The 970,714-nt window shown below is 37.9% G+C and overlaps 4 protein-coding genes and 1 long non-coding RNA gene across 20 annotated transcripts; all 5 read left to right on the forward strand.

Moving 5' to 3' along the window:
• Positions 1 to 2,006: 2,006 nt before the first annotated feature.
• Positions 2,007 to 51,524, forward strand: LOC5567679. 13 transcript variants are annotated; one of them, XM_021854777.1, is made up of 3 exons: positions 2,007 to 2,176; positions 48,570 to 48,883; positions 49,306 to 51,524. In XM_021854777.1, the coding sequence occupies exons 2-3, from the start codon at positions 48,839 to 48,841 to the stop codon at positions 50,749 to 50,751; spliced, it is 1,491 nt and encodes a 496-aa protein (XP_021710469.1). In that variant the 5' UTR covers positions 2,007 to 2,176; positions 48,570 to 48,838; the 3' UTR covers positions 50,752 to 51,524. The 13 variants fall into 13 exon arrangements, with proteins under 13 accessions (XP_021710469.1, XP_021710472.1, XP_021710475.1 ...); XM_021854780.1 differs by having other exon boundaries at positions 48,660 to 48,883; XM_021854783.1 differs by having other exon boundaries at positions 48,680 to 48,883.
• Positions 51,525 to 85,081: 33,557 nt separating this feature from the next.
• On the forward strand, positions 85,082 to 568,412 carry LOC5567674 (zinc finger CCCH domain-containing protein 13). 4 transcript variants are annotated; one of them, XM_021853276.1, is made up of 11 exons: positions 85,082 to 85,889; positions 147,702 to 148,049; positions 303,522 to 303,541; positions 366,767 to 366,791; positions 478,174 to 478,919; positions 517,908 to 518,067; positions 551,628 to 551,689; positions 552,036 to 552,952; positions 553,015 to 553,408; positions 553,476 to 553,627; positions 565,516 to 568,412. In XM_021853276.1, the coding sequence occupies exons 5-11, from the start codon at positions 478,875 to 478,877 to the stop codon at positions 567,374 to 567,376; spliced, it is 3,591 nt and encodes a 1,196-aa protein (XP_021708968.1). In that variant the 5' UTR covers positions 85,082 to 85,889; positions 147,702 to 148,049; positions 303,522 to 303,541; positions 366,767 to 366,791; positions 478,174 to 478,874; the 3' UTR covers positions 567,377 to 568,412. The 4 variants fall into 4 exon arrangements, with proteins under 4 accessions (XP_021708968.1, XP_021708970.1, XP_021708969.1 ...); XM_021853278.1 differs by lacking the exon at positions 85,082 to 85,889 and adding an exon at positions 138,645 to 138,663; XM_021853277.1 differs by lacking the exon at positions 85,082 to 85,889 and adding an exon at positions 138,671 to 138,755.
• Positions 129,112 to 130,593, forward strand: LOC5567680 (opsin-1). Its single transcript, XM_001657569.3, has 2 exons — positions 129,112 to 129,306; positions 129,371 to 130,593. Exon 2 carries the CDS (start codon positions 129,374 to 129,376, stop codon positions 130,490 to 130,492), a length of 1,119 nt encoding a protein of 372 aa, XP_001657619.2. The 5' UTR covers positions 129,112 to 129,306; positions 129,371 to 129,373; the 3' UTR covers positions 130,493 to 130,593.
• On the forward strand, positions 522,845 to 523,456 carry LOC110679180. Its single transcript, XR_002502283.1, has 3 exons — positions 522,845 to 522,987; positions 523,053 to 523,136; positions 523,364 to 523,456. It is a non-coding gene; the product is annotated as an uncharacterized LOC110679180 (long non-coding RNA).
• A 74,186-nt stretch (positions 568,413 to 642,598) lies between the features above and the next one.
• Positions 642,599 to 947,825, forward strand: LOC110677859 (cell death protein hid). The gene is made up of 4 exons (XM_021849588.1): positions 642,599 to 643,812; positions 879,170 to 879,479; positions 896,967 to 897,408; positions 946,418 to 947,825. Exons 1-4 carry the CDS (start codon positions 643,473 to 643,475, stop codon positions 946,502 to 946,504), a joined length of 1,179 nt encoding a protein of 392 aa, XP_021705280.1. The 5' UTR covers positions 642,599 to 643,472; the 3' UTR covers positions 946,505 to 947,825.
• The last annotated feature ends 22,889 nt before the right edge of the window (positions 947,826 to 970,714 follow it).

Here is a 970,714-nt window from a genome sequence, read left to right on the forward strand (position 1 = left end):
ATCCATTAATTCATTCAGGATTGCTCAATTCTATAAGAATGTCAATGTCACGCTTTACTGGGCATGAGAATACCATGAAAAATCTTATCGTGTCTTCAATCCTCCATAAGAATAAGTACGACGTTCATTGAATTTGTATGTATATTGAAAACATGGTAAATTATTTTATTTATTTTTCAAGCTCTCTGCTGATTTTGATTTTTTTTTATTGGATCGTGGGTAGGACGATCCTTTGACTGTCCTACCCAGGTGTTTTTGTGCGTAGTACATGTCCTACCTGTCCTACCCACTTCCCGCGCCACTGAGATGGAATGATATAGAGCTCAAAAAGAATGCAAAGATTTAAATGAAACTAAACGCAGAGAAATAAGTACACCCTTTTACGAACCCTGTTTGAACTAGAATTTGACCGGGTTATAACAGAATGGAATTTAAATGGTTGGGTTGATTGAATTGAAGTGAAAATGCATATGAATTTAAATACTACGCTTTTTGTTATACTAGAGCTGATTATGGTTATGATCATGATTAGAAGTATGGTTATCGTCAAATAGCATTATTTTACAAACAAAGCATAATTCAATAAGACATCAACATCGTTCGGTAGAACGGTTAAAATCTTTGTTGGTCAATCGATTTGAATTTGACCATATAAAATCATTAGACACAGTGTGTGCTGTAGTCACTGCGCTTACTCACACCACCTCGCCTCCCAAAATTGATGACGATGATGGTTTGCTCCCACAAACACACAACTATTTCGACGGATTCTAGACCGGGCGGACACGCGAGCCAGCCAAGAAAGTGCTGCCCACAAGCTTCCATATCACGCTCAAACGAAGTTATACAAGATTGAGTAAATTTCGCACAAAATATAGCTTTTCTGGATAACCACATCCAGTGTGTGATATTTGTTCCTGAAATAATTTTCTTCTTCTTTTTTGCGAGGTTTATGACACATAAAAAAGCTCAGCAATACTAGCATCTCTATGCGTCGGGAAGTTTGAAAAATTTTATTAGAAATCAGCACAAAAAATCAATGTTTAGTTTTCGAAATGTGTGAAAATTACACGCTTGGTGTGTTGGTCCAGAAAAGCCCGAGTTTGTGTGACTTTATTTCAGAGATATCGTGATTTCTTGAGAGAAACGCAGTTTCGCTTGTTAGTGGTGGTTCATTCTCGGCCCTCGTGTCTGCGGAGTTGTGAACGATAGCAGCCAGCGTGAAGCGAATGCGAGTCGAGTCGAGTGCAGGGTTGCCATTGTGCCAGATTAATCTGGCATTGCAAGACTTTTAATCAGTGAAAAGACAAAAAGACAAACTGCTCAATTTGCCAGACTTTTTCAAATCCAGCCAGATTTTATAGCAGTAAATAAAATATTTAAGGATATTCTGATAAACATAATTGTGATGCTTAAAAGCACATACAACAGCGTAGAAACCAACTAATAGAAATACTCGTACTGCAGACACAACATCAATATTATTTTTTTTCTTCACTTTTTTCTTTACAAAACTATGATATTTCGGCATTCAAATCTCTTTTTTTTGTTAACACTCTCGCTCCTTTACAAATTGACGATTACAAGTTTAAATAATGTCCAGAACAACTCCAGATGAGCGGGGTTCTCATAAAAAATCAGATTAAGATTCAAGACAAACGTATGGCGAAACTTCATCACGAGTTCTCTATTTTAGGTATAACATTATACAATCATAAGAATCAAAGTGCCAGAATCTGAATCAAATATAAAGAACTTATTTGATAAATACTAGAATTTTTGCCAATGCAGTAAGACGCATTTAAAAAAGGTTAAGCAAAAATTCCAGTGATGTTAATACTAAATTGCTGATTGAAGTGAATTTAAATCAATCATTAATTCAATTTTTTATTTTGTATTAATCATTTGCTACCGTCGAAATTTGGATCAACTAGCATTTCTGCACGATTGTGTCTGCCAGATATTGCAAGACTTTTCATTTTGAATTTGCCAGACATTTTCCAAAATGTAGTGACAACCCTGGTCGAGTGGAAAAGGTTACTCAATTCGGTGGTAATTTCGCGGCGGCTCGCGGTTATTGCTCTAGCGTAGTGCGTGTTGGAAATCAAAAAAAAATCGGCCAGTGCTAAATTTTCACGCGTTTCGGCCACGGAAGCAGTGTGATGACCAAGAATAGGTGCGTTTCTTTGGATGGAGTGTGAAATCTGTGCTGGATAAATGGTGGATTGTGCTGCAATTTGGGAGTTTTCTATGCCCTTTTGGAGCCGAGAAAACGCGATGCCAGCAAAAAAGGGCCGGAGCTTTTCCGAATTTTCGATTTTATCAGTGTGTGCGTGTGGTGTTCGATATGCATGTAAAGCGTAAAAGATGGACTTTCTTACGATTGTATTGGCGTTGATGACGGTTAGGCCGATTACGAAAGAGAGGAGGAATGCTTTGCTGCATCAACGGTGACGTAGTGAGAGTGAGCGTAAATCAAAACTTGTAGGGGCAATGGACGTATTGCAGCGCTAGCATAAACCATATCGATAACTACGGAGTAACTCTGCTGTAACTGTTATGTTATAAGAATTTTAGAGAAGAATCGTATTAGCATTGAATGACGTCACAATACAAAAGGGCGTAAGACTTGAGAAAATCCAATGTGAATATTTATCATTGTATTTTCCAAGTTTAATTATTACAGTACTGACCCGATTTTGTCAGCCCCCGATTTTGTCTGCCCCCGATTTTGCCTACCCCCGATTTTGTCAGCTTTTTGACCCGATTTTGTCAGCCTATTTAAAATTTGTCAAAAAAATTGTTATCGTCATGTTTTACCACGTTTACATTCAAATTGACGATGATGTTTGATGTCATGCACGCATGGGCGTAGCCAGAGGGGGCAATGACAATGCCTTTTATTAAGTGTTAAAAATCGATATTACCAATATAAGGGAGGGGGGAGCCCCTGATAAAAATACTGACTACGCCCATTCTCATCGCCCTCTTAAAAGTCAATGTAACCATGTAACACATAAAAATTTGAAAAACAGGAACAAAATAAAATGACCCGATTTTGTCAGGTTCCCCATTTTGTCAGCCCAAAATTCACCGAGGGGCTGACAAAATCGGGTCCTTACTGTATATCTTGTTTGTTGAGCGATGATGACCTGTAACTACACTTGTATACATGAATCATCGAATTACAGTGAAACCTCCATGATTCGATTTTCCATAACTCGATATGGACTCATGGAACCATACTGATAACAAAATTTCATGGTTACTATGATGGTCCCCTCAGCTGTTAGCAAGGCATTCGTTTCCACGACTCGATATTTCCATGAGTCGATGGTCCCTTCTGATATCGACTCATGGAGGTTTGACTGTATTTCGAAAACTGACAAAAATGTGGAAAAATTGATGAGTTTAAAGATGGGCCCATATTTTGGGGGATTCTATAGAATATTATAAAAAATACGATTTGTTTACATTTTGTTAGGCTAAACAAATATTAATTTTCTTCTATGTCACCCCCCCCCCCCCCCCCCCTTCAAAAATCCGAAAATATAAAAGAGGAAACAAATGATTCATCATATTTTTACAATCAGTTAGTTTTTTGAAATGTTTTAAGTAAAAGAAACAGGTAAAATGACGATTCACAGAACGATTGAAAAAAGTTCAACGACTATCGTTAAATATTTATTACAGTGGGATTCCGTATTTGGCATCAAAGTCAAAATTGGAACCCATATTAAATAAATAATGTTTTTCAACTATTTGTTTTGAAAACATCATAAGAATTACTTATGGAATCATATGGCATCGAGACATCGGAATGGTTCACTTCGAAACAGCTTTCTGTAGGGTTCAACTATGCTATGAATCTATAGCCCCGTAATAATAATTGTGGAAAACGTTTAACATTCTTTTTACGCCTAAAAATCTTTTAGCAGCTTATGTACACTATTTGTATGACAAGGCCTCGTTAAATCAATAATCCCATAAGTGACTCTTATTCAAGAACTCGACATTTTCTTAAAACAACAAAAGGCTGAGTTTTGCAAAACGGCATATCTTTTATTTTAATTTTATGAACATTAAAATCAGTTGAACTTTTAGACTTTAGCAAATAAAGCATTTCATAATGAATGATTGACTGCAGTCAAAAGGGCAAACATAAACATGAGGTGATCCATAAATGCGGCTTGTAATTTAATACACTATAATTTGTACTTGAAATGAGTTATAATTAAGTTTGACGTATGTTTTGCATTTAGCTTATGAGATCAACAGAAATTTACAGGATCCCGCTATGAAACCTCAAGAGCCTGGTGCTGATATGAATCTACAGGAAACGCTAAGGCCTTGAAGTATTATGCTAGGTTTCCGTAGGATCCCGCCTATAATTCTCAGGATCCAGATGATGATTTTGCTAGCACTAGCAATTTGAAAAATATATATATAAAGAATGTTGCACTTTTTTTATGGATTATATATTGACACTTCTGCAATTCTCTAGAACAACGCAATTTATTAAATGAAATTCCTTAAAAGTTATGCTACACGACATTTTGCTGTATTCATATCTATTACTGGGATGTGTTTTACATACGCAATTTAGGAGTGTAAATTCATAATACTAATAACAGTGAGCCAAAAAGTTGAGACGAAATTTATGGTTGTAACTTTGTGTGAGTCATAGAATTTTTGTTCCTCTTATGTCGATGCCTGTGGTCAAACATGCTGTTCCAAATATAAAGAAAAGTGTTTTTTAGTGTATCATCTACTGGCAGACACAAGTGGGCTGGTTACTCAGAATGAACGCTTAAGAAAAGAGATTGGTCTCTAGTTGAGATACTTGTGGAGATAATTGGTCTCATGAAACGTTGCGAATGCAAGACCAATGACCATCCCAAAGTAAATAAGTGCGTGCGGGAGCTCTTAGTAGTTGGTGAGATTTGGGGGAATATCGACGAAACTGGAGCACTGGAATGTAATCGGTGTAGAGTTGAACCACTCACCCCCTTTAGCGTTATGAAATTTGTGAACCAGCCCTTACCCTGTAAATCAAAGAACAAGTGTTATGAAAACACCAACGTCATTCGATGTAATCCTGCACTGTAATTCTCACTTATGAAGCCGCACTTTGCAATCCAGTGGTGAGAAAAATGCACAATATATTACTGAACTCTTAAAAGCATTTTAAATTTCAAGGCCTACGAAACAATCTTGAACAAAATACTAAAATATGGTTTTTATCGAAGCCTTCCTTAGCCGAGTGGTTAGCGTCTGCGGCTACAAAGCAAAGCCATGCTGAAGGTGTCTGGGTTCGATTCCCGGTCGGTCCAGGATCTTTTCGTAATGGAAATTTCCTTGACTTCCCTAGGCATAGAATATCATCGTACCTGCCACACGATATTCGAATGTGAAAATGGCAATTTAGGCAAAGAAAGCTCTCAGTTAATAACTGTGGAAGTGCTCTTAGAACACTGCGCTGAGTAACCGGCTCTGTCCCATTGGGGACGTTAATGCCAAGAAGAAGATGTTTTAATCGGTAGGGTCGGATAAGTGACAGGGTCTTAGTAGATGAATTGTAGTATATGCTACATTAAGTTAAATAAACGAAAACTCGAATTTAGTACTACGCCATTTAATTCCGCTAGAGTTTATATTCTTTGACAGATACGCGTATTTCGACCTCAACTGTAAGGCCGTCATCAGTGTCATGTACTAAGTCGAGTCTAGTACACGACACTGAAGACGGCCTTACAGTTGAGGTCGAAATACGCGTATCTGTCAAAGGATACAAACTCTAGCGGAATCAAAAGGTATAATACCAAATGCAGTTTTTCGTTCAGGTACCCGGATAAAAAATACAATACAAAAACAATATAGCGTATTGCAACAGTACCATTCAATATATTGGAAATACAATACAGTATATTGTACAATGACAATACAATTACAGTACAATATATTGTTTTGAACAGTTCACTGTATTGTATATGAGATTTTGGCAATATAATGTATGGGTGGTAAGTATCGTAACAATACAAATATAGATATTTTCTCATACAAACATTTTGAAAATACAATACGATATATTGTTCATGTATTGTCTTGATTAGCAATTCGTGTATTGTTGTACAATACAAAAACAATTCAACGAACTGTATCATGATTGCATTCGTCGTTACAGCTAATGTCAAGTGACTTCTAAAAAACTACTTATTTTTACTTTTTGAATATTTTTCACCCAACATTTCTTGCTTTCTGAACTTGTTTTGTTTATTTTTTTCAGCAAAGCTACATAGAAAAAAGCAACAGTTGTTTTACTCGAAAATAGGAATTTGACCAAAATTGTAAGGTATAAAACCAATTAAAAACAATACAATGTTCTGTTACAATATATTATATTGTTTTTGAATTGTTTATCCAAACAAGAATAATATTGCTTCGACATTCACTTACAATACGCTGTATTGTATCCAATACGTTATATTGTACATTAATGGTTTATTCCATTCACTGAATGATACGTTTTTATCCGGGTAATTATAGGTATTCCACTAAACAGCTCGAAGATTTATTATACATTAAGTTTCTATAATGCTTTTGGATGGTTACTAATACTAATCGTAGTAATGAGAATTTGAATGCATAATATGTTTGTTATGCACAGTTTTAGGCGATAAAGAGTATAGAATTGTAAATTTATTTCCTTACTGAAAATATATTTTGAAAGTTGAGACCTTTAAATTTTTTTTCCTTGATTTCTTTGAATGTTTCGATTGTTGGGATTCCTGATAAAATTCCTAGAGAAATTGTTAAAGTATTGTTGTTATCAAATCCGAAAATTTCAGGGGAGATCCCTTAAAAATTCTTACGGGATGAGTAAAAAGGAATTCAGGAATTCATGAAGGACTTTTTTGATAATGTATTGTTGAAGTTTTAAAAACAATACATTGAATAATTGTGTACGACTGCTGAATTAGCTTGAGCCGGCGTGATGACATCCCCGAGGCTATAATGTTGTGCTGATCAGATGTCGTTTGGATTTGTGGATCTTGATTTGGTTCCAATCCTGTATCAGATCCAGTCACGAGTTGTGAGTATTGCTTACGTATGCACTGCACAGTGTACGAGTAAGGTGGAATTTGTGGGGGTGTAGGCAAAGACAAATTAAAGACCCCCATGTCCCTTGCAGTTGCCCTAAATTTTATGGCTCATAAGGTTATCTAGAATGCCGTTCAAAGTGTACTGCGATCTGTCAAACTTGGGTACCTTTTGCACTACCGAGGGACCAAGAAGTGGTACCCAATCTGAGCCCGAGTGAGACGGACCTGGTGTAGGGAAACGTGAAATAAAATTTTCCTGTGGGGTTGGATGGCCCCAAATTATCATCTATTTTCTGTCAATTATTTAACGATTGAATGTTTTGAGTAGAACGTACAACATTATGAAAACTTCTCAACAAACATTTTCTACTCGCATTAAAATTTTAATACTTAAGTTTTGCTTGCATGAGATGTATGATAAAGCCCTTTGAATCGCATACCCCTAAGGTTCTTCTTCTTTCTGGCGTTACGTTCCAACTGGGACAAAGCCTGCTTCTCAGATTAGTATTCTTATGAGCACTTCCACAGTTATTAACTGAGAGCTTTCTTTGCCGATTGACCATTTTTGCATGTGTATATCGTGTGGCAGGTACGAAGATACTCTATGCCCTGGGAATCGAGAAAATTTCCTTCACGAAAAGATCCTTGACCAGCGGGATTCGAACCCACGACCCTCAGCATGGTTATGCTGAAAGCTGCGCGTTTACCGCTACGGCTATCTGGGCCCCTAAGGTATGGTACATAAATTACGAAACGCGAGAATTGAAGCATTTCGAACCTTCGCCAAGCTTTTCGTGTGGAAGAGTGAAACATTTTGTATGGATCCAAAAGCAAAGCGGATCCGCTACTTTCCCCTGCATCGTTATGTATTTTGTGCACGATGCCTAATTGCAATCACGATTGCCACCAACACTGACGCTGCTTGTGTGATTGGGCCCGTTCGGTCGATTAAATCGGAAACCAACTTTTACTAGCGGTGTGTTGTTGTTGGAAACCAACGTGGACGGGCTTGTATGGATGATAGCGTGCGAAAGAGGGAATAGTAGGAGAGCAATGAAGATAGTTGAATCGGGCGTACACAGCCACCAGTGTTTTTTAACAGGTAGAGATGTGGGTTCGAGCAGTGTTGCTATATTTTTGTGTGAGTTGGGAATTTGCAAAATTTAAGATAACGCTTTAACTGACTAAGATTTCTTTGCCTAAGTTGCCATTTTCGCATTCATATATCGTGTGGCAGGTACGAATGATATTCTATACCCAGGGAAGTTAAGGAAATTTCTTTTACGAACAGATTCTAGACCGCCTGGGAATTGAACCCAGACATCTTCAACATAGCTTTGTAGCCGCGGACTCTAACCACTCGGCTTTTTTTTTTGTTTTTTTTGTTTTTTACAAGGGGGAAATCTGCAAACAGATCCCCTGAGAAGATAACTCAGGGAATGCGGGGATGACGCACCAACGACGACCCGCTAAAACCAGCCTATGCACTGTGCATGAGCAATTCATTTAGAATTGCTCAAGTGGTGAACAGTGCATCGACATGACCCTTGGACTCAGACCCTCATCTCCCCGGAACCACCTTACGGTATTTCTTCGGGAAGGGACCAGTGCATATAGCACAACACGTGTAGCAGAAGTAGCCTAGGCAAACTGCTTCTCCTAGCCGACTTAAACAATGTTACAAGGGACCAGCCTCGGCAGGGCTAATCCTCTGCAGCCAACTCTTGGTCGGCGCGCCATAGACGCTGCAATTCTAACATAATGTGAGTGACAGCCGTAGTTACTGCATTCCAGCACTCGGCATCCGCACACATTCTCTCTATAATATTGTCGGGGGACGTGTCCCCTCCGCATGTAGTGAGCATGCGACCTCTCACAACAGTGAAACGGGGGCAATCGAACACGACATGCTCCGCTGTTTCCTCTACACCAGCACAATTGGGGCACGCAGGAGATTCTGAGTGCCCGAACCTATGCAGGTACTGTCTATAGCAACCATGTCCTGACAGAAACTGCGTCAGGTGGAAGTTCACTTCCCCATGCCTTCTACCATACCAATCTGACACATTTGGTATTAGCCGATGGGTCCATCTACCCTTAGTGGAGTTATCCCATTCCTGCTGCCAGCTTCTGAGCGTTTCCTCTTTACACGTGTCGCGGACTCCTCTGGTACCCCTTTGGTTGAAGCATTGAACATCTTCCTTGATGATGAGCCCGATGGGCGTCATCCCGGCTATGATGCACACGGCCTCTTTAGATACCGTCCGGTATGCACTTGCTACTCTTAAGCACATTATCCTGTACGTGCTTTCCAACCGCTTTAGGTTTCTTCTTGTTCTAAGCGCTTTTGACCAGATTGGTCCTCCATACCTTAGTATGGATAGCGCCACGCTTGCCAGCAGCTTGCGTTTGCTGGCAATTACAGCAGAGCTGTTAGACATCATCCTCGAAAGCGCCGCTATAGCCGTAGATGCCCTTTTACAGGCATATTCAACGTGGCTAGCGAAGCTCAGCTTGTCATCGATCATTACCCCAAGATGCCTAAGGGATCGTTTGGACTCTATGGTGCAATCACCTACCGAGATAAGCGCCCGTTGCTCGGACTTGCGGTTGTTGACCACCACCACCTCAGTCTTGTGACGGGCCAGTCCTAGTTTCCTAGATTTCATCCATTCCTCAACCAGGGAAATAGAGTGCGCTGCTGTCAACTCTACTTCCTCCATCGATTCACCATAGACCACTAGGGTGATATCGTCGGCGAAGCCAACAATCTTAACACCCGTCGGGAGGGGCAGCCTCAGTACGTCATCGTACATCGCATTCCATAACAGCGGGCCCAAGATTGAACCTTGAGGTACTCCCGCGGTAATTCGAACGCTTTTCTGCCCCTCCTCTGTGTCATACAGTAGAATCCTACCATCAAAATAGCTTTCTAGAAGCTTACACAACTGCACCGGTACCTTGAGGCGGTGAAGCGCGTGTGCTATTGCTTCCCAGCTTGCGCTGTTGAACGCATTCTTCACATCCAGAGTGACAACCGCGCAGTAACGGATGCCGCTCCTTTTATGCTCGATTGCCACCTCAGCTGTCTGAACGACCGACTGGATGGCGTCCAGAGTAGATTTACCTTTTCTGAATCCAAACTGGTTGTTGGACAGGCCGTCCGCACTCTCCGTATACGGTACTAGTCTGTTGAGAATCAACCTCTCCAATAACTTGCCCGTCGTATCTAGTAGACAGATAGGTCTATACGCCGACGGATCACCTGGTGGTTTCCCCGCCTTTGGTAGTAGCACCAATTTCTGTCGCTTCCATACATCCGGGAAGATTCCTTGATCAATGCAGCGTTGCATCGTGGTTCTGAACATGTCCGGATCCGTGTTCACTGCCGCTTTTAAGGCAACATTCGGGATACCATCGGGTCCCGGTGCCTTGTTTGACGCGAATGATTTCACGACTTCTGCCAGTTCTTCGTTCGTCACTCTCGCCACTTCTTCTTCTTCATCTGCCGCATACGGCGCTGGGGGCCATGGGCTTATGGGATGGTGCGGGAAGAGTACATCGATTATCGATCGCAGCAACTCGGGCGATTTCTCTTGGGGCGCTATGGCTCCTTTGGTCTTAGCCATTACCACTCTGTAGGCGTCACCCCATGGACTAGAATTGGCACTCTCGCATAGGCTTTCAAAGCATGCCCGTTTTCGACTCTTGATTTCCTTTTTGAGAGCCAACTTTGCCTCTCTGAATGCTGCACCGCGTTCCTCTCTTTGTGCTTCTGTGCGTGCGCGTTGCATTCTTCGTCTAGCCCGAAGGCAGATTGCTCGAAGATTTGCAATTGATTCGCACCACCAATACACCGGCGGCCTGTTCTCTCTAGGAGGTGCTTTTCTCGGCATGGAAGCATCACACGCTCGTGATATCACAGCAACTAGCTCTTCACCGTTTAGGTCCAGAGTGTTCCGTTCGCGCCTCAGGGCTTCAGTGAATACTTCGCCGTCGAAGCGCGCTGTTTTCCATCCTCGGGTTTGGGTCGAGTTACATCGCGCCGCCTTCCGCCCGCCTGGTATTATACTATAGCGAATCGATTGATGATCGCTATGAGTATAACCATCATCAACGCGCCAGTTCATGGTACCTAAAAGGTTAGGACTACAAAACGTCACGTCGATAATCGATTCTGCACCATTTCTGCGGAAGGTACTCACTGTACCCACATTTGCCAGCTCTACATTTAAAGCGGCCAGGGATTCCAGCAATAGTTGGCCTCTTTGATTGGTACAGCGGCTACCCCACTCCACTGCCCATGCATTAAAGTCGTCAGCTATCACTACTGGATTGGGTATCGTCCTGTCGTCCCTATAGCTGCTAACTGTTGAGACCTATCCGCCACCCAATTCCCGTTGTTGGCTGGTATGCGGTATGGGTCCGATAATAACACCACGTCAGTCTTGGTTTCCGAGACTGACTGCCAAAGCAGCTGCTGGGCTGCATCACAGTGGTTTAAATTTAACTGTGTTACTTCCGTTTTGGCTGCTTTGATACTCCGCTTGTGCCCGGACATTTGGGTCCGCCCGTTAAGTGTCCGTTGTCTGCTCTGTCGACACATATTAGGCACTTAGCGATTTGCTTACAATCGCTTGCCCTATGGCCTTCAGCGCCGCATTTTCTGCACATCTTACTTCTGTCGGGACCATTGCAATTCCACGACTTATGGCCCTTCCCGAAACACTTGAAGCAAACTTCAGGAGGCTGTTGTATGCTCAGCCGGCAAACCGACCAGCCTACCTTGAGTATGCCCAAGTTCTTCGCTTTGTTGGCCTCTGCGACCGGCAGCCTGATCGCCGCCACCTGGGTGCCCTGCGGGCCCTTTCTAAGGTGGATGGCCTTACTGGCTACGTCGATGTCACACTGCTCTTTGAGGGCAGCCGAGACCTCCGCTGCATCGGTGACCTCATCCAGATTTTTACACTGGAGAGTCGCTTCAGCAGTAAGGGATCTTACATCAACCTCGTCACCAAGTACTTCTTGTGCCAGTTGCTTATAGACTGCACCCTTTTCCTTGGCGTCCTTCTTTAAGACTAGGATCATTTCACCAATCCTAGTTCGCCTTATGCTTCGCACGTCTGCGCCCAATGGCGATAGCTTCTCTGTGCTTCGCATCGCCTTCAGAACCTCGGCGTATTTTGCTTCCTCCGTTTTGATAACGAGGGCTTCGCCTAAATTCCTACGTTTCGCTGTTTTCGGTTTAGCGCTCTCCTTGGGCTCCGTTTTCGGTTTCCTCTGTTTTTTCTTATTTCCAACTCGTATCCACGGGTTGCTGTTGCCTTGCGCCCGTGGTTCCTGTGGATGCATTGCCTGGTTCCGGTTAACCCGTGGCTCCTTTTTCTTGGCTTTCTTGGCCTTAGGCTTGGTGTTGGCCTCTCCTTTGTTGCCATGTCCTCTTGATCGCGGGGCTTGGCTCGTGCCAGCTTTTCCGCTCTGGAGGACGGCCGCGTAGGTCACTTTTCCCTTAGCAACCATACGTCTTTTCGCCACGTATTCATCCCCGGAAGCTTCCCTCTTCCGCATCGCGTATCGAATAATATCATCAGATATATTCGCGTTGCCTGTGAAGGAAAACACTTCGGTCTGACACGACCTAGTGTCTTTTTGGCCTTCTACCTTGCCAAGTTGTTCCTTGGCTTTCTCGTAGTCCTGCTTTGCAGCTAGGACTGATTGTCGCAATTTCAGTAGACTTGTTTTCAAGTCTTTGCTGATATTTGTTTTGCTCTTAACATACTCGATGATGACATCAAGTTGCTCAGCAGCTACCTGCATTTTAGGGAGGTACTCCCTATTGCGATCCATGGCCTCGATTAGTCCCGGGCCATCGGTCACCACACATGTTGCACTGGAGCGGCCAGTGCCTGCCGTCGTCACAGTATCTAGGCTTTTGCCCACACTGTTTTCAATAAAGTTGGTCGCCTCCTTCCTTGGCGGGAACCTTAGCCGGTTACTGATAGGTCCAGAAGCCTCTCCTTCACATTCCGCTAGTTGTTTGTTTTGGTTTATCATCTCTTATGGGTCCCCCTAAGAGCCGCTATCCATCTCCGCTGGAATAGTCGCCTTTATAATCCCATGGTTATCTATGCAAGCAGGGAGGCCATGCTAGGGTTGACATAGTCCTTTATGGGGTACTATGTTCAGAGCCGGATCGGCGCAGGTCAGGTAATGGCATCTGAGCCTACTCCCGCCCAGTTGGAACAACCAGGCGACGGATTTGGAACGTACTCTAAGGCCTGCCACGGTTTTACGGGACGGGGGCAGCCTGCGCCATTAACCCACTCGCCGTTTCGGGCCAGTGTCACCCGACCCTACTAAGGGAGTAGAATGTCGCCGCTGTCAGCCTCAAAGCATATTATCTAGTACATATGCCGTTACTTGTCCTTTGTCGTGCGCTGCCAGTATACATAATTGGGGCCGTACTGGCGTTGGTCCCAATGTGCTCGAAGCACTCCTACTCGTAATTCCATGCCTTGTCCGTTTGTATCGCGACCAGTATGCCATAATCAGGATCTCACTGGCATCAATCCTGATGTGCCGGTTGGCACTCCTGTTAGTTTGGGCTAGGGTACTTTAAGCGGCACCGGTCGCTGTGACAGAGTTGCATTCGGATTTTTGTGGTTTTTATGAAGGTTCATCAGAGCCCACTGCGAACTTCACCACATCCTGGGCAACTCCCCAACTCGCAGAGGTCCTGGGGGGGGGTCCGTTAAGCCCCTGGACTTTCGTCCCTGCTGCCCCAACAAAAAAAAAAAAACGCATAATGCGAAGCCATAAGGGTGAAAAATTTAAACTAATTTACAACATCCTTATAATCCCACCCTTATTTAGCCTCAGGTTTGAGACTGAAGAAGGGAAGCCGATTGTCTCGGAGAAACACAAGGTCACCTGCACCATTGCTCCGGGTAGCACAGGAAGGGCACAATACTGTAGAGGGCGCCCTGGTACTCCACAGGCTCCGTTTGCGGTTAGGTTTTTTTAGACCCCCCTAACCATTCATTCTTAGGCACGGTAAGCTTAAAGCGACATGAATTAGGGGTCACCTGTGAGATGGACTTTTACCACCGGAACAGGCAGTCCGTAGTGTTAATTCTTAGCCAATTGAAACAACCGCTACCGACACTACACGGCTATCTAGGCTGTTCGGGAAAAAGGAAGTTAACATTGATGATTAACTCCTGACGTGCCCAAACAGCCGTGTAACCACTCGGCTAAGGAAGGCGGCTAGTTATTACGCATCAGTAAACTATGGCAATAAGGAGATAAGATCATAAATATATTTCCATACGAAGATGATTTATTGCAAAAGTTCATCAGGAATCAGGAAGTTTAATCAAAGATTACTTTAGGATTCATGTTTGCTCTTATTTTTGTCTCTTTTTTTCAAGCTGTGCTATTTTTAGTACTACAATCTTAACAATTTTGAAATAAATCTCTTGCACCTCATATATGGCGCGAAATGCATAGCTGGCTACCCTAGACAACAGTTAACGTTGTTTGGCTCTTCAGATTGAGAGAATGTATAGAAATTGTTGGAGGAAGCTATATTGAACTCACAAGCTATTGAAATAAATAGAGGTTTGAAACCAAATAAATAGGCGTAAAGGAGCACTGTTAATTGTAAGTGAAAATAGCATTACATTGATTATAATTTAATAAATAAAAATACTTGTAGTTCAAGCTGATCGGTAAAAAATAAGGTGTTTTTGATCTGCTGTGAAACACGGTGCATTGCTTGTGGTAGAACCATCGCAACATTCTTGAAAATTAACAATTTTCTACCGCCAAAAGTGAGCGAATATGAAGAAGAACGCATCCAAGAAACCGGCGGCGCAGAAATCAAATACGGGTTGCAATATAAAAGCCACAGAGAAGAATACCCAAGCAACCGCTTCTGTACCTACTCCGGCGGCAATAATAAAGCTGCAGCTGGATTATTTAGAACAAGAACAAGCTATCAAGCTGAAAGCAATAACTGATAGAGAGACCGTGGAATTGTCTCTGGCACGGAAGCGATACAGTCTACTGAAATCGCAACTAAATATCGATTCAAATGATGAGGATATATTTACGGCTGATTATCATGGTGTAGAAGATACTGTGAGCAGTGTGGAGGACTTAACCTTACCAGATGCCTTTGAATACACCTCATCGAGTTGCAATTCATCTACTGGGATATCAAGCACCACATTAACTTCCCAACAAATTTGCGCTCGGCAGGTTATGTCAGCAGATTTGCCTGTGTTTACAGGAGAGCCTCAAGATTGGCCAGTATTTTACAGCCAATACAGGCACACTACTTCAGCTTGCGGATATAGCAATTCAGAAAACTTGGTACGACTGCAAAGGAGTATAAAAGGCCAAGCTTTAGAATATGTGCGTAGTCGTTTATTGGTACCTGACCTAGTACCGAAGGTTATAGAAACATTAGAAATGCTGTATGGTCGACCATCTATATTGATCAATTATCTGATCAACAAAGCTCGAGCAGTTCCTCCACCGGAGATAGAACGTTTGGAGACTATTATAGATTTTGGGATGGTGATTCAAAATCTTTTCGATCATCTGGTGGCAATGGATCAAACAGTACACTTACGAAATCCAACATTATTGGCAGAACTTGAATCGAAGCTTCCAGGGGAAATGAAGCTGGAATGGGCACGTTATAAAAGAGAGCATTCACCGTCGTCACTCGAAACGCTTCATGAGTTCATGAATGAGCGTGTTGAAGCTGCTTGCGAACTTACCCACACCGGAATAGAGGAGAAAACTTCTCGCTTTAGACACTCGAGCCCTGATCATGGAATAGGAAATCGATCGTTTGTGATGGATCAATCACGTTGTTTAATTTGCAAAAGACAGGCCCATTTCGCAGAAGATTGTGCCCAATTTAAATCTTTTGAAGTGAGCCAGCGTTGGAGATTGGTTGGAGAATTAAAACTATGCCGTTGTTGTTTAGGTCGACACGCTACTAGAGTTTGCCGAAATGCAAATGAGTGTGGCATAGACAGATGCAAGTTAATTCATCACCCATTACTACATCAGGTTAGAGTTTGACAGGGTTACCAGTAATATGCAAATGCAGACGCGCTTAGATTGATAGTAAAACTTAATGAATCATGAAGTATTACGGGGGGGAGTGTTGGCGCGAAATGCATAGCTGGCTACCCTAGACAACAGTTAACGTTGTTTGGCTCTTCAGATTGAGAGAATGTATAGAAATTGTTGGAGGAAGCTATATTGAACTCACAAGCTATTGAAATAAATAGAGGTTTGAAACCAAATAAATAGGCGTAAAGGAGCACTGTTAATTGTAAGTGAAAATAGCATTACATTGATTATAATTTAATAAATAAAAATACTTGTAGTTCAAGCTGATCGGTAAAAAATAAGGTGTTTTTGATCTGCTGTGAAACACGGTGCATTGCTTGTGGTAGAACCATCGCAACAGGCAGAATTCATATTTTTGTTATCAATAATGTCTTTCGTTTTGAACCTCAGTTGAAATCTGCAGAATCCTATCAAAAACCACTTTGTCATATTTCGCTAAACTTAAGATCCCGCCCTAAAAGCCATTGGTAACCAAGTGTGTAGCTTGTTGTTACCAAGCAAACGAATGAGTTCACACGTTATTCAACAATGCTACGATGAAGAGAAGAGCCTCCTCTATCTCCCAGTGGTGTTAGTTTTTATGTTGGTCCTTTCATATGTTTAGAATCAAGGAGCCAAACACTCGGTTATCAATGGCTTTTAGGGCGAGATCACAAGTTAAGGGGGCAGGATCCGTCATTGATTTCGGAATTTTCAAAAGCAGTTTGGAATTTTCAAAAGCGGAATTTTCAAAATTTGTTCACTATATTCTATTCTCCAACCGAAACACAGTGAACAAATTTTAATCGAATAATTTTTAGTTTTGAATAGAAAAACTGGTTTTGAAGTTTTGATGATGACGATGATTGCGATGACGGAGCGTTGATCGTTAAGCATGATATGTTCCATAATGCGGAAGTTCCTACGTAAATTTACGTGTCGTTTATTTTATTTTTCATTTTCGTCGCTTTGTGTAGCTCGCTGTTTTTAAGCCAGACGTTTGTTCAGAACAACAAGCTACACACTCGGTTACCAATGGCTTTTAAGGCGAGAATATAGGGAGTCGATGACGGTTATGGACCCTTTGCGTATTATGGACCCCCTTCAGAAAAACATAAAAAAAATAACACAAGCCAACCTTAGGGGCTGTCCATTTATTACGTAAGACATTTTTCGGGATTTTTCAACCCCCCCTCCCCCCATGGTAAGATTTTTGGTATGAAAATTAAAAATAATTTGTATGGCACGTAAGAAATCTCAGACCCCCCCTCCCCCCATAAACCCTTACGTAATTAATGGACCGCCCCTTATTCCTATGAAAATCCACCGGGGGAACTTTGATTGCATTGTAAGTCAGCAGTTTCAGGCAAAATATTTGGTTTGAGGCGCATAAATACGAATATTTGAACAGTTTTGTAAATGAAACCACACAAGAGAGTCCATAATACGCATTTCCAGGTGAATCCATAATAGGCACGTCGGCAGCGAGCCGGATTACATGGGAATCAAATGGAGACATTCGGACAACAGTTTTCCAAATGTATATTTCGCTGGAAAAATCGAATGATTTTGTATGCTTAATAGGCGTACTATGAAGTAAAGACATTGAACTTGTTGTTAGACTCCACAAAACGTATATCCGTCCGAGATATCATTGCGGAAAAGCGTCGCGAATGAATTTCAGTTACTAAGGGGTCCATTACTAGCATTAAAACCCTAAATTTTGCGAGAAACATAGCAAAAACAACCGATATATTTTGAAATAATCTGGCAGCACTGGCAGCCACACACATAAACATTTGCAAAAAATAGCAAACTGCACGTGATGCTCTCACAACTACATAAGACTCTGAGCATAGGAGCAAGAGAGCAAACCGACCGAGTGTGAGCGAGCACTATCATCAAAAGCGTTCGTCGTCATCATCATTCGTGGACGGTTGATAGTGCTCGTGTTTCCTCGTTTGCTTTACGTCTGCCTGTTGTGTAGTAAGCAGAAGGTACCGTACGTATCATCAGGCAAGGCGTTGTTGAAGAGCTCAGAACAGAGAATCGGAAGCATCTACTACGGAGCGAACTCATAGGGTCCGCATCAAACGGAAGGTGCAGAAGACATTGGACTCGTGGCTGTGAAGCGAAGAAAGAACACGTTGCTTGAATTATTCTTTGTACATCTACCCACTGCCTGGAAGAAGCATGACCACTGATCTGATCAGGCAGTTAGTAATCGTGAAGTGAAGCGTGTCCAGCCAGAGAGGTCAAGTTTTACGACGGAGAAAACACTGCGAAGAAACAAGAAGACCAATAATTCAGACAGTGCTGAGTGAAGAGGGGGAAGCCAGAAGAGGCAAACTGTTGGGTGCTGATAAAAACTATCAAAGTGATAACGTGAAAGTGCGATAAGCTGCGGAGATTACGGAAAAGGCGTAGGGGTTGGATGATCGTGATAAAAATTCAATATGCACGTTGCCTGGCGGATTAACAGTTTTCGATGTGAAGATTTTTGCTTCTAAGGTGTGTTATCGTTGCATAAATGTGTGATGTATAGAGCTACCGATGTATATAGTATGTACACCTATCTATAGCTCTGCTGGTATATGGTAGTGGTTATTCTTTTGCATACTTGAGCCGTTTGGTGTTTGATTGGTGCATGAAAACAGGACGGAGTGAATCATCGCCAGCATGGGATTTTAATGGTGAATTACGAGTGTTCCGATCGGAAAAGATTATGCTGGTATGGTGGACAATCGTCGATTGATTGAGTTTGATCTTGGATGTTTTATAGACGCTTGTGGTGTTAAGTTTGATGCCCTGATTCCATGAGTAAGCATATGCTGCAAGCGATATGGGCGATACGTAGTATACAAACTTGTCTGCTGATCTGGTAGGTCAACAATATTTTCATTGTTTCCATATGACTCATGTAAGCTCGATTCTTCTGTTAATTACTTTCATTATGCTAGAGTGTTGAAATTTAGTGTTCTTTTGTAAGTGGTTAATGGGAGAGATTTATAATTCATGGCTCAGTAATATCAGCATTCTGACCTTAAATTCAAATGTTCTTTGCTACGCAACCAAATCTGTAACTGGTTTGCGTGGGATAATATAGATGCTCAATTAAAGATTAAAAGAATGACGAAATACAATTTGTTTTGCTGATACGTTTTGAAATATGTGACCCCTAACTTAATTATGTCTAAAGCAAGACTGGTAGCAAGTCTCTTTTTGTTTTACAAATTTCATTACTATTTTAATGGAAGTCTTTAAACATATATGTTTATAGAATGTCTCTTAATTTACCTTTATTTTTTCTTATCCTTGCAATGATGTAAATTTTAGAGGCTCCAAAGATTCATTCAGGAATTTTCAGACTCGAGGAAATATTTCACTTCCTTTCAGTGGTGTCACGGGTGATTTTTTCTGGAGTACATGCAGGGGCCTACATTTTTTTCTTACCTCCATTCTCCATTTAGTGTAGAAACTCGCGGTGCTTAGAGGAATTATACCAGAATACCAGAACGGCTATTAGCGATCGGTGTTCAGACAGACCACACTGGACGATATTTTGGCTTCGCAAAGATAATGACTCAATAAATTTTGATCTTTCTCGATGCTGTTTCGATATAGATGTCTTATTAGACAGATAAGTTTCAAAATAATTGCAAATAAAGCTAATATTTTATCATCCCGAATGATTGGAGTACGTATTTCTGAAATCACTTCGTGCAGTTTTACTCAGCATCGTCTTTTTTTTTTCAATTTAATCCCGAGTTACTCCCAACATTTTTCCAAGGATTTTGCCAAATGAAGAAATTTATGAAATCACCATGGATTCTTCATAATCTCATTAAAGGTTCTACACCAAGAAAAGTTGTTCCTTTATTTTCTTCAATCGTTAATAATCATAATAGAACATCTTCTAGCACTTCCTCAGGGCTCAAAAGTTCCTTTGGAGTTATGGGAGAGCAAGAATTAAGTTGACACAGGAGACCGTGTTATTTTCCCTATCTTTCGTCTCACTCTTACAATTATCATCAAAATTTTGTGGAAGTAAATCTCGAGTGTTAGTGAACCAAAGAAGCTGAAATTTATTGGGTTGCTATTCGATTCTACGCTAGATTTTCTTGGAGATTGTTTCTGAATTTCGCAACGGATTCCTTGCAAATATCATGTCAAATCGTCAGTAGATTCATTGCGAGATCACAGCTGGAAACTGAACTGATGTTCAAGGGGATTGCGGTGAAAACCACTGAGAATTCCTGACAAAATTTTACATTGATTTCTATTGGACTCTACAGTTGTTTGTTTTCGTTTTTTTTTTTTGGTTGAAGTATCCATTGTACGATACTAGTAGAACTACTCTTTTTCTTAAGTGGTTTATCTTCAGATATACTTGAGATTTCATTAGAAGATTCCTATTCGGATCCAGGGACAGAGGTTTGACACTAAGTTTCTTGCTTTATTTATTTTTCCATTGGCTATTGTCTGTGCTATCAGCAATCTAGAGCGTATCTATGGACATTTAAAAGGAGAGAGGAAAAAGTAGAGCACGGAAGTTGCTGATGTAACGGTATTACTATATCCCTTTCGGGACGGACCATATTTAAGCGATTATTTCAAAATTTACCTTATAAACTGATCATCTCGTAGAACAAAACATTCTTTGTTTTGGCTATTATATCACTCCATGAACTTTTTAGGGTCAAATTCAGACCAGCACAATTGTGCTGGTCCGTCCCCAAGGCGGTCGATGTTCGAAAAAAAATTATTTTTTTTTATATTTTTTTTTAATTGTCCCAGTCATGCCTTTTTAAAAAAATTTTGACCCGTATTTTTTTATTTTGTCATTAGGGTGCTCTTTCGTGGGATAGGGTGACCCAAAAATTCAGAAATAATTGTTTTATGTACATTAAAATTAAAAAAAAAATACTTTAATTTTTATGATACTTTTTAATAAATGGAACGAAAACAATGTATGAGAGATAAAAGTACTCCATATTATCTCTAAGATTCAAAGCATAAAGTGACGATGACGTTTATCGAGATTATTCAAGAACAAGTCCACGTTATATAAAAATGGGTACGTGTGTAAATAACTTGAAAACTAATTGTCTCAATCAAACCGTCTCGGTTTAGCTATGTTTGTTTATATCCTCAAAAACTATATTGATTGTATAAAATTTCTCAAAAATAATTATGGAATAAAAATCAAAATTGAAAATAATTATAAACCTTCAAATTGTTTAGTGGAATACCAATAAATAAATGAAAACCAAATTTAGTACTATACCACTTAATTCTTCTAGAGTTTTTATCCTTTGCCAGATACGCATAATTCGACCTCCACTATAAGGCCATTTTTAGAGTCGTGTATTAGACTCGAAAATTAAGATATTTTTTAGAGACGCCCTCTATCGCTCACTTTACCTATCACTTTTGAAATCACATAGCCCTCCTTCAAATGATACTTAAACGATGTTTTTGTAAAGGTTGGTAACAAGGAACAGATTTATTTTAAATAAATGGAATCATTCATTTTATTCCTAAAACTAAAATGGAAACGTCAATATATCCAGTCTGCGTAAGCAGCTTCTCTTAAAATTCATGTAAATTTACGTCATATGGGATCGTTAGCTTAGACAATAATTAACAAGAATGACGCATTTTTAAGTGCAAATAATTACCATCAAATTTCTTCATCTTTTTTATGATTTTACAGAAGCTCAACTTCTCATGAGCACTTCCACAGTTATTAACTGACATCTCTCTTTGTCAATCGACCAATTTAGCATGTGTATACTCTACGCTGAGAGAAGTCGAGAAAATTTCCTCTACGAAAAGATCCTCGACCGGCTGGCATGATCTTGCTGAGTATCTGCGCGTTTACCGTTATGGCTATCTGGCTCCCAATATCAAATTTACTTTATTTTATTTTTTACATCGAGTATATTTGCTTAAAATGGAATTTACGTCATTGTAATATTAGTTTTTAGTAGTGTGTAGGACTGAAAGAACTTTGACGGATAGCTTACATATTACAGGGAATTTAAAAACCTGTTTAAAAAGGATTGTCAAAATCAGGTCAATAACCATATAAAAGCATGAATTTGATTTATGAAATTGTCTCCACCATACTTGTAAGTTTCGATGAAAAGCTCGACCATACTTGTAAGTTTTGTTTTCTCTTTCGTTTCGATTGCATGGACACTTTTAGCTGTTAATCCTACTGTAGAAAATTTCCTGGAAAGCATTATGTACGATTATGGCCTTTGAAGGGAGCATCACACAAATCAACGGACTAGCATGCAACGCCAAATGGCACAATCGCAATACGTTTCTTACGAAAAAAATACTGCAGCGGGAATTGAACCTATACTTCTTTGATCGATATAGCTAGTTACTTTGCAACACTATACGCACGGCAATGGAGTCCAAATTTTAATTTATGATATATCAGCTTATCTAAGTCTCAAAATTCAAGATTTGGACAATATATTGTTTAAGGTAAAAGGAACGAAACGATATTATTTTATATGAGCGGATAATCTAGACTCCAGAACTTCATACATTGCTTAATAGTTTACTAGAGTATTTTATAGTATGTACTGCAAAAGATTAAAGTTTTCCAGTTAATAGCGCATTTCGTACATCAACATCATACACAACATTTTTGCGAGTAATACCAGCAGGAGCCTTCCTTAGCCGAGTAGTTAGAGTTCATGGCTGCAAAGCAAAGCCATGCTGAAGGTGTCTGGGTTCGATTCTCGGACGGTCCAGGATCTTTTCGTAATTGAAAGTTCCTTGTCTTCTCTGGGCATAAAGTATCGTACTTGCCACATGATATATGAATGTGAAAATGGCAACTTTGGCAATGAAAGCGCTCAAGTAATAACTATGGAAGTGCTCATTGAACACTAAGCTGAGAAGCAGGCTCTGTCCCAGTGAGGACGTAATGCCAAGAAGAAGAAGACTAACATGGGCTGCATACAGCAATAGTATGCCATTTAAAGGAGTTCAGAAGCAAATAGTAAGTAAAGGTTTTCAGCTCCAGTTGTCCAACTTCATAAAAATTATAGCAGATATTGAACCAGCATGCATTGTAGAACAACAAAATGGATTATTGCGTCAAAATGGTATTGACAAATTATCAAAGCAAGGGGACATTCAAATATAATGTCCACTGCTTTTAAGTCTATCTAAATCCTTCCTATGCTCACTATCACGCTTTTTTCCAAGTCCTTAGTACATGCACTGTCACACTTTCGTACACCCCCGCTCCTCTAAATGATTAACGTAATTTTTGAACGTTCCCCAAAAATTATACTGTTTCTTAAACTTTTCTATAGGAGATTTAAAACATAAAATGTGACTCCCAATCTATTTCAAATACGGACTTATAAAAAATAAAAGGTTTTTAACCAAAGCTATGAGTTACCTGTTACATAGTTATCTGTTACATAGTTTTTGTACGGTACATCATTTTTATGATTCGTATGTAATCACTCATTCATGTTATGATAAAATATTATGCACTATTGTGGACATTAGAACCAGATTCAGTCACTTAACTTGATCAAAATACTGAAAATGAAAATTGGTAGTCCACAACGAACATCGACCGGGTAAGGGCCGGCACCAGCACAATTGTGCTGGTCCCACTTTGTCCCTCCAGAAATCTTTGCTGTGTGAATCAATTCTCATTTGGTCTTCACCCTTTCAAAGAATGACTCTTTCACTCTCGATTCGTACCTGTGCATATCTAGAGAAAACGAATAGTTTAAAAGTTGCGACAGATAAAACTTTTTCAATTCTTACGGTGTTTGTTTACATTTTGTTTACCCTGAGCTGGTGTTTTGTAAACACGATGTAAACAAAAGCTGTTGTGCTTAATTACAAGTATCAATGATAATTCAATAATTGAAATCAAAAAAGTTCAGTAAAACAATGATTTATTGGCTAAAAGAATCATTCAATGTCATGGATGCCGAACAGCACAATTGTGCTGGTTCGTCCCGAAAGGGATATATAAAAGCCGTGGTCTGTAGTCATGTCTGTTATCTTCTCATTATTATTGATTTGTCAGTTAGGCCTTAATCGCAAATCTCGCTCGATTTTGGGTAAAAATATAACGAAATCGTTCGTTTGAACTCCGAAATCATTCGTTGTTTTCTGCAACGAAACAGTCCCTTAAGGTGATTATAGAACGAAGCCACACCTCAAATTTTCAAGAGCACAAGATTCGAGAACCAAACAGCGCTTCGCCGTGAAAATTTATCCCATTTGTCACCACCAGCAAGCAAGCAATTTGATTGATTTTCATCGTTAACTGTTGACAGATTCTCCAGTCTTGTGCTCTTAAAAATTCAAAGTTTGGCTTCGTTTTATAATCACCTTAAAACAAACAATTATCAGGGTGGCCACCGAACCGGAAAAAACGGGAAAAAACGGAAACTTTAGATGGTCATCGGTTTTTCTTTGCTCAATGGTTAGCAATGCTTCGAAATATTTATTTGATTTTTTCCTCTTACTGAAATTGATAACTTGAACTTTTCTCCAACTTTTTTGACTCAAATTAAACTTACAACAGGTTTTCAAAATTTTCTTTAATTGCTTAATATTCATACCACAATAAATCCAGGTATTCTTGAAAACATTCATTTATTTATAAAATCTACTATGTTATTAGTTGACTAATCGACTGAAAATTAAAAAAGATGCTTCTACATATGTAACTGTTTTATTTTAATTTTCACCTTAAACTTATTTACTTTAGCGAACACTTCATTTCTTAGAAGAAAAAAATGAAGGGTTATGGGAACTATGCACCTAAAAGGAAAAGTAATCGCCTATCACAATGCGTGAGAGAAATTTCTTGCTAGATGGTCAAAAAAAGCATTTTTCTTTGATCGCAGTAGGGGGAGGTCCCCCAGTGCCGGACAGCACACAATACCGGACAAAGTCGAAACATTGAGAAATCATGGTCCAATCAAGATGGTGTATTAGTAGAAAAGAAAGCTATTATGTAGACTGATGTTTGCGTAGAATAACACATCCTTGAAATATGCATGCCTTTTTAAAAAAGTAGAAAAGTTTGAAAATCTTCAAAATATTGACGTATCCCCTTAATTTTGAGCCTATTTAGTAATTATTTTGAATATGGAATAATGCTTTGGATCCCGCAAGCATGATCGAACATAATCCTAATTTGATAGTATGAATGTATTTTGTACCATAATTGAACTAAATATGGACAAACCACAATTTTGGTCAGGCACCTCCTGTCCCTCAGTTTCGGACAGCTTGATTTGTTATATGATATCTTCGTTATTATTGCATCAGTGTCTCAAAATGCTTTCATTTTTCATGGTTTCCGTCGATCATGGTATCAAACATGCAATAAAATTAAAAAGAATGAACATTCAGAGTAACATAGTAAAATGTGCTATTTTTTCATCGTATATGAAAGAGGTTTTTGATAGGCATCCTGTAAACTAAGAAAAACTCAAATTATTTTTGTAAATGTTGCAAATGCATTGAATTGGTAATTATATACTATTCCTGTACTGTACAGTGTACACATTCAATGATGTTCAAATTTACAGAATTCGAGGCATTTCCAGATCGTGTCCGGTATTGGGTGCCACCTTTCAAGATCGATCAATTTGGTACTAAATTTCATCATCAAAATGAAGTGTCAAAATTTATATTTATATTTTCAAATTTATTTTTGTACACTATAAAAATGATATTTACAATAAATGGGTAACACGAGCCCATAAAATCAATATTTTTCGAATTATGAATTTAGTGGCTTAAGTGTCCGGTACTGGGGGATCTCCCCCTACGCAGTTGAAAAGAAATGTCATTAGACGAAGTCCAGAAGGATTCTGAAACGAAGTCCACAATGATTCTGGGACGAGGTCCAAAAGAATTCTGAGACGAAGTTCAGAAGGATTCTGAGATGAAGCCCTGAAGGATAATGGTACAAACCCCAGAAGGTTTCTAAGGCAAAGTTCAGAAGAATTTTGGGACGAAGCCCAGGAGGATTCTGAGACGAAGTTCAGAAGGATTCTAAGACGAAGTCCAGAAGGATTCTGAGACGAAGTCCAGAAGGATTCTGAGATGAAACCCTGATGGATTGTGGGACAAAGCCCAGAAGGTTTCTGAGGTAAAGTACCAATAGTTACATAGCTAATAACAAATATTCTTATAAAAACGGCATTATTTTTAAGTAATCTGAAAGCTTTTCATCTTGGTTTTACGGAAAAAGTGTGAAAACTACGCAACTTCATATTTTTGTATTTAATATCGCTTGTGTCACTATAGGAACACATGTGCCTATTGTAGTACTACTTCACATTTATGATCCTATAGAAGCACTGGGTCACGGCGTAGGCAAAACACAAATCTAGTTATATTTCCATGTTAATTTGTTGTTTTACGTACTCTCATATTGTTTGTAAAATGAATATCTTTTTGACGATATATTTTTCTAAAAAAAGGGCTGTACAAAATTAAGGATTTCGCGAGAATTGAGAAGCCATGAATTGAGAAGCCTTTAAAGTTTTCATGGAAGTAACAGTCATAATTTTCAACTTAAGCCTCTAGTTGGTGTTTGTTCTAGTACTTGAGAAGATTGATTCAATGTTGGTAAACATTATTTGAACTTCAAACGATTTGTTAATAATGAGCTCCACATGGACTTTTGTTCAATGTTATAAACTTTCTTGTTTCAAAGCTTAGCTTTTAGAACAAAACCAACAGATTTTTATAGAAACATGAATATTTTACTCACAAAAAATGAGAAATAACCATTCAAATTAACTGGTTTAAAATAAATATACATGAAACACATAATTTAAAAACAAAAATTCCTTTGAATTTGCTTTATTTTCATGGTTTTGGGAATTTCCCGGGATGGCAAATTTATTTCCCGTTTCCCGAGAAGTCAAATCCCGGGAAATTTGGAAACTCTAGATGCATCTTAGGAGTCCATTATTGATAAGTTGATAAGGCCTTACAATATCGCTTATCTACGGAAAGTAAAACGTGTAGCTTAAGAATATTTGATCAAGTTGCTGAACTGCAAGATTCTATCAAGTTCAAGTATTTCGTATGTTGAATAAAAATAGCGAGCGTTTTCAGTGCAAATGCTTTTGTCGGGTCTCCGTCTCAAGTTGGATTCTATGAAGATCATCGACTTTTGTAGATTGCTTCTCGTCATAAATCAAGGATAATTTTAAATCAGATTAAGATGTCGACTTCGTGGTTTTGTGATAAGTATTGTGAACCATCAGTCAGGGGCCTGTTTTTATTCAAAAATGGCTGTCACGATGACTGCCTTGCTTTCAACTTGAATTTTCTATTTTGAGTAGCGAACTCGCCATGAGCGAAAAGCCACTTAAATAAAGATAAATAATAATTGCATTTTCAAAAGCGCAAATGTGGTCATGCAGAAAATTCAGTAAGCTGAAAATGCTACTTGTCGCTTGCGGTTTCATTAAAAACACGTAAACAAAAAAGTAAATGTCAATATCAATGCGATTTCATTGGTGGGTCTGCTAATCGTGAACATTTACATAAAAATATGTTCACTATATTTTATTCTCCAACAGAACAGGTCTCTATTTTTCTACATATTGTATGGATTATGATTATAATAGATAGATTACAAACTAAAATACGACAGCATTGAGAAAATTGGCCAATATATGTTACTACTGTAGACATATCACAGGGAATCGGATGCGTGAGTGCATGTTAAGGGGTATATTTTGTAAATCGAGCAGATTCGTGTGACTCGACTGTAATCACTGTCGATCAAAGTAAGCATGCCTATTTCAGATGTCACCGACGACTTCCATTGAGCTCTCGCCGAGCGGTGGCACGAACACATGCGTAAATTTGCTGGTGGAAAATATTGCCGTTTGATTTTGCTGGGAACAGCTGATCTTTGTTTATATTTTCAACCAGCATTCTTGAAGTAGTGTTGGTGACATGTAACGTGTATGTACACGAGCGCAGAAACCACTATAGTAATCTAGTCACATAGAGTGACAACAGTCTAGCTTAGCTTAGCTTAGCTTAGACTGACTACACATATCAATGGTTGCTATTCCGTGATTGACCGAAGTCAGTGAAAATGCACAAAGAATCAACTAGAAGTTCGGCTGGGATTGGCCATAATCTTCTTCAGTGTGCATAATTCAGTGCCTCTATTTATACAGGGTCAATAACGGCGCCGGCCACGTCCTTGCAGTCAGGTGGGATTGGGGGACCTTAGTGTGTAACCTTTGCTATTTGGAGACCGTGTTTGCCTCTGCATCTCCGCAAAGGTTACTGGGAGGGATGTTTGTTAATGGGGAGGATCGTTGGGTCACAGGATTCACTTTGATAAGCGATTAGACCATGATAAACGATTATTTGTGAGATATAAACATACTTAGAAATATAAAATTTTCGATTGACATGAAAAATTTTCAAGTATGAGAAAATAATGCCGTTACTTGAAGTGACGAACCATTCAAAGTTTGTTGAACAAATAGCTAAAAGCAACATTCCTACAGGATATTTTACCCAATTTGAAAAAAAAAAATATCGATTGGCTAGACCATCACATAATATTCTTATGCCGACACTTACAGGGGCGAACCATTCAAAGTTTTTTGAATAAAATGAACGTTTTGCAAGTCTACACTTCTAGCACAGACCAAACCATTCAAAGCATTTTTTTATGTATAAAAATAAAGGAGTGAGTGATTTTATATAAAAAATATAAAACAATAAAGTTATGAATTAGAGTTTATGCCGACACTTAATGTGACGAACCATTCATAGTTTGTAGAAAAATCATATTTATGTAACGATTAAATGTGCGGTCACACATATTTTATAGACTTGAAAAAAAAGCATGAAACGAGCTCACCGATTGATCCTTCATCCTTGATTGAGCAGCCACAATCCACTTTCATCTTCACTCGTGTGCTCGGCCATATAAAAGCACTCAGAAAAGAACGCGTCACCGGAGAGGAAAAAAAACTGACGACTTCTCGGACTTTCTCGATGCACTGTTCGGACTTTCTCGACGCACTGCCCGGCAGAAAAGAACGCGTCACCCGAGAGGGAAAAATAATGACGATTTCTCGGGCTTTCTCGACGCACTGCCCGGCAGAAAAGAACGCGTCACCCGAGAGGGAAAACACTGACGACCAGTGCTGGAAAAGTTCGCATCACGAAGCAGCTCACGAGTGTATACCAACGCATAACAAACATCACAGACTCGGGATCTGGCTAGGTGTGAGTAAGCCCGCACCCGTCCGCTCGGGAGAACATGTCAAAAGAAGTAGCAACAAGCTCGCGAGCGTTTACTCGCGAGTAACCGAGCAAGGTGTGATTTATTATGGTTTTGACAGACAAATTAATTGTATAACCATCATATCGACAGTGAACTACTCGTTTGTAGTCAAAAGCCCTTGAAAACCATAAATCTCGGAGGGTAAGCAGCTTTTTTCCCAAAAGCACAATATGACTCTGAGCAGCTCCGAACACGTTCGCGAATCACTTTTAGCTTCAGTTACTCGAGAGTCGACAGATGCGAGTAAGCCAGCGCTCTGACGCTCGGGAGCGTTTGGTTTTGTTTTTGTTCCAGTTCAGATGAAGCGTTCGCCACTTTCCATCACTGCTGACGACTTCTCGGACTTTCTCGATGCACTGCCCGGCAGAAAAGCCACATAGAGTGACAACAGTCTAGTCGAAAAACTCGAGTGAAAGAGCCGTGTCGAGCAAATTTTTTGGTCGACAGTGACTCCAGTCGAGTCATTTTGATCGACTCGACTTATAAAATAGGGTCCTAAAACAAAATGATGCGATGCCCTCTACAGTATTTTTGTTTGGGCGATCGTGAGCAAAGAAAGCAAGAACGCAATCGCACAAAAGGAACCACCGATGCGGTAGCATTTTTCTGTAGTGCATGAACAGACTCTGTGCACCATTTTGCACCACTGATGGTCATTGTCGATCAAAGTAAGCATGCATATTTCAGATGTCACCCGTCGACTTTCATAGTAATCCAGTCACATAGAGTGACAAATGTCGATAAACTCGAGTGACAGAGCCGAGTCGAGCAAAAATTTTTATAGACAGTGAGTCCAGTCGAGTCGTTTTTGGTCGACTCGACTTATAAAATAGGGCCCGTATTCTCCCTATCCTTTTGATATAGCAAATCTCAAGTACCACTTCATGTATCGATTTGAAAATGTATCATTACAATCATATTTTGTCTGTGATTATATAGTGCACAACCTAATGAATTTTCAGCTTCATCGGTCCACTAAAACTCTAGATTTGATTCTGCAAACTTTTGATGATAATTGTCAGAAAGAGACAAAAGATAAAGAGAATAGCACGGTCTCTCGTGTCATCTTAAGAAATGTAGACTCGGGTCCCGTTCCAAATGTGAAAAGTTTTTCGTAGGGAACGTTTCCCGAAGGTCCAACTAGACATGCCAGTCTATCGTATGCCAGACTATCCTATGACTGACTGTAAATGATTTGCTGGGAACAGCTTCTGGATTCTCGGAAATCTATATACCAAAATCCAGAGGCGTCGCGTGCCCAAACCAACCACCTGTGCAACAACAAGAAAGATATATTTTAATTTTGATTAATAACGTCTATTTAAACAATAATTAGTATAATAAATCTTCGAGCTGTTTAGTAGAATACCTATAAGTAGATGAAAAAAAAACGAATTTAGTACTATACCATTTAATTCCACTAGAGTTTGTATCCTTTGACAGATACGCGTATTTCGACCTCAACTGTAAGGCCGTCTTCAGCGTCGTGTACTAGACTCGACTAGACGTAGTACACGCCACTGAAGACGGCCTTACAGTTGTGGTCGAAATACGCGTATCTGTCAAAAGAATACAAACTCAATACAAATATATCGTCGCAGTGAAAATGAAAATCACCAAATGTTTCAGATTTAGCTAATTTGAAACATTCACGTCCTTGAAGAACGAAAAAAATCAAACCTACTTGAATTTTGACCCATCTTTAGAATTCCAATTTTATGTCACTGATCGCTAGTTTTCGATAAAACTTAAGGGTGGTCGTTTTTGTTTTCTCAAATTGGTGGACCCCTCGTACGCCAGCTAGCTAAACAGTTTGCGAAAAAGCCCATTTTTTGATAAATATAGGGCAGTGGTCACCAAACTGCGGCCCGCGGGCCGCATGCGGCCCTCGAGAAGGTTTTGTGCGGCCCGCGTACGGAATTTGAAAAAAGATTTGAATTATTGATAACACAGTTTAAGTTCTTTTGTTCTTTTGTAACAACAGACAATGGAATAACTATCAGGAATTGGTTGGTTGGTTTGACTTTATTAACGAGATTTTTAGCCCTGGGCTAGTTCATCTCGGGACCAACGGCTTTACTTCCCTTCCGAAGGAAGTCGTCACTATAACTTTTTACGTCATAAGTGACTATGTCGGGGATGGGATTCGATCCCAGGTCCTCGGCGTGAGAGGCGAGTGTTCTAACCACTACACCAGGTCTGTTCATCAGCTAGGAAACAGCTCGAATTCTGTGTGAGATCCCAATGTTCCTCTAATCTTCCAGTTTTGAGTTGAGTTGAGCTTCAGTTGGCGAAGTGCCTCTCAACCTCCTAAAATTGTCGTCGCTTCGCAGTTACTTAAACATTGAGCTTTTATAGCGATGCAATGTGTTCTAGTCTTGTTAGAAAAACCTTACCTCAGAAATCAGGTATACTAGTTTTTTGCTTTTATTGTTCAAAACAATAAAAGACTTTTCAAGTTAAATCAATCTTTAAGATCAGATGTGTGGAAATCTTAATGCTTACTGCTTATCTTGGTGTTCTCTTCAAAAGAGCTTTGAAGATCTCATAGATCTCATCAATGTGTTCATAGACAGGAGATGGTACATAAATTATGTCATGCTTAATTCGGGCTTTTGTCAAGCTTCTTAAATTATACCTCCAAAAATTTTATTAGGCTTTTCACTATATGTCTGTAAACTTTTCCCATACTTGTAGAGTGTTTTACTTAGGGGAATACCTCAAAGGAATATTAGCAATTCCAAATAAAGCCGTTAAAATGAATCTTCACATAACTTGCGGCCCGCGACATGTTTTGAAAACATTGAAGTGGCCCACCTGATCAGTGAGGCTGAGGATCACTGATATAGGGTATTTCTTCACGTGATATGTCTCATATTTCGCTTGGAACACATAGCAAACTTAGTGGCATCGTATATAGAAAGGATATTGCTGTGTGCGTTTGAAATGCAAATATCAAATGCGGGAACACCAAATGCGGTAAGATTTTCAACAAGGAAGGCGAAGTCAAAATTTGATTTTCTTTGCTAGGTTGGCGGTGATATGCATCATGGTTGCTAAGTATCCATTGGTTACTTTGTGTTACCACATTTGAAGCTCAGTTAGACAGGATTTGCACGTCAAACGCAAACAGCAATATAGCTTTCATTTAAAGTTAAAAAAAATTGGCGACCATTTTGAATTTGGCCGCCATCTTGAATTTTGTTAGAAAAATCGTTTTTTCACCATTAGCGCACCGCTCGTTTTGAATTCTGAGATCACCATTAGAAAGCTGAGGAAAAATTGCGTAAGATAGGCTACAGAAACTAGGTGAGCAGTGGTATTTACCCTATGAAATGAACGATTTTCTAAATCATGTTCTGCGATTTTGACGTATACGGCGAGTGCAATCAATGAAAACATTATTTTTTGTACAACAAAGAAACAAGTTTTCAATCGTTGGTGTTTTATTCGAGTCGAGTGAAGAATAAGAGTATTATTTTGAGTGAAAAAATCTAGCGGCCATCTTGGATTTTGACGCCATCTTGGTTTTAGTTAGTAGAATGAATTTTTCACATTGATAGCACATGTAGCATGTTGAATTCAGAGGCTACCAATAAAACAAGGTTACGTATACTCTTTTTCTTATTACTTTTATTTTTCTGACGTTACGTCCCTACCGGAACCGAGTCTGATACTCAGCCTTATTAGTTATAAATACAGGTTATGATATAGGAATTTTCTTTTATAATGCGATTTATAATGTCAGAATAATTCTTCGACAAATCTTTTTTTTAATTCAGTAATAATGAATAAATAAATTTATTGAATAAATACCGTCCCAAAACATTGATTGAAATAAACAAACATTTTTTTACCATATGCATTTTTGTCATTGAAAGAAGTTTATAAATTGCGCGTTTGGACATTAGTAGGTTTTGTGGTAATATCTGTAGTTTTAACGTAAAACATTGCCAAAAGTGCATTAATTAAGAATAGAAATCTTAAATTTTTAAGCAAAAAAAATCCTTGATTTTCTGAACCATATAGTATAGTTTTTACTACCGCCCAACATACATGTGAAAAATAGCGAAATTGAAAGATGAGAATCAGGCTTTGTTCTAATGTGGACTTAACGCCGAAACGCTGGTGTATCATCTTGAGGTTGGGAAACATGGTGGCCATCTTGGATTCAGACGCTATCTTAGTTTTTAGCAGTTGAATGATTTTTACCATGTCAATTAATTTAATTATAAGGGTTCCGTTAAAAAACCCATCAGATTCTTTATTTCTTATCTAATCTCAGCTGTTCAACTTATTGTTCATTTCGATCATAGGTTTTAGATCAAATATATGAAAGAATTAATGCTGTTTTTCAAATCGAAGATATGCAGAATAATCATTCAGATAGCAAATAAGCGTTGAAAAAATTGTTTGATAATTTGTTTTTGAAGCTAGTTAAGCTGAGGTGCTGGCTCTGTTCCAGTAGGGACGTAATGTCAGGAAAAAAAAGAACAAGAAGAAGAGTAAGTGTAACGGTAGCATTAAAATTCAACATGATGAGTGCTAATAAGGTGAAAACTCATTCTACTACTTAAAACCAAGATGGCGTCAAAATCCAAGATGGCCGCCAGATTATTTCACTCAAAATAATATTCTTATTCTTCACTTGACTCGAATAAAACACCAACGATTGAAAACTTGTTTCTTTGTTGTACAAACAATAATGCTTTCATTGATTGCACTCATCATATACGTCAAAATCGTAGAACATGATTTAGATAATCGTTCATTTCATAGGGTAAATACCATTGCTCACCTAGTTTCTGTAGCCTATCTTACGCAATTTTTCCTCAGCTTTCTGATGGTGATCTCAGAATTCAAAACGAGCGTTGCGCTAATGGTGAAAAAACGATTTTTCTAACAAAATTCAAGATGGCGGGCAAATTCAAAATGGCTGCCAAAATGTTTTTAACTTTAAATGAAAGCTATATCCTTTCTCTATACGATGCCACTAAGTTTGTTACGTGTTCCAAGCGAAATATGAGACATATCCCGTGAAGAAATACCCTATATTTATCAAAAAATGGGCTTTTTCGCAAACTGTTTAGCTAGCTGGCGTACGAGGGGTCCACCAATTTGAAAAAACAGATAGGACCACCCTTAAGTTTTATCAAAAACAAGCGGTCAGTGACATAAAATTGGAGTTCTAAAGATGGGTGCCGATGGCGGCCTGGTTTCAGCGAGAATTGCTCCGGTCCTTTTGAAAAGTTACGCGAGATTTTCATAAAACAAAAACCTTAAAATTCCCGAACCATGCACATTAAATTCCATCTAAAATTCAACCGCTTCCGAACACGGTGCAGAGAAAACTGGCGTGATCCGTGTTTCTCGATTGCATAAACTTTTTGGGGCCGTTCTGTGCTGTGCGTCCCTCTGTTCTCGCGTGTTCAATTCCCTGTACGTCGATGCGTCCCTCTTCTTTTTTTTTGCATTCCACGAGTAGGTATCGTTCTTTTATTTTTACGCCAACTTCGCCAACCATCGACCGGGGAATAGCTTTCTCGTGCTTCCCATAATTCTGGGCGTTGAGCTAGGCAAATGCAACTGACCTTTGAATTCATAAAATTATTGGTGAATCAATTTGATTTGTGCTCTCATAGGATGTTACCAATATTTTAAAGAATATTCATTTTGAAGCTTTGTTGGGTTTGGGCTTATTTAACTTAGACGGATAACAAATTGAATTATATCAATGAAGCCACTGGGATGTAGAAATGACAGAGTTGGTGATTAATAATATTTTTGTACTTGTTTAACCCCATGTTGTAGCTGGCCAGAAAATGCGTATTAATAATATATAGAAAGCGTTGTAACCTCTCGTTTAAGGGGACACGGGAGACCGTGTTATTTTCCCTATCTTTCGTCTCACTCTAACAATTATCATCAAAACTTTGTTAAAGCAAATCTCGAGTTTTAGTGAACCGATTAAGCTGAAAATTTATTGGGTTGTGCACTACATATATAGAATCATAGTGATACATTTTCGCATCGATATATGGAGTGGTTCTTGGGATTTGCTTCTTCAAATGAATAGGGTGATTATGATGACGTCCCGTGCGGCCTTAAGGCGTATGTAGGAATAAAAAATCGAGTTTTATTCCATTTTGCAGTTATGTCCTTTCCAAGTATTACGCTAGAGTGGGCAAAGAAGGTTACCAACAACCGGAGCCAACTTACTTTTCCCACTTTGCGCAATTCTCTTCGCTTTCTTTGTGAGTGCATCTACGACAACTGCGCCATCAGGCGTGGCGAAGCCAATGGGGATTGCTGCCGGGAGGAAACATTCGAAGTTACGCTCTTCCTGATCGTTATAGTAGTGAACACAGCCGACTATAGCAGTGGAAATCTATTTTTGTGGTAAGCGCTGTGCTGCTTTTGTGAATGACCATTAGAGGGATTCTTTACGTGCAAAGTGGTTTTATGAAAGAACTGCAAATGTCGACAGCTTCTTGCTTTCTTTCTTCTTGAGTAGCTTATTGTTCTAGTCTTGTCATTAATAAGTCCAGAACTGGTAGCAAGTCTCTGTTTAGAGACTTGATCTTTTTTCATGCAAGTCTCTAAGAAGAGTCTATGTTCGATGGAAGATTTTGTCTATTTAAACCAAAATGGTCTCCAAACTTTTTTTTTTTTTCATTATGCTGCTCTCATTGAATCGTGGAGCAAAATTCTTCTTAAGATTTGTACAGAAATTTATTCTGGAGCACCTTTAGGAACTCCTTCAGGGATTTCTCCGGAAACTCGTCCAGCGATTTTTCCAAGAGATGCTTTTATAAGAATTTTCGTTTTTTATCGTAAGGTAATAAAGGTATGCAAGATTGAGTTTTAAATCTTTTTATTTGAACCGCCCTAATCAACACATACATTTGATAGTTATGGAAGATTTTCCAATTGTTCGAATGGTTGCATCACGTGTTATCATACAACAGGCTTCAAATACTGCCACTTTACAACTGCTATGATTCGCCTCATCGCCAAACAAGTACATATCGCAATGACAACCATAAATTACTGGCAATAAGTAAGAGCACAGCACACTTTAAGCGGTAGTGGACTCAAGTGTGCTAATTGAATTTGAAACTGTTTTTATAGCCCTTGCAAGCTAACCACCTCGACAACTCGGTGGAAAGCAAACACCGTGACGTATAATCTGCTAATTGCGTTGGCTCTTCAATTTTCTTGGTTTTTTTCTCCAACCGTTTGAACTCGACCGGATAGGGCGAATTCCCTAGGCCGCGAGTTGCGCCGTTGAGGTCCATGACGGGGCTACGATAACATACTGTTGCAGTTCTACGTAGGGTAGAAGCATCGGTTTTGGACAGTCAAAACGAAAATATTTTTAAACTATTTTAAAACTATGTTGTTTAAACTATTTTAAAACTAAGCTGTAACATGTTAACATGTTCTACTAAACACGAAATATTTCATGCAAATTTGCTGTGTAAAACGGCGTATAATCAAATAGGGTCATGAAGCCCTATATATATTTTATACTAATCGCTTAAGCTTACGTCAGATACACGTGTTTGTTTTGTATTGCTTGAAGTAAAAAAAAACAGATTGTTTTGTTTTCTGAGTTTATGCCATGAACGTCAAATAGTAATAATAGATAGACATTTATGTTAGGTTTACTAACAATGTAGTAATTATTACTTTAGTAATATTTATTTCGCAACGCAACGATTTCTCCTCAACGAATTGATTTTCCGTGTGTAGCACACCGCAAAGTGATTCCTCTCCATACAAAAGATGGAAAAAAGTCTCGAAATAGATTTCTCATATTCCTATAAAGTTTCTTGAATCAGATTGACTAGATTGTTCATGTTTTGGAACTATTTATCATCATTGTATGGAGTGTTTCGGAGAGCCCAAGCAAGACGCTTTGTTTTCGGGACGCCGGGAGTTGTTTTTCGTTTCGCGAGTTTTGCTGGGCAGTGTTTTGGAGAGCCCAAGCAAGGAGTTGTGTTTGATCCTTCGACCTTGACGTTTGCTCCTGCGGGGGCCGGCGATAAGGGCAGGATTAAACATGTCGCGCGTCGGTCGAGTGAAAGTGAAAAAGTGGCGTGATCGATAAGTTCTTTTTGATCTTTCGACGTTGACGCTTGCTTCTGGGCAAAGCGTCAAGAAAGTCCAAGCAGTCGTCAGTTGTTTTCCTTCTCGGGTCGCGCGCCCATTTTCTCTGTGTGTTTTTATATAGCCGAGCAAACGAGTGAAGCTGAAAGTGGATTGTTGCTGCTCAAGGATGACGGATCAATTGGTGAGCTCGTTTCATGCTACTATTTCTAATCTATAAAATATGTATGATTGCACCTTTGATCGTTACAACGGTGAGACGTAAATATGATTTTTCAACAAACTATGAAAGGTTCGTCACTGTGAGTGTCGACATAAACTCTAATTCATAAATTATTTACGTCCAATTTTTTTTTCTCAAAACACCTTTTTCCTTTTACTTTTATTTTTGTAATTAAAAAATAAAAACTTTGAATGGTTCGACACTACGAGTGTAGACTTGCGAAAGGTTCACTTTATTCAACAAACATTGAAAGGTTTGTCACCTCAAGTGTCGGCATAATTTTTTTCTACATAGATATTGTTCATACCAAATGAAAATATTATATTTACATATAAGCATATTTATAGCTCACAAATAATTATATATCATGGTCTAATCGCTTATCAAAGTGAATCCTGTGACCCAACGATCCTCCCCATTAACAAACATCCCTCCCAGTAACCTTTGTGGAGATGCAGAGGCAAACACGGTCTCCAAATAGCAAAGGTTACACACTAACATTCCTTCCCACAATCCCACCTGACTGCAAGGACGTGGCCGGCGCCGTTATTGACCATGTATAAATAGAGCCACTGAATTATGCACACTGAAGAAGCTTATGGCCAATCCCAGCCGATCTTCTAGTTGATTCTTTGTGCATTTTCACTGACCTCGGTCAATCACGGAATGGCAACCATTGATATGTGTAGTCAGTCTAAGCTAAGCTAAGCTAAGCTAAGAACGTCAAATAGTAATAATAATTTTAGGACCCTACTAGCTATAATTAGGAGCCTTCTTTAGCCGAGTGGTTAGTGCCCGCGCCTACAAAGCAAAGCCATACTGATGGTGTCTGGGTTCGAATCCCGGTTGGTCCAGAATAATTCCTAATGGAAATTTCCTTGACTTCCCTAGGCATAGACTATCATCGTAACTGCCATACGATATACGAATGCGAAAATAGCAACTTTGGCAAAGAAAGCTCCCAGTTTATAACTGTGGACGTGCTCATTGGATACTTAACTGAGAAGCAGGCTCTACCTCAGTTCTTACTAATGCCAAAGTAGAAGAAGATGAATAGCTATAACTGGCGCCATAGCCGAAATAGGTGCTTCTACCCTATACCTTTCGGCCAAACCTAGGTCGGACCTCATTTATGTATCACCACTAGATACCGGCGAATGTTTGCAATTATGGGCGAATCCCCTCAACATGAACCACTTGACTGGTCGTAAAATTTTCCTATTCGTTTGCATTCAACATGGTACTATCTCGCATCATGTGGTTTTCGCATTCCGCATTACTTACCAGACGCAGACTTGCCTTTTGGGCTTCTCTATCTTCGGGTGGGTTTCTCTTTCTGTGCAATCCTACTACTGTTGCTTGCCAGCAACGAAGCCCCGCCGAAGGAAAGACATTTCAATGCTGCTTACGTAGGATACGTTTGTGTGCGTATCAGAAATAGCCGGCTGTAGCGTGGTGATGGCGATTTCAGTGCTTTAGAAATGATTTGCATAAATGGGCGATGTGAGTACTCTACATCTCTGATTGAAATTGACGTGCACGCGCTCGGAAGATTTTGTTTTCTTTCGATAAAAATGTTCGCAAGAAAGTTTATCATTCGATTTCAGTGGGGCTTCGTAGCCGTGTGGTTAGTGTCACCGAGGCATTTAGCCGCATCGTGCTAAGGAGTGTGGGTTCGATTCCCACTTCAGGCCGAAAACTTTTCGAGAGGAATGTTTTCCGACTGTGCCACTGTGCGTTGCATGCTAGTCGGTTGTCTAGTGTGGTGCTTCCTTCAAAGGGCAAACAGCCCACTGGAAGTATTAACGTGTAGTGTCTTTTTAAGTCCCTGAAGCGTCTGTGGTGTTAATGGAAGGTCTCCAGATCAAAATGGTCTCTAAATTTACTTTTTGCTTATTCTGATTGCAGTGGTCCAACATTCGTGAAGCTGCAGAGAAATCTTCGAAGACTCTCATACGACTATTTCACATGTTCTTCAGGAATTTCTAGTGAGATTTCTTATTCTTTCTTTCATATGTGTCTCGAGAGATTCCTTCTAAAGTTTTCTCTGACAATTCTCTCAGAAATTATCCCAGCGAATTTTCAACAGATGCTTTGAGGAATTCGCTAGAATTTGCTCCAGGGAATCCTTTAGCACTTTACTACCGATAACTTCCATAGTATTACTATGAGATTTTTTACAGATTTTATCCTAGCATTCCCGCAAGATATTTTCCCACTAATACTTCCAGCGACTGCTAGTCTAGAAGAGAAGTAGAGATTTTTCCAAGAAAATTCGCAAAGGTTTATTCAGAGTGTTTGGAGAAATTCTTTTAAGGATGTTTTCAAGAACACCCCATAAAAAAAACTCAATTTTTATCGGCATTTTCTTATAAATATCTTCAATTTATCTACGATTCCTTGCAGGAACTACTCCAAAAAATCTTTCAGGGAATATTCGAGGAATGATACGAAGTTCCATAAACGGAATCACAATCATTACACACAAATGAGCCAGCACGCTGGATATTTGTCATGTTCTAGTTAAGTCGGCAGTGGCAGTCTAACACTTCCTCTCTAGCAGATACTATTGGGCGATTGCTTAGTTAAGTAATCGAAGATCTGTACTAATTAACTACTTATTAGGACTATTACGACTATTCATCAGATTATTTAAATTTTTTACTCAGATTGTTCCAGGAAAAGCTTTAGGAATTATCATAGTGTTTTCTCAAGAGAATTCATCAGGAATACTTTCAGGTACTCCTACAGGGATCTCTTCAGAATTTCTTCTCGAGATTTTACTATCAATTCTCCCAGAAATGCTTCCAGTGTGTTTTTTTCAAAGGATGCTCTTAGAAAATTCCTTAGAATAATTCCAAGTGGATTCTCCAACACTCAGACGCTACTACCTTCAGTAATTTCCTTAGGAATTACTTTTAATCTGTTTTCAAAGACTATCCTAGGATCATTGGAATAAATTTTTGAACGATTTATCTTAAAAAATCTGGAATAAACCCTTGTGAATTTTATTGGAAGAATTTCTGTAGGTATCTTTAAAAGATGACCAAGAGTAACAACTGCAGAATTTGGTCAAATGGAGAAAACCATATGAACCACTAAACGACTAATCCTCTCCTACGCCATCTGTATAACGGTTTCTGCTTGTCCGAATTGGCCTATATTCGAATGACGAACTACAAACAACCTAAAGCTTTGCGTATACTTAGCTCATTACATTTCAGTCATTTTCCAAAGAGCAGAAAATCTTTAAGCTCTAAATCTACAAAATTAGTCGTAGAAAGTTGTTACGGTTGATGATAATGTCATTAAACATATTCAATTATGCATAAATAACTTTTAAACAATAACACTGCGGAACAAGATTTTGTCTCAAGCACCAAAATGCCGCCAATTACTTAATCAAGGGTTGCTGAATCCATTGCCATTTACAGAAATACCATAGCACGTCTAGTTTTTGAGATATTGGCTGTTGAAAATGATAAATTTGACTATTTCAGCAAACTTGATGCAAGTTTTCCAGCTTGTATGGCAATTTATTTGCTTAATTTGCCTCAGAACTCAAACTTTATGTAAATCCATAATACTTATAACAATACTTCATAATACTTCCGATGCTCAAAATTTATTTTCTGTTGCTTTAGGAAAGTATTGTATTTCGCGATATAAGAGAAACGAAGAATTTAGTATGGGGACTGCAAGCATGTTGAAAAAATCGATTTATCCTCAATTAAATCGTGCAATTTTGATTAAATTATATCTGAAATGGAAGTTAAAGTTTCATAATCATAATATTTTTTGATAAATCATTGTTTAAATTTTATGTAAACATCGATGAAATCAATATACAACCTTGGCCACCTGTAGCTGAAAATTGTGACGTGCTAGAACATTTCTGAGAACGGCATCAGATTCAGCAACCCCAAATCTACTAAAGACGCATAATTTGATTCTTGAGACACGCAAAAACGTCATTTTTGTTACGCTGTGTAATGATTCAATTTCTTGTAGAAATAATCTACTTTGCTACACTATACTTCTTAGAACTGTTTCACTTCACTCATTGATTAGCAATGTTTCGAAATATTTTATGATTTTAAATAAATAAATCAATAAATCCAAATGTTCTTGAAAATCATTCATAGGAGCTTCTAATGTGTCATTTGTTACCTAATTGACCAAAAGTTGTATAAACAAGTTGAGATACATGATTCAACGCCGTTGGCTTTGCTTGCTTTATTTCATCCTTACCTTAAACTCTTCATTTATGAAGATAAAAAAAGATTATGTATTGAAATACTTCTAAACATTGTAGTAAGATGCACAAAAAAGGCATACCAATATAAATGAAAATGGAATGGTGTTTTTATGTCACGAGTTGGCTTGAGAACAAGACGATCGATTTGAACAATTCTTTCACTTTTGTTTTCCTCAAGGGGTTGGACGTTTTCGTGTGGAATAATATTTCTCAAAATCCTCCGAGAAAGTTGAGAAAACGAATACCGTGCACCCCCGTTAATTTGAACGGTACCTCATGCAAACCATCGGGGTTCGTTTTTAATTTGAACATCTAGTCACCCTAGAAACGTGTTTCTGGTTACCTTTTCCACTGCTTTGTTTTGATTATGCGTTTCGTTCCACAGCGTTCCATTCCACTTTACTCCGTTCCATGAGCTAAATGACGTTTGAACCATTTTTAATCTGAACGATGTGCAAATTAGCGGGGTACAAATTAAAAATTGTTCAGATTAAATGTGGTCAAACCAACGGGGGTACCCGGTACTATAAATTTGACACAAATTTAGGGTTTTTTTTGAACGCCTGCTGTACGGCCTACTGGACAATGCAACGTTTGCCGGGACAATCGTTGTTGGTAAACATGGGCTTGGTAACTTTTAAAACAAAACCCTGTGAAAGTGAATTAAAAGTGCCAAGAATAGAATAGCACATTTGAGCTAAATAAGGGTATAAGTGACAGAAACCTAGTTTTGAGAAAAAAGACTTCAGTTTTTTCAGTTATTTTTCATTTTATACTAATTGTGTGGAAGCCAAAAACAAGCCTTCTACAAATAATATTATTTTTCCGATTGGTCGCAAAAATTTCCTTAAAATGCCATTGAAAAGCTTGAAGTAGATTTTTTTTCACTTTGGTCCCTCAATAGAAAACCGGGAAAATAATTAAATTTGTACCGGGAAAACCGGGAAAAAAGCGGGAATTTCAAAATTGGCCACCCTGAAAGAGTTTCAGAGGCTGTTCAAAGTCAAAAGTAAATATCCGAGAGATTTTGATATTAAATTAAAAATATATAAGTTGCAAAAATTGTCCCACGTAATCAATGGACAGCCCTTATTTAATAAATTATTAAACCAACGGTGTATTTTAACATAACATCAATTTTTAAATACTACGCTGAAACATGAAAAATCCATAATACAGCTTTCACTTTAAAAATCAATACAGCTACCGTACTATAAACACTACCCGCATGAATACGGATTCACTAAAAAAAGTATTGCAACACTCAGTTGAATATTTTTTTTTTTTATTTTATTAGAGAGGTTTTAATCATCTCGTGATCATTCACCTCTAAGTTGAATATTGAATCACCCCCCAGTTTAGCATCACCTAAAAGCAGGTAAATTTACATTACTATATCTCGAGACCCTTATGATTTGCAAAGAAGCGATTCTCTGCATAGTTGTTAAGCGGATCAAAAACATCCAGAAGGCTACACGTTTGGCTCGAAATTTTGCCGCCAGATGGCGCTAGTGAGAATGTGAAATCGATTGTTGTCAAGGACGTGTGGAAGCAAACTGTTTAGTTCTGCCACGAGGTGGCGTTGAGCATTTTAAGCGAGTCTTTCTTGTGAGCCACATTAGACAGAAAGCTCGAATAACTTGGATATGGAACGAACCTAACACGAATCAATTGACTATAAAGTGAATCAATCCTGAATCATTTGGATATGAAGTGAATCAGTGCTAAATCACTTGAATGTAAGTGAATCAGTCTTGAATCACTTGTATATGAAGTGAATTTGACCTGAATCACTTAAACATGAAGTATAACAAACCTGAAACACTTGAATATAAAGCGAATCAATATTGGTTATGAAGAGATTTCATCCCAAATCATTTGAATATTAAAAGCATTAGACCCGAGTAACTTGAATAAAGATTAAAATATAACTTAATCACTTGAAAATGAAGTCAGACCTGAATCACGTGAAAATGAAGTAAATCAGTTCCTATTATATGAAACAAATCAGACCAAAATTAAAAATAACTGAATTGAATCAAACTCGAAACATTTGAATATGGAGTGAATCAGACATTAATCACTTGTAAATGGAGTGAATCGGACCTGAATCACTTAAAGATTAAGTGAATCAGTAATGAATTCCTCAAATATGAATCTTTAAAAAATGAAGTCAATCGTATCTGAAGCATTTGAATATAAAGGAAATCAGACATGAATCACTTTTAAATTAAGCCTTGAATATCTGGAAAATGCAGTGAAACAAAACTGCATGACCTTAATTCTAGGTGAATCAATCCTTAGTCACTTTGATAGCACGCAATTCATACCTGAATCAGGTGAATATAAAATAATTCAGACCTCCATAATTTGAATGTAAATTGCATCAGATTTGACGAGATTTTGTTTGGATTTCTCCAATTCTCAGTGATTTTTTTCCAATCATCTCCAACAAATTTCTTGTAAGTCCATTTAAAAATTCATGGTGAGATCTTTGATGGCTAATTATTTAAATAGCAAGATCCTTTAGGTACTTTGTTAAAAATCAGTTCCATTTGCATTTCTTTTAGCTGCACTAATAAGAAAATATGATATGTTCAGAAAAACTAGGAAAAACAGCAAGTCAAATTGTCCCATAATGAAAAGTACCTGCATATCAGTCCCACTGCAGATTTCCGCTCCGTGTAACACAAAAATAAATCGTGTTTTAATCATATTTATATTTTTCTCGAAAAGATATGATGAAAAGTAAATTGTGAAAGTTTCATTAAGATTTGAATATGTTCCAATCCTCTGGAATTGTATGAATATTCGTATGGAAAACGAGTTTGGAAACTTCAAAGCCCATTTTCTCAATGCCTACTTTTTACAGATGGGACTGACTTGCGATTCACGGCAGCATAGGTGAACAAAAACATGTAGGGTGCAGAGCTACTTGGGCACTTCCATTATTCACTTTGGCATGGGGGGTTTTCCTCGGCCGAATTATCTGATTCTTTGCAATAAGAAGCACTTCAATACGACGCATATTAAGGCCAAATACGAGCTCAGTAGCTTTCAAAAAATCCCAACGCCAAGTGAATCAAAAGTGCCAAGAATAGGATCCGGCTCCCTATTTGAGATATCGTTGTAAAAAGATCTCACCTTGGATCCAACATAAGTATCACCAGATCAAGAATTTGTCCAGAAACCATCTATGGGCCATGTCCAACGCATAATTACGAAGGTATTCTTAGAAGGTTGGCTATTGAACTTTGCCCTTTTGCGGGAATATAGTCACAGTTTATAGGTACCAATTTTGTAGAAATATAGTCTAAGTTTTGATACACAGAGCTGAACTTTGTTTATATAATTTGAAAATCTACCTGAATTTTGTTTGAATTTTAGGGGAATTTTTAGATATTGCACCAAATATTTCAAATCTTGTTGTCCAAAACTTCTGACAGTATTTTAAAAATTTATTAAAATAATTCATGAAAAATTTGAATCAAGTCCTCCAAACTTGTCCATTTTGTATAAAAAAAAAGAAAATATGAAGTCGTTCAATTTGTCATCTGTTTTTTTTTTTTTTGGCATCCGGTAATTGGAAAACTGACTTTGAATGGACACCCTGTAGTTTAAAACGATCAATTATACATGCTCAATAGCACCACCTTGCGGCTAAATTTCGAACCAAACTGTATGCATTTCGGATGTCTTTGACTTTTAAGCAACTTGGTCGAAGACTCGAAATTTCTATCTTACCTGAATGATGAGATAAATGCTCATTTTACAAGCCCATTAGCGCCACATAGCGGCAAAATTTTAAACCAAATTATCTATCTTCATTGATCCTTGATTTTCTGAACAACTTTGCTGAAGACTCGAACTTTTTATCTCATGTGAATAACATGATAGAACATGCTTAAAACGCTTAATTTTAATTGCTTCCTAACGCTGCCTAGCAGCAAAATTGCAAACCAAACTATTTGTTTTACGGATGATATCCTTGTTCTGCTGAACAACTTTGCTGAAGACTGCACCATTATAGATCACCAGCATATCGAGATATAGCACCATGAATGTTCCAGTTTTGAGATGATGCTAAACTTTTCAGAGTGATTCAATATTCAGCTGAGTGTTGCAATACTACTGTGTGTAACAACATCGTTTTGATTTACAGTGCCATTCCAGAGCAGTAACGGCGCATATCATTTTCTGTGTCAAGCAATTCACCTCAATTAACCGGAATACACTCAACTGCTAGCGATTCCGGTCGTCGTCGTCGTCGTTATCAATCCTGAAAAATCATCTCGTGTGCCCTTATCAGTTTATTGTCTTTTGAGTGGCGCGAGACGCACGCAGACATGCGCCGCTATCGCAATCAGCGTGATCATGCTTTCGGTCGGTATTTTGCGCTAAAGCGCTGTCTCATTCTTTCACCCATAATCGTAAGACGCGTGATTCATTAGAGTAGGTCGGGGAAATTGGGGTTCCCCGATTGAAGGGATGGGTGAGGGTGGACTTCAAAGGTAATATCTTCATGGTAATAAATTCAACCAGTACTAGGTATAATAAACATGTCAAATGGTCCTATCTACAAAACATATGCTCTCTTTCAATTAACTATATTTTCGCAATTACCGTTTTGATTCATATTACGGACAGCTTCAAATTCCGGACACTCTACTTTGTATGGGAGATGTCTCTTTGGTGGTTTAACGATTTCGATTGATGATTTGACTGTTCCATTAATGGTTATCATGAGCTGTCCGGAATTCGATTCAAAGTGTCCGGAATATGAGGCAAAAGTGAGGAAGCGTCCAGAATAAGAATCATGAAAAGGCCACACATTTTGATTTATTTAAATTTATTGAAGTTGCGGAAGCGTATTCTTCACCCACCGTTCGAAAGTAAAGGGCTTCCGACGCTCGATAGCGTTAAGGAATCGTACAAAATGATTTATTTTGTATGCTCTATGCTGGGTTATATTTCCCTGAGTCCTTAAGTGTCCGTAATATGAATCAAAACGGTACTTGTTTGCTTCAGGTACTTTTTTGTATAATATAGTCAACTCTCCCAACTAGAGTTACATATTTCTCAGGAGCACATAAATGTACTGACGAGCCTTCAACCAAACCGTCTCTCAGCTCATCGCAATCCTAGTGTGCTGCGCTAGACGGAGGCTCACGAAAATCCTAAAAGCGCGCGCTAGGTGATGTGCTCTCGGGGAGACTCGTCTCATGCGCTGCTCGGCGCTACGGCTCGCCATCGGTATCCAAGTTGTGAAACAACTGCTTAGTAACGAAGAGCCTCTACAACTATTTTCGCCCATTATGCAGGTGTCTAGATGGCCTACATGATATGGTCAAAGACTCGCGATCCAAGAGTAAAAATTTCGATCCTCGTTGAAAACTTTTGTAATCACTTCAATTATTGCGCTAAATTTTAAATAGCACATGTGACGGAGCGCATGAGACCGCAATGAGACACATCTCAAGAAAAATGAGGTGCACCAAAAAAGGTCTCACAATGTACAGCGAGCCCGTGCGCTTGCAAGCAATGAGGCTCCTGCTCCTAAGGGCGCTGCCATAGTAAACGCGTCGAGCGACGCGTGCGCGTGTGCGAGCCCGCAAAGCAGAATATCAACAACAGGAAATCCTTTGATCGCATCGCGTTCGCGGACGCGGACGCGTTACTATGGCCGCACCGTAAGGCTACAGCACGTGCACAGTAACTCTACTCCCAACCTCAATATGTCATATCTCGATATCGGGTTAGGGAACTATAGTAAAATTTAATTTCAAGGCCACCTCGATGGTTCTTTGGTTTGCATTTGCATTGGTTTTGTGTTCTATAACTCGATAGCTCCCTAACTAGATGGTCGAGTTATGGACTACTGTGGATACTGTAATATCGCAATAATTGAAAGAGAACATAATAAAAGAGAGTCTCTCTTCTGCAGATAGGACCATTAGGCATGTTCTTGCTGTATTGTAATTTTAAAAATTGTCTAGAAATTAATTTTCGCTTTTTATCGACACACCCTGTAAAGTAAGGTCGGGTAGAAAGAGATATATCTATCTACCTATACTAGTGGAAGCCTAAAAACTACGTAAACGATACGGGATGGGTATGTGTACGAAGGGAAGTGGTGGAAAGCAATCAGGGTGTGAGTTGTTTTTGATTTCTCAGTTATTCCGTTGGCACTGGGGCTGGTTTATGCCATAAACAGAAGAATCGAGCTTTTCGAGTTCAGTTGAGTTGCTGCTGGTTTCGTCATATCATATACTCTGCCGCGCGCGTCAGTGTTGATTCAGAATTTGAGTCATAGAGTTGTAATTGATCGTGTGCCACTCTCCCCTGTACGTAGTTCAGTTACTACAAACACCTCAAATGGTTTGCGTTTAGTTGCCTTTAGCGGCGCACTCTTGTTTTGATCGCGCTGCACTTCGAATGGAAGAGAAGGGGTTTGAGGCTAACAGGTGTTTGCCAATTTAGCGCGCATTTTGTGTGATAAGGTCGCCTCGATTGGGAGCATAGTATTCGACGGCGTGATCTCGTTGAGTAAGTGTCGGGTTAACAGAGGACTGTGATGCAGACAGATTTGTGATAATTGAACAAAATCATCATCGTCGCCAACATCCACTTGGGAGAAACTCGTCAAGAACGCTGAGTCGATGGTGGCGGACAACCGTTCGATGAAGGGTGACGGCAGTTTGAAGGTGCTCTTGTGTGCATTATTTGTGGTTGAATTTCTTTGTTATCTAGAAAGCACGTTTTAGTACACTGTTTGTAACCTACATTTACAGCCAATGTCATAGGGATTATACCTAAATGATACACACGCATCACTGCCAACAATATCGGATTCGGACCCAATCGAAATTATAGTAGTAGAGAAATGCTAATCTCGAATGTGCTAACTATTGATGAATAACCTGGAACCTATTCGGATGACTCTAAATTAGCACCAAAAACCTTCCGCACCACATCCTTTGTTCTCACAGATTTACTGATTCACGTGATCTAACGTTTGCATAACTTCATTATCAGATGCAGTCAATCCGCATCCGATTTTGAAGTACATTTTTCCCATCATCACTCGATCATTGTACTAATCCCCTTTTTATTGCTTTCATTTTAGGCCGATATTATGAAATTTCACAACTACAGCAGTCCGCCAGAGAAAGTGAAGACACGATCCGTCAGTTCATCATCGGAGCAAGAGTCCACACTTCTCCAGCAAGCCACGGAGCAGAAGCAGAAGCAAATACCTTCCGGTCAGCAGCAGATCAGCCTGAAGAAGAAAATTACGCCTCAGCAACTGCTCGAGCTGCAGCAGCAGCGCGAACCACTGGCCAAGCGACTCCGCATCGACGAGTCTGTCCCCGTCGAGGTGGAACAGCAACAGCCCCACGAGGAGGAGGAGGTGGAGGAGGAAGAACTCGACACATCGGCCACGGAATCGGAAACGGAAATGGATCAGAGCACGGATAATGAAATGATAATCTCACACCCCTCGCAGCGGTTAGACGCCAATGCGTTGAAGGCAAAGGCCACCACGACGGCAATGGTCGTGACGACAGACGATTCCGACTATGGACCCAACGACAAACACGAACAGAAGAAAGTCAAGCGGAAAATAGTCAGTAAACCCTGCAACAACAACACATCGACAAAAGCGAAACTTCAGATGGTGCATGAGTTTCCCACATTGTTCCTGGGACTGAGGCGCAATCGAATTTTCCTGGTGAACTCGCTGGCTCAAACGTTCGACCTCAATCAGCGAGATATCATCCTGACGTTGCGAAAAATCAAACTAAACGAACACAATGCTCGGTTAGCGAGCGTCTTTGGACTGACTGACAGTGAGGTGGACATCCTGTTCCGTACGAGTGTGCCTAAAATAGCCGACTGTTTGCGAAATTTCATTGTGTGGCCGGACGATGTCACCATGAAGCTCAACGTTCCCATCTACCTGCGTCAACACTTCAACAAAATCCACCTGATCCTGAACTATCTTGTGGTGAAGGTGAGGCAAAACGCCGTCAAATTTCTCTCTCAGGCACAGTCGGAAACGTCCTATTGCGAGGGGGACCAGTGTCACAAACTCAAATATCTAGTTGCCTCCACCCTGGATGGTTGCGTGTGTTTTGTGTCGCGAGGTTTCGGCATCCAAACGGACGACGAAGCCGTCCTGGCGCAGTCTGGCTTCCTCACCAAGTTCAAAACCAACACAAACCTCATTGCCGGCAAAAATTTCCACAACTTCGAAGATCGCCTGACCAACGGGAACGATCACGATCACGAAAATAACAACGGCGGAGGCGGCGGTGGCGAATCCGACCTGGAACGGACAATGACCACCAACGAAGAGGATGACAACTTTGGCGAAATCGTGTCGGAGAAAATCAGCAAAAGCCGGACGTTCAAGCTGAAAAACTACATCGAAAGTGTGCTGGAAAGCTTCCAGGGACACATGATCCTGTCGCCGATGACGTGCGTAGATGTGCGGTCGTTGGAACTGCTAGACGATATTGTGGTGATCGTCGGGGCGCTCATCAACCTGCAGAAGCAGGAAGTGGAATAGAGAATGTACGTGCATCCGTGCGCGTATTTGTTTGTGTGTTCAGAAGATCCATATCGGCCGGATTGTCTCTTTTTGGCGCGCTTGCCCATGCTCTTTTTCTCCTGTACGATTAGTGCTTTTACTTTGTTGACGATTTCTGTTCTTTACGGGAATTTTTTTCTATTTCCGGTATCCTTCGGAGTTGGAGTGGCAGAAGGGCCCCCGATGAGGGATACCCAAACCATCAGTTATGTGGTTCGAATGCGCTAGGCCGTATTGTAGATAATTTATTATAATTATTATTATTATCATTGATGTAAGGTTAACGCGTAGTAATAACAAAAAAATAAAAGTTTACTAATGAAGTCTAAGGACCGGCAACAGATTTATGGAAAGGACGAGTTGAAGCAACTGAATCGCTATACTACAGTTAAACTGCTTTCATAGTTTGAGTAGGACTGGGAAGAGAACACACGGAAGTTGATTGGACAGAGAGAGAGAGTAGGTTCTCTTATGGGATGCTTCATGCTTTGAAATTACTGAAATTATTTCCTGTTTTTCCTGACATCTCATTATTACGTAATGAATGGTAGCCTTTGAAATTAGTTTTTGTTTCGACTTGATCAGACGTAACTTTTCTGACATGACAGATGAACGTAATTTGCGCACGTAACTGTAAAATATTTACATTTAAATTTACCTTCACTGGTACTTTTCCATGTTTTACAAATGTACACAATTTCTTGATTAAGATCTTCAATAAATACAAGTTTGCTTCCATTACTTCATGTTAACTTAACAGAAAATTTGTGAATTTCCTATCCGCTTTTCTTAAAAAACATGCAAAAGGTTCCTACCAGAGCCCTTACGATTCGTGTGTATTGTATCATGAAAAAAATCACTGTTGTATCCTTCTTTATCCTTGCGTTTTGAGGCAGAGTATATTTCTCAGTTTACTCTTCCTTCCATAAAACTTTCTTTCAGGATGTAACTCGTACTTCGCATCATGATTAACTTTTGATGCGTTGGTGGAGAGAAAGATAACGGTATTTTTTTTCAATCAATATCTTGTGCAAATTCGTTGGTTTCCTAGAAAGTTGTTTTTAAAGTAACATCATTAAGATCTTCGAATCATTCCTAAAGACTGGATTCGGAAAAAATGAGACACACAAAAATGATCACCAAAAATTCGTTTGAAATTGGATACTTCTCAAATTTTCAGGGATTCAATAAATATATGTTAGTTATGTTTTGGCATAATTTATTTATTGAATTTCCTCCCCAAGCTGAATGCTAGTACATTTCTCTAAACACTGTTCATGAGATCTTTCTTTCACAATTGAATGTTTTCCGCTTTTCTTCAATTTCTTCCTCATTATAGTCCAAAACTTTTCGATCGGACGATGTATTTGGCGGGTTCGCCTCCTTCGGGTCCACATTAACGCCTTTCGCTTCGTACCAATCCATTACTACAGGTTTGGCGTAATGGCACGAAGCGAGACCCTGCCAGAACAGCGTGGGACACCGGTGAGAGCGGAGGAACGGCAGCAAGCGCTTTTGAAAGCATTCCTCTCGATAAATCTGCCCGTTGTTGTAACGAACGGCTTGCTGTGCCGTCCGCACTCGCAGATCGCCTGTCACAACAGGTACTTCTTCGCGAATTTTTCCATCTTTCTCTTCCGGATCTTTTTCGAACCTCCATGCGGGACGTATCGACAAAAAACTCGAGGCCGATTTGTGTGGTGTCCGCCTTGATGTATGTCTCGTCGTCCATGACGAGACAGTTGGGTTTATTCTACGACTGGCGTGAGGTGACGATTTCCGGTCTCGTATAGTGAGGTGACAATTCTCGACTCGAGTGAAGTGACTCGCCGTGTAAATCAAATGGAGAGTCACTTCACTCGAGTCGAGAATTGTCACCTCACTATACGAGACCGACAATTCTCACCTCACGCCACTCGTAGAATTAACCCAGGTCTGGCTTGACCAGCCACTCACGGTACAGCTTCCGCGCACGCATTTTGGCCACCGTGTATTGCTTGTCAGTCCGGTTTGGCGCCTTCGTTATCTTGAAAGCATGTAGCCCAGCTCGCTTCATGGTCTGCTGGACGAACCACTTCTACAAATTGACCTTTTTGGCCACGTCTCGGGTGGAAAGGTTCGGGTTATTCTTAAAGTACTGCCTCAACTTCCTCGCCTTCTCCGAGTATTCCGTTTTCGGGCTTCGGCCACTTCGCACGATGGTCTTCGCTTCCTGAAACATCTTCACAATGCGGGACACGATGGAATGGTGGATTCCAAGCCTTTTGCCAGTCACACAGATGTACTGACTAGGATCCGCGCCCAAGATTTGCTGACGTAGCTCTTCTTGTTTCGAATGCGTCTTGAAAACTACTTGACAGATCGCGATAAAATTTTGCACAACTGAATATAACACTCTAAACTAGTATTACCCAAAATTTAATGAATTTTTACCTATGCGATACAAAACTACACCCAAAACAAAGTGTCGCATTTTTTCTTAGTCAAATCTTTAGAAGGGTACTTAGGAACTTCTAACAAGGTTCTTGGTAAATTGTTGATTTATTTCCATTTAGAATCATGGCACATTCTTGATGAGATCTTTGCAGGAATCCTAATGGAATTCAAGGCAATAGGGACAGCCGATCAAAAGGAAGACGTTGATTGAAAAGTTCCAATATAAGAGAACGCACGGAAATCTCATGGAATGTCTATGTAAAAATAGTTCAAAACAAAAAATGGGATATATGTGTATCCACAAAAAAAAAGTTTCTAAATACTTTATTGAAGAATTTCGTTTGATTTCTCCTGAAGAATTATCCGACGTCATATCCGATTTTCTCAAAAACAAGTAACGAGCATTGGAAATTATACAGAGCAGAAATGCAATTGCGGTCCCACGATGTAAGAACTAACATTGGAAATGTTGCAGTTATAATGTTGTCAAATCTTTTCAACAAACATAACTGAACAGAAGAAAATTCAAGTAACAAGAATACAATTTTCTTTGTTTACATGTTACTTATGTTATTGTTTATTGGGACGTCTTAACAAATGTTAAAGGTAATAAAAATCGTGAACGTAACTGTTAGTTTTTGAATTTATTGTTCAAAACGTTAAACTTTTCACTTGCCCTACCTGTGGGGCAAGTGAAAAGTAACGAGGCGTTTTTCAAAAACTTTTTCTGTACTTTTTTCTCTAATTTTACATAAAAATCATTTTCAGCATACTGCTTATATTTGGTGGGAGTAAAGCTAAAACATATAAACGACCTCAATTTGTTTTAATTTAAAGTCTCCAGAATTTGAAGAATCCCAGCTATGCGAAATCCATTACCCACTTACCCCACGGCACCTTATATTCTGCTTCAAGCCTCTGACAATCCCTATACCAGGAACTCTCCAAATATCAGTCGAAAATCTCATTAATAATGCTGATGCTTTGAGTGCAAACAGGAATCTTTGTTTTCAATCCTGTAAAGCCTTGAAGTCAGGGCCCAAAGAATTTTTCGAATAACTCGTCAAAAAGGTAAAAAATCTGCTTATGGATACCTTCAGGATAAAAATATCAGTTCCATTTTCAAGCTCACATTGAAAAAATAGAACGGATGTGCATTAAGTATATCTGTCTTTCAATGTCTTATTGATGAAATGTTAATATGAACAAAATTAGTTACATTTTATTGAAATATCAAAAATCTGAAGCGCAGTAATACCATCAGTGCACCAGGTTCCGTTCATTTAAGGGAAGTTATGTGTCCAAATGTTTATTATAAAATAACTATTGTGTCGATCAATACTATTTTCATCTCACAATGTAGCTCCAAGTATAGGTAATCAATGGCAAAATAAAAATAAATTGAAAATCTTTCATAACAAAATATGTAATTGCATTTGTTAATGCATCTAAGTGTTCCTAATTCCGCTCATGGTTTACATATTTCGGGACAAACTTCCAAAAAAATGCTTTAGTTCGAATTTAGTTATTTATCCTGATATTTTTCATGGTCAAATCATAGCTACTACTGCAATAAAGAAGGCTGTATACTAAAATCGACATTTCTTTGAAATTTTGTTTAATTTTTTGCATGAGCGGTTATTGGAACACACTAAAGTATCTAGTGGTCCAATAACCGCTAGTGAGGTCTTGTTTTTTTTTCAACATAACGAATTATTTTATCAAATGAAAATAGTGTCAGACGACTTCATTTAAAAGTTTTTAGTATTGCTACAATATATCCGTGCGAAAAATGTTGGTTTTTGACACGAAAAATTTTTACACTAGAGAGCGGAAATAGGGGCATGAGTGGATATTGGTACAATGATAGTAATTCTCTCTTGCAAAACAAATCCGTGAGAAGTCGTCACGGACTCTGACCGTGCTCGACTTTCCAAAGTATTTTAATGCTTGCCAAATGATGCACGCATGTGCAAAAAGAAGAGCTAATAAGAACACTAAGCTGCTTCATCCTAGTTGGGGCGTAACGCCAGAAAGATATGAAAAGACGTCAGGAAAGTTCCAAGCCTTTAGAGATTGAATTGAGATTCCTCCAAAGTAGCGTTTGCTTCACATGCATGACCGCAGAACATGATTCCCTCTGGGTATTCTCATAAAAAGAACCTACTCTCCAACAATAGCATATAGACAGCACTAAAATTAACTAACTATTAAAGAATTACAGCAAAAACATAGAGCGCAAACTTACCGCAAGAAAGTTTGATTTTACAAACGAAAAAGTACGAAGAGTTAAGTCTTAACACTGTGGACTGTTCATTCAGTAGCGGTATTCAAAATAGCACTCAGCAGCCAACCCTAAATGCTACTATTACTAATGATGTTCCACAAATACACACCATTCGTAGCATATTATTGCCTAATATTTTTCTTTCATTGACTAGCAATATGCCGTCAACCCTTGGATGTCAAATTTGATTGGCCTTCGGAATAGAGGCAACGCATTCAACAATGCAACTAATTGTGGTGATTCAAACTAAAAGCACTGCACTGAATTTTGTTTTGTATTTATCGAAAAAAAAAAACACTATGGCATATTTATTGAATTAAAGTAACCCCATTTAGCGCCAACATTGCGCAGGACATTTTAAACTCTTAGCCTGTTGTAGATGTTAAGGCAGGACATAACAATAACCGCCAGAATTCTCACTGCTTACTACAGGAGATGCAAGCGATGTCCAAGTATAGTAGAATATAACAAACTGATTATTACCGCAACACAATAGGATGTTCTTTCAAAAAATATTAATTGATAGTCTGCAAGAAAGCAACAAAAAAAGGAAGAGAAAACGTGGAAAAGCAAGTCTTATGAAAAAAAAACATACGGAAAAAAGAAAGTTGTCAACGATTAAGATGATCTGTTGGATTGTAAAATAGAAAAGAGTCAAAAAAAGAGTATACAAATAAATGCAATTAAAATGAAATGTGTAAATAGAACTAAACTATGCAAGAAACAAAAAGCAGTTAGGATAGAATAATGGTAAATAATTAACCATTTTTATCATTACGATAAAAATATTACTTGGCAAAACCAGTAAGAAGAATTGGAAGGCAACATTAATGCAGGAGAGGTGGAAAAACAAAAGCGAAAGCGATTCAGACAACAACTTGATAATGATGATGATGACCATAAACGTTCAGCAAACGATCATGGAACATTGAAACTTGGAAAACTCTAAATGAATAAAATTATTTACACGCAGGTAAAAATGGTCTAATTATTTATTGAATTTTGGCTGTATCCGAAAGCCCTGGGCTTGGAATTAAGTCGAGTCTAGTACACGACACTGAAGACGGCCTTACAGTTGAGGTCGAAATACGCGTATCTGTCAAAGGATACAAACTCTAGTGGAATTAAATGGTATAGTACTAAATTCGGTTTTTTCATCTACTTATAGGTATTCTACTAAACAGCTCGAAGATTTATTATCTTGGAATTATATTTTCCAGGGAGCGATGAATTTTGATAATTGATCGCTGTTGTTAGTAGTTTTGATTAGATGTTGGGTGAATTTCAAAGCAATGGCAACCTCTTTATTACAAAATTTAGATTTTATCTTCTGACCTAAAGATTCTGGTTAAACTACTGTACTATGCAGTTGGGCTGCACTACGCTATCACTCATCAAAATTACTTTCACTTCGGGAAAATATAATTTCAAACTGGCGAGAAGATTACAGACTGAGGGTGGGTTAGGAGCACAATCAGACCCTTGAATGTGCAATGTGGGGTAGTAATTGGGAATGCCATTGACGGTTTGTAATCTTCTACGAGGTTTTCGAAAACCAACAGGGCGCGTGCACCGGGTTGCGGATAGGAGCAAAGGGAGATCAATAGCATCTACCTAAAATAATAGAGCAAAAAGCCGTTCCATGATTAGGTAATGTTTAGCGATCTTCTATGGTGTTCTAGTACTATAAAATTCTTCACTCACTGGGAATTCTGGCCTTGATAATATCCATAGTGATAAAAACATAAAATAATACCTAATACTGTAGTAATAAACGAAATAAAATCAATCTTCTATACTTGACAAGGTTTTGAAGACAATCAATGAGTGAAAGAACTACCTATTAGAAAAGCCACATCAGCTAAGGCTATACATATACAAATGTTGGTCATAGGGTCATGACGAGCATTCGGTATGTATGTCTATGATTGATTCTTATCTAATAGGAGCACTAGAAGACCACGCGGACAATTTCGAAACAAATTATTTTTATACATCGGTCTTATGATCCGAAAGGCTCAGCTATGCTGTAATGTCATTTTTTAAGCTATTCATTACTGCTGTTTAATTGTTTATTATTCTAACAAAACTACATAATTCTCGCGAAACATTACTAAAGGACCTATGTACATATGAGAGGCTCTCTTTGTTTACTTTCTCTTTGATCAATAACTGAGTCACATTAACCTCTTCTGTTGCGTTTTTTGTATGAAACGCTAGTCAAGGAAAGTGCCTTCCGATCTGTAGTGAAAAACTTCCCAAAAGCTTTAGTATTCCACTGTTATAATCGAAAGAGAACGAGAGAGGAGAGAATCTCTCATTTGTACATAGGTCCTCTAGTAATGTTCCGCGAGAATTACTCATTACTAATCACTGTTCCTATATTCTCTCTTTCTCACCTTCTTATCTGTTGCATGATTATGATCATTACTAATATAATGCATGAGCATGCACAATAAGAATAATTTCAGAATTGTAAGCAGTCAATGGATAACTGGATAGAATAGCTTCGAAAAGGGTGCTCAAAACAGAATAATTCTGGTCAGGGAAGTATAAACATCATGAGTAAGTAACACATTTCATTTTAATAATATCATATATTTTTATATAAATCAGCACCGCCAATCAGTGAATTGAATTATAATTTTATATCTGTACATGATAAAAACAGATAAAGTTTGTAAAGTTGTCTTAGTTGTACATCGATTGAATTGCGTTCTTTTTAGTAATGTTCAATCATTAGCAAAAGCTTCTAAAGCGTCGCATCGTGCCATCAGCAGTTCTTAGCATCACTCTCATATTGTTATAAATTTCTATAGAGCGATCAGCTAATTCTTTCTTACTTGTACAATGGTTTCGAATTTTAATAAATCAAACCAAACTCCAAAACTCAAATTAAATTGCTCTCAGCACATTTACATTTTGCAGCATTAATCGCATTACTGTGTCAAGTCTTCTCCAATTTCCTATACCCTACCCCAACCCTTCCTATCATTTCCGATGGTGTTCAAGTGGTCCGCATAGACTATTACGGCCATTACCTATCCCTTCCCCCGGCTTTGGACTGACTTGCGCTCTCATTGCCCCACCAAACGCTGCAAAATGAAAATGAAAATGAAATTTTGGCTGTATCCGAAAGCATTAGAAACTTTGTTCTATCCGTCTCCTAGGAATAGGCACTAATATAAGTGTGTTTCGAAACAATTCTCTGATTTTCTCCGAGTTCAGCAGCTAGGTCAAGAAGTCTTTCAAGGAACGAAAAAAAATTGTGTGAAAAAAATCCTTCGCCAACAATAGAACCAATAGCAATTTATGACACAAAGTCCTAGATGTAGGTGACGAGTCGAATGAGGTGACAATTGTCGACTCGCTACCATTTGATAAACATGTCACTCGAGGTGAGAGCAACTCGTCTAGACTCACACGCCGCGCTGAATAAGCATAAGTATTCGAAACTCATGGAAAAAAATAATGCCCATGTCGGAAAGCTTTTTAAAATTTTAACATTTTACAGTAAGGACTGGTCATTTTATAAAGTGGACACATTGTACATTCAATATCTTCTTAATTTATTAATGAAATTGCAATCGGTTTTCTGTACATCGTTCGAGTAATGTTGTACAATATTGTGATAATAAAAATACACAAAAATAATTAAATTTCACACGAATAAAGCCCCTAACACAATGTGAGCGACAGCGCGGTACAACGGCAACACGGCAAACCCATCTTGAGCTACACTCTACTTGTCAAGTCAATGTTTAAAAGGATTTAGTCAACATGGGATTGATAAGTAAAGTGTAGATCAAGATGGGCATGCCGTTTTGCCGTTGTACCGCGTTGCCGTTCACATTGTGCTTGGGGCCTAAGGCACAACGTTTAAAACGGTCGATTTTTGGAGGTTATCAAAATCAATGATTATTAGAAATTTTCTGGAAAATTCGACAATCTATATTTTTTATTTTCAAAATAGCCTTTTTCTTCGAGAGCATCAACAATAAAAATCCTGTTGCCAAATATCAATTTTTTTTAGCATTAATTTACCAAATATAATAAAATTATTTTTTCTCCGATTTTTTTGAAGAAAAATAATTTTAATTGAAAGGTAACTGGTATGAGTGTAAATTTTTGGTTCAAAGTACGTCCTGACGGAATACACATATAGTATTAATATGAAAAATGACCTTTGCCATATAGGAGTTGTTTATTTAGTCCCCACCCCACATTTAAAGAACAATAGAACAACAAATCTTCAGAAGATCTCTCAAAGCATAATGACAATCATCAAAACTGGCAACACTGCTGTAACTTAACCTTATTTTCCACGTCTTATTTTCATAATATGTTATTATGATATTTCCGATCAAAAAATTTGGAGAAAAACTCCTACAATTTGCTGTAGATCGATAACTATGCATAAATGATTTTAAAAGTATGAGATTTTTCAATAAAACGACCATAAATAGTGAAATTTGTACCTAAGAATGCAATTCAAACTTAAGATTTAGCTCTTTTCTGTACAAATATAGTTTCTTTAGTAATTAAGACCATTTTTTAACACGCTTTTAACTTTACTTTTTTGCTGGGAGTCAAAGGATGGTGTATTCGCAAATTTGACCAAAAAGGAATACAGTACTGACCCGATTTTGTCTGCCCCCGATATTGTCAGCTTTTTGACCCGATTTTGTCAGCCTATTTTAAATATATCAAAAAATTGTCTTCGTCGTATTCTACCATTCTTATACCATCAATACTTATGATGATTAAATATTATTATTATTATAGAGTTTTGGCACTTCTCAGCAAAAAATGCTGGAAACTTTCACCAACCCCGGGCAATCTGTATGCCAAAGGGGATTAGGCTCTGTGGATCTCATTGGTCGGTTTAACTTATCCTAATGAGTCTGCTGGATGAGCTTCTCAGTTGTGGTGGTTCAGGAACCGTCTAACTATGTTGCAGGTTCCAAGAATCACCGCTTTTTGGATGCTGTGTAGGTCCTTCTTCAATTCCAGCTCGTCTAGGGACCTTAGGAGAGATTTCGGGACAATTCCGGTCGCTGAGAAGACTACCGGAACTATACGGACGTCCTCTAAATGCCACATCTGCTTCAACTCCTCCGCCAAGTCGTGGTACTTCGCTGTCTTGTTAGAGAACGTTGATTGGACATTGTGGTCCAGCGGTACAGCGATGTCGATGAGTGTAACTCGTTTCATCCTTTTGTCGTAGACTACAATGTCGGGGCGGTTGGCACGGATGAGGACGTCCGTTATGATCTCGCGATCCCAGTACAGCTTTATGCAACTATTTTCCAGAACCGGGTCAGGCAGGTACTTGTAGTAGGGTACAAATCGATCCACCAAGTTGTGCTTAAGGGCAAGCTGTTGATGCACAATCTTGGCAACTTCGTTGTGACGATCGAGGTAGGCTGATCCAGCTAGTACTGAACAGCCGGCAACGACATGCTCGATAGTCTCCCCTACTGAATTGCATTTCCTACAGCGGTCCTCCACGTCTTCGTGCAATATGTAGTGCCGATAGTTCTTCGTCGCAATTACCCGGTCCTGGATGGCTACCATGAAACCTTCTGTTTCTGAGAAGAGGTCACCCCGCACCAGCCACGTGTTTGACGCCACCTTATCGATGTGCTCGAGCTCCAGTTGATGGGGGTGCGTTCCATGCAACTCCTTCTGCTTCCACATTGCGATCATCTCATCGACGGTTTTGATGTCGCAGTTCAGCTGGCAATCCTCCTGCGCCAGATGAAGGGCGCTGAAGCCGTGGTCAGCTTCGCATACAGTGCGGTAAATTTCGTGGCGGTTCTGGCTTTCTACGAAATATGCCCGCAGCTGCTGGATCTGGGAGACACATAGTGCCTGGATATCGGTGACGCCTCTTCCTCCTGCTGCACGTGGCAGGGTGACTCTCAATGGACGATTTTGGGTGGCACATTCGGTGCTTGGTGAACGCCACTCGTACTGCTCGTTCTATCGCCTCCAAGTCAGTCTTGGTCCACTTTACCACCCCGAAACTATACGTCAACAGGGGCACAGCAAACGTGTTGATCGCCTTCACCTTGTTGCCGGCAGATAGAAAGCTCTTCAGAATACAGTTGACACGTGACAAAAACTTTTCCTGCAGCTCTTTCTTGATCATTGTGTGGCGAATACCTCTAAGTTGCAGGAATCCAAGGTATTTATACGTTTCGCCTTCAACCATATTCCGAATCTCCTCCTGCTCGTTGACGCGGAAACAGCTGGCATCCATAACTTGACCCCGACGTAGATGAATTGACCTGCATTTGTCAATACCAAACTCCATCCGGATGTCGTTACTGAATGTCGTAACTAGCTGCAACAGCTGATGCAGCCTCTGCACTGATTCCGCAAATAGCTTCAGGTCGTCCATATAGAAGGTGTGGGTAACTCTTGTGCTCCTTTCCCCACTTTTCAGTTGGTAGCCATAGTTGCATTGGTTGAGTGCTTTGCTGAGGGGGTTCATGGCCAGGCAAAACCACAGCGGACTAAAGGTATCGCCTTGAAAAATCCCCCTCCTGATGCTGAGAGTCCTGGACCGTAACACAGCTGTACCGTCGGTAATGTGTAGGGATGTGCTCCACATCCCCATCGTGTGTTGCATCAGCCTGATGACGTTCCCGTCTACCTTATACAACTGCAGTACCTTGAGAAGGTACGAGTGCGGTACTGAGTCGTATGCCTTTTTGTAGTCGATGTACGCCATACTCAGGTTCCTTTGCTTTTGGGTAGCTTGCCCTACAATAACTGCATCTACGATAACCTGATCTTTGCAGCCTTGCGTGTTTCTGCGACACCCTTTCTGTTCCTCGGTCATCACGTTGTTGGCGTCGCAATGGGCTTGCACCTTCCTCGCTATTACCGACGATAGCACTTTATACAGACTTGAAAGGCACGTTATTGGTCTGTACTTCGCTGGGTCAGCTGTGTGTTGGTCCTTTGGCAGAAGAAATGTGACACCCCTGGTGATGAATTCCGGTAGCTGCGTGGGGTCTCCTAGTACCGTATTGAAGCATTCCGCCATCCGCCCATGGATCGTTGTGAGTTTTTTATACCAAAAATTGTGCACAAAATCAGGTCCTGGTGCAGTCCAATTCCTGGTATACCGGGTAGCTTCACGTATATCCTGAGCGGTTACCACGACCGCGGTCATGTCTCCAATTCCATCACATTGTCTCTCTTCTTCTGCTAACCACATCCCATCGCCGTTGTGTTCGGTGGGGTTCTCCCATAAATTGGCCCAAAATTGTGTAACGTCGCCAATCTCTGGAAGTCCCTCGCCAAAGTCGACCTTGTCATTTCGGATGCGGTTGTAGAACTCCCTCTCGTTTATGTTGAACATCCGGTTTTGTTCCTTCCGCTTCGAACATTCTCCATAACGTCGCAATCGTTTCGCAAGAGCACTCAACCGCTGTACATGGGTGTCGAGGATCTCAGTAATGTCGACTTCTCTGAGATCTCGGAGCTCTGCGGGCCTAACAATTTCAGCAACATGACGAACCAGCCTCGTTGATCGATTCCCCTGCTTGTACTGTGTTAATCGACCAACCTTTGATCGCAGTGTTGCGATTCGGCTCTCAAGGCGTCGCATCCACACGGGTTTCTGTGCGTTGAGGCGCGTGCCATCTTCTCCTTGCGGGCGCGTTCGCAATCCCAACGTCTTAACTACAGCTATTGCAGCTGAATACACGATAAACTGCAATTCCTCAAGGTTCTCCACGGCTTCCAAGTACTGTGGCAAAATATCCTGATTTAGGATGCTTACTGCACTCGTCAGCCGGTAGGAATACCGCAGCTTTGGTATCCGGTGCCGGGACATGGGGTCTGTCCCACGGAACTGCGTAACTGCTGTGCCCATATGGAGTGCTAGTTCGTCTCTTAATTGCTGACGTTGCATATCCGCTGCCGGTCCTGGAGCAGTGGGTGCAGGTGAATCACGACTCTCACTCGTGATCGGTTAAATCCAGCCCAACAGAACTCCTTCTCGACGTATCGCTCGATCTTGTCCCCTCCTCTCCTATCTCCCTCTGCACTTCCAGCTTGATGTACTCCACTTCTGCAGCGGTGAGCATATTATGAGACATAATTGCACGCTGCCGTGTGTACAGCTTGTTCAAGTCAAGCTGGCGCGCAAAGCGAGGAAATCGCTCGTTGAACATCTCCAGCATCCCTGATCTGCCAGACATGTCCGTCTCCATCCTTGTGCAGACATAGTAGCAGCGAATCACATACATATTCATCTCCCTCGTCCACATGATCCGCTGCCGTCGACCGCCTGCCAACGTGAGTGACTGACGTCTATCAGCCACAGCAACATCGGTAGGTGCAGCATGGTCTTGGTGATTTCTGCTGCTGCCGTTTCTGTTTCGCGTTCGCGGTACGGGCTGTGCCCGTTGACTGGAAGGCCGCTCTTGCACATTATCCTCTTCCAGCCGCTGGCCGCTCGCTCTGTCCCCCGTCCCAGGACCAGCTCCAGTAGGGGCTCCCTCCTCGGGCGATCGCATTCTTCTATTCCTCATTGATCGTGTCTCCATTGCTGGGTTTGCTTTCATTCCCGGAAGCTACGGGTTCTGCATTGGCATTTCCTCCAATTACAGTGCTTAATAGCTTGGTTCAAGCGCCGCTGCTCGCCGAGGGTGGTTTTACATGGACGCCCAGGATATTTTACCTCAAGCTCCCACCTACTCAAGATGGTGGTTTTTCATGGACGCCCAGGAGTTATGTTGCCTGAGCTCCCACCTGCTTATTATTATTATTATTACTATTTTTATTATTATTATTATTATTATTATTATGATTATTTATCAAATATATAAAAAAAAATTGTCTTCGTCGTATTTTACCATGCTCTTACCATCAATACTTATGATGCTGTTCGATGTCAAGCACGCATGGGCGTAGCCAAAGGGGGCAATGACAATGCCTCCTTCCCTATGTACGATAGAACAATCTTACTACGGGAATTTTTCTTGTGTTTGAATTATTCAAGGATTGTCTCCAGCACTCTTATTTATACAATAATTACGTCATGATAGATTATAAAACTTATAGAGTCTACCAAACAATCAGGCTTTGCCATATGTTTTTCGAAGGTTTCATGAACAGCCCGCAATAGATCGCAAATAGGGCTTCGTTACTTGGCAACCTGGCAATTATTGGTTAAAATTGAAAAAAAAAAAATAATAATTTCTACTTTTTAAATTATTCTATGGAATCCTGATAAAACTTTTTTCCAAAAAGTATTAATTTAATCATTTTATAAATTGTTCCAGAAACTTACTGGGTACATTAAAGAGATTTTTCAAAATTTTGTTCAAGATTAAATTTCTTCATGCGTTACCTCTTGAACTCGTCTAGAAACTGCGGAATTTCTATGAAGTAAAAAAAGTAGGGTGGATATCCTGCATAGTTTTGTGGTTCATGTAAAAAGGGTACATAGGCAGTGTATAAAGATCGTTCCGGCGCAAAATTTAAAAATGGAAAAAAATGGCTCTTCTCCCCCCTGATAAACAAAAAACCTGGCTACGCCCATGTTCCTCGCCCCCTTTAAAGTCTATGTAGGTTGTAAACGTGCTTTATAAGCAACTATTAACACGTCAAAGTTTGAAAAACAGAAACAAAAAATATGACCCGACTTTGTCAGGTTCCCCATTTTGTCAGCCTAAAATTCATCGAGGGACTGACAAAATCGGGTCCCTACTGTAAATCAATAAAGTGACCTAGTGTCAGAGAATGGTGGAATATAATTGATGTTTTTAAAGCTCTACCTTTCGTTGAATAGTAAAGGATCCCAACATAAAATTTGTTCATAAAAAATTGGAATTATTTTCATGCGCAAAATAGTACTTAAGTTTGACGAACAGTTTTTTTATAACTTTTTATTTTTTCATTACATAGAATAATAGTTGAACGATGCACAACAAAATCGACTACGATTATATCAATACATAAAAAAGATATAGCATAAACAACGTGTCCACTTTATAAAATGAACAGTCCTTAAAATCTCCATGAGTAGATGTTTTAAGGGCCATCGACTTACGGAAATCTAGTCATGAAACTGATATTCTTTGGAAAGTTTTTTGAGGAGACCATCATAGTAATCATGATTTTTTTTCAGTATGTCTCCATGTTTCCATGAGTTGATATCGAGTAATGGAATAATGGAATAGATTTGACTGTAGTAAAGAATCGGGCATATAAAATGCACCAGAGCTGTTTTCAAATACAAAACTACTTCAGACAGCTATATATCTGCTGATTTCATTTTTTCTGTAACGAACTTCAAATTATCTCAATTTAAGATAACTGAACAAGTTCTATAAAAACTTATTTGATACTTTATGGGCTACAATCCGCTACGTTGGAGTCTACACCGAATGGATAATTCTTCTCCACTGTGCTAGGTTCTGAGCCAATCCTTCCCGTCGCCCTAAACTTTGAATGCCCTTAAGTTCTCAAATGGAAAAGCCAACGTTTGCGCGGCCTACCACGAAGCCGACGGCCGCTTCCGGGTTCTCTACTGAACATTATTTTTGCTTGTGATTCCTCCGGCATTCGTACCACGTGACCGGCCCAACGCTGCTTGCCGTGTTTTATGAGCATTACAATATCATTGGACACTCTGACCTGGTACAACTCATGACTCATGCGACGCCGCCAGATGCCATTTTCTTGTTTACCGCTGAGTTTTGTTTGCAGCATTTTACGCTTAAAAGCTCCAAATGCTTTCCGGTCAACCTCTTATTACGTCCAGGATCCATGATCTAATAGACCAACCGGAAAGATTAGTGTCTTATATAGCACGAATTTTGTCTTCGTATGTAAGCTACGAGAATTTAGCTGGTTACGGAGCCCTTAAAAATCCCTGATCGCAGATGCAAGACACCTTTCTACCTCGCAGGTAACATCATTATCGCACGTCACTAAAGTACCAAGATACACAAACTCTTCCACTAGGGGAAAAGCACCAATTTTCGACCCTGTGCTAATTTTCGACCTATTCATACGATTTTGGCCTTCTTCTTCTTCTTCTTTCTGGCGTTACGTCCCCACTGGGATAGAGCCTGCTTCTCAGCTTGGGGTTCTTATGAGAACTTCCACAGTTATTAACTGAGATCTTACTATGCCAATGACCATTTTTGCATGCGTATATCGTGTGGCAGGTACGAAGATACTCTATGCCCTGGGAAGTCGATAAAATTTCCAACCCGAAAAGATCCTCGACCGATGGGATTCGATCCCACGGCCCTCAGCTTGGTCTTGCTGAATAGCTGCGCGTTTACCGCTACGGCTATCTGGGCCCCTTGGCCTACTTTGTATGAAAATCCGAAAATTGGCACAGAATTCTTGTAGGTCGAAAATTAGTGCTTTTCCCCTACTTCAAATTTTTCACCACCCGTTACCAACATCACGATTGGAACCAAGCTGTCTGCCGGCTTTTATAACCTCATCTGGCGTTGAGGGTTCCACAGCTTGTACATCGTTGCTGATTATTAATCTGTTCTCAGACGCGCTTATGTTCTCTTCGCGCTTATGGCCTACTTCGCCTTAAAGTGTTCTTTCCACCTGGCAGCCACATCATGTGTGGCCCACATGAGGAAAAACGCATGCTATTTACAGTTTCATAAAATTTCCGCACATCATTTCGTTGCATGCTGTTTTGCGCCTTAGTAATGACATCTTCTTCATACTGCTTTTTCTTTTTTTTGCAGCGAATTATTTTCTCGGCAGCTCTCGCTTTCTGGTACCACCGGGCATCAGACACTAACATAACGTACTTCAACAATAGATTTATTTATTTAGTTGGTGTTAAATCAATTAATTTGATAAAACCTCGTAAACGATGTTACGCCAATTTACTCGGTCCATGGCTGTGTCTCTCCAACTTCGATTTTGGCCCACGTTCTCCAGATCTTGTTGCACATGATCAAGCCACCTCGCTCGCAGTGCTCCCCGCCTTCTTGTGCCAACCGGATTCGACGCGAACACCATCTTTGCAAGATTGTTGTCCGCAACATGCCCTGCCCAGCGCACCCTTCCGGCTTTCGCAACCTTCTGGATACTGGGTTCGCCGTAGAGCCTAGCGAGCTCGTGGTTCATTCTCCGCCACCACACACCGTTCTCCTGCACACCGCCAAAGATCGTCCTAAGCACCCTTCGTTCGAACACTCTAAGTGCTTGCAGGTCCTCTTCCAGCATGGTCCATGCTTCATGTCCATAGAGAACCACCGGTCTTATAAGCGTTTTGTACATGGTACATTTGGTGCGGGGGTGAATCTTTCTCGACCGCAGCTTCTTCTGGATCCCATAGTAGGCGCGACTTCCACTACTGATGATGCGCCTCCGTATTTCACGACTAACGTTATTATAAGCCGTTAACAAGGTTCCGAGGTAGACAAACTCATCCACCACCTCAAAAGTATCCCCGTCTATCGTAACACTGCTTCCCAGGCGGGCTCTGTCGCGCTTGGTTCCGCCTATCAGCATGTACTTTGTTTTTGACGCATTCACCACCAGGGCGACTTTTGTCGCTTCACGTTTCAGGCGAGGTACATGTCTGCCACCACTTTAGTTCTTCGCGGTCGATGCTATCACAAGCCGCTTTAAAATCGATAAACAGGTGATGCGTTGGGACTTGGTATTCACGGCATTTCTGGAGGATTTGCCGTACAGTGAAGATTTGGTCCGTCGTCGAGCGGCTGTTGATGAAAACAGCTTGATAACTTCCCACAAACTCATTTGCTATTGGTGATAGACGACAGAAGATAATCTGGGATAGCACTTTGTAGGCGGCATTCAGGATAGTGATCCCACGATAGATTTCACATTTCAGATTGTCGCCCTTCTTGTAGATGGAGCATATGACCCCTTGCTTCGACTCCTCCGGCAGTTGTTCCGTTTCCTAGATTCTGACAATCAGCCGGTGCAGACAGGCGGCCAACCTCTCCGGGCCCATTTTGATGAGTTCAGCTCCAATACCATCCTTACTAGCGGCCTTGTTATTCTTGAGAGGGATGATGGCATCCTTAACTTCCCTTAATGTGTGGGCAGGTTGGTTTCCTTGATCCGCCATGCGTAATAGGCGGGTTTGCTGCTTTCGTTTTCTTTTATATCGCTCCACGTTTTGTCGCGTTCCATGTTGCAGCATTGCAGCCCGCGCTGCATCCTTCTCCCCCAAAACCTGCCTGCATTCTTCGTCGAACCAATCGTTACATGTCCTTCTTTCCACGATGCTCTCGGCTGCTTTGTTGATGGCTGCGTTTATGTTGCATCAGCAGTCCTCAAGAGGGGCTTCGTCAAGCTCGTCCTCTTCTGGCAACGCTACCTCGAGATGCTGCGCGTATGCGGCGGCGACGTTCGCGCTAGGTTATACCGAGGCGGGCGTCGATACCGTATATTGTTGATGACGGATAGTTTTGGGCGCAGTTTCACCATCACTGGATAGTGATCAGAGTCAATGATAGCGCCACGATAGGTTCTGACGTCGGTTGTATCGGAGAAGTGCCGCACATCGATCCAAACGTGGTCGATTTGTGATTCCGTCTGCTGTGGTGATCTCCAGGTGTATCGATACGGGAGGCTGTGCTGGAAGTAGGTGATGCGGATGGCCATGTTCTTGGAGGCGGCAAAATCTATCAGTCGTAGGCCGTTCTCGTTCGTCAGCCGATGGGCGCTGAACTTCCCCATCGTCGGTCTGAACTCCTCCTCCTGGCCAACCTGAGCGTTCAAATCTCCTATGATGATCTTAACGTCGTGGCTTGGGCAGCGGTCGTACTCGTGTTCGAGCTGCGCGTAAAATGTGTCCTTGTCATCATCAGTGCTTCCGGAGTGAGGGTTATGCACGTTTATGATGCTGAAGTTGAAGAACCGGCCTTTGAGCATCAACTTGCACATTCTTTCGTTGATCGGCCACCACCCGATCACGCGCCTTTGCATATCACTCATCACTATAAAAGCTGTTCCCAGCTCACGTGTGTTGCCGCAGCTCTGGTAGATGATATGATTACCTCTAAACGTTCGCACCATATAACCTGTCCAGCACACCTCCTGCAGCGCTACGAAGTCGGAACCGCGGATCTTCAGTACATCGGAGAGTATGCGTGTACTTCCGATAAAGTTGAGAGATTTGCTCCACGTACCGAGTTTCCAATCGCTAGTCCATTTCCGTCGCTGTGGTCTTTGCCGATTGTTCTGTTCCGTATTCTCCCGTTGACGTTCCTGTGCTGGTGTATTTTTACGGCTGGCTTGCAGGGCCTGGCACCAACCCTCTAGATTTTCGGAGGACCATTCCCCCTAAATTTTTGGAGGGCCATAGTGCGCAGTTTAGCTTAGAGTCCTTTTCTGGCACGATGATCAGCCGCCCCTGACATGGGGAACAGACGCTGTTGTGAGCCGCTCCTAACATGGAGTACAGACGCTCCAGGTTTGCAGAAGCATCTCGAACTTTATTGATAATAATTGTTAAATACATGAAGTTCGAATTCAGTGACAAACTAAGCGAATAAATTGCCATACAAGCTGACAAACTTGCATGCAAGTTGGCTGAAATAGTCAAATTTTGCATTTTCAATAATCAATATCTCAAAAACTAGACGTGCTATGATATTTTTGAAGGAAGCACCACACTAGACAACGGACTAGCATGCAACGCCCAGTGGCATAGTCGGAGAACATTCCTCACGAAAAGTTTTCCGGCCTGAAGTGGGAATCGAACCCACACTGCTTAGCACGATGCGCCTAAATGCTTGGTGACACTAACCGCACGGCTAAAGTCACCCACAACGCTTTTGGTAAACGTTTTACTCATTAGCGTAACTTATACTCAAACCTAGAGGGGGCTTGGCATACACGATCAAAAAAATTTATTATTACTTAGTGAAAAGTCAACGCAGATATACGCGTACCTGGAACCATGTTATTATTAAACTTGAATGAACCTAGAACTTTCCTTCACAAGTTTTAGTTTACGGTATAACTAAAAAAATTGCAGACAAAAAATCCTTGCCTCAAAATATTCTATCGGTAAAAATTCTATTCGAGTTTCAATATTTTATACGAAAAAGTTGGGTGAACGACCCATCAAACAGAACATGAGAATACCTTTCATGACTCTTTATCTCTTTATCGGTGTGTGGCGGCGAAGGATGAACTACGAGCTCGCCCAACTCTACGGCGAACCCAGTATGTAGAAGGTGGTCAAAGCTGGAAAGATACGATGGGCAGGGCATGTTGCAAGAATGCCTCATAGCAACCCTGCAAGATGGTGTTCGCTTCGGATCCGGCTGGTACCGTTTTGATTCATATTACGGACACTTAAGGACTCAGGGAAATATAACCCAGCATAGAGCATACAAAATAAATCATTCTGTATGATTCCTTAGCACTATCGAGCGTCGGAAGCCTTTTACTTTCGAACGGTGGATGAAGAATTCGCTTCCGCAACTTCAATAATTTTAAATAAATCAAAATGTGTGGCCTTTTCATGATTCTTATTCCGTACGCTTCCTCACTTTTGCCTCATATTCCGGACACTTTGAATCGAATTCCGGACAGCTCACGATAATCATTAATGGAACAGTCAAATCATCAATCGAAATCGTCAAACCACCAAAGAGGCATCTAAGGTAGTTGGGCATTATAAATTTTCAAAGATATTTATGGAAAAAGTTTACTAAAACGAGCCTTGAAATTGAGAACTTTTGAACAGCAAAAATTGAAACATTTCGCGTGAAATGTTTCCCATACAAAGTAGAGTGTCCGGAATTTGAAGCTGTCCGTAATATGAATCAAAACGGTACAAGGAAGCGTGGAGTGCAGCGAGTTAGGTGGGCGGATCAAGTGCGTATCGATTTGGCGAGCGTGGGGCAGAACCGAGGATGGAGAGATGCGGCCATGAACCGAGTATTGTGGCGTGAAATTGTTGATTCAGTGTTATCTGTCTTGATGTTAACTAAATAAATGAAAATGAAATAAAAGCATCAACAGCTTAGGCCCATTTCAATATTTACTTTTTGGGCTGAAGCCAACTGTCATCCTCGCAGATAACTTGTAAAATCCGACTTCGTAGCGATCGTTGAAATAAAGCGAGATTGATTATTCGGTTATAGTAGAGAGCAACGGACGTGTTGCTATACGCTGAGAACGCGTACATTTTCGGGATACGACACCTATGACCCAACGATCCTCCTCACTAACAAACATCTCTCCCAGTTGTACTGTTCGACCAAATATCCAAACCCTGTCAGAAACACACACATAAATGTTTTATAGCAAGTCTGTGGATTAAATGTATAAAACAGACCATCGAGGTCTTTAGTTCTGGACTGTGACTGAGAGTAGACGTGTTTCTTTATAGTTCCGAAATATCTTAAAAGTTTATACAAAAATTATAAAACAAGTAACCTTTGTGGAGATGCAGAGGCAAACACGGTCTCCAAATAGCAAAAGTTACACACTATCATTCCTTCCGGCAATCCCACCTGTGACCGGCGCCGTTATTGACCATGTATAAATAGAGGCACTGAATTATTCACACTGAAGAAGATTATGGTCAATCCCAGCCGAACTTCTAGTTGATTCTTTGTGCATTTTCACTGACTTCGGTCAATCACGGAATAGCAACCATTGATATGTGTAGTCAGTCTAAGCTAAGCTAAGTTAACGAACTACAATTTATCGCTTTGCAACATTTGGTGGTTATGTTGAAGTTTCTCACCACTACTTACCGAGCTAGAGTCGAAAGCTCCATTCAGACTATTCATGGAGTTTCAAAGCTCGAACCTTCCAATGCTTACTCTACTACTTACCACGCAATACCGTTCATCGAGAGGATTCATGCCACTGTGCCCTATCGAACGATTTGCCTTCCCCCTCTGTCGCACTCGTCGTCGTTGTCCACCCAAGCATAAACCGGGTGGAAATGTTTACAAAATATTGCAGCTTTCGCTCCCACCAATGGGATTCGTGAGAGAAAACCTATGGCAAAAGGAGAGTAAAATGAACTTCCATCGGGCATGGCGAGATGGCCAACTCTAGTAGTAGGTGCGATCTGTTCAAGGTGGTAGAGCTTCTAGCTCTGTGGGTGGCTGCCTGACTGCCTGGCTGTGGGAGACGCGTCAAGAGCCAAGTGAGCGTAGCTCCAGCACTTCACGTGGTGGTTGGGCAAAGGTGGACGTAGCCAGGGGCAGGGAGTTCATATATAAATAATGAAAAATTCATAAATTCCTTCAATATTCTCTCAAAATCACCTTTCTTGGAATTTACTGAACAATAAAATTTACACCAATGTGAAATAGTTTTGATCGTTTTAAGCAATTCCACCTGACACTGTTAAGATTAGATTATTCTACAGGAATTTTTCAAGGATTAGGAATTTACTAGGAACATTTCCAAGCAGTGCCTTACCAAGGGTTTCCCTTAAAAATTGCCCCAGGGACTTCTCAAAGTAATTTGCTTTAAATAGTTGTTGGATACTGCCCTCGGAAATAGCTTTTGGGCTTCTTCAAAAAGTTTGTAGAACACCTCCAATAATTAAATTTTGTTAAGGTATTTCCCATCTATATATTTTCAAGCATTCTTTATGGCGATATCTGCAGAAATATTTCCAGGTAATTCTTTGGGATAACATCAGAGATTGTCCCAAAATTGGAATCTAGGATTTTTCCCTGAAGCTTGTTGATGATTCCTCAAAAAGTTCCTTAAATATTCTTCTGAAAATCTCAAGAGTCTCTTCTGAAAAATATTTCAAACATTTAACTAGAAGTGTAAACTAATACATATCGCATTGATTTACACATGAATTACCCAGTAATTTTCCTAGGAAAAAAAATCTAAAGATTTTTGTCAGCATTCCTCCACACATTCAAGAATCCTTCCAAAGATGCTTTAAGAATTATTTAATAGATTTTCTAAAGAAATTTAATTTAATGCTTCGCCAGGTTTTATTAGGATTTATCTATAAATATCTTTTAGAACACCAAACATTTATATGAAAAACTCAAAGAAAATTTCTCAACGTATTGCTTTGTGGATTTTACAAGTTTCTCTGAAGGAATATTTTTAGAAAAGGAAGCCTGGAATATTCCTGATTTATTACTATTTTGGAGGAGTTTCAAAAGCAATCCTATATAAATTTTGATGACTTGATTGAAATTCTTAGAACGTTGTTGTAGTGCTAGGTACTATTTTTAGAAGACTCCTCGAAGACTTTCTATATTAAATGCCAGAAGATTGTTTAAGAGTATTCTCAGAGAACAGATGTAAATTTCTCAGGAAAGAGATCTAAGGCGTTTGATGAAACTCATGAAAAAATGGCAGAGAGGCATCTGTTGACAAGTTGAACTCTTAGAAATAGTCTTAGTGAATTCGAGGAAAATTAAAAATCATTTCAGTAATTTACGGTGGAATCTCTGCAACAAACGTTACTATATAACTAGAGAACTCATGCAGGGCTGTTACGACCATGCTGATTTCGCGACTCTGCGATATTTGCGGATTTTCCTGAGTTGGAAAGTGAATTTTGAACTTTTGCGAGAATAAAACTAATTTCATCATAGCTCATAGAAATTATACGTTCTTTAGGCAGAGAATCAAAATGTTGAAGAGCATTTTTGCTTCGAGCATTGTATTAATTGGCAAGTATGGCGTAGATAAGAATTACATAATTGAATCTTTAAAAATGGGTTTACTATATTACGTTGAAAGTTGTTGAAGTTCGAAGATTATTATTTATTTATTTGGTTTTACATCAATTAGCTTGATAAAACCTCGCCAACAATAATTCGCCAATTCACTCGGCTTATGGCCGCTTCTCTCCATCCTCGACTGCGACCCACGCTCTGCAGGTTCTGGTGCATCTGGTCAATCCACCTAGCTCACTGGGCCCTACGCCTTCTCGTTCCGACCGGATTCGTGGCGTTGTTGTCCGGCATTCTTGCAGCACGCCCTGCTCAGCGTATCCTTCCAGCTTTAGCTACCTTCAGGATACTGGGTTCGCCGTAGAGTTGAGCGAGCTCGTGGTTCATCCTTCGCCGCCACACGCCGTTCTTCGCCACGCCGCTGAAGATCGTCCTTAGCACTCGGTGTTCGTAAACCCCAAGAGCTTGCTAGTCCTCCTCGAGCATAGTCCACGTCTCATGCCCGTAGAGAACTACCGGTCTTATTAGCGTTTTGTACATCGTGCATTTGACTTTCTTGACAGCAGTTTCTTCTGGAGCCCGACTTCCACTGATGATGCGCCTTCGTATTTCCCAACTAACATTGTTGTCAGCCGTCAGCAAAGATCCGTGGTGGACGAACTCGTCAACCACCTCGAAGGTATCCCCGTCTACCGTGACACTGCTTTCTAGGTGGGAAGCATGTACTTACATACGCATACGGGCCTGCCAGCATGTACTTTGTTTTCGATGCATTCACCATTAGTGCGACTCTTGTTGCTTCGCGTTTAAAGTGTCTGAACAAATTTGCCACCGTTTCAAATTTTCTACCAATAATATCCATGTCGTCCGCGAAGCAAACAAATTGTCCGGATCTCGTGAAAATCTTGAAGTTCGAAGATACTGTACTGTTATTAATTTTTGAAAGTTTCTGAAGAAATCTTCGACAAAATTATTTTTAGGAATTCTTAAAAAGGCTTTGGGAAGAATTCCTTTTCAAATATCAGTTGACATTTGAATCCAGCAGATTTTTTTGGCAAATTTCTCGGAATATCAAAAAATAAAATGTTGCGTGAAATCTAGAAGAGATTTCCATGTCCTTTCTCTCATAATAGATGGAGCTTCTACAAAATATCGTGTTAGAATCTTTGCAACAAATCCTGGTGTAAGGGCTTGAAGCTTGTAAGATTTCTATAGAAATTTCCATGCGTTCTTTAGAAATTCCTTCGTAGATATCTCGAAAAGTTCAAGGAAAAAATCTTTCAAAAATAGGATTCCTCAAAAAATCCTCTATAGATTTTGCCAGAAATTCCTTCGTGTCTACCGATTTCACTAGGTATGCTTGAAGGAATAATTCCAGGATCATCCAACAAAGCAAATACCTCCTGTAATATTCACAGTGATTTTTCTGAAAACTCTTTTAGGGTTTCTTCCGTTTTTTTGTTCAAGGATTTTTTATAAGGATTTCTACAGTCGTTACTCCAAGAAATCCTTCAAAGACAGCTAAAGAAATTCCTCCAAGAGACCCCACAAGAATTAATTTCAGTGTTTTGGAAAGATTTGTCTCTAGATTTTTCAGAAAATCCTAAAATAAATTCTCCAGGAATTCCTTCGCTGATTTTTTTTTTCATTAGTTCTTGCGACTAGTTTCAACGAAATACTTTTAATAATTTGTTTAGGAATTGCTCGAGAAATTCGTCAAGAAAATCTATTAGGGTTTTCCCTGATCCCTCTAGAAATTCATCGAGAGATTTCACATGAATTTTCTTATTGCTCCGATTATTTCTTCAAGTTTTTCTCAAGAGATTAAGTCCAAGGTTTTCCAGGGAAACCTCTAGAAAATCCTTCAGGGTTTCCAGGTTTACTTTTATCGTCTTTTTTTATCAAAAATCTATTCAGTTTTTCTTAGGCATTTACAGGGATTCCAGTAGTTTCTTCAGATCCTTTCAACAATTTCGAAAAAAAAAATGACATTTTTAAATATTCCATGACGATTTTCTAGGGGCCTTCCTTAGCCGAGTGGTTAGAGTCGGCGGCTACAAAGCAAAGCCATGCTGAAGATGTCTGAGTTCGATTCTCGGTCGGTCCAGGATCTTTTCGTTAAGGAAATTTCCTTGACTTCCCTGGGCATAGAGTATCATCGTACCTGCCATACGATATACGAATGCGAAAATGGCAACGTTGGCAAAGAAAGCTCTCAGTTAAGTTGTGGGCTTCGTAGCCGTGCGGTTAGCGGCGTCAGTCGTTTAGGCGTATTGTGCTACGGAGTGTGGGTTCGATTCCCGCCCCAGCCGAAGAAAACTTTTCGTCAAACGAAAAACTCTTCACTGGTCCACTGGTCGTTCCGTGTGTCCGTTGTCTAATGTTAGTTATGTTCAGTCTGTGCAGCCTATAGCTGAAGACGGTGTAAATTGTCTTTTTTTTTTAATAACTGTGGAAGTGCTCATAAAAACACAAAGCTGAGAAGCAGGGATTGTCCCAGTGTGGACGTTAATGCCAAAAAGAAGAAGAAGATGACGATTTTCTAGGAAGAAAATCCGTGGAAGATACCCTGGTTGAACTGTAAAAAAAATTCCAAGAAGAAAATGAACCTAAAGATACGTCGATCTGGAAGACATCAATCTGAAGTAATTTCTGGAGACATCAATTATCATCGGATTAATTGATGGAGAAATTTGCAAAGGATGTTTTTCAGAAATTTACGGTGGATTCTCTGAAAATATCCCTAAAATAATCTCTGGAGTCACGAATTCCTTTCTGGAGATAACCTAAGGAAAATTATTGGATGATTTTTTGAAGGATTCTGTAAACAACCACATAGTAAGAATTCTTTGAGATATCCGTAAAAGGATAAATGGATGAATACTTGAGGGAAACTGGGAAAATGTCTAAGCTAATGCTTGTTGAAATTCGTGATGAAAATCATGAAAAATATTAAGACAAATCTAGAAAAAAAATCCTTACAAATATTCTTGTGAGATTCTTAGAGCATTGAAACTATTTGGACATTTCTTGGTTCCTGTTGAATCTCTCATTGTATTTTGGTTTATTTGTATTTTTACAGTTTTTGGTAAAGTTTCACCGGAATCCTTTGAATTTCGACGGAATTACGGTGTTTTATTTTACCGAACTGTTCAGTGTAGTGTCGGATTATGTTATTGAAAACACGTCTGTCTAGTTGAATCGAATATCAAAACATGAGCTTTCATATTTCTTGGCTACTATGATCTATGATATTACAAATAGCATTCTTGTTCTAGTATGCTCAACTTGTGCACGTGCCCGATCGTACAACTCCTCCTTTTCATCATTTTATTTAGTCTTCATGTAAGTAGTTCTACACCGCAAAACCTTTGTTAATATGATGTGGATTCAAAGGCTCAGTGCGTAAAATAGATTCCATAAGCATGAAACCTGTAAATGGGAAAAGAGATTTATTTTGTACATAATTTAATGCTTTGCAATACTTAACTTCGCATCTTGGCATTTTCTTATTTTCTTCTTTTATATCCAACTCCGCCTGATTGCTTTAACTCATGTAGGGTAGGTACTCGAATTATTATTTTGATTTATCACATTTCTCCTCTTTTTCCCTTAATTTTCGCACTTAATATTCATTTTTTTATAAATTATAATAACTGATTTCACTGAACTTCACAATATATGTTTATTATTGCAATGTTCCTACTTATGCACACAATTTCACGTAATATAGGAAAAAAACATTGTGGTTTGCATCCTATCTATCTTAATGGACTGAGTACACAATGTCTTTTACCTTGATTTTAAACATCTACTTTGATTGACTGGTTTGCTAAAAACATCTTCCTGGTGATTGCAAGTTGAAGAAAGTTCTAATTTCAAAACACCTTAATGTGAAAAGCTTGCTAACAAAATCGTTTTGATATGCGGATAATGTTACATATATAACGTAATGATTTATGATGAAAATCACTTCAAAGACCAATAATAAATACGTTTAGTTAAATCGGGACACAGTCGTAACACTATCGTAAAATCTGTTCAGCATTCTACTGCTTTTTCAATGTTTCTGTTTTTATCGCTATTTCAAGCCGACCTAACGATTTGCGTGCTTTGATGAATTTATCAATGTTAATGTTATACTCTAGTGGAATTAAATGGTATAGTACTAAATTCGATTTTTCATCCACTTATAGGCACTCTACTAAACAGCTCGAAGATTTATTATCAATGTTAATGTTTTTATTATATCAGGATGAAATACTATTAATTGAGCCGAAAATGTATATTTTTATTTATAAAGATAATATTATCAGGAAGATTTACAGCCCACGACTGGTCTGTCTCCAAAATATAATTTTACTATTGTTTTTGAAACCAACATTATTCAATGCTCAAACGAAATACTTGACTGACTAATAACTTTTATTTATTTCAAAATGTTCCATAATTTATATAAAAATACTATTCTTCCAAAGTTGTTTATACTCTCTGGACATTTAACTTGAATTAATACATAGAGAATTATTAAACTTTAAAACATGAATTAAAACCCTAAGTACCTCAAGCTTTTACCCTTTTTTGTAGGGTTGCGTCCCAAATAACTAAAAGCTTGCTATTTAGCTTAATATTTTTAGGAGCAGTTCAAGTTATTAACTGAGAACATATTTTTTTCTCATAGACACTTTTAGCCTTGCCGAAGTCAAAAAAAATCAAACCTGAAAAGATACTCTACCGGTGGGATTTGAACCTACAACGCTAACCATATTCTAATCTTGCAAAATAGCACAGCTATTCATCGCTACGGCCCCATACCTTAACCAATGGAAGGATTTTAAACATAAACTATTATTCTTAATAAATTCTCATTTGCACATACACGGATTTCTTTTCAAACTTAATCAAACAATTGAAAAATCACCTGATCTCTTCGTCATAATTTATGAAGGTAATATTCACATCCACGTCATATCTTATCAGGAAGCTGATCTTTTCACATCATGGCTGTTGCCCTCGTTAACAATCAAATTTCCGCTACCACGCAAATACTAATCTCAACATACAAGTTCACAAACGCAATAATTCATAGCTCTTAATCAGCGTAGACAAATTGCTATATTGTTGGTACTCAGTGGAACTAACTCTATAAAATAACTACATTGTTTTATAAACAGCATCATAAAATATCATTTCATAATAATTTCAGATCACATTAAGGCAAAGTATGCTCCCAAAACCGAATGACGGCTACTTAGTCTTAAGGCTTATATTTTCTTTTTCTTGGCACACTGTTGTTCACATGCAAAAAAGCATTGTTGTTTACACGCATCAGTTTGTATGCAATCTTTATATCTTATATTCTTTGAAACACCATATCTTTCAACAGAATGTACACAATAACCTCTGAATAAATAAAACACAGTTTTTCCTCTAAATCACACACTTTGACTATCAATAACTATCATCAATAAATAACATGCACATTATCTCAAATCATTTATTGCCAATAAATAAGTAGAACTTTTTAGCATACATTTGCCCTTTCGTAATTACAGTAGTTCCTCAAAATATATTTTTATTTAAGTTGCTCGTTACGCAAGTTGTACAGTAACCATTTCAGTAATAGTTCAACATTGCTCCCAATGTCACTCAGTTGTCTGCCATGAACTAACATTAACTGTCATTAAGAATTCTGAGCATAGTTTATTTCCCAGGCAAATAATTGCCTTCTAACAACAAGCACACAGTCGCGGTCCTTGTCATACAATAACCGATCAGTAGCACACAGTTGCTCTCGATGGCACACATTTGCCTTTCGACAATTAGCACACAGTTACGCACCATAGCACACAGTTGCCTTTCAACAATTAGCACACGGTTACTCTTCATGGCACACAGTTGCCTTTCAACAATTAGCTCACAGTTGCTCTCCATGGCACACAGTTGCCTTTCATCAATTAGCACACAGTTGCTCTCCATGGCACACAGTTGCCTTTCAACAATTAGCACACAGTTGCTCTCCATGGCACACAGTTGCCTTTCAACAATTAGCACACAGTTGTTCTCCATGGCACACCTTTGCCTTTCAACAATTAGCTCACAGTTGCTCTCCATAGCACATGGTTGCGTTTCATAAAGTAGCACACAGTTGCTCTCCGTGGCACACATTTGCCGATCAAAAAGTAGCACACTGTTGCTCTCCATGACTCAGTTTTTTTTTTTTTTTTTGATAATTAACACACAAATGATTTTCTTGAGACACAGCTGGCCTTTCGAATACTAGCCCAGAGTTGCCCTCTATGACACACAGTAGGCCTTTCAATAGTTAGCACACAGTTGCTTTCCACGACACTTAGTTGGCCTTTTAGTAAATAGCACACAGTTGCTATCCATAACACATAATTGACGAACAAAGAGTTGCACACGGTTGCTCTCCATGAAACACAGCTATTTTTCAGTATTTGTATTTGTATTGAAGATTTATCCGACATCATGGTCTTAATGAATAAAATTAAAACTAAACTAAACTAAGCATCAACTCTTGGACAACACTTAACAGGATACATTAGACCTGGCGATTACGTAACCGATTTTTGAACAGTACACAGTTGCCATTCTTTCCGCTTGTTTTTAACTACAGTTCAATATTATTTTAAACTGTTCAACTGCTGTCGTGCATTAAAATATTTCTTAATTTGTATTTTTTTTTCTCAACGATAAGCATTGTTTTAATTGTTATATGCAATATGCAAACCAAGGAAAATTGTTAACATCATTGGCAAACTCATGAGGATTTTTCAAGTGAAACTATTATATGCCATGCACAAATAAATATTTAAAAATATTGTCCGATAAGATCTGTAACTATACGATTTTAATATGATTCATGATAATATGCTATAGAGAATAAGTTAATATTATGTATCATCTCTCGCTTTAACAACAACAAAAACATGCTCTCTGCAATTCGTATGTCGTTCTTCATTCATATCATTAATCTCAATATTTTTTTAAATTTTACTCTTCATTTTTAAACTAAGCATCCATCAGTTAAGTGTAATAAAACTGCATTTTAAAACGTCAATACTCCAACTTATATAAAAACGAAGAAATATCAAAGAAAGGTGATTTTACCTTGAAGAAACCTTTTTCACGGTCAATAACAATTGTTCATAAGAGTTATACGAAGTATTGGATGAAAAAGTTCTTCACATCAATAACACAAATTAATCAGTTTTCTACTTGTCCACTATCGAGGAGTCAAATATTGATTATTCGTTTTGCTTTATGAGATACAACTTGCACACATATCTTTCTAAATAGTTACATACACTCCATCCATTATCTTGCATTTTACATTTCCATTATACGTAGCTATTTATTTATATACATTTGCTAAAAAGTGATTTACTACGTTCCTCAACCTTTAGCAAGATACTAATTAAACCTTAAGGCTTTTAGTAAATCGGTGGTCTTTGTCATTTTGATTTTTCAATGTGCGAAACACTAAAACTTATTATATTTTTTTCATAAAGTTGGTGAAGTTATCTAGATGCTTTGATAAGAATTCATTACTATGTATAATTCTAGTTATCACCAAATCAAAATCTTCAATCAATTTACTGACGGAATACATCGTAGTACATCGTAGTAACCACAGCATAATTTGAAAATTTTCGCATTTTCATTCTCCAAGCATCTGTCAAAAATCTCTTATGCATCTACGACGTGTCAGACCAGTAAGGGAATTCAATAAATATTATAAATTCAAAAAAAGGTAAAACTTGTATCTTCCATACCGAAGCCAATTGGTTTTCCCAATAACATTTCCTTGCTGCTGCCATTGTTGAACGAAATAACTCTGGTGAGAAAACCTCGCTTTTCGTACACAGTACTAACGCTGTGGTTCTGACCGTAGTCAACCGCGTGATAACTGGCAGATTAAATAATTCTGAGACAAAATACTTACTACCCCCTAATGATCAATAATTTGCCTTCGTTTTGCCTGCGTGACAGCATTTTGGATGCACTGCAAACTTATAAATATACGTACATACCTCCAACTGTTTGTCCATTCTATGTTGACGAGCAATTTGGATACAAACCATCGGGATTTTCCATCACCAATCACAACGTAACAACAAACGGATTCAAATAAACTAAAACATTTTCGCGGCCGATAGGATATATTTTCTTCTCTTTCATTTCACTTCAATTTTCTCTTCGTCGCCAAAATGTAGTGTCGGATTATGTTATTGAAAACACGTCTGTCTAGTTGAATCGAATATCAAAACATGAGCTTTCATATTTCTTGGCTACTATGATCTATGATATTACAAATAGCATTCTTGTTCTAGTATGCTCAACTTGTGCACGTGCCCGATCGTACATTCAGCTGTTGAGATCACGGTTAAATTTACCGGTGAATGTTCCAGTGCAAGTTCCATTTTGTCTCAAATTTTCAACATTACTCATAATTCGGAAAACAGCGATTACAAAGATTTTTTTTAATTTTTATTGTTAAGAAATAGTATGAACTTTTAATTAGCGGGTATGAGCATAAGTGTAGATTCTTAAAAATGACTAGCCTTTTTTCTAAGACCATAATTTATGACTTTGTTCTTGTTTGAAAGCTGCCAAAACCAAAGTAGGAATTCTCTTTGCAAGACTGTCGCTTTAAAAAACATCAAACCTCTACTAAATCTACTGAGGGTCTCTAAATATCCATTTATCTATTCATCTGCTAAGAATATGTTTTAAAGTTTCTCAAAGAATCTTCCGTTAAGTTTCCATTGAGAACTCGTGATTGCGAAGGATCTAGCATCGAAAGTTCTATAAAAAAAAACAATCAAACTTTTTAGGAGAAATCTGGAAGAAATCGTCACTGGATACGGACAGTTTTTTCAACACGATTCTGATAGACATTTCTTTAAGAATCTTTTCCGAAACTCATCGAGGGCGAGATGCCAGGCGATCGTGCCCCCTGGTTAAATTTTTTTATTTCGGCCATGGTTTTTATAAATATTAACTCCACTAAAAGATCAACCAAATGATCGAAGAAGAAAAAACCTCTGCTGAAATTGTAAATTGTGTTTTTAGGAACATTTTCAAAAAATGGGAATCGAACAAGCTTTCTTATAACCTATGTTTTGAGTTCCAAATATATGGCAGAATAATGGGAAAATGCTTCATTGCCGTGCATTAAAATATTGCACAAATATAGGTAACAGTTTTATGTTTTAATGATCGCTACCATATGCCAAGCAGAAAAAAAGCAGGACAAAACTTGAAATATTGAAAATAAATCAGGACGCCTTAAAAAATCTCAAAATCAGGACATGTCCTGCTAAATCAGGACGGATGGTAACCCTAAGTGTGTAGGAAACCAAATTCAACGGATTCCGGTAAAATTTTACCGAAAACTGTAAAAATTAACCGTACTCCGTTAATTTATTTCACCGAACTTTTCAGCTGTTGAGATTACGGTAAAATTTACCGATTACGGTAAAATAATAGTAGATTATGAATAGCAGACGATTGTTCTCTTTTTCGTATTCTTCGCTTTCTTATCTGGGAAATAGGATATATGAAATTGATGTCTTGGCAAGGGATGTACAAGATGAGCATTATGCTGGCTCTGTAGCAGCGTCCTAGGAAACATCCTCAAATTGCCGTATTATCGATCATTTGTAATAAATCAGATACAGGATGATGCTACGAGATGAAATAAGAGATTATAGTAAGGATGTGGTAAACACATTAGGAAATGTTACACAAATAACTCTTTAAAACACATTTGTTGGCCCTGAAAAGAGCCGATTGAATTGTTGAATTCGAGTAACACGGACACATTTTGACGGCGCATTGATTGAAATTCTCCTCGCCCGATGAGGTTTGCGGTGGCGGCTTCTTCGGGGTCTTCTTCATCGCGGCGGTATTTGAAACTTGGTGGGATTTTGCTTGAGAACTGCCTTCTTTTTCTCCTCCTCCTTCTCGGATGCCAACCAGAGCCACAGTTTCTCGGGATTTCACTTCACTCTTGCCAATCTGTCAATCTTGCCGACATCGCAGTTGTAGTTTCCGCTGATGTATTTCCCGATCACCTGCAGAGTGGACCCGTTTCGTTCGTTTAGGGTTGCGCCACAACCATTTCAATCTCCTGTGGACTGCTTTCTCTTCTTATTCTTGGCGGTGGTAGCGGTGATGGCATTGGCTTCGCTTCGGACGGCACCTTCTCTCGGTCGGCCGAAGGCCAGTTTGATTTGAACGAAGTAAGACAAACGGGGGGTCCTTCGCTATCGACGGTCAGAGCAAGCCTGCTGAGATGCGATCGAAGTGGAGAGTGAAAATCAAATGACGTCAACTTTTCTCTAGTACCGCTAACGTTTACTTTTAAAACAGTTTTTAAACTATTTTGACAGGTTTGTGAGATTCAGTAAGTAAACGACATGAACCTTTGATGCCTTGTGTTTCGATTGAGGTGCTAATCAAGGAATTTCATTAAGGCAGCAAAAAGTTATATGTAAACGTTTAAAATATTTCATGCCAACGTAACGCTCTTGGCAAATTCCAATTTCATATAGAGAAGAAAGACGTAGTCCTACGTCAAAAATGATGTGAATGTTTTTTCATAGATTAACATTTCATGCCAAAAGGGTGCAGAACTTGTGTATAACGATCATTTTTCATGAAATCCGTGAAAGAACTTTTGAGGTCGCTCGCCTCCCCCTGATACAATTCCTGGCTACACCCATGGGGCCAAAGCTCCCTATAAACAGCATGCATTGGGATGTAGGTTCGGTTGGGGTGAACCAGCGAGTCCAGCTCGCCAAGCCGGGCTCGAATTCATGTTTTACCTTACCTCTCTATAACGTCATCCCCCGATATTGTAGGCTCTGCTCTTTGCGCGTTTGCCTTGCCGCGACGACAACAGCGACGGAACGGCGACGGAATGCCGAGCAGTGAGTAAAAGGAATTTGTCAGTCCTACTTTCAGCGTTCATGTGTAACGGTTGTGTGGCAGTCTCCAGTGCAGTGAGTGGACGTTCGTTGATGAAGGTTTGAATTTGAACCACGCGAATTCGGGTTTTGGAAGGGATCTACAGGCGCGCAGAAGGCGGACCATTTAAGAAAGTTTCGAGTTCGATTCGTGTCGCGATCTGCGGATGCGGATGTGTTGTTGTTGTGTTTCTTGAGATTCTCGTCTCGTCGTTAGCTAAAAGGCGTACAAGAGAGAGTGGCGTGTCAACAGGGGAAGAAAGAAGTGTTGATGATCAGTTCGGTCCGGTGGACCTTATCCCGTGTACTTGACTCAAGTCGGCGGGTGTAAATTTTTGTGGTTTCGCTAAAATATCAAAGAAGCAAGGAGCAAAAGCAGGAGTGAAAGAAACCAGCGACTCCGAAGAAGTTGGTCGTTCGTGGCCGAGTGCCGCCGAGTAAAGTGAAACCTGTGTGCATGTTCGAGTTGATGGGCTTGATGGAATTGTAGATTGTGTGGATCTAGCCCGAAGAAGACAACTGCCAACGGGTCGTGGAATAGCGGGGTGTTTGTGTGGTGTGCCTGGCCCTAAAGTGAGAGCGGGAAGATTGCAACTTGTTCTGGATAGCTTGGTGTCCTAAAAAGAGTTCAACAGGTTGGGATTGAATCATAGACAGACAGCTGTGGAACATTGGGCCGCTCAAAAGAAGATCAATCACTTGGATACGAGTTCTTGACCGAAAGAAGTAAGTGAGAAAGATGATAATTTTCAAAACCTGTCATTGGGAATGGTTCTGTGGAGTAATTAATCATTCAACATGTGTCTTGTTTCGGTTCGAAAATATGCAAAACGAATATGTAATTGAGACAACGATAATCGCTCAAATATTCAACAAAAAATGTCCAACCGGGAAAAACTCCAAACACCTTATTTTTGTGCAGTGTGGCGGCAATCGTGACGGCGTGATTTCGCAATTGGTGCACTGAAACTGCAGATTTCAGCTGATCTCTTGGCATTCACTGCCGGTTGGAACGGTTGAACTTGTGGCTTTCGATTCTATAAAGAATCGAAACATGTTTTGGTCTTGAAATCCGTCGTAAATATTGAGCAATAAGCGTGAAACACGATACAAATGGCCAACAAAGGGGGAAGTGATAATTTGAATTTGGATCAAAACAAGCCTTATTCTTTGGGCATCAAAAGAGGTGTTGCAATGTGCGAGCGAGCAGCGATCGGAATGTGATGGCGGGTGCTTGCGTGTCATAGTGAAACTTATGAGCCTTGAAATTGGATGCATGTTTTTTTTTGTGATTGTGGTGTTTCATTGTTAAAATCGGAGATAGGTTTATGTGTTTCATGATGACATGTGGACACAGCTGATAAGAATATAGGCGTCAAATTTAAATATTGACTTTTCAAACCTGAGTTGACTATTTTACATTATTGAATTTTCGGTTTATTGATATTTTTTTTATTTTACTGTGCGTGGAAGCTAATACATAACTAATATAGCCATAACGTGCTTAAAGATCTAACTTTAAGCAAAAATGCATTTTTTTGGAGCGTTACTAGACAATACGGACTTTTTTTAAAATTGTTTTTGTCTTTCTCTATAAGTTTAGACCACTGATTTATTTATTTATTTTTTATTTTTTAATTTCTTCATTAATATCATTCCAAACATTACATTCATTTCTTATATCTAGGTGTTCTGTGTTATTAGAAAACACTATCATCCTAATTTGGTTCAACAATTATTATTAATATTATTAACATTTTGTTAACAACATATTACATTTGCCGTAGCAGTTCATATAGAACACTGATTTATAATATGTTCATTGCTTCATTATCATGTTAGCGTTAGGGTTCCATACTCTTTTTGAAAACATTTCTAGCATTTCTACGATTTTCATGGGTGTTCATTTCAACCCATTCACAAAACCATTCCACTAGCCCTGCTCTTCTTCTGGCAAAATTTATTTTAGAGAGAAATAAAATTGTTTCTGTATAGATCAACGAACATGAATAAATATTGTTCCTTGATCTATACAGAAATCTAAGGTTGTTTGCTACTCAGTGAAGTGTTAATTAAAAGCGCTCTCTGTCACCATAATGCAATATTCTAAGTTGTGTAACACAACAGTTGTGTAACAGTTCAAATGGGTACCTAATCCTATTTGAATTACGTCTTAGAGCAGCATAGGTGAACCGTGACATAACACTGCAACTGTAGACCATATTGCGATGTAGCGAACGAATTAATCCCTTTTTTTTGCTACAATCGAACTTACACGATATATTGAATAATCATCCATATCAAGTGACTGATATGAACGGATATATCGCTTGATCGTTAGTTTGTTTTTAGAAGTGATTGGATGATACCCAGTTATAGAAAGAAAAAATGTGGAATGACCTGTTGTATTGTATATGTCTTTGATTTCATTGAAATTGGCCCGAAATTGCTAGTGAGTGGTCTTGGAACTTTTGATTTGTCACTATTCACATTTTTTCAGAAATGTGTTTAGCATCTATTGTAAAACAATCATTTGACGTACACTTCACCTTCAATTTACAATAACAGTTTCTTGATTGATATTATGAGAAAATATAATGATTATTGCTTCAAAGGGAATTACAAATACGTGAAAAGGTGAATTATCTCTGGCCCACGGTCACTTTAACGATATTATATTATATTACATTGTCTTTTACATGTATCGTACACCATATTGAAAATTATTATTTTCATTTAAAGGGAACTTTTCAGAGATCCATAAGTGGATAAATATCTTCTGATTGTTCTGGTATTCTTTTAGGAAACCTAAGTGAAATGATTTTCAGCATCACATGTTTCTATGATTTTTATAATTATTGCCTTGTTTTCATACTGAAAGAAGCTCTGTGGGATTCCTGATCTTTGATTTATGTAAAATGATTAGAGTTAATACTTAGAACCAGGGACGAAAATACTCAATCTACCCTTGCCTATATTGATAATTGCTGCACAGACAAACAGACCAGTGGCGTGATTCTACCCCATTAACCCGAATCCCATTACCCCGAATGCCATTAATCCGAAGGCCATTACCCTGAATTCCAAAACCCCGAACGACCCATCACCCCGAATGACATTACCCCGAATTCCAATATCATGGGGAAATGTCATCAATATCATCATGTCAAGATAATTGGAAATTCGGGGAAATAGCATTCGGGGTGATGGAATTCGGGGTAATGGTACATTCGGGGAAATGGAATTCGGAGTGATGGCATTCGGGGAAATGGCATTCGAGGTAATGGGGTAGAATCGTAAAAATTAGCTACCGTAATCCGGGGGCAAATTGATCACAATTCTACAATCTATTTATTATGTTATCCTCCGGAATTCAAATAAAGTCAAACAAATTTCGGCATAATCTATACTCCATTGATCTTTAACAGTTTAAGCACTCGATTTTTCATGAAATAATATTTAACATATCAAAAAAATAGTTTTAATACCAAAAATATAAAATGACACTTCTTCTTCTTTTCTGGCAATACGTCCCCACTGGGACAGAGCCTGCTTCTCAGCTTAGTGTTCTTATGAGCACTTCCACAGTTATTAACTGAGAGCTTACTGTGCCAATGACCATTTTTGCATGCGTATATCGTGTGGCAGGTACGAAGATACTCTATGCCCTGGGAAGTCGAGAAAATTTCCAACCCGGAAAAGATCCTCGACCGGCGGGATTCGAACCCACGACCCTCAGCTTGGTCTTGCTGAATAGCTGCGCGTTTACCGCTACGGCTATCTGGGCCCCGTGACACACTGGGGCGAAATTGATCACCATATAACAAAGCAGGTTTGGGAATAAAAAAATTCCCTATATACTAAATATGGGTCTCCTGAATCTGAAAATGATGTCAAAATTTGAAAATGATGTCAAAATTTGATCATTTATTGAAAAATTTAACTTTGAAAATCTGCCCAATACGCCTAAGTGTAGGCAATTTCTCTTGAAATTAGCACATTATCTGAGAATAAACAATTTTATGAGCAAAAAACTATACTTGCTGTGCTATATGATATCAAAAATGAGCTCAGTAGTTCATACTTAATCTAACATAATATTTTAAACACTCAAAGTCATGGCATAGCACCAATGGTTTGTTTAGCACGTACAATTCCAACGGTATTTTTTACACCTTCAAAAAGTCTAAATCTATATAAATAAAAATGGAATGGTGTTTGTATGTCACGAAATAACTAACGAACGGGTCTACGGATTTGGATGATTCTTTCTCCGCTTCGTTCGACAAGGGTTCCGACGTGTTTGTGTGCATCAAAATCCAAGGGTATTCATCATAAAAGTCGAAAAAACGAGAATTAACGGACCTGTCATTTTGTATGGGGTGATTCAAATCGTTTTCCAACAGCCTACTTGATGGCAAGACGAAGTTTGCCGGGACCACTAGTATTAATAATAAAAACGAAATAGTTGAAAACCATCATTGGACATCTATAAACTAGAAAACATGGAATGTCTGCGGTGCAAACGAAACCTTCAGCATCCTTTGGAAGAAATGTTTGTTGGTACCGACCTGATCAAATTCGCCCCAATGATCAATTTGCCCCCGATTTCGGTACATAATAGGATAAAGTAGATTTTTGTTAAGCTACTTTCAATATTTTGTCGAAAACATTCATTAACTCTTGAAAGACTCGAGAAAGAAATCTTCAAACAACTCCTACAAAAATATCTGGTGAACTTGCTGGACAAAGTCCAGAAATTCTAGTTGCGCGAATTACCTAAAAAATCTTTAGAGGCATTATCAGCGGACTTTTTAGTCAAATTCTTCTTAAGTTTCTTATTCTTAGAAGATTTTCTTGAGAAACTCCTTTTGATGATTCTCCCATGAACTTAGAAAAATCTGGTGGAATCGCTGAGGAGTGTCTGAAGAAATGTGCCGCTTGAAAAACTCGTTGCAGTAGTTCTTGGAGTAAGTCCTGGACAGGGATTGAATCCTGAGAAAATTGAGAGAGTCTCTCACGTATCGCTCTCTGTAACTATCATAACATGATGCACATTATGAGAGACTGTTTATCGTATACTGCTATAGCTTTGATCAGATTGGGGGGATAGTAGTGCATGATAAACCCCCTCTAAACATGCTCCAAGCCTGGGGGACACTATTGCTATTGGATGTTCGTGGATTGCTTATCGTGCCAGTAAAGAAAAACACCTATCCCCACCGGTAAACAAGCGAGAAAAATTGATTTTATCATCGCTCTCTCTTTGGGGCTCTTGCTCGCTGCTTCCATTTATCAGACTTGTTACACCTTGCGATGCAATGACGATCGTGGACCGCAACAGATGGAATGTTTTTCTTTGCTTGCTTTGATCGTGCTTCATACTCAAATGAGAGCGAATTCTGCAATGCCTGGTCCTGGACGAATCCAAAAAGGACTGCCTGGAAAAACTTAATGATGAATCCAGGGTTTATAAAAAATCTGAAATTCACTCTATAATAGCCAAACAAAGCCAATCACAGTCAGCGAAGCCAGTGAAACTCACGCCCATTGCGTGAGGTAAAAAGCCTTGAAAGTTGCAAAACACCCGTTGTTAAGGGCAACCCAAAATTACTGTAGAAAAATGTTCTATTTCCCGCATTTAGAGCCTTCAATGACACTAACGATTTAGAAAATTCATTCACCCAACATAGGCTACTTGATGAGATTCACTTTTTAGATCTACTGTACTGGGAAGAGTGATTTTCGCGAAATTCAAGTCTACTAGGTACTATTACCATTCCAAGCACTGGATGAATCCGCAAAGATTGCCATTTATCTGAGGAATTTTGGTGAACTTCTAAGATGAATAACAGGAAGAAATACTCAGAGAAATCTCATTCAGAATTCTTAAAATATCTAAAATAGTTCGTTTGAGAAATCCTTCCTAAGGAACACTTGGGTGATTCTTGAAGACATTTCTTGGGAAAAACAACTTGGAGGTTTCTTCAATACCATTATTGCAGATCTCCTCAATAATTCCTAGAATAGTTCCTATATGATTTGTTGAAGAATCCTCTAAAAACATCTGGGTGAAGTTTTGACGATATTTCCGAAATCGACATATTCTTCAAAAAAAAAATAAAACCTTAATTATTTGTAGGTACGTTTCTATAGGAACGCCAAATAATTATTTACTAATTTTATTACAGTTTTTTTTTAACCAAAAGCATGATTTTCAAGAACAAGCGTCTCTAATGGAAAAAGTTTCCTGGTTTAGTTGCTAGTGTAGATTTTAAAAGAAATTAAACTAAAATGTCTGCAAAAATTCCTTAAGGATTCATTTAACAATTCTTGGAAGTGTTTTCGAAACATTTTAACGAAGTTTTTTGATGAAAACTCTGGATATGTTTAACTATGAACTATTAGTGAAATCCATGACATAACCTCGAATAAATTACCAAGAGAAACTTCAAAAGAAATATCTTGATGAGTTACTGGAAGTCACCCGAGGGAAAATTTTGGATTATTTTTCGTGAAAATTTGTGGACTATTAAAACAAAATCTGGACAAAAGGACTTTCGATTCATAAGTAATTTTAAGGAGGAAAAAAAAGGAGGGATCACTTGTATTTGTTTAGTGGAATTTGTCGAAAAATCATCAAAGTACATTATAACATAATTTATTAGAAGAAGTGCCTGTATGAATAATTGTTACAAACCCATGCCTATGTTTCAACCGCTCGAAGGTTACTGTATTCACTTTAACATGAGTGATACCTGCTTGATTTAAATCGTCAAAATTGATCGAAGCCCCCATGTCTGCCAATTTTTTATGTTGTACAAACTTGAGCAAATCGTTGAGAATCATGTATAAGGAAAACTTTTATGAATCAAAAGTCGATATTCCAATTCTGTGCTTTTTTATGTATGAACTTGAGTCTACTTAAGTATGTACCTCAGAGCCGCATTAAGCTATAAGGGGGCTTAGGACCTTAAATGAGAACAACGTTCAAAACTATGTTTTGTGAAAGACCATAATATTTGGGAGCCTTAGCCATGGTCCACTTCAAATTTGACCTTGACTGATCATAATCTAGGGATAATCTAGGGGCCCCTATACATCGCTGATTCACGTCTATTTCAGTAACTTATTGTTGCCAAGTTCATTTTCATTTTTGGCTCTTACAAATTGTCAGTTTTATGCGAGCTATGTTGAACTTTTAAAGCTATAAGAATGCTTACCGTGATTTGGGGGCCCCTAGGAGCTGGGGGCCCGGTGCGGACCGCACCCGCCGCACCCCCCTAGCTACGCTACTGAAACAGACATAACAAATTTCCTCAACATCCATCGCCCAGTTTACACTATCATCATCTGGTGAGCATGATGCACGAAATACTGTTTCGTGCAACAAGATCTGCAGATGGCGGTAGTGTGAAACGTCAAATGCGAAGAAAAACGATAAGCACGCCTCTGGTTGTGAGGTTAACTTCTGCGTTCATGAGTCCTCTCATGGCGTAGGGGTAACGCGCCCTAACTAGAGATCAGGGAGTCGTGAGTTCGATTCTCACTGAGAAGACGTGTAACTTTTTCGCAAAACTTCACATCAATTTGTCCATTTAATCCAATTGCAAAATATATGTAATGTTTAGCTTTCGGTAGTCATTTATCTTATGTTTTGAATCAATTCGGACGAGTAAATCAATGTAGCTCATGTACATCTTGTGAATGTGAGCTACTAAATACAAGAGGTTTCATGCTGATTGGCTATATAAAACGGTGTATAATCCACTATGGCTACAACTGCCGTATGACCAAAACGTGCTTCTACCCTACATCATAGAGAACATGTAACAATAATATGAAAGCTCGACGCCCTTGCTTAGAATTGCACAAAACATAAAAAAATATCAGATGCTAAAACACTATGTATAATTCTCTTTTTAAATTATGAATCAAACAGTGAAATATGAAGAAATAACATGCAAATTAAAGATTATGAGCTCTAGTCATTTTGAATTGCGGTGATTTGGCGTAAATCACATTTATTGGTAAACCAGATCTGGGAAAAGCTTTGAGAATAGAGATTAGATTTGAAGTGTCAAATCATGTCAATTCGTTTTTGTTCATGACATTTATATAGTATTATGGATCTAGAGCCAAATCCACTAAATTATAATGAATTGAGATTGATTTCAATTTTTAATTCGTCTGTGAATAAATAGCATTTTTTGGAGTAACTTTTAATTCCGCCCTAAATGCTTATCTTTTGGCAGATACGCGTATTTCGACTATCACTTGCAGTCTTCTTCAGTGTCAGTTACTCGTAGTCGAAATACGCGTATCTGTCAAAGATAAGCATTTAGGGCGGAATTAAAAGGTACAAGGTACTCCAATCTGCTTTTAAGTTTCCCTATTGAGATTTTGCTCAGAGGATTTGAATACATTAAAAAGAGCATATTTTGAACAAAATAATTACCCCCTTTATTTTAAGAAACACCAGAGCTCTACTGATTTCGTGTTCGTCGAAAATCAATAAAGCTCTGGTGCTTCTGGCAAACCAAACCAGATAAATACAATGCAAAAGTTATTAGAATATATGTAACTATATGTTCTTTAGACGACCACGCACTAAATTTCCTGACCAATAAGTGATTGGTAGCGATTTGGTCACGAAGCCGTAAAATTACATTACAAATGTACACGACGATGTATGTGTCAAATGTAAATCTCATATATCCGAACGAAGTTTAGACTGCGAAATGATGATCCCATGTGCTTTAGGGCAATCGAATTCCGTTCGCCTTCGAGCGTCGGGGTTTCCGCAGCTTGTAGGTTGAAGCGTGAATAGGGAGTCGTGGGTTCGCGTTCGATCCCCACTGGAGCACTTGGTTTCTTTTCGCAGTTTCAATTTCAATTTGTACATTTGACACGTGTTTTGTCGTGTACATGTAAACTTCCAAACTTAAAACCTTATAACAGGTTCAGTATAATTATTTATTCAAAATATTGTTAAAATAGTACAACAATTTTCAATTAAATCAAATTACTTTTTATAAAAAAAAAATAATTGATTTTGAAAAATTTGCTCATGTTCAACAATGTTTCTTCAAGCAATTTTTCATAGAAACATTTTCTTGATAAACTGCTGGAGAACCCCTTGAAGAATAAAAAAGGTTCAACTTGTGCAAGGAATCCCAGAATCAAAACTAATATTTGTAGAACATTATAATTCCATAATAAACAAAGAAAACAGTATAAAGTATACTACTTCATTAAGAGGTTCAGCAATCTTCTGATTTTTTCCATCGCTAAGAATCTCTGCCAAATTGTTATTTATTTCTAATTCTTGCCTTCCAGGAGTGTTTCAAATTTTATGCAATCCACCAGCCCAGGGACCATTTGCCAATTCAATTGATGCTCAAAACAACATTTTACGTACAAACCAAACCACCGAATGTTTGCGTTCCTGCTCAAGATGTTACACTCGTTAGGTTGACATTTGTGGAATGTTTTCACGGTTTATTACAAAACTACCGGCACAAAAGCAGTAACACTTTTAATCTTAATATTATTTGTTTACCAATGGCAAATATAAACTGGAATCTTATTTGACGTATAATGTTTCGTTTTCATGAAATGAGTTCATGATTCAGGGATCCTGCTTCATGATTTCATGACTCAACTTGCCACTTTTCAGCACAAAAATTGGAATTCATGACCGGAATTGCTACTTTTCGTATCAAAAATAGTAATCATAAATGACAGATAACTAAAGCCATGAATAGTGCTTATGTTTCCATGAATTTTATTCATGGTTCCAGCATACTTGCTTCATGATTTGAGGATTTCAATCGACATTTTTCTTCGCTAAAAATCGAAAACGTAACGTACAGCCGACGTTACGGTAAAAAGCTTTATGATTTCATGACTTTTGGTCATGGTGTATTTTCATAACATGAAATCACACCTTCCTTCCGAAATCATGACTCTCTCCTGTTTTAGAGTGCCGCATTTTTACCCGTGTACTAGACTAGATTTCAATGATTCAAAATAATTGGCCGAAATGACGTCTGTTTGTTTTCAATTTTCCTGGTAATGGATTGATTTTTAATCTAGTATTCATTGAACATTTGTTCTTTGTCTCGATTTCTCCATATCTCTATGGTCCCTTCAATATCGAGATGTGGAGAGTCGACTGTATTTCTGAAAATTTTCAACGAATCTTAATGCGTCTGGCGGCATTCAACTTCTTATTAGTTCTAGTTTTTAGGAAAATTGTAAACATTCCTATAACTTCACACCGCACAAAAATACAAGCGACAGAAAAAATGCCATTTGGACATGACCTTGGAAAATCTGAAACATCTCCTGTGACCGGTGGCCAATATGTATGGCCGAGCATGACACTAGACCAAATTTGCCGTCAACTGCTTCCAATTTCATCAATTTTCCATAAAGTTATGAACATTTAAATTTAGGCAAAATTCAGCCTAACTCAATCATTTTGCTAATCCTCTGTACTACTATGCTGCCCTCGATTACAATCGTGTCTATTAAGTGCAGTAAAATCTCCATGAGACGATGTTTCATAACTCGATTTTGACTCATGGAACCATACTAGAAACAAAATTTCATGGCTGCTAAGATGATCCTTTGAAACATCCTTTCCATAGGATTCATATTCCATGACTCGATATTTCTATAAGTCGATGGTCGCTTCCATATCAACTCATGGAGGGTTGACTGTGAATGGAACTAATGCAGGCTCAACTTAGATATTCTCTTTTTTGTAGGAAAAATAACCAACAATAGCGAAATCATTTGGAGCAAGGAAAATGTTATCTCAATTCGTCAAAAAAGGGTACAACGAAAGCTGTATTATAAGGTGTGTTTTTTTTCCGGTTAGCCCAGAGAAAGACTAAAAATTAGCATCTTGTTTGAGATGCTTGTGTAGTTGGGCAACGTAGAAGATAACCTCGCATAAACCTTGGCTTTAATTGAACTGGCTTAGATGCAGGGGTATACCAGGTCTACTGTGAAACAGGTTTAAATGCATCATCAATTCCCCTTATTGGTCTGCATTCTGACGTGGTAGGCATCATTGTTGCCTAAAGCCTGATTTGCTACTGACAAGTAATTTCTTGGCCTATCTTGATGCATGGGAAATTCCTGCAAGGAATCGATCAAGGAAGCGCTTTTTTCTGGTCGCAGTACGCAGTTGAAAAGAGATTTCAGTTCAAACGGTAGTCGCTGTAGAAAATTTCTGCAAGGAATCGGCGAGAAATTTCTTTAGCGATTCCTGTTCAGCAGCAAATCAGGCTTAAAAATAGAAGATCAACAGCACTTATACACTGAGGGAATCTGTTAGTCCTAAGCAGCCATCTGGTTGATACTTTGACGGGAAAAAAATCTGTTGTAAAAATTACTATTTTAGCTGACTACGCCCATTCTTGGAACTACCATGGAATTTCAGACCAATTTACTATGTTTACGTTACATCTCAACACATTACTGGTACATTTGACAGAAATAATTTACAACAATCTGATTTGGACTACAGACATGGTACAATTTCTGGTCTGCTGAAAATTGCCGGTGCGAACGCTTAAGTTAACCCCCTGATATGGTAGTTTGTACCGCACAATTTTTTACGTGTTGTGTAACAACGATACTGGGGTTTGAAAAATAGTCGAAGGAATTAGGAAAGCTCATTGTTAGAAACTGATAGTATCCACATACGAATTTGTTTTGGTAAACTGGCAAATGATTTTTTTGTAAAATCGAGTCTGGAAGGCTATTAAAGTTACCCCATCAATAATCATTACAGCAGAATTTCTTGTGCATTATTCATTAGAGAAACTTTTATGTTTTTTTTGTGGTATTGCAAGATTGTAACCAGATCGAACATCTAAAAGAATATCAAAATAATCTTCTTTGAACCATTGTTTTTTTTAATATTAACTGCCAAAGAATCCCTTGAAAATAAAACAAAAAAAAAATCGAGCTGGTTCTGTTGGCTTTAACTTCTGAAAAGTTCCTTCTTGGCGAAACATTGGCTTTTTACGAAATACGCTCAAGTCTCCTATTGGACGCTGCCACTGACTTTATAGCTATCATTCAATCGATTCTGGTAATATTCGGTAGGGAATAAGTTCTCATTACCTATGTCTCAACTTCAACCCAATAATCAACTTCATCCCAATGAAAACTAATAAGGGGTCATGCACAAATTACGTCACGCTCCAAGGGGGGGGGGGAGTGGGTCGAGCCAAGCGTGACAAGCCTTACAAAATTTTCGGAGGACTCATACAAAAAGTTTGACAAAGGAGGGGGGGGAGGGGTCGAAAAAGTTGAAATTTAGCGTGACATAATTTGTGTACCATCCCTAAGAGATTACGGTGGGAGGAAAGTGGATGTCGCAACATATATAAGATCTATTTGCACTTGGTTGATTCCATTTTGTTATTGACGAAATCGTTAGCGATTTTCTGAAAAATCACTCAGAAAATTCCCAAAGGAAATCTTACTTCTGATAAGCTCTTGTGAACCTTTTTCATATGACATTCTGGACTGATATGAATGCTTGGAAGTACTATGACAGGATCCTTGCTGGATTTTTCAAAAACAATTTCATAGACTCTTACATTGCAGTTTGTAAGATATTTGTCTGATGCCTAGCAAGATCCTTCTCGGATTCCAAATGAGTGAATGTCTGGTTGAAATTCTAAGCCAATTTCTGATGAGATGCTTGTTGCATCATTATTTTTCTCGCTCTCATATAGTTTTTCGTGTTTATTCTTTTCTGAGTGTAAGTATTTGGTTAAATGATAACGATGTCAATATCTTGTTTCAGTTTCTGATAAATTTGTTTGTTTCTCAACCGACTGCAATTAAATTCTTAAAATTTGCTTCAGAAAGCCACCACTGTTCAAGATTTAGCGAATATCCAGCAAGCAATATTGGTCCTGCGGTGGAAAAAGCACCTCCTTTGCTCTTACCAATACGCAAATGGCAAGTGAAAGCATGTGGAAAATTTTCGGTTTTCATATGATAATTTCCCAACAAAATTCTGCTGATTCGCACCGTTTCCTTTACCCAGCTGGCTGCACCATGTACCTACCACTCGACAGGGAAATTTACCAGCTATAAAAACAGTCGGTAGTAATACGATCAGAATGAATCAACTATGCATGTGACTACTGCTTCTACCAGCAGAACACATCAGCGCCAACGCACAGTGCACATTGGTCCCAGAGCCATAACTAGGAAGACAAAAATGATTGCACCTAAACCGTCAATTTTAGATATATGGTGTCTTCGGCAAAGTTTCTCCATATTTTTCAGAAATTTTTTTCAGAGATGTGAAATTAGGGTGGCCCACATGGTTTACGAGATCAGCACATAAACTTTTTTACTGACGCATTTAGGACTACACAATGTTCTACAATGTTTTAGAACAACCGATTTGGAGCAACTTTGCCGAAGAACCCAAATTTCTATCTCTTATGGTTCGCGAGTTATGATTTTTTTTAACAAAAAAGTTAGGGTGGTACTGAAAAATCAGTTTTTTCTTGATAACTTTTTATACGATAATTTCTCGCAAAAACTTTGTTCCGAGCACTTTTAGAACTTTTGATTGCGCAACTTTTTGCCGAAGAAACTACTGTTCTATCTCTTATGGTTACAGAGTTATCAGAAATTCTCTTCGAAAAAAATGTTGTTTTCAAATGCCGATATCTCAGAAAGGCGCAAACGGATTTTCAATCTTTTGTCGGCATTAGAAAGATTATTTCTTTCTCTGTTTATGGTAAAAAAACTGTGAGGACGTTTTTTGTTTGAAAAGATTGATAGAATTTTGAAAAAGATATGTTTTCAGCCGAAAATTGTCCATAACTTGATAAATATTCGAGATAGCTCTTTGGTGCCTTCAGCAAAAATGTGCAAATTGAAAGTTCTGATTGTGCTTCATACAAGGTATTCATGAAAAATCAACGCTTACCCATATATTCAGCATAAACCAAATTTTATATGGTAAAGAAAGCGAAAAAAGAGATATTTGCTAGAACAATCGAAATAACTGTATGTATGACATTTAAAATTGAATACACATGTATTGATATCGATCATAGTAAGCGGAATCTAAGGAGTTGAAAAAAGTAAAATTATTTGCTGAAGCAAGTGATCAGGGCCCACTTTCTGGTTCGTTACCTTAGACAGATATTTGGGATTTATATCTGGCTCTTGTTCAAGATTCATGCACTCTTCAACAGGCGAATGCTGTCCTGACTAATTCGTTGTAGCAGATTTATTGGATTTGATTGAATTGAATGGGATAAGTTGGATGCCCAGATAGAATAATTACAGATACTTCTATATTTCTATGGGAGGATATGATGGGAAGTAAGGTTTTGGTAATTTGAAGGAATTCTTCAAAGTATACGTTTTGTTATCGTTTGGGGTTGATAATATAATGAACGGAACCGGTATTGAATGCATGACCTTCTGCTCAGTAATCCGAAGCGGTAGCAATTTATAACCAACCACGGCATAGGTTAGCTGGACAAACATTATGTCGCGTGAAATAACAAGACACCGTTTATGGATTAATGTTCCATGGATCACTGTTAAAACTGCTTCAGCAACTAACTTTCCCTAACTCCAAACATTTCCCTTACTGTGATCGATCTTATTTCATTACATATATTTTCAATTTAAAATGACTTCACATACAGTTATTCCGGTTGTTCCAGCAAATATCTCTTTTTTCGCTTTCTTTACCATACAAAATTCGGTTTATGATGAATATATCATAAAACAATGATTTTTTTATGAATACTTTGTATGAAGCACTTTCAGAACTTTCAATTTTGCACATTTTTGCTGAAGGCACCAAAGAGCTATCTCGAATATTTTTCAAGTTATGGACAATTTTCGGTTGAAATCATATCATTTTCAAAATTCTATCAATCTTTTCAAACAAAAAACGTCCTCACAGTTTTTTCACCATGAACAGAGAAAGAAATAATCTTTCTAATGCCGACAAAAGATTGAAAATCCGTTAGCGCCTTTCTGAGATATTGGCATTTGAAAACAACCATTTTTTCGAAGAAAACTTCTGATAACTCTGTAACCATAAGAGATAGAACAGTAGTTTCTTCGGCAAAAAGTTGCGCAATCAAAAGTTCTAAAAGTGCTCGGAACAAAGTTTTTGCGAGAAATTATCGTATAAAAAGTTATAAAGAAAAAACTGATTTTTCAGTACCACCCTAACTTTTTTGTTAAAAAAAATCATAACTCGCGAACCATAAGAGATAGAAATTTGGGTTCTTCGGCAAAGTTGCTCCAAATCGGTTGTTCTAAAACATTGTAGGACATTGTGTAGTCCTAAATGCGTCAGCAAAAAAGTTTATGTGTTGATCTCGTAAACCATGTGGGCCACCCTAATTTCACATCTCTGAAAAAAATGTCTAAAAAATATGGAGAAACTTTGCCGAAGACACCATATATCTAAAATTGACGGTTTAGGCACAAACATTTTTGTCTTCCTAGATATGGCTTTGGGACCAATGTGCAGTGGTCGCTCTCCACACACATGTCGGCCAAATGTACAAATTTTATTCAAATCGTTCTAAAATCAAGACACTTTGAAGTATAATTATCTGCATATCAATTTGAAGTAGAACATTGAAGGCAAACTTTTTGAGTAAATAAATGAAAACCCGAATTTATTACTATACCATTTAATTCCACTAGAGTTTGTATCCTTTGACAGATACGCGTATGTCAACCTCGACTGTAAGGCCGTCTTCAGTATCGTGTTGTAACTAGACCCAAGTACACGGCAATGAATTAAAGTTTACATTCTGAAAAATTGAACTAAGAAAAAGGTCTATTCTTTTGAATGAGATCAATTGATTTAGATTTGGTTGAGTTACAGAAACAGTGATTTTTATAGTATAACATCCATGATATTTGATAACTTCAAGAGAGCCACTTTTTGTTTTCAACAGTTCACATGATGTGAAAGATTGAACTATACACCAATCGATTTAAAATTTTGGGGACTTGCCATTCAATACTGAAGAAATCAAGAAAAAGTATTAGACATTGAATACCTAAATTTGTTTTTTGAGTTTTAACTAGCTTTATTCCGCTGTGCAGCGGTTTATCCTCGAGGATGCTTGCTCCAGTGTGTGCCCTCTCAATCCAATGGATTTTGAAAGCTGAAGCTCTGAACCCAATTGAAAGTTTGCTTTTCGGATCCCATTCGCCATCCTGGATGCCAAGAAGAACGCCAAGCTGGGTCCATGCATTGGAACATCTATAGTTGCTGTGAGTGAGGAATGCTTCTCCGTGGCACCCTTCTGCATATTTATCACAAACCGTCATCAACATTAGAGCTTCAGTTCTCCGCGGTTTCGAGAGCACCGAATGTCAAGTGTGAGAATGATAAAAGTTATACGCATATTTATAGATTGAAAATAAAACACAATTCGGAACCGGTTTGGCGCCGTCTTGAGGCTATAAGTGTTTCGTGGACGCTTCGGCGACTGGTATAGCTTTCGAAAGCATATGCAAATTAGGTGGCCATTTGGTGTTGTTGGAATTCGGTTTGGAGGAGGTTGCTTGTGGTCGGTGTGCGCTGATGGTGCCAAGACGACGATGAGGTCGATTGTGGTGTAAATTGTGGTCAATCAGAGTTTTAAAGTGGGGCCCAGATAGCCGTAGCGGTAAACGCGCAGCTATTCAGCAAGACCAAGCTGAGGGTCGTGGGTACGAATCCCACCGGTCGAGGATCTTTTCGGGTTGGAAATTTTCTCGACTTCCTAGGGCATAGAGTATCTTCGTACCTGCCACACGATATACACATGCAAAAATGGTCAATTGGCATAGAAAGCTCTCAGTTAATAACTGTGGAAGTGCTCATAAGAACACTAAGCTGAGAAGCAGGCTTTGTCCCAGTTGGGACGTAACGCCAGAAAGAAGAAGAAGTGGGCGTTCGGAGTTGGATTCTTGAAATTTTTAGAGACTGATTCCCATGGATCATGGAGGTGCAGGTGGTTTTCATGTGATTTGTCGTAATCTGCTGCAAGTATTATAAAAGTCCTCTAAAAGCGTTCACTGATAAGCTTTTGAAAATCATGATAATATAATGGACAATACTGGACTAGCAACTACGACCGGACAATCAAGCTCAAGTACAACGAAGTGTGTATAGATCTATGATTCACAGGATTTTTTTTCTAATAAATCCTGTACTTGTAAATGGTAAGAGCCAGAAAGCGCTTGGTGTTCAGAGATGGCCTAATTTCGATTGGATTTTTCTCATTTCACCCCCTCGCCACAACACAAAACATCAATATACCAGAATTGGTCGAATAATAGTTGTCTACATCCAGTAGATATACTTGGGGTTTGAGCCTAATTTTTATCAAAAGTTCACCGGCATTGATCAAAGGCCATGTAAGCACTAAATCATTCGATCATTCGAAAAAATGTGCAACTGACCCGAAGCTGTTTTTTTGACCCATCCTCAAAGAGCTTTACATACACCTGTCTCTGACATGGAGCTAGGCGGCAAAAAATAAGTTGTAATATTACATCGTTTTCACTGAAAATCGCTGCGCTCGCATAGTGAGTGTTACGTAAAATTGCATTCAAAGTATTGTAAAAATATTTTTGCAGTTGCTCATCGTAATAGGCTGTTTTTCATCACGCCAATCTATCATGAAACGGCCTACTTTCCTGCACTGGAGTATGCAGTGCGGGAATAGTCATTATGCAACTGAAACCAATACTGGAATGATTTGTTACGCAACGCTTTCTCATTACGCAACTGTTTTGAGTTGCGTAATGAATAATAACATAACAATTTATCTGAAATAGTAAAATAATGGTGAATGCATTCTGATATAATTTCTCCATCGTGTTCGGGATACAATCGTATGAGAACGCGCGCGTAAATAGCTCTCTGCAATATCGTTGGTAGCGCTCGTAATTTTCGTTTTTTTTTTCGTCAACCGCTGTATTAAGAAGACCCAAATCAAGATACAAGTGGGAGTAGTGAAGTTTCCCCAAAACTCGTTAGTTCAGTTATTAAAAACAGTAAACTGTTAGTGCAATTATTACGCGGCGCCGGGTTGTGTAGTTACATACATGCACACTCGCTATTGTGCTAGCTGGTAAACAGCCCGAGTGCACAGATATTTCCAAACTGGTGCTGAATCTGTACAAATACCTCCGTCTGGAAAAAAAAAATTGAAGTGCATAAAGCGTTAGCAAGCTACGGCCCATGGCCGGTAGCTCAGGTGCCCCTCCGGGGGGCACAGGTGGGCACCAGAGCCGTAGTAATTTACCCCAATGGATGATAGGACCCGATGATATCGGCCAAACTGTGGTGTTAGTACTTCGTCGCGACACAAAAAGTACAGATGATTTTGACCACGGGCTATCACAAAACTCCCCTCTACCACATCCATTCGTTGTTGGATCGTCAATCCAACAAATTATCGGCGTTGAAGCAGCTAGATCAATCAACACTACTCGTGAGGGACGCGGATCTCGATATTTGCTCCGTACCAAATCAAGGATCATTTCTGATAAGCTAATGAAAATCACTGAGCTGTGCGATGGTACCCGTGTGGAAATTGTTCCGCATCCAACCTTGAACACTGTCCAGGGTATGGTTTACGAACCGGATTCCCTCGACGTTGACGAAAAGCTGATTGAACAAGAATTGAAATCTCAGGGAGTTCTGGCAGTGCGTCGAATTAAAAAACGGGTCAACGGAAAACTGCAAAACACCCCACTACTTGTACTGTCAATCAGTGGGACAATACTGCCTGAATTTGTCTACTTCGGCTTGCTTCGTATACCAATTCGCAAATATTATGCTTCGCCCATGATGTGTTTTAATTGCGGTTTCTACGGCCATTCCCGGAGATACTGCAACCAAACCGCTATCTGCTTACGCTGCTCAACAACACATACAGTCGTTGAAGGGGAGCAATGTAACCACGATCCTAAGTGCTTGCACTGTAAGGGCGGACATCCCACATACTCACGCGACTGTCCCAAATATAAGGAAGAAGAGAAGATAGTGCGACTGAAAACAGATCTGGGTATTTCGAACGCAGAAGCAAGGCGCATGTACAACGAATCAAATAGAACCGACTCGTTCAGTAAGGTTGTTCAAGATGAAGTACAACAGGAACTAGCAAAAAAAGATCAGCTCATAGCATCTCTACAGAAACAAGTGGCTGCACTTGCTAAAGAAATAGGATTGTTAAAAATATCACAAAGATCGTTTGCACACAGCCTGTCCCCAGTTCCGCAGAATCAAAAATCATCCGCTACTCAATCCAAGCAAATAAAACCAACCACTTCTACAACACACAGCAACCCACACAGAATACTAGCAATCGCATATCTCGTAGAGATAAAATAGCCTCGTCTACACCATGCAAGCGCACTACCGAGAGAAGCAATGAAAAAATGGACTACGATATTCTAACGCGAAGCAGAAGTGGTAAACGGCATTTTGAAATATCCCCCACGGACTCCGGCAAAAGTTCGGGAAAACGAAGTCTAGCGCCCCCTGGTTCGAAAAGCCCTACTTCCATTGAAGTAGACGAATGATGATTCAACAAACACGCATAAATCACATCAAGACCATCGACATGACTGACCCTGCTATGAAAAAGGACCCGAGAATGGAGGACCAAACTACTACCCATGCTAATTTCGACGACAGCTCTATCCAATCGGAACACGATTTGGAACAACGGCTACATACTACTCCAGCTACATACCAACTACATCGAAAACGGTTTGAAGGCGACGAAAGTGTAGTACTCCCTTCACTTCCGGAAGAGGAAGCGGTACTGGAAAGTGCGGTGGTCCAGGACGTCATTCTTCCACCTGTAGATCACCAAACTTCTAGTCCGGCCGTTGAAGTTACTCATCTTCCCCTGCTACCAAATTCAGCCAAAAGTAACTGCAATATCTACGACGCTCTTCGGAACATCATCGTACATCCATCTACGAGCAAGGATCACGCCACAAGAAACTTTGATTCGCCAAGTGCGAGGCTTCCCACGTCGACCCTGACCAGAGAGGTGCCGGATTGGTCCGATGAGCCTCTGGCGGCAGTCGACGTGGACCACTCCTACGATCCGGCAAGTATCAATCTTACATTACCCCCTAGTGTTCAATCAAATCCCATCGGTTATTCCAACATTCCAGCCACGTCCAACGATAGAACTCGCTGCGAACAATCAACCCTGAGCAACGATGACAGCAGCTATCAATCTAGCCAGGAGCAACGCAGAAACCTATTATTTTTGCAATGGAACATAAGAGGTTTTTGGAGTAATCACACTGAGTTGTACCACCTTGTGCATCGGAACCCACCAATAGCCATCGGTTTGCAAGAGATGATGGCGAAAGATGCAGATAAGGCGCTTCAACGGCAATATACATGGTGTTTCTCAGACCGACATTACTCTCAAGGTGTAGGTGCTGCCGGTCTCGGAATTCGAACTGAAGTACCCCACAAGTTCATTGGGATACCTTGCCCAATCCCTGTCTGTACCGCTCGTTTATTTGACCCGTACAATATCACAGTGGTTTCAATTTATGTGCCACCAAATAGTCCAGACAAACATATTATCGATACCTTGAACAGCATTATATCGAATGCAGAGCCTCCTTTTATCATAGGGGGGGACTTCAACGCCGCCCACGAAGCTTGGGGCAGTTCAAAAGCATCCAAAAGAGGACGACAACTATTATGTTGGTTCGTTGAAAACGATTTCATTGTATTAAACAACGGAGAACCCACCTTTTCGAGCTCGCGCCACGGCAGCACATCTTGTATAGATATAACGGCTGTGTCAAAAAGTTTCGCAAGCCGACTGCACTGGTCAATCGCTAATGACACACACGGCAGTGATCATTTTCCGATCAAAGTGTACTCCCAAGAAGCGTTATTGGAAAAACGAAATCGCAAGCGATGGCTGTACAAAAACGCCAACTGGACTTTTTTCGAACACAACATACTCGAATCTATGAAAATCGAAGCAGACCTTTCAATCGACAAGCTAGGGGATATTATCCTTAAATCAGCTAAGGCATCAATTCCAAGGACATCTGGCAAGCCAAGCAAAAGAGCAGAAGTCTGGTGGTCTGAAGAAGTCAAGGCAGCAATCAAGAAGCGTCGAAAGGTCCTGCGAAAATTAAAACGTACTGCAACAAATGACCCCGAGCATGAACATATAAGGAAAGCATTCCAATCGGCTCGTTCCATAGCTAGAAAAACTGTGTCCACAGCTAAGCGAGAATCCTGGGACGTATTCTGCAACAGTTTCAATCCACAAATTCCCTCCGAAACGCTATGGAACAACTTCAACAAACTTAACGGAAAGAGGAAAGGCCTCGTCATCCGTGGTACTTATGAACAGGACCCATCCGTCATCACTGAACACTTCGCCGATTTTTTCCAGCAAGCTTCAGCAACTTCTGTCAGTCACGAAAGCAATTTGCCGCAATCTGTTACTAACGAGAACTCACCCTTGAATGAGGACTTTCACATCAGTGAGCTCTTGCGTGCCATCGACTCAACAAAAGGCTACTCTACAGGTAGCGACAATATTGGATATCCAATGATTCGACACCTACCTATTGCTGGAAAATACGCTATGCTGCGATCATTCAATCGCATTTGGGCCGAAGGAAGATTTCCACAAAGCTGGAGAGAAGGTATAGTCATACCCATTCCTAAACCCAACATGCCCCGAAACACCGTGGAAAACTACCGACCCATCACTCTTCTGAGTTGCATTGGGAAGATCTACGAGAGGATGGTAAACCATCGTTTAGTCACTTTCCTAGAAGAGCAAAATATTCTCCACCCACAACAGCATGCTTTTCGAGCTGGTCGAGGAACGTCAACATATTTCGCCGAACTAAAAGAAATAATAGAGAACGCCAAACAATCGAAAACTCATCTCGAATTTGCGTTACTTGATATTCAGAAGGCTTACGATCAGGCGTGGCGACCGCACATTCTGCATCAGCTAAACCGCTTGCACGTGGGCAATCGCATCAAATCTTGCATCAAACATTATCTTCAGGATCGCTATTTTCGAGTTAGCTACGGCGGTTCACTTTCGTCACAAAAATCTTTAGACAACGGTGTTCCGCAAGGATCGGTGCTGGCAGTTACGTTATTTCTATTGGCCATAAATCCAGTTTTCGAAGTAATTCCAAAAAATATTCAAGTTTTGGTTTATGCGGACGATATAGTGCTAGTGGCTTCTTCGAAACAACTCTCCAAAGTACGACAACATCTCTCGAACGCAGTTAAGGCGGTAAATGAATGGGCAAAAAGCGTTAAATTTAGCCTCTCTCCATCTAAATCGTGCATCTTGCATGTTTGCCAAAGAACGGGACACAGAGGATACCGATTACTACCTGACATTTGTTTGAACGGTGAAGTCATCCCCGAGGTAAACTCGGCTCGATTTCTCGGAATCTGGATGAATCGAAGAGGAAAATTTTCAATCCATGCTGCCAAGACCAAAATAGCTCTTCAAAACCGTATTAACTTCATCAAAGCTATATCGCCAAAAGCCAGCAGAGAATCTTTATGGAAAATTTCTAATGCAGTTTGTATATCGAAGCTGTTGTACGGAGTAGAATTATTCGGAAATGAAATCATAACCCTTCTACAACCTGTTTTCAATCAACTGCTAAGAATCTCTTCTGGAGCTCTTCGTTCTTCTCCCACACATAGCTTGGCCGCTGAAGCGGGGGAACTTCCATTACAATTACGGGTAATTGAGTTGTTCGTCCGAAAATACTGCAAGATAACCGAAAAAAGTGGACGAACATATACGCACTATCGAAGAGCTGTTGATCTCACTCTCTGCGAAGTCGTAGGTGTTGAGCTTCCGAATATTGCTAAATTGCAACGTGTCGGCCGCCACCCTTGGAATTCACCACGCATTAAGACTGATTTGTCTATTAAGCATGCCTTCAAGAAAGGGCAGAATACCAGAATTGCCAGAGTTATAACCGAAGATCATCTCATCTCTAAATACGCCAACTACATGAAGATTTTCACTGACGGGTCAAAAAGTGGTTCCGAAGTCGGTGTTGGAGTTATCGGGCCCACCTTTTTTGTCGAAAGAAGTCTTCAATCACAGTGCAGTGTCTACACGGCAGAAGCTGCCGCTTTACTAACTGCAGCTCATCATGCTCCGAGAACTGAAACCGTGATATTGTCTGACTCTGCAAGCTGTATCACTGCTATCGAAAAAGGTGAATCAACTCACCCATTCCTACAAGAGTTTGAAAAAATATCAGCGCATAAAAATATAACAGTTTGCTGGATACCAGCCCATTCTGGTATTCAAGGAAACGAGCTAGCAGACAAAGCGGCTGAACGTGGTCGGTCGTCTAGGCTCCTTTATAGATCGATACCCGCTTCAGACGTCATCTTCTGGGTTAAACAACAATTTCGCAGAAATTTTCAGGAGCAATGGTCCAACAACAAAACAACTTTCCTGCAGTTTTGTAAACCAACAGTTAGTAAATGGATAGATAGAGAGAATCGACTGGAACAGAAAATGTTAACAAGACTCCGCATAGGCCATACCATAATAACTAAAAAACATTTGTATGATAAAATGAGCCCCCGAAAATGTGATACCTGTAACATAGATTTAACAGTTGAGCATATTCTTTTGAATTGTAGAAAGTTTGAGTTGATTAGGGAAGAACTTGCCATGAGTAACAATATTGAAATAGTCTTGGGAAATTCCAAGGAAAACGAATCAACACTAATCAAGTTCATCAAAAAATGTAAACTAGTCGATAAAATTTGAAGTTCTTTTACCCCAGAAATAAAAGAGGCGAATGAACCATAAGGTTTAAAACCTCTATAATAAAAAAAAAAAATATAATTTCTGATACCCTCAAGTAGTCTTCTACGAAATTGTAAATTGCAATTCGTTACAAACTCGATTTTTACAGCACTCGACGTAATTATCCTTTACGACTCGTGCTGTAAAAATCATCATTCTGCAACTTGTTCCATAAACTACTAGTATAAAACGACTGCGTTTGCTGATTTACGTTGTTCCATTTATCATGCTACAGTCGACTCTCCACATCTCAAAATTCTACATCTCGATATATCTCCCTATGTCGATGATTGCTTCCGTCCCTTCATTCTGCATACGATTTCTCTCTCTATATATCTCGATATCTCAATATCTCGATGTTTCCTGTTGATGTTCCCAATTTTCACTCTATATGTCGACATGAACGTTATCAAAGGTTACTAGACCAGATTTAAGCGATTCGAAACAATTTGAAAACTCCAAATGAAGTTTGTTTGTTTATTATTTTACTAGTAACGGTGTTATTTTCAATCTAGTGTTCATAAAATTAATGTTCTTTGTCTCGATATCTCCCTATCTCGATGGGTCCTTCGATATCGAGATGTGGAGAGGCGACTGTACTATAATTCAATTACATTCCTTGCTTAGCGCTTGAACGAGTCGGTCGACAGGATCCCGGTCTCATCGTACGGCACTTTTTGCAGAGTTCATTTAGGCCTTTTTCCCCACCGCCCGCGTGGGTTTTTGGTTTAATTAGTGAGTTAAACAAGTTTCAGTTTTGTGCAAAGTGAGTGCTTAGACGATTGCGCTTTGCGAAGGAAGCGAACTAGTGAAACTAGTATCGTTCCACCGCAATAAAATCATCGCCCATCATCAATTATCGGTGATTGATTTTCTCCCGCACCGAGAACAACAACAAGGCAGAAGGCCGACCCGGTCGGTCTACTACCTACGGCGCGTGGACGTTCTCCTGCTGTAGAACGGATAAGTATACATTATCTATTGAATTGCTTTCGCATCTCCGAACAACAGTGTTGAGTTCAAGGTTGTTTTTCGCTTCTCCTCTGTCTCTCTCCCGGTGCAATTTTGCCCGTATAGGGGAGTTGGGTACAAAATAGCCCACTGATTGGTTAATTTTTTTTTCTTTTTTTTTTTTTTGTGAATTTGATTTACCCATTTAGGGGAGGTGTGTACAAAATAGTCCACTGATTAATAATTTTTTTACACATATTTTTTTTTTGTTTTTGTTATTTTTATTATTATTTTTTTTCTTCATTTGGTTGCGGTTAAGCTTTTTTCCGCATGGATGAATCGGATGGAGGCGATACGCCTCCTAGAGATCTCGTTGCTCGAACGCGGTTCTATCAACCGTCTTCGGCTGGGCCTTGGGTTGTCTATTTCCGGCGCAAAAAGAAGATTTTGAACGTGCTCTCGATTTCTCGGGAGCTGACGCGTAAATATCCTGGGACCGTTATTCACCAAGTGAAAGAATCCAAGCTGCGTGTAACTGCACCTAGTTACAAAGCAGCGAATGAAATTGCTCAGCATGAGGCTTTTACTGTGGAATATTGCGTCTATGTGCCGGCACGAGAAGTCGAGGTGGAAGGGAAAATTATCGACGCGAGTCTAACATGCGAAGACATTAAGACTGGCAAAGGCGTCTTTGAGAACCGGTCCATTCCTGATGTGGCTATACTGGATTGTAAACAATTACAATCAGTTTCCATGGAAGGAAATAAGAAAGTGTTTTCGCCGTCAGCCTCGTTTCGAGTGACTTTCCCCGGTTCCGTCCTCCCGAAATTTGTTTGTATTGACAGTGCTTTTTACCCAGTGCGTCTTTACGTGCCGAAGGTATTCAATTGTACCAACTGCAAGCAGCTTGGCCACAGTGCTAGCTATTGCGACAACAAGCCCCGTTGTGGCAAATGCAACCAAGCTCACTTGGAAGATGCTTGCACACAGGAAGCCGAAAAATGTAGCTACTGTCGCGAGGAACTTCATGACCTGCAGAAATGCCCGGCTTATAAAAGACGCATTCGAAATGAGAGTCGCTCAATTGTGAAGCGCTCCAAGAAGACATACGCGGAAATGGTAAAATCTTTAAATCCGTCCGCAAAAGAGTCTTCATCAGCCATCCCAGTTGGTAACTCTTTTCAAGAGTTGTCTTCCGATGAAGCGAACGACGACGAAACCGATGGGGGAGATTCTTCGGAGGTACACGCTCCCGGTAAACGAAAGTCTCCATCTTCTCCGGGACTGCGCCGTAAGGTATTGAAATCTTCCCTCAGAAGTTTGCCTAATTCCAAAGGAGGTGGGGCAAATTTGCAAATCCCGAAGAAACAGGTCTTTGATGCTTCCGTTCCGTGTTGCAGCAAAGATCTGCCGCCCCCGCCTCCACCGATTAAATATACTTCAAAAAGAAGCTCTAGACAAGATAGCAAGAAAAAAGCTACTGAAGTCCCTCGCTCTTCCTCGAAAACCCCCGGGGCCAAGCGAGGACTGATAACTTTTACGGCCCTTGTGGATCGCATATGCAATGCCCTCGGAGTTTCAGACTCATTCAGAGGCATACTCGACCTTTTTCTCCCCGCAATAGAAGAGTATCTCAGGGAATTGACTATTTCGTGGCCCCTCCTTGCTTCGATCATATCTTTCGATGGATAATTCATCGAGTGAGGTACAAGATATGATCACTGTGCTACAGTGGAACTGTCATAGTCTAAAACCTAAATTAGACACATTTAAGTTTTTGCTTCACAATTCCGATTGTGATATATTTGCACTCTGTGAAACATGGCTTTCTTCTGAAGATGATCTTAACTTCTACGATTTTAACATTATACGCCAGGATCGAGATGATAATTACGGGGGTGTGCTTTTAGGGATCAAAAAGTGCCACTCATTCTACAAAATCCCCATCCCGACTCATCCAGGCATAGAAATCGTTGCTTGCCAAATAAGCGTAAAGGGTAAAGACCTTTGCGTAGCTTCTGTTTATATTCCTCCAAGAGTTTCAATAAACCGCCGTCATCTCTGGAATGCAGTCTCCATGCTCTCATCTCCAGTTTTAATACTGGGTGATATGAACTCACATGGTACTGGATGGGGCGAATCTTATGACGATTATAGAGCGGCTATTTTCTATGACTTATGCGACGATTTCAACTTGAACATTTTGAACACAGGTGAAGTGACACGTATTTCATCCGACGGCAAAGAAAGCCGCCTTGACCTGTCTTTGGGTTCAAGTTCACTATCATTCGATTGCATGTGGAAGGTTATCGATGACCCCCATGGTAGTGATCACTTGCCCATAATAACTTCTATCAGAAATAATTTTGAAAGGTCAGAACAGTCAATTCAGGTTCCTTTTGACCTCACTAGGAATATCGATTGGCAAAAATTTGCATCAGCGGTAACCTTTGGTATCGAATCATTCAACACTCTCCCACCGTTGGATGAGTATCGACTCCTAACAGAATTGATTTATAAAAGTGCATTAGAATCCCAAAAGCAACGAGTTCCAAGTGCATCCTTCAAAAGACGACCAGCCACACCTGGTTGGGATGATGAATGCACTCAGTTGTATCGAGAAAAATCTAATGCCTTTAAAGCTTTTCGTAGATATGGTACCTCAGAACTTTATTTAGAGTACTCGAAGCTCGAAAAAAGACTGAAGAATCTTATTAAAGCGAAGAAGCGTAGCTATTGGCGACGTTTCATCGATGGCCTCTCACGAGAAACTTCAATGACGACGCTTTGGAGAGTGGCTCGCAACATGCGAAACCGCTCATCCTCAAATGAGAGTGACGAATACTCCAATCGTTGGATATTCAACTTCGCAAAAAAGGTCTGTCCAGACTCAGTTCCAGCTCAACCGCCATTCTGGGAAACCCAGAGAGACGATGCGTTGGACAGACCATTCACTATGCTGGAATTTTCTATGGCTCTTCTTTCATCAAACAACTCCTCTCCGGGACGCGATATGATTAAGTTCAATCTTCTTAAAAATCTCCCTGATATCGCTAAAAGACGGTTGCTTGACCTGTTCAACTTATTCATGGAGCACAACATTGTTCCACCTGAATGGAGACAGGTCAAAGTAATAGCTATTCAAAAGCCTGGGAAACCAGCGTCTGATCATAATTCGTACCGCCCGATTGCTATGTTATCATGTTTAAGGAAATTGTTAGAAAAAATGATCCTATCCCGACTCGATCACTGGGTCGAATCAAACAACATGCTTTCCAGTACACAATTTGGCTTTCGCAAGGGCAAAGGAACAAACGATTGTCTAGCGTTGCTTTCATCAGATATTCAACTAGCCTTTGCGGACAAGGAGCAATTGGCTTCGGTTTTCTTGGATATTAAGGGCGCTTTTGATTCAGTTTCCATAGAAATATTGTCAGAAAGCCTGCACAATAGTGGATTACCTGGAATATTGAATAATTTCTTGTACAATCTGTTGTCAGAAAAACACATGAGCTTCACTCTCGGTCAACTGACAACTTCCAGAATTAGTTATATGGGCCTTCCCCAAGGCTCATGTCTGAGTCCCTTGCTTTATAATTTTTATGTTAAAGATATTGACAACTGTTTGGAAGAACCATGCACGCTAAGACAACTTGCAGATGATGCTGTGGTTTCTATGAAGGGCCCACGAGCGGAAATCTTGCAAAGACCATTGCAAAATTCCCTTGATAATCTATCCACTTGGGCTAGAAATTTAGGGATCGAGTTTGCTCCGCAAAAAACTCAACTGGTCGTATTTTCAAGGAAGCGGAATCCTGCCCAACTAAAGCTTAAGCTTTTGGGAACAGACATCGACCAGTCTTTGACTTCAAAATACCTTGGGTTCTACGAACAATTACCGGAACATGGTGGGGTGCTCACCCGGAAGACCTCATAAAACTCTATAAAACAACCATTCTCTCTGTTCTAGAGTATGGCTCTTTCTGTTTTCTCTCAGCAGCAAACTGCCACTTGATTAAATTGGAACGAATTCAATATCGTTGTTTGCGTATCGCCTTAGGGTGTATGCACTCGACACATAATGCGAGCCTAGAGGTTCTGGCAGGGGTTTTACCGCTACAAAACCGATTCTGGGAGCTCTCGCTAAGAATACTTATTAAGTGTGGAGTGAGCAACACACTCGTCATCGAAAACTTCGAAGAATTGCTCAAACTGAACACTCAGTCAAAATTCATGAGAGTTTATCTCTACTACATGTCATCTGACATTAGCCTTCCATGTTATAACCCTCCACGTGTACGCTTCACCAATGACAGTTCCTCTGTTGAATATGATCTGTCCATGAAACAAGCTATTCATGGAATTCCAGATCAACTTCGATGTATAACTATTCCACGTATTTTCAACGCAAAGTTCCAGAATGTCGATTCCTACAGGAGATATTTCACTGACGGGTCACGTATAAATGGATCCACTGGCTTCGGTGTCTTCAATGAAAACTCTTCCGCCTTCCGAAAACTTCAGGAACCTTGCACGGTTTATGTTGCTGAGCTGGCAGCAATCAACTTCGCTTTGGGGATGATCTCTAACATGCCCGCAGACCACTTCTTCATCTTCTCGGATAGTCTCAGTTCTATTGAGGCACTCCGATCGATGAAACCTGTAAAGCATGCATCTTACTTTCTTACAAAAATAAGAGAGCAGATGTGTGCACTGGTCGAAAGATCATATAAGATTACCTTTGTATGGGTCCCCTCACATTGCTTAATTTATGGCAATGAGAAGGCGGACTCTCTCGCAAAGGTGGGCGCTGAGGAAGGTGAGATATATGATAGAAGAATTTCACACGATGAATTGTTTCATTTAGTACGTCAAAGTTCTCTTTACGGTTGGCAAAGCGACTGGCTAAATGACCAACTGGGACGGTGGTTACATTCCATAATCCCTAGAGTTTCCTTGCGAGCGTGGTGGAAAGGTTGGGATGTAAGTCGAGATTTCATTCGCGTGATGTCAAGACTTATGTCCAACCATTACTCGCTAGACGCACATTTGCACAGGATCAACCTCGCGCTGAGCAATATATGTAATAGGTGTGGTTCCGGTTATGATGACATCGATCACGTAGTTTGGCAGTGCCCGGATATGGACGCCTCCAGAGCACAACTTATGGATACCCTTGTGGCCCGAGGTAGACAACCCTATGTTTCAGTTAGAGATGTGTTGGGCTCCCGCGATCTCGTCTACATGTTGTCGATTTACGATTACCTTCGCTTGTGTTGTATAAAAGTTTAATTCTCTTGTGTTCTCTTCCCCAGTTTTTTTTTCTCTCTGTGTTATGGTCCATTTGTGTTGGATTGATGTTCCTGGCCATCCGGCAATCGAAAACCCACATGAAGTTGGTATACGCCATGATACGACAAACGAGCAACCATGAAATACCACCCGGATGAGCTGCAAAGAACCCTGTAACCCAATCCCAACCTAGCCCTTCCTAAAAATATTTGTGACCACTAACCTCGAGTTGCCACGAGTACCCTGGCTCCAACCCGGACTAAACTTGGTACTTAAGAAGTTAAACAATTGTAAAAAAAAGTACAAAAATGAATCTCGGCTCCGTAAAGCGTTAAACGCGATAGAGCCTTAAATAAATGAATTGGTAAAAAAAAAATAATTCAATTACAGTCATGTCTCCCTAACTCGATATTGAAGGGACCATCGAGTTAGAGAGGTATCGAGCTACAGAACACAAAACTAGTGCAACTGCGATCCAAGGGACCATCGAGTTAGCCAGCCGTATCTCGATATCGAGTAAGGGAGAGTTAACTGTATATGTGACATGAAGGATGTTCTAAAAATCCATGAGATACTAGAACTAATATCAATATTTGCTGCATATGCTGTAGCCAACCAGTTCAACGCTGGTATTGCCAAAGCTCTCGTCTCAGCTACTGGAACTACAGTATGTATGACATTTGCAACACACAATACTGAACTGCAGAAAAAAAGATAGAGGCCAAAACAACTCGTCTGTGAAATGCAAATGCTTGATCTCTTCAACTGGCCATCACGACCTCACTTTTCAGCCATAGCACTCATTTGCAAAACATAAATTCAAAAAAATGACAGCAGCAACCAGGGGCATTTATACTTATTTTGCGCTGTTCGCATCGCAGAGCTGCCTCACTTCACCTCACAGTCCAAAAGGTTAATCACCTGTGAAAATAGACCTTTCACAGCTATGGGGAGCTTCTGCACGCCGCTGCTGCTGGGTTGATGGCTGCCACTCTTCTGCTTTCCTGTGCTTGTCTAACTATGCAACCGGCAGCCGCTAAAGAGCAGCACTTTGTAACAATTTCCGCCCCCACGCGACGCTGAGAGAGCTGCTGCAGCTCATGCCTTATTTACCTACATTTTGGAAAACAGTAGTGACTTCACTCCCACACTTTGGCGGACGCTCGGCATTACCTACCACGCCACGCCGCGTGATCGTGAGGCAGCACGCGATTCACTTTCTGTTATTCTATCGAAGCTTTTGCATAGTAGGAGGATCTTTACCAGGGTGACCCAAAATTTCACTTTGTTAGAAAACTTGGGGCTCAACTCCCCAAGGATGTTAGAAACAGTTTTTTGTTTAGAGAGAACTCTAATTCTAAAAAAAGTCCGATTTTGTGATCAATATCAAAAAATGTTTATAGTTCTGCAAAATTTCATGAAATCCCTTGAGGTTCAAATCTCTTCGAAAATACGCATACCGTCCATTAAGGCGTCTCAAGAAATTCGGATTTCGAACATTTGTTATTTTTTGGAAAACTACATTAAGATGTAAAATAATTTTGACTCTTTTTCATAATCTTAGTATACTTCCAGATCGCATAGGAAAAATATATTAAATATCATATCCTTAAAAAAAAGGCATGAATGCTCTGACCTTTCGTAAGTGGATGGCGATGGAAACACCTGTCCGAACTTGCCCAATCGCAAGAATGGCCTATACGCAAAATCCCTTATTTTTGACAATTTTCCTAAATAAATCAAACAAAATTTTAACTATTGCCATAGTCATAGCAGATATATGGTATTTTAATTCAAAAAATATAAGCAAAACTAAAATATTTCGGTTTTTCAGCAAAACTAAAAAAAAATGTCTATATTCCAATAATAGTAGGCCTTGGAGATTTGAAGTCTTCAGTAATTATTTTCAGCATAAAATAACGATCAACTTTTACAAAGAAACCATACACTCAAACTGCCATTTGACCGGATTGGCATTACAGCCATTAATGCAAATAACACTAAAAAATATGACTTTATCTCAAAACATCGGCCTCATTGAAAGGATCATTTTCGCTGAAGACGCCAAACGTCTATCTTTCCATTACGAAGTCTGTTTCCGCGTTTTTTCGATTCTGTCCCAGTATAAGGCGTATCTGCAGTGATCGATTTTTCTTCGTCGATTTTCTCTTTGGATCAGTACACGAAATTCAATAGGGTTTTGTAACATTTTACACACTTAATTTAGAATGTCGAATTTCGGTTAATTTTAACCGAGATCCGCACAGCCAGTAGTAGTAGCACAGAAGTCGGTAACCAAATAAAAGCCGAATATCAGTAAATTGTACTTCGTTGCTAAGCAACCGGACAATTTGTTAGCTGAGTCTCGGTTAAAATCGAGAAACCGAGATATGCACAGTCGAGCTCGTGAAAAAAATCTATGTGTGTACGTTGTTGCTTGACGAAGGACGATGATTACTGTCTACTGAACCACAAATATCAGTTGAAAACAGTCGCTCGACGTAGTAATGAGCAAAAGAGAAAATCAAAGAAGAGAAATCGATCATTCCAGTTATGATACTGAACACGAGATTTCATTTTAAAAACTGCTCCACGAATTAAAAAAAAAAACTGAAAACCCAGGAGTAGATTGTAGGCCCTGTAGCGGTTACACGAAAGAACACTCTTCTCACATTCAACAAACACGTCTATTCACAGTAAAGCAAACCAACGAAGTGAATTCATTTTTTTTCAATCTATGGCTACTCAGATTACCCACAACTTCTCTTGCTTTGCACGCTATATTCTATTTCCTCTCTTTCTCTCTTTTCACAATTACTCCTTATTTATCTTCTTAACCCTTACGATCCCTACAGACCCTAGACTGTATACTGTTATATGACGCAAATAGGCATAAACCTTTTAGTATTCATTAAATCACATTGAAATGGTGTTGCAACATTTTTAGAAACCTAAAAATTTATCGAGAAAATTATAGAAATATTTTGTTTTCCTTTCCTTTAAGCTCCCTTATACCTTATATATACACCATATTCTGAGAGCACCAAAGTGGCCGCTTAGATTGAGGATCGCTGGTTTAACATATACATATACAGTATTCAAAAGTCTTTTGATTGATTTGCTAATTATAGTTTTCAATAAGGTATGCGAATACTGTTACACCTACCCTGTATAGTGAGTGCTATGAGAAGAAATGAATTATCCATTTTACGAGACGTTCGAATGACGTTTTCCGGCGGGTCGCTCATTGTTATTGTTAAAAAAAAACTAGCATGATATGGGAATGACGCTGGTCACATTTTTGTTTGTGATGACATTCCTGTCTATTTCAGGGCATGATATTACCCTATTTCGATGTTTTATGATATTGTCGCGCTTATTTAATTCTCATCCAACTACGGTGGAAACGCGCCGCTCAAGATCGCGCAAGACTGCGGAATGATTAAGGTGAAACAATTTTGAATCAACTTCTAAGATTGCACTAAAACTTCAAAGGCACAAATCTCGCAAAGAAAGCATCCAACAACCGTGCACTTTTTATTTTGGCTTTGTGCACTAGCAGAAAGCTTAAAATAAGAAGATTAGAAACGTTTGCCAAATATTTCTACAGTTTTGTGCCTTTGAAATCGTGAGTAGGGGCACAAGTCGGCCATTGTGCCGGCCATCTTTGGATTCTGAGATGTTTCACCTTAAACGTCATTTTCTGTTGTTGTCTTCCAAGAGAAATTTTTTGTTTGTTTTTTCATCGCTAATCGATTCAATATGTAAGAGGTTCCTTCCTCGGATTTCAAATAACATAGAATATTAATTTTTCAGTTTTAGCCTAGTGCCTAGCAAAGGAATGTAATTTATTACCAAAACGAAGATCTATAACGGGTCCCGGAAAAAAATATTGTTTTTGTTTACAAACAAACAAAATGGAACGAAGTGAGCCGACGAGACTATAGTTCATTTCACAGCGAAATTCTCTCTTTTTCGCTCTTCAACAAAACTTGAAAACAACGGTGCCAGTACCTGTCAACTTTGAGAAGTACTGGCACCGTTGATTTCAGATTTCTCAAAGGAAAGCAAGAGGGCGAATGACATCATCGTGCAATGAGCAATGCACAACGATGTAATGGAATCACTAAATTATGTGACATTGATAAGTAAATTTTGATAATTTTTATTTTGGGGCACTACACTTTTTTGATTTTATATGGGATTTTGACTCCTACTGGCCTTGTTTACAAATTTTATGTAATAGTAACAGACAGAGAAATATTATTGTGCAGTGCCCCATTGATTAGCACAGACTTTACGAGTTTAGTGATTCCAAATCGAACTTGCGCAATGCTTTCGTTATCTGATGAGTACATTCCGATTAGATTGAATTCAGACTGTTTATAAAGGAATGCACAATATCAGTATATGTAAGGAATTCTTCCCTACCTGCTGATTTTAATTTTTAGAGATGATTGAATATCTTGTTGAATAGACACTAGAACCAATTCAATTAGTTCTTTTCAAATGTAGCGCTGGAACAAACGTAAATAAATGGGCCCGCCGGTAAGCTTCACAGTTCAAAGCATATGACTGGGAACGTTGCATTTTGTGCCTTATTTAAATACCATCTAATAGCTCCGAAATAGTTATCCTTTATTAGGAAGATTTACGGAAATTGTAATGTCTGTCAAAGCGCCCATCAACCAGCGAGAGCTGTCGAAATGTGAGCCAAACGAACATGCATTTTGTTTGTTTTAAACTTTTTCTTGTGGAGTAATGTAATCCAATAATTGCATTTCGTTAAATGTTGTTTTGCATAATGAAAAAATATTAATTATATGCCTTTTTGAACTACTGTTATTGCTCTATTAAGTTGTTGTTTTTTTCTGCTGTTTATTACTTTTTGAACGTAGTTAAAATATATAGGGTACAAAGCCACTTGGGCACTTGATTCACTTTGGCATGAGGGCTTAACTCGGCCAAATTGAGCAATGTAGTTTTCATAAAACCCCACTGACGAAGTGAATAAAAAGTGTCAAAAATAGGATCCGGCTCCTCATAATAAAACAAAACATTATTTTAGCAACGAGGAAATCATGTTCGTGTTCCAAAATTATTCTCGACGCTGAGCAAACTCAGCACTGCTGCCCAAGTAACAATTCAACAGCAATTTGGCTTTCATGTGGATTTATTGATGTTTTATGACAGTTACGTGAATGCTGGAATAATTTAAGGCAACATTTAACGTTGCCAAAAGATGAAGTTTTGTAATTCGACTCTTGGCTGTTTTCAGAACCTTTTAAAGGCAAAACGTAAAGTCACAATTTTGTGGCTAAAAATCCAGCTTTATTGCAGCATACAATACCTTATTGAAATTCCTTATCGTGGCTGAATGACTCTTATTTGTTACGGCTATGATAAAAGTCTCATATAATACACCTTGTCGTCATAAAAGCTGCTTTTAAACTTATTGACTTCCACTTGTCTTCTGATAACTTACCTTATTTACACATCTTAAATCTTTTTTTGGGCTCCTAAGTTGCGATAACATCATTAGCATTGCAAATTTATTATTCAGCACACCATCTAAATTACTACACAACGTTTATTCCTAATGAGAAAATACGAAACTTATACCCGTTTTCATTGTATTTGGGTATATTTTTCATAACAGCACGGCCAACCTGTCAAACTTGGTTGAATGCTGCTTGGTTATCAGCCTTTATTAAAGCAAGTTTACAACCACAAATGCCAAATCACAACAGTGTGCCCTTATTTGTGTATTTATGATGACAAAACAGCATTTGTCTATCAATTATGGTATCGCCATATTAATTTCACTATGGTTGCAACAATTTCACTATTTCCAACTCAAATTCACTTCATTAATCCGCACATAAAATGTTATGCTGTGATGGTTAAACTGACTAAATATGATCAAAAGCACATTTACTGCCCAAACAAATCAAGAACGGCTGAATATGTTTATTCATCACCTAGCGGTTTTTATAAGCAAATACTGAATTACTAAAAATATACCACTTTCTGAAAGGGCACGCACAATTTTGCTTCTTTCTCATCACATTTCACAATAAATCTCACTCGGCACTAAAGATTGGAGCACTATATCCAAATAAATCACGTCAAAATATAAGCACTACGAAATAAATTATCACAGACGTGTTCTCAATCTTATTTTGTTTTGTTTACTTTGGAATAAATCCGGCAAGATCGAAGTTATCATAAAATCATTTTCAAGATGAAGCGACATTCATCTAGAACAGGCGGCCTCAAAATAGTTACCATTAATGCTATTTTGCTTTATTTGTGTAACATAAATATACACTTCATAGCCTCTTTTAGAGTGGGCCAACTAGTCACATTCTAGTCTACAAGGGGTTTTGGGGGATGCGATGACGGCAAAAATACCTTGACCATGGTTTTATGGGCGTTTATTTATAGCACACTGGGAGTAATTCATAAAACTAAAATTGTTACTTGGGCTGGTATGTTGCCAAATCATTCCATTATTATTCTGATAATCTCTCATGTGCAATTCTCGCTGAAACCAGGCCGCCATTGGCATCCATAGTTAGAATTCCTATTTTATGTCACTGATCGCTAGTTTTCGATAAAATTTAAGAATGGTCCTTTTGGTACGCGCGTACGCCAGCTAGCAAAACAGTTTGCAAAAAAGCCCATTTTTTGATAAATCCTGAGTATTTCTTCACGTGATATGTCTCATATTTCACTTGGAACTCATAGAAAACTTAGTGGCATCGTATAGAGAAAAGATATAGCTTTTATTTGAAATTAAAAAACAATTGGCGGCCATTTTGAATTTGGCGTTGAAACAAATGATTTTAAAAGCTAGTTAAGCTGAGGGGCTGACTCTGTTCCAGTAGGGACGTAACGTCAGGGAAAATAAGAACAAGAAGAAGAGTAAGTGTAACGGTAGCATTAAACTTCAATATGTTGAGTGCTAACAAGGTGAAAACTCATTCTACTTAAAACCAAGATGGCGTCAAAACGTAAGATGGCCCCAAGATTTTTTCACTCAAAATAATACTCCTATTCTTCACCTGACTCGAATAATACACCAACGAATTAAAACTTGTCTCTCTGTTGTACAAAAAAGATGCTTGCATTGATTGCACTCGCCATATACGTCAAAATTGTAGAACATGATCTAGAAAATTGTTCATTTCATAGAGTAAATACCATTGCTCACCTAGTTATTGTAGACTATGTTACACATTTTTTTCTCAGAATTCAAAACGAGCTAATGGTGAAAAAACTATGTTTCTAAAAAAAATCTAAATGGCGGCCAAATTCAAAATGGCCGTTAATTTTTTTTAACTTCAAATGAAAGCTATATCCATCGTATAGAGATGCCACTAAGTTTGCTATGGGTTTCCAGGGAAACATGAGACATATCACGTGAAAAAATACCCAAGATTTATCAAAAAATGGGCTTCTTCGCAAACTGTTTAGCTAAATGGCGTACGAGGGGTACACCAATTTGAAAAAAACCGACCACCCTTAAGTTTTATCGAAAACTAGCGATCGGGGACATAAAATTAGAATTTAAGCGATGGGTGCCGATGGAGGCCTGGTTTCAGCGAGAATTGCTCCATATAAAGGATCCCTACTAAAATCGATTGTACGACATTTCCCAGAATGACGTTCCCCAGAACGACATTCCCCAGAACGCCATTCCCCAGAATTGGACATTCCCCAGAAATTCATTCCCCAGAATGGGACATTCCCCAGAAAACCATTCCCCAGAATGGGACATTCCCCAGAAAAAAAAATAACAAGAGATCTTTGAGGTGTTCAAATCCAGGAAAATGGTAAATAGTAAATAGTGAATGCATCTAACTGGAAAATTTGAGGAAAACCATAATTTTCATAGGTAAAACATTTTCGTATTGTTTTTTTTTTTTATTTTTAACGGTAGGACTTTCGGTTTGTTGCAGTCTTTCATTTATTGAATGGAGAATCTTTGAATAAAAAAATCTTTAAAATTAACCACCTATGGCCGGAAATGTAATTCGAATCATTTGGACGATTTTTATATTAGAAAATGCCATGAAAACCGAAAAACAAATTCCATTAATTTACTTTGTGACATATTACACTACACCAATCTCCCTTTGAAAGTACAATTAGAAAGAACAGCCAATTTTAAAAGAAGGAAGAATAACTATGAAAACAAAAAAACAATAGCTTGGATCAAGTTTGATCATAAAACACAGTCGTTTCCCCGAACGCCAGTTCCCAGAATGCCAGTGCCCAGTACAACCCGTTTCCCCGAATAGCCTAGTTTCCGAAAAGTTTTTCGGCTCTTATAATTATCATAACTTTTGTGTTTCGAGGTGGTAACGAACCGGTCATCTAATATGCACCCTTCTTCACTTGATTGGCGGTTCTTTCGAGTTTCGCCATCATTGGCATTGATGATTGACAAGATATATCTAGTCGAGGATGACGTTCAAATCTATATTATCTTCTTCTTTTAATTGCTAATCATTCATTCTAGTTCAACACCCAGTCCTTTAAGACTATTCTTGCACCTGTTTGAACTGCATCACTATTCGGGGAAACGGGTCATTCGGGGAGGTGGCATTCAGGGAAATGATATTCAGGGAAACGACAGTAGCACAATTATAAAATTAACTAAGACACAATTAAGAAAATTTTTAAACAGCATTTTCCTCCTAAGATTATGGTTGGGTCTGCCGATGAACCACTTAGCCACAAAACCACCTCTTTCCCCCTTCGTGATTTTTTGACCGTACAAACTTTTTGAAATTTGTATGCCACCCCCCCTTCCATAGAAGACCAAGTGATTTATGGACGGTAGCTTAGATGGTTTGCCTGAATTTGACAAAATAATATTTTGGGTGAATTGACGTCTGTGTCTGGAATTCGAAGCTTCTGCATGGGAATTCGAATCAATTCAGTAGGTACATTTCTTAACGACAAAAAAACTAAACTACCAATTTTTTTACACTCTTTACAAACGTATAAAACTCATTCTGGGGAATGTCCTATTCTGGGGAAAGGTTTTCTGGGGAATGTCCCATTCTGGGGAATGGATTTCTGGGAAATGTCCCATTCTGGGGAATGGGTTTCTGGGGAACGTCATTCTGGGGAATGTCGTTCTGGGGTTTGACTTTCTGGGAAATGTCCTACAACCCTAAAATCATCCGTTAAATAAAAAAAAAACGGTGTCAACAACAATTTTATGTCAAATCAAATACATCACCTAGTTTTCTTCGGTTTATGGTAACATATAATGGATTTTGGATCTCATTAGTATGTTATATAATAATAACTCTAAAACGCTGAAAAAAATCGTGGTATCATGTCTTGGGAAAAGTTTGCTTATAACATCTTTATCTGAAGGTTGCGCCCCCAAGTTGATCAACAAAATTGAATTTTGGGACACCCTAATCTTCACACAGCCATCATCGATGAGCCCTTCGAGATGGATGTCGCCGCGAGAGAGCTCTCAATAGGATCATAATTTTCTGAATCGAAATCCATTTTCGCGCCCGGTTGGAGGCAATTTCCATCTTTTTTTTACAAATCGTACCCACTTACCCTATACTACGCGACCAAGGAGGACGATTTCCACCCACGGTTCGTCGGTGGATGAGCGATGGAAGACGATGCCATACAGTTGGGTGGTAAACGAACCTCCATTCAGATGAAGATGAAGCCAATTTTCCAACCGGTCGATGATGGGGGCTTGTTGGTGTGGGAAGAAAACCGTCCATCCGTCCGTCCAGCGGACAATTCGTGTTTTGAATGTTTTGATGATTTCACAAGTTTGCCATTTTCGAATGTAAAGTCAGTCCGTTGTTTTTACCTCGCTTTTCGCTGGTGTTTGCGGGTGGAAATTGGTTTGCCATTTGGCGCCTTCTTCTTCTTCGCCTTGCGCGACCAAATGCGAATGAAATCGATGAATCAGGAAGTTCAGAAGAAAAACGATGACGGTAATTGAGTGGTTACTGGTAAATGGCGTGTCTTTGAGCGAGATGTGTGTAATTGCTCGCGATGTGAGCGCCAATTGGAGGTAAGAAATTTAATTTTGCCACTGACTGGAAGGCCGCAATTTTGGGGCCGATGGCTGCTTTTGGAGCTGGTCGAAATTATGCAAAATTGAGGATCCGTCTCCGATGGGGACATTGAACTGCGTTGGGTGTAATTTGTGAGACGGGTCAGTGCGATGTGAATGGCCGAAATCGAGTAGTTTGATTTTAAATCGACATCATTATAATCTACCTTGACCAAGAAATGGTATTGACTTACATTCATATTTATTATACATATAAACCAGTTTTGCAAACCTGGATGAATGAATTTATTACTTGAAACTTGGATAGAGATGGGACTTGAAGAATTCTCACCAAATTTCATGCAAACAATTATTTTTTGGTCTCAGTAACGGGATCAGTCACTGATTTTCATTCCCGTTTGATTGCCGATTGTCTCGCTAGACGGAGATTCGTCCTGATCAGTATGATGCCTGGATAGCATGCAATTCCATGAAAAATTTCTGTGAAATCTTCCAGATATTCCCCAAACGATTTTCTAGAAGCTAAAAAAATATTCAAACATTTCTCAACAAGGTTGTCGTAGGATTTCTCCAAGAAAATCTGTGAAATTTCTCTAAACAGTGCTTCGTAAATTACTCTAGGTATAACAGGCTATACGTTTAGAATTTCTTCTTCTAAGTTCTGAAAATACTTCCGAAGAAAATTACTAAGTATTTTTAGGAAAAAAAAAATATCTACCAACCTTCGGGTGAGTTTCTGATGAAATATCTAGAGATAGACTAACAAGAATTTTCGGAGAATTTATTGTTGGCTTTCTGGTAAGTTTTTTGAAACTTATTTTTGAAAATAGCTCTAGTGAAACATTTCAATAGGGTCCTAAAGCCCTGTCCCAATTTTAGTGCCAATGTTTAAGCTTTGGCCAAAAACACATGTTTATTATTTTTTTTTTAATTTCGTCACATTCCTTGGCTTTAACTAAAATGTTGAGTGTATTTTGCTTTCCGTGTCTCTTCCGAAATGTCAGATCGGAACAATCCCAGTGTTAAAACTAAAACCCCTGTGGTGCTTTTGTCAATTAAGCGAACGACAAACATGATCAAAAGTGTCGAGGTTTATTTATGGACCCAATTTTTAAATTAAAATTTAAATATGATATAACCGTTATTTGAGCGGGAAAAATTGCTAAAGTAGTTGTAGTAACATGCTCTTTCGTGTTATTAAATAAAAGCAAGATTTCATTAAACATTCTAGGACCCTATTGAAAAAGTTCGAGATATTTATTCAGATATTTTATCTTTAATTATTGCAGAAATTACGATCGGGTTTCATGATTGTAAGACTTTTTTACCTAGAATTATTATAATTATTCCTCGAGAATAACTACATATAGGTATCAATCCAGTCATTTTTCGAGGATCATATGTGGAACTCCATTGAGAAGACTCCCGCATTACTCAATAAATCTCTCATAACACTTCAGTCGTCGTGCTGTTGTATTTTGTACAACACTGTTGAAAAAAACTCGCTTTTCGTTCATAACAGCAGCGTGGTGGTTCTGACGGTGGCAAACCACGCGACGACTGGAAGGATACAATTCCTAAAGGAAACTGATTTTAACTACACATAATATTACTCCAGGAATTTGTGCAGTTTTCAACATCTTCTCTAGAAATTTTCTCAGGAAGTTGACAAGAATTTTTAATTATTCAAATAATTGGTAAGCTTTTTGTAATCCGTCTTAACACCAATTTCAAATCAAGCAAATCGAGCTTTTTTTAGCAATTGATGCAAAAATTACTCCATAAAGAGACGGGGTTGGTGGTCTAATGGCCACCGCTTATGCTTCATAAGCAGAAGATCATGGCGTACATATAGGGGTATATCCAGTCTACTGTGGGCCAGTTTTAAATGCAACATTTATTCCTCCCCTTTCCTTTATTGGTCTGCTTTTTGGGCCCATTCTTCTATTTTAGGCCATTGTTGCCTAAAAATAGAAGATCACCAGCACTCTTACGCTGAGGGTGTCTTTTTGTCCCAACCAGTTATTTGGTTAATTACTTGTGTGAGTGCAGCTGATCAGGCAATACTGGAGTATAGCCACGAGGAAGCAATCAAGGCCAAGCTTAAGCTTTTATGCAGAAATTATTCCCGAGATTCTTCTGGCAGTTCCGTCAGACATTTCATGATTTTTTTTCCAGAAGACTCCTCAAATTGTTCCATGATTTCCAGAAATTCACTTTATTTTTCTTCAGGTACCATACCAAGCATTTTAGCTCGATTTCACCCTTTAGTTACACTAAAAATAATCCCAATAAACTACAGTGAATCTAGTACCGATATATCATGAATGATCATTCAGTGATTCCTCCAGAAATCATTTTGATATTTTTTTTGAAAACTCCTTTGAAAGCTTACAGTATTTTTAGAATACTTGTAAGTACACATTACTCTAGAAATTTATTCTGAAAATAGAATAGAATTATTGTAGTTGAACTTGTCTTCAGTATTTCTCTGGAATATCATTCTAGAAGCTTCTAGTATTCTTGTTTTTGACGTTATTTTAGACGGCAATGGCCGAAAATGTCACCAGATAGAGAGGCATATGTTATGTCTATATTTTCGGTATCAGAATATTATTCGATGAGGCTTTCCTTAGCCTCGTGGTAACGTTCAAGGCTACGGAGCAAAACCATGCTAAAGATGTGTTCAATTCTCGGTCGGTCCAAGATCTCTCCTCTAATGGATATTTCCTGGGCATAGATTATCATCGTACTTGCCTCGTGATATACAAAGGCAAAACCAAAAACCTCTCAGTCAGTAACTGCGGATGTGCTCTGGGAAAACTGAACTGACAAGCAAGTTTTGTCCCACTAGGGTTGGAATTCCAATAAGTAGAATTATTCTTCAAAGCATGTTCATTACAAATTTATATCTTATTATTGACCTTGAACGCCTACATATCCAATATTCTGTAGGAAGCTTATGGATCACAAGCCAGATATGCGTAAAATGGCAGATTAGTTGTTTTAAAATCATAAGAACCTCAAAGGAATGCCAGAAATGCAGGAATGTGCGTGTTACACCCTTGAGAATTGGGAGTTCTTATCAATAAATAAATTAATGAAAATCCACAACTTAACTCAATCATGTGCTGTGGTGTTGTGAGAAATCGAAATTCTACGAGATACGTACCGTTCAATTACCTGTAGCGTTCCGCCTTGCACCGAGATTTTATTCAGAATGAAAGGCTATTCCATAGATTCTTTGTATCCTACATTCCAAGCGCCATATGGCATTCTTTTCCGGAACCGTCGAAAGTAGGATGAAAAAACACCTTCTTAAGAAACAACTTAGAAGGCTTCGGCGGAATGTACTGGAATGCGCTTGCTTTATAGGGTTGAGGTACCATTGCCGTTCATATGTTACCGATAATTGCTCTAGTTTTTCTGTTTTCAAACTAGGGATTGGACAACTACGAACAATGAACTCTTCGAAATACACTTTAGATCTTGGATTCACACCGCTTCTATGAACTTCATTGCGTTAGATACCGGTCGTTTTGTCACCACCTAAAGGAACTGTTACCCTACGGTCTTCAATCTTAAGGAATGCATAATTGGCTGTTCTTCTTAGGGAATGCAAAGAAACGTGCTAACACAAGAAGAAATCGCTTTAAACTATTTTAGAACAACCCTTTAATTGAATTTGCTCCCGGCAAAGGACCGTATAAATACTGCCGACGTCCAGTCAGTCAATTGAGTAGCTTTGGGTATCCCAACAGTACGTCTTGTGTGCCTCTAAGTCTGAAGTAGTTCGTTCGCTGTGGGAACGATTTTCTTCAGCTTACCGCCAAAAGTTATCAGCAAAAGTATCAAATTTGTACCAATTACCAAAGTTTGTGCAAGAAGCTTCTGTTAAAAGTACTGTCCGGAGGAGAAGGTAAGCTTGAAAGCATCTCAAGAAGTGACCGTGTTCTGATTCCGTCTCATTTTGAACCATCCAGACAATGGCTGCCTTTGTGGAACCTCATTTTGACGCCTGGCAAGCGGCCGGCGGCAACTTAACCGTTGTGGACAAGGTCCCACCGGAGATGTTGCATATGATTCACCCGCACTGGAACCAATTCCCACCGATGAACCCACTGTGGCACTCAATCCTCGGATTCGCCATCTTCGTTTTGGGAATGGTCTCGATGATCGGCAACGGCTTCGTGATGTCAATCTTCACCAGCACCCCAAGCCTCCGCACTCCCTCCAACCTGCTAGTGGTCAATCTAGCCTTCTCTGACTTCCTGATGATGTTCACGATGGGACCGCCTATGGTGATCAACTGCTGGCATGAGACCTGGGTCTTTGGACCATTCGCTTGCGAAGTCTACGCTTGCCTTGGATCGCTGTTCGGCTGTGCCTCGATCTGGACCATGACTATGATTGCGTTTGACCGATACAACGTTATTGTGAAGGGTCTGGCTGCCAAGCCTTTGACCAACAACGGTGCCATGCTGCGCATTCTGGGTATCTGGGCATTTGCTCTCTTCTGGACTCTGGCCCCATTCTTCGGATGGAACCGATATGTCCCAGAGGGAAACATGACTGCCTGCGGAACTGACTACCTGACCCAGACCTGGTTGAGCCGTTCGTACATCATCATCTACGCCATCTTCGTCTACTGGACGCCGCTGCTCACGATCATCTACTCGTACACTTTCATCCTGAAAGCTGTGTCCGCACACGAGGCTCAGATGCGTGAACAGGCCAAGAAGATGAACGTCGCCTCGCTGCGATCGACGGAAGCCAACCAGACCAGCGCCGAAATCAAGCTCGCCAAGGTCGCCCTGGTGACCATCTCTCTGTGGTTCATGGCCTGGACTCCGTATCTGGTGATCAACTTCACCGGTATCTTCAAGGCTGCCCCGATCAGCCCGCTGGCCACCATCTGGGGATCGCTGTTCGCCAAGGCCAACGCCGTCTACAACCCAATTGTGTACGGTATCAGCCATCCGAAGTACCGCGCTGCCCTGTACCAGCGGCACCCATGGCTGTCGTGCCAGGATGCCCAGGAGAGCAGCCACGATAACCAGTCGACTGTGTCTGGAGCCACCACCGCCACCGAGGAGAAGGCCTAAATGCGCTACAGAACGTACACGGTTAAATTAAAATGTTTGGCGACCGAAATAATGCCTAGATAGTTAAGGAAAATATAGCAAAGCAAATAGTGAAAACTTTATTTTACTGCGTTGTGTGTGGAACAATCCGAAATGGCTGTGGTGTTGGGAGTACCAACTTGGGACTGTGAGATTTTGCATTGGAAGTCCTGATGACAAAATGCTGGTGAGATACCTTGTGAGACGTTTCAGAAAAAAAACTTCATTTTGTTCTGTAACTCGATGGTCCCTCCAATTTCGAGTTATGGAGAGTTGACTGTTTTTTTCGAAATCAAATTTATGTAATATTTTGTGGAGAAAAGATATCAAAAATCAAGTATTGATTGAATTTCTGAAAATTTTTAGGATTTTTTAAAACAAAATTAAGGTTCTGTTTGGAATTAGAAGAAATTTTAGGAATTTATGGAAGGATTGAAAATGCTGCAAATTAGAAAAAATCAGGATTTAATTATGTTTTTGTGCAAAACTTTGAGGTGGCAATACACAATAAAAATTAAAAAATTACAGGTTTTTCGAAAAATATCTGGAACATTTTGTTTAAGGTTCGAGGGTTCGTCCTTCCGAAATCGTTGGAAAAGTCTCGTGATTCTAAAATGATTTTTTCTTTCACAATTAATAACGGTTAAATTTGAGTATTATTAGGAAGTTTATTGAAGATGTACAGATGACTGTAAAGATGTTGGCAAGATTTTTCCCATTCTTAGGTACAATTTTCAAGTTAATTCACAAGAATAATTATTGGAAAGTTTTTATAGGGAACCACTATGGCCATAACTGGTACACTTACCCTATATGCAGTTCTAATTTAGAGATACAAGAAAAAATAGAAAAGGCAAGAAACTGAAAAAAGTTTATAGTGTTGACTCCGCCTCCGAGGTTAGTCAAACCGATTTATGTTGCTGCAACCGTTTGTCCGACCGTCAAAGTTTGTTGTAGCAACACTATATTTCTTCGCATGTTTCGAATCTTTTTTTTAGTCCTTTAGGAACTGCTTCAGAGATATATCTAAATCTTCCAGGAAAATGTTTAGGAATTTCTCAAAGGAATTCTCTGGAAATTTCTCCAGTGATATCTTTGGTAATTCTTTCAAGGATTCCTTAAAAAAAATGCTCCATGGATTGTACCAGAAATTTTCCAAAAAATCTTCCAGGGATTCAACCTGGAGGCATGCACAAAAATGCTTTGTTTAATACTCTGAGTAAATATCAGTGGAACCTCTAATGGAATCATCTTTCAAAATTTTGTAGAAGCTTCTTGATGGAATACCTAGAGTAGAGGAAGGAAGAACTTTTAGTTCAATCTTTCAATTCCTGGTAGATTCTCTCGCAGAAATATTGGTGGTTTTACAGAAAAAATCTTATTAACTCCTTGGACATTTTTAGTTGATTCTCTGGAGGAATTTTTGATAACCCTGAATAAAATCTAAGAAGAGAAATACCCCGTAAATACCCGTAACGCGGGTAGACCACCTTTTCGAGGTGCATTACGGGGTAAGATCTACCAAATTGTACTCTTGCTGTATCTGTTCTTGTGAATACTTATCAGTTACGGTCGGAAGATTATAAGAGAGTAACAAGCCACTAAGACCCACCTATTTGTCCTAGATGATGAGGAGGTCGAAGTGGGCTCAATCAGCATCTGAGGTAGGTTTCAACGCATGAGACAATTTCTTTCCAAGTTCAAGAGTTTATCTTTCGATATCTAGGACGGAAACGATTCCGAATCAGTGGAGTAGCAGACCTCTTAACTTCTAAAATAAGCTTTTTGTTTCAAGGAATCTAAATGTCTCATGCGATGAAACCTGTTCACAGTTTCAAAAAACGACTTTGAACCTTATAAGTAGAAGCAATAATTTGATACGCTAGAGTACCGATGCATGGTCAAAATCAGTATCATTCAACCAGCTTAGTGGCCGAACCTGATTAAGGGGCGCGCTTTAGAGAGTTTAATGGTGACAAACTGTTTTCTCCAAAAGGTATAAATAGCGGTATCTTTTTCTAAAGAGGCTCTATGCAAAATGGTAAAGAATGATATTTGTATAAAAAAAACGACTATTTCATTATTTCTCAATAGTAATGGAGTAGAACGACATGCACTAAACAAAGGACACGGGTATACCACAAAAGATCAAAGAAAACTGGTCGCAGTGGTTTATCCCGAACAGAAACAGAAGAAACAGAAGAAGAGAAATCCTAGTAAAACCTTTGACATATTTTCTGGAAGAACTTGAGGTGAAACTCTGGTAGATTTTCATGGTGGAAAATCTTGCGAAACTATGGTGATATTCCCAGCGTAAACCCTGGAAGAACTCCTGGTGAAATTCCTTAAAAAACTTCTCGCTCAAACAAATACTGGTGAAATAATTAGAGATACTGATGAAGTCTCTGAAGTAATTTCTGGTGGAATCTTCATAGGAAATTGTGGTCGAATCCCTTGAGAAATTCGTTATGGGATCCTTGGAGGATTTTTTTTCCAGAAAGTTTTGGAAGAACCTCGGGGGGATTTTTTGAATTTCCGGTAAAATCACCGGAAAAAATATCGGTGGAGATTCTGAAAGAATTCCTAGAGGAATCCCTATGAGAATTTCAGCTAAAATCATTGGAGGAACCTCTGGTTGAATCCTTAGAGGAATCCCTGGAGAATTTAAGTGGGGGATTTTTAGTTGGAATCCTTAGAGAAAATCCTAAGAGAATTGTTTAAGGAATTCCTGGAGCAATTACTGAATGAATTCTTTGAGGAATCCCTGAAAGAATTCCTTTTTTGAATCGTAGGAGGAAGTCCTGATTTCATTATGGAACCCTCCTGGGATTCCATAATGAAATCTTAACACTTCAGTCGTCGCGCTGTTGTATTTACTATTGAAAAAAACCTCGCTTCTCGTTCACAACAGCAGCGTGGTGGTTTTGACGGTAGCGAACCACGCGACGACTGGAAGGTTATTAGTATTCCTAATGGAATCCATGGAAGAATTTCTTATGGAATCTCTGCAGAAACTCCAAATGAAATCTACAGAGGAACTCCTGATGAAATCCCTAGATTAACTTGTGATGGAATACTTGGAAGTTCTGATGTAATCCCTGGAGGAATTCCTGATACCTAGGAAAACTCTTTATAGAATCCCTATAGGAATACCAGGTAGAATCTCTGAAAGATTTCTCTATGGAAACCCTGAATAAACTCTTGATAAAATCCCTAGAAGAACTCCTGATGGAATCCCTAGAGAAACTTCTTCTGTAACCCCTAAAGAAATCCTGATGTTATCCCTGGTGCAGCTCCTAATAGATTCTCTGAAGGAATTCTTGACGGGAACTTCTTCTGTAATCCTTAGAAGAACTTCAGATGTAATCCCTGGAGCAACTCCTAATGGAATCTCTGAAGGAATTTCGTCGAGATTCCTATAGAAACTCCTGATGAAATCCCTGGATTACTGATAATATGCCTGACGGATCTTCTTATAAAATCCTGGAGGTATTCCAGGTGGAATCTATGAGGAAACTCTTGATGGAAACCGTGGAGGAATTCCTGATGAAATTCCCAGAAGAACTGTGATGGAAGCCCTATAGGAATTTCTGATGAAATCCCTGGAGTAACTCCTGATGGAATCCTTGGAGGAGTTCCTCAAGATATTCTTGAAGGATCTCCTGAAATAATCATCGGAGAAACTCCTTATGAAATCCCTAGAAGAACTCCTGATCCTTAGAGGAACTCCTGATAGAATCCCTGGACAAATTTCAGGTGGAATCTCTGAAGGAAGTCCTGATGGAGTCCCTAGAGAAACTCCTAATAAAATCCCCTGTAAGAATTCCAGGTGAAGTGTTTAGAGGAACTCCTGCTAGAATCCTTTGAGCAACTTCTGTTGAAATTGATAGAGAAACTCCTGATGAAATCCCTAGAATAACTTCTGATAAAATCCCCAGAAGATCTCTTGTTGGAATGCCTAGTCCTGCTTGAGTCCCTAGAAGATAGAATACCTTGGAGGACTTCCAGGTGGAATCTCTCAAGGAAGTCCTGATGGAGTTCCTAGAGGAACTCCTGATAGAATCCCCTGGAGGAATTCCAGGTGAAGTTTTTGGAGGAACTCTTGATATAATCCTTGGAGAAACTTCTGTTGAAATTGATAGAGAAGCTCCTGATGGAATCCCTAGAATAACTTCTAATGAAATTCCCAGAAGAACTCTTGTCGGAATGCCTAGTCTTGCTTGAGTCCCTAGAAGATAGAATACTTTGGAGGACTTCCAGGTGGAATCTCTGAAGGAAGTCCTGATGGAGTCCCTCGAGGAACTCCTGATAGAATCTCTGTAAGAATTCCAGGTGAAATCTTTGGAGGAACTCCTGATAGATTCCTTTGAGAAACTTCTGTCGAAATTGATAGAGAAACTCCTGATGGAATCCCTAGAATAACATCTGATAAAGTCCCCAGAAGAACTCTTGTTGGAATGCCTAGTCCTGCTGGAGTCCCTAGAAGATAGAATACCTTGGAGGACTTCCAGGTGGAATCTCTGAAGGAAGTCCTGATGGAGTTCCTAGAGGAATTCTTGATAGAATACCCTGGAGGAATTCCAGGTGAAGTATTTTGAGAAACTCCAGATAGAATCCTTGGAGAAACTTCTGTTAAAATTGATAAAGAAACTCCTGACGGAATCCCTAGAATAACTCCTGATGAAATCCCCAGAAGAACTCTTGTTGGAATGCCTAGAAAAACTTCTGATGGAATCTCTAGAAGAGCTTTCGTTGGAATCCCTAGAGGAACTTTCGATGGAATCCCTAGAAATACTCCTGATGAAATCCTTAAAGGAATTTCTGATCTTTAGAGGAACTCCTGATAGAATCATTGGAGAAACTTCTGATGAAATTGATAGAGAAACTCCTAATGGAATCATTAGAGGAGTTTCAGGTTGAATCTCTGAAGGAACTTCTGATAAAATTCCTCGAAGAACTCTTGTTGGAATGCCTAGAGAAACTTCTGATGGAATCCCTAAAGGAGCTTCCGTTGGAATCCGTAGAGGAGCTTCCGATGGTAATCCCTAGAAGGACTAGAGGTAGAGGTACTCTTGATAGAATCCCTGGACGAATTCCAGATGGAATCTTTTAAGGAAGTTCTGATGGAGTCCCTAGAAGAACTCCTGATAGAATCCACTAGAGGAATTCCAGGAGGAATCTTTGAAGGAACTCTTGATGGAATCCCTAGAATAACTTCTGATGAAATCCCCAAAAGAACTCTTGTTGGAATGTCTAGAGAAACTTCTCATGGAATCTCTAGAGGAGCTTTCGTTGGAATTCCTAGAGGAACTTTCGATGGAATCCCTAGAAATACTCCTGATGAAATCCTTAAAGGAATTTCTGATCTTTAGAGGAACTCCTGATAGAATCATTGGAGAAACTTCTGATGAAATTGATAGAGAAACTCCTAATGGAATCATTAGAGGAGTTTCAAGTTGAATCTCTGAAGGAACTTCTGATAAAATTCCTCGAAGAACTCTTGTTGGAATGCCTAGAGAAACTTCTGATGGAATCCCTAAAGGAGCTTCCGTTGGAATCCGTAGAGGAGCTTCCGATGGTATCCCTAGAAGAACTCCTGATGGAAAGGAAGGAATTACTGATGGATTCCTTCGTTGAATTCGTGATAGAATGATAGGAAGTACTTCTGATGGAACTCCTGGGCGAACTCTTGTTCAAATCCCTAGAATAACTCATAGTTCCAAGATGAACTACTGATGGAATCCTTAAAGAAAATTTTGATGCAGTTCCTGGTGAAATCCTTACAAACACTTCTGATGGAAACTTTTGAAGTTCTCCTGGTGGAATTCCCGGACGAACTTTTAAAGGACTCCCTAGAGGAACTCCTGATGGAATCCCTTGAGGCACTCCTAATGGAATCCCATGAGGAATTTCTGGTGAATTTTCTGAAGAAATTTCTAAAGGAATTCTTGCAGGAATTCCTAGTTAAAATCACTGGACAAAATATTAATTAAATTTGTGAATGGAATCATGAATTAAATTTGTTGTGAAATCATGAAATCCATTTTAATGAATTCCTAAAAATTACTTGCAGTAGGGTGCAGAACCACTTGGGCACTTCCATGATTCACTTTGGCATGGGGGGTTTTTCTCGTCCGAATAGTCTGAAACTTTGCAGTAAGAAGCGCATCAGTATGACGCATATTGTGGCCAAATATGAAATCTGTAGCTTTCAAAAAAACCCACTGCCGAAGTGAATCAAAAGTGCCAAGAATAGGATCCGGCTCCCTATCAACTGGAGGAATTTCTGGTGAAATTCCTAATGGAATTTATGTAGGAATTTTTGGTACAATCCTTGGAGAAATTCCTTGTTGAACTTTTGATGGAATCACAGGTAGAACTGCTGGTGGGTTTGTTGAAGAAATAGGTTTAAGATTGTGGGAAAACGCTAGTAAAACATTTTTAGTCAAGCAGCATCATAAATTTGAAGGACAAAACGTCGAGACGCAGCAGGTCGAAAGGCAAAAGGACTAATGGACGAAGCGAGTAAACAAGAAGGGGCAAAAGGTCGAAAATATTATCTCAATAAGGAAAACTTACCCACCAAGCAATTAATTCCTGAATTTTTGCTCTATTTTTTCTTTTTTATTTTAAGTTTTGTCTTTCGACTTTTTGTCTTGTAGATTGCTCATATAATGGCCTTTCGGTCTAATCCTTTTGACCTGCCATTTTTTCGTCTGTCGAAATTGATCATTGTTTGCGATCATTTATAAATGACGTTCATCATTTGTGAGGGGGGGGGGGTGGTCTACGTAAGTGTGACAGTGCGTGTATTAGATATTGGAAAAAGCGTGACAGATCATTTCGGTCTAATAAAATTTTCGTAATCGGAATCGGAACATCGCTTAAATTTTACATACAATCAGCTCGCATTCAAAAACGAGGTAGTTTCTATTTTTTCCCACAATAATTTTATTTCAAAATGATAAGCCGTTTCATTCAGTTACATACGACGTGTTTGTACCAGTGTAAAGTCGACTCATGTACACGGAGAAAATGGATTACTCAAAAGTGAGTTCGTTCCACTCAATTCCAGTGGTTCGTGCGTTAATTCAATTTTGAGATGATAGGGTAGGAGTTGTTTTTATTTGCAGCCATGCGAAAAAATATCTACTGGCCTAGTTCTTTTCACTCAATCGGCAGATCAAATAACTCAACTCCCAGTACAGTACTCAAATTTGAGATAACGCACTAAGCTTCGTTTTTTGGGTTTTTTTTGCTCTTTGCCCTCTGACAACAATAGAAGGAGCGATTGAAATAGGGAAAGAAAAATAACTCAAAAGCAAGTTAAAAAATATTCAAATATGGGTTTTCCGTTTTATCCGTGTAGTGTTTTGTTTTGATTCGTGGTTAAGTCACTTTGTCTCTTCATACAACGGAGCGGTGAAAATAGCGGTTTGGTTGCGAAAGTCGAAAATCTAACTTACGCCGTTTTGTAAATCTGGAATTAAACGCTCTAAAAGTGAAAAATCGAGCTGGTTTAAAGCGGAGCGCTCGAAATTTCGTCTGCGAAACACGTTATATTAATAAATCTTCGAGCTGTTTAGTAGAATACCTATACGTTATATTGATAAAGTAAGTTTGTTCACTTTTCTTAATTGAGACTGTTTGAATAAGTTTTCGAGCAATGTATATCGTTAAAGCACAAAAGGTCTAAATAGAAAGCGTTGGAAGGACAAAATGGAGATGGTTTCGCTTAATATTTTTCCTTTATTGAGAAGAGTGATATTTTATCCTTTTATTTTGCTGTTCGACATTTTGTTCATTCAACCATCCGTAATTACAGTATCTTCAACGTTTTGTGTATCGATCTTTTGTCAGAACTTGCACTACTGTTCAAAAATTGCTTGAACTGGAGACATTCTTCAATGTCTCCCCGTAAGTTGACCATTACGCAAGTCTGGAAGGATTTCGCTCACAGAAACCTCAATGGGCAGCGTTGACACACATGAAACAGGCATAGAGCTTCGATATACATAACTACATACCAATATGCAACGTCGGCCTAGCAAAGCTATGTCACGTGTAAAACTTACTGGAAATTTGCAAACCGAGAGCCAGTCTTCTTTAACATGTTGTGGTCGAATGTAGTGCGTGATGGAGTACGTATGATGGTATAACTGTTATGACGAAGATACGATAAAATATGTTTAAGAGTCTTAAACAGTAATTAATATTGTTGGTGTGTAGATCAAACATGTGAAAGGTGAAAAAAGTGCTCATGGGTTATCTTGGAAGACATGATAAAGATTAGTCAAGAGATTTGAAGATATTTCTGGAATCAATGACAGTTCAGTTAGCTATCATGTTTAAAAATAAAATTCTTTAATCGTGTAAAACATTAATTGTAATGGGCGTCGCAAGTGACATGATTCCAATTATGGTTTCTGACAGGGGAAATTCTATCTACAAAAGATACACAATCGGATTATCTTGCATATATCGATTTCCCTCGTGACTCAACGTATTTGCATAACAACAATCCCGTTCATCAACAGGTGCACTGTCAGTTCCATCATCATCATCATCATCTGCATCATCATCATGACCGACCAATCTCGACGACTCGCACCTTCCAACCACAAAGTTTCATCACGATAAGCCATACAAAGGCGAAGCTTATCTTACTGCAGGACACCTACTGCACATACACACATTCGGAGACCTCAACCCACGTGCATATCCGTCGTCGTATCACACGATGACGACGACGCGGTGGGACTTAATCCGGATGCAAACGAGTTTAAAAATTCATTAATTTTCTCTTCCTGATTGGATCGCCGCCACTGTGCATGGGTCACAGTGGTCCAAAACTTGTCAAAAGTAAAAAAACGAATGAATGTATCCTTTGACAGCTACGCGTATTTCGACCTCAACTAAGGCCGTCTCCAATGTCAGACACGACACTGAAGACGGCCTTGCAGTTGATGTCGCAATACGCGTATCTGTCAAAGGACACAAACTCTAGTGGAATTCTCGCGGAACATTACTAAAGGACCTATGTAAAAATGAGAGATTCTCTCCTCTCTCGTTCTCTTTCCATCATAACAGTGGAATACTAAAGATTTTGGGAACTTTTTCACTATAGATCGAAAGTAAATTTCCTTGACTAGCGTTTCATACAAAAAACGCAACAGAAGAGGTTAATATGACACAGTTATTAATAAAAGAGAAAGTAAACAAAGAGAGCCTCTCAATGTTAAATAGGTCCTTTAGTAATGTTCCGCGAGAATTATATCATATAGTACTAAATTATGTATTCATTTATTTCCACTTTTGAGGTTTGTCTAAAGGAGCACAACTGTGCACTGTGCTCGAGTGTCGTTGTAGTCCTGCCCAACTCTTATGGGTATGATTTACACAGGCACGTCCATCAATCTCAGTTCGATGCCTAAACCGGGGATCCTTCCCATGGTAACTTTGAACCAGGACAGCATCACCACACGTACTGTATCGGTTCTCGATTCCAATCCCTCTAAGGTCCGTCGTGGCAGTTCCCACCGATGATATCCTGCTCGTTTTTCTTATCATTCCGTTCGTTTTTCGTGCTGTTGATCCCTTTCACCGATATTGGTACCGTTCAGTAATTCTCACTGGTTATGTTATTCCCTCAATTTTTGTCCTACAGGTTTATGGCAGATTTTTTTTGTCTGTTCAATATCCACCTGGATCGCTCGCTATCGGGTCAAGTTTGTTTGTTGTACTTTTTTTCTCATTCTCGGGAGACGGGGAACAGGTTTTTGATTTTACGTTTTTTATTCGTGTGAGCACTTCAACCACTTTGTCGACGACACAGTCAGTGTGGAACTCGAAATATTTCGGGGCCTACGTCATCGGTGTGCCTTCTTTGGGCATGGTGGACGGATCAAAATTAACAAAAAGAATTTATTTGATTCGTTGTCAGCCAGAGTCAGTGTCGATTTGAGAAAAGGACTAGAACTCATAGGATTAATATACTTAATGGTGAGGTGTTCATAGATTTATGAAATCATGAATGATTCGACCTTAACGGACTCTAGTCAGCTTTTTACACGAATGGATACTCACGCTGACTTTTATTTTTTTTATTCCTTTATTAGTACCTATCATTTCCAACATTACATACATTTCTTATAACTAGGTGTGCTGGGTTATAACGATTTCTGCCTTAAATCAATAATCATTTTATTTGACATTTGTTCCAATGTTGCAACATTGCATATTTTATGTAACTCATTAGTACCATACCAGAGAGGAAGCTTCAGAATCATTTTCAAAATTTTATTTTGAATTCTCTGCAGAGCTTTCTTCCTGGTATTACACCAGCTAGTCCATATTGGTACAGTATACAACATGGCTGGCCTGAAAATTTGTTTGAAGGTCAAAAGCTTGTTCTTAAGACAAAATTTGGTTTTATATTGATTAGTGGATAACGACATTTTTCATATTTGTGACATTTGGCTGAATGCCCTCAATGTGGTTTTTGAAAATTAAACTTTTATCTAGCATCAGCCCTCGATACTTAACTTCATCTAATCAATTTATTGGAACCCCTCTCATCGTAACAACATGTCTACATGAAGGTTTCAAATAAAGAGCTTTTGGTTTATGTGGGAATATTATTTGTTGAGTTTTGGAAGCATTGATAGCAATCTTCCTTTTTTGCAAGTATGAAGAAAAATGATTCAAACTTTTCTGCAATATACTACATATGACACGCAGGCTTCGTCCTTTGGCGGAAAGGACTGTGTAATCAGCAAACAAAGATTTTTGACATCCCTGAGATAACTTAGATAAGTCAGACTGAAAATATTGTTTAACTAGTGGTCCAGGCAAACTTCGTCTTGCCATCAAGTAGGCTGTTGAAAAACGTTATGGTTTGTCCCAACAAAATGACAGTTCCGTTCACTCTCGTTTTTTCAGCTTTCCCGGTGAATATCCTTGGATTTTCATACACACAAACACATCGGAACCCGTGACAAAACAAAACGGAGAACGAATCATTCACATCCGCTGACCCGTTCGTAAGTCATTTCATGACATACAAACGCCATTCCATTTTTATTTATATAGATATTGGTCCCAAAAATGCTTCCTAGAGGAACACCAGCTCTTACAGGAAGTCTTTCAGACCTGGAGTTCTGATAACTAACCTGAAGTGTACGATTTGACAGATAACTTTTGATTATTGTAACATTTTGTTGTTGGGAAATTATTTTTTTATTATTTTGCGCTCAAACCTCCATGCCAACCACTTTCGAATGCTTTTTCTATATCTAGAACAGCAAGATCAGTAGAAAAGCCTTCAGATATGTTGGAACGTATCAAATTTGTTACACGTAAAAGTTGATGAGTGGTCGAATGTCCATGGCGGTTTCTGAACTGTTCATTGACAAAAAATGAATTTTCGTTGATGTGGACGATTGTTTTGTTCAAAATGACCTTTTGATCAATTGCTGGAAGCTCCTGCAGGATTTGCCCGGTTTTAAAATTGGTTCAAACTCGACATTTTCCTTGGGGAGGGAGCCTTGAGTGCAGAATTGAAAGCATTTTCGTTTGATGCCCTCCATCAAAGTCTTTACAGTGTCATCTGGTACCAGTTTCTCAGTTTTTTTTTTCCAATTTCTTAACATATTCTTCTCGTCTTTGGCTGTCTTCTTGCTCTTCCGAATTTTCCGCTTCATTATTGCCCAGTACTGCTCCAACGGGTGCAGCTCTGGACAGTTTGGCGGATTCATGTCCTATGGAACAAAATGGACAGAATTGGCCTCATACCACTCCAGGACACTTTTAGTATAGTGGCTTGATGCCAAATCTGCCCAAAATAGCGGAGCTTCGGCGTGCTGCTCCAAGAACGGCAAAAGGCGCTTCTCGAGGCACTCAGATTTGTAGATCTCGCCATTTACTGTGCTCTTTGTCACGAAAGGCTCACTCCTCAGTCCGCAAGAGCAGATGGCCTGCCAGATGAGATATTTGGGGGCGAGCTTCGTCATATTATTTTTCTTAAATTTGTCGTCCACATCGAACTTGCTCTTGCCGGTGAAAAACTCCAACCCCGGAATTTGCTTAAAATCGGCTTTTAAATACGTTTCGTCGTCCATCACACAGCAGCCATATTTTGTCAGCATCTTCTCGTAGAGCTTTCGTGCCCGAGTTTTAGCCGTCGACTGTTGCCGCTCATCGCGGTTTGGGAAGTTCTGTACCTTGTATGTATGTAGTCCAGCGCTCTTCTTTGCATTCTGGACGTAGCTCTGTGACATGCCGATCGTTTTAGTCAAATCACGGCTTGAGACGTTGGGATTTGCTTTAATCATCCGCTTCACCTTTCCCTCCGTGTTTTTGTTCTCCGGTCCCGGTTTTCTTTCCAGCTCCTTTGCCGTGGTCCAACGTCAACTGCTCCAGGAACCGCTTAAACACTTTGGAGACGGTTGAATGGTGAATGTTCAACATTTTTCCCAACTGCCGGTGCGACAGGTCAGGAAATTTCAGGTGTTTGCAAAGGATTTGTTCTCTCGACTTACGTTGGTTCACCTCCATTTTAGTTGAATCGAAAAACACGATTTCGAGTTTGACAGCATGTAAACAATACACATCAATGAGAAAGTGTTCAAAATTTGGTTGATTTTTACCCAGTGGTAGAAAAGTTATGCCCTGTTGAATGTGTCGCAATAATTTCGTGTTTGTCATTTACTATCAAACTTTTGTACTTCAAAAAGGCTAGCTTCTGAGCTTTATTCGTGCCCTGAAATAATTTTTCCTTGTCTTGCATATATCTTTGCGAAATCAGGTACAACAATCAAATTTCCGAAATATTTTGGGCCGTAACATGTTCAAGACTTCTAGAAAACTTTAGTGAGGTAATATCAATTTACTCAGGGCATCAAGATGCATCTGATCATCGTGGCATTGATACATCTAGGAAATTTGAAATTTGATTGATGTTGTAAAGGAATTTAAGTACACCAGGTCAACGTGGGATAAGGTCGAACAACTCTAGGTCGTCGATACAGCTTATCTACGAAGATCTACGAAGGATATAGGGTCAATTAGCTACAGGGCGTTAGTACAGCTTGGAATTCGCAATTGATGCCCTCAGGGCGTCATGATGCACCTGATCTTCTTAGGATAACGTCATATTACTCCAGGGCTTCGATACAGCTTGGTCGTTCAATTAATGTATGTTGAGATGCAGCTGATCTACATGGGATAAGATCAAATGACTCCAGGGCGTTAAAACGCACGTGATCTTCGTGAGATAATGTAAAATTACTCCAGGGCGTCGATACAGCTGGGAATTTTGTATTGATGTATTACAGGGTTTTAAATGCACCTGATCTACTTAGGATAAATTACTACAGGACGTTGATACAGCGGGTAATTTTCATATAATGTTCTCAGAGGGTTGCGATGCATCTGATCTACGTGAAACAAATTCAAATTACTGCAGGGCGTTGGTACAGCTAGGGAATTCCGATTGATGTCATACAGGAGGTTTAGTTCTCTCTGGTTTTCGTGGGATAATTTTTAATTGATTTCTTGTAGGGCGTCAAGGTGCACCTGATCTACGAAGAATAAGGTCAAATGACTGCAGAGCGTTGATACATCTTGGATTTTTTAAATAATATCCTCTGGGAGTTGAGAAGCATATAGTCTACCAAAGATATAGTCAAATTATTCCAGGGCTGATGTCTAACAGAGCTTTAACCCTTCAGTCGTCGCGCGGTTTGCCACCGGCAGAACCACCGCGCTGCTGTTATGAACCAAAAGCGAGGTTTTTTCAGCTGTGTTGTACAAAATACAACAGCGCGACGACTGGAGTGTTAAGATGCACCTGGTCTACGTATAATGAAGTTAAATTACTTCAGAGCATTGATATAGCTTGACCATTTTGATTGATCTCTTGCAAGGCGTTAGGATGGTTCCTGGTCATTTGGCCGAATGCCGTTTGGCCGAAAATGAAAAAAAGGGAACTACAGTTAGCATACATTTGTAACGGAAGTCAATGCTGAATTTCAAAGAACTTATTCAGCTTACTCTTAAAGAATAATGAGTCATCATTGATGTACAAATTATTGGCGCTTTAGTGTTAGTTCAAGAAACTGTCAGTGGTAAAGAAGATCATCCTAAATGTAGGCAATTATTTCCTTCTCTGCTAGCAGCAATAGCCGCCTGTAGACGTTTTCGCATCGCGTTTGTAGACAGCTTTTGAAAGTAAAACGGATTACGACTTTCGTCCTTCTGTTGGATCGGGTTACTTTGGCGCTCGGAGTGTTTTTTCCGATTGGCTTCGTTCGCGAAGGCCCAAGCTGTCCGATTCGATTTTCGTGCACTTGAAGTGATTTTTTTTTCAGGTAGCTCTTTATTCGCGCGCCATCGGAGTGATTTGTATCCCTGCTTAAGCGTGTTGACGCTGAGATTGTGACTGTTCAGTCGATGATGGATTACCAACTGGTGAGTTCGTTTCATGCTTGCAATAACACATTTGTACCATGACATGTATTTTCTTATGTATTTGTTGCACAAACTATGGATGGTTCGACACTTTAAGATTTAAACCTTTGAATAGTTCAATGTTTAAGATGTCGACGCATTGATAGATAACCTTTTAAACAGAGGTTACATGAGTCGCATCTCGCATCACTTACCAAGGTGAATCTTGATCATGTAGCTTTTAAGCCCTCCCACTAACAAAACTCCTTCCCGTGACAACCATGATGATGCAAAGGTTTACTCGGTCTTTAGTAACAATGGATGTCACACTAACATTCCTTCCCTTCCCCGATGACCGTAAGGACGTGGCGCCGTTATTGACATTACTTTTTTCAGAGTCCTTGAAAATGTACATTAAAGATGGTATGCTACTCTCAAGCTACATCTGTTGGTTCCCTGTACAATTTCGATTATTCTGGTCAATCACGGAGTAGTAACTACGAATTGTACGTTCATCAATGCTCATGTTCTGTTGGATCGCGTTACTTCGATTCCTCGAAAAGTACTAAGTAAAATATTTCATAGTTCTAGCAATCACAAATCTTACCTTTTTTGACGTAAGTATCCATCGAGCCATTCGGTTAACTGTTTTATGCAAGCAACGGCGCTGAGTTCAGTTCACAAGTTAATCTTGGAGGAGCATGACATGTCACCAAAGTTAACCTTTAGGCTTAAAAGTATGTTTTGAATAATACTCTTTATGAACGCATTACAAGCCTTAATTCTTAAAACTATGAAAAATACTTTTCTATTGAAATAGCAGCCTATGATCAAAAGAAGGAAAAATCTCTGATGAAATTTTAACAAACTGTATCGCCAATAACCGTTATGTAGTCAGTATAATTAAAAAGAACTGCCGATGATTTAAAGAAGGTAAAACTCTCAATTAAAATTTAAGCTAAATTATTGCTGATAGTAACGAAAGAATAGCCTATGTTTAAAAGAAGGAAAAAAATATGATAAAATAATTAAAAACACTCTAACTCTAGCTTACCGTTGGTAATCCAAAAACGAATTAACCATTAGCTTGGAGTCTTGACGCGATGTGTAGAGTTCTCAACTTCTTTCTGAATGAACGGGTCGATTTTATAATTTTCTTGAAGTACTTATTTAGCGACAAATATGAAGTCCTATCACATCTTAAAAAACAATTCCTTAACCTACACATCAGCGATGAAGCAATTTGATTTGTTCATTTCGTGATTCGGCAATACGGCTTTCGGTTAAATGACCCTTTCGGCCAGATGGTATTCGGGGGTCTTCCTTAGTCGAGTGGTTAGAGTCCGCGGCTACAAAGCAAAGCCATGCTGAAGGTGTCTGGATTTGATTCCCAATCGGTCCAGGATCTTTTCGTAATGGAAATTTCCTTGACTTCCCTGGACATATAGTATGATCGTACCTGCCACACGATATACGAATGCGAAAATTGCAACTTTGGCAAAGAAAGCTCTCAGTTTATAAACTGAGAAGCTGAGAAGCAAGCTCTGTCCCATTGAGGACGTTAATGCCAATAAAAGAAGAAGAAGGTATTCGGCCACATGGCATTCGGCAGAATGGCCTGACACCCGTTAGGAGGCATCTCGTAATGATTAATCACTCTTACTGTATTTTTCATGAACCAGGGCAAAAATTGTAAAAAATCTGTGAAAAGCTCCTTACTCGTCGACTAAGCGCGATTAAGCAGGACGACAGGGATAACAAATGGGTGAGCAGCAACAACTCTGTGAATTCATGTAGTTATTTTTCATTGCACCGAAGTGACTTGGCTAATCGTACAAGTTTTCTGGAGAAACGGAAGATTCTTGAAAAATGTATCATCGCACAGAAACTCCTTCAAATATTTCTGCAAAAAATCTCTCAGAAAATCTTCATAATCTGCTCTAAATATTTTTATAAATGATGCAATAAAATATCAGTGGAAATTATACCAATTGATTTTTGAGGAATTGACTATGAATTACTTCCAGAAATTCTGAATTCTGTTTTAAGATTTTTTACGCACCGTACAAATTATTTAAATTTTCATACCATGGGGGAGGAAGGATTCCAAAAATCGTCAAATTGGCTTACGTAATTTATGAATGGATAATGGGATCGAAATGTCCCAGGAATTTTCGAAAATGTTCTCTTGATTGATTTTACACCAGCTTGGAATGCTTCAGTCATAGTAGTTGTTTTGACATTGCATCAATCATTAGGTTCTGTTACCTGTTGCGGCATAAGCAGGGGTATTTCCATTTGATTTGGTCCCCTAGTAGAGAAAACATCACCTATTTACATGATGGGCTACAAATCTCTTCTTTGAATTAACACTACATGGGAAATATTTCTCCACTGGACTTGGTTTTGGGCCAATCACTTTCTGTTCGTCAGTGTCCTTTAATCTCCCTTGAAAGGTCTCAATTTAAACACCAAGAGTCTATGGTCTTATAGACCAATCAGAGGGATCAGAAGTCTGGTTAATGTAGAACGAACTGTACTCTCTTAATTTGCACCGGGATTAATTAACTTAAGTAATCTGCCTCCACACTACAGCACCATCCTGAAAGGCTTTTTACCAAACTCTTTCAAGGGTATAATTCCAATCTGGATAAAAGTTCTTACGGTTCTTCTAGACTATATTTACCATCGCAATGCCTTTTCACTAATTCATTTCAATATCTCTATCTTTTTTCTTTTGCAGACCACCCTCGAAGACCAGCCGGAAGTAGTGTAACTTTTATTCGCCAAAATCACTAACGAAGAAAACTGTGTACTTATGTGAAAGTTTTTCCAAGCTTCCGTTCAACAGAGGATTAAACGACCGAGTCCAAACATAGAAAAGAACAATCAAAATCGAATAAATCTCGTCGTTCCCGCCAGTGTTTGTAAGGTGTAAGGAAGTGGAAAGAAAGTTGCTTCTCGTCTCCTCTGAGAACGCAAGAACATCACCACCCACGTTTTGCTGGGAAAAGTTACAGAAGAAAAATCTTGGGATAGTTCGCGAGTGGCGAGAGCGGAAGGAAATTAAAACTAAACAAACCTGATGAAGGTAAGGAGGTGGATTGGGTGTGAGGTGGTGTTGGGTCTGTGACTGCACCGGAATCGAATCAAAAGATAAGCTGCGGAGTAGGGTGGCCCATAATGATTGAAGCACAAAAATCACAAATTAAATCCTCCAAATTTGTTCATTAAAAGCTACTATGAAATTTCTGCGGAATCCGAATCATTTGTATTCCAGTCGGCACGTAAATGATTGAAAGTGGAGCTGATAGGATTAAGAATCGATTTATGGGATATTTGAAATATTACAGGGACATGATCAGAATCAAAATCAGCGTGAGTAACCAGTTGCCTACAAAGGTGACTAGAGTCGGTTAAGACCAAATCAATCGTAGATGGGTTTGCAGAGGAGGAAAAATATGTAGGGCTATCCGAAAATGATTCTGTAGCTTCCTCCCTGGTATAGTACCAATGAGTTACATAGAATATCCCATGCTGAAACGAGTGCGCATCGTACCTTCGTGCTGTGCGTACACGAATTCTCTCTGCTCTTGGAAGTTTTCTTAAAAACTACCTAAAGCAATAAAACAGTACTTTTCAGTGCTACAAAAAACAGTACTTTTCAGTGCTAAAATTAAAAACGGTACTTTTCAGTGCTACTAAAACAGTACTTTTCAGTACTATTTTTTATACTATTGATCCCTTTACGATCCTTGTTTGGACCCGTGCCTTCGATTTTTCGTTGGACCCGTTGGCGAAAGCTAGCGGTGGTAATCCTTCTTGGACACCGTCTAGGGAAAAAACCTCTCGAAGGTCACGTCTTTCTCGTTTATTAACTAAACATGGTATCAACAACTAACAAAAGGAAGGGTGAATCTCTGAATTCACTACTTCCTTCCAAAAAAGTGGGTTTTAAAACTGTCACTACACGTGGCAAGAATGGAAGAAAGGACGCTTCCCCGGAATGCGAAGTTTCTTCCAAGGGTGAAATGAATAATTGTATCGAAATGAGCAATCAGTTCGATGCTCTAGACAAATTTTCCGAACACCAAATCGAAGCAGCCTCTAGCCCAGGCTCTTTGATTCAAGTGAGGAAGCAAAGAGTGCCGCCTATCGTGGTCAGTTGTTCCGAATTTGGGGGATTTAGGCAGGAGATCTTGAACTCCATTAGGGGAATCAAAGTTTCCTTCCAAATCGCAAAGAAAGGAGACTGTCGCGTTTTGCCGGAAACTCTTAAAGATCGTGAGCTTCTTCTCAAACATCTTGAAGAGAAGAAGCACAAATTTTTTACTTATGACGACAAAACTGAACGTTTGTTCAAAGTTGTCTTGAAAGGTCTCTCAAGTGACTATAAATCACCTGAAGAGATCAAAAATGGAGTAAATGATATACTTGGATTTTCCCCAGTCCAAGTAATCATTATGAAAAAGAGAACCCAATCTGGCATTGTTCGGAAAGGGCTTTCTCAAGAATTTTATTTAGTTCACTTTAACAAAAAAGAACTAAATAATATTAAAGCTTTAGAAAAAGCAAAACTTTTGTTTGATGTCCGTGTGACATGGGAACATTTCCAGAAACCTGGAGGAAATTACCAGAATCCCACTCAGTGCCGTCGGTGCCAAAAGTGGGGTCATGGTACAAAAAATTGTCGCATGGATGCTAAATGCATGATTTGCGGAGGTTCTTCTCACGCCAAAGACGTCTGTCCAGTGAAGGAAGATACCACCAAATTCATATGCTGTAATTGCGGGGCTAACCATAAGTCTAATTTTTGGAATTGTCCTTCACGCAAAAGGGTCATTGAGGCTCGTGCCAGGCAGATGAAAGATAATATCCGTTACGATAACGGTCGTTTCCGGAATTTGCCTGGTAGAGTATCGAACAATGCTCATTTTTCAGTTAACGATCGCTTGATCATGAATCATACCCATCAGGAAGATCATAATCATGCTCATTCACAAACTAATTTTAATCCGTCGGGTAGCCGTTCGAATCTTTCAATTTCGAGTGTGTCTACCCACGGTAAATCCTTTGCCGATATCGTAGCAGGAAATTCGAACTCCTCCCCTGTTCGATCCATGGGTACCCATTCTACTTGTTTCAAATCAAATGGAAAAAGCCCTACCGCCACAGGTAACTCCGCTTCTTCGTCTACCGGAAATTCCAATGGGAAATCACATGACATGTCTGCCTCTGATTTTAATTTTCTAACTGAACAATTGAATCTAATGATTGATGCAATGTTCAAAGCCACCACTATGACTGAAGCAGTCCAAGTAGGTGTAAAATTTACAAATCAAATTGTTATTGGATTACGTTTTTCTAATGGATCCAAATAATAATTTAAATATTTTAAATTGGAATGCTCGTTCTCTGAATGGTAAAGAGGACGAGCTGTTTAATTTTCTTACGGTTAATAACGTGCATATAGCAGTTATTACCGAAACGTATTTAAAACCTGGATCTAAACTCAAAAGAGATCCTAACTTTTTTGTTTATCGTAATGATCGACTTGATGGGGCATGTGGGGGAGTTGCAATCATCATTCATAGGCGTATAAAACATCAACTGTTTTCATCATTTGAAACTAAAGTTTTTGAAACTTTAGGTGTTTCTGTTGAAACACAATTTGGTAAATATACTTTCATAGCTGCCTATTTGCCTTTTCAATGCTCTGGGCAGCAAGTTAATTTGCTCCAAACTGACTTGCGTAAATTGACTCGCAATAAGTCAAAATTTTTTGTCATTGGTGACTTTAATGCCAAACATCGGTCATGGAATAATTCTCAAAGTAATTCCAACGGCAGAATTTTATTTGATGAGTGCTCTTCAGGTTATTTCTCAATTCAATACCCTGATAGCCCCACTTGTTTTTCCTCTTCTAGAAATCCATCTACGATTGATTTGGTCTTAACCGACTCTAGTTATCTTTGTAGCCAATTAGTTACTCATGCTGATTTTGATTCTGATCATGTGCCTGTTACATTTCAAATATCCCATGAAGCGATTCTCAATCCTATCAGCTCCACTTTCAATTATTTACGAGCCGACTGGAATATATATAAAACGTATGTTGACTCTAATCTTGATGTTAACATTTCTTTAGAAACTAAACTTGATATTGACAATGCTCTTGAAACTTTAACAAATTCCATTGTTGAAGCCCGGAGCATTGCAGTCCCAAAATGTGAAGTAAAATTTGAATCCGTGATTATAGACGATGATCTTAAACTCTTGATCCGTCTTAAAAACGTGAGGAGAAGGCAATTTCAACGCACTCGCGATCCTGCTATGAAAATTATATGGCAGGATTTGCAGAAAGAAATCAAGAAACGTTTTGCTCAATTAAGAAACAAAAATTTTGAAAATAAAATTTCTCAATTGGATCCTGGCTCTAAGCCCTTTTGGAAATTATCTAAAATCTTGAAAAAACCTCAGAAGCCAATACCGGCATTAAAAGAGGAAAACAAATTATTATTAACTAATTGCGAAAAAGCTCAAAAACTTGCTATGCAGTTTGAAAGTGCGCACAATTTCAATTTAGGACTTACTAGTCCAATTGAAAATGAAGTTACTCAGGAGTTCGAAAATATTCTCAATCAAGAGAACGTTTTCGAAAATGCCTGGGAGACTGATTTGGAAGAAGTGAGAACTATTATTAAAAAATTCAAAAACATGAAAGCTCCTGGCGATGATGGAATTTTCTACATCCTCATCAAGAAACTTCCAGAAAGTAGCTTATCATTTTTAGTTGATATATTTAACAAATGTTTTCAATTAGCATATTTTCCTGACAAATGGAAAAATGCTAAGGTTGTTCCAATTTTAAAACCAGACAAAAATCCTGCAGAAGCTTCTAGCTATCGTCCAATCAGTTTGCTTTCCTCCATCAGTAAACTTTTTGAAAAGGTTATTTTGAACAGAATGATGGCCCACATCAACGAAAATTCAATTTTTGCCAATGAACAGTTCGGGTTCCGCCATGGACATTCGACCACTCATCAACTTTTACGTGTAACAAATTTGATCCGTTCCAACAAATCTGAAGGCTATTCTACTGGTCTTGCTCTTCTAGACATAGAAAGAGCATTCGACAGTGTTTGGCATGAAGGTTTGATTGTAAAATTAAAAAACTTTAATTTTCCAACATACATTGTTAGAATAATTCAAAGTTATCTGTCAAATCGTACACTTCAGGTTAATTATCAGAACTCCAGATCGGAAAGACTTCCTGTAAGAGCTGGTGTTCCTCAAGGCAGCATTTTGGGACCAATATTATACAATATTTTCACTTCTGACTTACCTGAGCTACCTCAGGGATGTCAAAAATCTTTGTTTGCGGATGACACAGGCCTCTCCGCCAAAGGACGAAGCCTGCGTGTCATCTGTAGTCGATTGCAAAAAAGTTTGGATATTTTTTCTTCATACTTGCAAAAATGGAAGATTTCTCCTAATGCTTCCAAAACTCAACTAATAATATTCCCACATAAACCAAAAGCTCTTTATTTGAAACCTTCAAGTAGACATGTTGTCACGATGAGAGGGGTTCCAATAAATTGGTCAGATGAAGTTAAGTATCTAGGGCTCATGCTAGATAAGAATTTAACTTTCAAAAATCACATTGAGGGCATTCAAGCCAAATGTAACAAATATGTAAAATGTCTCTATCCACTTATTAATAGAAAATCAAAACTTTGTCTTAAGAACAAGCTTTTGATATTCAAACAAATTTTCAGGCCAGCCATGTTGTATGCTGTACCAATATGGACTAGCTGTTGTAATACCAGGAAGAAAGCTCTGCAGAGAATTCAAAATAAAATTTTGAAAATGATTCTGAGGCTTCCTCCCTGGTATAGTACCAATGAGTTACATAGAATATCCAATGTTGAAACATTGGAACAAATGTCAAATACAATCATTAATAATTTCAGGCAAAAATCGTTACAATCTTCTATTGCCACGATTAATGCGTTATATGTTTAGGTTAAGTTAGGTTAAGTATATTGTTTTTTTTTCTCTTATAAGCAGGTGAAATCAACTCATCTGTAAAAAAAAACTGAACTGCTACGGCAAATGAAATGTAATATGTTGTTAACAAAATGTTAATTAAAACTTAAATTTGTTTTACCAAATTAGGATGATAGTGTTGTCTTATGACACAGAACACCTAGATATAAGAAATGAATGTAATGTTTGAAATGATACTAATAAAAAAATTGAAAAAAAAAAAAAAAAAAAAAAAAATCCCATGCTGAAACATTGGAACATTGCCACGATTAATGCGTTATATGTTTAGGTTTTGAAGGGGTTTTGAACATTGCATTAACGATTTGATTCAATTGTTCTGTTAAAATCAGAGGGAAACATGTTACTAGAAGTAGGTGCATTTTCTGATAGTTTTCTGTTGGGATTTTTTGTGGATGTTTGTTTCCTCACTTGAATCAAGGAGCCTGGGCTAGAGGCTGCATCGATTTGATGTTCGAAAAATTTGTCTAAAGTATTGAACTGATTGCTCATTTCGATGCAGTTATCAACATTAACCATTTCACCTTTGAAAGAAAGCGCGCATTCCAGAGAAAAGTCCTTTCTTCCATTTTTGCCATTTTTAATGACAGTTTTAAAACCCACTTTTTTGTGAAGAAGTTGTGAGTTCAGAGATTCACCCTTCCTTTTGTTCGTGGTTTCAACCATGTTTAGTGAACTTCACGAAATAAGAAGTTCTCTCAATTTTTCATAGTAGCTTCTGAGGACCCAAATGAACAATTTTGGGAAATGTAACATATGATTTTTGCAGGCTGATTTAATACATATAAACATAATGGACCACCCTACTGCAGCGGAAAACTGAAGACGACTAAAATTTATTTTACGATCAATTTTTCTTTCCTCTCGGCGTCGACTCACTCAGTGAAGTACATAGAAAACCTATTTGAACCAGACACGGTGGGAATTTGCAGCCTCTTCCGAAGATTTGCAACTTGCTTTGGGTGTCAATCTTAGTCGACCGAACACCGGAAAGGGGTTCATAAAAAGAAAAGCCCACTGCACTGGTGGAAGCTAAGCAAAGTAGCAAAAAAATCACGCAGCGCCTTTGACAAGTTGGAAAAGTGAAAACTTTGAAAACAGAAAGTGACGGGGTCCCCTTGTCCTCTTACATCGTGTGTCAAAGTCAACAACAGTCCGGTTGGCCGTTGTAAGGCCCGGAAAAGGCCATTGAGAGACCCGGCCAAGGTAGCTGGCTGACATGAAGTGAAGGTAAGGCGCACTTTGCTCGCTAATTGATTCAATTAAAAGGAGACACCACCGTCGTCGAGTCGTGGATGCCCTCGTGGGGTTCGGTGTGGTCTCTTCACTCTTTCCCTGTTCCCCTATTTGTTGACGACGTGGAATGCTGTGGAAATGGGAATTTATGTGACAGGTGTTATTTGAGTGAATGATAGAAACGAAATCGTTGCTAGCTATTCATACGAAGGCTGAATGGGAATTTTCCGGTGGAATGACGAGCATCTTCGCCGTGTGGGTTTCTGTTTAGTTACGGTGTTTTTTGTCTGGTGTCGCGAAATGAACAAAATCATTCGAAAACGCTTCGAAGGGGTGTTCGAGGGTTGTTCAAGGTATGTTTAAAAAAGTTTATAATGGTCCTAATGATTCCGACCCTGTTGTAGGGTTATCAGTATGCAGTTCTTCATCATATTTCATGTCCTTGGCTGTCTAGTGGTCTTCTGTCCACACAAAAAAATTTAAACAAATCTAAATCCGTTCACTTCATTCAAAACGCCTATTATTAGTATAAAGTGAGCGGATTTTGAGCCTGTACAGATTTCGGTCCTGTACTGTATGGAACGTTTCCCGTTTCAAAATTACCCATATTACAAATGATTTAAACAAACCGGAAGTCGTCATATTGGATTCCAAAATGGCATCGAACATTGACTTCATAATTCCAAAGATATCTGTACCGTGGTGCATCAATACCCGGACGCTTAAGGCACTACAAATGTTCAAACTCTAATATGAGTGTGTTGTTTTAGGAGATCCTCAATATAATATTATTTCAAAGATAGTTTCAAGCCTGGTCTTCACGAAAGTGATGAACTTTTTGGTAAAAACCATTATTTTTACATAAAAATCAGTAAAATATTGAAGCATGTCTTGTCTATAAATCCGGACACCTCATGCAAATGATGTCTCTAAATCCGGACACTTTTGGATCGAAATCCGGACAACTGTGTTAAAGCATGCAATATCCGTTTTAATTTAAATAATATCAATACATAAATGAATAACAATCTTTAATAAACTAGATGTCCGCGTTTGCTCTACAGTGGTAAAAATAATAGCACGTTTATAATAATAGTGATTTGATTACCTGAGCTGAAACACATGTAGCATAAACTGCATTAGATGCGGCTCGCACCGTTTTTATTTAAGATAAAGATAAAGATTAAAGAATTAATTAACAACCAATTGAATTCTGATAACTCACTACACTCACTATAAGTTATTTTTCAAGTTTTCACTTATGTTTTCTATCAGAAATCTCACTCACATTAGTTAAACGAGGGTCTTTAAGACGATGTCCGGGTTTTAAAACACTGGCTCGAAATCCCGGACAATCTTTTAAAACACCGCTAAATGTATGTTTCGAACATATTCAACAAAAGTGCAGCCACTAAACTTTCAAAATATATTTTTTTAAACACTTTTAGTTAAAACACTCTTTAAAAATATGTTTAACAAACTTTTCGTTTCACTTTTCCTTGTTCGCGCGTTCATCGATCGTTCAAGTTGAAGTTGGAGCGCGACGAAATGACGTCCGACATGAGCAAATTCTTTGTTTTTATTTTTATTAATTATTTGACAGTGGTTACTAGATTAGAAATGAATGTAAAATGATCAGCAATATTAATGAAAAGAGAGTGAATAAAAATCAAACATATTACCGTGATGAATCAAAATCCGGACGGTACCAATATCCGGACACTCGGGCAATATTCATTAATTAACGGAAAAATTAAATGTTACTCTGTCGTTTTTTAATCATATCAACTATTTATGATACTTCTGACCATTTTACAGTTTGTTTCAATCTAGTTAACATTGCCAAATAATTCATAGAAAGGAAATAAGTCACGCTGCTCCGGCTAGACGTCATTTCTTCGCAGCGCATGTTTATTCAGTAGTAGTGTTGACAAGTGCACGTCCAATGCGTATGTGTGTATAAAATGTCTAATATTCGTTATTAGTGAAGTGATTTCAACTCAAATAGACTCAAAACGATAGTTTTACTATTTGCTTATATTACAGTCTTGGAATATGGTGTAAATGTGTACTGCGGTTTGTGAAAAGAGGGTGTCCGGGATTATGGCCAAATGTCTCAAATCCGGACATTACATTATATTCTCTTGTAAAATTGAAGGGAATGAATATTTTATAAGTGATACTGAAGGAAAACTAGTAAAACAACTGCAGAAGGCATCATGAATGAGAATGAAACGATTTATGGGGAAAAACTGTGAGATGTTTTATTACTACCGTTGAACTCAAAGGAAGTGCAGTGCAGGAACTTCAAATTCACATTTTACTCATCATTTCTGTATTTGAAGCACTGTGAGTGGCATAAATACTTCAAGTTGTATTATATATGGTATGTAATTGGAATGTAACATAATATTTGTAAATTATGCCCAAATAATTTAATATTAAACAAGTGTCCGGATTTCGATTCAACAGTGTCCGGATTTAAAAACAACTTTTACTGCAGGTGTCCGGATTTAAGGACAAGATATGCTTCACTTTTTTAACGATTTTAATTTTAAAATCGTTATTTTGAAGAGAAAATTCATCACTCTTATCAAGATTTGGTGTAAAGCTATTCATTAAGTAAAAGAACTTTAATTTTTAATCCATAATGCTTATTGAAAATAGTATTAGAACATCTGTCGCTGCTTAAACGTCCGGGTATTGATGCATCACGGTATCACTTAATTTAATCTCTAATAAGTTAATATTATCAGAGTGTCCGGATATCGGTACCGTCCGGATTTTGATTCACCACGGTATTGCCAGGGTGTTAAGTGTTTTCTGTAAAACGGAAGTCATCACCATTCTCAAATAGTGTCAGACATCGATATTCATCATCTACCGTGGTGAATCAAAATCCGGACGGTATCAATATCCGGACACTCTGAAATTTTTCTCCAATTGCAAGTTAAATTGAATGTTAATATATTTGGTTTTACACTTAATTTACACTGTTATCAACGTTGATCATTTTCCTTTCATTGGTAATCTAGTTACCATTGCCAGATAATTGATAGACATGAAAACAAAATTGTACCCCCAGTTAGACGTCAATTCATCCTCAGTGCTAGTTAAATTTTAAAATCAATGACGAATGCATCACAACATTTAGTCAACGAAATAGTGCTGAAATTATATTTTTTTATTAATGTTTCATCATGAAAGTGAAGAAGAGCGATTATTCAGTGATTTGGCTACCAAGCGGTCTTAAAATATAGTGTGTATTAACATTTAAAGTAGTGCATGAAAGCTGTCCGGGATCTCAGGCAAGTGGTTTTAAATCCGGACAACATTTTAAATCCACATTTTTTACTTGTTCGAGCTTGTATTTCAATAAAATGAATACAATACCAATACAACACTATTGTAAGAAGTGTTATTAGTGAATAGAAAGCCATTTGTTTGCCTGAAAACAATTTATTCGCATTATCAATGAACCAGTTGAAATGCGCAGCGCCAAATCAAATATTTTTTGCCTAGTGAGGTAATCAAAACCAAAAGCTGTATATTTTTCATACAATTATGTAAGTTGAAGCTTAAAATTCTTATATATGTGGCATTTATCGATTAAAACTAAGCTTTCACAAAACTTTTACGATTTTTTCGCGTTGAATTGTAGCTGTCCGGATTTTGATTCAAATGTGTCCGGATTTAAATACAAGCTTACCTCTGATGTCCGGATTTAGGTACAAGACTTATCTCATTGTACTAGCAATTAATACGCTCTAATTGTAATTTTTAGCGTAAAGTTTATCATTATTAGCAAGATATAATGTATAAATGTCTGTTGGATAATTGGACTTCAACTTGACTCGGTGAAAAGTTTGTAACCCTAAATATTTATCCGTTTCCGAGATTTATGTTTTGTGTGTATCCAAAGCGTTTCATAGCGACAATAAGCCACCTATATCTCAAGTCATCAACCTCTCTGAAATATTTCGATATGAGAAGCTTTAGCAATATCGGGTTTCGAGCAATGTGCTATTGATGTATACATTTAGGCGAATTCACCAAACCATTTTGAAAAATGAAAGGTATGACGTTTTTCAATACAGGTGAATCCCCATTGCAATTAAATGACTAATGGAAAATTACTGCCTCTCTCTCTACAAAACTGAGTTTAAAAAGAACACAAAAGCACAATAGAAGATAGTTATTGCGCCTTGGATTTTGAGCTCAAGCCAATTCGACTCGCGATTAAACGCCCATTTCTGGTGGAGTGTTCAAGTCGTTAAGACGTGTATTTTTGGAAAAGCTTAGTGAACTACAAGTTGATTGTGAACAATAGTTAGACTAAATTCGAAGTAAGTGCGCGATACGTTTTATAATTTTTAAGCTTTTTAATTTGTGTTTGAATGTTTTTAGTGAATTTAGTGAGTTATTAGGAACGTTTGAGGAAGTTTGAAATTTGAGAAAGTTTAGTGAATACAAATCAGGTAAGCTGGTGAGCCAATTGACCGAAGCCATGTGCTAATAATTATGACCGCGTTGAACAGGCCTAGCCCATCCAACGTGGGCGGTTTATCTGGGATTCGTCCTAGTTGGAGTTTCCCCTAGTGAAGCCGAGACCGGAACCAGCATTCGAAAAGTCGAGCATCCGTTTTCCCGAGTCAACCACGTGCTCGACGACAGTGGTGAGTACAGTGAGCCAAGGAACTCGAACTCGTCGCGCCAAGACGTGTGGTAGCGAGCTACGCAACACCTGCTCGATTCTCCACCAAGCGTGAGGACGCATTCACCTCACTACTATCCACGCACGAGTTGGCCCATTGTGACTCCGTTAGCAAACGTCTGGTTCATCGGATTGGGCCCTGGCTTCGAACTGCTCGACATCGTTCGACGTGGGAGCAGCGCCGCAGCGAATATTAAGGTCAGACCTTTTTAACTAAATACGATTGCGCAACGTATGAAGAAGTTTTTGAAAGCGAATATCGATTGCTCAAATGTGACGTCACACGGTCCGTAGCCAGTTTTAGTTGATTTAAAATCCCAATAATTTGAAAATTGAAAGGAATCGAAATAGAAATTGTAAAGCTCATTAAATTTACCATTTAGAAACAATATTTTTTCGGTCCGTAGAATTTTTAATAAAGTTCAATAATTACTTCGAGTTTGGTAATCCACTCTATCAGACCGTGTTCGTTTGTTTTTTTTTTTTTCAATTTCTTACGAATTTGTTCGAGCTCTAATTCATCGTAAGACTATCGCTCAGTATTGTAGAGAGTTTAAATAGTACAACATAATTTTAAAAATTCCCTCCGCTATTATTATCACTTGTTTTTTTGAATTTGGTTTGGTTAATTTGCGTCGCGTCGTTTGGGTCAAAGTTGTTGATAAGAAGTTCCTACTGAACTGTTTGGCCTGCCCTGAGCAGGAGTTCTCATACCGGGTTATGAACAGAGGTAACGGTCCTTCAATCTGAAGGTGGCGCTAAAGCCGTTAGCTTGGTGGAACGGAACGGATTGTTACAATTTGGCGCCCAACGTGGGGCCCGAAAAACAGTTAGTAGAATTTTCAATTGGATTTTGTCCGAAAAACTTTTAATAGAATTTCAAATTGGAGTTGGTTGAAGCACGATTCATACTTGATTGTGAATACTAATTGGGTCTAGTTTAGGTTCAATTTTATTGGTCTTATAAGTTTAGTTTGCATTGAGTTTTCTTTAGTTCTTAGTTTAAGTATTGGTGTCGGAATCTAGGTTTGGTATTGTGCTTACAGCTTTCCATTTGATAGTTTTATTTTCATAAGCCTTCTAGTATATCCCATTACAATATTTTTTTTGAATTCTTAAGTTTAATTGGTTATTACATCTCCTTGAATTTCATTTACTATAATTTCATTTGAATTTTCTCTCGTACGAATCGGTAGTGAATTAGAAGCTAGTGTGTATTTGGTGTAGAGTACGTGTTTATTTCTGTCATACGTGATTTTTTTTTTTGCAAACTTTGAATTTGAATTTGAACTTAAAATGAATTACTATCATATTAACGAACAGTGTCTAGAAGAAGATGAGATTAACTACGAGTTACGTATTCGGGGCTATTCGACTGATGGTTCGTTGGAAACCCGACGTCGAACATTGCGTCGTTTGTTGCGAGAAAGCGAAGGCATGGAGGTGAAGCAAACTTGGTACTCCATTGAGGACGAGTATGTGGGCATTCCGATGAAGTTACAGCAAATTGAGCTGGCGATTAAGAATCGAGTTGGTGCAGGCTGTTTGTCGCGATTGGTACATCTGCACAAACGAGTTCGTCGATATAGGGTCATCAGTTTCGACCAACGAGAGAAGCAGAGGATGCTATTGAACGCGGTGTCTCAGATGGCCTTGAACTACTTCGGTGTCAACCTGGACAATCTTGGGCAGGCAGTACCTCTGATGACTCTCGTTACCGGCCCTGAGGAGACGAACGTGGTTTCTTCGGTGCCTGAAAGTCGGGATGACTTGGTTGAGGGAAAGAGACTTGGTGTCTTTCCAAAGCAGCAGTCGTTGAATGAGGATCTGATCCTATTCTCACCCATGCCGATGGATGGTTCGAGAGTGGATCCGAGACGGCACACGTTTCCGGTGGCGGGTCCGCAGGCTTTCAGGGGTCAAGCGATTCAACCTATTTTAGTTCCACAGCCACAGGCGTTCGATCCACAGGTTGAAGATGACGTGGGAGGTGATTGTGAATCACCGCATTTCAAAAGTTCGATTCAGGTGCAGTTGAATCGTCGTGATCCAGCTAAGTCGGCCACTCCGATTCCGAAGGATGAGAATGCGTTTGAAGTCAATCCCTTCGAGCGACCAAACGTTGTAACTGATATGGGTCAAGCCAGTCTTCGTCAGAATCCGCCGCTTTCCAACATTTCTCCCGTGTTGCAAGACTGCTTTTCGGTGGATGGGTCACGAGATAGTTCATCTTTGACTCCCCAAGAACAAACTGGAAAGAAAATATCTTTAAATGAGTATGTCCATGTCTCGGAGATAGAAACGTATATCAAAAGTTGTATTAGCCAAATTCTGACGAGTGATGTAGTTGACAATTTGGCAGGCCGATTGAAAAACGTTGGTTTGAAGGAACAAAATGGGTTAGAGATTCCGTACGCTTGGTCTGGAAGGCCGAGGGAAGCAGAATCTCCTATAACACATTCCTTCGCTCAACCCAAACCATCAATCCCAATCAAGAACGTGCATGGATTTCCATCATATACTGGTCAAAAGGTTGGGAATCTGTCCACCGAATGGAGACCTCCCATTCCAAATGTCTCTTCAAGTTCTATGGTACCTCCGTTGTATCCGACAACTACTCCTGAGCCGTTTCCGAACCCTTATCGTCGAAATGACCTTCTAAATCAACAAGTACATTTACCGCCGAATTCCTCGACTTTTTTAGGACCGCTAGGAACAGGAAATCCGTTGAGTAACGACTTCGTTCCAAATCATTATTTACGTCAGCGTTTACCGCATCAGACGTGCAATATAATTGAAAAATGGCCGAAATTCTCCGGGGATAGCAATGTCGTTCCCGTAGTAGATTTTCTGCGGCAGATAGAGATCCTTAGCCGGTCTTATCAAGTGACTCAAGAGGAATTACGTATGCATGCTCACATGTTGTTCAAAGGGGATGCATATGTATGGTTTACGGCGTACGATGACAAGTTAGATTCATGGCCCACACTGACCGCAATGTTGAAGATGCGGTATGATAATCCCAATAGGGATAGAGCGATTCGAGAAGATATGAGAAACAGGAAGCAGAAACCCAACGAACTTTTTAGCGCCTATTTAACCGACATCGAGGCAATGTCACAAAGGTTGGTTCGTAAAATGTCTGCCGAAGAAAAATTTGATTTGGTAGTGGAAAATATGAAGATGTCGTATAGACGGAGACTAGCTTTACAGCCAATACAGTCTCTTGACCATCTAGCTCAACTGTGTTATCAGTTTGATTCGTTGGAAAGTAACATGTTTCTTACCAAACCCGCAACGAAACCTGCAGTGCTTAATCAAATCCTGGCTGAAGAGGGACTTGAAGATTATGAGGAAGTATCAGAGGAAGAAGATGCAACAGTGATGGCTGTTCGACCTAAAATGTCTCGTAAGGACGCAAATAAAAGCTCGGGATCCGGCATAACCTCAGAAAGTCAAGAAACTGGTCAACCTCTATGTTGGAATTGCAAAAACTTTGGTCATATGTGGAGAGAGTGTAGCCAACGAAAAACTCTTTTCTGTCACATTTGTGGTCACAATAATACAACGGCCTATCAATGCCCTCAGAAACATAATCTCAAACCACGTGAACCAGCAGATTCAAAAAACGAGTAAAAACGATAGTTTCGGGGAACCAAATTACCGAAAAAGATCAGGTTAGTGTTCCCATGTCCAATTTTAAGTATTTTTCGCAAAACTATAACATTAATACTTGTTTTCGTAGATGTCCTCATTTATCAGTGAAGATTCTTGATGAAGAAATTCAAGGTTTAGCCGATACTGGCGCCGGAGTTTCGATAATCAGCTCTGTAGACCTGATAAGGAAGCTAGGGTTACCCATAAATAAATGCAACGTTAAAATCAAGACGGCAGATAGTACCGAATATTCTTGCCTAGGTTATGTGAACGTACCATTCACATACAATTCAAAAACCCGAGTAATTCCTACAATCATTGTACCAGAAGTTTCGAAAATACTTATTCTAGGGGTCGACTTTTTGGAAGCGTTCAATTTTCGTTTAATGATCCCTCGAGAACCTAGTCAAAAAGACAATGAAGGTGTTGAATTGGCTGAAGAATGTTCTTTATTTGAGATTATGTGGGTCGAAAATTATTTTGGAGATGACGACCGTACAATTTGTTTTCAAATTGAACCAGAAACTGAAGTTGTACCTATACCTACGGAAGTGGACGAAAGTTTGGACATGCCGACTATTGAAGTCCTGAAAAACCCGTATGAAAATTCCGCAGATATAGATACTGAACATCAGCTTTCAGACGTCGAAAAACAGGAACTGTTTGAGGCAGTTCATAAGCTTCCAGCAACGACTGATGGCAAATTAGGACGCACTCATCTTTTAGAACATACGATAGAACTTCTTCCTGGAAGTACACCTAGGAAAATGGCAACCTACAGATGGTCGCCAGGTTGATCGTATGCTACGGCTTGGTGTAATTGAGGAATGCACAGGACCCGTAGACTTCCTGAATCCTATACTGCCCGTAAAAAAATCCAATGGCAAATGGAGAATATGCCTTGATTCACGTAGGTTAAATTCAGGCACCAAACGTGATGATTTTCCTTTCCCGAATATGCTCGGAATACTCCAAAGGATTCAGCGTTCCACTTATTTCTCTGTAATAGACCTTTCGGAGTCTTATTACCAAGTTGGGTTAGAGAAAGCCTCGACTGAAAAAACGGCCTTTCGCACAAACAAAGGATTGTATAAATTCGTGGTGATGCCGTTCGGGTTAACAAACGCTCCAGCGACGATGGCACGGCTCATGAGGAAAGTTTTGGGAAGTGATCTTGAACCGTTCGTGTATGTATATCTGGACGATATCATTATTACGTCCAGATCTTTTGAGCATCACTGTCAACTGATTCGGATAGTCGCTCAGCGCCTCAAACAAGCAGGACTCACTATTAATCTCCAGAAATCGAAGTTTTGTCAACGACAAATTCGATATCTAGGATATGTTTTGTCTGAGGATGGGCTTTCGATGGATGCGTCCAAAATCCAACCCATCGTAGATTATGCGCAACCAAAAACGGTCAAGGATATAAGACGCCTTTTAGGGCTTGCTGGTTTCTACCAGAAATTCATTCGAAATTACTCCGAAATAACAACACCGATCACTAACTTGCTGAAAAAAGGACGTAAACAGTTTATATGGACGGAGGAAGCCGACGTGGCTTTTCGAAAGTTAAAGGAAGCCTTAATATCAGCGCCAATTCTGGCTAATCCCGATTTTGACGTACCCTTCATCATCGAGACGGATAGTTCAGACATAGCAATAGGGGCCGTCTTGGTACAAATTCAGCGAGGAGAACGACGAACGATAGCCTATTTTTCAAAAAAGCTATCAAGCACTCAGCGCCGTTACAGCGCAACGGAACGAGAGTGCCTGGCTGTATTACTGAGCATAGAAAACTTCAAACATTTTGTTGAAGGCTCAAAGTTCATAATACAGACCGACGCGATGAGCTTAACGTTCTTACGCACAATGTCCATTGAATCCAAGTCCCCTCGTATTGCCCGATGGGCATTAAAACTCGCTAAGTATGACCTAACGTTACAGTACAAAAAAGGTACCGAAAACATACCCGCAGATTGTCTTTCGCGAGGTGTTCAAGCAATAGATGTTCTTGGATTGGATCCTTATGTTGATGGCCTCAAATCGCAAATTGAGCGATTTCCAGATAAATTCAAAGACTTCAAGATCGTTGAAGGGAAGGTATACAAGTTTGTTACCAAAAGTACGACTCCTGAAGATCCAGTGTTTCGGTGGAAATATGTTGTGCCATTGTGTGAACGTCAAAAGGTCGTTCGAGATATTCATGGAGAAGCACATTTGGGATACTTCAAAACACTTTGTAAAGTCAAAGAACGTTTCTACTGGCCTAGAATGTCCAGCTTTATCAAGAGATTTTGTCATACCTGTGAGGTTTGTCGAGAGTCAAAAACGCCAAACCTGAATGTACGACCACCGTGTGGAAAGCCTAAGGGATGTTCTCGACCATGGGAAGTAATTTCGCTAGACTTACTTGGTCCTTATCCAAGGTCAAAGCATGGAAATGTATGGGTTTTGGTTGTGAGCGATTTCTTCTCAAAGTTTGTTCTCACTCACTGCATGAGAAATGCAACCGCCCCCGCAGTTTGCCTATTTCTCGAAACTATGGTGTTTACGTTGTTCGGGGCACCCTCTGTACTAATATCTGACAATGCCCAGGTGTTCAAATCTAGCTCCTTTCTCAAGCTGCTTGAAAAATACCAGGTCACTCATTGGCTTCTCCCGGTATACCATCCCGCTCCGAACCCAACAGAACGCGTAAATCGCGTAATTGTCACCGCAATTAGATGTGCTTTGAATAAGCAACTATCTCATAAAAACTGGGATGAGTCTATTCCGAACATCGCAATGGCAATTAGAACGAGTGTGCACGAGAGTACTGGATTCAGTCCATATTTCATTAATTTTGGTCGGCACATGGTGAGCAATGGTAGCGAATATGATCACCTTAGGAAACTAGGTCCGGATAAGGAGCCCGACCCTACCAAAATGAGCGAGGAAATGAAGAAACTCTACGAGGTTGTCCGACTAAATCTTCATCGTGCATACGAACGATACTCACGTCCATACAACCTCCGTTCTAATGCGCGACATCAGTTCAATAAAGGAGATATGGTTTATCGTAAAAATATGCACCTGTCCGATAAGTCTAAGGACTACGTAGGAAAATTCGGAAACAAATTTTCCAAAGCTCGGGTAAAAGAAAGAATTGGGTCCAACACTTACGTTTTAGAAGATTTATTAGGGCAACGGATACCAGGAACGTATCACGGCTCTTTCCTTCAGAAAGCCTAAGCCTTTCATTATTAAAATCCAGCTATGACTGCTCTAGTACCGGCTAGTGCATACACCATAAACGTCCATCAAAATACGCTTCATAGCGGTGTTACGGCTCATCGTCACGTACTGAGATGTCATTTTGGTTTCCTCGTACGTTGGCCACTCTTAGCTGACATGATCAGCATGAAAGAATCAGCTATGACTATGGGACGTGGGTCCCATATACACAAAGTGCCTACAGCAGTAGAAAATACTCTTCGGAGGTGTTTTCAGCAGTATAAGCAGGTAAAAATAGATCTGCTCGAAGACAGCTATGTACGGTGCTCGATTCATGCCCAGACCACACTCGGAAAACACTCATTGAGTAATCCTTCGCAGCGAAATGAAAGTTAGTCGAGTGTCTAATCACAGCCTCGAAACGCCTACGACCTCTTTACTTTCGGAGTAGCTTTGCTGTCCGTTGAAGATTTGTTAAATGTTTGGGTCCTCCTAAAATAGTATATCAACAATTAGTTAGTTGTTCGTCCACTACGCGAGAGAATTTGTCGTACCATTCATATCATCAAAACATTCGATCTAGCTTCATTCTCAATCCGGTTGTTTTTCTCCAGTACAGATTTCAAATACAGCACCACAGTTTATTCCACTTTAATCGCACAGTTACAATAGTTTCCCAATAGTTTTTCGCCATAATTTCCGTTTTAATTCCAATTTATTGCAAATCACTTTTAATAATCGCTGCTTTTGTTTTCATTTTCTATTTTTTTTACACATCTGACAGTTCTCTTTGCATTAGTTGTTTATGTATGTGTATGGTCAAATCAGTTGGTTAGAGTGTAACGGTTTGAAACGCTATGTCGACAGGAATGAGTAAAAATTGGGCGCGTATGGTTTTGAGTGAATTAGGTTGAGTAGAATGAGTGAAATTGGTAGGATAGGTTTTAAGATTTAGTTGTGTAGGGAAAATTATATTTTTCAGACAATTTCTGAAGTAACTTAGGATTATCGGTCATAAAGTTTCCAAACATTTTTGGAGTAAATTGGAACTTCTAAGGAAGTTAATTTGGTTAGATGTAAGCACAATTTCCAAACATTTTTTGGAGTAAAAATATCGGTTTCTGTAAATAATTTTATCTAGGAAAATCGGAATGAGTCAGTTAGAATGAATGAGTTAATTGTGAGGAAATAAAAGATAAGAATACAAGAAAGCAAGTCTTCATAGTTGTTGAGAGCCCTTTGTTTGAATTAGTTGACCCATAAAGTTTCATTAAATATAACAAATAATTATTTAAATCGTAAAATAAGGCTTAAAAATTTTGAAAATTTTTAATTTTCAAAATTTTTAAAACTGTGTTTGTGCAAATTGTAACCCTAAATATTTATCCGTTTCCGAGATTTATGTTTTGTGTGTATCCAAAGCGTTTCATAGCGACAATAAGCCACCTATATCTCAAGTCATCAACCTCTCTGAAATATTTCGATATGAGAAGCTTTAGCAATATCGGGTTTCGAGCAATGTGCTATTGATGTATACATTTAGGCGAATTCACCAAACCATTTTGAAAAATGAAAGGTATGACGTTTTTCAATACAGGTGAATCCCCATTGCAATTAAATGACTAATGGAAAATTACTGCCTCTCTCTCTACAAAACTGAGTTTAAAAAGAACACAAAAGCACAATAGAAGATAGTTATTGCGCCTTGGATTTTGAGCTCAAGCCAATTCGACTCGCGATTAAACGCCCATTTCTGGTGGAGTGTTCAAGTCGTTAAGACGTGTATTTTTGGAAAAGCTTAGTGAACTACAAGTTGATTGTGAACAATAGTTAGACTAAATTCGAAGTAAGTGCGCGATACGTTTTATAATTTTTAAGCTTTTTAATTTGTGTTTGAATGTTTTTAGTGAATTTAGTGAGTTATTAGGAACGTTTGAGGAAGTTTGAAATTTGAGAAAGTTTAGTGAATACAAATCAGGTAAGCTGGTGAGCCAATTGACCGAAGCCATGTGCTAATAATTATGACCGCGTTGAACAGGCCTAGCCCATCCAACGTGGGCGGTTTATCTGGGATTCGTCCTAGTTGGAGTTTCCCCTAGTGAAGCCGAGACCGGAACCAGCATTCGAAAAGTCGAGCATCCGTTTTCCCGAGTCAACCACGTGCTCGACGACAGTGGTGAGTACAGTGAGCCAAGGAACTCGAACTCGTCGCGCCAAGACGTGTGGTAGCGAGCTACGCAACACCTGCTCGATTCTCCACCAAGCGTGAGGACGCATTCACCTCACTACTATCCACGCACGAGTTGGCCCATTGTGACTCCGTTAGCAAACGTCTGGTTCATCAGATTGGGCCCTGGCTTCGAACTGCTCGACATCGTTCGACGTGGGAGCAGCGCCGCAGCGAATATTAAGGTCAGACCTTTTTAACTAAATACGATTGCGCAACGTATGAAGAAGTTTTTGAAAGCGAATATCGATTGCTCAAATGTGACGTCACACGGTCCGTAGCCAGTTTTAGTTGATTTAAAATCCCAATAATTTGAAAATTGAAAGGAATCGAAATAGAAATTGTAAAGCTCATTAAATTTACCATTTAGAAACAATATTTTTTCGGTCCGTAGAATTTTTAATAAAGTTCAATAATTACTTCGAGTTTGGTAATCCACTCTATCAGACCGTGTTCGTTTGTTTTTTTTTTTTCAATTTCTTACGAATTTGTTCGAGCTCTAATTCATCGTAAGACTATCGCTCAGTATTGTAGAGAGTTTAAATAGTACAACATAATTTTAAAAATTCCCTCCGCTATTATTATCACTTGTTTTTTTGAATTTGGTTTGGTTAATTTGCGTCGCGTCGTTTGGGTCAAAGTTGTTGATAAGAAGTTCCTACTGAACTGTTTGGCCTGCCCTGAGCAGGAGTTCTCATACCGGGTTATGAACAGAGGTAACGGTCCTTCAATCTGAAGGTGGCGCTAAAGCCGTTAGCTTGGTGGAACGGAACGGATTGTTACAAGTTATTCAAAACTGAGTTTGAAGATTTGCTCTTGCTTAAGCGTCCGGGTATTGATGCATCACGGTACTTGTTCCCGTTCCAAAACTACTTATATTGTATGGGTTTCGAGTGATTTTCACAAACTGACAGTCGCCATCTTGGATTCCAAAATTGCGTCAAACATCGATTTCCGGAATCTACTCATCTGTCTCGTTCCACAAACAAGTAGTTTCCAATAAAAAAACAACGGAAGCCATTAACTTGGATTCCCAAATAGCGCCAGGTATCGACTTCTCCCGACCAGTGCATTACAACAGCATAGTTACAGCGTTTGTTACTCAGATAGCACGTATTTTCTAACAAAATATGTTATAATTTTGGTTGGTTAGTAGTTAAAATAACAAAAAATGTGACAACATTTCGTCTGTGGAATTTAAACATAATGTAAACAAAAATATTACTCAATATGTTTTAAATTAAACAAAAAAAAAAAAAACTTATGTTAATTTTTATAGCTGAATTGTAACAAAATTTGTTGTTTTCTTAACATGAAATGAAACTGATCATATATATGCAATTGCTTTCAGATTCTTCATAATAACATGTGTTATAATTTTGTCATAAGTTTAAACTTTAAATTAAATTTATAATAAAAATGAAATATATTTTTTTATTTGTATCAAATTTTGATACAATTTTGTTGTAATCCACCGGTCGGGCTCCCATCTACTTATCGATACAGTTCCAGAAATTCTCATATTGCATGGGTGATTAGTAATTTATTCAAACGTAAGTTGCCATCTTGGACTCTCAAATGGCGTCAGACTTTGGTTTTCGCCATTCCTATGAATACCTTTGCGGAAAACCATGAATAAACCCCAGCTTTTTACAAAACTGGTTGGAAACACCCGCTAACCTTTTTTACGATCCTGATTTTGTTACACTCGTATGTCGAAATTACGCTCCCTCTTTTTACGCTCCGAATTCCAACTTAAGCTCCTTTAGTTAAGAGCGTTGAAAGGAGTTTGGTTGCATCTGTGGAATATACGATAACATATTTTTTTTTTTAAATATATTTACAGAGAAGTTTTTTAATGTTGAATTGTATTCTCATTAACTGTGTCAAAGACTGCAAGTCAATCTGGGGTAAAAAAAACAGAATTTCCGTACCATTGTATGTGATTAATAAAAAGACACTCCACTTTATAGACGATAAATTATACTGTTATTATCGATCAACTTCTATTTTAGAATAAGTGTTGATTTTAATCATTGGTATCCTAGTTTTGGAGATAATATAATTTTTCTTCGGCTGCCATTAAAAAAAAAATCTATTGTATGCAGAGTTGTTATTAGCCGCCGGATTTGACAGACTATCAGTGAAAAATAAAAAGTTTTTGTCACTGCCTCAGCTCACCGCAACTAACAACGCTCAACTACCAGCAAGGCAACCAAGCTCCTCGTAGCGACGAAAAATCTTTGTCGTTTCTCTATACCTGTGTTTTCGTTGAACACGTTCAGCTTGAATAGAAAAGCATACAACTAACCGGTGCCAATTGCAAGGCCGACCAAAAAAAAAAAAAAAACTCGCAAAAAAAAACATCAGCGCGCTTTTGAAGTTGAACAAAATACCTCTGGAATATCGGTAGCGCGCGCCGGACAGCAGGGTCAACATAACTTCTTAAGAATGTGCTTGCCTATTTGCCAATACAAGACTCCTTGTTGACTGGTAATTCGTAGCTCAGACTCTCTTTGACTGCAATTGTGCGCTCGGTGATAATTAGAAAGAAGCTTATGTTGGTTTAGTGCGAAGGGGTGACGCGAAGAGTGACGAACAATATTACTCGTTGACTTATTACGGCTTTGTTTCGTCGTGGTGTCCTTGTCAGTCATTGAAGACAAAGAAAATGACAATTTTATACGCACTGATTATTTTTTCTAATTTTTCGTCATTCGTCAGTGACGAAACCAATGATTACCAACCCTGATTGTATGGACTATACAAAGTCAGGTTTTGAAAGTTCCAAAGTTCTCATGACTTAAATTAGGTACATCAATCTGCCTATTTTTTCACAGCAGACTCTTATCAAAGTAATTGTTTTGAAATTAAGATATCCAGAAATGAGGTAATTCTGTTGTTTAAAGTATTTATGTGGATTATGACTACGTGTTTGGTCCCCCAAAGTACTACAGTATATCTCCCGAACGGGAAGCTCAAAGATCGAAATCAACGAAGTTTGCGTTATTCATAAACTATTCTTCTGGGAATGGAAAAGCTAACCGATTTGACTATAGCTGAAGATTTATACGCCAACATTGAGGTTTTTATTAGAAGAAGTTTTTCCCCTTTTAAGTGGGTTCTTGCTCTGAAAAATGATGAATTATGATTGCTAATTAGTTCAATACATCAGGTATCAGGTATCAGAAGGCCGGCTCCAAAGGCACGTTCCTCACCAGTTGGGAGATTTGTGCCATCGCCATATTTGAGCCTATTTCATCATCTACCCGATGGGAGAGGAAAGGGAAGGGAAAGATGGGAGGAAATAGGAGTGGGGTCCCTTGAAGAGGGAAGATCGCATAAGCGAAATGAGAGCATGTAGCTCCATACCACAATGGGTTCGAACAGCGCCCTAAAAAGGGCACTGCAAAACGCATGAGCGTAAAGAGAGCCTATAGCTCATTACCACAGCGGGTTAAGAATAACAGAATGTCCTGAAGATTCAGGCTTCTGAATTCAGTTTCACTTAATAAGTGTTTACCAAGTAATTGGAATCGCATTTGCGCAAAAACTGGACAGTTACATATCAGGTGATACGAAGTTCCATAATCGGAGTCACATCTATCATACACAAATGAGTCAGCACGCTGAATATTTGCCATGTGATAGTTGAGTCGGCAGTGGCCTGTCAACGCTCTGACCAAGAGACTGCAATTCTGCTTTGACAGATTTGTTAAATACTTCGCCACCCTTGGAGATGGCTCTGTAATGTACAATTTTGTTTGACGACATGACTCCAAACTATTCCAATATTGCTTGTGCTGAGTTGCCGCCCAAGAGTTTATCTGAAGCTTCACCCAGCACTTAGAAATTGGAATAGCCGGCTCAGGGCCAATGAAGTCATGCGATGCTCCATCGCGAGCTAGCTCATCAGCCAATTCATTTCCAACGATGGAAGAATGGCCAGATACCCATACAAGGTTTACAGAGTTGACTGAATTCAGTTCCTCAATTTGAGTTCGACATGCGATAACAAGCTTCGACCTTGAGTTGGCCGAAGCGAGAGCTTTTATAGCAGCTTGACTATCTGAACAGAAGTATATGACTTTACCCATTACGCGATGTTGAAGTGCTGATTGCACTCCACACATAAGGGCAAATATTTCCGCCTGAAAAACGGTGCAGTTTCTACCAAGTGAGTAAAACTGATTCAGCCTTAGCTCACGAGAATATACTCCTGCACCAGCTCTACCTTCAAGTAGGGAGCCATCAGTGTAACATACTATATTGTTTGATATACTTCTTTCCAAATAGCCAGACGTCCACTCTTCCCGTGAAGGGAATTGTGTGGTAAATGTCCTGTAAGGAAAGTGACAAGCAATTGTGAGATCACTTGGAGCAAGGACAATTTTGTCCCAATTCACCAAAAGTGGAAACAACGAAGTGTGTGTAGATCTACGATTTACTGGATTTTTCTCCAGTAGATCTAGTACCCATAAATGGTAAGAGCAAGAAAGTGCTTCTTGTTTAAGATATATGTGTAGTGGCGCAACGTCGAAAAGGGCCTCGAGCGCTGCTGTGGGAGTTGTAGAGAACGCACCAGACATCGCCATCAAGCACATCCTTTGGAGATGGCCCAATTTTGATTGGATTGTTCTCACTTCGCCCTTTTGCCACCACACAAGACATCCATAAGCCAATATTGGTCGAACAACTGTTGTGTAAATCCATTTGATATATTTGGGTTTGAGGCCCCAAGTTTTGCCAAAGGTTCGCCGGCATTGACCGAAGGCCATGCAAGCTTTTTTAACTCTGAAATCAATGTGAGGTGTCCATGAAAGTTTGGAATCTAGAATGACTCCGACATACTTTACTTGATCAGTCACATTAATCTCAGTGCCAAAAAGACGTAAAGGTCGAATTCCATCGCGGTTTCGTCTTTCCGTAAACAGAACAATAGATGTTTTATTCGGGTTAACCGAAAGGCCATATTGGCGACACCAACTCTCGACTACCTGAAGAGCACTTTGCATCAGGTCGAATAGGGTGCTTATGCACATACCAACTATCAGAGCTAGATAGTCGTCGGCAAATCCATATGTTGGAAAACCGCAATTATTGAGTTGCTTCAATAGCGTATCTGCTACGAGATTCCACAAAAGTGGTGACAAGACTCCCCCTTGGGGGCATCCGCAAACACTCAATTTTCGAATCGCTGCTTGACGCAATGTCGAGAAGAGATGTCGGGTTTTGAGCATTTGATGAATCCAATTGGTAATCATTGTAGGTAGCCCATGGTTTCGTGCTGCTTCCAATATGGCATCGAAAGACACGTTATCAAAGGCACCCTCAATATCCAAGAAAACACCCAAGCAGGATTGCTTCTGAGCGAATGCTTTCTCGATATCGTATACAACTTTGTGTAAAAGAGTCACAGTTTACTTTCCAGATTGGTAAGCATGTTGATTCACATGAAGAGGCATGTTTGCCAAATAAACATCACGGATGTGATGATCGATAATGCGTTCCAGACATTTCAGAAGAAAAGAGGTCAGACTGATTGGTCTAAAACTCTTCGCTTCCTCATACGACGCATGTCCTCCTTTCGGGATAAACTTTACAGTAAGTTACAATTCTTGCTCTGAAAAATGATGAATTATGATTGCTAATTAGTTCAATATAACATGTTTTTTCAGGTGAAATATATTGTTATGAACGAAAGTATTTTTTAAAGACAAAATGAGACTTTTCTTAGGGGAGAAATACCCGCCCCCCATCAAAGGGGCCTTGTGAGAAGTGAAAAAAAAAAAATTAAATACAATACAGTGGGATTCCGTTTTTGGCAACAAAGTCGAAATTTTCAGTTGCCAAAAACGGAACCGTGCCAAAATCGGAACCCTTATTTTAAATTTTATTTTTCAACTATTGGTTCTGAAAACATCATTAGAGTGTTATTACATCATCCTTATGGAACCATATGGCATCGAGACTTCAGAACGGCTCACTTCGAAGAGTTTTCCGTGATAGTGTACTATGCTATAAATCTCTAGCGCCGTAATGATAATTGTGGCAAACGTTCTACATACATACTTTTTACGCCAAAAATGATGTTTAGAAGCTTTATGTACACTATTTGATTGAGTGGGCCATGCAAAAGTGACCTTTATACAAGAACAACTTTTCTCTTAAATTATGTAAGAAAACGAAAGAAATAAAATAAAAAGGATTCCTGTATTCATACAAAGACGTATTTACAAAACATAAACGCTGGATATTGCAAAACGGCATGACCTTTTTTGTTTAAGGAACATTGAAAATCAGTTTAACTTTTAGACTTTAGTGTAAAATTTCACAAAATTCCTCCTTTGATCTATATTTCTGATAAAGTAAAGCATTTCATAATTAATGATTAATTGCAGTCAAAAGGGCAAACATAAATAACTACATATCATATATTTATGGATCAATGCGACACGTAATTTTGTACAATACACATACAAGCTTTCATTTTTACTTGAAATGAGTTTTAAATGAGCTTGATACATGTTTTAAGCCTACCTTATGAAATCAACGGAAATTTACAGGATCCTATTAAAGAAACTTCAAGAACTTGATAGGAATCTTCAGGTGCTCGTAAGTAATCTACAGGAAAACGCTAGGGCTCTGAAGCAGGAATATTGGTGCGATATAGCCGAAAATTCTCAAGTCCCCAATAAAAAAAAATCAAAGGTTTATTATTCTTTGGTTACCACTAGCACTCCTCAAATTCCTCTGGAAACCTTTCCAAAATCTATCAGAATTCACCAGAAATACTCAAAATACCACTACAAATTCAAATTATCCTGCTACAAATTACCAGGATGCCCTAGAAATCTTAAGAATTTATTAGGAATCGGACTTTACCCCCAATAACCAGTTATACATTCTCAGGATCCCGCAAGAAACCCTCAGTGTATGCTAGGAATCTACAGACATTCTCAAAAATCCGTTAAAATTTCTGAGAAGTCCCTTAAGAACTAAGAATCTCCTAAGAATTCTCCAGGGTACATTTAAGAAACTCATAGTCCCAGCTCGCAAGGAATATTGTGATTATGGTGAGACCCGTATCCTTGATTAAAAATCTTGTACAGAACTCGTATCTTAACAAATCTATCGTCTTAAAGAATCTTCAACAAAGAGGGAATTTAGTTCTAATTAGTTGTCGCAGAAAGATGAATATACACATTAATACCACAAACAAAAAGTTAAAATACTCTCAATCGTTTTTATCGCACGTTTCAATGATATTATTGAGAATAAAGTGTAGTTTGAACTGTGTTCGCATTTGTCATGGTACTGATATTGAATGGAACATTGGAATTTTTAAAAAAATAATACACAATATAGTTAAATATACACTTTTTAATGGATTATATGTTGACACTTCTGCAATTCACTAGAATAACGCAATTTATTTAATAAAGTTATGATGCATGACATTTTGCTATATCTGTATCTATTACTGTTCCATAATAATAAGAACAATGAGCTTAAAAGGTGAGACATAATTTATAATTTGACTCTGTGTGAGCCATACATAGGGGGCCCAGATAGCCGTAGCGATAAAGGCGCAGCTATTCAACATGACCATGTTGAGGGTCGTGGGTTCAAATCCCACTGGTCTGAGGATCTTTTCGTAAAGGAAATTTTCTCGATTCCCAGGGCATAGAGTATCATCGTACCTGTCACACGATATACACACGCAAAAATGGTCAATCGACAAAGAAAGCTGTCAGTTAATAACTGTGGAAGTGCTCATAAGAACACTAATCTGAGAAGCAGGCTTTGTCGCAGTTGGGACGTAACGCCAGAAAGAAAAAGAAGAAGAAGTGAGCCATAGACTTTTTGTTGCCCTTGTGGGCTTTTGCTTTGTTCAAAGAAGCTGTTTGAAATCTGAACAGAAGTATTTTTTAATGTATCACCTACTGGCAGACTCAAGTGGGCTGGTCACTCAGTATGAATGCCTACGAGATTGGTCTCTAGTTGAATTCTAGTGGAGAAGAATGGCCTCATGAAACGTTGCGAATGCATGACCAATGACCATCCTGACGTAATAAAGCGCGTACGTGAGCCCTTAGTAGTTAATGAGGTTTGGAAGAATATCGACGAAAATGAAGCTCTGGAATGTAATCGGTGCGTAGTTGACATGCCATTCGGATTAATGAAGCAACAGACACGATAATATAAAAAAAAATTACAAATTTTAATGGTACTCAAAAATGTTGCCAAAAACGGATCCATCTTGTTGCCAAAATCGGGGGGTGCCAAAAATGGAGCATGCCAAAAACGGAATCCTACTGTACAGTGAATTATTTTTAACATTACACCTCTAATACCCAAATTTTTATTTTCGATCTAAATATCATTTTTAGCTATCTAAAATGGTTCTAAACACGTTTTGGGCAATGATTTATTTTTATTTGCAAATCTATGAATTTTGGTTTTTGATTTTTATAATTTTTATTTTTGAACATCCCTATCCTTTTTCATTTTTTCTGAAGCCTCTTCTAGTTACTGATTTTTGGCAATAATAAAAATTCGAGTTGTTACGGTACTTTGAAAAATAATAAATTTTGAATATTTTTCTGGAAATATTTTTATTTTCCGTGTAATTAATGGAAAAACAGGTTTGAAATTATTTTAATGCCACAAAGCTCTTCTCCTGCTATAGGTTGATAGTAGGAAAATATAAAAGGTACGACTTTTTACATTACACGTTTAATGAACCGCAGGCATTTGTATGTTATATAAGAATACAAATTTTCAAACAATTTTCAAAAATACAAAAAAGTTTCAAAAGTCATAAAAAACTTTCTCATATACGTGTTATGAGTCAAGGTTTAAGCCAAAAATAAAATCATTTTGATTTCCGCCCAGACAACCAGAAGTCGCATAACAGTTTACGAACAAAGTCGTTTATTTACACAAATTGCATCACTCCCGCACTAAATTGTGGATAAAATCGTTTGATTGATGGATTTCCTCGCATAAAACGTTATTTTATGAGTTCATATGTACATTTTGTTTCGCCCCGTATACTCGTACAAAGATAGTCAGATCAATCCGTAGCAGCTGTCAAATGAACTTTGTTATCATAAATTAAGTCGCATAAAAGTACAGATTAGATCGCAATAAAATCGATACACTCGTATTGCATGTTATTTTTCATCATATAAAAATGCACGTATATCGCCTCCACTTTTGTACGTATAAGGCCTTTTCGCACCATCTTATACGTGAAACTTTCCACATACAATCATCGCATAACGCAAAAAGTGCTTCCGTTATACGTACAATCTGGTTGTCTGGGCGAGCTACAAAAAAATACACAAAATTCCAAAGTGTATCCCGTCTAAAGGCGGGGTTGGGTATTAGAGGGTTAATGATTTTAAATTCAAAATACAAATCCGATATGATTTCTAACAAATATATTATGACATGAGATTATGTCATGTTATAGTTATTAGCAAATCCCATACGATTTTTATTTGAATTTTTCAGTTACAATGAAAACGCTACTTTTTGTTTACGAAAACCATTGAGGTTATATCAAAAACCTTAAAACTATTCTTGGCTTTATATGCAGCAAACTGTCACAGCTTTCTGAAGAGATACTTTCAAAATTACAATGCTCTTTGTCCTGCAATGATCTTGAAAAGTCGAAGCTACTTGGTAATTCATATATTTTCTTGATTTCCTTATCAGGGGACTGAAACTACTATTCTATCGAACACATCTAAAATTCTACGGAAATATTTCATTGTACTCTTATCCTTTTGTGCCAGTTGTATCAATATTTTCATTTTTTTTTAATATTGCTATTTTTACTAAGATTTAACCCTTCAGTCGTCGCGTGGTTTGTCACCGCCAGAACCACCGCGCTGCTGTTGTGAACGAAAAGCGAGGTTTTTTCAGCAGTGTTGTAAAAATACAACAGCGCGACGACTGAAGTTTTAAGAATATAATATTTTCCCAAATTCACAGAATTTGTTTAAATATTACAATTTTTACTGAGATCTTTATATATATATAATTTATATATTAATTATTTTTTACTTTAATTAGTTTAGAGATCAACTACTAGCCCAAGTGTTCGAATATCAATGTAATTTTCCTATGGTATTTGCTAGATTTCTGCTTGAAGGCTTTTTACAGGGACTATAGCATCATCTGCCAGTTGTCTAAGTGTGCATTAGGGTTCCTAGTACCGACCCCTTGTGACGAGTACCGGTTCTACGGTACTGTCACTCTCAGTACTGGTAGTACCGGTAAAATACCGGTACCGTAATTTCGTGTGAAATTGATCACTTTTCACTGTTTTCCATGTCTGTTTTCTTTGATGTTGCCAATTCCAAACAACTTAATGCAGGAAAACAAGTACGACGGTGAGCCTCATTGGTTTATATACTAAAATTTTCATACAGTTGTGATTTTAGTGTTGAAAATCATCTCTAAAATAAAAAATCAAGGATTTCGGGGTGAAATTGATCACCTGTCAAAACAATTATTGTTAGATTTGAAAACAACTTTACTTATTTAATTTGGGCCTCCTGAATCTAAATATGCTTGCCAAATTCTTAACAATGCAAAATTTATGGAAATAATAAACAATTAATTTTCAACACTACCGCAGAAAACGCCTAAATGTAGGCAATTTCCGAAGGAAACTTCTGATATCTATAAAAATTCAATTATTACAACAAAATGAACAAATTGGTACGAATTTTGATGATAAAAATCGTTTTGGGGATATATTTCAAGCATCCTAACAAATTTTCATTTGTCCAAATGTCCAAATCCTTGTTCAAAACTATAAGTTTATTGATGTCTGCCAATACCACACAGAACACGACTATGGAATTTTCTATTATTTTAATAGAAATAAACATTCCTTAACACAAAAAGCTTCACAACATGCAATTCGACAATAGTTAAGACAAACAACGTTCATTTACAAAGGTTGTATTGATTTCTGTGCTCTATTAGAGGGAAATAAAATCGTGTGACACAGTGATCAATTTCACCCGAATTTACGGTACTGGAAGATTTTTCGAAATAAATATAAAGCATACAATATTTGACAAAAAAAATGCAACTTTTTGGAATTCATCAATAAACACAAGTTTGATGATGCTTAAGGCCCCAACACAATGATAGCGGAACGGCAATGGAAAGCGGAACCGGTTCTCCAGCATGAATCATACCATCTCGACTGACCTGTCAACGAATGAAAGTGAACCAACACCCAAGTAGACAAGGATGTTGTAGTTCATGCTGGCCATTCCGCTATCATTGCGATTGTGCCGATTGCGATCATTATGAATTATCACACTAAAATATGGTCTTATAATAATAATGAGTTTACCGTTCTAATTTTATACAATATGTGTAGAAATTCAAGTTTGTTTCTGACTTATTCTCATTTATTCAAATATTTTCTTTAACCATCCACAGTTGACCATTTTCTAGAAAAGTCTTGAAAGTTGCTGCATTGTGTAATGTTGTATGTGGTGCGAAAAATCGTTCAAAATTTATAACTTTGTTCATGTGCTCATGACAAGGTGAAAATATTACTAAAAATGCAAAATGTTTTAAAGAATAATGTTCATCTGCCATTCGATTGCGTATTTTTATGACAAAACTTTCAGATACGGACAAAGCTCTTTCAGTGTCATCGGCATGTTGCTCGAATTGTTGCCCATGCATCGTGAAATGTCAAAAAATATTTCGCTTTGAACAGACTTATAATACACGAATTAATTCAAACAATTTCTATCAATCTTTGTGCCATGCCTCTTAACACTTTTAAATTCTACAATATCTTGAAACATTTCTTTATTTTTATTCGAATTTTATTCGGATCTTCTTAATTATTTCCGTTAAATAACTTCACCCTCAGTTTTTTAATATTCCAAAACATGTTTCAAACAAGATGCAAACTATGAGCGTACTTCTAGCGTTTTTTTTGTATGGAGGTAAACCATTCTTAGTGATGAAAAGATGATTATTAGAATGCGCCATTATGTAATACGTTCCTTGGTCGACCAAAGAAATTCGCCATTAATGAACTTAACCAAACTTACGTAACATTTATTGTGAAGAAATTTATTGAACCAAACGATTATGATATTTTTCATCAGTACCGAAAACACCGGTACTCAAAGCTTTCCAGTACCGGTATTTCGGTACCAAAGATTTGTCGGTAGTACCGGTACTTTCGGTACCGGTACTCCCGGTACCAAAACCCTAGTGTGCATAGAATCTATAGAATGCAATATCTAAAACATAGAAATTATAAAAGAAGGGACTTTTGAATGAGCCGTAACGCTTCCCTAAGAACGTTACGTATTTTGTGGACGGCGTCATACCGTTACGAAAACACAAATTAAGTTGAGTATTTAAAAGCATATTGTTTTATTCAATCTCTGAAGGGTTATTTTTGCTAACAATAAAGGTAGGGAAATAATAAAATTTTAATAAGTAATTTATTTGCTTATTGCTTCAACAACGACTGCCATTGAAGTTCATTAAATGCAAATATTGCAGTAAAATTAAAAAATATTAATATTTGATACTTTTATCCAAGTCTCGGTAAATCATATAGCCTTGATTTCAATTGGAACAGTTCTAATTTTAGACGTGATTGAAAAAAAATCAAAATTCAATCTCATCATCTATTATGTATGACTTTTCAAGTATTTTATACAGATGATTTATGTTACGCAACATTCACGAAGTGAGTGGGTATAGTCAAATTTGAGTAATATTACAATTTATTGGTGTTTTATTTTTTTTTATTTTTATAATACTAAACTTTTCTATGCATAGCGTCTTCCGCTCAGTTTGTACTAAGGGCCTCCGTCAAGAAATCTGACATGTGCCCTCGAAGCCTAAATCCGACACGGATTATGATGAAGTTCAATTGGAGGCTTAAACTTATATGATCTACAATGACCCGTATTACCGATAGATATGCAGATCTACTCAATTTTTTCACGTCAATTTTACTCAGACTCAAGAAAATTATAAGCTTATCACTGTGTCTCATGTTTTTCCAGTATAGCTCGTAAACTATGGAAAAGTCGCCAAAGTGCGCGGAAAAGCAACAACCGAGGGTTCCAAAGTCACGTATTTATGCAAATCACGGGAAAGTTTCTCAGCTATCTCCGGTCTCGGTCCGACCTCAAAAGGTCATAATATTTTCCTGTAGGGATCACCGGACAGTAAAATATGCAACTCAATTCCGGCTGATTGACTGGAAACGATGGGCACGAAAACAACGCAGCGCACTGTACGGATGATGATGCTGGCGGCGGCGGAGATTCACCAAGCGACAGAAAAATATATTTTTATTCAAATGATGACCGATTGTGATTTTTTGACGGCGATGGTCACGATACGTCAATTATGTAAAATATGATTGCCTAATGATCTCCGCGGTGAAAACAAGTGTTTTACATAAGTGATTGTGGGAACTTGCTGCCGACGGTGGTGCGGTTTGCCTGATGATTTCTCTTCATGAACTGAGAAGAATCTCAATCGTGTGCCGTGATTGCAAGTAGCAAAACGGAATATCCACCGTAAGTCAACGAATGACATCATTCCGTATTTGCTTTGCCAATTATCTTGCTCCGGTTCGTTGAACGTTATCGGATGGAAGGATATCGTTTCGTTCTAGCTAGCATATGAGGCAGACCCCTTTCCTCGAACGACAACCCACAAACTAACACCAATATTTATCTTCAACCTTTGGGGAGTACGGAACAGATATCTATCCGCAATCTATATGGACTCAATCAACGTTAACCCCATCGATGAGACTGAGAATGGTCTATTACCATTATACTTCAAAGAGATGTCTTCGGTACCTTCCGAGAAAAGTATCGCTTGTGGTGGAATCACCTTCGGAAGGATCCTGACGTTTGTTGGACGATCCTTTATGTTTGGTTTTACCCTTTTGGATTTTCCATTTAACTGGTCTCGGCTGAGAAGGAGCAATCTTATCAAGAGTTGTAATTGATGCACTGAGAGGAAATGTGGAATGTGGATCATTTTAAGAAATTCACCCCTTGAAAATTTCCCACTATTTTACTAACGTTCACTCGATTCCCAAAAACCAAACGAGAAGGCTATTACATCGTTCAGTATGCCGCAAGCCAACCATCCTATCATTCAAATAACCCAACGGGACAAATCAAGGCAGCCGAAAAATCGGTCCAGCTGCACACACGCAACCACCTCTTTCGGGACCAATAGAACATGGTTTGATTTTCGTCGTCCTGTATGCCTTATCCTGTGGATCCAGAGAACCAGAATACTAACTAAAACAACCCCATTTGACACACTCACGTCGCATCATCGCCACTGCTGGAAACGTGTCGTGTGTCGTTCCTTAGTGTACGGGTTTTTTTCCTCTGGAATCTCATTCTAGTCGGAAACACCAACTCCAAGGCAGCTGTGCGACGAAAGTCTAGAGATGGATGATTACACATAGAGACTACCACACCGAACAGACACCGCTGCCAGAGACAAAACTTAATGATGCTTGAAGACATTTATTTTCGGAGGATGCTGCTGCTCTTGCTCTGGCGGTACGGTACTTGCTGCACTGTTATTGCCAATGAAGAACAGCTTGATGGCAGGCTTCTGGGATTTTTGGGGATAAGTGGCAAATTGCTGCAGGGAATGGCAATAAGGACCGGTGAAATTTGATTTGCAGCACTCAGAAGTCTGTGACCCCGGACTTTATCGTTCGTCTGTGAGAGGACTGCAGATTTGATAGGTTCTGATTGTGATGTGCTTTTAGATTTTGAATCCTCTGACAGCGTAGACGAGTGGAGCCTTCCTTAGTCGAGTGGTTAGAGTCCGTGGCTATAAAGCAAAGCCATGCTGAAGGTGTTTTGGGATCGATTCCCGGTCGGTCCAGGATCTTTTCGTAATGGATATTTCCTTGACTTCCTTGGGCATAAAATATCATCGTACCTGTCACACGATATATGAAAGCGAAAATTGAATTGAAGTTTTTTCATGGTTTATGTTTTAGATTCCCACGTGAGAACCAATTCATAAAAATACTTTTTTTCTGGCAAGGCTCAATCCAGTGACCAAGATGACAAGGCTGAACAAGCTTTAACCCAAAATCAGAAAGTTGAAATCCTCATTCAACATAAACTGCAAGAAAACCACTTCAAGCTCGTTGACGAACAACCATAACACTCCTTCGATAAAAGAATAATAAATAACACTCAACCAAATGATTGAAATTTGTATCCTTTCGCACATTATGGAAGTATCAATCACCTCCTGCATCACACACCAGCTCAGCTATTTATCTTCGGCAACATTCCATGGGGCTTTGCCACCATTAATCGAAACCCAAAGCGACAAGTGAAGTATATTTTAAACCCCAACCTCTCTCTCCTTCCCTTTGGTGCGTCTCCCCGACGACCGTCAACCAAAGTTAAGCCCAGTTCGAAAGTCACCCTTTCAGCAACAGATGTTCCGCGACCACACGACGAAAAAAAAACCGAATCCAAACCTGCTCACTCACCAACATACTATGGGCAGTTTCCATACATCCTGTCGGCCAAGAATAAAATTGTCGTCTTATATCGTACCTACGACTATTCTAAAACAAGTTTTAGAAAAAAAAATTTTGTATAGGGCCTATATTGAAATAATGAGTTTTGTTGCTAATAATGTATATAGGCTGCATAAGCGATTAACGTTTAATAGATGTATGATATATGGAATAGTAAACTAGAAGTTAGAATCAGAACTACTCATTTTTCCGATTTTTGACCACCTTGTTGCCCACAGTGCAACCGCGAACCGTTCGATCGTCCTCCATCCCAGTCAGCACAGGGCACAGCACGGGGCGCAGTCACATACAGTCAGTCAAGTCAGCTTAATTTTTAAATATTTTCAGATTCGCGGCCTCTGACGGCCTGCGAAGTCAGTTGAGGTCCTATCCCCAGCTGTGTAGCAGCGAACGAACGACCGACCACCGACTGGCCGCAGGCTAAATCCGCATCGCGCAGCCGTTCACCTGGCATACCCAAAAGGTTTCGGAGCACTGCGATGGTTCTTTGTCGCGGTGGAAGAAAAAAAAATGCTATGATTCAGATCATAGTGGTTCTAAACTGGTAAAATCTGAACATTTCAGGTAGTTTTCTATAGAAAATACTATTTTACCGGCTTTTTAAATACTTTTGTGATTTGATTTAAAAATTTGAGACTGATTCATTGAATTTTGAATTTTATATTTTTTTCTGGGGACCGTTCCCATGATTTTTCTTAAAAAAATATATTTGTGGTCTTAGATCAACAGCAACAGCTCAACAAACTTTTTTTTTTCTCAGTACGACGGATTGAACTTTGTTTACATTCTCATTTTTTCGTGAATTATGGAACTTTTACGGCGTGTCAATGGAATCAAATCCTTCAGTGAAGATGTACGAAGGTTTTCCATAGTGAAAATAAGCGCTCGGTGAAGTATGTCACACAGGGGGGCGGGAAGAAACTTGTATCATAAAGTGTTGTGACTGGTGTCGATCGTTAAGCATTTCTCTCAAATCGTGTTCGTCCATGCGATTTCGGTGAAAAAGAGCAAAGTGGATAATTAAACTGAAGTCTTTTAACGATATACAGTAGTTTTATTGCATTTTTGGTGTACAAAGGTACAAACCATAACAGCTTTCAAAAAATTACACTTGAAAAATGAATCTCTGTTGCAGTTGGAATACCCGCCGCAGTGGAGCATTTTAAGTTTGATACGACGAATAATAGCGCCTACGAAGAAGCAGAACGAAACCCTAGGTTTTTTTTTCTTTGCTTGCTTTGATCGTGCTTCATAATGAAATGACAGCGAATTCTGCAATGCCCACGATATATCATTAATTTTCGATTGTTATTTGACCGTATTGACCATTGGCCATCTGGTTTTGAAGATATTCCGGTATTCCTTGGGGACCGACACTTTTCGTAATTTTGGTTTTACTCAAATTATCATAAAACTTAAATGTGGGCTATACACTGTTAGGTAATAGGGAGTTTTTCTGAAAAACTCATACAAATCGGTTGAGTTGTCTCCGAGAAATCTCAAAATTACGATTACAATTTATTTATCAGACTGTTTACCGCCAGATAGTCTTTGATCAGTTTTGCCGAAGACACAATCTTCAACATCTTCTAGCTGATAAGGAACATGTGATACAGAAAGTTGAAGAAGATATGTCACTTGCGCCACCTAGCGGGAAAATTCTAGATCAGCACCATCTGTAAATTTTCAATCACATTTGTCTTTGACAGATAGTTCTTGATCTGCTGAATATCTTTGACGAATACACCAAGCTTCTAGTCAATAAGGATTTTTGAGGTACACGCAATTGAAAAAAAAAATTGTTACTAGCGCCACCTGCAAAATTCTCAATCAGACTCTTTACCGCCAGCTAGCCCTTGATCTGTTAAACAACTTTGCCGAGGAAACCAACCTTCTAGCTGAAAAGGATTTTGAGATACAGATAAAATAATAAAATTTGTCACTAGCGTCATCTAGCGGATAAATTCTCAATCAGATTATTTATCGCCAGATAGCCTGTGATGCCTTCAATCTTTGTCGAGGAAACCAAATTTATTTCAAATTAATTGGTCTACTTCTTCTTCTTTTTCTTCTTGGCATTAACGCCCCCACTGGGACAGAGCCTGCTTCTCAGCTTAGTGTTCTAAGAGTTATTAGCTGAGAGCTTTCTTTGCCAAAGTTGCCATTTTCGCAATCGTATATCGTGTGGCAGGTACGATGATACTCTATGCCCAGGGAAGTCAAGGAAATTTACATTACGAAAAGATCCTGGACCGACTGGGAATCGAACCCAGACACCATCAGCATGGCTTTGCTTTGTAGCCGCGGACTCTAACCACTCGGCTAAGGAAGGTCCCTACTGGTCTCCGAATTTTGGCCATTTGAAAATTCAAGGTTCGTTAAGGGTTAATTTCTTAAATTATTTTTTTGATTTGATGTTTCGTTTCATAGTCATCGTGATATCTTTCCTTTAGTATCAGATTTTCAAAACACTTTAATGGATAACAATTCTTCAAACAGCATTTCGTTTTTCAGGAGACTCAAAACGTTTAGCTGAGTGAATCTTTTTCACAACAAGGTTATAAGATACAGTATTTTTGGTAAATTGAAAAAGTGTCTCTATAAAGTGACTTGGCTTGCTTTTCATTGAGTTTCCGAACAAAGTTAATTGTTGGTTAGTGTTTTCCAAAACTATGCGTAAAAATAAACTGTTTGATGACAAAAAGTCTAAATGCACAAAAAGCAACATGGGATAATTATGCGTATAACGGCAGTTTAGTGCCTCTAAAATTAGCACTAGGATCCCCAAAGTAGTGTTTGATCTGTTGAATCTGTTGCATGCTCCTTTGAGGGCGAGCGACGGAATCCGGATCAATTGTGTCCGGTTCGCGTTTTTTCGAGAGAAAAAAAACGAAAACAAAGTGAGTCAGTAGCTTTTGGTCCGTTGAATCTGTTGCATGCTCCTTTGTGGGCGAGCGACGGAATACGGATCGTGTCCGGTTCGCATAGTAACCGCACTTTCGGTATCGATCATCCGTGTCTATGTTCACGTATTCATTTAAAATTATATATTTATCGTTTACCAAAACGAATCCTTTCCCATATTCAAACTCCCAGTGTTTTCTTGTGGAAGTGCAGAGGACTCCTCGGCTTCCATAAAGCAAGTAACACGTCAACATTTCCCTCCCATTACCAAATTGACCTGCATTCGGACGCAGCCGGCGCCGGTATTGTTTGTTATAATAATGAGAGCACCAGTACTTACACATTGAAGATGCTACTGATCCTGAGTAGCATCTGTTGGTTCCCTGTGTAAGTACAGCTGTTCTTGCAATAACGGAGTAGCAACTGCGGGCGGTCAACCATGCTCATGTGTCTCTATTAAGCTCTTGAATGTCAGAGTACTTCGCGGTGAAATCTGCTTCGCTCAATAAATACGTTACAATAACAGAAACTATCTTGGTTAATTAAGATGGTCGTATGAAAATACATTTTTTGGAATGCTGTATTCACCTAGAATAAAATTTGATAATTAAACTCATTCAAGCACAATACCACCTGTTGTATACAAATGAGTTCACAATTTATTTGTTATTGAATGTTTCAGCAAGGTGGAAACATTTATTGTTCCTACTGCATATTCAAATTAGTGTATAAATATATTTTTTTATGTTTCAACTGTCTTCCTGATCATTTTATAGTTGGATGAAGCTACAATCGTACTTTTATTTTGTCTAGTTATAAGCAAATTAGTAACTGTAGTTTCAGGAATCATCGGAACACTCACTTCCGGCTGATTCCGCCATCGGTAAAAAAGTGCATGCTGGGTTCAAACCAGCACACCAGTTCGCCGCAAAATTCTTAACTAAGCTGACTCTCATTGACGTGGCAAACCTGCAAGTCGTTTTTGGCATTTGTTGTGGCGCTGTCACTTGCTCACACTCAAAAGAATCCCAACACGCTCAAAAAAATCTTTTACAGTCAAACAAAAGAAAGAAGTAGTAATGAGTAATGTTTATTGACGATTTCATAATTCATTAACTCTAGGTACCACAGTAACTTCAATGTTTGCCCATTCTTGACGGTCTTATGAATCCGAAGAAACGATTTCAATAATACTATATAGAAACTATCAAGATAAATGTATTTAAATACGAACGAATAAAGTTATAATTTTGAGTGCTAGTCGAAGACGGGGTAAGCAATTTAATTCATATCACAGTGGCGCATGGCCGGACAAAACCTCAAAAATTCATGTTCTCAAAATCACTCGTCAATATTTTTTATAGATTTCTATACTATTGAGCGACAATTTCTCAAAATTTGAGATTGATCTGTTCTGTTTTCGATTTTTGGCAGCATCGTAAGTGTGGGAAAGTCAACAAAATTGGACTGCTTGAAATTCATCAACTATGATTCACCTAGCAAACTTCAAACAGCTGTATCTCAACGAAATCATAACCGATTTAAGCTCAATAGATTCCATTTGAAAGCGTAGTCATAAGCCTTAGTTTTGGCTATAATTATATAAATTTTAAAATATCAAGTTGTTATTTGTAGCAAAAAAAGTTTCATATAATCTTTCTCCAAAATTTTGTTAAATTTTCAAAACATCGTACGTTTTATGTGAATTGTTGCGGGAAAATGAGTCACTCACTATGAAGTAGCAAATCATCCATACTTTCAAACGTGCAATAGTTTTTCTTGCCCCTTTTTGCCCCTAGAGATGAAAATTCCATATTCATTTTTCATTATAATTTATCAATTTCATCATTCAAATCTTTATAATTTGTCATAATTCGTTTGAAACTTTAGTGGATTTACTAAAAGGAAGTTGAATTTGTACCTCTAGTTCATGTTTATGCACAAATTTCTGCATTACAACAAAAAAAATTGTAGTAATAGCTTTTTTATACGATTGGATGAAAAAACTTAATTTGGACCAATTTCACTAGAAAATCGAATTTTCAATTTGACTGTTATTTCCAACGGGATGATATCAGGTATCCAAGATAATTAATAGATTACCATTATCAAGCAATATGAGACGTATTTGAGGTTTTGTCCGACCTTTGTATGAAGGACCGCCACTGTGCATATGTTGAAATCAAGAATCAATAAATCCTTTCCTGAGGCAGCATGTCGTTTTTTGAAGCCTTGGGTATGATCAAAAAATCTCACAGGTGTTGTATTTTTAAAGTTCTATTTGTTTCTTGAAGCTTGAAAAAGTGATTTCTTACCACGATTGTTTTTATTGACGGGGTTAAAACCGGCCACCCACGAGGTACAAGCGACCACCACGATTTTCGTACACAATTCTGTGAAAAATATATCAGTTCACTATGATTCTAAAAAGTATGTTTTATGAGTTCTACATTGATTAACTTGGATGTTGAACAATGTTTTTGGTTGATTGATTTTAGCAACTTAGATACATACCAATCATCACCTTGAGACACCCATGTTTTGGCAGAATATGCGGACTTGGCTTGCATTTTTAACCAAATTGATTTCAATTTACTATAACAGTAATGTACAACGTAGTTATAACAAGGCTTGATAATACTCCTCAACATCATCAGAGTTCAGTGACATTCTTTAGAGCAGCGTGCTGCCTTTGCCTCTTTGCGAGAGAGCGATAAAATGCTAAGCAGAGAGGCAACGAAAATGAGCGATCTGCGTTGACCTGCTCATTATGCCAAAATAAGTAGGAGAACAAACTAGTCATGGAGATGATATCTTAACTGATGAATAAGACATAATAATGTTGCTTTAAACAGGCTTGACAGAAACTCCTCGGCGATGCAAAACTGAAGTATTTAGAGGTTTTTCTGAAGAGTATTAATTGAAGTCAAAAATCACAACACGAATCCACAAATGATTTGAGTGAGAGTGCATCGAAATGCGGGGATTATTCATGGTACAATTTCTACACTTGGTTCTACGCTCAACCTCACTTACACTTTAGAAGAACTTTTGAGTTACCTGTGCGAACAAAACAGGCCTCGCGGAGTTGTGATGGGACTCTGTATTGATGATTGCTCCGCTGTGTTTTGTGTCGCATCTTCCTCGCTCATTTTTCGTTTCCGCTCTGCTCAGTATTTTTTCACTCCCTCACAAAGAGGCAAAGATAGCACTAGAGCATGCTACCGAACTTTGGTGATGGTAAGAAGTATTATCAAGCCTACGCTTGGATCGTGGCAGATTATCAAGATAGTTTTGAGCAGGGATAGGGTGCGACTCAAAACTCTTTCGGTGCAGCACGCGCTGCCGGGAGACAGCACGTTCAATTTGAAAGAGACGTGCCAGTGCAATATGAATTGTGTTGCACCCATTCTTTTTTGTGTGCTTAAACTCCCATGTACCGTTTCTGAGAATCTCTCTGAGCATTAGGCAAGGCTCTCTCAAATAACATCACTTTGCTTTGATGACGGAGTACGGATGGACGACACTCTCAAACGACGCACACAAACGTTTGTTTACTTCATAAATCATACATGATTTTCGATGATTTCGCCTCACACATAGGGTAGGTGTACCAATAGTGGAGGTACTAAGCACGGTTAATCTTCATTTAACCGCTTGAATTCGAGAAGCGCAATTAAGGCTAAGTAGCCTTTCATTCGTTTTGGCAGCAATGATGCTCAAAGGCAATTTCAAAGTGATAAAACTCAGTCTTGAAAGTTTATATTAACTTGAAAAAGTATCACTGTACGCGATGACGTGCATAAAGTTTGCTGATACTTTTACAGCTATGTCAGTGCAAAACCAGCTGATTTTCTTTGATTCCAAATCGTGAGATGCAACAATCATCAACGACGCGTATAAATTTCACTGACGGCCTACTTCGCCTTAATGAACATATCAATGTTATAACGGGGAGTAACGACTATTGACTATTGACTATTGAGAAAAATTATTTCATCGCAGTAGCCAACGGCGTATCAGTGAAAAATAGTACCTCCACTTTTGATACACTCTTCCTTTAGTTGCGGTATGTTATTAATTTGCTTTCCTATAGTTGCGATATCCGTTGTTTTCTTATGGGATCCTCCACTATAGGAACCCTTTACCGCAACTATTGATACAAGTAAGAAAACTTTCATCAATTTTAGTGATATTTGACCAACTTTCAATCAATTCGAACGCTGTTTTCAACTATTTAGTGTATCAACGTAGATTGAACGTGTCGATGCTGTGGTTAATGCAACAAAATCAGTGAAAATGGCGTTACCATAACTAAAGGAACACCCGCAATTAATGGATTACTTACCCTACTTCGATAATACTCCACTGTGACGTCACGCATCAATTTTGACAGGTATTGGTCCTGTTGTTTACAGTTTGGACTTAGTACTTTTTCGAATCATTCTTAATTTCGTCAAAGTTTGCTGCGAGGAGAGGTCAAATCCACTGCAGATACCTACGGATCCTATTATTCTATCTTCCTACCGTGGAAAATCGTCACCATCAGCATACTGGTGATAGAAATGCGAAGATGAAAAAATGATGGAAAAAACGAAGTCCGAAACGTAAGCAACAGGACCAGCAGCTGTCAAATAAGTGAGGTTAGGCTCGTCATATGCAGCGCTCTATTTCGACGACTTCGGAATACTTTTCGTGTTAACCAGGAGTTTTGACAATTTCCTGAACAAACGGGAGGTGTCCTTAAGATGGTACAGCTCATACAAAGTTTGAAAAATATTCATACAAAATGCTACGATGGGGTGGGTGGGTGTCAAAAATGGCCATTTTTGGCGTTATGAAATTTGTGAATAAACCCTAAAATGATTTTGAAGTGTAGAGCAAGCAAACATTGATTCGACACCGCCGTCAGTCACATTCGTTCTCGATTATGTTTTCAATGATAAGCACCAAACGAAGCACATTGTGCTTTACTCCAAGCGTTTTTAAGAGTAGAGCTGGAGCTATCTTTCATCTCTCACACAGTTGCGGCAATACTCGCACCTTCTTTTGTGTCACTCAACAAAAATAGGAGACGCACGCAAAAGTCGGGTGCAGCACATGCATATTTTGCACCGCTCCGAGTTTTCTGCCATTCTCTGGTTTTGAGAGACATTTTTGTATTTGTTTGGGGTTGAACCTGAATCCTTTCAATAAAATTCAATTCAATTTGTATTTGTTTGCCTTCAACTTATGTTTAAAAGTAAAAAACTCAATAATATTATTGAATAACAAATCATGTAAAATTATGAGATTGAGATTTTACATTCGAACTAATGTGTGGGTTGAAGAATCATATTAATTATCACTTCAAAATAAGAAATATTTAAAAAAAAACTCCATATTGATTGACTAGGAAAAAAAAAACAAATGTATGAGTAAGCAAAGGGTTTGACGTTTCGGCCGACATTTATTCTACGCCGAACCACTGTACTACGACTGCAGCAGTCGTCAAAATAAAACTCCAATTCGATGACCTCGACTTACGGCTCTGCTAGCCGACGACGACGGGGTAACGGTTGAAGGGTGGACCAGGGCTGGAATTTCGGACTGAAAAGGTGCAGCACTTGGTGCCAATTTTCGGATTTTTTTTACTTTGTTGGCAGTCTGGGCCGCTGTTGGTGCTTATTAGTAGGACATTTTTGGAGAGTCCAACACCGGGTATGGGCATTGGCTGCAACCGGTGAACAAATACGTACTTATATGAGTAAATGGCACACATTAGTGCTGATTTATACATTAATCGCCAAAGAACGGTTTCGAGCGTAGTGCATTAACCGACTTACTGCCACCGTTGCATATCTCTTCTGGTGGTAAGCGTGACTGCAGACTTGCAAAGCTAAGGGATTTGTTTACACGTCGGGGTATTAGCAGTAAGGCCAGGAAATCAAGTTTTTTCGAATATCATGAGTCATTGAGAGACCATGAAAGCCTCCAGGCATGCATAATTATCAATCAAGCATCTCAAGGAACCGATCAAGGTTCAGCTGGGAAGGAAGGGTGTGCTGATCTTGCACCCATAACGTTTTAAGATCTGGTACATAGGTTTTATTACAACCGACAGTAGTGCACCGTTATTAGCGTAAATATCGACCCTGACCTGCTTCGTTTCACTCTCGGTAGTTTGTAGACCTCTAGGCTGGATTGCTCTATAGAGACACTCATAATAAGGAGAGCAAATACACATCAGCAACAATAATAAAGTTGTAAGTGGCGTAGCTTCGCTCAGTGCTCGATGAGAGCCCAGTGGTTTTGATCGTATGTGCATTGGAGTTGACTGAAGTGCTTTAGGCTGTGCACAATCTTTGCTCTTGCGCAATGGGTAATTATGCATAATCGTCTTCGCTCACTTATGCGTCGTGATATATGCTCTGTATGTTTGATTATGAAGTAGGTCTCATAATTGCTCTACAAATGGATTTTTTATATATCACCATATGATGAATTTGTTTCTTTGATGAAAGGTCGGAATAATAAAAAATAGAGATGACTTGCAATTGAAGATGAAACAGTCACAAATACTGGAGATTTGTCAAAAATTTCTGATTTTTCTCACAAAGCATGTGATGAAGAACGAAATAATTTGGAAACTTTCTTACATAAATTAAGCGTATGAACCCCTGTTTCGTCTGGGGACCTAACCCTACGCTGTGTGTCGTCGGAATTCTTCAACAGCAACGGCAATCAGAAAAACGGATACTTCACCAGATATTTTATTGGGTCCGAAAAAGCACCCTGCCTATTCGGATAGAGGACTAAGGACTACAAAACTTAATTGATTTTAATCTCATATCTATACAAACTATTTATACTACTTCGCGACTAAAAATGGGTGAACCAACATGTGAAGTTTGATTTTTGACCAACTTCGCCGCGTCGCAACTCGATTCTCAATAGTGCGCATAATGCACACGGCGGAGGGCATAGATGCGCACTATAGCGAAGTGACTTGCGACGCGGCGAAGTTGATTAAAAGTTGAACTACGCACGCTGGTTCACCCATTTTTAGTCGCGAAGCAGTATACAATAAACGTTATTTACTATATCGAAGGAACAAGGTAATCAATGTGTGGTGAAAGAGTGTGCGTACAAATTAGGAATGTGTAATGTGGATCACGTTTGACGGGTGCATTTCTTAATGCAATTGGGGTATTCAAATTGGGTAGAACCCGAAACCGATAGCGAGATCAAACAATCTCATCTCCAATAAATGGGTGTAGTGCAAATAAAAAAAATGTTTGTTGTTGTTTACGTTAGATAGCATCATTATAATTCTCAAAGACCAATAATAAATCTACTGAGTTGTGTGATTTAACATTTACGCATGAAAAATGAGATATAAAAATTTGAGTTTTTCACAACACTGATAATACCTCACCAAAACAGGCAAAGCCAATTTAGTCAATCTTGGTTTGCCCACGTTGAATCCATGTTGCTGTGTTGTACATTGTTCAATCAGTGCAGTCTTCTGGGATAGTTGCTGTATCTTGGGATTGCTGTATGTATTGCCGGCTCAGAGCTGTCTTTCAAGAGAGTTCATCAGTGTTTGATGATTATACATTCTTCTGCGAAGATGGTGCTTGGTCATGCCAATGTAGCCGCCGGGAAGTCTCTGTAATTACCAATTGTTCAATTTTTGAACCCGAGAAAACAAAATAAAGATTTTTTGGGTATTAGCAAACATGAACAATATATAATTTGAAGTAACTTTGCAGAAGGCGAAAACGAATATTAAACTTCACTTGAGGACATCTCACATGAACGTAAGATGGAAAAGTTCAACTTTTTTTTTACAGTTCAAGTTCACTAAACCTATACACGTAGTTTGTTTTGATTTAAAATCGTTTTTTTCAGATTCCTCGGAGAGGTTCAAGAATTTTTCTATTCATTTCTCTTGGAATTTCTTCTTGAATACACTAAATCATCAATTTACGAAATCTTTTTTTACGCTACCTCAATTTAAGTCACTTTTTTACGAAGTAAACTCAATTTAAGTCACTTTTTTACGCAGTGCGTAAATTGAGTTTTGACAATTCTGTGGGAAATCATTGACCTCCGGTTTGGGAAAACCGTTGAAAACCCATACAATATGGGTATTTTTGGAACGGGCACGACGAGGAGATGACGAAAATCGATGTCCGACGCCATTTTGGAATCCAAAATGGCGTCCTCTGGTTTGAGAAAACCGTTGGAAACCCATACAATATGGGTTTTTTCGGAACGGGCACGACGAGGAGATGACGAAAATCCATGTCCGACGCCATTTTGGAATCCAACATGGCAACCCCCGGTATGATATACATCGTTGGAAACTCATGCATTATAGGTATTTTCGGAATGGCCACGACGAGGGGATGACGAAAATCGATGTCCGACGCCATTTTGAAATCCAAGATGGTGACCTCCGGTTGGATAAAATCGTTGGAAACCCATGCAATATGGGTATTTTCAGAACGGGCACGACGAGGGGATGACGAAAATCGATGTCTGACGCAATTTTGGAATCCAAGATGGCGACCTACGTTTGGAGAATATTGTTAACGAAAATCGATGTCTGACGCCATTTTTAAATTGAATTCACCTAAACCTCAATCAACGAAGTCTGTTTTTACGCAAATTCAATAGACGTCACTTGTTTAACGAAGTAAATTCATGAACATCCGTACAGATCAGTACATTGATCCATTTGCTTATATTAAAGCGAAGTAGGCCGTCATTGAAATTTTATAGTGGGCATCGATGATTGTGGCCAAACTGTCTCACGATTGCGAATTAAAGAAAATCACTAGGTTTTGCACTGACATTGCTGAAAATGTATCAGCATATTTTCTATATGTAAGCTCAAGTAGGGATACTTTTATAAACCAATATTTCTTAAGATGAATGAGTTTTATCACTTTGAAATTGCAATCTGGAAAATCAAAAAGGCCACCAAACTGAATGACGCGCTACTTAGCCTTAAGAGTTTATAGTTTATGCTATAAATAAGTATCATCAATGTATAACTACTCATGTTTGTAGATACTCAGGTCTATGTATCGTGGAGTCCTCAGAAGAACAAAAACATCGACACAACTCAATACAACACTTCGTTTGCAAATAGGGACAGTAAGAGGCCTTTGCAATATTGAAGAACTATCTATTGACAAGGACATCCGCACAAATTCATACATACTGTGCCATATTAATAAACTACCTATAGACCATTGATCACGTTTGTAGATTCAAAGGCCTCTATTCAATGAAGTCTTTGGTGGGGTGTCCGGCCATTTGGCCGAACGCCGTTTGCCGAACGCCATTTGGCCGAATGCCATTTGGCTGAAAGGGTCATTTGGCCGTATGCCGTTTGGCCGAATCATGAACAAAAAAAATTGCTACAACGCTGATGTATAGGATTCATAAGTGTGACCCAATAACTGATAAGCTAATTAATATGTCGATTTTTATGATGTGACAGGACGTCATGTATGCCACTATATGAGCTCCAAGAGAATGATAACATCGAACCTTTAATTCAGGACGAAGCTGTGAACAACACACTTCGCGTCAAGAGTCTGAGGTGATGATTGAATCGCCACTGGATTACCAACGGTAGGTTTCAAGTGTTTTTAATAATTTCATCAGAATTTTTTCCTTCTTTTAAACAAAGGCTATTCTTTCGAGTTATACTGGTTTCATTACTATCGGTTATAGTTTAGCTTATATATTAATTGGGATTTTTTCCTTCTTTAAATAATCAGTAGTTCTTTGTAGTTGTACTGATGAAATGATTATATGCATTACACTTGCTTAAATTTTCATAAGAGATTTTTCCTTCTTTTGATCATAGGCTTTTCTTTCAAGAGAGAAATATTTTTCATAGTTATTGGAATTAAAGCTTATAATAACTTTTATTCCAAACATATTTTTTTAGCTCAAGGGTTAACTTATGTGAGATATTATTCTCCTCCAAGATTAAGATTACAACATGAGAACTGAACACTGCACCGTTGCTTGAGTATAGCTCGACGAACACTTACGTCAATGAAACACACTGTTTCTCCGTTTTAAAAAGAAGAAGCCAAGACTTGTTGATGCCAGAATTATGACATATATTACTTAGTACGGTTCGAGAGATCGAAGCAAGTCGATCCAGCAGAAGAACGAATAAATTTTAAACCGTTTTAATTGCTGTCAAAAGCTAACTATAGACGCGATGCCAAAACATGTGCTGGTGGCTATTACCGCTGGCATCGAAGTGAACAACTGCTTACATTTAGGATCTTTCAGCACTGACTGTTTCTTCAACTAACACTAAAAAGCTTATGTATATCAATGATGATTTATCTTTTTTATGAATAAGCTGAATAAGTTCATTGGAATTCATCATAAATCCATGCTAACTGTAGTTCACTTTTGTTTTCAATTTCGGCCAAACGGCATTCGGCCAAATGACCCTTTCGGCCAAATGGCGTTCGGCCAAACGGAATTCGGCCAAATGACCCGGAACCCTTTGGTGGACCTAGGATATCGGTACAAATTATAACAATACTCATTTTACTGCTACATATAGATAAGGGCCTGTGCCATATCAAAAAAGCATCTATTGATAGTTGGTTACGCTTGTAGAACCTAAGACCTATATTCGATATAGATCTTGGAGGACCTAGGACATCCACACAAATTATTACAATACACGGTTTACTCACATTAATGGTTAGGGGCCTGTGAAGTATTTGAAAACTAACATCTAATCTCTTATTACGGACGTAGATCCCAAGGCCTATATTCAATGGAGTCCTTGGAGGACCTTGGACATCCGCACAAATTATTACAATACACAGTTTAATCACATGAATGGTTAGGGGCCTGTGGAGTAATTGAAAACTAACCTCTAATCTTTTATTACGGTCGTAGATCCCAAGGCCTATATTCAATGGAGTTCTTGGAGGACCTAGGACATCCGCACAAATTATTACAATACACCGTTTACTCACATGAATGGTAAGGGGCCTGAAGAGTAATTGAAAAGTAACCTCTAATCTCTTATTACGGTCGTAGATCCCAAGGCCTATATTCAATGGAGTTCTTGGAGGACCTAGGACATTTGCACAAATTATTACAATACACCGTTTACTCACATGAATGGTTAGGGGCCTGTGGAGTAATTGAAAAGTAACCTCTAATCTCTTATCACGGTCGTAGATCCCAAGGCCTATATTCAATGGAGTCCTTGGAGGACCTAGGACATCCACAAAAAATATTACAATACACCGTTTACTCACATTAATGGTTAGGGGCCTGTGGAGTAATTGAAAAGTAACCTCTAATCTCTAATTACGGTCGTAGATCCCAAGGCCGATATTCAATGGAATCCTTGGAGGACCTAGGACATCGGCAAAAATTATAAAAATACTCATTTTACTACTATGAATAGATAAACCCCTGTGCCATATCAAAAAAAAAACATCAAACGATCACTAAATATGCCAGTACATTGCAGGTATATGTTCCAGGAAGTTTTTGGATGAACTAGAACACATGTTGTACTTACTTAATTACCAAAACTTGAATGTGATAATACAAACGCTTCTTAAAAATATAACAATCTTCTAGGGTCCAGTATTGTGAGACATTCTTCTACATAGAAATGATAAATTGGCAAAACCTCGTTTTACGAACTGAGCTCCCTCGTTTTACGCACTGATTCAATTTACGCACCAACTCAATTTGCGCACCCCCGATCTAGTTCGTAAATTGAGGTTACAGTGTACTCTGAAATTACTATAAAGATTTCTCATAAACTCTCGTAGGGATTTGTCCCGGATTTCCTCCTGGTTTTTTTTTTTAAGGAATAATTGAGGGGGTGACTAAAAAATAGTTTTCAGAAAATCGACTGAAGTCTTTTCATCAATGTTTCATTGCATACAAATTGTATGAGAGATACAAATACAAGCCAGTCTTCTTCGAATTATGTTATTTTTCTGTTGAACGGTTAAATCACCTAAATAAAGTTTTGGAAAGCTTGGAAACAGTAAATTGTTTTAGAATACTTTTACTTATATACTTATTGTATTTGTATACTTTAGTATAAAAAATGTGACTTAGAGTAAGGTGGGGCAAAAGTTCGACCTTAGTGGTATAATCAAAGTTTCCAGGAAAATAATAGCAGATGAAACAAAACAAATACCACATAGCGAACCTTCATCATATTGGCTACAACTTTGCTGAACACACTTGTGTCAAAATATTTACCCATTTTTAGTTATAACAGTTTCAAAATTGATTGTCTTATTCGAACTTTTGCCCCACCGGTGGGGCAAAAGTTCGAATCTAGTGTGGGGCAATAGTTCGTTGGCTAAAACACAAAATATCAATACTTCTATGCCAGGCATACTTTCTACCAGCCGTAAACTTATGTTTGCCAAAAAATACACACTAAATTTTCATCAAAAAATGCCCAAAACAGGGTTAATTGTAATACACCCAAAAAATAGCAGTTTTTCGCCAAACTAAGGGAAATGTAAAATTTTTGTGACATTTTTCGCACGATCAGGCAAATTTCGCTAAATTTGAAGATAATATGTAGATTTCAGGAAATTTGAAAAATTTTCCGTGGGTTTATACATGGGTCGAACTTTTGCCCCGCTGATTCGAACTTTTGCCCCGCTATGGGCCAAAAATTGATTCCAACTATTTATGGAAAAACTAATCCACGTCAAAGCATCCTTATGATAGGCCTAGAAACGCCCTTACATAAAATATTGAAAAATATTTTATCTTCAATTGGTTCCATGCATCGAAAGTTTGACCAAATATTACAATATTTACATCGAAAAACAACAAATAGCCATAACTTTTCCAAATCTCAATCGATTTTTATGATATTTGGAGTGAAAGTCTCTTACTTGAATAGCATTCGAACCATCATGACATTTCTAAGTTTTGATTTGATTTGAGCTAGAAATCTTAAAAAGAAACTCTTGCCCCACTCGAACTTTTGCCCCACTTTACTCTACACCCCTTTGCGTTTGGGCTCCTCAGTCAACCCTTTCTTTTTCACAACTGTGACAGAATTTTGTGGCTGTTTATCAATAGTTTATATCCCTGAAACTGCCATGGGAAAGAAAGGGTTGAATTTATTCAAAATTTTCTCCAGGAAATCCTACGCAACCACCTCCAGTAATTTCAATAGGAATCACTCTGGAAATTTTCCCAGATACTATTTCAGAACTTCTTGCAGCGATTTTTTCACTAATTCTTCCATCGATTTCTCTGGTAGTTACTCTATCAAATTTTCGAGAAATTCCACAAATCCTACGAGAAAATCCTCAAGGATAATTTAATCGTTAATGGTTTTTTTCAGAAAACCCTACGCCGATTTTTCTATGTTCTTTTTTAATCTTTCTTTTACGGATTTCTTTACGAATCCATCAGCGTTTTGTCTTAGGAATTGTTCCAAAAGTCTTCTAGGGATTATTCCAAAAATTCTATTTAGAGCTCTTAGTTCTTCTTTGTTAAGTCCCTAATTTTTTTAAATGATTTTTCCACTATTTTATCGACAAATTATTTTTGCAGTTCTGTCAAACATTTCTCGAGTGATAATAATAAATAAATTCTACACAGATTCCTTCAAATTTAATTTAAGGTTTCACACCAGCAAATATTACTGCATAATTCCGATCATTTCAAGACAAATTTCTTCCGAAACCATTTTTCTGAAAATCCTGCTCGATGTTATCCAATCAGAGTTCAGAGTTGAAAAGACATGAGAACTTCCATTGCCGCCCACGCCCATGCAAGAGGCCAGCGACTCACCGACGCCCTCATAGATATCAAGGATGTACATGGGTCGGTGGGTGAGTGAGTGATGGTCTAGGATTCATCATAAGCGTGTGATACGACCGGGTTATGACCGTTACAATAGATGTATTAGCATTTTGTCTGAAAAAATCGATCCTGATTTGATCAAGCTTGCGAGAGTTTTTTCAACCTTTCAACAGTTCATCAGAAATTTCTAAATAAATTCCTTCAGAGATTACCATAGGAGTCCCCTATTTCCTCGAGAAGCTTCTAAAAGATTTTTTTGGGGGACTCCTTAAGGATTCCGGACAGGAGTCTCTCTGGAGTAATTTCTCAAGGTATTCTTGAAGAAATCCCTGGTTTAAATCGAAAAAAAACGGAGGAAATGCTTAAGAAATCATCGGGGAAGCATCGCTGGAGAAATTACTGGTTGAGTTCAAAAAGATGTCCTAAGGGGAAATTTGGGACAAATCCTAGTAAAATCGATGGACAAACATCAGCCTCCATGAACACCTGCAAAACCGGCCAGTGCATTATAACAAAATTGTATCACAATTATATTAAGTTTTGTTACAAATAACAATTTTGGGCTCATATTAAAAAAAAACAAATTAAATTCTTGAACGAATTTTATGGAGGATTTTACCAAGAAGCCGTTAACAATCAATATATGAATTCATGAAGAAATCTACGAAGTATTACCTGGAGGATACTTGTAGCAAATATCTGCATTAGTTTTTGATGAAATTCCTGAAAAAAATCTTGAAAAAGGTGTGTAGTAATACTTGTCGAAATGTGACGAGTAATATTTGTCGCAATTCAAAGTATGACAAATATAACAATCTCATACAAAATACGAATCAGTTATCGTTGGTGATATTTCGCCTAACTTAAATACATCATCATTTTTTTTAATGAAAATATTTTTTTTCACTTTTACTTTCCCTTCCTTTAATATTTCCTCATCGTTATATCAAAAACACGTCTCTTCAACCCACAACCGGGAAACTCCTCCACCGTGTTCGGAAATGAGAAAGGTAATCAAGTTACGCCCAAGGCGACATATTTTGGCACCTTAATTGGCCCTATATCTATACACTGCCATCATCCTGCCCCCCAGAGGATGTTGTTGTGCTGGAAACCCGAGCAATTTCCTTTCGGAATAACCTCCCGGTTCTCCTTCGCTCGATTCCCTGTTCTGATTTCGGAAAACTCCCTCGACACAATCGCCTTTTTCCCCATCTGTTTTGACGGCCTTAAATAGCACGACCCTCCGGATGTTGTGAATTGAAGGTACCTACTTATCCGCTCTACAAACGGATAATTCAATCTGGTTCCGGTTGTCATCACGACAGCAAACAACATGTTCGGCGCACATTTTCCCGGACAGAACCGATCGAACACGCGGCCAAATGAAACTAGGAAATGCGGATTTTTTTCCAGACGACCATAAAGGAAAAATGTCGGTCAACTCACCCCTGCATTGGCCACTAGCAGCCTATTATTTCTGTCGTGGGGGTTCCAGCGAAATGTGGACATAAAAATTCCGGGGGGATAGCAATTTACCGAGATTTATGAGTTTGAGCCGAAGGGAACTCGGTCGGTTACCATGGTTGTTTAGAATTTTGATCTAGATGCAGTTGTTGTAGGCCGTTGAACTCTTTGCTAGCTGTATCGTCGCCAAATCCTCCTTATAAATATTTAGCAAACATCCGAAGAAATACGATGTGGAATAAATGAAAATGGAATAACTTCATGCCAAATAAATTTCAAACATAATTGTTTTCCTACCCGTCTCTACTTTCGCTGAGAGCGCAGGCACACAGTGAGAAACTTTGCGGGTGGTTAGATATACTTTATACAAGGCTCTACCGAGCTAGGTGATTCAATTTCCAGCCAGTCAGTGGTGTTGTTTTCCCAGCAGACACTCGAGACAAGGCTGCGAGCAACACAATTCAAGGTTATTATGCTAATTAGCTATGTTTTCGGAAGAAGTTTAGTATCTTGCTTGGACGAGTGTGAATACAATTAGGTTGTAGGTACCGAGTGGAAATTCGACTCGTTTTGTCAGTGCTGAAAAATTAGACGACTTGACGTACTGCAACTCTTCTTTGAAGGTTTTTGACTGAACACAATGTATGAAACACTTGATGTCAAAATTCAAACTCTGTAAACTTCTTCAAGCGATTTTGTCACCTTTAATAGGTTGGTAAACACTCCAAACTCAACATACAAGGAATCAATCAGTTACGCAACGTTCCGTAGTTGTATTATTTCTTAGTGTAAGGTTCAACAATGCTTTGATCTGTGTGTTTGATTTTATTTGAAACGTTCATTCAGCAAGTATCGGATCGACAAAGACGCTGTGCTACCTTGCATTCCGCACATCGTTCGAATCGGTTAAGTTTCGAGTGCGCCTCAGGAGGTGAAATTATCGATCGTTCCAAATTTGGGACTCCAAGTGGCCAGGGTTGTGCAATTCAAACGCCGGGGGAGATGAAAGTAGTTTGGCATTGAGATTTGTTGTAGCGCGTGCTTTAGAGGAATTTTTGGTAATTAAAATGATGCGAGTTTAGATAGCCTTTTTGTTGGCGGTTAAGGTCTGTGTTCGTATTAGTTAAGCCAATTAATCAAAAGATTTACCGACAGCTGATCAGCTGGTCGTTTACCTGGAGATGAGTCAATTTTCTCATTAGTGGTATGATCAAGAGTGCCGCAAATTGTTGAGGTGTTTTCTTTGATGAAATTTTCTTAAATTTCAGCATAAGGCACATCTTTATTCGAACAATGTTGTTGCCAATATAAAGCTCGGTAGGATTTTAATGCCCTATGATAAAGTAAATCGCAGGAAAGGAAATATATTGTCCTTTTTTTAGAAGAAGAGAAGAATGTTCCAATATCAATTGGTTGTAAAATGGGAGCTACCGTAAAAATAAACTATTTAAAACTTCAATCCTCTACGAAAAACTACAGGCTTCCGCCTCCGCTGAAGAAAACGAATCTCATGCTTGTTCGCATTATTTTATCTTGTTACTATAGATTTCAGATGCGTCGAAATGGAACTTCCATTCCACCCAATCTAGTTTATCTCTCAATCCAGTTATAACTCCACCACGCAAAAGTATATCTACTTGCCACCTCTCGAAACTTGTTGCTCACTGTAGGTCTCTCGTTTGGATCAACCCCAAAAAAAAAGCGAAATGATTAATGACAACCCCAAGCACACCAAGATTAACGATTTCGATACTCTTGAAACAAGAGTGAGCGATTTCCTGCGTAACAGTTGGCACGTCATGGAACGTATAAAGTCTGACAAGGAATTTCTACGTAAAGTGCTGCTGCTCTAGCGAACAATGAAGCATTTAGCGTTCGACACCCCCTGCTGGGTCGCTTGCAGAAGGGTCTTTAAAATGCACTATCGCAACTTTTCCGGATCGGGCGGGTGCTCAATTGAATAAACCTTGCTTCGTGGATGAAAAATGATCTCCTCGGGCGAAAGTGTGTTTTGCTCGAATTTTGATTAATTAGCTACAGTATCGGTGCAGCTCGACACCCATGGTGTCGTCATTCAAGTCCCTAAGCCAAATGACCTTCACAGGTTGATGGCGCAGTTCGATTAGCTTTCACAGGGCTGGTAGCGGTGATTTGATCACTTTAATCGATCTAGTCACCAAAAAGTCTCATAGAAAAAAATATTCCATGTAACATACTTGCTTGTTTACGCGATGTATAGCATAAATTTATTTGATAGTGATATAACAAAAAAAAAAACATTGTAAATTGGCGATAAACCTGGATTTTTATGGATCGACCGCCAGCAGTTGCTACTCCGTTATTGCAAGAACAGCTGTTCTTACTCATGGAACCAACAGACGCTACTCGGGATCAGTAGCATCCTCAATGTGTAAATACTGGTGCTCTTATTATGACAAAAAAATAATGGTGCCGGCAACGTTTAAAAGCATGTCAATTCGGGGATGGTTGTTTAAAGGATTCGCTTTGGTTAACGAAATGACGGAATGACATTCGCCAGAACACCATTCCCAAAAAAGGGACATTCCTCAGAAATTTATTTCGCAGAATGGGACATCTCCCAGAAAAAAATAAAGATTCTAGGACTGCTAAAATCCAGTTAAATGGACACAGATAGTATAGGAGAAGAACACCAATTTTTAACCTAGCATAAGTGTTCGACCCATCCAGACGATTTTGACTTACTTTGTATTAAAATCCGAAAATTGGTTCAATTCTTGTAGGTCGAAAATAAGAGCTTTTCCCCTACAACTGAAATTAGACATGTCGATCCTATAAGGATGGTCCATTCCTATATGAACAAAAAAAAACAACAACAAATCTCAAGTTAGTTACACCCCAAATTGATTCATTTTGATTCCCATAAGCTACTCTGAAAATTAGAGTGTAATCCGTCAACCCCAACTCGTTTAGCCCCTCTTCAGAGTTGTTGGAGTCCGTTCAAATTTTCGAGGATCTTTTCGGGTTGGAAATTTTCTCGACTTCCCAGGGCATAGAGTATCTTCGTACCTGCCACACGATATACGCATGCGAAAATGGTCATTGGTATAGAAAGCTCTCAGTTGATAACTGTAGAAGTGCTCATAAGAATACTTATCTGAGAAGAAGGCTTTGTCCCAGTGGGGACGTAATGCCAGAAAGAAGAAGAAGAACTTAAGATTTTTGCAGTCTGATCAATATGAGCCACCCTAGTTCATACAGGCTTCAATATTTACCTTTACGTAACTTTATAGAAGAGAAGCGGACTTCTTTTTTGTAATTTGGTTTCATTATTCTCAATAAGACCAAGACAATCAACCTAGAAAGAATAGCTAATATTCAAAAGAAGGGATAATATAACATATAACACTAGTACAAATCACTTTTTTGAAAATACAACCGACAGGGGTGCTTAAATAATTTCAGCAAATTCAGCTAGAATTTCCAACAATGCGCCAGATATTTATTCTTTGACTGTCATTGACTATTTATATACCAAAAACACTTGAATAAGAATTGTAGCCCAATACTGATTGTTCATCAATAATTATATTCTATAATTCACTTATTGAGACAATAAATTGTTAAAAATTCGTCAAAAAACCAAAGGTGCTGTGGAACTATCACGAGAAAAAGAAAATTGAAACGTAGGTACAAGAACTCTTCCAAAATTTTTCACTAAGATGTTTTTCTTGTTTTTTAAATTGCGGACTCTAACAAAAGTTCAAGTCGAATCTTCTAAAACTTATCCAGCAATTCTTTTTGCAACTCCACGATATTTGAAAATTTTCAATTAACTTCAGACAATAGAAATATATCTAAGAATAAAAAAAATGTGGCCTTTGTTTTTCCCGCGAGAGCTATCCAGTGGGATATATTCCTATCCAAGGCAGATAACTGTTGACAAATGTTTCAAATTATTACAATTAACTCCATTTTTAAAACGAGGTCGGCGATCTTAATTTATAAAGTTCAATTAAAGTTATCACTGACTTTGAAATCAATGTAAAGCAATAGTCTCAAACTGTTTGCTGTGTTTTTTCTTATTCCATTTTGTGTTTATACCAATCATGCGCAAGCCGTTTAAACTCTCACATGGACCTCTTAGCAAAAAATGATTGCGTTTGCATCAGACCGAATTATAAATAGCCTTTTAAGTGAAATTTCATGCCAGCAAACGTAGCATACATTAGAGATAACTAATCTTGTGTTTAAATTTATAATCAACTTTGGAAAAAACTGCTTCGCCGACTGAGGTTTTTAATAACAGTTTATGTTGAATACAATACTTTTCACTTTTTCAGCCATAAAAACGGCGCGCTGCATTTGACGCTTCATGACAGCGGAATCTGGGCTGCATATGACGTTGATATTTTTCCTCTTCGCGAGTCTCTCTCAGGTCTCAAATATATGTCAAACGTGTAAATAAAACTTTTTTTCAGTTTTGTTTATCTGTGACAATAGATCGAAAAGAACGTTCAGTTTACTTCGCCAGATAGACAGAAAATCTCAAGCACTCAAATCGTTTTGGAGAAAAAAGAAATAAATTTCCAATATTTTTGTTAAATTTCATCTAAACTGAAAATATCAAATGAATTTACATTACAGTAATAGTAGGCGTGGAGAAAAAGGTTTCTTGGACAATGGACCAATGCACGCGTTCACTCGTTGACATGTAACCATAGAAACAAGTAAATTTGGCACCGCTCAAACGTCAAATACGTGAACTGGAACCGAACTCACTAGTTTCCATGGTTGAGTAAATAACACGGCTCCGTTCAAACGTCAACAAATGAACTCGTGCATATGTCCATTGTTAAGCATTTTGAGTTATCTCAAGGTATCTTGAAGGAAGGTGCATCAAGGCGGGTGCGAGGTGAACTTTATCTGTTTAACTGTGTTTTACTCTACGGTTCTATGGGATCATTGGGGGTTGTTTACTGCAAGAAACAACAGTTCAGTGAAAATTCCATCGCGAATTCATCTTTAATGTACACACCGTATGAGTTAGAAAAATGATTTTTTTTATACTTTGCAACACCCTAGCAATAGGGGAACTTGAATGATTCTATGTATGGTTCTACGTTTTTGGCACATTCATATAGATTAAGCAAAAAAAAAACATTGAGAAGGTGGCGAAAGCTCAAGAGTTTGTTTGGTCAAAAAATCTTGCCATTAACTTTATGGTAAAAATTTGTATTATGTTTAGTGCAAAATTGAATGGTAAGTGCAAATAACTTCCACTCATGTAGCAATAATTAGAAACATATGCTTAAATACAATAACATTTGAAGAATGGAAATAAAGCTTTCATTTGTCGTAGCAGTTCAGAATTTTTACAGGTGAGTTTATTTCAGCTGCTTATAAGAGAGAAACACAGCTTTCAATTAACTTTACCTAACTTAACCTAAATATATAACGCATTAATTGTTGCAATAGAAGATTAACACGATTTTTGTATAAAATTAATAATAATTTTTTGACGTTGTTTTTGTTTGTCTTAAGTCTTGCTAAGCTTCGGAATAGTTTTCAAAATTTTATTTTGAATAACTGCTGAACTTTCTTCCTGGTATTACAACAAGTAAATATTGGACTCAAAAAAATGCGACACTTTGTTTTGGGTGTAACTTTTATAGCGTGGGTAAAAATTAATGTAATTTTCGGTAATACTAGCTTAGAGTGTTATGTTTATTTGTGCAATTTATTTTTGGCTTTAATTAAGAACGCTGGTGCACCTCTTAAATTATCGCAATCTGTCAAATAGTTTTCAAGATTTATTCGAAACAAGAATAGCTACGCAAGCAAATCTGGGACGCGGTGATCGATCAGGGTGTCTACTACCTGGAAAAACCTGGAAAACCTGGAATTATCAGGGAATTTTATTCAACCTGGAAAAAACCTGGAATTCTCAGGGAATTTCGATCACAATCAGGGAAATTATTTTGAAGCAGTAATTCATGATAGAATATGTTCACGACAAAGGATTTTTGCGTTATAACCCAGAGCTATCATTAATTGCCAGAAAACTATCTTCATTCGAAAAAAATCCGGCTGCGCCGCTCTCCAAAAACTATATGAGCTGTTCAGTGGAAATTCTTTCGAGTATTAAATTTCATCAGCTAATCAAAACAGGATTGATGTTTTTAATGTATCTAAATTTATTCGGTAAAGGATTAACATATCTAGGGCTGGTAGCAGGTTTCTTTTTATATACAATTGTTTTGCAAGTCTCTAAAAAGTCTCTATTTTTAATAAAAGGTGTCTGGTGTCTCTATTTTAACCAAAATCTAAAGTCTCTTTTCTTTCCTTATCTTGCTTGCAGATAACTGAGATGCAAAATTTCTTCTTGTATTTTTCGAGAAAAGCCTCAGGAAATATCCTTTTGGTTTCTCCAAAGATTTTATTATGAATTCTTCAAGAAATTGCTTCAGCATTTTTTTCATAGGATGCTTACAGGAGTTCCTCCATAATTTGCTTCAGGAAATCCTTGAACATTTCAACGTTAATACCTCTAGAAATTTTTCTCAGGCAGTACTTTGAACAAAGACTATTTTAGGACTTCCTCCAGATATTTTTTCACTAACTATCCAACCGAATTCTACAGTCGTTAATCAAAGAGATATCCAAAGTTTCCCACAGAATTTCTCCCAAGAAAACTTGACAAGAATTTCAACGCCATTTCGTCTACGGTTATCTTAAAGAATAGATCCAAAAGCTCCTCGAGGGATTATTCGAATCAATATATTGAGAACATTTCTAATAATTTCCTTAATTCGACCTGTGTTTCATTATTAAGTTTCTTAAATGTTTTTTTTCTAGGAATTTCTCCAGCATTTCATCCAAGGATCACTGGAGTTCATCCAAACATTTTTCAATGAATTTGTCAAAAAATCCCCATGGAATATTGAAAAGTTCTTTTAGGTTCCACATAATTTAACACCACAGCAATTTTTTCTATGAAATCCTTCGACTGTAGGAATGATTATTCCTACACAATTTTCTAGTAATTTCGTCCAGTGTTCCAGGAGATCTTGCGCAATATCCTGCGAGATATTATGATTTTTCTTTTTTTTTTTATTATCGTAGCAATAATCTTGGAAATCTTCTAAAAGTTCTTCAAGAGTAAGTCTTCCTGAAAATCCTCTTTAATCAAGGGTGGCCTAAGAAATTACATAAGTAACTGTAACAGAAGATACCCATAAATTTACGTCAAGGATTTTTTTTTTTAAATTCTCAACTTTCTGGGAAATTACATTCAAATTTTCTTGGGGAAAACTCCTGGAAGAATGCTTGAGAAAAAGGTTTTGAAAACTTCCTTGAGAAATATCTTAGAATTAATAGAAGAATTTCCGAGAAGAAATCTTAGGCGCAATCCTGAAAATATCCTCAGAGAAATTTGTAGTCAAAATCTTATAAAAATTCTAAAGAACAATTTTGTAGAAAATCCTGAGAAATCCTTGGAGGCATCTGGAGAAGTTTCTTGTTGAATATTACAACATGTTTTAAACGGGAGTCTTGGAGGATGTTCTAGAAAAAAATAATTGGAGAATCACCGGATAAAATCCTCGAGGACTAAGGGTTTTTTCACAAAAAATGTCTGAAGGAATTTCTGATGAAAGCCTTGTGGTATTTTTTGTGATAATGTTTGGAAAAATCTTGGTTCTATTTTGAGATATAAAAAACAAAATTTTTGGAGGAATTCCTTAGGAAAATTTTTGGAGAGTGAATATCTTAAATATAGATATGAATCCATCCCTTTAGTAATGTTGTCGTAATACATCAATGAATGTTTGTCCTTTACTGGTATATACCAGATGTGCTGGTATGTCGTCGTAATGTTGCAAAAAAAAATATTTGAAAACAAAGTTTTAAACATATTTTCAGAGAAATGTCTGGTTGATTAAACTATTTTGTCCTGGTTCCTGTTAGGTTTCGGTTTTTGATTACTGTTCTGTCTCTTTTCGGTCTCTGTTTAATTACTTTTTAATCTCTTTTTTCCTGGAAAGAGGTTTCTAAATTCCATATTTTCAAGAAACTCATTCATTTTTTAAATTATTGGAAAATATTTAACATCAAAAAAAAAAAATTCGAAAAGCAATCGAACAACAATCAATTCGAAATTTCGTAACTATCATGACTAATTTAGAACATTTTCGAATGAAATGCAAACATTTATAATTTAATCATATTACCACAGTCAAATGTTATACGGTCGAACGCGATTACCCAGGGGCTTGATAATCCGTGTTTCTATCTTAAAAAAATGGATCCGGGATCCAGAAGTTTTACGAATTATTTGTGTTAATTTAGATTGTAGATATATGGCCACATATCCAAATAAAATTTAATTTAGCGCCCATGAAGCTGTCTAAGTTATTCAAACCACCGATGGAAATGAATGGTACATAATCTGTACAAAAAATACACATACTGATGCACTTGAAAGTTCCGTTCATTAATTTGTTTCAGGCATATAAAATTACAGTATTTCTTGAACCTGGAATTATTTTTATAAAACCTGGAAATATCAGGGAATTTCATTTTGCTAAACGAGTAGACTCCCTGTCGATGTTCCTGGTCAGTCGCATAGATGGATCGGCAAAAGGCTTGGGATTCACCATTCCACCGTGTCCAGCGCTGTGAAGATGTTCCAGGAGACGAGGACTATCAAGCGGCGCATTGGAAGCGGCCTCAAACCGAAATCGGAATACCCAGAGAAGGCACGGAAGATAAGGCAGTACTTTAAGAAAAGAAAGGACCATTCGTCGAAGTGGTTCGTCCAGCAGACCATGGAGCGGGCTGGGCTTCGTGTTTTAAAGTCAGGAAGGCGCTAAACCGGACTGACAAGCAAAACACGGTGGCCAAATTTCGTGCGCGGAAGCTGTGGCTGGTCAAGCCAGGCTGTCTCGTCATGGACGACGAGACATTCATCAAGGCGGACACCAAACAATGCAGGTTCCGGAAAAGTACCGGAAGAAAAAGATGGACAAATTAACGAAGAAGTACCTATTGTGGCAGGCGATCTGCGATTACGGACGGTACAGCAAGCCGTTCGTTACAACCGGCACCATAAACGGGCAGATTTATCGAGAGAAAAGCTTGCAGAAGCGCTTGCTGCCCTTCAAGTTAAAGAATAGCGGAAAACATTCAAAACCTATGAAGTCGGGAGAAATTGTGTAAGAAAGATGGGCAAAGCCTCACCCAAGATCTCATGAGCAGTGTTAAGAAAAATGTACGAGCATTCAGCTTGGGGAGGAAATTCAATGAATTAATTATGTCAAAACATAGCTAATATATAGTTATTTAATCCCTGAAAAATTGAGAAGTATCCGATTTAAAATGAGTTTTTGGTGATCATTTTTGTGTGTCTAATTTTTTCCGAGTCCAGTCTTTACTGCCCATACTCGCATAACAGTCCCATTTGATTTTTTACCACTTTTCAGTTAGCTCCATAAATAGTATTCATTTTTAGTGTACTTTCTAAAATAAAACTCCAAATTGTGTCTTTGTATGGACAAAATGTGAAAAAAATACCAAACCATGTGCGTCCCATATTAAAAGTACCCGCAAAACAGTCCCATTCGAAGATTATGAAGAAATTCAACTAAACCTATTCCTGTGATCATTTCTGTAAGCTTGCATTGCGATTCTCATATCGTTATAGAAACAATCAAACAAATCAGGAAAGTACAAATCAACTATTATCAAGAAAAACACTTATTTTTGTTTAAAAAAGGTTTTACCATAACGACTTCTTCTGTTCTTCGATTTATACTAACACCACATCAGGCTAGTTGCCTGTAAATTAAAATAAAGCAAAATAGTTTTCCTGAGAATATTCTACTGCTCCATTCATTCTACTGCTTCCTGCGGCCAATCATTATCAGAATCTCTGGCAGGCTGAAGTCCAACAGCGAGAAGTGAAATGCTTCTTTGGCCGCCGCAAGATTACGCACATCGTCGCCAGTATCTACATAGTCAAACTAAGTGTTTGCAGCACCAAATGCCGAGAAACAGAAATGTTCCTGACTCTCATCAGGATTATCTATATCATGGGAACCGCCATTCGCTTTCATCAAGTGAACCAAAACATGTTCTATTCACCTTTCTTTGATAGTTTTCAAATCCTTCACCCGTCACGTGCTGCGATTTCAGCAAGCCTTCCATATGGCCGATCGCAACGGTTAATTTGAATTCAGGAAATCTTCACCATTTTCTCATTTACTATCACCACTGTACAGCTTAAGAACTTCAAGGGACATTACAACTATTGAAAGATAGTTGATGACTGAAAGCTACAAAAAGAAAAGTGCATTGCAATCGATCGTAAACTTGAACAACAATGTGTCAAGGTGCACGATATCAAAGTAAGCGAATCCTCAGTAATGGGACTGGTATGCGGGTATTCAAGCGTTTAGTGAGAAAAATACTCGGATAACGAGTCCCATCTGCAATAACCCTAATTTGGAGAGAAAAAACAACCAGTTTTACTAAATTTAAATTATTTACGGTTTTTGCACATTGCAATGATAGTATATTGAGCAATGCCACCGGCATTTACTACTTACAGCAGCGGAAAAACGAAAATGGAGGGTTTTATGTTTAGAAGCGTTTTTCTCGACATCATGATTTTCCTAATGGGACTGTATTGCGAGTATGGGCAGTTTAGTTCATACTAAATCAGCATACAACTAGGCTAGTCTGGAAATTTGTTTGAAGAACAAAAGCTTGTTCTTAAGACAAATTTTCTGTTGATGAGTGGATAAAGTTATTTTATATATTTGTTACATTTGTCTTGCATGCCCTCAATGTGAGTTTTGAAAGTTAAATTTTTATCTAGCATGAGTCCTAGACTTCATTTGACCAATTTATTGGAACCCCTCTCATCGTGACAACATGTCTATATGAAAGATTCAAGTGAAGATTTTTAGGTTTATGTGGGAATATTATTAGTTAAGTTTTGGAAGCATTAGGAGAAATCTTCCAGTTTTGCAAGTATGGAGAAAAAATATCCAAACTTTTTTTTCTGCAATGTACTATAGATGACACGCAGGCTTCGTCCTTTGGCGGAGAGGCCTGTGTCATCAGCAAACAAAGATTTTTGACATCCCTGAGGTAACTCAGGTAAGTCATATGCAAAAATATTTTATAATATTGGTCCCAAAATGCTGCCTTGAGGAACACCAGCTCTTACAGGAAGTCTTAGAGACTAAGAGTTTTGATAATTATCGATAACTTTGGATTATTATTTCAATGTATGTTGGAAAATTAAAGTTTTTTAGCTTTACAATCAAGCCTTCATACCAAACACTGTCGAATGCTTTTGCTATGTCTAGAAGAGCAAGACCAGTAGAATAGCCTTCAGATTTATTGGAACGGATCAAATTTATTACACTTAAAAGTTGATGAGTCCATTTCGGAATCCAAATTGTTCATTGGAAAAAAAATGAATTTTCGTTGATGTGGACCATCATTCTGTTCAAAATGACCTTTTCAAAAATTTTACTGATGGAGGAAAGCTGATTGGACGATAATAAGAAGATTCGGCAGGATTCTTGTCCGGTTTTAAATTGATACAACCTTTTTTATTTTCATTACAAATGTGTTTTCTCATCTATTTTTTTAAATGATACTTTAAAATTTGAAGTCACTTTTTAGTCGCATGAGTCACTATCAATTTGCGGTCTGTCCACTACCAGCCCTGATTTCGGTTTGCACCGGAAAACAACCGGGAGGTGATGTCATCGGCCTGGTGCGGTTAGTTCCGGCTTGCGGCGGTGGTATGCAGAGACTACGATATGCCACCGTAGTCGTCGTCATCGTCGTCACTGTAGTCTCCATCGATTGATCAAATGGTTTCACCGAATCCAATTAACGACATGCCACTAATTTCCACTCCAGAAAACTAACGATTTTCTCACCTGTTTCGAAACTAATTAGAAAGCCCTATGGCGCTGTTAGTGTGGCTATTCACACAGACGAACAGACGTAACTCTTGAAAGATTTTCTTTAAAATTAATTTCATTAAAAATAACCATGTTGCACGAATTATTATTACATGTAGATGGCGCTAGTATGAAATGTCAAACATGGAGTTGTCTATAGAAATTTCACCAGTGCTGCGTCTTTCTGTGCTACCCTAGCACTGTACCGCAACGATTCCGAGCGGACGGATTGATTGGACTGCAGCAATGAACTTAAGCCGGCGATGACTTAACCATGTGTCCAAAGCGAGACACGTTCAAATTAGGAGCGGATTGCAGCACACGGTCAACCCTTTAGGGTTGCCGAGACCGATAGGCTCCGGTTGGGAATCTCCGTGGCGATCCATCGCAGCATCAGGGGAGATCACCATGGTATTCTCCACTTGGTACAACTACTTTGCATCTCATTAATAATGCGTAGCAGATTGGAGATATCGATAGCAGATTACCACATGGCCGTAGATGTGCTATCATCATCTTGTTGCACGTGCGACGAACGATGGTGTTTCAGCCTTGCTTTGACACAACTCCCTTTGCGAGAAGTGTGATTTGATGTTGAAATTTTAGTCGAAACTTTGACGCGGGAGATAAGTGACCCTTTTAAGGCGATATTGAATAAGATTTTGCTACTTCTGGTAACATGTCTGCCTTTTATTTTGATTTCTTAACTGAAAAATTGCAATAAATGATTTATGCAATATTTAAAATCACTTGTTAACGGATGACACTGATTTGACAAAGGACGTAACTTGCGTTTCATCTTTAAAAAGAGGTTTTTTTCAAGAGCTCTATTTAAATCTTTTTAGTAGACATGTTGTCATCAACATGTTCCCGTAAATTGGTCAAATGAAGTATTCCGGACTCATGGTAGGATAATAATTAATTTAGAGTTCATGCAAGGTATAATTAACAAATATTTAAAATGTCTGTACCCACTTATTCACAGAAAAAAAAACAGAAACGCTCAGATTAAAGAAATAAATGTTTCTTCAATATATACTAATCAAGAGATTCAAAAAATCTATCTCATTTCCATCGGTTCAAATAATCAAAACGATTCACAAATATTCATATTCAATTATCAATTCGCCTGTACATGATTACAGATGATTATAGACTATATCACGATGCTCTTCAAAGTGATATATGCAAAACAAACTACTTCTACCGGCAAACATCCCATCACAAACACAATCATTGTATCGGGCTTTCCAGCCATAGCTAATCGCTGATGATACCCGGCAATTTACATCGATCCACATGTAATTTTCATTTATTGAATCAAACCAACCCGGCATGAGGCGCCTTCGGCCCAGAAATTGAATCACGTACGCTTTCGCGACGACGCACCTGCTATCCATCACTTGCTATATCTAGAGATAAGTAAGTGGGGGAAAAAGGAACATTTTCTATTGCAAATATTGTACACACTTCCACTTCCAGTTCCACCTTGGAATCAAAAGTCGAGCAGCTGTGCAACTTGTGTGGCAGAAGATGCGTTCGATAATGATTTTATTATCGCCAGCGGATGAGCAGCGCACAGTGGCCGCATTCCCTGCAAATGTTGGCCATAAGAATAAATCTCGCTCAAATCGTACATATGAGCAATTCTCGCTGAATCCAGGCCGCCATCGGCACACATCGTTAGAAATCCAAACTTTTGTCACTGATCGCTAGTATATGCTAAAACTAAAGGGTGGTCCTTTCGGTTTTCTTAAATTGGTGGCCCCTCCTTCGTACGTCATCTAGCTAAACAGTTTGCGAAAAAAAAATATTTTTTTGCTAAATCATAGGTATTTCTTCGCGTGATATTTCTCATTTTTCTCTTGGAACACATAGCAAACTTAGTGGCATTGTAAAAAAGAAGAGTATAACTTCCATTTGAAGCTAAATAAACTTTGTCGGCCATCTTGAATTTGGCTGCCACCTTGAATTTCGTCAGAAAACCCGTTTTTTCACCATTCGTGCATCGCTGGTTTTGAGTTCTGAGATCAGCATCAGAAAGCTGAGAAAAACTGAGTAATATAAGCTACAAAAACTAGGTGAGCAATGGTGTTTACCCTATGAAATGAATGGTTTTCTAAATCATTTTCTACGTTCATAGAATATGATACAGATTAATTTAAATTTTGGTCGATCCAATGCTGTGAAAAGCCATGTTTTTCAGCATGTTTAAACAAAATTATAAAAATGTTTATGTTAAAGACTAAGTTATTGAAGTATTTTTTCATAAGGCGATCCAGTTTCTCCTCGTTTTCACATTCGAACATGTTGTAGTTATATTCGTCCGTTTCCTCTATCATTTTTGAACTTCCATATTCGCACCATCCTTAATGGTTTTTTGGCGCTATGACACCACTGTTCTCTTCTTTGATCTTCTGCGGGACGGCCAGCTGTAGATTCTGTAGGCCGACTAACATCTTTGGTATAACGGCCTCGTAGCTCCGAATAGACAACCCTTTTAGGGCTCTCGACTGTGCTCACGTACATGAACTGGAACTTCTGTGACTTCACTCTTTTGTCCCACTTCTGACACTTCTAGCGATACAATCTGTGACTAGCCCTCATTTCTCGTCATGTTAGCAGTCTACATGAGGCATTATGGAATTACTCTCAGCTCTTGTACCAGATATTGCTGGATCAACGTCGAAGAAGATTCTTCGTCTAAGAAGGCGAACGCGTTCACTGACTTGGATTTTCCGTACAATGCATTGCAATGTCACGGTAACGATTCGGAAAAGGACGGACTAGTCACAATATGGTGGTTCTCCGCTGAGGACCCAACTGGCTTGATCGATGTGTCAGGTTTTCCATGTAGCAGTTGATGTTCTAACTGCTTTCTTTCCCTCCCATTGTTTCCTAACTCCTGTAGTTCTGTCAAGCGTTTGCATTGCAAATCTGATCTTTTGGTAGAAGTCGTCGATCTAAATGAATGAAGGGTGAGCGACCTCGGGTAGATCCAGTCACGGCTTAAAATTGACTCGCTAACATCAGCAAACGTGAAACGCTACCGTTGATCGCATTTGTCGCATGCAACCAGATCATCCTCCACTTCAGGGTTGTCACATATCAAACACGTGCAGATTTCGGATTGCTCCAAATCCGTCAACGATCCTTTATGCCTTTCAGTAGTCATTTTGTTAATCTTGAAGATTTTTTACCACATAAGAAACAACGCACTGTCTTGATCTCATTTGTTTTTGTTTTTTAATTTGGTCTTGTTCATTATCTTAGGGAATCGTAAAAATCACGGTGACCTAGGTTAGATACCATAATATTCTGATGGTTTTACTGCTGATAAACGTGGAGCGGTTACATTGATGACCTGTAACGGCATAAAAATGAAAGATTTCGAGTGAAAACGATCGGCGCAACGATACGCAAAAGAGAAAAATATGGCGACATTAATTCTTCAAAAGCTCAAAAACGATTATATATTTGATATCTTGATGTCCTGCCTCCAGCCAGCCTGATCAGTAGTTACTGAATACAAGTCGCGTTGTTGTAGTTTGTACAACAGTGGTGAAAAAACTTCACTTTTCGTTCACAACAGCAGCGTTGTAGTTTCGACGGTGGCGAACTGCGCGACGGTTAGAAGGTTAATAAAGTCTCGACCTAAATTCAACACATTAAACCACAATTTCTTCGTTACCTGTGGGTGAAAAGAATATAACTACTTTCCTGAGTCTTCACCATCCTTCTTTTTGGCAACATCTGATCGAGGCGTGCTATTATGAAAAAAAGATTATTTGGTCGGTGTTCTGGCAAACTGAACTAAATTCTTTTTCATGATTTCAGATTAACGTAAGCCAATAATTCGAAATATCTAATTTTTTGCATTATTTGCTGTAATAATGGAACTTGTCTATTTGGTGATGCATCGATATCAAAATTACATCGAAAGATCTGAATTGAGTCTTTAACATATCTTTAGAACGCCAAAATATCAGTTAGTCCGGTTTGTCTGAACACCGACCATTTGTTCGTCATTAATATCGTCTTCCGCCTACCGTGGCAAGAGAGTCCGCCTCCTCATTACTCGGAATCGAGTAATGTGAAGGGACCCCACCAACCTACTCAGAGTAGATCAAGGAGTGCTTAACTTGCCTCATTAAACTAATGACTTCTTTTGAGATAAGGCTATTCGTAAAAATGAGGTATTGATCAAACAGAAGAGACACAAGCAACTCTAATGTGTACTGCAACTAATACCTATGGACCATCAAGCCTAAGAATCCTCATTTTTATTAGCAAGTCGATCTAGGAAGTATCGATGGACGTGAGAGTGTTGTCCTCCGCTCTATGCTTTTGCCTTTCATGGTTCGATTCCAGCTTGTGGTTAATTTATTCCTGGCAAATGTTTTTCATGAGTTTTTTTTTTAACGAGAATACCATCTATAGAATACAACTTTTTTTATGGTAAAAAAAATCATAGCTGTAGAGATGAGATCTCAACTAATCATAAAAATTCCAGTTTTCTCAGTATGTGTCGTAACGCACTAATTTGCAGATAAATCAATTCATAAGTATCTTCAAAAGATTTTAAATAGGTTCATTGAGAAATTCAAGAGATGTTTCTAGGGAAAAAACTCTTAGAACTGTGAAAGATCTCTTCAAAAGACCTCTGAAAAACTTAAAATTTTGGCCGTTGCGCGGTTGACTGCCACCAGAAGCACCACGCTGATGCTGTGTATAAGTGGTTTATTTTTCCTGTTTTACAAAATACAACAGCGCGAATACTAAAGTGTTAATATGAACATCTATCTCGAAAAATTCTAACACAAATCTTTGGAAAATTTCTGAATCTCTTATTCCTTTGAAAAACTCATGGTAGAATTCCAAACTGGCGAAAATAAATGACCGAAACAATTCCAGCAGACCTATCTGAAAAATCCTGAAGAATGATACATAACCATTAAAGTAATCCTTGCTGGACTAAATTGAACAACTACTAAGGGTCTTTTTTGACCAAACTCCTGAAGAGTTATTGGATCAGACCTATAAATCCAATAACGATAAATTCGGAGTTCAGTGATTTTCTGGAATCGACGTCTCCATATATTAAATATATGTTCATGAACAGGTGTGTTACAACAAACCATTTGTCTGAATCTTGCACATTAACTTGATAAGCCGGCCCAACTTATCCTTGCGGTATTGAAAAAAAGTACTTATTTCTTCACTATTACGATCTTTACGCTTAAAAGGCTTGGATGACTTTTTTGTACTCTTTTGCTCATCTATTTTGACTCAAATTTTTCAACATATGGTGAGCATTTCAGTTCTTATTGAGTGAATCATTATGAAAAATATGTGATTTTTATAAATAAATAAAGATATATTGGACATGGTACACTTATACATATATATTGGACATGGTACACTTACCCCTACTTTTTAATGGGGTGGGGTAAGTGGATCAAGTATTATTATTTTTTATTGGCAGACTGCTTACGATAATTTTAATAAGTTTTAGTATCCGCAAATGTTGTTTTCCTCAATTTTATTCATTCCCAGTTTAAATTTGTCAAATTGACCAAAAAAAAATTGAAATAATCCACCTAAAAGTTTTTGTTTAACCTTTCTGATATAAAAAAAGTAATAATTTTAAAATTTACACGAAACTTTTCGTGGTTTATCTAAGCTACGTTGCAGAAGAGCAAAATATACAAATTTTCCAATTGAAAGCATATAATCGTACCTTATTTGACCTTATAAATTGTTCTAGACAGATGATACAAATATATTCATAAATAGATTAAAAGGATTTCAGTTTGTTATTGAAAAGTAAATGTAGCTAATATTTTTAAACTACGAGTATTTTTATAAAACATTGTTAGAAATAATCCTACAATACTTCTTTATAACTTATGCGTACAAATGGATGAATTTTCTTCAAATTATTCTAGCTACAATATTTTTTTTGTTCGAAATATTATGAACTAATGTTAAAAATATGTATATACATATATTTTTATTAAATAAAAATATTTTTTAATTTCAAAGCATTAAAATGTAACATTATTAGCACTTATAACAAGAACGAGAGTATTATCATTCATACTATACATAATTAAACCACATTTGTTTTGAAAACAGATTTTTGTTATTACACCATGGTGGGGCAAGTGGATCATTTGGCGCAAATTTTCAAGTCCCTCATACTCAATACATAACAATCAGAAAAATCGAAATAAATGACGATTTGAAGAATATAAGTCCCTCATTTGTTATCCACAGAAAAAAGTTTGCATTATTCACGTTAGCTGTACATAACAATGAAGTTGATTATTAATTTTTCTGTATCCACTTACCCCACGGTACCTTATAAATCTTTTCATGCTTCTTGCATTGGTAATTCACTATAGTCGGGTGGTGATATCCAAGGCACTTAGTGCAAGAGTTTGCTAAGAGAATTTGAACTACTAACTATCAGTGGATAACTAAATGAATTAACTTACAAAATTGCGAAGGTGTTGGTTTAGAAAGCCTGTTAGGCAAATATTACAAACTTCAATACAGATCGAATAACAAAATTGTTTCGTAATTGTTTTGATCTCTTACATTTATATATTTAGCTTACTGTCTAGTACAACTGTTGAATTGTGTGCAGACCATTTCCACAATTTTAAACAATAATAATACAGTCGCCTCTCCACATCTCGATATCGAAGGGACCATCGAGATAGGGAGAGATCGAGACAAAGAACAGACTTTTCATGAATACTAGATTGAAAAACACTCCGCTCCTATTTTGTTTTGAATCCCAAATCTTTGGTCTAGTAACCTTCGATAATGGTCATATCGACATACGGAGAGAGAATTGAGAACGAAAAATCAACAGAAACACATCGAGATATCGAGATAAGGAGGATATCGAGATATGGAGAGGGAAAATGTATGCAGACTGAAGGGACATATGAAATCATCGACATAGGGAGAGATATCGAGATATAGAACATCGAGACGTGGAGAGTCGACTGTAGTATATGATGTACAATTTTAAATGAAATTACAATACATCCTTAACACGGCTTCATGATATTTTTGACGTGCGTTTAATATAATAATGTTATAGATCTTAAAAAATGTTATTACAACGTGCATAAATGTGAAGGAATTTTCTAAATCTGATAGCTCGTTCTCAAACCATTTTGTTCATACAGACACCATTCCATTTTTATTTATATAGATTGTCCCTCCTCTTAACAACAATTTTTCATACTCCTTTCTCACTTTTTTCGTGGAAACAAAAGCTACTATATGCAAATAAGTGAAATTATTCTTCTTCTTCTTCTTCTTTTTTGGCCTTACGTCCCCACTGGGACATTGTCTGCTTCTCAGCTTAGTGTTCTTATGAGCACTTCCACAGTTATTAACTGAGAGCTTACTATGCCAATGATTATTTTTGCATGCGTATATCGTGTGGCAGGTACGAAGATACTCTATGCCCTGGGAAGTCGAGAAAATTTCCAACCCAAAAAGATCCTCGACCGGTGGGATTCGAACCCACGACTCTCAGCTTGGTCTTGCTGAATAGCTGCGCGTTTACCGCTACGGCTATCTGGGCCCCGTTATTCTTCTACATGAGTCGAAGTTGTCAGATTCGATATGGGCTTATTGAACCATAATAACATCTAATTTGGTGCCTTCAATATTGATTTATGAAGGTTTGACTGCATATTAAAATGAAAATAACCAAAAAACAGATAGCAAGTGCAATGATAGATTTTTTTGAACATTTCTTCAATTTTGAGCAAAAAAACTAGTTTTGAAAATTTGTAAAACGATGATGGTTATTTTCCTCTTTACACTTTACTCGTCGCGCTGTTGTATTTTGTACAACAGTAGTGAAGGAAGCTCGCTTTTCGTTCACAACAGCAGCGTGGTGGTTTTGACGGTGGCAAACCACGCGACGACTGGAAGGTTATGGCAAATTAGGTCGTCATTGAAATTTATACGCGTCATAATGACCCTTGTTTTTTTTTCTTGCAAGTTTGGAAACACAAACATACGTTGTTAAGCAATTCACATGATGTAAAACATTGAAATATGCTCCTACGATCTGAAATTTTGAGAAATTGCTAATAATTCTAAAAAATACAAATGAAAATAGTAGTAAAAGAATGTGAAATCTTCATTTTTGACTTTTGGCCATTTTTGGACCACTCTACAGCGTGCCGCTCACTAGTCGTCACCTGTGCATCAATCATATCATCAATTTCGTCGTCTATTATGCGAACAATCATTCGTACTCTCTTTCTCCTCATTTTGCAAAGGCTGTGCAGCCGCGCGCCGGCTCCAAAGTGCATTGTAGTTGTTACGCATTTTTCTCATTTTTTTGCACTCGCGCGAATTCAACGCTACGCAACCCGATGATGGTGGCGCGAAACGCGAAGAAGTGGAGGTGTTTGATCATATCGAATCTGTATCTTGCTCTTGCATGCAGTCCAAATGGCACCAATATAATCGCACTGATCGGTAGGCAATTTTCTGGCCGCTCTCTGGCCGGTAATCTCATTACCGTACGCTTTCACTTTCAATATGGTTGTCCATTCGGTGGCGTTGATCGACTTAATATGATGTGGAGCAGAGCGGCTTACGATGGGTCTGCGTCATTACGTTAATGTAGCCACCTGTGGACTGGTTGACTAGTTGTTCAATTTTTTTTAGGAAGGAACTAATATTGCTCGCAGCTTTTCTTGTTTTCAGGTTGTTACTAACTCATAGCATGTTTTTTTAAACTCTTTTTTTATTCTCTTGTCTCATTTTCAGGTATGTGTTAATCGATCACGGAATTCAATCAATGAGCATTGACGCATTAGTTCGTTTGATATTGGCGCTTCGGAAATGTGCGATATCTACAACAGGTTTGTGAATTAAAGACGTCATCTGTTTGTAAAAAAAAACATAGTTTTGTTTTATAATACGCTATGTTTTTGGATTTTATATAAATTTATCCTATTTCACACAATCAATTTGTTAAATGATCTCACTTTCTGATATTGTATCACATCTGAGACAAAATGTTTTTCCCTGCAGTTTTGTGAGCTCTTCCACAGTTAATGGTTGTGTGCTTACTTTAACACCGGTATTATTTTTATATTCAAATATCATGTGACAAATTCAATAATATAGCAAGCCCAAGAAAGATAAGAAAATGTAAACCCAGAAAAATGTTAGGCGCATTGGGATTCAAATCGAGCTGTTTCAATAATGTTTGGAAAATGCCTTTTCAAAAGTTTTAGTACTACACCGTTATAATCGAAAGAGAACGAGAGAGGAGATAATTTCTGATTGTTTCCTTTTGAACAGTTATCCGAGAATTCCGCATGGTTATTATGAAACACATATTTTCATTAATGGGAAAGTTACCTGGAGCGAATTCATAGTGCTAAAATTATGAGAACCAATGATTTGGAAAGCGAATAGAGAATAAAAAAAATCAGATTACCTTGAAAAAGGCCATTAAAGCTATAGCCTCAAGCGATTGCCAAGTCCTCTTTGGATCACAAATTGGTAAATAAATGCCACTAAAGTGTAGCCTTCACTGCCCTTAATAATCAAACGCCTCCAACTTTCCTATGATATTAGCCATCCTTACCTTCAAACGACTTATTAACATATGAAATATTCGTTCCCAGACACCTGCCATCAGTACGCAGTGACACACCTCAAACGTGTGCTCATTTTCAAACCTCACCCTTCTTAAGCCGTCGTAGACGAACAACAACGTTAGCTCCAAAGTGCTTCTTTCAAGAGTCCACCTTCTTTTGTACCTACTTGCCAGCAATCATCGATGTCCACCGAAAAGATGAAGATCAACAATTCACGCCCAGCGCGAAATAGCACAGACCTACACGCCGACCATTATTGTCGAAAACGACAAGTGGAATCAGCTTCGAAAGCAAAAGCGATGGGAAAACTGCGGAGTCACAAGGCTAGTTTGTGCTTCAAGTTTTGACTTTGTGGAACCGCAAGTGGGATGGGAGCCGAATTTCATGGAATGGCTGGATTGATCTACCTTAATGATCGCTCTACTTTTCTTCTAACTCTAGTTTTACAAAATGTTTAAATGTTTTGAAGCTAATGAGAAAATTTTAAGATGAAAATTTTGTTTGTTGAGTCCCATTTTTTAGTTCATCATCAAAATCTAGCTCTTTTAGCGCACAACTTTGGTAAATGTACAACAATATCAGCAAAAAACTTGCTTCCTACGAACTCAGGATGCACCTCAACCAGACAGTAAACGACAGCTAGATTCGACTTACACACAATTGACTCCGGCCAACCAAGGAACAACTCGCCGGAACAAAGTTATACGAATCGGTAACAAATTGTGTTGCTACAACTTTTGGCCTCGCTTACATTCCATCGAGTATCGCAGCCGTTGTGGTTGACTCGATATCGAAAAGCCTCAAAGGAAAAGTTTTCCGGCCTACGGACCGGCTTCGTCCTCGCCGACTCGATCCATACATAGTTGTTCTCGTGTAGTTTTTTCGGTAGCTTATTTCGGAAGTTGTACGTTCGACATGGAACACTGTCGCGGAATTTTGCTCTCATGAAGTGAAGTTGGCAAAAGTTGTCAACATCAATTGCCACGCCACAGTACTTTTTCTAGGATCTATGTGGTCTCAGTGAAAAGAAGGGAGTTTTCCATGGGCGTAGCCAAGGGGGGCAGAAATAACTTTTGGATGTAGCCGTTTATTTAAACTACTCTATTCAACGGTGGTTAGCGCCGAACTTGACGTATTGCGCCTACTTGTCCAGCTTTTCCAAACGGACTCGTTAAAGCGGTTTGGCTAACACATCTGCAAGCACTGATTCCATCCGTCGAACAGCAGCGAAAACTGATAACATTCTTTTCTTGCAGATCACAGAAGGAGAAATACTTGGTCTCAATGTGCTTACTACCTACCTTGATACCTTGATGGCTAAAGCGTAGTGTCTCGCCATTGCCTCGCATATTGTAGAGCTCCATCTTTGTCGGTCTCCAGTTGCCCCGAACGTTTAGGGTCGCCAGGTGCTCTTCCACTGCGTACAACCAGCGTATTCGTGGTCTTCCCCGAAGCCGCCGACCTTTACCTGGTTCCCTGCTGAATATTATTTTCTCAATTCTTTCTTCCGACGTTCGCACACCTACACCACCAAGCCTGACTCTATCTCTACCTGCAACCATGTACTTCGTTTTGGTAGAATTAATGGTCAGGCCTATCCTCGCTGTCTCCCTCTTCAGAGGCACGAAGGCCTCTTCCACTGAGTTGCGATCGATTCCAATTAGGTATATATCGTTCGCAAAGTCAAGAAGCATGTGTGACCTTGTGATAATAGTGCCATTTATCTGCACGCTAGATTTATTAATAGCACCCCCGAGTGCAATGTTGAACAATAAATTCGAAAGTGCGACACCTCGTCTGCGATCTGAGCACTTGATTTCGAACCATCCAGCGTAGCACTTATCAGCCTAATTAGTTTCGCCGGAAACCCATGTTTAGACATTATCTGCCACAGCTCATTTATTTTCACTGAGTCGTACTCCGCCTTGGAATCAATAAGCAGATGATGAATCTGCAAGTTATACTCCCGGAATTTATCTAGGATCATTCGCAACCTAGACATCTGGTCCGTTGTCGAACGGCCCTCACGAAAACTAGCTTGGTATTCGCCGACGAAAGACTCCTCGAGCGGTCTCAGTCTGTTAAACAGGATGCGCGACAGAGTTTTGTACGCCTCTGTAGTTGGCACACTCCAGTCTGTGCTCTTTATTGTAGATTGGGCGTATGAGGCCATCCAACCAGCCGGTGGGCAATTCAGCGTCCTCCCATACCTTCAGGAGTATTCGGTGGATCGACTGGTAAAGCTGCTCACTTCCGTGCATGAGAAGCTCGACCGGGATCTCGTCCTTCCCAGCAGCCTTACAGTTCTTCAGCTCGCTGATAGCCTTTTTAATCTCTCCTATGGTCGGCGGGTCCATATCTTGATCGTCGTCATCAATGTTCATCCTGTTGCTCGCTGCATTTCCATTTTTACCGTTCATCAATTGTTGAAAGTGCTCTTTCCACCTGGCAGTCATCGCCGTTTTATCGGCCAGCAAATTCCCTTCTCGATCATTGCACATGGCGGGCACTGGTACGGTATTGCATCGTGCACCATTGACCGTTGCATAGAATCTCCGCATATCATGCCGGTTCATGCTTTCTTGAGCTTCAGCTACCACACTTTCTTCGTGCTGCTTTTCTTTCTGAAGTGGATTCACTTTTCTTCGGCTCTCGCTGCCTTGTACCGCTCACTGTTCTGTCGGGTACCGGCCACATGCATACAGCTTCTGGCGACATTTTTCATGACAGTCACTCTCTGGCACTCTTCATCGAACCAGTAATTTCGTCTTCGTCGTTGACCAGTGCCCGCGCCGTTGTTATCACTGCTTCGTGGATAGGGTCCCACAGGCTGTCGACATCTCCAGCAAGGTTGATTCTACACAACTGCTCGTATAGCTGCTGGCGGTACTGTGCAGCTACCCCATCAGTCGACAAGCGTTGTATATTGAAGCGCAGCGTTCTGTTTGTTCTGGAACTCGTGACGCTGGATAACCGCGCCCGAATTTTAGTTGCAACGAGATAATGATCCTAGTCGATGTTAGGGCCTCGGAAGGTCCTGACATCCATGACATCTGAGAAATGTCGCCCATCAACTAGCACGTAGTCTATTTGGGAGTAGGCATCGCGGGTATCGCCAGGTGTGTGGTACTGCTGATTGCCATCCCTCTAGCAGCAGCGAAGGTTACTAGCCGCATGCCATTATCATTGGTAACGGAATGGAGGCTTTCCGTTCCAATGACGGGTCGGAAGCAATCTTCTTTTCCGATCTGCGCATATGCGGCGTCGATGACTATCTTGACATTTTGTTTTGGGCACTCTCCGTGGGTCTTATCCAGGCTCTCATAGAACTCATCGTTCATGTCATCGGGCTTATCGTTCGTTGGCGCATATATGCTGATCAGGCTGTAGTTGAAGAACTTGCTCTTCATTCTCAACACACAGATTCGGTCGCTTACCGGTTTCCACCGAATAATTCGTTTCATCCGCTTCTCAATTACTATGAAGACAACTCCACGTTCTGCTCTGTCGCCACCGCTTTAGTAGATGTGGTACTTGAATGAAGTGTTGGCAATGGGGTCTACTGCTCGGAATTCACGTTCTCCGGTTTTTGGCCAGCGTATTTCCTCAATAGCTGCCACGTTCACGCCGACATTCCGCAGATCACGAGCCAGGAGTTCAACACGTGCGGGTTCATTTAAAGTTCTCAAGTTCGAAGATCCAACTTTCCAATCGTTATCCTTTATTCGTTGCCGGGTCTGTTCCCATAAAATCAATCCGTTTGCTCTACTTTTGCCTTTCTTGGTTGGTGAAGAGTCTTTGATAGGCCAACTAACCTGGGTTGCACTACCTACATCGTGCTAGAGGGGCTGCCTCCTCGGTGCTGACACGATACAGCATTGTCCGTTTGTTCTTTACATGATGACCACGATCATAGCCATCACAACCATCTACCTTTATCAGGGATTTGGACCTGTAGCTCTGTTTCAAGTTCTATGGTGAGCCGACATGCGCTAGCGGTATTAGATGTGCTCGATTTTATCGCCCTCTACCAGTTTGATACAACTCTGGTTGTCCTCGAACACGATCGCTGAATGTAGAACTTCTCCAAGTTCCTCCAATAACCTCCTGGTTCAGCAAAGCTTTTGGCACCGTTCGGCGAGTGCAACGAACTCCGCTTCAATGGAACTCAGTGCCACACAACTCTGCTTCCGGGAGCCCCATGCGATGACGTCTCCGCCAAAAAGTAGCAGGTGACCGGAGCTCGATTTCCGATCGCGAAAGATTTCGGCCCAGTGGGCGTCGACGAACATCGGTAGTCCATCGTTAGATGAAGTGCCGCTTGTGGTTGCTTGTGATTGCTAGATAGCGCAGAACCTGTTTCGCCTCGTTCCAATCTTGCTGATTTGGACAGCTTGATTTCTGCGCCAGGATGGAGGTGCCGACAGCGATATTCGGTCTTGTGTGCATCGCTACGTACAGAAGACTACCGATTAGACTCAGATAGTCCTTGTTGTTCGGCAGCTGATCCATCTAGCCCGGTTTGAGAGGAGTTGTCCATGTTGAACCTACGCACCAGCTTTCGGATGTACGCCACTTGAATGAGCTTGTATCCGGCGTTGCTCTTGTCCACCACAATTCCGAGGTTGGACACGGTGAACTGTGCTCGCAGATTTTTTAAAATTGACTTGAATTCTTCCTTAGCCTGCGTAACGATCACCATATCGTCCACATAAATAAGCATGTACGCTGTCTCGCCGTTCATCTTACGGATGTATAGCCACGTATTCACCTTGGATTGCTGGAAGCCCTTGGATTTGAACATCTTCTGGTTCCACACGCGAGCGGACTGCTTCAATCCGTACAGGCTCCTCCTCAAACGGCACACGGTACTGTCGTCGCCGGTAACATATCCTTCCGGCTGCCTCATGAAAATGGTTTCTTCCAGCTCACACTTTAAGATACGTTTTGACGTCGACCTGCTTGAAAACAGTTTTCCTCTGGCTGGCGATGGTCAGCAAAGTCCGGAACGTCACATGCTTTGCCATCGATGCGAAAACTTCATCGTAGTCGGTACCATACTTCTAGGTGAAGCCTTGTGCCGCACAACAGCACCCTCGACCATCGTTTTGAGCAACCATTTGCATCCAATTGCTTTCTTGTTCGGAGGAAGTCGGACCAGCTCCCACGTTCCGTTATCCATCAACGCTCGAAATTCCTCATCTCCCGCGGCCTGCCACTGGATCGCGTCGGGACTTCGCATTGCTTCTGCCGGTGTCCGAGGATCATCAGATCGTTTGGACTGGTAACGCGCGCTCCCGGCCGCTGCGCCTCAACACCTCGCGTGACACAGGTGGATTTGAAGATTGTCGTTAGAGGAGCGCAATAATCGTCACGTCACCTGTCCCGTCATAGGGAATCTTGACTGAAATCTTCGCCAACACTGGTTTCAATTTGCGAAAAATACTTCATCGGTATCTTGAACTTAAAATCGGGTCAGGCTTTATTTTGCTCATCTTGATCGGATAGATGGAGCAAGCCCTTACGCTCACAACAATTGTTAGTTAGCATTCGCTGTGCATTGTTTAATCCGTGTCTGAGAGAGTAGAGAGGAACGCTGGCTTTGACCAGATACACATCTTTCATTTGAAAGCTTTTGCTTACTGCAAAACCCTACAAACATCATCATTGCTTTTGCTCCGTCAACGCAAGAGCATAATTTGGCTTTCCTCTTCCATTTATTACGTAACGCTAAAATTGTAAACTATTGACCCCCTCCCCTCCTCCGTCACGCCTTTTTGTGTGAAAATTTTCAAAATTGTGTATGATTCGAAACGCTTGAGTCTACTCTCTTCTCCCGCTTCTAGCGTTACGTAATTTGTGGATGCCGCCTTTGCCCTTCCCCGAACTGAGAAATGGGAAAAAATGCTCTCCCCAGAACTGAGAAAGGGGAAAAACAATCTCTTTCTCTTTGGAGCACTGAGTTTGTCAAAACAAACTCTTCACAACTCTGGACAAGCATTTCGAAAGGGCACATCGACATTGGTAAACATTGACTTTGCTAGACGCTGTTGAGCACAATTCAACTCGATCACGTGCACTAATACCACTATCAGAAAGACCTAACATTAGTTTTTCTGATAGTGGTGTTAGTCTACGTGGGCCGGCTAAAAAGGGCTCAACAGCAACATTTCTGAAAAAAGGCTCAAGATCTCTTGGACACTTTTCAAATGTTTGTCCAGAACTGTGGGCATGAAAATAAGCAAACAAAAACGTGTAAACTCTTTATCCCGCAGAGTACGGACGCTCAGTTTGCGTGTGGGTAAAATCGCTTCTCTTTTGTGGTTGATCGTTGAAAGAGGGAGAAAGAGGTTAAATAAAAGCTAGGAAGAAGCCTGAATCGGGCTTGCGGCCGTTCCATGCTTTTTCCGGCGTGAGAGCGTCGCCTTTTGTAGGGGAATGATTGATAAGGTAGATCGTAGCTGCTGCTGCCTCCGTTTAGAACAACTTCGGCAGCTTTGCCTCGTACAACAAACATCGGGCTCATTCGACCACAGTGCGATTGATTGGCTCAGCCCACCCGGTCTGTTGTAGCGCTTCGATGCTGAATTCCCAGCTCTCTCAAGCGATTCTGCAACGATTTGTTAATGAATTCCTTACTGTTGTCGCTACGAATGGTTGCCTCTCGGCGAGGCGGTGGAACTGGTTGAAAGCACTCAGCAGCTTGGATTCGGACTTCTGCTTGAGAAAGTAGATGAAAATCCTTCGCGTTTCGTCGTCGATAAAAGACATGTAATACCTGCTGCTGCCTAGTGTCGTCTCTTCTATGGGTTCTCATAGTTCCATGTGGAACAATTCTAGGACCTCGCTTCTTCACCGACCCTTCTTGGGAAATAGTAGAAGAAATTGCTTTCCTTTAGCGCAAAATACACAGTTCTCCATGCTGGACTTCTTGAAGTGCACTCTGGTCGCCAGGTCATTCTTCAACTTGTTCTGACTGTATATGTTGAGGTGATGTTTTTGGGTTTTCGGCTTTCAGTCTATAGGAATCATAAACGGATTTCCGTTCTGCACCTGACGTTTCGGTCACATTTATTGTGCCTTTTTCGAAGGATCTACAAATGAACAATTAGTTCGAAGCATAAAACTTTAACATAAACACAATCTTACAGACAACGATCACTCCGTTCACTCGTTTCATGTATGTATTAAACATAATTGTACGTCAGGCCATAACTATAACGAAACACATGGGGTGATGTAGAACGGAAATCCGTTTATGATTCCTATAGACTGAAAGCCGAAAACCCAAAAACATAACCTCCATCACAGTCGATTCCTGTACATATGTTGAGGTGGCCCATCCGCCTGTGCCAGACACCCAAATTTTCAGGAACAGGAACAATTCGTTCTTCACGTCGTGGCTGCCGGTTGTGATTACCGTTACCTCCGGTTCAATCACTCCCACTCCTCGGTGACCACGTCGTACAATTGGAATTACCTACAGCAGATCGTGCGACATCGAAGGGATTATTTTATTTATTTAGTTGGTGGTTATTTACTTGGTCTATGGCTGTGTCTCTCCAATTTCGATTTTGGCCCACGTTCTCCAGATCTTGTTGCACCTGATCAAGCCACCTCACTCGCTGTGCTCTCCGCCTTCTTGTGCCAACCGCGAACACCATATTTGCAGGATTGTTGTCCGGTAGTCTTGCAACATGCCCTGCCCAGCGCAACCTTCCGGCTTTCGCAACCTTCTGGATACTGTGTTCGACGTAGAGCCTAGCGAGATCGTGGTTCATTCTCCGCCGCCACACACAATTCTCCTGCACTCCGCCAAAGATCGTCCTAGGCACTCTTCGTTCGAACACTCCAAGTGCTTGCAGGTCCTCTTCCAGCATGGTCCATGCTTCATGTCCATAGAGCACCGCCGGTCTTATAAGCGTTTTGTACATGGAACATTTGGTGCGGTGGTGGATCTTTTTCGATCGCAGATTCTTCTGGAGCCCATAGAAGGCGCGGCTTCCACTGATGATGCGTCTTTGTATTTCACGACTAACGTTGTTATCAGCCGTTAACAAGGATCCGAGGTAGATGAACTCATCAACCACCTCAAAAGTTTCCCCGTCTATCGTAACACTGCTTCCTAGGAGGGTTCTGTCGCGCTCGGTTCCGACTATCAGCATGTACTTTGTTTTTGCCGCATTCAACACCAGGCCGACTTTTGTCGCTTCACGTTTCAGGCGGGTCTGCCACCGTTCCAAATGTTCTGCCGACAATATCCATATCATCCGCGAAGCAAACAAATTGAAGGGATATACTTATCATTGTTCACTGCGATGGGATTTTCAGGCATACACTTCGGTTCAAATTCACGCTGCCAGTAGCTACGATGTCGACCTACTACTGTATGTTCCCGTTGTCTTTAGAGTAATGATATGTGATTTTTTGAACTGAAGTTGCATGAATCGCATCACTTACCAAGGTGAATCCTGACCATGCAGCTATGAACCCTCCCCACTAACAAAATTCCTTCCCATGACAACCATGAATATGCAGAGGTAATCTCGGTCTCTAGTAGCAAAGAATGTCACACTAACATTCCTTCCCTTCCCCGATAACCGTAAGGACGTGGCCAGCGCCGTCATTGACTTTATAATGTTTGGAGTTCTCGAAAGTGTACATTGAAGATGGAAAGCTACTCCCAAGCTACATCTCTTGGTTCCTTGTACAACTTCGATTATTCTAGTCAATCTAGTAGCAACTACGAATTGTACGGTCATCAATGCTTATGCTTATGCTGCTTAGAAATCTTCCCATGAAGATTTCAAAGATTCGGCAAGGATTTTCATCAAGCATTTCCCTGAAAATTACTTAAATGATTCTTCCAGTATATTGCCTTCAGTTGTTTTTAGATCATATCCTGGGAATTTTTCCAGGAATACTTATTTTTGCTTCTTCAAGAAAGTTTGCAGAACACGTCTGATAATTTGGAAATTGTACAATAATTTTTCGTGAATATCTTTTTTTAGCATGATTTCTCGGATTATCCCAGGTAAAACCTGACCACGCCCATGGAATTTCCCATTTCCATGCAAAGATCAGAAAGAGAACAGCGCATTTATTGGCGCTGCAAAAACTTCGTTCATTTGGTTTACTGGAGGCGGAGCCGCTGCATCGAATCTTATCTTGATGGATCGGATCGGAGATTTATTTGAATTTTGCCAACTTTGCACAATGAAGGGGGACTTCAGCACATAAAAACGGTAGGTTAAATTAGCTGATCTGCTGCAGACAAAAAATCGAGAGCGCAATCGATGACGGGGGTGTGGCAGTGAGTCACTTGGCATAGTACTATTGCCAAATTGAAAGGTCACGTTTGAAATGGAAATCATTTAGCTGTTGCGGCATTTGAAGTTCAATAGCCTGTATAAATTGAAAAGTGATTGGGCTGGCCATTTAATTTTAATCGGGGCCAACAAATCACGTCAAGTGTGAACGGTTTCGGAGCAGCAGCTTCGTCGGTTCAACGGAAGAAGGCGTTGATCTTATTTTTGCCCAACTAGAACAAACACTAACTTTACAGCTTAGTCTTCGCTGAGCATTTTCCAGCTTATTACCTGAGATCTTCCTTACCAATTGAATTCTTGCATGAACTTATCGTATTTCAAGCAATGCCTTAGGAAGCCGAGGATATTATCAACCTGAAAAAAATTGGACACTTGGAAATCCTAATTCAGCTGGATGTGGCCTGTTATAGCCGTATCTTTATTGTGCCTTGAGTCTAGCCAGATCAGAATTTCACTATGCGCACACTTTCGGTATGTGCACAAACTACACTGGACAAACTTCTTTGAAAGCTTAATGAAGGATATTGTACTATCAACGGCATTCTCCAAGTCACATGGATTATCGATGGACAGAGAGTAACCTTCAATAAACTCGGTCGCAGTCATTTCAATATAAAGTTTCCAGTTTGTTGGCCGGGAATTTCTGAAATACAATGTCTGCCAAGTTAAATTCAATTATTTAAAGAGCAATAGTCAGATATTGATGCCTTATTTGTTTTTTTTTTCACATTTTTCTACTGATTTTGTAAATAAATCTGTTCAAGCGGAGCGTTATGACGAACACTTCTTCTCTAGCAAATTTCCCTGAAGGTTGGGCGATTGATTGTGTAAGTAATCCAAAATTTGTATTACTTAAGTACTCCATCAGATTGGAGCCTGTGTATTTTTGTTAAGTTCACCAACAGAAACATCAATTGTGATGTATGTGCTCATCTCTGGTTGTTAATTCAGAAATGAGTGTAGCGTTTTTAACGATCATGCTGTACATGCCTTCCTTAGTCGAGTGGTTAGAGTCCGCGGCTACAAAGCAAAGCCATGCTGAAGGTGTCTGGGTTCGAATCCCGGTCGGTCCAGGATCTTTTCGTAATGGAAATTTCCTGGACTTCCCTGGGCATAGAGTATAATCGTACCTGCCACACGATATACGAATGCGAAATAGCAACTTTGGCAAAGAAAGCTCTCAGTTAAGAACTGTGGAAGTGCTCATAAGGACACTAAGCTGAGAAGCAGGCTCTGTGCCAGTGAGGACGTTAATGCCAAGAAGAAGAAGAGAAGAACAAGCCGTAAATGATGTACATATATCCAAGCTAAGCGGGATTAGGCTTTTTGCAATCCCAGCACGAAATAGACTAACAGCGAAAAATAAAACAGATTAGTATCTATTAAAAGTCGACAAATGCGAAAAAGCATAGAACACACTGTGAAAACGCTTAATGCTAAACCATATTGGTGAGAAGTTAAATTAAATAGAAACATATTCATAATTCCACTCTTATCTAGTATCTGGTTTGAGACTGGAGAAATACAAGGTTGCTTTAGCATTTTGTTTGACAATTTCAACAACTGCTGCACGCGGCTTCCTAGACTGAACTACCTGTTATCTTCACATTGATGGTCAACTACATATGTAGTTTTTGCGATTCAATCACACATCTCAATACAGTACTCCACCGGTATTACTGCAAACAAATTATCCCCTCCAAATTGAGGCTATATTCAGTAGTAGACAATTTGCCTTGGTTTCTCAAAACTACCGCACATGCATTCACCGTTGGCCGCTAGCTCATCGTATATTCAAAAGGAAATCTTTTCTCAAACAATGCTTTGTCGCATCTAGGTCTCGTCAAGCGGTAGCCAACGATCGCGCACATATTTGCTCAATTGTTCAAATCACGCGCAAGCACGAATTCGATACTCAAACAAAAAAAAATTGAAATCCGTCTTCTTGAGCTTCTAAACCAGCAGAGTACACCATCTGTACTCGACTTCTTCTATTTGCCAATATTCAGACATCAGATACTGCGACCAAATGTGCCATCAAGATCGAAAGCAACATCGAAAAACGTCGCTTGCATAATTCCAGCATCATCACTGTGCTCTGAGGAGGACCATCTCCGGCGTGTGGCTTGTCGTCTCCTCCAAACAACGCAAACGCGAACGTGACACGATGATAATGCCATGAAAAATAAACTTTTATTAGAAATCATCATTGGTACGTTCCACCCGGCGGAAGATCTTTCCACATCTCCACACACACAGGAATCCAAATCGATGAGCTGCTAATAAAATGTTGTGATACGCATGAAATGTTTATGCAAATCAGCGTCATCGTGCGTCTTCCGTGTGTCTTCCGCGCTTCCAAATTGCCGTCGTTGTCATCATCGTCTTCCATCGCGACGCAGGTTTTTAACACCAGCCCGGGCAGGTCAATCGACTCTGTAGCAGGTGTGCCCAATGTAGGACCCACGGGCCGCATCTGGCGCATCGGTGCTTAATTTTGAAGCTCCTTCTCATATTTGTCAATTTTGCTACTTTAGCAACTTCATGTTTGAATATACCAAAGACAGGGATGCGATAGGGTGATGTGCTAATTTATATCGTATAAAGTTTATCTAAAAAAAAAGATCAAACATGTCGCGCGCCGGTGGAAAAAGTGAAAAAGTGATCGGTCCGCTAGTTCTGTTTGATCTTTCGACCTCGACGCTTGTTCCTACGGGAGCGGGTGATGAGGGCAAGATCAATCGTGTGCGCGCCGCTCGCGTAGCACGGTGGAATAGTGTCGCGGGTTGCGGAACGCGTTAGTAGTGTTTGATCCTTTGATCTTGTCGCTTGCTTCTATGGGGGCGAGTGACGAACACTTCTCGCGGAACATTACTAAAGGACCTATCTAACATTGAGAGGCTCTCTTTGTTTACTTTCTCTTTCATTAATAAATGAGTCACATTAATCTCTTCTGTTGCGTTTTTTGTATGAAACGCTAGTCAAGGAAATTGACTTTCGATCTATAGTGAAAAACTTCCCAAAATCTATAGTATTCCACTGTTATAATCGAAAGAGAACGAGAGAGGAGAGAATCTCTCATTTGTACATAGGTCCTTTAGTAATGTTCCGCGAGACTTGTTAGGCGTTCAATGCGTTTATCGAGTAATATCGCGAATCCGGTTAGGCGCATTAATTTCAAATTATATATTTATCGTTTACCAAAACGAATCCCTCCCCCATATCCCAAACTCCCAGTGCTTACTTGTGGAAGTGCAGAGGACTCCTCGGCTTCCATAAAGCAAGTAACACGTCAACATTTCCCTCCCATACCCAAATTGACCTGCATTCGGACGCAGCCGACGCCGTTATTGTTTATTATAATCATGAGATCCCGAGTAGCGTCTGTTGGTTCCCTGTGTAAGTACAGCTGTTCTTACAATAACGGAGTAGCATCTGCGGGCGGTCAATCATGCTCATGCTCATGCTCATGCTATACAGTTTTGCTCAAAGAAATCTTCTATAAAACGACTTTTGCATTGTGTAATAAGGTTTTGATAAATCTTGATCATTTATTGAAAATAATGCAATGAAATTTTTACTTACCGTTACCTATATTCGTCGTGTCGACATTCATTTCGCAATTAGTTCAGAATTTCTGATTCGTCTCACAAATAACGGCTCACTGTGACATATTGAGTGGTCAAAATATAACACTACATTATTATAATGAAATGTTTAACTAGAATATCTAGATCTAAGAGTATCACTCTTCATTCCTTCAGCATGATACAATCAGAGTTGCACAATATCAGTCAGATCAACTAATGGCTGATGGGCTAAAACTATCAATATCACTATCTAGCTATCAATATCATTTTGATTTGACAACCAACAGCAGTGAAGCGACACCATCCTCTACATCATAATCACTGCAGAATGAGTGATCTCGTGTTAATTATCTAAGCTATTGATGTTTTTCGGTGACCAACAAATAGTTGTCATCGATACACAGCACTGCCAAAAATATTGTACTGATAAGTTGCCGTTCTATTAGCTTAATTCAAGCCTCAACTTAAAATTTCAGTGATATCTGTCAACAGTCTTTACAAAACTTCAGGTTATTTGTAGTTGGTCATTCACATTTCAGCCAACTCGGACAACCAGAAGCTGAGATACAGATCCCCAAATTTGGGCGTTTTGTGTGGAAAACAGCATTTGACTGCTAACTTTTGTCACTGACTGTATATGGATCTCTTTTGAAATTCATTGCCGCTATCAAAATACAGCCCAAACATATAAGCACAATTCCTTTTGACCGAATAGTCGAGACAGCTGCCCTCAATGCAACGAAGACACCACAATCAAAGGAAACGTTTTCTTCGCTGAATATCACGCACACATTGATGCACACTAGAGTGTCCATCCCGGGACATCCCGGGACAAAAAATCCCGGGATTTGACAAATTTCGCGATTTCCCGTTTCCCGGGATTTTATTTCTGATATCCCGGGAATCCCGGGATTCCCGAAATGTACGTAGAGTTTGATGAAAACCACTAAATTTCAATGAAAAACAATGTCATTTTTCCTCACTATCAACCTTATTTGATAAAGTAGAAAAGCATAGTGAAAAAGAGAATAAACGAGTAATTAGTTTCATGAAAAGATCCATTTACCAAGTAAGAAACACATATTTTTATTTGTCTAGTTATAAAGTTTTAATGCTTTTCTTTTCAACATTAGCCATTTTTATAAGCCTATGCTGAGATAACAAATTTGAAAGTACACCTTAACTGCCGCAAATCGCAAATCGGTACCATCTGTAAAAAGTAGGCATTGAGAAAATGGACTGAAATGTTTTCAATCCCGTTTTCCATGCAAATTTTCAAAAAAATTCCAGGAGATTGGAATATGTTTCGATTTCAATTGAACTTTAAACAATTAATTTGCTTTTCACCCCGTAACCTTTCCAAGAAAAATATAAAGATGACCAAATAACGATTCATTTTTGTGTTACACGATACGGAAATCTGCTGTGGAACTGACATGCGTTAACTTTTCATTATGGGACAATTCGACTAGGTGTTCTTTCCTAATTTTACTGAACAAAAAGTGATTTCTCGTTAGTGCAGCTGAAAGATCATTAGAAGATATAATGAATACTGATATCAACTTAATTTTGACTAAAATGTAGATACCACTGACTTGCGATTCACGGCTGTAAACTTCAGCCATTAATTTTCAGTAATTAACTTTTAGCATGATCTTTGATCGATTCTTTTGTTCTTAAGGTTTTTATGGCTTCTCAAATGTTTGAAGCAAATTGCTTTAATATTAGGACTTAAGTTTTTATCATACTTCCATTCATAAGTGTTATAGAGAATTTGAAAAAAAATCCATAACAAACCCGTAATTAGTCAAACTAGGTTTTGATTTTTGTTAGTTTTCTTCACCAGAATATCTGAAATTTGATTTTCTATAATTAACATATTATTTTACATTATCTGTTAATTTCATTGAAAAAACATTGTATTTTTAAATTTGAACTTACATTTTCAACCAGCCAAACCAAACCATTCAACCAAAATGCTAGTTTTATTGAAAAATTGATAAATCCCGGGATCCCGGGATTTCCCGGGACAAGCATAGATTTTTGTCCTGAATCCCGGGACGAGCAAAATGGCCGGGAAATGGACGCTCTAATGCACACAAGTTTTATTTTCTCAGCCCGACGATTGAAAACTGTGTTTACGTTCTCAATTACAGACGATCGTTGAGAAAATTACGTGAATCATAGAATTCTCACAGCGTCTTCTTGGAATGAAATTAGGGAACGTGCCTTTGGAGCCAACCTTCTGAAGTCATACAGAAGGGCAGGAAGAAAGATGAATCCTAGCTCAGTCGATGGCTTAATAGATTCCACTTGGTACGTCTTCGTCCTACGATTCCGGTGGAAAAGTGCAAAGTGGATAATTAAACCGATCCGACCGAATAAAGAGTTGTATGACATTTGCCACTGCAATATATTTGCTGCAATAATATTTGCTAGAATAAGCCATTTCTCAGAAAGATCATTTCCCAGAAAAATATATTTCATGCACTATGTTTTGCAGTAGCACAAACAGCATTTAGTTTTTAGGGAAGTGGGGGATGTTTGTAAACTTGAATGTAATGTCTTTCAAAACAGGTATTTTGAATAAAAAAAATCGACTTGAAGAATTCAAGCATATGACGAGTTCCATCCAGAATGAGTCGAAAAAAAAATCGTTCTCGATAACCTTCGATTTGGATTGAATTTTGTACATGGTTTTGGTGATCACTTCTCTAAAAGTAGCCATTTTCGAATTATGTCAAGTTTGATGCAAACAAATATTAATTAAATATAAAAATAGACCATGTTATTTGTTATTCGCGATTCTCCATCAAGAAAAATCCAGTATGTAGAGATAAATATGGCCTAAACACTTGTAAACGTATTGTTCTTGATTGAGAATAGTGAATAACTGATAAAAACGACCTATTTTATTATTTAATTGATACATTTGGAATCAAACTTGATATAATTCGAAAATGGCTACTTTGACCATTGGTAATCTGGTTTTGATGATATTCCGATATTCCTTGGGGGACTGACACTTCCCATTTAAAATATCTTTGGCTGCCATTTTGTTTTTACTCAATTTCTAAAAAAAAAAATAAATATGAGCTATACAAATTCAGGTGATAAGGAGTTTATCTGAAAAAATCATACAAATCGGTTGATTTGTCTCCGAGATATATCAAAACTACAATATAAGTAAATGAAAAACCGTATTTCAACCTCAATTAACTCGACAAGTACAATATGATGTTTTTAGATGTTTTCAAGATCTTGTTCCTGTCGGAGTGGTAACAAAATCATAAAAGCTCATTGCTCAAAAATGGTTGCATTTTTTAACAATCGACTCTCATCAAAGTAAAGTTTTGAAAAGCGAATAACCGAATATAAGAAAAAAAATGTAGCCTGAGATCATTACGAGGGTTTTGGCTACGCGTCGGTCCCCCAATGAATTTTTGAATATCGCCGGATCCAGATGACTGAAAAGCTAGCTGCTTTTTTTTCTTCTAATATTTGAAAAACACATTGTTGAGCCAAACTTGTGCAATACTCATAAGGAATCGTACAATTATCTCCCGAATTTCTTATTAGGGGTAGTGGCGTTCAGGGTAATGATCCATTCGGGGTAATGACGTTCGGGGTTAAGGCATTCGGAGTAGTGGCGTTCGGGGTAGTGTCAAAGAGTCGAATATTTCGCACACGGACGTTTGGCAACATTTTGTATAAACAACTTTCATACAAGTACAGATATCATTTTGAACAAGGCTATGATTTTCACGATTGTGCTATTTCCCCTGAATTTTGTTTCCCTGAATATCGGTCCCCCGAATGCCAGTTTTTTGGAATGACCCTTTTCCCCGAATGACCCTGACCTGTTTCCCTGAAAAGTGGTGCAGTTCAAATAGATGCTATAGTAGTCTTCAGTGGCTGGATGATGAACTGGACCGATAAGGAATCATAAGAAGGAGGTAAGAATCAAAGAACAAGGGAGCATATTACATGACAAGTTCGTTCACCACATTGAAATGTATAAAGATATGACAATTATTAAAAGTAGGCTACTCAGGGAAATTAGATTTTCGGGGAACTGGCGTTCGGAGAAACGACATTCGGGGACCGACATTCGAGGAAAAGTAGCACAACACTATGCAAATGTTCGTATGGGAAACGTCTTTATGCATGACTTCTCATGCCCAGTCAAAGCATGTCCCTCACAGTTAATTCAGAATGCAGAATCTAGGCTAATGTTAACCGACATTTGTGAAGCCGTAAAGTCGGCAAACAAATTTCATGAACTGACATTTATATTGAGCTGTTCGGTAATCCAATCCGCATGGTTATTAAATTAATTAACTCATTACGCGTGGTAAAGATGGACAAATTATGGGTGAAATTATGAAAAAAATCCACGTGCTCGGCTGGGCACGTGGATTTTTTTTCATAATTTCACCCATAATTTGTCCATCTTTACCACGCGTAATGAGTTAATTAAATTTCATGAGCTCTCAGGAAATAGAAGTCGAGTAACATTTACCAAGCTACCAGGCACTATGTTAGCAGAATCTCGGTTAAAATTGAAAAAAAAAACTGAGATTCGCATTGCCGAGCTGAATGAGAAAACTGTGTGCTCATTAAAGAAGCCATATTCGAAGTGAGTCAATCATGAATTTTTAAACACGATGGTTATCACATTTGTAATCTGCTCAAAACAGAATTGAATCTTTTTGACTTGATTTCTTTATATAAAAAAGAGGAGATACTCCAATTTGCCAGTTTCCTGAATGTCAGTTCTCCGAATACCCCGTTTCTCCGAATGGACCCGTTCCCTTAAAAGTTGCTAGTACTCGTTCTGATCAAAACTTTTCACATTTCAAGGTGATGAAAGAAATGGTCTTCAGATATGCACTCTTCTCTATTTGATTGGCAGTTTGTTTCAAGTGTCACCGCCCTCAGCATTTGTGGCAATATGAGTTTAATAGAGAATGACCGAATATCTCCTTCTCTCGATTGATTATCGTTGTTTATAGTTCGGTACCACGTCATTCAAGACTATTCTTGCATATTTTTGATCTGCATCACTTTTCGGGGAAATTACATTCAGGAAAAAAACAGCTCAATAAATCAACTAAACCGGGCGTGTCCAACGTACGACCCGTGGATTGCATCCGGGCCACGTCTTAATTTTGTGCCGCCCATAAAGAGTTTGAAACTTCTTCCCATATCTGGCCCGTTGGATGAACTACCGTAAAACGAGGTATCTTTGATAATGCGGGTAACTTTGATAGTGCCACAACATTCTGAACGAAATAACATAATTTCGATTAATCAATTAAGCAAAACGAATGCAAAAGTAAAGAGAAATTATAGTTCTGATATGAAGTGTTATACTTATTATGAAGTGTTATTATTATTATGAAGTGTTATGTTATGATTATTTCTTTCGCTGGAATCGATAAAATTTTAAACTTTTTATTCCAATATAAAAAATTGAAGTTATTCTAGCAATTCTGAAACGCTTACAAACAATCTGTTTTACAATCACTTTTTGATGGAATTTATATTTTGTCAATTATTCTTGACAGGCCAATTATAATAGAACTTGAATGCGGTCTTAAACCGATAACCAAAAATTTGTATTTATTAATTTTCACATAACTATTAACGCCTTGAGGTATGCAACACAAATATTCTTGTTTTATTCAAAAAAAAAAAACGCTTGATTTATGTTGAATTGAAAGTACTACTTGATACTTGAAAATCAATCGAAATCTTTTAAGAAATATTATTTTGTATAAACTCATATAGTCTTATAATGGTATGTGTCATGTATGTTTAACTTAAATGACTTTTGTAGGTGATTTTTTCTATAAGTTATGTTATTTTATGGACAAAATCTAATCCACGTTCTTTAATAATATTCACCAATATAGTTCCGATTGAAGTGATGTTAAACAGTAGTTCGGTTAAAGATATTTATGCGTTTACATATCCATTATGAAAGATATCCAAATACCGAAAATTGACTTCCAGTTGTATGAAAATTTATCGATCATTTCAAAATGAATCGTTATGCAATCCTTCAACTGCAATTGGTGGTTGAAATACCAGTACTTGTAAAAATATAAAACAAAAATCTTTTAAACAAAACGCAAAATTATTCAATTTTCTTCTAAACCTTGTACCAACTTTAGATAAAAATACTATGTTACATATTTAGTAAATTTATTTTAACTTGAATTGACTTAACGATTTTTCTCAGTTTTTCAACCCTTTATTAAAAAAAAAATGGAAAAAAATACTACTTGTTTCTAAATTTAGAATGAGTCTATTTGAAATTGCTTAAATACGTTTATTTTAAGCAGCTTGATTCTAAGCACTCTGATTTTGAGTTTGATTTGTCGTGAGAATTTTTTAAACATATTTCTTCCTAAATATGATCGATTTATTTTGAGATTTTTCCTGAGTAATGAGTTAAGTTTAATTAGGATTTCATTGCTTTGTTCATTATTTGGATGTCAAAATTGAAATTCTATCCAGCCTGAACAACGATTACTTCATAAAGACCAACCTCACTGAATCGTAAGTTGGATTCTCTCTGAATTGGTGCTATTTCAGACAATCCTGGGAGCGTTTTACATATTTACATATAAACAGGTTTCACACAAAATCTTGAACAGGGTTTTCAAAAACCATTGACAAGATTTTCTCTTAAAAATTTGGCCGTATTCTCATATAATTGTTTGCAAGATATCACAAAATCCTAGTCAGGATCAACAATCCACGTAATCTTAGTCAGATTTCTCACAAAGTTCTTATAAAATTCTGGCCAGTATTCTCAAAAATTCCCGATGAACCTTTTTGAAAAAATGGTTTATTATAAAATAAGAAGCATTCTCACAGAAACCTTCTTCTTCTTCTTGGTATTGACGTCCCAACTGGGACAGAGCCGGCTTCTCAGCTTAGTGTTCTTATAAGCATTTCCACAGTTATTAGCTGAGAGCGTTCTTTGCCAAAATTGCCATTTTCGTATTCGTATATCGTGTTGCAGGTACGATTATACTCTATGCCCAGGGAAGTCAAGGAAATTTCCATTATGAAAATATCCTGGACCGATCGGGAATCGAACCCAGACACCTTCAGCATGGCTTTGCTTTGTAGCCGAGGGCTCTAACCACTCGGCTAAGGAAGGCCCACACTTAAATCAGAATGCCGATCTCACCTGTGCAACTCGTTAAAAGTTCGGTTGCTGAATTTGATTTGATTTTTTTGATTCCTAGAGAAACAAAAAAACCTAGACACCCTTTGTCTTGCGTTTTCCAATACTAAATACACGTACTGCCACAATTTTGTAAACTCAACCCCACCCCCAAATGATGGACGTCATTTTTAAATTATCCCTCACAGGGTTTGGCATAGAATCAAAAATAAAAATCCTGTGTTCGATTCTGACAAAATCCTAAGCACAATTCTTACAGAATATTTGACGAGATTATTTTTAATCTCTCCAAAAGAAATCGTTACCACTTTAATTCGATTTTATCAAACAATTTGAAATTTCGACGATAAAAATTGACCCGTTTCACAATATTGTATCTGAAATTTGGACCGCGATTCAAATATGTTGGACACACCTGCTCCAAAGCTCCACGAGTGCGAGGGTTTGCGTGCGTGTGTGTGTGTGTGTTGCTGGGACCAAATGTCATATGATCATCCCCAATTGCTAGCTGGAGGATGCCGCCGCCGCAAGCACAGCACTCAAGAGATAGCCAGCCCCGCTATGGGCAGATGAAATCTCGCTGCTATCTGTGATGACTACACACACGTCTTGCCCCCGCTTGCGACGGCAAATGGCTTCGGAGACCACTCTGGGGCTCTGATGGCAGGTCGTTCACCATCAGACAATGGCAATCAGTGTCCCTCAGCACTAAATCCTACCCAATTTATGACATTGGGTTCGATTCTCGACGCGAGTTATACTTTTAGCCAATCCCGCGCGCCGGGAGAAATGTGACCGTGAATGGAATTTCGAACGAGGCGCGACACACGCCGGATAACGGGTCCTGGTCGTGGTCGCTTAGGGACTGATGAGCCGAGTGTGTTTATTTGGGAGAATCATTTCCAATGGGGTGAATTGCTTTAATATGCTAATAATGGTCATTGGTCGTTTATTATTTTAACGTTTATGGCTCTGGGACTGGAAGGATTACGAAGAAATGGGAAGAATTCATTACATCGAGAGATTGAGATTTGAAAATTTTCCTATGCAGTAGAAAAATCAATGCACATAGAGAAACGATTTTCAAGTAACTTATTCCAAATGAAGATATCGAAAAGTTGTCTACATTTCTTTCTCTATTTTTATTGACGAATTTTTTAGCCCTGGCCTAGTTCATCTCGGGATCAACCGTTTCACTTGCCTTCCGAAGTCATCACAATAACCTTAACGTTAAGATAACTATCTAGGGTGGGATTCGATCCCAGGTCCTCGGCGTGAGAGGCGTGTGTTCTAACGAATACACCGGTTCTGTCCCCCTTTTCTATAATGGAAGAATAGAAATCAAAGCTGTATTGCCTTCATTTGTCATTAATCATTCTTCCTTTTTGTGAGAAGAAGAGCCTGCTTTTCAGTTCAGTTAATAAGAGCACTTACACAGTTATGAACTGAGAGTAGGCGCGTAATTTAAATTTATGATAATGAATCTTGGAGCTTGTTAGTATTTTTTAACCAAACTATAATTTGTGTTCTTTGGCACCTAGGCGAAGTTTGACCTCAATTATAACGCCGTTTTTTGATGTTTAAGTATTCCGATTTTTATGTTTTAGCATTCCATTTCAATCTGTTGAAGTACCTATATAATTTATGCTTCATTCCGATACATTTATTTGAGTCTGTTTACAACACATCATCAAGGGCCTCCTTCCCTTTCGATTTCTCTGGGTTGCCTTACTTTTTTATTGCTATGCCATTAGTTCGGAATGCCACATCTGATCATTTCTTCAATATCAATTATTCCTTCATTACTATCATCATTTGTTATATTAACTTAGAGCAATTTCAATTCATCATTTTCCTCATTCCAAGTGCACTACAACCTCACACTGCGCCACTTAGAAGCATAAAATTGTACTGCATCCATTTGTTAGGTCGTCGCCGCCGTCCTATTTTATTCATTTCGTACCGTACCTCAACCTAATGAAGACATCTCAATCTTGCTGAGATTTTCTGCCGCGGACAGATCGGTTCACCAAGAAAACCTCACCCATTTTTACCGCTCATCAGTTGCTCTTCTCTGAATTGAACCTAAGTCGATTGCAATAATTAGCCGCCTTCTCTGCTACAGTTACGGCTGACAGTCGGTGAATCCCCAACACCAAAGGCCGACCCTCTCATTATGCATCGGCCAGCCATGGTGCTCCTCAGACTGTTATTATCAGAAAAATTATCTATAAAATCTATGCTAACCAGGCTCTCACTAAAGTTTAAGCAGCTTCAAGCATAGAATTCGAATGGAGGGTACAAATTTGATGAATTTTTTTTTCTGATAATATCGGTCTAGGAAGCACCGTGCCAGCGACACGATTTGCGCGCACTGCAACGACAGAACAACCTCGCTGCACTACAACCCGGCTGTCGCTGTTGTTGTTGCGATGACAAGCCCCAACTGGGCGACTAATTATGAACCAACGAGAGAAAGTCGGATGCTCTTTACCTTATCGGCCGGCCGGATGTTTGCTTTGTATGTTGGTTTCTTTACCGATCTTAATTTTTGCATGTTTTCTTGCCTCCCGGAAGTCCATCTTTCCGAAAGTGATTAAAGCACGAAACTCCTACAGCAACCCTTGTGCATCATTCATGGGACTTCTACTTCTAGGGTTTAAATACAAAATTCAAACCTACACACACGCCAACCGAGCTGAAATCAAATGACCTGAAACGGGGGTTTTTCCATCGGGATTAAATTGGTTATCGCAACCTGTGGTGAAGATGCTCGTTTAGCCGGCCCATCCGATAGCAGTCCCGGGTCAATATTAGTCATCGTTTGCCTCTGTTATCGACCATTTGAATAAATTCCCGCTCCTCGATTCTCCCACTTAGGGTAAATTGGTATAATGCGCCCCAACCGGGCAATACGCCCCACTTTATTTTCAAGGGAGGTTATTTGACACGTATATATGATTTCATACCTTAAATATTTGCGAAAAACTGATGTTGCGCATATAAGATCTTTGAGAAGTAGAAATACCAAAAATAGCTTTTTGGCGTAAAATTTTGGGTCCGATAGAGAAGCCTCGTTGTAAATGAAGCCCATCCTTTACTATTGCACTTATTACAAAAACTTTTACCGGAAGACGATTGCTAATAGACACTTTTAAGCTTAGCAAGCGGTGGAATTCTCCTTGGAAACATTTCTACAGCGCTGCGGACCTTTTTCTACGGGAGGGGCATACTGCCCGGTTTGTTTTGAAACGTCAAGATTTGGACCGTTTACAGAAAACGTCTTGTACTCTTTTTAGAAGTTACCTGGCAAGAGAAAGTTGCATGCAGAGCATGACCAACTAAGTAAACAACACTTTGACACCAACAACTATAGAAGTAATGCATTTGCCACTGCGATAGAGCAGTTTTTCGTTAGGGGGGGCGTATTATACCTGTTTACCCTAGATGGTTCCTCAGCTTAAAGGGAACGCAACACAGATACAGGTGCCTCTTAAAATTCCAAGACACATCCCCATACTTTTCCTTGCACTGTACCATGGTCACTTTCTAAGCGAACACTTGGCGTCGCACTAAGGGGTAATGGGCGAATCTAGCTGGCCAAAAGTCGTTTTGAAAATTTGGTCATGTTTGAAATAATGTTGTACATGTGACATTCAATTGTGCAGTAATGCCTCATACTCTGTTTTTCTTTATTCAAGTCTATGTTAGTGCTGTATATCACCTCAATATATGGGTTTTGAAAATTCGGCAACAATATTTCAGGAGGGCGCATTTTTCACCTACATATTCACCTTCATGATTTCACAACAATATAATTTCAAAATAAACAGTAGAGTGTAAGTAAATTAAACCTTTGGAAATTAGACACAAAAATGATTTTCGTTTATTTGTAGGTAACGTAGCGGTCTTCTTTATTGATGGCTCTACGTTCTTTGCCCTACCCAAGATGCCCTTCTCCCATCTAGCGCAGGAAAATCTTAAATATCATGTTTTTCGAATCCCGTGGTTCAGTGTAGGACGCAACCACTGCTGGGAACCCTGAAGCCTAAATGTCATAACATTATCCAGAGTTTATCTCCTGCTATAAATATGTCATCAGTGGTGTCAACGGTTTTAAGAAGAACTTGAGGGCGAATAGAAATTTCCTGCATACTGTTTCAGTTAAAGGTATAAATATGACTAGCCAGTCAATTAGTCAGTGATTTTTGGTAGTAATCTATATCGATTCGACTATTTTAATTTTAACGCCACGAACCCAACGCCAGCCCTTGAAAAGCACTAAAATTTTCATTCGTTGTAAAAAAAACACTCTAGACTGCAGGCGAACATCTCTACTTACTATTCTGTGAATATGAAGAAGCTTCTGACTCGTTTATTGGTGGACAAAATATTTTCTCTAATAATATTCAACAAACATGATGTTCCACATTCGGTATATCAAAGGTACGTTTATCAACTAGCAAGATGATCATTTTATGCATCAGATGAAAAGATTGAATCATTCCAATGTGCTCTTGGATTAAAGATAATATCTTTTAAACATGCAAAGATGATCAGATGAGATTATAATGTCTGCATAAAAATAATGCCAGTGTTTTCCGCATATTTATGCTACAAATCATGTGAAATTATATATGTTACTGAGTTTTCGCGACAATTCGCGCAAATTCATATAGGTTACACGATTTGTAGTGTAAATTTGAGATAAATCCGGCATTCTCTTCATGTGCATTGTTTTGTGAAGGCTTGACATAACATGATTTTCTGAGCGGTATTTCGTCTTCGCCAACTTCTGTCACATTTGAAATTAGAGCTAGAAATCTGTATCCTATGAAGAGATCTTAAGATTACAGCAATCATGATGTTATAAAGTTCCTAGCATTTTTTGGATTCTAGTACTGACTCTGATTAACACTAGGAGTCCCGGAATTAAATATCAGTTGTATCCTAAATTTCAATCTGCCATATCTCAGCAACGGCTCAACCGGTTTTCAAAATTCTTTCACGTATCTCATGCCCATATTCAATGGTACGGTAAGAAAAAAAAATGTTCATTTGGGTGTTCAAATTTCCCCTTGAACAATTAAACCAATACATTTGTTTCGCATACTTAAGTTACATTCGAAACGTGTCAAATTTTACCGCAAATTTTATAATTTAAGGTTTTTGAAACCCGAATGACCCTAGTTCCCTAGAAAAATAATGCCTGCGATGCAAAAAAAAAAAAAAAAAATAAAATCGGGCTCCCCTATAGATGCAGATTTGTGTCGATCGCGGATTTCACATGCCAATACCTTTAGTGCTCTGAATATGCATGCTAAAGGATTGGAATCTTCAACAAAGTATTTTGCACTGAGTTGCTCTACATTTTGATCCTTTTGGGCTTGATCTGATCTTGAACTTATAACGAATCTAGATTTATCTCTTGGTATGAAGAAATTGAAATCTAGTGAATATGTTTGGACAGAAATAGTAATTTTTGGATGTACTCAAAATTTATTTTACTAAAATCTACAAAAATATTTATTTTATTGTAACTATTTGCCTATTATATATATATAGAGATTCAAAATGATATCATGTAGTTACACTACATAAATTTGATTTTGCAGAAACAGTGCATATGTTTATCTAGAACGATGAATGTTGGATTACTCTCAAAACTCCTTTTAATAAAAAAAAAAACACAATACACCCGATTCTGTACATTTTTTTACGCCTAAACCTTAATTGTTGCATGAAACGTCAAGAATGCATCCTCTGTGCAAAAACAGAATCGGGTGGAAATAGGTTTTGAACCTGATTGCTAGTAAATAATAATTTAAAGCAACGATATATACAAAACTTAGTTAAAAACGTTTAGTATTTGGGACAGAATAGAAATTATTGATTCTACTAAAAAAAATACAGAAAAGAACTTTGCAAACCCCAATTTCTACAACAATTTGTTGGAAATCCAAACACAGTGGGATTCCGTTTTTGGCAACAAAGTCAAAATTTTCAGTTGCCAAAAACGAAACCGTGCCAAAATCGGAACCCTTATTTTAAATTTTATTTTTCAACTATTGGTTTTGAAAACATCATTAGAATGTTATTACATCATCCTTGTGGAACCATATGGCATCAAGGCTTCAGAACGGTTCACTTCGAAGCAGTTTTCCGTAATATTGTACTATGCTATGAATCTATAGCGCCGTGATGTTAATTGTGACAAACGTTCTACATACTTACTTTTTACGCCTCAATGTCTTTAAGGATTTTCAGAAGCTTTATGTACACTATTTGTATGAGTGGACCATGTAAAATAAATAATCGCAAAATTGACCTTTATATAAGAACTGAGCATTTTCCTAAAACTGTGTAAGAATACAAAAAAAAAATAATACTGTTTTCATACAAAGACGTATTTACAAAACAAATGCGCTGGGTATTGCAAAACGGCATGAGTTTTTTTTATTTAATGAATCTTTAAAATCAGTTTAACTTTAAGGCTTTAGCGTAAAATTTTGCAATATTCGGTAAGTTTAGAATACCCTCCTTTAATTTATGTTTCTGATAAAGTAAAGCATTTCATAATTAACGATTGACTGCAATCAAAAGGGCAAACATGAACAGTAATCTACAAGAAAACGCTAGGGCTCTGAAGCATTTTGTTAGGAATATTGCTGCGATATTTCCGAAAATTCTCAAGTCTTCAATAAAAATTTTCAAAAATTCATTATTCTTAGGCTACCACTAGCACTCCTCAAATTTCTCTGGAAACCTTTCCAAAATCTACAAGATTTTGCCAGAAATATTCAAAATACCACTACAAATCCACATTATCCGGCTAGGAATTACCAGGATGCCATAGAAAACTTAAGAGCTTATTAGGAATCACAAAATTTCGGACTTAATCCTTAATAACCAATTATATATTCTCAGGATCCCGCAAGAAACCCTCAGTGTTCGCTAGGAATCTGCAGGCATTCTCAAGAATCCGTTAAAATTTCTGAGAAGTCTCTTATGAACTAAGAACTCCCTAAGGATTCTCCAGGGTTCAGTTAGGAAATTCATAGTCCCAGCTCGCAAGGAACATTTTAATTATATTGAGACCCGTATCCTTAATTAAAAATCTTGTATAAAACACATCTATTAACAAATCTAACGTCTTAAAGAATCCCCAACAAATAGGGAAAGAAGCTCGCAGAAAGATTAATATATACATTAAAACCACAAACAAAATACTCTCAATCGTTTTTATCGCACGCTTCAATGATATTTTTGAGAATAAAGTTTAGTTTGGACTGTGTTTGTATTCGTTTTGGTGTCGGTATTGAATGGAACATTGGAATTCTTAAAAAATAATATACAATATAGTAAAATTTATGGGGCCAAGATAGCCGTAGCGGTAAACGCGCAGCTATTCAGCAAGACCAAGCTGAGGGTCGTGGGTTCGAATCCCACCGGTCGAGGATCTTTTCGGGTTGGAAATTTTCTCGACTTCCCAGGGCATAAAGTATCATCGTACCTGCCACACGATATACGCATGCAAAAATGGTCATTGGCATAGTAAGCATCTCAGTTAATAACTGTGGAAGTGCTCATAAAGAACACTAAGCTGAGAAGCAGGCTCTGTCCCAGTGGGGACGTAACGCCAGAAAGAAGAAGAATAGTAAAATTTATACTTTTTTATGGATTATATGTTGACACTTCTGAAATTCGCTAGAATAACGCAATTTATTTAATGAACTTCCTCAAAAATTATGAGCATGACATTTTGCTGTATTTGCATCTATTACTGCGGTTTGTTCTTCATACGCAATGTTAGTAACTCCATAATAATAAGAACAGTGAGCTGAAGAGGTGAGACAAAATTTAAAGTGTGAGTCATAGATTTTTTGTTGCCCTTATGTGCTTGTGTTTTGTCCAAACAAGCTGTTCCAAGTTTGACGAGAAGTGTTTTCTAGTGTATCACCAACTGGCAGACTTAAGTGGGCTGGTCACTCAGTATGAATGCCTAAGATATAAATCTCTAGTTGAGATGCTGGTGGAGATTAATGGCCTCATGAAACGCTGCGAATGCATGACCAATGACCATTCTGAAGTAAATTAGCACGTACGGGAGCTCTTAGTAGTTAATGATATTTGGAGAAATATCGACGAAAATAGAGCTCTAGAATGTAATCGGTGCGTATTTTACCTGCCATTCAGATAAATAAAGCAACAAACACGATAATATTTACAAAAAATTACAAATTTTTATGGCATTCAAAAATGTTGCCAAAAACGGATCCATTTTGTTGCCAAAATCGGGGGGTGCCAAAAATGGAGCATGCCAAAAACGGAGCATGCCAAAAACGGAATCCCACTGTATGAAGAGACGACGTGTAGTTGTTTTGACATAAATGTTATTGTAGAAACGAGTGGAAATAGTAATTATGGAAATTCTCAAAATTTGTTTAACTTTCAAAACTATGTTTTTAAACCTGTTTGGCCGTCAATCAGAATTCATTGTCTGACATTTAATTTTTCGACATAAAATTTATTTTAGAGATCAAGTAAACATGCTAAAGCAGGAAAAGTTTTTTTATTACACCTTGAATATTATTTTACTTTACTTGTTTTTCACCCGATTACTTGAAAATCAACATTTAAAGCAATGAAAAGATATCCATGAGAATATATAGTAATGTTATATAACACTCAAAATTTCTTGTACTTAAAATCTAAGAAACATATTTTTTTTAAAGCTTTTTTGCCTGTAAATCAAAGCTGAAAGCGATGACATGTACTTATATTTCGAATTAAACATTTTTACAAGCCATCAGATTAACCCTCTAATACCCAAATTTTTATTTTCGATGTAAATATCATTTTTCGTTATTTAAAATCGTTTCAAACACGTTTTGGGCAATGATTTATTTTTATTCGCAAATCTATGAATTTTGATTTTTGATTTTTATAATTTTTATTTTTGAACATCCCTATCCTTTTTTATTTTTCCTTGAAGCCTCTCCTGAGTACTGATTTTTGGCAATAATAAAAAATCATTTTTTACGGTACTTTTGAAAATATTAATTTGTTAATTTTTCTCTGAAGCATATTTTATTTTCTGTGTAACTAACGGAAAAACAGACTGGAAATTATTTCAATATCATCAGGCTCTTCTTCTGTGATAGGTTGATTGTAGAAAAATATTAGAGATACGATTTTTTATATTACACGTTAAATCAACCCCAGGCATTTGTAGGTATTATAAGAATACAATTTTTCAAACATTTTCAAAAAGACAAAAAGTTCCAAAAGTCATAAAGAACTTCCCTAATATGCGTGTTATGAGCCAAGGCTTAAGCCAAAAATAAAATCATTTTTATTTTCGAGCTACAAAAAAAAACACAAATTTGCAAAGTGTACCCCGTCTAAAGGCGGGGTTGGGTATTAGAGGGTTAAATTTAGATTTACGGAAAATACAGTTAATACAGTTGTTAAAAGTAAGGATTTCGTAATTTTTAGTGAAAAAATAAAATGAATGTGATCAAAAAGTTTGGTTTCTTTACATATATGTTTAATGGATTTCTACAAAACAATTTTTGTAGAACAGTTACATGTCTTCGCAATAAATTTTGATTTAACTGTAAGAGGTTAAAATAGGGTTTTCATTAGTTTGTAATAAGAAAATGTAATACAGCATTGTCCGTTTGTTCTTTAAATGACAGACACTACACGTTAATGCTTCCAGTGGACTATTTGCCCTCTGAAGGAAGCACCACACTAGACAACGGACTAGCAACGCCCAGTGGCACAGTCAGAAAACATTCCTCTCGAAAAGTTTTCGGCCTGAGGCGGGAATCGAACCCATACTCCTTAGCACGATGCGGCTAAATGCCTCGGTGACACTACTCGCACGGCTACGAAGCCCACATGATGACCACGGTCATAGCCATCACAACCATCCACCTTTATCAGGGCTTTGGACGTGTAGCTCTGTTTCTCAATAGTTTCAAGTTCTTCCGGACATGCTACTATGGTGAGCCGTCATGTGCTAGCGGTGTTACAGAGGAATTACCCTGCTGAATTCGGCGTGCAAAATTCTGTCGCACAACCTGTTTAACAGACAGAGACCGTTTGAGGAGACCTTCGTCGGCGAATACCAAGCTAGTTTTCGTGAGGCCGTTGTTTAGCTGGCGAATGATGCTAGATAAATTCCGGAAGTATAACTTGCAGACTCACCATCTGTTTATTGATTTCAAGGCGGCGTACGACTCAGTGAAAAGAAATGAGCTTTGGCAGATAATGTCTGAACATGGTTTTCCGGCGAATCTAATTAGGTTGATACGTGCTACGCCGGATGGTTCGAAATCAAGTGTTCGGATCGCAGACGAAGTGTTAACCTCGTTCGTGACGTTAGACGGGTTGAAGCAGGGAGACGCATTTTCGAATTTCTTGTTCAACATTGCACTCGAGGGTGCTATTAGGAGATCTGGCGTGCAGAGAAATGGCACTATTATCACAAGGTCGCACATGGTTCTTGGCTTTGCGGACGATATAGTTCTAATTGGAATCGCAAGTCAGTGGAAGAGGCCTTCGTGCCTCTGAAGAGGGAGACAGCGAGGATAGGCCTGACCATTAATTCTACCAAAAAAAGTACATGGTTGCAGGTAGAGATGGAGTCAGGCATGGGGATGTGTTTGAAGTTGTTAAAGAATTTGTTTACCTTGGCTGCGAATAGGGCCTTTTACGGACTACATAACTAGCTTAGGTCCCCCAGCTTGCAAACGGAAACAAAATTCGCCCTGTATAAAACATTGACTCCTTCGGATGCTCTCTACTTCGGACAATACATGGTGGGAAACTCGAAAATGATGTGTGGCGCAGGCGCATGAATCACGAGTTGTATCAAATGTACAAAGATGCGAATATTATCAAGCGTGTAAAATACGGCAGACTTCAATGGACTGGTCACTTAGTGCGAATGTCGGGAGAAAGAAATGCCAAAATAATATTCAGCAGGGAACCAGGTAGAGGTCGGCGGCTTCGGGGAAGACCACGAATACGCTGGCTGTACGCAGTGGAAGGGGTCCTGGTGACCCTAAACGTTCGGGGCAACTGGAGAAGTTTCGCCCAAGACCGACGAAGATGGAACTCTACAATACGCCCGACAATGGCGTGACGCTACGCTGTAGCCATCAAGGTAACAAGATAGGCAGGTTTTAAAACTAGCGGTTTTGGTATTATTTGAGCAAAAAGAAGTTTCCAGTCTGATCCAGAGTTCCTCTTTCTGCTCAAACAAAGGTACTTTTCAAATTCATTAAATGTATGTCGAAAAATTACGTGTCTTGAAACACATAATTTTTTTCGTAAAGTAAATTTAGAGTGTATCTAAAAATTACCATTTCTTTCCAAACATATTCACTAGATTTATACAAAGGAATCCATGCCACAAAACCTACATGTCATTGCTATGAACATTGTTTTACAGGCAACCAGGATGAAAACTCAGGATTTCCCGAAGGTTTTTCAATAAAAAAAATAATCAAAAAATTTATATTTCTGCTCAAACAAGTTTACTGAACTTAATAAATCTGTTTTATGTTATAATTCTGAAATTTGATTCATTTGAAACAGGTTAAAAAACTAGGAATACTTGATTCTATTTAAAGTAAAAATAATGTTGAGTGTAATTTCAAATTTCTATTACTTTTCTAAAATGTTCTCTTGACTACCACAATCAAATTAATGTCGGAAAAACTACAAGTTATTTCTTAATATTTTGTTTCACAGGCGATCAAATGATATTTCCAAATTCTTTTCAGTCATATAAGTTTTGTGTTTAATCAAAAATTTATATTCCTGCTGAAGCATGTTCTGTGTTCTTATACAAGCAAATTTATGTCGAAAAATGTCTCATTGAACAACATTGCAGAAGGAAGATTTGATCTAGGACGTTCATAATAAAAGAATCATATGATCTAGATCAATTACAAGTTATGTAGATTATAATCAAAGGGATCAAAATTAACTTATTTCAAAATACTTTGTCGAAGATCTATACCAAACCTCTAGCATACATATCCAAAGCACAAAAGGTTTAGCTGTCGAAATTAACGATCTACCCAAATTTGCCTCGATAGGGATGCTCAAAATATTTGTTTTCAAATACATGTTTCGTGTTTTATTCACGATTATTCGAATCTGATAAACTTTTTAGGTAAGCTTTTTACACGATTCTCATGCAGTTTCAGTTAACAAAAAATGTGTATATTGGTTTTATTGTTCTAGGGATAATTTTAACACCCCTGGGACGAGTTTATTTCATTTGCAACAAAAAAACTAGAGGCTGAAAAAAATCGGCTGAACCTTCGCTTAGATAAAGCCGATAATGCATATAGATGATCGCCGGGCTCCTTTGCGGTTTTCTTACCATTTCTGTGGTATTCTCGTTATTTCGGAAGGTATCCTCTGGATTATATTTGGAATTCCTAGATAAAAAAAAATCTCACAATAGTGGTTGGATTCAGGAAGGCTTTTAGAAGGAAAGAATTCCTAGGAACTCCGGTAATATCTCTTATGACTCCAGTAAGATTGCTTAGTTGCTTATCAAAATCATGTATTTCATATTCGATTCGTTGCATGAATGTTGAGATTTGTATGGGAATTATAGTGTCTTCGGTAGTAATCGTTAGAAATCAATGGGGATTATTTATGAAGCACCAGTATTCTCATCGAAATTAGAAAGATCCTTACGGATATCACAAAAAAGCCATTGAAATCTTGTAGATATTTACCTGCGTTCAAAAGATTTATACTAGCATTAAAGAATTCCTCTGAAATTCCAACTGAATCCCACATTCATGAATTCTAAAGATTCAGACCAGAGTTTGCAGGAATCCTACTGAAATCTCATAGATTCTTACAGAAATACCATCATAAAGAGCCCAAATTATTTCAAAAGTTCAATAACCAGATCAAATACCGGATTTCTGATATTCTCACAAGAATCACAGAATGGCTTCCAGAATCCCAGAATTATAATAAATCCAGAATTTGTCTCGAAATCCCAGAAAATCCTGCAGGGATTTCAAAATTCTGCAGGAAATCAGAAAATCTGGAATGCCAGAATTCTCACGAAAGAAGGTTCATTTTCAACGTCAAAAGAGTTTGTTATGAATGTTTGTTTCAAACCAATCCTATACTTGTGGCCTGAACAAACTGAAAATATGTCCCGATAATATTTGTGTCATGTGTCTATAATCAATAGTCGATTCATTTTGTTCTTGAGTTATGATCAGGCTTTGGAAAATTTAACACAACGACGGAATCGCTGCGAGTGTTCATCGCTGTTGCTGAAAAAAATCACCTTGATTTGGGGGAGCCTCAATATCATCCCATTAATCCGCCTGCATTCATACAACACGCATGACATTTATCGTTCGTGGAAGATAACGAGCCATGAATGAAAACAAGACAGACACACATCACCCACTGTTAGGTGCCAATTACTGTGTCTCACCACTTGTAAACATTCTGATCAAGAATAGGTCTGTGCACAATATGCATTTATCGGTATCGGCGATAAAATTTTGATTCAATATCGGTATCGGCGATATATAGGATTTGAAATTATTGGTATTGAACCGATATTCGATAATTTTAAAAAGATGGGGGTAAAAGCAAAATCGATAATTTTCCACATCATCTTTTGCATTATGTAGTGCATTTCTTGAATTTCGTGATCACGACATGCAATTCTCAGAGGACATCTAGAATTCCATTAAATCAGTTTCATTCCTTCAATATAAGGCTGATACAAATATTAATTTTCTTTTATGTCCGAGACCACTTGGAAGTTACGAGGGGGGGGGGGATAAATAAGGAACAAAAAATTAAAAATGAAAAAAAAGTTATTTTTCGAATTTTTAGTTTTTAACGATAGTTGACTGATGTCAAAAAAATGATGAATCTTTTTTTTTTCTCCCCTTTAAAATTTTCGGATTTTTGAAAGGGGGGGGGACATAAAAAATAATTAATATTTGTATCAGCCTAATTATTGAAAATAATTCTGATTATCGGATCGGCAATTGTTTTATCGATATCGGTAAATATCGGGTCACGGGATATCGGATATCGTATCGATAATATAGGCCCGATAAAATCGATATTATCGATAATATCGATATTTGCACAGCCCTAATCAAGAATCAGAGGCGAATATTTTCCATTTTCTGTGCTATATTTACAACCAAAGGCAGTTTGATGATCCAATAGATTATAATGAGTTTGTTAAAAGCTGTATTAGTAGGAAACATGAAAGTCCTTACCAATTTTATGCAAAACATGAATCACCCGAATTGCTCGAACTGTTGTAGTATGTGAGAGTTGCTGCTCTTGAACGCTCTCGCGCATTGGACCAAACGAGAGAGTGAATGTTTACATGCATATTGCTCTCCAATTGCGATGTGCCACGAACTGTTATGGTTAACAGCAACTTAATTTGATTCGATCGGCTTATTCGGATCAAAATCCAAACACTGGTTATGACGTTTCAATTTTTTGTATTAATTTTAGCCGAATAAAACTATCATTTAGCAGTTTGAGGTTTTTGGGGACACTTGACTGATGCTAATTGATTACATTGTCAATATAAGTAAAAAATGCTAAATCTTAGCACTACAATTTTAATGAAAAAAAAAAATATATTCGAAAATTATAACAAAATAATATATTGAATCAAAATTTCAATTTAAGTGTTTTAATTGAGAAAGTTTGAATTAATTTTCATTTTTGGAACGGATGATTATTTGTAAGTATGGAAGTCAAATATGATGTTTCTATGTACCATCTATAACGGGTTCCGTTTCGAAAGTACTTTTGGCCAGCTAGATTGAGTAAATACCCCATAATGCGTCGTTCCCGTATAACGTTCCATCAGCGGTGCCATTTCAACCAACGACAAATCGTATTTATGTACGAATGCCTTCTCAATATGCAAATTCATCTGAATGGGCCCAAGATAGCTTTTCTTACCGAAACGCTGGCTGCTGATTTGAACGACTAGCAGCTCTATCGGGTCGATTCTTGTACCACCAGTCCTATCCAAGCCTATAAATGAGCAGTGGAGCAAAAACTGGCATCAAGATATGGCGAAAAGGGAAAATCTTGAATGGAGATTTCAAATTGGCCCTCGTCGTCGTCGGTGGAGGGTACACAACATGTCAAAGAACAACGTGATTACGTAAATCTAATTGACCGCTGATATTGTGGATAGGTGATATCTTGAGAGTGCCGTGTCTTATGTACGAATTTCATAAGATAACGCTTGTGAATTGATTTCTTGACTGTTTTTTTTCTCTTTCATAAGATTTTTATGAAACACAAGACATCCGACATTCACAAGAAATTATTGTCGTTATCATTAAAGATCTTATGAATATCTTTGTTTTCTTTAATTCAAAAAGCGATTCTTCGAAGAAACAATAGTCCCAAAGAATTCCATAACTGAGATCTATGATTCTTCATAAGAGTATCTTATGATTATGACTCTTTCATATTATGAACGCAATGGTCGATGGAGGTTCACAAGTTTCTCATTAGCAGCTTCTTATGTTTTTATTCCGTTAGAAATTGGTATGAAATTATTACGTGGTTTTCGATAGTAATTTGACTCCTTTTTCACAAGTATTACTGATCATTGTCATACGCACGCTTATGAAACTTTATCGTGAATTTTATGTTATTGACATCATACCTTCAAATTCAATAGTTTTTCGTAAGAAATTGTTACGAAGTTCGTACACCATTAGATTGTCTTATAGAAGCCATTGAATGAATATGCCGTACAATGTTTTAGTGAAAAGCTTTCACAAATATCATTCTCTATTTATTTTTATAGAAATTGATTTGTGTTAATCTACAACTATGAATTTCACTGTTTCATGACGAAATATGATATGGTAATGGTGATTGTGCTACTTTTCCCCGAATATCGTTTCCCCGAATGTCGATTCCCCAAACGCCAGTTGCCCGAATGACCCGTTTTCCCGAATGCCATTTTCCCGAATGACCCGTTTCCCCGAAAAGTAGCTGCAATTCAAATAGGAGCTAGAATAGTTTTCACTGGCAGGATGGTTAATCAGCTATCAAAAGATGGAGGTATTAGGTCATTCTCGACTATACACATGTTGCCAAAAATGCTGAGAACGGTAAAACACGCAAGAACCGCCAATCAAATAAAGAAGGGTACTTATCCGATGGACAGTACGTTCACCACCCTGAAATATATGAAGATATGACAAATATGAGTGCCAACATTCATTTCGGAGAAATGGGCTATCCGGGAAACGGGATATTCGGGGAACTGGCATTTGGGGAACTGGCGTTCGGAGAAACGACATTCGGGGAACCGACATTCGGGGAAAAGTAGCACAACCGGTAATGGTATTCCAGTAGTAAATTTTCGATATCATTTTCAGATCTTTCAACTCTCATGTCTATAAAGTTCATATCACTTCTACAAGTCCATATCAAAATTTGCTATTTGTAAGTTTTTTTTTGCCTGCTTGAGTTGCATAATAACTTAGAACTTTACCATATACTTTAACTGACTTTAGCTTTCAGAATCTAAAGGGTCAAACACAATGCAACGGCATTACGGCAAGAACGGCAAAACGGCAACACCGACTTGAATGACATATAAATGTTTTGATCTATGTCGACTCTATCAGATTCAACATAGATTTGACAAGCAGAGTGTAGATCAAGATGGGCTTACTGTTTTGCCGTTGTACCGTGCTGCCGTTCACATTGTGTTTGGGGCTTAAGAATTAAAGAATGCAATCAAAATAAAGATATATTTGGATTTTTACCACCTCTGCTCTCTTAGTCATTGCAGTCGCAAAACATTCACTATTTCAGCACGGCAACACAATGACCCATTTCTACAAATTCACCTGGTGTTGCATCCATCAAAGTACATATACACACACAGTTGAGCGAAAGAACCTAGAAACAAAGATGATAGTGATGACGTTGTAACGGCCGTTTGACCGACTGAAAGCAGAACTACAGCAAGCCTGGTACAATGGGACCACAATGCCCGAACCACACGACGAGGCGCAAAGAGAATTGAATAACAATGAAAGTACGTGCCGGAATCTGAATTCCATTGACCCATAAGTGGCTTTTTTCGCCGTATAGCCAATGCTCTCTCTGTGATCTGTGCCACCCATAGAAGCGTAACAAAAAATAAGGCTTTTTTCTATTCCACCACCGGTGAATAGACTCATGACCGCCGAAGTGTTTTGCAACAAATCAACCACAAAGCCCGACCAATCAATCACGTTCGCAATTAGAGACAGGCAGCCATTATCGGTCGAATTTATCTTAATAATTCTCAAGTACGTCAGCGAAGGCAGCGAAGTACGATTCCGGCATCGGCCCTCACCGCAAACAGATTGGCTCCTGAACTTCCTGCTACGCTACGGGCCACCTAGATCTGTTCAGAGATGCCGGCAACAAAGAGAGTTGAAACCCAATTAGCCATTTAAAGAGCGAGACCAAAGATCTGCCGCGCTCTAACTCGACGACACACATGCATTTTCTCAGCTCCTTGAACTGTCGCTTCGTACCAAGTTGCAGGTTACCACAGGGCACGGCTTGACAACGGGTCGCGATCATTAGGCCAATCGGAGAGTTCAAATCGCGCGCAGCGCATTGACCATAACTCACCGCATGAGGTAGATGCTGAAGCACTTCAGGAAATGCCGTCATATGTGATCCACGAGAGGGTCTCTCCAATAGGGTCCTAAAGGCCTGTCCCAATTTTACTGCCAAACGCTTAAGTTTAGGCCAAAAACACATGTTTACTCAATTTTTTAAAGTTTTTCTTTTGTTTAACTCCAAAAAATATTTTTTTAGATTTTGTCACACTCCTTAGCTTAAACTCAAATTTTGGGTGTATTTTGCTTTCCGTGTCCCTTCCGAAATGTCAGATAGGAACAACCCCAGTGGTAGAACTAAAAGCCCTGTGGTGTTTTTGTCGAATCAGCGAACGTCAAACATGATCAAAAGTGTCAAGGTTCATTTATGGACCCAATTTTTAAATTAAAGTTTAAATATGATGTAGCCGTTATTTAAGCGGGAAAAATTGCTTAAATAGTTGCAGTAACATGCTCTTTCATGTCATTAAATAAAAACAAGATTTCATTAAGCATTTTAGGACCCAATTCACGATCTTTTCGTCCAATGAGTTCACTTAATGGCAGCTGATTGAAGCGGTGGTGGTAAATGGCGGAAACATTTGAATGGAATTTCGAGCTCGATCAAGGTGGAGTTTCGAGAGGGCTCCGTACCTTGGCCTTAAATTATGTTCAATTAAAATTGGCGAATCGATTCGGCACGGGTCGTTTGGTGAATTAAATGGAGTAATTATTCTAAACTTGTCGGATGTGTTGCAATATTCAAGTCAAGTGTTGCAATTCTCGATGATGCGGTTCCATTATTTTGGCAGGTTTGAGAATTTTAACCATTGAAGCTTGTGATAATCCAAAGAAACATCTTAATGTTTACTATATTCTTCGTGATCATTGAAGATTTTTCTTCTTGAACTGAAGATCTCATTGGAGTATAACGCTCTGAGTTCAAAGCCTTTCTAAGGTTATCCAAGCACTCATTTGAATAAGGATATGACCGCGGGACAAATATGTGTAAAACAGCAGTGTAATCAGTGACCTTTCAGATGTCAATAAATAAGGTGCACATCTAAGCAGGCTCCATGAAACATGTCTTATGGGCTTGTTCACATATTTCATAACGCTGAAATTGGTTATTTTGAATACCCACCCACCCCCCTTGTAACGCTTTTTGTTTGGATATTTTTCAGTTTTTGTATGAGCCGTAACATCACCAGGACACCCACCCACCCCCTCAAACGTTATGAAATTTGTGAATGGGCCCTACCAAGTTTCGAGTTGAGCTCGAGCTTGATGACCCAGACAACCAGAATGTACGCATAACGAAATCACCATTTGCGTTATGCGATGATAATATGCGCAAATTTTCACGTATAAGATGTTGCGAAAAGGCTTTATACGTACAAAAGTGGAGGCGATATACGTGCATATTTTATATTATGAAAAATAACATGCAATGCGAGGGTGTAAATTTTATTGCGAACTAGTCTGTACTCTTATGCGACTTAATTTGTGATAATAATGTTAGTTTGACATCTGCTACGGATTGATCCGACTTACTTTGTACGAGTATACGGAACGAAACGAAATGTACGTATGAACTCATAAAATAACGTTTAATGCGAGGAAACTCATCGGTCGGACGATATCATCCACCATGTAGTGCGGGTGTGATGAAATTTATGTAACTAAACGACTTTGTTCGTTAACTGTTATGCGACTTCTGGTTGTCTGGGGATTGATTGATCGCCCGTGGTTTCTACTCCAGTAAGACACGGTTTACAATACTGATAAGGTTATATATTCCGAAAACTGACAGCTCCTTGATGACGTCATTCCTATCCACCTCGAACAAAGGAGATTGGGCAAATCTGGGCCCGGAATTTACACAGATGACCCATATGTCATTTGAAAGATCTAAGTGAGACAAGAAAAAGTTTGTATGGGGTCAAAAATATTCGTCGTGGGAGAAAAAAGTTATTCCCCATGGTTTGAGATCGATTTTCTATGTATTTTATTATATTTTTGCTATATGTTTTATCGAATAATAATAAAAACATATATGTTTCTGCACCTATATGATATTGAAAAGCTCTATGTCTTAAGGAAGTGAATTAGAACTTTGGTTCAGAGATGAAAATATTACATGGTGATGTTAAACCATAATAACATTAAAATCGTTATAAAATATGTATGTATATTCAGTTAAGTTTTCTACCAGACCCTGCTACTCACATTATACTAATCGCAGTTTTTTGACCGACCAATCCTTTTTTTCGCAATAAGGTAACATTACGACTTGTTTTCAAATAAAAAAAATGTCAGCCTCATTCGATGAAAAACAATTGGGAAACAGCGGTGATAGAAAAGTGTGTGATGTCTTATAAGAGAACTGACTTAATTGTTTTTGCTAAAGTACATATTTCTCCAGAACGGATTTTGCGAAGAGATCAATAAACTTTCAGCTCAACCTCAATGAACAACATAATCAGCCTGAGAAACGTTATTTGAACGCTCATTTGAACTTATCAGTAACATATGCGTAGTATTAGGATTTCATGTGGTTAAATCAATGACAATGTATAAACCATCTCACGCTGTATACTGCATACGTGACCCTTAGTGTCACATGTAGGGCAAAATGGTCCAAAATGCCACTTTAAGGATATGTGTCGTTTTCTCTTAATGAGATCTACATTTTAACACCATTTTTAGTCCTAACAGTAACTTTACAATATTGGCAAGCTACCACATTGAAAACATTTCCCAAATTTGAGATTTTTAACGATCTTAAATCGTGAAGAAAAGTTGGTTGAAAAATGGGGGTGGTTCAAAACGATCGAATGAGTGGGGTAGAATGCCATTTAGTATGGAGCACTAGGAGTAAGCAACCATGTTACTCCATGAGTTTGCTCTGTGGTATGGAAACGCTTATTCGTTGATAAAATCATCGTAAAACCTTATTTCTTTGGCAAAAAAGTGAAAATTGTTGGATTTCACCGAGAATTTAAAGAAAAATCTATGAGTTTATGTTCAGGGGTTGTAGCGGCAACTCTTGGGTAAACATATTTTAACATTGTTTGGCAAATAATACAAATGGAAACGCTGTAAGGTGAGCCATTTTACCCCATCAGTGCGTCTTGGACCATGTTCCCCTACTCCTACATTATCTAATCAGTCTTAAGCTAAAATGTCAATCGTTATCGTTTTACGAGTGGTAGGGAGATTAGGGGCATAATGAACATACGGGGTGAAATGGACACCCTCTCAATATCTGAGAATGTGCATACTTCATCAAAAATTCAAACACTGCATGAAATCTGTATTGCACTCGAAATGTATGACGGTATAAAAGTTCCTTTTTCGCTTCAATTGACCCTCAAAATTTGACTTAAAGTTTTTCTCAGTTTCAAATTGACATATGAGTAAGGCCGTGGAAAAATCTAATTTTAGAGCAAAGTAACGAACCCAGAAAGGTTCTTTTTAGCTATTATGATTGAGGGAGAGCCCTTTGGCAAATGGGAACGATTGACAGTTATTAAATATACTGAAATCGCTAAAGTTCATGTAAGTGTTCAATTCGCCCCGATACCTTTTTACCAGCCTTGTATTCGACCCAATTTTCTATCTCGCTTTTCTGACATATGATATAATTTTTATTACCATGAATGAATGTAGCACGTCGTTCTAACATCAAACTTGAAAACTAGCCGGAGGTAAATTGAAAACAATGCCATTTAATGGTCTTAAATCGAACATTTGCTTAACGTGTCCATTATGCCCCTAATTCCCCTATACGAAAGCCGTGGAGCCAAATGATTAACGCACAATGATTCCACCGGTGAGTTTTTTTTTGCTTTATTATAGAGACTTTTAGCCCTGAGCTGGTTCGTCTCTGAGCACCTGTGAGTTGATAGCTACTTTTTCTGTAGTAGAACAACCAAGAAGGGATTCAGCCAGCAAAACGAATTCCGGTAACGACCATTGATGGAAAGTGGCGAACGCTTCATCTGAACTGGAACAAAAACAAAACCAAACGCTCCCGAGCGTCAGAGCGCCGGCTTACTCGCATCTGTCGACTCCCGAGTAACTGAAGCAAAAAGTGATTTGCGAACGTGTTCGGAGCTGCTCAGAGTCATATTGTGCTTTTGGGAAAAAAGCTGCTTACCCTCCGAGATTTATGGTTTTCAAGGGCTTTTAGCTTAGACTGACTACACATATCAATGGTTGCTATTCCGTGATTGACCGAAGTCAGTGAAAATGCACAAAGAATCAACTAGAAGTTTGGCTGGGATTGGCCATAATCTTCTTCAATGTGCATAATTCAGTGCCTCTATTTATACAGGGTCAATAACGGCGCCGGCCACGTCCTTGCAGTCAGGTGGGATTGGGGGAAGGAATGTTAGTGTGTAACCTTTGCTATTTGGAGACCGTGTTTGCCTCTGCATCTCCACAAAGGTTACTGGGAGGGATGTTTGTTAATGGGAAGGATCGTTGGGTCACAGGATTCACTTTGATAAGCGATTAGGCCATGATAAATAATGATTTGTGAGATATATACATGCTTATTTGTAAATATAATATTTTCATTTGATATGAACAATTTCTAGCTAGTGGAAAATTATGCCGACACTTGAGGTGACGAACCATTCAAAGTTTGTTGAACAAATACCTAAATGTAACATTCCTACAGCTGTCGGGACGAAAACATGTGTTATTATATTTTACTTATTTGAAAAGAAACAAAAAACTTGATTGGTTGGAACATCATAGTGTTATTCTTATGCCGACACTTACAGTGGCGAACCATCCAAAGTTTGTTGAATAAAGTGAACTTTTCGCAAGTCTACACTCGAACCATTCAAAGTTTTTTTATAATTACAAAAATAAAGGTAAAAAGGGGTGTTCTTAAAATAAAAAAATGTGAAACATAAATAATTCATGAATCAGAGTTTGTGTCGACACTCACAGTGACGAACAATTCATAGTTTGTTGAAAATTCATATTTACGTCCCACAATTGTAACGATTAATGTGCAGTCATACATATTTTATAGATTAGAAATAGTAGCATGAAACGAGCTCACCAATTGATCCGTTATCCTTCACTGTGCAGCCACAATCCACTCTCAGCCTCACTCGTTTGCTCGGCTATATAAAAGCACTCAGAAAAAAAATAGGCGCGCGACCCGAAAAGGAAAAAAAAACTTGGCTTTCTTGACGCACTGCCCAGCAGCAAGCGTCATGGTCAAAGGATCAAAAAGAACTAACCGATCATGCCACTTTTTCACTTACTAGACCGACGCGCGACCTGTTTGATCCTGCCCTCGTCGCTGGCCCCCGTAGGAGCAAGCGTCAAGGTCGAAGGATCAGACAGAACTAACCGATCGCGACAGTTTTCACTTACTCTAAATGAACTAACCGATCACGCCACTTTTTCACTTACTCTAACCGAACTAACCGATCACGCCACTTTTTCACTTACTAGACCGACGTGCGATATGTTTGATCCTCATTTATGGTTTTCAAGGGCTTTTGACTACAAACTAGTAGTTTACTATCGATATGATGGTTATGCAATTAATTTGTCTGTCAAAACCATAATAAATCACACCTTGCTCGGTTACTCGCGAGTAAAGGCTCGCGAGCTTGTTGCTACTTCTTTTGACATGTTCTCCCGAGCAGACGGGTGCGGACTTACTCACACCTAGCCAGATCCCGAGTCTGTGATGTTTGTTATGCGTTGGTATACACTCGTGAGCTGCTTCGTGATGCGAACTTTTCCAGCACTGGTAACGACTGCTCGAGATGCGGAGCGATGCTGTGGCGATATACTTCTACTTCGGTCGCTGAAGCTCTTGCTGAGGCAGGCGTCGGTACCGTTCGTCGTTAATGACAGGGAGCTTTAAGCGCAGTTTTCTTATTATCAAGTAGAGGGTGGAGTAAATGTTAGCACCACGATAGATTTTGACGCTCGGATTATTGGCAGTTTATACACATCAAACAGTCAAATACTACAGTTACTTCCAGTTTGATTCCCTTCTCTGAGAGGCAGTAGCATGACAGTTTTATGTTATTGATATCAAAGATAAAAGTGTGGTAACTGTCGCGCAGATTTCCAGCACGCTTAAGCTGTGTACGACAAGCGAGGTATTTCCACCAGTGTAGAACAGAATCCAACAACGCAACCACAGTAAAACATAACTTAATGAGTCTTACGGATTATAAACCTTAAAAATAAATCTTAGAGAGCCAATAGATTACTGTTGTAGTCTTGGAGCCCTGTTATTTTCGACTTCTATTAGCACTTGGGCTTAAAATTTAACATAGCACAGTTGTAGGAACCTTTACATTTTTTTTCATTCCTTCAGTGTGAGGTCCAATCCATATCAATCAAACCACAGTCCAATGTTGTGCTGTAGTTCATTTTGTCACGTGACGCTACTGACGGAGGATTCTCGTGCTACAAACCAATGCACGGCCATTCGTGCGGCATTCTTCTGTGGCTGGACGAAGTTTTTGTGGATGGGAACCCATGATGACTATCCGCTTACAAAGCGAAAGTGTAACCTCGAGGTTACGGGACCCCCTGTAGCTCCTGCATAACTATAAACTGTTTTTATAAGCCTCTTAGAGATCACTGGTATCACGTTGGTATTTGTTACATGCTATATCAATGAGGCATTGGGTAAAGTTAAACACAAGTTGTGCACAAATCTTGGTACAATGTACCTAATTGAATGAGTCCCTTTGGGAATCATCTTTGTTCATGACCCTGCGAAAGATAACTTAGGGGGCCTCGTGGCCGTGCGGTGAGTGTTACCAAGCATTTAGCCGCATCGAGTCAAGGGGTGTGGGTTCGATTCCCGCTTCAGTCCGGAAAACTTTTCGGCAGAAATGTATTTCGGCACTGCCACTGGGTGTTGCATGCTAGTCCGATGTCTAGCGTGATGCTTCCTTCAAAGGGCAAATCGTCCACTAAAAGCATTAATGTGTCGGTATCTTATTTAAAGATAACTAGTTGCGCTTGTAGATGCGAAGGCTTAAATTCAATGGAGTGCTTGTATAATCTTAAACGGTCGTTAAACTCAAAACAGGACATGATGTATTTTGTAAATCTGAATACTTGTTTCGTACGGAGTTCAGGGATGGCCTAGAACACCAAGGCAAATCAAAATATAATTCTTCACAAGCTTTGTCACACAGGTCTTATTTTAGCTTATTTGAAGCAAATTTATAAAAAAATTGATTGCGAGAATTCCATTTACGTAATGATTTCAATAAATTTTCACATTTTACAAACTACTGCTCTGCCCATAACTGCATATTTGTAACATTCGACAAAAGTAGGCATGGAGTAAATTGAATGCAAAGTGTGCATTTTATGGCAGTATGGGAGGAAACTGAAATTTCTAAAAATTACCAGGAACTCAAAAGTGCTTATTTGAGGCTGAAATTGTGTACAACTTATATCGCATACTAGGTGAATAGTTAGAAAATAATTCTGATAGAAATATCATTTCTATTACATTACGAGACTCATTTATATTCTCAATGTGACTGTTATGCGGTTATAATTACCAATGTGACAAAACAACTTGGTATTTTTTTCGATTTTTGTAGAAAAATCTCACAGATTTCAGTAAGTTGATCGGAAGTATTTATCATTTGATGACTCTCCACGGTAATAACTCAAAATCGACAAAAATGTCGAATGTGACTGTTATGCAGTTATGGGCAGTGCTGTGTACCAGTAATAGTAATAAAAACGAAATTAGTTCTCTAAGAACACAGTCCACTTGGGTGTACCCATTAGAAAATGTAAAGTATATAACAACTGCTTCAATGCGGATCGCGGTACTTTTACTGCACTCTTCATCAGTCGGCGGCAGTGAACCTTGCCCGCTTACCGCAATCAATTCATATTTATCGTTTTTAATTTGCACTCTCCGAATGCAATGAGTTGGCTGTGATTGGGATCTCTACCTTTCGTCTTCCCGTCGCCGTGGAGGTTCATTCATTCGCAACATCGCCCGAATAGCCACGAATCCATGACTTCTATACGGTTCCTGTATCATTACTAGCGATTTAATCGAATTTGCTGAATGCAAACCACATCGATGAATGATCAAACCACAGACAAACAGACGTAATACTCGATTCTATTCATAGTACAGCAATATAGCGCTCAATTTTAATATTTGGTGGTTGGCCAACGGCTCACTTATGGCTTTCTTATCGCTTTTGTTCGACTTTCATTTCCATGGTATAGTACTAATGAGTTACATAGAATATCCAATGTTGAAACATTGGGACAAGTGTCGAATACAATTATTAATAATTTTAGACAAAAATCGTTATTATCTTCTAATACCACGAAAAATACGTTATATATCTAGATTAATATAGGTTAAGTTAATTAAAAGTGTGTTTTCTCTCTTATAAGCAGGTGAAATCAATTAACCTTTAAATGCTGAATTGATTTCACCTGCTTATAAGAGAGAAAAAAAAAGGCTTTTTGCTACGGCAAATGAAATGTAATATGTTGTTAAGCTTAATTTAGTTTTACCAAATTAGGATAATAGTGTAGTCTAAAACAGAACACCTTATTATAAGAAAAACAATTCTGGGTGTTATATCTGTTTGTTTGTGATCAAGCTATTGCATGCAATGTAATATAATTTCTCGCAAGGACCATCACCTCCGAGACACCAATCCGTGGAACGCCTTTGATCATCGTCCACTGATTGGAAACGAGCATCGGATGATATCGGTAGATATGCTTGCCCACATTCGAAAAGGCTTGGAATCCGTGGCGATTGAAATCGTCCAACGATTATGTCGAAATCGAAACAAATAATATTTTATGCTCCAAAGCGGTGAAGCAACGAGATCACTGACCATCGAAATTATAATTAAATGAAAATTAAATTCCCCTGTATGGCGTTATGGCAAAGGGTGATGGTTTGATTTTGTTTGGATGCATACCTTGCTGAATATCGACTGAATGGCAGAGCTGTTGAGGAGAAGGGCAGTGGACTGACAGAGACGAGTTTGGTTCATTAAGCAAATTTGAAAGTAATTAGGAACATTATTTCCGTTGTAAAGTTAATGAGTGGCAAAATAATAATCATAAAGGGTTTAAAGTCGATTGTACGACCATTAGCACAAAAAAAGGAATCCATCGGGATGCTTACGGCTTCATAATGTTTATCAAATGTCATAATCGAAGTATATTCAAACAACTGCTGATTGTTAATAATATAATTTTACTTATTTTTATATATTGTTGAATTTTTCAATAATTCTCACTTCTTGCAAATCATTCTCACTTCTTGCAAAACGTTCTCTTGATTGAGAATATTTTCCAAGTCCTGAGTCACTTGATTTTCTATTGAACTTTTAAATCCTAATTTAAAATTGGGCGCGCTTTCAAACTGTATAGCTTTTGAGCTTTTTCACAATTTAAATTTAATTTTATTTTTTAAATTTGTTTCTGCAATCCCTGCCATATAATTTTCATATCAGGATCGCGAGTGCGTTGAAATTGCCTTCTCCTCACGTTTTCAAGGCGGATCAAGAGTTTAAGATCATCGTCTATAATCACGGATTCACATTTTGGAATTGCAATGCTCCTGGCTTAAACAATGGAATTTGTTATAGTTTCAAGAGCATTGTCAATATCAAGTTTTTTATTATGAAAATTTATTGGCTTTTTTCGGTGAATACAATACCTATACTCAGAGTGAAAGGGAGTAACGAAAGTAATGAAATGACAGGATGGATAGAATCGCAAGCGAGCGACGAGAGAAATTAATAGAAGTCGCTCTCTTGCGATTCTATCCATCCTGTCATTTCATTACTTTCGTTACTCCCTTTCACTCTGAGTATAGGTATTGTATTCACCGAAAAAAGCCAATAAATGTTCATAATAATAAAGTCATGCGGTGAATAAACCTTATAAATATAGAATATAATTGGCAAAGTAAATCTAACTTCAGTTCGAATGATCACTTGGGCAAATTAGGGGTATGCGATATTAGACGCGAAAAAATCCAATAAGTAACGTCAATTTCGTATCAATCTCCGAAAATATGCCAACGAGCGATAGAACTGTTACATACGCCGAAAAATATAGTTAACAGGTCGAGGCGACAAATTTTTGCCTGTCTACACGCAGCGAACTGAACTATCGAAATTCATACATTTTGCCTTATGAAAGATGGAACGATTATCGCAATACGAACGCTTTATGTATCGTTTTAGCATCACTCCACACCAAGGCGTCGATAGGCGCGGAATGTACGCACGAGCCTATCGATCGCAAGGTCGTTTGTTCGATTCCAGATTGCCGCGAAAACTATTTTTGTTCTCAAATGTTCATAAGGCAAATTTATGAATTTCAACCCGATTCCTTGTGGCGAATTTTCATAAGGGGTTCCTATGTTTATCGATAGTCCATTTGCCTGAGTGTAGTGTTAGTAGTGACCAACACTACAACATCTAGCCGTTCGAGACCAGGACGTTAGGCAACGATTTGTCGTTTCGATTGTGTTGTTCACACATATGGCCCTCTGTTAAAACATATGTTCAACTTCTATTAATCTCTCGTCGCTCGCTTGCGATTCTATCCATCCTGTCATTTCATTACTTTCGTTATTCCCTTTCACTCTGAGTATAGGTATCGTATTCACCGATAAGAGCCAATAAATTTTCATTATAATAAAGTCATGCGGTGATTAAACCTTATACATGTAGAATATGATTGGCAAAGTAAATCTAACTTCAGTTCGAATGATCACTTGGGCAAATTAGGGGTATGTGATATTAGACGCGAAAAAACCCAATTAGTAATGTCAATTTCGTATCAATCTCCGAAAATATGCCAACGATCGACAGAACTGTTACATACGCTGAACAATATAGTTAACAGGTCGAGGCGACAAATTTTTGCATGTCTAGTGTTAGAAGTGGCCAACACTACAACATCTAGCCGTTCGAGACCAGGACGTTAGACAACGATTTGTCGTTTCGATTGTGTTGTTCCCACATATGGCCCTCTGTTAAAACAAATTTTCAACTTCTATTAATTTCTCTCGTCGCTCGCTTGCGATTCTATCCATCCTGTCATTTCATTACTTTCGTTACTCCCTTTCACTCTGAGTATAGGTATTGTATTCACCGAAAAAAGCCAATAAATGTTCATAATAATAAAGTCATGCGATGATTAAACCTTATAAATGTTAAATATCAAGTTTTGTTTGTAAAGAAATGTTAACATCAAGATAAGAGTCAATATATGTTTCATATATATTCCAGTTGGTTGGAAAATAATTGAAAGTGGAGCTGATAGAATTGAGAATCGCTTCATGGGATATTTGAAATGTAACAGGGACTTGCTCAGAATCAAAATGCTTTTTGATAAGTCATACGTCACTGAGGCCTTAAGGTGAAACAGTTTGGAATCAACTTCTAAGATTGCACTGAAACTTCAAAGGCACAAATCACACGAAGAAAGCATCCAACAACTGTGAACTTTTTATTTTGGTTTTGTGCACTAACAGAAAGCTTAAAATAAGAAGGTCAGAACCGTTTGCCAACTATTTCTCCAGTTTTGTGCTTTTGAAAACGTGAGTAGGGGCACAAGTCGGCCATTGTGACGGCCATCTTTGGATTCCGAGATGTTTCACCTTAAGTGTCTGTAATAGGAATCAAAACGGTATATGTCAAACAAGGTATCATTAAAAGATGCGCTGTATTCATCAATCATCAATATCCACTAGTACTTTCTAAAACTTAAACATTTAAATTCTCTAACATGTATTACCTCACACAAAGGCTTGCTAATTTCGCATTTTCCACCTGGCTAGCGCAAATTCCAAAGCAATTACACCATCGTTTGTCATCCTTCTCTCCACCTTGTACCTTACGGGCAACATTCGTTCGGTACCTTCATCTATCTCTTCTAATAGTTATTATTGTTTGAGTCGTATGCATAGCGCAAAATCCTTGGCAGCATTCTCTTCGGTCACATTGATGTTGCAGTCATCGTCACACATGCGCCTGTCTTGGCCATCAATGGCCAACCAATCAGCAAGCAAACAAACAACTCTCTACTAAACCTTACAATGAGTTGCGCTGCCCTCAAGTAAGAAGGTGCGAGATCGTGCACCCGCTGGCCGTGTGTGTCCCTCCACTGCGATTCAAACGATTCTGCCCTTCTATCTGCACCGTTTCGCTAAAAGGCATACCCGATCGATCAGTGCTGCCAACACAGACAACCGTACCGTAAATTCGGGTGAAATTGATCAGTAGGGTGAAATTGATCACTGTGTCACTCGATTTTATTTCTTCCTAATGGAGCACAAATATCAATGTAACCTGCAGTGAATGAAGGTTGTTTGTCGTAAGTATGTCCAAATTGAGTGTTGTGAAGTTTTTTGCGTTCAAAAATGTTCATTTCTATGAAAATAATGAAAAATTTCAAAATCTTGTACGGTGCAGTGTTGACAAACATCAATAAACTTCTAGTTCTAGGCAATGATTTGGACATGGTATAATCATGAACGTTTGTGAGGATACTTAAGACATGTCCCCAAACTAGATTTCATAACCAAACCTCGTACCAATTCGTTCATTTGGTTGAAATAATTGAATTTCTGTTATATATCAGGAATTCCTTAGGAAATTGCATACATTTAGGCGTTTTCTGCGTAATTCATGAAATTTAAACATTCATTATTTCTAAAAATATTGCATTGTTAAGAATTTGGCAAGCATATTCGGATTCAGGGAGCTCAAATTTATTATATAAAGTTGTTTTGAAAACTAACAATAATGGCATTGATAAGTGATCAATTTCACCCCGAAATGAGATCTCCCGATTTTTTATTTAAGACATATTTTTTAACACTAAAATTACATTTGTTAGAAAATTTCGGTGCTTGAGGCAATGAGGCTCACCTTCATACTTGTTTTCCTGCATTCAGTTGTTTGGCATTGTCAACATTATAGAAATCAGACAAGAAAAACCGTGAAAAGTGATCAATTTCACCCGAAATTACGGTACGTAACACTGACGACATCTCTATAAACCACGCTTTAAACGATCATTTCAAGTTATCTATGTTCTATGCCTCACACCTAGAGGCGTGCGCATCGTTTTCTTTCGTGTTTAACGTTTTACACTAGCGTCTTCTGCAGCCCTTGTTGACTGTACGAATTCCAAGTTGCACAGAAGTTCAATGAATTGGCTTTGGGATTAGCTTACCATATTTACCATTCTTCTTCTTACCATCCACAAATCAAGAGCTCAAAATTTGAAAGTCAATAACAGCGCCGACCACGTCCTTACGGTTATCGTGAAAGGGAAGGAATGTTAGTTAGATAACCAATGTTACTAGAGAGCGAGTAGACCTCTGCATCTCTACAGTTGTTATGCAAAGGATATTGGGTTAGTGGGATAAAGTACTTCGTGCAGCATGAATTTGTAAGGAAATTCTTCTTAGTGTTACGTCTTTTTGTCTCTGCCACCATCGTCAATATCTCGAGCACATTCCTTCCTGATCTTAACTGGCACGAACGGACCATTATGAGGAGTTTAAGTTCTATGAAAATTACGTTGTTACTTGTTTTGCTGAAATCCATCCCTCGCTCTGTTTCACAGTCAAGAATCAGCATCTGCGACTCGGTGACTTGATAATCCGACTCGATTTCAGTGGACTCTTACTAACTAGTGACTAGATTGTGATAATCTCGAACGTGAAATTACTCGCGCTTGGACGTATTTGTGTTCCATTACAGCACGAAGTTGTTTCAACAGTACACAACGACAATAACTATTCGCTTGAAGAAAAGTGAAAGGATTACTTCATAGATCGCTTAGTCGAGTGCGGTACCCGCCAGTATGAAAGGGAAACTGCATGCCTGCCACATACATTTCAGATTCCATGTGAGGTTTCATCGCATCATTGAGGGAAGATTCATCGTCTTTAGCGCAGCTGGAGATGATTAAACAATTGTCTGGCCGTCATAATCGCTCCTCTTCCTGGGGACGATGATGTTTATGTTTCTCATCAGCCAGCAAGGTTTTCCATTTTGAACGCGTCTCAGGGCGTTTGGGACTTGAATGATATCATACAGTGGTTTGTTAGATGGCAATGAATAGTTCTCGGTGTAGATCACGAAGCACTCTAGCAGATTGAGTTTGGTTTGTTCGAATCAAATGTGAAGGGTACGGGTTGATGTAACTGATTTGCTGTATTATTAAAGCAATTTTCTGTTTTTTTTTTTCAGGTAAGCATCTGAGAAACGTGAAGTGGATTTTAATTATCGTAAGTATGTGACATTTTTGACTCAGAATGAGATTTTGCCATGTAATGTCGAATTATTGACTCAGTCATTTGAATCAACAATGAAGCTAACTTTGGAGTAAGGTCATCGAAGGCCAGATAATTGAAAATAACAAATAAAATAATTTGGTGTTTGAGGAGTTCAGATCTTTAATTTGTGCGGGTCTTTTCAACTGATGTAATCTGGTGGAGTGACACAAGTACCATTGAAAATTTCGGTACATTTTGGCATGTGTCTGATGATGATTAAAATATTAAGATTTTTTAGCATTGGGTTGAATGATCGCATCTAGGTTAAGCGTTCTTAAGAATAAATTCTCAGTATTGCCGAGTGCTTGACGGTAGATAACCCAGAATGTGCCAAAAAACTCAATGGGGCTTATATCACTCTGCCAGGCAAAAAAAAAAATAGATTCGAATATTGTAAAAAAATTCAGAAAACGATTTTTCCGTAATTGATTCCAAATAAGCAACCCAAACATACATTCCCAATTAGATTGCAAATCAATCCACCCATTGCCAAATCATCGATCTCAATCAGCGACAACCAAGATCGTGACTAATCCAGCTATGGTAAAAAACGCACCCCTCACATCGCAAAATCACGGCTAACGAAAAGCAAATTACTTCCGCACGTACGAAACCAGCTTCGGGACAGATTATATCTCACGCACCCTCAAGGCAAACACACGTAACCACATGCCAACCACCAGAAAACCGGAGTTAAGCTCTTCTTCCTAGCGCTGGAACACGACAAAACCTACAGGCACAGATAAACGGACGATGCACTGAATAAGCTTTCAACGACCCATGTTCCATAACTCACAACCAGAGGCGTGTGCGTCTCTGATGATTCTTGTATGAAACGGGCGATGGACTTTTAAGAATTTTTTTTCAAGTGTTACATCTGCTCGTCTGTGCCCATAGCGTGTGCAACCGACATTAAGCTAAGGAGATATATTCATTGATCCAATCGACCATCGCGTCGCGTCGTCGTCTTCGTAGCCATCTTCTCTTCAGTTCCAGCGGCCTTACCTTCTCCCGACAGGAGGGCAGGTTGCGACAAGTGAAACTCAAACCCCAAACAGCGGATGCCGGGCGAAAGCGCAAAGTTTATGGACCCGTGCCAAGACCAAGAAACGAAAACCGAAAAACTTCAAAGCCACACCAGATGGAATGTAAGGCTGTTTGTAATACCTACCCAGATGGAGGACGACGACGTGAGGGCGAAATTGGAAATGGTTTCGTGACAGAAGCGTGGTAGCAATGCCAGACAGAAATCAAGGGCGCGCGGTGTGGGATGAGGATGCTACTCAATCTCCCCCGGCCACGGTGCTCCTCAGAACGTTATTGTTAGAAAAAAAACTCCATCAAAACTGTGTTATGCCCTCTTGATAGTAGAAGTCCAAACATTCAAAGAAAATCAGAGACATTTAAACGGGTTTTCATTTATTCATTTATTTAGTTAACAACTAAACAAATATAACTGAATCAACAATTCCCCGCAACAATTCTTAGTTCGTGGCTGCAACTCTCCATACTCGGCTCTGCCCACGCTCGCCATGTCACTGTGTAATTGATCCGACCACCTAGCTCGCTGCACTCCACGCCTTCTTGTACCAAGCGGATCCGAAGCGAACACCATTTTTTGCAGGGTTGCTGTCCGGCATTCTTGCAACATGCCCTGCCCAGCGTATCCTTCCAGCTTTGGACACCTTCTGAATAATGGGTTCGCCGAAGAGTTGGGCGAGCAGGTGGTTCATCTTTTGCCGCCACACACTGCTACCCTGTTTGACTGGATCTCGTGAATCGTACCCCAGCTGCTTAGCATAACACCTTCTAGTGCGATGTTGAACAACAGGCACGAACGTCCATCACCTTGTCGTAGTTCCCGATAGGATTCAAACAAACTAGAATGTTCGCCTGAAATCTTCACACAATTTTGCACACCTTCCATCGTTGCTCTTATTAGTCTTGTGAGTTTCCCGGGAAAGCTGTTCTCGTTCATGATCTTCCATTGCTCTACCTTGAAATCGATGAAATGGTGATGCGTTGGGACCTGGTATTCACGACATTTTTGGAGGATTTGCCGTACAGTAAAGATCTGGTCCGTTGTCGACCGGCCGTCAACAAAGCCGGCTTGATAACTTCCTTTGAACTCGTTTACTACAGGTGACAGACGCCAGAAGATAACCTGGAATAACACTTTGTAGGCTGCATTTAGGATGGTGATCGGCCGGAAGTTCTCACAAACTAACTTGTCGCCTTTCTTGTAGATGGAGGCTGAAACCCTTTCGTTCTATTCCACTGGTAGCAGCTGTTTCCCAGATTGTGCCTACCAACCGGTGTAGACAAATGACCAGCCTATCCAGACTCTTCTTTATGAGTTTAGCTCCGATACCATCCTTACTAGCAGCTTTATTGATCCTGAATTGGTGAATGGCATCCTAAACCTCCCTCAAAGTGGAGGCTGGTTGATTTCAATCGACCGCAGCACTGACGAAGGCATTTTCTCCGTTGTTTTGACCTTTAGTGCCTGTGTTCTCAGTGCCATTCAGGTGTTTGTCGAGGTGCTTCTTCCACCTTTTGATCACCTCACGTTCGTCCGTCTAGGTGATCCCATCCTTATCCCTGCACATCTTGGCTCGCGGCATGAAGCCATTGCGGAATGTATTGATCTTCTGATAAAAGTTCCGTGTTTCTTGAGACCAGCACAGCTGTTCCATCTCCTCGCATTCCGTCTCCTCCAGGCAGCTTTCTTCCATAAAAGGCAGGTCAGATGTTGTTGTTGCCGTCTATAACGTTCCACGTTCTGCCAGGTCCCTTGCTGCAGCATTCTCCTTCTGAATCTGCCTACATTCTTCGTCCAACCAATCGTTCCGTCGACTCCGTCCAACGTATCCGACATTAGTGTCCGCTGCATTGATGATGGGTGCTTTCACTCAACTGAAGCAGTGCACAATGGTCGGGCTCCATATAAAGGGGCGGCCAAAACTACCAAAAACTTTTTTGAGATTTTTATGATTTTTTTAATTTTTATATATACCTCATGTGTTATATTATAATGATCCATAATTGAAATTGAACTAAAATTTATATTTCTATGACTTTTATGACGGCAAACCAGCTGAAGTCAAAAAATTGAAAACTGTAACAATAAAATAGAGCACAAAATTTATAATTTAGGAATGCAATATTTCCCCAAAGTTACCCACTATCTGAAAGCTTATGGTTCAACACTTTTATCGAGCATGAGGATGGAAAAAAATATTTGGTTGAAGTTTTAATACTATTCAATATTACGTTTTAGTAATTTTGATGATTTTGAACATGAAAAACAACTCTTGTCGCGTCATGTCGCCGCCATTTCGAATATTGCACATCAAAAAGCATCCTTAGATCTTATAAAAAACCTTTAAAATTTTTGCAGAAATTTGCTGATTTGCAAGTTAGAGCTATTTGAATAACTCAATATTTTACATATATTTTGACGATATTTTTCATACAAAATTTATTTAAAATATACTTAACCACTATTTATACACAGTTTGATCAAACTCTATCAAATATAAACAAAATTTGTGCTTTCAGCCCAGTTTGATAACAATTTTATTTTTTTAAAATATTTTTTTTTAAAGTTACGTAATTTGTGAATTATCCCTTCTGAAACAACAAAAACGTCAAATAACATATTCAGATTACATATTTCATCGTTTAAGGCAATAAAAATAGTTTTGGCCAAACTTCACTTTTTTCCGACCATTGTGCAGTGCTCAGGGACTTCATCCAGCTCACTTTCTACCGATAATGCAGCCTCGAGGAGCTGCGCGTTTGTAGTGGCGACATCTAGTTGCTTTAGCCACTCATATCGGAGCGGCCGTCGGTACCGTACATTGTTAATGACGGAGAGTTTTGAGCGCAGTTTAACCATCATCAGATATCGATCAGAGTGGTTGTTAGGCCCACGATAGGTCCTGACATCGATAAGGTCGGAGAAGTACCGACCTTAGATCAGAATATGGTCGATTTGTTATTCTATCTGCTGTGGTAATCTCCAGTACGGAAGGCTGTGCTGTAAGGGATCATTCAAATATGACGTCCATCATCTGGGGGAGCGAATATGACATCTATCATCTGTGAGTCTACGCAAGTGCGGAAAAAGCGTGACAGATGGACGTCATATTTGAATCGTCCATAAGTATGCGCTACGAATAGTCATATTCTTGGAGGTGGTGAAACCATTCAGTCGTAGGCCGTTTTAGTCGATCTGAACTCCTACTCCTGACCAACCTTAGCGTTGAGATCTTCTATGATGATTTTGCATAGACAGCATAGACAGTTGTCGGGTTTTCATCTACCATGATTATTAGATGGAATATGCCATCAGAACTTAATTCGAAGTTGATCCGTATGCCAAGATGCTGTATAAAATCACGGAGTCGATTTTATCTTACTATTTTCTGTAAAGTTATCTTAGTAACAAAAATAAAAATCTGTAAAACAATTTAACAATTGCTTTACTGGATACATTCGAAATTGTAACTTATGGCTGTCAGAACAGATCTTACAACTAGACAGTGGTGGACCCGTAAAGGATTAAAAAACTTACGACCTTCTCGATCAATGTAATTTCAGCGTGTTCCAGACTCAAGTTTTATTACCCGGAAGGTTTCAAAATATTCTATCGGTGAAATTTTTCCCATGCATTTCCCTGAAATTTGTAGGAAAACGTGGTTTTTATTGATTTTCATAGTCTGTATATGAAAAAATACCTAAAAAGTGTAAAAAATCAAAATTTCACCTATGGTGTATTATAAAACCTTCCGATTTTGAAAATATAACCCAATTATTGAACTCTAGCGCGAAAAAATCCGAGGTACATTCGGTTTGCATAATCTAGCTTATAATAAAGTTGAAAATTTGCTCGAGGCATTTGTTACTAAACAGTGAATGTTAAAATTTTGAAACAAGCATTTGAAATTGAGTCCTGCAAATGTTTAAAGTTCTTTGGGACAAAATAAAAACGTTTATTTAATACTTTTAATATTTTCTATTATTTTGTACTATTGCTCTTATGTCATTAATTTGTTTTAATTTACACACTACTTACACTTAACTTTCAATGATAGGGAAATTTTATTTCACTGTATGATTAACACAACGATCCAAAAATCTACACTGGTAAGGAAAGACTTGACAAAGTACGTTACCCACAACCAAAAACTTAAAGTCTTAAATTATATATTTTAAATGATATATAATCTTAAATACTTAATATACATAACTATCAAGACTATTGTGCTATGAATACATACAAATTGGCTCCGTCATGCCTTATAACGCTTGAGCCCATGAAAAATCAGTTAAATGTGAGTTGCGTTTATTTTGTGGTTTATTTTTGATAATATTTGAACATGATTCTTCTTCTTCCTATTCTTACGTCCCAATTGAGACAGTGTCTGTTTCTCAGCTTATTATTGTTATGTGCACTTCCACAGTTATTAATTGACAGCTTTTTTTCCCGATCGACTCTCGCCAAAAAAGAGCCATGGAACACTCGTTCTTTCGAGTGATTCGGATCTTTTGAACGGCTCCGATTCTCTTTGCACCTGATGTGCGTTCTGCCAAGGAGGCGACGACCTCTCCCTGGTTCTCTGCTGAACATTAGTTAAGCTTGACGTGCCTGCGGCAGACAAGCTACATGCCCAGCCCACCGCAGTTTTCCGGGTTGTATACGCTTAACAATATCCATTACTCTATAGAGCATAAAGTCTATATAGACTTTAGCCTATAGACGTTCAAAGACCCCAAAAGCTCTTCGGTCGACCTCTTTTATCGTCCAACATTCGAAGCCGTACAGTGCAACCGGGAGAATAAAAGTCTTGTAAAACGCGAGGTTAGTCTTCGTATGTAAGCTGCGGGACTTTAGCTGGTGACGTAGTCCATAAAAAGCCATACTCGCAGCTGCAATACGCCTTTTTACCTTGTGGATAACATCATTATCGCAAGTCACTAGAGTTCCAAGGTACACACATTCTTCAACTACTTCAAAAGTTTCACCACCTAACACCACGTCACTACCAACATCTCCTATGGGCCCACGATGTCTACCAGTGACCATGTACTTTGTATTTGTGGTATTAATAATCAACTCAATGAACGTTTTCTCTCTTTTGAAAGGCCTCTTCCACCACTCGGCGATCAATCTGATATCAATGTCGATCAACCCAAGGAGGTTATTCGAACGTTTCTATGCGCGCATGCTCTCCTTTTTACGCCTTGAAATGCTATGTTGAACAATATTTTTTTTTTTCCTACTCTAGAAAATGTAACGGCTGGGTCTCCTTTATTTACAGTTAATTTACACTGACCGAATCTCACCTTCACTTCGGGGGATCCTCTTTCTTCGGTTCACTTCCGCTGATTTTGTTCCATCCTTTGCTGATCATCTTGAACAGCGGCATGTCCTTCCTTTCGTTGGCCGGAACTAGCGCTTCGTTCTGATGCAGCTGGTACCATCCCCAGTGGATGCCGATCAGGGCCGGAATCATCACGATGATGACCATGTTGTTGTTCATGAACGTCCTGAAGCGGGACATGGTGGGGTTCTTTCTCTCTCCTTGTGCAACTGCCTAATTGATTACAAAATCGCAATCTTTTCCTCCGTCTATTTTTGTTACGTTTCAAAACATTTGAAAGTGCATCGCCCTACTTCAATTCGTCTGAGGTTACGAAAGATGTTGAAATCTCATCCGCAATCCGTATACTTGCAACGTTGCACGGATCAGTCTAATGAGCTTCGCCGGAAAACCATGTTCTGTCATTGCAACTCGTTTCTTTTCACTGCCTCGTACACCGCTTTGAAATCAATGAACAGATGATGAGTCTGTAAGTTGTACTTCCGGAATTTATCGAGGATCTGTCACAGAGTAGACATCCGATGTCGATCGACCCTCATGAATACCAGCTACCGTAAATTCGGGTGTAATTGATCAGTAGGGTGAAATTGATCACCGTGTCACGCGATTTTATTTCTTACTAATAGTGTACCAAATTCGTTGTAACCTGTAAATGAACGGTGTTTGTCTTAAATAATGTATATTTGTGTATAGTGAAGTTTTTTGTGTTACAGAATGTGTATTTCTATGAAAATAATGTAAAATTCCAGAATCAAGTTTGGTGTGAAATTGATAGACATCCATAAACTTCTAGTTCTAAACAAGAATTTGGACATGGTTTCAACTTGAAAGTTTGTAAGGATGCTAAAAATATATCACCAAAACAGATTTTAATATCAAAACTCTTACCAATATGTTCGTTTTGTTGAAAAAAATGATTTTCTGCTACAAAGTAGAGAAATCCGTTGAAAATTGCCTACATTTATGCGTTTTTCGCGGTGTTCTTGAAATTTAATTACCGTCAAACGGGGCTTCTTTTGACATTATTTCCACATTCTTTAACTTTGAGGATTTGTAACTCTTAGAATTATGAATAGATATTGATAATTCTTGCCTATATTTAAGTTGTATATGTACGTAACAAATGTGCAAAATATGAGGCAAATCCATCAAGAAATAACAAAAATGCTTGAATAGCGAAAAAAGTGTGTCCTTCAAGACAAAAAAGGGGCTACTTTGGACATTTTTACAATTTGATAATGAAATGATTTTTCCTTATAACTGTCAAACTGATTCTATAGATAATCGTCCATTGTGATGTTATTGAACGTTTTTCATTGATAAACATATTTTAGAAAATTGCAAAGCTAGAAACAGTTACACACATATAACAAATATCAACGAAACATGCCATTCACTATTTTCAGTTTGCAGTTTGAAACTTAAACTTTCAACTTCCTCTTAAATGTAACTATCAGTTTCGAATGCTTGATTTTTAAGATGACATAAACGAACGATCTAACTACTAGGTACTGCGATGATTGATGAGTTATGTACAAAAACTGTTTTCTTTTTCTATTCTTACTGTTACATGAACGATATGTAGAAGGATCACATAATACCAGTAATTAATTTAACACCAGTAAGTAATTTTCATTAAAAACGCAATCAATGAATTAAAGTTTTGCAAGATCGTAAAGAAGTAAGTTTGCGTTTATAATATGCTTTTAGCTTATTAGCAGTTTAGAGCTGGCTTAAGAGTAGTTTATTTTAAGCATTTGAAAGATGCAATTGTTTTGTACTGCAAATTCATATTAAATATGATCGCATTTTTTTTAGAGATAATGTTGTGAACTTGTCATTGGTACGTCATGAAATATGTGCGTTTTATGTCTATTCACTTTAACAAACATTTATTTTATTATTTTTACGTTGTAAAATATACAAACTAGAACATTATAATAAAATTAAAGTCGTAAAAATAAGACCTTTGATCAATTATTTTAATAAAACAACAATTTTAAGCAAACCAAATCACAAAATTTTCATGAAACATGACGATTTTATAGTTTTGTGATGCTCCCAATAAGTTTCCACGACATGGGTAAAATTCAAACAATGGTTGCATAGCCAATGTTTTATACCTTGTGAATATTCATTCGAGCTTTTTTGAAATGTTTTCTTATTTATCCTGTTATTGTTGATGTTGTTCCAAAAACAAATCGTGCCTAGTGGTAGAGCATACATTGGTTAATAAAAGTGCTGAAGACACAAATTTGCTCAGATTAATATTTACGCCGCTAATAAATACAAAAGGTGAGTGTCCAAAGTAGCCCCTGGAATCAAAAGTAGCCCCGTCCGACGGTATTGATTATTTCCATATATATTGTCTCGTTAAGAATTTGGCAAGCATATTTGAATTTAGGTGGCCCAAATTAAGTATGTAAAGTTAATTTCAGAACTAACAATAATCACATTGACAAGCGATCAATTTCACCCCGAAATGGGATTCCCCGATTTTTAATATTGGAGCTGATTTTTGACATTAAAATCACATTTGTTAGAAAATTTCGGTGCGTAAGCCAATGAGGTTCACCGTCGTACTTGTTTTCCTGCATTTAGTTGTATGGTATTGATAAAATTTTAGGAAGCATACCAAGAAAACAGTGAAAAATGATCAGTTTCACCCGAAATTACGGTACCATCAGGATTCGCGGACGAAAGAGTTCTAGCGATCGCAATCAGTTGAACAAAATGCGTGACATTATTGTGCACGCCGAATGGAGAAGCATTACTCCTCGATAATTAGCGCACTCCAATCTAAATATCTTTATCACCAATCTAACGAGAGGGCAAATGAGGCCATCCATCCAGCTAGCAGGCAGTTCTTATTCCTCTAATCATGATTTGTCGCCATTATATCATGACTTAACCAATTTATGAATTTCATGATTTGTATAACCCATAATCCCAAGTTTTATCACACTTTATCTGGACTCTACAAGTTGTGTGACAGTTCCATTTGATATGAAATACACAATATGTGTCTTTTATTTTATTTTTATACCATGACCCCACAGTTATGGATCAAATAGTGTGGAGTCCAACCTGTAAAATTCAAAACATGGAAACTAAATAATTAAAACACGAATTGAATCATAATCACCTATAAGTAGATGAAAAAACCGAATTTAGTACTATACAATTTAATTCCACTAGAGTTTGTATAAGGGCCTTCCTTAGCCGAGTGGTTAGAAACCGCGGCTACAAAGCAAAGCCATGCTGAAGGTGTCCGGGTTCGATTCCCGGTCGGTCCAGGATCTTTTCGTAATGCAAATTTCCTTGACTTCTCTGGGCATAGTGTATAATCGTACCTGCTACACGATATACAAATGCGAAAATAGTAGCTTTGGCAACGAAAGCTCTCAGTTAATAACTGTGGAAGTGCTCATAAGAACACTAAGCTGAGAAGCAGGCTTTGTCCCAGTGAGGACGTTATGCCAAGAAGAGAGAGAGAGAGAGAGAGAGAGAGAGAGAGAGAGAGAGAGAGAGAGAGAGAGAGAGAGAGAGAGAGAGAGAGAGAGAGAGAGAGAGTTTGTATCCTTTGACAGATACGCGTATTTCGACCTCAACTGTAAGGCCGTCTTCAGTGTCGTGTACTAGACTCGACTTCTAGTACACGACACTGAAGACGGCTTTACAGTTGAGGTCGAAATACGCGTATCTGTCAAAGGATACAAACTCTAGTGGAATTAAATGGTATAGTACTAAATTCGGTTTTTTTCATCTACTTACGAATTGAATCGTTTCAAATTGAAACTACGGTTCGTAAACTATTTTGAGTATAATATTACATAGCATTGCATAAAAATTAAAAATTGTATCGGTTTCTGAAAACCATATTATGGATCAATGCTCATATCATGGATCAAATTGTGACGTATTACGGATCAGTGCGCAAAATCAAGAGATTTTCAACTCTAACCATCTGTATCGCATGATTTAGCGAAAGTTAACAATGCGTCACATATTACTGCAAAAAATAGTAGTATATGAGCTGGAAACAAGGGTAAAATGCCCTTTTTGTGATACTGCATTGTAGTAACTGATACATGAACTGTTTTCGCTCCTCACCAAGTTTTCCACCCTTTTTTGTCGGCTAAAAAATTATATTTACAAACCTTGATGTTTTATGAGTTTTATCTTAAGTGCTATAATCTGAAAATGTCGAATCTAATGCTTAAAATGGCAGAAATTTACATTCTTTGGAGGTGATCCATAACCGTGGTAAACAATCATTTCCTGGTCCATATTATGGATCACTGGTTAGACGTGCTAATATTCGGTATTTTGAATCAACAATCAAGAAAAATGTTTTCCAAAGATGAATTCATACTAAATCGAAGCGAACGAGCAAATTTTATGCTAAAACATTTGAATTTTACCACCTGTGGGAGCTTATGAATGCTGACGGCACTTCTTACAAAAAACGACCATATTATGATAGCTGTGTGGTACCAACTAAACATTTGTCAAATACACCGCTATTTAGCGGTTGAACGTTGTGCTTAACATTACAAATGGTAGAAGACAAATAGTATAACATGGGAAAAATATGATTTATGTCAACTTTTATGTTTTGAGCGAGTTATCCGATGTTGAACGCCAAAGTGATCCGTCACTGTGGGTGATCCGTAACGGTGTGGGCATGGTATTACTGTGTTACATTCAAAAGACAGTCTGCTAACGAAACAGCAAGCCTCTCTGCCATAAAAATTATACCAGCCCTACACCTTCCCGCATGAACTGGCGTAGATGCAGTGGTATATACGGTCTACTGTGGGAGCCAGTTTAATGCATCATCAATTCCTTCCCCTTTCCCTTATTAGTCTGCATTCTGACATGGCAGGCGCTATTATCGCCTAAAAATAGAAGATCATCAGCACTTATACACTGAGAGTGCCTGTTATTCCCAAATAGTCATCTGGTTGGTTCCTTGTGTAAATGCAGCTGATCTAGCGATACTGCACACTAAGCTCTTACGGTGAATTTCACCGTAATCTCAACAGCTGAACAGTTCGGTGAAATAAATTACCGTAACTTCGTCGGAATTTAACGGATTCCGGTGATTTTTTACCGAATACTGTAAAAATTTACCGTACTCCGTTAATTTATTTTACCGAACTGTTCAGCTGTTGAAATTTCACAGGAATCCGTAAAATAATTTAAGTGTGTGGAGCAGCAACCAGGGGCAGCATGCATGCATGCGAAATCTAAATAGAATCTGGTGGGAAAATGCTCGTGGACAATCTTAATCTTCCCTGAGCTTCCTGAAATGTTGGCCTAAAATCTAAGAGAATAATATGCTATCTATTGAAACATTATAAATACAATACATGCTCTGAAATATATTCGGTATATCCGGTCCTTTGATCTATAAAATCTAGCGTAGTCATATGCCTAAACTTCAGGGAATTATCTAAAGACCTGAAATTGCAATTATGCCTGATCACTTTCAACAAGACTCCAGAAGGCAAAATCGCGCTTTACGAACTAAACTCCTTCAAACGATTTTATTTATTTTTTTTGCTCAGACTAGCGTTGGGCGATTTTAAATCGATATTCCGAAAATCGAAGTTTTCATTCCGATTAATCGATTTTTTGAATCGATGTTCAGGGCATCTAAAATCAGGTGAATCGATTTTCTTCATTCGATTTTTTTATTCGATTCATTTTAATGAACTTGATGAATTTTTCTATGTAATGCTGTTAAAAAAGAATCCAAATTTTGAACAATCCTTGAAGTAGTAAATCTGTTCTATTGAATTTCCGAACTGATTTAATTTAAGGATGGTAAAATTGAATGTAAATGCATTTGGTCGCATGAAAAATTTCATAATTTTCAAATTTAATTCGATTCGAATCGATTCAAAGGATTCGATTAAATCGGTGAATCGATTCGGCAGCTCAGATTTGAATCGATTCAGCAACATCGATGTTATAGACAAATTTGCCCAACGCTAGCCCAGGCAGTGTACAAAGATTTCAAGGACATTTTTTCTGATAATACCGGTCTGAGGAACATCGTTCCCGCCCCAAATGGTTACCTACTAGAAGAACAACTCGACGAGAAATCGAATTCCTTCGAACCGAACTGGGCTGGGCACGGTCGGTTTGATTCAGCAGCACTGACGCGGACCGAGATAGCATCTTGCAGTAGAGAAACGGACAGGGCGACTCCCAGCCGAGCCGGCGGCCCCACGCTAGAATAAGGACAACGACTTTTTCCAACTTCTTATTTTGCGTGCGGATTCCATACTACCGAGGAATGCTTCTGTGGAATGGCTCCCGTGTCTATGAGCGCAGGAACTGTTTGATGTTCTTCCTCCAGAAAATAAATTGAATTGCAAAAGCTTTGTGACATTCGTCGTCGGGTGGCTTTGGTTAGTCTTGCTGGAGTTTCTGGTTTGTTGGAGTAGATAAACGGGAGGTGGAATTTACGATCGTCACGGGACAGGGAGTTTGCTTCCGAGAAATTGACACTTTATTTGCGGAATCCGGTTTGGGTGGAGATGAGGAATGGTTTGGATTATGCTGCTGGGGGAAAGACCTGATTCTATCAACATTTGACCTTGTATTTTTTCCCAAAAAAAAGATACGTTGACTGTGCACTGGTATCATATTCAAATCAAGAGAATTTCGTGAGATTTGAACAGATTTTCGATTTTGTTACTCCGTTTAAAAAAATCTTGATTACCTTAAAATTTTATCTTCTTACAAAAAAATACAAAAAAATAAATATAGAGTGAGAGAGAATTGTTAACAAAAAACACAAAAAGGCCTAATAATGATGATGTTTTAAAATTTTGGACATTCTTTAGTAAAGATTGGAAAACTCCTATAGGGACCATAAAGATTTCTCATAGGCTGCTGAGAACCCATCGAAATATTGATAATTTTCAGCGACACCCCAACGACATCTCGCATTTCTCATGAGCTTCTGAGCATCATACAGAAAGTTCTGAACAAATTCTTGAAAATTTCCAGTTGATATCTGAGATCCTGTAGATTGCAAGCGGAGTATGTGAGGAAGTGCAATGGTATTAAGCATGGCTCCTGGGGTTTTCTAACGAGACCCAAGCGATTTGCTGCAAGATCCTGTGAACTCCTAGAGATTCAACGTGATTCCCTCTGGTTTCCTGAATAGTTTCTGGCGGGTTCCTGGGATTTTGATTAGGCTTTACAAATTTAAAGTGAAATCTTGAGGATGCTGAATGGAAAGTTTATGGCATCTAGGGAGTTGCGTCAAGCTTCTGATATGCTGACCGTAAAATCACTTAATAAATCAAGAGCTATGCGATGTATGTTTTACAAAAAATTGAATATTTCAAAATCTTGTACATACATAAAATGCAGATAATATCTAAGAAGGGTCTGTAAAGATACATATGTACGTCCTTGCATTCAATATTCGAAAACTATACTTTCAAACTTTATAGCACACGTATGAGTAACTTCCTTGAGCTGCTATTTCCTTCAAACGCCACATTCCACATAACGTCGAAGTGCACAAACTCTTCCGCAAACTACTGGTCCGGAATCGGAACTTATCGTCAATCCGGTGTTTGCGATTATGAGACCACAACGGATTCGGAATCGATTGCAATACGCTGCGATAGGCTATGAGGCCACCGTCATCTGGCCAGGCTTGGTCTAACACTAGCTGATCTGGTTTAACCGGCTGGCTGGTACAGCGCTGCAATGGATAGACACAACTTGGGGTCCAATGAACCATAACAACATGACGACAACGACGGCGAAAATGGTCACAGCGGAAGAAATCAACGCAACAGCGACAGCAACGACAGCAGCTGCATGTGACATCAGTCTGGCCATGGCCATGAAAGATTTGCAAAGTGGGGTATACCCGAGCAGGAACGAATAACTCGCACCTAACCCTGCAAACCATTTCTTACCTCATTGAGACAAAGGAAAGTTATTGAGAATTGTTATGGTATTAAACTACTATTAAAAATATCATTCTACATGAAAATTCATCATGTATTATTTAGGTATAACAATACCTTACCCAATTATTACTTTGGTGTATGTAGAAAATGTATGAGACACTATTTAAGGTATTTAACCTTATACAGTTGTTGAGTATTGTAAATTATCTGGTAAGGAATAGGGGGAGATCCCCCAGTGCCGGACAGCACCCAATACCGGACAAAGTCGAAACATTGAGAAATCACGGTCCAATCAAGATGGTGTATTAGTAGAAAAGAAAGCTATTATGTAGACTAATGTTTGCGTAGAATAACACATCCTTGAAATATGCATGCCTTTTTAAAAAAGTAGAAAAGTTTGAAAATCTTTAAAAAATTGACGTATTCTCTTAATTTTGAGCCTATTTAGTAATTATTTTGAATATGAAAAAATACTTTGGATCACGCAAGCATGATCGAACATAATCCTTATTTGATAGCATGAATGTATTTTGTACCATAATTGAACTAAATATGGACAAATTACAATTTTAGATAAGCACCTCCTGTCCCTCAGTTTCGGACAGCTTGATTTGTTATATGATATCTTTGTAATTTTTGCACCAGTGTCTCAAAATACTTTTATTTTTCATGGGTTCCGTCGAGCATGGTATCAAACATGCAATAAAATTAAGAAGAATGAACATTCAGAACAACATCGTAAAATGTGCTATTTTTCATCATATATAAAAGAGGTTTTTGATAGGGCATCTTGCAAACTAAGAAAAACTCGAATTATTTTTGTCAATGTTGCAAATACATTGAATTGGTAATTATAAACTAGTTCTATAGTGTACACATTCAATGATGTTCAAATTTACAGAATTCGAGGCATTTCCAGACCGTGTCCGGTATTGGGTGCCACCTTTCAAGATCGATCGATTGGTACTAAAATACATCATCAAAATGCATTGTCATAATTCGTATTTATATTTTCAAATTTATTTTTGTACACTATAAAAATGATAATATTTATCATAAATGGGTAATACGAGCCCATAAAATCAATATTTTTCGAATTATGAATTTAGTGGCTTAAGTGTCCGGTACTGGGGGATCTCCCCCTACCTTACTTTGGTATTCAGCAGCAATTTTCCTCTGCTCGGGTATCCATGTGCTAGTGGGAAAGCGAGGTAAGACGCGAACGAGACATGAAATCACTCTCTTCCGGACGGTCTGTTACTACAGTTTTGTGCGCTGCTGTGTGAAAATCCGACCTCCTGGCTTTGGAGTATCGGGTCCGGTCCAAGTTATACTCCATCGCAACGGAATGAGAGGGTGAATGGGGCATCTCTTAGGAACGGACATCGCGTCGTTGGAGTTCGTGCTCGCCGGTCAAATCGTTTGTAAGTTGACCGAAAGAGAAAGTATTTAGCACGGATATTACCGAAGAGGCAAGTTCACAGAAACCGGTCTTAGAGGTGGCATGGCGGGAGGATGCTGCATGAGAGAATAGAGCCCCCGATGAATGGAGGGAAAAGTGCTATTTTTCATAAAGATTATCACTCGATAGTTACTGCATGGTATATCAAAATGCAAATCATGACGTAAGAGTTGTAAAATTGATAGTAATTTGTGGGTAGGACAGGAAGGACATGTGCTACGCACAAAAACAGCTGGGTAGGACAGTCACAGGATTGTCCTACCCATGATTCAATAAAAAAAAATGTTCAAAAGAAATTATTTATCACCTGTTCAATATACATACAAACTCGATAAGGGTCATACTTACTCTTACATAATATGGATGGCACGATAACGTTTTTCCTTGTATTCTCATGCCTAGTAACATGATTTGTACATGACCCCCAATAGTTCTAACTTGTTTCAAGATCTATTAAGAATATCATTAGGGAAATTCCTGGTAAGCTAACTGTTAGAATTATTACAAGAAACTTCTTGAACGCGCCGCATCCGGCCCGCGACTCCATTTTGTGCGGCCCGCGGAGGGTTCGAAGATTCTACTTATATTTGACCCATTGACGTTCGCAGCCTGAAGCTGGCTCAACTAGTTCTTTTTTAATCTTCTGAAATACTTGAAATTCTCAGATTCTGGATTTTTGCAGCTAAATTTGGAGAACTGTCGATTACAGTTTTAATAACGGATAAAACCGTTCTACCTACACATAAACCTGACCAAACATTTTTTCACTGAATAATAGGCTAATACTCTCACAAAATCTTGGAAATACCACGCAATTTACCACGAAATTTACGCAGAATCCCTGGCAGGATCATAAAAAAAGTTAGTTACAAAATCTTGGATTTTGTGAAGAATTAAGAACACGACTTCTTCGGAGATTTTCACATAGTCTCAAACAGGATTTTATAGACTTCTATCCAGAATTTCAACGAAACAAACTCAAAGCATAGTTTTATAAAATCCTGAGCAAGGTTAGAATATAACCTTACGTAAGATTTTGTCAAAATGTTAAGCGAATTTATATATTATTTAGAACAGGTTTCTTTTCAAATACTGGTAAGCATTATCAAAGTTCCAAAATAGGATTTAGAAATGATTATTTTGCGGCTGTCCATTTTTCCAAGACATTTCCAAGACAATTTTTGGGATTTTCCAACCCCCCTTTCCCCATGATAAGATTTTTGATACGAAAATAAAAAATAAATTGTATGGCGCGTAAAAAATCTCAAAACCCTCGTCCCCCATAAACCCTTACGTGATTATTGGACGTCCCATTGGTAAGATTTTGAAAAAATCTTAGGCACGGTTCTTGTTAAATCCTAAACAATTCTGAACATTTTCGTAAAAGTTTGTTCGGGATTTTAACACATTCTTCGGGTCATTCTAATGCAACGGGGATTATTATCACAAGGTTGAAAATTTCTTCAAAGATTAATCCATATATTCTGGACAAGGTTATAACATTAAGGTCTGGAAAGGGTTAATATTATGCTAATGAAAAAAAAGTCGTGGTTTGTTTTTTATCATGCATTATTATTTTTATAATTGCTATCCTAAAACGTAGTATCTGCACATGAATATTTACATTATTTTTGGGCTTTACTGAATAAATTGAATATTTTTGGTTCATCCTCTGAATTGGTATACCGTTTGGCTGCAATTTGTGTATCACTAATAAGCATAAAACAATGATATTTTTGGGTACAAAGGACAGTTTTAACCTTATCAAACAATTCCACCAATTCCTCTGACATTTTAACATATTGTTCATTAGATACATAACAGAAATTTAATTTGGTAATACATGTATCACTTTGTTTCACTGCCCAATCGAATAGTTCTCGCGGAGTTGTGATTGTGTTTCCAAGACTTGCTTTTTTTGCCATTCGCTTGAGAGTGCCTCCAATAGCGTCACAGGGGCTTTTGCCGTAGGATGTGGCAAAAAAAAAGAGCCACTCTGCTTCCAATCCACGTACTTTCTAGAAATTACATAAGCTGGCAATTTTTTTTTCAATTTTTTTTTATGTGCTGCAGCTCTATCTGACATAAAAACAAACTTATGAGAAATTATTTTTTTGTTTAACAAAATTAATCAATTTTTCACTTGTCTTACCATGTACACTGGTGCCTAGATCTCCTCGACAATTTTGTTGCCGTGAGACCGCAGGAAGGGCTTCTGGAGGCACTCGGTGCGGTAAATTTCGCTGTTGATGGTACCCGTTGTAATGTACGGTTTACTCAGTTTACCGCATTGGCATATGACCTGCCAGAGCAAGTATTTTTGGCGATTTTGTCAATTTTTTGTTTTGTCTGCCTGAATATTAAACCGTACAGCTTCCTTGCGCGGGATTTGGCCGCCGTGTTTTGTTGATCACGCCTGTTCGGTGCCTTCCGGACCTTGAATTCGCGCAGCCCAGCTCGTTTCATGGTTTGCTGAACGAAACAGACGGAACACTTGGCCTTCAGAGCCGCGTCGCGAATCGAAAGGTTCAGATTACGCTTGAAATAATCCAACACCTTCCGGGCCTTCACAGGGTCAGCTGTCTTCAATTTTCTTCCACTTCCAGCCCGCTACTCGGTCGTCTGGGACTCCTCAAAAGGTTTTACCACCCGAGAGACAGTTGAATGGATTCCCAGTTGTCTTCCGACCCATCTCATGCTCGCAGTCGGATTTTCCATGACGGTACGCAAAATTCTCCGGCGATTTCGTCTTGCTTCGATGCCATCTCAATAATCACTGAACCGATTGCTATGAAATGTAAATGATACACTCCAATCTAGTTACACACAGATTTTCATCAATTTTTACCCACGGACAAAAAAGTTTTTCGAGTACACGCCTTTTGCCGAGAAAATTGAAGCCAAGGAATCAGCGGCGTCCTGCATACTGATGGAATAACAGACTCAGCACTCTCCTTGCAGCTTTTTAAGAGCCCGAAGACGCGTGAAGAGAGCTAGATCGGAAGCCTGCATGTAAGAGCGTAAGGGCAACTTCACCGGTCCTTCATTTTTTGGTTCAAGGTTCTACCAAAAGTGGACCTGTCAAAATTAAATAAACTAGTAAAAATAGACCAAACTGCACGCGCATGCACCAGTCGTTTTTTTATTTTATCCATTTCAAATGTGATCAACCAAAACAAACAAATAGTGAATTAAACCAGCAGAATACTAAAGTTTATTGGAAGTTTTTAAACGAAGTCCTCAGAATCCATTTTTTTTCGGAATCCTGAAGGCTCTGTGAAGGAATTTTTGAAAATACTCCTGGGTCAATTCCTGGAGAGCTCTCCGATTCTGGGAGAAATCCTGGAGGAGCACCTGCCGAGATTCCTGGTGGAACTGCCAGCGGGATTCTTTTAAGAATGGAGGAATTCAGGATAAATTCTCGAGGAATCATGGAAAAAATTCCTGAGGAATTTCCGCTGGATTACTCAAGGAATTACAGCAGGAACTCTGAATTAGTACCTGGATGGACCCCATAAAAATTTCCGGAGGGATTCCGAAGGATTTCGCTGCGGAACTCTGACGGAATTCTAGATGGAGCTCCGGAGACTTTTTCGGAAAAACTGCTGGAGCTCCAGAGCAATTTTGGAGGAATTGAAAGAACTCTGAAGGAATTCCCGGAGGAACCTGGAGGACAAAATCCTGAAGAAACTCTAAAGCCATTTCTAGAGGAATTCCAGAGGCGTTTCCAGTTCTTCTGAACTGGAACAAAAACAAAACCAAACGCTCCCGAGCATCAGAGCGCTGGTTTACTCGCATCTGTCGGCTCCCGAGTAACTGAAGCTAAAAGTGATTCGCGAACGTGTTCGGAGCTGTTTGTGCTGTATTGTGCTTTTGGGAAAAAAGCTGCTTCCTCTTCAAGATTACCCTCCGAGATTTATGGTTTTCATGGGCTTTTGACTACAAACTAGTAGTTTACTGTCAATATGATGGTTATGCAATTAATTTGTCTGTCAAAACCATAATAAATCACACCTTGCTCGGTTACTCGCGAGTAAACGCTCCCGAGCTTGTTGCTACTTCTTTTGACATGTTCTCCCGAGCAGACGGGTGCGGACTTACTCACACCTAGCCAGTCTGTGATGTTTATTATGCGTTGGTATACACTCGTGAGCTGCTTCGTGATGCGAACTTTTCCAGCACTGGCGTTTCTCGAGGAACTCCGGATACATTCCTGCAGAAACTAAGTACAAAATACGAAGGAATTCTCGGTGGAGCTCCAGAGAAACTATCCCGGAATTAGCGGATGAATTCCAGAGGAATCGCTTGAAGAATTTCAGAGAAGTTTCTGGAACAACTCCATAAGAGTTTCTGGAAGATTTTTCGGTTGAAATCCGGAGGAAGTTCCGAGGAATTCATGGATGAAATCCAGAGGAATTTCAGGAAAAACTTTTAAAAAAATCCAGGAGAAAATCCGGAGGAAATCCATGAGGAACTCTGGAAGAATCACCGAAGGACGTCTAGAGGAATTTCCGGAGAATCTCTCGAGAAATTTCCTAAGGAACTCTGGAGGATTACCCCACTTCTGCAAAATTCCTATTTGAACTCCAGAGGATTTTACTACTAGAAGAACTCTGAAACATTTCTGGAGAAATTACAAAAAAAAAATCCAGGAGGAAGTATAGAGGAAATTCGAAAATAATTTCGGTGGAGTTCCAAAAAAATTGCCGAAGGAAATCTGAAGGAATTCCCGGATGAACTACGAAGAAAGTCCATGAGGAACTCTGAAGAAATTCTTGAAGAACCTCCAAAGGAATTCCGGCAGGGACTTCAAAGCAATTGGGGGGATACTCCCAGAGGAATTCTTGAAATTTGCGGTGGAAATTCTCGGATTAAATTCCGGCGGAATTCCTGGGGTAAATCTCCAGATAAATTAGGAGAATCAGGGAATGAAGTAATCTTTAGAGAAATTCTCTGAAAAATCCCTGAAGGAATTTTCCGAGAAATTGCTATTAGAAAGCTCCTGAGGAATTCCTGGAGGAATTTCTAGAGGTAATCTAAGGATTAATTCCTGGAGCATATGACCACAGGAGTTTAGGGAGCAAATTATCGGAGAAATTGCTATTGAAAATCTCCTGAGGAATTCCTGAAGAAAATCCCCAGGGGAGTTCTTCAGGATATCCCCGGAGGAATCCTTGATATCTACGGAGGAATCCCTTAAGGAAATCCTCGAAGGAATTCTTGGAGAAATCTCCGGAGAAATTATTTGTGCAAATTCCTAGAGAAATTTCTGAAGGAAAACTCCGGATAAATTCTCTGAAAAAAATCTCAAAGGAATTTCTGAAGAAAAATCCCCGCAGAAAATGATGAAATTCTTGGAAGAAATCCCCGGAAAAAATCTTGGAGGAAATGCCCGAAGAACAATTTGGACAAAATGCCCGGAGAAATTGCTATTGGAAATTCCTTCACAAATTCCAGTAGGAAATCCCCGGAGGGATTCTAGTTAAAAATTCCTGGAAAAAATCCACGGAGGCGCATATCCCCAGAAGAATTGATGGAGGAACTCTCCGGAACAATTTATGGAGAACGTCCCCAGTGGTGCTTCTGGAGAAAATCCTTGGAGCAATTTTTGGAGGAAATCCTCGGAAGAATTTCTGGACAAAATCCCCAAAGAAAACCGTGAACGAAATTTCTGGTGCAAATCTCCAGAGAAATTCCTGGATGAAATCCCCGGATAAATTATCTTTAAAAACCCCCGAAAAAATTTCTTGAGAAAATGCCTGGAGGAATTTCATAATTAAATCCCCGTAATTTCTGAAATTCCTGATGGAAATCCTGAAAAAGTTTCTGGAGACTTCTGTAGGAGGATTTCGTTAAGAAATCCTCAGATGTATTTCGGTAGAAATTCGTGATGGAATCCATTAGTTCGTAAGGGATTCCCCGGAGACATTGCGCAAGGTGTTTCTGTATGAATTCCTGGAGGATTCCCCGAAGGAATTGCTGAATGAATTGACCTCCGTTGGAATAGTTGGAAGAGGAATAAATATAGTTTAAATAAAAAAAACAGCAACGATGGAATATTGTTCCTATTTAAAATTACCTCAAATGCGTAGAAACTAAAGACGGTGACTGTTTCAGCGAGAAACATCCAAATTGGTAAATAAAAATGTGTCAAACCAGTTTTGGAACAACTCAAATCTTGGTCCAAATCCGACCAAAAATGAACCACGCAGAAAAACTTGCTAGCCTGCTCCAAAAAAATAGACAAGAAAACTGGTATGGTCACATTATTTGCAACACCGTACGCTGACGTAGGTGAAGAAAATGCCGATATCCAAGTTTCTAAGTTTCTAACGTCGCGTCGAGCTGATAACTGTTGAGAAAAAGTTTGAAGCAGAACAAAGCTTCCGGTCCAGATGGTATCCCTAACGTAACGCTAAGGGCTGTAATGTTGGCGTTCCCATATATATTTAGGACAGCGTTGTAGAAGTGTCTAGCGAAATGCTGATTTCCCTAAAATTAAGTTTTTGTCACTTATACCCTGTTGCTTCTAATTACATCAATTGAGTAGATAAAAAAACGAATTTAGTACTATACCATTTAATTCCACTAGAGTTTGTATCCTACCGAACAGCACATACAGACGAAGCCACTATGAAAAAATAGACATAAAAATAGTCAAAGGAGTGTCCCGACGAGTAAGGCATGCAACCTGATACATATAGTATTCGCTGCACCCTCCACCTTTACTTACCTCCCCGTATGCAGGAGAACTACGATGTTAATGGCGAGAACGCGTTCTTGCATAAACTAGCTTCGCGAAGGTTGCCTTGCAAGTTGCTTTTTTTTTCCAATAGACGTTTGTAGCTGCTTGTTGGGAGCTTTTAATTCTTATAGAGCTGGGTCTCGGACGGTGAACTCGACGTTATTGGATTAATTCTAATTACGTGCGGTTTCGGACTTTCTGGGAGTCATTTTGCTTCGGAGAGAGAGCGCTCACGGAACGACGTGGTAGGAATTTTAATTGGCGGCCATCCGAAGGCAAATTTCTTCGGAGAATGCAAAATTACGATAAGGAAAGGCTCCATAAATGTTCGCTTCAAATATGGTGATAGTTTTTATGTCCGTTGCTCTGATTTACACAGTTTGTACAAGTTACATTACATGTTTCAATTGAAATTCATTCATACGTTTTACCAACCCCTTGACATCCATTCATTCGAACCGGAGAGACTCAAAACCACTTTACCAAAGAGATGAACTTGTTCGGAAGCGACCTCTTGGGCGTATTCCATACACAGAGGGCTTGCTACTACCTTCAGTCCCTGGAAGGGGTGCTCCAAAGCACGACATTCCACTTTCACTCTCACTGCAGGGGCCATCGCATCTTTAAGGCGTCTTCGTCGCGCTCGCACATGATTTGTTGGGAGGGGCGAACTGCTTTGGTTCCGGAAGCTTGGCAAACCACCAGGCACCGAAACCGGTTCGGCCAAGGAATTCCGCAATCAAACAAGTTTTTTGATCCCAGGATGGGGAAAAATGCGTGCGGTGGAGGATTGGGAGTTGAACGCAGGCATACACAATTTCTTCTCTCACGACGACTATGACGGTAACGGCAGGTAAAGATCAAAGTGATGTGGAAGGAATAAAGTTTGGGCAAAGAAATGGGTTCTTGCTAGAGAATCTGTTCCTAGAACCAGCTTATTACAGGTTGGTGGAATTTATATCGAGAAAATCCAAGAATTTTGTTGAATAGTTTTACAGGTGCGTCGGAGTTGGGTGCAGTTAATGAATCATTGAATTGAAATTTAATTTCACGTTGATTGTGAAGTAGCATGTCATTGCGTACATTGATATTGAAATTTAAAATCATTTGAGAACAGAAGAGGAAACTCCTATCACAATTGAGGTGGTATATATTTTAGATAGCAGCCTAATTAAAAAACATTTCAAGAAGGGAAACATTCTGTGTGTATTTTTTAAGTGGCCAACAAAATAATTAGACATGAGCAATAGTTTAAAACTTGTAAATTAGCAATGAAAAATTGAAAATTGGCACTAACAATGTAAAATTATTCGGGGGAGATGTACCAGTATTCGTCACCCTAAGGAAAAAATAAATACTGTTGTTTATAAATAAATCAAAATACCTTTGATTACTGCTAATACGTTAATCTATGTTTAGCGGGAAACATATAAAAACTGAAAAGAAACTTTATTACTTTATTTTCGCATTGAAAATTAGGGTGGCGAATACCGGACCACTTGCACCAGTATTCGGCACGTTTTTAATTTCCTGAATTCCACGTTGATTTTAAATGGAGGGTAGCGAATCAGGAACACCAAGGCGAATTAAGATCCAAAGGAACAAAAATACTAGGGAAAATGATTTTTCCTATTATTTTCTGAGTAAATTTTGTGGTTTCAAAGAATATTTTCGTATAAACTTTAAGATATTTAACGAACACTAAACAATTGACAATAATTTGTGTCGTTAAACGGTACATATTTCGGGGTGGCGAATACTGATACACTTTCCCTAATAAAAATTAAAAAAAATCTAAACCAAACATTTAAAAATTCAAAATTTGGCTTTTTAGGTACTTGAGCTAATAAGATGAACTGAGAATCTGAGATATTTGCAACGCTGGAGGCTATCAAAAATCAGTCTAATTACCAGAAATCATTCAAAGATTACGTCGATAACACGCCTCAAATCTTGCAACAAATTTGCCGAAAAGCTGCTTTAAAACATTCCACAATTCTGCCCAAAAGCATGTCAGCAGAACAAATGATATTCTCATCAAATATTCAAAAAAGTCTACCCGGAATTTATCCTAAAGTAATTGTTTTGAATTGTTTCCATTTTTTACTTTTGCCTGAGATTTTTTTAGCGATTCTTCCATTAAGTTTTCCAGGACTTCCTCTAAGAATTTCCCAATAGTGTTTATGAGTTACTGAATGGATTTTCTCCCAGAATACAATCAACTATTTCCGTCAATTTATCCAGGAATATTTTACACGATTCTTTCTAAATAAGCAAAACGTGTTTCCTTAGTATTCGTCGACTGGTGTCACAAATGACCCCTTCATGAATTTCTGAATGCATTTCCCAGTAGTATTTTTAGGCATTTCTACTCGAACGAGTTTACGGTTTACAACCGCAATTCTCCTAAACAACAATTTAAAGGTTTTCCATGAATCACGCTCCAACTTATCCAAAATTCATCCACTTTTATTCCCAATTCCGAGTAGTTTATTTTCAGCAATTGAACTTGATAATTCATCTGGGATTCCGCCATAAACCACTTATTTTTTTCCCAAAGATCCTTTCAATAATAATCCTGTTCTTGAGCTTTTTTATTCAAAAAAAAAAATCCTCGATGAATTGTGTTTGGCTTACAGGGGTATTTAACATGGTTTTTGAATCTTCTATGGATTCCCAAAGCGTTCCCATAGCTTCCTCAAAATGTTTCCAGGAAGTTATCACAAGTTCCCAAGGAGTTTTCTGATAATCCCAAGGGATGATTTACAGCGGTGACCAAGTGATTTTGTGCTTCAAAAGGAGTTTGTAGAGGGTTCCTTAACAAACCTAGTTTTAAGGGCACGGTGCTCCCAATACCGCTATTATCATAAAAAAAATCTCCATCAAATCTTAGCTCACCAAGCTTTGCAAAAAAAATAACGAGCACACGAGCCATAATTTTATCCCATTTATCCACCTGAGTTCAAATAGCACGCATGACGTTTATCATTCGTGGAAGATAATGAATCACGAAAGAGAAAAAAGAAAGAAAAACACCACCCACTTTTTTGTGTCACTCAGTGTAACATTCACTAACTCTCTCTTATTCTGATCAAGAAACAGAAGCGAATATGTTCCATTTTCTGAGTTATGTTTGAAACCAAATATGAAAGTTATTAACAATTTTAAGCAAAACATAAATCACCCGAATGGCTCGATACCGTTATAGTCTGTGAGAGTTGTTGCATGTTTGAGTAAAATTTAAAAATAAATCGTAGTGCCCGTTACACTCTTTTGAAGTTATTAGTCCACAAATTCTAAGGTAAGCAGAAGAATTATTTCATCAATACTTTTTCCAAAGGTGGTTTGTCTACCTAGTATTTTTTAAACATACACTAATAATCCCTCCCCTAAATTTAATAAAAAAAATGTAGCAGAAATAACTTATTAATTTCCTTCGAGATTTCTTCGAATTTCTTCTTATTTCGTTTAGTGTTTCTATAATATTGCAACTAGAAATGTATCTAAAATACCTTGAGGGATTTTCCTTTAGGATTTCTCAAACAGTTTCTTCCAAAATTTTCTCAAAGAAATTCTCGAAGAGTTCATCCAGGATTTCTCTAAGAACGCCTGCTCAAGCACTCTTGAAAGGCCTGCTCAGGAAACTCTTTAAATAATTACAGGAATAATTGCAGTGGCATTTTGTGGCCTTAAACCCAAAATGAACAAATATTGAATTATATTGCTTTCAAAATTATTCAAGGTGTGTTTGAAAGAACCTAAAATTTCTGAAGAAATGTATGAGGAACCCCTGGTTCAATCTTTTGTAAAATTTGTAATCTATGGAGTAATTCCTGAAGATGTGATTCCAAATTGACACAAAGTAAAACTGAAAAAATGAACATGATAGCTTTTCTTGTTTGATGCCTGAAAAAAGCTCTAGAAAAATCACTAGAATTCATTATGCTTTTCTATGATTAACCTATGGAATATGCTTAGTAATCTTTGGAGTACATACAAACATTAATCTTGAAGAGTTGGAGTCCGGCTTGGTTTAGAATATGGCTCATAATAAAAATGTTTCCGAAGCAGTTCCTGGCTCTCTCCGGCTCAAGTTAACGAGAGCCTCCGGATATTTGATGATTTACAAAATAATGACGACTCGAAAAAATTGCCAATCAAGTAAAGAAAGGTGCCTAGTAGATGATCACCACTTTGAAATGCAAAGAGTTTTGACAATTATGAGTGCTAAAGACTTTTCAAGGGACTGGGTTATTTGGGGAAACGAGGTATTCGGGGAACTGTCATTCGGGAAAACGACTTTCGGGGAATCATAATTCGAGGATACACAACCCTTTTTAAGAATATCTTAGTTGCGAAAAATGTATCTATCGATATTTCATTCACTTTCATTCACATTATTCATAGCTTTTACTCTGCGGAACACGTATTTGTCTCAAGCATCAAAATACTGCTATTCACTCAATTAAGGGTTGCTGAATCCATTGCCGTTTTCAAAAAATATCATAGCAATCTAGTTTTTGAGATATTGCCTGTTTAAATTGCAAAAATTTACAATTTTAGCCAACTTGCATGCATGTTTGGCAGCTTGTTAGGCAATTTATTTGCTTAATTTGCTACAGAATTAAAACTTTATGAGTATAACAATGTTTATAAACAAAGTTTATAATACTTTCGATGCAGAAAAACTATTTTTTGATGGTTTCAAAAAGTATTGTTTTTTTTCCATATGAGAGAAACAAAAAATTTTGTATAGAAACAGCAAGTATGTTGAAAAAATCGGTTTAATCTTAATTTAATCGTGCAAGTTCAACCAAATTCAATCTAAAATAAAAGTTTAAGTCCTATTTTGCATACTTGGTGGATAGATCACAAAAAAAAATTGATAAATCATACTTTGAATTTTATGTAAACATCACTAAAACCAGTGTTTTCTACAACTTTGGCGACCTATAGCTAAAAATTGTGATGTGCTGGAACATTTCTGACAATGGAATCAGATTCAGCAACCCCAAATCTACTAGAGACACATAATTTGATCCTTGAGACATGCAAAAATGTCGTTACGCTGTGTTATTAGATCCAGGACATTATATCGTATTTTTCTATTCGATGGCTTTCAAATGCGCCAATTTTCGTTGTGTCCAACATTGCATTGGGTTGGAATATTCTTACCATTAGTTAACACTTTGAGGTTCAAGTGTAGCTTTCAGTTTCTAAAATGAAAAATATATCTTAATGTTTTTCTCTTTTTCTCTTATTTCAGAAACGGATTCTCACCCAAAGGTAAGTTTGTAAAAATTCGTCCTCTTAAAGCTTCTCCCCATTCAGCGAAATATATCCCGAACGCTTCAATTAGCCAGCAGCTCATCCTCGTCCCCCAGCAGGTACCAAATCTACCTTAATGACCGGACTAGAAAATTCAAATGAGCTTAATTGCTACGACGGCACACCAGTTAGGCAGTGCTGCCGGCGATTTTCCCAACTCCCTACCACCAGCAGCACCTGTCAACCGAGTGCGCCTAAATCTGGATCATGACGGCAAACACTCAACCGGAGCTGGCTGAGGGGGCTCATTCACACAGGGGTAGGTGACACTGATACAGCTTCTGCCCACCTCTAAATTTCACTATGGGAAGTTTTGCATGCAGTCTAGTGGCCAAAATTATTCTTGTCGTTCCATGGAAATAGTTTTGTAGAAGTCTTAACTATGGAATGATGAACAAGAAAAACGAATCAGAACAAGCCATTTTTAGATTTTTGAGCACCTGATGACCCATAGTGAATCTCCGGTCATCGGTGGTGCCGGTAAAGCGGTGGTGGTGCCCTCTCGTTGGCGGATGGGGACATTATGCAATTATACAGAAAGAAGACGGGAACGCCGAGCAGTGTAGGTTACCTACGCCATCACGGTGATGTGAAGCCAGCAGTGAACGCAAAGTAAGAATTCGTGTTGGTTTTTGCGAGCGGCCAAACCGAGACTTGCGTGTTCCAACGGAACGGAGGAAGAAACATTTCAAGGTGAACCAGCTCGAATTCGGAAGGGGCGAAGGTTGGTTGGTTTGACTTTATTAACGAGATTTTTAGCCCTGGGCTAGTTCATCTCGGGACCAACGGCTTTACTTCCCTTCCGAAAGAAGTCGTCACTATAACTTTTTACGTCATAAGTGACTATGTCGGGGGGTGGGATTCGATCCCAGGTCCTCGGCGTGAGAGGCGAATGTTCTAACCACTACACCAGGTCCGTCCCCATGGAAGGGGCGAAGGGTTGGCTGGGAGGTAGTTTCGGTGGCTGCACTTGCCAATTCGTGGGGATAGGTATTAGATTACATACCCCTAAGGCTGTTGGTGGGGACTGGAATATAGACGTTGGAGATGGAATGGCGAGCAGAGGGATGTTTGCAAACCTACGTAGGAGACGAGGGCACGTAGGGTACCTGATTGAGGCATGAGCGAGCTTAAATTACTAATCGTCTTTCGTGAGGAATTTGAAGGCTTTCTGATCCGGATTGCGCACGGTTTAGGATTGAGAGCATTAGGCATGGTGTAAAGCCACGGCAGGTGCTCCTATTACGAGTGATTTGTACGAGTTTGTTTCTTTTTTGTCGGCTGTAGGACTGCGGTGTCACATCTGCGGGGAGAAGCTGTAGAGTTGCCGAAGGGAAGAAATATTCAAATGAGCAATGCATATTAAATTGTTCTCATGCCCGATGGTAGGTGAGTCGTGTGTGGAATCTGGCAAGAGTTCATGAGAAGGTAAGCAAGATGGATGTAATGACATAATTATAATTGGAAAATTACGTGATCGTCGTCGTTGGAGAACGAACGTGTGCTGAGATTAATCTTGACCGTGTTTGTTGAAGCATATTTATTAGCGCTGATTTTCCGCTTCATTTGAAGTTCGCAGTTGCCCATCGTTGAACAGAGGACTTCTAAGAGAAGCAGATGACTGTGACTATTCTGCCAGGGCTATAGATTTACAGGAAAACACTTTCATTTTCTGGCATTTTGATTTAAATTTTGCACCTTTTTGATAAGTTAAACGAAACATTGAATGAATTTCGGAAGTTTTTTTTTGAAAGAATTTGTAGAGTATTTTAAGTTGGATTTTTTTTGTAAAGTTTCCAAAACAATATCAAACTTTTGGAAGAAGCTATAGAAATTCATGAAGGACAAATTGAAAAAAAAAGTCTCAGGAATCCAGCAGGATTAGATTAGATAAGGGAATGAAAAAATCCTGTTAATCGAGTCTCTGAAGCAATTTTCTGAATAATCCCTGTAGAAATTAATGGAAGGTTTCATTGGATAAGTTCTCATTGGAAAAAATATTCCGAGTGATTTTTGAAGAGAGCTCTGGAATTTATTTATGAAAATCTGGAGGAATTCCTAAAATCAAAGTTGATTTATTGTTGAAATCTAAAGAGGAATTATTCTAAAAAAGTTACACAAAATTAAATAAGATACACACAATTGAGCTCTTATGTTACTTATGGCCTTACATTCCAGTATTAATGTGTTTGGAGAATTTTTCACTTTTTTTATAGTAATTCCTACATCGTCTTTGGAACATTTTTAAATCACCACCTAGGAAGCTGAAAATTAACTGAAAACATGAATACGTACGGAAAACTAATGAGTCCGTTAGATTCTTACAATTGTTCGAGTTCAATCACAAGTTAAACCGTGAAAATTTGAATACTAATTGACCAACTCTCTATTAGCAAGCTCAAACATATCTGTTATAGTCGGAACTAAAGTTCTACAACTACACAACATTAGTTTCAAAATCACGACAACCCGCAATCCGCAGCCAGTTAGCGGTTGTCATTGGTGGCTGCCCAGCCCATCAACGGCAACTGTCATATCTTCGTCATTATGAGCGCAGAAAACAACCCACCCATGAGGGTAATGTAATTACGGGCTCTTGGTACTTAGTGACGATGCTCGGATGCTTCCATCCAACCCGTCTCACTACTGTCAGGTAAACGGCGAAGCCTCCATCCCATCATCTTCATCATCTGCCAGCGAACCAGCGCACGAAGCCCAGCCATGTCGCAACGCTTATTATGGGAAACACCCTCGACGCTTCGCGTTGTCCTCTCGTAACGATGCCACTCCGGTCTTGTCGTAGGTGGCAAAGGTGCCGTACCGTAACATTACGCCACGAACAGTGTGGATCGCATGCAAACAAGTGCAACGGAACAGTGCACAGTGGTTCAAAACGAGGAAAAACACGATCATCACGTTTTTATTCAAAGCGATTTGAGTATAAAACTAGTAAAGAGGAAAAAAAATCATGGCGGTTTTCATGGCTTAGAATGTTCAAGGACTATGTATGTCCTATGACTATGTGTGTCTTCACGTATCTTTGTCACTTTTTAGTCAGTTTCTTCTATTTTACGCTACACGAGAAATTGATTTAAATCATAATATTGTTATGCATATTATTAGAAAAACCCTTAACTATTATTGAGGAAATTGCTCTAGAATCATTTGAAAAATTCCCCTGGGATAAAAACCTCTTAAATTTCACCTAAACCACTTTGGGATTGCTCTGGAAATCTTGGGAATATTTCTGATATAGCTTCAAGTTCTTTTAAGTTCTTGACGGATTTTACGCCAACTCGACAAAGGAATTGGCAACGCCCCTTCTGAATTCAATGAAACTTTCTGGGTGTGAAACTAAGATACTTTACAAACTTTGTTTTTTTTTTCACAATCGATCTAGACTAACATTTGGAAAGGGACAAAGTTTATTTTTTACTTTTTTTTTTATAAACCCGTATAACTCGAAAACGGTAAGACCTACAAAAAAGTGTTGTATGGCGAATTGTCGTGAAATTTCCTGAAGTTTTAGAAAAAAATGTTGAAAAAAATAAAAAAAACATTTTCGACACTGAAAAAAAGTGGTTCAAAACTTTGAAGCCGATTTAAAAAAAAACGGCCGTTTCAGATTTTGATCACCCTTAAGCAAAAAGTTTCGTAATTAAATTGACTAAAAGTCGTCCATACATTGCAAATTGGGCATACCGTGATGCATCATTACCCGGACACTTAAGCAACAACAAAAGTTCAAACGCTACTTTAAATATGTTTCTGCCAGATCTAGTATAAGTGTTATTATTATTCACATAGATACACGTCTAAACTTTGAATCATTGACAAAAAATATAATTAAAAATGCAAGTTAAACACGAAAAACGGTAAATTAATGAAGCATGTCGTGTTCTTAAATCCGGACACATGCACCGAAATGCCGGACGCTTTTGAATCGAAATTTGGACAGAAGCGTTTGGGTAGATAATACATATGAAAAACTAATAAAAGACCCATAACTTAAACCTACAATCTTCAATATAATAGAATTTGATGTATTCGTATGCTTAAACATACATGGAAGGCTAAAACGTTGAGTAAAATTACTATTGTTTTACCTGCACTCCATGCCAACAGCCTGCATTTTGGGTTCACTGAAATGATCCTCAATATTTATACTTTTCCTGTGTAAATCTTTTGTCTGGTAATTAGTTACACGTTTTGTTCTGTTATTATACAGTTTTGTTTCAAGCGACAATAAAATGTTTTCCAAAAGCTCGATAAATATAAGGTTTTTACGAAACGTCCGGGCTTATGATCACTGGCCTATAAATCCGGATAGCGTTCAAGGCAGCCTATTTTCACATCACAAATGCTTTTTTGCACAAATGTTACCACTTTTTCGTGCACTACACATTAAAACTATCATTCCGAACACTTTTCAGACACGGACAATATTAAAATTGTATTATTAATTAGCTTCAACGTCAGTCGAGAGAAGCTGACGTTCTTGTCGAAAACTCTTCACTAATGGATTCGATGCTCTGGAGAAACGACGTTCAACTGGTGCTGCTTATTTGTTTTTATTTTTTATATTTAATTGCAAAGGATTACTAGATGGAACAATGAATTAAAATGAAGAGCATTATTGAAAGCTATGAATGTAAATTACAAGCCTACATTTATTGTTGGATTTCATATTTAATTGATAAATATTGGTACCGTCCGGATTTTGATTCACCACGGTATTTAAAGGAAAAAAGTTTTTCTAACAACGATTTTTTCAAGTGCAAAACGGATTTTTTTTTTTCAAAGATTTTGTTCTGAACCGTCAAATATGATCGTGTTTCAAAGTGTTGAAATGAGTTTGAATCAGAAAATATATTGTATTTTTTTATTGAGAATAGCCCAAAAAAAGAACGGAATTATACAGTGATTATGTTTTTTTTAAATGAAGGCAATCAATGGACTTCGCCTCTGCCTATGAGAAAATTAACTCCGTCTAACAATCCGACGGATTTTTATGGTTTGAAAGATATCTCAACAGTATTGCAAACATTGAAAAGTAACAACCTTTTCCATACCCCAATAAATTCTCTTCTAAAATTGAATTTAATGAAATTAATGCTTAACAATTTAGGAATTGTCTCTCAGGCAGAAATTTGTGAAAAACTGTAATGCGATGTTTTAGTAAGAACGACTGATTGTTTTTTTTTTCGAGAATGTGAAAATTGTAATTCCAAAGAAAGTATTACAGGAGAACTAATCGCACTTTTAGAGGAAAATGACAAAGAAGATGTAGTTTTTCAGCAATGACTCACCACCCATAGCTGTAACTTAGAAACTATAATAAAGCCTGTTGAAGAATTTGTTACGTATTTCGTGGAGAAAGTTGATAAGCTCATAACTCATAATTTTATTTGCAAAGAACAGTCTTCTTTTCTACGAAACAAAAAAGAATCCTTACAACAAGGTGAAAAACTGGTAATCAGCTACTTTTCTGAAAATTACAGTTTTATCATACAAAACGCTGCTCAAGGATATCACTGGAATAATTCCCAAGCAACGATACACCCTGTCGTACCGCTTAGCCATCTTGTTTGGTTTTTTTTGTGAGCTGCCGATTAAACCAACTGCTCGCTTCGGAAATAGAACACTGAATGAACTACGAATCACACTTCGTTCGGCATCAAGCTCAATCTCGGATTTTTCTCTTTCTCACTCTCTCTAGGCCAACTTCTCTCTCTCTTTTAATTCTGAGATTACGCTACCTGGAGTTAATTTACAAATCTTGTTCTCAATTTCGTTCTATCCCTAAATTTTCTTTAGGTTCGTGCGCTCAATTTTCTCTTATTTTAGGTGTCTCTTCGCTCTTTTCATATAATGCTCGCGTTCACATCGGTTTCTCTCAACCATTCGGGTTTCGTATTATGTCTACTGTCAACGCTAGTCTTGGAAGTTTTTCCATTCTCGATTCATTCCAGTTTCCGGTCATCTCGCAAGTTCGTCAATCGATAACACTGTTATTCATAATAGACCAATATTAGGTTATTTAATATTGTCATATAGGGATGCCAAGTATATTTTTTTTATCAATCATAATATTCGTTTATACTCCCACAATATTCTCCTTCTCTACTCTTCCAGGATATTTTATCACTTTCTTTAAATTTAATATTCTTTCAAAATCCTTCCTTTTTTTAATATTTTACAATTTCAAATTTAACCTAATAAAATTTACATGACGACATATTAAATTCTGGCAACACTTCTTACAATGTACTCCTCAACGTCATGGACGCAATTTTTGATAGCCCCATAGAATGGTAACGTCACACACAGCGTCACCAGTTCACGGTAGATAACTGTCAAAGTTATTTACAAATAAGATTTAGCGGAGGATGAAAATTATTACTGCCAATTAGTTGAAAAGTTTTGTCAATAATTGTTTCCTTATTGAGTAAGTACTAGTTGGAAAACGTCGACCATCGAATCAACTCTCGATGATTGTATCTGATTGTGGTTGTAATGAGGAATAATTAGCCTCTATTGACCCGGTTATCATGACGACCAAATGTTCCGATCTAGATCAGTACAGAGGAGTTTGTATGCGTTATGCTGTCCCATTAGATCAACTGCCCCAAAGAAAACACATTCTGGTAATTGTTATTCTCTAATTATTATTAAATCCGTATTTTCTTTATTTTCCATAGATTTTCGCCAACTGAAAATGAAACTTCACTGGAAAATTCGGTAAATGAAATCATCATTAAATCTCGCGGGTTTTCTGATCTTTCTTCGACGTAGTCCTAATCGAGTTTGACTGCAGTCCTCTTCTTGGTCAGCTTCTGTTTCCCCCGGCTGGACGTCGGATTCGCAATCTTCGTCAGAATTCAGGACACTTGAGACAGCTGATTTAGCAGAACATGGAACCTTTTTCGAATCATTGACACTCCTCGCATACTGCACCCCATTGCCGCTCACAATCACCATCTTCGGGCCCTCCTGTGCTACCACTGTAAAGTGTTCTGAAGAGAATGTTGAATCTGTCTTGGACTTCTTTTGGTGCTTCACGAATACTTCATCTCCGATACGAATATCTGATGGTTTAGCTTGTCTTGCGCGATCTGCCTGTTTTGCACTCTTCAACTTTTCTTCCGCATCTCTCTCCCTAACATTTTCCCGGTCCAATTCTTCGATATTTCCATCATTCCAGAGGCTTGGAAATGTTCCCCTGAATTTCCACCCAGCGAGCAATTCGAAGGGTGTTACGTTTAATCTGGAATGTGGGATCAACGTGTTGTGGTTGTGCACAAAAACGTTCAATTCTCTCCTCCAGTTCTTATTTTCTATTTTTGCAGCAGACAATGTTTTAATTACTGCCTGGTTTTGTCGTTCGACCAGGCCATTTGTCTGTGGGCAAAGTGGGATTGATTTACGGACCTTTACTCCTCTTTCTGTCCAGAAATTGCAAAATGCGGAGCTCTGGAACGGAGGTCCATTGTCGCTTTGGATTAAGAGGGGTAATCCCCACAATTTAAAAATCTCTTGCAGAGCCGCGTTGGTAGCCTCAGCATTGGTGCGATATGCATTTCGACTACAAACAGGAACCTGGAGTACGTGTCGACTACCATAAGAAATTCACCAGTTCCGTACCCCGGAACTTGCAGGAAATCGATTTGGACAATCTCCCATGGCCTCTCTGGCAATTCACGAGTGGATAGTGGTACTGGTGGATTTTTTCGCGACAGCAGCGCACACGTCTCACAGTTTTTTACGAATTCTTCAGTTTCTGTGCTCATCCTTGGCCACCAAAAGAAATCTCGCATGATGCGTTTCATAGCCACCTCTCCAATGTGGCCACTGTGAGCCGATTTCAACGCTCTAGTCCTAAGGTCCTTAGGTAATACTATTCTGTCTCCTTTGCTGATTAGTGCTCCAAGAACATGGAGGTTTTTCTTGTGTGCTTCGAATTTGCGCAAGTCTTTGGGCCATATGTCATGCTTCAAAGCAAATCTTAGGTTCTCCATTTCTTCATCTTTTTCGGATTTTGTTTCGATTTCGTTCAACGTGATGTCCATGCTACCTGCATCTAGACTGTACAACACGTGGTAGTCACTATCATCGTCGAATGGCTTCTGTTCCTGTGAATCTCGAATCAACCGCGATAGTGCGTCCGCAACGTTGTCTTCTCCTCTAATTCTTTCCATTATAAAATCATACGGTTGTAATCGCAAAGCGTATCCTTCTGCTCTTGAGAACGCCCTTTTGCCGATGCGATAGTTGGAATGGTAAATAAACTCATTCGCTGAAGCATCCGTACGTATAATGAAAGGTCGACCGACAAGATAGAATGTGAAACGCTCGACGCCCCACACTACCGCTAATGCTTCTCTGTGCGCCTGTGTGTGTGTAGTGTGTGCCCCACACTACCGCTAATTTCATGACAGAGTTCGGTATGTTCCGCTATAGAAGACTTCTGTTTGGATTATGCAATTCTCCTGACATATTCCAGGAAGTAATGGAACGTAAGATTCTAGTCGGATGCAAGGGCGTGTGTAACTACCTTGATGATGTCCTCATATTCGGTGAGACAAAGGAGGAGCACGACAAGAATCTTGCCGAAGTTCAGGAACGGTTGAAGGATCACAACGTAAAAATCAATTATGCGAAATGTGTCTTCGGCAGACAAAAAGTGTCGTTCGTTGGATTCGAGCTAACAGCTGAAGGATGGCGAATCGACCAAGAGAAGATGAATGCGATTAGAAACTTCAGACGTCCAACATCATGTGCTGAAGTTAAAAGCTTTCTCGGCTTGATCACATTTGTCGATAAGTTTCTCGTTCATCGTGCGACAAAAACTGAGCGCCTCAGGTCATTGGCAAATGCAACAGGTTTCTATTGGACAGATGCTGAAGAAGCAGAATTCAAGTCCCTACAAACTGAAGCAGTAGAAGCGATTAGAACACTTGGATACTACAGCAATACAGACAAAACGGAACTCTTCGTTGACGCGTCCACTGTGGGATTAGGTGCTGTCCTGGTCCAATATGATGCGAAAGGTGCGCCAAGAATAATCGCTTGTGCTTCAAAAGCGCTAGCCGCCTCGGAGCAAAACTACCCACAGGCGCACAGAGAAGCATTAGCGGTAGTGTGGGGCGTCGAGCGTTTCACATTCTATCTTGTCGGTCGACCTTTCATTATACGTACGGATGCTTCAGCGAATGAGTTTATTTACCATTCCAACTATCGCATCGGCAAAAGGGCGTTCTCAAGAGCAGAAGGATACGCTTTGCGATTACAACCGTATGATTTTATAATGGAAAGAATTAGAGGAGAAGACAACGTTGCGGACGCACTATCGCGGTTGATTCGAGATTCACAGGAACAGAAGCCATTCGACGATGATAGTGACTACCACGTGTTGTACAGTCTAGATGCAGGTAGCATGGACATCACGTTGAACGAAATCGAAACAAAATCCGAAAAAGATGAAGAAATGGAGAACCTAAGATTTGCTTTGAAGCATGACATATGGCCCAAAGACTTGCGCAAATTCGAAGCACACAAGAAAAACCTCCATGTTCTTGGAGCACTAATCAGCAAAGGAGACAGAATAGTATTACCTAAGGACCTTAGGACTAGAGCGTTGAAATCGGCTCACAGTGGCCACATTGGAGAGGTGGCTATGAAACGCATCATGCGAGATTTCTTTTGGTGGCCAAGGATGAGCACAGAAACTGAAGAATTCGTAAAAAACTGTGAGACGTGTGCGCTGCTGTCGCGAAAAAATCCACCAGTACCACTATCCACTCGTGAATTGCCAGAGAGGCCATGGGAGATTGTCCAAATCGATTTCCTGCAAGTTCCGGGGTACGGAACTGGTGAATTTCTTATGGTAGTCGACACGTACTCCAGGTTCCTGTTTGTAGTCGAAATGCATATCGCACCAATGCTGAGGCTACCAACGCGGCTCTGCAAGAGATTTTTAAATTGTGGGGATTACCCCTCTTAATCCAAAGCGACAATGGACCTCCGTTCCAGAGCTCCGCATTTTGCAATTTCTGGACAGAAAGCGGAGTAAAGGTCCGTAAATCAATCCCACTTTGCCCACAGACAAATGGCCTGGTCGAACGACAAAACCAGGCAGTAATTAAAACATTGTCTGCTGCAAAAATAGAAAATAAGAACTGGAGGAGAGAATTGAACGTTTTTGTGCACAACCACAACACGTTGATCCCACATTCCAGATTAAACGTAACACCCTTCGAATTGCTCGCTGGGTGGAAATTCAGAGGAACATTTCCAAGCCTCTGGAATGATGGAAATATCGAAGAATTGGACCGGGAAAATGTTAGGGAGAGAGATGCGGAAGAAAAGTTGAAGAGTGCAAAACAGGCAGATCGCGCAAGACAAGCTAAACCATCAGATATTCGTATCGGAGATGAAGTATTCGTGAAGCACCAAAAGAAGTCCAAGACAGATTCAACATTCTCTTCAGAACACTTTACAGTGGTAGCACAGGAGGGCCCGAAGATGGTGATTGTAAGCGGCAATGGGGTGCAGTATGCAAGGAGTGTCAATGATTTGAAAAAGGTTCCATGTTCTGCTAAATCAGCTGTCTCAAGTGTCCTGAATTCTGACGAAGATTGCGAATCCGACGTCCAGCCGGGGGAAACAGAAGCTGACCAAGAAGAGTAGAGAAGGAGAATATTGTGGGAGTATAAACGAATATTATGATTGATAAAAAAAATATACTTGGCATCCCTATATGACAATATTAAATAACCTAATATTGGTCTATTATGAATAACAGTGTTATCGATTGACGAACTTGCGAGATGACCGGAAACTGGAATGAATCGAGAATGGAAAAACTTCCAAGACTAGCGTTGACAGTAGACATAAAATGAAACCCGAATGGTTGAGAGAAACCGATGTGAACGCGAGCATTATATGAAAAGAGCGAAGAGACACCTAAAATAAGAGAAAATTGAGCGCACGAACCTAAAGAAAATTTAGGGATAGAACGAAATTGAGAACAAGATTTGTAAATTAACTCCAGGTAGCGTAATCTCAGAATTAAAAGAGAGAGAGAAGTTGGCCTAGAGAGAGTGAGAAAGAGAAAAATCCGAGATTGAGCTTGATGCCGAACGAAGTGTGATTCGTAGTTCATTCAGTGTTCTATTTCCGAAGCGAGCAGTTGGTTTAATCGGCAGCTCACAAAAAAAACCAAACAAGATGGCTAAGCGGTACGACACACCCATTTGAGATTTACCATAAAAAGATAATAAATTGGAAAACGTTAGTTTAATTATAAAATCAGAAGTGTTGACCAATGGTCCAGAAAGCAGTTTTACGCGGAAAGATACATTTTGAGCCTTAGAATGAAATATTAGACGAAAACGGTCTTCTACAAAGTTGTTTGTATTAGTAAGGCCCTTTGTTTGGTGTTATTGAAAATTAGGGTGGTCTACGTTTTCAAAGAAATGGTGTAACTAACTTTCTCATATGTAGAAATTATATTATACATGCTTCGGCAAATTTGTAGACCATTCAATCTCAAGCAACTTTGCCAAGGACAGTTTTTTTGTATCTCTTAAATTGACCGATTTAGAGCTTTTTTCCTACGGTGACATAGGGTGGTCCGAGCAAAATTGGTTTTCTGGCTCTAGCGTTTTCAATTCTAATATCTCATCAAAGTAGTCTGTGAAACACTTTTAGAGCTTAGAATGCTTAATTTGGTGAGTGAAGAAACTCGCTATCTCCTTCCGTTTGGGAGTTACTGTTGTTTTTCTCTCAAAAACATGCCTACTTTGATTGTGAATATCTCTGATTGGGACAAACATAAAAAAATATCTTTTGACGGCATTCAAAAGACAAAATAAAATTGTATATTATATCAAAAAATTACAGATGTGTTATTTTTGTAACTCTAATAAAATGCCTTGAAAAACATTTTTTTTAACACAAAAACTTTAATAACTTTGGAAATAAAACAAATATCAAAAATCTTTTTCATGCAAAAATTGCGTTTTGTTAAGTTTTAAAAGTCGTCCATAGACCGTTTTGACGAGAAATCGGAAATAAGAAAGATAGGGCTCTAAAACTATTTTGAAGATTTTCAGATTTTGGGGCCCAGATAGCCGTAGCGGTAAACGCGCAGCTATTCAGCAAGACCAAGCTGAGGGTCGTGGGTTCGAATCCCACCAGTCGAGGATCATTTCGAGTTGGAAATTTTCACGACTTCCCAGGGCATAGAGTATCTTCGTACCTGCCACACGATATACGCATGCAAAAATGGTCATTGGCATAGTAAGCTCTCAGTTAATAACTGTGGAAGTGCTCATGAGAACACTAAGCTGAGGAGCAGGCTTTGTCCCAGTGGGGACGTAACGCCAGAAAGAAGAAGAAATGAGTAAGTTAGTTACACCAATTTTATGAAAACGTGGACCACCCTAATTTTAAATAACACCAAACAAAGGGCCTTAATAATTCAAACAACATTGTAGAAGATCGTTTTCGTCTAATATTTCATTCTAAAGCTCAAAATGCATCTTTCCGCGTAAAACTGCTTTCTGGACCACTGTGCAATGACACAGTAGCAGTTCAGCTATTTATTTCAAAATTGATAAATTTTGTTAAACAAAAAATAAATTTCTCAAAAGTTATTTTTATGTCAGATGAAGCTGCAGCTCATAATAAAAATTAAAAAAAAAAATTGCCAGCTTGTGTAATTTCTAGAAAATACATGGATTGGAAGCAGAGTGGCACTTTTTTGCCACATCCCACGGCAAAGGCCCATGTAACGCTATTAGTGGCACTCTCCAGCGAATGGCAAAAAGAGCAAGTCTTGCAAACACAATCGCAACTCCGCGAGAACTATTCGACTGGACAGTGAAACTAACTAATACATGTAACACCAAATAATATTTCTGTTATATATCTAATGAACAATATGTTAAATTGTCAGAGGAATTGGTGGAATTGTTTGATAAGGTCAAAACTGTCCCTAGTACCCAAAAATATCATTTTTTTATGCCTATCAGTGATATACAAATTGCAGCTAAACGGTATACCAATTCAGTTGATGAACCAAAAATATTCAATTTATTCCGTGAAGCCCGAAAACAATGTAAATATTCATGTGAAGATACTACGTTTTAGGGTATATAGCAATGATAAAAATAATAATGCATGATAAAAACAAACCACGACTTTTTTTCATTACCATATTATTGACCCTTTCCAGACACCTGTTAAGATTGGCTTTGACCAAATAAGAAATTAAATATTATCGTGATATCTTTCCAACCATAAAAACCCATCGAATTGCTAGACGGAGTTGATTTTGTCATAACCGGTTCGGTGCGAGATCAATTTTATTTAATAAAAAAAACTCTGTATAATGCCGTTTATTTCCCAATAAAACAAATATAATCTATTTTGTGATTAAAACTCATTTATCACTTGAAAATATGATCATACAAGACTATTTAAAGCGAAATAAAAATTAAATAAAAACTTCATTTCGGATTTAAAAAATCGATGTAAGAAAAACTTTTTTCCCTAAGGTATGCCCAATTTGCAATGTATGAACGACTTTTAGTAAATTTAATTACGAAACTTTTTGCTTAAGGATGATCAAAATCTGAAATGGCCGTTTTTTAAATCGACTTTGAGTTTTGAACCATTTTTTTTAGTGTAGATTTTTTTTTTAGTTTTTTCAATATTTTTTTTTCTAAAACTTCAGGAAATTTCACAACAGTTCCCCATACAACACTTTTTCGTAGATCTTATCGTTTTCGAGTTACCATGACCCCACAGTTATGGATCAAATAGTGTGGAGTCCAACCTAAAAAAATCAATAAAGCAACATGGAACGTAAAATGGTAATTTAAAAGCACGAATCGAATCGTTTAAAATTGGAACTTCGGTTAGTAAACTATTTTGAGTATAATATTTACATAGGATTGCATAAAAATTAAAAATTGTATCAGTTTCTGAAAACCATATTACGGATCAACGATCATATTATGGATCAAATTGTGACATATTACGGATCAGTGCGCAAAATCAAGAGATTTTCAACTCAATGCATATGTATGGCATGTTTTGACGAAAGTTAACGATGCGTCATATATTACTGCAAAAAATAGCAGAGTTTGAGCTGGGAACAAGGGTAAAATGCCTTTTGTTTGTGATGCTGCGTTGTAATAACTGAGACATGAACTGTTTTCGCTCCACACCAAGTTTTTCACCCCTTTGTGTCGGCTAAAAAATGAAATTTACAAACCTTGATGTTTTATTAGTTTTATCCTTAGTGCTATTGTCTGAAAATGTCGAATCCAATGCTTAAAATGGCAGAAATCTAGATTCTTTGGAAGTGATTCATAACCGTGGTAAACAATCATTTCCTGATCCATATTATGGATCATTAGTTAGAAGTGCTAATATTCGATATTTAGAATCAACAATCTAGAAAAATGTTTTCCAAAGATGAACTCATACTCAATCGAAACGAATGAGTATATTTTATGCTATAACATTTGAATTTTACCACCTATGCACAGCTGTGGGAGCTTATGAATGCTGACGGCACTTCTTACAGAAAACGACCATATAATGATAGCTGTGTGGTACCAACTAAACATTTTTCAAATACACCGCTATTTAGCGGTTGAACGTTGTGCTTAACACTACAAATGGTAGAAGAAAAATAGTATAACCCTTTCGGGACGAACCAGCACAATTGTGCTGTTCGGCACCCATGACATTGAATGATTCTTTAAGCCAATAAATCATTGTTTTCCCAAACTTTTTTGGTTTCGATTATTGAATTACCATTGATACTTGTAATTAAGCGCAAAAACTTTTGTTTACATCGTGTTTAGAAAACACCAGCTCAGGGTAAACAAAATGTAAACAAACATCGTAAGAATTGAAAAAGTTTTATCTGTCGCAACTTTTCAACTATTCGTTTTTTCTAGGTATGCACAAATACTAATCGAGAGTGAAAGAGTCATTCTTTGAAATGGTGAAGACCAAATGTGAATTGATTCACACAGCAAAAATTTCTGGAGAGACAAAGTGGGACCAGCACAATTGTGCTGGTGCCGGCCCTTACCCGGTCGATGTTCGTTGAGGATTACCAATTTTTATTTTCAGTATTTTGATCAAGTTAAGTGGTTGAATCTGGTTCTAATGTCCACAATAGTGCATAATATAGTATTGGAACATGAATGAGTGATTACATACGAATCATAAACATTATGTACCGTACAAAAACTATGTAACAGAAAACCATAGCTTTGGTTTAAAACCTTTTTTCATAAGTCCATATTTGAAATAGATTGGGAATCATATTTATTGTCTTAAATCGCCTATAGCATAGTTTAAGAAGCAGTAAAATTTTTGGGGAACGTTCAAAAATTACGTCTATCATTTAGGGGAGTGGGGGTGTACGAAAGTGTGACAGTGCATGTACTAGGGGCTTGGGAAAAAGCGTGATAGTGAGCATAAGAAGGATTTAGATAGGCTTAAAAACAATGGATGTAATATATGAATGTCCCTTTGCTTTGATAATCTGTCAATACCATGTTGAATCGATAATCCATTTCGGTGTTCTACAATGCATGTTGGTTCAATATCTGCTATAATATTTATGAAGTTGGAAAACTGGAGCTTAAAACCTTTACTTACTATTTGCTTCTGAACTGCCGAGTCTTCCAAATAGCGTACTATTGTTGTATGCAGCCTATGCTGGTATTACTTGCAAAAATATTGTTTATTATGTTGATCTACGAAATGCGTTTTAAACTGGCAAACTTTAAGCTTTTGCAGTACAATGAAATGCTCAACTAAACTATAAAGCAATGCATGAAGTTCTGGAGCCTAGATTATTGTTGAGATTGATATATTAAAAATTAAAATCTGCACTTAATCGAATTCCGACTCAGGCGGAAAAGATAAATAAGAAACAACAAAATCTGGACTTCATTGCCGTGTGTATAGTGTTGCAAAGTAACTAGTTGCATCGATCAAAGAAGTTGGGCTAAATTCCCGCTTCAGCTCGGTTTTTTTTTTGTCAGGAACTGTGTCATTTGGCTTTGCATGCTAATCCGTTGATTCGTTTGATGCTCCCTTCGAAGGTCATAATCGTACATAAAGCTTACCAGGAAACTTTCTATGGTAGGGTTGACAGCTAGAAGTACCCATGTAACCGAAACGAAAAGGAAAACAAAAATTTCGAGTATGGCCAGGGGTCATTAAAAAATTACGTTCATCATTTAGAGGAGGGGGGGGTTCAATGAAAGTGTGGTTAGGTATTAGGTTAAAAAAAATTAGGTATTCAAAAAGCGTGAAGGATGGGGGAGGGGGGTCTAGAAATCCCGAAAACAATGGACGTCATATTTGAATCGTCCCTCAGAGCTTTACATTTTCCATTGTAATCTAACGGTCACACCGTTTGTGCAACTTTAAAAATTCATGGCAAACAAAAAAGCCTGCTGATCGCAGCTGTCGTATGGATTGTCTTATTAGAAGCATTGTCAGTTTATTCATTTTCAAAGCTGATAATTTCCAAATAATAGAATACATTCGAAAAAAAAATTGATTGTTTCATGTAATTTTTCAAATAGCTGGAGTATATGTAACAGTTTCAAAGAGCAAATTCATGCTTTAATATGGTTAATGATCTGATTTCGACAATGCGTTTTTAAAAGGGTTTTTGAATTCCCTGTTATATGTTAGCTATCCGTCTTAGTTCTTTCACTCCTACCAAGTACTTAAAACTAATATTATAATGACGTAAATTCATTTTCAAGCAAAATACTCGATGAAAAAAATAAAATAAAGTAAATTTGATATTGAGGCTAGGTAGCCATAATAGTAAACTCAGCAAGACCATGCTGAAAAAAGGAAATTTTCCCGACTTCCTTAAGCGTAGAGTATGATCGTACCTGTCACACGATATACACATGCAAAATTGGTCGATTGACAAAGAGAGCTGTCAGTTAATAACTGTGGAAGTTCTCATGAGTAGTTGAGAAGCAGGCTTCTGTAACGTCATAAAGAAGAAGAAATTTGATGGTAATTATTTGCGCTTAAAAATGCGTCTTCGTAACCAACGTCCAAGCTGTCGGGCGAGGGTCCAAGTGTCTCTAAAAAAATTAACTTACTTTTAGACTCTAGTACATGACTCTGATAACGGCCTTGTAGTCCTTATAGGTCAAATTACGCGTATCTGTCAAAAGATACAAACTCTAGTGGAATTAAATGGTACAGTACTAAATTCGGTGTTCATTTATTTATAAGTATTCCACTAAACAATTCGAAGCTTTATAATTATTTTCAATTTTAATTTAATTATACAATTTTTGAGGATATAAACAAACATAGCATAACCAAGATGGTTTGGTTGAGACAATAAGTTTTCACACATGTATGTTTACCCATTTTTCTATGACGTAGACTAGTTCTTGAATTAAAGCGATAAAAGTCATCGTCACCTAATGCTTTGAATCTTAGAGAGAATATGAAGTTTTTTCATATCTCGTACATTGTTTTCGATCCATTTATAAAAAAATCATCCATATTAATCACATGTAATTAAAGTATTTTTTTTTTAATTTTAATGCACATAAAAAAAAACTATTTCTGAATTTTTGGGTCACCCTATTCCACGAAAGAGCACCCTAATGACGAAATAAAAAATACGGGTCCAAAATTTTTCAAAAAGGTATGACAGGAACAATTTAAAAAGAAAATAAAAAAAAAAATTTTTTTTTCGAACATCGACCGCCTTGGGGACGGACCAGCACAATTGTGCTGGTCTGAATTTGACCCTAAAAAGTTCATAGATTGAAAGAATAGCCAAAATAAAGAAAGTTTTGTTCTACGAGATGATGAGTTTATAAGGTTAATTTTAAAATAATCACTCAAATATGGTCCGTCCCGAAAGGGATAACATGGGAAAAATATGTTTTACGTCAACTTTTATTTTTGAGTGAGTTATCCGATGTTGAACGCCAAAGTGATCCGTCACTGTGGGTGATCCGTAACTGTGTGGGCATGGTATACGGGTTTATAAAAAAAGGTAAAAAACCTTGACCCTTTCCAAATGTTAGTCTAGATCGATTTTGAAAAAAAAAACAAAATATGCAAAGTATCTTAGTTTCACATAGTCTTCACACCCAGAAAGTTTCATTGAATTCTGAAGGGGTGCTGCCAATCGCGTGTCGAGTTGACGTGAAATCCGTCTCTTCTGGAAACCATAGTATTCGTGCAAACATCGCTCTGAGACAATTTTATAGAACTCTTCCGGTATTACTTCTAGGATTCTTCTACATATCCCTCTGTGATTCTTCTGAACATATTTTTGCGATTCTTGCAGAAAGCCCTTTGTGATTTTTGCGTGTATCTCCTCGGATTTTTTTTCAAATCCTGGAAATTAAATGCATAGATTTTTTTCGTAAATATTACGAAAGTATCTATCGAAAATCCTGATGCAATTCTACCGCTACCAAGTATTAGCCGCATCGAGTGATGGAGTGTGGGTTCGATTCCCGCTTCAGTCCGGAAAACTTTTCGTCAGGAATGTATTTCGACTGTGCCACTGGGCGTTGCATGCTAGTCCGTTGTCTAGTGTGGTGCTTCCTTCAAAGGGCAAATCGTCCACTGGAAACATTGAAGTGACGGTGTCTTTAAATAAAAAAAAAAACATAAAAATCGTTGTGAAAAAGTTTAGTGAATGTTTATATTTTATAGTGGAATTCACTATAAATCCCAAATTTTCATAGATTGAGGTAAAAATTCTTTGACAGCTTTCCTTGAATCAATATTCTCAACATTCTTGCCGCAGACGCCAATTGTTTTTATCGGCAAACTGAAGAAATATCCAATATGTGCACTCTTCATATCCGTTTTAAACCACTGTACATTACTGGAAAATATGTTCCTTGCATGCGCGGCGCGGATGCATCATATCGTCCGGACCGGCATTAGTAATTGCATAAACTTTTGACGAAGTTATCGTACTCGATTCTTGTAATTTGACGCAGGATTGACAGTGGCAAAGTGCTCACCGCTAACCGATTCGACCTTCACGCCATTAGGTCTCGGAAATTCCTCACATATGTGGGAAAGTAAAGCTGCAGAGCACGGTGAACACTAATTACCCTCGCAGGTTTGCGTAGCTATGCGGTTTAGCCATAGAGCCAGAATCCGAATCGGAAAGGGTGCAGCAACCTGTTCAGCGACCGGGGGAATGTGAAGTGGTTTTCATTAAACATTCATAGCGTTCTGGCGAGCGGTAGAATTATGAACATTATTTGTTTGGTGGGACACGACTGACAGAGTTGTAGCCGACAGTAATATTTCAGAGAAAAGAAGGTTTGTCCTTAGGGTCCTTGTGTAAATTGTTCCGCGAGTGATTTTCTGTGCAATAAAATCGAGGTAGAAGGAGAAACGACAATTATTTATTGTGGAATAATTTGTCCAATTAAGGCCCAAACGCAATGGTAGCGGAACGGCAACGGAATGCGGAACCGGTTCGCCAGCGTGAACTACAACAAGCTTGTCGATTCAGTGTTGGTTCAATTTCATCCGTTGTCAGCTCAGTCGAGATGGTGTGATTCATACTGGCGAACCGGTTCCGCATTCCGTTGCCGTTCCGCTATCATTGCGTTTGGGCCTTTACGGTTTGAAGCGAGAAATTGTTATTTCCGCACCATCGTTCACGGCCGGAGAAGGTACCAACGTTGGTTGGACAATCCTTATGCTAAACTCACCGTGAAAACTCAGTATCCCTTATTATCTCAGCAGGTTGGACCTAACGAACTGAATCGACTTTGTAGGACGAAGAGGTCTGTGCCGATTGTCGGCCGCACCTATCAATTTGTGGAAGTAAAGCTCTCGCACTTGGATTACCCGATTCGTTCCCAGTGGTGTGAAGTAGAGACTTTGAGGGTGCGAAAGATGATGAATTATCACACTTTCACTTCAGCTTGCTGCACGGTAAATAAATTGCAGCGGATCACGCGAAATGATTGGTTGCGGTCATGAATTAAATTGGGCATTCGATTGGAAATTAAAGGATTGGTAAAATTAGTTTGTATTTATATAGAAGTCTAGATTAAAAGTTTCATGAGGAAACATTTTCAGTTTAATAAAATTGAATTCCATTTACACTTATCAATCGAGTATCACAATCCTAAAATCAAATTCAAAACGTGAAGATGACAGTAAGTCGAGAATTGATTTTTTTTTAAGGATATTTAACAATTTAAATGCCAAACATATACTCCTCAAATATTATTCATTGAATAATTTGATGTTAATCCTTAAAAAATATATCCAATACTTTATTTTACTCTGATAGGGCTACGGCCCAAGTGTCAGGAATATCTCAACCGAGGCACTTTGATTTTTCAAGCTCCCAGTAAAACCTACAAAGTGATTGAACTTGCAATCATTATCATATTACGCCCATGTCTGGCACTTGTCGTCGACGTCGCCAGCGTCTTCATCGTGAGGAAAAGCGTCATGCTCCAGTGCAGAAAACCCTCCCCTCCCCCACACACACAAGACAACAGTAGTGTTGATCGGTGTGCAGATATTGCTTCCAGCAGCAGATGCACTCACTCGCAACAAACACTTCTTCTTCTTCGCCGGTAAGTAGGGAGGCACTATCCACCTACTTTTGCTGCACCACCCACATCTAAAGAAGAAGTCAGCGGCAAGGAGGGGCACTGCTGGAAGCCGTACACATTTCGTACGACATGCTCGCAACATTTTCTTAGCAAAACACGACCCCCTTTGACGGGGCCCCCATTATGGGGGGCAGCCACATGCCTAATCATATATAATAATGCCGTCCGTACGTGTGTTGTGGGTTGGGTTTGAGGATATGCAGAAATAATACACTCTCTGGGCTGCGGGCTGCGGTCTGCTGCGCTTGTCAAACATAATAAATTGCAAACATAATAAGATTTTCAATTTTCCCTATTCGCAACGCATGGTTTGGACCTGCTACACGGGCGTGGGCGTAGCTGGGGTTTCCATTAGGGGGGACGAACTCAAACGTTTCATTCGCGATCAGTTTTGACACCCTTCGAAAGCTCGATTTCTTTTTATTTGCATATAGTGTAGTACCCTAAAACGGGGTAACTTCGATAGTGCGAGACCCACAACATATTAAACAAAATAACGAAGTTTCTGTTAATCAGTTAAGAAAAATGATTGCAAAACTAAAGAGTATTAGTACGACACTTCATGTCAAAGCTATTTTCGGTGGAATCAAGTGCTTTTGAGGATTTATATGGAAATATTAAAAATTAACAAGATTTTAGCATTTTTGCAACGCTTACAAACAATCTGTTCTACGATCACTATTTGATAAAGTCACAATGAGTTTGTCACTTATCTATGACAGCCTAGTTATAGTAGAACATGAATTCGATCTCAAAACTCTTAGCGAAAACCATTTTTACAAACTGGGACCATTTTTGTAATCTAAGTCAGAAACTTCCTTTAGCGGTAATCGCATAGAGGTATGCAACGCCCTATAAATGTTCCGTAATTCATTCAATTTTGTTCGATTTATAGTCCATTATCAAAGTTACCCCAAAACAGAAAACCGACTTTCAGTTGTATATGTCCATTTAGAATAAATCTTTTGGAAATCTATCAACTGCAGTCGATAGTTAGGGTATCAGTACTTGTTTTAAAAATATAATTATAATTCTTTGAAACAGCATGCATAAATAATCAAGTTTCCTTTAAAAAACTATCAAAGTTACCCCGTTTTACGGTACTATGACGGACAGTCATCGATTCTCTTTTTTACTATTTCCTTCATCAGTCAGCTTCGGCTTCGATTTTGTTCATTGGAAATAAAAATTAAATCTTTTTAAGCAACAAACTACAAACTGTTAAGAATCGAAGATGATTTATTTTTATATATTTTTGCATAACACCTCTAATGGAACAGAGTATGCTTCCCAGCTTAATGTTTTATGTATATTTTAACAGTTTTAATCTGAAAGCTTTGACCATTATGTCTGGCGGGTTGCGGTACACCTAACTCAAGATAGCAAACGCAGGATTAGGTGTGTTTAGCTTATAGCTTTAATTATAAAATTAATTAGAGTTCTGTATGTAATGTAATGTAAACTCACAAATTTGGTGACCGTTACTTAGAAATTAGCAAGATTGGATCACGATTTCCTAGCGTGGCACATATCGTATTGGCTGATAATCCTATATTCCCAAGCAAAGTTGGGTAACAAAGAGATAACAAGTTGTGTTATCCGATACCAAGCAAATGATAACATAGTTTGTTTTAATTTTGGTTGAATAAGCAGGCAACATAACAAACGTGATAACAAAAGTTTATACTAGAGATATCATATAAATATCTCATTGTGTCATCATTTGAAACACATTGATAACAAGTTTGTTATCCAGCTAATTTCCCTCATTGATAACTCATCATGTTATCAATTAGTTATAAAGTTCGAATTATGATAACAAACATTTGACGTCATTTACCCACCGGTGGCATCCTCGATCTGACAGCTCAAAATTCGTTGATAGCAAGAGTCTTTGTATTGATAACAAAAAATAACAAAATGAAGTGAAGATGTACATCTTGTTATCACTATGTTATGCGCTTGTTATTCGACTTTGCTCGGGTTAAAATACAATTTAGTAAAACTCCACAACGGTTTAGGGATTAAACGTCGAAACCCAAAACGTCGAAACCCAAAACGTCGAGTGCCAAAAGGACGAACGCCAAAACGTCGAATCCCAAAACGTCGAACGGGACAAAACGTCGAAGGGACAAAACGTCGAAAGCAGTCACTTTTCTACCGAAGGTTCTTCGATAACAAGCGTTGCCAAGGAAAAAAATGTTGCGATGTGGACAACGCTAGAACAGCAAAAAATAACAATTTTTATCACAGCAAGCAGTAGTGCAGTACCGTAATCCGGGGTAACATTGATCAGCGGGGTAAAATTGATCGCAATGACCCTCTTCGTAAAAAGCTCGAATCAATATTTGTTGATGAAATATTTTCAATGCATGAATGGCGATTCTCTTTCTTCTAATCATGAGCTAATAAACAATAGGGTTTTTGCGAAAATAAAGTTGTGTTCATGCGTAAATTTTTCAACTTTTGTAAACAATGATTTTCATGATTATGGATGACACCATAAAAGAATCATGTCTCACATGAGTTCTGTAAACGATATGAACAAGAGAAATGCGGTTGTTACTAAAAATGACATCGCCGAAAACGGCTCCGTTGTCAAAATTTTCATAAATATGTTCAATAAAACATAATTCACAAATTATTATAAAGCGTGAAGAATTTCCTTAGGAAATTGCATACATTTAGGCGTATTCCACAATTCAAGGTGTTTTTAATTTTAAAATAACTCAAAAAGTAAATGACTTATAAGAGTTTGACCTTCATATTCGGCTTCAGGGACCATGATTTTAGTAAGTAATGATATTTTCAATATTACCGAACGATGTTATCATGGTGTGATCAATGTTACCCCATATCAGCTAAATCAAAAACTCACTTAAAACATTTTTTTAAACATGCTTTAAACTTTCAGAAAACAAAATACAGTACATAAACACGAGCAATGGGTGGCAGTACTTGTTTTAAAAATATAAAATTTGCAACACATGCATTTTCAAATCAAATGTTTAAGAAATATTCAAAAAAATGATCAATGTTACCCCGGATTACGGTACATGAAACTAATTGGAATTGAAGCCAGGATTTTTCTGAAACTTTAAACCCGGGCGAAGCACGCTGAATGAGAGGCATACAAACAACAGTGTAGCAATTCTGTGGTTGGTGAAAGGACTGTTCGAAAGGTTGTTATCCGTGCTTTTCGCTTCCGGTGCCAACTGGTACTATTTCAGAACGATCTTAACAGTCGTTTACCGATTAGTGATTCTTTTATTCTTTGAAAATATACCCTTTGTTTTGTCGAACAAGTACCGCGCTGCTTCGTATTGCCGGAAACTTCGAAAGCCAGACGTGTGGACTAAATTCCGATTTATTTTCGTTAAGAACCCATAATTTTGACGTCTTCAACATCCTCCATGCATAAAAGTTGTCAGAACAAAAATTTTGAGTGAATTAAGACTGGTGTGCAGAAATCGAAGCGTCTGGGCAATTCAACACGGTACAATTGATTCGATTGATTGATTTTCTTTTCAGATATACATATATTCAGAATCACATATATAGAAATCAGGATATCCTCCACCTTTTGCCAGATGCATTGTTGAATTGACTTCTACCCTTTGATTTATTTTTGTGTAGAGAATTTACATAAACAGATGTAGCAACTAGAACAACTATCAATTTAAAACATTGTTAAGTGAACACTACCACCCGATGCTTAAATACTTGGTTTCACTAACCAGCGACTAGGTGGCGGTGGTGCTGCGTTAACGTCAAACTCGAACAAAAGCTATACGAGTGCTTTTAAAGTTTGACTTAAATTAGCACTTTGAGTGATTAAAATAATTGTTTTATAACGTGAACAATTCTTAAGGTGAAGATGAATCGAAGCCAAACCTCAAATTTTCAAGAGCACGGATCTGGAGAACCAAACACTCGTTTGAGCTGAAAACCTAATCGATTGGTAACCACCAGATAGTGACCAATCGATTAAGTTTTCAGCTTAAACGGATGTTTGGTTCTCCAGATCCGTGCTCTTGAAAATTTGAACTTTGGCTTCGATTTATCTTCACCTTAACAATTCCGACAAGTTTAGGCTTTTTTCAATTTGTTTTTGTTTTACTATCCCTTTCAAGACCAGTCAAATACAACTGACGGTGTATTACAATATCGAAAAAAAAATCACTGATTTTATTGTTCATAACATTATTCAGATTTCACGTTTAATTTTTATCGATTTTCTATTTATTAATATTTAATCGAATATGACGACTTCTTTCAAAAATTGTACGGTAGTATTACCGAAGACGTTTACACAATAAAAAAAAATCGACTTTTTTTCTTTTCGACGTTCTGTCCATTCGACGTTTTGGCATTCGACATTTTGTCTTTCGACGTTTTGTTACCCAACCCTCCACAACGACGAAATAATATTAAGGTTCTACTTACGAACAAATTCAGAAATAATGCTTGATTTGCTTAACAATTATTGAGAATTCAAAGAAATTCTAAAGAAAATAGTTTTAGGAAATTTTTCACTGGAGTAGTTCACTTTCACAAAGCCTAGATGACGAAGGATATATTGCTTAAACTCCCAATAGCCGTCTGTCATTTTATCGGCAACATCATTTGTCATCTACGTTGTCATCGGTCAGGTAGCGCTGTTCTGGTGAAGGTTCTCGAAACAAGAGGTCTTGTTGGCACACCCGTAAACCTTGGTGAGGATCTGCAACTTCCGGGATTCGAGGGAGAGGTTGACCCCTGTTGATGACCATACCAAAACTTGTACTCTATCATCTCGTCCAGGGTAAACTTCTTCGATTTGACTCCGAATCCATTAATTCTTTGTTTTTCCATCAACCACTTCGACCAGGTCTCCTACTCCTATGTCCTTGACGTCTTAGAACTGCTTACATCTGCGCGTGATGACTGGCATATATTCTTTCAGCCACCGATTCTAGAATTCATTGGTGATTCATTGGCTTCCAGCTGCTACGAAGGGTCGAACGGGTGCCCATAATCTCCGTAGGCAGGAATTTCAAGCCGGACAATTTGCCCAACAAAAAATGGGTTTCTTGATCCGCAGATTCTAGCAGAATGAAGATCTTGAGTTTATCATTGCCTCCGCCTTTAATAGAATCGTTTTCAACGTTTCGTCGTCTGGTTTACGTGGCCCATCCATTATTGTTCCGATTGTCTCCTTGATCGAGCGCATAAGTCTCTCCCATGATCCACCCATGTGCGGCGTAGAGTGTGGGATATACTTCCAGGCTCACTGTGTCTGCGTCTCAGCGTTGGGATGTCGAACCGTTACCGGATTCCGTTAACAACAGTATCACAGTTTGGGTGCCGAAAACAGCGGTGGAACCAGTCTACAATCAAAATGGTGATCGCATGCTGCTTTGGAAGAATAACAGGTAACTTCGCTTCCATTCCACGTAGAGAGCAGCACTAATTCTACCACGACTCCGCAGTGTTTTTCTCTCGTCAATGAAAGGACATTTAGAGAAGATATCGTTGAACTGTTCCACCACAAAATGATGACGATCCGGTGAGCCTTGAGATTTCATCAGGGTTAGTCTCGACCTGTGCTAGCTTCCACAGCAGCTCGTTGTAGTTCGCCACTATCGAGAATGCCAAGCTGCAGTGCAATTCCTTGTTTCATGCGGCGAATGTTGTCGACAAAACGCTGCTGAACGATGGAGCTTGGACCAACTGCTGAACCGATCGAAATCTACAACCGAATCAAAATGAACGAAATGGAAATGTGCAGATCGTAGCTCTTTGTTTGTTGAAGTAATCGATCGTTGTTGCGGTAAGTTCTTTTTCGAGTCGTGGATGAAGCTCGGCCCCTTGTACCAAGGGCTGTCCATGGTTAATTGCGAACTTGTTCCCCACTTAGTGGCTGAATCTACAACGGTGAGCTTCGTCGACACCCACCTCCACTGCTGTTGCTCTGTGGAAGTTTTCATAATTCCACCAACGTGACCGGCAACAAATTTGTGGAAACGTCCATGGTCATGGGAGCAAATCCACTAAGCACTGTACCCGAGTCAGTCCAGCAGAAGCGACGGCAGATCGTGAACTCATGCTGACTTTGAATAGTGTATTGCAGACCAACACCAAGAACGGCAGCATTCAACTCAAGTCTTAGGATCGAGAGTGTTTTCAGCGGAGCAACTTTGGTCTTGGCGCCGACGAGCGTCACTTGCGTATCACCGGCTGTCATCAGGCAGCAATACACTGCGCAGGCTTATGATGACTCGCTGGCGTCGACGAATAGATGAACTTGAAGACCATTCAGGCTTGCGGGGAAAGGCGAACGGAAATAGCATCGAGCAAAGGCGAATTTGGTTGAACTGATTGAATAGTTTCGACCACTGTTGCAACTGCTCGTTGGTATCCTCCGGTATATGTTGATCTCACTCCGTCCCTTTAGCTCTAATGTCTTGCAGCAGGATCTTACCATGTACGAGGAAGGAGGCAATGAACCCGAGAGGGTAGAATAAGCTCATCACAATCCCAGCTATCTCTCGCTTGGGTGGGATGTAATCTTCAATCCCGAACGTGTATACGAAGACATCCTCGGATGGAATCCATTTCATGATCAGAACAGACTTCATTTTTTCTCCTCGCTTTAGGTCCAGGTTCTTCGGTTGTATACTTCACAGGATGCACCGATTTTCCTGAGAACATCAGCTTCGTTGAAAAAGGAGTGACGCAACGTAAAACCAGCCATAAAGCGAACTTGCTGGATCTCGTTGACGACCTCGATCGCCTCCTGCCTTGAAGCTGTCCAGGTAGTCATCTACGTAGTGCTTGTTCTCAATAGCTGCCGCTGCTCGAGGATATTTGTTGGAGAACTCCTCCGCGTTCAGGTTCTTTATATACTGTGCGGATGCTGGAGAACAAGTCGAACAAAATATGCCGATGTCCATCACGTGCATCTTGGGTGGATCCGATTAACCGTGACTGGAAACTGGCGAAGAACTTGCAAAAGCGCAAGTCTGGACCCTTGAGTAGCTTGCAATTGAAGGAAGTATCGTTAACTTTAGCCGCCGCACCTTTCCGGGTTTCTTGGGATTCGTAACGACATCCAGCGGGAGGTACACCAATTGGTCAGCTGGAACGGAAGAAAGTTCGGCCAGACTAGCTTTGTGAGCATATCCTTTACACTCATACGCCAAGATCTGTTCACGCATTCGTCACTCTTATTCTGCAGCTTCCGTTCAAAAGCCTCCAACCGACGCACAGCCATGGGGAAGCTATCGGGAAAAGCTTGGACTGTCTTTTCTCCAAAGTAATCCGGTTTCGTACCCAGATCCAGCAGACACGCGTCGTATTGTGTCCCTCAAAAGCTGATTGGCGCGCTTTTTTTCCGCCGATTGTAGAGTCTCACTTGCCAAAACGTCTGCAGTCTCCAGGGTGAAGTAGTCACGAAGTTGCACGTTCAATTCCCGATCTAGATCCGATTTTGCACCGACGTGCAGTTTGTCCAGCCCTATTAACAACTTTCGTTGGACGAGTTCGTAGTCATCCAGTGGGAGACCACGAAGATAAGGGAAACGCTTAGCCACTTTTCCGTATTTTAAAGATTGCGAAGCGAGGACAAGTCGGTTCACCGTACGAGCATCTACTAACTTGTATCGGTTGGCACAATCTTTGCCAGCGATTTCAACCTTGACACGGTATGATTGCTCTTCTTTTCGTTTCATGTTTCCGGTTCATTGGAGTGTTAGTGGCTCTAGCTTACATTTGACTCCGAGCCGCTTTGCTACTGATTCCCAAAGTGTAGGAGGAGCCTTCGTCGATGAAGGCGAATAGAGGCTTGGAGGAGCTGTCACTGAAGAGAACGTCGTGTTTAATCCGAAAAAGCGGCCATTTCAGATCCTCCGTCAGCACGGCCTACGTTTTCCGGGGCGGAAGTGTGCAGAAGAGTGTTATGTTTTTGTCTATATCCGTCAACACCATATCCATTCCAGAAGCAACATGGCCATTGGCCATGACTGTTCAGACACGTTCGGCACATACCTTTCAGCTGGACGAGTTTCCAGCGTTCATCCAAAGTCCAACCTTTGAACTGATGGCATTCTGCCACTCGATGTCCGCTCCGACCGCACGCTGCACACGGCATGGTTTTGTTTCTGTAGATTGTCCAGTCAATCCGCATGGATCCAGGGAGTTTCTCTACAAATTCCTGCATCAATGCCTGATTTGAACGATGATTTAGCTGTCTTTCTGCTTTTAGATGGTCGACCAGATTATGCACCAAAAGACCAAATGGAATTAGCGTTTCCAAACGATCATGTCGAGGAGCGGGAATCAGGCGTATCTTCGTCATCAGTGACCGGATCATGAGTTCTAGTCTACCGGAGAGAGTACGCAGGGTCGTAATGACGTGCGGTACACTAGTGGATAAGAGCAGTCGACTACGAACCGATTCCAGCGCGTTTCCTTAGAGATCGTTGAAGCCGGACCAGATTTTCAGCATCTGAGAATCCACAAGAGGCAGTGGACTGCTCGAAATTGCTAACGAAGATCCGTCAGTCTTCTGGGTTCCTGCCGAAAGTGGGAAGGTCCTTTTTCTGAACCTATTCTGCGGCGATTTGCAGTTGGGTGAGTGTGTGGACCGTTGGAGGAGTGGGTAACGAGTGCGCCACTTGAGCTGGCGGGTTCGGAAAACCGAGAAGTTTTGTCCCGACTGTAAGCGCTCTGATATCAAGGTACAAGGTCTTCGAGATCTTCTAGTGGATTGTGATCGGCAGGTTGTTGATCTCCATTGAAAACGTCCTCCAGAGCTCGTTTATATCCTGCAACATTGTTCTGAAAATTCAGTCACTTGTTCACCCTTTCGTTTGAATTCTGAATTGAACTGCTTCTGCTACTCGTCGACGCCATTTTTCAAGCGACTCCTTCCTGATTTGCATCTTCTTTCGCTTTAGCTCCAGCTCTTCCTGTAATTTCATTTCGTGCATCTTGCTTTCCTTCTCCGCTAGTTGCCATTTTTCCATCAAGCGACTTTCCTCATCGGCTAGCTGTCGCATTCTTATGGTCTTCTGCTGCTGTAGTGCTTCTTCTTGCAGTCGCTGCTCTTTTGCGTCGAGCTTCAACTCTTCCTCCAACAGCTTTGCACGGACACTGGAAATCACACTTTTCGGTGGATCTAGAAGTGTTCTGCCCTTCGTTTTAGAACCTCCTTTTGAGGTTTTCTTCTTATGCTTATCGTCACCGGGTATTTGCAGCACACCTCCGACAGAAGGCCCCTGTCTGGTCATCTACCTCCAGAAATTTTCAATGTTTGCCCAAGGTCGGTATAAAGAGAAATGCGTGAAGAGTGTGAAGAGATTTCCTGGCGAATCTTTAAAAGAATTCCTGGTCATCGAGGATCTTTTGGGGTTGAAAAATTTCTCGACCTCACAGGGCATCGAGTATCATCGGTGAAAAAAGCTCTCAGTTAATAACTATGAAAATGCTCACAAGGATACTTAGCTAAGAAGCAGGTTTTGTCCCAGTGGGAACGTAACGTTAGAGGGAGGAATAGGTCTTTACCAGAATCTTGAGAGGATTCTCCTAAAGATTTATGGCAGATTCCTTGGAAGATCCGTAAAAGATTCTCGATCATTCTTTGAATGTTGTCTTGTCAGATTTAATGAACATACCTAACATGGGGCAAAAATCAAAGACATTTTCAAGAATCTTCCGAGGATTTTCTCACCGTGCAATAGTTTTTTTTTGTCAATCTTGAAAAAAAAAAAACAAATATAAGATACGTTGCAGTAATCTTTTTTTTCGTCGACCTGGTATAGGGATAGCAATGCCCCCTAGCTACGCACAGCGAGTGCTCGTTCACTAGGTTGATATGATGTTGTGGCAGGTTTCTGCGGTCATGGCGTTCCTTCGCGGCTAATCTTGGCCATTTACCTAACAAAGTGAACTGGAGGAAAAAATAATTGGCTTAATTTCCAGCCGTCAGCAAACGCTGCTCGGCATTCGCATATCTCAACTCATCGCGGCTAGCCTGACTCTGGGTACGCAATTACTGTTTGCTATCAATTGCGGCAGCAGCAGCAGCACATGTACGTGGGTGGCATTTTTGCGATGTTTGAGCAACTGCGTGGATATAATTTCATATACATTTTACCATGCTTGGAATCCTGCGAGTACTAAACATGTCACGTTCCCAACGCTCACCCGCAAATCTAAACGATCGGTGACGGTGGCAAAGCAGTTTCGCGGGCTTTTTCTTGGCTTTGTGTCTCCAATGGGACAGAGCCTGCTTCTCAACTCTGTTCTAGAAGCATTTCCACAGTTACCAAATGAGATTTTTCTCTGTCATAGTTGTCATTTTCGCAATCGTATATCGTGTGGCAGATACGATAATACTCTATGTCCAGGGAAGTCAAGGAAATTTCTTTTACGAAAAGATCCTGGATCGACCGGGAACCGAATTCAGCACCTTCAGCATGGCTTTGCTTTGTAGCCGCGGACTTGACCATTAGGTTAAGGAAACCTCCAAATTGATACGATTCCAACAAAGTGCATAAACAAGCCGAAATTGAATTCGCCGCATTCGCAAATTGATAGATCTGCAAAGGTTTACTCTCAAATTGGATTATGCAATCCATGTTTGTGCCACAGTGCTCGGTGACCGGATCATGAGTTCTAGTCTACCGGAGAGAGTACGCAGGGTCGTAATGACGTGCGGTACACTAGTGGATAAGAGCAGTCGACTACGAACCGATTCCAGCGCGTTTCCTTAGAGATCGTTGAAGCCGGACCAGATTTTCAGCATCTGAGAATCCACAAGAGGCAGTGGACTGCTCGAAATTGCTAACGAAGATCCGTCAGTCTTCTGGGTTCCTGCCGAAAGTGGGAAGGTCCTTTTTCTGAACCTATTCTGCGGCGATTTGCAGTTGGGTGAGTGTGTGGACCGTTGGAGGAGTGGGTAACGAGTGCGCCACTTGAGCTGGCGGGTTCGGAAAACCGAGAAGTTTTGTCCCGACTGTAAGCGCTCTGATATCAAGGTACAAGGTCTTCGAGATCTTCTAGTGGATTGTGATCGGCAGGTTGTTGATCTCCATTGAAAACGTCCTCCAGAGCTCGTTTATATCCTGCAACATTGTTCTGAAAATTCAGTCACTTGTTCACCCTTTCGTTTGAATTCTGAATTGAACTGCTTCTGCTACTCGTCGACGCCATTTTTCAAGCGACTCCTTCCTGATTTGCATCTTCTTTCGCTTTAGCTCCAGCTCTTCCTGTAATTTCATTTCGTGCATCTTGCTTTCCTTCTCCGCTAGTTGCCATTTTTCCATCAAGCGACTTTCCTCATCGGCTAGCTGTCGCATTCTTATGGTCTTCTGCTGCTGTAGTGCTTCTTCTTGCAGTCGCTGCTCTTTTGCGTCGAGCTTCAACTCTTCCTCCAACAGCTTTGCACGGACACTGGAAATCACACTTTTCGGTGGATCTAGAAGTGTTCTGCCCTTCGTTTTAGAACCTCCTTTTGAGGTTTTCTTCTTATGCTTATCGTCACCGGGTATTTGCAGCACACCTCCGACAGAAGGCCCCTGTCTGGTCATCTACCTCCAGAAATTTTCAATGTTTGCCCAAGGTCGGTATAAAGAGAAATGCGTGAAGAGTGTGAAGAGATTTCCTGGCGAATCTTTAAAAGAATTCCTGGTCATCGAGGATCTTTTGGGGTTGAAAAATTTCTCGACCTCACAGGGCATCGAGTATCATCGGTGAAAAAAGCTCTCAGTTAATAACTATGAAAATGCTCACAAGGATACTTAGCTAAGAAGCAGGTTTTGTCCCAGTGGGAACGTAACGTTAGAGGGAGGAATAGGTCTTTACCAGAATCTTGAGAGGATTCTCCTAAAGATTTATGGCAGATTCCTTGGAAGATCCGTAAAAGATTCTCGATCATTCTTTGAATGTTGTCTTGTCAGATTTAATGAACATACCTAACATGGGGCAAAAATCAAAGACATTTTCAAGAATCTTCCGAGGATTTTCTCACCGTGCAATAGTTTTTTTTTGTCAATCTTGAAAAAAAAAAACAAATATAAGATACGTTGCAGTAATCTTTTTTTTCGTCGACCTGGTATAGGGATAGCAATGCCCCCTAGCTACGCACAGCGAGTGCTCGTTCACTAGGTTGATATGATGTTGTGGCAGGTTTCTGCGGTCATGGCGTTCCTTCGCGGCTAATCTTGGCCATTTACCTAACAAAGTGAACTGGAGGAAAAAATAATTGGCTTAATTTCCAGCCGTCAGCAAACGCTGCTCGGCATTCGCATATCTCAACTCATCGCGGCTAGCCTGACTCTGGGTACGCAATTACTGTTTGCTATCAATTGCGGCAGCAGCAGCAGCACATGTACGTGGGTGGCATTTTTGCGATGTTTGAGCAACTGCGTGGATATAATTTCATATACATTTTACCATGCTTGGAATCCTGCGAGTACTAAACATGTCACGTTCCCAACGCTCACCCGCAAATCTAAACGATCGGTGACGGTGGCAAAGCAGTTTCGCGGGCTTTTTCTTGGCTTTGTGTCTCCAATGGGACAGAGCCTGCTTCTCAACTCTGTTCTAGAAGCATTTCCACAGTTACCAAATGAGATTTTTCTCTGTCATAGTTGTCATTTTCGCAATCGTATATCGTGTGGCAGATACGATAATACTCTATGTCCAGGGAAGTCAAGGAAATTTCTTTTACGAAAAGATCCTGGATCGACCGGGAACCGAATTCAGCACCTTCAGCATGGCTTTGCTTTGTAGCCGCGGACTTGACCATTAGGTTAAGGAAACCTCCAAATTGATACGATTCCAACAAAGTGCATAAACAAGCCGAAATTGAATTCGCCGCATTCGCAAATTGATAGATCTGCAAAGGTTTACTCTCAAATTGGATTATGCAATCCATGTTTGTGCCACAGTGCTCGGTGAACCGCCGAAGCGTGCCAAAGAACGATTCCGATGGGATCGAACGAGTCTTGTTTCGCACATTTTCTCCTTGCTTGGTACGCGTAGGTGAATTCGACAAAAATACGCGAGAGCACGAGAGTGTAGTGCAAAATAATCAAATTTGCTGACACAGTTGATAACAATATCCAACCCGTTATGAACACGGGATTTTGTTGCTCGTGCGATGGCATGCATGATCCTGATGCTGTTCGTTTCGCGTTTTATCGTGGGAAAAGTAGAATTGTGGCGGGAAATTCTATTGAATTTTTCATTGACATGGGAGTTTTGATTTGTCAGGAAAATTTTAACAGAGCATAGCGTAGACTGGATGTACATGTCAACGGTTGGTAAATGGTAAATGGAAATGGTAAGAATTGCACTTCGTTTGGACTTTCTGCTTATTCTCAAAGTGCACATTTTAGCAGATCTCATATTAGTAATGAACAACGGCGCTTGACAAGTCCTTACAGTCAGTTGGGATGGTAAAGGAATGTTAGTGTGGAATGACTGTTGTTTCTAGAGACCGAGAATATATCTGCATTTCCACCATCACCACGGGAAGAGTGTTTATATGTGGAAAAAGATTTGGGAGACACCTTTAATCGGTGATTCGATCCATGGATAAAAAGGGAGACACTTACTTAAAACTAATTTTGTATTTTTGTCTCGTGGTGAAAACATATCGGTGGAAGATTATTAGGGCCTTGCTGAAGGTGTCTGGGTTCGATTCCCGGTCGATCCAGGATCTTTCCGTAATGGAAATTTCCTTGACTTTCCGGGGCATAGATTATCATCATACTTTGCCACACGATATTCGAAAGCGAAAACGACAACTTTGACAAAGACAGCTCTCAGTAAATAATTGTGGAAATGCTCATTGAACACTAAGCTGAGAAGCAGGCTCTGCCCGGGTGAAGACGTAATGCCATGAAGAAAGATGAAGATTAAAAAAAACTACGTCGACATCCATAATGTAGAACTATTCAAAGTTCATTTTTATTATTGACAAAACAGAGATGTACGTGTATATTTAAATTGTACAAAACAGGAATGAGGAATTTATGCCGACATTTGTTTTGACGAACTAAGTTTTTTTTTGAAAAATACATAAACTTAACGTTGTCACGATGAAAATGTGTCATTTTGAGCATGAAACGAGCTCACCAGGTGGTAGTTCATCCTCGACTGCACACGAATATCACTCAAAAAGTATCTTAGTTAATAAATAGAGCAATGTTTGGTCATGTTTTTGAAATACTCAGAGAGCAAACTCCAATGCCATTCCTGAACCTATGGGATTGATCCCAAATAGTTCACATGTTATAATTGAAGCTGAATAACTATGATATGACCAAATCCGGTTATATATCAGTTGGTATACCCAAATTGTAACATGTGTGTTACTGGGGATAATAATAATCATAATGGTATGACCACCCAGAAACCTAGTTATAGTTAAGTTCCACGATTATAAAAAATGAGTAGAAAACTATTTATTTAAATCTACTATTTTGGATATTATAGACAAATGTTACAATTTGGGGGTTTCAAAATGATATGATCAGTCATGCTCAATCACAAGTTAAATAGAGCAGTTTCATTCATCATTACAAAACATGTAGATTCTTCTAAAATTTGTTCAGGCAGTTTTGTTGAGATTTCTCCAAATAACACAGCATGACAAATGTTACATTGTTTTGTGTCTGAAGGATAAAATTATGTGTCTAGTAGATTTGGAGTTGCTTAATCTGATACCGTTTTTAAAAAAGAATTCAGCACATCAATATATTGTGCTTCATGTCGTCAAAATTGTATAAAAGACCAGTTTTATTGATAATTACTTGAAATTTGCGGTATGATTTATTAATCTTTTAAGGGTCTAATCCTCCAAGCATGCAAAATAGGACTTCAACTTTCATTTAAGATATAGATTGGTTTAAATTTTACGATTGAATTTTGATCAAATCGACTTTTTCAACATGCTTGCAGACTCCATACAAAGTTTTTCGTTTCTCTTATATGGCAAAACACAATACAAGCATCGAAAGTATTATGAATTTTGTTGATAAGTATTATTTTACACATTGAATACAAATTCTGTGGAAAATTTAGGTGATAAATTGCCATACAAGCTATCAAACTTGCATGCAAGTTGGTTAAAATAGTCAAATTTTGCATTTTTAACAACCAATATCTTAATATCTAGACATGCTGTGATATGTTTCAAAACAGCAATGAGTCCAACAATCCTTAATAATGTAAATAGCGGTATTTTGGTGCTAGAGACAAAAAAGTGTTGCACAGTGTAATCCTTCAAACATTCATTCAGTTTGTTTCTCGAGTTTCTCTAATCATTCATTCAGGAAATTCTCTAAAGTTCCATTGATTAATTCTGTGATTCCGCCATGGCCCAGAAGAATATTGTGAGAATTTCTTCAAAAATCCATCCACTAGTTCTTTTAAGAATTCCTCTAGAAATGTTTGCGAAAGTATGAAAGCGATTTATATGTTGCTAGTTTTGAAATGCTTGAAATATAAATCCTAAAATGTAGAGCTCGTTGCTTCAAAAAAAAAAAATGTTAATTATTGGAGACAAAAAGGTGAAAAATGTTTGGAAATTTTTCTTTTTTAGTGAAAAGTCTCACTACTTTTCGAGCTTTATTTCTCTTCCATCTCTTGTTTTTTTCGATCTTCTGTCCTTTCAACGTTTCGTCTTTCGATCTTTTACTATAGGTTCTGAAAACATCATGATCTTGCTTTGAATATATTTCCGAAGTTCCCTGACCTACCCATTGGCGTAGGTACAAAGGGACCAGGGGGCAAGCCCTCCATCCACCAGCATCATCCACGCCCGCTCCAGAATTGTGGATAAAAATAAATATTAAAAAAATATTTCACATAATTTTAACGTGAAGAAATATCTTCTAAATTAACTTACATGACTCTTATTATTGACAACAAACTCTTCAATAATTAGGCTATTTTAGTGTGTACAGTAATAGTTTGCAAACCTCACTTGTCGTACACAACATAGGCGTGGCACTTCTGACTTCGGTAAATCGCGTAACAACCGAAAGATTGACCGCTCGACTGTTGCTCGAATGGTCACCACTACCAGTTCGTTGTTGTGTGCGACGGGCGCAATTTCTTAACAAATGCAAACAATGCTGGTTTAAACATTTTGTCATAAAGCAGCATATTCATTGCATTATGATTTCCATGATAACAATCCACTGATGGAATCCATCCATACAGCTTGTATAATGAGCGACAAAATTATTTGGGACAACAGGCAAAATTACTAAAAGAATCTCTTAGACAATAGATAGCGGGAATTGTTGGCGAAATATAAGGCTTACAGATCTTTTCAAGAAATTTAAACCGGGCTAAGTTTTTTTTTTCAGATGGATGACAGAAACTTGGTGTGGAAAAGTTTAACAAAATTGACTACAATATTTTCACTATAGCAAAAGAATATTTATTTGAATTTGCTTCAATTTTTTAAAAGTTATTTTTGTGGATCCACTTATTACTTAAATTCTAAACTACACTTTTCCAAGGAAAACATATATGACAAATTTTTCAACAAAACTTGTAGCAAAGCTTTTGAAGCCACCCTTAAATTTTCCTTGAAGAATTTAGTATAAATAAATATCTCATGGAATATCAAAGGGTTACTTTAGAACTTATACTACAAATCTCTTGTATATTAGTCAAATGATATTGTCATATTTGTTCATATAATCAACAATACAAATTTAACTAAACCTTTCAGAGTTTTCCTTCACAATTCCTCTGAAAAATCATTGATTCTGTTAAATTTTTTACTGAGATATTTTGCTGAATGTTTTACTAGATATTTCTCTGTGAATTCCCTAAAATAGTTTTCATAAAAAAATATTACATTTTTTTCGCGTAGTTCATAAAAAGTTTTTCAGGAACATTTCCAAAATATATAACAAAATGAGTCAGTAATTCTGCAATGGTTTTTGTTTTCTGGAAATTTTGCTTCGGATCTCCGGATAGTACAAGAATTACCGACAAAAAATGTTTTGAAATGTCTCTTGCCTTTGAATCTTCCGAGAATATTTTGTAAAATAGACAAGAATTTTTTTTTCTGAGATCAGAATAATGAATAAGCAATTTGTAGAGAAGCATTAAACAAAATAACTGGGTATGGAAAAGGATTTTTGAATATATGCATATAGAAGTTTTAGAGGATCTTCCTCAAAATATTACTTTAGAAATAATTTTATATAGAATTCTGGGAAATTCGAAAGACAAAAAAGGAATTATGAGAGAATTCCTGTATAAATTTTCAAAGTTACGAAAACTTTTCGTCTAAGATTTAAATATGTAAAAATCTGACATTACGCCACACAATAATTCAAAATTGTCCGCTCAAAACATTTTATTTGAAAACGGTTTCTACAATAATCTGTTTGCCATAGTATCATGAAACTTTGTAGTTCATGCGAAACATTAGCTAAGATGTTAGATTCAAATAACTTTAGTAAGAATTTCATCTGTTTAACGCCAATGACAAAAAAAAGAACAATATTTTTTGTATTAAATCCCACAAAAATCTCTTATGCTTTTCTGTGGGATATATCGTAAGGAATTACGCCTAATAAGTTCAGAAATTCTAAGATAATACGAATTTAATATTTTTTTCTCTAATTCAATTAGAGCTAAAATTATCCAACACATTTCTTTACAAGTTCTTCCAAAACTTTATTTTGTATCTGTTATTCATGAAACCCGATATAAAATAGATATGAAGTGATTTGTAGTGTTTTTTTTTTGTAAAGAAACCCCTAGAAATATTATTAAAGTATTCCTGAAGTGGTTGTTGAACCAACAATGGAAAGTTAATATAGATTTCTATATGTTATTAATGGAAGAATACCGGAATTTTTAAGTACTTTAAAGATAGATGATGGAATTTAGATAAATTTATCGAGAAGATCAAGAATGAATTGCAAAATCCTTTAGTGAAACTTTTGGGGAAATTATCAGAAGAGTGTTGCTTAAAGTGTTGTTTAAAGAAAAAAAGCTGGAAATAATATCCAAGGACGACATTTCAGGAGAAACAATAATATAATTCTCTGAAGAAACCCCTGAACAAACTGCTGAGGAAAAACGGAGTATCTTCGTGGCAGAGCTCTTTAAAAACACTTGAACGTATTCTGGTAGAAATTTTAAAGGAATATTGGTTTTTTTCAATTTCCTTGAAAACGTTTTAAAGTATTATTTTTAAGAATGTTTCGATTTATAGAGAAACCTTAGCACTTAGAGAATTTTCTGTGAAAAAAGGCAGATAGATCTGCTGAGAACTTCTTTGACAAATCGCTAAAAACATTTTCCTTATTCGATTCAATTGCTTGTGAAAATCTTGTAGAATATTAGAAGGAACCCTTAGGAAAATACCAGGAAGAATCTTTTAATGTTTTCTGTAGGAAGTGCTGGATAGTTCTTTAAGCAATGCTTGAAGAATTTCCGAAATAGATTTTTTTAAACATTTGTTAAAGGAATTTGAAGAAAAACTTTACGAAGAACTTTATAGGCAAAATTGAAAAAAACGGTTGGTGAACTCTATAAAAAATTTGTAGAAAATATCCTTGCTAGATGATGTTGAAGACAATTTTGTAAGGCTCCTAGAATTTCTTGTACTTTTTTTGATAATCCTCAATTATTAATAAACAACTTATGATATTGGAAAACTCAAAATTGTAATGTTATTTATTACACAAAAATTACAATTTTGAGTTTTTCAATATCATATCAAACGTAGAAAACCTTTCTTTGATAAGACTTTCTAAAGCATTCTCTGGCTTCTGATTTTTGTAAATAATTTGGAAGATTATTTAAGAAAATTTATGGTTAGATCAGAAAGCCTAAAGAAACTTCTGGAAAACATTTTTGAATAATAACTACTAATCTTGGGAATGGTTTTCCGTTGGAATCCCAGAAGAAACTGAAAAATGGTAAAAAAGTTTTTGTAGAAAACAATCTGAATATCTGATAAGTTTGTTGAAGAAACACAAGGTATATTCCTCGTGAGTAAGTTGGAAAAAATCTTGATGTTGTTTTAGAATTCCATATTTTCCGTAGTGCAAACTGAAATTTACAATTCTGGACAAACATTTCAAAAGGGCACATCGACATTGGTAAACATTGGCTTTGCAAGACGCTGATGAGCCCAATTCAACTTGATCACGCTCACCAATACCACTATCAGGAAGTGCTAACACCAATCTTTCTGATAGTGGTGTTAGTTTGCGTGGGCGGGCTAAAAAGGGCTCAACAGCAACATTTCTAAAAAAAGGCTCAAGACCTCTTGGGCCCTTTTCAAATGTTTGTCCAGAATTATCACGGATGGGCAGCGACATCAAACAAAATCACAAAAAAAAAATCAATACAAACTATATGCAAATTACGAAGATTGTAAAAATTTTGATTATTGCGACCGAAATTTCTTCCGTAAAACCAGAATTTGCTAAACCACCTTTTCCCTGTTTACATGCTCAAAGTACAATTCATATTAAAAAAAAAATAAACAAAATATGTTTTATAATTTTTTCATATATGTGTGATAAAAATATATTACATTTTTGAATACACTAGTTTTACAACCGTTTCAGAGAAATATATAATAAGTATATGAGAAAAATCATACCCGACCAAAATAGATAGGTCTTACCGGGCACACTGATTTCCACCAATTTTTGCCAAGCTTGATATAGTGTTTGGTCTTTTTATGCACATAGGGCAATTAATATACTTGGAATATTTTTTTAAGTTTCTTACCACTGTGATGAGAAAGTATACAGAATGGCCCATAAAAAAAATGCGAAAATTGTTTGAACGTGCATATAGCATCCAAAAGCGTTATTTTCATCGTTTTTGTGAGTGAATGTAATTTTTGATTATTGTAGCATATTCTGACATAACTTCGCTATCTAGGACAATTTTTGTAATATTTTTCTTACTGTCTTAAATAATGTAATATATCGAAGAAGTTTACAGGTTTGGTCTGCTCAAAGTTGGAAATAGTGTCTGATTGTCGTATACTCTGGTGATAACACACTTTATCGTTGAAAATTCTAGTTTGTCTGGTATCAGAGGATAGAGGAGTTTTTATAGAACGTGTTTTTCATAGTCATAATAAAATATTTTACCAGAGTCATAGTTTTGAGGGCATTTGCGCCTTATAAGTTCTATATGCCATTATTTCTTGTTAAAGTTTAATGAAAAATAAACACGAAGGTCTATAACAGTTTTCAAGGTTGAATTTTGTTCCTTCGGTTAGAAAATACTTATACCAATACTAGCTTATAGGTTTTGAGCAAAACAGAGCCGTTTTTCACACTTATATGCAGGTTCAACCATTGCTCTCCAAAATGAGCCTTTTTTTCTCGAAAGTATGTTTAAGTCTCCAATGACCCAAATATGAACCAATTCTATCATTTGATATGGGCGAATGCTGGAGACAAGGCATTTTAAGAATCTCACGTCATCGTTGACGTTTAAGAAGCTTTCATCACAAAGATATCGAACTCGACGACCGCATTGGAAAATTTGAAGGTATGCTTCCAATTATTCTCTAGTAAGGTGAAAGTAACAGATAAAAATCATGTCCAAAGCGAAAAACTGAGTCTAAATAGATTAAACAATACACCAAGCAATACACATAATGGATAACATTTATGTTTCGTTCACATTTTCTATATAAAAACTACCATAAAACATGATATGACGATTTTCGCATATTTTTATGGGCCATACTGTATAAACAACTTTCAACTACGCCAGAATGCTGACCAATGAAGAGAAGGAGAGGGAGAAGCTGATGTTGCATTTAAAACTGGCCCACATAAGACTGGATATACACCTGCATCTACGCCAGTTCATGCGGGAAGGTGTAAGGTAATTTTATGTCAGATAAATTTGCTTTTGGTTAGCAGTATGTATCAAGCGTAGGTAAAGGCGTGCTATAATGATAGAAGAATGAAAGCGTAGAGATTTCCCTACGCTTGTCCATCCCTGGTGCTAGCGCTTGCTAAAAACGAATAGTTTAAGTGTGATGGAGTGGTAGATAGAAACAAGTGAAAGATACAACTACAAAGTACAAGGAAAGGGACGGACCTAGAATTGAACCCATGACTTTAAACTACTCATAAAGCAGAAGTGGTAGCATTTAGACCACAAACCCCGTCATTCTTAATTGAACTTACTTGAGCTATATAATCATAAAGAAACACACGAAATTCCAGTTGAAAAATGAATTCAAACCTCAATTTTCAAAACATGCTACGGAACGATCTATTCATCGCCTTATTGTTAGACTAGTTGTAGCTGGTATTCTCTACGTACAATTGGTGGCAGACAGATTTCCCATACGTTTTACCTTGCATTTGCTGACGCATCTACCGCTGTTGCCGCCATCGACGGCACTATCAGCAAAACTCCTGGTTGGCCCTTCTCCCTCCTTCAACTGAAAAGGTAAAAATATTTCGCAAAACGTTGCAGTTTTTCCGTCGACCCAAATTTGCGTGTGCTGTTTTTGCGACAATATCGTTGCAATCGTTTTGCTCTTTTTTTTGTTGCTGTTGCAGGTTTGAATACGTTCTGCTATCATCGTCGAACTGTTTCAGCACGCTTAAACGAAGTTACATAAAATTGAGTACGATTTGAACGAAATCGAGCTCTTCAGGACCAACACACTATGAGTGCATTTTCAACACATTCTGAAAAAAATGTTCCTTTATTATTCTGTTCCACAAATTAGGTATATGACACATGAAGTTTCTCCGCAATATGAAACATGTCAGTGTCTCATAATAATTGTTCATATAAAGTATCTAGAGGTTCTGTGTTAGGCAACACTATGATTTAAATTTGGAAAAACTAAATGAAGCCTTCATTAACATTTGTTAACAACATATTACATTTCATTTGTTATAGCAGTTCAAATTTTTCACAGGTGAGTTGATTTCACTAGTTTATAGAAAGATAAAAACGGTATTTTTTTAATTTTATTTTGTATCCTCTGCAAAGCTTCCTTCCTGGTATTACAACAGCTAGTCTATGTTGGAACAGCATACAACATGGCCGTCCTGATCATTTGTTAGAAGATCAATGGCATGTTCTTAATACAAAGTAACGATTAAGTATAAATCAGCCCAAAATCGATTTTCAGGATGTATTCAAATTACATACACACGTGTTGGTCCAGAAAAGCCCTATTTTGTGTAACTTTATTTTAGAGAGAGTCCCGCGCAGAGTGGCAGGGTCACAAATTCTGAAACGAGGTATGTCAGAAGCGGGATGTTCATGGTGCAATTGCTGTCGCAATTTATGTGACACCTATTGGTAACAGTTCCGTCGTTCGAAGCAACCAACGACGTGACGTTGTGTTAGAATTGGGAGGAATGTGATTTGTTTTGAATGAAGTTCATCCACTCGTGACCAGTGTGGACAATAAGGAGTGTAACGAAAATATGTTGGGAACAATGAAGGGTGACCTTCCTTAGCCGAGTGGTTAGGATTCGCGGCTACAAAGCAAAGCCATGCTGAATGTGTCTGGGTTCGATTCCCGATCAGTCCACGATCTTTTCGTAATGGAAATTTCCTTGACTTCCTTCGGCATATAGAATACGATATGCGAATGCAAAAATGGCAACTTTGGCAAAGAAAGCTCTCAGTTAATAACTGTAGAAGTGCTGATAAGCTGAAAAGCAGGCTCTGTCCCAGTGGGGACGTCATGCCAATAATAATAAGAAGAAGATTGAAGGTGCATGAGCTAATTTATTTTTGTTTCGGGTTTTCAGTTCTTTACAATTATAATAAGTGTATGATGGACCAATAGGTAAGCTTCTTTAAAGATAAGTTCCAGTAAGGAAAAATAGGATGTACCCATTCTTCAAAAATGAGGTTCTTGCGAAACGCTATTTATTAAATATGTTTCAGCAATTCGACATTTTATAGTGAACAATTTTTTCATGTAAATTATGGAAATACATCAGCTAGGTTAGAGTTTATGTTTAATGTACAGTCAACTGAACGAAAATTTCAGAATTACAAAAGAAGCTTCAAAAAACTTCATTACCAAATTGAGAAAAAAAATGGTCTCGGCTAAACCAAAGCCGACCACTGTATTAGAAACCTATGATTCCAACTTATTTCCGACGCAGTCCTTAGAAGCCATTTTTTCTCACAATAAATCGAAGGTTTGTTAGCTGTTGATTGCCCGACAGCCGGAGGTTCACTAATTGAAGGCGGAGACAGGTTTGTGTGATAAATTGCCATAGGCCCCTCGCAGTCAGTTTTCGGGCTGTTCCTGAGTTTTCGGTTCGTTACGCTGTTTGAAGGTGACAATTGGGTTGATTTGGCACGGATTGTTGTTGATTGGTTCCGCATCACCGCCGGAGCAAACTCAATTTTTTTAGCTGTTTTCAATGGTCGTTTAGGAAGTTTGTACATTCGGCTGTTATTGGGAAGGTGTAAGTCGTGGTTCATCACGTGTCTAACCCCTCGTTCCAACGATGGTCGTCGACTTCGAGTCGGTCGTAGTCATGTAAATCAATATTTTGCTCATGTTCGAGTAAAAGGTGAAGGGAACTACAGAGAAAAAAAAATGATCGACGTACCCCAGACCGACAGACAGGATGCTTGATGCGATAAGAATTTCACTTTCGATTTTTATTTACGCAATTTAACATGCATGTTTGATCGTCGCCTGAAACCTACATAAAACGCAGCGAGGTGAGGTACCGTAAAATGGGGTTTAGTAATCCAGCACTTTCCTTGGTTATATCATGTGCAGAACTGATGTGAGACATGAATCTTTGCAAAATTCATTCTCTATTGATTTCGAAGCACAATCAAAGCAAGCGAACAAAAACACCGCATATATAGCGGTCCATGATCGGTAATGTTTCACAAGTTGTAACATGCTTGATAAATAGCATCTGCGAACGAGAGAGAGAGAGAGAGAGAGAGAGCGATGATGAAACCTATTTTTCTCGCTTATTTACCATTGAGGGTGAGTGTTTTACTTTACTGGCATGATAAATAATCCCCGTACATCCTACAGCAATAGTGCCCCCAGGTTTGTAGTTTGTTTAGAAGGATTTTATCATGTACTATTATCCTTCCGAGATATAGTCAGAGCTGTAGCACAAGAAGATAAACTAACTCTCATGATGTGGTACGGATCATGATTGTTACAGAGAGCGATAAATGAGAGATACTCTCAGTACCAGTTTGCTACAAATGATCATGGAAATCATTGTTACGAAAAGTTGAAAAATTTACGCATGAAAGAAAGTAAATTTTAGCAAAAACTTTAATTTTATATTAACTTTTGAATATAAGATAGAGAAGAATTGAAAGTATTCTATCGATAAATATTGATTTGAACTTCTTACTGAGAGGAAAGTTACATTCCGAGCAATGTTACCCCGGTTTACTGTACCTAGTTGTGCGGAGTGCATCGATAATCACATGCATCGCCACCTAGTGTGAAGATGACGGGTTTCGGAGAGATTGCATCCTTGTCTTGTCGAGTGGTTTTATGTGGCGCTGGAAACAGGTAGTTGAGTGATGTGCGCTAATCGATTGAGTATGAGCGAAAACCAGTTTGTCTAGTCAGTATGATTTTTTTCGTAGTAGGTATTACGAAGTTGATTTAATGTGTGTATGCCTACGCAATGGAAATGGCAATGAGAATAATCAATGCAGTTACCGCAGTTAAGCGTATTCGAGCGGAAGCATAGGCTATTGCGCAATCGATTTTACAACTAAAATGGGTTTCCTTACGAAATCAATATACTCAAGGAGGTTTTACACTGAGGGTTCTTTGTCGTTTTAAAACATGAAGAGAATGAATTTAGAAATTAAAATTTTGAACACGAAATCTCATGATTGGATCCTAACTCTCAACTTTTGTGGACACCTTTAAACATTTCTTGAGAGCATAGAGAGCCAATTTTGGGGCTGAGAAAAACAAATCAAACATTATGAATAATAGCGGAATGCCCTCTTCTTCAAATTACGAATTTGCGATACAAAAAAAGAGCTCATTGATTAATATTAATATTAATATGTTATAGTATATAATCACAAATCTACCGAACATCTAGCCCTGCACACATTATTGATTCCAATCATCATAGGTTTGATTCACCCTTTCGAACAAATCCCCATTTACGGTATATCCCCCGTCATAGCTTTTCTTCCCAAATGTCACGGCTGTCAACACACTCTCTATCATGATAATCTCAAAGAATGGATGAAAGAAAGGAAAAAAGTATTACCGTAACGAGCGCTTTTCGTTTGGTGGCAGCACGACATCAACATCATCCCCATACGTCAGTCAGTTGGAAATTGGAGAATATGAAGTGACTGCTTGTCGGATCTGATCAGCACCGTAGCCCCCAACTCCATTCCCCAGTATTGAAACCGAAACGGCACAGTATTGGAAACATATTTATCTCGAACGCGATTGACTTTCGTTTTCGTTGATCCCCGTCGGTTGCAGGTGAGTATGCTGCATCTGATTCTTCTTCTTGGAATTACACTTCAACTGGGATTGAGCCTGCTTCTCAGCTTAGTGTTCTTATGAGCACTTCTACAGTTGCTAACTGAGAGCTTTCTTTGCCAAATTTGTCATTTTTGCATTTGTTTATCGTATGACAGCTATGATGATACTCTATGCCCAGGGATGTCAAGGAACTTCCCATTACGAAAATATCCTGGACCGACAGGGATCGAACCCAGCCACCTTCAGCATGACTTTACTTTGTAGCCGTGGGCATTACCATAAGGCTAAGGAAGGTCCAGTCTGCCGCATCTTCATCGGATTAAATCACCATCGCCTCCATCCGATATGAAATTCATAGCGGTTCGGAGTAAGCCTCCATCCCCCACCCGAGCCTTTATCTTTGACCTTTGCGTCGAATCGCTGCCAGGCGCTGAATGGGGGCTGAATGGCTTTTGTTGCTTCGATTAGAAAGCAGTCACCCATATATCTATAAAGGTTGATATACATAAAAGCGCATAGAAAGGTAACGGAGTCAATACTGTTGGCGTCGATCGGATCTTTATCCATCACCGACCGGCCGACCGACCGGCTAACGACTCGAACCGTGAGCTGCACAGTGGCGCAAATCATAGCGAAAATTACGCATTCTCAGTTTTTTTTTACTAATTTTGTCTTAAACTAAACTAACTTAAATTAAAAACTAATTACGAGTAATTGACACTGAAGAAGACTGCAAGTGGTAGTCGAAATACGCGTATCTGTCAAAGATAAGCATGTAATGTATAGTTTTTCGATAGATGTTAAACTTCCAGTAATGGAGAGTTAACTGTACTATATAAAGCTCTATGTCAAACTTTTTAGATTCTGCATAATTTGCATCTCAAATGATTTAAAAATATTAACATATCATTAACAAATGGATGGGTTTACTGAGTTTTTACACCATAATGCATGTATCAAGTAGTGTTGACAGTTTATTGAAAACGTACTTGCAGTAAAATGCGAAACATAAAGTTATGGGAAATATGAGGGATCACCCTACAATAAATCAATGAAATCTTCATAGCAAGTGCTCAAACTAGTCTCACAAAGTTGGTGTATAAGTTGTTCATTTTTTTTTTTACAAAATACAGATTTTCACAACAATTCAAATAGCTAACATGAAATTCAAAAAATATGTCTAAATTGTGTGTGACCATCGTTAAGTCACATAGGTAAAATGCGTGTAAAGTGGTTTATGGGCAATCGTTTATTTAAAAAAAATCAAATTATGTTTCTTTTTCAAGTTCAAATAGTATGAAATTCAGGAAAAACATTTAGTCAGGCATCTGATTTTCCAAATCCGAAATACCGGGCCTTTTGCTTGACCCCTGCCATCAGATTTTGTACACCCACCTCATCCAACTTCTCCGCCGCATAACGTTTTTTTTGGTCTTCTTGAGATTCCGCTTGATAATCCAGCTTTTTACGCTAGCCATAAAACTACGAAGGATGAATTGAATTTGACATTTCTTGCCTACAAGTTTTATAGATAATCTTAGTAGGTTGTAATTTAAGATTGTTGATTGAGCTGTCAATCATTTTCACTATTTACACAGAAAAAAATATGTTCCTGGAATCATGAATAAATCATGAATATCAATATTCATGGTCCGATTTTGTATGGCAAAGAGTGCCATGAATATGGGTACTCATTGTTAAATGAATAATTTTCGTAGTTTCAGCAACACATTTTTACCCGTGTTGTTCATTTCTTTGTAGCAGCAAGAATATCAATTTCTGAAATTTATTCAGTTAGCTCGTTTTAATACTTATAGTAGACTCGGTAGATCTTTAGGACCCAAATTCCAGAACGATTTCGATTACTCCCAGTATTCAATATTTCGTCAAAATTTGTGGCATTTTGAAAATAGTATATCAATAAACAACCGAACTGTGGCCCACAGGAAGGTTTTGTGCGATCCGCAGAGTGATTTTCAATGTTGGAGTGGCGAGGCTTGCATGTTGTGATATCAATGTACATATTTATTTTCTGCAGAGACCCTAGCAAATTCTTGGTTTACCGAAGTATTGTCGGTCACAATAATCACGGTTTCCAAAAAATTCGTAGATTGCATAGATTTGTATTGATTTTATTTGTTTGGGATCTTGGCTTTTGTCGCTGCACATCAGTGATACTTGTAAATTTCAATTTTCACTGTGGAAAGTATTCATTTTTTTTATAATGCAGTACAAAAATCGTTCAAGATTTTTTTCAAAGAGCTCAAGAGAATATCCCTTTGTATATCTTCAACGAATTTCTCAGGTGTCGGGGATTTCTTCATGAATCAATTCTGTACAATTCTCCAAGAACTCCTTTATCAGTTTTCACTGTAGTATAATATTAGTAGTAATTGTTCAACAGATTTTTTCCTGAAGTTTCTTTAGGTTTTCTTATCTTACCAGACAATCAACGAATGTATCAAATTGCTCAAAAGAATCTCTTTAACAATTCCAAATTTTAAACATTCCTCCATCTATGTCCTCTACGTACTTATTGCACATGATTTCTAATTGTTAGTTTAAAATTCCATCCAGTTGTTCATTAATAATTAAATAATCACCAATAAGTCTTCAAGCAAGGATTCTTTCCACAAATTCTTCAGAGAGCGCACCAAAAGTTTTCCAACATTGCTTTTAAAATTCTTCTCAAAGTTTCTCTTCCGATTCATTAAACAAATCTTTCAGGAAATCTCTCAGAAAATCTTCAAAAATTGCTTGAAAAAAATCAAAGCAAAAATTATTCAGGACTTCAGCAAATATATGTTACTTCAGGTTACTCTTAGGATTCCTACTAATATTTTACAAGATTTTCATAAACAATTAAACAAGATTCTATTGAGAAAATGTTCTTATCATTTTCTGCATTTTTTTCACAGAAAATTCTCTTAGTGTTTCTTTAGATATATCTAGAAATCAATTTGATGTTGCTCCCTACATTCTCCCAAAATTTCTTTATCGGAAAAATATTTAATAATTTCTTCAATAATTCTTATCTGAGAAAATTTTTATATATTCAAACATTCCTACCCAGTTTCTAGCGGAAATTCATCCAAGTACTTTCCAGATAGTTTTAACTTTGAACAGCTTTAGTGATTTTTCTAGGAATTTAAAAAAAATGTTTTATCAGACTTACTTAAGGTTCTTGCAGTTCATTCTCGATCTTTTGAATTCTCGAAAACTTTCTACATTCATGGACAATGATTTACGTTAAAGCGGATGGAATTTGTACAGAATGTTTTTGTACCTAACATAATAGAAAATTGTGGACTCATGATACTATGGTAAAAACCAACTTGGAGAAACTCCAAAACAAAGTTTTTTGAAGGGACAATTTTTTACTTTGTATTGAAACTGCAGAAGATTAATATGAAGATATTGGCGGTATTTTTTAAGAACATTACCAAATATATTATGGTAAAATTCGAAATGAAAGTTTCTACCGAATTTCAATTATGGAGGAAATTGTTGGATTACTTTGATCATTTGTTGAGGTATTCCTGGTGGGCTTTCAGAGATCAGCAACCATACGGGTAAGAATACTGCCATTTTTCAAAACACTTAGAATTTATTTTTTCCCTTTACATTCTTTATAATGTTGCTATTTGGAAAATATTGTGAGTTGTAGTTAATGTATGGATTTATTTAGAGAATTCTTATAAGGGCAATCATCATCACTTGACACCTCGAGCAGGGTACCCTCCAAAAATATGCCGCTTTGGGATGGTACACAAATTATGTCACGCTGAATTTCAACTTTTTTGAACCCATCCCCCCACCCGTTTGTCACGTTTTTTGTATGAGTCCACCATCAATTTTGTAAGACTTGTCATGCTTGGCTTGCCCCCCTCCCCCCTTAGAGCGTGCCGTAATTTGTGCATGACCCCTTTATGATAAAACATTTGTAACAGCATTGTTTGCATTATCCAGAAAATAAGAAGTTGAAGAACCAAATTTCCAGGATACTGAAGCGTTTTAGTATCACGTTATGTTTTGCAATGGAGATGTCGAAAAATTACGCTTATCGCACACAAAACCAAGCTGGATTCATCGAAGTCAGAACCATCACACTGATGGTATGTACAACAAGCGAAGTTCTTTACTTTTTGTGACCTACTCTATGTTTTAAAAACAAATAGGTGGCCCACATAACCACTTTGGCTAAAGACCATTCATGAACCTGTGTAGATTATGTACTTAGAACTACTTCAGGCTAATCCTACATTTACAAATTCCCTAGTCTATCGTCACTTATAACAAATCACTTTTTGTACGAAACAATTTCGTTCTAAAATGATGAAACGATTTTCAAAGGAAGTTCATGTGATTTTTATATTATCTGACCTAAATATTTTCTAGAATAACTTTTTCCACAACACTACAACTCTACACTTTACCATCACTTATGAAAATACAAGTTATTGTGAAGAGATCCTTAAAATCTTATGAAAAACTATTGAAATACGAACAATTTGAATTTTGTATTTCAGCCCAGTAGCCAACAAGCTAGCGTATCTCATCTGCGATGCAAAAATAGGGTGATTTTGAGGTTTTTCTGAGGAGTAAAATTTGAACTCAAAACTCGTCCTTAAACGATTTGAGTGAGAATGCATTTAAATGCGAGGATCTTTTCTGTGGTCTCTCTCTCTTGCTTCTATGCTCACTCTTATTCACACTTTAAAAGAGCTCTTGAGTAACCCGTCCGAACAAAACATTCCTTGCGTAGTGATGATGGCACTCACTTTTGATGGAAAATAATTCCGTTGTGTTTTGTGTTGCACCTTCCTCACTCAATTTTTGTTGACTCTCTGTTCATTACTTTTTCGCTCTCGCACAAAGAGGAAAAGCCAGAACGATTTCGCTGATATTTCGTTGCATGCACTGTTTGATAAACGCGTCTAAGCCACATCGACGCGATTACGCAGCGATTCACGTTGTGTCAGTCAAGATGGTTCCATAGAAGAGTGCTTGTAGCGACACAACAACGAAATCGCGACAATTTTTTGTCGTTGTCGCCGTAAAAAGTCGCCTAGATTTGGAAGAGCCTTTATACCATGCTACCGAAATTCGGTGATGTTGAGGAGCATTATCAAGCCTGTCTATAAAAACTCAGAAAAAGATGAAACACATTTTCGTCTGTAAAATCTTATATGTGATATTTATCTGATAAAAAGATTATTATTTTACTTCGTTTTTCCACTTAAAGTTATGTTTGGAAATTGTATGTTTGCCAGTGTTTTGAAAAACTGAACCCCTGTGAGCCAGTTCATTTTAATTAGATTAGATCGGGTTTGTTGGGCTTTGACCGGTTCGCTCTTTCCTTTTGGATACCGATTGCCTGCTACCTACACGCGCAAGCGAAATCGATACACTCACCCAACGGGGTGTCTGTGTTTCCTTTTTATGCCAGCCTTTGATGAAGATAGCCCACTTTTGGCCAATGTCAGACGAATTTGACAGCCGGGTGTTGGTCAAGGGTGGACGAAATTATGGCGAGGGGGTTTATTTGACTGCGATTTGATTTGGGACGGGGCGACGACGACGGCGGTAATTGATATCGGGGGCCACTCCGGATTCGCAAATTATGAGCAAACAAGGTTCGGAAGTTTGTCTGCTTCGGAGATAATGGGTGGTAATTGAGATGGTTGACGTGGTTGAAAGACCTTGGACGGGACAGAAATAGAGTGGTCGGAGAATCGGTTCAGTTGTTGAGGAGACTTTTAGAAGAGTGTCATTTGTAACAACATTGACGAAGAAAGAGTTTTCTTCTTGAGGGTGGGGAAAAAGGATGCTTGTAACAAGAATATAACATCCCTAACAAAAATCACTTTTTTTGTATTTTTGCAATTTAAATAGTGTCTGATTGAGTTTTTTGCCAGGAATACCAGATTAGATGTCTTCAAGATTTTTTTGGAGATTAATTCAATGAGTCTTAGAGATATTATTCAAGGATTATTCCAATGATTTTTCTAAAAAAAATAGGATTTCGTCTGAAAATTGCTTCAATTTTGTTTTTTTTCCAACGTTATCCAAGAATTTTGAGTGTACGCTTTTCGCCTGAGAGGGTCAACAAGGTTGTCTCCCATAATACACCAATCGGTTCGATAGAATTTCCAAATAAGTCATGAAATCGTAGCAAAAAAAAAAGTGAAATCCTTTGCCACTTGCATTACTTAAAATTGTAACTGATTTTGCATTCGTAAAAACTTAGTAACAACCTCTGAAAAGATACCCCCTAATAAGAAGAAATACCTCAAAGTGTCTCAATTCAACGGAGCTGTTGGCCACCGTCCAACATCCGTCACCACAGAACGTCTTCTTCTAGCTTTCTTCCATAGAAATAAAAAATAACCAATCGCATTCTCTACGCAGAGAACGTCCGCATCATTCTTCCATTTATCAACGACTCAATGTCACCCCGGTATGCTGTTGGATAATAAGAAGTTTCTCTTTCACTATTCCCAGACGAAACTTTCCCCCTGGTCTCCGGCAAAAAACTTTCCCGATGGTTTCCCATTCAGTCAATTCACTGGTGTGTGAACAGTCTCGGGGAACTGAAAGGGATTGTCCTTTTTCTTGCAACTTTCTGGTTCGATTTCTTTCGCATTAATGTTCTGAAGAGGGGGGAAAAACTTTTGATTGGAGTCCAGCCGAGAAAATGACATTGCACACACGACATGGTGCCGCCAGCATGTCGTCGTCGTTGGCTGCCATCTGTCGGAGCAACCAACTATAGTTTGCACTCGGTTTCTACCAAGGAGAGGTGTGATCTCTGCTCTAAAATCAATTCCCTTCTGCCAAGTTTCGACGATGCCCTTCGCCTGCCAACAACTGTCCTGGGCAGAAAGTGACAGAAGCCTTGGAAATTTTCCGGTGCAAAGTTTGACCATTTTCTTATTTGGGCACGTCTGCAGCCAGCAGACGGATGAAACCACCGACGACGACAAATCAGATCACTATTGTTTCCCTCCGAACGGTGTGTCTGAAACGGTTTGTTATGAAAAAATGACCATAAATTCTACACTTATCATAAAATCCTAACATCCTTTCAGTGAATTTAAAAAAATTTCAAATAGCTTTTGCTTTCGTTTCCCTCTATGATTTTCAAATTCACGGAGAGGATGATAGAATATCATATTTTTAAAACGGTGGGTGCAGAATTCTTGTCTATTTTTCCTTTAATAGACACACTGTGCCGTGTGCTTGGCTTAGTGGCGTTGACCATGAAGTTGACCTTTTTGGAGTTTTAACTAGAAAAGTCACCAATCTAGAATTTTGGAATTCACTTCCCAAAACCCATAGCAGAAATCAATAAGCAATTATACTCAATGATAGGGGGAACTTAAGTTCTTATGCTCCGACAGCATACCCGGAGTTGAGGGCACAAATCAATTCACAATTGTTGGCTGCTGCTTCTGGTGCCAATATGGGTAGTAAAAGCTCCGTACAAGGAAAAGTGTAGTGCTCAGACTCAGACTCGATCTCGATTGTTCGGTACGGTTTGAAACCGTATCCACAGGAGGAGGGAGGCTGTTATAGAAAACTTTAATCGGTTTGCGGTTTTTCGGGGGAGGCAAATAGTGCATCGTAATCGATAATTTACGCTCCCACACCGCTGAGACTGAGACTGGGACGGTGAGTTCTGCTATTGTGGACGAAAATTGCCAAGGCAAAAGTTGAGAATTAGTTTCGATTCGTTGCCCTCATTCGAATTGGGGTGCGGTCGGTTTCAAATTGACAAGTTGCATAATTTAGGTTGGCAGCAATAGATTGAACCGGTAGTTATTGGAGGGTTTGAATAGATGAATGGCAAGAGACAATGGAGTTTTGATTGAGTGGTCTTGTTTGTGACACGAAATTTTTGTGCACATTGATTATTGATCTCTGGAGGTTAAGTGCGTACCCAAGTAACACATTTTGTCATAAACGTGGTCAAAATACACCTTTCATACATCGCCGCTGTTTTATTTCGAATGTGCAATACTAAATATCATACACCTTTATAACCGAAAAAGCGCAGACGGTGAATGATTTAAAACATCTTTCATAATCCAATTAGATGTTTTAAAATACCTACTTCATGCTTCTCATAGCATTCTGATGTGTTATATCAAAGTTATATCATACATCATTATAGCCAATAAGTTGTTATCAAGTTATCAAGACGTGATTTTCCGTATTAGAATACAAGTGCATTTTGTGTATTAGGTGTTTGAAATATTTTGACAGCTCAAAAAACAAAAAACAAAAAAAAAATCATCCATTGAATTCAAATGGTGCAAATATCGTGATGAAAAACAAGCATCTTGCTGCATGAGATTTACTTGGGATATTTGTTTTTTGCAAGTTACGAGTTTTAAAAGTAATATTTGTGCATATTTGTGAATGTTTTTTTAGCTGCCGTATTAGATTTTAGATGAAACCGAGTGTTGTACTTCTTGTTTATTGATGCGCCATTTAAAACATGCGCAATTGCTACTTAAGTTCAGTGAAATATATCCGATTGTGTGATTATTTTTTCTTTGGAGGAACAAACGAGAAACATGGTGGATTCAATTAGATGCCTACAGGGTAGGTTAAAACTTTTTGGAATGATTATTGGATTAGGTATATAAAAATACAATGGGTTGATGTGTTTTTTTTTTTTCAATAGAACGTAATATTAAAAAAAATCAAACTTTTTAGCTGGGTCGAACCTATTCCTGGCGTTTCCTGCTGAAAACCGTAATTCAGCTAAATGTCAATTGCTTGCAATGAAAGCTCCACAGTTATTAATTTTTATGATCGGTGCTGTAACATGGCATTGCTTTGGAAAAGTAGAAGACACGAGTGTTGGAAGCAATTTTGTGTTTGAATGAAGTTATAACTACGTATTCAGTACGTGTTCAAAATAACAAATATAAATGCTGCTCAATTCATTGAAAATGTCAAATTTCGTCGGTGAGATGAAATGCTTGTTGTCATTGGAAAAAATCACATCTGAAGAACTTTCATTTGCGCACTATTTTCGCGTATATGTTCAGTCATTTTTCTTCTCCGCTTGCATTAAATACCATTTTACTTATTTGTTCGCTACAGATTTAGTTTTGCTACAAGTTTCTGCATCCATCTTCGGGGAGAAACTGAGATGTCATAGAGACACATGCTAAAAATGTTTTTCATTTGACAGAAAAAAACATAACTATAACATCTCTATCAAAACAATCAAACAAATAGGTACGAAAGATGTATTCAAGAGCAACTTTATAACTAAATTTGCATAAACTGAAGTTTGATTATGGGGAGTGCTTTAATTAAGTAATATATACGTTTGTCAATCAGGAATATAACATAAACATTGGATCTGAGTTTGTAGAATGGATATGTTCTTCTAAAACATCTCGAGAACGGTTTTAGAACAGAAGATGTATTGGATTTCATCTTTAACATCTGATTACAACATCATTTTCGGATAGCTCACCGAGAAGATGTTTTCTGTGTTACTTGGGTAATGTAGAGTGCACAAACAAAGCCACAAGAATTGGATTGCCTAACTACCATCATACAACACATGATCAACTAAACAATATGTCTACTTGAATGTTTCATATGAATAGCTTCTGATTTATGTTGAAGTTTGGATGCATTAGGAGAAATATTTCATTTTTTGCAATTATAAAAAAAATCTAAACTTTTTTGCAATTTTTTATTTTGTTGTCTACTTAGGCCTCCTCTTTTGGAAGAAAGATCTGTGATATCCGTAAAGAAATGTTTTTGAAGTAACTCAAGTAATAATTATAAAATCATTGTTTCTATAAAAAAAACTTCCTTTGGTATAGGCACACTGTTTCAGTAATAGTGGTATTAGTCAACCTCTATAAAATGAAGATTTCGCATAAGAAGCATAATTAGTGATTGAATTCGAAGAGAATTGAGAATATCCCTCACCTGCCACTCTCTATAATAATCATGATATGCAACACATTATGGATAGCAGTGTATGCTAAAACCCATCTAAACAAGGTCCAAACCTGGGGGTATTATGGCTATAGGATGATTGATAATTGTTTATCATATCAGTAAAATAGAACACCTACCCACAATGGTAACAAAGCGAGAAAAACGAGTTTTATCATCGTTCTCTCTCTTTGGGGCTCTCGTTCGCTGCTCTTATTTATCAAGTTTGTTACAACTAGCGAAACATTGCCGAACATGGACGATACAGCTGGATTGTTTTTCTTTGCTTGCTTTGATCGTGCTTAAAAATCAAATGAGAGCGAACTTTGCAATGCCTACCCACAATTATTTGAACCTACTCACTGTTACTCGGCAAAGTAACAAAATATTCAAATTTCAACATTTTTTTCTATTTTTCAACTAGATATCAAGATTTTTTTTCTCACACATTCATTTTATTTTGGCAAGAGTAACGCAATCAAATAAACTCAGAAATGCAAATAAGTCAAAATATTTTAAAAGGTGGCATATCATTTGGCATAAAGCCGTTTGGCATAATGGTCATTTGCTATTATAGTCGTTTGGCATAATGAGTCTGAAACCAAAAATTTCTCAATTTTTCGTTTTTAAGTTTCTACAGTGTTGTTCAGACTCATTTCCCCGAAAATAACATTTTCCGAACTACGAAGCCACGAACTACTACAACCATGCTCTATCCTCCTAAGATAGAAAAGCAGATGGTTAAGCTTGAGTACTGCACACAAAATCGATCAATTTTGATCCCAGAGAGCCACAATTCAAGTTTCGGTGAAATGAAATGAGTGAGTGAGTGAGTGCGAATCATTTCACCGAAACTTGAATTGCGGCCGAGATCGAAACTGTCGGATCCCATAAGCAACACTCAAGCCCAACCACCTCCCCCTCCATCTCAGGAATACAACGCACAGTTATAATAGTTCATGGCTTCACAATTCGAATTTCGAAGAAATGAGTCTGGTCAACACTGAGTTTCTATTGAATCTTTCTGATGACATCAGGCTTGTTTTGGAGTCAATTGATACACAATGACACTTTATTTAACAATCATTCGCTCTTGAATAAATTTAAGCATATTAGGAAATCATTGCCAAAAGTATTTTATTATATATCCAGAAATTACCCTTTTTTTCAAATATTGATTCCTCTTTTGAGTTTCGCTATTGGAATAAATTTTTGCACTGAAGATTTTTATATATTTAGCACAAATTTTCCCTTCTTCTAATTGTTCTATTATTTTTTTTTCTAAATATGATGTAAACATAAATATAGGTATGAAAACTGTTGATTTAAAATGTAAAAAAAATTTCTCCTTCTTTTATGCATAGGCTGTTCTTTGAAGCTATATTATTTTAAGTATTTTTTTGTTCCCAACTGATAAAAGGGCGGCAATCGATAACATTGATCTTCTCAAATTATAAGCGAAAAGTGAAATCGATTACTGTAGTTACTTCGATGAGTTGTGCTATTTTTCGCCGAATGTCGTTTCCCCGAGCGCCAGTTCCCCGAATATCCCGTTTCTCCGACAAGCCCACTTTCCCGAAAAGTTTTTAGCACTCATAATTGTCGTAACTTTATACATTTCAGGGTGGTAAACGAACTGACCATCTAATTTGCACCCTTCGTTATTTAATTGGCAGTTCTTTCGAGTTTTACCGTCCTCAGCATTTTTGCCAACATGTGTATAGCCGAGAATGATAGAATACTTCCTTATTTTGACTGTTTATCGTTCTTTCTCGTCACCACTTTTCGGGGAAACCAGTCATTCGGGAAAATGGCATGCTGGGAAAAGTAGCACAATCACTTCGATGATTCTGAACGCACTTTTTTATGTCTTTTCGATTTATTATGCCGCAATAATTTTTGGCGTCCGTTCTTTTATTGATTCAATTATAAATTTTGCCTTCTTTTAAAAATAAGCTGTTCTTTTTATTATGCTGTTTTAAATTTATTATTTAGTAAAGCTAAATGTTAACCATTTTTATATTTTGCTGTTTTATTAATTCTTGCGAGATGTGTTGTTATAATGATAATTACTTTAAAACCTGCCAAGTTATTTTCATCGAGTGTTACGTCCAAACTGGGACAGAGCTTGATCTGCAGCGAAATATTCGATGAGCGTTCCTTTGATGAATAACTGCGAACTTTCTTTACTAGTTTACTTTTTTTACATATTTATATCGCAACAAGCTCAAAGATACTCTATGTTTTGAGATGTAGAGACACGCCACGAGTTTTATTTGGTAATGCTCTCTAATGTCACAACAACTTTTGAAATTCTTAGCTTGGAAAATCTCTGAACGAACACCGCGCTTGTTTAGAACCTACCAATTTTTTTTGCTATGAGCTCAATGGCGTTCATCTCGGTAAAAGCTTAAAAATACCGATATTTATTTTAAGTGAATCATTATGCCAAACGACCATTATGCCAAACGGCTTTATGCCAAACGACCTTATGCCAAATGACTTTATGCCAAACAGGGTAAAATCATTTTAAAAACCGCATTGCAACTATTACTGATACACCGACTATCACAGGCACGGCCACCCTATCATATTTTTATTTCTGTTCAACAGTTGCTTCATGGCTCATATATACTGTTGTTCGATATGGTCATAATATGCATGGAACGGCTCCATCCCATTACCCCGAACGCCACTACCCCGAACGCCACTACCCAGAATGGGTCACTATCCCGAAAGCCATTACCCCGAATGGGTCATTACCCCGAACGCCACTACCCCGAATGAGCCATTACCCCGAATAGTATGAGATACAGTACAGTATCTTGTTTTGCGTGCAAAAATGCGTCTCTAATGAAGGCTGGTAATTAATGGCACGTAAAATTCGTCGGTAAAATGTTCATCATATATTTTCCCTTCTTTCATATGCCAGCTGAGGGGTCCAGATAGCCGTAGCAGTAAACGCGCAGCTATTCAGCATGACCATGCTGAGGGTCGAGGGTTCGAATCCCACCGGTCGAGGATCTTTTCGGGTTGGAAATTTTCTCGACTTCCCAGGGCATAGAGTATCTTCGTACTTGCCACACGATATACACATGCAAAAATGGTCATTGGCATAGTAAGCTCTCAGTGAATAACTGTGGAAGTGCTCATAAGAACACTAAGCTGAGAAGCAGGCTTTGCCCCAGTGGGGCCCGAGCAGGAACAATAACTCCCCAATAGCTTATGCATACCATATTTTGGTATCATACCAAAATTAGGTATTGTTCAGTTATCAATACCTCATTTTGGTATTACAATGGTATTTGAAAAGAATGTTTAAAACAATTAAAAATACTTCATTTTGGTATTCGACAGGTATTGAGGACTGGAGGTATTGAACTAGTATTGAAAAAGTTCATTTTTATATGAAAATCCATGAAGTATTATTTAGGTATTACAATACCTGATCTAGTTATCAGCTTGGTATTTGTAGAATATGCAGAAGGTATTATTTGAGGTATTTTACCTCTTATGCAGGGCTCATTCATACCTCATTCAGGTTGTAAGTATTGGAAATTATCTGGTATGGAATACCTCAATTTGGTATTCAGTAGTTATTTTCTTCTGCTCGGGGGACGTAACGCCAGTAATAAGAAGAAAAAGAAGAAGAAGAAGAAGATATGCCAGCTATTCTTTCGAAATATCTTGATGGCAACTATATTCTTCTCATTCTTTCTGAGACAGTGCCTGTTTATCAGCTCAGTGGGCACCTTCGCAATTCAAGGGTTCATTCACAAATTTTATTTAGCCAAAAATTGCCATTTTTAACACCTACCCACCCTCTCGTACTTTTTTTGTATGGAAATTCTACACATTGTGAATGGGCTGTAACATTTTGAGGACAACCACCCACAAACTGTTTTGCTCCCTTCAGCGTTAAGAAATTTGTGAATGGGCTTTAATGAAATAAGCCTTTTATTGACTGAAAGGAATTCGAATCCATAACCCCTCAATATTGTGTTGCTTAACAGATGCGTAATCACCGATATTTGGACTTGCTGGTGATGTTCATATTTCAATTATGTTTTTGAACAAATATTTTTCTTTCTTCTGAATATAGGTTGTGTCATAGCATCACGTTGTTACAGTGATCATTCACGTCATAGCTGCAAACATTTCACCAGAAATTTGCCCTTCTTTTTTTAAATAGGCTGTTCTTTCACGATTTTGTTGGATAAGCTATTCACTAATATTTCCATACAGAACAGCTTTTTATAAAGGAATATATCTTGAAGGCATTCTAATCGGAAATTTTCCCTTTCTTTTATCTTCTTGTATTAAAACAGACAGGTCTATTATGGATATACTCACCACTTTTCTGCCATCATCATTTCTTCATTATCTTGAATCAAAAAAATATTTTTTTTTTGTGGTTATCTCACAGAAATTCAAATTAATGATCCCACAAATCAACAAAAGTTCTTACTGTAGCGTCAATCAGAGGCCGCCGATTTTTCTAACATGTACAAGTGTACAAGTGCGATAGCGGAACGGTCGTCTATTGGGTTGGTTTTTAGGCGGGTTCCATAGAACAACACTTGCAGCGACTATCTCAGGGTGAACTTCCATTACCATCGTTTACGAAACAAAATTTTTAAGAAGGTCTTAATCTTAATGCCCGACACCTATAAAAATGAGTAAAGGAAGTGGCTACCGACGTCGAATAAGAGACTTTACTAGGGGAATTCGGGGTAAAACCGACACCCTAAGCTTATTGATAAAATTTGTGTACTTTCGCTTGTTAAACGAACCTAAAATTGTTGTAGAATCACATATTGGTTATAAATCTATCAATCCTTGCAATCGCTGGATGATATATAAGGATTATATATTGATTTAAATCAAATTGATATTTCATCATTTTTAGCTGAGACAATTGAGAGTGCGGGTAAGATCGACACCCTGTTGGGGTAAAACCGACACATCCACTTTGAGTAGAATTCATACGTTGTGAACATCGCCATCACAATGCATATTCAAAAGAATGCTTTTAACATGACTTTCGACATTTATGACCCCTTCCTCCAAAGGATTATTCACATATTACGTAAATTATTGAGGAGAGGCCAAAGATCCACTAAATATATGTGAAAATTTCAAATGTCCCATGCTAAGATTATAAAGTTGGGGTGAATACACATGGGCATTATTAATTCGTGTTCATGGAATGCTTACGAAGATGAAGTGGTAGCGAATGTTTGGTTGTGCAAACAAATACTGTTTTATTTTAACAAAACAATGAAGTGTAATTATTTTAAGATAATAAAAACTGTCGACCTCATGGTTTGCAAATAAACAATAAGATTGATTTATATGAAAATATTTTTTTTGCTTGCATAAAATTCTATTAATTCTTCAATTTTAAATGAAAAAATTTTCTTCATCAAATAAGTTAAAACGTGATAACATAGAAATATATTTTTTTAACTTAATGATAGTCTGTGGCAAGTCATATAGTGTCATATTTTACATGTTAACAAGTTCGCCATCCGTGAACTTCACTGGAATTCGAAAATAAAGACTCACGTAAACTACAGAGATAGTCTTCCGATTAGAAAGATTCCCTGAAGTTAGATTATGAAGCAAAGAAAGGTGTCGGTTTTACCCCAAATGAAAGTGTCGATCTTACCCCGAGTGGACATTTATTTTTCAATAGCGTTTTCAGCTGTCGAAAAACCAAAAATTAATTTCTCCTTCATGTTGTATTAACGTAATAATAGTAAATGATGATGTAGACGCAGACAAATAATGATATTTTAAAAATTTCACATGTAAAATAGTTAAAGAATAACAACGAAATATTGCAACTGCTGTTGATTCTATGTTATCCAATATGATTTTGTTGTTTATTTTGGCAGTTTATTGGTAGAGTCAGTTGTAATGTCATTCGAAACACAACATTTCACAAGTTAAGATAGAGCGTAGTGGAAACTGCATGAAAATCTGCTCAAAACATGAAAAATCAAAGGGTGTCGAGCTTACCCACAGTGTCGGTTTTACCCTGATTTCCCCTACATCCTAATTTTGTGCATATTATAGCTATCCTTCTCATAATAAATTCACCCTTCTTTTCGAAATAGGCTGTTCTTCAGAGCATTGCAAAGTGGCTGGGTGAATCTTCTTAAAATTAGAGGACAAAACTTAGTGTGTAAAAATTATTTGTTGAACAACTAGCTGCTTTTTTATCTTCTAATATGTGAAAAATACATTTTTGACCCAAACTCGTGAAATACTTAAAAGGAATCGTACAATTATCTCCCCACTCTCTAACTAGAATATGTCTCAAAATGTTATCCATTCGGGGTAGTGGCGTTCGGGGTAATGACCCATTCGGGGTAATGGCTTTCGGGGTAATGGCGTTCGGGGTAGTGGCATTCGGGGTAGTGGCGTTCGGGGTAGTGTCATAGAATCGGATGGAACTACAGTCGCCTCTCCACATCTCGAGAGATCGAGAAAAAGAACAATGTTTTGATGAATACTAGATTGAAAAACACTCCGTTGCCAAGAAAGTTATACACAAACAAACGTCATTTAGCGCTCCTAATTTGTTTTGAATCCCAAAACTTTGGTCTAGTAACCTTCGATATTGGTCATATCGACATACGGAGAGAAAATTAAGAGCAAAAAATGAACAGAAACACATCGAGATATGAAGATATCGAGATAAGGAGGATATCGAGATATGAAGAAAGAAAATGTATACAGACTGAAGGGACTTATGAAATCATCGACATAGGGAGAGATATCGAGATGTAGAACATCGAGATGTGGAGAGTCGACTGTATTTGAAATTTTTATATATTTATTTGGGTAAACCGCATGAAAACATTGACTAACATCTCCTCGATGCGTGGTTTTTCATATGAAAAAAAAAAACTCACTTTCAGTAAAATGTAATGAATATATAAAATAGGACATAGTAGCTTAGATTAACGTTGTTTTTTTTTCTTGTTTCAGATGCTTTGAGGAATACTCTTGAAAGGTAAGTGTTAGTTGTGCGATAAGGTAGTACATGTAAACAACCTTCATTCTTTGCAAAATAATACGCCTAGTTTAATTCCTGATTATTATTTATTCATTTGGTTTTACATTAATTATCTTGATGAAACCTCGCCAAAAATTTTTCGCCAATTTATTCGGTTCATGGCCGCTTCTCTCCATCCTCGACTGCGACCCACGCTCTCCAGATCCTGATGCACCGCCTTCTTGTTCCGACCGGATTCGTAGCGATCAACATCTTTACAGGGTTGTTGTCCGGCATTCTTGCAACATGCCCTGCCCAGCGTATCCTTCCAGCTTTAGCTACCTTCACGCTACTGGGTTCGCCGTAGAGTTGAGCGAGCTCGTGGTTCATCCTTCGCCGCCACACGCCGTTGTCCTGCACGCCGCCGACGATCTTAGCACTCGACGTTCGAAAACCCCAAGAGCTTGCAAGTTCTCCTCGAGCATAGTGCACGTCTCGTGCTTGTAGAGGACTACCGGTCTTATGAGCGTTTTGTACATGGTGCATTTGGTGCGGGTGTAAATCTTTCTTGAGCGCAGTTTCTTCTGAAGCTTATAGTAGGCACGACTTCCGCTAATGATGCGCCTACGTATTTCTCGACTAACATTGTTGTCAGCCGTTAACAAGAATCCGTGGTAGACGAAGTCGTCCACCACCTCGAAGGTATCCCTGTCTATCGTGACACTGCTTCCTAGGCGGGCCCTGTCGCGCTCAGTTCCGCCTACCAGCATATACTTTGTTTTAGACGCATTCATCATTAGCCCGACTTTTGTTGCTTCACAATTTAGGCGGGTGAACAAATATGCCACCGTTTCAAATTTTCTTCCAATAATATCCATGTCGTCCGCGAAGCAAAATTATCCGTATCTCGTGAAAATCGTGCCTCGACTGTTAAGTCCAGCTCTCCGCATGACACCTTCAAGCGCAATATTGAACAACAGGCACGAAAGTCCGTCGCCCTTTCGTAGTCCCCGCCGAGACTCGAACGAACTGGAGTGTTCGCCCGAGATCTGCACGCAGTTTTGCACACCGTCCATCGTTGCTCTGATCAATCTTGTGAGCTTCCCGGGAAAGCTGTTCTCGTCCATGATTTTCCATAGCCCTACACGGTCTATTCTATCGTATGCCGCCTTGAAATCGATGAACAAATGGTGCGTAGGGACCTGGTACTCACGGCTTTTTTGGAGGATTTGCCGCACGGAAAAGATCTGGTCCGTTGTCGAGCGGCCGTCGATGAAACCTGCTTGATAACTTCCCATGAACTCGTTTGCTGTAGGTGATAGTTTAGGATAGTGATTGCACGATAATTGTCACACCCCAGTTTGTCGCCTATCTTGTAGATGGGGCACATAACGCCTTGCTTCCACTCCTCCGGCAGCTGTTCCGTTTCCCAGATTCTGACTATCAGCCGATGCAAACCAGCGGCCAGCCTGTCCGGGCCCATCTTAATGAGTTCGGCTCCGATACCATCCTTGCCAGCGGCCTTGTTGCTCTTGAGCTGTTGAATGGCATCCTTAACTTCCCCAATCGTGGGAGGTGATTGGTTTCCACTGTCCGCTGTGCTGGCGTAGCCATCGTCTTTGCTGGCCTGACCTTCTGTGCCTGTGTTCTCTGCGCCATTCAGGTGTTCATCGCAGTGCTGCTTTCACCTTTCGATCACCTCGCGTCCGTCCGTCAATATGCTCCCATCCTTATCCCGGCACATTGCAGCTCGCGGCACGAAGCCTTTGCGGGTTGTGTTGAGCTTCTGATAGAACTTCCGCGTTTCTTGAGAACGGTACAGCAACTCCATCTCTTGGCATTCCACCTCTTCCAGGCAGCACTTTTAGTCCCGGAATAGGCGGGTTTGCTGTTTCCGCATCAGTCTGTATCGTTGCACGTATTGTTGCGTACCATGCTACAGCATTGCAGCCCGCGCTGCATTCTTCTGCTCTAAAACATCCTGGCACTCCTCGTCGAACCAATCGTGTTTTGAGCTCCGTTCCACATATCCGACAATGCTTTCGGCAGCGTCGTTAATGGCTGCTTTGACTGTCCTCCAGCAGTCCTCAAGAGGGGTCCTATCGAGCTCGCCCTCATCCGGCAACGTTGCCTCAAGATACTGCGCGTTGATGGCGGATAATTTTGGGCGCAGTTTCACCATCACCAGGACGTGGTCGGAGTCAATGTTAGTGCCACGATAGGTTCTGACATCGGATATGTCGGAGAAGTGCCTTCCATCAATCAAAACGTGGTCGATTTGCGATTCTGTCTGCAGAGGTTATCTCCAGGTGTACCGATACGGGAGGCTGTGCTGGAAATAGGTGCTACGAATGGCCATATTCTTGGAGGTGGCAAAATCTATCAGACGTAAGCCGTTCTCGTTCGTCAGCCGGTGGGCGCTGAACTTTCCAATGATCGGTCTGAACTCCTCCTTCTGGCCAACCTGAGCGTTCAAATCTCCTATGATGATATGCCGTCGTGGCTTGGGCAACGCTCGTACTCGCGTTCGAAATGTGCGTAAAATGCGTCCTTGTCATCATCAGTGCAACCAGAGTGTGGTCTGTGCACGTTGATTATGCTGAAGTTAAAGAATCGGCCTTTGATTCTTAACTTGCACATTCGTTCATTGATCGGCCACCACCCGATCACGCGCCTTTGCATATCACCCATCACTATGAAAGCTGTTCCCAGCTCGCGTGTGTTGCTGCAGCTCTGGTAGATGGTATGATTACCTCTAAACGTTCGCACCAATGCTCATGTCCAGCACACCTCCTGCAGCGCTACGATGTCGAAACCGCGGGTCTTCAGTACATCGGAGAGTATGCGAGTACTTCCAATGAAGTTGAGAGATTTGCAGTTCCACGTACCGAGTTTCCAATCGCTAGTCCATTTTCGTCGCTGTGGTCTTTGCCGATTGTCCCGGTTCGTATTCTCTCGTTGACGCCATTTACCGTGCCATATAAGTACGGTATTTTCCGTTTATTCCACACAAAATGGGCCTATTTGTGTTCAAATGTCTGCACTGCATCTATTCAATGTCTCTAGATCTGGCTTCATCAAACTCATCATTCAATAAAATCACGTAAGTCAAAACATCTAGCACTGATATCATAGGGAAGGTATCACCAAAACGATGGAATTAATCATATACTAACTACGATAAGTTCCGAATGCCTTAATTACTGCTTCATCATTTCGGAAGCCACCTCAACCTAATGGTTATCCCATTTAATTATGCTATCTTGAAAGTTCCATCCCTCACTCACAGGTACACGGTACACGGCACTTCAACAAAACAGCAAATCCTCTCGTTTGGCGCTCACTGAAACGGGAAATCATTTAGCATAAATTTTCACGTGAACATGGTCATCTGCTTCTCATTTACAGGCTCCAGTGCATTGCGAGCACGCTTTCCTGTACCTACAGTGTTGGACATTACATTTGAATCTTTTGAGATTTTCCATACAAGAAGATCAACTTTGGTGGGCTACATTTTAGTTTTTTGACGGGCAGATTTGAATGGAATTTTCGCAGCACATGATTGACCGCCCGCAGTTGCTACTACATTATTGCAAGAACTACTATTTTGCTCAAGGAACCAACGGGTTCTAGTTGGGGTTAGTCAGGATCGGGTTGAATTACAGGATTCGTCATCGTTATATCTGAAGATATCTGAAGGAAGAAACATTTTGTATGGAAAATCTAAAAAGTTTCAATTGCATTTTCCAATACTGTTTGTGTAGACAGGAGATAGGCAGGTCTGATATTATGCATGGACTGGCACAGAGACCATTCAGCCCATGATAGCAGCCAGGCGGGATAATGTTCCCACAGCAGCTCAAAATCGGTAGCTCTGCTGTGTGGTACATCGCCCAGTAGTACCAGTCATTTAGTGAAACGAACATCGGTTGTCACTTTCCTTTGGAGAGGTACACCCTTCGGTGCGAGTTCCGTGCCACCCCCTACAAACATTTCACAATTTACGCTAATTATGTAAATTACGCGCATATTTATTTTGTTTGTATTTTTACTTTTCGACTGCTACCTACTAACTGCTGCTGATGTGTCGTGTTGATTTGGATCGTTTGATTGCACTGTGTGTTCGTTCATACATGCTATCTTAATTTGAGATCTGTAGGCAATGGGGCAACCACCCCATTCGATTGTCACCTCTGAAGCGATTAGAGGCTATTTTATTGGCAATACAAGAAAACAAGCACTAATTTCACGTTCGTGCCCATGTTCCATGCAAGTTAACCCATTAATGACCAGCTTCTATATAAAGTATAAGAACTAGAAAAGATATGCCCACCTGTTTTCTTTTGTATGTGACCGTAGATTTTCGTTTAAATTACGTCCTCAACTTTCTTATGTTGAGATGCTCTAGATAAAAAATATCACGGTACTCCCCAAGTAACACTGAAAACATCTTCTTGGTCAGCTATCTGAAAATGATGTTATATTTAGGCGTTAAAGACAAAATCCAATACATCTTCTGTTTTAAAAACGTTCAGGCCATGTTTTAGAAAAACATATCAATCCGGCAAACGCAGTAGCTGCATCTGTGTTATATTCCTGATCGATAAATGTATATATTACTTAATTAAAGCACTCCTCATAACTAAACTTCAGTCGATGTTAAATAAGTTATAAATTTGCTTCTGAAAACATATTTCGTACATATCTGTATGATTGTTTTGATGAGGATGGTATAATAATGCTTTTTCCTGTCAAATGAAATACATATTTAGCATTTGTATCTTTGACTCTCGGTTTCTATTCGAAGTAGCAAAACAAAATCTGTAGCGAAAAATTAAGCGAAAAATCACCATTGCAAGCGGGGGAGAAAAATGATTGACATATTCACGAAAATAATGCGCAAATAAAAATTTGTTATGTGTGATTTTTTTCAATGACAACGAGCATTTCATCAAAAAACAGCATGCTTTGAATTTTAATATTCATTGTTTTGAACACGTACTTAATACGTATTTAAACTTCATTCAACACATAAAACCTTCTATCCCTTCCTGCCATTCTACATCACCGATCAGAAAAATTTATAAATATAGATCTTCTATTGCAAGCAATTAATACATTGCCAAATAACGATTATCAGCACCGCAGGTCTGGAATGCATTCCAACCAGCCAAAAAGTTTGATTTATTTAATATTAATCACAAATTGCGCACTCTTGAACAAAAAACAACGCAAACCTGTCAAATTATCGTAGGAACTTAAACCGACAACCATTACAAAAAGTTTTTACCTACCCTGTACGCATCTGGTAGAATCCACCATTTTTCTCGCTGGTTCGTTCAGTCGAACATTTACACAATCGTTAAATTTCACGAAGCACAAATTGCAATTATGCATCCTACAAAAGGCGCATAAAAAACCAAGAAGCACAGCTTTCAGTTTCACCAAAAATCTAACACGGCACAAAAAAAAACATATATTTAAACGTACACAAAGGTTTCTTAATATATCGAAACTCGTAAATTGATAAAAACAATCCCGGCAAAATTCCATGCCGCAAGATATTAGTTTTTCATCACGCTACCCAAGTAACACAATTTGTCATAAATAAGGTTAAAATACATCTTTCATACATCGCCGCTGTTTTGGGTCCAATGTACAATACTAAATTTCATACACCTTTATAACTGAAAAAGCGCAGAAACAGAAGGTTTTATAACATCTCTCATAGTTCAATTTTTCAATACCCATTTCGTACTTCTCATAGCAGTATGATTTGTTATATCTAAGTTATATTATACATTATTATGACCAATAAGTTATAACCATGTTATCGAGACGTAATTTGTTGTCTAGAATACAATCCCACAATGTGTATTGTTTGGAATGTTTTGACAGCTCAAAAAAGTAAAAACAAATAAGATTAACCATTGATTGCAAGTAGGTAGCGTGATGAAAAACTAATATCTTGCGGCATGGAATTTTGCCGGGATTGTTTTTATCAACCCAAGTAACACAATTTGTCATAAATAAGGTTAAAATACATCTTTCATACATCGCCGCTGTTTTGGGTCCAATGTACAATACTAAATTTCATACACCTTTATAACTGAAAAAGCGCAGAAACAGAAGGTTTTATAACATCTCTCATAGTTCAATTTTTCAATACCCATTTCGTACTTCTCATAGCAGTATGATTTGTTATATCTAAGTTATATTATACATTATTATGACCAATAAGTTATAACCATGTTATCGAGACGTAATTTGTTGTCTAGAATACAATCCCACAATGTGTATTGTTTGGAATGTTTTGACAGCTCAAAAAAGTAAAAACAAATAAGATTAACCATTGATTGCAAGTAGGTAGCGTGATGAAAAACTAATATCTTGCGGCATGGAATTTTGCCGGGATTGTTTTTATCAATTTACGAGTTTCGATATATTAAGAAACCTTTGTGTACGTTTAAATATATGTTTTTTTTTTGTGCCGTGTTAGATTTTTGGTGAAACTGAAAGCTGTGCTTCTTGGTTTTTTATGCGCCTTTTGTAGGATGCATAATTGCAATTTGTGCTTCGTGAAATTTAACGATTGTGTAAATGTTCGACTGAACGAACCAGCGAGAAAAATGGTGGATTCTACCAGATGCGTACAGGGTAGGTAAAAACTTTTTGTAATGGTTGTCGGTTTAAGTTCCTACGATAATTTGACAGGTTTGCGTTGTTTTTTGTTCAAGAGTGCGCAATTTGTGATTAATATTAAATAAATCAAACTTTTTGGCTGGTTGGAATGCATTCCAGACCTGCGGTGCTGATAATCGTTATTTGGCAATGTATTAATTGCTTGCAATAGAAGATCTATATTTATAAATTTTTCTGATCGGTGATGTAGAATGGCAGGAAGGGATAGAAGGTTTTATGTGTTGAATGAAGTTTAAATACGTATTAAGTACGTGTTCAAAACAATGAATATTAAAATTCAAAGCATGCTGTTTTTTGATGAAATGCTCGTTGTCATTGAAAAAAATCACACATAACAAATTTTTATTTGCGCATTATTTTCGTGAATATGTCAATCATTTTTCTCCCCCGCTTGCAATGGTGATTTTTCGCTTAATTTTTCGCTACAGATTTTGTTTTGCTACTTCGAATAGAAACCGAGAGTCAAAGATACAAATGCTAAATATGTATTTCATTTGACAGGAAAAAGCATTATTATACCATCCTCATCAAAACAATCATACAGATATGTACGAAATATGTTTTCAGAAGCAAAACTTATTTAACATCGACTGAAGTTTAGTTATGAGGAGTGCTTTAATTAAGTAATATATACATTTATCGATCAGGAATATAACACAGATGCAGCTACTGCGTTTGCCGGATTGATATGTTTTTCTAAAACATGGCCTGAACGTTTTTAAAACAGAAGATGTATTGGATTTTGTCTTTAACGCCTAAATATAACATCATTTTCAGATAGCTGACCAAGAAGATGTTTTCAGTGTTACTTGGGAATTTACGAGTTTCGATATATTAAGAAACCTTTGTGTACGTTTAAATATATGTTTTTTTTTGTGCCGTGTTAGATTTTTGGTGAAACTGAAAGCTGTGCTTCTTGGTTTTTTATGCGCCTTTTGTAGGATGCATAATTGCAATTTGTGCTTCGTGAAATTTAACGATTGTGTAAATGTTCGACTGAACGAACCAGCGAGAAAAATGGTGGATTCTACCAGATGCGTACAGGGTAGGTAAAAACTTTTTGTAATGGTTGTCGGTTTAAGTTCCTACGATAATTTGACAGGTTTGCGTTGTTTTTTGTTCAAGAGTGCGCAATTTGTGATTAATATTAAATAAATCAAACTTTTTGGCTGGTTGGAATGCATTCCAGACCTGCGGTGCTGATAATCGTTATTTGGCAATGTATTAATTGCTTGCAATAGAAGATCTATATTTATAAATTTTTCTGATCGGTGATGTAGAATGGCAGGAAGGGATAGAAGGTTTTATGTGTTGAATGAAGTTTAAATACGTATTAAGTACGTGTTCAAAACAATGAATATTAAAATTCAAAGCATGCTGTTTTTTGATGAAATGCTCGTTGTCATTGAAAAAAATCACACATAACAAATTTTTATTTGCGCATTATTTTCGTGAATATGTCAATCATTTTTCTCCCCCGCTTGCAATGGTGATTTTTCGCTTAATTTTTCGCTACAGATTTTGTTTTGCTACTTCGAATAGAAACCGAGAGTCAAAGATACAAATGCTAAATATGTATTTCATTTGACAGGAAAAAGCATTATTATACCATCCTCATCAAAACAATCATACAGATATGTACGAAATATGTTTTCAGAAGCAAATTTATAACTTATTTAACATCGACTGAAGTTTAGTTATGAGGAGTGCTTTAATTAAGTAATATATACATTTATCGATCAGGAATATAACACAGATGCAGCTACTGCGTTTGCCGGATTGATATGTTTTTCTAAAACATGGCCTGAACGTTTTTAAAACAGAAGATGTATTGGATTTTGTCTTTAACGCCTAAATATAACATCATTTTCAGATAGCTGACCAAGAAGATGTTTTCAGTGTTACTTGGGTACCTACTTGCAATCAATGGTTAATCTTATTTGTTTTTACTTTTTTGAGCTGTCAAAACATTCCAAACAATACACATTGTGGGATTGTATTCTAGACAACAAATTACGTCTCGATAACATGGTTATAACTTATTGGTCATAATAATGTATAATATAACTTAGATATAACAAATCATACTGCTATGAGAAGTACGAAATGGGTATTGAAAAATTGAACTATGAGAGATGTTATAAAACCTTCTGTTTCTGCGCTTTTTCAGTTATAAAGGTGTATGAAATTTAGTATTGTACATTCGACCCAAAACAGCGGCGATGTATGAAAGATGTATTTTAACCTTATTTATGACAAATTGTGTTACTTGGGTCCTATTGTATTGTACTCCTTAATGTAACATAATTCGTACGTTAATGGGTCAAGAGCTGCCGCAAAAACTGCCTGTATCAATAGAAAATTACATTAGCTGTCATTGCAAAGCTTGATCGAAATTGGCCAACAACGCATTCTATGCTTCGCCTTAGACACATACTGACCTTCCATAACCTAACCGACCGAGGCAGTATGTAGGTTGACGGATGGATGAATGCCGCACCCCTTTGGTAATTCATTGACGGTTGAGAATGTTGCCAGTTCTGCCAGCTTACGATGTCGCAGCTGACGTTTCTAATCTGTGGGTCTATCTCGCCGGTTTCCCCACTAATAAAGCACTATTACTAAATCAACATCTACGCGTGAGCGCGCCTTCACATTTAATTTCGACACTCGATCACAGAGAGCTTGCTATGTCACACCTCTCCCCATCATTGCTGTAGCTTCAATGTGAGCAACGCACGTGGGGTGTATTTTACAAGCGAGAAGTCACCCCCATGAGATAGGTATCGTGAGACGGGGTGACTTTGATAGTTTAGATACGTGATGAATTTCTTAAATTCCATCTATTAAGGATCCTGGAACAGATGATTATTGAGCGTGTAAGAAATGCTAAAATATCAACAACTCTAAATATTTTAACATAAATCTCCAAAATGTTCTCGATTTTACCAATAATACCTTTGTCTTGAAGTATAATAATAATATTCTATACTTTAGCGTTAATTGAAGTCACCCCCCCCTTACTATTGAAGTCACCCTGTCAATATCGAAGGTACCCCGTTCTACGGTATCAGCAACAATCGATGACCGATGAGGGTTCCATCGAAGGGTTTGCTGGAAGTAGGCGGCAGAGTGCGATATTAATGGAGTGCAAATGAACGACCCCAAGGGACCAATCATCAATCTATTATTTTACAATCGATTCGGAGAACACAAAGAAACAGAGAAGACTCATGGCTATCGGTTGCCAAGATCGGAGTTAATCGCAACCTTCCGTGAATCGAGATGCATTTTCCGAGATAGCATCGGTAGTTAATTGCGTCGTACGTCCAGTCAATTTTAAAACGATACTTTTGTTTCTCAGAGTTATGTTGTATCCTTGTTTTTTTTTAACCTTTCTTGTGCATTAAGAAAAAAGTTACACATTATGTATTGAGGGCCAAAAATGTCCCATGACTTTGACACGCTCTAAAAAAACTTATAACTGTTGTACCATTTTTTTGTTCTTTTAGCTTTACATTATTTATACGCAATTTTGGGACCATCTCCAATTATTACTTTAAGTATTCGTCCCGATATACCTCCAGATTTGGTTTCCAGAGACTCTTCCTGAAATTCACAATGAAGTCATGCGAAAATTCTCAAGGGTATTTATTAGAAATTCCTCCGAGATAATCTACAGCTATTTCCGGGGATTTCACTAGGGATATCACCAGTGATTCCTCTCGGAAAAACTTTTAGTCAGTATGCTCCGATTGGCCTCCAGGAATAGTTTCAGAAATTTCTCCAAGAATTTTGCCAGGAGTTCCTGCAGGAATACCTTCAAGGATTATTACAGAGATTTCCGATGGAAAATCTCTACAGGGATTTTTCTAAAAATTTCGAAAGGAGTTTCCGCAGGAATGTCTCCAGTGAATTCATCATAGGTTTCCCAAGTTAAATTTTTGTTGGGATTCCTCCAGGAATTTCTCCAAGGATTCTTCCTGGAATCCTTCCAGATTTTATTCCAGGAATTTTTCATGCGATTTATCCTTATATTCTTCCAGAGATTCCTCTAGAGACTCTTTTAAGAATTCATCCTGAAATTACTCTATAGGGATCTTTGCAGAGATATCTCCAAGTATTTCTCCGAGGGTTACACTAGAACAATCTCTTCAAGGTTTACTCCAGATATTTCATCAGAACATGGATTCCTCCAACGATACATGCAGCGATATCCCAAAGTAGTTCTCTGCAGGACCCAAGAACTCCTTCAGGGATTGCTCCATGGTTTCTATCAGGAAATTCTCCAGGGATTCATCAGTGATTCCCCCAGGGATACAAGAAATTATTTTACGAATTTTTTTGATGAATTCCTCCAGGAATACCTCCTGGAAAATCGCTACGTGAATTACTCCGAGGAATTTTCCAAGTAATTTTCCTTAGAAATTTCTGCAGGGATTCATTCTGGCTTACTTAATATTACTTTCAAGATTCTTTCAAGAATTCCGGGGATTCTTTCAAGAATTCCTCTAGAAATTCCTCCAAAGATTAATCATGGAATCATTCTCCAGTAATTTCATCAGAAAATACTCTAAAATTATCTCTAGGGAAAAATCATTACCTAGATTTCTTTTGGAACATCCCTTTACAAATTTCTCTATTTCTCTAATTCTTTTCAAGAATTACCCAAGGATTTCCTCGGAAATATCTCTGCAGAGATTTCTCCAGGTATTCCTCCCGCATAATCTTCTTAGATTCTTCAAGGAATTCTTCCAAGGATTACTCCAGGAACTTCTCCGGAGATTCCTCCTAAGATGCCTCCAGGGATGCCTTCAGCAATTTACCTAGGTAATTTTTCAAAGATCCCTTTATAAATGGACTCAGGTAACCTTTCATTGATTCATTCAGCAGTTTACCCAGGTAATCCTTCAGAAATTCCTTATGAATTTCTCCAGAGACTCTTCCAGACAAATCTTTTCAGGGATTCCACCAGAGATTTACTCACCAACTTCTTCAGGAATATCTCAACATGGGTTCTTCCAAAAACTGTTCCAGAGATTTGTTCAGAAATTCCTCTACAGATTTTTTCGGAAATACATCCACAGCATTCTGTAAGACTTTTTTTCTAAGGATTCTCCAAAGAATCTTCCAGAGATTACGCAAGCATTCCTCAAGGGATTCTCCAAGATATTCTTCTAGGGATGACTCTATGACACTACCCCGAACGCCACTACCCCGAATGTCATTACCCCGAACGTCATTACCCCGAAAGCCATTACCCCGAATGGGTCATTACCCCGAACGCCACTACCCCGAATGGGTCACTTTCCCGAACGCCATTACCCCGAATGCATAACCTTTTGAGACTAATTTTGATTTGAAGGTGGGAAGATACCTGTACAGAGTATTAAACGATTTTAGCTTTACAAAGTATTTTTCAAATATTATATGATAAAAAATGGAGCTAGCTTCAGCAAATAATTTTTACTTACAAAGTTTCGTTTGGATTTGTCCTCTATTTTTAGTGAGATTTACATAGCCACACTGCAATGCTCTGAAGAACAGCCTACTTTAAAAAGAAGGATGAATTTATTATGAAAAGGATACTTATAATATGCAAACAATTAGGATGTAGTAAAGTCTCCTTTTGGACGCTGCTACCCACTTCCTTCATTAATATTATTTTAGGTGTCAGTCTACTAGCATTGGAATCTTCCAAAATATTTTGTGGCAGTTGAAGATCACCCTGATATTATCGCTGCAAGTGTTGTTCTATGAAACCCGCTTAAAGACCAACCTGATAGACAAATGTTCCGCTGTGACATAGAAACGCTCATATACTTGTACATATTAGAAAAACGGTGGCCTCTGATGGCCGCTACAGTAAAAACTTTTGTTGGTTTGATGATCATTCAGCTGAATTTCGATAAGATAATCACAAAAATTAGTTATATTTGATTCAAGACAATGAAGAAATGATGATGGCAGAAAAATGGTGAGCAGTTCGATAAGAGATCTGACTGTTTTAATTAGGAAGATTAAAGAAGGGAAAATTTCTGGAATGGATCCTTTCTCTTATTTTCTTGTATTAAATGAAGGCAGAATTAACTTCAATGAATGCCTTTAGGATATCCTGCTTTTCATAAACTTAGCTGTTCCATACGAAAATATTAGAGACTAGATTATAGAACGAAAACTTGAAAGGACAGCCTTCTAAAGAAAGAAGGGTAAATTTCTACTAAATGTTTACAGCTATGACGTGAATAATCACTTTAATAACGTGATTCTATGCTACAACCTGTATTCATAAGAAAGGGAAATCTCTATTTAGAAACATAGTTGAATTATGAACACCTCCTCCTTCTTCTTCTTCTTCTTCTTCTTTCTGGCGTTACATCCTCACTGGGACAGAGCCTGCTTCTCAGCTTAGTGTTCTTATGAGCACTTCCACAGTTATTAACTGAGAGCTTACTATGCCAATGACCATTTTTGCATGTGTATATCGTGTGGCAGGTACGAAGATACTCTATGCCCTGGGAAGTCGAGAAAATTTCCAACCCGAAAAGATCCTCGACCGGTGGGATTCGAACCCACGACCCTCAGCTTGGTCTTACTGAATAGCTGCGCGTTTACCGCTACGGCTATCGGGGCCCACATGAACACCTCCAAGGACTCCAAATACCGGTGAGCACGCAGCTGTTCAGCAAGATTGTATACTCTGGGTTCGAATTCCTCTGGTGGCGGAGGAAATTTATTGCATTGACCATTTCCTTGACTCCCTTGGCACAGAGACACATGTACAAGAATGGTAAATTGACAAGGAATGATCGTAGTAAATAAAAGGCTTATTTTATTAAAAGCCCATCAACAAATTTCATAACGATCAAGGGGGTTGTTGTCAAAATATTACAGCTCATACAAAATTTGTTGAATTTTCACAGTGGGTGGGTGTCGGAACAGGTTATTTTTGGTTTTATGAATATTGTGAATGGACCCTTGAATTGGGTAAGTGCTCACTAAGCTAAGAAATAGGTTCTGTACCAGAAAGAAAATAAAAAGAAAATAGTTGCCAACAGAATATTTCGAAAGAATAGCTCACATATGAAAGAATTGAAAATACATGATGAAAACCATTAAGTTTACATTAGAAACACATACATGAATGGTCAATCTTTTCATTGTCATTTTTGAATCACAATCTTTGAAAGTCATCATTTTTTGTCCGCAAAACAAGAAACTACATTGTATCTCATACTATTCGGGATAACGGCTCATTCGGGGTAGTGGCGTTCGGGGTAATGACCCATTCGGGGTAATAGCTTTCGGGGTAGTGACCCATTCGGGGTAGTGGCGTTCGGGGTAGTGGCGTTCGGGGTAGTGGCGTTCGGGGTAATGGCGTTCGGGGTAATGGGATGAAGCCTCTAGGGATAACTCTCAGGATTCCTTCATATAATTGTAACACAATAGAGATTTCCCCATTTTTTTTTCTAGAGATTCCTCCAGGGATGGCTCAAAGAATTTCTTCAGCGATCCGGCGGTGTTTTCAAAAACTTCTTCAATAAAGGAGTTCTTCGAGCAATTCTTGGAAAATATCTTGGAAGAATTTCCTGAGATTCACCAGGAATTTCTTCAGGGATTCTACAAGAAATTACTTTACGATTTTTTTTAAAGAATTTCTCCAGAAATTCTTAAAGGTAAAACTTTTGGAAAATCGCTACGTAAATTACTACAAAGAATTTTACAGGTAATCTTTCTCAGAAATTTCTACAAAGATTCGTTCTGGCTTTTTCAACATTCCTCTGGGGATTCATTCAAAAATTCCTCTAGAAATTTGTGCAAAGGTTAGCCATGGAATCATCCTCCAGGAATTTTATCAGAAAATACTCTAAAAATTTCTTCAGGGATTACATTAGATAAAACTTTACCTAGATTCCTTTAGGGATATCCCTTTATAGATTCCTCCAAATTTGTGCCAGAAATGTTTCCAAAGATTCATCCAAGAATTATCCCGGGATTTCTCCGGAAATATCTCTGCAGAATTTTCTCCAGGTATTCCTCCCACATAATAGATTCTTCCAGGGATTCTTCCAAGGATTACTCCAGGAACTTCTCCTGAGATTCCTCCTGAGATGCCTCCAGGGATTCGTTCAGAAATTTACCCAGGTAATTCTTCAAAGATCCCTTCATCAATTGACTCAAGTAACCAGGTAATCCTTTAGAAATTCCTTACGAATTTGTCCAGAGACTTTTCCAGGGATTCTTCCAGAAAAGTCTCTTCAGGCATTCTACCAGAGATTTACCCAGATTTATTCAGGAATGTTTTCTCAACATTCTGATTCATTTAGATATTCTTCTAGAAATTTCTCTAAGAATTCCTTCATGTAATACAAAAGAGATTTCCCCATAGTTTTTTTTTAAGAGTATCCAGGGATCTCTAGGGATTATTCTAAGGATTTATTCATGAAATTGTTCTAGAGATTCTTCCATGAATGGGGGAATCACTAGAGTAATTTGTACAAGAAGTTTTGGAGGCCAATAAAGAATCTCTGAAACAATTTTTCGAGGCATTTTTGGAGGATTACTTGTTTTCTTCAAAAACTTTTTCAGAGAAAGAGTTAGCTGAGAAAGTTTTTCGAGCAATTCCTGGAAAAAAAATCTTGGAGGAGTCCCTGGAGGCGCTCTTAGGGTAATTTCTGATTAAATTCTTGGAGAAATTAATAAAGGAATCTCTAGAGTAATTTGTACAAGAATTTTTGGAGGCCTATAACGAATCTCTGGGAATTTTTTTCGAAGAATTCCTGGAGGATTACTTGAACAAATCTTTGGAGTGAATCATGCAGCGATTTTCCTAGAGATTTTCCTTTTTTCGAGAGAATTCTTGTAGGAAAATCTTACGTATTTTTGGTGAATCCCTGGAGGAATTCCCAACAAAAACTCTGTAAAAATTCCTGATGAAATCCCTGAATAAAACTCCAGGAAAACTCCTGTAGTAATCTCGAGAGGTCTACCTGGGATAATTTCTGCAAGTATGCTGAGTATATATTTCTGCAAGTAACAGAAGTATTTTTTAAGATCCCTAGTGATATTCCTGAATAAAGCTAAAAAATTATATAAAGGTTTTCTTGGTGCAATCCTTGGAAAAGAAAAGGAGTCTTTGGAAAAAAAATCTGGAGGAAGCTCTACAAGAATATCAGGGGAAAACGTTTGAAGACTCCTCGAAAAATTGCTTAAAAAGTTCCCGGAGAAATCATTATAGAAAATCTTGCATCATTATATTTCCTTGCAAAATCTCTAGAAGAATCGTTGTAGAGATTTTCTTGCAGAAATCCCTGGAATAATCTTTGGAAGAAACCGCAGAGGAACACCTGATTGAATTCCTGGAGGAATTGCTGAACGTATTGCTGGAGCTCTGTCGGGACTGGTTTAAAAAATCTAATAACGATCAAAAGTTCTCCCTGGAAGAACCCCTAGAGAAATTTTTTTGGCAAAATCCGTAGTGGAATTTCTATAGAAATCACTGTAAGGATTGCGATAGAGATTGTCTTGAAATAATTTCTGATACAATCTCTGGAGGAATCTTTGGAGGAATTTCACTCTTATAGAGATGAGTGTCTAAAGCAATGGTTGGTGGAAACATTGGAGATATATCGGGAGGAGCTCTGGAGGTTTTTCTGAAGGAACTTCTGGAGCTATAACTGAACTTATCTCAAAACTACGTTTGCGGTCAGATGTTCTTATGCATCAGCAATAAAACTTCATGTTACTTAGTAGTTCAAAACATGAATAATGGCTTGTCGAATGATGACTATTCGGTAAATTATCATAATTTTTTTCTAATAGCATAGCATAGCATAGCATAGACTGACTGTACATGTCAATGGTTGCTACTCCGTGATTGATCGGAACTGGTAAGAATTGCACTACGATCCAAATGAATAAGGGATGGGAGTTTCCGCTTACTCTCAAAGTGCAATTTTAGCAGATCTAATATTATTGATCAATAACGGCGCCGGCCAAGTCCTTACAGTCAGTTGGGATGGGGAAGGAATGTTAGGGTGTAATGATTGTTGCTTCTAGAGACCGAGAATACCTCTGCATCTCCACAATCACCACGGGAAGGGTGTTTATTAGTGAGGGAGGAAAAGATCTGGGAGTCACCTCTGGTCGGTGATGCGATCCATGGACAAGGGGGAAATATACGACTTATATTTAAAGCTAGTTTTGTATTTTTGTCTCGAGAAGTTTTTGGTAGAAGCTTTAAAAAATACGTCAACATCTATAATGTCGAACAATTCAAAAGACGTTTTTATTAATGACGAAAACTGAAAATTACATGTATATATTTTAAATTATATGAAACAGGAATAATGCCGACACTTGTAGTGACGAACCATACATAATTTGTTTGAAAATGACATATGAGTATTACTGTGCATTTTGTCTCGATATGGTAGAAGTTTTAAAAAATACGGCAACATTCACAATGTCGAAAAATTCAAAAGATAATTTTCAATAATGTCAAAAAGAGAAAAATATATGTATATTGAAATTGTATAAGAAAATAGCATAATGCCGACACTTATAGTGACGAACCATACAAAGTTTGTTTTAATATTACATAAAAGTTACGCTTTCAAGAAAAAAATGTGTTATCATAAGCATGAAACGAACTCACCAGTTGGTAATCCATTCTCGACTGAACACAAAACTGACGCTGACATCAAAACTTCTTGGCGTTTATTCGGTAAATTATCATATTTTTTTTCTAATTTGGATTAACGGAAACGGTTATGTATACAGCCATTCCATGAAAACCGATCTAGTGGGTCACCGAATTCCATGAAAATTTGCGATTTTGTTCCTTATCCGAAATAAGGATACAAGTGTTTTTGGATTTTTTGATTAGGGTGACCATTTCCGAAATAAAGTGACCTAAATATCACGATTTTGATTTTTTTTTAATTTTAGCTTTTGAACCGCTTGACCGATTTTCAATTTCTTGGACGAAATGAAGGCTAAAGATTTTGACTTTTCAAGAAAAATATAAAATTTCCCAAAAATTGGTTTTTCACATGAAAAAAATAACAAAAGTCTCCGTTTTTTCGTGTTTTGAAGGCCTTGGGACTGAAGGGACTATTGCTATTCTCATTTTCCTTGAAAATGCAGAAAATTTTACGTTAACTGTCAAATTTTCAGCGATGTTTGTTTTTTAGTTTTTGAGACATTTTTTTTTTTAAATAAAAAATCAGTTATTTTTTCATCGGCACACACTGTAGGTCTTAGCGCATTAGATTTTTTATTTAAAAAAATCATAACTTTTGAACGGCTCAACCGATTTCCAACATTTTTTTATGGAATGAAAGCTTAAGATTTCAACTTTACATACATAGAACACTGAAAAAAATTAAATAAAAATATATAAAAAATTTCTTGTTTTTCAAGGAAATTTTTATATATTTTCAAGTAAAAAAAATATTTCAGTGTTCTAGATTTATTTTGAAAAGTTGAAATCGTAAGCTTTCATTCCATAAAAAAAGATTGGAAATCGGTTGATCTGTTCAAAAGTCATGATTAAAAAAAAATAATGCGCTGAGACCTACAGTGTGTGCCGATGAAAAATGACTGATTTTCTATTTTCAAAAAATATATCTCAAAAACTAAAAAACCTACATCGTTGAAAATTTGACAGTAAACGTTAAATTCTATGAACCTTCAAGAAAAAATGAGAACAGCAATAGCTCCTTTTGTCCCGAGATCTTCAAAACACGAGGAAAAGATTTTTTTTCATGTAAAAAAAAACAATTTTTTTAACGCAATTTTATATTTTTCTTGAAAAGTCAAAATCTTTAGCATTCATTTTGTCAAAGAAAATTGAAAATCGATCAAGAGGTTCAAAAGTTATAGATTTTTCAAAAATAAAAATTTTGCAGAATCGCGTTTTTTTTTGGTCTTCCTGTTTCGGAAATGATCACCGTAATAAAAAAAAACCAAAAACACGTGTATCCATATTTTGGCTAAGGAACAAAATAGCAAATTTTCACGGATTTCGGTGACCCACTACACAGAAAAAAATATTTAAATTTCAATGCAGTGTAAATGGAAGTCTGCAGTAAAAATAAATCAAATTCGTGTGTTGTTACAGCATCATGTGAACTTAAATGAATATACATTCGATTTCCAACTAAATATGCTTGAATATTACATGATCGTGTAAATTTAAAGTGAATTCGATTTAAAAATAATGAATTGGTCGTTGAAAATTAGGTTTATTTTGATGCTCCAAATATGTGCATGAAAATAAACTTAAATTTACAACATTTTTTAAGCTGTGTAGATCGATTTTTCATGAAATGGCTATATATTCGAATATAATAATGTTATGTTTGTGAGGCCAAGTTAATGGTAACCATGCAGCTTTTCAGCAAGACCAACCTGAGGGACATGGGTCAATGGTCGAAATGATCAATTTTAGATCAAGTTATATCTCAACCAATTCTTTTCCTTTCTTTGGTGAACTACAAATTATCTCAATTTACGATAACTTTTGAAAAAAGTGTTTGAAAACTATTGATTCAAAACTAACAGATAGGTTGAATTTTGAAAAAAAAAAACACCACCAAGACAAAAAGTGTTCTAGCAAACCAACTATGCTTCTAATCAACTTGGTCCCTTCATCACTTTTGTTCATTAAGTGATAACCCAGACAACTGGGAAGGAACAAAAATGCAGAAGACATCAAGATAATTCGACACATAGTTTTTTTTTGCTAGAACAGTTTTTGTCTTGGTGCATTTTTTTTGTCTATCTGTAACTTTTGAATCAATAATTTTGAATCAATTTTTTTACCTGCCACAGGATATACGAATGCGAAAATGGCAACTTTGGCAAAGATAGCTCATAGTCAAAAACTGTGGAAATGCTCATTGAACACTAAGCTGAGAAGCAGGCTCTGTCCCAGTGAGGACGTAATGCAAGAAGAAGAAGGATTCCAGTTAAAGTCATGTGTGAAAATTCAATTATTTTTAAATTGTCTTGTGCATTTTAGTAGTCAGATATGAATTATATCTAGTTGTTAAAAAAAATCAAAAATATTCAAAATTGGATAGGTTTCTAAATTTTACAAGCCATTCTGAAAATGTTTGGGTTGAATTCTTAGACGATATTGGATATTTTCGTAATTAAAATTACCTTAATTTCTCTACGCATATAGGGGAGATGTACTAGTTTTGGCCACCCTAAGGAAACATATTGTTTATACATACACTCCCGTGCATAAGTTTGGGTTCACCCCCTAAAAAACATGCAAAAGTGTTCTGTCCATATCTCTGTGATTACACGTCCAATTGAAACTCTCTAAGTTGCATTCAAAAGGCAAAGAGTTATTCTTGCTTCGTATGTATTTTTCCAAAAACATTCTTTGAACTTTGTATACTAAATTTTTACTTAAAGTTGTGACATTTTTCAAAAAACACACTGAAAAATCATATTTAATTTCCTCAGGATTGGGTCGACCAAAATTTTCAATCAAAGTGTCATTAGAATCGTAAACTTATAGTCTTTGAAGAAACGCTACGAAATTTTGGCGGAAAAATCTGAAAAGTATTCAAAATCAATGAAACAGTCAGTCAAGTCATCGTGCAAAAGTTTGGGTTCACCTAAACTGACTTAAATCTGTGAAATCTCAAACCAATCATGTACGCGCCATTATTTGCGCTCAATAAAGCTTTAAACTATTAAAATCGGTTGAAAAATGGCAGTGATATTGACAAAAATGATGTGCGTGCGGCTCAGGTGAACCCAAACTTTTGCACGATTTGCATCATACTGAGGGGTGAACCCAAACTTTTGCACGATGACTTGACTGACTGTTTCATTGATTTTGAATACTTTCCAGATGTTTCCGCCAAAATTTCGTGGGGTTTCTTCAAAGAATATAAGATTACGATTCTAATGACACTTTGATTTAAAATTTTGGTCGACCCAATGCTGAGGAAATTCAATATGATTTTTCAGTGTGTTTTTTGAAAAATGTCACAACTTCAAGTGAAAAATTAGTATACAAAATTAAAAAAATGTTTTTTAAAAAATACATACGAAGTAAGAATAACTCTTTGCCTTTCGAATGCGGCTTAAAGAGTTTCAATTGGACGTGTAATCACAGAGATATGGACAGAACACTTTTGTATGTTTTTGAAGGGGCTAACCCAAACTTTTGCACGGGAGTGTAAATCAAACGACCTTTGGTTACTGTCAATACATTAAACGAAAGCTTTCAATCGATGCTCAGCAGGGAAAATATAAAAACTAATCAGAATCTTTTTTTTTGTATTAGAAATGGCGGGTAGGACCTCTTTCACCAGTATCCGCCACGATTTTAATTTCGGTTCCTGAATTCGCCACCTGCGTTGATTTCTTATGGAGGGTGGCGAATCAGGAACACCATGGCAAAAAATAGGTGCAAAAAAGCAAAAATTTTAAGCAAAATGATTTTTTTTCTATTAATTTCTGAGTTAATTTTGCATATGAATGCTAAAAATGGCGGCTTTGGCAAAGAAGCCACTCAGGTAATAATAGATAATAGATAATCAGACTCTGTCCCCGTGGGGAAGTCATGTCAAAGAGAAGAAAAATAATGTAAGAAAAGAAGATAAAAATGAATAACATCACATTCACTGATCAACACAATCCCTCTTCTGTCACAAAAACACGCAATAAATCCCATCTCATCAAACGGTGGATTTTCTGTGATAGGCACGCCATCCACCGTACCTTGTCTACCTGTTTCCAATGAGAAGACAATTCAACAAAATGAAACGTTGTATGACGACGACGACGACGACGATGATGATGATGATGAAGATGATAATGCCGCTGATGTATGATGACCATCGAACGTGTGAAGCCGTCAGTTGTCATCGGCGGATTTTATCGTGTCGGGGATTCCGCTGATCCCACCACATAATACGGTGTGGAAGCTGGCTGACCGCATCAACCGTGTCGTAATTTAAGTGCGGACATCTCCAAGAGTGACAAGTGCTTTCGCTGCCTGCTCGCTGACCGATGATCAATTGCTGGGCTTTGTGTTACGATTTTCACAGCCTGGTGATGCCGGTGATGGTGGTGGTATTCACCAACAGTCAGAAATATTTATTGCGCTTCGTGTTGTGAAGAAGGCGTGAGAAAATATGCACTGTTGGGACCGCTCCGAAGTGCGAGGACCGTATCATGAATGGCACGTGAATGAACCGCAGAATTGTCGGGATTATCATCGGAAAGCGGTGGTGTTACAATGTAACGCGTGGAAATAAATTCTTTGTGTGTGGAGGAGGAGAACGTCAAGATTTATCCGAACCCCAACCAACCTGTTTCTGCTTGGAAGACATAAGGCAGTTACCCAGGATAAGGCCATTATCCTGGGTAACTGCCATAGGAGCATTCCGTGCATTGCTGTAGGCCCCTAGTAAGCCTACCGAATTGCCACGGTTAAATTATGTAATCCTGCTCGGTGGACCGTCATTGTGGTTAACATTGTGAACGAGCAAAAGGTTGAACATAAATTCAGCGAAATTGAAATTTTACGACAACCACGCGGGGTAAAGGCTTTTCCATCGCGATCTTCTAAGCCCAATAACTGCCTTCGCGGCGCAGCCAGAATCAGTGGCGAAAGGAAAGACATAAGAAAAATGGGTTTATGTAGGTTAGCGAACCGCGAGCCAAGGCGCGTGATCTTGTTTTGGCGAGCCCTCCTCCCATCTGTGGTTGGTGTGGTTCCAAAGGTGGTCATGGATGTAATCAGAGAGGGGGCAATTCAAGCAAAATCTAATTACACTGCCGTGCGAACTTGTGCTCAATTATCTTGAAGAAGCACACTTTTTTACTTATGACGACAAAACTGAACGTTTGTTCAAAGTCGTCTTGAAAGGTCTCTCAAGTGACTATAAGTCACCTGAAGGGATTCAAAATGGAATGAATGATTACCTTGGACTTTGCCCAGTCCAAGTAATCATTATGTAAGCTAGAACCCAATCTGGAATTCTTCGGGAAGGGCTTTCTCAATAATATTATTCAGTTCACTTAACCAAAACAGTTCTAAATAATATTAAAGCTTTAGAAAAAGCAAGACTTTTGTTCGATGTCCGTGTGGCAGGGAACATTTCCAGAAACCTGGAGGAAATTACCAGAACCCTAAGCTGAAAAGCAGGGTCTGTCCCAGTGAGGACGTAATACCAAGAACATTTGAACTTTTGAGGTCATTCACCCCTCCCTGATGGAAAACCTGACTACACCCATAACGGTGGCACAGAGCAATACATTTCTGATACAGATTCCGTAGTTCAGTTACCCGTAAAGGCAAAGGAATTCTACCGCTTTTCTTCAGTTTGAATGTTTTTTGCTGTTTGTGCAAGTCGGATATTCATGCTGCTGATTGTAACCTGTTTTCTGGGTGGCTGACTGCCCTGTCGACAACCCGCTCGCTCCGAGGAATTATGTAGCAACTAATCGTAAATCAGCCAACACGCCTAGAGAATGTGGCGGCGGCCCATTCAATTCCAATCACTAATGAGAAGTTTCAAATTATGGTCAAAAGTTTTGCGCCATCGAATCGAGAAGTTTCTGCTCTAACGGCTTCCTTCCCCCATTTCGCAACTAATCAAATATTAATATCTCTGCAACGCTCGCTGCTGGATGAATCAAACCTCAAGTCAACCATCAGCCTGGGTAAGCAACGGCACGTGTCACCTAATTACCCACCGCATATCAGTTAAAGGGGTTCCCCTTTCAGTTTTAATATTCGTCATTTAACTTAAGTGCTTCGGAATTAGTCCTTTTGAATGTACGGTTCTATTTCCACCCTGATGATGGAACTCAAGCAATTTCGTTTGAATCCCGGAGAAGCTGCTGTTCCTTGCATAAGAACGATTAAAACCGACAATTTGTGTGAAACACCATGAAACACGACAAGCTTTGTTGGTGGTTCTTGCGTTGTAAGTGGTGGGTGGTTTGCGATAGAGTTGTTTAGAATGGGGGAATTATGCGGTTGATGCGATAGGAAGGAAAGCTGGGGTGGGATTTTTTATCTCTTCTTGTTCTTCATGGCCTTACATCCCCAAAAGGGTAGGGTCTGACTTTTAACCAATTGTTTTAGCAGCGCTTCTACAGTTGTCAACTGAGAACAATATATACCAAAATTGCAATTTTCATTAGTTGGCGCATTCGAAAGGAACATATATCAATGGAACAAACATGAAAAATTTGTAAGTTTATAAAGGTTTACCAAACGAGTCATCTGGGAATTTCATAGACGATTGTTATTATCAAATCATTGAAAATTCAGAATGATTTTGCTGCTCAACCGATTCAACCTGAATCATTAAGGATTTTATTTGAAACACTTAATCCACATCATTTTTTTACGATGATTTTATAATTTTCATTAGGTTTTGATGTTGGACTTTCGAAAAGTCCCACAATTTTTAAAAGTTGCTGGAAAAGAACTAAAATTAAGTGGTCAAAATAGGGTAAATTTAAAAATGTTCAGTGACTGAGCCAAAAATTTATCGGATTTGTATACATAATCTTTAAAAACCTTAAAGCTTGGAACAATATTTTTTGTAGAAGCCAAAACTTCGAAGGAAAGAGGTGCATAAGAAATTAAAATCAACTTTGATTCAGAAAAGTTTACATAAAATAGGCATCTCTATACAATAGATCTGTATATATTGTTTAAAAGCTTACATATAAGCTACTAAAGATGAGCTAATAAGCAAAAAAAAAATCATACCTGAGAGGGAGCAAATGGGGATTTTTTTTTATTATCGTACGGGTTTGGGCTGAAGGGTCTCAGATTTTCATGAAACTTTTTCCACAGGCAGGGCTCATGGATATATGAATAAAAAAAATTGAGAAAAATTCAGGGTCACCTATTTTTCCGGAAAACTCAGGTGGATTTTTTTTGTTTTCCCTTGACACTACTTACTTTGAAAAATCATAACTCAAGAACAAAGCATCGTAGAAACAAAGTTTTTATATGAAAATTTGAGCAAATTTTCTCAGAAATCAAAAAAAAAATGAACTGGAAAAAGATTTCCACAAAATTTTCCACCGTTGGGAAAATTCGTAAAGAAAAGCCGGAAAAACTATGCCCGAACTCGTGGAAAATTTTCAAAAAAATATTTTCGAGAAGGTAATTTTATAAGCTTTAATCACTGAAATTTTTGGAATGCACTTTTTTTTCGTTTTTGAGTTATGGCCAATTTTGTGAAAAATGTCCAGATGTGCCATATAAGACTTTTCTTTGAAAAATTACAACTCAAGAACAAAACATCGTAGAAACAAAGTTTTTATATGAAAATTTAAGCAAATTTTCTCAAAAATAAAAAAAAAAATATGAACTGGAAAAAGTTTTCCACAAAATTTTCCACCGTTGGGGAAATTCATAAAGAAAAGCTGGAAAATCTATGCCCGAACTCGCGGAAATTTTTTAATAAAATATTTTTAAGAAAGAAACTTTATAAACTTCAATTCTGGTAACTTTTAGGATGTACTTTTCTTTAGTTCGTGATCTATGGCCAATTTTGTAAAAAATGCAAAGATTTGCCATACATGCCTTTTCGTTTAAAAATCATGATTCAAGACTCATCATGACTTGTCGAACCGGATTCAAATTATCTCAAAAATATACAATTTTTGAAATGGAATCAGTTTGCCAGGACATTTTTCATTGTTTATGAAAACAAATAATGAAAACCCGATTAGCTATTCCAGCTTTCAAACAAAGTATATTTGAAAAGAGCGATCAATAAGATCCAATCCTACAATATTTTTCAATACGCTCATTTTTCGTTCCTAAAACATGTTCAAATATTGCTAGGATGAGCTGTTTGAACCATATATTTTCAAATTTATAAGTTCATAAACAAAATTTCTTAAGAACGAAACTACATAGAAACAAAGTTTTCTTCAATCAGAATGTAGGCAATTTTTTCCTGTTAGGTAACTACAAAATTGACAGTTAAATAAATGGGTAGACAATATGACAAATAGGTATTTACCAATTCAAGTTTAAAGCGTTGAAATGGCTTGAGAATTATAAGTTTACCAAAAACTAACAAAGAGCAGTGAAAAAGTGCAAGTGTTGTCTATCAGCTGTATATTCCTCGTTATTATTTTTTGTAAAGTGAAAAAAGTTTTCCCGAAGCTGTTAAAATGGACAAAGTTCAATATTACGAATACAATTCTTTATGCTGTAACCCCTTCAGACTGGACGGCCACAAATCAGTAAGGACAAATCTACGATCGATCAGCCAAGGCCTCATCAGTAAGCTTCATTCGAATGGAGTTCGGTGGATTACGGAAAAGATGAAAATTTGCGTGAAGTGCTCCATTACCGGTAACCAGAAGGCTCTCGTAACGGATCTTCCAGAAGCAATGGCGTTTGAGGAACAAGTTTCACCACTATCTTCGTTGGCGTCGCCAAAGGAAACTCCTTCCTCGGGTGAGTCAGTTGGTTCTATAAATAATGTACAAAAAATACAAGAGCTTGCTAAATTCTTGGAAATTTCTTTTCAAGTAAAATCTTCACGTTTGGATGCTTCTAGTAGTAACTATCGCAATGCTTCTATGGACGAAATGTTCAATCAAATTTTGAGTAAAATAAAGACTTGGTTTCCGCCTAATATTGTCGATGTTACAGAGGATTTTAATTCCGTTTTATTAAAATTGAACTCAGCTGTTACAAAAGCCGAACCTGACAAGCAAATTGAACTTCTAAAATTACTTCCTAGGAATTGGTCATATGCCAAAGTTAAAGCTCATTTTGACGTGTCTCAACACGTTATAACTGAATCAAAAAAATACAATTTAGGGATTCAACCACTTTCAAAAGTAGGACGACCCTCGCATGAATCAGATGTCCAAGACATAGTTTCAATTTTTTACCTAAGGGATGATATCAGTCGGCCATTTCCTGGCTTGAAAGATACTAAATCTATTAAGTTACCCAATGGAGTGCGCCAAAATGTTCAAAAACGCCTTTTGCTTGACCCTTTGGATACTTTATATAAACAATATTTAAAAACCTGTAAGAGTGAACAGGAATCTGTCTCATTCACATCGTTCTGGAAACTTAAACCAAAACAATGTGTTTATACAAAAGATTCATCGGCCATGAATGTTTGTGTTTGCATGATACATGAGAATATGAAATTCATGGTTGATGCATTGAAAAAAAACTAATTGCTTTGATGTTCATAATACAGAAAAAAAAAACTTAACTCCTTTTTGACTAGTCAAATGATATGTCCAGATAGTACAGATGATTGTTACTTGAGGTCCTGTGAGGATTGTAAATTAAAGAAATTAGATTTTGTTGCCAATCGCTTAGATAAAAACAACGTTGAAGAAGTTAAGTATTGTTTTTGGATTATTTCTCCTCGTTGTGAAATTATCAACAAAGAGGAAAATGTAAATGATTTTATAGAAAACTTGAAAAATCTTACAGAGAAGTTTCTTGTTGATGCACAAAGTAGATAAACAAAATAAATTTAAAAGAGCTAAAAAGGAATCACTAGTTGAAAACAAAAAAATAATGTGCCAGATGGATTTCGCGGAAAATTATTCGTGCGTGATACAAGATTTCATTCAAAGCCATTAGTTTGTACGACCTCAAGTAACAATACATCCATTTGTAATTTATTACAAAGACAAATCTTCGATCAAAGTCTTTAATTTTGTTGTAATTGCTGACATAAAAAAGCATAACACGACATCAGTTTATGCTTTGCAAACAAAACTAGTTTCAACAATGAAAAATAAATTTCCTGGGCTTGAAAAAATCATTTATCTTTCTGATGGTTGCGGAGAGCAGTACAAAAATAAATCAAATTTCAAAAATGTATGCAACCATGAAAATGATTTTAAAATTAGAGCAGAATGGCCCTTTTTCCCAACCTCACATGGAAAAGGTCCATGTGATGGTATCGGTGGCAATATTAAGCGAATAACTAGAGATGCTAGTATTAGAAAGTCAGCGGAAATTAATAACGCCAAACAATATTTTGACTGGGCTGTGTCGCAAAAGGTGAAAGACCAATTTAAAAAAGATTGGGAATTTATCTATGCAACTGAAAATGACTATTCAGAGGCTGAAAAATAACTTCAGGAGAGATTTTCTAACCTTGTTCCAATTCCTGGAACAAAAAAATATCATTCATTTATACCAAAAGACGAACGAAGCATTTTTGCGAGTGAATTCTCAGATGCACATAAAAACCAAGAAAACACAGCATGCTTTGTTCTTAATACTACAAAGAAACGAAAATCTTCTGGTGGTAGCAACCAAAGGCAATCTTCCCAGTTGAAAAAATAGATAGTTTTAAGATAAAATGTAAGTTATGTACTGAATAATTGAATAAATAAAATTAAAGAAAAATATAAAAAGAATCTTATTTGTTCCATAGAAAAGAAAGAATCCCTTGGAATGGAAAAGAAACAGTTTTTTCAGCTTTGCTTAACGGTGTAATGTTTCATGAAAATTATAATCCAATCCGTCTTATACTTCATTAAAACCAATCCCATATCGTTTCTTTCAGATCTTTTAGAAAATTTGCAATTGCTTTGATAAAAAAAACCTTGTTTTTCTGATGCTTCGATTGAAATATGGGTTTTCAAAGAAAAGGCTAATATGGTCATTGCTCACAAAGTTGACAATAACTCAGGAACAAAAAAAAAGTACATCCTAAAAGTTACTAGAATTGAAGTTTATAAAGTTTCCTTCTCAAAAATATTTTAATAAAAATTTTCCGCGAGTTCGGGCATAGATTTTCCAGCTTTTCTTTATGAATTTCCCTAACGGTGGAAAATTTTGTGGAAAACTTTTTCCAGTTCATTTTTTTTTTGATTTCTGAGAAAATTTGCTTAAATTTTCATATAAACACTTTGTTTCTACAATGTTTCGTTCTTGAGTTATGATTTTTCAAAGAAAAGTCTTATATGGCACATCTGGACATTTTTCACAAAATTGGCCATAACTCAAAAACGAAAAAAAAGTGCATTCCAAAAATTTCAGTGATTAAAGCTTATAAAATTACCTTCTCGAAAATATTTTTTTGAAAATTTTCCACCAGTTCGAGCATAGTTTTTCCGGCTTTTCTTTACAAATTTTCCCAACGGTGGAAAATTTTGTGGAAACCTTTTTCCAGTTTATATTTTTTTTTGATTTTTGAGAAAATTTGCTTAAATTTTCGTATAAAAACTTTGTTTCAACGATGCTTCGTTCTTGAGTTATGATCTTTCAAAGTAAGTAGTGTCAAGGGAAAACAAAAAATTTCCACCTGAGTTTTCCGGAAAAATAGGCGACCCTGAATTTTTCTCAATTTTTTTATTCATATATCCATGAGCCCTGCCTGTGGAAAAAGTTTCATGAAAAGCTGAGACCCTTCGGCCCAATTTGTACGATAATAAAAAAATCCCCATATATGACATATGCACTGATAAAAAAAAAACAAAACCAATTCGCGATTTTATCCATTTCCTACATTTATGTCGTATGCTGTGTGGGGCTTACTTGTTTCAAATCATAATATTAGATGTAAGGTATAAACCATGAATTTTTGTTCAAAATTTTATTCAGTTTGGACTTGGTGATGATGGAGAATGTAACGCATTCCAGTGGAATTAAACCTTAAACCATGTTATTTATACATACATGTTGCTCAATCCATTAACGTTCAAGGTATCTCACATTTAGAATTAAGCTTCGTATTTGTTATTCATAGTTGTATTCCCATGACTTAATTTCACAAGAAAGTTTTTTTTTAAATCTACTTATTCTAGAAGTTTATTGTCGAGATTTATCAAAAATATTTTGATGCTTGCTATTCTACTCAATACAATGTAAAGAAATTGAAAAAAAAAATGCAGGTTAGGGGTCGTCCATACATTACGCCATGGTAGGGGAGGTAGGGGGTAGGGAATTTTAGGGAAACGTGAAAAACTGGAGTCCATTCGAAAAGTTTGATATAGGGGAATGAATAGGACTGAATTGTGCGTGACGAAATAGACGTACCCTGATAAGAAAATTGAAAAATCAGAGTCCATAGATGCAAACCAAGGCTTAAATCATTAAGCGGTTTTAATTAAATTTTCTGCAATGCCATGTAAATAAGACAGAGCTTTACATACATACATAATCATACATTCAAAATCTCACACACTTACACACTTAATACCAAAAATAAATCAAATCTCTCGTCCAATGATTTCGATTGTAAAAAAAAAATCAGGATTTCGTTAGTGCCAAACAAAAGTTTTGTGGGCTTCGTAGCCGTGCGGTTAGTGTCACCAGGCATTTAGCCGCATCGTGCTAGGGAGTGTGGGTTCGATTCCCGCCACAGGCCGGTAAACTTTTCGTGAGGACTGTTTTCCGACTGTGCCACTGGGCGTTGCATGCTAGTCCGTTGTCTAGTGTGGTGCTTCCTTCAAAGGGCACAAATTCCCACTGGAAGCATTAACGTGTCAGTGTCTTTTTTTTTAAAGTTTGTTCTTCAGTCAAACGACAGTCAAATATTGGACTCCATCGAGAGAGATTCGCGTTTTGGGCGATACCGACAAAATGTGCACAATTGAAGAAGATATAAAATGTTCCACTACGGCGGGTATTCCAACTTACCTGCAACATAGATTCATTTTCCGAATGTAATTTTGTGAAAGCTTTTATGATTCGTCCACCTGTACACCAAAAATGCAATGAAACTACTGTATTTCGATAAATAACTTCAGTTCAATTATCCACTCTTCACTTTTTCCCCGAAATCGCATGGACGAACACGATTTGAGAGAAATGCTTAGCGATCAACATCAGTCACACCACTTTCGAACACAAGTTTCTTCCCGCCCCCGTGGGTGACTTACTTCGCCGGGCACTTATTTTCACTATGGAAAACCTTCGTACTTCTTCACTGAAGGATTTCATTCCAATCACACGCCGTATAACTTCAATTAATCACCAAACTTTACGAAATTTCCTCAACCGCCGCGTATAATTGAGAATGTAAACAGTGCCGTAGCGTGCGGTTGGCCAGGTTGGCACCCGCCAAGGGCGTCAGGCTTCAGGGGGCGCCAAAATGGGAATTTTAAGAAGATTATTATTCAGTAACGGGATTTTTGGTGATACATATTTAGTTAGGGCATTTTTGATGTCATAGAATGTAGAAAAACAATTAAAGACATAAAAAAAATATATAATATAATAGTATAGATGATGAATGTCACGTCTCTTTTCCTATAGAATTTATAAGCTCTATTCATACATGGCAGACTAAAAATATTTCTGGAACGATTTCATCAAAACATTATTGTAGCATTTAAGAAGGTGTTAAATGGTTTGTCAACAAAGGTACGGTCCTATGTTAAAGCATCCACAAAACTAATATGTACATTCTATCAACCGATAGTTAGCGAAAATAGTAGGATTTCACAGAATTGTTGAAAGAATTCTCACAGAACTCGGAACATAGTTTCCACGAAAAAAAAAAACATTGTTGGACAGACTTATAATGATAAATCCATATCATATAAGAGTACTAGGCGGGTCCCGGACAGATTTTTGAGCAGGATTCTTTGGTATGATCTAATAATGTTTTTACAGAACCTCAGACCAGATTTGAATAGAATCTAATCGAAATCTATCAGAGAATCCCGAAAAGCACTATCAGTGATTTATATAACATTGAAATTAAAGCAAGAGAGAGAAATAATAGAATCGGATATATTTAGTAACAACAGACATATTACAACAATACTCTGAGCTGACTGATTAACGTTTGTATCAGTATATAATTTTCCATAACGTTGTCATTTTTTTTAATGACACTTCTAGAATATATCGAGAAAAGATATTCTTAGAAACCTTTATTTGATCTACTTGACTATTTCATGAGAACAAACTTCAACTTTTCTACACAAGTTCATTGCCTAAACTTTACGCTAATACTCCTCTAATTCTTAAAAAGGATTCAAGGAAAATATATTCGACAAGTTCTTGGTTATTAAAGGAATTGATTGAGAAATTCTTTGAATATGTACTGCAATTGCCCCTCGTTTTTTTTAGTCAAAAAATATGACTAGTAAATAGCAATAATTAGATTTGTTGATTTTTTTTTTGACGAATGTGCTATCAACATAAACTAAGTATGCTGTTTCGCAAAAAAACGGTAAATATTTCTTTGACAGAAATGGTCTAGAACACTGTTTGTCAACCTTGGGAGCGGCGATAAAACAACTCGCTGTGAGGTGTTCGTTTCAGCGTACTTTTTACATGGTCGGGGTCCGCGGACCTCCTGTTGAGAAACGTGGGTCTAGATTTTTTTTACAGTAAGCTCCATTCAAAATTACATACGTACTGCGATTACAGAGGAATCACTTTCTTGACTATTTCCTGCGAAAAAAAAAATCCTACGCATTGAGATAGGCGATAACTTTTTATTTCAGGTACATAGTCTTACTTATAGAGAAATAAATGAATCAGCAATGTATAAAATATGATTCTTCAATTAATGTTCGAATCCTCTGAGCAGAATCTCAATAGAGAAACTTAAAAGTAGATGGAGTACCGTATACCTTTTAATTTCGCTCCTAAATGCTTATCTTTGACGGAAACGCGTATTTACGAGTAACTGACACTGAAGAAGACTGCAAGTGGTAGTCGAAATACGCGTTTTCGTCAAAGATAAGCATTTAGGAGCGGAATTAAAAGGTATACGGTGCTCCATCTACTTTTAAGTTTCTCTATTGAGATTCTGCTCAGAGGATTCGAACATTAATTGAAGAATTATATTTTATACATTGCTGATTCATTTATTTCTCTATAAGTAAGACTATGTACCTGAAATAAAAAGTTATCGCCTAAAATATGATTTCAGTATAAATTTCATTGAAATATTGTCAAAAGCATATACAAGACGTGATGCAATGTTCTGGGTAGTAAATCAAGTGAGTTTCTTCAAATTTATCTCTGACCCAATTTTATTTGCATTTATTTTTCGAAATCTTCATGAACTTCGAGTAATTCAGACAGTTAAGCTTCATAAAAGATTTGAATCATTTTTATACGCTTTCTTGTACAAGTCTTACTAATGTAAACTAATATTTGGGTACAACTTGAGCTTTATCATACTTTTTTAAATTTTGATAGATAATTCTTGCAGGAAAGGCCCTAGAATCTTTGATTTTTTTAATTTCATGTAAGCAAGAGCTTTGAATAAGGGGCGCTCAAATGGCGGTTCGCCAAGGGCGCCAGAAGGCTACGCTACGGCTCTGAATGTAAACAAAGTTCAATCCGTCGTACTGAGAAAAAAAAAGCTTGTGCGCATCAATGTGTGCGCGACGCTCGACGTAAAAATACGGTTCCTTTGATTAACACAATTACGTTTTCGCTGTACTGTGAGCAAATGCCATAATTGTACGGTCAAAAGGAATTGTGTTCATATGTTTGGGCTGAATTTTGATGACGAACAATGAATTTTAAAGGAAATTAGTATATTCCATCATGCTGAAGGAATGGAGGGAGATGCCCGTAGATCTATATATTCTAGTAAAACATTTTATTATAGCGTTGATATATTGTGTTTTAACCACTCAATACATCACAGTGAGCCGTAAGTTGTGGGACGAATCTGGAAACTGATTGCGACGGAGTTGAAAACGATACGACGGATTGAAAATACGATAAGATTCATTTTCTTTGCATTATTTCCCAAAAGCAGATCAAGATTCATCAAAATGTTATTGTACAATGCTAAAGCCGGTTTGAGAAAGAATTGTTTGGCATCGGTTTGTATCAGCATCATTCACTGCAATACTGGGAAAATTGCAGCTCTCACTGATCAATGCTTAATACGATGGATACTAGCACATCACCCTAATTGAAATCAAAATGTAAACACGACGGAAAAGTAAAAGGCGATATTGAAAATGATATCAATGACAGGCGCATAACATTGGGCAATACTGACATTCTTGAGTACGTTATACGCAATACAAAATATTTTTTGAGAACGATTGGTTGGTTTGACTTTATTAACGAGATTTTTAGCCCTGGGCTAGTTCATCTCGGGACCAACGGCTTTACTTCCCTTCCGAAGGAAGTCGTCACTATAACTTTTTACGTCATAAGTGACTATGTCGGGGGATGGGATTCGATCCCAGGTCCTCGGCGTGAGAGGCGAGTGTTCTAACCACTACACCAGGTCCGTCCCCAATTTTTTGAGAACGAGATAGCAAGGTAAATTGTAGGAGATAGTGTAAAATTCATAGGGGTTATAAAACTTATTTTAAGAAATGTGAATAATAATGAGAAGGTTTAAGTTTGAGTATATTTTCGCCAATTGGGATCAAAAAGTTGCACATGAGAATTTCATTGGTTTTTTAATGTTATCGATTTGTCAGATAGGCGCTTATCGCGAATCCCTCTCGAAATGTTTTACAAACGTGAGTTATTGTCAGCTGCCTTTCAGTATTCTTGGATATCTGAAGTCAACATTACACGTCTAGCACGATGGAGTTACTGTAGCACTGATCCATATTTGTGGTGTTACTCGTTTTTCATTTTCTTGAAATGACCATCATCTTCATTCGACGACTAGAAAACATGTCTCGCGTTCAGTATCATAAGGGCGTAACTGATACTCAACGCGAGATGTGTATAACCTATTGTTGCTCGACTCGATAGGACGTATTCCGTGTTTTAATCAATGTGGACCGATTTATGATTAGTTGTTCAACTTATAAGCTTCTAGTCGAAAATGTCTCAATTCATTGATTATTTTTGTCGAAGATACCACATATATTTCTGTGCTATTACTTCAATAGGGCCTAACTGACATGGGCGATTTCTCTTCATCGATCCTCTCTTTCGCTAATAACTTCGCTAAATTTGATAAATCTGTAATATTTCTTGTTAATGAAACAAGATATAGTGATTCTTCATCCTACAGCATAAAAATATGTAAAGAAAAGAGAATCAGTTTTCTGCAATAACGCAAAGGGAGCAACGATGAAGAGAAATCGATGAATGCAGGTAAACCCTTATGAAAAAACAACATAGATTCCATCTTATCACTGGACTTCAATATAAGTTAACGAAATGTTTGCCGACAAGTGCCTTGGAAAAGATTTCCGAACTAATATGTGTTTATGCATTTTATTCTCATTTAGTTGATTACCTTTGTCGTAAAGTTCACTGGACTGAGATATAAGCAAATATACGATGTTCTAACAAAAAAGTATTTGTCAGGGAATGGGTTTTATTTAGTTGATCATTTTTTTTTTCTCTAAAAACACCAACTTTTGATTTATTCACTGGACTAAGATATAAGAACGCGATCTTGAACTGTAAAAGGTTGTCAAAGTAAACAAAAACAAAGTACGCCTCTCCGTTTTATCATATGATGTAAATTTTTACTTGTGGAATTTAAGGTTTTTATGACTAAAATCCTTAAAAAAATCTTTCGAACTGCGTAGCACATCACATCTTTAAAGTATTTATCGTAAGCAGACGAAAATAGGCAGCATTTCAATCTTCTAAGTTCCTAAAACAAATGATTTGAATATGTTGATTCTTTGGGGGCAAAACGAACCACTCAAGATGGGGTTAATATGAACACCATGGCAGGACGAATACTATCGGATTTTATATCAGATGCCGAAAGTTATCCGGAGAAAATACAAAGACAGTAATGGACAGCCATCCAAATGGGCGCGGCTAAACGTTCCATCGATCCGGAATATCTGTGAAATGTGCATTGATCATGTACCAGATTCCGAGAATGATGCCGCAACCCGTTCAATTAGAATGGTGTTCATTTTACCCCCACTACATGTTCATTTTACCCCCAGCATGTGTTCATTTTACCCCACCCTAGCAGCACAGTTTGTTTCAACTCAAGAATAAAATAATCTCTTGAAACTAATCCAAGTTGTCAATGGTTGAAAATATAATTTGCAATTGCACTGAATAGCAACGCAAAAAGCGCAAGAGGCGGAGTCTGTTTGCAACATATTTAAGTTATATCAAAATTGCTTATTTGTTGCAAAATACTTGAGAGAAAAAAAATTAAAACAAAAGTATGAACGAGAATCAAACTTCCGACCTCAAGATCACCAATCTTCTCCTCTACTCTCTACTCCATCAGCTCTTCGAACAATTGCTTCACCAATGCACTATAAAAGCAACCACATGGCTCACTAATCAAAGCTTGTTGCTAATAACTTTACTGCACCCTTCGGAATACAAGTTCAATACTGGCGAAATTAGACCACGCCTGAAATAATCTAAACGTTTCGCAAAAACTTCCGCGCATCACATAAGAAACACCTTTTAAACAAACAAACTATTGCTAGACCATGTTTTCTTTGTTAGATAATACGTAAGGTGCAACACAACCGTATTGCAACTGGATTGAAACAAACAAACTACTAGCTGTCATACACGTAGTTCACGTATTTCAGTGCAACTTTCTCGCAGCTGGGACGAATCTTCTTGAGTTGTGGGTATGGGAACGAAAATTGAATGCAAGTTGCGGATGCTTTTAATGAAAGTAATTTGAAACGTAACATTACAACCGTCATTTTGGGAGAAGTTTCAAGAGTCTGTTTAAAAAGTTGCTGAAAACATTATGATAAACTTGACTTAATTGTTATTTGCAAAGGACATTTGCAGCAAATCTCGTCGTTTCAAAAATGTTGAACGTCGAACAAGAAGTGAAATGCATGTAAATTGGAACGGAAATGAAACTTTATGAGCCTTGAAGTTGATATGCAACCGAACTAGAACCCAGTTAGTTACAGATGCTTTTATTGATACGCGATTGAAACCATTTTAGAAAAGCATCTCTTTGGAAGATGTTTCGTGTGCTACTTGGGCAAGTATATGATCATATTACCCCCGTTACATGCTCATTTTACCCACATGTTTGGAGCATTGACTCTGTGGAAAGCAATTTTCAAAATAATAATAATGTTGATAAAATTCTGTTTCCATCACAATATTTCAACTTATTATATTGCATAAACATCCTTCTTCAATTCTGTGCAATTGAAAAAGAATCTGACAGCTTTATAAGCAGGAAAACATGAAAAATGCTTAGGGTGTTCATTTTACCCCCAGTTCCCCTACTCAATGCCTACTTTTGTCGAATGTTACAAATATGCAGTTATGGGCAGTATGGTGGTCCACAGAAACCAAATTATCTGGCTGGTGCGTTTTCAATCCCAATTCATCAAAGTAATCTATAAAACACTTTCAGAGCATTAAAATTATTTCAGAATAAAGAAATTTTCTTAGAAGACCATATCAGAATGTATTCACCATTATATTGCAATTTCTGAAAACTTTAATTTATTTCGCAACTCAAAACAGTTGCGTAATGAAAAAGCGTTGCGTAATATTCATTACGCCACTGTTTTCAGTAGCGTAATGACTATTACCACACTGCATAATTCAATGCAGGAAAGTAGGCCGTTTCATGACAGATTGGCGTGATTAAAAACAGCCCATTACGATGAGAAATTAAAAAATGCGTGATTTGATGAGTGCAAAAACACGCTTACTTTGATTTTGAATATTTCTGATTAGGTCAAACATAACAAATATCTTCTGGCGGCATTTACAAGACAAAATTCATATTTCATATCTCGATTTTCATTACCGATTTTCTCTTCGTATGTCGATATGCCCATTATCAAAGGTTACTAGATTTACGAAATGACATCGGTTTGTTTATAGTTTTCCTGATAACGGAGTGATTTTCAATCTAGTATTCATTAAAAATTTGTTCTATGTGTCGATCTCCTCCTATCTCGATGGTTCCCTCGATATCGAAATGTGAAGAGTCGACTGTGTATCAACCATTGCAGATGTGTTTGTGATTTGCAAACATAATGGTACATATCTTAAACAAAGTTGTGAAACGTTTCTCTGTAGCTCTTTAATTGACCTATTTTGAGTTTTTTCCTTTGTTTCACAGAGCTGCTTGAAATTGAAAGGCCTACAACTTTGCTGAAGCATGTATACGCTAATTCCTACAAATAAAAAAAGTCATTTTTACCATTTATATGAAAATGTGGACCACTTTTATTTTCAATGACACCAAACAAAGAGCCTTACTAATATTGCTGTGTGCGTTTGAAATGCAAATATCAAATGCGGGAACACCAAATGCGGTAAGATTTTTCACAAGCAATGCGATGTCAAGGATAGATTTTTCTTGCTAGGGCGGCGGTGATTTGTATAATCGTTGCAAGGTGTCCTTTGATTGTTTTGTGTTACCGCATTCGAAGGACGTTTAGTCGAGATTTGCATCTCAAATGCAAACAGCAATACAAACAACTTTGCAGAAGACCAATTTCGTCTAATGTTTCGTTTTGTTGCTCGAAATGCATCATTCTGTATAAATCTGTTCTCTCGAACATTGTGCAGTGTAATTAAGCATATAATTCACAGTGTTACAAAATGGGTGATGTAATTAAAGCTTTAGAAGCGCTGAGGCTTCGAACCTTGTGACCCTGAGGACATTGCCGTCCCTAATCAAACCAATCTGGACAAAATAATTTTATAATTGAGATTTATGTATTACTAAATGAAGCATATCTAAGCTTTCAAACAACCATTCATACCTCCATCGCACAAATCAATTAACTATGAATTCCATGCTCGCTGGAGCTTAGGCCTATTCAACCCAATTAATCATATTGCACCTTTTTCCAACTAAGACGTACCGATCCGCCATGAAGCATCCCAAATCAAAGCTTTACCGCCGCCAACTCGTCACGTGCACCACATGCCAAAATAACATCGTCGAAGTGTTGGAATGAAAAGAAAAAATCCTCCCAAGCACAATAAATTCATTAGTTACAGTTGTTTCGGATTTGTTACTACTACGTGTCTGCCCGTCATGTTGTTTGTCCATCGATCCGACCAATTTGAGGGCTAAACCTTTCGCGTTTTTTTTCTTCCAAGCGCAAATAGAGTTGATTGAAATATTGTATCCACTACGACCGTTACCGAGAGCTTGTACTCTGGCAAAGCCCTCGGAAGCGTGAAATTCATTGGGAAACTTTAATTCTATTAGCGATACTTACGCTTTTCACCTTGCAACCTGCAACGGTTCAATCTTGATACAGTTGAAAAAAAGTGCTGTATTTGGGAAGGGGTCGGTTGGGACGAAGCTTACGAAGTTACGATGCGATGGAAGCAAACGATGTAATCCGCGGTTGGGCATGCGAAGAAAAGAAGTTCAATAAATTGGCGGCATTGCACGGTGGTAACTGCGCGAACCTTTCGGTCACTTGGGAAAAGGTCGCCTCGGATGATGAAGAGATATCTGGACCAAACGTGGGTATTGCGTTTGCTACTTTGCTGCGACGCAACGCGGATGGTAGAATCTAGTGAATGCGTTGCGTAAGCTATGACCGCTGTCAAGTTTGCGTAACTGCTTCGAAATTGTACGGCTGGAGACATTTGTAAATTGCTGTTTGTACTTCTACTGGTTTCCGTTGGGAGCTGCACAATGGATAAGGAGAATACAACCTCACGATTGCGAGATAGAATAGGACCGTAGATTGTCAGCCAATGACGTACCCTTCAATTAGGGTGCTATTTACCTTGCGAAAGGTTGCGCTAGATTTTCAAACGCAAGATCCATAAAAGACACTTTTGTGGAGTAGCAGGTATAAACCAAATAGTTTATTGAGCATGAAACAATAGTTTGGTTTCGAATTTTTAGAAGTTTGTATTATTATTTATCCTTCCGAGATACGTTTTGCGTATTCGAAAAACAACTCAAAAAATCATAAGATAACTTGTTGTATTTTCGGCAGCTTGTTTTTGTTCTTTGTTCTCTTCGTCATGGGTGTTTTTTTAAGACCATCTTACTGTCGAATTCCAGAAGATTTAGTGAACAAAAACACCTCTTTTGACGAAGAGAACGAAACTGCCGAAAATACGTACACTACCCGTCATAAATACGGACTCTCTAAAATAAGTATTGCAACACTCAGCTGAATATTGAATCACCCTGAAAAGTTTAGCATCACCTCAAAACAGGTAATTTCACATTGCTATATCTCGAGATCCTTACGACTTGCAAAGAAGCGATCTTCAGCAAAGTTGTTCAGGGGATCAAGGACAACAGGAAAGGGAGCAGTTGAGTTCGTGATTTTGCCGCTAGGTGGCGCTAGTGAGCATGTAAAATTGAGCATTTCAAACTAGTTATAGCTTGTTATCCATAAAAGATAGAAAGTTCGGGTCTTCGGCAAAGCTGCTCAAGGGTTCAAGGACATCCGGAAAGGGAACAGTTTTTTAATTCGCGATTTTGCCGCTAAGTGGCGCTAGTGAGCATGTAAAATTGAGCATTTCAAACTAGTTCTAGCTTGTTATACATAAAAGATAGAAAGTTCGGGTCTTCGGCAAAGCTGCTCAGCTAAACTTTGCTGAAGATCGCTTCTTTGCAAGTCGTAATGATCTCGAGATATAGCAATGTGAATTAAAGTGTTTTGAGGTGATGCTAAACATTTTGGGGGTGATTCATTATTCAGCTGAGTGTTGCAATACTTATTTTAGTTAGTCCGTATTTATGACGGGTAGTGTAAGTTGGGCAACTTTATCTCCTTTATCTCCATTGTTTCTGAAGTGCTTTTAAGAACTTTACCAACGATAGAGCCGGTCATGTCTTTTGATACAGGCAGCCTAATTCCGAAGTTATTTCGCTTTTTTCTACGTTATATTCATATAATCCGCTTTCACTGTAGAAACATCGACATCAATCTTCACAATCTAGCGATACAAGCTCATGGTGGTCTATTACGAACATTTTTGGTTTCACTGAACGCAGTTTTATACATACAGTCGACTCTTCACATCTCGATGTTCTACATCTCGATATCTCTCCTTATGTCGATGATTTTTTCGGTCTCTTCATTCTGCATACATTTCCGCTCTCCATATCTCGATATCCTCCTTATCTCGATATATCCCTACCTCGAAGTGATTCCCTATTTACTCTCTAGATGTCGATTTGCCCATTAGCAAAGATCACTAGACAAGACTTTAGCGATTCAAAACAATTTGCGAAGGCGAAATGACGTCTGTTTGTTTATAATTTTCCTGATAACGGAGTGATTTTCAATCTAGTATTCATTAAACAAATGTTCTATGTCTCGATCTTGCCCTATCTCGATGGTCCCTTCGATATTGAGATGTGGTTAGTCGACTGTACTTGGTTGCCCTGAGAAATTATCCATGAGTAGGCCAGTTATAAAATAAGGGCAGCGACATATCAATCTTCAAGATTTCATGACTATTTCAAGCATTTTTGATCACATTCTGGAAGTCATTTGTCCCGATGACTGGAGGCTGGATGACGATGAGACCCCGATGAGATCTAAATCAGAGGTATTGGAGAATACCTTTTTCGACTTTAAAGCTAAGTATGCTGTTTCGCTCAAGAAAAATAAAGAAATTTCTTGATTGAATGGGTCAAGAAATTTCCTACAGAGAGCCTCATTTGAAATGACGTTTCTTCTCAACTGCATACTGCGATCAGAAATATATGATTTTCTGGACCATTTCTTGGAAGAAATTTCCCACTCATCGAGATAGGCGATTCCTTTTCTTGTCAGTAGCAAACCAACCTTAAACGACGAAAATTCAGGTTACGACCATCCCGAGTAACACACATGTTGTAATTAAGGCATATCAACTGATATATAACCAAATTTGGTCATATAAGAGTTCATCTGCCTCAATAATAACATGTGTGCTACCTGGGATTTCGATAATCAATATCTTCACAAGGTATCAACTTTTCGGCCATATTGGATAACACACAACGCACACTTTAACTTTGCTCACGATTCGACTTGAATAAGCTGTAAAAAATGTTATTAATTAATCTTTGTCGATTTTATGTAGGTTGTTAAACATTCAATATTATTATTTTCAAAGAACAAACTGGTGGAGAAAGGCAAGATGAGAATTGTCTGATCGATATGCCCACTGAGACTCGTCACACGAGCAGATAGACCACCGATGCGATGCTTCAAGTGCATGGACTTCGGACACCCGGCAGCGAGCTTTAAAGGTCAGAATATAACTGAACTGTGCAGGAAATGTGGAGAGATATATCACTTTGGGAAAGACTGCAAGAATCTACCAAGAATCCATTAATTACGTGAAAAATTATGGCGGTAGGGGGATTTTGAGATTTCTTACGCGTCATACAAATTAATTTTAAATTCCATACAAAACATCTTATCATAGGGGGAGTGGGGGATGAAAAACTACCAAAATCGACTAACTTAATTAATGGACCGCCCCCAAGCTCAGGTCCATCCCACTCGGATTCAGATTCGGTACCACTTCTAGTACTGCATTTGGTCTTTTGGTACTGCAAAAAGTACCCAAGTTTGACAGATCGCAGTACACTTTTCACGGCATTCTAGATTTGGCTATATTACCTTATGTGCCATTAAATTTTGGGCAACTGCAAGGAGGACAGGACATGGAGGTCTTTATTTGGTCTTTGACCAAGATGCTTGTTCTGCTCACCGGAAGGAAACACCCATTTGACGGGCAGTTTCAATTGCCGTACGTACCAAAAGGCAATCGCAACTAAACGGTAACGGAGATAACGCAGATCAACTTGAATTACTGCGACACCGCACATCAACTGTTGTGGCAGTCGACAACAGAAACTAAGTGTGACATTACGATAATAGCTTAACCACTCAATAAAGCCAATAGGAAAGCACAGGCGCAGCGATACAAGTGACGGGTAGGTTTCCGGCTCAAACGCGGGGTTCGTGACGCAAAAATCAACAGAATCTACTTTTGCAGCTGCTACCCTCCTTCAAGATTGATGCTAGAAGAATTTTGTCGGATGTTGGAGTGACTTCAATGCAAGGGCCGTGTAGTGAGGTAGGGTAACCAATGCCAGAGGTTACAACCTACTGGAGGCTCTAGCAAAGCTAGACGTATAATTGTGAAACAAAGGCAACGTTAGCACATTTAGAAAGACGGACGGGAATCGATCATCGATCCAACATTTTGTAGCCCATCACTGGCGAGCTACATGAACTAGAGGGTAAGCAAAGAGTACACCCATAGCAATCCCCAGGCGATACGCTACATGATTGGCCAGCGAAACACTACGTCAGTGCAGAGGAACACAATTGGCGATCGGCAGTGGAAGACGAAGGCTTTCGACAAAGTTCTCTGCGTTGAGGCACCGACAGCGATGCCCTGAACTTGGGTGCGATAAGGCTGACAACAGCGATGGCAAGGGCATGTGATACAACGATGTCACGTAAATAGGAGCCCCGCAACGATCGACGTCCCGCGTACTGGTGGAACGAGGCATTCAACGCCAGGAGGCGTTACTAGAGAGCAAGAAACGCAGAAATCAAAAAGGAGAGACGCCTATCGAGTGGTCATGGCGAATGTCAAGGGTCCAGAAGCTGAGGTTTATTGTCTAAGGTCTCTTCCCAACGTATGATTTGACACCGAGGCCACCCACACCGTATGTCGACGAGGAAGAAGCAAACGCCGATGATCGTCAGGTCTCCAATGATAAGATTGTAGCCGCAGCGAAAGCATTAAAGGTGAAAATGGCACTTAAACGGCAAACGTGGCACTTAAAACGGCGATCCAAGCGTAGAAATGCCTGGACGAAGATTACTTCCCAGATATATGGAAGATCCAGAAGCTGGTGCTGCTACCGAAGCCAGAAAAACTACCCGATGATCCATCATCATACAGGCCTATATGCTTGCTGGATACAAACTCTTGGAACGGGTCATTCTAAACAGGGTGGCTCAATGCACGGAGAGCTAGAACGGACTATCAGAAAGGCAGTTCGGATTCCGGAAGAGAATGGGAAAGTCGATGGTAGGCGCAATTCGGACGTTAAGAACGCGTTCAAAAGCGCCAATAGGGAGGCCAGACCCGGCGGGAGTTCCATGTAATAGGTTACCGGACTTCGGATATTAAACTTGACTTAACTAACTGAGTGATGGTTAACGAATGAATCTTTATTTCGGAGAAGGCTTAAGTGGTAACCTAATGTGGTAAAGAATGGTTGAACGAGGAGTGAGCACAACGCTTGGTATATTTGATAAACAGATGTCGTAAATGCGGACAGTGCTTGTTGTGCACATATGGTAACAATTTGGAGGTATCATAAAAAGGAAGGCAAAATACAGTTTGTGTAAACTTGGCCTGCTGAGACTTTCCCAGTAGGTCAAATATGGGTGGTCAGATTTTAGGTTGTTGCTGTGTCAAATAGAGGAAGTGTTTAATTTATGAGTATGTGCTTCGTAGAAATATGAAGCGGGTGAGATTGTGGTGTTGTATTACTACATCCGCAAGGGTCAATACTGGGTCCGACGCTGTGGAATGGGATGTACGACGGGGTCCTATCACTGGAGTTACCCATGGGTGTTGAGATCGTTGGCTTTGCTGTTGACGTCGTCCTAACAGTAATAGGCGAAACACTGGAGGAAGTGGAGGTGTTAGCAACGGAGGCAATGGGTACGGTCGAGAACTGGATGAATAGAGTTAAGCTGAAGATAGCCCACCACAAAACGGAGGTGCTACGAGTCAGCTATCGCGGTTCAACACGCTGAGATTACCGTCGGGGTACATGGCATAGCATCACAGCGGTCGCTCAGACACCTGGGCGTGATGATAGACGATCGGCTAAGCTTTAACAGCCACGTCGACTATGCATGTGAGAAGGCGGCAAAGGCGACTAACGCACTTACAAGGATCATGCCGAACGCTCATGGTCCGAAGAGCAGTAGGACGCGTCTTCTGGCTAGCGTATCATCATCGATACTGAGATACGGAGTTCCGTCCTGGGGTGCAGCACTGCAAACCAAGAGCAATCGAGAAAAGCTCAACAGCACGTTCCGGCTCATGGCCAGTAGCAAGCGCATACAGAACACTATCGTCGAAGGCAGTATGTGTAATCACCGGGGTGATTCCGATTTGCATCATCCTGGGAATAGACATCGAGTATTATCAGCGGAGAGGTACTAGACAGGTGAGCAATTTGGCGAGCAATGGCTTGCTGGTCAAGTGGCAGCAAGAATGAGATGCCTCTGAGAAAGATAGGAGGACCCTCAGACTCCTTCCGAATGTATCGACCTGGGTAAACAGGAAACATGGCGAAGTGAACTTCCACTTGACACAGTTCCTGACAGGTTACGGTTGCCTCAAACAGTATTTGCATCGGTTCGACCACGCTCTGTCACCGTTCTGTCCCGTGTGTAGTGAGAGAAAGGAAACGCCGGACCTCGAAAGATACCGATACGTTAATGCTTCCAGTGGACGATTTGCCCTTTGAAGGAAGTACCACACTAGATAACGGACTAGCATGCAACGCCCAGTGGCACAGTCGAAAGACTTTCCAGACGAAAAGTTATCCGGACTGAAGCGGGAATCGAACCCATACTTCTTGCCTCGATGCGGCTAAATGCTTGGTAACACTAACCGCACGGCCACCAAGCCTACAATTGTATTCTAAGAATGCATACTAATGTTTTTTCGCAATTCTTGTACTGCCGGGGTCATCATTTGCCTTAATATGTTTACTTATTTGCTTCTTATTTCGCCACCCTTTATAAGAAATCCGTTTTCCAGTATTCGCCATTGGGGTCAATAAAAAACATAATTTCTGACCTGTTATTATATTTTTTCTTTTTAAAAAGGACTGGACAATGAACCGAATCGACTTCAGCAGGAAAACATTGTTTTCTCTTCTCAAGTTCATTTTAGGCGTACAATGTCTTCAGAGAAGTTGTTCGTAATTGAGATTTGCATCCTAAAAAAAATGAATAGGGTAGTCCTTATTTAGCATTCAATTTTAAAACAAACTTTTATGTTTGAGGAAATTTGTGCTTACGTTCTTCAGCAAACTTTCAGGAAATGTTGCAGGAAGAGTTGAAGAAGAAGAAATGATATACATTTCTGTTAATATTGCAAGCCTGTTATTTTGAAGTTATGAGCAAAATTAAGTGCATATTATGAAATATTCGGGCCCAGATAGCCGTAGCGGTAAACGCGCAGCAATTCAGCATGACCAAGCTGAGGGTTGTGGGTTCGAATCCCGCTGGTCGAGGATCTTTTCCGGTTGAAAATTTTCTCGACTTCCCAGGGCATAGAATATCTTCGTACCTGCCACACGATATACACATGCAAAAATGGTTATTGGCATAGTAAGCTCTCAGTTAATAACTGTGGATGTGCTCATAAGAACACTAATCTGAGAAGCAGGCTCTGTCCCAGTGGGGACGTAACGCCAGAAAGAAGAAGAAGATTATGAAATATTCAGATGTCCATAACTCATGAGGTTGGTTCGATAAAATTTTTCTTTTGACGGCTTTCGAAATGTCATACTTTAGGAAACTTTTGCAAAAAAAAACCGTAAGATATTTTTTTTAATTAAAAAAAAAATCACTTGATAAATATCCTCAATAATGTTGCCTGTGGTTTCTAAGATTTTAAAGCTACCGGCGTTATGGCATCATCAAAGTTGTAGGTTTTAACTAGATTTACAACTTTCCCAAGTACAACATTTTGGAGAAATGTGAAACAAAAATGTAAAATCAATAATGCATTAACAGTATTATCTATATTTTTACAATAATTTCCTCAACCTGTACACATTTTGTTTACCTTGCCTTTAAATTCATTAAGAAATTTTTGTTTATCATTTCTCCAAAAAGTTGTAGATCTAGTGAAAACCTACAACTTTTCTGGAGCCAGAACGCGGACAGCTTAAAAATATTGGGAGTTACAGGCGAATTTCAAGTTTTTTAAGGGTATTTTTGAAGTTTATTTTCCTAATTAAAAAAATATACGTTCTTACAGTTTTAGCAGCATAAGTTGCCTAATGTATGGGCTTTCGAATGTCGCTTAAAGAAAATTTGTACCAAACCAATTTCATGAGTTATGAAAATCTGAATATTTCATAGTGTTCATTACAAAAAAAAAATGTGTGTATAATTAATTCCTCTACAACTCATCTGAACACCACACTTATTTTTTGGGCCCACTTTAAATTATAATTTTCAAAAATAATTTGAAGAGTTGAATTGAAAGTATCTTCAGCAAAGTTGTTCATAATAACATTTTCCAAAAGTAAGTTACCGAACTCAACCACGAATTTCTCAAACAAAAAAGTTTGTTTCAAAATTGAAACTCAAATAAGCACCACCCCATTCAACTTTTTTCTAGAAGTAGTAAAACTCAATTACGAACAACTTCTCTGAAGACGTCATACGTCTAAAACCAACGTGAACAGAGAAAACACTTTTTTCGATTTGGACCATTGTGGATTGAAAGCATTTTTTTATTGTATTAACAATATCCAGGAGCCTTGTGATTGATTTATAAAAAAAATATTACACATATTTATTGAATAGTTTATCGATTGTTCTATAGTTTCATTAAAAACGTATCTTGATATAATAAGGGTTCCATCTAGTTACTGTGCTGGTGTTTTCATTGCGATTTCAGCAATTGAAATATTAAAAAAATAGTTGCATTTCCTGAATTATTCAAATCGCTTAAATGGAATTAGCACATCACCTATTGATTATTCAAAAAGAAAATGATTCCAGATTATAAGTCCCATCAATCTCAGTCCGAATCAGGCCTTATAAGCGACCATCATTATCAGTATGATTAATCACTTCGTCGAAAAGAATCAACAGATTCCTTCTTTTATGCCAGAGTAAATATATGCACTGTCATTCGCAACCCAAACATCATCCTCGTGCCAAACACAAACTCAAAAGTATTTTTGCCGTCGTCGCCATCTCGACCCACAAACACACATCGCCTCCCAAGCCAAACCAGAAGCGATTCGCCAGAAATTCTTCCCGTCCTCCAATAATCCGGATCGAATGAATAAGCAAAAAAAACCGGCATCCAATACTTAATTACGCGCTGCTTCGCACTATCAATTAGGTCGGACGGGCATCCTTCTTGGCTAACTTAACCGCTTTCAACACCATTTTTTTATTTTATTTTTTTGGTCTTTATTAACAGTTAAAACAATACTTCATAATTATTATAATTCAATCAATTTATGCACGTTCAAGGCATTATTTTTTTCAAAGAATTATGAATTTTGATTTTTGGATTTTGTTTTTAAATTTCTTTCCGTTTTTATTTTGTTCTGGAATCTCTTCTGGTTATCGCTTTCTGACCATTGAAAAAAGTTGAATTTTTAGGTAGTAAACTTTTTTTACGTGAAACAATTTTTCTTGTGTAACTGAAGAAAAACAGTTCTTGAGTAATTTTTTTGCAATTTCTCATCGCAATAGGTTGTTTTTCATCTCGCTAATCTGTCATGAAATGGCCTACTTTCCTGCACTGAAGTATGCAGTGCGGGAATAGTCATTACGCAAGTGAAACCAGTGCTGTAATGATTCATTACGCACCGCTTTCTCATTACGCAACTGTTTTGAGTTGCGTAATGAATCATTACACAACAATTTTTCAGAAATTTTAAAATAATGGTGAATGCATTCTGATATAATTTCTGAAACCCTCAAATGGTCTTCTACGAAATTGAAAAAAATGTTGTACGTAACTCACGTGACTCGTTGCAGACCTCGATTTTAACGGCACTCGTCGTAATTATCCTACTCGGCAGCCTCTGCAACTTGTTCCGTAAACTACTATAATGCCACCAGCACCTTCAACTATTTTTATGGTTGATTGTGAAAAACTTTGAAATGCACAAATTCTTGTATTACACTCTAAATAAGACCTAGGTATTTGTAAGTTATGACACAAAAAGAGAAAGTTCTGAAGTTAAAAAAAGCAATCATTTTGATTTGAATGCTATAAAAAAGAGTTGGGTATTAGAGGGTTAACATTCGGTTCGTATTTCCAACGGTTAACGACGCGAAAGGTGACCCAGAAATCGGTAATTTCGCTGAATTCGGAGAAAAGTTTTCCCTTTTCCGGTCCTTTCATGTTGCCAATGCTGCAGGATCTCCAGTCGTATCGATAGACACCGCCTCGGTAATGATGGCAATAATCAGTGTCATTAGCCGTGCGATGACACAGCTGCATTTTATGACCCCAGATATGCGTGGGGTAGGAAATAAATGGTTTGCAAGCGAATGGGCCTTGGCCCTTCAGCGGGAGTGCGACTGCTTACAGGAGTTTTACGATCAACCATCAACACTGGCAATCTGCACAATTGGTATATATGTGGTTGTTTGATTACCTCGTTAGAGGGATTAACATCGGTAGGTGCAACCGTAAAACTTAACGGAAGATTGCATGTTATGTTCGATGTGTTGGAAAAGTTTCACGATAGAATCGAGTATGCTGGAGGTTACCCTCCTCATTAATAATAATTTGACGTTAAAAAAAATAATGACATTTCGAATTGGGATGAATTCATTTTAATTCTGATTGAAAAGTTTTGTTTTATGAATATATCGAAGCTGAGGGTCGGGGGTTCAAATCCGGGCGGTCGAGGATCTTTTTGTGAAGGAAATTTTCTTGACTTCCCTCAGAATAGAGTAACATCATACCTGCAACACGATATACAAATGCAAAAATGGTCAATTGGCAAAGAAACCTCTCAGTTGATAACTGTGGAAGCGCTGATAAGAACACTCAACTGAGAAGCAGGCTATGTTCCAGTTGGAACGTAACGCCAAAAAGAAGAAGCTAATTGTGAATCGTCCATTTATTCAAAGGTTCGCAATTCCAAACGTTGGTAGGCCAAACGGGGGTAACAACCAATATTGCGATGAAATGTGTCTCCATGTGACTTGTTGGGGAACGATTTTCAACAAATCCCATCAATTTGTATGCTTCGCCAAAGACTTAGCCAATAAAATTGGCATTAGCCTATATGAATACATGTACAAAGCAAAACTGTCCTGCAACACTTCGTTTCACTTGATCTGTTAAATTTCGTTGATGAAAAGAACAATATTTATAGCATCGTAGAACTAGTCATTAACTGAGAGCCCATTTGGCAAGGTTACCATTTTTGCATTCGAAAAGATCCCAGAATCAAGCTGTTTCTACATATCTTTGGTTCATGAGTCGCTTTCCCTAGTAAATTTATTGCCAAGGCATGTCCTTGCTTATGATATGGTTCAAATCATTGTTGGTTCTTAGAAATGTTATCCAGCTGCAAAACTCATCTGATATCTCGGCTTTCTGATGATAAAAACACATTCTCTAGATGAAAGTAAGATTCACCTGTAACTGTAGCTAATTCCGCAATCAGTTTCCTTTGTTTCGCCAATAAACAACACTTATAGTCATTTTGCACGTTTTTCTTCAAACTCTTCGACAAGCAAAAAAAGTACATCAAAACACCTCAGGTGTGAAAGCACATCAAATTGTAGCAATCATTCATTATTCCCTTTATGCTTTGATATTACTCCGTTTCCGCTTATCTCGCCGATCTCGCTCCGGAAAGTTTCATGCATATGCCCGCGGGAATGTTTTTATAACCTTCCCATACTTCAATACATACACCTCAACACTGAAGTCGGTGCAGAAAAGTATAATAAAGTGATCAATCCCGTCACTCCCACGCCTCGTCCCGTTTGATGTTGCTGCTGTTACGATTAAAATGTTGCACGCTGGAGGCTGTATGACTTCTTCGCACAACGACGCGCGGCGAGGCGCCTACCTTTTACGATGATTTACCCCCCAATCTTCATTACCGTGTAAAGGTTAGAGAGGATGTTAGATCAGGGTGCGGCTTATTCATCAAAAGTCCTTAAAACCAGAGGTTCTTGTGTGCTCTTCTCAATTCAAATCGCATTAAAAGAGAAACCTCAAACCTGGATTGAATATTATATGGAACTCTTCAGTACTACACCAGGGAGGGAGCTTCAGAATTATTTTCAAAATTTTATTTTGAATCCTCTGCAGAGATTTCTTCCTGGTATTACAACAGCTAGTCCATATTGGTACAGCATACAACATGGCTGGCCTGAAAACATGTTTGAAAATTAAATGCTAGTTCGTACGACAAAGCTTCAACTTTCTGTTGAAAAGTGACAGAACAGACATACAGACCTTTTATGTGAAATTGGAAAAAAAATATGGGAAAACTACTTTTAACTGAAACTAGTTTTATTTGTCACAAATGTAATGTTCCGCAAACTTTTCATATTTACCTTTTGGTTTTGAGTACTTTAAAAAAAAAAGCCGCACCCTGCGAGATACGGTGCTCTTATTAGTTCGACTTCGGAAACCCGCGCGAAGCTCAAACAATTCCGTTTAAACTTCGATTTACAGGCTTCTTCACAAACACCTTTCCACCCTCTCGTTTTCAGAAGGGTGGTAGACTTTTCCGAAGGGGATGAAAATAAAGCCATGGTGTAAACCTTTCACGAGTAGGTTTTTGCCAGTAATTTGACAATATTGCGTTTGCCATTTCCATAAAAATCGCTTATGAGGCGGGGCGGGGAATTTCTTCCCATAACGATGGCTACTGCAGATGGGGTTCCATGTGTTGGTTTTCTTTACGGACTCAATTTTCTTCGGAGATAAAGTTCTATTAAAGTTGAGCTTGGTCGTACGTGCGAAACGAGATTGGAACATGGCGGTGGAAAACGGTTTCGAGAAGTTGCGAATGGTTTTAGAAACTCAAGTGTACATTGATGTTGGTGGCAAATATTTACGTTGTAAAGAGCAACCGAAAAATGTATTGAAATGGGTTTGAACAGTGTAGGTGCAGTAGAGTGCCGATAGGAGATTTTGGAAGGACGTGGCAGTTAGTGGGACAAGGAAGAGAATGTTTATCTGATTTGTCAGTTGAAGTGGCACTCGATACTATGGGAATTTCTATCTCCTAACGAATTAATTGAATTTTGAAAACCTTTTTTGTTTCTCAATATTTTTACACCATTTTTCAACAAGTTCTCAGAAAGCTATTCTATTCTCAGAATCTGTGTCGATATTGATCATAGGTCATCTAGTGTTGAAAATAATCCGATGCTCCTTGGAAAACTGACGTTCCTCTTATAAAATTTTGTTAGTCGCCATTTTGTTTTAAGTCAATGCATCAAAAATATTAAATAATGTTAGATAATATGGAGCTTCTCTGAAAAAAAAAAACATACAGATCGGTTGAATGGTCTTCAAGAAATCTGAAAAATACAATATTATGGTTTTTGAACAACCAGAATTGTACCACAAATAAATGCTCACATCTTGAAAACGTTGATCCAAATCGCTCCATTTTTTCATAACTGAATCTCATCAAAGTATTGATTCAAAAAGTTCATAGTTGAACACAAGAAAAAAAAATCTGTGATGAGTAATGGCTACGCGTCGGTTCCCAGGGAATTTCGGAATATTTTCGGATTTTTAAAGTAGAAGAGTTTTTTATGAACTTAAAATAATGCAAAAATATTGAAAATCAAAATGATTATCGCGATGCTAAATATATTTTTGTTGTAAGAAAAATGATGCTGCTAGTAGAGGGGTTGAAGAATTGTCATTAAACATAATCACTCCCACACCTCTTTTTTGGACGGTTTCTTTTACGACCACTTTTTGACCACCGCAGCGCAGATTGAACATCGTTTTAATAAATAACAAATATATTCACAAGTTTACAAATAAAACGGTCATGATGTTGAACTTGAAGACCTTGTTAAGCTGCCATGAATGAAAGGGTCATTAACATTAACATTTGTTTGAGAAAACAAACTTCAAACTTTGATCGCTGTTTTCTCAATGCCTACTTTTCCTATGAGACAGTTATGCCTTTATGGGCAGTATTATCTAGTTCAAAAAAAATATTTGTGCAGGCAACACTGTTCGTAAAGGTAGTCTATATATTTCTGATTTGCTGAGAGAAAGCAAATGTTTATAATAATTAATAACTAAAGAGACGCAAAACAACTTGCGGACTTCTATTGATGACATAGAAAATGTTGATATTTGGCAACACTATTCCTGCATATTGTTAAAAGCAAACAACCATGATTCACAAATTTTGATTTCGTTCAGTGTTATGATTATGTACAAATAGATCGTGCTCTAACCCAGCCAATTGAGAAGGCAGAAAAAAAACACGAGGCCGAAAATACCAGAAGACAGAAACATTAACCGACAGAAAATACCAAATCGTGGATGAACAAGCACGGATCCCTTTTGTGGCAACGGTTTCAATGTTATCACTACAAGTGCCAACATATTTTTATTCATGTTTACATAACAAATTGTTGTAGTTGTTTTTTAATTATCCTATCCTTTAAAACTATTTGATTTAAATTGTGAAATCTCTTTACTAAAAAAAGCCTTCCTATGATAATCATGGAGATGCAGAGGTATACTCGGTCTCTAATAATGATGAATATAAAAAACATTCCTTATTTTACCTAACGACCGTTACATGAAATTACAACAATGGATGGTTCGTCACTACGGGTGTCGACATATTTCATATTTAGTCTTCATTTATGTCAATATGTACATTGCTTTTTTAAAAGAATCCTAAAGCCCTGTCCCAATGTTGGTGCCAAACGCTTAAGTTTAGTCCAAAAACACATGTATACTCATTTTTTTTATTATTTTTTTTTGTTTGTTCAAACAACATCTTTTCATGTTTTTATTTAGATTTTGTCACACCCCTTGGTTTAAACTCAAATTTTGGGTGTGTTTTATTTTCCGTGTCCCTTCCGAAATGTCAGATAGGAACTACCCCAGTGCTGAAACTAAAACCCCTTTGGTGTTTTTATCGACTAAGCAAACGTCAAGCATGATCAAAAGTGTCGCATCACTTATCAAGATGTATCCAGATTGTGTAGCTTCTGAATCCTTCCCACTAACAAAAACTCCTTACCGTGTCAACCATGAAGATGCAAAGGTATACTCGGTCCTTAGTAACAATGGATTTCACACTAATATTCCTTCTCTTCCCGGATGACCGTAAAGACGTGGCTGGTTAGAGTAGCAACTGCGAAAAGTTAAAGGCAAAGAAAATCAACCGGGGACATGCTGGGTGCTTAAATGTCTTGAGAAAATTCTTCAACAGAAAAAAAAATGTGAGACATGTTAAGTAGCGTCCATGTATTACGTAACGAAAAAAATGACAATTTTCAAACAACTCCCCCCCCCCTCCATAACGCTCTTCGTATGAACACATTCAAAATTGCGCATAAGAATTACGTTATTTGTGGACGGCATCTAAGGGCTGTCCAGAAACCAAGTAGTAATTTTTTTATATCTTGACCATGTCCTCTTTCCTCATGTTCAAATGTCTGTACATTTTTTTTAAACGGTATATCTGCAAGTAGTTCTCCTCATGGTGAGACTTTCTGTTGAAAAATTATGCAAAAATAAATTTGTATGACTTGTGAGAAATCTCAAACTTCCGGCTCTCCTTCTAATGGTGTTGAAAACAAATGCAACATTGGAGCAAACCTGACAGCACGAAAAGTAGATTTGCTCGTTCTCCTTGGTAGAAATATTTCTAATAGTGTAAAGATACCTAGGTCACCAGAAAGCACTCAAGAAAGCATTTATTTAACAGTATATGTAAAATGCAGGTTTTGGTTTGAAATACGGATGTTTAAATGCTAGGCCTCTAGAAATTCTCGGCTGTCAAAATGATAACGCCTACAACGCAACGTCTCTCACGTTGAGCAAAACAAAAATTATCTCTTCCTCTCTTTTCTATTCATCTTTTGTAACTCTGCTCTCTCGCTCTGTTTGTATTCGGTCTCTCATTCGCGTCTACGAAGGTAATTACCACAGTTGACCCTATGCGTGAAGCTCCGATTATTTTACATGGCAAAGCATAGGAAGTCAATTTTCAAATGCTTCTAAAAAATTCAAAACACTTTTTAATTAAATTCTGTTAAGTGTACGGGGTTAGACTAATGATCAACTATAGAATCAGCAGCATATTGAGAAAAAAATATAAAACTCAAAATTATATGCCTATAATGTAGCCCATCAAAAGTATATCAACATACACTGAAAAGATTTTAAATAACTATTGTAGTTAATTTTATATGAGCATTTGAAATTTCGCTTCCTATACCTTGCCGGGTAAAATTTTCGACGCTTCACGCATCGAGCAAACTTTTCCCAGATGGCAGCACCGTACCTTCGTACACTCGAATCGCTGCTGTTCCCGTTTTTAACACGTTGATATATGTTGCTTGTCTTCTTGTTTCATATTGTTTCTTACAATATAATATATACTATACTATATTAATCTATACAAATCCATGTTGAATCTGATAGAGTCGACATTGATCAAAACATTGATATGTCATTCAAGTCGGTGTTGCCGTTTTGCCGTACTTGTCGTAATGCCGTTGCATTGTGTTTGACCCTTTATGTTCCTAAAGTATTCCGACGTGTTTGTGTAGTACAGAATATTGAACGCGAATGTCGGAAAAAAACGGTAGTGTTTGGAACCGTCATTTTGTGCGAGACGTTCCATGGCGTTTTTCAACAGCCTACTTGATCGCAAGGCAAAGTTTGCCGGAACCAATAGTATTATAATAATGTTATAAGCTAAAGTACTAAGAAATGAGAGAAGAGTAATTTGAATAGATAACACTAATTTATAGCTTTCCAGAAATAACCTTACATAAATTCTCTGTGTACAAGATTTTGCCTTTCTTTCATTTCAGAACAATTAAAAGAGTTTTGACGATTCTATAAGGATAAATGTGATTTATTGTTTTTAGTATCCATTTTTACATTTCAATGTTAATTTATTATCAGTAATATTGTTATGTTCTCGTATTTCCTCTTAAAAGGCAGGAAAGGGTTTTCTGTTGGACAGCGAGAAAGATGACAGCTTAGTAGCATACAAAAATAATCGCCTCTCTTAACAGATTCGTGACAGCATTTGTTTTGCAGTGCTTCTGCTATTTTAAGGTAGCTACGCAACCAATCTGCTATATTATGGCAGTGATCATATAAAATGTAATTAGAAGACAGAATTACGGCTTACTCAAATGCTTATTGGTGATAGTATATCATGTCATTCATACAATAATTCATTCGGTTCTGTACATTATTTTGTTTACAATAACTTTTTACTTCACTTCACATCTGATAAAAAATAAAGGATAATGGATAGTTTCAACGCTTTACATTGCAAAATACTTAGGCTTTGGACACTAAAATACAATTTGAATTTCAACATCGTGCATAAGTCCTACATAATAGGACGGATACCCTATAAGGTGCATTCAGTTTATTTGTTCAACTTCATCAATGTTGACACTGTTGAAAATAATTGTATTTCACTTTCCCAAGTGCATTGGATAACAAAATGCAAACATCAACTATGCTGTAAGTACAACTCAAATAACATGCATTGGAACAAACTTGAAAGTAGAAACATTGAGTGTTATTGATATTACCTAACCGTTGATGTCAGCTACCAAACAATTGTGTACTCCTCATAAGTAGTTGTGCAAAGCTCAATATTCATTCCTACTTTGCTGTTAATTTTCATATTAAATCTTGCTGTAATTTTTAAATTATGAATTTCCATGACATTTCCAACGACATGAATTTTGAGAAGTTATCAAGGCATTCTTCAACTTTGCCCAATATCTTGAATCTGTATTTCGACTAAAAGAAGTTGCACTGCTCAAAATCATTATTATAACCTCAATTTATTTTTTCGACATTTTCAAAGCTCCAGTTTTGGATCAATCTAATTCCTATTAGACTAAGTAACATTTAATACTAAATGAGCTTCCACATACAATTCAATATGAGCCTTACCCATCAGGTGAACTTGCATTTATCGCAAGTTTTAAAACGATCTCGTTAACATTATGATAATTTGACGCGAAGCAAAGTTTTGTATTTCGCCTCCGGGAGTTGCAAAACGCACCACTCCTGTCACAATTCCCTAAAACTTTTCAAATTTCCTTCAAACAAAATTGCACCCCAAAATCTGCTTTGCACAGTCAAACCGTAGGTACACACGCTCTGACTAGACTAGCACACAAACTGCCAGAAGCTCATTTCCACGACAAACTGCCACCGAAAACGGGATAAAGTTCTGCCACTTCAACTTGACAACTTGAGTCCACAGAGTACCGAGCTTTCCGCTTTCGGTTCGGGCATTGTCTTCGCTTTTCTCAAGGTATATGTGTATTGCATAACTGCCTTTCCTGGGTTGTATTTCTTTGTCCAGAATATAGGTTTCCCGAATGCCAATTTCCTAAAATATCCCTGAAAATTTTTCGGCACACATAATTGGCCTAATTTTGTACATTACATGGTGGGAATAGGAAGGCACTTATTTGATTAGTGGTTCTTTTCAGTTTCATCGTACTAGAAAGTTTTGGCAATGTGTATTTAGTCGAGAATGAACTTTGATTGATTGTCGTTCTTTCCAGTTTACCACCCTGTCCTTGAAGATCCTTTTGAACCTTTGAAGAAGTCTTTGAACCTTACCAATGCCCTTTTTGCACCTGAACTGGATCATTTTTCGGCAAAACGAGTCACTCGAGGAACTGGCGTTCGGGGAAATGACATTCGGAGTAACGACATTCGCGAAGAAGTAGCACAATCGTCTTTCCAGACCTTCACCTACAGGCACTTGTACGACATGAACTTGCAGACAGCGAGAATACTTAGTGTGGCTTGAGAAACTTGGTTAACGTTAAACCACCGCACCGCAGCCTGCTCTCGAGTGCAATCTCCCGGGTAATTTCTTGCCGTTCTTATGCATGTGGAACGGAACAGAAACTGTTCAACGAGAAATTCGACTATGCAACAGTTTGGGAGATTACTTCTTACTTCTTGCAGAATTTGAAACGACCGAGGGATGAATTCAAAGCCAACGTTGTTCACAATTTCAAGAATGGTCATAAGGAGAGTATGGTTCTTTTGCATTCAGACACATTCTCTAAGTGATTTCCCCAGATATAAAGTGTTATGTTTTACACCGCAATCAGTTACGTCCTTTTGAAAACTGGATCATTGCGCAACGATCCAGCTGTTGCTTAGTCTGTGGTTTCATATGGAAAGCGGTTGAGAAGGGGAAAAGTTTGTGCAAGAATTTTGCAAATCCGTCTAACGTGTCATCGAAAGGCAAAGTGCATCGCTGTCGTTCAGTATGGGAACTTTTCTTTCAATGTTGGCTACCATTTTTGACTTGTACTGAATTGTTCGGATAGATACGAGATTTTTTTTTGGAAATCGTTGTTTGACAATTCAAATGCAAAATACTGGATATTCAACGCATTCATTGATACAGTATATACAAATCTAAGCAAATAATTCGGACCCATGACTTTTTTTTGCTGGACTAGTGCTGATCCAATTCGTGACTCAATAGCTCAGATGATTTCCTTTTGCTGTTCCCAAAATAATTGTGTAGGGATTTTCGAATAAGCTCTTAAACTACTTCTAACTTGCAATCACGAAAATACCCCAAGAGATTTTCCTTTACGAAAAGATCTTCGACATTCGGGATTCCAATCTTCAACTCTCAGTTTGGACTCGCTGGATAGCTGCCCGTTTACCGCTACGGCTATTTGGGCCCACTATCCTTACGTTGCATTGCATAGCAGTTCATGCAATCACTGTTATGAAGAGTATGCAAGAGATGCATAAAAATAACATCAACTAGCAAATGAAACTATAATTAATCCGAAAAAACGTTTAACATTTTATTTGACCTAAATTGCCAGCGCAAAACGATCAACCTTGACTGTTGCATTTGGCAAACTACCGCTCATCCACTGTACCTACTTCATCGCCGTTTTGCAAGACAGCAATCAGCATCGATTTTGCATCTTTATTCGCTCATCCGATCGGTAGTCGAAAAAATCGAATTAAATTGATCGTCGATGAAATTGGACCGTGTAGGCATCGGTCACGGTGGAGCGCGGAATGCAACCATTACGTCAAACTTTGTTGCGTCTCATCTGAACATCATCATCATCGCCATTGCCGCACACCATGCTCGGAGAGGAGAGTTTCACTTTCATTGGCACTAATCCAGTTCTCAGTGGAAATAAAATGTAACGCACAATGACGTAGCCCGATAAAAGTATTATTGAAATGCAATAGGTTTTATTGTAACAATACCAGATTTTTCAACGGTTCAACCGTAGAACGAAAAATTACTTCCCTGTTCATTCGGGGTTGGTGGTCTAATGGCTATCGCTTCTGCTTTGCAAGCAGAAGGTCGTGGGTTGAATCCCCGGCCCGTCCCCTTCAAATATTTGTAGCACTCTTCCTAATAGCTGTCTTTCTCTATATCTCTGCGTCATTATGGCGCAAACATCATCTATCGCTAGAATTAAATATATCGACTTAACCGCTTACCACAGTGGTATCCATACGATCAAATACCTCATCCATCACTAACAAAACACTCCTACTTCCAAGGTAGCTGTGGAAAATTGCAGGAGATTCACCGGTGGACATAAGGAAGTTATGCATCCTACAGTATAATTTTGGAAAGTTTCCCACACCAAAAATGCGGCAAAAAATATATAGAGTAAGGTGGGGCAAAAGGTCAAAATGAATATTTCCAGAAAAACTAAAAAAGATAGAAATAAATTAAAATCACATATTTATTTCATTAATTTAGTTAACACCTCAACAGATAACAATGAATCAATAATTTCACGCCACAATACTCAGCTCGTGGCCGCATCTCTCCATCCTCGGTTTTGCCCCACGCTCGCCAAATTAATACGCACTTGATCCACCCACCTAGCTCGCTGCGCTCCACGCCTTCTTGTACCAACCGGATCCGAAGCGAACACCATCTTTGTAGGGTTGCTGTCCGGAATTTTTGCAACATGCCTGCCCATCGTATCCTTCCAGCTTTAGCCACCTTCTGGATATTGGGTTCGCCGTAGAGTTGGGCAAGCTCGTGATTCATCCTTCGCCGCCATACACCGTTTTCCTGCACACCGCCAAAGATCGTCCTAAGCACCCACCGTTTGAAGACTCCAAGTGCTTGCAGGTCCTCCTCGAGCATCTTCCACGTTTCATGCCCGTAGAGGACTACCGGCCTTATGAGCGTTTTGTACTTGGTACATTTGGTGCGGGCGTGAATCTTTTTTGACCGCAGCTTCTTGTGGAGGCCATAGTAGGCCCGACTTTCACTGATGATGCGCCCTCGTATTTCACGGCTAACGTTATTGTCAGCCGTCAGTAAGGATCCAAGGTAGACGAACTCGTCGACCACTTCGAACGTATCCCCGTTTATCGTAACACTGCTACCTAGGCGAGCTCTGTCGCGCTCGGCCCCACCAGCTAGCATGACTTTGTCATTAGCATTAACCACCAGTCCAATTTTGCTGCCTCGCGTTTCAGGCGGATGTACAGGTCTGCCAGCTTTTCAAATGTTTGGCCGACAATGGCTGAACACGATGGCAGCTGAACACTAATATGAAGAAGGGCTTATTAAACAATCTTGTTCAGCAGTACTTGGAAAGCTGTATATTGAGTTGAATAAACCATTTTACATCGATATTCTTCACTTTTGTTCAGCCAACCTGAATAAAATTGATTTAAGGGTATAAATATTAAAAATATAGTCAAATCAATATTCTTTATCCAACTATTGTACCGCCGTAGCTTAACAAGAATGTACAGACACGAAATCAATGTTTATTGAAAAACAGTTTAATCCAATTCAACGAACAACAAATCTGAAAATCAAGTAGCGAATAATTGTTGTGATAGAAACCAAATTGATTGATGAACAATCTGTATTTCGAATAGCACACAGTAACTTACATGTTTTAAACGCTCACGAGCCTATTGTTAGTGAAAAAAAACTTCTGAATTCTTCATCGATGAATTCGTAAGATAAGATTAAATAACTACACTTTATCACGAAGATTTCCTGGTCACATTTTTGTTCACTGAACGAAACGATGGTAATCGAAAATAATCGGATAGTCTGTTAGAAAACAAAAAAACAACACACTTTTGACAGCTAGCTTAAGTGTTTTTGCGTAGTACTAAATTCACTTCTCCAGCCTCAAAGCAACCTTCAATACAGCCTTTATTCAGACAAGTCGAAAGGTTATTCTCTTGCTTTGAGTCATATTCATTCAGTCTCATGTAGAGCAGACATCAAGGTATGTGGTTATAAATCAGTGGATCGCAGTTCGATACTCAACTGTTCATAATTAAAAATCTTTCTCTTAAAACACTAATATATCTCCACTATATGTTTGAAATTGTTAGTGGCATTGATAAATTCAAAAAAAAAAATCAGTAAATATGTTTACTTTTTTTTTGGGTTTAATGTTGAATAAAGGATGAATAAGCGATTTTTAAGCTTTCCAAAGTTGCCATCTGTTCTAAAAATAGAATTATCGGCATTCAAAGATGTTTGAATAAGTGCATGTTAGGCCTTTATTCAGCCTTCCATAAAGCTTTAATTAAGCTTAGGGCTGAATAAAATCGCCAGAATTAGATGTTTAACAGCTGAACCAAAGTGTGTGGAGGCAATGAACAGCTTTTGTTCAAACGAAGGCTGATTTGAATTAGTTAGAGAAGCGTTTATTCAGCATCAAATTATTACCTGGGGGTCTGCTGTTGCCGGGTCCGTCTATAACGCTCCACGTGCTGCCGAGTCCCTTGCTGCAGCATGACCACTCGCGCTGCATTCTTCTCCTCCAGAACCTGCCTACATTCCTCGTTGAACCAATCGTTCCGTCGACTCCGTCCCACGTACCCGACGTTGCTGTCAGCTGCATTGTTGATGTCTGTTTTCACTGTTCTTCAGTAGTCCTCAAGAGAAGCTTCATTCAGCTCAAACTCTTCCGGTAATGCAGCCTCGAGGTGCTGCGTGTATGCCGCTTCGACATCCAGTTGCTTCAGTCGCTCTAGGTTATACCGGGGCGGCCGTCAGTACCGTACAATGTTAACAACGGAGAGTTTTGGGCGCAGTTTAACCATCACCAGATAGTGATCAGAGTCGATGTTAGCGCCAAGATAGGTCTTGACGTCGATAATGTCGGAGAAGAGCCGTCCATCAATCAGAACGTGGTCGATTAGTGATTTTGCCTGCTGTGGTGATCTCCAGGTGTATCGGTATGGAAGGCTGTGCTGGAAGTAGGTGCTATGGATGGTCATATTCTTGGAGGCGGCGAAATCAATTAGTCGTAAGCCGTTTTCATTCGTCAGCCGGAGGACAACCTGAGCGCTTAAATCTCCTATGATGATTTTGACGTCATGGCTTGGGCAGCTGTCGTACTCGCGTTCGAGCTGCGCGTAAAAAGCGTCTTTGTCATCATCAGTGCTTCCGGAGTGAGGGATGTGCACGTTCATTATGCTGAAGTTGAAGAACCGTCCTTTGAGCCTCAACTTGAACATTCTCTCATTGATGATCGGCCACCACCCGATCACGTGCCTCTTACGTCGCTGTGGTCTTCGCCGATTGTCCCGGTTCGTATTCTCTCGTTGATTATTCGTTGCTTTTTTTTATTACGTCTGGCTTTCAGGGCCTGACACCAACCCCCTAGATTTCCGGAGGAACGACGGGAGGAATGGTTATTCCTCCTAAATTTTCGGAGGACCATAGTGCGCAGTTTAGCTTAGATGATAGATTGGCTTTTCAGCCTTGACAAATTAAAAAAAAAAAAAACTGTTATTTTATTTTGTACAACGTTTCGGTCCGTTTAGGACCTTCCTCAGGGACTCAATTGTTACAGTTCTTTCGTCCAGTGTGGTTCGGTAGAACCTGTACTGTCATCCATCTGTCAGTTCTCCTGCATCCATGTTTGTAGCGTCGCATACTGCTCCGAGTGCTTCAACGAAAAGATCCTTGTCGAAATTCCGTCGTCTTCCACTTATGTTCTCCATTCCTCCTCTGCCACACTGCACAACTTCTCTTCCCAACATAGTAGGGGATCGCTTGTTTGTTTTGTTTATTATCGAATCTGCACACCAATGTGTCCGATTGATGGTCACTATGGGTGTATCCTGGGAGGGAGGCACAGATACTACACACGAAATATGACACCACATTTTTCCAAATTGCAAGATAATTTCCGCTCACCAACGACAATCAAGGCAGGCTTGCGAAGAATCACTAGTTTTCTTTTGTTGTGCACCTTCGATCTTTCTGGACAAACTTAGGAAAAGGGTAATTGTTTTATGTGCATCAAATTTTAGTTTTGATTGGAAAAGCGTAAAAAGATGCGTGATTCAATACTTTATATTCGATCAAATTAAAAGGTGCTATCGTGGCATTGCTTTTGGGTGTGCAGGAATTGATTTTCAACCGATTGTTGTCAATTTTGTTGAAATGCAAAAATTTGTTTTGATCAATTACGCGCTTTTCTCATGTTTGTCTATTCTTTAGGATCTGGGCTCACAGTGACAGTTCGTGACAGCAGAATCTCGGCTCACTATGACGTACATAAATTCGGTTTCTCCCTCCCAGGGTGTATCCTTCGCTAACTCTCCAGTTCATTTTGTTGATCAGCGACGGGCTGCAAAACGTCACGTCGATGATGGATTCCATACCGTTTTTGCGAAATGTGCTTGCGAACCCGCCGTTGCTCAGCCTTACGTCCAGCTTCGCTAAAGTGTTGGTCAGTCTGCTACCCTACTTCACGGCCCAAACATTGAAGTCTCCTCCGATGATTACCGGCGTTCGACCAATCAGATTGTCGATTAGAACATCCAACATCTGGGTGTACTGTTCCTGTCTCCACTTCTCGTAACAGATACACACGAAGATACCGTTTATTTTGACGATTACGAAGCCCTCGTAAGAGCATTTGACTACTTCTTGGATAGGGATTTGGCCCGGATTGTCGTCGTCTGCTCTCTCTGGTACCCAATTACCATTATCGGGAGGAACACGATACGGGTCCGTTGTCGACTGTCACAACAGTTGTTGTGCGGTGTCGCAATTATTGAGGTTCACATGCGTTATCCTCATTACTGACCTGAGAAATGGAAAAAAAGCTCTCCCCCGAACTGAGAAAGGGGAAAAACAATATCTTTCTCTTTGTTTATTTATTTATTTATTAGTTCAACATCTTTGGCGGAAGCCACACAGACTGCTTAAATATTCTTAATTCTATTTTTAAAAACTAATCTACTAATATTGAAGTCGAACAAATCGTAAACGCCGTTGAATAATCTACAAGATCTGTCCAATGGGTTATTATATCCATAAGCGGTTCGGTGTGCAGGAGTCCATAAGAAGTTAGTGTTGCGCAGTTGTCGGAGAGGGGCATGAATATTGATTTTCTGGAGCACGCTGTTGCAATCAATATGATGATTTATCATGTCAAATATGAACAATCTCTGCAGCGAAGTACGGCGTTTTGACAGCGTTTCCAGTCCGATAAGCGCACATCTATGTTCGTATGCTGGTAAGCTATCTGGATTGGTCCAAGGGAGCCGCCGTAAAGCAAATCGTACAAAACGTTTTTGGATGCGTTCAATACGCAATTCGTGGACAGCATGATGTGGAGCCCATATTTGAACTCCGTATTCGAGAACACTTCGAACTAGCGAGCAGTACAATGTCTTCAGAGCGTAAACGTCGTCGAAGTCTGCGGCATTGCGGCACATGAACCCGAGCATGGAACTTGCCTTAGCGATTGTTTTTGATATGTGTTCAGTAAATCTCAATTTGCTGTCAAGAATGATTCCCAGATCCTTAATAGAGTAAACTCGTTCAAGCGGAGCATGATTCATCGTGTAATCAAATCTTATCGGTGACTGTCCACGAGTATAAGTGATTACCTTGCATTTGGAGGCATTCACCTGCATTCCGTTGATCTGACACCACGATAATAGCTTTTCGATGTCAGCTTGAAGAACACAACAATCTAGAGTTGATTTTACCACACGGTAAATTTTCAAGTCGTCTGCAAATAGCAGTTTAGAGGATCTTAAATGGTCACACACATCATTTATAAATAGAATAAAAATAAGCGGTCCCAGGTGACTTCCTTGTGGAACACCAGATGTAATCTCAAAAACATTGGATGAAGAATCACGAATCTTGACAAAAGCCTTCCTAGAAGATAAATACGATTTCAGCCAGTTTACGATCCACGGAGGAAGCCCAAGGCGGCTTAGCTTTTCTACAGCAAGGTCGTGAGGAACCTTATCAAAGGCTTTAGAAAGATCTACATAAACCGGATCTACTTGCTGGCGCTTCTCAACGTTTTCTACAACGGAGCTGGTAAAAGTCATCAAATTGGAAAGTGTCGAACGTTTTTTCATGAATCCGTGTTGGAATTCCGAGATCAATGGTTGAACTGCTGGGTACAACATGTCGTGCAGCAGTCTTTCGAAAACCTTGGACAAGCAATTCAGGATCGAGATTGGTCGATAGTTGTCTACTCTATGCAGATTTCCGGACTTGAATATTGGTGTGATGGATGCAAGCTTCCAGACATCTGGGAAAACGCCTTCTTGGAGAGAACGGTTGAAAATACACATGATAGGAGTAGCTAAAGATGCTGCACAATTTTTGATAAAAACAGGTGAAAGACGATCTGGACCAGGGCCCTTCGATGCATCGACTGATGATAGCGCTCTGTAAACAATGTCAAGACTGAATTCTGGCTGAGGTAGATGAATGTTGAAGCTTGGTAGCTGGTCGACATATTGCAGCGGTGCTGGTGATTCAGTGATTTCGAATACGCTTTGGAAGAACTCAGCAAAGAGGTTAGCGGAAGTGGTATCGGTGGAGGAACTTCGATCACAATAGGATACATCGACCGGAATGCCAGAAGATCTTCTACGAGCGTTGACAAAAGACCAAAATGATGTCGGATTTTCCTTGCAGCCAGTCTGTATATTCTTAATATGGTCTCGGAATTGAATTTCATGTAAGCTGGCATACTCGGCCTCCGCAAGCTGTACATTGCACTTATTTTCCAAACTCCTGCAGCGAAAGTACCTTTTCCGAGCCTTACGCAAACGGTTTCGCAGATTACGCAATTGTGGGGTCCACCATGGTTGATTGAAAAGCTTAGTAGGCCTACGAGTCTTCAACGGAACAGTTTCGCGAATTATTTGATTAATGTTGTCGTAGAAAGCAGATACGGCAGCATCAACAGTCGGGAGGTTAAGTAACTGCATCCAATCCAAGGTTGCTAATCTCTCGTTAATGGAATTAAAATCACACCTTGCGAAATTATACTCACTGCGTTCTGATGCGGGAGCCAATGGAGGAGATTGACTGTTAAGTTTCAAAACTAGTGGCTTGTGATGACGATCTACTTTCAGCATAGCAGACGGCGGTTCGAACAATTCCATCGATTCTGTGTCACTCACAAAAACCAAGTCGAGCAGCTTTCCGTTATCGTTGACTAAATCGTTGATTTGCTTAAGCCCTGTCGACAGTAAGGAATCGACCACAACGAGCTCTTGTTCGGTTGAGGCATTTCGAGGCAGGAAACCCTGTACGTCGTCATCATAATCCCAGGAAAGATTAGGCAGGTTGTAATCGCCCACAATAATAGTCGTATCAAATGGAGTTGCTTTGTCAAGAAGCTCTTGCACGGATTCGGCATGCTTGATGTAGATGTCGGGATGACTACAGGGACGAACGTAGATGCAACATAGGAATAGCGATTTATGTGGCAACGTAATATGCACAGCAACTTGCTCGAGATTTTCACAATCGACAAGATGTACAGCCTTACAGTTCAGCTCCGATTTCACTGCAATTAACACGCCGCCACCGCGACGCAATGCACTGGTGCGGGAGCTTCGATCACAGCGGTAAATAATATAGTTACTCGTCAATTCAGCATTGGAAATGTCGGTGTGAAGCCACGTCTCTGTGAAGATTACGACGTCGAAGTCACAGGAAAGGAGTTGCTGGAGTAGCGCATTTGTCTTGGTTCTCAAGCCCCGGACGTTTTGATAATAAACAGTTAATTGACTCCGAGGTAAACCGAGATCGGACAAGGCAGGCAATACGTTTGGTATGTTGCTTGATTCGGTTGGTTCTACGAGCTGGCCATTGGTCCTGAGTCTACAGACAGTACCGGCTTCCAAAAATGCTGAGTCTTTCGTCCTTCGTCCTCGATGAATTCGCGAAATTCAATTCCTTGTGGCCATGATACAGGATCCATGGCCTTAGGTTTCAATTCGAGGCTGACTCCAACCTTGAACGAAACGAAAGACAGCGTCGACAGTGAGCGGCCTCTCGGTATCAGCGACTTAACAACAACTTCATCCGTGTGCAAGCAATCTTTGGCGAGTCTTTCAATGTCCGTTTCGGATACTTCTGGACATATTTTCGATAAGTACACCCAGAACTTGTCGCTTGTTCGGTCCATGTGAATTGATGGTATGTCGGCTGTCGAAGGTCCCGTACCACGAAGGATTTTAGAGGGTTGATCAGACGCCACAGCCTCATCGTCACGTCTTCTCTTTGGGGAATTGGCATGACCGAACTTGAAGTATCGAGGAAGCGGAGATAGCACCGCAGGAGATAATTGGTTGAATCCACCTTTGATTTCCTGTCTGATCTCGGCTATTAAACTGTCTTTAATCTCGCTCTTCATTTCCTCAATCAGTTTTAGATAGGTATCATTCACTTCAATTGCAGCGGCATTCATAGATGATAACGCGTTTTTAAAACGAGCGTTGCTCATCAGTTCCCGACAGCCATTGCACATCCAGAAAATAGCGGGTTTACCATGAATTTCCTTGTAAAGGTCTTCCGTTATATTTGCGCAGCTAAAGTGGAAAGTTGCCTTGCAAAAACCGCCACAAACAACTTCGACGGCAGTCATACCACGCGCGCAGCTATGACAAACTTCTGAAGCAGCCATTTGATATTTGCTGTTGCAAAACAACACCGGTGGAGATGCTCTAACGTTAGTTTGGGCACTGACAAACAGATGGCTACGCAGACTTGATCGATGACAGGGGAGTGTTGACGGAACTCAAACAATGCGAAGATGATTGTTGTCTGCTTTCGTTCTACTCACACAAACTCATGCACGTGATGACACGGTTGTTTACCTTTTTTATCGATGATGATTGGCAGCGAACACGGCGATGCGGAATTGCGGACGACTATGTTGCGGACGAAGCGCTGATGGGTTTTTCGGATTGCAGAATGAGAAGATGAGCAGAAGCTGGCGTTGTTTATTTGCATGAATGGTACACAGGTGGGTACATGGAGGCGTAATATCGATTGATTGCGAGGCTTTGCAGAGTGAACAGATGCTGGATGTTATTGTTTATGTTTTGGTGGCGCAATCCACAGTGCAGTGTTGCTATAGCAGTGCAGGTGGAGAGCGGCGAGGTGGGAGATTTTTTTATAGGGGGGCAATGGCGGTGGGCGGCTTACTCAAACCACACTCAAGCCAGCTCGGAAAATGCAATTTCACTTATCCTACCTGACTGTGTGTTGCAAACAAACTGTGAGCAGTACGGAACGGGCACTTGTGGGATGAATTCAGCAGCGTTTAGCAATTTCGGGTGTAGATTTCGTCAAGTAAGTTAAAAATCGATGACACAAACAGAAGAACACAACTAATCAGCACAGCAGTGTTGCCAGATTTTGGAGCACTAAGGTTGACAAAACAAACTCCAACTGTGGGAATGAAAATAAGCAATCACAAACGTGTAAACTCTTCATCCAGCAGAGTACGGACGCTCAGTTTGTGTATGGATAAAATCGCTTCTCTTTTGCAGTTGTTCGTTGAAAGGGGGAGAAAGAGATTAAATCAAGAGCAAGGAAGAAGCTTGCTGCTCTGCCATCGCTTTCTGATATTTGAGGCCTTTGAAACCACTTGTCGTATGGACGTTACCATCCTCCGCTTTACATAGCATGCACCTAGGTGTTTTCAGACAGTCCCTTCCAACGTGATTTTAACTACATTTCCTGCAGTGTTCGGACCTCTCCGAGCCTTTGCAATTTATTGCCCGAAATCCATGCATCTAAAGCATCTCTCAAGCGATTTGTCCCCGGAGGAATCAGTTTCAGCGGGCAGACCGATCTGGGATAACCTTAACAGCCTCGACGAGTTTTTTGGCTACTGCGATTGGTAATCGTATCGTCGCTATTTGCATACCCCCGTAGGCTCTCCTCAGCCGAATGGACTGCAGTGCTTCTTCCAAATTGCATTGAGACAACAGTACACCTCTCACTTCGTCTTTGGTTGTGATCTCGTCCAGTTCTATACATTCGATCACTGCCTTCTGGGATAAGGCTCTCACACTTGCCTCGTTTCCCAGCGACTTCGCAACGAGCTTCCGGCAGGCCGAATTCTCGATCGACGGATCTTCTTTGAGCTTAAAGAGCTTTCTGGGAGGCACCTGGTTCTCACCACGTTTTCACCCAGCTCCTTCAGCTCTGGATCCTCCCTCACTCTCCTGAGAATCGCCGCGTAGGTTGTCTAGTCACTTGCCTCAATGACAAGAGCATCGCCGTTGAACCTCTCACGAGGTGACCGTCGCTTTTCTTTCTTCTTTGGTGCCTTTTTGTTTATCTTCCACTCCTTCCGTGCTGCATTCTTCTCCTTTTGGCCTTTCACGGTACGTCACTCAATGCCGTTCTGCTCGCTGACGCACTCATTGTCGTTTCTCTGCTTGTTGGGATTGCTTCTTGGCGTCTCCTGTGAAACGGCTGTTGCATTCACCGGGATCAATGCCTTCTCGGCTTTTTGCGTTCTAATCAGCAATTTCTTCTGTCCACGTTCTGCGGCTGTAACGGCGGACTTGCTGCTCGTGATCAGCTACTTGATCCTAATTGGACATTGTTTTTGATCTTGACGAACTCATAGAGTTCGTTGACGTTCCTTTTTACTCCCGACAACTCTGACTTCTCATGATGCCGGTCGTCTTGAACAGTGCTACTCCTCGACTTTGGTGTGCAAACTTGACTCAAGAGGGCTGCATCCTGTTGGTTTCCCGGTGGCTCACTCGGTGTGCTGCATCTGCTGGTGCTGGCTGCTATCGTCTGTGGTATCACTGGCGATATCTGCTTCTTTCCGCTCCTTGCGAATACTATCGCGTCTTCGTTTCCTCCTTTGGATTTCCCATCCAAATCGATTATTTGCTCCATGTGATTGAGTCCCTCCTTCGGGCCGCTATCTCCGCTTGTTATATATAGTTGCCTCTCGTGATCCTATGGTTGTCTATGCAAGCAGGGAGGTCATGCTACTCACTACTCACCGAGGTTGGTGGCGAGTTTCGAACGTACACGAAGGCCTACTGATTTCATCAGGGCGGAGGCAGTCTCCTCATAGTCCTATTCGCCATTTCAAGTTGGTGTCACCCTTCCTTACTAAGGGAACAGTAGAGTACACTGGCAGCCCACGCCTGATAGTCGACGTATCCAATCCGTAATCCGTGTTCTGTCCGTTGTTCGGCGCTGTGACCAGTATACCATAATCAGGAGTTTACTGGCATCCATCTGATGTGCTGGTAGGTACTCAGAGGACTAAGGCACTTTAAAAACGGTACCAGGTTGTTTGTTCAGGGCTACTTGCAGATATGTGTTTTTTTTTGTAGAGGTTCAACAGAGCCCACTGCTGAACCCCCGCCACATTCTAGGTAGACCATGCTTGAGCCCCTGAACAGATGGATCAGACGCTCGGCCGCCTCCCGAAGGAAGTGCCAAAAGCGGTAATAAGGCAGCGTCCATTAATTACGTAACGCGGAAATTGAAAATTTTAGACTCCCTCCTCCCCCTCCGTAACGCTTTTTGTAAGATTTTTTTTTAATTATTGTATGAGCCGTAACGCTTGAGCCTACTCCCCACTTCCCCCTAGAGCGTTACGTAATTTGTGGATGCCGCCAAAGACTCTATTGTATATCATACGTCAGCCATTCCATGAAAAACGGATTTAGTGGGTCATCGAATTCCATGAAAATTTGCTATTTTGTTCCTTATCCGAAATAAGGATGCACGTATTTTTGGAATTTTTGATTGGGGTGACCACTTCCGAAATAGGGTCACCAGAAAAATCGCGACTTTGCATTTTTTTTTTATTTTCTAAATCATAAATAGCGGTTCATAAGCTTGACCGATATTTAATTTTCTTGGAAGAAATGAAAGATAAAGATTTTGACTTTTCAAGAAAAATATAACATTTCACAAAAAATGTTTTTTTTTTACATGAATAATTTTCATTTTTTCGTGTTTTGAAGGCCTTAGGACCAAAGGGCCTATTGTTGTTTTCATTGTTTCTTGAAATTTCAGAAAATTTTACGTTTACCATCAAATTTCCAGCGATGTATGTTTTTTTATTTTTTGAGTTATATTTTTTTGAAAATAACAAATCAGTCATTTTTTTATCGAAACAAGCTGTAGGTCTCAGCGCGCTAGATTTCTTTATTTTTAAAAAAATAATAACTTTTGAACAGCTCAACCAATTTCCAATCTTATTTTGTGGAAAGAAAGCCTAAGATTTCAACTTTTCAGAATATATTTAAAACTCTGAAATGTTTTTCTACATGAAAAAAAACTTAAAAAAAGCCTAAAAAACAAGAAATTTTATATTTTTTCACGCAAAATTTTTTTTTCAGGGTTTCATATTTTTTTCTGAAAAGTTTAAATCTTAAGGTGAAGATGAAACGAAGCCAATCCTCAAATTTTCGAGAGCACAAATCTGGAGAACTAAACATCCGTTCAAGCTGAAAACTTAATCGATTGGTCACTCGCTGGTGGTGACCAATCGATTAAGTTTTCAGCTCGAACGGGTGTTCGGTTCTCCAGATTTGTCCTCATGAAAATTTGAGATTTAGCTTCGATTCATCTTCACCTTAAGCTCTCATTTAAAGAAAAATGAAAAAAGGAAATCGGTTGAGCTGTTAAAAAGTTTGCAAAGTCGCGATTTTTCTGGTCACCTTATTTTGGAAATGGTCACCCTAATCAAAAAATCCAAAAAACATGTGTATCCTTATATCGGATAAGGAACAAAATAGCAAATTTTCATGAAATTCGTTGATCCACTTGATCGGATTTTCATGGAATGGCTGAGGTAGTATGATGTTTGAAAAAATTAACAATTAAATTCAATGTTAATTTTATTCGGGTTGAGAAAAGTGTGGCCAAACAATTATCCAATTTCACGTTTTCGATTGTTTCAGTTTTGTTACTTCATATACTGCAAATATCAAGTGGCAATCTAGTCACGGTATTTACCAATGCTAAGCTTATTAAAATGTAAGCTTGACACTATAACTTCTTCTCCAGAATGTAGGGCAACCGAAAAATTAATTGCTCCATCCTGATTGAGCGAATTCCAATCAAAAGTGCCCATCGCTCGTTTCCACTTCTGCGCACCCCAAGCGGCCCTTACAATCCAATCAAAGTTCAAAATTGGGAAACCAACGCTCTATACTAATCGATTTTTGATTGCATTTTGGCATCCCCAAAGATTTCGGGGGGTGAGCTCAAATTGAACGGTACGGTAAATGCGAAGACCCCACATAATGTTTGATCATCTCGAATGTCTATTGCTAGATGACCGACCACCATGTTCCTAAGTGGTAAATCACATGTCTTTTCGCAGCATTGAATGCAGACACTGGCTGGAATGGCGCTTCAGAGAGCATAATTGAATGGGCAAATACTACACTACGATGTATGGTGAGGCTCTGACGAGGGAAGAGTGCAACAGAAATCGTCAGGGCAAATATTGGTTCTACTGAATGGACTTTCCCTTTTGGGGCGAGAGCTCGATGAGCTGCATGAGTGAAATCCGGCAAAAGCTTACGGCTTTGGTTTTGATTGAAACGAATGAATCGGTGTCAGACGTATTGGGCTCGGAATGGAGGAGATGCTGCATCATATGGTTACTAGTGTCATGATGTCGCTTGACAGAAGACACTGTAACGTTGTCTCTTGATGGATTGATGAGTAGTTTGCTGAAAAGAGGACAACTAAGCTCCCCACACCAATCGGATTGGATAGTACATTATAATCCAGGAGTGTTTGGGGACAAATGGCAATCGAAGGACGAAAATTGAGATCTCTAGAAAATGAAATAATTCAGAAATCAACTGAATTGAAAGTCGAATCCAAAAGATACGGTCTGGCTGATTATTTCTGTTGTTTAACTGTCTGAAATTTTACAAAAAGAAGCACTTCAATACGACGCATAATGTGTCTAAATTGGGGTCAATAATTCCGACTGCAGAAGTGAATCAGAAGTGCCAAAAATAGGATCCGCCTTCCTATTTTATTTCATTCCAGAAATTCAATTGATTTCTGATGTACGTTAAGGATGTGCATTACTTCTAAGCTAATTTCTAGAGGAATTTAAAACTGCTGAGGGAGCTCTTCAAAAGAACTCCGTAATAAATTTTCATATAATTCATGGAAAAAATATTGAAATTGCATTTTGTACAATACTGGGTAAATGGTAACCACCCCTCTGTTGTTTTTGCTGAATTTCATCAGGGGAAACCAACAATTGGCGAGTTTTAGATTGATATATATTTTGTTACCTGTCCTATGTGGCATTATTATACCTTCAATTTAGAAAAATACTCCTCCGCTCTATATTATTACACATAAATAATTTGATTTGAAGCAATTATCGTGCTGGCCAAAAATCAATTAACAATTTCATCAAATTATTTGCCTTTCAGCTTTTTAGCGCAACAAACAACCAACGATTCCACATCATTGGTCATTCCAGTGGCTGCACTGAGCTCATCTTTGTCGCAAAACAATTCACAATAAATTACAATTTTAATTTCACCTTATCAAATAAACTAACCCTCGCTTTTTCCCCTTGTCTCTCGTTTGTCATTTCAGGTAATTTTGAACAAGTGAAAACGCAAACATCGCCCCTCGCTAGAAACATACCTGCGCCATTACCATTGCTCCTTACCTGCAAAGTGGGGCGGTAAGTGTCATGCGATTAATTTGATAGCACGCGGTGGTAACCGCACGACAAACAACGCAGTTTGGTCACCCAGGCCCACACCCCGAACCCATTCTCCCGGGCCCGGACTCATATCTTTTACGTTTACTCATCCATGCAAATACAAACAGTGAGATTTATGCATCCATTGTGATCTCCAGTGGTCGGCCGCGGACTGCATATCGCGTTATTGTCGTTTATGAGCATTTCCAGTTTGAAAAGCAAATAAAAATGGTATTTCAAGACTGACTTTTTTCCATGTAATTTCTCATCAAAATTTTTCAATATTATAATACTACGCTTTGAAAAGTATCTATCAAAAAGCAAACATTAATAATTTTAGAAATTTATAACTAAACAGCGGTGCTCATGATTAAAATAGTGTCTTCAAAGAAATTTTGGTAAATACCAGGAATAATCAAACCGAAATACATTGAGAGAAAAATCATAATGTATCTACGTTACTTTATACATAAATCCGATTTTTTCAAAACCCATTACAATGTAAAAAAAAGTTAAAAAAAAACTACAGGAGAGGGGTTGCTCATACGACCGAAGTTTGCGTCACGTAATTTATAAACGTTCTCTGATAAGTAAATCGAATATAATATCAGAGTCGATAGATACATACCAGCGCTGAAAGCAGTTAGTGGCTTCAATCCAATTTTCCGCTGTACCACTTGAGTAAGACACAGACACAGTATGCATGCATGCATATATTGAAGTGTGTAAGATTTTTGTTGATTAGAAAAAAAAACATTATTAGTTACCCTGCAGACGTTTCAGACAAGCCATGAAATAGTATAAACAAACTTGCCAACTAATAACTTTTTTTTTATAGTTTTTTACAGAATCAAGCTATTTGTACACGGTGTGGCTGGGATCTGACAAGGATCCAAATATACATATTTGATATTACAAGAATTTCGTTAGTGTCAAAAAAAAACTTTGTCCGTCAATCAGTCAGAGTCAAAAACTTCGAGTTGAACCGAAGTTCTGACGATAAAAACGTGATATTGACTTGACTGACATAAAACATAGAAGATCTGAAGAAAATATCAAAATTGTGTTCTTGAAACTTCAGAACCATAGCAAAAATCGATGTTTGAAGATCTAATAAAAAAACTCGCAGCTATTGGCCAGATCTTACAAAAGCTAAATATAATATGATAATGATATTCCAGGAGTAAATTTCAGATTTAATTTCCAGATTTTCTACCTCTTACATCTATCAAGTTAATGTCACTTTTAGCTATCCAATCGATTGGCTATTAATTAACTTTTTCGCCGGATAAAACTTCGTCTATTACAATACTTTATAACGGTGTTTTCCGAACTTTGAGGCGAAGTTTGAGGCAAATTGGTATCGTATGGATGATCAACTTGGTCGAAGTCACCAAATTTTATCTTATCAACGAATTGAGATATAGACGAATAAAATATTTGCCCACTAGCACCGTATTGGAAGAGTTTTTCGAACTAATAATGTTTTACGTTAATAGGTCTAATAATTTTGTATCTCATCACTGAACTGAGATGGAAGTGAAACAAATATTTGTACGCCGTTTTGTCGCAAATTCCTGACACTCGACTTTTTATACCGATTTTTCAAGAAACTGTTCTATGTCTCTATCTCTTTCTATCTAGATGTTCCCTCCGATATCGAGATGTAGAGAGTCTGCTGGTTCCTTTTTTCGTTGTTTTATTTATATGATGCAGTGTCATAGCCAGTTATTATTTCTATGATCATTAGAGGTCTTGAGAAGAAAGAAATGTTTTTGATCAGCATACAAAAAAATCTCTATTTCAATTTTCAAGGGGGCTCTTCTCCTCTGAGGCCAAAACAGCTAAACCATTCATATTATATAATGCAATACTAAATTACCTCAAATTTATGCATAAAAACAGAAAAACATACTCCGGATAATTGAGTCCGACCTCTATACAGCAAAAACAATAATGGCAAAATATTGATGGTCTTTGCCAGAATTGATAATTCCGAAGCTGATTTTAAAACTATCTGTAACATTCGCAATTTCATGAAATTGCTGACATTCGACCAGAAAACTTACTACTGATACTTAAAATCCTCCAACAGCCTACATACTCAATTCAAATTGTAAGTAATCTAATTGTCGTTTATATTTGGGTATCGCGCGCTGTCAAAGGTGTCAAATGGTATAGTACTAAATTTGGTTTTCATTTATTCATAGACAAATCAATCAGCTAAGTCTTTGCCTTGTCTTCCTAAGTTTCGTTGGGGTTCTTTTAGAAATTCTTTAGTTTTATCAGAATTTTCTTCAAAAACGTTTCCTTGATTTCTGATGATAAATTTTCACATTTTCCATATTCCATACGAAATTTTCGCATTTTCTGGAAGAATAATTGGCCAAGAATTCATAAGTTAGTTATCTTTATCGATTTCCATCTTTAGAATAACATATATCTGATATAGTTTTTTTTCTTCCTGTCTGATTTTAAAAAGCTGACCTGGCTTATACTTTCTTTATCATCAGATTAAGAAAATAGTGACATGGTAATCATTTTACTGAAAAAAAGCGACTCAAGTGATTATTTGTTGCAAATAGTGACTGTTTAGTGACCAGGTTGAAAAAAGTGCCCAATTCACTAAAAAGTGACTCGCTACCAGCCCTTTATTATCTGAGGAAGTCTTGCACGGATAGAAATCAAAATCCAAAAACAAGATTATGACTCATGATATCATGATTCTAGTGTGTTTTCATCTTATGAAAATACAGCATGATTCGGACTCATGATATCATGAGTCAGATTGCCGTAACGCAACACACGCGTTAGATTTTTGTTGCTGATTGCTCGGAATCATGATTCAAATGCCAAAAATGCTGAGTCGCGCATCCGTTTATGATCGACAAAAGAAAAAAAATAAAAATAAGCATACATTGAGATTCGAGCCAAGAACCTTCAGATTGTAAGCCACGTACTCTACCACTCAACCGCTTCGTCATCTAGAGTTAGGAGTGATCTATACGAATAAGATGAAGCAAAGTGCGCCGCTTAGTGTTTTCATACTGGATGTAACATGACGAATCATGATTATGACTCCAGGAACCATGATTTGTGATCCTGATATTATGACCTAACCAATTTATGAATTTCATGATTTGTTAATCATGGTGTGGGGATCAGATTTTTATCCTTGTGGAGGTTGATGAACGAATTTCTGAGATAACTTTTGAAAAAATGAATCCTGGATAAAATCCTACCAGATTTTCGGAAGGTATTCCCAACAAAAAAAATCTTTGAGCAGAAACCCTGAAAACTTATGTAGAAATTGCTTATGTAAGGTCGCAAGAAGTTTTGAAGATCTCATGGAAATTGTCTTTGAAAAATTCATCGATAATTATTTGAGAGAACAGAAAGAGTAATTCTTGAATGGAATGTTTAAAAATACTGGCTAAATTCCTAAACAAACTTTAAATCTTTGGTCGAATTTATTAGGAAATTCCTGGTAGAGTTCCTAATTTGTTGGAAGAATATTGGAGCCATCTCTTAGATAAAACTCTGTAATAAACTTTTAGAGATTTTCATGAAAGAACTCTCGTAGTAAACATTGTAGTATCTGCTAGAGTAACCAATGAAGCCATTGGTGGAAGATTTAGTGGTAAAATCTCTGGAAATCCTGGATTACTTTCTGGGAAATGTTTAAGAATTATCTTAGTTCAAGTTATCGAGAATATTTGTAAAATTTCTGAAAAATAACTGTATAAGATTCTCTGGAAGAGACTTTGAAGCTATGAATTTCTATGAAATTCTTTTTCAATGTTTTTATTTTCTTATAGTCCTAGTTATTTACCGAAACTTTTCTGAATACACTATTTTTATATTATTTGAATGCTCCGCCTTTAAACATACATTTTAAAATTGTAAAAATTCTATTATTTGATAAACTCTTTTCCTAACGGGAAAATTTGTATAATTTTGTTGCAAAATGTTTTATTGGATAGTCTCCAGCACACATACAAAATTTCATTATTTTTAAAAATCCACTGTCTCCAGTGTCCAGTGATTTACGTTTAGGGCTGGAATGTTCTTATGTTTCAGATGCCGTTGCGCGGCGGTTTGTTCGACGCAAATATAGGCACAAAGGTGGGTGACACACCACATTATGACGATTACACGGAGTGTTTGTTGCATACAACAGTTACTGTCCATTCGCGGCGGAAAAGAAAATGCCATTTCTTTTCGTGTTTTTCTGTGTCAACAAACAAAATGAGCGAAATTTGCCTTCGGGTAGCCCCACGCGTCGATGGAGAACAATAGACCGATAAACATGCTATCACGTCTTGTGCGACTGTGTACAGGACTGTGCAAGCGGACAAATTGTAACTATCTGCGATATCATCAGGGCAGCATCCATTCGGAGATGCGGAAGCTTACAAACAGGGAGCACGATTTGTAGATATGCGATTATCATTTGCCACTATCTGATTTTTTAGCTGTTGGAAAAATTTCGTATGTTACATTACTATTTCCTACTATATTCGGGAACAGTTGACACTACGCAGATGCATAATGAAATTAAAACTCCACAAACGAATGTCAAAGTAAAATACTTTCTCAAACACTACCAAGAAAACATTCAATGGAGTATGTTCGTAGGAATTTCATCAATTATGAATTTCACTCCAACAATGCTTACATCATCCATGGCTCACATGGCCACCTCGTACCTGTTACATTGTTACCGATGTGATAACAACATTGTCACCAACTTTGCAGACTGTTCATCATAAGTTTAACAAGCTTGTTCACATTGTTCACCGATGTATGGGTATGTAGAACGAACCACTCCATCCATCGAATGGAGCTCTGTTCCCGATTATGACATCTGACTGCAGTTCCTATCGTCGTCGTTGGACCGGACACTACTGGCTGCTCTTCCATTCAGGAAAAGTTGGAAATTGTTCCACAACCACTTCGTTGCAATGCAAAAGCTTCCACATGCGGGGCGAAAATTTGTCAAACATACCGAACTGTCGTCGTCGGTTTCGTCATTGACGGGGTCGACCGCCACACACACCGGTGATTCGTTTGGCATTCAAACATTGATGGGTGTGGGTCATTTGGCATAATAGTCACTTGGCATAACAATGTTTCATCAAGCACAGGCATCTTTTGAAAGAAGGGCCATAATTCTGGTTATACCAAATGGCCATTATACCAAATGGCCCGCTCCCATCAATCGGTAGATGCGGTGTCATGTGTGCCATGCTATGATGATCCTGACGAGATGTGAATGCGCGCATTTGCTAGAGAGGTTACGACCATCAGACGATCCGGATTTGGGTCAGCCCTGCACAAACTTTGTGTAAGTAATAAAACTATGTTCTCCGACGTGTGGAAGAATGACAGGAGCGTGACATATCGCAAGCAGCAAAATTATTGTTCATGCAGCTACATTTTTATGCGCTTCGGTTATTGTTGAGCGTTTGTCCCCTGGAATGAAATGGCCGGTGTCAACGCTATCCGGATAAAATCACTCACTCAACGTGACGAGCAAAGGTCGAGAATCACTGTGATCGAGAATATGATAATTTTTGGTCAGAATTGAATAGTTGTGACTTGGTATGGTTTTAATAGCCAGAGTGTGGACTTCAACGTTTCCAGAATTTTTTACCATGTTCTGCATGACTACCTCACATTTCGTGCATGGAATTCAATCTTTAATTAATTGCTGAAGAGATCCTGAACAGCTTTTGGAAACAAAGTTTAAATGAATTTTGTAGAACATTCGGTCGGTTTTCAGATGTTCCGGATTTTTTTCCTAGAAATATTACGCGAAAGCTTTCCCAAGACCTCCAGGACTTCTATAATGAGTTACAATTCAAACTTTAACAGGAATTTATTCCATGAACCATTTGCTAATTTTACCAGTGTTTTCGTCAAATGTTCCTTTAAGAACGTTTCTCTGGGGATGACTTCAGGATGTTTTTCGAAGAATTGATTTATCCATGGATTCTTCCAAATGTTTCTGCTAGATTTCTTTAAGGAATTTCTTCAGGGTATCCTCCAAATAGTCTATCAAGATTTTCTCCAAACTTTTCATTGAAACTTGTATCAGAGATTCCATCAGAATTTCTTTCTAGGTTTCCTCATAGACTTCCTTCGAATATTTTTCTAAAATATTATTACAGCGATTCTTTTAAGGTGTAATCTAGAAATTCACTTTAGGATTATTTCAAAGGATATCCGAGGATTCTTTTTATGATTTTTATCAGATTCATCCAGATATTGCAGCAGACTTTTCTCCAGAACTTTCCCTGTGATTTTTTTAAGGGATTCATCAACATAGTGGAAAAATTTACTCTGGATATTCCAGCGAACAGTGTTTAAGTAGTTTTAGAAATAATTCTTACAATGCTTTCATCTGAGATTTATTCAGGTATCTGACAATGTTCTTCCAAGAAATCCTCCAAGATATCGTTTAAAAATGTACCATTACTAATGTTTTCAGAATGTTCTTCAGGATATTGCCCAAGGAATCTTGAATAAATTCCCCCAGAAGTTTGCTTCTGTTGTAACTCGTCCAAAAATTTTTCCGGAGTTCTTCAGAAATTTTGCAGAGTTTTTTCATAGTTCAGCAATGGATATTTTTCAAGAAGATTAGGTCTTCTGGTATTTCATCAGAATTTCTTCGAGGGATTCTGCTGATCATTCCTCCATTTAATTTAGCAAGGATATTCAATGGATTCTCCTGAACAGTTTTTCCACGAGCTCTTTCAGAACATTTCCATGGATTCCTACAGCGATTGGTCGAAGATTCTCGCCAGCAACTACCGTTTTCATCAAGTTTCATCCACAAATTACTTCTTCAAGGATTAACCCAATATTGTTTCAGGGATCCTTGCAGAAATTCCATAACGATTTCACCAAATATTTCTTTGCGGTTTTCCTCCAATTATCTCTATAGGATTTCTCCAAGTATTTTCTTCAATAAGTTCTCGCATCCACTTGAAATGTTCACAGGAAACCCTAAACGAACCTGTCGCAAAATAAACAGTTTTTTTTTTCAATTTTTTCCAAGTATTCCGTTACTTAAATTTTTTACGGCCTAAACGACTAAGAACGGTTTAAAACGACTTCAATTGGCATAAAAACTGGTTTAATTGGCCTAAAAGGGCTTATAATGACTTAAAACAACATAAAATGGATTAAAACAGCATAAAATGACCTAAAACAGCTCAAACAGACCTAAAACGGCTTAAAACGGTTAAAAATGGCTCAATATTGGTTATAATGGCTTGAAACGACTTGAAACAGCTCAAAACGGCTTAGATCTTCTTACCGTGGCTTAAAATGGCTTAAAATGCTGGCGCTTGAAATGGCCTAAAACGGTTTAAAATTTCTTAAAACGGTCAACATTGGATTTAAACAGCATAAAATTGCCTAAAACGCTTTAAAACGGCTTATTAAATTGCTTATAACGGCATTATACGGCTTAAAATAGTCTAAAACGGCTTCTGTTAACGGCAAAAATTGGATGAAAACAGCTTAGCACAATCTAAACTGGCTTGAAACGGCTTAAGAAGGCTAACAACGGCTTAAAACTGCTAAAAACGGCAAAAATCGGTTGAAAACGGCTTGAAACGGCATAAAAATGCTCTAAGCGACCTAAAACGGCAAAAACCGGCTTCAAAAACAATCTAAAACGGCTAGAAAAAATGGCATTCTAAAACGGCTAGAAAAAATGGCTTAAAACGGCAAAAATTGGTCAAAGCGGCTCAATAATTCAAAACGGCTAAAGTTGTTTAAAAACGACATAAAATGGCCAATGGTGGCTAAAAACAGATTCAAAGGGCATAAACAGGGCTTAGCACAGTTTAAACTGGCTTGAAACGGCATAAAAAGGCTAAAAATGGCTTAAAACAGTGAATATCGGCTTAACACGGTTTAAAATGGCTAAAAACGACTAAGAACGGCCTAAAACGGCAAAACACGGCTTGGAATGATTTAAAACGGCTTTAAATTTACTAAATCGGCATAAAACGGCTTCAAATGGCTTAAAACAACCCAAAATGGCTAGGAAAATGTCTAAAACCGACAAAGAAACGTCAAAACCGGCTAAAATTGGCTAAAAAAGATATAACATGGCCGATAATGGCTAAAACAGCTTTAAAGGCTTAAAATTGGCTTTGAATGACCTAAAATTGCCTAAAACGGCATGAAACGGCTTAAAATGGCTTAAAAAAGCTAAAAACGGCTTGAAACGGCATAAAACAGCTCAAAAAATGCTTACTACGGCTATAAACGGCCTTAAACAGTTTAAAACGGCTCTAAATGGCTTTAAATTGCTTTAAACGGCATTATAGAGTAAGGTGGGGCAAAAGTTCGACCTTAGTGGTATAATCAAAGTTTTCAGGAAAACAATAGCAGTTAAAACAAAACAAATACCATACAGTGAACCTTCAATATATTGGCTATAATTTTGTTGAACAAACTTGTGTCAAAATATTTACCCATTTTTAGTTATAACAGTTTCAAAATTGATTGTTTTAAACGAACTTTTTCCCCACCGGTGGGGCAAGAGTTCGAGTCTAGTGTGGGGCAAAAGTTCGCTGGCTAAAACACAAAATATCGATCGTTTTATGACAGGCATACTTTATACCAACCGTAAACTTAAGTTTGCCGAAAAATACACACTAAATTTTTATCAAAAAATTGCCCAAAACCGGGTTAATTGTAATATACTCAAAAATAGCAGTTTTTCGCAAAACTAAGTGAAAATGTAAAATTTTGGTTAAATTTTTCGCACGATCGGGCAAATTATGCTAAATTTGGATTTTAGGCAATTTGCAATTTTTCCCGTGATACATGGTTCGAACTTTTGCCCCGCTATTTCGAACTTTTGCCCCACTATGGGCCAAAAATTGTTTTCAAGCATTTATGCAAAAACTAATACACCTCAAAGCAACCTTATGATAGGCTTAGAAACGCCCCTGCATAAAATATTGAAAAATATTTTATCTTCAATTGGTTCCATGCAACGAATGTTTGACCAAAAATTACAATATTCACGTCGAAAAACAACAAATCGCCATAACTTTTCCAAATCCCAATAGATTTTTATGATATTTGGAGTGAAAGTCTCTTACTTGAATAGAATTCGAACCACCATGACATCAATAAGATTTGTTTCGAATTGAACTAGAAATCTTAAAAAGAAACTCTTACCCCACTCGAACTTTTGCCCCACTTTACGGCTTAAAATGGTAAACAACGGCTTCGAATTCATTATGACGGCAAAAAATTGGCTAAAAACGGCTTGACACAGTCAAAACTAGCATAAAACGGCTTACAAATATTTAAAAAGGCTTAAAACAGCTGAAAACGGCTTAAATCGGCTCGAAATGGTTTAAAACGGCCTTCAATGGACTAAATCATATAACGGCTTCAAATGGATTAGCACAATCCAAAACGGCTAGAAAAAATGGCCAAATACGGCAAAAATTTGTTAAAAACGGCTCAACAGTTCAAACGGCTAAAGTTGGCTAAAACGACATAAAATGGCCAATAATGGCTGAAATCAGCTATAAAAGGCACAAAACGGCTTAAAATTGATTTTAAACGGCCTAAAATTGCCTAAAATTGCTTGATACTGCTTAAAACAGCTTAAAACGGCTAAAATTGGCTCTAAATAGCTTAAAATGTCAGTGTCCCCCGAGATGAACTAGCCCAGGGCTAAAAATCTCGTAAATAAAGACAGAAAAAAAGCTTAAAATGGCTTAAAACGTCAGAAAACGGCTTGAAATGGCCTAAAACGGTTTAAAATTACTTCAAATGACCTAAATTGGATTTAAACATTATAAAGTTGCCTAAAACGCTTTAAAACAGCTTAAATCGGCTTAAAATGACCAAAAATGGCTTGAAACGGCTCTAAACGGCTTTAAACTGCTTTATACGGTATTATACGGCTTAAAATGGCACAAAGCGAATTATTTTTAACGGCAAAAAATGGCCAAAAACGGATAAGAACAGTCTAAACTGGCTTGAAACGGCATTAAAAGGCTAAAAACGGCTTAAAAAAGCTAAAAACGGCTCAAAACAACTAAAATCGGCTTAAAAATGTTCTAAACGGCCTTAAACGGCTTAAATTGGCAAAAACGGGCTTGAAATCATTGAAAACGGCCTTAACTGGACTAAATCGGCATAAAACGGCTTCAAATAACTTAAAACAAACAAAACCGGTTAGAAAAAATGGCTAAAAACGACAAAAATTGGTTAAAAACGGCAAAAATTGGTTAAAAACGGCTGAACGGTTCAAAACAGCTAACATTGGTGAAAAACGACATAACATGGCCAATCAATACAGCTTCAAACGGCTTAAATATGACCTGAAACGGCCTAAAATTGCCTCAAATGGCAAAAAACGGCCTAAAATTGCTAAAAACGGCTTTAAACAGCTTAAAACTTTAAAAAATGGGTAAAAACGTTTCAAAATAGTTCCTAACGGCTAAAATCGGCCCTAAATGGCTTAAAATGGCTTAAATCGGCTTGAAATGGTCTGAAACTGGGAGGGAGGCACCGATACTACACACGAAATATAGAACAATATTTGTTTGAACTGCAAGATAACTCCAGCTTGCGAACAACAATCAAGGCAGGCTTGAGGAAAATCGCTAGTTTTCTTTTGTTGTGTACTTTTGATTTTTCCTGACAAACATGGAAAAAGGGCCACAGTTTTCTATGCACTAAATATTATTTTTTATTGGAAAAAGTAAATCGATGCGTTTTTCAATGCTTTATATTCAATCCGATTGAAAGGTGCTCACGTGACATTACTAGCATTGTGTGCATGAATTGATTTTCATTCGATTTTTGTCACTTTTGATGAAATGCGAAAATGTGTTTTAATCAGTTACGCGCTTTATCCATGTTAGTCCAATGTTTGAGATCTGGGCTCACAGTGATAGTTCGTGACAGCGGAATCCCGGCTCACTATGACGTACAGAAATTTTGTATTGGTTTCTCCCTCCTAGGTCTGAAACAGTTTAAAATTACTTAAAACGGCCTAAATTGAATTCAATCAATATAAGATTGCTTAAAACGGCTTACATCGGTTTAAATCGGCTTAAAATGGCAAAAAACGGCTTAAGATGACCTAAAATGGCTTAAATCAGCTCTAAACGGCATTAAATTGCTTAAAAGGGCCTATATATGGCCACAAATGGCCTAAAACGGCTTTGAAATCTTTATAGTGGGAAAAATTGGCTAAAAACGGCTTAGAACAGGTAAAACGGCTTAAATCGGCTACAAACAGCGAAAAACGGCTTGAAACGGCTTAAAATAGCATAGAACGACTTAAAATGGCCTAAAATTCCCTAAAACGAATTGAAACGGCCTAATACGGTAAAAAATATCTAAAAACGACTTGAAATGGCTGAAAAACGGCTTTAAAAAGCTAAAATTTGCTAAAACGGCTTGAAACGGCTCTAAACGACTTTAAATGGCTTAAAACGACAGCAAATTGCCTTGAGCGGTCTTAAACGGCCTTAATTGACTTAAAACGGCTCAAAACTACTTAAAATGGACCTCAAACTGCTAGAATGGCATCAAATTACCTAAAACGGTCTAAATTGGCTTAAAACAGCTCAAAACGTCATAAAATGGCATGAAACTGCTTAAACGATATTCAAATGTCTTACAAACGTATTTTTATTACGGCTTTACAGACCAACATTGTTCCAAAATCATGATAAACACAGAAATATTACATGAGTAGGTATCATTCGAAGGTATTTGCAATTTTGCAGAGATGTTCTCCGATGTTCCTCCATTTTACTTTTATTTAGTTGTGCATCTTGGTGAACAGAAGCGATTTTCATCTGGATAAGAATTATAGTGACAACTTTATTTGAAAGGAGAGGTAAAGATGTAGATCCCGAGATAAACTAGCCCAGGAATTAAAATTTCAATAATAAAAATTTGAAATATAAGCATTCCTAAATGTCCCGTGCCCAGGGATGTCTTCTTATATTCGAATTCCTTCAACGATCCCTCCGAAAATACCTGCAGTAAAATCCGTTTTTGAGTTTTATTTAAGACTGAAAGCCATAACCTCAAACATCTAAATAGAACGTTAACCTGACTCAACCAAAATTTATAACGCATTAATCGTGGAAATAGAATATTGCCACAATTTTTGTCTAAAAGGGAAACGAGTGCTTTCCTGTTATACACCCTCTAGTGAAAGTTACCGCTTTAATCTTACTAAAGTCAAAAAAATATTTTATCGACCGAATTATTTCAATTTTGATCGGAAAATATCCCCACCTCAGCAACTATCCACCAATTTGGACTTGTTCCAAACTGTCACTGGCATACTATTTGTTACCCCTTCTGACTCTACACTGCCCCAATGGATGCCTGGAACGAACGAGGAATTTAAAGTGTCTTGTTTTTTGCCCCGGCTGCATCTAGCTAGCCCTTTCACGGATAATGAAAGACCAAGGGCTCAGCAGCTCGGTTACAAAGTGTTGCGGCAATGTGCTGGCCATGCAATGAAAAAGGTCCGACCAAGTGCGTTCAATTGTGCACTTGTCACACCGGATTTCATTAAGCTGATCGGTGCGATGCTATGAAGTGAGCAGGAACAAAAACTGATCTGTATCGAAATTGAAAAATCGCTGCATTAAGGCGCTTCGAATGCTGCATGCTCGTTAGATGCTGTTTGTTCGATGTATGATGAAGGATTGATAGACAAATACTGCCTCTAAGAAAACGGAGGGGTTCTGCTTGATTCGGCAGGGTTAATTGATTTTAAAATGGTGACGGAACTGTCATGAGATCAATGCCAACAATAGAGTTGAAGCATTTCTAGTGAGTTATGTAATGCCTCATAACTGATACTCTGGAAAAATAAATCTATGTAGGGGGAGGCAGCAATCTGGGGTCAATATTATACAATATTTTTACATCTGACTTACCTGAGTTACCTCAGGGATGTCAGAAATATTTGTTACCGGATGACACAGGCCTCTCCACCAAAGGACGAAGCCTGCGTGTCATCTGTAGTAGATTGCAAAAAAGTTTGAATATTTTTTATTCTAACTTGCAAACATGGAAGATTTTGCCAAATGCTTTCAAAGCTCAACTTATAATATTCCCACATAAACCAGAGAACGTTTATTTGAAACCTTCAAGTAGACATGTTGTTACGATGAGAGGGGTTCAAATAAATTGGTCAGATGAAGTTAAGTATCTAGGGCTCATGCTAGATAAAAATTTAACTTTCAAAAATCACATTGAGGTTGAATGCCCTCAATGTAACAAATATGCAAAATGTCTTTATCAACTCAATAACAGAAAATCAAAACTTTGTCTTAAGTACAAGCTATTTTTCAGGTTAGCCATGTTGTATGATGTACCAATTTGGACTAGCTGTTGCAATACAAGGAAGAAAGCTCTGCAGAGGATTCAAAGTAAAATTTTGAAGATCTGAAGCTCCTTCTCTTTCTCTCCTTCCAAGGTAGAAACATTAGAACAAATGTCAAGGAAAAATCGTTGCAATCTCCTATTTCATTTGTTTCGTAAATATTGTGTAGTTTATCATAAGAAACTGAAAACGATTTCCCAAAGGAACTCAAAGATCTCTAGAAAAGGTCATTCCCAACAAACTCATCAATTGCCATTTGACTAGCATATAATCAAAACGAGTGTCAAGATTTATAGCGCTCGATATTACATCACTAGTTATACAAACCGCCGGTAATTGGCGATTCAAATTGCAATGTGGCACTCAATCCATCTCACTCGAATGAATCGCTTTCATGCCGTACCGTAACCAGTAATGGTGGTTCAAATTGCTCTAATAAATCAGAATAAAAGGATTTGCGACCTGATCCAATCATTGAAATCGTCAACTTTCCAGTTAGTTTATTTGAACTGGCCAAATTTATTCAATTGGTTCAACTTTGAATATTTATCAGCATCAAAGTGCGACAAAAAATTATGCATCAATCAGCGGACTCGGCAATTAACAGTGCATTGATTTAATGACAGTGTTTTACGCCATTTGACCAACCCTTTCGAGCTGATCGATGCAAATGAGGGCGCGGTCACAGAAGCCACAGAAGGTAACAATTAGTCGCTGCAAGATGAATGAGCTCATCAAATTAGCATAAACTCCGTGCTTCCACGAGAATTGCTTCTATAACATTTAAATCATTTGATCATTTGAAAAAGTTGAACCGTTTCATTTCATCTACAGCCAACTTCAGCATTGGTACACGCCAAAATTCTGCCCAGGAAAAAGTAGAGGTACGCAGTGGTCCAGATTATAAAAAATATGACAAAAATTACTAGGAATGCTAAACCTGGATACCAAAAATGAGTTATCGATTAGAAAAACTTATGCTGAAATGGAAATTTGCGTAAGTTTTAAAAAGGATGAACTAGTTGAATTTTAAAGCAAAAATTATTGTTTTTGGTCGAAACACAATAAAAAAAACCTTATAAATTTGTGTTCCCAAATTGTCCAACTTGAAAATGTTTCGAAATTGAGTTTTGCCAGCTTCTTAGAAAACGGGACCTCTGTACGGCAATCGGGTGTCGTCTTCGACGGCACTGATCCATCTTCGGGCGTCAGAAACTTTCGGAAGCTCAAAATGAGCTTACGATGGCGGTGCAAAGTTTAAACTAAGATAAATAAACTTTGCACTTCGGGTTCTGCTTCCGTGTCTTCCACTCTGGGGGTGATGGGTAATCCGATGCTGAGGATGAGATAAACTTTTTGATTGCATTCTAGAAGAGTGATGCGCAGGCTGGTGGTTTTATTTCTTGGGATTGATGTTTGTCTGCGATTTTCATTTGTGACTTTTTATATTTAGATGTAGTTTTGAAGCAAGCGTTTCAAAAAATATTCTAAAAAAACTATGAAATACTTAGATATAGTACATTGAATCCCACCAATTACGAATTGATTAGATTATCCTTCTAGAGAATCTTTCAGATTTGCTCCTGTTTATTTCTTCAGAATAAAACACTAACTTTTTCTAACTACGGAAAACAAAATTTTTTGTGCCTAAAGAAACTTTCAGCGACCTCTAGGAGCGGCGCTACAAAAAAAAGTTACAAATTATGTATTTCGGGTCAAAAATGAGTAAAGAGTTTGAAACGCTCTCTTTTAGCTTTATATGAAAGATATGGAACCCTAGAATGGAACTCTGGACATTTTTTGTGAGTTTGGCCACACAAGGGCACCTGGAACCTGTTTCAAAAGGAACTGGCACATATCATATTCAGCAGTTCATACGCATGTATGGTAAGATGGTACAAATTTTATGGTTTTAATTCCGATTTACAAGAGCATCAAAAGGACCAACAGTTATTTTTGAACAGATTTGGTCGGAGTATTCCGGAAGCGGTTCCGGTAGGCTATGATGTAGACATTTTCAGACCATCATATAGTAGCAGGCGTTGCAGAATTCGCTCTCATTTGAGAATGAAGCACGATCAAAGCAAGCAAAGAAAAACATCCCATCTGTTGCGGTCCACGATCGTCATTGTATCGCAAGGTGTAACAAGTCTGATAAATGGAAGCAGCGAGCGAGAGCCCCAACGAGAGAGCGATGATAAAATCCATTTTTCTCGCTTGTTTACCGTTGGGGATAGGTGTTTTTCTTTACTGGCACGATAAATAATCCACGAACTTCCAATAACAACAGTGTCCCCCAGGCTTGGAGCATGTTTAGAGGGGTTTTATCATGCACTACTATCCCCCCAATCTGATCAAACTTGTAGCAGTATACGATAAACAGTCTCTCATAATGTGCAGCATGTTATGATAGTTACAGAGAGCGATACGTGAGAGATTCTCTCAATTTTCTCAGGATTCAATCCCTGTATAGTAGTCTATCATGCGACAGCTGATATTGATGACAGCATCAATTGAAGATGCATCGAAGCCAAACGTCGAATTTTCAAGAGCACAAATCTAGAGAAATTGACAAGCATTCGAATTGAACATTTGATGACCAGTGAGCTAAATTTTCAACACAAACTGTTGTCTAGTTATCTGAATTGGTGCTCTTGAATATTCGAAGTTTGGGTTCCATGCAGCTTCACTTTAATAATTCTCTTGGAGCACTTGTACTGCGATAAACATGACGTCTCGCCACATCATATAAATCAACAAATTAATTAGCTGATCAGTAATTGAACTACACTTACGAATCCTACAAATCTGCGTTAGAGCAATTGGATTATTTTTTTGTTCGTAATTCGGCCAGATGGCATTCGGCCAAATGGCGTTCGGCCAAACAGCGTTCGGTCAAATGGCCGGACACCACTTACAGTAACTCCCAGTTTAATTTCTGGAATTATATCTGGAGAAATTCCTTAAAAATACTAAATAAAATATGAAAAAATCCTGAAGAAATCTCTTATGCTTTTTGGCTACGCAGACTTTTTATTTCGTCGGCTATTTATAACAAAGCCTGCGTAGATACAAAGCATATGTCATAGAAATATTCTGTCAATTCTTTACCAGCTCATCCTCGGATCAATTTCTAGAGGAAACCATGAAGAAATTTTCCTGGAGCAATCTATGGAAAAAAATTTGAATAAAAGGCTGAATAAATCTTTGGAATTTTTCTAGAAAAATCCCTGGAGAAGTCTCTGGAGAAACTCGTGTAGAAATATCTGAAGGATTAGACAGCGTAACAAAAATGACACATTTACGTGTCTCAAAGATTAAATTATGTGTCTGTAGTAGCTTTGGGCTTACTGCAATTGATGCCGTTTTCAGGAATGTTCGAACACGTCACAGTTTTCAACTACAGGCCATCAAAGTTGTATAAAACACTGTTTCCATTTATATTCACATGAAATTTAAATTATGATTTAGCAAACTTTTTTGTTATATAATCCACCAAGCATGTAAAATAGAATTTTAAATATATTAAATATAGAATAAAACGATTTTTCATCGTGTCTGCAGTCTCCATACAAAATCCTTTGTTTCTTCTATGTAGTTAAAAGTAATACTTTTCTAAACCATCCAAAAATAACTTTTGAGCATTGAAAGTATTATGAACTTTGTTGATAAGTATTGCTAAACACATGAAGATTGAATTCTGTGGCAAGTTAAGCAAAAAAAATGCCACACAAGCTAAATAACTTGTATGCAAGTTGGCTGAAATAATCAAATATTGCATTTTCAACTGCTAATATCCCAAATTAGACGTGCTATGGCAATGGATTCAGCAATCCTTAATTAAGTAAATATTCTGTATTTTGGTGCTTGAGGCAAAAACGTGTTCAGCAGTGTTATCTAAGTTAATTACTGAAGGACTCCTGGAAGCGTCTCTGAGGAATCCCTGGAGAAAACCGGTACAAATTTTGCTGGTGTGATCGGTGGACAAATTCTTGGACAAAATCCTTTTAGGTAGTTTTCTTTAGAAATACCTGGAATTATCCTTGGAAGAATCCATGTAGAGATTTTCCAGAGTCAATTTATGTAGAGATTTAACTGGTGAAATTTTTATAGAGATTTTCCTAATGTAATGTTTGTAGAAATTCTTAGGACAATTTCTGATGAAATAACTGCAGGAATTCATGGGGAAAATCTCTGGAGGAATTTCATGTGGAACTCCCCGAGAAATCCCCTAAGGATTTTATGTGGTCAAGAACGAGTCCTTGGAGAATTGTCTGGAGAACGCCTTGGAGTAAGTCATGTAGCGATTTTCCTAGTGGTAACTCTGGAAGGATTTTCTTTAGGCTTTCGTGAGTAGTTGAACGCCTGGACGAATTCCTGCTTGAATCTCAGGAGAAATTGCTGGTAGAATTCATGGAGGATCCAAAGATATCTCTGGAGAAATTCTTTGGATAACATCTAATGAAATTCATGGGAGAAAATTGAGAATTTCCAAAGGAACTCTTGGAGCATTCTCCGGATGATTTTAGGAGACCATGAACGAATACCTGAAGATATTCCTAAGGAATCCCTAGAGAGATTCCTAAGGAATCTTTGGAGAAATAATGGTGTCCTTGGTCAGCAGTAGCACCAGTTTCCCTGTCAGGTAACATAGACTGGTATATGTCTGGCCGAAGCCAGTGATACTACGCCCATAACGGAGTTCGTTAACGCTTCCAGACCCACGTCAAACCTGCGTCCAGAAGTTACTTCAGATTTACATTTCTTCGGTCAGCAGTAACGCCAGTTCCCCTGTCAGCAATGTCTCCAGCACTCAGCAGCAACAACATTTCGCCGTTAGCTCTTGAACTACAGCGACACCGTTTTTCGTCGTATTTTATCCTGGTATCCTTGGTCAGTAGTAGCACCAGTTTCCCTGTCAGAGTTCGTTAACGCTTCCAGAACCACGCCATGCACTTCGCCCAGAAGTTACTCCAGTTTTGCAGTAATTTCTCCAGTACTTTGTGTCCTTGGTCAGCAGTAACACCAGTTCCCCTGTCAGCAATGTCTTCAGCACTCAGCAGCAACAACATTTCGCCGTTAGCTTTTGAACTACAGCGACACCGTTTTTTGTAGTATTTTATCCTGGTATCCTTGGTCAGCAGTAGCACCAGTTTCCCTGTCTGGTAACATAGACTGGTATATGTCTGGCCGAAGCCAGTGATACTACGCCCGTAACGGAGTTTTTTGATGTTTCCAGAACTACGTTGTACATGCTCGTCCAAATAACACGTCAGTCTCTGACACTTCCTCCATACTCGTCAACAGCGAGACATCATTCCAACGGCACAAGGTTAACAGCTCATCCTACCTAATTCAATTTATATAAAGTTTAAAATCTATCTGATTGTACCCCGTTTGGCATAAAGTCGTTTGGCATATAGTCGTTTGGCATAATGGTCGTTTGGCATAATGGCCGTTTGGCATAATGGTCGTTTGGCATAATGGCCGTTTGGCATAATGGTCATTTGGCATAATGATTGACTTAAAATAAATAAAGGCATTTTTAAAGCTTTTACTTTTTTTTTTGTTGCGACATATTTATTATTTATAACAGTAAATTGGCAAAGAAAGTTCGCAGTTATTCATCAAGGAAACGCTCATAGAATATTTCGCTGCAAATCAAGCTCTGCCCAGTTTGGACGTAACACTCGATGAAAATTACTTGAGAATAATTTTTTTTGCAAAATATCAAAAGCTCTAATCCAAAGATCTATCAATGCATCTTAAAAAAAATATTTGTGGCAAAACTTTTTAACGGTTCAATATAAATTCTAATTTATAACACCATCTATTATCGAGAGAAGGGAAAATTTGTGATTGAAATAACATTTTTTACAGCATATCTCGGAAGGAGATCACGCGTTTGCCCCAAAAAAGTATATGTTGAATATTGGCAGGTTCTAAAATAATTATCTTTCTAACAACACATCTGGAATTGATAAAACAGCAAAATATAAAAATGATCAACATTTAGCTTTACTAAATAAAACAGTTTAAAACAGTATACATATAAAGAACAGCCTATTTTTAAAAGAAGGCAAAATTTATAATTAAACCAATAGAAGAATGAACGCCCAAAAACTATTGCGGCATAATAAAACAAAAAGACATAAAAAGTGCGTTCAGAATCATCGAAATGATTGTGTTACTTTTCCCCGAATGCCATTTCTCCGAATGACTGGTTTCCCCGAAAATTGGTGACGAGAAAGAACGATAAACAGTCAAAAGAAGGAAGTATTCTGTCATTCTCGGCTATACACATGTTCGCAAAAATGCTGAGGACGGTAAAACTCGGAAGAACCGCCAATTAAATAAAGAAGGGTGCATATCAGATGGTTAGTTCGTTCACCACCCTGAAATGTATAAAGTTACGATAATTACGAGTGCTAAAAACTTTTCGGGGAAGTTGGATTGTCGGGGAAACGGGATATTCGGGGAACTGGCGTTCGAGGAAACGACATTCGAGGAAAAGTAGCAGAACCCATCGAAGTAACAGCAGTAATCGATTTCTCTTTTCGCTGATAATTTGAGCAGATCAGTCGGAAACAAAAAAATACTTCAAAAATATAGCTCCAAAGAACAGCCTATGCATAAAAGAAGGAGAAATTTATTGAAATTTAAATCAACAGTTTTCATACCTATAATTATGGTAATATCCTATATAGAAAAAAAAATAGAACAATTAAAAGAATGGTAAATTTGTGCTAAATATATAAAAATCTTCAGTGCGAAAAATTGTTCCAATAGCGAAACTCAAAAGAAGAATAAATGTTTGAAAGAATGGTAATTTCTGGATAAATAATACAATACTATTGTCAATAACTTTCCTAAAATGGACAGCTAAAAATATGTAGTAAATTTCAGTATATTTTCATGCATATATTTGGAGCATCAAAATAAACTGAAATGTCAGCGACAAATCGCTTATTTTTCAATCGGATGCACTTTAAATTTACACGATCATGTGACATTCAAGCATTTTAAGTTGAAAATAAAACGTGATGCTGTAACAATAGATGAATTTGATTTACTTTTACTTTACTCTTCTGTTTACGCTACATTGAAATTTAAATATTTTTATCTGTGTGTTTAAATTTATTCAAGAGCGAATGATTGTTAAATAAAGTGTCATTTTGTATCAATTGACTCCAAAACATGCCTGATTGTATCAGAAAGATTTAATAGAAACGTAAAAAACGAAAAATTGAGAAATTCTTGGTTTATTATGCCAAACGACTATTATGCCAAACGACCTTTATGCCAAACGACCATTATGCCAAACGACTTTATGCCAATTGACCATTATGCCAAACGACTTTATGCCAAACGGCTTTATGCCAAACGACTTTATGCCAAATGATCTACCACCAATCTATCTAGTTAGTAAGCTTGTATCCTGTAGTTATAGTAGGCGCTTCCTTAAAAGAGAAAATATTCTCACTGGAAGTGCACATGACTTGTATGTATATATCGAAAAGAAGAGTGGGTTTTATGCCTTTTGGAGAAGAGGACACACTTGATCTTCACTCCCAAGGGCTTTTCCCTGCTCCAAAATAAAAAAAAATTAAAAAAAAATGTGGAGAAATCCTTAGAGTACGTTATGTAGCGATTTTCTGGTGGTAGCTCTGTGATAATTTGTGGAGGGAATTGATTGAGGAATCCATTGAGGATTTCGTGAATTGTAGAACACAAGGACTAATTCCTGATTAGAATCCTTGGAGTTCGTGGTAAAATCCCTGGATCCGTTCAGGAACTCCGGAAGAAATCTTTAGCATAATTCCTGGACGAATCTCGAGAGGAATACGTGGGGATATCTATGTATGTATCCGTGGAAGAATCCTCAGAGGATATTGTGGAGAAATCGCAAGAGTAATATTTTGGGTCGCAAAGGAGCGACAAGATTGAAATTTAATTAGGTGGTGAAAATTGAGCAAGCAATTTTAAAGTCAGTAAGCATCGAAGCGTCCTGTATTCTACCTAGCTTCTCTACTGGAGAAGGGTTGGCTCAAAAATTCGAGCTTTGCTACCAACACAGGCCATCATTTGCTTCTAGTCGCATGACCGCTACAGCCATAAAACAAAATAATACGATATAGCTTACAGCAATCAGCTCCATTGACATTCTACTTCAACTTTGTTTTTCCTCTGAAAAACTTTCCTTCAAAAATTCACACAAAATGCAATGAAATTTGAGAGTCCCAAAAACAAAATATGTTTGGTTTGGTTGTGAGCCGATTGTACTGATCAAATTATTCTGTATGTTCCAAAAGAATGTTATAAATGGAGTACAAATTCTTCTATTGAAATTCTACATGATAAACTCCCAAACTTTGAAAAACTGCTACTATGATGTCAGCTACTATGAAGCTACTCCAACCCTCAGATAGCAATTCATTGTAGTTGCAAGTTTGTTCCTTTGCTTTTAATTAAGAGCGATAGTGTCCGTAACAAGGTGCCTGCAGAACGAAAAACAACATTATTTCACAGATGTACATTGTATTCAAAAATAAATTCCAGCGGATGGTAGCGCTTAAAGGCTTTGCATTCTATTTTGTGTTTTCCTCTACGTTGCTCTTGGAATCCTTATCCAGTTATCTTAACTAAGTTTACCTATATTTCCAGCAGTATTTTAACGATTACGGATAGTACAAATGGCTAGCAGGCCGAGTAAACCTTAATCGCAAAAAGCGTAAAAAATTACGCTTAAACGAAGTGTGTGTACCTAGCGCTAATTCGAAGCCCCTTTCGTCCTTTATCACTAGACTAACATAAACGTGCATTTCCTCATAAAAAAAATCGAAAGAAAAGCAACTGGACAAATGTTGTTTTCTGGAAGCAGCAGCAAGAAAGGCAAAATAGAAAAAAGTCCACCCGTTCTGCCGCCCTTTGCAGTAAAGCTACGTGTGGGTGGTACCAGCGTTGAATGAAGCTTTCTGAATTATAAGCACATCGTAAATATTTATAATTCCAACATCATCTCGAACCATGGGAATGGGCTCCTAGGTCGGCTGCTCGGGAAAGGAACAGAACGGATGATGGTCGTCGTTCCTGCTGAATGGGGCGTAGAAAAATAAACCATCAAAGTTTCTGGAACAACACAGAACAGAGTGAACAAAAAAAATTGAAAGAAGGAAAAACTTGGAAAAGACCAACCACGTCTTCCATGAGGATGATGATGGTGGATCTCGGAATGATGACGAGTAACGAGGGTTGTTTACTACGGGGTTCAAGCTCAAAGGGGGATATTGAATACTAATATTCAATAGTTCTTTGATCGTTAGTGCCGAACGATGGTTATCTATAAACGTCCATAAATAACGATTTCCAATGAGCTTTATGGCCATCGTTTTTTAATTTTGATAAATCGATGAAAAACGATCATCCCTGGTCGGAATCTGACCACCAGGCTGGAAAGGAAAATGGAAAATCGTTTCGTGCTGGACGTGTGAATGGTAATGGCTGTATACGGTCAGCATTGAAAGGACCTTAATGAAAAGAACAGGACTATAACGGTGATAGTCGTTGCCGTCGTCGCCCATTTACGAGATACGGATGGAAAGCCATTTCCAGAGAAAGAATTTCAATTGCTGAAAGGAATATTGTTTTTCTCACCACTTCACGGCCAAGCTCTTCCGCTTTAAATCCATTATGGAACGATTAGTAATTGAAAATGTGGAGGTTTTTGGAAAGGGTTTTATTAACAAATTCAACTCGAACGGAAATTTAATTTAATTAACTTGCAGTGGACATTGATTGTCCCTGTAAATGACACCGATTGCATTTCCGCAAATAGAGTTCAAACGCACGAACCCTTCTAACCTTCGGCGAGTTATCTCTTTTATCCGTTTGTTACGCTTCACTTAATTTAATTACCGACATACCGCCGTTTCGAATGTCAATTATCGGTTCAAACGGGCCATTAGAAGCTGCATTTTCCCTCCACTCAAAGTTAACCAATCATTTCCACACCAACGAGCAATCAGTACTCGTCCAACTGCGAACTGCACCAACAGTCCCATTAAAATCCTAGCTCTGCTCTGAATCAGTATGCCAGGACATTGCTGGAGCAAAAAATAAAAGAGCAAATAAAATTTCACCCAATCAACTAGGGGTCTGCCTGGGCACTTGAAGGTACACAACATGCATAATTGATAGACCCATGAGAGTTTGCGGATCGCAGACCAATGCAATAGAGCCGCTGCTGCAGTTGATGGGTGCATTCGGACGCACTTAATTCGCAACGATCGTAGGCAGACAACTGCTAGCCACTCTGACTCTACCAATTAGTGGACCAGTAGGGTGGGGCTTATTTCCAAAAATCTTCCGTAGTCAAGATTTACAAAGTGGAAAATGATCATCGGTCCCAAAATAACATCCTGTGAAAAAATGAGAATTTTTGGTGAAGGTTTAGAGGTGGCGCAAAGGGCGTAAGTGCAGTTTTCCCATTTTAGTGAACTCTGAAAAATTTTGGTATGCTTTTCAGCTTGTTTTGGTGATTTTAAGACCCTTAAGGGCAAAAAATCACCTCAAAATTGCGATATCTCCACTCCTTTAGACGATATTTGACGAAATATATTTTATGCATACGATTTTTGGCCCTTGAATAGGTTACGCTGACTGATTAATATGAACCCGAATGAATAGCTGGGGAGAATTCCTATGCTAGTAGAATGGAACAAAGAGCAAAGAAGAATGAAAGAAAGAACAAAGAACACAGAAGAATGTAAGGTGGGGTGGGTTAAACAGGTGGGAGGGCGAAACTAGTGATGTCTTGAGCGTAACTGAGGAATCTAGAAAACGATGATTATATTTATTGACTTCATTTTTTTTTTCGATCTTTATTAACGAGATTGTTAGCTCTTTAGCTATGGGCTAGTTCATCTTGGGACCACCGGGTTTACTTCCCTTCCGAAGGATGTCGGCACTGAAATTTTTAGTGACTATCTCGGGGATGGGATTCGATCCCAGATCCTCAGCGTAAAAGGTGTGTGTTCTAATCACTACACCAGGTCCGACCCCTTGACTTCTATTTAATATTACCTACTTCAGAAATATTTCGAGCAATTTTTCTTCAAGTAAGGAAAGAGCACCAATTTTTTAACCATCTCTAGTTTTCGACCCAAGCGAAGTTTCATCATTATTCTCCTGGTAGATATAGATAAATGCACGTCACTTTACAGCTTCAGTACAATAATTGTTTGGTTGTTTTTTTTTTCTGAATGATGATAGCAATTTATCGAAAGGGACCGTTGCAAAATTTACATCCTAAAAATTCAGCCTCACGCAGTATCTATTAAATTCATAACTAATTTATATAATTATTTATAAGTATATACATAGGACATACTGTGAAAATTCCTTCATGTAGCTCTGTCCTAAAAAATATGTTTCAGAACTGTGACGACTTAATTTTGGTTTTATTTGAGAGGTTTTCAACCTGAAGTGCTTTATCTCTAGCACCCTATAGAAGCTCATGCACTATTTTGAATTTTGACTACCGTTTTTTTTACTTCTGCTGTTGTTTATACACATCGATTTCAAATACAGATGTAGAACGATGTATTGAACTTCATCTGCACTCATCTTCATCGTTTGTCCGAAGTTATGTTGAAGGTGTTGTAGCGAAAGTGAAGTATTGGAAACCCAAACCCCAAATTAATTGCTGAAATGGCATCATAATCCAGAAATTCCTGTGGAAATTCTAACAAGTAGTGTTATTGCTGGGAAGCAAAAATCATTTATGGATTTACCTAATAAGGATATATCGTGTGGGATCAAAATCCGAACACCTAAGAAATGAATCTAAACCCTTCCACTTCATATAAAACTCCTTCTATTTGTATGAAGTGTACGGATTTGGGCCCCTCTGTATTTTCTTTCAGATTATAAAAGCAATTGCTGGAGTTATATCAAACGGACATTCTAAAATACTAAATGAGTGTTAAACTTGCATATAATCACATCTCATACATCCAACCGAGATATTTTCACGGCTCCATAGTTGATTCTAATATAATATCATCAGTTACACCCTCCCCCCTGTTTAACCCACCCCACCTTACATTCTTCTGTGTTCTTTGTTCTTTCTATCACTTTTCTTTGCTCTTTGTTCTATTCTACAAGCATAGGAATCCTCCCCAGCTATTCTTATTCGGGTTCATAGTAATCAGTCATTGTAACCTATTCAAGGGCCAAAAATCGCATGCATAAAATATATTTCGTCAAATATCATCTAAAGGAGTGGAGATATCGCAATTTTGAGGTGATTTTTTGCCCTTAAGGGTCCTAAAATCACCAAAACAAGCTAAAAAGCATACCAAAATTTTTCAGAGTTCATTAAAATGGGAAAATTGCACTTACGCCCTTTGCGCCACCTCTAAACCTTCACCAAAAATTCTCATTTTTTCACAGGATGTTATTTTGGGACCGATGATCATTTTCCACTTTGTAAATCCTGACTACGAAAGATTTTTGGAAATAAGCCCCACCCTAGTGGACCAGTGGTAAGTCTGTGAAATATTATTGAACTTTTCAATTACGGTTTTATAAAACACATGAACAGGTTGAGAGGCTGGATTACAAAAATATGAAAGTATTAAATTAGTAGTGCCTATCCCAAACAAACACTCCTTTATACCAGAAGTACTCGATGGATCGATTAGATGCTCACTTTCGTGCTTGAGAAGCTCAACCGTCATCTTATCCTTCCCAGCAGCCTACATCTTTTCAGCTTGCTTATGGACCGATGCACGAGTTCACTATCTGACGTTTGAGCGGTGCCGTGTTATTTACGTGACCATGGCAACTAATGAATTCGGCACCGCTCAAACGTCAAATTAGTGAACTCGTGCATTGATCCATAGCCTTGTACTTAAACATGATCGATGGGTCCATCTTCTGATGGGACATCTCGGCCATCATCATCTATGTTCACCTGTACTCGAGTCGTTTTATCGCTTAACTTCCCCTTTCGATGCACATGATGGGCACTGATTCGGAATTGTGTCGAGCGCTGTTGACCGTAACAAATCTTGAGCTGTAGCTATCACAGTTTCTTTGTGCTGTTTTTCTTACTACAGTAGATTTGCTGTTCTTCAGCACTCGGAGACATGTCTCCTTTCTGTTTAGTAAAGTACCCGTCAGTAGCAAATGAATGCTGGCGGCATTTTTCATGTTCGTCACTCCCTGGCACTCTTCATCGAACCAGTTGTTTTGTCTGTGTTGTTGATCAATACCAATCACACCTTGCACCGTTGTGGTTACAGCTTCGTAGTTAGGGTGATCGTGCTTGTTTGTTTTAATTGATAGGTTAACCTTTCATAAAACCAGTGCTGGGAATGGTAATAGTAGTAGGCTTGAATTTTCGCGAAAATCATGTGGCTCTCCAGTACAGTTGTTCAAAAACGTGAATCTCATCAAGTAGCCTATGTTGGGTGCACGAATTTTCTAAATCATGAGTGTCATTGAAGGCTCTAAATGCGGGAAATAGAACATTTTTCTACAGTAATTCTGGGTTGCCACGGGTGTTTTGCTATTTTCAAGGTTTTTTGCCTACAGCAGCGTGAGTTTCACTGACTTCGCTGACTGTGATTGGCTTTGCTCGGCTACTGTAGAGTGAATTTCAAGATTTTTCCCAACCCTGCATAAAACATTCACTCGATCTTGTCTGTCTCTTGGCATAACGTCACCTACTGGAACAGAGCATTTCCACAGTTATATTCTTCTATGTCTCCTATTTTACTTCGCGCTGAAAAGTGTAATGTGAAAATTTTTACAATACAATTTCCACGCGATCCAGGCGATTTGTGGCTTCGCGGAAGATATTGATACTGATGGCAGAGTTTCACAAAGAATTTTGATCTGTATACCCACCTCAAGTGAGAAGCGGTGAATGCTCTGTTCAGTGAAAGACGTGTGATCAAATCCCGACGGTCGAAGAACTTTTCTGGTTGCAATTTTCCACTTTTTCTCAGAGCATAGAGTATCTTCGTGCTTACTACACGATGTACTACCACTTCAGCGCCTCTCTTTTATTTCATGTCTGGGTATACTATTTACAATCTTACTCGCTAAGCGTTACCTGTACAACTCTTACCCAAAGACATATCCATTGCAGGTTGTGTGATATACCTGCTATCCAAAACTCCTCCTCATCACACAACCTCCGAGCCGCATATCTGCCACCGAGCTCTTCCTAGCTGCTAAAGTCCTCCTAGTCTCGAGCTTCTCGAGTCTCGAACTCTCGAGGCAAACCTCTGCGTCCTCCGAGCTACTCATGAGTTCCGAAGCGATACCTCTATGTTCTTTTCGATCAGCCAGCACCTTCACCGCATCTTGGCCTGCTACTCTTGGGCACCTCGTCCAATCCCCTTTTCTACCTCTTTGTTCAGATCCTGTCTCATCGTCTAGATGCTTCCTCGTGGTCCCTTATTGAAGCCGCCTTAGCGTCCTCCAGGCGTTACGCGCCCAGGAACCTGTAGAACAGCCAGGCTTCCGTCCAACCGTAGGTTATTGACTGATATTGCTACCACGTCAGCATCTCTCTTTTATTTCATGCCTGGGTATATTATTTACAATTTTACTCGCTAAGCGATACCTCTACAATTTTTACCCAAAAACATCTCCACTACAGAGTGTGCAGATAGTGGGTTAGGATCACTTTATTTTTCCAGAACGCTATATCTTAATCTTAAAGTATAATCCTGCGTCTTTTATGTAGGAGATAAGCGCCGCCATTGAAGAGGGGTAGTCCTGCAGGGCTTCTCGAATACTACCAGAAGTCGGATATATCTGTTTGGGTTCATCAAAGGCTGGACAGTTGCAGATGAAATGCTCAACTGTGTTACCCGCATCACATACCTCAAGTCCGACGGAAAGGGTTTCCTCCATAATTGTGGGATACCCTTGTGTGGCCGGTTCTCAACCAGGAAATTATTGTTTGGTCATTTATAGACCTCAGGTCTACCCAAGCATCAGTGCTAAGTTTAATTTTTCGCAGGTAGATGCCTCGTGAGTTTGCCCACTTTGGCTACCAGGTCTGGCGTACGGTTGATTTTACCCACCGTTGAATATCGGCAAGCTGCACCGTAGTGCTGTAACGAGAGTCAGAAGGGCCGGATCTTGCTTGGAAGTCTGCCGTTGCATTACCAGGAACACCGCTAGCTGATAGCCATCGTAATCGGGCTAGTAGCAGTAGTTGTGAAGGCAGCATTTAGAATAGCAGCTGCTTCTGCGGAGAAGATTGAGCACTGTCTAGGGAGGCTGAGGCTGGTTGCTACGGAGAGCAATCCATCAATGTGTCGGTCGCTGGCGTGCTGAATAGTCTTTCCGTCTCTGCGACGATTTTTCGCGACCTGCCCTAAAGCTGCCATCAATTTTAGGATGCGCCAGCCAGCGATTGTAGATCCAGATACCGTAAAACGGGGTAACTTTGATAGTTGTTTCGAAGAAAACTTGTATATTAATGCATGTTATCAATTATGCTTTTCGGCTACGCAGTCTTAATTTTTATAACGGCTTATTTATTTGCCCGACGTTTCGACACGGGCATTGTGTCTTCCTCAGGGGGTAAATATTGTTGTCGTTTGTAGTTTAACTTTAACTGTCAGGTTTAAAGTAGGAAGATTTTGGAAGACGCCGTTCATCATTATGAGGAACAAAGTCACCGATATGACGGATCCTTGCAGCACGCCGGTCTCTGCACTGAATTAATCGGATTCCGATGACCACCCTGAAGATACGATTGGTTAGAAAGTTTTTTACGAAGTGCAAAACGTGGCTGGTAAAGCCCCAGCTGGCGAGCTGGCGAGAACGAGTGGCGTCCAAACCCTGTTATATGCCTTTGAGATATCCAATGAAACAATTTCGGTATGGTGATCCAAGGATTTTGCCTCCTGCAGAGCCTCGCCGAGGGCTGCAGAGTAGGTATAAGTAATCGTATCAAATAGCGTACTACTAGTGGTCCAGCAGGCCGCGTTGCTGGAGATGATGTGTAAGCCGACGGTTTACCATTCGCTCTTCTACCTCTACTACCTTACTCTCTCGCCATTCCGGCGGGTAGGAGTCATCAGTCCACAGCTGAGTTATCAGCTCAAGTGAAATTAGCTTACCATGACCTTCAAGATTTTTCATCAGGAAGTCTGCGAGTTTGGCGAAATATTTTCCCAGGTCTTCGGTAATTGTTTCTGAATCCGCAGCACTCGCAGTCGAGGGTGGGTGGAGTGACGCACAGTGCTTCGTCCCTTGGACAAAAGTCAAAAAATCAACTTTCATATTCGAAAGAATCAAGTAGGCCATGATGTTGATATATGTTTTGAGCGTGTAATACAGATACTAGAAAGTTCGTGCGCTTATCAAAACAAACCAAAACACCACGTGTTGACAAGTTGTTTCATCGTTATATATAATTCATTGTTTTTGTGTCAATCAAATCCCTTTTTGATTCGCTTTATTCTCATACTTATCACATTTTCAAAGTGAAAGCCGTTAAGGATCGTGTTGAAACTAGTAAGTAGGAGTCATTCCGTTTAATTTTATGTGATATATTTTAAAAATTGTAGAAAAAGATGCTTCTGAACAATAAACTCTTTAATACAGAAGAAAATTAAAACTCCTATCTTCTTCTAGCCCATACAAAAAAGTACCTCAAAGTACCTTTTTGAAATCCACTTTAAACTAAAATTTGAAGTATTTTTCAAATTCTGAAAGTGATTCCAGCTGCATATGTTTGCCGATTGTATGTCATTTTATGATTTTTAGGTTATGCTGCCACAATCATCAATAAAGATTGTTTCAAGCAATGGTTTTCTGCCAATCCACGTATTCGAAAAAATCATGTTGTGGATTTCATGTACGGTTGTTATAGCACTGATTCTTTCTCCCAGATATTTAAAAACAAGCTAAATACGTTTAGCAAATTTTATTGCTGCAAAATGCACCAAAAATGGGCTAAATATAGAAGACCATACGATATTTTTGTGAAGCAAAATTCCGACTGATTAGCAAAGCCAGTATTGCTTCCGCGCAAACAGAAAATTGACGATGCAGAGTTTTCCAATTCGGCAGTAAAGGCTGGCATGGGAGGGCCTTTCATACCGTTCAATGAATGTTCATGAAAAACCTATATATATCTTATCAACAATAATGAACCTGAAGAGCTCGCGTTTGTAGCCTATGTATCAAACTGTTTCTAATAATCATGAAACAGAAACCCACGACATTTCAACTTTCTTTGTAGAAAAGAAGATAATGATTCGATTGTTATGTTTTTGGATGAATTATAGCTGGTAAATGAATTTTATTGCTAATAAAAATAAATTTTATATAACCTTTTTTATTGGGTTTGATTTTAGTCGTTGGAATAATCCGTGCTTTAATATGTTTATAAAAATTTGGTTATTGAGACACTTTTACATTTACGCATACCACATACATCGTTTATGCAAACGACTCAAGTACGTTTTCATGCGTTTTTATTTTAAACATTTATTCAAAATCGAGCACTGTTCTATGGTGTCAAATGTAAAACGTGGCGTATAAGCCACTTATGCCATTACTGATATAATATGTGTCATTCATGCCAATAATGAGATTTTTTGTGTATAACGACTTTCTCCTCAACTTCGTAGGGCAAAACCGCATAAAACATCCAGTTCTGACTTTTGTCCCCAAGTGCCATACGTTCGAAGCACTGTGTGACGTCTCTTGTTTTGTTATTGAGGTCGTTGACCTCGGCCCATAGATCAGCGGTCGATTGAGCTGTGTTAAGACTATCCCAGAACTCCTGCCAAGAGGCTCGTAGTCGTTAGGCGTCTCGGATGGCTTGCCGACCATCTCGGTTTGGATGGTCAAGTGCCATTCTTTTCACTGCGCGAAGAGCCTTTCTACGTGCCTTGATCACTTTTTTGATCGCTGAAGACCACCAACAAAGAGCCTTTCGACCAGGTTTGCTGCTAGTTTTCGGGATCGAAACGGCAGCCACATGCGTGAGAATGGCAGTGAATTCTGCCATGTTACTCGGGTAGTGATCGCTACCATGTGGATCCGAATTGGTGCACCAGGTGAACCGTCGGATCTCAGACCGGGTGACAGTAGTAATATCGATTGCCGTCGAATAATGACCGTTGAAGAAAGTCTGGGAACTATCGCTTAGGATAGCGAGATCACTATTTTCGAAGAGATTTAATAGAATCTGATCGGGATCAACCCCAGACATTTAAATCACCAACGACCATTCAAGGTTCTGGCTGTTGTTGAATAAATTTTTCTACCTCGCCCGCAGATTAGGAATTTTTCCGCATGGTAGGTAGACAGATATTGTTGTGCTTCCTGAACTTTGACCCCGTCAACTGGAAGATAAAATCGACGATATACGAATCTAAGAATAAACAAAACAAATTACATAAACATGCAGTCATTAGTAAAAGTGATGTCTACTATGCACTATAAAAGGAAATGTGTTAGAAAAGGATCCACCAAGTACAGTACGCTATCGCTATTGCTCTAAGCAGCGGTTTTCAGAACGTGCTCCGCGAAGTCTTAGCAGGTGCTCAGCGACCGTTTTGAAAATTTGTACCAATGCCTTGAAAAACCTTTTTTTTGGCTTGTAAATACGCTTCGATTTATACCAAACCAAGCCATACTAAGAATGTTCAAGAGTACAAATTTAGAGAACAAAACAACCAATCGTGCTGACAAAAATTTGCCTATACAGTTTGTACCTATGAGACAGTTTTAGCTGCAAAATTCGGTTTGCTTGGATTCGGTATGGAAAATAACCTTTGAAGTTGAATAAATCCTCTAAAACAGAATATTTTGAATTTTTCAGTGTGCTAAAGTCTTGACCTTGCTCTACTTTTGCCTTTCTTGGTTGGTGAAGAGTCTTCGATAGGCCACCTAACCAGGGTTGCGCTACCTACATCGTGCTAGAGGGGCTGCCTCCTCGATGCTGACACGATACAGCATCGTCCGCTTGTTCTTTACATGATGACCACGGTCATAGCCATCACAACCATCCACCTTTATCAGGGCTTTGGACCTGTAGCTCTGGTTCTCAATAGTTTCAAGTTCTTTCGGACATGCTACTATGGTGAGCCGTCATGCGCTAGAGGTGTTGCTAAAGTCTTATTCTTATCGAAAGAAATTTGAGGTACACGCAACTTCGATAATAATCGAAATTTTGACACCGTGATACAAAATTATGAATATATCACGAGTTTTATCAAAGTTATAAATATTTCTGTGAGTGCTGAACTTATAGGTATTCCATTCAAACACAATGATAAAGGCTCAAAAAAAAAAACCTTTCGCTTTAGAAACTTGCTCAGTTCTTCGAACTAAAAACAAAATTTTGGAAAATTGCTGACCAAAGCAATTCTGCATTTTTCAAGCCACTCATTTTCAGTTTTTGCTTTAAAACCAAATGTAGTTTCATTTAGATGCTATATTGTCACAGTTTAATAAAAAAGCTTCCTCAATTAAATAAAAGAAATACTTTAACGTAAGTATCAAAAGTTTAAAAGAAAATTTAAATTGTTCAAAAATTGAAATAAATTGGTTTCTTGATTTTTGTGGAAATTAAAGGATCATTTGAGACTTGTAAAAAAAACGAAATTCAAGCAATAGGTGTTCTGCACAGCAATTTTATTTCAAAAAGTGCTCCGTGAGCCAAAAAGGCTGTAAAACTCTGCTCTAAAGATATATCTCAGACAACCAGAACGTACGTATAACGAATCACCTTATGCGTTATGCGATGCTTATATGAGTAAGGTTTCACGTATAAGATGTCGCCAAAGGCCTTCGTATCAGAGTGGAAGCGATATGCGTGCATATTTTATATGATAAAAATTGGCATGCCGTGCGAAACCTTATGCGACTTAATCTATGATAACAAACTAGATTTGACTGCTGTTACGGATTGAATAGGCTTGTCTATTTATCGACTATTTACGTGACTTCTGTTGTACAGTTATTGTATGGTGATGGTGGACCGTATAAGCGGCTGTGATGTTGTGAAAAGACCTAATTTTCTTAAATACTGGATTCCTGATAGAATTTGGTACATATTGCAAAAAGTCCACCAATTGGAGTCAACCAAAACGCTGATCATCTAGTTTTAGCATATTCTAGCGAACAAAGACAACATATTTGATTTCTATCGATATGTTTCGATGAAAGCCTGGTTTCAGCGAGAACTACTCATGTGAAAAATAATCTGTTCAATGAGAGAGCTCAACTAAATATTGGAGCGCAATGAATAAATTTATTTTATTCCATCAGTTTTCTCGTTAACAAATCATCAGAAGTCTCGTCAAAAACATAAGCATGAGCATAAGGGTGCGACATATGTTGCGACAATTTAGAATCTTTATGCTTTCAAAATTGAATTTAAAAAAAGTTTGTAGAACAACAAATTTTTTCCTCCATCAAAAGTAGCCTTAGTTAAAATAAGTATTCCTTGAAATTTTCTTTATTTATATATTTATTTATTTATTTTTTCGTCAACCGACGTAGACTAGTACATTTTACATATACATATTTTTGTTTCATTTCTTGATACTAAAATTATGTAATTTATATAAAAAAGATTGAAAAAGAAAGTGTAGTGTAAGTAATGTTAATTTCATTTTGTTTTATTTTATGCATTGCGATTTCTAATGAATTTGAAGTATGTTTTTAGATTTTTCCGAGACATGGAAAAGTCAATAGTTTCGCAATGTTGATTGTAATTGGCCATAATTTGATTTAGAGGCCCGTTTTTGGCATAATTTGTTCGATGATGATTTGTCAAGAATAAGTTACGATTTCGTAGTTGCCTAGAAGGAGCGTAGAAATTTAATTTTGATAAGATTTCTGTAGAATCAATACGTTGCGAAACGATATCATTTACAAATGAAACTCTTGCGATTTCACATTGCTCTTTCAAAGTTTGTATGTCAATAAGCATGCAGCGTGCTTTGTAGGGTGGAAGTGGAAATGATGTAAAACCTAATTTACGAAGAGCATATAGTAGATATTGTTTTTGTACAGATTCTAATCTTTCTTCGTGTGTGATTGAGAAAGGAGACCATACAATGCTGCAGTATTCCATGATTGATCTTACATATGCAATATATAGAGTTTTAATTGTTTATGGGTCATGAGAGTTGTAGCAGAAGCGTTTTATGAACCCTAGCATGTTATTAACCCTGTGAATTATTGTATTGTAGTGGTCTACGAAAGAAAGCTTAGAGTCTAATATTACTCCTAAGTCCCTTACTCTTTCACATTTTTCCACATTTTGATTTCCTAATGAAATTGAAATTCGTGGTGTTGTTCTTTTTCTGCTTAATGATATTAGGTTGCATTTTTTTACATTCAGTTCTAATAGGCTTTTTTTGCACCATATGTAGAATTTTTCTATTTCATTGCGGAATACATTGATGTCTTCTTCATTTCTTATTTCCAGGTAGAGCTTCATGTCATCGGCATAAATTAACACTTTGAGTTTATTGAAAATGAAGGAAATGTCGTTTACATACATAATAAAAAGAAGAGGTCCCAAATGGGAGCCTTGAGGGACACCCGAAGTGACTTGAATTGGTTTTGATTTGTTTCCTTTGAATTTTATTATTTGTTGGCGGTCAGTTAAATACGATTCAAGCCATTTCAGCAGTCTTGGTTCAATTCCAATTTTTTTTAGTTTGAAAAGTAGCATTGGTATGTCTATGCGATCAAATGCCTTGCTCAAGTCCGTATAAAGAGCTTCTACGTGGTTTCGATTGTCCATTGCATTCAATGAATAATCAACAAATTGAAGTAAATTTGTTGACGACGAGCGACCTTTAAAGAAGCCATGTTGTGTGTCAGTAATTCTATTTTTGATTTGAAGAAATAGTTTTTCGTTGACAACTGACTCGAAAAGTTTTGAAATACAAGAGATAATGGCTTACCACGATAATTACGTATGTCAGATTTGCGGCCAGATTTAAAGATAGGCACTAAAAAAGAGCTTTTCCATATTTTTGGGAAGATTCCGGATTCAAGGGATTTATTAAAAAGTCAAAACAATGGCGCTGTAAGTTCTTTTGCTAAATTTTTCATAAATATTGGTGGAATCGTGTCAGGGCCGGAACCTTTTGCAGCGTCCAAATTCATTAGAGCGTCTGAAATTTCCCGCACATTGATTTGATTCACACCAATATCTCTAGAAAATTCCGGGTAAAACGCAAAATAATTGCGATCGCGGTCTTCTACCGAAAATGTAGTATAGATTTCTTGGAAAAAATTGCATATTGATTGCAAATTTTAACTAATAATACCATCTCTGTTTGATGATAACTTCATGAGTATTCAACCGTCTTCAAATCTTTTCACACACTTTTAAAGCAAATTTGGGTGTTTTCATTTTTTTATACAACAGATTTAATTGAGAAATGTTTTGACTTAGTTTTTCAACAAAAACTACCCAAGAACATGATTTTTTGAATGTTTAAAATTTCCTTTTCGAAAATTACATTTTTATTATTTTCATGAAGTTTACAAAGCATCTTGGTATAACTTTGAGTTGAATTCTGCATACTTTTGTTAAGAAATGCAAAAAAAAAAAATTTCTATGATCCTATTAAAATTTAAGAAAAAAAATAACAGGTTGCTACTCCATTATCGCCAGATCAGCTGCACTTACACAAGGAACCAACCGAATGACTGCTTAGGACTGACAGACACCCTCACCCTGCCGCGTCACAATGCAGACCAATGAGGGTAAGGGGGAGGAATTGATGATGCGTTATACTGGCTCCCACAGTAGACCGTATATACCACTGCGTCTACGCCAGTTCATGCGAGAGTGTATTGGGTTGGGGAAAAGGCATGGCAGAGAGGTTTGCTCTTTGGTTAGCAGACTGCCTATGTATCAGGCGTGCTATAATGATATGGGGAAAGGGTTTCTTGTCCGTCTCTGGTTCTAGCGTTTGCTAAGAACGAATAAGGTGTAAGTGTGATAGATTGAGAGTGGAACATAAAAGCAATAGGGCGATACTAAAAACTGAAAAGGCAATAGATGACTCTTTTTCAGTGGTAGTAAACACGAAATCCTGAAGCAAAGAAAGCACAATGGAAGATGAACTAAACACAAAAAGTTATGTATTCATATTACGCTTGATTTCTAATCACTACTTTTTCGATCCAGTTTCCTAATTGCAAGTAATTTACGTTTTTCATTATTTTCCATACGTTTTGACAGTTCACCGACTACCATTCTTCCATGCACTTGTGTTTGAAATTTGAGAAATTTGAGAATCCAGCGTAGCGCGATCAGTGAAAGGAATACACACATCAGTGTCGCCGCTAGGCGGCCAGCACAGATAAACTGAATGTTCGAAGGGTTGTTGTCTGTACTTTTTGCCACTGGCGCCAACTGTTAGCGATTAAGAGCAAAATAAACAGTCGTTACCCTATTGAAAGATACAACTACAAAGTACGAGTAAAGGGACGGCCATGCGGTTGAGCGCATGACCTTCTACAAATGAAGCAGAAGCGGTAACCATTAGACCACCAACCCCGTTCAATTGGAAAGACAACCAAATAAACATGCATTTGTAAAAATACTTGTAATCGGTTGAGTATTCGTGAAGTTATGGTCAAAAAAGCTTAAATAAAAAATAAATAAAAATTTGAAGGAGACTACTTTTAATTAAGACGTTTTAATTTTGAGATAAATTGGATGTGGACTTTTTAGAAATATCAATTTTATTTTGAAGATTATTTATCAAAAGAAAAAAAGAAAAAAAAAGATAAAGGGAGAAAGCCAGAGAAAAAAAGAAAGAGAGAAAGAAAAAGAGAAAGAGAACAATGCTTAAAAATTCAAAATTCAGAAGAGCACACGAATTTTAAGTTTTGAGAACTTTAAAAAAATAAACCGGATCCTTATGAGCATAGATGCCCGAACAATTCGTAGTTGCTACTCTTTATTTGACAAGCACAGTCGCATTTAAACAGAAATTCAAAGAATGAGGCTGAGAAACTGAGAACTCAAAACTCATAAGTCTGAATTGCTTGTTGAAAACTGAACTGAACATCAGTATATTTCTTAGTCTGGAGGTAACACTAGAAATGAGAGGAAAGAAGAAGTGTAAAATTTAAAATCTAATTTTGATGGTCTTCTATCGCTAAGAGTCGACATTGAAATTTAAACAAATTTGCGTGAAATTCAAATTAGAACGCTTAACCTTAGAATCTTTGACAGATTTGTCATGGTGTTTAATATGATTTATCATCCTTAGCATTTAACTTCTTAAACAATAAGCATGTGTCCCCTAACTCAAGGTCCTCCTGTTCACTTGACTAATGACCGACATGATATTTTTTTCTTCGTTTCAGACCTCGTAACTGACCACCATCGAAAGCAAAGCGCCCCCACCGAGAGCCAACAGGAACAAATCGAGGAGAGCGTGCACACTCAATCTTCGGTGCCATAACCGCATAAATCATTAGCATGAGTTCCTACCGGCAAACGGTGCACCAGCAACGACGACCACAAGGGACCATATTTTACATCCAGTGCAACGACAATCACATTGTCTGAAAAGCGGAGGAATCACGGAGAAGAAAAACAACATTTTTAGTGCATTGTGATTTATTTCTATCTACGGCGTATAGTCGGAGTGTAAATAGTTCAAGATTTGAAGGTGGAACGCTTTCGGCCCGAAGAGCGGAGGAAAAGTTTATTTCAGTGTGTTTTTGTCCATGTTACCGTAATCATTATTATAGTTGTCTATTCTGTTGATATTGTAAATAATCTGTGTTATTTTGTTGGACGTGATTTTTAACCGGAAAGTTTTGCACCAGTGCTAGTCTTCATCGAGTGATTTTTTTTTCTGTTATTGAATTCTATCTGTCGCAACGCCATCAGTGCAAAAGTAAAGCGAAGAAATTAATGAGAGAAGTTGTTCGCAAGTTTATGAAATAAGAAAATTTTCTCAATCGATTCCACGAGCTGTCAACGAATCGACACGCCTGTGACATCAACCGAATAGCAGCAACACCGAAGCAAAATAAGCTCACTCAACACCGAAATCACAATGGAAACCGAGGAAATTATTAAGCTCGTCGACGGGATCTATAAGGTTAGTTGGAATGTCATTGCAGAATTAATTTTAATCCCTACCCACCGTCATTACGCCGGAGTTGTGGTGGAGAAATTCCGTACAAAGGTAGTCACTGTGTGCGGTGACGATCTCTGGCGCTATTTCACACTCAGCGAATCGAAAAAAGCACCATCTTGTTATTCCATTGTTACGTAAAAACGGTTTGGCAAAATTTGCCAAAAAATGCCTTTCTGTAATGATTGGTGTTGTTATGCTGAAATGTACATAGTCCACGAAATAAAACTCTACTACGTTCCAAACTAGCAAACATTTATTAGCGTTCATTTCACAGTGGATATCAGAAAACAAGTCAAAAAGTTATCACAAAAAAAAAACAGAAAAACAGGGTTATCCTATTTTAATTTCGCTGACTGTCTAAGATACAACCCTATCGCTTCGTCATAATCATCGTCGGATCAAAAGATGACATTCGCTCTCCAAGAGATGCTGCCAAGAGTCCCACTGAACTAGTTTCTTCGGCACGCCGCGGTGACGACTTCTGTAGTACCTCTGTATTGACAATCGAGACTTAATCATAAGGCTTGCCGGGATGAAAAATGACACTCTCATATGTCTTCATTTCCTTCTATGAGTACGAATGACACAATTTCCAGCAAGTACAGACAGTTCCTTTTCAAGCGACAGAATCATACCTCCATGCCGGTTTCAGGGCGGCAAACATGCATGCAATTGTTCGGGTTTACACTGCTGGATGATGCCGGGTGTGTGTCGGTAGTTAAATACCGTTTTGACTCATATTCCGAACACTTAAGGCCAACAGTGACTTCAAATGCATCTGATTGGCATAAATTGGCTGATATTTGCGCAAATTTTAATTTCCTCGCAAAGTCTAACTATTAGCTGTTGGGTGTACTGATAATAATGTTGATTTAATTAGTTTTAGTATTGTTTTTACGTAAAAGTATGGAACAACATTTTGCTTCAAATTCCGAACACTGTGTTCATTCTGTCTCATATTCCGAACACTTTGATTCAAATTCCGAACAGCACAAATAAATTGTATTCAAATGAATAATTTCGCAAATAAATTTACTTAAGCTTGTTATTCTGGTCTGAAACTAGAATATCATCACTACTCCCGCGGCATAAATTAAATTGGAGACGTTAAAATTGAATTGCAATTGACTGCCATTTCCTCGTTATTTGGTGACATATTTCAGCGAAACATTTCAACCAAATCGCCATACAAAAACCGAATGTTCGGAATATGAGTCTGTTCGGAATTTGAGACAAAACGGTACCTTTGTGGAGTTGGAGGTTGTTCCCAGCCTGCTTCCATTTCAGCTGGAATGGTCGACTGAGAGCAGCAGCAATAGCAGTAGAAAATGGTAGGAATTTTGCAGAGTCCACCCATTCCATATGCCATTCCGATGGCCGACATGAATGAATGCCTGACTAAATGATGGATATTTCAAGTTCAACGGTGTAATAAGGTTGGGACTGGTGCACTTTTGTTCGTGAGAACGTTGCAATTAACCCCTCTACCGGCAGCTTCATTTTTTACTGCAATAAAAATATTCAAACCTTGATAACTTTTTTGTTTTTCGATATTTTTGCATCATTTTTTCACAAGATATCGATATCTGTCGATGGTGATCTGGGTTTAAAGATATTCCGATGTTCCTTGGGGGACCGAAATTCATCATATAAAATGTCTTTGATCCCCATTTTGTTTTACGTCAATCTATCAAAAAAAATAAAATATGGGCTATACAAACCTAGGCAGTAAGGAGTTACCTTGAAAAAATCATACAAATCGGTTAGGTATTCCAGGAGATATCTGAAAATTACGATATGATGTATTTTGAAGATTTAGAGATCTTTATTTGGCCAGCGTAATACCAGACAAATGAATGCTCATTACTCAAAGACGGCTGCACCAAATTGCTTCATTTTTTCACAACATACTCTCATTAATGTATTGTTCCGAAGAGTGAATATCCGAATACCATAGAAATTATGTAGGTTGAGATATTTACGTGTGTTATCGCTACGCGTCGGTCTCCGAAGGAATTTCGGAGTGGTTCCAAAATGCTATTTTAAAAATCTTAGGAGTTTTCAAGGTTTTTGCGATTTTTCAATGCATGAGTAGAGATTTACCACGGATTCCATGTGGTTTTAAATGGGTTGCAATAGGAGATTTCCAAGGTTTCAATTTAAAAGTTATAAATCAAAATCTCTTCATGGATTTGCGATACGTTTCGAAGGCTTTTTTAGGTCGCTTTCATCGGTGCTCCATTTGTTTGGTCCAATTCTATTACAGTTCCAAAATAATAGACTACCAAAATAGAACGGATTTCATCCGCTTCCACCATAGTTTGATCTTAATTCCATTTCAAATAATTTTGTCATTATTTTAACATGAGCTCTCCTGTTGAAGCATATCAAAAACATTTTTGTAGCGATATGTGACAGTAAATATCGCAATTACTGTTAGTTATCAACCAATAACGGATTTTCTCGAAGTGCATTGATGATTTCAACTTCCAAAGTTAGACATCTTGCATATTCTAGATGAAAACTCATTGAGCGATAGAAATGTTTTGTTTTTCTACCATATCAACAATATCTTAAAAGAGTAAATCAAGCGTTTGCTAGAATAAGGGCGTAAGTCACATGATCGATTTCTCTTCATCGATCCTCTCTTCTGTGAATAAGAGTGACAAGATGGAAGTTTATCAGCATTTTTTCACTTCAAACCGCTAGGCAGCGTTGCAATCTGGCGTCCTGACGTGGAAAAAATCTAACAAACTTGCATCTTTTCACTTTTATTCGCAGAAGAGAGGATCGATGAAGAGAAATCGATCATGCGACTTACGCCCTTATTATAGCTCACGGTTGAAATATAAACCATATCAGAGTAAAAACACATTTCTCCAAGGTTTTGTCAAGGAATTTTCAGAGATATTTTTTCGAAAATATCTTCAAAAATTTCACCAAGAAATATGTCAGATATGTTGTTATAAGCTCTCCCGTGAGAGCAAACTCATTAGAGATCTGCTTCGCAAATCTCACGCTTGAGATTTTGATGCAAAATAACTCAATCATCTTCTTCTTCTTCTTCTTTCTGGCGTTACGGCCCAACTGGGACAAAGCCTGCTTCTCAGATTAGTGTTCTTATGAGCACTTCCACAGTTATTAACTGAGAGCTCTCTTTGCCGATTGACCATTTTTGCATGTGTATATCGTGTGGCAGGTACGAAGATACTCTATGCCCTGAGAATCGAGAAAATTTCCTTTACGAAAAGATCTTCGACCAGCGGGATTCGAACCCACGACCCTCAGCATGGTCATACTGAATAGCTGCGCGTTTACCGCTACGGCTTCTGGGCCCCTCACTCAATCATCTCAAACCGTAAAAAATGATACAGTCGCAAAACCCGTCATAACCTCGTGAAACCCGAATGTTGTTGTTTGCGTTAGGAAGGATTACTATAATTTTACCAGAATAACTAGAAATTATTGCTTTTGGTGAGTAAAGTGACGAGACAATGAGTCAAAAAGGTGAGCCAACTCATCCATGATTTTTTGACTGCTGAGTTGCGTGATTGACAACTCACGCATGAAAAATCTCAAACGTGAGTTATGAGAAATTGAGTTTTTCACAACACTGCTCCAGAGACTCCACTAAGTATTCTTCTAAAGACTCATCGAGAGATTGTTACGAAAATTCTCGAAGGGACTCCTCCTGGATTCCACCAGGGATTCCTCCTGCTGCTTCTCCAAAGAGTGCCTCATTTGTTTTAGCTTAGCTTAGCTTAGCTTAGCTTAGACTGACTACACATATCAATGGTTGCTATTCCGTGATTGACCGAAGTCAGTGAAAATGCACAAAGAATCAACTAGAAGTTCGGTTGGGATTGGCCATAATCTTCTTCAGTGTGCATAATTCAGTGCCTCTATTTATACATGGTCAATAACGGCACCGGCCACGTCCTTGCAGTCAGGTGGGATTGGGGGAAGGAATGTTAGTGTGTAACCTTTGCTATTTGGAGACCGTGTTTGCCTCTGCATCTCCACAAAGGTTACTGGGAGGGATATTTGTTAATGGGAAGGATCGTTGGGTCACAGGATTCACTTTGATAAGCGATTAGACCATGATAAATAATTATTTGTGAGATATAAACATGCTTATATGTAAATATAATATTTTCATTTGATATGAACAATATCTATTTAGAGAAAAATTATGCCGTCACTTGAGGTGACGAACCTTTCAAAGTTTGTTGAATAAAGTGAACCTTTCGGAAGTCTACACTTGAAGCGTCGAACCATTCAAAGTTTTTTTTTAATTACAAAAATAAAGGTAAATAGAAGAAGGTGTATTGAATAAAAAAAATTAGACATAAATAATTTATGAATCACAGTTTATGTCGACACTCACAGTGACGAACCATACATATTTTTTGAAAAATCATATTTACGTCTCACCGTTGTAACGATTAAAGGTGCAGTCATACATATTTTATAGATTAGAAGCAGTAGCATAAAACGAGCTCACCAATTGATCCGTCATACTCGAGCAGCAACAATCCTCTTTCAGTTTCACTCGTTTGCTCGGGTATATAAAAGCACTCAGAGAAAATAGGCGCGCGACCCATGAGGGAAACAACTGATGACTGCTCGGGCTTTCTTAACGCACTGCCCAGGAGCAAGCGTCAACATCGAAAGATCGAAAAGGACTAATCGAAAGCGGCACTTTTTCACTTTACTCGATCGACGCGCGACATATTTGACCCTGCCCTCATCGCCGGCCCCCGCAGGAGCAAGCGTCAAGGTCGGAAGATCAAACACAACTAAGCGATCGCGGTTTTTTTTTTTTCACTTTCACTCGACCGACGCGCGACATGTTTGATCCTACCCTCATCACCGCTCCAAAGAGTGCCTCATTTGTTTTATTCAGAAAAACCTTGAAGGATTTCTTCACGGCCATTTCTCGAGAAAAATTTAACCACGAAATAATCAGAGATTTTTTTTTCGAAAACTTTTCCGGTCATTTCAATAGTTCCTTCAACTAGACATAGTTCAGACTTTTCCCAGAAATTTCTCTACGGTTTCTTCCAGGGACCCCTCGGAGTACTGTACCTGGAATTCCTCCAGAGCTCCACCAGGAATTCCTTCTACCAAGAACTCCACTAGGGATTCCTCATGAGAGTCCTGTTGAAATTTTTTAAAGGAATTCTTCCATCGTTTCCTTCAGGAATTTCTCCAAAACTTCAGGAATTTCTCAACGATAAAAAAAAACTTTGAAATATTTCCTGGAAATATGTCCATAGATGGGGCCTTCCTTAGCCGAGTGGTTAAGCCCGCGGCTACAAAGCAAAGCCATGCTGAAGATGATTTCACCACTAATTAATTCAGAGATTTTTTAGAAAACTCCTCCAGGGATTTCAGTAATTGCTGATAGATATCACTTCGACATAATTCAGATATTTTCCTGAAATTTCTCCAAAGACTTTTTCGAGAATTCCCCCTCGAATTCCTCTAGAATTTTACTAGGGTTCCTCCAGAGATTCTTCTAAGATTTACTCCTTCAATTTTTTGAGGGATTACTAAATAGGATCTTTCCGGTATTTTTCCTGGAATTTTATCAGTGATTCCCTCAGGATTTTTTGTCAAAACTTACCTTAAAGAAATCTCGAGGATTTTTCTTAAATCATTTTTCCAGGAATTAACAGATATTTTCAAGAACTTCTCCGGACATTCTAGTAATTCCTTCAAGGCTTTCTTCAAAGAATTCGCCAAGAAATAATTTCAATATAACCCACCCGGAATTTCTCCAGAGAAAACTTGTATTAGTCCAGGGAATCTTTCAAAAATTCTCATGGAGATTCCTCCAGGAATTTCTCATGCAAATGTCTCCAGAGATACTCCCACAGCATTCCTCGAGAAAGTCCTTCAGGGAAAAGGTTTTCTCTAGTGAAATTTCACCACTAAAAAATTTCAGGGATTGATTCGAAAACTCCCCTAAGGATTGTACTAATTATTTCAAAGATTTCACCTAGACCTAGACATAGTTCAGATCTTTTTCTTCTTCTAGGCATTAACATCCCCACTGGGACAGAGCCGGCTACTCAGCGTAGTGTTCTAAGAGCACTTCAACAGTATACTTTAAGCCAAGGGAAGTCAAGGAAATTTCCATTACGAAAAGATCCTGGAATCGAACCCCTTCAGCATGGCTTTGCTTTGTAGCTGCAGACTCTAACAACTTGACTAAGGAAGGCAAATTCAGATATTTTCCAGAAATTTCTCAACGGGTTCTTCCAGAGACTCCTTCAGAAATTTCTCCAAGAAATCCTTCAGAGTTCTTCTAAAGATCCCTCCATGAATTCCATCTGCGATTTCTCTATTTTACAATTGCTCTAAAGAATTTCTCAAAAGGATTCATCTAGAAATTTGTCGCAGGATTCCATCAGAAATTGCTCCAAGAGCTTCTTCAGAGATTTCTAAACGAATTTCTCTAATAATATTTTCCCTAGGTAAAATTTCAAAGATGTATTCGAAAACTTCTTCAGGGATTACACTACTTTCTCCAAGAATTTCCTTCAAAGAATTCTCGAGGAAAAGTTTCAAATATTTCCCTAATTCTTCTAAAGAAACCTCCAGTTATTCTTCCAACGATGTCTTCCAAGAATTCTCTAAGGGATTCCTCCACAGATTTCCTTCAGGAACCCCTACAGAAATAATTCAAGCATTTCAACTATTGATTCGAAGGTATTAACTGGACAGATATCTGACTTCAATTTCTCCGGAACTTAACTCAAGGACTCGTTCAGAGTTTCCTTCGAGAATTCTCCATGGCATTCCTTTAGAGTTCCTCAAGGGTATCCTCCAGGTATTATTTCTGCAAAGGATCCCTCCACGAATTCTTTTGGGAATTTGTCCTAGGATTTTCTCCGGAATTACTCCAGGAGCTCCTTCAGGGAGTTCTTAAAGAACTTCTTTAGAAACATTTCAACAGGAAATGATCAAGTTTTTTTTTTGAAGACTCGTCCAGAGAATGCAATGAATCCATCAGAGAATTTCTTCAAAAATTTCTCGATGGCATATTTTGGATATTTTTAAAAAGGTTACACCTGAGACTTTTCCAGCATTTTTTTAAATTCCAAAGATCCTCCACTCTTAACTCATTCAGGAATTTGTCGAAGAATTGATCAAGGTACATTTCGCCGCTGAATATTAACATTTTTTTTTTTTTGAAAACTTTTGCAGGAATTTAAATAATTCCTTCGTAGACTTCACCTTGACATTTTCCTGAACTTTTTTCTAGAGACTCTTCCAGGGGTTCTCTGAAATTGTTCCAAGGATTCCCTCAGAAATTTCTCCATGAGTTACCTCATGTATTTCTCATGGAATTTCGCTAGGTATTTTTTTCAAGAATTTGTTCAAATATTTCACCAAGAAATAACTTCAGATGGCTTGTGGCACGTATCAAGCCAATATAGTTTCCTCAAATTTTCACAAATCCAATGAGAAAATGGATTGAGCCCCGATTTTAGATCTTCTAATTTGTCATGAAAGTATGACTAGATGTAGAAGCTAAACAAAATCAATATAAACATTGTTTATTATATTGTTAAGTTAATCCCTAATACTTAGTGGTAACCACCTTACTAAAGATAGGTTTGAGGGTTTTTTGCCTAAAGGAGAAGTGTTTTTTCACTCTTACAGGCTTCCCATCATTGAAAAAAAAAAATCCGACTTTTCCAGAAATTCCTCCAGAAATACCTCCCCTTGGATTTATCCCAGAGATTCCCCAGTAATTCCGCCAACACTCCATAATTTCTCCAGAAAATTACTCCAATGATTCCTCCGCAGAACGGTCTTCCTCAGAGTTTCTTAATGCATTTTTTTAGGAATTCTTCTGAGGATTTCTTCAAAAATCTCTCGAATTATTCTACCAGAAATTTTTAAGGAATTCCACTTAAATGATTTAAGTTAAATCTCGCCATATAATTCCGCATGAACCGTGGGCTTTTCCCAAGCCCTCCAGTAATAATTTTAGTAATCCCATCAATAACCTCACGAACTCTTACAGAAATTTTTCCAGCAATTTCATCATGTATTCTTCCAGAAATTACACCTGGTTTTTTAGAAACTCTACCAACAATACCTAAAAAAATTCTGCCAGTAATTCGTTAAAGAGTTATGCCAGTAATTTCTCCAGTCATTCCGCCAGTGATTTCTCGAGGATTTTTTCGCCCAAAATTCTTCGAGAAAATCCGTCAGCAATTCTTATAGGAAAACTGGGGTGGCCCATTTCGCATAAAGACGTTTAGCATAATGGACGTTGTGCATAAAGTAGTTCCTTACAAGAACATGTAGCCTTTAATAGAAGGCATAAATTTCTCATTATGCCAAATGTCCATTATGCCAAATGTCCATATGCAGAACGTCCACTCCCTGGAAAACTGCTAGAGATTTCTCAAGGAATCCCTCAAGGTATTCTTCCAGAAAGTCACTAGAGGATTCCTACAGTAATTCACATAAGGAGTTCACTATCAATTGTATCAGGGTTGTCTCCAGAAGTTTCACCTGATGTTCCTGAAAAAAAATCTACCCGGTATTCCTCTAAAAACTATACCTGGGATCATTTAAGATATTTTCCAGGAAATTCACCACGGTTTCGTTAAGTAATTCTGCCAAAAAATGGTCCAGTAATTTTACCTAGGATTGCTTCAAGAATTCCGCCAGTGATATTTTTATATTCTTCTTTAGTTTCCACAGAAGTTCCAACAGGAATTTTTCCATTAATTGTTATGAAAATTCCACCATGCATTACTCCGGGAACAGCACCAGGGAATCCACCAGCGACAAATAATTCCTTCGGAGATTTTGACCAAGGGTTTCTACTATTTTTTCTGTTTAGATTTTTCCGTTTTAGCACTCCCTCCAGATACCGCTTCTGGATATCTTCTTTGTTCTTTTTCAGACATCTATCTTTGGTTTTTCAGGATTTTTCACAGGAACTTCTCCAAGAATTCCTTCAGTAATACTTCTAAGGATAGCTTCAGAACATCTATCAAAATTCCCTTCCTACATTTGATTGATTCTATCAGGATTTTCTCCAAATATTCCTCCATAAATTCCTCCAGAAATTGTAGGTTCCTTCAGAAAATCTTCAAAAAGTCGGATGTCTGAAATTTATCCTCTAGTTATTCCTCCTGAGATTTTTCCGGAAATCTGTCCAGTTTAATCCAGGCAATCCAACAGGATTTCTTTAAAAGGTTCTTAAAATACAGACTACATACCCGAGTGGACGACAGTTTTATTTTATATCTTTTTACCATATCTCAGTCTCAGCTATAACTTATTCTTGATTTACCGTTTGGAACCCGATTCCATACGAGATGTTAAACTTAAAAGATTCTGCCAGGAAATCTTCAAGCTGTAACTTCTATAAACTTTCAGAAGTTTTTGAGTTCCTGAGATTCCTTCAAAAGTACCTTCAAAGTTTTCTCCAAGTATTACTTTAGAAATTCCCATATTAATTCCTGTAGGCTATTCGTTGGGAGTTTCTCAAGTAATTGTGTTTGTTCAGGAATTCTTCAAGAAATCTCTCCATGAATTCCTTCTGGGTTTCAAAAAGTTCCTCCTCTTAGGGTGTCTTTATAAAATCCATCATGTCTTGCCCTGAATTCACTTGGGATCCTTGAAAAACTCTGAACTTATCTGAGACACTCCAAAAGAGCCTTGTAATTCCTCTGAGAATCTCTAGGAAATTCGATGGTAATTACTGGTAAAATTTTAGGAATCTCTGGAAACATCTAGAAACCTTTTAAAAACCTCTTGAGAATTCCTCATAATGCTTTGGGAAACGTAAGTTATTCTCAAGAGCATTTGAACTCTTCATACATCAATTGGAAACCATTAAGAACTCTTAACAAATTTTCGGAACCAATTGGGATCTAATTTTTTATTACTATTTTATCTATTTGAGGCTAAAGCATGTTTGGCGCTTTGCAGAGCTGAAAGGTTTCTTTTGCACTTATGAACAATTCATCAACTTCTTAAGTACGGATGAAGCCAAGGTACTCCTGGCAATTCGAGGTTAGTGGTCACAAATATTAATAAGGATGAACAAGGTAGAGATTGGGTATCGGGGTTCTCTGTAGCTCATCCGGTAGGTATGTGGTGGTTGCTCATTTGTCGTGCCGTACTTCTCTTGGGTTTTCGAATGCCAGATTGCTAGAAACATCAATCCAATACAAAATGGACGAACTACAGAGAGATTGGGAACTCTTAGTAATGCAATCTTCTAAAAGCATTTTAAGAAACTCTGTTTTATCTTTGGGATTCTTGAAACCTACTTGGTTGAATTATCCAACTCCTCGTTTGCCAAAAGATGTCAATGAACCAGGTGTTTATCCAAGAGCTGCTACCACTGAAAGACTGTAATAGCTGGCATCCCTCTAGGCAACATTTTAGGACCAATATTATACAATATTTTCACATCTGAATTACCTGAGTTACCTCAGGGATGTCAATAATCTGTGTTTGCGGATGACACATGCCTCTCCGTCAAAATTGGATATTTTGCAAAAATGGGAGACATCTCCTAATGCTTCTAAAAAACAATTTATAATTTTCCCACATAAACCAAAAGCTCTTTACTTCAAACTTTCAAGTATACATGTTGTCACGATGAGAGGGGTTTCAATAAATTAGTCAAATGAAGTTAAGTATCTTTGGCTCATGCTTGATAAAAATTGATTGTTTTATTATTTAATTGATTAATTAACGAATATTCTAGTCATGCTGACAATCATCCTTAAAATCTCAATTTCGCCTAATACCACCCATGTACGCTCATCCAGCTTGATGTATCCAATGGAATCCAAGAGAAAAGGGACACGCCACCACAACCTAGACATAAATTATCGCATCTTCATTTATTTTCCTGCATGATCCACGAATGGTTTGCGGCAGCAACTTCTCGTCCCTCCCCAAAGCAGACATGTCAGACATCTATGCCCCCTACATGGTTCCACTTCATCATAGTGGAACACCTTGTGACATGACGGGAACTGAGCCAGCCTCCAACCGTTTCAAATTCTTCCTGCTATGACGATTCAGTTGAAACAAAGTAGCTGCCAGTGTTGCACCATCAAACTTATTCCCGGTGTTCCCTCCGTGGCGAATCCAACCTACAAGGCTCCGGTTCTCCGGTGATGTGTGACTTATTAGCACGTTTCGTCGTCTTGTCTTCCAGCACCACCTGCTGCTAATGGCTCACGACTCAACTGCCATTAGTCTTCAAGGCTTCAGTGCTTGGCTGAAGGGTTGTCTTTTCCACACCGACCGAGATGGCTCTCTCTTAAGAAGACATGTGTGTGCCGGCAGGTGAAAATTTCTTCTTCCTAATTTGTAACATCTTTTCCGAGGCGACAGCTTTCCAAGTCATGGCAAGTGTGGAAACCCTTTCCGGTTGAATTTCCGCTCCGGCAAAAGGGAAACCCGGAACGACAAACTCGGTGGGGTGTTCCTGTCTAGCGTTGAATGTAAGGTACAGCGAAGCAAGTTGGAACGGCTTAGTAAAAGTAAAGTAAATTAAAAGTTGGTTTTTATCGGACCAGATCTTTACTGCATGGCAAATCCTCCAAAAAAATGTCGAGAAAACCAGGTCCCAACGCATCACCTTTTCATCGATTTCAAGGTGACATACGATAGAATTAAACGTTTAGAGCTATGGAAAATCATGGACGAGAACAGCTTTCCCCGGAAGCTCAGGGACTGATAAGAGCAACGATGGAAAGTGTGCAAAATTGTGTGAAGGTTTCAGAATAACATTCCAGCTCGTTTGAATCCCACCGGAGACAAACGACAAGGTGATGGACTTTCGTGCCTGTTGTTAAGTATTGCGCTATAAGATGTTATGCGGAGAGCCGGGCTTAACAGACGGGGTTGGATTTTTACAAGATCCAGTCAATTTGTTTGCTTCGCGGATGATATGGACAACGCGAAGCAGCAAAAGTTGGACTGGTGGTAAATGCGTCCAAGACAAAGTTAAGGTGAAGATGAATCGAAGCCAAACCTCAAATTTTCAAGAGCACGGATCTGGAGAACCAAACATACGTTTAAGCTGAAAACTTAATCGATTGGTCACTCGCTGGTGGTGTCCAATCGATTAAGTTTTCAGCTCAAACGGGTTTTCGGTTCTCCAGATCCGTGCTCTTGAAAATTTGAGGTTTGGCTTCGATTCTTCTTCACCTTAAGTATTATGATTCTCATCAATAGTTTCTGAATCACCCTGAAGTAAACCCTGCTTACATTTTTGACGTTGGATAACGTCTTTCGGCAACATATGGGGGTACAATTCAGAAAAACAAAAAATTGAGCATGTAACGAAAAATGGTCAGGTTTTGACCGCTAATAACTCAGTCATTTTTCAATAGATTTTCAATATTTATCCATGAATCGATTGGAAATTTATCTACGCGTCGATTCAAATGAAGGACACTATTGATTATTAGCAACAAACTATTGAAAAATCGTAAAACGTTGACCCCTTTCTTATCTAACCAATCACTTCCAAGCACATTTTTGGATTCCGCTTCCCTCTATAAAAGCGCTTCTTCCTTCAGTCTTCTTTTTGCGGTCGGACTGTGAACACGATCGGGCGAGTCATTTTCGCTTTGCTTTTGCACCCGCGTCACCCGTGTCTGTGTGTACGCAAATTCATGAATTCAATCGGCTCTTTTCAGAGCCAACAAATGTGTTTTAAAGAGTTATTTGTGTAATATTCCCTAACGTGTTCACCACATACTTGCTATAATCTCTTAATTCATCTCATAGCATCATACAATAATTGATTTATTACGAATAATTGACAATACTACAATTTGAGGATGTTTCCGAGGACGCTGCTGCAATGCCGTCGGGATGCAATTACAGCATAATGCTCATCTTGTACATCCCTTACCAAGACATCAGTTTCGTATAGCCTATTTCCCAGATAAGAAAACGAAGAATTTGAAAGGAGGAGCATCATCTGCTATTTTAAAGGCATAAAGCATACCTCCTTCGTTGAATTCGGTTTCATTCTGTTTTCCCTTTCGAGCTGGTAAGAGCTCCTCCAAACCTGCTCAACTCCTCGCTACCAGAGGCCAGCTGTTGATCATCAAGCGGCGGCAAATCCAGCGCCTGGATTGTGAATTCGCTCAAGATTTCCTAATGAACTCGCGCTTCCAGAATTGGCCCTGCAGGAATCGGGGCGCAAAGGCAAGTACGAGATGGCTGAAGAAAATTGACCAAAGCCGCTTGTTGAAGCGCCCATTGTCATCCCCACCGCAAACCTCATCGGGCAGGAAGGTTTTCAACCAGTGTGCCGTCAAAATGTGTCCGTGTTACGTGAATTCAACACTTCAAGTTTTGAAAGTATTTCTATCGTGAAGCACAACATTTTTAGCAATACTCACAGCAACAACAGAACTGTCGGTGAATTAAATAATAGTTTTGGTGAAATTATTAGTGATTTGCGGTAAACATTTTACCAAAATCAGTAAAATTCTACCAAAATTTACAATCATTAAGCTGCTGCAAATCCAGTGTCCGGTTTGTGAAATCACTGGCTACGAGATGGCTGAAGAAAATCAGCCCAAGCCGTTTGTTCAAGCGCCCATCGTCATCGCCATCGTAAACCTTATCGGGCAAGGAGGATTTCAACCTGTTCGCTGGCAAAATGTGTCCGTGTTACTCGATTCTCACAGTTCAATTGGCCCTTTCCAGGGCCAACAAATGTGTACTAAAGAGTTGTGTAATATTAGCTAATGCGTTTGCCACATTCTTGCTATAATTCATCTCGTAGCATCATACAATATTTGTTTAGTTATGAATAATTGACAAAACGACAATTTGAGAATGTTTCCGAGGACACTGTACTGCTGTCGGAATGCAAAATATTTTCTATTGTTAAGGAATGATTCAAATATTACGTAGCCCAAAATCAATGGAAAAGAGTTATTTTGAATTAATTGCTCGAAATTAACAATGATTAAGTATACACTGAAAAATCAATTCTTCAATATAATGGCCCCAGCTTCTGAATATATGTAAAGTGATTATTTTGTAGTAACACACAATGTCTATAACAAATCAGAATTGATATGCAACAAAAAGTGTGGAAATTAATTGTATTTTGAGCAGTAGAAATCTTTCATAAGTTTGTTACGGTCTCAAGCCAGGAAATAGAAGAGGCTAACGTTATCCAACGTCAACTTGGCGGTCGTATCTTGGAAACAACCTCTTACTTTTTTAATATCACGCTCAAAAGTTTGCATTTCACTATACCCCACTTGTTTTGACTTTCCCCGCTATACCTTACGTGGAAGGAAAAATTTCCATTCATAAATTATACTTACCTTCCGCAGAGGATCAAGAAATGGCACCGAAGGAGATTTGCACACACTTAGGGTGCCATTTCTCCACCCCCAAGGAAGCACACACATGGTGACGTGACTTGGCAAACCGACAAAGTGGTTCATTTATTTCCGGTTCTTGGGGATCAGACGGCACCACGGCACAGCAGGCGATGAAAAATGTCATTTGGATCTTGCGAGAGGTTAAGTTGATTTGAGGCAAATTTTTCACATAAAATAAGTGTCATTGTAGCTCCCATGCTGTTGGAATATTTGGATTATGCTGTCACAATAACATTCGTTTTCACAACGTTACACTTCAATTACATTGTAACGAGAAAAGCTCCGGAATATGGAGCTAAATATATGCCGACTGGATGGATTGGATGTCGATGGGAAAGTTGTTAACGAGTTTTCACAGGTTTTGTTTGTCACACTAGTTTTCAATTTCCACTTTGCTACTATAACAATGTGTGCTTACATTGTATCGCCTATACGGCGATAATGGTGAATGTGAAGGGATGAAGTGAGACGTTAATCAAGTTATTTTTCACTTTCTCAGTTTCCATTATAACCATCGATACCCATTCGCCAATTCGATTGGTATTGAATGTCGTTGAAGTTGATGAATGGATCGAATTACACTGATTGTCTTCAGTTGGTGTACGTGGGCCTAAAGTACATTCATAACCAAGTGTGTATCAATACGTACACAAATTCTTTCTGCTGATGGAATTTTTGACATTAGCTAAAGAAATAATATAGTATTTCTCAGTGCTACCAAATCAGTACTGTAGTAAAACCTCTTGGAAGGTCACTTCTCTGGATATGGTTACTACCGCGAACAGAAGGTATTACGAATCTTTGAACGCACACCTCTCTTCTGAAAAATTGTAAATTGAATTTGTGTGATTTGTGTGGAAGAAGTTTCTTCTAAATATGAGTTTTCTTCTAGGAATGAAATTAATAATGTTGAAAACTGCAGCAAAATGAACAATCAATGCATTAGACAAAATTTTCCGAGTAACAAATTGAAACAACCACTGCTGATTGGGGCGGTTCAACATTTGAAAATTGTTCTGTGAAATTTTCAGCTTTCGATTCAAAGGTGGCCCAAAGAAAATGTAGGTTTATATGTAAATCCCTATGGAATTTTTTTTAAAAATGTTCAAAAACACGTCAGTATTGCGATGTAAGTACAAACTTATCATTTCATAGTGGAAACGCATTCTTCAAATCTTAATCAAGTATGTTGCTGAACAAACAAATCCATTTTGCAAATACGCGTAGAACGGCAGTATAATCCCATATGGAGCTCAAAATTGGCAAACAAACTCATGAATATCTCTTCAACCATCTGTTGGATTGAATTGCCCTCTTCAGCAACTTTCTCTTTTATGGTTTGAAGAATGAGTTTTCACTGTTTGTACTTTCATTCCAGTACTAACGTGTTTGAGACATTTTTCGAAATTTCTCCATAGTAATTCCCATACAAACCTACATCGTTTTTGGCCACCTTTCAATCGCCACCTAGATAGCTGAGAACTTCACAGAACACTATTTTTATGGTAGAGATGGTAAGGAAGATACGAGAGAAAAAAAAACTTTTTTGAGATTCGAACTGCCCTACTGCCCATGCTCTTCACTTGAAGTGAGAAAGCATAGTGTGCCGCCAATCGTGGTCAGTATTTCTGAACATGCTGAATTTAAGCGGGATGTCACAAACAGCATTATTTCCTTTTTCTTACATACCGTCGTTGGGGGTGACAATGGGTCAAAAAGGGATATGTGTGATTTATTTTTTGAATAACTATCGCAATTTAACTCCAATAAACTTCAAATTTGGTGTGTATGTACTTTGATGGTACATTAACAACTGTTCAAAAAATTAAAGACAAATATTTATTCACAGCGGCACCACAAGTGAACGATAAATGACCCAATCTCACCCCATAGAGGGGGTGACATTGGGTCACTGTAATTGAAATAACTTGTTTTTGAGAATATGATTTCAAAACCATTCACAACTGAAAAATATTGATATAAAACGATGCAAACAAGACAAAAAGATATCTTAGATGTTTCACAAGTATGATAAACCCTCTTAAACGAAAGATTATACTGAAAATTGAAGAGCTATGAGAAAAAATATGTAAACCCAACATTTATCGTCAAGTTTACATAAATTTTCTTGGTGTTTCCCTCAAATTGTCTTCAAAGTCTCATCCACATTGCTATAAAGCCCATTCAGTTTCCCCAAAGGTGTACTGAAACAGTGATTATTTTAAACTTTCGCAAATAGTTAAATTTCGGTGCGACATTCCACGATCAATATATTTCAGGCAGAAGTTGACGTCATAATCCAAGTATTTCAGCGATCCAACTCATTTTTACTTTCGTGAGATGTTTCCAAAATATGAAAACACTGATAAATAATCAAATTTAGAAAAAAAAAACACCCTTTTGATAAAATTTTACGATGTTGCTGCGCACGAAACACAGTTGCTGGTTTGAGAAGTTGTCAAAATGCGTTGCATTGTTATTCAATGCACGGAATACTCAAGTAGATGTTTCAGAGATGCTGTATTTAGAAAGAATAATCACATCTTAGGCAGCGTCCATTTATTACGTAACGCTAAAATTGGAAATTTTTGACCCCCTCCACCCCCTCCGTAACGCTTTTTGTATGAAAATTTTTTAAATTTTTGTATGAGCCGTAACGCTAGAGCCTACTCCCCCTAGAGCGTTACGTAATTTGTGGATGCCGCCTTAATGAAAAAAGAGAACACCCGGCATCGTAAAATATCAAAAAAGTGTACTTGGAATTTCATTTACTATCGTTCTTGCTTGACCCAATCTCACCCCCATTTTCAATGTTTTAGACATCGTACCGAAAAAAATGATTTTTTTGTGGGAAAATCAAAGAGATTCCGGAAAATACCTGTGATGTGTAATGAAAAGACTTTCAACATTCTACTAATACAACGATAGAGGCTAGAGTACATGCGTGATACTTTGTAGAGGAGAAAATTAATGTTGTAAATTTTATCTAGTTTTAACATGCAAGTTTATTGATGTAGTAAACAAAAACTACTATTTCTAAAAATGCATATTATTATGAATTATGTGTAATAATATGTTCCCTAACATATGAATAATTAATTTTAGTAATATCAGCGTTATTAGCTGAAATATTTCACAAAACATATTTTTCCGTTTTGACCCAATCTCACCCCCTAGACCCATTGTCACCCCCATCGACGGTATTGTGAAAAAAATACTATCTTGGGAACTTGAAGAGAATAGGTATTATTGCTTTACTTACGACGACAAAGCTATTGCCACAGAGGTTTTCCTCAAGATTTTTAGGAATCAGTTGAAAGCTTCGAAAAAGACAAGAGATGATACACCCCAACCTCTTTTTACGACCGTTATCGGGGGGTCGTAAAAAAATCGGTCGTAAAAAAAATCAGGGTTATAATTATGTTTTTGAAAAATGCAACGTCTAGATGCGGAAATACTGATTCGAGATATTCGGCAAAGTTGAAGCATGGGTTGAGAACTTTTCAAAATGGCCGTTCAAGTTTTCATATTTTGGTAATAGATGGCAACACTGCTCGATTGTTATCAAAAGAGCCAATTTTAAGGGGGTGTGATATGCAAATACCAAAAAAAATTAGAGATAACGATACCGAATGTTCACCAAAGTTGAAGGAAGCGTGCCATACAGTCGGCCGAATCACAAATGTTAATGTGGCTGGCAACACTGTTTAAGAAAAATAAAGTAAAGATCAAAACCATCAAAATTGAGCGGAACAGAAAAATATAATGCTTAGCAACATAGCAATACTCTTCAACTGTAATCCAGTTTTTCATGAAGGGTTCAAATTTTTTTCGTAGCTGGCAACACTGCTTAAGTGAAATTGCGCCACCAGGCTGTACAAGTGTGCATGCAACTATTGTTTTGCGGATATCTCAGGATCCTGACCACTTAGAAAGATGGCGTCTTGGGCAAAGTTGTTCAGTAGCTCAAGGACTATCATTATAAAAGCTATGAGATTCAAAATGTTGCCACCAGGCGGCGCTAGTAAACATAGATTTTTTGTTTTGCGGATAGCTCAGGATCCTGGCCACTTAGAAAGATGGCGTCTTCGGCAAAGTTGTTTAATAGCTCAAGGACTATCATTATAAAAGCCAAGAGATTCGAGATTCTGCCACCAGGCAGCGCTAGTGAGCATAGAAATTTTGTTTTGTGGATAGCTCAAGATTCTGGACACTTAGAAAGATGGCGTCTTCGGCAAAGTTGTTCAGTAGATCAAGGAGTATCATTATAAACGTTATGAGGTTCAAAATTTCGCCACCAGGCGGTGCTAGTGAGCATAGAATTTTTGTTTTGCGGATAGCTCAGGATCCTGGCCACTTAGAAAGATGGCGTCTTCGGCAAAGCTGTTCAGTAGCTCAAGGACTATCATTAAAAAAGCCAAGAGATTCGAGATTTTGCCACCAGGCGGCGCTAGTGAGCATAGAATTTTTGTTTTCCAGATAGCTCAGGATCCTGGCCACTTAGAAAGATGGAGTCTTCGGCAAAGTTGTTCAGTAGCTCAAGGACTATCATTATTCTAGCCAAGAGATTCGAGATTTTGCCACCAGGCGGCGCTAGTGAGCATAGAATTTTTGTTTTCCAGATAGCTCAGGATCCTGGCCACTTAGAAAGATGGAGTCTTCGGTAAAGTTGTTCAGTAGCTCAAGGACTATCATTATTCTAGCCAAGAGATTCGAGATTTTGCCACCAGGCGGCGCTTGTGGGCATAGAATTTTTGTTTTCCGGATAGCTCAGGATCCTGGCCACTTAGAAAGATGGCGTCTTCGGCAAAGTTGTTCAGTAGCTCAAGGACTATCATTATTCTAGCCAAGAGATTCGAGATTTTGCCACCAGGCGGCGCTAGTGAGCATAGAATTTTTGTTTTCCAGATAGCTCAGGATCCTGGCCACTTAGAAAGATGGAGTCTTCGGCAAAGTTGTTCAGTAGCTCAAGGACTATCATTAAAAAAGCCAAGAGATTCGAGATTTTGCCACCAGGCGGCGCTAGTGAGCATAGAATTTTTGTTTTCCAGATAGCTCAGGATCCTGGCCACTTAGAAAGATGGAGTCTTCGGTAAAGTTGTTCAGTAGCTCAAGGACTATCATTATTCTAGCCAAGAGATTCGAGATTTTGCCACCAGGCGGCGCTTGTGGGCATAGAATTTTTGTTTTCCGGATAGCTCAGGATCCTGGCCACTTAGAAAGATGGCGTCTTCGGCAAAGTTGTTCAGTAGCTCAAGGACTATCATTATTCTAGCCAAGAGATTCGAGATTTTGCCACCAGGCGGCGCTAGTGAGCATAGAATTTTTGTTTTCCAGATAGCTCAGGATCCTGGCCACTTAGAAAGATGGAGTCTTCGGCAAAGTTGTTCAGTAGCTCAAGGACTATCATTAAAAAAGCTAAGAGATTCGAGATTTTGCCACCAGGCGGCGCTAGTGAGCATAGAATTTTTGTTTTCCGGATAGCTCAGGATCCTGGCCACTTAGAAAGATGGCGTCTTCGGCAAAGTTGTTCAGTAGCTCAAGGACTATCATTAAAAAAGCCAAGAGATTCGAGATTTTGCCACCAGGCGGCGCTAGTGAGCATAGAATTTTTGTTTTCCAGATAGCTCAGGATCCTGGCCACTTAGAAAGATGGAGTCTTCGGTAAAGTTGTTCAGTAGCTCAAGGACTATCATTATTCTAGCCAAGAGATTCGAGATTTTGCCACCAGGCGGCGCTTGTGGGCATAGAATTTTTGTTTTCCGGATAGCTCAGGATCCTGGCCACTTAGAAAGATGGCGTCTTCGGCAAAGTTGTTCAGTAGCTCAAGGACTATCATTATTCTAGCCAAGAGATTCGAGATTTTGCCACCAGGCGGCGCTAGTGAGCATAGAATTTTTGTTTTCCAGATAGCTCAGGATCCTGGCCACTTAGAAAGATGGAGTCTTCGGCAAAGTTGTTCAGTAGCTCAAGGACTATCATTAAAAAAGCTAAGAGATTCGAGATTTTGCCACCAGGCGGCGCTAGTGAGCATAGAATTTTTGTTTTCCGGATAGCTCAGGATCCTGGCCACTTAGAAAGATGGCGTCTTGGGCAAAGTTGTTCAGTAGCTCAAGGACTATCATTATAAAGGCCAAGAGATTCGAGATTTAGCCACCAGGCGGTGCTAGTGAGCAAAGAATTTTTGTTTTGCGGATAGCTCAGGATCCTGGCCACTTAGAAAGATGGCGTCTTCGGCAAAGCTGTTCAGTAGCTCAAGGACTATCATTATTCTAGCCAAGAGATTCGAAATTTTGCCTCCAGGCGGCGCTTGTGGGCATAGAATTTTTGTTTTCCGGATAGCTCAGGATCCTGGCCACTTAGAAAGATGGCGTCTTCGGCAAAGTTGTTCAGTAGCTCAAGGACTATCATTAAAAAAGCCAAGAGATTCGAGATTTTGCCACCAGGCGGCGCTAGTGAGCATAGAATTTTTGTTTTCCAGATAGCTCAGGATCCTGGCCACTTAGAAAGATGGAGTCTTCGGCAAAGTTGTTCAGTAGCTCAAGGACTATCATTAAAAAAGCCAAGAGATTCGAGATTTTGCCACCAGGCGGCGCTAGTGAGCATAGAATTTTTGTTTTCCGGATAGCTCAGGATCCTGGCCACTTAGAAAGATGGCGTCTTGGGCAAAGTTGTTCAGTAGCTCAAGGACTATCATTATAAAGGCCAAGAGATTCGAGATTTAGCCACCAGGCGGTGCTAGTGAGCAAAGAATTTTTGTTTTGCGGATAGCTCAGGATCCTGGCCACTTAGAAAAATGGCGTCTTCGGCAAAGCTGTTCAGTAGCTCAAGGACTATCATTATTCTAGCCAAGAGATTCGAAATTTTGCCACCAGGCGGCGCTAGTGGGCATAGAATTTTTGTTTTCCGGATAGCTCAGGATCCTGGCCACTTAGAAAGATGGCGTCTTCGGCAAAGTTGTTCAGTAGATCAAGGAGTATCATTATAAACGTTATGAGGTTCAAAATTTCGCCACCAGGCGGTGCTAGTGAGCATATTATTTTTGTTTTGCGGATAGCTCAGGATCCTGGCCACTTAGAAAGATGGCGTCTTCGGCAAAGCTGTTCAGTAGCTCAAGGACTATCATTATTCTAGCCAAGAGATTCGAAATTTTGCCTCCAGGCGGCGCTTGTGGGCATAGAATTTTTGTTTTCCGGATAGCTCAGGATCCTGGCCACTTAGAAAGATGGCGTCTTCGGCAAAGTTGTTCAGTAGCTCAAGGACTATCATTAAAAAAGCCAAGAGATTCGAGATTTTGCCACCAGGCGGCGCTAGTGAGCATAGAATTTTTGTTTTCCAGATAGCTCAGGATCCTGGCCACTTAGAAAGATGGAGTCTTCGGCAAAGTTGTTCAGTAGCTCAAGGACTATCATTAAAAAAGCCAAGAGATTCGAGATTTTGCCACCAGGCGGCGCTAGTGAGCATAGAATTTTTGTTTTCCGGATAGCTCAGGATCCTGGCCACTTAGAAAGATGGCGTCTTGGGCAAAGTTGTTCAGTAGCTCAAGGACTATCATTATAAAGGCCAAGAGATTCGAGATTTAGCCACCAGGCGGTGCTAGTGAGCAAAGAATTTTTGTTTTGCGGATAGCTCAGGATCCTGGCCACTTAGAAAAATGGCGTCTTCGGCAAAGCTGTTCAGTAGCTCAAGGACTATCATTATTCTAGCCAAGAGATTCGAAATTTTGCCACCAGGCGGCGCTAGTGGGCATAGAATTTTTGTTTTCCGGATAGCTCAGGATCCTGGCCACTTAGAAAGATGGCGTCTTCGGCAAAGTTGTTCAGTAGCTCAAGGACTATCATTAAAAAAGCCAAGAGATTCGAGATTTTGCCACCAGGCGGCGCTAGTGAGCATAGAATTTTTGTTTTCCAGATAGCTCAGGATCCTGGCCACTTAGAAAGATGGAGTCTTCGGTAAAGTTGTTCAGTAGCTCAAGGACTATCATTATTCTAGCCAAGAGATTCGAGATTTTGCCACCAGGCGGCGCTAGTGAGCATAGAATTTTTGTTTTCCGGATAGATCAGGATCCTGACCACTTAGAAAAATGGTGTCTTGGGCAAAGTTGTTTGCCACCAGGCGGCGCTAGTGAGCATAGATTTTTTTGTTTTGCGGATAGCTCAGGATCCTGGCCACTTAGAAAAATGGCGTCTTCGGCAAAGTTGTTCAGTAGCTCAAGGACTAACATTAAAAAATTTATGAGATTTGACATTTTGCCACCAGGCGGCGCTAGTGAGCATACAATTATTGTTTTGCGGATAACTCACGATCGTGACCACTTAGAAAGATGGCGTCTTCGGCAAAGTTGTTCAGTAGCTCAAGGACTATCATTATAAGAGCTGAAAGATTCAAAATTTTGCCACCAAGCGATGCTAGTGAGCATGAAACTTTTGTTTTGCGGTTATCTCAGCATCCTGGCCACTTAGAAAGATAGCGTCTTCAGCATAGTGGTTCAGTAGCTCAAGGACTATCATTATAAAAGCTATGAGATTCGAGATTTTGCCACCAAGCGGCGCTAGTGAGCATAGAATATTTGTTTTCCGGATAGCTCAGGATCCTGGCCACTTAGAAAGATGGCGTCTTCAGCAAAGTTGTTCAGTAGCTCAAGGACTATCATAATAGAAGCCAAGAGATTCGAGATTTTGCTACCATGCGGCGCTAGTGAGAACAAAAATTATGTGCTTTTATAATGGGGCCCAGATAGCTGTAGCGGTAAACGCGCAGCTATTCAGCAAGACCAAGCTGAGGGTCGTGGGTTTGAATCCCACCGGTCGAGGATCTTTTCGGGTTGGAAATTTTCTCGACTTCCCAGGGCATAGAGTACTTTCGTACCTGCCACACGATATACACATGCAAAAATGATCATTGGCATAGTAAGCTCTCAGTTAATAACTGTGGAAGTGCTCATAAGAACACTAAGCTCGCGCATCCGTTTATGATCGACAATTCGCGCATCCGTTTATGATCGACAAAATAAAAAAAAGTTAAAAATAGCATACTTTGAGATTCGTGCCAAGAACCTTCCGATTGTGAGCCACGTACTCTACCACTCAACCGCTTTGTCATCTTGAATTGACAGTGATCGATACGAATGAGATGAAGCAAAGTGCACCGCTTAGTGTTTTCACACTGGATGTTACGCTTATGAGGAATCATGATTATGACTCCAGGAACCATGATTTGTGATCCTGATATTATGACCTAACCAATTTATGAATTTCATGATTTGTAAATCATGGTGTGGGGATCAGATTTTTATCCGTGCAGTGGGGACGTAACGCCAGAAAGAAGAAGAAGACGATGATCTTAAACTCTTGATCCACCTTAAAAACGTGAGGAGAAGGCAATTTCAACGCACCCGCGATCCTGCTATGAAAATTATATGGCAGGATTTGCAGAAAAAAATCAAGAAACGTTTTACCCAATTAAGAAACAAAAATTTTGAAAATAAGATTTCTCAATTGGACCCTGGCTCTAAGCCCTTTTGGAAATTATCTAAAATTTTGAAAAAACCTCAGAAACCAAAACCGGCATTGAAAGAGGAAAATCAATTATTACTAACTAATTGCGAAAAAGCTCAACAACTTGCTATGCAGTTTGAAAGCGCGCACAATTTTAATTTAGGACTTACTAGTGCAATTGAAAATCAAGTTACTCAGGACTTCGAAAATATTCTCAATCAAGAGAACGTTTTCGAAAATGCCTGGGAAACTGATTTGGAAGAAGTGAGAACTAATATTAAAAAATTCAAAAATATGAAAGCTCCTGGCGATGATGGAATTTTCTGCATCCTCATCAAGAAACTTCCAGAAAGTAGCTTATCATTTTTAGTTGATATATTTAACAAATGTTTTTAAATTAATTAACTCATTACGCGTGGTAAAGATGGACAAATTATGGGTGAAATTATGAAAAAAATCCACGTGCTCGGCTGGGATTTGAACCCAGGACTCTTGTATGCTAGACGAGCGCTTTACCAACTAAGCTACCGAGCCACTTGGTGACCCAATAACTGAGTTGGTTACAAGTTTAGAATTCAAATCCCTACAGACCACGCGGACCCCTTTCATTTTTAATTAGCATATTTTCCTGACAAATGGAAAAATGCTAAGGTTATTCCAATTTTAAAACCAGACAAAAATCCTGCAGAAGCTTCTAGCTATCATCCAATCAGTTTGATTTCCTCTATCAGTAAACTGTTTGAAAAGGTTATTTTGAACATAATGATGGCCCACATCAACGAAAATTCAATTTTTGCCAATGAACAGTTTGGATTCCGCCATGAACATTCGACCACTCATCAACTTTTACGTGTAACAAATTTGATCAGTTCCAACAAATCTGAAGGTTATTCTACTGATCTTGCTCTTCTAGACATAGAAAAAGCATTCGACAGTGTTTGGCATGAAGGTTTGATCGAAAAATTAAAAAAAAACTTTAATTTTCCAACATACATTGTTAGAATAATTCAAAGTTATCTGTCAAATCGTACACTTCAGGTTAATTATCAGAACTCCAGATCAGAAAGACTTCCTGTAAGAGCTAGTGTTCCTGTACAATATTTTCACATCAGACTTACCTGAGTTACCTCAGGGATGTCAAAAATCTTTGTTTGCGGATGACACAGGCCTCTCCGCCAAAGGACGAAGCCTGCGTGTCATCTGTAGTCGATTGCAAAAAGGTTTGGATATTTTTTCTTCATACTTGCAAAAATGGAAGATTTCTCCTAATTCCTCCAAAACTCAACTAATAATATTCCCACATAAACCAAAAGCTCTTTATTTGAAACCTTCAAGTAGACATGTTGTCACGATGAAAAGGGTTCCAATAAATTGGTCAGATGAAGTTAAGTATCTAGGGCTCATGCTAGATAAGAATTTCACTTTAAAAAATCACATTGAGGGCATTCAAGCCAAATGTAATAAATATGTAAAATGTCTCTATCCCCTTATTAATAGAAAATCAAAACTTTGTCTTAAGAACAAGCTTTTGATATTCAAACAAATTTTCAGGCCAGCCATGTTGTATGCTGTACCAATATGGACTAGCTGTTGTAATACCAGGAAAAAAAGCTCTACAGAGAATTCAAAATAAAATTTTGAAAATGATTCTGAGGCTTCCTCCCTGGTATAGTACCAATGAGTTACATAGAATATCCAATGTTGAAACATTGGAACATATGTCAACTAAAATCATTAATAATTTCAGGCAAAAATCGTTGCAATCTTCTATTGACACGATTAATGCATTATATGTTTAGGTTAAGTTAGGTTAATTAAATTGAAAACGTTTTTTTTCTCTTATAAGCAGGTGAAATGAACTCACCTGTAAAAAATCTGAAAAAAAACGCATTTTTAATGATTACTAGATTGCAACCCACTTCGTTACCAGGAAAATAATAATAAAAACGCAAACGTCTCTTCGTGTTCTGTTTTTATTCAACGAAATCGGGTCTAGTAACCTCTGATAATGGGCGGGCATATCGACATACGGAGAGGAAATCGGGAACAGAAATCAATCAGAGAATTTGTTTATATACACGGAGAAATATTTTTACCTAATTTTTGAGTTTACTTTACCCAAAATTAAGTATATCGATTATAGTTTCAACCCAAAATCTCTCGGTTTTCTCTTTCTCCCACACGAATGTTGTCAAAAATAGAGAGAGCTGCATCTACCCAATTTGGGTAAATGCAACTTTTCTTATGTTTTGGTCGAAAGAACTCAATTTTGCGTTAAATCAACCCAAAATTGAGTATATTTTTCTAATGGAATTAAAGCCAAACTACCTAGTGGGGACCTTGGAAATTTAGCCAAAATAGAGTTATTGGGCTCAACTACGGAATTGCGTTGAAACAGACGGGGTTGGTGGTCTGATGGCTACCGCTTCTGCTTCATATGCAGAAGGTCATGGGTTCAATCCCAGGCCCATCCCTTTCCTCGTACTTTGTAGTTGTATATCTCTCACTTGCTTCTATCTTCCATTCTAAATATATATCACACACAAACTATTCGTTCATAGCAAACGCTAGAACCAGAGACGGACAAGAAACCGTTTCCCTAACGCTTCCTACTTCCACGCGCACGCCTTTCTTACGCCTGATACATAGGCAGTCTGCTAACCACAAAAGCAAACCTCTCTGCCATGCCTTTCCCCCAATCCATACACTCCCGCATGAACTGACGTGGATGCAGTGGAATATACGGTCTACGTGGGAGTCAGTTCAATGCATCATCAATTCCTCCCCCTGGTCTGCATTCTGACGTGGCAGGTGCCATTGTTGCCTAAAAATAGAAGATCACCAGCACTTATACACTGAGGATGCCTGTTTGTCCCAAGCAGTCATTCGGTTGGTTCCTTGTGTAAGTGCAGCTGATCTGGCGATACTGGAGTGCATCCACGGGCGGCCAATCAAGCTCAAGCTCAAGCTCAAGCTCAACTACGGAATTGCGTTGAAACAACCCAAAATTGAGATGCATTCCGTCTCCGTGTAGAGAAGGGTGAAATACGAAACCAAAGTTTGCAATTTAACCGTCAAACGTGGTTCCAATCGAGCAAATTCAATGAAACTCAACAAGATGTTACGCAAAAGAGACGATGGATGTGTGTTAGTGAAAAGCGATACGTAACTGACGTCATTGATAAGTTTGGTTTTTATGGCGACTGACAGGATGACACGCACACTAAAAGATATTTTGAATGACCTCAATTATTTACAGTCATATCAAATGTTGTTAATAAACGAAGTCGAAATCCTCTCCGCATTTCGTTTAGTATAATCATATTGTCTGAAATTAATTCACATCGAGATAGGGAGATATCAAGATATAGAGGATATCGAGATACGGAGAGAATCATGGAGAAGCCCTGACCCAAAAACATATGTTTTCAATCTATCGTAATGTAACTGATTTCGGAATAAAAGAGACTAAACAAGTTTTTGCATGGAATATATCTTATTAAAATCATCCATCACACTAGTGGACACAATTGACAAAAATTTAATGTGACTTGTCCAGAGCTCTTATCTTTTGGAAACAGCGATGTATACTATACATTGTATACCGTCGTGCGGGGTGGCATTGGGCCATAAGGGTAACTTCGGGCCAATATTTTTACAGCAAGCTAATGCCAGAATAGAAAAAAAACAATGTGTCAAGCTTCTAGAATACGTTATAAATAGCCATAGATAATCATAGATCAGTTTTTGGACGTTGCTACTAGCCATTGGATGCATCAAAAGAGGCGGTCAAAGTCCCCCTAGGCCCAATGTCACCCAGCAGGGCGGTAGTCAATCTAAATAATTCATTGAAATTGACACTACTGGCATTACTAGTGTAACTGTAAGAATCGCTGTCACTTTATGTTCGCATGTCTTCATCAGATATAAACCAGCTTTTGGCTGAAAATCTGTCTAATAAAGATAAAATAAAAAAAAGGATATCTTCAAGTCCAACCATTTATTGCAAATGGATTTCAAAAGAGGTTGAAGCTCATATCGTATTTAATTACAAACAATCTCTTCAATTATTTGTCATCCAAAATGTAAGGATGATAGTTTTAAATAAGAATTTCGACGAGACTATTAAAATTGTATGAGAGTTGTAAAGCATTGTGGAAATCTTTATCTGGAAATTTTTGTTTTTACGATTTGGAAGATAAACATTTGAAGACAATGTTCCTTGTTCCTTTTATTTTAAAGTTTTATCTGTTTCTTCTTTCTGGTGAAACGTCCCAACTGGAATAGAACTTGTGTCTGAGTTTAGTAAGCTAGGAGCACTTTTTCAGCTAATAGCTGAGAATACTTTTGCATCATCATATCGTGTAGCCAGAGCCGTAGCGTGGCCTCACAGCGCTCTTGGCAAACCTCCCGTTGGGCGCCCCTATGATGCAATTTTGTATGTGATTGAAGTTTTCGTTGAACATCCCAAGTAACCATGCGGCTCAAGCTATTATTCATGCATATATATGGTGTACATAAAGCTAGCATCTAGCATCTAGCTACTTTAAGGTGTCAAAAGGCTTCACAAAGGTCGAGTAAATTTTATAAAATATAACACAAAAATGCCTGTAGAGGGGCCCTTTTCCACTTTAAATAAACTTTCATTGTAGTTATACAGTATTGCTAGCTTAACGTATACCGGTTATATGCATATATTGCAGTTTTTGCTTGGGATACTAGACAATTTCCATAAAGATCCTTTTTAAAATATTAGGACAACTCTAATATTAAATTGCGACTCAAGCATTCACTAATTTAGAGTTCATTAATATAATTAGTAAATATCAATGAAACGTGTACAGCACAGTTCTTCTTGAAAACTGTGTAAGATTTTATAAAATGTGTTTTGAAGAAATTTGTAAGAAATCTACTGTTCATGAGGCACTTCTGCGGAAACAATTGAGCATAGCATTGAAGAAACTCTTCTTAAAATCAATAGTTTTTATTTTTAATTTCTTAAACACATTTTTTTTATTTCTTGACATTGTTTATTTATATTTTCATTTGTTAAAAAATGCAAAGGCTTCTAAATATTTTGTAATGATTTTGCCTAACAACTCCTTAAGAAAACATTTTTTTAGTTGTTTTCGCAAGAGTCTTCCAATAAGTGGAAGCAAATTCGTCAAATTCTCAGAATAAAATGCAATAAAAAACTTTTTTATCAATTTTTAAGTGGAATCAGAGGAAATAATAAGATAATATGTGTTTCGTTATACCATTTAGAAGTTTAATTCCTAAATAGTAACATGGAAAAATATGAATTTGTTTTTTTAGTTAATTAAAAGTTCATAGAATTTGCAACGAATTTATAAGCATCCCTTACTCAATAGCCTTGTTTCTGTGATACTCGTGTTAGTAATTTATCTAAAGAAAATTACAACTGTTCTAGAACCTCCAACACTTCCCCTTGTTGGTTGAATTTCAGAAATGGTATTTAATGTGGTCTAAAATTTATTAATACTAAATCATCTCCAGCGAATCAAAAATTTAAAAAAAAAACTATAGTCAGTCAGCGTGGAATATGTTCATATATCATGCGATGAAGATAAATAGTTTCAGACGGCAATTATCTGGTCATTCATAGTAAGGGATCTTTATTTGGGCATGAACAATCCATTTCAAGACTTTCTATACCATTTGTATGGAGATAAAATACTGTGCGCTGTAATGAAAGGCCTGTTCAAGATTATCTGTCATAATGATCTACCGTAATCTGAGAACCCTGTTCAAGATGCTCTTGGGCTTTCAAAAAGATTGTTTAATTCTTATCAAGTTTATTTGAATATTTTTTTTATTTCCAATAGAACATCCAAATAAATACCACTAACTTGATTTTTGCTCAAACCAGTTTTAATGGCTATTAAAAACCATTAGAGATTAAGCAAGTAACCATAATGTTAAAATTTGAAATAAATGTATGGGAATCATCCAAAATTCTGAAAAGTATTTGAAAGTGATTCAGGAATTTTTCAAATTTTCCATTATTTAAAAAAAAATTGTTGGAAATTTGTTTTAGGAGGCGCCCTTATTTAATAAATGCCTTTCAAATTAACAAAATACTTTACGCATTTTGGCGCCCCCCCCAATGGCTGGCGCCCTTGGCGGGTGCCAACCTGGCCAACCGCACGCTACGGCACTGCGTGTAGCAAGTACGAAGATTCCGTGCCCTGGGAATGTTTAATCCAAAAAAAATCGTCTCAGCACTCTCAGCATGTCCTAACTGAACAATCGCGTGTTTTCCGCTACAATAATGATGTTACTTAAGAGTGACAAGTTACTATTATTATAATGGATGATGCTACAAGAAAACCTCGCAATACAATACTCTACATATCCCTGTTCCCATGACAAACCGCTCTTGACGTCCTTTCGTCATCATTACCTCCTTACGACACCTCCAACGTAAATAGTTGATGAAGTGTTTGAAAAGTGTAAAAACAAATATCGTTCATGTTGGTGCCGCTGTTCTACACCGCCATCAAGTATGCAATTCTCGAAGGTAAGTAGGTTCCAAACCCCCCTCAGACCCACCGAGAAGGGCACGGTGTTTGTGAAACTTTCCGTGAACAACGCTCCCGGTAACAGCATTACGGTGGCTTCCTTATCTTTTGCGTTCTTGCCTCCTCCTCGGACACCATTTCCATTTTCTCCTCCACGAGAATGACGGGAGTGCATTCTCGTTCACCTTTCGCTTGGCTTGGTATTATAGTGTTGGTGGTGTGTCGTAAGCCGACGTCAGACACTTTGACCCCATTCCCCGTTCCTGGCATGTGTGAACGAATTGCAAGCGTAAGAAGATTACGTCAAGTGAAAATCTATTTACGTGTACACGTTTTCCTTGTTTTCACCGTCTGCCAACTATGGGAGGTATACGTCACGGTGCATATCTAACCGTTATTATCAGAAAAAAAAAAACCACGTCAAATCTTTGCTCAGCAGTCGATATAAAATGTATTCCGGTTGGATCGTGAACATTAACAGGGACATGTTCAGAATCAAAATCAGCGTGAGTAACCAATCAACCAAATCAATCGTTTCCACAAGCTACTTAGAAAATGATTTTTTATTTTTCAATATTGCACAGACATTTAGCTTCGCTCTCAAAATTGACTTGTGAGCAAAGGTTTGATGAAGATTTTTTTCCTCTAACAACTGTCTGTGTAACACCGTTCCTTCCCCAGTATGGTAGCTACTTATGGCGAACTTTTCTCAGGAAAAACCGGGGGTAGAGTCGGTATGGAATACCCATAATGTTGTATTAGGTTCCACTGTCGCACTCCATCGTTCCCCAAAGCGACGTGGCAGTAGTGGTGGAAGGATAATAGCATTATGCAAGCTATTCTCGCTTCCATTTTCCACCCTCCCCCCTTCCTCGGCTCGGAAATGAAGAACAATACGTGTGGCTCGTATATGACGTGAGTGGAATTGGTTTGGAAAAAGTTGCAATTTAGGTAAGAGCTAGTCATTCAATCCAGTTCTATTATGCGTTCTAAAATTTATTCCGGGAATGATATCGGAGAATAGAGTTTTTATGCGGTAGGTAACGGGAAGGGGGGGTGGTAATGGGATAAAAGTTTCTTGTGTTTGCGAATCCACTCGAACAATGGACTTGTAAGGGTTTTCGGAGAGATGATATATTACAGTGGTTCTATTATTGTTCAAAGGGCGATTTCATACATACGTTACTTACTGTTCGAGGGCTTTGTATAACACTGCTTTTTTGTAGGCAACCAGAACCATGTAGCTTATATTTCCTCTACAATGTAGTAGCCAGACGATTTACCTTCGTAAAATTCTATGATAACGATAATATGGGTCATAATGTCCTGCTCGGATTAACAAAAAGAAGCAATTTTAGCTTTGACTCTGCATCGTAATATTCTATATAAATGCTTAAAATCAAATCCCGTAAGCCTTATTCTTCATAAGACCTTCATAAGGCAAGTTAAGCCTTTAAGGCCATTTTAGAGCCATTTTAGCATTTTGGGTAATTTTAAGTCTTTTAAATAATTTTAACCATCTTAAGGACTTTTAAAATCGTTTGGGCCTTTTCAAATAGTTTAGTCTATTTTAGCATTTTTACTTTTTGAGCCATTTTTAGTTTGTTTTAGCATTTTAGCCATTTTTCAAGCAATCTCCAGCTTTTTTAGTTAAGGATTTTAAAGCCTTTTAGGCCTTTCTAAGCCATTTGAAGCTTCTTCAGACTGTTTCATGTTGAGATAACTTCAGTTCTGATACCTATGATCTTATATCGCAAGAATCCAACAAAAAAAAAACTTTCAAACATGATGATCGCATTAGCTCCACCATGTAATGTCTAATTTAATACTGTGCAACTTGGCAAATTACATATACAAGTGATTACAAATGTCATCAGATGCGCAACTGATTATGACGATGACAAATACCTACCCACACGTTCAGTAAGCATCTTGGCGGAGGCTCTCCAAACCCAATGCAATGCTAATAGCCGACTCGCGATGATTCGCGCTAACTCATCATCTTCATTACTTCACTCATCGCACCTTTTCGCGTATCCCATCCATCTGAATATAATATAATAGCTTCTCACAAACAACACTGTCTTCCATTCAAAGATGATGTTTCATGGGCGTAGTCAGAAGGTGGCCACTAAAAATAAATGCAAAATAAACGGGTTTGTTACGAAAGTTAATATTTTGATTCGAACTTTTAACACGCTTGTGAAAAACTGCGTCATGTCCAGTTTCCCAAGTCCAACTAAAATAAGTCTTCTATCAGAGGTTATTCAAAGCAAACGTCACGAATCCGCATGGGATATTGCTACAGAAAAAAATTGCAAAAGATAAGGAAACTACTTCATTAATATTTCTAGCAATTTTTGCAGATTCATTCAATCTACATAAAGATTTTTTTAAGGATCTCCAAGTATTCGTCTAGCAATTCCACAAAAAGCACCTCCAGACAAATTCTTCCGGACAAAATTAATGTTAACATTCAATGCCTCCAGAAACTCCAACTCAAACTCGTCTAGAAAATACACTCTCTCAAGCTATTCACCATGTTCATTTTGTAACTTTAAGATAAACTGTAATTACTTCAAGAACTAACATTGTTTTTCTTTTGCCATTTTAAGTTTTTTTATTGCTCCTTGTGATTTGTTCAGGCCAGCAGCAAACCATCGTCGAACTTCATTCAAACACCGCACTGTTGTGACGCTTGATGAGTTTCATCTGGAATCCGTTGAATTCAACAATTCGGAGGCACTACTTCACGAACTCTCCGCTTTTTGTAAAGCATTCTCATCGCGCTAACAATTTCCAACAGGCTGACTTTGTTTCACAGCAGCGACCTCGGATCTTAGATGCTAGGTACCGATCAACGATGTAGCATGCAGTTTACATGCTCTCGTTCTTACTCACACTCTTATATTATCATTCCATACACAGTTCGAACGAAACGTGTAAATTTCTGAGACATATAATGCACATAATTGGAGCGTGGAATATCATGCATATTTACATGATATGTCATGTAAACTTCAATTATACGTCATGTAATCCAGCAGGATTCTGTGTGATTACATGGCATATAACACATTTTTACATTATTTCAGACTCAAATTTACATGACGTCATGTTTACATCGCATAAATGAAGTTTACATGACGTGTAATCTTCATTATTTTTAACTGTGTATGTTCACTGTATGCCCAGGAAAGTCAAGGAAATTTTCATTACGAAAAGATCCTGGATTCTAACTATTCGTCTAAGGAAGGTCCCATAAGAATGTTCCATACAAGCTCAAAAGGAAAGATCGGAGTATAAATAGGCCAACCAAGATCATGTACAAATCAGTCTGAAATAAATCGTGAATTCGAACGTACCTTTCTTAATAATTATTCCCTACCAGATCATATCCGCGGGAACAGGATTCTTTTGGGACTCTATCTCCATGATTGTTTCCTAGAATCTCTTCAATGATTCCTTTTCAGAAAAAAAATACACGAAAAGTTTGATTAATTTCAATTGTGACTCATTTAAAAACCTTAACGAGGTCTTTGAGGCGTTCCTTCAGAAATTTCACTGATTTTGCTCCTATATTTAATTCTGAGAAATATCATCAGAATTATTCCTAATGAATGCTACAATTAATCTTTTAACGATAAATTAATCCTTTTATGAAGCAACAATAATCTAACAAAGTACAAGAAAATCATATAGAAATTGGTGTTGAACATGTTTTAAAATTACACCAGGAGCTCTTTGAAGAATATTTTTAATTTTCGATGATTCCTACAAAGGTTTTTCACCAAGGACAGCTACATACGTTTCCATAGGCAGGAATTGTCTGCGAAATTTTCAGGAAGTTCCTGGAATTACTCGAGGAATTACATATATGATTTTCTACAGAAACATCTTCAGAAGATTATCGACGTTTCCTCCATAAGTTTGTCTATGAATCTTGACTAAGTTTTATCTCTGATGTTGTCCTGAGGAGTGGTTTGAAAGTTGCTAATTAATTCATGACAGGATATCAGGAATTCAGTTCGCTGAAAAACAATTGTGTAATTTATTCTATTTTTTTAGGTATCTTATCAAATTCATCAAATTCGTCTGGATTCATATTTCAAATTTAGGTATTGAAATATACTTCAAACAAATGTGTAGCTCAAGAGCCAAAAATAACTGAAAAATTTCTTTCGCAAGAGCAAACTCATTAGAGAAAATCTCATACTTGAGATTTTCGTGCAAAATCACTCAAGGCTTCACAAATGATTCAGCCACACGCTATGTCTGAACTAGACGATTATAAAAATCTAATGTACATCGGGTTTTTTCTCGCTAGAGCTCAGTATTTGGTCTATATTTGCAAAATCGAAAGGTTTTAAAACATTCTATCGGAGAAATTTTGATTTTTTCCACTTATAAGCTATTTTTCATACTAAAATCCATGAAAATCAACGCATTTCAGCCCATACAAAATGTATGGAAAAAATGTCCCCAGTAGAATATTTTAAAACTCTCTAATTATGAAAATATAGACCAAATACTGATCTCTAGCGAGAAAAAACCCGATGTACATTCGATTATTATAATCGTCTGGTTGAGACATAGCGTGAGCCATAAAGCCTGTCAAAAACTCATGAAACCGAGTGTTGTAGTTTACTTTAGATAGGATTACGATTCTACCCCATTACCCCGAATCCCATTACCCCGAATGCCATTAACCCGAACGCCATTACCCCGAATTCCAGAACCCCGAACGACCCATGACCCCGAATGACATTACCCCGAATTCCAATATCATGGGGAAATCTCATCAATATCATCATGTCAAGATAATTGTAAATTCGGGGAAATAGCATTCGGGGTGATGGAATTCGGGGTAATGGTACATTCGGGGTAATGGTACATTCGGGGTAATGAAATTCAGGGTGACGGCATTCGGGGAAATGACATTCGGGGTAATGGGGTAGAATCGAGTCAAACAGATGAGTCAACTCACCCATAATCTTTGACTGCTGAGATGCGTGTTTGACAAAGCAAGCATGAAAAATTTCAATCATGAGAATTTGTGCTTCTCACGCGCGAACAGTTGTTAGGTTCTCTAGATTTGTGCTGGTGAAAATTCAAGCTTTGGCTTCGGTGCATCTTCACCTTAAAAATAGGTGAATTTGCGTATGTTCACCCTTTTTGTTCGTTATTTTCGTCATAAAATTTTTTTGTCGGTCAAATTTTATGAAGTTCGGCAGTAGGATGCGCCATGTTTGGTTCTTACAACGATTATAGTGGTCGAATGTCTATGCTTACTCTGTATCACTAATAACATCAAATGATATTTTTCGCAGCGTAGTTTGAACGCACTTCTGAGAAATTTTTCATTGAAAGAGAGAGAATAATGCATAATCCTTATATCTTAAAAGTATTGTTGTAAATTTTGAGCCCAATAGATTTTATAAACACCCATGAAAAAGAGAATTAAAACTTATATCTAAAAAAGATTAGCAGCAATCCACTAATTTCCTGATATTTTCCACTAGTAATTAATTAATGGTATTCTTGATCGAAAGCTTTATACATTTTTTTCGGGAAAAGTGGAGAATCTTTGCCAAAATACATGAAGTAATTCTTTGTACCTTTCAAAGCGAAACCTGCCAGCTTGTCGAGCTCACGTTTGAAATTGAATGGCTTATGCGCCAATCCGAAAGGAAACCACCCAACAGAGATTGCGTTGCCTGGCTTGAGACCTTCTTGGGGAAGGGTCACTTTATTTGTGAGTAAGCTGTCTGGCTGACTCAAATAGTCCGTCGTACTTCACGATTCCGAGCGGACACGTCAACTCTAGAAAAGCTGACAAATAAATTCCGTCAGTAAACGGCTGAGGACATGTTATAAAGGCGGGGTTTTTCCTCACAGGCCCAGTCCAAAACGTTCACTTATAAAAGGGGCCCGGAAAATTACACTTAGCGCATATTTTCATGCCTCAAGTTGGCGAACATAATTTAAATTTTGTATGGATCGTTTGCTGAAAATATAAATAAAATTAAATATCTTTCACTTTTCAAATTGTTCTCTTTAAAACCAAAATTTGTGGGCTTCGTAGCCGTGCGGTTAGTGTCACCGAGGCATTTAGCCGCATCGTGCTACGGAGTATGGGTTCCATTCCCGCCTCAGGCTGAAAAACTTTTCGAAAGAAATGTTTTCCGACTGTGCCACTGGGCGTTGCATGCTAGTCCGTTGTCTAGTGTGGTGCTTCCTTCAAGGGGCAAATAGCCCACTGGAAGCATTAACGTGTAGTGTCTTTTTTTTATTATCAAGTGCTTTAGTTAACGTCTAAAATGTTTCTCTGTAGATCAGTGCCATTTCCAGCTTTACGTGATCAAAGGCTGTATCAATAATTCAACAATACTTGTTCTGACAGCACTGCCGCGTCGATGAGGCGTGAGAAGTGAGCGCCCGTTGACAGGGTTGAAGGGTGAGAATAAAAGAGGAGAAATGACGAATGCGATACAAACTTGAGAGGTAATCAGAAAATAAATAAAAGCTAAAAGAGGTGAGGAAAATACCTACAATTGAGTGGGAAGTTATAAGTGGAAAGCGGAATTAGCTCATGATTTTAAGTATAAGTTTGTGAGAAAAAGATAGTAGGTATCGACTAAGTATGAAGATTGATGAAGCGGTCGTTAACGTTAAGTTACTGAAGACATATCAACCACAGTTAGAGATTAGATGAAACTGGCAAATAGTTAGTAAAAGAGACAATAACCGATACGACAAAAGGGAAGATGGACACACGACGTTTAACATGAATACAGCCTTTTCATTGTGAATAGAACTGCCGAAGAACTGAATTTGTGTGAGCGACGTAGCATTGGTTAGGAAGAGCGAAAGAAAGCCAAATTTCGAAGGTAAACTTAAATTTTTGATCAGCCGAATAAAAAAGGCTGGCTTACAAAAATCGTTAATGCTGCCGACTTGATCCGAACTGTTTCAGACAGAGTTATACTAAAAAGTCAATTTTTTCATGTCAGTCCTCGGAAGTGTTGGCATGAAATATTTAGTCGAAATTGATAAATTTCTAGTTTTTTTTTATTGTATCCCGTTTTTTGAACTTGAATGATCGATTTCCTTCATTTCCATTTTCTCTTTGGGTTATTACATAAAGTTCTGCCAATTTTCATTGAATTCTACAATATAGTTACGATCACAAACATTGGCCTGGTCAAGTTCTTAGTGAAAGAGGAAAATAATCACAACAGATACTCCGTTATGATACTAAACGCGAGAAGTTTCCAGATTTCCTTTTTGTTTTGGATTTAAGGAAATACTATTGAAAACGTATATCATCTTTACACGAAAGACGTACGCCATATGAAAATACTATGAACTACAACCACAACAAACTTCAAAATCCCGGTAAACTTTGGAATATTTCTGAAAGGAATAAAAAAATTCATCAGGGTGATCTTTCTTGATGCATGTGACTGTTGTTATGCTATTTTGGCTTTCAGTCTTATGTGGTGATGTTATTACATGATTTCAGAAATTCAGTTTGCTTTTGGTTCAGTTTAGGTTTATCAATAAACTCTAGGACTCTAACAGTGTCTAACAGCTTTTGTTGTACCCTGCAAAGACAACAAATGTGATTATTTTATCTGAAGTTCCAAAAGATTTTAGAAACAAATTCGAGAAAATGTTTTAGATTTTTACATCACTTCCATAATTTTGCCAAAACAAAATGGAGGATAATAGTTTACCAACACCTGAGTTTCAGATACCACAAATTGACGATAGCTACATGCTACATTAAGAATGTATTTCAAGCTTCACATTATCATTTTATTTTAAATTTTGAACGTTCAGGGGCCCTTTTACGAAATTGTTGCATTGCATCTCTCAGAACCGAGCCTGATTATGTTTCATGTTTAAACTAAACGCATGGAAACAATTTGGAAACTAAAAATTAATCGCTTTTAAGGGGAAAATAATCATCATCGTTTTTCAAATTTTCCAAACCAAAATCGCTCAAAATCGAAGCAATGTTCATGAAAATCTATCATTGCATTGTACTTTCTATCTATAATTCAATGATAGATTTTCATGTGGATTTCTTTGAGTTTGAACGAAAAAACTTGTTTTTAGTTTTCGATGATTGTTGATGATTGAATGATGGATTCTTGAGCCTTAAGGGCGTTCCTGGCTACGTCTGTGATGACGACGATGATGATGATGGTGGTGACGCTCACCGTGACAGCACCTGGGCCATGGTAACCTTAAGCATACCACCGCCGCAGCTCCCTGGTATAATTCGACGAGCAAGCAGGATATTGCAGTTTTAACGATCAACTTCAGTCGGAGCCGCCAAAAGCTCACGGCGCGGCCTGTTGTGTATGTTTACTTATTCATCGTGATTGCATCATAATTGATGTTGTCTTAAGCACCACATTAAGCTTTAAGCACCAGACTCGTACTGATGTATTCTTCTTCTTCGTCTCTTTCCAACAGAACATCCTCGAGAAATTCAACCCTGGAGCGCGGCAGTTGATCAGTGCCGGTAAGGCGTATCTGAAGGCCCTGCACGGAGCCTCGGCAGCGTCCAATCTGTTTAATGAAGCCCTGGCCAAAATTGCCGTCAATGCCCAGCAAGGGGGAACCATCGATATCGGTAAGTGTTGTGTGTGCGGTTCGGTATCGTAAACCGGGGGCAAATTGATCACTGTTTTACAAATTTTTGTTATGCTGTCTTTACGAATTATGATATTTTCATCCTAACCTTGACAAAATAATAACAAAACAGGTTTTAGAGTGAAAAAAAAATCCTAATCTACTTAATCTGAGTCCCCTGAATCAGAAAATTACAGATCTTACATATGAAATAGTTTAAAATAATCATCAGCCAAATAGGCATTCAGCATCCTTGGACGGAATCGCTATTTGGTATCAACGTGATCGAATTCGCCCCTGTGATCAATTTGCTCCTGGATTACGGTACCTATAACAAATTATTGTAATCGGTAATCGTCCGTTCAGTATGTGTCTATAAAGGCAGCTCTTAAATTGTGTTTGCGGTTATTAAGGTTGCCTGGATGGTTGGTGGCTGTGCTTATATTGTATCTACTACACTTATCGGTATGAATTCTAGGGTAGCATTATTGATTAATCCTGTTTTATATATGAGGCGAGAAGGTCGTAAACCAGTTTGTGGAATCCCTTTAAGCTGAAAGCTATGTCGAAGGAGTGAGAGTAAATATGCTACTTTGGTAGAGAGCTGGTTATGGCGAAAGGGCCTTGAAAAGTGAGGGAACGTGATTTTGCTTATATTGTGTGTTATAACAATAAAATTAATTTCGTTACATCGTATATTGAAAGTATATTTTCAATAATTTTGTAATGTTGCTACAAGGACAATCTATAAGCTACGTTAATTTGTAGGGTAAAGATAAGGGTTAGGAGCAGCTCTACATTCGTTTGCAGAGCGAAGAGGGGTTATACTTAGAGTGAAGTGAACAAACTTTTAACAGGATGAAAACAAAATATCTGGCTCTATTCAAAACTAATTTTATAAATGTCAAGGTGGTTCAATTGCTCTTCATAAAATTGAGTTTCACTTCAAATAATACAGAAATTGTTCGAGATTTGTATATTGTATGGCTTTTTAATGATTTTAAACATGCTTCCATAGATAAAAATAAGAAGACTACATCATATTGAAAAGCATTACACATAGAGTTTATTTTTCATTCTACACCTAAAAATATTACATTACATGCTTTTTAAAGTCTTGAAATTGGGAGCCTTTTTGTTATAATGTTAAAAATAACTAGTGATACATCTCATACAAACTTCCATAAATTATGTTATTTTACACCTTTTGGATGCACAAAAGAATCGAGCCGAATAACGTAAAGTTGTGTCACATTTTAAATGCCATAGCGATCGTGTGTCCTTTAACTGATTTTCTTTAAAATCAGAGCAACAATGCTAGAAAAATGCATTAACAAAGGCAACAAAGTATTGGTTGCACACTAGTTGGTTGTCAAATTTAATACTTAATTGTGATTTGGGGGTTAATTTACATGTAAGTTAGACACCTTTGTCACACAGTCTTCAAAAAATCTCACTCCAAGAGCTGCTGAGATTCAAAAACCACAGATCAAGATCGATTGCGTGCGCTCATTATATTCCAATCCAGGCATGCATTGAATCATGCGTCGTGTATGAGAGGATTGAATCCTAGGATTCGATCCAAGGTATTTATAGAAAGGTACATTAATCTAAGCAGTCAGTGGATGCGGGGAATGATAAGCAGCGAGGGGGTAGAAAATAGAGTTTCCAATCCCGGGAACATTTCCCGGGAAATGAGATTTCCCGGGATTCCCGTTTCCCGGGAAATGATTTTCTGTTTCCCGGGATTCCCGGGTTCCCGGGAGGCTCTATTTAAATACAGAATTGACCATTTATTTTCAAATAAAAGCATCGCACAATTTACTTTTCATATCATATCAAACAATGTCCTCACTAGAGATGCGACGTGTTTGTGAATTAAAATTTTGAGTAAAATCAACCGAAAAAAAGGAACAAATCGGGATGCATTTCACTGACATTTTGTAGGTGATTTTTGTATGGCTTATTTCACAGCCTACTGCTTGGCAGTACAAGTTTGCAATACAATATAAAGAAACTTTTGATGAATCTATTTCATGATTTGAGTAGGGTTATAAAGCTTTCAAGGTTTCTATTTGTTTGTTTTTTTTTTATTCTAGTGTTGAAAAGATGTATTAAATGTTTGCAAATATTATAACTTCATACGATTGGGTTAAAATGACCTCCACAAATAATTTTACTTAATTTTATTATTTTTTGGTTATAAAGCCTAGCAAAAAACAATGCCAACATTCTTTAGGAGAAACATACAGTATTGGACATAACATTTGCAACTTTTTCGATTTTCCATACAAAATGGTCAACTTTGGTAAGCTAGATCTCAGTTACTCATGGACCGATTTAAATCAAATTTTTACAAGACATTAGGCATAACTTAAATTTCGAAATATATATTTCAATGATTTTTCCAATCACGAGTTTAAAAGTAATAACGATTTTGCTAAAGAGTAATTTTCGTCGGAAAATTCGAAACTGTTTATCTGAAAATCCAATGGCCCTACAAAAAACTGTTTTCAGAAAAATTGTTCGTCTCGTCAAAATCTACAACTTTGCTGAAGATAAAGGTATTTCTTCAATATGCTAAGTTATGTCAATTATAAAAAATCGTCAAAAAAATCACTTCAGATATACCATTATTGCTTTTAAACCCGTGGTTGGAAAAATCACTCAAAAATGTATGTTAAAATTCAAGTTATTTCTGAAGCACTGTAAAAATTTCATTCAAATCGGTCCATAAATGACTCAGATCCAATACTCTGAAATTGATTATTTTGTATGGAAGATCGAAAAAGCAAATGTTTTGTTCAATACCGTAAATAAATTACTCACAAAACAAAAGAGAAAAACAATCGTACAAATGCAATGAGCTAAAATATAATATTAGGGCGGTTCAAAATTTAAAAATGTTCGAGATTCCAATCTCCCATTTGTTCCTCACTACCCTTACTATAAAAATAGTGTTCTGTGAAATTTTCAGCTTTCTAGGTGGTGATTTAAAGGTGGCCCAAGGACAATGTAGGTTTATATGGAAATTACTATGAAGAAATTTTGAGATATGTTCCAAACACGCTAGTACTGTAATGTAAGTACAAACTTATCATCCCATAGTAAAAACTCATTCTTCAAACCATAATAAAGATATTTGCTGACGAGAGAAATTCAATCCGACGGATAGCAGAAGAAATATTCTTGAGTTTGTTTGCTATTATTTACCATAATATGGGATTAAAGCCCTGCAAACATCTTCAAAAATCGTAAACAAAATTAGCTCAAAAGGGATTTGTGTGTTTAGCAACATCCTTCATTAAGGCTTGAAGAATGAGTTTTTGCTATGGGATGATAAGTTTGTGCTTACATTACTGTACTAACGTGTTTGGAGTATTTCTCAAAATTTCTCCATAGTAATTTCCATATAAACCTACATTGTCTTTGGGCCACCTTTAAATCACCACCTAGAAAGCTGAAAATTTCACAGAACACTATTTTTATGGTAAGGATGGTAAGAAGCATATGGGAGATTGGATTTTCAAACAATTTTAAAATTTGAATTGATATACATAAAATATAAATTATTAGAAAAAAATCCATCAAATAAGCAGTTTATACGTTTTAACAATTTCCCGGGATCCCGGGAATTCCCGGGAAATGACAATTTTATTTCCCGTTTCCCGGGAAGTCAATTCCCGGGAAAATTGGAAACTCTAGTAGAAAATGACAGCTGGTGGGTTAGCTAGCTGGCTACTTCCTTTCCCCTCCGCTGATTGATCCCGTTTCCATGGCACAAATATTATTTTATTTTGTTTTCAAAAACAAAGACAAATTCCAAGTAGGAAGGTTGGTAAGCGTATTTTCTGATTTAAATCCACTTCTTATTCCAATTATCTAGTTCTAGAATGTAGTGATTGTGCATTGAAAGAGAATTCATACTCAAAAAGGACCTACATGGACTAATTCTGTTGCTGCTAATCTGATGTGAAATGGGAAATGTCAGCTTGTTTGAGACATCAATTGTCCACTGTGCTTTACTCGGTTTTATTTCGAATTGAGAAGATTTGAGCTATGGAGGTGGTTATGATTGGTAACTAAATTATATTCTTCTTTTCAGACTGTTTCTTGCAACGGTGACAGACAAAATAGAGCATGAAAGTAGCTGAAATGGTGTCTGATTTTGGAGTTGATCCAGTAACAATTTTCTATATTCGTCAACACTAATTTTTATTTGCAGATTATCTAAATGTTTTTGTTATACCAGAAAAAAAACTACAAAATATAGTGTATTATGTGTACAAAATTCAATTCTACCCACTTGCATGAATTTCAACAGTTGTAATGTGCAAAAATGTATCATGAAGTTTTAATATTTTTATAGTATGTAACCGTACATACACTGCCCATACTCGCACAACAGTTCCATTGATATAGAAAATCTCATACAACCGGTGATTACAGTTACTGCAATGGACATAGGTGTACTATTGTGCCACAACTGTTTTCACATCATGTTACTTAGAGAAATAATTACATTGCATATTAAGGTCTTTAATTGCATCACCTTGCCAGCTTCTTGTAATGAAAATGTATGATCAGCACTGAATAATTTAAAGAAGTAATTCGAAAACAGAATTCTCAAACAGCGGTTGATTGACAGGAAACACAGCAAAGTGGTTTAAGGGGAAACGCGTTGCTAGGATCTCAAGGCTTGCTGACCTGATAAAGCATAGCAAACCAGCCAGCTGTCTGATTGTTTTCCAATATGGCGGAATGCCCTATTTGACACATTGAACTACCTCCCTTTTAAATACCTTGATTCGATCCTTGATTGATAAGAATTATTAAAATAAATCAAGTTAACCTTGATAATAACCGAACATGGGTGAAGAATACTTTTGACAGGACGCATACTTTTGATCCGCTTGAAAAAGTTTGTATTTCTTCTCGCAGGATTCTGATAGTTATTATGCTCACTTTCTTCCATTATTACCGCAGCTGCTACTCCGTGACTGTCCAATGGCATTAGTTTGTGGGTGAAGTTTTTTAAATCTGCCATATTCATAGTTGCAGCGATTTAAGGTGATTATAGAACGAAGCCATACCTCAAATTTTCAAGAGCACAAGACTTGAGAACCATACTGAGCTCCGCTATGAAAATTTATCCCATTGGTCACCACCAGCAAGCAAGTAATTTGATTGATTTTCAATGCGAACTGTTGTCAGATTCTCCAGTCTTGTGCACTTGAAAATGCAAAGTTTGGCTTCTTTTTATAATCACCTTAAAAACGTCAATTCCTCTTTTACAGTGTTCAAAACTATCAAACTGAAGCCTATGAAGCTTAACATTCGGACTGGCAGTACAGTTGGAATCCCCTATTATATTAAGAATATACTCGAAGTAAAAACGAATTGAACTTCACCAGTTCTCAGATGTTAGTGAATTTATTAACGAATGTAACTATTATAAAAGTAAAATAAAAATATGTAAATTTAAGTAGAAATAGTTTTTATTTGTACATAATGATTTCATCAACTTCCCTCTCGGCGCGTTGGCCCTATTTTAAACTATTTGTTACGAATCTTTTTAATTAAATTTTAGGCTTGTTTCAGAAACTAAAACATAGAGGAATTGTTTTTCGTTTTAATAACAGTTTACAGGAGATGGTTGTTTTGAATATCATGTGTGCCATTTAAAGTTTGTTATTCTGCAAAAATAAAATTAACTACAAGGAGATTGAAGTTTGAAAGCCGCGAAATGGATGAGAACGAACACAAAAATTGGAAAAAAGAACATTTTACCGGCGTGCGCAATTTAGTTGTACTGTTAGGATCAATCTCTCCAGACAGCAGATATTTGACATTTTTGATCAAAATTTCCTTGACAAGTGGTCATTTGAATTTCCATGCAAAACTCAATAATGGCATGTTGATACAAAGGATAGCTGGGGAGTTCATTTTTCACTTTCGCTTTTGCCATGAGGAATAATCACAGATTATCTATTCCTATCCGAAACAAGCTAGAGTTGCTGGGGAGGGAGTACGTAGGAGAATATTTTTCTTCATGACAAAAAATACATCAACACATCTAACTTTTTTACACCACCGCGCTGAAAGAGAATGACAATTCATCCTGCGATTCAATCCCAGATCGAATCCCGCTCACTGGAATCGAAATAAATCAGGATTCAAAACGATCCTGCAAATTCTGATGAGTTCAAAGCATGCTTGTTTAAATCTCAGAGTAGAAAGATGATCTTAGAAGACATATGTCACATAGTTGCGCTTATAATTCCATGAATATCTCGTGAGATATTTACCGAAGACCCGATAAAGAATTCTATCAAGAATATTGTCTGAAATCAATCAACATACCACCGTGCGGGGTGATATTGGGTCTAGCGGCTATTTATAACGTATTTTTAAAGCTTGACACATTGTTTCAATTAATTTAGTATAAGTAAACTGTAAAAATGTTAGCCCAAAGTTACTTTTATGGCCCAATGACTGTATTGTTGAGAATCTTGAAAATAATAACTCAATGATCATAAATTTTCGGTAGAAATATGTAAAATATTTCGAAAAAAAAACCTTTCAAAGATCCTGCAAAGAATGAGCTTTGCATTTTTTTTTTGCAGCCCAATGATGTATGTTTTCAAGTTCACATTGAATGAATCCACGTACAATTTTTAGGTTTACTTAAGCTGTCTGATATATTATGAGTCGATAACTAATTCGCTACAAGCATCAACGAAAAGTTTTTTTTTTAGAAAACCGCAGATTAATCGCATCACCCTAGTGTAGTGAACTAAACGCAAAAAAGTGGCGATACTGAGACAGATGTGTGGCAAATAATTGCCTCCGTTTGTGGGAGCCTTACAAGTCATGAATTCTTCTCGTCGACCACTAACTATCCTTGTCGCTTGTCGGAGCAGTACACATTCTATCTGCCCGTCGCCTCCACCACACTACGCACCCCAACCGCGATCGGTAACAAGTTTCTCCAATTAAAATATAAATCACGTCTCTGGTCCATAATCCTCTTGCCTTATCGCACCTCGCCAGTCTCGCATATTAATGATTGCTGTCGGGGAGCAGCTCCTGCCAGGTTTATTGGCATAAGCGGAAAAAATCTGTCTGAGCTGGACGGAGTGGAATCTCGAAGGCCTTGATTGGTGCTGCTGGACAGCAATTGGGACTGCACCGCGACAAAGCCCCGCAGGAATCGGTTCAAGATTGTACGATCTCTGGTATCCAGACTTATCGACGCTTTAATATTGCGTGAAGTCAGCTGGCTCGTGTTGTATGAAGCCACGACAAATAACATCATCATTATTAGGATTTTTTTTTAACAAAACACACTTATGTTGTTCTGAGCACATCTATTGAATGATTATAAAAGAGTTTTCAATTTTATATTTTAACTTAAAAAGTATTGTTTCACATAATCTGACCAAAATTGTACCCAAAATCAACTTGTAAATAATTGAAAGTGGAGCTGTTTGAACTTGAGTTGAACTAGCCATTCTTGCTTTGCGGTACAAATGGATAAAATGGAATGCAAACACTATACAGTATGCAACGTGCATACTCAGATTCAAGCACGTTGGAGAGAAGAAAAATCACCTAAGACGTGACTAAGCTAGCCAATGTGTTCCAAACCGTAGTATTTTTGCACCTCATTTAGTGAAATATATTTGATCATTGATTTTAAATTCAATGTCAGTATTCCATTTCTAGTCCTATCTATAGTCCTTCGGAAAGCCCACAATAAATCCCATCGTCCCTACAATCACCCACACCAGACACAGATTCCCCAGCGCCCACCCAAGCGAGCTTGGATGAGCAACGATATAAAGTCATTAAATTTATTTATTCTTTATAACCATTCGCGTGCACTTCTAGGAGAACCATTTACCGGAGTGGTATCGGCTTGCCAGGATTAAAAGAGCCCGTCAAAAATAACGATATAAATAACTCCACTCGTTGGCGAAGCAGATTCAATGCTAACGTGCAGCTATCAGCCCCACATTTGTTAAATGGGAAAAATGTGCTGCCGTGTTGTTTTTTTCCAGCCATGAATTCAAAATGGAATGCACTAGTACGTCCCAAGTTTGGCGTGTGAGTATTATTTATTTCATCTCCCAAAACTGAACGAGTCATAAACAAAAATATTAATAACGTAATTTTTTTTCATACGAGATATGGATGGCACCTGATAGGGGCTGAATTTTAAATTTCGTTCAATACTGGGGTGGATGTGTTACTGGAAGAATCTAAAACCGCTTGAAATCGGATTTCGAAACGTGAAAGTTCTCCTATATAATTGGAAGGTGTTGTGTCCCTGAATATTGAGTGGAATATCGTTAAAATGTTTGAGGAAATTAAGGTAACTAAAATATTTTTCTTTAATGCCACCAAATTATACCGATAAGCATCTGAAAGAGGCTTCCCAAACCGTCTGATGAAAGTCTTTTAAACAATCTGAATGAAGTTGTGCGGATAAAGTATGTTTAAACATTATTGTATTATTTTCTAGAAACGTCCATTATGAATTTATAAAGCTTTGAAATATTATTTCCTTAAAAAAAAACAAAAACAATATTCCAAAATCTCTGAAAGAGATCGTCCGACTAGTCGGGAAAACGGTTTACGGACAAAGCTTCGAAAGAGGAAACACTGAAAGGACAAAAGATCGAAAGAGCAAAATGTCGAAAATGATTCGCATGGTGGGAATTATTAATTTCTTTGAACACGGGTAGAAATCAGAATCCAACTCATGATATCATGATTCCAGTGAGTTTTCATCTTATGATATCATGAGTCAGATTGCCTTAACGCAACACACGCGTTAGGTTTTTGTTGCTGATTGCTCGGAATCATGATTCAAATGCCAAAAATGCTGAGTCGCGCATCCGTTTATGATCGACAAAATAAAAATAAACAAAAAATAGCATACCCTGAGATTCGAGCCAAGAATCTTCCTATTGATAGCAACGTATTCTACCACTCAACCACTTCGTAATGTTGAATCAAGAGTGATCGATATGAATGAGCTGAAACAAAGTGCACCGCTTAGTGTTTTCACACTGACTGGATGTTACGCTTATGAAGAATCATGATTATGACTCCAGTAAGCGAATTCCGGCGCGTATTTTCTTCGAAGAAAAGAAAATTTTCTTGCTAGTCAGTAATGGAAAAAAATGGCTTCTCTTCGAAGAAAATACGTGCCGGAATTCGCCTACAGGTACCATGATTTGTGATCCTGATATTATGACCTAACCAATTTATGAATTTCATGATTCGGGGATAAGATTTTTATTCGTGAAAGATCTGCGACATTTTGCCTCTTTAGTTTTGTTGACTGGTGTTTGATTCTGAGTGTGATTGTGTATTCTGTATCCTGTTACTGTGGTGCGAGCATCGGATACGTGTCCGTTTCGCGAGGAGTGGTTGTGAAGAAGTATCGCTCTCCTATGCTCATGCTCATTTATTCATTTCCAATTTTGTTTTCTGTTTACTAAAACGAATCCCTTAAACAACCCTTTTCCATATCAGAACTTCCAGTGTTTTCATATAAAAGTGCAGAGGACTCAACGGCTTCCTTAAAAAAGTAACACGTCAACATTTCCACGCGACCCTAAATTGACCTGCATCCGGACCCAGCTGGCGCCGTTATTGTTTGTTGTAGTAATGAGAGCATCAGTACCTGTGTGAGTACAGATGATCTTGGAATAACGGGTGGTCAATCGTGCTCAACATATTTTGTCCCCCCGACCTATAGACTTTTGACCTTCGTAATTGATTCAAAAAACTAGAGCATATCTTCCAAAACTTTAAGCACAGAGGAGGTTTACAAAACGTCTGAAAGCACGGAAAAAGTTAACGAATGAAATGAAATTTATCAAGATGTAAAATTCTCCATTATGTCTGCGAGAAATCATTTCTTAAGCTTGTAGAGAATTCATCGATACTTTTGCATAAATTTTTCTAAACCTCTCTAGGTATGTTTTCCATAACGTTATTGAATGATGGCAGAAATGTTCACAACAATCGAAAGACGTTTACTGAAACTTTCGGGAAAAGATTCAAAATACTTCCGGAAGGAGTAATACGTAATGCACCAGGGCAAACATTAGGAGGAGGTCGACCACAATTTATTAAAAACAATTCGTTTCAGTTGGAAAAAATAGAGAGTCAGAAATTTGTCAAAACGTCCGATGTATGTTTCTTAAATCTGCCGAAAAAAGTATGCTTAAACGTGTGCCTTTCTTTCCAAAACACCCAGGGGAGATTTTCCAAAGTGTCTGAAGACGGATTGTTCAATCGTTCGGATTGAATTATCAAGAATCGACCGGAAAATGTATTGTAGGTGGAAGTTAAAAGTTCCGGAAAGGTCACTTTTACAACAAAGAAGTTTCGAAAAATGACCGAAATGAAATCATTTCTCCATACTGGATGAAGTTCTCATTGTTCTCATTGTTCATCTACACCTTGTAGATGCATTTTTATTAATTCTCCCATGAGTGCGCATCGTACCTTCGTGCTGTGCGTACACGAATTCTCTCTGCTCTTGGAAGTTTTCTTAAAAACTACCTAAAGCAATAAAACAGTACTTTTCAGTGCTACACAAACAGTACTTTTCAGTGCTAAAATTAAAAACGGTACTTTTCAGTGCTACTTAAACAGTACTTTTCAGTACTATTTTTTCTACTATTGATCCCTTTACGATCCTTGTTTGGACCCGTGCCTTCGATTTTTCGTTGGACCCGTTGGCGAAAGCTAGCGGTGGTAATCCTTCTTGGACACCGTCTAGGGAAAAAACCTCTCGAAGGTCACGTCTTCTTTCGTTTATTAACTAAACATGGTATCAACAACAAACAAAAGGAAGGGTGAATCTCTGAATTCACTACTTCCTTCCAAAAAAGTGGGTTTTAAAACTGTCACTACACGTGGCAAGAATGGAAGAAAGGACGCTTCCCCGCAAATGAGCAATCAGTTCGATGCTCTAGACAAATTTTCCGAACACCAAATCGAAGCAGCCTCTAGCCCAGGCTCTTTGATTCAAGTGAGGAAGCAAAGAGTGCCGCCTATCGTGGTCAGTTGTTCCGAATTTGCGGGATTTAGGCAGGAGATCTTGAACTCCATTAGGGGAATCAAGGTTTCCTTCCAAATCGCAAAGAAAGGAGACTGTCGCGTTTTGCCGGAAACTCTTAAAGATCGTGAACTCCTTCTCAAACATCTTGAATAGAAGAAGCACACATTTTTTACTTATGACGACAAAACTGAACGTTTGTTCAAAGTTGTCTTGAAAGGTCTCTCAAGTGACTATAAATCACCTGAAGAGATCAAAAATGGAATAAATGATTTACTTGGATTTTCCCCAGTCCAAGTAATCATTATGAAAAAGAGAACTCAATCTGGCATTGTTCGGAAAGGGCTTTCTCAAGAATTTTATTTAGTTCACTTTAACAAAAAAGAACTAAATAATATTAAAGCTTTAGAAAAAGCAAAACTTTTGTTTGATGTCCGTGTGACATGGGAACATTTCCAGAAACCTGGAGGAAATTACCAGAACCCCACTCAGTGCCGTCGGTGCCAAAAGTGGGGTCATGGTACAAAAAATTGTCGCATGGATGCTAAATGCATGATTTGCGGAGGTTCTTCTCACGCCAAGGACGTCTGTCCAGTGAAGGAAGATACCACCAAGTTCATATGCTGTAATTGCGGGGCTAACCATAAGTCCAATTTTTGGAATTGTCCTTCACGCAAAAGGGTCATTGAGGCTCGTGCCAGACAGATGAAAGATAATATCCGTTACGATAACGGTCATTTCCGGAATTTGCCTGGTAGAGTATCGAACAATGCTCATTTTTCAGTTAACGATTGCTTGATCATGAATCATACCCATCAGGAAGATCATAATCATGCTCATTCACAAACAAATTTTAATCCGTCGGGTAGCCGTTCGAATCTTTCAATTTCGAATGTAACTACCCACGGTAAATCCTTTGCCGATATCGTAGCAGGTAATTTGAACTCTTCCCCTATTCGTTCCATGAGTACCCATTCTACTTGTTTCAAATCAAATGGAAAAAACCCTACCGCCACAGGTAACTCCTACCCCGCTTCTTCGTCTACCGAAAATTCCAATAGGAAATCATCAGATGATATGTCTGCCTCTGATTTTAATTTTCTAACTGAACAATTGAATCTAATGATTGATGCAATGTTCAAAGCCACCACTATGACTGAAGCAGTCCAAGTAGGTGTAAAATTTACAAATCAAATTGTTATTGGATTACGTTTTTCTAATGGATCCAAATAATAATTTAAATATTTTAAATTGGAATGCTCGTTCTCTGAATGGTAAAGAGGACGAGCTGTTTAATTTTCTTACGGTTAATAACGTGCATATAGCAGTTATTACCGAAACGTATTTAAAACCTGGATCTAAACTCAAAAGAGATCCTAACTTTTTTGTTTATCGTAATGATCGACTTGATGGGGCATGTGGGGGTGTTGCAATCATCATTCATAGGCGTATAAAACATCAACTGTTTTCATCATTTGAAACTAAAGTTTTTGAAACTTCAGGTGTTTCTGTTGAAACACAGTTTGGTAAATATACTTTCATAGCTGCCTATTTGCCTTTTCAATGCTCTGGGCAGCAAGTTAATTTGCTCCAAACTGACTTGCGTAAATTGACTCGCAATAAGTCAAAATTGTTTGTCATTGGTGACTTTAATGCCAAACATCGGTCATGGAATAATTCTCAAAGTAATTCCAACGGCAGAATTTTATTTGATGAGTGCTCTTCAGGATATTTCTCAATTCAATACCCTGATAGCCCCACATGTTTTTCCTCTTCTAGAAATCCATCTACGATTGATTTGGTCTTAACCGACTCTAGTCATCTTTGTAGCCAACTGATTACTCATGCTGATTTTGATTCTGATCATGTCCCTGTTACATTTCAAATATCCCAAGAAGCGATTCTCAATCCTATCAGCTCCACTTTCAATTATTTACGAGCTGACTGGAATATATATACAACGTATGCTGACTCTAATCTTGATGTTAACATTTCTTTAGAAACTAAACTTGATATTGACAATGCTCTTGAAACTTTAACAAATTCCATTGTTGAAGCCCGGAGCATTGCGATTCCAAAATGTGAAGTAAAATTTGAATCCGTGATTATAGACGATGATCTTAAACTTTTGATCCGTCTTAAAAACGTGAGGAGAAGGCAATTTCAACGCACTCGCGATCCTGCTATGAAAATTATATGGCAGGATTTGCAGAAAGAAATCAAGAAACGTTTTGCTCAATTAAGAAACAAAAATTTTGAAAATAAAATTTCTCAATTGAACCCTGGCTCTAAACCCTTTTGGAAATTATCTAAAATCTTGAAAAAACCTCAGAAGCCAATACCGGCATTGAAAGAGGAAAACAAATTATTACTAACTAATTGCGAAAAAGCTCAAAAACTTGCTATGCAGTTTGAAAGTGCGCACAATTTTAATTTAGGACTTACTAGTCCAATTGAAAATGAAGTTACGCAGGAGTTCGAAAATATTCTCAATCAAGAGAACGTTTTCGAAAATGCCTGGGAGACTGATTTGGAAGAAGTGAGAACTATTATTAAAAAATTCAAAAACATGAAAGCTCCTGGCGATAATGGAATTTTCTACATCCTCATCAAGAAACTTCCAGAAAGTAGCTTATCATTTTTAGTTGATATATTTAACAAATGTTTTCAATTAGCATATTTTCCTGACAAATGGAAAAATGCTAAGGTTGTTCCAATTTTAAAACCAGACAAAAATCCTGCAGAAGCTTCTAGCTATCGTCCAATCAGTTTGCTTTCCTCCATCAGTAAACTTTTTGAAAAGGTTATTTTGAACAGAATGATGGCCCACATCAACGAAAATTCATTTTTTGCCAATGAACAGTTCGGATTCCGCCATGGACATTCGACCACTCATCAACTTTTACGTGTAACAAATTTGATCCGTTCCAACAAATCTGAAGGCTACTCTACTGGTCTTGCTCTTCTAGACATAGAAAAAGCATTCGACAGTGTTTGGCATGAAGGTTTGATTGTAAAATTTAAAAACTTTAATTTTCCAACATACATTGTTAGAATAATTCAAAGTTATCTGTCAAATCGTACACTTCAGGTTAATTATCAGAACTCCAGATCTGAAAGACTTCCTGTAAGAGCTGGTGTTCCCCAAGGCAGCATTTTGGGACCAATATTATACAATATTTTCACATCTGACTTACCTGAGCTACCTCAGGGATGTCAAAAATATTTGTTTGCGGATGACACAGGCCTCTCCGCCAAAGGTCGAAGCCTGCGTGTCATCTGTAGTCGATTGCAAAAAAGTTTGGATATTTTTTCTTCATACTTGCAAAAATGGAAGATTTCTCCTAATGCTTCCAAAACTCAACTAATAATATTCCCACATAAACCAAAAGCTCTTTATTTGAAACCTTCAAGTAGACATGTTGTCACGATGAGAGGGGTTCCAATAAATTGGTCAGATGAAGTTAAGTATCTAGGGCTCATGCTAGATAAGAATTTAACTTTCAAAAATCACATTGAGGGCATTCAAGCCAAATGTAATAAATATGTAAAATGTCTCTATCCCCTTATTAATAGAAAATCAATACTTTGTCTTAAGAACAAGCTTTTGATATTCAAACAAATTTTCAGGCCAGCCATGTTGTATGCTGTACCAATATGGACTAGCTGTTGTAATACCAGGAAGAAAGCTCTGCAGAGAATTCAAAATAAAATTTTGAAAATGATTCTGAGGCTTCCTCCCTGGTATAGTACCAATGAGTTACATAGAATATCCAATGTTGAAACATTGGAACAAATGTCAAATACAATCATTAATAATTTCAGGCAAAAATCGTTACAATCTTCTATTGCCACGATTAATGCGTTATATGTTTAGGTTAAGTTAGGTTAAGTATATTAAAAACGTTTTTTTTTCTCTTATAAGCAGGTGAAATCAACTCACCTGTAAAAAAACTGAACTGCTACGGCAAATGAAATGTAATATGTTGTTAACAAAATGTTAATTAAATCTTAAATTTGTTTTACCAAATTAGGATGATAGTGTTGTCTAATAACACAGAACACCTAGATATAAGAAATGAATGTAATGTTTGGAATGATACTAATAGAGATAATAAAAAAAAAAAATTCTCCCAAACGACTTCAAATTCTGGTACAATATTCTTAGACCGTCCGGATCCCAAAATAGTATAAGGAATTTTTTTCAAATTTACCAAGAAGTTTTCCGACACTTAAGAAAAATCTAGAGAAAAACAGTTTTCCAAAATTCGAGGAGAAAGTTTTTGAATCATTTGAAGTATATCTTGAAACCTGCCCCAAACCCAACTAGATAAACCTTTTCAATATCAAGGCTTTTTCTCAAAAGAATTGGAACGCCACCAAAATCAATTTGAAACATCCGAAAATAGTTCTTCAAAATTCTGATGGGAATTTTTCTGAAACATTTTTTAAAAATGTCTCAATACTTTCAGAGGAAGTTCCACGAAACATTCAGTGGAAGTTTTAAAATAATTCAGAAAAAAATTCCCCAAATTGTAATTTTCAAAATCTCTGAAGCTTGTTGCCTAAAACATGCGGAATAATTGAACGAGAGCTTCTGAATCACTTTCAATTTAGAACTTCCCATAACTTCCGTTGGCTGTTTCTTGGCGTTTCTTTACCGAAAATTACTTGTTGAAAAAGTTAAATCTCAGAGATATCTTTTGTGAAATTTTTGAACATTTTATGCAAATTTTGAAACGTTTGACAAAAACTAATGGTGGGAGAATTTCTATGCTTTCAAAGACTGTTGCCCAAATCATTTAGAATAATACTTTGAAATTGAATTAAATTTCCACATTGAGTGATTGAAGTTCCACAGAACGTATGGAAAAAGATACTCAAAACGTTTGTAATGAAGAAAAATACAGAGCAAGTTCAATGAAATGCCAAGAGAAAGTTATTAAAACGTTCAAAAAGACTGGCAAAATTTCCCAAAATGTGTTGCACCTAACGACCAAAAACACCTCTTTAAGGGTGTGCGTAATGTATCCCGACTTATCTAAATTCAATTTTTAAACCCATCTGGAAAAGGAAAAAAATGTGCCTTGAGTTTATTCGCAGGAAGTTTTCCGCATTGCCAGAGACAGGTATCCCGGAAGTTACCTAGGACATGCGACAGAACTTTTCCGAAACGTCTTGATGAAGTTTTCGGTATCTCCAGAGCTTGTTTTCCAAACTGTCCAAAAATGGGTTTCTGATACATCTAGATGAATGTTTCCATATTTTCGAATCGTTCGGACAAGGTTGCTGGAGGAATAAAAAGTACTTTAAAACTGAAGGCCATTGTCCGAAACGGTCAAATAATATTTTTAAGGAAATAGTTTTCTGAACCGTCTTGAGGGGAAGCTTATAGAACGTGCATTGAATGCTCATAATTCAAACAGAAAATGTTTTGTCGAAACAACCGAAGGAATTTTTTTAAAGATCATAAAGAACACCTATTTGAAAGAAGTTTCAAAAATTTTCCAAAGCATATAACCAAAATGACTGGAAATAAAAACATAAGGAATGTTTCTACGAACATTCCATAGGATGTGTCCTAAACATTCCGAGGATTTTCCTAAAGTAGAGAAAACTTCTCGGATGAAGTTTTCTTTAACCTTCAGAGAAAATTGTTGGTTCACCCAGACCTCATAAAACAAGCTTCCTAAGACGTATCATAAAACTTTTCCTGAAGTTCAAATTAAGCTAATAGTTACAAGAACATTTGAAAGAAGTTGCCTAAAATGCCCACCAGAAGTTTCCTAATATTTCCAAATAAATTTTAAAATTCTCCAAAGTTTCCAACGAAAGCTAGAATGGACGTTCCAAAATATTTGGAACAACACTCCCCAACACATTTTTGGATGCTGCGAGAAAATAGACAAAACGTTTAGAAAATGTCTCACGATCTTGCTTCGGAAGTTTTCCGATATTTTTTGATCAAGTTTTACGAAATAATATAATTCACATGATCGGGGGCTCTTGAATTGCTAAGTGCAGTGGTTACCAACCTTTTTGAAGCTGCGACTCGCTATAAAGTTCTAAAAACAACTCAAGTTCTATAAGATTCCCAACAATGAATGTTCATGAAATCAATGTTTACTAGCAGCTACATTTTTCTCCGCAAAAAAATCAATCCGCTATATTTTTTTTGTTTCTTGATATTTTTGCACCATTTTTTCAGATTCCTTTGGGAAATGGCTGCCAAAGATATTTTGTATGGAGATTGTCGGTCCCCCAAGGAAACATCAAAATATCTTCAAAACCAGATCACCGATGATTCATACAGCCATTCCATGAAAAACCGATCTAGTGGGTCACCGAATTCCATGAAAATTTGCTATTTTGTTCCTTATCCGAAATAAGGATACACATATTTTTGGATTTTTTGATTAGGGTGACCATTTCCGAAATAGGGTGACCAGAAAAATCGCGATTTTGCAAAATTTTTATATATAAAATAATTATAACTTTTGAACCGTTCGACAGATTTTCAATCTTTTTGGACAAAATGAAGGCTAGAGATTTTGACTTTTCAGGAAAAATATAAAATTTCACAAAAATTGTGTTTTTTACATGGAAAAACTCAATAGTTTCCGTTTACTCGTGTTTTGAAGGCCTCGGGACCAAAGGGGCTATTTTTGTTCTCATTTTTTCTTGAAAGTTCAGAAAATTTAACGTTAACTGTCAAATTTTCAGCGATGTATGGTCTTTAGTTTTTGAGATAAATTTTTTTGAAAATAAAAAATCAGTCATTTTTCTTCGGCACACACTGTAGATCTCAGCGCATTAAATTTTTAATGTTTAAAAAAATCATAACTTTTGAACAACTCAACGGATTTCCAATCTTTTCTTATGGAATGAAAGCTTAAGATTTCAACTTTTCAGAAAAAATAGAAAAAAGTAGAAAACTTTGAAAAGTTTTTTTTTTCATTAAAATGTATGAAATTTTCTAAAAAAAATTTTTTATTTATTCTTTCACGTTTAAACATATTTTTATCGGATTTTTCAATTTTATATATATACAGCCATTCCATGAAAAACCGATCTAGTGGGTCTCCGAATTCCGTGAAAATTTGCTATTTTGTTTCTTATCCGCAATAAGGATACACGTATTTTTGGATTTTTTAATTAGGGTGACCATTTCCAAAATAGGGTGACCAGAAAAATCGCGATTTTGCAAAATTTTTATTTTTAAAAAAATTATAACTTTTGAACCGTTCGACCGATTTTCAATCTTTTTGGACCAAATGAAGGCTAGAGATTTTGACTTTTCGGAAAAAATATAAAATTTAACAAAAATTGTGTTTTTTACATGAAAAAACTCAATAGTTTCCGTTTTTTCGTGTTTTGAAGGCCTCGGGACCAAAGAAACTATTGCTGCTCTCATTTTTTCTTAAAAGTTCAGAAAAATTTACGTTTACTGTCAAATTTTCAGCGATGTATGTTTTTTAGTTTTTGAGATATATTTTTTTGAAAATAAAAAATCGGTCATTTTCATCGGCACACACTGTAGATCTCAGCGCATTAGATTTGTAATGTTTAAAAAAAATCATAACTTTTGAACAGCTCAACCGATTTCCAATCTTTTTTTTTATGGAATGAAAGCTTAAGGTCTCAACTAGAAAAATTAGAAAACTTTGTAAAAAAAAATTACATTAAAATATATGAAAATTTCTAAAAAAACTAGAATTTTTTATATTTTTTTCACGTTTAAACATATTTTTATCAGATTTTTCAATTTTGTCTGAATAGTTGAAATCTTAAGCTTTCATTCCATACAAAAAGATTGGAAATCGGTTAAGCTGTTCAAAAGTTATAATTTTTTTAAACATTATAAATCTAATGCGCTGAGACCTACAGTGTGTACCGATGAAAAATGACCGATTTTTTATTTTCAAAAATATATATCTCAAAAACTAAAAAACAGGCATCGCTGAAAATTTGACAGTAAACGTAAAATTTTCTGAACTTTCAACAAAAAATGAGAACAGCGATGGCCCCTTTGGTCGCGAGGCCTTCAAAACACGAAAAAACGGAAACTATTGAGTTTTTTCATGTAAAAAACACAGTTTTTGTAAAATTCTATATTTTTCCTGAAAAGTCAAAATCTTTAGCCTTCATTTCGTCCAAAAAGATTGAAAATCGGTCGAACGGTTCAAAAGTTATAATTATTTTAAAAATAATAATTTTGCAAAATCGGAATTTTTCTGGTCACCCTATTTCGGAAATGGTCACCCTAATCAAAAAATCCAAAAATATGTGTATCCTTATTTCGGATAAGGAACAAAATAGCAAATTTTCACGGAATTCGGAGACCCACTAGATCGGTTTTTCATGGAATGGCTGCATAACGACACAGATTCTCAAACTAGAAGAGTTTTTTTGAGAACTTGTGACAATATGGTGCAAAACTATTGAGAAAAAAAACGCGATTTCAATATTTTTGCGGGTAAAAATGAAACTGCTGGTAGAAGAGTTAATGAAACCTTACATAAATTTCAAAATGAATCAACAGATAATTTTGGCAGGCACGCCCAAAATCGCACTTTTACACCACTACAGATAATTCGAGAATTCTGCTGTGATTTTCCATAAAAATATAACAGATCAGTGAAGAAGAGTAACGATTTAGAAAAAAAAAATCCATTACCAATTCGTCAAAGACATTCACAGGAATTTGAAATATTTTACAAAGAAAGGTTGGAATCAAACAATACCAGTTGTATCTGCTTAAAATGTTTTAAAAACTTGCTGACGGGCTTATTAGGAGCCAACTTACGGACGTTGGGAGAATTCCTTGAAATTTCAACCAGAAACTCTACTAAAACACACTTAAATTCTTCTCAAAAACCTATCAAGGACCAGAGATATCACATAAGTCGAAAATGTTATCAAACAACCTGCTTGAAGATTCGAAAAAAGAACAATAATGTTTTGAGTGAGAGCAGTGAAATTCTCTAATCCCGCCTCTAGGGTAAGTGTACCAGTTATGGCCATAATGGTTCCCTATTTCGCCATACATGATAATTTGATTGTTTTCAATTTTTTAATCATTCTGAGAGTTTCAGTAGTTTGATATCAAATATATCTTGATGTTAAAACATTCAAAAGTATACAAAATGTGAAAACTTTCGAGAATTCACATATGGCCAAATAGAAAACCACTATAGCCATAACTGGCACACTTTCCCTAGTCCGCCAAAAATTTCCGGAAAAAAAATCGAACCTTTCATAACGAATCTCGTGAAATCTGCCGGGTTTAGATGCTCAATATATAAACAAATTTCCAAAAAGTTACAAAAGTTCGAAAATATGCAGAAATTTACTATAAATATTTAAAAAAAAACATGCTTCGCGGAACCCCTGATAAGTCGCCATGCCCCGCCTAGGGGACGGCGGACAACCGGTTGGGAAACCCTGACTTCGTGTATCTTTCCAAAATGTCGGAGAAAAAGAATCTTTCAAAATATCCGATAGAAATTTGTCACAACGTCCAAAGAAGGTTATCTGAAATGGGTTTCCGATTCTTCCAGATTAAATGGTGTACGGAATCAAATTGCAACATACACAAATATTTGGCAAAACTCGCACGTTCAAGCAATCATCTTCAAACTTGCAGGAAGTAAAATAAAACATGTTGTGAATATTTTCCCATGTTTGTTTCTTTCCATTTCAATTCCATATGCAAATGCAAAAACTTTTCTTTTCACACTCATGGTCAGCACGCAAAAAAAAACTTGGACCTACTTTTTTGCGTAGCAGTCCATTTTTTCTTCATATCTTCCTCCGATTTCACTTCCTTAGGATGCTTCTGAAGTGCCTGCTTCATGATGGTTCAGTACTTTCCGATTGGTCGCAGTTCCGGTGCGTTCCGGGGGTTGAGATGCTTCGGCATGAAATTGGCCTCCTTAGCCTTGTACCAATCCAAAACCTCTTTCAAGTATTGATACAAGGCCAAATGCAGCCAGAAAATTGTAGGACCATTGTGTGACCTCAGAAGCGGAAATAGACGCTTTTGGAGGCATTCCTTTGGGTACACCTGCCCATGGACCGTTCCAGTTGTCACGAATGGGGTGCTCCGCTTTCCACACGAGTAAATTGCTTGCCAAATCATATATTTTTTGACAAAATTTGACATCTTCTGCTTTCTAACGTCCTCAGGGACATCGAATTTATGATGAGTAGTGAAAAACTGGAGCCGCGGAAGCTTCCGGAAGACTTCTTTTACATATGTCTCATCATCCATAACAACGCAATGTGTTTTCGTATGAGTGTAGAACTTCCATGCACGTGTTTTACCTGCTGTATTCTACACCGTTCATCGCGATTAGGTGCCTTTTGGATCTTGTACGTATGTAGTCCTTCACGTTTTTTGCATCTTGCACGAAAGTTTTGGATAGTTCAGTTTCTTCAACACATCTCGAACTAAACTGTTGGGATTTCTCTTCAAAGCTTGGACTACCCGATTGTGATCCTTAACACGATGCTATAGCTAATGGCACGATGAGATAGATCCGGATTTTTGAGGTACAGTGACCCCACGCAGTTGAATCACCCACAATTTATGAATCAGCTGACTTCAAAAGACAAAATTATTATCAAACTTGTCACAAAACTTCACAGAATTATTTTTACACATAGTTTCTTATCAGTAAAAATAATTCTGTGATGTTTTGTGACAAGTTTGATAATAATTTTGTCTTTTGAAGTCAGCTGATTCATAAATTGTGGGTGATTCAACTGCGTGGGGTGACTGTACGTGCGCAGAATTTCTTTGCGCCGCTGCTGTTCCGAAAATTCCCGGAGTAAGTTTCATAAAGCCGTGGTGAAGAAATCAAAATATTCGAAGTATGTTTTTTATAAATGGTGGTTTTAAGTTTTTCCAAAATGCCCGGAAAAAGTTTCCCCTTACTATCCGATAACATTTTACAAAACGTCCTATTATAATGTTCGAAGGTTTTTTAAAACGTCCAGAAAGTTCCATTTTTGCCACGATAGGAAGTTTTCCGTATCGTCTTATGAATTCTTGAAAGGAAAAATATTGGTTTTTAATCAATTAAGTTTTCCATAGCACTTCTTTTACCACCCTAGTATCAACACCATTCTCCAAAGTTATTTTTTTCTACCTTCTGGCAAACACCGATGCTGATCCTGATGGATTTAATAGGTGTGCGCACCGATGGAGGACTATATTAAACATATTAAACAGCCCTTCCCCCTACTGCAATTGAAATGTTTTACTTGTTCGAATCGTGCTTAATATATCGATGTTCATATTTTCCCAAACATTGCCTTCGGCGTCACGGCTGTGGTTTATTGGCTTTTTTCCCGGTGGGAAAAACATCCCCCTTGTTGTCTGTGAATTAAATTTTATTTTTCGATCAATCAGCAGATGAAAAAGCCAAGCATCAAACCACAGTGCAACCGGAAGACACTTCACAACGCTTTATTTGTTATTCACGACTCTTAATTCTTCCTTCGGAATCAAAAAGAACAGCAGCCTTCCACAATGTTCGACAGCAGCTCCAATTGAAGACACTTCCCACTGTCCCTCCTTCGCAATATGTATTCGTCATCCTCTTCAGCAGTTTCCTGGAAAATCACTTCAACCGAATACAGACTCCGGGTTTTACTCCGCGCCTAAGTCGATTGCCATTTTCTTTTCTGCAAACATAGAACAATCAAGCGGAGGAAAACGGTACAAAATGAACGAAAAGGAAAAGTTAAGATGGTTCAACCGTAAAGAAAATGTTTTGCTCTTCGTCTTCGAAAGCGTTTCCATAGAATGATGCTCATTCATGGAAACTTTGCGAATTGAACGTTATTCTGGGAAATGGTATTGGTTACAGCTACATTTAGCACCATATCCCCTCTGAGTAAAAAACGAAACGCTCACCGTCAGCCCGTTCCACTTTGATAATGTGATGGTTTATCTGATTGTTGATTTAATTTTGCGTTTCCATCTTTCCTGTCTGAATGCTTGAATGGAAAATTGTTTTCCCCCTGCTCGGATGTAAATCCAGTCAGGCTGCTTTTCGAAATTAAATTTACAGAACGAATTGCGGTTCGGTACCGGTTCTGGTTGATTATGATTATTTTTATCAACAAGATGCTGTACCGATGAAGAATTCATTGCGCCAAAGAGTTTTTTTTTTCGGCATGATTAGGTTTTTCTAGCTAAACATTCTAATTTAATATTTGCATATTTGCGTCTATCGTCGAGCTTTTTTGAACGAGCATTTCTACCGTTCTATCATTCACAACGAAGGTAATGAATATATTACACAGCGTAACAAAAATACATTTTTGCGTGTCTCATGTATGTAACTAAGGGGCCCAGATAGCCGTAGCGGTAAACGCGCAGCTATTCAGCAAGACCAAGCTGAGGGTTGTGGGTTCGAATCCCACCAGTCGAGGATCTTTTCGGGTTGGAAATTTTCTCGACATCCCAGGGCATAGAGTATCTTCGTACCTGCCACACGATATACGCATGCAAAAATGGTCATTGGCATAGTAAGCTCTCAGTTAATAACTGTGGAAGTGCTCGTAAGAACACTAAGCTGAGAAGCAGGCTTTGTCCTAGTGGGGACGTAACGCCAGAAAGAAGAGAAGAAGAAGATGTATGTAACTATACATAGTAGATTTGGGATGGCTGTATCTGATACCGTTCTCAGAATGCTCCAGCACGTCACAAATTTTTAGCTACAGGTCGCAAAGTTGTATAAAATACTGTTTTCATGGATGTTTACATAAAATTTAAAGTATGATTTATCAAACTTTTTTGTGATCGAATCCACCAAGCATACAATATATGACTTCAATTTACATTTCAGATATAATTTGAGTGAAATTATCCAACATGCTTGCAATCTCTATACAAAATTCTTCGTTTCTCTTATATGGCAAAATAGAAAAATAGCTTCTGAGCATCGAAAGTATTTTTAACTTTGGTGATAATAATTGTTATACACATGAAGTTTGGATTCTGTAGCAAATAAAGCGAATAAATAGGAAAACTTGCATGCAAGTTAGCTGAAATAGTCAAATTTCACATTTTCAACAGTCAATACATCAAAAACAAGACGTGCTATGATACTATTGAAAATGGCATTGGATTCAGCAACCCTCAATTTTGTAAATAGCGGTATTTTGGTGCCTGAGACAAAAATGTGTTCCGCAGTGTTACCGTTCTTAGTATTCATCTGCCTTGATGGACGCTGCTGGTTCACTGAAATAGGATGAAATTAAATTCTTTGCAACATTACATCTCATTTACGTTTTTCTGATCAGCGCATTGCTGTGAACTTTCATTTTTGAGCTTGAGCTTGAGCTTGAGCTTGATTGGCCGCCCGTGGATGCACTCCAGTATCGCCAGATCAGCTGCACTTACACAAGGAACCAACCGAATGACTGCTTGGGACTAACAGGCATCCTCAGTGTATAAGTGCTGGTGATCTTCTATTTTTAGGCAACAATGGCGCCTGCCACGTCAGAATGCAGACCAATGAGGGGAAGGGGGAGGAATTGATGATGCATTGAACTGACTCCCACGTAGACCGTATATTCCACTGCATCCACGTCAGTTCATGCGGGAGTGTATGGATTGGGGGAAAGGCATGGCAGAGAGGTTTGCTTTTGTGGTTAGCAGACTGCCTATGTATCAGGCGTAAGAAAGGCGTGCGCGTGGAAGTAGGAAGCGTTAGGGAAACGGTTTTTTGTCCGTCTCTGGTTCTAGCGTTTGCTATGAACGAATAGTTTTGAGTGTGATATATTTAGAATGGAAGATAGAAGCAAGTGAGAGATATACAACTACAAAGTACGAGGAAAGGGACGGGCCTGGGATTGAACCCATGACCTTCTGCATATGAAGCAGAAGCGGTAGCCATCAGACCACCAACCCCGTCTTGCTGTGAACTTTCATTTTTTTATTGAAAAATTGTACCTATATACACGTATACATTATGAGCAATAAAGTTCCATTTATTTTTCAACAGGCTTGTGTTGGTATAGGATCGGATCCTATTCTTGGCACTTTTGATTCACTTCGGCAGTGGGGTTTTTTGAAAGCTACTGTGGCCAAACATGAGACCACAATAGTGCTTCTTATTCCTCATGCCAAAGTGAATCATGCAAGTAACCAAGTAGCTCTGCACCCTATTTATCCCTATTTAACATTGATTGTCTAAAACGAACCTTCAACCCACCTGCGGGGTAAGAATTCGATACTAGGTGTGTTAAAAGCATGTGAATTGGAACTAAAAATATCCATATGTGACTAACTTTTATAACAATCGTAAAGTGATGTTTGTTTGACGGGGTTGGTGGTCAAATGGATCATTGAATGTAGTTTTTGTCAGTGCTCACCGCATCAAAACAAAGGCGCCACTGTATATGGGATTTACCATTGCTGTTCTGTCAAACACACAAGGCTACGGTGGCGCTATCTATGCTTTCCATAGCGACCGTTTTAGTTATTTTAATGATCTATTCGCATCTAAGAAGGTACGGTGCTGCCATCTGAAGAAAGTTTACTCGATGCGTGAAGCGTCGAAAATTTAATATTTTTTTTTTTGTTTCAGTACATGTTGACAGACTTTTGATGGGCTAGATTATAGACTATTATTTTGATATTTATATTTTTTTTTTTACAAATATTCTGTTGCTTCCTTACTGCCTATAAGTACCTAACTGTCCCGTATAGATTTTCGAAGAACAATTTTTTTCATTGCAACATTCATGTATATAGTACATAGTTTACTATGTATTTAAAAATTGACATACTTCGTTTGAAAATATTGTGGAAAAATATGAAGTTAGTGTAGCCGCCTGTTGAAATAAAAAGGCATGACAGTTTCTAAGTGAGCTTTGAACCCCAATAATAGTTACAAAACTTGAAATATATTCAAGTTCATATTTTTTTGCTGATCAATAAATACAAAATGAGTAATCTGCATAACCTAAATGAATATGATATGCGAAATGTACCTGAAAACTATGAACATTTGTATGAGAAGGCAAACTTCACACTTTGAGTGTTTTTTTCTCAATACCTACTTTTCCTATATGTTACAGTTATGCCTTTATGGCCAGTATAACTTATCGAAAGGCCAACCCCGTACATTTAATATAATTTAATTTAATTGTGTTTTGATTTATTTTTAAGCATTTGAAAATTGATTTTCAATTCTTTGCCATGTAAAAAAATCGGAGCTACACGCAAAAAATCAATGGTGGTAATTATCTCCGTAGTCGCGAATGGGTACCGCTTTTTCCAGGCCCGTCACTATCCTCGTACTCCTTAGTTGAATCTTTATTTGCTTGCAATAAGAATATTTGTCCTACATCTTAGTATATATTCTCATTGACTTGCTTCCACTCTTAATCTATCATAGTTGGTCTATTAGTTCACTTAAGCCCATTACTTACCATATGTAGTGGATGTGATGAAATTATATTATTTGGTCAAAAATGGTCTATCTAATTCATACTGGTTTTACATAATTTTAGATGTTACCCGTTCTACTCAAGTCTAGGGCAGCAATAGAGAAGCGTGTATGTCCAATCACAGCATTTTCTTCATGAATCCAATGCAAAAAATGGGGTGGGTAATGTCTGTTATACTACCGCGGGGTTGACGTAGGACTACTATGTAAACAACTTCGATTAAATCTGGGTCAGACTCTAACAACGATGCGGTAGCTTTTTGCAGATGATAGGATGATAGGTTCTGTGATTGTGAGTATTCCAGGCTTTGGAAAATTTAACGATCGTTGACACACGAGCCATAATTTCATCCCATTTAACCGCCTGCATTCATACAACACGCATGACACTTATCGTTCGTGGAAGATAACGAGCCATGAACGAAAGCAAGACAGACACACCCCACCCACTATTTGGCTCCGATCACTGTGTGTCGACACTTGTAGCAATGTAGCATTCGCTGACCCACTCTCATTTTGATCTAGAAACATAAGGGAATATTTCCCATTTTCTGTGCTATGTTTGCAATCAAAGGGGTGTTCGATGATCCAATAGATTATAATTAGATTGTTAAAGGCTGCATTACCTGAAAATATGAAAGTTATTACCAATTTAATGTAAAACATATATCACCAGAATGTCTCGATACTGTTGCAGCCGTGAGAGTTGCTGCTCTTGAACGCTCTCGTTATGGCTCGCGAACTGTAACACTCTTCGAATATGGTTCGATCGGCTTATACTGATCAAAATCCAAACACTGGAGTATTTAATTACGTTATGGTTTTAAGGGAGATCTGTCATTTGGTCTGGAAGCTTTTTAAGAGTTTCGTATTTCAAAGTAAAATACTTTAAAAAATCAGTGGGGTTGTGTACGAGACACGACCGCATGACGTTAACTACGCCATGTGATTTGCTGCATTTGAATTTAAGTCAATTGTCGTAATTGCAACCTTCCTTTAGTTATAATTCAGAATGTAATGATTTGTGATTTTAAGAACTGTGAGGAGCTCTCCGTGCGAAGAAGTGCCACAGTCATCGATATCGTCATCGCCACCATAAATTTCAATTTGCCGTATTGTCAATTCTTCTTCTTAGAATAACACCCTCACTGGGACAGAGCCTGCTTCTCAGCATTGTATTCAATGAGCACTTCAACAGTTTTTAAGTGCGAGCTTTCTTTGCCAAAGTTGCCATTCTCGCATTCATACATCGTGTGGCAGGTACGATGAGACTTTATGCCCAGAGAAGTCAAGGAAATTCCAATTACGAAGAGATCCTGGACCAACCGAGAATCGAACTCAGACAGAAATAATTAATAAATGTAATAGATTGATCGTTGAAATTTAGGTTTTTTATGCTCCATATATGTGCATGAAAATAAACTTAAATTTACAACATTTTTTTAGTTGTGCATAACAAATCAGCTATTGTATGATGCTACGAGAAGATTAAAGAGATTATAGCAAGTATGTGGTAAACACATTGGGTAATATTAAACAATTGATTCTATGGGATACTTTTGTTGGCCCTGAAAAGGCGTCCGATGAGGTTTACTGTGACGATGACGATGGACGCTTCTACTAGACAAACTGGACGCTGGATTTGCAGCAACATGATGATCAAGAGCTCTGTGGCACAGGTAATAGGTTTGGCATAGCAGGTTTGGCGGAGCTCTTACCAACTCGAAAGCGAAAATAGAATGAAACCGAATTCAACTTAGGGAGTATGCTTTATACCCTTAGAATAGCAGATGATGATCCTCCTTTTCGAATGCTTCGCTTTCTGATCTGGAAAATAGACTACCGTAAAACGGGGTAACTTTGATAGTTTTTTCGAAGAAAACTTGAATATTTATGCATGCTGTTTCAAAGAACTATAATTTACATTCTTAAAACAAGTACTGGCATCCTACCTATCGATTGCTGTTGATAGATTGCCAAAAGATTTATTTTGAATGGATATATAATTTTTCATATAATCGAAATTCGGTTTTCTGTTTTGGGGTAACTTTGATAATGGAGTATGCATCGAACAAAATTGAATGAATAACGAACATTTATAGTGCATTGCATACCTATAGGCGTTTAACGTTATATGGAAATTTCTGACTTAGATTACAAAAATGGTCCCAGTTTGTGAAAATGCTTTTCGCTAAGAGATTTGAGACCGTATTCAAGTTCTATGATAACTAGGCTGCCAAATATAAGTGGCCAACTATTCAAAAGTACATCAAATAGTGATCGTTGAACAGATTGCGTTTCAAAAATGCTAAAATTGTGTCAATTTTTAATATTTGTGTAAAAAGCCTCAAATGGTCTCGATTCAAATGAAAACAGCTTTTATATGGAGTGTCATACTAATAGTCTTCAGTTTTGCATTCGTTTTGCTTAACCGATTAACAGAAATTATGATATTTCGTTTAGTATGTGGTGGGTTACGCACTATCAACGTTACCCGCATTATCAAAGATACCCCGTTTTACGGTATATGAAATTGATGGCTTGGCAAAGGAAGTACAAGATGAGTATTATGCTGTTATTGCATACCGATGGCACTGCAGTAGCGTCCTCGGAAACATCCTCAAATTGCCGTATTGTCAATTATTTGTAAATCAAATATTGTATAATGCTACGAGATGAATAAAAAGATTATAGCAAGTATGTGGTAAACACATTAGGAAATATTACACTAATAATTCTTTAGTACACATTCATTGGTCCTGAAAAGGGCCGATTGAATTGTTGAATTCGAGTAACATGGACACATTTTGACGGCGCACTGGTTGCAATCCTCCTCGCCCGATGAGGTTTGCGGTGGCGGCTTCTTCGGAGTCTTATTCATCATGACGGTCTTTGAAACTTGGTAGGCCTTTTCTCCTTCTTCTCGGATGCCAGCCAAAGCCACAGTTTCCCGAGATTTCACTTCACTCTTGCCAATTTTGCAATCTTGCCGACATCGCAGTTGCAGTTTACGCCGATGTATTACTCGATCACCTGCAGAGAGGACCCGTTCCGTTCGTTTAAGGCTGCGATGGGAGCCACAACCATCTCATTCTTCTGTGGACTGCTTTCTCTACTTCTTCTAAGCGGCAGCAGCGGTGATGGATCTGGCTTCGGACGGCATCTTTTCTCGGTCGGTCGACGGTCAGTTTGATTTGAGCGAAGCAAGACAAACGGGGGCCATCGCTATCGATGTCTGTGCCTGAGAAGCACGCCCGGTCAGAGCAAGCCGATCTGTTTCCTGCTGAGATGCGATCCAATCGGAGAGTGAAAAGCAAATGACGTTAACTTTTCTCTAGCACCCCTATTTATAGATTTGCTTGAAATCAACGTTACAAAAAACAGTTACTAAACTATTTGGACAGAAATGTGGGATTCAGTAAGTAAACGACATGAACCTTTGATGCCTTGTCTTACGATTAAGGTGCTAATCAAGGAATTTCGTTAAGCCAGCAAAAAGCTATAAACGTTTAAAATATTTGATGCCAACGTAACGCTCTTGGTTTTGAAATTCCAATTTCACTCCTGCATAGAGAAGAAAGACGTAGTCCTACGTCAAAAAGATTTCCAAATCCTCTAGGTTATCTTCCTTAAGGATGCTGTAAGAGAGTAGGCAAATGTTCCGATTACTTTTTACCAAACCTCCTGAAAATTATAGTCGAGATATGAATAGCTGTACTAGAGAGAGTAAAACAAGTTTTCCATGATTTCTGAAAGATTTGTCTACCGCTACGGCTATCTGGGCCTCTAGGCACACTGCCTCTCGGTGGCAATAAATCAGTAGCGTGTAAAAGTCGATCGTTTGATTCGTTGCCCGTCCAAAGTAAAAACACACAATGTAGGGAAAGACGTCCTGGCCAAAACACTCCTTTTTAAATAAATTCTAGAACTAAAACGTTAGTCATTATTTATTCCAGAGCACATTTTGCCCTTTTTCATCAAAGCATACTTCTTTGGGTTTAGTAATTTCCCAAGAACTTAAAAAATTGCTCCAAGTATGACTTGATTTGTTCCAGAAATATTCATATTATATCCCGAGTTGAAGTGAAGTTCTGACAATCAAAACGTAATATTGACTTAATTGATTTAAGGGATAAAAGATCTGAAGATAATATCAAAATTTTGTTCATGGAGCTTCTGAACCAAAGCAAAATGTGATGTTTTCGAATCTAATGTGTAGATCGCAGCTGTTGGTAAAGCTAAATTCTATATGCCAATGTTATTCCAGGACTAAATTTTAGATATAATTTCCAGATCTTTTATCTCTTATATTTGACCAGTTAATATCTAGGTTAGTATCCCTTCAAGCTTACTAACTACCGTAATCTGGGGTATCATTGATCAGCGGGGTAACATTGATCGGAATGACTCATCTCGTAATAAGTTGGTATCGTCATTTATTGATGAAACATTTCCAAAGCATGAATGTTGCTTCTCTTTCGTATATTTATAAGCTATTAAAAATTAAGATTTTTGCAAAAATTGCTTTAACTTTATGCGTAAATTTGTCAAGTTTGCGAAACAATGTTTTCAACGGTTAAGAATGACACTACCAAAGATTCATGTCTCACATAAGTTCTGCAAGCGATATGAGCAAGGAAAATGCGGTTCTCACTAAAAATGGCATCGCCAAAAACGATTCCGCTGTCAAAACTTTTATAAGTATGTTCAATTGGGCAACATTAACGAATTACTGTTAAGAATGTAGAATTCTCTTAGGAAATTGCCTACCTTTAGGTGTATTCCGCTATTCGAGGTGTTTTTATTTTTAAAATAACTCAAAAAGTAAATGAGATGTAAGCGTTTGGACATCATATTCGGCTTCAGGGGCCATGATTTATGTAAGTAATGACATTTTCACTATTACCGAACGTTGTTTACATGGATGATCAATGTTACCCCATATCAGCTAAATGAAAAAATCACATAAAATATTTTTGTAAACATGCTTAAATCCTCCAAAAAAACAAAATACAGTATATAGTCACGAGCTATGGGTGGCAGTACTTGTTTTAAAAATATAAAACTCACAACATTTACATTTTTGGACGAAATATTTAAGAAATATTCTAAAAACTGATCAATGTTACCCCGGATTACGGTATATCGAATTTGCTATTACTAAGCTTTTTTGCTTGCTCAGGATAACACCAAAATCTACTCCAGGGGTTTTGTATGTTTCAAAATGAACTTTCAAGATTCAAGGCATCGGTAGGAATTGCAGCAATTCTTTAGACATGAAATTCTTTGCAAAAGTTACTGCTAAAAATTTTCCATTGAACTACGATGTAATTTATTCCTCCTGATATGGAAACCTCCTAGAGTTCTCAAAACAAATTTTTTAAGATATTCTTTAGTTGAAACATTAATCATTTTTGATTCCAGAGTACATTTTGCCCTTCTTCACCAATGCTTGATCTCTTGGATTTAGTATATGCTCAAGGCTCTGAATGTTGCCAAAGTGGGAGCAAATTGTGTCAAAGATATCTGCAGTAATTCCAGAGCGAATTACTGGCGAGATTAAAAAAAAGTATTCTGTAATACCACAATTGGCGTACTTCAGTAATAATCTACTCTTGCTATATTTATTAAAAAACTAAGGTAATGTTTTTTCACTCTCCCAGGGAAAAAAAAATTTCAACAGCTATAAGTAAATTCCAGAAATTCATCTACTCACATGTCCTGGATATTGTTTTATAATATTTTTAGATATAATTTTATATTTCTGCTGAAAATCATCTAGGGATTCGACCAAACAAATATTTATATTCTGGAATATTTCTGGAAGTCCGTTTGATTATTTTATAATTAGCTTAAAACATTTCTTCAAAAAAGTTTTCAGAGATTTTCCAGAGATTTAAAAGGCATTTTTTGTGGGATAACTTTGAGTGATTCAAAGTTTTGGAAATTCCAATAATTGTAGGTGTCCTCAAACAATTTTATAATGTTTTTGTCCACTTTAATTTTGAGTTTTCATTTGTCCGATAAGGACAATTTGAGTTTTGGCATATATTCCGAAATTGTATGTTTCTTTTTATTTTTAAGGGACTTAAAAAGGATTAAAAATTTTCAATAATCTTTTTTGTTATTTCTAAAAAAATACGGTAAACAGATTTCAGTGTGATTTGTTCTAGAAACTGATTGATGTTAAATCAATTCAGACCAAACGCATTTGGGGATTTCTGGAAAACGTGGGCAATGACATTTTACTTGCATCATTTGCTGTAATATTGGATCTTATCTGTTCGACTGTTCGATTCAAGAATATTTGCTTATAATTCCGTTACTCTTCAAAAAAATTTACAAGGATTGCTACAACGAGTTCTACAGAAAAGTATCAAGAAGAGAATCATCTAGAAAAGTTAACAATAATTCCCTTCAGAAACATAATATTCGAATCAATTCATACATTAATCTGCCATGTTCAAAGTAAAGTGATAAGGAAAACGCAAAAAAAGTGTTAAGGATTTTTTTATCTTTATCAACAAGATTTTTAGCCCTGGGCTAGCTCATCCCCAACTTTTTTTTTGTCAGTGACTATCTCGGGGTCAGGTCCTCCGCGTGAGAGGCGTGTGTTCTAAACACTACACCAGGTCCGTCTCCCTAAGTGATAAGGATCCTTTTCAGTGTATTTTGTCACTTTTTAACCAACTGAGAATCGATTTCTTATTCATATTATTGATTTGAAACTATTCATTTAGTTTTCTACTATTAGTTTTCATCACCTACCAGACCATTATATCCATATGCTAGAGAAAAGCCAGCCCAGCATCCGCTTACCGCATATAGGTTTCACTCTAATTTAAATTTTTCTCCACCAGCAGTCCAGCCAGCCCATTCCCAATGGGAGCAACAGCAGCAGCAACCCCAACCACCAATCTCAACATAATCATTAATAAATTTGCCTTTCTCTTTCCCTACTGTTCTTTCTTTGCATGTTTGTTATCGATGCCAACCCGTCGCCCACAGGTTCCGCCCTGATGAACATTGTCGGAGTGTACAAAGAAATCCAGGACCAGCACATGAACATTGTAAGATTCCGCCAAGTTTCGCCTTGGCAACGCACGCAACCTCAAGTTCACCTCCTCTGCTCCGAACAGCCCGACCGACGAGGTTGCTGGTCAAGATTGAAGTTATATGATTTGTGTTTTCACGATATTACCAACTTCTTGACCACAGCCGGTATTTACTTGTTACTAATAGGGCTGGAGAACGAATCAACCTGAACACTCGTGAGTCCGTGCGCAAATAGTCATAGCTATATATTACCTACGAGATCGAATCGGACCCCTGTGCGGAGCTGGGGAGTGGACGGCTGCGATTTCACCTCCTAAATTATTGATTGCTAACCACCTTCAATGATTGTTTCACTTTCAGCTGAAAGCTTTCTACGTGGACTTGCTGGTGCCGCTGGAGACCAATCTGGAGAAAGACACCAAGGTGGTCCAGTTCGAGCAGAAGAAATTCCTTCAGCAGCATAAGCTTCGATCGGATGGATACACCAAAGCGGCCACTACCATGAAAAAATACCGGAAGAAGAATTCTAAAAGCTCACCGAAGGATGCCGAGAAGGAGATCAAAAGTATTCAGACGTTCGAGGAAGAGAAACACAAGTTGGATCAATTCTGTGAACAGAGCTTGAAGAACGCCATGACCCAGGAACGTCGACGATACGGATTTGTACTGGAACGACAATGCTCGTTGGCGAAACACTGGATGGCATATCATCACTCGGGACACATGATCATTGAAAAATCCTTGGATAATTGGAACGAAGTTGCCGCTACCCGTGAATTCTTGCCGCCAAATGTCGAAAACATGTTTACCACCAAACAGCTGAAGGACATGGATGATGACGAGGACGATGCGCAGTCGATTGCTTCACAGCTGAGGAAAACCAGGTCAATCGATGCCTCTTGCTTGGACATGAGATCGCTTGGAGATGTGGTGAACAGCTCGATGATGCATATGCCCCGTGCCAAATCGGAGTTCAACTTGAACAACAACAGCAACACCAGTACTTTGGTCGGAGGAATGAGCGGTGGACCTAGACATTCGATCAACGTTTCCGTCATGTCTACTGGGGATACGAACCAATGGGAACGACCGACTGTCAAGGCTCTGTACGCGTATTTGTCTTCCGGTGAGAATCAGTTGAGCTTCTTGGAGGGCGACAAGATCGCTCTGGTCGGTGATCGCGCCAAGGGATGGCAGTTCGGAGAGAATCTGCGAACGCAGAAGTTCGGGTGGTTCCCGATAGCGTACACGGAGAACGAGCGCGAGGAGAAGGAGAGGTTTGTATGGGGTTTGGGGTAAGGATAGTGATGGATAAAGGGTAATCTATGATCAATTTCAGCATCAGCGAATGGGTCAAAGCCCCACCTAGCGAGATCGAAGTGGAAAATACCCCGGACTCATCGCTGGAAAGCACCTTGGTCGATGAATCGATGCCGCCGCCGTTAAAATCGAACAACTCGAACTCGTACCACGATGAGGCATCGCCAACGCGGATGTTCGGCGACACCATCCAGTACAGGCAGTCGAAGCAGTTCCGTCGACTGTCCCGTGGCGAGAAGCCACCCAAGCCGGGACCGCCACCGCAGCTTCCGGCACCCGTCCCGACACCGGTAGTGCCTAACTATAGCAAACCCCAGGGGGTGCCTCAGTCGAACAGTTTTTCCTCGTCCGGTGGACCACCGATGGTTGAGAAGCGCAAGACTCCGTCGGCCACGATGAACTTTAACAAACCGGTAAGTGAAGAGTGACAAGCGATGCAAAGAAACTTAGATGTACATGTATATCAATTGGTATTTCCAGCAATCGGCCAACAAGCCGAAGGTTTCCCGGAATGGAATTGCCAGTGCCTCGCTGCATAGCAGCAACGATAGCGGATTCTCGAACGAGCTGCAGCAGCAGCAGGAGCCGGAACTCTACTCGGACGACGAAACGGTGCACCGCGTTCCGATCAGGTAAGGTCTTTTGAAGGATAATGGATTAACGGGTGCTTGCTTTGGTGGTGGATAATTTGAGATAAACTTAACGTGCTAACAACTGTTATTAACGATCACAAACTACATGACTGAAAATTCAGAAAAGTTCTATTCGAAAATCTGGTAATGTCTCTAAGCAATTGCAATAATGAGATACTTTTTCGCTATCATCAACGCTCAGAAAAGATTGCTGACAGAACTAAAGGGAATCAATTATTTTATTTATTTATTTTTCATTGTGAGATGCTAATGCTTGATTTATTGATAGAATTTCTTGTTACACTCTTAGCTATAACTCAACTTGAGAAGCCTTGCGGATTGTTTTGAGCATCATTAAAAAATTCTAAAACGATACCGAAAGGTTTTTACAAAATTCTTTGAAATTCACTGATGGATTTATAGCGACAACTTCGACAGTTTTCTTTGTTCTCGAAATATCCTACCTTCCTTGCTGCTCCCTCCCAGGAACCAAATAGAAAATTTTAAACATAATCAGGACTACTCCAGAGCACCGACTGCTCCTTGGAGATTTTAATGCACACCATCCAAAGTGGGGTGGCGATAGGACAGATCCACGAGGAACAGCTATCCTTGACTCTCTAGAAGATTTGGACATGGTATTCTTCAATCATGGGAAGGTGGGTGACCTTCTACAACGGCCGTGTCACTTCGTCTATAGATTTATCAATGGCAAGTCGCTCCATAGCTCACAAGTTCCTATGGCACGCCTGCGCCAACTTGCGTGGATGGGAATTGAAGTTTCAAAAATCGATTTTATTGTTACGATTAATCGATTTTTTGAATCGATGTTTGGAGCACTCAAAATCGGGCGAATCGACTTTCTTAATTCAAATTCAATTTCAAATTAAAAATTATGTAATTGATTGGATTTTTTTTAATAAGTTGACATAGCTTTGAATAAGCCATGAAGTATTAAATATATATTTTTTAAATTCAAATGCAGTTCAACCGGGAAATTCAACAATTATATGCAACTTAATTTTGTTTTATTTTGAAAGCTTGTTTTTGTTAATGTCCATATGAGCTTGGCATTTAAATCGATTCAGTAACATCGATGTTCTGATCAAATTTGCCCAACGCTACTAGACTCCATTATCCGATTAATCAGACGGTCCCCGGGATGTCACCAGACGATCGGGCGGACTGGCAAATTTAGCAATCAAACATCGATCGCCTTCTAGAATTAGAAGAACCTGCTTCTTTAACCAGCGTTTCCAATGTTATTACAAAGGCACCTGCCTCGGCCATCCCAAAAAGCAGCAGCAGACCAGGATGGAAGCTCTTAGATTGTGATCTGATGTCACCCGCTCCATCGTTAAAGCACGCCGGAAAGCCATGAAAGCAATTAAAAGGGGAGCCTCCATTTCGACCATCCGGCAAAAGAAGATAAACTCAGGATGTACCGAACAGTCAACATAAAATGTCGTTCCACCTTTAAGGCCTAAACGCAATGATAGCGGAACGGCAACGGAAAGCGGAACCGGTTTGCCAGCATGAATTATTACTTGCTTGTGGTTTGAGTGTTGGCTCACTCTCATTCGTTGACAGCTCAGTCGAGGTGGTGTGATTCATTCTGGCGAACTGGTTCCGCTAACGTTGCGTTTGGGCGTTTAGGACAGCCTAGCGCTTATCTTGTGAAGAATTTCTTGATTCCATGAATCCTTCCCAAACCTCGGCAGATTAACGCCCTAAGCGGTAAAAGGAAAATCATGCAGATTTCCCTGAACATCCAAGGGTTAACGATAACCAAACCTTTTGCGGCTGCCGAAGCCTTGGGAAACTACTTTGATAGTCTGGTCAGCGTCGATGCATACGATACAGTTTTCAGCCGAAAAATCTCCAACATCTTCAACTCCGAGTATGTGCAGCAGCGATAATTCCCAACCGAATGGAGAGAAAGTATCGTCATCCCTATTCCCAAAACCAACGTGGCCTCTCGGGACACATCTAATATATCGTCTCATATCTCTAACGTGTTGCCTCTCGAAGGTAGTCGAGAGAATGATTTACCGTCGGTTAAAAGAGCTGCTCGAAGCGGATGGTCGCTTCGGGCATTGACAGCATGCATTCAGGTCGGGATACGACACTGGTTCTTACTTCGCCTCCCTAGGAGATTTCCTTCACGATACGTGGACAAAAGAACAGCATGTATACCTCTTCTCGCTGGACATTTTCAAGGCGTCCAATGGAACATGGACGCCGTTGGTACTAAAACAACTGACGGAAATGGGCTTCCCTGCTAACCTGATCGGCTTCCTTAAAAACTTTCTTCTACATCGTCTTCTACATTCGTTTTTTTTTGCTCTCAAGAGTCAAGACAAACTGTCGTTCCCGTTTAAACATCATAAAAACGATATCCAAACCATGCAGGTCCAGCAATCGATCTACGCGCTTTAGGTTAGCTAGTACAAGCAGGCTGCTTTACGTCTTTACAAAGTCACCTGTTTGAGCCTAGAAATCCTCTCTCCAACGGGTACGTCCACACCTGGGAGGGAGAAACCGATACAAAATTTATGTACGTCATAGTGAGCCGAGATTATGCTGTCACGAATTGTCACTATGAGCCCAGATCCTAAAGAATGGACAAACATGAGAAAAGCGCGTAATTGATCAAAACATATTTTTGTATTTCAACAAAGTTGACAACAATCGGTTGAAAATTAATTCGTGCACACCCAAAAGCAATGCCACGATAGCACCTTTTAATTTGATCGAATATAAAGTATTGAAACACGCATCTTTTTACGCTTTTCCAATCAAAACTAAAACTGGATGCACATAAAACGATGGCCCTTTTCCCAAGTTTGTCCAGAAAGATCGATGGAACAAAAGAAAACTAGCGATTCTTCGCAAGCCTGCCTTGATTGTCATTGGTGAGTGGGAATTATCTTGCAATTTGTAAAAGTCATCGATTGCACCAACCCCCCCGCGAAGTGACAGATAACGCAATTTTCACGTACCTACTTGCAACGTAAACAATGGGGCCATCCACCGCTGCCGGCACAATTTTTCACTATGGCAGATCGGAATTGCACGCAGCCATCTGTCGCAAAGCGACCACTTACGCTCCAAAAACAGCTGGAAACGATAGGATCGCTCTGATTGATCAAACAGAGGTTGCCAATTCCAGTCGTCCCCCTCATTTTTGAATATGGGCAGTGCAGTAACAGAGGAAAAAGGGAACTCTGTACCACGCCAGCTTTCTTTGGCTTAGGCTACAAGTCCGGTGTCCCTCTGGAACTACCTCATGGTATTACTTATATTATTGTTGATAATAAGCTGCGGGACCTAAGCTGGTTACGTAGTCCGTAAAAGACCCTATTCGCAGCCGCAACACGTCTTTTCGCTTCGCGGAAAACGTCGTTGTCAACGTGCATGTCATAAGTGTTCCAAGGTAAACAAATTCTTCAACAACTTCAAACACATCCCCATCAAACATTACCTCAGCATCTACACCACCAAGCCTGACTCTATCTCTACCTGCAACCATGTACTTCGTTTTTTTAGAATTAATGGTCAGGCCTATCCTCGCTGTCTCCCTCTTCAGAGGCACGAAGGCCTCTCCACTGACCTGCGATCGATTCCTATTAGGTCTATATCGTCCGCAAAGCCAAGGAGCATGTGCGACCTTGTGATAATAGTGCCATTTCTCTGCACGCCAAATCTTCTAACAGTACCCTTGAGTGCAATGTTGAACAGTAAATATGAAAGTGCGTCTCCCAGCTTCAACCCGTCTAACGTTACGAACGAGGTTGACACCTCGTCTGCGATCCGAACACTTGATTTCGAACCATCCAGCGTAGCACGTATCAGCCTAATTAGATTCGCTGGAAAACCAAGTCCAGAAATTTTCTGCCACAGTTCATTTCTTTTCACTGAATCGTAAACCAGCTTGGTATTCACCGACCAAGGACTCCTCGAGCGGTCTCAGTCTTTTAAACAGGATGCGTGACCGTATTTTGTACGCCAAATTCAGCAGTGTAATTCCTCTGTAATTGGCACACTCTAGTCTGTGCCCTTGGGCGCACGAGGCCTCATACCTTCAGAAGTACTCGGTGGAGCAACTGGTAAAGCTTCTTACTTCCGTGCTTGAGAAGCTCAGCCGGGATCTCGTCCTTCCCAGCAGCCTTACTGTTCTTCAGCTCGCTGATAACCTTTTTTACATATCCTATGCTCGGTGGGTCCACAGCTTGATCGTCATCATCAATGTTCATCCTGTTTCACACTACATTTCCATTTCATCGTTCAACAATTGCTGAAAGTGCTCCTTCCACCTTCCACCGCCGTTTTCTCTTCTCGATCATTGCAGATGGCGGGCACTGGTACGATATTGAGCTGCGCGCCATACACCGTTGCCTAAAATCTCCGCATGTCGTTCCGGCTCATGCAGTTATGAGCTTCAGACAGCACACCTTCTTCGTGCTGCCTTTTCTTTCTGCGGTGGATTCGCTTTTCTTCGTCTTTCTGGGTCCGCGGTTCTGTCGGATACCGGCCACAAGCATACGGCTTCTGGCGATATTATTCATATCTGTAACTCTCTGGCACTCTTCATCGAATCAGTCGGTGTTCGTCTTCGTCGTTGTCCAATGCCAATCACTTCCCGCGCCGTTGTCACAGTTCCGTGGATAGGGTCGCACAGACTATCGACATCACCAGGAACGTTGATTCTTTACAACTGCTCGTCTAGCTGCTGGCGGTACAGTGCAGCTACCCCAATAGTCGACAAGCGTTGGATATTGACACGCAGTGTTCTGTAAGTTCTGGAACTCGTGACGCTGGATAACCGCGCTCGAATTTCAGCTACAACGAGATAATGATCCGAGTCGATATTAGGGCCTCAGAAGGTCCTGACATCCATGACATCTGAGAAATTTCGCCCATCAACTAGCACGTAGTTTATTTGGGAGCAGACATCGTCACACGGGAGTCCCCAGGTGCGTTTGCGGATATTCCTGCGTGGAAAGTAGGTACTGCTGATTGCCATCATTGTAGCAGCACCCTAGGTTACTAGCCGGGGGCCATTATCATTGGTAACGAAATGGAGGCTTTGCGTCGCCGATGACTATCTTGACATCCTACTTTGGGCACTCTCCGTAGGCCTTATCTAGGCTATCATAAAACTCATCCTTCAATGTTCGCGGTGCTCTGTGTTAAATTGAGAATTGCTCTTACTTTTAAGTCTGTATGTGCTATTACCTGTTCCCTAGCGTTTCTGCACGAATTGCTAGCCAACGCAAAAGAAAGATAAAGGAGAACCTCTCATTGTTACAAAGGCCGTTTAAAAAAGTTCAGCGAGAGATGTCAGTTGCACTTAAAAAAAATAGTTACTTAAATTTATGCATTGATGACTATTTTATATCTGCCTCTTTTTAATTCTACTGCGAATTTATACACTGTAATTTCGACTGGATTCAAGATTCAATCCAGGCAAATTGACAAATAGCATGAAAATTTCCGCAGAGTGAAAAAGAGTCAGATAGAAAATAATCAAACATTTAACAAACAATAGTAAATTACGGAATGCAATTGTCTCCAAAGGATTCAAAATCGATTACAAATTCTTATCTGGATCTTAAGTGGTTTTGAGAGATTTTTCAGGGATCTTCTTCTTCTTTCTAGCATTGTAGTGTGGAGACAGAGCCCGTTTCTCAGTTTACTATTCGTATGAGCTCTTCCACAGTGATCAAGGATGGAAAAAAATCACCTCTAGCGACTAACAACATAGCATTTGAATGGTCTAAGAGGGCCGTCGCGCTTGCAAAAGCATGATTTGAACTGCTCACTACGCGCGCATGGTAAGGATATATGGAGCATCCGATGCACTGTTTGTCGCGGGACAAACCGTTTGTCGGATGTTGTAACATGTTGCGATTAACATGAATCAGAACGCGTTAAACGGCATAATTTTTCGCACAAACCATGCCCGATTGACTTTCGGATCAGAAACGACATAGGGTTTTGTTCTTCTTCGTCGTTAGCGCTACTACTCGTCGTATCAAACCTTAAATGTTCCACTACGGCGGATATTCAAACTTACCTGCAACATAGATTCATTATCCAAGTGTAATTTTGTGCAAGCTGTTATGGTTTGTACACTTGTACACCAAAAATGCAATAAAACTACTGTATTTCGGTAAATAACTTCAGTTCAATTATCCACTTGGCACTTTTTCACCGAAATCGCATGGACGAACACGATTTGAGAGAAATGTTAAGCGATCGACTGAGCCACACCACTTTTCAACACAATTTTCTTCCCGCCCCCGTGGGTGACTTACTTCGCCGGGCACTTATTTTCACTATGGAAAACCTTCGTACTTCTTCACTGAAGGATTTCATTCCAATCACATGCCGTAAAACTTCAATAAATCATCGAATTTTACGAAATTTCCTCAACCGCCGCGTATAATTGAGAATGTAAACAAAGTTTAATCCGTCGTACTGAGAAAAAAAAAAAGCTTGTGCGCATGAATGTGTGCGCGACGCTCGATGTAAAAATACGGTTTCTTTGATTGTGTTGTTTTCGCTGTACTGTGAGCAAATGCCATAATTGTACGGTCAAAAAGAATTGTGTTCATATGTTTGGGCTGAATTTAGATAACGAACAATGAATTTCAAACGAAATTAGTATATTCCATCATTCTAAAGGAATGGAGTGAGATGCCAGTAGATGTATATATTCTAGTAAAACATTTTGTTATAGCGTTGATATATTGTGTTTTAACCATTCAATACACACAGTGAGCCGTAAGTTGTGAGACGAATCTGGAAACTGATTGCGACGGAGTTGAAAACGATACGACGGACTGAGAATACGGTAAGATGCATTTTCTTTGCATTATTTCCAAAAAGAGATCAAGATTTATCAAAATGTTATTGTACAATGCTAAAGCCGTTTTGAGAAAGAATTGTTTGGCATCGGTTTGTGTCAGCATCATTCACTGCAATACTGGGAAAATAGCAGTTCTCACTGATCAATGCTTAAAACTTATGACTTTGGTTTGCGAACAATTGATCGTTAGCACACATGTCGAGCGATTCATTTTTCGCTGAGCGGAGTTTGTTGTTAGGGCTTAACGATCAATGGTTTATCGTTGTTGCTATGCTCGATAAAGAACAACCGCGATGCATCATTTATTTTGTCATGATCACTAGATTTCCATCCTTGACAGTGATTAACTGAGAGCCTTCTATGTCGATTGACCATTTTTGCATGTGTATATTGTGTGGCAGATACGATGATACTCTATGCCCTGGGATGTCGAAGGAATTTCCGATAAAATATGCAATTCTAACCCACGCCCTTACCTTGGTCTTGCTAAATAGCTGCGCGTTTACCGCTATGGTTATCTGGGTCCCATTTTTCTAAAGAGACAAATTGGTTTCTATTATTGGTTCTTATGAAGTTCAGGAAATAGGGTCCTAAAGCCCTGTCCCAATTTTAGTACCAAACGTTTAATTTTAGGTCAAAATCACATGTTTACTCAATTTTTATATGCTTTTCGTTGGTTTTCAGCCAGAAACATTTTTTTTCTGATTTTTTAGATTTTGCCACACCTCTTACTTTAAACTCAAATTTTGGGTGTCTTTTGTTCTCTGTGTCCCTTCCGAAATGTCAGATAGGAACAACCCCTGTGTTAAAACGTTGAGCCCCTGTGGCGATTTTGTCGATTACGTTAACGTTAAACATGATCAAAAGTGTCAAGGTTCAAATTGGGACCCATTTTTTAAATTAAAGTTTGAATATGATATAGCCTTTCTTTGAGCGGAAAAATTTGCCAAAGTGGTTGCAAGAACACGCTCTGTCGTGTTATTTAAGAAAAATAAGTTTTTATCAACAATTTTAGGACCCTATTGTCAGGAGCTCTTAAATGGGTTTTGAATTTTGCCAAAGGTTTCGTAGATGGTAAGATATGGCGTAGATGAAGCTCTCTAAGGGGATTGGGGTACTTAGCGTATCCTTTACAATATTTTTTGGGACACCTTAGAAAAATCTAGAACCCACTGTTAATTCGCTTGCATTCTTACTGTAAACCGCAATTCCTTTTATAATCCATTGAAAATTATTCTCTAGAAACTCTAGCTACCACTTCTGGAACATCTGAAACCCTTGAGATATCCTTTGAGATTTTTTTTAATGCTTAGCTTAGGTTAGACTGACTACACATATCAATGGTTGCTATTCCGTGATTGACCGAAGTCAGTGAAAATGCACAAAGAATCAACTAGCAGTTCGGCTGGGATTGGCCATAATCTTCTTCAGTGTGCATAATTCAGTGCCTCTATTTATACAAGGTCAATAACGGCGCCGGCCACGTCCTTGCAGTCATGTGGGATTGGGGGAAGGAATGTTAGTGTGTGACCTCTGCACGGAAAAAAATCGGTTGCCGGATTCATGAACAAAAAGTCATGAATTCATAAAATTTTATGTTTCATGATATCATGATTAAAAGTCATGAAATCGTTAGTATTATGCAAGAATTTGTATGCTCAGGGCGTTACACAAATCTAACTGTCACTTTCTTCATCTTAGTCAACGCATCTCATGGCGATCGGTGTTTTTTCTAGTAGTTTTGTTTTTGAAAAAGTTTAAATTGAAGACACTGCTCTTCGGAACCTTGCCATCGTATCGATGACATTCTTGGCGAGATTTCCGTAAGTTCCCACATTGTGTCACGACACAATCAATCTGCCGGAGCTGTTAGATGTTCCAAAATTAATACTTACAAGCCTTCATCCTGATTTTGCAGAACCGGGCAATGTTTGACTTTGAGCGAAGATTTCGCTTCACAAACTCGTCGGCGATTTTGACTGTTCGAATGTGATGCCTTCCCTATGTCCTATAGCAGAGCAGCTCAAAAAAAGCCTTCGGCAGCCGGATGTTCCAGTTCACTTTCCACATCAACAGTATTGTTAAGGAGTGTTCCATTACTCATGCAATCCACCAGCATTTTGTGAGCCCAGGGACCATTTGTCAAATCAATTGATGTTCGAAACAATATTTTGCGTACAAACCAAACCACTGAATGTTCGCGTTCCTGCTAAAGATTTGGCACTCGTTTGGTTGACAATTATGGAATGTGTTCACGGTTTATTACGAAACTACCGGCGCAAAAGTCGCAACGATTTTAATTTTCATATCATTTGTTTACCAATAGCAAATATAAACTGGGATCTAAATTGACGTATAATGTTCCGTTTTCATGAAATTAGTTCATGATTCAGGGATTCTGCTTCATGATTTCATGACTCAACTTTCCACTTTTCAGCACCAAAATCGGAATCATAAATGAAAGCCATCTAAATACATGAATAGTGCTTATGTTATGATGAACTTTGTTCATGATATCAGATCCTGCTTCATGATTTCATGACCGAAATTGCCACTTTTCGTATCAAAAATAGGAATCATAAATGACAGATGACTAAATCCATGAATAGTGCTTATGTTTCCATGAATTTTATTCATGGTTCCAGCATACATGCTTCATGATTTGAGGATTATAGCTAACATTTTTCTTCGCTTTAAATTGAAAACGTAACGTACAGCCGGCGTTACGGTAAAATGCTTCATGATTTCATGACTTTTGGTCATGGTGTATTTTCATAACATGAAAACACACTTTCCTCCCGAAATCATGACTCATTCTCCTTATTTCGAGTGCCGCATTTTTACCCGTGTGCTATTTGGAGACCGTATTTGCCTCTGCATCTCCACAAAGGTTACTGAGAGGGATGTTTGGTAATGGGGAGGATCGTTGGGTCAAAGGATTCACTTTGATAGATGATTAGACCATGATACAGTGAAACCTCCATGAGTTGATATTGAAGGGACCATCGACTCATGGAAATATCGAGTCATGGAACAGCAATTCTTTGGAAAGCTGCTTCAAGGGACCATCATAGTAACCATGAAATTATGTTTTTAGTATGGTTCCATGAGTCGATATCGAGTCATGGAACATCGACTCATGGAGGTATCACTGTAAATAGTTATTTTTCTGATATAAATATGCTTATATGTAAATATAATATTTTTATTTGCTATGAACAATTTCTATGTAGAGGAAAATTATGCCTACACTTGAAGTGACGAACCATTCAAAGTTTGTTGAACAAATACCTAAATGTAACATTCCTACAGCTGTCAGGACGAAAGCATGTGTTATTATATTTTACTTATTTGAAAAGAAACAAAACACTCGATTGGCTGGAACATCATAGATTAAGAGTAATCTTATGCCGACATTTAAAGTGGCGACCCATCCAAAGTTTATTGAATAAAGTGAACCTTTCGCAAGTCTACACTTGTAGTGTCGAACCATTCAAAGTTTATTTAATTACAAAAATTAAGGTAAAAAAACAGTCATACATATTTTATAGATTAAAAATAGTAGCATGAAACGAGCGACTGAGCAGCAACAATTCACTTTCAGCTTAACTAGTATGCTCGGACAAATAAAAGCACTCAGAGAAAATAGGCGCGCGACCCGAGAGGGAAAACAACTGACTTCACTCGGCCGACACGCGACATGTTTGATCCTGCCCTCGCAACCCGCCCCCGCAGGAGCAAGCGTCAAGGTCGAAAGATCAAACAGAACTCCCTTAGAGATTTTTTTTTTTTAGATTTTTTTCAATGCATCTAAAAACTCCGAGGAGTACCACATTATAACCACCGAAATCGCATGCAAATCTCAAACAATTCTTTGGGGTTTTGAAACCCCTTTTGAGAACCTTTTGAGCATCTCAGAAAATCACAAGACATCTATAGATGAGCCTGAAAATTGAAGACCCTCTGTGAATCCTAAGTGGAAACACCCAAAATCTTTTTGACAACTACTCGAATGCTTCTTGTTAACTCTTGGGTTACCTTGGGATACCCAGAAGCCTCCAATTTAAACTTTGTGGATAAAAAATGTAGCCTTTTTTGTGTTAAGGAAGTGTCTCGAAACCCAAAAAAAAACTAATTAAGGAACACCCGATTCCATGGCATTCCGGGGAATTAAGTATTGACCTGGTTTTGGAGGATTGCTGGGGAAATTTGTCTAGGCAGTTTCCTCTGAAGTCTCTTGACAGCACAACAGACATTTTTGCTGAATAACACTCAATCAGACAGAGCCGGCTACTCAGCGTAGTGTTCTTATGAGCACTTCTACAGTTATTAACTAAGAGCTGTCTTTGCCAGAAACACTCAATCATACTTCAGCTGAATAAACTATTATTCAGGACCTTATGTTACTTGGGAGATTACTTGTTGGATTCTTTACGGGTTCCTAAAGAAATGCCGAGGAATGTATCATGAAACTACTGCAAAGACAATTCAGAGTTACAACGCTTTAAAATGAAATACACAGAAGAGCTCACTTGAAATCCAGGGCCAGGAATACGTTAGAGATATGATATGGGAATCAACTGGCATGAAAAAAGTGCTATTATCTTTGGCATAGAAATCTGTACTCAAATATATTTAACGACCATCACTTCAATAAAAGATAACACTAAGCGATCGGCTGAAATCAATTATGTTTCCCTACAAAATTTTCGACTTTTATAGAGTGGGATAAAGGGGTTTTTGAAATGGTGACGTAAAAGAAAATTATTATTTCTATCAGCCATATTTTTTACAATCAAAACACTGAAGAAACTCAAAAAAAAACCTTATTCTAGAGCTATGAGCGTATCTATGAGTTAAGGCGCAATACTAATATAAACACTAACAATGTATAGATAACTAATAGTACTGATCTTCACAATCGCCGCTTCTAACATCAGGTAAAGGTGAACTAACCCCTAAATCGCACAAACTTCAATCAACTAACCGCCGTGCACCTTCCTACTCTTTCAAGATCATCCCGTTCGGAGAAGAACCTCTCATCGCCTCGATCAACCGATCGGGACCTGAGCGAACACCGCTCGCCACATCCCTCACATCGCTACAGGAACGGAGGCCCGGACGATGACGACGACGACATCTACGGTACGATAGTCCCACCCCGTAGGCAGCATCAGAAAATGCGCCAGGCCAACAGTTTCGGCAACATTGCCGAGAGTAACTCCGGCACGCTGGAGTACGGGTACCGTTCGCGCACTCGCATGTCCGAGGGCAACGCCAACCAGAGCGATTCGCAGAAGATTAAGCGAACCAAGTCGTTCTGGAAGTTCTCTAAGTCGCAGGATCACATCATGGAAGGTATGGCCATGTGGAAGCATAACGACGTGATCCCGACCAGCCGGGAGAAACGCGAGATGGAGAAGAAGGAAGCCACGCTAAAAAGAAACATGCGCAAGAAGGAACAGATGGAGAAGCAAAAGCAGCGGGAAATGATCATGGCAAAGGAAGCCGAGGAAGCTCGTAAGAAGGAGATGATGCGCAACGTCGAGAGCAGCACACTGATGAGAAATCGCGAAAGGGAACGTGAGAATGAAAGAGAGCGCGAGTGGGAACGAGAGAGGGAAAGGGAACAGGAGCGAGAGTATCGCGAGCGCGAACAGGAAAGGGAAATGCAGCAAAGACCGCACAGCATCGCAATGATGCCGGAGCAGGCAAAGTTCCCCATCACAAAGTCGGACATAGATAAGAGGATTTCAAAGCTGGATGAGATGAACCAACAACAACAGCAGCAGCAACAACAGCAACAGAAGAAGATCAGTCAATCTAAGCAGGATAGGGATCGACAGGAAAGGCAGGATCGTCAGGATCGGCATGAACGACAGGATCGGCAGGATCGGCAGGATCGACAGGATCGGCAGGATCGGCAAGAACGGCACGATAGAGGCGATAGACAAGATCGTCAGGAAAGAAGCGAAAGACAAGATCGTCATGAAAGACAGGACAGACAAGAGAAGGATCGTCGAATGCAAGAGTCGGATAGAAAGGCATCAAAATCCAATAAGAACGATACGAACAATAACAGAAGCGGTTACAACGATCGTTTGGACCAGGATGAGCAAATCTACGGAGATTCGATGCAAGCTAAAGGTAAAGAAAAGTACCGAACGAAGGAGCGAGAGAACAGTAAGAACCGAAACAACGATGCTCTGAACAAATACTATCAGGATCAGCACTTCGATGATTTTGCGATAATCCCGAGCGATTCGATCATGATTCAGGACACGAGTTTCTACGACGACGATGGTATGATGGACGATATGATGTTGATGAAGACGGTCCGCCGTAAGGAAATTCTGAAGCAGTACTACTCAAGCGGAACTGATACAGAAAGAAATTCTTCGAGTTCCGATCCGTACGACTGTATCGTGGTAGATGATCATCTGGTTTCCGCAGCTGATATGATGATGAGGAAGAACCGAGAAAGGATGCGTGTGGGAAGAAAGTCCAACGGTGATGCGAATCGTAGTGATTCCAAGAAGCAGCAGCAACAACAGCAACAAGAGGAAAAGATGACGTTTTCGACTTTCCGCGGGACAACCGTTGACGACGAAGATGCGATGATGATGATGGATGAAGAGATGATTGAAGAGCCATCGCGGGATCGCCGGTCAAAGCTGTCGAAAACGAACAGCAGTGGACAGATGATGGATTCGTTGAAGTATGAATCCGAACAGGAATCGAGAATCAGTGCCAAGGTGAACGCTAACGGAAATCAGAAGCGTAAATCGACAAAATCTTCCGTCCCGGATGGCAAAGCCTACGGTCCGTGGTACGATCTGTGGGGATCAGAATCTCCGATGCCAAGTCAGAAGTGAACATAACTTTGAACTCCAAAAATGCCAACACAAACTTCAATGCACGCTTAAAGCATTTCACGCATACACACATGCACGCACCCACACTCAAATAACCCGAGGTTTATCAATCTTTATCGCTGGCGTAAAGATTGAAGTTAATCCCATACAGCAATAGCAAAAGTAATAGCTTTTCTTCGCAGTCGCAAAAGCAGGACAACAGTGGTTCAATGAATCGTACAAAGTAATTTCATACAAAAGACTTGGATGCAGACCTACAGAAAAGTGAAAATTCTTCTTGATTTTAGTTTTCTAAATTGAACATGAACGCTCAATTTATACACATTTTTTTAGGTTAGGATCTACCATTCGTTCAATAAGTATCGTAGTAGCTCTACTGAATTCTAATTTTTCACTTCAAGTTGAGACGGAAGAATTTTATTAAAAATAACTTAATAATAATAACTCAGAAGAACATAACTTTAAATTATTCGGATACACATCGACCAGCGAAGTTTTGGTGCTCAATAAATAGTATTAACGTTAAAATATTTCAAAAATGATGATTAACTTTTTCGGCTAAGGACTTTTTTCCCATGTAATGTTCCCTCGTTAACAGTTTTATAATCATCATAAGCAATTTGTTCAAAACATCGTATACCCTCAACAGTTTTTCTTTATAATAAACAACGACCTACTTATGTTTTGAAAACATTTTTAATGTTAATCGGTGGTTTGCGTTGTCTGTATTGAATTATAGTCAGTATTTTTAGGGTCTACTTTTCAACGGGTCGCGCCCGCCAAAAAAGACACACATCCAACATATGCTAGTTTTACCAGTACCACCTTAGAACCGTTAGCGTTAGCTTAGGACCTTAAGCAATCATACGTTTTACCATGGAAATTAATAAATAATTGTAACTGTACGGAAGAAATTTGATATGTGCCAATTTTGAAAGAGGAATCCAATAATGTCGACAGGGTTGGTAGGGAGAAGAGAGTTGCGTTTGATCGATCCAGTGTCGATCACCACGAGTCGGGCGTACCGGTACGCAGCCGTATGATGAATCGAAGCCTATAGTTATGCAACAGTGGGCACAGCATTGAAACGGCATGTCGATCGCAATAACGCAGACGGGTAGTGAGTTTGCAGTGAAAGATTTCAGCGATGCTGTCGATCAGCAAGAATCCCTGTCGTGTTACGTAGCGTTACGTTGGTAGTTGTTAATTGTTTTAGAGTTTAAATGGATTATTTTTAGGAAGTGTATGTTATTGTTTAGTTATTGATGTTTTCTAGTTATTTTATTTGGATAGACACATTGATTGATGATTAGCATGTACATTTGTGTGTAATTTTTAGTTCATAGTGTTGATAGCTTATATTATATTTAAATTGTTATAATTTATGTATTCTTATTTTTTCCGATCAAATATTGATTGTACTTAACAATGTATGAATAAAAGTTATTTTACCCAAACAATCTGTTATGTTTTCCTCCTTTATCACATTGACTGTTGCCATTCCTCAGAAGCTGGTGTTCAAAAATCGAAATGGCGTGAAAGTTTGAACTTAATTATGTACATAACATATAATTCAAAACCGTTCTAAAAACTACTTACTATTCTGTGGTGCATCCTTCAATATATAAATTTGTTCATTTTTTATGAAATCCTTGCAGTATTTCTTGGATTCAATCCCTTGAGAAATTTTTGGTCAAACTCCTGATACCTACCTTTTTTTATTTATTTATTCATGTTTCTAATAATTAGCTGATCCTTGAGATTCCAATTTCACTCCAGATCTATACTTCCTAACCCGTATCGGCATGAGTGAAACCAAAAACTATTGTCGCTCAGCAAACACCTTACGAATTTAAATGATTTTTTAAATATTCTCTTATACATTATATAGTATCTAGTCTAGTAAAAACGGCCATTAGATCCCGGGAATGTTACTGCGAAGAGAATTATTTTATTTAAGTGGTGGCTTGGATTTGAAATTTGTTGGGATGAACACTCTAGTGTTAAGCCATTTTTCTTATTAATATGCTTTGTTTATCATGTTTGTCTTACACATTTTCCAAAGCACAAGCGATAACAACCATAAAAGGTGACACAGGTTCAACCGTCTTTTCCAAACATTAAGAAGGAATAGAAGTTAGTTGCTACTGTAGGTAAACACAGAATGCTCCCGAGTATCGATTGGTCTTCTATCACTAAGCTAATATGTATAGGCCATCGTTTTCGGTTGCTAACGGCTATCGGCCAATAAATCGAAGCGTGCCCTGTTTGAACTAAGGTAAATGCTTCGAAATTGTAGGTAAGGGAAAACCACACATTTTGCATCAGTTGTCGGAGTTCTAAACAAAGTAGATAAACAAAATTTTTATTTATTACCAGGAAGATAAGTGTTCTTTTCGTACAAAACTTTAAGTTCATGGATTGCTAAATTGCAAAGAGCAATAGGCAATGTCTTAAAACTAATACCGGGCACTATTTTTTGTTAATTTTCATAATTATGAAGTCATTGTATGAGCTCCTTCAAACTGGTACCTAAAGTTTTTTTTTTTAATTTAAAAAATTACTCCTGACCCCAAGAAAGCTCCAGCCTTGTCTAAAGCTATTCAATGAAGACTTTAACGCGCAAAAATTGGTTGACAAGAAAATCATGTCATTCAGTCAAAATTCATAATACGAAAACTTTCTTTTTTTATTATTTGGTACCGTAGAACAGGGATAACTTTGATAGTTTTTTCGAAGAAAACTTGAATATTTATGCATGTTGTTTCAAAGAATTATAATTTACATCTTCAAAACAAGTACTGACATCCTAACTATCGACTGCAGTTGTTAGATTGCCAAAAGATTTATTTTGAATGGATATATAATTTTTCATATAATCGAAAGTCGGTTTTCTGTTTTGGGGTAACTTTGATAATGTAGTATAAATCGAACAACATTGAATGAATTACGTAGCATTTATAGGGAATTGCATACCTCTAGGCGTTTAACTTTATATGGAAATTTCTGACTTAGATCACAAAAATGGTCACAGTTGTGAAAATGCTTTTCGCTAAGAGATTTGAGACCATATTCAAGTTCTATCATAACTAGGCTGTCAAAGATAAGCGACCAACTATTCAAAACTATATTTATATTGGTTGTTCATACTTCTCAAAGATCTGATATGCGCAACAGCATTTTTTTCGCGAATGTTTAAGAAGTAAAATCATAGTTACCTACGTGTTAAAGAAACCCCAATCCCTTGAAAATGAAGTGGAGCGTATTGCCCGGTTGGGGCGCATTTTCCCGATTTACCCTACAAAAAATTCGTTGTGTAAGTGAGACCGGTCAAACGTCAAATTTCCGGCGGCTGGTAATCTGCGACGATTACAAATCATCCCGTTCGATAAGGTGCAAAATTTACAATATGTCAATTACTACGCACGTAGATATAAGGCAGCATCCATTTATTACGTAACGCTAAAATTGGACAATGTTAACCCCCTCCCCCTTCGTAATTTTCAAATTTTTGTGTGAGCCATATCACTTGAGCCGACCCTCTCCTCCCCCTAGAGCGACACGTAATTTGTGGATGCCGCCTAAGGGATGGAACACAAATTATGTCACGCTAAATTTCAACTTTTTCGACTGGTAGATCTTGTGGCTATTATGGCCTTTTCAAGGACGTTCTTGAATGACTTTGAACTTCTTTAGAAATAATCGCAATTCAATTCTTCAAGTGTTTCTGAGTACGTAGTAAATCATAAATTATTCAGTAACTAACAAATCATGCTCGTAGATTTGATGACCAAATTTTAAGAAGATCTATGATGATCCAGATTATCTACAAACGATTTTTTCAACGAACTCTACTTAGATTTAATGGAGCTTATTTCACTGAATTAGTAAGAGCTTGCACTGCATCATAATCGTTCACTTTGTCACTTATTACGTACCTAGAACTAAACACCTGCGTTCCTGAATCTTATCTTAACGTTCAATGCTTATAACGGGCCAGCCTGTCGAGCTTACGTTTAAAGTTGGATGGCTTATGCGCCACTCCGAAAGGAGACCACCCAACAGAGATTACGTTGCCTGGCTTGTGACCTTCTTGGGGAAGGGTCACTTTATTAGTGAGTAAGCTGACTGACAGATTCAAATAGTCCGTCGTCCTTCACGATTCACGGGACACATCAGCTCTTGAAAAGTTTTCAAATAAATTCCTCCAATAAACGGCTAAGGACAAGTTATGAAGGCGGTGTTTTTCCTCACAGGCCCAGTCCAAAAAGTTCGCCCGTCCCAGTCCGCAGAACATAGTTATTGTATCAGCTACCTCCTTGTCACTCATATTGCACATAAAGAAGCATTTTTGTGATCAGAAATATTTTAATAATTTTTCTTCATTTAAGTTTTCGCCTGGATGAAAAGCTACGCTAGATGCTCGCTGCAAGGAGGTTGTTCTGCTCTCGACTCTTGCTGGTTTACGAAAAAGACTTGCTTGCCAAAGGCGCGAAATTGGCGATTGCTTCCTCCTCCGGCCACGTGCATCCCGGGATCCTTCGAAGCCGTTACGTGGGGACAAAGACGGTCGCAAAAACTGAACGCAGTGTGATGGCTTCGCCAATGCTGCCACGACCTATTCCGGATAGAATTTCCAAGCGTACACGTGAGGGAGGAATGGGGTCCTAAAATCTTGTTTTTATTTAAAAACACGAAAGAGCATGTTACTGCAACTACTTTAGCAATTTTTCCCGCTCAAATAACGGATATATCATATTAAAACTTTAATTTAAAAATTTGATCCATAAATGAACCTTGACACTTGAGATCATGTTGACGTTCGTTTTAACACTGGGGTTGTTCCTATGTGACATTTCGGACACGGAAAACAAAACACACCCAAAATTTGAGTTTAAACCAAGGGGTGTGACAAAATCTATGAAAACATAAAAAAATGTTTTATTATATTTAAACAAATGAAAAACATTAAAAAATTGAGTAAACATGTGTTTTTGGCCTAAACTTAAACGTTTGGCACTAATATAAGGACAGGGCTTTAGGACCCTATTAAATATTGCTTTCACCTTTCACAGAGAACGTCGATTACCTTCTTGAACAAATATCAACGCACACACTATACGATCTGGTAACTAACAATCGACTTACACTACTTGGCGACAACTGTGATTACTAGAGGGATATGGGAAAACAAATTAACTAACTATCTTAAATTTTCTATGTCACTTTTTACCTTGACAATCACACTACGGTACGATATCAAAAATTAGACCGTTTTTAAAGAATATTGATTTAACAAATAACAAAATAACATATAATCTTTACAGTCTTTAATTTAACAAAGAATTTAAATAATAAAGCGTACTTGCTACACGCTCCGTCATCGTAATCATCGTCATGATCAAAACTTCAAAAGCAGTTTTTCTGTTCAAAACTAAAAATTATTCATTGAAAATGTGTTCACTGTGTCTCGGTTGGAGAATAGAATAAAAGGAACACATTTTCCTATAAATTTTCCGGATTTTAAACAAAAAAACTGCTTTTGACAATTCTGAATCCAATGTTGGATTAGCATTTAGGGGCAAATGCTAAACAACAGTGCAAGAATAAAATCAATGCAACATATTGCTCTGAACTTCATTGCATAGGTGAAGGTTATTAAGGTGAAGATGAATCGAAGCCAAATCTCAAATTTGCAAGAGCACAAATCTGGACAACCAGATATCCAGATCAGTTCAAGCTGAAATTTGATCGATTGATCACTCGCTGGTGGTGATCAGTCGACCAAATGTTTAGCTCCATCGATTGTGTGGTTTTTAGATTTGTGCTCTTGAAAATTTGAGGTTTCCCATTGAATTGCTATACTCGGTTTTAAAGTTCATATCGTAAAAGAGTTATGAAATTGAAGATACTAAAAAAGGCTTCGTAAAACGAGGTCTTCATGTAAGCTACCCAATCTCAACTTTTCCCTGTAAATATTTACCCACCGTTACCGAGAAAGCCGATTAAATTGAAATTATTGGTTATTTCTTAGATTAGAGCTTTTGACATCATGAGTATGGACACAATTGTTAAGCCAGCCATATTTAGTTTCCGGCATTTTTCACCTCAAATTGGTTCTCTTTGAAATTTTATGAGTCAATGTCACCTATTTTCGCCCCTTCCTAGTTTTTTTTTTGCTCTTCTTTGCAGAAATTTGAAGTAATATAGTAGTATTGTTGGGATACCTTCAAAATTTGTCGCTCTCGTCTGGGTTGGGTACCCTTCTGATGATCTTCTTGTGTTGGCGATGGGTTTATGCAGCCACAGTTGTTTCCGTACATGCAAGGGCCTTTCCGGGTAGCTTTTCTTCTTGGAACTGTTTCTTCTGGTAATTATTTACACTACACGGAAAAAACATTTAACCTAATTTTTGAGTTGTCTTTATCCAAAATTAAGCATATCGATTATTCTCTCAACCCAAAATCTCTCAGTATTCTCTCTCTTCCCCACCAATGTTGTCAAAAATAAAGAGAGCTGCAATAAGGGGTCATGCACAAATTATGTCACGCTCCAAGGGGGGGGGGGGAGGGGGTCGAGCCAAGTGTGACAAGCCTTACAAAATTTTCGGAGGACTCATACAAAAAGTGTGACAAAGGGGGGGGGAGGGGGTCGAAAAAGTTGAACTTTAGCGTGACATAATTTGTGTACCATCCCTAAGCCTAATTTGGGTTAATGCATTATTCTCAAACTTGGGTTGAATGAACACAATTTTGCGTTGAAACAATCTAAATTTAATTGTTCCTATGGCTTCAAAGGCAAAGTAACTAATAGAGGCTTTGGAAGTTTAGCCAAATTTAGGTTATTGGGCTCTATTCCGGTTTTGCGTTGGAACAACTCAGCTTCGAGTGGATGCACACAATTTACACAAAACACAACTTACAGAAAAACACTTTATTCAATTTAAATTATATTTAACCTTAGCTTCTAAACACACAAAACAAATATCGTATGGAGGTTCGCCCTCCGGTGACCGATCCGACGCGAACACCATGTTTGCAGAATTGCTGTCCGGCATTCTTGCAACATGCCCTGTCCATCGTATCCTTTCAGTTTTGGCCACCTTCTGGATAATGGGTTCACCGTAGAGTTGGGCGAGATCGTGGTTCATCCTTCGCTGCCACACACCGTTTTCCTGCACACCACCGAAGATCGTCCTAAGCATCCGACGTTCGAAAACTCCAAGTGCTTGCAAGTCCTCCTCAAGCGGCGTCCACGACTACCGCTCTTATGAGCGTTTTGTACATGTACATTTGGTGCGGGTGTGAATCTTTTTTGACCACAGCTTCTTGTGGAGGCCATAGTAGGCCCGACTTCCACTGATGATGCGCCTCCGTATTCCACGGCTAACGTTTTTGTCAGCCGTCAGCAAGGATCCAAGGTAGACGAACTCGTCGACCACCTCGAATGTATCCCCGTCTATCGTAATACTGATACCTAGGCGAGCCCTTTCGCGTTCGTCCCCACCAGCTAGCATGTTGGTTTTCATCGGCTCGCAGTACCGACGAAGGCATTTCCTCCGTTGTCCCGACCTTCATTGCCTGTGCTCTCAGCGCCATTCAGGTGCTCGTCGAAGTGCAGTTTCCACCTTACGATCACCTCACGCTCGCCCGTCAAAATGCTCGCATCATTATCCCAGCTCATCTCGGCTTGCGGCACGAAGCCGTTGCGGGATGCGTTGAGCTTCTGATAGAACTTACGCGTTTCTCGAGACCGGTACAGCTGTTCAATCTCCTCGCACTCCATCTCCTCCAAGCCGCGTTTTTTCTCCAGAAAGAGGCGGGTCTGCTGTTGCTGTTTCCGACTATAACGTTCCACGTTCTGTCGGGTCCCTTACTGCAGCATGACCGCCCACGCTGCCTTCTTCTCCTCCAGAATCTGCCTGAATTCCTCGTCAAACCAATCGTTCCGTCGACTCCGTCGCATGTACCCGACGTTGCTCTCAGCTGCATTGTTGATGGCTGCCTTTATTGTTCTCCAGCAGTCCTCAAGAGGGGCTTCATCCAGCTCACCCTCTTCCGGTAATGCAGCCTCGAGGCCATACCGGGGCGGCCGTCGGTACCGTACGTTATTAACGACGGAAAGTTTTGGGCGTAGTTTAACCAGATAGTTGTCAGAGTCAATGTTGGCGCCACGATAGGTCCTGACGTCGATAATGTGCCGTCCATCAATTTGTCGATTTGTGATTCTGTCTGGCTGTTCTGGAAGTAGGTGCTACGGATGGCCATATCCTTCGAGGCGGTGAAAGCAATTAGTCGTAAGCCGTTTTCGTTCGTCAGCCGGTGGGCGCTGAACTTTCCAATAGGCTGTCTGAACTCCTCCTCCTGAGCGTTTAGATCTGCTATGATGATTTTGACGTCGTGGCTTGGGCAGCTGTCGTACTCGCGTTTGAGCTGCGCGTAAAAAGTGTCTTTATCATCATCAGTGCTTCCGGAGTGAGGGCTGTGCACGTTTATTATGCTGAAGTTGAAAAACCGGCCTTTGATACTCAACTTACACATTCTTTCATAGATCGGTCACCACCCGATCACGCGCCTCTGCATATCACCCATCACTATAAAAGCTCGTGTGTGTTTCCGCAGCTCTGGTAGATGGTATGGTTATCTCTAAACGATCGCACCATTGATCCCTTCCAACACACTTCCTATAACGCAACGATGCCGAATCCGCGGTCCTTCAGCACATCGGCGATAATGCGTATGCACTTCAATGAAGTTGAGAGATTTACAATTCCATGTACCGAGCTTTCAAACGCTAGTCCCTTTACCTAGCTGTGGTCTTCGCCGATTGTCCCGGTCCATATTCTCTCGTTGATTATTCGTTGCTTGATGTTTTACGGCTGGCTTGCAGGGCCTGACATCAACACCCATGATTTCCGGAGGACCATTCCCCCTAAATGTTCGGAGGGCCATAGTGCACAGTTTAGCTTAGAGTCCCTTTCTGGCACTCGGACGATGATCAGCCGCCCCTGACACGCTGTTGTGAGCCGCTCCTAACATGGAGTACAGACGCTCTAGGTTTGCAGAAGCAAGACCCTCCCTTCGCTGTCAGCATACAACCAAAGTTCCCACCGGGGGTTGGTTACCAGATCTTCCCTAAGGTTACTCGTACCCCAGCCAGTACCGCGAGGAGGTAGGGATAGGAGTTGCTGGGCAGGAGGCTATGGACCGCACAGAGGGTTCTATTTTATTCCTTCAGGTACGCGAGGTACCAATGGTACGCCATGCCTAGCCATTTACCAACCGCGATGAAATCGAATTCAGGTTAACTTCTGCATTCATGAGTCGTGGTGTAGGGGTAACGCGTCGTATTTAGTGAACAGGGAGTCATAAGTTCGATTCTCACCGAGAAGGCATGTAAGGGACTGTCCATTAACCACGTGGATAGTTATTTGGGATTCCAGACCACCCCCCTCCCCCATCGTGGTAATTTAACCACACAAAAATTTTAAAATTTGTATGAACCGTGGTCTTAATCTAGACCCCCCCTACCCCCATTAATGACCACGTGGTATATGGACGACCCCTAACATTTTCACAAATTTCACAACAGTTTGTTCATTTAATCCAATTGCAAATTATATGTATATTAGGGTGCCAATGAAAATCGATTTTTCGAATTTCAAAAAATGGTAGTGCTCAAAAGTTTTGTCTTCTCGAAAAAAGTCCCCATGCAAAATTTGAACTCAATCGGCCTTCGTTAAGTGGACCCCCAAAGCAGTCAAAGTTTGGCTTTTTTGACCCATGAAAAATCTCCCAAGGGGGGGGGGATGTTTACATGAAATTTCCGAAATCGAAATTTTTTTTTTTATGCCAGAAGTCTTAGAAATGCATGAAACGACGAAAAATCATAATTTGAATGGGATATTAAAAACATTTCTCCAAGAATATTTTCAGAGTTCCTGCAGCAATTCCTACGGAGTTCCTGCAGGAATTTTTCCAGACTTCCTCTGAAAAATCCTCAAGAGCTCTGTCGGGAATTCCTCCAGAGTTACTCCGAGCATACCCCCAAGAATTTCTTCGGAATTCCTTCAAGATTAACTTCGGAGTTTCTCCAGGACTTCCTTCGGAGGTTCTCCAGGGATAATTTTTGAGTTTTTCCAGGAATTCCTTCGGTGTTCCTTTAAACGTTCCTCCAGGAATTCCTTAAGAGTTCCTCTGGGAATTTCTCTAAGAATATTTTCAGAGTTCCTGCAGCAATTCCTACGGAGTTCCTGCCGGAATTTTTTCAGACTTCCTCTGAAAAATCCTCAAGAGTTCTGCCGGGAATTACTCCAGAGTTACTCCGAGCATACCCCCCAGAAATTCTTCGGAATTCCTTCAAGATTTACTTCTGAGTTTCTCCAGGAATAATTTTTGATTTTTTTTTCCAGGAATTCCTTCGGTGTTCCTTTAAAAGCTCCTTCAGGAATTCTTCCAGACTTCCTCTGAAAAATTCTCAAGAGTTTTGCCGGAAATTCCTCCAGAGCTACTCCGAGCATACCCCCAAGAATTTCTTCGGAATTCCTTCTAGATTTACTTCGGAGTCTCTCCAGGACTTTCTGCGGAGTTTCTTCAGAAATAATTTTTGAGTTTTTCCAGGAATTCCTTCGGTGTTCCTTTAAACGTTCCTCCAGGAATTCCTTAAGAGTTCCTCTAGGAATTTCTCCAAGAATATTTTCAGAGTTTCTGCAGCAATTCCCACGGAGTTCCTGCAGGAATTTTTCCAGACTTCCTCTAAAAAATTCCCAAGAGTTCTGTCGGGAATTCCTCCAGAGTTACTCCGAACATATTCCCAAGAATGTCTTCGGAATTCCTTCAAGATTAACTTCGGAGTTTCTCCAGGACTTCTTACGGAGTTTCTCCAGGAATAATTTTTGAGTTTTTCCAGGAATTCCTTAAGAGTACCTCTGGGAATTTCTCCAAGAATATTGTCAGAGTTCCTGCAGCAATTCCTACGGAGTAGGAATGTATAAAATTCCAAACAAATCAGATGTTATTTAGGAAATATATGCGATGTAATGTGCCAAAAACAACCAACATGATATTTTTTTAATATCACAATTCCTTTCCTCTCCCTTTCGTTGCTTACCTTATTGCTACTACAACCATTGCAAAATCTAACAGTTCCCCATCTTAAGGGCCCCGGGGTTACAGTTCAGAGCCTTCTCACCAATCACTCTGATTTTTTTTATCTGAGCTTGCACAGATGGTGCAAAACTGAATTGGAAAGGTTACTGAGGCTCAATACTTGATCTCTGAGATGAGTGCATCTGAAATCACGAAGTAGCAAGCGGATTTTGTATGAGACGAGGACTCCGAAATGGTTCAGCTTAATGAAGTGTTGCATTCCGAATGAAAATCACGCAAAACTTTTCAAAGGGACCTTTCTAACAATGAGAGGCTTTCTAGAAAACTCTTTTGTTGTTAACTAAGTTACCTTTACATTTTTCGTCGAACATTACGCAAATATTATGTAGTAGTCCACATCATAATCTTTCGGTCTGTAGGTATTAAGGTTGAAATTTTTACAATGACACCATAATTAAGGAAAGTGGACGAGACTTTTGCGAGAAATCATGGTTTCAAACTATACAAAAAATGATGCACCCTTATGGAAAATGAGAGAAACTCCCTAATGAAATATGTTGACAGTGCCCTACGATGATGTCGCATATCAAATGGAACTAGAGGCGCATGAATTCAGAGGAATTTAAAGCCTCTCTAAACAAAAATGAAGACAATGGCGTACGATTATAAAAGAGGTGTTAAAATAGTATTGTGCTAAATAAAAGGATCAAATTCAAAATTTCTTGATTTTATTTTTTGATTTTCGGCAAACACCAATGGAAAATAAGTGAGCCACCCTAATAAAATACCACGAATCTAATGAAGGAAATGCCCTACGATGATGAAAGAGGTGATAAAATACTATTGTTTTTAATATCCCATTCAGATTATGATTTTTCGACAGAAAGACCCACCCTAATGGAAAATAAGACAACCACCCTAATAAAATACCACATATTAAATGTAGAAAATGGCTTACGATAATGTGAGAGATGTTCCAATACTATTGTCTTCAATATTCAATTAAAATTCTATTTTTTACTTTTTTTTTTATTTTTTAACTAAAAGGACCACCCTAATGGAAAGTAAATGAACCACCCTAATGAAATATCACATATAATATGCTTTCAGTGGCCAACAATGATATAGGATATGTGTCAATAGTATTGCCTTGAATTTCTCAGCAATTGAATTCAAATCGTTCATTTCAAATTCAATTCACTCCCCCAACTCAAAAATTTACTAAGATTTTTTTCAAAAAAAGAAAAATTCCAAATAACACCAGATCTCGACGTTTCATGCATTTCTAAGACATCTGGCATCAAAAAAAAAATCGATTTCGGAAATTTCATGTACCCCCTTGGGAGATTTTTCATGGGTCAAAAAAGTCAAACTTTGACCGCTTTGGGGGTCCACTTAACGAAGGCCGATTGAGCTCAAATTTTGCATGGGGACTTTTTTCGAGGAGACAAAACTTTTGAGCACTACCATTTTTTGAAATTCGATGGCAAAATTTTTCCCATACATTCCATTGGCACCCTAATGTATATATTATGAAGCTGCTCAACTCAATTTACGAACGCTTTAAGGTGAAGATGAATCGAAGCCAAAGTTCAAATTTTCTATAGCACGGATCTGGAGAACCAAACATCCGTTTGAGCTGAAAACCTAATGGAGTTTTCAGCTCAATCGGATGTTTGATTCTCCAGATCCGTGCTCTTGAAAATTTGAACTTTGGCTTCGATTCATCTTCACCCTTAAAAATATATTTAAAACTAGTGGTCCCGGCAAACTTCGTCTTGCCATCAAGTAGGCTGTTGAAAAACGCCATGAAACGTCCCATGCAAAATTATAGTTCCGTTCAGTCTCGTTTTTTCGACTTTCCCGGTGAATATTCTGAACTTTTTATACACACAAACACGTCGGAACACTTCACGAACACTTTAGTGAAAGAATGGTCAAAATCTGGTGGCCCGTTCGTAAGCCATTTCGTGACATACAAACACCACTCCATTTTAATTTATATAGATAAGTTTATTTAAAAACAGACATCGTAAAACGAGGTTTAAGTGTAATCAATCTAAACTGGATTTTCACCTGGTAAAGATTTACCTACCATTATCGAGAAAGCCAATGAAATTATACTTCTTACCACCAAAGACACCCGTGCGTTATGATAAGTAGCCCATTTCCACCCAAAATTTAATTAATTTATCTCATTCTCTCTCTCCTTTCTGCCGCTGCACCGATCTGCACCGCTGTTGAACAATATCCATACTGTCGCAACTTCGCCCACCTCCTCTCTTCCAGAGCATCCCAGTTCGCAACGGTGAAGCTGCGAACAACGAAAACCAACGACCGCTCGGCACCGATTATAAGATAATTAAAGGCCACTGGAGAGTATCCGTCTCCAGTGCCCATCCCGAAGCCACCCACAACTCCCACCAGCTGTTGCAACCGTTCGCTACTGTCGGCGGCACCCACGCCATCCTCTACCAGTGCACCATCAGGAGTAACAACGATCATCGAAGAACAACAGCAACGACATCAGCAGGACGACGATGAATGGCACCAGAATATGCAACATCATCAAGTCGAAACGCATTAATTATACGGAATCAATCAGTTCAGGCAACCGGCAGCACTGGACCGACGCTTTCTTCCCCTCATAGTGCCCACGTTAGGGTGTTCCAGAAAAAATCGATGTCTGAAAACTCGAGGTGCTTAACCTTAGAATGAAAGAAATGCTTATTTATTGCTATTTGTTTTTTAATTTTTTTTTATTTCATATCAAAACATCGACGTTGCATTCAAGAATTATTTCTTTGATTTTGTCAAAATTGAATAGTAGTGCAAATCCAAGAGCAGAGCCATTGATATCATCGTGCTGTAAATAACCATATTTTTGATTCTAGGGTTGAGAACCATGACTTTTCCAACATTGTTATTTTTTGGACACCCTAGCCCACATGTTAAGATCTGGAAAATCGACCCAAGCCAATTCTACCGAAGAGAGTGATGATGATGCACCTAGATGGAATGTCCAATCATCCTTTTGATTGCATTAAGCTTTGATGATTTATGCTTAGGAGCATATTGATGAAGTTGATTTGCCGGGCAAGTGCACGGAAGTCAATTGGAAGTGCAAGTGAACGGTTTTGATTGATCCTGTAGAGCTTCTTCATGTCTACAGTGGACAAAATTGTACAAAAATCGTCCGAAACTAGTTTGTGACAGAGATTCTTTCTAGAATGCTGTTTTTGCCTACTGTACAATCCAAATGTTTTCTACACAATCAATGTTATAGATACGATTTATTTGAACATTTGTCATCATTTCATTGAATGCACCGAAAATCACACTTGTGAGAATCGTACCGATTTGGGTATTACTGTACTTCGTGTGAACGAAACAATAGTCAGTAAAGGATCAATCCAATTATAACTGAAACGGATTTGTAGACATCCAACCAACAACTATCGATTTGTTAGTTTAATCCTACCACTGTGTTGCTGCCGGTTTGCCAGGAGGGGTGGATATCACATCTGTACTATTGAGTAAGTGGTTATTAACAATCAAAATCCAAACATCAAATAATAGCTTTCGGGAGGGTTATACAACGATTAATCATATATGCCAGTGCGGAGTGAGATGTATAGACGAAGAGATAGAGAGAGCATTGTCTAGTCAGCAGAGCGGTTCGAATGTTTATAATTGCTAAGAGCCCTAGAAACCAATAGAATGATAAGTTTTGATAACGATTTGTTGATTCCGAGAACGACGAGCGACGGGAAAGTGGTTTTCCAATTATAATATCAATTTGTTCTCTAGCTGGTAAGGAATAGAAAGTCTAGGAGTCATATGAGCATTTATCGATCGAAATTGGAGTGCTATGGCACCATTTGTGACGAGACACAGAAGAAGCTTGTTGAATAAAACCGATACTTAGTGGACATTTGCTTCAGTTCAAATAGAATGAAAGAAATCCGGAGCACTTCTACGATGACCATCAAACGAACAAGTAGAAAACATAATCCGGCAAGCTTTTATCAATTTTGGTAGAGTTTGTCTTCGGTTAGGAGCTTAGTTGGATTTGTATTAGACGAAAGAAAGATCGGTAAAGGCGCGAAAGGCAATATAATAACCATAAACACAGTCAGCTACCGATGATAGTTCTTAGTATTATGTTCAATCCGTTATATTTATTGGGCAAGAAGAAATATATTAAGGATTGACTGTTCTGGCAAATGTAAATAAGTCTTCAATCATTATTTATAAGTAAAGCTCTCGTATTTCGTAATGCTTCAAGGAGATACGAATGTTTCAAATGTTACAGATTATACAAAATTTCAATATATTCATGGGCATTGTCAAGATTTTAGTAATGATGAGCCAACGGTGTTATTCGCATTTTTTTTCAACTTATTTGAACTGTTCGGCTAGATAACGGGTCTAGTTAATTCTTCGAACGGTTCGGAAAAAATCTGTAAGTAAGATTGGTGGTTAGATTGACTGACGATATAGCCACAGAAAAATAGACGTAACACTTAGAACAAATTGCGATCAAAATCATAGTCGCGAGAACATGTACGCCAAATGCTAAAATCATTGTGTTTGTCCGATCGGCCAACAGGTGGTGGTAGTGTGTAAACGTCAAACACGAACAAAAACGAAGCAAACGCTGCGGGTGGTCGATTGCCAGTTAGAGGCCCGAAACCAAATTCAGAGGACTCTAAGAGAAATTTTTCCTACGTTTTTTTCAAAAATACCTCTAAAATTTTGCGAGGAGTTCTTCAGGAATCATTTCAGTTATTCTTCCAGTAACATGATTCTTCTAGATGTAGCTTTTAATAAGCAAAAGGAATAAAAGTCAACTATCCATAATTCAATATTTAAGTTGAAACAGTTTGGAATCAACTTCTAAGTTTGCAACAACACTTCAAAGGCACAAATCTCGCGAAGAAAGCATACAACAACAGTGCGCTCTTTATTTTAGCTTTGTGCACTAGTAGAAAGCTTAAAATAAGAAGATCAGGAACGTTTGCCTATTATTTCTCCAGTTTTGTGCCTTTGAAAACGCGAGTAGGGTCACAAGTCGGCCATTGTGACGGCTATCTTTGGATTTCGAGATGTTTCACCTTATAGGACCATCGAGTTAGGAAGGTATACATACAGAACACAAAACCAATGCAACTTCGATCCCAGGGACCATCGAGGTAGCCATAAAAACCACATTCAACAATGCACACTACCAATAATTCATGTAATTTTACCTCTTTTGGATGCGCACGAAAGAAGCGAGCCAAATGACGTAAATTTATGTCAAATTTTAAACACGTTAGGGAAATGTCGATCACAATTTCATCGTCTTCGTGTCACTAATCGAGTAAAATTACAAAAGCACACGTTTTGTGTCGTTCTATCACTTATATCAGGTATCATTCAGTCTTAACATGAATTACTTAACCTTTTGGCTGACGAATTTTTGTAACGCGAGTAGTCACGTGTTGTTTTTTGTATAACATCCTTAGTGTTTCTATGAAATACCTCACGATCAAGATTGAATAAATAAGTCTTAATATTATGCAATTTGCTTCAGTCATTTGAAAAGTCATCAAAACTTTAAAACAAAAGAGATGTTTGAAGATCATTGAAGGTATTATAGCATATCATGCTGTAAGTTAATTACTGAAAATTATTGAATTAAGTTTAGGTGTACTTTCAAATTTATTTTCTCAACCTGGGCTTATAAAAACGGCTTATGTTGAAGACAGTGATGGAAAGTAGCTAGCATGTCTGCTGAACTGGAACAAAAACAACACAAAATGCTCCCGAGCATCAGAGTGCTGATTTACTCACATCTGTTGTGCTCACGAGCAAATGAAGCTAAAGTGATTCGTGAACGTGTTCGGAGCTGTTCAAAGTCAATTACGCTTTTGGGAGAAAGCTATTTACCCTCCGATATTTCTGATTTTAAGGGTTTTGACTGCATACTGATAGTTTACAGTCGATTTGATGGATATATAATTGATTTCTCTATCAAAACCATAATAAAGCATACCTTGTTTGTTTTCTCGCGAGTAAAAGTAAAACTTTGGAACTACACAAAAAAAAGATGTGTTTTTTACTTAGTAAATTGGTCTTTTAATGGAAATAATTACCCGTTTATTCTCTTTTCTATGGTGCTCTTCTATTACTTAAAATAAAGCTTAATCGTGAGGAAAAATGTATTTGATTTTTCATTGACATTTAGTGGTTTTCGTCAAATTTAACGTACATTTAGAGAATCCCGGGATTCCCGGGATGTCAAAACTAATATCCCGGAAAACGGGAAATCTCTAAATTTGTCAAATCCCGGGATTTTTTATCCCTGGATGGACACTCTAATCCACACTAATTACAAAGTCTTTTTAAAAATGTTTCCCAAGCACAACGAATTTTGAAATTGCAAATTCTGATTGAAAGTTCGTCGATTAAGATGTCCAAAAAGGATTCCTCCAAACAACCCAATTCATATGAGATTCACTGAAAAAATTCTTAGAGAACTTTTTGAGATAATTCTTATAGAAATTGCTGAGGACTCTCTGGAAGAAACCAAACGATTTGTTTCGAAAAAAGATCAGATAAATTGCAAGTCCAATTTTTACAACAAATGCTCACAAATATGAAGAACGCAGGTAGATCAACTTTAAATGGTGCACTTGGTTATTAGGGCTTTGCAGCATTTAGTCCTTTTTATCGGTGACAGTCTTTGAATTTATCATCATGCACTTAACGTTAAGTATATAAATGAAATCAGAATGAACAACTATACTATTTAATTCCATTTACTTCCAGGTATTACACTAAACAGCTCAAAGATTTATTATCAAGCCTTATATCGCTTGGGTTGAGGATGTCTGAATGATCTCACTCTTCAAATATTGGGCAAAGGTGTTATTCAAGCAACATGCAAGAATCCGTATTACTGACCGAAGCCCTGGGTTTTCTATAGTTCACTGGGGATAATTTAATAAACTATAGATTTCCGATACAAGGTATATCAGTACTAATGTTCTGTTTTTATGTCAGATAATTAATTATGATTAATTAGAGGTGCGTCTTTGTTAAGTTTATTCTCTGAAAAAAAATCAAGATAGCTGGGCCATTTCAACAGATGAAAATAAAAAAAAAGTGTATCGAAATCGATACCTAGGTAATTGTCCAAAAATAGCAGTAAATGAAAAACCCGAATTAAGTACTATACGATTTGATTCCACTAGAGTAATAAATGGTAAAGTACTAAATTCAAATTTTTCATTTACCGTAAAACGGGGTAACTTTGATAATGCGGCTGACTTTGATAGTGCGTAACTCACCGCATACTAAATGAAATATCATAATTTCTATTAATCAGTTAAGCAAAACGAATGCAAAACTAAAGAATATTAGTATGACACTTCATGTAAGAGCGGTTTTCATTTTAATCAAGAACATTTTAGGCTTTTTATACGAATTTAAAAAATTTATACAATTTTAGCATTTTCAAAATGCTTACAAACAATCTGTTCTACGATCACTATTTGATGTAGTTTTGAATAGTTGGCCACTTATCTTTGATAGCCTAGTTATCATAGAACTTGAATACGGTCTCAAATCTCTTAGCGAAAAGCATATTCACAAACTGGGACCATTTTTGTAATCTAAGTCAGAAATTTCCATATAACGTTAAACGCCTAGAGATATGCAATGCCCTACAAATGTTCGTTATTCATTCAATTTTGTTCGAATCATACTCCATTATCAAAGTTACCCCAAAACAGAAAACCAACTTTCGATTATATGAAAAATTATATATCCATTCAAAATGAATCTTTTGCCAATTTATCGACTGTAATCGATAGCTAGCATGCCAGTACTTGTTTTAAAAATATAGATTGTAAATTTTTGAAACATCATGCAAAAATATTCAAGTTTTCTTCGAAAAAACTATCAAAGTTACCCCGTTTTACGGTACTTACAGGTATTCCACTAAACAGCTCGAAGATTTATTATCAGAAATAGCAACTAAGTAATACGACGTACACTAAGGATACGGGTAAACTAAAAACTAGTCGATATAACGGATTCAAACACTATAAAAAAGATTTTCCGCTTAGAAGCATTGTGTCATGATGCAATCTTCTTCTTCTTCTTTCTGGCATTACGTCCCAACTGGGACAGAGCCTGCTTCTCAGCTTAGTGTTCTTATGAGCACTTCCACAGTTATTAACTGAGAGCTTTCTGTGCCAATTGACCATTTTTGCATGTGTATATCGTGTGGCGATACGTTGATACTATATGCCCTGGGAAGTCGAGAAAATTTCCTTTACGAAAAGATCCTCGACCGGTGGGATTCGAACCCACGACCCTCAGCTTGGTCATGCTGAATAGCTGCGCGTTTACCGCTACGGCTATCTGGGCCCCTTAACAAATAATATTGGCAATTCGACACCCCAAAGTAAAAAAGGATTATCTCCAACACGCGTTTCCATGATCCTCGTCGCCACTTTTATATCCTGCAAATAAGGCTGATACAAATATTAATTTTCTTTTATGTCACCCCCCCCCCCTTCAAAAATCCGAAAAAAAAATGATTCATTTTTTTTTGACATCAGTTAGGTTTTTTCAATTGACAAAGTAAAAAAGTCAAGTCGGGTAGAAAAAGGCGATTTTTTGGGACATGCCAAGTTACCTTTATTTATATGCAATGAACATAATTTTAATTTGCATAAATCATGAAGATCTGCTATTCAACATTATAAATGAAGAGTTTTGCACCATTTAGAGTGTACCAGATGTGGCCACTCGGACTTACTACCCTGAAGAACCGGCTCTAGCTTTTTTAAATACTGAACCGTTTCAAATCTCTAAAAGTTCAGATCGAACATAATAGTTCACTAAAATGGGTTCCCATAAGCTTGACACAGATATTAAGATACAAATTGAGCACTTTATCATAAATTTGAGGCATCCCGGGGACCCGAAAATGGTCATTTGTAGGATCTATCAAATGAAGTTGACATAATTATTCAATTTAATCGATTATCAGAACGTAAACTTTCTCATGCGTTTTTCTTAAAACTCCTTGATATTGTGGCTACATTATAGCCGATTCTGGAAATTAACTGTTACTTGAAATTTGCCTACCTCCAGGGGCCAAGAAGCACAGAACCCTTGTCACCAGACCTGACCCAGTGACCCATCGCAATAACTCCGGCCGCATGAACATTCCAGAGATCCTTTGATCACTTTTAGAAACTAGATATGTGTACGAGTATACTGACAAAAAATAATTGAAATCCGTTAAGTATTCGCTGAGCGGTGAGAGTCTTAGTAGTTTTTCTTTCACTTAGGCCTATACGGGTTAAAAACAGTTTAAAAACTATCATTAAAAATAAAAATTCGAAAAAATAACTTTTTTTTCATTTTTATTTTTTTGTTCCTTATTAATTTTTACCCCCCCCCCCCCCCCCCCCCCCCCCCCTCGTTCCTTTTAATATTTGTATCAGCCTAAAGAATACAATAATATGTTAATCAGTCGACAGTCCGGGAAGTCTCTCCATGATGCAATCTATTACGCATATAAATACTGGAGATAAATAAGTAAAAATCCGAATACGTTGCAATTCAAGTTCTTGTTCGTCAGCCATGAGAGGGCATTGGGGACCAATGGACCAATGCACGGGTTCACTAATTTGACGTTTGAGCGGTGCCAATTTCACTAGTGGCCATGGCCACATAAATAACACGGCACCGCTCAAACGTCAAATAGTGAACTCATGCATCGGTCCATAGCTACGTTCATATAAAAAAAATAAACAAAAATCGTAGCAATGGCGTGGGTAGGTATCGAATATGGCCATATTTGGTGCTATGAAATTTTTGAATGATCTCAAATCAAATATGGAGTTTGTCAAATTTATTTCCCCAACGTACGACAAATAGTAAGTCACTCTCACCGTACTTTTCACCTTAACTCTCGCACTCAACCAGAACAAGAACAACCGGAACCCGCAGAAAGATTTGACGGAGAAAGCTCTCCCGACTGCCCATCCATCCATCCACCAGAAAGATTGCTATAGAGTTCCATCACGAAGACGCAATGGGTGATCGTAAGCCGAAAACAGTCACAGTCTTCGAACTTCTGCCCGCTCATAGCTTGAAGACTTGGGACAGAAGGGAAAAACTGGTTTGTAAAAGTCTTCTACTATACGTTCCTCACTCGAGAAAAGGTTCTAGGCAGGCATTAGGTTACAGCGCGCTAGAGTGACCCTTTTGTCGCGTTGTGGTCTGGTCTTGCTGCAGCTCCTCATCCTCAACCTCTGCAGAGCTCAACAGCAGCAGGACCCATTAGTAGCTCCGTAGAGCCCCGACACACGTCCAGCACATGTGAAGTGAATAAAGTAGCTAAAGATTTTTTTTCTCTCCTTCAATCTGTTTTTGTTTTGCTTCGCTTTTCTGCTATCCAACGCCCAGCCAAAGTAACGTGGTTGATGGCTTTTAGTAGGGATTTGCAGTGCATGGGGAGAAGTGTGCACTTTGTGCCAACGGGCGTACGACGAATGGTTGGTAGGCCATTTCACGGTCTCTCTTTACATGGCGCACGGTGCTTCTCAGATCGTTATTGTCACAAAAAAATCTCAAGCTAGTCAAGCTGTTTGGGCATATTTTAGAAAAAAAAAATGTTGATGGCATAAGTCCATAAAATCTGTGGAGAGTAGTGTTTGGTGCAACAGTTGTGTCGCTTGCCCGTCCAATTTAATATTGTGAATAGAATATAAGGACTGTTCATTTTAAAATGTGGACACCATGGACAAGCAATATCTATTTATTTTATTAATAAGTTCAGAAACGGCTTTCTGTACATCGGTCAACTAATATTGTACAATATAGTGATCAGAAAAAAGCCACAAAAATAAATAAATTTCACACTAATAATTCGAAACGATTGGAACAGTCGATTTTTGGAGGTTATCAAAAACAATTATTATTAGAAATTGACTAGAAAATTCGACAATCTTTATTTTTTATTTTCAAAAAAGGCTTGTTCTTCGGAAGCACCATCAATCAGAAGCCTTTAGAAAAATATCTGGTTATTTTTGGAGCAACAAATTTTCAGATATAATAAAATAATTTTTCACTGATTTTTTTAGAGAAAAATATTTTAAATTTCAATGGAACTGATATGAGTATAATTTTTAGGTTAAAAGAACGTCCCGATGGCAGTTCAAATATAGTATTAGTATAAAAAATAACCTACATTTTCATAGAGTTGCTAATGAGGTCCCCACGTCACATTAAAAGCACAATAGAAAAACAAATGCTTTATTTCCAGAAGACCATTCAAGCACAATGACAATCATCAATATTGGGAACACTGCTGTGATGAAATTGAAATGATTTTCCAAGTATTGTTTTCATAATGTGTTATTTTGAGATTACCCATCAAAATGTTTGGAGAAAAACGCCTACAATTTGCAGTAGATCGATAAATATGCGTACAATATTTTGAAAGTATGAGATTTTTTAATAACGGGTGTCCACTAAATAATGAGAACGAAAAGAATGGGTCAGGAAAAAAATACTAGTGAAGTTTTGTTCAAACTGATTTATTTTATTAAAAGGGTCAACTTAAATCTTCAAACTAAGTTTAGTGAATATTGGCATATGGTCCGTGGTCCGCCGTACGGCGCAGCTTAGTCGTTATGCTGGAACATGACCGTTGGACGGCAGCCACATCGATTTTTCGGATGCAGCTTTTGATCCTGTTGGTAAGTTGCTTGGTGTTCTTGGCCTTTCAATTATCCTTGTATACCATGGAGCTCAAAAGACCGAAGAAATCCTCGATAGGACGGCACTGTGGCAAATTTGTCTCATTCCGGTCTTTTGGGACATATGGTATATTTTGGCTCTCCAAAAACGTTAGCGTTTTTTTTTTGCGTAGTGCGATGATGCCTTGTCCGGCCAAAACACGTATTTGCCATCCGAGTGATGTTGTTTAAGAAATGGGATGAGTATTTTCTGCAAACACTCCCTTTGGTACACTTTCTGGTTGATGGCCAAACCGCTTGGTTTGAACCACGGCTTCGAAATTCCCTTATCGGATATTACGATGTATAACATAACCTTCGATTCAAATTTGTGCTTGAACTTATACATTACTTTTGGAGGAGTAGTAGATTTGTCCTTAGTGTAGAATCGGTCGTTTCCCGGTATCTGGGACTTCGAGAGAGGAAAGTAGCTTTCGTCGTTCAGAACGAAAGATTTTCCGCCGTAATTCCGAGTCATCCAGCGGCATTGGGATTTCACGGTTTGAATCTGCTCATCTGTGTACTCTGGGGATCTTGTTTTCTTTCTACACACTATTCCTTCTTTCTTTAGCGTCTTGCAGATGAGTGACTTCGAACAATGGAACTTTCGGGCTGCTTCCCGTTGACTTACCGAATCCTTGTTGTTGAACATGTTGTGCAGCGAGCGGAGCGTCTTCTCATTCATTATTTTCGCTGGACGGCCGCAACCTTTCTTCCGGGTTACTTTCATGCATGCCAGGATACGGTATACGGTGGATACCGGAACATTTTCACGACAAAAATGGTCCACCGTGTATTTTTTCCCACAATCTTCGTTCGCTTGAAAGAATTGTACAACGCGCGCGCGCAGTTCTTCCTGTTTCGACGGCATGCTGAACACGACTGAACATGTTAGAGTGAAATAGAGTGTATGAAAATTTTCTGGAGAGTGCAACGATTCATTCATCTAAAGTGACATTTCTATGCGGCCGTTTTTGTTCTGATAGAAAAGTATTGAAATCATTCTCATTTTTTAGTGGACACCCGTTAGAACGACCATACAGAGATAAATTTATATTCAAGAATGCGGTTAAGACTCGCGATATAGCTCTCTTTTATACAAATATAGTTTCTTTAGTAATATAAAACATTTTAAACACGATTTTTACTCTACTTTTTTGCTGGGAGTAAAAGGATGGTGTTTAAGCAAATTTGGCCATAAAGGATCAATCACTAGAATGACCTAGTGTCAGAGAACGATGGAATATTTTCTAGATTTTTTAAAGCGCTACCTTTAGTTGAATGATAAAGGATACCAGTATATAATTTGTTCAAAAAAATGAGGATTTGGGAGTGTTTGATCCTTTGCTCGCGTCACTTGCTCCTGCGGGGGCGGGTGATGTGAGCAGGATCAATCGTGTCGCGCGTCGCTCGCGTGGCATGATTTATTAGTGGCGCGGTTCGCGAAGCAGGTTAGTAGTGTTTGATCCTTTGCTCGCGTCACTTGCTCCTGCGGGGGCGGGTGATGTGAGCAGGATCAATAGTGTCGCGCGTCGCTCGCGTGGCATGATTTATTAGTGGCGCGGTTCGCGAAGCAGGTTAGTAGTGTTTGATCCTTTGCTCGCGTCACTTGCTCCTGCGGGGGCGGGTGATGTGAGCAGGATCAATCGTGTCGCGCGTCGCTCGCGTGGCATGATCTATTAGTGGCGCGGATCGCGAAGCAGGTTAGTAGTGTTTGATCCTTTGCTCGCGTCACTTGCTCCTGCGGGAGCGGGTGATGTGAGCAGGATCAATCGTGTCGCGCGTCGCTCGCGTGGCATGATCTATTAGTGGCGCGGATCGCGAAGCAGGTTAGTAGTGTTTGATCCTTTGCTCGCGTCACTTGCTCCTGCGGGGGCGGGTGATGTGAGCAGGATCAATCGTGTCGCGCGTCGCTCGCGTGGCATGATTTATTAGTGGCGCGGTTCGCGAAGCAGGTTAGTAGTGTTTGATCCTTTGCTCGCGTCACTTGCTCCTGCGGGGGCGGGTGATGTGAGCAGGATCAATCGTGTCGCGCGTCGCTCGCGTGGCATGATCTATTAGTGGCGCGGATCGCGAAGCAGGTTAGTAGTGTTTGATCCTTTGCTCGCGTCACTTGCTCCTGCGGGAGCGGGTGATGTGAGCAGGATCAATCGTGTCGCGCGTCGCTCGCGTGGCATGATCTATTAGTGGCGCGGATCGCGAAGCAGGTTAGTAGTGTTTGATCCTTTGCTCGCGTCACTTGCTCCTGCGGGGGCGGGTGATGTGAGCAGGATCAATCGTGTCGCGCGTCGCTCGCGTGGCATGATTTATTAGTGGCGCGGTTCGCGAAGCAGGTTAGTAGTGTTTGATCCTTTGCTCGCGTCACTTGCTCCTGCGGGGGCGGGTGATGTGAGCAGGATCAATCGTGTCGCGCGTCGCTCGCGTGGCATGATCTATTAGTGGCGCGGTTCGCGAAGCAGGTTGGTAGTGTTCGATCCTTAGCTCGCGTCAAATAATTTATCATGGTCTAATCGCTTATCAAAGTGAATCCTGTGACCCAACGATCCTCCCCATTAACAAACATCCCTCCCAGTAACCTTTGTGGAGATGCAGAGGTAAACACGGTCTCCATATAGCAAAGGTTACACACTAACATTCCTTCCTCCAATCCCACCTGACTGCAAGGACGTGGCCGGCGCCGTTATTGACCCTGTATAAATAGAGGCACTGAATTATGCACACTGAAGAAGATTATGGCCTATCCCAGCCGAACTTCTTGTTGATTCTTTGTGCATTTTCACTGACTTCGGTCAATCACGGAATAGCAACCATTGATATGTGTAGTCAGTCTAAGCTAAGCTAAGCTAAGCTAAGCTGTTCAAAAAAATGAGGATTTGTGTTATACGAGATATAAAGTTTAACTTTGACGGACAGTTTTTCTTTGGAGTTTTTGGAAAAACTATTTAGTCGATCAACCAAAAGCATTTTATAAGATTTTATTTTTTCATAACATTGTAGAATAATAGTTGAACGATGCACAGAAAACCGATTGCGATTTTATCAACAAATAAAAAAGATATAGCTAAAACAAAGTGTCCACTTTAAAAAATGAACAATGCCTAATATAAATATCATGTATCACTTTATTTATTTATTTATTTATTTATTTATTTATTTATTTATTTATTTATTTATTTATTTATTTATTTATTTATTTATTTATTTATTTATTTATTTATTTATATATCCAACTAACATTCCTTCCCTTTTACTAAGACGTTATTTTTTAAACATCTAACTCTCGACTTGTGCAGTTTGAGAATGGTTAGCTAATCTCAAACCCCATTTATTAAATCTCTGTGCAACTTCGAATGTTCTGGTCAATCACGGGGAAGAGCACCAATTTTCGACCTATCAACACGATTGTGGCCTACTTTGTATGAAAATCCGAAAATTGCCACAGAACTCTTGTTGGTCGAAAGTTAGTGCTTTTCCCCTAGTCTCTGGAATTTTGATGTCTTCGAGAGAGTCGTTTGCCGGAGGAGAGTACCTTACCGTCTTCAGTGTACAATTTAGAGAATTAAAACCATTATAAAGTCAATAAAGGTGCCGGCCACGTCCTTGTGGTCATCGGGGAAGTGAAAAAATGTTAGCGTGTCATCCATTGTGACTAAAATCCGACTATACCTCTGCACATTATGGTTGTCACGAAAAGGAGTTTTTGTTAGTGACAAAAGCTGCTCAATATGGATTCACCTTAGTAAGTGATGCGATGCCTGGGATGTAACTTCAATTAAAAAAGTCATTAAATCTGTACAAATTGACTGATTGGTTAGCACAGATTTGATATTGATTTTTTCTGATATAAACAGTCGGCGAAGCACCGTGCCATAGTGACCCGTAGACAGTTTGTCCGACCATCGTCCAGCTCTCTACGTTTTTATTTCTTCATATTTTCTTCTCGCGAACTGCCCTTCCCAACGGGAGGATCTTCTTGCTATTGCGGATAATAAAAAAAAGTAAAAAGGAAACACGGATTCGAAAGAGATCGAAAAAGACGAATGAACTGCTTCGATGCTGATATCCGAAGGGGCTCTTTGTTTACCAACGGGCGACTCACGTCGATCATTATTTCCGTTCGTGTCATATATTTTTTTGCGTTTATGTTCTATTCTTCGTCTTCCTGGCATTATGCCACAACTGGAGATGAACCTGCTTCTAAGCTTAGTTTTCTTTGAGTATGATGATAGTGTACCAATAGCATTTGTAGAATCGTATGGAAGACAGGATATCAGTTATGCCTATTTGTCCAAACCTAGCATGAATTTTCATTATTACTGCTCAGACTATAGCTGAGCTAAGGAGGGCCACTATGCTTTGCCCCAAGTCTCTCCTATATTTGTGGTGATAAATGTATCGATTGGTTAAGGGCTATTTGTTCTTCTGGAGAATAGGCGTAGAAAAAGCATTCATACAGTGACGAAGCTATGATTGCACAATTATAGATGTTTTTACTAACGTCGCTTGATTTTAGAGTTCTTTCGACCTGTAAGAGGTCACCTTCTATTAGTGCTGCGGCAGCACACGTGAGCTAGGATTAGCTTTTACAGCCATGGGCACACATTGGTTGGTGTTTAATGAAGCAGGCTTGTGCAAGTTTGGGATTACAGGGCGATTATTCAACATTAGTTTAATCAATGTTCATATCCCACAACCTAGATGCACTGATGATATTAAGGACTCAAATTAGAGAGAAAAAAAGTTTAGACCGTTGATTGGAAAATTCAGCACCCACTGATTGACACCAGTGGTGGAAAAGATCGCATCACGAAGCAGCTTACGAGTGTATACCAATGCATAACAAACATCACAGACTCGCGAACTAGCTAGGTGTGAGTAAGTCCGCACCCGCCTGCTCGGGAGAACATGTCAAAAGAAGTAGCAACAAGCTCAGGAACGTTTACTCACGAGTAACCGAGCAAGTTGTGATTTATTATGGTTCTGACAGACAAATTAATTGCATAACCATCAAGTCGACAGTAAACTACTAGTTTGTAGTCAAAAACCCTTGGAAACCATAAATATAGGAGGGCAATCAGCTTTTTTCCCAAAAACAATATGACTCTGAACTGCTCCGAACACGTTCGCGAATCACTTTTAGGTTCGGTTACTCGGGAGCACGACTGATGCGAGTAAACCAGCGCTCTGACGCTCGGGAGCGTTTGGTTTTGTATTTGTTCCAGTTCAGCAGTAGCGTTCGCCACTTTCCATCACTGATTGACACAGAGAATGGCTTACAACTGATACCTACATTTATCCGCCTCCAAGAATATGATCATTCCTTGCAACTATTTCCAACAGCGATTCACCTAGAGATAACCACAGCAGGCAGAATCGCAAATCGATCACGACACTTTTCCGACGTCATCAGAACCGTGGCGCAAACGTTGAATCCGATCACTACCCGACTGATGATGGTAAATCTGCGCCCAAAACTATGCGTCATCATCGATGTACGGTACCGACGCCCACCTCGGTACAACTTAACTCGACTGAAACAACCAAATATTACCAATGCATACGCAAGGCATCTTGAGGCAGCGTTGCCAGATAAGGGCGAGCTGGATAGGGCCCCTTTCGAGGACTGCTGAAGGACAGCGGTAAAACGTGGAATTACTGAAAACTGAAGCGGAAACAGCAAACCTATCTATTCCGGAAGAAAAAGCGCCGTCTATAGGATGTGGAATGCAAGGAGATGAAGATGCTGTGTCATTTTCAAGAAACGCGGAAGCTTTACCGGAAGATCGATGCATACCGAAAAGGCTTCGTGCTATCGGAGCCGAATTTACCAAAATAGACCCGAAGAGGTTGGCTGCTTGGAATGTGAAAACTATCATGAGATCACTAAACGCCGCATATAAAGTGCTGTCTCAGATTATCCAACTTCGTCTATCACTAACTGCAATATAATAAACTGCAGTCAACTCTCTATAACTCGATATTGGAGATACTATCGAGCTAGGGAGGTAATGAGTCATAGAACACAAAACCAGTGCAACTGTTATTTAAGGAACCATCGAGGTAGCCCACAGTGCTGCATTCCTTGAACAAAAGTTCAACTTAGTTTTTTAACAAAAAACAGCTGAAAAACACGATTTTTTCATAAAAAAAAAAAACAAATTTCTTAGAATTGTTGATTTTTTTTCTGCCGTAAATATTATTTTTACTGTTTGATTGAAGTTTATAAAGCATCTTGTTATAACTACAATTTAAAAAGAGTAAATACAGTCGACTCTCCACAACTCGATATTCTTTAACTCGATGGATTTATCGGTCCCTTCAAATTTTCATATATCGTGCTATCCATAAGGGGTCATGCACAAATTACGGCACGCTCCGAGGGGGGTGGAAGGGGGTCAAGCCAAGCGTCACAAGCCTTACAAAAATTTCGGAGGACTCATACAAAAAACGTGACAAAGGGGGGGGGGGTGGTCAAAAAAGTTGAAATTTAGCGTGACATAATTTGTGTACCATCCCTAAGTCGATACAGTCATACCTCGATATAACGTAACCTCGATATAACGTAACCTCTTTATAACGTAACTCGATGTAACGTAATTTTTACCTCGATATAACGTAACTTTTTTTTTTTGGCTCCCATTTATTTTTCCATTTTTCATTAAAAACATGGTTCATGAACGACAATAAACATTTTTTAAGATTCAAACACCAACCAATACTGAATCAATGCAATGCAGAGTTAATTATTACTGCATACATTCAAAAAATCGATATCGAGTGAGCTATAAGCTAATGTTAAAACCAACATTTTGTCATTGCTGTTTATTTGTATATATCATTCATCTTTATTTTTGTATATTTGATGAACATTTTTTTCTTGAAAATGCTTAAGGAAATATTGAGCAATTGCTTTACGAATTCTTACAGATATCCTTCAAATGGTTTCTCCAAGAATTTGATGTTTCTCCTGAAATATCTCCACGGATTTCAACTACAATTATTCTGAAAATGCCCCCAGAGATTCCACAAATAATTTCTTCATGGACCTCTTCAAATTTTCTTGGCATTCAATTATAAAACATAAAACATATTCTTTTAAAAATTCCGATACGCACCTTCTAGATATTCATATTTAAAACTTCTCAGATTTTCTTCATAAATGATGCCAGGGATTCCACCGAATCTTTTTAAGCGATTTCAGAAATTCTTCTAGGAGTTTCTAGGCACATTTAATCAATGTTGACTACGGATTCCTGTCTTTAGAATTCCTTGAGGAATTTCATCGAAAATATCGCATTCATTTGCATCAGGTATTCCTTCAGGAATTTCTCCGAAATACGTCCAAGAATTGTTTCCGAGGAATTTTGGATTCTTTGAAATTTAAATTCAACTATTTTGAATTTCACCATTTTTTTTTTTTGTAAATATATCTATGAATTCTACTGTGTCTTTGCACAAAAATTTCACTAAGTAATTTCTCCAGGACATAAAGTGGATTCAACTATGAATTCTTAAATCATTCTGCATATGATACCTTATATTTTTCTGAAGTCTAGAGATTCATACAATATTTAAGCACTTTTTCATGAATTCTTCAATGGCCCTTCTAGAGGACAATCTAGTTATAATTCTTGGAATGCTTCACGAATTATTCCAAAAAATCATACAGACATTCATTCAAAAACCTGAAAAATAATTTTATGGGCGTTTCTTCAGCAATTTTATTATGATTTTCTGCAGAAGTTTCTCCAAATATTTATGCAGAAACCGTTCTATGTACTACTTAAGTTTCTTCAAGGATTCTATGTGAGATGAAATCCTTCATTGATTCCATCAGGGACTTCTTAAGAGAATTCTCAATAAGTCTAGAAATTGTTCTATGATTTTTTTGTTACACAAATATATTCAGGGATTCGTCTAAAAACTGAGCAGAAAATACCCACCCACCCCCTCGTAACGCATTTTGTTTGAATGTTTTCCGAATTTTGTATAAACTGTAACATCCCTGGGATACCCACCCACCCCCCCAGTGTTATGAAATTTTCGAATGAGCCCCTAGGATACTGCCGTTAATTCCACCATGTATTCGTTCAGAAACTTTTGCATAGAAAATTACTCAAAAATAATTCTTGTTTTTAATGGAGTTTTTAGTGATTTCTTCATTAATTCTAAAAAATGTTTTTCAAAGAATTCTTTAACCACGAGTTCTTTGAAAAAATTCTTGAAGTTCCATAAGTGCTTGTTAGAGATGTTCTTGGACAGCTCAAATTAAAAAAAATATATATTAAAAATTTAAATACGGAAATATATTGAAAAATATGGAAGATAAACTGAAAATGCCTACTAGTTCAATAATTTCAATTCAAGACCCATTATCTTATCAAACAATACATGCTGAACGAAATTTAGAAAACAAAATATGTTGCTTCGATATAACGTAACCTCGATATAACGTAACGAAAATAAAAATCGAGTTACGTTAAATCGAGGTATTACTGCATTTATATAACTTGATATCTCCCCTAGTCGAAGCACGCGAGAGAAATTGCGGGGAAATTTAAAAATTTGGATAGGCTCGCGGAAATAACGCGCAGTAGGTCATCATCACTTCTTATCCTAGATCAATCATCATTTCTTATCGTTGGTTCATCATGGCCTAAGAACCTAACTTTTTTGTTTCTCGATATTTTTGCACCCTTTTTTCACAAATTTTCAAAAAACTCTTCTACTTTAAGAATCCATGTCGATATCTGTCATTGGTGATCTAGTTTCAAACATATTCTGATGTTCCTTGGGGGAACGACATTCTCCGTATGAAATGTCTTTGGCGGCCATTTTGTTTTACGTCAACTTAAAAAAATTGCGGGCTACACAAAGCTAGGTAATAAGGAGCTAATTTTCTAATTTCCGCATAACAAAGAGTCAATCAATCAGGAGCTACTCTGAAAAATCATACAAATCGGTTAAGGTGATTATGAAACGAAGCCAAACTTTGAATTTTCAAGTGCATAAGACTGGAGAATCTGACAACAGTTCGCGTTGAAAATCAATCAAATTGTTTGCTAGCTGCTGGTGACCAATGGGATAAATTTTCAACACGAAACGCTGTTTGTTTCTCAAGACTTGTGCTCTTGAAAATTTGAGGTGTGGCTTCATTCTATAATCACCTAATCGAGGAGATATCTGAAAATTACGATAGTCGAGTCTAGTACACGACACTGAAGACGGCCTGAAAAAGAGTTTATATAGAACTTGTGAAATAATGGTGCAAAAATATTAAGAAACAAAAAAGTTATCGATGTTTGAATATTTTTATTGTGGTTAAATATGAAGCTGACGGTAGAGGGGTTAAACTTTTAAATGACAAAAATTTGGAAAACATAGAATTTTCTGCTAAAAATCCATGGTTTTGGGCAGTTTTTAGAGAATAACTAAGACAAAGTACTTTTTAAATTAACTTATAGTACCCACAGTTTAAAAACTACTAAATATGCTTCGAAATCATGCAAAAAGATTTGAAATCGGTTAAGTTTTCATGAATGGTCAAACAAAAATGTTTTTTTCAGTACAAAGAGGAAAAACTTGGACAAAACTATTTTTAATTAAGAGTAGTTTTGATGTTAGACAAATTTGATATTCTTGTAACTTATCATAAATTTGATTCTGAAGTGGTCATAACTTGAAAATTTACCTTCAAACCGCTTGTGACACCTCTAAATCTCGTAATTTTGGGCTGAAAATTTGAGGATTCATTTTTCATGTGATTTGAATTTAGAAGAGCACACGAATTTTTGGCTCACTTTTGAAAAATAAGCCGCACCCTAATCTTCACCTTAACATAACTGAATCGAAAAAATCACCAAAAAACATCTTTTCGATATTTACATCAGGTCTTATTTAGGATGCCTCTCAAACACTAAAAAGGACTCCAGGTGCTCTCGTCTGCTCTTTCGACTACAGTTATCGGATTTCTGGTGATGGTCTTGCGATAAATAACCCGGATTTTTTAACAAAGGTTCTATGCTGATCTATTGAAACGAAATGGTCATCTGCTTAGCTTCCTGTTCAGTTTGTACAGGGGCGCTGTAAGATTTTTTTATTATAATTACAATGAGTTTCTTCTTTTTGATGTTACGTACCAATTGGGGCAAAGCCTGCCTCTAAACTTGTTCTAATAATCAACCGTTCCATGAAAAACCGATCTAGTGGGTCACCTAATTCCATGAAAATTTTCTTTTTTGTTCCTTATCCGAAATAACGATACACGTGTTATGGACTTTTGATTAAGCTGACCATTTCCGAAATAGGGTGACCAGAAAAATAGCGATTTTGCAAAAAAAATTTTGAACCGCTTGACTGATTTTCAATTTTTTTGACGAAATGAAAGCTAAAAATTTTGACTTTTCAAGAAAAATAAAAAAAATCACAACAATTGTTTTTTAACATGAAAAAAAAATAAAAATGGTTTAAAGGCCTTAGGGACAAAAGAGGCTATCGCTGTTCTATTTTTTTTCCTGAAAGTTCAAAAAATTTGACGTTTTCTGTCAAATTTTCAGCGATGTATGTTTTTTAGTTTTTGAGACATATTTTTTTTTAAATAAAAAAAAACAGTCATTTTTTATCGGCACACACTGTAGGTCTCAGCGCATTAGATTTTTTTAAAAAAAATTTTCAGAGTTGATGTCTTAAGCTTTCATTCCATAAAAAATATTGGAAATCGGTTGAGCTGTTCAAAAGTTATGATTATTTTTTTTTATAAAAAAATCTAATGCTCTGAGACCTACACTGAGTGCCGATAAAAAATGACTGATTTTTTATTTTCAAAAATATATTGCTCAAAAACCAAAAAACATACATAACTGAAAATTTGACAGTAAACGTCAAATTTTCTGAACTTTCAAGAAAAAATTAGAACAGCAATAGCCCCTTTTGTCCCGAGGCCTTCAAAGCACGAAAAACGGAAATATATGTTTTTTTTTTCATGTAGAAAACAATTTTTTGTGAAATTTTATTTTTTTCTTGACAAGTCAAAATATTCAGCTTTTATTTTGTCCAAGAAAATTGAAAATCGGTCAAGCGGTTCAAAAGTTATATTTTTGTTTCTAAATAAAAACTTTGCAATACCGCTATTTTTCTGGTTATTCTATTTCGGAAATGGTCAACCTAATCAAAAAAGCATTCGGGGTTATGGAATTCGTGGTAATGGTACATTCGGTGTAGTGGCATTCGGGGTCATGGCAATCGTGGTAATGGTGAGAATCAAAATTACATCCTCTGGTTAACTATCCGATCATATTAAATGATATGACCTGAATGTGAATTGAAGAAAAACGCAAGAAGCTATCGACTTTTGCAATCATTAATGACGAGGCGTGAATTGATATCAATTTATGATTTCTTATAACAATGATCGACGAAAAAGATTGCTATGAGTTTTCTTCAAATTAATATTCTGTAAAATGTTTCATTAGTAGAACATTACCTAAAGAAATATTACGATCAAAGATTATGACCTACTTCCAAATGCAAAAAAAACTACAAATGTGGACTCTAACCACTCCATTGCTGGATTGACTGTATTGATCATGAACCCTAGACCATATTGAAGGAGGACCTGCAAGCACTTGGAATCTCCGAGCCACAGGCACGTAGAACCATTTTTGGCGGTGTGCAGGAGAGCGATGTGTGGCGGCGAAAAACCACATGCTCGGTCAACTCTACGGCAATTCCAAGACGGAAGGATACACTGGGCAGGGCATGTGGTAAGATTGCCGGACAGCAATGCTGTTAAAACAGTATTCATCAGCTCGGAAAAGAAAATCCTGGAGCACAGAGAGCTATGTGGATTGATCATGTGCATCAGAACCTGGATGTCGTGGGTCTCATCCGGTGATGGAGAGAAGCGACCATGTACCGGCCATGAATTTTTGTAATATTTTTGCGGAGTTTTATCAAGATAATCGACGTAGAACAAAGCAAATAAATAATAATTTCTGAGTTGATCACAAACAGAAGGAATTATCTCTGGAAGAATATGAAATAAAATTCATAGACTTCTTTTCAATTCGAGGAGAAATGTTTGAAGTCCTTGAGAAATTTACGAGTTACTTCATATATAAGTTGCAAAATCTTCCGATGAATTGTTGTCTTCAAAAATAAACTTTTTTAATTTGTTTCTTGTGAATTTTATAGTTGTGACGTTAGATAAACGCCCATAGAAAACATTAGTATATTTACAATTAAAGTTTTTCTCTGACAAACTCACGAGAGAATTTTTCAGAATATTCCTGAAAAACAGCAAATTCTAAAAATAAATTGAATTACGCAACTAGGGTTGTCATGTCTATTACGGCTAAAACCAGCCGACGGTGTTTTGAATAAAATCTGAAGTTCGTAGACACAAAAGTCAATTTGGACAAATTGAGATGTAAAATTGTTAGAAATAATGGAATCGTTCTGGTGGGCTTCGATCGCAATACGCTAGACTGGGCGCGTTAACCAACTACGCCGCAGAACGGGTAACGATTCTGCAGGGCAATTGGCCGACCTGAAACCAAAGTCCGTCATGACCCCATATTCTCCTTCACAACCCTACACCCCCCTGATTAAAATTATTTTGAAATGAAATGGATAAAAGCTGAAGGAGTTTCCGGTACAATCCCTCAAATAAATCTTCGAAAAAATAGTGCGATTCTTGTGTTGGTAGACGCATACTCAAATCTCAATAATTGAGTTTTTCCGCGGGATCAAATTCATTTGATTTCTGCTTCACAAAACTTAGGCATGAGGTTTTGGAGTGAAATCACTTGCTCACGAAAATGCCGCAAAAATCATAAAACTCATCAAAAATCTGTCAAAACCCAATGTTATTATTTACACTAGAAAGGTTTGTTATATTTTTAGAAGAATGACATAGAATAAGAGCTTTGAGTGAAATAACTGTGGAAAACCAAGCCAATGAGTTATTTTCCAATGAGTTTCAGAGGATTGTTGCAAGATAAAAGTAAGTAACCGAGAGATTTTTAAATTTGATTCATAAATGGTAAGCAGTGAATGGTTGGTGTGTTATGCAAGTTTGTGTAATTTCCGAAAGTGAACAACTTTGCCGAGCAAACTAACCACCTACAACTTACCGTTATTGAATTATATTAAAAAAAACTTTTGGTTACTTAATTTTGTCTTCGAACAACCCTCTGAAACTCATTGGAAAATGATTGACATTTAATGAGCACAGTGAAAATAAAACTTCAGGTTATTTGTAGATCATCATCCAAATTTCAGTCAATTTGGACTACACCCAAAAGTTGAAACCGTCATTATAGGCGTTTTCTGCGTCTATTGATGGCGGAAAAGTGTTCTTCTGAGCGACATGACGTTTTTGAGCGTCTATTGATAGGCAGGTAATCCGGCCATTGAGTCGAGCAGTTTTTACGGTACAAATGGGGAAGTACAACTTCATATGCTTTTTGCACCACGCATACCAACAAGCGGGTTTAGTGCTGTGGTATAGTAATTGGGTCTCACGCTCATTACCAAGGATCGATCCTGGTTGATGTCGCATGTGTATTTTTTTTCATGTGCGTGCATCACCAACACATGTATTAAAAAATAAAACTTCCACACATATGCCTTTTAAGTGCATGTATTGGAGGTATGGAAATACGCAAAAAACCGAAAGGGTGCAAACCAGGTTCGAACCATGATCATCGGATTGACTAGCACACTATATGTCTACTGCTCCAAACAAACTACTGAAATGATGTGTAACCAAAGTCGATCTAGGGTAGGTGTACCAGTTATGGCCATAGTGGTTCCCTATTTCGCCATACGTGATATCTTGAATGCCTTCACATTTTAAAAAATATTTTGTGTTTCAGCAGTAAAATAAAGGATATATCTTGATGTTAAAACATTCAAATAGATTAAAACTGTAAAAGTTATCCAAATTTTGCATATGGCCAAATAGGGAACCACTATGGCCATAACTGGTACACTTTCCCTAGTTTTACGTTTCATATGCATGATTGCTCATGCTATTGATAAACATGTGAACATGTGTTATCCCCAGCAAAATAAAGATATACAGTCAAGTCTCCTGTAAAGCGTTAATCATCGTATGGTGAACAAGTTTAATATATATATTTATCACCTACCAGAGTAGCCACATTCTCTATTGTAGAACTTACTTAAAGACTGTTCATTTTATAAAGTGGACACCTTGTGCATGCTACAGTGGCTCAATCTCATTTTCGTACGGGGCACTGTTTTCATATCAAGTTGGTATAAATCTTTTAAATGGTGCATGGACTTCGATATACTTTATCAATAATGAAGGTTATAGGTGTCATCTATTGTTTGGTAATGACAAACTGTATTCATTTGCTTAAATCTTTGGTTTAATGGAAAAGTATTGAGATTGTGTCTATAATTGACCCAATTCCATATTCGTACACCTAACAAAAAAGAAATATACAGCATTCAAAACTAATTTTTAATGGACCAGATGATTACTTAAGCTCTTCGTTGTGTTGTTCAGATGCAGTAGAATACATTTGGAAAATTTAAAAGCGGACATATTTGAAACTTAAGTAAATTTAAGAAAAATACCAGTTTTCCCATGTTTTTTGCTACAATATTCGGTAAGTCGAACAATAAATTGCATTTTTTTCAACATCACTTCCTTAAGAATGATAACTGCGAATATTGCACAAGTTTCAAAAAATTATAATCAGTTTGAGAGTAGCTAGGAGTGGATATCGACAACTTATACTTTTAAATCTTAGGTAGTGTTGTCAAACAGCAACAATTATACGGAAATGGGGATTTCTTCCAAAATTATGAACTCAATCCGACACGTAGAGTCTTTGGGATACTGAGAGTTATAATTTTCCTGCGAATTCATTCACAATAAGCTAGTATTAGATATACAATTTTGATTCATACTATAGATTTAAGTTTGCATGATATTTTGCATGACTCTTAGATTTGAATTGTATATATATGTAGGTTTGTGTAATTCCCTTTCTTGAGTGCATTTAATTCTGTGCGATGTTTTAGTTATAGATGTGAGTTTACTTAACATTAAATTTATGATCATCTTGTACTCACGTTTAGTTTCCCTTAGTATGCCTGTGATTTCCTTAAGGTTGCAATGCGATAAACTAGAGCAATCGTGATTGCTAATTATAATGGGATTTTTACGTAGGAGGTTAAGTGGGGTATCAAATTCACGATAATTCAGGTATAGGCAAAAATTCACTAATTATTAATTGTTTTATGTAGTATTTTAAGAGAAAATAGTTTGAGGAATCCAGAACACGTTTATCCAGTAGAATGACAATTCGTAGATGTTTTTCTCATACCTACTCATCTGCATTGGCAGTTTGCTCACGCTGTCATCTCCCGTTCTCTCAGTGTGACCAATTTGCTAGAGGGCTCGCTCTGGACAGTAGAGATGCGTGCTGCCTGAATAGGGTAAGCAACAGTCCCCCGGGGTATGGCAACCTATTACAAGTTGACTTACTCTCCATCGCGTCGCACGTCCAGAACCGCCAATTTAGTTACCGGTCTTTTGTATAATCCGTTTGCTGTCTTGACTGTAGCTGACCTGATGCGGCCATCCTTGCTGACGTGGGTAGCAATGATCCTACCCTTTGGCCAGCAGTTTCGTGGTAAACTAGGGTCTACAATGATGACGACGTCATTCAAACTGATCGGTTTAGTGTCCACGTACCATTTGGTTCGACGAGTTATCTCCGGAAGATATTCAGATAACCACCGTTTCCAAAATTGTCCTGCTAAAGCCTGTGACATCCGCCAGTTCTGTTTCAGAAATGCTCCACTATCGTTCAACGGTACCAAAGGTTTAACGCCATTAGAAGACCCCAGTAGAAAGTGATTGGGTGTGAGGGCCGGGGATTCGTCGTCGTCGATTGGAACGTGAGTTAAAGGGCGCGAATTTAAGGTATTTTCAACTTCCGTTAGCGTATTCCGTAAAACCTCTTCTGATGGTGTTTTAGTCGGGCAAATTGCCATCAGATTCCTCTTTAAACTACGAATAAGACGTTCCCAACTGCCACCCATGTGGGGTGACAAAGGAGGGTTGAAAGTCCAATCTGTCTCTGCACTCACAAATTCCTTGAATACTTGATCGTCCGAAGTCATTTGTTGCAATTTGTCAAGTATGCGACTGGCTCCGATGAAGTTGGTCCCACGATCACTTCGAATGGTTCTCGGAGTTCCACGTCTTGAGATAAAATTTCGCACTGCGATTATACATGAGTCGGTGCTCAAGGAGTTCGCCAACTCCACATGTACTGCTCGTGTCGTTAGGCAAATAGCAATCATTCCCCATCTCTTTTCTCTTCTTCTCCCAATAACTACCTCCATGGGACCAAAGAAATCAATTCCTACGTGTGTAAATGGGCGTGAATAGGCTGCAAGCCTTTCCGGTGGAAGATCCGCCATCATTGGAGGTAGTGGAACAGATTTTTCATTCATGCATCTTTGACATTTCGTTCGTATGGTTCTGTAGCGACTGCGAAGGCGCGGTATTACGAATTTCTGACGTAATTCATTTATTATGGCTTCGTGGTTTTGGTGATTAAACTTTCTATGATAGTGGGTTATTAGCAAGGTGGTTACAGGGTGATCTTTCGGCAGGATAATGGGTTTTTTTGTTTCTTCGGTAATATACTGACAAGCTGATAAGCGACTTCGCATACGCAAAACACCATCGTTGTCCATCCACGGTGATAATTTGTGCAGTCGGCTGCTTTTTGGAAGAGGGTTTGTTTGAGCTTGGTCGCGGTTTTTTGATAGTAACACTATTTCGTCACTATACTCCCCGTATTGAGCTTGTCGGAACAGAAGACTCTCCGACTGTTGAAGTTCTCTCATGGTTAGCGGTCCGGAGATTGTAGGCTGTTTACTCGCTTTTAAACGGCAATTGGTTACAAATCGGTAAACCAAACCAACCACGTTGTTGAGTCGCTTCCAGCTTGAGAAGCGAGATGCATCAACCAGAGTTGGGCGTATCTCATGATGAGCAAGAAAGCAAGGCCGTAGTTCATTGTTCGTATTTGACTTTTTTGTAGGAGTGGTAGGCCATTCTGATTCACCAAGGCGCAAGAAAGCAGGTCCGGTGAACCACCGTGATTCTGAAGATAAATCAGGTTGAGCTTCCCATTTAGTGCCATCGTCTGCTACATTTTGCTTCGATGGTACCCATCGCCAATCCTTTGATTCCGAAATGTCAAGAATCTCGCTGACCCGAAATGCGACGAAGGTGCTGTATCTTCGATGGTCGGAGTTTATCCAGCTGAGGACATCGCGAGAATCGGTCCAGAAGAATCGCTGATCAATCAAATAAGAAAGAGATTCCGAAACAGATTGCGCAAGTCTAACTCCAACTAGTGCGGCCTGAAGTTCTAATCTGGGAATCGAATGGAACTTTAAGGGAGCAACTCTTGTTTTTGCTGCTGCGAGTGTACATACAACAGCATCTTTATGTACAAATCGGAGAAATATCAATGCAGCCATTCCATTCTCGCTTGCATCCACGAACGTGTGCAGTTGTATTGTACAGGGGCGATTGTGGGTCGACGACTGGAACCATCGAGGAATCTTAACCGCTTCTACCTTTGGTAGTACCTTAAGCCATCTGCACCACTTTTCATAGAGTGTATCATCCACTTGCTCATCCCATTGGATACCGGATCGCCAAACATCTTGCAGGAGTACTTTCAAATACATGAGGAAGTTTGAAATAAGCCCAAGGGGATCAAAAATGGACATAAGGATCTGCAGCATTTGGCGTTTTGTGGGACGCAGCTTGCCCGTGAGGAGATCAGGTTCATAACGGTTCCATTTGATTTTGTAGGTGAATTCGTCCGATGCAGTACACCACCACATTCCTAATACCTTCTCGGTAGCCATCGGGCTCACGGACAAGTCCAAACTTCTTTCATTCGTGCTATCTTCATGTAAGGCAGACAACACCTGATCTGAATTGCTCACCCAATTTCGTATCTCAAAGCCACCTGCGTAGTGTATTTGACGAATCTCCCGAGCTAACCGAATAGCTTGAATTGGCGTTTCAGTGCTGAACATCGCATCATCGACGTAGTGCTTACGTTTGATAATATCTACCGCTTCGGGATAATCCACAGCAAATCGATCAGCATTAATGTTTTTAACATATTGCGCACATGCTGGCGAACAGCTAGCCCCAAATGTCATGACATTCATAACATAGGTTTGGATTTCGTTGCTCTCGTCTCTCCATAAAAACCGCTGGCTTTGTTGGTCCTCCTTCCGAATTAGCACCTGGTGAAACATCTCTCTTATATCTCCAGTTACACCAACAGCATGTTCGCGGAACTGAAGCAATATAGCAAACAACGAACACAGCTGATCGGGACCTGTTATGAGTGCCGAGTTGAGAGAAGTTCCAAAGCTCTTCGCCGCTCCGTCCCACACGATACGGATTTTTCCTGGTTTATTTGGGTTGTAGACAGGAAAAACGGGTAAATACCAAGTACACTGGTAGTCCTGCTTCAGCTCGAGGGGTTGAAGTTTCCGGATATAGCCTTTTTGCAAATATTCGTCCATTTTCTGCTTCAGTGTGGATGCCAGCTCCAAATCCTTTTCCATTCGTTTCTCGAGACAGAAGAACCTTCGTAGGGCCATTTCCTTGCTATCGGGAAGACGTGTTCTGTCGTAGCGCCAAAGCAGTCCAGTTTCATACTGATTTCCGACGAACTTGGTACGTTCTTCGAGGAGAGATAGCGCACGTTGATTTTCGGTCGAGAGTAGTTCCTTACCGCTCCTTGAGATCCCAAGGCTGTCTATGGCAAAATATGCCTTGACCGCTTCATGCAAACTTTCATCCGAATGCGAAACACTTTCGCAAATATGGAACGAACACTGCACAATACTTGACTCATTGTTATCGCTACATCCTCCATAGATGGTCCAGCCTAAACGAGTCTTGACTGCAATGGGTTGTTCCAGACTTCCTTCCTTGCATTTTAGTACGAGACCAATTGGAGCATGCTTTGATCCTATCAGAATTCGAGGGCGGACATTGGAATAGGATTCTATAGGCAAATTTCGACAATGAGGATATTGTTGAATCATCTGGTCCATGTCGAGTGACTGATGGGGCAACATTAACTCCTTGACTGTGCGCACTCCATTTAATTGGTACTCCTTAGCATTGCTATACGTTCCTTTGATGCACAGATCCACCATTCGTGAGGTTTTTTCACAGCGCTCGGTACCGCCAGTCCAACGAAGGCCTAGTGGGTTGATGGGACCGGTAAGGTTCAGTTGATCGGCTAGTTCTTGGTCCAATAATGTCATCGCTGATCCTTCATCCAAAAAGGCATATGTTCGAATGAATCCATTTTTTCCATGCAAAACTACCGGCAGATATCGAAAAAGAACGGTGTTGGTAGCGGACTGGTGCGTATTACAATTTTGCGTGCGTTCATGGTCTGTTTGAGGTGCTACAGATGTGGCTTGTGTTGATGAAGTTGTCTGATTAGCCTGGTAGAGTTTTTTGTCGTTATGAAGAACTTCGTGGTGGTAGTATGGACAGCCATTTTTACCGCATGGTTTTGCATCACACTTTCCTACGTGACGTCGAAGACATGTACGACACACGCTAAGCTCCCTTATGATCGACCATTTGGAGTCACGCGATAGCCCCAGGAATTTTTTACAAACAGCTATGGTACTGCAGCTTCCCTTACAAAACAAGCAGCTTCGATATTCGGTTGATGTACACTCTGCTGGTTCTTCACTTGGGGTCGATTGCGTGTGGAGAAACATGTTGGATTTCTTCGTTGGACGAGAATCGACTGTTAGTGATCTGAAGTCCTGGACCAGAGGTGGAATCGATAGAGTACTAGCGGCCTCAGCGAGTGAGTAAAGCCAATTACCAAAGGTCGCCATATTGGCTCTCGGTATAGTCTGACGGTAACGGGCCCAGTCCAGTCGGATCGTTGGAGGTAGTTTACTGATCAGTTGGTGAAGGAGCGAAACATTATACATATAGTCGTCTAACCCACATGCATCAACGGTAGCGCAGAAATTTTGTACATTAACTGCCAAATCAACTAAAGCTTCGAGTTTATCTTCTTTCACCGGTGGAATCATATTGATTTTAGAAATTAATGAGTGCACTATTGCCTCAGGCTGACCAAAGAGCAATTTAAGTGTGTTGATCACACCAGGTACATTAGATGGATGCATCAGTCGACTCTTTACTGACTCATAAGCCTTACCCTTGAGACTTCTTTGCAGTCGTATAACGTTCTCCTCATTTGAATATCCACACATAGCGGTCGAGCTGTTGAACATTGATATGAAGATAGGCCATTCTTCAGGGCTGCCATCGAACGTCGGTAGATCCTTAGATACTGCCTGTCTTGCCGCTAGTTGACTTCTTGTAAGCGAACAGGGATCTTCTATCGATGACTGATGTTGTAGCAGATTATAACGTGGTGAAATAAAATGTTCGCGCACTGGTTCACCGTGATGTTCACCTATATCGGACCGACGACGGTCATGTCTGTCAGGTTCGTTATAGCAGTTTACGGAGGGTGAGGTGGACGCATGCCGTGTTCCTTGACTGAACGACGTCGCGATCATAGCTGGGGGACTTCTATCACCATATAGGGGCGTGCTATTTGGCATGTATACCTGGTTGTTGCGATCTGACGAAGGATTCTTTAGATGATTCACTGGAGGATGGGTGGTGGAATGACCTTTGGGATTGAAAGCTTCAGCCACTCCTCGACCATCTCGTTCTTCTTGGAAGACATCGTTGACATTGTTCACCCACATTTCCACACGGCTACCGGCGTCGCTGCAACTGGATTCTGACCGGTTTGACATCTGTTCCAGCAGTCTGTACTTCTCCTTAAGGTATTCTCTGAACTTCGCACCTGCCGCTTCTTCGAACGCACGTTCTTCTTCTAGTCTCATCAGCTGTAGCTTCAACACACTCTGGGATGACTTCGATGATCGGGATCTGCCACCGGAACGTCTCGACTGAGCATCGCTTGCAGGCTGGATCACTACAACAGGAACATTCAACGTTTTAGCTTCTCCGGATTTAGAATTCGTAGCATGACCTTGGACGGTGCTTTCAAACACTTTCTGCTCATCTTGATGTCGAGTTGAAGAATTTGAAGACTGAGTTTTCCTAGCAGATTGGCATTTCAGGCAAACCCAGCTCACTTCCTTGATCTCTTCGGTGACGGCTACACAAGTGAAGTGAGACCACTTGTCGCAGTCGTCGCATTGCACCATTGGTTTTTTATCAGACTCTCCACACACTTGACATGCATCGACCGATGCACCTCTTCCACTTTTAGGTTTGTCTTTACCCGCTGTGACCACCATAACCACACTATCATCATCAATCACTTGTTTTTTACTAGAACCTTTTTGTTTCGCACCTTTTGACGACTTACCAGCTTCGTCGGTGTTACCACGGCCTGACATCGCTATTGTCGCATAAACGAAAATTATAATTTGTTGTCAAACAGCAACAATTATACGGAAATGGGGATTTCTTCCAAAATTATGAACTCAATCCGACACGTAGAGTCTTTGGGATACTGAGAGTTATAATTTTCCTGCGAATTCATTCACAATAAGCTAGTATTAGATATACAATTTTGATTCATACTATAGATTTAAGTTTGCATGATATTTTGCATGACTCTTAGATTTGAATTGTATATATATGTAGGTTTGTGTAATTCCCTTTCTTGAGTGCATTTAATTCTGTGCGATGTTTTAGTTATAGATGTGAGTTTACTTAACATTAAATTTATGATCATCTTGTACTCACGTTTAGTTTCCCTTAGTATGCCTGTGATTTCCTTAAGGTTGCAATGCGATAAACTAGAGCAATCGTGATTGCTAATTATAATGGGATTTTTACGTAGGAGGTTAAGTGGGGTATCAAATTCACGATAATTCAGGTATAGGCAAAAATTCACTAATTATTAATTGTTTTATGTAGTATTTTAAGAGAAAATAGTTTGAGGAATCCAGAACACGTTTATCCAGTAGAATGACAATTCGTAGATGTTTTTCTCATACCTACTCATCTGCATTGGCAGTTTGCTCACGCTGTCATCTCCCGTTCTCTCAGTGTGACCAATTTGCTAGAGGGCTCGCTCTGGACAGTAGAGATGCGTGCTGCCTGAATAGGGTAAGCAACAGGTAGTATAACATTTAAAACAAATCCAAAACCAAAAATTTTAGTCAGTTTCTTTACGTTTGGCTCCTAAATGTATATACATAATCAATAGTTAATGTTCCTATCAAAACATTGCGTAATTATCATTTTTAATTTACATTTTACTACCAAACATGATTATAGAGATTTAAAGAATAAATATTATTGCCATAACCGCAACACAAACGTTTTTTAAAATGATGAAAACAACAGGATATATTCTATTAAATAGTATATCAATGCTCTCTGCTCATTCAAGTTATTTTGTATTTTTCTTATGAAATCAATAAATTGCAAAATAGGGTGCTATTTTGAATATAATTTGAATATTATTTCAAAGATAATTAAATATTACGATGACATCAATTATGTGGAAGTATGTACAGCGTAGTTTAGGGTACTTTATTGTAAAACGAAGTTTGTAGTTCAAATTATTTTTACAGACAAATTCAAAATTAACATTTACCTGTCGTTTAGAATGAAAATTTGGTTTACATTGATTGAAAATATCATTTCAGAAGAGTTTTGAACTTATGGCACAACAATTTTCTGAACTCAAAAGGGATAAAAACTGTTTATGATTTCTGTAAACTATATATATTTCAACCAAATTTCTATCAGAGCTTACGAGTATAATCTATAGATTGGATCCAATGACAAAAATAAACGTTATTGTTCGAATTATAGGATTTAATAGCAAAAATCATTGGAAAATTGGCATTTCTCATAACTTTACCTTAATTTCATATATGTCCACTAATAAATTGTCAAAATGTATTTCACTACATCTGAACATCATAATAAAGCATTTCAGTAATCAAATAGAGCTTCTAAATTTAGTTTTGAACGTTGTGCGTATAAATTTTGGTAGGTGTACGAATATGGAATTGGGTGAATTTTAGACATCAATTCAATACTTTTCTATTAATCCAAAGATGAATATAAATGGAAACATTTGTTACCTTCAATGTGGATAAAGTATTTGTAGCTCAATACTTCATTTAATAGTTTTTTACTAACTTGATGTGGAAACAGTATCCTGTACGAATATGAAATTGGACCACTGTATATCTTTATAATATATCAATAAAATCGTAATCGGTTTTCTGTATACAGTATCGTTCGACTATTATATTATTGCACGATGGTGTTATAACAAAAAAGCCATCAAAATAATTATAATTCACACGAATAAGGAACAATGTTTAGAATTATCAAAGATTGGTAGGTCTGGAGCCAAGTATTATAGTTGAGTATACCAAAACACAATTCATTCATAAAAATTCTGATTTTTGGTATGTGAAAAATATTGTTTAAGTTTGAAGAACATCTTTTCTGGGAAGTTTTTGTCGAAACTTCTTTGTTCTTTTTTGTAAGATCTTATATATCCATATAAAAGGAAAATAATAGTTTTACGATGCACAGAAAACCGATTATGATTTCATTGATAAACTAGCTAACCCAGCGTGGCTAGTCACGTTCCATAAAAATTTTCAAGCAAAAACCTCTTTCAAAGATCAATAATGTTTATGTTCAATTGCAAAATGATAACATGGACAGAGAAATTTCTCTGTTGATAAATATGCCATTGGTGTATGAATAATAAGCTGAGACACACATGATATTTATGAACGCAAAATCGCCCAAATTTATGCTCTAACCATACTCCATTGTTATAATGCCGTTATTCTGATCTGAAATAATTACAGCCTTAAATGCTGTTGTGAAATATTTCAAAAGTTCCAGAAGCTTCTATAAATTAGAGAGATGAATCTGACCGAAAATTCTAGAATATTCTATTGAATCCCGATTAACCAGTGCTATAATTTCTGTATAGATCTTTGTGCTGCGATGGCGATCGTCAACGATTTAAAACGAATCAAATTGTAATTAGGGGACTATCGACTAATGAATATATCGAGTCATCGAACAGGAATGCTTTGGAAAGCTCTTTTAGGGGACAATTATAGTTACCATAAAAAAATATTTTTATTTCGCCTTCATAAGTCGATATCGAACCATAAAACATCGACTCAAGAAGGTTGTGTAAATAAAAAAAAACTAGAATATTCAGCCCACATTCATGTTTGTCTTTCCTTTGCATATATCTTATTTGTTTTTGAACCTTATATTGAAATGGCGAAAACCGTAATGAATCACATTTTCAACTTGCATCGAAATTTAAGTGCGATCGAACAGCATAAAGTTGGTTTGTTTACATTTTGATTACCGTCCAAGTTCATAAAACCGGAAAACTACAATGATAAAAAGATCGTGACTTTTATACAACTTAGGAAGGACAAAGCTCCGGAAAACTCTAGAACACCCTGTGCAATAGCTGTTATAGTGCTCCACAATTTGCAATAGGGTCCTAAAATGGTTAATAAAATCTTGTTTTCATTTAATAACACGAAAGATCATATTACTGCAACTACTTTAGCAATTTTTCTCGCTCAAATAACGGATATATCATATTGAAACTTTAATTTCAAAATTGGATCCATAAATGAACCTTGACACTTTAGATCATGTTTGACGTTCGCTTAGTCGACAAAAATATCACAGGGGTTTTAGTTTTAACACTGAGGTTGTCCCTATCTGACATTTCGGAAGGGAGACGGAAAACAAAATACACCCAAAATTTGAGTTCAAATCAAGGAGTGTGACAAAATCTATAAAAACATAAAAAAAATGTTTTTTGTACTTAAACAAATGAAAAACATTAAAAAATTGAGTAAACATGTGTTTTTGGCCTGAACGTAAGCGTTTGGCACTAAAATTGGGACAGGGCTTTAGGACCCTATTGTAATGTTGTAACATTCAAATTGACATTTGCAGTGCTCCTAATTCGCCTGTTGTTGTGCTCTTAAATTGCTGTTGTATGCTGCTCAATGAAACCTTTCAAAGCGTTACTGACAGACAGAAAACTCTGGGATTTTATATACATGATAAAAAGATATAGCATAAACAAGGTGTCCTCTTTATAAAATGAATAGTCTTTAAAACATGAAAACTCTGTGGAATCTTTTGCTGGTGCTCTTCAAAGAAAACAAGATCACGGTTCTACTTTCACATTGATAAGAAAATATCGATCCAATGCTGAAGAATGCTATCTAGAATGAGTCGATTATAAGAAACCGTGCCCCATATATGGGATTAAATTTTAACTATGATTTTAGTATAATAGTAAAAGAGTTTTCTATAGATGAATCGATCATTTTGACTCAAGAACAACTTCTGCAAATTGGCTATGAGTTTTTGCAAGCAATTTATTTTAAGAATTATGGCACCGATATGTTGATTTTATAACAGAACGTTCAGTGGGGAGATTGTAGTTAACCGTTTGGAGAAGTCATGAGAACATATATACTGATTTTTTTTATCATGAAAAAAATGAAAACAAAATTTCATTTTTATGTAACGAAATAATCTTTTTTTTTATCATTTTTAATTTTGACTTTCTATGAATTGTGATAGGAATTAGTTGTTCAGGACAAAATTTCATGATGGAGACTTTTTCGATAAGAAAGTTTTTCTAAGAACAACTTATGTTGCCCATAAAGGCCCATATTGAAAAAAGTAGGCACTGAGAAAATAGCGCTCAAACTTTGAAGTTTTTTTTCTCATACAAATGTTCATAATTTTCTATTAGGGGCCGTCTATAAATAACGTAGCATTTTTCACTGATTTTTTACACCCCCCTCCCCTCTCGTACCGTTTCGTCACAAATGCTGATACTCCCCCTTGGAAAATACGTAGCATATCAAGCACCCCCCCCCCCCCTTTATATTTTTTATTAATTTTCCTCAGTGATTGGGTTGAAACAAAAAATTAGAATTCAGAAGTTCAATACAAAATTTGATATTAATTACTGACTAAAATGTAAGGATAATCTAATCTAACAGTATGATATATAGTAGCGCACGAAAGTAATTTGGAAAACAGTTTCAAATAAACACAATTCCTGTTACATAATTTTGGTATCTAGTTTCATATAGGCTGTTGTTACCAAGACAAACAAGTTTACTATAGAAAATGTGAAAAAAAAAAAATGATTGGATTGATGAAGCTCGTTATTGTTGAGTTAGGGTACAATATATTTTTAGTTTATTTTAAGTTAGAACAGAAATTTCGTTATTAGAGGATTGTTTTTTTTATACATTATTCTTTGTTAGTAAATAGATTTCAATGAAAATGAACAATAAAATATATTAATTCGAAATAAATTATTATACAAATACAAATCCATTTGGCAATCAGTGGCCAGATATAGAAAAGATTACACTTGATATATTTGAAATGATTAGAAAATTTTAGCGATTATTATACAAATTATTACGTCCACTAGCTAGGACCCGTCCATCCCCCTCGTCATACATCGTCACAAATTCGTAAAGATCCCCCTCCCCCTAAATAGCTACGTCATTTATGGACGACCCCTTACATTTCTTCCTGACATATTTAACACAACCGCATAGCTAACTAATTTTGCTTCTAATGTTCAGCAAAAAATAATAAACTTGAACACAATTCACGTTTTGCAGCTGAAATTTAAATTGAAAGTTCATATGGAGACTGGAATGCCTTTATTTTTCAATATGGGACTGCACCAACTTCATATTTTCCAATACATTTTCAAACAATGTGTGTTTATTTTTATATGCATAATAAAATGCAGATTAAAATAAGTTTTATTGCACTCATTCGATAACTGTTTTGACATCATGAATGCTCTAAAGCATGACTTTAAATCGAAAATATGTTGAGTATTATTATTGTAAGTAAATATAGAGTTGATCTGGTGGTAGGTCATTTGGCATAATAATCATTTGACATAAAGTCGTTTGGCATAATGAGTCTGAAACCAAGGACGTCTCAAGATGATATTCGTTTTTACGTTTTTATTGAATCCCTCCGACGACAGCAGGCTTATTTTAGAGTCAGTTGATTAAAAAAGGCACTTAATGCAACAATTATATGATCTTGAATAAACTAAAACATTTTGGGAAAGTTATTGCCAAAACTATTTCATTACTTATCCAGAAATCCTTTCTTCCAAATATTTATTCTTCTTTGGGCTCATTCGCTAATTTCACACAACGCTTGAGAGGGTGGCTGGGGGTCAGTAAGTTGTTACAGGTCATACAAAAATTTTATAAGATTCATACAAAAAGCGTTACGAGGGGGTGAGTGGGTGTCCAAAATGACTATTTTTCGCGTTATGAAATTTATGAACAAACTTTATTGAGTTTCGTTATTGGAATAATTTTTTGCACTGAAGATTTTGATATGTAGTATGTAGTATGTAGGTAGCCACCATCCTAGCTTGAGTCTTGCTCTGCATGCGGTTCCACCTAACAGTACAGTCAAATTTCATTATCAATCTGAATTCAACATACCATTGTATGAAGGGCCAAAATGGGGTGTGGCTGACCCGTAAGCAGAGACACTTACGCGAAATCCGCGGGAAATAGAGAATCTCCTTCCAATAATATGATCCAACGGAAAGTATAATGAAATTTGCAATACCTGTCAAGTTATCCACGGGATGGTTTGTTATAAGAAGGGCGCGTCAAATCCATTACAACTGTTGGGATAGAAGAACCCATCTACAAGGATGTTACGGTTACTTCAACCCTTGACTCCGGCTGGCACTCCACTCCATTGTCCAGCTGTAACTTCAATGATGCCCTGATGCACCCTCCCAATATCACCCATGTTATATGATTCAATTATATGATTGTTATGTAATAAAATTAAATATAATAATTTAAGATATAAAAATTAAAGGATGGATATCATGCAATAACTCGATGATTGGACCTAGAATTGATGAATACAAAATGATTAATATTAAATACATAATAACAGATTGTTCCAACAAGCCTGAAAAAATATAAGGACAATTTATGTATGTAGATAATTTGAATTCAAAATGCCGTCGTATGAAGGGCCAAAAGGGGGTGTGGCGGACCCGGAAGTAGAGACACTTACGCGAAACCCGCGGGAAAAAAGAGAATCTCCTGCCAATATAGTATAACAAATAAAATAATGAGAATCGCAGTGCTTGTCCAGCTTTCCACGAGATGCTTTGTAATAAGAATGGCGCGTCATATCCATTGCAACCATTGGAGATATGCATTAATCTACAAGAGTTTTACGGCAAATTCTCCTTGACTCCGGTTGGCACTCCACTCCATCGTCCAGCTGCAACTTCAATGATGCCCTGATGCACCCTCCCAATTCCCAATATATTATGAAACAAATAAGTATAATTGGATGTAAAAAAAAATCATACGAAATTATGAAAAACATTATATAAAAAATTTATATTGAGACGTCGTTTTCTCACTCCATTCCTTTTCATTGTCCAGCTGTAACTTCAAAGATCCCTTGATGCTCTGATGCCCTTTCCTGCATATGTTATATATATTGTATTATATATTAATACTGAAATGTTACATGGAATACAAAAATATAGTGTCCATTTATTACGTAGTGCTGAAATAAAAAAACATTAGAACCTCCTTCCCGTAACGCTTTTGTAATAATAATTTAAAATTTTTAAATGAGCCATAACACTTCCGCCTATCCCTCCCCATCCTTCCTGCGTTGCGTAATTTGTGAACGGGACCTGATAAAAAAATGCGATATAAAATAATATAGTGAGCACTACTCGATATGGACATAATATATGTAAAAGTCAATAACTCACTGAAAATAAAAATATAATGAAATGTTGATTCTATTCTCATATTTTTCCTGAATGTGTAACATAATAAATTAAGATTGAACAATTTTTTTTAACATTGCTTTCCTCCAGCATTCTCGGTTTGTGTGATAGTAAAATGTATTGTTTTGAAAAGTAAGAAGCGTCAATTTCACTATATCATCATGTTCAGGATCTAACACGGAAAAGAACAGGAAAACACGGAACTGAAAATCAAGTGAATACTGTAAGCAATGTCAAGTTCGTCAGGACATCTAGTAGAATATAATATGATATAATATAATACAATTTAATGCCATATAATATAATATAACGCATAATATAGTATAGTATAACACAAAATAATATAAAAATAAGAAATTATATAATATAGTACATTTAACAAACAAACAGATGTAACAGATAGAAGTCACGTAAAAATTTACGTTAAATAAGAATGTCTTACATATACAAATAACCTAAACTCAGACAATAATGTAGTTAAATATTTGACTGTCCTGAAAGAAATCGTTTTAAATCTTTCACACTAAGATCGCTCGGCATACCTACTACCCTTTTCACTCATTCATCAACAGCAAGTTTAACCTGGTGCGTTCGGTATTCGATATTTGTCATGTAAACAGTCAATAATTTTCTGAATTTGCTAGCTCATTCAAATCAAAGTAAAGAATATAGAAAAAAAAATTCCATCGAGCCAATATTAGCGTGCTGGATAATCGAGTACAACATATTACACTATAGTACGGTCAACTCTCCATTACTCGATATAGAAGATAAGGAGATATTGAGTCATATAACACAATATCAATGCAATTGTCATTCCATGGACTACCTCTTTTACTTTACACTTCATTTATTTTGGCTAACCGATGTACGAATTATCAAGTAACAAGGAGTTTATTGTATAATGTAATATAAAACAAATAATAAACACCATGCATAAAATAATATAGAATTTAATATAGTTTAATACAAAGGGTCATGCACAAACTATGTCCTGCTACAATGAAGGAGGGGGTCAAGCCGAGCGTGAAAAGTCTTACAAATAATTTGGAGATCTCATACAAAAATCGTAACAAAAAAGGGAGACGGGAGGTAGTCGAAAAAGTCGAAATTTAGCGTGACACAATTTGTGTACCATCCCTAATTTTATATAATATAATATAATATAATATAATATAATATAATATAATATAATATAATATAATATAATATAATACAATATAATATAATATAATATAATATAATATAATATAATAGGACATTTAGTAATATAATATATGATCACACGTAATACAACAGACAATTTATAAAATATACAACAATGATAGTGTCGCTGATATAGAGGAAAAAAGCAAATGTTCATAATAGTTGCAAAATTTTACATTTCGTGTACAGTGGTTTCCTGGCTCCATCTCTATACCTACGTTCCACCTAACCCATTGAAATGTATCAGATGAATACAGTCCATCAAACACGCAACACGCGTCCTCTGCAACATATTATTCTGGAAAGTCTGGAGATCATAATACATAATAAATGTCGCATACCATACATGATTCTAACAAACACTCTATCATCGCCCACCTACACAACTTTACACTTATCTGTCTCTCATAAATCAGAAATTCAAGGTACAATCACCACCACCAAAATACGCCAACTCGTGATATAATGCGCTTCCATATGTCATCTTTTAAGATCGTAATGAATCAGAAACTTATGATTTGCATTATTTATATGTAATGCTCATAACACTGCTAACGATCAGAATTAGTACAGGATGATGGCTGCGTGCATAAAAGGAATGTGAATCGGAACAAACTCACCGGGTATTCCGCATTGCATTCTCCCATCTTTTCAATGTGTGAAGCGTTCGTTTTTTTTTCTCATTGCAAACTCCTACATTTACACTGGTACACACGCCACGCTTCCTCCATTGACGTGCCACCACTCACACATTTGAACTGCTTTCGGAACCAGCTCGGCATGTCGTTTTTTCCCTTTTTTTTCGCTCACACTAAAACGTAGGGAAGGCACTTGAAAAAACACACTTTTCACTTCAATTAAATAATGAAAATTAAGACAAGGGATAGCCAAATCACTCGAATAATCAATTGTAAATGCACAGCACTTCATTTTACAATCCTTACTCCTTTAATAATAGCATACAACAGAAAACAAAACGCAACAACCAAAATCTCTCAACGCAGACGTCTGATCGCGGTGGCGTTCCAAACCGAACTGACGTTTTGCACTGAAGATTTTGATATATCAATAAATAAAATATTAAGCACAAATTTACCCTTCCTTCAAACATTTCAAAATAAAATGTAACCATAAATATAAAAACTGAAGATTTAAAATAAAAATGAATTTCGCCTTCTTTTATGCATAGGCTGTTCTTTCGAGCTATTTTTTTAAATATTGTTTTTTTTTGTTTCCAACTAATATAAAAGCAATAATCGATAACATTGATCTGCTCAAGTTATCAGCGAAAAGAGAAATCGATTACTACAGTTACTCCGATGATTCTGAACGCATTTTTTTATGTCCTTTCGTTTTATTATGTCACAATAATTTTTGACGTCCAATAACCTAATGTTTTAATAATAAATTTTGGCTTCTTTTAAAAATAGGTTGTTCTTCATATAAGATCATAAGATAAAATTTTTTAAAGCTATCTATCTATCTATCTATCTATATATCTAAGCGTTTGCACAACCAATATTGAAAAGCATCCTGGAAATACTGGAAATGATTCCAGTATTTTCTTGTCGACATTCATATTTGCAGCATATCGTATGCAATATGACACAAACATTGAAATGGCCTGGCCCACTGTGCAGACTTGGGTTTTAAGATAATTGAAAGATTTACGACCATCAGATGATTCACGAATGAATAACATGGTAAGCAAACATTTTTCAATTTTATAAGTGAAGAAATAGGGACAACCGTACCGACCGTTTCATTAAGAGGGAAAGGTAAAATCGTAGGAAGTGGCGTAGCTAAGAAAGTTAATGCACACTTTATCGCTGTGTTCCTTTTCCTAGGATGGGACACAGGTATTTCTCCCATATGTCCTAGCTTTAGAGCCTTGGCTTAAGCGCCAATTTAAATCTGATCCCTCTCCTATTATGCTGTGAATTCAGATAAATGTGAATAAAAACCCACAAAATCATCACATAGAACAAAAAAAAAGTATTTTGAAATTTCTCACCAAAACTGCAACTCTGCATCAATTCTTATGCCGCAGAAACTAAATTTGGGGGCAACATGAATGACACATGAATGTTTTATTATCTTACCTGAATGTGTCTTCGATCAAATACATACAAACTCTAAGTTTTCATAAACGAAAACTTCATTACCCGTTAACGGTAGACTAAATAATGCAACGCATTAGAAAAAATGAAAATTTTCTGTTCACATCAAATATGTAAACTGATCATACCACACTCTTTCTTCTTAGAAGTTTTGTCTTCACAAGGTTTCATATACCATGTACGTATCATAGCAGGCCATAGCATCTAAACAAAATATTAAATTCTCCTAGTAAGCCGACAAGTCATCACAGTCAGTTTCCTTGGAAACACACGTGTTGAGCAAAATCAATTGCATCAAATTTTTCACCTTCCGGTCGACAGCGTGAAACATTTTCGATTGTCAAGGCTGTAGTAGCCAGAGTTGCTTAATATCACTGCGGAACACGGTTTTGTCTCAAGAACCAAAATACCGCTATTTTCTAAATTAAGGATTGCTGAGTCCATTGCCGTTTTCAGAAATATCATGGCACGTCTAGTTTTTGAGATATTGACTAGTGAAAATGCTAAATTTGACTGTTTCAGCCAACTTGCATGCAAGTTTTCCAACTTGTACGGTAATTTGTTTGCTCAATTTGTCACAGAATTCAAACTTTATGTATAGAACAATAATTATCAACGAAGTTCATATTATTTCCGATGGTAAAATGTGATTTTTTGGTGGTTCAGAAAAGTATTGTATTATGCCATACAAGAGAAACGAAGAATTTTATATGAAGACTGCAAACATGTTGAAAAAAATCGATTTAACCTAAATTTTATCGTAAAATTTCAACTGATTTGTATCTAAATTGAAAGTTCAAGTCCTATTTAGTATGTTTGGTAGATTATATCACAAAAAAGTTTGATAAATCATACTTTAAATTTCATGTAAACATCAATAAAACCAGTGTTTTATACAACTTTGGCGACCTGTAGCTAAAAATTGTGACGTGCTGGAACATTTCTGAGAACGACATCAGATTCAGCGACCCAAAATCTACTAGAAACACTTAATTTGATCCTTGAGACACGCGAAAGTGTCATTTTTGTTACGCTGTGTATCAATCATATCAGCTGATGGCTGATGGTCTAAAACTATCAATATCACTTGCGAGCTATCAATATCACTTTGATTTGACAACCAACAGCAGTGATGCGACATCTCACTCTAGATCAAAATCACTGCAGAATGAGTGATCACGTGGTCATTATCCATGCTATTGATGTTTTTCAGTGACCAACACATAGTTTCAATCTATCCGCAACACTGTCGAAAATATCGTACTGATAAATTGCCATTTTATCTGCTCAATTTAAAGCTAAACTTAACCCATCAGTGATATCCATAGTCTATCGCCATCAATGCACTGGTGATGGAGTAGACAGCATGATGTTGATGTGATATGGAATGATCCGATTTGTATCGCAGTCGGCCTGTACAAATCAGCAAATTTTAAGCATTGATGGTGACATCGAGCAACTCTGGTAGTAGCACAATCTGCTGAATAAAGTGATTTATTTTCACTACACATTTGTTCAATCCAATCTTCCTTAATTAGATTTCATAATTTCACTTCAATCAATTTCCTACGTGATTTTCACACTTAGATAAAATTATGTAAAGCTAAGACATAAACATTTTTATATATTACTGATTTATCAATTCTTGCAAACAACGCATTTAGAATGATCATTACTTAAGAACCTGCTAATATTTCCATACAAATAATTTTATAACAAACACATGATATCTATTCGAGATATGTTGAAAAAACATTATTTTAATCAATTTTCCATTCTTTCGATAATGTTTTTGATGCTTTGATTGATTTCAAAATTTTCCCTTCAAGTGTTTCGTTCCAACTGGGACAGAGCTTGACCCACGGCGGAATGTTCTATGAGCTTTCCCTTTATTATCAACTGCGAACATTCTTTGCCTATTTACTATTTTCAAATATGTATATCACAACAAGCTCAAAGACACCCTATTTTCTGGGATGTGGACAAAATATTGTTCGGAAAAGATCTTCACGAGTTTTATTTAGTTATGCGGCTTGGCCTCTGAACCTCTGAACGAACACCAACACCAAAAAAAACCACTTAACCCTCTAATACCCAAATTTTTATTTTCGATCTAAATATCATTTTTAGTTATGTAAAATCGTTCTAAACACGTTTTGGCCAATGATTTATTTTTATTCGCCAATTTATGAATTTTGGTTTTTGATTTTTATATTTTTTTTTTTGAACATCCCTATTCTTTTTCATTTTTTCTTGAAGCCTCTAATAGTTACTGATTTTTGGCAATAATAAAAATTCAAGTTTTTACAGTATTTTTAAAAATAAGAAATTTTAAAAATTTTTCTGGAAATATTTTTGTTTTCCGTGTAATTAACGGAAAAACAGGTTTGGAATTATTTTAATACCACCAAGCTCTTCTTCTGTTATAGGTTGATAGTAGAAAAATATAAAAGGTCCGATTTTTTATATTACACGTTAAATAAACCCCAGGCATTTGAAGGTTATATAAGAATACAATTTTTCAAACAATTTTCAAAAATACAAAAAAGTTTCAAAAGTCATTAAAAACTTTTCTTAAATGCGTGTTATGAGTCAAGGTTTAAGCCTGAAATAAAATCATTTTGATTTCCGACCTACGAAAATATACACAAAATTCCAAAGTGTACCCCGTCTAAAGGCGGGGTTGGGTATTAGAGGGCTAAGGGTATAAGAAATCATTTCGTGACGCGTTCACCATTATTTTGCGGTTATGTTGTGCACATAAGTTTTTTAAGAAGCATTATTTATGTATATCAATTCCCAGTGTTGATAGACTCACACTCAAAATCTCAATCAATACGCTCTCCCGTGAGAGCAAACTCATTAGAGATCTGCTTCGCAAATCTCACGCTTGAGATTTTGATGCAAAATCAACTCAATCAACTCAAACCGTAAAAAATGATTCAGTCGCAAAACCCGGCAAAAACTCGTGAAACCCGAATGTTGTTGTTTACGTTAGAAAGGATTAACATAATTCGACCAGGCTAACAAGAAATTATTGCCGTGTGTGAGTAAACTGTGGATATACGAGACAATGAGTTAAAAAGGTGAGCCAACTCATCCATGATTTTTTGACTGCTGAGATGCATGATTGATAACTAACGCATGAAAAATCTCAAGCGTGAGTTGTGAGAAAATGAGTTTTTCACAACACTGTCAATTCCAAAAATATAGAAAATCTGGCTTTGGTGTAAAATTTTGAGTGCGATAATTAAGCCTTACTGTAATTTCTGTAAATTCCAGTTAGGTACTAGTGCATCTTCTTTACAAAAAAAAATATAACGGTAAATGTAAATGACTGCTAATAAGAGCGGTTTAAAATTAAAAAAAAAAGTTTGAAATTCCAATCCCCATATCTTTCTTAGGGGTCGTCCATAAACCACGTGAACATTTTTCCTGACTTTTCAGTCACCTCCTCCCCCCTCGTGCTTTTGTGTGGTTTTGACGAATAACCCCCCGCTCGCCCAATGATCATGTGTTTCTTTTGTTTATGAATGAAACAGAAATTTGAAAAATGGGAGAAGAGATATCTATGAATTTGTTTGCTATTGTTATGCGAAATGTGAGTATAGAGTGACAAACTTCTGTAAAAATCCCTAACAAAATTAGCTCAAAAAAGATTTGTTTCTACTGCAGTGTTCTTTATTATTGTTTGAGGAATTAGTTTTCACTTAGAGATAATTTTGTATTAACATTACAGTACTAACATGTGGGGAACATTTTTTTCAAATTTTGTCATAGTAATTTCCATAGAAATCTTAATCGTCTTCAAATCGTTGTTGGTAAAGAAGATATGAAATATTGAATTTTAAAACTTTTTTTAAAATGTGAACCATCCAACTGCTAATGAAACCTTTCAGGTTTAGTGGATGGTGGAATTTTCTTTGAAACACAAATGGGTGGACCGTTGTCTTTGGCTAGATACCCCCTCCCCGCTAAATGATTACATGGTTTATCAACGGCCTCTATTTTGATAAGTAATTGTTAAAAGGTACATAAAACATCCATGTCGTGATAATTGTTCCACTTCTAATATTGCGAAAGAATTACGGTAATCCAGTTTGTTGTATGCACACTTAGATGTTTGATTCATTACATCGTCAAATGAATCGAATCCCACAAACCCTGGGTCTCCTACTTCGGGGAGTCTCATACCGTCCCCAACCATGCGACTAATAGGAGACCAAAATGTAAATAAATGAAAAGTAAATCAATCAGCAAACGTCAATGATAAAATTCAGCTTATAAAGCGCCCGACTGTTATAGTCAAATGTGTTTATTTGTTTCTCCCTTATATATTACCCAATCCTACACGCACGGCATGAAATTCTATATCCACTGCAAATGTATAAGTCATTGTCGACAATATAAATATACAAACATATAGATTTTGACTCTGGTATAAGTAAGAAATTCCCGCAGCACCGCGTTGGTACTTTAAATATATTTATAGAACATATCATCTCACCCCTTCTCGCACTTGGCTGTCCAACGGGTGTTGTATTTTGCTCCTCTTGCAGGTTGTCCTCCGTGACAAGATGGTTTCATTTTATGTAATGTAGAGGATTGCATACATGAGAAATTGTGATGGGCTTGTGGTGTGGGTTAATGTTTGGGGATCCGAAAGATGCGGTTTCGAGTCCAGTACTGGTTTTTTTTGTTTTTCATATTTTGGTGTCTAAGGCAAATTTCTTGTGGCGGAGTCTTGGGGCAATCGGGTATATGGGGTAGCTAACAAGGGAAGGTCACGATGGTGTTACACGGGGTTTTCAACCGGACTATGGGCTCATTCACATATTTCATATCGCTGAAGGGGGTGGGTGGGTGTCTTCAAGATGTTACAGGTCATACAAAATTCGGAAAATATTCTTACAAAACGCGTTATGAGGGGGTGGGTGGGTGTTGAAAATGGCCATTTTGGCGTTATGAACTTTGTGAATAAGCCCTATTCTTGTTGGATTCAACATGTCGAAATATGTAAAACCCCAAAGCCTTTCGGGTGATGAGCCAGGGAAATGTAATATGTTGTTAGCAAAATGTTAATAAAATCTTAAATTTGTTTTACCAAATTAGGATGATAGTGTTGTCTAACACAGAACACCTAGATATAAGAAATGAATGTAATGTTTGGAATGATACTAATAAAGAAATAAAAAAAAAAACATGTACATCGTAATGTTCTGAATGGCTTCAACGGATGACGCATGAGTTTGGATACTAAGTTCAAATAATGACTTATTCAGTAGGTACAAGAATGTTGACACTTTTGACCGGGTTAAATCCGCTCGATAAAGGCAATAAATACATTATTCAGAAAAGAGATAACATAACTTTATATAAAATGAGTAGTAGAATATCGGTAAAATAGAATGGTGTTTGATTTTCGATGATGTTATTACTTTTTAAAAAAAGTAACATTGTTGCTAAATAAATAACTTAACTAAAGAAAATTGTTTTAAAAAGAACAAAATGTTTATTATTTATGTGTGATTTTTTGTGTATTCATACACTAACAAAAGAGGCCATTTGAAATCACAGATCTGACTGTTATTTTTTTAATTTCAGTTCAGTCATTTAAAACGACAATATTTTCACTTGTCCCACTAGTTTCCAAAATTTTCAATATTTACCTTGAACTTTGGCACAAAAATCAAATTTAAATATAGCATAGATCTAGTAGGAAACAATCTGAAAAATATAGTAGATCTTATTCATTTTATTTATTTTTTTAAGAACCCTCTCTATACGATTTCCTTTACCCATTTGTCACACGGTACCTTATTTCGATAGTCACTCAAGCAAAATGATTATTTAAATACAGGGACCGGAATCTATTACGATAATACGCCACAAGAAATCGGGTTGAATTTCATAAATTTGCATGAAGAACCAAAAAATAAAAACAAAATATATATTATGCACCTATTCGGAATCGAACCAAGGATCTCCCGATTCATAAACCAGTACTAACTCCACGCACCTATTGACGGCTTGATGGGAGAAGTGACAAAAGCAATATATAAAGCGTTTTATATTGCAATATTCATTCCATTCCTCTGACATGTCCATCATCCATTTGCCACGTGATCATTTGCCAAAGTGTGCGTTTCCGATGCCATCATTCGGCTTCGGATTGGTTGTGCAATTGTGTGGGTCGGGCGTAAACATTTAGATTGCTCGATTTTTCAAGTCCAATGTGCTCGATTTCAATTGACGGGTTTGCCCGTCTACGCTTAGGAGGCGAATCTTACCATCAATAGGTGGATTTAGCACCTAATACGCTAGGAGGGACATCTGCCATCCGATTTATTTTGGGTGTACCAGAAGTTGACGTACGGATGCTCAAACTTGGACATTTTGTATGGAAAAATAGCATTTGGTTACTTACTGTAGATTGTTCAGAATATAATCACTTAGTTCAAACCCCAACTATATGCCATAGTTTTGGTAAAGAAAAACTCTTCACGATTTTCTTTGTAAACACTGGATGTAACTAGTGATCCTTTATAGAGAGATAAGCGGAAGTAAAATGGAATGATTTGGCAACAGACCAGCAGTGCTGATTTTGCTCGGCGTCGAGAATAATATTGTAACACGGACATGACCTCATTGCTAAAAAGTGTATTATGTTTCGTTATAGATCTTTGAGCTGCATATCCAAACTAATAAAAAGCCGAAAAAATCAACAACTAAAAATCGCATTGACAAAAATTTAAAAAAGAAAATTATTTCATTTTTTTGCTTCATGCAAAATTACTTTTACCGAAATAATTTCAAGCGGATTACATTACTCCTCAAGAAAAGTTCAAAACAAACATATCGTTTGTTCGTTTGGCTCACACTTTGACAGCTCTCGCTGCTCGATTGGCTCACACTTTGACAGAAATGTCAGCTTCCGCGAATCTCTCTTATAAAGGATTACTAGATGTAACCTAATTAACAGTTTCTTTACTACCGTTCGTAAATGACGTATCATATTAGTGAAGGGGGAGGGGGGAGTCCAAGATTTTGTGACGTACCATGGGTGTCGAAAATTTACCAAAAAAATGCTACGTCACTTATGGGCACTACCTTACTTAGTTGGGTAATAATAATACCATTATCTGAAGGAAAAAAATAAAAAAAATGAATGATGACTTAACGCGTGTAAAGATTTGTTACAATTAAATTCAACATCGCACGTGATCTTCGTCTGCCCTATTATTATCATACTAGGTTCTATCTATCACCAGCTGAATCCGGTCGCGCCATAAAAAAAAACAAGAATTTTCTCACGCCCCAATATAAACATCTCCGTCTGTACATAGTAATATTACTCAACGTCTGCCAAGACAGCGCATCCACTGATAAGCGAATGCATCGCCAACGAAACGGAAGGAAGAGTCCAACAATTACGCGTCAATTCATCGTGTCGCTGAGTGGTGGCGCACTGTTTGATCTCTTCCATCGTGGCTGATAAAATCGCATAACGTGCCTTAAACGGCTTTTGTGTTCTCATTTTGCTTTCATCGAAATCATTCACGCTCACTGTGGTCGGTGTCAACTAGCAAGGAATGGTGCACGCGCTCGCCCTCGATCATTGTTCTACGGCGCACTAAGGGATATTTGACTGACCTTGCTGGTGAAAAGTAGCCCGGTTACTCAATTTTGGCTAAATTTCCTATGTTCCCAATAGGTAGTTTGGTCTAATTCTATAAAAAAAAACATCTTTGCTTGATTCAATGCGAAATTGAGTTCTTTCAACCCAAGCAATAAAAAGTTACAGTTACCCAAATTTGAATTAGGGTTCATTCACAAATTTCATAACGGCAAAAATGTTTATTTTTGACATCCACCCACCCCCTTAAGCGTTATGAAATTTGTGAATGGGCCAAAGTACCCCGGTTGGGTAGATGCAGCTCTCTCTATTTTTGACAGCATTCGTGAGGAAGAAAGATAATACTGAAAGATATGAGCTAGAAATGAAAAATGCACATTAAAATGCTCAAGGAGAACCGCCCAGAGAGATAATATAGTGCTCTTATACAGCTGGCATGCCCTATATTAGCCGTATAATAGCCCTTTAAGGCCCAAAAAGACGAATTAGCGGGTTCGTGGTTACTGGAGCATTTCTCAAATTATACCCAGGTAACCACAAGCCGTATATCGAGCCAAATCTCTTATATGCTATTTTATGGCTTATTAACATTATATCAGCCGTAAATCAACAGTTTGGTCCAAAATACTTATTGGTTACCTAGGTCAGTAAATTTTAAAAATGACTTTTGGCCATCTAGATTCGCCAAATATCCCTTTGTGCGACGGCAGCACTTGAGGAAGTGGTTTGACCTTCACCCGCTACTATAACGGTTTCCCTTCAGCTTAAATACACACTTCAAATCACTCAAAATCGTTGACACATTGAGATTCGTTTACTATACGACAAACTCCTCATACAACGCCATTGTCGATTTAGCCCAGTTTAGGCGCGCGAAAGGTTGTTCTGATAAACATACAGTCAACCGACGGACGATGAGTTAGCGATTGTGGTTTTTCAGAAGTCTTCCAAATCACATATTTTTTTGCGGTCACTTATGGACACGCGATACATTTGTTTTTATAGCATTCGAACACGGGGAAAAAACAAGAGTGATAGCGATAAACTGTGGTTTTAGCTGATGATAGTCGTCAGTACTTTCAGTGGATGTTTTGCTGACCTGACAAAGCTTTCTGGATTAGGACGTGGTTAATCTGACCTGATTATTCGGGGATAGCGAAGCAAAAAGGGTTGAAGGATGACCATTGGACATTGTCCTTGTCCATCAGTTTAAATAAGTTCATTAGCTCTGCGGAATTAGTTTTATGGAAAATTTCTAACTTTATGACAAAATAATTTCGCTCAAATAAATGTGCATTGTTGGAAGCTCGGGATCGTAAAAGCCTTTACGATCATGATCTTGTGATGAATATCTTCGCCCGTTCAACTTCTGAACGTAATGTGTGTATCATACATGCAATTCTCTCCTCAAGAACTGGATCTGCCTGTTGCGTGAATATAAAAGTGTGTACGCAAAGCAGATCCTTAATAACTCGCAGTGAGCAGATATAAAGTTTGTCTAGAATGGCAATGGAAGCGAAGAAAGCAAACACCTAGCTGCATTAGCACCAATACATGAAACCGTATACCTGATGTTATCCTGCGATTGTATCCAATGCGTATACAAAGTATTCCTGTATTTTATCTCATTATCAAAGTATTTTGAATTGCTGTACGAATTATGGAACAGAGCACATTTATAACGGTTTCCATCACAAAATTCTGATGTAATATCTGTACAATATCAAGCACACAATCGACGTAAGCCTTTATTCACAATATTAGTTCATTCTGAACTCTGATTTTTATTCATTCCGAGATTTGATTTGTTTATTCATTCACGATTGAATTCAACACAAACGTTTCATTCCAACACAGGGACCGAAGTTAAAATGCATCAAAGCACTGTACTCTCCTCATATTCATGCAACAATACATATTGCTGCATGCTACCATAAAAATGTATGAAACAGGGTGCCCAAAGATTTACAATAATGTAAGATGAGTACATATATGTTTTTTATTTGTCCCATGTGAACCTCTATAGAATATTATTAAAGTCATGGGGAGTGACAATCGGTTCCAAAATATGTTCACGTTGATTGTTAGATAACTTTCGTTATTTGACTTGACATATTCTTTAAACTATGGGTCATACCAGTTGCAGTTAAATATATTAATAGAACTGTAATTGGATTCTGAATTTATCTAATAGATTCAAAATTAAGGATATTTTTGATTGGAATCTTCGTTTTTGATTGGCCAAAGATATAGAAGTTATTACAGAAACTTTTAAAAACCTTAAAAACCTAACTCTAAATGGATCCAAACTTGATCGCCTGAATGGAGCATAGTTGTTATCACCATTGGTAAATAATATAAAGCATAATCTTTTTTAGTTTTTGAAACATTAAATGTTTCTGATTAATTTATAGTGCAACACAATACAGAACACCTAAATATAAGAAATAAATGTATTGTTTAAAATGTTACTAATAAAGGACTTAAAAAATAAAATAAAATAATAGCTGCATATTCAACTGCTTCAAACTGACTTGCGGAAATTTACTTGCAATAAGTCTAATTTTTTTGTCAAATGTATTGGAAACGTTGATGCCGATTTTCAACGACAGGGTTTTATTTGATTAGAGTATATATTATTTCAAAACCCACTTGCTTCAAAAACACTTGCTTCTCCCTCAATTTTGGATCTATCTCCATTCACAACTATCAGCCTTCTGTTACATTGCTTTACTGGTTTTCTAAACATTTTCCAATATTCTTTTTATATTATTCTTCTTATTTCATCTTCATCGAAACATCTTGTTCCGCCCAACAAATATACACTTCGGATGTCCTTGTTTTGCCCCACTGCACGAAGCCAAATCACCTCAAACGTAACGCTGCGTAATGTTCACAATACCAAAATGAATCTAAACCTAAATGATCGAATACAAAAAAACTCTCTTATTATTGAAGAACAATATGGCTGAATCTATTATGCACGCATGAATAATGCAAATTATGATAGCAAGTCACTAATATTGTTTCTTTTACACAAAATTTTTGTTAAAGGTTAGTATAGTTTTTGTTTCAAGAACACAATTTTAGAGCGTCCTGCTAAATTTCTCCTTCAGATAACAGGTAGACGCCCGCTACTTACAATAAAAGAAACTTTCACCTCACAATGGCCGAATTCAGATGACTTTTCTAGCCGGATCAAACGACTGTACGTTTTCCGGTTGGTTTACCTCTGAATCTGCTGGTTTCCTAAAGGTATTCTCGATGATCTCCTGAAACTTCAGTGGTTTCCGCACCAGCCTCGCCGTCAGTTGTTGAATTTGAGGAATAGGACACTTTCGGAGTTAGGGTGAAGTTGAAACGAACTTTGCTCGTTGTAAGTTGAAACCAAACTGAACTGGGCTCTCTATTTTCCAGCTTATGGGCATGCCCTATATCAACTGCAGCGATTTGCAGTAGACAGGATGTCCCGGGCCCGATCCATCTGACAAGCCAATCGAGCCCTCTGTCACCTGGGAGGGAGGCACAGATACTACACACGAAATTTGATACAAAATATTTCCAAACTGCAAGATAACTCCAGTTTGCCAACGACAATCAAGACAGGCTTGGTAAAAATCGCTAGTTTTCATTTGTTGTGTACCTTTGATCTTTCTGGACAAACATTGAAAAAGAGCCACAGTTTCCTATGCGTTCAATTTTCAGTTTTATTGAAAACAGTAAAAAGAGCCTCATTCCAAAACGTTATATTCAATTAGAATAAACGGTGCTCTCGTGACGTTACTTTTTAATTTGCATGAATTGATTCTAATTCGATTTTTGCTACTTTTGATGAAATGCAAAAATATGCTTTGGCTAATTAGGCGCTTTTATCATGTTTGTCCATTGTTTAAGATCCGAGCTCACAGTGACAGTTCGTGACAGCAAAATCTCGGCTCACTGTGACGTACAGAAATTTTCTATTGGTTTCTCCCTCCCAGTCTGTCACCATAGAAGATGTTGTCTCCATCGATGTCGATAGCCTGCTATTTTCAGATCACCTTTTATGGTTGTCTATGCTCATGTGTGTGAGTACGCATATCCAGCTTTTTACGCTAGCTATAAATCAACATGGGGTGATTCAATTCTGACATGTATTACATACAGGTTTTATAGTAGAGTCTTAGCAAGCAATGATTTTATTTTGTTGGAGGAACTGTCATTAATTTTCACTTGATTTGTTTTGCAGCTCCAAAATTTCGTATTCAACTTTTTTATTTTTACATAAACCATTTTCTTATAATTTTAAATGATTTTGTATGATTTCAGGCCATCAATGATCCATTACAAGTTAGCTGAAGTGCACGAATATCCTGTTTTTTTATGTGGATTGCGGAATGCGAATAGTTGGCGCTTATCTACGGAAGCAATGCAGTTTAAGCTGGCAATCAAATTGTCTGCTGGTTTTCGTTTTTTAATGAATTGCCTATCGAGAAAATATATTCAGAAAAGTCCGAAAATTTTGCTTGAACCAGGAACAAAACGAAAGCATTGCATCAGGTCCGTCCCACTCGGCCTCAGATTGGGTAACACTTCTAGTACTGCATTTGGTCCCTCGGTAGTGCAAAATGTACCCAAGTTTGACAGATCGCAGTACACTTTGAACGGCATTCTAGATTACCTTATGAGCCATAAAATTTTGGGCAACTGCAAGGGCCATGGGGGTCTTCAATTTGTCTTTGATTGCATCACAGACAAACAGACGTAACACTTAGAACAAATCACGATCAAAATCATAGTCGAGAGAACATGTACGCCCAATGCTAAAATCGGTGTGTTTGGCCGATGGGTCAACAGGTGGCGCTAGTGTGTAAACGTCAAACGCGAACAAAAACGATGCGAGCGCTGCGAGTGGTGGATTAACCACCTACAATATATTTGAATTGACTGTTAAAAAGGTGGTCGATGGAGAATGATGAGAGTGTGGCGTCTGTTTGTCTGTGATTGCATGGAAAACAACTGCTTTTACCAACGAAGTTTCTTAGCAAGGAAAGCAATATTGTCAAATGCATAATAAATTTCTAAGGTCCATGGGAAGCAGCCGTACGCTATATTCTCACAACCTTAGTCTACTTTATCAGACGACCTAAACCCACAGAGCCAACTTCTGCACATTTGTGACAGGTTTGACCAAGAAAGCCCTCCCGAGTTCAATGTTATATTCTCTTCTAACAAAACTCCTTGACAAATTTAGTATTTGAGCACTTTTAGTAACGATTAATTGTAGGATCAGTCTTGCACGTATCTACAAATAACAAACAAAAGAAACCCTGTCGTTCGTCCCCGTTTACATTAACAGTATCGGCTGGGTAGTCAAAGACATGCTAAATCAATTTTCTTGATAACTAATGATAATTTCCGGCCTACATTGGACTCTTGTGTGTCTTGTTTGTAAATGGAGCATAAAATATCACTCCGTGGATAATAGGGTCCTAAAGCCCTGTCCCAATTTTAGTGCCAAACGCTGAAGGTCAGGCCGAAAATACATGTTTACTCAATTTTTTAATGTTTTCCGTTGGTTTAAGCAGGTCCGTCCCACTCGGGCTCAGATTGGGTACCACTTCTAGTACTGCATTTGGTCCCTCGTTAGTGCAAAAGGTACCCAAGTTTGACAGAGCGCAGTGCACTTTTCACGGCATTCTAGATTACCTTATGAGCCATAAAATTTTGAGCAACTGCAAGGCACATGGAGGCCTTTAATTTGTCTTTGGTTTAAGTCCACACCCCTTAAAGGCAACTTAAATTTTGGGTATATTTTGTTTTCCGTGTCCCTTCTGAAATGTCAAATAGGCACAACCCCAGTGTTTAAACTAAAACCCCTGTGGTATTTTTGTCGACTAAGCGAACGTCAAACATGATCAAAAGTGTCAAGGTTCATTTATGAACCTAATTTTCAAATTAAACTTTAAACATGATATAGCCGTTATTTGAGTGGGAAAAATTGCTAAAGTAGTTGCAGTAATATGCTCTTTCGTGTTATTAAATAAAAACAAGATTTCATTGAAAATTTTAGGACCCAATTGGTGACTGAATGAATTTTCCTGAAAGAATTTATTGTTTCTGCTACCATAATTCCCAGGTGGCCAATTTGGTTACTAGTAATCCTGTTCATTTCACCTAAAATAAATAAGAATTAGAACAAAATCTATAAAATAAGAAAAGTTTTGGAAACTATTTTTGTTTTTGGTCTCCAGGAAACACGTTCGTCAACATCAAAAATTTGCTTTACTACAAAGGTTGCTACGATCGAACTATAAAAAAATATGTTGTTGGCAAGACATGTCAGAAAGGGGTGATTCAAAATTTATGGCATGCTGGCGTAAAAAGTTGGATACAAGTTATATGGAGTATATTCTCGGAGCTGTCATTTGATGACACACGGAAAACTTATTTTTAAAATAAAATATGCTACACGAGGCATAAAATAAGCTATAATCAGTGTATGCATCAAGGGTTTGATAAACCCATAACCCGGTTAGATCATTTTTTCGTGGTACGATATGGGGTAAAGATATACCAGCGAACCCTAGCCCTGACTGCTTTAAACGAAGAGAACAGGATGTTATACAAATCACTGAAATCAGAGGAACACTTATTAGTCCTCCTGACATTTTAAACTTTGTTGAAAGTGTCAAGTCTCGGTTTTCCCAGTTGCCGAGGATGATCATGAGACAAGGAAAAAAATGGAGTCGAATTAAATTTGTTTTCAAATCTTGTATTCATACAGTTCTCTAATTTGAAGAAGTAAGGACTAGGATTTGAATGCATGGACAATATCGGTATAATTTCTTGGTTTCATCAAGGGATCCGATTTTGACTTATAAAGAGGCGCTCCTGTGGAGAATGCACTCACCACATTCTTCGAAGGGAATAAATAGCAGAACCTTCCCAATTGTTCTTTCCTGTGATCAAGTTAGGAATTACAACTTTAAGAAAACCGAATGCTTTATCGACAAAATTGAACAACTAATTGAGAACTACTCGCTTAAAAACTTTAATAGTTCGAAAAATACACCCAAAATGGCGCTAGTAGGCACACATTAAATTTGCTCTTATCTCAATCCAGAGGAGTTATATAATATTGGTGTCTTCGACAATGTTGATCAACTAAATGAGACCTGTTCACCTAAAACCTCATTAGTTTGGAAAACACTCCTGAGATGGCACTAGTGAGCAAATATTTTATTTTTATACCTTGGTCTCTTTCATTTCAAATGACACGGACGAACATTTTCATACTTCCAGAGGGCATTTCGCCCTTTGAAGGAAGTACTTCACTAGTAGACGACGGACTAGCATGCAACTTCCAGTGACACAGTTGGAAAACATTTTTCACGTAAAGTTTTCCACTCTGAGGCGGGAATCAAACCCACACACCTTAGCACGATGTGGCTAGATGCGGCTGGTGATAAGATACAATGTTGATTAACTGAATATTCCTGAAAAAATATAAGCTCGGAAATGGCCTGTCCGCTAATGGGGAAACGTTTTATTCGATTAAATCTTAGTTAGGTATTTAGATACGAAGTTTATGCTTTTGACAAAGTTAATCAACTAAATGAGACATTTTTGGCAAAAACTAGTTTAAAAAATCTTAAGATGGCGCTAGTGAGCAAGCATTATATTGGCAGTCCATTGGTGAGATACAAAAGTCGAAAACAAAGTACATGCTGGTTGGCGGAACTGAGCGCGACAGAGCCCGCCTAGGAAGCAGTGTTACGATAGACGTGGATACCTTCGAGGTGGTGGACGAGTTCGTCTACCTCGAATCCTTGTTGACGGCTGACAACAATGTTAGTCGGGAAATACGAAGGAGCATCATCAGCGGAAGTCGTGCCTGCCTACTATGGGCTCCAGAAAGAACTGCGGTCAAGAAAGATTTACCCCCGCACCAAATGCACGATGTACAAAACGCTCATAAGACCGGTAGTCCTCTATGGGCATGAGACGTGGACTGTGCTCGAGGAGGGCCTGCAAGCTCTTGGGGTTTTCGAACGCCGAGTGCTAAGGACGATATCTAGCGGCGTGCAGGAGAACGGCGTGTGGCGGCGAAGGATGAACCACGAGCTCGCTCAACTCTACGGGGAACCCAGTATCGTGAAGGTAGCTAAAGCTGGAAGGATACGCAGGGCAGAGCATGTTGCAAGAATGCCGGACAACAACCCTGTAAAGATGGTGCTCGCTACGAATCCGGTCGGAACAAGAAGGCATGGGGCGCAGCGAGCTAGGTGGATTGACCAGATGCACCAGGACCTGGAGAGCGTGGGTCACATTCGAGGATGGAGAGAAGCGGCCATGAACCGAGTGAATTGGCGAAATATTGTTGGCGAGGCTTTATCAAGATAATTGATGTAAAGCCAAATAACTCTTCTTTCGATCAGACAGTCCAAAAGCTCAAAAGTTTATTTGGAGCAAATGAGTCTATCATCAGCAAGCGCTATCGTTGTTGGAGGATTTTGTCAGCAACATGCTCAGGATTCAACACAAATCTGCACGTACTAAAGCAGAGTTGAAGAACAATATAAAAGCATTCTAGAAATCAACTGCCTGAGAGTTCGTGGTGAACTGATCACTACAATCATCAAATCACGGCGTTTTCTCCAGAAGAAAAATGTTCCAGTGTTACCAATTTTAGAAGATGTTGTGATCATGGAAAATTTGGCAGCAATTCCTCGTTGTTACGCTGTCACTAGTAGACGTCATCATAGTTTTAGTTAGTTAGCGTGCAACAATCATTGTAATATGTCCACTCATTTTTAATTCGTTTAAATAAAGCTTATTCTAGTTTACGTGTGCGTTATGTATTAGCTCCACCACAAGAACCCACGTCAGCCATCTCGTCCAGAACCGTATACATAAAACATGCAAAATGATCAACTTTGGTCAGCTACATCTCAGTTATTTGAATCACATTTTCACAGAAGATCAGGCATAACTTGCATTTTAACATATATTTTTGAATATTATTTTCAATCACGAGTTTGAAAGTTATAACGATTTTACTAAAGTGTAATTCTTTACAAAAGGTGAAATACTATTTATCTGAAAATCTTTATCTGAAAGGCTTTAAGCCTTACAAAAACTGTTTTCAGCAAACTTGTTTGTTTCATCAAAATCTACAACTTTGATGAAGATACTATTAAGCTTATCCTTCAATTTGTTTAGTAATCTTTTTCTTCTTTCTAGCATTACGTCTCCACTGGAACAGAGCCTGCTTCTCAGCTAAGTGTTCTTAAGAGCACTTTCACAGTTATTAACTGAGAGCTTACTGTGCCAATGACCATTTTTGCATGCGTATATCGTGTGGCAGGTACGAAGATACTTTATGCCCTGGGAAGTCGAGAAAATTTCCAGCCCGAAAAATTTGTTGTAACTGTTGATTTTGTAGAAATCCAGAAAAAAACTGAAAGGATTTCTAAACAAATTCTCGGAAGCTCTCGTTTTCTCAACGACATTTCGGAGGAATCTCTGGATACGTTTACAGAAAAAACAAATGTTGGTCAAATTTCTACCATATTTCTGTATAAATTACCACGAACATTGTTTAAATAAATATCCTGATGAGTTATTTAGGGTCACCGAGAATGAATTTTAATGATATTTGGTGGGTTATTTTTGATCAATTTGGAAAATAATGCATGAAGGAATTTCGATTTGCTATAAATTTCATAGATTGTTCAGTGAAACCCGTGAAGGAATCATCGAAATATATCCTGAAACAATTTCAGCATTTCCTTATAGTAGAAACGCTGGAGTAATAGCTGTAGGGTTGATTTTAAGATAAGACTTAATCTTTTATAATTTTTTTCATGTCACAACGTCTATCAAAGATTCAATAGTTTTGAAGGGGAAAAAAGATTTATTGTTCTGTTTAACCCTATCAGAGTATTAACGTTTTCAAAGTCAAAGAGCCTCATGGAACAACGTCTCCAAGGGTAACCTAAAAACATAAAGAGCGTAACATTACTTTTTTGTCACTGTCCAAAAAAAAAAATTGTGAACTTATCGTATCGTATCATAAAAAAATATGTACAAGCTCAAAGCTCACCAATGCTCCAGATTTTTGGACGCCTACAAACTTGAGTAGTTTTAATTGTAAGTTAGGATCCATGAAGTAAATATCTATGAATTCAAAGCCGTAATTAGACTCAAGATTTTAAAAATAGGTATCTGAGCCTACTTAAATATCTATCTACATAAGGGCCGTATTTAGCTTTAAAAAAGCTCTGTTAACTCATACATGCATTCGATAAAAGAACAACAAGGAAACTAACTTATAAAACAAATAGCTGTAAAGGCCCCTCAAATGTGGGGGTCCAAATCTACAACCCACCGGCCCTTGGCCCACTCTAAACCTAGTCCTAACGTATTAAACATAATTATGGGCCCCTGTACTGCCCATAACTGCATATTTGTAGCATTCGACAAAAGTAGGCATTGAGTAAATGGGATACCAAGTTTGCATTTTATCGCAGTATGGGAGGAAACAAAAATTTCGAAAAATCACTTAGAATTCAAAAATGCTTATTTGAGGCTGAAATTTTGTATAACTCCTATCGAATATTAAGATGATAGTCAAAAAATAATTCTGATAGAAATTTCATTGCTACTGCATTATGAGACTCATGTATAATCTCAATGTTACTGTAATGCGGTTGCGGTTTTGCCAATGTGACAAAACAACTTGGTATTTTTTTCGAATTTTCTCACAGATTTCAGTTAGTTGATCGAAAGTATTTGTCATTTGATGACTCTCCCCGGTATTAACTCGAAATTGTCAAAAATGTCGAATGTGACAAATATGCAGTTATGGGCAGTGTATGTCGCTGATACAAGTCTCCTCCAGAACTTATGCTTGTCATTCTCACTTTCGTTTTGGGATCTTATAAATTGACAACTTGTAGGAATGCGATGTCGAGCTTTTGATGCTATAAGAAATCCGCATTTCGTGTTTGGAGCCCCTAGGAGCACGAGGCCCGGTGCGGACCGCATCCCCTAGCTACGCTACTGCATAATTTATGTACCATCCATTTGAATAATTGAATTGAAAATATTCTTATAGCAATTCGTGTAGAAATTACTGGAGGAATCTACAAACAATATATCAGAGAAATCCTTGGAAAGTTCCTCCTGGGAAAAACTCTGAATGTAAACTTGTAGGAATTCTTTAAGGCTCAAGAAACCATCATTCAATCATCAAAAATGAAAAATCAGTTTTTTTTGTTCAAATTTATAGATATCGCCATGAAAATCTATCACTGCATTACATATAGCGAGTACAATGCAATGATAGATTTGTATAAACATTGCTTCGGTTTTGAGCAAAAAATCTGGTTTTGAAAATTCGTGAAACGATGATGGTTATTTTCCTCTTAATGAACAATTTCATGTAGGAAACGCTGGTGAAAATCAACTGAGAATTTAATGATTTCTTGTACCGAAACTCGTTACTAAATGTACCACGATGTTGACAATTCAAGTTTTTTCCAACGTTCTTGGGAATGTAACCGAGATAATATTATTTAGGGAAAAAATACGACTGGCAATTTAGTCATGGAGGTCAATTTCAGAGTTGAAATATATAAAGCAATCACAAAAAGTATGAAAATAAAGTTTTAAATGTTCCAATGGGTGTACAAATATGGAATTGGATAAATATTTATAACAACAAGGTATAATAACTTTTAGCTATTTCGAATATGAAATATAAGAAAATTTTAAAATGAATGCAACTAAAAATGGCATTTCCTACTTTAAAATACAGTCAATACTCTTCCATTTTCCTTGTATCTTGTTGTGCTTGAGTCATGCATGTTGCATCGTATTCATCAGTTCAACTCAACAAAGGGACGCAACATCACCCACCGTGACTTCTATTCATCCCAATAAACTTGATGACTTGCATCGAACTGAATGATCAACAAAAATCACGCTCTGAATGAACTGCACACAAACAGACAAGCTACCCTTTGCACAAACCATCGGAGTGACCAACGTTGTGTTCGCGTTTGCTTCGTATTTAGGTACTTCGTATCCTAGATCCTCTACAGATCGCTTGATCACTATTTGCACATGCGAAGCGTAGAGAAGCGATCGAGTAGATGCAAAGAAAAAAAACATATGCAACAGAACAGAGAACCCTGCGCCCTGTGTGCTTATGTGTAGAAAAGGAGAATCAGAAAACCAGACAAAAATGAACGATCGCACCAGCACAGCTCTCGTGCGGTTGGGTTTGTTGTGTTGTGGTTGCATTCATCATGATATCGCTCGCTCGCTACTATGCATTCAAGAACCCCGAACGACGTCGTCAGTAGTGTTGCTGCTGTGCGATCGTTCAGACGTGATTCAGAAAGTTTCCTCCTCTCGCGCGCAGGGTTTCGTTTCGTTCGTTGAAGCAAACAAACAGCTAGCAGCGATCGGACTTCAGCAGGTTGGTTTAGCAGAGACCCGACTATCGAACGACGGCGTGAACTTTGTTTTGTTTGAGTTTCGGTGCATTTCGTGCTGTTCCGCCTTCACGCAGGGTTCGTGGTTGCGGTAGACTTGTGTGTGAGAGCGCGATTGAGTGCATTTTTTTGTGATTCTAGACTGCTGCCACCGGGAAGAAAGCTAGAGGATTATTGATTTTGGAAAGTGATCGCGGTTCATGAGAATTGAGGAGGAAAGTGTCACGAATTTGTGAATTGCACGCTTTGAGACGAATGCCAAGTGACGGAAAAAGTGCGATTTTCGATTTTGGCGCCGAACAGTGCGTGTGAATGATAGGAGAAAACTGCAAACGTCTCAATTGGTTATAGTGCATAGTGAGTGCAATTGGTTCATTGAGATCAATTGAGATCACCCGGGCCTGAAGAAGGGAACATCATCAGCAGCAGCAATTGCGCAAAACAACAACGGCTCAAGTAGGTAACGGAGCAATAACAATTGAGTGCAATTGTCTCGACAGTGCGTGTGGTTCGTTACTTACACGAAACGACCGAAGAGAAAAGGGGGAGTTTAATCAGTGAAAAATGAATTTTCATCAATTTATGAAAAGCCCCGATTAAGGTTACACGAAGATTAAGAAAGATTGCATTTACTCACAGTGGAGATCTCCGCCAAGAAACCAAGTGTGTTCAAAGTGTGAAAATACTCAACTCATTAGCTAGGAAGATAACAAGATTTTATACAGAAAGTAACGACAATGGCAATTCCATTCTTGCAACCGGAAGAAGACGAAAGTGCCCGGCACGGAAATGGACAGCTCGTCCATGCCGGTGCTGGTGCTGGTGCAGGAAGTAGTGCCGCTAGTGGAAGTGCTGGTAGTAGTAGTGGAGTAGTTGGAGCCGGTAGTGGAATCGCAGCCAGTGGTGGTGGCGCCGTGATGATGGTTGGTGCTACCGGGCCACTGCCAATTCCAAATTCGCCGGCTCCCATCAGTAGTGGAACGTCGACGGCAGTGCAGACGCCCCTGATTGGGCCGATGAACAGCGACCAGTTGGTGCAGCTTTTCTATGAGGCGCTGTATCGCTACTCGAGAGGAGGTAAGTGCGAGGCGGGCTCAGTTTGGTGGGATTCTGATTTGTCATTGCGTTTGATTTGGATCTTGGTCTGATGGGCGGGAAGTTGATCATCACGATTATCGCTGCAGTTAGACGTTTTCTATCAATTTAGTTGATCATTGGTTTATTGTAGTGGAAATGCAGTCACCGTAGTTCAACGAACCATAATGTAGACTGTAGACATTATGTAAATACTTTTGAAACTTTTTTATTTTTGATTCCTTAGGCGGGAATTGCCTATAACATGATCATTAATTAACTATGCAACTCGTATCTTTTATATTTTTCTACGATCAAACAGTAGAAGAGCTTAGTGGTATTAAAATAATTCAAACCTGTTTTCCGTAGATTACGGAAAATAAAAAAAAAATCAAATTTAATATTTTTAAAAGTACCGTCAAAACTTGAATTTTTAATATTGCCTAAAATCAGTAACTAGAAAAGGCTTCAAGAAAAAAATGAAAAAAGATAAGTATGTTCAAAACTAAAACATATATTGAACAAAAACCAAAATTCATAGATTTTCGAATAAAAATAAATCATTTCAAGACCAACAATTAGAAAGGCCTCAAGTCAAAAATGTAAACAAATCGGTTTTCTGCTGATTTCATTGTATAAGAGCCTATTCTTACTAAAACATACAATAGTCATTGAAAAATATGCATAAAAGTTGAAAAAATAACATTTTTCTAAAAGGCCCCATCTCATTTTCCATTAACCAGGATATTCATCGCAAATGCGGCCTTTTCTCAAAAAGGCCTCATTTCTATATCTGACGGAAACCGAGTTGAGGCCTGTTAAACAAACATCAAAATTGCAATGTAGATTGCGAAAAACGTTCCAAATTCACTAAGTAGATGCAGGTTATACTACGGAGCGACTGCTCCTTGTATTATTTTATACAGTGGTTGTCTAAACGGCGAACATTATCAGGTTCATGTAGACTGATGTATTTTGTATCATACTACCTAATAATACCTGTGTCAGCCTGTCTGTACTTCACAAATTATCAACAAAAACACGATTTGGTTTCAATTGCATGGAAAATAACGTTCAATTGCAATATTATTTCAATTGAATCAATATTTCCATACATTTTCTCGACGACAAACTCGCGTAGCACATACATAACTTTCATGGATGACGAAGGGTTCAATCAATCGCATATTTAATCGACCGCATGAATCTTCTCTTGCTGTAGGGATCTCCATGTACTTTACTTCACCACTTAACACTCTTCTACACTTCAAATTTCTTATTTCATCATCAATTTTGAATGATTTTAAAAAGGCCACATCTGAAGATGATGAAAAAACAAGCCACAACTAGAAGGCCTCAACACATTTTAGAGTAAACAAAGGCGTCAACTCAGAGGCCTCATCAGCGTAGGCCGGCGTCTATGGGCACAAATGAAAAGGGCTGCACAGCTTTTGGTGAAATAAAAGCCTCATTTCCTTTGACTCGTTTTTTAGCAGGATTTTTTGCTAAAATGATAGTAATGAATATTCATAGCTATAAATCAGTTAATCCATCGACTTTCTGGACGATAAAATAACATACAATGCTTAAATTCATAATTTAAATTTGATTTATTGTTTGACAAAACAAGATTGCATTTTTCTCATTGTTTACTTTTTGGAGATGAGGCCTTTTGAATTGTTAGTCTTGATTTCCCAAAACGTGTTTAAAACGGTTTTAGATAACTAAAAATTATATTGAGATCGAAAATAAAAATTTGGGTATTGGAGGGTTAATTCGATCGATTATTGTGATTAGTTCCTAAAAACAGAGATATGCTACCCCCTTTTTTTGAAGTCCCAGAATTTGAATCAAGTCTTAAAAATCTTACAACTTGTTGATATATCGGTCAAGTTTAAAACTGAATTTTGAGAATTACAGAATAAACCACATTGAACGCCTAAAGATACGTAAATTTGCTTAATGTGTGTTACGAAAAGAGCGAGTTTTTTCACTGGAAATGAATTTTCAGCCACAATGTAAATTAAAAACTGGGTTTAAAAAACAAATCCGGAATGTATAAAACAGTTTACTAAAAAGATGTTTTGATATGGCCTTGGCAAAAGTACAAAAGTACGGGAATGTTCAACTACACACCGAATTACGATAAAAAAATTGAAGCTTTATCGCTTTCAACAAAATTGGTTCATGAAACGCAACAAAAGATACGATTTGTTGCGATGAATACAGAAATTCCTACAAAATGTCTCTATGAAATCATTTCGATGCAGAAAATAACGAATGATGTCGTAAAGCAAACGATCAGTTTCGTAAAATTAACAATTTTTATCCAATAAGAGAAGCGTTAGTGAAAGACAACCGCAAAGACACGAAAACGCTCATCTACAAACTGTGAAACGTATATTTTACAAATATTTCATAAAGTTGCTGAATCTCATCAAATCAAGTACAAATATTTCGTATGGCGACTGAAAATATTGTTATGAACACAAAATATTGTTTTACGAAATGGACTCTGGATAAAATACGAATAGCTGTTCTCAGTGCAGCAATTATTGGAACTAATAAATAGAACATGCTTCGATATGCGAAAATCTTGTGTTTGAAAGTCTTAATTATGCAAGAAGGGCAGTTTTGTTTTACAATGGATCTAAAAATTTCATTAAAAAATCTGAAACTTATACAGAAATAAAATTCTTCCGATTCCGATTTCAAGATAGCTCTTCTTAGAATTGTTTTGGTTTCTGAAATGAAAAAATAGCATTTGGAGCATAAAAACTCCGGAAGCAACAGAAATTTTTCTTGCCCAAGAACAATATAGCGTTTCTTAGTTTTTAAAATGTTTTTTTTTAATGGCGTGTGAAATGTAATGAACATTTGTTCAGACATTTCTATGGCTAATTAACAGTGTAATACGATTAATTTTGATTAATTTAGAATGTTTGGTGATAAAATGTTGACGATATCTAGCTGTTTAACTGTACTGATATAAACCAAGGGCATTTTTTAGTCCAAGAAGTACAAAATATCAAGAGTTCCGGTACCGGTATTTCAAAACAATTTAGAGAAATCAAGACAGCAAAATTGAAACAGAGTCTCAAAGAGTTTTTTTAGGTATAATTATATTTTCAGATTGTTTAAACTTTTCTTAAATTTTTAACCACCAAATATATAATTTATCAAAACGAAAAATTGAATTTTAAACAATTATATTATTCTTGCCGTTTTGCAGTTAGAACTTACGTAAATCTTCTTTAAGGCCGCCATTGGAGTTTGTACGCGCCATTGATAATTGTTGCTAATTCACCTCACAATTCCAAAGTGAAGAAAATCGATTGATTTTGCACTGACATAGCCGAAAAAGTATCATCATACTTCCTACATGTAAGCTCATATTTTGATAGTTTCCCGAAGCAATACTAATAATGTGGACTGAGTTTTATTAGTTCGAATTTGTAAGCTGTGAAATCAAATGGCTGCCAATATTTACTTAGCCTTAACAGTGATACAAATTTTTCGTTAGAGCGCATATGTATTATCTGTTACCTTGGAAGCTTGTATCTCTGTTTCTAACGCTCTGAATAATGTTTTTACCGCAGCTTGCAAAAAACTTGAATTTTTCTCTATAAAAAAAGTCAATCTATTGTGAATGTCTCATTTTACTAAATAGAGTAAAATTTCCTACATAAAATATGTTTTAATCCAAATATGCAGAGAAATGTACCCTTCTGCAATACTTCTCAAATTGGCTAGACTGATTGTTTTCAAAATTCAAATTTAACAATATGAAACATTTTTAATAACTAAAAATTTTGGATCTAAAATGAGTTTTTTGTTAGGTGAAGTTAGGATTAGATATCAAACCCGGATCTGAACCGGAAGAGAAAATCCGACTACATCCCGAGTTTGATAAAACTTATAAATTCACCGACATTCTAAGTAATAGAACTCGGGGTTATGAAGTAGTATAGAGATGCGACCATTGGCGTGAGAACAGGAAGGGGGGAGGGCAGGTCATACCCCTCGCCTCCCCCCCAGAACTCTTCAGGATCCCTTCAGAATTTGGAATGGTTATAAATGGTCGCTCCATCAATACTGATGTTTCCGATGCTCTTTTCATACAGATGTATTATCAAATAGATGAGTTCCATTATTACAGCAAACAATGCGAAGATTTAGATATTTCGAATGCCTGTTTTCCTGAAACCATTAAAAACACTTGGTTTAGTTTGTCTGAACACTGACCGACTGTTTTGTGTTGTACACCAATAGTGGGAAAACCTCGCTTGTCATACACAGCATCAGCGTGATGGTTCTGACTTCGGTGGATCACGCAATCGTTACGTTGTTCAGCTGCTTGTTGTTAACTGCAATAAGCGAGATTTTTTGACATTTGCTGCCCAAGAATAATTTCATATACAGGAAATATTGAAAAATTTGTATTTTCGGGATATCGCAGATAATGCTGTTGTTAATGTCTAGGCATGAAATAGCACTTTAAATATTTATTTCCCCATTTTCCCATTTGGAGGATGTCCTATTCCAATTCCTTACACACTCAATCTGTTCGGTAAAAATAACTGGGTTTTTGAACTAGCGAAGAAGTCAGTAAACTAAACAAAAATGTCAGAAATCGAAAAACAGAGATTTTTCACTGAAATTTTACTTTCAGTGCTTTCTTTTTATATCATATTTCGATAAATAATAAACCATGGTGAAATTTGCTTTCTAATTACGCGTGGCGACAGTTTTCGTTTTACTGACTTTTTCGGTAGTTCCAAAACCCAGTAAAATTTTCCCGACCCTAGTAATTTAATCTAAGTGTGTAAAGAATAACATACAATAGTTATTCTTATAATTTCTATTAAGATTAACTGAAGTAGTAATTTCTGCAAAAATTGCAATGACAAGAATTTTTAGAAATTTTTTGGTTTAAAATGAAGTAAAATCCAAAAGTAACAGATCTTGTTATGGAATTTCAACCTGGATAAGTTTTCTTCAAATGGATAACAGAAATTTACCGTGCTGTGCAAAAGTCCAAAAAATATATTATAGTTTCTTTTCTAGCAATGAATCCATTATATATTCTCGCTTTGAATTGTTGGAGTAATTTTGCGAATTATTTAAATTATGATGTTTTAAATTATTAAGAATATCCATAAGAGATTATATTAAATTTTCTCATAAAATAGCAAGGGTGTCTGTATAAATTTGGCTACCAATCTGTTGGCATTTCGTCTAGGGGTTTTGTAAGATTTTCTTAAACTTCCAACGTGAATTTCTTTAGGAGCATTATGTAACATTTTTAACCGAAAATTGATTCCGGAACATGTTTCCAAATTTAACTAAACTAACTTACTTAAACCTCAACAATTTTACTCGCGATTTCTCCATGAATTAATTGAATTTTGCCAAATCTCAATCTTAAGTTCTAATATTCCTAACATTCCTCTCTGATTTCCTTCAAATACTTTTCTCAAAACTTTTATTAGAAATTCTTTCACAAAATTCATCAAAATTGCTTCAGAATTATTTTGAATTTTTTTTCAATTTTTGCATTTAACAATTAAAAGGAACTAAGAATGACTCTGAGTACCTCCAGTGTAAATTTGTAGAAATAATCCGGGAATCTTCTTGCTTCTGTAATTAGCAAACCGTTAATTGCATCTACGCACAAACGCTTAGCAAAACAACCAAATTAAGTTCTGTGGGATATATTCGCAGGATTTTTAGGAAGATGAACAAGAAAATCTCCCTAAGGGACCGTCCATAAATGACGTAGCATTTTTTCACTGATTTTTTACACCCCCCTCCCCCCACGTAGCATTTAGTCACAAATTCTTATACCCCCCCCTTGTAAAATACGTAGCATATCAAGGCACCCCCCCCCCCCCTCTCTTAATTTTTTTTTCTTTGTCATTATTATCCGAATTCAAAATTCAAAATCGACTTTGAAATTTTGCAGTTTATTTTATTCCACACAAATCATATAGGAGTCTAAGCACTAAGCCAAATTTATACGAACTATGTTATTTTAACTGTTGGACCGGAAAATCACCCCTGAATATATCGTTGCAAAGCTTGAAAACAGCAGAAATTTTTAGTGTACTCAGCTCAAAACCGATCAAAATGTCACTCACATTCCTTTGCATTTGAGCCTTAGCGATTACTTCTTCTTCTTCTTCTTGGCATTAACGTCCCCACTGGGACAGAGCCTGCGTCTCAGGTTAGTGTTCTTATGAGCACTTCCACAGTTATTAACTGAGAGCTTTCTATGCCAAAGTTGCCATTTTCGCATTCGTATATTGTGTGGCAGGTACGATGATACTCTATGCCCAGGGAAGTCAAGGAAATTTCCATTACGAAAAGATCCTGGACCGACCGGGAATTGAACCCAGACACCTTCAGCTTGGCTTTGCTTTGTAGCCGCGGACTCTAACCTCTCGGCAAAGGAAGGCCCCCGATTACTATACAAATTATTTCAGGGTGTTCATTCAAAATTATTTTTCCCATTCCCGGATTTTTCCAGGTTGCCAAAACATTAAAAGAGGATGACAAAATGATCATGTGACTTGTTTTTTTTTTCATACACGTTTTGAAGACTTGATCTAACTGATTTATGTATTATTATAATTTAAATTTAAAGTTTTGCAAAAATATGTATGAACTATTTGTTGAAATAGTGTTCACCCCCTAGAATTCATAAAAAGTTCAGAGAGAAATTAGAATGATACAAATAAATGTCGGCTCTGTGTATCTACATTTAGTTTATATTTCCACGTATGGCAAAGTACAATAGACTGCCCATTTACTTCTAAAAATGCCTTTGGAATTATAAGTTAGACTTTTGTCGATGGCTGGTTCCTAGAGAAATTCTTGATCTAGTAAAGCTCAAGTTTGGACGGAGAGATCTTTTTTAACTGGCACGATATTTCTAAAAATATTGTTTTGTTCTCCTATCAAGCTGGATATAAATTTCTATGTAAATAAAAAATTGCATCTTCCAAGCTCTTATCAAAGATGTTGTCAAGAATACCTGAAGGACATCGCCATTGATTTATGAATGATTTTACAAGAAACTTGTATAGAATGATTGTAAGAATTCGCTTTAAATTTGCAGAATTCCATATAAAATCTTATCACGGGTCTCATAAGAACATTGTCATAGATCAAGGACTAGTCAAACTAGTAATCCAGACAAGGCTTTGCAAACATCAGTAACATCAACAACCCCTCAAATTTGCCAAACGGAATTTTTAATTAATCTGTCCAGGATTTAAGTAGATTTCCTAATAAATATGGCCAACTTTTTTTTGGTTCAACTTTTCGCCTTTCTCGAGTCTACTAAGAATTTCAAGCAATATCAGCCAAGGATATTTTTTAACCTACCTTATCAGCAATCTACTAATATTTCTTCAGTTATCTCTAAGAAATAACTTAAAAAATATCAATTATCTGCTACCGTTAGGATTTCAGCAAAGATCTTATTAAAAGCTTCCCATGAGACTAAATAAAAAGCTAACAAGCATCTTACCAACAACCTTACCAGAAATCCCTTAGTACATTTCCATAACACTCGAATTTGATGGGCTTTTTATTATCCAGGCTATTCCATCATCCAGGTATTATGTCTTTTTAACTAATTGGAAAATAATGTTTACCAAGTCGATAAAGTGTTAATTTTAAATTATTTTTTTAACTTCGAAATTGTTTTTATATAAACAAATTAATTTAATCTTTTTGAATCATCATTTTGAAACCCTATTAAACCCAAACAAAAAAAAATGTTTGATAAAAAAACTGTATGTCAACTTTTTTCAGCGCTACTCCTTTAACGACATGATTCAAAATGCTACGTCCACTAGTTGAGACCCCTCCCTCCCCCTCGTCACACATCGTCATACATTCGTGAAGACCCCCCTCCCCCCTAAAATGCTACGTCATTTATGGACGACCCCTAAAAGCCTTTTGTATGTGTCACTGCAGAAATTCTATTATAAACTAGTAGTCCCGGCAAGGCTTCTGTAATGGTCAATCCCAATTCTCCATACAAAATAACACTTTAGTCTTCTTCCGTTTTCCCGATTGTTCCAGAAATTTTCCAAAACTTTTTCCTCAAACTATCACGTCGCATTCTTTGTTAAGTGCAACTGTGAAAAAATTACGTCAATTCGTTCAACCGTTCTCAAGACTGTTCGTGACATTCAAAAACACCATTCCATTTTTATTTATATAGATCCTGTTAGTTACGCCAAAAATCATTCAGAAATTTTCTCCTGAAATACTGTTTTTTATATTTAACATATGTTTGGTTTAGATCTGACATCTCCAATTGATCTTGGATGTTTATGGATTAGCTTTAACTATTCTACTTGGAATTTTATAGGAATGTTCTATCTGATGACACTCAAAAAAAAAAAAACAATATAGAGTGTTTGAAGCAGTTTGAAAATAGTTTTCAGTTGGAGGAATGCGAGACAACAACATCTAATTGAATATTAAAAGAAATCCTAAAAGCACAGAAAAAATACAGATAGAATATCTCAACGTATTTTCCCAATTGAATTTTGTGGAACTCATTAGAAAAATAATCTTCAGAAGTATCAGAAAGAATCATTAGAGCACCACCTGGCAAAACCATTTAATGGGTCATCTCAGGAATTTACTTTCCAGCAATCCTTGCAAAATTTTTAAGTTCGAACGAAAAGTGTAAATTTCTGAGACACACTAATGCACATAATTGGAGCGTAGTTTATCATAGATATTTACATGATATATCATGTAAACTTCAATTATATGTCATGTAATCCAGCAGGATCCTGTGTGATTACGTGACATATAACACATATTTACATGATTCAAGACTAAAATTTACATGACGTCATGTTTACATCGCATAAATGAAGTTTACATGACGTGTAATCTTCATTATTTTTAACTGTGCACAAAAAAGTCGCATGCCCTTAAGGCCTATTTTTTTGATAAGATCTTTTACAGATAAATAGTAATATTTTGGTATTTTACGTGAGATTCATAGAATTGTATATATCTTCGGTTATGATTCTACCCCATTAATACGAATAAACCCCGAATGTCATAAATCCGAACGCCATCACCCCGAGTGATATTACTCTGTATTCCAATATCATGGGACAATTTTATTCAAGATAATTGGTCATTCGGGGTGATGGAATTCAGGGTAATTGTACATTTAGGGTAGTGGCATTCGGGGTAGTGGCATTCGGGGTGATGACATTCGGGGTTATGGGCTTTGGTGTAATGAGGTAGAATCTTCGGTTGTTTCTGGTGAAATCCTTTTTCACTTGTTCATAAGATTCAAGATAAGGATAAGCCTTTATGAATCTCCAAGAAAGTCTTTTTGAGTTTTTGAGGAGATCTTGGTAATATTTGTTCTTGAAATTTTTCTTACTGATGATTGAATTCCGTCAACACTTGATCGAACAGCTGCATGGGACGGAATCTGGCCACATTTCTCTAATTTTGTAGGTTGTCTGTAAACATTGGATGATCGGAGGCGTCAATATCCGAAGACGAATCGATTGCACGGTACTGCACGGTACTGGGAACACGGGTGGAATATACCACATATTTTAAAACATTCCACCAAAAATTCTTCGAGATTTCATCGTACTTCCTTACTTCTTTCTTATAATCAGTTAAAGTTTTTACTTCAGAAATCCATCATTATTAACGTTGGGAGTAATCATCCACAAATGGTCTCACTCGGAATTTGTCTTGCATCTTTCAATAGGGCCTTTCAGGGTATAGAATACTAACGTCTCTGCCACATATATACAAATGCGAAAAAGGCTCTTAGTTAATAACTGTGAAACAGCCTATGATAAAACTAATCTGAGAGGAAGAATAAGAAGTAAGGATTATCATATGAGATAAACTTTAACAGCCTTTTTAAGAATAGTATAGAAGTTTCTAGTGGAATATTTGTTTTAGATTATACTTTTGAATTAAATTAAATCCCTCAAGAAAATTTTACCAGTTTCTTCAAGTTTTTTTTTTAATTCGTAAACAATTTAAATAAGATATTTTCCAACAGTTTTACAACCACTCATGGTTTACGTTATAATTATATAATCAAGAACACTCGAACACATTATTACATCTAATGCAGTTGTCGCGGCACCTCCTTCAAAGCCCCGAGTGAAAGAACGCCTAGCTCGCTCGATCGAATTAATTTATTCGTAAACAGTCTCATCACACTCCCTTGCATTGCATTGAGCCGCGTTCAGACAAACGGTATTGCGCCGCCGCAGTCTCACAGAACACATTTGCGGCAAGCAAATCACAACAAATATTTGCATTTTCAACCAATAAAATCGTGGCTTTGATGGACACGTCTCGATTGAATACGATTTATTCAAGATGAATTATTTTGTAAACTTTCACACACGATATTGTCGCTAAACGAGTGATTACGGCTCAGACTAGAACCTAACGTTAATGGTTGTTTGTTCTAGTGCTATTTTGAGAACTGTACTTTAAGGATCGCACTTAGTGTTATAGTTTTGTACACAACTATCTTAGTTTGTTTGCCATGATTGACTATCAAACGGGACTTGCGGTAAGCAGCCACTATCGTGTGGACAATTGATAATAGCCTCCACTTGGGTGTTGACTTTGAATAAACGTAAACAAATTTTGTTAACTGTTCTACAATACTAGTGAGGATTGTGATCGATTTTGTAATGATTTGACTCAAAACACAAACATGTAGTTGTTATTGGTAGTTTGACCTCAGCATTAACTGTTCCATAAGCTTCTAAGTATGTTTTTGTTAAATTTTGTTCACAATTTATTACAATTGTAGACATTATTTTGGCTGGAAGCGACCAGTTAATAACTGCGAAGCAGGATCTGTCTCTCTAGAGATATACCTCCGAAAAGAAGAAGAAATTGAATAAATTGGTTGATGGACTACCGTCAAGGGATGGTATACAAATTATGTTACGCTAAATTTCAACTTTTTCGACCCCCTCCCTTTGTCACGCTTTTTGTATGAAACCTCAAAAATAGATGTAAGGGTTGTCACGCTTGGCTTGACCACCTCCCCCCCTTGGAGCGAGACGTAATTTGTGCATCGCCCCCAAGCGAGATTTCCGTCGTTGAACAAAGGAAATGGATAATTCGTGGTACAATTCAAAAGGCAATCGATTTTCAGCACTAGATAAATAATCGATTGCTTTTTGAATTTCCGTTCGCATTTTCTTCAATGCATTAGCATAGTCATTCGATAAAAAATATAGTTCCCAGTATCTCCCACTTCGGATAATCAGGATAGAACATGATTGTATCATGATCGCACATGTGAGTCGATTTTTTCTCTTTTCTTCTTTTGCGTAGACTTCCCAGAAATTAAACACATAATGGTATCAGAAAAGCCGAAAAAAATAAGTTCCGATTTCACGTCAGTTGGCACGTAATGTCGTGAAGTAGAAGAAGGAATTGTGCAATCCGACACACCCTTGCAGGGGCCTGACTCCTAGCAATCAACCTCCTGTTGAGTGTACAAAGAATGCATGATCGTGATTTCATACGATACATTACAAACTCGCGTGCACAATTGTTTGACAGGCCATTAGTTTGTTGATACAATTTCATATGTCGTCCTATGACGGCATGCAATATTGTTATTTGATATATTTTCTCAAAGGTACCCGTATCTAAAAATTATACCTATCCAGAATTTTAAGGAATTTAATTGTCAAGAATTTCTTGCAAAATTTTATGCAGATTGTTTTAATATTTCTGAAGATTTACTAATAGAAGATCTGATGAATGTTTTTTCGGGTTTTTCGATGAAGCCCCTTGTTTAGGTTCAGGTATACGATTGTGTGTTTACTGGGCGGACTTTCTGATTACTTATTTTTTTTCCAGGGATATAAAATTTATTCTGGAATGGATTGGCGTAGGAACAAGGCTCTTGTAGCAACCATATAATTTTCATGAACATTTTAAGGGTTTGTCAATAACCATAAATAAGTCTCCGTTAAACAAAATTATCCTGGAATTTAATGGAATTTTGAAAACACACTCCCTTGGAGTTCTCTTAGGAGATCAATAATCCCTTTTACTTTATTTTTCCATATCTTTGTATAGATTTTTTTCGAGAAGCCTTTTTTCCTGAATACTACACAGTTAAAAATAATGAATATTACACGTCATGTATTGATGTGATGTAAACATAACGTCATGTAAATTTAAGTCTGGAATCATGTAAATATGTGTTGTATGTCACGTAATCACACAAGATCCTGCTGGATTACATGACCACGCTTCAATTATTTGTATTTGTATTTAATCCAACTGACTTTGCTGTCTTATTGAATAATAAATTATGTGCATTATATCTCAGAAATTTACACGTTTCGTTCGAACTGTGTACCAAGAGTATACTAAGGCAGCGTCCATTTATAACGCAACGATATCATCAAAAAATTCATATTGCTTTTTGTATGGAAAAAATAAAAATGTTGTATGAGCCGTTACGCTTGAGTCTACTCCCCTCTCCTTCTAGAATGTTGCGTAATTTGTGGACGGTGCCTTAGAAATTCCTGAGGAATATTCTATCACATTTTACCACTATGAATTCCACAACGTACTCCTAATTATTCTACCGGAAATAATTCAAGAAAATCCTCTCTGTATTCCTTCAAATATTTTCCTATAACCCCACTTAGAACTCTTTCACAAATTTCATCAAAACATCCCTCAGAAAATGTATTAGAAATGCTGCCTAAGTTCCTACAATAATCATTAAAAAAAAATCACCGAAAATTTCAGAATCCTTCCAATATTTATTTGCGAAGAATCCCGTCAAAGGCTGTAAGGATTTACTACAAAAAGTTGATTCTTATTTTTCTTAGTTTACATTGGATCAAATATTTATCTTATTTTTAGATTTTTAAACCACTCTTTGAGATGGGATTCTGAAAAAGTTCATGAAATTCGGGCACATATCTGAACAGAATTCGAGAAGCAATAACTAACGTATTGTTTTGTAATTTGATAAGTTATTATTAAATAAATGTTTGGTAGGGCAAGGAAGGAGGCACTCGTTTTGAAAGTTCAGACATAATCCATTATGGAATACTTCAAACTGAAACAAGAAAAAAAAATCAGCTTTCTCATATGATTCGTAGGAGATATTTTAGATTTTGTTTTTTTTTTGATATTTTATCTGGAATTTCAAAAGGTGAGTTTTCCCTAAACTTGAATTTCAACAAGAAATTTCTCAAAGATTTTTGTAATCAAATTGGCAGAATTTTGTCAAATGGCCTCTATAAATTTTCCAACAATACATCATGGGAAAAATTCTTAAGTAGCTCCATAAAATACAGGAAATGATTGCTTGATAACTAATTTAGAAATTTCCCAATAATTTCGTAAAAATATCAGCAGAGTGATTTACAAGCATTTTGAAAAAAAAATCATAAAAGGTCATTAGTAATATCTGGGACAAGATTTAAATCGGTTTCTCTAAATGTTTGCCTTAAGCTCGCCAAAAGTTTCGTTTATTTTTTTTACAAATAGGTATAAATTTTTCCAATATTCAGAATACGAATATGTTCAGATTCAGAATACAGCTATATATTTAAAATCTTTTTGACGAGAACAATTTTCTTAAAGGAATTGGAATGGGGGCTTTCCTGTATTCCTCCAGTAACTGTGTCCAGTAAAAATAAAGCAAAACACATCAGGTGGAATTTAATATAAATAGAAGATAGAAATACCCTTCCTTAGGTTGCGACCTTGTCGCGATGGGAGGGTATAATCCATTAGCCCATATGATGGAAACTAAAGGCGTAACCTGTAGTAGTGGTATCACATTTTGGCATTTTTTGCTTAAAGCCGCGTCATAATTCATATGGCATAGACGCAATAATATCTCGGATGTGATCCAAGGGACATTCTGCGTCATTGATAGAATTGATGGCCATTTCAAATAATTTATCTATTCGAAGTGGACATTAATACTATTGGTGACGTTCAGTTTGCCTTTTGCTAACCAGAATGATCCGTAGCCACTCTTACTATTAGCTAGCTAGATACATCGTTATCATATACGACGTAGGGAATACTTAGGAACTCTAAGGAAAATGACTAGTAGATTCACTGAGTAGAAATAAGTGGCGACAATCTTATTTTAATATGATTTTTACATTGCCATAATAAGAAATACCTCTTTTGTAACAGCAGTATAAATAATCTAATTCCAGCTTCATTTTCGCAAAATTTACAAGTAGAAAGTAGGCGTTGTGAAGCATTGCATTTGCCACCGAAAAGTGAATCTTGTAGGAGACTGTAATAGAAGCCTAAGGTAACTTTACTCTTCAATGTTCACTATAAAAATTACTATGGGAAGTAAGACGCTGAGATCGATCATTAGGGTACACTTGCTAGTTTCGAAAAATTGTTGAACAGACAAGGAAAGCGACTTTTTTCTTTAAGGATATATGAACGTAATGACCAATAAATACTTTGAACAACAAAAAATTAAATTAACTAGAACTACTACTAAACAGCCTAATTTTGTTAAGACTTGACGACAATTGACATTTAAGACTCTAATCTTACGTAAAAGACAGGAGTAATCAGAAAAGCACTTGAATGACAAATTATTCGAAACCATTTCGACTAGACAGTATTAGTAATGACACTACTATTTCAAACAAATTCTGATGGAGCTGCTGATTTTCACAATGATTCCTTTTTTCAGAAGCATGGGAATATGGGTACTTTTCAAAAACTACCAAGTCACAATACTAATAAAAAAAGCAGTGTTCATGTGGGCGCCATTGCCTAGTCCGTCTGAGTATTGGTCCTGGTAGAGGGGAAACTTGGCAAAAACCAGACCGAGGGTTCAGCCTTGACAAGTTAAGCTGTCAGGCAGCTCCAACTGAATATTACAAAATAAAAGAAGATAGAAATATTGGAAAATATAAATAACAGAAAAAATAATTTCTGTAGTTCTGGAGTTGTTCATTTAAATTAGTTTCTGAATTAAAAAAAGGTAATATTCCTGATTAATCTTCTTAGAAAATTTAGCGGAGGATCTCATAAATACTTTGTCACTAGATTCTTGGGTGAATTCTACGACAAATTTCTCGGCGCTGGTTCTGAAAAATCGTGAAGGTCGTATGCTTTTCGAAAAAAAACAGACATCAGATCTCGCCGAAAATTAATAGAGGTTTTCCAGAAGATGATTTCGAAGAGATTTCTGAAGGAACTGTTGGAGTAATTTTCCGGAGGAGGATTCATAGATGGGTCTTTGATATTAACCAGAACAACTACAGAGAGAGCATATTGTGATAGATCTTGATCAATTATTATTTATTTACTTTTTCAGTGTATGCCACAAAAGACATATTGTTTATGTGGAATTATAGATTATTTAAAGAAAACTGATTAGACCAAATTGACTCATTTATTGAGTTTCATTGAATTCTGAGATAATTGTGACTTTCACTTGTTCAGTTTTGGATGAAATTGACACGTTGTTTTTTGATTCAGGACAAGAAAAAGTTTTTGATAGAATACTTTTTTTTCGCAAAAGTGCCCATCGATGTATGCACGGTTGGTAGTTAACATAATTACCTATTGTGAGACAAAATTTCATTAAAATAATATATTACCTTTATTAATTCAACTTCAATTTTCTGAAACCATTGTTTCTTTAGTTTGGGCCACAAATAAATTTTGTTTTCAGTAATTTTACTTAAAAATTAAGACAATTATTCGAAAGACACCCATACAACACTTTTCTGTAATTTTGAAAAAAAAAAATCAGTTAAAAAAGTTTTGCCTTTTTAAATGATAGTCCCGATAAATTTCGGGATAACTAAGTATGCAAAGTGGATAAGTTAATCAAGGTCAACAAACCCAGAAACTTTTATTGAAATCTGAGAGGGTGCTGCGAAATGGGTCAAAAGCAATAACGGTTTAGTTAAAATTAAATTTTTGACAAATTTATATAATTGATATTAAATTAAAATTGAAGGAAAAGTTTTATGGTATCTTCAGCATTGTGCTGAACAAGCTGGAGACAGCTTCGTTATTACTTTTGAACTTGAGATTGGAAAAAAAATACTCTAGTTCAAGTTTACATTTAAATCGGTCCATAAATAACTCAGTCTTAGCCTCCAAAGTTAACCATTTTGTATGGAAAATCCAAAAAGATTCAAATGTATTGTCCAATGCGATACATTTTCAATGCGTTATTTTTGGCAGAATTGCTCGAAACCTCCTTTGAAGATTTTTAGCCATTTTGCGTTTTTGGTCAATCATGAATAAGAGTTTAAAAGTAGTGACTCAAGCAATACTCCGCGTTGAATACTTGTGTAAGATGCCAATCAAATTATTGACAGATTTTTAACACGAAATTTGACAGAACTTTGGAAGATTCTTAAAGACATTTTCTGTACGTACCTCCCATGTCACTTGAATTATTCCAGGAGAGATTGTTTACACATCAATACTATGGTACATGATTTGTTTATATAAAAATCCTTAGTGGATTAACCTTACAGTTGATCTTTGGTGGATTCGAAAGCCTTGATTTGAGAAAAGGATGGTGCAGGCGTCCTTATATTTCTACGAGATGAACGGTTGCCCTTCTCCAGTGCGAAGTATGAAGCAAAATAAGGGCAAGATAACTAATATGTTTATATTTTATTTATATTATAACCTACATGGTTTTACATTACGCGCTTTCTACAGTGTATTCTGCGCTTTTACGCCTTTGATGACTTTTAATAAATACTAGTGCTGTTTTTGAAAATTTAAAATGTTTATGACACCTTCCCAAACGAAATATCGCAGCAGCAAATATTTCCTACCGATAGTAATTCGGAAAAAAATCACCGGGAAAAACATTTTCCGATGACTTTTACCACGGAGAAGGATTATATTGAAAATATTCAATTGTCATAGTCACGTGATATTCATGACATTTAACAGCTCTGATAAATGCCGATCCGGCTTTTCCGCTTCTGTACATGCTGAGATTGCAAATAGTTTAATTTTGCCCAGTTTACTCGTAGTCTAACGTAGTATCTACAGCTCCGATCAGTAGTCAATAAATTATACAGTTCATGTGGCGCTAGTTCGAGAGTCTTACTTTCGCAAGAAGAACCTTCTACATATGTAACCTCGTGGACCTAGTTTTCAGTACGTTAAGCAAATATGAAACGGAAAGTTAGTATGACATGTCTCGAGCATGCGTGCTCGTTTACAACGCGATCAAAAGCTGCCCCCTGATTTGTGGCGACAAAATTGTTAACTAAACAGTGCTGTCACAAATTGCTTTCACGCTTCTGAACAACTTTGCCGAAGACACGAAAGTTCTAAGTGCTTTAATATGACCAAATTATATCCACACTAACGCCACGTAGCGACAAAATAGCCAACTAAACAGTGCATTCTCAAATTGCTTTCAAGTTTCTAAACAATTTCCCCGAAGACTCGAACTTTCTAGGTAGTCGGGATCATGAGCTAGAGTCTAATGGAATATGATCAAATAACATGCATCTAGCGCCACGTAGCGGCAAAATTGCAAGCTAAGCAGGGCTGCCTCAAATTTCTTTCAAGGTTCTTAACAACTTTTTTGAAGACACGAACTTTCAAGGTGGTCACCAGTGGTTCCCAACCTTTCCGATGTTGCGATCCTGTTTGAAATTCTTCAAACATTCTACGGATCCTTAATATTTATGTGCCCAAAATCAAATTGTATGCAAAAATTTTCTAATGAATCAAAAGACATTATTGGCAGGTACATTCAAAAGGCATGTTTGTCATCCACCACAGATATTTCCTAGACTCTGGCATGAAACTACACAGAAAGGATCTTGTAGATTTTCTCGAGAATCATCGCAAAATGTTTTCACAATTTTTGAAACAGTTCGCCAAGAATTTATTCAAATATAGGTTAGGTGCCCACCAAGTTCTGAAATCTGTTTCGAATATTTGGAAAAACTTTGTTTCAGAAGCTAATTACGGTGTTGTAAAAAAATGTTAGAAATTTTTCCAGGATTCTTTTCAGATGTCCATCTATAATCTTAACTGAATTTTTTTAGCGATACGTACAGTTATCAATTAAAAAGCAAATAAAAATCCTGCTGGTCAATTCAAGATAATGGTGGCACGGCGAAAAATTTTCTCGATCCGCAAGCAAAAGTTCGCCAAGAAGGAATTTTCAGAGGATGCCGACAAAATTTCAAAATACTTTCAAGTTTCAAGCCAGGAATTTCCTTAGGAATCTATTTAGCAGGCTCAAGTTCCGCCTCAATTACACTTAATATTGGCTAATATATCTCTATCTGCAGATTTTGAAGGCATTTTTCCAGATGATTTAGGAATAGCGTTTTTTCTAATTTTCCAATTCGCGCTGAAAAAATTGTGGGAAGTATGATCGATTGAATAAGAGCTTAAGTTTTGCTTGTATCGAATCTTCACTAATAGAATTGGATTTATCTTGTACTTGTCCAAAAACAATCTGAGTGTATAAATTATGTCCCTTCATGTGAATTAACATGGTAACTTATATCTGAGAAGTCCACTTTGACTATTTTACCCAATTTTTCCTACGATGCCGAAAAGAAATCCATTCAAGAACGTATGATTGTACTGAGTATTTATAGATATATTTTGTTTGATAACGCGTCTTTAGATGCCTTATTGGAAGCTGCACGAATTCATGAGCTACCTACAATTATAACCTACCTCAATTGCCAACAAGGATTACCAATTGGATTTATCAAATGCTCAAAAAATGACATCTCTTCTCGACCTTGCGTCAAGCTGCGATTCGGAAATTGAATGTTTGCGGATGCCTCCATAGGGGAGTCTTATCGGCTCTGTAGAATCTTGTAACAGATACACTATTGAGGAAACTAAATAGTAGCGGTTAAGGAGACAATTTAATAATTATCCACACTACAAAACAAAACATAAACAAACAATCAGTTTGAGTCTAAATAGTTGGATACGAGAACGTAGAACATTAATCGAAATAATTCGCCTTTGCTAATCCTTTTCCCACATGTCCAATCAATAGTTCAGCTGTTGAAGTATGACAACGGCAACACAAATCATGTCATACTTAACTGAGACGTAATCGAGTCGATCCGTGGCAAATGTCACAATCAACTACATGATCGACGACAACAACGACTACGCTGGCATACGATTCTATCGATTATTATCCTAGAGTCGTTCAAATGCGATGTGAGCTTGTGAAGAGTGATTGGAGACGAAATTCTACGCTTCTAGAAAACGTGAACAATGAGAAGGACCAAACATATTCTACTAAGATGGTCCAGTTTTATGAGAGAAACTGAAATTCGGTCCAAGTTTTTTTTTTTGTAATTTGTTAACTATGGTCCATCCTAATATTCTACGTATTTTACGAACAGATCCCCAGCAATTGCCTGGCGTTTAGTAGCTCTCGTCAAATGAAATAAAGAACCGATTTGTCGCCCGGACGGAGGCAGATTTTCCTTCGAGTTCTCGATTTGCATTATTACCGAACACCGTGTGAGTGCGGTGCGGTGCGGACACTTGTGGCAGACTTGTAATAACTTATGGCACTTTAAATCGGGCGAGAGACAGAACACAAAAGCTTCAAGAGGGGGCCAGTCGATTGTTGAGGAAGGGTTGCGGGCGGAGACGAATACAACGCCTCTTGACGACATGTAAGCGCATGACTGATTGGTTGAGTCGGTAGTCGTCCGGAGCATTCACCAGTCATGCGAATTATTACAGGCTGAAAAATTACAACTTCTAGAGCAGTGGTTGCTAACCTTTTTGATGCTGCGAAAAAGTTATTAACTGAGAGCTTTCTTGGCCAAAGTTGCCATTTTCGTATTCGTATATCGTGTACGATACTACGATGATACTTTATACCCAGGGAAGTCAAAGAAATTTCCGTTACGAAAAGATCCTGGACCGACCAGGAATCGAACCCACACACCTTCAGCACGGCTTTGCTTAGTAGCCGCGGACTTTAACCACTCGGCTAAGGAAGGTCCCGGTTGCTGTTTATAGATTGTCGCTGCCCCCTGATAAATCGTCACGGACCCCTGAGGGTTCGCGGACCACCGGTTGAGAAACTCTGTTCTAGAGGGTCCCTCCCTTTAACTGATTGAAGGGGGGTTGGTGATGAGGTTGAAGTCAAGGAGCTGGTTTAAATGGGGTATCGCAGCTGCTGGCTGAATCCGAGCTGAGCGAGCTTCAAGGACAAGTGGATGTAATTTTACCCGTCCTGTCACCACCCTGGACAAATGACTCTCCTCGGCAGAGCACAGAGTAGTCGCGAAGGCAGGACAGTGGCAGTTGCCTTTTTTGTTCGACTTAATGAGATTGTAGTTATCCTGAGGTGTGGGATTACTGTAGAATAATTATTCTAATAGTTTCTCTTTTCTGTATTTTCAGGTATGTACGGTTGCAGTATTGAAAATCATCACCATCATCAAAAGGTATCACAACTTTGATGCGCATTACCGGCTCCGATAAATGATCCAACGCGCAGGTGCAAAAACCTTACCCAAAACCTGAGATAATGCATCATTATTCTAATCGGTGATCCGTTTTCATGCATCAAAAGTTCAAACTGCGGTCGTTATAATTGAGGACCGTGAATCAGTGGAAATTGGCAGCCGAGTGAATTCAGTTTACCAACAGCCAACCATCCTTTAACCGCAACCTGTCGAACCGTGCAAAAAAATCTCAACCAACCCACAAAGGAAAAATCAACAACAGCTCTTGAGTGTCTGATAGCCTGATACTCAAACACACAAGTGTATCGTATTCCATCGGACGATTGCTGCCAAAGTAACCGTCTCATGTTCGGCAACTCATCGTCGCGCCGAGCGTTTTAAATTTTCACCCGTCCGTCCACGTCTTTCTACCCGGCAGTTTAGATAGGAATGCAGTCAGGTCTCCTATTAAACGCATCCTTACTACGCGTAATATTTTTGCTTCTCCTTCTTTTTGGTGTTATATTACAACTGGAATAGAGCCAGCTTCTCAGCTTAGTGTTCTTATGACTACTTCAACAGTTATTAACTAACAGCTTTCTTTACCAAACCACCATTATTGCATGTATATATCCTGTAGCAGACATGAAGAGCCTCGGGAAGTCTAGAAAATTTCCTTTACGAAAAGATCCTCGACCGGTGGGATTCGAACCCAAGACCCTAAGCTTGGTCTTGCTAAATTGCTGCGCGTTTACCACTACGGCTATCTGGGACCTACTTCTATAAGAAACGCTTAAGCGTTCAATATGAGACCCAGGACTTATGAAATTTTATCAATTTGAATGAGTTATATAATATATAAGAGCCTGATGATTAGGAAGGTTGACGTCTTCGACCAGTACCTTAGCGGTGGCTACGGTCCGCACCGGGCCCCGGAACCATAAAGAGGGGCCCCGAAACCATAAAGAGAATATTTCTCATAGCTGTAGAAATTCAGTTTTTAGCATATTGAAATGTAAACAGAATGGGAAAATCAGGTTTGGAGGGAATCTGAATTGGCAATGTTTAGGGACCAATGTCATCAAATATCCGAGAGCTTTCTATAACTTGAGCCTGAGGAAGTCAGGAACTGCATTGGAAACATTTCATCTATGAGCCATATTCTAAATTAAGCCGGTCTCCAGGCCTTTTCAAATGAATGTTTGTACTCCAAAGATTACTACGCGACTATTCCATAGGTTTACAGATTCTTCAGTGATACTTACAAAGACTCGTCCTGAAATCCTTCAAGGTATTATTTCTCTAGTGATTCTCTCATGAACAATTTTTTTCAGTATTACTTTGTGTCATTTTAAAAATAATTCTTCAGGTATTGTTCTATATATTCTACCAAGGATTATCATAATTATATCAAATAGACATTCTTCCAGAAATTTTACTACAAATTCTACCGGGGATTCTTCATACATCTCTCCAAAAAATTTGAAGTCTTTCAAATATTTCTTGGATAATTTTTGAAGTAAATTTTCAATGGATTCTTCAATTTAATTGCTCATTCAGGATTTAATACCACAAAATGCTACAGCAATGCTACCTGTAATTCCTTCACTCGAAAATTTCTCTAGAAAATCCTGCAGGAGATTATGGGTTTCGTTAAGTAAATTTTCCAAGAATTACTCTAACAGTTTTTCAGGACACTTTTCCAAGACTTTCTCACGAGTCTAGAAGTGATATTTATTGAAAGACGGGGTTGGTAGTCTAATGACAACCGCTTCTGGTTCAAAAGCAGAAGGTCACGGGTTCAATCCTAGGCCCGTCCCTTTCCTCGTACTTTGTAGTTGTATCTGTAAGTTGCTTTTATCTACCACTCGTCATATATCACAGTTGATAGTTCATAGCATGAGAGACGGACAGAAATAAAACTGTCTCCCTACGCTTCCATTCTTTCATCATTATAGCACGCCTTTCCTTACGTCTGATACATAGGCAGTCTGCTAACCAAACCAGCAAGCCTCTCTGCCATAAACATTACCTCACCCTTCCCGCAAGAATTGCCAGCTGAATGCCAGCTGAATGCACCATCCATTCCTTCCCCTTCCCTCTATTGGTCTGTATTCTGACGTGGCAGGCACCATTGTTGCCTACAACTAAATGATTACAAGCACTTTTACACCCTTTAGGGTGTCTGTTAATCCCAAGCACTCATCTGGTTGGTTCCTTGTGTAAGTGCAGCTGATCTAGCAATACTGGAGTAGCAACCATGGGCAACCAATCAAGCTCAAGAATCAGTGATTTTTATTGGATTTAGTGTAGAAATATCCATCAGAGACGTTCTTAGGGAAGTTTTTGATGAATTCTTTAAGAGCTTCTTTGGGAATTTTTTGGTACAACCTGTTCAAGGTTATTTTTAGATAAATTTGTAGTTGCAATGTTATAGACACTCTGAATGGTAATAAGAGGAAATCTCTAGAGTTATTTCTGAATTCTATGGAAGAACCACTGGAAAAGTGCCGAGAAAGATCACTTCCTTGAGAAACGAATCTTTGAAAAACCCTGAAGTTATTTCTGAGGGTATCTTTGAAAAAAATCCTAGATTAATTATTCAAGATATCTTGAAACTAGGAGAAATTATTTTTGAACTTTGTGTAGGAGTCGCTAAATGAACTCCAAAAGAAATTTTTGAATTAATAACTGAAGAAAATTTTAAGCAAACACCTGATTTTTTCTCTCAGAAATTCATTAAACACACAAAGTATTATTTGACGAAACGTAACGAGAAAATCTCACAGATTGAAAGATTTTCTGAGAGATGACTGGTTGAATTCTCAGAGAATTCTCTTCTTGATCACGTTTTTCAGGCCTGAGATCTCTAAGTTCATTTTTTAAGATACTTAGCCGCTGCCATCCCTGTTGACTAGGCACATGTCAATTGGTAGAATAGCGCCCATATTTTAAAGGGCCCCCTAATTTCACCCCGCACCGGGCCCCGAAAGTGCTAGGTACGCCACTGTCTTCGGCGAAGTTGTTCAGTGGATCAATGACTGACATGCGATGATCATTTATATATTGAATGGTCACCAGGATCCTGACAACTTAGAAAGTAGTATTCAGCCAACTATTCTTTGAAGAAATCCTACGGATTCATTTTTAAGAACTGTTATAAGAACTTCATAAGAAATATTTTTTTGGGATTTCATTAGTTGTTTTTCTAAAATACTTCATTATTTCTTTTGGTAATTGTTCAAGTATTGACGAGGAATTTCTCCAAGTATCTCCATTCCTCCTAGAATTCCGCCAAGTTCATGTTCAGAACTTTTGTCCAAGTAACTTTCTTCTAGAATTTTTTGCATTCACATTTTAAAGGATTATTTTTTTTTTCGAAGAACACCCTGGAGCTGCATGATAGCCAAATTTTGTCAGAATTGGACCCATTTGTTACAAATTTGAACTCTGTTAATGCCAACACATACACGGAATAGGCTATGTTGCCCACTTTAACACTATACTTTGAATATTATATGTTATATATGTTCAAATGAAGTTTGAAACAAAATCATAGCTTGCCATTGCTAATTGCTGATTTGTTGGGGAATTTTTCAAGTTCTCTTCAATATAAATGAAAAAATGGTCAACATTCAAGTCATGATATTAAAAGACTTTTTAGAAAATTCGAAGACGTGTCTTTTTTTAATAATTAACTATTTATTATCCTTTCTTTGTGTATCATACAATGAAGAAAAGTATTGTTTAACATTGAAATTTTCAAGTTTTTAGATTCAAAGTTTTCACCAAATTTTGGATCATGTCGCGAGTCTCGGGATTCCCGGGACGTTAAAATCTTTATCCCGGTAAACGGGAAATCCCGAAATTTCTAAAATCCCAGTTTTTTTGTCCCGGGATATCCTGGGATGGACACTCTAATTATATATCAGGAAATTTTTTCAACAAACTGCTTCAGGAATTGTTTCAAAACGTTGAATCATTTTCTATCGATTTTCTCGTAAGTTTTCTTATAGAGACTTTTGGAAATTCCTAAGGAAATTTTATCAAAAATTCTTTCGAGAAAATATTTTAGTTTTTTTTTTCAAGAATTTTCCTATTGATCCTTGTAAAAATTCCTTCTAAAGACTCCTTCAGATTTTTTTTCGAGATTTTTTATAGCAATCTATACAGAAATCTTTTCAGCTTCTGAAAACATTAGAAAAACTATCTCCTCTGCAACCTTTTGTTAAAATCATCAACACTGATTAGAATGCACTTCATGGTTTGTGACTTACTTCTCATTTAAAATTCTAAAGAAAGCTAAAAGATTTTCATGAGGCTTTTCTTCAATGATCCTCCCTATATTCTTTCAAAGATTTCTACACGAAATTTTTTGAATAATCTTACCTGTGATTTTTCTGAAATTCCGTCAAAGAACCGTTCAAGAATCACTCTAGGGATTGTTTGAGTAATTCCACAAAGAATTTTTCCTAGGATTTTTTTGAGCTCGTTTCATGCTGATAATTACACATTGATGAAGAGGCAACTTTACGTTTTTGTATTTGTCATCAAACTATGAATGGTTTGACACTATAAGTGTCGGTATAAACGCTTATAATGTTTTATATATTTTAATATAGGTAGGGTAAAATCACCGGTTTTGGCCAGCCTAAGAGAAAATGTCAATGAAAATTAAATGAGAAGCCGTATTTACACTACAAATATGTCAAATACAAGCTTTCAATCCATGTTATGTGTGTAAAATATCAAAACTGAGCTAAAACCATTTTTTCGCTTTGAAAATCCCGTTGGTCAATATAGGCCAATGGAACCAGTTTCGGCCAGAGACTTAACTTCGGTTCCTTAATTGGCCAATCGCATTGATTTCTCATGAGAGTGGCGAAATTAAGAGTGCCCTGGTCAAATTAGGTGTATGGGAGTTAAAATTTTAAGGAAAATCAATTGATTTTCTTATGTTTTGAATCAATTTGAACGAGTAAATGAAGGTAGCTGTATAATACGTATGTGATCTACTGAACACAAAAGGTTTCATGCTGATTGGATATGTAAAACGGTGTATAATCCACTATGGCTACAACTGGCGTATGGCCAAAACCGGTGCTTCTACCCTATATATAACTTTATTTTTTCGTCATTACGGAAAAAACCCTACCTTACATCAAATTGAATAGCGTTTTAGGATTTTTTTACTATACTATAAATATCTTTTCATCGCGAGACAGGATGCAAAAATAATTTGAGGTAAAAGTCGTACACCCTTCCCGTGAGGATTGTGGAGATGCAGAGGTTTTCTCGGTCACTGGAAGCAACAATCATTACACCCCAACATTTCTTCCCCATCCGATTTGGCCGGTGCCATTCCTTATTCATTTGGATCGAAATGCAATTCTTACCAGTTCCAATAAATCATGGAGTAGCAAGCAACCATGTAGTCAGTCTATGCCAGGGCTGCCCAACATACGGCCCGCGGAGGGTTCGAATTGTTGTTACATTTTGCTAGTTGAATTCTATCAACTTGAAATTAGAACATGCCTATATAATTTTCAATTTAGTTTCAACCTATTCTAGTTTAGTAACTATTTAAATTTTTAACTTTATCTGCTTCGATATTTAGATATATAATAAATGATTCAAATTCTAAATCTCAAATTCTGGGTGTTTCAATAATGTTTCTACCATGACTTCTTTCGACATTCATTCATGCCACATTCATCCTTGACATGATTACCAGAAAGGCAGGCTTTTTACAAAATCTTGAAAAGGATTTTTTTTAATACTGTACATGGCTTTCACGGATAAAGCCAAGTATGAAATTTCGCTCAAGAAAAGTAAAGAACTTTCATGGGCCAAGAAATTTCCTACAGAGAGCCCCATTTGAAATTTCTTCTCAACTGCGTACTACGATCAACCATTTCATGCGAGGAATTTCCCACGCATAGAGATGGGCGATTACTTTTCTTGTCAGCAGCAAAACAGCCTTAACATTAGCAAGATTCTCACAGATTTTTCACCAGGATTCCATATCCAGAATTTTTAACGAATTCAATACATAATTTTCTAGAATCCTGGGCAAGATTACAACATAGCGCTATGTAACATTTTGCCTGAAAATTAAACGAAATTATTCTATACTTATGACCAGGTTTTTTTGACATAAATTTTAGCATTTTCAAAGATTTCTAGGAGGCATTTTAAAATGATTATTGAGTGAGATTCTGAAAGAATCCTAGGCACGATTCTTGTAAAATTGTGGACATTCTGGCCAAGATTTTCGTAAATGCTTGATCAAGATTTTAGCACATCCCGGTTCATGCTAATATAATTAGGTCGGACACTGACAGAATTCGGAGCACGATATAAAAAAATCTGGGTATTATTCTTAAAGCATCCAAAATTTCTGGAGTAGATTCTTCAACATATTCTGGGCTAGATTATTATATAATTTTGAGAGGGACTATCACAATGTTCAGCCGAATGCTTAGAAGTAATTACCGTTTTTTTCGATTTCTTCAAATGAAATTTACTCCATTCACTGATTTTTGTCAGATTTCATGACCTTCATTTACTGACTTACCTTCATTTACTGAAGCCCTCAAACCATACGTCTAATACGAGACCTGACTGTATATTGTTTTCGCAACACAACAACACCAGTAGCTCAATTTCCAAAGGAGCTTGTTTGAGCATGAAAATGAAGAAGCCTTCCCCCCCCAGTGAAAGGGCACTGAGACTGAGATTTTCGTGTTTGCAGCGTGCAAAATCCTGTTGCTTCGCTCCTCTGGAAAGAGAAACATGGTGGATCCCGTCTGATGGATATGGTGGTCCTGTAGCATGATGGGGGCCAATATTGAAACATAATCGCTTCTGCTTCGCTCCAGTAAAGCACACCTTTTTCTATCGAATCCAAACTGTGACGAAAGAAGAGCATCACTGACTGAAGCCGAGGCGCGTGTTCGACGTCATTAGAATCAATAAGCATGAAATTGAAACACGGGGATGATTGAACCGCTTGTGCTCGAAAGCTGAGGAATCGAACACTGTTGTTGCTCTGGAAGTGGCTTGAAAGCGTCATGGACGTTTCCAGGCCTTCCAGAGTTTAGTAGATACAGAATTTCTTTGTTTACCTTGTACCGAAACCGATTGGGGAGAGGGTATCGATTCGTTCGCATGTAGGTGCGGATAATACGTTTCGATGAATCATCCAGATCATGACTCGAATTGAACTGCAGTTGGCCGCACGTTGACTGGCTTGTGCGGCTTATCTGAATGAAGATGAAGCACCAAACTGTTCATGATCTATTAGAAAGGGCCAGCATGCAGGAAATGGAAAGTTGGTCAAATCGAAAAAGATAAAAACTTTTTTAACAACTCCAGGTTCGAACAATTCTACTTTATTTGGGTCATTTAGGTGTGATTTGTTTACTTTTTACTTTCTTTATTTAGAAGAAATAGGAATGGTAAACCTTACATTTTAGAAATTTATTTTCAAATCTGCAACAATGTTTTTTTTCCTCTTATTATTATTGAGGCAGATCCTGCTTCTTGGCTTGATGTTCTTTGAACACTTCCACAGATATTAACACGATTAGTGGGTAAAAATGTGATATAGAACTTCAGTATAATAAATGCTAATAAGCGCCGACTTCAGCATCATTTGAGTATTTATCGGAGAGACCTTAAGCTTCTGTTCAATTTTGCTGAAAACGAGCCAAGCCATCAACACTTGAAATAAGCTTCAAGCGTCTAGATAAGTGACCTTCAACTCCTTGAAAATATATTTTTTCTGTCGAGAGATAGGTACAAAATTTTAAAATAAAGACAGTCACCTTAGATAAAAGGCTCTGTCCGAGATGGGACATGACGCCAGAAAAAAAAAAGAAAACTCCCAGATGATGAAAGACCAAACAAATGAATGAATACCTACAAGCAATTTTTGTGCATTTTCGTCACGTTTTTCACCAGCTATGTGAACAAAGATACATATCCATATATCGCATATGGTTCCCCTGTGGTGTAAAAGAACATGCTGAGAATATGTTTTCCTCCTCGGCAATATAATTCAAATTCAATTTATTCCCTTGCACGTGTTGAATACATCCCACTGGGGCGAAATCTCGGAGTAGTGATTGCGTTTTTCAACCAAAACAGTAATTATGATTTATTCGTGAAAAGCTTTTTTCAAATGAAATTAGCCAAGTGAATGGGATCAGTGCGATTGCAACGTTCGGGTCACCGGAGGTCAAAACTCTTGAAAAACGTTCTTCTTAAGTTGAAATTCATTCTTTCACGAAGGAAACGCCAAGCGCCAAATGTGTAATGGATATCTAATTAAGTTATTACAATGTGAAGACACTCTTGAAGGGTTTTCTTCCTTGTCCTTTGCTTTTTCGTGATCTTCAAGAAAACGATACAATGCTTCCAAGGGATGCGTGGATTAAATTACAGGGCTCGGGTCGAACGTCTTATGTCATATGTTGCCGTCGTAGTCCGTAATCATTCGGATGCGATTGTAACGAGTCGAGTGCTGCTGCTGCTCTTGATGGCGCTCAACAGTAGATCACAAACGGCCGATGTCTTATGGAAAATTAATAACAATTAACTCATTGAGTAGCCGACAGTCGTCTTCCGCTTCGGTTTTCTTCTTTGTTTGCTGATTCACATCTGTTTGACAAACAGCGCGAACTGCGGACGATAATGGAGCTTCCTGGGAAAGGCGTTCCCATCGTTAACTTTACGGTGTAATCTTGATGGGTTTATGGGATTATCTAATCTTGGCGAAACAGTTATTAGTATTGTTAATAGAGTCGGTCTGTACATCGGCGAAATTGGTTCAGGAGAATTCCAGACAATGGTAGTTCGATGATTACGTTGATACACACTAAATCGAGGGGCAAAACGAAGAAAAGATCGGTTATGAGTTAAATATACTAAGTTCACAACGTATACTAAGTATACCAAGTTTTACTTTTTTAAATTATAATTTTTCATTAGTATCATTCCAAACATTACATTATTTCTTTATATCTAAGTGTTCTGTGCTAGACAACACTATCATCCTAATTTGGTATAACAAAATTAAGCTCTTATTAACATTTTGTTAACAACATATTGCATTTCATTTGCCGTAGCAGTAAGGAATTTTTGAATTGATTTTACTATCTTATAAAAGGAAAAGAACGCTTTCAATTTACTTAACCTAACCTAACCTAAATATATAATGCATTAATCGTGGCAATAGAAGATTGCAATGATTTTGGTCAAAAAATGTTAATTATTTTATTTGACATTTTTCCATTTGTCAGGAAAATATGCCAAATAAAAAAAAATGTTATATATATCAACTGAGAATGATAAGCTACTTTCTGAAAGTTTCTTGATGAGAATGTATAAAATTCCATCATCGCCAGATGCTTCCATATAGATGATTTTATTCTAATAATAGTTCTTACTTCTTCCAAATAAGCCAGGAATTTTCGAGAACGTAAACGTTCGTTGATTGAGAATGTTTACGAAGTCCTGAGTTATTCTATTTTCTATTGGGACAAATTCCATGTCAAATCGGTCAGTCACAGAACTCGACCATCTTCGATTTGTAGAAAATTTTGCGTTGGTTTTGGTATGGTATTATAAGTGTTTTCCATAGAAAATTGATCATTTTGACTCGAGAATAACCTTTGAAAATGGCCTATACATTTTTGCATGCAACTTATTTGAAAAATTATAACACCGAAACTGTTGATTTTAGAGAAAAATGTTCTATGAGAAAGTTGTCCGTGTTTGCACCGTTTTAAAAAAAAAAGTCAGTACGCATATGAGGTTTTTTTTCTATGGAGTTCTGTGTCTTACCTCATGGTGGTTAGAATTGGCTATGATTTGGATGACGCCTGAAATTTTGTGTATACTGAGCTCATTGAATTTCAGTCATTTCACAAATATTTTCAGGTTGTTGAAAGAGAAAGTAAGTAACCAAAAGATTTTTTAATTTTAAAAGTTGTTCGCCCTCAGAAGTTACACAACCTTGCAGAGCACACCAACCATGGTTGTGCACCTTCAATTTACCGTTTTTTATTAGATCGAAAAATTTCTTGGTTACTTACCGTAAAATCGGGTGTAATTGATCAGAAGGGTGAAATTGATCATCGTATCACACGATTTTATTTATTCGTAATGGAGCACAAATATCAATGTAAGCAGCAGTAAATGAACGTTGCTTGTCGTAACTATTGTCGAATTATGTGTTGCAATGTTTTTTGCGTTAAAGAATGTTTATTTCTATGAAAATAACGTAAATTTTCAAAATCATGCACGGTGCAGTATTGACAAACAGCTATGAACTTCTATTTATAAGCAAGGATTTGAACATGGTATAAACCTGAAATTTTGTGAGGATACTTGAGATATATCCCCAAACCAGATTTCATCACCAAAACTCGTACCAATTAGCTCATATGGTTGAAATAATTGAATTTCTGTTAGATATCATTGAATTCCTTAGGAAATTGCATACATTTAGGCGTTTTCCGCGTAATTAATGAAATTTAACTCTTCGTTATTTATATAAATATTGCATTGTTAAGAATTTTACAAGCATATTCGAATTCAGGGAGCTCAAATTTATCATATAGAGTTGTTTTGGAAACTAACAATAATGGCATTGACAAGTGATCAATTTCACCCCGAAATGAGATAATCTGATTTTTTATTTTAGAGGTATTTGTTAACATTAAAATGACATTTGTTAGAAAATTTCGGTACATAAGTCGATGAGGCTCACCTTCGTACTTGTTTTCCTGCATCTAGTTGTTTGGCATTGTTAACATTATAGAAAACAGACTAGAAAAACCGTGAAAAATGATCAATTTCACCCGAAATTACGGTACTTTTGTCTTTAAACAACCCTCTGAAACCCTTTGAAAAATGACTGAAATATAATGAGCTCAGTAAATATAAAACTTCAGATTATTTATAAATTGTCAGTCAAATTTCAGCCAATAAGGTCCTAAAATTTATGATAAAAACTTGTTTAGAGCATGTTCCGGCCACTACTTAGATATTTTTTCCCGCTCAAATGGCGGCTGTATCATATTTAAACTTTAATTGAAAAACTGGGTCCAAATTTGAAACGTGACACTCTTTATCATGTGTGACGTTCACTAAGTTGACAAAAACGCCACAGGGGTTTCAACTTTTTAACACTGGGTTTGTTTTTTTCTGATATTTCCGAAAGGATAAATAAATTACGTCCAAAACTTGAGTTTAAACAAAGGGATGTGAAAAAATCTCATAATCTGGTAACAACGATTTTTGGACTAAAACGGAAAATATTTAAAAAATAAGTAAACATGTGTTTCTGGCTTAAACTTGAGCGTTTGGTACTAAAATTGGAACAGGGCTTTAGGACCTTTCTCGGACTACCAGGAGCTGAGATGTAGGTACCCAAGCATGGGAGTTTTGTTTGGAAAAACAGCATTTAGTTACTAACTTTTGTCACCAACTGTAGTTTAGACCTTAAAAAGACTCTAACAAACTTATGACACAAGTCAATATATATATATATATATATATATATATATATATATATATATATATATATATATATATATATATATATATATATATATATATATCAAACTAAACTTCTTCAAATCACAGAAGTACATACAGTTGTGTTAAGAATAATAGTAGTGAAAGTCGATTTCCATACAAAATACTCAACTTTGGCAATTTTATTCACCTATGAGCAATCGGCATGAAATTCTGGCAGCTTAGCTTAGACTGACCGAAGTCCGAAGATGCATAAAGAATCAACTAGAAGTTTAGCTGGAATTGGCCATAATCTTCTTCAGTGTACATAATTCAGTGCCTCAAATTATACAGAGTCAATAACGGCGCCGACCACGTTCTTGCAGTCAGGTGGGATTGGGAGAAGAAATGTTAGTGTGTAACATTTGCTATTTGGAGACTGTGTTTACATCTGCGTCTTAACAAAGGATGCTGGGAGGGATATTTGTTAGTAGGGAGGATCGTTGGGTCACAAGATTCACTTTGATAAGCGATAAGACCATGACAAACAATTATTTGTGAGATTTAAACATGCCTTTATATATAATATTTTCAGTTGATGTGAAACATTTCCGAATACAAAAAAATAATGTTGACACTTGTAATGAAGAACCATTCAAAATTTGTTGAATAAATAACAAAACGCACCATTCCTAAAGATGACAGGACGAAATCATGTGTTATTATATTTCACTCATATGAATACAAAAAAACTCGACTGGCTGGACCTTTCATAGAACACTCTTATGCCGACACTTAAAGCGGCAAACCATTCAAAGTTTGTGAATAAGGACCGTTCATTTTATAAAGTGGACACTTTGTTTATGGTATATCTCTTTTATTTATTGATAAAAACATAATCAGTTTTCTGTGCATCGTTCAACTATTATTCTACAATACTATGAAAATATAAGATCTTAGAAAATACTTTTGGTTGAAGAGCTAAATAGTTTTTCCAAAGACTCCTAAAAAATCTGTTCTTCAATGTTTAACATTATTTTTTGCAAAACAAAAACCTTAATTTATATGAACAAATTTTATGTTTGTATCCTTTACTATTCTACTGGAGGTATAGGTTTAAAAAAATCAATTATATTCCACCATTCTCTGACATTAGGTAGCTTTAGTGATTTACCCATTTATGGCCAAATTTGCTGATACACCATCCTTTCACTCCCAGCAAAAGAGAAAAGTCAAAAGCGAGTTTAAAACTAGTCTGGTTTACTAAAGAAACTATATTTGTACAAACGAGAGCTGAATCGTGCATTTAAACCACAGTCTTAAGTACAAATTTTACTGTTTATGATAGTTTTACTAAAAAGCCTCATACTTTTAAAATCATGTACGCATATTTATCGACCTACAGCTAATTGTAAACGGTTTTCTCCGAATATTTCAATTGGTAATCTCAGAATAACATATTATGAAAAGAATATGTGGAAAATAAGGTCGATTTAATTACAGCAGTGTTGCCAATTTTGATGTTTGTAAATGTACTTTGAAAGATCTTCTAAGAATCAAGCAATTGTGTTTCTATTGTGCTTTAAATGTGACGTGGGGACTAAATAAGAAACTCTATAAAGGCGTAAGTTATTTTTCATATTAATACTGTATAAGGACTTTCGTCAGGACGTACTCTTAATCAAAAATTTTTACTCATATCAGTATTCATTTAAATTTAAAATAGTTTTCTTTTAAAAATAAGAGGGGGAAATGATTTTATTATATCTGTAAAATTGTTGTTCCATAAATAACTTGATTTTTTCCATGAGGCTTCTGATTGATGTTGCTTTCGAAGAACAAGCCTGTTTTGAAAAAAAAATATATAGATCGTCGAATTTTCTAGCCATTTTCTAACAATCATTGATTTTGATAACCTCCAAGAATCGACCGTTCTAATCGTTGTTCCATATTCGTGTGAAATTTTATTATTTTGAAGAATTTTTATTAACATAACATTGTACAATACTAGTCGACCGATGTGCAGAAAACCGATTGAAATTTCATTGACAAATTAAAAAGATACAGCATGCAGAAAGTGTCCACTTTATAAAATGAACAGTCCTTAAGATAAAATATTAATTTTAAAATAAGAACAAAGGTAAAAGAAAAAAAAAATTTCTAAAAAAATGTAAAACATTAATAGTTTATAAATTATAGTTTATGCCGACACTCATAGTGATGAACCAATCATAGTTTGTTGAAAATCGTATTTACATCTCACCACTAGACGATTAAATGTGCAGTCATAAAAATTTTTCAAATTGAACTAAAAGCATGAAACGAGCTCACCAATTGATCCTTCATCCTTGATTGAGCTGCCACAATCCACTTTCAGCCTCACTAAAACACAACGCAACGAAAAAACTCATCACAATCGGCATGAAATTTTGGCAGAAAGCTAAAACTGTCGTCAATTTTATTATACCAAATTTTCCACAGTACCGGTTAAACATTTAAGCACCTAGTTTAATCGCTCAAAATAACAGCAGTTTTTCTTTTATAATTTTTTGTTTAACGGCAATTTTGTGAAAAATGATTTGCTTATACATTCATATTTTGGGTGGAAGCTGATGAAATGATGAGTGAAGAAAATTTCAAAAACTCAAACTACAGCAGATATTTGAATTACTAAAACTATTATTTTGAGCGATTTCACCTGGTGCTTAACTGTTTAACCGGTACTGAACAATTTCAAATTTTGTGATAATAAAATTAGGGGCCCTGGGTCATTTCGCCTAACTCCATTTGACCGAAAAGGTCATTTGGCCGAAAGCCATTTGACTGAAACTGAAACCCAATAGTAAATTACAGTAAGCATGCATTTGTAATGAATTTCCAAGCTGAATTTCAAAGAATTTTTTCTGTTCATTCTGAAAAAAGGATAATTCATCATTGATATACTAACAATTAGCTTTTTAGTGTTAGTCCAAGAAACAGAAGAACATCCTAAATGTAAGCAATTGTTCACTGCTCTGCTAGCGGTAATAGCTGCTAGTAGAGGTTTTCGCATTGCGTTTGTAGTCAGCTTTCGACAGTAATTAAAACGATTAAGGCCCAAGTAAAAATGGAACAAATGTCAATAGTGATAAAGCAGTTTTCGCCGTTAAAATCGACAAATCGAAAAAAAATAAAAACACACAGCTGTTTTATTTCCAAAATAAAAAGGCTGTGTGTTTTTGTTTTTTCCGATTTGATTTGATTTCAAGGGCAAAAACTACTTTTTCATTTTTGACATTTGGTTCATTTTTACTTGCACCTTAACGACATCTCTTGAAAGTACAGCCTATGACCAGAAGCAGGAGAAACTTCTTATGAAAGTTTATGCAAGTGTAATGTATATAATCATTATATCAGTTTAGCTTAAAAAATCATGACCACATTGGCATAAAATCAACCATCATCTTAGAATCTTGACGCGAATTCCACACGTTCACAACCTCGTCCTGAATAACCGGGTTGATTTTATCATTCTTTTGGAGCACTTAGGGTAACGGTCGTATTTTGGACCCCCTAAGGAAGTGATTTTACATTTTTGTCCCAATTAATTAATTGCACAGCGTAACCAAGTCAAATAACATACCAAAATGTAGAGAAAAACTTCCTCGACGAGATAAAAATGCCCATACGGGCATGTAGGATCCAAAAGGTGTCGAAAATAATTGAATTGTGATGCACTGTTTTTCATTATTTTGGACACACCAATACATTTTGGACCCTCAAGGTATATATTTTGGACCCCCGGCAATTTTTTATCGTTTTGCGACAAAGTCCACGGCACTGGTTGTATAATATGCTTGCCCATAGTCTAATCAAACGATTGACAATGGAAAAGCGAGGAAATTCTACGCTTTTAGTTCAGAAATTAGAAAAAAGTTTTTGTTTACATTTGAAAAAATTCTGACGTCTTCAATTTCTGTGTGTAACGTGTTGTAACGGTTGCATGGATGAAACGATTCAATTAAATTAATTTCAGATAAAATAAACACATTTTCCATGCACAAACGCTTGATGCAAGTGCGGAATGGTCCTATCCTTCCAAATGGCATGCGGATTATATTGGTCTTTCGATTTAAACTGGATAATTTGCAGGAAAATGGCCCAGGGGGTCCAAAATATATAGAGGTCCAAAATATATTGGTTACCCTATATAGCGACGAACATGACGTCTGGTCACATCATAAAATAAACAAATTGATTAGCTGATCAGTTATTGGTCCACACTTATGAGTCCTACACATCAGCATTGTGGCAATTTTCGACCCGTTCGGCCAGATGGCATTCTGCCAAATGCCGTTCGTCCAAACGACATTCGGCCAAACGGCATTTTACCAAATGGCCGGACACTCAATTGAGGATATTTGTAGTTCTCTGTCGAAATTTCATGCCGATTTCTTAAAGGGAAACATATTTACAGTCATCAAAGTTCTGAACACAACTTTATGTTAGAAAATACGTATAGCATGGTGTTCGGCAATTTGTCCGAACGCCGTTTGACCGAACGCCATTTGGCAGAATGTTTTATTGGCAGAATGTGTCATTTGGCCGAAATGGGCATTTGGTCGAATTACAAACTAATACTTAGTCTTATTGTGAACAGTGATAATGAATTGGACTCAGGAGTGTTCACAAAATATACATCAAGTTTTTAATTTGTATGGAGTTCTTATGTTGTGACAGAATAATATTTAAATTCTTCAAGGAAGCTTGCACTTTGAGCACTTCAATAGTTTTACAAGAGATTTTCCCTTCTTTCAAGCATAGTCTATTATTTCGAGTAATATTTTTATGATTGTTGTTCATGAAATAGCTGTTGATATTCTATTATCAATTTTTTTTTCTTCTATTCATAGGTTTTTCGTTCAGGACATACTGATTTCATAATTGAAATCAAGTTTAACAAAGACTGGTGATGCTTTATCATGAATCCTTCTTTCAATCATATGCTGTTCTTTCGGTCTAGGTCGGGGAAACCATTGATGGCATCATTGTTTCTAATCTTTTCTTCAGAAATATTGCCCTCTTTAAGAAATAGGCTATTCTTTCAACTGAATGCCTTTGGTTGTCATTCTCCTGAGACTTGGATCAAAGACAAAATCAAAGACCTCCATGTTCCTTGTAGTTGCTCAAAATTTTATGGTACATAAGGTAATAGAGCAAAATCTAGAATGCCGTGAAAAGTGTACTGCGATCTGTCAAACTTGGGTACCTTTTGCAGGGGTGCAGGTCGTTAGGCCGAAAGGGTCGTTAGGCCGAAATAACATTTACAACTATTTTAAACCGCATACACATGCATCAGTGTTGTTCTTTTTTTTATTCAAAGGTTATATAATAGTTATATTTCACAGCGGATATTGTGGGCTTCTTGGTAATGCATATTATTCTGATCTAACAACTAACAATCCATCCGACATGAAAGTTCATTTGGCGGCTTCTTGGTAATGCAAACTATCCTGACCTATCCCTGTTAGTTACCCATTCGACCTTACGGTTCATTGGAACTATCGGCCATTTTCGGCCTAAAGACCCTTTCATCGGACGCGACAATTTATAATCGTCGCCGGTGAAATTATTGCCAAAATCTTCGCCAGCCAATCAGCAGCTGTGAATTTGACGTTTCACCAATCTTACCAACAAAACGAAAAATCACCTCTTTTGATTTGTTTGCTGGCGACGATTTCTTCGGTCTGTTTGAAAGTTGGCGGCGCGAAAAAAAAAAAACTTCGGGAATCGAAGCAAACTGAACCTACCAAACTGAGGTCTGAAGTGAAATTTATTCGGTTACATTTGTCATTTTTATACAAAATGTTCTTTTAAATGGAGTTGCTGGTGATTTCACACCCATTATTTCTCATTTCTGGAGCACTGTGGTGTAGCAGCGTAGTAGCATGTTTGCATTCCTAACCTAACTTAACCTAAACATATAACGCATTAATCGTGGCAATAGAAGATTGTAACGATTTTTGCCTGAAATTATTTATTATCTTATTTGACATTTGTTCCAATGTTTCAACATTGGATATTCTATGTAACTCATTGGTACTATACCAGGGAGGAAGTCTCAGAATCATTTTCAAAATTTTATTTTGAATTCTCTGTAGAGCTTTCTTCCTGGTATTACAACAGCTAGTCCATATTGGTACAGCATACAACATGGCTGGCCTGAAAATTTGTTTGAATATCAAAAGCTTGTTCTTAAGACAAAGTTTTGATTTTCTATTAATAAGGGGATAGAGACATTTTACATATTTATTACATTTGGCTTGAATGCCCTCAATGTGATTTTTGAAAGTTAAATTCTTATCTAGCATGAGCCCTAGATACTTAACTTCATCTGACCAATCTATTGGAACCCCTCTCATCGTGACAACATGTCTACTTGAAGGTTTCAAATAAAGAGCTTTTGGTTTATGTGGGAATATTATTAGTTGAGTTTTGGAAGCATTAGGAGAAATCTTCCATTTTTGCAAGTATGAAGAAAAAATATCCAAACTTTTTTGCAATCGACTACAGATGACACGCAGGCTTCGTCCTTTGGCGGAGAGGCCTGTGTCATCCGCAAACAAAGATTTCTGACATCCCTGAGGTAACTCAGGTAAGTCCGATGTAAAAATATTGTATAATATTGGTCCCAAAATGTTGCCTTGAGGAACACCAGCTCTTACAGGAAGTCTTTCAGATCTGGAGTTCTGATAATTAACCTGAAGTGTACGATTTGACAGATAACTTTGAATTATTCTAACAATGTATGTTGGAATATTAAAGTTTTTTAATTTTACAATCAAACCTTCATGCCAAACACTGTCGAATCCTTTTTCTATGTCTAGAAGAGCAAGACCAGTAGAATAGCCTTCAGATTTGTTGGAACGGATCAAATTTGTTACACGTTAAAGTTGATGAGTGGTCGAATGTCCATGGCGGAATCCGAACTGTTCATTGGCAAAAATTGAATTTTCGTTGATGTGGGCCATCATTCTGTTCAAAATAACCTTTTCAAAAAGTTTACTGATGGAGGAAAGCAAACTGATTGGACGATAGCTAGAAGCTTCTGCAGGATTTTTATCTGGTTTTAAAATTGGAACAACCTTAGCATTTTTCCTTTGTCAGGAAAATTTGCTAATTGAAAACATTTGTTAAATATATCAACTAGAAATGATAAGCTACTTTCTGGAAGTTTCTTGATGAGGATGTAGAAAATTCCATCATCGCCAGGAGCTTTCATATTTTTGAATTTTTTTAATAATAGTTCTCACTTCTTCCAAATCAGTATCCCAGGCATTTTCGAAAACGTTCTCTTGATTGAGAATATTTTCGAAGTCCTGAGTAACTTGATTTTCTATTGGACTATTTCATTTCATTTATTTAGTTAACATCTACACAGATAACACTGAATCAACAATTTCACGCCACAATACTCGGTTCGTGGCTGCATCTCTCCATCCTCGGTTCTGCCCCACGCTCGCCAAATCGATACGCACTTGATCCGCCCACCTAGCTCGCTGCGCTCCACGCCTTCTTGTACCAACCGGATCCGAAGCGAACACCATCTTTGCAGGGTTGCTGTCCGGAATTCTTGCAACATGCCCTGCCCATCGTATCCTTCCAGCTTTGGCCACCTTGGGTTCGCCGTAGAGTAGGGCGAGCTCGTGGTTCATCCTTCGCCGCCACACACCGTTCTCCTGCACACCGCCGAAGATCGTCCTAAGCACCCGACGTTCGAAGACTCCAAGTGCTTGCAGGTCCTCCTCGAGCATCGTCCACGTTTCATGCCCGTAGAGGACTACCGGCCTTATGAGCGTTTTTTTTTCTATTGTACTAGTAAGTCCTAAATTAAAATTGTGCGCGCTTTCAAACTGCATAGCAAGTTTTTGAGCTTTTTCGCAATTAGTTAGTAATAATTTATTTTCCTTTTTCAATGCCGGTATTGGCTTCTGAGGTTTTTTCAAGATTTTAGATAATTTCCAAAAGGGCTTAGAGCCAGGGCCCAATTGAGAAATTTTATTTTCAAAATTTTTGTTTCTTAATTGAGCAAAACGTTTCTTGATTTCTTTCTGCAAATCCTGCCATATAATTTTCATAGCAGGATCGCGAGTGCGTTGAAATTGCCTTCTCCTCACGTTTTTAAGACGGATCAAGAGTTTAAGATCATCGTCTATAATCACGGATTTCAAATTCAAACAATGGAATTTGTTAAAGTTTCAAGAGCATTGTCGATATCAAGTTTAGTTTCTAAAGAAATGTTAACATCAAGATTAGAGTCAACATACGTTTTATATATATTCCAGTCAGCTCGTAAATAATTGAAAGTAGAGCTGATAGGATTGAGAATCGCTTCTTGGGATATTTGAAATGTAACAGGGACATGATCAGAATCAAAATCAGCATGAGTAATCAGTTGGCTACAAAGATGACTAGAGTCGGTTAAGACCAAATCAATCGTAGATGGATTTCTAGAAGAGGAAAAACATGTAGGGCTATCAGGGTAATGAATTGGGAAATATCCTGAAGAGCACTCATCAAATAATATTCTGCCGTTGGAATTACTTTGAGAATTATTCCATGACCGATGTTTGGCATTAAAGTCACCCTCCCCCACATGCCCCATCAAGTCGATCATTACGATAAACAAAAAAGTTAGGATCTCTTTTAAGTTTAGATCCAGGTTTTAAATAAGTTTCGGTAACAACTGTTATATGCACGTTATTAGCCGTAAGAAAATTAAACAGCTCGTCCTCTTTACCATTCAGAGAACGAGCATTCCAATTTAAAATATTTAAATTATTATTTATTGGATCCATTAGAAAAACGTAATCCAATAACAATTTGATTTGTAAATTTTACACCTACCGTTTTGATTCATATTACGGACAGCTTCAAATTCCGGACACTCTCGTTTGTATGGGAAACATTTCACACGAAATGTTTCAATTTTCGCCGTCCAAAAGTTCTCATTTTCGAGGCTCGTTTTATTAGGTTTTTTCCATAAATATCATTGCAAATTTATAATGCCCAACTACCTTAGACGTCTCTTAAGTGGTTGAACGATTTCAATTGATGATTTGACTGTTCCATTAATGATTATAATGAGCTGTCCGTAATTCGAATCAAAGCGTCCGGAATATGAGGCAAAAGTGAGGGAGCGTCCGGAATAAGAATCATGAAAAGGCCACACGTTTTGATTTATTTAAAATTATTCAAGTTGCGGACGTGTATTCTTTACCCACCATCCGAAAGTTAAGGGCTTCTGACGCTCGATAACGCTAAAAAATCATACAGAATGATTTATTTTGTATGGTCCAAGCTGGGTTATACTTCACTGAGGCCTTAAGTGTCCGTAATATGAATCAAAACGGTACTTGGACTGCTTCAGTCATAGTGGTGGCTTTGAACATTGCATCAATCATTAAATTCAATTGTTCAGTTAGAAAATTAAAATCAGAGGCAGACATGTCATGTGATTTCCCATTAGAATTTTCGGTAGACGAAGATGTGGAGTTACCTGTGGTGGTAGGGTTTTTTCCATTTGATTTGAAGCAAGTAGAATGGGTACCCATGGATCGAACAGGGGAGGAGTTCGAATTTCCTGCTACGATATCGGCAAAGGATTTACCGTGGGTAGATACATTCAAAATTGAAAGATTCGAACGGCTACCCGACGGATTAAAATTAGTTTGTGAATGAGCATGATTATGATCTTCCTGATGGGTATGATTCATGATCAAGCGATCGTTAACTGAAAAATGAGCATTGTTCGATGCTCTACCAGGCAAATTCCGGAAACGACCGTTATCGTAACGGATATTATCCTTCATCTGCCTGGCACGAGCCTCAACGACTCTCTTTCGTGAAGGGCATTCCCAAAAGTTAGCTTTATGAGGGCCCTTGCAATTGGCGCATTCAAATTTTCTGGTATCTTCTTTCACAGGACAGACGTCCTTAGCGTGAGAAGAACCTCCGCAAATCATGCATTTAGCATCCATGCGACAATTTTTTGTACCATGACCCCACTTTTGGCACCGACGGCACTGAGTGGGGTTCTGGTAATTTCCTCCAGGTTTTTGGAAATGTTCCCATGTCACACGGACATCAAACAAAAGTTTTGCTTTTTCTAAAGCTTTAATATTATTTAGTTCTTTTTTGTTAAAGTGAACTAAATAAAATTCTTGAGAAAGCCCTTTCCGACCAATGCCAGATTGGGTTCTCTTTTTCATAACGATTACTTGGACTGGGGAAAATCCAAGTAAATCATTTATTCCATTTTTGATCTCTTCAGGTGATTTATAGTCACTTGAGAGACCTTTCAAGACAACTTTGAACAAACGTTCAGTTTTGTCGTCATAAGTAAAAAATTTGTGCTTCTTCTCTTCAAGATGTCTGAGAAGAAGTTCGCGATCTTTAAGAGTTTCCGGCAAAACGCGACAGTCTCCTTTCTTTGCGATTTGGAAGGAAACCTTGATTCCCCTAATGGAGTTCAAGATCTCCTGCCTAAATCCCGCAAATTCGGAACAACTGACCACGATAGGCGGCACTCTTTGCTTCCTCACTTGAATCAAAGAGCCTGGGCTAGAAGCTGCTTCGATTTGGTGTTCGGAAAATTTGTCTAGAGCATCGAACTGATTGCTCATTTCGATACAATTATTCATTTCACCCTTGGAAGAAAGTTCGCATTCCGGAGAAACGTCCTTTCTTCCATTCTTGCCACGTTTAGTGACAGTTTTAAATCCCACTTTTTTTAAGGAAGTTGTGAATTCAGAGATTCACCCTTCCTTTTATTTGTTGTTGCAACCATGTTTAGTGAATAAGAAGACGTGACCTTCGAGAGGTTTTTTCCCAAGACGGTGTCCAAGAAGGATTACCACCGCTAGCTTTCGCCAACGGGTCCAACGAAAAATCGAAGGCACGGGTCCAAACAAGGATCGTAAAGGGATCAATAGTAGAAACAATAATACTGAAAAGTACTGTTTATGTAGCACTGAAAAGTACTGATTTATTGCTTTAGATAGTTTTTAAGAAAACTTCCAAGAGCAGAGAGAATTCGTGTACGCACAGCACGAAGGTACGATGCGCACTGCATGTTTGCATTCAATATATTTTTGCTTTGGCTGACTGCAGTTGTTATAGGTTTGTGTGGCAATAATATGGTACGTAATTTATTTATGCCGTGTTAGAATCAGTGTTTCGTTTCCTATGACGTCCACAATCCTTTGGTTTTCTAGTCGAAACAGTAGCATCATCAGTCCACGGTAGAAAATCAGCACTTTCGATTGAATGGATTCATCTTTTGATTCAATTCAAAACACCAAACTCTACTCTCTAGCACTAGACTCTGAAGTGAAAACTTGTTAATATTGAACATCATCGTTATAGAAACTAATTGAAATAAATTCTACCCCTTCTAACATATACAAGTTGGTGTCGAGATAAGATACAAGACTTGCACTCCAAAGATTAAAGGTTCAAGTCTGGGTCGGGCGGGAACGTTCATTTCATTTTTTTTTATTTCAAATCAAAACATGTAACGTTGAATTCAACAGATGTTTCTTTGATATTGCCAAGATTGAACAGTTGTGCGAATCCAAGTGCAGAACTATTGATATCGTGGTGATTATTTTTTACCGTGCCGTGCCACTTAGAGTTATAAAACTCTTACAGTTACAGTTACAGTTAGAAAATTCTTGATTACTTTTTCAAATCGACGTAAGTAACTTTCATACGGTTTGAAAAAAAAGTCAATAAATCACGGATATTTATGATGAATAATCAATTAAATCCAGGGAAAACTCTCTAGAATCATGTATATTTGTAGTATTTATATTACTCCTTGATATACAATAACAATATGGTATATATATATATCCTTAATGTCAACATTTTCTCGATATTGATTTAGAGAATCATAGTAACAATTAATTTTCATAGCTACCTTGACTGTGCCATGGATGGCAGTTGCACTGATTTTGTGTTCTATAACTATCACTTTCTATCACTTCAATATCCAGTTGTAGAAAGTTAACTGTATCGAGTAGAATGCTTTGAATTTCTTTGCTTCATATTATTATACCTCTAGTATACAATGTCATATTCATTAATTTCACATATATATTCGTTTTGCTGAAATCAACAATGAAAATCAGATTTTACATGCAGTCTGATATGCTACCCTATTTTACGGTATTTAATAGACCCATATAATCTATTGCCATTGATGTAGGCAATCAGTGATGTTTTTGAAATTAGAAATTATTAGAACTTCTTTGATATTATCCAATTATCAAAACATAGCTTTCATTCATTCCAACTGGATCGTCATTTAAGAATATTCGTAAGCTAACCAACATGCTGTGCTGGTAGAGATACATCAAATACTGCTGCTTCCTGGCAGCATGTGGCAAAGTAGAAATTCAAATAAAATCGGTCACTTTTTTCCGCCCGGCAATGCAAGAAAACAAACACAAAGACGCCCTTTTTTGCCTCTCGATCTTGTGTGCCTTTCGCAGATTGACTGCCGACTGACATTTCGCCCTCTTTCTTCCACTTACACATTACATTAATGCCCATATCTTCTTGACACCAGCAGTCCAAGATGATGATCCATGTTCGGTAGTGTGTCGTACATTAGTAAGCTAATTTATCAATAAGCGACCCTCCTCTGGCGAAGGATGTCTTTCTACAGCTTTCAAGCTGGATGTGTTGCATAGGTCGTACCCTACAGGGAACCGATCCTGATACTGGTGGATGTTATTCCTATAATGGTTTGTTGTTTCACATGTCCGGAAAAAGGTTGAACTTAGCTCATTTTCAAATTGACCTGCCGAAGCCAAAGAGCCATTGAAGTGAGGAACCATATGTACCGGATTTGTTTTTCTTTCGTTCCGCAAATGCAGAACTCTGACTTATGGTCTCTGATGTTGGCCATCGCACCAGATGATGGATCGACAGGCAGAACAACAAACATCAGAATGCATCGAGACCATTTATTTAAGCACGCAAAAATGCTAAAATGCAACACACTACTGATTGATAAATAATAACTCGAACGAAAATAAATATTGATGGGTCCGTGTGGTTGAAGACATCGAAGAAAGAGTGAGATGATTGAGGCTGTTCAAATGAATATGGCTTAATAGCGGTTAACGAGTAGATGCACAAGGCATCAGGATTGTCAGAAGTTGGCTACTGCTGAATTAATCATGCTTTGGTGCTCTAGTTGCAATTATGGTTCTAGTTGCGGTAATCGGTGGTTGTAATCGGTTGCATTTGATTGAAGTTCATGCTTGATGGTTGGGTACGACGGTGGCAGCTGAAATTATATGCTGCCTATAATCGATTCATAATCTCGTTAAAGGTAAACGGTATGTTATCTAGAATTATACGGCCGGGTCGTGATCCATGTTGTTACGCTTGGAATTATCAATCTCTATGTCTATGGGCTCTGAGAACGTTATTGATTATTTATTGGAAACTTACAATCGGTTCCAAGAATTAGAGCAATTGCATTTGTAAGAGATTGTGCATAAATGTATTTTAACAAGGAAACGAACGAGATAAACGAGGTTCCCTCGGTGTCAAAAGTGGGTTCATGGCACTAAAAGTTGCTGCATGGATGCTAAATGCATGATTTGCGGAGGTTCTTCTCACGCTAAGGACGTCTATCCTGTGAAAAAGATTGCAAAAGTTTGAATGCGCAAATTGCGGGGGCATTCATAAGTCAAACTTTTGGTATTACCCTTCCTGCAAACGAATCGCTGAGACTCGTACCAGGTTGATAAATGGCAACGTTTCTCGTATCAGGAATTCCCCAGGTAGAATCTCCAACAATTTCCTTTTCAGTTCATAGTCATACATAGTCATACACATCAGGTAAATTATTCGAAAGCTAATTTTCATCCTTCAAGTAACCGTTCGAATGAAAATACCCACTTAAATTCCTGCGCCAATGTTGTCGCAGGTAATTCCAGCTCCTCCCCTTCAAATTTTCTTCCGTTTGAGTTTTTCAAATCAAATGGAAGCACCCATGCTTATGCCTCCGTATGCCTTGATAATAGCATAGCATAGCATAGCATAGCATAGACTGACTGTACATGTCAATGGTTGCTACTCCGTGATTGATCGGAACTGGTAAGAATTGCACTACGATCCAAATGAATAAGGGATGGGAGTTTCCGCTTATTTTCGAAGTACAACTTTAGCAGATCTAATATTATTGATCAATAACGGCGCCGGCCAAGTCCTTACAGTCAGTTGGGATGGGGAAGGAATGTTAGGGTGTGATGATTGTTGCTTCTAGAGACCGAGAATACCTCTGCATCTCCACAATCACCACGGGGAGGGTGTTTATTAGTGAGGGAGGAAAAGATCTGGGAGTCACCATTGGTCAGTGATGCGATCCATGGATAAGGAGGGAAAATACAACTTAAACTTAAAGCTAGTTTTGCATTTTGTCTCGAGAAGTTTTCGGTAGAAGATAAAAAATATACGTCAACATCCATTATGTCGAACCATTCAAAAAATGTTTTAAGTAATGGCAAAAAGAAAAATATATATGTATATATTTTAAATAATATGAAAAAGGAACGATGCCGACACTTTTAGTGACGAACCAAACATAGTTTGTTTGAAAATTACAGAAGAGTAACGCTGTACATTATTGTCTCGAGATGAAAAGTTTTTGATAGGAGTTTTAAAATATACGTCAACATCCATAATGTCGAACCATTCAAAAGATGTTTTTAGTAATGTTAAAGAGAGAAAATATGTGTATATTGAAATTATATAAAACAGGCATAATGCCGACACTTGTAGTGACGAACCATTCAAAGTTTATTTGAACATTAAATAAAATAACGTTTTCATGAAAATATGTGTCATTATAAGCATGAAACGAGCTCACCAGTTGGTAATCCATCCTCGACTTAACACGGATATCTTTTCGCACTCACACAACGCGAACCGTAAAGCTTCTCGGCGTCCCGAAAACGAACCGTCTTGTTTGGGCTCTCCGAAACACTGCCCAGCAAAACTCGCGAAACGAAAAACGACTCCCGACGTCCCGAAAACAAAGCGTCTTGCTTGGGCTCTCCAAAACACTGCCCAGCAAAACTCGCGAAATGAAAAACGACTCCCGGCGTCCCGAAAACAAAGCGTCTTGCTTGGGCTCTCCAAAACACTGCCCAGCAAAACTCGCGAAACGAAAAATGACTCCCGGCGTCCCGAAAACAAAGCGTCTTGCTTGGGCTCTCCAAAACACTGCCCAGCAAAACTCGCGAAACGAAAAACAACTCCCGGCGTCCCGAAAACAAAGCGTCCTGCTTGGGCACTCCAAAACACTGCCCAGCAAAACTCGCGAAACGAAAAACGACTCCCGGCGTCCCGAAAACAAAGCGTCCTGCTTGGGCCCTCCGAAACACTGCGCAGCAAAACTCGCGAAACGAAAAACAACTCCCGGCGTCCCGAAAACAAAGCGTCTTGCTTGGGCTCTCCAAAACACTGCCCAGCAAAACTCGCGAAATGAAAAACGACTCCCGGCGTCCCGAAAACAAAGCGTCCTGCTTGGGCCCTCCGAAACACTGCGCAGCAAAACTCGCGAAACGAAAAACAACTCCCGGCGTCCCGAAAACAAAGCGTCTTGCTTGGGCTCTCCAAAACACTGTCCAGCAAAACTCGCGAAACGAACTATGCCTCCGTATGCCTTGATAATATGGGAAAAATTTTCTTACGAAAAGATCTAATGTTGGGATTCGATTCCACAACCCTCAGCTTGGTCTTGCTGAATAGCTGCTTATTTACCGATACGACTTTTTGACCGCCCAACCATGATGTCGTATGTTATACTCAATTTATCTCCACTTGTCCTACGTTGTCAATCCTTCATTTTTCAGCGAACTTCTTCCCTCGCCAAGTTGTCCTTGAACCGCCCACCGCACGGCAATCAAACCACACACATTGTGGCTCCTGCAATTACACCTTCCACACCTAATTGCCACCACGTCTAATCAGCGTCGTGAAGCTGCCACACGACAATTAGAGAGACACAACCAACGTTCCTATGGCATCCAGCTGAACTTGTAGTTTCCTTTGTTTGCAATTGACCGGTCTCTCTGTCTGTTGATGGGTGCCTACCGGCAAATGCATCGTCGCCCTCAAGTGCAATGTTCGTGTATGCAAATAACAATTTATCGAATGTAAAAAAAAGGCACAACAATAAAACGATAAGTGTTTCAACTATGCAGACCTCGGCGACGACGATGGCGAATCTGCACTGCAACCAGGTAATCGCTCTGTCATCCGTGGGGCCATTCAGAGCACAAGAGCGACTTTGGCTGTTTTGGGTCCTAACTCAAACTTCATGATGAATATGAACCCCATGCATGTGGCTCTCTCAGTTGCCGGTAGGCACTGCAGTCAGCATGGGCGTAGCCGGGATTTTTTTTTTATCATGGGAGCGATATCAAAAGTTCATTCATGAATTTTTGCTACTCAGTGATTGACCAGAATAATCGAAATTGCACAAGGAACCAACAGACGGAGCTTGGGAGTAGCTCACCATCTTCAGTGTATAATTTCAAGAATTCTAATTATTATAAAGTCAATAACGGAGCCGGCCACGTCCTTACGGTCATCGGGGAAGAAAGAAAAAGTTAGTGTGATATCCATAGCTACTAAGGATTGCGTATACCTCTGCATCTTCATTGACGTCACGGGAAGGCATTTTTGCTAGTATGAAGGATTCAGAAGCAACACAATCTGAATTTATCTCGGTAAGTGATGTGAATAACTAAACCTCCATTAAAATTCATGTATTTCAAAATATGAAGACTGATCATAAAGAAATGTTGGACCTCCTTTGAAATAAAAGAATGAAACGAGCTCACCAATGGATTATCCATGGTCGACAGAATTCGCCTCATATCATATCTTATACCTTTTTCAATTTTCTAAAATGTTGTCTCTGCTTTGTGCAATGTGTGGGATGAAGAAGGCTTAAGTTCCTCATAGAAATCCTAGTTACGCTCATGCACCTCCTACATGTGATTCTTTCAGTGGTTGCCAGAAGGCACTTCAGTCAACTGACGACGTTACTGGCTACTACCATCCGCAACTAGCTCCATCCACTGCATCACACTGATGATGGTAGCAATATAGGTTTCGTGTTGCAGTTGCACTTTTTGCCGGAGCCCTGCCAAGATCCTAATGTTCACGTATAAATTTCAATTGCTCTAAACTTGTAAACCGCGAGGAGAGCACTTGTAGCAACATGATCGTTAGGGTGGTGCTCGCAGTCGCAGATATCGGCAGGAAATTTGCTCAAGTGTTGTTTTACATGACTTGAGGGTCCTAGCCTACGAGTTACGTTTCCCAAGGAGTAAAACACCAGTAGCTAGAGCATAGAGCAGCAACAAGCACAGCCCCTTTGCAGCAGCAGCACGCGCTCCTTCAGCGAGATTGTTTTCGCGTCCCCTCGTACAAATGATTATTTTATGTGTGTCAAACACATTAAATTATAATAAAATTGTAAAACCAACCGCTCGTTCTTCGTCGTCCTCGTCGCTGTTCACCCGCTTCGACCGCAGAAAACCCGAGCAAACACTTACTAATTCATTAAATCACTTGCAGTTGCACATTTCTTCTTCTATGCGCCGCCGTAGTCTTGTTTTCTGCATCTCCTAACTCTGTCAGGCCCGCCACTCGGATAGATTCATATAAATATAGTGCACGGCATGGTTTTGACTTTTTGTGTTACTTGTTGCTACTTCTTGGTAAAGCTGTCGACTGCGGTTGACTGCAGTGGTGGATTCAGATGCAGCAGTAGGGTAGATGCTCCGGTACACGCCATAGTACCAAAAAAAAACTTGCTGTCCAGTGCATTGAAAAGGTAAATAGGCAGCTATGAAAGTATATTTACCAAAATGTGTTTCAACAGATCCACCAAAAGTTTCAAAAACTTTGGTTTCAGGTGACGAAAAAAGTTGATGTTTTATACGTCTATTAATGATGAGAGCAATTCCTCCACTTGCTGCATCCGGTCGATCATTACGATAAACAACAAAGTTTGGTTCTCTTTTGAGTTTGGATCCAGGTTTCAAATAAGTTTCAGTAATAACTGCTATATGTATGTTATTAGCTGTTAGAAAATTAAACAGTTCGTTCTCCTTACCAATGAGAATTGTTGGAGATTCTGCCTGGGGAATCCCGGCTACAAAAAACGATGCCATTCATCTTCCTGGTACGAGCCTCAACGATTCTTTTGCGCGAAAGACAATCCATAAAGTTAGACATATGATTGCCCCCGCAATTTGCACATACATTTTTTTTTGTGTCTTCCTTCACAGGACTTACGTCCTTATCATGAGAAATCATGCATTTAGTATCCATGCAGCAATATTTTGTGCCATGACCCCTCTTTTGGCACCGACAACACTGAGTTGGGTTCTGAAAGTTTGCTTCTGGTTTCTGGAATTGTTCCCAAGTCACACGGAAGTGAAGTAATTAATATTCTTGAGAAAGCCCTTCCCGACGAATGCCAGATTGGGTTCTCTTTTTCATAATGATTACTCGGACTGGGGAAAATCCAAGTAAATCATTTATTTTATTTTTGATTTCTTCAAGTGACTTATAGGGTAACGGTCGTATTTTGGACCCCCTGAGGAAGTGATTTTAGTTTTTTGTCCCAATTAATTAATTGCCCATCGTAACCAAGTCACAGAACATGCCAAACTGTAGAGCAAAACTTCCTCTACGAGAATAAAATGCTCATAAGGTCATGTAGGATCCAAAAAACGTCGAAAAAAAATTGAACTGTGAAGCACTGTTTTTCATTATTTTGGACACACCTATACATTTTGGACCCTCAAAGTATATATTTTGGACTCCTGGCGTTTTTTTATCGTTTGGCGACAAAGTTCACGACACTGGTTGTATAATATGCTTGCCCATAGTCTAATCAATCGATTGACAATGGAAAATCGAAAAAGTTCTACGCTTTTAGTTCAGAAATATGAAAAAAAAAATTGTTTACATTTGACAATTTTCTGACGGCTTCGATTTTTGTGTGTAACGTGTTGTAACGGTTGCATGGATGAACCGATTAAATTAAACTAATTTGAGATAAAATGAGCTCATTTTTTATGTACAAACGGTTGATGCAAGTGCGGGATAGTCGTATCTTTTCAAATGGCATGCGAATTGAGTTGGTCTTTCGATTTAAACTGGGAAATTTGCAGGAAATGGCCCAGGGGTCCAAAATATATAGAGGTCCAAAATATATTGGTTACCATAGTCACTCGAGAGATCTTTTAAGACGACTTTGAACAAATGTTCAGTTTTGTCGTCATAAGCAAAAAACGTGCTTCTTCTCTTCAAGAGGTTTAAAAAGAAGTTCGCGATCATTAAGGGGCGATCCATTAATTACGTAAGACAATTTTCGGGGTTTTTCAACCCCCCCTCCCCCCATTGTAAGATTTTTTGTATGAAAATTAAAAATAAATTGTATGGCGCGTAAGAAATCTCAAACCCCCCCCCCTCCCCCCATAAACCCTTACATAATTAATGGATCGCCCCTAAGAGTTTTCGGCAAATCGCGACAGTCTCCTTTCTTCGAGATTCGGGAGGAAACCTTGATTCCCCCCAATGGTGTTCAAGATCTCCTGCCTAAATCCACTTAGTTCGGAACAACTGTCCACGATTGGCGGCTTCTTTGTTTCCTCACCAGAATCAAAGAGCCTGGACTAGTACTGTTTTATTGCTTTAGATAGTTTTGAAAACTACCGAGAACAGCACACTGGGCTGGCGAATACCGGTCCACCTACCCTAGGCAGCATTCGTCGTTCGTTTCCGTTGAAGCATGGTAGTAAGTATCATTGTTGGTTGGCGTGAAAACAGATATGAATTGTAGCTGCCGGGGTCGAATGGTGGAGCATTGAAGTATGTTTCTCTTCTGAAGGCATTCGAGCGAAAAAAGGGGAGAGGAAGTTGGATTGTGAGGAACTACAAGAGAAATCCCGAGTGTTGGGTAGGGTTCATTAAATCGAGCGTGGCTTATTAGCCCGGGTTGAGGTTACTTAATTGCAAATAAATGTGAACCGATTAGAGGCTGTATGCTGAGTTAGTTTGAACGGTACTGGATGGAAGTTTGAATGGTAGCGAATATTGACAGTATTATTTTAGAAACGAAATGCAATTTCAGTGTTAGGAACCTTAGACTTAACGACAATAACTATTGAAATCTCGAGTGGGCATCGTGCTGTGTGTACACGAATTCTCTCTGCTCTTGGAAGTTTTCTTAAAAACTACCTAAACCAATAAAACAGTACTTTTCAGTGCTACTAAAACAGTACTTTACAGTACCGTAAAACGGGGTAACTTTGATAATGCGGGTAACTTTGATAGTGCGAGACCCCCAACATAGTTAACGAAATATCGAAGTTTCTGTCAATCAGTTAAGGAAAACGAATGCAAAAGTAAAGAGTATTAGTATGAGACTTCATGTTAAAGCTATTTTCGTTGAAATCAAGTGTATTTGAGGATTTTTATGCAAATATTAAAAATTTACAAGATTTTAGCATTTTTGCAACGCTTACAAACAATCTGTTCTACGACCACTATTTGATAAAGTCATAATGAGTTCGTCACTTACCCATGACAGCCTAGTTATAGTAGAACATGAATTCGGTCTCAAATCTCTTAGCGAAAACCATTTTTACAAACTGGGACCATTTTTGTAATCTAAGTCAAAAATTTCCATATAGCGTTAAACGCCTAGAGGTATGCAACGCCCTACAAATGTTCCGAGATTCATTCAATCTTGTTCGATTTATACTCCATTATCAAAGTTACCCCAAAACAGAAAACCGACTTTCGATCATATGAAAATTTATATATCCATTCAGAATAAATCTTTTGGAAATCTATCAAGTGCAATCGATAGCTAGGATTTCAGTACTTGTTTTAAAAATATAAAATATAATTCTTTGATACAGAATGCATAAATATTGAAGTTTTCTTCGAAAAAACTATCAAAGTTACCCCGTTTTACGGTACTATGTTTTCTACTATTAATCCCTTTACGATCCTTGTTTGGACCCGTTGGCGAAAGCTAGCAGTAGTAATCCTTCTTGGACACCGTTTTGGGAAAAACCTCTTAGGAGGTCTCGTCTTCTTCTGTTTATTCACTAAACATGATTGCAACTACGAACAAAAGGAAGGGTGACCCTGTAAACATTTCGGTTGGTATATTTTTTGCTGTACATCATTATATATGAATCAAATCACTCGTATAAAATGCATGAAAACGCTATATACACACCAAAGTGGAGGCCATATACGCACTTCCCACGACTTTTTCAGACTTTCCATGGTCAGCAATACGATGCCACAAAATTCCGATAAAAATAAAAAAAAGTTTCCAGTGAGATTCGAAACACCGGACCTTTGGGTCCGTAAACCGGTACCATACCACTACACCACAGACCGCTACATGAATAAGGTGTGATCATTTGCCAACATGAAAGGAAGTTTGCCATACAGCATACACGCTTTGTTGTTCTTTGAAGCCCACCGCCAGAAGATACCAACCTCGGGTGGCAAATTTTGCTAAGTTATTGCGATTTCATTTGATGCTAATCTTCATTGATATATGATCTGTCAGTTTATACAACTTGATGCGATTCTAGATTATACTATTTACGGCAAAGTTTGTCGACAATGAATCGTAGTGGAGAAATATATACAATTTGTGTTAACATTTATTCGTTTTAATTTGACATATTGTGCGATTCTGATTTTTGACGTATGAATATGAGATTTTTGGCGCACATCTTTATACGATACGTGGTTCACTGGGGAATCTCTGAATTCAAAACTTCCTTCCAAAAATGTGGGATTTTAAACTGTCACTAAACATGGCAAGAATGGAAGAAAGGACGTGTCTCCGGAACTTTATTCCAAGGGTGAAATAAATAATTGTATCGAAATGAGCAATCAGTTCGATGCTCTAGACAAATTTTCCGAACACCAAATCGTAGCAGTCTCTTGCCCAGGCTCTTTGATTCAAGTGAGGAAGCAAAGAGTGCCGCCTTTCGTGGTGAGTTGTTCCGAATTTGGGGGATTTAGGCAGGAAATCTCGAATTCCATTAGGGGAATCAAGGTTTCCTTCCAAATCGCAAAGAAAGGAGACTGTCGCGTTTTGCCGGAAACCCCTAAAGATCGCGAACTTCTTCTCAAACATCTTGAAGAGAAGAAGCACAATGTTTTTACTTATGACGACAAAACTGAACGTTTGTGCAAAGTCGTCTTGAAAAGTCTCTCAAGTGCAGGGCTGGTAGCAGTCAGACAGTAAAATAATAGTGACTTTAGTGACCAAAATGATCATAAAAGTGATCAAATAGTGACCAAAAAGTGACCTAAAGTGACTTGAAAACTACAAGTATTACAATAAAATGACTAGAAATGAAAATACGTTCTATGTGTATACACTACCCGCCATAAATATGGAATCGCATCATCTAGTATTGCAACACCTCAATTGAATATTGCAGCACCCCAAAAAGTTTAGCATCACCCGTAAGCTATTACACTAATGACGCAATATCTTGGAAACCTTACTTTCTAGAATACTGCGGTCTTCAGCAAAGTTGTTCAGAAGCCTTACGGCGTTCATCAGCTGAAATTTTTAATGCGCCATTTTGCCGCTACGTGGCGCAAGTGTGAATGTAATTTGGTCATATTTTAGACGGCTCTAGCTCATGATCCTGACCACTTAGAATGTTCGTGTCTTCAGCAAAGTTGTTCAGAAGCTTAAAAGCAATCTGAGGCAGCACTGATTGGTTAGAAATTTTGCCGCTACATGGTGCTAGTGTGCATGTAAATTGGTCATATTTTAGACGGCTCTAGCTTATGAACCTGACCACTTAGAATATTCGTGTCTTCAGCAAAGTTGTTCAGAAGCTTAAAAGCAATCTGAGGCAGCACTGATTGGTTAGAAATTTTGCCGCTACGTGGCGCTAGTGTGCATGTAAATTGGTCATATTTTAGACGGCTCTAGCTCATGATCCTGACCACTTAGAATGTTCGTGTCTTCAGCAAAGTTGTTCAGAAGCTTAAAAGCAATCTGAGGCAGCACTGATTGGTTAGCAATTTTTTCGCAACGTGGCGCTAGTGTGCATGTAAATTTGTCATATTTCAGACGGCTCTGGCTTATGAACCTGACCACTTAGAATGTTCGTGTTCAGAAGCTTAAAAGCAATGTGAAACAGCACTGATTGGTTAGCAATTTTGACGAGGGTGGCTCTGCTTTTAGCGAAATGATGGATCCAAAATTTGAACTGAATGATGGAAATAACTTTAAATTATAACTGTGTACGATTCCTTAAGGCACTAAATATAGCCGATTTTAACAAAAAATGTCAAATTTTGATTTTTTTTAACACATAGTAAACAATTATACAGTACTGACCCGATATTGTCAGCCCCCGATTTTGTCAGCTTTTTGACCCGATTTTGTCGGCTTGTTTTAAATTTATCAAAAAATGGTTTTCGCCATGTTCTACCATATTTTCATTAAAAATGATGATGATGTTTAATGTCATGCACGCATGGGCATAGCCAGAGGGGGCAATATGAATGCCTCCTCCCCTTTGGACGATGCTAAAAACAATATTACGGGAATTTATCATGTGTTTGTATTCTTAAAAGATAGTCTCCAGTACTCATATTTATATAATTGTTGCATGATGATAGATTGGAAAATTTATGGAGTATTCCAAACAATCAGCTTTTTGAAAAACTTCTTGCCATAAATTTTTCGAAGAGTTTATCAAATCTGTTGGGAAACTCAAAAAGGTTCTACAAAATTTATTGTCAGCAGAATATTATCATTAGAGTAATCAGACTCCTCGTATTTCCCACAGGAATTCCACTCGACATATCGTTCATAATCCTCCAGATATTTCTCCAACGTGTTTCTCCAATTATTCCTGAAATTATTCTATAAATCGTTCCTGGCTGTACCTCGAATTTCTCCAGAGATTCCTCAACAAAATTTAAAGGTGTTTTCTAGAGGTGATTCTAAAAATTCTTCCATAAAAACTCAATTTAATATGCCGAATATTGGCAACTCGCTAGTTAAATCATTCTTAAAATTAAAAAAAACGAGATTCATACAGCCGAGTTTATGACAAAAAAAACATGTGTGTAGGTTCATTCATGAATTCCTCCAAGAATTTCTCTCAATATTATTTCAAAAATTAATCTATGGATTCCTGTTGAAACTTTTCTTTCAAAAATTTCCAAACAATAATTTCATAAATTGTTCCAGAATAGAGTTTTCAATCCCGGGAACATTTCCCAGGAAATGAGATTTCCCGGGATTCCCGTTTCCCGGGAAATGATTTCCTGTTTCCCGGGATTCCCGAATTTCCCGGGATTTCTGTATTTCCCGGGTAGTTCTATAATAAAGCATTGACTATCCATTTTCAAACCAAAAATGAGCTTCCTAGATCACTAGTTATATTTCGATATTTATTTGTTTTTTTTTTTTTTGTAATAAAAAAGTTGTTGATAAAATGAAAAGCTCTTTGACCATGTTTTTTTTTTTCAAAATAGATTATATGCTATACAAAATACAGGATTTTTCAAGGGATCATCCATGAATTGAGTATGCTTATAAAGTTTCCATGGATTTAACCGTCACAGTTTCCATCGTTAGACTCTAGTTGGTTTTTATTCTAGTGCTTGAAAGGTTTGATTTAATGTTGGTACAGGTCGGACCCGATTATCCGTTGTATCGATTTTTTTTCACTCCGGATAATCGAATCTTCCTAATAATCGAATCACTAAAAGAAAAATTAAAATCTGCATTAAAAGAACTTGAATATTATCTCTTTTCGTTGTTTTATTTATATAATGCAGTGGCGATCCAGAAGTAAAGTCCGGATAATCGAATCCCGGATAATCGAGTCCGTGTGTTGTTCTGAAGCCTAGCGTGCACAACGAAATCAACAGATTTTTTTGAGAAGCATACAGTACTGGACAGAATAAAGTACGCATTGGCCGTTTTTCCATACAAAATGGTCAAGTTTGGAGATCTGAATCGCAGCTTTTATTTGCCCGATTAATCTGAAATTTTCACCACAGCCTAGATATAATATAGATTTTACTCAATTAAAATATCACTGCATTTGAAACACAATCTTTTAAATTATTGAAAATCTCTCAATTTGCAAAAAATTGCAAAATTTAATTTTGAAAATATTTTGAAAACAATCAGTTTTACCGAAAAATGATGTTCTGCAAACTTGTGTGTCTTATTGAATTGTACATTTTTGCAGAAGGACATTTTGCTCTAAATAATTTCATTTAAAAATTATTTTTACTTTAAAATTTTGTCATTTTAATCAAAATTTGAGATTTGCAATAACTTAAAAGTTCGTTAATGAAAAACTATGAGTTTCTAGCCTAGCAAATTTGAAATTACTTCCAAGGTGCGGTGAAAATTTCAGGTCAATCGGACAACTAGAAACCGAGATATAAGACTCCAAACTTGATCATTTTGTATGGACAAACGGCCAATGCGTACTTTATTCTGTCCAGTACTGTAAATAAATTACTTACAAAAAAGAGAATGTGGTACCATACAAGTTTACTGGTATTAAAAATATAACAAAAATACGAATAAATGAAAAAAAAATCATCAAATTTTCTTCATTTTCACGTTTTTGAAAATTTCCCGGGATCCCGGGATTTCCCGGGAAATGGCAAATTTATTTCCCGTTTCCCGGGAAAAATATAAGAAATAAGAAAAGTAAGAAATATTTTTACACACATTCCATTTCCAAACATTGAGTTTTAAAACAATGTTTAGGAAAAATTATGTGAAAACTCCGTATGAAACATTCTTTGAATTATACTAAAATGAATTCCAAGAAGAGCTTCGAGGCAATTATTTATGCTATTTCGAAGGAGTTTTTAAATCAAGAGGAATTCTAATATGAACCTCTTTAGGAATTTCTGTGTTCTGTGAGAAATTTTTAGAGATTTCATCGATCATGTATAACTAGGAACTCAGGTTGATTCCATTTGTTTTACTGGACAAAGCAAAATTGCCGATCAAAGGGACCACAACGAATCGAATCTTTGGAATTTTCCCAATAGGTAAATCTGCAAGACTTTAAATAGACCCGTCACTCAACATTGAAATAAGACGCGTTTAGGACTTTACTTAGCTTACTATGAAAAAAATACGGTGGGTATCTTGTATAGTTTTATGTTTCATGCAAAAAGAGTGTAATGTATAATGATCGTTTTGTCGTGAAAATCGTGAATGAAATGTTATGAATCGATTTTCTCAAGCCCCCCACCCCCCCAAATGAAAAAACCTGGCTACGCCAATGTTCATCGACCCCTTAGGGACCGTTCAAATATTACGTAACGCAACAGGGGAGGGAGGGGGTCTTACATAGTGTTACGGTTCAAAGAAAAATTTAAAATTTTCTATACAAAAGTTGTTACGTGGAGGTGAAAGGGGGTCTAAAATTGACAAATTTTGCGTTACGTAATTTTTTAATGAACTCTTAAAAGTCCATGCAAGTTCTTGACGCGGTTCACAAGCAATCATTAACACGTCGAAATTTGAAAAACAGGAACATAATAAAATGAAAAAATCGGGTCCTCACTGTATTATATTCCACAATGTTTTGAATTTCGTCTAAGTAAACAGGTTTGTAGAAAATGCCTTCTTCTAAATATTTGCTCAAGATACGAACATTCTAGGTGGTCAAGATCATGTGCTAGAGCCCGCGAAAATATAATCAAATCTAGCTGCACATCTGAGAGAGAGGAGACAGATGGCTTAGATTGCGAGCTCCCAAAAGACAAGGGAACCTGTCATAAACTGACACTGGAAAACCACACATTTGAAGAGCAAAGCGTAAAATACCGTCAGAATTTAGGTAAAGGTAATTAAACTTTCTAGGTGTTTTGCGATGACTGCACATTTTAAAAAGTTGAATACTTAAATATAGTCGTGTGTTGGCAAACTGCTATTGATTTTTTTATTCATACCTTTTTCACATTGAACAACAATGAGTGAATGATTTTGACTAAAATAAGATCATTAGACCGTTGTGCACAACCCAAGAACTAAAGAAAGAAGTCTAAGAAGGCAACAAAACATGCCAACTGTCAGTGAGCTGTCTACACTCTCAGCTGTACGCTAGCACCACATAGCGGCAAAATTGCTAGCCAATCAGTACTGCCTCAGATTGCTTTTAAGCTTCTGAACAACTTTGCTGAAGACACGAACAATCTAAGTAATCAGGTTCATGAGCTAGAGCCTGTTAGAATATGATCAAATGACAAACACACTAGCGCCACGTAGCGGCAAAATTGCTAACCAATCAGTGCTGCCTCACATTGCTTTTAAGCTTCTGAACAACTTTGCTGAAGACACGAACATTCTAAGTGGTCAGGTTCATGAGCCAGAGCCGTCTAAAATATGACCAAATTACATGCACACTAGCGCCACGTAGCGGCAAAATGGCGCATTAAAAATTTCAGATGATGAACGGCGTAAGGCTTCTGAACAACTTTGCTGAAGACCGCAGCTGTCTAGAAAGTAAGGTTTCCAAGATATTGCGTCATTAGTGTAATAGCTTACGGGTGATGCTAAACTTTTTGGGGGGTGCTGCAATATTCAATTGAGGTGTTGCAATACTAGATGATGCGATTCCATACTTATGGCGGGTAGTGTATTAACCATTCTACATGTTAGGCGAATTTAGAATGTAGTGAACTGAAGCAATTCTTTTCAAATCTTTCGTAACAGTTATCTGTCCGAGGTAAGACATCAAGTCTGGAATACGCTATCTTTTTGATCATTTATGACAATCAATGTCATAAATGGTCGAAAAGATAGCGTATTCGAGATTTCGTTTACCATTTTTTACGAGACGAACATTAGCTTAAAATAAGGTTACTATGTTATATTTTTGATTTCAATAAAAAAAACAAAATCAAATAGGGTAGGTGTACCAGTTATGGCCATAATGGTTCCCTATTTCGCCAATGAATGTCTTAACATTTTGAAAAGCTTTTTTGTGTTTTAGCAGTAAGATATAGCTTATATCTTGATGTTAAAACATTCATAAAGATTAAAAATGTGGAAGTTGTCCGAATTTTGCATATGACCAAATAGGGAACCACTATGGCCATAACTGGTACACTTTCCCTACATGAATTTTGGTAAACAAACTCGTGATAGATTTCTTAGCAAAATTCCTGTACATCAGGAATTTACTAGCATGATTTTGAAGTAGAGATGCAAAATGAACTACTTGAAGCATTTCTTAACAAAACTGTGGAGTAAATCGAGGAAAAATATTTGGCTGTAGACAAAATTATGGCGAAAATCGAGAATTAATTTCAGAATATTTTGAAAAAAATCCTGACAAAATTCAAAGTTCAAAAACAAACGAAAAATAGAAACTCATGCTAAATTTGTGGCAGAATTCCTGTAAAATAAAAAAGTCCAAGTAAACAATAACTCCAGAACACAATTGATTGTTAATGAACACGAGAAAAAAAAAAGAATTTCAACTGAACATTTCAATAAATTAATTATTGAAATTAATCAGATCACTCAGTGGCGACTCGTAACTTCACGTTTTATTTTATCTACGACCCTGAAATGACTAATTTTGCAAATTTAAGATATAAAGTAAATAGTAAACGATAGAAAGCACATATTTGTTGCTGAAATTCATGAACAGGGGAATTAGTCGCCACTGATAATAACACTATTGATTAATTATTATCGTCCAACAGTGTTCTATAATTCATTATAGGGAGTCGATGCCGGTTATGGACCCTTTGCGTATAATGAACCCCCTACAGAAGACCATAAAATTAACACTCAAAGCAGCCTTATTCCTATGAAAATCCACCGAGGGAACTTTGATTGCATTGTTAGTCAACAGTTACAGACAAAATATTTGGTTTGGACGCATAAATACAGATACAGTTTTGTAAATGAAACCACGCAAGAGCCGGATTACATGGGAATCAAATGGAGGGTCCATAATAGGAAACGTCAAATTTGTAAACATTCATAGGCATTCGGACAACAGTTTTCCAAATGTATATTTCGCCGGAAAAATCGAATGATTTTGTATGTTTCATAGGCGTACTATGATGTAAAGACATTGAACTTGTTGTTAGATTCCACAAAACGTATATCCGTCTGAGATATCATTGCGGAAAAGCGTCGAGAAAGAATTTCAGCTACTAAGGGGTCCATTACTAGCATTGAAACCCTAGAAACATGTATTTTTGTCGTGTAAAAAACAAAGTCAAGGATTAATCAATGGAAACATGTATTGTTTATTTATTTGAATTTCTGATGTGATGTCTGAAATGATTTCCAGCAAAAATAGTACTTGCTTTTGATGTCCTGGACGAGATTCTGATAAACTCTTTGAATTTATTTTGTTGTTATTCCTAGCCGTCTCTAGCTTGTCTTCCGGAGGAGTTTTGATTTTTTTTTTCAGAATTCTTTTATAGCCGTAGATTACTCAGATCAGATAGTAATCCTTTTTTTTGCCAAAATTTAATAAAATATTTCGGACAACAAATTCATCGCAATGTTGTTTTCCAAGTTTTGCCAGAATGTTCTGCAAAGCTTTTCCCAGGAAATTTTTAATTTTTTTATCGGAAATATCTACGGAATATTCACTTGAATTCTACCAAAAAGTCGGGAGGGCGGGGATGAACCAGCCTCGGGCTGAACTTCTCAATCATGAGGATTCAATAATAATATAGTATGCCAGGAGTCTCTATTTTTCTTTAGTCAAGAATCTTGGCACATTGATTCCACATTCACACTATTCTTGTCTTTATAATAACAAATATCTGTTTCTTGTTGTATGAGTTTGAAAAGCTATCCCAGCCTTAAATTTCGTTATCATCAAATCACGAAAAAAGTGACTTTAGTGACCATTTTCCTGAAAAAAGTGACTTAAGTGACTTTTTGTTGGAAATAGTGACTTTTTAGTGACCAGGTCGAAAAAAGTGACCAAGTCACTAAAAAGTGACTTGCTACCAGCCCTGCAAGTGATTATAAGTCACCTGAAGAGATCAAAAATGGAATAAATGATTGACTTGGATTTTCCCCAGTCTAAGTAATCATTATGAAAAATAGAACCCAATCAGGTATTGTTCGGAGAGGGCTTTCTCAAGAATATTATTTAGTTCACTTTAACAAAAAAGATCTAAATAATATTAAAGCTTTAGAAACAGCTAGACTTATTTTCGATGTCCATGTGACATGGGAACATTTCCAGAAACCTAGAGGAAATTACCAGAACCCCACTCAGTGCCGTCGATGCCAAAAGTGGGGTGGTACAAAAAATTACCGCATGGATGCTAAATGCATGATTTGCGGAGGTTTTTCTCACGCTAAGGACGAATGTCCAGTGAAGGAAGATACCACCAAGTTTATATGCTCGAATTGCGGGAGCAATCATAAATCCAATTTTTGGGCTTGCCCTTCGCGTAGGCGAGTCGTCGAGGCTCGTGCCAGGCAGATGAAAGATAATATCCGTTACGATAACGGTCGTTTCCAGAATATCACTAGTAGATTTACGAACAATGCTCATTTTTCAGTTCACGATCGCTTGATTAGGAATCATACACATCAGGTAGATCATAATCATGCTCATTCACAAACTAATTTTAATCCGTCGGGTAGCCGTTCGAATCTTTTAATTTCGAATGTATCTACCACGGAAAATCCTTTGCTGATACCCAGACAACCAGAAATTGCATGAAAGTTCATGTTTCAACTCGTTTATTTATACTAATTACATCAAACCCGCAAAACACCGTGGATAAACTCGTCAGATTGATGAGCTTCCTCGCATAATACACTTCTCTTCTGAGTTCATTTGTACATTCTGTTTCGTCCCGTACACTCGTACAAAGTAAGTCGAATCAATCTGTAGCAGCTGTCAAATCAACATTTGTTATCATAAGTTAAGTCGCATAAGATCACAGTTAGTTCGGTACAATATTTATACACTCGCATTGTATGTTGTTATTCATCACATAATATATGCACGAATATCGCCTCCACTTTTGTACGTAGAAGGCCTTTTCGCGACATCTTATAAGTGAAATGTTACACATACAAAGCCTCCAGGTGATTTCGTTATACGTACATTTTAGTTATCTGGGATCCTAGCAGGTAATTTGAACTCCTCCCCTATTCGTACTATGAGTACCCATTCTACTTGTTTCAAATCAAATGGAAAAAACTCTGCCGACACAGGAAACTTCTACTCCGCCTCTTTGTCTACCGAAAATTCTAATGGGAAAGATAATCAGATAATGTACCCACTTCAAGTGATATGTCTGCCTCTGATTTTAATTTTCTAACTGAACAATTGAATCTAAGGATTGATGCAATGTTCAAAGCCACCACTATGACTGAAGCAGTCCAAGTTGGTGTTACATTTTCTAATCAAATTGTTTTTGGATTACGTTTTTCTAATGGATCCAATAAATAATAATTTAAATATTTTAAATTGGAATGCTCGTTCTTTGAATGGAAAAGAGGACGAGATATTTAATTTTCCTTGAGCTAATAATGTGCATATAGCAGTTATTACTGAAACATATTCAAAATCTGGATCCAAACTTAAAAAAGATCCCAACTTTTTGTTTATCGTAATGCTCGACTTGATGGAGCATGTGGGAAAGTTGCAATCATCATTCATAGGTGTATAAAACATCAACTGTTTTCGTCATTTGAAACAAAAATTTTTGAAACTTTTGGTGTTTCTGTTGAAACACAGCTTGGTAAATATACTTTCATAGCTGCCTATTTGCCTTTTCAATGCTCTGGACAGCAAGTTAATTTGCTTCAAACAAACTTGCCAAAATTGACTTGCAATCAGGCTTGGGAACTGTGACCACAATTTACCACAGTTCATCGATTCTTCCAGTCAACCAAAACACAAAGTAGCAGCAGCATCCATACCATCAGGCCTTGCGCTGCCAACGGTTCACACACTGTTTGAATGTTTTTGTCTCTCCACTATGATCGTTTTCGGGCAGCCATCCCCAGGAGAATGATTGAAAAAAATGTTAAATAATCCAATCGCTAATATTTCGGTTTTTTCAACTAATTGAAATCTATTAGCGCTAATAGCAAGAGCATAATCATTCCGTTGCGATATATATAAACAAGTTCAATTTCATTCATCATATGCAAAACACCGAAAACCGCAAAAATCGTGTCACCACTGTGCTTGAGTCGTTTCGCATTCGGGTTTGAAAAACGTTGGGAAGAAGAAGATTACAGTTTTTAAGAGCCATGACATTTTTTGTTTTGAACGGTCATGGTTTGCTTTGGATTTTGATGGTCGTGTAGAAACATGTAAATGTAGAGCCGGTAAATGTTTGCTACAGTACTTTTCCCATCCCTGCTCGTAATAAGTCAAATTTTTTTGTCATTGGTGACTGTGATGCCAAACATCGGTCATGGAATATTTCTCAAAGTAATTCCAACGGCAGAATTTTATTTGATGAGTGCTCTTCAGGATATTTCTCAATTCAATAAGCCCTACGTATTTCTTCCTCAAGAAATCCATCTACGATTGATTTGGTCTTATCCGACTCTAGTCATCTTTGTTGCCAATTAGTTACTCACGCTGATTTTGATTCTGATAATGCCCCTGTTACATTTGAAATATCCAAACATTCAAATAAGCCCATCGGTTTCTCGAGATGAAAAACAAGCCAACTGAAAATCCTTACCCAAGATTTCTATGATGTTTCCCATTTTCCTTTCAAACACCGCACGGTAGCTCGCATCGCATAATTTTAGAACACCTGGAACAAAAGCAACAAATCCGCTTCCCCAACACCGCAGAGACCAAACTCATGCCCATAAATTACGTAAGCCAAACACGGTTTCTGTGTCAAAGAAGATTCAACCGGGTGCTAGGATGATTAACGATACATGACACCACATAGGGTACGGCACAGGACTGTATAGCGACTACTACGTGAATGCAGCATCGTGCAAGGTGCATCAGAGGCTATCTGCATCCAGTCCCTATTACCGATTCAGGAAAATCCAACCTCAAAAGTGGCACCAAAAAGAACAAAGCTGAAGGAGTCCAATAAAAGCAAAAATCGGAAGAAATTCTGCGGGGAAATACAGCGCGCGGGAGATTTATTTTTAATCGCGCATATTGCACCGTTGTTCGCCAAGTTACGCGAGCTGTGACGACGCGAGTCTTGTTGGTTCTCGGTTAGCTCAACTCAACTCTACTCGTTGCATTCATGGTTCGCGAAGGGTGTGAATGCGAATTCATTGCGGTGAACGTTTCCACTTCCAGTTTTGTAATTATTCATTTATTTACGGAAAGGATGGGGTTACCCTAAATCGTTTGAGGTGGCAAATTCGAATTCCAAGTACTTTAAAGAATACGAGAACCTCCCAACGCTGGGTACCGATCCAAGTTGAGTTCGGTGGCCACGTTCGACTCATGTGTGAATCGTGCAATTACTGATCTTTTATTAGTTCATTATATTTACGATTTATTTAGCGAAACTACATTCTTGAGAGCGTTGAGTCTAAGCTACTAGAGTACGTTCCGCTGCCGTAATGACACGTGCAACTGTAAAACTTTCCAGCTGCAATGCATTTTAGGTGCCTCCACCTCATAATGTACCGTTGGTGATTTATCATCATCTTCCACCAAGAGACACTTTTACGAGTTTGTTCTAAGGAGGAAGCCGGCCGGTTGGAAATAGTTTCGTATGCGGTTTGTCAGGATGCATGTATGAATGCAGTCAACCGTTCTTTGTGAAGTTTTGCCACAGTAAACTACTGAGAGTCCGTCAGTTATATGGAAGACCATTCAGATTCGACATCATCATTCAGCAACTGATGTTCAATGGGCACTGCCATATGTTTAAATCTTTTAGGGAAATAATCCATTAGTTGAGGATGGTCCTATAGTTGCGGTAGTGTCATTTTCACTGATATTATTGCATTAACCACATAACCGACACTGCAAACCGTCGTATTGCCTTGTTGATACACGAAATAGTTGAAAACAGCGTTCAAATTGCATTAAAAAAAATTAAATATCACTTAAATTGGTAGAACTTTTCTTACTTGTACCAATAGTTGCGGTAAAGTGCTCCTATAGTGGAGGATGTCATAAGAAAACAATGGATACCGCAACTATAGGAATACAAATTACAGGGTGTCTACTACCTGGAAAAACCTGGAAAACCTGGAATTCTCAGGGAATGTTATTCAGCCTGGAAAAATCCTGGAAATCTCAGGGAATTTTGGCCACACTCAGGGAAATAATTTTGAAACAGTAATTTATGGTTCAATATGTCCACGGTTAATCATTTCAAAACTATTTTTGCACAATATTTTATATAAAAAATTTCGGCTGCGCCGCTGAAAAATGCCACTTGAACGATTCTGTTCATTAATAAACTTGGACATTTTCCATGAAATGCTTTCAAATAATTCGCCATATATTTATCATAAAGTACTAAAATCATCGATTATTCGTAGTTCAGGAAAAAATGTCTGTTGCAGGTTATGAATCTGCATAATTGAAATCAGGGGCGACTCGTAACCTCACTTGTTACCTGTTCTACGATTCTTAAAATCAATATTTTGGCAAATTTACAATCAAATGCAACAATTAAATGATTGCAATCAACTATTTAAACTACTCTCTACTTAGTAGATGCGCATTTTTTGTGGAAATTCATGAATTTCTATACGTAGAACAGGTAGAGTTGAGGTTAGGGAATCGCCACTGATTAAAATTTTCAAAGATAGCAGTAATATTACAGCTTCACAGCTTGACAAAGATAACATTTTTACGTTTCTCAAAGATCGAATCATGTGCCTAGTAAATTTGGGGTTGGTGTATTTGAAGCTGATTTCGAAAATGTTCCAGCACATTACAATTTTGAGCTACGGGTCCTCAAAGTTGTATAAAATGCTGTTTTTTAATGTTGAAAGTTAAACTACGATTAGTGGTATAGATCACTATATCTCACCTACCAATAATCATCAGAATAGGATTATGTAGGATTCAATGTGGTTCGAATGAACGAATAAATGTTGAATCGAACATCGATTTGTTTTCAACATGCCGCCATCGTCACACAAAATTATTCATTCCTATTATATGGGAAGATACCATACTTTTCTAATACACTTACAAATAACTTTTAAAGCCTGGTTTACTACTGAAAATCGCTAAAGAAATTTCTCGTCGATTCCTTGCAGAAATTTTCTACTGCGACTCCCGTTTGAACTAACATTTCTTCTCAGCTGCGTACTGCCATCAGAAAAAAGCGTATTCTTGATCAATTCCTTGCAGAAATTTCCCTTGCATCAAAATAGGTCGAGAAATAATTTGTCAGCAGCGAATCAGGCTTAAGCTTTGAAAATATTATGAAATTTGTTGGAAAGTATTCTCTAAAACATTAACTTTGAATTCTGTAGTAAACTAAGCATATATTTATATTAAGCTGGTTCTTGCATGTGAGTTGACTGTAGGCATTAAACAATGCATTTCAACACCCAATATCTCAAAAACTAGAAAACATTTATGAAATCGGCCATGGTTTCAGTAGCTCCAATATAAGTAAATAGCAGTATTTTGATGCTTGAAACAAAGAAAATGTTGATTGATTAATGTAAAAGATTTACGCATACACTAGTAAAATTAATACTTTTTAATGGAACTTCTGAATAGATCATTTTCTTTAGACTAGACTAGCTGTTAAGAGCCCACTCTCAGAATATTTTTCAAGCATACCTGTTTTTCGTATAAATTCTAATGAAATACAGAGACTATCAAGGGGGGCTGTAATGCGACTATTCAACAGGCTCATCTAGATTTTTTTTCTCAGATCCCTCCAGAAAAAAACTTCAAGAAATATCTAGAGTAATTCCAAGAGATTTGATCTGGAATAATTTCAAAGATGTTCTCTAGAATTGTTTCTCTACCAATTATCCCAGAAATTCATCCAGCGACTTTTTGAAAGATGCTTAGAGGAATTTTTCCAGATTGTGCTCCGGTAATTTCTTCATTTATTTCTTTGATTTTTTTTTCGAAAACTTTTTCAAACTATGCACTAATTCTTCAAACGATTCCTCCAGTTGTTGCTCTAAAGAATTTTCCAAAGATTCATATGCAGAAATTTCTTCAAGGAAACCCACAATGATTTATTCCATAGTTTTGAAGAAATTCGCTTAGAAATTTTACTAAGGAACCCCACTAGATTTCCTATGCTTTTTCATGTGAATTCCTTTAGAGTTACTTCCAGGAATTGCTCCAACAGTTTCTCGAGGAGTTATTCGAGGAAATCCATTAGGAATGAAACTCGATCGTCGATTCATCATAATGCTCCTATAGATTTTTTTCTATGAGTTTCTTCAGCATTTCATCCAAACGTTTTCCAATGAATTTCTCGAATAAAATACCTATGGAATCTTCTAAAGTTTATTTGAGGTTCCACACCAGTTAACACCACTGCAAATTTTCCAGTAACTACTCTGATCATTCTTACACAAGGTTCTTTGGGAATTCCTTCCGATGTTATTCAAGGAATTAAAATTCAGAAAATCCTACGGGATAAGCTTTTCGATTGATTTTTGTTTTCAGTACCTTAACAATTGATCTAGGAAATCTTCTATAACTTCCTCAAACGTCCAGGAGTTCTTTCTGGGATCCTTGTTCATCAAGAATTATGTATTTTAAACCTTACACCAGCTTCATCAGAGTTTACTTTAGGTTTTCTTCTAAAATATTACTCGTCCAGATTTTTATCAAAGATGTATTTAATAAATTTTGAAAAATTCACATGAAATTTCTTTGGAGATATTCTTTTAAAAATACCTGAAAAAATATTCGAAGACTTACTTGGGAAATACTTCGAAGAATTACTGGGGTAAGTCCTTAAGAAATCTTCGAAGGAATCTAGGGTACATCCAGAAAGTATCCATAAAGAAATTTCAAGTTGAAATGTTAAAGATATCCTGAAAAACAATGTTGTAGGGAATTCTAAGAAAGGCCCAGAGGTGCTTTCTGGAAAAGATAGTGTTTTTAGATGTTCTAAACGGGTATTTTGGAGAGTGCCCCAAAAAAAAAGCGATGGAAGAATCGTTGCATAAAAGTCTGGATGACTTAAGACTTTGTTGGAGAATCTTTGGATTAATTCCTAATGAAATCTCTGAAATGTGGTTCAAGTTCGAAAAATCCATAGTTCATTCTTGAGGTTTCTAAAATGAAATTGTAGGGGGAATTCTTGGGAAATAATCACCAAAGAACTAAAAAAAAACTGTTTTTTGTTCAAGTGTTTAGAAACCATTTATTACCTACTGTTAGAAATGAATTCAACTTCATTCAAAATTAATAACTCGATAATCAATAGTATTTAAGAGTTTTTTCTTGAGCCTGGAATTATTTCTTAAGACCTTAAATATCAGGGAATTTCATTTTAAAAAGTGGAGTTATTATTTTTAACTGACATGCCGTTAGTTACTGCGATGAAATAATTTTTTGCAATTTCTCATCGTAATAGGATGTTTTTCATCACGCCAATCTGTCATGAAACGGCCTACTTTCCTGAACTGAAGTATGCAGGTCGAAAAAAAATTACTTGAATAATTTATTCTTTATAAATCATTGTACATTTGCAAAAACATGTTGTAAAACGTAGGTAATAATTATCATTGGCTATTAAATTCTGATGAAAATTTTGTCTGCCAAAAACTAATTTATGATCCAATATTCATCCATTGTCCAAAAGCTCTAGTTCAGGTTTAAATATGCTGAACCAAATGATTTTTCAAACAACCATTCTAAAAGAGAAAAAAAAAACTACTAATTGAACATTAACACTTCACTTTTGCAAAAACAAAATAAAATATAAAAATTACTCGTAAGGCGAGCAAATACCTCTAACTCTAATATGTTGCTTATCTTGAGAGATAGGACAATCCCTTTCTTAAATTTAATAAAAAGCCTATAAACCATTTTAAAGCCATTCGACCAAAAATCCCTTCAACCAAATGTCGATCCAACAAAGGTTATTCGACCAAACGTCACGCCAAAGCCAAAATCGAACTGAGCCAAAATGAAATTGTGCTAAAAACCCAACCGTGCCAAAATCAAGCGGGCACTATATCTATTGACGGCATTCAAAAAGACAAAATCAAATTTCATGTTACCATCAAAAACTTACAGATGTGTTATTTTTGTAACTTTGAAAAACAAAGATTTTTTATTAGCAAAACTTCAATAATTTTTGAATTACTATGGATATCATTTTTCATGAAAACTTGCGTTTTCTCAAGCTTAAAAGTCGTCCTTTAAGTACTTTGACAACAAATCAAAAAAGATAAAAAAGAAATGGTGAGTTCTGTTTGATCTTTCGACCTTGACACTTGCTTTTGCCGGGGCGAGCGACGAGGGCAGGATCAAACATGTCGCGCGTTGTTCTAGTAAGTGAAAAAGTGGCGTGATCGGTGAGTTCGGTTGGAGTAACTGAAAAAGTACCGCGATCGGTTAGTTCTGTTTGATCCTTCGACCTTGACGCTTGCTCCTGGGCAGTGCGTCAAGAAAGCCCGAACAGTTTTTTTTATTCTTTTTGGGTCGCGCGCTTATTTTTTTTCCTGAGTGCTTTTTTATAGCCGAGCAGACGAGTGAAGCCGAAAGTGGATTGTGGCTGCTCAGTCAAGGATAACGGATCAATTGGTGAGCTCGTTTCATGCTACTATTTCTAATCTATAAAATATGTATGACTGCACATTCAATCGTTACAATGGTGGGATGTAAATATGATTTTTCAACAAACTATGGATGGTTCGTCACTGTGAGTGTCGACACAAACTCTGATTCATGATTTATTTATGTTTAACATTTTTTTTTCAGAACACCTCTTATATACCTTTATTTTTGTAATTAAAAAAACTTTGAATGGTTCGACACTACAAGTGTAGACTTGCGAAAGGTTCACTTTATTCAATAAACTTTGGATGGTTCGCCACTGTAAGTGTCGGCATAAGAATAAGAGTGTTCTATGATGTCCCAACCAATCGAGTTTTTTGTTTCTTTTCAAATGAGTAAAATATAATAACACATGCTTTCGTCCTGACAGCTGTAGGAATGTTACATTTAGGTATTTGTTCAACAAACTTTGAATGGTTCGTCACCTCAAGTTTCGGCATAATTTTCCTCTACATAGAAATTGTTCATATCAAATGAAAATATTATATTTACGTATAAGCATGTATATATCTCACAAATCATTGTTTATCATGGTCTAATCGCTTATCAAAGTGAATCCTATGACCCAACGATCCTCCCTACTAACAAACATCCCTCCCAGTAACCTTTGTGGAGATGCAGAGGCAAACACGGTCTCCAAAAAGCAAAGGTTACACACTAACATTCCTTCCCCCAATCCCACCTGACTGCAAGGACGTGGCCGGCGCCGTTATTGACCCTGTATGAATAGAGGCACTGAATTATGCACACTGAAGAAGATTATGGCCAATCCCAGCCGAACTTCTAGTTGATTCTTTGTGCATTTTCACTGACTTCGGTCAATCACGGAATAGCAACCATTGATATGTGTAGTCAGTCTAAGCTAAGCTAAATCAAAAAAGATAAAAAAGAAATGGCGATAAAACTATTTTAAAGATTTAATCGTAATTTTTTGTTATCATGAATTTAGAACATGAACATGAAATTTTAGGCAAAAAGAGTCATAAAATATTATTTTGAAAAATATAGTCTTTCATTCAGTGTTATCTTAAACTAGGGTGGTCACAATATCATATAAATAATATAATTAATCAACTTTGTTGTAAAAAATATGGTATAAACTGTTAGGCAAAGTCAAAGAACGTTAAATTTTAATCAACTTCATAAGACAAAAAATGAGTGATATGCTTTTTACTGAAATTGGTGATTGTATTGACTCGGCAATCTTATTCTAATTATTAAACGATCTTATTTTATATCGACGTTTCGGTTCGTATTTGGGGCTTGCTTCAGGGATATAAGTTTTTTTTTATTACAATTCTTATGTATAGCTCTGTATGTGTGGTTAACGACAAACAAATTTCAAACAAGACTCTACGGCCATAAATCAGATAAAAACAAACTGGACAAAATAAGGACCATGCAAGACGATAACGACAGGATGGTCAAACTGGACCATTGCACGATGGGCCAGAGACGCAATCTGGCAGGACAAAATTAATAACTCGGTAAAGAAGCGTTTCCGGCATTTGGTGTCTTCAGCAAAGTTTTTTGTAACAACTAGGACCATCTACTGACATAAACGGATAGTTCGTAAATCGTCCGCATAGGTGGCACCACAATCTAACTTTTTGCTGTGACGTTTTAGGGACTTGGCATGTTCGGCAAAGTTGGTCATTTTGATAAAATAAACAACTCTCTCGAAGACGTCAAAATTCCGCAGTTGGTAAAATAAAACCAAATTAGTGAAAAAACAATTTTTCACCGAATTTTGGATTTTTTTTTAAAGAACCGTTTCTTATAATATGTTTTGCTGGTAAAAATAAAACAATCACAAACTCTGGTGGAAAAATTGTAATAATACAACACTTAAAATATTAAGAAATAATGAAAAAACATGAAAAATAGAGCGAATTTTAAACTATAAATCTCCAAAAGCGCAAAAAAAACGCAAGCTCAAATTTTCAGGCAGCATAGAATAATACTAGATGAAACGGATGTCAAAATTTCAGAGAGGTATTTTTTGGTGCTTTTGAGATATTTCAATTTATTTACAATGATTATATTACTCCAATACAGATAAATTTCCATGAGTCGATCTGAACGAACGATCGACATTTAGAAATAACGAGTCATGGAACAAAAACTTTTCAAAGCTCCAATATTAATTGGAACACTTCTGTAAAATTGAACTGAATAACCTTCTTTGCGGGGCCCAGATAGCCGTAGCGGTAAACGCGCAGCTATTCAGCATGACCATGCTGAGGGTCGTGGGTTCGAATCCCGCTGGTCGAGGATCTTTTCGTAAAGGAAATTTTCTCTATTCCCAGGGCATAGAGTATCTTCGTACCTGCCACACGATATACACATGCAAAAATGGTCAATCGGCAAAGAAAGCTCTCAGTTAATAACTGTGGAAGTGCTCATAAGAACACTAATCTGAGAAGCAGGCTTTGTCCCAGTTGGGACGTAACGCCAGAAGGAAGGAAGAACCTTCTTGGGATTACACTTTTTTGAAATCGAATCTTTTTCGTATTGATTAGATTCTTTGACTGGGTAAAATTCAGGATAATCATCTATTTATTTTTTCATGTGAACAATCGATTTATAATAACTTTGGAAACTTTTCAAAACGGCCTTGAACAAACGTTCAGTTTTGTCTAGAGATGGGCGAACCGTTCGCGAACGGTTCAAAAGAACTAGTTCTTTGCGAAGAACGAATGAGTCATAGTTCTTTTTTTGAGAACGGTAGTTCAGCAAGAACGGTTTACTGAACGCGAACTGCGAATGAACGAACGTGAAAAGAAAACCGTTCGGTATGCATTCTTCCATTGTCTTCGTCAAACAAACGGCATAGAAAAACGAAGCGAATGATGAACGCTACACTCCGCTCTTGGCATGCCCTGCCCTTCCTACGTCCATAAGACGGTGGTTATGATTCGGTGCGCCGAATGAGCAACGAATGAAATGTGTTTGTGTAAATGATGATTCCTCGTCACTTCGCTTTAATCATTGCATTCATTCAATATTTGTTTAAATTAGCTGGCTAAGGCTAAACACGGACGGACAAGTCTTGGCGCGCAAAGGAAAACGCAAGTATTGAGCTTATTTATTTTCATTTTATACTACTTCATACTAGTTTCAAAATAAATGCATTCTGTTCAATTTTCACTGGTCAAAGTTTTCTAATCGATAATAGAATCATAATTTAGCAGAAAATTCCAGCGTTAACTAAAAAAATCTTTCATGAATCGTAATAAATACATTATTTTAAAGGCGAAAATAAAAGATTTTTTTAAGAGCGAATGAACGGTTCAAAAGAACTAGTTCACTTTCGAGAACGGAATGAACGGGAACTGTTCATTGAAAAGAACTGTTTTGCCCATCTCTAGTTTTGTCAACATAAAAGAAAAATGTATACTACCCGCCCAAAGTGTGGAATTGCAGAACCAAGTATTTATAAACTTGAAATCAATTTTGCAACACCCCAAAAAGCTAAGAATCAATGGTAAGCACAATTGTTGTGATAGTGATTTCAAACTTTCTTGGGGTGTTGCAATATCAAATCGAGTATTGCAATACTGGATGAAGCAATTCTCCATACTATAGGTGAGTAGTCTATGTTACTTCTCTTCAAGATGTTTGAGAAGTAGTCTACTCGCCATTTTTAGGAGTTTCCGGCAAAATTTCTTGTGATTTGGAAAATAAAAACCTTGAAATCTCGAAGAAAACTTCGATTCCTCTATTGAAGTTCAACATTTCCAACCTAAATCCAACAGATTCAGCAATACTGAGCACGATTGACGGCAAACTTTGCAATCTAACTTGAATCAAAAAGTCTGGACTAGAAACCGCTCGCCAAAATTTGTCTAATGCATCGAATTGCGTGCAATTTGCAAACTTTCTGCATTGTCCATTTCATTCTTGAAAGGAAGTGTAGAGTAAAGTGGGGCAAAAGTTCGAGTGGGGTAAGAGTTTTTTTTTAAGATTTCTAGCTCAATTCAAAACAAATCTTATAAATGTCATGGTGGTTCGAATGCTATTCAAGTAAGAGACTTTCAATCCAAATATCATAAAAATCGATTGAGATTTGAAAAAGTTATGGCTATTTGTTGTTTTTCAACGTGAATAATGTAATTTTTGGTCAAACTTTCGTTGCATGGAACCAACTGAAGATAAAATCTTTTTCAATATTTTATGTAAGGGCGTTTCTAGGCCTATCATAAGGTTGCTTTGATGTGTACTAGTTTTTGCATAAATGCTTAAAAACAATTTCTGGCCCATAGTGGGGCAAAAGTTCGAATCAACGGGGCAACAGTTCGACCCATGTATAAAATCACGGAAAAATATGCAAATTGCCTAAAATCCACATATTATCTTCAAATTTAGTTAAATTTGTCTGATCGTGTGAAAACTGTCACAAAAATTTTACATATTCACTTTGTTTTGCGAAAAACTGCTATTTTTGAGTATATAACAATCAACCCGGTTTTGGGCAATTTTTTGATGAAAATTTAGTGTGTATTTTTCGTCAAACTTAAGTTTACGGCTTGTGTCAAGTATGCCTGTAATAAAAGGATCGATATTTTGTGTTTTAGCCAGTGAACTTTTGCCCCACACTAGATTTGAACTCTTGCCCCACCGGTGGGGCAAAAGTTCGAATAAGACAATCAATTTTGAAACTGATATAACTAAAAATGGGTAAATATTTTGACACAAGTTCGTTCAGCAAAATTATAGCCAATATGTTGAAGGTTCACTGTATGGTATTTGTTTTGTTTTAGCTGCTATTGTTTACCTGGAAACTTTGATTATACCACCAAGGTCGAACTTTTGCCCCACCTTACTCTACATCACAAACAAAAAGCTTTTTTTTTCATTTTTGCCACGTCTAACGATTGTTCTAAATCCCACTATTTTGGAATAATGTTGTGAATTCAGGGATTCATCCTTTCTTTTGTATTTAGTAGCATTAATTTTTACAGGACATGACCTTCTTAGTCCCCAGACGGTGTTCAAGAAGGATTGCCATCGTACATGAATTTTGTTTCGGCAACAAGTATCACAGAAAATCGAAGGTCTTCACAAGGATCATAAAGGATCAATCGCATAGCATGGCATATCATAGTCTGACTGTACGAGTAAATGATTGTTACTAGTTGAATGATCAAAACTGGTAAGAATTGTACTACGAATCAATATCAATATATCTGTCATATCAGCTGATCTGATGCACTAAACCTCTCAATATCACTTACGAACTTTAAATATCAATTTTATTTGACAACCAACAGCAGTGATGCTACATGGCACTCTAGATCACAATCATTGCAGTTTTGTTTATTTTTTATTTATCCAGCTTTTAACGCTAGCATGCTATAAATTGTGAATCACCCCCTTTTGATATTTCTTGCCCACACTATAATTTTTATAGGTTTAGTCAAAGCAAGCTTTGCAATCATGCAGATTTTTATTGTTGACAATTTTATGTCAAAACCTTTTACCGTGATGAATCAAAATCCGGACGGCACCAATATCCGGACACTCTATCAATATTCATTATTTTAACAATGAAAATCTAAAATAATCTGGCAATATGTTCACGTATTCATAGATATAATCTAATTGCACCATCTAACAATAATTTGCAATCTAGTAAGCTTTGCATAAATATATTAAAAGTAAAAACAAATTCGAAGCTTCAGTTCGACACTTTTGCTACGTCGTGCAAGTTTTAGTTGTGTAGTTTGAGACTAATTTACCGGCATTGGTTCATTCGTGAAAGTGTGAATAAATGATAGTTTTTTCTACTAGTTGTGTTCGGGATGCTGAATGTGATGATAGATTGTAAAGTTTAATAAGTGAAAGTGATGATTATATGTGTAATATAATTATTTTAAGAACAAAAATATGCTGTCCGGCTTGGTGAGCCAGTGGTTATAAAGCCGGACATAAGGTGATATCGTCATAAATCGGAAAAATAAACGAATATTTGTGAAGCATATTCGTAGCAAAATTAAAGTTAAAGTTAAAAAAACAATATAATCAGTGATAAGGCAATAATCATGCACATAAAAACTGATAAAACAATGGTTATTTCAGTCGCGCTGCAACATAGATGACGCATCGAACCGCAGATAGAGAATGCAGGTAAAAAAAAAAAAATACTTCCAAAGTTGTGCTGTTATGGTATATGATATAGCAAGTGCTAGTACTGTGTTTTCAGAAAAGTCATTTTCTATGGATTTCAAAGTTTATTCAATTGAGTTTCATATAGAAATGGTCAATTTTATTGAAGCTGTCCGGATTTATATTCATAACTGTCCGGCTTATCGATTCATGTGTCCGGGTTTAGGAACACAACATGCTTCATTATATCCGCGATTTACATGCTATTTCTGCCATTTTCATTAAAATTTTCATCGTTTTCATGAAGATTAGAGCCTAAACTAACTGTATGAAAACCATACTATAATTAGATGAGATAATGAAGTGTTGAAAATTAAGTTGCAACATTTGATGCCTCTTAAGCGTCCGGATATTGATGCAGCACGGTACTCTGATGTTCAGAAAATCATTTTGTTTTTCATTTTCATAATCTTTTGCTTTTCTGTTTCAGGTAATAATTGGAAAGATGAGGCTAATTGTAGCCAGAGCTACAAATATTGAAGCAGTTCCTTAGTAATCATTCGATTCCTTCTACTGGAAGGCAGACCGTGAATATCCGTTTAACAACTGGATGCGTTCGGAGAATATTTGGATATGGCGTTTTTGTGCCAAAAATGATAGATTCAAGTTAAAATTATCTATGGTTTATTCTACTTCTCTAAGTGTTAAGTTTTTCTTTGTCCTGGCATTACCAATTTTCTTATCTACATAGGAGTTTCACAACATGGGATGGCGGATTTGATGTGAAGTTTTGGATCTCATTTTTGATTGAGGATGTACGTAGCTGACCGTTAGAAAACAAAAATGGTAGCACATAACATGGTAGCTGTAAACACTTTGTGAAAAACTTTGCCTACTAAGACCTTGCTATGAAGTATGAATGCAAGAAATGTCAAAATAGAATCACCCTTTGTTGTTTTATAGCCAGCGTAAAAGGCTGGATTAATGTTTTCCAGTGATCAACACATAGTTTTCATCCATCTATTGGAACTGTCAAGAATATCATACTTTTCTCATCAGTGATATGCACAGTCTATGAATTTAATCGTAATCGCAATTCCAACTGCTTAACAGTTCAGTAAAATAAAACCCATAATTCAATCGACATTTTACAGATATTGATGAACATTCACCGAGAACTGTAATAAATTACTGTACTTCGATAATTTATTTCATCGAACTGTGCAGCTGTTGAGATTACGGTGAAGATCACTGATTCCGGTAAAATAATTTAAGTGTGAGCAGATCTCACACTTCTCCCTAACAAGGATCAAAAATTGAAAGTATGAATTTACCATTTTGTTTTCTAAGTCGAGAACTTTTCACATGGCGTGGGAAAAACACCATGAGGAAGCTCAGAGTGGAAATTCTTAACTGCTCTCGAACAATAAAATTCTAACTCATCCAATCAGAGATCATCAACCTTTTGTCCCTAACGGTCCCTTCCTCGCACGTTTTTGCAAACACCCGTTTTCGATCGATTGAATTAATTAAAAGTCCACCTCGCATTCGACACTCTCGGAAACACTTGTCCACTTCCCGAAACATCCATTCAAGCTGGTAAACACCCGCTTCATTGATAGTCAACCAAAAAAGGCGACAACGTGCATTGTCTTGAACGCGACGCAATCGTTGAAATTCAATTGCTGTACCGTCCCAATCGCCCATCTAATCGTCTCTACGTAGACAAACAGTCAATCAGCTGAACAAACTCGGCGGCCGGCGGCGCGACGACGACTTCGTGAGAATCGTGTGAACTATGCCTTCAGCAATCGAGCCGGAAACATTCTAGCCTGGTGTTCTAGTGAGCGATCAGCCGATCGCAGACAACGGCGTTCGTGCGGCGGTGATTCAACTTCCCTATTATGGGAGGAGGGCCTGAGAAACAACGTCAGAATCCGACTTGAACGCGTTTTTCTTGCACCGCAAATAACGCCAGACCAAGTGGCGTCGTCGTCGTCGTCGTCGTCGATTGTCTGTAACGCGAAGCGTTCGCGCATCAGTGCGTGATAATTAGCCGCAATTAAAGTACCCACCGATCGAAACTCATTGTAGTAGCCCTTTGACGATGACGAGGGGTTGATGACTTGGATGGGCTCTGCTGACAGTAGTAGCGTTAGAATTCGATTCAATTCCTGGTTGGTAGACAACGGCGACAGCCCCGAAAGCTTCCGGGAGCTTAAAAAGGACTTCAAGAATCCGATTTAAAATTCAGCGATTCGAAATCCCAAGGTACAATCCAGATCCTTAATTGGTCATCTGGTCTGATCGACTCTAGGTTCCCACACTTTTAATTAGTGGAACACAAATCCCTTCCGAACAACAAAGAAAGCTCGCTGCGCATAACGCAACCTGAGGCGAGAAGTCCATAAATCCTTGTCAACGCTGAAACGAACGACACTTGGCAAAGTGGTTCGCTGCATCATCCGTTGGAAGTCAGTTGTACGACCACCGTTGCACAGTGGCGAATGGGCGGACAAAAGCTCAAAAATTGAAGTTTACGGAACACGTTTTTGTCTCAAGCACAAAAATACCGCTTTTTACTTAATTAAGGGTTGCTGAATCCATCGCCGTTTCCAAAAATATCATAATACGAACGTTTTTGAGATATTGGCTGTTGAATATTCAAAATTTGACTACTTCAGTCAACTTGCATGCAAGTTTATCAGCTTGCTTGACAATTTATTTGCTCATTTTGCTACAGAATTCAATGTGTACCGTAATACTTATCAACAGAGTTCATAATACTTTTGATGCTCAAAAGTGTTTTTTATGATTTAGGGAACTTTTGCGTTTTGCCATATAAGAGAAACGAAAAAAAAATACGGAGAATACAAGCATGTGAACAAACCGATTTAATCAATATTGAATCATGCAGTTTCAAACAAATTATATCTGAAATAAAAGTTAAAGTTTTATTTTGCATGCTTGGTGAATGAGATCACAAAAAAAAGTTTGATAAATCATTCTTTAAATTTCATGTAAATATCAGGGTTTTATGCGACTTTTGCTAAAAATTGTGACGTTATGGTACATGTCTGATAACGGTATCAAATTCAGCTACCCCAATTTTATGAAAGACACATAATTTGATTCTAAAGTCACGCGAAAAAGTTAATTTTGTTACGCTGTGTAATCTATTGATCCATACCTATACAATAACATATTGGTATTTTGAAAACAATACGAAAAGTTTGATATGCATTCAGCATCAAAATATTAATGTTTGATATTATACAAGCGTTATTCATAGTGCTGATTTTTGGTGTTTTGACTTTTATTATCACTTTATAATGAGTTTACCATGTTTTTTTTTGCTTCGGGATTTTACCAAATATTTCGGAATGTTCATGTCTGTTTTCGATTTTCGACGCCATCTAAAGTGAGTAAAGGTCAGTGAAGTTTTATTTTTTGAATCATTTTATTATTAACGTTCGTACTGTCACGCTGTTGTACTTTGTACAACAGTTGTGATTTATTTGCATAATTTTGCATTTTATAATACGGTAAAATCAACAAATGTACATGGAAGTCGCATAATGAGGAACACACTATATACTATCCGAGTAGATCACAATTTGATAGCGATTTATCTCAAAATCCAGATAATTTCGATACTTGGGGTCTTCAGTAGAGTTGCTGTGGAGGTTTGGCGCTATCTGACCTCATTTAATTCAGTATTTGACCGCTAGATAGCACTAGTGTGCATAAAACTTTTACTTTTGCTTAGGAGATATATCAGGAGTCTTTCCGCTTAGAAAGATGACGTCGTCGGAAAAGTTATTCAGTAACTCAAGGGCTATCATTGTTTAAACCTGTTTGTGTAATCACGAAATGACCCATAAGGAGAAAGAAGGTGATATAGCATGGCTGCACACCTTCTTTCGGCTAACTTTGCTATATAAGAAATTTCGTGTCATCCTCTTTTTTTGGTTCAATATCCAAACGTCATCGAGTGGACGTCAACATCAGAATTAATATTGGAAGTGAAAGTTTAGTCGTTTGAATTTATTGAAATAGAGCTGATTAAGTAAAATAAAGTTTGTTTTCGTCAAGTTTACGCGTGTGAGTTAGTGATGTACTTATCTTGGCCGCCTGCCGTCTGAGAAACCTGGAAGAAGGTCAGTGTTAGTTACCTGGGTCTGGACCGTCCGAAAAATCTACTCCGGCATAAGTTGAACTTCGCTGCTGCTCGCTGTGCCATTCGGCAAAGCCTAAACATTCGAGATTTTGCCACCAGATGACACTTGTAAGCATGTAACTTTTGTTTTGTGGATATTTCAGAATCTTGACCATTTAAAAGGATAGCGTCTTCAGCAAAGTTGTTCAGTAAGTTAAGGACTACAATTTTTTGGGCTGGATAATTTGAAATTTGATCATCAGGCTACGCTAGTTAGCATAAAACTGCCTTGAGCTACTGATCAATTTTGCCGAAGACGCCATATTTCTTGGTGGTCAGGATCCTGATGTATTCAAAAAACAAAACTTTTCAATATAAAAAAAAATGGAAAACACTTTCAGGATTCTCTGTTAGAGTTCCTGAAAGTATCCATGGAATATATTTTAAATTCATTGAAATATTTCTGTTAAAAAACACGACAACAAAAAGGCATTATCAAGGAAATTAAAAACCGATTGATTTCTAATAACTTCACGGATATTTTTTTAGAAATTCATGGTGATTACACATTATTTTCATGAGATCTCTTGAGAATTTTATAAACAACCAATAGTATTACTCAAACAATGGATTCGAAATTATTTTTTTGGATTTCATATTTTTTTATTTTGAATTATGTCCATGAAAAAAAACACAACGGATCATGGGCATAGAAAAAATCCCTGGAAAATTAAAAAAAAAAACTAAATATCGAAAAGACAACAAGATCAACTATGCTACTTAGCAACATTTGGAATTTTCAGAGATGCCTATTCTCAAACATTTAAATTAACAAGAAAATGCTTCTATGACAGGAGTTCAGAACTATAAGCATTTAGCAAAGATCTCAGGAATTATCCACTGTTGTAAATAAGAATCCATTATATAATCTCTAAGTTATCTTATCGAATTAATCTTGATAAGTATCCAAAAAAAAATCAAAATTGAATATCCCCAGGTTTCTGCTACGGATCTTGTTAGTAAATCTACTAGATAACTATTAATGTACACTAACTTGCACGAATTCTCTAAGGAATAGTTTAAAAAATTCCCCTAATAAATTCAAATATTTTTTTCAAGAATATTCTTGTCCCAAATTTTTTTTTCTCCTAGACAAGACTTTGCCTTAAATTCTTCCTGAAATTTTGAAATTTTTCATGCAATTCAGCATGAAAACTGTTTACATATACTTCCAAAACAACTCTTCTGAGTTATTCCAAAGGTTTTCAAGAATTTCTCCTTATATTCATTCGAGAATTCCACCAATAGGAGCTTAGATAATTGCTCAATTTTTTATTTATTCTTCAAGCATTCTGTCTTGAATTCTTCCAACAATACCACCCACAATACCTCCAGATAATGATTGCAGAACATTGCCGAGGTTTTTCAGGAATCACTTGATTATCGAACAGATTTTGGAAAATTTAACGATCATTGACACACGCGCCATATATTTATCCCTTGCATTCGAACAACGCGCATGACTTTAACCATTTGTCGAAGATTATGAGTCACGATAGAGAGAGAGAAAAAAGACACACGCCATCCTCTGTTTGGTGCCAATCGCTGTGTGTCAAGACGTGTTACTTTCGCTGACACTCTCCCATTCAGATCAAGAAACATAAGTGAATATGCTCCATTTCTGGTACAATGTTTGCGACCAAAGAGATTATAATTAAGATTCTTAGGGCTGCATTACCAAACAATATGGAATTTTCTACTAATTTTAAGCAAAACATAAATCTCCGAATTGCTCGATATTTTTGTCGTATATGAGAGCTTTCGAACGCTCTCTCATCATGTACCATGCAAAACAGAGAATATCAACATTAATAGGGCTCTCCGATTGCGATACGTTGTTGCGTTGCGTTGCGTGGTAACGGAGTATTTCGTAGATTGCATACTGAAAGCTGTCATGTTGGTTACTTTACCACTCTTATTCCAAATGCTTATGGAAAACTATTTTGAAAGGAATAGTTGTCCAATCGGACGTCAGAGATGAAAAGACATGGCAATTTCCATTGCCGGCCAGGGATGGGGCACAGGTATTCCCACCTTATGTCCTAGCTAATTAGCTTTGGTTTAAGCGCCATTTATCGCTCTCTGAAACGAGAACCTAAATTGACCCAACCCTATGACACATAAATAGCTCAGATTGCATTGAAAATAAGCAGTTCAATCGAAACGAACTCACCAATGCCATTTGTTTATCCTAACGCCGGATATAGGAATAGTCTCCGTAAAAAGTTTCAACAAAATGATTTGTTGAAAAATCGAATCCACCTCCTCTGGATGATTTCGCATTTTGATTGACAGCATGGGTGCGTCGTCGATAAGGCTCACACAATGAACAGAGCAAAACTGAACATTTCATTTTGGTTTTAAATATTCTTTAACTTTGTGTAGCACAACAATCGTAATTAAATGCGGTTTTGTCACTTTTTTTAACATTTGTTTTGAGAAAGCACTCCTAACCATGACAACTATGTTTTATCATTGTATTTTAACAGAATCACACTTTTCACTGATGAAAAAATAAATCGGGTGCCGTGGTATTCACCGAACCACCAGCGGAATCACGAAAAATCTACCATGTAGAACGCCACAAGCCATTTTTGAATTCAATTATCGCACATATAAAGCACTTCAACCATGTTACGAAACTTTTGTGAGAACATTTGCACTTTAAATAGCACCATCGCTCTCCGATTGCGATGTGTCTTGAACTGTTATGGTTCACGAATTGTTACACTATCCGAATATGGGTCATTCGGCTTATTCGGATCAAAATCCGAACTCTGTCATCAAATAAGTAGCCAATTTAATGCATTTGCAACATTTACAAGAATAATTTAAGTTTTACTTAGTTTGCAACATGCCCATCAAAAACCACCTTCAGATACGATGAAAAATAACACGATATTATTCTGAATGTTCATTCTTCTTATTTTTATGGCGTGTTGGATACCGTGATTGGCGGAATACATGAGAAATTAATGTATTTTGAAACACTGGTGTAAAATTATAAGGATATCATGTAACAAATCATATACAAAGCTGTCCAAAACTGGAGGACATGAGGTGCTTGACCAAAATTGTAGTTTGTCCACACTTAATTTAAATATAGTACAAAATACATTCATACTTTCAAATTATGATTTTATCCGTCATGCTTGCGAGACCCAAACTATTTTGCCATGTTCGAGATAATTACTTATAAAGCTCAAATTTTAGGCGCTACGTAATCTTTTCCATGATTTTCAAATATCTTTATTTTTTAAAAAGGCATTCATATTTCAAGGATATGTTATTTTACGCAAACACTACTCTTCATAAAAGCTATCTTTTCTTCTAATACACAATCTTGATTGGACATTGACTTCTCAATTTTTAGACTTTGTCCATTGAGTGATGTCCGGTACAGGAGGATCTCCTCCTATAACAAGCTTTGAACCTGAGGGGCACTATTGCTATCAGATGTTTGGTTATTGTTTATCAAGCCAGTAAAATAAAACACCTACCCTCAATGGTAAATAAGCGAGAAAAATGGGTTTTATTATCGCTCTCTCTATGGGGCACACCTTCACTGCTGATGTTGATCAAGCTTGGTTAGAACTTTAGAAACATTGCCGATCATGGACCTATGCAAATGCGATGTTTTTCTTCGCTTGCTTTGATCGTGCTTCGAAATAAATTGAGAACGAATTCTAAAATGCCTGGTTTTTAATCGATTTGGGGGGGCACTTTGAGGTTTTGTCCGACCTTTGTATGAAAGCGTGCCACTATGTGCCATCTATGTGGAACGGGAGCTTAACAACAGCTTTCAGGTGAATGATTCATAGCTTCCAGGAATGGCGGGAATAAATCCACCCGACCGGCTCTACTTGGGCTAATTTCACGCATGATTGAAAACGTGGAGCAGATCTGTTGAACCTAGCGCGAGTTAATTCTCTTTTTCCAGTTGGAGCAGACCGTGGATAAAAAAGATGACCGAATTAGCGCGCTCCTAAGCATCGCCCATTATGATTCATCATCACACTGACTGGGCTCAACAAAAACAGTATTACAAACGGTTGGGGTTGGTTCACAGTAAAAAATAAATTAATAGTGATTGACGAAATTTTGGGGTATGCATCAAGAATCGGACGAAAGTGAATTTGATCACTTCCATTTAAATTCCGCTTAAACCGTAATAGGATTCGATTGATGAAAATGCAAAGGTTCACATTTCTAGTAGTAGCATAATGTTTGTAGCTAATTGAACTCACTTCTTTCATTGAGATGAGATGAGCTTATTTCATTGAGATGGGCGCGACTGTCACACAATACATCAGAGTTCAAATCCCAGTAGAACTTTTACATATTTCCTGTTAAATGCTCAAGCTGGTTCTTTCGATTGCTAGACCCCGATTTTTTCAGCACAGCTGTTGAATGAGAGTTTTATACGTGTAAAAGTTGTTATTGTATACCATATTTGTGATGCTACTGATGTGTTGCTGACGTGTGATGACGTGATATTACACATTATTTTTAGCTGTGTTGTTGTACGTGGATCGCTGGATGAAACGATCTGTTTTGATTTGAGTGCACTCTTTTCTTCACCTTCTCATTAGTTCCCATCGCCATCACAGACCGGTCCAGGTGCAATGATACGGTGGTGACCGTGACTCATCGTACCTACAGTTGTTGGTTGACGTGTCATCTGGTAATGGTTGTGTCATGCAACGGTGCCCTTAGAACTCGATTAAATCGTACCCACCCGCCCTTATTCACCGTTCGGAGACTTGTTTTGATCGCTTTTTAGCTGGGGCCACATTTGGGAAAGTTTTTAATTATACAGGTGATTTACTGCCGCTACTTGTTGCGGTTTGTTCATGAGAACTTGTTTCATTCGCAGAAGTGTTTTTCACGCACTTACGACGACGTTCTAGGTTCTAGGAAGTGTCAGTGGACTTCGTTCGTCCGAAGCACACGCAATTACCGTGTCAAAAGCGAGGATAAGCACGGTGTTCGGATCGGGGTTGACCAATTGAAACTGTATTGTTTTTATACTCAAGAACGATGAGGGTGCAGAAATTGTTGACACACGTGTGTAATTCAGGGATTTTCGAACGAACTGCTAGAGGCAAGTTGTCTGGGATGTGACTTCTCCGAGATGACAGACTTATTATGAGCTGCGTAAAATCAAGATATGGATAAAGTGTCTTTAATTTCTAGCAAAATAACCTTGATTTATCGAATTTAAGAGATTAATTGCAATACCTGCTTTAGATGCTACTTGTTGACACTACACTAACTTTTAGCACTGTCTTCGAATTGAATGGATTTAAATGAGGCGTTTTTCCCTGAGTGAGAAATTTTCCTCCTAAGATCCCAAGCGTCTATATAGATAAACGTCAAATACTAGTTAGACATTGACTATTCGAATTTTACAAGTTGATATTTTTATAATTGTTATCAAAATCATATGGTCACTGTATGTATGTAAGGTTAGTCATGTTTAAAAGTAAAAAATATGTTTCTTCAATTTGAAGAAGAAATTTGAGAAAAACCATAATTTTCCTGATCCTTTTTCGGATTGGATTCGTATCATCATAAATCATCGCTAAATGAATCCTTAAACCCGTAATGACAAATTTCAAGCTCGAGCCTGTAAACAGGTGCACGTCTACCCAACCCAAACCATCAAAAAACATCGGAAAAAGAAGCCCATCACACAATAAGCAAATACGATCAGGACGAACAGAGGAGAAAGGCACCAAAAAAGGGCACTATACTACACATGTTTTACGACCCTTTCGCTCACCTAATTTACAAGTGCTGCGGTGATGATCAGGGACCCTGATAGCCATAGCAGTAAACGCGCAGCTATTCAGCATGTTCAAGCTGAGGGTCGTGGAACTGTGGAAGTGCTCATAAAAACACCAATCTGAGAAGCAGGCTCTATCCCAGTTGGAACGTAACTCCAGGAAGGAGGATAAGAAGATGCTGCGGACCATCTCACTAAGCTGCTGATGCTACTATGCGAGTTTTGTAATTCAAGTGCAGCGGGTCGTATTTCACAACATGTGTGCCCCTGAGGCTAGGAGAGATTTTGAGAGATATGGATTCGTGTGGCAGTCTTTCTTAAAGTTCGTTCTTAAGGTGAAGATGACTGGAAGCCATAGCTTAAATTTTCAAGAGCACAAATCTGGGGAACCAAACATTCGTTTAAGCTGAAAACTTTATCGATTGGCCACTCGATTAGATTGAAATTTGGCTTCGATTCATCTTCACCTTAACCAGAACCATTCGAAATAGAAACTTGGCCGATAGCTTCATTGCTCAAATGACGCAATAGAGGCTCAAACGGATTCAATGCTACGGAAACCTTGAAGGATATGCATGTCTTTATGTATGTACTACTGCAGCAATTCGTTTTGCTTTCCATTTCGTGACCTACTTCGGATTCTATCGGGTGCAGAAACGCAATCCGTAGCCCAACCCGTGTCGAATTATGACAAGTATGACGCTTTCAGGGCTGGTAGCGGAAATCGGGGAAAGTTTTACATCCTTAAGCAATACTTTTGTATTCAATATCGCTTGTGCTACATAGGAACACATGTGCCTACACTAGCACTATTTCTAATTTCTGTTCAGTCGCGACCATCCCTGCCTCTGCTCAATAGCACTGCTTCTGTAAATCACTAACCCGATTGTTACGGAATAAAGGATTCTATCAAACGCCTGTAAATCGGGTCTCTACAGGCTGACCCAATTCGATCAAACTTGTTACACGCTATCTACGGCTAATCCGACACAGCTTACCTATACAACCCGTGCTAATCCTGGCTCTGGGTCAATCATTGTAACCACCCCTGAAAAGTGCCAATCTTAAATATTTCCTTCTCTTGAAGAGGGCGGGATCCGAACCAACCCAAACGTATACACCACACACTTAGATATAGGTACCTGCACATTTCCTACGCGAAGAACCGTTCGTTGCGCTGGCTGCTGCACTTCTTGTCACAGCTTGTTTGGCGTCGCGGTGCACAATGGGACCATTAAAGCAAAAAGACGGTCAAAACCTATAAAAGGTTTAGGATGCCGTTTCAATGCATCGGGGTCTTTAGAAATGGTGCTCAGAAAATTCTTCTGGATATTTGACCATTTTTTTTTAGATTATATCAAAAGGTAAACTCGAACAAGATTTTTTTTCCAAATTTTTAGAGGGCAAACTGTGTTTTTGCATTACCCACCAAATCTTTATGACTGAGCTTAAGGAAAAAATGTAGTATAATAAAACTCAAATGTCAAAATCATTGTTTTGAAATGTGCACATGCCCTAATTACAAAATATCAACCCAGTATGTTTTACAACCCAGTTTTTTAAATACAAAAAAAAAATAAACAAAAAACTGCTTTTGAGGTTAGATTTTTGAAATACTTCAATTTCTTATTGAACAGAAACATATAAGTAGTGCTGTAGACAATAAATCTCTGAAAAAAACAAAACGGTTTGGTACAAAGAACACTTACGAAGAACAAATGATAAAAATCTTAAAACCCTTAGAGTTTTTCTTCGTTTTTTTTATAAAAAAATGGTCTCACTGTGTAGCGAGTCCGGTTTTGCCTCCCGCACCTCTCTTCCACACCTAACTGCACAGTTGGGTCAGTCAGTAAGCGTCATAACAAGACCTCTCGCGTGCTTCGGGAACACATGAACGCTCCGAGCATTAATAGTAAACAAAAATTATTTTAATTTCAACTGATCCGCACCTCGCCCCTCCCCGATGCGGACTGCAGTCGGTGGGCTAAGGGTATGTGATGTTGGAAATGATTACGTCAAATGGCGTTCGAAATGAAATACTTCGGAATCGAATAAAGAGAAATTTTTGTTTTTCGATTTCGTTTCTTTCGCCATTGGAGAGACCATTATCGTAGCATAGCGGTATATCTTCTATATAAATAAAAATGGGATAGTGTGTGTACGTCACGAACGGGTCAACGAATTTGCAAAATGTTTACTGGATTAGCAGTAAGTAGCTGTTCATGAACCACATGGTTAGAATATTTATTATGGACTTTTATCTATAAACTAAAATATCATTTTACGAAGTCTTACGTTATTAAGTATTATTCAGTGAATCAAATTGTCATCGAATCAGACGCGAAACAAACAACAAAGCAAGCACGCTTACAAGCTTTTGTCCCAACTTTTGCAAATTGGAATACAATCTCAAGAAAAATTATCATGTTAAACTCAACACGGTGAAAGTTTTCGAAGATTGCAGAACAAAGTCGTGATAGCAATTGTGATAAACTGTTGTTGCGGAATAAAATTGTTGCTTCAAGAATAGGAAAGAACAATATATTTGTCGCTACGTGTTGATTGACAATTGATTCACTGGTATTATTTTTATTTTCTCTATCATAGTAGCTTTTCGCCTTTGGCGTAGTATAATTTTGAGCATGGGAGGAGATCCCATGTTGTTAATCGCGGTCTTTTGAGTGTACACGGGCGAAACACAAATCCCGAGCAACAAACATGTTATAATTGTGTATTATCAACAAAAATATGACTAATTTTTGTCATATATCAGTTGATAATACACAATTATAACATGTGTGTTGCTGGGGATGTTCATGTGGCTGGCAACACTGTTTAAGAAGAATTAACTTTAGTTTATCGGATATCAAGATCCTGACCACATTGAAGGGAAAAGTTGTGCAGTAGCTCAAGGGCTATAAGTATTTATTATAAGCCATGAAATTCAAGGATTCCGAATATTCCGAATTTCGCGTTTGTTATAATGATAGCGCTTGAGCTACTGGACAACTTTGCCAAAGACACCATCTCTCTAATTGGTCAGGACATAACCGCAAAAACCAAAATTTAATGCTCAATAGCGTCTAGCGGAAAAATTCCGAATCTCATGGCTTTTCTAATGATAGCGCTTGAGCTACTGAACAAGTTTGCCGAAGACGCCATTTTTCTTAGTGGTCAGGATCTTGAGATATCAGGTCAAACAAAATTTCGATGCCCACTAGCGCCGCCTAGTGGCAGAATTCCGCACTTCAATGACCAATGCATGCTACCCCATAATCTACTGAACAATTTTGCTGAACATCGTTAAAATGACTTTCGGCCGTTAAAAAGTGGTCTGCAAAAGAACCGTCGTAAAAAGAACGGTCGTAAAAAGAGGTTGGAGTGTATTAACTCTCTACCTGAGACGAGACTCGCGAAGACGTTCTTCTTTTTCTGTGATTGCTGAGTTTTTTTCTTATTCCACCAATTATGCGCATGCTGTTCAAATCCTCACATGAACCTCTCAGCAAAAAATGATTAAGTTTGCATCACTTCGAATCATAAATAGCCATTTGAGTGAAATTTCATGCCAGCAAACGTAGCAGACATTAGAAATAATTAATCTTCTGCTTAGATTTAGCAGCAACTTTGGAAAAAACTGCTCCGCCGACTGAGGTTTTTAATAACAGTTTACTTTGAACACAATACTTTTCACTTTTTCAGCCATAAAAACGGTGGGCTGCATTTGACGTTTCGTGAGAGGGGAATCTGGGCTGCATATGACGTTGATATTTTTCCTCTTCGCGAGTCTCTCTCAGCTCTCTACTAATCAATCTTTTTTGTTTATGTAATAGTAGTTTACGGAATAAGTTGCAAAATGATGATTTTTACAGCACGTGTCGTAAATTTATGCTGTAAAAATCGAGTTCTGCAACGAGTTACGTACAACATTTTTTGCAGTTTCACAGAAGACCACTTGAAGATATCATAAATTATAACGGAATGCATTCACCATAATTTTACAATTTCTGAAAAATTGTTGTGTTATGATTCATTACGCAACTCAAAGCAGTTGCGTAATGAGAAAGCGTTGCGTAATGAATCATTATTGCACTGGTTTCAGTTGCGTAATGACTATTCCCGCACTGCATACTTCAGTGCAGGAAAGTAGACCGTTTCATGACAGATTGGTGTGATAAAAAACAGCCTATTTCGATGAGAAATTGCAAAAAACGGTTTTTGAATTCAAACTACGCGTTAGATTTATTAATCTGTATCTGTGATAAATACCTGGTTTAGAATTTGATAAATTGAAAAAAATCGTAATTTTTCTATCACAACAACTCCGACCAGTGGATGACAACATAAATTGTAGCACAAGTATAACAAAAAATGTTACAAATAGCACTTTTGCTCTATGTTCGATACAAGCACACTGAATTGATCGGAAAATCTATAATACATATAAACAACATAATGTGTTATAAGTTTTCTGATGTCAAATAAAAATAAATAAATATGACAAATACAGTGATATCTCCATGAGTCGATGTTCCATGACTCGATATCGACTCATGGAACCATACTAAAACATAATTTCATGGTTACTATGATGGTCCCTAGAAGCGGCTTTCCAAAGAATTGCTGTTCCATGACTCGATATTTCCATGAGTCGATGGTCCCTTCAATATCGACTCATGGAGGTTTCACTGTATTGCTATAATTCAAGTATGGAAAGTAACGCAATGAGTTATAACTTTGTTAAATTCAAAACATGATGGGTTATATTTTGTTTGAATATTAAGATATTTTGTTTTAATCTTGTTTGATTCCGAGGAAATTTTGTTATTTTTACTATTACCCAGCCAAAATTACTGTACTGGACAGAATAATACGCATTGGCAGTTTTTCATACAAAAAGGTCAAGTTTGGAGGCCTGGATCTCGGCTTCAATTGCTCCGATTAACCTTTTCACCGCAGCTCAGAAATAACTTCAGTTTCACTAAGCAAAAAATTTACAATATTTCATATACAAACTTCTTAGTAATAACAAATGTAAAATTTTGCAACAAAGAGACTTCGTTGAAAACAGTCAGTTTTACTAAAAAAAATGTTATGCTACAAACATCGTTGTCTTTCAAAATTGATCATATTTGCAGAAGAATATATTACTCTTCATGTGTTCATTTGAAAATAATAGCTTATTCAAAATATTGTCTTTTTCGTGCAAAAAGTAATTTTGTGGTAACTCAAAAGTTTATCTATGAAGTACTGTAAGTTAACAACTTAACAATTTTCAAAATATTTATAAGCTTCGGTGAAAATTCCAGGTCAATTCAAGCTCTTGAAGCCGAGATACAGGCCTCCAAGCTTGACAATTTTTTATGAAAAAATGGCCAATACGTACTTGATTCTGTCCAGTATTGTATTACATTTTTTAGAAACAACGTGCTTAGTGAGTAACAAAATCTGTTACAATCGATTCGAAAAGTGTTCTCAGGTGTTTTTAAAGGCGTTTTCAGATAATCATCAAACCCTAGAAGTTGTCAGCGTTTCACAGTGACTTTAAATTAATTTCGAAAAACCTTCAAATATTCATTTCTCATGTTAGAGATTTTTGAAGCTTGAGTTGTTGCTCACTTGAGTTGAATTCCAAAAAATCAAGCAAGAGTTGGCTCGTCCGTATAAATGCTTATGCTTATTATTTCAAAGGTTGTTGAGAGAAAAAAAACAGAATTTTTTGTTCGTATGATAGAAACTGCGATGCACAGATGAGGCGATTTTGCTGTTTTTTTGAGGAGTAACAACTGAACTCGAAATTTTCAACACAGATCCACAAGCGATTTGAGTGAGAGTAAAAAAAAATGCGTGTGTTTTTTTTTGGTACTCTCTCTCTCTAGTTGCGATGCTCACCTTTACTCACGCTTCAAAAGAACTTTTGAGTGTCCCGCCCGAACAAGGCAGTCCTCAGGGAGTTGTGAGAGCACTCTTTTTTGATGGAATTTAACTCTTTTGTGTTTTGTGCTGCATCTTTCTCGCTCATTTTTCGTCATTTTTCTCTGCTTAGCACTTTTTCGCTCCCTCGTGAAGAGGCAAAGGCAGCACGCTAATATGTCCCCGAATTCTGATGATGTTGAGGAGTATTATCAAGCTTCATAATAATCAACCTTTCTAACATCTACAACAACCTTAAGCTGGGTCGCTTTAGCACTGGTTTTGTGTTATTTTAATTATTTGGTTTAAAAAAAAAAAGACACGGACACTGACGCTCCAGGTTTGCAGGAGCAAACCCCCCTTTCCAGTCAGCATACGACCAAAGTTCCCACCGGGGGTTGGTTACCCGATCTTCCCCAAGGTTACTCGTACCCCGGCAAGTACCACGAGGAGGTAGAGATAGGAGTTGCTGGGCAAGAGGCTAGCAACCGCACAAAGGTACGCGAGATACCAATGGTACACCATGCTCAGCCATTTACCGTGGTTTTGTGTTCTAGCATTCGATACTTTCCTTACTCGATGGTCCCTTCAATATCGAGTTATCGAGATGATGGTTTTTAGAGCCGAGATCATCTAAGAGCCTCTTTGATAATCTTGGAAACTCCTGTACAGGGTGTTTGTAAATTATCCGAACAACAAAATATGGGGAAGATGATCTCACATTTAAAACGATAAAAAATCAATGATCGTGTACCTTGTTTAATACATCCATATGTTGACACAAACTAGAATTTCATATAATTTAGAAATAATTGCTTCTTTCTGAGATAGGCAACTTTCAATTTTTCGTAGACGTTATTCCTGAGGGCCGCTAGTCATTTTAGAGATGTTTTCTCCCTAAAATCTAAAATAGATAAATCCAATTTTTCTATTACTGTTTGAAGTAATCTACAGTTCCTTGGCTTCAAGTTAGGCTGGAAATAGAAGATGTATCAGTTCAAATCCTGTGAGTTCTATGCACTTTTATCTTCCGTCAAAAAGCACGAAAAATGGCTCTCTATAAGACCTTTCAACACTTTTGTTTTGGTTTTACAAATAATTGAAATCGGAAATGTGTGAAACTTACTGCTATTGAATATAATAGGTCAATGTACTATACCATGCAAGAATACTGAAACTATTCCGCTTAATTTCATAGAGCCATGCCTTCAAAGTTTGTACGGATAATTTGCGGACACCCTGTAAACTCTTTGGAATGTGTTGGAAACACTCTGGGAACGTGGAACCTTTCAACAGCTGTGAAACCTTATTGGATCCCTTTCAAAAGAAAATAGAAAATAATTAAAATATCTGACATTGTTAAGAAAATTTCAACATTCATTTTTCATTAGGGCTTATTTTTGTTCATCGATTTCTCTTCATCGTTGTTCTCTTTGCAAGTTAAAAGACAAAATGTCAAAAAATAACACGTCAAGGGGACAAAATGTCGAACTATTCATTCTTTCGGAAGAGAATCTGCATACAGCATGGCCAGTCTGACAATTTATTCGTAGATCAAAAGCATGTTCTTAAGACAAAGTTTCGATTTTCTGTTATTAATTGGATACACACATTTTATATATTTGTTACATATGGCTTGAATGCCCTCAATGTGATTTTTGAAAGTTGAATTTTTATCTAGCGTTAGCCTTGGATACTTAACATCATTTGACCAATTTATTGAAATCCCTTTCTTCGCGATAATATGTTTTCTAGAAGGTTGCAAATAAAGAGCTTTTGGTTTATGTGGGAATATTATAAGTTAAGTTTTCGAATCATTAAGAAAAATCTTCCATTTTTGCAAGTATGAAGAAAAAATATCCAAACTTTTAGGCAATCTACTACATATTACACACATACTTCGTTGTTTAGAGGAGAAACCTGTGTAATCCGCAAACAAAGATTTTTGACATTCCTGAGGTAACTCAGGTAAGTCAGATATAAAAATATTCTATGATATTGGTTTCAAAGTGCTGCCTTGAGGAACACCAGCTCTTACAGGAAGTCTTTCAGAGTTGGAGTTCTGATAACTAACCTGAAGTGTTCGATTTGACAGATAGCTTTGGATTGTTCTTATAAACTATGTTGGAAAATTAAAGTTTTTTAATTTTACAATCAAGCCTCCATGCCAAACACTGTCGAATGTATTTTCTATGTCTAGAAGAGCAAGACCAGTAGAATAGCCTTCAGATTTGTTGGAACGGATCAAATTTGTGACAGGTAAAAGTTGATGAGTGGTCGAATGTCAATGTTGAAATCCAAACTGTACATTGGCAAAAATTGTATTTCATTGATGTCGACCATCATTTTGTTCAAAATTACCTTTTCAAAATGTTTACCGATGGAGGGAAACAAATTGATTGGCCCATAGTTAGAAGCTTCTACAGGATTTTTGTCTGGTTTTAAAATTGGAACAACCTTACCATTTTTGCATTTGTAAGGAAAATATGCCAACTGAAAACATTTGTTGAACCAGGAGTGATAAGCTACTCTCTGGAAGTTTCTTAATGAGGATGTTAAAATTTCCATCATCGTCAGGGGCCTTTATATTTTTAATTTTTGAGTTACTTGATTTTCATACCACATACCCCCACGGTGTGCAACGTGTGGCAGCTCAGCTCAGCACACAGTAAGAAATCTCATATTCGATCGTCCGGTGGGGTGGTTCTCTCAACGAACCAAGAAACCCTATTAGCCAACATCGCACCAAGGACCACTCTGACGACGGTTTTTTCTTCGCTGCCCGGTGCATTGATTTGTACGTGATAAGCCAACTAACTCTGGTACGGACGGAGCATATCGCAGCCGAGGGCCGTTCTTTGAAGAAAATGAAAAGGATTTAGCACGGCTGATTTCGTAATTCTGATTCAAATTGTATTGATTATCTATCAATTGGCGTTTGATTGGGTACTGCGGAGCGATGGAGTTGTTATGGTTCGGTCAAGTTATTGCACGGCGTATGACGGACGCATCTTGGGTACACAGTGGAATTTTACATTATTTTACACTTGTACTGCATAGCTTGGTATAGCATAATGTTCATGCTATTAGATAGACAATATAGATAGACAATAAAGGAGATGTAGCATAAACAAAATTTCCACTTTATAAAATGAACAGTCCTTATGGTGATTTCGAATGGAAAATAAAGAAAGAAAAAAAAAACAAATTAAGTTATCGGATGTCCAAATCTTTTAGTGCGAAATCCTACCACAGGTTTTGAAACTTTCAATTAATCTTGTTCGTAAACTGTGAGCTTTGTTCATTTGTTCTAAACTCTTTTAAACTACCTTTTCGAATCTCTCATTTGCCCCACACCGATCGCTCAGCAAAGCCCTCCTCCTATCAACTGTAATTCTACGACGCAATTTCCCGCGCGTGCAAATCTTCTGGGGTGGCACCGCACCTTTATCCTCGCGCATCCATCCATGTGCAATTCTACCGCACCGTCTCCGCAATGCAATCTGTTTCTTCATAGATATCCCTGCAAGCAGGTTGCAACCAGCTCTGAACAGCTAGAGCAGCAAGCGACCCAAGAGCGACAACGGCGACCATAGTGTGATTGTATGTGCAGCAAGCAGCACGCGAGTTGCTGATAGCTAGTAGTCTCTCCGCTGGTTGATCGTTTCTAGTTCCAGACCAGGGAGGCCAGAATACAGGTTTCCTAGTGGAAGGCACTACGCTAAAGCGGAAGATATTTGAAAAGCGAAGATATATGGAGACATTTCATAATTTATCATAACATACGGAAGATTATTCTAAATTATTGGATTTAAAAAAAAAAAAAAAAAAAAAAAAAAAAAAGACACGGACACCGTCTTCAGCCATTTAGCTGCACAGACTGTAACTTAACACTAGACAACGGACAAGCATGCACCAATGGTACAGCCGAGGAACATTCCTCACGAAAAGTTTCAATGGCTGCAGCGGGAATCGAACCCACACCCCATGACACGATGCACTCATTGCCTGACGACACTAACCGCACGGCCACGAAGCCCACAAGATAAGGAAAAGGGGAAGAGCAACAAATTTTCGACCCATTCATACGATTTTGGTATACTTTGTATGGAAATCCGGAAATTGGCACAGATTTCTTATAGGTAAAAATTTAGTGTTTTTCCCCTAGGCGTCGTCCACAAATTACGTTACGCTCTAGGGGGAGGGGGGAGTAGGCTCAAGCGTTACGACTCATACAAAAATTTAATAATGTTCATACAAAAAGCGTTACGGAGGGGGGGAACTGGTCAAAAATTTTCAACTTTAGCGTTACGTAATAACTGGATGCCGCCCAATTGAACTTTCGGTTGACGTGTGAATTTTTATAACGCGAATAGTCGCGTGTTGTACTTTGTACAGCTCTCTTGGGTTTTCATGTTCAACCAAAAACCTCAAGATCTAGATTAAATATCAGAGTTGCTCAATATCAATCATATCAGCTGACGGCTGACGTTCTAAAACCATCAATATCACTCAGAGCCGTAGCGTGGCCTCGTGGCGCCCTTGGCGAACCTCCATTTCAGCGCCCCTTGGTAGAAACTTATCTAAACATATAATTAAAATTCTTTCTGAAATACTAGAGTGACTTCAATAAGATTTTTTATGAAAGTCATCAAAAGTATCATAAAAACCTAACATATTTGCTTAAGTTCAGAAATTCTTGAAGAAACTTTCAGTTGTGTCTAAAGAAATACTGGGGCTTCAAGATCTACTGGATGTTTAAAACCAAATTTAAGAAAAAATCTTTCAAACATCGGTGAACCATTTGTTTTAGGTAGATTTTAAAATGTTTCCTCGAATGAACAAAAAGAATTAAAGTGCTTATGCTTAAAAACGAATTTAAAGCCATGACTTCTTAAAAAATTAGGAAAGTTTCAGCAATACAAACTTAATAATTGTAATTGCAAAGGAAAAATTATGAAATTCTTCGAGTAGGTTATTCGAAAATTGAAATATGTTTCATTTTTCAGGAAATGCTAAGTAACATAAAAAAAAATCGAAGATTTCAAGGGAATTCGCGTAGATTCAGTCAAGATTTTGTCTAGAAGTTTCATTGCGAAATGAATGCATGCTTGGAACAAAATCATATGTTTTGTCATTAATCAATGAAATAGTTTACTTAAATAGGTATATCAAAAAATTTTCAACTAATTGTCTAGGAATTGGTATTACAAATGAAATCATAATCTTTTTGTACAGACAGTAACCAGAAGATGGAATATTTACGAATATTTCAAGACCTGTTTTTAAGAACGTTATAATTAAATTTTACTTCGCGGTGGGAGAGAAATCTTGTCAAGGATCATCAAATGTAATTACGCCATATATATTTCCGACAATATATACCTAAAACCACCAAATGAATAAAACACTTTTTGAAAGGTGGTCGAATTTTGAAAACAATGTTGTCTAAATAGTTACAACCGTAACATTTACATACATCGAAAATCATCGTTACACCTTCGTTTTTTGTTATAAAAAATGTATTACAGATTCTTAAACAAACTCTGCTATGAAAATTTTTTAACAGGTTTAACTTTTTTGAAAACTGTGAAAAAGCAGTCGAGCAGTTTAAAATAATGAACAAAGTTATCGGTATCCTCTCCCTTTTTTATGAGAATCCTGCCCTATTTTCTATTCAAACCCTGCCCAGAGTTTCGTGGATCCCGCCCAGGAAAAAGTTATAAAGTTTGATTCATGTACAGTATTCAATGAACATTTTATAATTCAGCTTAAGATTCAGTGAGATCGTGTTCGACGAATTTACTCTTTGTGCAGCAAGCTTTGTTTAAGCTCAATATAATTTCAATTTTACCTGTCAACTTCTCGTAGGTGGGGAAGTGTTTCTTGTATTGCAATAAAAAAATCGAGTGATCGGAACACACACTCCAGATTTACATACAAATCTGAATAAAAAAACCTTTGTTTCTGCTAATTTACAAACTTAATTTATGTGTAATTTTTTAAACTTAAAAAAACTTTGAAAGTGCTTATTGCATGTTTTGTAAGAGCCTTTCAAAGATTGTTTTAATCCTTTTGAGATGGTAACTGATAAGAAGCCATAATTTTATAAGCATCTTTCAAAATTTTACCAAGTGATTCACGGTTTTTGGCGCCCCCTTTAGGCTGGCGCCCTTGGCGGGTGCCAACCTAGCCAACCGCACGCTACGGCACTGATATCACTATCGAGCTAACAATATCACTTTGATTTGACAATCAACAAGCTAAATTTAACCCATCAGTGATATCCATAGTCTGTCGATAGCAATGCACTAGTGATGAAGTAGACTGTATGATGTTGGTGTGATACCTATAGAATGATCCGAATTTTATCGTAGTCGGCCTGTACAAATCAGCCAATTTTAGGCGGTGATAGTGACATCGAGCAACTCTGTTAAATATAGAAAAACCATCTTTGACAAAGTTGTTTAGAAGTTCAAAGGCTGACATACGGTGGACATTCAGATACGGAATTTTAACACTAGGGGGTGCTAGTGTGCATAAAGCATTGGTTTTGCAAATATCTCAGAAGCTTGACTTCTTAGCGAGATGACATCTTCGGCAAAGTTTTTTGATGTGGCAAGGGCTATCATTGACCGAGCTAGTTCCTATCGCTCCAGTATTTTTTCAGCGAAAAATCTCTGGTATTTTCTAAACTAACAATTCTACCAAGACTTGTTCTAGGAATTTGTGGCACCTTATTTCCAAAAGCTTTAAAAGTGATTAGTTAATTTGTTTGAAACCACTGCACAATGGTCCGAGTCGACAATTGAGCAGGAAATAAGTAAGTTCTCTTATCTTGTTGATTTAAGACGTATGATGTCATTAAGTTGTTCGTTATTTAGTTTTGCATCTTCTTAGAAAAAAGTTGATTAGCGTGGTCCTTATTAAAATTTTAATTTTGAACCAAACTATTTTGTTTGAGGAAATTTGTGGTTGCGCTTTTTTGGAAAATGTTTGTTTGAACAACTTTGTCGAATATATTTTGTATCTAACTATTTGTTTGAGCTCTGTAAACCCATAAACACCGGTTATTTTGGTCTAACTTTTTTGTTTTCAAGTGTACATGATTGTAATCTTTAGAAGAGTTATAGAGGAGGTAATAATACACATTTTTGTTGAACATTGCAAGTTTGTTATTCTTGTCATTTTGAAGTTATTAGTTAATTTTGAGTGAAAAACTATACATTTTTTAGATGCACATAACTCATGAAGTTTGTTCGTCATTTTTTTTTCTTTCGGTGGCATTGGAAAGCCCAAGCAATTTTTGGTACAAAACAAAAACTGTGAGAACGTTATTTTTTTAGTTGCAAAAATTTACCTCAAAAATGTCCTTAAAAAACTCGAAACTCGCTTTTAATTCTCTAGTTTTTAAGATTATCGGCTTGCTGTCTTCAGCAAAGTTGGTGGTTTAAATTAGATCTACAACTTTTTAGAGAAATGTGAAGCAAATACTGTAGAACATATAACGCATTTTACTATTAGTTTATCCATGATATCTTTAAGTATACTGATAATAATTGGATTTCGGCTTTCAGTCACGAATTAATTCATATCATCATCAAAGTCCAGTCAAATTAAGTATACTTTTATTCTTTCTATAGGCTTTACTTTTATCCAGATATGTCCAAACACTGCACTGCACGGCAAGCCTCTCTGTAACACACCACCGGGCGTACAAAATACAGCACTCAGCTCTCGTGCATATAAAAGAACACGACACGCAGCAATCGAGACACCGGTGTCGGTGCTCGTGTTCAGTTTTGCCACCGTGCTTTATTATTCGGATAGCACCGTAGCCGAGTGTTACCGATTTTGGAAGACACTCGTGCAGTTTTAACGTTCGGTGTTGCGCATTTTTGATCGATGCTGAGCGGTGCTGGTAGGTGACGAGTTTATAGAATGCAAAGGGATAACACAAAAACTACTGCTGGTAGGTATCGAATCTTATGAATCGCGTTGTTCCATCTATGATTATGATACATTTTGTTATGCGTAGGTTCGCATTGGGTAATTGATGTACGGTTTTATGGAGTTAAAAGATTATTCAGATCAAAGGTTCATTCATGTTTCGATCACAGCTTGGATTAAAAATGGATAATTCTACATGATGTGATGCATTTGAACGCGTTCAGTTCGCTGCTATATTCATTATAATTTAATTGAACTTATCATCAATTCAGGAAATATTTCCCACGTACCCAAGTAACACAATTGGTCATATATAAGCTCAAAATACACCATTCGTACATCATAGCTGTTTTGGTTCGAATGTACAATACTGAATATCATACACCTTTATATTCGAAAAAGCGCAAGAACGGAAGGCTTTTAAAACATCTTCTTAGTTCAACTGGATGCTTTACAATTCCTATTTCATACTTTTCATAGCATTCGAATTTGTTATATCAAAGTTATATCATACATCATTATAACCATTAAGTTATAATCAAGTTATCGAGATGTAATCTGGCACGCAAAAATACAAACGCATATTGTGTATTGCTTGAAATGTTTTGACAGCTGGAAAAAAATAAACAAAACTGAAAAAGATTTGTCAATGCATTCAAGTGCAAGTACCGTGATCAAGAAAAAATGTCTTGCTACGTAAAACTTGGCTGGGATTTTTTTTATTATGTTCAGAATTGGAAAATATAAGGTGAGCTTTGTGCTTAAAGTGTGTGTTTTTTATGTGCGGTCTAAGATTTCTGGTGAAACGGAGAGTTGTACTTATTGATTATTCACGCGCCGCTTATAGATGTGCAGTTGCTACTTACTTTTCGTAAAATCTATACGGTTGTGTCAAATTTTCGTCAGATCGAACAACCAAGAAACATGGTGGAATTGACCACCAGCGCACAGTGCGGGTCAAAAAGTTTTGTAGTGGTTATTTGTTTATGAATCGATGATAATTCAATTGATTTGTATATTTTGAGGATGTGATACTAGAAACATTTAACAGTGACTGGGTCGAACTTATTCTTGACTCTGCGTGCTTAAAATCGCAAATATTTAAATTAATTCATGTGTCATCATTTTCCTGAGCGGTTCTGTTACATGGCCTTTCTTCGATTGTAGCTATAGAAAAAAAAAACAGGTATTGGAACGAAGTTTTAAATAAGTATCAAATACGTGTTTAAAACAACAGAAATAAAAAAAATAAGCATGCTATTTTACTCATTGTAAATGTGAGCATTGTCATTGAGACAAAACAATCTTTTCCATCGGGAACAAATCACAACATCTGGCAAGTTTTTCTTTTCGTGCACTATTAATTAAAACATTCACTTTCATTCATTTTCCCCTTTCCGTTCGCATTGATTACCATATCGCAAAATGTTTTTTCGCATATTTTGTTTTGCTTCAAAACATAAATCTCTGCATCAATCTTATAAGAGAAACTGAGATGCCAAAGAGAAACTGAAATGCTAAATTTGTTTTTCGATTGACAGAAAAAAGCATTATTATAACATCCTAATCACAACAATCAAAACAGAGATGTATGCAATATGTTTTCGTATGCAGCTTTATAACTAAGTTACCTCAGCTGAATTTTGGTCATGGGTAGTGTTTTAGCTAAGCTATACATACAATAATCGAACAGAAATATAACGTGAATATTATTTCTGCGCTTGCCTTATAGATATGTTTCCCTAAAACATCATCAGACGGTATTAAAGCAGAAGATGTATTGGATTTTACCTTTAACACCTGAATATAACATATTTTTCAGAGTGCTGACCGAGAAGATGTTTTCTGTGTTACTTGAGTATAATCCTAAATCCATGCTTCGGTTACTGTGGACCAATGCACGAGTTCACTAATTTGACGTTTGAGCGGTGCCGAATTCATTCGTTGCCATGGTCACGTAAATAACACGGCACGGCTTAAACGTCAGATAGTGAATTCGTGCATCGGTCCATTGTAATGCATTGCGATTTGAATGGGCCGTTCGAGAGCAGCGACAGGCTCTCGCTCGAGAGTTCAATGCCTACTGCGTTCTCGTGCAAAATTTGAACGCGCTTCTTTCATTTTTGGCTCGCGTTCAGTTCTAAATGCATCACTGGGCATAGGTTTTTCATATGGTCTTACTTGTAGTGATCAATTTCTATAAGAATGTTATCCAATTTCAAAACATATTTTAGCATTTAACGATAGACGGTGACCAATTCTAGTTTCGTTTGCAATAAACATTGCGTAATTTTATTTTATTTTGACTTAATTATAATTAAAGAACATTTTCGAATTGATTGTCTGATTCGCTTGTATTCAAAGTAGATCAACAAGGGTGAAACACAATTATTTTGTATTGAAACAGTTATTTCACATGAATACCAGATTTAGATTGACTGTTAAGTCAATCAACCAGGACAGATTATGCTGATTAGTTTAATTTGTGAGCCGATTCTTATCTATTGAAATATATATTGATTCTATGTTAAATTTAGCAATTACAAACATATTAATTAACTTCTAAAATTACTTTGTTAGTGAAGTTTAATCAACAGACACGGGAGGAAAACGACAGAAGTATTCAAAGGTGCAAAAAATATAAAAAGATATCAAGAGTTGCTTGACCAAAATTGTAGTTTGATCACATTTAGTTTGAATATGGTACAAAATACATTCATACTTTTAAATAATGTTTGATCATGTTGGCGTGATCGATAGTATTTTGCCATATTTTGAAAAAAAAAAATGATAATTAGGCTACTATTTAAGGCGATACGTCAACGTTTAACCAATTTTCAAGCATCTTCAATTTTTTTAAATGCGTAATTCAAGGATGTGTTATTTTAAGCAGACATTAGTGTATATAAGTTTCATTTCTTCCAACATACCATCTTGCTTGGACTATGATTTCTCTATTTGTCGACTTTATCCGTTATTGAGGATCTCCCCCTGCATGTGCATATAGTAGCACTATTTCAAATTTCTATTCTTACAGTACACACTTCAGTTATTTTACGGATTCCTGTGAAATCTCAACAACTTAAAATTTCGACGAAATTACGGTGTTTTATTTCACCGAACTGTTCAGCTGTTGAGATTACGGTGAAATTCACCGATTTCCGGTAATATGAGCTTAGTGGGTAGCTTCAGCTTCACTGCACAGAAGTAACTCAAATCAAAATCTTTTTTTTACATAGCTTTTATGTTTTTCCTATTACGAATAGAACAAAACTTACGACTGATTTAAAATAAATATAAAATTTTCCTTCATTTCTTTGACCAAAAAAATGGTTCGCTTAGTTGGTTAAATTAAATTAAAATGGTTAACTCTTCACCCTCATAGCAACAATATATTTTATAAAGATTCGTAGCGAAACAGCCCTACAGTGCGACACTATAGGGGACCGTCTCCTTAAGATGCATTTACCTTGAGTATAAATATAGATGAACACATGAACAAAAAAATTAAAATAAATATAAGTTACTCATTAGAATTGGTAAATCGATAGCTCTTGTTACAGATAATCGATTCATAACAAGAATTCAAAAAGGTCCTTCCTATTCGTTGAGAATTTTTTTTTCTGATAGCACAAACATTTTTTTTCGCGTTTATTGTATTGACGGCAGCTTGAACAAATTATTTTGAGAATATATTATTTTCATTGTTTTTTGGTCTCATGGATTGTCAGTATTCTCACCGAATCTAGGACCCAAATTTCATAGAAAACTTGGTCAGGAATCCGACAAAATTAAGGCAGTGTTCTCACTGAATCTTCTGCAGCATCATTTTCATAGAGCTCAAGAAAATAATTTGAAAATCTTGAGCTTGAATCTGACGTAATCATGAAGCATATTTTCAAAGAATCCTGGGCAAAATGATCGTAGGATTCATTGCATTTTTTTTTCTTAATTTCTCCAATAAAACATTTTTCACCAACTGACATTTGTTTGAGAATGTTGAAATTTTTTGCGCATCGAAATAAACAAATTTAGACGCGGCGTTCACAATTATGTTTCTAAGATTTGGCCCGTGGATAAAAAAAGGTCTGACTATTTTGATTTTAAATGTGCTTCAAGCATATATTTACACGATTTCAAATATTTGGCAGGATATCAAGCATTTGTTTAAAGGTTGAACATTTTTTATGGTTTCCAATATTTACGTAAAAAGGTAGAACTGCTGTCAGAACCCAGCTTTATATACGACACCTTGTATCGTTCACCTTATAACTTTGAAGAAAAATGCAAGAAGTTAAATTACTCTTGGATAAGTAATATTTTCAAACGTTGCAAGTTGAACAAATTTGCAGTCAATCTCCTACTTTTATCTCCAATAATGATAATCTCCAAAATAAATCAAAACATTTAGATTTTTCTTTGTTAATGTTATATTATAAAATGTTTCAATAACTCTTTTAAGAAATTTGTTTCAATACAAACTGAGCGATATTATTTCATCCCATTTAAAAGAAAACATGGTCTAGATCGGTTGCATCGCGTACTGAATACACTTAGCACAAACAAACCACGCTTACTGTACACAGCGTAAACGTGGTGCTACTAGGGGTGGATTTGAGCGCGACCGCTTTGTTGTAAATCCACGAATCCACCGCGCTTAAAAGTAAAACACTTAAAAAACCCCACTCGTCATTCTTAGCACGAGCAAGAAGGATCAAACCCACCCATGCGTCATCCAATGATTTCCTAAAACGGGAATCAACAACTGCACAGCAATCAACTGATTGGAGTGCTTTGCCGATTGAAGAAACGAACCAGCGTGCTTTCGATATTCGTCAACACTCGGGTCCGGTGTTGGTGTCGAACGCAAGCATAGACACCCGTGTTTTGCTTGTTGTTTTGTGTGTTCATCCGCAGTACGACACCAGAGTGTTGAAATCGAAGTACGCGGTGCTGTGTTCATCGATATACTCGCCACCCGTGCAGAACGGCTCGGTGTTTTTGCCATGTCTGCTTTTATCTCAAACCTGTACATTTTTTTCGAAATTTCTTGGGGACCGATGCGTAGCCGTAACCAACTTAAATATGGGGATTTTTTTTTATTATCGGACAATTTGGGCCGGAGGTTCTCCGATTTGCATGAAATTTTCACCAGAGGTAGAGCTCATGGATATATGACCAAAAGTGAAATTCAAAAAAATTATAGTGGCCTATTTTCCCGGATAACTCTAGATGAATTTTCACGATTTCTCTATATACCTCAAACTTTGAAAATTCATATCTCCTGAACTATGCATCGTAGAACAAAAGTTTTTTTGTGAAATCGAAAGGAAATTTTCACAGCAATCTATTAAAAATATAAAAAGAAAAACATTTCTCGGATAATTTTTCACCATGGAGAAAATTGTTGGAAAAATAGCAAAAAAACTATCGTCTGTATCATGAAAAATTTTCAAAAAAATATTTTTTGTTTCATCAATCCATACTCTAACTTTCGTCCATAGACGCCAAAGTGGTATCTTTTACCGTTTAGGCGACAGAACTGAAAAACCGATGACCACCCGCGCGCTTCCCATAGGAAAATGTGTTCTATTGTGGGCCTCATAACCGTGCGCTAACTGCGGCAGTAATTTACACGCATTGTAAGTGTAACGCAGTAAACCATCCTTTCCTTTACAGTCAGAAGAAGCTTTTCGTCACTCGGAGCACTCTTCTTTGGTCTGATGGGTGTTTTGTATGTCCTTTATTCGTAACCTTTACTATTGAGACCAACAGTCTTTAATTGAAAACGATCCTAACGTTTAATAATATAGGTAATAGGAACTGACCCTCAGCCAGCATGGGAAAACTCACTCACTCACTCGAACGCCACCGATGAAAAATAGAAAAAAATCTGCTGCTATTGAACATTCAGTGATAGCTGAACGGTCCTAGGCGGGGTGTAGCATGAAAGCGTCGAAACCGATTGTGTAAAAGCGACAATCGGAAGGAACGCGAAGAGTAGTGAATATCAATACACTTGTATCTGCGAGGCACGAGTTAATGCACTTAGCATCCATTCGCCGAATGCATTGAACTGACTGACAGGATTCCTACTCATTGAATCATTCCGTGGTGTGGACTGCCAGTCAGTGAACGCTCATCAGCACTCAAACCCGAATGCCATTCGAACGGAATCAGAATGTAAACAATCATTCCTGGACAAACATTTCAAAAGAGCACATCGACATTGGTAAACATTGGCTTCGCAAGCCGCTGTTGAACCCAATTTAACTCGATCACGCTCACCAATACCACTATCAGGAAGAGCTAACACTAATCTTTCTGATAGTGGGGTAAGTTTGCGTGGGCGGACTAAAAAGGGCTCAACAGCAACGTTTCTGAAAAAAGGCTCAAGACCTCTTGGGCCCTTTTCAAATGTTTGTCCTTTGTCCGAATTTTGGTATTGCATTCGACTGATCAGATGCCGTTTTTTGTTTCGCTTAGTGCTCGCCGAAGAAGCACAATGGGCACTGGAAATTGGAACGTTCGGCTTGGTTAAAAAAATGGCTTTCTCGCTCCCGACTGTACGTGGAAGCGAGTGAGGGAAACACAATAACTGAGTGAGTGTTTCCCATGCTTGACCCTCAGTATCATATAGTTGCCAAGCAAACAGGATATTCATGCATACAAAAAGTGCTGTTTGTAATTTTCTTGCTTTTTCCAAATTTTGTTCAATTTATCAAATGATTAGATAACCAACTAAAAGCGCGCGAATAAATTTTCAGTTTTGTGTTCTATACAAAGTGATGTATTTGATATAAATTCTGATTGTTCCTTGGAAGAATATAGTAAAGTATTTGCATGTATATAATATCAATCAACTGTTTTACATTCAGGGACGCTATCTATTGTTCCATATTCCACTGCCAGTCAGCGTGCAGCCTCTACGCCAACCCAACAGCGCGCCAAGCTGTATTGAGAAGCGTACGCGCGTAATGAATAAGGCCTACCCATTGAATTTGTAAGAATGTAGTTTCTTTCGTTTCTCCACCGAGTAGGTATGCTGCCTCTCAGTGGTAATAAATTTGTTAAAGTGAAGCCGTTCGCTTGATTTGCCGTCCGTTGTATCGTAAAAGACACAACGTAGGAAAGACGTCCTGGCCGAAACAACATATTAACAATATATTCATAAGTTTCCAAAAAAAGTGGATCTTGAGATTTGATCCTTCAAACGTTACCATAATGATTGATTGTAACAAGAACTTCCCGTGCGGCTTTCATAGAGGCTGTTAGCTTTAATACAAAATAACGTTGCTGATGAAAGGCACACAAAACACCCAACTGACCAATGGAGAGTGGTCCGATTGACGAAAAGCTTCTTCTGACTGGAAAGGAAAAGCTGGTTTACTGTGTTAGGTACACTTACAATGCGTGTAAATTACTGCCGCCGTTAGCGCATGGTTATGAGGCCCACAATAGAACACATTTTCCTATGGGAAGCATGCGGGTGGTCATCGGTTTTTCAGTTCTGTCGCCTAAACGGTAAAAGATACCACTTTGGCGTCTATGGACGAAAGTTAGAGTATGAATTGATGAAACAAAAAATATTTTTTTGAAAAATTTTCATGATACAGACGATAGTTTTTTCGCTATTTTTCCGACAATTTTCTCCATGGTGAAAATTTTTCCGAGAAATGTTTTTCTTTTTATATTTTTAATAGATTGCTGTGAAAATTTCCTTTCGATTTCACAAAAAAACTTTTGTTCTACGATGCATAGTTCAGGAGATATGAATTTTCAAAGTTTGAGGTATATAGAGAAATCGTGAAAATTCATCTAGAGTTATCCGGGAAAATAGGCCACTATAATTTTTTTGAATTTCACTTTTGGTCATGTATCCACGAGCTCTACCTCTGGTGAAAATTTCATGCAAATCGGAGAACCTCCGGCCCAAACCTGTCCGATAATAAAAAAAAATGCCCATATCTCAGGCAAATTTTTTTCCTCATGCTCGGTTTTTCGCTTTTCGAAACAATACTTTATAAAGAGTCCCAGACCAGTGGATTACAATAAAATAATATCATAATTATATCAAAATTTGTTACAAATACCAAATTTTGTTTATTCTTGTGATAAGCACTTTGAATTGATGGAATAAATTAAAAACAATTATAATCAAATCAGTTATAATAACAAAAGCTAATTCAAATTTGTTTCAATTTAAAACTGAATTGTCACAGAATTTGTTACTGAAAATCCGAGAGTAAATAAAGTAACAAGTTTTGTTATAATTTAGTTTTGAAAAATAGCAAATTGAGTTATATTTTTGTTTGATTCTAAACATAATGAGTTAAATTTTTGTTCTATGTATAACATACTTTGTTTCGATTTTGTTTAGTGTAGATGAAATTGAAATTATAATTATTGATATTTAAACTACTAACCAGCAGAAATTAGGCGGCATCCACAAATTACGTAACGCTCTAGGGGGAGGGGGAGTATGCTCAAGCGTCACGGCTCATACAAAAATTTAAAATTCTTCTCACAAAAAGCGTTACAAAGAGGGGGGAGGTGGTAATTTTTTTTCCAATTTAGGCGTTACGTTATAAATGGACGCCGCCTTATAACATATTTTACTATAAAAATGCGCTAACTGAGTAACAAAATCTGTTATAACTCTGTTGTAATTCACTGGTCAGCTCCGTTTTAATAAAAATAAAGCGATTTGGTGCAACCGTTTTTGTGAAATGGGCATTTGTATTACTGACCTATAAGGATCCTGAAAACTTGAAAAAAAAAACACCATATCGTTATTTAAGATTTTATGGAGACAAATCAAATGATTTGTCTGAATTTTTCAGAGAAGCTCCTTATTGTTTTACATTGTATAGTCCACATCTATTTTTTTTTTTTTTTTTGAAAAATAGTTTAAAAATATTTTTTGTTTTGTGGCGCAATGTGAAGCTGCTGGTAGAGGGGTCGATCGATAAAGCAATCATTGAAAACTACTGGTAGAAATAATCTAATGATGGGATTAAAAAAAAATAAAATAAAAATTGGTAGAATCTAAATGGAATCTAATAAAAAATGAACAAATTCTAGGAGAAAATACTGGCAGAAGTCTCCGGTAAAATTTCTTCGGGAATCCCTAATATAATAAATTAATAAATTTCTTAACGTATCATGGTCAAAATGTCTGACATGATTCCTGATAGAAGTCTAACGAAAAGTACTGAAATCTTTGCAGGTATTTTTTGAACGTCTAGTGCAATGAAAACCTTCAGGAAGCACTGGAAAGTTTATTTTGAAAATTCCTGAAGTAGCCAGTGATGTTAATATTGAATAGATTCAAGAAAGTTCATCTTGAAAAATTCTGAAGGAATCCTATAAAGAGTACTCACAAATCTTTGAACGAAGTTTTGAAAAAATCAGAGACCTTAAAAGATATGTTTGGGATTTTTTCGGCCATATTTTTGCAAAATTCATGACAGAATCAACCAGGAAACCTAAACAAACCATTGAGAGATTTTCTGCGGAATTTCTTGAAGGAATCTTAAAAATCAAAACCAGGGGGGAAATTCTTGAAATCTTGAGACATTACCTAATGGAAAAAAATAAAATGCTCCTCGTACAGCCGAGCTCGTGTAAACAAAATTTTAGTGTAGCTAACAGTGCAGGTTGTCAAATGTTTTTCTACGATCCAAATCAGAAGTAAGTACAAATTTGGAACAGATTTTTTACTAGAGCCATACTCTTATGTGCTTCAGCTCAATGACAGTCAAAAATTCGATACCATATTGAGTACAAAAATTACCATACCATAGTACATGTTTATGCTTTCGAGTTTGAACCGATATTCACAATAATTCAAATCCCTCATACATTGGGTTCATTGAAAACATTTCACAAACAAACAATTTTGTACTGAAAATCATTATGTTTCGCTTATTTTGTTCTGAGTATTATCAAAAAAATGTGTTTTATAAGCAGAAAGTAGAATACTTTCTTCGGAACAAATAATGTGCATTAAATTGTCTAAACATTTTCACCTGTAGAAAAAAAATTGAAAAAAAAATCTGACTTCAAGAAATGTTTGCCAAAAAACCCAGTTTTTTTTTTCACCGTTAAGGTGCTAGTCACTGTGTACATATAAAGATGCCTGCAGAACAGTCATACGATGTTTACAAATTATCACTATGTAGGTAACAGTAGATTAAACTGATGACATTAAGTGTTTTTTTCTCATAAGGCGCTGTCCACAAATTACGTTACGCTCGAAGGGAGGGGGGAGGGTAGGCTCAAGCGTTGCGAATCATACAAAAATTTCAAATTTGGTGTACAAAAAGCGTTACGGGGGAGAGGGCTAAAATTTCCAATTTACGCGTAACGTAATATATGGATGCTGCCTGAATGCATTCTAAAAACTTAGTAAAATTTCAGTGAATTTTGTTTGATAATGTGATTTTTCAACGATCTTTGAAAGTTCACAATAAAAATATCAACTAGTGATATTCGACTTGGTTCAGGTCTATAAAAAAAATCGTGTCTGGCTTGCAGTCTTAAAATGGTCTCACGAATCTATTTTCTTGGCTCCAACGTTTCGATCCCTATTTGAATCTTCTTTACTGTTCTATTTTATTTGGAAAACAGACAATACTTTAAATATTTATATCATTTGAAATACCTAACATGTATAAAAAAACATGAAAAGAAGTATTCGTGACTGTCCAAAAATATGTATTCTGTGCTGCTGTCTTATTATTAAAAATGTGATGTTCCATGAAAATGACTGTCTTTAAAATATCATTTGATCTGGTTTGTGTCTGAATTTAAACTAACAGTATCTGTACGCCTTCACTTGTCTAAGTTTTCGCCCACAATTCACCGTAAAAGAGTCACTCTCTAGCTTTTACTCTTCACTCTCCAGTCGTCTTTAAACTATTTTTATTCGTCTAGGTAATTTTGTAATTTTGTGTTCTAAAGGATTTTTTGTGTTAATATTTTAACGTTAAAATATTAAATTTCGCATAATTTCAAAAAATTTGGCGGTGGATACTTTCAATCGGATGTAATTTATCGTATTAACATTAAAATTATATGTTTAAATACATTTTGTTTTTCAATTATAACATATAAGCACGGTGAATGGATCGTTTTTAATATGTTTGGTTCCTGTTACCGTGCATTAGTGTTAAAGGCATGAAATTATTAAGCAATATTATATTTCTTGTTTTGTCATAATTTATTTATTTCGTATTAACTTTTTGAGAACAAGACAACACAGTTAAACCTTCTTTAACAATTATAATGAATAAATAATAATTTATCCATTTTTTCATCTTTGATTTAATTTTATTGTTAGGTAATTAAAATTTGAATACCCTTAAAAGTGAGTGCGCATGTAAAGAGCGCTTGATTTTCTGACTTCATTGAGTGAAATTGCCCTGAGAATCAAAAATGTTGAAGTGAAAGACATTTTTACGTGAAATTGAAAGACATTCGAAGAAAAAAATATCTGGCACCCCTGTTCCGGACCCAGGCACCAAGCTCTAAACGAGTTACCACCGCTGAGAACGTGAAGCAGGGATCCAGAGGGCGGTGCGAGTGTGTGTGTCAATATGCATTTCATAAATTATTCCCGCTATAAACATACGATTATTAGGTATAAGTTTTTATCTATTTGCACGTATATATTAGCGCTTAGGGCGGCACTCATACAAGGATCACAACCCGCTGCAACAGAGAGCCCGCTTTATTGCCACTAAAGTTGCAATCCTCGCGTTGTTGTCGTCATGGTCGCTGTCATATCTGGCCAGCCAGCTGAATCTCTCCCGACCAGAATCACACAACAAGATAATAACACATTTCTATCAAGAGCTGTTAGAAAATACAGTATTTTATCAAGATGGTTTTGTTCTTAACTTTTTATTTTATTTTATTTTTGTAGCAGATTGATTACAATATATTTTAGACATTTGACATATGACATATTGTATGTTGTAAATACCATTCAAGGTTACCAACAGTAACATAATTTGCAATAATTTTGTTATTTTGTAACATCCGTAAAACACATTCTGTAATCACTATTTTGAAGTTATATTAATAAAAGAATTTGTTACATTCTTGTTTTATTAGGATCAAATTTTGTCAGATTTTTTGTTATTTTTAAACTATATGATATATAACATAATGATAACTATATGATACATGACCAGTTGTTCATATAAGAAAATCATATCAGAGAAACACATTTTGTTCTAATCTTGTTTTTCGAGCCTAGTCGGGCTCCCGCTGGTTGAGGGGGCTCAAGCTGAAGACAGGGCAGATAATTGAGATTGCGCTGCGTTCTGAGGTTTGGCTTCGGATAGGAACCACACAAACGCTCGCCAGTGAAATCAAGCTAATGGTTCTAACTAATTGGTTCGGTCGGTCAAGCACAGAAGCGGGGGCGCAACAGAAGGTCTCCGAGATTTGGCAACGCTCGCTGCTCCGGTAGACGCTTCGGATCGTTAGCTTGGGATGATGAAGTGCTATTATGTTTGGATTCTGACCATTATTTCGATGGCACACCGTTTATGGTCACCGTGGCATCTTGAGAGGTCAACTTGGACAAGTTTTGTGTGACCGAACTATCGTAAATTATCAGGAATGGTTGGCGTGTGCACTTCGCGAGCCAGTGTGTGACTCGGTAACATTTATTGAGGAGTTCACCTTCGGATGACATCGAAGGGAAACCTTATGATGACGATTTACGATTCCGAAGTGCTTCTTCGGTTCAATCCAGCTGAGTAAGCAAGATTCGAGCTCTGAACCAAGCACGGGTTTACATTTGTCCAAGATCCATATCAATCATATTTTTATGGCCTTTATTCTTTCACACGACTTTCTTCGCTGGCGTAGAGAACGAACGGTGAATGCGTACCCAGAAGCGCATATGTATGATTTCTTTCTTTCAGTAAGTCATGGCACTGGTAGCATCCATCCACCCGGGTATAAGTTGGTACACTGAAAGCTTTATTTACGTGTACAGTTGAATGCATATGCGACTACGCAGAGTTCGTTTAGGACATAATTATCAGTGTTTTTAAAATTAGAAACATTGGAGCTTGCAAAGCATACAGGGGATAGGCAAAATGATTGAGATAGGCAAAATTTTGCCTAAATTCAAATGCTTATAACTTTATGAAAGATTGATAAAATTGGATGCATCTGGAAGCAGTCGACAGTAAATTTTATCTAGTTTCAGGAACTTGCTTGGCCATGAATATTGGCCACTGGCTACCGGAGATATTCTGGATTTTCCAAGGTCATATCCAAATGGATTTTTTTCTGTCGCTTGTATTTTTGTGCGGTGTGATGTTGTAAAGATGTTTACAATTTTCCTAGAAACTAGAAATAATAGGACGTTGAATGCCGGTGGACGCATTATGATTCGTTGAAAATTTTCAGAAATGTGAGGTAAAACTGGTTCCGGAAAATATGGTCAGTCATGTTGGTATTACCAATCATGTAAATATTATACGAAGCTATATGCAAGTAGCATCAACGTTCAAAATAATGCTTCCAGCAACATTTTCAGAACCATTAGATGCACTGAACACTCTATGATAGGTTCCAGGTGCCCTGGGGGAGTGGCCAATTAGAAACATATCTGGAACCATATCAATATGGCCATCAAACTTCAATATGTTCAAAGGTAATGCTTCTGGAAGCATTATCAGCACCATCGGCTGCCATGATCACTCTATGGTTGATTCTAGATACCTCGAGAAATGTGGCCAATTCAAAACATATCCAAAATTTCATCAATATGGGTATCAAGTATCAAGATTTCAGAAAGTGATGCTTCCGAATTGACTACATGCTCCCGGGAGCATCATGTACGAAAATCTTGAAGTGTGATACCCATACTGATATGGTTCCAGTCATGTTCCTAATTGGCCACTTCCCCCAGCGTACCTTGAATCTCCTAAACTATACTACTTGGTGGTCATAAAAACAAGTTGCTCTGTAAATGCTTCCAGAAACATCACTTTCCAAAATATTGATGTTTCATACCCATATTGACGTGTTTCCGGTCATGTTTTAAATTGAACACATCCCCCGGGACACCTAGAACCTACTATAGAGTATTCATGGCAGCCGATGGTGCTAAAAATGCTTCCAGAAGCATCACCTTTGAAAATATTGAAGTTTGATTCCCATATTGATATGGCTCCAGATATGTTCCTAATTGGCCACTTCCCCTAGTGCACCTGGAACCTACCAAGAGTGGTCACTGCATCTAATGGTCCTGAATATGCTGCTGGAAGCATCATTTTGAAGATTGATGCCCCTTGGACATAGCTACGAATAATATTTACATTATTGGTAATACAAACATGACTGATCATATTTTCCCGGACCAGTTTTACGGAAATGGTCATATTTCTGAAAATTTTCAACGAATCTTAATGCGTCCACCGGCATTCAACTTCCTTTTAGTTCTAGTTTCTAGGAAAATTGTATACATCTTTACAACAACACACCGCAACAAATGCCTTTTGCACATGACCTCGGAATTTCCGGAATATCTCCGGTGCCCGGTGGCCAATATCCATGGCCAAGCATGTTCCTGAAACTAGACCAAATTTGCCGTCGACTGCTCCTAGATGCATTGAGTTTCATCAATTTTTCATAAAGTTACAAGCATTTAAATTTAGGCAAAATTTTGCCTATCTCAATCATCTTGCCTATCTCCTGTATCTATAATAGTAACTACATACTATATGGCAATCTGAGATACTCCACAGAATCAAATGACTGTGATCTAAATTTATTATGTTTTGAGTGCAACGCCCATCTAAGATCAACCAAGTACTCATTTTGATACAGGCATTTAAATTTACATGCTTTACAAGTGACCATTCTAACGTCGATCAATAAGGTTGAACTCAAATATGGAAAATGTCCTATCAATTTTCAAATTCGATGGTTTGCGGTTATCCAAAAACTCAGGATCTACAGGCCAAACAATTCTTGGATGTTTGTGAATTTTGTTCACACTCAAGCAGGCTCAAACATAATCTACCATGTTTAAAGTCAAACGGCTTACCAGAGTTTCATTTATTTAGTTGACATCCACAAAACTCGGTTCGTGGCCGCATCTCTCCATCCTCGGTTCTGCCCAACACTCGCCAAATCGATGCGCACTTGATCCGCCCACCTAGCTCGCTGCGCTCCACACCTTCTTCTACCAATCCGAAGCGAACACCATCTTTGCAAGGTTGCTGTCCGGCATTCTTGCAATATGCCCTGCTCATCGTATCCTTCCAGCTTGGGCCACCTTCTGGATACTGGGTTCACCGTAGAGTTGGGCGAGCTCGTGGTTCATCCTTCGTCGTGCACAGCGCCGAAGATCGTCCTAAGCACTCGAAGTTCGAAGATTCTAAGTGCTTGCAAGTCCTCCTCGAGCATCGTCCACGTTTCATGCCCGTAGAGAACTACCGGCCTTATGAGCGTTTTGTACATGGTACATTTGATGGAGGTGTGAATCTCTTTTGACCGCAACTTCTTGTGGAGGCCATAGACTTCCACTTATGTCAGCCGTCAGCAAGGATCTAAGGTAGACGAACTCATCGACCACTTCGAACGTATCCCCGTCTATCGTAACACTGCTACCTAAACGAGCCCCGTCGCGCTCGGCCCCACCACCTAACAAGTACTTTGTCTTGGTCGCATTCACCACCAGTCCAACTTTCGCTGCCTCGCGTTGTAGGCGGGTGTACAGGTCTGTCACCTTTTCAAATGTTCGGCCGACGATGTCCGTATCATATGCGAAACAAACAAATTGCCTGGATCTCGTGAAAATCGTACGCCAGCTATTAAGCATGGCTCTCCGCATAATATTGAACAACAGGCACGAAAACCCATCACCTTGTCGTAGTCCCCGTAAGTATGTAAGGTTATCCAAGAACTCTATTAATAACAGAACTTTAAAATTACAACCGTTATCTGCGATCTCCTGAAAGTTATTGAACAAGGTTTATACTCAGGCAGACTCAAACAAATATAATATAGTTTATAATTAAACTATTGCTTACGGTTCATTAACTCCTTTGAGTACATACCTTCTAATATATCTACTCTACAAATGTAAAAAATAATTGTACTGAGGTTATTTAACAATATTTATACTCAGACAATTACGATCTAATGAGGTTTGAGTCGAACAATTGTATACGTTTATCGAATCATTTATACGAATACAGGCCTCCAGATCTTCAACCATGTGATTTCACTGATGTCAACCTGTATGGCATGCGAGGATTTTTACCAGTGTTGTACCCAATACAACACCGTGGCTACTGAATTGTTATTGAAAAAGGTTTACGCTCAAACAGCCTCATTGATATATGTCGATCGTGTTTGTATGGTGATCGAAAAATTCATTTCTGTTTAGATCTTCGAATCTACAAAATTTTTTACATTCACTCCTATATATGTAGACTTGTACTCAAAGGAATTACTCTCCGCCTTCTTGGCATTATGTCTTCCATGGAACAGAGCCTGCTTCTCAGCTTAGTGTGTGACAAGCACTTCCATAGTAGTAGTAGCATTTTTCGCATTCATATATCATGTGGCAAGTACGATGGTTGTGCTACTTTTCCCCGAAAGTCGGTTCCCCGAATGTCGTTTTCCCGAGCGCCAGTTCTCCGAATGCCAGTTCCTCGAATATCCCGTTTCCCCGAATAACACACTTCCCCGAAAAGTTGTTGGAACTCAGAATTGTCATATCTTTTTACATTCCAGGGTGGTGAACGAACTGGTCATCTGACGTGCACCCTTCTTTATTTGTTCGGCGGTTCTTATGCATTTTACCGTTCTCAGCATTTATGCCAACATATGTATAAACGAGAAGGACCAAATACCTCCTGCTTCAAATCGCTCATAGTTCTTTTTAATTCACAATCCTGCCACTGAAAACTATTATCGCACCTAGTTGAACTGCTCCACTTTTCGGGGAAACGGGTCATTCTGGGAACTGACGTTCGGGGAACCGACATTCTGGGAAAAGAAGCACAATCAAGTACCTTATACTCAAAGAAGTCAAAGAAGTTTCCATTACGAAAAGATTCTGAACACTTTCAATATGGCTTTGATTTGTAGCCGCGATCGTTATTACTAGGCTAAGGAACGTCCCTAAGGAGTTATTGGATAACCCTAAATAGTCGTTGAACTTGAAAGTTTGTAAAACCTAACTATATAAGCCTGTATGGGTTATATCCTTGTTTGCATATTTCTGGAAGGTCATTCGTTTCGCTTAAAGGCCTGATGCATTCCCCAAGTAGTTCAGAATAACCTTAAACACTATAAAAACTAAGAACTTGATAGAATTGTACTGTATGAGCTTGTATGGCTCTTTTTCTTATTCTCAAGGTATTGAAAAGTCTGAAGATTGGTTTTTAGGGTGCAGAACTACTAAGTCACTTCCATGATTCACTTTTGCATTGAAGGCTTTTGTCGGCGGAATTTTCTGAAATTTTGCCTTAACCAGCTTTTTAATTCGACGCATATTGTGCCCAAATGTATGCTTAGTAGCTGCCCACTGTGACTCAAAAGTGCCAAGAAGAATATCCGGCTCCTTATGGTTGTGACCGTTTGTTAGGAAAATGAATTAACTTCTCGCCTAAAATTTCCTAGCAGACTCTAGTCACTATTTTTTAATTTCAATGGAAGGTCTCTTAAGCTTCTTCTTTACTCAAAATGGTCTATAAAGTCACTTTTTTCTGATGAGAAATTCCCGATGTTCCGAAATAATCTTCAGAGACACTTTTCTCCGAAAATTTTTAATAAATTTCTGCCCAGATTATTCGAGGAAAAGCTTCAGGGATCCTTCTATGTGATTTCTTCAAACATGTGCTCTAAAATACTTTCAAAAACACCCCTACAAATTTCTCAATAAATGCCAACAGATTTTTCCAAAAAAATCTCTAAGAAATTCCTCCAGAGATGTGAGGAAGGGATAAGTTCCTTTATGCAGAATTAGCTCCAGGAATTTCAACGCTATTTGGTTTTATTTTTTCATGAAAACCCTCAATAATTCATAACTCAGTTTTTTTACGACTTTCGATTAGAGATTCTTTTTCAAAACTCAACAAGAATTCCTGCAGGAGTTTATAAACCGATTTTTTCAGTTATTCTACTAGTCACTCTCATATGAATTAGATTCTTGGGATTGTACCAGAAAATCTTGTAATAGCTTTGTTCAGGAACTTCTTCTCAAGAAATTTTTTTTGGAACATCTCCATCATTCCATACAGGAAAATTTCTTGCAGCTCTTCCAAACATTGTTTCAGTTATTTCTTAGCCAAATATCCATGGATTCTTTCAAAAATCAAAAAAGACCTGAACACAGCAGCATCAATTATCAATTGATCAATTGATCAATTATCTTACAATTTATCTACAAAACGAGGATTTCAATAAGGAGTGCGAGGGCACAGCAAGTCAGTAATGCGAAAGTGAGTGAAGTGAATGAGAATGCCAATGAATCCAATAAGAAATTTGGCTGTACAGTGCGCGTCAAACCAAATGCGACGCAGTCAAATCATCAAACTAAAAAAGAAGTAAGAAGTACCATCAATCCCGCACAAGTTGGAATAAAAAGTGTTCGGAATGGCATGAATGGGTCAATAATTGTTGAATGTGATAATGAAAATGAGGCCAAAGGGTTTGTAAAAATCATCAATGAGAAATTAAGTGATCGCTATACAGCTGATATTGAACAACCAAAGAAACCGAGATTAAAAATCCTTGGAGTGGGAGGTAATTACAATTCAAATGAATTGATTAGTATTTTGCGTGATAAGAACGATATTGAAGATGTTCAGTACCTCAAAGTTTTAAAATGTGTTCCGTCGAAGAGAAACCCAGAGGACGAATTCTCACTTCCGGTGTTTTAAATGTTGCGGATACGGGCATAAGTCAAGTGAATGTAGGAATAACCTTCATTGTGCTAAGTGTGCTGAAAGGCATGATGTTAAAGATTGTTCATCAGACCAAGAATTTTGCGTAAATTGTATCTTTTCCAACAGAGAAAGGAAAACACAATTTGACGTCAGACATTCATCATGGAGTGTAGATTGTCCAATTTATTTGAGAAGAATATCAATTTCAAGGAGCTACATAAATTATAATGCATAGCAATCAGAAAGAACGACGGATGTCGTTCTTTTAAATATTGCTGGAATTACGTCACATTTCGCTGACTTGGAAATACTAGTGAATATAAAAAAGCCCAAACTTATTATGTTGACGGAATCTCATTTGACTTCAGATGTTGGAATAAGAGAGTACAGTATAAGAAATTATAAAATTTTATGTTGCTTCTCTATGTCTAGGCACACTGGTGGAGTAATAATATATATTCATGAATCTATTAAATATTATGTTGTTGATAATTCAACCTGTGGACTAAATTGGTTCGTTGCCATAAAAGTAGTCAAAGGGCTTCTGGAGTGTACGGCTTGTTGTATCATTCACCAAGTGGTAATGAACAACAGTTTTTGGTACATTTGGAACAAAACTGGCTGCTGGGCAGCACTGGCTGAGGGAAGGTTGTGCATTTTTAACGTGGTACTCAAATAGTGAAAAATTGTGGAAATATCAATGTAAAATCGACGAAAAATACATATCCGAACGTAGAAAAGAGCAAAGTCGCGAGTGCAATTTAAATTTCAGTTGGAAAATGGATTAAAAGTTAATAATTTAAAATTTAAAAAAGTGGAATTGCAGTGAAAAAAAAAAAAATGATTGGCGACAGCATGCGCGGGGGAAGCGATTAGTGTATGAGTGAACGCGGTCTCAGTAGTAGTGGTAGTGAAAGGTAGGACGGGTGGATGTGGTGTGGTGAGAGAGGTGAACGTGTGGAGAATTTTCGCTTGCGAGTATAACCCACACCAACTGATTAAAGTGATCTTTCGGAAGCGGGAAAGAGAAGCGGGTATGAGCAAGATGACGGTACGATTAGAAAACTGGGCATGGACAGTGGTGTTCAATTGGAGTGTTGCAAATTTAATACAGTGCCCGTTCGATTTTGGCAACTCTACCGTTTGATCTTCTTTTGCTCCAAGCAAGCGGGTACAGTTTTCGCATAGCAGAAGTGTTTTTTTTGGCTTTCGGTTCGTCGGAATGGAAGTTTTTTTTTTCGATTTTCGGGCAGTGCAGTTTGAGAAGCCCAACAAGTAGATTTGATTTTCGTATCGCTTTATCGGAGGAGTGGAAGTTTGTTTTTTTTTTCTCGGTTTTTGAACAGTTTCGCATAAATGATACTTAATAGCTAGCGGTGAAATAGTTCGACGACATCGTTGCGACGACCAGTTTCAAAATACAACAAGGATAAAAAAAAAAACCGGTGAGATCTTTCCATGATGACTTGTGTTATTTGATTATATTTCCAATGTTATATGCATTTTGGGTTGGGTGGGACCATCAGGGCACCCGATTGAAGCGAGATGGATAGGAAGAGTGAAACTGTCAACTTCCTATCGCTAACATTTCGTGGAAAAAGGGCGGGCTCTTCTTCCCATCTATTGTGTCTTTCTGACAAGCAAGGGCTTGATTGTACGACTGTTCGTGTGAACTTACTTTTGGAAGGAGATTCTTTTTCCTTGCGGGTTTCGCGTAAGTGTCTCTGCTTACGGGTCCGCCATTCGTTTTTGGCCCTTCAGACAGGAGTATGATTGAATACGAATAGTCATACAATCTTGAACAAATTGTTTTGTTAGAATAGGCCATTGCTACCGGTGGATACCTTGCTACAATAGATGGTAGCCTATATCATCATCATCATCATTTGGAACAAAACTGGCTTGAGAAAGTACTCGATGACAAAGGAATGAATTTTATTGCTGGTGATTTTAACATCAATTGGAAACACAGCAGCGATAGTAGAAATCTGCGCAGTATAATGGAGTCTTTTGATTTAAACCAAAAAGTAAAAGACGCGACTAGGGTAGGTGTACCAATTATGGATGCAATATGTCAACAGTAGTAATAAAAATCAAGTTGTGACCGCGTTTCTAAAACGCAAGCATGACTTGTTGGTGTCAATTACTAGTTTACTAGCCTTACGAATCTGTTGATTTAAACAGTTTTAGTACTAAATTGACTTTAAGCTTCTAAAAATGAATTTTAAAAAGCGATGTCTTTGTACCAATTATGGCAATAGCGTTCCTAGCATTCGACATAAAAGTGTACCAATTATGGACTATCGAATATTTGCACGAAATGAACTCAAACGCCATAAAGAGCGAATGATAATGCAACGCTAATATGTAATGAAGATATCGTTCATAAAATTTTCCAGAAATTTTGGGTTAAATAGATGTTAAATCATTTTTTTGCAATGGGTTCATGGGAGAAAATTAATTTTCGAAAAAGAAGTCAAAATGTAGTGTAAATGCAAATTATGATACAAAACAGCATTAATGATCTCACATTACCTTTCCAGTGCCAATTTTTAACGAAAAAAGAGGAAAAATTCAAAAATCGAGTGTCGCTGAAAACCCCTCTCTATCATGAAATTAGCATCTTCCGCTCGCGAACGTTTTCGAACGTGTGATTGAAAAATCTTAGTAATTGAGTACAAAACATGAAGATAATGCCTTACCGAACCGTCCCGTTGTGGAAGTCACCCGTAAAATAGCTTTACTTCTTTTATTTTACTTATCAAAAAATGTAAACAAACCGCCTCCAGAGTATTGCCATAATTGGGCTCTCATACACTCTTTGTACCAGTTATCGACATAGTGGAAATAACACGATTTCCAACTTTAAACAGTAGAATTGATTGCATACCAGCTAAATGTATTCATTTGTTCTCACTAGGTAACATACATTCATCGGTTGAAACAGTTTATCCGGATGAAAACATACATTTCGTAACGGAGGTCCCTTAGCCAACTGCTAAGAAGGTGACATATATGTGAGGCAAAATTTTCAAATGTTCATTTTTCGAAGCTTATTGCACGAATGTTCTTTTCAAGGTTAAGTTACCATCAAAAACAAATAGTTTAATCATTCCTGTGAATATAAGCCATTATAGTCTAGTGAAACAATAAGAAAAATCTCTTTTTGTTCCCACTATTGCCATAATTGATACTATAGCCATAATTGGTACTTCTACCCTAGATGTACTTCAAGATCACAGACCATTATTGATTTAGTTTTCTGTAATGACGACAAGCTGAATGTATTTATTGCACAAGACAGTAAAATTTCCGATCATGAAACAATTGAAATTAAATTCGAGGAATTTTCACAACCATTAGAGAATTATTCCTTCCTTCCTTCTGGCGTTACGTCCCAACTGGGACAAAGCCTGCTTCCCAGATTAGTGTTCTTATGAGCACTTCCACAGTTATTAACTGAGAGCTTTCTTTGCCGATTGACCATTTTTGCATGTGTATATCGTGTGGCAGGTACGAAGATACTCTATGCCCTGGGAATCGAGAAAACTTCCTTAACGAAAAGATCCTCGACCAGCGGGATTCGAACCCACGACCCTCAGCATGGTCATGCTGAATAGCTGCGCGTTTACCGCTACGGCTATCTGGGCCCCCTATTAGAGAATTATATCACAATTAAATGTTAGAAAAAGTATTCTAAAAATGCATTCCTCTCGCTGCTGAGAAATAGTATGCCAAGAAACAGTGAAAGACAATTAGATGAAAAAGCTGATGTGTTGAGTATTGTGCTGAAAGAGAACGTAAACAGACTTGTAGTTGTAAGGAGCATAAAATGTAATAGCAGAAAAAAAATGGTACACAGTAGAATTGAAAACATTACAAGAAGCAAGAGATGACGCGTACAAGAAAGCTAGTACTAGTTGGAATGAAGCCGATTGGCAACGATACAAAGTTTTGAGAAATGAGTATACATATTCTATCAGAAGAGCTAAAGCAGAATTCACACAGAAAAAAATTGAACAAAATAGAGGTAATAGCAAACAACTCTGGAAAACATTGAAATCGCTGTGGAAGAATAAAGAGAAACTAGCAAGTATAATTAGCTTCGATGGTATTGATGTCGATGACGATCAAGTAATTTGTGAAAAGTTTAACAATTATTTCGTTGACAGTGTTCAACAAATTAATGATAGCATAGATAACGTTTGCGACTGCTTTGGCAATGATGAAGGCCAGATAACACACAGCTGGAACGTTTTTCACAGAATCTCGTATGACACAATGAGAAAAGCTATTGCTAAAATTGGTAGTTCATCGGGCATTGATAATGTAAACTTACAAGTACTTACAGATTTCTTAGAAGTCACTGGAGAGTATTTACTTGACATTATTAATGATTCTCTTGAGCAGGGAAAATTCCCTAGTAGTTGGAAGCAATCAACGGTGGTTCCGATACCAAAAGTATCCGGAACAACAAATTCTGAGGAATACAGGCCAATTAACATGTTACCTATCTATGAGAAAGTGTTAGAAATCATTGTTAAAGACCAATTAATGGATTACTTGAACGAGCAGAAAATTATAGTAAACTAGTGGTCCAGGCAAACTTTGTCTTGCCATCAAGTAGGCTGTTGAAAAACGCTGTGGATCGTCTCATACGAAAAGACAGTTCCGTTCAAGCATGTTTTTCCGACTTTCTCGATGAACATCCTGGGACAACAAAACGGAGAAATAATCATTCAAATCCGTTGACCCGTTCGTAAGTCATTTCGTGACATACAAACACCATTCCATTTTTATTTATATAGATGAGCAATCAGGGTTTAGGCAAAACCATTCATGTGAATCAGCCTTAAACTTATTATTGTATAAATGGAAGCGTATGATAGAAGAAAAGAAAACGATTGTTGTTTTGTTTTTAGATCTCAAACGTGCATTTGAAACGATATCGCGTCCGGACATGTTAACGACTTTAAGTAAATATGGTATTGGAGGAAATGTTCTCAAATGGTTTGAGTCGTATTTATCTGCCCGAACGCAAGTGTGTCAATACGGGAATTGTATATCTTCGTCAAAATCAGTGCCGCTAGGAGTTCCACAGGGTAGCGATTTAGGATCGATTTTATTTATTTTATATATAAATGATATGAAAAAAGCCATTAAGCATTGTGATATAAATTTATTTGCGGACGATACGGTTATTTTTGTTGCAGAGCAGGATGAAAAGATTGCAGTGGGAAAAATAAAAGATGATGTAAAATTGTTAAACAAGTGGTTAAAAGTAAAAAAAACTCAAATTGAACGTACAGAAAACTAAATCGATGGTTATTAGTAACAAGAAGCAATTAAACTACACAGAATTAAGAATTGATATTGAAGGAATTGAAGTAGAAAGAGTAGATGTTTTGAAATACCTTGGAGTCCTAATTGACCAAAAATTGACAATCAGAGCACATATCGATAACGTAAAAAAAAAAGTAGCAAGAAAGTATGGTATGCTAGTTCGTTTAAACAGTCAACTGAAGTTTTGGAGCAAAATATTTTTGTATAAAACATTAGTGGCGCCACATATTGACTATTGCTCTTCAGTGTTATTCTTAGCAAGCGATACTCACTTAAAACGATTACAAAGATTACAAAATAAATTTTTAAGATACATTTTGAACTGTGGCAGGTACACACCAATTAAAAACATGTTGGAAGCGCTACAATGGCTTTCTGTGAAAGAGCGTATTATTTTTAATGTGCTGAATCTGATTTTTAAACTGACAAATGATCTCTTGCCGGAATACTTGACGAATATTATTTTACGAGGACGAAACATTCATAACTATAGAACTAGACGAAGTAATGATTTACGTGTTGTGCCGTTTACAATGACTAGTACCCAAAGATCAATCTATTACAATGGAATAAGGATTTTTAATGAATTACCAGTTGAAATAAGAAATGCAAGATGCGCCACAGAATTCAAAAGAAATTGTGCAACATGGATTAAACTTAAGTATAGATAAGGAAATTCTTGAAATTGTATGTGTTTATTATTGTAAATTAATGTTATTATCAAAAGATAAATAAATGGATTATTATTTATTATTAGTCCTGGAGTTCTTTCAGACATCCTTGCAGGAATAGAATACAGTGGTTACTTTAGGATTTCTTCTAAATAAACCGTTAGGATTTTTACAGCATTTTTTCTGTTGCTGCAAAATTTCTTTGGAAAATATCTCTTACAATTCCCTGGAAGAATTTTGTGTTCTTCAGCATTTCCTGAAGAAATATTAAACTGAATCTTTATAGTATTTCCAAAACGTATACCTAAAGATATTCATGGTTGAAATCTTTAAAAAAAAAAAAACGAAAATTTGGAGGAAGCCTTAAGAAATCGGTAAAGGTATATTTTGAGAAATTACTGTCCTTTATGAAATCTTGAACTCAAGCATAGCGAAACCGATAGAAGAATTACTGGATAGAAGAACTACTGAAGAACTAAGGACTTTTTTTTAATGATTTGTAGATCAATCTTTGGAGGCATTCTTGTAGAATTCCGTGGTGGAATCTGAGGAGTAATCTGTCTCATATACTAGAAAAATAAACACATCTCATATACTAGAAAAATATACAGAAAAATGGAGACAATACTTGCAGTAATACGAGCATTACTTACCGTAATCCCAAAAAAAAAAAAAATGTCGGAGCTTAGAACAGAACTGTGTTACCGGATTCTCTGGAAAATCCGGAGTTCAGTCAAGGAAGGAAGATCAATTGACGAGCTCGTTTCATGCTATAATTTCAATTCTGTTAAATATGTATTAATACACAGTTTACCGTTACCATCGAGTCGTAGATTTCTCCAACGAGGCATGCCGAGTCGGATAACTGCGACGAGTGCTGTAAAAATCGAGTTCTGCAACGAGTTTGCACAACATTTTTTGCACTTTCCTAAAATGCCACTTGAGAGTATCAGAAATCCTATTGAAATGTGTTACCCACTGTTTCGTAATTTCAAAAAATTGTTGTGTTATGACTCATTACGAAATTCAAAAAAGTTGCGTAATGGAAAAGCGTTTTGTAATGGTCACCACTCAACTGAAATCAGTGGTGTAATGACTATAACCACATTGCATAATTCAGTGCAGTAAAGTAGGCCGTTTCTTGACTAATTGGTGTGATGAAAGACAGCTTGTTACGATAGGAAATTGCAAACATATGATTATTCGACTATAAATGAGTCGTCACTGTGAGCGTCGCCATAAACTTTTATTTATAAATAATTTATGTTTTACAAAAACATGCCCTTTCCCTTTTTATTTTTGTAATAAAAAAAAACTTTGAATAATTCGACACTATAAAGATGTGAAAGAGCTCAAGAGCAGTCTAATGACAGATTTTTCAATTGATATTTCTTCCACTAGGTTGCGCCAATAAAAAAATCAATTTTGAGTATGGACAATGGAATTATCCTGGGATTTCATAGCCGATCCTGGGATTCTAGTGTGAATTTTGGTAGTTTAATGTGTATCCTGAGTTTCCAGTTTTTAGGACTTCTGTATGGATCCTGGCATTCCAGTGTGAATCTTGAGATTTTAATGTGGATCCTGGGATTGGAACATTGGTCCTTGGTTTCCAAGGTGAATACTGGCATTCCAGTGTGGATCCAGAAATTTTCAGTGTGGATCCTAGAATTTCAGTGCAGATATTGGGATACCAGTGGGGATTTTTAGTTTCCCGTTTTGATCCTTTGATTCCAATGTAGATCCTAGGAATACAGTATGGATCCTAGATTTCTTATGTGTATTTTGGGATTCCAGTGAGGATTCTTATATCCCAGTGTGGATGCTGGTATTCCAGAGAGGATTCTGATATTTTTATGGGAATAGTTGAATGGAAATCCTAGGATTTTTGTGAGAATGTTGAGCTTTCAGTGGCAATACTGTGGGAATTCTTTGAGAGTTATGTTGAAATACTGTGCAATTGTTGTGGAAATATTGTGAAAATAGTGATTAAATGGTTTGAAAATATATTGGGAATCTTGTGTGAATGCTGGGATTCATGTGAATATCCTGTGAAAATCCTCTGTAAATCCTGAAAGGATCCGGTGTGAATTTAGGAAATCATGTTGGAATTATGTGGCAAACAATTATTGTTCCTGAGAGAATCCAGTGGAAATACTTTGGGAGTTATGTAGGAATCCCATAAGAGTCATGTGAAAATTCTCTGAGAAAAATCATGCGAAACCTTTAGCAATATTGTGAGAATTGTATAAAAATACTGGGTGAATTGTATAGAATCACTGCTAGAATTGTGAGAAACCTATGGGAATCCCATGTGGATTTTATCTTTGAGAATTCTGTAGGAATCCTGTTGAGTTACTATTGGAATTCAATGAGAAACCTTCAAGTGGAAAAATTATGAAAATATCTTGGGAATCCTGCTGAACTCTTCGTGATTTCAATTTCGACAAAATATCATCAGATTCGTGGAAATTTTATACGTATGTTTCCCGGAATCATATGATACTAACGATCCCGGAATAAAATGAAAGAGGAGAATGCGACATCTACGGCTGTGTGTGTATGTACCATGCCCACACAGTTACGGATCACCCACAGTGACGGATCACTTTGACGTTCAACATCGGATAACTCGCTCAAAACATAAACGTTGACGTGAAACATATTTTTCCCGTGTTATACTATTTGTCTCCTATCATTTGTAATGTTAAGCACAACATTCAACTCCTCAATAACGGTGTATTTGACAAATGTTTAGTTGGTACCACACAGCTACCATTATATGGTCGTTTTCTGTAAGAAGTGCCGTCAGCATTCATAAGCTCCCACAGGTGGAAAAATTCAAATGTTATAGCATAAAACATGCTCGTTCGCTTCGATTTAGTATGAATTCATCTTTGGAAAACATTTTTCTTGATTGTTGATTCTTAATACCGAATATTGGCACTTCTAACTAGTGATCCATAATATGGACCAGGAAATGATTGTTTACCACGGTTATGGATCACTTCCAAAGAATGTAGATTTTTGCCATTTTAAGCATTGAATTCGACATTTTCAGACAATAGCACTAAAAATAAAACTCATAAAACATCAAGGTTTGTAAATTTCATTATTTAGCAGACAAAAATGGGTGGAAAACTTGATGTGGAGCGAAAACAGTTCATGTCTCAGTAACTACAATGCAGTATCACACAAAAAAGGGAATTTCACCCTTGTTTCCAGCTCTAACACTGCAATTATTTGCAGTAATATGTGACACATTGTTAACTTTCGTTAAATCATGCAATACAGATGCATTGAGTTGAAAATCTCTTGATTTTGCGCACTGATCCGTAATATGTCACAATTTGATCCATAATATGAACATTGATCCATAATATGGTTTTCAGAAACCGATACAGTTTTTAATTTGTATGCAATCCTATGTAAATATTACACTCAAAACAGTTTACTAACCAAAGTTCCAATTTGAAACGATTCAATTCATGCTTTTAAATTACAATTTTACGTTTTCCATGTCGTTTTATTGAATTTTATAGGTTGGACACCACACTATTTGATCCATAACTGTGGGGTCATGGTATGTTTGGAAATTAACCTTGATTATGAACTTTTTAAAGGTAACTGATTACTTTTGTAGATCTGATATAATGTTCCCCCTAGAACAGCTAGACCATTTGGCATATGTCAAGTTTCTAGTTTATTTATATGAATCTACATTTTGTAATACAAAACTGAATTTCAAGGGCGTGAATTCCAGTTATGTAGAATTATATTCAAGAACCCCCCAATCGATTACGTGCATGGAGGTTTCAGTGTATTTTTCCATCGCACCGTCATCGTCTCCAGCATAAATGCTTATCAGCACTATAATTTATAGAAATCTTTTGAACCCGAGCGTATGCAAAGAAGCTTTGCATCACGTCCACATAGAACCATGATATAGCCACATGAAAAGGGCGTTAACCGTGGCTCGAGCTGTGTGCAGACGGTCATCGATTAGGACCATACAAATCAATTATGCTGATCGTGTAGCCCAGAAGCTCCGGAGGGAAGAAGAAGACGATGACGACGTAGGTCGTCGTAGATGATGCAGACCTCTAATCCAGGGAACACGCTTGCTTGTAAGCCAAGAAAACCGTCCAAGGGATAGGGAATCGAATAGTCATCAGACTTACTTTGCGTGTGCAATTATCGCTGGGCCGAGAGTGTGACGGGAGCTCTAATGGCAGGGCCCTGTAGTAGTCTTAAAGCACCGTTAGGTTAGTTATAATTGTAAAGCAATTAGGTTGCACTACTTCGAATGTATGTTAAATGGGATAAGGCGTTAGAATACGATGATTGCGTATCATGGCGATCGAAAGTGACCCCAATAGATGAGATGTGTAAACTGCGAGGAAACTGATGCATTTACAAATGGCTTCTGGTCATTGATAGATGACTTTTTCCAATCAATCAATTCATAGATTCAACATAGCTCTAGTCGCAGGAAATTTCATTGAAACTTCAGGAAGGATTTGACCGTATTCTGAAGTTAATTTGACCCAAGAGTAGAAATTGCCATTAGAATTTGCTTCGAGTCATTATTGCTTGAATTGACATCAAAGGAAAACCCTTCACAAACAAGTGACCTATTCCGAGCGTTACGCAGTGTCAAGGCAAAATTTTCTTAGAGAAAAGCCACACATTGCAGCCCCAATCAAGGCACATATAGTCATTTATTTCTTCAACAGCGATGTGATTAATGACATCGAATGACAAGTTGGTTTTCCTCCATAGCATAGTATAGTCAAACAGTCGCTCAACCAAGGCTTATTAGGCTACCCTTCCCACCGACTTGAAGTGACTAGAGGGCAACCCCTTCGAGAAACCCATGGACCTCTTTGCAGCCTCGGAGAGATCAATCTAAACATTGCGAATAACAACACCATCAAGCCTTTGGGTCCTAGTTAGCATTGGTGGTTAATGCACCTCGTTCCACCGTGTAACGAGCCAATGACATATGGTTGAATTAATTATTCCTCCTACCGTGTGTTGGAGATCAGCGGAAAAAAAGTTGTGATTTTGGATTAACAAATTGCATACAACATCTAATCTTAATGTAAAAAAACGCCTCGCACCCCGACACCCACCAACTGCAGCGCGTTGGTACGTACAGCGATAGACAATATATTGGCAACATTTTCAATTTTTCCATGCAATATGACCAATTTGGGAAATCGAGAAACTATAACAACAATTTTCGTAATTGCAAAAAAAAAATTTGCAACGCGTTGCAAAACTCAATTCTTTAGCACTCGTCGTATTTATTCGACTCAGCAATCGTCATTAAATAAATGTACGATTCGTGCTGAAAAAAAAATCTGAATTTTACAACTTGTTGCATAATAGTAGTTTACGGAACAAGTTGCAGAATGATGATTTTTACAGCACGAGTCGTAATTTATCCTACGTGGCTTACCGAGTAGAATAATTACGACGAGTGCTGTAAAAATCGAGTTCTGCGACGAGTTACATTTTTTTGCAATATCGTAGAAAACCATAACCATAACCATAAATTATATCGGAATGCATTAGCCATTTTTTTACAATTTCTGAAAAATTCTTTACGCAACTCAAAACAGTTGCGTCATGAGAAAGCATTGCGTAATGAATCATTACAGCACTGGTTTCAGTTGCGTAATGACTTTTCCAGTACTGCATACTTCAGTGCAGGAAAGTAGGCCGTTTCATGACAGATTGGCGTGATGAAAAACAGCCTATTACGATGAGAAATTGCAAAAACAATTATTTTGAAATAGGCTGTTTTCCATCACGTCAATTCGTCATGAAACAACCTACTTTTTAGCACTGAATTTCGCAGTGTCATAAAAGTCATAATGCAACTGATTTCAGAAATTGTGAAAGTATCCTGTTATATGATTTATGATATCCTCAAGTGGTCATTTACGAAATTGCGAAAATCATTGTACAGTCACCCCACAGTTATGGATCATCTAAGAATCATTTTGCATCATTCTGCAACTTGTTACGTAAACTGCTACTTCAGCATCGAAATTTTAATTAAAATTTTTGATATGTTTTCGTTAGCTTAGCTTAGACTGACTTCAAATCTCAATGGTTGCTATTTCGTGATTGTCCGAGGTCAGTGAAGATGCACAAAGAATCAATTAGAAGTTTGACTGGGATTGGCTATAATCTTCTTCAGTGTGCATAATTCAGTGCCTCGATCTATACAAGGTCAATGTATTGTCAATGTTATCAATGTATTGATAAACGTTTATTTGTAAGATATAAACACGCTTATAAATATAATGTATTTAATTGATATGGAAAATATCTATATAGAAGAAAATAATGTCGACACTTGAAGTGACGAACGGTTTGTTGAATAAAAATAACCTTTTGAAAGTCTTCACTTTTAGTGTCAAAATTCAAATTCCTTTCTTAATTACAAAAATAAAAGTTAAAAAATAAAAACATAAGTAATTTATGTTAAGAGTTTATGCCGACACTCTCAAAGTCGTATTTACGTCCCACCGTTGTATTGTGCATTCATACATGTATTACAGATTTGACATAAAACCATGAAACGATCTCACCAATTGATCCTTCATCCTCGACTGAGCAGCCACAATCCACTTTCAGCTTCACTTAACGTGTACAAACTAACTGAGAAAGAAATCACTCTAGAGACGAGTAATACTTCTGCTCTTCATGCAGAATATCGCTCTGATGACTCAAAACAAGAACACTAACACTTGGACTTCACGAAGCACTGTCCAACAAAATGCGCGTAAGCCGAAAAAACGAAAAAATAAACGACTCGTTTGCTCGGGCCATATCAAAGCACTCAAAAACAAAAAGAAAACAAGAAAAAACCTGGGATTGCTTCGAGCTTACTCAACGCACTGCCCAGCAAAAGAACGCGCAACCCGAGAGGTAAAAAAATGACGCTTACTCGGGCTTTCTCGACGCACCGCCCGGCAAGAAGAACGCGCAACCCGTGAAGGAAAATAATGACGCTTGTTTGGGCTTTCTCGACGCACTGCTCGGCAAAAAGAACGCGCAACCTGAGAGGGAAAATCATGACACTTGCTCGGGCTTTCTCGACGCACTGCCCGGCAAAAAGAACGCGCAACCCGAGAGGGAAAAAATGACACTTGCTCGGGCTTTATCGACGCACTGTCCGTCAAAAAAACGCACAACCCGAGAGGGGAAAAATGACGCTTGCTCGGGCTTTCTCGACGTACTGCCCGTCAAAAGACCACGCAACCCGAGTGGGAAAAAAGAACGCGAAACTCGAGAGGGAAAAAATGACACTTCATCTTGTTTTCTCGACGAACTGCCCAGCGAAAGAACGCGCAACCCGAGAGGGAAAAAAATGACACTTCCTCGCAGTGCCGGATTTGGGCATCGGGGGCCCGTGTCAGATCTCTTGAAGGGGGAACTTGGTACAAAATGAGCTGAAAACGCCATGCATAGAAAAGATAAGTTTAACAAAAATAAAATCTGTAAAAACTTCAGCAAATTGTAATGTTACTCGAATTCGACAATACAAATCACTACATGACTATTGCATAAAAAAATCAGCTGTATCAAATACTTGAAAAGACTTACATAATAGATTATGAAATTGAATTTAGATTGAATCGTTCTCAATCAAGTCTTGAAGGTAATTAGAGGTGATTAGATGACTCATTGAGATAAAGAATAAAAACAATAGGCAAGTTGTATGTATGTTTTCAAATGTTAGGGGTGCTTTTAATTCAGCTTCCATAGAAATATTGTGAGGAAACCTCAACAACATTGGACTATCTGGAATGCTGAATAATTTCCTGTACAATTTTTTGTCAGAGAAATACACGAGATTCACCCAGTTGATCTACTAACAGGTTCCAGAAATAGTTACATGGGCCTTTCAAAGTACCTTACTTTAAAATTTTTATGTTAAAGATATTACTGTTAAGAAGAACAATGCAAACAGACAACTTGCAGATAATTCTACAGTCTCTGTTAATTCGGGTCAAAATTATGGCGTATTTCAAGCTTTAAGAAAATTTCGCAATATTGAAACAAAACTATGAAAATTTCAATAAAAATAATTGAAAAACTGGGCCTGCATATGGAAAAAATGTAGTGGAATATGGAAGCATTAAATTTCCGGTAGAGTAAAATACTAATTTCAGTATCCTGATAGTAAAATCATGAAAATGTGTGAATCACAGAGAACCTTCGTCTATTTTTTTTTACATCGTTTTTTTCTTAGATCATTCCAGGGCATAGATCACTATAATTTTGGCAGTATCTTTCCAGAAAGCTTTAACAGTGAAGAGTTTTAAGGATTTCTATATAACCTAAGAGTTTTCGTAAGTGAATTGAAGGAATTGAACCTGAGCGGTTCAGATAAAAATCTTATGGAGTCTACTACTAACTATATATTATATAAAATAATTTCATATCTCTTTGTAAATCGTACCGGATTTGGATATGTAAAATATTATGTGGCTTATTAACCCCTCTACAGGCAGCTTCATTTTTTTACCGTCAACAAAATATTCAATTCGCGATAACTTTTTAATTTCTCGATATTTTTGCACCATTTTTTCTCAAGTTCTCAAAAAACTCTTCTGGTTTTAGAATCTTTGTCAAAATTGATCATTGGTCATCTGGATCCGGAGATATTCCAAAATTCCTTGGGGGACCGACGCGTTGGCCATAACTCATGTTAATTTCTCAGGCTACAGAATTTTTATCGTATTCGGATATTCACTTCTCGGAATGATACATTAATGCGAGTATGTTGTGAAAAAATGAAGCAATTTGTTGCAGCCGGCTTTGACTAATGAGCATTTATGTTTCTGGTACCACGTTGGACAAATAAAGATCTTGAGAACTTTAAAAAACCTTATGTCGTAATTTTCAGATTTCTCCAAGAATACTGAACCGATTTGTATTATTTTTTCAGAGTAGTTCCTTATTACCTGGAATTGTTTAGTACACACATTTATTTATTTTTTTTTTTTTTGATAAATTGATCAAAAAGAAAATGACCGTCAAAGACATTTTATATGAAGAATGTCAGTCCCCCAAGGAACATCGGAATATCTTGAAAAATAGATCACCAACTATTAATATCGACACGGATTCACAAACTAGAAGAGTATTTTGAGATCTTGTGAAAAAATGGTGCAAAAATATCAAGAAATAAAAAAGTTATCGTGATTTGAATATTTTTTTAGCGGTAAAAAATGAAGCTGCTGGTAGAGGGGTTAAGTAAATAAATCGTCATACAAGCTGGTAAAATTGTATGCCAGTTGACTAATATCGTTAAATAATGCAGTTTTTAAACCCAATTTCTCAAGTACTAGACGATATTTTTGAAAACGGTAATACAATCAGCAACCCTTAATTGTAAATAGCGGTATTTGTTGCTTCAGAAAAAAATATATTTGTATTGTTGTTTATTGCTGCACAGCTGAGCATTTCGTATAAAAAATACGTAAAAGTTCCAATTTTTTCGTCCAATACTGTCCTTTTAGGGCGATGGCTAAGCTGATTTGCGTGATTGTCGTCGCCTCAATCGGTTTCATATGAATCGTCGGTATTGCGATGCAATTGGTTTTACTTTATTCTGCATTAATAAGACTAGCTACGTTGTGGCATCCATCCTTCGCGATCGGTGCGAGTTGGCGTTAAGATCTGCTTAAGAATTGTGAAATTGTCCCGCGTTGGAGTGTTTGGAGGTGTGTGACATTGGTGCAGATAGTTTCGGTTCAATTTTTCGCGATTGGTTGGTGGAAATGTAAATGACTGCCGGTTGGATTTTTGACAGGGGCACATTAGTGTTCATTAGGTGGGAAGGCGTTTGGTCCGTGGTGGTTGATTGCGATATGCGAGAAATAATTAATAGGTGCAATTAAACGCCGTTTGTTGAGCAATTAGAGTATTTGATTTGCATTGCGATGTTGTTTCAATGAATGTTGAAATACGGAATCAAGACTTCGAGATACATTCAATTAGTATGTTAAAAAGCACTATTTTTAAATTTAAATAGCATTTTTTTCATTTTCTTTATTAGTATCAGGGGTTATATAGGAAATTGAGAGTATCTCTCACTTATCGCTCTCTGTAACAATCATGATCCGCAACACATCATAAGAGTCGATAAACAGACTCAACTGTCACAGCTGTCATTATACTAACAGTGCATGATTAAATCCATCTAATAAGGCTCCTAACCTAGGGGACACCATTACTATCAGATACATATTTGGGGTTTATTTATCATGCCAGTAAAGAAAAACACCTACCCCTAATGGTAAATATGCGAGAAAAATGGAATTTATCATCACTCTCTCTTTGGAGCTCTCCTTCGCTGCTGCTATTTATCAAGTTTGTTACAACTTGCAAAACATTTCCGTTCATAGACCGATACAGATGCGATGTTTCTCTTCGCTTTTTTTTATCGTGCTTCGATATCAATTGAAAACGGGAATAAATGACATTATCTCCAAAATTAAGGAATCATAACTACCCATAAACAATCAATTCAACTGCACCTCAATTAATAAACGAAACAGCTTTTATGCTCCCCTATAAACTTTGCAGCCCATAAAAGTGCCAACATAGTTTCTCAATTTAATGCTCCCTTCTTTTCGTTCTTCTTCCCATTCCAGGTAAGTGCCGTATCCTCGAGGCTTGAAGTGTTCTCAATTCGGAACAGGTTCCACCAACGAAGCCCTGGACTCTCTCTGTTGGGGCTACTGGCCGGCTGTCGTCTACCGGTTTCGTACACCATTGCGCAACATTAATTAACATCTTGAGAGCCCACGCAAGAATCGACCTCGTTTCTTGCGGACTTAAAACGGGGACTTTTCATGAGCTCAAACGGAACAAATCCCTTTCTGCAAGGCGAGCAGTCTGGGCTCCGTAGGATGGTTGGTAAGTGATTGCAATAAATCTGTGAGGGTAGCGTTCTAGTGAAGTGATGCTGCATCGTTGACCAGGCTGAAAGCGAACCAGTGCGATGGGATTATGCTTGCTGGGAGCCAGAAGTCCACCAGGGGCCAATAAACTTTGGACTTTTATATACATTGGTTCGTTTTGGTACAAGGGACAGTAACGGGAGATATAATACAAATTTTCAAATGCAATTTATGGCTTTGCATGAGTTATGCAATTTTGATTTTTATTTCCTGAACTGAAATTATCCTCTGAAAATCCGGTGAATCGACGATTTTTTCATATTGAGTACAAATAAATCTATTGGAATAAAATTTTTAAGTGAAGAGAATTTCACTGCAGTTGTGGGTGATCAAGACGATAGTTTTAAATTTTCTCCGACGTTTCGTTTTGGATTCAGTCTTTTTGGTTAAAAATGGAACTTATCGCTTATTCTCGGAAAGCACATTTTAGCAGCCTTCATTTCGGGCTTGCGCGCTGTTGTACTTTGTACAACATCTGTGATTTATATGCTATCATTTTGCAACAAAGATATCTATCGACACCAAACCAAAAAATATTCCTCAAATATCTTCTTAAGAACAATACTCGACAGTTCTTATTTACAGTATGACCCTCTATATTGCGGAAAAAATCAACAAATGTACATGGAAGTCGCACAATAATAAACGCGCTTCATACAGTTCGTGTAAACCACAATTTGAAATCGGTATATCTCAAAATCCAGATAATTTAAAAACTTGGGGTCTTCAGTAAAGTTGTTCTGGAGATGAAGCGCTATCCGATGGTACTTCATTTAATTCGAAGTTTTTCTTTTGTGTTGCAGATATTTCATCATCCTGACCATTTAGAAGGATGGCGTCTTCGGCAAAGTTGTTTAGTAAGTTAAGGACAATCATTGTTCGAGCTAGTGGCAAAATTTTGAATCAACTAGCTCAAACAATGATAGCCCTTGAGTTACTGAATAATTTTGCCGAAGACGCCATCTTCCTAAGGATCCTTAGATCTGCGAAACAAAAGTTTCATGCTCACTAGCGCCGCCTAGTGCAATATCCAGAATTTCTTGACTAAAATAATGATAGCACTTGAGCTACTGAATAATTTTGCCGAAGACGTCAGCTTTCAAAGTGGTCAAACTTCTGGGATATTCGCAAAACCAAGGATGTTCTACAAAATTCAACGCGTGACTACTCGCGTTACAAAAAATCGCGCGATGACCGAAAGGTTAAAATAGTTTTGCATTTTTGTCTCGCGGAGAACATATAATGAAAGAAAATTGAAAACATGCGCCGGTTTAGGTTTAAAAATGATAAAAAAGGTATGTGTATACAAAAATTATATAAAACAAGAGCAAGGGTTTATGTCGACACTTTCAGTGACGAACCATGCATATCTTGTTTAAAAATTACAAAACGGTAGCGTAGTAACGATTAAAATGTGTTAGCATAAGCATGAAACGAGCTCACCAGTTTGAAATCCATCATCGACTAAACAAGAATATCTTTTCGCACTGAAATAACTCGAATCGAACACGTTTGGTCTTGATCAGGACTTGTGACTATGTAACTTGGATAATCTAAGAAACTCTTTTAAATTAATTTCCTCGGGATCCCTGAGATCTTTTTGGGAAGCGGAATTGTTTCAAAATCTCTAGGGAATCCTATTAAATTCTAGAAAATTGTGAGTACCTCTACAAAATCTTGAGAATCTTGAAATTCAATTCAAAATTCCTTCGTTATCATCAAAAGCTTTTCAAGCACCCAATCTTGAGCTTCCTGAAGAATCCTCTAGAATTCCGAAAACTTCTTTAGAATTTCAAAAACATTGTCGAGTTCCTAGATTTATCAAGGGAAATTGCATAAACAATATCCGAGTATTCCGTGAAGATTTCCTTCAAAAACTCGTCCAGGAATTTGTCCAGAAGTTCCACCGGAAATTTTACTAAAAGTGAATCAGCATAAAATCCAAGAACCTGTAAAAAGTCCAGGATTCATCCAAACATTTCGCTATAAACTCGTCCACTGGTTTTTAGAAGCACTCCAAAAAGTTGTACCACTAATCGTCTACAAATTTACTCATAAATTGTTGATTCCTCCAAATATTTCTTCAGAAACTCCTCCAACTATTCCAAATTCCTAATTTCTGTTAGGGTATTTTTCAGATATTTGTTGATACATTTTTTCAAGAACTACCTACTCCAGGAATCCAGACCATTACAACAAAACTATATCTGTTCAGGACGGCACCCAGTCGTCCGAATTATTAGCTGCGGGGCGAGCGCCAGCAACGGCTGAGTGACCGGCCGTCCAACGAGAGAAACTGACTCTGCACACCACACATATCACACTCAGTATTATTTGAGACAGCACAGCAATCACACACGCTAGTTGGACGAAAATACGAACGAAAAGTGAATTATTAATTGTTAGTTTGTTGGACAGGACAGGACTTAGTACACGAAAAGGACTGAAAATGTAAGACAAACAATCATACAAATATGTAAACTAACCAACTTATGCTACTTACAACTAATCATGCAAAATTAACTTAAAATTAGTGAACTAAACCAACCAAATGTGAACTTAAATCTAATTAATGAAAATGCAATTTCAGCTAAAAGCGAACTCTACCATAAAATCCGAGTTTTGCTAAACGGATTGTCCGAAATCCCATCACCTGTGTCAACAAAATCTTTTAGATTTTCATCTGTGAAAGCAACAATTAGCTGTTATCAACGCAATCTTCGCCACGCGGGTGCAGCAGTTCGCAATGGCGGCGGCCTCATTTACTTGTGTATGCGGTCGGCCAGGTGAACCCGACGAAGAGATGCTGCAGTGCAGTGATTGTTTACGACCAATTCATCTCGCATGTGCTTCATCTAGACCAGTGTTTCCCAAACTTTTTTGACTTTCGCCCCCTTGAGACCAATATTTTTTGGTATCGCCCCCCTGATATGAAATCTAAACATTTGTACTAAGTGTTACACTTACGTTGAAGTTTGGATCAATATCTCATCATTAGTATACCAAACATTGGTCAAATTTAAAGGATGTAGCAGTCAATCATAATGCTTCAATAAAAATACCGCAAAAGAGTGTCTACTACTTGTATGTCCATAAAGGAGTCATGTAATATCTATCATATGCATCAATTGCCTTTGTATCAACAAATCTGATGTGCGATCATCAAAAAAAAGTCAGCTCACTTTCTGCTTTTTTGTCTTCTTTTTTTAATGTTTCTTAAGTTGTTCAAATAAACTTATAAAATTTCGGGTAATACATTATTGGCTGTTCTGGAAACAATTGAATCTATATGCAAAATATAAGAAAATATCAGTAAACCCAGACTTTTTTCAACTCATAATTCACTGAAATATAACGTTCAATTTAGATATTTTAAAGCTTTGATCCATGAAATTTTATGTCGCTCAGGCCTATTTTTGAGTAGGGTGATTTATGTTTGTGGTATTTAATGATTTTATCATTGAAACCCGATTTTTGTCGACCAAAGTCACATGGATTTGTTTATAATATGATTTGTACTATAAATACTATTTAGTGTGCGTATTAACAAAATATACAAATGAGTACTTTAATAAATGTGTGAAACATAATAAAAACTTAAGGTGCCTTATTCTGAAGATTCCCTAATAAAAAGTCAACAAACTTTACCTTAGACTTGGAAATAAATATTACACATCGCCAAAAGTTTCTGCTTTCAAAAAGCATTCAATATTATTTTTAGCAAGAACTAATTAGATCCGAACGAGAACCGATAAATTAGTTAGGTGTCAACTAAATTCTTCTTCAGATGTATATGCTATCATTAAAATATGAGTGCCTCTTCCAAACTTTGAATCTATTTTTGATTTTCAGTTGCTTCCACTTTCGCCCCCTTTCTAGCATTTTCGCCCCCCAAATTCAGTTTTATAAATTTTCGCCCCCTTGGACCTGAAAATCGCCCCCAGGGGGGCGAATTCGCCCACTTTGGGAATCACTGATCTAGACGTTCCATTGGTGGAAGCTGCGTTGTGTGCGTTCGGTGTATGGAGAAGAATCCCCCAACGGCACGGTCACTTTCGAGGAGATCGTCAAGTTCGACTGCTCGTGCGAGAATTCTCCTGGATCTGAAGCGGCTGGAAGACGAGAGGATCCTGCAAGAAAAGGCCGAGGAGAAGGTTTCGCGTGAGAAGGAGTATCTGGCGAAAAAGTACGACCTGATGCAGGCCCAGCTAGAGGAGGAGGAAGAAGGCAGCTTGAGAAGCCGTCGCTCGATGTCCAGTATCCAATTAGTGGAACAGTGGCTTCAGAACGAACCCGTCGCAAATTCAGGCTCTGGCATCGGATGCAGTGGCATTCCCGCTGGCACGGAATTACGCACCGGTACCGTTCACAAGCAGAAACCATCGGCTACAACAACATTCGCTGCGGCTTCAACGCCGAAATCCGGACAACAAGCAGAGCTCACCTTCGGGCTCAATCCAAGCCTGCCACTGGCTCAAGGCGCGACTTCTGAAGCAAATTGTGGGCAACCAGCTGAACCGGAGTACCACGCGCAGGATCCATTGGACTGGAGCCTAACTTGGGACGTACCTGTCGCACATCAACCGCTACCAAAAGGGCAATTCGCTGTGGACTTGCAGGAGATTCAGCGGAAATTCCTTGGCGTACAACTATGTCCGTCAAAGCCGTATACACAGCAAGTGGGTCCATCGTCGTCAAGCCAACCTGTTAGTGGTAACCACCCGGTTGCCAATGTCCATGGAACAAGTTCGTCGCAGCAGGAGAATATCGCTACAATACCAGCGACGACAGGTGGTCCACAACCGTGCCAGGTAATCTTGGATCCAACTGTCTCTCAGCACGACCAGTCGTCCGGCCTCGAAGCACTTACCACTAAACAGTATGCACCAGCAGCAGTTACCACGGTGAGTCAATTATGCTCTGATTATATTATACCACAAAATAGAACAAATGCATTGCATTCGAATGCAACGTTCAAAGTACCAAAGCTTTCTTCATTAATTGAACACACTCCCTTCGGCGTAACCGAACCATACAAGCCCCCCCAGCCTCTTCGGAGCGATACATCAAAGTTTCACCCAATGTACAAAAGCACCCCCTATGTCCGCCCCGTTACTGCCCCCTCCGTGCACTTCGCTGATCATCCAGTTGCTTACTCTTCCGGTTTGCCAATATTGCCCAATGTACGAACAGTTCCGAGTAATCCGACCCCAGTAGTGTCTCCAATCGCCGTCAAAGTGGTCATACGATTCCGATTCTGCCTTCCGACTCAACATCTGTCCTTGTACCAGCAACTGAACCGTGGATTAGTGCTCCGACATCTCAACAACTCGCTGCCAGGCACATCGTTCCCAAGGAACTTCCAATCTTTTCGGGCGATCCTGTCGAGTGGCCGTTGTTCGCAAGTTGCTACCAGAACACGACACAGTTGTGCGGTTTCTCCAATGGGGAAAATTTGATGCGTTTGCAGCGAAGTCTTAAAGGTAACGCACTCGAAGCAGTAAGGAGCTTGCTTCTAGAGCCATCGTCGGTTCCATTGATAGTTACAACTCTGCAGACTCTTTATGGACGGCCGGATTTAATTATCAACTCACTTCTGCACAAGGTTCGCGCAACTCCGTCTCCGAAGCCGGACAAGTTAGAAACGTTGGTATCCTTTGGCCTTGCATGCCAAAACCTTTGTGGCCATCTTCGTGCAGCGGGTCAGCAAGCTCATTTCTCCAATCCAGCTTTGCTTCAGGAGCTAGTGAACAAACTGCCAGCAAATATTAAGCTTGATTGGACGCTCTTCAAACAAAAGTGTGCTACAGTCGACCTTGGAACTTTCGGTGATTACATGGCACAACTAGTGGTAGCTGCGAGCGATGTTGCTTCCTTTCAACCTTCCGAAGAAACTCGTTTCCAATCGGATAAACGAAAGGGTAAGGAGAGACTCTTTGTCAACGCACATTCGTCTGGCACCCCGCCGGAAAACGTTGGAAGACGACAACAAGTTGGTACCTACGAGAGCAAACAGAATCAGCCAAAGCCGTGTCCCATTTGCGAAAAACCGGGCCACAAGGTACGAGAGTGCGACGCTTTCAAGAAGTGCAGCTTAGAAGATCGTTGGAAGCGCGTTCAAGAGCTTTATCTTTGTCGGAGGTGCTTGATTGCGCATGGAAAGTTCCCTTGTAAGGCGTCGTTATGCGGTATGGACGGTTGTGAAGAACGACACCATAAGCTGTTGCATCCAGGGAAGCCAGAGCCAGCGAAGTCTTCGAAGCCAACCAAGCCAACAGAAACGCTCAATATCCACAATCAACGCAAGATGACAACGCTTTTCCGTATAATACCGGTAACGCTATTCGGAAACGGAAGGTCTGTCCACACCTTTGCGTTTCTGGACGAAGGGTCTTCTTCCACGCTGATTGAAGCTCGGGTTGCCCGCGAGTTGGGAGTCAAAGGAGAGGTTTATCCACTTTGCCTGCAATGGACAAGTGACATAGAACGGACTGAAGACAAGTCACAGTTGATTCGACTTGAAATTTCTGGTCGAGGAACGTCCAAACGACATGTGTTGAAAGCAGCCCACACAGTAGAGAAGTTATGCCTCCCAAATCAAACTCTACCCTTTGATCAGCTGTCGGAACAGTTTCCGTACCTCCGTGGCCTGCCCATTGAAGGATACAGCAACGCCACGCCAACCGTTCTCATTGGTGTGGACAACACGCATCTGAAAATTCCTCTAAAGATCCGGGAAGGAAAAATCGGTCAACCAGCGGCAACGAAAACTAGACTTGGGTGGACTATATACGGCGAAATCCCTGGGGAAACTTCTTCAATAGAACGTTTTCACTACCATCTGTTTGAGGAACGGCGTAGTCCCGACGACGAGCCCTGGTGAAGGAGTTTTTTTCGGTGGAAAATGTTGGAGTTTCTGTCGTTCCTCTCCTGAAAAGTTCCGATGAGGTGCGATCAAGAAAAATCCTCGAAGAAACGACTGTTCGCCTACCTTCTGGACGATTCCAGACCGGACTGCTCTGGAAATATGATCACATCGATTTTCCAGACAGCAAACCCATGGCAGAAAATCGTCTGAGGTCATTAGAACGACGTTTGTTGCGCAAACCTGAGCTTTTCGAGAATCTCAAACAGCAGATACTCTAATACGAGAAAAAGGGCTATGCTCATAAGATCACACAAGATGAGATCCTCAACTCTGATCCTAAGAGGGTATGGTACTTGCCATTGAGGATAATTGTGCAACCCAAGAAACCCGGGAAGGTACGGCTTGTATGGGACGCCGCAGCGGCAGTACGGGGCCAGTCACTTAACTCTGCTCTGTTACCCGGACCGGATCTTCTGACCTCCCTTCCGTCGGTCCTCTCCCGATATCGACAACGCCAAGTTGCGATCAGTGGTGATATACGGGAAATGTTTCACCAGCTCCAGATCAGGCCCGAAGATAAGCAGGCTCAACGTTTCCTTTTTAGAAGCGATCCCACCAAGGAGCCCGATACGTACGTCATGGACGTTGCTACATTTGGTGCAACTTGCTCACCCTCCTCAGCACAGTTCATCAAAAATCAGAACGCCAAAGATTTCGAGGCCGAATACCCCGAAGCAGTTGCCGCTATCGTCCACAATCACTATGTGGACGACTATTTGGATAGTCTCGACACCATCGAGGAGGCAATAGATCTTGCACTGCAAGTCAAAATGGTGCACGCCAAGGGCGGGTTCCATATACGGAACTGGATGTCCAGTTCCAAGGAAGTCCTCTCACGGGTCGGGGATTCCGCAGAAGAACAACAGAAAAGCTTCAAAACCCATTCTGCTTCGACCTCGGAACGCGTTCTTGGGATGAGCTGGTTTCCCAGTTCAGATGAATTCGTCTTCAACGGATATTTCCGCGACGAACTGATGCCACTTTTTCACGGAGATGAGAAAATCACTTCAGATCTGTTCAGTGAATGGCGTCGGTGGATCAAATTGTTGGGACAACTGGATGCAATTCGCATTCCGAGGTGTTATTTTCCGGGATACCATCCGGAAAGCTTCGAATCTCTTGAGCTGCACATATTCGTCGATGCTAGCGAGGAGGCGTACGTGGCGTCTGCGTTCTTCCGAATTGTGGACAGATCTCAAGTGCGCTGTGTGCTGGTTTCATCGAAGACGAAGGTGGCCCCACTCAAACCTCTTTCAGTTCCTCGTCTTGAGTTGCAGGCAGCACTACTGGGAGTCAGATTAGCAAAGTCAGTGGCGGAAAACCACACTCTAGTTATCGTCCGTCGATTTCTGGAGTGATTCAACCACTGTTCTCTCCTGGCTGCAGTCCGACCAACGGAAATACCGGCAGTTTGTGGCGTGTCGAGTGTCTGAAATCCTGGACACAACGAAGGTGGACGAATGGCACTACGTACCCTCGCAATTGAACGTTGCAGATGATGCGACGAAGTGGAAAGATGGGCTCCAGATCAACAGCAACCACCGTTGGTTTCGAGGACCGAGCTTCTTATACGACCCTCCAAGCACGTGGCCCAAACCTAAGGAGCTTCCTGGTTCAACAGCAGAAGAGCTTCGGCCCGTCCATGTTCATCAGGAAAAAGCGGAACAGCAGTTAGTACAGTTCTGTCGTTTCTCCAAATGGGAACGTTGTCTGCGAGCTGTCGCCTTTGTTCATCGGTTCATCGACCAACTTAAACGTAAAAGGGGTGACGAAATCACCAAGAATCCACGCATTCTTACTCGAGAGGAGCTCCAGCGAGCGGAAAACACGATATTGCGGCTTGCACAGTTCGAAGTTTTTGCAGACGAAATCATCACGATGGAAAAAAAAAATCAGTTACTGCCACCGGATCAACGTCAGCGTTTGGAGAAAACAAGTAAACTCTACAAGCTAACTCCTTTTCTGGACGAACGAGGGATAGTTCGAATGGACAGCAGGATCTCCAGCTTCTCTAAAGCGCTCTATGATTTTAAATACCCAGTTGTGCTACCCAAAAGCCACTACGTCACTCAACTGATCGTCGACAGCTACCATCGGCGGTACAACCATTGCAATGGAGAGACAGCGGTGAACGAAATGCGACAGAGATTCCATTTGTCGGAAATGAGAGCAGCTTTTCGGAAGTCTCGGAAGATTTGTTCTTGGTGCCGGGTTTACAAAGCAACTCCATCCGTTCCAAGAATGGCACCGCTACCGGAAGCACGGGTGACTCCTTATGTCAAGCCGTTCAGTTTCGTAGGGTTGGACTACTTCGGTCCCCTTCTGATCATCCAGGGTCGACACGAAGTGAAGCGCTGGGTTGCCCTCTTCACTTGTTTAACCATCAGGGCAATCCATCTGGAGCTAGTGTCCAGCCTTTCTACGGAATGCTGCAAGATGGCTATACGACGCTTCATAGCACGGAGGGGGGCACCTTCTGAGATCTATAGCGATAGAGGGACAAACTTTGTCGGAGTCAGCGGCGAATTGCGAGAGCAGATAAGGGGCATCAACAGTGATCTGGCTTCCACGTTCACAAATACCATCACCCAATGGCGCTTCAACCCACCAGCTTCGCCACATATGGGGGGGGCTTGGGAACGTATGGTTCGTTCGGTAAAGTGTGCCTTGGCTGCGTTGTCTGCTGAACGTAAGCCAAACGAAGAAACTTTGGTAACTCTTCTTGTTGAAGCAGAGTCTGTGGTAAATTCGAGGCCGTTGACCTACGTGCCGCTAGAGACGGCAGAGCACGAGGCGCTTACGCCAAACTGTTTTCTGCTGCTAAGCACTAGTGGGGCGAATCAACCACCAAGTCAACTTTCGGATGGTAAATTGGCCTTGCGATCCAGCTGGGCGTTGTACCAACGTCTACTGGACCAATTCTGGGTTCGCTGGGTGAAAGAATACCTGCCCACCATCACTAAGCGAACCAAATGGTTTGTTGAGAGCAAACCAGTCTCGGCCGGTGACCTGGTTATGATTGTAGAAGACCGACTGCGGAATGGATGGATCAGGGGACGAGTTCTTCGTGTGTTCCCTGGACGAGATGGGAGATGTCGCAGCGCAAATGTCCAAACTGCAACCGGCGTTCTACGCCGTCCAGTAGCCAAGTTAGCCGTCCTAGAAGTGGCGGATACTGCTCGTGAGCACACGGACCAATACGGGTCGGGGAATGTTCAGGACGGCACCCAGTCGTTCGAATTATTAGCTGCGGGGCGAGCGCCAGCAACGGCCGTCCAACGAGAGAAACTGACTCTGCACACCACACATATCACACTCAGTATTATTTGAGACAGCACAGCAATCACACACGCTAGATGGACGAAAATACGAACGAAAAGTGAATTATTAATTGTTAGTTTGTTGGACAGGACAGGACTTAGTACACGAAAAGGACTGAAAATGTAAGACAAACAATCATACAAATATGTAAACTAACCAACTTATGCTACTTACAACTAATCATGCAAAATTAACTTAAAATTAGTGAACTAAACCAACCAAATGTGAACTTAAATCTAATTAATGAAAATGCAATTTCAGCTAAAAGCGAACTCTACCATAAAATCCGAGTTTTGCTAAACGGATGGTCCGAAATCCCATCACCTGTGTCAACAATATCATAGTTACATTAAAATTTGTTACGAATAACAGTTTTTACGAAGTTCCTCTTGGAATCCATTTCTGGGTTCAGTTATTATTCATCAGATACTTCTTAAAGTTTGTTTGGGATTTTTAATCATACCAGAAAACTTCTCCAACAATCTCTTTCAAATTACTTAAAGCATCTCTTGAAGAATTCCTCCAGAGAATGCTTTGGAAATTCTTCGAAACGTTTCTCTAGAGGGTCCTCGCAAGTACGTACATTTAAACTTCAATTGTTAATTTGAAACATCATAGAGTTATTCAATTATCATTTTGTTTAGGATTTTCTGAAATTACTAAGAAATTCTCTAAGAAACAGTATAAATCATTCTAGAAGTCACCAAATGTGTACGTATAAGGCCTTTTCGCAACATCTTATACATGAAACTTTGCGCATATAAGCATCGCATAACGCAAAAGGTGATTTCGTTATACGTACATTCTGGTTGTCTGGGTTCGTTCTATAATCACCTTAAATGCTAAGTGGATTGAGTGACGCTAACTCGATTTTATTATCCTTCAAAAATACCACTATTCCAATCCTTAGCAAACCATCTCCCGGTCAGCTGATGCGCCACCACATATCCTATCTAAGCGACTTCAGAACCCGCATCTTTCCGAAGTTCGCAAGACGACAACAGGCTTCGACCAGTTCGCGCCAAAAACCTGTTTTTCCTGTCAGTTCTTACCACAGGACTGTACCTAGCTGCAGCACTTCTGAGGATATAGGATCTTAAGCTCTATAGAATAGTGGCGCGCGCGCGTACTCGATCAGAATCACGACATCCCCCCCACCCCGCGATTTGCGCACTCGATAGAAACGGGGTGCCTTTGGAGATAGACACTGTGGCCACTTGCAATAATTAGATGTGGAGGAGGGGCAACACGCGCGGGGGCTAAAGGCTCTTTGTTCCCCGGTGAACCAGCATCTCAGGCATTGGCGTTAAGTTCTTTACAGCTGCAGCAATAGCACTCTTCTAATAGGTGGATGGGAGGGTGACAACGGGAGGAATGGGGGAGGTTCCAATAGGTTAAGCGCTACGCGACGAACGTGCGACTCGTGCTAGATCGTAGTGATTTTCCTTCTCGCTGCTACCAACGCCAGTCCTTAACGCTATTTTTCTTCTCTTTTATAAGACAACCGTGCTGGTAGTAAGGGTATGCGATAATGTCGATGCAAAATGAAACTCTTTACGGAGGCCTTCGTTCCTCTGATGATGTAGACTACAGTGGGTTGGAAACTCATTTCCTGAGGTGCTTAAAAATCCTGGCATAAAACATTTATTTGATTATGAAAACACAAAAATTTTTGATTCAAATATTTCAATTTATTTCAAACTAGTGGTTCCGGCAAACTTTGTCTTGCCATCAAGTAGGCTAGGCTGTTGAAAAACGCCATGAAAAGTCCGCTATAAAATGACTAGGTCAGTTCATTCCCAGTTTTCCGACTTTTTTGTTCAATATTCTGAGCTTTTTCTATACACAAATAGGGAAAGTGTACCAGTTATGGCCATAGTGGTTCCCTATTTGGCCATATGCAAAATTTGGATAACTTTTACATTTTTAATCTTTTTGAATATTTCAACATCAAGATTTATCCTTAATTTTACTGCTAAAACACAAAAGATTTTTCAAAAAGTAAAAGCATACAAGATATCACGTTTGGCGAAATAGGGAACCACTATGGCCATAACTGGTACACCAGTCAATTTTTATTTACATAGAAGGTATAAATATCGCACACCCTTACCTGGTAGAGGGCAAAGCGTGGGGACGATGCGAGAGTACCATTTTACGAGGGACGCTCAATGTTTGTAAACAAAGTTGGTTTCTTCTTGTTGTTGTTGAGCTGCTGCTGCTTCTTGGTGGTACAGTACAGTACGGTAAACGGTGTATAGGTCCCTACATATGCAAACACCGACTACGGTGCACGTTTGGACGGGTTGTGGTCGCGATGTGGACAGGGAGGAAATCAATTGCTGGCGTATCAGAACCGGTTTTTCAATATATGTGTAATTTGTGTCGTGCCGTGGATGCATCCCACCTCCTATGGGTGGTAAAGGGGGGTGGTGGGTTGAGGGTGGGCGCGAGCCACCAATCGACCGCGTGAGTGTCCCCTTCAAGTGTGCGGAATTGTGGGTTTGGTTGTTGTTTGGCAGTTTAGCGAGGAAGGAGTCGATCTCCGATCATGCTGTTTATGCATGATGCCTGGAGATCAATTCAATGTCAAGTGGGATGCACTACTACTAGTTTGCAAAAGGGGGTTAAATGGTTGGATGGGTCGGATGGTATCAAAGACAAATTAAAGACCTCGATGTCCCTTGCAGTTGCCCAAAATTTTATGGCTCGTAAGGTAATCTAGAATGCCGTGAAAAGTGTACTGCGATCTGTCAAACTTGGGTACCTTTTGTACTGCCGAGGGACCAAATGCAGTACTAGAAGTGGTACACAATCTGAGCCCGAGTGTGACGGACCTGATGGTATCCTTTTTGAAGAAGATCTTCTTTCGGGTATCGGTACCAAAATATACCATTTCCTTGGGGACTTTTACTCCCATATGAACTTTCTCATCATTTCGTTTTTAGTCAATTTAGTCAATTAAGCTATTCTCGACAGTTTCAGCCAATAGTGCGCTTCTCTCGTAATTTTCTCGTACATACGCAAACAAATTACATGTTTACCTGTTTATGTGTTGTTTAACCATCTACCAATTCACACTAATAGAGCCGTCATTTTTTTTCGGAAAGGTTTCTATAACTCTTTGAACTTCTCATATCAAGGCGTTTTTTCGGCAGTCATGCCATAAGTATTACGGTTTAGTCTGTTATTCTATTATTGATAACTAGAAAGCAGCCGCATGCATTTTGAAGCGTAATTATTTCAGTTCTTGATGACATGCGAAATTGTATTTTCAGTCTTCCATCAGAACAAAGCATCATCTGAATGTATTAATTGGAGTGTATTGATGAAAAAAAAAACTGTGAATCAACCGTTTTAAAATTGGTCACCTCCTATTTTGAGTGGATCCGAAGCCGTAAATTACCCTTTCAAAAATAATATAAAATGTGGGCTATGTGGGCTAACGTATGGTAGTATAGAAAGAAATATTATTGTTTCAGGATTCGCTCGCTCGGATTCACCGACAGGGACGGGCTCACCTGGGAAACGGAGAAGGACCAAATGCGACGGGAACGTCTTCTCGGGAGCTCTTCTTGCTTCTGCACAGAGGCTGACACGTTTCGCTCACCTGCAAATGGTCGGAAACAATCCGATGAAACACTTCTTCCTTTTTTTCGGGAAATCTCCGCAATGGAGAATGAAAAAACAATTTAAATGGTTTCTAATTTGGAGGTTTTTGCTTTATTGCACTAATCTAACACGCGGTTTGACAAGTAATGAAGTTTTTTTTCGTTCTTTTTCATGGCCTACTGCTCTCCAACAATTATTATATTAAATTATTAACATTATTATATATTAAATACGATTTTTGTTTCGAAAATCTAATTTCTAAAATAATCAAAGGAATTACGGAATACCTCATAAACCAAATGACCAATGATCAATGTCAACAGACAGTAGTTGTAAAAAAATGGCATAAAAACGAAGTGCAAAACAGATAAAATCTGTTCCACCTAGAATTTGACCTCATAAAATAAGTAATCCCTCCAAAAGGAAAAAACGAACTAAAAATCTAAGCTCATTATTTTATTTATTTTTTATTATTCATTTGTTTTTCGCACAGTACCATTGTCTACATTATCTGATATTTTTATAGGGTTTATAGACAAATTTATGTACTGATACTTTTCTCCCTCAATTCGACATTATTGTTCTAATAACGTTCTATAACATACTACACAGCCAGCTGCCATTACGACTGTAACCAATTATTAAACATTTCATCTGGATCAGAAAACTGTAATAAGTTCCTCTTATGACGCCTAGAGGTGCCGCAGTAAGTATCCTAAGTGTAATAGACTACAATAATGTGGTTTAATTTTTTTTTGCATTTTCTCATCGTAATAGGCTGTTTTTCATCACGCCAATCTGTCATGAAACGGCCTACTTTCCTGCCGTTCCTGTTATGAAATGGCCTACTTTCCGCACTGTATGCAGTGCGGGAATTATCATTACCTAACTGAAACCAGTGCTGTAATGATTCATTACGCAACGCTTTCTCATGACGCAACTGTTTTGTTGCGTAATGAATCATAACACATTATTTTTTCAGAAATTGTAAAATAATGGTAATGCATTCCGATTTAATTTCTGATACCCTCAAGTGGTCTTCAAGTAAATTGCAAAAAATGTTGAACGTAACTCGTTGCAGAACTCGATTCTTACAGCACTTGTCGTAATTATCCTACTCGACAAGCCTCGTAGAATAAATTTACGACTCGTGCTGTAAAAATCATCATTCTGCAACTTGTTCCGTAAACTACTATTATCATAAAAAATATACTGCCAGTAGATACAGTAACTGATACTGAAACTTCGAGCTGTTTGGTGAAATACCTATAAATAAATGAAATCCGAATTTAGTACTATATTATTTAATTCCACTAAAGTTTGTATCCTTTGACAGATGCACGTACACTCCCGTGCATAAGTTTGGGTTTGTAGCATGGTCACTTTTGTGTAAATATTATTTTAAGTTATATTCAATATAAATATAGATGTACATAAATTGTTATATAATTATATGGTTTTTCATGTTCTTCAATGTTAATTTATTATTCGTGTTAATCATATATTATTTCATTGTCAAAATTAACAAATTCATTAATTCACTTAAATATATGCGATATTGAATATCACAGTTCAAAATGAAATACATTTTTCCAAAACCGCATACAAAGCTTGCATACAAGTCGCCTTCTACCAATACTATATCAAATAAAAGACCCTGTCGCCTTACACACTACACCACGAAACACGAATAAGCCTAAGGTTCAAAGTTCAAGCCCGAACGTTAACGATCGTTATAAATAGATCGGAGTCCAAAAATAGACGGACGATACAGGTCATTCAGATGGAATGGTAGCGAAAGAGATATCAATCGGTTCTCATTCGTAGTTGATGAGGTCGTGAACTTACTTCGGTGATTTTACGTACTTCCGTCCACGAAAATCACACCTTATCTGAGGACTTTCAGAATCTCTACTCGTCCATTTTGACCTGGACCGTGGAAGAGGCGAGAGTGTGTGAATAATCGTTAAGTGTCGCGGCGTGTTTAATTTGGTGATAAATTAAAATGTGAGAAGTCTTTTAGATTAAAATTAATGTTACTTTTTGTTCCTTTCGTTTGAGTAGAAAAGTCAATAACCTAAGTCAGGAGGTTAAGTGCGGTCATTTAGTTTCATGTGTGCGTTTGTGAATAAAAAAGGTAATTGTGTTTTTTTTTTGTTGTGTGGAGAAATTTTTTGCTAAACGCGTCGAACAGCCGTTCGACGGCTTTTTATTCAGGATCTGCGTCTAGCGATCTAGCCCAAGCTCGGCACACCGCATCTGATCGCTAAACGTTGCTATCGGCCCCACGCTTCAGCATTCAAAAGTCCCGGTTTGAGGAGAAGGCCGGAAGGGAACAAACCGTTCCGACAGAGCGACCATCACCAATTTCTATTAGCGTGGACAGGCCACGTGTGAAGCCTCCGACGATCCCCACCGTCGTCAACTGCGTCCTCCGTCACCGACGCAAGTGATTTCCGGCGTGCGACACTTCACCAAGAGGTAATTTCAAAAAGTCGCAGTTCGTTGCTGTATTTGGAGTGGTAGTCGCAATACCACCATCTTCGATTTGCTAAATCTGGACTTCTACACTGAGGCAAAAAAAAACTTCAAAGTTTCAAAAGGAATGATTTGGCGCCACAATCAATACTGTTGAAACTTGTTAGTTTGGTATAAAATTTTTATCACTAAATTTCATAAGTCATTTGATGAAATTCTCTCATTAACGCTATGGAAATCTAGTAAATTTAAAGATAGAAAAATTGGAATGCATGCTTTTTATTTCAGGCAACCTCAAAAATTGACATGTTCTAACAACATGTGACTATAATTTGCTGAGTTTGTACTCATTATCGATACCGGAGCAGTTGCATTAGTGATGGGTAAGAAAACTATTTCAAATTATGGCTCTTAAAGTATTGATAGATCTTACTTATGAAAATTATGGTCCTATTTTCGAAATGCCTAAGCGTTTAATGAAACCATAATTTGACTGGTTCATAAGTAATGATTTATGGGAAACGTAAGTATTTTTGCCTCAGTGTACTTTGCCGTCGCATTCTTCGTCCGGCACTTCTACTTTGCCAACCCATTCAACGGCCGTCGCTTCTGCTTTGCCGGCGGCATTCTTCGCAGTATCTAAAAGGGTCCGTGAGTACAAGCCAAACAAACTAACCATGCGCATGCGTTAAAACTCCACACAACTAATCGAACTCGGAAAGAAGAAGATGATCGATAAATGTCGATAGAATCAGATTAGAAATTCGCACACACATTAGGGAAAGTAGGAAGAAGAATGAAGGAAAGGAACACACAAATATGAATAAAACCTAGGTTATTAAATTTGAATAAAGTTCTAAATGTTTTGCTGTTCTCAACTAAATTATGCATTTTTGTAGTATGTTAAAGCTTTCCCTGTAACAGTTTTTGGTCTTCGAGATTTCTCACGTTTCGCGTCGTTCTACCTGTTTCTTTTTCTGTTTTTTTGTACGCCAGGATAAACTGCCTGTGAAATCAGTCTCTCCACTCACGTGTCTGAAGCGGACAGGGAAATTTGAATTAGTGAGTTCTTTCAGTGATGATACTCGTGAGTGGTGTCTTTTTGTGTCGGTAGAACGACGGTCAGCATCAACTATTTTTTGAGAATCGCTTAAAGCGACCTCTATAACTGAGAAGTCTCGATCCACTATACCTTTTGAGTTTGTATCGTTTCCTAAATTGCTATTTGGACTCTTATAAAACAAACCCGCCCTGAGGTTGGGTTTCTTGCCGGGCAAACATAACTCGACAGACGGTCCTCTTCGGAGGTGGCGCTAAAGCCGTCTGTTTCTTGAGCCATGGAACGAAAAAGGAGACGTAAAACCTTTATCCGTATTTTACGTGCTACAGGTTCACCCCCTAATAAACGTACAAAAATGTTCAGTCCATATCTCTGTGACTGTGATTACACGTCCAATTGAAACTCTCTACGTCGCATTCGAAAGGCAAAGAGTTATTCTTACTTCGTATGTATTTTTCCAAAAACATTCTTTGAACTATGTATAAAAAATTTTTACTCAATGTTGTGGCATTTTTAAAAAAACACACTGAAAAAATATTTCAAATTTCCTCAGCATTGGATCGACCAAAATTTTAAAACAAGGTGTCATCGGAATCGTTATCTTATATTCTTTGAAGAGCACTCATGATTTTTCAGTATGGTGTATCGTACAAAAGTTTGGGTTCACCTGAACTTACTTAAAACACGATAAATCTGTGAACTCTCAAACCAATCATGTACACGCCATTATTTGCGCTCGAAAAAGCTTTGAAGTATTAAAATCGGTTGAAAAATGGCAGAGATATTGAGGGGTGAACTCAAACTTTTGCCAATGACTTGACTGACTGTTTTATTGATTTTGAATAGTTTTCAGATTTTTCCGCCAAAATTTCGTGAAGTCTCTTCGAAGAATATAAGATTACGATTCTAATGGCACATTGATTTAAAATTTTGGTCGATCCAATGCTGAGGAAGTTAAATATGATTTTTCAGTGGTTTTTTGAAAAATGTCACAACTCTAAGTAAAAATTTAGTATACAAAATTTTAAAAATATGTTTGGAAAAATAAATACGAAGTAAGAATAACTCTTTGCTTTTCTAATGCGGCTTAAAGAGATTCAATTGGACGTGTAATCACAGAGATATGGACAGAACACTTTTGTATATTTTTGAGGGGGTGAACCCAAACTTTTGCACGGGAGTGTAGGGGAAGTATACCAGTTTTGGCCACCCTAAGTAAAAATATTGTTCATACATACATCAAACAACCTTTGGTTACTGTCAATACATTAAACGAAAGCTTTCAATCCATACTCAGCAGGGAAAATATAAAAACTAATCAGATACTTTGTTTTTGTATTAAACACTACACAATTGGCAACCATATATGTCGTAAAACGGTATATAATCCGGGGTGGCGAATAACTGGAATATGGCGAATACCGGTACACCTTCCCTATATAATATTTTACAACAATATTTCACATTTTTTCATACTAAAACGATGTAGGCGCTCATGTTAAACATAAATGATGTAGCGTATATTTTCTTGGAATATTGCTTTTTAAACGAAAGAAAAGTGATGAAGTTGCATTAGTTTTAATATATGTATACATAGTAAATTAATTTCGTAGTAGTATTCGAAATATGATTTGCAACTTTTTTCTATTCCCTCTGTCGATAGACAAACTACTTGATAGATTCTGCTCAAACTTTCACAAGTTTCCAATTTGAGAGTGTAACCAAGTGTAACTTAATATTTTATTACTTATATCCATAATAACTACTCTTGGGACTCGAAAGAAATACCCTAACTTGCAACAGCAAGGTAGCTTGTGACACTTCGACATGATACGAAATTTTATAGTTTTAAATGCTGAGTAGATTTCTGAGATCGATTTTTGGCCTTATATTTACGATGGTAGATTTTGATATAAATTCTTCTTCTTGGCATTAACGTCCTCACTGGGACAGAGCCTGCTTCTCAGATTAGTGTTCTTATGAGCACTTCCACAGTTATTAACTAAGAGCTTTCTTTGCCAAATTTGACATTTTAGCATTCGTATATCGTGTGGCAGGTACGATGATACTCTATGCCCAGGGAAGTCAAGCAAATTTACATTACGAAAAGATCCTGGACCGACCGGGAATCGAACCCAGACACCTTCAGCATGGCTTTGTTTTGTAGCCGCGGACTCTAACCACTCGGCCCCCAGTGCTTCTAACAAAAATGAAACAAAATTTGTTAGTTGTAACAAATCTTGATATGATTGTGCTATAAGCGGAAGTGACCTTGCAACCCAGATTTGGCCACATGGTAAAATTAACAATATTAAGAGTTCCCGGCCAGTGAATTACAACAAAATTGTAGCACAAGCATATCAAGATTTAAGGAAAATATAATATAATTAAAACAAAATTATTTATAATAACAAAGGCTGTTTTAAATTTTTTTCAAGTGAAAACATAATTATAACAAAATTCGCTATAAAAATTTTAGGGTTATTGCTATAACAAATTTTGTTAAATTCAGTTATGGAAAATAAAAAAATGAGTTATATTTTTGTTTGATTTGAAACATAATGAGTTACATTTTTGTTTAAGTTGTAGCATTTTTTGTTACAATTTTGTTTATTCTAGAAGAAATTATAAATTATAATTTTTGTTACTACTAATCAGCCAAAATTATAACATATTTTGATAGAAAAAAACACGCTGATTGAGTAACAAAAACTGTAGCAACTCTGTTGTAATCCACTGGTTGGGTTAGGTTTCTGAGATGATTTCATGATGTTCAAGTACTTAGCCGTATTGTGGATTTGGATGAAATTAACATGTGTTCCTTGATCTAAGCCCTATCCGGAAGGTACTTCCGGAACCAGGTTCCGGCTTTGGCCCGTGCAAGAAAATATACCAAATGAAGTATACTTGCATTGAATCGTTACTTAAAGTCTAGAAACGATTAAGACCTATAGTTGAATTTTTAGATTTGTTTTTAAAGTAGTAAAAATGTGACTATATAACACTTATTTCTGGTTGAAAAACATGTCCAGACTTGAACTTCCGGTTTGAAAACCCCTCTCGTAGGAATTCTTACTCATTCCGTCGATCGTAATGAAAACCGCATTTAATTACACTTATTTGTTTCTGAGCACTCGAATAGTGGACATAAAATTGGAAATGAAAGGTCTGCCCTGGGGCTTTGAGGGTTAACTTCAAATAACACTGTATGATGCCTGTTGAAATAGACACGTTTTTGTCGTACCCAACTTAAAGTAACTTAATTTTGGAAAAAATATACTCTATATCGTATTCTATACTTGACGATCAGGACATCCGATTGTTTTAATTTTATTCAGTACTCTTGGTCTGTCTTAAAATTGACAAGTGTTACGAGTCACCCCGTAATGGTTGTTTAAAATTACAAAACAATCATAAGTTCAAATAATTCGGTAGAAAATTTGGTGCTCGACACCAATAATTTCTTTTTGCAGTTCAATTCTATTCAAACTCTGAGAAAGTGTTATAAATTTTCTAAATCCAAATACCTACACCTTTAAATTAAAAATATCCAACGATTTTAGCTTAAGATTCTAGGTACAATGTCAGAATGAATTGCTGCGACGACTATCAAAGTGATTACCAGACTAATTGAATTTTTCAATGAACTGTTTTACTTTTACCAACCATACCCTGTCACATATCTTTCCACAAATAGCTCTGAATCGGTTGATAAGAACACAGACTACTTACACGTGCAAGTAGAGGCAATTCGTATTCCATCCAGCAACGCACATTGCGTTCAAGCACATTCGCTTCCACTGCGGCACTTCTGATTTAATCATATGTGATGGATACTAATATGTTCCCTCTGCGAGTTTGCAGCTCCAGAGAACCAACCTCGCATTCACGCGTATCGAACTTGCACTTGCTCTTGTAACTTGCCGTTTGCGGAGCGCGCGCCTAGAGATCACTTGAAGGCGATATTACATGCATACCCGAGCAGGAACAAATAACTCGTACCTACCTATCGTAGTTCAGTATTATACTATAGTTAGACATTGTCCCCACCTCAATTCAATATTATTATTAAAAATATTGTTTAAAATAATTGAAAATACTTTATCGAGGTAGTTGATATATTGAACTAAAATTGAAAAATTTCACTCCTACATGAAAATTTATCTTGTATCATTAAGGTTTTTAGTACCTGATCCAATTAGAAGTTTGGTGTTTGTAGAAAATGCATGAGATATTATTTGAGGATTTCTACTTCCTACGCAGGGCTGCTTCATACCTTATTCAGGTGATAAGTGTTAACAATTATTTGTTATAGAATATTCTAGTTTGGAATTCTGCAGGAATTTTCTTCTGCTCGGGTACAGCCCGAGTCCCCAGTATGCTTCCATTTCGGTGGGGTGGTTCTTCGAGAGAAAACCCCGAAGCTGGGCGGGTGGAGAAGGTGACTGCGGTTAGACCGCCATCGCACTTCAACTATATCTTAATAAAAATTCAGAGTTACACTTGCGGCGGCGGCGGCAGCGACAACAGCTGTATGCTGCCCCCCGTCCCAGAAAGGGGCGGCCGAGAAGAAGGGTTTTCTACTACAACAGTAACAGCATTGATGGGAATGGATGGTAATTTATGTGCCCCCTTCCGAGAGCTTGGATTGACGACTGCTGAGGAGACGTCGACGACGACGATGACGACGCCGCTTGCATCTAAACAGAACGAACGGCCGATCGAGCGGGTGGACGTCATGTGTGCCCATACGGTCCATGAGTCCAAGTGGAAAACTGTCAGGAGCCTCAAGATATGTAAGGCAGCATCTTACGTAAGAACACCCAGCCAGTTCAGTCCGGCCTGGCACCAGCAGAGCGTCGTCGTATGCGCACAAGTGTAAATATTTCATTATTGTAATTACAAACGGTTGCCACCCCGTCCCGGACCAGCCACCCACGTCATCGCTTCTCGTTTACGCGTTCTGAACATTGGAAGGCACCGAAGGGACAGAGCAAACTCGGACTTCTAGAATGTGTTATCTAACAGTTTCAACCTTTGGCGCTGCAGGGTGCTCACTAAGCTTCTTTACGACGATAGCGTAGACTCACGATTCCCGACAGTTGAGTGCTTGTTCATGACCTATAGGAACTAGCGCGGCTGACCTGTCGCAGAAGAGGTCCGGGGAAGGAGCCTTGGGGTTAGCCATGAAATCATCCATGATTTTCCCTTGGAGACCATGTAGACGATGGCAACCTCGCTCGGCGACGGGTGATCAGGAAGAAATGCTCACCGAAACGGTGTTATAGGCAAAAACGTTGACAGCGATTATAAATATTGTGCCTGTTTATAGGCAAGTGTTGGATGAGCTGACGCCGAGTCCGGGGAGACCTAGAGCTGACAGGCACGAGCAGGGCTGGGGCTGATTATCAGACTTGAGTCGTGACGTGACGACAGATGGGGTGTTCGACGAAGAATAACAGGACAGAAGGGACCTCGCAATGGGTTTGCAAGAGGATGGAGAAAAATGCATCGACACTTGATTTATAATAGTGATTTATTTATTGCTCTATTGTTGCTGGTTCAGATAGACGCAGGGAACATCACAAGCCCAATTTTATAATATGGGATATTTTTTAATGGATGTGTGGTTATCATTAACCTTTTTAATTTTAGCTTATCAAAATCTCTCTCCACTCTCTTTGCTCCGTGTAGATTTCCCCAAATACTCCTCTCCCTAAGATATTACGTAATTTCCGAAAAAATCTGTAATTTGACATATTTTATGTAGCATGTAACATGTAATGCATACTTTTGTTCAGCAAAATACTTGTTTTTTTTTTGACTCCATACTTCTTTAGGCCACTTGGTGGACTACTTAAAGTTAAAATTTGAATTTCAAATTTTGACAAATTTGGTATAGAGCCTGAACGATCCTTTTAAAATGTAGAGTTCAAAAGAATTTCGATATGTTTAAAATAAGAATCTGTCTTTCAAAATCGAAAATAAGGATCTGTCTGGTGCTTGGTAAGACATACCATATTATACTCTAGCTATAGCTGTTCTTGTTAATACTTAAAAGTTACGTTTGGAAGAGTATAAGAGAGCAACAAGCACTAATACCAACCTATTTGCCCTAGATGATGAGGAGGTCAAAGTAGCAAAATGACTCAATCAGCATCTGAGGCTGGTTTCAATTCATGAGTTCATTCCTAGTGCAAGTGCTCATCTTCCGAAGCTTAGGGGCCGTCCATAAATGACGTAGCATTTTTTTACTGATTTTTGACACCCCCCTCCCCCCTCGTAGCATTTCGTCACAAATGCTGATACTCCCCCTTGAAAAATACGTAGCATATCAAGCACCCCCCTCCCCTTCTATATTTTTTTTATATTTGTTTTCCTCAGCGATTGGCTTGAAACGAAAAATTGGAATTCAGAAGTTCAATACAAAATTTGATATTACTAAAATGTAAGGATAATCTAATCTAACAGTTTGATATACAGTAGCGCTCAGAAGTAATTTGGAAAACCAGTTTCAAATAAACATATTTCCTGTAACATAATTTAGGTGTCCAGTTTCATATAGGCTGAATTGTATTATTTTTGCTGTTGTCACAATGACAAACAAGTTTACTACAGAAAATGTGAAAAAATTGATTGGATTGATGAAGCTCGTTACTGTTGAGTTAGGGTACAATATATTTTTTAGTATATTGAACAGAAATTTTGTTTTTGGAGGATTGTTTTTTTTATTATTCTTTGTTAGGAAATAGATTTCAATGAAAATGAACAACAAAATATATTAATTCTAAATGAATCTTTGTCATTATTATCCAAATTCAAATCCATTTAGCAATCAGTGGCCAGATATAGAAATGATTGCACTTGATATATCTAGAATGTTCAGAAAATTTGAGCGATTATTATACAAATTATTAATCTATAACAATATTTCAGCTGAACTTTATTATCGGCCCTCATACTAATATAAACTTACACAACCTATAATGAAACAGTTAAATAATAAAAAAATCTTTAAATTACCGAATTATCAATTAAATTGAACGATATGGCAATTTCGATAACACTCAAATCTGTTGTCCTCATTAATAGTCAGGCTTTTCATCAAGAGCATTTATACATCAAAACAAATCGATGAGTTGATTGAGTGGAGATCTCCTGCAACATTGAGTGCATAATACACGAAATAAATATCTTGTTTCATGTAATATTTGCCAAAAAGAGCATATTTTATTCTCTTGAAAACGGCTGACTTTATTACTTGTTAACAAATGAGAAAACAATATTCTTCAAGTAGTTAAAGCATTGAATTTCAATTAATTTATTAAACTTTGATTTTGTTTATTTATAAATTTATTAATTTAGACACGACTATAATGTAATATTTACATAATTATTAAAAGCTTTAAAAAATCTGTTTGATTGCGTTTATCAAGAAAATCTAAAATTTTCTAGATTTTTTTCAATCTTGTCGTATGAATGTTTTGAAACTGAATCATCATTTTAAAACCCAAGTTTATAAGTCAAACAAAAATAAAGTTTGATAAAAAATAATTGTATGCTTTTGTTCGCGCCAACGCGAAGTTTATGATGAGTTTGTCTATGAGTCCTTCCCACCCCTGTTCCATATAACCTCGAGCCGCCGCGAGTATTTCGGCCTCTCATCCCAACAACTAACAAACATCCCAATTGACCCACACACACATGCCACAGTCGTTAGTTTTGCTTGTTTCCCTTTCCTATCCTTCCGAGCGACATGATCGAGTATGTACGCAATCCAGTCGATCAGCTATGTAAAGCGTGAAGAGCACCCCAGTGAGAAGCATCGCACTTCCACCACCACAACCATCACCAGTGAGCAGACCTAATACATAGCAGGCAGTGGAAGTTTCCATCGCAACCCCACCGCTGCATATGCAATGTTTTTGGCTACCTGTCACCTATATAAGGAGATTGCATGTGCAAGAATTTATTCAGTTTTCATTCAACCTTTGTACAATTAACATCGAAGAGAAGAAATACAGTAGTAGTTAAGTGATCAAACCGCCTTTCCCTCCACCAGTGGAAGCCAATCAGCCTTTTTGAAGGCTAGAGTTGCAAGACCCCCCTCCAGTCGAGCTATCGGTCCTGTGTCCTGTTGCTCCCGGCAACAGGTGGATGGAAGATCAACAGATCTTTCCGTTCCCGCTCACCCGAGCCAAAGTCCCAGTTGCACGCCGCAACATATGGTCCTTCGAGCCGGATAGAGGAGACAGTTCCTTGAAGGCTGCAACAGCAGCAGAGTCAGTCGTCAATCAACAGATTGAGACAAATCCATTCCAATTGCTATCGCCGATAGCAATCAGCTTTCCTACCAAAGGATTGCTGTTGTTCCTGCCCGGTAGCTCGACACAAGAGCGAAAAGAATATTCCTGGTTTCCATTGGCGGAGAGGAGACGAAATTCCCCAAGTGAAGTGAACAGAGACAGTGAAAAAGTCCCGAAGTCCGAATCATTTCCACCCCGAAAGTAAGTCGCGCGCGTGTGAAGTGGTTCCAGAATGGCCGAAGTGAAAAGGCTGTTCGCCCAACGTAGCCTCGTCGAGGCAAAAGTGAAGCGGCTCCAGGAACAGTTGGTTGACAGGGATGGTACCAACCGACCAAGCTTTGCACGAGTGAAGCTTTATGTAAGTGAGCTCCAGTTTCTGTACCAAGAATACCAGAGAGTGTATGGCGAGTTGCTGTCTGCATTCCCAGCCGAGCGGTATGCAGATCTTGACGAGAATTATGAGCGCTTCGAGGACCTCCATTTTGATGTCTGCTTACTGGTGGAAACGTTGTTGCTATCCTATCCGACCACCAGTAACAGGTACCAGCACAGTAAAGCGTTATCATCCAACTATTTCGCTGCGACCACTGCGCCACGCTGGCGCACCCCGATCATACGAAGCCGATCACCGAGCCCAATGACGGAACAATCCGTTCCGATTGCAGACGTGATGAAGGAGCCAAACACGTTGCCACCGAAAGAGTTGTCCCCAGAGCAGCTGTTCCCAGCCCAAGCGAACGAGTTGAAGGTGAGCCAGTTTGCCCTCAACCCAATCCACTCCTTGCAGCCACCAAGCGCTGAAACTTCAGCCATGAAGTTAATTCCTGTGTGTGGAGCAGCCCTGGTCCGTTCCGAAGGTGATCTCGCCGAGGTCATCAAGAGCAAGTCGGCACCAATGCCGATTGTCCCGCCTTCTGTTGCTCCAATAGCTCAGAAGTGCCATCGTGAAGAAGATTCCACCCACCGTGGAAAAATGTCAACGACGTGTGAAGAGGTGACAACCGTTGCCTACAAAGACGAGTCGAACCCTCCGTGCAAGCAGACAGTTCATCAAGCGACGAACCCGATTCCAGTTCCAATCAACCTGGTTCGAACCCATCCGAAGCTGACGTCGTTCCAAAGTGCTACCGGATTTGTGCCCAAGAATCCAGTAGCAAGTTCCCAATTGTTCCATTGCGCAACCAATTCCCGTCCGGTGCTCCAGCGGTTCCCTTGTGTGAGTGGATTCCGCACAATTCCCATCAAGTTCCCGAGTGTGATCGGATTGTGTCCGGTTGCAAAGCGATTCCCATGTAGAACCAGATTCCGTCCAGCGATTCTATCCCGGTTGGCCGGATTCCATCCAACGCCGCAGCGATTCCCGTGTGTGGCCGGATCCATTCCGGCATTGAAGCATTCCTCCAACTTGACCGAATCCAATTCGGTAGTGAAGCCTTTCCAGCGTGTGTTCCCGGATGTGGCCGGATTCCCTCTGGTTATGAAGCAGCCGTCCAGTGTAATCGGATACCAGCCGGTGTCCCAGAGATTTCCAGCTGCAAGCGTGTTCCATTTGGTGGCCAAGAAGTTCCAGTGTGTGGCCAGTATCCATCTGATTCGTGAGCAGCCATCTTGTGCGACCGGACCTCGTTCGGTTCTGAAACAATTCCCGCCTAGTGTCGGATCCCATCCGGCACCAGAGAAGCCTCCAGATGTGACCGGTAGCCCTCCTCCGGTTCCCAAGCCTCCAGGTGTGACCGGTATCCCTCCGGTATCCAAGCTAGCCATGCCGTCTACAGATGCCTGCGAGATTCAAGCCGATTCGGATGTCAGCCGGCATCCCTCCGATCAGCAAGCCAATCCTGAAGATGAGCGAGATATGTCCAACAAAGCACCCGTGTCCAGTGTCAACCGGAAGCCATGCGGTATCCAAGTGGTTGCGGTGTTCAACCACGATTCCACCGATAGCGATGCCATTCCTAACAACAGCCGGAATCCATCCGGTAAAGGAGTCAACCCCGATGCCCACCGGAAAACGTCCGGTATTAAGCGAAGCCCGAAACCAGAGATTGACCAAGAAGATGATGCCGCCGGTCAACCCGACTGGTGATTCCAAGCAATCCCTTACCAAGTCCAGGCCGGAGAAACCACCAGATGAAGCCCCCATGCGACGTCGAGCCAGCGAAGCCATCCCGGAGTGCGTGTCCCGAGCGCATCCACCCAAAGATGTTCAACAAGTGGTAAGCAAGCTTTCGATTTGTGGTGTGTGCCTATTCCATATCCTGGCTCAAAGTGGTTTCCCCAGTCCACCTTTGAAGAATCCCATAGAAACATTAGTGTTGTTGAGTTTCCATTGCCAACTTGAAGTTTTGTTCCATTGAGTAAGATGTGTATCCATGTAAGATTTCCACCCACAATACAGTCCACTTGACGAGTCCTACAAGAAATGATAATTCCATCAAACGATCTTTCAAGTTTTGTGCCTTACCGAGTTTGTTTCCCTTATGTTGATTCCTTATCCTAATATGAGTATCTAGTATTGCAACAAGTAACATACGAATCCCTGTGAAGTGTTTGCCCATTAATTCCAAATTCCAAGATATGATTATTGTGATCCGTGAGTCCAAGTGAATTTTCCTCCCATTGAGTTTTTTATCGTTGAATCCTTCCCTACCAAGTTGTATGATGTATGATACCGTGCCCACTAAGAGAGTGTAGCCGATTCCCTCAAGTTACTAGTGTTCCATTTCGTGACAGTTAGATAGCGTCGTAACCAACCTTTTATCCAACCATGAATTTTACATCTGAAAGTTGTGTCCTCCTTATTTTGCCTCGATTCCTTATCCAGTGTTTGTTTAGCCCTTTCACCGAGTCAAGATAGTTCGCCAATCCTTATTGAAGCTTATGTACCCACAATGCCTAATAGTATCCAGTTATCCAAATACAGTCCACAAGTATTGACACATCCGTGTAAATCCCCAACATTTGAGTTAGTATGGCAGTCTACCATAAACTGCCCACCAATGTTTTCTTCAACACCTGTGCCCTTTGTGTAATTAAAGATTCTTTGCAGTGCCTTAAGTACAATTCCCTTTTATCTCGATTATTTCCCTTTGTGACATACAGCCACCAAAGATGACCTATTCCAGAAGTGTGGAAAGAGTTTCTTCTGCCTCAAGTGTGTCGCCAGTTGATGATTCCGTTTTGTGATCTCCTGTGAAACAAGCAGTTCCTTCCGCATGTAAGTCCGTAGTTCCTTCCATCCCTTTGAGATTATATGTTAAATCGTAGAAAGCTATTGTTTCCACCCTGACAGTCCTTATGAGTAGAGTCCCTGAGTTCCCCATCACCGTGAATTTTTGTCGTCATAACAAGTCCTCCATTGAATCCATCCCTTTACCTCTTTTGGCCGGGGAGTATGTTCGCGCCAACGCGAAGTTTATGATGAGTTTGTCTATGAGTCCTTCCCACCCCTGTTCCATATAACCTCGAGCCGCCGCGAGTATTTCGGCCTCTCATCCCAACAACTAACAAACATCCCAATTGACCCACACACACATGCCACAGTCGTTAGTTTTGCTAGTTTCCCTTTCCCATCCTTCCGAGCGACATGATCGAGTATGTACGCAATCCAGTCGATCAGCTATGTAAAGCGTGAAGAGCACCCCAGTGAGAAGCATCGCACTTCCACCACCACAACCATCACCAGTGAGCAGACCTAATACATAGCAGGCAGTGGAAGTTTCCATCGCAACCCCACCGCTGCATATGCAATGTTTTTGGCTACCTGTCACCTATATAAGGAGATTGCATGTGCAAGAATTTATTCAGTTTTCATTCAACCTTTGTACAATTAACATCGAAGAGAAGAAATACAGTAGTAGTTAAGTGATCAAACCGCCTTTCCCTCCACCAGTGGAAGCCAATCAGCCTTTTTGAAGGCTAGAGTTGCAAGACCCCCCTCCAGTCGAGCTATCGGTCCTGTGTCCTGTTGCTCCCGGCAACAGGTGGATGGAAGATCAACAGATCTTTCCGTTCCCGCTCACCCGAGCCAAAGTCCCAGTTGCACGCCGCAACAGCTTTTTTCTGCGCCTTTCTTTTTACCGACATGATTTAAAATGCTACGTCCACTAGCTACGACCCCTCCCTCCCCCTCGTCACACATCGTCACAAATTCGTGAAGACCCCCCTCCCCCCTAAAAAGCTACGTCATTTATGGACGACCCCTTATAAGGTAAACGATTCCAAATCAGTGGAGTAGCAGAACCCCTAATGTCTAAAATAAACTTCTTGCTTCTGGAATAAGAATAAACCTTTTCACAGTTGAAAAAAAAGACTGTTTTTGGTTTTTGGTTTTTTTTATTAGGGTGACCATTTCCAAAATAAGGTGACCAGAAAAATCACGATTTTGCAAAATTTTTATTTAAAAAAATCATAACTACAACTTGACCGATTTTGAAATTTTCTTGAACGAAATGAAAGCTAAAGATTTTGAAAGAAAGGAAAAATATAAAATTTCACAAAAATAGTTTTTTTTACATAAAAATATCAATAATTTCCGTTTTCTCGTGTTTTAAAAGCCTCGGGACCAAAGAGGCTAATGCTGTTTTCATTGTTTCATGAATGTTCAGAATTTTACGTTTACTGTCAAATTTTCAGCGATGCATGTTTTTTTTTAAGGTATATTAAAAAAATATTTATCAGTAATTTTTTATCGGCACACACTGTAGGTCTCAGCGAATTAGATTTTTATTTATTAAAAAATCATAACTTTTGAACATCTCAACCAATTTCAAGTCTTTTTTTTATGGAATGAAAGCTTAAGATTCCAACTTTTCAGAAAAAAGATAAAACCCCGAAAAAAAATTTTGCACGAAAAAATATAAAAAAAAACTCTAGTTTTTTAAGAAAATTCATATATTTTTTTCATGTAAAAATGTTTTTTTTTTTTCGGAGTTTTAAATTTTTTCTGAAAAGTTGAAATTTTAAGCTTTTGGTCCATGAATAATATTGGAAATCGATTGAGTTGTTAAAAAGTTATGGTATTTAAAAAAAAAAATAAAAAATCTATTTCGCTGAGACCTACAGTGTGTGCCGATGAAAAATGACTGTTTTTTTTATTTCCAAAAAGTATATCTCAAGAAATAAAAAACAAACATCGCTGAAAATTTGACAGTAAACGTAAAATTTACTGAAAGTTCAAGAAAAAATGAGAACAGCAATAGCCCCTTTGATCCCGAGGCCTTTAAAACACAAAAAACGAAAATAATTAATTTTTTCATGTAAAATAACAATTTCTGTGAAATTTTATATTTTTCTTGAAATGTCAAAATCTTTAGCTTTAATTTCGTCCAAGAAAATTGAAAAGCGGTCCAACGTCTCAAAAGTTATGATTTGAAAAAAAATTGCAAAATCGCGGATTTTCGTCACCTTATTTTGGGAATGGTCACCCTAATAAAAAATCCAAAAACACGTGTATCCTTATTTCGAATAAGGAACAAAATAGCAAATTTTCACGGAATTCGGTAACCCACTAGATCGGGTTTTCATGGAATGGCTGCATTACGATAAGGAACCGTTGCACTATGAGGCGACTCCAAACAAAATGGTAAAGATTTTGTTTCTGTTTTTACGTATTTTTTATAGTATTTCAATAAGTTTAGCATAACATTAATCGTATTTATGTATTTCCATCGTATCCGGAAGGTGCAACTAGTATTTAACCCAGTAATGAGCTACGTGCTCCTGAGAAATTAACTTGAATGTTTGAGGCAGTTCAAATGCAAATCAAAATTAGAATAGGTTGCTGTGCATAAGATTAAATAGGAGAGATGGAGTTGGAAGCCCCCCTCCTTCTAGCCAAGATTTTTCACCCTCCATTTTTTAAATATGTTGTATAAAAGTATTGTTTTATCAATCAGGTATTTTGGTGAACAATTATTTGTCTACCAGACTAACTTTTCTTTTTTAGACTAAATAACTACTGCACAAAATACTTGTTGTTAGCGTTAAAACCAAAAACAAACTCATGATTTAAAAATATTGTCCTCGTCTTTAAAATGCAAGTAAATAACATCTATAATAGTCTTCAGGAAAATACATATACCTCAGTTTAGTTGATAGAAATTGTAAAATAGCGTATGGACAGAGAATTCTCTTAAGATAGTAGTCTTTCTTTTTCCGTTGGTAAATACGCATTGAAAATATAAATAAGGTCATCGTGAAGTCATTGAAAACTTTTTAGTCCAGACTAACCTTTCTTTTTTAGACTACATAACTACTGCACAAAATACTTGTTGTTAGCGTTAAAGCCAAAAACAAACTCATGATTTGAAAATATTGTCCTCGTCTTTAAAATGCAAGTAAATAACATCTATAATAGTCTTCAGGAAAATACATATACCTCAGTTTAGTTGATAGAAACTGTAAAATAGCGTATGGACAGATAATTCTCTCCAGATAGTAGTCTTTCTTTTTCCGTTGGTAAATACGTATTGAAAATATAAATAAGGTCATCATGAAGTCATTGAAAACTTTTTAGTCCAGTTGGGTAGAAACAGTTTTTATATGGAATGATAATTTTTGGTCTGTTTTATCCATTTTTAAGTAACGAAAACAATAATTAGGTGGGTAACACTTTTAAAACAAAATTAAATGAAACATTTTGTCATTTAACAGCTTTAGCTTTCAAGCAATGATTGATTTGTATGATTTTTTTGGTTTATGATCGCAAAATAGATAATCGTAATAAACAAAATAAAATCATTTTTTACGACCTTGTTCCAAAATGACGCTCATTCACAGCTATCTGACTGCTCGTTAGATATAGTCCAACTTAGGCAAAAAACAAAATTTTTCAAATATTGCCCATCTTTTACTAATTTTTATTGACCGTGTAACCTTGACAACATACCCATTTTAAAATTTAAACAATTACCTATCCAACGGTGTATCAATTTCCAAAATTGGACCGCTATTCGCTAAGAAAAATGCATTTGTTTGAAACGCATTTTTTCTACAATTTTTACAATTTCCCTAAGTTTGATGTCTGTGGCGCAATGAGTTTTCATCACAGAGGGCTGAAATTTTGGGAATCTAAGTTTGAAATATCTGGCTATAAAATGGTATACAAGACACGTCATTCAAAACAAGTTAATTTTTCGATTTGGCCCCCATAGTGCGTTGAATGGTTCGACACTTTTTTTTTTTTTTTTTTTTTTTTTTTTTTTTTTTTTTTTTTTTTTTAATTTCTTTATTAGTATCATTCCAAACATTACATTCATTATTTCTTATATCTAGGTGTTCTGACAACACTATCATCCTAATTTGGTAAAACAAATCTAAGATTTTATTAACATTTTGTTAACAACATATTACATTTCATTTGCCGTAGCAGTTCAGATTTTTTACAGGTGAGTTGATTTCACCTGCTTATAAGAGAAAAAAAAGTTTTTAATATACTTAACCTAACTTAACCTAAACATATAACGCATTAATCGTGGCAATAGTAGATTGTAACGTTTTTTGCCTGAAATTATTGATTATTTTATTTGACATTTGTTCCAATGTTTCAACATTGGATATCCTATGTAACTCATTGGTACTATACCAGGGAGGAAGCCTCAGAATCATTTTCAAAATTTTATTTTGAATTCTCTGCAGAGCTTTCTTCCTGGTATTACAACAGCTAGTCCATATTGGTACAGCATACAACATGGCTGGCCTGAAAATTTGTTTGAATATCAAAAGCTTGTTCTTAAGACAAAGTTTTGATTTTCTATTAATAAGGGGATAGAGACATTTTACATAATTGTTACATTTGGCTTGAATGCCCTCAATGTGATTTTTGAAAGTTAAATTCTTATCTAGCATGAGTCCTAGATACTTAACTTCATCTGACCAATTTATTGATACCCCTCTCATCGTGACAACATGTCTACTTGAAGGTTTCAAATAAAGAGCTTTTGGTTTATGTGGGAATATTATTAGTTGAGTTTTGGAAGCATTAGGAGAAATCTTCCATTTTTGCAAGTATGAAGAAAAAATATCCAAACTTTTTTGCAATCGACTACAGATGACACGCAGGCTTCGTCCTTTGGCGGAGAGGCCTGTGTCATCCGCAAACAAAGATTTTTGACATCCCTGAGGTAACTCAGGTAAGTCAGATGTGAAAATATTGTATAATATTGGTCCCAAAATGCTGCCTTGGGGAACACCAGCTCTTACAGGAAGTCTTTCAGATCTGGAGTTCTGATAATTAACCTGAAGTGTACGATTTGACAGATAACTTTGAATTATTCTAACAATGTATGTTGGAAAATTAAAATTTTTCAATTTTACAATCAAACCTTCGTGCCAAACACTGTCGAATGCTTTTTCTATGTCTAGAAGAGCAAGACCAGTAGAGTAGCCTTCAGATTTGTTGGAACGGATCAAATTTGTTACACGTAAAAGTTGATGAGTAGTCGAATGTCCATGGCGGAATCCGAACTGTTCATTGGCAAAAATTGAATTCTCGTTGATGTGGGCCATCATTCTGTTCAAAATAACCTTTTCAAAAAGTTTACTGATGGAGGAAAGCAAACTGATTGGACGATAGCTAGAAGCTTCTGCAGGATTTTTGTCTGGTTTTAAAATTGGAACAACCTTAGCATTTTTCCATTTGTCAGGAAAATATGCTAATTGAAAACATTTGTTAAATATATCAACTAAAAATGATAAGCTACTTTCTGGAAGTTTCTTGATGAGGATGTAGAAAATTCCATCATCGCCAGGAGCTTTCATATTTTTGAATTTTTTAATAATAGTTCTCACTTCTTCCAAATCAGTCTCCCAGGAATTTTCGAAAACGTTCTCTTGATTGAGAATATTTTCGAACTCCTGAGTAACTTCATTTTCAATTGGACTAGTAAGTCCTAAATTGAAATTGTGCGCACTTTCAAACTGCATAGCAAGTTTTTGAGCTTTTTCGCAATTAGTTAGTAATAATTTGTTTTCCTCTTTCAATGCCGGTATAGGCTTCTGAGGTTTTTTCAAGATTTTAGATAATTTCCAAAAGGGCTTAGAGCCGGGGTCCAATTGAGAAATTTTATTTTCAAAATTTTTGTTTCTTAAATCTGCAAAACGTTTCTTGATTTCTTTCTGCAAATCCTGCCATATAATTTTCATAGCAGGATCACGAGTGCGTTGAAATTGCCTTCTCCTCACGTTTTTAAGACGGATCAAGAGTTTAAGATCATCGTCTATAATCACGGATTCAAATTTTACTTCACATTTTGGAATTGCAATGTTTCTGGCTTCAACAATGGAATTTGTTAAAGTTTCAAGAGCATTGTCAATATCAATTTTAGTTTCTAAAGAAATGTTAACATCAAGATTAGAGTCAACATACGTTTCATATATATTCCAGTCGGCTCGTAAATAATTGAAAGTGGAGCTGATAGGATTGAGAATCGCTTCATGCGATATTTGAAATGTAACAGGGACATGATCAGAATCAAAATCAGCATGAGTAACTAATTGGCTACAAAGATGACTAGAGTCGGTTAAGACCAAGTCAATCGTAGATGGATTTCTAGAAGAGGAAAAACATGTAGGGCTATCAGGGTATTGAATTGAGAAATATCCTGAAGAGCACTCATCAAATAAAATTCTGCCGTTGGAATTACTTTGAGAATTATTCCATGACCGATGTTTGGCATTAAAGTCACCAATGACAAAAAATTTTGACTTATTGCGAGTTAATTTTCGCAAGTCAGTTTGAAGCCAATTAACTTGCTGTCCAGAGCATTGAAAAGGCAAATAGGCAGCTATGAAAGTATATTTACCAAACTGTGTTTCAACAGAAACACCTAAAGTTTCAAAAACTTTAGTTTCAAATGACGAAAACAGTTGATGTTTTATACGCCTATGAATGATGATTGCAACTCCCCCACATGCCCCATCAAGTCGATCATTACGATAAACAAAAAAGTTAGGATCTTTTTTAAATTTGGATCCAGGTTTTAAATAAGTTTCGGTAATAACTGCTATATGCACGTTATTAGCTGTAAGAAAATTAAACAGCTCGTCCTCTTTACCATTCAGAGAACGAGCATTCCAATTTAAAATATTTAAATTATTATTTGGATCCATTAGAAAAACGTAATCCAATAACAATTTTATTTGTAAATTTTACACCTACTTGGACTGCTTCAGTCATAGTGGTGGCTTTGAACATTGCATCAATCATTAGATTCAATTGTTCAGTTAGAAAATTAAAATCAGAGGCAGACATATCATCTGATGATTTCCCATTGGAATTTTCGGTAGACGATGAAGCGGGGTAGGAGTTACCTGTGGCGGTAGGGTTTTTTCCATTTGATTTGAAACAAGTAGAATGGGTACTCATGGAACGAACAGGGGAAGAGTTCAAATTACCTGCTACGATATCGGCAAAGGATTTACCGTGGGTAGATACATTCGAAATTGAAAGATTCGAACGGCTACCCAACGGATTAAAATTTGTTTGTGAATGAGCATGATTATGGTCTTCCTGGTGGGTATGATTCCTAATCAAGCGATCGTTAACTGAAAAATGAGCATTGTTCGATACTCTACCAGGCAAATTCCGGAAACGACCGTTATCGTAACGGATATTATCCTTCATCTGCTTGGCACGAGCCTCAACGACTCTTTTGCGTGAAATGCATTCCCAAAAGTTAGCTTTGTGAGGGCCTTTGCAATTGGCGCATTGAAATTTTCTGGTATCTTCTTTCACAGGACAGTCGTCCTTAGCGTGAGAAGAACCTCCGCAAATCATGCATTTAGCATCCATGCGACAATTTTTTGTACCATGACCCCACTTTTGGCACCGACGGCACTGAGTGGGGTTCTGGTAATTTCCTCCAGGTTTCTGGAAATGTTCCCACGTCACACGGACATCGAACATAAGTTTAGCTTTTTCTAAAACTTTAATATTATTTAGTTCTTTTTTGTTAAAGTGAACTAAATAATATTCTTGAGAAAGCCCTTTCCGAACAATGCCAGATTGGGTTCTCTTTTTCATAATGATTACTTGGACTGGGGAAAATCCAAGTAAATCATTTATTCCATTTTTGATCTCTTCAGGTGACTTATAGTCACTTGAGAGACCTTTCAAGACGACTTTGAACAAACGTTCAGTTTTGTCGTCATAAGTAAAAAATTTGTGCTTCTTCTCTTCAAGATATCTGAGAAGAAGTTCGCGATCTTTAAGAGTTTCCGGCAAAACGCGACAGTCTCCTTTCTTTGCGATTTGGAAGGAAACCTTGATTCCCCTAATGGAGTTCAAGATCTCCTGCCTAAATCCCCCAAATTCGGAACAACTGACCACGATAGGCGGCACTCTTTGCTTCCTCACTTGAATCACAGAGCCTGGGCTAGAGGCTGCTTCGATTTGGTGTTCGGAAAATTTGTCTAGAGCATCGAACTGATTGCTCATTTCAATACAATTATTCATTTCACCCTTGGAAGAAACTTCGCATTCCGGGGAAGCGTCCTTTCTTCCATTCTTGCCACGTGTAGTGACAGTTTTAAAACCCACTTTTTTGGAAGGAAGTAGTGAATTCAGAGATTCACCCTTCCTTTTGTTAGTTGTTGATACCATGTTTAGTTAATAAACGAGAAAGACGTGACCTTCGAGAGGTTTTTTCCCTAGACGGTGTCCAAGAAGGATTACCACCGCTAGCTTTCGCCAACGGGTCCAACGAAAAATCGAAGGCACGGGTCCAAACAAGGATCGTAAAGGGATCAATAGTAGAAAAAATAGTACTGAAAAGTACTGTTTAAGTAGCACTGAAAAGTACCGTTTTTAATTTTAGCACTGAAAAGTACTGTTTGTGTAGCACTGAAAAGTACTGTTTTATTGCTTTAGGTAGTTTTTAAGAAAACTTCCAAGAGCAGAGAGAATTCGTGTACGCACAGCACGAAGGTACGATGCGCACTGTTCGACACTAAAAGTGTCAACTTACTGAAGGTTAAAGTTGTATTGAGATACTGATAGGTGACTTTTTAAGCTGAGGTTGTATGAATCGCATCACCTACCAAGGTGTATTATGATCATGTAGCTTTTGACCCCTCCCCACTAATAAACTCCTTCTTGTGACAACCATGGAGATGCCGAGTAATGGATGTCTTACTAATTATCCTTCCCTTCCGCGATTACCGTAAGCACGTCGCATGCGTCGTTGAATTCACTTAAGTGTACATTAGTGTGGGACAAAATTTAGATTATCGCTCCAGTCCACTTTTTGCATTTAGGTCCCATAACAACTGTGCAAAATTTCAGCTCGATCGGAGAAACTATATTTTAGCGCCAGCCACGGTGTCTTTGTGGAGTAACTTTATTACAAAAAAATAGCTAAGTCTGAAATTTCGAACTAAAAACAATTAGACTTTGCTCTTTCATTTGCGACCAAAATCGAAATAATCGGTCGGGGGGTCCAGAACATTTTTTTTTATTTTGTGTGAAGTATTCATGGATATGTGTTTTTGTACCGACACACATTGCGTTGAACATAGATACGGGACAAACTGCAAGATCAAACCATTTGAACACCTTGGCTTGGAAGGTAAAGTTGTTCTTGCTCAAAAGAGTTGTAATAAGCATATATGCCATATGATATACGCATAATTGCAAAACTGTCTCAAACGCCATTTTAGTTATTGTCCACGAAAAACCTTGAAAATCGTACTTAAATTGGTCATAATGATGTAAGAAGTTATTAGGAAATATTTTTAATAGGTGAAGATGCATCGATATCAAACCTCGAATTTTCAAGAGCTTGTTTGTAGATTTGTATCTTGAGAACCTGACAACCTTTTGCGTTAAACATTTTATTGATTAGTCGCCACCAGCGAGTGACCAGTGAGTTACCGGTTGTCTGCTTCTCTAGACTTGTGCTTTTGAAAATTCGAGGTTTGGCTTCTATGTATATTCACCCTTTAAACCATTGATAACCGAGTGTGTAGCTCGTTGTTATTAAGCAGAAAAACGGACCAAAATAAAAACTGTCACCGCTGGGAGACAGAGGAGGATCTTCTCTTGGTCATAGCATTGTGAAATAAAGTGTAAATCCCTTCGTTTGCTCAGTAATAACAAGCTATTGCTTTTAAGACGAGATCATAAATTATGCGAGATTTCTCTTTTTGCTCGTAGGGGATGGTACACAAATTATGTCACGCAAAATTTCAATTTTTTCGACCCCCTCCCCCTCTTTGTCACACTTTCTGTATGAGTCCTCCGATAATTTTGTAAGGCTTGTCACGCATGGCTTAACCACCTCCCCACCCCCTTGGAGCGTGACGTAATTTGTAGATGACCCCTAGATACAAAAGTGACTTATCCGCCTTTCAAACAACACAATTTCAGTTATTCGAGTTAACTAGTAGAGGGCTTCGCATGTGATAAACCTTGTTATAAGGCATGTAATATACTTGCCCCATGGTGCTGAAAAATACGCTAATTTGGATGGTATTTGAGAAGTTTCAAATCTTATATTTTTTATGTTATTTTCTTAATGGCACAGTGCTTATGAAAAGATCAGAATCTAACATCATGAGGCTAAAATGGGTTTGGGATTTTTGTACTTGTTTGCAGTACTATAACCCCATATTAACCCCTCTACCGGCAGCTTCATTTTTTCAAAATATTCAAATCGCGATAACTTTTTTGTTTCTCAATATTTTTGAAAAAAATTTCCACGACTTCTCAAAAAACTCTCTTATTTTCAGAATCTGTATCGGTTTTGAGCATTGGTCATCTATATTCGGAGATATTCCAAAATTCCTTGGGGGACCGACGCATAGCAATAACTCTCGAAATTATCTCTGACTACAGATTTTTTCTCATATTCGGTTATTCGCTTTTCAAAACTAAACTTTGATGAAAGTCTATTGCGAAGAAATTAAACAAATAGGTGTAACTGTTTTTGAGCAATGAGCTTTTATGTTTTTGGTACCACTCTAGCCGTAACGAGATCTTGAAAACTTCTTAAAATATCATATTGAATTTTTATATGGGAAGTGTCGGTCCCCATAGGAACACTGAAATATTTTTAAAACCAGTTGACCAATGGTCAATACCGACATAGATTCCAAAAGTAGAAGTTGTGAAAAAATGGTGGAAACATATAGAGAAACAAAAAAGTTATCGCGATTCAAATATATTTTTGTGCTGAAAAAATGCAGCTGCCGGTAGAGGGGTTAAGCTAAATAATAGCAAACAAACTCATGAATATCTCTTCTGCTATCTGTCGAATTGAATTTCTCTCTTCAGCAAATTTCATTATTATGGTTTGAAGAATGAGCTTTTACAATGGGATAATAAGTTTGTACTTACATTAAAGTACAAGCGTGTTTGGAACATATCTCAAAATTTCTTCATAGTAATTTCCATATAAACCTACATTGTCTTTGGGCCACCTTAAATCACCACCTAGAAAGCTGCAAATTTCAGAGAACACTATTTTTATAGTAAGGATAGTAAGGAACATATGTGAGATTGAATTCTCAAACATTTTTTAATTTTGAACCGCCCTAATGTACATAAACACATAGATAGGCAAATTCAAACATAAGTGCAAGTCTCTCGAAATCAAACAAAAAAAAAATACTCTGGATCCCCCGACCGATTATTTTGGTTTTAGCAGCAAATGAACGCGAGAAACCTAGACTTTATTGTGGAGAAGTTTCAGACTTACCTATTTTTTTGTAAAAAACTTGTTCTACGAAACACACCGTGCCAGCCGTTCAAAGTTTGTATGGGATTTACTATGGGAAAACTTACTTTTACAAAGAAAAATCGGCAGAGGTCGCCCATTGACCTCTATAAAAATGAACGCAGACCTCGATTGGTATTTCTACGATGAAGAATATTGCCGAAGACCGCGAAACAATCCGACACTTGTGAAAAAAGTTGTTTTCAAAATTTTTATGGAGGTCAACGGGCGACCTCTGGCGATTTTTCTTTGCAAAAGTAAGTTTTCCCATAGTAAATGCCATACAAACTTTGAACGGCTTTGAACGCTAAAATATAGTTTCTCCGATCGAGCTGAAATTTTGCACAGTTGTTATGGGACCTAAATGCAATCCAAAAAGTGGACTGAAGCGAGAATCTAAATTTTTCATATAACCGTGTCCCAGGCTAGTGTACATTGAAGATGGAAATCATCAGCTACCTTTGTTGATTCCTTGTCCAACTTAGTCTATCACGGAGTAGCAACTACGGATTATATGGCCATCTATGAGAATGCTAATCTTTGAACGTCTTGCAAATTAGGTTGGCAGCTTATAGAAATATAATTTACTCATGACGGCTTAAGAATATCTGGGAACAACTTGAGAATCGCTGAAAACCCCTTGAGATCACCTGGATAGTCCTTTGAAGTTTCATTTATCCTCAGAAGATTAGTTTTGAGGCTGCGAATATAATTATTGACATATTGAGACCGCTACATTACAAGGTTAATTTGGGCATTTTTATATCGCGAAAAAAAAAACATAAAGATAGTTTTTGCCCTTGGAAAAAGAGACAATTTTCGGCCGATGAGATTTAAACCCAAGACCCTCAGCTTGCTCTGGTTGAGAAGCTGCCCGTTCACTGCTTTAGGTATTCGCGTTATCTGTCCAGTACTCAATATTTGAATCACAAGGCTTCTAAACCATTTGTAATTCAACAATCATGACCTTCAACATCTACTCAAAACAGGTCCCATGCCAACCGATTAGTGTCGATTCTATGCCCTACAGCTCATATATGCCGCAAAAACGTTCCGCTCACGTGTGTGACTCGGTCAGTATGCTGCACTTGTTGCAATTCGCGACCCTCACCAAGTGTCACCACTTGAATGGGTCTGATCTATCCACACAGAGCTTCAGCATCAGAACATGAAAGGCTTCCCCACGTACCCTCAACCTCATACACCATCTTGTTTGATGTCGTTCCGATCGATATTATTATTGTTGTAACCGGTACTGATGCCATTAATGTGCTCTCTTAGAGTCTCTTGTATCCACTTGACAGGAAAGAACCCTCTGTTCTGCTGCAAACCATGCTTGCATCTCATCTATGCGAAACATGTAGGACGTTTTATTTTATACATTCATGCAGCTATTTAGCACTGTGCTTCTTGTCGCACAGTGGTCCAGATAAAAAAAAAACATTTCAGAAATTATGCGTTTGTAATATTCTACAAAATTTTCTTGTGATGAGTGTAGTGGTGGGGGGCCTTCCTTAGCCGAGTGGTTAGAGTCCGCGGCTACAAAGCAATGCCATGCTGATCTTTTCGTAATGGAAATTTCCTTGACTTCCCTGCATAGAGTATTATCGTACCTGCCACACGATATACGAATGCGAAAAAATGGCAACTTAGGCAAAGAAAGCTGTCAGTTAATAACTGTGGAAGTACTCATAAGAACACTAAGCTGAGTAGCCGGCTCTGTTCCAGTGGGGACGTTAATGCCAAGAAGAAGAAGAGTGTAGTGGTACTTGTTTTACAATTGCAGACCTTATTTTGAACATAAATTTGCATACTGGAATGCTGAATGTAAAAATGACTAATCGACCAGAAACACTTAGAGATCATGATTTAACGCAGTGGATTTTTGCCACAATTTTAGAAAACTGGACCTCTGTGTGTCGTCATTTGTGCCTAACCTGAAATACGACGACAAACGGCTTCTGCTGCTGCTGCGGCTGCAGAAGATCGCTGTTACACGCGATCGTCCTTAGAGTGTTGTGTGTGCCATTAAATAAACATGATGTTGCATCATTACAAGCCGGTGTGGTACGTCGGATGATGACAAGTAGAGGATAAATAACAATGAATGCACATATCATTTAATGAAGTCGGTCCGTCATCACCCGTCGTGGTTCTAAAAATGCCAACTCGTGTCGAGTTCATTAATAGAGGAGGGACTCCGAGGAAAAGAACATAGCTCTGATTTATATGTCAATTGATTCAAATTGATCATTTCCACTTTTTTCCACGATGGGAACTTTCATCAGAATCATTAGTCTCATTATAACACAAGTAGAGTGTCAAACGGAGACTCACGCTTCTCGTTGATTAAGTGTCTAATAGACCTGTACACATTTGAAAAACAGTTTTCGGATTCTTAAATCTATACTAACATACTAGAAAAAGTATCTAGTCCAAGTTACAGCTGATTTTATTAAGGTAAATCACTTCGGTTTATGTTTTTGGGCTAGTTACAAAATTCAAAAATTTATAACACAAATAAATCTTAAACTTTCTTTTTATTTCTTTTAAATTTCTCAATGTGATTTTTGCAAGTTAAATTTTTATCTAACATAAGTCCTAGATACTTAACTTCATCCGATACATGGGAATAATATGAGTTGAAATTTGAATTTTTGAACAAAGATTTTTGACATCCCTGAGGTAACTCAGGTAAGTCAAACAACTTTGAATTATTCTAACAATGTATGTTGGAAAATTGAGGTTTTTTTAATTTTCCAATCAAGCCTTCATGCCAAACACTGTCGAATCCTTTTTCTATGTCTAGAAGAGCAAGACCAGTAGAATAGCCTTGAGATTTGTTGGAACAAATCAAATTTGTTACACGTAAAACTTTATGAGTGGCATTGGCGAAATACGAACTGTTGATTGGCAAATATTGATTTTTTGTTGATGTGGACTATCATTCTGTTCAAAATGACCTTTTCAAAATGTTTTCTGAAGAAGGAAATCAAACTGATTGGACGATAGCTAGGAGATTTTGTTTAAGTGGACATTCCTAGTGTCCAAGTATCAGACTCCAGCAACGCGTCGTTTCCCTGTGAGAAGTATCGAATATCCGAAACCAAAAAAATCAAGCAAAGTAAACAACTTCAAAACGGAAAACCTGTTTCAATTGCCCCACTTTTGGACGACGACGACAATGACAAGCATCATCGTCGTCCCGTTTGATAACACACGTGTCCCTTCGCTATATCGTAGTCTCGAACTCGACATGACCTGCATAAAGGAAGGTTCGTCGTACACCTCTCCGTTCTGGATTGAACCAGCAAGCAGCACAACAACGAATCACGAAAAGAGTCGTCGTCTGGCGTTTCGTGTGTTGACTCTGGCCATTGTCAACATATTCCGCTTGCTGTCCCGGCACTGACTGGCCAGGGCACCGGATTTTGGTTTCCCGCCAAAATCCCTGTCGTTGCGTTGCTGCTTTGTGGCCCAGGTGTGCACGATGGGGATTCAAAGCAGAAATGCAAGAATCGGGACCACAACACAACCGGGAGCAATCAACTTTCGTTCGTCTGATGAGGCTGACCTGATGATAGCGTGGATCTAGGGTGGTGGTTGGTGTTATGAACATATGATTTAAATTTTAATAAAATAGAAAGGAAATCTCTATTTTTGATTTACTGTTTTTCGTAATTCAGATATAGATTTTTTTCTTCACTTTTCTAGTTGTTGGATTTTTGTCTACGAATTTCTTCAGGATCACCTTACTTAATAATTAGACGACCGATGTTCTTCTATGTGCATTTGTTTCTGAAATTGTTGAACGTGTTTGTTCAACTAGAAGCTGAGATTATTTAACAACCCCCTGCAGAAATCCTAGGAGGAATTTGCGGAGAAATTTTTTGAGGCTTCTTTTCAGATAATCTTTTAAAATATCTCAGGAAAACTCTAAGTCGAACCATAAATTGAATTATTGTAGGACTCCTAAATAAATTTCTTGAGAAATTCGTAGATAAAAAAACTCTCCAATCCTTGGAAGTATTGCGGACTGGTTCTAGGAAAAATCTGAGCAGTCCTCGAGTTTTTTATAGGACATTGCACTTTTCTCATGATAATTGTTAAAATATGTAAAATGGATATCTACCACCATTTTTGAACTCATATGGCCTAACGACCCTTACGACCTAATGATACATTATATTAGTATAGATGTCCGGGGCCTTCCTTAGCCGAGTTAGAGGTTAGAGTCCGCGGCTACAAAACAAAGCTATGCTAAAGGTGTCTGGGTTCGATTCCCGGTCGGTCCTGGATCTTTTCGCAATGAAAATTTCCTTGACCACCCTGGGTATAGAGTATCATCGTACCTGCCACACGATATACGAATACGAAAATGGCAACTTTGACAAAGAAAGCTCTCAGTTAATAACTGTGGAGGTGCTCATAAGAACACTAAGCTGAGAAGCAGGACAGAGCCTGGAGTGAGGACGTTAATACCAAAAAGAAAAAGAATAAAATGTCCTACTAAACTATTTTTGGACCGACTCGCTTTGCCTATAACAAGTCCCTCCACCCTACTTTATAAACCCCTTCAATCTCAAAACCCACAAAAGCGGCATGATGTACGCACCAGAGTTCGTTGTACCCTTTTCCAGCGTCATCGTTTAAGTCGGTTATCCACCGGCGCGTTGTTGTCTTCACCGTCTGTCGTGCTCGTACATAGTAAAAGCCAGCATCAGCAACGGATCTCGAGTTAAGTTAAAAGTTCTGTCTTCCACCAAGAAGTGGGGCCCACGAAAACAACCAACGACTACGGACCTCAGAACGATGGTGGAAAGTGTGGCCCTTCCAGGTTTGTGGACGAGAGAAAGGGGGTTTAAGAGGGGGCACACATGGAACTAAACTTGTTTCTCTTCGACGTAAAGCCCAAAAACGAACTCTCGACTGCATCATCATCATCATCATCCTCATTGCTGCAGTCGTGATCGTGGTCGTCTTCCCGCCAAATGGTCGGTGAAGAATGAAGAAGAGTGCTAGAATAAGAAAATAAGATTAAGAGAAAAAAAGGAACATCTCAAGTCAAAGTTTGAGACACTTGTGCCTTTCGTGCCTCACGCAAATGCTGCGGGTCATCGGCGTAGTCAGGATTTTCGTCCCCCTCCTGATGAACTCCTAAAAAAAAGACACGAACACCGTCTTCAGCCATTTAGCTGCACAGACTGTAACTTAACACTAGACAATGGACAAGCATGCTCCAATGGTACAGCCGAGAAACATTCCTCACGAAAAGTTTCAATGGCTGCAGCGGGAATCGAACCCACACCCCATGACACGATACGCTCATTGCCTGACGACACTAACCGCACGGCCACGCAAAATTACGATCTTCGACATCATTTCTGTGTAAATTATAATTCTAGCATTGATAACACAGCGTAACAAAATTTACATTTTTGCGTGTCTCAAGGATCAAATTATGTCTATCTAGTAGAATTGGGGTCGCTGAATGTGATGCCGTTCTCAGAAATATTCAAACGCGTCAAAATTTCCAGCTACAGGTCGCCAAAATTGCATAAAACACTGTTTTTATTGATGTTTACATTAAATTTAAAGTATGATTTATCAAACTTGTTTGTGATCAAATCCACCAAGCATGCAACGTATGACTTTAACTTTAATTTCAGATATAATTTGGTTGAAATTGCACGATTAAATTTAGATTAAATCGATTTTTCCAACAAGCTTGCAGTCTCCATACAAAATTCTACGTTTCTATTATATGGCATAATACAATTGTTTTCGAAACAATCAAAAAATAACTTTTGAGCATCGAAAGTATTATGAACATTGTTAGTAACAATTGTTGTTCACATGTAGTTCGAATTCTGTGGCAAATTAGACAAGTTGGTCGAAAAAGTCAAATTTTGCATGTTCAACAATCAATATATCAAAAACTAGATGTGCAATGATATTTTTTGAAAAGGATGATGGATTCAGCATCCCTTAATTTAATAGCGGTATTTTGGTGCTTGAGACAAAAACGTGTTCCGCAGTGTAATATGAAGGACGTACAACCCTCCTTACAACTTTCTATTACAGATTCAATTAAATTTCTGCACAAGGCAACGAGCTCAGTTCAAGGCTTGGACAAGTTCAGAGCTGGTAGCATTTTTTCCAAGAAATCCCACAAGAATTTCTTCGTTAATTTTTCCGTTATTCTTACAGCCATTTTCATATGAATTCCTTCAAAAATTCAACGACTGTAACTCTCATGGATGGCTACAATAATTCTTCCAGAGATTAAATATATCGAGTAGATGTCTATTAAAGGGCTGCTCATAAATCACGTGTTTATTGTTTTGGATTTTCAAACCCTTCCCCCTCGTGGTAATTTGACCACACCTTTTTTTTTCAAAAATTTCATAGACCGTGGTCTTCGGCTAGTCCTCCCTTCTCCTCCTATAATTGAACACGTTGTTTATGGACAACCCCTTAGAACTTTTTCAGGAATTTCTCAATAAATTGGACCTGACGTTCCTCTTGAAAGTACTCCAGAAAATTCTGTAGCAATTTCTCCAGTTTGTATCCTAAGATTAGTTTTGCAAATCTTCCAAACATTTGACGAGTAAGTTTGAGATTCCACACCATGTAATACCAAAGCAATTATTCAAGTAATTCATGCGATCATACACTTTTCATGGATCCCGTCCGATGTTTTCCAAGGTGTGCATAAATACGAAGATTCTATTGAATCTAGGCAATTCGCTACGACTTCTTCGAGCGTACAGATATTCTTTCAAAGATCCTTGAATGGGTTCATCGAAAGAACTTACCAAAATTATTTCATTACAGATTACTTTATATTCATGACTAACAATTTAAGGATTTCTTTATAAAAATATATGTAAATTTCTTTGATATTTTTTTGGTGGCATCCCTGTATGGATTATAGTGAAATTCATCGATGAGTGCCTTGGCAAACTCTTAAAAAACTTTCTGGAGGAATCGTTGAACTTATCCTTCAAAAAGTTATTGGTCTTAATCTAGGAGGCATCGTAGAAGAAATTACTGATTTTATTCTTGAAGCATTTTTTAATGGGAATCTTGTAGGCGGGAAATCGATGAAAAAATCACTGGATAAAACCTGGAGAATAATGGATGTTCATGAATTATTTCTAAAAGCATTTTTGGAAGAATATCTGAAAGAAACTTCGCTACCAACCCTGCAAGTTGGAAATTCTTTCAATATTTGTTTGGCACAAAATCAGCCTAAGGAGATTTTCATGACTCCAATGAATTTCTCGAAGGATTCACCGAAAATTTTCCAGAATGTTATCCTAATACAGCTGTTGTTTTTTTCCAGAAATTCTTCCAAATAATCCTCAAAGAACGTTCGTTTCGTAGCCATGGTCAGCTGTGAATTCATTTTTTTGCATTCATCCGCTAACATCACCTGTCACATACAGCACGAGCGTCAGAATGAACATCGAGAAGCACAAAAAACTGTGAATGGAATGTCGTCTGACACGATGACATTTGCATAATCCAAAAGTTGTGCATAGAGTTTAGACATATCGGATCATAATCAACAAGCATAGTTTGATCTTTAGAGTAAGATGGGGCAAAAGTTCGACCTTAGTGGTATAATCAAAGTTTCCAGGAAAACAATATCAGTTGAAACAAAACAAATACCATACAGAGAACCTTCAAAATATTGGCAGTAATTTTGCTGAACAAACTTGTATCAAAATATTTACCCATTTTTAGTTATAACAGTTTCAAAATTGATTGTCTTAAACGAACTTTTGCCCCACCGGTGAGGCAAGAGTTCGAATCTAGTATGGGTCAAAAGTTCGCTGGCTAAAACACAAAATATCGATATTTTTATGACAGGCATACTTTTTACCAGCCGTAAACTTAAGTTTGCCGAAAAATACACACTAAAATTTCCTTAAAGAAATGCCCAGAACAGAGTTAATTGTAATATACTCAAAAATAGATGTTTTTCGCAAAACTATGTGGAAATGTAAAATTTTGGTGACATTTTTCGCACGATCAGGCAAATTTAGATAAATTTGAAGATAGGATTTTAGGCAATTTGCAAATTTTTCCGTGAGTTTATACATGGGTCGAACTTTTGCCCCGCTGATTCGAACTTTTGCCTCACTATGGGCCAAAAATTGTTTCCAAGCATTTAGGCAAAAACTAATTCACTTCAAAGCATCCTAATGATAGGTCTAGAAACGCCCTTACATAAAATATTGAAAAAGGTTTTATCTTCATTTGTTTCCATGCAACGAAAGTTTGACCGAAAATTACAATATTCACGTCGAAAAACAACAAATAGCCATAACTTTTTCAAATCTCAATTAATTTTAATGATATTTGGAGTGAAAGTCTCTTATTTGAATAAAATTCGACATGACATTTATAAGTTTTGATATGAATTGAGCTAGAAATATTAAAAAAAAACTCTTGCCCCTCTCGAACTTTTGCCCCACTTTACTCTATTGTTATGTCGAATGTGACACACATACAGTGAAAGCAGTGTTTATTACGAAAAATAACAGAATACTAACAAAACCGTAAAGTTTCCTAGTGAAGCTATCGTGATCAGAAGCATTTAATTGACATTTTTCTTGCCGACATTCGTTTGATCGTTCGTTTTGTGAATGTTTAAGAGGAGTGCTGCCAAATATCAGCGACAACGTGTCGACTACCGTGATCGCTTACAACACTGACTTAAACACTTCTGAAATTCAAATTATCTATGTATTTCATCAAAGATATTGCTTAGAAAATGACTTCATAAATACATTCCGTATTTTCAGCATAGATTCCTCCATGCAGAAATTTAAGAATAAGTCAAGAAATTTCCAGTGTATTTTGTTTTGAAATTCGCCAGCTACACTCTATGAACCATTACAGAAATATTTTTTTATTTTTTCAGGATTAATTAAACCTTGGGAATTCTGCAGGATATTTATTTAGAAATAACTTTTGATAAATATTTTGCATTTCTGCCATGGATCTTTTCACGAATGCATCATCCGTTTTCTGAGAAATTTACCAGGAGATTTTTACGAAATACATCCCAGGATGTAGTGTAAAGATACTTCTGGGGAAATCTGGAGCAAGTCATATAAGATGTTCTTTTTTTTGATTCCTTACGAATTTACGACGGCATCTCTCAAGCCACAAACTTTTTTTTCCACATTTTTGTTTTCAAAGGATTACTGTAGAAACTTCACCAAAATTGTAATAGCAATTTCCTTGAAATATTGTCTAGAATGATCTGAAAATTATTTACAGCATTTTCTAAAAAAAATACATTTTACATTTTTTTATTGTCCCTTCATTGAATGTATCTTTAGAGGTAGAAATTTTCCTGACTGAATTCCTTCCGGAATCGTTGAAGAAATATACGACATTTATTTAGGCAATTTAGTGGATCTATTTCTGTAGAAATCTTTTCATCAGACCTGGAAATTCTGGAAATAATCAAGACAAAACACCAGAATAAATTCCAGTAATTTCAGTAATATTTTCTTGAGTAATTTCTCAAGGAATCCTCAGCATAACTTGAGAAAATTTTTCTTTGTTGAGACTTTTGAGAAAACCTACAATGGAAACTCGAATCCTAGGAATAATTCATGAACGAACAATTCTTGGATCTCTTAAATGCAATTCCCTAATAATTCCAAGAGGATTTCGGAAAACGCATGACTGAGAGCTGGAGAATATTTGAGAAAAAGTCATTTTAAAGATCGTAATAGCTACTTGAAAAGAGTGCCAGAAAAAATCCTGAATATTTTTAAACAAATACCCACCTAAACATATATTAAATAAAAAATCTAAGAGAATTACTGTACTAATTCTTGGATATTTTCAGAAAGAAATATTTGGAATATAAATCTGATGACATTTTTCGGGAAATATTTGCCTTGAAGAATTCTTGGGGATGCTCTCAGTAAAATTCCTGGTCGAATTCTCAAAAGATTACTATAGAAATTTTTGTACATTCTTTGAAGGAATTCCTGCTAGAATTTCAAACATATTTCCATAGACTTGTCTTACAAAATTGTTTGTCAAATTCAAACGTAGTCCTGAGAAGAAATAGCGATTACTATTTTGTTTAAGGTATATTTTGTTAATTTAGCTCTAGCCTAATGCAAAATTCTCTGTTAAATTCTTATAAACATTTCTGATGAAATTATTCAAAAATCTCAGAATTCCATAAGCATAAGCATTGATAACCGTACAATTTGTAGTTGCTACTCCGTGATTGACCAGAATAATCGAAGTTGCACAAGGAACCAACAGATGTAGCTTGGGAATAGCTTTCCATCTTCAATGTACACTTTCGAGAACTCCAAACATTATAAAGTCAATAACGGCGCCGGCCACGTCCTTACGGTCATCGGGGAAAGGTGGGATTATGAGTGTGACATCCATTGTTACTAGAGGCCGAGATCACCTCTGCATCTCCATGGTTGTCACAGGGAGGAATTTGTTAGTGGGGAGGGTTCAAAAGCTACATAATCAGGATTGACCTTGGTAAGTGATGCGAGCAATGCAGCCTTAGTTTAAACAATCACCTATTAGTCACTACAGACAACGTGTTCCTAAAGTAAGTCTACACTTTCAGTGTCGAACCATTCAAAACGATTTCTGTAATAAAAAATGTTGGATAAGAGGTAAGGTATGTGTATTTGAATACTTTTGAAACAATTCTTTGCCGATACTTATTGTGAAAAAACATTCATGTTTTGTTAAAAAAAAATATACATAAAAGTGACGTTTCTATCATTGTCATGATTAAAAAGTGTTTCACAATAAAATATACATTAAAAATGAAAGCATGAAACGAGCTCACCAAATTGATCCTTCATCCCTGACTAAGCAGCCATAAGCAACTTTATCAGCATACTTGATATACACACGGCGACGCGAAAACCGAACTAGCTTGTTTGGGCCTTAAAATGCACTGCCCAGCAAACAAAACGCGTGGCAGAAAAATAGTCTCACCGGCGACGTGAAACCGAAATAGCTTGCTTGGGTCTTGAAATGGACTTCCCAGCAAACGAAACGCGTGGCAGAAAAATAGCCGTCACTCCGGCGACGCAAAAACCTAACTAGCTTGCTTGGGCCTTCAAATGAACTGCCTATTCAAAAATCTCAGAATTCCAGCAGCAAAACATACTCTTAAAGATATTAATTTTCGGTTTTTGCATAAGAAGCTTTTCGTCACATGTAATTATTTCGAAATGTTTTTTTTAAGAATATAATCTTTGGAGGAATTTTAGGCGCAACTCATGTAGAATTACTAATAGTTATTTAAAAATGTATGTGTAAAGATGTTGTTATAAAAAAATGGATATACATAACGAAATCCATCCAGAAAGAGTCCTAATTATTAAAAATCATGCTCATTTTCACTTAAGCATTACTTTTTAAAATGACCTATGCGTTTTTGCATGCAGTTTAGCTCTAAAAATTCTTGATTCGAAACAGTTGATTTTAGAGAAAAAAAAATCTATGGAGAAGTTATACTGAGTCGTTTGCACTACAGGGTGTCCGCAAATTATCCGAACAGCTAAATATTGGAAAGATGATCTAGCATTGAAAACAATGAAAAATCAATGTCCATGTACCTTTTATAATACATCTATATAGTAACACTAAATACAACTTTAAAAAAATTCGAAATGATTGCTTGTTACTGAGATAGGCAAATTTAAATTTTTCGAAATCGTTTTTCCCGAGGGCCGCTAGTCATACTGGAGCAGAGTTATCCCTAAAATCTAAAAGACATGATTCTAAATGTCCTATTATTATTTGAAGTAATCCACAACTTAGTGGCTTCAAGTAAGACTGGAAATAGAAAATTAAACGGTTCAAATCCAGTGAGTTCTATGAAAATTTCTCTTTCGTCATAAAGCTCGGAAAACAGCTCCCTTTAAGACACCTCAATACATTTGGGTTGGTTTTGTAATTATTTGAAATCGGAAATATGTCAAACTTACTTCTTAAGAATATAATAAACCAATGTTTAAAACCATGCAAGAATATTGAATTTATTATGCTTGATTGTATAGAGCCATGTCTTCAAAGTTTGTACGGATAATTTGCGGACACCCTGTACATGAGAACAATATACACTGACAAAATATTGTTATTTTTTCTCATGAAAATAAAAAAAGGTTCCTTTATCCATATGATGTTGTTACCCTGGAAATTCAAGCGCTTGGCCCTGTTATGGTTTATGTCAGTTGGAGCCTATAGATCATATATTCATATTATAACGTTTTTGAAAGGGGGCCCAGATATCCGTAGCGGTAAACGCGCAGCTATTCAGCAAGAACAAGCTGAGGGTCGTGGGTTCGAATCCCACCGGTCGAGGATCTTTTCGGGTTGGAAATTTTCTCGACTTCCCAGGGCACATGCAAAAATGGTCATTAGCATAGTAAGCTCTTAGTTAATAACTGTGGAAGTGCTCATAAGAACACTAAGCTGAGAAGCAGGCTCTGTCCCAGTGGGGACGTAACGCCAGAAAGAAGAAACGTTTTGAGAAAGATTTCTATAGAAATCACTCAAAGGGGTTTTTCCCTCTACCAAATTTTTGTTAAATAAATAAATAAATAAATAAATAAATAAATAAAAGATCTTTTTACACAAAACCCCTTTTTGAACATTTTTTTAATTTTCACAATAGAATCGTGATTGGAATCAGATGAATGGGACAAAGTTTCATGATGGAGAAGTTTTTTAATGAAAAAGTTTTTCGAGAACAATTTTTGGCCGACTTTCAAAAATTTTGCTGTTTTAATCAACAACAGAAAAAAAAATACGGTGTAATGAATAAATAAGAATCTTCAAATTATTGTTTACTACATTGATGATTATCTCTTCTCTAGAAGTAACCATTTTCGAGTAATTGCAAGATTAATGCAAACATTTCTTAATTCAATTTTAAAATATGCCATTTTAATCAGTTCAGAGAAAGATTGACTATAATCCAAAAAAAAAACTATTCAACTTGTTAGAGAATCGTGGATAAAATTCAAAAATTGCCTGTTTTATGATTAAAATAATATTTTTTTGCATTAAACATGATATAACTAGGAAACGGCTACTTCTAGAAACCTGATCATGATTATCATTATGGTTTGAAATAATTCCAAGATTCTTATTTCTTCATAAAAACTTATCTACTCTGACAAAAAAATAAGATTTTGAAAATCATCTTAAAGTTGTTCTTCGAAAAACTTTTTTATTGGCAAATTTTCTATTATGAAATTTTGTCTGGAACATCTGTTTTCTTTCAAGATTCTATGGTAAAAATTTGAAAAAATATTTGATATTGAGATATTTGGGTAATATGAAATTTTAATTGAATTTTTATTGATAAAAAAATCTTGAAAAGATCACTTCAAAAACCTTATTTTTCACTAGCTGAGGATATTTTTCGGGCTGAGCAGTCTTGAATAACGGCGAAAACACGATTGTCTTTCCATCCGATGGTTTCGGTTGTTTTATTCAAACATTATGAAGGATTCTACTATTGCTTATAAAGATGCGTTTCGTTGTTATATTTTAACATATTTCGATTTGAATTCCTAGAAACGAAAAAAAAGAAATACTCAGAGAAATTTCCCGAAGATCATGCAAATAATTTTCTGGAGATGGCATTAGTGCAATTGCGAGACAAATAATTGGAGGTATCCTAAAAAATCTTAATGATTTTTGAAAGAATCAAAAATGAAGATTCAAACATTACGGAAGAGTCAGTTTTCTTCCTGGAATGATTCACAACATTCTTTACTTATTTTGGAATTTGAAACTATCCGTTCCTTGACTGGTTGTTTGAGAAGTTTTTTATAACTTTCTTCTGATATTTTTGGAAATAATTCAGAATATCGAAATTATAATTTCTTGCGATTTTTTTTACGAATTCTATGAATGAACTTTGGTAGAAACATGATTTATATATAGACACAAAAAAATCTCACAATTTTCAATAAATGGGCCATCTCTGTCCCTTCTGACTACACCCATGCCAACGTTCGAACCTTTCAAGCAGCGTATACAATAAGAAGACACTCGAACTGTAAAAAAACGAAAACAAAAGTTGAAGATTGAACGTAGTTAAGGTAAAGAACACTCTCTCCATCTCTTGGTACGCAGAAGCATTATAGCCACGAAACCGAACCGAAAGAAAGAACTCTTTTATGTGAGTGAACTTTGCTGAGCCGAATAAACGAGGAGAAAAGAAAAGTTTCCGAAGATGCGAGATTTGAATCGCTGGCTGGCTGGCTGGTAATACGGCGATGCGATATGCTTTGTGCCTTTCAGAAGAGCTGATTATGAGGAGAATCGAGAGCGTGGCAAGGCAGAGCGCAGGCGAAACTGGGGATCAAAACAAAAGTTTGTAAAATCTGTGCCACCGAAAAAAAAATACGGCAGTCGATTGTTATAATGGTTCCCCGAGGAGTGCTTGAACTTTGGATCCCATCACAATGAGGATTAATAAGCAAAGTTTGTTTTCGGTTGCTTGCGGAGTTATTATTGTAGTACTATGGGCTAGAGTTACGGTACCGTAATTCAGTGCCAAAAAGATCAGTAAGGTGAATTTGACCAGCTAGGAAGCGAATTACAATTCCTCTCAAAGATGTTCAACGTTTCGTTTGCAACTAGTCAAATTTTATAGTTTTTAGATGTCCAATGATGGGCCTTCCTTAGCCGAGTTGTTAGAGTCCGCGGCTACAAAACGAAGCCATGCTGAAGGTGTCTGGATTCAATTTACGGTCGGTCCAGGATCTTTTCGTAATGGAAATTTCCTTGATTTCCCTGGGCATAGAGTGTCCTGCCAAACGATAAACGAATGCGAACATGACAACTTTGGCAAAGAAAGCTCTCAGTTAATAACTGTGGAAGTGCTCATTGACCACTAAGCTGATAAGTAGGATTTGTCCCGGTGGGGACGTTATGCCAAGAAAAAGAATAAGAAAGAAGAAGATGTCCGATGATGATTTTAGACTATTTTGTTTTTCAAAAAGTTTAGTTTGCATACAATTCAAAATTGTTGACAAATTAAGTACTGAACAAATCGTCGATGCTAAGCCAAGATGCAACCTGTGGGCATTTAAAATATTGTGTTAGCTCAAGTATGATCTACTTAATATGTCTTTGAAAATATAAAGATTAAAAAACTGCTTATTCTTAAAAATTGTGCTTATTTTGAAGAAATTTTCATACCTCTAGGCGTATCTGGACTTTAAGAATTCATTTTAGCAATCATATGGTACAGTTTATTAGTGACTGATCAATTTGCCTCCAGTTCACGGTACGGGGCAAATGTTGAGGCCGGAGAAGGCATTCCCGTAGCATCGGATAATCGTTCATCTACAAATGCGGATAATTGATTGCTTCACACCTTTTGATTGATAGCATCAAATCGGTTGTTTACAATCATTCTATCGGAGTGTATCATCAGCGGCAGCGCATCATCATCATCTGCATCGTCGTTCGACATTCCTAGCATTTGCCATCCCATTATAGAAAACAAAAGTGCTACAAAGGAAAAACATGCTAATTACTCATAATCTTTTTTGTGCAATGTTGATTCCGAGAATAAGCGTGCTGCTGTAATTACATCTTCTAACACGTCGTACTTGGGGAGCATAGTAGTGTAGAGTTTGCTGTTGCGTTTGCTAGTGCAGATTAATCTGTGAATGGGTGACAGACTGTATGGCACCGCACGAGCAGGCTAGAGGGTGCAAAGCGTTTATTATTTGTGAATTGCGAGAACATTAATGCTATTAATTCTGATACCTAGCGATTATCGGTGTGGTGTTGCATTGATTACGTAAGAGCACACGTACAATGCTGGACAAAATGAGGCGAGAGTGTACAGAACTTCATAACCAGATTAAGGGATGATTGAATCTACAATAACTAAACAATTGCAAAATTTGCATCCTTAATTATTTCAATAATGTTTTTTAAAACATTTTCTCTTAGTCTGAACATATTAAGGAACAAATCACATATTCAAAATATGTCACACATCTTTTTTTATGATATGTTTTTTAGTATCATTACATTTTTTATACCTAAGTGTTCTGTGTTAGGCAACACTATCATCCTATTTTTTTTTTTGTTTTAGATGGCACTTAGTCTTTCAAGGCATGATCTGCGCCACAATGTTACGCCAACTAACTCGGTCCATGGCTGCTAGCCTCCAGTTTCTCGATCGCCCCACACTTCCAAGATCCTGCTCCAATTGGTCAAACCATCTAGCTCGTAGCGCTTGCACCGGCTGCATTCGAGGTGAACACCATTTTAGCAGGATTGATGTCCGGTATTCTCACAACGTGCCTCGCCCATCGTACCCTTCCAGCTTTGGCGAGTTTCTGGATATAGAGTTCGCCGTAGAGTTGCGCAAGCTCATGGTTAATTCTTCTCCTGCATACGCCGTTCTCACATACTCCGCCAAAGATCGTTCTAAGCACACGTCGTTCAAAAACTCCTAGCGCTGCCCGTATAGGACTATCGGTCTTAGCGGCGTCTTGTATATGGTACACCTAGTACCGAGGTGAAGTTTACCGAACGACCGCAGGGTTTGTGGAGTTCGTAATAAGCACTACTTTCGAGAATGATACGTCTTAGAATTTCTTTGCTGCAGTTACCAATGCTCCGAGGTACACAAATTCGTTCACTTCGTCGAATTCATCTCTGTCGATCATCACGCGTATTTACCTTCAATCCAGCCCGTTCTGCTTCACGTTTCAGCCTGGTATACTGTTCAGCAACCACCTGGAACGTTCTTAAGACAATGTCCACGTCGTCACTTTAAAGGCTGCGCTTAGAATGGTGATCGCTCGATATGTCTCACATTTTAGCTTGTTACCCTTTTTGTATATTGGATATATTACTCTTTCCTACCACTCCTCCGATAACTGCTCTGTATCCCAGATCCTGGCTATCAATCGGTGCAGACAAGTAGCAAACATGGTCCATTTTAATAAGTTCCGCTCCAATACCATCCTTCCCAGCTGCTTTGTTGTTCTTGAGCTGTTTGATAGCATCCTTAACTTCACATATTGTGGGAGCTGGCACGTCTCCCTAATCCACCGTACTAATGAAGCTATTCCTCCTACTGCCTTGGTCTTCCTCCTCTGCGCCATTCAGGTGTTCATCGTAGTGCTGCTTCCACCTTTCAATCGCCTCACGTTCATCCGTCAATACCATCATTATCCCAGCACATTTCGGCTCGTGGCATTTGCGGGATTGTAGAACTTAAGTTTTTTTTTAGAACTATATAGCTGCTTCATCTCTTCGCACTCCAACTCTTCCAAGCGGCACGTTTAATTCCGGAATAAATGGGTTTGCTCTCTTCGTTTCTGTTTGTATCGTTCTACGTTTTGACGTGTGCCTTGCAGTAGCATAATTGCCCGCGCTGCATTTTTCTAGTCCAGAACCGTGTGTCACTCCTCGACGAACCAACCGTTCCGTCGATTTCCTTCCACGAACCCAATGGCACCTTCCACTGCGTTGTTAATGGCTACTTTCGACACTACTCCAGCAGTCCTCAAGGGGGGTTTTGGTGAGCTCTCCCTCATCCGGTAACGCTGCTTCGATGCTTTGCGCGTAATCAGTTGCGACTTCGGGTAGCTGAGTCGTTCCAGATTGTACCGTAGCGGGCGTCGGTACCGAATGATGTTCACAACGGAAAGCCTTTAGCGCACTTTAACCATCACAAGGTAGTGGTTCGAATGAATGCTTGTGCCGCGATAGGTTCCGACGTCGATATTGTCCGGGAAGTGTCTTCCATCAATCAAAACGTGGTCTATTAGCGATTCATTCTGTTGGGGTGATCTCCTGGTGTACCGATACGATAGACTGTGCTGGAAGTAGATACTACGTATGGCAATGTTCTTAGACGGGCGAAATCAATCAGTCTAAGCCCGTTTTCGTTCGTAAACTGAGAGCGCTGAGCTTGGCTATAATCGGTCTGAATTTATGCCCCTGGCCAACTTGATCGTTGATATCTCCTATAACGATCATTCCTTGCTTAGCGCTTGCACGAGTCGGTTGACAGGTTCCCGGTCTCATCGCACGGCACAAAGTTGCAAAGTTTATTTGGCCTTTTTCTCCCACCGACCGCGTGGGTTTTTGGTCTAGTTTCGACGGTTAATAATAATCTTATTAGTGCATTTAAGTGCTTAGGCGATCGCGCTTTGCGAAGGAAGCGAACTAGTGTAACTAGTATCGTTCCACCGCAAAAAAAAAGTCATCACCACCGGCACAACGGTGATTGACTTTTTTTCCCGCACCGAGAGCAACATCGAAGCAGAAGGCGATTCGGTCAGTCTGCTACCTACGGTGCTTGGACGTTCTGCTGCTATACGGATAAGTATCAATTTGTATATCTATTGAATTGCTCTACATTTCCGAACAAACAAGTTCAAGGTTGTTTTTCGCTTCACCTCTGTCTCTCTCCCGGTGCAAGTTTTGCCCGTATAGGGGAGGCTTGTACAAAATAGCCCACTGATCGGTTAAGTTTTTTTTTTTATATATTTTTTTCTTTCTTCTTTAATTAGTATTATTATTTTTTGCCCGTATAGGGGAGGTGTGTACAAAATAGTCCACTAATTAATTAATATTTTTCAAACGTTTTTTTTTTCTCCACATTTTTTTATTTTTTGTTGATTTGGTTGCGGTTGGATTTATTCCCGCATGGACGATTCGGATGGAGGCGATACGCCTCCAAAAGATCTCGTTGCTCGAACGCGGTTTTACCAACCGTCTTCGGCTGGGCCTTGGGTTGTCTATTTCCGGCGCAAAAATAAGATTTTGAACGTGCTCTCGATCTCTCGAGAGCTGACGCGTAAATATCCAGGGACCGTTATTCACCAAGTGAAGCAATCCAAGCTGCGTGTAACTGCACCTAGTTACAAAGCAGCGAATGAGATTGCTCAGCATGAGGCTTTTGCTGTGGAATACTTTACCTACATTCCGGCACGAGAAGTCGAGGTGGAAGGGAAAATCATCGACGCGAGTCTGACATGTGAGGACATTAAGACTGGCAAAGGTGTTTTTGATAACCGGTCAATTCCTGATGTGGCTATACTGGATTGCAAACAATTGCAATCAGTTTCCATGGAAGGAAATAAGAAAGTTTTTTCGCCGTCAGCCTCGTTTCGAGTGACTTTTCCTGGTTCCGTCCTCCCGAAATTTGTTTGCATTGATAGTGTTTTTTACCCAGTGCGTCTTTACGTGCCGAAGGTATTCAATTGTACCAACTGCAAGCAGCTTGGCCACAGTGCTAGCTTTTGCGACAACAAGCCCCGTTGTGGCAAATGCAACCAAGCTCACTTGGAAGATGCTTGCACACAGGAAGCTGAAAAATGCAGCTACTGTAGCAAGGATCTGCATGACTTGCAAAAATGCCCGGCATACAAAAAGCGCATTCGAAATGAGAGTCGCTCAATTGTGAAGCGCTCCAAGAAGACGTATGCGGAAATGGTGAAAGCTTTGAATCCGCCTGCAAAAGAGTCTTCATCAGCCATCCCAGTTGGTAACTCTTTTCAAGAGTTGTCTTCCGATGAAGCGAACGACGACGAAACCGATGGGGGAGATTCTTCGGAGGTACACGCACCCGGTAAAAGAAAGTCTCCATCTTCTCCGGGACTGCGCCGTAAGGTATTGAAATCTTCCCTCAGAAGTTTGCCTAATTCCAAAGGAGGTGGGGCAAATTTGAAAAACCCGAAGAAACAGGTCTTTGATGCTTCCGTTCCGTGTTGCAGTAAAGATCTGCCGCCCCCGCCTCCACAGATAAAATACACTTCGAAAAGAAGCTCTAGACAAGAAAGCAAAAGAAATGCTACTGAAGTCCCTCGCTCTTCCTCGAAAACGCCCCGGGCTAAGCGAGGACTGATAACTTTTAGGGCCCTGGTGGATCGCATATGTAATGCTCTCGGAGTTTCAGACTCATTCAGAGGCATACTCGACCTTTTTCTCCCCGCAATAGAAGAATATCTCCGGGAATTGACTATCTCGTGGCCCCTCCTTGCTTCGATCATATCTTTCGATGGCTAATTCATCAAGTGAGGTACAAGATATGATCACTGTGCTACAGTGGAACTGTCATAGTCTAAAACCTAAATTAGACACATTTAAGTTTTTGCTTCACAATTCCGATTGTGATATATTTGCACTCTGTGAAACATGGCTTTCTTCTGAAGATGATCTTAACTTCTACGACTTTAACATTATACGCCAGGATCGAGATGATAATTACGGGGGTGTGCTTTTAGGGATCAAAAAGTGCCATTCATTCTACAGAATCCCCATCCCGACTCATCCAGGCATAGAAATCGTTGCTTGCCAAATAAACGTAAAGGGTAAAGATCTTTGCGTAGCTTCTGTTTATATTCCTCCAAGAGTTTCAATAAACCGCCGTCATCTTTGGAATGCAGTCTCTATGCTCTCATTCCCGGTTTTAATACTGGGTGATATGAACTCCCATGGTACTGGATGGGGCGAATCTTATGACGATTATAGAGCGGCTATTTTCTATGACTTATGCGATGATTTCAACTTGAATATTTTAAACACAGGTGAAGTGACACGTATTTCATCCGACGGCAAAGAAAGCCGCCTTGACCTGTCTTTGGGTTCAAGTTCACTATCATTCGATTGCATGTGGAAGGTTATCGATGATCCCCATGGTAGTGATCACTTGCCCATAATAACTTCTATCAGAAATAATTTTGAAAGGTCAGAACAGTCAATTCAGGTTCCTTTTGACCTCACTAGGAATATAGATTGGCAAAAATTTGCATCAGCGGTAACTTTCGGTATCGAATCATTCAACACTCTCCCACCGTTGGATGAGTATCGATTCCTATCAGAATTGATTTATAATAGTGCATTAGAATCCCAAAAGCAACGAGTTCCAAGTGCATCCTTCAAAAGACGACCAGCCACACCTGGTTGGGATGATGAATGCACTCAGTTGTATCGAGAAAAATCTAATGCCTTTAAAGCTTTTCGTAGATACGGTACCTCAGAACTTTATTTAGAGTACTCGAAGCTCGAAAAAAGACTGAAGAATCTTATTAAAGCGAAGAAGCGTAGCTATTGGCGACATTTCATCGATGGCCTCTCACGAGAAACTTCAATGACGACGCTTTGGAGAGTGGCTCGCAACATGCGAAACCGCTCATCCTCAAATGAGAGTGACGAATACTCCAATCGTTGGATATTCAACTTCGCAAAAAAGGTCTGTCCAGACTCAGTTCCAGCTCAACCGCCATTTTGGGAAACCCAGAGAGACGATGCGTTGGACAGGCCATTCACTATGCTGGAATTTTCTATGGCTCTTCTTTCATCAAACAACTCCTCTCCGGGACGCGATATGATTAAGTTCAATCTTCTTAAAAATCTCCCTGATATCGCTAAAAGACGGTTGCTTGACCTGTTCAACTTATTCATGGAGCACAACATTGTTCCATCTGAATGGAGACAGGTCAAAGTAATAGCTATTCAAAAGCCTGGGAAACCAGCGTCTGATCATAATTCGTACCGCCCGATCGCTATGTTATCATGTTTAAGGAAATTGTTAGAAAAAATGATCCTATCCCGACTCGATCACTGGGTCGAATCAAACAACATGCTTTCCAGTACTCAATTTGGCTTTCGCAAGGGCAAAGGAACAAACGATTGTCTAGCGTTGCTTTCATCAGATATTCAACTAGCTTTTGCGGACAAGGAGCAATTGGCTTCGGTTTTCTTGGATATTAAGGGCGCTTTTGATTCAGTTTCCATAGAGATATTGTCAGAAAGCCTGCACAATAGTGGACTACCTGGAATATTGAATAATTTCTTGTACAATCTGTTGTCAGAAAAACACATGAGCTTCACTCTCGGTCAACTGACAACTTCCAGAATTAGCTATATGGGTCTTCCCCAAGGCTCATGTCTAAGTCCCTTGCTTTATAATTTTTATGTTAAAGATATTGACAACTGTTTGGAAGAACCATGCACGCTTAGACAACTTGCAGATGATGCTGTGGTCTCTATGAAGGGCCCACGAGCGGAAATCTTGCAAAGACCATTGCAAAATTCCCTTGATAATCTATCCACTTGGGCTAGAAATTTAGGGATCGAGTTTGCGCCGCAAAAAACTCAACTGGTTGTATTTTCAAGGAAGCGGAATCCTGCCCAACTAAAGCTTAAGCTATTGGGAACAGACATCGACCAGTCTTTGACTTCAAAATACCTTGGGGTCTGGTTTGATTCAAAAGGCACTTGGCGAACCCATACTAGGTATTTAACGGAAAAATGCCAACAAAGGATCAATTTTCTACGAACAATTACCGGAACATGGTGGGGTGCTCACCCGGAAGACCTCATAAAACTCTATAAAACAACAATTCTCTCTGTTCTAGAGTATGGCTCTTTCTGTTTTCTCTCAGCAGCAAACAGCCACCTTATTAAATTGGAACGAATTCAATATCGTTGTTTGCGTATCGCCCTAGGTTGTATGCATTCGACTCACAATGCGAGCCTGGAGGTGCTGGCAGGGGTTTTACCACTACAGAACCGATTCTGGGAGCTCTCGCTAAGAATACTTATTAAGTGTGGGGTGAGCAACACACTCGTTATCGAAAACTTCGAAGAAATGCTCAAACTGAATACTCAGTCAAAATTCATGAGAGTTTATCTCTACTACATGTCATCTGACATAAGTCTTCCATGTTATAACCCTCCACGTGTACGCTTCACCAATGACAGTTCCTCTGTTGAATACGATCTGTCCATGAAACAAGCTATTCATGGAATCCCAGATCAACTTCGATGTATAACGATTCCACGTATTTTTAACGCAAAGTACCAGAATGTCGATTTCTACAGGAGATATTTCACTGACGGGTCCCGCATCAATGGATCCACTGGCTTCGGTGTCTTCAATGAAAACTCTTCCGCCTTCCGAAAACTTCAGGAACCTTGCACGGTTTACGTTGCTGAGCTGGCAGCAATCAACTTCGCATTGGGGATGATCTCAAACATGCCCGCAGACCACTTCTTCATCTTTTCGGATAGCCTCAGTTCTATTGAGGCACTTCGATCGATGAAACATGTTAAGCATGCATCTTACTTTCTTACACAAATAAGAGAGCAGATGTGTGCACTGGTCGAAAGATCATATAAGATTACCTTTGTATGGGTCCCCTCACATTGCTTAATTTATGGCAATGAGAAGGCGGACTCTCTCGCAAAGGTGGGCGCTGAGGAAGGTGAGATTTATGATAGACAAATTTCACACGATGAATTTTTTCATTTAGTACGTCAAAGTTCTCTTCACGGTTGGCAAAGCGATTGGCTAAATGACCAATTGGGACGGTGGTTACATTCCATAATTCCTAAAGTTTCCTTGCGAGCGTGGTGGAATGGTTTGGATGTAGGTCGAGATTTCATTCGCGTGATGTCAAGACTCATGTCCAACCATTACTCGCTAGGTACACATTTGCACAGGATTAACCTCGCGCTGAGCAATGTTTGTAATAGGTGTGGTTATGGTTATGATGACATCGATCACGTAGTTTGGAAATGCCCGGATATGGACGCCTCCAGAGCGCAACTTTTGGATACCCTTGCGGCCCGAGGTAGACAACCCTATGTTCCTGTTAGAGATGTGTTGGGCACCCGCGATCTCATTTACATGGTCGCAATTTACGATTTTCTTCGCTTGTCCAGTATAAAAGTTTAATTCTCCTGTGTTCTCTTCTCCAGTTTTTTTTTTTTTCTCTGTGTTTTGTCCCCTGTATGTTGGATTGAGGATCCTGGCCATCCGGCAGACGAATACCGGCAAGAAATTGGTACCAACGCCACTACACGTTCATCGCGATACCACGATATACCTCCCGGATGTGCTGCAGAAAACCCTAAACCCAATCCTCACCATGTCCTTCCTTCCAAAAATTGTGACCATTAACCTCGAGTTGCCACGAGTACCCTGGCTCCATCCCATACTAATCTTAGTACAAAAAAGTGAATGATTTGTAAACAATACAAAAAATGAATTTCGGCTCCGTAAAGCGTTAAACGCGATTGAGCCTTAAATAAATGAAATAGAAAAAAAAATCTCCTATAACGATTTCTACATCATGGCTTAGGCAGCTGTCGTATTCACGTTCCAGCTGCCCGTAGAAAGCGTCCTTATCGTCATCGTCACTTGCTAGGTGAGGGCTGTGCACGTTGATTATGCTGTTGGCGATTGGTCACCACCCAATCACGTGCCTCTGCATTTCGCACATCACGATAAAAGCTTTGCCCAGCTTCGTGTCTGTCGCTGCAGCTCTGGTAGATGGTATAACCATACCTATACGTATATACAGTCGACCCTTTTCAACAAAACTGCTGTAGCGCTACGATGTCGAACTTGCGGACCCTCAATAATTCGAAAAGAATGCGGGTACTTCTCCAGAAATTCCAATCGTTTGTCCGTTTTCGAAGCCTGGGTCTATGCTGATTGTTCCGGTGCGAATTTACATTTTATGCTTCCTGTAATGATGATTTTAACGGCTGGCTTGCAAGGCCTGCACCAACCCCCTGTCTTTCCAGAGGACCATCGTGCGCAGAACTGTTTAGAGTCTCACGCTGGCACTAGGACTATGTAAGTCGCTCCTAACATGGAGAACAAACGCTCTGATGAGCTACACCCTCAGGAAGGAATTGGAGCCAAGGAATCAGCGGCGTCCTGCATACTGTTGGAACGGCAGACTTAGCACCCTTCTTAAAAGCCAGAAGACGCGTGCAGAAGCTAAATCGGAAGCCTGCATGGATCAGCGATTCCATGAAGAAGATAAAAGCCCAGTAACACCAGCTGAAATGTGCCCCGACAAACTGAAGTTGATAGTGGACGGTCTCTTTCCTACGCATGCTCCCATTACGTGACCGCCTACACCGTACGCTGACGTAGATGAAGAAAATGCCGGTATCCATGTTTCCAATGCCGAGCTGATAACAGTTGCGAAAGGATTGAAGCTGAGCAAAGCTCCCGGTACAGATAGTATCCCTAACGTAACGCTAAAGGCAGCAATATTGACGTTCCCAGTATTCAGGACAGCGTTGCAGAAGTGTCTAACGGAAAGCTGCTTTCCAGACAGATGGAAGGTGCAGAACCTGGTGTTGCTGCCAAAACCGGGAAAACTACCAGGAGATCCGACTTTATACAGACCAATATGCTTGTTTGATACTCTTGGTAAACTTCTGTAGAAGGTCATCCTCGGCAGGCTGACGATCTACACGGAAGGTAAGAACAGATTGTCGAAAAGGCAGGATTCCGTAAAAAACTTCAACGGTGGATGCTATACGGACAGTCATCGCGTGCGCGGAGAAAGTGTCGAAGCAGAAGAGAAGAAGCAATCGATACTGCGCAGTGGTTACGATAGATGTTAAGAACGCGTTTAACAGTGCCTGTAGGGAGGCCTACACAGAATGTGGGTCCCCGAATATCCGTGTAAGGTTATGCATAGCTGCTTTCAAAACCGGGTCCTGGTTTACGACACAAACCAGGGACGGATGTCAACCAAAGTAACAGCGGGTGTCCCACAGGGATCCATACTAGGTCCAACACTGTGGAACATGATGTACGATGAAGTGCTAACCTTGTCACTGCCGAATGGAGTCGAGATCGTCGCGTTCACAGATGACGTCATTCTTGCGACAACTGGCGAGACTGTGGAGGAGGTGGGCATGCTGACGACGGAATTACTAAACATCATTGAATCGTGGATGCCAGGAGTCAAGCTGCAGTTGGCTCATCACAAAACGGAGGTGGTGCTGGTCAGCAACTGCAAGGCGGTTCAGCAGTTCGAGATCAACGTCGGATGACACGCAATCTCACCGAAGCGCCCCCTAAAGCACCTTGGAGTAATCGTCGACGACAGGCTAAACTTCAACAGCCACTTAGACTGTGCCTGCAACACTATAGCTAGGATCATGCCCAACATTCGAGGTCCATGAAGCAGTACGAGGCGTCTTATGGCGACCGTATCATCATCCATACTGAGATACGGAGTCCTTGGGCTGCAGCGTTGACAAGCAAACGCAATCGAGAGAAGTTGGCTGGTACGTTACGTTCCGATTCATGGCTAAACAGGTGGCGAGTACCTACCGCACTATATCGTCGTAGGCCGTGTGCATTGTCGCTGGAATTATCCCCATCTGCATTACTCTGGCTGAGGACATTGCATGCTACCAACAAAGAGACACTAGGAATGGCGAGGTGGCAGCAAAAGTGGAATAACTCGGAGAAAGAAAGGTGGACGCACAGGCTTATTTTTAACGTGTGGGCGACGAGAAAACATGGAGAAGTTAACTTCTTCCTGACCCACTTTTTGTCAGGCCGTGGATGCTTCCGGAAATATCTACACAGATTCGGACACGCAAAGTCTCCACATTGTCAGACCTGTCCAAATATCGAGGAGACCCTGGAGCAGGTTATATTCAACTGCCCTCGAGCGAGATGATGTCAGAAATCGCAAGCGTCCTAAATCCGGACAACATCGGACCGAACATGTGCCAGCATGAGAGCACTTGGAACAGGGGAATAACAGAGTAGGCTAGAACCTCTGTCGGGAACAAAATTGAGTAGAGCGGGCGTAGCGTAGTATCGGTAATAAGTCGCCAGGGCGCCTGCAAACCGGAAGTCATTCTCCAACCGGAATTGCAGAACCGACCCTGGAACTTAGCCGACCAATGTCGAGTCCACCGCTGGGGTCTAGCTAATAATTTGCGGAACAGCGCCGACAAGAGCTCGTCGGGCGCCTGGGAACTGGAAGTTTCCCTCCACCGGAATCGCAAGACCGTCCTCGGCATCAGCCCGAATAGCATCGGTTCGGGAGATCTTCCGCCGCCGGGGGAATCTTCGTTAGAGTAGGATAGATCCACCGCCGAGGACTACTCTGAGTAGTACGTAACGAATCACCGGTTTGAGTCGTCGGAGCGCTAGTCAACCGGAAGCCATACTCCAAGCGGAATCGCAGGATCGACTTCGACATCCAACTGGTCAACCAGGATAGCTCGAACAGCAGCAGCGGAGAACGAGTCGTTGTAGAGTAGCGAAGTGTTCATGAGCGTCAAGTAGGAATTGGGCTCTGACGTAAGGCCAGCTCAAGAATAGAATTCGTCGTCGCGCAGAAAGCTGTGCAAAGTCCCGGCGAGATTTTTAACAGGCCAGGTTTTTGAAGCTTTTTTGTACCCTCCTATAAATAAAAAAAACACTTAGGAAAGAGGAGCCCCCTTCTCTATCAGCATATGACCAAGGTCCCACCGAGGTTGGGTACCCGATCTTTTTTATGTTTACTCGTATCCCAGGCGGCACTGTGGGGACCCTACCTAGGAATTACTGGACAAGATGCTAAGGACCACAAATGGGATCTATTTTATATCTGCCAGTACGCGAAGTACCATTGGTACGCAATGTCCAGTTATTTACCAACCACGGTTATTCATAGGAAGAAAAATTGAAGGGGAGGAGCTGAAACTGCCTGCTACAATATTGGTATAGGAGTTTCCTTGTGAAAATCCAAATGAAAACAATCGAAAGGTTACCCGACAGAAGAAAATCAGCTAGTGTATGAGAATGATTATATTAATTCCTGATGGGTATGATTCTTGAGCAAGCGATCGTTAACTGAAAAATTAGCATTATTTGGGATTCTGCCTGGGGAATTCTAGGAACGAAAAACTCTACCGTTTAATCCGCCGGTACGAACATGGACAACTCGCCTACGCGAAGGGCAATCCCAAAAGTTAGAATTATTGTTGCCCCCGCAATTTGCGTATACAATCTTTTTGGTATCTTCTTTCATAGGACAGGTGTCCTTAGCGTGAGAAGAACCTCTGCAAATCATGCATTTAGCATCCATGCGGCAATCTCTTGTGCCATGACCCCACTTTTAGCACCGACGGCACTGAGTGGGGTTCTGGAAATTTCCTCCAGGTTTTTGGTATTGTTCCCTTGTCACACGGACATCGAACATAAGTCTTGCTTTTGCTAAAGCTTCAATATTATGTTGATCACTTCAAAGTGAACCAAATAAATTCTTTAGAAAGCCCTTTCAGAAGAATGTACTTTTCTTCATAATGATTACTTGGAATGGAGAAAATCCAATTAAATCATTTATTCCATTTTTAATCTCTTCAGGTGACTTATAGTCACTTGAGAGACTTTTCAAGACAACTTTGAACAAACATTCAGTTTTGTCGTCATAAGTAAAAAAAATTGTGCTTCTTCCCTTCAAGATGATTGAATTGAAATTGATCTCTAAGAGTTTCCGGCAAAACGCGACAGTCTCTTTTCTTTGCGATTTGGAAGGAAACCTTGATTTCCCCAATGGAGTTCAAGATCTCCTCCCTAAATCACTCACTTGAATCAAAGAGCTTGGGATTTTGAGTTTCATCCAGGTTTTAGTAATAACTGCATTTGGCACGTTCTAAGCTATTAACAATTATATAATTGTAATCTGATTTTCACTTTCAACTCCGTCAATTGTGTTCAACTTATGCATTGTAATTCAAAGCATGATTTCAATCAACGTTCGGAGCTTCCTTAGCCATTGTTATATAACAGTGTTACAACAAGATAATCAAGCGAATGGCTACCAGCAACCCTTGCATTGGAGCGTTCCCCTCCGAGCACCGCCCATCAACAAATGCACGACAAGATTATTATTGTTCTAACGCTTTTTTCAGAACCTGCTTGCATCATTTGCATAAACTGAACCGAACAGCACTTCAAACCATAAATCGCCCCTTGCGAGGCCCGCTGCTGTCATCGTCGTCAATCCTCGCAGGACTCGCCCGCTAATGAGTAAAGTGAATAATTGTTAAACCTCTTAAATGCCACGGGGCTTAGAGGGCAACTCCGTTTGCTAGGAACGGCATATAGGGGGGACGCGAGTCCAGTCAGAGATGACGACTCCATCACCGTCATAGACGTTCGACACGGAGCGACCGCGCACTTTTAGCGGCTATGAGCATTCATGTGCTGTGTGCCATATGCGCTAGACTGGTGTAAATTTCTATTAGTTTACCTTTGTATAAACTATGCTAACGGCTGTGACGAACTAACCTTGAAAAATCAAACTCCTGTGTCTATCCTTAAAATGCTATCGTAATACGAGAACATGCTTCAGAATTATTGTACCCTAAGTAAAAGTTATTTTTACTTAGTATGCAGTTTTTGACAAAAAAATTGTCATTAAGTTTGCAAAATAACTTTTGGAGATTATATTAGGGAGTCAGAACTTTAGAAAACTGCATCAGTCTAATATGTGCACGGGTCGTCCGAAAGGGGAGGGGGGTTCACCCTAGGGAGATAATTCATTCCAACTTATTCAGAAGCCCCATCAACCCTACGGAACCCGCGCCGATCGTTCTTCTTCGTCCGTTGATTTTATTGCGCACTGCTCTATGCTGAATATTCTCGGTTTCTTTTTTATTTAATTTCATACTCATTTTTTCTTGCTATACGATCGATTGATGACGGTAACACACTGCACGTATCAGTCAGCATCAGAATGCAGGTTGCAGGCGCACATAAGAGTGAGAGATACCGGGTTATGCAACCTCCCTTCGCTGGTTTGCAACAATCAACGTTCAAGGTTAGCCATCTTTGTGCTAGACTGTGGCTCGGTGGAAGTGGTATTGCGTCTGTTGGACGATATCAGATCACATCCGACGAGAGTTGCGCACATTTGCTGATAATTTGTGAAAAATGTCCATACGTCTTCGGACGTAGCTTGGAACCAGTCTCGCGCACTGCATGCTTATGTTCCGTCGTAATCTTGGATCTAAAGAGTGGTGACCGTGTTACCTAGAGCTAGGAAGAAGGGTTTGCAATTTATGGTACAACAGGGCTGTCGTCATTTGTTGGAGGATTTTCCTCTTAAAGCTGAGCATGAGTGGAAATAGAAAGAGAACAGTGAGCTCACATTTAATTGGTTTTGAAGTTGTTCTAAACTGCAATGTTTGAGCTGATGAAATGATTATGAAGCGGTACTATTCGTACCTAGGAAATTATACAACACTAAAGCAACGTATAATGTGTATAGTAGCGTACTAAACTCCTGCACCTAGTTTGAAAATTCACTCAATTATTACTAAGCGCCGGTTACACTATGATTATTTATCATTATTTATTTGGTTCCACATCAATAGCTTGATAAAACCTCGCCAAAAATGTTCCGTCAATTCACTTTTTTCATGGCCGCCTCTCTCCATGATCGTCTGCGACCCACGCTTTCCAAGTCCTGGTGCAGCTGGTCAATCCTCCTAGCTTGCTGCGTTCCACGCATTCTTCATTTCATTCATTTAGTTAGCATCCAAACAGATAACACTGAATCAACAAATTCACGCCAGAATACTCGGTTCGTGGCCGCATCTCTACATCCTCGGTTCTGCTCCACGCACTCCAAATCGATGCTCACTTGATCCGGCCACCTAGCTCGCTGCCCTCCACGCCTTCTTGTACCAACCGGATTCGAAGCGAACACCACCTTTACAGGGCTGTGGCTGTTGTCCTTCCAGCTTTAGCCACCTTCAAGATACTGGGTTCGCCATAGAGTTGGGCGAGCTCGTGGTTCATCCTTCGCCGCCACATACCGTTCGTTTTTCTGCACAACGCCAAAAATCGTCCTAAGCACCCAACGTTTGAAAAATCCAAGTGCTTGCAAGTTCTCCTCGAGCATCGTCCACGTTTCATGCCCGTACATAAGGACTACCGCCCTTATGAGCCCTGTTTTGGCCGCAGCTTCTTGTGGAGGCCATAATAGGCCCAACTTCCACTGATGATGCGCCTCATGGCTAACGTTATAGTCAGCCGTCAGCAAGGATCCAAAGTAGACGAACTCGTCGACCATCTCGAACGTATCCCCGTCTATCGTAACACTACTGCTATTTAAGCGAGCCCTGTCGCGCTTGGCCCCATCAGCTAGCATGTACTTTGTCTCGGTCGCATTCACCACCAGTCTAAATTTCGCTGCCACCTTTCAAATGTTCGGCCAACAATGTCCATATCATCCGCGAAGCAAACAAACTGACCGGATCTCGTGACAAACGTACCCCGGCTGTATAGCCCGGCTCTCCGCATAACACCTTCTAGCGCAATATTGAACAACATGCACGTAAGGCCATCACTTTGTCGCCGGCGGGTTCCACACGAACTATAATGTTCGCCTGAAACCTTCACACAATATGCCACACCTTCCATCGTTGCTCTTAATAGTCTTGTGAGCTTTCCGGAAGCTATTCAGTTCCCCAGCCGGTCAAGACACATGGTTTCCCTCTCTGGACCCATGATTTCAGCTCCAATACCATCCTCACCAGCAGCTTTTTCTTAAGCTGATAAATGGCATCCTCAACTATTCTCAAAGTGGAGTCTGGTTGGTGTTCGTCGAATTACTGCTTCCACCTTTCGATCACCTCACGCTCGTCCGTCAAGATGCTCCCATCCTTATCCCGATATCTGTTTCTGGTAAGGGGGGTCCGTAGCCTAGAGGTTACGCTTCCGCTTCATAAGCGGAAGGTCATGGGTTCAATTCCCAGCCCCTCCACAAAAAAAAACCCGTCCAGCCACCAGAAGACGCCGCACGGAGGACCGTGCTTTGGGGAACACATCCATCATCCGTCAGTATCAGATGGTGACTGAGACAAACTGACCCTCTTCGCAGGCAGCTAGCCTCAAACGACTTAGGAACACGGCAAAATGAACCCCACCGCGCAAGAGCAAAGGACTATGGCATATGGAAATCGATTGGACTGAACAGCAGAGCTCTCTCCTACCTGCTCGGTGTGAGAGTAAAAGAGTAGAAGAGAGTGAAAGCAGATGTAAATATAGATTAGTTAAAAATAGATCTGTATCGGTATAGTGGATACAGATGAACTGATTCCGGCACAGTAGTGGCCATGAGCACGGAGTGCCTTAAAAAAAAAAAAAAAAAAAAAAAAAAAAAAAAAAAATCTGTTTCTGGAGACCGGCAAAGTAGTTCCATTTCCTCGCACTCCGTTTCCTCCAGGCGGTGTTTTTTCTCCCGAAAGAGGCGGGTCTGCTGTTTCCGTTTCCGTCTATAGAGTTCCTGCCTGTGTTTCTAAGGGGACTGCACAGTGGTTCGAGCTACATAGGAAGGCGGTCATAAATACGAAAGTCGGTGAATTAGTCATAAATTCTTGCAATTTGATATGTATTCGTGTTCTACATGCAAAGCATTTATTCTGAAAAAAGAAGGAGGTGCTAAAGTTTTCACCCCCTCCCCCGCCACGCATTGACTTAAGTGATATTAACATGATTTCAGCTTTATTCACTCACATGTACCAGAAGAGTGAAAAAGGTCGAAGGAGCTGTACAGTTAAAGCTTTCTACGTGTATTGTTGAGCAGCCTACTATGATTCTACATTTAAAACTCAAAAATAAGATACTTAATGGCTTTTGTTGTTAATCAAGTAATACTTTGGTAAGCTGGACATACAACATCGACTAAAAACCTTATTGAAAACCAGTGCCATTGATAGCGTACTTGCAAAGTATCGTTAACATATCTGACAGTGTAATGAAAGTGTTGGAAATATTTAGATTTTTATGATGTATATCTCCACTCAACTCATCTCTCTTAAATGACCCATACCAAAACGAAAAAAACAAGAATTCAGCAAAAACAATTATGGAACCTTGTTCTATAACTGAAAACATATCGAGATTTCGTTGAAGTTGAATTTTTGGATGTATGACCTATGGGGGACCTCTGTGGACTGATTCGAAAAATATGAGAACTACTATGAAAAAAAAAAACAAAAAATTAAGAGCCCCTGACGATGATGCAACTTTAACAAACTCATCAAGAACTAACAGACAATAGTTCATTTTTTACAATCGATATATATAACTTTTTTTTTTTCAGTTGGCCTATCTTCAAATCTTAAATTTTTTATTTTGATAGAAGTTCAATTTTTATTAAGGTTTTACCAAATAATGCTTAATATAGTTTTTGCAAAATGTTTTTTGAATGATGTATAATTTAATATTCCATACTCTGAACATTCAATTGCTTTATAAATTTGTCAAGAAAACATGTCATATAGTTCCATATGCAGCCATTCCAAGAAAAACCGATCTAGTGGGTCTCTGAATTCCGTGAAAATTTGCTATTTTGTTCCTTATCCGAAATAAGTATTTTTGGATTTTTGGATTTTTTGATTAGGGTGACCATTTACGAAATAGGGTGACCAGAAAAATCGCGATATTGCAAAATTTTTATTTTTAAAATAATTATAACTTTTGAACCGTTCGACCGATTTTCAATCTTTTTGGACGAAATGAAGGCTAAAGATTTTGACTTTTCAGGAAAAATATAAAGTTTCACAAAAATTGTGTTTTTTACATGAAAAAACTCAATAGTTTCCGTTTTTTAGTATTTTGAAGGCCTCGGGACCAAAGGGACTATTTCTGTTCTCATTTTTTCTTGAAAGTTCATAAAATTTTACGTATACTGTCAAATTTTTAGCGATGTATATTTTTTAGTTCTTGAGATATATTTTTTTGAAAATAAAAAATCAGTCATTTTTTATCGGCACACACTGTAGGTCTCAGCGCATTAGATTTGTAATGGTTAAAAAAAATTATAACTTTTGTACAGCTTAACCGATTTACAATCTTTTTGTATGGAATGAAAGCTTAAAATTTCAACTATTCAGACAAAATTGAAAAATCTGATAAAAATATGTTTAAACGTGAAAAAATATAAAAATTTCTAGTTTGTTTTAGAAATTTTCATATATTTTAATGTTAACAATTTTTTTTTCAAAGTTTTCTATTTTTTTTCTATTTTTTCTGACAAGTTGAGACCTTAAGCTTTCATTTCATAAAAAAAGATTGGAAATCGGTTGAGCTGTTCAAAAGTTATGATTTTTTTCAAACATTACAAATCTAATGCGCTGAGATCTACAGTTTGTGCCGATGAAAAATTACTGATTTTTTATTTTCAAAAAAATATATCTCAAATACTGAAAAACATACATCGCTGAAAATTTGACAGTTTACGTAAAATTTTCTGAACTTTTAAGAAATAATGAGAGCAGCAATAGTGAAATTTTATATTTTTCCCGAAAAGTCAAAATCTTTAGCCTTCATTTTGTCCAAAAAGATTGAAAATCGGTCAAACGGTTCAAAAGTTATAATTTTTTTTTAAATAAAAATTTTGCAAAATCGTGATTCTTCTGGTCACTCTATTTCGGAAATGGTCACCCTAATCAAAAAATCCGTGTATCCTTATTTCGGATAAGGAACAAAATAGCAAATTTGCACAGAATTCGGAGACCCACTAGATCGGTTTTTCATGGAATGGCTGTATGTTCATAATTATTTTAATGTATATACTGCCTAAAAAACATAACTGTCCCATAAGGATTTTCAAACAACTTTTTTTCATCCCAACATTCATGTTTCAATACATACTATACTGGGCATATACAAATTTACACATTTTTTTTTGAAAATGTTGTGGAAAATATGATGTTGGTGCAGTCCCATATTGCAAAAATAAAATACAGTCTCTATATGAATTTTTTTTTTTTTTTTTTTTTTTTATGGTATTCAGTTGGAGCTGCCTGACAGCTTAACTTGTCAAGGCTGAACCCTCGGTCTGGCTTTTGCCAAGTTTCCCCTTCTACCAGGACCAATACTCAGACGGACTAGGCAATGGCGCCCACATGAACACTGTTTTTTATTAGTATTGTGACGTGGTAGTTTTTGAAAAGTACCCATATTCCCTTGCTTCTGAGAAAAATAAGCATTATGAAAATCAGCAGCTCCATTATAATTTGTTTGAAATAGTAGTGTACAATTTGTTTGAAATAGTAGTGCATTACTAATACTGTCTAGTCGAAATGGTTTTGAATAATTTGTCAATCAAGTGCTATTCTGATTACTATTATCTTTTACGTAAGATTAGAGTCTTAAATGTCAAGTGTCGTCAAGTCTTAACAAAATTAGGGTGTTTAGTAGTAGTTCTAGTTAATTTCATGTTTTGTTGTTAAAAGTATTTATTGGTCATTACGTTCATATATCCTTAAAGAAAAAAGTCGCTTTCCTTGTCTGTTCAACAATTTTTCGAAACTAGCAAGTGTACCCTTATGATCGATCTCAGCGTCTTACTTTCTATAGTCATTTTTATAGTCAATATTGAAGAGTAAAGTTACCTTAGGCTTCTATTACAGTCTCCTACAAGATTCACTTTTCGGTGGCAAATGCAATGCTTCACAACGCCTACTTTCTACTTGTAAATTTTGCGAAAATGAAGCTGGAATTAGATTATTTATACCGCTGTTACAAAAGAGGTATTTCTTATTATGGCAATGTAAAAACCATATTAAAATAAGATTGTCGCCACTCATTTCTACTCAGTGAATCTACTAGTCATTTTCCTAAGAGTTCCTAAGTATTCCCTACGTCGTATATGATAACGATGTATCTAGCTAGCTAATAGTAAGAGTGGCTACGGATCATTCTGGTTAGCAAAAGGCAAACTGAACGTCACCAATAGTATTAATGTCCACTTCGAATAGATTAATTATTTGAAATGGGCATCAATTCTATCAATGACGCAGAATGTCCGTTGGATCACATCCGAGATATTATTGCGTCTATGCCATATGAATTATGACGCGGCTTTAAGCAAAAAATGCCAAAATGTGATACCACCACTACAGGTTACGCCTTTGGTTTCCATCATATGGGCTAATGGATTATGCCCTCCCATCGCGGCAAGGTCGCATAACCAAGGGGAGGGAAATACAGTCTCTATATGAATTTCAAGTCAAAATAGCAACTGCAAAACGTGAATTCTGATCAAGTTTATATTTTGTACTGATCAATAGAAGCAAAATGAGAAATCTGTGACGTAGTGCTCACTGATATTGGCATGCAGAAATGGACTGGATAATTATGAACATTTGTATGAGAAGGCAAACTTCAAACTTCGAGCGAGAAAACTACTTTTGATTATGACTAGTTTCATTTTAAAACAAATTTGATGTTCTACAAACTTTTTTCTCAATTCAATTTTGAGAAGAATGATGCTAAGAGCTTCGAAATCTGTAGGAAAATAACACTTCACTAAACGTCATATTTCATAACTTGAAAATTCAAGCCGCTTGCGTCACCTCTAAATCTTAATATATTTTAAATCTTAAAATTTGAGGTTTCACTCTTTATGTGATTTGAATTCATAAGAGCACACAAATTAAAAAAAATGAGCCGCACCCTTATGTGCATATATAGAAGCACTTTGCATTGAGTATCGAATCTTTCGATACAGAAACCCCTTTGTGTTTCGGTATGGAAACAACTTTTCACGCAATTCAAATAAATAAATGGTGTCGATATTGAGTTAAGGAACATCGACAAGTTTGTAATAACTCAAAACTCAAAGAAATTTTCAACAGGTTTTGTTATCCGTGGCATTATATGTTAATACAATGGCATTTACTTGTACTCAGATTGCTCTAACTTTGAACCTTAGCGTTCAAATTGAGTATCTGAACCATCGTCGATAACATTTAGGTTGAAATGTTTTAAGAAAGATTTTTGTTGTCTAAAAAAGCTGCCTAAAATACCGACAATCTAGCTCACGAGGATCTTGGAATAAAATTATTTTTAAAAATACGACAGCGCCACTTAAAGACAAAACTCAAACCAACTCAATCCATATCAGGAAGATTATAGCTATCTAAAATTATCTGTCGAAAAACTAAAATTATTCTAAAAAATCTAAAATTAGTTGTCTTGTTTATCATATTCTTGTTTTAAATAAGTTCTCTGAAAATATCACTAGTGACATCTGAGAAACACAATTTTGATCAGTTGCATCACATCAGACAGATATATAGGCTCTGAACTATTTGGTAAAAACAACAATATTTAGCTATTCAGGATCCCTAGATTCAGAATATAAAATGATTCAATCATAAAACACATCGAAAGTTTTTCAAAACCCAATGTTATTGTTAAAATTAGAAAAGTTCGTTATATTTCTAGCAGAAAAACAAAGAATAAGGCCTTTACGAGGGGACAGACCTGGCGTAGGGGTTAGGACATAGTCTCTCACGCCGAGGACCTGGGATCGTTAATAAAGTTCAAAATATGAGGTTTTGAGTGAAAAAAAAAGCCAATGAGTTTAATAAATTGAAGATTCATGTATTGTGGCTGATGAACTGCGTAAGGTACAGCGCAAGCGTGTAAAATGTCAAGCATAAGGTATGATTATTTGAAATTCTCGCAATTTTGTGAACATCTTTGCCGAAGACAAACTGGATCTGTTTGCTAACTTTTGATATGCTGAATAACTTTACCGAAGACAAGCTTATCAGGATCTCGGGAAACTTAAGATTGGAAATAATTTGTTACTAGTGCCACCTTATAAATGAATTTCCAAGAGAAATTCAAGCTCATCTACTCTGCCGAAGACACCAATCTTCAGGAGACACCAGCTAATCAGGAATTCAAGGTATTGAAGATTTAAGAAAAAATGTTACTAGGCGCCATCAAGTGGATGAATTTTTAAATAGATTTATTATTTTCAGACAGCCCTTGATCCTCTCAACAACTTTGCCGAAAACACCAAACTTCTAGCTCATCAGGATCTCGAGATATTCGTGATCAAACGTCAACATCCCACCGCAAAATCGCTAGTGTTTGGAGGTGATTTTAACCTCCAAAATGCGAAATCATCACCTCCAACTTAGTTCTAATACCCACCGTTATATAAATTATGGTGGCTCGTCGATCGTCGTAAGTTTCTCGTTAAACAGTCAATAGAAGATTGAAGAAATTTTGTTACTAGCGCCATCTCTCGGATATATTAATAATTGAAAGATTGAAGAAAATTTGTTACTAGCTCCACATAGCGGAGAAATTCTCAATTAGGCTTGTCGATATAGCGCTTGGTCTGTTGAACAACTTTGCCAAAGATTCAAACCTTCTAGCACATCTGGATTTTGAGATATAGAAGATCGAAGAAAATTTGTTACTCGTGCCACCTAGCGGAGAAATTCTCAATTAGTTTTATTATTACCAGATAGCCCTTGCTCTGCTTAACAACTTTGCCGAAGACACCAACCTTCTAGCTCATCAGGATCTTAAGATATATATGATTAAAAAAATAAATAATCACTGGTACCACCTAGCGCAGAAATTCCTAGCTAGGTTTGTTACTGTCAGATAGCCCTTGGTCTGCTGAACACCTTTGTCGAAGACACCAACCCTCTAGCTCATCGGAATCTTGAGATATAGAAGATTGGAAAAAAAACATGTTGCGCCACCTAGCGAAGAATTCCCCAATTACGCATGTTACTGCTGGATAGCCTTTGCCCAAGACATCAACCTTCTAGCTCATCAGGACCTTGATATAGAATATTTAAGAAAACTTATCATTCGCGCCGCCTCGCGGAAAAATTTCCAATCAGGCTTATTACTGCCGGATAGCTCTTAATCTTCTGAACAACTTTGCCGATGACAACCTTCTAGCTCATCTGGGTCTTGAGATATCGGTTTAATTGATGATTTGTCTAATTTTGGTACCCTAAGATAATCCGGAATAACTCCGGAACCACTTTAACCATATTCCTAGACCATAAACTAAAACAGTTTTTCGGGAAGTTCTGAAAATTTCAACAAAATCCTTCGAGAAACAAAATGGTTATGCACATTTAAGTGTGTTTTTAGTATGTGACAAGTTGGCTGGATGAAGGTTAATTAGGTTTCAAACTAAATGGATCACCAGAGTTAGGTAACCTGCTCTAGAGTAGCGCGGCAATGGAAACTCCGCGAGGCCTGTTTTGTTCGGGTGGGTCACTCAAGAGCAGGGTAGCCAGTACATTTCGGAAAATTTCTGTCAAGCTCAAAATAAACAGTCATGCATAATCTGGTAAACATTATTGTACTGGAATGCTAATAGATCAAAATTTCAACGGCAACAAAAAACTAATAAAACTAATAATAACTAATAGGGTCGATGTACCAATAGCCGCATAGCTAAGAACAAAAATTCGTATAAAATCGAAAAATAATGCTAGCGTCATCATTTTTACATCATCTGATAGCTTTTTATCTTGGTTTTGTGGGAAAAATTTAAAACCTACGAAAACTCAAATGTTTGTATTTATTATCGCGTGTGCCACTATAGGAATACATGTGCCTATAGTAGCACTATTTCTAATTTCTGTTCCTATAGTAGCACTAGCATCACGGCGTCGGCAAAATACTTATCAACACCGTATTTTTACAAAACTTTTATATTTTTCCTACAAAGTGTGGATCTTAAGCTTTCGTTTGATGTAAAAAAATATTAATTCATCAATTATTTTGTATAATAAAAAATAGTTTCTCTCAGTAGTGCTACTATAGGAACAATAGGTTTACTATAGGCGTAAGAGAGCTCAAATTTTAAGCAAAAATATTTTTTTCGATAATTTTTTTAGCAAAATCAAGATGCAAATCAATGGTACTTAGATAAATAGTTCCTGACCTTCATGTAAAAAAATGTTTTGAAAAGATTTATAGCAAAACGGCCGTGAAAAGTCATTAGTGCGACTATAGGGGACTGTCCACTAAGGGAACACCGACCCTAATATTGTTGCCGCGCCTGCATTGCGAAATATGAGTTTTCTCGTTGTCTGGTTTCTCTACTGCTATATGTGTTTTTCAGGGGCCTCAATAATAGTTATTTGAGTATACTTAAATATTTTATTTTTTGCTGTGAATGAACTGTTTAAAGTGTGAGTAAAGGTGAGCATAGCAGCAAGAATGAAAGAGTACCATAAAAATCCTCGCATTTCAATGCACTCTCACTTGAATCGTTTGATGATTCGTGTTGTGAATTTTGAGTTCAATTTCCAATCCTCAGAAAAACCTTGAAATCATCAATTCTATCATGGCTATATGTATGTTATTACCCAGTTTATTCTATACCAAGAATCATATACACCCGATTCTGTTTTTGCACGGGGGATGCGTACCGTGCAAAAAAAGTTTTCAGTTCAAAATTTCAAAAACCATGCAAAAAAAAGTAACACCTTTTCTCGACGTTTCATGCAAAAATAAGGTTTTGGTGGAAAAAAATGTATGGAAACTTTTTTTGCACGGCCGTGTAAAAAAAAATCCGTGCAAAATCAGAATCGGGTGTATTGAGTTGGCCGCATTCAGTTGATAACTGTTTTTTGTTCTAGATATAAAAACAAGGTTTAGGGTAAAATGGCCTTAAAGGTCCTTTCCACATGATTTCGCTGAATAATATATCACCATATGATTCCTTGATGTTTTTTTCGGGAATTGGATTTGTAAATCAATCCGAATTCAAATCCAACAAGCCAAAACCAAAATGCGACAATTGAAGTTCAGAAAGCCAAATCCCACAATTCAAACCTAACAATCCAAATCCAATAATTCAAACTCAAAAACAACAATCCATGACTAATAATCTAACAACTCAAGTTTGACCGTCTAAATTGAATAATACAAATCCAACAATCTAAACGGTACAGTTTAAGTCTAATAAACAAAATCCAACAATCCAAGTTCTATCTTCAATACCCAACAATACAAATCCAGTGATCTAAATCAAACAATCTTAGTTTATCAATTTAAATTCAATAATTCAAAATCAAACTTTTTTTTCTATCTTTGGTAACAAGATTTTTAGTTCTGGGCTAGTTCATCTCGAGACCAACGGCTTTACTAATCTTCCGAAAAAAATCGTCATTATAAATTTTACTTCATAAGTTACTATTTTGCGGATGGTAATCCAAATCTAATAATCTCAATCCAAATCCAATCCAAAATTTTCTTTCAATTCTATTTTGAATCCATTCCTGTATGAACCAGGTACTCAAAGAACAAAGATACGGCAATCGATCATTCCTCGTTTTTTCCCTCTCCCATTTAATCAACAAAACGCAATAACGCAAATCCATCTCAACCAGCATCGAAACGGTAGCTCACTTCTCGAATTACTCGCTGGGCAATACTCGTTTTTTCTTTCAATTTTCCTCTTCCTCTTTGCCAAGTTCACCTTTATCTCGATGATCTGTCTGGTTGATTCACCTCTCCAAATGCACTTTTTCGCTGCACCCTTCTTCTTCCCACTACCCGTTTCTTCTTCCATCTTCCCGGAGGCTGCTAAATCAACGAAAGAATTAATGGCAGTCGTTTTTCGAACATCACGAATAGGAACAACACATTCAACCCGACGACGACGACTCGGTTCGTTTTGCTGTTCGGTTTTCTTCCTCCTCGTTTGTTGTGGCCCGTTTCTTATCCGAGATCAGGAATATCGCAAATAGAGGTACCTTACAGTCGTTCGATTCGTTCTAAGTGAACACCTGCACCGGACACACCCAGAACCCAGGCCTCTGGGGAACCGTGTGCAAACACTGAAAGACTGATCAGCGATCCCTTGTTGCTTCCACTTCCTTTGTGTTCTGCAGTTTAGGTCCGCATCCAAATTGTGCAGGTTAACCCTTTCAGGACGCCAGTGGTTAAAAGACTTGTATAAATTTGAACGGTATATGAACTTAAGACTTGGCGGAATATATTTTCAAAAGCCTATATGAGCAGAAATGTTGTTCATAAACAATCGAGAGATCAATAGTTACAATAGCTTGTAGATCTGAAGACCTGGTTTCCACGGAGTTCTTAGCTGACCTAGATCACCAAGGCAAATTGTAATATGGCTGACGTACTCAAGCTTTCTCAAACAAGGATTGTTAGTAGTCTATTTATTATATATTTAATAAAGTTTGTTCAAAAATCAATTTCATCAAAGTGATTCATCAGTCCTGAAAGGGTATTTGAAAACCCCAAGCCATTGAAGTCGCGGTCCCAAAGTTCTCCCTCCAAGAAAGCTAGCATAACCCTCCGCCCATTCGTCACACACTTCTCGAGCCGAATGGGAATCGGAAAATCGAGTTTCTTGGAGCGAGAGTAATTGCGAGACTTATAAATTGTTAACCGACAATTAGATTAATTACACTTGCACGCCCGCCTAGATGTGGATTGAGACTGGCGAGCACGCGCTCAGTACAAGTTGTGGAACAAGCTGTCGCTGCCCATGCGGTTGCAAAAAGTTAATTAATTAATCAGAAAGACTAGCCTTACCAGGCTGGAAAACTGACACCATTTCTAGTTCGCGAACCGAACCGTTTTCTGGGTTCTGAACAGTTGTAGGGACTTCTGTTCAATTTGTGACGCTGCTTCTTGTCTTAACAGACTTCTCGGGAAATTGAGAGCTAGACTTTCTGGACTGAGGGTCAACGGAAAAGGGCCATAGTCTGAGTCCAAGCAGAATTAATGCCCGGGCGGAGATATTAATCGGGCTAGTTGGACGTTGGTTTTGCGCACAGTTGGAGTCCAATGGCATCGGTGGAGTCAGAAAATGTAACAAGAACGAAACGGAACTTGAGACATGGTCTGGGACGGGACTGTGACTCGTTCCCGAGCTGACTGGATTGGCCTCTTTTGAGGTTGTTGGCTCTGGTAACGTTTGAGAAATGGCTAGGACACTTGAGTTCTACGCTACGGTTACCTCAGCTGTGTACCACCAACCTAGCGCAGATAATTGGTTTGCCCTTGTTGGTGAGAACTTTGGTAATTGGTTGCGAATTAATTGGAAATTAACATACATCTAACTATCATTGGTACTAAACGGGTAATTTAAAATCGAAACCCTTTGTCGTGAATTGAATTGTCATGACAAAGAGTAGTGTCGTTCAGAGCTATGATCCTCTTTATCAGAAGTTCAAAATTAGTCGATCTTATTAGACGAGGTTGGTGGTCTAATGGCTAACGCTTCTGCTTCATTGGCAGAAGGTCATGGGTTCAATCCCAGGTCCGTCCCTTCTCTCGCAGTTCGTAATTGTATTTTTCACTTGCTTCTATCTTCCACTCTTAATCTGTCACACTTAAAACTTTTCGTTCATGACAATCGCTAGAACAAGACCGTTTTTCTACGCTTTCATTCTTTCATAGTTATAAAACGCTTTTCTTTACGCCTGATATATAGGCAGTCAGCAAACCAAAAAAGAAATCCTCACTGCCGTAAAGTTACCTTACCCCTATACTTTCCCACATGAACTTGTGTAGATGCAGGGGTATATCCGGTCTGCTGTGAACCAGTTTTGAATGCAACATGATTTCCCGCTTCCCTTCAATGGTCTGCATTCTGACGAGGCAGGCGCCGTTGTTGCCCAATAATGTTTCAAATGATTCAGATCTCCAGGATTTTTTTTCTAGGTTCTCCCTGGATTTCCTTCAGGCATTCCTCGAAAAATCCGTGCAGAAATTGTTCCAGATTATTCCGTTTTTTGCAGTTTACCTTAAAAATTCTTTCATATACTCCTTCAATGATAAAAGTAAATTTTTTTTTTGAAATTTATACGCGAATTCTCCCAGGACTTTCTCTATGGATTCCCCTATAAAGATTTAAAGATTTCGCTAGGAAATTATTCATAAAAATTTCTTCCTCTTGTGATTCCATTAGATGTTCCTCGTTGAATACCTCCAGAAATTCCTGCAAGAATTGCTCCTGAGTTCCCGCTCCTTCATGAATTCCAAGGAATTCCTTCAGAGATTTCTCCAGGAACTCTTACAAAGAACCCTTCAGGAATATCGCAAGGTGTTCCATAAGGAATTTTTCCACGTGAATTCTCTAGAATGTCCAATAATTTCTCTAGTGATTTCTCCGAAAATAAATCTGAGATTTCTCCAAAGATTCTAGAAGTTCCTCAAGTGATTTCTTCTTGCCTACAGGTATTCTTCTAGGAATTTTCCAATAATCCTTCAAAGATTTCTCTGAGGATTCCCACTTAATTTCTTACAGGAATTTCTTCACGAATTCCTTCATTGATTTAACCAGAAGTTTCTCCACAGATTACTCTAGAAATTTCTTAAGAGATTTATCCAGGAACTCTCCCAGGAACTTTTACAGGGATACCTCTTCCAATTTATTTTGTCCATGAATATTGCAAGAGATTCTATAATTAATTACTCCAAGAATTTCCCAAAAAAAATCGAGGCATTCCTTAAAGAGTTCCTCCGGAGATTTCGCCAGGAATATCTCAAAGGTTTTTTAATGAACGGACTCAAGAGATTTTTCAAAGAATAGCTTCAACAACGTCTGTAGGAATTTCTCCAAGAACTTTACCAGGGATTTCCTTTGAAACGCCTTCTGGAATTCCTGCAGGAACTCTTCATGAATTCCTCTTATTGTTTTTCACGGAAAGCCCTAAAAAAATTGTATCAAAAAAATTTCAAGGGATTCCTCCATTAAGGCGAAGTAGGCCGTCATTGAAGTTTGTTGATGATTGTTGCTAATTCATCGCACGATTTCGAATTAAAGAAAATTAGTTGGTTTTGCACTGACACAGCTGAAAAAGTATCAGCATACTTTATGTATATTAGCGCGTACAGTGATACTTTTTCAAGTCAATATAGACTGAGTTTTATCACTTTGAAATGCAAGCTGAAAAGTCATCATTATTGCCAAAACGAATGACGGGCTATTTAGCCTTAATTTCTCAAGTTAATTTTACAGGTATCCCTCCTGGAATTTCTCAAGTGATTCCTCCAAGAGCTTTTTCAGAACATTATCTACAAGTCCTCAAATACTTCACAAGGAATTCCTCTTCGGATTACCTCAGAAGTGTGCATCTTGGCTTTGAGAACAATTGTAGATTCGGTAGCGCGGAAAATAATCAAAACTTTACCTGTGATTTCAACTCAGAAACTGCCGAAAACTGGTTAAAGTTGGAATAATTCTGGTGCGTTATCGGCATCTCATGAAGTTTTTGTGTATTTCGTGCTGCAATCATCCAAATTAATCCATTAAATTATTTGGACCATCAAATCAGAAGTCGCATCCATTGTTTTCAAAGTGATCTAACGAACTCTTTACCACATACGAAGTGTGTTTTCTCTTTAACGGCACTGGAAAGACTATTTGGTTGTGAAATCACGACCACAGAGTGGAGCGGTCCGCGAATATAGTGTATGGTCATCATATACTTGGTCGTACTGCTGAGTTACTCACAGTTGCCGTTGTTAGCTGAGTAAGTTGTTTCTGTTGTTTCGCTGGGAACCGTACTTGTGTTGCTGAGATCCCTGGTGTCATAGTGGTATGTCTAGACGCAACAAAAATAGAGGTCTGTTGAGTGACTCTCCCGACGAACTTGAAAAAACAAATACTTAACGTCACAAACAACCAAGAATGAACTCTAGTGAGAAACGTGAAGCTATACCAAGTGAGAACGATCAAGTGGGAAATTCTTTGAACGATCTACGACAGCTGATACGTAACGATATCCTCGAAGCAAGTGATAGAACAAACTCAAGGATCGATGATGTGTCGTTCCAAATTAAGCAGTCGGTATCGAAACTTGAAGCTGAAATGGAAACTATCAAAAATTCGCAGCAGTTTATCTCTGATGAATTTGAGACATTGAAAGCTTCAATTATCCATCAGAGAGAAAATATAGTAGCGATCACAAATCAGAACAGACTGTGATACAACTCATCAGCATGTTGAAGAACTTAATTATGAATTTAATGCTCTGAAACAAATCAGCTTGGAAGGTCACATGCTGGTTTCCAACGTGATCAAGGTGGCGGATGAAAATCTGGAAGAACTATTAGCTAGAATGTGTACACTGTTGGATATCGTATGCAGCTCTGAAAGCGTCTTGAGTGTGAGTCGCCTGTCTTCATCAAATCAACAAGGAATTCAGCCAATCTTAGTTCGCTTTACTTGCGTGTCGATGAAGGAAAAGCTTATGAAAGCCGCACGGGAACGCCCGATCTTCTGTGACGAAATTGGCTTAGGGGTTAAGCAACGCATCTATTTCAATCATCGCCTCACGCCTGCAAACCAACGACTTTTAGGAGCAGCGCGTAGGTTTAAAAATCAGTTTAATTACAAATTTGCTAGGTTCACAAATGGTGAAATATTTTTGAGAAAGGATGAGTCCTCAAGAGCAATAAAAATTACTGATATCCGCGATCAAAATGGATTGAATTAGTAATATTATACCTAACAGAATTATATTTGTATTGTTAATATTATGGATTACTATCCTAATTTACTAAATGAATTAAATATTGAATATAAGCTTAATGTTATCGATGTGTCTGACATGAATTTGAATATACTATGTTTAAATACACGCAGCTGCAGAAATAAAATGGATGAGTTAACACAAATGGTACTAGATTTGAAAAAAAAACTATTCAAGTTATTGTTTTCACCGAAACCTGGCTACATGATGGCGAATTTTGTAACATTATGGACTATACAGCTTACCATTCGTGTAGAAAAGATCGAAGAGGAGGAGTTTCTATCTTTGTTTTGAATAGTTTGAAGAGTCAAAGGATTTTAGAACTCAATTATGATGTAAATAATTTCCTGATCATTGAGTTATTAGACTTGAAAATAAAAGTAATGGGCGTCTATAATCCAGGAAGTAATGTTCATTTGTTCCTTGATAAATTAAGAGCTTATCTCGAGCGTTGATGACTTAATTGTCTGCGGTGACTTTAATCTTAACCTTTTGGATAGCTCTAATGAGCTAGTTGAAAACTATCGTTATAGAGTGGAAAGTTTAGGATTTATAATACTGAATAGCTTGAATCCGTTGCATGCTACCCGTCTATCGAAAACCATTCCCACTACCATCGATCACTTTATCACGAATTATCTTGATAAGAGAATGCATTTGATAACAAATGACACTGAATGTCACCTATCAGACCATAAAACTCTAATTTTATCTATCGAGTTTCAAGTTTCCAAACCTGAAATACTGGAAATAAAATACTGTGTGAAGTATGAGAAATTCCTCAATAACTCATTTGCTCAAATTGTAAATGAATGTGGCAGTTTCAGTACCCTTACGCAAAAACTTTCAAGCATTGTTGAAAAATATAAAGAACCCTTAGTGATTAAAAAATCATACAAAATTCGAAAACCATACATTAACAATGAGTTACTACTTGAGATTGAACGTAAAAATCATTTATATAAAAGCTTTAAAGAGGCAACGCCAAACTCACCGTTAAAAAGTGAATTGCACAGTAAATACACAAGATTGCGAAATCGAATAAGACACAAAACTAAAATGGCAAAAGAAAATTACTACAAAACTAAAATCGAAAGCCATAAAGGTGATGGAAGAAAAACTTGGGAATTATTAAAGGAGTTAGTTTTTCAAAAAAGCAAATCAGGCCCATCTCATAATATAGCTCTACAGGAAAGTGGAGTAATGCTGAATGATGCTAAGGAAATATCTGATTGTTTAAATAATTATTTTATAAACGTTGGCAAAATGTGTGCACCTCAGAGAACTTCATATGCATTCCATTCTTTTATGCCCCAAGCAGTTGAGTATACATTCAATTTCGTTAGAGTTGAAGAGGATAGTATCATAAAAGTAGTTGAATCTCTCAATTCCAGTGCTGCTAGTGTACTCGATAGAATTTCCGTAAAGTTTATACATAAGTGCAGATGTTATCTAATCGGCAAAATAACAGAGCTAGTAAATGAAGCGATTCATACTTGCGTATTTGATGACTCCTTAAAAATAGCAAAAATTATCCCTGTTTATAAAACAGGCAGTAAATATGATAAAACTAATTACCGTCCTATCTCAGTTTTACCTACGCTATCGAAAATATTGGAAAAGGTTCTGACTCAACAACTTTCCAATTACATATTTCAAAATAATCTAGTCCACACTAATCAGTTTGGTTTTGTACCGAAATCAAGCACTGAATCAGCTACTCTAGAACTTATAAACTTTGTAGTGAAAGGACTAGACGATGGTCAATTTGCGGCGTGCATATTTATAGACCTAAAAAAAGCGTTTGATTGCATTCCTCATGAAATCTTGCTAGAAAAATTGAAATATTATGGCTTGAGTGTTTCAGCTATTCAACTTATGACATCATACTTCTCGAATCGTCAACAAATATGCTGTGTGAATGGAATATTAAGTGATGCCAAAGTAATTTGTACTGGAGTACCCCAAGGCTCAGTTATGCGACCTTTACTATTTAACCTTTTTATTAATGATTTACTGCAGTTACCATTGAAAAGCTTACTTCAATGTTACGCTGATGATGCTGTTAGTAAATATAGAGCAAATAATTTGAATTTACTGCAAGAAATGATACAACACGATTTGGAGTTAATGCACCAATGGTTTTCTGCCAACAAAATGTCTATGAACACAGAAAAGACCAATTTCATATTATTTACAACATCCTTTTATACTCCCAGTTTAACCCTTTCTATAAATAATGAGCCACTGCGACAAGTACTGGAAACAAATTACCTTGGATTGATTATTGATAATCGCTTGAAATGGAATAATCACATTAACAAGGTAAAGAAAAAAATTTTGCCCTACATTTTTGCTATGAAAAAAGGTCGTAAATGTCTTGGAGTACAAAGTTGTTGGCAAATATACAGTTCTTATATCCTTTCTCAATTAACATATTTGGTTTGCATATGGGGTTCCGCAGCAAGCACACATCTGAATGTATTGAAAGTTCTTCAAAATCGAGCCATAAAATCTATAAGAAGGTTACCCACACTATTTCCCACTATTGCACTTTATACCTATAAATATTTATTTATATTTACATCGTAGACCATCTCCGCATAAACCAGTTTCTAGAATGGCATTACTTCGAATTCCATTACCATGGGACAATGTCATGCAAGGTAATTATATATTCGGGACAATAGCATTCAGCGTAATAGTGCGTTCAGGGAGATGACACTCGGGTTAATGAAATTCGAGGTTAAGGTATAGAATCTTCTCAAGAGAGTTTTGATTTTCAAGTGAGACATGTAACGTGAGGCACTGAAAGTGTTATGATTTTAAATTCAATGAAAACAAATAATAACGCATGTTTCTTACTTTTCTTGAGCACATTTTCAGTACTGAGGCTTTTTCTTTACGAGTTAGCATGAGAATGGGTTGATTGCTTTATACATTTTTTTCACTATTGTATTTATCCAGAGCTCTTACGAGTTTATGTAATCGAAAAGACCCGAAACCCGAAAGTAAAATTGTAGATTTGTGAAAAATCTAAATGAGGGATTCCACGGAGGCATGCAAGTCGATTCTGATCGACCATTTCAAAAATATCTGAAACTTTGCACAGTTTTTCAGTTCCATCTAAATCGTCATTTTCCGATATCAAATCTTCAAGTTGAGTCACGACTAACTTTTTAAAAGGGTGTATGTGAAAATGGTTCAAAAATATTCAAAAAGCTGCACAGCAAAAACGGTTCGTTCGATTGTTAGACAACTAAAGAAACAAAGTTAGACAACTAAATAAAGATTCCAAAAAAAAATACACACAGTAAAAAAAATTTTTTTTTTGCATTAAAAAACATCATTTTTGTCACAAAAACTCAAATATCTCAAAACCCTATCGAAATACCAACGTAATTTTTTGAGGGAAAACGGTCCATTATATTAGCTATCTACCATAAAAATTTGGTGATGGTAAACCAATAAACAAAAAAGTTATGACATTTCAAATATTTCACAAATTTGACACTTAGTGAAAATTTTTTTTTTTTTTCATTGTTAATTTTTTTTACGACCGCAGTTTGTTGCTGAATTTTTTGTTCAGGGTACCACATGAGGTTAACAAGTTGTTTTCATGATATTTTATTTAATTATTCATAACTATTATAGCATCTATTAGAAAGTTAGACGCGATCCAGTGTTGTGATCTAAAGTCTTGATAGTGTCATATTTTTTATTGTATGGAACTGAAGAAAAATTCTCTCAATACTGTTGAAACCTTTTGATAAAAGAAACCTATAAGAAATCTAATATTGAAGACAAAAGCTACAAAAAAAGTTTTCTATACAGATATACGACTAGTTTACCTGCAAAAAGTTTACCTCGTAGAGAACAAGGCGGGTCTATACCCAGGTGATCTAGTATACGTAAAGCAGGTCGGTTTTCTCGGCGCTGGTTTTCTCCACAAAGTAAAAATCTGATTACACCTGGGTATAGACCCACCTTGGTAGAGAATAGACTTTGTTAATCATATTTGGGAGAAAGCGAGTAACTTCAACAACATCAAAAACATGATAGGTACATACCATGAACATACTCACGAAAAAGCTAAAAATATACTACCACTATGGTTATAAAAGATTTAATTGTAAAATTTTTCTTCAGTCAAGCAAACGACACCAAACTAGTCAGTAAAAACTTAAAAGTGATTTTGTTTAACGAGCAACATGAGTAGTCGCTTTCTCAACTGTTGCAGGCCGTTTGCAGAAAAAAAGTGTTCAAAAGAGCTATGAAATCTCACCGAAAGCACCATAGATAAACTGAAAGCGGCTGGTTATGCTCCAATGTCTACATTGAATACAAATTTACACATTTGTACGTCCTGCCGTTTAAACGTTGACAAACGGGCAATCTGTACATCATCGGTGGATCAGGTTGCAGGAAGTTCGAAAACAACAACAACTGAGGAATTACTAGATGCACCGACAACAACTGAGGAGTTACCAGAAGTACCAAGTGCAGATAGTCTTGCCACGGTACCATCAGCGACATCTGTTTCAACAAATCAATCAGAAGATGAGTGCATCCAGAAGGTCAACATCGAACGCTTCAACGAAGGGATAGCTGGAATAAAAGTGACTCCGATTAAATGGACGAAGATGGGTTACGTCAATTATCCCGAGAAAAAATACCGTGAAATCAACGAAGCTGTACGAAGAAACCTCTTCAAATTAGGACCTGAGGATGTGGAAAATACAGACTACGATGAGGTAATTATGAATATGAAGGAAAGGTTCTCGAATCTAGCCACGACAAGGAAAGAAAAATTATTGATTTTGTCGATGCTGCCAAGCTCGTGGTCTATTCAAGATGTCATTGATGAGTTCAAAACCAATAGAAATACAGCAAAAGAGGCAAAACAATTCAAAAATAACTGTCTTGCAACCAAAAATGCTAGGTCGAGTACTTCATTAACAGATGAGACAAAAGAAAAAATAATTCAATATTTTGAAGACGATGAAGTAAGTAGAGCTATGCCTGGCCAAAAAGATTATGTATCTGTAAAAAAAGATGGAAAGCGTCAAGCAATCCAAAAACGATTAATGATGACTACTTTGAAAGAAGCGTATACACGCTTCAAGGAAATTAACGAAAATATTAAGGTAGGTTTTTCCTCATTGGCAAGCCTTCGTCCAAGGCAATGCAAGCTTCTATCCAATTCAGGAACACATAATGTTTGTGTGTGCACAACACACGAAAATATTAACCTAATCTTACATAGTTTGAAAAGAATCAATTTATCAAAGGATATTAAAATGTTAACTGGTAGTCTTTTGTGTGAAAATACAACATCAAATTGCTATCTACGATCTTGTTCGGATTGTCCAGATTCTTCATCATTGGAAAATACTTTATTCGCTGAGTTTGAAGAAAATTATATTGATCAGTTATCATTTGAGCAATGGGTGACCACGGATAGGTGTGACCTAGAAACTATTGTAAAACCTGTAGATGAGTTTGTGTCATTTTTTTGCTTGAAATTAGAAAGTTTAATTCCTCACGACTTTATTAAAACAGAGCAATCCCGCTTTTTAAAAAATACGAGAAGTACATTACAAGATGGTGAATTTTTAGTCATTTGTGATTTTTCTGAAAACTATAGCTTTGTATTGCAAGATGAAGTGCAGTCCCATCACTGGAACGTACAACAAGCTACAATTCATCCATTCGTTATTTATTTCAATGGAAGTACGCAAATTGAACATTTTAGTTTTATTGTAATTTCCGAAGATTTAAGACACGACTCAGTATCTGTAAATTTGTTCATTGCCAAAATGATTAACGTTTTACGCGTTGATAAGGATAAAGAAATCAGAAAGATATATTTCATGTCTGATGGAGCAGCATCGCAGTACAAAAACCGTAAGAATTTTTCGAGCCTATGTCAATTTAAATCAAAGTACGGAATTGATGCAGAATGGCATTTCTTTGCTACGTCACATGGCAAAGGTCCTTGTGAAGCTATTGGAGGAATTATAAAGCGTATGGCCACAAGAGCAAGTTTAGCCAAAGAACGTGAGCATCCAATTAAAACTGCAAAAGAACTATTTGATTGGGCGAATCGCAGAAAAGAAGAAGATTTAACAAAATTATCATTTTGTTTTACTACTACTGAAGAGTACGAATTAACGGCATCAGAGCTCAGCGAGCAATATAATAACGCGAAAACGATCCAAGGAACCCAAAAATTTCACTGTTTCATTCCATTGTCAGAAAATAAAATTAAAGCAAAACTATACTCGAACTGTACTGATAATGATGCAAAAGTGTTCGATATTGTAAAAAAATTGAATAACAATAAATAAATAAATGAGTATTAATAAAATGTTTTCATGATCTCATAACGCATACCCAAATCCAAAACTTTTAAAGTTTATATATAACATTTAGAAACTCATCGATCATACTCTAAAAAAAATATCCTGGTAAAAAAAAAATATTTTCGTGTAATCTGTTAATTCATTTTAATTTATACATATATACAGTGCTGTTCTGAATAATAGCAGCGCATGTCGATTTTCATACAAAATGCTCAACTTTGACATGCTGTTGTTTTGTTCCCTTTCAAGCAATCGAGTTGAAATTTTTTCCACAGAACTACAAATATGCCCAATTTTGTAAACACAAAATTTCAAAATTTTCTAAGCCCCTGCCGGAAAGTGAGATACTAGGTGAAATTGTTCGAAAAAATAGCAGTTTTAAAAATTTGAATTTCGGCTTGACATTATAGTTTTAAATTGTATATCACTTGCCATTGGAACAATCTCCTCCTACTTATCAAACCTACACCTAAACCGAAAATGTTTAAAATATTTGTAGAAGAAAAATTTTAAAATGAAAAACTGCTATTTTTTCGAAAATTTTCACCTAGTGTCTCACTTTTCGGCAGGGACTCAGAAAAAACTGAAATTTTGTAGTTACAAAATTGATTATATTTGTAGTTCTGTGGAGAAAATTTTAGCTCGATTGCTTGAAAGGGAACAAAACTACAGCATGTCAAAGTTGAGCATTTTGTATGAAAATCGACATGCGCTGCTATTATTCAGAACAGCACTGTACATATACATATAATATTTATACATATAGAATACATAATACTAATGAATACATGAAAACGACTTGTTTAATTCACGCAAGGCCCTTAACAATAAAATCAGCAACAAACTGCGGTTCCCGTAATAATTTACACCGAAAAAAAATTTTTTTTTCTACTAAATGTGAAAATTGTGACATGTTTGAAATGTCATAACTTTTTTGTTTATTGGTTTACCATCACCAAATTTTTATGGTAGATAGCTAATATAATGGACCGTTTTTCCTCAAAAAATTACGTTGGTATTCCGATAGGGTTTTGAGATATTTGAGTTTTTGTGTCAAAAATTATGTTTTTTAATGCAAAAAAATTTTTTTTTACTGTGTGTATTTTTTTTGGAATCTTTATTTAGTTGTCTAACTTTGTTTCTTTAGTTGTCTAACAATCGAACGAACCGTTTTTGCTGTGCAGCTTTTTGAATATTTTTGAATCATTTTCACATACACCCTTTTAAAAAGTTAGTCGTGACTCAACTTGAAGATTTGATATCGGAAAATGACAATTTAGATGGAACTGGAAAACTGTGCAAAGTTTCAGCTCAATAGAAAAAAATGAATTAAAAAATTTACCAAATTTTGGTGCTGTTGCTTGGAATCACTCAAATGTAGTAATGTATGCTACAAATGATCACAAAAGTATTGACAGTGGTCTAGAGTTCTATAGTTTGGTCAATAGTGCATTACTCAGCAATTGAAGTTTATGTTCTGGGGCAGTTCAAAATTAGACGGAATAGCCGAGGAGGTGGGGCCAAGATAGCCGTAGCGGTAAACGCGCAGCTATTCAGCAAGACCAAGCTGAGGGTCGTGGGTTCGAATCCCATCGGTCGAGGATCTTTTCGGGTTGGAAATTTTCTCGACTTCCCAGGGCATAAAGTATCTTCGTACCTGCCACACGATATACGCATGCAAAAATGGTCATTGGCACAATAAGCTCTCAGTTAATAACTGTGGAAGTGCTCATAAGAACACTAAGCTGAGAAGCAGGCTCTGTCCCAATGGGGACGTAATGCCAGGAAGAAGAAGAAGAAGCCGAGGAGGTAGCTTCTTCTTGGCATTACGTTCCCGCTGGGACAGAGCCTGCTTCTCAGCTTAGTGTTCAATAAGCACTTCCACAGTCATTAACTGAGAGCTTTCTTTGACAAAGTTGCCATTTTCGCATTCGTATTTCTTGTGGCAGGACGATCATACTCTATGCCCAGGGAAGTCAAGGAAATTTCCATTACGAAGAGATCCTGGACCTACCGGGAATGGATTCCAGACACCTTCAGCATGGCTTTGCTTTGTAGCCGCGGACTCTAACCACTCGGCTAAAGACGGCCCAAGGTAGCTAGTTGAGTCATAACAATATTTTATGAATAAAAATAATGACACGAAAATTGCTCCGTAATGCCTTACAGCGCTTGAGCCTTTGAAAAAATATTCAATTGTGAAAGACTTTGGCGACATGTAAGTGCAATGTGTCATTAAAAACATTTGTACATGCTTAACGGAAAGCCTGCTTAAAAAAATGCCTAATTAATCTATTGGAAATAAGGGTTTTCAATGATTACGCTTCCAAAAGGACGTAACTCCAAATTTCGTCTTTTTTCTCATCCAAAACTCCACCAAGAGGTTACAAATAACTAAATAAACCAACTTTGATTCAAATTTTGATGGTATATTGCATCTGATAATCACGGCCAATGGAAACCCGTTTAAATATTTCAGATTACCTTTGAATTAGTGGTCTTATACAATCAAAAGGGCGTAACTTCAAAACGATTTTTTTTTTCCGGACATGCAGTTTAGCTATAGAAAACGACTGGTGAGCGCAGATTTGATGGAGATTTTTTTCTGATAATAACGGTCAGGGGAGCACCGTGAGAATAACTCTTTTATTACCAGATATGGTCATATAATAGTTATTCTGCCTCAATTATAACATGTGTGCTACTCGGGTGACGCGATCAATAGATCAAACACTATAAACGATCGTCGCCCGCCCCCGCAGGAACAAGCGTCAAGGTCGAAGGGTCAAACAGAACTCCGAAAAGATTGGGCAAATCTAATATATAATAAGTTGAAAGAACCTTCTATCTTGTTTTCTGGTTCCCGTTCTAATGTATTACGGAGTAGAGGTACATCCAATATCCAATATTGGACATCGTCGAAAAATGGAGAAATCGTGGTCTAATTAATACAGTAAATAAATGTTTGTATAGAAAAGCACATTCTTGTTATATGCATGCCTTTTTGAAAGAGTAGAGATGTTGACGTATACGTTAAATTGACGTATTGCACTTGATTGAACTTGATATAAATAAGGACCTTAAATATGAAACAAATATTTGGCCTTCCTTTCTTGACCAAATTTCAAAGGTGGCCGTATTCAATCTTGCAACGTTCCTTCTTTTAATGTGTACATCATTGAATTGTTTTAATTAAAATCATCAGCAATATTCATTCACAAAAGTAAAGTACAATCTGAAGAATATCTTGTTAAATACGTAAGTATTTATATTATGGGAGCGGTTAGAGTTCGCGGCTATAAAGCGACGCCATGCTCAAGGTGTCTGGGTTCGATTCTCTGTCGGTCCAGGATTTTTTTGTAATAGAAATTTCTTTGACTTCCCTGGGCATAGAGTATCATCGTACCTGCCACACGATATACGAATGCGAAAATGGCAACTTTGGCAAAGAAAGCTCTCAATTAATGACTGTGGAAGTGCTCTTAGAAGACTAAGCTGAGAAGCAGGCTTTGTCCCAGTGAGGACTTCATGCCAAGAAGAAGAAGAAGAAGAAGAAGAAGTTATATTTCCAAATTTATTTCTGCACGTTACTAAAATGATAATATGTATCAAAAATGGGTAACAAGATCGCAGAAAACCAATAATTTTGAGATCATGAATTTATCGTCTAAGGTTTGCATTTCTGAGGGATCTCTGTCTTTATAGGTCATTATCATGCCAAATAAGACAGGAAACTAAGTCAAATTGAGTTCTGAGAAAAATCGCGCTTGGTTCAATAATTTTCCTACATCATTATCGCATTTCTTATTTCTAAAATGCTTGAATGAAGCGAGAAATGTCACAGTGATTCAGTAGTTCAAACATTCATTCAATAATACGTCGCCGCTCCTGTACTGTATTCCCTTCGCTCCACCGACGACTCAAAGCAACGTGATGTTGTTGCAACAATCTTCACATTTGCACGCTTGAATCGATTCCCCGCTTGAGGCGCATCCCCCTGATCCTTCATTATATCAGAATCCTATATCATGAGAGCGCTGACATCTGGCAAGGATCCTTTATCTCCATCTCTCAAACATCGCACCCTACGGCTCATCAAGATCTGGATTGATGACTGATGTCCGACTGTATGGACTAAGATTACGTTTAGTTCCTTCTCCCCGAACCACACTGTATTCCATAATCGACCGAATGACAGATGAGAATTTTAATTGCCCCTACAAACGGGTGTTGTTGTGCTCTCGGACTTATTTAGCGGAACCGCTTTGTTGTAATAAGTAGAAAAAAAAACTGCAAACGTACACGGTGGTCGACCCCCGATAAGGACAATCCGGGATCAATTGTGCAACAAATTAACGACGACGACGGTTCAATTCGATGAATTAGAGGTTTAGTCATTCATTAGAGTAGCTGCTCACATCAAAGAGCTTGGTCCGCTAATGAGCTGGACCAACCCTCGAGGGAATCCATCATGGCTGTGCAGTAAGGATTCATGTGAGGACTGTATCGCAAAGTAATTAGCAATATACAAATTGCTGGTTCCCTAAGCTTAATTTATTTTCTTGTACTGAAATTTTTGGAAAGCTGCAATATTAAATATAATTTAAGATGTGGTAATAAGTAAGCGCTAAATTATAGTTTAACCAACCGAGACCAAAACAGAACCAGAAAAATGGACTGGAGTATCTGGCGAGTATCTGAATTTTGTTCCTTAAAAACCATAAACAGTTGGGGAGATTGACCCAACTTTTCTCAACCAGATAAATATATTGCTTATTACTTTTCGATACAGCCCTTAGAGGAGTGACCGCTTACCTGAAGGATGTTTGTTCTAACTCACTGTAATCAAGACGTTGCCAGAATAATTACTTCGGGTGTGCGATGCTATTAGTAATTCATGCTCATCAAATAGGACCGGTGACCATGCACCTCCACCAAGTCATGCTGACTGGCTGACGTGAGACATTCCCTCTATGTAGCAACATTAAATACGTTCGGTTGCATTGAATGAATAGATGCTGAAGTGCAAATGCACACAGTGTAATTAGTAGTAGCGCGAGTTGCAAACAAAATCCCTTAGTATCTGCCCTATAATTATATAGCTTCCAGCAACACATTCGGTCGGAACGTGAGCTAGGACGAGGACAACACCAGGCTCATTTGCAGCTCTGGAAAAATATAAATTGATTAACTTGCGGTAGGGAGCAGCTCGTTTCGTGCGGTGATTGTTTTACAAGCCCGATTACAAGACCCTGGAACAGCGAAACAATGTGTCCGTACATGATGTAAATATCATCCCAGTTCGGATGCACTTGAATTCTTCGGCATTTGGCATTCGCTCTTCATGGCAAATTATTCATCGCCAACGAATTCCCCGAGGAATTTCTTCCACCGAGGAATGCCACCTATTTCCTTATGCATCCGAAACGTTCTACTGGCCACTCGGCGAGAGAGCTCATTAGGACAGTGCGGCGGAATGCCGTGTTCGTTAACAAAGCAACATTCCAGCTCTGACTCATATCAAAGCCCAACCGGCGATTCCCGTAAAGCAAACTTTTAACCTTTTGTTCTGTGTGTCTCTCTTGTGCTTTCAGATACCCCCTCGACGCCGATCTCGCAGTCACCGCAAAGCTCGTCCTGCAGTCCATTCACCACTGGGTATTACAACAGCGGAGGAGGTGGAGGAAGTGCTGGATTCGTCAACACCGGCACCACAAGCCAGGTGTTCTTCCCGCAGACCCCCAACGGAGTGTACCGTCCGAGCGGAGTCGGAAGTTTTGGAACTACGGGAGTGTTCTTTGGGCAGCCTCCGACCCCGAGTCCCAGTGGAAGTAGTAGCCACAGCAGCCAACACAGTGCCAACAGTCCGGAAACGCCGGCCTGCTCGTCGGCGCCACCAATTTTGTAAGTCCCTTTACACTATGGGCCAGGGACGCAATCTGGCGGGACAAAATTTATAACTCGGTAATGAAGTGTTTCCGGTATTTGGTGTCTTCGGCAAAGTTTTTTGTAACAACGAGGACCTTCTACTGACATAAACGGATAGTTCGTAAATCGTCCGCATAGGTGGCGCCACAATCTAACTTTTTACTCTGACGTTCTAGAGACTTGGCATGTTCGGCATTTTGATAAAATAAACAACTCTTTCGAAGACGTCAAAATTCCACAGCCTACTGTTTTCGAGTTATTGGCGAAATTAGAGAAAATTAGTGAAAAAACGATTTGTTTTACCGAATTTGACATTTTTCCTAAGAACCATGTCATATAATATTTTTTGCTGATAAATATACAACGAATGGTGGAAAAAAAATTATAATACGACGCATAAAACCTAAGAAATTATTAAAAAACTTGAAAAATAGAGCAATTTTTGAACCTCAATATCTCCAAAAGCGGAAAAAATCGCAAGCACAAATTTTCAGGCAACATAGAGCAATACTTGATGAAACGGATGTCAAAATTCCAGAAAGGTATATTTTGGTGATTTTGAGATTTTTTAATTTTTTTACGGTTTCCTTTCCATTACGCGATTAATATTTTCATGGCAAATATTTAAATGTATTTTTAAATTATCGGAAAAATATATTTTATTATTTCATGAAATTATTATATCTGCTCACAGCACAAGCTGGCTTTGCATTTCATCTCGAATTCGTTGTCACAGTTTTCCGGAAGCTCAAAATTTAAGCAAATCCGGTGATTTAAGGTTAAACAACCTAACAGTTCTCAAAATCGAAGGAATCTCCAAATTGATACCTTTGATCTGTATCCTTTTTTTCGAAATATCCAAGAATCAAGCTTTTAAACAAATCTACAAGCTCCGGACAAGAGATCGTGCGCTCTGAAATTTTAGTATTTAGAGATATCGACATGAATATGCTTTAAAATTTGATTTTTCCGTGTTAAAAGTAACACATTCACAAAATAAATTGCTCAGCTCGAACCATGATGACAACAATTAACTGACACATGATCAAGTCTTTCATGGCATGCTAAATCATTTGAATTATTGAAGAAAAACAATTATGTACCCAGTTTTAATCTACACTTCCATCTACATTACTAGTAGAAGCATTAACCTAAGAATGCTAATGTCGCTGCTGTTCGTGTTACCAACATCTAGTTTGCCACGAACTGACAGCGTGAGTACCGGGCATCAAAGTGTCAAATTAATTATAAAAACCAAAACAACCACATGGTATTGAACAAACAATGAAAAATTATAATTTAAGGTAATAAAAATTAAAATCAGTGTTGGTCCAACAGTGCCACTAGCGTTCTACTACTAATATTTCTATTACATTACTCGATATCAACTCAAGAAACTGCTCTTAAACTGAATTTCATGGCTACTATGATGGCTTTTTCAAACAGTTTTCTGAAAGTTTTTGTTCCACGACTCGTTATTTCTTGAAGTCGATCGTCCCTTCAGATTCCTCATGGAAATGAACTGTATTTGAGAAAAAGTATAATCATTGTAAAAAAATGATAGATCTCAAAAACACCAAAATATACCTCTCTGGAATTTTGACATCCGTTTCATCAAGTATTGCTCTATGTTGCCTGAAAATTTGAGCTTGCGATTTTTCACGCTTTTTGAGATGTTAAGGTTCACAAATTGCTCTATTTTTCAGGTTTTTTTCATTATTTCTTAATTTTTATGCGTCGTATTATCAAAAATTTTCCACCAGAGCTTGCGTTCGTTGTATATGTATCAGCAAAAAATATTATATGACATGGTTCTTAGGAAAAATGCCAAATTCGGTAAAACAAATCGTTTTTTCACTAATTTTCTCTAATTTCGCCAATAACTCGAAAACAGTAGGCTGTGGAATTTTGACGTCTTCGAGAGATTTGTTTATTTTATCAAAATGAACAACTTTGCAGAACATGCCAAGTCACTTGAACGTCAGAGTAAAAAGTTAGATTGTGACACCACCTATGCGGACGATTTATGAACTATCCGTTTATGTCAGTAGATGGTTCTCGTTGTAACAAAAAACTTTGCCGAAGACACCAAATACCGGAAACGCTTCGTTACCGAGTTATTAATTTTGTCCCGCCAGATTGCGTCCCTGTCCCATAGTGCAGTGGTTTTCAACTTATTTTTGTGAATTTTTATCTCAAAACTGGTTTTAACTCAAAACTTCATTTTTTTAAATAATTCTAACAATTTCATGTCCTAAATATTCATCTGAAGGGGGGTTGGTGGGCTTCGTGGCCATGCGGTTAGTGTTACCAAGCATTTAGCCGCATCGGATCAAGGAGTGTGGGTTCGATTCCCGCTTCAGTCCGGAAAACTTTTCGTCAGGAAGGTTTTTCGACTGTGCCACTGGTCGTTGCATGCTAATCCGTTGTCTAGTGTGGTGCTTCCTTCAAAGGGCAAATCGTCCACTGGAAGCATTAACGTGTCGGTGTCTTTCTTAAAACACTTAATATTTAGCTAAATATTTGGAGGAATCGCATTAAATTTTCCAGTTAAGGTGAAAATGAATCGTAGCCAAACCTCAAATTTTCAAGAGCACGAATCTGGAGAACCGAACATCCGTTCAGGCTGAAAACTTAATCGATTGGTCACTAGCTGGTGGTGACTAATCGATTAAGTTTTCAGCTCAAACGGGTGTTCGGTTCTCCAGATCCGTGCTCTTGAAAATTTGAATTTTGGCTTCGATTCATCTTCACCTTAAGGACTGCTTTTTTATAAAGTGGACACTTTGTTTATGCTATATATTTTTTATTTATTGATAAAGTCGTAATCGGTTTTTTGTGTATCGTTCAACTATTATTCTACAATGCTATGAAAATATAAGATCTTATAAAATGCTTTTGGTTGAAGAGCTAAAAAGTTTTTCCAAAAACTCCTAAGAAAAGCTGTCCGTCAAAGTTTAACATTATTTTTCGCAAAACAAAAACCCTAATTATTATTGACAAATTGTATGTTTGTATCCTTTACTATTCTACTATAGCTAATAGCTTTAAAAAAATCAATCATATTCCACCTTTCCTTGAAATTAGGTAACTTTGGTGATTTACCCATTTCTGGCCAAATATGCTGATACACCACACTTTCTCACTCCCAGCTAAAAAGAAAAGATAAAAGCGTGTTCAAAACTAGTTTGGATTACTAAACAAACCATATTTGTATAAACGAGAGCTAAATCGTGAGCTTAAACCACATCCTTAAGTATACATTTTACTCTTTATGGTAGTTTTACTAAAAAAATCTCATACTTTTAAAATTATGTACGCAAATTTATCGATCTACAGCAAATTGTAAACGGTTTTCTCCGAATATTTCAATTGGTAATCTCAGAATAACATATTATGAAAATAGTATGTTGAAAATGAAATTTTATTACAGCAGTGTTGCCAGTTTTGAAGATTGTCAATGTACTTAGAAAGGTCTTCTAAGAATAAAGCAAATAAGTAACTCTCTGAAAGCGTAAGTTTTTTTTTCATATTAATACTATATTAGCACTTCCGTCAGGACGTATTTTTAACCAAAAAATTCTACTCATATCAGCTTCCTACAAATTTAAAATATTTATATCTAAAAAATATAGGGGGAAAATGATTTTATTATGTCTGTAAAATTGTTGCTCAAAAATAACATGATTATTTCCATCAGGTTTCTGATTGATGATGCTTTCGAAGAACAAGCCTTTTTTGGAAATAAAAAATATAAATTGTCGAATTTTCCAGCCAATTTCTAACAATCACTGATTTTGATAACCTAAAAAAATCGACCGTTCTAATCGTTGTTCCATATTCGTGTGAAATTTAATTATTTTGGAGAATTTTTATTATCACAACATTGTTCAATACTAGTCGAACGATGTACAGCAAACCGATTGAAATTTCATTGATAAATTTAAAAGATACAGCATGCACAAGGTGTCCACTTTATAAAATGAAGAGTCCTTAGTACTTTACTAGAAGTATTGTAACAATTATAAAGCAACTCCTAGTTAGACCTGCGCGCTGAAATATTTTAACCAGCGGCGGCGTGAAGGCATTTTTGTACTGGCGGCGGTGGCATCATCGACGTCACTCCGTTAACAAGTTTCGGCGGCGGCGACGGCGGCGTACATCGGCGTGGAGAAAATTAGATATCAAAATGTTTAAAAATCGTATTTTTTTTTCGGCGTTAAGTTGCTACTGAGACACAGCCTACTTCATAGCTTAGTTTTCCACAAAAACTTCCTCAGTTATTATATGAAAGCTTTCTTTGCCAAAGTTGCCATTTTACGATGATACTATTCGATCCTGAACTGGCCAGGGATCGACTCATACACATTCAGCGTGGTTTTTTTGTAACCGCCGACATTACCATTAGACTAAGGAAGGCCTGAGAGACTCTATTTACTGAAATGTCAATAAATTACGAAAAAAGCCCTCGAGCGGTGGAATTCGAACTTACAAACCAACACCCAAGATCATGCTGAATATTTTTGCGTTTAGCGCTAGGGAATAAGAACTACAATAAAAACGATGGAACAGTTGATACACCATCACAACAATTCAAATATGAGGGATTCCACGGAGGCATGCAAGTCGATTCTGATCGACCATTTCAGAAATATCTGAAACTTTGCACAGTTTTTCAGTTCCATCTAAATCGTCATTTTCCGATACCAAATCTTCAAGTTGAGTCACGATTAACTTTTCAAAAGGGTGTATGTGAAAATCAAAAATATTCAAAAAGCTGCACAGCAAAAACGGTTCGTTCGATTGTTAGACAACTCAAGAAACAAAGTTAGACAACTAAATAAAGATTCCAAAAAAATACACACAGTAAAAAAAATTTTTTTTTTTGCATTAAAAAACATCATTTTTGTCACAAAAACTCAAAAATCTCAAAACCCTATCGGAATACCAACGTAATTTTTTGAGGGAAAACGGTCCATTATATTAGCTATCTACCATAAAAATTTGGTGATGGTAAGCCAATAAACAAAAAAGTTATGACATTTCAAATATTTCACAAATTTGACACTTAGTGATTTTTTTTTTCATTGTTAATTTTTTTAGGACCGCAGTTTGTTGCTGAATTTTTTTGTTAAGGGTACCACATGAGGTTAACAGGTTGTTTTCATGATATTTTATTTAATTATTCATAACTATTATAATATCTATTAGAAAGTTAGACGCGATCCAGTGTTGTGATCTAAAGTCTTGATAGTGTCATATTTTTTATTGTACGTAACTGAAGAAAAATTCTCTCAATAGTGTTGAAACCTTTTGATAAAAGAAACCTATAAGAAATCTAATATTGAAGACAAAAGCTACAAAAAAGTTTTCTATACAGGTATACGACTAGTTTGCCTGCAAAAAGTTTACCTCGTAGAGAACAAGGCGGGTCTATACCCAGGTGATCTAGTATACGTAAAGCAGGTCGGTTTTCTCGGCGCTGGTTTTCTCCACAAAGTTAAAATCTGATTACACCTGGGTATAGACCCGCCTTGGTAGAGAATAGACTTTGTTAATCATATTTGGGAGAAAGCGAGTAACTTCAACAACATCAAAAACATGATAGGTACATACCATGAACATACTCACGAAAAAGCTAAAAATATACTACCACTATGGTTATAAAAGATTTAATTGTAAAATTTTTCTTCAGTGAAGCAAACGACACCAAACTAGTTAGTAAAAACTTAAAAGTGATTTTGTTTATTAAAATCTAACGAGCAACATGAGTAGTCGCTTTCTCAACTGTTGCAGGCCGTTTGCAGAAAAAAAGTGTTCGAATGAGCTACGAAATCTCACCGAAAGCACCATAGATAAACTGAAAGCGGCTGGTTATGCTCCAATGTCTACATTGAATACAAATTTACGCATTTGTACGTCCTGCCGTTTAAACGTTGACAAACGGGCAATCTGTACATCATCGGTGGATCAGGTTGCAGGAAGTTCGAAAACAACAACAACTGAGGAATTACTAGATGCACCGACAACAACTGAGAAGTTACCAGAAGTACCAAGTGCAGATAGTCTTGCCACGGTACCATCAGCGACATCTGTTTCAACAAATCAATCAGAAGATGAATGCATCGAACGCTTCAACGAAGGGATAGCTGGAATAAAAGTGACTCCGATTAAATGGACGAAGATGGGTTACGTCAATTATCCCGAGAAAAAATACCGTGAAATCAACGAAGCTGTACGAAGAAACCTCTTCAAATTAGGACCTGAGGATGTGGAAAATACAGACTACGATGAGGTAATTATGAATATGAAGGAAAGGTTCTCGAATCTAGCCACGACAAGGAAAGAAAAATTATTGATTTTGTCGATGCTGCCAAGCTCGTGGTCTATTCAAGATGTCATTGATGAGTTCAAAACCAATAGAAATACAGCAAAAGAGGCAAAACAATTCAAAAATAACTGTCTTGCAACCAAAAATGCTAGGTCGAGTACTTCATTAACAGATGAGACAAAAGAAAAAATAATTCAATATTTTGAAGACGATGAAGTAAGTAGAGCTATGCCTGGCCAAAAAGATTATGTATCTGTAAAAAAAGATGGAAAGCGTCAAGCAATCCAAAAACGATTAATGATGACTACTTTGAAAGAAGCGTATACACGCTTCAAGGAAATTAACGAAAATATTAAGGTAGGTTTTTCCTCATTGGCAAGCCTTCGTCCAAGGCAATGCAAGCTTCTATCCAATTCAGGAACACATAATGTTTGTGTGTGCACAACACACGAAAATATTAACCTAATCTTACATAGTTTGAAAAGAATCAATTTATCAAAGGATATTAAAATGTTAACTGGTAGTCTTTTGTGTGAAAATACAACATCAAATTGCTATCTACGATCTTGTTCGGATTGTCCAGATTCTTCATCATTGGAAAATACTTTATTCGCTGAGTTTGAAGAAAATTATATTGATCAGTTATCATTTGAGCAATGGGTGACCACGGATAGGTGTGACCTAGAAACTATTGTAAAACCTGTAGATGAGTTTGTGTCATTTTTTTGCTTGAAATTAGAAAGTTTAATTCCTCACGACTTTATTAAAACAGAGCAATCCCGCTTTTTAAAAAATACGAAAAATACATTACAAGATGTTGAATTTTTAGTCATTTGTGATTTTTCTGAAAACTATAGCTTTGTATTGCAAGATGAAGTGCAGTCCCATCACTGGAACGTACAACAAGCTACAATTCATCCATTCGTTATTTATTTCAATGGAAGTACGCAAATTGAACATTTTAGTTTTATTGTAATTTCCGAAGATTTAAGACACGACTCAGTATCTGTAAATTTGTTCATTGCCAAAATGATTAACTTTTTACGCGTTGATAAGGATAAAGAAATCAGAAAGATATATTTCATGTCTGATGGAGCAGCATCGCAGTACAAAAACGTTTTTTTTCGAGCCTATGTCAATTTAAATCAAAGTACGGAATTGATGCAGAATGGCATTTCTTTGCTACGTCACATGGCAAAGGTCCTTGTGATGCTATTGGAGGAACCATAAAGCGCATGGCCACAAGAGCAAGTTTAGCCAAAGAACGTGAGCATCCAATTAAAACTGCAAAAGAACTATTTGATTGGGCGCGGTAAATGGCTGGGCATGGCGTACCATTGGTACCTCGCGTACCTGCAGGAATAAAATAGACCCCTTTGTGCGGTCCTTAGCCTCTTGCCCAGCAACTCCTATCCCTACCTCCTCGTGGTACTGGCCGGGGTACGAGTAACCTTGGGGAAGATCGGGTAACCAACCCCCGGTGGGAACTTTGGTCGTATGCTGACAGGGAAGGGGGGGTTTGCTTTTGCAAACCTGGAGCGTCTGTACTCCACGTTAGGAGCGGCTCACAACAGCGTCTGTTCCCCATGTCAGGGGCGGCTGATCATCGTCCGAGTGCCAGAGAAGGACTCTAAGCTAAACTGCGCACTATGGCCCTCCGAACATTTAGGGGGAATGGTCCTCCGGAAATCTAGGGGGTTGGTGTCAGGCCCTGCAAGCCAACCGTAAAAACACATCAGCACAGGAACGTCAACGAGAGAATACGGACCGGAACAATCGGCAAAGACCACAGCGACGAAAATGGACTAGCGATTGGAAACTCGGTACGTGGAACTGCAAATCTCTCAACTTCATTGGAAGTACTCGCATACTCTCCGATGTACTGAAGACCCGCGGTTTCGACATCGTAGCGCTGCAGGAGGTGTGCTGGACAGGAGCATTGGTGCGAACGTTTAGAGGTAATCATACCATCTACCAGAGCTGCGGCAACACACGCGAGCTGGGAACAGCTTTCATAGTGATGGGTGATATGCAAAGGCGCGTGATCGGGTGGTGGCCGATCAATGAACGAATGTGCAAGTTAAGAATCAAAGGCCGATTCTTTAACTTCAGCATAATCAACGTGCATAGCCCACACTCCGGAAGCACTGATGATGACAAGGACGCATTTTACGCGCAGCTCGAACGCGAGTACGACCGCTGCCCAAGCCACGACGTCAAGATCATCATAGGAGATTTGAACGCTCAGGTTGGCCAGGAGGAGGAGTTCAGACCGACGATTGGAAAGTTCAGCGCCCACCGGCTGACGAACGAGAACGGCCTACGACTGATAGATTTTGCCGCCTCCAAGAACATGGCCATTCGTAGCACCTATTTCCAGCACAGCCTCCCGTATCGGTACACCTGGAGATCACCTCAGCAGACAGAATCGCAAATCGACCACGTTTTGATCGATGGACGGCACTTCTCCGACATAACCGACGTCAGAACCTATCGTGGCGCCAACATTGACTCCGACCACTACCTGGTGATGGTGAAACTGCGCCCAAAACTATCCGTCATCAACAATGTACGGTACCGACGCCCGCCCCGGTACAATCTCGAGCGGCTGAAACAACCGGATGTCGCCAATGCGTACGCGCAGCATCTTGAGGCAGCGTTGCCGGATGAGGGCGAGCTCGATAGGGCCCCTCTTGAGGACTGCTGGAGGACAGTCAAAGCAGCCATTAACGACGCTGCCGAAAGCGTTGTCGGATATGTGGAACGGAGCTCAAGAAACGATTGGTTCGACGAGGAGTGCCAGGAGGTTTTAGAGGAGAAGAATGCAGCGCGGGCTGCATTGCTGCAGCATGGTACGCGGCAAAACGTGGAACGATACAGACAGAAGCGGAAACAGCAAACCCGCCTATTCCGGGACAAAAAGCGCCGCCTGGAAGAGGTGGAATGCCAAGAGATGGAGTTGCTGTACCGTTCTCAAGAAACGCGGAAGTTCTATCAGAAGCTCAACACATCCCGCAAAGGCTTCGTGCCGCGAGCTGAGATGTGCCGGGATAAGGATGGGAGCATCTTGACGGACGGACGCGAGGTGATCGAAAGGTGGAAGCAGCACTACGATGAACACCTGAATGGCGCAGAGAACACAGGCACAGAAGGTCAGGACAGCGAAGGCGATGGCTACGTCAGCACAGCGGACAGCGGAAATCAACCAGCTCCCACGATGGGGGAAGTTAAGGATGCCATTCAACAGCTCAAGAACAACAAAGCCGCTGGCAAGGATGGTATCGGAGCCGAACTCATCAAGATGGGCCCGGACAGGTTGGCCGCTTGTCTGCATCGGCTGATAGTCAGAATCTGGGAAACGGAACAGCTACCGGAGGAGTGGAAGCAAGGCGTTATATGCCCTATCTACAAAAAGGGCGACAAACTGGAGTGTGAAAATTATCGTGCAATCACCATCCTAAACGCCGCCTATAAAGTGCTATCCCAGATTCTCTACCGTCGTCTATCACCTATAGCAAACGAGTTCGTGGGAAGTTATCAAGCAGGTTTCATCGACGGCCGCTCGACAACGGACCAGATCTTTTCTGTGCGGCAAATCCTCCAGAAATGCCGTGAGTACCAGGTCCCTACGCACCATTTGTTCATCGATTTCAAGGCGGCATACGATAGTATCGACCGCATAGAGCTATGGAAAATCATGGACGAGAACAGCTTTCCCGGGAAGCTCACAAGATTGATCAGAGCAACGATGAACGGTGTGCAAAACTGCGTGAAGATCTCTGGCGAACACTCCAGTTCGTTCGAGTCTCGGCGGGGACTACGACAGGGCGACGGACTTTCGTGCCTGTTGTTCAATATTGCGCTTGAAGGTGTCATGCGGAGAGCCGGACTTAACAGTCGAGGCACGATTTTTACGAGATCCGGACAATTTGTTTGCTTCGCGGACGACATGGATATTATTGGGAGAAAATTTGAAACGGTGGCAGATTTGTTCACCCGCCTGAAACGCGAAGCAACAAGAGTCGGGCTAATGGTGAATGCGTCGAAAACAAAGTACATGCTGGTTGGCGGAACTGAGCGCGACAGGGCCCGCCTAGGAAGCAGTGTTACGATAGACGGGGATACCTTCGAGGTGGTGGACGAGTTCGTCTACCTTGGATCCTTGCTGACGGCTGACAACAATGTTAGTCGGGAAATACGAAGGCGCATCATCAGCGGAAGTCGTGCCTACTATGGGCTCCAGAAGAAACTGCGGTCAAGAAAGATTCACCCCCGCACCAAATGCACGATGTACAAAACGCTCATAAGACCGGTAGTCCTCTATGGGCATGAGGCGTAGACTATGCTCGAGGAGGACTTGCAAGCTCTTGGGGTTTTCGAACGCCGAGTGCTAAGGACGATCTTCGGCGGCGTGCAGGAGAACGGCGTGTGGCGGCGAAGGATGAACCACGAACTCGCTCAACTCTACGGCGAACCCAGTATCGTGAAGGTAGCTAAAGCTGGAAGGATACGCTGGGCAGGGCATGTTGCAAGAATGCCGGACAACAACCCTGTAAAGATGGTGTTCGCCACGAATCCGGTCGGAACAAGAAGGCGTGGGGCGCAGCGAGCTAGGTGGATTGACCAGGTACACCAGGACCTGGAGAGCGTGGGTCACAGTCGAGGATGGAGAGAAGCGGCCATGAACCGAGGGAATTGGCGAAATATTGTTGGCGAGGCTTTATCAAGATAATTGATGTAAAGCCAAATAAGTAAGTAAGTAACTATTTGATTGGGCGAATCGCAGAAAAGAAGAAGATTTAACAAAATTATCATTTTGTTTTACTACTACTGAAGAGTACGAATTAACGGCATCAGAGCTCAGCGAGCAATATAATAACGCGAAAACGATCCAAGGAACCCAAAAATTTCACTGTTTCATTCCATTGTCAGAAAATAAAATTAAAGCAAAACTATACTCGAACTGTACTGATAATGATGCAAAAGTGTTCGATATTGTAAAAAAATTGAATAACAATAAATAAATAAATAAGTATTAATAAAATGTTTTCATGATCTCATAACGCATACCCAAATCCAAAACTTTTAAAGTTTATATATAACATTTAGAAACTCATCGATCATACTCTAAAAAAATATCCTGGTAAAAAAAAAAATTATTTTCGTGAAATCTGTTAATTCATTTTAATTTATACATATATACATATACATATAATATTTATACATATACATAATATTTATACATATAATATACATAATACTAATGAATACATGAAAACGACTTGTTTAATTCACGCAAGGCCCTTAACAATAAAATCAGCAACAAACTGCGGTTCCCGTAATAATTTACACCGAAAAAAAAAATTTTCTACTAAATGTGAAAATTGTGACATGTTTGAAATGTCATAACTTTTTTGTTTATTGGTTTACCATCACCAAATTTTTATGGTAGATAGCTAATATAATGGACCTTTTTCCCTCAAAAAATTCCGATAAGGTTTTGATTTTTTTTTTTTATTTTTTTTTATCTTTATTAAGATAAGGTTTTGAGATATTTGAGTTTTTGTGTCAAAAATTATGTTTTTTAATGCAAAAAAAAATTTTTTTTACTGTGTGTATTTTTTTTTGGAATCTATATTTAGTTGTCTAACTTTGTTTCTTTAGTTGTCTAACAATCGAACGAACCGTTTTTGCTGTGCAGCTTTTTGAATATTTTTGAACCATTTTCACATACACCCTTTTGAAAAGTTAGTCGTGACTCAACTTGAAGATTTGATATCGGAAAATGACGATTTAGATGGAACTGGAAAACTGTGCAAAGTTTCAGCTCAATAGAAAAAAATGAATTAAAAAATTTACCAAATTTTGGTGCTGTTGCTTGGAATCACTCATATAACAGTGATTTTAATTGTTGTCCTATATTCGCCTACCTGGAATAATCTTTGAAGGAATGTGAAAACCTTCAAAAATCTACGAAGAAATATTTGCAACACACCCTGGAAAAAATGGAGGAATTTATGGTGAAACCCTTACAAGAAAACTTATAAAAATATTCTTGAAAGCAAACACTGCGAAACATGTTTTTGTGTCAAGCACCAAAATATCAATTTTTACTTAATTTGGGATTTCTGAACGCATTGCCGTTTTAAAAAATAGCATGACACGCTTAGTTTTCTAGATATTGGCTGTTGAATGTGCCAAATTTGATAAATTATTCATTTAATTCCATGCAAACATTAGTGAAACCAGTGTTTTATACAACTTTGGTGGTTTGTAGCCTAAAGTTTTGACGTGCTAGAACATTTCTGAAAACAATATCAAATTCAGAAATCCTGAATCTACCAGAGACACATAATTTGATCCTTGAGACTCGCCAAATGTCATTCAAAATCTTAAAAAAGTCCATGGACGAATTATCGAGAAAAATAATCAAGAACAAAAAAAGGACTCGCAATAATATTTGGAGAAATAACTCCAGAAAAATGAGTATGATTTATCAAAAAAATGTGTAAGAAGAATTTTATGATTTGTTTTTTGCTGGACATATGAACTGGAAGAGAACTCTTCGAACAATTTTTGCACGAACGTTTGAAGCATTCTTAAAGAATCCTGAAAAAAAAAACAAAGATCGTATCAAAATTCTAGTAGCAATATATGCGCTTGCAAACACTTGATTGGAAGATATTTTGAGAAAACTTTGGAGGAAATACAAGAAAAAAAACTTGTGACCATCTTTGTAAGTATAACTGAGAGGTTCTGGGATGAATCCTAAGTGCAATGTTAGAGGAAATCATTGCAGAATTTCAAGAGAAGTTTTTGAACAAATCCATGAATTCTCGATTACTTTTTCAAATCGACGTAACTAACTTCCATACGGTTTTGAGAAAATTTATTTAGAAGAATCACAACCTGTCTTCTAAAACTGTTTTAAAATGAATCACCTATTAAGCATTTTTTCGTCGTGTACGTTGCTTAAATTTTGCGTACAATAAGCTCGCGATAAAAAACTAGGGAGTTCCTGTTATTTCCTACAACAATTTTATTACAAAATGATAAGCCGAATTATTCAGTTACTTTCGACGTTTTTGTATCAGTGTAAAATCGGCTCAAGTAGTGTTTTGTTTTGATTCGTGGATAAGTCACTTTGTCTCTCCATACAGCGGAGCGGCGAAAGTAGTGGTTAGGTAGCGAAAGTTGAAAATCTTACTTTCGTCGTTTTGTAAATCCGGAAAGTAAACGCTCTAAAAGTGAAAAATCGAGTTAGTTTAGAGCGAAATGTGTAGAATTTCGTCTGCGAAACACGTAGCATCGATAAAGTAAGTTTGTATACTTTTTTGACTTGAGTCGGTTTGAATAAGTTTTCGAGAATTGCATTGAGCATTTTCTGGAAGATCTCCGAGAATATTACCTAATAAGGTATATTAAAGTATCTCTAAAGAAATATTGGAATGGTTCTTAGAGTGGTTCTTAACGAATCTCTGGTTAAGTTTAAAAAAATCAAACACGGTTTTTAGAATTAAAAAAAAAATCATGAAAAAATTGAAAAATGCTTGCATAAACTTGTAGAGAATGGCATGGAAAAGATTTTATTTTTTTTTTTATTGAAGAAAAAATGTGGAATAATTCATAACTAGTGCATTATGATCAATTTTGAACTAATTAACATGCGATATTATGCACGTGAAAGGTAAAGAGATTTGAGATTTTGCTGCAAAAATCCTGGAAACAATTCTAAAGGAGCTTTAAAAATAATATCTACAGTGCGCGGAACTCCAATTAGCACACCGGTTTTTTGAACAAACAAAATGCATTTTCGCCGAATAAAAGTTAAGATAATAATACTGATAATTTTTACTTCTGGAACCACTTAAAATTGTTAAATTTTTCTCGTGATAGACAAGCGTTGTGTTTGGTGAATGTATTTCTTCAGCAATGATTACTTATTAAGTTTATCAGTTCAGTAAAAATTAACATTGAATGTACAGGTGTGTCACAGAGATTTCCATAGCCACCATACAAGAATTAACAGTGTTGTGTTTTTTTCAAATCCCTAAGAAATTTCTGGGAAGAATTTGTGTCCAAATATCCAAAGGAGTTTTACAAAGTACAATAAAAAAATGATGGAGAATTTACTAAAGAATCCCTGGAACAATCTTTCAAGGATTTTTCTTTGAAAAAAAATTGGATGAACTATTGACAGATAAAGTTGATAAGCATCTTTGGTGGTATCGAAAGAGAAGATCCATGTAAAAATTTCCAGAGAAACTATAGAAGATTTGATTGTGAATGTTCTGGTTAAAGTTCAAGAGTAATCCTTAGCGAATACTCTACTCATAAATTCGTTAAAGAAATATAGATATCCAATACCAATGTAATCTTTTAAGAAATCCCAGAAAAAAAACTGCTGGCAGAATTCTTGAAGGAACCCTTTCAATAATTTCTTGATAAATCCTTATAACATCGTTCGGAATAATAACTAAAGGAATTTTTGATGTGTGTTTTTAAATACATGATTGGAGGAGTTAGTGAGGATATATAAAAAAAATCCCGGAATGGGTTTTTTGGGTTAATAGAAGAATTCACGCAGGACTTTTTTTTTAGGAAATCCTGGTTTATCCTTTATATCACGATTGTTTTCAAAAGAGACTGTAGGGTGAATCTCTAAAGTTATTTATGCGACAATATTTTGAAGAATTCATACAGAGGAACAAATAAAAAAAAACCATAACAGTTCCTTATAAAACGCCAGAGGAATCTAAGAAACATCTGTAAAATTATTTAGGTAGAAATCACTGGTACATTCCCTAAAACAAACATAGAGAGAAAACATAAAAAAAAACTTCTAAGGAATAATTCCTAATTCCTGGGCATACACTTGCTTCAATTGTTTGAGTAATATTTCATGGACATCCTATAAAGATTCTTTGGTAGTGTCTTGGTCCTTTTTGAAACTCCTTTTTTTGGATGGATAATGAGTGTTCTTTTTAGACCCGTTGGGTGGTTACTTGAGGAATCTCTGTAAGCATTCTTAGAGTAATTGCTGGTCTTATCGGCTTTCCAAAGTCAATTATAAAGGAATTCGTGCAGGAAACTACGATAGAATTTATGGAGTTTCATGAGTCGAGTTATTTATCGGCATGAAAATACAAAATCGGCGGCATATTGCTAATCTGCGTATGGCGCGCCGCCGATGCCTCATTCGGCGTCAGCGTGACGTAAAATGGATCGGTGGCGGCGGCTTGGTGCGGTGGCGCACAGATCTATTGCTAATGTTTTGGAGAAATTTCCCGTAAGATGATAAATATGCATTCCAAAAAACACCTCGATGCTGACAACTCGTTGGATAAATTTGATGTTCTCCTATTAACGATTTCTGGAAATGAATCTTGGAGAGACTTTTGGAAAATCGAAAAAAAAAACATCTTGAGGAAAGGTAAAATTCCTGTAAAATATATGAAGCTCTATTGTCAAATGCTTTAACGTATTTTTCGAAGAAGGAAGCGTTTTAAGATAACTTGGTTCTAACTAGATTTTTGGTAGACTGCCGAAGAAAAATATTGAGATTTCCAAAGACAAGATAAATTTCCCTGGCGAAAACATTTCCATCGACCAGTGTTGTTCAGACTCATTTCCCCGAAAATAACATTTTCCGAACTACGAAGCCACGAACTACTACAACCATGCTCTATCCTCCTAAGATAGAAAAGCAGATGGTTAAGCTTGAGTACTGCACACTAAATTGATCAATTTTGATCCCAGAGAGCCACAACTCAAGTTTCGGTGAAATGAAATGAGTGAGTGAGTGAGTGTGAATCATTTCACCGAAACTTGAATTGCGGCCCACCGAGATCGACACTGTCCGATCCCATGTGCAACACTCAAGCCCAACCACCTCCTCCTCCATCTCAGGAATACAACGCACAGTTATAACAGTTCATGGCTTCACAATTCGAATTGCGGGGAAATGAGTCTGGTCAACACTGCCATCAACCAGAGAAGAAGGAGGCATGTTTTTAAAATAAATCGTTAGATAATCTTGTGATGAAGCAATGATGTGATGATGACTGTGATCATGCTAACAGTCGTGAATTGAGCTCAGAAACTATAATATAATTGCTCGGCTGTACAAATCTTGGTTTTCAATTTCAACCGAGATTCAGCTAATAGATTGTCCGGTAGCTTAGCAACGAAGCACGAATTACTAATACTCGGCTTTTATTTCCTGAGATCCCAGGACATTTTAGAATAATATCCTGTAGGATTTGCTGAAGTTACTCCTTGAAAACATCTGACGGAATCCCTGGAGAAGTTTGTATGGGAATGATCGGAGAAATGATTAAAAAAACTGTATTTTTAGCTGCTGTGACACCCTGAATGAACTTTTGAAGAACCCACGTAGATTTTACTTGAGAAATTATTCGACAAATGTTGCATAAAACTGCAGGAGTATTCGATAAACTTACAGAAAAATTCTTAGAAAAAAATCGTGGAGAACTTCGTAAAGGAACCTATGTCGAATTTATTGTCACATTTGTTAGAAGAGTTAGTAGATAGATTATCCTGGAGGAATTTTTGGAATAATACTAAGAGTAACCATGGATGAGTTATTGAGGGATTTCATGTTAAAATGCCTAGAAGAAGACCATGCTGAGTGTCGTGGGTTCGAATCCCGCCGATCGAGAATTGGCGTCAATTGGCAAAGAAAGCTCGCTGTTAAATGTAGAAGTGCTCATAGGAACACAAAGTTAAAAAGTTGGCTCTGTTAATTTTGGGATGTATCGCCAGAGAAAAGAAGATCTGAAAAAAATCATAAAATAAAGTACTGACAAAAAATCCTAGTAATCACCGTGTGAATTACTGAAGGTAGTAGTGCTAGGGTACTCAAGAATTTCATGGAGCAATTTATCGAGAAACCTTTAACCATCCCTTGAAAAATCGCTGGAAAAATTGATGAAGAAAGAGGGATTCTTGGGGGGATTCCTGAAGAAGTCTCTGGAGGTATTATAGAAAACAAACTCTGGAAAAATAAAATCTTGTAGTTTTTCCTCGAGAAACCTCCTCCCTAGTAGGGAAAACCCCCCGGTTGAAAACTATTGATCTCATCTAATTTCAAATCCCTCTTCCTTCCCCAGTCACCAGTTCCCATCGAGCTACCAACTGCCCAGCACCGCAAACGCCAGCACCACCACCAACTGGAGTCACCACGGTGGTCCCAGTGGCCACGATGGAGATGAATCGAGCGAATCGGACTCCTCTCAGCCATCGTCCATATCGGAAGGAGATACCATTGCCGCTCCCATAGCCGCATGCAGCCCTCACTGTTTGGGACTGCTACCGGGGGCACATCACCATCTCCTCGACGCCGGAAGCAGCACCAGTACCAGTACCATCGGTGCCAACAGTAGTAGCAGCGGTAGCAGTAGCACCATGGCCACGATGAGTGGATACATTCCGCCGCATTTGGACTATATGGCTGGGCGTGAACAGCTGCAGGAGTTCGCCGGCAAGATCCCCCAGCGCAAGAAGAAATCGTCGTCGTCGTCCAAATCTTCGAGCAAGTCCAAGAAATCAAAAGTAAGTAGGCAAGCGTTGTAAATTCATGTGTGAAACCTGCAGTAGAAAAAGGCAGTATAGTTAGTCAGCCGCTAGTGCTGGGGAGAACAGATAAGACATAGGACATACATTTCATAATTGCCACGTGGATGTTGTGGTATAGCTCACATTTGCACGGAAAGTCCTTGGTGCTAAATTCGATGTGATGATTGTGATTGCGGAATAAGTGGTTTCAGGGGTGAAGTCAATGGTTTACTTTTAATATGTTTATGATGTGGTCGTTTTAAAATGGATCTACTAATAGAGAAGCTTTCTAGTAGAGTAATGTGGAATAAAATCTCGACCTTAGTGGAATAATTAATGTTTCCAGAAGAACCAGTGGCGCAACCAGGGGGGGATTTGGGGGTCAAACAACCATCCCCCCCCTCCAGAGCCGAAAAAATTGAAGGATTGCCAAGTATATTTTTGAACCTTATTACTACACATCTTATGCAACTACGCAAAAGTAACTTAGTTTGGATCATATTAACAATAAGTGTTTCAGTGGTTTTTACAGTTTCATATTCAAAGTTTAGGTTTTTGTCAATTCTTACGCCATAGAAGATGTTAATAAAAAAAAGCCCATAAATAACGAAATTGGATTGCCTTTTCCTAATTATAAATTTAAGGCTTTGTATGAGAAGTTTGTCAAATATTTAGATATATTGGGAACTTTTTAACACTTCAGTAGTGCTGTTTTTAAGCATCACCTCGGTGTTTTTGGTGGTGGTCAATTGAAGGTTAACATAAGCATCCGAAGAATTAAAAATGTTTCAGTTAGCTCAGTATTTCAACTAAATTTTACAACTATTACTATTATAGAATCAGAATTCTGTCGAAGCAAATATCCTATTAGGAATTTTAACAATTATGCTATTTTAAAAGTGGTGATTATGAATTACAGTAGTTAATCAATCGGATTACGAAATCATCCAAAAATGACAAATCAAGATGTTCACACATATTTGGTAATAAAATCTTCACAGTGAAAGCAAAACTCGTTTTTAACTTTTAGATTCGATTCTCTGGATTATCGATTTTTTAACATGAAGCAGTTATTCTCCCACTGGAGGAAGTTAAGTGTTTCAATGCTGGTTGGCTTTCGACCGGCTGTAATAGTTGTAATGATTTCTATTGCAAAATTTTGCGCTTAAAGATTCTCATCGTTGAAACCTTAAAAACATATTAAAAGAACAACACAGATGGACGACTTAACGCTATCACGTTTATGCATTGTTCTCTTGTTTAGTCAATTTTTGCTATGCGTATTAAAATAGTGAAGTTTACATAAATCTTCAACTCGATTTTTTCATATTAAAAAATACCATATCAAATTCAAATTTACAAAACCCCCTCCAGAACCACATCCTGGTTGCGCTACTGAGAAGAACTATAATATTAATTACAAAAATATGGTTAATTGTTTTATCATGTGCTCCATGTAACAGATGTCAATTCAGCGCCATTTTCAACTGACATGATAAATTGTGACACGTTTCACATCTTGCATTGGCTAACAAAAAATATTTATGTTGAAAATCTAATTACCGTGAGGACGCCATTCACCGCTCATTTAACAGCATTTCAACATATTAAATTTTGTCAAAAATCGGCTTTTCGAAATTTTACCAAACTTGTTGCTCTCTAGGCAAGAGAAAACATTTGTTTTTACAGGAAAAAAGATGAAAGGTGAAAAATCTTTTAATGGTTCCGAATAAAACATATGACAATGATTCAGGTTTAGGGCGCCATTCACTGCTCATCCTAAGCATGAGGCCCTATTCAAAGCACTAGTTAAAATTAATTTAATTTCACTAGCTGGTTGTTATCTTAGTATTATAAAACGACAATATATTGAAGCTTAACAGCCAAAAGCATTTTTCGATCTGTCATAATAAAATCATTTATAAACTCATGTTAACCACCTTAAACAGCTTTAAATTATATTTTATAAAAAATAAATAATATAAAATCAATTTCCTTCTAAAACAATCCCTATCTTGATATGAATTATTATTGTTTTATGGCTATATCGGTCATGCGACTCAAAGGTAAAGGGAGTCTATAGAAGTAAATGATGGAAACGAATAGGTGCATAGGCGTCGCAAGGGAGCGACAAGATTGAAATTTAATTAGGTGGTGCAAATTGAGCAAGCCATTTTAAAGTCAGTAAAGCATCGAAGCGTCCTGTATTTTGCCTAGCTTCTCTACTGGAAAAGGGTTGGCTCAAAGCTTTGAGCTTTGCTACCAACACAGCCTGTGCAGCCAATGCACCTATTCGTTTCCATCATTTACTTCTATAGACTCCCTTTACCTTTGAGTCGCATGACCGATATAGCCATAAAACAATAATAATTTAAAACAATCACGGTCGAAACCTTCTCCTATATCTTGATATGCTAATACATGATGATAACATTTATTGCAAAAATTGTTAAGTTTTCTCAAGAACAATTCAATGAGCGGTAAATGGAGCATGAGTGGTGAATGGCTTCCTTACGGTACCGTCAATATGCTACAAATTGAAGTATAATTACAAGCTGCTTACGTCAAACAAATGTTTTGTTCTCATTTCATATGAAAATTTCTATGTTTTTAAAATTAAATTTAAATGTTTTGTCCAATACTGTATGTTCAGATTACTTCGGAAATTTCTAAAGTTATTAGCTATTATTTCCGAAGAAGAATTTTGCTAAGGGTATTTCAAGAATTCAGGCTGGATTTTTCCATGGAGTACCAGAGAAATGGAATTTCTTTAAAGAATATTTCGGAAATCATAAGAATTCCTCCAAAAATTATGTGAGATTTTTTTTAATAGAGTTTTTATTCCTACAAGATTTTATCCAGTGATTCTTTCATAGACTTCCCTGGGACATCCTCCAAGTTTCCTGGTTAAAACAGGCAATTCCCGCCTAAGGAATCTTGCAGATATTAAGCTTTGACGTTTTGAAGTTTACATGTACACGACGAAACTTCGGTGGGGATCGAACCAACGACCCCCTATTCGCTAGATAAGCGCTTCAACCTACAAGCTATGAACAACGATCTCTCTAACGTAGTCGATCGGTCGAGATCCGATCTAGTCGGACGACGACCACGAAGTTTAGGCTGCGAAATGATGATCCCATGTGCTTTGGAGTAATCGAGTCAGTTCGCCTCCGAGCGTCGGGGTCTCTCAAGGGGCTCCGCAGCTTGTGAGTTAAAGCGCCCATCTAGCGAATAGGGAGTCGTGGGTTTAATCCCCACCGGAGCCGAGGTTTCTTTTCGCAGTTTCAATTTGTACATCGTGTACATGTAAACTTCAAAACGTCAAATCCGTGAGGAATTTTTGAAAAAAAAACCCTAAAGTAACCTATGATAAAACCTATGTATGTTTTAAGGTGAAACATCTTGGAATCTAAAGATGGCCGGCACAATGGCCGACTTGTGCCCCTACTCACATTTTCAAAGGCACTTAACTGGAGAAATAGTGTACAAACGTTTCTCATCTTCTTATTTTAAGCTTTCTGCTAGTGCACACAACCAAAATAAAAAGTTCACTGATGTTGGATGCTTTCTTCGCGAGATTTGTGCCTTTGAAGTTTTAGTGCAATCTTATAAGTTGATTCCAAACTGTTTCATCTTAAGGTCATACTTAATGGATAATGAGTTAAATGGTATAGCACAAAATTCGGTTTTTCATCTACGAAAATAAAAATCAATCATATCTCTGGAAACATTGGATAGAATCTCGATAGAATTTTGTTCAAGAACGATTGGAGGAATTATTGGGAAAATTGTTGTAGTAGTAACTAGTGCAAAAACTTAAATAGACTTTTTAGGCCTTAAAATAGAGACCAGAAAATATCAGTGGGAATTTGATGAAATCATGTTTAAGAATTAACTAAGAACTACTTCCAGAAATTTCTATAGTAATTCTGAATCAGAAGAAGAACTTCTTGACCCTCTTAGAGTTCTTTAGGAATTGTTCTGAAGATCGTCTAGAGGTTCAGCAATTGTTTGATAGATTATATCAAGAGTGATCGCATGTTCAGAAATCGTTAATAACACCACACTCGTGCTTTGTGTAACACGAGGCGACGGGTCTCAGATTAATCCACAGCTTTTTCCAAAGATTATTCAAGAATCTTCAAATAATTCTCTATGGATGTACCAAAAACCGAATTACTTCCAGGAATGCTCATGGAAATTTGTTCCAGAACATATACAGGGTTGTTCAGTGATTTTTTTTTTAAATCATCCGTTGATCCATTCAGAAATGCCAAACACTATGAGAATAAAAAACAGAAAGCATTTCTTGCTCAACGTTTCAAAAGGACCTTTCTGAATTATTTATTTATTTTATTTATTTATTCACCGTCTTCGGCCTTAGCTGTACAGACTGTATGCTTCTTCTTTCTGGCGTTACGTCCCCCCACTGGGACAGAGCCTGCTTCTCAGCTTAGTGTTCTTATGAGCACTTCCACAGTTATTAACTGAGAGCTTACTTTGCCAATGACCATTTTTGCATGCGTATATCGTGTGGCAGGTACGAAGATACTCTATGCCCTGGGAAGTCGAGAAAATTTCCAACCCGAAAAGATCCTCGACCGGTGGGATTCGAACCCACGACCCTCAGCTTGGTCTTGCTGAATAGCTGCGCGTTTACCGCTACGGCTATCTGGGCCCCTACAGACTGTATGCTATTCTAGACTATATTCTTAATTCTACTAACAAATACATTTTTGCTTATATCAAAGTCGAACAGATAAAATACAGTGTTGAAAGCACGAATACAAACATAAAATGGATTATTAAATCCGTACGTCGTCCTACTAACTGGGAGAACCAATGCATTATGGCTTCGGAGGGTGCGAGAAGGGACATTTATATTGATACTGTTAAGCAGAGCTGAACAGTCAATGCGATTTGAAAGCAAATCAAAAATGAAAACGCGTTGCAGCTTTATGCGCCTGGCGGAAAGCGTCTCCAGGTCGATTAACAGGCAGCGCGAGTTCAGAGGCTCGCTTTGTTTACTTTCTCTTTAATCAATAACTAAGTCACATTAACCTCATCTCTTGCGTTTTTTGTATGAAACGCTAGTCAAGAAAATTGCCTTTCGATCTATAGTGGGAAACTTCCCAAAAGCTTAGGGACAGACTCGTTTTAATATCGATCGAAAATAAGTACATCTCAACGAGGGAGGGAGAGAGAGATCCTCGCATTTTTTGCATTTTTTTTTTTAAGGTGAAACATCTCGGAACCCAAAAATAACCGTCACAATGGCCGACTTGTGCCCCTACTCACGTTTTCGAAGGCACTAAACTGGAGAAATAGTTGGCAAACGTTTCTGATCTTCTTATTTTAAGCTTTCTGCTAGTGCACAAAGGCAAAATAAAAAGTTCACTGTTGTTGGATGCGTTCTTCGCGAGATTTGTGCCTTTGAAGTTTCAGTGCAATCTTAGAAGATGATTCCAAACTGTTTCACCTTAAGGATACGGGAAAGGATACGGGTATTCTGCTAGTTTTTCTACGATTATAGTTGGAATTTTTTTGAGTCCGGTCAAAAATCTGAGATCCGTGCGACGTTAAGTCAGAATGGACCAAGTGTTTCTTACGTCTAGTTTTTGAGATATTGGCTGTTGAAAATGCAATATTTGACTATTTCAGCCAACTTGCATGCAAGTTTGTCAGCTTTTATGGCAATTTATTTGCTTAATTTTTCACAGAATACAAACTTTATGTGTATGACAATCCTTATCAACAAAATTCATAGTACTTTTGATGCTCAAAAGTTATTTTTTGATGGTTTAGAAAAGTTTAGAGAATCGAAGAATTTTGTATGGATACTGCAAGCACGCTAATATAATCGATTTTATCTAAATTTAATCGTGCAATTTCAACTAAATTATGTCTTAAATAAAAAATTTAAGCCATATTTGACAAGCTTAAAAAAAAAAGATCACAAAGATCACATCATAGAAAACAGTGTTTTGTACAACTTTGGCGATCTGTAGCTAAGAATTGTGACGTGCTTGAACATTTCTGAGAACGGCATCAGATACAGTAACCCCAAATCTACTAGAGACACATAATTTGAAACGCAAAACTGTCAATTTTTGTTACGCTGTGTTATCGTGCAATAAGAATTGCTCTTGCCGGGCATTGTGGGCTTCAACCATGTATCCAGTTGGCACACATGAGTTGTAACTGTAATAGCAATCGTGAGTCCTCATTACGGCTCGTATCCACATGTGTAAGGCATCTACAATTATGCTCACTATTTTTAGTTATTATGTCAAGCCGCCATGAACGCTTCGCTTCTCTGTTCTTTTTACAATATACAGATTGCAGTGAAAATCCTTTAACCCTGCAAAATCAGTGGAGAATAATACATACAGCCGTGACTAATTCCTGTTTGCAGAACGCAATAGAACGTAAAATAAACGAAGTTTTGATTAGCTGAGATGATAAATGCTCACTAATCAAGTGAAACCTGCTAAAAAGGCTGTCCCATTTGATACGTAACTCTAGAGAATAGAAGAGAAGAGAGCTGTCACACAATATGCTAAAAAGAATATTGTAAATTAACGATGAAATCAATAAATTCATGGCAATACTATGGGTAAGTAGAATTTTAATTGAACGTTAGAGTATTTCGCTGAAGTATATGTAAATATTTCATTAGCTTTCAACTTCTAAATAAACCAATTTTTCAAAAACAAAATTTATTTGGACCATCTTATCACTCATTGAATCAATGCTACACCAGAAAAAAAGTAACGGTCATCGCGCCATATAATAGCATCAAAAAGCCACTGCACATGATATCTATAAATATAAAACACATAAACCGACCATAACCAAGATTTTGATGTTTGATTCCCCTGAATGGTTGCCCGCTAGCGCATCATCATGCTCCGTAAGAGTAATTCTTCAATCAAAACAAACCCAAAGAACAAAAAAAAATCAACAACATTATTGTGTAGCGATGCAAAGAAGGGAAAAATTGTTTATTTGTAGTTACAAACACCTCTCGCGTGGGCCGCACTCCATTACACCGACCCGCGAACAAACCCCAACACCTCGCTCGACGTGAGATGAGAGTTCATTCTTTTCCAGTCGGTAGCCGCGAATCATCGCGCGCGCTTGATCGGTTGCACAGTGGATCGAAATTCTTATAAATTAAAGTAGGTTTCTGTAATATTTTCCTCGATTAACCCAACACTTGTATGATTAAAATACATAGCATGAAACATATTCGTTGGATTTTGAATTTTAATTGAGTGGATTTGACATTATTTTCCATGGAAATATATATTTAATACAATTCACCAGCTAATTAATTAAAGAGGAATGAAATAAATTATATCGTGATTACTATCCTAAAATAAGGAAAAAAGAAAAAAAGAGAAATAATTATGCTGGAATGTGATATTAACTATGTCAAATATACAAGTTAAAGCAATGTATAAAAATATATACAATTTATATGAAAGTTTGAGATTTTGGCAGACATTTGTTTTCGACCGATCCACTGTGGGTCGGTTGTTCGGTGGGAGGTTTGTTTATCAATACTTTTCCTATGTTTAAATATACTATGTTTTTTAGAGATTTGTTTGGATTGTTTGAGCACTGGAGCAGGACGGTGGTTAGGAGGGAGCGTTGCTTCGATTGTTGGTTCATGCTGATGTTGATTCTAATGATGATTGGGAAAGCTTGATGAGAGGGCGTTAGCACAGGGGCACGTGTTGATTGATTGTGCAGCCACAATCGGACTTCGCCGATCAATATATGTCCGGATGGTGATTGATTCGAGTCGGGCAATTGTTTGTTTGATTGGAAATGGGTTCTACAAATTTTATTGGGCGATTTGTTTTATTGGATGTTTGCTATTGTCATTGATGGGATAAATAACACATACTTCCACCCACAACCAAAGCATCACATCATATCTGCCGCAGCAGTTCTGATTTTGTACAAACAACAAAAATGGTACCTTTTGCAAAATAAAATAAATTGTTTTGAATAAAATTTCATTTATTTAGTTAACATCTAAACAGATAACATTGTTTCAAAAATTTCACGCCGGTTCGTGGCCGCATCTCTCTATCCTCGGTTCTGCCCCACGTTCCTCAAATCGATGCGCACTTGATCCACCCACGTAGCTCGCTACGCTCCACGCCTTCTTGTACCAACCGGATCCGAAGCGAACACCATCTTTGCAGGGTTGCTGTCCGGCATTCTTGCAACATGCCCTGCCCATCGTATCCTTCCAGCTTTGGCCACCTTCTGGATACTGGGTTCACCGTAGAGTTGGGCGAGATCGTGAATTATCCTTCTTCGCTACACACCGTTTTCCTGCACACCGCCAAAGATCGTCCTAAGCACCCGACGTTCGAAGACTCCAAGTGCTTGCAGGTCGAGAAACGTCCACGTTTCATGCTCATAGAGGACCACCGGCCTTATGAGCGTTTTTGTACATAGTGCATTTTGTGCGAGTGTGAATCTTTTTTGACAGAGCTTTTTGTGCAGGCCATAATAGGCCTGACTTCCACTGATGATGTGCCTACGTATTTCACGGCTAACGTTATTGTCAGCCGTTGGCAAGGGTTCAAGGTAGACGAACTCGTAACGCATTTGCCGTACAGTAAAGATCCGGTCCATTGTCGATCGGCCGTCAACGAAGCCGGCTTGATAACTTCCCATGAACTCGTTTACTACAGGTGACATACGACAAAAGATGATCCAGGATAATACTTTGTAGGCCGCATTTAGAATAGTGATCGCTCGAAAGTTCTAACAATCTAATTTGTCGCCTTTTTTGTAGCTGAGCTGGGGCATATTACCCCTTGTCGTATTTCTTCAAAATAAAACATTTATTTTTTTCTCATGGCAACATCAGCCATTATCTCTTTCTTTTTTTTATTTCTTGTTTTTTTTTTCACGCACAAACCAAAGACAATCCGTCCGCGACCAAAATCGTCATTAGACTGAGGAGGACGCGCACTGATACCGACCAGAGTGCGAGACACTCCCGACATATAGCCTCACTCTCTTTTTCTCTCCTTCACTTTGCTTCGTTCCAGTTCACCAGCTGCTACGATGCAATCAACGTATTTCTTTTCTGCATCCATTCGGCAACACCGCTGACTCTGCGTCCGTTCCCGTTGTTAACATCGTTTTCGTTTCTGTTATGCGTACCTGCAGCGTACGCCAAACCAGCGATGAATTGATTTTTTTTTTCACAAAATATATAAATATTTTTCATTTACTCTATAATACTACATTCGCTTCCTTCTCTACTCTTTATATGATCAAAAAAACTGCATTACTGTCATATTGCAGTTTTACGAAAGCTATTTGTATGCTTTTCTATGATATTTACCTAAATTAAAAATTTACAAACAAAAACTAAATGTTTCTATTTTTTTTTACCAAATTAGAGTTTGATAATAAAACAACAACCGCAGAAAATATATCTCAGAGGGTTGGAGGGAAGTGTTCATATATTCATACACACCAAAATCATTAGTTTGTAATACAATACATGTAAATGGATTCAAATATCATCAAGAAAGTGCTTCTCGCATAATGATTGTTATCTTGTACATACCAAATTTGAAAAGCTCGGATCTATCATAATTCTTGCAATATCCGTTTCCTCTTGTTGATCGTCACTTTGAAGCATTTTTTTATAAATTATGATGGACTTGAAATATCCTTAAACAAAACTTTATTTTGCACTGCTTTTCTTTCCAATTCATTAAAAAAATCGTGATTGTATATTTGTTTAATTTGAGCATAATGATAGTAAGACCACTATCGTGTTATAAAACTGTTTATTTTTCAACCATTAAACTTAATTTAATATAGTTTACTCTCTTTGCATATTTCACAATTGTGTATTACGTTATGTACATCATTCTGTTTTACTGGTATGTTTTTTTGTGTATTAGAGACATATTCATATAGTATTTAGGTTCTTTAAAAGTAAAGGTAACACAAAATTAGACCATTGATACCATCTAAGTTAAAGCTAGTTGATTGTTTAAATTTTACAATGAACGGAAATGATTTTGAATCATAATTTATAATAAATTTAATTTGACTTTAATTTTTTTTAATGTTTTCTCATCAATTATTGGTGTTTCCATCGAAATTAATAACCATTTAGACAATTTTCAAGTCATTCACTAATTACAAAAATTTGCATTATTTTGCTCATCTACCTAAACTTACATGTATTTTTTTTTACAAGCGATGAATATTATGACATTTCAAACATTTTAAAATACAGTATACTTGTTTTATATCAATTACCTTAACAATTTCCACTTCAAGTTCTAGATCTGATTGAGTACTGGATTAGTTTTTACGAATACTATTTATTTTTTCTCTTTAGATCTCTATTTAATACTAAAATCATAGTAAAAATAAATGTTTCAATAGTATTAAATAAACATTGGTACATGATAATCGTTGTTAATCAATAACTTTCAATGCTTTGAAGAAAAGCGATTAGAATGTATATATACGTGTTGTCGCCTGATGAATGAATGATAGTATTTTTCAATTCCATCTTGCTGTTATTTACAAAACATTATTGTTAGTATCATTCCGTTCTTTTTTTTTTCTTATAAGCCGCACCTCATTTTCACTGTGAATTTTGATTTGATATATATGTGACTACAAACTTATTACAAACCATTACCATTTGTGATGCATGCCAGAATATTCATCGTGCGCAACTAATATTTTAGCATCTCTAGATGCAATTTAACACAAGCAGAAAATTTTCAATAAATTTCCATCTATTATTCCAATCTATTAACAATTATATTTTTAAACAATATAAGCTTATTTTTTTCTTGGCTGAAGGTGGCCACGCTTTTGAAAACTATGCCAAGCAACAGAACGGTTTAACTTGTTCTTCTGTCAACAAACACCGTGCTGATTATCAATACTTCTCATGAAAAAAATCTCAGTGTAACAAATCCAATAAATTTTATCCACAAGTATTTTACATGTTCTATTTGTCGGTAACTGATATGAGGTGATTGTCGTTCACGTTTACATGTTTTTTTTTTTTTTCATTTTATTTTACATGTTCAATTTACCAATATGTAATATGAGCAGATTTGACAAAATTTACAACCTATTATCTTCACAAAAGAATTTTACATGTTCTACCATTCAATAAGTCAATAAACAATACTGATTCCCATTACTTCTTTTGGATGAAGCTTACCAGGCTCCTGACAATTTCCGTCAAGTAACAAAATTAGAAAACTTAAAACCAAATTTCACAGCAAAGAATTTACACTTTTTTCTATCTGTCGATAAGTAATATGAGCTTGTTTCCTTTAGTTCTCTTGGATGGAGCTGATCAAGCTCCTGAAAAATTCCGTCTAGTAAACTTCAAACATAAAATTTAAAATAACAAAATACGCTACATGTTCTACCTGACAACGAACAATATGAGTTGATTATCATTACTTCCCTTGGATGGAGCTGACCAGGCTCCTGAAAATTTCCGTCAAGTAACAAAACTAGAAAACTTACAATCAAATTTTACAGCAAAATATATACTTTCTACCTGTCGATAAGCAATATGAGCTGATTTCCATTACTTCTCTTGGATGGAGCTGACCAAGCTCCTGAAAAATTCCATCAAGTAACAAAACCAGAAAATTTACAACCAATTTTAATAGCAAAGAATTTACACTTTCTATCTGTCGATGAGTAATATCAGCTTATTTCCTTTAATTCTCTTGGATGGAGCTCAACAGGCTCCTGGGAAGTTCCGTCAAGTAACAAATCCAGAAAACTTACAATTAATATTTTCAGCGAAAGAATTTATAATTCCTACCTGTCGATGAGTACTATGGGCTGATTTTCATTACTTCTCTTGGATGGAGCTGACCAGGCTCCTGAAAATTTCGTCAAGTAACAAAATCAGAAAATTTGCAATCAAATTTCACAGCAAAGAATTTACACTTTCTATCTGTCGATAAGTAATATGAGCTTATTTCCTTTAGTTCTCTTGGATGGAGCTCACCAGGCTCCTGGAAATTTCCGTCAAGTAACAAAGCCAGAATACTTACAACCAATATTTTTAGCGGATGAATTTACAATTCCTACATGTCGATGAGTAGTATAAGCTGATTTTCATCACTTGTCTTGGATGGAGCTGACCAGGCTCCTGAAAAATTCCATCAAGTAACAAAACCAGAAAATTTACAACCAATTTTAATAGCAAAGAATTTACACTTTCTATCTGTCGATGAGTAATATCAGCTTATTTCCTTTAATTCTCTTGGATGGAGCTCAACAGGCTCCTGGGAAGTTCCGTCAAGTAACAAATCCAGAAAACTTACAATTAATATTTTCAGCGAAAGAATTTATAATTCCTACCTGTCGATGAGTACTATGGGCTGATTTTCATTACTTCTCTTGGATGGAGCTGACCAGGCTCCTGAAAATTTCGTCAAGTAACAAAATCAGAAAATTTGCAATCAAATTTCACAGCAAAGAATTTACACTTTTTCTCTGTCGATAAGTGATATGAGCAGATTTTCATTACCTCTCCTGGATGGAGCTGACCAGGCTCCTGTAAAATTCCATCAAGTAACAAAACCAGAAAATTTACAACCAATTTTAATAGAACTTACACTTTCTATCTGTCGATAAGTAAAATGAGCTGATTTCCTTTACTTCTCTTGGATGGAGCTCAACAAGCTCCTGGGATTTTCCGTCAAGTATTGAGGATTTTGCCCTCTAATAGACTCACACCGAAATAATTTTGTCACACCAAAATATTCTCCCACCATGTTTGTCATATATTGGATGGCGTCGTAGCTAACAAAACTAACACGTAACGCACATGTAACGCATTATGTTTAATTGTACATTGAATGCAAGTTGCGTGCTTCTATGAAAGTGCCATAGAAACTGACGTGTGAGTATTTATTTTTCCACGTTCAAAATGTGCATGAGAATCTATTCCTCAACAAAACGAACAATAACAAATCCAGAAAACTTACGACCAATATTTTCAGCGAAAGAATTTATAATTCCTACCTGTCGATGAGTACTATGAGTACTATTGCTAGCAGTAGCCCACTAGCTTTGCTCATTTGTTTGAATATCATTTCTTGATCTTTTTTTAAGTAATTCAGGAATCCGCTCATCTGTATTACTAGCAGTAGCCCAGATCTAAAGATCTAAAGATTTAAAGATCTCTTCTATGTCCTTTTTTTAATATGCAGGAATCCGCTCTTCTGCATTGCTAGCAGTAGCCCACTCGCTTTGCTCATTTTTTTTTTTACAATATCTCTTCTAATTTTTTTTTCAAGTAATGCAGGAATCCGCTCATCTGTATTACTAGCAGTAGCCCACTCGCTCTGCTCATGTTTTTAAAGATCTCTTCTATGTCTTGTTTTTAATATGCAGGAATCCGCTCTTCTGCATTGCTAGCAGTAGCCCACTCACTCTGCTCATTTTTTTTTTTTTACAATATTTCTTCTAAATCTTTTTTTTTTCAGCAGTAGGCCACTCGCTCTGCTCATTATGCAGGAATCCGCTCTTCTGCTAGCAGTAACCCACTCTCTCTGCTTTTTGTTCATTGTCTATGTGACTCTCCCACCTATAAAATATCACACAGGAATCCTCTCCTCTGTGTTACTAGCAGTAGCCCACTCGCTCTGCTTAATTTTTTGAGTATTTCATTTGTTCCATATTTTCAAAGCAATAAGCTAGATATGCTCGTTTGCTTGAAAGAAATGCCTATTTGTTTCACAGATTAACTGGTTAACTTATTTTCCAAACCGTATACTACAGAATTAGAGAACACCATCATATTTCAAATGCATTTGAGCGTTCAAAACGGTCGTAAATATGTATGTGTCTATATTTTTACTGATCTGATTAACTTCATGTAATACATGTCATTCATTATAATCATCACTTTTTTTTTTTTTTTAATTCCAATTCATTCATTATGTTGTGTTCCAGTTCAATCATTCATCAACTCATAAACAACACCATCCCATTTTGTTTTCAATTTTCAGATATGTATGTATTTCTTCATTGATATTATGGAATAATACTTCAAAATTATATATCTGACGAAAGTAAACCTGGAATTTTGATATTCATGTTCTATAATTCGGTTGTTCTGTGATGAAAAGTAACGGATTCATGGCTTGACCGATAGACCACATTTTAATAATATAACTAAATGTTATCACGCTTCTTAATTTTGATGCCCAACATTTGCCAACATCGATCGGACTTGTACTTTTTTTTTATGCCGATGCACACCAGAAGTTTTAACTTAAAATCTCAAAACTTATTTTTTTTTTCTGTGCTTCCCCCTTTCTTAGACGCGACAAGCTTTGTAAAGGGTTAGCGTGTGGGTTATATATTAGAAAGGTTTTACTAGGGCAAATGCATCATTAGTAGAGGAAAAATATCTAAAATATGGTGATAAAATAAAAAAATGTGGTTTTAACGTATCACTCGATAGACTACAAATCCTTCTTTTATTCAAACATTTCATTCAAAATTTCCTCGCAAAAATATCTTTGCACCAGTAACAGGAACACTATTCCTTTAGTGAAGGTATGCCAAAACACACTGCCTCCAATATTGGATCAACCTCCACTATGAGAGCGTTTACCCAACTCAGGCTGTTTGCCCCGCAACAACAAAATTGATTCAAAACAAAATGTAGGTCGAAAATAAACTTTTTCTTTGCCTTTTTTCGTAGCCGTCTCAATGTTACCTCGAATGTTTACCACGGAATTAATATCCTTTTATTCTTTGGTTCACTTCACACAATATCCACATATAAACCATAAACTTTCACAAAAATTTCAATACTGCGTTCATCCAAAATATCAAAAAATATCACTTGCACTGCAGAACAATATTGCAAATTAAAACTAAACACAAAACTACCGACTGTGCCATGTCGTATTTCTTCAAAATAAAACATTTATTTTTTTCTCATGGCAACATCAGCCATTATCTCTTTCTTTTTTTATTTCTTGTTTTTTTTTCACGCACAAACCAAAGACAATCCGTCCGCGACCAAAATCGTCATTAGACTGAGGAGGACGCGCACTGATATCGACCAGAGTGCGAGACACTCCCGACATATAGCCTCACTCTCTTTTTCTCTCCTTCACTTTGCTTCGTTCCAGTTCACCAGCTGCTACGATGCAATCAACGTATTTCTTTTCTGCATCCATTCGGCAACACCGCTGACTCTGCGTCCGTTCCCGTTGTTAACATCGTTTTCGTTTCTGTTATGCGTACCTGCAGCGTACGCCAAACCAGCGATGAATTGATTTTTTTTTTCACAAAATATATAAATATTTTTCATTTACTCTATAATACTACATTCGCTTCCTTCTCTACTCTTTATATGATCAAAAAAACTGCATTACTGTCATATTGCAGTTTTACGAAAGCTATTTGTATGCTTTTCTATGATATTTACCTAAATTAAAAATTTACAAACAAAAACTAAATGTTTCTATTTTTTTTTACCAAATTAGAGTTTGATAATAAAACAACAACCGCAGAAAATATATCTCAGAGGGTTGGAGGGAAGTGTTCATATATTCATACACACCAAAATCATTAGTTTGTAATACAATACATGTAAATGGATTCAAATATCATCAAGAAAGTGCTTCTCGCATAATGATTGTTATCTTGTACATACCAAATTTGAAAAGCTCGGATCTATCATAATTCTTGCAATATCCGTTTCCTCTTGTTGATCGTCACTTTGAAGCATTTTTTTATAAATTATGATGGACTTGAAATATCCTTAAACAAAACTTTATTTTGCACTGCTTTTCTTTCCAATTCATTAAAAAAATCGTGATTGTATATTTGTTTAATTTGAGCATAATGATAGTAAGACCACTATCGTGTTATAAAACTGTTTATTTTTCAACCATTAAACTTAATTTAATATAGTTTACTCTCTTTGCATATTTCACAATTGTGTATTACGTTATGTACATCATTCTGTTTTACTGGTATGTTTTTTTGTGTATTAGAGACATATTCATATAGTATTTAGGTTCTTTAAAAGTAAAGGTAACACAAAATTAGACCATTGATACCATCTAAGTTAAAGCTAGTTGATTGTTTAAATTTTACAATGAACGGAAATGATTTTGAATCATAATTTATAATAAATTTAATTTGACTTTAATTTTTTTTAATGTTTTCTCATCAATTATTGGTGTTTCCATCGAAATTAATAACCATTTAGACAATTTTCAAGTCATTCACTAATTACAAAAATTTGCATTATTTTGCTCATCTACCTAAACTTACATGTATTTTTTTTTACAAGCGATGAATATTATGACATTTCAAACATTTTAAAATACAGTATACTTGTTTTATATCAATTACCTTAACAATTTCCACTTCAAGTTCTAGATCTGATTGAGTACTGGATTAGTTTTTACGAATACTATTTATTTTTTCTCTTTAGATCTCTATTTAATACTAAAATCATAGTAAAAATAAATGTTTCAATAGTATTAAATAAACATTGGTACATGATAATCGTTGTTAATCAATAACTTTCAATGCTTTGAAGAAAAGCGATTAGAATGTATATATACGTGTTGTCGCCTGATGAATGAATGATAGTATTTTTCAATTCCATCTTGCTGTTATTTACAAAACATTATTGTTAGTATCATTCCGTTCTTTTTTTTTCTTATAAGCCGCACCTCATTTTCACTGTGAATTTTGATTTGATATATATGTGACTACAAACTTATTACAAACCATTACCATTTGTGATGCATGCCAGAATATTCATCGTGCGCAACTAATATTTTAGCATCTCTAGATGCAATTTAACACAAGCAGAAAATTTTCAATAAATTTCCATCTATTATTCCAATCTATTAACAATTATATTTTTAAACAATATAAGCTTATTTTTTTCTTGGCTGAAGGTGGCCACGCTTTTGAAAACTATGCCAAGCAACAGAACGGTTTAACTTGTTCTTCTGTCAACAAACACCGTGCTGATTATCAATACTTCTCATGAAAAAAATCTCAGTGTAACAAATCCAATAAATTTTATCCACAAGTATTTTACATGTTCTATTTGTCGATAACTGATATGAGGTGATTGTCGTTCACGTTTACATGTTTTTTTTTTTTTCATTTTATTTTACATGTTCAATTTACCAATATGTAATATGAGCAGATTTGACAAAATTTACAACCTATTATCTTCACAAAAGAATTTTACATGTTCTACCATTCAATAAGTCAATAAACAATACTGATTCCCATTACTTCTTTTGGATGAAGCTTACCAGGCTCCTGACAATTTCCGTCAAGTAACAAAATTAGAAAACTTAAAACCAAATTTCACAGCAAAGAATTTACACTTTTTTCTATCTGTCGATAAGTAATATGAGCTTGTTTCCTTTAGTTCTCTTGGATGGAGCTGATCAAGCTCCTGAAAAATTCCGTCTAGTAAACTTCAAACATAAAATTTAAAATAACAAAATACGCTACATGTTCTACCTGACAACGAACAATATGAGTTGATTATCATTACTTCTCTTGGATGGAGCTGACCAAGCTCCTGAAAATTTCCGTCAAGTAACAAAACTAGAAAACTTACAATCAAATTTTACAGCAAAATATATACTTTCTACCTGTCGATAAGCAATATGAGCTGATTTCCATTACTTCTCTTGGATGGAGCTGACCAAGCTCCTGAAAAATTCCATCAAGTAACAAAACCAGAAAATTTACAACCAATTTTAATAGCAAAGAATTTACACTTTCTATCTGTCGATGAGTAATATCAGCTTATTTCCTTTAATTCTCTTGGATGGAGCTCAACAGGCTCCTGGGAAGTTCCGTCAAGTAACAAATCCAGAAAACTTACAATTAATATTTTCAGCGAAAGAATTTATAATTCCTACCTGTCGATGAGTACTATGGGCTGATTTTCATTACTTCTCTTGGATGGAGCTGACCAGGCTCCTGAAAATTTCGTCAAGTAACAAAATCAGAAAATTTGCAATCAAATTTCACAGCAAAGAATTTACACTTTCTATCTGTCGATAAGTAATATGAGCTTATTTCCTTTAGTTCTCTTGGATGGAGCTCACCAGGCTCCTGGAAATTTCCGTCAAGTAACAAAGCCAGAATACTTACAACCAATATTTTTAGCGGATGAATTTACAATTCCTACATGTCGATGAGTAGTATAAGCTGATTTTCATCACTTGTCTTGGATGGAGCTGACCAGGCTCCTGAAAAATTCCATCAAGTAACAAAACCAGAAAATTTACAACCAATTTTAATAGCAAAGAATTTACACTTTCTATCTGTCGATGAGTAATATCAGCTTATTTCCTTTAATTCTCTTGGATGGAGCTCAACAGGCTCCTGGGAAGTTCCGTCAAGTAACAAATCCAGAAAACTTACAATTAATATATTCAGCGAAAGAATTTATAATTCCTACCTGTCGATGAGTACTATGGGCTGATTTTCATTACTTCTCTTGGATGGAGCTGACCAGGCTCCTGAAAATTTCGTCAAGTAACAAAATCAGAAAATTTGCAATCAAATTTCACAGCAAAGAATTTACACTTTTTCTCTGTCGATAAGTGATATGAGCAGATTTTCATTACCTCTCCTGGATGGAGCTGACCAGGCTCCTGTAAAATTCCATCAAGTAACAAAACCAGAAAATTTACAACCAATTTTAATAGAACTTACACTTTCTATCTGTCGATAAGTAAAATGAGCTGATTTCCTTTACTTCTCTTGGATGGAGCTCAACAAGCTCCTGGGATTTTCCGTCAAGTATTGAGGATTTTGCCCTCTAATAGACTCACACCGAAATAATTTTGTCACACCAAAATATTCTCCCACCATGTTTGTCATATATTGGATGGCGTCGTAGCTAACAAAACTAACACGTAACGCACATGTAACGCATTATGTTTAATTGTACATTGAATGCAAGTTGCGTGCTTCTATGAAAGTGCCATAGAAACTGACGTGTGAGTATTTATTTTTCCACGTTCAAAATGTGCATGAGAATCTATTCCTCAACAAAACGAACAATAACAAATCCAGAAAACTTACGACCAATATTTTCAGCGAAAGAATTTATAATTCCTACCTGTCGATGAGTACTATGAGTACTATTGCTAGCAGTAGCCCACTAGCTTTGCTCATTTGTTTGAATATCATTTCTTGATCTTTTTTTAAGTAATTCAGGAATCCGCTCATCTGTATTACTAGCAGTAGCCCAGATCTAAAGATCTAAAGATTTAAAGATCTCTTCTATGTCCTTTTTTTAATATGCAGGAATCCGCTCTTCTGCATTGCTAGCAGTAGCCCACTCGCTTTGCTCATTTTTTTTTTTTACAATATCTCTTCTAATTTTTTTTCAAGTAATGCAGGAATCCGCTCATCTGTATTACTAGCAGTAGCCCACTCGCTCTGCTCATGTTTTTAAAGATCTCTTCTATGTCTTGTTTTTAATATGCAGGAATCCGCTCTTCTGCATTGCTAGCAGTAGCCCACTCACTCTGCTCATTTTTTTTTTTTTACAATATTTCTTCTAAATCTTTTTTTTTTCAGCAGTAGGCCACTCGCTCTGCTCATTATGCAGGAATCCGCTCTTCTGCTAGCAGTAACCCACTCTCTCTGCTTTTTGTTCATTGTCTATGTGACTCTCCCACCTATAAAATATCACACAGGAATCCTCTCCTCTGTGTTACTAGCAGTAGCCCACTCGCTCTGCTTAATTTTTTGAGTATTTCATTTGTTCCATATTTTCAAAGCAATAAGCTAGATATGCTCGTTTGCTTGAAAGAAATGCCTATTTGTTTCACAGATTAACTGGTTAACTTATTTTCCAAACCGTATACTACAGAATTAGAGAACACCATCATATTTCAAATGCATTTGAGCGTTCAAAACGTTCGTAAATATGTATGTGTCTATATTTTTACTGATCTGATTAACTTCATGTAATACATGTCATTCATTATAATCATCACTTTTTTTTTTTTTTTAATTCCAATTCATTCATTATGTTGTGTTCCAGTTCAATCATTCATCAACTCATAAACAACACCATCCCATTTTGTTTTCAATTTTCAGATATGTATGTATTTCTTCATTGATATTATGGAATAATACTTCAAAATTATATATCTGACGAAAGTAAACCTGGAATTTTGATATTCATGTTCTATAATTCGGTTGTTCTGTGATGAAAAGTAACGGATTCATGGCTTGACCGATAGACCACATTTTAATAATATAACTAAATGTTATCACGCTTCTTAATTTTGATGCCCAACATTTGCCAACATCGATCGGACTTGTACTTTTTTTTTATGCCGATGCACACCAGAAGTTTTAACTTAAAATCTCAAAACTTATTTTTTTTTTCTGTGCTTCCCCCTTTCTTAGACGCGACAAGCTTTGTAAAGGGTTAGCGTGTGGGTTATATATTAGAAAGGTTTTACTAGGGCAAATGCATCATTAGTAGAGGAAAAATATCTAAAATATGGTGATAAAATAAAAAAATGTGGTTTTAACGTATCACTCGATAAACTACAAATCCTTCTTTTATTCAAACATTTCATTCAAAATTTCCTCGCAAAAATATCTTTGCACCAGTAACAGGAACACTATTCCTTTAGTGAAGGTATGCCAAAACACACTGCCTCCAATATTGGATCAACCTCCACTATGAGAGCGTTTACCCAACTCAGGCTGTTTGCCCCGCAACAACAAAATTGATTCAAAACAAAATGTAGGTCGAAAATAAACTTTTTCTTTACCTTTTTTCGTAGCCGTCTCAATGTTACCTCGAATGTTTACCACGGAATTAATATCCTTTTATTCTTTGGTTCACTTCACACAATATCCACATATAAACCATAAACTTTCACAAAAATTTCAATACTGCGTTCATCCAAAATATCAAAAAATATCACTTGCACTGCAGAACAATATTGCAAATTAAAACTAAACACAAAACTACCGACTGTGCCATGTCGTATTTCTTCAAAATAAAACATTTATTTTTTTCTCATGGCAACATCAGCCATTATCTCTTTCTTTTTTTATTTCTTGTTTTTTTTTCACGCACAAACCAAAGACAATCCGTCCGCGACCAAAATCGTCATTAGACTGAGGAGGACGCGCACTGATATCGACCAGAGTGCGAGACACTCCCGACATATAGCCTCACTCTCTTTTTCTCTCCTTCACTTTGCTTCGTTCCAGTTCACCAGCTGCTACGATGCAATCAACGTATTTCTTTTCTGCATCCATTCGGCAACACCGCTGACTCTGCGTCCGTTCCCGTTGTTAACATCGTTTTCGTTTCTGTTATGCGTACCTGCAGCGTACGCCAAACCAGCGATGAATTGATTTTTTTTTTTCACAAAATATATAAATATTTTTCATTTACTCTATAATACTACATTCGCTTCCTTCTCTACTCTTTATATGATCAAAAAAACTGCATTACTGTCATATTGCAGTTTTACGAAAGCTATTTGTATGCTTTTCTATGATATTTACCTAAATTAAAAATTTACAAACAAAAACTAAATGTTTCTATTTTTTTTTACCAAATTAGAGTTTGATAATAAAACAACAACCGCAGAAAATATATCTCAGAGGGTTGGAGGGAAGTGTTCATATATTCATACACACCAAAATCATTAGTTTGTAATACAATACATGTAAATGGATTCAAATATCATCAAGAAAGTGCTTCTCGCATAATGATTGTTATCTTGTACATACCAAATTTGAAAAGCTCGGATCTATCATAATTCTTGCAATATCCGTTTCCTCTTGTTGATCGTCACTTTGAAGCATTTTTTTATAAATTATGATGGACTTGAAATATCCTTAAACAAAACTTTATTTTGCACTGCTTTTCTTTCCAATTCATTAAAAAAATCGTGATTGTATATTTGTTTAATTTGAGCATAATGATAGTAAGACCACTATCGTGTTATAAAACTGTTTATTTTTCAACCATTAAACTTAATTTAATATAGTTTACTCTCTTTGCATATTTCACAATTGTGTATTACGTTATGTACATCATTCTGTTTTACTGGTATGTTTTTTTGTGTATTAGAGACATATTCATATAGTATTTAGGTTCTTTAAAAGTAAAGGTAACACAAAATTAGACCATTGATACCATCTAAGTTAAAGCTAGTTGATTGTTTAAATTTTACAATGAACGGAAATGATTTTGAATCATAATTTATAATAAATTTAATTTGACTTTAATTTTTTTTAATGTTTTCTCATCAATTATTGGTGTTTCCATCGAAATTAATAACCATTTAGACAATTTTCAAGTCATTCACTAATTACAAAAATTTGCATTATTTTGCTCATCTACCTAAACTTACATGTATTTTTTTTTACAAGCGATGAATATTATGACATTTCAAACATTTTAAAATACAGTATACTTGTTTTATATCAATTACCTTAACAATTTCCACTTCAAGTTCTAGATCTGATTGAGTACTGGATTAGTTTTTACGAATACTATTTATTTTTTCTCTTTAGATCTCTATTTAATACTAAAATCATAGTAAAAATAAATGTTTCAATAGTATTAAATAAACATTGGTACATGATAATCGTTGTTAATCAATAACTTTCAATGCTTTGAAGAAAAGCGATTAGAATGTATATATACGTGTTGTCGCCTGATGAATGAATGATAGTATTTTTCAATTCCATCTTGCTGTTATTTACAAAACATTATTGTTAGTATCATTCCGTTCTTTTTTTTTCTTATAAGCCGCACCTCATTTTCACTGTGAATTTTGATTTGATATATATGTGACTACAAACTTATTACAAACCATTACCATTTGTGATGCATGCCAGAATATTCATCGTGCGCAACTAATATTTTAGCATCTCTAGATGCAATTTAACACAAGCAGAAAATTTTCAATAAATTTCCATCTATTATTCCAATCTATTAACAATTATATTTTTAAACAATATAAGCTTATTTTTTTCTTGGCTGAAGGTGGCCACGCTTTTGATAACTATGCCAAGCAACAGAACGGTTTAACTTGTTCTTCTGTCAACAAACACCGTGCTGATTATCAATACTTCTCATGAAAAAAATCTCAGTGTAACAAATCCAATAAATTTTATCCACAAGTATTTTACATGTTCTATTTGTCGATAACTGATATGAGGTGATTGTCGTTCACGTTTACATGTTTTTTTTTTTTCATTTTATTTTACATGTTCAATTTACCAATATGTAATATGAGCAGATTTGACAAAATTTACAACCTATTATCTTCACAAAAGAATTTTACATGTTCTACCATTCAATAAGTCAATAAACAATACTGATTCCCATTACTTCTTTTGGATGAAGCTTACCAGGCTCCTGACAATTTCCGTCAAGTAACAAAATTAGAAAACTTAAAACCAAATTTCACAGCAAAGAATTTACACTTTTTTCTATCTGTCGATAAGTAATATGAGCTTGTTTCCTTTAGTTCTCTTGGATGGAGCTGATCAAGCTCCTGAAAAATTCCGTCTAGTAAACTTCAAACATAAAATTTAAAATAACAAAATACGCTACATGTTCTACCTGACAACGAACAATATGAGTTGATTATCATTACTTCTCTTGGATGGAGCTGACCAGGCTCCTGAAAATTTCCGTCAAGTAACAAAACTAGAAAACTTACAATCAAATTTTACAGCAAAATATATACTTTCTACCTGTCGATAAGCAATATGAGCTGATTTCCATTACTTCTCTTGGATGGAGCTGACCAAGCTCCTGAAAAATTCCATCAAGTAACAAAACCAGAAAATTTACAACCAATTTTAATAGCAAAGAATTTACACTTTCTATCTGTCGATGAGTAATATCAGCTTATTTCCTTTAATTCTCTTGGATGGAGCTCAACAGGCTCCTGGGAAGTTCCGTCAAGTAACAAATCCAGAAAACTTACAATTAATATTTTCAGCGAAAGAATTTATAATTCCTACCTGTCGATGAGTACTATGGGCTGATTTTCATTACTTCTCTTGGATGGAGCTGACCAGGCTCCTGAAAATTTCGTCAAGTAACAAAATCAGAAAATTTGCAATCAAATTTCACAGCAAAGAATTTACACTTTCTATCTGTCGATAAGTAATATGAGCTTATTTCCTTTAGTTCTCTTGGATGGAGCTCACCAGGCTCCTGGAAATTTCCGTCAAGTAACAAAGCCAGAATACTTACAACCAATATTTTTAGCGGATGAATTTACAATTCCTACATGTCGATGAGTAGTATAAGCTGATTTTCATCACTTGTCTTGGATGGAGCTGACCAGGCTCCTGAAAAATTCCATCAAGTAACAAAACCAGAAAATTTACAACCAATTTTAATAGCAAAGAATTTACACTTTCTATCTGTCGATGAGTAATATCAGCTTATTTCCTTTAATTCTCTTGGATGGAGCTCAACAGGCTCCTGGGAAGTTCCGTCAAGTAACAAATCCAGAAAACTTACAATTAATATTTTCAGCGAAAGAATTTATAATTCCTACCTGTCGATGAGTACTATGGGCTGATTTTCATTACTTCTCTTGGATGGAGCTGACCAGGCTCCTGAAAATTTCGTCAAGTAACAAAATCAGAAAATTTGCAATCAAATTTCACAGCAAAGAATTTACACTTTTTCTCTGTCGATAAGTGATATGAGCAGATTTTCATTACCTCTCCTGGATGGAGCTGACCAGGCTCCTGTAAAATTCCATCAAGTAACAAAACCAGAAAATTTACAACCAATTTTAATAGAACTTACACTTTCTATCTGTCGATAAGTAAAATGAGCTGATTTCCTTTACTTCTCTTGGATGGAGCTCAACAAGCTCCTGGGATTTTCCGTCAAGTATTGAGGATTTTGCCCTCTAATAGACTCACACCGAAATAATTTTGTCACACCAAAATATTCTCCCACCATGTTTGTCATATATTGGATGGCGTCGTAGCTAACAAAACTAACACGTAACGCACATGTAACGCATTATGTTTAATTGTACATTGAATGCAAGTTGCGTGCTTCTATGAAAGTGCCATAGAAACTGACGTGTGAGTATTTATTTTTCCACGTTCAAAATGTGCATGAGAATCTATTCCTCAACAAAACGAACAATAACAAATCCAGAAAACTTACGACCAATATTTTCAGCGAAAGAATTTATAATTCCTACCTGTCGATGAGTACTATGAGTACTATTGCTAGCAGTAGCCCACTAGCTTTGCTCATTTGTTTGAATATCATTTCTTGATCTTTTTTTAAGTAATTCAGGAATCCGCTCATCTGTATTACTAGCAGTAGCCCAGATCTAAAGATCTAAAGATTTAAAGATCTCTTCTATGTCCTTTTTTTAATATGCAGGAATCCGCTCTTCTGCATTGCTAGCAGTAGCCCACTCGCTTTGCTCATTTTTTTTTTTTACAATATCTCTTCTAATTTTTTTTTCAAGTAATGCAGGAATCCGCTCATCTGTATTACTAGCAGTAGCCCACTCGCTCTGCTCATGTTTTTAAAGATCTCTTCTATGTCTTGTTTTTAATATGCAGGAATCCGCTCTTCTGCATTGCTAGCAGTAGCCCACTCACTCTGCTCATTTTTTTTTTTTTACAATATTTCTTCTAAATCTTTTTTTTTTCAGCAGTAGGCCACTCGCTCTGCTCATTATGCAGGAATCCGCTCTTCTGCTAGCAGTAACCCACTCTCTCTGCTTTTTGTTCATTGTCTATGTGACTCTCCCACCTATAAAATATCACACAGGAATCCTCTCCTCTGTGTTACTAGCAGTAGCCCACTCGCTCTGCTTAATTTTTTGAGTATTTCATTTGTTCCATATTTTCAAAGCAATAAGCTAGATATGCTCGTTTGCTTGAAAGAAATGCCTATTTGTTTCACAGATTAACTGGTTAACTTATTTTCCAAACCGTATACTACAGAATTAGAGAACACCATCATATTTCAAATGCATTTGAGCGTTCAAAACGGTCGTAAATATGTATGTGTCTATATTTTTACTGATCTGATTAACTTCATGTAATACATGTCATTCATTATAATCATCACTTTTTTTTTTTTTTTAATTCCAATTCATTCATTATGTTGTGTTCCAGTTCAATCATTCATCAACTCATAAACAACACCATCCCATTTTGTTTTCAATTTTCAGATATGTATGTATTTCTTCATTGATATTATGGAATAATACTTCAAAATTATATATCTGACGAAAGTAAACCTGGAATTTTGATATTCATGTTCTATAATTCGGTTGTTCTGTGATGAAAAGTAACGGATTCATGGCTTGACCGATAGACCACATTTTAATAATATAACTAAATGTTATCACGCTTCTTAATTTTGATGCCCAACATTTGCCAACATCGATCGGACTTGTACTTTTTTTTTATGCCGATGCACACCAGAAGTTTTAACTTAAAATCTCAAAACTTATTTTTTTTTTCTGTGCTTCCCCCTTTCTTAGACGCGACAAGCTTTGTAAAGGGTTAGCGTGTGGGTTATATATTAGAAAGGTTTTACTAGGGCAAATGCATCATTAGTAGAGGAAAAATATCTAAAATATGGTGATAAAATAAAAAAATGTGGTTTTAACGTATCACTCGATAGACTACAAATCCTTCTTTTATTCAAACATTTCATTCAAAATTTCCTCGCAAAAATATCTTTGCACCAGTAACAGGAACACTATTCCTTTAGTGAAGGTATGCCAAAACACACTGCCTCCAATATTGGATCAACCTCCACTATGAGAGCGTTTACCCAACTCAGGCTGTTTGCCCCGCAACAACAAAATTGATTCAAAACAAAATGTAGGTCGAAAATAAACTTTTTCTTTACCTTTTTTCGTAGCCGTCTCAATGTTACCTCGAATGTTTACCACGGAATTAATATCCTTTTATTCTTTGGTTCACTTCACACAATATCCACATATAAACCATAAACTTTCACAAAAATTTCAATACTGCGTTCATCCAAAATATCAAAAAATATCACTTGCACTGCAGAACAATATTGCAAATTAAAACTAAACACAAAACTACCGACTGTGCCATGTCGTATTTCTTCAAAATAAAACATTTATTTTTTTCTCATGGCAACATCAGCCATTATCTCTTTCTTTTTTTATTTCTTGTTTTTTTTTCACGCACAAACCAAAGACAATCCGTCCGCGACCAAAATCGTCATTAGACTGAGGAGGACGCGCACTGATATCGACCAGAGTGCGAGACACTCCCGACATATAGCCTCACTCTCTTTTTCTCTCCTTCACTTTGCTTCGTTCCAGTTCACCAGCTGCTACGATGCAATCAACGTATTTCTTTTCTGCATCCATTCGGCAACACCGCTGACTCTGCGTCCGTTCCCGTTGTTAACATCGTTTTCGTTTCTGTTATGCGTACCTGCAGCGTACGCCAAACCAGCGATGAATTGATTTTTTTTTTCACAAAATATATAAATATTTTTCATTTACTCTATAATACTACATTCGCTTCCTTCTCTACTCTTTATATGATCAAAAAAACTGCATTACTGTCATATTGCAGTTTTACGAAAGCTATTTGTATGCTTTTCTATGATATTTACCTAAATTAAAAATTTACAAACAAAAACTAAATGTTTCTATTTTTTTTTACCAAATTAGAGTTTGATAATAAAACAACAACCGCAGAAAATATATCTCAGAGGGTTGGAGGGAAGTGTTCATATATTCATACACACCAAAATCATTAGTTTGTAATACAATACATGTAAATGGATTCAAATATCATCAAGAAAGTGCTTCTCGCATAATGATTGTTATCTTGTACATACCAAATTTGAAAAGCTCGGATCTATCATAATTCTTGCAATATCCGTTTCCTCTTGTTGATCGTCACTTTGAAGCATTTTTTTATAAATTATGATGGACTTGAAATATCCTTAAACAAAACTTTATTTTGCACTGCTTTTCTTTCCAATTCATTAAAAAAATCGTGATTGTATATTTGTTTAATTTGAGCATAATGATAGTAAGACCACTATCGTGTTATAAAACTGTTTATTTTTCAACCATTAAACTTAATTTAATATAGTTTACTCTCTTTGCATATTTCACAATTGTGTATTACGTTATGTACATCATTCTGTTTTACTGGTATGTTTTTTTGTGTATTAGAGACATATTCATATAGTATTTAGGTTCTTTAAAAGTAAAGGTAACACAAAATTAGACCATTGATACCATCTAAGTTAAAGCTAGTTGATTGTTTAAATTTTACAATGAACGGAAATGATTTTGAATCATAATTTATAATAAATTTAATTTGACTTTAATTTTTTTTAATGTTTTCTCATCAATTATTGGTGTTTCCATCGAAATTAATAACCATTTAGACAATTTTCAAGTCATTCACTAATTACAAAAATTTGCATTATTTTGCTCATCTACCTAAACTTACATGTATTTTTTTTTACAAGCGATGAATATTATGACATTTCAAACATTTTAAAATACAGTATACTTGTTTTATATCAATTACCTTAACAATTTCCACTTCAAGTTCTAGATCTGATTGAGTACTGGATTAGTTTTTACGAATACTATTTATTTTTTCTCTTTAGATCTCTATTTAATACTAAAATCATAGTAAAAATAAATGTTTCAATAGTATTAAATAAACATTGGTACATGATAATCGTTGTTAATCAATAACTTTCAATGCTTTGAAGAAAAGCGATTAGAATGTATATATACGTGTTGTCGCCTGATGAATGAATGATAGTATTTTTCAATTCCATCTTGCTGTTATTTACAAAACATTATTGTTAGTATCATTCCGTTCTTTTTTTTTCTTATAAGCCGCACCTCATTTTCACTGTGAATTTTGATTTGATATATATGTGACTACAAACTTATTACAAACCATTACCATTTGTGATGCATGCCAGAATATTCATCGTGCGCAACTAATATTTTAGCATCTCTAGATGCAATTTAACACAAGCAGAAAATTTTCAATAAATTTCCATCTATTATTCCAATCTATTAACAATTATATTTTTAAACAATATAAGCTTATTTTTTTCTTGGCTGAAGGTGGCCACGCTTTTGAAAACTATGCCAAGCAACAGAACGGTTTAACTTGTTCTTCTGTCAACAAACACCGTGCTGATTATCAATACTTCTCATGAAAAAAATCTCAGTGTAACAAATCCAATAAATTTTATCCACAAGTATTTTACATGTTCTATTTGTCGATAACTGATATGAGGTGATTGTCGTTCACGTTTACATGTTTTTTTTTTTTTCATTTTATTTTACATGTTCAATTTACCAATATGTAATATGAGCAGATTTGACAAAATTTACAACCTATTATCTTCACAAAAGAATTTTACATGTTCTACCATTCAATAAGTCAATAAACAATACTGATTCCCATTACTTCTTTTGGATGAAGCTTACCAGGCTCCTGACAATTTCCGTCAAGTAACAAAATTAGAAAACTTAAAACCAAATTTCACAGCAAAGAATTTACACTTTTTTCTATCTGTCGATAAGTAATATGAGCTTGTTTCCTTTAGTTCTCTTGGATGGAGCTGATCAAGCTCCTGAAAAATTCCGTCTAGTAAACTTCAAACATAAAATTTAAAATAACAAAATACGCTACATGTTCTACCTGACAACGAACAATATGAGTTGATTATCATTACTTCTCTTGGATGGAGCTGACCAGGCTCCTGAAAATTTCCGTCAAGTAACAAAACTAGAAAACTTACAATCAAATTTTACAGCAAAATATATACTTTCTACCTGTCGATAAGCAATATGAGCTGATTTCCATTACTTCTCTTGGATGGAGCTGACCAAGCTCCTGAAAAATTCCATCAAGTAACAAAACCAGAAAATTTACAACCAATTTTAATAGCAAAGAATTTACACTTTCTATCTGTCGATGAGTAATATCAGCTTATTTCCTTTAATTCTCTTGGATGGAGCTCAACAGGCTCCTGGGAAGTTCCGTCAAGTAACAAATCCAGAAAACTTACAATTAATATTTTCAGCGAAAGAATTTATAATTCCTACCTGTCGATGAGTACTATGGGCTGATTTTCATTACTTCTCTTGGATGGAGCTGACCAGGCTCCTGAAAATTTCGTCAAGTAACAAAATCAGAAAATTTGCAATCAAATTTCACAGCAAAGAATTTACACTTTCTATCTGTCGATAAGTAATATGAGCTTATTTCCTTTAGTTCTCTTGGATGGAGCTCACCAGGCTCCTGGAAATTTCCGTCAAGTAACAAAGCCAGAATACTTACAACCAATATTTTTAGCGGATGAATTTACAATTCCTACATGTCGATGAGTAGTATAAGCTGATTTTCATCACTTGTCTTGGATGGAGCTGACCAGGCTCCTGAAAAATTCCATCAAGTAACAAAACCAGAAAATTTACAACCAATTTTAATAGCAAAGAATTTACACTTTCTATCTGTCGATGAGTAATATCAGCTTATTTCCTTTAATTCTCTTGGATGGAGCTCAACAGGCTCCTGGGAAGTTCCGTCAAGTAACAAATCCAGAAAACTTACAATTAATATTTTCAGCGAAAGAATTTATAATTCCTACCTGTCGATGAGTACTATGGGCTGATTTTCATTACTTCTCTTGGATGGAGCTGACCAGGCTCCTGAAAATTTCGTCAAGTAACAAAATCAGAAAATTTGCAATCAAATTTCACAGCAAAGAATTTACACTTTTTCTCTGTCGATAAGTGATATGAGCAGATTTTCATTACCTCTCCTGGATGGAGCTGACCAGGCTCCTGTAAAATTCCATCAAGTAACAAAACCAGAAAATTTACAACCAATTTTAATAGAACTTACACTTTCTATCTGTCGATAAGTAAAATGAGCTGATTTCCTTTACTTCTCTTGGATGGAGCTCAACAAGCTCCTGGGATTTTCCGTCAAGTATTGAGGATTTTGCCCTCTAATAGACTCACACCGAAATAATTTTGTCACACCAAAATATTCTCCCACCATGTTTGTCATATATTGGATGGCGTCGTAGCTAACAAAACTAACACGTAACGCACATGTAACGCATTATGTTTAATTGTACATTGAATGCAAGTTGCGTGCTTCTATGAAAGTGCCATAGAAACTGACGTGTGAGTATTTATTTTTCCACGTTCAAAATGTGCATGAGAATCTATTCCTCAACAAAACGAACAATAACAAATCCAGAAAACTTACGACCAATATTTTCAGCGAAAGAATTTATAATTCCTACCTGTCGATGAGTACTATGAGTACTATTGCTAGCAGTAGCCCACTAGCTTTGCTCATTTGTTTGAATATCATTTCTTGATCTTTTTTTAAGTAATTCAGGAATCCACTCATCTGTATTACTAGCAGTAGCCCAGATCTAAAGATCTAAAGATTTAAAGATCTCTTCTATGTCCTTTTTTTAATATGCAGGAATCCGCTCTTCTGCATTGCTAGCAGTAGCCCACTCGCTTTGCTCATTTTTTTTTTTTACAATATCTCTTCTAATTTTTTTTTCAAGTAATGCAGGAATCCGCTCATCTGTATTACTAGCAGTAGCCCACTCGCTCTGCTCATGTTTTTAAAGATCTCTTCTATGTCTTGTTTTTAATATGCAGGAATCCGCTCTTCTGCATTGCTAGCAGTAGCCCACTCACTCTGCTCATTTTTTTTTTTTTACAATATTTCTTCTAAATCTTTTTTTTTCAGCAGTAGGCCACTCGCTCTGCTCATTATGCACGAATCCGCTCTTCTGCTAGCAGTAACCCACTCTCTCTGCTTTTTGTTCATTGTCTATGTGACTCTCCCACCTATAAAATATCACACAGGAATCCTCTCCTCTGTGTTACTAGCAGTAGCCCACTCGCTCTGCTTAATTTTTTGAGTATTTCATTTGTTCCATATTTTCAAAGCAATAAGCTAGATATGCTCGTTTGCTTGAAAGAAATGCCTATTTGTTTCACAGATTAACTGGTTAACTTGTTTTCCAAACCGTATACTACAGAATTAGAGAACACCATCATATTTCAAATGCATTTGAGCGTTCAAAACGGTCGTAAATATGTATGTGTCTATATTTTTACTGATCTGATTAACTTCATGTAATACATGTCATTCATTATAATCATCACTTTTTTTTTTTTTTTAATTCCAATTCATTCATTATGTTGTGTTCCAGTTCAATCATTCATCAACTCATAAACAACACCATCCCATTTTGTTTTCAATTTTCAGATATGTATGTATTTCTTCATTGATATTATGGAATAATACTTCAAAATTATATATCTGACGAAAGTAAACCTGGAATTTTGATATTCATGTTCTATAATTCGGTTGTTCTGTGATGAAAAGTAACGGATTCATGGCTTGACCGATAGACCACATTTTAATAATATAACTAAATGTTATCACGCTTCTTAATTTTGATGCCCAACATTTGCCAACATCGATCGGACTTGTACTTTTTTTTTTATGCCGATGCACACCAGAAGTTTTAACTTAAAATCTCAAAACTTATTTTTTTTTTCTGTGCTTCCCCCTTTCTTAGACGCGACAAGCTTTGTAAAGGGTTAGCGTGTGGGTTATATATTAGAAAGGTTTTACTAGGGCAAATGCATCATTAGTAGAGGAAAAATATCTAAAATATGGTGATAAAATAAAAAAATGTGGTTTTAACGTATCACTCGATAGACTACAAATCCTTCTTTTATTCAAACATTTCATTCAAAATTTCCTCGCAAAAATATCTTTGCACCAGTAACAGGAACACTATTCCTTTAGTGAAGGTATGCCAAAACACACTGCCTCCAATATTGGATCAACCTCCACTATGAGAGCCTTTACCCAACTCAGGCTGTTTGCCCCGCAACAACAAAATTGATTCAAAACAAAATGTAGGTCGAAAATAAACTTTTTCTTTACCTTTTTTCGTAGCCGTCTCAATGTTACCTCGAATGTTTACCACGGAATTAATATCCTTTTATTCTTTGGTTCACTTCACACAATATCCACATATAAACCATAAACTTTCACAAAAATTTCAATACTGCGTTCATCCAAAATATCAAAAAATATCACTTGCACTGCAGAACAATATTGCAAATTAAAACTAAACACAAAACTACCGACTGTGCCATGTCGTATTTCTTCAAAATAAAACATTTATTTTTTTCTCATGGCAACATCAGCCATTATCTCTTTCTTTTTTTATTTCTTGTTTTTTTTTTCACGCACAAACCAAAGACAATCCGTCCGCGACCAAAATCGTCATTAGACTGAGGAGGACGCGCACTGATACCGACCAGAGTGCGAGACACTCCCGACATATAGCCTCACTCTCTTTTTCTCTCCTTCACTTTGCTTCGTTCCAGTTCACCAGCTGCTACGATGCAATCAACGTATTTCTTTTCTGCATCCATTCGGCAACACCGCTGACTCTGCGTCCGTTCCCGTTGTTAACATCGTTTTCGTTTCTGTTATGCGTACCTGCAGCGTACGCCAAACCAGCGATGAATTGATTTTTTTTGACGTTGGATAACGTCTTACGGCAACATACTGGGGTACAATTTCGAAAAACGAAAAATCGCTCGCGTCACGAAAAGTGGTTAGATTTTGACTGTTAATAACTTACTAACGCCGGGATAGATTTTCAAGATTCGTGCACCAATCGATTGGAAATCTTTCTACGAATCTACTCCAACAATGAAAACTATTGATTCTCATGACTAAACTATTGAAAAATTGGGAAGTATCGAGATATGTCTTATTTTTCATAGAAAAGCACATTTTTCTTGCTGTTATAAGGTTTTGACGTTTTGAAGTTTACATGTACTGTAAAACGGGGTATCTTTGATAATGCGGGTAACTTTGATAGTGCGTTACCCACCACATACTAAACGAAATGTCATAATTTCGGTTAATCGGTTAAGCAAAACGAATGCAAAACTAAAGATTATTAGTATGACACTTCTTTTTAGCATTTTTGAAACGATTACAATCAGTTCTACCAAATCAATCTTAGTGGATTATGCGTGGACCTAACGTTCAACCGGAATCTTTGTTTAGGGAGCAAGAGTTACCGCTCATACTTCTTCTTCCATCGACCGATTCTATCGGTGTTGAAGTGGTAACCGAACCACCAAAATAATTACACACAATGTCCATAATACGTCAGAATTGACATGTAACAAATAGTATGAAAATTGATTGGATTTTTATAAGTAGAAATCTTTCATTAGTTTGTGACGGTCTCAAGACAGGAAATAGAAGAAGCTAACGTTATCCAACGTCAACTTGGCGGTCGTATCTCGGAAACAACCTCTTACTTTTTTACAAAATATATAAATATTTTTCATTTACTCTATAATACTACACCCCTTCCTTCCACTCCTCCGATTGCTGTTCTGTTTCCCAGATTGTGTCTATCAGTCGGTGCAAACAAATGGCCAGCCTCTCCGGGCCCAACTTTATGAGTTCAGCTCCGATACCATCCTTACCAGCAGCTTTATTGTTCTTGAGCTGGTGAATGACATCCTTAACCTCCCTCAAAGTGGGAGCTGGTTGGTTTCCATTCTCCGCAGTACCGACGAAGGCATTTCCTCCGTTGTCCCGTTCTTCATTGCCTGCGCTCTCAGCGCCATTCAGGTGTTCGTCGAAGTGCTGCTTCCACGTTTTGATCACTTTATCTCGTCTGTCAAAATGCTCTCGTCCTTTTATCCCTGCACGTCTCAGCTCGTGACACTAAGCCGTTGCTAGATGCGTTGAGCTTCCGATAGAACTTACGTGTTTCTTGAGACCGGCACAGCTTTTCCAACTCCTCGCACTCAAGTAACAACAGACGGCTGCCTTCGGCAGCTGATCAAAACAACATCTTACTCGAGGAACAGTTTGGCTTTCGACGCGAAATCCTCCAAACTTGTTCCGGCTGAGGATTGTAAAATCACCCTCGGTGCATCAACGGAGGAATGGTCTGATGTGGCCGACTACCTTAACGTTAGACAGCAAGCTTGTATTCAGACAGCAGGTTGACAAAACGGTCATCAAAAGCAACATCTTGCTTAAAGCACTATATCCGCTGATCAACCAAAAGTCATCTCTGTTGTTGAAGAACATGCTTGCTGTTTACAAACAGGTCATTCTTCCGGTCATTGAATATGGCGTTCATTCTGGGAGAGTTGCGCCAAAACCCACTATCTGAGGCTCCAGAGGACCCAGAATAAGTTCCTCCGGATGATCCTCAACAGTCCTCCGAGAATGAGGGCAACCGAGGTCCACCGTCTGGCTGAGATCAAAACACTTGAGGAACGCTTTGGTGACTCGATCGATAGATTCAGGATTCTTTACCACCAATCTGGCCAGCAGGTCATCCGGGACCTCGTTCCCCCCTAGGTTATCAAATATTTATTAGTCTAAATAGTAGTAGTTAGGTTATCAAATTTTTCTTTCTTTAAAACTACCAGAGCCTCAAAGGCCGATCATTTACACTAGGGTAAAACCAAATTAATAACACCAATACAAAACCAGCAAAGCAAACAAAGCTGAAGGACCACTCTGGTCAAGTTTTTAAAATGTATCAAAATAATTTCTCTGTAAAACAAATATTGAAATAAACATGAATTTAATGCAAAATGTGTGTGTTGCTGCAGCTCTGGTGGATACCTTTAAACGTTTGCACCATTGATCCCTTCCAACATACTTCCTGCAACGCCATGATACCGAATCCGCGGTCCTTCAGCACGTCGGCGAGTATGCGTGAGCTCCCGATGAAGTTGAGAGATTAACAGTTCCACGTACCGAGCTTCCAATCGCTAGTCCCTTTTCGTCGCTGTGGTCTTGGCCGATTGTCCGGGTTCGTATTCTCTCGTTGATTATTCGTTGCTTGTTTTTTACGGCTGGCTTGCAGGGCCTGACACCAACCCCCTTGATTTCCGGAGGACCATTCCCCCTAAATGTTCGGAGGACCATAGTGCGCAGTTTAGCTTAGAGCCCTTCTCTGGCACTCGGACGATGATCAGCTGCCCCTGACATAGGGAACAGACGCAGTTGTGAGCCGCTCCTAACATGGAGGAGACAGACGCTCCAGGTTTACAGAAGCAAAAGCAAACCCTCACGCCGAGTACCTGGGATCGAATCCCATCCCCGACATAGTCACTTATGACGTAAAAAGTTATAGTGACGACTTCCTTCGGAAGGGAAGTAAAGTTGTTGGTCCCGAGATGAACTAGCCCAGGGCTAAAACTCTCGTTAATAAAGTCAAACCAACCAACCAAAAGCAAACCCCCCTTCCCTGTCAGCGTACGACCAAAGTTTCCACCGGGTTCGGTTACCAGATGTTTCCTAAGGTTACTCATACCCCGGCCAGTACCACGAGGAGGTAGGAATAGGAGTTGCTGGGCAGGAGGCTAAGGACCGCACAGAGGGGTCTATTTTATTCCTGCAGGTACGCGAGGTACCAATGATACGCCAAATTTGGATAGTGTGAGTAACACTTTTACCTTTTGAATTCGCTTGCAATTTTGATGTCTTCTTCATCATTATTCCAAAGTGTCTCAAATCATAATCGTAAATCATAAAAATCATAATTGATTTGTAGCAATAGTGGGGTACAAGTATTCTCATGTTCATAGGCGCGGGAATTTTACGCGCAACGCGCAGTAATAATGATGCTGTGATGAAAAATATTATTGCCCACAGCACATAGTAAAATAGTTCATAAAAATCATCATTACTCGTACCTCTAAACGATCCCCAGCGGGTTCGACATTCAACCAATCTGCATCGCAAGTAACCAATCTGCTCCACCTTCTTCCCCCATAAAGATACTACCGTCCACGGCTACTGTTCGTTCCGTAAGTTGGCATATATTAATTATTTTTTGCAATAAAGCGTCCCACCCTCTCAGCATCTTCGCACCGGAACGGACAATCTAGCAGCATAAAAGCCTTCTTCCTCCGTCATGCTATTTTCGCATTTTATATTTTCGCAAAACATCACACCAGGTCGGGACTTCACCAGAGCGATCTTGAAAGTCATTGTAGATGCACTCGCAAAGTGTTCCAAGAGTCGAAGTGTTGTTCAGTCACTCGCTAGCTAGCAATCTTCGGGCCTGTGGCCGCCATAGATATCTGTTTAATCAACACATGCTTGCTGGCTGGGTACACAAAGGGGAGGCCGATAAGCACTGGTTGTAGATTTTATATGCTTCATCATCTCCTTCATCATCATAATCTATCTGAATGCACGCTGGGCGAGAGCCAGTTAGTGGCAGGATCGACGAACAGTGGCACATGGTTGAACAAAACCTCATAAACTGAAATTCTTAAAATTGCCAGGTAACATTTATTATAGATTCCTAGATTATTGAATAATATTTTCCCAAAATTTTAGATTGATAGGATTTGTTTGTTTGTTCTATCTGTGACGAGAAGTCATTTAGGTTTTGTCCGACTTTTATATGAAGGCGCCCTACTGTTTACCGCGAGCATCGAAAACCAATTTGCAAAGCACTCTGTTTAGGGTTCTTGAGCCCCGCTCATGCGAATCTCAACCACGACGTGGTTGTTTTGCTACTACTTACTACATGCGACCTCTTCGTTTGGTTATATAGGTAATTGGGTAACCGGTCGGTACAGGGATTGAATCGATCCGGTCATCCTTAGTCACGGTGAATCTCGCGGTTTCAAACGGTTCTCTGGTTTCCTCTGTGTGTATGTGGTAAGCACTTACTAGGCAGTGTCCGTATCCAATAATTAAGAGGCACTTTCGACCCAATTTCTCCTCGCGGAATATCGCGATGATGCAGCTTCTGTTGTGCTCCGAAGGGAGCCGATAAGTGCATCGATAATGGCGTAACTTGAGGAAGGGACAATAACGGTGTTGTTAGAATCATTGTTTTGCCACTTCATTTAATTTTGAGATGAGGCGTAGTAAGGGATAAACTCGCTGTGTAACGGTTGTAAGTTATGGTTTTGATCAATGGCCAACAAAAATATATTTCTTCAAAAATGGATCAATGTTAATAGATTTTCCCAGGTATCCTCAAAGTAATCAACACGCAGCGAACTGGACTATCGAAATTCATACATTTTGCCTTATGAAAGATAGAACGATTGTCGCAATACGAACGCTTTATGTGTCGTTTTAGCATTACTCCACACCAAGGCGTCGATAGGCGCGGGGTGTACGCACGAGCCTATCGATCGCAAGGTCCTTGGTTCGATTCCAGGTTGCCGCGAAAACTATTTTTGTTTTCAAATTTCGGTTTCATAAGGCAAATTTATGAATTTCAACCCGATTCCTTGTGGCGAATTTTCATAAGGGGTTCCTATGTTTATCGATAGTCCATTTGCCTGAGTGAAGTAATCACCCATGGGTCTGATTGAGAATCCATTAAAAATTTACCCAAGACGCTACTTCAAAAGTTTGAATCATAACTTAAAACTCATTGAAGGATCGGTTTAAAATTTAGGGAGGAATCTACCGAAGGATTCCGTAAAAAAACGTTAAAACTTTCGAGAGACTCTTGCCAAAATACTTGATAAAAATTCAATGAAAATTTTGCCAGAAGGCGTGCGAACAGCCACAACAAGATTGTGAAAAGATCTATTAAGGAATTTAGAAATTATTATTCTAGAAATTTTGCATTAATCTCTCAAGCAATTTGCAAAAATCTAGCAATGAACTCACCAATGTACACAGAAAAGGTCCATCGCAATTTAGCCAAAATTTTGCTCCGGAATGTCTCTGCTGTATCGATTGCAAGACATCTAAAATTAAACAATATAATCTATTTTCTACTACAGCCGCCTCTCCACATTTCGATATCGAAGGGACCATCGAGATAGGGAGAGATTCAGACAAAGAACACATTTTTGATGAATACTAGATTGAAAAACACTCCGTTGCCAAGAAAGTAATACACAAACAGACGTCATTTTGCGCTCCTAATTTGTTTAGAATCCCAAAGTTTTGGTCTAGTAACCTTCGATATTGGTTATATCGACAAACGGAGAGAAAATTGAGAACAAAAAATCATCAGAAACACATCGAGCTATGGAGATATCGAGAAAAGGAGGATATCAAGATATGGAGGATATCGAGATATGGAGAGTATGCGGACTGAAGGGACTAATGAAATCATCGACATAGGAAGAGATATCGAGATGTAGAACATCGAGATGTGGAGAGTCGACTGTATCTGCTATCTCCACTGTATTGTTCGAGAAATTGGCAGCTTAAGGCTGAAATCCAGAAAACAATGAAGAATATCTCCAATCTGCCTTGCGTTGAAACTTCTTCTTCTTCTTCTTCTTGGTATAACGTCCTCACTGAGCACTTCCACAGTTATTAACTGAGAGCTTTCTTTGCCAAAGTTGCCATTTTTGCATTCGTATATCGTGGCAAGTACGATGATACTATATGCCCAGGGAAGTCAAGGAAATTTCCATTACGAAAAGATCCTGGATCGACCAGGAATCGAACCCAGACACCTTCAGTATGGCTTTGCTTTGTAGCCGCGGACTCTAACCACTCGGCTAAGGGAAGCCCCAACTTTTAAGTTCTTCTATGATTCATTTAAGTTATCTGTTTTCTACCTTTGGTTAACGTGGGGTAACTTACTATATGTTTAACTCTGTTGTCTCATTCATATGATTTGCTCTCTTTTGGGGTTTTTGCATCCTCATATCTATTTCTGTTTTCTACTCTTTTTAGTTGATCTCCACTCTCTACTAGTTGTCTTCTTCTATCTACTATCTAATACCGAGGCCTGTCTAAGATCTTCATACTCTTCCTTGTAGGAGCTGTTCGATGTTGAAGTTTCTGCTTTACTCTCTGCTTTCTATATCCAACATTCTACGCTCTATTACCAAAATTCCCAACACACCTCTAAGGCATCCAGCCTGGTCTCAGAATCATTTTTTTTTTATCTTTATTAACGAGGCCCTAGGCTAGTTCATTTGGGACCAACGGCTTTTCTTCTCTTCCGAAGGAAGTCGTCACTTTAACCCTCTAATACTCAAATTTTTATTTTCGATCTAAATATATTTTTTAGTTATCTCAAATCGTTCTAAACACGTTTGATTTTTTTTATTCGAAAATCTATGAATATCGGTTTTTGATTTTTATTATTTTTATTTTTTCATCCTTTTCCATTTTTTCTTGAAGCCTCTTCTAGTTACCGTTTTGTCTCAAATTCCGAACAGACTCATATTCCGAACACTCGGTTTTTGTATGGTGATTTGGTTGAAATGTTTCGCTGAAATATGTCACCAACTAAGGAAATGGCAGTCAATTGCAATTCAATTTTAACGTCTCCAATATAATTTATACCGCGGGAGTAGTGATGATTTTCTAGTTTCAGACCAGAAGAACAAGCTTGTTGTGGCCAACAACAAGCCACCGGGGTGCATCATGCCGCACCACACCGGTGGACGAACATGCCTCATGTTGAGGCCACAAACACACCACAAATTCGCCATACTGGCAACACTCTACTCACCTGTAATACAATACAGACCATTCATCTGTCGCATACCTAAAAGAAACACAACAATTAGTGAAAACATTAAATCATAAGCAATTAACTTACCTTTCGATCTTTCCAGACCGAACACAATCCAACGATTGTTTATTTACATTTTCATTATCTCTATTGTCTGACAGTTCCAGAATATTCAGTCCGTCAATAGTATAACAGTTTAGACACAACACATTATTGTATACAACAATACACATCGAGAATATTCTATGCAAGTACAATAGGGTAGAGGACTATATATAGAGCGAAATTCTATGTATCAAATCAGTCTGAAATAAACCGTGAATTCGAACGAATCTCTCTTCGTGTAATTATTCCCTACCGGATCGTATCCGCGGGAACAAAGCTTAAGTAAATTTATTTGCGAAATTGTTCATTTGAATACGACTTATTCGTGCTGTTCGGAATTTGAATCAAGGTGTTCGGAATATGAGACAGAATGAACACAGTGTTCGGCATTTGAATCAAAATGATGTTCCGTACTTTAACGTAAAAAGAATATTAAAACTAATTAAATCAACATTATTATCGGTACACCCAACAGCTAACAGTTCCCAAGTAACCAATAAGCATTTAAACTAGCATTCATCCAGCATTATATGCGTCAGCACGGCAATGAATTAAATGCTCTTTGAACTTATAGCTGCCTTTAGTGCTTCGCCAATGCAGGTTTTGGTGAAATAACGGGCTGCTTTGATGCTACTCCTTCAGAAACGTTGCATATTGCTGTCAAAAAAGAATAACGCCACCCGAGAAGAGCAAAACAAAACAAAAATACTGTTGATCTCTTTCTCTTTCTCCTTTATTTTTTTGCCACCGTTGCTCTCTTTGATTTGTTTTGTTGTTGTGGTGCAGTTTTTTGTTGAATTTTCCTAGATTGCGATTCGAAATCACGAACTGGTGAACTGATGATGATGCTCCGCTCTACAGATTAACCCACAGACGATTTATTGCTCAGCGTTGATTTAATACCCTACTTAAGCTACACCCGTTGATTTGTTCCAGAGCAGATTTAGGAGTTAGATGCAGAATTTGCTTCAGTAAGCTTGATGCCGACGCATATTATTGAAATTGAATTTGATGTACAAATCATAGTAGGAAAATTTCCTACTTGATTTAATCATTTTATTTCATTGTAGGGCTCTTAAATCAGGCGGAATTATTTTGTTGCAGAACCCGCGTGCGTGAGAAAACGAAAAGTATTTACGCGCTGCTTTTTCCAATAGCAATATTGCTTGTTTTCAACATTACTTCTCCTATTTCATCAGATGGCAGAGCCATCCCACACACTAGGCATAGGCAGGAGAGAGACAGAATGCTTATATGATCAGTAACATATAATCTGTACTCTTCTTTCTGACACTCGTACAGCAACAAACTAGCATTTCAGGTGCTCAGGAACGAAAACACATCTTGCAGTGAAAAAGCTGATTTACAACAGAGTGATTTTAGATAGCAATGCTTCTGCTGATTTAAGACAGCTAAGCAATCAAACTGCTCAAATAAAACATAAAGCAGATAAAGTGCCATACGCATTCTACTAGGTGGCTTATTCAAATGCTTATTGGTTACCTGGGTTAGGTTTTGCGAGGAAATTGAAATTTACACAAATATCTGCCAATTTATGCCAATCAGATGCATTTGAAGTCACTGTTGGCCTTAAGTGTTCGGAATATGAGTCAAAACGGTATTGATTTTTGCCAATAATAAAACGGTACTTTTAAAACTACCGTTTTGTCTCAAATTCCGAACAGACTCATATTCCGAACACTCGGTTTTTGTATGATGATTTGGTTGAAATGTTTCGCTGAAATATGTCACCAACCCAGTTAACACAAACTCGTATACGATAGCGCATAAGAGTACAAATGTGGAGGCGATATACGTACATGCGCCATAAGGCTGCGTGCAAGATATACGTATATCGCCTCCACATTTGTACTCTTATATCCCATCATAAACGATGGTGTGTTTACTGGGAAATAACAAGGAAATGGCAGTCAATTGCATTTCAATTTTAACGTCTCCAATATAATTTTTACCATGGGAGTAGTGGTGATTCTCTAGTTTGAGACCAGTAGAATAAGCTCAGATAAATGTATTTGCGAAATTATTTATTTGAATACGATTTAATCGTGCTGTTCGGAATTTGAATCAAGGTGTTCGGAATATGAGACAGAATAAACACAGTGTTCGGCATTTGAGTCACAATGTTGTTCCATACTTTAACGTTAAAACAATACAAAACATGATCAAATCAACTTTATTATTGGTACACCCTACAGCGAACTGTTAGACTTTGCGAAGAAATTAAAATTTACATAAATATCAGCCAATTTATGCCAATCAGATGTATTTGAAGTCACTGTTGTCCTTAAGTGTTCGGAATATCCCAGCAAACCAGAGATTATATAAGGATGTACATTTCAAATTGTATAAATGTACAATTTTCGTTGGAATTGGATATGATGAAAAACTAAATTGATTGAAATCGTTAATGAAGTCTTCAATTTCATCTGACTTCAATTTGCAATTTGCATCGGACCAAATATGTAACTTTAAACTGTCATTCCATTACGATTTCTTTTTCACTTGATATGACTCTATTATAATCATCAATGTGAGAATACATATGAGTTCATCTGATGTAGATATTAAATTCATGAACAAATTGACTTACCGGTTGAAAGAACATCACTGTTTAACAGAAACACAATGTCATCACGTTGCATAAGTATTTTCGTACGATGTATTTAATAAATTGCTGCACTTAGTTTCAACGTTAAATCGATAAAACTTGAAACCTTCCGTGTTGCACTGGCTCATTTGCAAAATGACAATTAGGTTCGATAACATTCGAACATGATGCTCCACAGTGTTTCATTTATATTTGCTTAAAGACCGAATCCAGCAACTAAGACTGTGCGGCACAGTGGTAGCGTATCTGACTAATGATGTAAAGGTCAGAGGTTCGAGACTTGTCTTGTGATATTTTTTTTACTTTTTATTATATTTGTTTGTAAAAATTAAGTCATATAAACTGCAATACACAATCATACATGAAATTACAGTGAACGCCAAATCAAATTGTCTGAAGTTGTATTGACCATGATAAATTCTCTAAAATGTACGTATATGGCCTCCAAATTTGTGCGAATAGAGGGAATTCATGCATTTTATACAATCTGTTTTTACCGAATAAGTGTTCACTTTCTTCACTTGCAGTCTCAGTTATGTGAACATATTTGTTGGCTGGGATGAGTCAAAACGGTATACATTTTTTTTCTGATTTTTTAATTTGCCGTGTAATTAACTGAAAAAAAAAGTTTAAAATTATTTCAATTCCACCAGGCTCTTCTCCTGCGATAGATTGATCATAGAAAATAATAGGTACGATTTTTTAAGGTACACGTTTAATGAACCCCTGGCATTTGTAGGCTATATAAGAATACAATTTTTCAAGCAATTTTCAAAGATACAAAGAAGTTTCAAAAGTCGTAAAAACTTTTTTGATATGCGTGATATGAGTCAAGGTATAATACAAAAAAAAGTTTTTTTGATTTTCGAGCTACGAAAAAATAACACAAAATTCCAAAGTGTAATGAAGGGATCCCCAGAGTGATTACTCAAGGATTCAATGGAAAACTTCTGTGGGGAGGATTTCCTAGCATAATTTTTAGAATGATTTCTGTAGCGAATCCTTGGGAGGATTTTCGAAAAAATTACTGTGGTAAGGTCGTACAGAATGATAGGGAACATAGGAAACTTGCATCCATCTCTTGAAGTATTTGAATGAGTTGTGGAAGAATTATTCGAGAAACACTATTTTTCAGAAACTATTCAATGACATAAACAGAATTTATTAATTTACCTTATCCTTCTTTTCGACCAATCGATACGGTCAAGATATGGTGGAGAACGAGATAGAAATTTAAAATTTTTCCTTACTTCCGAAAACGAAGGTATCCGTGCTAAAATTCGTGATTTATTATCCAGAAGTACAAAGACGTAAAACCGTCGAACTACAAGAACTTTTGACAATCTACCAAATCCAGTGTCAGCTCTTGGGATTTCTCCTAGAATTTCTCCAGAGAAATTCTCTAAAAATTCACCAAGGATTGCTTCAGGAATTCCACTAAAAATCCCGACAGGTAGTATGTTTCGACTGGATAGGAGGTAGATTTTTTGTTAGGCCCTGAAGATGGTCCAACAGCCGGACCGAAACGTCGGCGATTATTGAAAATTAGTCAACGCAATTAATTCGACTGAAAGCCGAGATCCCGACAGGTATTTCTCCAGGAACTCAATCAGAGAATCCTTCAGAAATTCCACTATTAATTTTTATAGTCATTCCACCAGAAATTGCTTCAGGAATTCCATTAGAAATTCATCCAGGAATTCCACTAGGGATTCTTCAAAGAATTTTATCCAGAAGTAAGAGGACGTGAAACCGTCTAATAACAAGAACCTTTTACAACTATCGGGTTCTTGGAATCGCTTCGGTGAGACTCCTAGATATTCCTCCAAAGGATCTTGCAGAGATTTCCGTGCAAAGTCGGGTAACTAGATGATAGCAAATTGATTATGATTGATTATTATTTCCATTATCGCTGTTATCACTTTAATCTTCTACCTAACCAAATGGTAACAAAAATGGTTATCATTGTATCAATAAAATATTTTATCACACATGCTTTTCAAAAAAAATTCCTAAACGTGTATTAGTAAGCAAAGTAGACTTTTCATCATAAAACATTTTTAAAATTGTTTGGAGCGTAAGTTTATGCCAGAGCACTCTTCGCTCGAAAATTGTCTTTGATTTGTAATTATAATACTCAATGTAAATGATGAAACACATTTAATTGTAAACTTGAACTCAGTGATAACAGACAGTGAATTCTTTATTTGTAAATTACCTCGTTATTCGCCCAACAAATTTTAGTTCTTATTTTTGTTTTGTTGGTTGTTAATTCAGCCAAGATCATAAGAAAATCAGTTTTCAAATCATGATGATAATCAGGTTAGAAGGTTTCTTGTAATTTTATTATTTAGCTTTGCTCGGGCTGTATAATAAATTTTCATTCATTAGGGATTCATCAAGAATTTTTTACTAGAGAATCCATTGTGTTTTTTCAGACACACCTAATCGTAGAATTTCATTTCAGTGAACTCAAATGACAAAATCAGTCGGTAAAACATATTTTTACTGGAATATAGCGAAGAGTTTGATATAAATTTCAAATTTTCAGCATGGATTAGGCAGATATACTACCAAGCTTTCCTTTGAAACTAATTTCGTCCATATCGGTCTATTCTTGCGAACGCACCAACAATTTATGTCGAAAAAGAGCCAAAAAGATTGGGCCTAGAGGAATTAATGAGGGATTTTCAAAAGCAGTTCCCGGGACAATTCTTGAAGGAATCTCAAAAGGAATGTTTAAAAAATGCATAGAAGAATTCCTTACTGTATCTATGAGGACCTCCTGAATGGAGGCCTAGAAGATTATTAAGTAGAGTAGTCATCGTTAGAGGAATTTTAGGAGGAAGCCCATGAAAAATCCCTACATATTAAAAGGGAATTTTTGAAATCCTGTATGAATTATTGGAGGAACTTTGGAAATTCCAACTAGAAGGACAAGTAAAATCTAAAAAGAAATTTATAAAGAATCATAGAAGTAACAGATTGATGATTTCGAAGCAGAATTTTCAATGTGTAACATCTGGTAGGGCATCGGATAATACACTGTTATTTAGAATTTAAGGCCGAGACTGCGCTATTGTAAAAATATACAAAATTAAACGTGCCTTTCGTTTTCGAACTTTTCAAAGAAATCTTGATGATTTTCCTGGAGGAAACTGGACGGGTTACTAGAAATATTAAAGGAGGAATGACTTGAGAAGTTCTTGGGGGAATACATGGAGCATTTTCTGGAATGTCTTGACTAAGCCTCAATAGAATCCATTGAATATTACTTGGAGAAATCTCTTGAAAATTAATGTAGGCATCATGGAAGGGAATGCAGATGGATGCTCTGAAGGTTTCCTAAGAAGTATTACTGAAGTCATTCGTGGAGAAGTTGTTATGAAAAATTATAAAGGATCCGAAGACGAATTTCGACGAAAAAAGACCATAGAAGATATCCAGGAGCGGTATCTGGATGGGGAATTTCGTAAAAGTCCTGGCAAATATAAATCGGATGCTTGCCCAGACAACCAAAATGTACGTATAACGAAATCACCTGGAGGCTCTATATGTGCAAAATTTCACTTATAAGATGTTGCGAAACGGCCTTCTACGTACACAAGTGGAGGCGATATGCGTGCATATATTATGTGATGAATAATAACATACAATGCGAGTGTATAAATATTCTACCGAAGTAACTGTCGTAAATTCCGGTCTGAGCAGCACAAGAAAACACCGAAAACACATCCGTTCTTACGCAAATTCGTTTCAAAACTGACTCAGCAGAAGCTAATGCTATTGCAGTGAGCTTTTCAAGCTGAGCTTTTTTTTTTACACACTTATCGAAATATGATGGCTTTAATGAATAATAAACTATTTCATTTTTCTGCACACGCCAAGAATAAACACTAAAATGACATATAATTAACCCATTTATGGATATTCCCTACAGTAACCTGCAATATTATGCGACTTAACTTATGATAACAAATGATGATTTGACAGCTGCTACGGATTGATCCGACTTACTTTGTACGTGTGTACGGGACGAAACAAAATGTACAAATGAACTCAGAAAAGAAGTGTTTTATGCGAGGAAACTCATCAATCTGACGAGTTTATCCACGGTGTTTAGCGAGTTTGATGTAATTAATATGAATAAACGAGTTGTAACGTGAACTTTCATGCGATTTCTGGTTGTCTGGGTGGTAGAATCTCTTATAAACTTTCTGAAGGAATCCCTGGCTGCATTCCTGGAGCAATGCCTGGTGGAATCAAAATGATCCCTGAAAAATCCTGTTTGAATCCCTGGTGGAATTTCTGGGGAATCTATGTAAGAAAAAAAAAATCACTGATGGAAGCAATCCCAGGTAAAATTACGGGACATGGACATCATGGCAGAATTACTGAAGGAAACCTTGGTAAAATTCCTGGAAACTACCTTATGGAATCCCTGGTGGAATTTCTGGAGGAAAAGCAGGTAGAATTTCTGCAGAAATCTCTGGTGAAACTTCTGGAGGAACCCATGATACAACTCAATATCTGGAGGAATTCTTGAGTGAAATCCTGGAATAATCCCTTGTGGGAATCCTGGAGAAATCTATACCAGTATACTTGAAGGAATAACTGGTGGTATTACTGCAGGAATTTTAATGAAACTCCTAGAGAAATTACTGGCAGAATTCCTGGAAAAATTACTGCCACAATGCCTAGAGGAATTACTGCCAGAATAAATGGAGGTTCTTAAGGTGAAATGGGGTTTCTCTTAACCCCAGGTGTAATTTTTGAAAGAATGCATGATGAAATTCCTGGGATAATTACTGATGGAGTTTCTGAGGTTATTGGTGGAAATACTGAAGTTATCTGGCTCAAACAGTTTAATATACAAAAGGTAAAAACATAGTTAAATACATCAACTCATATTTTTTATAAAAAAAATGTAAATCTTTTCAAAATGTATCCTTAAATTTGATTATTTCTACTCTCTTTGTTCTAGTATCTCATTCTTGGACCTGTTCTTAAGGAGTGCATGTTGTTAGGCCTAACGGGATATAACCGTCTTAAGAGTTGACTATCTGAGTTATGTTTTCAGCTGTTTTGGTTTTGAGTTTTACTCTCAATAATCAGTATTTTGTTTTCTGGGATCTTGAATAGTCTTCTGTTTACACTATGCTCGGATCCTGTACTATTTTTTTCTTCTTCACGATTTTTTATGATTCTCATATATGCCTGATATTGAAGATATGTGATCCATCTTTCTCCATGTCATTTTCCATACTTAAAAACGTGTTTCCACAAATAACCCATTTCCCCGAAAAGTTAGAAGAACTGACGTTCGAGGAAACTAAATTAGTGATGGAAACCAGAATGACTCAAATAAACTAAAATATTCAGATCCCATCCTGCACACGCCTATGCCCACCACCATCAATTAAAATCCGCAATCCGCTATTATCCCGATGACGCCGTCGTTGCGCCCTCGGAAGGGACTCTATAATTTCAGCCACTTTTCTCCCCATTTCGTCCGACTGAACAGCCCTAGAGGGCGTCATCCCAGTCATCTAAGCGACTAACTTTTTTTTTTCTTCTTACAGTTTCTGGAGCAAACCCTCGTCTGGCCAACCCTGGCCGTGACCGCCACGTTGATCGCCCTCGGCTGTGGCCTACTAGCTGCCCGGTGAACCCAACAGGAACAATCCACTGGAGCCGCTGGAGGACAGCAAAAAAAACGGAACCCAAGTGCCTTCAAGATCGTAGTGTCGTAGTAAAACAGCAAGCCCGTAATAATAGTGTACTCATCTGATCCAGTTCAATCCGCACGTGTAGTAAAAGATGTCGCGCCCGGTATTGGCACACATTGGCCCGGAGAACAACACCACTTAGCAGAAGTGTTCCAGCTTGGAGAGTTGTCTCAATCAGTTGGAGTAAATTAACGAAAGTAGCCGCTGATTGATGCGGACTATAAGATGCCACGTGACGCGATTTAGACCAATCGGATGCAACACTCAAGACAGTTTTTTTTTCTTAAAGTGAAATTCTTACCAGATTAGATTCGTAGTAGCAGCAGCAACAAGTGACGGTTAGCATTTAAGCCTTTAGCGACGTAAGGAACGATTTCAAAGATGAAACAATTATTAATCCATTTGACGGATTGTGATCTCGATTTTTTTTGTGAGTAACCCCTCATTGAAAGTGTTTTTTTTTCTCAGTTGATGCATGTTTTATTTTTTTTTTCTTTCCACTATGAAAGGCGTTATTGAATTCGAAGATTTTTCCTGTTGCGGAAAGAAAAATGATATGCCAAGCCAAAAGTGAATGTGATTGTCCTTTTTAAGTTGTTATTTTCCCCCCAGAAACAGGCAGAAATAAGAAAGCATGTTTATTTTATTTTTATCTATCGTTCAGCAAAGCATTTGGAAACGAATCCAACAAGTTTATTAGATGTAAGTGAAGAAGAAATCATTTTTTAGTACAGTTTACATGTAGCACAGTTAATCAGCCAATAAAGATTTCGTTACATTTTAAGGAAACACATATTGATTTGTTAGTGAAATTATATACGTCTGTAGATGATACTAATTGGAAAGCCATATCGGTTTAGTGATCGGTTGATAATTGTCATCCTTTTTAGGGGAATAGTCTTTTAAAGATGGTTCTCGGCTAGAAGGAGTAGCGAGATATGTGCCGATTTAAAATAATAGTTCGTAGCGTTCTAAGCAAAGATAAGCTTTAGAGTAGAACTGTACCACTTTTAAGAACAAAAATGCGAAGATCTTCCATAGAACTTAAGCAAGATTTAAAAATTTGGTTTTAATATTTTCAGTGTCCAAAATGCTCACAATTAGTTTTGGTATTCTGACGTATCAGCGTTAGCGTAGTTGCAGTACACTCCGTAGATTGGATACTAGCAAGAGCAACATTCAAGTTTCTGTTTGAATAATCTCGCCCAGACTTTTTTCAGGAACAAGACCGGAGAATACACCTTGTTCCAATCTTGAACAAGAATATTAAAAGCATAAACAACGCTATTCCCGGCCTCGACCATATTTACCGTTACTTGTGTTAGGGGAAGGATATGTTGATGTAGCTCTTATTTAATGATAGGCCACCGACTCAGCGACACCCTTATAAGGGATCATTGAAATATTTATTTTAAGGCTTCCACTTCAGAGTTTTTTTTTCCAAAAAAATGCCAGTATCTGCTTCACAAATTCATCAGATGAGTCCTTAAAGATTTCTTCAAAGAAAATTATATCCATGATTTTGACACACCTATCTTTGATATTTTTTAACTTCTTCATGATTTGCTCTACGAATTCATCAGATAATTACTTAAACATCCCAATCTGTCTATCGTCATTTTACATTCTCTCACTTTCCATGATAAAAGAGTGCATGGTGACGTCACGAAAAATTCTCCTTCTCTGTCCCTCTCAATTGACTGTTCTGCTCTTTGACATTCGCTGCTGGAATTGTTGATTTTTTTTTATATGGAGTTTCGAGATTATTGTGCTCATTCTGCGCGGAGTGTGAGGTGAGACGAGTCGAACGAGGTGACAATTGTCGTCTCGCTCCCATTTGATTAACATTAGTCGTCTCACGTGACTCGCGGTTAGAGCCACATGGAGAAAAAAAAAGTTTGGTCAGTCATTATTGCTGGTAGATCAATCATATTTTACATTGAATTTCACTCAAACAAAATTGATTCAACAATAGTTATGGTTGGTTTAACTATTAGTTATGATTGATTCAACTACACAAAATAGTTGAATCAACCATAGATATGATCGACCCAAACACTATCTTGTGAGTGAGAGCCCATCAAATTACTTCTACCCCAACATCGCTTGTTGGTAAACTGCGGTTTTTTGCTGTACAGCTCATAACGTATCAAGCTAATAATGTGCAGAAAGCTGATTTAACAATAATATAATTGAAATATTCATGTGATGGAAGACAGAAACAAAAGCAAAAGTGATTGAGCAAACCATACTGTCAGTTTAGAAGTACCGATAATATGCTTTTAACAATTGTATCCAGGCATGTTAAAACAACTATCGGAAAAGTTACGTCAATCATTCAAGACTTTTCTCCGTGCAGTCGTTGGTCCCGAGATGAACTAGCCCAGGGCTAAAAATCTCGTTAATAAAGTCAAACCAACCAACCATCACACGCCGCGCAGAATAAACACGTATGTCAGGCGTGCAACGATCTAAAGTATGTACGCAAGTCATAGAACGCGCCTTGCATTCTCGCACTCACCAACACTATCGAATGATGTGCGTGGTGACATTCCATAGAGGTTTACAAGCAAACTGCCACGAATACCATCGGGCGATCAATCTTACACAAGTCGATTTCCTCAGAATGAAAACGTATCGACAACGTCAGTCCAACAAAAAAGTGAACGTTCGGCAGCAATTCTGTTTATGTTTGCTTTCTCCCAGCAACAAAAGCATTTTCTCAAGGATTGTAGTAGCAAGAACATAGAGCGTGTCATTTCATAAAAACAAGATTTTATCAAAAAACTAAGGACTCTATTGTCTACGTAGTAATGCAATGTTGACAAATTTTTTGTTTGGTAGTAGAAACATAAACAGAATTTCTACCGAGCATTCACTTACTTGTTGGACTGACGTTGACCGAAAGCTCGAATGACGTCAAACAAACATCGATACGTTTTCATTCTGATCGACTTGTGTTAGATTGCTCGTGCGTTGGTATTCGTGGCAGTTTGCTTACTTTATTTATGGACGATCCCATAGGATACGGCGATTGCAATCAAGTCAAGTATTTTATCGCAATAGGGTCCTTAAACTTTTGATAAAACCTTGTTTTAATTGAATAACACGATAGAGTGTGTTCTTTCTACTACTTTTGCAAATTTTCCCGCTCCAATATCTTCTATGTCCAATTAAAACTTTATTTTTAAAGCTTTGTTCAAATTTGAGCCTTGACGCTCATGTTTGACGCCACAGGTGTTTAACTTTTAACACCGAGGTTGTTCGTATCTGACGGAAAACAAAATACACTCTAAATTTGAGTTTAAACCAATGATTATGACATAATCTTAAAAACATGGAAATATGTTTTTTATTTAAATCAAATAAAAGCCTTTAAATTTGTGTAATTGTGTGTTTCTGGCCTAACATTAAGGTGAAACAACGCGGAATCCAAACATGGTCAGCACAATGGCCGGCTTCTCCCCCAACCCACGTTTTCAAGGGCACAAAACTGGAGAAATAGTTGGCAAACGTTCCTGATCTTCTTATTTCAAGCATTCTGCTAGTGCACAAAGCCAAAATAGAAAGTGCACTTTTGTGGGATGCTTTCTTGTGAGTTTTAGTACAATCTTAGAAGTTGATTCCAAACTGTTTCACCTTAAGCGTTCGGAGACAGGGCCTTGGGCCCAATTCGCGCAACGCACACTCCGTACACCACAAGCACGTCTAGTTTTTGAGACATTTGCTGTTGAAAATGCAGCGTTTGACATTTCATCCAACTTGCATGCAAGTTTATCAGCTTGTATGCTGATTTATGTCTAAATTTACCACAGAATTTGAACTTCACATTTTAAACAGTACATCGTTATCGGGATAATGATCAGACAGAGATGAATTCTTTCAAAGATTGCTTTAGAAGCCTATTTTACAGGTTATTCTCCAGCTTTTCCCTAGAAATTGTTACAATATTTTTTTTCCAAAATATCCTCGTGAAATTTAGTTACTTTTCTAAGTTTTCTAGGAATTCAATATTCTTTCTTCAGCTAGGCTCACGTTTTCTTCCAGGAATGCTTGAAGTAATATCTTCATTATCCGTAGGCCAGAAGATGTATTTTTTTAATTTACAAGAATAGGATCCTAAAACTCAGTCCCAATTTAAGTGCCTAACGCTTAAGTTTAGGCCAATAACACATGGTTACTCAATTTTCTAATGTTTTCTGTTGATTTAAGTCCAAAAAACATTTTTTTAGATTTTGTCCCACCCCTTGGCTTAAACTCAAATTTTGGGTGTATTTTGTTTTCCGTGTCTTTTTCGAAATGTCAGATAATTCAGTAAAACTCGAGAATTTCTTAGTGATTATCTAAAGGATTCCTGGATAGCATGCTCTTTTGAGTAAATTTCAGACACATTTTTAGAGTAATACCGTTAGTAGTAGTATTTGAAGGAATTTCAAAAAGAATTAGAGAATTAATCAAAAGGAAGCAGAGATCGTTTTTGATTTCCATAAAAAGATATTCAAACAATTAAGATAATTCAAGACATTTTTAATAATTTAGTTTTGGTGGAATACAGTCCTAATGTAGTAAATAAGAGCTATGTAACATGTCTAGTAAAATTTAATGAAATTTCTTAATAATTTAAAAAAGGATATCTTTCAAATATCTTTCAAAAAATGCTTGGAAAACTTTTGAAAGAACCTGATACTGAAAAAAGGGATCACAAGGATAATTTTAAAAGCAAACTATTTAAGAAAACACCCCGGAAATTCTTGACACATTTTTAGAGAAAATTTCTGAATGATTTGTGAAAAAACAACTCCTGAGTTTTGTTGTGGAATGATCTGAGATCGAATTCCAGAAAAAATCCCGAAGGAAACATGCGAGAAGTTGCTGGTGTAATTTTCGAAGAATTTGCTGGAGACAACCCTGTAGTGAACAAAAGCTCGTTTCCTTCAGTGATTTCTAGAAAACCCATGAAGTTCATCAGTTTTTGTAGAATGAATCCCGAATTCCACAATTTCTTGAAGGCATCTTCGAACGACTTACATGAGAAATCCCAGAAGCTCTGAGTCTGATGGAGAAGTATTTAGAGAAACTGCTGAAGGAGTTCTTGTAGGGATTTCACGAGGGAATTCCATGGAGATTTCTGAAAACAAGTGTTTAAAAAAATCAATCATTTAAACTTTAGAATAACTTCTGAAAATGGCCTATGAGTTTTTAAACGCAATTCATTTGAAAAAAAATCTACAGTGAAACCTCCATTAGTCGATATTGAAGGGACCATCGACTCATGGAAATATCGAGTCATGGAACAGCAATCCTTTGTGAAGCTGCTTCTGGGGACCATCTTAGTAACCATGAAATTTTGTTTTTAGTATGGTTCCATGAGTCGATATCGAGTCATAGAACATCGACTCATGGAGGTATCAGTGTAGTTCCGAAGTTGATCATTTAAGAGGAAAAATTTCTTTGAAGAAATTGTAGTGAACCGTTTAGGCGGCATAAAAAATATACACTGAAAATATATTTTATTTTTTATCATGAAATATTTTTAAACGTAAACATTAAATTATACAAAAAAAAACATTTTTTTTTTTTAATTTTCACCATAGCACCTTGATAGAAAATAAATGCTTCGGACAAAGTTTCAGGATGGAGAGTTTTTAAATAAAAAAGTTTATATATAATAGTTTTATATAATATTTGGTCCATTTGATAAATTTTGATTTTTTTATCATTATCAATACGTTTAGATTATCAAATAAGCATCTTGAAATTATTCTGATCCATAATGATTGTCATGATCACTCTTCTAGAAGTAGCCATTTACGAGTTATTTGAAGTTTATTGCAACAACTAATAATTAAATAATAAAATAGGACACTTTTAGAAGTCATTCGTGATTCTCTATTAAAAACAAGAAGTCATTATACAGAAATATGACATACTTGCAATCTCAAAAACCTTTTTTTGTTAATGAAGAATCTCGAATAACTAATAAAAATATTAATATTAATAAATTAATAAATTTCTGCATTCAGCTTCAAACTTGAAAATGTCTACTCTCAAAAAGAGGATCATAGAAGTCAATATGGTTCAAAATGTTTTTAATATTCAATATTGAAATAAATTTAATATTTAATATTTGATTTTCAAAACATATTTATATTATAAAATAAAAGAAAATCGATCTAAAATTGTTCTTAGAAAGTTTTTTTTTTTCAAGTCTCCATCATGAAACTTTGTCCCAAACATATATTTCTTTTCAAGATTCTAAGGTGACAATTGAAATAAAAATATTACAAATGGGGTTTTAGTGCTGCTTAAATTTAAAATTTATTTTTGAATTTTCCGTTATAAAATATTTTTTTAGTGTCTCTTTATTTTTATGTTGCTCAAACGGTTCAAGGAAAGTTTTTCTGTAATGTTTGAAATGAAGTGAATTAAAAAATTCATAGGCTTTTTTCAGAAGTTATTCTAGAGTCAAAATGATCGATTTTTCTGTGCAAAACGTTTATTCTACCATACTAAAAGCATGTGCAAAATTTAATCTAAATCGAAGATTAGTTCGAGTTCCGTAGCTGACCGGTTTGACATGGAATTTGTCAAAAAATAATTCAATTGAAATATGCGAAATAGAACTTACTAGAAAACTCATAGCGAAATATGTAGAGCAAGTTTTAGAGGAATCCTAGAAGAACTTTCTAGAAGAATCTTGGAAAAAATTCTCAATGAAATTCCTGTACGAAAACTCAGATAAATCTTCTTAAAAAGTATGAATGCATTTTTTGTACCATCGATTCATATACATTTAAAATTGTCTTCGAACTAATCTTTTTTCGTACTTCAGTTCTTGAAATCCTCGTCAGGAATAAGAATTGAATCTTTTTGCTTTCAATTGATCAATCCAAGGCTAGCAATGTTAATTTTGTGTAAATTACATTTGGATAACAACAATATTATGAATAAAATGGCTTAAATTAATCAATTACGTAGCTCTTTGCATAATTTTGTTATAATTATTTGATTGTGCAGAATTGGGTCCTAAAATTTTTAATGAAATCTTGTTTTTATTTAACAACACGAAAAAGCATGTTACTGTAACTACTTTAGCAATTTTTCCCGCTCAAATAATGGCTATATCATGTTTAAACTTTTATTTAAAAATTTGGTCCATAAATGAACCTTGACACTTTTGATCATGTTTGACGTTCGCTTAGTCGACAAAAACACCACAGGGGTTTTAGTTCGACCACTGGGGTTGTTCCTATCTGACATTTCGTAAGTGACACGGAAAATAAAATACACTCAAAATTTGAGTTTAAGCCAAAGGATGTGACAAAATCTAAAAAAATGTTTTTTGGACTTAAACCAACGGAAAATATTAGAATTACTCAATTTTCAATGAGTTTTTGGCCTAAACTTAAGCGTTTGGCACTAAAATTGGGACAGGGCTTTAGGACCCTATTGGGATAAAGCTTTTTTGATGACATGGTTGAAAACACGGGAATTTCATCTCCATAGAACAACTGTCAGAGTGATTCAAAATCAGCTGATTTGAAACGTCTCGTGAACTGGCCTATTCAAGTGTCCATCGTTGCACAGCTTTCACCTTTCAATTAACTAGCTTCTAGAATAAGTGCTTTGCGTGAAAAAATGTGGAAATACAAGCCAGAGAGTGAAATGGATTAGCCAACTCATGCATGATGTTTTGGCTGTTTAGTTTCTTGAGTTTCAACTCAGTCGTGAAAAATCTCAAGCGTGAGAAATGAGAATTTTAGTTTTTCGCAATGCTGTGCCTGATGTACCAATTTTTAAGTTATGTTTAGAAATTATGACAATAATGGTCTTTAAGAAGTCTTACAGTCTATATTGATAATATGAACGTTGAAAGAAGGTAGAGACAAAGTATAAGTAGAGGACAAGAAGAAATATGTAAGAAACATAGTTTCTTGTATGATACGATGAAAGATTGTTATCATTTCGGCTGATACGTTGGAAATCCGACACTAATATGACCAAATAAAATTACGTTAATAAAAAAAAGACACTGAAAAAACTAATTGAAAATTACGAATGACGAAAATTGTTTTCAATCCCGATAATACAGGGCCGTACCCTTTACTTCTAATACAAAGATTGGCAACATGGATGCTGGAATATGTAAAAGCCTATTTCAATAAATAACACGAAAATCAGAAAAGTACTCAGATGCCTAAAACATAATAAAGTTAGATCTTTCGAGTCTTGCTGTGCAAAATTCCCAAAAAGAGTTCGAAAACAAATCAACACGCGTCTACATTATCGATTGGAACCGGTAGATCTCAAACAACTCCCCACACTGGGGTCCATTTTGTTTTTGTTTTATATATCAATTTGTTTTCTACATTTTCGTACTGTCAATAATAGATATCATACGCGAATAGAGAATACATATACCGACGTGTTCGCTTGTGAGCAGGTCCATACTTTCATCTCGTACTCAACGATTTCACTCCTCTCAGACGATTTTATCCTTACGTATGACATAAGATTCTCATGAACTACCAATGGACAGATTATCTCGGCGAATGGGATCTGTGTTTCTATTTTCTTCCCCATTTCAGATTCCCCATTATATACTAAGTTAGATGTTAAGGCCGTAAAGTTGGATGCGAGTAAGAAGAAACCAGCAAAAGTGGATGATTTCCCACCGTGTGAACGAAACGTCACAAAATCAGAACCCGAGTAAGAGACGCGCAATTGGAGTATCAGTTTTAGCAATCAGTGATTGGTGCTGTGGGAAACCTGTGATGTACATTTTGATCTCATTAAAACAAAACGAAACTGTTTCATCTCATGTACCATAGACAAAGATTTAGCGGAAAACGAAAAGGAGAGCGAATCGGAGCTTAACGCTGAAGAATTTTACTCTAGTTTTTTTAAGATGTGCTACTTAGAGAAATTACTTTCTTTATCGAACATTCTCACTAGGAAATTAGATGTGTAGGGCCGGGATTGCCAAAACCGGCCGGTGGTGTGGAGTAGGGAGTTATTTAGTATAAACTAGAGAAAACGGATTATCCAATGATCTTTAATGACAGGATTTCTCACCCCTTAGACAGGTGGTATTTTTTACTGTGTAAATTGTACTTTTTTTTGGTCGTTGAAAAGTATCAATCGGAGCGTTAGTTTGTAAGAATGAACTTGTTGTTCTCGTAAATTGTTGGTCTCATTCGATCAAAGCCAGAGGTGAACGGAACCGGAACCGTCACTAGCCAGATGAAATTGTTTACATGGATATATATTTTTATTACTCAATAAAGCTGTGAAAATGTGAATGGGTTTTATAATTTATATCACAGTCCAAAACGAGGTATTACCAGACCTTACCATCTATTCTACTTTAAGCCGATGGTATTGAACTGTAGAGCACGGTTCACAATATTTATAAGGTTATGTGTTATATATTCCGCAAACTGACAGTTACTTGACAACGTCATTCCTATCCATCACGAACATATTTTTTTTTTAAGGAAAAACAATAGTTATCTAGATCTTATATACTACGATAGGAATGACGTCACATGTCTTCGATCGAATTCAGAGTTCTAAATCATGGATAACTGTGGTTTTCATAGAGCGCATACATGTTGGCAACCCTAAGAGATTTTAGGCAATAGAGTGATACACTTTCAATTATTTCGCAGAAAAAATCAATTTCCCCATGAAAATGATGTATGAACGATATGTTTATAACACTCAGATTAAATAGATAGTTGAATTGGATACAAACTATATTTTTTTTATCAAAATTCCCTAGTGATATATTATTTTCTTAACAGAAGGCTAGAGGTATTTACGAATCATTTTCAATGTTATTTTTGGGGTTTCAGGAACTCATTTTGGTGGAAAGGTCCAAAAAACACAAAATCGGTTGATAAATCTCTTAAACTTTACCAAACTAGCTCATTTTTGGACAGATTGATAAATAAGTTCGGAATTTAACATGGCAAGGATACCTTAGAAAAAGTGAATAGGTCTAATTGACATATTAATTGCAGATTTTACAAAAAATCCATCTAAGGTTCTACTGAAAATACTTCTGTAGCTTTTTCGAAAATACTCCAGGGAATTTTCTGAAAACATCTCTGTGAATTTTCCGATGTTCCTACTGGGAACCTTCCGGATATCTTGCTTCCGAAATCTCTCCAAGATTTCACCAGAGATCCTTTTGAGGTTCATGAAGAAATACCTCTGATATTCTTCCGGAAATCCATCTGGGAGAATCTATGACAAAAGGTCGAAAGGACAGAAGGTCGAACGACAAAAGGTCGAAAGGACAAAAGGTCGAAAGGACAAAAGGTCGAAGAACAAAAGAGAAGGGACGAAAGGTCGAATATCTTTTTTTCAAAAATGGAAAAATTTTCCACCAAGCAAATCATTTTCGACCTTTTGTCCTTTGGACCTTTTGTGTTTCAATCTTTTGTCCTTTCGACCTTTTGTCTTTCGACCTTTTGTCCATAAACCATCTGGGATGCTAATGGAGATTTCTCTGAGATTCTTCAAGAAATCTCTCTTGATTCTTCTATCATTTTGCCAATGGAAATTCTAAATTGAATCACTCTGGGTTTCTTCAAGAAATTGTATTGCTGGGTATCGAATTCGGAAGAGTTTCTCCATGACATTGCTGAGCGCTCACCAGACCAGAGCGTGCAAATCCGACAAGATAAACAGTCCAATCTTAAGCGTATGCTGAGAATAGTGTAGTTGCTTCGAGAAGATTTGGTGCCTTTTTTATGTGGTGAACGTCGGCTCCGACTAAGAGGGTGTTGATGAGTAGCGTCATGAATCTGTTCGATCCGCTCAGAATGCTAACAACATTCGTGATCCAAGGGAAAATGCTGATGCAAGATCTGTGGCGAAGCGGCAGCGACTAGGATCAACCTATCCACGACGGAAGCTGCGAGAAGTGGGATCCGTGGATGGCTCGCCTTTCGTAAATTGAAAAAGGTAAGATTCCTCGCTACTGTTAGCATGGGTCGAGGTCCGTGGGTTATGGTACGCTGCCTCGGCCGTTGACGTACCCTACGTACCCGAGGCAGGTGAAACGTTAACACCAAATCATTTCGTGAAAGATGGTTGTAGACCAGGTTTCGAAGACAGCGAACGCGGAGGCTGTGTGAGACCGCTATAAACGGTCACAGGGGTTGGCCGATCGTATGTGGGACCCATGGATGGCGGAATACGTGCCGGCGATTGCAGTTTGGAAATTTTACTGGTATTCCTCTTGAAATTTCTTTGAGATTTTTAAAAAAAATCTCTCTGGTATCTGCCGAAAATCACCATGGGTTACTTCCAAAAATCATTTCTGGGATGCTTCCGAAAACCCTCCTGGGTTATTCCGAAAACCATTCTGAGCTTCTTCCGAAAATATCTCAGAGATTCCAATGATATTCTTTCGAAATTTTTTTCTGAAATTATTTTAACTATTCCTCTGATATTTTCTAGAAATCCCTCTGATTATTTAATAAATCTTCCTGGGATTCTTTCGGAACTCTGAAGATTTTTCCGGAAATCCTTCAGGTATTTCGAAAAGTCCTCGAAAATTTCTCTGGATATCTTGCTGAAATCGTTATATCAACAACTCTGATATTTTTCTACAAATGCTTCTGTAATTCTTCAGTTAATATCCCTGGAACTCAGTGGCGCGGGAACTGGGTAGGCCAGGTAGGACATGGATCTCTGCAGAAATTCTTGCAAGAATTTCTCTACCAATTCTCCCAGAAATACTACCAGCGATTGTTCAAAGAATGGTTAAAAGATATTTTCCAGAACTTGCTCTAAGAAATCGATAAGAACTCCAAAGCCGTTTCCTCCAGTAATTTCCTTAGGTATTACTTTGATTTTTCTTCCAAAAGTATTCTAGAATTTCATCCAGATGTTTTCACTAACCCTTCAATCCAATTCTCCAGTAGTGACTCTAGGAGATCTTCCAAAGATTTCTACAGAATTTATTCCAACGAAATCCACAAAGGTTTATTCCAGAGTGTTTGAAAAAAAAAGCTCAAGGGTGGATGAATTCATCCGGCGTGATATGTAAATAGATAATAACCATAGTATTGAAGCTGTTGCGCAATTGAATAGTAAAAGCACTGCTCTGAGAATATAGTTTGCGAAAAAGAATACCAGCATTTCCTCTGAGATTCTTCCGAACAACCCTCAGTGATTCTTTTGGCACTGAAATTCTTCCGGAAATCCCTTTGTCGTACTTCCAAAAATCTATCTAGAATTGTTCCCTCCGAAAATCCTACTGAGATTCCTCTTCAAATTTCATTGGGATTCTTCAAAAGATGCTTCTTTCTGGGATTTGCTAAAAATCTTCCTGGGATACTTCCGAAAATCCTTTGAAGGATACTTCCGAAAACCCTCTAGGGTTATTCCGAAAATCCTTCTGACATATTCCTAAAATTTTTCTGGAATTTTTCCGGAAATATCTAAAAAATCTTCCAGAAATTCCACTGACATTGTTTCGGAAATTCTTCTGAAATTATTTTAGCTCTTCTTCTAATATTTTTTTTCTGGTATTCTTATGATGTTTTTTAAGATGCTTATGGATATATCGAAGATTCTTCCGGAAATCCTTCGGGTATACAGTCGGAAATTCCTCGAAAATTCCTCTGGAAATCTTTCTGAAATTGTTATATCACAACTCTGATATGCTTCTGTAATTCTTCAGTAAACATCCCTGAAAATCAGTGGCGCGGGAACTTGGTAGGCCAGGTAGGACATGTACTATGCCCAAAAACACCTTGGTAGGACATTCAAAGGATTGTCACACAAAATAAGATAAAGATAATTGTTTATGGTATTTTTATGTCTAGCTTCAAAGAAGCCTTCATAGACTATATCGGGCTCAACAGGCTCTTCAAAATTTTCTTCTCAAATTTCCCGAGGATCAGCTTGAGGAATTATCATAATGAATGTATTAAGAATACCTTAAGGGTCTTTTACAGGGATCTCTGAAGAAATTCTTGTAAGGATTTCTTTACCAATTCTTCCAAGAATACTACCAGCGATTTTTCAAAGGATGCTTAGAAGATTTTTCCAGAACTTGCTCGAAGAAATCGTAAAGAACTCCAATGCCACTTCCTTCAGTAATTTCCTCAGGTATTACTTTGATTTTTTTTCCAAATATGTTCTAGAATTTCATCCAGATATTTTTCACTAACCCTTCAATTGAATTCTTCAGTTGTTACTCTAGGACATTTTCCAAAGATTTCTACAGAATTTCTTACGAGAAAATCCACAATGGTTTATTCCAGAGTGTTTAAAAAAAAAAAAAGCTCAGTGTTTTTTTTTAAAGAAACTCTACAAAAATTCCTCCGCCTTTTCATGTGGGTTCGTTTAAGAAATCACCCACGTCTCCTCCCAGAAATCCAAAATTCCTTGAGGGATGCTGCAGAATACTATCCCGCGATCTGATTGATTTTTATTCGATTATTTTAGCAAAATATCTAGGAAATCTTCTCAAACTTCCTCAACAGTCCGTGAGCTTTTTCAGGGATCCTTGAGGGTGATTTTGAATCTTATCCATGTTTGATCAGAGGCTACTTTATGATCTCCTTTAAAAATACCTCATGGATTTATTTTTTAGAAAAAAAATCCTTGGCATTTTTATGGAGACATTCCTGGAAGAGTTCCTGAAAAAAAACCTTGAAAAGACTTACTTGAGAAAAGAATAAGAGAAAGAATAACTGGAGGTATTTCTGTAGAAATCTCAGAAGGAAGCTCTGGACTTTCTTGAAAAATTCCTCACAATTTTTTTGGAGAAATACAGATGATTTCCGAAATAATCTTTGGAGAAATTCCATTCCTGTGGTTCTCCTTGGGATAATCCAGGTTGAATTCTTGAAGTATCCCAAACATTACTAAATGAACAAAATGAATTCCTCTAAAGTTTCCGGAGCAATATCTGAAGTAATGGCATGGAAATGAGGCGGTTAGAAGCAAAGGGTGTCAGTGACAATCACCTAGTTTTGAGTAAATCAACTTTGAAGTTCTTTCAGAAATGTTTTCTTCTATAAAATTTGAATAGAAGTAAAAAAAAAAAAAAAAAAACAAACCATAATTATGTTATATTTTCATTCGGATTTTTTCTGGGACTTTTCTAAAAACTGCTGTGGAACATTTACGAAAGATGCTTCAGGAAATCCTTCTTTTTCGGATATCTCTCCTGCACTCTTCCGAAAATCCCATTGAGATTATTCCAGAAATCTTACAGCAATTCTTCCGTATATCTTCAAGAATTCTTCCAGATTGATTTCTTGAAGTTTCCCAGATGGGTTTCTGGAAAAAACAACCCTAGAAGAATTTTAAAGAATACTAGTGGCATTTTTTGAAGAATCTCAGAGAAGCAAGATAATCCCAAAATAATTTCTAAAAGAGCCCCAGAAGGGTTTTAAGGAGAATTTCAGAAAAAAAAATGAAAGAACCCTTGAAACATTCTAAGAGAAATCTTAAAGAATACCGTGGAAATTTCCGAACGAAGCCTTAAATGATATCTGGAAAACCCCAGAACGGTTTTCGGAAGTTTACCCGAAGTTTCTCTAGTGTGGGTAATTACCACGTGATCACTCATGCTGCAATAATTGTGATCTAAAGTGCGATGTCGCATCACCGCTGTTGATTGTCAGATCAAAATGATATTGATAGTTTTAGTCCATCAGCCATCAGCTGATATGACTGATATTGTGCAACTCTCTGAAATCATCTCTAAGGGATATCCAGAAGAATTCTCGTGGGATTTCTTGAAGAATTCCAGGTGGATTTCCGGAACGCTTCAGAATTTTGAAAGATTTTATAGAAGTACTTAAGGCGAAGTAGGCCGTCATTGAAATTTGTACGCGTCGTTGATGATTGTTGCTCATTCATCTCACGATTTCGAATCAAAGCAAATCAGTTGGTTTTGCACTGACACAGCTGAAAAAGTATCAGCATACTTTATACATGTATGCGGGTACAGCAGAGGCGCGTCCACGTTCGAATCCATGGGTAGGACAAACGTTAGCAAATATGTTGTGCACAATGAATCTAAGAATAATTTCAACTATGGACTGTAAATTCAAAGTTTCTATGTTTGATGAGCTCAAACGCAAAAGAGTGTAAGTGACATTTTGGTCGATTTTGAGTTGAGTTGATGAAATTCTACTGTTACTGTACAAACAATTTGTTCAAGATCCCACAAGAATTCAATCCTGATTTTCCCAATGAGAACCACAGAATTGGAGTTTTTCCAACGATTATTTCAGAAATCATCGGAAGAGTGTTGTTGAAAGGTTTCAGAAATCATTCTACCAAAAATTATTTAATAAATTTTTCAAGGAAGTCTCAACTGCTCCAACATTTTAGCTAGTGATTCATCCATAGATTTCTGTGGGACATCCTACAAAATTCCTAGTCAAAACATCTTCTAAACTTCAATCAATAACTTCTCCAGAAATTTCTACCAATTTCCCTTAAAGTTGTCTCTTACAATTTATATAAGACTGCAAGTAGGGATTTCCCTTAAGATAACTTCAGCAATTGTTCCAGATATTCCTTCTTAGATTTCCACAGAAATTCTTCCAGTAATTCTTTGAGTTTTTCTCAAGTAAGTCTTGAATGATTTTTGTCACGAATTCTTCTAGGAATGTCTTCAGGAAAATGCCAAGGAAATTTTCCGACAATATAAATCCGTAAGATATTTCTAAAGAAAATCATACAGTAATCTCAGATAAAACTTGGGTAAGTTTCATAGTCATCATTAATGAGCAAGGATCATGAAATAACTTCCTAGATAATCTAAAAAAAAACAATCGAATCTCGGGATAGTATTCCGCAGGATTTTCTAAAGAAATTTCTCGAAATCCAATGAACAGAATGTCTTAGAAATTTGTGTTGGAATGATCGAAGAAATAATTGGAAAAACTTCTGTAGTATAAACTGGTGTGAAAACTTAAATAATTTTGAAGAGTGCATGAGAATGTTTCGTATTGAAGGAATGTTTGCTAAAACTGCAGAAGTACTACCCTAGATAAATGCTGGAAATAAAAAGTTCAAACCCCTCAAGGAATTACAAATTTCTGGGTGGAAACGTAGATAAAATTTTGAAGGAATCCACATGAACAGACAGAGGAATTCTCGAAGGGTTTCTTTAAAAACCCTTTTCCTCGGAAGAAATTCTGTAGAAATCTTTGAACGATCTCTTAGAGAATTCGGTAGAAGGATTAGCGAAAATAATATCTGGAGGAAGTTCTATAATAGTTTTGGAAAAACAATCAAAGTAATACCTGAGGAAGTTACTGGAGGTAGTAGCTTTAGAGTGCTCAAGGATTCCCTAAAGCAAATTCTGAAGAAATTCTTCTAAGCATCCTTTTGACAAATCGCTTGAAGAATTTCTGGTAGAATTGGTAAAGAAAACTCTAGAAAAATTTCTATAGAAATCCCTGTGGGAGACCCTGAAAGTGTTCTAAATTAAATCACTATGATAATTCATGAAGTTTTTACTCTGGGAATCTGAGACGAAATTCCTCAAGAGCTTGTTGAACCAGTTATAGTCTCTAAATGTTTCTTCGGAGCCTGTACAATTCAATGCAAGCAGGATAAGTAAATAAGAGACTTTAGAGACCATTTTGGTTACAACATATACTTCAGAGACCTTCCACTAAAAATTGGAAATTGCATTAAATTAGAGACCAAAACTTTATAAATATATATATAAACCAGTCCTGTCTTTAGGATTCATTGGATCAACTTTCATAACCGACGTCAGAACCTATCGTGGCGCCAACATTGACTCCGACCACTACCTGGTGATGGTGAAACTGCGCCCAAAACTATCCGTCATCAACAATGTACGGTACCGACGCCCGCCCCGGTACAATCTCGAGCGGCTGAAACAACCGGATGTCGCCAATGCGTACGCGCAGCATCTTGAGGCAGCGTTGCCGGATGAGGGCGAGCTCGATAGGGCCCCTCTTGAGGACTGCTGGAGGACAGTCAAAGCAGCCATTAACCACGCTGCCGAAAGCGTTGTCGGATATGTGGAACGGAGCTCAAGAAACGATTGGTTCGACGAGGAGTGCCAGGAGGTTTTAGAGGAGAAGAATGCAGCGCGGGCTGCAATGCTGCAGCATGGTACGCGGCAAAACGTGGAACGATACAGACTGAAGCGGAAACAGCAAACCCGCCTATTCCGGGAAAAAAAGCGCCGCCTGGAAGAGGTGGAATGCCAAGAGATGGAGTTGCTGTACCGTTCTCAAGAAACGCGGAAGTTCTATCAGAAGCTCAACACATCCCGCAAAGGCTTCGTGCCGCGAGCTGAGATGTGCCGGGATAAGGATGGGAGCATCTTGACGGACGGACGCGAGGTGATCGAAAGGTGGAAGCAGCACTACGATGAACACCTGAATGGCGCAGAAAACACAGGCACAGAAGGTCAGGACAACGAAGGCGATGGCTACGTCAGCACAGCGGACAGCGGAAATCAACCAGCTCCCACGATGGGGGAAGTTAAGGATGCCATTCAACAGCTCAATAACAACAAGGCCGCTGGCAAGGATGGTATCGGAGCCGAACTCATCAAGATGGGCCCGGACAGGTTGGCCGCTTGTCTGCATCGGCTGATAGTCAGAATCTGGGAAACGGAACAGCTACCGGAGGAGTGGAAGCAAGGCGTTATATGCCCTATCTACAAAAAGGGCGACAAACTGGAGTGTGAAAATTATCGTGCAATCACCATCCTAAACGCCGCCTATAAAGTGCTATCCCAGATTCTCTTCCGTCGTCTATCACCTATAGCAAACGAGTTCGTGGGAAGTTATCAAGCAGGTTTCATCGACGGCCGCTCGACAACGGACCAGATCTTTTCCGTGCGGCAAATCCTCCAGAAATGCCGTGAGTACCAGGTCCCTACGCACCATTTGTTCATCGATTTCAAGGCGGCATACGATAGTATCGACCGCATAGAGCTATGGAAAATCATGGACGAGAACAGCTTTCCCGGGAAGCTCACAAGATTGATCAGAGCAACGATGGACGGTGTGCAAAACTGCGTGAAGATCTCTGGCGAACACTCCAGTTCGTTCGAGTCTCGGCGGGGACTACGACAGGGCGACGGACTTTCGTGCCTGTTGTTAAATATTGCGCTTGAAGGTGTCATGCGGAGAGCCGGACTTAACAGTCGAGGCACGATTTTCACGAGATCCGGACAATTTGTTTGCTTCGCGGACGACATGGATATTATTGGGAGAAAATTTGAAACGGTGGCAGATTTGTTCACCCGCCTGAAACGCGAAGCAACAAGAGTCGGGCTAATGGTGAATGCGTCTAAAACAAAGTACATGCTGGTTGGCGGAACTGAGCGCGACAGGGCCCGCCTAGGAAGCAGTGTTACGATAGACGGGGATACCTTCGAGGTGGTGGACGAGTTCGTCTACCTCGGATCCTTGTTGACGGCTGACAACAATGTTAGTCGGGAAATACGAAGGCGCATCATCAGCGGAAGTCGTGCCTACTATGGGCTCCAGAAGAAACTGCGGTCAAGAAAGATTCACCCCCGCACCAAATGCACGATGTACAAAACGCTCATAAGACCGGTAGTCCTCTATGGGCATGAGGCGTGGACTATGCTCGAGGAGGACTTGCAAGCTCTTGGGGTTTTCGAACGCCGAGTGCTAAGGACGATCTTCGGCGGCGTGCAGGAGAACGGCGTGTGGCGGCGAAGGATGAACCACGAGCTCGCTCAACTCTACGGCGAACCCAGTATCGTGAAGGTAGCTAAAGCTGGAAGGATACGCTGGGCAGGGCATGTTGCAAGAATGCCGGACAACAACCCTGTAAAGATGGTGTTCGCCACGAATCCGGTCGGAACAAGAAGGCGTGGGGCGCAAGGAGCTAGGTGGATTGACCAGGTACACCAGGACCTGGAGAGCGTGGGTCACAGTCGAGGATGGAGAGAAGCTGCCATGAACCGAGGGAATTGGCGAAATATTGTTGGCGAGGCTTTATCAAGATAATTGATGTAAAGCCAAATAAGTAAGTAAGTAAGTGGATCAACTTTCGTTATCCTTCATATCAAAAAATATTTAAATCCCTTTTAAATCAATTTTATTAAACAAATTTGACAAAAACAGACCAAACTGCTTTTATTTAACAATTAGTGAGGTTGTTCTAATTTCCTCATCTATTTCTAACATGGATAAACAGCAAATATTCTGTGAATTTGTATAGTTTTTTTTCTTTGCACAGAAATAACTCGTCTAATCGCAAAAGTATTCAGGAGAAACTAAAGATGTTTGGAAAATGTTTCATCAGTCATATATTACGCAGGAATTTCTTCAACAATACTCAAAACAAAATTTCAAAAAATTGTCATAATCTGCTCTAAATATGTTTAGGAATTTAATCAAATCATTTTTCATGAATTTACTACGAACTACTTTCATAAATTTCTATGGAATAAGCCAAGAACTTGTAGAGAGTTAGAGACTGTTATGCCTTCAATTTTTCAATATGGGACTACACTAATTTCATATTTTCCACAACATTTTCAAACAAGGTGTAGTAATTTATCAACACATGAATGTTTCAATAAAAAAGAGGTGGCACGAAAATCAATATGGAATAATTGTGCTCTTGTGCTGATCTTGAGTTTTTTTGTAGAATCGTGGGTACCCAAGAAACAATTTTTACATTAAGAAACGTTGTTTGAAACTATTTTATTAAGCTATTAGTTTCTTAATAACTGATATAGTTAAAATAAAACTATTAAGCAAGCCTAATTCGCCCAAAATTGGAGAATCCATTCAACATAAACCATTTTATCAACGCAACACAATACACGTTTATTCAATTATTACACCATGACCGTTCAACAGTAGAAGCATTCTCAGTAGTGACGAAAATATGTATTTATTCAACTTTAATGCCACTAATAACTTACCGAACGCCCAGAAATGCTTGTTCAGCGTTTCTTTAACAGAGTTGTATAGCATGTTATTGCTTAATTGTTGAAGAGAAGTTATAGAAACCATGTTTTACCTATGATCTCAATAAACAATGTACCAAATTTTGTTCAGCAATAGTTCAACCACAAACCATGCTGAACAAGGTTTGCTTTGGTGTTCAGATATAGCTATGGTGGATGTCATATTTATTTATAGATGTGTTGAAATAATCTGACAGAGTAGTTGCTTCGACATTTTTTCAACAATTAGTAGGAAATTAGAACAGTAAAAATATTATTATTTATATACGTGATTACCAACTCTATATTTGTACTTTGAGAATTATCATATATTGTTTATCACGAATTGTATTTTGTCAAATATTGTTGAAATTCCGGGTCTAGATCTCAGGACCTTCCGATTCATAGGCGCCTACATCTATACTGCTCCAACCAAGGTTTTGTTAATGAGCAGGTTGAAAGCAATATTTAAAGATAGGATACGCTAATCGAATATGTTGTTGTACACGTGTTGCTTAAACATCGTTTACGCATTTTTAAAAACACACTTGTCTATATGTCGACAACATTGTTGATTATTACTTGTGAATAATCTCAAACGCAAGACTTATTCAAACTATCCCCTTAGAGTTTAATAGTAGACGAAAAATCTTCTATACCAATTAAGTCCAATTAATGAAAGGAACTAAAGTTGATTAAAACTTGTATTTGAGCTTCAGTGATTGTTCATCAGATATGAGGCTGCAAACACTCTTCTTCGATAGTTAAACAACGACATGCCTAAAACTGTGCTTAATAAACTTTGATCAGAAACTTCTAGATTCCGGGCAATGATTGGTGGTAAAAATGTTGAATTAAATTGTTTACGCAATTTCAATAGAACTGCAAATCTTCTACTCAATAATAACACCATTGCTTGAAATTTAGTGCGACGATTGCATTTTTGAACAATGTTCTCGGTTTAAATCCCTCGAAATGTTTAGAAGCGAACATTAATTCATTGCCGTGTTGATCCATTTTAGTGTTGTGATTGCGTGTTGAGCTATATGGTGCTGCGTTAAATGCATCAAAATATTTCGAGGTAAACATTATTTGTTTGTCGTGGTAAGCCTTATAAGTACTATTTCAAGTGTTGTTAAGCATTGTATAAGTTTGTTAATCAACTATGTGTCTCATATGGAACAACAACTTCTAATTTTTTTTGTAACAACTCTTCTTCTATAAATATCAGAGTGATGACCGAGTGTCTGTATACTACGTGGATAGGTGAAGAAAGTGCTTCGAATTGTTGGGTAGACAGCGACGTAGGCATCTTGGATAAATTTGGTGAGATTGTTCCGATCTTTATTGTTACCAAAATAAACTAAATACGTGCCAGTTCCAAAGAGCATTTCTTTGGATTTGGAAGTGTGTTTGTATTATCATTATCCATTTGATAACGGTAATGCACACATGCGGGGCATATTGTTAGTGAAAGTGACTTCTGAATGGACGTGTCTCTCCAGCCATTCTGAAATGGGTCACTGGATCTGCGATAGTGCTATCACCTTCTAACTCCTGGACTAAAGCTTCCTGCAAGAGCACCAAAAAGCATTGCAGGAAGATTTTTTCCATAATATCACTGCCGGACAGTGGGTGTTAGTTGGATTACACACACACACACACACACACACACACAACTCTTCTTCTATAAATATCAAGAGGCTGTAAGATAACCAAAATCTTCATAATGTGTATTCATAACCAATGTTGTTTAAACTCTTATTCAACCAACTTTCAAAAACACATACAAATGAGGAACTGAAGCGATGTCAAGGTTATATGCAACGTTTGATCGTCACATTATACAACACATACTCTTATTCAACTGATGTGGCAATTATAAAACGCTAGTTAAGCGAATATGTTTATTAATGGCCCTGAATTGTTTATTGGGTAGGACAATCCTTTGACTGTCCTACCCAGGCATTTTTGTGCGTAGTACATATCCTACCTGTCCTACCCACTTCCCGCGCCACTGGGGTACAGTGATACTTTTTCAAGTCAATATAAGGGGATTTTTTTTTATTACCGTACGGGTTTGGGCCGAAGGGTCTCAGATTTTCATGAAACTTTTTCCACAGGCAGGGTTCATGAATATATGAATAAAAAAAAATTGAGAAAAATTCAGGGTCGCCTATTTTTCCGGAAAACTCAGGTGGAAATTTTTTGTTATCCCTTGACACTACTTACTTTGAAAAATCATAACTCAAGAACGAAGCATCGTAGAAACAAAGTTTTTTTTTATCAAAATTTAAGCAAATTTTCTCAAAAATCCAAAAAAAATATGAACTGGAAAAAGTTTTCCACAAAATTTTCCACCGTTGGGAAAATTCGTAAAGAAAAGCCGGAAAAACTATGCACGAACTCGTGGAAAATTTTCAAAAAAATATTTTCGAGGAGGTAATTTTATAAGCTTTAGTCACTGAAATTTTTGGAATGCACTTTTTTTTCGTTTTTGAGTTATGGCCAATTTTGTGAAAAATGTCCAGATGTGCCATATAAGACTTTTCTTTGAAAAATCATAACTCAAGAACGAAACATTGTAGAAACAAAGTTTTTATATGAAAATTTAAGCAAATTTTCTCAGAAATCCAAAAAAAATATGAACTGGAAAAAGTTTTCCACAAAATTTTCCACCGTTAGGGAAATTCATAAAGAAAAGCTGGAAAATCTATGCCCGAACTCGCGGAAATTTTTAAATAAAATATTTTTGAGAAAGAAACTTCATAAACTTCAATTCTGGTAACTTTTAGGATGTACTTTTCTTTAGTTCCTGATCTATGGTCAATTTTGTAAAAAATGCAAAGATTTACCATACATGCCTTTTCGTTCAAAAATCATGACTCAAGACTCATCATGACTTGTCGAACCGGATTCAAATTATCTCAAAAATATGAAATTTTTGAAATGGAGTTTCCCAGGCCATTTTTCACTGTTTATGAAAACAAATAATGAAAACGCGATTAGCTATTCCAGCTTTCAAACAAAGTATATTTGAAAAGAGCGATCAATAAGATCCAATCCTACAATATTTTTCAATACGCTCATTTTTCGTTCCTAAAACATGATCAAATATTGCTAGGATGAGCTGTTTGAACCATATATTTACAAATTTATAAGTTCATAAACAAAATTTCTTAAGAACGAAACTACATAGAAACAAAGTTTTCTTCAGTCAGAATGTAGGCAATTTTTTCCCGTTAGGTAACTACAAAATTGGCAGTTAAATAAATGGGTAGACAATATGACAAATAGGTATTTACCAATTCAAGTTTAAAGCGTTGAAATGGCTTGAGAATCATAAGTTTACCAAAAACTAACAAAGAGCAGAGAGAAAGTGCAAGTGTTGTCTATCAGCTGTATATTCCTCGTTATTAATTTTTGGAAAGTGAAAAAAGTTTTTCCGAAGCTGTTGAAATGGACAAAGTTCAATATTACGAATTCAATTCTTTATGCTGTAACCCCTTCGGACTGGACGGCCACAAATCAGTAAGGACAAATCTACGATCGATCAGCCAAGGCCTCATCAGTAAGCTTCATTCGAATGGAGTTCGGTGGATTACGGAAAAGATGAAAATTTGCGTGAAGTGCTCCATTACCGGTTCGACAAGTCATGATGAGTCTTGAGTCATGATTTTCGAACGAAAAGGCATGTATGGCAAATCTTTGCATTTTTTACAAAATTGACCATAACTCAGGAACAAAAAAAAGTACATCCTAAAAGTTACTAGAATTGAAGTTTATGAAGTTTCCTTCTCAAAAATATTTTAATAAAAATTTTCCGCGAGTTCGGGCATAGATTTTCCAGCTTTTCTTTATGAATTTCCCTAACGGTGGAAAATTTTGTGGAAAACTTTTTCCAGTTCGTACCTTTTTTGGATTTTTGATAAAATTTGCTTAAATTTTCATATAAGAACTTTGTTTCTACGATGCTTCGTTCTTGAGTTATGATTTTTCAAAGTAAGTAGTGTCAAGGGAAAACAAAAAATTTCCACCTGAGTTTTCCGGAAAAATAGGCGACCCTGAATTTTTCTCAATATTTTTTTATTCATATATCCATGAACCCTGCCTGTGGAAAAAGTTTCATGAAAATCTGAGACCCTTCGGCCCAATTTGTACGATAATAAAAAAAAATCCCC

Source organism: Aedes aegypti, chromosome 3, assembly GCF_002204515.2.
Source record: "Aedes aegypti strain LVP_AGWG chromosome 3, AaegL5.0 Primary Assembly, whole genome shotgun sequence".
Taxonomy (NCBI): domain Eukaryota; kingdom Metazoa; phylum Arthropoda; class Insecta; order Diptera; family Culicidae; genus Aedes; species Aedes aegypti.

Coding starts and splice junctions, on each gene's coding strand:
- LOC5567679 (XM_021854777.1), top strand. CDS start 48,839: ATGGTGGCGGACAACCGTTCGATGAAGGGTGACGGCAGTTTGAAG. Junction 48,884..49,305: donor AGGGTGACGGCAGTTTGAAG/GTGCTCTTGTGT, acceptor CTTTCATTTTAG/GCCGATATTATGAAATTTCA.
- LOC5567680 (XM_001657569.3), top strand. CDS start 129,374: ATGGCTGCCTTTGTGGAACCTCATTTTGACGCCTGGCAAGCGGCCGGC.
- LOC5567674 (XM_021853276.1), top strand. CDS start 478,875: ATGGAAACCGAGGAAATTATTAAGCTCGTCGACGGGATCTATAAG. Junction 553,409..553,475: donor CGATGAACTTTAACAAACCG/GTAAGTGAAGAG, acceptor TGGTATTTCCAG/CAATCGGCCAACAAGCCGAA. Junction 553,628..565,515: donor GTGCACCGCGTTCCGATCAG/GTAAGGTCTTTT, acceptor TACTCTTTCAAG/ATCATCCCGTTCGGAGAAGA.
- LOC110677859 (XM_021849588.1), top strand. CDS start 643,473: ATGGCAATTCCATTCTTGCAACCGGAAGAAGACGAAAGTGCCCGGCAC. Junction 643,813..879,169: donor GTATCGCTACTCGAGAGGAG/GTAAGTGCGAGG, acceptor TTGTGCTTTCAG/ATACCCCCTCGACGCCGATC. Junction 879,480..896,966: donor TCGTCGGCGCCACCAATTTT/GTAAGTCCCTTT, acceptor TTCCTTCCCCAG/TCACCAGTTCCCATCGAGCT.